Below are 998,869 nucleotides of genomic sequence, written 5' to 3'. Positions count from 1 at the left end.
GGTGTTTGATGTCCCCGTGCCTCAGAGCGCTGCGGGTTCTCGGCCAGAATTATATTTATTTAGAAATAGGAATTATATTTACTTTATATTTATTTTATATTTCATATTTATGTATTTATATATTTATCTAGTTATATCTTTACTATATATTTACTATATATTTCTATTGCTATTTCTGTTTCTACTCATATTTATACTTATAGTTACATTTATATTTTATATATTACATTTATGTTTCTTTATAATTATTTTTTTTTTTTTTAAATAAGCCGACGCTGCGGAGCCAAGGCAGGGAAGAGGTTGCATTCCCCTGCCTTGTCCATTCGCGTCGCCGGACAGAGGGACGGCGGGACAGAGGGACGGCGGGACGGCGGGACAGAAGGATGGCGGGACAGAGGGACGGCGGGACAGAAGGATGGCGGGACAGAGGGACAGAGGGACAGAGGGACAGACAGACGGGGAAATCACAACCCCGCGTTTTGATGAGCTTTGTCCGCAGCGCGCACCCGTCGCGGGCCGCAGAGGCTGCTGGGAGCTGTAGTGCTCATTTAGCACAACCGTCGCGCACGCGCAGCACTGCCCCTCGCCGGCGCGCGGAGGAGGAGGCGTCCGCTGATTGGGTGAGAGGCGGGCGGAGGGGCGGGGCCAGAGGCCGTGGCGGGAATTGCGGCGGCCGGAGAGTTCGGCGCGAGCGGCACCGGTGAGAGGGGGGCGGGGCAACGACTGAGGGGAACCGGCCCGGCCCGAGCGGCTGCGAGTGCCGGGGCTGAGGGGAACCGGCCCGGCCCGAGCGGCTGTGAGTGCTGGAGCTGAGGGGAACCGGCCCGGCCCGAGCGGCTGCGACTGCCGGAGCTGAGGGGAACCGGCCCGAGCGGCTGCGAGTGCCGGGGCTGAGGGGAACCGGCCCGAGCGGCTGTGAGTGCCGGAGCTGAGGGGAACCGGCCCGAGCGGCTGCGAGTGCCGGGGCTGAGGGGAACCGGCCCGAGCGGCTGTGAGTGCCGGGGCTGAGGGGAACCGGCCCGAGCGGAACCGGCCCGGCCCGAGCGGCTGCGAGCGCCGGGGCTGAGGGGAACCGGGCTGAGGGGAACGAGCCCGGCCCGAGCGGCTGCGAGTGCCGGGGCTGAGCTGAGTGGAACCGGCCCCAGCGGCTGCGAGTGCCGGGGCTGAGCTGAGTGGAACCGGCCCCAGCGGCTGCGAGTGCCGGGGCTGAGCTGAGGGGAACCGGCCCCAGCGGCTGCGAGTGCCGGGGCTGAGGGCATGGTGGGGCTGCGGAAGCGGCTGAGGCGGCCAAGCCGCTCCGCTCCGCTCCGCCTGAGGGTGTGGAGAAGGCTCTGAGGCGGGAGCCTCAGGCAAGAAGCGGGGAAAAGCTGGAATGGCGGAAAGGAGCCGGGGTAGGGGTGGGAAAAGGGGCTGAGGTGGGGAAGGGGACGGGGGCTGGGCTGGGGAGGCGAAGGAGATTTAGGCAAGGAGCAGGGAAAGGCTGGGAGTGAGGGTTGGTGAGGGTGGAAAAGGGGCTGGGGTGGGGAAGGAGCTGGGGCTGAGGTGAACAAGGGGCCTGAGGTGGCCGAGGGGTCTTGGGTGAGACATGGGGAAGAGCTGGGCTGAGGAAGGAGGGGGTGGGAGGGGAGGAAGGGGCCTGAAGCGGGGGAAAAGGGGCTGAGGCTGAGGTGGGCGAGGGGTCTGGAGGTGCTGGAGCAGCTGGGGCTGAGGGGCAGCAGTGGGATGGAGGAGGGGGGGAAGGATTGAGGCGGTGTTTTTTTATATTGGAGGTCAGGGATTGGAGCTGCTCTGGAAAGGAGTGAGGGGCTGAGAGCTGGGAATCAGCTGGGCTGAGTGGAAAGATGGGATTTGGGAAAGGAGCTTTGGGGAGGGAGAAGGATTTGGGAATGGGGGCTTTGAAGGCAGCAGCAGGTGGGGTAGGAAGTTCGAAGAGGGGAGGATTGAGGGATTGGGGAAGGAATTAATGAGGTAAATTAATTTGGGATGGTGTCCAGGAGCACCGGGAGAAGGGGAATGAGGGGCTGAGAAGGAAGCAGGGAAAGAGGGGTTGCAGTGGGAGCTTGTACCGGATGATGGAGAGAGGAATAACCTGGAGTGGGGGCTCTGGGAGCGGGACAGGAGCTTGAGGTGAAGTTCGGGGTCAGCTTGTGAAGGAAGGGCTGGGGAGAGGGATGAGGAGCAGGAAATTGGTGCTGGAAGTGCAGGGACATGACGCAGCCCTTGCTGGCCAAGACAATTCAGAGCAGGGGAAGCTCCAGCGCCCGGCCAGCACTTGTGGCCAACTTGGTTTATTGAAAAGTCAATCCCGGTGGCCCAGGAGGTCTGGCCTTCCCTCTGCCCCCCGCGCAGGGAACGTGCCCGCAGAGCCCTTCTCCTTCCTTACCCCGCTCCCCGCGCCGCGGACGGATCGATGGCGCTTCCCGGGAGGGCGGATCCCGCTGTGCCGCCGGGATTGTGCCGGAGAGTAGCCCCGAGTTACCATGGATATGGCTCCGGCTGCCTCTCCTCAGGAAGCCGTTTAGCAGGAGAGTTTGAGTTTAAAAGTTTGGTTTTTTTTTTTTGGTTTTTTTTTTTGGGTCCTCTCCCAGGTTTTCCTGCCATGAACCCGAAGCAGCCGTGACTCCCGGGCGGAATGGCTGAGGAGGAAGCCAAGTACAGCGTCCTGCGGGAGGTGGGGCGGGGCAGCTACGGCGTGGTCTACGAGGCCATCGCCAACCGCACCAAGCGGCGCGTGGCCGTGAAGAGGATGCCGTGCCACGTCCCCGAGAACGTGGAGCTGGCCCTGCAGGAGTTCTGGGCCCTGCAGAGCGTCCAGCGGCAGCACCGGAACGTGCTCCAGCTGGAGGAGTGCATCCTGCAGCGCGGCCGCCTCTTCCAGCCCTTGGAGAAGGCGAGGTCCGGCGGCCACCTGCTGCTGGTGGAGACGTGCCTGAAGGGCCGGAGCTGCGTGGAGCCGCGCTCCGCCTGCTCGCTGTGGTTCGTGACGGAGTTCTGCGAGGGCGGCACCATGAACGAGTTCCTGCTGGCGCGCGGCCCCGACGCGCGCCTCAACGGCAGCTTCATGCGGCAGCTCAGCGGCGCCGTGGCCTTCCTGCACCGCAACCGCATCGTGCACCGCGACCTCAAGGCCGACAACATCCTGGTGGCCCACGGCCACGCCGGCCCCGTGGTCAAGGTGGGCGGCGACGGGGGATGGGGGAGGGAGGGAGGGAGGCCGTGGAGGTTTGGTCTGAGGGGGCTGGGGGTGTCCAGCCTGGAGAAGGGAAGGATGCAGGGATTCCTCAGAGCCCTTTGCAGGAGCCAGGAGTGTTCACCTGGAGAAGAGAAGAATCCAGGAACTCCTCAGAGCCCTTCCAGGGGCTGGGAATGTTCACCTGGAGAAGAGAAGGATGCAGGAACTCCTCAGAGCCCTTTCCAGGAGCTAGGAATGTTCACCTGGAGAAGAGAAGGACCCTCAGAGCCCTTTCCAGGAGCTGGGAATGTTCACCTGGAGAAGGGAATGACCCTCAGAGCCCTTTCCAGGGGCTAGGAATATTCACCTGGAGAAGGGAAGGATCCAGGATCCTCAGAGCCCTTTCCAGGAGCTGGGGGTGTCCAGCTTGGAGAAGGGAAGGATGCAGGGATTCCTCAGAGTCCTTCCAGGAGCTGGGAATGTTCACCTGGAGAAGAGAAGGACCCTCAGAGCCCTTTCCAGGGGCTTTGTGAGTCCAGCCTGGAGAAGAGAAGGCTCCAGAAACTCCTCAGAGCCCTTCCAGGAGCTGGGAATGTTCACCTGGAGAAGAGAAGGATCCAGGAACTCCTCAGAGCCCTTCCAGGGGCTGGGAATGTTCACCTGGAGAAAGAAGGATCCAGGGACACCTCAGAGCCATTCCAGGAGCTGGGAATGTTCTCCTGGAGAAGAAAATGATCCAGGGACACCTCAGAGCCCTTCCAAGAACTGGGAATGTTCTCCTGGAGAAAAGAAGGATCCAGGAACTCCTCAGAGCCCTTCCATGGGCTGGGAATGTTCACCTGGATCAGGGAAGGATCCAGGGACACCTCAGAGCCCGTTCCCACGCCTCGAGGGTCTCTGGGAGAGCTGGAATTTGGGAAAGGCCTGGAGGGCCAGGAGCTAGGAATGGCTTCCCACTGGGAAAGGGGATCTTGGGGTGGGATTTGGGAAGGAATTCCTGGCTGGGCTGCAATTCCCAGAGAATCCCTGGGAGTGTCCAAGGAAAGGTTGGATCCACCTGGGAAAGGGCAGGGAATATTGGATGATTTTTAGGATCCTTCCCAGCTCAAGCCATTCCATGATTCCAAGCTCCCACATCACAACTTTGGAAATCCCAAGAGTTCCACCCAGCTCATTCCCAGCTCAAAATCCCAAGAATTCCACCCAGATTATTCCCAACTCATGATCCCAAGAATTCCACCCAGATAATTCCTTAGCCAGAATCCCAATAATTCCACACAGGTAATTTCTAACTCAGAATCCCAGGAGTTCCACCCAGCTCATTCCTTGGAATCTCAAGAGTTCCACCCAGCTTATTCCCAACTCATGATCCCAATAACTTCACCCAGATCGTTCCGTAGAATCCCAAGAATTCCACCCAGCTCATTCCCAACTCATGATCCCAAGAGTTCCACCCAGATTATTCCTCAAAATCCCAAGAATTCCACCCAGCTCATTCCCAACTCAAAATCCCAAGGGTTCCACCCAGCTCATTCCCAAGTCAGGATCCCAAGAATCCCACCCAGCTCATTCCCAACTCTGAATTCCAAGAATTCCACCCAGCTCATTCCCAACTCTGAATTCCAAGAATTCCACCCAACTCATTCCTTAGAATCCCAGTTGTTCCACCCAGATAATTCTTAAATCAGAATCCCAAGAATTCCACCTGGCTCATTCCATAGAATCCCAAGAATTCCACCCAGATAGTTCCTCGGAATTTCACCCAGCTCATTCCTTAGAATCCCAGGAATTCCACCCAGCTCATTCCTCAGCATCCCAAGAATTCAACCCAGCTCATTCCTAAATCATGATCCCAAGATTTCCACCCAGATAATTCCCAACTCAAAATCCCAAGAATTCCAAAACTCAAAATCCCAGCTCATTCCCAAGTCAGGATCCCAATAACTCCACCCAGCTCATTCTTTCTGTAGAATCCCAAGAATTCCACCCAGCTCATTCCTCAGCATCCCTAGAATTCCACCCAGCTTATTCCTAACTCATGATCCCACGATTTCCACGCAGATCATTCCTTAGAATCCCAAGAGTTCCACCCAGCTCAAGATCCCAAGAATTCCACCCAGATCATTCCTTGGAATTCCACCCAGCTCATTCCGTAGAATCCCAAGAATTCTACCCAGCTCATTCCGTAGAATCCCAAGAATTCCACCCAGCTCATTCTGTAGAATCCCAAGAATTCCACCCAGATCATTCCCAACTCAGGATCCCAAGAGTTCCATCCATATAATTCTTTGGAATTCCACCCAGCTCATTCCCAACTCACGATCCCAAGAATTCCCCCCAGCTCGCTCTTTGGAATTCCACCCAGCTCATTCCCAACTCACGATCCCAAGAATTCCCCCCAGCTCATTCTTTGGAATTCCACCCAGCTCATTCCCAACTCACGATCCCAAGAATTCCCCCCAGCTCATTCTTTGGAATTCCACCCAGCTCATTCCCAACTCACGATCCCAAGAATTCCCCCCAGCTCATTCTTTGGAATTCCACCCAGCTCATTCCCAAGTCAGGATCCCAAGAGTTCCCCCCGCCTCCTCCCCTAGGAGAATTCCGCGATCCCCAGGCGCGCGCCGCCCGTTCCGCGCCGCCTCCAAAGCCCGCCCCCCCACCCCGGTTTGTTCTCCCGCCGAATTCCAGGTGGCGGATTTCGGGCTGAGCAAGGTGTGCCGGGGCGGCGGGAACGTCAACCAGCTCCGCCTCTCCTCCGCCTGCGGATCCAACTTCTACATGGCTCCCGAGGTTTGGGAAGGGCACTACACGGCCAAGGCCGACGTCTTCGCCCTCGGCGTCATCTTCTGGGCCATGGTGGAGCGCATCACCTTCCGCGACGGCGACACCGAGAAGGAGCTGCTGGGTGAGGATTTTGGGATTTTTCCAGGCGTTTCCACCCCGGGTTTTTTTTTTTTCCCAGCAGTGTGTTGGACGGGGGGTTTTGGAGCAGCTTGGCATGGTGGAAGGTGCCCGCGGTTGAGGTTGGAAGGTCTTTAAGGTCGCTTCCGACCCACTCCGTAATTCCAGTTTAAAAAAGTTTTTTTTTTATAAAATCTGGGAATTCTGCTGGGTGGCGGGAGGGGGTTGAGAGTTAAACACAAGATTTTGCTCAGGTAAAGAATTCCCAAGAGAAATCTGCCTCAATTTCTCCTCCGAGGCCAGGAGAAGAATTTGTTTTCAAGTTTTGTCAATTCCCTCCCGGTGATGGCTGGAAATGATGAAGTGGCTCCAAAGCAGCCGGGAAAATCCTGGATCCAGCCGTGCCAGGCCCTCTGTCATTCCAGTATGCTGTGGGAAATATGCAATTTCCCAGGAATTCCCGACCACAACAATCCCAAACTGGGGTTTTGTGTGAGCTTGGATTTGGAAAAGAACTGGGGAAAAAAATTGCCAGTTATTCCCAGTTTGGTTTCTGGAATACCCAATTCCCAGTTTGGTTTCTGCCATATCCAATTCCCAGTTTGGTTTCTGCCACATCCAATTCCCAATTTCTGCCATATCCAATTCCCAGTTTGATTTCTGCCACATCCAATTCCCAGTTTGGTTTCTGCCACATCCAATTCCCAATTTCTGCCATACCCAATTCCCAGTTTGATTTCTGCCACATCCAATTCCCAGTTTGGTTTCTGCCACATCCAATTCCCAGTTTGGTTTCTGCCATATCCAATTCCCAGATTGGTTTCTGCCATATCCAATTCCCAATTTCTGCCACATCCAATTCCCAGTTTGGTTTCTGGCTCCTCGGAATTCTCCTGCAGAGCTCTGGATGATCCCCAGCCAGGCAGATCCATGAGCCCAATTCCAGGAAGGATTTGGGAACATTCAGAGCATTTCCAGTCACCTCTCCAAGAGCTCAAAAATCTTTTTTTTTCCCCAATTTCGGATCAAACCCATTTTTGGAGAGCATTCCTTAGGGGAAGGAAGGCCAGAGGAGCCAGGAATGATTTTTCCTTTAACCTTTATACCCTGCAGAATTCCTCTGATCAATCTGGCAGGAGGATTTTCCAAACACAACGTGGATTTGGGAATATAACCAGCATTCCCTGTGCTTTAGGGATGAATCTTGAATTCCTGGAAATCCTCTGGGAGGGGCAACAAATCCTGAGGAAATGGAGGTGGTTTTTTCCCCCCCCCCCAGTTCTTTTCCAAATCTGAGCTCCAGAAAACCCCAGTTTGGGATTGTTTTGGTCGGGAATTCCTGGGAAAAGCCACACCCCCAGCATACTGGAATAACAGGCTGGATCCAGGATTTTCCCGGCTGTTTTGGGAGCCACTTCATCATTTCCAGCCACCACCGGGAGGGAATTGACAAAATCTGAAAACGAATTCTCCTCCTGGCCTCGGAGGAGAAATTGGGCCGGATTTCACTTGGGAATTCTTTACCTGAGCAAAATCTTGTGTTTAACTCTCAACCCCCTCCCGCCACCCAGCAGAATTCCCAGATTTTTTTTTCCCCCCAAATTATTGGTTTTTGGGGTGGGTTCTCCCAGCCTGACCCCTCTCTGTGCGCAGGAACTTACATCTGCCAAGGCAAGGAGCTGATCCCGCTGGGAGAAGCTCTGCTGGAGAATCCCAAGCTGAAGCTCCAGATCCCTCTGAAGAACAAGGAATCCATGCCCGAGGACCTCTGCCAGCTCCTGCGCCACATGCTGGCCTCCAATCCCCGGGAAAGGCTGGATGCGTTCCAGCTGGAAGTGCGCATCCGGCGCATTTCCTACGGGAAGAAGCGCCAGCGCTCCGGCTCCTAAAGCGGGAGGGTGAGTCTGAGCTCCCAGGGATTTTGGGAATCTCCTCCAGGCCAGAACCCCGGAGCAGCTGGGAAAATCCAGCCCTGGGAAAAACCCAAACCAGGAGAAAAGCTTTTGGCAAAAAAATCCAGTGAGTTTTAAGGATCCAAGGATGTGTCCAAGGATTTTGGACAAAAGTTTGGTCGAGATTTGAGGATTTTTGACCAAGGTTTGGTTGAGATGTCAGGATTTTTGACCAAAGTTTGGTTGAGTTTTGAGAATTTTGGACAAAAGTTTGGTTGAGTTTTAAGAGTTTTGGGCAATATTTGGTCGAGATTTGAGGATTTTTGACCAAAGTTTGGTTGAGTTTTGAAAATTTTGGACAAAATTTTGGTTGATTTTTGATGATTTTTGACCAAAGTTTGGTCAAGATTTGAGGATTTTTTGACCAAAGTTTGGTTGAGTTTTGAAGATTTTTGACCAAAGTTTGGTCAAGATTTAGGGATTTTTGACCAAAGTTTTGTTGAGTTTTGAGAATTTTTGACAAAATTTTAGTTGAGTTTTGAAGATTTTTTGACCAAAGTTTGGTCGAGATTTAAGGGATTTTTTGACAAACGTTTGGTTGAGTTTTAAGGATTTTTGGCCAAAGTTTGGTTGAGTTTTAAGGAATTTTGATCAAAGTAGTTTTAATGATATTTGACTAAAATTTGGTTGAATTTTAAGGATTTTGGACCAAAGTTTGGTCAAAAATTAAGGAATTTTTGGCAAAAGTTTGGTTGAGTTTTCAGGATTTTTTGACAAACCTTTTGCAGAGTTTTAAGAATTTTTTTTGCCTCTTTAATGGGTGAAGAATTTTGGGAATCTCCTCCAGGCCAGAACCCCGGAGCAGCTGGGAAAATCCAGCCCTGGGAAAAACCCAAACCAGGAGAAACGCTTTTGGCAAAAAATTCAGATGAGTTTTAAGGATTTTGGACAAAAGTTTGGTGGAGATTTGAGGATTTTTGACCAAGGTTTGGTTGAGATTTCAGGATTTTTGACAAAAGTTTGGTGGAGTTTTGAGGATTTTGGACAAAAGTTTGGTTGATTTTTGATGATTTTTGACCAAAGTTTGGTCAAGATTTGAGGATTTTTTGACCAAAGTTTGGTTGAGTTTTGAGAATTTTGGACCAAAGTTTGGTTGAGTTTTGAGGATTTTTGGCCAAAGTTTGGTTGAGTTTTGAAGATTTTTGACCAAAGTTTGGTCAAGATTTAGGCATTTTTGACCAAAGTTTTGTTGAGTTTTGAGAATTTTGGACAAAATTTTAGTTGAATTTTGAAGATTTTTTGACCAAAGTTTGGTCGAGATTTAAGGATTTTTTGACAAACGTTTGGTTGAGTTTTAAGGAATTTTGGCCAAAGTTTGGTTGAGTTTTAAGGAATTTTGACCAAAGTAGTTTTAATGATTTTTGACTAAAATTTGGTTGAATTTTAAGGATTTTGGACCAAAGTTTGGTCAAAATTTAAGGATTTTTTGGCAAAAGTTTGGTTGAGTTTTCAGGATTTTTTGACAAACCTTTTGCAGAGTTTTAAGAATTTTTTTTGCCTCTTTAATGGGTGAAGAATTTTGGGAATCTCCTCCAGGCCAGAACCCCGGAGCAGCTGGGAAAATCCAGCCCTGGGAAAAACCGAAACCAGGAGAAAAGGTTTTGGCAAAAAATTCAGATGAGTTTTAAGGATTTTGGACAAAAGTTTGGTGGAGTTTTGAGGATTTTTGACCAAAGTTTGGTTGAGTTTTGAGAATTTTGGACAAAAGTTTGGTTGAGTTTTAAGAGTTTTGGGCAAAATTTGGTCGAGATTTGAGGATTTTTGACCAAAGTTTGGTTGAGTTTTGAAAATTTTGGACTAGATTTTGGTTGAATTTTGAAGATTTTTGACCAAAGTTTGGTCAAGATTTGAGGATTTTGGACCAATTTTGGTTGAGTTTTAAGGATTTTGGCCAAAGTTTGGTTTAGTTTTAAGAATTTTTGGCAGAAGTTTTAAGGATCTTTGGCAAAAGTTTGGTTGAGTTTTAAGAGTTTTGGGCAAAGTTTGGTTGAGATTTGAGGATTTTGGACAAAACTTGGTTGAGTTTTAAGGATTTTTGACCAAAGTTTGGTTGAGTTTTGAAAATTTTGGACAAAATTTTGGTTGAATTTTCAGGATTTTTGACCAAAGTTTGGTTGAGTTTTCAGGATTTTTGACCAAAGTTTGGTTGAGTTTTGAGGATTTTGGACAAAACTTGGTTGAATTTTGAGGATTTTGGACAAAACTTGGTTGAGTTTTCAGGATTTTTGACCAAAGTTTGGTTGAGTTTTGAGGATTTTGGACAAAACTTGGTTGAATTTTGAGGATTTTGGACAAAACTTGGTTGAGTTTTAAGGATTTTTGACCAAAGTATTGTTGAGTTTTGAGGAGTTTTTTGCCTCCTTAATGGGTGAAGAGAAATTGGAAGGGGAGGAAAGAATTCCTGATTATTTATGGCTGTTCACCCAAATTCTGCTGTGAGAACACCTCAAATTGATTGGTTTATTTTAATTAGCTCAATTTGATTATTTTCATTCAAACACCCTCAGTGCTTTGGAGCTTCCCTCTGGAATTCTCTACCATGGATGTCTTGGAAAAGTCTGGATGGGATATCCAAGTCCTTCAGTGTGGGGAAAGAAAAAAAAAAAAAAAACCAAGTGATCCCAGTTTTTGGGAGTTTTTGATGGGTTTTAGACCCTGCCTGGACGGGAGTTTGAAATCCCAAAATTCAGTGAAAACACAGCAGGGACTTCCCAGGGTTTTCCAGGTTTTTTGTCCTAGAATTTATTGAATTATTTAGAAATGAAGGGTTTTGTCTGATCCTGACCTTTTCCACCCCAGCACATTTCTGGTTTGTCCTTCAGCTCCAGAATTTCTTTTTCTCGGCTGTTGCCAATTCTGAATTATTCCAAGGAGAAAAATCCTGATTTTCCCAGGATTTTTTTTTTTTTCCTCCTCTCCAGGGTTTTTTTTTTGGTCGCTTCCTCCACCTCCAAAAATCCCTGTGTTTATTCCAGAGGAGTCTCTTCATCTTGTAAAGCACCAAATTCCCTGGAAAACCCCTCCTGCTTCACTCTGGGATCATTTCTGACCCTCAATCCGTCATTTCCATCCCAAAGCTTTTTTTTGGATCCGATTCCTCCACGGGAATTCCGGGATGTAAAAATTCCTTCTGCTCCAGTGAGAAAAATGGGAATGATCCCGAATGTTCCCTCATCCTTTTCCACGGCCCTCCAGCTCTCATTAGCGCGCTGTTAATTGCGTTAATTAATTAAAGGAGGCGGTGCCAATCGGGATCAAACTCCTGCTTCCCAAATGATCCCGTTCGTTTTCCCCTTCCAGTGGGAATGGGATGGGATTGGGGATCCAGGGATCCCTTCCCAAACCATTCCGGGATTCTGGGATCAAGGATCCATCCCGAGGGATTTTTATGGGATTTGGGATGGGAAAGGGAAGGGAGAACATTCCTGGAGTCCCCAATTCCCAGGGAATTCCTGAAATTCCTTCCTGGATCCCAAACTCTCCTCCCAGAGATGAGTCAGGGGTGGGAATGAGATGGGATTGGGGATCCAGGGATCCCTTCCCAAACCATTCTGGGATTCTGGGATCCAGGACGCTCAGGATCCATCCCGAGGGATTTTTATGGGATTTGGGATGGGAAAGGGAAGGGAGACCCTTCCTGGAGTCCCCAATTCCCAGGGAGTTCCTGAAATTCCTTCCTGGATCCCAAAATTCTCCTCCTAGAGAGGAGTCAGGGTTGGAATGGGATGGGATTGAAGCTCCAGGGATCCCATCCCAAACCATTCTGGGATCAAGGATCCATCCCGAGGGATTTCTGTGGGATTTGGGATGGGAAAGGAAAGGGAGAACTTTCCTGGAGTCCCAAATTCCCAGGGAATTCCTGAAATTCCTTCCTGGATCCCAAACTCTCCTCCCAGAGATGAGTCAGGGGTGGGAATGGGATGGGATTGGGGATCCAGGGATCCCATCCCAAACCATTCTGGGATTCTGGGATCCAGGACGCTCAGGATCCATCCCGAGGGATTTTTTACGGGATTTGGGGTGGGAAAGGGAAGGGAGACCCTTCCTGGAGTCCCCAATTCCCAGGGAATTCCTGAAATTCCTTCCTGGATCCCAAAATTCTCCTCCCAGAGATGAGTCAGGGTTGGAATGGGATGGGATTGAAGCTCCAGGGATCCCATCCCAAACCATTCTGGGATCCAGGACCCATCCCGAGGGATTTTTTACGGGATTTGGGATGGGAAAGGGAAGGGAGAACTTTCCTGGAGTCCCCAATTCCCAGGGAATTCCTGAAATTCCTTCCTGGATCCCAAAATTCTCCTCCTAGAGAGGAGTCAGGGGTGGGAATGGGATGGGATTGAAGCTCCAGGGATCCCATCCCAAACCATTCTGGGATCCAGGACCCATCCCGAGGGATTTTTTATGGGATTTGGGATGAGAAAGGGAAGGGAGAACTTTCCTGGAGTCCCCAATTCCCAGGGAATTCCTGAAATTCCTTCCTGGATCCCAAAATTCTCCTCCTAGAGAGGAGTCAGGGTTGGAATGGGATGGGATTGAAGCTCCAGGGATCCCATCCCAAACCATTCTGGGATCCAGGACCCATCCCGAGGGATTTGGGATGGGAAAGGGAAGGGAGAACATTCCTGGAGTCCCCAATTCCCAGGGAATTCCTGAAATTCCTTCCTGGATCCCAAAATTCTCCTCCTAGAGATGAGTCAGGGTTGGAATGGGATGGGATTGGGGATCCAGGGATCCCATCCCAAACCATCCCGGGATCCAGGACCCATCCCGAGGGATTTTTTATGGGATTTGGGGTGGGAAAGGGAAGGGAGAACTTTCCTGGAGTCCCAAATTCCCAGGGAATTCCTGAAATTCCTTCCCAGAGAGGAGCTGGGATGGGGATGGACCCAATCCAGGCTGGGAGAGCCGGGAATGAAGAGAATTCCCTGGGAAAGGAATTCCTGGGGTATCCCGGTGATCCCAAAAAAAACCCCAAATCCCCCTCAAAAAACCCCCAAAATCCCAAAAACCCCTAAATCCCAAAAAAAAGACCTTCGAATCCCAAAATCCCAGGGAAATCTGGAGCAGCCTGGGATTGTGGGGTTGGGATGGGATGGAAGATCTTGGCTCACCCAAACCATTGTGGGCTTCAAAATCCCCGCAATGGGGTTTTTATTCCCATAAATTTAAACCCCATAAATTTAACCCCATACATTTTTCCCATAAATTTTTCCATAAATTTAACCCCATAAATTTTTCCCATAAATTTAACCCCATATTTTTTTCCCATAAATTTAACACCATAAATTTTCCCATAAATTTAACCCCATAAATTTTTCCCATAAATTTAAAACCCAGAAATTTAAAACCCAGAAATTTAAACCCCATAAATTTAACCCCATAATTTTTCCCATAAATTTAACCCCATAAATTTAACCCCATAGATATTTCCCATATATTTAAACCCCATAAAATTTTCCCATAAATTTAAACCCCATAAATTTAAACCCCATAAATTTAACCCCATAATTTTTTTCCATAAATTTTCCCCATAAACTTAACCCCATAGATATTTCCCATATATTTAAATCCCATAAAATTTTCCCATAAATTTAACCCCATAAATTTAACCCCATAAATGTAACCCCATAAATTTAACCCAATATATTTAAACCCCTGAAATTTAACCCCATAGATTTTCCCATAAATTTTTCCATAAATTGAACCCCATAAATTTTTCTCATAAATCTAAACCCCAGAAATTTAAACCCCATAAATATTTCCCATAAATTTTTCCCCATAAAATTTTCCCATAAATTTAAACCCCATAAATTTTTCCATAAATTTAACCCCATAGATTTAACCCCATAGATTTAACCCCATAGATTTTTCCCATAAATTTTCCCCCATAAATTTTTCCCATAAATTTAAGCCCCATAAATTTAAACCCCATAAATTTAACCCCATAGATTTAACCCCATAGATTTTTCCCATAAATTTAAACCCCATAAATATTTCCCATAAATTTTTCCCCATAAATTTTTCCCATAAATTTAAACCCCATAAATTTAACCCCATAATTTTTTTCCATAAATTTAAACCCCATAAATTTAACCCCATAAATTTCTCCATAAATTTAAACCCCATAAGTTTAAACCCCATAAATTTAACCCCATAAAATTTTCCCCCATATATTTTTCCCATAAATTTAAACCAGCACTTGGCTAAAAAAACTCAATATTTTTTTTTTTTAATTTTTATTTTTTAGGGCTCTTCCCAAAATTTCCAGCTGGAAAACCTTGGGATAACCAATATGAAAATTTGAATTTTTCCTGTTTTTTTTTTTTCCTCAGCAGGGACCGAAGCCCAGCGGGATCTGGAAGTTTTGGATTTTTCTCCAGCTGAAAATGGGATTTTCCCAGCGGGAAATCCCGGATTTATTTCCCGCCGCGGTTCCTCTTTCGCGGACACAACTTTATTTATTCGTACAGTGCCTTTAAGAGGAGAAATCCCAAAAAAAAAAATCTGATTTTATCCCAATTTTTGGTGGTTTTACGTTTCTCAATTTCTCAATTCCTTCTTTTAAAGGATTTTTTTTTTTGTCCCTGCTCTTCCCATCCACGGCAAAAAAAAAAACCCCAAAAACCTCCTGGAAATGGAATTTCCAACCCTGGATCCTCCCTTGGAATTGGATCTGGCTTGGGGGGAGATTCATCGGAATTTCTGGCGTTTCATCGGAATTTTTCGTGTTGAATCAGAATTTTTTTGGTGTTTAATGGGAGATTTTTTAGTGTTTAATGGGAATTTTTCAGTGGTTTATCAGTTTTTTTTTTTGGTGTTTAATCAGAATTTTTTTGGTGTTTATTTCGATTTTTTTTTAGTTTTTAATTGGAATTTTTTCAGGTTTAACTGGAAATTTTTTGATGTTTAATTGGAATTTTTCGTGTTGAATCAGAAGTTTTTTTGGTGTTTAATTGGAGTTTTTTTGGTGTTTAATGGGAATTTTGTGGTGTTTAATGGGAATTTTCTTGTGTTAAATTGGAGATTTTTGGCGTTTAATTGGAGATTTTTATTTGGAATTTTTCAGTGTTTAATGGGAATTTTTTGCTGTTTAACTGGAATTTTTCTGGAGTTTAATTAGAATTTTTGGGTGTTTAATTGGAGATTTTTTTTGGTGTTTAATGGAAATTTTTCAATGTTTAATTGGAGTTTTTTTGGTGTTTAACTGGGAATTTTTTGGTGTTTAATCGGAATTTTCTTGTGTTAAATTGGAGATTTTTGGTGTTTAATTGGAGATTTTTATTTGGAATTTTTTGCTGTTTAACTGAAGTTTTTTTGGTGTTTAATTGGAATTTTTGGGTGTTTAATTGGAGTTTTTTTTGTGTTTAATGGGAATTTTTCAATGTTTATTTGGAGTTTTTTTGGTGTTGAATCTGAATTTTTTTTTGGGTTTAACTGGAGTTTTTTTGATATTTAGTCAGAAATTTTTTGGTGTTTATTTGGAGTATTTTGATGTTTAATTGGAATTTTTCGTGTTGAATCAGAATTTTTTTGGTGTTTAATCAGAATTTTTTTTGGTGTTTATTTGGAATATTTTGGTGTTTACCTGGAATTTTTTTTAGTTTTTAATTGGAATTTTTTCAGGTTTAACTGCAAATTTTTTGATGTTTAATTGGAATTTTTCGTGTTGAATCAGAATTTTTTTTGGTGTTTAATTGGAGTTTTTTCATGTTTAATGGGAATTTTGTGGTGTTTAATGGGAATTTTCTTGTGTTAAATTGGAGATTTTTGGCGTTTAATTGGAGATTTTTATTTGGAATTTTTCAGTGTTTAACTGAAGTTTTTTTGGTGTTTAACTGGAAATTTTCTGGAGTTTAATTAGAATTTTTGGGTGTTTAATTGGAGATTTTTTGGTGTTTAATGGGAATTTTTTGGGGTTTAATTGGAGTTTTTTTTGATATTTAATCTGAATTTTTTGGCGTTTAATGGGAATTTTTTGGTGGTTTAATTGCAGTTTTTTTTTATATTTAATCAGAATTTTTTGGTGTTTAATCAGAATTTTTTTGGCGTTTAATTGGAGTTTTTTTTATATTTAATCAAAAAATTTTTTGGTGTTTAATTGGAATTTTTCGTGTTGAATCAGAATTTTTTTTGGTGTTTAACTGGGAATTTTTTAGTGTTTAATGGGAACTTTTTGGTGTTTAATGGGAATTTTCTTGTGTTAAATTGGAGATTTTTGGCGTTTAATTGGAGATTTTTATTTGGAATTTTTCAGTGTTTAACTGAAGTTTTTTTGGTGTTTAACTGGAATTTTCTTGGTGTTTAATTGGAGATTTTTGGTGTTTAATCAGAATTTTTTGGGTGTTTAACTGTTTTTTTTTTTAGTGTTTAATTGTAGGTTTTTTTTGCTGTTTGTTGCAGGTTTTTGGTGTTTAACTGGATTTTTTGTTGTTTTTTTCAGCGTTTAATTGGGAGTTTTCCTGGTATTTATTTTTGATGTTTGAATTGCACTTTTTTGGTGTTTAACAGCAATTTTCTGCTGATTATTTTTGGTGTTTAATTGGCGTTTTTTTGGTGTTTATTGGAGTATTTTCGCTGTTTAATTGGTGTTTTTTTGGTGTTTAATCCTAATTTTTTGGTGTTTAATTGCACTTTTTTGGTGTTTGATTGGAGCTTTTTTTGATGTTTAACTGCAGATTTTTGCCATTTCTTTTTGCTCTTTAGTTGCAGTTTTTTGCTGTTTGTTTTTGGTGTTTAATTGGAGTTTTTTTGGTGTTTATTGGAGGTTTTTGGGTGTTTAATTGGAGTTTTTTGGGTGTTTAATTGGAGTTTTTTTGAGTGTTTAATTGGTGTTTATTGGAGTATTTTTGATGTTTTACTGGTGTTTTATTGGTGTTTAATTGCACTTTTTTGGTGTTTAATTGGAGTTTTTTTGCTGTTTATTTGAGTATTTTCCAGGTTTGATTGGTGGTTTTTTGGTGTTTAATTGCACTTTTTTCAGTGTTTAATTGGAAGTTTTTTTGGTGTTTAACAGCAGTTTTTTGCTGTTTATTTTGGGTGTTTAATTGGCGTTTTTTTTTTTGTGTTTAACTGCAGTTTTTTGGTGTTTAATTGGAGTTTTTTGGTGTTTAACTGAAGATTTTTGGTGTTTAATTGGAGTTTTTTGGTGTTTAACTGCAGATTTTTGGTGTTTAATTGGAGTTTTTTGGTGTTTAACTGCAGATTTTTGGTGTTTAATTGGAGTTTTTTTGGTGTTTAACTGCAGATTTTTGGTGTTTTATTGGAGGTTTATTTTGGTGTTTAACTGAAGATTTTTGGTGTTAAATTGGAGTTTTTTGGTGTTTAACAGCAGCTTTTTTGCTGTTGATTTTCACTTTTTTTTTGCTGATTATTTTCACTTTTTTGCTGTTGATTTTCACTTTTTTTGCAGTTTCTTTTTGCCGTTTATTTTCACTTTTTTGCCGTTTACTTTTGCCCTTTTCCTGCCGTTTTTCTCCCCTCCAATCCCATTTTTCCCCTGTCCAGCTGCGCTTTTTTCCCCCTTTAAAGCCATTTTTTTTTTGCCCTTTCATCAGAATTTCTCCTCCCCGCGCCTCCAGCAGCACCAACCCCACATTTCCTCGGGAATTCTCTCAGCTCCACCCAAAACTTCGCCTGAAATCTGATTTTCCGAGGCCGGGGCTGGAACCCTGCCAGGAAAATGGAGCCCAGTTTGGGGGGGAAAATGGATTTTTGATGGATTTTTGATGGATTTTTGATGGAATTTTGATGGATTTGGCTTCCCTGGAGGGAAGGATCCCACAGGGCCGAGCTCTTCTGGAGGGGGAGGGAGGAGCTGCTCCCGAAAATTCCGTGTGGAGGGCGGGAATGGGGAGGGTTTGGTTGGAAATTTGGGTTTTTCTCTGCTGCAGGCTCTGGTTGAAGCAGCGGGGCACAAATCCATGGAGAGGATTTTCCCCTTTCCCATTTTCCTTTCCTGGTTTCCTTCTTCCCCTTCCCCTTTTCCTTCCCCCTTTTTCTCCTTTTCTTCCCCATTTTCCTTTTCTTTTCCCATTTCCCTTCTTCCTCTTTCCCTTCCTCTTTCCCATTCCCTTCCCCTTTTCTTTCCCCTTTTTTCTGTTTTTCTCCTTTCCCATTTTCCTTTCCCATTTATTTTCCTTTCCCATTTTCCTTTCATTTCCCATTTCCCATTTCCCTTCCCTTCCCCCTTTTCCCCTTTCCCTTTTCCCTTCCCCTTTCCCTTTTCCTTTTCCCTTTCCCTTTTCTCTTTTCCTTTCCCTTTTCTTTTCCCTTTTCCTTTTCCCTTTTCCCTTTTCCCTTTTCCCTTTTCCCTTTTCCCTTTCCCTTTTTCCTTTCCCTTTCCCATTTCCCTTCCCTCTTCCCTTTCCCCTTTCCCCTTTTCTGTTTCTCCTTTTCCCCTTTCCTTTTCCCTTTTCCTTTTTCCTTTCCCTTTTTCCCTTTTCCCTTTTCCTTTTTTTCCCTTTTCCCTTTCCCCTTTCACCTTTTCCCTTTCCCCTTTCTCTTTTTTCCCTCTCCCTTTTCCCTTTTCTCTTTTCCTTTCCCTTTTTCCCTTTTCCCTTTTCCCTTTTCCCTTTCCCTTTCCCTTTCCCCTTCTTCCTCCCTTTTCCCTTTTCCTTTTCCCTTTTCTCTTTTCCTTTCCCTTTTTCTCTTTTCCCTTTTCCCTTTCCCTTTTTCCTTTCCCTTTTCCATTTCCCTTTCCCTCTTCCCTTTCCCTTTTCCTCTTTTCTGTTTCTCCTTTTCCCCTTTCCTTTTCCCTTTTCCTTTTCCTTTCCCCTTTTTTTCCCCTTTTCCCTTTTCCCTTTTTCCTTTCCCCTTTTCCCTTTTCCCTTCCCTTTCCCTTTCCCCCTTTCCCTTTCCCCTTTTCCCTTTTCCCCTTTTCCCTTTCCTTTTCTCCTTTCCCTTTTCCCTTTCTTCCTTTTCCCATGTTCCTTTCCCCTTTCTCTTTTCCCTTTCTTTCTCCCCTGGCCCAGCTCCGTGTCCCTGGCACTCCCGGCAGGAATTGTCCCTGGGAAGCGCCACTGTGGGAACAAAACCAGCCCGGAATTCCGGGGCATCACAACAGCATCCATGGCCGGGTTCCCCTTTGCTCCCCCACCCTGAATTAGGATTTTCCATCCTTTTCCCCACCCTGAATTAGGATTTTCCATCCTTTCCCCACCCTGAATTAGGATTTTCCATCCTTTTCCCCACGCTGAATTAGGATTTTCCATCCTTTTCCCCACCATGAATTAGGATTTTCCATCCTTTTCCCCACCCTGAATTAGGATTTTCCATACTTCTCCTATCCTGAATTTTCTCCATTCTTCTTCCCATCTGGAATGATTTCCCCATCCTTTTTCCCATCCTGAATTCAGATTTTCTCCATTCTTTTTCCCATCCTTAATTAAGATTTTTCCATCTTTTTTTCCCACCCTGAATTAAGATTTTCCAGTCCTTTTCCCCATCCTTAATTAAGATTTCCCCATTCTTTTTCCCACCCATAATTAAGATTTTTCCATCATTTTTCCCATCTGGAATTAAGATTCCTCCATCCTTAATTAAGATCCCTCTGTCCTTTTCCCCATCCTTAATTAAGATTTCCCCATCCTTTTCCCATCCTTAATTAAGATTTTCCATCCTTAATTAAGATTTTTCCATATTTTTTTCCCACCCTGAATTAAGATTTTTCCAACCTTTTTCCCATGCTGAATTAAGATTTTCTCCATTCTTTTTCCCACTCCTAAATAAGATTTCTCGTCCTTTTTTCTACCCATAATTAAGATTTCCCATTCTTTTTCCCATCCTTAATTAAGATTTTTCCATCTTTTTTTTCCCACCCTGAATTAAGATTTTCCAGTCCTTTTCCCCATCCTTAATTAAGATTTCCCCATCCTTTTTCCCACCCATAATTAAGATTTTCCATCCTTAATTAAGATTTTTCCATCTTTTTTTCCCACCCTGAATTTTCTCCATCCTTTTTTTCCACCCTAAATTAAGATTTCCCATCCTTTTTCCAACCCATAATTGAGATTTCCCATCCTTTTCCCTTCCTGAATTTTTCCATCCTTTTTCCCACCCTGAATTAAGATTTTTCCAACCTTTTTCCCATGCTGAATTAAGATTTTCTCCATTCTTTTTCCCACTCCTAATTAAGATTTCCCGTCCTTTTTTCTACCCATAATTAAGATTTCCCATTCTTTCTCCCACCCTAAATTAAGATTTTCCAATCCTTTTCCCCATCCATAATTAAGATTTCCCTATCCTTGTTCCCACCCATAATTAAGATTTCCCATCCTTTTCCCATCCTGAATTTTTCCCCATCCTTTTCCCCACCCTAAATTAAGATTTTCCATCCTTTTTCCCACCCATAATTAAGATTTCCCACCCTAAATTAAGATTTTCCATATTTTCCTCACCCTAAATCAAGATTTTCCCCTCCTTTTCCCCATCCCGCTGCTCTCCTGGACCTGATTCCAGCCCCATTTTTCTGGGATATTTTTAGGATCCAGAATTCCAGGATTCAGGAACGGTTTTTTCCTCCTTTTCCTCCTTTTTTTTTTTCCCCTCACAGCTGCCGGATATTTTTAACCTCCCCCCATTTTTAATTCCTTGAAACTCCACAAATCCATAAAACATCGGAATTTTTCCTGGTTTTTTACTGGGAAGTGCAGGAACACCGAGCATCTCCTTGGAATCGTTTCTGACGCCTTTTTTTTTTGTGTGTGTGTTTTTCCGAGTTGTTTTTTTTTTTTTTTTTTTTTTTAATTTTTTCCCCCCTTTTTTTTTTCACTCCGACACCTCGTGAGTTGGGGAAATGAAGGGACGCGATGGCAGCCTGCAATTTCCAGGGAACAATCCCGAGGGAAAGAATCCCTGGAGCTCCCTGAAAACGACTCCAGGGTGGGAATTGATCCAAAGGCTGAGGAGAACGGGATGAAACGGGAGAGGAGACGGTTCCACGGAATTTCCCCTCCTTCCAAAAGCTGATTGTGGCTCGTCAAGAACGACTCACCTCAAGGAAAAATAGGGAAAAACCAGGGAAATCTGACATTTTGGGAATGGGGGATGGGAAGCCTGGAGAATGATGGGTTTTGGAGATGGTTTCGCTTCCGGCTGCTGGAAATCCCAAATCCCAGAAATCGCTGTCACAGCTGGGCCTTGGGGACTCGAGGGAGGCGTTTCCCAGCGGGAGCCGCTCCCGGAATTCCGCATTTTGGGATGAGAACGGTGCTGCAGGTGGGTGGAATTCTGTTTTCCCTGGATGGATCCCTGCTGGCTCAGGATGTAATTCCATCTTTTTATCCACAGCCTCACCTCCCCCAAAGGAAAGAGAGGGATGTGGCTCCGCGATTCCTTGAATTCCGAGGTGAAGGCAAAGCCTTTTCCTGCTTTCCTGTAAATTTTCCATTTTTCCACGGGTTTTTTTTCTTCCTCGGAACTTCTTGAAACGCCGGAGCTGCCGCGGTGGTGGAATGGATTCCTTGGGATTAGGGATGCCTCATGGATGTTCAGGGATCGAGGGGCTGAATTTCTCCAGCGGAAGATGAAATCCTGGCTGGAGCCGCTCCGCCGATTCAGTTTTCCTCGGGAATTCAGTGCTGCCCCCTGAGCAGATCCATGGATCAGAAATCCCAGCTCATCCCGGGCAGGAAAAGGGATTTTTCCATGTCAGCCACACCCAGGCAGCTCCTCCAGCTGCTGGAAGTGGGGTTTTTTTGGGAATTACATGAATTCTGGAAGGAGGTGGTTGCTGGCCCTGGTGTCACCTGTGCCAGCCGGGAATTCTTTCCCAAGATCCCACCCCAAGCTCCCCTTTCCCACTGGGAAGCCATTCCCTGGCTCCTGTTCTTCGGTCCCTTTTCCCAAATTCCAGCTCTCCTGGAGCCACTTTAGGCTCGGGAAGGGGCTCCAAAGATTCCCTGGATCCTTCTCCAGTTGGACATTCCCAGCCTGGCGTTGGATCCATCCCCATCCCAGCTCCTCTCCAGGAAGGAATTTTGGGATCCAGGGGCTTCACTGGGAATTGGGGACTCCAGGAAGGGTCTCCCTTCCCTTTTCCAACCCCAAATTCCATCAAAATCCCTCGGGATGGATCCTGAGTGTCCTGGATCCCAGAATCCCCAACACCTTTCACTATCCCAGATTGCTCCAACCTTTCCTTGGACACTCCCATGGATCCAGGGATTCTCTGGGAATTCCAGCCAGGAATTCCTTCCCAAAACCCACCCCAAGCTCCCCGTTCCCAGTGGGAAGCCATTCCCTGGTTCCTGTTTTCCCAAATTCCAGCTCTCCTGGAGCCCCTGTGGAAGATTCCCACCATTACATCTGGAGTAATGGGAATGGTGGAATACTGGGAATGGGGAATGTAGGAATTATAGGAATTATGGGAATGGGATGGAATTCCATCCGTGCCGGGATTTATGGCTCTTCCCCTCCCTGTTTTCCTTGGATATCCTGGATTTCTCCCTCCTATTCCCACTGTTCCATGAATCCCAGCACAAATCCCTGATTCCTTAACCCTTCCCTGTCTGGAATTGTCTCCGCGTGCCGAAATTCCCGCTCCTGTGCCGACATTCCCGGTCCTCTGGGACCTCCGGCTTCTCCCAAATCTGTGTGGAAACCTTGGGAATTCCTGGGATATCTCCTGATCCCTGTGGATCCCAAGCCCGGATCAGGGATCCAAATCCATCCTTGGGCGCTCCCAGGGATCCAGAGGCAGCCACAATTCCACAATTCCAAACAAACTGGGAAAAGGAAGGGAAAAAACCCAAAGCCAGGCGGCTGCTGCAGGAATTGGAAGGGACCAAATCCAAGGGAATCCCATTTGGAAAAGGGCTGGAGGTGATTCCCAAGGGTTTTGTTGTTGGAGCGGGAAGGAGACATCCAGAATTCCAGCTGGGAGAAAGGGATGGATCCCTGGGAGAAGATCAAATTCCCATCACCCTGCACTTCCTTGGATCCCTCACCTCACCTGAGACCCTGCTTGGAATTTCTGGGAAATTTTCCTTTTTTTCCCTTACTTCTCTCTATCCCAACCTTTAGCCTGGAAATTTTGGGTCTTCCCAGCCCCAGGTTTCACTTCCAGAGGTTTGGGATTGGGCACATCCCGTGGTCCGTTGGGTTTTAGGGACAAATTGGGGTTTTTTTTGTCTTTGTCGATGTTTTGAAGAGTTGTGGGAGGTTTTGTGCGAAAAATCAAATTTTTCCATCACAAAGGGAAGAGGAGGGGCTGGAACTTGGCTGTCAGCAGCTCCAGGCTGATCTTTTTATGGATAAGGAATTCCTAAGAGTGGGAATTATTGTTCTCACGGAGCAAAAACCTTAAATAATCAACCAAAATTCCAAAGTTCTGGGGAAAAAAAAAAACCAGCTGGAAAATCCCTTGGAGTTCCTCCTTGTGCAGGGTAGGAGGAAAAACCCTCAACCTGTCCCCAGGGGAGCTTGAAATCTGAAATCTTTATTTTCCCCGATTTTTTTTTCACGGGAAGGGTTTCCCAGCCCTGCTCTCCCTGCCCTTATCCCAGTCCCGGCACACAAAACACTGGGAACAAACATTCCTCGATATCCAGAGGAATCCACGGCACTTCCAAGCATCCCTGAGCCTGCCCAGCCGAGCCCGGAACGAGCTGGGAAATGGGGAGCTAAAAATAAACCCAGAGGGAAAATTGCTTCATTTCTTGGTGAAGCTGCGGACAGATTGGGTTCAGACCAAATAAAAGAGGGAATGGATCCAATATTCCCCGTTTTTTGCCGGAGGGCCGAGCTCCCAGATGCGGGGAAGGCGTGAGCCCGGAAAAAGCCGGGGCTGTCACGGCTCCGACGTCAGCGCCATCCGTAATTGTGTCAGCCGTGACAGGACGACGAATGTTCCGGAAGATTTCACCCATTCCGAGCAGGAATTGCGTCTCCTCCCAACGCAGCCTTCGGCCTTTGCTTTTGTGGTGTCAACAGCTGAGCGTGGCCCCTTTCCCAGGGGATGGAAAAATCCCGCTCGGACAAATCCGGGCTCGACAACATCCGGATTTAAATCCGACACGGGTTTAAACCCCCGCCGTGTGGGCTTCTCCCTCCCCACGGGGACACCAGTTTTCCTTGGATCATCACAACTTTATCCCTGGATGTTTTGTTGTCTCTTGGTCTGTCAGCGTGGGCGCGGCCACGACCCTTGCGCTCCGGATCACCGAGAGCCTTCCTCATGGGATTCCTCCTCCTCTTCCCGGTTTTTTTCCGCATGTCCGAGCCCTTGCCGCTGGCAAAGCTTCTGAAGGCTCCTGACAGAGTCATTTATTACAGAAATGTCACCGTTCCCGCTGGGTTTCCGCTCCGCTTTTGATTGAAATCCCATAAAAAAGAGGCGGAAAAGGTCGGAGCTGCGGGCGTTTGCTCCTGGATTGAAGTCAAGCATGGGAACGTGGCTTCCGGAACTCTGGAATTGTGGAGGTCAAAGGACGCCCAGGCGCCCCAGGGTTCCTGGGCTGGGCAGAAGTGAGGGAGAAGCTTTAATTGGATCATTCCTGACGGGAAAGGGAATCCCACCTCCAAGGAGATCCACGAGGAGAACCTGAGGATCTCCAGGATCTGCCACCCCCTCTGTGCTGGGAGAGATGGGGACCAAACCCTCCCCAAAACCAGGAATGGTTTGGGAGAACAACGGCCCTAAACCCCACCCCATCCCAATCCCACGACCCCAGGGTGCTCCAGCTTTTCCTTGGACACTTCCAGGGATTCTCTGGGAATTCTCTTCCAGGGCCTCCCCACCCTCTCAGCTGGGAATTGCTTCCCAAGATCCCACCCCAAGCTCCCTTTCCCAGGGAATTCCTCCCATTCCCAGCTCTCTCCCAGGAGAGCCTGGCACTGGATCCATCCCCATCCCGACTCCTCTCTGGGAAGGAATTTTGGGATCCAGGGGCTTCACTGGGAATCTGGGACTCCAGGAAAGGTCTCCCCAGAATTTCTATCCCCGAATTCCATCAAAATCCCTCGGGATGGATCCTGAGTGTCCTGGATCCCAGAATCCCGGAATGGTTTGGGTGGGATCCGTGGACCTTCAATCCCATCCCCCCCCTTTTTTTTTTCTCAAGAGGAAAAAGAACGGGATAATTTGGGAAGCAGGAGGCTGCAGCAGAGTTTGATCCCGACTGGCACCGCCCTCCTGATCCCAGGAGGGATCGGCCACGGGCAGGCGGTGGCGGAGCAGCCCCAATTCCCGCTGGGATGAGATGATGGCGGTGCCCTTAGAGATCCTCCGGGATCCCCATCCCGACCCAACCGGACCCGGCTGGAGTGGAGAGCTCGGAGATCCCTCCTGCCCTCAGCTCCTCCCTGGTCGTGTCACCTCAGAGGGACAATTCGGGTTCGGATCTCAAATCCTCCCGTCCTTCCAATCCTTGCAGCCTCCTCCTGGGAAAGGGCCAAATTTGGGAATTGCCTGGGATGGACAGAGGCAGCCGAGCCCGGTGTAAATAAATAAGCCTGGAATTTATTCCCGTCCCGAGTAACACGCAGAGTTTTAACGCAGAACCAATAAAAGCTGACAGCAGCAGGAAAAAGGCGTTTTTCCCAAATCCTGAAATTTCATCCCTCAAATGCAAGCACTGGAGCCCATCCCCAGGATGCAGCAGGATTAACCAAGGTAACGAGACACTGGGAATGTCCAGGGGGAACGGGATGATCCCAGCCCATCCCCAGGCTGCAGCAGGATTAACCCGGCTGATGAGACACCTGGAATGTCCCCAGCCTCTCGGGGGGAACGGGACGATCCCAGGGCTGCTCTTCCCAGAGGAGATGATGCCCTACTTCCTAAAATCGTGGAATTAGGAGGGATCATCAAGTCCAACTCCGGAGCTCTTTGCAGCCGTGGGCTCTGGCAGAAGCGAGTCCTGCGATGAGCGTTATTCCCGGGACGAGCGTTGCGTCCTTCCTGCTCCTCTTCCAGGATGAGGATCTCCGGGATCATCATTCCAGCCTTTTCACCATGTAGGGCCCTTCCAGCTCGTAGCCGATCTTCCTGTAGTAATTCCTGGTGCCGACACCTGTGAGGAGGAGAACAACAGTGAGCTTTGATTCCGTGGGGACAAAGCTGGGAAAGCTGGGCCTGGGCAGGACAGGCCCTTCCATGGAGGAATGGCGCTGGAAGGAGCTCGGCCTCTCCAGGCCCGGCTGCTGTGGCGGAGCGGGGGCGTTTACTCGTTAGCAGCTGGACTAATTACGGTGCTGTTCAGACAGGAGCTGCAGCTGCTCCCTCTGCCCTGGACCGTGCCCCACGTCCTTTGTGTCGGGAAAGGCCGAGAGGGAGAGGAACCGACACGGAAAAACGGGAAATGCGAACCCCGGGCACGACAAAGCCGAAGGGCCCAGCTGCGGGATCGTCACCGGGAGCTGAAGGGCCCTACAGCCCCCAGAGCCATTCCAGGGCTCTGGGAATGAGCTCAGCTCCACTCCAGCTGCTCGAGTGGGCACAATCCAATTTCCTCCTCGAGCAGGACGGCTCCCAGCGTTCTCCGAGAGCCTCTTCCCTGCCCGTTGTCTCCTTTTCCCGCAGGAAAGGCGGGACAGGCCCAGCTCTGCATCCTTCCCACCTCAGCTAATTACTCACAGGTGCACTAATTACTCGGGGAGGGAGGAGGGAAATGATTACTCGGGATCAGGATGGAGAAGACTCGGCTCTCCGGGAGGAACAGCAACCCCTCTTTCCTCTGATCCCTCTCCAGCCTTCCTGGAAACTCCAGGGCTTTCCAGGAATTGCTGGAACGGGCAGGGAATGACCCTGGTAACCCTTTCCATGGCTGCTTGGACAGGTTTGGTTAAAATGACCCTCAGCCATTTCCTGAATGCGCATTTTGGAGTTCCTGAATGGTTTAAGATCCAAAAAAATTCCCATCCAGCGTCCCCATGCCCCTGCCAATGGTGGGGCTTGGACCTGGAGGGTCTTTAAGGTCCCTTCCAACTCCAGCCACTGTCGGATTAATCCCACCATTCCAAACAGGATCAATTTAAGGTGTGGAAAAGGCACCTGAACCCCACACCTGAAATGTCCTCGTGCCCCCCATTCCAGCAGCTGGGAAGACCCTGGAAAAGCACAAGGAATCCCAAACTGGGGAACACCTGAGCAAATTCCCTTCCAAGCAGTGGCAAAGTCCCTGTGGCATCACAGCAGAGCCAGGACCAAGAACGCCCCGGAGGGACCCAAATTTGGAGCCTGAAATGAAGGAAAAGCCCAAAAAAAGCAAACACATCCATTCCCCTCTTCCTGGAAGGGTTGGGACCTCTGGCTTGGAGTAAACCATGGCCTTAACCAACATCTTGCCCAAAAAACATCCCCTGGATCATCAGCAGAGCAGTTGGGGTACAAAACACAAATTTTGGCTCTGGAAGATCACTCGCAACCCCAAACAACTTGGACAAAGGGTCAGCAACATCTGAAGGACAATTAATAATTCAACCGATGGTTAAAAACCACCTCCATCAGAGCTCTTTAACACTTCCCCTTTTTCCTTTATTCCCTGGAAAACGTGAGGGGTTTGAAGGCAACATCTCAGGGTGCTCCCATGAATCCCAGAGCTCTTCAGAGGAAGGAGCTGGGTGCCAGGTCTTCCTCCCTGGGTCCTGGCCATCGATGACGCCGACATGTCCCCGTGTCCCAAGGTTCCAAGTGTCCCCATCGTCATCCCAGCCCCGCTCATGGCAGGAACTTCTTCCACAAAATTTCCCTCAGAGTCTTCCCTGGAGATGCCTGAAGGAGGCCTGTGGGAAGCCCGGACTGGAGCAGGGTCCTGTGTCCCCATGGAGAGCAATTCCAGAGGCCAGAGCTGGAGAAGAACCTTGGAATGCCCAACACTCCTGGAAGGTCTCCATGGCACAGGATCTCTTCCCAAATCTCTGTCGTTCTGATTTACCCCAAACACGCCCCAGAGCCGGCGGGACCTATCCAGGCAGAACACTTCCCACTGCTCCCAGCCACATCCATGTTTTCCAAAAAAACCCAAATCCTTCCAGAAATATCCCCAAAGAACTATCCTGCAGGACTGGAAGACCAAAAACTTGTCTTTCCAAGGCAGAACTGGCCAAACTCTTCACCCTGCACCTTTAGGAGAGGGATTTAACGTTAAATATTCTGCATCCAACCGCGGCAGAGCTCAGGCTGAGCTCGGCAGGGCGGGATTCATCCGGATCCGGATCCAGCAGGACATAGGCTCCGATCCCACCAGCCTGGAGGGAAACCCATGGCCAAGGAGCACTCCTGGAAGGTCTCCGTAGCGCAGGATCTCTTCCCAAATCTTTGTCGTTCTGATTTACCTCAAACAGGCCCCAGAGCCGGTGGGACCTGTCCAGGCAGAACCCTTCCCGCTGCTCCCAGCCACATCCATGTTTTCCAAAAAAACCCAAATCCTTCCAGAAATATCCCCAAAGAACTATCCTGCAGGATTGGAAGAGTAAGACAAAAAATTTGGCTTTCCAAGGCAGAACTGGCTGAATTTCCCACCCTGCAGCTTTAGGAAAGGGATTTAACATTAAATATTCCACATCCAACAACAGCAGAGCTCAGGCTGAGCGGGATTCATCCCGATCCAGCAGAAGGACAGAGGCTCTGATCCCACCTGTCTGGTTGGAAACCCATGGCCAGAAGCCAGGAAAGCTTTTTGGAAGTGTCCCCTCCTCTCAGGCTTCAAGTGACACATCCCCTGACATCACCAGATTTAATCCCCTTTTGGGAACACCGGAATCGTGGCGAAAGCTGCTGATAAAACCCCCAAACCCTGGAATTTCCATCCTGAAAATTAATGAAATACATTTTGGAAGCCTGCCTGGAGCAGGGGACAGAGCGAAGTGGCTCAAGCACCAGGGATAAACACAGCCCGGAGGGACGGACATGGGCACGGGACCGCGGCAGAACCAGCCCGTAAATCCATAAATCCCCATCTCTGACTCAGCCCTGCCACGCTGGAATGCCGACACGGCATCCGAGCATCCTCCAAGATCCCTTGGCCACGGCTCGCCGGGCTTGGAACTGAGTGGAAATGAGGTTGTTTTCAGCATCATTAACGACCTCCTAATAGTTCATAAAATTTCCGCGGCAGAGACTCGCCGAGGCACACAAGGGACTTCATCTCTGCGTTCTTCCTGGCAACCATCGGAATCTTCTTGCGGGATGTGGAGTCCAGGCATGTCCTGACTCGCAGATTCCTTCCCCCTCAAAATATCCCAGGGATAACCTGAGCTGGCTGAGCTTGCCCAATGCCTCAGCCCATGGAGGTGCCAGCTGCGGTTTTCCGGGTTTTTCTGGGAGTAACCACCTGGATCAGGGCTTTGCCTGTGGAAAAGGGAGCCTGGACATCCCAGTGATCTCTGGGATCTCCGGTGAGTAAGGTTGTCCTTCAAGGGTGCTGGGAAAAGAATCGGCCAACAGGACAGGAAAAGGTTTTTCCAGAGACTCTCATCCCTGGAAATGTTCCAGGCCAGGTTGGAGCAAGCTGGGATGGTGTGAGGTGTCCCTGCCCAGGGAACTGGATGGGATTTCAGGACCTTTCCCACCCAAAGCATCCTGGAATTCTATGGAAGAACGATGTGACGTTCACCAAAATGGATTTCACCCAGAATGAGCAGAGAGTCTCAAGCCAGACACAGAAATTTTGGGACGGCCAAAGCTGCTTCTCTTGGCACCAGCGAGGCCGTTCCAGTGGAATTTCACTTTTTATGGAAAAGTCACGGAGATGGAAGTGACCAAAGCTTCGGCTACCACCTACGGCATTCCAAGGACACACATGACATCGAGCCAGGCAGGAAGCACGGGAGCTGCTGCTGCCACAGGACAGAGCAGAAACTTCCCCTTTTTAACCCAAAAACCCAAGAAGGAAACCACGAGCTCCAGGAGAATCTCCATGACCCAGGAGGGCTCAAAGGCCGTCGTTGAGAGGACACAAAGTGACATTTTCACAGAATTCACAGAATTCAGAGTCACATTTTAGTGTCACTCGAGCCCTGGCTGCATGACTTGGAGTTTGACGTCACCGTGAGCGAGGGAACACAACCTGAGGCTGTGAAAACAGAAGTTTTAGGTTTTTTTTTTGTTTTTGCTCCTTGCTTTGATCTCCACCGAGTTCACGGTGACACTTCCCCTGCTGTCAATCCATGGAAATGTAGAAAAATAGGAAAAGGGAGGAATTTTTTCCTTGTCTGTTGTGTTCTGGATGCTGATGGAAAATCCATGAGTTTGGGAATTGGAGCTGGGAATGCACAGCAGCTCCATCCACAATTTTCTGTGAGTTTCCTTTGGCATTTCTGCTTCCCACAAGGCTGGGATTTATCTCCAGGGAAAACACGAGGCTGTTTCATGTGAATCCCAACAAATCCCCCGCTGGGAACCGGAACAACGGGGAGCAAGCAAAGGATCAGAGATAACCAAAAACTGCCTTATTAGAACCGAGGAAACGGGGGAAAATACCACTTTTTAACAGTGCTGAGAAAACCAGGGCATGTCGGAGCAATCCCGGGAAAGTTCTGAATTTAAGGAACCAAGGAACAATCCCTACAGCAAAGATTTTTATTTTAAGTCAGAAAATTGGCAATGCATTTTCTGGAAGTTCCTGAAGATACTGAGGAGATAAAAATCCTTGGAAAATCAGGAGATTTTGGAAATGTTCCCCGGTATCCTGAGATGGTTTGGGTTGGGAGGGACCTCAAAGCTCATCAGACACCTTCCACTATCCCAGGTTTCTCCAAGCATTGTCCAACCTGGCCTTGGACACTTCCAGGGATCCAGGAGCATCCCCGAATTCTGGGGAACCTGTGCCAGGGCCTCATTCCCTCTGAGAAAACGGGAATCCAGTATTATTTATTTAAAAGACAATTAAAACCCCATTTAATGTCACTGAACCTGTTTTAAATCACAGCTCTGGAAGCGATTTTTGATATTTTTTCCTAACACACGAGCGTCAGGGTCTGAAGCTCTTCCCCGCAGAGCGACTCTCAGTGGGATCGATATTCCCAGTGGGATTGAACCCAGGGATGGGAGAGCCACAGCAGCCACCAGGAGCTAATTAGGGCTGTGATTGAGCCACGTCCTGGTGCACTCACACTCTGCTCCCATCGGCGCCGCGGGATCGCGGAATGATGAGCGCAAAATGAGAATCCTTCCTAAAACCAGCAGCGGAGTCAAACCCCAGCTGTGCCCGACCCCCGCGCGCCGCCGTCTGTTGGACCTGCGGGAGGAATCCGCCCCCAAATCCTCTGGTTTTTAATGGCAAATACAAGCTGGGATTTGTTGTTCGGTTTCCCCCCCGCTTTTTCCTGCTGGGAACGCTTCCCGGAGATTCTAAATTACTGTTTTCACAGCCCCTGTGTCTGGCAGCGAGGTTCTGTCACGGCACGGCCCCGAGCAGCCACGATCCCACAGCTGGGTAATTTGAAACCGCAGATCTGTGATGAAAAAGGAGTTTTTGGAAGGCTGCGTGTCGTTCGTCAGCTCAGCAAATGCAAAACACCGGTGGCCTTGGAGATCCGAGATGGGAATCGTTTGTGACCCCTGATCCGTGGGCAGGAAACCTGGGATATATCCCTGGAATCGCCTCCCAGAGATCCCTGCTCCACTTAAATCCAGAGTGGATTTGATGGGAATGCAGAGAGATGCAGAACATTCCTGATGGGGCTGGATTTGATGGGAATGTGGAGAGATGCAGAACATTCCTGATGGGGCTGGATTTGATGGGAATGTGGAGAGATGCAGAACATTCCTGATGGGGCTGGATTTGATGGGAATGTGGAGACACAGAACATTCCTGATGGGGCTGGATTTGATGGGAATGTGGAGATGCAGAACATTCCTGATGGGGCTGGATTTGGGAATGTGGAGATGCAGAACATTCCTGATGGGGCTGGATTTGGGAATGTGGAGATGCAGAACATTCCTGATGGGGCTGGATTTGATGGGAATGTGGAGAGATGCAGAACATTCCTGATGGGGTTGGATTTGATGGGAATGTGGAGAGATGCAGAACATTCCTGATGGGGCTGGATTTGATGGGAATGTGGAGATGCAGAACATTCCTGATGGGGCTGGATTTGATGGGAATGTGGAGAGACAGAACATTCCTGATGGGGCTGGATTTGATGGGAATGTGGAGAGATGCAGAACATTCCTGATGGGGCTGGATTTGATGGGAATGTGGAGAGATGCAGAACATTCCTGATGGGGCTGGATTTGATGGGAATGTGGAGAGATGCAGAACATTCCTGATGGGGCTGGATTTGATGGGAATGTGGAGAGATGCAGAACATTCCTGATGGGGCTGGATTTGATGGGAATGTGGAGACACAGAACATTCCTGATGGGGCTGGATTTGATGGGAATGTGGAGATGCAGAACATTCCTGATGGGGCTGGATTTGGGAATGTGGAGATGCAGAACATTCCTGATGGGGCTGGATTTGGGAATGTGGAGATGCAGAACATTCCTGATGGGGCTGGATTTGATGGGAATGTGGAGAGATGCAGAACATTCCTGATGGGGCTGGATTTGATGGGAATGTGGAGAGATGCAGAACATTCCTGATGGGGCTGGATTTGATGGGAATGTGGAGATGCAGAACATTCCTGATGGGGCTGGATTTGATGGGAATGTGGAGAGATGCAGAACATTCCTGATGGTGTTGGATTTGGGAATGTGGAGATGCAGAACATTCCTGATGGGGCTGGATTTGATGGGAATGTGGAGAGACAGAACATTCCTGATGGGGCTGGATTTGATGGGAATGTGGAGAGATGCAGAACATTCCTGATGGGGCTGGATTTGATGAGAATGTGGAGAGATGCAGAACATTCCTGATGGGGCTGGATTTGATGGGAATGTGGAGAGATGCAGAACATTCCTGATGGTGTTGGATTTGGGAATGTGGAGATGCAGAACATTCCTGATGGGGCTGATCCAACTTCTCAGCCGGAGAAATAAAAACCAGGGAAGAAACCGCAGCACCTGAACGGCATTTTTGGGAAAAACTCAAGGAAATAAAGGCGGAATTACAGAACCGACTTTTGGAGGCCGAGTCTGCACGTGAGACCCATCCCAGAGATTCCAGATGGGGAGATTCCGTCTCATTGATCCCTTTATGATGGAATCATCATTTCCTTAGCAAACCCCAACTCCAGCGCCAGGAAAAGGCAGAGCTGGCAGATCTCCCACCTCCAATCCAAGCAAAAGGAAATATTTAGGAGATAATTCCTTAACTTCTGCGAGGATTTAAGGAATTGCTGCTGTGGTGTGGCTGTGGAGCATCGGGAGAGACGGGGGCACGGCAATGTGTCTGCTCCTCACCCCCAGATCTGTCCCAGTTCCAGCATTTGGGAAGTTTTGAGGCTTCTCCAGAAGTGGTGGTTGGAATTTCCAAGCTGGGAGATGGATCTGGGATGAGTCACCGAGCATGTGAGGCATCCATGATCCGTCTTTTTTCCCCGTGGGCTCTGGGATGATAAACTCAGCGATGCTGAGAGCCAGCCCATCTCCTCCAGCAGGGAATCACAGGATGGCTCGGGCTGGGAAGGACCTTGGAATGTCCTTATCCATGGGCTGGGACACCTTCACAGCCCCAGGCCGCTCCAACCTGGACTTGGACACTTCCAGGGATCGAGCAGCCCCAAATTCTCTGGGAATTCTGTGCCAGGGATGCACTTCAGGTGGCTCACAAAAATAACACTGGTGGTTAAAAAGGAGCGGGAATGACCAGGAGGGGAAAAACCCTCCACGATTTCTCTGGTTTGACTTTGTCATCCCTCTTGGCAGGGCTCCTCCCTGGACTTCCCATCCCTGGAAGTGTCCAAGGAAAAGCTGGAGCAGCCGAGGACAGTGGAACCTCATCCCGAGGGTGGGACAAGGGACTTTCAAGCCCCTCCCAACCCAAACCATTTGGGATCTGGTGAGCTCCGAGCCCGTGCGTTCGCCCGGGGCAGCACCGAGGAGAGGGGCAGGGAGCAGCAGCTCCACCTGGACCCCTGCAGATCCCTGGGAAGCTCCGATGTGATGGAGCAGGAATTCAGAGAGTTAAAATAAACTAATCCCAGCTCTGGATGGGCTTTTCCCAGCTTTTCCCAACTCCTGGGGTGATTCCACCAGGAATTCAGGGAGATAAAATACATCAATCCCAGCTCTTCCAAATTTCTGTTCTGGAAGGGACCACCCCAGTCCTGGGATGTTTTTTTCCGTTTTTTTCCCAGCTCCTGAGGTGATCCCAAGCTGGAGCTCCTGACATTACCAGGAATTCAGGGAGTTAAAATGAACCAATCCCAGCTCTTCCAAACTTCGCCTGCTCTGCTGTTCCAAGCAAAGCACCCCAAACTCCGGATGGCTTTTTCCCAGCTCCTGGGAGCTCCTGACACCATCAGGAATTCACAGAATTAAGAAATCAATCCCAGCTCTTCCAAATTTCTGTTCTGGCGGGGAGCACCCCAGCCCTGGGTGGTTTTTTTCCCAGCTCCTGGGGTGATCCCAGTGATGGAGCTGGAGCTCCTGCCATCACCAGGAATTCAGAGAGTTAAAATAAACCAATCCCAGCTCTTCCAAACTTCGCCTGCTCTGCTGTTCCAAGCAGAGCACCCCAGCCCTGGGTGGTTTTTTCCCAGGTCCTGGAGTAATCCCAGCCTGGAGCTCCTGACATCACCAGGAATTCAGAGAGTTAAAATAAACCAATCCCAGCTCTTCCAAATTTCTGTTCCGGCAGGGAGCACCCCAGCCCTGGGTGGTTTTTTCCCAGCTCCTGGATGTTTTTTTTTCCCGGCTCCTGGGGTGATCCCAAGCCGGAGTTCCTGACATCCCTGCTCCTCCTGCCTCCCACCGAGGAATCCATCCCCCGCGCCTTCCCCTCCGCGCACTCGGCCGTGAAGCGCCCCTGGCCCGTGGCCACCTTAATTTTCTCCTTGACAGACCCCGAATGGCGCCGGGGCCAGGAACGGGCCGCGATCGCCCCGAGCATGGAAATGAGCTCCAGCCTCCTCGGGAGGCAGGCCTGGCTCCCAGGGATACACCGCGCCATTCCGAGGGGACGGCGAGGAAAGGGTGCCGCTGCCGCTGCCGGCTCTGTGGCTGAGGAGCCGCGGGAGGGGAATTCAATCTGGGCCCTTGTGCGGGAGATAAGGACACGGAGCTGTCGGAACACGCCACGGCCGGCTGCTCCCGCTGGCAGCGCAAACAGATAACGCTGACGGACGGACGTCAGCGCAGCGCCGCGGCCCCGCAGCTCTTCCCGGGATTTACAGAGCCGGGTTTTAGTGATGGAGAAGGAATTGTCAGTCTTGAGGCTGTCCCTGGCCCCTGGAGGAGCCCCAGCAGCCTCTGCTGAATCCCAGTTTGGATTCCCTGAATCCCAGTTTGGATTCACTGAATCCCATTTGGATTCTCTGAGTCCCAGTTTGGATTAGCTGAATTCCAGTCTGGGTTGGCTGAATCCCAGTCTGGATTTGTTGAATTCCAGTTTGGATTGGCTGAGTCCCAGTTTGGATTAGCTGAATCCCAGTTTGGATTGGCTGAGTCCCAGTCAGGATTGGCTGAATCCCAGTTTGGATTAGCTGAATCCCAGTCAGGATTTGCTGAATCCCAGTTTGGATTAGCTGAATCCCTGTTTGGGTTCACTGGCTCAAGGATGCAGAAGGGAGCCGTGGACAATGAGTGGGATAAAACCACGGAGATGGTTTGGGCTGGAAGGGACCTTTATGGATCGTCCCATTCCAACCCCGACACATCCCACCGTCCCAGGCTGCTCCGAGCCCCGTCCAATCCGGCCTTGGACACTCCCAGGGATCCAGGGGCAGCCACAGCTTCTCTGGGAATTCCAGCTCAGCCCCTCCCCACCTTCCCAGGGAATAATTCCTTCCCAATATCCCACCCAAATCCCCCCTTTTCCACTTCCACAGCCATTCCCTGTGTCCTGTCCCTCCATCCCTTGTCCCCAGTCCCTCCGAGCTCTCCTGGAGCCCCTCTGGGCCCTGAGCTCTCCCTGGATCCTTCCCTTCTCCATGTGAACGTTCCCAGCTCTCCCAGCCTGGCTCCAGAGGGGCTCCAGCCCCAGGACCAGCAGGGTTTGGAGACGGGAAATCCCCGAGCGGAGCCGGCGGCGATTCCCGGGCCGGGAGGAGATCCGGAGCCCGGCACGCGGCGTCGCCCGCGGACACAGCAGAGCCCAGAGCCGGAGGTCGGCCTGGCACCATCCCGACGCTCCTGGGAGATTCCAGAGCTGGCAGAACTTGGGGCCGGGCTGGCACGTGGATGTCCGACGTTCCGTGTGTCCCGGCCACTCGGGATCGTTCCCGGTGACATCCCAGTGAGATTCCCGGCGGAGGCACAGGGGCCGCCAAGCCCCGGCAGGAAGGACGGAGCGGCGTCCCTCAAAAAAAAAAAAAACACCCCAAAGGCACCAGATTTGTCATTTCACGGAATTCTCAAGGAATCCTGGATCTCTCCGGATCCCCGGAATCTGAGGATGACACCGGAACCGCCGGGTGCTGCTTGGGGGGGGAACACAAAGGACCTGGAATTTTCGGATTTGTGGGAGCGCATCCGGTCACTCGGGAGAGGCGGGAGCCAGCATTCCCTGAATTCCACGTACGTCGCTCCCGCATTTCCCACACCCAGCACTGGTGCTGCTTTAAGGGAGCAGCTGGAAGCGTTTGCTCCGGGATTAGGGTCAGATGGGGCTAATTATGGGATGTCAAGCCTCAAAGTCAAAGCAAGGGCCAGAGGAGCCATCACGGAGGTGACAGGAAAGGTTTTTGGGACAGGGAATTTGTCCTTCGTCCACCTTCACCGGGATCCGGAGGTTATTCCACCATTCCTCCTCCCCAGCTTGCGGTACGGTGGGAAATCCGTGGGAATTTCATGGGAAGGGGCGAGGAGAACAAGATTTAAACCCTTAATTCAGGATTCCCATGAAAGGGAAGAGCATTTCCTTCTAAATCACTGGAAGATGTTCACAGCTCTGATCCAACTCCACTTCCAACTGCTGGGAATTCCAGATCCCTGGGAGGGAAATCGCCCTCATTTCCTCCTTAATCGGATTCCTGAATAATTCCCACCCAGTCTAGGGTCAGAAACTGTGGATTTGGGGGTTTTTGGGGGGAAGGGAAGGAGGAAGGCAGGCAGGAAGGAAGGAAGGAAGGAAGGAAGGAAGGAATTCTCCACATTCCTTAAGGATTCCCCACATTCCTTATATTTTCAACACCTTGTGGACACCAGAGGATCAAATTCTGAAATTGTTTCTTTTAGGTTTGCTGGGGGTTTGAAATGGGCAAAAAGAAGCGAATTTGGAGCAGGTAGAACTGAAAGTGAAAAACAACCCCAAAAAACACTCCCCCCCCCCCCCAAAAAAAAACACCCAACAAAAGGCAGAGCAAACACCCGGCAATTCCAGCTGCTGGCAAATGGAAAAACAGGGATTTCAGAGCTCGGGATAATGGAGCGGTGCCTCCAGGGTCTCCCGTTGTTCCCAGCTGGAATGCCGATCCCGAGCTCCCGCCCCGCGGCACAAAGGCACCGCTCGAGCAGAAAATTCCCTGAAATGAGCAAAGGGATAAACAAAAAAATCGCTGCTTCTGAGAGGGGTTTCAGCAGGGGAGGCGGCACCTCCTGCTTCCTGCTGGAACAGCTCGGAATCCTGGGAAAAGGGCCCCAGTCCCGGCTCCTTACTGGGAATGTTCATCCTCAGTGGGCCGGGGAAAGATCTGGGTGTGTTTTGGGGCAAGGATGGACCTTGAGATCTAAAGGGGTTCAAAATATCCAGGGAAAAACACATCCAGGGAAAACAGCATCCAGGGAAAATGGGATCCAGGGATAACGGGATCCAGGGATAACGGGATCCAGGGAAAACAGGATCCAGGGATAATGGGATCCAGGGAAAACAGGATCCAGGAATAACGGGATCCAGGGAAAATGGGATGCAGGGATATCAGCATCGAGGGAAAACCGCATCCAGGGATAACAGGATCCAGGGAAAATGGGATCCAGGGATATCAGTGTGGAGGGAAAACTGCATCCAGGGATAACAGGATCCAGGAATAATGGGATCCTGGGATATCAGCATCCAGGGAAAATGGGATTCAGGGATATCAGCATCCAGGGAAAACAACAATCAGGGATAATGGAATCCAGGGAGATCAGCATCCAGGGAAATGGACAAATCCCACTGGACATTAATCCAGGAATTCTTGGATTGCAAACACAAAGGAAATTTGGGATATGGACACAAAGACGTCACACTCAGAGCTTGGAGAACAAGATTTAAACCCTTAATATTCCCATGGAAGGGAAGAACATTTCCTTCTAAATTCCTGGGAAGTGTTCACAGCTCTGATCCCACCCCACTTCCAGCTGCTGGGAATTCCAAATCCCTGGGAAGGAAATTGCCTTCATTTCCTCCTTTATCTGATTCCTGAATAATTCCCACCCAATCTAAGGTCAGAAATTGTGGATTTGCGGGGGGACAGATGGAGGGAAGGAGGGAGGGAGGGAAGGAGGGAAGGAGGGAGGGAGGGAGGGAGGGAGGGAGGGAGGGAGGGAGGAGGGAGGGAGGGAGGGAGGGAGGGAGGGAGGGAAGGAAGGAAGGAGGAAGGAAGGAAGGAAGGAAGGAAGGAAGGAAGGAAGGAAGGAAGGAAGGAAGGAAGGAAGGAAGGAAGGAAGGAAGGAGGAAGGAAGGAAGGAAGGAAGGAAGGAAGGAAGGAAGGAAGGAAGGAAGGAAGGAAGGAAGGAAGGAAGGAAGGAAGGAAGGAAGGAAGGAAGGAAGGAAGGAAGGAAGGAAGGAAGGAAGGAAGGAAGGAAGGAAGGAAGGAAGGAAGGAAGGAAGGAAGGAAGGAAGGAAGGAAGGAAGGAAGGAAGGAAGGAAGGAAGGAAGGAAGGAAGGAAGGAAGGAAGGAAGGAAGGAAGGAAGGAAGGAAGGAAGGAAGGAAGGAAGGAAGGAAGGAAGGAAGGAAGGAAGGAAGGAAGGAAGGAAGGAAGGAAGGAAGGAAGGAAGGAAGGAAGGAAGGAAGGAAGGAAGGAAGGAAGGAAGGAAGGAAGGAAGGAAGGAAGGAAGGAAGGAAGGAAGGAAGGAAGGAAGGAAGGAAGGAAGGAAGGAAGGAAGGAAGGAAGGAAGGAAGGAAGGAAGGAAGGAAGGAAGGAAGGAAGGAAGGAAGGAAGGAAGGAAGGAAGGAAGGAAGGAAGGAAGGAAGGAAGGAAGGAAGGAAGGAAGGAAGGAAGGAAGGAAGGAAGGAAGGAAGGAAGGAAGGAAGGAAGGAAGGAAGGAAGGAAGGAAGGAAGGAAGGAAGGAAGGAAGGAAGGAAGGAAGGAAGGAAGGAAGGAAGGAAGGAAGGAAGGAAGGAAGGAAGGAAGGAAGGAAGGAAGGAAGGAAGGAAGGAAGGAAGGAAGGAAGGAAGGAAGGAAGGAAGGAAGGAAGGAAGGAAGGAAGGAAGGAAGGAAGGAAGGAAGGAAGGAAGGAAGGAAGGAAGGAAGGAAGGAAGGAAGGAAGGAAGGAAGGAAGGAAGGAAGGAAGGAAGGAAGGAAGGAAGGAAGGAAGGAAGGAAGGAAGGAAGGAAGGAAGGAAGGAAGGAAGGAAGGAAGGAAGGAAGGAAGGAAGGAAGGAAGGAAGGAAGGAAGGAAGGAAGGAAGGAAGGAAGGAAGGAACTCCCACATTTTCAACTCCCATTCCTATGTTTTGTGTAGGATTTGCCTTCATATAAATATAGATAATATTAATATTGATATAAAAACATCCTGCCAGGACACTTTGGAGAATCCTGACTTGTCCTTGTTTAAGGACAGCCGATATTCCCTCTCATTCCTGCCCTAAAATCCCAACTAATCCAACATCAAGCCCGTTTTCAGAGCCGTCACATCACCAAAACTCCAAAATTTAAGCCCATCCTGAACCAGAGGCTCACACACAGCAGGAATTCCCTGCTCCAGGTTTATCCCTGTCCTTTCCCAAATCCCACTGATGAATTCCTTTCCCAAAGGCCATCAATCCAAAGCAGACAATCCAATTCATTATTTCCACTTATCCGGGGCCACTTCTCCCATTAACGGCCCTGAGACCGGCATTCCTAAAAACAACAATTCCATTATGGAGGGAAAACTCCAGGGAGCCTTCCCAGAGCCCATCCATCAATCCTTGGAGTCTCCTCATCCAGGAATCCGTGTCCCGGTTTCTCCGGTGATTTATTCCTTCCAGAGCTGTTTATGGAGGAAATGAGGCTGCTCTGGGCTGCCCTGGAGCTCTTCCTGTGATTTATGAGGAGCTTCTTCCAGCTTCTCTCCATGGAAATTCCTGGTTCTGGGTGGATTTAACACCCTGGGATGCAGCTGGAATTCCGAGCTTCTCTTCCCTGTTTCCTCCAGCACAGGAACCGGGGTGTCCCTGGAGTCAGCCACCGGAATGAGCCATTCCAGATCCCACAAAAACCACGGAATTAGTTAAATTTCTCCTCAGGATGGCAGATTCCTGCGGGAACGCCGAAGATTTGGGAGCCTGGAAAAGCCCTCCATTCCCAGTTTTTTTGGGATTGTGACATTGTCCTGTGGTTTGACATTCCCAGGAATAGCCAAGGACTTCAGAGCCTGGAAAAACCCTCCATGTCCTGGAATTTTTGGGATGTGGTGGCACCTCCTGTGGCTTTGCATTCCCACCAATAGCCAAGGATTCAAACAGGGATTTGTGGGATTGGAAGGACACTCCATGTCCTGGAATTTTTGGGATTGTGGCACCTCCCGTTGCCGCGGGACCACTCTGCTCCTGATCTTCACCAGGAGACAACCAGGGATTTCTCCATTCCCATCTCCAGGTTTGGATCCAGGGATTTCTCCATTCCCATCTCCAGGTTTGGATCTGGGGGTTTCACAGCAGGAAGATAAAAATTCCAGAATCTCACCGCTGAGGGGATGGAGAAGATTATTCACAAAGATTATTCCCGGAATCTTCCGGAGCCAAAAGGAAAACCAGTGCTGGCGGCCAAGGGAGGGAGGAGATTCCGATGGGAACAGCTGGAGATGCCAGGAAATGTCGGGATTTCCTTTTCCTTCCTGTTCTCCGCCCAAATTTCCCTCCCTCTGGATCGGGGAAAACGCGCTTCCGAACCGGCGTCAATCCCGGCCCCTGCTGAATGATCAGCCCGAAAATCCCGGATTTTTCTGGGCTTTTCCAGCTTCCCAAATTCCTTCTCTAGAGCTGAGCAGGATCCAACCAGCTGCAGGACTTGGAGCTGGAAAAGGCCTTCCACGATCCTCTTTTCCAACCCCTTGGAATGACGATTTCACCCCCCTAAAATGATGATTTCTGCTCATTGTTAACGGAGGGATGAGCCTGAAACTTCGCTCAAACCCCTCCACACCGTCCTGTCCCAAAATTCCGTATTTTTCCTTTTGGAAAAATCATTTTCTGTTGGAAATGCAGCTTTGAACAGGCTCCCGTATTAAAAATTCCATTTCAGACCCCAAAATTCCGCCCCGTGACGGAGGAAAAGCTCCTGGCTGCGTTTTTATTCCGGATAAAACCTCCGGCAGGCCTGGAATTCAGCATCTCCAAGGAAACAGCTGGAAAACCTGCGGATCTTGGAGAAACTGCAGGATTTTGAGCTTGGCACTCCGGGGATATAAACGGAATCCAGGTGGAATTCCCAGTTCAGACTGGCACCATGCAGGAACAGGGAAACAACTGGGAGATGGAATTATGGAATTCTGGAATCCGGGTGGAATTCCCAGTTCAGACTGACACCAAGCAGCCCCAGAAAATGGGAAAGGACTGGGAGATGGAATCATGGAATTCCAGAATCCAGGTGGAATTCCCAGTTCAGACTGGCACCAAGCAGGAATAGGAAAACCCCTGGGAGACAGAATCATGGAATTCCAGAATCCAGGAGGAATTCCCAGTTCAGACCGACACCAAGCAGCAGCAGCAGCAGAAACAGGGAAACCATTTGGAGAGGGAACCATGGAATTCCAGAATCCAGGTGGAATTCCCAGTTCAGACTGACACCAAACAGGAATAGGGAAACGACTGAGAGACAGAATCACGGAATTCTGGAATCCAGGTGGAATTCCCAGTTCAGACTGACACCAAGCAGCAGCAGCAGAAACAGGGAAATGACTGGGAGATGGAATCATGGAATTCTGGAAGGGTTTGGGTGGGAAGGGACCTTAAATCCCATCCCACTCCAACCCCGACACCTCCCACACCATCCCAGATTGTTCCAAATTTTCCCTGGACACTTCCAGGGATGGAGCATCCACAGCTGCTCTGGGAACAACAAGCAAACCTATCCAGAAAATCCAGAAAATTCCCCTGGGAGCATCCGGCTCCTCCTGCATGTTGTCCCCACTCTCACTCTTACCCTCATCATTTCATGATCCATGAAAATCCCGGGATTTTAGATCCTGGATTTTGACAGGGAGCTGGTCAGCTGTGGATTTCTGCTTTTTGGGGTTTTTTTTGGTTTTTTTGGTGGGGCAGCAGAAAACGAGGATTTTTTTCCAAAAAAAAACCCCTCTGGATCAGAGCTCCGCTGTGAAATCCCCTAAAATTCTTACGGCAACAGGAATTCCTCTGCCCGTCATTCCCCAATACGATAATTAATATTAAGTTATTATATTCCAGAGGGTGGAACAGCTCCCCAGGGAATGGCCACATTCCCAAAGCTCCAGCAGGGATTGCAGGATCCCGGATATTCCATGGTTCCATCCACCTGGAAAAGCTTCCCTGAGCTCCCAAAATCCCATCCATTCCAGCCCAGAATTGTCCCTCTGCTGTCCCCAGTGTTGGGAAAAATGGGAATTTTCCCAGCTTTTTCTCCCAGCTCCTTTCTCCAGGATAATTCCGGATGCATCCTCCCTTGACCCGAGGAGTGCTCCCAGCAGTGGGGTTATTTTCAGATTAAGATAAAAATATCCTGAAAAAATCCCCAAGGGATAAACAAAAATACCTGAAATTACGGCAATTTTCCGTGCTCCGTGCTCCTCCTTGGCGATCCTCTCCGCCTCCTCCATCAGCAACATTCCAAATCCCTGGAATGGCAGAAATAACGGGATTTAAAAAAAAAAAAATTAAAAAAAGGAAAGTTCTGTCAAAACAGAAGCCACGGGCAAGAACGCGAAGATGGGTTCCAAAAAAATCCGGATTTCTGGCACGGGAATGATCGGGAATATTGCAGGATTGAGGTCAACAATGAATTCCTCAGGGAATTTTTCTCCTCGCCGTGGAATTATTCACCCGAACTTCCAGGGTCTGACGGGTTCTCCATGGCAGAAGCGGGACGGGGTCAAATCCCCTGATGGGAAATCGTCCTGGAATGTTAAACTGGAAATTCCCAGTGCCGGAGGGCAGGGATAGCTGGGATATGGGGAAGAAATTCCTGGCTGGGATGGAATTCCCAGAGAATCCTTGGGAGTGTCCAAGGAAAGGTTGGAAAATCCCAGGATTTTGGGGTGGGAATGGGATGGGATTGAAGATCCACTGATCTCATCCCAAACTATTCTGGGATTCTGGGATCCAGGACACTCAGGATCCATCCTGAGGGATTTTTATGAAACTTGGGGATGGAAAGGGGAAGGGAGACCCTTCCTGGAGTCCCGAATTCCCAGGAATTCCTGGAATTCCTTCCCGGAGAGGAGTCGGGATGGGGATGGATCCAAGGCCAGGCTGGGAGAGCTGAGAATGGAGGGAATTCCCTGGGAAAGGGGAGCTTGGGGTGGGATCTTGGGAAGAAATTCCTGGCTGGGAGGGTGGGGAGGGACTGGAATTCCCAGAGAATCCCTGGATCCCTGGGAGTGTCCAAGGAAAGAAATTTGGGTGTCATAATTCCAGACTGGTTTGGGAAGGGACCTTAAACCCCATCCCATTCCAACCCCGACACTTCCCACGATCCCAGGGTGCTCCAACCTTTCCTGGGACACTCACAGGGATCCAGGGGCAGCCACGGATTCCTGGGAATTCTGATCCAGCAGGAAGAGCCCATCCCACTAAAGTCCCTTTGGAAGAAACCTGGGCAGCACCGAACCCGACCTCCCCTTCCCAAAGGGAATTGCTGTGGATTCCAGGAAATTCCAGTGGAATTCCCCCACTGAGCAGGAATTAATTAACAAAGGAAATCCAAAGGCTCCTGAGGGCTGGGAATGAAGCAGCTCCGGGAGCATCCAGAAAGGAATTTTAAAAAATTTTATGGAAACTTTTTAAATCTCAGAACTCCTGAAATGGCTGGAACGTGATCCCATTGGGAAAAAAAAAAAAAAAAAAAAAAAAAAAGGGAAGCAGCAGAATTCCAGCAAAAAGGAGCTCAAAATCCCATCCTGGCTCTATCCCAACTCAGAGCAAATGAGCGGAATTCAATAAAACTCCAATTTTTTTTTTTTTTTGGGGGGGGGGGTGGGGAAAGAGATGGAACGAGGATGGGAACGAGGAGGCGGGAGCAGAGGGAAATCTGGGAATGCTGGGGGAGTACCTGGTGCTGGAATTTGGAGGGATCCCGGCTGCTGACGGGCACCACGCTGCCGTAGACGTGCAATTCCCGGACGATGGAGACGCCGCCCTTGAGCTCGGGGCGGAAGGACTCCGGGGAGCATTTCCGCAGGCGCAGGAGCCCCACCAGGATGTCCTGCTCGGGATCCTCGTAGGACAGGAAGGTCTCCCAGCCCCCGTTGGCCACGTAATCCCGACGGATCAGCTCCACCTGGTCCGGGAGCGGGATGGACAAGGAGGGAAAAGAGGGATAAAAGGAAAATGTGAGAGCGGAGCCGATTCTGTGGATCCAAAAATATGAGCAGACAGGAAGGGATTCCCTAAAGCCAGTTTGATTCCAGGAGGGAGTTCGGAATTGGCCACGTAATCCCAAGAGATCAGCTCCACCTGATCTGGGAGCGGGATGGATGAGGACGAAAAGAGGGATAAAAGAAAATGTGAGAGCGAAGCCGATTCCGTGGATCCACAAATATGGCTCAGAGCAGACAGGAAGGGATTGCCCAAAGCCAGTTTGATTCCAGGTGGGAATTTGGAATTGAACACATAATCCCAATGGATCAGCTCCACAGGTCCGGGAGCGGGATGGACGAGGAGGAAAAGGAGGGAAAAAAGGAAAATGTGACAGCGAAGCTGATTCCGTGGATCCGCAAATATGAGCAGACAGGAAGGGATTCCCTAAAGCCAGTTTGATTCCAGGTGGGAATTTAGAATTGGCCACATAATCCCGACGGATCAGCTCCACGGATCCAGGAGCGGGATGAACGAGGAGGAAAAGGAGGGAAAAAAGGAAAATGTGTGGGGAGACCGAAGCCGATTCCATGGATTCATTAATATTCTTCCCAGCAAACAGGAAGAGCTTCCCTAAAGCCAATTTAATTCCAGATGGGAATGCCACTGCTGGGATTCCCCATGGTGACCTCTGGCACAGAGTCATGGAATGGTCTGGGTGGGAAGGGACCTTCAATCCCATCCCATTCCCAGGACACCTTCTGTCATTCCAGGGTGATCCAGGGATTCTCTGGGAATTCCAGCCCAGCCGGGAATTCCAGCCCAAATCCCACCCTAAGCTCCCCTTTCCCAGGGAATTCCCTCCATTCCCAGCTCTTCCAGCCTGGCCTTGGATCCATCCCCATCTCAACTCCTCTGTGGGAAGGAATTTTGGGATCTAGGGGCTTCCCTGGGAACTGGGGACTCCCGGAAGGGTCTTCCCTTCCCTCTGCCATCCCCAAATTCCATAAAAATCCCTCGGGATGAATTCTGAATGTCCTCAATCCTGGAATCTCCCAATGGTTTGGGATGGGATCCCTGGAGCTTCAATCCCATCCCATTCCCACCCCGACACTTTCCCTGATCCCAGGTTGCTCCAAGCCCGTCCGGGCTGTCCCTGAACATTCCAGGGACAATTCCCTGTCCCCGATCCCTCCCTGGCCAGAGCTGTTCCCCTTTTCCCTGTGAAATCCCATTAAATGTGAGGCAGCTCCTTGAAACCTTTAACCCAGACCAGCTCCAAAATGTGCTCTGTTCCCCGTTATCCCCACGGAATCCCTCTGTTTTCCAGGAATCGGGATCAGGCCCCTCAGGGATCACCCCCGGGTCCCATTCCAGTCCCCAGTGCCACTCCCGGAATCACCGCTCAATCCCAGACTGGGTTGGGCGGGAGGAGATCCCAAATCCCACCCCGTTCCACCAGGGACGCCTGCCACTATCCCAGACTGCTCCAAACCCATCCACGCTGAACCTGGACACTTCAGGGACAATTCCCCGTCCCTAAACCACCCCTTTTCCCTGTGAAATCCCGTTAAATGTCTGGAACTTTTCTGGACCCAAACCAGCCCCCAAAAACGTGCTTGATTTATTCCTCGTTATCCCCACGGAATCCCTCTGTTTTCCAGGAATTGGGATCCGACCCTGGTCGGATCCGTCCCTCCGACGTCTCCTCGCAGCAGGAATTTCATTTTGGAGCCTTCCCAACCCCTCCCTCCGCTCCCGACGGAAAAGGCAGCTCCATAAGAACCCAGACACGGAAAATCCGCCCCAAATCGGCTCCCGAAATCCAGGATTTTGTCACGGAACCCCGCCCCGGAGAGGAAGGCGCGGCGCCGTTAATTAGAGGCGGCGATTAATTAAGCTGAGCCGTGCCAGGATCCCGTCACGGGGATGATGCTGTTCGTTTACAAAGCCCCCACAAATATCCACGGAAAAACGCTCCCGGTTTGTTTTCCCGGGATTCCCGCTCCTGCCTGGCACTCACTCGCCCGCGGGAGCCGAACAAAGGGAATTTTCCGCTTGGAAAAGCCCGGGATGAGCGGGATGAGGTCTGCTGTGGGCTCCCCCTCCCCAGATTTACAATCTCAATCGGATCAGGAAGAGATTCCCGGTGGATTCCCCATTCCCGGGAGTCTGGGCAGCCTCGGTTCCCGCGGGAATCTGGGAAGAACGGGGTGATTTTTTTGGGATTTTTGTGCATTCCTATACAAATTCACTCCTCATGGAGGAGGAAAGGAGAATAAAATTCCCTGGAATCTCTGACTGGAGAAATCCTCCAGCTGCTGAACTCGGCGGAGATTCTCCAAACTCTGGCACCGAACTCCCTGAAGCCCGAGGAATCGGCGGAATTCCGAAGCGGGAATGAAGAGCAACTTCAGGAATTTGTGTCTCGGTTTGGGAATTGGGATCGGGAGAGGGGTTTGGAAGCGGCTCCCTGATCCAGCTTTTTCCCAGCACCCCAACAATTCCTGCTGGAATGAAACTCATTGGAAGTAGAAGGGCAAAATCCAGAATCGCTTCGGTGCTTCCTGAACGTCAGCAAAGGAACAGGAAGAGGGAATTCCCGGCACATGGAAATTCCCGGGATATGGAAATTTCCAGGATGAGGAAATTCCCGGGACATGGAAATCTCCAGAGTATGGAAATTCCCAGGATATGGAAATTCCCAGGACATGTAAATTTCTAGGATATGGGAATTCCAAGGATATGGAAATTCCCGGGATATGGAAATTTCTGGGATATGGAAATTTCTAGGATGTGGAAATTCCCAGGACATGGATATTCCCAGAACATGGAAATTCCCAGGATATGGATATTCCCAGGACACGGAAAATCCCAGGATATGGAAATTCCCAGGATATGGATATTCCCAGGACACGGAAATTCCCAGGATATGGAAATTTCTGGGATATGGAAATTTCCAGGATGTGGAAATTCCCGGGACATGGATATTCCTGGGATATGGAAATTCCCAGGTTCGTCCCTTCCAGCCCAAAGCATTCCAGGACTCTGGAATTTCCTGAAGGCGATGCCTCAATCCAGCAGTGCACAATTTCCTTTCCCTCCCGTGAGCCAAACCATTTTTTTATGGATTATTTTGGGATTCTGGGGATGGAAACCACCCCGTGTGTGCTAAATGAAAATGAAATGCACATTCAGATATCGTTATTTATTTAAATATAATATATTATGTATATTATATATATATATACATAATATAATTATATATATAAGATCTATTTCTTTATATATTATTATATAAAATATATTAATTATTAGCTATCAATATTTATATATTTTAATGTATTTTATATATTTTTTTATATATTATATAAAAATATATAATATATACACATACTATATTTTATATAATATGTAACATATAATATGTAACATATAATATATAATATATAATATATATTATAATATATATTATAATATATATTATAATATATAATATATAATATATAATATATAACATATATTGTATATAATATATAATATATAATATATAATATATAATATATAATATAATATATAATATATAATATATAATATATAATATAATATAATATAATATATTATATAGAATATAATATATATTATATATTATATAGAATATATGTTATATATTATATTATATATATAAATAGGTACAATAAATACATTAAAATGTATATAATATATAAAAATATAGCATATATTTTATAGATATTTTTCTATATTAATAGATATATATGCATATATTCATTTCTATTTATATATGCATTTTAATACACATTTTCCCCCACACAAATGCGTATTTAAATAGACCCCGTTTGCCTAAAAACCGTGGAAACTCACCCAAAAAAGCTCGGAATTCACCGTTCTTATTCCCAACGGACACAGGGCGCTGCTGGATTTCCCAAATCCCGATTTTAACGGAGGGGGAGGGGGAAAAGGGGAGGTTGGGAATTTTATGGAAGTGCAAACACCCCGCCCCCACGGCCGTGGTTGGTTTATTGAACTCTGATCCGTGGATTTCCTCGGGAATTGGGGAGGAAAAAAAAAAAGAAAGGGAATTTTTACCTGGTAGGGCCTCACTTTGTGGTGGATTTCCTGAATTCCGACCTCCCTCGTCCTCACGTCGCGGCACTGCGGGAAAAATGGGGACGGGAGGGGAGGGAAGGGAAGCTCTGAGCACGGAAAATTCCAGAAAATTCCGCGTTCCAAACCGCGAGGAGGAGCTGCAGGGGTGAATTCCCAAGGGGGGAATCGCTCGTGGGACCGCCCCCGATCCGCCTCGGGGAATGGTGAAGGGAAAACTGGGAAAAGTCAAGGCCTGAGGGAAAATTCCCAACCTGCAGGGCCTGGAGGGAAAGGAAACATCCCGGGAAAAATAACTCCGGGAACCGGGAAACATCGGGAACACCTGGATCCTTGAACAAAGAGTTTGGGATTTCACCGGCCTGCGACTTCGTTTTCAAGGAAAACCGGGAATCCCAAATATCCCCTTCCAGAAATCCCAAATATCCCCTTCCAGAAATCCCAAATATCCCCTTCCAGGAACACCTCCCACCATCCCAGGCTGCTCCAACCTTTCCTTGGACACTCCCAGGGATTCTCTGGGAATTCCAGCCCAGCCGGGAATTCCTTCCCAAATTTGAAGGTTTTTTCGGGATTTTTGAGGAACTTTTTTGGGGATTTGATGTTTTCTGTGGGATTTGGGGATTTTTATTTTTTGGGGATTTGGGGTTCTTTTTCTGGGATTTGGGTTTTTTTTGGGATAACTGGGATACCTCAGGAATCCCTTCCCAAATTCCTCCCCATTTTCCCAAGGAATTCCCTCCATTCCCGGCCCTCCCAGCCTGCCCTTGGATCCATCCCCTTCCCAACTCCTCTCCGGGAAGGAATTTCAGGAATTCCTTGGGAATCTGGGACTCCAGGAAAGGTCTCCCTTCCTTTTTCCATCCCCAAATCTCATAAAAAATCCCTCGGGATGGATCCTGAGTGTCCGGGAATTCTTTGGGATGGGATTCAGATGTGAGCGTTTCTCTCCAGCTCTTCCCTCAGGTAAATGTGTGGGAAAGAGAAAGGCAGGAAAATTTTAAAAGGAATTTTCTCCCCCTTTTCCCTCTGATTTCAGGGCTCCAATTCCGCTCCAAAGAATGGGGAAAAAATGGGGGAAAAAATGGGGAAAGTGGGGGAAAATGGGGAAAAATGGGAAAAATAGGAAAAAATGGGGGGAAAATGGGGAAAAAATGGGAAAAAATGAGGAAAAAATGGGGAAAAAAAGGGAAAAAAATTGGAAAAAGGGGAAAAAAAAGGGATTTCACCTCCCCTTTTCCAGGTGTACTCAGGAGAAGGGTGGAAGAGGGAAACTGAAACTCACCCAGACAAAAGCAGCTTCTCAGTGAGGTGGTTTTCACTCGGTAATTTGGGGTTTTGGGTTTTTTTTAAAGCCTTTTAAGCCAAATCTGCTTCTTTTGGGGTTTTTTAAAAGGCAAATCTGCTTCTTTTGGGTTTTTTTAAAGCCAAATCTGGTTATTTTGGTGGTTTTTTAAGGCAAATTTGGTTCTTTTTTGGTTTTTTTAAAGCCAAATCTGGTTCTGTTGGGTTTTTTTAAAAGGCAAATCTGGTTCATTTGGGTTTTTTTTAAAGCCAAATCTGGTTCTTTTGGGATTTTTTTAAGCCAAATCTGTTTCTTTTGGTGTTTTTTAAAAGCCAAATCTGGTTCTTTTGGGATTTTTTTAGCCAAATCTGCTTCTTTGGGGTTTTTAAAGCCAAATCTGGTTCTTTTGGGGTTTTTAAAGCCAAATCTGGTTCTTTTGGGGTTTTTTTAAGCCAAATCTGGTTCTTTTGGGTTTTTTTTTAAGCCAAATCTGCTTCCTTTGGGGTTTTTTTAAGCCAAACTTGGTTCTTTTTTGGTTTTTTAAAAGCCAAATCTGGTTCTTTTGGGTTTTTTAAAGCCAAATCTGGTTCTTTTGGTTTGGTTTTTTTTTAAGCCAAATTTGCTTTTTTTGGGGGTTTTTAAAAAGCCAAATCTGCTTCATTTGGGGTTTTTTAAAAGCCAAATCTGGTTCTTTTGGGGTTTTTTAAAGCCAAATCTGGTTCTTTTGGGATTTTTTAAAGCCAAATCTGGTTCTTTTGGGGTTTTTTTTAAAGCCAAATCTGGTTCTTTTGGGATTTTTTAAAGCCAAATCTGCTTCATTTGGGTTTTTTAAGCCAAATCTGCTTCATTTGGGTTTTTTTTTAAGTCAAATCTGGTTCTTTTGGGGTTTTTTTAAGCCAAATCTGCTTCATTTGGGTTTTTCTTTAAGCCAAATCTGGTTCTTTTGGGGTTTTTTTAAGCCAAATCTGGTTCTTTTGGGACTTTTTAAAGCCAAATCTGCTTCATTTGGGTTTTTTTTAAAGCCAAATCTGGTTATTTTGGTATTTTTTATGCCAAATCTGGTTATTTTGGGGTTTCATCTCCCGATTTGGGTGGAGCCATCAGCTCTCCCTCACCACAACCAGCGAGGATTTTTCTTCATTATTTGTTATTTTTAAAAATAACCATTAAGTATTTTACTATATTTCATTGAAATAAATAGAAATTGTTTATAAGCTATTTTGTAACATATTTTAAATTATTATTAGTTTTTTTTTTTTTTTTTTTTAATTTACCTGTGTCCCAAGGTCCTTCATCCTGGCCAGGGCGAGCTCCCTCAGGTTCCCGTGCTCCACCCCGGAGCTGACCAGAGGCATCGGGATATCCCTGCAAAAAAAAAAAAAAACCAGGAAAATCCAAATTTTTAAACAGCTGAATTAGCAGGGAATTCACCAAAAAACATCATTAGGCCAAAATCCCGAATTGCTGAATCCCGAATTCGCCGAATTCCTTTGGTTTGAAGGCTTTGGTTGAATTAGAAATAAAATAAACAAATAAAAGCAGGAGGAAAACGAAGGGGAAAGTGAAAATGAGAAATTAAGAACAATGAAAAGAAGAAGTCATAGAGTAAAAAAAAATTGAATATAAATCTTTAGAAATCCTAAAAAAAATGGGGTTTTTCTCTCAGTTCTTCACTTGGGAATCCGGGAGGAAAAAAAAAGGGATCATCCAGCTGTTCATCATCTGCTGCTGGAGATCAGAAATTGGGAAATTTGGGGAAAATCCATCAGAATTACAACTTTTTCATAGTGGGATTTTGGGATTTCCCTTAAAAAGGGGGAGAGTTGTGAGCAGCAAAGTCCTGCTGGGAGTTCCAGGGGATTCCCACGGGAATGGGAATCCCAGCCTGAGGAGAGCTGGAACCTGAAGATCTCCAAGGGAATTTGGGAGCAAATTTGGCCTCTCAAGTGGCTTCCAAGGGATGAGGAAATTGGGATCCTTCTTTTCAGGGAAAGGAGGATTTCCAAGGTTGATCCCGATGCAGAAATCCTCCTTTCCCTAAAAAAGAAGGATCCCGATGTTGGCTCATCCCAGCCCACTGACAAAATTCCACCTGTTCATCCAAAATCCCTCAGATTTCCCAGGAAATCAGGGACAGGGAATTCAGCTCTGCACCAGGCTGCTCCCAAACATTCCTGGGGGAGTTTTCCTTCCTTTTCCTCAGCTGAATATCCCAAAAATCCCACCCGGAGCGGGGGATGCTCAGGGAATTTGGGGCTGTAATTGATTAATTAATTGATTAGCTGATCAATCCCTGCTGGTTTGCCATCCCCCTCCACCCTGCAGAGCTCTGTGGAATGAATTCCTGCTGGATTTTCCTTCCCACTCATGGACAATTCCTGGGTTTGGCAGGAACTGGGTGAAAAAATAAAGGAATTAAAGGGTCCTAAACCTGGGAAAGGGAAAAAAAAATTTCTTTTACTTTATAGAACAAAATTAAAGGGCTGGAAAGGACCTTAAATCCCATCCCGACCCCATTCCACATTCCCAGGCTGCTCCAAGCCCCATCCGACCTCTGCTGGGACAGTTCCAGGGACGGGGATTCCCAAAATCCCACCCATCCCATTCCCTGTGTCCTGCCCCTCCAAGCTTTCCCTGGGAAAAGGAAAAAAGGATTTGTTGTTTTTTTTTTTTTTTTTTTTTTCCCTATAAATCCACAGGATCTGGGGATGATTCCTCGTGTCCTGCCCAGAACTCCAAGGAAAATTCCTTAACCAGAGAGATCCTTTATCCAGGGATTTCTCTGAGTAAATAAAGACCCTGCAGAGGCTACGAAATTCCCTCCAAAAAGCTGCAATTTGGGGAAAAAACGAGCGCTTCGCGTGGTGACTGGAGGACACTCGGCTCCACAGGGATAATCCAGGGAATAACCACTATGGAACAGCTCCAGAAACGCCAGGCTGGCGGGATTTTCCCTCCAGGAACACAGATAAAATAATCCTGACGCGCTCCTGACCCGGGTTTTTAGCTAAAATCCAGGGAATTGTAACCAAAATCCCACAAATAAAAGGTGGATTACAACCCAGAGCCGCTCATCCGCCCGCTGGGGGGCCAAGGAAATGAAAATTGGATGGGGGAAAAGCAGGGAAAAAAAGCAAGGAATGGGTTTTCCATGCCCACTTGGGATCGCCAGGAGCACCCAGACCAACTCCGACCACCGGGACTCGTTAAAATCCAAATAAATTCGGGATACGGGGGGATAAATGCTGACCTCACTACAGTTAAGGAGCAATTTGCCAGGAGATTATTTAATTCTCCTGTTTCCCCAACTTTTGCATTCCTTGGGTTTTCTTGTGGAGCAGCTGATTGGAACTTCCGGGGGAATTCTGCATCTGGCTCAGCTCCATTCCCAGGAAAAGATTTTATCTCCTCGTTTTTCCACCTCCCCATCATCAGAGCGAGAGGGAAATCCATAAAAAACCACCGAAATCCAAGGAAAAATAAAACCCCTGGAGGTGGGTGATGCCCCTCCCGTCGTTTTCCACCTCCGCAGCGCCGTGGGGATGATGAGGATCCCAAATATTCAGGATAAATGTGGGATTCAGGATCAGCCTGAGAGATGCCTTCTCCTCCAAGCACTCGTTAGCAGCAGCTCATTTTTTTTAAAAAAACCCCAATTTCACGGAATCGTGGAATTATTAAGGTTGGAAAAGACCTCAAAGATCATCAAAACGGGCATCCACAGGATTTTAAACAACTTCCACCTTTCCCACACCATTCCACCGGATTTCCCGGAGCAGGGAGATTTTTTTGGTGGTGTTTTATGAGTGGGGCCTCCCCTGCTCAATACAAAACTGATTTTTCTGGGCTTGGGATGGGCACAAACACGGGGAGCTCCTGGATTTTCCTCAAAATCCGGTGCCAGGGAAACAAGGATCACCAAGAGAGGCTCTCAGAGCTCGGCATCGTGGAGCCCTGGAATGATTTGGGTGGGAAGGGACCTTAAATCCCATCCCAGGGTGCTCCAAACCCCATCCAAGCTTTCCCTGGACACTTCCAGGGATGGAGCAGCCTCAGTTTCCCTGGGAATTCCAGCCCAGCCCCTCCCCACCCCCCTCAGGGAGGAATTCTTTCCCAATATTTAATCCCAGTTTTTGATCTAAACCTCCTCTCAGTTCAAAGCCGCTCCCCAAATCCGTGCTGGGAGCAGCCCATGGATGATTTAGGATGGGATACTGGGGATATCTGTGATTCCATGATTTGGGAATCTTGGTTTTGTCCTTTCTTCTGCTCCTAACTCCCACAGCGTCACCAAAAGCGATTTAGAGCTGAGTAAGAATTCCAGGACTTTGCACTGGAGGGGTAAAAATCCGAGATTTCCACGAAAAAGTGCCAGGCAGCAGGAAAACGGGAATATCACAACTGGATGGAGGCAAAGCAGCACCAGCAAAGCCTTTTCCAGGCCTGAATTCCTTTGGGAAAGACCTGCTGGGCTGGGAATTCCTGCCACCCTGAAGAATAAAATCTAAAATCCTGCTGGATTTGGATCCTGATGGTGCCGTGAAAAAAAAATGGGACGTTGTAAAGACAGTGGGGAAGCTGCTCTGGAACCCCAGCCCTGACCAAAAATTCCCAAATTTCCTGCCCCATCCCATGCAAGGCTGCTCCTCGTTTTCTTTCATCCCATTATCCATCACTGGATCTATCCAATTAACTAACTATCCATCACGGGATCCACCCAATTAATTATCCATCAGAGCAGCCATCCAATTAATTATCCATCATGGGATCCACCCATTATCCATCATGGATCCATCCAATTAATTATCCATCACGGGATCCATCCAATTATCCATCACGGATCCATCCAATTAATTATCCATCAGAGCAGCCATCCAATTAATTATCTATCATGGGATCCACCCATTATCCATAACTGATCTATCCAATTAATTATCCATCCTGGGATCCACCCATTATCCATCATGGATCCATCCAATTAATTATCCATCACGGGATCCATCCAATTATCCATCACGGATCCATCCAATTAATTATCCATCAGAGCAGCCATCCAATTAATTATCCATCCTGGGATCCACCCATTATCCATCATGGATCCATCCAATTAATTATCCATCCTAGGATCCATCCAATTATCCATCATGGATCCATCCAATTAATTATGCATCACGGGATCCATCCAATTATCCATCACGGATCCATCCAATTAATTATCCATCAGAGCAGCCACCAATTAATTATCTATCATGGGATCCACCCATTATCCATCACTGATCTATCCAATTAATTACCCATCCTGGGATCCACCCCTAATCCATCCTGGGATCCATCCAATTATCCATCATGGGATCCATCCAATTAATTATCTATCATGGGATCCACCCATTATCCATCATGGGATCTACCCAATTATCCGTCGTGGGATCTATCCAATTAATTATCCATCACAGGATGTATCCAATTAATTATCCATCCTGGAGTCCATCCAATTATCCATCACGGGATCTATCCAATTAATTACCCATCACAGGATCCACCCATTATCCATCATGGGATCCACCCAATTATCCATCACAGGATCCATCATGGGATCCATCCAATTAATTATCCATCCTGGGATCCATCCAATTATCCACCACAGGATCCATCCCATTAATTATCTATCACAGGATCCACCCATTATCCATCACGGGATCCATCCCATTATCCACCATGAAATCTATCCAATTAATTACCCATCATGGGATCCATCCCATTATCCATCAAGGAATCCATCCCATTATCCACCACAGGATCCATCCCATTAATTACCCATCACAGGATCCACCCAATTAACTATCCATCACGGGATCCATCCCATTAATTACCCACCCATTATCCCTAAGGATCCTCCCAGCCCTGCGAGCTGTCCCCGGCCGGCGGCGGAAGCGGCGCCTCCGGAATTTTCTGTGCGTTTCCCAATTTCCCACCTCCCCATCCCACTTGGCCTTTCCCGCCCACACAGAGAGGGGGCAGCTCTAAGACCTTTCCTCAATTAGCGATTGAGGCTGGGAGATAACGAAGGCCGAGTCAGACCGGGCTGTAATTAAAGAATGGTCCCAGGAGCAGCGAGGAGATGATTCCAGGCGGGAATTACCTCTGGACACGGTACACGCGCGTCCAGGGCGGCACCAGGGCCAGGATCCTGGCCACCAGATCCACCAGGGTGCTGGGGGGGTAACTCCGGTATCTCCCGGTTTTCCAGAGCTCGTAGAGCCCGGTGCCGCGGATCACCAGCGTGGGGTAGAGCTTCATCCCGTCGGGGCGGAACGCGGGGTTCTCAAAAAACTCCTGGAAAAAGAAACAAAAACAACAACAAAAAAAATTCAAATCAAAAAGAGCCAAAAGAAGTAAAAAAAAAAAGGGGCAAAGCAAACGTTTGCTGGGATTGGGAGCTTTGGCTGAACTCGTTTCCAGAGGGGTTTTGCCGTTGTAAATATGGGAATTACTGAGAATTCCTGGCTTAGGGCGAGCTGTGAGTATTTTTGGGTTTGTGGCGTTTTTGGAAATGAAAAGTCTGTCCTAGATTTGAAGAGGAGGCCACACAACACCAGAACGAGTCAAGTCTGCGCTTTCCTTGTATTTTCCAGCGTGAATTCCATGGACATTGCACCATTTATTGTCCAGACTCCGGAATTAGAACAATAGGGATGAGCGTGCCGATCTTCCGTCTCGGCACGCCGCGTCCCAAGATTAATCAACGTGTCTGGGACACAGCATTGGAATAGCAATGGAGAAAAAACAGATTTGTTCTGTTTTTCTGTGTCATTCTCCACTCTGAGCGAGCCCAGAGAACGGCAGGATGAAGCGCAGCTCGGATTTCCCTGCCTGAATCCCACACGGAGCACGCAGGCTGGGTTTTTCCCAGATTAAATTTGGGGATTGACGATTAAAATTAAATCATTCGGACAAAGGAGAAGTGAAATCAGGAGCCAGGCAGGGCACCCTGAACCAAGCAAGGATTGAATGGATTTAAAGGAAAAGTGAAATCAGGAGCCAGGCAGGGCACCCAGGGCCAAGCAAGGATTGAATGGATTTAAAGGAAAAGTGAAATCAGGAGCCAGGCAGGGCACCCAGGGCCAAGCAAGGATTGAATGGATTTAAAGGAAAAGTGAAATCAGGAGCCAGGCAGGGCACCCAGGGCCAAGCAAGGATTGAATGGATTTAAAGGAAAAGTGAAACCAGGAGCCAGGCAGGGCACCCAGGGCCAAGCAAGGATTGAATGGATTTAAAGGAAAAGTGAAATCAGGAGCCAGGCAGGGCACCCAGGGCCAAGCAAGGATTGAATGGATTTAAGCGAGGTCACGGCCTCGTTACACCAGATCTGATCCTGGGTTAGAGCCCGGATTTATTCCTGGTTGCTCACTTGACCCCTCTCCAGCGGGGCATTCCCGCAGGAACGGGAATTCCCAGTTGGATCAGGTGAGTCAGTGGCTGCCGTGGCCCCAGCAGCTGCTGCCCCAAGGCTGTGCTGGGACAAACTGTCACACATTGTCATGGAATCATGGAATCCTGGAATGGTTTGGGTGGGAAGGGACCTCAAATCCCATCCCATTCCAACCCCAACACCTCCCGCTATCCCAGGCGGCTCCAACCTTTCCCTGGACACTCCCAGGGATTCTCTGGGAATTTCAGCCCAGCCGGGAATTCCTTCCCAAATTCCTCCCCTTTCCAGGGAATTCCCTCCATTCCCAGCTCTCCCAGCCTGGCATTGGATCCATCCCCATCCCAGCTCCTCTCTAGAAAGGAATTTTGGGTTCAAGAGGCTTCACTGGGAATTTGGGACTCCAGGAAGGGTCTCCCTTCCCTTTTCCATCCCTAAATTCCATCCAATGCCTCGGGATGGATCCTGAGTGTTCTGGATCCCGGAATCCCGGGATGGTTTGGGATGGAATCCATAGACTTTCAATCCCATCCCATTCCAACCCTGACACCTTCCCTGATCCCAGGCTCCTCTAGTCTTTCCTGGGACACTCCCAGGGATCCAGGGATTCTCTGGGAATTCCAGCCCAGCCCCTCCGAGCCAGGAATTCCTTCCCAAGATCCCACCCCGATCTCCCCTTTCCCAGTGGGCAGCCATTCCCTGTGTCCTGTCCCTCCATCCCTTGTCCCAGGTCCCTCTCCAGCTCTCCTGGAGCCCCTTTAGCCTCGGGAAGGGGCTTCAAGATCTCCCTGGATCCTTCCTTTCTCCAGCTGAACATTCCCAGCTCTCCCAGCAGCTCTGTGGCTCCCCGCGCTTCCCAAACCCAAACCCCCCAGAATGGATCAGCTCAGCTCCAAGGCACACCAGATCCAGCACCAGGATGGGAAGAAGGTCGGGGATTGCAATAATCCAGGTTTTTCCTGGCTGATTCCCTGCCCAAACCAGGGCTGGATCCAGCCTGGAGCATCCAGGGAAACAGAGGTGGAAAATGGAACCGGTTTTCCAGGCAGCTCCGCCTCCGGAGTCACTCAGACACAGCCTGGGACACCTGGAGCAAGGACAGTCAGTGGGATCAGAGTGGTTGGGGTGGGAAGGGATCTCAAAGCTCATCCCATTCCAACCCCAACACCTCCCACCATCCCAGGCTGCTCCGAGCCCCGTCCAGCCTGGCCTTGGACACTCCCAGGGATCCAGGGGCAGCTCCAAGGCTTCTGCTGGATTTACGGATCAATTCAATTCCTTCCGAGCGAGCCCTGGATGCAAAGAGAGGGAAAACCCAACTCCCAGAGGGCCAGGAAAACGATCCTGGCTGTCCTCAGCCAACCCCAAATGGGCAGAATTCCACCTTCTGTGGGCGGTCGATGGAAAACGCGGAGAAGGAGCGAGGGGACGTGAGCGGGCCGAGTGTCCTGGCACCGAGGCGGGGGAGGATGGAGGAGTTCAGGTGAGGATGGGGTCAATGAGCCACTCCAGGCAGGGCCTGGGTTGATATTCCCTGTCATCCCGAAGCAGGAATGATTCACCAGCATTCCCGTTTTCTCGAATTCTGTCCCTTCACCCCTCCGCACCGCTGACGTCCGAGCGCGAACCCAGCTGATAATTCTGCTCCCCAGCGGCCTTTAAAAACCCACAGATTTCCCTGTTAATTCCTCGAAACTCTCCTGAGCTGATTCCCCCAAGTAATTAATTTCAAACGAGATAAGGGAGCGGCGTCGCCGTTCTTCCCCAGCCCCTTTTCCCGACAGTCCCTGTAAATCCCAGTATTTAAAGGCTTAACCCTTCCCCATTCACAAACAGCTTTTGATTAAGTTTCTCCTGAAACAAAGGAAGCAGAAAATACCAACACGTGCCAAGCTTTAGGAGGAATTGTAGCCTTTTCTTGTGTTTGTTTGTTTTGTTTTGTTTTTTTTTAATTAGACACCTTAAAAGGTGTCTCGGGCTGATAAAAACCCTCCCGAGCCGTTTCCTGCCAAGCCAAATTGAATTCCGAAAATATTTGTTCCAGAGGCCACCATCCATGGCAGCTCTGGAGGTTTTCCATCAGCTCCAGGCTGAGTCAGGGCTAATCCACGTCTGCTCCGGAGGGAGAGGTTAAAGATGACCCAGGGAGGACAGATCCCAAATTTCCGAATCCCAGAGGAGGGAGAATATTCCAAATGGAAGCGCCACCGACTTCAAAGCTGCTAAATCAACCCTCCTTGAAGTTTTCTCGAGGCATTGAACAGGTTTTGGATAATTAAGATGGATGCTGAAGGAAAATGTAAATTTGGGGGTGTGGCCAATGGGCAGGCCGTGAGAGATGATTGCAGCAATTTAATTAAAGTAAAAATTTAAATTTAGAATTTAATTAAAGTAAAAAAAGGTCAGCTCAGATCAGCTGAAACTCAAACCTGGGGGTTCATACGGACTCCTCCACACCTTAAAATATAATTTCCCTGTGACATTCCTCAATTTAAGGGATATTAGAGAAAACCTGAGGATTTTTTCACAGTAAATAAGAACCGTGGAATTTCTTTTTCTCAACTCTCACCAAAAGCTTTCAGCGACATTGCAATTGTTGTCCAGGAAAACTGGGATTACAGGAAACCAAAAGTCAACCTCTGTCAGATCAGAATACAACCCCCACAACCGTGGAACAGTTTGAATTGGGAAAGATCCTCTCATTCCGAGGAGGGAACAGCAGATGGAATCAGGAGGTGACGCCCTGAATTTCAATATTTTCCCATTCCTGTGCTCTTGCAGAAACCTTTTCAATCAGAAAACCCCTGAGTGAAGCATGGGAAAGGTCTGAGGATTTGGGACCCCCACGGCCCCGTCCCCAAATTCAGCATCAGCCAATATTCAAAGATTCCACCTGGAGGTTTTAATCGGATTTTCCTGACCACGCTCGGGCACGCAATGAACGAGAAAAAACCTGCCTCAAAAAAAAAAAAAAAAAAAAAACCCAAAAGCTGCAGCTCTCCAAAAGGAGAAAACCAAGGTGGTTTCACGGGATTCCACTTGAACATTTCACAGCCCCAAGATTCACTCACCACCTTTAATCTCCTCGCTCTCCAGGTGCCCAACTGCTGGAGGAGATACCGGTTAGGGGATAAAAGCAGCAATTTTTGAAAGCAATTTATGAAAACGCCGGGATTTGTTCACAGTAAAGGTCACCAAAAACCTATTTTTGAATGACCCAGCACGGCCATCGCCATCGGAGATGGACTGTGCCCCTCAACCTGATCCTTGAATCGGCTCCTCCGCCGCAGCCCCCGCCTGAAAAGAGATGATTAAATTCAAATTGTGAATAAGACGAGCATTATCTGAGCTCTCCATACTCCATCCCTTATCTCCATCAGCTGGATTATTTATAGCACTTGAAAGCTCCTGCCTTGAGTGACACTTCCAGCTCCGCGGGGAAGGAACAATCACTTAGCGCTTTAATTACGTGCATTAACAGCAGCTCGTGCCTCCGAAGCGCGGCTCCATTTTCCCTGCCCGATTTGCATTTCCCCGTCAATGCCGGGCTAATTAAAACCCTCGCGATAGGATCTGCATTCAGCGGCGCAGACAATGGCCCAGTGACCGAGAAGCAGCGGATTCCAGGGTGCCTTTGCCGTGCCTTTGGAGCAGCCTGGGGACACCCAAGGCCCGGGGCAGCGCTCGGCACCTGCCAGGCTGGAAATGGCCATTTTAAAGTCACTCGGCTCCGGGATCTCTCAAGGATGCGACCTCGGACTCGGTGTTTTCAGAACGGGACGCAGAGGATTTATCTGGCGGGTTTATGTGGAGGTGGGAAGTTGGTTTTGTACCGTTTTATCTTGATTTGCATCCTCAAAGAGCAACGCTTCCTTGTCCGTTCCAATGTTTCTGCTAAAATTCCCTCCAGGAGTGCGACACAAGAGGGGAAAAAGCCTCGAGCTACACATGGGGAGCTTCAGGTTGGGATATTGGGAATAATTCCTGCTTGGAAAGGGCTTTCCAGCCCTGGGCAGCGGTGGAGTTCCCATCCTCGGAGGGATTTCAAATCCACGTGGATTTAGGGGCCCATGGATCCAGGATTTAAATCCATGTGGATTTGGGGGGGTGTGGACCACGGTGGAGTTCCCATCCTCGGAGGGATTTCAAATCCATGTGGATTTAGGGGCCCAATCCAATGTGGATTTGGGGGGATGTGGACCATGGTGGAGTTCCCATCCTCGGAGGGATTTCAAATCCATGTGGATTTAGGGGCCCATGGATCCAGGATTTAAATCCATGTGGATCTGGGGGGATGTGGATCCGTGGTGGAGTTCCCATCCTTGGAGGGATTTCAATCCATGTGGATTTAGGGGCCCATGGATCCAGGATTTAAATCCATGTGGATTTGGGGGGATGTGGATCCGTGGTGGAGTCCCCAGCCCTGGAGGATTGAAAACCCACATGGATTTGAAAGAATGTGTGTGGAGTCCCCATCTTGAGAGGAATTTCAAATCCATGTGGATTTGGAAGGATGTGGACCTTGGTGGAGTCCCCATCCCTGGAGGGATTTCAATCCATGTGGATTTGTAGGGATGTGGACCTTGGTGGAGTCCCCATCCCTGGAGGGATTTCACATCCAGGTGGATTTGGGGGCACATGGATCTGGGATTTAAATCCATGTGGATTTGGGGGGATGTGGATCCGTGGTGGAATCCCCATCCCTGGAGGGATTTCAATCCATGGATCCGTGGTGGCCTTGGCAGTGCTGGGAATGGTTGGATTCGAGGATCTCCAGGGTTTTCCCAACCTGAACAATCCCAAATCACTTCCTCTCAATGTCTGCACTCACGGCAAAACCTCCCATGGATGGGACCGAGGGGAGAAACTCCTAAAGATCCAAAAATTTCCATCTCCTGTGAACTATTCCGTGACCAAGGGTGGGGGGAGGACAATATTCCAGGGAATTCCTGCAGCTTTCCTGGCCATCCACAGCCACACAACAAAACCCTTTCAGTCCCTGGCACGGTCAAGCTGCCAAATTTCCCGTTACGGAAACCACCAAGCCAAGGCAGAAGTGACAGAAGAGGCTCAGTTCTCTGAGGGTCACCAGCACCTAAAACACCTCAGATTGTTCTGGAATTTCCCATATTTTGAAATATTTCGGGTAAGAAAAGCGGATTCCCTGCTGCGTGAAGGATCTGGGAGCTGCAAGAAGCTTCTCCCATCTCCTCCCTTCCCCAGCAGCCCCAAAACCCTCAAACCCACAGGCCAAAGGGAGCTTTTCCAAGCTCCAAGGTGAATCCTCACCAGCTCCAGCGGGAACATTTTCCACATTAAACCCAGGAATCTCCCCACAGAGCAGGAAACTGCCAGGAGAGACGCTCCTGCCTCCCACCCCAGCCCTTCCATGGTTGGTTCCCCTCTGGAATATCGGGATCTAACACCGCTGGGGAGTTATTCTCTGTTGTAGTGTGTTTTGTTTAAAGTTCATGTCTGCCCCGTTTTCCTCCTTAATCGCCTCCTCTCCCGAGCTGCCAATCTTCCCAAGGTCCTCCCTAACCCCCTCCATTCCAAGTTGTCAGTCCTCCCTTTCCCCACCCCTTTCTCCAGAATGTTCCTTGTCAATCCTCCCTATCCCTACCCTTCCTTCCAGAGTGTTCCCTGTCTATTTTGTTATACTCGACACCCTTTTTGTGTTATTCCACTCCCCTATTGAAACAGAGATTTTTGGAGTTAAGTTAACAAAATGAATGAAGCATTTATAATTTAGCTCGTAGAGCTATGTATTGAATTTTAACCTTTTACTTAAGAAACCTCTGCCTGGTACAAAGGGCATAGAAAAATGCAAATTTCTGAAGCTTCTTGCATAAAGAACAACACCAGAGGAGGCAAAGAACCCAGGTAAAGAAGCTCCTCTGTCTCCAAGCCTATCAACACTGACGGACGTACTCAGATAACACCAAAGGACTGACAGCGCACGCGCAGAGAGGAAAAGTTCAGAAGTTCAGCCATGAGGAAGACCACAATCTTCAGCCTCAGGACCACCGAGAGACCCCCGCGCGACCACCACAGCGAACCACGCGTGCCCAGAAGGGCGTGGACTCATTTAGCGTGAGAGGCGAGGGCAGGCGGGGCCAGGGGTTGAATATGCATGGAGAAGTTGTGCAGTGTATTGCGTATGGAACATCTCTTGGAATAAAGGTGTGGAAATAAAGGCTCGGGGCACAAGTTCTGGAGAGCTCTCTCACTTGTGCCGGGCGCTGACATACAGACCCCAGGCTGTGGAGTCTATTTATTTATCCCGCGTATCGCTTCACTGTCTCTCCTGATTGGTTTGTAACAGTTTAGTCCCACCTTAGACCACTCCCCATCTTTACCCTCATTGGTTAATGTTCCTGCACCCCTCCTCTTGAGTTACTGTGTAAAACTTCTGTTCATCCCCCCCCTCCACCCCGAGTCTTGTCTTGGGGCCCCATCTTGTCCATCCCATAAATACACTCTGGTGTACCCCAAGAGCCGTGTCCTCCTTATCTGTCCCTGCGCCGGACCTGCCGATGGCTGGGATTGTGGAACTCGCAGGGCGACGGTCGCGCCCCTGCAATCGCCGCCCGCTGCGACAATTCTCTCCAAAGCCAGGAGATCCTGGCCTTGCCGGGACACAACCCGGGAGAGTTGGCGAGAAAATAATCAGGAGAGACACGGAGAACTTGGGAAAAGTCCTGGAGCAGGAGCAGGCTGACCTTGGAGGCCCAGACAGACCTGTCCAGATTGTGCTCGGCGCCGCGAGCAGCCCCATCTGCCCGGCGGTGCAGGTGCCTCCATCCATCCCGGAAAAACCCGGGAGAATTCCTCCATCAATCTGCTCTGAAGTTCCACCTTCGCTTTTCCCGAGCGCACGACTCCCGGTTTTTTTCCCCTTTCCGTGAGGCTCAGCACGGGAAAGAAAGCATTTTTCACTGTCTCAAACATGCGATTTCTGCAGCCTGGATCCCTCAAAAGTCTCCTCTCACCAAAAAAAAAAAAAACCACCACAGCAACTGCATCCTGGTTTTGATAAAAACAATCCCCATCTCATTCAGTCCCCTCAAATGCTCGCAGCAAAACCAGTCTGCTTTTTGAATTAAAAAATAAAAATACAAACCCACACAAAACCAACCACTAAGCCCTCAAAAACCTAATCTGGCCCTCGTGGTTTCGCCACTCGGTAGCTGATGGTGATCTGCACTAAAATAGGTATTTTACTGAGTGATGCTGTCTTTGCCGAAATGCCTGGGAAATTTGCACTCTCTATCCCTTTATTCCTTTATTTTTGGCTGCCTGTTCCCAGCCATATGTTCATTATTGACTTCAGCAGCAAGGGGCCTCAGTGAAAAAAAAAAAAAAAAACAACAACAAAAAAAATCTCAGAAAACAATTTGTGAATGGTAAAAAAAAAAAAAAGTCAAAAAAAAAAAAAAGTCTGGCTTTTTCTGGTGTAAAAAGCTCCAGAACAGAGAGTGGCTGAATGAGCCTGAGCAACCCACGGGGCCTGGGGGCTGCAAAGTGCAGAAATCATCCCTGGTTCAGGTGGAAAAAGGGTCTGAATGCTCCTTTTCTCTGAGCAGGAGCTTTTTGTGAATGGGAGGCTGCTGGCAGGCAGTGATTGGCATTTTCCTAACTCTGATGGTTCGTGAGGGGGAAAAAAATTCCTGATTTTTAGGGACAAAGGCAGCAATCCCAGAGCAGAATCAAGGCAGCTTTTCCCACACAGCCACGGAGTTTTTCATGTCGTGGAATGGTGGAATGGTTTGGCTGGGAAGGGATTTTAAAGATGATCCCATTCCAACCTCGCCCAGGTTGCTCCATCCTGGCCTTGGACACTCCCAGGGATCCAGGGGCAGCCACAGCTTCTCTGGGAATTCCTAGCCCATCCCTCCCAGGGAAGAATTCCTCCTCAATATCCCACCCAAATTTCCCCTTGGAAGCCACTCCCCGGGTCCTCCAGCCCTTTCCCAAATTCCAGCTCTCCTGGAGCCCCTTGAGGCTCTGGAAGCAGCTCCAAGGATTCCCTGGATTTTTCCCTTCTCCAGGTGAACATTCCCAGCTCTCCCAGCCTGTTCTCCCCACAACATCCCAAATTTTTCTGCTTCTGTGCAACACAAAAAGATCTCTCTGCTACCAAAACCCCATCCTTGGTTTAAACTTGATTTAAACTCGACCCTAGACGTTTCTGAGCCCACAATTCTGCAGAAGTGGGCACAGACTGGGGCGTTCTGCGGGTGATTTACCCACAGAAATATGAGAGCAATTAGATGTGAAAAGAGTTTCCAGAAATAGCCTGGTCCTCACTACCACCATCCTCATTAACATAAAAATTACCCCAGCTTTGGTCATAGCTCGCAGAACCATAATTGTCTCTGAACTGAGGCAGCTTTTGAGCAGGAATATTTCCTGAGATTCCAGGAGAAACCTGAGGAACTGCAGGACGGAGCATTAAACAACCTCTCACGGATGTGCCCACGAATAAAAAAAAAAAAAAAAGAAAGAAAAAGAAAAAAAAAAGGGAAAAAGCCACATTTTCAGACATAAAACCACCTGCAAATCACAGCTTTTCAGTGAGATGTTTAGAAGGAGCTGAAAGGAAAATCGTTTACCCCACTAAACACATCGGAGCTATATTTAAAAACACAGGGAACTGTCTTCCCAGAGGAGCAAAAATCAATGCAGATCAGCACTTTAACTGCCTTTTATTACAGTTATTAAAAGCTCCTGATAGAGGTGCAATATTTTAGTTTCATTATGGATTTCATCTCCTTGAGAAAAAACAGAGCCCTCAGGAAAAGCGAGGCCTTATTTACAGCTGGGAATCTTTGAAGATTTGAGGTAACGTCACCCACTCCGTAAAAAGAAAGGACACTCAGATTATTTCACCTTCATTTTCCTCCTCATATTATTTCATCCTCATTTTCCCCTAAGATCATTCCACTCTCATCTTCCCTATGATTATTTCCCCCTCAGATAATTTCACCCTCAGATCATTTCACCATAATTATTCCCTCAGATTCTTTCACTTTCAGATTATTTCACCCTCAGTTTCCCATCAAATCATTTCCCTCTCATTTTCTCCTCAGATCATTTCCCTCTCATTTTCCCTTCAGATCATTTCACCGTAATTATTCCCTCAGATTATTTGACCCTCATTTTCCTCCCAGATTATTTCACCCTCAGATCATTTCACTCTCATTTTCCTCTCAGATTTTCCCCCTCAGATTTTCCCCCTCAGATTATTTAATCCTCATTTTCCCCTCCGATTATTTCACCCTCCAATTATTTCACCCTCATCTTCCCCTCAATTTATTTCACCTTCATTTTCCCCCTCAGATCATTTCCCCCTCATTTTCCTCTCACATCATTTCACCATAATTATTCCCTCAGATTATTTCATGCTCATTTTCCCCTCAAATCATTTCACTCTCATTTCCCCCCTCAGATTATTTAATCCTCATTTTCCCCTTCAGATCCTTTCACCATAATTATTCCCTCAGATTATTTATTCCTCATTTGTCCCCTCAATTTTTTAATTAAAAAAATTAATTATTTCACCTTCATTTATCTCCTCAGATTCATTTTTCTCCTCAGATTATTCCACCCTCATTTTCCCCTCAGATTATTTAATCCTCATTTTCCCTCTGATCATTTCCTCCTCATTTTCCTTACAGATTTTTCCCCCTCAGATTATTCCACCCTCGTTTCCCATCAGATCATTTCCCCCTCGTTTTCCTCTCAGATATTTTCCCTCAGATTATTTAATCCTCATTTTCCCCTCAGATCATTTCCCCCTCGTTTTCCTCTCAGATTATTTCATCCTATTTTCTCCCCTCAGATCATTTCCCCCTCATTTTCCTCTCAATTTTTTTCCCCTCAGATTATTTAATCCTCATTTCCCCTCAGATCATTTCCCCCTCATTTTCCCCCTCAGATTATTTAATCCTCATTTTCCCCTCACATAATTTCCCCCTCATTTTCCTCTCAAATTCTTCCGCCTCAGATTATTTAATCCTCATTTTCTCCTCAGATCATTTCCCCCTCATTTTCCTCTCAGATTATTTCACTCTATTTTTTCTCCTCAGATCATTTCCCCCTCATTTTCCTCTCAGATTATTTCATCCTATTTTCTCCCCTCAGATTATTTCCCCCTCATTTTCCTCCCAAATTTTTCCCCCTCAGATTATTTCACTTTATTTTTTCTCCTCAGATCACTTCCCCCTCGTTTTCCTCTCAGATTATTTCACTCTATTTTTTCTCCCCAGATCATTTCCCCCTCGTTTTCCTCTCAGATATTTTCCCTCAGATTATTTAATCCTCATTTTCCCCTCACATAATTTCCCCCTAATTTTCCTCTCAGATTCTTCCTCCTCAGATTATTTAATCCTCATTTTCCCCTCAGATCATTTCCCCCTCGTTTTCCTCTCAGATTATTTCACTCTATTTTTTCCCCTCAGATCATTTCTTCCTCATTTTCCCCTCAGATCATTTCCCCCTCGTTTTCCTCTCAGATTATTTCACTCGATTTTTTCCCCTCAGATCATTTCCCCCTCGTTTTCCTCTCAGATATTTTCCCTCAGATTATTTAATCCTCATTTTCCCCTCAGATCATTTCCCCCTCATTTTCCTCTCAGATTATTTCACTCTATTTTTCTCCTCAGATCATTTCCCCCTCGTTTTCCTCTCAGATTATTTCACTCTATTTTTTCTCCTCAGATCATTTCTTCCTCATTTTCCTCTCAGATTTTTTAATCCTCATTTTCCCCTCAGATCATTTCCCCCTCGTTTTCCTCTCAGATTATTTCACTCTATTTTTTCCCCTCAGATCATTTCCCCCTCGTTTTCCTCTCAGATTATTTCACTCTATTTTTTCCCCTCAGATCATTTCTTCCTCATTTTCCCCTCAGATCATTTCCCCCTTGTTTTCCTCTCAGATTATTTCACTTTATTTTTTCTCCCCAGATCATTTCCCCCTTGTTTTCCTCTCAGATTATTTCACTCTATTTTTTCTCCTCAGATCATTTCCCCCTCGTTTTCCTCTCAGATTATTTCACTCGATTTTTTCTCCCCAGATCATTTCCCCCTCATTTTCCTCTCAGATATTTTCCCTCAGATTATTTAATCCTCATTTTCCCCTCAGATCATTTCCCCCTCGTTTTCCTCTCAGATTATTTCACTTTATTTTTTCTCCTCAGATAATTTCTTCCTCATTTTCCTCTCAGATATTTTCCCTCAGATTTTTTAATCCTCATTTTCCCCTCAGATCATTTGCCCCTCGTTTTCCTCTCAGATTATTTAACTTTATTTTTTCTCCCCAGATCATTTCCCCCTCGTTTTCCTCTCAGATTATTTCACTCGATTTTTTCTCCCCAGATCATTTCCCCCTCGTTTTCCTCTCAGATTATTTCACTCGATTTTTTCTCCCCAGATCATTTCCCCCTCCTTTTCCCCCTCCCGTTCAACACAAGGAGGTCTCTGCATCACTCGGATCCCAGATGCATCAGGCCTGGCACTAAAATTAGCTCATTTCTGGGAAATTGCTTATTTTGCAATTCCTCCAGAAAAAAAAAAAAAAAAAAAAAAAATCCCATCTTGACACATGACTAAGAGAAGGAATTTTCAGGCTGAACTCATTCAGTGATTGTGTTTTATTTAAAGAACACAGGAGCGGCTCTGCAGATGGGAATCAAAAAATCTCCTTAGCTAAATACTTGTCCCCATGAAACGGCCCTGCCTGCGTTTTTGCCCTCATAATTTTATTTATTTTTTAATTTTATATTTGACCATTTATTTAAATATTTCAATATTTATTTATATTATAAATATGATTTATTTATGTGTGACTTTAGATGGACACACGGGATTTCCTCAAGGGGAAAAAAAGAACTTTTTCCATCTGATGGTTCTGGGCAGCACCCACCAGATTCCAGAGCCACAGCAGCTCCTGTGGCACTTCCCAATTTTCTGCCTCTCCTCCCTGTTTTTCCATTTTCCCAGATTTATTTCAGCTCTGTGGGGTCTGTTTGAGGTGGGCTCAGAGCCAGGAGGAAGAGCACCAATAAACCACGCTCAAGCAAATCCCATAAAAATAAAATAAAGGCAGACACAGCAATATTCTCCCAATTAATAAATCTGTTATTTACAATGTATAAATATATATCATAAATAACTTTTTTTTTTTTTAAAGCATTATTAGGAATATTCACCCCAGAGCAGCCAAATCCTGTGGTTCTATGTTCTATTTCCACTGAGCAAGGAATTAACACTTCGGGAATTCTCCAGACTCCCAAAATTTTGGGTTTTTTTCTTTTTTTGTGTTTTTTGTTTTGGTTTTTTTTTTTTTGTTTTTTTTTTTTTTTTTTTTTTTTTTTTTGTTTTTTTTTTTTGTTTTGTTTTGTTTTTGTTTTTTTTGGGTTTTTTTGGGGTTTTTTTGGGTGTTTGGTTTTTTTTTGGGGGGTTTTGGGGTTTTTTTTGGGTTTTTTGGGGGTTTTTTGGTTTTTTTTTTTTTCTCCAATCCAAAGTTCTGCTTGCCAAATGTGATTTATGGATCCTCCCAAGCATTTCCCCCCCAGAGCAGCCTCTTCCCTCTCCGGGGCAGCGTCGGAGCCGAGCGCTCATCGCGTTCCTGGGGATGAGGTGTCCGCTCCGCTAACAATTCCATTATTCCCGCTGAGTCCTTGATTTATCCCGCTCCTAATTCTAATTATTTTCTCCGACCACCTGCCTGGTGAGGCTCTGCCTGGTTTTGGGAGGGTTTTTTTATTTTTGAGCGTTTGTGGTCATTGAGGTTTTCTGGAGCGCGTTCCCTGCTGCCCCGTGGTGTGGAATGGGGTGGGAAAGACCTGGAGGAGGAAGGAAATCCTCCGAGGATATAAAAAGAATCAGAGGTGGGGGAAGAGGGAAGAAAAAAGCAAAGTGGAAGTGGGACACGGCATCAGAGTGAGAAAGGAACTGAAATTTCGCAGTGGAGGCAGAGAAAAAGGCACTTCCTGTGAAAAAATCGTGGATTTGGAGAATTCCAGAATTACTTGGGTTGGAAGGGACCTTAAAGCTCATCCCATTCCCGCGGGCAGGGACATCTTCCACTATCCCAGCTTGCTCCAAGCCCTGTCCAACCTGGGACATTCCATTCCAGGGATGGAACCCACAGGGGATGGAACCCACAGGGGATGGAACCCACAACCTCTCCGTGCAAAAAAATAACTAAATAAACAAATTTTTTTTTTTTTTTTTTTTTTTTTAAAAAAAACCACCCACATCCAACACGTTCACCCTTACCCATGACAACATTCTGAACGATGATGAATAAAACCAGCTGCTGCTCGCACGCAGAGCTCGGAGTGGCTGCTGGGAGGCGGGAGCGGCGGGAAAAGCCGGGGAATCGATCGGTCGGGGGGACGGAGCTGTAATTACCTGCCCGGCTCCGAGAAGCACCCGGCGTTCTTCGGGCCAAGGTCAGCACCATCAGCAGTTATTCCCCTCCCTGGAGAAACCCCTGGATTTATTGTTATTATTCCAACTGGTGCTGAAGGTGCTCGGAACTTCTAAAGTCAAGCGGGTTCCTTTGTGCCCGACCTTCTCCTCAGCTGGGAAGTGGCTGGAGAGGGGGAGGGCTCACAGAAAATGAAGTTAATTTGCCCGAAGTTAATTAGAACTGCCTCAAAATCAGAGATTTGTAAAGATCCCTGGAAAGCCGTGGGTTTGTTGTCCCGAAAAGACAAAGAATTGGAGAGCTGGGGGTGCTCACCTGGAGAAGGGAAGGATCCAGGGAGGATCCAGGGCCTGAAGGGGCTCCAGGAGAGCTGGAGAGGGACTGGGGACAAGGCATGGAGGGACAGGACCCAGGGAATGGCTGTGGAAGTGGAAAAGGAGGGATTTGAGTGGGATATTGGGAAGGAATTCCTGGCTGGGAGGGTGGGGAGGGGCTGGGCTGGAATTCCCAGAGAAGCCCTGGATCCCTGGCAGTGTCCCAGGAAAGACTAGAGGAGCCTGGGACGGTGGGGTTGGAATGGGATGGGATTGAAGCTCCAGGGATCCCATCCCAAACCATCCCGGGATTCTGGGATCCAGGACACTCAGGATCCATCCTGAGGGATTTTTGTGGAATTTGGGGATGGAAAAGGGAAGGGAGACCCTTCCTGGAATCCCAAATTCCCAGTGAAGCCTCTTGATCCCAAAATTCCTTCCCGGAGAGGAGTTGGGAAGGGGATGGATCCAGTGCCAGACTGGGACCTGGGAATGGAGAGAATTCCCCGGGAAAATGGGGAGGAATTTGGGAAAGAATTCCTGTTTGAGCAAGAATTCCCAGAGAATCCCTGGGAGTGCCCAAAGAAAGGCTGGAGCCCCCCGGGATGGGACTGAAGGTCCATGAATCCCACCCCAAACCACTCCAGGATTCTGGGATCGTAAGGAGACGCCTCCACTTGGCTCCCCGTTAATTTGACGCAGCAGAAATGCCGAAACATTCACCAGCCTGGACGAACATTGGCACGGGCCCAACAAGTAAAGAAATTTTGTTCCATCAGCTCAAAGCGAGGATGTAAAACTTTGGGGCAGGAAACAAGAGAATGAACCCTTGGGAATTTCAGGAATTTCAGGAATTGATCGGGATATTTCTGTTACGTTCACCAGGGCTCTGGGAAACGAATCAACAAATATGGTTTGGCGTTTTATTCTCTGTTACTTAAAGGGACATTTTTAAAAATGAATTCTTAAATGAGGATGAGAAAGGGGTAATGACCTCTTTTCCTTCTGTTCCTTTTCTACCCTCAGCTCTTCTCCCCACCTTTATTTTAATTCCTCCTCTCCCAGTCCCAAAAACTTCGCCTCCTGCCCCTCCAATTTCTGGTAAAGTTGTCCTTAGTGCACGGCTGGAACCCAGGATGGCACCACCCTTCCCCTCACAGCCCAGAAATTCCACCTTCCCAGCAGATTCCCAAATTTCCTGCAGTGAATCAGGAGCAATCCCAGACCCAGCAGCAGAAATTCTTCAACCACTCATCACCAATAAGCAGCAAAGGATAATTATAATTAAATTAATTATGAAAAATTGCAGTAATTCCTCCCTCCTCAGTTTTCCACCTCGGATTTTGGTCTCCTCTGTGTTTGAACCTGCCCAGGGTTGGCCTTTTCCATTTTTTTTTGTCATTATTCCCATTTTTCCACCACAAATTCCAGCCCAATCCCACAGAACTCCAGCTGCAATTCCATGAGATGCTGAGGGATGAAGGATCCAAGGTTTTGCTGGGTTCTGCATCACAAAGAATTCCATGAAAATTCTCTGTCATGTCCACACTCCACCTCCCAGAGCATGCTAAAAAAATAACCCAGGAGCAGGATAATTATTATAAATAATATAAATAATAAATAATTCCTGGGGCAGGAATCTGGAGTTTTGCACTCATCACTTCCAGTCTCTCACCCTGGTCAAGAACATTTTACTTAGGAAAAATTCAAGGAATTCTGCACAAAATCCCTCAAAAAAAGGTTCCCACCCCAGGTTTCAGGATTCCCCTCCTGCCCTGTACAGCTGCATTTTCCAGGCTTTTGTTCCAGAAGTGCCTTTTTGCCTTCTGCCTGTATTTTTCATCAATATATTTCATTACACTGATATTTTTTAGCACCCAGCCCAACCTTCCCCTGGGATTCCTCCATCACGACTCCAATTTCTGCACTATTTAAAAAAAAAAAAAAAAACACCAAAAAAAAAACACCACCCAATTTTGACTCAGGGAAAAAAAAAAATTAAAAAAACCAACAAAACCTGAAAATCTACCAAAGTGGTTAAATCCTTGCACTGCTCACCATTTGCTCTTTATTCCTCTCGTTGCAATTTTCCCCAGGAATAATTTTATATTTCCTCCGACATCATTGACAAAAGAAATTGAACAGCGCTGAGCCAAAATGCTTTATAACACACACTCTAATTTTGCAATTAATTTGCAATTAATTACCTTCCTTTTCAACTTGGGACTGTGTCCTACGCTAAATCCAAGAGGGAAAACCACCTTGGAAAAAAAAGCAGTAAATAGGGGAAGAGCTGTTTTCCACAGGGACCCCAGTGACTCAGGCTTGCATGAGACAGAGATATAATTTTCTGGATGAAGTAGTTCAACAAATCTCTTTTTTTTTTTTTTTTTAGTTTTTTTTTACCTTCCTTTCTTAAAAAAAAAAGAGTTTTAAATTGTTTGTCCTTTCGAAACGAATCTGGTAACCGAGCGGGAAGTTTTCCATGGAGGCGGGGGGGAAAAAAAAGTGGGAATTGATTTTTTTTTTTTTTTTTTCAAAGGAATACTCACAAAAAACTGGTCCATGTCCCTGTCCAGCCCCATGTTGGGCAAGTCTGGCATCATGTGGGCCACCACCTTGAAGCCAGCGTCCTTGGCCAGGTGGAAGGACTCGCACACGGCCTTCACCGTGTGACCCCTGGGAAGAGAGGGGGAAAAAGGGTCAGGAAAAGGCAGGAAAAGCAGGAAAAGCCATTCCTGGGTTCAGCTGGGATGATCCCCTCCTCGGGAGGCTGAGTTTGGGGTGTGGCTGGAGGTAAAACTGAGCCTAAATTGGGTTTGGAGAGTATTGAAATTGTTAATTCTGTGAAAAAGGAGCTGCTCTGGGTTTTCCTGGCTCAGAGAGAAATTTGGGAGAGCTGCTGGAATCCACCAGTCTGGAAATCCTCAGGAAAAAATGGGAATGAAACAGCAGGAAAGGAGAAGGGATGGGAATGAAATATGGGAGAGCTGCTGGAATCCAGTCTGGAAATCCTCAGGAAAAAATGGGAATGAAACAGCAGGAAAGGAAAGAAGGGATGGGAATGAGGAAAAGCCTGAAAATCACCCCAAAATCCCTTCTGGAGAAACGTGAACTTCCCAAATTTCTGGGATGGGCTGGGATTCCAGGAGGATTCCACGTTCTGCCACAGTGACACCAACCCCAACCCCGGATCTGCAGGAGCCTGGGGGGATTTGGAGCCCAAAAGGGTTTGGAGAGTATTGAAATTGTTAATTCTGTGAAAAAGGAGCCGCTCTGGGTTTTCCTGGCTCAGAGAGAAATTTGGGAGAGCTGCTGGAATCCACCAGTCTGGAAATCCTCAGAAAAAAAGGGGAATGAAACAGCAGGAAAGGAAAGAAGGGATGGGAATGAGGAAAAGCCTGAAAATCACCCCAAAATCCCTTCTGGAGAAACGTGAACTTCCCAAATTTCTGGGATGGGCTGGGATTCCAGGAGGATTCCACGTTCTGCCACAGTGACACCAACCCCAACCCCGGATCTGCAGGAGCCTGAGGGGATTTGGAGCCCAAAAGGGTTTGGAGAGTATTGAAATTGTTAATTCTGTGAAAAAGGAGCTGCTCTGGGTTTTCCAGGCTCAGAGAGAAATTTGGGAGAGCTGCTTGGAATCCAGTCTGGGAATCCTCAGGAAAAAATGGGAATGAAACAGCAGGAAAGGAGAAGGGATGGGAATGAAATTTGGGAGAGCTGCTGGAATCCAGTCTGGAAATCCTCAGGAAAAAACGGGAATGAAACAGCAGGAAAGGCGAAGGGATGGGAATGAGGAAAAGCCTGAAAATCACCCAAAAATCCCTTCTGGAAAAACTGAACTTCCCAAATTTTGGGCAGCGTTGGGATTCCAGGAGGATTCCACGTTCTGCCACAGTGACACCAACCCCAACCCCGGATCTGCAGGAGCCTGGGGGGATTTGGAGCCCAAAAAAGGCCAAATTTCCCACATTTTCTGGAAAAAATCCCTTTTTTCCTTCCACTTCCAGGGCTCCAATCAGGAGAAAATTCTTCCCACAAAATCCTGCCTCTCTGGCCCATTCCTGGACATTCCGGGGCGTTTCCATCCCCTCCCATCCCTGTTTTCCTCCCAACTCCTGGAATTCCTGGCACCCAGATGAGCTCTGCAGGTGATGCTCCGTTTTTTTTTTTTTTTTTTTTCCCTCCTCCAAATCCCTCTGGATTAAAAAAAAAAAAAAAACAACAAAAAAAAACCAACTCCCTTTGGGTATCCTCGTGCTCGTCCCCCCCCCGAATTCATTAATTTATTTTTTAATTTTTTAAGGAATTTTTCCTCCCTCTCTGCCAGAGGATCCAACCCCTCCGTGCAGCTTTAAAACCACTTTTATTTCTGATTTTTTTTTTTTTCTTTCTTTTTTTTTTATTTTTTCAGGAGCGGTTTTGGGTGGTTTTTCTTTGTTTTTTTTTTTCCTGAGACTGTTCAAGGACAGCATCACTCAAAGACCTTGAGTAGCCTGAGGGAAGCAAACGGGAGCTTTGCTTCATAAATAAAAATTATTTTCTTATTAGGAGTGGGATTCGAGCTGCATCAATAACTTGATTATTTGATGCCGAGCTCTGCTCTTGAATATTTTTTCTGCCTCAGAGCCACTGCAAGCACTCAGGAACCTCACTAATGACTTGTGGAACATCATAGAAAAGTAATTTCCAAACTGTTTCCCCTAATTGGTTGTAATCTGACATTTTTGCTAGCAGGGGAAAAAAAAAAATATTAAAAAAAAAAAAAAAAAAAAAAAACAAAATGAGGTCGTTTAAAAAGGAAAAAAAAAAAAAAAAAAAAATAATCATGAATCACCTCTGTTCTTAAAGGGGATTTTAGTCACTGCTCCAAAAATTGGGAGAAGTTGAGGGATTCCTGTCAGGAATTCTGCAAGGAGCTCTGGGAAGAGACTTGAAAAATCGAATTTAAATTGGGGGAAAAAATGGATTTAAGATTTTGAGATTTAAAGATGGATTTTTGGAGGGGGGGGGGGAAAGGATTTTAAGATTTTAAAATGCATTTTTTTTGGAAAAATGGATTTTAAGATTTAAAAATGGATATTTGGAGGGAAAAATTGATTTTAAGATTGAAAAAATTGATTTTTTTGGGGGAAAATGGATGTTAAGATTTAAAAATTGATTTTTTTTGGAAAAATGGATTTTAAGATTTAAAAATGGGTATTTGGAGGGGAATGGATGTTAAGATTGAAAAATGGATTTTTTGGGGGGGAAAATGGATGTTAAGATTTTAAAATGGATTTTTTTGGGGGGGGAATAGATTTTAAGATTGAAAAATGGATTTTTTTGGGGGGGGGGAAATGGATTTTAAGATTGAAAAAATGGATTTCTTTGGGGGGAAAATGGATTTTGAGATGTAAAAATGGATTTTTTTGGGGGGAAAATGGATGTTAAGATTTTAAAATGGATATTTGGAGGGAAAAATTGATTTTAAGATTGAAAGAATGGATTTTTTTGGGGGGAAAATGGATGTTAAGATTTAAAAAATGATTTTTTTGAGGGGGAAAAATGGATGTTAAGATTTAAAAATGGATTTTTTGGGGGGAAAAATGGATTTTAAGATTTAAAAATGGGTATTTGGAGGGGAATGGATGTTAAGATTTAAAAATGGATTTTTTTGGGGGGAAAATGGATGTTAAGATTTTAAAATGGATATTTGGGGGGGAAGTGGATTTTAAGATTTTAAAATGGATTTTTGGGGGGGGGAATGGATTTTAAGGTTGAAAAATGGATTTCTTTGGGGGGAAAATGGATTTTGAGATGTAAAAATGGATTTTTTTGGGGGAAAAATGGATGTTAAGATTTAAAAATGGATATTTGGAGGGAAAAATGGATTTTAAGATTGAAAATGGATTTAAAAATAGGTATTTGGGGGGGAAAATGGATTTTAAGATTGAAAAAACGATTTTTTGGGGGGAAAAAAGGATGTTAAGATTTAAAAATGGATATTTGGAGGGAAAAAATCTATTTTAAGATTGAAAAATGGATTTTTGGGGGGGGAAATGGATGTTAAGATTTAAAAATGGAATTTTTTGGGGGAAAAAGGGATTTTAAGATTTAAAAATGGATATTTGGAGGGAAAAAAAGGATGTTAAGATTTAAAAATCGATATTTGGAGGGAAAAAAACGGATGTTAAGATTGAAAATTTGATTTTTTGGGGGGAAAAAAAGAGGATTTTAAAAGCTGATGAGGAATTAATTGCTTGCTAAATTGACAACTGTAATAATTCAGATTTTGCCACATCCAGAGGGGGAAACCACCCGGAAACAGGAGTTTTAAATCCTCAATAAATGGATTTTTTCTTGGCTTCTGGGACCTCAGCAGTGACATCCAGATCCCAATTCCTTCGGGATTCCTGCCTGGAGTCCCTTGAGCAGGAAATGCCCAAAAGTTTTCAGCTTTGGTTCGGTGCCTTTGATGTGGGAATGAACAGAAATGAGCCAGGATTTTAAAACATCCCTGGGAGGCAGCTGGAACGTGGAATTGGATGGAAGGGAGAAAAAAAGCTTTTTTTTTTTAAAAAAAAAAAAAAAAATTAGAATTATCAGGGTTGAAATAAATAAATAGAGATTGGTTTGTTTTGGGGGGTGAGGTGAAGAAAATATCTCGCATTTTCCTACAGAGCACAACAGTTCTTTGGGCCAAAATGACAAGGAATGAATTCTATTTCCTCCTGGAAATGTGTTTTTTTTTTTTTTTTTGTTTTTTTTTTTTTTTGCAATCCCTAAGGATTCTGCGTGCCTGGAATGACTTTGGGGAATTTCTCAACGGGCATTCCTGGCCAGTGTCACCTCTCCTGTCCCAAAAAAGGTGGAAAACACCCCAAAAATCACAGAGCACTGCGAACTGTGATTTGTGTGGGACGGGAGCTGCTCTCCCTGGCCGTGTTCTACCTCCCAAAATTGAATTTATTTAGGGTGTCATTAGGAAAAGAGGTGTTCAGCACAGGGGGGAGAATGAATGTGTGTTAAAAAACAGAGGTGGGCAATGCAGGGAAAGAATGGAGACAATAAAATAAAGAGAGTAAAACACAGGGAAAGAAAGAATAAATTAAAAACAGGTGGGCAATGCAGGGAAAGAACGGAGACAACAAAATAAAGAGTGTAAAACACAGGGAAAGAATGAATAAATTAAAAAAAGGAAGTGGGCAATACAGGGAAAAATGGAGGCAAAAGAGTAAAACACAGGGAAAGAAAGAAAAAAACAAAAAGAGGTGGGCAATACAGGGAAAGATTGGAGGCAATAAAAGAGAGTAAAACACAGGGAAAGAAAGAATAAATTTAAAAAAGGAAGTGGAGAATACAGGGAAAAATGGAGGCAAAAGAGTAAAACACAGGGAAAGAAAGAATAAATTAAAAACAGGTGGGCAATGCAGGGAAAGAATGGAGGCAAAAGAGTAAAACACAGGGAAAGAAAGAAAAAAACAAAAAGAGGTGGGCAATACAGGGAAAGAATGGAGGCAATAAAAAAGAGTAAAACACAGGGAAAGAAAGAATAAATTTAAAAAAGGAAGTGGACAATACAGGGAAAAAATTGAGGCAATAGAGTGTAAAACACAGGGAAAGAATGAATAAATTAAAAAAAGGAAGTGGGCAATACAGGAAAAGAATGGAGGCAAAAGAGTAAAACACAGGGAAAGAAAGAAAAAAACAAAAAGAGGTGGGCAATGCAGGGAAAGAATGGAGGCAATAAAAGAGAGTAAAACACAGGGAAAAAAAGAAAAAATAAAAACAAAAAGAGGTGGACAATACAGAGAAAGAATGGAGACAATAAAATAAAGACTGTAAAACACAGGGAAAGAATGAATAAATAAAAACAAAAGGAAGTGGAGAATACAGGGAAAGAATGGAGACAATAAAGAGTAAACACAGGGAAAGAAAGAATAAATAAAAAAAAAAGGAAGTGGACAATACAGAGAAAGAATGGAGACAATAAAAAAAGAGTAAAACACAGGGAAAGAGAAAAAAATAAAAACAGAAGGAAGTGGAGAATACAGGGAAAGAATGGAGGCAAAATAAAGAGTAAAACACAGGGAAAGAAAGAATAAATAAAAAAAAGAGGTGGGCAATGCAGGGAAAGAATGGAGGCAATAAAAGAGAGTAAAACACAGTGAAAGAAAGAATAAAAAAAAACCAAAAAGAGGTGGGCAATGCAGGGAAAGAATGGAGACAAAAGATTGTAAAACACAGGGAAAGAAAGAATAAATAAAAAAGGAAGTGGAGAATACAGGGAAAGAATGGAGGCAAAAGAGAGTAAACACAGGGAAAGAAAGAATAAATAAAAAGAGATGGAGAATAAAGGGAAAGAATGGAGACAAAAGAGAGTAAAACAGTGAAAGAAAGAATAAATAAAAAAAAGGAAGTGGACAATACAGAGAAAGAATGGAGGCAATAAAAGAGAGTAAAACACAGGGAAAGAAAGAAAGAAAGAAAGAAAGAAAGAAAGAAAGAAAGAAAGAAAGAAAGAAAGAAAGAAAGAAAGAAAGAAAGAAAGAAAGAAAGAAAGAAAAAGAAAGAAAGAAAGAAAGAAGAAAGAAAGAAAGAAAGAAAGAAAGAAAGAAAAAGAAAGAAAGAAAGAAAGAAAGAAAGAAAGAAAGAAAGAAAGAAAGAAAGAAAGAAAGAAAGAAAAAGAAAGAAAGAAAGAAAGAAAGAAAGAAAGAAAGAAAGAAAATAAAAACAGAAGGAAGTGGAGAATACAGGGAAAGAATGGAGGCAATAAAATAAAGAGAGTAAAACACAGGGGAAGAATGAATAAATTTTTAAAAAAGAGTACAAAAGGGAAAGAAGAGATAGATTAAAAAAAAAAAAAAGAATGGACAATACAGGAAAAAAACGAACACGCTAAAAAACCCCAAATGTAGAACAGCAGAAAAGGATCTGAGTCCCAGCTAAAACATCACAATTCCATTTTCTCCTGCTGAGGAACGGAATCCCACAGAATTCCATTTGGCCGACAAAAGGGCACGGAGGAGGCTGCGGAGCTGCTGGGTTGGGAATTTATTCTGACAGGGGAGTAAGTGAAATGTCCCAACGTTCTCTGTGCAGTGGGAATTAGCCAAGGAAACAGGAGCTGGAGGATTCCAGAAGGATCCAGGGAATCCCTGGAGCCCCTTCCTGAGCCTCAAGGGGATCCAGGAGAGCTGGAATTTGGGAATTCCTGTCCTGGAGGGCCAGGAGCCAGGGAATGGCTTCCCACTGGGAAAGGGGAGCTTGGGGTGGGATTTGGGAAGGAATTCCTGGCTGGGCTGCAATTCCCAGAGAATCCCTGGGGGTGTCCAAGGAAAGGCTGGAGCAGCCTGGGATAGCAGGAGGCGTGGAGGTGGGAATGGGATGGGAAGCCAGCAGAGAAGATGGAACCCCGGGCTGCAGGAATTGCTTTTCCAGCAAGTTGGATCCTACAGTTTGGGAGAGCCGAAAAATTCCATGTCCATGGAAGGGGCTGGGATGGGAGGAGCCTGAAGGTCCCTGAAGGGGGGGAGGGAAGAATTCCCACCCCAAATCCTTCCCTTCCTCACCTTTTCCCGGCACAGGGATGAAGCAAGGAGGGAAAAGTGGGATTGGCACAGGGAAAAGCTCCTCTCCAAATTTCGGGATAAATCCCAGCGTAGCTGGGAAAGGGGAGCTTGGGGTGGGAATTCCTGGCTGGGATTCCCAGGGAAGTCTGGACAGGACTTGGATCAACCTCTGAGATGGAAAGGTCTGGAACTGAGGTCCAGCCATGCCAGGCCAGCCGGGATTCCCTGGAATGGTGTCCCTGACCTGGAATGGTGTCAATGACCTGTTGGGATTCCCTGGAATGTTGTCCCTGACCTGGAATGGTGTCACTGACCTGTTGGTGTCCCTGGCCTGTTGGGATTCCCTGGAATGGTGTCCCTGACCAGTTGGGACTCCCTGGAATCGTGTCCCAGGCCAGCTGGAATTCCCTGGAATTGTGTCCCTGACCTGGAATGGTGTCACTGACCTGTTGGGATTCCCTGGAACGGTGTCCCTGACCTGCTGGTGTCCCTGGCCAGCTGAGATTCCCTGGAATGGTGTCCCTGGCCTGTTGGTGTCCCAGCCCAACTGGAACGGTGTCCCTGACCTGGAACAGTGTCTCTGCCCAGCTGGGATTCCCTGGAACGGTGTCCCAGCCCAGCTGGAATGGTGTCCCTGACCTGTTGGTGTCCCTGCCCTGCTGGTGTCCCTGACCTGTTGTTGGTGTCCCTGCCCTGGAATGGTGTTCCTGCCCTGGAATGGTGTTCCTGCCCTGGAATGGTGTCCCTGCCCTGGAATGGTGTCCCTGACCTGTTGTTGGTGTCCCTGCCCTGCTGGTGTCCCTGTCCTGTTGTTGGTGTCCCTGCCCTGCTGGTGTCCCTGTCCTGTTGTTGGTGTCCCTGACCTGTTGGTGTCCCTGGCCTGGAACGATGTCCCTGACCTGTTGTTGGGTGTCCCTGCCCTGCTGGTGTCCCTGGCCTGTTGTTGGTGTCCCTGCCCTGGAATGGTGTCCCTGCCCTGGAATGGTGTCCCTGCCCTGGAATGGTGTCCCTGCCCTGTTGTTGGTGTCCCTGCCCTGTTGGTGTCCCTGACCTGCTGCTGGTGTCCCTGCCCTGGAATGGTGTCCCTGCCCTGTTGGTGTCCCTGTCCTGTTGTTGGTGTCCCTGTCCTGTTGGTGTCCCTGGCCTGGAACGATGTCCCTGACCTGTTGTTGGGTGTCCCTGCCCTGCTGGTGTCCCTGCCCTGCTGGTGTCCCTGGCCTGTTGTTGGTGTCCCTGCCCTGGAATGGTGTCCCTGCCCTGGAATGGTGTCCCTGCCCTGTTGTTGGTGTCCCTGCCCTGCTGGTGTCCCTGCCCTGGAATGGTGTCCCTGCCCTGGAATGGTGTCCCTGCCCTGTTGGTGTCCCTGCCCTGTTGGTGTCCCTGCCCTGCTGGTGTCCCTGACCTGTTGGTGTCCCTGACCTGGAATGGTGTCCCTGACCTGTTGTTGGGTGTCCCTGACCTGTTGGTGTCCCTGCCCTGCTGGTGTCCCTGGCCTGTTGTTGGTGTCCCTGTCCTGTTGGTGTCCCTGGCCTGGAACGATGTCCCTGCCCTGGAATGGTGTCCCTGGCCTGGAACGATGTCCCTGCCCTGGAATGGTGTCCCTGGCCTGGAACGATGTCCCTGCCCTGGAATGGTGTCCCTGGCCTGGAATGGTGTCCCTGCCCTGGAATGGTGTCCCTGACCTGTTGGTGTCCCGGGCCACGTCCTCGTAGACGCTCTGCACGCCGATCTCCAGGCGGGTGCAGCCGTAGGCCAGCATGGCGCTCAGGTGGGGCCGCAGGCAATAGTCCGGCCGCGTCTCGATGGTGATCCCCACGCACTTGGTCAGGCTCCTCTCCGAGTACCTGCAGGGACAAATCCCATTTCTGGTTAAAATCCACCCCTTCTGGGCTTCCAGGGAACGTGGGACGAGTTTCTGGTGTCTTCCAGGTGAGGGTTTTTATGGATTAAAGGTTAAAATTTAGCCTTTATTCCTCTCCTACAGGGAAAAATCCCATCCTTGGCCAAAATCCATCACTTTCGGGTTTAAAGGGAACTTGGGAGGAGTTTCTGGTGTCTTCCAGGTGAGGGTTTTTATGGATTAAAGGTTAAAATTTAACCTTTACTCCCCCCCTACACAGAAAAAAACCATTTCTAGTTAAAATCCACCAGTTTTAGATTTTAAGGGAACTTGGGAGGAGTTTCTGGTGTCTTCCAGGTGAGGACTAAAGGTTAAAATTTAACCTTTCCTCCTCTCCGACTACCTACAGGGAAAAATCCCATCCTTGGCCAAAATCCATCACTTTCGGGTTTTAAGGGAACTTGGGAGGAGTTTCTGGCGTCTTCCAGCTGAGGGTTTTTAAGGATTAAATGGTAAAATTTGACCTTTATTCCTCTCCTGCAGGGAAAAATCCCATTTCTGGTTAAAATCCACCAGTTTTGGGTTTTAAGGGAACTGGAGAAGAGTTTCTGGCATCTTCCAGGTGAGGGTTTTTATGGATTAAAGGCTAAAATTTAACTTTTATTCCTCTCCTGCAGGGAAAAATCCCATTTCTGGTTGAAATCCACGAGTTCTGGGTTTTAAGTGAACTGGGGAAGAGTTCCTGGCATCTTCCAGGTGAGGCTTTTTAGGGATTAAAGGTTAAATTTCCTGCGGTGTTTTGGCGCTCCGCGGGTGAAACGATGCACAGAAATACACATTAATACAATCTGGGTTGTGTTAATTAATTGGGGTTGTAATTAACACAGTCTGGGGGCTGTTTTGGGTCACGAAGAACCCGTGGCAGCCTGGAGGGGATTCACAAGGATATCCATGAAAAATCCCACAAATCCCTTTGGGACTGAAGGAATCTGACAAAACCACAATTTTTTTTTTTTTTCTGGGATTTTTTTCTCCTTTTGTGCCCTTTATCTAACGAAGACTAATTACTCCAGCTGGTAAAAAAACCCCACTCCTGATGACAAATGGGAATTCACTGACCTGTGAGAGAGGGAAAAAAAGGAAAAAAAAAAAAAAAACAAAAAACCAAACTGAAATTCACAAAAGGAAATCATCGATCCTCACCATCACCAGAGAGAAGAAAATTCCTTTCCACGGGGGAAATCAACTCCCTGCTGCGTTTTTCCTCAACTTTGAGGTGGTTTTGTAACAAAACCGCAGCCCAGGAGCACAAATTTACTGCAGGAAGAGGAGAAACTTCTTTTGGAACTGCAGAGGAAAGCTGGCTAAGTCCCAAAGCAGGATATTTATGGGGATATCAGTCTCTTTAATGGCTCCAAATGGTGATTTTTGGGTGCTAATAGGAAATGCTGCTGGAAAAGGGGACACCTTGAGGAAGAGAGGGATGTTATTCCCATACCTGCACGCCCAAATTGAAAGGATGACTAAGTTCAGCCCGTCATTAAAAAAGATTAAAAGTCTGTAAAGATTCATCATCCCACTGCTGGAAATTTCTGAATGGAAATAAAAGCTCTCAGAGCAGCACAAAACACAATTCCACCTCCCCCCCCCCCCCCAAAAAAAAAAAAAACCTCCCGTTTAAAATCCTTCAAACCTCAAAAAAAAAAATAAAATAAACAGCAAAAAAAATTCCCCCAAGTGGGCTCAGACTCATTAAAAAAAATATTAACGCCCTTCAAACTGTTCAAATCTATATAAATACCGAGATATTTGGGGGATAGGCTGTCAAAAGAAGCATTTAAAAAAAAAAAAAACAAAAAAAAAACCAACAATAAAAACTCCGTGAAACATTTCCAAGTTTGTGGCTCACTAATCTGACAGCCCAACAGCACCAATTGTTTATCACGTCAGGGAAAACACTGCCAAAGTGTGATTCATTAACAGCAGACTCCCAAACACCCACTTTGCAAAGACGTGAGCTGCAAAAATTAAGAGAGAGAAACCGGAGCGAGAGTGGGGGGAAAAAAAAAAAAAAAAAAACAACCCAAAAAAAACCCCCAAAAAAAAGTCTTCAGCTCACTTGGGACAAAGGGTACCCGCTCCTATTAACACCAAAAAATCAGGGTGGAAATACAGAGGGGAGATAAGAGTAATTAAATCACCATCCTTTCCAGAAGGAAGAAAGAGAAATTTGATTTTTTTTTTTTTTTGGTGTTTTTTCTCCGCTCTTGAACTGGAAAGGTTCACTTGGATATCCGACATTTTTCTCCCGTTTGCAAAAGGGAAGTGTGTTTCATTCAAAGCCTGATAGCAAAGGCGGGGGTTTTATTGGCTGAGAAGCCAAACACAAGGAATATCAGAAGTGGACACGAATTAAAAGCTTTTAGTGGATTTACATAACCTGCCATTTTCTGGAGGGAATTATCACAGAGTGCCCACAGAAGCTGAACTGGGTATTATTACCCAGCACAAAGCTGCATTATACAACTAAATTATATTTGATATTTTATTCTTAAAAAGAAAGGGAAAAAAAACCAAAATCAATCTGACGCTGCTTCCACATTCAATTTCCACGTTTTCCAGGGCTGGGGGTGAGCTGTGAAACGGAGCTGGGGGGAGCAGCATCTCCTGGACCAGGGGCACCTCCTAAATCTGGATTTACATCAGGGATTTAAGGTTTTTTTTTTTTTTTTAACCAAGTTGTGAGGATCTCTCAGTTGAGAGCAGGGTCAGATCCGAGACAGGGATTTTCCTGTCAACAGAGGGGGGAAAAAAAAAAAACAAACACAGGAAAAGTGGAATAACACCTTCATCAGCGGGAAAATCCCAAAATCCCAGAATGGTTTGGGTTGGAAGGGACCTTCAAGGTCGTTTCAGGCACCTTCCACCCGCCCAGGTGGCTCCAGCCTGGCCTTGGACACTGCCAGGGATGGGGCAGCCACAAATTCCCTGAGATTCCATTCCAGGGCCTCCCCACCCTGGGAATTTCTCCCTCCACAGGGAGGAATTTCTTCCTATTTTTTGGAGGATTTTTGGGTGAGGATTTGGAGTTTTTTTGTGGGATTTGGAGCTTTTTGGAGGGGATTTGGGGTTTTTTGGGATACCCGAGGAATTCCTTCCCAAACTCCTCCCCTTTCCCAGGGAATTTCCTCCATTCCCAGCTCTCCCAGCCTGGCCTTGGATCCATTCCCATCCTGACTCCTCTCTGGGAATGAATTTCGGGATCCAGGAGATTCACTGGGAATTTGGGACTCCAGGAAGGGTCTCCCTTCCCTTTCCTGGGAATTCCCTCCATTCCCAGCTCTCCCAGCCTGGCCTTGGATCCATCCCCATCCCAACTCCTCTCCGGGAAGGAATTTTAGGATCCAAGGGCTTCATTGGGGATTTGGGACTCCAGGAAAGGCCTCCCTTCCCTTTTCCATCCCCAAATTCCACAAAAATCCCTCGGGATGGATCCTGAGTGTCCTGGATCCCAGAATCGTGGGATGGTTTGGGATGGGATCCCTGGACCTTCAATCCCATCCCATTCCCATCCCACCATCCCAGGCTGCTCCAGCCTTTCCTTGGACACTCCCAGGGATTCTCTGGGAATTCCACCCCAGCCAGGAATTCCTTCCCAAGATCCCACCCAAATCTCCCCTTTCCCAGTGAGAAGCCATTCCCCACTTTGTCCCTCTCCACCTTTCTGCCAAGAATCCAGCAAAATTCCCTCCAGGAATCTCCTAAATTTTAGTTTGCACTGCCACTGAGGAATCAGGGAGTCAGACCAAGGAGTTTTGCCTCCTGTCCATTCATTGCTCCCAAAATCTCAGGATGCTTTGGGTTGGAGGGGCCCTCCACGCTCATCCTCTTCCAACCTCATCTCCCTGCTCCCAAATTGGAATTCTTGCATCATTCCCCACCCCTATTCTCAGCTTTTTGTGGCCTTTTGCTACCAAAAAAAGCCGCCCAGCTCCGCAGCCGCGCCGCAGCCGCATCCAGCTGGGACATGATTTGCCTATTCCCATCCAATTTCCCGCTATTTATGCAGTCAGGGGTAATTTGGCTGCTGAATCACACGGAAAGCTCATGATTCTCTGACTTCAACCCAAATTTTTTTTTTTTTTTTTTTTCCAGAGATTTCGGTGCTGCTCAGAATAGAATCCTGCCCCGTTCCTAGAAAAACTGCTGGATGGTTTTTCCATCCTGTTGCGGCTTAACCACGGGACGTGGATTTATAGGGATAAATCCCAGCTCTGGGATGGATGGCTGCTGCCAGCCCTGAGAAAATGAGGATTTGAACACAATTTTAAACACAGGCCCGGGGGCAGGAACAGCAAAATCCCATTAGAAACCATCGGGGTCAGCGACAATCATTTCCCGCTTTGGAAATCCGTGGGATGGGTGAAACGTTGTTGTCCTGGGCTCTTTTTTGGTGTGTGACATCTGCTCCGGGTCAGATCTCCTGCAGGATTTATGGGATGTTCCGTATCCCTGTGAGCCCAGGAACAGCGCCCGGGGGATTTAGGGTGGCAGCGGACACGACGGATTTGCCAGCACGGGATCTTTACAAACAGCAGAGCTCCAGCCACAGATCCTGCGGGAAGGGGGAACTGCCTCTTCCCAAGCAGGAAAATCTGGGAAGCGAACACGGAGAGCTCTAAAGGGAGGGATTTCAGGATACCCACACACGAGAGGTCAAGACCTGATGAAGAATTTCTGATTGAACTTTACTGACTGGACAGAGAAAACCCTGAGAGAGTCGACGGATCCGAGCTCAGAGCCCCACCCATGAGCATGGGATTCCAGAATCCTGGAATGCTCTGGGTGGGATCCATGGACCTCAAATCCCATCCCATTCCAACCCCAGCACCTCCCACGATGCCAGGGTGCTCCAACCTTTCCTTGGACACTGCCAGGGATCCAGGGATTCTCTGGGAATCCCAGCCCAGCCAGGAATTCCCACCCCAAGCTCCCCTTTCCCAGCTACGCTGCGATTTATCCCGAAATTTGGAGAGCAGCTTTTTCCTGTGCCAATCCCACTTTTCCCTCCTTGCTTCGTCCCTGTGCTGGGAAAAGGTGAGGAAGGGAAGGATTTGGGGTGGGAATTCTTCCCTCCCCCCCTTCAGGGACCTTCAAGCTCCTCCCGTCCCAGCCCCTTCCATGGACATGGAATTTTTCGGTTCTCCCAAACTGTAGGATCCAACTTGCTGGAAAAGCAATTCCTGCAGCCCGGGGTTCCATCTTCTCTGCTGGCTTCCCATCCCATGGAATCCTGGAATTCCAGCCTGGGTTGGGTGGGAAGGGACCTCCAATCCCATCCCATTCCCACCTCCACGCCTCCTGCTATCCCAGGCTGCTCCAGCCTTTCCTTGGACACCCCCAGGGATTCTCTGGGAATTGCAGCCCAGCCAGGAATTCCTTCCCAAATCCCACCCCAAGCTCCCCTTTCCCAGTGGGAAGCCATTCCCTGGCTCCTGGCCCTCCAGGACAGGAATTCCCAAATTCCAGCTCTCCTGGATCCCCTTTGGGATCGGGAAGGGGCTCCAAGGATTCCCTGGATCTTTTTCCATGTGAACGTTCCCATCTCTCCCAGCCTGGCTCCACAGGAGATGAATTTTACCTTCCCAAGCACCAACAAACCCCTTGGAATATTCCCCCTCCTTCCCTGGAATACAGAATTATTTGGTGTTTGTACCACGGCACCGCTGAGGATCCCCCGCATCATCCCAGGAATAATCAGGAATCGGGACAAGAGAACAGCACGAGATGAGAGAGGGGCAATTTTAATAATAGGCTGACCACAGAGGTTCATTATGCAAACGAGGCAGCTGCCAAGTCATGCAAATTAAGATCCACAGAAGCCTTAAAAAGATTTGTGCAGACAGATTTTGTGAAGTCAGTGATTACAGCACTGTCTGAAATGGGGAGAAATAAAGGTGAGATAATTAATTTTAATCACTGGCAAATCTTCTGAGTGCATTTGCAGAGAACGCTGCTGCATTGACCAGACCTTTAAATCAGAACCTGCCTCTTAAATAAACTCTTTTTTTTTTTTTTTTTTGGATCTACGAGGCAGCTACTCCTCCACCAGACACGGGGTGTCGAACACTTCCTCCCTCAGAGGAAAAACAGCGCGGCTCTGGCAGGGAACAGCTCCCTCAACAAAGCCTCTCCATTAAACTCTGCTCTCCAGACAAAAACCTCATCAGCTGAGAGTCCTGAAGATCAAAGGCTCAATTATTCACAGCCAGGCGGGGCAGCTTCCCAAATCCCAAATCCCAAATCCCCTGGGATGGGGACGGCCGGGAGCCAGCACAGAGAGCTCCGACTCCGCAGCAGCGCAGGTGGGCTCACACGGCAACATCACACCTTTAACCCTCCTCTGAGGTTTACTGATTTCTGGAGAAGCAGAGAACAGAAAAAAGTAAAAAAAAAGGAGCAGGAAGAGGTGCAGGAAGCAGCAGAAGCTGCAAGAAGAGGCTCAAAGGTAGAAGCGAAGCAATCACCAAAATACGTTTAGGAAAGAAAGATCTCAACCAACTCAGCCACCCCAAAAAATTGGAAAGAAGGATCTCAACCAACTCAGCCACCCCATAAAATTGGAAAGAAGGATTTAAACCAAACCATTCACCCCATAAAATTGGAAAGAAGGATTTAAACCAACCTATCCACCCCATAAAATTGGAAAGAAGGATCTAAACCAACTCAGCCACCCCATAAAGTTGGAAAGAAGTATCTCAACCAACTCAGCCACCCAAAAATTAGAAAGAAGGATCTAAACCAACTCAGCCACCCCATAAAATTGGAGAGAAGACTCTAAACCAATTCAGCCATCCCAAAAAATTGGAAAGAAGGATCTAAACCAAACCATCCGCCCCAAAAAAATTGGAAAGAAGGATCTAAACCAACACATCTACCCCAAAAAAATTGGAAGGAAGGATCTCAACCAAACCATCCACCGCATAAAATTGGAAAGAAGGATCTAAACCAACTCAGCCACCCCAAAAATTGGAAAGAAGGATCTCAACCAACTCAGCCACCCCAAAAAATTGCCTGCAGGACATTCCAGCACTAGTCCATCCCTGGAAGTGTCCAAGGCCAGGTTGGGCTTGCCCCTGGTCCAGTGGAAGATGTCCCTGGCCACGGCAGGGGGTGGAGCAGGGTGGGCTTTAAGGCCCCTTCCTGCCCAAACCACTCCAGGATTCTGTGATTCCTGAAGGCAAAGATGGAATAAATTATGGGGATGTTCATATTACTGCTGTGGGTAATGGACTGGATTCCAGTTCCCATAAAAATTGGTGCTCCAAACCCAAATCCAGCACGCTGAGTGGCCACAGCTGGGCAGGGGAAGCTGCTCATCCTCCCTTGGCCTATCCCAAAAAAAAAAAAAAAAAAACCCAGACAAAAACAAACCAGCAAACATTTGCAAACTTAATTATTTCAGTTTGAAAAGAGCTCCAGGATCATGGAGTCCAACCATCCCCCAGCACTGCCACGGCCACCACTGATCCGTGTCCCCAAGTGCCACATCCACAGGGATTTTTAATCCCTCCGGGGAAGGGGACTCCACCTTTGGGCAGCTGTGCCAGGGCTCTGGAATTGTTCCCAATATCCAGCCTGAACCTCTCCTGGTGCAGCTTGAGGCCATTTCTGCTCATCCTGTCCCTGTTCCCTGGGAGAAATCCCGATCCCACCTGGCTGTCCCCTCCTGTCAGGGAATTCCAAAGAGCAAAATTCCCTCTGGAGCCTCCTTTTCTCCAGGCTGAGCTCCTTTCCCAGCTCCAAACCCTTCCCTGGAGCCTTCAGCCCCTCCATGTCCTTCTTGGAGGACAGAAATGTCCTTAGAAAAGACCCTCAGAGTCCTGTGGGAAGACTGGAGAATGTTTGGAGGGTTGGGTGAGAAAAATCAAGAATTTCAATCAGGGACCGAAGGAGTCCTGGGCCGGGAAAGTTCCTGGTCTTAACGTGGGGAAGAGCAAAGATTGGGAACATCCAGCACCTCAAACAGATTTAATGTATCATAAATAAAGCCCTTCTGGTGCCCTTGAGCAGCAGCAGCACAGGCCTGGGTGTCACACAGTGACACTGCTCGGTGACATCCACAAGTGTAGAATTAAGCCCAAAAAATGACCCCACAGGTTTCTGAAGGGAAAACTGTCACTATAACCCATGAGGATCTCATGTAACACATCCTCACCCATTACTTAAATTACCTCCTTGATCTTGATCTTTAAGCACTCTGCTTTATCACAGGGCAGCCTGTGAAACGCAGCCAAGAATTCATTCAGGAGCCACAATTCCCTGTGAATAAACCCAGAATCAGGGAATATTCTGACAAAGCAGGTGGCATCTTACTCAGCTGACATGATTCAAAAGCTGCAGGTTTGATGATTGCCCAGAGCAGGCATTTCTGAAAGCTCTAATGCCAATTATTTGACTTTAAGCTGCTCCCTTTTTATTACAACATTTTTATTACAACATTTCAGTGCTTTCTTTATCGCCAGCACCGGGACTACGAGAGAGCAGTTTGGTTTCTTAGCAGCCAAGGTTCAAGCTTTCAAATGCTGAAAAAAGTTACTAAAAATACAGCCATTTATTGACTAAAACACCATTTTCCACTTTTGATAAGGTAACAGTATCTATGCCGGCTAAAAGATAAGGGAGAACAACTTTTTCCCTCCATGAGATACCACCAGCAGGTAATTCTGCTCCCTCCTGCTGTTCAAAAATCCACAATGGGATCCTTTCTGAAGTAAAAACCCTAAAACACACTCATTTCCTTCTCTTTCTCAATGTTTTAACCACATTTTAACCACAAGGAATGGCTCTGCCACCTAAAAACCCTCGGGAAAAAAGGCAAAACATGAGTGGAAGCGGCTCAGTTCAGACACACTTCAGGCCTAATGTACTCTGAGGTAAAAAACCTGAACCACAGCAGTTATTTTCTCTTTCTCAGTATTTTTACCACATTTTAACCCCAAGGAAAGGCTCTGCCACCCAAAATCCTTCCCCAAGAAGAAAAGGCACAGGATGAGCAGGAGTGGCTCAGTTAAAAGATATTTCAGGCCCAATCCATTCTGAGGTAAAAACCCTAAAACACACCTGTTTTCTACTTTTTCTCAGTATTTTTACCACATTTTAACCCCAAGGAAAGGCTCTGCCACCCAAAATCCCTCACAAGAAGAAAAGGCCCAGCACAAGCTCAAGTGGCTCAGTTCAGACACACTTCAGGCCCAATCCATTCTGAGGAAAAAACCCTAAAACACACAGGGTTTGCTTCTCTTTCACAATGTTTTTACCACATTTTAACCCATAAAATGCACCTGTCTCCTTCTCTTTCTCAGTATTTTTACCACCTTTTAACCCCAAGGAGTTGCTCTACCACCCAAAAACCCTCTGAAAAAAAGGCACAGCTTGAGCACAAGCAGCTCAGTTCAGAGACACTTCAGACCTAATCATTCAGAGGTAAAAATCTAAACCACACCTGTTTTCTACTCTTTCTCAGTGTTTTTACCACATTTTAACTTCCAGGAATGGTTCTACCACTGAAAACCCTTGGAAAAAAGGCTCAGCATGAGCACAAAGTGGCTCAGTTAAAAGACACTTCAGGCCTTACCCATTCTGAGGTAAAAAACCTAAACCACAGCAGTTATTTTCTCTTTCGCAGTATTTTTACCACATTTTAACCCCAAGGAATGTCTCTGCCACCCAAAATCCTTCCCCAAGAAGAAAAGGCACAGGATGAGCAGGAGTGGCTCAGTTAAAAGATATTTCAGGCCCAATCCATTCTGAGGTAAAAACCCTAAAACACACCTGTTTTCTACTTTTTCTCAGTATTTTTACCACATTTTAACCCATAAAACACCCCCATTTCCTTCTCTTTCTCAGTATTTTTACCACCTTTTAACCCCAAGGAATGGCTCAACCACCCAAAACCCTCTGAAAAAAAGGCCCAGCACAAGCACAAGTGGCTCAGTTCAGACACACTTCAGGCCCAAGCCATTCTGAGGTAAAAAGCCTAAAACACATTTGTTTTCTTTCACAATATTTTTACCACATTTTAACCACAAGGAATGGCTCTGCCAACCAAAAACCCTCAGAAAAAAATGGCACAGCATGACCAGAAGTGGCTCAGTTCAAAGACACCTCAGGCCTGATCATTCTGAGACACAGCACGGTAAATCATTCTGAGGTAAAAAACCCCACAACACACCTGTTTTCTTCTCTCTCTTAATGTTTTTACCACATTTTAACTTCAAGGAATGGCTCTGCCACCCAAATTCCCTCACAAAAAGAAAAGACATGGGATGAGCAGAAGTGGCTCAGTTCAGACACACTTCAGGCCTAATCCATTCTGAGGTAAAAAACCTAGAACACACCATTTTTCCACTCTTTCACAATGTTTTTACCACATTTTAACCCACAAAACACCCCCGTTTCCTTCTCTTTCTCAGCGTTTTTACCACATTTTAACCCCAAGGAATGGCTCTGCCACCCAAAAACCCTTGGAAAAAAGGCCCAGCATGAGCACAAGTGGCTCCGTTCAGACACACTTCAGGCCTAACCTACTCTGAGGTAAAAACCCTAAAACAGATCCATTTCCTTCTCTTTTTCCTTCTCTTTCTCAGTATTTTTACCACGTTTTAACCCCAAGGAATGGCTCTGCCACCCAAAAACCCTTGGAAAAAAGGCCCAGCACAAGCACAAGTGGCTCCGTTCAGACACACTTCAGGCCTAACCTACTCTGAGGTAAAAACCCTAAAACAGATCCATTTCCTTCTCTTTTTCCTTCTCTTTCTCAGTATTTTTAAAACGTTTTAACCCCAAGGAATGGCTCTGCCACCGAAACCCTTGGAAAAAAGGCCCAGCATGAGCACAAGTGGCTCCGTTCAGACACAATTCAGGCCTAATCCATGCTGAGGTAAAAAACCTAGAACACACCTTTTTTCTACTCTTTCACAATGTTTTTACCACATTTTAACCCATAAAACACCCCCATTTCCTTCTCTTTCTCAGCGTTTTTATCACATTTTAACCCCAAGGAATGGCTCTGCCACCCAAAAACCCTTGGAAAAAAGGCCCAGCACGAGCACAAGTGGCTCAGTTCTGAGACACTTCAGGCCTAATCCATGCTGAGGTAAAAAACCTAGAACACACCTTTTTTCTACTCTTTCACAATGTTTTTACCACACTTTAACCCATAAAACACCCCTGTTTCTTTCTGTTTCTCAGTATTTTTACCACGTTTTAACCCCAAGGAATGGCTCTGCCACCCAAAAACCCTTGGAAAAAAGGCCCAGCCCGAGCACAAGTGGCTCCGTTCAGACACACTTCAGGCCTAACCTACTCTGAGGTAAAAACCCTAAAACAGATCCATTTCCTTCTCTTTTTCCTTCTCTTTCTCAGTATTTTTAAAACGTTTTAACCCCAAGGAATGGCTCTGCCACCGAAAACCCTTGGAAAAAAGGCCCAGCACGAGCACAAGTGTTCAGAGACACTTCAGGCCCTGATCCAAGCAGGATGTTTGCACGGACTAATTAACCGCCTGGCTGTAACGAGGAGCAGGAATAGAGGCTGCTGGAGAGGGAAGAGTGGTTTGGTTTATTTTTATTTTCCTCACAGCTTCCATCAAGGACCTCTGGGCAAGGTCTGGAGGGATCCTGCCACTCCTGACAAGCAGGCCGGAGCCCCGCTCCGCTCCTGCCATGCTGGGCTGATAAATGCGTAATTATCCCAAAAGCCATAATCACTGCCTGCTCTCAGACACATCCAAGCAGGTCCTGTCTTAGCTCAGGAAGCAAAACAAAACAAAACAAAACAAAAAAAAAAGGGCACTGAACAGAAAAAACCCTGACAAGACCTTCTCACACTGCTGGGTTTATCGAGCCTGCGGTGTTTTCTGAGCTCCCATCCATCAAGTTCACAGCAACAGCAATTTAGAGAAGTTTTTTGGTTTTTTTTTTCTGCAGCAACAAATTATTAGCCAGCTGTAACTGCAAACACCAGAATTAATTAACATATGCTGGAGTGAAATATTTGCAACAAGGAAAATGCGTGGCCGGAACAGGAGCTGAGTTGTTTTTTTTTTTCCCACCCCCATAAAAAAATAAATGTTTAGAGGGGGAAAAAAAAAACCCAAAACAAGGTTAATTTAGGCAAGGCAGTGCTTATCTCCTCCTCCCTTATGTGAGCTCTCTGCTTTTCCCAGTGAGCAGAGCCAAATTACAGTTTGGAAATTACGGCTTCACGTTTTTCCCAGCAGCAACACGAGGTCCCAGATTCCTCACGCTGAAATTTAGGGAGACCCAAGTCTGGAATTGGACTCCCCGATGTTTTTAGTGGTTGTGGTGTCTTTCAGGATCAGGCAGTTCCCAGTGGATATTTTTCCCAAGAATTGTGTTTGGTCACTCTCAGCCTGAACATGGAAATAATTTCTTTGGATTGAATTCCCACTTCACCAGACACCCCCAGTTCTTGTTGTGTCAGAGAAAAATCAACATTTATCCTTCTTTTCTCTTCTCTGTGCCACTCAGGACCTCATAAATCTCTGTTATATCTCTCTGAAATATCTTTTCCCTACTTCCACAGCATCATTTTCCTCCTCCCTGGTTTTTAAAGGGAAGAAATGAGCAAGGTTCAAGCTGTGAACGAGGCAGCTCCACGACACCATTTCCCAGTTTCCTCTCTATTCCCATCACTGTAATTCCTCACACTGAGCTGGCTTTTTAACTAATACCAAGCACCAGGGCTGTGTTTCCCACAGTTATCAACTAAAACTTTAAAATCTTATTCCTGAGTGCCATCAGCCAACTTGGAGGTCGTTGTTCTGTAGGAAAAAAAAACAGGAAAAATCTCTTTCATAAACAATGCTTCGTATCTGAACTGATTTTTCTCCTGCCCTTTCACAACAGGTCAAAACAACCTGTTCCAGCACAGGGACGCCACTAATGACTTCCCTCTGCTGTGTTAATTGATCATTTAATCCATCTCTAAATACCTTCCAGCAATTTCTGCATGCAAAACCTCCACTCTTCTCCCTGCAATCCGGTGAAGGGTTTTTAGAAACCCAGGCAAAGTCACTGAGATTTGTCAAACGCTTCGGAGAAAGCTACAACCCGAATGTGTTGTTCTGGTAGCCAGAGGGCAGGAATTCATCTGCCACAGGACGGGAACAAGAACCTCTCTGTACTCCATCTACGTAAAGAGGGAGGTGCTCTGGGGTTTTAGCAGCTGAAGAAAACAAAATCTTGTCCTGATAAATACAACTGAGCCCTGACACATCAGCCAAACGCGTTTTGCAATACGTCTGGAAGAGGAAAATACACAGAGGGCTTGTAAAATGTCCCATATTCAATTTATCAGGTGAGGAGGGCTCACGCTTCGCTTCACCACGAGCCAGGGAGTTGAAATCTCAGATCAATGTGTGAATGTCAGTAAAACAAACCACAACAATTTGTCTTAGATATGGGAAATCCAGCACACCGCTGATCATCCCAGCCGGGACAAAGAGAACGTGGATGAAACCATGGGATGGCTTCAAGCAGACATCCCAAAGCTCCTGCCCTTGCTCCCAGGGTGCTCCCACAGATTTCCCATCTCCTTTAGCTCCCACTAACAGCACTTGGCAATGACACCCAAAGAAAAGAAGCCAAAAAGTCATCCTGAAAGATGCGACAAAGCCATGAAAAAAGGAAGGAATGGTTCAGAGGACCAGAAGTTTGAGAGCCCAGTGAGGATCTGGGCCTGCTACAGAGGCGAGGGTGAGGATTCCTGTGCCAACCTGCAGCTCCTCCCCGATCCAGAGTCACGGAATTGTGAATTTATTAAGCTTGGAAAAGCCCTTTAAGCCCAACCAGCACTGCCAGGCCCAGCACCCACCCCTGTCCCAAGCACTTGTAAACTGATTTCTTTTTAAAAGTAATGACCAACCCTGCCAGGCTACCAAACCCAGGCTGAACTGGGAAAAAATCCCATTTTTGAGGGATAACAACCCCAAATTTGGATGATTTTCCAAACCAGTTTCTGGCTCGTGACGCAAAAAGCTCTGAACAAAGCGATGCTCAGCACAAAGAGAGAAAATTGGAGATGCTTGGAGCCCTGATGCTTCAGAAAGAACCAAATGCCTTTCTCAGGAACGATTTGGGGATTTCACAGGATCACACAATCACAGAGCAGTCTGGGTTGGAAGGGACCTTAAAGATCATCCTGTCCCCATCCCCTGCCATGGGCAGGGTCCCCTTCCACTGTCCCAGGGTGCTCCAAGTCCTGTCCAGCCTGGCCTGGAACGCTTTTAGGGATGAGGCAGCCGCAGCTTCTCTGGGAAAACCGTGCCAGGCCCTCCCCTCTGTCAGGGAGGAGCAATCCAAGGAGTAATTTCTGCACAGTAACCCAGGACGAACACTCACAAGAGTCTCTTGGCTTTAAGCATCTCCTTTCAGGGAGTGAAAAGCAGGAGGTCTGGGCAGCTTTAAGTCAATATTTCATTTTGGTCTCCTTCCCCTCAGCTTTGCCAGCTCTTCACCACAGTGACACTCTCAGCCTGCACAGCCTGGTGGAAAGCTTCCATGAGGAGATGCCCCCAAGATTTGTTCTTGATTTTTCTCATCTTTGCCGTGCAATTACTTCAGGAAAAACTTGGGGAAAAAAAAAAATAAACCCACCCCCATTCCGCCGCCTGTTGCCAAATCAATACAATCAACCATTAGGTCATAACTGTAAAGACAAGTTTCCCAGGGAATAGTCAATACCGAGTTGCAGGCGTGGGCTAACAAAGGATGCAGGAAGGAAAAAAGAAAAAAGAAAAGATAAAAAATCCTTGCATCTAAAATTACGGAAGAAACGACACGACAACCTCTTTTATTAAATCCACCCTGAAATTTGAGTTTTTTCTTGCTGCGCTTGATGACAGAGACGGCGCTGGGTGAGACTGACACGGGCTCTCAAAACACCCAGCTCCAATTTCAGCTCAGATATCGACTCACTGCGGCCTAAGGAAAGTTGCATATTCCCAGGAACAGCCACCTCTCAGCTGTTCCTGAGGAAAAGCACCACAAACTCAATGCCCCAAAAGCGCTGCTGCATAAATTAAAGTGCCCAGCCCAGCCCCTTTGCTTCTGAGTTTCTTTATCCACCTCTAAAATGAGACCGAGCTCGTCCCCATCTGACTCCGCCAGAGAAAAAACATTTAGCTCGAGGAAGGAAAACAGCTTGATTGCTGCTTTGAGGAAACGAAGGAATTGTATCCATAAAATGATAAAGAGAGCTAATAAAAAGCAGCCATCAGCCAGAACTGCCAGTGGAGAGCCGTGGTTTAGCTCATCTCCATCTCTTGCCAAACTCCCTCACCTATAAAGCTGCGACAGGATCGCACTCCGAAAAGTGAAAAAATGTGCAAATCCTCGTTTTCCCCACAAAAACGCTCCGGGCTTTTCTGCAGCAGCTCCAGGAACTCCTGGTGCCTCTGCCCCAGCTCCTCCTGCTCCCTCCTGCAGAGCTCCAAGGTGCCCACAGCTCCTCCTCCACGGCACGGGGCTGGAACGAGACGAGCTTTAAGGGCCTGGCCAAGCCGATTTTATGGTTTTACTCAACTTTTAATGGTGGTTGAGTCATTGTTTGGAAAATTATTTCAGCTTTTAGCTGCTGCAGTCGCTCAGAACTGCATCATCCTCGGGCACGGCCATCCCTCACAGCTCCAGGGACAATGTGCTGTCCCCAGGAGCAACTTCCTGGGACGGGCAGAGGTGAAATATTCCCTGTCGTGGCTAAAACCCCCTCAACTGGCACAACCTGGATTTTAGTCAGAAAAACACAGAGGAGACAGCCAAAGATCACCTGTGTCTTCCCAGAGGTGGGGAAAAGCAGAGATTGTGGGTGTTGGCCTCTCCTCCCGAGGAACAAGTGACAGGACGACAGGGAACGGCCCCAAGTTGTGCCAGGGGTGGTTCAGATTGGATGTTAGGAATAATTCCATCCCTAGAAAAAGTGGGAACAAGCTGCCCAGGGCAGTGGTGGAGTCACCATGCCCTGGAAGTGCTCAAAAACATGGATGTGGCACTTGGGGACGTGGTTTAGTGCTGCTGGACTTGGTGACCTTAAAGGTCCTTTCTAAACTTATCATTATTTCACGATTCCGTGATCTGGAAAAGAGAACAGAACCAAGCTCTGGAAGACACAGGAGCATCTTCCATACAGCAAGGACTGGCTCAAGGAGCCAGAAATGGGAGGTGGAAACTGCTCCTGTCCCAGTCCTCAGGGGAGCCAAGGCTCGGGGTGGGATCCTCTCACCTCGCGAGGCAGCCGGAGCAGGATGACTGCACCTCCTGTAAGGGCCCACCAGGAACACCTGAGCAGAGCTCTGAACCCGCCAGCTGAACCCACACCTGCCCCCAGAGCTGCCAGAGGAAAAAGGGGAGGTTTTTTCCTACCCAAGGAACAAATTCCCGCGGATTTCCGAATTTTCAGAGCGGCGCACAAACTGTCTCCGGAGACGAAGCAGGAAAAGGTCGTGCAGAGAGAGTCAAAAAATGAGGTCGCGGCACAACCCAAGGCCCAGAGAGAGGGTGAGCAAACCAAGGCTGCACAAACACCCCCCCCGGCTCTGCACTTCCAGCTTTTCAACATCCAACTTCCCAAACTTTCTGAGCCATGAGAAGCGCAGACTCCCGGGGCTGCCACGCATATTTCAAACCAAACAGCCCCTGCTCTGCCTGGCACAGCGCTCCCCAAAGCTGCAGCAAAACCCCTGCTCGACACCCCCCTGGAAAAGTATGGAAATTAAACCTCCTTTTTTTTTCTTTTTTTTTTTTTTTTTGTTCCGCGCCGACTGCACCCACCATGTCACCAGAAAATGAGTTTTCTTTCAAATTAATTTAGCGCCGTTGAAAGGCGGCGGCTCCGGGTTTACGGCGTCAATGAGGCGAGCAGAGCACAGCTGAGGGAACCATAAACAGCATCTCCCTATTTCACCAGCTCATTTCCATCCGGGCTGCAAAGCAATCTCTGCTGGAAGAGGGGAGAGCGGGTCCCCCGTCAGCGCTGCAGGGCATGGCAGGATCGGTTCGGATCGCTCGCGTCCTTCTGCGGCTCGGGGAAATTGGTAATGTTTTGAGTTTGTGCCTGCTTGGAAAAATCAGAACGCAGCAGCCACCCGCTCCCGCAAGCTGCAGGGTGGTGTAAATGAGGAGGGGATTAACCCTAGGACGGCGTAAATAACGAGGGAATTAACCCAAAAACGTTATTCATGCACGGCACCCCGTTCTCTCTGTGACATTACCTCTGGATCACCGGCACCACTGGAATTAAAACCGTATAATCACCAGGCCAGGTTCAAACTCACACAGGTGGCCAAGCCCTGAAAGAAGCTCCATCTCCAGCCACCGAGCCCAGCTGGCCGCTCGGATCCCACGCCACCATTAACGTTTTAGTGCGGGTCACCGGAGAACTTGTTGTGCTTTGCCAAATTACACAGCAGCGGGGCAGCAAGAACGAGCAAAGTATTCCCTCTGGCAGGTGTTCAGCAGTAATTTGCTGAAAACGTACAGGAAAAAGCAGGGAAATTCATTATTTAGCTCTGACAATGTCATGACCGCTAAGGCTGATGCTGTTTCCAGCAGCACGGGATGGAAGGCGGATTTACAAACACCGCTAATTTTGGGGTGGCTCCAATTCCTGAGGGAACACCTCGGAATCCTTGGAGGAAGATGGGTTTGGTTCCAGCATCCCCCCTTGGGAAACCCAAAACCACACGCGGCCAAAAACGTGCGGGTTTGGCTTCCTCATGTGTTCCATTCCAAACTGGAATATCTCCCATGCAGGAGGAGCAGCAATAGGGCAGATAACGGGATAAGCAATCCCATTCCTTGGCTGAGGAAGGAAAGAAGATGGAAAGCTCCCCGCCACGAGATTAGGATCTGATGAAATGACTTTTTTTGCTTAGAGAGCTTCCAAATAACATCGACTCCAAGATGCAGCAGGAAATGAGCAGCACCCAGGATGGCAACAAAGGCCAGACAGCTTTGGGGTAAAATTCCTTAAATTCTGCAAGACTTACGAAGGCATTTAGGGATAAACACGCAGTGACAAACAGTTTTTAATGGTAAATATAGAATGGTTTGGGTGGGAAGGGACCTTAAAGCTCATCCCATTCCAACCTCAACTCCTTCCACTACCCCAGGTTGCTCCGACCTGGCCTCGGACACTTCCAGGGATGAGGAATCACCACCTCCCCGGGAAATCTGTGCCAGTGCCTCACCACATCCAAGGCTGGAAACAAAGAAAAATCTGCCTGTTTCTCCAGAATTATTAGGAGCTGGGCTGCAAATCTCTGGGAACAAAAGGGAATTTAGGCAGATTTTCTGCTGTAAACGATCTGGCACTAAAACAACAGCCACTTATCTCCTGCCTGGCCCGCTCGGATGTCCAGAGGGATTTGACAGACAAGCTCCGATGGATCCAGCCATCGGCAATTTCCAACGCTGCTGCCTCCTGCTATTCCCCTCCTCCTGCCAGGAGCCAGGCACGGGAGGGGACACGGGGCCGGTGGTGAGTCCCCACATCCCAAAATTGCTGCTGGAATTGGAGCTGAACCCGGCAATTTGGAGCTTCAAGAGCCTCCCTGTCACTGCACCCACTCATTATGGCAGGGTGAGGGGTGGGAGCTGACTGTCAAACACCGGCAATTTTTAATTTCCCGCTCCCCCGGGCAGAGAAGGAGCTCCTTAAATCGCTCTCCTCCCCAGAATTCCCTGGATTTGCCCCGGGGTGAGCTGTGGCAGATGAAGGGTGAGGAGCTGCCTGCTCTGGAAGCATCACCTGGAGCAGAGGGTCAAGGTAGATAAGAGGAGAACAGCAAGCACTCGATGGCCCCAGCATGAATCACTGCGGAGTGACTCAAAGCCTGGCTTGTTTTTTGCTGGAGTCACAATTAGCACTCGGGAAGCTCAATTAAGAGACATTAGTGGAACGAGCTCCGGAATTGCAGGGCAGCTTCTTCGCTGCCTGCAGGAGCCACGAGGTGAAATGGGTTTGCTCTGACCTCTGGCCGGGAGGATTTCTCACTCTGGGGTCAGTGGAATACAGGCACAGGCTCAACGTGCTCGTTCGTTACCCCACAGATTTCACAGCGTCCTAAAAGCCGAGCAAAAAGGCTGAATTTTGGTTAAAATGCAGCACCAGCAAGCCCAGACTGCCCTGAAGGAACCTGTCTCCCAGAAAAGGTCCAGAAGTCTTACTTGGGTAGTTTAGAACAGACATCAACTTTATAAAGCGCCATTTTTTAAAAGCAGGTTTGTTCCTCGATATTGAAAAGCAAATTCAGGCGTTGCTGAACCTTCACAATCACAGAATTCCAGACTGGTTTGGGTGGGAAGGGTCCCTAAAGCTCATCCACCTCCAACCCCAACACCTTCCCCTATCCCAGGTTGCTCCAGCCTGGCCTCGGACACTTCCAGGGATCCGGGAGCAGCCACAAATTCTCTGGGAATTCTGTGCCAGGGCCACCCCACCCTCACAGCCAAGAATTCCTTCCCAATATCCCACCTAGCCCTGCCCTCTGCCTGCAGCCACCAGGATTCCTTGGAGCAACTGCAGCTTCCATCAGAAGAATGGCTGAAATTAACGTGGGAATGTGAGAATGGCTGGGGTTGGAGAGGCCTCCGGAGACCTCGAGCCTGCAGCAAGCGGCACAGGATCACATCCAGGTGGGATTTGAGGATCTCCAGCCTCCACAACCCCTCTGTTCTGTTGCCCTCCAAGTTTTTTCCTTTCCTACACAGCGATCTTTCCACAAACCCCGTCCTCTGCTAATCACACCAAGCGCGTCTGGCACGGCTTGCCGTGATCCGGCCTCTTCAGAGACAGATTTAAAAAGGAATCTGGAGCTCCACGTCCCAAACCAAGCACCGCAGGAACCGCCAGGGTTTGGTTTTTTCCCCCCTCAATGGATGAAGAGGTCCTAAACTCTGATTATTTACAACCTCTGTGTCTTCCCTTTCAGCAGAGCTCGGATTTGTCCTCTTCCCAAAAAAATCAATCCGGCTTTTGGGATACCTGGAGGAAACTTCCCTCCCCACCAGGATAATTGTGGATAACTGCTGCCTGCTCCCCAGCTCCGGGGAGAACACAGACAGGGAGAACACAGATAATGCTGGAACACAAAAGGACTCCTGGAACCGGCAATCGATGGAAATCCAAGGAAAAGGTGGAGTCGGGAGCTGCTCCACCAGGAATCAAAGGCAGCAATCGACCCCTCAGAGTCCTGGGATTCCATATGGAAAAATGAGCTTTTTAAGGGGCCGACGCCCCAGTTTTGGATCTGTTGTGGGAATAATTGTGTCTGCCCTGCACCTGGATGTTGTCTCAGGAATATCAGGTACAGGAGCGACTTGAACTGCAGAGCGTGGCTTATCTCCTCACTCTGTCACAGGCAGCCTTACCAAACATCAGGCTCGTGAAGCAAAAAATTAAGAATTATAAATTATTTCCGTGTCTCTTAAGACACTGAAATCACAGAAATTGCGAAAATCGTGGACGACTTGGGTTTTGAATGGTTTGGGTGGGAGGGGACCTTCGGGATGATCCAGTTCCAACCAGCTGCAGGCACCTTCCATTCCACCAGGCTGCTCCAGCCTGGCCTTGGACACTCCCAGGGATCCAGGGGCAGACACAGCTTCTCTGGGAATGCTATTCAAGGGCCACAGCCAGGGACTGCTTCCCAAATCCCATCCATCCCTGCCCTCTGGCAGTGGGAAGCCATTCCCTGTGTCCTGTCCCTCCATGCCTTGTCCCAAGTCCCTCTCCAGCTCTCCTGGAGCCCCTTCAGGCTCCGGAAGGGGCTCTGAGCTCTCCCTGGATCCTTCTCTCCCCCAGCTCTCCCAGCCCGGCTCAGGAGGAGAAGGCAGAGCTGCTGGTGCAGCCGCAGGGATGCAGATCCCTGATTTCCCTGCTCTTCCCAAAGCTCTCCTCGGGCGCGTTCCCTCATTAGGAGTCAGCTCCCGGCTGCTGCGGTGACTCACGGTGGCAGCTCAATAAGCCCAGCACCCCTCATGACTCACGGGTCAGGTGAGAGGAGCAGCAATTCTCATTTGCATGTGCATTCTACACCTTCCCCGGCTCTGATTGTCCTCAGCCAAGAGCAAAAGCAGCCGCAATCAACTCAACACTCGGGCCTTGATGGGAGCAGCTCCCGGGCAAAGAGATGAGTTTCTCCAGAGGGAGAAAAATCCGTCCTGGAGCGATCGTGAAATCCCTTAATAATTGCAAACCTGCTCCTAAGGAAGGGGAGCTTATCAGCGAGCCCACAGCCCGGCTTGACAGGCACCCAGAAGGGCCCAGAAATTCTTAAGTGGTGCTCTCAGTGAGAAAAAAATTAAAACTTCTCAGTCCTCTCGCACACAAAAACAAAGATCCCCCCCTGGCTCTGCAATTCTTTACCCACTCCTCGGCCAACCTATTTCTCAAGCAAACCCAAGCACCTCGAGCAAAGATTTCTGTCTGAACGGTGTAAAAAAGCGTTTATTACCCCAAAAGGGAGGTGCTGCAGAAATATTGAAACCCAGGGAATTCATTTCCTTCCTCCGCTCTCAACGGAGCCGCTGTGAAAAAAGCCTGGAAGTTTCCCTGTTTATCTTTGCAAAAAGCACACTTTTGGTCGATGAGTTCACGCATTTATCTGCAAGAAAACCAGAATTTCAGGGGATTTCGGGTGAAATCCAAGCTGGTTCGAGGGATGATTTCTTTATCCGGGCTCGCAGTGCCCGTCCCCAGTGAGGGACGGGATCCACCTCCACGGCAGGCTCTGGCACACAGAATCACATCGTTTTTATCAGATTAACTGGCACCAGGAGCCTCAGAGGGCTGATGGAGATGAAGCATCACAAGAAGAAAATTGAAAATTACGTCGGCAGGAGGGTGCCAGATTGATGATCCCTCAGGTCGGGTCGGCGCGTCGCTGTCAGCACAGCAGAGCCCGGGTGTGGGACAAAAAAACCCAGAAATTACTGGGTAAAAAGGGGGAAAATTGGGGTTTGAAGCAAGCTGGGAGAGTGGAAGGTGTCCCTGTCTGTGGCAGGGATGAATTAAGGTCCCTTCCAACCCAAACCACGCCAGGATTCTGTGATTCTCTCCTGGCTGAAGGTCCTTTCCCATATGAATGATTCTCTTTACAAAATCTGAACTTAAATAATGATTTGCCCAAGAAATAAAGCCTCCAGAATCCCATTCAGATCCCAGGGCACTGCTGAGTGCAGTGCCCACAGCACACAGCAGGGAGAACTCCTCACCACTCCTCAGTCCTGAGAGAGGTGCCAAAAATCCTCACAGCAGCCCCTGCATCTGGACATTTTCCAAGAAAGTTTTTGACCATCCCACAAATCCCCAGAGCAGCTCGTGTGGCCATTGCCAGCATCTCCCTTCAGTTCCATCTGTAATTTAGTGGGGTTTTTTCCTTGCTGCCTGTTCTCTGCTCCTCCACACTCCTGGTTTTTCATCCAGGCAGGTTCGTGACCCACCAGAATCCAGGGATTGGCCAGGATGCCACCAGGGAGGAGATCTGGGAGCTGGTGGCACCAGCAAGGCCCTGGCAAACAGCACCAACCTGGCTGAAGGTCCTTTCCCACGTGAAGCAATCTCTGTACGAAATCTAAACTTAAATAATCATTTGCCCAAGAAATAAACCCTCCAGGATCCCTTTCAGATGCCAGGGGAGTGCTGAGTGCAGCGCCCACAGCACACCACAGCAGGGAAAAAGCTCTCAGAACTCCTCTCAGCCTCTGCTGGAAGTGCTGAAGGAGCTGAATCCTCGCCACAGAAAGAAATAAATTCAACCTTGACTGTTCAGCTCAAGTGTCCCCGACCATCCCAACCAACGCTGCAGTGACACAGCGCAACAACCGAGCTCCAGGAGCACAAAAAGCAAAAGCTCTGATTCATCTCCAGCCCCATTTTCTCCACCATGTAGGAAATGCAACCTGAGTAACTCCCACAGAACTCCTTTTACCAAGCGCTTAGCGTGAGTTTTATGTTAAAAATATAAACCTTTATTTATCTGCTGAGGAGCCCACACGCTGCCAGGGCAGGATTTTTGTCACCCCTGCTCGATCTGCGCTGCTCTGACTCCACGGAGTCACTTTGCCTTTAAAATTGCTGTGGCAGAAATAGTTCCCTTATTATCTGCAGAGCAAAGGCCAGGCAGCTTGAAAAATTATTTTAGGCCCAATAAAATCAGCTAACACACCTGCAGCAGAGAAAAAAAAAATACAGACTTCCCACACTGTGAATCACAGCAGTAATTTGAACGGACAACCTGCAACCACCACCCTCCTTCCCCGAGGAGCCGTGCCCTTCAGAAACTCTTTGCCCAACTTGTTTGCTGTTTTATCTCGATAAAACCCACTTGGAAAGAGCAGCAGGGTGCTTTTTTGTTTGGTCTTAGAGCGACACGAGAGGTGGGAGGAAAAAAGAAAAAAAAGAAGCAAAGAAAAGCAGCAGAAGTGTTTGGTGCCCTCCAGAGGAAAAACCGAATTAAGTCGCAGCTTTGAGATACAAAGGACTGGTTCTAAAATCACTTCTGTTGGAGGTGACCGTTCTAAAATCACTTCTGTTGGAGGTGACAGCTCTAAAATCACTTCTCTTGGGGCTGGATAATGTCACAAATAAAAAACCCACAACGACGCGGCACCAAACCCAACCCACCCGAGGGACGCTCGCTCACTTAACAGCTCCAAAACATCAAGCCTTTTTTGGTTTTTTTTGTCCACCAAGCACTGAAAATTGAGCGTTTCCTGCCCCTGGATGGATCAGGCTGTGGTTTCTGAGCCGTTCAAATGAGAATGTGACACCCAAGGAGCTGGTTTGGGGCTGGAAGGGGCCGGGAGCGCTGACGCTCTCGGGGCTGAGTCATTCCTGACGTTCCCCCTCCCCAGCTGCAGGCAGAAAATAAAGAATAAATCCCGCGGCCAGTGGCATTCGTCACAACTCCAAATCAGGGTGATGAGGCGTGACAGAGCTGCCTGGAATGCCAAAAAAAAAAAAAAAAAAAAAAAAATCAGGGGAAAAAGTTTGGCTTTTCCTGCGCTTCCGGAGGTCTGCCCGGTGCTGCTCTGCAGAGAGCGGCTGGAAATATTCGGCGCCCAAAAAATTGAACAGAGCTGTAAATATTCAGTGCCCAAAAACACATCCCCTCAAAAAAAAAAAAAAAAAAATTTTCTTCATTTTTTTCAAAGGATAAACAGTTTAAACTGGAAATAATTCCTCACCTGACGGCCTCTGCCACGTTGTTGGAAGTGTGACCCGACAAGGCGTCGTGCAGGTTCCTGATGAAATAATCTCTGTAATCCTCAGGTAAAGCCATGAAAGTGCCACCCATCACGATAAATTCCACTTTGTCCACGCTGTGGCCCAGCTGCTTCAGCTGAAAAAGTGAAAATATCACAGGAAAAAATGTAAGTGGGGGATTTATCCAAAAGATTTCTCTGTAATCCTTGATTTTCTTAGGCTGCGTTTCCCTTTTTAGTTGTTTTATGAGTGAGAAATTAAGGGGTTTGTGTAGGTTTTTTTTAATAATCACTTTCCTTTGCAAAAAAAACCCTCAAAAGTCTTTTTTTTTTTTTACTGTAAGAACTCAGAGCAGGTATTGTAGAGGGTTTTCCTGAAAAATCAGAATTATTTGAATTACAGGTTCCGGTTTGAAACGACCTAAACTGGACCAAAAAGGCGAAAAAAAAATTCCTTGAATCTCCTTTAATCCACGTAGAACGAACTCTCCTTAAAATCTTGAGGGAGAAAATACCAAATTAATGGAGAATTTTCCAATGGATTGGGAGATAAAGAGGGAACTGATCAAAGCAGAACAGGACTGAGAAACTTTTCACACCCAACTCTCCAAGAATCACCCAAACAAAATAATTTTGGAATGATTAAAAATCAGGCATTGCACAGCAGAGACTTTAGGAGAGGTTCAAAACTCTCTAAATGAGAGCTGGACACTTGAAAATGTATTAATTTAATTTTTGCAGCCCACCAGTCCAAGAAATTGAAATAATTCTCTTTTTTTTTTTTTTTTTTTTTTGCATCAAGGAAAAAGGTACCTGCTCCACTCTGTGCCTCGTCTGGAGGTAGGGATCGTACCGAGCCCGGATGGCCCTCATGGATGTTGGCTGAAAAAAAAAAACCACCAAAAAATTCATTTTAGAAACGTTTTTCCCCCCCCACAAAAGAACAAAATCCAACTTTCAGCATGCTGAGAACTTCAAATCCTGACTGACCCGAAGCCTCCAAACCCACAAACCGAGACTCTGTAAAATTGTGAGTACGAGTTTGGCTCCTCAAATTCTTTTAAAAAATAACATTTTTACCCTGAGATGGCAACAGGACCTAAAACCACCAAAATTATTCCATTTTTAGTGTTCTCCAACAGCTAAGAAACCTCTGCAGCGAGTCACAAAAGCCTTACAAAAACCACAAAATGTTTTTACCAATTCCTCAGGCACCATCCTCTAGACTCAGCCTGGGCTTCAAATATTCTCAAAATTAAACTTATTCCTTCAATTAAAACCCCTAAAAACTCTTTTTTTTTTCTATCACCAGCTGATGGAAGCCTATTAATTATGTTTTAAGGGGATTTTCAAGCACCTTTTGTACCCTGGATTCACTTGGTATTTCCCATTTTTTTCCTATTTCCTTCATGGCACAAGATTTAAATGACTGAGGTAGAACAGAAAAAACTCCTACTCTAAAAGGAATTTTCACCAAATTAATCCAGTTGGTTTTCACCTCATTTTCCTGCTTCACATCCCAACCACAGCTTTGAGCTTTTTGGTTAAAATCAGTCACAATAATTCAGTCACAAACTGCTGTTAAAACTTTCTCCAGACAACAGGGAGGAAATAGTTTGGAAATATAAGAATTTAAATTTATCACTGCAGATAAAAGGGAATTAATTTAATTTCAGAGGCATTAACAGCTAAAAAATGAGGATTTTTAACCAAAATTTTTACTTTTTTAAATCCTGTAGGAACCTCTCCACATCTCTACTCCAGTGTTTCAATACCCTTCTTAGACAATTTTTTAAAAATTTTAACTCATCAGTAATTACTGTAATTAAGAATTTCACTCCAAGACTTCGAGCTGCTTTAGATCCTGAAGTTTATGAAAATTGATTTTGGTTTTATTTTTGTATTTACTTTTGGCTTTATTCTTGCAACACGAGTGAGCTGCAGAAATAAAGCCCAGCCTAACCCAAAGCCAGGCTTAAGGAAGGTTGGAATAACAAAAAAAAAAAAAAAAAAAAAAAAAAAAAAAAAAAAAGGGAAAACCAGGGAAATCAGTACCTCATATCCTGTGTAGGACTGGGTGGAATATTCAAAATCAGAGTCAGGCCCCCCTGGGCAGTACCTGCAGGGTAAAAAATAGAGAAAACAGGAATTAAACAAAAAATTCCAATAATTTCTGTGGTGTCCAGGAACGCTGGGGGGAGCTGAGCCCACCTGGGTTTACAAACAGCAAATGGACAATGCAAAAAAATTCAAATTTTAATTCCTTCAAATTAATTTTAATGAGAATGGGACGTCCAAAAGCAGCTCAGACCTGAAACAACCCAGTGAGACTTTCTGGAAGGAAAATCCGTGAAAATATTTCTGGGGTGCTCCGTTATTTTAGGGAGCAGCCATAAAGTTTTGGGGCAACAGTTACACGCAGATTAATTGATTTTTTTTTTTTAATAATTTCACAATTTGAACGTTTTCCGTGATTCTCTCAAGAGCATCACTTCATTCCGTGCAGAACGTGATTTTTTTTTTTTTTTCTTGTCATGGAGAGATGTAAAATTGGGATATCACCCATCAAGTTTTCCAGAAATTTAGGGAATTTTAGCATTTTGATGGTGAAAAAGCTCAGCTGTATTTTTTTTTTTTTTCCTGATCTTAGGGATGTGCTGTTTGATAAATAAAATATTCCAAAGATGAATTCAGCTCCAGCGGGAAAGGTGAGGGAGCATCCAGGGGATTTTCCTGATGGAGCAGATCCCACCCCCACCAGAGCATCCCTGTTTGGGATAATTGATATTTTATTCCTTGGATTAATTGATTTATTTCCTCACTGCCAGCTCACGCCGAGTCATCCACCACCATTATAAAATTAATTAATCATTAAATCACCTACGTTAATTTGCTGGCAAAGGGTTTGTGCAGTCCAAGCTGTTTTAGACACGGAAAATTCACGGATTCATGGCAGGGAATGTTTGGAAATAAATGAAGAGATGGGAAAAGCATGACCAAAATCAGATTTCAAGGGAACGGAGTCGAAGTGAGGAAGAGAATTCAAGGTAAGCCAAGCTCGTGCTCTTTAATTTGAATAAAACTGAGCTGATTACAGGAGATTTTGGCAGCTGGAGGCCAAAAAAAAATTAATAATAAATTAATTAAGACATTAATAATACATTAATTAAGAAAATAATAATAAATTAATGACCACAGAGGTGGGAACCTAATAGGGAAGGGTGGGTTTGGGTCATGAAAGGAGGAGGTTTTCTCCCTCGAGGAAAAGGTGAAAAAAAAAGCAGATTTTGGTGTGGTGAGGCTGCTCCTGCAGCGCCGGGGTTGTCCAGGAATGCTGGAAAAAGGAACTTTTGGGCCATGGAATCCCAGAAAGGATGGAAAAGGCCTCTGAGAGCATCCAGTCCAACCCTCCCCAGCACTGACCCGTGTCCCCAGGTGCCACATCCCCAGGGATCTGGAATCCCTGCAGGGATGGCGACTCCAGCACTGCCCAGGGATGGAAAACCCTTCCCAGGCAGGAACTGCTCCCCAAATCCCACCTGAACCTCCCCATGGTGCAACTTGAGGCCACTGCCTCTCGTCACTTTTGGTTAAAACCAACCACAATAACTCAGTCACAAACTGCTGTTGAACTTTCCCCAGACAACAGGGAGGAAACAGTTCGGAAATATTTAAAAATCAACAAAAATTAGGGAGGTATCACTGCAGATAAAAGGGAATTAATGACACTCCAGAGGCATTAACAGGTAAAAAACGGGGAGAGGCTGTCCCCTCTCATGTCCCCTGGGAGAAACCCCAATCCCACCTGGGCCTTCCAGACAGGGAAAAAAATTCCCTCTGGAGCCTCCTCTTCTCCAGGCTGAGCCCCTGGTGCCCCAAACCCTTCCCAGCCCCTCAGGGGCGTCCCCGGGCCTGCAGCTGTGCCAGCCCGGGGGCACATCTGGCACATCTGGGCCCTCCATACTCACACACAGATGTTGCCCGTGAAGTTGATGTGGGGGCAGCGGTGGGGTTTGCACATCACGGCCACCACGGCGATCTGCCAGGGAAATTGCAGGAATTAGCCCAGGAATTACCAAAATTCAAGGGTTTCTTGAAAGGTTGGGGGGGGTGCTGGGGGATGCTGGGGGATTTGTTTTAGGGTGTTCCCTGCTGAAACAGAGGTGGGTTAAAGCCTTGGAGGGGAAAACAAAGCCAGAGAGAGATGGGAATCCTTAACGAGCCCTTTTAAACGTCATTGAATGCTCTCACGTTTCAGAATACAAATAAACAGTAAATTAATAAATAAATTAATTATTAAATTAATAAAATAATAAATAAATGGGGTCTGTTACGAAGAATTAGCTAGTTTACAGTAAATTGGGGTCTGATAAGGAGATTCAGGTGGTTTCAGTATAAATTGGGGTCTGATAGGAAGAATTGGGTGGTTTCAGTATAAATTGGGCTCTGATATAAAAAATTAGGTGGTTTCAGTATAAATTGGGGTCTGATATAAAGAATTGGGTCTGATATAAAAAACTGGGTGGTTTCAGTATAAATTGGGATCTGATATGAAGGATTGGACGGTTTAAGAATAATCTGGGTCTGATATAAAGAATTGAGTGGTTTCAGTATAAATTGGGGTCTGATATGAAGAATTAGGTGGTTTCAGTATAAATTTGGGTCTGATATAAATAATTAGGGGTCTGATATAAAAAACTAGGAGGTTTCAGTACCAATTTGGGTCTGATATAAAAAATTGGGTGGTTTCAGTATAAATTGGGGTCTGATGTGAAGATTTAGGTGGTCTCAATATAAAATGGGGTCTGATACAAAGAATTAGGTCTGATATAAAGAATTGGGTGGTTTCAGTACAAATTGGGATCTGATATAAAGAATTGGGTGGTTTCAGTATAAATTGGGGTGTGATATAAAAAATTAGGTGGTTTCAGAACAAATTGGGGTCTGATATGGAGATTTAGAAGGTTTCAGTATAAATTGGGGTCTGATAAGATTTAGGTGATTTCAGTATAAATTGGGGTCTGATATGAAGGATTTGATGGTTTAAGAATAAATCTGAGTCTGATATAAAAAATTGAGTGGTTTCAGTATAAATTGGGCTCTGATATGGAGATTTAGGTGGTTTCAGTACAAACTGGGGTCTGATACCAAGAATTAGGTGGTTTTAGTATAAATTGGGGTCTGATATGGACAATAATTGATTTCAGTATAAATTGTGGTCTGATGTGGAGATTTAGGTGATTTACAGTAAATTGCATTAATCACTCTGCTGAGAAGATCCACAGCGACCTGGACACAATCCCCCTTTCTCCTCAGGGAAATCTCAGGATATTTTGGGTTGGAAGGACCTTAAATCCCAATCCCAACATTAAATCCTCTATCCCACCTTTCCTTGGACACTTCCAGGGATGCAGCAAGCACAGGAAAACCTCCAAGGAAGGGACCTTCCCCCCAAAACATTTCCCTGTGGAAAAGGCAAGCAAGGCCTCCGGGCATTCCCCACCCTGGTTTTGGGTGGGGATTGAACCCAAATTTTGGGCTGGGAGCAGGCAGGGTGTGGGGGAAGGAGGGAAAATCCCTTTTCTCTCACCCCGCTGGCCGTCCTGACGGGCTTGGCCTTGAGCTTTGGCAGCAGAACCTTCCGGAACTGCGGCGGCACGGCCGCGATGATGTCGACGAGCCGCGGCTGCGCCGCCAGCCCGTACCTGGCCGAGGTTTTGGTCTTCAGCCTGCAACCAGAAACGCCCAAAAATCACCAAAAATCCACCCCAAATCACCCAAAACCCACGCCCAGATCACCACCAGCAGCCCTGGTTTGCACACAGAGGCAGGCAGGCTCCCCCAGCTCTGCTCCCCAGGCAGGAATATTAAACACAAACCCCAAAAATCACCTCACAGCTGCCAGCGGGTTTGATTTTCTGTGTTTGCCCCCTAAGTTTGGTTTTATCCTGGCTTTGCTCCCTAAATTTGGTTTTATCCTGGCTTTGCCCCCTAAGTTTGGTTTTATCCTGGCTTTGTGCAGGCAGGCAAGGCTCCTGCTGCTCCACCTTCAGGGGTAATTCCTGACTGATGTTTAATTCCTGATTAATTGATTAATTCAAGTGTTTAACCCCACACACCCAGCCTGGGGCTGAGTTCACCTCCAAGGCAACTCCCGGCAGGAATGTCCAGGAAAGAAGTTTATAATTATGTGAAAAAAGAGAAAAAAGAGGGGGAAATTCAGGTTTTCTTCCTCTATATAAATAAATAAAGGAGGAAGAAATTCCTGTGAACAACAAATTCAGGTTTTATTAATACAAATAAATAAAGGAGGAAGAAATTTCTATAAAGAATAAATTCAGGATTTCTTACTTCATATGAATAAAGGAGGAAGAAATTTCTGTAAACAACAAATTCAGGTTTTCTTATTCCACATAAATAAAAGAGGAAGGAATTGCTGTAAATAACAAATTCAGGTTTTATTTATTCCACATAAATAAAAGAGGAAGGAATTGCTGTAAATAACAAATTCAGGTTTTCTTATTCCACATAAATAAAAGAGGAAGGAATTGCTGTAAATAACAGATTCAGGTTTTTTTTACTCCTCATAAATAAAGGCAGAAGGAATTTCCATTAAGAATAAATTCAGGATTTCTTACTCCACATAAATAAGGAAGGAAGGAATTTCTGCGAGCAACAAATTCAGGTTTTATTAATACAAATAAATAAAGGAGGAAGGAATTTCTAGAAAGAATAAATTCAGGATTTCTTACTCCACATAAATAAAAAAGGAAAAAGTTTCTGTGAACAAGAAATTCAGGATTTCTTACTCCACATAAATAAATAAAGGAGGAAGAAATTTCTGTAAACAACAAATTCAGGTTTTATTAATCCAAATAAATAAAGGAGTAAGAAATTCCTGTAAACATCAAATTCAGGATTTCTTCCTCCACATAAATAAGGGAGGAAGGAATTTCTGTGAGCATCAAATTCAGGGTTTCTTACTTCACAAATATGAAGAACGAAGAAGTTTCTGTAAACAAGCTTGGGTGTGACACATTGCTTTAAAAAAATCTGATTTAATATTATTTCTCTATTAATACCTCCTTTCCCTGGTGGATTTGGGACTAGTGAGGGATGGACAGAGGTGGGGGAAAAAAAAGGCAGTGCGAGTTTCTTGGGAGTTTTTCACAAAATGCCTCCCATCTGAGACTCGGTAGGAATCTGACCGGTTTTGGGGGGTTTATGATCAGCAAACGGTGTGAAGATGAGAGCTGTGCCCAGCTCTGAGGCACTCACTTGTTGAGATCCACGTCCTTTCCCTGCTCGTGAGCCTCCAGGAGCTGCTTTATGATGTCAGCGATGGTCATCACCATCAGCTCGGCCTGCCTCAGCTCCCCTGCGCCAAAACCGGGGAAAAACAGAGCAAAAATGGGCAAAACCAGGGGGAAAAAAAACCCACAGATTTTCCTGCTCGTCACGGCCCAGCCGGGAATTCCTGCCCACTGTGGAGTGGTTGGGTGGGAAAGCGCTCCAAGAGCGGATCCGACCGCTCCCGGCAGCGCCAGGGCCACCAAGTGTCACATCCAGAGGGATTTTAAACCCCTCCGGGAATGGCGACTCCGCCGCTGTGCCAGGGCTGGACAGTTCTTTAAGGGAAGGAATCCCTCCCGTTATCCAACCCGAGCCTCTCAGTGTCACATCCAGAGGGATTTTCAATCCCTCCGGGAATGGCGACCGGGCAGCTGCGCCAGGGCTGGACAGTTCTTTAAGGGAAGGAATCCCTCCCGTTATCCAACCCGAGCCTCTCCCGGCACAATTTGAAGCCGTTTCCCCTCATCCCGTCCCTGTTTCGCCCCGGCTCTCCCCTCCTCTCAGGGACCTCCACAAGGCCTCCCCTGCGCCTCCTTTTCTCCAGGCGGAGCCCCCGCAGCTCCCTCAGCCGCCCGTGCCCCGGCTCCATCCCCTCTCCCGGACACGCTCCAGCCCCTCAGGTCTCTTTAATTTTTTTTTTTTTTTTTTTTTTTTACCTTTCCCATTTTTCTTTTTCTGCTTCATCCCGGCGGATCCCGCGGCCTAGCCCGCCGCGCTGCCGTAAAGCAACACCGTCCGGCGCCGTCGCGAAAGCGGCGTAAAGCGTTGTGCAGCACAAGGGGGTGTAGTTCCGCCAGCAGCCACCAGGGGACGCCGGGACCGCACCGAGAGGGGGACCGGGGAGCGCCTCCGGTTTTTTGGGGGGAAATCCCGGGTTTTGGGGGGTTCCGGGGGTCCCCCTGGGTTTTGGGGGGTTCTGGGGGGGGTCCCCTGGTCCCCCTGCCCGTGTGGCCCCCGTTGAGATGCTCGGCTGGATGGTGTTTGTGGAAAGCTGAGGGGTCAGGTGAATGCGGAGTCACGCGGATCAAGGAATCAATCAAGGAATCAATCAAGGAATCAATCAAGGAATCATGGAATTAGGGAGTGAAGGAATCGGGGAATCGCAGAATCACTAAATGACAGTGTCAGAGAGCCACAGAGTCTCAGAAGTGCAGAATGATGGAACTGTGGAATCACGGGGTCACGGAATCTGAGAGTCACAGTCAGAATCGCAAAATCATGGAAGCGCAGACTCAGAGAATCCCAGAAGTGTAGAGCGATGGAATCATGGAATCGTGGAATCCCAGAGTCAGAATCACAAAATCATGGAATCACAGACTTCCAGAATCCCAGAACTGTAGAGTGATGGAAGGATGGAATCACGGAATCTCAGAGTCACAGAATCAGAATCACAAAATCATGGAATCGCAGACTCAGAGAATCCCAGAAGTGTAGAGCAATGGAATCATGGAATCCCAGAGTCAGAATCACAAAATCATGGAATCACAGACTCTCAGAATCCCAGAACTGTAGAGTGATGGAATCATGGAATCTCAGAGTCACGGAATCTTGGAATCAGAGTCAGAATCACAAAATCATGGAAGCACAGACTCAGAGAATCCCAGAAGTGTAGAGTGATGGAATCATGGAATCGTGGAATCCCAGAGTCAGAATCACAAAATCATGGAAGCACAGACTCAGAGAATCCCAGAAGTGTAGAGCGATGGAATCATGGAATCACAGAATCTCAGAGTCACAGAATCTCAGAATCACAAAATCATGGAATCACAGACTCCCGGAATCCCAGAAGTGTAGAGTGATGGAATAATGGAATCACAGTGTCAGAGACTCAGAGAATCTCAGAATCACAGAGTGGTGGAATCATGGAATTACAGAGCCTCAGCCTCAATCACGGAATCACAGAATCATGGAATCACAGACTCCCAGAACCTCAGAATCACAGAATATGAGACACACAGAACCACAGAAGTACAGAATCAGTCACAGATTCACGGAATCGCAAACTCACGAAATGACAGAACCATGGAATTACAGATTCATAGAATCATGGACTCAGAGTCTCACAGAATGACAGAATCCATGGAAATACAGATTCACAGAATCACAGAACCATGGAATTACAGATTCACAGAATTATGGAATCACAGTCTCACAGAATTACAAAATCAGAGAATTACAGATTCACAGAATTATGGAATCACAGTCTCACAGAATTACAAAATCAGAGAATTACAGATTCACAGAATTATGGAATCACAGTCTCACAGAATTACAAAATCAGAGAATTACAGATTCACAGAATCATGGAATCAGATACTCATGGAATCAGAGACTCATAGAATCAGAGAATCATGGAATTACAGTCTCACAGACTTAGGGAATCATGGAATTACAGATTCACAGTATCACAGATTCATGGAATCGCAGTCTCACAAAATTACAGAATCATGGGATTACAGATTCACAGAATTACAGAATCATGGAATTACAGATTCACAGAATCACAGAACCACAGACTCACACTTCACAGAAGCACAGAATCATGGACTCACAGTCTCACAGAATTACAGAATCATGGGATTACAGAGTCACAGAATTACAGAATCATGGAATTACAGATTCACAGAATTACAGAATCATGGGATTACAGATTCACAGAATTACAGAATCATGGAATTACAGATTCACAGAATTACAGAATCATGGGATTACAGATTCACAGAATTACAGAATCATGGAATTACAGATTCACAGAATCACAGAACCACAGACTCACACTTCACAGAAGCACAGAATCATGGACTCACAGTCTCACAGAATTACAGAATCATGGGATTACAGATTCACAGAATTACAGAATCATGGAATTACAGATTCACAGAATTACAGAATCATGGGATTACAGATTCACAGAATTACAGAATCATGGAATTACAGATTCACAGAATTACAGAATCATGGAATTACAGATTCACAGAATCACAGAACCACAGACTCACACTTCATAGAAGCACAGAATCATGGACTCACAGTCTCACAGAATTACAGAATCATGGGATTACAGAGTCACAGAATTACAGAATCATGGAATCATGGTCTCACAGAATCATGGAATCGTGGTCTCACAGAATCACGAAATCATGGAATCACAGTCTCACAAAATCACAAAACTACAGAATCAGAGAATCATGGCATTACATAATCAAGGAATCACAGACTCATAAAATCACGAAGTCACGGACTCAGGCGATCAGAGGATCTCCGACTCACACCCCCACAGAATCCCAGATTTGCAGATTCTCAGAGCCCCAGGACAGGACCACAGAGAGTCACTGGTTCCACCTCCCTGTTCCAGCAGGGCCACCCCGGAGCACAGGGCACGGGATTGTGTCCAGAGGGCTCTGGAATATCCCGGAGAGGAGACTGAACAGCCTCAGAGCTGGGCACTGCCCAGGGAAGAAGTTCTTCCTCGTGTTCTGGTGGAATTGCTGGGATCATTCCCTGCCCCTGGCTCTGGTGCCATTGCTGGGCCCAGAGCAGAGCCTGGCCCTGCTCTGCCCCTCCCTGCACCCAGGGACACCCAGGGATGAGGTTCCCTGTCATTTAGCTCCTCTGGAGGCTGAACAGCCCCAGCTCCCTCAGCCTTTCATGGCCGGGGAGATGCTCCAGCCCTTCCTCAGCTTTATTGGAGCTCCACGTCCCTCCTGTCCCAGGACCTGGACACAGCGTTCCAAGGGCATAAAAACATCCTTGTGGCTGCTCTTACAGCTGATGATTAAAAAGGGGCAATCTCTGAAGTTCCCAGTAGTGGGATCATCCTATTTCCCTGTTAAATCCAGTTTTTCCCCGCGGTCTCGTTCCCAAATTCCCGCCGGTGCTGGGATCCGCCCTGAGGGGAACCACGCGGGGCTGAGGAGGCCGCGCCCACTCAGTAAAAACATCGACTCCAGGAGGGGAAAACCGACTAAAAAGGGACAATTCCTGAACGTCTCAATAATGGGATCGTGCTATTTCCCCGTTAAATCCACTTTTTTCCCCGCGGTCTCGTTGCCAAATTCCCGCCGGTGCTGGGATCCGCCCTGAGGGGAACCAGGCGGGCCTGAGGAGGCCGCGTCCCCTCAGCGCTAGGTGGTAGCAAAACATCGACTCCAGGAGGGAAAAACCGACTAAAAAGGGACACTTCCTGAACTTCTCAATAATGGGATCGTGCTATTTCCCCGTTAAATCCACTTTTTTCCCCGCGGTCTCGTTGCCAAATTCCCGCCGGTGCTGGGATCCGCCCTGAGGGGAACCAGGCGGGCCTGAGGAGGCCGCGCCGCCTCAGCGCTAGGTGGTAGCAAAACATCGACTCTAGGAGGGAAAAAACGACTGGGTTTTCCTGACAAAAGGATAAAAATCCCTCCTGGAGACCCGCGGGTTCCCGAGGAGTGCACGGAGGAGGGAGCAGGGAAGGGGAACGGGGTGTTTGAAGGGAGAAGAGGCTGAGGGGGTCCCTGGAAGCAAACCCAGCCCAGCCCAGGGGAGGATGGATATTGGGAAAAGCTTTATTGGAAAAGGTTTATTGGGAAAAGGTTCTTCCCTAAAGGGTCGAGCATTGAACAGGATCCCCAGGGAATGGTGACATTCCCAAGGCTCCAGGACAACGCTCCCCGGGAGGGATTTTTGGGATGTCTGTGCAGGGCCAGGAGTTGGATTTGATGATCCTTCCAGCTCAGGATTTTCCATGATTCCCAAAGTGTCACAGTGTCCCACACAGTTGTTGTGCCCTCTCCTCTTTGTGAGGATTTGGAAGCCTTAAAGCCCTGAGCAGCCTGGGATGATCCCAGATCTGACCCTGCTTAAAGCAGGAGGCTGGACCAGAGGTCTCCCGGCGTCTCTTGCATCCCAAATTCTGCATCAATCCTATAAAATTAGCTCGGGATTCTTCTGTGAACATCCAGCGACTTCTAAAACTCACCCGAGCTTCTGGAGACAGGCATTTCCTCAGCTCTTGTTTGGGGAATTGGCAACTGTTTGGTTGTTGCTGTTTGCCAGGGCCTTGCTGGTGCCACCAGCTCCCAGATCTCCTTCCTGGTGGCATCCAGGCCAATCCCTGGATTCTGGTGGGTCACGAACCTACCAGTGAGCAGAGGGGAAATGCTGCCTGTGGAAAAAAAACCATAAATCTCACGCTAAGCGCTTGGTAAAAGGAGTTCTGTGGGAGTTACTCAGGTTGCATTTCCTACATGGTGGAGAAAATGGGGCTGGAGATGAATCAGAGCTTTTGCTTTTTGTGCTCCTGGAGCTCGGTTGTTGCGCTGTGTCACTGCAGCGTTGGTTGGGATGGTCGGGGACACTTGAGCTGAACAGTCAAGGTTGAATTTATTTCTTTCTGTGGCGAGGATTCAGCTCCTTCAGCACTTCCAGCAGAGGCTGAGAGGAGTTCTGAGAGCGTTTTCCCTGCTGTGGTGTGCTGTGGGCGCTGCACTCAGCACTCCCCTGGCATCTGAAAGGGATCCTGGAGGGTTTATTTCTTGGGCAAATGATTATTTAAGTTTAGATTTCGTACAGAGATTGCTTCACGTGGGAAAGGACCTTCAGCCAGGTTGGTGCTGTTTGCCAGGGCCTTGCTGGTGCCACCAGCTCCCAGATCTCCTCCCTGGTGGCATCCTGGCCAATCCCTGGATTCTGGTGGGTCACGAACCTGCCTGGATGAAAAACCAGGAGTGTGGAGGAGCAGAGAACAGGCAGCAAGGGAAAAACCCCACTAAATTACAGATGGAACTGAAGGGAGATGCTGGCAATGGCCACACGAGCTGCTCTGGGGATTTGTGGGATGGTCAAAAACTTTCTTGGAAAATGTCCAGATGCGGGGGCTGCTGTGAGGATTTTTGGCACCTCTCTCAGGACTGGGGGCTGCAGGGTCAGCAGGGCTTGCAGGGAGGGAAAAGGGCACGAGGAAGGAGCTCTTCCCATGGGGTGGGATGTTTTAAAAGGCCCGCTCTGTGCCTGAGGTTGGCACGAGGGCGTTTGGAAATCAGATCCCGGGGTGGAACAGGTTGAAATAGGGTTTAAATCATCCTCCAGCAGGCACAAGGTGATGGATTTCAGATATTCCCATATCCTTGTGCCTCCCTAAAAACAACTCCTCGCTCAGCCCTGGAGCTGAGCTGTGCTCCCTGCTCGTTATCAGCTTCATCCACTGATTACAGCAACTTTTTATCTTGCATTTATTTCCTCTCCTGGCTGGCTGCTCTCCCTTTGCCACAAGGTCTCCACGCTCTCTCAGAACCATCCATTAACCCTTCATCCCCCAGTGCCCACTGCTGAGGCTTCGCTCTCCTGCTCCCACCTCCCTGGCAGCAGCTCACGTTCCCTCATCTCCCACCTCTCCACACGAGCCGGGCATTCCCAAAAATCCTCCCACCTGCTGCCCCATCCACGTAAGCCACACTTTTTTTTTTTTTTTTTTTCTTCCCCCAAATTTCTGCTTCTTTAGCTCAGAATCATCAGGAAGGTTTCATTTTGGCTCCCAAATTCCAGACTCTGCCGTTCCTCCGGGGCAAGGAACACCGGGGAAGTGCAGGTGGAGTTTTGGGATGGAGGCAGAGGCAGCCCGGCGTGTTTGGCTTTGTTGCCCACATCTGAGCGGGGCTGTAGCCCAGGGCTGGCATTCTGATCTCTGGAATTCGCTGCCGCTGATTCAGTTGCCCCTGGGCTTTTGAGAGGTGCCTTTAATCACAGGCGGGGGCCGATTCCAGTCGGGCAGGACCTGGAAACGCCGAGCAGGGCAGGGAAACGCGCATCTCCAAAGGCACAGCGTCCGTCCCTGCTCTGCAGTTCGGCAATTTCTTATCTGGGAACTCGCTCTGCAGTGGGGCAGGGACCATCTGCAGCCCCAGGCACTGAGAGCGATGTGTTTTGCCCCAGGCAGCTGATGGAGATATTTTTTTCCCCTCTCCATTTCAAATTCCAGCCCATTTCCTGACCTCAGGAATGATGTAAATTCTGTTTACAGACAGCATAAGTACATCTGATTTTATTCTGATTAACTTCTGTAGGTCTGCTGGTATTCCAAGGATAATTGATTTGGCTCAACACGCTCCTGGACAGTTCTGTTTGTTATTTTACAGCATCATTTTAAAGCTTAAACCTTCTCTTAATAACTTTTTTTTTTTAATAAAATACAAAAATAAATACCGAAAAACATATAAATCAGAGAAAGTTTAAGTTTTAAAATGTGCAGTGAGCACTTAAGATTCAGTAAAGGCACAGAGCCTGCCCGAGACCACTCAGATCCTGGGAACTGTACAATTCCAGGGAACATCAATGGGAAAAGATAAACCACTGACATAATTTCCATTTTTGGAATGTGGATCTGACCCTCAATTGCTGCCTAATAGAAACAAAAAAAACCAAAAAAAGAGCTTGGATTTAGGAAGCCAATGAAGCACCCATGGAGCAATTGCTTTAATTTGGTTTCCTATGTTAAAAAAAAAGGCTGGTGAGGAGAGATTTGCAATTCCAGGGAATGCTGCTGGTGAATGCTTTGGTTTGTTCCACCTCACTTTAAATTCTCAAAATTTCACTTTCTTCATCAAAATCCATCAGTCTGCCTTCCTGCATAATTAACAGATCTGAAGATACAGGAGATAATTCCCAGCTGCAAGTTCCTGGCTGATTCTTTGGGAGGTGGCAGCTGGGATTTGTTGGGTTTTAGGCCTTTGTGTTGGTTGGGATGAACTCATCCTTCCAAGCACCCAGGAAAACCAGAAGAAAAACCCCAAAGTCTGGGAGGGGGAACTGAGTTGTAAAATCAATGATTTGGATGCTCTCAAATCAATGATTTGGATGCTCTCAGTCCGTGGAACGCCGTGGTGTTCCCAAAATCTGTGAAACCCTGAAGTGACACAGATTAATCTGCTCACAGAGCAGAAGTTTCCTCCTAATCCACATTGAAACGTCCTTGAGTTGCACCGGGGGAGGATTAGGTTGGATATTAGGAGCAATTTCTTCACGGAAAGAATGGAATCTTCATCCCACTGAATGGAATCCCCATTCCTGGGAGTGTCCTGAAAACCTGCGGATGTGGCACCTGTGGACATGGTTTAAGGAAGATGGGCATGGATTTGGGGATCTAAAAGATCTTTTCCATCCTTAATAGCTCTGTGACTCTGTGATTGGTAGGTGGAATTTCCTCCTAAATGTGATTTTTGTCCATAAATGCTGAGGATTCGTGTGCTTGCCGTGATTTTTCCCGATGTGTGGAAGGGTTTAGTTTCGTCCCAGATCTCTGGGGTGAATTCAAGTCACCGTGCTTTCAATCCCCTTAGCCTCAAAAACTCCTCTTTGTTGCATTTTCTGGGAATTCCCCAAATTGCAGAAAAGACCAGTGAGAGAGAGAGAGCGAGCACGGGATTCCCAATCTCTTAAATTCCAGCTCCTCTTGGATCCACGTGCAAATCCAGAGTGTTGGATTTGATTTCCTTCTTGCTATCACGACGGAAAAGGTGGAATTGCTTTAATGTGAGAAAGGAATTCTGTCTCCAGGTTTTCCATGGGATGTGCCCCAGGATGTCCAAATGATCCACATGAGATCCAGCAGCTCTGGCAAGGATCTAAGGAAGCTCTCCATGGTCAAAGTTCCAGAAATTCCCAGTGTACCCAGAAGGGAAAGGGAAAGTAGCACCAGCTACAGGAAAAGAGGTTCAGATCCCAAAGCCAGCAGGAACTTTCCTGTCCTTTCCTCAGTGCCAGGGGGGTAAATTTCTGTTCTTTTTGCATGAAGGATGCTGTGGATCTTCCCTTATTCCGTGTCGGATCCTTGGTTGGATGAAGGAACGTGCCAGGGCTGAGCCTCAAACAGAGGAGGTGCTGCATGAGAGAGAAATGATAAAAATCAGACTTAGAGGATTCAGATTAACTCAGAGGATTCAGGTTCTAGATGTATTTAAGTGCTCAGCCAGTCCTTGGGATTTCAGTGGCATTTAATACCTTTCCAAATCTGGATTGAGTGGGAAGACTGTTCCCGCTCGGGATCTCATTATAGGGAAAATAATCATCAATCAAAACATTTTCCCTTTTTCTGTCCCCTCCTGACAACTTGCAAACACGGCCTGGCAAAGCCCAGCTGGAGCAGGATCCAAAATTGGGATGTTTACTTTGGGAAGAGCCTGGCGGAGTTCACAGAGGTCTGGGAGAGGTCACTGAAGGAATTATGATAGGATTTGTCTCTCTCTGACACAAAAAAACCCCAAAACACAGTTTTTCCTTGCAAAACTGCCCCGAATCCAGGTGCAACCCCTCAGGAATCATTTACCTCAGCAGTGGTGTGGATAAATTCTTCCAGAGTTTTTAATTTTCCTGGATGCAGCCTGGATGGGATTTGGCACATCCCGGCCTGTCCCAGAATCCTCCATGTCCCATCCCCTGGGAGATCACATCCCTGCAGGAATTCCCTGTTCCCCCACATCCTCTCTGACAGCACTGGAATTCTCCTCGTGGAAAAGTTCAGAGAGACTCAAACACCTTCTCCCCATTCCCAACTTTATCTGGGATTCCAGGATCAGGGGCCTGTTTTATGGAAACCTTGTATGGCTTCAGCCCCATGAGGGAACGGGATTTTCCAGCCTGATCCTGGTGATTTTATGGCCAGGATGTGTTTATGTTCTGCTTCCTACTTGTGTTTTCCTTAGGCATCATTCATGGACTCATGGAATTGTTAAGGTTGGAAAAGTTCTCCAAGACCATTGTGTCCAACCAACCCCCATCACTGCCACGGCCACCACGGATCCATGTCCCCAAGTGCCACATCCACGTGGATTTTCAATCCCTCCAGGGATGGGGACTCCACCCCGGGGCAGCTGTGCCAGGGCTGGACAACCCTTCCAGTGAAGGAAATTTTCCTGAAATCTATTTAAATCCAATCCCTAATCCAGTCCAATCCAAGCATTCCAGAGCTTTCCTGATCTATTTCTTGGGTCCTTTCTCTTGTCGCAAGGATTTGGGATCGCTGGTTTGCACTGTGGATCCTCCTCGTGGAGATTAACCCACGGATCTGCTAAAAAGGCAAGGTTTGGGAGATCCAAAGGGATCCTGGAGGTCTCCATGTGCTCCATCATCTCCCGTCTAGATGGGATCACCAATAATTACTGGATAATCACTTACCTGTAGGATCTCCCATCACTCTACCCCGGTGTCTTTCCTAAAATCCCAACAGTATTCCATCAAAATCCTATTTTTCTTCGCCCCCTCTGCATTCTTCGCCATTTTTGCAGAAAAAACCACCAGAGGTCACAGATGGAAACCCTCAGGGTGACAACCCCCGGGTGAACCACCAGGACTTCCCAGGGACCCCAAAAAGGCTTTCCCAGCACTTGGAGGCTCCTGACCCTGGGCAGCTTCGGGATGCACCAGGAAGAGCTTCCAAAGCCAACCCCAGACTGAAATGGCATCAGATTGTTCGGGATCGTCTCACTCTGCCTCCTTGCTTTTGGAAACCCTCTGCTCTGGATTCCCTGGGTTCTCACCATCCAGAGCACTTCCTTGTCCTCCATCCCCAGGAGCAGCTCCAGGAGAGCTGGAGAGGGACTTGGGACAAGGGATGGAGGGACAGAACGCAGGGAATGGCTTCCCACTGGGAAAGGGGAGATTTGGATGAGAATTGGGAAGAAATTCCTGGCTGGGCCAGTGGGGAGGGGCTGGGCTGGAATTCCCAGAGAAGCTGTGGCTGCCCCTGGATCCCTGGAAGTGTCCAGGGAAAGACTGGACAGGGCTTGGAGCACCCCAGGACAGTGGAAGATGGCAGGGGTGGAACTGGATGGGATTTAAGGTCCCTTCCCACCCAAACCATTCCATGATTCCATGATTCCATGATTTGGGTGCTGTCTCCAGAACAGCCTCCCCGAGGACAGGACACCACACTCACACGGGGACCTGCTGTCCACCCTGGTGGCACCTCCAGCTCCTCTGTGCCGTGGTTTTGGCGCTCGGACGGGTCCCGGGCGGATCCCGGCGTTCCAGCGGGAGCTCTGGGCCAGCGCCTTGGGGGGCAGGGCCCCGCTTTGGTGAGGTCTGGCCCAGCTGGGACGGACTGGTGGCTTTGGGACGGGCTCTGGATCTGCAGAGAGGGATAACTGGGAAAGGGAAAGGGAAAGGGAAAGGGGAAAGGGAAAGGGGAAAGGGAAAGGGGAAAGGGGAAAGGGGAAAGGGAAGGGGAAGGGGAAAGGGGAAAGGGGAAAGGGGAAAGGGGAAGGGGAAGGGGAAGGGGAAGGGGAGGGGAGGGGAGGGGAGGGGAGGGGAGGGGAGGGAGGGGAGGGGAGGGGAGGGGAGGGGAGGGGAGGGAAGGGAGGGAAGGGAAGGGAAGGGAGGGAAGGGAAGGGAAGGGAAGGAAGGGAAGGGAAGGGAAGGGAAGGAAGGGAAGGGAAGGGAAGGGAAGGGAAGGGAAGGAAGGGAAGGGAAGGGAAGGAAGGGAAGGGAAGGGAAGGGAAGGGAAGGGAAGGGAAGGGAAGGGAAGGGAAGGGAAGGGAAGGGAGGAGGGAAAAGGGAGAGAGAGAGAGAAAAAGGAGAGGGAGAGGGAGAGGGAGAGGGAGAGGGAGAGGGAGAGGGAGAGGGAGGGAGGGAGGGGAGGGAGGGGAGGGGAGGGGAGGGGAGGAGAGGAGAGAGGAGAGGAGAGGAGAGGAGAGGAGAGGAGAGGAGAGGAGAGGAGAGGAGAGGAGAGGAGAGGAGAGGAGAGGAGAGGAGAGGAGAGGAGAGGAGAGGAGAGGAGAGGAGAGGAGAGGAGAGGAGAGGAGAGGAGAGGAGAGGAGAGGAGAGGAGAGGAGAGGAGAGGAGAGGAGAGGAGAGTTGAAATCATCATCTGCAACAACTTGAGAGGGACTGAAAACATTGGAATCCACTGGGAAATTCTATACATTCTATACATTTCATTCCCAAATTTTATTCTATTGGTTCTGTAGAATAAAATCAATAAATATTGATTCCATAGATTTTATTCCTAAATGATATCCCTTAATGATATTCCTAAAAAATAAAGTCCAAATCTGCTTTATTTGAGCTGTGCTGTGGTGCCTTAAGGACAGAAGGACCCAATTAGAAATTGGTGCCAGTAAAGCTAAACCCATATTAATTAATTCTCCACACCAATTAATATGTTAATGCCCAAATTCTCCCCTGTGCATGTCCCCAGTCTTGCTCAGTGTTCAAAGACTCAGAAGTTTAAAGGATGAAGTTTAACTTTTATTTAGTATTAAAATTAAGGAAAAAAAAATCTTAACCCAGTTTATTCCTTGAGAAAAATCCAAAAATTAAAAAAAAAAAAAAAAAAAGCAGATTCTGGAAGATAAAAGCTTGGAGTTTTGGGGGGTTTTTTTGACTGATACAAATTATTGGTAAGGATAGAGAACAAACATTATTGTGTTGAATAAAGAAAATTCAAAGTAAGGTTTCTAAAACATAAATGTACACATTGCACAGGACCGTGTGCTGGGAATCCTGGATTTTCCTGTCATTTTCCCATTTATTCCCATTTCCACCATTTATTCCCACCTCCTGGAAATGGAATTTTGACTCAGAACATCAATCCCCCATCAAAATACCGTGGAAAAAATGCACTCCTGCCTTCAAATCCTACAATCTCATTACCTTAGGACACAGGCAGGGAGGCAGGGACGACTGATCCTGTCCAAAAGAAGTTATTTAAGGACTAAAAATAATTTTTAGAAGGCTAAAAATAATTGGGGAGCAGCTGCGAGGCTGGGGCAGTGTCTGGAGCAGGCGAAGCCCCGCGTTGCTGACATTGATCCACCCAGTTTTTCCTTCCCCATAAAATATCTGGGAATTTGCTGGGAAGGGCTCTGGGCTCATGAATCACAGCTCCAGGTCAGAGTGGCACCCTTGGAGTGTCCTTAAAGCCTTTCCCTGCATAAAGAGGGGGCAGGAATTCCCTGCACACACATGGGGGTTCCACGTGCAGAAAGTGGCCCTTCATTCGAAACCTAATTAACTCCACTCACTGTAATTTACTCTTTATTCTAATTGGGCCCATTGACTTTAATTTATTCCAAATGAAGAGCGAGCCTGGTCACATTTTCTGCTTTCCATGATTAGTAACAAACTCCAAACCCTCCCAGGTTTTGTCATTCACCACACGGAAACGTGGAGCCAGTGGATGTCCCCTTAATTAGGTGTTTATTCTTATTTTGGTTGAGCCTCCTGAGCTGGGAGCTCCATCTAATAACCCCTTTTTACATCTTCATTGTTGGCTGGAATATTCTTTATTCTCACCTGCACTCTGCACTTGGATCATTGATCTATTTGAGGGCTTCATTTTAATTTGACTCGGTGTTTGCTCGCCTTGGGCATTTATTCTTTCATCCCAGGCTATTCTTCTTCTAAGGATTTGCTGAAAGATTTGCACATTAAGCTTCTTTATTTAGGCTTGATTAAATGGGAGCCTTTTCAAAGGCCTTTCATTTCAACCAGGTTTCCCAATACTACCTTTAATAAGAAATGGAAATTAATTTTGGATTATTCCTAGAGAATTATATTTATATATATTTTTTTTTTTACTTTTTCTTACGCATCAGCCTGGTTTAACCTCGGTTTTATTTGTTTTAGTGCTCATTTATGGCTGCCCAGCCCTGGCACAGCTGTCCAGGGCTCCAGTGGAGTCCCCATCCCTGGAGGGATTAAAAATCCCTATGGAAGTGACACTTGGGGACATGGATCAGTGGTGGCAGGGAATGATTGGACTGGATGATCTTAAACATCTTTTTGAACTTCAACAATTCCGTGGTTCTCTGATTTTTTGTCACTTAAATGCTTCCTGATTGGAGTTGCAGGTTAATTAACTTGAAGATCACATAACTTTCCTAAAATCTAGGGAGAGAAAACCAAATTCACTTATTTTTTTACTCTGAGCTGAGATCCTTCCACTTCTGGCCTGGCAATAAAACAACTCGAAATTGGGAAAGTTGTGGTGGGCTGTTGGAACCCTGGATGCTGAGAATTTTACATTTTCTGTGCTGACAGGCACTGACCCCCAAGAGAACTCTGCATTTGACCTGAGGCCGTGCAGAAAGCTTCCAAAATTAAATTATAGCACAGGGATTACGTGTGTGGAGTTTGAATAGAAGCGTGTAATAGGGTGGAAAACTTAAGAGTTTGGGGTTTTAGAGTATAGTAATAAATATAAACAGGGTGGAGGTTTTAGGGCAGAGGCTGGTCCTCCTTCTTCACCTTCTTCTCCATGGGTTTGGGTGGTTTGGTGTAATTGGATAAAAAAGTCCACATTGCAGGCCACGGGTGGTTGGTTATTGGATTAAAAGTAAAAATAATTCAGGTGCCAATTCTTAATTCTTTTATCCGTGAAAGGCCTTGTAGAGGGAGAGATAGGGCTCCATTTTGAGTTTGTTAGAGTGGAGTGCTGCAGAACTCACTGCCTGTGAGACTGTGACACAGATAAGAACTAATGAAGTTCCGAGTCCAAACATGAAATATCGTCTCGAGCATTTAATCCCAACCCTGGCAAAAAGAAGTTAAGAGCCGACAGTGTGAGGACACTGATCTGCAGAGAGTGCAAACCCTAAGACAGAGGCTGAATAATGATATTTTCTGTGCTCTAACCGTGCCAGAATCCATTTCCTTGCACGCAAGGCTGTATTTGGGTCAGGAGGATGCCTCCCCATCTGGGAGACAATGCCTCTCTTTTTTTTGTAACCCTTTTTTAGCACAACTCCCAGGCGTTCCCTGCCCTCCGTGCTCGGGGAGCGCCAGGTCCGCTCCCAGAGCCCCGACACGCTGGTGAGCACGGCCTTCTCCAGGCACCTCTTTGTTCCCAGAGCCACAAAACCCGTGGAGCTTTCTGGAATGACTTCCCTGGGCTCCTTTCATGGGAGGATGTCCTATTTCAGCAGCCCTGAGCACAAAGAGCTCTCAGTGTTAAGGTTTGGGGATGCTTTGCTCGGGCTCAGGGCGTGCAGAACGAACGAACGTCGAACCGCGGCGATCCAAAGTTGTGAGGTTTTGGGAAGAGGTGCAAGAGTCATGAAAGAACTGTGGCAGCACTTTGTAAAGAGCTTGAAAAGGGATTTTTGGGGGTAGAGGAGCGGATAAATAACAGGGTCACTCTCTGCACTGACAGTGCTGTCCCTTTCCACCCACAGCGATGTCTGGGATGCAGGGAGATTCCCTCAGAGCAGCAGCCAGCAATGGGACTCCTCCTCCCTCCTGCCAGGTTTTTCCCTGAGGGAAAAACTCCGAGCTCCACCATCCCTGGGGGTGCCTGACACTGGCCCAGGTGCTGGAATCACACCCTGGTGACACTTGCCAGGGATTTCACCTTCCGGAGCTGAGTGGATCCACGACCTCCTCTCTTCTTCCTCTCGGCCGCCTGCCTGCTCAGGTCCGGGGTGTGCCCTCCTCCCTTCCTCCTCCTGCAGAGCAGAACACAATAATTCCAATAAATGCTGTGCACTTGCTGCCCTGGGGGTGATAAAAGTCAAATCCTTTGGGATGTTGCCACCTGAAAAGACGTGGCTTGAGATAACACATTTTTTATCTTGCCCAAAGACCACAATCAGCCACCAGGGCTCAGGGGAAGGTGGGAACTTGATTTTTTTTTTTTTTTTTTAAAGTTGTGTCTAAATTCTGGCACTCAAACACAAGCTGAGGACTCAGTGATTTAAGCTAAGTCTGCCTAAGATGTTACAGCTCCTTGGGGAAATTCACAGAAAAGAAGTTGAGCTGAATCGATTTGGGAGTTTTCAGTGAAGTCTGTGTGACCTGAAGTGTAAAAAAGGCTGGGGGCTGCCCCTCCAACAAGGTTTATTCGGTGTTTTTTGTAGCCAAATAATTCTATACATGTATTTGCATTTTTGGTATTATATGCAGCTGCTATTACATTCAACACAATTAACTGGCAGAACAGGAATATTCCAGAGTGTGAAAATTAAGTGAATTGCACTGGAATATGGCCAGTAGCCACATTTTTTTCCAATATCAGGAGTAAAATCCAGACTCTGAGGCATTATTATTTCTAAGCACTCAGGCAGGTTCATTATCTGAAGGCATTAATTCCACATTCAAATTCCGTGATATGGAATCTGGGAATTTAAAGCAGAAGCTCTGAGTGGTTCTCCCAGTGTCTCTGGGCAGCTAAAAAAGCACAGTAGGAATACAAAACCATGGATATAAAGGGCGGAAATGGACTCTAAAAGCAGCTTTTATCCTCTAAAAAAACCAGGATCACACCACCAGCACGTGTCCAGTATTCCCTCATCCCAGTCCAGGACCATGAAGTCAAATCCAGCATTATTTCAACTAGGAAACTGAAGAAAACCACAACCAAGGGAGATAATTCCATCCAAAATATTCCAGCTGGGAATGAACTGGCCATTTTGGTGGACCTGGCAGTGTCCAGTTTATGGTTGGACTCGGTGATCTTAAAGGAGTTTTCCATCCTAAATGACGATGTGACCTTTGGGCAGAAGGCAGCCCTGGCCTTGTGACTGTAGCTATTATTGTAAAGATCACTGTAAAATATTATTGTAAATTATTAGTGTAAATTATTGATGTATTAGTGTGAATTATTATGGTAAATTTGGGTATCTGCTGCTGTGTTCTGGTGTCCAAATCGTGGTTTCAGATCACCCCCACAACCCAGCTCCAGGTCAGGAAAACGCAAGGAGTGAGGACGAGGGAAAAGGACAGCGGGTCTCACTCCCAGTGCTGAACTTGCTGTTTCTCACCCAATTTTCCTCCCTTAAGGAATATTCTCGATTCCCACACGCCACAGGGAGCTGGGCTGGCTTTGGAGCAGCACAGAAAGGGAGAGGAGAGAGAGGAGCGAGGGGATGCGGGGAGGACGGGGCCGCTCCGAGTCCTTCTCACGCGAGCGAGCCCCTCTTTGTCAGAAACGGGGCCTGCGCCGCCGGCAGTACAATTACCCAAAGTAATTATTTTCTCGCCGGGTAAACACTCCAGGACAATATGCAACTGTTTTTTAGAGCCAGCCCGTGGCCCATAAATTACCCCAGGCTGGGGAGGGGGGAAGGACCTGGCGTTTTGGCCGTGAGAAGGAGCAGGGCCCTGTCTTGAGGCACAAGGCCGCGGCCTTGGCGCGGCTCCAGCACGCGATGGAATCGGATTCATTATTCATGATCGAGTGGGAGGCAAATCTTTTGATTTATTGGCAGCCAGCAGCACAAACAGCAGATGCCTTCCAGCAGAACTGTGCACGCAGGCCCTGACAGAAACGCCCTCCCGGGCCTCTGAAGGCAGAGCAGAGCCCCAGAGAAAAATTTCCTAACTCGCTTCAGATAAAAATCTTTCACTTCCCCCATGCAATATTTCTTTGTGCCCAGAGAGGCAAATCCTTCCTTGCTGATCTCTAGAGGATTTTTTTTTTTTTTTTTTTGGTCTATAAACAAAAAGCTGCTTGGACAATCAGCAGGCAGAAAACAAACCAGACCTACCAGAAATCATGGCTGTGATAAATTACAACACTGATAGTCACAGCTATAATTCTATTGAGGGATTTTGATAACCCCTTCCAGGCAATTTGTAATCCAAGCCTGTCTGTATCTCTTCTCTATCACCTCACCACTCCCTTGGCTGCACGTCTGATGCTTGCTGTTCTTAATTTCCCTGCTCAGTGGCTGGGAAGCTTTTCCCACACTGTCCCAACTAAACCCAAAACCTCCCAGGGAACTTTCTGGGGGATCTCTGTCCCATCCCCTTCACTCCTTCAGAGGGGTTTTCACTGAGCTCCTGGGCACAGTTTTAGGGTACAAACTCCTGCCTTTCTGTGCGACCAGCAAAGAAATCCAGCACAAACAAAAAAACAGGTGTCAGCGATCATCCAGATTGCAAATGAACCCCGTTTTTTTGGGCACTCCCCAGGGTTGTTGTTCTCCCCAGTGAGCACTGCCCAGCTGCTGTCTGGAAATGTATTGATCTGTTTTTCAAAGCTAAAGAGCCAATTATGGTCTGATAGCCTGCAGAATGTGTTTTGTATTTCCACTTAGAGGACTCCATTTCCACCGCACTGCCTAATTGGGAATTGACTCGTTCTGCTTCCCATATTTCTCTTTTTTTTTTGGCTAAACAAGGATGAGTTCTCTGCTAGGAATTCTCAGCAGTGTTGTTTGGTGCTGCCGTGGGAGGGAGAAAGCAGCTGATGACTCAAGAAGGCCAACCAAGAAACAGACGAAAACTCTTCAGCATCACAGATGACAAGAAGTCACTTTTCCATGAGCAGTTTTAAACTTAAAGAAATTTAGATTAAATATTAGGAAAAAAACTTTCCCTGTGAGGGTGGGGAGGCCCTGGGCTGGAATTCCAGAGAAGCTGTGGCTGCCCTTGGATCCCTGGAACTGTCCAAGGCTGGGTTGGACAGGGCTTGGAGCAGCCTGGGATAGTGGAAGGTGTCAGGGTTGGAACCAGATAGATTTTAATGTCTCTTTCCACCCAAACCATTCTAGAATTCCATGAACTTTGCCATTTAAGTGTCAATATTTCACCTTGACGTGATGAGCAGCAGAGTCCTCCCCTCCTTTGGACCAGAAAACAACTGCAGAGCGAGGTCGGGCTCCGAGGAGATTTTAACCAGGCCCAAGAGTTAGGAAAAACTTATTTTTGTTTGATTACCTCTTAAATTCTGCAAAATCCAACCTGGAATTAGGGAGATTAATTTGGAGTCAAGGCAGCAGCCAGTGACTCGTCTCACAGGTTGCTTTGATGGCGGCGTCAGGTATTCCTTTGATGTGATCCTCTTTATTCACAAGGAATTCTCCACAACTTCCTCGGCACTCAAGTGGGGAAAAAAGCTTTGTTGGCTCCCAGTCAAGGTGCTGGGCTAGAAGAGCTCCCTCCAGTCCTTTTCTCCCCACCACACTTTGGGTTTCTGCGAGTTCTGCCACGTCCTCAAGGAAACCCCCACCCCTGTTCCTTTCCAGACTGCAGCAAAAGCCATTTCCCCTCCCAGATTCCCTTTGGCAAACGCCGGGAAATCGCTTCTGTTGTTGCAGGGTCTCGTTTTACACCGATTGCCTTCCTCCCGACATCCATTTTACATGAGGAGAGGTTGTTTTGCCCTTGAGCTCCAGCTCATCTGAAGGAGAACCTGGAATTGCCGGCGGGGTGGGAGATTTTTATCTCGGGATTCTGTTCTGCCTCCCAAGCTGAGCCCTGGTCAGGCAGGGTCTGCCTGCACTGAGGTGGATTCCTGGGAGGCTCCAAACCAAGGCTTGGCATCCCACAGGGACACCGGGACCACACGGTGACCTGCCACCCCCGCCAAAACCTCGGGGACGCTCAAGGTGGTGTCCCCCTGCTCCGGGGATCCAGCTGAAGAGCTGAATTCCCATTCCCAAAACACATTCTCCACAACACAGAGCCTCGGTGGGAGGATTTTTGGGAAGGCACAGCAACGTGTCTGTGGAAAAGAAGCATCGGAACGGGAACGTCGTTGTGGGAGGGGGAGGCTGGGTCAGCACCTGAAACGTGGCACCTGTGCTGCTGAATAATCAGCACAGATGAGCCTGAGCAGCAGCAATTACCTTCAGCTTAAGTGATATTAAAGGCAGATCCTCAATAAACAGGCAAATCTCACGGAATTCCTCTCTCTCCTCGCAATAATCCTCTGTAATTGAGGATAAATGGCAGATTTGCAGGAACACTTGTCATTAAAACATTCCCCACAAATGGAGACGGGCTGGGATCTCACTGGGGAGAGGCAAACAGGGAGTGTATTTATTATTTACTGTCCCATTATTTCAGGCGAATTGTTTTCACCTGGTTCCACAGCGCAACGCTGGGACAGGCGACTTTTAAACTCTTCAAACAAGGCTTGTCCCACTTTTTTCATGGCACAGGAAAATCCTAAACCTCACAGAAATGGCACAAGAGAATCCTAGACCTCACAGAAACCTCTGGGGGCTGCTACACAAAACCACTGAGCACAGCTGGAAAATAATATTAGTTTTGTTTGCAGCAGGATGCGTTCACTGAAAATACTCACTTAAAACCCTCAAAGAACACGACACAAAAGTGGTGTTGGAGTTGGGAAACATCCCACAGAAAGAGGGTGAGGTGGAAACTGGGAAGTTCTTTGAAGTAGTGCAACATCCAAGGACCAGGGGACGCGGATTAAAATGTGATTCATAAAAGGTTTTTGCTCGGGGAGCTCCGCGGAACACCCCGGAGGAGCGGTGGGTCCGGCAGAGTTAATCACGTTGGGAAAGAGCTGCGAGAGTGCTTGGCCAAACAATCCCTGGCTGGGGTAATTCCCGGGCTGATTGTTCCTGGGCACTGGGATAATCTTGGCTCGGCTGGATATTTGTTTAAACACAGCCCGGGTGCTTTTCGCCGTGGCTCTGTCGGTTCCCAAGGTTTTTGTTGGCACGGCGGGGAGGAATCTCCTGCTCGGCGTGGCGAGCCCGTGGATTCCCACAGGAGCCAGGGAACGGTGGAGAGGATCCATCGCCTCTTTGCCAGGCTTGGATTAATGGCAGCGTCGCCCTTTCCACAGCAGCTGGGCTGAGCCGACCCCCGGGAAGCATCAGAGGTGGCGTTTCCAGGGATTTACACAAGGAAAGGGTGAACTCTTCCCACAGGTCACTCCCACACCCTCCCTGGGCTTGTTAATGCACAGAAAACTGACCCTGGATCTAAGATTTGGAAAACCTCTGATGCCAGAGGTGACAAAGGAAAACGTGGGGCAGTTCTAACACAGATCCATGTGCAAAACTCTGCTTTGGGAGGGAAATGCCTTTCTTTTTTTTCCATGTGGATAATCCTGGGAGCCCAGGAAGTGATGGATCCAGGCAGAGCAGACACAAATACCATTCATCACTTCCATGCTCTGACATCCTCTTACACCTGCCCTGCAATTCAATCATCCCAACCTCCTCCCAGCCAGGAGATCCTCCGAGAGATAGAATTACATTTCATCACAATTAATTCATTCTTCCTCTGCCCCTGCGAAACCCACACATTCCTCTCAGCCTGGCAGCTTGATGTGAAAAATCTCTCCAACAAACCCCTGGCCTGATTCCTCCCGTTCCAGCTCTGTAACATCCCCCAGGAGTTCCACCCCGACGAGTTGTGCAGAAAGGACACAAAGCAGTGGCCAAAACCGATCCAAACAAAAGCCAAAAGAGCAGGAAAATGGGTTTGCAACCAGAACAGGCAGAGGGACGTGGAAAATCTTGTGCCACGGGGAAAAAGGAAAAGAGGTGAAAAGCTCTTACGCCTGCCTGGCCTGCTCGATGGGGTCGTAGTTGTCCAGGTAGTTGTAGCGGATGGTGTCCGTGGGGTTCCTGTCGGATGAACGCCAAGGAGGGAGCTCTTTTTTCCCCCTGGTTGTCCCCAGTCCTGCCACAGAAGGTTTCCTCTCTGGGACGTTGCTTTTCACTGGCTGCACGTCGATAACGATGAACTCGTCCTTGGAAGGAGTCTAAGCGGAGGGGCGGAAAGAAGAAAATGAGCTTTGGCCTATGATGAAAATCAGACTGGCCTAAATGTAGAGTTGTAATAATTGGGGATGAACTCAAAATTGGTCTCTGCGGGCTCCATTATGGTCAGTGCACAGAAAGAGGCACCTTGGCAGTGCTTGCCACCACCCAAGCCCTATAATCCCTACTAAGATGAGCTGCACTGCTGTTGAGCTGCATCAGCCTCTCTCTGTCAACTACAGAGAGCCTGATTTAAAGCCAGACTTTGCTTTAAATTAAAGGGCTGAGCTTTGAATTCAGGGCAGGAGGATCCCAAAAAGATCATGAGACAGAGGGGCTGGGAGCCAGATCCCCCGTTTTCCCAGTGGGGGCAAACACCCGTGGAGGAGGTGTGATGCCTGGAGAGGCTGCCTAGAACAGAGGCTAGACAGAGTTAGAGAAATAAAGCAGGTATTGATTAAAAAGAACTTCCAAGGATACACCTCGAGCAGTACAAGGGCCTGGCCAAGGCTACACCCCAGGTGGACGATGGGTCACTGTTGGATTAATCCCTTTTCTGACCCAGAGATGGGGCAACTGAGAGGCATTTAAAAAACTTTTATTCCATTTTCAGCCTCATGTGAAGGGGGGGGACAATACAGATGTTATAATTCACACCATCACAATCAGAACCCAACTATTCCTTAATAAAACCACATTATAAGCGTTTCTTAACCTATCAACTTGTACCACACCATACTACAAATACCTCAAAACCAATCATCTAAAATTACCCTTCGTGGGTCCTACTACAACGCATCTTTTGTAGTTTTATTTCTCTAAAGCACCCAGTCTCATTTGCAAGGCCATCCTTTGAAACTTGTTTCTAGTTCCATTTCTCTCTCAGCAATGCCCGTCCTATTCCATGGCATTTCTAAGCCAGCATTTCTTATCTCAAGGTTTGCATACAGATGTGTTGAGCCTTCTGTCAGGCTTTGAGAATTCTCTACAAATCCATTTCCCACAGGTCACGAGTTTTCACACTTGTATCAGTTTTGGGCCGTTTGCATATTGGGGGTTAATTATTCAATCACAGCTTCAGCTAATGACGTCCCATCCTCCCAGTTTGCGCCCATCAATTCGATGTTGTTTAAACTTTTTGGGGCCTGAAGCTGAGACGTGTCCTTGGTTCTCGGTCTGGAAAAGGATTGTTTTGTCTGACTAAACTGTGAGGAGAACTTGCTAACACTCTGTATTGAGTTAAAAACTGTTGGAGCCCCGGATTCCGAGAATTTTAAACTTTCTGTGCTGAAGAGAACACTTTATTTGACCTGAGGCCGTGGAGAAGGCTTCCAAAATTGAATGGTAGAACTGGGATTGCAGGTGTGGAGTTTGAATAGAAGTGTGTAATATCACAGGGTGGGAAACTTAGAGTTTAAGGGTTTAGAATATAGTAATATCTATGCAGCTAAGATGGAGGTTTTAGGGCGGTGGCTTCACCTTCTTCTTCATGGGTTTGGTTGGTGTTTTGTAATTGGGCAGAAAAGTCCACGTAGTGGAATTTGAGTGATTAGTTATTGGCTTAAAAGTGAAAATAATTTAGGTGTCATTTCTTAATTGGATAGTTTAGCCTTAAAAGACCTTGTAGGGAAAGATAGTTAGCCATTTTTGAGCTCGTTATAGCAGAATACTGCAGAACTCACTGCTTGTGAGACCGCAACATCGGTAAGAAAAAATAAAACATTTGAGCCTGAACGCGAAAAACCGTCTCGAGCGCTTCTACCCCCAGCCTTGACAGAGGCAGAGAACAGAAGTCAAAGGAATCGACAGCACCCGAATGCAGTGCAGAGTGTGGAAAATCTGCAAGCTGAGGCTGAAGGCACCAGCTGGGGGCCTACCTTGGGCCTGGAGAGGCGCAGCTCCCTCACCATCTCGATGTAGTGTTTTTTCCAGACGCCCTGCTCGAAGGGCGTGGGGCAGAAGTTGAGGAACCACCCGAAACGCAGGCACTTGAGCATCCACAGCTGGTCCAGCTCCGACAGGTACTTCCAGTGCCAGCTCACCTGTGAATTCCCAGCCACTTGAAAACCTCCCTGGGGTTTAAAGCGTCCGAGGGTTTGGATTTCTGTGCTGGGGATGTAATTCCCACAAATCCTTAAATGACTTCAATTCTTCTGCGTTGTTAATGCTCCATTTAAACCTTTGGTTAAAGCATTTAGACCTTTGAAGGCCTTCGTGATGTGGGGCCCTTCCAACTCAAGATATTCTGTGATTCTAAGGAATTTTCTACCCTATTGTCATGGAGAGTTTGAGTTGCATCCACATGAAATGCTAGAGAAAGTTACTAAAGCAAGGCTTAGCCAAGCTGAGATTATTGTATATTCTTAAATAACATGGAATATTACATTAGCACAGTAATAATGTCACTGAAAACAAACTTATTAATTCAAAACCACTTTGGGCAGCATCTCACAGCGTTTTACAGGATGCAAACAGATTTTTGGAGACTTAATCATTTTGCTCCAAAGCCCATCTGTAATTTTCTGCTTCTCCACATCCAACGCTTGACCTTTGGGCATTTTAAAGGATCTGTTTTCCTTACAGGATCAAATGCTGTTCTTTACAAAAGCACAAGCCAATATCTCAAAGAATTAAGAGCTCTGCTCACAGTGCAAGGTGTTTTGGAGGAATGTGATTTTTAGGAAGTACCAGCCTTCCTTTCTGGGAATAACCAGCCTTGAAAATGCCACTTTTAAAATGCTTTAGTACTGAGCATTTAAAATTACTCATCAATTCCATGAATCTTGGCCAATCTGGCTCATTTTAGGATCCCAGGAATGAGCATCACTAAGCATTCACCTAAATTTCACCAAAAATCAGTGTTTTCCTTTTTTTTTTTCTAACTGCTTTGTCCTGGCTTTCTGAACCCCAGGCAGGTGCTGGCTTTTTTTTTTTTTTTACCTGTGCACATCGACAGAGGCTCCGTGGGTCCAGGAAGGAAAATATGTACAAGGACAGGACTCGAGGGAGCCTCGTGGTAAAATCGACGGCCTCGGTGGGGACTCGGGCCTGGAGCTGCTTGGCACAGAATTTCTGCTGGGACAGGGAGCAGCGTTCCAGCAGGTCCACCAGGATCCTCCTCCTCTGGCCATCTGTCCACTTGTCAAACTGGAAAAAAAAATTTAAAAAAAAAAAAAAATAGGAGTTTCAGGTGCAGAGAAACCGGAGATTCAGCTTCTTAAAATAAAATGGGGTGAGGGAAAGCACAGGAGCAGCAGCTTCTGGTGAGTCACTCCAAGGGAACAGAGCGCTGGGAACAAATGGAGAGGCTACATGAAAAGAAACTCTGAAGCCACAGAATGATTTCTAATCCTCAAAGGATCCAGCACAGCCTAGGCCAGGACTAACTCTTCTGGGATCAGCTCTGAGACTTGGCTTCTCTCATGGAACGGAGACTCAGATGGGTGAAAACTCATCTGAGCAGACCCCAGTGATGAATTCATTGCTGATTCCTTCTCCCCTGATACTTTATAGTTCTCAAAGGACCCAGGACAGCCTAGGCCAGGACTAACTCAGGCTCCTGGGACTGGCTTCCCTCACAGAAACGAGGAGACTCGGATGAGTAAAAACCCATTTGCAGGCTGCAATGATGAATTCATTGCTGATTCCTTCTGCCCTGACACTTTCTAATCCTCAAAGGATCCAGGACAGCCTAGGCCAGGACTAACTCAGGCTCCTGGGATCAGCTCTGAGACTTGGCTTCTCTTATGGAAAGGAGGAGACTCAGGTGGGTAAAAACCCATCTGAGCAGACCCCAGTGATGAATTCATTGCTGATTCCTTCTCCCCTGACACTTTGTAATCCTCAAAGGACCCAGGACAGCCTAGGCCAGGACTAACTCAGGCTCCTGGGACTGGCTTCCCTCACAGAAACGAGGAGACTCGGATGAGTAAAAACCCATTTGCAGGCTGCAATGATGAATTCATTGCTGATTCCTTCTGCCCTGACATTTTTAATCCTCAAAGGATCCAGCACAGCCTAGGCCAGGACTAACTCAGGCTCCTGGGATCAGCTCTGAGACTTGGCTTCCCTCACGGAAAGGAGACTCAGATGGGTGAAAACTCATCTGAGCAGACCCCAGTGATGAATTCATTGCTGATTCCTTCTGCCCTGACACTTCCACGGCCCCCCAACTCTGAGTGCCTCACAATTTGTGAAGTATTTTTTCCTCACAATCCCCCCACACGGGCTGCGAGGGGCGGGGCAGAGGGAAACCTAACGAGGGAAAATCCGCAATGGCAGCAGAGTCGGGAAGACTTTTCCAGAGCTGATGGCAGGTAGCTGAAGAGGAGGATTGAATCCTCAGGGATTGAATCCGTGTGGGAGGAATTCAGGGAAGCTTTGCAGAGCTGGGCAAACAGGGTGGGAGTGACGGCAAGGGCCTGTCAGCGGCCATCTCCTGGGAGGAGGCCACCTCGGGCCCACAAATCCCTCAAATCGGCCCCACAAATCCCTCAAATCGGCCCCACAAATCCCTCAAATGGCTCAAATCTGGCTCCAAACCTGCAGGATGGTGGTGGCAGCAGGGAGGAAAAGCCCCGGGATGGTGCTGGCGGCGGGCAGGAGCAGCAGGAATTCCCCGTGGGAAGGGCGGGATGGTTGGAGAGGGTTTTCCTGAGGGGAAATGTGGATTTTGCTCCGTCCTGGCTTAGCAGAGTCCAGAGTGTGTGGAGATGGGACAAGGGGAATTGTGGTGTAGGGTTTTGGGTTTTTTGGGGTTTTTTTGGTGTTTTGGTTTTTTGTTTTTTTTTTTTTTTTTGTTTGTTTGTTTTTTGGTTTTTTTTGTTTTTTTTTTTTTTGTTGCTTTTTGTTGTGTGGGTTTTTTTTTTTTTTGTTTGTTTTTTTGTTTTTTTGGTGTTTTGTTTTTTTTTGTTAAGGTCAGGATTAAATGTGTAAGATGGTATTTCCTGTTAGGACTCAGATGTTTATGAGTTCTTATTTTTATTACAGTCTCACAAACCCTGAGTTCTAGAGCACTACACTTCCAACATACTAAAAATGGAGTTGTATAGCTCTCTCTACAAGGCTTTTTAAGTAGAAACTGTTTAATTAAGAAATGACGCTTAAATTATTTTCACTTTTAACTTAATAACTAACTACCTGTGGCCTGCAATGAGGACTTTTTTATCCAATTACACAAAACCACCCAAACCCATGAAGAAAAAGGTGAAGAAGAAGGATTAGTTTCTGCCCTAAAACCTCTGTCTTGCTGTAGATCTGTTACTGTATTCTAAAACCTTAAACTCTACGTTTTCTGCCATGTGATATTACACCCTTCGACAAACGTGACCTCCAAAAATTAAATATAAATATACAAATATAGATACAATTTAAAATATAAAAACAATTATAAATACAAATCTAAATAAATATATAACTATAATTATAAAATTGCTACTTTGAAAAATGAGAAAAAAAGTTCTCCCAGTGTTTTTTTTATTATTATGGATAAATAAATAGTTTAATGTCCACTGTCCCTTCTTTTCCCTGACAGAATGAAATTAGAAACAGAATCCGAAATGTAGATTAGAAATGCAGATTTTTTTTTTTTTTCCTCTGCTTCCTCCCCACCCCAAATCTATGTTCGAATGGAGGACTGGCAGAATAATAGTTTAAAATGCACTGTGCAGAGGAAGGTGATTGAGAAGCATTTTCTTTCCTGATCATTTTTTAAGAACTCCTTCTGTATTTATTTATTTATTTTCCCCTGGATGAATTCCAGTGCTGGAGAACAAACTCCAGGAAGCAAACAGCTCTTCTCCTTTTCACAAACACCTCTGCAACACCTTCAAGAAGGTCAGGATGAAGAACGTGTGGGATTGGCATTCCTGAGATTCTGGAGAGATGAAAAGCCAAGTAGAAAAAGCTCCCTGTCTTTTCAGACACAGCGAATTAAGGAATATTCCCTTTTTTAAATGCCTGTTTTTCATACAACTTTCAATTCTAATGATGCTTAGCAGGGTATTAAGGGGAAAACTGAAAGTAGAACCTGGGGATTTAGGGCTTAGAAATGTTCCCTGAGAATAAAATCGGACAAAGGGGGACAGAGGAGGTTCTGCCTGTCCCCTTCTCACCCTTGGCTTGAAATAAAAGGGTTTTCTCTGTCACACGAAGGGGGAAAACCTCTGCTCCCCACCCCTGATCCCAGCCCCATGCTCTGCTCGTTGAAGCAATCCCCGATCACCAGTTTGCCCTGGTAAATTTCTGTGCGAGCTCCCGAGACAAGGGAGTAGCTGGCTCAGTCTCTTCCACACCAAGAGATTAAGTGAACCAGTCAAAACAAATCCAGCTTCACTTCCCAGCAGACGGGAAGAGCTGCTCCTTTTTAACCCTTCCCACCCTGCCGTGGGTTTCCCAGTGGGGGAATCCCTTCCGTCCTCCTCAACCTGCGTTTAAACTCCATTTAAACCAGTGTCGCAGCACTGGGAGCACTGGGAACGCCCGGCGGCAGCAGCCAAGGGGTTAAATTGGCACGATTTGTCTCTTTTCCAGCATTAGCGAGTCCCCATCCCACTTTTGTCTGCTTCCTCCGCGCGGATCCTGCCCTTGGACGCGATTACAGCCGCCCAACCAGTCGGACCGGATTCCCCTCGCTTCTCCTTCCCTCTCCCCGCAGCTTTTCCCCAAAACAATGTCACCGCGGGGATTGTGTGGCATCAGGCCGCGCTGGATCGGTTTGCGATTAATCCATGAGTGCACACACACAAATAACGAAGCCTGACGTGGAGGGAGAGCCCGGAGAGGCCCCTCTGCTGCCGGTTTTTCTGGCTCCAGCTGGAGAGAGAGAGGGACACAGCCCCCGTCTCCAGCCCAGGTTGGGATCCCTGTGCTCGGCAAAAGGAGGAACGGATTCTCCAGAAGACAAACAACGTTCCCCTCCTGTTGGAGCCCAGGGCACGGAGGATGTTTCTCTGCCTGTCCGGAGAAGTCCTGATCCTCCAGGAGAACACCGCTTTTAGCCTTGGTCCATAGAGAAAGCTTCCAAAACTTTAAGATAAATTAGAATCTGCGAGGGTGTAAAATAGGGCAAAATAGTTTTTCACAGGGTGAAAAACTGAAGTGTTTTAGGTTTTTAGTATAGAAGTAGATAGAAGACAAGATAGAAGATTTTGAGTGTTGTCTAATCTCCTCTTGTGCTTCATCTGCTCCATTTACTACAGGATTAGTAGCACAAAGTGTTTAGTTAGAAAGAGCCGCAATGCAGATATTACATGAACAGACAAATAATTAGTTATTTATATATCTATAAATTAGTTATTTGTATTTATTATTTATATTTATTTTATATATATAATTAATTTTTATATATTTATATATTAGCTATTTATATATAGTAGAAAAGTAGAAATAAAATACGTTCTAAAAGTTAACCAGACAAAATAGTTTTAAAAGACCTTGAACCTGTGTGTCTTGTGACTTTTTTTGAACCTTTCTCCTTATACACTAAATCTAATGTATAAACAATCTACTAAACTGTTAATTAAAAAAAAAGCAACCTAAAATAAAACAAAACAACAACAAAACAACAACAAAACAACAACAACAACAAAAACACAAAAAAACCACCAAGAGTCCCATTCATCTCTCAATTCTAACACAAAACTTTTAAAAAGTCTCCCCACCAAGAGAACCTGAAGAGAGATTTTCATGCCCTCCCTCCCCAGTCGTCCTCTCCCAGTCCTGCTGGAAGGATTTAGTGGAGACCCAGGAGCCGGCTGAGAGGGTGAGAAGCAGACAAGGCACCTGATATCCATAAAATACCTTAATCCACCCAACCAAATCCCAAATAGCGCTGCTGCCAAGCAGCTCCTTGTCAGCAGTTTGGAGCTCTCCCTCCCCGGGATCTGCTGGGTTTCACTTTCCCCTCTGTAGTTACACAAAGGAAACCTGACATTTTACAGGAGAATCGTGGAAAGATTCGGGTTGGAAGGACCTTAAAAAGCTCCAAGCCCTGTCCAGCCTGGCCTTCATCCAGGAGCTGACCCCATGGCAGGTGACAGTGCAATGGCTCCTTCTTGTCACCAGGCCACTTCCCTTCCTCAGAGTCTTCCCAGGAATCTCCTCTTGGAAATGAGGCTTGGAGCAGCCCGGGATAGTGGAAGGTGTCCCTGCCCGTGGCAGGGGGTGGAATGAGGTGAGCTTTAAGGTCCCTTCCAACCCAAAATCTTTCTGTGATTCCCCTGTAAAATGTCAGGTTTATTTGTTTGATGGGGTGGTAAAAGTGAAAACTAGGCTGGGGACAGCCCTGACAAGGGAAGACCAATTATTATCAGCAAATTTAGGGGCAGTGCTGCAGCGTGAACAGAGATGGCCCCTGTGGGAGATGGATTTGTAGAGAATTTTTATCTAGAGAAATAAAACTGAATTTTTATCTAGAGAAATAAAACTATGAAAAATGAAGAGTATTACTACTAACTGTTACTCACGAAGAGTAATTTTAGATGATTAGCTTTAAAGCATTTACAACATAGTGTAGCAACAGCTAATAGGCCAAGAAATGCTTATAATATATTGCAATTAAGAAATAGTTAACTTCTGATTGTGATAGCGTGAATTGTAACGTCTGTATTGCCTCACCCTTCACATGAGACTGAAAATGGAATAAAAGTTTTTAAATGACTCTCAGTTGCCCCATCTCTAAATCAGAAGAGAGCATAATCCAACAGCCCCAAGAACGTGGTCCGTGGCCACCACCCTGGAAGAGTGTCCCTCACCTGGAAGGGCTCAGTTCCACACAGAGAGGTGACACGAAGGAAAACAAGAGGTTCAGTCACAGAATCATTTGGGTGGGAAAAGACCTCCGAGACCATCACGTCCCACCTGTGACTGATCCCCACCTTGTCACCAGCCCAGAGCACTGAGTGCCACGTCCAGTCCTCCCCTGGGGACTCCAAACCTCCCTGATCAGCCCCCGACCACCCTTTCCCTGGAGAAATTCCTCCTGATGTCCAGCCTGACCCTCCCCTGGCACAGCTTGAGGCCGTTCCCTCTTGTCCTGTCCTTTAGTCCCTGGAAGCAAAGCCCAAATCTTGCCTGGCTGCAACCTCCTGTCAGGTGCACGGAAACAGAAATTAAATCCCTTCAGGTCACCTCATTCTTTGTTTCTCAACCTGTGCTTTATGGACCACAACACCCTGGGAGACATCAAAGATGTCCTGTGGCCCCAGCGGGAATAAATAACAAAATGAAAATGTAAATCCCTGGAGGCGTGCAAGTAAAATCAGCAGGAATTAAATAAACAATGAGCATCCCAAGTTTAATCCAATCTTTATTTGGAAAGCCAAATGAAGGAAAACCACCGTGGCAAGGCCGCACGAGGCGTTTCCTGTTCTGCTTTTCCAGGAGGTTGGATGCTCCTTCCGTGGAAGAAGCTGAGGGACACTGATCTGGTTCACCGCCCGCCACAAGGCAGGATCTGCTCTCCCTGAACCATTCCTGGCAGTGTCTGTGGAACCTCAGAAGTCTCCAGATTCCACCCCTCATCCCCAGGCAAGCTGTTCCAGCAGGGAATTATCTGCAGCGCTGGATTTTGCTGGTGTCTAAATTGTGTCTCCGTAACTGCAACGGGAGCCCAGGATCTCCTGCCCTCTCCAAAGTGAGCACAGGGATCAGATCACTCCCTTCCTCTTTTCTGACATCTTCTGTGTTTATTAGAAGATGTTTTTACACCTCTTCTCCATCTTCCCTGCAGCACAGGGATGTTTTCCATGTTTTCTGGACCTGCTGTCTCCTCTGACTTGTTCCCAGCTTTCCCAAAACGCTGTGAGCAGAACTGGGAATGACTCTGCCTTTGGGATATTTCCCTTTATTTAGGACACTGTCAGCCTATATCCAGTTTGTGATCCACCCTCATTCCCAGTGGCGTTTTCTGCAGAGCTTCTGCATCCTTGGATTCTCCCAGACGTGAAGTTTTTGGGTGTCTCTCTTTCATGCAGCACTTTTCCCTCGCCCTTATCCGGCTGCAGACCGTTCCAGCCTGATTTCTAAACCCCCAAAATTCAGGAAACCACTCCAAGCCTGGCATCATCTGCAGATAGAATCCGGGAATCATCGAGGTTGGAAAAGCTCTCGGATCATCGAGTCCAGCCATTAAATGAGGATTTGTTTTCCGTTCCATCACCTGGATATTGCTGAAAGTGCTTAACAGGAGTTAGGACAGGCCTCAGCCTTCCAGTTTGAGAATAAATCCTTTACAGCTGCCCTGAGCACGATCCCAGCCATGAAATCCAAGCTCCAGCAGCTCCATTTAGCCCAAATTTCCCGAGACCACTTGGAGAAGATCATGGGAACCAACGTGGAAAATCCTGCCCGGAGCACTGAGATTTCTCCTCGTGGTTCCTCTCACACAACCCCAGGCTTGGTGGGGACTTCAGAGCAGCTTTTGTGCTTCCTTTCCTTGGAATGCAGGGTGGCAGGAGCACGAGGAGAGTCAGCTCTGAAGGAGCCTTCTGAGAGCTGCTGATCCAGTGTCATGGGAAGGGTGGGAAATGTGACCTTTCCCAGATGATTTAACCACTTGTGAGAGTGGCTGGAGGAAGGCTCTTCCCAGATTTTGGCATTTCTAGACGTCCAGCAATTTCCAAGAGACGGGTTTTATGTTTTCCACTTGCTGCCTATCCCATTAAAAGCTGGTTTTTGAACAATAATCACTCAATTATTTCATTTCCTTGGTGTCCCTGAAATTCCTTATTATCAAAACACAACAAATCATGGCAAGATTATTCCATATAAAGACAAATACTCCTTAAAAGCGAAGTATTTGCCTGTAAAAGACCATCTGAGATGCAAAAAAAAAAGATTCATGAGTGGCTTATTTAGCACAAAGAATAACCAGTTCCAAGCTAAACCAATCTATGTGTGCACTTGGTAGATAAAATGTTGTTTATTACGGATTTCAAAGACCCTCCAGCAGGCCACGGAAACATCTGAACATCCAGCATCTCCTTTGAAGATTTCACAGACATTTCCCAGGTTTTTTTCCATCTCATTTCAGCTCATTCCAAGGATGGAATATGATTTCCCAACTTCAAAACTTACGAAATGTGGGAACTGAGGGAACTGACACCTTTACTCTCCTCAAAAGCAGAGCAATCACATCAGGGAAGTGAATCCCTTTTTCCAAAGAGGAGAAATTTTACATTCCAGTGAGATAAACCCCTGATCATTTCCAAAATCTGCCTGTAGCAAATATTTATTTAAAGAGAAAATTTACCCATTTTCCAAGCAGGGATCTTCTTTCTTCAAATACCTATAAAACACACAAAAACCAGAAAATTGAGTATTTCGAGGGGACTCGGTACGTGCTGAGAAAAATCCAGCTTGAAAAACAATCCACGAAATATCAACGGAATCGCTGAATGGTTGATTTTGGGACAAAATTATGGAGATCCTTTAATCCAAACTCCCCAGTAGGATCAGCTAAGGGGGTAGCTCAGACATGCCCTTGAGTTTTGGGTATTTTATTGGATGCAGATTCCAGAACCTCCCTAAACATCAGGTTCTCCGCTTCTTTAATCATTCCCAAATCCTTGTGCTGGATTTATTCCATAAATCCATAAATTTCTTGTACCGGGGAGCCCAGAAATGGACCCAGAATTCCCGACCTTTCCTGCAGAGAGGGAAAGAATCCACATCCCTTCTCCTACCACCTACACTCTTCCCTTGATTGTTCCTTAGTCATCCTGTTGGGAATTTATCATTCCCGCACTCCTGGAACCTCCTGGATTTGATGCCACATCCCTGGAAGTGTCCAAGGCCAGGCTGGACGGGGCTTGGAGCAACCTGGGACAGTGGGAGGTGTCAGGGCTGGAACTGGATGAGCTTTAAGGTCCCTTCCAACACAAAATATCCAGGGATTAGGAGGCCACAACCTCTCTGGGAAATCTCTGGGTCTCCCCACCCTCACAGCCAGGAATTCCTTCCCAAGATCCCGTCTAAGTCTCACTTTTCCCAGTGGGAAGCCATTCCCTGTGTCCTGAACCTCCATGCCTTGTCCCAAGTCCCTCTCCAGCTCTCCTGGAGCCCCTTTAGGCTCTGGAAGGGGCTCTGAGCTCTCCCTGGATCCTTCCCTTCGCCAGATGAACACCCCAAGCTCTCCCAGCCTGGATCCGTGGGAATTCTTCTCTCCTGGACACGCAGTGATGGGAGGTGCCCCAGAAGCTGAACTTCCCACCTCTTTATTTCAGAAATTCCATTAATCCTGACTGAAATCCCGCATGGATTCAATCCCAACTCAGCAAAACCTTCGGGAATGGGATGACAAGAGCAGCCTTTGCTCCCCGGCCGCTTTGCAGTGACAATTCCCACCGAGGACGATCCGTATCAAAATCCAGAGGAGGATCTCTGACGTTGACCTTTATCCATAGGGAGCCGGACCCCAAAGCGCCAACACGTGGCTCCCCACCACCACAAAACCGCCTTCAAAACCCTCGGGATGGTGACCTGGGAAGTGAGGGAATGCTGGAAGTGATTTTTCCAGCAGACAGATCAAAGAGGGAGGAGGGGGAAAAAAGCCCGGCTTATAAGCGCACATAAAACAGCGATTAAACGGCGAGCGGGAAAACGCGCTCGATCATTGTGAACTCCAGACGTGCTCTTGCTCTGACAGCCTGCAGAGATGGTTCCTGCAGAGAAGGACATTATCAGTGCTGATGTCTGCCGCAGCAGCTGACAGCTTCGGCTCTGTCTCTCCCAGCAGGAGCGTCTCTGGCGAGGGCTGGAAAATGACATTTCTTTTATTTGCGCCTTGACAGTTATTATTTGCTTTATTTGCGGTGGGGGGACGTTGGAAAAACGGAGGGGTAAAAAACAAAACAAAACAAAAAAAAAAACAATGAACCTAACAAGCTGGAAAAAGAGGATTTGCCCCAAGGAAGTGATGAATAGTCAAAGATCTGAGTTTTGGGTTGGAGGATTCCGGGGAGGAGGGAGCTGTTTATGGTCTTTGATCAAAGAGAGACGAGGATTTGCTTTCAGCATTCTTGGAGACACATCTGAGCTGAGGCTCTCCCAAAGTTCTGCCTCTCCAGGCACTTGGGAGGGTTAATTAGCAACAGAATGGCCCAAATTTGGTGTAATAATCAAGCCCATGTCCTCTGCTCCAAGGCCTTTGAGCTACACCTGTGGAGTGCTCCGGGATGATTTTGGGATCTGCTGTCTCACATCCACAGCTTCAGGGGGTTTGAAGATGCTCAAGCGGCTGGAAAATCCCTCCATCCTTCGCTGGAAATGCCACTGGAGGCTCTTCTGCCTCAGACCTGAATTCCTGCCCAAATCCTCTCCCGAATTCCAGTCCTTCCCATGATGGAGTCTGAGGGGTGCTCCATCTCCTGCTGCTGCTTCATCCTCACCTGCAGCACCACCCTGGAGTATCTGGGATTTCATCCCTGGTTTCGCGACCGTGAACGATTCGGGATTTGCTGATTCTGCCTCCTCGACTTTGGCCTGACCCTGGTGGTGATCCCGCCTTTAAACCATGGAATCATGGAATGGTTTGGGTGGGAAGGGACCTTAAAGCTCATCCAGTTCCAACCCCACCATCCCAGGGTGCTCCATCCAGCCTGGCCTTGGACACTTCCAGGGATCCAGGGACGTTGAATCCAGGAGGTTTCAGGAGTGCATGGAATCACAGAATGGTTTGGGATGGGATAGACCTTCGGGATCATCTCTTTCCAACCCCCTGAGAAGATGTCAAATGTTAGGCAGAAATCCTTCCCTGTGAGGGTGGTGAGGCCCTGGAATGGAATTCCCAGAGAAGCTGTGGCTGCTCCTGGATCCCTGGAAGTGCCCAAGGCTGGAGCACCCTGGGACAGTGGGAGGTGTCCCTGCCCAGGGCAGGGGTGGAACGAGGTAGGATTTATGTTTGTCCCAACCCAAACCATTCTGGAATTCTGTGATAAGTGTACTCCTACCACGTCTGAAAATCCAGGGAAATCTACAGGAACTACCAAAGGAGGACCAGCAGAATTACCCAAAAATTTGTCAAGCAGCAAATTTATGACACCATAAATTCCCAGGTCTGCTCCTAACCATGGGATTTTGACGTTTCTACCTTGGACCAGCTCTGAATTCCACCGCTCCTGCCCCTCACTCCCTGTTCCAACGAGTTCATTTCTCACACGTCCCATCTCTCCCTGCTTTTTCCGCCCCCTCCATCCATAATTTCCCGTCCCTTCCATCTATAAATTCCTCGTCACGCTGCCTCCCGGGAGTGCAGAGAGGAGCAGACGTGTGACTGTACAAAAATGGCACCTTCTGCTTCCCCAGCTCCCTATAAATACCTCACGGAACATCTCCTGATTCCGAACGTCACAGCTAATTTTGTTGCAGCTATTTTTAATTTTTTTTTTTTTTTTTTTTTTATTACGCAGAGCAGCATTAAGGGTATAAAAAAAGGAATTTTTTTGGCCAGGTCAGTGGTTTAAAACCTGGATCAGAAACAAGGAAATATCTTTAATTATGAGTTTCTGCGAATCTTCAAGGTTGGAAAAGACCTCCAAGGTCATCGAGTCCCACCATTAATCGAACACCACCACATTCCCCATGTGCCAAAGGCCTTTCCGGTTCATCCCTGGCTTTTTTGGTTTTTTTTTCATTTTTTATATTAATTTCTTCTATTTTCTGGGATATTCTTGTGTATTCCTCCCCACCTGGAACATCACCGAACACTGGATTATTCAACAATCCAATATTGACCCCTAAAAGTTTTGCTGCAGCTCAATCCGACTGCTTAAGGAGCAGAGGGGTTAAAAAAAAAAAAAAAAAAAAAAAAAAAAAAAAAAAAAAAAAAAAAAAAAGAAAAGGTGGGAAATGTGTTTTTTAATTTCTGGTTAGGTCATGCTTTATTGCGCAGCGATGTGTATCTGCAGAAATAATGTTGGAAGGGTGCAGGAAACATCAAAATGATTCAAAGGCTGGAGGATTTGCCAGATTGAAAGGACTTCAAAGAGCTCAATCTCTTCGGTTTATCAGAAATAAAATAAATTCAAGTGTTGGCTTGAAGTGGGGTAAAAGTCCTTCCACGGGGAAAAAGTGCTGGATACAGAGTTTAATTAGGGAGTGAGGGAAAAATCAAATTCATTTTAATGTCAGAGATATCCAGGCAGGAGGAAAAGCTTCATGTTTTTATGGTATAAGGGATTAATCATGAGAAAATTATTAGGAAAGTGGTGAAATTTTAATTTTTTGAGGAATGACAGTCCTCCACCCGCCCCAAAAAAGCAGGATTTTGTGATTCTGAGCAAAAAAAAAAAATCCACCTTCTTTTTTTTTTTTTAAGCTATTGATTTGGCAAAATAGCAGTATTTAAATCAAATACTTGCTTAATTTAAATAGGTAAATCAGAATTTTCTATCTTTTTATTAGAATTTTAAAAATTATTTTGTAAATTTTTTTTATAAAATGTATATATTTTTTATATATTTATGCATCATGAGGAGTTTGTGTGTCTGATATTTCCATATTTCTAACAGGGAACAAAATCTCCAAGTTCTTATTCCATTTCCCATGACCACCTTTGACTCACACTCTGGGCTGAAACTGGAGGCTTTTGGTTCAAAAAAAAAAAAGCATAATTTTGTGACTTTCAGCAAAAAAAAATCCTCTTTTAAAAAAAATAAACCAATTATTTGACAAAATAGCGGTATTTAAATCAAATACTTGTTTGCTTTAAATAGGAAAATCAGAATTTTCCATCTTTTGATGTTAGGATTTATATACATTTATATATCATAAAGATTTTATATAGATTTTATTTTAGATTTTTTTTTTTTTTTTTTAGAGTTTTTATATCTTTATATATCTCCACGTTCTTATTCCATTTCCCATGACCTCCACAGGGAGAAATCCAACAAATGAAATTTTTCCTGGGCTTGGGAATTGGTGAAATTTAGGATTTTGAGACTATTCCAAACCGACCGGACACGATCCTGAGGGAATAAATCCTCGACTCGGCTTTGCCTTGAGGGGTTGGGCTGGATGATCTCCGGGAGCTCCGGAATTCCGTGATTCCCGGAATTCCAGGTTTTTTTTTTTTTTTGGGAACTTGCCTTGTCGTTCATGAGCTGGTGGTTCAGGGGAGTCCACGAGCTCAGCCGGAGCCGGAGCTTGGAGCCATCCGGGTTTTTGGGAGGTGCAAACGCCATGGGGAGGGTGGATCCGCCTTCACCGCCGGTGGCTAAAAACGGAAAAAAGATGGAAAAGAAATAGAATTTTCATGAGGAATCCAGTGGACCAAAGATGGGCATTATCCCAGTGCCATTCCTTCATTTTCATGGGAAAAAATAGAATTTTAGTGAGGAATCCAATGGGACAAAGATGGGCGTTATCCCTGTGGCATTCCTTCATTTTTATGGGAAAAATAGAATTTTAATGAGGAATCCAATGGGACAAAGATGGGCATTATCCCTGTGCCATTCCTACATTTTTATGGGAAAAAATGGAATTTTAATGAAGAATCCAATGGGACAAAGGTGGGCGTTATCCCTGTGCCATTCCTACATTTTTATGGAAAAAAATAAAATTTTAGTGAAGAATCCAATGGGACAAAGGTGGGCGTTATCCCTGTGCCATTCCTACATTTTTATGGGAAAAAATAAAATTTTAGTGAAGAATCCAATGGGACAAAGATGGGCGTTATCCCTGTGCCATTCCTACATTTTTATGGGAAAAAATGGAATTTTAATGAAGAATCCAATGGGACAAACGTGGGCGTTATCCCTGTGCCATTCCTTCGATTTTACGGGGAAAAATGGAATTTTAATGAGGAATCCAGTGGACCAAAGATGGGCGTTATCCCTGTGCCATTCCTTCATTTTCATGGGAAAAAATAGAATTTTAGTGAGGAATCCAATGGGACAAAGATGGGCATTATCCCAGTGCCATTCCTTCATTTTCATGGGAAAAAATAGAATTTTAGTGAGGAATCCAATGGGACAAAGATGGGCGTTATCCCTGTGGCATTCCTTCATTTTTATGGGAAAAAATAGAATTTTAATGAGGAATCCAGTGGGACAAGGGTGGGCGTTATCCCAGTGCCATTCCTTCATTTTTATGGGAAAAATAGAATTTTAATGAGGAATTCAATGGGACAAAGATGGGCATTATCCCTGTGCCATTCCTACATTTTTATGGGAAAAAATAGAATTTTAGTGAAGAATCCAATGGGACAAAGATGGGCGTTATCCCTGTGCCATTCCTTCATTTTTATGGGAAAAAATGGAATTTTAATGAAGAATCCAATGGGACAAAGATGGGCGTTATCCCTGTGCCATTCCTTCATTTTTATGGGAAAAAATAGAATTTTAGTGAGGAATCCAATGGGACAAAGGTGGGCGTTATCACTGTGCCAATCCTTCATTTTTATGGGAAAATATGGAATTTTAATGAAGAATCCAGTGGGACAAGGGTGGGCGTTATCCCTGTGCCATTCCTTCATTTTTATGGGAAAAAATGGAATTTTAACGAGGAATCCAATGGGACAAGGGTGGGTGTTATCCCTGTGCCATTCCTTCATTTTTATGGGAAAAAATGGAATTTTAATGAGGAATCCAGTGGAACAAAGATGGGCGTTATCCCTGTGCCAATCCTTCGTTTTTATGGGAAAAAATAGAATTTTAGTGAGGAATCCAATGGGACAAAGATGGGCGTTATCCCTGTGCCATTCCTTCATTTTTATGGGAAAAACTATAATATTAACAAGGAATCCAATGGAACAAAGGTGGGCATTATCACTGTGCCATTCCTTCATTTTTTTTTGGGAAAAAGTAGAATTTTAACAAGGAATTCAGTGATTTCATGGAAGAAACATGAACGTTATACCTGTGCCATTCCTTCTTTTTCGTGGAAAAAAATAGACTTTTAAGAATGAATCCAGTGATTCCATAGACCAAAGATGGGCGTTATCCCTGTGCCATTCTTTCGTTTTCATGGGAAAAATGGAATTTTAATAAGGAATCCAATGGAACAAAGATGGACATTATCCCTGTGCCATTCCTTCATTTTCATGGAAAAGTTTATAATTTTAACAAGGAATCCAGTGGAACAAAGGTGGCCGTTATCCCAGTGCCATTCCTTCATTTTCATGGGAAAAATGGAATTTTTACAAGGAATCCAATGATTTCATAGCATTTTTTAAAAAATAATTTAAATATGATTTTAGGGAATCCAGTGATTCCATAGCATTGCACGTGCACTGGTTTCATAGCACTTTTTTTTTTTCTGGAAAAAAGAATGATTTTAACATTCCATAGAACAAACATGGACGCTATCCCTGTGCCATTCCTTCGTTTTCATGGGAAAAATGGAATTTTAACAAGGAATCCAATGGAACAAATATGGACATTATCCCTGTGCTGTTCCTTTCTCCTCATGGGAAAAATTATAATTTTAAAAAGGAATCCAATGGAATAAAGATGGGCGCTATCCCTCTGCCATTCCTTCATTTTCATAGGAAAAATATAATTTTAACAAGGAATGCAATGATTCCATAGAACAAAGATGGGCGTTATCCCTGTGCCATTCCTTCATTTTCACGGGAAAAAAAATTAATTTTAACAAGGAATCCAATGATTCCATAGAACAACGTCCATTCCGTGAACGTTATCCCTGTGCCATTCCTTCATTTTCATGGAAAAAAAAATTTAAGAGGGAATCCAATGATTTCATAGAACAAACATGAGCATCATCTCTGTGCCATTCCTTCGTTTTTGTGCGGGGAAAAAAAAATCCAACAAGGAATTCAATGATTTTATAGCACATAAATGACACAAAATGGAGAAATAATTTGAAATTAAGGTGGAGTGAGGCTTTCTGATTTTGCGTAGCTGCAATATCCGTGAGATTAAAGTCTTGGAAGTGGCCAAGAACCAGTGGGAAAGGGCTTGGAGCAACCTGGGACAGTGGAAATTGTCCCTGCCCATGGGTGGGGGAGGAATGGGATGAGCCCTAAATTATTTGCCAGCCCCAAACCATCCTGAGATTCCGGGATTTCCCACTGGAACCTCCGTGCACTAATAAAGAATCAATAATTAATTAATAATTAAGCAGGTCTTCCCCATCACAAGTGTTAATGGTTATTCCTTTGAACAGGTGGAGTCGAGATCCCAAAAAAAATGTGGATTTGGCACCCGGGGACGTGTTTTGGTGGTGACCACGGCTGATGGTTGGACTTGGTGATCCCAAAGGATTTTTCCACCCTTAACAACTCCGTGATTTTTGCAGGAATTTCCGCATCAAGTAAATCTTGATTTACCAAAATCTTCGGAAATATGGAGGAATCAGACATCTCCCAAAATCAGACGTTTACCAAAATCTCAAAATCTCCCCCTTTTGGGACACCAAACGTCTGAATTTTGCTCAGACAAAGAAATTTTTCCATAAATCCCTGCCCAAACATAGGAAAAGGGATTTTTTTCCCCCTTCATCTTCTCTCCTGCAGTTGGATTCTGCAGGGTAATTCCTCACCTCAGCTCTCCAATTTCCAGGCTGGAGCCTTAAGCAGCCTGAAAACCAAATAATTTCTTTACCACATTAAAAAAAAAAAAAATCTCTGTTCCCTGCATAAATTTATTCAGCAATTTTTTTTCTCTAAATACCTCAGATCACTTTAAAGCTCCACGGTGGCAGGATGGATAATGGGATTTTTGGGACAAAAGAAAGGCAAATCCGGGAATTAAATCCCATATTGTGTTACCAGCCTGTGCTGAAGCCAAGCACATCAAAACCCACCCAGAAAATGGGTTTTTGTAGCTACTCTCAGACCCCTATTCCTTACCCAGACAAAATTCCTCTCTATTTCAATGGATTCATCTTCAAAAATCACTGCGGGATCTGTCTGGGCACATCAATTTTATGCTTAATTTTTCCTTCCTTTCTTAAGTTATTATAGAGTCAATAAAATATATTAAAAAAAAAAAAAAAAAAAAAAAAAAAAAACAGCAACCAAACAAAAGAAACCTGAAAAATAAGGGGAAAAATGGAACAAAAAACCACACACACACACAAAAACCCAAAAAGGCAAACAAAAAACCCAAACAAAAAACCAACCAAACAAACAAACAAAAACAAAGCAAACAAAAAAACAGAAAAATGCCCCCCCCCAAAAAAAAAAAAACAAAGAAAAAATCTGTTGCATTTTTCTCTCCGTGCTCAGGAAATAAAATCTGTTACAAAAATCTGAGTTTTTTCTCCTTTTTTAAAAAAATTTTGGGGGGCTAAAGCTCCTTAAATAAATAACAAATTACCTCTCTGATTTTAAAAAGCTGAAGGACTCACCAAGGTTTCACATCCACCTTCTTGTGCAAGCGAGTAGGTGGATTTTGGGGTGGATTTGGGATCATTCCCTGCCTCGTTTCTGTTTTGTTTCCCTGCAATTTCAAAGCCCAGGGAAGAGAAACAGCTCAGCTGCCAAAAAAACAGGTCCAGGCACCCGTGTCCTGTTTTTCAGGGACAGCTTTGGCCATTAGTCACAAACCCCACGCTCCTGTGCCAGCTTTCCTCAGGGATTTGGGAACTTGGGGCTGGAGCATTCCCAAAGCAGCTCCGAGGACTGGGAGCCTTTGGAAGCCCTAAAGAGGCAAAAATGTGGCTCAGGATCTGGGAAAAGTCGGAAAGTTCAGGATTTGGGAAAAGTCTGTCTGAAACCTTCAGGATTTGGGAAAAGTCTGTCTGAAAGTTTGGGATTTGGGAAAAAATGTGTCTGAAACTTCAGGATCTGGGAAAAGTCTCTCAGAAACCTTCAGGGTTTGGGAAAAGTCCGTCTGAAACCTTCAGGATCTGGGAAAAGTTTGTCAGAAACCTTCAGGATTTGGGAAAACTCTGTGTGAAAGTTCGGGATTTGGGAAAAAATGTGTCTGAAATTTCAGGATTTGGGAAAAGTCTGTCTGAAACCTTCAGGATCTGGGAAAAGTCTCTTGGAAACCTTCAGGATTTGGGAAAAGTCTGTCTGAAACCTTCAGGATTTGGGAAAAGTCTGTCTGAAAGTTCAGGATCTGGGAAAATTCTGAGACTAGGATCTAGGAAAAATCTGTCTGAAACTTCAGAATCTGGGAAAAATGTGAAACTTTTGGATCTGGAAAAGTCTGAAACTGCAGGATCTGGGAAAAGTCCATCTGAAACTTCAAGATGTGGGAAAAATGTGTCTGAAAGTTCAGGATTTGGGAAAAATCTGTCTGAAAATTCAGGATCTGGGAAAATTCTGAGACTAGGATCTGGGAAAAGTCTGTCAGAAACCTCAGGATTTTGGAAAAGTCTGAAAGTTCAGGATTTGGGAAAAGTCTGTCTGAAACCTTCAGGATCTGGGAAAAGTCTCTCAGAAACCTTCAGGATTTGGGAAAAGTCTGTCTGAAAGTTCAGGGTCTGGGAATTCTGTCTGGAACTTCAGACCTGGGAAAATCTCTGTGAAACTTCTGAATCTGGGAAAAATCTGAAACTAGGATCTGGCAAATGTCTGTTTGAAACTGCAGGATCTGGGAAAAGTCTGTGAAACTTCAAGATGTGGGAAAAATGTGTCTGAAACTTCAGGATTTGGGAAAAATCTGTCTGAAAGTTCAGGATTTGGGAAAAGTCTGTCTGAGACTTCAGGGTCTGGGAAAAGTCTGAAACTGCAGGATCCAGGAAAAGTCTGAAACCTCAGGATCTGGGGCAAATCTGTCTGAAAATTCATGATCTGGGAAAATCTGAAACTTCAGGATCTGGGAAAAGTCTGAAACTTCAGGATCTGGGAAAAGTCTGTCTGAAACTTCAGGATTTGGGACAAATGTGAAACTTCAGGATCTGGGAAAAGTCCATCTGAAACTTCCTCATGGGGAGAAGTGGAGGGGCAGGCCTGGATCTCTTCTCTCTCCATCTGTAGGACGCCAGGGAAAGGCTGGATCAGGGTGGATTTTAGGAAAAAGTTCTTCCCCCGGAGGGTGCTGGGGCTGGAAGAGCTCCCCAGGGAACGGTGACATTCCCAAGGCTGACAGAAATCCAGGACAACGCTCCCAGGGATGCACAGGGTGGGAATTTTGGGGTGTCTGGGCAGGGCCAGGGGTTGGATTTGATGATCTGGGTGAGTCACCTGGAGAAGCCACATTCCATAATTCCATAATAATTCCATAATAATTCCATAATAATTCCATAATAATTCCATAAAGCTGCACAAGCCACAGAACTGCCTGGATTGCACTGGATATTTGAGTATTTAGTGGAATTCCTCAAAGCTGCACATGCTGGGGCTCAGTGCTCACTTAGGAGCTCATTCATGGAATGGTTTGGGTGGGAAGGGACCTTAAAAATCATCCAGTTCCACCTTTTTCCGTGGAAAAGCAGCTGGAATTCTGAGCAGGGCTGGGATCAAGAGGCTGCTCAGCCAAGGTTTCGCTTTTCTTCTGCAAGATTCCTTATCTTTGGACTGGCTGCCCAAAATAACAAATAACATTCCAGAGATTGCTCCAGCTCGTTCTTCCCACATCCCGGGATGAAATGAGGCTCAGGTGATCCCAAAACATTCCAGCAGCAGGAGACAGGAGGGGAGGTTAACAAGGATCGAGCCTTAAATAGACATCAGGAAAATGTTGGTTCATTGCCCAAAGAGGAAAAGATATTGAAACACAATGAGAAAAAAAAACCCAAAAAAAACCAAAAAAAACAAAAAAACCAAACAAAAACAAAAACAAACAAACAAAAAAAAAAAAACAAAAAACCAACAACAACAACAAAAACCACAAAAAAAAACCCAACCAAACAAACAAAAAAACCCAATCAATTTTCACTGTAAAAAAAATGAAAAGGAAATGTAGGAGCATGTGGCAGGTGTGGTAAATATCAGTGCAAAGAGATTAAAAAAAAAAAAAAAACACCCACAATTTTTTTGAGTTTATACAGGGTTAAAAAGAGCAAAATTGCCTGTCCCTAGGAATGGTTCACAGTTGGGATGGGAGAATCCAAGAAATTTGGATATGAAGGAGACACAAAGTTTCACAGGGCAGGAGGCAGGAATGGTGCCTTCTCACAGCAGGAAAATTCCACTTGGAAACCACTGGAAATACCTCCACTGACTCCAGTACAAGTTGGAATTTTAAAATGGTTTCAAAAATAAGTGATTCCGTTGAAGAAAGCTCAAGGATCCATAATGATCATATCCCATCAACCAGGGGCGTTGGAATAATTCCCTTTACCTGGGCTAATCTCTGCTTGACCGTACTCAAAACAACTCCTGCAGAAGCAGAACCACTTCATTCGTGATTTTTTGACCACATCTCTGCAGAAATGAAACCTCTGTGGTGCACAGAGCCTGCTGCATGCAGAGATTTAAGGATGTGTTCCCCTAATCCCATCAATCCACGCGGCAGCAACGGAGCAGTAGGAGGAGTTCGGCTGGGAATAAATTCAAAAAGTTTAGAATTTAACGGAATCAACCTCAAGTTAAAGCAGGAGAGTGATTTTGATTGTAGATTATTATATCAAAGTAAAGAGTGCAGTGATGGGAGAAAGGCTTTAAGCAGCAGCACCAAGCACAGGTACAGGCAGGGCAGAGGGTGGACTGGGAAGGACCTGGGGCTGAAATCAGTAATCAATAATCAGTAATCAATAATCAATAATCCAGCGAGGCTGGGATTTCTCCAAGGATTCCAGCGTGTTTTCCAAGCATTCCCTGAGCTTGTTTTGTTTGCATGATTCCTTTAAACCCCCTTCACTGGAGAGTGCCTTCATGGAATCACGGAATTGTTCAGGCTGGGGAAAGACCTCTGGGACCAGCAAATCAAAACACAAACCCAGCCCTAATCCATGTCCCCAAGTGCCACATCCTCGTGGGTTTTGGACATTTCCAAGGATGGGGATTCCACCACTGCCCTGAGCAGCTGCTCCAATGCTTGACCACCCAAATATCCAACCTGAGCCTCCCCTGGCACAGCTTGAGGCCGTTCCCTCTCCTCCTGTCCCTGTTCCCTGGGAGCAGAGCCTGACCCCCCTGGCTGTCCCCTCCTGTCAGGAGTTGTGCAGAGCCACAAGGTCCCCTCTGAGCCTCCTTTTCTCCAGGCTGAGCCTCTTTCCCAGCTCCCTCAGCCCCTCCTGGTGCTCCAGCCTCTTCCCCAGCTCCATTCCCTTGCCTGGACACTCTCCAGCCTCTCAGTGTCCTTCTTGTCCCAGAGCTGTCCCCAGCCCTGGAGGTGCCCCAGCAGCGCCAGCACAGGGGACAGCACTGCCCTGGCCCTGCTGCCACCCCAGAGCTGGCACAGCCCAGGTGCCACCGGCCTCTTGCCCAGCTGGGCGCGCCCATCCACAGGGATCTGTGAGGATGCAAACACTGGGAGCACCGCTGCCCTGCCGGTGTGCAGAGCTCCCGCTGGCATTTCCCACCGGCGTTTCCCACCTTGCTCCCCGCACCCCGGTATCCCCCCCGCCCTCCCGACGGCGCTTGTGCCACCTCCCAGCGCGTTTTGTATCCCCGCCCCGCCGTGCCAACGCTGCGGTTGTCCCCCTGTGACACCCCCGGTGTCCCCTGGCACGTGTCCGCTCGTGCCCCACCGCAGCGACACCCCCTCCCCACGCCCTCCCGGGGGTCCCGTGTCCCCCCGTGTCCCCCCGTGTCCTCTCACCTTCCTCCTCCCGCCTGCGGACGCCGCCTCCTCCTCTTCCTCCTCCCCCCCGTCCGCATCCCGTCGCTATGGCAACCCCGGGGGGGGGGCGGCGCCAGCCAATCAGCTCCCGCCTCCTCCTCCCGCCCGTCCGCATCCCGTCTCCGCGGCAACCCCGGGGGGCGCCAGCCAATCAGAGCCCCCCAGCGGGGTTAGAGAGGCCGGGGGTTCCGATCTACCTAGCAACCAGCCCGGCGCGCTCTGATTGGCTGGGCGGCGGGGAGTGGGCGGAGCGCGATGGCGCGGGGGGCGTGGCCCCCGCGAGGGGCGTGGCCGGGCGCTGCCGTTGCTGCCGCCGCCGCCACCCGAGGGGCGCGCGCGGGACCGTGAGGGCGGCGGGAGCCGCGCAGGTAACGGGGACGCGGCGGGGCCGCGCCGCCCTCAGGGGCTCGTCCTGCCCGCCCCGGGGACAGGCGGCCGCGGGGCTCGCCGGCCGTGCAGCGGGGCGGCCGCGCAGCGCACCCGGGGGGATGCCGGTGCTGCGCTCGGCGGGCGGGCGGAGGACGGGGGGATGCTGGCCATGAGCGCCGGGAACGGGCCGGATCCGCTCCTCGTGAGGCCGGGGATGCTGGCCCGGGCTCCCCATGCCGTAGTGCGGTGCGGCGGCCCCGGGGAGGGGATGCGGGTGCCTCACCGCCCTTTGCTGAGGGCTCAGCGGTGCCGGAGCCTCACCGCCCCTTGCTGAGGGCTCAGCGGTGCCGGAGCCTCACCGCCCTTTGCTGAGGGCTCGGGGGATGCCGGAGCCTCACCGCCCTTTGCTGAGGGCTCAGGAGGTGCCGGAGCCTCACCGCCCTTTGCTGAAGGCTCAGCGGTGCCGGAGCCTCACCGCCCTTTGCTGAGGGCTCGGGGGATGCCGGAGCCTCACCGCCCTTTGCTGAGGGCTCAGGAGGTGCCGGAGCCTCACCGCCCCTCGCTGAGGGCTCAGCGGTGCCGGAGCCTCACCGCCCTTTGCTGAGGGCTCAGCGGTGCCGGAGCCTCGCCGCCCTTTGCTGAGGGCTCAGGAGGTGCCGGAGCCTCACCGCCCTTTGCTGAGGGCTCAGGAGGTGCCGGAGCCTCACCGCCCTTTGCTGAGGGCTCAGCGGTGCCGGAGCCTCACCGCCCTTTGCTGAGGGCTCAGCGGTGCCGGAGCCTCACCGCCCCTCGCTGAGGGCTCGGGGGATGCCGGAGCCTCGCCGCCCTTTGCTGAGGGCTCAGGAGGTGCCGGAGCCTCACCGCCCTTTGCTGAGGGCTCGGGGGATGCCGGAGGCTCACCGCCCCTTGCTGAGGGCTCAGGAGGTGCCGGAGCCTCACCGCCCTTTGCTGAGGGCTCAGCGGTGCCGGAGCCTCACCGCCCTTTGCTGAGGGCTCGGGGGATGCCGGAGCCTCACCGCCCTTTGCTGAGGGCTCGGGGGATGCCGGAGCCTCACCGCCCTTTGCTGAGGGCTCGGGGGATGCCGGAGCCTCACCGCCCTTTGCTGAGGGCTCGGGGGATGCCGGAGCCTCGCCGCCCCTCGCTGAGGGCTCGGGGGATGCCGGCGCTGTCCGTGCGCTCCCCGGATCCCTCCGGGCACGCCGTGCGGGTGTTCGGGCACGGCTCCGCCGCTCCCCGCGCCTCGGCCGTGCGGCAGCGATGCGAGGGGATGCTGCTGCCGCCGGTGCATTTGTTCCTTGTGCCTTTCCAAAGGGAACCCCCGGCTCGGCCGGCAGCCTGCCTGCTCCCCATGCCGGGGAGCTGCAGGATTTCCCCTCTCCAGGCCCTTCCCGTGGAATAGGAGCTCGCGGAGAGAGGTGACAGACCTGTCCCTCCATCCCTGCCCGTGGTGCGGGGCTTGGGATGAGCTTCAGAGTCCCCTCCGACCCAAACCATTCCACGATTCCATGACAAACGTGGAAAATGATTGCGTTGTTTCTGCCTTTCCGTCCTCCCTCTTTGCTCCTGATTGAAATAGGGGATGTGGGGGATTACGGTGTGGTGCAGGAGCGGAAGAGGCTGGAGTTTCTTTCCCACTAATTCATTAGAATGGAGTTGGGAGAATAATTTGTTCTCCTTTTGTGGGTGGGAAAGGGCTGGGGAAGTGCAATGAATGAGTTCCTCTCCTTTCTCCAGGGTCACAACTGGGTGGGGAATGGCTGAGAGGACATTTTCCTCTCCTCCAGGAGGAGTCTGATTTGTTGTTTCATCTATCTCCCCATTTCTCTGGGATAGATAACTGGGAATTAATCCCATCCTTTCATTCTAAAGCCTGATGAGCTTTTCTTTTTCCTCATTGCTCCCTGAGGGACTTTGAAATTTAGTTTTTGAAAAAACAAAAAACCCTCCTTGTGGGAATCAACCCTTTCTCCTCGTGATTTTCACTGTTTATAATAATTGCCTGTGCATGTCTTAATTAATCCTTTCCAGCAAGAATGGGATGGGCTTCTCCTTCTGATAAAGAATGTAAAAATCCACAACCACAGGAACAAACTGCTCCTTTTGCCTGCGTTTTCTTTCCAGTGCTTGTGGTGGGAGGGGAGGCCTCCCCTCCTCTTTTCATCCCTGGTGTCATCGAAAGTGTTTTGTTTTTCTGTACATACAAAAACAACCACAAAAATCTCCTGTGCAGAGGCTTAACAAAGAGTGCACAAACTGGATCTGTGGTGAGGAACTCTCCTGACACTGAGGGTTGCTTATTACAGCACCCATCTGTCTGCACCAATTAATGGATCACCCATGGGCTGCTGTGCAAAACCTGGGGCTCCTTTCGCAATGGAATCCTTCTCTTTTTGCTTCATTTCACCCGGAATTATTTCAGTTTTCCCAGGGCCAGGTTGTCCATTTTGGTGTGCTTTCCCTCCTCCTAAATGCATTCTTAATTTTATTTATGATACTCTAATGATTATCTTAAATATGACAATTTTTTATGCTTTTTGCATAGGTAAAACTTATTTTTTTTTCTTTGTGGCTCATTGAATCTTTGTTTTTCCATGTTTTCTTCAGCTTGAGGCTGTGGGGAAGGCAGAGGAGAGGTGGATGTGTTTGGATCCTGCTGTTTTGTGTGTCATTAATATGATTTCCCTGGAGCATTCTTGGACTTTTTCCCAAAACTCCAGATCCTGACCTGGATTTGCCCAATTTTTGTGGTGCAGACTTTAAGTGGTGTGAGCACAGTTCACAGGTTGCTTCTGAACCCTTTTTTTGGAAGTTTTTTTTACAGATCACTGTGATTACACCTCAATTACAGTGAGCAAAAAAAAAAAAAGTCCCTTGCTCATCCTCACTCAAACTGGGGAATAAAATCCTTTGGAGTTAATTTAGGAGAAACCAAAGAAAAATTGTGAATCCACAGTTCTGGAAATGCCAACAAACTCAAAAAGTTTTTTTTTTTTGGGGGGGGATGGATTCCAAGGGGGATTAAGCACCTTGTCCAACATGGCATCACAGACTGGTTTGGGTTGGAAGGGACCATTTATTTCCAATCTTTCTGCCAGGGAACTTCACAAAACAGAGCAGGAATTGGTTTTATCTGTCTGCAGCTCCTGACCTCCTGCTCAGGAGTTGGGGATGTGCAGGAAGGCCCCAGGCTGGTGATGCTCCCTGGCAGGTGGGGCACTTCAGCTCCTCCTTTCTTCCCAGAACTGCCAAATTATTGTAAAGTCCACCTGAGAAATTACATTTTTTTTTCAATCAGAAGGACACAACTTTTCAGGCTCATACCATCTTGAAACTGGCCTAAAACCAGGTGTGGTTACACAGAACGTGTGCTAAATGTTGTGGTTGATCTGGATCTCTTTAAACTCAGTGTGTTGACTCTTCACAGCAACATTTCCTTCAGAATACGAGCTGAGATTTGAGCTCTGTTGCTTCTGCCACTCCAGGTGTGTAGGTAGTTCTCTTTTTCCCTTTTTTTTTTTTTTTTTTTTTTTTTTGGCTCATGGTTTGTTTTTCCTGGCTTTGGAGCTTCTCCTATTTCTATTTTTTCCCTTATTTCAGTGCTGCCTCAGCCATGACTTCCCCTGTGAGAGGGAGAAGCAGCCTGTGAAAGCAAAGTTGTCAATAAACTGAATTTAACGTGGTTATTTTTAGCAGCTTGGTCTTTTTTTTTTTTTTTTCCCTCTTTGCATGTTTGTTTTTAACCAGCCTGTCTCCAAAAAGCTCCAGCCAAACTCTTTCCCCTCTCACAGAAAAGCCCAGAATTGTTTAGGTTGGAAGGAACCCCTCGAGATTATCCAGTCCAACCCACAAACTGCACTGAGGGTTTAAAACCTTAATTTTTCTGACCATAAGATGGGCCTGTGTAAATAAAAATGTTCATAGCAGCACATGTCTGGTAATTAAATTTTTCCTGTCTCTCACTACAGGCAGAAAAGAAAAACGTTTTCCAAGGAAAAACCCTGTTCTCTCAAGATTGGGAATCTGTTCAGATCTGTGGTTTTGGGAATATTGATGGAATATTTGGGGTTTTCTAAATTCCCGTTGCTTCTTTAACAATAATTCACTTTAAAGCAGCTGCTTAGAGACTGGATTTTGCAAATTTTACCGTTTCAAGACAAAATTGTTGTTAAAAATGAGCTTTTTTTTTTTTTTTTTTGCACTCTTGGGGCTCTGTGAATGGATGTGTGCAATTAAAGAAAAGCAGATTAAAATGCCACATTTGAGCCCAGGTAGCCAAACCTCCCTGGGCAGGCCAGTGGCGAGCTGGGACTTGTGGGGTTGGTGGTGCTGGTGACTGGATTTGTGTTTTTGTTTTATAATTATTCCTCAGGAGTTCCGAGCACCGAGATGCTATCGGTGGGGGTGAGTCACAAACAGCCTGGTTTCAGCGTGGCCAAGCTGAAAGTGTGGGGTTTTCTAAAAATATTCTGTCCTAATCAGTATGATCCCCATGTTTTCACCATTTTTGGGTGCTTGTCTTCCACTGAATTTTCCTGTCTTCCATTCAATTCGTCCATCTTCCGTTCATTTCCTCCAGATATTGTAAAAAAAAAAATCAGGATTAAAACTCACAGAAGGACCTTGTAGGAGAACTTGAAGCAGTTTGTTTGCCAGCTTAGGAATTGAGAGGTAAAATATTTTAATATTTTCATGGATTCCCAGGTTTCTCAGTGTGTTCCGTCTCTGTTGTGTTTTGTGCTCCAGGTTTTCCAGGACAAAAAGCAGGAAGCCCCTGGAGCGCTGCCCTGTCACCATGGGCTCCACCGTGTGGGAATGTGGTTGAAACCTCAACATTTAATCCACAGAGGACTGAGAGGGGGAAAAAAAAAGGGGAAGATTTCTTCTGGAACCTGTCTGGATTGAGCTGAGGATGCTGAACACAAAAACTCTTCCAGCTGGGAGGAACCTCAAGCAAGGCCTGGAAATATTTTGGTGAAATAAATTTCGGATCCGCGAGGAGCCGGAAGATCTGCTGGCCCCGTTGCTGGGCTGGAAGGATGGCTGTGGGCTGGGTGCTGTGCTCCCTGTGGGTTTTGGGGTCTGGGTGGCCCCCACAGGAGGGCACAGCCTGTTCTCCTGCGAGCCCATCATCCTCAGGATGTGCCAGGACCTGCCCTACAACACCACCTTCATGCCCAACCTCCTCAACCACTACGACCAGCAAACAGCAGCTCTGGCCATGGAGGTAAACCTGTTTTTTTTTCTTTTTTCCCCATAAATACATATTTATTTTTATTAATATTTCTTTATTATAACATTTTTCGTTAATATATATTTATTATTTTCATAAATGCATCTTTATATGCTTAATTTCGGCCTTTAGTTCACCGATAATTGATAAGAGAATCCAAAGGGAGGAAAAAAAATCAAATATAACCCCAAATATCATATTCTGAATAGTCAAAGTATTCCATGACTACAGGTCCTGCCTAATTGAGTATCACTGAGTGGGAAATGCTTATTTTAAATACCTAAAGTCTGATTTATACAAGACTTCCTCAGTCTATTTTCCATCCTACCCAAGGAGTTTCCTCATTTGATATTATGTGATGACACTAAAAAGAATGGAAATTCAGAATATTAAGGTATTCTGTGATAAGACTAAAAGGAATGGAAATTCAGAATATGAATCAAATTCTTGCTCTCAACCTGTTCAAAATTCCGTGAGGGGTTTGTGCAGGTTTGGTTTATTTCTATTTTTTAAAGAACCCTTGTGGGTAAATCTGTGAGAAATGAAAGAATAATGCTGTTTTTTCATCTTGGAATGCTCTTCCTGACAGCACAAAACCTGAATTTCATTGTTCTTGTTCAATAATACAAAGCTTTAGCTTTGCGTGGTTTGTGTGTGGAAGAGTTTGGGAATTAAATGTGGTGGATTTTTAAAAACTGAGGTTCTTTCCCTTAAATTTCTTTGGAGGAACTGTGGGCTTGGATTGCAGTGGCTCCTTTGGGTCTGCAGGTTCTGATTATCCTGGATGTGGAGCAACAGGAGTCAATTTTGTTGTAAAACAGAGCAAAAGGAGTGAATTTTGTTGTGAAATAGAGAAAAAAAGGAGTGAATTTTCTTGTAAAACAGAGCAAAATGAGTGAATTTTGTTGTGAAATCGAGCAAAAGGAGTGAATTTTGTTGTAGAATTGGTTCTGGCAAATTCTGAGGCACTGGAGCAGAATTCCCAGAGGATCCCTGGGAGTGTCCAAGGAGAGGCTGGAGCCCCCTGGGCCAGTGGGAGGTGTCAGGGCTGGAATGGGATGGGATTTAAGGGCCCTTCCCACCCAAACCACGCTGGAATTTCATCATTTCATTTATTTATTTATTCTCTAACCTATTTAAAACCGGTTTTTGCTGCTTTCCTCCAATCCCCCTTCGGACTGTGCTGCAGTCAGAACCTCCTGAGGTTTTGGAAGGCTCCGTTTTTATTCCCCAGGCTTTTCCTTTCCTGATGGAATCATTCCAGCTCTCTCCCTGCAGTGTCCTTCTCCAAGTGCTGGCCTTCCTTCCTGCAATTTTGCTGCTTCATTCCTGGGATAATTTGAATTCCCTTCCCCTCTCCCTTTTTTTCCCTAGCCTTGTCCTTGTCCAGGGCACATCACACCACTGATGATTTAAAATCCCATTTTTTCCCTGATAATGGCCATCATCCTGCTCATTTTTCAGCCTTTTTGTTGCTTTCAGACAACTGTCAGAAACATAATTTTTATTTAAAACCCATTTGCTGAAAGGAGTAAATTCCGTGGAGCCCCAGCCTGAGCCAGAACGATCCTGGTGCAATTATCCCGATTTTTGTGGGAGCTTTCTGCCACGGAAAAGGGAACTGAGGAGGGCTCAGAGGTTGCTTCTCTGCCCTCTGTGGTGCAAAAACTCGAGTTAAAAGCAGAAATTACCTGGCACAAAAGGCTGCAATTCGCACCAAAGCCATTCTTAGGCTTAGCACGGGGTGCGTGGGTGGCGTGGCTGTGTTTAACACTCCCTTTTTGCCAATAAAATCAGCATTTAAGGCGGTAATTCCGGGCTGGGGAGGGATTATGGGCCACTTCTGAGTAAAGTGAATGCTGTGAGGAAAGCAGAGCTTCATCAAGATTCAATTCTTCCAATTCAGAGCTTTGGGAACCAAAAAAAAAAAAAAAAAAAAAAAGACTGAAAATCCACAGCGTTTCATAATTATGTTCCCATTCCTTGTATTAACTGAGATTGCACTTTAATGTAAGACTTCAGAAGAGGGAATATTTTTATTATTTGGCTTTTTAGGTGTTATTTAATGACTCAGTTGTTGTGGAGCACTCGAATGCTGGGCTGTTAAATGTTAATGTTGCATTGTGGCATTTTCTGGGAACATCTCTGGTCTCCAAGTTGCCTCCCTGGTTGCTGTGAACATAAAATAATGTAGAAACAGAATCAGGGTGATTCATTTTGTGTACTGTAGGGGAGGCCTTGTAAATCTCTCGTTTCCAGAACCTCTTTTTCACAGCAGCTCATGATACGTTTTTTTTTTTAAACCAAGAAAAATTCAGCTGGTTTGTACTGAAAAGGATGCAATAAAACAGAGTGGAGGTGAAGCAAAAATGAGAATTATTGTTAAGCTGTCGTCTTGCCATCAATAAATTCAGTGGACTTCTCTTCCAATACTGCTGATTGCTTAAAAACCTATTTATTAGTCCTTGAAAAAATCAGCTAAGTTGCTTTTCTGAAACTTTAAGCTGATGTAATTCCTTCATAATTATATTAAAGTCACATCTTCAGGTTAGAGAATCAGCAAAATCAGGGAATGCCAGAAAGGTTTGGGATAAAGGAAACATTAAAGCTCATCCAGTTCCAACCTGGACACCTCCCACTACCCCAGGTTACTCCAGCCTGCCCTTGGGCACTTCCAGGGATGGGACAGCCACAAATCCTCTGGGAATTCTCTTCCACAGCCTCCCCACCCTCCCAGGGAAGGATTTTTTTCCAACATCCCCTCTAAATCTCCCTTTCTTCAGCCTCTTGAATATGGAATATTCCATCAGGGTCCCTCTGCTGCTGGAATCAGCTCCTGCTCCTTGATTCACTCCTGGGAAAGATAATTCCTTCAGCTCTGTGCTTTAATGCAGGAGGATTGGGGGGGGGGGGGGGCTGCTGCTTCCAGGGGCTTGGAGCATTATTTTATTCCCAAATATCCCTGAAGGATCTTGGTGCTTTTGGCAGAGGACAAACACCAATCCAGCCTGGCTATGGCAGAGAATGAAACGAGATTTATTTTGCCTCTGCTGCAAAAAAAAAAATGTTGCCTCTGCTCTTCTAAAAGCAGCAATAAAGGAGTGGTCAGTCCCCAGTGATGAGGAGCTGCTGTCCAGGGCAGGAATTTCCCAGCTCCTCTGGAATTCCTGGGATGAGCTGTCCAGAGCTGGGAGCTGTCCAGGGATTCCGGAGGGTCACTCCTCCTTCCCTGTGGTGCTCTCACACGCAGCGTGCTCTGAGGCGTCCGTGACATTTTCTGTACCCTGCTGACAGGCTGCTTTTGGGCAATATCCATCAGGAATAGCTGCTTTTTAGCAGTGCTGGTAAAACTTCCCTCCCAAAACTTCCCTCCCAAAAATTCCCGAGGATGCTGCGGCATCGTGGGGACGGCGCCGCTCCCACGGCTCCGTGCTTCCATAAATCCTGGGCTGGTGGAAAAGTCAAATTACCCCTCTCCCCCCTCAGGGAGCTGACCTTGTTTTCCCATCTCTTTGGATTATTATTGCTCCAAAGAATTATCTCCTGTCCCTTTTCCACTTAATAATTCCTTGGGCCTTGAAGGATTTGCTGACGCGTGGGAGCAGCGAGCAGTGGGGTTTATCTGCCTTAATGCAGCTTTTGTGGGCGAACATTTTGGTCAGAAAAACGTGGAATTTGGTGGCCTGTCGGAGCCTGTGGCCATTCAACGACAGCTTCTGTCACAAATAAAGAAAAGCAGTTTAATTTGATGATTGCCAAGCTTTTTGAATTAAATAAGCTGTCACCACTTCTATTTTCCTCACCCTGGTTTTTATGGGACCCCACAAACGATGGTGGGAATCAAAGAGGCTTTAAAGGACAGGAGCCAGACGTGGCTGAGGGCTGGATCTGAGTTTTCTTTTGGGATTAAACTGGAGGTCAAAGGCTCTAAAAAGGAGCTGATGCAGTCACCATATGGCCAGGGAGATAATGGCTCTTCCTCTGCCTTCCATTCCCATTTTCCCTATAGAAAAAGAGCAGCAGTTGGGACTCAGGGATGCAGCTGGGTTGGCCAGGAGGTGGAAAAGGGGGAAATGGAGGAATTGGGTTATCCTGAAATTTGGGGTTGGCAGCATGAGGGAAGAAGGTGGAAGAGCACAATGTCCACTCGTGTGCTGATCCCTCCAGGGAACCAGGCCATTGATACAAATAAACCCCCCAGTCACAGAATTTTTGGAATATTTAGAAATGAATTTGCCACAGAATATCCAACTACAGATGTGAGGACATTTGATTTTTTTGGAATTAGTGGTTTCTTGTCTGTTTTGGTGCTCTCAGAGGACAATTCCACTGACCTACCACAGAGCTGCAAGGTCTGTGTGCCCCTGCCAGCCCTATTTTTGTCACCTCTGGAGTCTTAGTCCGTTTTTTCACCTTTTTTTTTAATTTGAAAAGAACCAGAGTGTGTTTAAAATAGCATCAACAGAAGGCATAGCTGTATTTATTCCCAGCCCAGTCTCAACATCTGGGATAAGAGGAATTTTTCCAGCAGAGGTAGGTCAGGTATTAAGTGGCTCATTTAGTGGTGTTTCTTTCCTAATAATCACCAAGGGTGGGGAGAATGTAGAGTGGGAAATCCTTAATTTCTTACCCCCTTAATTCCACCTTTATTCCTTTTCTTCTTCTGCCTTCCCTGTTCACCACATCCCAAATTTCACACTTCTCCTTGGCTTTCTGTGTTCCTCAGCTCTGCCTCCCAAACTCCTGGAAGCACAGGCACATAAAGCTGATGGAAAAGGAGTTTTTAATCAGCTGCTGTTTTGTAAGCAGCCTGATCTTAGGCACTAATTTGCAGCAAGGATTAATTTTCTCGTTAGCGCGTGCGATTGTGATCCCCTCAGAACAATGGAGCTGTGCAGGATCACAGGGATACCAGCTGATTAAAGCCTTCAATTTCATTCATTTTATATTCTCTCATCTCCAGCTGGAATTTTCTACCTTGGAAACAGCCACGCGAAGCCTTTGGATTTGTTTTATTGTGAAAGCAAAGCTTTGGAATCGCAGAGGTTCGGGCAGAGCCCAGGAATTCCTGATAATGCCCTTGGGAATTCCTGCTCTAGGAATACCTGGGGCTGGTCTGTTTGAAATGCAGCAGCCTCTGCTTCAGGCTTGATCTGCAAAGGGCACGAGAGTCAGGCAGAGGTGAAATCCTTAGTGGGAAAGAACAGTCTGGGAAGAGCCAGAGCTGTTACATCCCCGAGCGGGTTTGGTACAGAAACGAGCGTGATCTGACAACTTTGTAAAACGAGCTTTCTGAGGGAGCAGTGCCTCGCGTTAGAGCCGTCAGCTGCATCCTTTTCACAGGAAAATCCAGTGGACTCCGAGATCATCTGAGTGGACGTTGCAAATTCCATGAGCAGTGAATAATTTTTGGTTGTTTGGACAGGAGCAGCAGCCACGGGAGGTGATAATTTGCACCCAGATAAAACGCGCGGCTCTGTGTTCCGTGGACCTGCTCTGAGCTTGGTGGGGGCTGGAGAAAGAAAGGGAAGAAGCTTTGGAAGCAGTTCATCCAGACAAAGTCATGCCCAGGAATAAATTCTGGAATTTTGGGCTGCTGCTGCTGCCGTGTGATTTGTGTTTGGGGGATGTGGTGTTGAGGGGACACAGGGAATGGCTTCCCACTGCCAGAGGGCAGAGTTGGGTGGGATATTGGGAAGAAATTCCTCCCTGTGAGGGTGGCAAAGCCCTGGAATGGAATTCCCAGAGAATTTTTGGCTGTCCCATCCCTGGAAGTGTCCCAGGGCAGGTTGGAGCAGCCTGGGATAGTGGGAGGTGTTCCTGTTTGGCATTTGCAGGTGGGATGGATCCTTCCTGGCCGGAACAGTCACGTGGAGCAGTCTCTGAACATAAAATAATGTTCCTTCAATCCCTGCACTCCAGGAAACCAGGGAAAGGCACCCCAGGGCTGAGCTGCACAGGGCAGCACCAAAAAGAGATTTCCTTCTAAAACAAACACAAAGCACACCAGGGGTCAAACTCCTGCCTGGAGATCACCAGTGCCCAAATATTAAAGCAAAATCACAGGTGTGAGATACCCTGAATTTTTTCCCTCTTACTAACACATGTTCCTCAAAGAACAATTTAGGAAATACTGATTTTTAGTCTTTTATGTTTGTTAACGAGAACGAGATGCCACGTGAGTATTTTTAAAATGCTGACTGTGGCAGTGAGAGGAAAAGAGAAGAGAATAAAGGTTTTGGGGTGTTGTTAAAATGACAAACCAGTGCTTGCACATTGGAGATGAACTCCGTCACCACGTCCATATTTGCTTGAATCCCAGATTAATTCTGATCCGAGCTGAAATGGGAGAACCAAGTTAAACCTTAATGGCTTAGTGCAAACATAGGGGAAGGGAAAAAAAAAAAAAAAGACTTTTATGTAAAGATTCAGTTGAAAGTCAATGCTGCACATCTTAATCAAGATGTATTCACAGGGGGATGTTTTCGGGGTCAGGGAGGCAGATGGCTCTGCCTTGTGGCTCATTCTGCAGCAGCTGGTGGAGCCTTGAGGAGGAATTATTAGGAAAGGTGGAACATGCACGGATTTATTTGGAATAGTTAAATGACAAAGCACTGCACAGTCAGTTGTAGCTTGGCAAATGTAAATTTAGATGCCAGAGAATGTCGTGCTGCTGGGGCATTTTGGGAATGTTTGTTTTGGCTTTTACCATTCTCACCCATTACAGGGTCACAGATATTCCTTCCCATCTTTGTATGATTTTTTTGTGCAGAAAATAGGCAATAAATAATGTTTGGCTGCTTAAAAGCAGGGTGGCTTGGCTGGGATGTGCTTTTTGTGTTGGAAATTGGCTTTTCCCTGCTTTTTCTGGTGCCTGATGGTGGTTCCAGTTATAGGATGGGTCCAGAGGGAAAACCACACCAGAGGGAGAAGACAAGGAACAAATGTGGAATAACTTCAGCACCAAGGAGCAGCTGTCACAAATATTTGTCTTGCTGGCATGGCTGCAGTTTCCTTCTTTGTTCTGGGGAGACATTGGTGAGTTTAGAGGAAGTTCAGATGATTTTTTTGGATTTGGGACACCTTCCACCATCCCAGTTCCTCCAGCCTTTCCTTGGACACTTCCAGGGATCCAGGGGCAGCCACAGCTTCTCTGGGAATTCCAGCCCTTGCTGTGACCTCCTCTGGAGCTGCTCCAGCAATTCCATGTCCTCCTTGCTCTGGGAGCACCAGAACCATGCTCAGTTCAGGGATATATTTGTGATATTCCCCAGATTTATCCATTTTCTCCCCGAAATGACGTTCAAAAGAACATCCACACAAATCACCGGCGGTTACATGAGCTAAGGGCGGCGTGAAGAACTTGCTGTTGTTGCCTTGGTTTATTTTGTTTATTTTTTTATCTTCAATAAACCACCTGCTGCTTTTACATCCGCGCTGAAGACACAACAAGTTTTCCTTTCTGTGTCATTAGTGGTTTTATAGGGCTCGTCCTCCCGCTGTCTCTTTTACGAGGTGCAGTAATCAGAACGTGCCATATTTATATTTTTATGGAGCAGCTATTTCTAGTTTTATGGAGTGGATGGGTGAGGTGCAGTGCTCCTAGACTGACTGACAAAACACCTCCAGAGCCCTTCAGTCGAGGGGATTATTCAGCATCTTCACAGGAGAGTATTCAATTCTCCTGTCGGATTTGGGGAATCGCTTCTTCCCGGTTCCTCTGTGATCTCCTATCACCCAATTTGATGCAATTAACTGGACACAGAACCAGCACAGAGTTGGATGCTCAACCCTTCGAGTTTTCTTTCATTTTGGTTTATTTTTAAGACTTCAGAAAGTCCTGGCGTCACGTTTTTAACACCACCTTTCCCATTTTCTTCCCATTTTCCTCCCATTTCGCGATTTTGGCCGGGATCCTCCCTGGCTCCTCCCGTGTCCCGCGGAGTTGTTCCTATGGTTACCCCCTTCTTTGTGGGGGGACAAAGGTTGGCATCTCGGTCCTCCCGAGCCAAATTCTGCCCTTTGACTCCCTCCCCTTTTCACACCCCTCGCTGAGCTTGGCCTCCTGCTCCATCCCAGGCTTGTCAGCCGGGGGGTTCCCATGGAAACGGGAAGGAAATTTGAAAAGAGAAGCACAAAGGGCTGCTTAATTTGAATTTGAACAAGGGGAGGAAGGCTCCTTGTAGTTCATCTTTGTGCGGGGTGGAAACCCCGAAATTTCTCTTCTGAAAGTTGCTTTCAATTTGTAAACTTGTTTATATTCCCTGTTTCTTGATTTGTAGGACAAAAGTTGTCATGTCCGTGGCGCTGAGCGAGGAGAAACATCTTTCTTTATAAATTTATAGATTCAGGGAAACAGCTCTGGTCAGCCACTCGTTTTCCTCTCCCCCCTCACAGCTCCGAAAACATCACTCGTGTTTTTTAATGTTTCTCGCTGAAAACTCACATGTATTACATATTTTCCACTCCATAAGGACTCGATCAGATTGTCAATTATCTGCATTCTGTCTTTGTCGGGGAGTGGGTGAATTGTGTGTCCTTGAGAATCAGCAGAGCCAGTGCTGAATCCCTGCTCCTGAGAATTCATTTTCCCTCCTTATATTCCACATTTCAACCCTCACGGTGCAGGTGCAGCACGGAGCTGTAACTGCAGAGGATAATGAGGTTATAAAGTTTGACCTTGGATTTCAGGTTTGCTGCTTGTTGTCAATAATGAAGGAAAAAGAAAAGAAGTCAAGGAAACAAAAATATTGTGGGATGGCGACATCTTATCTGAGTGTTTTGCAAATGTGTTAAATTATAAGGTTTGATATAAATGTGTTAAAGGACAGGGAAGTCACTTTGCCTCCAGGTTTTTCTCCGTGGCATTTTAATGACAGATTATCCAATTCTTCTTTACCTCACCTCCAAGAAAAAGCAGTTATTTGGGAATCTGCCCTCCAAATCTCGTGGCTAAAACACCGATGCTGCAGAGCGCTCAGACATTTTCTTTCCTCTTCCTTTGCAAATCATTCCTCACAACAACCTTCATTAAGTGGCATCACAAAAAAGGACAATTCTCCAGATCCACCGGCCGCTTTTTTCCCTGGCACCACGGGAGGCAGGCCGCTTTTGTCTGGGAATTACAAACTTCCAGGCTTTTAAAATTTCGCCTCTGCCTCCCCTCCCGCTTTGCAGTGGCTGCCTTGAAGGTTCCAGGGTCACGGAGGGGACTCGGGAGAGCCGCGGCCAGGACGGGCGGGGATCCATGGCTTTGGGACGTCCTGCGGAGGGAGCTGATCCATCAGAAAGGAGCAGCGGGGTGGATTAAAGGACCAATTTTTGATCTCTGGCTGTCGGTGCTCATCCTTGAGCTGGGAAGCAGTGGGAGCCGGGAGAGAGGGAAGAGCTGAGCTCATTAAGGGACGCGCGGACACTCCTCCCCACTCTGCTGCCCCATCGCGCTGCTTCAGCTCTTCCCTGCCCTTCAGCCCCGCTCCCGCTCTTCCCTCAGCTGCATTTTCCAGCCTTTTGGACACTTTCATCAACACATCAAAGGGATTTTGCAGTTATTCAGCGGGAAAACGCACTGCACTTGCCTTTCCCGTCTCCCTTAAGGAATTCAGTGCAGCCTTTCCTACTTTTGCAGTCTGATCCCACTGACTCCATTCTGTGTCGATTCCCCTTTCCAGACTCACCTGCAGGATATCCCATCCACATCCTGGCATTTTTAGATCATTCACTTTTCAGAAAGGTTTCAAAGGGGTTCTTCCACAGCATCCACAGATATTTGCTTTTCTTTATTCCTTTTAACTGGGAAAGGATTTGGAATTATCCTCTGCAGAGCAGTTGCATAACCTTTTTGTCTTCCCTTGTTTCCCTCACCCCTGTCCCCTCTCTCTTTTTAATCCCATTATTGTTTGGCTTCATCCTACTTGTGAGTGTTCCAGAGAGTTTCCCCAAAATCTGTGGTACAGAAGAGAGCTGGGAACAAACTCCCAGCCTCAACAGGGAGAAAATCCCAGACTTTTGAGGGCAAAATATTCATGAATCTATTTTGAGAGCGCTAAAAAAACCCTTTTAGGGTACCGCAGGAGCAAATAAGTGGGGGCACTGTGGGAATTCCCATCACTTGTTTATCTGGTGAATTATTAACTGGAAAATCAAGCCAGGGGCTTGGGTTTTGGTGAGGATTTCGGGATTGGTTGCTCAGAGCTGGATAACAGCTGTCTGGCCAGTGCAGAAGTGGGATACAATTGCAATTATTTTTAATTCTTTGCCCCTGTCGTCCCCTGTAGCGTTCAGCTGTGACCTCATTAACTCGGCACTGAATGGAAGGGAGAGTGTTGCCTGATGAATGTTAAATTTTAATTTACAGCTGCTGTGTTCACACATGTTTTCTAGAAATAGTAGTTTGAAAATGGTTAAAAATTGAAGTCGCCCACTAATTATCCTAATTCCTCTATTTAGAAGTGTAAATTAATTTTCATTTAATCCGTTGGAGTAAATTGAGGCATTCTCAGTCTTAAATTTTCTGTTCTGTATTGTTGTCTGATGAATAGAGAGGCCTGTTTGTAATTCCTTGATCGGGTAAAAGAAATTAATATTGGGATGGACAACTTCTTTGAATAATTAAAGAAAAATAAATCCCGATAAATTCAGCCAGTGTTTGTTCAGAGCCTACAGGCTTGCTGTAGAATTATAATCGTGAAAGAAAAGGAAAATCTCTTTGCAAAGACTGAAGTTTTCCCCCAAAGCCACCTCAGTTCCTCGTTGTTTGTGCCCAGCTGTGCCGGTGGCACGTTGGAAGAATTCCATGGCTGATACCAAAATATGGGAAGTTGTTCCTGAGGTTCAGCTAAAGCTCACCTTGTACTTCTGTCGTGGCTTTATTGGCTTGCTCACAGTACAGGATGATTTTGTGTGGAGCCCCAGGGGACACTGAGAGAAACACTCCTGGTTTTTCACCCAGACTTTCAGGTAAATTTACAGGTTTTCCTGAGTAAAATCTGGGTTATGTCATAATCTGGCCACATCTTCCCAATTAATGCATGGGAAGGGTGCCGAGTGCTGCAGCTTTACTTTTCTGCTGATAGAAATTGGCTGAAATAATCTCCAGACCCTGAGAATCCTCACAAACAAAACAGTCTGGAGTTAAAAACTGTGAAATATCTTTTCTTGGGGAAGGAGGGAGAAGAGAAGCTATGGTGGAGTAAACACAGAATTAAATGGGAGGCGCTGCCCAGCTGAGATTTGGAGGTGGAGCTGCTTGGTTTGGATGGATCCTACTCCAGTAAATGCAGAGAAATGAGGAAGAAATTCCTCCCTCAGAGGGTGGGGAGGGGCTGGGATGGAATTCCCAGAGAATTCATGGCTGCTCCATCCCTGGAAGGGTCCAAGGCCAGGTCAGAGGAACCGGGGGTAGTGGGAGGTGTCGGGGTTGGAACTGGAGGAGCTTTAAGGTCCCTTCCAACCCCAACCATTCCATGATTCTGTGATTCCATAATTCAGGGGACAGCGGGGATGCAGAGTTTGTGGAGAACAGACGAGGAAAACCATCCTGAACTATTTATGCACATGGAGCAACCTGCTGATTTTTGAATCACTTCCACCAAAAGACAGCTCAGTGTCCTGGACTGGCAGTGCAGCCTGCCTGGAAAGCCAACATGAGGGAAAAAGAATATAATATTTTATTAGAATTATTCTAAACAATACATTTTAATTCTTTCTCTGTGGAATATCCTTGATTTCGAGGCCCAGAGATGTAAATTTTCTTTCCCATCCAACATGTGTGTGTGGTTTTGCTGGGATGTAGATTTAACAGATGGTCTGCAGAGTTGGATTGAGACACAGCTGTTAAAATATCAGCATTCACATTGCAGACACGTTTTGTTCGTTATCCAGAATAATTTGTATAACTTTAATCCAACAGATTATGTTCTCACTTCAATTTACATCATATTATTTATGGATATTGCTGTGGTGGATCAGGGCTGTGCTCTGCTCCTTCCCAACACCAAAAAAACCCTTTTTTGGAGACTTTTCCATGGAGATGCATCATTTTATCCCCTGAGTACTTTTGGGGTTTAATTTGGGCAGTAATTTGGGTCAGAATCTTTGTGGATATTGCAGGATCGTTCCTTGAAGGATTTAGGTGAGATTTCTTTTCATAGGAGCAAAATTCAGCAGAATTCACTCATTGAACCAATTCCCGAGGAGTTGCTGGTCCTGATTGTAGCCAGGGAAGACAGGATGGTGATTCCTTCTTGGAGAACAGTCTCCAACATTCCCAGCTCAGGCATGAGTGGGTTTATTCCAGAATTCCAAGGGAGTGAAAAGCAAAGCTTCCTGAATTCCTTCAGCCTGGATGGATTGTCACTCACAGCCTTTCTGCCTGCCAAAAGTTCTCCTCCTGAATTTCGCAGCCTCCTGCCCCCTCCTGGCTGCCAAAATTCTGCTCTAACAGCCTCGTGCCTCTTCTCTGCCACGGCAAGAAGGGTTTGTCTGCCGTGCTGTGGGGCTGAGGCTCTGAAATTCCCTTTAATTTACCTTAAACCCAAGTCAGGGCAGCAGAGAAAGAGGATAAATAAACTTCTGCCCCTTGTGAAAGTGACCTAGGTGACAGCTGGGATTTGCCCTCATTTTGTGACCATTTGATGACGACAAAGTTGACATTCAAGGCAGTCAGAACCCTGCAGGTCCCCCTGGTTGGTCTGCCAGGAAACAGTTGGGCTTGAATGTCAAAATTCAGGAAACTTCTGCCGTCCTCATCCCGGTGGCAAACACAGAGATGGAATAGTCTGCACTGGCTGGTAATGTTGGACACCCTTGGCCATCCTGCTGGGTGGAAAACCACAGCCAAGTCACACGAGGAGTAGTAGAAGTCATCGAGCCTTTGAGAATAAAGAGGAAATTCTCTTCAGTGGGAGTGTCCAGTGATTCTCACCTTTGGAAGTTCAGCTTGTGTGGTTGTATTCTGCAGGGTTCTGATGTTGTGTGGCTGCCACCCTGCATTTTTAAAGCTGTAAAATTGAAAAGGGGAGGCGAATACAAACGGTGACTTTGAATTTTGGCTGTGTCCTTATCTGTATTTTCCATCCCATTTGTGATTTATAGAAATCCCCCCTTTTTTTGAGCACTGAAGAACCTGATCTGGCTGTGAATTCCATCCAGTCAGTGTCAAATCCTCAAACAAATCCCACCAAACTCTTTTCCTGCTTTGCTCAGCAAGAGGAATGTTTGAGCTGTGAGGTGCCAGGCTCCTCTCTCCTCTTCTTTTCCAAGGAGACCTCCCTGGGGCTGGTAGGAATTGTGTGACCCTGCCATGTGGGTCACACAGTTCCCCTGTGGGAAGGGGAAGGAGGAGGAGGAGAAGGAGGAGAAGGAGAAGGAGAAGGAGAAGGAGAAGGAGAAGGAGAAGGAGAAGGAGAAGGAGAAGGAGAAGGAGAAGGAGAAGGAAGGGGAAGGGCAAGGGGAAAGGGAAGGGCAAGGGGAAGGGGAAGGGGAAGGGGAAGGAGGAAGAGGAGGAAAAGAAGGAGAAGGGAAGAAGGAGAAGGAAGGAGAGGGAGAAGGAGAAGGAGGAAACACTGGAGGAGGAGAGGGAGGAGGAGAAAGAAGAAGGGGAAGGAAGGAGAAGGAAAGGGAGGAAGAGGAGGAGAAGGAGAAGGAGGAGAAGAAAGGAGAGGGAGAAGGAGAAGGAGGAGACAGGAGGAGGAAAAGGAGAAGGAGCAGAAGGAGAGGGAGGAGGAGGGGGAGAAGGAGAAGGAAGGAGAGGAAGGGAGAAGGAGGAGACAGAGAAGGAGAAGAAGAAAAGGGGAGGGAGGGAGAGGAGGAGAAGAAGGAGAAGGAAGGAGAGGGAGAAGGAGGAGACAGAGGAGGAGGAAAAGGAGAAGGAGGAAGAGAAGGAGAGGGAGGAGGAGAAGGGAAGAGGAAGAGAAGGAGGAGAAAGAGAAGGAGGAGGAGAAGGAGAGGGAAGAGCAGAAGAAAAAGGAGAAGGTTGTTGTTGCTCCACTTCTCACCACGGGTCTCCTTCCCCTCCCCACGGTGAGAGCAGCACTGGAGCTTTTCCCAGCAGCCTGGGAGCTGTGATCACACTCCCACTGGGAATGTCATCCTTGCAGGAGATGGGAATGTGTCATTTCTGTGAAAAACTGGATTTTGACAACATTTACAGCTCCTGCCCCAGAGGCTCTTCCTCACCCAGGCAAAGTGTCTTTATTTAACAGTATCTAAAATACAATCCAGAGGGTGGTGCATTTATTTGTGGATTTATTTCCCTGATAATATCCCTCTGGAATTCTCCCAAGCCCATCACAGCAGGCACATGGAGAAGAAGGAGGAAGCCCAAACCCTCTCAGCTGCCACCAACCCTGCAAATGGAAATGGTTACCAGGACCACCCATCTGCATCCCCCCATTCCCAGATCACAGATCCCACATCCAGGAGAAGTGCAGATTGACAGATGGATGCTGTCTTCCAGAGGAACTTTGGAATTTAGCATGCAGCAGGAGACATCTTTAAAGAACAAGAGCAGATGGCTTTGCTTTTTGGACCTATAGGCAGAGATGAATGCCATTCGCTGTCTTTTAACTACTTCCATCTTTATCCTCTTTTTTTTTTTTTTTTTTTCCTGCAGAAATTAACCTTGGCTGTCTGTCTGCAGACAGAAAGCTTGGGATGGTTTTTTATGATTGCTGCCCTCTCAGAGCATGGCAGGTAAAATAATTGGCCTTGGGTTTTAAATTAAATAACAGGGTGAGTGCCTAGTTGGACCTATAGCATGGAAAAAATATCATTTAAACCCACAGTAATTACTTGTCTTTTTTTTTATTGTTGGAGTTTCGTAAATAACTATTTAAATGCAGGCATTTATTTTTTAGTGCTGAGGTAAAAAAAAAAAAGGATTTTTTTTCCCTTCCCAGCCCCTAAAGCAGTGCAGTGTCAGTCTAATCCTCATTGCCATCAGGATTTTTCCAGCTGCCATCAAATGATGAGATGTTTGATATTGAAAGGCTTCATACAGATAATTGGGAATAGCTTTATTCCATGCTGAAGGGGAAAAGCTCAACGGGCAACATGAGCTGTGCCCCCGTTTGGCTTTTCATACGTGTAGCACTGCGAGAAACCAGAAATAATTCCAAAAATAAAAGTACACCTCAGTTTCTCACCAGGGAAGTAGGGGGTGAGGTAAGCTGGGATGTGCTCTGTGCCAGGAATTCTCACTGAACGTGTCTTGGCACCGAGCACTCGGAGCAGGCTTGGGCAAAGTCACCTTTTGCCTTCAGAAAACAGAATAAAGGGTCTGCAGTGCCAGAGCCACATTAAATTGGGTGAACTGGGTCGGGTCCAGGAGAAACAAACTCACTCCTGCACACCTGGCTGTGTTCGTGGCTGCCACCTTTGATTTCGTGGCATGATCCAGCCAAACTGGGTGGGAAAAAGTAGAAATGGTCCTGATTTTCTGCCAAGTAGGTGCCCCAAATCCCTGCTCTTTGCTCTGCTGTGCCTGTGTGAACATTCCCCGATTTTCTTTAGGAAGCAGCAGCTGGGTTTGGGTTGAGGCAGGATTTTATTGTTCTACTCCAGCAGCTCTTCGGCTCCAGGTGTGAACCTGGAACAAACATTTCCAGGTGGAGGGTGAGCACCAGGAGGGCTGCAAGATCCAGGGAATCCACAGAGGTTCACAGGAGTCTGGGGCGATGGAAAAGAAATTTTCGGAGTCTGGAGGAAACCGATTGTGCTTGTAAGAGCAGGAGGCTGAAGGTGCTCAGTGGAAGCAGGAGCTGTCTGCAGAGTTAAATCCAAACCAGATCCCATTCTCCAGGGCAGGCAGCCTGGAAGGCGTTTTGCCCTTTGAGACACAATTCCCGATTTTTTTTTTTTTTTCCCTAATGAACAGTGAGCTCCATCAAAGGCCGGGAGATTGAGGACAAAGAGCGGCTCGTGTGGCTGCTGGGAGCCAGGATGTGCCCCGAGGCAGCTGCTTCCACCCGGGAATTGCAACAGCAATTGAGAGTCATAGCATCACTCTCTTCCCAGGAGCCTGAGGGGAGAAAAGTTCCCTCCTTCCCTCTCTGAGTTTATGAGGATGTTTCCTGTTTAGTTCTCTGATCAAAGAATAGAATGTATAAATAAACAGAATGGGGAAAGATCACCCAAGTAAGTTGGTTTAAATCCTGCAAAGCCGCTTCCCAAATAACAGCCAAGTGTCTGTGTACAATAAAAGAATTTGGTTTATTGTCTCCCAGCGCTGTGAGGTCTGAAATTGGAACTCTGTTCCATGGTGTGCTTATAATTTGAGTAACTGCTCTTGCTTTGTAACCAAAAGTGAGGATTTGCTAAGAAAATTATTTGGAGTGGGGGAAAACCTACACGTTCCATCTCTCCTTTGGCTTCCATCCCTTGGAGGACGAACGTTGGGGGTTGGAACGAGACAATCTTTAAGGTCCCTTCACACAACACCTGAGTGGCAAAGTGAAGGAGGAGAAGAGTTTATCTCTTCCTAAGTAAGCATTTATCTCTTCCTTCTCTTGGATTTCCCAGGATTGAATCACTGAAATCAGTTTGGCTGCCAGGCCTCCTCTTGCCCTCTTCCTTTTTCCTCCTGGAGTTGTTCACCAGGCGTTTTTGTGAGGCACATCCCGTTTAACAGAGAGCCTTTTGTTCCGCTCGATGCCACGACTTGCACTGCGTCCTTGGGCAAGAGCATGAAAAGAGTCTTTTAATCTCCCTGTGTTTATTTTTAATAGGGAACAACATAATCAGTAGGTGGAGGTGACCTTTCATCTCAGGAGCTGCGAGGGGGGAAGACAATTTGGAGATAATTTTTGGGGTGCTTACGGAGGGAGCTGCCCACAGGCACAAATGCTGGCTCAGGGCGAGCGAGTCTCTTTTTCTGTGTTATCAGGAGTTGTTGTAGGGATTTTTCTTCTGTTCTCCAGCTCAGCCTCTTCATGATTTTGAAGCTCACAGGATCCCAGGATCATTTAGGCTGGAAAAGATCTCAGGGATCTTCGAGTCCAGCCTGTGACCGATCCTCACCTGGTCACCACCCCAGAGCTCTGAGTGTTGTTCCTCGGACACCTCCAGGGATGGGGGCTCCAAAGCTCCCTGGGCAGCCCATTCTGGTGTTTCCATCAGGAAATTCCCTCTGAATTCCAACCTGAAGCTCCTCTGCCTTTCCTCCTGTCCTGCCCCTTCACCTGGAGCTGTGTTTGCACACCTTGAGGTGCTCTGAGGTCTCTTCCTAAACAGTTCAGCCTCTGCAACTCCACCAAAACCAAACAGATCTTTTAAGAAAGGCTAAATTGCAGGATAAAAGGAACTTTAGGAACATCTTTTCTAAGTGGGAGGTGTATCAGATTAAAGTAGGGGAGGAATTGTCCGGAGAACTTGAAATTTAGGAGTAGGTTTGTGAAAACTTGCAGTGGCAGGAGGCAAAACTTTGAGATTGGGGCAGGCATGAAAGCAGGAACTCTTTTTTATAAAGTTGTAACTTAATTTTCTCATTTTCAAGGCTTTTTGAAAAGAAGGGAAGTTAAACTCTTACCAGAATAGAAGTGGAGTTCTTGTTTTATTTTCCCTTTCCATCAAGTAGAGACTTTCACCTCCATCTTTTCCAGGCAGGTGTTGTAACTCCCTGGAATCAATTTCTCGGATCCATGTGGTCAAACAGTGGCTTTAACTCTGCTGTAGGCAATAAATACTCACAAATAAATACATAAATAAAAATAAATCCGAAGTACATGTCCAGCCAAACAGAAAGAGTTCCTTGAGTAACGTGAGCCTGTAAATGTAAATATTTCCCAACTGCTGCTGCCTTTTTCCTGGTTGATAACTCTGGAGGCTCATCCTGCTCTTCCTGCAAGTTATTGCTGAATTTCAGTTTGAGAAATTAAGGGAATTTAATCAATTTGATAAATAATAATGATGTTAAAAAAAAAAAAACACATTAAAATCATAGCATGGTTGTGTCTTGTGTTCCCAAAATTAACCTTTTGCAGAAGGAAGGAGAATTCTGGGAAGGATTAGAAGAGTAAAGAGGTGGTAAGGGAGAAGTGAAACTTTTCCTTATAACTCCTACTATTTGCCATTTTCTGGTCACAGAAAATGACCTACTTTTTCCTGTTAGATCAGTTCTACTCTATGGTTTGGAAAAAGAAAATGCTGAATTTGTTTAAAGCACTTCTCAGGAAATTGCTGCTTGAGAATGTAATTTTTCTGCAGCTCCTCTTCAGCTGCACTTGTAACAAGATTTAGGATTTATCTGTATTTATATATAGCAGGTTCATTTGTCCTTCAGCTAGCACGCTGCAAATTCCAAGGATTAGAATTCCTGCTCCTTAATCCTGCTGGGCTGTGGAGAAAACCCAGCTATCCAAATAATGGGCTTTTTCTAAAAAATCTCTGTAGAACAAAGCTGTTGATGAAGCCACTTCTCCCTTTGAGCTGTGATTTGAAATATAAATCAAGAGAAGTTTTTCCAGTCCGGGGTTTGTTTTATTCCAGCACTGGAAGTCCTAATGTATTCCAATATTCTCTAATTGCACTCTCACGGGAATATCATTGATCTTACATTGATATCCAAAGAGTTGGTCAGGCTTTGGATGGTGGTAGGTGCCACAGAGATTTGGAATAAAACATTGATTAATTCCTGGAGAGTTTGAAGGACAAACCACAAAAACCCAGAGCAGAATGAACCCACAGTGGACAATGACGTGGATTATCACCATGCACCAGCTTCTTCTGAGACATGAATCCCTGTCCTCTTTATCTTTCCTTCTTTATCCTTCAGGAATGCTCCAGACCAGCTGTGTTTGCCTAACTCTGACAGATTTTTCTCTCAGAGCTTCCAAGGAGGGTCGCTCTCATTGATACCCAAACCCGTTATAAAGCACCACAGGAGCACGAGACACCGGTTATTTGTTTTGATACTTTTATTTTTTCAGGTTTTGATTTCACGGTGCTTTCTGATGCTTAGGCAAGAAATGACATCTTGGTTGTGCCTTCACTGTGATCACAGCCCTGGAAGCTCCGTGGCCCTGTGGGAATTTAAATAACTGGGATAACGTGCGGGCTGGGAATGAGAGACACGTACACCTTCATGAAAGAACTGAAATCCACCCTCAGGGGGATTTATCCCTCAAATTCCCACTGATTTTAATGCAGATGGAGGACATCTTGGGAATATTTTCATTGTCCCCATTGTCACCTGTTTTCCTAAAACCCCCGAGTTCCATCCTGATGATCATTTCTCCCAACAGCCAGAAGGTCGCGGTTGCGGTCGCGATGAGACAAAAAGCGAAACGTTCCACCAAAGAGCTGCTTGCAGCTACTAAATCCTCTTTTTTTTTTTTTTTTTTCCTTTTTCTTGCCAGCCCTTCCACCCCATGGTGAACCTGGAATGCTCCCGGGATTTCCGGCCCTTCCTGTGCGCCCTGTACGCCCCGGTGTGCATGGAGTACGGGCGGGTGACGCTGCCCTGCCGCCGCCTCTGCCAGCGCGCCCACAGCGAGTGCTCCAAGCTCATGGAGATGTTCGGGGTCTCCTGGCCCGAGGATATGGAGTGCACCAGGTGGGAAAACCCCCTTTTTTGTTTTTTTTTTAATTTCAGGATAAAATTTTACTCCCATCCAGGATGTTTTATGTTTTATGGCCCCGTAAAAAGCAGGTGTTTTAAACATATTCCGTCACACGCGGCCGTGTTTTCCTTCCCATTTGCCAGCAGCCTTTCCTGAGGTGGGAAGTGAGTTCCTCTTTCTGCCCAAGAGATCAGCTGAAAATTGGCTGGGTTTGATGAGGGTGAAATCTCAAAGCTGTTTGCAGAGCATGTACCCCTTGCTGAGCTGCAAACAGCTGTGGTCAGCTTTACACTGCACAAATAAATTTATGGAAAAACGATTCAGTGGTGTTCCAAGCTGTTTGAGACAGAACATGCATGAAATTAAAAGCAGTCTCTTCATGCTTTATTGTTTTTTGTGACTCCAACGGTTAATGAAACTGAGGAGCAGTAACAGGAAGAAATAGTTTACAGTTGGATTGGAGAGAATGAAAAACAATTAAAATTATTTTAGTTAAAGAAGTCAGAAGATGTTTCTAGGTTACTGGGATTGCTCCAATCTCCCCTTTGAAACTCCAGAAGTCCTCAGCCTCCAGTCAGAGCTTTATTTACACAAATATCTCCATGATAATTCCATTTATTAATGCTGGTGTCAACTACACAAATATCTTCATTCATAACTCCATTTATGAAAACTGGTAGCAGTGCTAGTTGGAATTTTGGTGTCACCACCTCACTACCCTGTCTGATGGCAGCGAGTGCAGTTGCTTAGGAAAGGCTTTAAAATGTTTTTAAAATCCTGCTGCCATGGGCTTGAATTCACAGATTTCCTGGGATGGATTTTGCATCCTTACCTTCATCCTTAAAGCTCAAATTGGCCGCTCACCTGTTTGATTTTTAAACTTATTTTATAGTTTCAGCATTGCGCTGTGGGATGAGTTTGTGACTAAATAGTGCAGAATGTGATGGATTCCCCATTTTTTTTTTTGGATTGTCTGGTTTTGCTCCAGTTGGTTTGCCTGAAGTCACACCTAGAAATCCTGATTCTTGCATCAGGAACAGTGTGGCCGGCAGGAGCAGGGAGGTCATCCTTCCCCTGTACTGGGCACAGGTGAGGCCACACCTCGCGCGCCGTGCCCAGCTCTGGCCCCTCAGGTTGGGAAGGACGTTGGGACGCTCGAGAGCGTCCAGAGGAGGCAGCGAGGCTGGAGAGGGGCTGGGAACACAAATCCTGTGAGGAACAACTGAGGGAGCTGGGGGTGGTCAGCCTGGAGAAGAGGAGACTCAGGGGTGACCTCATCACTCTCTACAACTCCCTGAAGGGGGGCTGTGGTCAGGTGGGGTTGGTCTCTTTCACCTGACAGAACCAGAGGACGCAGCCTCAATCTGCACCAAGGGAAATACAGGCTGGATACTGGGAAGAAGTTTTTCACGGAAAGAGTGATAAAGTTCTGGAATGGCCTGCCCAGGGAGGTGGTGGAGTCACCATCCCTGGATGTGTTTAAACAAAGCCTGGATGTGGCACTCGGTGCCATGGTTTAGTTGAGGCACTAGGGCATGGGTTGGACTCGGTGATCTTTAAGGTTTCTTCCAACTCAGCGATTCTGTGAATTCTGTGTGAAATGAGGATCCCAGTCCTTGTAAATTGTGAGTACTTTTCTAGTAAATGCCTCTTTTTAGGTTCCCAGACTGCGACGAGCCCTATCCTCGCCTGGTTGACCTCAACTTGGCCGGCGAGCCCACGGAGGAGGCCCCGATGGCCGTCCAGAGGGATTACGGCTTTTGGTGTCCTCGGGAGCTGAAAATCGACCCGGAGCTGGGCTACTCCTTCCTGAGGGTCCGGGACTGCTCCCCTCCTTGCCCCAACATGTACTTCCGCCGGGAGGAGCTGTCCTTCGCCCGCTACTTCATCGGCGTCATCTCCATCGTCTGCCTCTCGGCCACCTTGTTCACCTTCCTGACCTTCCTCATCGACGTCACGCGCTTCCGCTACCCGGAGAGGCCCATCATCTTCTACGCCGTCTGCTACATGATGGTGTCCCTCATCTTCTTCATCGGCTTCCTGCTGGAGGACCGGGTGGCCTGCAACGCCTCCAGCCCCTCCCAGTACAAGGCCTCCACGGTGACCCAGGGCTCCCACAACAAGGCCTGCACCATGCTCTTCATGGTGCTCTACTTCTTCACCATGGCCGGCAGCGTCTGGTGGGTCATCCTCACCATCACCTGGTTCCTGGCCGCCGTGCCCAAGTGGGGCAGCGAGGCCATCGAGAAGAAGGCCCTGCTCTTCCACGCCAGCGCCTGGGGCATCCCGGGCACCCTCACCATCATCCTCCTGGCCATGAACAAGATCGAGGGCGACAACATCAGCGGCGTGTGCTTCGTCGGCCTCTACGACGTGGACGCGCTGCGCTACTTCGTGCTGGCGCCTCTCTGCCTGTACGTGGTGGTGGGAGTGTCCCTCCTGCTGGCCGGAATCATCTCCCTCAACCGCGTCCGCATCGAGATCCCGCTGGAGAAGGAGAACCAGGACAAGCTGGTGAAGTTCATGATCCGCATCGGCGTGTTCAGCGTGCTCTACCTCGTGCCCCTGCTGGTGGTGATCGGCTGCTACTTCTACGAGCAGGCGTACCGGGGCGTGTGGGAGACCACGTGGATCCAGGAGCGCTGCCGGGAGTACCACATCCCCTGTCCCTTCCAGGTGAGCAGCGCCGCCCAAGTCAACACCCACCCTTCCCTTCCCTTCCCTCGTCCTTTTTCGCCTGTGAGACCTGAAATGTGTCCTGAGAACAAAGAGATTGTAGAAGATTTGGGTTTGCCTGGTGGGGAATTGGATTCTTTGTGTGCTCCTCCTCTGGAAGGGGTGAAGGTGGTGGATTGGTGGATTTGAAGCACTTGGATTGTGAGCCATGGGCTGATTCCAGAGACCTTTTGAGGCTCTTTGCACTCAAAGGAGATGTTGAGAGTGGAGTTTTCCCTCCTTTGGCTGGGGTTGTGTTTGTCACAGGTACAAGTGCTGGTCATACAAAGGTGTTGTGTCCTTGGGGATGCTGCCCTTCCCTCTGGGAACCTCCCCCACCAGGCCCCCGGAACCTCAGGAAGGGCCCTGTGAGTCCCATCCCAACCATAAAAGTCTCCTGCTCCAGCAGCTGAAGGTCTGGAGGGAGCAGACCTTGGGGCCACTGGGTGATAAAACCAGAAGATGTTGAGTTACTGAGTACAGGGGTGATTTTGAGAAGCCCAAGGCAGGAGGGGGCTGTGGCTGCCTTTTGGTCCTGGGCTGAGCAGCCTGGGGGGGTTCTCAGAGAGGGTTTATGGGGTGGGTGGGTGGGGAAAAGCTTCCTCAGCATGGGGAGAAATTCCTGCAGGTGGTGTGGCAGCTGAGCCGGGTGACAGGGGAGAGTTACTCATTGAGTTCCTCACTCAAAGCTCTGCTGTTCCTGTTAAAAAAAGTTGTTGCCATACTCAAATTATTGGGATAACGCCTTAGGCCGGGTGCTGTTGGGAAATCAGAAGTTCCCATCAGCTGCTCGGTGATTTTCCCTGGAGTTTCTGGGCTCTGTGGCACCTACACAAGATGTAAAGATGTTATTTTAAACCAACCTCAAGACCAGGGCTCGCTGAGTTTATTTTTGGTCATTGGAAGTTTTGCTGGTGAGGAATTTTGGCGTTTCAGCTGAGTTCTCATCAGGCTGCTCTTCGTAGTCCTTGTTCATCTGCAGCAGTTTTGGGGCTTTGATGGCCTGGAGGGTTTGTGCTCATTTTGTGCCGGAGGAATCTGTATAAAATCCGAGTTGAATTTCTTCTGAAGACAACCAGAGCTTGCAGCTCGTCAGCTTTGGGGTTTTTTCCAAGAAACTGAGAGTTATCTGCTTGGTTTAATTGAGTTATCACAGGAACAGAAGCCTCTAAGAGCCCTAAGATCAAACTCTCCACTGGTTTATTCAGATGCAGTTGAAAAGAAAGTATTTTAGGGATTAATTGCCTGCTTTTGGGCCAAAATGGCAGATTGGTTTTGGAATGACATTCCTTAGATATTTTCTGCAAATTATTTTAAGGGAACTTTATTTCCAGAGAGTTTTACAGCAAACCTCTATTTTACAGCTGCCCGCAGAGGGATATTTAAAAATTAACATTTTGGCTCTGAAGCAGTTAAAACACCAGCTGAGTCACCAAAGCTCACATTTTAATGCAATAAAATATCACTTAAAGGTTTGGCTTAGGCTTGATAATAATCCTTTTATTACCTTTTAACCCTTTCTGTTTTTTTTTTTTTTTTAATTTCTTTTTTTTTTTCTCCCTTAGGTTTTATTAGGGTGGGACTCTTCCCTCCCATCCAATGTGGGATCATTTTTATGGCAGGAAATCTGTGGCAGTGGGTGTGTGCAGTTCCATTGGTTTGAACTGAACATTGGTCAGAACCATTAAAACCTTCACTGCTGCAGCTTTTAATCTGTTCAAACTGGCTGATGCTTAAAAACAGGGAGAAAAAAAAAAAGCGGGGGGGGACACGTGGCTTTCTCTTTATTAATTTCCAACACCCACCGTGTGCCAATCGAAATTTTTATTTAAATACTGGAAGTGAAACATTTAAACAATTGAAATTTAAGGATCTATAAAAATCATGAGGGTTTCGGGGAGGCAAAATTTTGAGCAAGGACTTGCTTTTAAACCTCGAAGCTGAGGGCTGGGATAATGAAAACGTGTAGGAAAAGGCTCCTGAAATCCCTGGCAAGCCGTTGCTGTAATGGCCCAGCGGGAGTCAAAAGAACAATAATGGTTTCATTCACATCAAATTGGGTTGAAGGACCTGCAGACCCCAGGGAGTATTAGAGGAGTTGTTTTTTTCCCTTTTAACCCCTCCATTTATATTTTTTCCCCTCCTCAAACTAAACACGCTTCCCATATTAAACAATCCAGATTTATAACTAAAACAGATCCCCAAAGCTGGGGGCGGGGGGATTATTTTATCCTTAGCTCATGCTAGAGGAATATATCCTTAAATTAGGGGGAAATGCGGAGTTTTGTGGTGAAATAACAACGCATTTTTACAAAGCTGTAATGTTATTTAATTAAATTCCAGCGTTTCTGAGAGCAGACCATCCTAAATGGGGAGTGGAGTCGATCCCGCCGTGGATAAAAGGGTTTTGTGTGAAGGGGTTGTGGTGGTCGGGGGATTTTTCCCAACGCCAGCAAATGCGAGGTTAAAAATCCACTGGGGCGTGACCTCATCTGTGCCATGGGAGATGATGCCACAGGAACTCCTTCTGGAAAATTCCCAGAGAGGGGGGTGGGAATTGCAGCTGCTCCTGTGGGGTCAGCGCTGTGGATTCTCCTGCCTGCTCCAGAACCAGGCTGGGCTCAGATAAAAACCAGAAACTGTGTTTATTTGGCTGCCCGAAATCAGAAATATTCCCTAAATTAGAGATATTCCCAAGCAGAGAGTTTGGTCAAATGAAAATCAGAAACTGTGTTTACTTGGCTGCCTGAAATCAGAAATATTCCCAGAATTAGAAATATTCCCAAGTAGATACTTTCATCAGATGTAAACCAGAAACTGTGTTTATTTGGCTGCCTGAAATCAGAAATATTCCCTAAATTAGAGATATTCACAAGCAGAGAGTTTGGTCAGATAAAGACCAGAAAACTGTGTTTATTTGGCTGCCCGAAATCAGAAATATTCCCTAAATTAGAGATATTCCCAAGCAGAGAGTTTGGTCAGATGAAAACCAGAAACTGTGTTTATTTGGCTGCCTGAAATCAGAAATATTCCCTAAATTACAAATATTCCCAAGCAGAGAGTTTGGTCAAATGAAAACCAGAAGCTGTGTTTATTTGGCTGCCTGAGATCAGAAATATTCCCTAAATTTGAAATATTCACAAGCAAGGAGTTTGGTCAGATAAAGACCAGAAACTGTGTTTATTTGGCTGCCTGAAATCAGAAATATTCCCTAAATTAGAAATATTCCCAAGTAGATACTTTCATCAGATATAAACCAGAAACTGTGTTTATTTGGCTGCCTGAAATCAGAAATATTCCCTAAATTAGAGATATTCCCAAGCAGAGAGTTTGGTCGGATGAAGACCAGGAACTCTGTTTATTTGGCTGCCTGAAATCAGAAATATTCCCTAAATTACAAATATTCCCAAGCAGAGAGTTTGGTCAAATGAAAATCAGAAACTGTGTTTATTTGGCTGCCCGAAATCAGAAATATTCCCTAAATTAGAGATATTCCCAAGCAGAGAGTTTGGTCAAATGAAAATCAGAAACTGTGTTTATTTGGCTGCCTGAAATCAGAAATATTCCCTAAATTACAAATATTCTTAAGCGGAGAGTTTGGTCAGATGAAAACAAGAAACTGTGTTTATTTGGCTGCCCGAAATCAGAAATATTCCCTAAATTGGAGATATTCCCAAGCAGAGAGTTTGGTCGGATGAAGACCCAGAACTCTGTTTATTTGGCTGCCTGAAATCAGAAATATTCCCAAAATGAGAAATATTCCCAAGTGGAGAAAGCCACAAGGTGCCTTTTTGTGGGAAATCACCCACTGGGATTCCTGGCTACCTACCTGGATGTCTCCTGCCTTGACCTGGGTGTGGATTCTCCTGGCTTTTTGGCAGATTTGGGAGGCATCCATTGCTTTCCTTGGGAAATAAAAAACTTCTTTGCCCCAAGGGCAGGGAATCAGTGTCCCAGTGTTCCTCTCCTCATGGGCAGGGACTGAAGGAGTTTGTGGGGCCCTTTGTGCTCAAAATTTTGGGGAGAATAGGAGAGGAAATCTCTTCTCACGCTGCCCTGACCCACCCACCTCTCTTTTTACCCAGGCTGGGATATTTTTCTTTTTTCTGGAGGGGGAAACACTGCCTTTGGAATCTACTTTCAGCATAGGAATATTCAAACAAGGAGCTGGATTTTATATCAGAATCCTCTTTTTCACTCACCGCCTTAAAAAAAGGAATTAACCCAAGGTCACCTCATGGTTCACAGGGCAGAGCCTCAGAATTTCACCATTCTTGGTCAATTCTTGGTGTTGGCTTGGTTTGTTAATCCTGCCCCAATTTTTTTCAGCTCTCAAAAGTTTGTCCCTTTCCTCTCTTATTTGCAGTTTCTTCCCAGATGTTGATGGAATTGGTGGGATTTGCATTTAAACCCTGTGGGGTTAATTAAATTTAAATCCTGTGGGAATTAAATCAGATCCAGTGCAGGTGCACTGGGATGAAATTTTGGGCTCTGCAGAAGCTCAGAATGGCTCAGGTTGATGGGGAGGGTGAGGCTGGGTTTTAGGAAAAGGTTCCAGTCAGGCTTTAAATCATAAAAGCTGTGATTTCCTTTCCATCTGACCCCAGAAGTAAAGGGAAAAGCAGGGGAAAAGGGAAAAAACACCAAACTTTGAAGTTCATTTATCTGCTGTTCCACATCCTTGTGGTTTGTCCCTTACAAGGAGAGTGATGGGGTTTTATTCCTCTTGGAATTACAAAGAAAATCAAAACTGGGCCACAGGGACCTGCCCCAGTCTGTGGAAAAAGGTCTCAAAACTGGGATGAATTTGGCTCAAAAGTGAAATAGAGACTCGGTGAAGTCTGTCCCCAAAGCTGCTTGTAATGTGCATTTCTCTTATGAAAAGCAGGAGTACAAAAGCCAAGAAAAAAATCTGATTTCCTGCAAAGTAAAGAAAGTTTTAGGATTAATTTATCTCAAAATCCAAACCTAAACAGACTCCACAGTTTCCACAAAAGCTTCAGGGCCAGACTCAGCACTGAGCTGCTGGGAAAGGCTTCAAATTTAGATACTAAAGAGTAAAAAAAAAAAGGAAAATAAAACCATTTCAAAGGCATTTGCAGCTGTAGTGGGAGTCCTGGGGAAGAGGAACTGAGCAGGAATTCAGAGGAACTGAGGAATTCCTGATCCCTTTCAATCTCTTCGACTCTTACTGAGTGTTTCTATTTTGGGATTTTTGCTGCAAAATTCTGGGGAAAAGAGGTAGGAAAAGTGGGGGCGGTTTGCCATCAGTCCCCTTCAAAAATCAGAATAAACTCTTTAAAATTCACCTTCCTGATCCTGACCAGCCTTGGTTGGATCTCTGTAATCATTCCAGAAAAAAAAAATGAGGGAAGAGGGGTTTTTGCCCATTTTTTGAGGATTGAATGTAAATAAGCACCTAAGATGGGAATTGCTGGAATTTGGGAATCCCATGGGGAGATTATTTCACTTTGCTGCTGACAGAGAGGAGTTTTTCTGCAGGAACCATGAGCACAACTCTTTCAAAAGTAATTTTCACTGAGTTCTTTGAAGCAGTTCCTGTGCTTATCTCTAAATCTTCTCTGTTTTCCTTCTGATCTCCTCTTTAAAAAAATTAAAACTGACTTGGTGTTTTGAGGAACTTAATTATTCTGAGCTGTAAGATGATGTAATAGCAAATATCATTTTTATCAGCAACAAAAATAGACAATCCCATTTATTTCCCCATTTTTTTTCCTCTCCACTCTGTTTCATTCCAAGTCGAGGCCTTGCTGTGGGATAAAGTTAAATGGGATTTTTTTTTTTTTCACCCACACACTCCCATCCCTGGCTGGTGCTTATTTATTAAAATAAAATTTATTCCTGTTAATACTGACATTTTAACACAAATTTTTATGTCTGACAACATTGGACCAATGGGTTTTAATAATAGGATTAAAATCCTATCACCTGCTGGTAATTTTAACTCAAGAATTCAGCACTTTGCTCATCTCCCATTTTCACAAAAGCACTTTTGGAGCTGATTAATGGTTATTTTTTTATTTTCCTGCACATTTTAAATGTGGCATCCCTGCCCATGGCTGGGAATGAGCTGGGACAGTGAGAGGTGCCTGTGGCAGGGGTGGAATGGGATGAGCTTTGAGCAATTTCCAAACCAAATAATTCTGGGATTCTGTGTCCCAAAATGAACATGGTGTGACAAAAACCTCTGCATTTCAGGCTCTGTTGGCTCTCCAACATCCCCAAATTTGCTGCTTTTTTTAAAGGCTGCCCACACAACAGGGGCAGGGGCAATATTTCCAAGTTTAATTCCTCCTTGGCACGGCTTTGTCCTTCCCTCGGCTGATTATCCTGGCTCCTCGTGCTGGTTTTAAATAAAATGGGGCTGAAAGAAAAGAAACACCAAGAAAATCTGGCAAGAATTCATCCTTGACACGCAGACCCCGTGGCTTTGCAGTGCTGCTCAGGTCACAACAGAATTTCTCCATTTTTGTGGACAAAAATTCAATTTTTTCCCCATTTTTCCCCATTTTTTCCATCCCCCCACCATTTTCTGCACTCCTTTGGGGTGAAATTGGGCTGAAACAAAACAAAACCAAGAAAATCTGGCAAGAATTCATCCTTGACACACAGACCCTGTGGCTTTGCAGTGCTGCTCGAGTTGGGATGGAATTTCTCCATTTTTGTGGACAAAAATTCAAATTTTTCCCCATTTTTTCCATTTTGCCCCCCATTCTTTCCATTTTTCCCCCATTTTTTCCATTTCCCCCCCATTTTCTCCACTCCTTGGGGTGAAATTTGGCTTAAATAAAAGAAACACCAAGAAAATCTGGCAAGAATTCATCCTTGACACACAGACCCCGTGGCTTTGCAGTGCTGCTCAGGTCACAACAGAATTTCTCCATTTTTGTGGACAAAAATTCAATTTTTTCCCCATTTTTTCCATCCCCCCACCATTTTCTGCACTCCTTGGGGTGAAATTGGGCTGAAACAAAAGAATCACCAAGAAAATCTGGCAAGAATTCATCCTTGACACACAGACCCCGTGACTTTGCAGTGCTGGTCACAATGGAATTTCTCAATTTTTTTGGAGAAAAATTCAATTTTTTCCCCATTTTTTCCATTTCCCTCCCTATTTTCTCCACTCCTGGGTGGTGTTGCCACTGTGTTTTTTCTCTCAGCTTTTTTTGCCATCTGTGGAGGGATCTCTGTAAATCTGGAATTCTCCTCTTCTTTCTTCGTTAGTTATTGTTTGGAATTCCTCTCAGGAGAGGTAATGGATTTGCTTAAATCTGCTCCGAGGAATTGCTTCTTCTTGGATGTAATTATTCCATCTTAAAGGGAAAAAAAAAAACATTAAAAAAAAAAATTAAAATTAAAAAAAAAAAAACAAAAGAAAGGTGGAGATAAAACCAGATTTTCCATATTAATCACAAGAGATGGAGCAAACCTGAATTGGGAGCTGGGTTTTATTCATTAAAACTTTATTGTAATGTGATTTTCCCTAATAAAAACCAGAGCATTATTGATCACAGAATTGCAGTGTTCCCTAGCAATGATACAGGGAATTTCTCCCGGGTTAATAAATGTATTCAAGGAGCAGCCTTGAATTCTGGTTATTAAGGAAGATCTTTTCCCACTGACTCTTTAATTGTGATTAAAGCAGCAACAGAAGCTGAATGAATATTTAATAATGGTTAATTTATTATATGAATAACAACATACCTCTTTATATTTATTTATTCTTTATTATTATATATTAATAATAATATATGCTCTTTACCCTCAGAACTGAATGTTCCTGTGACAGGAAATCCATCACCCAAAACCAGATTTGTCTTTTTGTTTTAATAAATTAAAGGAAATTGCTTAGGATTTGCATTCAGAAATGTATTTTTTACTTGTGCTTTATTTATTTGTGTCTTTTTAATAGCACTTCTGAAGTCACTAGATATAATCTGAATTGTTTCAGAATAGCTGTTATGCTCAAAAATGGGCAAGACCTGGGTCTATTTCTCATTTTCACCAGTACAAAACCAAACTGATAAGTATCAAAAACTGATAAGAAATGCCAAAACTGATAAGAAATATCAGAATTGATGAGCTGTGTCCAAATCAGGGTGATGCTTTGGCCAACTTATGTTACTCCTTTTGTTTAAATGTTGGGAATTGTCACATTTTGCTTTATTTTATAGGTTTGCATTATTTTAGAGGTTTAACAACCTGACTTTAATGTATGAAAATACTTTGATTTCTCCTCCTGGAGCAGTTTTTCAGAGGGAGCTGAGAGGAGTTTTAATTAGAAATAAGTCGTTAATAACTCTTGTTATTATATTTGAATATATATCAGTGCAGTATTACACTATAAAATTTTCTCAGTTGACGGAATAACCCTGACACCAAATAATTTTTCAAAGACTCAGGGATGTGTTTTTTAGGCACTTACACAGTTAAAATTCTTGGGGAAAATGGATTTTTGATGGGTTTGGCATGGTAAAGTGAATTTGGGCTATTATTAACTTCCAGGGTGGGTAAGTTTCCCCCAGAATAGCTGTTCCCCATGAAGATGGTAATTTTATAAACTTTAATTACAGTGTCTTATTTATTAATTTTTAATTATTTAAATTATAGTCTATTAACTCATATTTAATATTTATTTATTTATTTAAGCTTGGGTTAGCTTTGAAGCTGTTACCAGCCCAAGCCAAGCCTTGCAGAGGTGCCATGGTTTGCTAAAAGCAAAACAAGCAAGATTTTCATAATAATAATTTACTTTACAGTGACAAACCCCCACTCCCTATGACTGGAAAACAAATTGTGAGTGTAATCCTGGATCTCAGAGCAATGACAGTGATGGAAACACTTTTGCAAGCGCGGCCACTGGATCCGATTCCCTTTGGTCTTTCCCCTTGCTCTTCCCGTTTTCACCAAAAGCATGGGTTAATTTGAATTTCATTGCTTTTTACCCTGAGGGAAATATCAAATAATTGGTGTTGTTGCCCCAGAGGAGGGGGACAGGTGTCGTGTTTGGGTTTTTCCGCACGCACTCCCCGTGCTCATTAATTTGTGGTTTCACACGTTTCAGTGGGCGGCCTCTTCCCGTCCCTGTCAGGAAAAAAGCAGCTGTGATTGATCATTCGGGGGCAGGAGGGGAAAATATCCAGGAATTAGTTAGGTAAGCATTTCCATGAGCAGTGTGCCCACAGAGCAGCCTTGGTTTTCCCTGGAGGAACGTGGAAATTGATGTTTTTAACCTCCTTTCTGAGCACCTGCCCACCGCGGGGTCCGTGAGGGAAGCGACGCCTCCGAACCGGAGCGTTCGCTGAGGATTCTTACCCTCACTGAGGGAAAAACTTCTCTGTTGGAAGCTCTGCAGCAGCCCAGCAGATGGGAGGGAAGAAGTGGGCTACAGAAATACCTTTATTTCATCTCTGATCTTTGTATCTGACAGAACTTGCTGGGTGAGGCCTCCTGGGATGTGTCTGAGCAGCTCCGAGCGCGGCGCAGGGCCCACAGCACAAATCCTGCATCTCCTTGCCTGCTTTCCTCAGAGCTGGATGGCTCTGAGAGCCCAGATCCGCAGGGAAATCCTTACCTGCGATGGAATTCGTGGCTTCCCCATCCCTGGAAGTGTCCAAGGCCAGGTTGGAGCAGCCAGGGATGGTGGGAGATGTCGGGTTTGGAACTGGATGAGCTTTCAGGTCCTTTTCAACCCAAATTATTCTGAAAATCCATGGAATTTCCAAGTTCTCGTGTTCCTGGAGTGCACAAACCCCTTTTACATCCCCGGGAATGTGATCAGGTCTGGAGGAAAGCAGAAAATCAGCAGCAGAATTCTCTTCCCTGTGGGAAAAGTTCTCACCTCTAAGGACACGGCCCCAGGGCCTTGCACTCCCTCATCCCTGACACTCATGGAAGAGCAGCTCCTGGTGTGCAGAACAAGCAGGTTTTTATCTGAAAAAAAAAGAAATTATCCCATTTTTTTAAGGCCCAGAGGAGATCTCTCTCTGTGGATTTGAGCTTTCCAGTGTGAAGGGGGAATTGTGAAAGCCTTTGGTGCAGGATCGTGAGGGGAACATTGAGCTTCAGAGACATTAGGAAGGGTCTGGCCACGGTGCCGAGTGGGAAACAAGAAATGACAGAACTAAATTCCTTAGTAGATGTTCCCAGTTATTGTTTCAGCTGGTAACAGGAATGTAGATGCTAAAATTGGGTTTAGGAGGGTTTATTTTTTTTTTCCTCCCCTCGCTGGCTGCATGAGCAGTGGAATTCACTCTCTGATGGCATTCCCACATCCCCACCTCTGACAAAAGAAGTGATAATTGTTATTTCACAGCTGAAACGCTGCTCAGGCTCTGGTTTCAGGTGGAATGGAGAATGTTGCCGGTGTTTAACACCTCGGAGTTGTTGGGGAGCAGAGCTGGAGGGTGCAGTCCCTGCTCCTGCAGGGCTGGTTTTAGGGGAATTGCTGCCCTGTGGGATCTGCGCTTCCTGCTGAAATCCCAATCCTGAGGTTCCTGGAGGCTGCTTTAGGATCAAATCCCCTCTCAGACCCCTCCTCTGAAAGCAGAGTATCTAAAACCCCTTTGGTGAGTGGCGGGGGGTGAGGAAATCCCACATTTCTACCGGAGAACAGAGGGGTGTGGCAATTCCCCTAAGAAAAATCAGTTGTGGTACATCAATTAAATGCTGCAACCCAAAAATGTAGCAATGCCTTGCTAAAATACCCTTCAATCTTTAATTGTACCTTCAACACTGTGGAGTTTTTGGGTTTTTTTGTTGGTTTGTTTTTTTTTTTTTTTCTTTTTTTTTTTTCTTTTTTTTTTTTTTGTTAGGCTTGGGATTAAATGTGTGAGACAGGATTTTTTTTGTTTGGATGTAGATGTTTATTAGTTTTTATTTATATTATAGTCTCACAAACTGTGAGTTTTATAGTATTTTATTTTAATAAATGAAAAATGGAGTTGTATTTCTCTCTTTATAAGGTTTCTTAAGGATAAATTGCTTAATTACAAAATGATACTTAAATTATTTTTATTTTTAATTTAATAACTAACTATTTGTGGCTTGCAATGCGGGCTTTTTTATTTAATTACAAATATTATTTAAACTGAAGAAGAAGAAGGTGAAGAAGAAGGATTAGCTTTTGTTTTGAAACTTTTATCTTGTGTTTTACATATATTACTATTTTTTTAAAACTTCTAAGTTTTCTCCTATGTGATATTATATATACACTTTTATTTAAATGACACACTCATAATTTTAGTTTAATTATTCAATTTTGGAAGCCTTTTCTACCGCTTTAGGTGAAATGCAGCGTTCTCCTGGGGATCAGTGTTTGTTAGTACAGAAACAAAATTCTCAGTATTGGGGTTCCAACAAAATATCATTTATTTATCAGCACAAGCAAGAACAGACCGAATTCCTTAATAAAATGGTTTGGGTTGGAAAGGTCACCTCGTTCCAGGGCTGCCTCAGCTGGTGCTGCTGAGAAGGTGCTTTTTCTATTGGAAGGAATATATTGATTTTATACAGAAGGAATTCCAGCCTGGAACTGCCAGCAGAGCTTTGCTTGCATGGTGTTTCTATAAAAGAGGAGGAAATTCTGCTCAGGGAGCTCACATCAGCAATTTTCCCTGGAATGGGATGAGCTGTGAGGGCCCTTCCGACCCAAACCACTCTGTGAGTGCTGTAAATTCTGTAAATTCTGTAATTTACAATATTGAAATGCCAATATCTGTTAGTACAGTAGCATTGTGTGGGGCTCAGCACAAGGCTTTGTAGGAAAGTGAGAGATGAAAATAAGTTTTTAAATTCTCCTGAACTTCAGTTCCTTTTCCTCCTTGCACTAGTTCAGCTTTTGGGGAGGTTTCTTAAATAAAGCAGTAGTTTCTTCAGGTGTAAATATAAATAGAGTCAGGTAGTGCTCAAAAGAAGCACTTTTAAACCCAAAGGTGTTTCCTTATAAACCTGAATTTTCAAAAGCACAGATGGAAAGCGCATCAGGTGACTTCGTTCCATAAACTCAGACGTCTCCAGAGTGCCTCAGTTGTTGATTATTCCCTGCATCATCTCCTCTCTCCAAGAAGATAAATTGAAACCAGGGATCCTGTCCAATTTTCACTTTCCAAAAGTGGTTCTGACGCTTGTTGAAGGTTACATTCCCTGCCAGGGAGAATTTGCCATAAATAAGGACCCAGAGCACACCATGATCACAGGTGCTTCTGGAAAATAATTTGCATTTTGGCTGAGGTGGCGTGTGGAGCTTGAATATTCCAGGTGAATTCGCAATTTCACGTGTGGTGAATAAATCTAACCCCACCCAAGTCTGCAATCTTTAAAGTTGTATTTTTGACACTTCCTAAATAGCTGGGCAGTCAAAAAGTCTAAGTTTTGGTGATGAACACGAGTTTTTGCCTAATTTTGCTGGTTTTAAAACTGGGCTCTGTCCCAGTGTTTTGGGGTTGGAGGTGCCCCGGTGCCTTTGGGCTCAGACACCTGGGTTTTAGCCCAATAAACCTTGAAGAGTCATTTCAAGTTTCATTTTTCTGGTGTTAATTATTATAAATGTTGTTAATTATTATAAATACCTCATATCTGCAGATTAATATTGTTTCAAACAGGTGCAGTCACTTAGTATTAATGTGAGTTTAATGGGTGTTGCTCCCTGAATTGGCTGCTTTGAGGCTTAATTTGGAGAAAAGTGTGTAATGATGTTTAATAACTCGCTTTGCCAAAGAGCAGGACATGCTTTCTTTCACCTGAAAGATTTGTTGAATGTATTTATTTTCATTTTTTCACATGGAATTCTTTGTAGCACTCAGCACGAACACGTTCAGCCAGGAGTTTTCGCTGTTGAGTGATTTATTGTAATATCTTGGTGGAATTAATACAGTGAGCAGCTGAGGGCTTTAGCACTAGAACTGGTGGTTTATTCTTGATGAAAAATTCTAAATTAAATTCCCTTCAGGCCAGAAGTTCTGCTTGGGGAGAGCTGGCCCCGTGGACAGACATTAAATGTAAATATAAATAATTAAATATAAAAATGAATGAATGTCACCCTCATTAAGAAATGATGAATTTCCTTGTTTATTCCACTTAGTGCCAAACGAGCTCATGATGAAATAATAATGATGAGAGCTTTGTTTTGCTGGGTAATTTTTTTGGGGGGTAATGGTTAATATTTTTGATTCCTGGGTGGAATCTCACAGGTTGGCTGCAAAACCACCTCAGAGCTGTCCTGTGAAAGGCTGCAGGAAGGGCCAGTGGTGCCCAAGACCCCTCAGCGTCCGTGGTGGTTTTTCCTGGGGCAGAGGGGGATGGAAAACTCCTCAGGAGCATCTCCTGATTATGCTCATGCCATTTCTGCACTCCTGTGTTCCATCTCCAGTGGTGACAGGACTAAAAATGTGCAATAATACAAAATATTAAACCTGGTTTTGCTGGATGTGCTGGGTTAAACCAGTGGAAGCTGTGTCGCCCCTCAGCATTCATTGGAATATCACGGGGTGGGAGCCCATTTCTGGCAAATCCCCCTGACACAGGGCATGATTTGAGTTTGAACTTTTAATTTGGGTGAAAAACTTCCAATTCTGGGTGTTGTTCTGGGAGGTTGTACCTGTGTTTCACAGGGCATGATTTGAGTTTGAACTTTCAATTTGGGTGAAAAACAGGTTCTGGGTGTTGTTCTGGGAGGTTGTACCTGAGTTTCACAGGGCATGGGTTGAGTTTGAACTTTCAATTTGGGGGAAAAACTTTCAGTTCTGGGTGTTGTTCTGGGAGGTTGTACCTGTGTTTCACAGGGCATGATTTGAGTTTGAACTTTCAATTTGGGGGAAAAACTTTCAGTTCTGGGTGTTGTTCTGGGAGGTTGTACCAGAGTTTTACAGGGCATGATTTGAGTTTGAACTTTCAATTTGGGTGAAAAACGAGTTCTGGGTGTTGTTCTGGGAGGTTGTACCTGAGTTTCCACGTCAATGCCGGCCCATAGGATCAGAGGGGAGCTCTGATTGTCAACCTCTGTCATAGTCTGGTGGCACTCCCAAAATCCTGCCCTGCTATGGATGGAATTCCCTCATGGCTGCTGCAGTATTTCTTTCCAATTACTTAGATTAAACCCCTTTAAGTGTTTTTTTCCCCCCAAATTTCAGTGTTCAGCCATTCTTTTCCTCACACCTTTGAGTCCCTCTAGGCCAGAGCAGCTTCCTGCCAGAGGGGCTGGTTGTTCCCTGTGAATTCCCAGAGTTTTCCAGCCTCTCCCTCACCTCACAGAGCACCAGTCCCTGTCTCAAACAGCTTCTGGGATGTTTCCTTGGGCTGCCCAGTCACTTCCTTAGGTGTGGTGGTGTTTTCCAGCGTTGTCACCATCTGTCCCAAAGCCACTGCTGCAGTGGAAGGATTTCTTGGCCATCTCCCTCCAGTTAACAGCCACAATTAAACCTTCCTGCCACGCCAATCCTTGAGCCATCTGTGGGTCTTTCTTATCCCACTGTGCACCGAGTTCATTCCTGTTGGGATCAGGATAAATCTGCTGTTTGTCCTCCTTGTTCTCTCTTGTCCTCAGCCCTCGTCTCCTGAGAAAATAAAAATTCTCAAGGTGGTAGAAAAATTCAAGGGGTTTGGAAATCTCCCTCAGCTGTGACAAAAAGCAGGGAACCTCTTGTTAAAGGCCAAGTCACTTAGTGGCCAGTGGGTGTTTGGGATCATGGAATCACAGAGTGGTTTGGGAAGGGACCAAAACTCATCCAGTTCCAACCCCGACACCTCCCACTATCCCAGGTGCTCCAAGCCTCGTCCAGCCTGGCCTTGGACACTCCCAGGGATCCAGGGGCAGCCACAGCTTCTCTGGGAATTCCAGCCCAGCCCCTCCCCACCCTCACAGCCAGGAATTCCTTCCCAAGATCCCATCTAAGTCTCACTTTTCCCAGTGGGAAGCCATTCCCTGTATCCTGTCCCTCCATCCCTTGTCCCAAGTCCCTCTCCAGCTCTCCTGGAGCCCCTTTAGGCTCTGGAAGGGGCTCTGAGCTCTCCCTGGATCCTTCTCTTCTCCAGGTGAGCTCCCCCAGCTCTCCCAGCCTTTATCCCAGTTCTCCCAGCTGCTGGAATTGTTGGAATTCCACGGTCATCACACAGATGCTCACAGAGGACTTCTCACCCCCAGGAGTTTGTTCCTTCCCTCCACAGCTTGGTGGCCTCTTCCTGGCTTGCTCTGGAAGTTCTCTCTCCCTGAAGGTTCAGGTTTTGAGCCAGGTTACCAATTCCAAAAAGGCCCTGGGTGTTTGTTTTGCAGATACCCTACAGACCTTCCTGGAATGAAAATCTTTGTCTTCTTTACCAAACAAACCCTTTGTGTATGAAAACATTTGGAAAAAAATTGATCTTGTGAGCATTTTCAGGCTCAGCTGATCTCCCTGAAGAAAGTTTTGCTGGGCTGATAAGAACCAGGCACTTGTACCTGGCCAGAGCCTTGAATTCCCAAGGGAGGGAGACAGGAAACCCTCCAAGGAATAAAGGATCAGTGCTGACCATCCACGAAGCTTCCACTGGCATTTTTCCCAAGAGCAGCCACAGCACCTGGTCCTATGTAGGTTAATCCCATCAAAGGAACGACTCTTTCTGATTTGCAGACTAGAAAATATTTCAGGATTATTCAGAGCAGAAATACAAATAAAGGCCAGGACCTCAGAGCAGCTGAGCCTTTTGTCCGAGGCCGCGCCGAGCTCTCGGTCATGCTCCGTGGAGCCAGGGAACAAAGGAACCCTGACCACGTTTGCTTTGGCTCCAGGCAGGGAGGGATGATTTAAACGTGTTCATAAACCACTGGTGAGCCAGGATGGGTGGTAGAATCTTCCTTTTCTCTCTTTTTCTCTCTCCAGGTCACTCAGATGAGCCGTCCAGATCTGATTTTGTTCCTCATGAAGTATCTGATGGCCTTGGTGGTTGGGATCCCCTCGGTGTTCTGGGTTGGAAGCAAGAAGACCTGTTTTGAGTGGGCCAGCTTCTTCCACGGGCGCAGGAAAAAGGAGTGAGCACGGATGTTTTACAGATAAACCCTTCCCTTGCCGCCCTGGGAGAGAGCTTGGGTTGGGTTTTCATGGAGACAAAGGCAGGAATGGATGGAAAAGTCACTGTCCTGAATGGAGCCAGGAAGGACAAAACAGTCAACAGCTCAAAAATTTCCTTATTTCTTCCTAAATATTCTTTGTTCCCAGAATCAAATCTAAATCTGTCCATCTTCAAAATGTTTGTAACAAGAATTAAGTGTCAAATAAACACTGCAACTACTTAGTGAGAGGTGGAATGGAAACTTTTTATTTATAAATGTGCATCTAGCCAACTGAAGCAGAGCTTTAAATTGAAATGAAATGCAGGTTCCTCTCACCGTGGTTGCACTTGAAAGCAGTTGTCTCTGCTTTTAATCTTCCTTATGCATTGGTGCTGAAGAGCAGCTTGATAAAGTGACAACGAGAATTTCTTGGAGCTTCAGTAAGATTGAAATTAATTTAGATTAAGGTTGGCATCGATTTAGAGACAATCTGTGTGATTTTGTGGTAGCCGTGGGTAGGTACTTTCCTAATAAATATTGTCCTTTAAGATGTTTTAAAACAGATCCACAAAGGCAGAAGGCTTTCGGTGACTCCTCCCTGACTTTTGGTCCATCCTTCAAGGATTCGACTGGGCTAAAATAACCAAATAGGGGGCCAACATAACCCCATAGGGAGGCGCTTCCAAATCAGGCAAACAGGGACATTATAATGTAAATAATGCTCTTGTTCGCCAAGCCCTGCTGCTTGTTGTGTTTGCAGAACAGCCACAGTGCTGTGATCGCTTTCACACCGCGCTAATTAACGTTAATTGCTCCGACTTGTCCCGCTCAGAGTTGTCAACGAGAGCCGCCAAGTGCTGCAAGAGCCGGACTTCGCCCAGTCGCTGCTGCGGGACCCCAACACCCCCATCATCCGAAAGTCCAGGGGCACTTCCACGCAGGGCACCTCCACCCACGCCTCGTCCACGCAGCTGGCCGTGATGGATGACCAGAGGAGCAAGGCCGGCAGCGTCCACAGCAAAGTCAGCAGCTACCACGGCAGCCTGCACCGCTCGCGGGACGGACGGTACGGGCGCCCTCCGAAAATCCGGGGCTTTTCGGATGGTTTGGGTGGGAAGGGAGCTTAGAGATCCTCTCGTTCCACCTCCCTGGGACACCTTGCACTCTCCCAGGTTGCTCCAAGCCCTGTCCAGCGTGTCCTCAAACAATTCCAGATGTGGGGAGTCCGCAGCCGCTCTGGGCAAATCTTGTGCAGATTGGACAGGCCCCTTCCAGCCAGACACGTGGCCATAATTCTGCTAAAACTGGATGTTCTGGTGCATCTCCTCTCCCTGTTAGTGTCTGGACTGGAAAGAGAAAAAGTGCCATGATATTTTCAGAGTGGGTGCTGGTCTTGGTGAATTAATTACACAGCAAGGCTGTGTCCAGCGCTGGTTTTCCTGCACGGGAGCGATCTGTGTTCCAGCGTGTGCGAAAACAGACCTGCCCCAAGGTCAGCTCAGCACTTTCCTGGCTGCTTTTGTCCGTGTGTCAGCCAATTTTGTGTCTGTCAATACTCCTGGCCCTGCCGAAGTAAACAAGGGCACAGGTTCCCCGCTCTGAGTTGAGGTGCAGCTAAGGTTTCCAGGGTAATTAATCATCGAGCCTTTCACTCCTCTAATTACCAATACCAGACAGCGCTGGAGTAAAGACCCATTGTGCGAGGAGCTGAAACGCTTTGCCCGGGGCTGTGGGGGCCGAGTGCCTGAGCTGAGCAGGGAATGCCTTTCCTCACAAGAGCTCTATTTACATTCTTCCAGCGGCGCGCTGATCATCGCCCTGTGTTTCCCTAAATTAGGTACACTCCCTGCAGCTACAGGGGCGTGGAGGAACGACTACCTCACGGCAGCATGTCGCGACTGACCGACCACTCCAGGCACAGCAGCTGCCACCGGCTGAACGAGCAGTCACGGCACAGCAGCGTCAGGGACCTCAGCAGCAACCCAATGACACACATCACGCACGGCACCAGCATGAACCGCGTCATCGAGGAGGATGGCACCAGTGCCTGACGGGCAGCGGGGGCTCGGAGTGCTGGCAGGGCTCGCGGTGCCTTCCTCAGCGAGGCGACGCACTCAGAACCATCCTCAGCCTCTCGGCAGGTGCTGAATTTGGGCGTCGGGAAGCCGGGGTCGGCTTCTCTGCGTGGAAGCCGACGTTGTGGGACTTGCCTCGGAGCTGTCTTGAATCACTGAGTAAAACGCTGGTTGTCTGCTCTGAACCTCTCTGTAGGTAATTATTTATTTGATAACTGTTCCTCATCAGGCACGACTGCTGAATTTCTTATTCTCTGTGGAAAACAATCTCCCCTTTCCTTCCCTCCCTCTCCCTGTGTCCCTCCTTCCGTGGGCTCCGCGTGTCAGGAGGCGCCGGCCCCGAAATCCCGGTGTCGGGGTCGTGCTGGAGTTGTTCTGATGAGACTTGAGGGAACTCTTGATGGTTGAAGGAATCCCTCCGTGCACCTCCCTCCAGGGGACACGTCCGTGCGAGCTGGCAGCGTTTGGTGACACTGGAAACGCCACAGGAATGAGCACTGTGGAGAAGGAAACTCCTCCAAAGGATCACCAGCTCTTCCCAGAGCTGCCCAGGCTCAGTTGTCCACAGGGTGGGGGGAAGAGAGAGGCAGGGAAGAGCGATTTTTTTATAACTTGTATTGTCCTTGGTTTTTTACAAAAGACTATTTAAATTTTCTACTCGTTTACAATTTCTGTAGGAAGAGATGGGTTTTAAAAGCGGTTATCTAGATAATATTCAGCCATTTATTTTTTAGAGTCATGTACAAAAGCTGAGATTGCCTGTTCCTGATCTATTTAAAGAAAAAAAAAATATTATCATAGGAAAGCTGAATTTGTCACCCAAGCAGGAATGTAGAGCCCGTTCTCACAGCCAGAACTGAGCCTGTTTACAAACCCCAGCAGCTGGGTGAAGGAGGCTGAGGCCAGCAGGACCAGAGGAGTTTATTCAAGGAAGCCCCACCTTCCTCGTGATGTCAGGGCTGGTCTGGGGAGGATTCTCTGTGCTGAGCAAGAATTCAGAGATGGGTGGGAGAAACTGAGGCAGGAGCTGTCCCCAGATGGGGAAAAGGAGGATGTGGCAGTTGGAAGCCCAGGGCATTCCTTGAGGAGGAGACGGGATCCCCACTTCAGGGATCTTGGTTACAGATCTGCCTCTGCTGTGGTTGTTTGAATCCCCTTCTGCAGGTTCATGGCAGGGAATTCTCAGTTTGGGCTTTTTTTGTGTGGAAAGGATCCCTTGGGATACACTGGAGGCAGAAGTCAAGGATGATGCTGGAGATCTTCTGGAGCACCTTGTGTGGAGTCATCCAGCACGAGGAAACACTGCTGGCGTGCAAACCTACCTCAGTAATCACTGCAGATCACTGCTGGGAAACAAATCCTTATTTTTGCATTGTCCTTCCGTAATTCCCTCCCTGACCTGGTGGAGGCATGTGGAGAAGCCTTTGTGCACCAACCTCGAGGGCAGGGCCGGGGCAGGAGCTGCTCCACAATTAATTCATTTTAATTGCCGCTCATAACCTGCGTGCTGTGGAATCAAAGGCTGCCCCGGGAGTCACCACGGCTCCCAGATTTATCCCAAAGTGTCCCCCTTGCTTCCACCGGGTCGGAGGAGAAGGCAAATGGAGCCCAGCGTGGAATAATAGCAAAGCTCTTTGTTGTCAGCCCGGGAGGGAGGTGCTGCACCCACGGCCCTGGGGCAGAGCAGGCTCTGCTTTGCCTGTTTGCTCAGCAAACAGCCCTGGGGCCGTCCCGGGGACAGCCCCGGCCCAGGGATAACTGTCCAGATCCAAAGCTGTGGAAAATCCTTTGGAGTGACTTAAACTGGAGAAGCTGCAACTCCCTGGAAGCCTCAAGGGTGGAACCTTTGCTGTTTTCAAATTCTGCTCCTCCCGACTCAAGTGCTGCCTCAAAGGGGTGATCTGGTAGAAATCTGGATAAACTGAGTTTTCCTAAACACTGGAACTGAACTAAATAAGCTCAAGGGTTTACGTTGATCCTCTTGGCTCAATTTCCAATATTTTTTTTTAATAAATTGTAGCAATGCTTTGACTTGTTTAGAGACAGGGAGAGGAACGCTGTTGGAGCTTGGAGAAGGATCCTGCTGGAAATGTTGTTAATTTGTCAGGCTCAGTCCCAGTACTGCTTCCAGATGGGAATATCTAAGTTGTTCCTTGCTGATCCTAAAGGGACAGGCTCCTGTCACCCCAGAGAGGTGATTAAACTCAAACTGGGGTTCTGGCTGGGATTTTTGCCTCCCTGCCCCCTCCCTTCTACCTTCAACACCTGAGCCAGTATGCAGTGCTCCCCTGGCAGAGCATTCCTCCCGGGAAGAGAGGAATTCCTCCCTCACCCATGGAAGAATGCCCCAGCTCTGCTGCAGTTCCCCAGCTGGGGCTCACAGGGCTGCAGCTCCCAAATCATGGTGTGCAGGGGCTCTGAAATGCATCCCAGTTTGAATGTGGCCCCACCAGCGTCTCAGGCAGGGGCACCCAGGAGTGTTTTTGGAGTGCTTTGCTACCTGGTGAGAGTTCCAGCCCGGGTGCCTGGTTTGTGGGATTGGTGCCAAGCTTTAAATTCCCCCCGAGCTGAAAGCCCTGACCAGGAGGGCGTTCCTGCAGTCACCGAGGTGCTCTGGGCTCCCTGCATGTCCCTGCAGCTGAGCAGCTCCTCGTGGAGCCCTGCAGGGCTTTGTCCTCCCCAGCAGCCACCAAAAGCTGGATCCTCTCTCCAGGAAGCAGGCAGGGAAGCTGGACAGTGCCTGGCTTCTCCAGCTCATCCCAAACTTCATCCCTGTCGCTCCCACGCACACGATGGCTGCAGCCCCAAAACTGCTCCGTGAAATTGCTCCGTCAAAGCTTCCTGTAAAGCGCACGGCTCCTCATTCCCAGTGTTCCCAGGGATCTCCAGCTCCTGCTTTGCCAACCCAACTGCACTGACAACAGATCCCCCCGAGTTTGTGGTGTTCCTTCTTTCTTAACCCCTTCAGCTCCCGTGAAATATCCCGGATCGGAGCTGCGGTCGCGTTGCATGGAAGAGGCTGCTGCTCTTTTTTAAAGCATAAACGACCCAGCAGCAGCAAGCAGCCGCAGTTGGGTGTCACTGTGTTTGTGTTCTCCCTTTTCTTCCAGCTCAGACCCAGATTTTGTGCTGGACGCTTTAAGCTCTAGGAGGGTCTGGTGAGCACGGGGTAGCACTGGGAGCCTCTGGCTGAAACCTGGTCACGGCCAAAGCCAGCACTGCTCCCTCCCGAGTTGTTCCAGCAAGGAGGGAAGGAAAAATCCCTCAGGAAGGCACAAGGAGAGGAGCCAGGCCAGCCTAGAGCAGTGCCCACAATCCAGGGGAGCCGATTCTCCAGCCCAGCTCCAGGGCACTGAGGATCCCAAAAAGCAGCAGGGAGCCGGCAGCTCCGCCTGTGTGGTGAAACCAGGGCACAGAGCAGAGCACGGGAGACATCCCCAGGTCCGCCTTGAGCAGCAGAATGTCCAGTTGAATGTGAAGCTTTATCCCTGCCCCCTTGTGCTTCTTTTCTACCGGGATCAGGATTGATTTTCCCCCCGAGGTGCGGCGTTTTCCCGATTTTGCCTGTCGGCTCCGTGCATGGGCAACCCGGTGCATGTAACGCCTCTCGCAGCCCTTCCCGCCGCACTCCGGTGTCCGTGTTGTGACAACGCCCGGCTCCTCAGGAGAGGGGAAGGAGCTCCCGGGAGATCTCTACGTCGTGGAATGTGTGGGGCAGTCCCCGCCCGTGGCTGACCCCACTTGCACTCGGCTCTTGGTAGACTTGTTTACAGTAGTCCAGTGTCGGTTTTGTAACGTTTAATTTTTAGCACTTTAACTGTGAGTGTACGAACTGGTTCCCTTGTAGTTGGTGTACATTTTCATTTTAGACCTTTGGAAGTTTTTAATAAAACGATGGAAAAACTCTGGCAACAGGTTTTCAATTCTTCTCCTGCGGGCGTAATCCTACCCCCCTTTGAACCCCAGTTCAGCATCAGTTGAGATATAAAGGTTAAAGAACTAAAATATCAGATTTTACTCTGGCCAGCAGCTCTGTGAATTTGAAGAAAGACTTTCTAGACTTAATCTCCCCCCAACATCTGCACTCGTGGACGCTGGGCACGCTTCCAGCAAACACAAAGCTCTCGGCAGATTTCGGGCTCTGGGTTGCTCCGCCCTTTTACAAGAACAGACCACTCAAACCACCAGGATTTCACGGGCAGAGAGGAGGGGAGAACAAACAGGTTTGGGAGCAGCAATGCCAGGGATGTTTGCGGGTTTTCATTGCCAGATCCAAGCTGAGGACAGGATGACTGATTTATCTGAAGGAGCTGTCTGGCACTTGGGCGGATACGTGGTTGTTTTGGGTTGGAAGCCTTATGCTGAGTCTTGCATGACTGGTGATAAAATAACTCCTCTCACTAATTACTGCTGCTGGTTTAGGTCTCGTTAGAGAAATAGTTCAGGGATGAAACTTCAGGAGCTGCTGTTCTGCACCATCTGCCCTGAGTTTAAACTGCTGTGGGTTGTGAGTGACCAGCCCTGCAGTCAAGCAGCCAAAGAAGGGATCTCTTGCAGCCGAGGAGGAGTCCCAGTGCAGCTAACCCCAACAGGGATGAGGAACGGGAGCTCTCAGCGTTGTTTCCCCTGTGAGCTGCATTGCCGGGTCCCAAAGGGGTTAATGCAGGGCTCGGGGAGGACATGGAGTCACCTGGAGCTTGTTTGTCCCTCCCAAGGTGGTTTAAGGACCTGCAGGTGAGGGAGGTGGGAGGAGCATGGAAAAAGGAGCTGGAGGAGGGGGTGTGCTCGGAGCAGAGGCCGAGGTCAGTTCAGACCCCCAGGCTGGGATTAGGGGTGAGGGCGTTTTAGTCACGATCACATTCCTGACGCTCTTTAACACCCCGTTGCAGATTTGGGGTCAGCTTTGTCTCTCAACTCTGCCAGCTCCTGCCCTTGTTGTGATTTCATCTCCAGTTTGAAGAGAGAAGAGCATTTGGCCATGCACTAATCCTAAATACAACAAAATCATTGAATCATGGAATGGGAAGGGACCTTTGGGTGGGAAGGGACCTTAAATTGATCTTGTAATTCTGTTCCCCTGCCATGGGCAGAACAGACCTTCCCAAGGTCCCAGGGTGCTCCAAGCCTTGTCCAGCCCAGCCTTGGTCACTTCCAGGGATCCAGGGGCAGCCACAGCTTCTCTGGGCACCCTGTGCCAGGGCCTCACCACCCTCACAGGGAAGAATTTCTCCCCAATATCCCATCTGAACCTACTCCAAGAAATCATTGGTATCAAAAGGCTGAAACAAAATAGGTGGAAATAGAAGGATTGTTTATAAAAAGTCTTTTTTTTAGGAGTTATCTCCAGCTCAGAGCTCCAGCCCAGTGGGATAAAACCGCCGGCCCTGGAGCGTGACCGGCCGGGATCCACATTTCCAACGCCCTTGGCTACCGGTCCGACTGGTTTTTATGATAACACCCCAGACACCTTCGATTGATATTCAGTCTCCAGTTTCAGTGCCTGCACCTGTGTGCCACCTCTCCCCTGCACCCACATCCTGCTGCTGTTACCCCACTGGCACCTCCTGCTCTCCCCCTTCATCCCACGGGGACATCCCAGGTCGGGAAAGCTGCTTTCTCCTCACCCATCTCCTTGAGTTTTATGAGATCCCACCTTCCCCTTTGCTTCCTGCCCCCATTTACTGCCTTCACACACCCCCCTGCAGCATTTCAAAGCCTTTGCATCCCAGGAACTGGCTTAAAATATTTCCAGGGTCTCCCATGAGAGTGCTGCATGGATGCTCAGCAATTTGGAGCTATCCTGACACCTGAAATGGTGGGAAAGCTGAAGAAGGATGAATCTGCAGTGCCAAAGGGTTGCCAGCCTCTTCCCAAGCTGCTGTAGTGCAATATTTTAAATATAAATATATTTATATTCCAACATCCTCCACTGTTTCCTGTTCAGTGCTGGTGCAGAGGGTTCCTGCCTTTGGGAGAACATGCTGAAAAAAATCCCTTAAGGCTCTGAATTGCAACATAATCCAGCTCCAAATCCCACCTGGAATCTGCCAGAAGGGACGAGCCCCGACATTCCCCCCGCCGATGCCTTCAAAGCCCTCTGATCTGATAAAGCTTGGCCCCTGCCAAAAGACACAGAACATCTGTTTGGCTGCAGAAAGGGGGGTTAGGGAAAAGTTAACCTTGTTCCTCAGTTTTAATTTTTGGGAGGCAACCACCTCCCAAGTTCTCTTTTGCAGGGTGGGTTTGGGGCTTTCGTGGTGGTCCCCAGACTCTGAGGATGAAGTGCCCTTGGGGACGATGGCACCGATGTGCACAGGGAGCAGGGCCATCGATGTGCCAGGTCATGGAAGAGCAATAAAATCTGGGGCTAACAAAGAGTTGGGACTTCTAGTGCCAAGATGGGGGGAAGCGCCCTCAAGGTGTACCAGGGGAGATTCAGGCTGGACATCAGGAGGAATTTCCTGACAGAAAACACTGGGAGGGGCTGCCCAGGGCTGCCCACTCGTGGCACTCAGTGCAAGGTGGTGATCAATCAAAACTTGGACTCGATGATCTCAGAGGTCTTTTCCTGCCTAAACGATTATGTGAAAACCAGAAACCATCTTTCGTTTTCAACTCCTTTTCTCTGCTTGAAATGGTTCTCCCTAAAAACAATCCCAAAGAACCTGCTCGTTCCACAAAAGCTCCTGGTGCTCCCCTGGGTGACCCGACCATGGCAGCAGCGCTGCTTAGGCAGGGGAAGGGTTAACCCCGGTCTTTGGGAGCCTTTAACTGCGAGCAAAACTCCCGAATCCTGCCAGAGCTCGTTAGTCCGGGAGCGGGGAGAAGGGACAGGGCGCTAATTGGAGTGACGGCCTCCAGAGCTGTGAGAAATTAGCGGCGGCACAATGAGGAGGTGCCGGCCGTTAACAGGTGCCGGGTCACCCCCGGGCGCCCCAAAACCCCTGACCCCTGTCACTCACTGCCGGTGACCCTCCCGACCTGTCCGCGGGGCATTGCTCCCTCCAGCTGCGGGGGAGGGATTTTCATTCCCGTGCGGAGCAGCTGCTGCTGGAAAAGCTGTGACTGGCAGGAATGAAACTTTTGTTTTTCGCTGGAAGCCCAGGAGGGAGGAGCCCTGCGGGCCCCGGCAGTGACAGTGGATGTCACAGGGACATCTCCGTTCCTGCCGCGAGCAGCCGTAAATCTTAAATCGAATTCCCAGTGCTGCTCCTGCCCCAGACCCTCCGGGGCTTTGCATCAGTCAGAGAAGTCGGATCAGGGGCGGTGCAGGAACAGAAAAAGCTGCACCTCCCACGAGTTCATGTGCCCAGTCCTGGGCTCAAGCGGCTCCTGGCATCAGGAGAGCCCCTTCTCCTCCTCCTCCTCCTCCTCTGCTCCCACTGTAATCAGAGCTCGCTGGACAACTGTTTCCCCTGCATCCCGTTTTCTCAGGGATAAGCCATCCTTAAATGCTTTTCCTCCATCCCGGGACAGTGAGGAATTGGGGTCCTTTCAAAAAAGCTCTTGGAGCAGCGCTGGGTGCAGGGAGGATGTTCTGCTGTGCAGGGATGGAGGGATGCTCGTGGGGAGGAATTGGTGCTTGGGATGCTCGCAGAATCCTCGAATGGTTCGAGCTGGGAGGTCCGGGAGGATGTTGTGGGAGAAGCCACGACGTTGATCCAGTGCAGGGTCCTGAGTGCCGGCAGGGCCGCACATCTGCCCTTGGGGCAGTTTGGCGGGATCCGCCGCAGCTTTTCCACCCAAACCGCGGGGCAGAAACCCCTGCGCTGCCCTGGAAGAGGAAAATCCCCAGGGAAACGTGCGGGCTCATCCCGCCTGTCTGAGCAGGAGGCCGGGACACTGCCCGGCCTCGCCGCTGCGTTTGTGGGGCCCACGGGGGCTCTCTCCTTGGGGACAGGACGGCTGCGGAGAACCAGCCCAGAGAAGCGGCGTCCCCAGAGGCCAGCCGGGATTTTTAAGGCAATAGTGCCACCCTGTGCACCGAGCGAGCCCTGGGCTCCCGGTGACACCGGCGGCACGGGTGACACGAGGGATGGCAGGCAGGAAGGTGGGGGTGGTGGCACTGGGGACCAACATCCAGGAGTGGGGATACATCCATGGATACGGCAGGAAAAGGGTGGCATTCCCATGCGAGTCACTCGATCCCACTGCAGCTGGGATCCTGCAGAGGCCAGAAATGTCTGTGGTTTGTAGGGACATCGTGAGAGCTGGAGAATCATGGAATGTGCAGAAAACACATCAAACTCGGTGCTTCCTGGAGCTGCAAACGGGAGTTTCGTGCTGGTTTACGCTTTTCCCAACTTTTCTGGTGCCCTGCCGTGCCTGGGCCGCAGAGTCCCCTCCTCTGCTCCATGTCCTGCCCTGGAGGGAGATGTGGGGGACGGCCACGGCCGTGTCCCATCAGTGACCCTGCAGGAGGAGTCCCGTGTCCTTTTCTCTGACCCCGAGACGGACCAGCACCACCCGGGAGAAACCCCCCGTGGGTATCTGGGATAATTTAATTGTCACAACTTGTGGCCTCTAGGAGGGCAGGGGGAAGCAATTATTTTGTGCATGGGTGGTTGGTGTCTCCTCACCACCCCAGAGACCAGAAAGAGCCCAGTGGGTGTCACCTGACACCCCGGGGACCCGAGAGAGCCTCCGGGTGCAGCTCGGCTCCTGTGAAACGAGCGCCCAGGAGGAGGGAGCAGAGCCCTGTCCCTGGTTTCAGCTCCCCAGGATTTCCCAGCACAGCAGATTTCAATCCCCCATCACATCCCAGCTCCCCCCGTGGCCACATATCCCAGACTGTTTCAGGTGTCAAATGGGTAGAAGAAGCTTTTGAGGCATTTTAGGGTCAGGTTTTGCTATTTTAGTTCCTTCCTAAGTGTGCACACACCTAAGGGTACAAGTACAAATCCACACACCCTGTATGGCCCCACTAAGACTGTTGGGAAGGCATCCCCCCACCCTATAGGGTCCATATGGGATCCTCAGGCTGGAGGAGGGATTTATTTGACATAGGGAGGCAGGAAGTCCCTGGGTTGTGCAAATAAATAATAGAGGAGCAGTAGGGCATTTTGGGGAAACAGTTTTGCAGGGAATCTCCAGTGAGCAGCCACTTCCCTCTCTTGGATTCCAAAGGCTAATCTTTAGGGAATAACAGACATAAACCTCTTAGCTGGTGTGCTGTCAGTGCCCATTGCTGATGAGCTGATTAAAATCGAGTGGAAAAGATGAAATTTTCCCCCTCCAGGTACCCCAGGAGCTGCAGGTGATGGACAGGAGACACTCCTTGCTGGCTTTGATCTTCCCTGTCTGTCTGACCAGACCTGGATGTTCCATAGAAATGTTTCCAGACTTTGTAATCTCCACGAATTCTGTCACTGTGCTCCACCGGATTATCTGTGCCCAAGCTGCCACCTGGAGCTGGAGGAAATGGTGCCAGGAAAACCAGTTAGAGGCAAAATTTCTCAAAAAGGAGCCCCTATCCCCATCCTTGGTCACTCCCCAGGGATATTCACAATGTTTTGCTTTATTTAAGCTGTTCAGAACAGTCATTGCTGCTCTGGACATGAGACTTGACAAACACACCAGGAAAACTCAGGATTTCCTGGGATTTGAGGAATACTTGCAGCCCTCCCCAGAATTTGGCCAAATGTTGATTAGGACAGGGACCCTGATGTCCCCAGAGTCACATCCCTGCCCCTGGGAAGAAACAGGAGCCTGTAGAAAGACATCACAGGAATAGAGGCTGCAGAATGGGGAACTGGGTTGAAAAAGAAGCTTTTTGAATCACAACAAGCTACTGGCAGGGTCTGAAATGTCACTTCACATCTGCAGCAGACACAAGGTGGCATCAGAAAGCCAAGTCCTTCCTGTGAGGCTTCTCTTGCCATGGAAAAGGAGAGAGACAAGTTCCAGGTGTGCACACACCTGATTGCTGTGCCTCAGAAATTGCCTTGGCAATTTCTGCTGTGCCTCTGTGCCTCAGAGTCCTTCAGCGATTTCCCTCTCTTGTCACAGGTGGCTCTTTTCCAGGTCTTGTCCATGACCTGCAGTTGCTTCTCCTGTCAGAAAAAAAAAATCCCGGGAATTACATTAGTGGACCTTGATGCAAACTGGGATTGTGGACCAAGGCTTGTGAGGTCTCACTTTCAGAGTGGTATTTGGGCTGCTATCCCATTTTTGGGGTGATCCCACTGTGGCTGGGTGTAGGAACATTATCCCACTGGGATCACTTTTCCTGAGGGTTTGGCTGGGTTATTGGTTGGCCTCTGAGCAGGATCCCAGTGCTGGGCTCAGCAGAGCAAAGCTCCTGCAGTGCTGACCCAGGGAGGTCAAGCCACAAAATCTCGTTAATATTTAGGTGATTCTGCCACAGAGCTGCATTAATTATCCACCTGAGATGAATTAGTTACCCACCTGAGATGCATTAATTACCTTTCCAAGCACCTGGGCACAGAAGCGAGGAGATGCCTGTGGGGAAAAGCAGGGCAGAAAGTCAGGAGTGGGGCTGTGACCCAGAGTCCCCAAACCCACTCTGGCACCACATCCTCCTGCAACACCCAAAGGTACATCCAGTCCATCAATCCACACATTTCCAGTCCATCAATCCGTACATTTCTATAACTACAGACCACTCTCTATGTGTGTCTAACAAGTTCTCACAAGGGGAATGCTCTGAACCTCACACCTCCAGCCACGAGTTTCACCCCAAGAGCTGATGTGCCCCAACATCTACCCCTTCCTCTCCAAACCAGTACTTCCCATTTATTTTCCAGAGGTGCTTTGGGTTCTGCCTGGGAATGGACACAGAGAAGAGAAGGCTTTGGAGAGATCCTAGAGCCTCTTCCAGGGCCTAAAGGGGCTCCAGGAGAGCTGGAGAGGGATTTGGGACAAGAGATGGAGGGGCAGGACACAGGGAATGGCTGCCCACTGCCAGAGGGCAGGGATAGATGGAATATTGGGAAGGAATTCCTTCCTGTGAGGGTGGGAGGCCCTGGAATAGAATTCCCAGAGAAGCTGTGGCTGCCCCTGGATCCCTGGCAGTGTCCAAGGCCAGGCTGCACAGGGCTTGGATCACCCTGGGATGGTGGAAGGTGTCCCTGCCCATGACAGGGGGGTAGAATAATGTGATATTTAAGGCCCCTTCAAAACAAAAGCATTCCGGGATTCTAAGTTTTTACACAGGCACAAACATAAATAAATAAATAAATATACACACACACATAAAATATATGCATACCAGATAGCCATAAAATTACAGACATATACCTACATATATGAATATACATGAATATATATGGTATATAAATTTTTATATATATGAATATATATTTTTATATATATATATATATATATGTATATGTATGTATGCATGTATATAACACCACGTATACATATATAGCCATATAGCGATATACATTTATACACTCATCCTATTAGAACCCCAAACCACCTTGCGGGTCCCCCACCGCCCCTTCCCACCCGAGGGGACCCCACGCGCGGGAGGTGCCACCAGAGGGCACCGCGCCCCTATTTTTGGGCGCCGCTTCCCAGAATGCAGCGAGTGGGGCCGGGGGCTCCGCGGGCTCCGCACGCCGGGCTGCGGCCGCAGGGACAGCGCGGAGCTCCGCGGGGCAGCGCGGCCCCTCCGCCAGGTAAGCGCTGCTCCCCGGGACGCTTCGGACGGCAGGGTGTTATTTAATTTCATTTCGTTTCATGGTATGTTATTTTATTGGATTTATTTGCTGTTGGCTTTTTAATTTTTTTTTGTTTATTGGGTTAGCTTTTATTTTAATTTTTTCCATTTATTTTAATATTTTATTTCTTTATTTTATTCTACTTTATAATCACTCCCCGCCCCACAGGAGGGGCGCCCCGGACTTAGCCGGGTAGCAGCACCAGCCCCTCCCGGGATGGGTCCCTCTTGGAGGGGACCCATCCTCCTCCTTTCGCCTCCCTATCCCGGGATGGAAATGTCCCGGGGGCTGAGCATGTCCCTGGGGCTGGGGGTGTTTGAGGACTGGGGGTTTTTCCAGTGGGATGAACCCTGGCTGAGCCGGCAGCTGCCTTCTTGAAGGGGGCAGTGGGCTTTTATCCAGGTCTCCAAAGTTGGGCGAAACTCGTGCCAGTGGCCCTGGGGTGGCAGCGGCTCCTCTCCCGCTGCGCCGGGATGGTGCAACATAAATTAGGTTTAATGTGACGGCTGCGATGAAACAGCGGGCGGGGGCTGCTCTGCCCCCGCTGAAAGTTGCGTTCGAGTTTGGCAATTTGGGCCAGGGGGAAAATTGGAGGCTTTGGAAGGGCTTCTGTGGAGCAAGGAGAAATCCCTGCAGGGAGGGGAGCGATCCCCGGGAGCAGAGGAATGGTTTTGGCTGCCCTTAAAGAGGCATCTCGGCAGCGCCGGTGTCGTGATGCCTCTGCGTTAACTCCGTGTCTGGGATGTGAACCAGGAGAGTGGGGGCAGAGCAAAAGGACTTGGAGAAGTCAGGATGCTCTGGTCCCGGTTCCTTGGATCTCGGGGTGCTCAGGACTAGCCATCTCTCTGGAGTTGTGTTTTGAGTTGGTTAAAAACCTGGTTTGCACGAAAGCCCCCAGACAAAGCGGCATTAAAGAAATTTTTCCCTGAGCCAGCGAGGGAAGTTGGACCCGAGCTAAAGCAAATAAACTTGTATTTCATCATGTCGGGGCTGGGTTTCTTTGTGTTCCGCTCTCTCTGGGCAGTCTGGGCTCCCCACAGTCCCGTCCAACCTTCACCTTCAAATGTGTCTCAGTGGCCGAGCAAAGAAACTTCTGCTCCTTCGTGCAAACCTCGCTCCCCGCGGAGGCTGCTCTGTCCTCTGCCTCCCTCGGGCTTTTCTCTGTGTGTTTCTCGCCTGGGTTGCTGCAGGAAGGGGCTTTGCAGGGTTTGTGCTCCGGGCTGAGATGCTGCAGACGTGGAAAGTGTGAGCATGGCTGACCTGGCAGGGCTGTGCGTCAGCCGGAGCCCTGCGCTCTGCTTCGCCCGGGGATGTGCCGGCTCCGCGGCCAGCGCCGCTCAGCTCGGGAGGGAAAGGATGCTGCAAAGGAGGGAAAATGGGTAATTTTATCCCTGATAAAAGCAGAAGGTGCTAAGGTGTTTCTCTGCCGCTCCCCCTGCTGCACACCAGGTCTGGGTGCTGGAACTCATCGGTGTCCCAGTGATCCTGGGAATGTGCCTGTCCAAAGCAGGAGCTGAGGGGATTTCAGGGGCGGACGTGCTGGTACACATCATTGTTATGAGACTATAAATGGTCCCAGAGAAACCTTGGGCAAGAGCTTTCTCCCTGCTGGAAGAGCCTGTGCAGTCCCAGCAATGCAGGATGAGCACTGTGTGTTTGCAGGAGATGCAGTCCAGTGCCATCAAAGATCAGAGATGGGAAAAATGGGGTATTAGCAGGAAAAAAAAAAAAAATCAAATGATGTGTTGTGCCCTGATGTGCTCTTCCAGAATAAATAAGGAAGGATGTGAGCCTGTTGATCCCATAGCAATGGCCTGGGGGAACCTGTGGCTTCTCTGCTGCCATGCCAGTGCAGAATCTACTGGTGAGACATAAAATCACTGAAATTCATTAAATGCCTTCCATCCTCTCACAAGAAAACAGATTAAACGTAGGTGCCAATGTCTCATGTGTGTCTGAAATGCTGTTACATGGGGAGAGAGGGAAGATTTTGACACATTGCACCGGTTCCATCCATTAGTCATAATATTTCCACAGCGTGCCACACGTGCACTCACATTTTCATGTAAATGGTTGCATGGGAAGCAAATTCAGGGGTGACACAAGGGAATGTGGAGAAACTCAGGTGAGCTTTTCCCCTGCAGGACCCTTTGTTGCCCAAGGGGGATCTCCATCTTCAGTCCATTTGTGGCTGGCATAGGTGATGCCTTCTTTTTTCTGATACATTTTTGGCTTCTTTGTACCAGTCTTCCTGCTTTGGAGTGAGGGAGGATGGAAATGTTGCAATTCCTGTTGAAGAGTTTGACATTTTGTAGCAGATAAAGCCAAATGCAGACAGTTGCTTTAGTTTGCCTCCTTTTGGCTGACTTTAAGGGAAAGGCAGGATGGCATTCAGGCTGGAGGTGGAGAAAGGAGGCGGCACATACATCCCTCATGTCCCAGTGGCATCCAGCTCTGGTGTTTTTAGCAGGGATCCATCTCTGGGAACAGGCTCCTTCCAACTGGTTTTGTGCCCAGAAACTTGAATCAGTCGTAACCAGCAAAAATATGAAGGTGAGGGAACATCTGCTCCCATATCACCGACGTCAGTTTTTGTGGCAGCTGTGATTTGGTCGCTGGGGATCCCAAAAAGGATTTTGTGACTGTTGGGTGAGTTAGAATTGAAGGTTCACAAATGCTTCCTTCATTTCTTCTATTTCTCTATCTCCCTTGGGAATGAAGAAAGGGTTTCCAGTCCCACGTTGGCATTTGTTTTTATTGTATCTATAGTTGGTCTCTAGTGGGTCCTGGAAGCAGCTGCCTGGATGGTCAAAATGAAGTTTTATGGTTCTTGTAGGAGGACCAGGAGAGGTCCTGGTGGTCCTTCAAATGCTTGAGGAGTAGTGGGCACTGGTGGCTGTCAGATGGATGTTCATATCTGCTGACTGTTCCCAGCCAGGGATGGCTCTTTCCAGATGTGCCATTTTTTGGGTTTCCTCCCCAACCATCCCCTGGATTTTCCAGGGAGGAGGAACTGGATGTCCAGTTGCAGAAGGAGATGGAGCTGCTCTCTGGGCTGTGTGTCACGTCCCTGCCCTTCCTGTATTCCCTTGGAAAAAAGCAGAGAACTTTCTATGGAATGTGGCCCAGGGATGCTTTTTCCTTCAGAATGAGTCTGAACTTGCCCAGTTCAGCTGCAAAACCCTCAGCTGCTTGCATGGGCCACTCTTTAAAAACAAAGGCACTTAAAAAACTATTCTTCTCCCAAAAAATAGCTTTGGTGGCTGAGACTGTCACTGAGTCACATTCCTGGTGGTTAAATAATGGCTTTGTTCCTATTAGTTAATAAGGCAATTATTATGATAGGAAATTAACAGGAAATTGTTAAATTAATTAATTCAATTAATAGGAAATGTTAATGATCTGCCCTTTTCTGGGGCTGCCAGTGGATGATCTCTGTATGAGCCTGTGTCCACTCCAGATATCAGAGCAGAGGCTTCACTGGGGAGCTGGGGGACCCGGTTTGGCCACGTGGCTCCACAAGGGGACCATTTGCTGGCCAGCCAGGTGGCCAGCGTGGCAAAGGGAGCATCCAGATCTCAATGGGAGCTGGCAGCAGAGCCAGGCTCGCTTTTGACTCATCTGGCTGGGAGGTGGGAGCATGTCCTAGTGCCAAAGGAGGAGAAACTCCTTATTTCTGAAATACAGCAGAAGGAGGAATCACTGCCAGTGATGCAGAGGGGCTGGGAAGGAGGTGAAAAGGGTGATGAAATCACTCATCAGCCCTGATGCATCACCAGGGTGACCTTAGGAACAGATCCACCTTCAGATGGTATCAAAATGGTAAAAAGTCTGATGTTCCTGACTACCTTGATTGCCACTGCCCTCATCTGCTGTGGTCCTGTCCCAGACTTTCATTGAGTCCTGGCTCTTGGTTTGCCAATCTTGAGATTTCTTCCAACCAAAAATCAAAAAACTCTGAAAATTTCAAACAAAAGCACAAGCAATTCTTTCTCTCACAGCTTTCATTTCACAGTTCACCTCTCTTTCTGGCTGTAATTCCTGCTGGGGCTTCTGGCTTCCTAGAGAAAGGGTAAAAAAAAAAAAAAAGAAAAAAGAAAGCAGGCATTTAATAATAGATCAAAAATGAGATTATGCAGTAAGTCAGCCCTCCCCTTCCCAAAATGCAACCAAAGAAATTGCAAATCACCTTGAAAAAGGAAAGGAAAACAGTGTAGATCAAACCTGATGTTAAGTATGGATGAGGTGTTTATATTTTATTTAATGACTGTGTGTTGTCCTAGTGCAGCCGCCCTCCCCTGAATTTCTGTTTGTGATTAATTAAACAGTGGAGATGAACTGGGATGGGGCAAATTCAGTGGACCTCAAAACGGGAATGCACAGGTTGGCTGCTTGGCACAGTTCGTGGTGGTTGTAGTTGGAGGCAGCTCCCAAAAACCTGGAGGTTTGATGAGAGGCTCCTTGTCCATCCCTGATGACTCTGGACCAGTTCTGACCACATTTGGTGGAGCGGTGGGGTCGCCGAGGGAAGGGAACCCAAAGGGATTTGTGCCAAATGAGTGGGTGCCAGCAGAAGTGCCATGATGGAGGGAAGAGGTGATTATTAGTCATGGGTAATTAGTCACCAGCCAGGCTGCCCTGGGAAGCTGGGCAAGCCCCAGCCTGGGCCAGTGCTCAGCCAAAGCTTGATGAGACACGACTTCCCTGGAGAGGAGGCTTAGCCCTGGCACTGGGCATCGAGGCTGTCAACCCCAGGCCTGTGCTTGTTTGCTGTGAATCCTCTGGCTCTTTCAGGTTTTGGGTTTGGTGGGGCCATTGCCACAGGCCACGTGGGAGGGTGGGAGTTGAGATAGGCCTGGTCTTGGCTGCCCCAGCAGCCTGTGGGGAATGTCTCCTGCTGGATCGTTCCAAAGGTCTCCAGAGCCAGCGTGGATGTTGTGTATGCCAAGAGCGCGGGCTTCAGTGAGCCAGGCTGGGAGGAGCTGGAAGGGAAAGGCTCTGGCTCTTGCATAGTGTCTCCACCAGGACAGCAGAGGACCTCAGCCTGACCCCCCTGAGGTCCTGTTTGCACCCTTGATGAGTAAAATGTCAAGACGGACATGAGGCAGAGAGGGTCCTCTCCCATATTATCCTTGTCCAACACTGATAACCCATCCTGGGTCATGCCATGAGGATGAACCTCCACATAAGACCACATTGGAGGGGCTTAGAGCAACCTGGTCTAGTGAAAGGTGTCTCTGTCCATGGCAGGGGGTTGGAACAAGATGAACTTTTAAGTTCCCTTCCAACACAAGCCACTACACATTTGTATGATTCTATAAAATGTAGATTTTCTTTCTTGCTAAATCACCCACTTTTAAGCACAGAGGTGCCACAGCCCCTCTCTGCGAGAAGAAGAGGCTGAGGAGACACATCCATCACAGCTCTGGTGGTGAAGGCAGGGCAAGAAGAGAACAGGAGCAGCAATCCAGTGCTGGGTCTGGCAGGTGGGGCTGTGAATGTTCACCAAGGTTCTGGTGCCAGAGCACCAGACGAGGCAGAAATTGCTGGAAATCACCACTCCCATGTGTGATTAGCATCCTCTAAGGTGTTCATTTATCTTCCTTGTCACCTCCTTTGTCTCAGCTTTCTACTTGCAGAGTTGGAGAAGAATCTGTTTCATCACCTGCTGGGCTGCTGCTCTTCTTGTTTATTCCCCAGAAGGAAGAAAAGTAGATGTGCCAGAGCTGAAACTTTAAAAAATAAATAAATCCAGACTTTGGAAACAACCACTTGGAGGTAGAATGAGCCTCAACAAGAAAATATTTGTCTTCCACCTTTTTCTGAGACTGGCTGGGACTGAAGTGCAGGGAGAAGACAGGGCAAGGTTTGCTTTCTTTTAATTTCAAATATATTCCAAAAGCAGAGCAGTTAGAAATCCCTTTTTTCCTTGAAGTTGCTTTGCCAAGTTTGGGTGGAGAAAAACAGCTGAAAGGCTTGCCTTGGTGGATGTGGGATGGAGGCAGGAACACATTTATTTTCTTTATTTACCTATTTTTACCAGTGAGGCCCTAAGGCAAACAGCAAAGCCGTGGCATGCAGGCAACAGGAGCACTTTTCCCTCCCAATCCCTTTTCCCAGCACCAACAAGATCAGCACTGAAGATACGCAATTGAGTCAGCAATGCAGATGCCATCAAATGTCTGCTTTATTCCAGAGCATGAATCAGAGCAGTGTCAGAGCCTCATATCCCGCATCTCCTGATAAGAGTGCAGTTACCTCTGAGGGAACCAAGCACGGTGAAATCCCATTATCCTGCCTCTTGCAAGCACCTATAACTCACTGGGACCAGCAATGCTTATTTTAATGCAACTTCTGCTGTAGCACATGCAGACTGCTATTTTTTAAATTTAATTTTTTTTTTTTCTAAATCCCACATTCTGGAGCCAAAGGATGTTGTGGGTTTATTATCTGTTTGTATTACATGGGACCAGCATGTCTGTATGTACATAGATATGTATATGAATATATAAATATGAGTATTTTCTGGAGCACAAGTTTGTGTTAAGCCCTGTTAGACCAGTAAGAGCAGAGTGTGCCACCAGTCCAGGTGCTCGTTGCTCACTCTACGTGCTTTCCCAATGTATGGTATCCTTGCAGAAAAAATGGATTAACTTCATTTGACTCTCCAACCATGCTTTTTACCTCCAAAACCACCTTAATTTCAAGGCTCAAAATCTTTCAGTTTGCTGCGGGAATCACAAGAAGAAGTGAAACCCTTTATGCCCAGAAGTTCTCTGCTTCTCTCTAGCAGGAATTTTCCATGCCCAGATCTGTGACAGGCCAGCTCAGTGACAGTGTTTCCTGCTATTGTTCCACGGGGACAGCTTCTGGCTCCCTCCACAAGAGTTACATGTGGCCACTGGCTTTTGCATCAGTTGCCTCTTTTCTCCGGATCCCAGGGCAGCAGCTGTGTCCTGTTCCTGCTGCAGTCCCCGTTCTGCACCTGATCTGAAAAGACTCAGTGGGATGGAAGGAGGCCTGCAGTAGTGCAGTTTATGTCTTCTAAAAACAGACACAACCGTGAAATTTTGCTAAAATCTGTCTGTATTGTCCCCAAGGGACATGGGGAGCTGTTTAAAAGACATTTATGCCACTGTGGTGGTGGTGGAGGCAGAGAAGGACAATTTTCACCTCAGATTCCTCTTATGAGGGGCTTGTTTGTTCCTTGGGGTTTTTCTGCACCAGAGACTACAGAAGTTGAGGGGATAAAAAGCACTTCTGTGGTTTCCCATCTGTGGATTTGAGGGAAAATGAGTTCAAATCCACCACGTTGAGCTACATCATAAATCTCACTGCAGAAATACGGAGCCTAGACATTAATAATTAGGAGCTTGCACAATAAAGGACTGGAATATTTCACAAATGACACACCATCTTTCGATCCAGCTGATGCTGTGCAGAGGTCTGTGTGAAAGTTCTGTGCAGCCAAGGTGCAGCAGTTTTTGGTCCCATTTTTGCCTCTTGAAGAAGAAGAAGATGGGAAGGAAAAATCAGGTTGCATCCCCAAACTGTTCACTAAAGCTCAAGTATAGGAGTTTTAATGTTTCCCTCTATTAGAAAGTGTTTGCATGTGCTGAAAGAAAATGATGCCAATTAATAGTTATCCTTTCCCAGCTTCCCACGTCTTGAAATCACTCCAGTTCAGCCAAGCTGCTTCCTATCAAACTTCACACAAAAAAGAAAGAATCTGCTGGGCTGTGACTGAACATGAGCAACGTTACTCCCCAGGGGTCTGTGTCCCTGAGGTTTGAGGGCTGCAGGAAAAGGGCTGTTGGCCATGAGATGACAAATAGAACTCCACAGTTGCTCGTTCATGCTCCAGCAAAGCTTTGTTTTGGGTTGTAGATATTTCCCAGCCATGAGGCTAAAATCTCAGCAGCTCTTATGTGAATATTCTTCACCTCTTTTTGTTAATGCAGTTTGAAGTAATTGGAGGGCTGGTGATATTTTGAGCAATTTATCCACCTGGGAAATGATGACCTTGGATTTATTCAATCAAATATTATCAAGATTAAGAGTGCAAATAGCTGAGTTTGTCAGTCACAAGGAATTGTGTTGCAGCCTGGGCTCAAATCCATCACCTGAAACCAGGAGACTGGCAGGATATTCTTCATTCATCAGCAAGAGGCATCACAGCAAGATCATTTCACTGTAATTCATCAATTTATCAGGCTACTCAATTAAGTGGGGGCTGGAGAGAGGATAAAGGGAATGATTCTGTCTGTTGTAATGAATCTTTGACCACCTGAGGACTTTTTTTGCTCCTTGCTCTTTGGTGTTTCATGTTGCCTTGAAGGCCTTGTTACAAGGAAAACAATCACAATGGTGGTGCAGAGAGGCTTAAAGAATTAAAAGGATTGATGAGTTTGAGCTTTTGCTCTGCCTGGGTTGTCACTGAGCTGGGCCTGACAACCATAATCTGAAGAAACCCTGGAGAATCTTGGGTGGACTTATGGAAGAAAATGACTGAAGTGAAACTTTGTGCAGCCTGGAGTAAAGGGATGGACCTTTAGCTCCATCGCAGCTCTGTTCTTCCTGTGTCTGTGGTGCCACCCCAAGCTCGCTGGTGAAGCATTTGGGAGTGTGGTGCAACCTCTGACTGCTGTGAGGGTCCTGGTTGGCATCAGCTGCCCTGGGACCTTGGCAGAGTCATTCTGCTGCTGGCTGATGCCAAAAAGCTGGGCTGGAGGTTTCTTTATCAGTGTGGTATTTTAGACATTTGGCTGTTCCCAAGTTTATCCAAATACTGATTTTTCTGCGTGGTTACACCTAAATCTCCAGGTTCTTTCACTGCTTGGGATCTCTGCTCAGATCCGTGACACAACAACCAACATCCATGTTGTTTTCTCACAAAATGAGCCCCAGTCTCTGGACCCAATGACCCCATATGTTTGTGCCACCCCAGCAACTTCTGAACCTGCCAGCCTGTTTCAGGCAAGCCTGACAATGAGACACTGGGCTGAAGGGTAATGAAGGTTGTGTAAGTTCATGAAAAACAGGCATGAGGGATAGCCCAAGTACTCACAGAGCCTCGGGGTGGGGTGGAGCTCCAGCTGCGTGAGTGGATACCAGACAGTCCCCAGGAGGGAAGGAAGGAGATCTTCCAGCCAACGGGAGCCAGAGCGGGGGCCTTTTGCTGCCCTGGCACACCTCGGGCCTGTGGATGCCCATCTCTGTTTGCAATAAAACTGGTTTTCAGTTTAAATGCAGTGGCAGTTTGGGCAAAAGTAGCCCGGAGTGAGGTGTAGCTGCTCGTCTGCTTTCTGCAGAAACACAGCAAAAGGCTTGAGCAAGTCCAAGCGCTTCAGATCAGGAAAGCATTTCCTCCTACCTGGGTTTCTCACATGTCCTGTTGTTTTCTTTCAACAAAAGCAAGAGAAAGGGAGAATTAATTTGAATTTAATGCTAAAATATCTCCAAAAAGATGAAGCAAAAGGAATTGTTAGAAAGGAGGATAGGTGAAGATTAAAACCACTTTCTCTCGTTGTTCCTTGCACACTCATTATACATATATGTAGTCTTATCTTGTGCTATACAGGAAAATAAATTGTAAAGGCGACAATACAAATCAAGATGAAAGGGAAAAAAAAAAAAAGGAGAGGATGAGTCAGGTCTGCTCTGCTTATCTGAACCGAGGGGGAGCCTGCCTGGTGCTCCTGACAGATTTTTTCAGGCAAGATAATGCATTGGGTTGATGACAGTTTATGAGATAGACTTCGAGGGGTATGAAAATTGCTGGTAGGTACTTGAATGGCTCTGACTGCATGGAGTGAATTGGAGTCGAGTCGCAACAATTTCCCTAAAGCTGTGCAGATTAACATAAAAATACCAAGGAAGTCCAATCTTTGAATTTTTATCTGCTTCAGCTCAGAGAGTCAAATAGGGGCATTCCAGAAGTGCCATCCATTTGAATCGATTGTCACTGCAGCTTTTGTAGAAAGGCTGTATCTGGGCTTATTGATAACGTTGTTGAGGTGCTTAGAAACACAAGTGTGTTGGGTTTGTTTTCCCTTTAGTAACTTATTCTTGTTGCTGGCATTTTGTTAAGATATTTTTTTAGCTCTGGTCTCCTCTGGAGACCTCTGCTGAGCTGAGCATTGGTAACAGAGATGCTCTGTGCATCTTTTCTCCAAGAGTTTGCCATAAACCTGAATCTGTTTCAAAGCCTTCTTGTAAATTTTAAGGTAATTTTATTTGCTAGAGGAAAAACTGAGATGAAGAAGAAAATCTAAGAATTGTGATTTACCAGCCTTTTAGTGAGGAGGCTTAGCTAGGTGATTTTCTTTCTTGATTAAACCATATCAGCTGAAATGCAAGTTTGGTGGCCAAAACCTCCTGTTGATCTCCATCGTAGCATCACTTCACCCATTTTACTTCTGCTGTTCTCCTGCTCCCCGCCTGCACAGAGAAGATATAAAATCAGTCTCCCACACATTAGAGAAGTAACTTTATATGTGAAGTTTCAGGTTTGGGGACAAGTGTTTTAGGTTGTAGATGTGTCCTGCTGTCAAAGAAACACGAGGCAAATTCCATCTACTGAGGGGGCTGTGTCACTGGGAGCCTTGTGCTCCTCTGGTTTAAAAAATCGCTTTTTAGGAGCTGTGGCAAATGACTCCACCGTTTTGCCTTTGTTCTCATCTTTATAAACAGTTCCTGCACCTAAGGAGGTGGTTGTGAGAATTAGTCATTGGGTTTAGAGCTCTTTGAAGATGGCAAGTGGTGGATTACAGCTCAATGTTTATTAATGCCATGGTTTAATATGATGAGAATGTTTCACAGCCCAGCAGGCTGCAGTGGGCTTTATTTCACTGATGTCCCCCAGCTGTGCCAGCTGTGTCCCCCCATTACCTGGCCCATCACGCCTGGTCCATGGGCTGAAGCAGGGAGCCTTCCCTCTCCACACTCCCCCAGCAGGTTCTGCTTCCCCTGGCATTCTGCCACAGCACACGCCAAGTTTAAATCTGGTTCTGTGTTTTTGGCTTTGTTCCTTCAAAATGTTTTCAATTTTCTTGGCTTCAACCGATCCCAGTGGCATCTTTTTATGATGCACTTTATTCTACTGCTTCAAGTGCAATAACACTCCTAAAGTTCAGTCTATTTTTAATTACTCAAAAAAAAAAAAAAAAAAGGCAGAGCATAACATTGTTCTGTCACTGCTAGTGGGAGAAAGGGAGGATTTTTCTTCATCTTTAAATTTGATTGAATTTAAATCTTGACATACGTAGTGGTTTTTGCTGTAATTGGAAGGGCAAATGGTTGTTTGCTCTTGCACTCTTGGGAGCCAAAAGTGGTATTGATTAAACAAAAGCATTGCCACGTGTTGGAGAGTGCTGCAGGACTGGTGAATGAAGATTTGGACAATGTCATCACTTTCTCTGCTTTCCTCTCTGATGAGGAAGCTGAAGAAACTTTGTAAGGCTGATACTGAGGTAATGCTTGCTGGGACAGCTCCTGATCTGTAGCAGTGCATGTGCAGAGCGGGGTCAAGCCCTCCCCACAGCAGCTGGAGGAGTGATTCCCATGTTTATTCTCCTCTTTGCCCCTCTCCCTGAGCTCTGTTTGGCTGCACTTGCACCAGGAAAAGCTCCTTTGCCTGCGGCTGGTGGGATTTCAGACTGCTGTGGTGGTGTCAGCCAATGTTTCTGCAGTTCCTGTGTGGGCATGGATTTATGGGGAGGGAAAAAAGGGAAGGGAGGAGGACAGTGGCTGTGTTTGGGTTGTGTGTCCTCTCCTTGACAGGTAGGTTAAAGAAAATGTTTAGCCAAGTGCTTTTTGCCACTTTTCATTTTACTTGCGCATCAGCTCTTCTTTTGCATGAGAATAGAAATTAATTTTGTTTCAAGTTCTGGAAACCTGAAGACATGCTGAATAGGTAGAAGTTTGTTCTATTTATAGGTTGCAGAATTTCTTTGTACAATAAACAAGTTTGTTTTAATTTAAACTATGTATTCAGCACATTTAGCTTAATTTTATTTAACTACCAGTTCAACATGTCTTTTTCATTGTTTTTTAAATTTGTGACATAAACCCAAAGTACAATGAAAAAGTCAGACTAGTCATTAAGAAACTTCATTTACCATTTTTAATATCAAATGTGTTGACTTGCATAGTTTATTAATTTTTACAGATGCCTAACTGTAAAAATAGGACAGCTTTGCAGTTCAGGCAAAGGCCTGATTTATGTTTGTTATTCTCCACCAGCAAAAATCAGCCTTTCATTAAAGAAAAAAAAACCAAAAAATGCAAAGCAAGAGAGTTTAAATCAATCAGAATTGAAGTATTTTGCTCCTGTTTTGCATCAACAAATCCTGTATTAAAGGCAGAAAAGGCAGGAAGGTTGAAGAAGGATTGACAGGCAAGTTAGCAATAGTGTTCCACATGGACTGGTCTCAAGCCTGGTGCTAATCAAAGTATTGACTAATGATAGAGCAGAAATTAATGGGATTTGGAGGTGTCATCAAAAGAGGAAAAACAGGACATCCCAGGAGAAGAATTACTGACTTTGGGACCATTTGTCTGTAAGCAAATGTGAGTTCTTGTAATGCAAACTCTGACAGAAAGCTGGGGGTTCTGTGTGGGAATAGGGATGTATTTATCAACCATAGGATAATTCTGATGTCCCGATGATAAAGATATGTCTGGGATCACATTTGTCAGCTGAATTATTCCCACTGGTGACAAAGAAATGTGAATGCCACTGCAACAGGTTTTAGTGAGGCATAGCTTAAAATGCATTCTGCATTCCTTGTCCATAGGAGAAAGATTGATTCCAGCTGGAAAAGGTGTGGTGGAGGGCATCTGCTGGAGAACAGAGAATCCGGCTCCCAAAATGATTAAAGGAACCTGGATGGTGAGGTGATGACAAAAAAAAAGGCAGAGAAAAATTAGATTCCTTCTCTATAAATACACTGGTGTAAATACCAGAGAGGGAGAAGAGTTCTTTAAGTTAAATGACAATTCTGGCACAAGAACAAAAGGCTCTGAAAAAGTTTAGGCTGGAAAAGAGCAGAATAGCTTCAAACCAAGGGAGATGCTTGAAGAGCTTTCCAATGGGAATTGTGTAAAGGGCTAAAATCCTGATTGCTGTGAAGATGGAGCCTGATAAATGTATTAATGGGATTATGCAATGTGGTTGGCTTCAGTATTAAGGGATCAGACTCTGGATTTACGGTCCTGTGCTTTTGCAAATACACTTAAGAATCCTGCAGGTATAAAAAAAAAAAAACATGGAAGGTTTACATTTAAAAAAATATTTTCATTCTGATTCAGCTTGGAGTGGATTTTGCTGTTTCAAAAGCACTAATAACTGAATTGGGTGAACTGTGGAAAGGAGGAAGTACCTTCTGAGCTGGGAAAAAGCAGCAGCTGCCACCTGCTTCCTTATTTTAGCGGTCGGCTTTGGCGGCAGCCCTGTGCTACTTAGATATCTATTTTTTAAAATTTAAAGCCTTTTGTATACTAAAGTTAGGCTTTGAAATAGATTGTGCTCAAAACACTGACAATTATTTATTGTTATTTATCATTGTAGGGTGCTTTTTAAAATCCTGCAGCACTTAAGGCACACGAGTGTTTATTATCGATCCCAGCGTTCTCGTTATCGATCCCCGTTTTCCCCATTTACAAATAGTCCCCAGATTTCTGGTTGCTTTACTAAAATCCCAATAAATAAGACCAAATGCCTCTTTGTCAAAAGGCTAAGGTTATTTTATCAAAGACAGGTGCCAGGCTATTTTAGCATGGTGTAACTCAGAGTTCATGGGCACTTTGTGCTCAGGATTTCCACGCTTTTTATGTTCTGATTCAGCCTCAGTTCTCCAGCGTTGTCTGCCTTTGAGAGCTGACTTTTCCCCATCCTCTGTCCTGAGGGATATTCTTCCTGGAGGTCCCCATGATTCCAGAGGGACACTGGAAATATGGGATGTCTGTGGTTACAGGAGAACTTCAGATGCACTTTCAGACGTAGCTGTGGGATGTCAGAGCTCATCCTCCCTTCACCCTTATGCTCTCTTCACTCAGTAGCAGCATCCCTATTCAGCCTGGGGGCTTGACCCTGACTATCTCCAATCTCCAGCGTGTTCTCCTCCCTTCCCACGTGTGCTTCTTATTCACTTTCTCTATTCAGGATGTAAATGGCAGATGGTTTTTCTTTTTTGGTTTCAAGGTCTTCTCATTGGAGCCTTTCAGCCATTCAGCCTCTCAAACTAGTTCGCTTAATTACCTCAACTTTTTGAAACTGGAAACCTTGCAGACCCGTTTTTATTTTGCTTAAACTGAGTCAATTTGTGGAAAACAGGCTTGAATTGAGTGATCACAAGTGGCTTTTATTACAGCATCCTCACTATTTGCCAAAAGTCTCCTGCAGAATCACCTCTCATTTGCTCAGTGCCTGTTTTGTTCTGAGGTCTGTTGGCTCTTACATCCCGGACTTACAGGGCCCCACTGTTGGTATTTGTTCTTCCTTCTATATCTGGAATTTAAGACTCCCTTATCAGCCAGTTCCTCGGAGTATTTCTTTTTCTCTCTAGCCATTTTTAAAAGCTCTCTGCACACATCCAAACCCGACGGTGGGGTCTCCAGTGGACCTCTAGCACAATCCCAGCAGACAGCCTTTTACAGCCTTTTCCCAAAGTGACTGTAATCTAGAACGATCGTTTTATGCCTGCTATCGCTTTGGATTTTTAGCAAACACAGATGATTCACTCAGCTCACAGAAAGAGCCGTGGAACAATGTCCCAAAAGATTATTTAAATGGAGTTTTGGGAGTGGATTTGGGGTGACCATGGGTAGTGTGCAGGTTTGAAGGTCTGACTTTGGTGGGGGGCTTTGAGGGTGGGTGTTTTCCCCAGCCACCAGCAGACATGTTTCCCAGCTGCCTTTACTACAAGATAATGATAATTTCTAACAGATTGTTTTTCTGACAAGGAAGAATTATCCCTGGTTTACATTTTGGGAGCTGGACCTGGGGAGAAATGGAACAGCTGGCTTAAACACACAGGTCTGTGTGAGCAGAGTCTGTGCTCTCCCAGTTGTTTCAAGGACTCTCAGCAATCTGGCAGCTTGTCAAGGCCCCTCAAATTGTGTGGACTCGAGGGTGAGCTGAAGTGCTGGAGCACCCCAGCCTTGAGTCTGGTGCAACAAAGCACATGCTGAAAATGATGCTTTTGTACTTTACCCAACTGCTTGGTTTGTAGTCACTTTTAATTTAAATTTAGACAGTGCTGAGTGCTTAATTAAAAAAAGAAAGTTCTTTTGGTAGGCAAGAGTGTAATGCCCGAGCTATGCCACAGTTACAATATGTAGGTGTTGGGGATTATGTTATAGACAAGCAAAACGTTTGTTTCTTTTTAACTTCTGTTTAAATATAGTTCAAATGATGGAATATTTAGTAGAGCAGAATGAGCTGATGCCTGCCAGCTTTTTCATACCAGTGGTTACCAGATGTGTCTGCATTTAGAACCCCGCCATCTGTTCCAGGGTGGAGTCTGGGGCTAGTCTAGGTATTTGGATGTGTCTTCTTCCTTGGGTATCTCTGGAAAACTTCAAAGCATCTGTGCTGAGATGACGGGGAAGCATGGTTAGCTGTAATACTCCAGGAATTCAAGGGAATTTTCCAGAAATGCAGCTGATTCCCTAGTGCAGCAGGGTTTGGAAGGGGAAGGAGCCTTGAGGACAGAGGCAGTGCTGGTATTTTGTGCCGTTGCTCAGCCATTGCCAACATCCAGTCGGAGTTTTGCTTGGCTGTCACCAGGCTGGGCTGCTGCTTCCTGCTTTGGATTCTGTCTTTTTTAAGAGTCCATGGAATTTCCAGGAGTATTGCAGTATGGAAGCTACTTAATGGGATTTAAAAAATTATTTCTGCAGATAAGTTCTATTTAGATATGTTTTAGATAATTTCTTTTGACGCTGGATTGGTGTAGAATTACTGTGAGCTGTTACAGAGCAAGGGGAGGGAAACCTGCTCTACCTTTACCCTCTCCCACCACATCCAGCTCCCCCAAAGCCAGGAGTGACCCATCACACTGAAATTAATGTTTGGTCATTTTGGGGACAGGGAAAAACATATTTTGATCAACAAACTACTTGTGAAAAATACTCACCTAGTACTGGTAACAGCCTTTGGGTGACAGTGATCTGGGAAGGAGGGAAAGCCACATGTGTTTGTATCCATCCAGAATCTCATGGTTTATTTGTCACCACTGTCTTCATCTCTCAGAACTTAAAGAATTGTTGCTGAAATAGGAAAATGACCCTTTTAGAAAGCTTCTTGTGAAGAAAAGATCTGAGAGTGGTTATGAAAGATTTTATAAACTAAGCATTGTGGTAATGGGGTCAGAACAAGATTTTTAAGGTCCCTTCCAACCCATACCACTAAATGACTGTGATAATACAGTAATTAAATTAATTTATCTAGAACATTTTTCCTTCATCAAGCATGTGGTAGTACAATTCGACATACTCAGAGTGTGATCCGTAATATTCCACCCCAAACAAAAGCTTCTACTCCATTTCTTGCCCAATGATTCTTCTTTTACAAAGCCAGATGAAATAAAACCAGTAACTGTGCCCTCATTAAGGGAACAGGCATTTATTTTCCTCATCCCATTTAAGCACCAGGCAGTGTCCTCCAGCATCTTGCCAAAAGCTTCCACTACTTTTATAAGCTTATTTTTTTTTGCTATCAGGAACTGGTTCCTCTGTGCAGGATGCTGACAGTTCATTGTGTTTGCTCTTTGGATCCCAGCTGGGGCTGCATCAGGTCCAAAGTAGAATTAGGATTTGGGAGGGAAGGGTCTGTGTGTCCATTCCTGTGCTGACTTTTCCTTTCCTGCTCCTGCCAGGAGATACTGCTCCTGGGTGTTTCATTTCATGTTCCAGCCCTTGCCATGCTTTATGGCCAGCAGTGGGGTGCATTGTTACAATACTCCTCGTGCCCATGGGGTCCTTCAAAGGGCTTTATTTAACTGTACTGAGATGCTTTTACCTACCACTGAAATGCAGCTACTTAAGCTGCAAAGCCTGGCAGCTGCTCCAACAGCAGGAGCACGACCAGGCCACTGCTTTTATGTCATAAAGTAAGGGAAAAAAAAAATATCCATATCCATTAAAAAAACTGCAGGGAAAATGTAAATTGTCAGAATATAATTACCTAAACTGGAGTTTGGCCAGCATTCCAGATTAACATTTCCTCTCCTGAAGCCGTGGGATACCTGATGGCCAAAAGCAGTCGGAGTCTCAGCAGGATTAAAAACTGAGCTTTGCTGTGTAGTTGTTCCATAGTGGCTGAGAGATGTAGATAATCTATTTAGCACCTACAGCACCCTGGGGCTAGATAGTGGCTGAATCCTATGAAATCCGATAGGAGTGTCTGAGGTTAAGAGTGCGGTCTGAAAACATTCCATGGAACTTGTAAAATCTGCAGATGGTCCGACCTTGGTAGCGTCTGCTGTGGAAAGGAGGAGAACAAGATTAAAAAAGATGTACCAAAAAGATTGCAGCAGGGAAAAGATGGAAGCTCAGGGTCCTCCCTGCCATCGTTGTTCCATGTTTTTCTGAGGTTTATTTCAGGCCATGGAAGTGTGCCATGGAAATGTGCATTAGCTGGCTCTGAAACTCCTTAATACCTGCTTGCAATGACTCAATGTAATTTAGAGCAGTTTGGAGACACCGGGATGCAATCCATGCTTAGGGGGAAGTGGGATGAGGAAAAGGGAATGTGGTGGGGGTAAGGAAAAGAGGGGAAGAGAGGACCATTTACATGGAGAGGACACAAAGGTGTGATGGCATTCACTGTGTTCAGCTGCAGCTGCCAAGTGTAGAGTAACTTGAAAGGTAATAAATATAAGGGAGGTTCCCAGCCTGAAATGATACAGGGGTGTCGTTGTGTCGTTCTGGGAGCAGAATCCCACACTGGTTTGGGTTGGAAGGGACCTTAAAGCTCCTCCAGTGCCACCCCCTGCCATGGGCAGGGACACCTTCCACCATCCCAGGTTGCTCCAAGCCCCATCTCCATGCTGGCCTTGGACACTTCCAGGGATGGGGCAGCCACAGCTTCTCTGGGAATTCTATTCCAGGGCCTCACCACCCTCACAGGGAAGGATTTCTTCCTAAAGGTTTGAACAGAAGGCCAAGATCTAAACTGTGGCTGCTTTTTAGGTGGCCTTGCTTTACATTTGCACATTTCCCTACAGTAGGATTAGTGTTTTTAGTCCTCCACCCTGTCAGCTTCAACTCAAGGTCACCATGAAGTTTCCAAGTCTCTAACAGCATTGGCAGTGTGAATTGAGTCTGTTCCTTTGGGAAAACAGGTTTCGAAGCTGATAGGAGTGAAAAGCTTTTCCTTGCCAGGAAAGTGTCGAGCAACTTTATCGGCAACTTATTTTCTTGTTTGAATAATTATTAGTCATAGGTTATAGACCCTGCCCTTTAGGATCCATTTCTGATGTGGAAATTTTACATGTATATGAGAAATAAAAGCCCAGATGGCAGAAAAGGTGGGAAATGAGGGTATTTGAATACAGTAATTTTTTCTTTTGGGATAAGCAGAAGGCAGCGGAGCAGTGGATTTTTCACTTGGTAGAGGGGAAGCTAAAAACTCCTCTTTAAAACCAATTCCTGTAAGAAGAAGGGGAAACGCAGAGAGAAGGGGATTAAATCTGAAGGTGTCTCTGTCAGTATAATCTATAATAGCCTTGATAGTGCTTCCTGAAAGGGAGACATGCCAGACCGGCTACTGATCCTGACAGCTTCTTTTCTTTTGGGAGCTGGGAGAAGCATTGTTCTCCTGAGTTGTCCCTGAAGTGATTCTCCACTGGCGTTTCCTCCTCGGTGAGGACCTGAAGGGAATGATTGTCCCCCTGTTTCTTCCTGCAGAGCTCCAAGTAGATCAGGGTGGAATATAAAACCCCGAGCCATGGCACAGTGGGAACAGATGTGTGTGGTAGGACAACGTGGGTGTGTTCAGTGATTTGAATGTTAATTTAGCCTTTATACTGTGCCACAGTCATAGTCTTTTTTAAATTTTTGTCCTGATAAAGTATAAAAAGTATTGTTTCTCTGAGCCTTTGAACCTGCAGTACCTATTCCTGCCCTTCTGTACAGCACGTCCCCTGCGGCGAGATTGGATTTTGTATTGTTTATCAAAGGGCAGACGTATGCCCCCGCCTCACCCCTCACTGGTTTTTCATCTCAGAATAAAAGTTAGTTTTTCCTTGCATTCTTTACACATGTGTAAATGACTGTTAAAAAGTGCAGAGTGATGGAAAAGCGGTTTTTCGCTGCTTTGAAGTGCTCATGTTTTATTAAAGCTGAGATCCTGGAACTTTTTGGCCAGAAACACGCCACTCTCTTTACTCCTGGAGATAAACCCCCATTTCTTCCTGTGAAAAACTCTCTAATTCCCCCAAAGTTGTCATATTGTGTGTTTTGATGTGGGATTTGATTGCCATAGATACAAATGCCTTTCATGGAGCTCCTAATATATAAAATTAGAATGGATAAACAGAGGACTGGACCTGTGCAACGTGGTTTGGTTGTGAGAAGATGCTGGCACTGCTACTTGCCCTTCCCCCCTCCTTTATTTCTTCATCGCTTTTTTCCCCCCCTTTTTGCTTCAGTTACCATCTGTTGCATGCTATGTTTGGTACTCGCTTATTTCTACATGGCTCCTCTGACTTCACAACATTTAACTGCTGATGCTGTTCACGCCAACCCTCCATCGTGGATCTGGATGCTATTTTGTAACAAACTCCAAACCATAGTGATGTTTTAGTATCTGCTGATCAGTTTCCCACAATACAGTTACTTTCCTAACCTCTTTTGCCAGGAGGCACCTGGACGTCTCTCAGCGGGTCAGTGGCAACCATTGCGTCCACATCACTATAGGGCTGAGGCATGACAGAGCTCCATGGGGGCATACTCACGAGGTTCTTGGGGGATACACAGCACTGCGTGGACCATCTGAGCTCCAGGGGAACACTCTGACAGGGTTTTAGGGGGACACATAGGGCTGCTTGCCCACAGGGCCGGACTGCGGCTGCCCTTTCGAGGCAGCATCGGACACTGCCAACATGGCGGCTCCTCCGTGAGGGGAGCGGAGGGTGTGAGGGACCGGGGGCGCGCGCCTACCTTTTAGGCGGGAAAACGCGTCCGGGCGCGGCGCGCATGCGTAGTGCGGAGAGCCGAGCTGGGGGAAGCTTCGGCTGTTCCCGGCAGGTTCCGGAGGCGAGAGTCTCGCTGCTCCCCGCCCTCAATCCTTCGGGTATCTCCGCCCCCGCTTCGGCTATCGCCGCCTCTCTTCGTTAAGTTCCGCCGCCACTTCGGCAACTTCCGCCGGTTCGGTCGGAAATGGCCGAAGACGTGCGAGACCCAGCGGTTTAAGGGGAGAAGACCGGCCGGCTTCTCGGAATAAACCAACTGTGTCCGGCCCGTGGGGGGGGGAGCAGGGGAGGGCGGACGGAGCGGGAAGACGAGGCAGCGGCTATGGCTCCCCCCCCAGCCACTCGCGGCTCCGCCGGGAGGGCGAAGTGAGGGCGCCGAGAGGTAGGAGCGGACCGTACCACGCATAGGGAGAGGGGGAGGAAGGTGGGAGAGCGATAACCCCCCCCCCCCCCGAGCCCCCCCCGCGGCAGCCCGTGGGGCCGGGTAAGGCGGGAATGGTACAGTCCGGGGGAAGCCCCCTGTAGCGGCGGCGTGGGGGGGGGCTCGGCTGGGGCGTCCCTGAGGGGCTGGAGGGGGGCGCGGGGTCCCTGAGGGCCGGGGGAGCTCTGAGCGGGGGTCCCTCAGGGCTGGGGGTGCTGCGAGAGGGGTCCCTCGAGGCTGGGAGAGCCGTGAGCGGGAGTCCCTCAGGGCTGGGGAGAGCTGTGAGCAGGGGTCCCTCAGGGTTGGGGGGGCTGTGAGCGAGGATCCTTCAGGGCTGGGGGCACGGTGGGGAGAGGGTCCTGAGAGCTGGCGGGTCTGTGAGGGGGGGGTCCGTCAGGGATGGAGGTTTGTGAGGGGATCGCTCAGGGCTGGGGGCACTGTGCGGGAGCTCCCTCAGGGCTGGGGGTTCCTTCAGGGCTGGTGAAGCTGTGAGGAGGGTCCCTCACTTCACAGCGTGAGAAGCATTGTGGGGATCTCACAGTGCAATGGGGGACCCCCCCAAGTCTGGGAGAGCTCCTCAGGGCTGGTGGGATGTGAGAGTCCCTCACAGCATGAGGGGCATTGTGGGGGTCTCACAGGGTGAGGGACACTGTGGAGGAGCCCCCACAAGCCTGGGAACCCTCGTGGCAGGAGGGCTGTGGTGGCCCAGGTGCTGCTGAGAGGCTCCAGCCTTCGTGCCTGTCCTCCCTCCTGCATCCAGCAAGGATCCCGAGACCTTCTTGTCCCACCTGTGGATCCCCGGCGTTTCAGGGACTGTCACATCCACCGTGGCCATTGCAGCCCCGTTTCTCCCACACTGAGGCAGTGCCTGAGTTGTGCTCCCTGTGGTTCTTGCTGGGGTTCTGCCTTGTGAGCTGGTGAGGACAGCAAGGACGAGGCTGCCCTCGCTCTGGGCTTCTTAGCGTGGCTGGTATTGCGCTCCTGTGAGTTATATTTGCTAAAGTTGAGGTTCGTGTTATTCTTTTTTCCCAGCTGTTTTCCCCACATGAGGTCCCTTCCTGCTCAAAAAACATCAGGGTCTTTACCAAAAATTTTACCTGTGTGGTGATAATAACTTAATGCTGACAGGCTAATTCCCTGTTACGCTGGTCCAAACCCAAACAATTTGGAGCCTGGAGGGGCTAGAAATTGTTCAAATGTTATTAAGGATTCACAGAGATGCTGAGAAGCACTTTAGATAAGCTGTTCTGTTGCTGTGTGTGTGTTAAAATCCAAACATTGACCAGTTTCTGACCTCTTGTTGCTTTTGAGTCTGATAGGCTGCGTGTGTTGATACCGTGATATGATAACTTTAAAGTGCCTGGGTTTCTTGTGCTGCAAGCCTCACATGTGTGTGTGAAGAAGATTAAGTAACTTTGTTTCCTGAGAGGAGTGTCACATGGAGGTGATTATCTTCGATATTTCTGTTCTCATGGAGAAATCTATGATATCCGAGATAGTAACATCTTGGAACGTGGGTTGGCGGGTTTTATCAAGTACTGAGTAATCTTAAACTGGTTTCTATGCAGAAATAGCATCAGAAATGAACCACGCTCTGATTATGTGATGATGGGGAGAGAGATTCATCTCCCCCTGACAAATCCCTTAACTTCACGTACCATCTGAGAGCCCAGTTGTTATCATGCAGTGTTGTCTGTTCCCACTCAGGCCTTTGGGATGCCTCTGCTTTTCCATTTCTCATTCCAGAAATGGAAGTTTGCATGGGTTCAGCTCGGTGTTCAGGGATTCTGGAGCTGGGGTAATTGCCTGCCTTCATTGAGCAAAATTTTCCAGCAGCTCAGCTGTGGTACAGGCAGTTCTTGAACTTCTTGATGTCGTGTTGCAGAAGGGAAATGCAGAGCACTATTCTGGAATTCTCTGATTTTTCAAGTGGGGACCGTTAGCTCTCGTGTTTGTTTACACGTGAGGATGGATTTTGGCAGTTGTGAAGTCAGAGCAAAAGCAGCAAATGCTGGGAACAACTAAAACATGATTGTTGAATTGCCTTCAGTTAGGCTGGGTCTCAATGATTTGGAGGGTTGTTTGTGTGCTGTTCAGATGGGCTGGGAAAGATCAACATCATCATCATCATCATCATCAATCATCATCATCTTCCCATGAATATTTGTGGATCTCTGGGACTGTTTAGCTGATGAGTTGGATGTTGTTGATGCATTCCCAAGTTTTGTTTGCTTATGAGGAGCCAGAGCCCTTCCTGAGCTTGCTTCCCATGACTATTAATTCTTGAAATGCCATGACACCTTCTGCTTAAGTTTTTGGTTTATCTCTCTCCTTCTGGCCGTGAATATTTTGTGTGTATTTGTTGTTTTTTCCTTCCAGTCTCTGTTGCCTGATTTTTTTTTTTCCTCCTTACTCTTTGACTCCTATATTGCCTCTCCCAGTTGCCTTGCCTGTTTTCCCAGGGCATTCCTCCTGCTGCCCACAGTAATGTTTTCACCAGGCTGGGAATTGCAGCTAACCACAGATGTTACCTGTTTGATGCCAAGGTCTCAGCAGCCCTTTGTGAATTGGTTCCTGGTCCAGAGACAATTTTTCTGCTTTGGAGACCCCACAGGAACAGTGAACTGGAAGGGACCTCATGCTAATTGGCTCCTGTCTCATCACCAGAGATTTTTCCTGCAATCTGTGCTAAATACCTTTATTTTTTGAGAAGGAGCAGACTGAACATTTTGAAGCAGCTCCTAACTCTGGGATTTTAACTCAGGGTGGAGTATTTGGTGTTACTCCTAATGAGCAAAACCCCCAACAAGCAAAATATTGGGGTTTTTTGTTTGTTTTCATGTGAAAAAGACAAGTGTAACCCATAGACTTCTTTAGATAGATCACTCTATACTGAAAAGACAGAAAAGTATCTCTGCTGCTGTGTGGCCTGGCAGTGGGGAAAGCATTCCCATGGCATTTGGGGGATGCAGCTGGGGCCTCCAGTTGTCTCCTACAACCCAGCTGTGCTTGCTGGGCTGAAGCTAGCACGGCTATGAGCTGCAGTTGTGGGGCTGCAATCCTCAAAAGCAGAGTTTTCTTCTCGGAGAACACCTGAAAGTGCTGCTCACTGGGGCTTGTCCTGGTTGAGGTTGGCTCTCGCAGCTCAGCCGGCTGCTCGGCACATGCAAATCGCGGTGGTGGATGCTGCCTGAGAAGAGGTGCAAAGCCAGTTTGAGGTTTTGGGGTTTGTTTAGGAAGGATAAAGACAGAAGCGTGTGCAGCTCCGTGGCTTGCAGCTCATCGATCCCCGGGCTGCCTGGGCGTAGGAAGCCTGGCCCACCAGGTAAATTGATGTTATTACAGCACTTGCAGGGCCAGTTTTGAAGTGCAAATTGAAATCATTGCTGTTTGTTAATTGATGCCTGTTACCGGCAAGAGCAGTTTAGAGGTCTGACTAATCCATCTCAGATGAAAGAGGGCAGGTTTAGGTTAGATTTTAGGAAAGAATTCTTTGCTGGGAGGGTGGTGAGGCCCTTGCACAGGGTGTCCAGAGAAGCTGGGGCTGCCCCTGGATCCGTGGAAGTGTCCAAGGCCAGGTTGGACAGGGCTTGGATCAACCTGGGATGGTGGAAGGTGTCCCTGCCCATGGCAGGGGGTGGAATGGGATGAGCTTTAAGGTCCCTCCCAACCCAAACCATTCTGGGATTTGATGATCTGTCCCTGCTAATTGGTGGTAAATGGATAATGGTTTCTCAGGGCTATGTTGACATAACCAATAACACGACAAAGTGATCTGTTCCTCAGGGGTAAAATTGAGTGAAATACAGAAAATTGAGACTAATAAATCAGTCAAATCAATCCTGTATGGGTTTTTTTTTGGGTGGGACAGAACCCTGAACCTCTAAACCAGCAGTTAATCTGTAGGCAGTAATGGATATAAGGACTGTTTTAAAGCATATATTCTTAATGAGTCTCATAATTTCTGCTCTTACACTCAGCTTCTTAAATGACTGGAATCTTGTTGCCTGGAGTCGGGGTTTGTGTTTTCTCTGCTATCCTTTGCCCTCCCCTTTCCCTGTGAATTTTGGTGCATTAAGGAAAATGTACCACTTTTCCAATGCAAATGCCTGCCTGTGAGTGGTATCAGAACATGATACTAACCCATGGATTCTAAGAAACAAGTTTCTTCTAATAGGAAATGTTAAGAACATTTCCCGATGCAGAAATAACATTTTTATTCCCCCGCTGTGCACAGCGCCCAGCTGCTTGGTCTTTTACCTGTCTTGTCTCATAAAATGCTTTCTTTTACGGTTCAAAATACTTCCAGGTTTCTTCTCATCTGACTTTAATCTTGGGGACAGTGACAGTGCAGGTAGCCTGAGGTTTGTTTTCCTTCCTGTTGTGTTTTGGTGCCTGAAGTGTGGGTTCCAACATCTGCCTCTGGATGAGCTGTTTTCCTGTTCAGTGTAACAAAGTCATCTCTAATCTGTGCTGGAATATTTGGCATTGATGGATTCATCTGGAAGTGAGTTCTATTTGTTTAAAGGCCACAGAGCAGGAAGTACGTTGCTCTGCTCATGCATTGCCTTCCTCAGGGAACACTTTTTGACAGGTTGGGTATTTTGTAAATCCAGACAAAGAGATGATGAATTCAAGTTTGGACGCTTAATGTGAAAATTGGCTTCTCTGCTTATAAAAACAATAGAATTAAAACCATCCAACATCCTCCATTACACTGTCCCATCAACACATCTCCATTTCCAACGTGAAGAGAAGCTTTCCTTTTCCCCATCCCATATGCACCCCACCTTCTGGGCCCGGGTTTGATGGAATTGAGCACGTCACTGAACGTGGGAAGGGCTTCTTTATCTTTCCCACCCGTGATCCAGTGCCTCCGCATCATACGCAACGGGGGAGCACTTGGGGCTGGGATTCGTACACGTCTCCTAGTGCTTCTATTACGGGCACGAGGAAGTCATTATGCTGCAGGTCTGCTCTGTGTAGGCACTTAGTGGGAAGTGATGTGTTCTGGATTGTGTTGGTGTGGAGCGGAGGATATGCTGGGGAGTGCTGCTGACACGCAGATGATGCCTGGAAAAGGTTGGCGTGGAAGCGTTGGAGCTTGTGATGAGAAGAAGCTGCCAAACAAGTGGGGAGCCTTGGAGCTGAGAGCAGAGCCTAAATATATAGAGCAATGCTGTGAGCCCCTTTCTAAGGGGTCTGGAAAATCCAAGCAGAGCAGTCCTGAATTCCCTACCAGAGCCTTTCTGTTTGCAGGGAAACTTGTGAGGGTCTGCAAGGAAAATAGGTTGGAAACCTTTGATAGAAGTGCAGTAGTGACATCAAAGCTGTGATGTGTGACCAGAAGGTGGGCCGAAGTCAGGACAGTATGATCTTATCTTCCTCATTTAGAGGTAATTTGCTGATCAGGTGATACAGGAGCCCATTGACTCCCAGAAATGCGTTGTACATCTAATAATACATGTCAGGGAATAGGTTAGCATCGTTCTCAGATAATTAATAAAGATAGCACTTCCATAGCAAATAGGAAGGAAAAAAACCAACCCGTGTATTGTTTAGCTAAGATATTTCTTTCCTTAGGCATCTCTCCTGGGAAGACCTTGGTGCTTGTAAATGAATCTGCCGCCTACCTTGTGTACCATCACTGTAATGTGGGGATTGAGGAGGAGCCAGCTATCGGAAAAAGCAGCCAGAGATGGATGCCTTGGAAAGGTGCCACTAATTACTGTGGCATCTGACAATTAGCTGTTAAGCCTTTCCTTGCAAAGTTCTCAACTGTGCATCCCGAAACAAAAACAAGGACCTGGAGAAAGGGGAGAGCTGTTCTTGTACTGATCTTGTGGGGTGGTTGTTAAAAAGAGAAGGTGGAGCTGATTCTGACGTGGTTCCCTTCCAGCAGAGCAGGTCAGATTTGATGGACCCAGAACATTTTGGGGTTTTTTGCTGCTGGGCTCTGTCGTAATCTGCAAACTTCTTACACTCCTTACCTTTAGAACAGGTTTGAAGCTGCCATTCTTCACGGGCAAAGCTGTAAATTAGTAACGTCTTCAAAGTCTCACTGTTGATGTTAATCTGAGAATTTTTAACAAAAATCAAGATGTAATAAAAAAAGATTCAAAGAAATCTTGCAGTTGGTTTCTTGCATTTGCCTCCAGGGTCTTCTGACTCTGTTTTTACTTTGTGGCAATGATGAATAGCAGCAAGCCTTTTGCCAGTGTCTCAAGGGTGTAGTTAGTTAGGAGTAACGATTAAGCTGGAGCTGGCAGGTATCTCAAGGTTTTTGTACACAAGCTGATCTCCCTCCATCCCTCAGGGATCAGACCTGCTCTTTCTCTGGAAATGACTTTTACGTTGTTGGGACAATGATGATTTTGATTAGAAAGGCCAAGCTACAGAATTATTTCTCCCTTGTCAAATGAGATGTTGGGGAAGATGTTTTGGCGTGCACTGAGTGTTTCTCTGAGCTTGTTTTTCCGGTGACATTGCTCAGGTGGCAGTGCCAGGAGCATCTTCATGGGTAGTTTATACCAGCATGACCCAGGCTTTGCTCTGACTTGTGTTTCTGTATAATTCCATTGCCTTGGAAGGAGTGACCCGGAATCTGCAGACAGATCAGGCGCCTGTTTCCATGTGCATCTCTGATCTCTGCTGCGTGCGCCGACAAGCGAGCCTTGGCTTCCAGCAGCTCTCCCTGGGACAGAAAGTGGCAGCTGTTTGACAAATGCAATGGAGCAAGTGTTATAAAAAGAACCAAAGCGAATTTCCTCTCCTCAAAACTGATTAAAGCAGGAGCAGTATTGGGAATGCTTCTTGTTTCTGTGCAGGGGAGTCTCGCTTGGACACTTGGCTGTCCCTGTACCTATTCTCAGCCTGTTTACCAAAAGCTGTTGTATGTGCATCAAGAGATCTCCCTGTTCAGGCTGTTTATGTGTTTATGTGGAGTCTTTTGAGGAGAGAGGGGATTATATCCAAGCTTTTCAGTCACCTCCTCCTCCTTCTGCTCAGGATATACAGGTTAACGTTTCCATAGTATCTGAGTGTATGGCAGAGTGTCTGTGAGGAAGGGAAGTACTGCCTGCTGCTTGTTGACACTGACCTTCGAATCTGCGATTTGTGACATGGGTGAACTGATTTCACAGCCTGCTGCTAGAAGGGGTGGCCTTGGTCCCTCTCCCTCTCTCAGCTCTGCAGTCCCTGTCTTTCAGATGATGCCTCAGTGAAATGATTCAGTTTGAAAATCCAACAGCAAACTGCTTGAGGGATTTTTGGTAGGAGATGGGGAGTCCCCTTAGTGGTAGGGGGCACAAGGCAAGGGCTAGTTTCATGCTGGAGTGTCCTTGGAGGGGGATAAGAGAATAATTTAGATTGGAAAAGCACTTGGAGATCATGGAGTCCAACCATCCTCCAGCACTGCCAAAGCCACCACTGCCCCATACCCCCAAGTGCCACATCCACTGGGCATTTAAATCCCTCTGGGGATGGAGACTCCACCCCTGCCCTGGGCAGCTGTGCCAGGGCTGGACAGCCCTTTAAGTGAAGAAATTCCTCCTGTTACTCAACCTGAGCCTCCCCTGGCACAGCTTCAGGCTGTTCCTCTCATCCTATCCGTGTTCGTGGGAGCAGAGCCCGATCCCACCTGGCTGCCTCATCCTATCAGGGAATTCCAGAGTGGGAAAAGTTCCCCCCAGAGTCTCCTCTTCTCCAGGCTGAGCCCCTTTCCCAGCTCCCTCAGCCCATCCTGGTGCTCCAGCCCCTTCCCCAGCTCCATTCCCTTGCCTGGACACTCTCCAGCCCCTCAGTGTCCTTCTTGTCCCAGAAGTGTCCCCAGCACTGGAGGTGCCCCAGCAGTGCCAGCACAGGGGACAGCACTGCCCTGGCCCTGCTGCCACCCCAGAGCTGGGACAAGCCAGATGCCACCAGCCTCTCTGCCTCCCTGGGCACACCTGGGCTCGTGGCCACCTGCCTGTGGGCCTCCTCCTGCAGGTCCTTTTCCACCCAGCAGTTCTCCATCCCCTTGCCCTGGCAGTGGTAGGAGTGGCTGAGTTTGAGCAGGTGAGAAATGGGCAGTGGGACGGTGCCACAGCCACTGTGCTGTGTCAGGGACCTGCCCCAGCACCCTTTTATCTTCCCTGCAGCCCCAGGGTGTGCTCAGGACCAAGGAGGGCGATTTAATGAAGCGCAGGGACTCCTGAACACGCTGAATGGACAAGAACAGTTGGCTGTTGTAAATGCCTATGAAGGTCACCAGAATCAGATGCTCATTTTTCAGCTCCTCGTTGCTGCTGGGTGCAGCAGAGCTTTGTGCTGACACAGGCAGTTCCTGTCAATGGGGCTGAAGTGGCACTGAGAGAAGAAAATGCCATGTTTTGAAGGTTCCTGGTAGTGAGACAACTAGAAGAATGTGTATTGGGTACAAATTTGTCAGACTTTGGGGCTTCTTTTACTGCCTGGCTTTTTATTCTGATGTCTCCTTGCTATGAATTCTGCTGTTCTGTTTTGAGAAGTGAAATTACTGCTCTCCCTTACTTCCTGTCCAGTGGGAAGGAATGTCTTCATCCTGGCCCAAGCTGAGCTGCAGATGAGACCTGTTTTGGGAACAGTTATGCAAAAGCAGAGGAAGAAGAAACAAACAGTTCTCGATTCTCTTTTAAATGCAGTTTTTATGGTTCCTTGGTAATTCATGCAATTATTTAACTGGCTGCACGATCCCTGGGATTATTATTCTTTCCAGGTAATAACTGGAGCAGTAAATAGATCTTGTAAACTGGGGAAAAAAAAAAAAAAAAAGAATTGACATATGTTGTTTGCAGTACTGCGTTTTAGTAATTGTTTGAAATGACCTTTTGGAATCTGGGAGAGAAAATTTGTTTGTTTGACTTTCTCCCAGATCAGCTTCTGGCAATCTCGATATAGAGCAAAATTGAGTTGTTTTGGGTCTTTTTAATTACATTCTGACAGCAAAGCCTGTTTGTCTGTGTGCATTACTGTTTTTTGCTTTTCTAAAGGTTAAACTCTATTTGACAGGACTTCCACAGATGAAGTTTTTGAAACTTTTTGGTGTGGTTGTTTGCTTGGATTTTTTTAAGCCAGAATTGCTTATCCTGGATATTATTACAAAATAAATATTTATTTATTTCTTAATTTAAGGAGAAAATTCTTGTTGTATTTTTGAATGTCTAGAGACGTGATGATGAAAGGTCTATGGGTTTTTTGTCGGTTTTATTTGTGGGTTTACTTAGGTTTTGTGTTATTTTGTTTTTGGGTTTTTCGTTCGCTTTTTTTGTCTTTTTCATCTTTAGAGGTTGTAATGTGATGAGATCACAGAACCTTGCCAGGTTTAGGGAAAGAAAAAAAAGATGATTTTTTTTTTTTACAAAATTTTAGCAGAGCCCTTGTGAAATCTGGTTCCTCAATGCCACTGGGTTGTGGTCAGAGCCCACTGTGGGTTTGGTTTGTAGGAAAATATCCAATATCTGAGGGCCTTGCTCCACACCAGCTCTGTGTGAAACCTGCTCTTTGCATGGCTGAGACCATTTTTTTCCCTTTCAAAAATTCTGGCTTTTTTCCACTTTAAAATCCGACAACTTGCCTCAGAGAGTGAAGGGTCAGAAAAACACATTGTGTGAAATCTCTCAGCATTCAAGTTTTCACATGAGAGCCCATTGCTCTTTGTGTTTTCTGGAGCTGCACTTGTTGAGGCTGTGAGAGCCTGGTCCTCCAAAAACACCAAAGAAAACTCTGTGAGAGCCGTGCCAAGGAGCAGGTGCTGCAAAATTCAGCTTCTGCCAGCTTTGGAGAAAATTGCACCGATGGAGATCAGAGTCTCTCAAGGGAAAATTAAATCTCCAAAATGAGTGTCCAAGCTGGAACAAGACAACAGATGCCAGAAATATGTCCAGTAGCTTAGTTTGGAGTTTCCCTTCCTGTCAGGCTGATCCCTCAAGGCAGCGTGGTGTCCTGAGGGACTGAAACCTGGAGTTGTTTCCACACGGGACAGCAATGACAGGAAGAATCAAATGGGACCCAGCCACAATGATCTGGAGCTGAGTGAGCAGCAGCTGAGTGATTTCAGCCTCCTCATCAGGCTGATTTTGCACATCCCGACTTGAAAAAGTAGGTTTTTCATCCTTGGATCTGAATAGACAAACCTGAGGGGCTCCATATTTCCTGCTAAATTCTAGATAAGATCTTTCACTGTTTGAACTTGCAAAGCTGTTTAGGTCTGTGCTTCCCTGCTCGCAGGGTTCCTGCAAAAAGCTTGATCCACCCCTTCATTTAGTTGAGTCTGTTTGGAATGAACAACTTTCCTCAAGCTGTGAATACAATAATGGTTTAGCTTAAAAAAAAAAAAAAAGAAAAGAAAAAAAAAACCTCCCCTGCAAACAGATGATGTAATGCCCAAGCTCCAAGTTTAAACAGTAGCTAATTTGCCAGGGGATAAACCAGGGTGAAATCTGTCAGGCTTCCCAATTTCCCACATTCACCAGAGCTTTGTTCTCTTTGCTTTCAAATGCAGGGTACGTTTGTGTGTCCACACTGTGCGGTTTCCTTCAGCTTCTGCAGCCAAAGAGTTTGTCCAGGGGCAAGAGAAAATGTTGCTGTAAACCTTTTGTTGCTATAAACCTTGATATGCATCTTTTTGGTTTTAAGTTTGACTTTGTGACTGAATTAAAATCCTGAGCCATCCCTTTGATGAGCTGCAGCACAGGGTTATTTATTATTGTCTCTTTGCAGGCATGTTCCTTTGGCCAAACAAGATTGACTTCCCTGCAAGGTCCCCGGGGCGCTGCTGGGTGGGAGACTCCTTCTTCTGCAGCTGGTTTGGGCTGCCTGTGGATTATTTACTTGGTGTTTGGACTTTCCTCTCCCAGCCAGTTTTGTGCAAAACAAGGAACGCTTAGTTTTCACACATTAAAAAAGAAAAAAAAAATTACACGAGCAGCTTTCTCTGCTGGTGGCAGCTCTGGTCTGTGTAGTACTTCATGTCTGCTGACAGGAGGGGACTTTGGCTGGTTGGGGAAGAGGGAGGTTTGGATTGATACTCCCCCTCCTCCTCTCTGGGATGCTCTGTTTATTGGAATTCTTCACTGACCTATTCCTTTAATCCTCAATTTTGGCACCATTTCCCAGGGCTCGTGGTGTAAGCACAGGGCTTTGCCAGCCAGCAGGATGAACCAGGGCACACAACAGGGTTAGAGACATCCAGGATTTGCAGCGTCTGCCTGTGCTGGTGGAGGAGGGAAGATGTGACATGAGAAATTGAAGTGACAGTTAAAGGAATTGCTTCCATCTTCTCTGGCTTTTTCTACTGAAAAGCAAAAAGTGCCCATCTTCGAACTTGGAGCAGCTTCATCTTAAAAGCTGCCCCAGTCTGGGGTGGTGAGCCTGTTTTTGGGGATGTCATTACCCAGCCTGGCATGTGGGGTGGCTTCAGCAGTTTTTCTTCCTCTGAGCAGCGCTGGCAGAAGGCTCTGAGGGCTCCTTGTGCTGACGCTGCTGGAGCTGTTGCTCAGGAAAACAGCACTTGGGGAGAGATCACATCTGCGAGAGCCGGCGCTGACTCACAGCACCGAGATCTGCTGGGATGTGCTGCTTTCAAACAGCTGGATTTCAGAATCTCACAAAAATTGTGTGAGGGGTGGGAAGCTGAGGGGCTCTCCTGCAGCTGATGGTTTATTTTTTCCATGGTTGAAAACTCAGAGTAGTGGGCCACTTGCAGTTTATGGTGGAGTTGTGCTTGATCTGTTCTGTTTATTATGATTTTATTCCCCACACTCTGCTTGCTGGTTTGACTCCTTCCTCTTTGGCATTGTTTTCACATAAGTCCTTTTGCTCAGAATTTCCCTGCTCCCTGCCAGCTGTGGAGCAGCTGGGAAGATACCGGAAAACGAGAACTGCTCTGAAGGGCTGCTCTGAGGGGCACGGCTTGGCCACGGAGCCTGGCTTTAGCTGGAGCTCCTTGGATGGGCTGCACCAGCCCATCTCCAGCAGTGGTGGGGATGTGTTGAGGAGCTGTGGGCTGCAGACAAGGAGCCTTTTGTTTGCTTGCCTTAGCAACCCTGCCTCTCTGAAAGCTGAGATGTTCTCACTCCCGCAGCGCCGTTCCCGGGAATGCTGGTTGTTTCTCGGGAAGCAGGCCTGCTTTGGGGGTCTGATCTCAGGAAACTGGTCTTTCTATCCCTAACCCCTTTTTTTTTATGAGAGGAGGTCTCCATCCAAAAGAAGTCTGGTTATCTGGTGTTTTTCCCCCAGGCAGCAAGTCCTGCTGACTCTCATCTCTGCTGTATCTGTTCTGGTGGGCACAATGTGCTGAATTTAAATAAATTGTAGTCTTTGCTAAATATCTGTCAAATATTGACTTAGTCTGTAGGGTGAGCTGACTAAGCTGAAATTAATGGTGTAATTCCAGCTTGTTTGGCACAGGTGTGGAGGCAGTTTCATTGCAGATGGTAGAGGAAATTAAGATCTTACCTTGACTGCAGCTCTAGGGGAGGAAAGAGAAGCCTTGGGCTTATATGGCAGTAAGGAAGGACTTGGTGGAGACAGAGAGGGGGAGTGTTTGTAAAGATATTGAGGGTGATAAGAACTCTTCCCAATGAGTGAGGTCATAAGACAAAAATTGAGGTGGTGTTAATAACTTGTTAATGTGTGCTATTACAGATGTCATGAAATGATCATCTACATTCTGGTCCCTTGCCATACCCCTGGGATAATTTTTCTAAATCTACTGAAAATGAGATCCAAAAAAAATATGAGACAATCTGGCTGGTTGAGGTTTTGGCACGGATCAACAGCCTCAGTGCTGGTATCTGCTGGTTTTGTGTGTTCACCTCTGCAGGTGAGCACTCCACGTGTTACTGAGGTGCTGCTGCAAAATGACAAAGCCCTGACACCTCCAAGCAGGCAAAGAAATGGAGATGCAAGGAGGTGTCTGAAGGGATCCAAGTGATCCAAAAGAGATGATGGCAGAACTGGAGCTAAACCACACAGCTTCCCTCGCGTTTCAGAGCCTGTCCTTCAAACTCCTGGGAAGCTTGTGGGTTTTTCAGGTTATTTTTGAAAGGTTTGCTGCTGGTATAAATGAATCTTGGAACTCAAAACAATAAAGATGCAGCTTTGGGGCCAGTCCTGCTCAAGTGACTCCAGGGATCTCAGGGCTGGTACAGTGAATCTGATGGAAGTTTATGTAAAAGGAGAGCTCATTAGTTGGTTTGGTTTTTTTTTCCAACACCTTTTTTCTCCTCAGCCCTTAACTCTTTGCTGCAGGTAGTAAGACCTCCATCATAGCTTTCAGTTTTATGGGAGCTTTGTGCCTCCAATCGATTGGTTCCTGGCTGATCTTCAATAGCCCAAAGAGCAAATGTAATGCAGCAAATTCATTATATGCTAAAATATTTATTGTGTTACTGTAAAGGTCACTGATGGCAGCAGAGGCTCGGTAAGATACAGTCCTGAATGTTTCCAAAGATGGTATCTGTCACCACTCTCTTTTGAGAGCAGTGTCTTAAAAAGTACCTGGAATAACTTAGCCCATGCTTTTGGAAGTATGTGTTTGGACCTTGTGTAGGTTAATAAATTACTCTTGTGCTGCATTTAATTTTGTCATGTTTACTCCACAGGCAGCTGGGGAGGGTAGAGCAAGAAAAGAATCTTAGTTTAACCTTGTCCCTTTTTGCTTGATTTAAGTAATTTGCAGAGTTGTATAATAAAATCTCCACATCTGATTTGTATTCTGGTTGTAGTAATCTGGAATTGTCAGTAATGCCCAAGGGCTTTTTTGCTCCTACCTGTGTAGGAGTGAATTACTTGTTGCCTAACATCACCTGGAAAGGTAAACAATGAAAAGGCTTCCTGGCAGTGAGGTGGGCTGTGACTTCCCTTCCCCTGAACCACGGAATGAAATATTTAGCAAATGGATTTGGGGCTGGGAGGAACCTCTCAAACCCTTTCCACAGGTGCAGGAGTGGTGGTGTGTGACTGTTCCCCACACAGGGCCCTACATGGTGTGGGATGCATTACTGACCTATTTGCTGGTAGTTTTAGCATCTGCCTGGGATTAGTTCAGCCAGCTGATCCCCAGTTCCATGCTATAATGGTGTCTCTTGAAGCACGGGTTAGATGATTGGATACTGAGGAGCATTTTGGAGTCTGGCCTTGCAAACACAGCTTGTTAATTGAAGCTGTGCTCGCTGGCAAAGCTGCCTTTTAAAGTTCTGCTGTCTGTCCTCCCCACAATATTCCAGCCTCTCTGCCTTCTCATTGACTGCAGCCTGCCTGATCCTCCCTCTGCCTGCAGCTCCTCTGCCAAGCAGTGGCTGCTGGCCTGCATATTTGTCACCTGTGGCCACTCCTCTGGCTGTGAGGGGCTCTTTCCTCATCACACCGAGAGTTCTCCTAATTGGGAGTGAGCGCTGAAGGGGCTGCGTTCATTGCTCAAGCTCTTTGCCTGAGTGTGCGTTTCAGGCAGCTGCAGTGAGCTTCAGCAGCTTCGTCTGTCATGATCAGACAGAGCTGTAGATAATCTAGCAAATCTCTTGATTATGAGGGTGGAAAATAATATGCTTTGATTTACAGATGTTGCTGCACAAAAAGGGCTTCTGTGAATTCTCTGAATGGCGATATCTGGGTACTTTGGGCATCTTCAGTTTTTGAGTGCATCCATTTTCTGAACATATCCTGAATTCTGCACACTTCTTTGGACATAGACATGGACTGCTCTTTTACACATAAGCAGACAATTATTTTTCAGTAGCCAAGTTCAGGGATTACCTTGGGTCAAGGGGCCTTGAAGTTTACAGTAAAAAAGACAAAGGATGGTGGAGGCTGTTGCTTTATGGCCGATTATAGCCAGGTTGAAAACAGCAAGGAGAACAAAGCATATTTTTCACTAATCGTCAAAGCATCTTTTCCTTTTCTCCAGGAAGCTGTAGACAAACTTGAAAGCATTTTCTAGTGTCCCTACCACTCTGAGCAGCATCTCTGATGCAGCAGGCACAGAAGTCTCACCTCTGGTGCCAGAGGTTGTGCAGCTGTGGTGGAGCTGCACCAGCAGCAGGAGCATTGCAGGTGTTTTTGAAGGGGTTTGAAGTATTTTCTCCTTTTGGGCACACCAGCTCTCTTGGTTATGGACTGACTGACAGATCTGCAGAAGATTAGGAAGTGTTTTCACAACCCCTGGAGGCCTGTGGTCTCTCCTGGCTGTGTGGCAGAGCAGTTTGGGAAGTGCTCAGATTGAATCTGAGCTTGGTTCTTGTTTGTGGGGTTTAGTTGTAATCTTGGTTTGCTGTGCAGCCTCACTGTGCTTTCAGTGGGACAGGGAAGAGGAGAGATGTTGGGAGGATGGAAATACTCTTGTTTTAGTTGGAAGAGCTCCTGAATTTATGGTGTTAGCTGCTTTTCTTCTGAAGGCGAGGACAGCATCTGTGTGGGAGACATTTAGGTTAGGACTTTTTTCTACAGATCTGGTTGGTGATCAAGTTATTTCATTTTTTCCCCTCCTTTCTCGAGGTCTGCTTTATAACCAGCAGAGAAAAACACTCCTTTCTGTAGCACAGTTCATCTTGTCCTAAGCAGATCTTGAACCAATCTGATTTTCTGTGCTCCAGCAGTGCCTGCTGCTCATGTTGGCTGCAGAGAGAGCCAGTCCAGCTGGTTCAGGTGTGCTGGCAATCGCTTGTGGCCAGCATTACTGAGTGAAACTGGCCCTTTGCAAGGCCAAACCTTGGCTGCTGGGTGGGTTTGTACAAGCTCCTCATTGTTGCAACTTCCTCCTTCTTGGAAACAAGAAGAGATGATGTGGCCACTGGATCTGATTGTACCCCGTGGTAGCAGGTGTGAGGTTTGAAGAGTATCCCTGGCCGTTTTAGTGAGAGGCATTTTGGAGTGGTTCAGATATCAATGAAAAAAGCTGAAGGGCTTTGTTTCACTCTCCTGACCCTGGGAATATTGGCCAGTTTATCAGCTGGGATCCATCTGCAAGGGAAAGGTCCAGCTGCATGGGATGATGTCCTGGTAGCAAAGGTGGGAATGAGACAGTGCATGGCTCCTTTTCCCAGTGATTTTTGTATCTCTGATCAGATGTGCATTGGTGGAGGAAATCTCACTGAAAACGACCACAGAGCTTTCTGTTTTAACTCCCTAACTTGAGCCTGGATCATACAAAGCAAACCCTCCGAGCCTGTGAAGGGGTTTTTGTGGAGGAATAAAGCTCATTGTCAGCTGCCGGTGTTCAGACCCTTGGGAAATTGTGACCATTGTCTGGGCTATTATTGCTTAATAAAAGCTTTGCATTTCCTCATTCACGGCCTTGAAAATCTGGTTCTGTGCTTTTAAAAATAACTCAGCGTGAGCCACAATTGGGAACATTCACAGAGGAAATTCTTCAGCCATTTAAAACAAAGTGAAGGGAGGGAAAAAGAGCTCCCCTTAAAGTAATTTTACTTATCCGTGAAGAGTTGAGTGTGTCCCAGCCTGCTTCTGCTATCTGGATGGAGCACAGAGGCTCTGCTCCTGCTCCTGTTTGCTTCCAGCCTTCCAGGATTTTGGGTCCAGTGCTATCCCAGCTGGGGAACCTGGGCTGGGCATGCTGGATGAATCCTCTTGGGATGTTGGACTTCTTGTGGATGAGCACCTCTGGACAGGTGGGACCCACAGTCACTGGTGGGGTTAATCCTCTTTGTGCTTGATGCAAAAAAGGCAAGAAAATGTTCTTCTTTCTGTTTGTACCAGAGGTCATTTCAGGTAAAATGAAATGTGGCTGAAGGATGTGCAGGATTTTGGACACCCACTCTGCAGGCTCTGTGGGGAAGGGGGCAGGGAGGGGGTGTTGTGTGCTCTGAGGTGTTCATCACCCCAAAATTGGCTTCCCTGTAGTTTTTACTCTCCTGATTTGTGCTGGGAAATTATTACCCAGCACAGAAGCCCTGAACTATTTTGCAGATCTGCTTTGGAGGCTTGTTTCTTTCCCTCTGTGTGTTCTTGGGTTTATTTTCCTTCTAGTGTGGAAGTAATTATGTTACTTGTTTCTTAACTTCTGGCTCCAACTAAGAAGAGGAATGTACTCAGGTTTTTTTTTTATGTTGTGGTGGTGTTTTTTTTTTTTCCCCAGCGCAGTTTCTGCTGTTAAAATATTCCGGACAGCAGTTGCTGCCCACGTAGAGCACAGAAATGTGTGTTTAGTGGTTGCAAGACATGCTTGCTCTGGGTGTGCCTCGTTGTTTTGTTCAGTGCCAGTCTCTGCCCGCATGATTGGCCATCGTTTATCATTGCCATCAAGCTGGGGAGATACAATTTACATTAGTAATTAGTGCTTTGTGCAGAATTGGCTTCACTGGCTCCTGATTTCCTTATAGGTTTTCTCTTTGAGCTGTGTGTCAGGATAGAGACCAGGGTGTGAGGAGGGGATGACACAGGTCTACAGCAGGGTTGCCAAAGACACTTGGTAGTGAAGAACCTGATGGCTGGGATATTGTCTGGGTTTTATTTGTGATTGGAAATGAATGAACAGCAGAAAATGCCTCTTCCATGCCTCAGTTTCTCCACCAAAAAATGAACGCTGCATGATTTGCCTGAGTGTGTTCATTAGCAGGAATTACTCTCCTCCCTCTTTCTGTCTCCTGGAGCAGCTGTGATATGCACAGGGATGTGTGGGGACAAGACACAGCCCTGCAGTAGCTGAACTCTGTCACGCCATTGTGTAGTTCGGTGTTGCTTGAAATTTTATAGGTCATGCGCACCATTAAAATGATTTCCATGCCTATGTTTGGAGATCTGCTGTGCCCACTTTCATTTATATCCACATGAATGATCCAGGGCCATATGTTAAGAATATAACTGCTTTTAATTAATTAATTTTTTTTTAATCCATTGGTGTCTAAATACATCTAATAAAAATGCAGACTGAGCTCTTTAATGAGGCGTAAGTCAATCCTGGCTCTCTTTTTTAATAAGACAAAACCACCTCACACACTGGCTTCTTTTTGTATGGACTTCTGCTTTGCATTTCTACACATTCCTCATAGCATGAAGCCTCTGACAAAAGGAAATAAGAAAAGACTGTTTAAGAGACCGTTTTGCTGTGCATAAACCCGAACCTTTGCAGAGGGAAAGAACCCTGGGCTTCAGCAAGTGAAGTCATGGGCTGTGCATGAGGCTGTGTGATGACAGAAAGGAGAAATAAAAATTATAGTGCTGAGTAAGTTTAGTGTAGTTGTGAATTGTACAGCAAAGAACAGGAGCTCTTAGGAAGGGAAATATTTCTAGTTTTGCTCCTTGCCTTTGCAAAATTGCGAAATTCAAGTGATGGTTGGAAGTTTTTTGCCACCAGAAATCTTTATTTTGCTGGCACCCAACTTGCTGGCTAAGCCAGTGGTCAAGGCCATGAGCAGCAGCATTTGGGTGGAGGCTGGGGATGTGTGGCTGACTCTGATTTTGGGGGCTTTGGGAGGAAATGGCTTTGCTGCAGGAACAGCTCAGCTCTGCAGGCACGGTGCTGCTCATGGAGGTCCTGTGGCTGTGGTTTGACAGCTGAAGTCGGAGCACGGCTGTGAAATCAGACTCTGCTCACACATGGTTGTGGCTGGGTGTGAAATCCTCAGTGGTTCTGGCAGTGACAGCGCCTGGCCTCGCACAGCGGGTCCAGAGTGGGGGAAAAAAAGGAGATGAGCTTGGTTTGGAAGGGCCCCATCCTTTTCTCATTGCTCATGGGTTGGTCCTGCATGGTTGGTGTGGTGACACCCCCAAGTTGGGGTCCCAGTCTCCTTTTGCTAGAGAGGACACAAAACTCACCAGGTTTATGGAGGAAGGGAAGGAGAAGGGAGCCTTAACAACTCCCAAGTTGTGATCCAGGACTGGAAGCCAGGGGTTTTGTGTATGGAACAATAGATCTGTGAGACAGAACAGATGAAGAAGAACTTGATGAGTTTTCTGAAATGCTGGCCCATGAGAAAAGTTTCTGAGAGAAGGTAGTCAGGGCTGTGGTTTTTCATTTGATGACCTCTTTCCACAGGCAGTCGAACTTTCAGATTTATCAAGGCTTTGCATAACAGGAGGTGCTTTGTTGACAGGCTGCACATTCACTCATAGACACAGGGGCACAATGATAAATTATTTAATTATAGATACCCAAAGAAGGAAACCAGGCACCCGCTGGGCTGTGTTGTCCCTCTGCTTTCCCACTTTGCATGGTTTCTTGCTGGCTGATTCCCAAAATCCAGCTGTTTGCAGCAGTGGTCTCACAGTTATTAATGTTAATTAGCGAGGTTCTGCTCTGTGAGTATTCCTGCAGCACACACAAAGTGCTCAGCTCCTCACCCATGTAACGAGCGTGTACTCAGCCCCATTGTTAATTAGCAGCATCCCTCCAAGGACTTGTGCTCCTCTTGGGAATAGGAGTTTGGTGTGGAGCTGCCTGTGGTAGGTGGAGCAAGTCCCTGCCGAGACTCACGTACAGACTCTGCCATAGCTGGGTTGTCAGCTTTCTGCCCTTTGTTTTAATCTCAGCTTCTTCTCTGTGCATTCTCCTTGCTAAGCAGCACGGTTGCTAAGGTTAGTTCTTTTCAGGTTTGCCATTAGAACCTTGTTTTAATCAGTGCTGACAAAATCCTGGCTGGATCTGTGCTTCAGGTAGGGGTCAGATTTAAGCGTTCTTCAAAAAGCTTTGATGCTACAGGAACATGGTGCTCCTTGTGCTGACAACAGTTTTGTGTCTCTGCCTCTTAATAGCCATCCTGTAGTAACACCTTCTTCCTTGATTTGCAAAACAGCTCCATTCCAAGAAGAAATTTCCTCCTGAAAATGTGGAAGTGCAATTTGTTCTTGGCAAATCCAACTGGGGCTTTATTACGGCTCTGATTTAATATCCTTGGTGATGGAATGCTCCCTTTGGGGTGGAAACATCTCTGAGAGGTGATTCTCTCTACAGAAGAACATTCCCCTCCTATTTTTTTAACACTGAAGGCAATAGAAGGGAAGAAGCTGGTAAATAATATGACTATAAATGAGAACCAAATTATACTTTAATTTTTATGTATGTACATGGTAGAAAAGCAATGTGAGATCAGGAGGTCTTTCCAGAAGAGGAGAGTTGTTCTTAAATATCTCTGCTTTGTCCCTAGGTTTATGTGTTCAGTATCATCCAGAAAACTCTTGGTTTTGCATTTGATTGTAATTTGCATTTAGATTGGCTGCCTGAAGGGAGTCTCTTGCGAGGGGAGATGGGGCTATGTGGCTCCAGTCTCTTGCAGATCTGGCTGGAAGTAATGGCATTTACATAAAAACCATTAGCTTTGTTATTGATAAACATGAAAGGCATCCATTTCATTTAATTTTTTGATGAAGAGCTTTTAATATAAGCACACAATAGCACTGAGGTAGTAACATTCCTGCCCCCCATCCCTCAGTACTGACCTCTTGTTTTAAGGGCAAGCTTTGATTGGGGTTTTGTTGGTGGAGAGATGGGAAGTTATTTCTATTCCAATTTACTGGAGTAGCCAGTTGTTGTGCTACATTGTGGGGAATTATTTAATGCTCATTTTAAGAGGTGTCTCTATTAATTGAATGGGGATTTAATGTCTCCCCGAAGCACAGTTGGTCTGTGTGTGATGTATACTAACATGTACGGCTGGCAATTCTGTGGCTAATCTTTTCCTTAATCAAAATGGGTTTAAGCAGAACTTCAGTGGCGCCTCATTAAGGGGATAAAGTGTGTTGAAACAACAAATGTATTAAGGGGAACTTCTTTGGTGCACTCCAGATCAGAGCCCGTGTAACCCTTCAGCACCGTGTCTGCACAAACATTTGTTCCCTTGCATGTGTAATGGTGCGTACGTGTCACAAAGATTCACTGCCTCTGGAGTAACTGGCTTTAGGAAGCTGTTGCTGCTGCTCTCATGTATAAATACCTTGCTTTTCTCCTGGGCTGGCTCAGGTCTGACCTCAACAGCCTCCAAAGGCAGCCGGTGCTGCAGTTGTTTTCAAGCACCACAGCATTTGCTTGAGAGACCTTGCTGAGAGCTTTGCAGGTGCTTTGAGTTCTTGACCTCAGAGCTGGGGAGGTGAGCTTGTCTGTTTTGTCATTGATTACCTGGCCTACTTCTTGATTTAAAATTTGTTAAAATTTTTTTTGGTCACTTTATCTATATTTAGGGCTCTTTTTCCTCTCTAACAGGTTCCAGACAGATGAGTAGAGAGCTGGCTGCAGAAGAGGGACAGATTCCAGTTTGCCAGCTGCTCACCGTGTACAGTGAGTACCTTCATATTTTAGGAATAAAACTTTCTGTAGTGCCTGATTTCAGCCTCAAATTGCCTCCATTGGGGCACAGCATTAAGTCTGCATGCTTGGACAGTGTTTTCCTAAAAGTACGAGCTTCCTTGGCTTAACTCTTGTTTTGGGAGAAGTGTGCTCCAGCTCCTTTTATCTGAAGTGGTAAATTGTGTCCTCATCCCACTTCCAGTAGTGGCAGAGCAGAGAATTGCTGCGGTTCCATCTGGTACCTGCTCAGGGCTGTGGGTAATCAACACTGAAGGTCTAAAGGTGTCACCTGAGGCTTCCTGTGCTGCAGGGTCAGGAGTGGAAATGCTCCCCAGAGCTATTCCAGCCTTGTTGGAGGTGTTGGAGCTGAGTGAGAAGGGTAGATGAGGGACCTGCCACGGCACATGCCAGGGTTGCTCATAAATGAGTGCTATGAAATCAGCTAAATGAGGCTTGGCTTGACTGGTGGGCGGAAAATAGCAGGAAAAAAACAGTGGAAAGCGTTGCCCACTTCATGGTAAGGATGGCAGGTTTGCCCTGAAAGTGGAGGAGAAAATCTTTATTTCATGGGGAATTTTTACACATTAAAATGTCTTGCATGCGTGTTAATGGGCTGTAATAATGAGCCTGTGCTTTATGAGGTGTCTGCAAACATCTTAGAACTCTCAACTGTGAGGGAGTAAATACTCGAGCTAGTAAATACTGAGTAATTGGAATGTCTTGGCCCGTGTGGTGCAGTGGTGTGGCCAGACTGAAATAGGGAATTGCCTGATTCAGGTGTCTGAAAGCCAGGAGGATTCTCTAGTACAGGCTGTAAAATTCAGGTGAGTGTGGGAGCTGCAGCGATTGAATTTATTGTGACACTCCTAGCAGGTGATTCCCTAAGGATAATGTGGGATGATGAATCTTGAAACTGAAAGTGTTTGTTAACAAAAGCCAAGGATGAAATAATGCATTTAGAGACTGGGTTGTGTCATCAGGTTGGTGTGGCTGTATCCAGGGAGCAGGGCAGGGGATTCCTGTGCTTCTGGGAAAAAAGGGAAAGAGAGGCAAACTTATTTGTGGCTTCCTCATGTTTTCCATATCCAGCCAGTACATGCAGGATGTCCTGGGCTCAGGTGTCTATTCCTGTGTATTACAGCATTTCTGTTTGTACTTCTGGATCCAGGAAATCCTTGTGCCCTGCCAAACACAGCAGGGACCCCCCTCAGCTGGAACACAGCTCCTGTGAAAAATTCCACAGTGAATAACAAAATGGGAGTAGCAGTGGGGGCACGTGAAGGACGAACGATGCCGGTGCCACCGTGCCACAGTCCTCATCGACAGCTCTAATCCCAGTGTGTGCTCTGAGCCAGATCTGCTGACTTGAGGAGCTGGAATCAGTCAATACCATTGAATTCTCCTTCTCTTTGCATATCTTAAGGAGAAGGAAGTCTCAGACTGGCAGCTGTGCAGTCTGCACAAGGCCACGGGCTGCACAGGCTTCCCCCAGGACATCATTTGGCCTGTGCAACATTTATTACACTGCTGTGGTGTGCAGCAGGTTCAGCACTGACCTTCAGAAGCCCTTCTGGGCCTGGTGGCTAGAGGAATGAATGTAGGAGACAAGGATTTCAGGTTTGGAGTCCTTTTTAGAGTGGAAGACTGTGATTAAAGCAAGGAGTATGGATTTAGGTCAGTAGGAGATAGCTGAGGGAAGGGCTGTTTTTGGCAGGGAGCTGGAATAGAGGAGATGCTGGAAACAGTCTGTGATTTCCATGGGGCAGAATGGGAAAATAACCTGTTTCAAGGGACTCCTTAACAAGCCATTCTTATGCAAAACTCTCTCCCATGACACTAAATATCTAAATAACTGGGTTGGGCCTGGAATCTAAAAATACTTTCAAGAGACTCCTCTTCAAGCACCTCCTGAGACTTCCTGGCTTGGCAGCAAAGCCAAGTTCTGCAGGAGTTTTGTAGCAGGTCCCTTCCTGTGAGGATGTGGCACCATCCACGTGAACACCAGCGTGGGTCTGATGCTTCCTGTGCTTCACACAGGCTCGTGTGGTCTTTGCTCACAGCTGCAGTGAAGAAGGGCTGGGGGAGAGCACTTGGGTATGGCAGGGAGGGTTTGTGCTGCCTGTACCTCCTGCAGGAGCACTGGGAAGTGAGGGAGGGGTGGAATTCCTGCTTCTTGCTGCTGTTCCCCTCAGAAGATGCTGGAGACTTTTGTCTGCTTCTGAAGAACTCAGGACGTGGCAAACAAACTCCTGGGTTGTGGGAGGCTGGGTCTGTCCTGTCTCCAGCCATGGCCAGCAGGAGTGTCCTTCATCTCCCATCAGTTTATTCAGCTCTTGTGCTCTGTCCAGGCATTTCAAAGTTTAACTTTGTGTGGTGAACCACTTCCTTTTGGTAACTGCACCTACTGCCAGCTCGTGTACTGTAATAAGCTCGTGTTTGGGGAATTGTCATTTGCATTTGCATAAAATTCTGTAAATCCCTACTGTGTCCCCTGCCAGAGGCCTCTTTTCCAGACTAAAATGTCCTAATTGATTAATTGGTCATTACAAAGATGCTTCATGGTTTTTACCGTCTTTAATATATTCACTATTTCCAATTTCTGGTATTTTTTTTCTCCTCTTGAGTGCTCTTCCTAGAAAATGGAAAGAACCTTTGGGTTTCTGAGGTCCTGTTCTTTTGCTGCAGTTCCCTGGATCTTTAGCCATAGAAAAGAAACCAGGAATTTTGATACTCCATGTAATAATAAGCCATAGCATTTTTTTTTTTTTTCTAAAAAGCAGAGATTTGTGTGTCTAATCTAAAAACTCTATCAGAAAAAACTGATAAAATAAACCTGATAAAATAAAATGCTATCAGAATAAACCTGATAGCACCACATAGTTAACAAGGAGCCCTGGCAGGGTTGTGGGGCTTTGTGCTAAAGCTGTCAGATGGGATGCATCTTTGTATCCTGCAGCAGTTTTGTGAAACTAAATGGCGGCTGGTGTCTACTGCATCTTCTAAATGAGGACAAGAAACACTCTGGGTGTTAAACCCTCTCCCCCTCTGCATTGGTTAAGAAATTACATCCAAATAGAGAATTGGTCTTATTTAGATAAATATAAATCAGTCATCAAACAGGTTCTGGTTCTCTAGGGGCAGGGCCTGGCTCTCCATCTCCTCTGCTTTGCATAAACGATATTTATTTTATTAGTGGCTTCCAAAAAGTAGAGCTGGAATATGATGTGATTAAAGTGTTAACACCAGGGTTGCAGTCCCAGGGCTGCAGGCTGATGTGCCTGGGGCTGACAAGTCTGTGGTTTTGTCTATCTGCCCTGACTCAGATCTGTGGTTTTTGTGCTGCCCTAAGGTGAGTCAGGGCTCCCACAGGGGTGATTAAAGCCCTGCCCTGTGGGCAGCCTGGGAAACTTGGGCCTCTGTTCAGCTGATAACTCTTGGATGTTTTCCTCAGCGCTGAATCACAGCTCCCTGGACCATCCAGAGCAGTTTTTCCCAGCGTTCAGGTTTATCTTCCACACCTCCACCGTTCTTTCCACCACTGTGCTTTTCTTCTTTCCTCTCTGCTGCCTTCCCCAGTGCTTCCTTCCTGCCTTTAACCCCAAAGAGCTCCCAGCTCTGTCTGTGCTCCACTGTGGCTTCTGTTCTGCACAGGGAAGCCAAACCAAGTTCTTGTGGCAGTTCTCTCCCAAAGCAGCCCATTGGTGCAGCACAATCAGTTCATTGCACACATTTGTCAATAAAACACTAAAAGCTCCCCAAAGCCTCACCTGGCCTGCCAAGATGTGTCACCTGTGCCTCAACCAGGCCTGAACCCAGCTGGGGATTCGTCCTGGACAGGGGACACCACGAGGAGAGAGGGAGAGAAATACATCCAGAATCTATAGGTTGATTTTCTATCAGGGTGTCCCATCCTTTACCTTAATGGTGAAGGATGGAGGTTTTTTTAGTATTCCTTCCCTTCATATATATATATATATATATATAAACCATCAATTTATATTAATGGTCCTTTCTCATTCTTCTTTTATTCTCTTGTATGTGAAGTTGCACACAGCCAGCCTGCCAGCCCACAGCCAGCCTACTATAATAATTTCAGCTGTAGTTTAGTAAGGTAGTAAATTGAGAGTAATTTTTAATCTGCCTGGGAGAAAAACAGCTTAATTGGCTGTTTCTCCTGGTGGTTCCAGCATTATTTTTGGCTTTAGAGGATGTAAATGCAGCAGACATTGATCTCCCTGAATGAGGGGTCAGCTCTTCTTGAACAGCACTGGAACACTGCATCTATTTATTTATATTTTACCTTTTTTTTAGTACATTGCCTGAATAATACAGCCAGTGAGGAAAGGGCCTGTAAAATGCTGAGTTGTGTGGTGGAATTTTGCTCTGCCCAAGTAAATCTCTTGTGATGAGAGACTCCATGTAGGGGAAGCCTCCTGGATTAGCTTGGAGCAAGGGAAGGTTTGGAGACCTCCCCGGGATCCCTGCAGTGATCCAGCCACGCTGGGGAAACGGAGCTGGGAGAATCCAGCTCGTGCCATCACCCAGGGGACTTTTCCATTTAATGCAGCCATTGAAACTGGGACCAGAGGCTGTGTGGGACAATGTGTAACGGGAGAGCTGGAACAGGCTGCCTTTGTGGCACATCACAAAGCCAGCAGTATGTGCTGGAGTGCTCCTGCTTGCTGAGCCTGGAATGTCAGCCTGGCTTCTGCTCTCCTCCCTTCCTGCCAGGAGCTGCTTCAGATTTGGGGAGAGTAAATCACTGTTTGTGTCTTTATTTCATTTCTGCTCACAGTTCTTGGCTCACACAGAGGGTTAGAGGGAAGGAGCTCAAGTGAGGTGAAAGCCATCAGGTTGCTGTGAGATCCTCCGTGGTGTGTTAGTGCAGGACTGCAATTCTCCAGGCCTCTTCTTGCTCCCTTTGGAGGAGGTTGGAGGGAGGTGGAGGTCAGGCCTTCTCCCAGGTAAGTGACAGGTTAAGAGGAAACAGCCTCAAGTTGTGCCAGGGGAGGTTAAGTTTGGATATTAGGAAAAATTTCTTAATGGAAAGAGTCGTCAAGCATTGGAATGGGCTGCCCAGGGCAGTGGTGGAATCACCATCCCTGGAAGCATTCAGAAAATGTGTGGATGTGGCACTTGAGGACCTGGTGTAGTGGTGAACGTGGTGGTGCTGGGTTGATGGTTGGATTTTTATGATTTTCCAACCTTAGCGATTCCCTGATTCTCCTCTTGGTCTTGCTGTTTCTTTTCATTGTTAAACAACAAAGCTCAGCCGCCCTGTGGAACGGGATGAGCTTTGAGGTCCTTTCCAACCCAACCCATTCTATGAACCTGTGGCTTCATTTATCCAACAGCAGATCCTGAGAGCCCTCTCTGGAGCTAATTTCAGTTTATCTGACCTCAGACACCTGGGAAGGGAACAGTGCTGGGATGAGAACTCTGCAAGGAATGAAGCCTGAGAACAACTGAGAACTTCTTTGTGATATGAAAATGTTGCAGTAATTATTTAGTATAATAAAACTATTTCAAAGTGGTTAAAAATTATTCAAAGGACTCTCCAGGAGGTTTGCATTACTGTAGCAGTGACTGGGAAGTGAGAAACAATGGCAATAGCACAAGTTTAATTCTGTGAGTGAGCTCTAGAGACAGCTGGGTGTAATTCTAGATCTCCTCAGACTTGATAAAAACTTGGGAACTTCTGCTGTGGATAAAAGTGCATTAGCTTACATTGTCAGGTGAAGCTTTTTCTACACTGAAGGTTCACCTGGCAGTTCAGAGGGAGGCCCTTGGGAATAATTGTGGGAAGCACAAATGAAATCCTCCTTGCTTTTGTGTAAGGAAATTCCCAGCACAACTCCATCACAGAGGCCCCCAATACGAAAAGGATTTACTTTGTGAATTGTTCTGTCATCACTCAGCAGGATAATTGACTTCTGATTAGGGAGAAAATCTAGCTGCAGGTTGGTGTTTGAGGTTCTGAAGTCCTCTTGAAAAGGCAGAACTCCTCCTCAAACAGTGACGGCTCTCCCGAGAACAGGATGCTGGAGATTCCATTATACTGGCATTGATGTAACAGCTGTTCCTGTTTGAACAACTTTATTTCTTCCTCCTCCTGTTGCAAATCAAAGGAAGAGTGGGAATCAGTGTTGTTGTTTGTTCAGAATTAATAACAAGGTTATTAAATTTTTCACTGCCAGAGATGTTTTTGTCACGTGCTTCTTGCACTCGGTGGCTCTCAGGCCTGCTGCTCTCTGGGTGTTTTTTTAGCTGGTGATGCTGATGACTGAAGGATTCTTATTCCTTCTGTTCCCAGCTCCCAAGTGACTCAGGAGCTAAAAGCAAGCCAAGATCTGTGCCTCCCACAGGCAGCAGAAAGGCTGATGTGGAAGTCACGGGCATCCTGCTGTGAAGATGATGCTTAAAATTTTAGAAGAGGAATTCTTCTTGGTCCAGAGTAGTGAGCAAGGGGGGCAGCTTCACCTCACCAGAGAGGCTCCTGGGCAGAACAGGTTTCACTTCTGCCTCTGAGGTTGGCTTCAGCTTGGACCTGTATTAGGTAGTGCTGCAAAAAAATCTACCTGGAATTTAAGAATATCCTGAGCTGGAAGGGACTCACAAGGATCATTGAGTCCAACTCCTGGCCCTGCACAGACACCCCAGCAAATCCCACCCTGTGTCTGGGAGCGCTGTCCAAATGCTCCCGGAGCTTTGGCAGCCCTTGTTTTGCATAGCAGTATTTGAAAAGAGAAGGGGAAGATTTTGGAAGCTGGTGCTGAGTGGGGCTGGATCTGTAATGGGATCAGAGTTGTTGCACAGTGCCTCAGCCCTCTGTACCAGTGGGCAGTGAAAGCATTTTTAGAGGAGAGATTTAACCTGGGAGGGGTGGAAGGGGATTACAATGCACTGAAACTGCCCCTAAGGAAAGGAGGATTTACTTCTTCCCTTTTCCCTCCTGTCTCCTGTGTGGGTCTGCCTGAACTCTGCTCCATCCTGCTGATCCAGCTGCTGCCTTTCCCTGTGGACAGATTTAGAGTCCTTTTAATTCTGTCTGGAGTGCTCACCGTGAGGCATCACAGAGCTGATGCCTTTGAGCAGGGAAGGGAGCCTTTGTCAGGTCTCCAGGGAGCTAATTTATACAGATCTCTTGGGTTCACTGGCCAAGTGTGTCTTTGTTTCCATGTGCTTTTGCCTCTGAGATGGAATCCTAAGAGCAAGGCCAAGTGTCAGGCTGCTGCTGGTGGTGGGGCTGCAGCTGCACAGCTCATCCTTTAAATAGGGAAAATTGCCAGAATTTTTGGGCTGAATTGGCTGTCTCAGCCTTTCTGGTCAAAGTTGGCTTTTGTTGTTCCAAAGTTGGGGATTTTGTCAACCTTTAACCTTTAGACTAAAGCACTTTTTAATAATGAGTTTATTTTATCAGAGATATAAGCAGGAGATTAGAAGATGTGTGGGAAAAGAGTGATCTTGCCCTTGCCAGCTCTGATAGGTATCACTGGTAAATTGCTGTCTCCTGATTTTTATTTCTATACAGTAAAAAAACCCATGAATGTTTAAAGAAGTGTTAGAGCTGTGTTTTTTACCAAGCCATGATTACAAAAGGATTAAAAAATTGAGACAGAAATTGACTACTTGCTGTTGAACAGTGAGCTTTGCCTAATAACCAAAATTAAAAGTTTTTAGATGTCTGCCTTGAACAATCTCTACAGAAACTTCTTAAAGTGGAGCTCAGCCTGAATGGGAAAGCTTTTAAAAAGTCTGTTGGAAATCCCAAATCAGCAGGGGGTAGATGGAAATATCAACAGGAGAAAACAACTTCTGCACAGCCTGAATTTGTTTTTGGAGAGGTTTTCCCTTCTCCAGAGAAGGAGGAAATGCAAAGTGATAGAGAAGTGACTGGTGAAACCCAATGCCACTGCTGGGTCTCCTGATGGTTTTTCCTGCCCAAATGAAGGCCCCTGTTTTTTGCTTTGCCTCTGTTCATTTTATTCAGGGTAAGTGTTCCCATTATCCGGTGCGTGTGAAAGGCTCCTGGTCGCTGCCTGAGCTGGATAATAAGGGAGTAAGCCAAGAGCAGCCTAATTTATAACTTGTGAAGTGATTCTCTTCAGAGCACTAATGAGCAGTGACCCAAGCACAGGTAAATTATCTGTAGGGGTTTTTTTTCCCCCCCTTTCCTCTTAAATCTCTGATCATTTCTCTCCCCAGGCAACCTGTCTTTCACCACCATTAGTGTTGTCTCAGTTTTTGTCTACATTCCAAAGTTGAACCACTTTATCCACAATTGATGTGTGCTCCTGTAGGGTGGAGAGCTCAACGCTGGTATAAAAGCATTTATAATAGCATGGCTCATTCTCGTGTTGGAGAGGAATAATGGACGTGGGATACAGCTTTAGAGTTAGAAAGCTCTCTAAATTTAGAGTGTGGCTGTGCATTGTAGTTGAACTGATCTCATGGCAAGCTGGTGATGCAAGGAAAGGTTTTGCTCCCAGCCTTGTGCTTCCACTGATCTTTTTGCACTGATACAGATCCAGTTCCTTCCCTCTCGGTCCAGACAGTTTCCTTCCAGCCTAACTCCCTGATTCAGGCTTGGAAGCTGGGGAGGAGATCCCTCTTTTCAGCAGCACCAGGCCATGAGATCAGCTGAGCAACAGTGCAAAGCCACATCCTAAACAAAGCCTCTTGTGTCAGGAGTGTGTCACTGTCTGAAAGGTGTTCCCAATAACTCTGCTCTCTCCCTGCTGGCATTGTGGGGCAAAAGGCAGGGTTTTCCTACTGCTTGGTTATCCTGAGTAAAGTTACTCCTCCTGGAAGTAGCTGTCTTTGCTGACAGTCCCCAAAAGAATACAGAGAATTGTGGGCAGGCCATTCATATGGCACATGCTCTGTGATGTTCTGTGTGCTACAGCCAGCTTGAAAAAATAATTAAAACCCCAATGTTTTGCTGTTTTTTCGATGGATGTTGTTGGATACTTAATGGAGCTCGTTGGCAGTAAACACTCTTTCCCTGGGGATCTTTCCAGAGTCATTAAATCTGGTGAGGGATAATCTGGAATAGTCTCCTGTTTGTCTGGAACATTTGCTGGACATGGGAGCTGCAAAAAGGGGCCCTGTCAGGCATCCCTGAGCAGCTGCAGGGTGATAACAGAGGTGAAGGGCCAGCAGAGGGGTTACTGAAAATATTAATCACAGATGATGTCTGATTCTGTAAATAGGAAATACAAATAATGCCGTGGTGGTGGTGAAAAAACCCCAACCTTTAAGGACAGTGTTAATCCCCCAAAGGAAATTACAAAAAGCAGTGACTGAGAGTTACAAAGTGGCTTTTAGTTAGAGATGTGCAGGTTCCAGACGTTAGTTTGGGTGGGGGAAAAAGGGGAATTCATTCCACAGCTGCTGGGCTCTTTCTGAGCCATTTCAGAGGGGGTTTTGAGTTGGTGACTGCAGCGGGTTGTACTTGATGTAGGAGGTTTTGAGCTCGTTTATACCGTGTCAAATTCCAGGCTACCAAGTGCTGCTTGTTTTGTGTGTGGTGTTTGCTCCTCCAGGAGAGGGTGAGCACAGGTGGGGACATTGATCTCTAGAAGGTCACAACAACAGCTGCAAGGTGGCCTTTGCAAAATGCTTCACGTGCAAAGGGTTGTGCTGCAAAAATTCTCTGCTTTCTGCTCAGTTGGGGCTTTCTTTTGCAAAACATTTGCTTTCAAGAAGGATTTAAATGTGATTTCCAGATGTTCATTTGATAGTGGGTTTAATGCTGTATTTTGAGGGAGCAGCCTTTGCTGAATGTAACCTTGGGCAAAGTTTAAAATAAGCAACCAAAAAAGCAAAAAGAGAAGTGATAAAGAGCTGGCAGCCATACAAATATGGATTTGTGTGGGAAGGCCAGAAATGTGCTGGGTCTCTTATCGGAAAGCATGGAATAACAAGGCCTGGCCCCTGCCCCTTGCCTGGAGACCCCTGCTCTTCCTGCAGCCTCGAGTGCTGAGCCTCACACCTCTCCTGAGAGTTTGGAACAGGGCTGCTCACGTGACAGAGTGGCAGCAGATCAGAACCAGTCCAAACCCTTCAAATGTTTGTAGAAAAACCCCAGACCAGCAGCCAGGAAAGGTCAGTGCAGTTGCCTTGCATTGCAGCATTTGTTAAAACACAGGAATAGTTCCCAGCTGGAATTGCCCTAATTCCAGCCTTGTCATCAAGATGAAGTGGACTGCAAATCCATTTCTGTGGGAATTGCTCTGGATGCAGAGCACCTCTAATAATGTCTCAATATCTACCTCACTGTGTGCAGTTGTAATATAACCAGAAGCCAAGGGCACAGATGGAATTATGAGCCAAAATACTTTGACTTGGTTGCTAAAAACTACACTAAAACATTATTTTAATGCCTGTAGTACCATGGTCCTGAGTGAGCACACTGGAGAAACAACTGAGCTGGAGGGCAAAGAATCACAGAGACAGAATATCCTGAATTGGAAGGGATTCACAGGACCATGGAGTCCAGCTCCTGGCCCTGCACAGACACCCCAACAATCCCACCCTGTGCATCCCTGAGAGCGTTGTCCAAACACTCCTGGAGCTTTGGCAGCTTTGGGAACATCAGCATTCCCTGGGGAGCTGTTCCGCCCTCTAGGGAAGAACCTTTTCCTGCTCTCTCTGCATGGGAAGAGCAGGAGCTGGATGTGGCTGGTGGAGTGAGCCTGGAAAGGGTCACAGAGGGGGGACCTGAATGCAGCAGCAAACATCTGCTGCCTCTACCCCGAGTTTGTCTCCTGGCTGTGCCACGTTGCAGCAGCACAGGTAATGCTGGAATTGCACAACCTGCTTCCCTGGGGGAGGTTTCAGGTTTTCCCTGGGTCTTTGGAGCTTCCTGTACCTTGGATTAGCAATGAGGAAATGGTGGCACCTGTGTGGGGCAGTGACAAAGCTGAGTAAGAGGTGATGGCCCCTTTGCTGTGGCACGTACCAGCCTGGTTTTGCAAGCCGGGCCTTTGAGCTCCTAAAGTTCCTGTGATCATGCAAGCTCCCAAGAAAGCCGGCTGAGGCACTGGATTAGCCTAGGAAAAGCTTTTCAGCTCCTGTGCTTGCTCTGAATAACAGCCCTGGACAGTCTCCTGAGCTGATGGGTGGTGGTGAATTGTGTGCTGTGCCCTGTGGGTTACACTGTAAACATAAATGGAATATAAATACAGATCTATAAAAGCATTACACACTGTGTGTAATCAGTGTCTGCCTTTGGGTGTGAGCTCTGCAGGAGGGACTCTGTCCCACAGCGTGTCTGCTGGATAGGGATCTGCAACACTCTTTGAAAGTGCTCCACTTACTCTTAGGTTTCCTTTCCAACTGCATCCTTAAATGTATTTCCAACTGAAATATATCCTAAATCAGCAGCTTCAGGGGTTTGGGTTGTTTTTTTTTTTTAACAGGAAGGAATTCCAAATATGCTTATTTTCATGGTAAGATCACAGGCATCGGCCACCTCTGTGTATTTTGATGTTTTAGTTCACATGTGTGTTTATGCATTTTCTTCCTGACCTTGCAGATGTTCTCAGCTACTCTTTTATAGATCTGACAAACTGACCCTTCCCCTCTTAAATACCAAATGTTCCATGTCAATTTAGCAAATAATGGAGTGGTCTTCTTCTGAGGAAAAGCTCTTTTTTCCAGGACACAGCGGTACTCCTGCTCTGCCAGTGTAGGTGCCTCATTTTGTGCCTCTTTTGTCCTTTTTAGTAATGATTTCACTGCTCCTTTTTATTTCCATTGGTTCTGCCTGCTTTAACTCACTGTTTTGGCTTAAATTGACACTATTACTGTTTTATCCTGTTGGAGAATGGTGTGTTGTGGAATAAGAAGCTTATTTGGAATGGTAGGAGCAGCTACAAGGAGGGGCTGAGGTCACTGGGCTTGTCCAGCCTGGGGAAGCGGAGGCTGAGAGAGACTCATCAGGGCTGCAGCTTCTTCCTGAGGGACAGCTCCGATCTCTGCTCCCTGTGATAGGGACAGGACTCAGGGAACAGCTGGAGCTGTGTCAGGTTTGGGTTGGATATCAGGGAAAGGTTCTTCCCCAGAGGGTGCTGAGGGTCCCCAGGGAATGGTGACATTCCTAAGGCTGCCAGAACTCCAGGAGCGTTTGGACAACGCTCCCGGGGATGCACAGGGGGGATTATTGGGGTGTCTGTGCAGGGCCAGGAGTTGGATCAGTGATCCTTATGAATCCCTTCCAACTCAAGGTATTCCATGATTTTAAACCTGGGAAAAGTTGTCACCTTTGAAGGGGAAAACCAAAGAAAGAGCAGTGGAATCGGTTTGGGTTTTTTCTTTTCCAACTCACCAAGGGTCGCTGTTGTTTTAAAGCTCATTTGTTGTGCCCATGTTCATCTCAGAATTTGGTTTTTCTGCAGAGTCAAGGCTTCTGTTGTGGCAGTAGTCAGAGAGAAGTGAGAAGGATCAGCTCCATCCTGGCTGTGCAGGACGGGGAAGGTTAATTTGTGTTTTTAATGGTGTATCTGTGGGGCACTTCCTAAGTACAAAAAGCAGCTTTAACCTTAAGTTAAAAGTGCCTGAGATATTCATTCCCCTCTCTGCAAAATATGGATAAATACTTCTTGATCTGCCAAAAAGGGGCTGTGTGGGTTTAATTAACATTTGCAAAGTGCTTGTGGATAACATCTTTCATCTGAGTCTCTGAAGCGAAATATTCTCGGCATCCTCGCTCAGCATCGCAATTATTCCTCCAGCTGTCGTGAGCTGTGCCAACAAAAACTACTCTGCTGTCATCAAGGGATTGTTGATGCCTTGTGACTTGTTTGGATTTTGATACTCTCTTCCCCCTACTCCTTCTCCCCATACAATTGCTGTGTAAAATATAGTGTATTCCTCAGGTCTGGGGAAGAGAATAAACCTGTTCCTTTACTCCACAAACTTATTGCTGTCTTGTGTTTAGTTCTTGCTTGTAGCTCTTTTTTTGGTCTATGCCCTTGGAGTAGAACTGCCCATTTTTGGTTTTTTTTTAGTTCTCTCTATTCTTAAAATACTTTTGGTCTTGTTTTTTTTTTTTTTTTTTTGTATCTCTTTTTAAAGCACTGCCATAATTTATTAAATACCAGTCACTCCACAGAGCCCTGCTGGCCCATGCACTGTCATTTCTTATTTCAAGGTGGATGTGAAAAACCGGATGAATTCCTTCATTCCCTGGACTCAAGTTCTCCCAAGTTCCCACTCACAGCATTTGGGGAATTAAAACTTCCAGCTTTGTTCTCTCAAATTCTGCTTTTATTGCTAACAGTGCCTTGTGAAATCCTCTTAAAAATCAATATTTCTCAAATCTACTTTTAAAGGAACCTTGTGCATATGTAGTCTCCAAGACAGTAATATTACCCCTAAGAATTTATAAATTAAATAGTTCCAGGTCCTAGCCAGGTTGAGGTTCAGCCTTTCTGTAAAACCAGAAGCACATCTGAGCCCCCCCAGTCTACCACTCGGGTAACTACGGCCATTACTGTTATTTCTGTGAGGATTCATTCATCTTGACTTAAAAAGCATATGAAATTTAAAATTTTTTTTTTATATATATCCTTGAAGGAGGCACAAACAATCATTTGAAGTCTTGGAACCTCTAAGCTCATAATTACCTGTGGGAATGAAGACTACAAAGAAATGACTTCAAGAGCAGCTGTGTTCAGCCTCTTTCATCAACCTGTGTGTTAAAGCTGGCTCTGTTTGCTTTAGCACTTAAACCCGTGCTCCTGTTTGCCCTTCACGTGGAATAAAGCTGTGGGAGGAGGAGCTGGGGTCTGTCCCACCGTGTGCTGCTCCTTTGGGAAGGGAGCTGGCTCTTAGTGACATTCTGTTATTATTGGCAAGGGTTTTAGAGGCAGAAAAATGAAATGCAGCACAAGAACTCCTCTTCCCCTCTTGAAATTCCAGGTCATAAATCGCAGAGCGCGCAGCGAAATGTGGTTATTCTCTGCCTGCTGCTTTTGCTTGAGGGGTTTGATGCTCCAAATTGAAATTAACAGCCCTGATTCCCACTGAGGATGGGGGGAGTTGTGACTTCCCAAAGATTTGTGTCTGTGTTTGTCAGTGTGAACTCCATTACGGGAGAAGGGAAGTCTGACTCCCGTGTCAAACGTAGCAAGTTTCATCTTCCCAGATGAGAGTTCTGAATTCTGCCAAGTGTGTCAATGGTGGTTTTAAAAATAATAAATCTGACCACGGTGCATTGCGCTTCCCTCCTTACCAGGGACTGGGATGTGGTGGGTGAGTACAGCAGGAGCTGGGATGAGATCCACCACTGCCTCCTGTGCTTTGGGCTTGAGGGGGAATGGAAAATCTTTGAGTGAGTGATGACTTAACCAACAGCTTTGATTAAAAACTGAGATGAGCCCATCTGAGCACCTTGATAATCGTTCACTCTTTATGCAGCTGCTGAGACCTGAGCTTATGGCAGCACCTTTCCTGCTGTGTCCTTCGGGAATGGTCTCCAAGAGTGGCATTCCCAGTGCTCCTCTCAGCTGGGGGAGGTTTTCTAGTTACCTTTTTGGCTAAAAAGCTTTTGATGTTTTCTCGAGAAATGTCAGGAAATGTTGTCTGATGTTTGGAAGTCACTTTTGCTTCCCTGTCTGTTTTGGAAGGGTTGGATTTTCCCTTCCTCTTTCCTCTCTGAGGCCTGTGGCAGTGCAGGTGTCTCCCGAGGCAACTTGGATTTTCATGCCCAGCAGCCCTGGGTGGGGGAATCAGAGAAACCTGGAATGGTTTGGGTTGGAAGGGACCTTAAAGCCCATCCAGTGCCACCCCCTGCCATGGGCAGGGACACCTTCCACTACCCCAGGTTGCTCCAAGCCCCATCCAGCCTGGCCTTGGGCACTTCCAGGGATCCAGGGGCAGCCACAGCTTCTCTGAACACAAGTGGCTGTGAGGAGAGACCTGGAAGAGGACAAGAAAGCAAATAGAGCAACTATTTGAGCAGAACTTGTTTCTGTAACCCTGAGCTCTGGTTATGAGCAGCTCTGTGCCCTAAGGACCCTCACAGCTACAGATGAGTGGAGCAGGATGAGCATCCATGAAGTTACTGAGTCCTGCCCCTGGTCTGGGAACCAAACTGCTTCTCCAGCATGTGTCATCCTGTGGTTTTATTGCTGGAAAATGGGGCTCCTACTCCCTCTCCTAAGAAACTTTTTGATGTTCCAGTAGGGCTTCATCACCTGAAGAAAGCTCAGAATTGCATCTGTGAAATTGTAATGCTGTCACAGAAGCACAGCCTGGTGTATCATTGGCAGATATTTCCTTTCTCTCCAAGTACCTCGAGCCATCAGCGCGTGTTCCTTTTTTAGCTGCTCTTCACTCTGGGGCTCTTCTGTTCCTGGAGCAGAGGTGATCAACAAGCGAGTTTGTCATTATTTGTTTCCGTACATATTCCTTAATTACAGCACTTGAGAGGAGGGATTTTTCCTTTCTCTCCCTCTTGTTCAGTTTGTCTCATCGTAAGCCTTTTTTTAGGGCTGGATTTAACTGGTGAGCTGTGTCTCAGGAACTTCAGCTGGTCTTCAGCCATCCCTCACTTTAAAAGTGGAAATCCACTCTTAGTGTCAAACCTCTTCATTATCTGCCTGCCCCAGGGGCCTTTTCTCTTTTTTTTTTTTTTTTTTTTTTTGAGCAAACTGGCATTTCTGAAGCTGGCTGAGTTATTCCCCCCCACCTCTGGGCCATTATTTCCCTGAACTGCTGTGATTGATTCCATCCACTCCCTTTAAGCAGCCCTTTTCACTTAGCAGAGTCAACACAGTAAAACGGACTTGGAAAACAGATTTGTTATTCCTTAATACTTCCAACTCCCCAGCCTCTCATTTTTACTTTATTTTAACAGAAGCCTCCTCTGGAAATCTTTTGTTGGAGGTTTTTATCTCGTTTGATGGCTGGCTCAGGGCTCCAGCACTCAACACACGTTTAATGGCCTTGAACATCATGTAATGCTTCCCATTCCCAGGATCTGTGAGCCTTAGACAGCTCAACACCCTCAGCTCTGGAAATGCAGCCATCTGGGAGGTTAATTGGTAAAAAATGGTTATTGACAAGAAGAGCAGCGTCACGCTTGGGTCTGGGAGCAGAAAGTTTGGGCTGAGGGTGCTGGGAGGTTCATGGCTCACTTGCATTTGGATACACAGGCAAATTAATCAGAATTCAGCTTCTCAGGTCCAATTGTTTGAAGTTTATGAAATTTAGTTCTTGCTCTGAATGAAATTTGCCTGAAGGTTTGTCTTAATTTACTTCCAGAGGTAAAATTAAGGTAATTGGAAAGAAGGTCACTCAGCAAATAGAGGTTTTGTATTGTTGGACTAATTGACTTGGATTAATATCCTTTTACTTAAAAATAGAGTCATTTTCACTAAGTGAAGTCAGAGCTAGGGTAGGACCCAAGGATTCTTGCTGTTTTCAAAGGGATTCTGATTTACTTTTATTTATTCCCCATTTCTGTGGTGACTGGGCCCTGAGTGTTTGTCACTGACCCTGGGCTCGTGTGTGTTGTGCACAGCAAATCCACCCCCACACCAAGGAAAATCTGCCTTCCCTGTGAAATAAAATGCCTTGAGTCTTGCAGAGCAGTTTTAATTGAAAATTTATTTTAAAGCAAGCAGTGTTTTTTTTTTCCTGGCACAGTAAAGTAGTAAAGAAGAAAAGCTCCCTGGATGCTTGTAGGAAATTTCAGGTTTTGTTTTCAATTTTATTCTTTTTGAAATCTATAATGAAAACAACATTTCTGTGCAATGTAATGGTTTTAAAGACAGTCAAAATGAAAGCTTGGGCAGCTCATGGATCTGTTTTCCTGTGGAAAATGCTTCTTCCTTGTGGATGCAGTAAAGGCTGAAAAATCTTGCTTACAATTTGATTCTCAGATTTCAGTGCAAGTCTGCTTTAAACCTCTTGAATCTACACATATAATTCATCCTTCCTGGCAAAAGCTCTGGTGCTGATTTTCCTTGTAAAATCAATAAACAGAGATAAAGAGGGAAAAGAAATGCTGAGATCTTTGAGCGAAGGGGTGTGTTGCTGCTTTTGCAGGTACTTGGGAGAAATGAAATTTAAGGCAATTTCCTCATCTCAAGCTGCTGTTCTTTTTTGTAGGTATTGACTTTTAAATCTTGTTCCTTCTCCAGTTTCCTGCAAGGAGAGGAACACTTGCACTGAGCTGAACTCGAGCAGATGGTGTTGGAAAAGTGTGAGCAGGAGAGAGGGACCTGCCACTGCTTTCAGGCACGCATTAAACACAATTTCTCTCTGTGAAAGCCCCTCTTAACATTAGACCTTGGCTATTTTACCTTGAGTGCCATCCTTTCCACTTGAATTACAGTACTGCAGTTTAATTGTAATAAATTACCAAGTTTAAATGTGATGACTGTTTCAAAACCTTGGAATTTGCCTGCCTGATATTTGGATATGGACGGCTCTGATTGGCATCAGGAATTACTGTCTTGGCATTGAATTTAGCACAGTGGATAATCATAAAATCCCAGACTGGTTTGGGGTGGAAGAAACCTTAAAGTTTATCCTGTTCCACCTTCCACTGTCCCAGGTTGCTCCAAGCCCCGTCCAGCCTGGCCTTGGACACTTCAGGGATCCAGGGGCAGCCACAGCTTCTCTGGGCAACCTGTGCCAGGGGCTCCCCACTCTCACAGGGAAGAATTCCTTCCCAATATCCCATTGAAATCTACCCTCTCTCAGCCCAAAGCCTTTCCCCCTTGTCCTGTCACTCCATGCCTTTGCAAAATGTCCTTTTCCAGCTCTCCTGTAAGGCCCCCTTTGATAAGGGGTGGCCATTGTACTGGTTCTTAGCACTTCTTCTGTCTTGTGTTGGTTTCAGAGAGTTCTGGGGAAGTAGAAAAGCATTGGCTTCATTTCTTTATTTCTTTCTTTAAGCCAGAAGGTTTTTTTGGGCTCACTCGAAGCCCAAAGCTGCTTCCCTTGGAGCTGAGGTGTCTCAGGGTGATGCTGGAATATGCAGTGCAGAGAGAGCAGAGAGAGCTTGAAGTGCCTCCAGAAGTGCCCAAAGAGGGAGATTTCTCAGATCTTTTATAGTATAAAGTGTTTTAGTCATGGATGGTGGCTCTTGGCAGGACCTTTGCAGTGAGGGCTCTTTCATCTTGTGGTGGGATCAGAGTGTGTCAGGCAGTCCATGGAGTCCGTGTGATGCCATGGAGAGCAGTTGCTGCCCTTGGGGGAGGATGTGAAGCCACTTCACATCCTCTCTTCTGAGGGTTTGGTGTATTCCTGCTTGGAGTTCCATGAGCAGGGGCACTGGAGGGTTTTCCCCAAAGAAACATTTACCTGCTCACTGCCTCCTTCACATCCACCCCCAGGCCCTGGACTCTGTCTGGGAGCAGCTCTGGCTCTGCGATGTCACTGGTGACCACTGTCAGTCAAGCTGTGACATTCCTGCCCTGTCCTCTGGCCCACCTGGCACAGCCTGGACACGATCCCATGGTTAAACTTCCAGCTCCAAAACCAGGACAGCTTGGTCCCAGCTCCCTTTTAGGACATTCCCCAGCCAGTGCCATTTCCTGATCCTTATCTTGGACTGTTTGGGTCCACTCTGGCTTGGTTTAACTCACTATTATAGGTACAGCCCCTGGGTTTAGTCCTTGTCCCTGTCATTTATCCTCTGATTATTCCTCATGTCACCTCTCTGTGTGGGAACTGAGCCCTTCCAGGTGAGGGACACTTTTCTAGGATGGTGCCCATGGACCATGTTCTTGGGGCCATCTCTAGTCACACTAATATTGGCATTAAATTTGCCAATAATAATTTGTCTTCCCATGGCAGGGTTGTCTCTTTTCTAATATTTCTTGTCTGACTTGACTATATAAGTGTTAAAGTCTCTGTCAGAGGCTTTCTCTGCAGTCCTGTCTGGAGCCTCAAAACTTTAATTTTGTCACAACACAGGACCTTTCTCTGTCTGATCTTTATCCTAACATTGGTGTCATCATGCCAAATTCCCTTCTCTGCCAATGTGCCCAGGCCTTAATATGAAATTAAACCATGGGAAATCCAAACTACTTAAGCAAAAAACTCCAATTTCTGGTCATGAGGTGGCTCAGGGTGGCTGGGGAAGCAGTGCTGATGGAAATCTTCACCATCCAAGGGCTCCCTCAGCACTAGATGCTAAAATCAGCCCCAAAAGAGGGATAATTGGCTGTATATTTCTCAGTTTATGTGGTTTTAATCCATTAAATCATTCACAAAATGCAATCCCACATGGTTTAAGGGTTATGGGGGGAAAGAACAAGGCTGCTTTCTCTTGGTGAGCAAAGAAGTTCAAAAGCAGTAGGTTGCCTTAGGTGGTACCTCACTAACTCTCTTCATCCCATGGCTACAACTTCAGACTTTATAAAAACTGGTTTGTTTGTTTTGTTTTGTTTTGTTTTGTTTTTAGGAGAAATCCAAGACAAATATTGAAATATCTTAGGTATTCATATTTGAGGCATGTCAAACATCTCGTCTTGGCAGAACCAAGCACAGCTGAGGCTAATACATAAAACTGTAATAAAATAGATATTTTTCTCCTGTCTGCTGTTACTATGAAATTCCCATTTCAATTTCGTTTTCTGAACAAAACATTACCTTTTTAATGAGTCCAGATCTGTAAGGGATGCTGAGCTTTCAAGTTCATGTGCACCTTTCCTGGGTGGGATGTCTCATTCTAAGGATGTGGGACTCTGTGGACTGTGACAGTGGAAGCAAGGAACTGGTTTTATTCTCTTTAGTGCTTCTTCACAGTCTCTGCAGGTTGGAAATGCCTCCTTCTAGAAGCAACGTAAAATCAAAAGGAGATCTGAGATTTTCAGTGTTGTGGTTCTTCTCTTTGCACAGCTGGTGCTTCTCAGAGATGTTTCAGATGGGGAAGTGAAACCCCCAGCTTTTATCTGTTGAGCACTGTGTGTTGATTGCTTGAAGTATTGCAAATTCCCGAGTAGTTAAGTGAAATTTCCAGGAAATTACCATTATTTAGGTCAGCTAAGTGCCTTTGAGTTGCCTTTTGTGTGTATCTGTTTTTTGTTCCAGCCATACTTCAGAAAAAAATGCAGCGGAAAGAGAAAACTGCTTTCTTTGTGACGGAATCATGGAATGGTTTGGGTGGGAAGAGACCTGAAAGTTCTCATCCCACCCCCTGCCATTGGCACGGACACCTTCCACTATCCAGGGTTGATCCAAGCCCTGTCCAGCCTGGCCTTGGGCATATCCAGGGATCCAGGGGCAGCCACAGCTTCTCTGGAAACCTCTGCCAGGGCCTCACCACCCTCACAGCCAGGAATTCCTTCCCAATATCCCATCTATCTCTGCCTGCTGGCAGTAGGAAGCCACTCCCTGTGTCCTGTCCCTCCATCCCTTGTCCCAAGTCCCTCTCCAGCTCTCCTGGAGCCCCTTTAGGCTCTGGAAGGGGCTCTGAGGTCTCCCTGGATGCTTCTCTTCTCCAGGTGAGCACCCCCAGCTGATGCAGTCCCCACCATCCTCAAAACAATTGCTTCTTATGTGAAGTTTCCCAGGTTATGTTTTATTGCAAGGAAAATGGCCTCAAGTTGCGCCAGGGGATGTTTAGGTTAGATATATTGGGGGGGGGGGAAATCATGGAAAGGGTTGTAAAGCATCAGAAGAGCTTCTCAGAGCAGGGCTGGAGTCACTAAAAAACATTTGGATGTGGCACTTGAGGACATGGTTTAGTGATGACCGTGGTGATGCTGGTTGATGGTTGGACTTGATGATCTTGGAAAACTTTCCCGGCCTTAACGACTGTGGGATTGTGTGAAATCCAGCTGAGTCCTTGGAGAAGTCTGTGCTGCGTGAAGCGTGTGGCACAAAATGAAAGCAGACAGGGATCTCTCCCCGTGCCTGCCATCGGCAATGGAGCGTTTTAATTGAAGGCAGCAGGGCGCGGCGTTAATGGCAGGCAGCCGCCTGTCCCTGCCCGGCTTGGTGGCACCTTGGAGCAGTTCCTGCCAGACATCATCAGAGTGTCAGATCTCCAGGAGATCGGGGGGGTGGCAGCTCGGAGTGTTTATTCCCTGAGCACTGTCTGTAGTGCTTGTTTTCTGTCGTGACTCTGCCTTTGCTGATGGGATGAGGCACAAGGGTTTAGAAGAAGCCAGGACTGAGTGAAGCTCTCAGGGTTCAAGTTCTGCCTCCCTGGCTTGGAGCGACCCCCCACGAGCCACCAAGGCCTGGCTCAGAGTAATCCCCATGAGCCACCAAGGCCATGTCTCCCTAACTTGGAGCGACCCCCCACGAGCCACCAAGGCCTGGCTCAGAGTAATCCCCATGAGCCACCAAGGCCATGTCTCCCTAAGTTGGAATGATCCCTATGAACTACCAAGGCCGTGTCTCCCTGTGTTGGAGTGACCCCCACGAGCCACCAAGACTGTCTCTCCTTAACTTGGAGTGACCCCCATGAGCCACCAAGGCCGTGTCTCCTTAAGTTGGAATGATCCCCACGAGCCACCAAGGCCTGGCTCAGTGACCCCCACGAGCCACCATGGCCATGCCTCGCTGCCCAGTGGCAGATCCATGGGGGCTCAAGGAACCAGGACCGGGCTGCTGTGTGTGAAGCCTGAACAAATGGCTCATTTACATGGTGGGTTCACATGTTTGCAGAGTCTCTTTTGGGCTGTAAAGTGCTCGGCTTCACTTGCTGGGTGAGCAGGTGTTTGGCAAGGAAAGAGCCATCACACCATCAGCTGGGAGAGAGGAGGAATCTGCTACCGGAGTGTTGATTCAGAAGTCATGGCTGCTGTTCAGGAAACTTTTATTGGAAGTGTTTTCTGAAGTTCTTTCCTTGAAAATGAAACGAGAGACCTGCTGGGCTCCCACTCTTGTGCTTGTAACTCCCTTCTACCCTGAGAGAAATCCTGACCCCACCCCAGCTGTCCCCTCCTGTCAGGGAGTTGTGCAGAGCCAAAAGGACCCCCGGGCCTCCTTTTTTCCAGGCTGAGCCCCTTTCCCAGCTCCCTCAGCCCCTCCTGGTGCTCCAGCCCCTTCCCCAGCTCTGTTCCCTTCCCTGGACACGCTCCAGCCTCTCAATGTCCTTCTTGTGAGGGGCCCAGAAGTGTCCCCAGGGGGCCGTCACTGCCCTGGTCCTGCTGGCTCTGCTATTAAGTTGATTAATTAAATTAGTCAGTGTTGCCTTGTCTCTTAGTTACTGTGGAGTTCTCATTTATCTTTTTGCTGTTTGCAAGGTTTCCTTTAGGGTTGAACTTCTGAACATGACTCAAAATAAAGCCACAACTCCAGATTTGATTCAGACCTCACCAGGTGCCCCAAAGGGATTCTTGGGCTCTGTGGTGATTTTTGCTCATCCTGGTATCCTGTTTGTATCTGGTGCGTTCCTGAGTTGCCAAATGGATGAGCTTAGGCTCTTTGGCTCTTTTTTTCCTGACTCCATGGATCCCTGAGGTGGCTCTGGCTGGAGCTGTGGGACACCGCTCACTGTGCGGGCTCTTCCTCCTCAGCATTCCTACATCCCTCTCTGTGGGTTTGGGTTCAGATTGGCGAGTGGGAATGATCATTTTTTGAAACACTCCTGCAGCTTTGCGAGCTTTCATCCTGAAAAAATGAAGCCTGTCTGCCCTTTCCTCCTGGAATTGGTTACAGAAGGGTTTTAGCTTTAGGGAGAATATTGGACAGAAGTTGCTGTTGGAAGGCAGAGGTGCAAACGGGATTTCCTAAACGCAGCCTTGCTCAGCTCTGCCCTTGTGTAACACAGTGGCAAAAATAGCAGTTCTTTCTGGGAAAACTGGAGCAGTCTTGGAAGGTCCCACCTGTTCTGTGTTCCTTATAGTTCCTTTATGTTCCTTAAAGTGCATTTTCCAGAGAGATTTCAGCACCATGGGAGCTGGGCACAGCAGCAGCCACGGAGCTGGGGCTCTTGCCTCTTTCTGTGGCCCTTTTGTGGGGATAAGTAGGTCAGTGGCACCAGTGCTGCTCGTGACACTTCCCCCCTGAAAGCAGAGCAGAGCTCTGGGGCTGCTTCCTGGCCTCTTGCTTTATTCAGGGTTACGTGTTTGGCCTTCAAACTGGCACAGGGTGATGACTTCAGTCTGCTGCTGTGGCACTGCCTTTCTGCTAAGGCTCTGAGCCACTCATCCCATAGCACAGACGTGCTGAGGGACTCACAGGATCCCTGTGCTGCTGCTGGCTCTGGATATGGAAAGGTGATGGGAGAAGATGCTGGCAAGGGGTTCCCATTTCTACTGCAGCTTTTTATTCCAGATTACCCCATGCTGCCTCCCTGGTGTTGAAGCCCCTGTGAGGGGTTAATATGTTGTCTCAGCAATTCAGAGTTGATGTGGAGTGAGAGTTTTGGACTGGAAGTTCTGTTATTCATTTGTTTTGGCCTTTGTTTTGAGGACCTCAGAGCATTTTACAAAGAATGACCCCTGGAATGACCTCTGGAAAACCAGCAGAAGGTCCTGGGTACTGCAATATGTTCTCTTCCAAAAAAACCCCAAACTTCAGAGCTACATGACTGAAGGGTCAGCAATAAGCACCCTTTCTTCCTTCCTTTCATTCTTTTATTGTGTTTAACTTGTCAGGGTTCAATGCCTTTTTTTTTATTTTTTTTTAAGCTTCAAGTTTGAGTTTTTGTATGTTCCTGGCATTTCTTGTTCCCATGCTCAGATTTTATTTCAGTCAGAGCTATGAAGTAGTTGAAGTCAGACCAGCAGAAGATGATTAATTTTTCCTGTCTCCCAAGATCATCTTTTGATACTATCAAGACATATGCTCTCAAACAGATTCCCTGGTAGCGTGGGGGTTATGGGAATGGCTGAGCAAGGCTGTGCCCTTTCCTTCCTGTAAAACTGGGATGACTGGAAGATGCCAATCAATCCATTTTGTGTAGTACTTACATCTTTTCCTCGCCTTACAAACAAAATTTGTAAGACGCTTTACATCCCGCTGAACGGGAAGTAGCTTTTGATTATATTTCTCCTCTCAGCTGCTATTTGTGACCCCTGAGCTCCCTGGTGAATTCCCAAGGAATGCTGCGAGCCAGGGAACCGGAGCAGAATTCCCTGAGGTTGTGCAGAAGGGTCTGAGGCACAGCTGGGAACCAAACCCCAGTCACCCGATACCCGGCCCTTGCCTTAACTACTGTACAAGAATTTCCTCCTACTGTGCCTCTAATAGAAACTGCAGGGCCAAATTAAGTGGGCAGATTGTAATCACTGCTGCTGAGTTATCCCAGCGGTGGAATTACTGCAGCCCTCTGCTTTTCCCTACTAATTTGGAAAGTTTGCTTCCCCCCCGCCCCCCGCTCCCAGAGCTCCACCTTGCCACATTCCAGGCTCTGCCTTGTGGGAAAAAGAGCCCGAATGACCATAAAGAGCCCAGATGTTGTGGCTGGGGGCAGGAAGCACAAGTCAGCTCTCCCTGATTTGTGAAGCTAAAAATAGTGAGAGCATTAATACGAATCTCTGCCTTCAGCTGGCTGGGCAGCCCGGCCTCTCCGGAGGCATCTTCCTCCTGGGAGCCGTAGGGCACAGGGAGCAGGCAGGCAGCTCCTTAGATTAATTCCTCACTGCTTTGGTTCCTTGTTTTATTTTAATTTACAGGAGTGCCTGCTGGCCTGAGTGCAGCTTAGACCCCCAGCTAGGCATGGCAAGAGGCTGTGTGAGCCTAAAGGTGCTCTGGATGAGTTTCAGAGTGAGGAAATGTTGTGAGTGACAGGGAGGGGACAGAACCTGCAGCCACGTGGCGCCGACAGCAGTAAGCCTGGGGTGAGTTGTTTATTTTCTGTTACCAGCACGATGAATGTCTTCAGCTCTTCCCCAGCCCAGTCAGCTGTCACGAGCTCCTCACTGGGAGCTGTGGGGTGGCTGATGTTTGGTGGATAATTGGGAAAACCAGGCACTGTCCCTTCCTGAAGCAGCACAGGAGCGTGGTCTGTCGAGAGTGGTTGCTTGGGATGGTCTGTCTGGATGGTGAACGTCCTGCACAACCTTCCAGAGTCACTCTAAATCCCCTTTTCAGTGATTTCATGTCAGGGGCAGCCAGTGGGAGAGCGCATTTGGGCATCTGGGGACTGGGGAGTGTCTGGACAGCATTTTCCAGCCTTTTGGGTGGGGTGGGGAGGGTTGGAACAACGTGATCAAAGTGGCTTTTGTTCCCTGCAGCATAGATTACAGTAATGTTGCTATGGCCACAAATCTCCCTCAAATTGCTGCAGACAATTCATGAATTTCCTTTTTTATTACATCCGAACGCTGAAAACCAGCGAGGCTGCCCGGAACCTCTCCCAGGGAAATCTGTAACCGCTGGAGATGTCAGGAGCTGCAGGAGGGGCTGGAATACAGGTAGTGTGAGTATTGCTGTACTGGGGGATGCTATAAAGGGAATCTCTTGTTGCTGGAACTTTGGGATGCTTTTGAGGTGAAGTAATTAAATTAACCCAAAATATCTAGCTGCTCACTTTGATCCCATGGCTCCTGATTAATTAGTTATTCCCATCTCCAGGGTAATTGGAGTATCAGCATGCCTGAGTCCTAGGCAGTGGAGCCCTGTAAGCCTCTTTTGCTTCCTTTCCCAGGGAAGCTGTGTGGTCAGGAGAGCCTCACCTGGCACAGCAGTGGGGTTCCCGAGGTTGAGCTGGGAGATCCCTGACTGCGAGGTCCCTGGCAGTGCTTCCTGCTGCTGCAGCACAGAGGAAGTTGTATTTTTTCCTCCTGTTTGTAGCTTTGCTCACTCACAAACTGGACCTTCAGCAGCATTTGGGTGCCCTGAGCACTGGGGGTGAGGGATTTGTGATTGGTTTCTTTCTGGCTTAAGTCAGGCTGTACATTTTGTGTGAAATCACTCATCAAAAACTCTTGTCTTTGTGGGCAGAGAGGGAGGGAGAGGGGAGGAAGTCAGTTTTGGCTGCAGCACTGCTTCCTCACCCCACAGTTCCCGGTGAATTGGTCTGTGGGGGTTCTCTCGGGGCTTGGGGAACAGGGCTGTGAACAAGACTCCTAAACACCACTTGATCACTGCCTTCTGTGGCCCTGGGCAAGTAATTTAGCGCTTTCTTGCCTTAATTGGCCTAATTAGTGCCTTCAAGGTATCTCAAATTCTGGTAATTGTTGCTTCTGGTTGTACACCAAGGCAGTGACCAAGAGCCTTGGGCATGTTCAGCCTGGTTCCTTGTTAGTCTGTAGCCAAATAAACATCAAAACTCCTTTTGCTGTTTGATGTGACAGCTGGGAGGTGATGACTGAGCTTAGAATCCCAGATGGTTTGGGTTGGAAGGACCTTAAAGCTCATTCCACCCCCAGCCATGAGCAGGGACATCTTCCTCTGTCCCAGGTTGCTCCAACCTGGCCTGGGACACTTCCAGGGGTGGGGCAGCCACAGCTTATCCCAAAGCACAGCTGTGGCCATTCCAGCACTCAGATTGTACTGCTGTGACCTTGTTGTCTGAAAATCAGACCTCAAAACCTCATGTTATTTTCATCAGTTTGTTAATTTGAACCTCACTGAAACCCATCCTTGGTCCTTGTCCTCTTCTGGATCACGGGGTAGATTTTTTGGTTCCATGTGACAGAGCAGGAGCTTTAGTACATTCAACTCAGTTCATTTCACAAGCTTAGACTCACATTTTGTGTGTCTACAGTTTGTATTATTTGAGGAACTGCCAGATTCATGGTTATTAAATGTGATGGAACCTTTCTGCCCAAGAGTAGAAATCATGGCAACACAGGATTTGGGTTTTCAGTGACCCTAAAGATGTGGTTCCAACCCCCTCCCATGGGCAGGTTGTGCCCTTCAAGTGTCTGGGTAAAGCCCAGATGGTGTTTTGGATCTTTCATGTTTATGGTTTGTTCATCTTGGGCTGCCTGGTTTTTGTGGGTATTGTGGGTCTCTCGTGTAGTGCTTGTGTGTAGCAAGGATCAGCATTTTGAGGTCACTCTACACAAGGTTTAGGAAGAAATCCTAATGCATTTCTTGGAGCCTCCTGGAGCACTTTTGCGATGAGACACAGAGGGACAAATGTGTAGGAACTGAGAAATGGAATGAGGATTTTGGTGGAGTTGGAAGCAAAGGAGGGAAGTGTCCTGGATGAGGGATGGGGGATGAGGAGACACGTTCAGTTTGTGGGCAGAGGCCATACACCCTGATTTCATTCTCTTTTTTTTTCTCCTATTTTTTTACTTCCTTCTCGTGCTGTTTGCACTCACCGTACCCACACTTTTAGTTAATTTCTAAGAAGAGAAAGAAAATACTGAAGCCGTTTTGGCAGCTTCAAAAGCAGGAAATCCACATTACTGTGGTGTGGCCTTATCAGCCCATTCTCACACTGGTGGCCTGAGCTTTGCCACCCTCAAGTGCCCTTCCCATGGCACAGTGAGCTCGGACTGGGCTGCTGGGGCTCTCTGAGCTCCATGTCTGGCTGGAGAAATCCAGGCTATCCTGAATGGACAGACTTGGACAGCTCCAGCACCCAGTGGCCTGCTCAGTGCAGTTCTGTTATCCCACATCCATGGTGAATTCTCATGTTCACCCCACAAATGGTGTTGTAAGATTTGAGCAGAAAGATTTATGTTCAGGGGAAGTAATAAATAAACTCTTTGCCCAGCACTTAGTGTGCTAAGTGTTAGTGTGATGTTTTTCTTCCCCCAGAACTGGAATGCTTGGCACAAGAAGGATGTGGATCTGTTAGAGTGGGTCCAGAGGAGGCCACGGAGCTGCTCCAAGGGCTGGAGCCCCTCTGCTCTGGAACCAGGCTGGGAGAGCTGGGGGTGCTCAAATGGAGAAGAGAAAGATCTAGGGAGACCTCAGAGCCCCTTCCAGGGCCTCAAGGGGCTCCAGGAGAGCTGGAGAGGGACTTGGACAAGGGATAGAGTGACAGGACCCAAGGAATGGCTTCCCACTGCCAGAGGGCAGGGCTGGATGGGATATTGGGAAGGAATTCTTGGCTGTGAGGGTGGGGAGGCCCTGGCAGAGGTTTCCCAGAGAAGCTGTGGCTGCCCCAGGATCCCTGGAAATGTCCAAGGCCAGGCTGGACGAGGCTTGGAGCAACCTGGGATGGTGGAAGGTGTCCCTGCCTGTGGCAGGGAATTGATTTTTTTAAGAGTCTTTGACAAGATGATCTTTCATGTCCCTTCAACTCAGACCATTCTGCGATGATTTGAAGTGTCACAAATGTGTGTCAAGTGTGGGTCCTTTGTAGTCTCTGGCCACATTTTGCAGAGGACACAGCATGCATCAGACAGCACAGGTGGCTCCAGGTATGTTGCCTGTGAGAGGGAAGGATCTGTTCTCTGGTGCAGGGAGTTCTCTGTCATGCAGCAGGTGGAACGTGCTGCTCCTCACCCAGAATTTGCTGATTTTTCCTTTCCTTCTTTTCCTGTGAATTCTTGGCTGCCAGGCTCAGGTGGGCTCAGGAGCCATGTCATAAAAAATTTCTGGCTCTTATCCCTCAGTGTGCCATCAAAATACAGATAAAAAAACACTACAGGTGCTCCTTGTTGTGCGTGTGGAGGCAGAGAGGGGCCGGGAGGTGGATTTTTGGAGGAAGGACTGTGTGGAAATCTTTCCCAATTCCATTCCTGTAATCCATGCTTAAGAGTCCTGTTCTGTGCTTCAGCCCCTCACCTTTAACTGGAGTGCTCTGAGATTGCTTATCTGAAAGAGATGGAGGTTCATTATGTTAATTGGCTCTGAAATGACTGCATCAAGTATCAGTAATTGGTATTATTATTCTGCTCTTGTTGTGTCCTAGGGTTTCCAGGGAGCAGAAATTAGTATGGAAACCTGCTCTTTGTGCTGTGGTTGCTGGCAGAGCCTCACGTGAGGTTGGGGTTTCAAGAGGCTGTTCAGTGATTCTGGTAGCAAAGAGTGGGGCTGGTGACACGGAGAGGGAAAAGATCCCTGCTCAGAGATGTCTGTGTTTAATCCCAGCTCCAGGAGAGCTCCCTGCTACGACTGAGGGTGTCAGAACTGTGAATACACCAAAGACACGGCCACTTGCCAGATGAACTGTGGATGTGTGGCTGGAAAATTGATTTTAGGAGGGAGCAAGCGTGGAATAAGCTGGTGCTGCCACTCCTGGCTGTGCTGCCTAAAATTGTTTGGAGAAGGGATAACTCCTTCTGCCATGGTGTGTCTGCCTGCTGCTGACAGCACTATTTCTACCCAGTTATGAGATCATTTTTCCTCAAAACTCTTCCCTCCCAGCTCTCGGGTTTGTCCAGAATGGTTTTGTCCCTCATGAGGCAGAGTGGAGCTTTCCTGGTGGTGCTGACAGGAGTGAGCTGGGGCATAACTCAATCCTCTCTAAGCTGCAAAACAGAGCAACATTTTGGTAATTTGCTGTAATGGGATCTCTGTGCTCAGCAGGTTTTGTAATGTTGGTTGGGATTTGGTGTGGATGGGAGGACATTGGAAAGAAGGGAGGGTGGCTGGATAATTCCTCCTGAGGGGCAGCAGTGGGGCAGCTGTGATCTCTCTGTGAGCAGGGACAGGACACAGGGAATGGCTGGAGCTGTGTCAGGGGGGTTTAGGTTGAATATTAGGAAAAGGTTCTTCCCCCACAGGGTGTCAGGCACTGGAACAGCTCCCCAGGGAATGGGCACAGCCCCGAGGCTGCCAGAGCCCCAGGAGCCTTTGGACAATGCTCTCAGGGATGCACAGGGTGGGATTGTTGGGGTGTCTGTGCAGGGCCAGGGGCTGGATTGAGATCCTCGTGGGTCCAACTCTGGATATTCCATGATTCTGTAATGGATGAGGAATTTAGGAAGCTTGGGGTAGGAGCCAGAAGCTGGAGTAAGGATGGCATTAGCAGGTAAGAGATCAGGTCCGCAGACAGGAAATGAGAGTGAAGGAAACGTGAATCTGCTTTTAGTTCCTCCCAAGGATTTCTTTCTAAGCTCATCTGTTTGTTTGCACTCTGTTCCCTGGTTATCCCTAGGGGTCTGGCTCTGGCAGAGGGCTGGAGGGTGACATGCTGAGGAGTGCTGGGCTGCTGTTGAGCCATGGATAGCCATGGCAGGGGGTATGGCCAGGACACCCGGGAGGTGTTTGGGAGAGGCGTGTGGCCATCCTGACTGGAGGGAGAGTAAGCCCAAACCATGCTCAGTGTGTAGGGCACAGGAGTTATTCCTTCTGCACTGTGGAAGAGCAGGTGTTTGTAATGATTCCCCTCCTGCTCCCTCCTGTCCTGTAGCAGCCAGGCTGGAAGCTGCCAAGGGAGTTGCTTTTTCCAGCCCTGAGGTCCTGTAATCAAACCCCTCCTATGTTTGTCCCGACCAAATCACAAATACCTGGGGGATGTAAATCAGGCCAGGTGCTGATTGCACTTTTACCCTCATCTACAACTCCAAGCATCCTGGTTTAATCTCCTGCTCTCTGTTTTTCCAAGCATTACTTTGCTTGGCAAAACCAGAGGGATCTGCATCACCTCTCTAGCACTGGAATCAGAGATGAGCTGGACCATCATTGCTGATGCTCATTAAAAGCTGAGTTCCAGTTTTGGAGGTGCTGTGAGTTGGGAAGAGTGTTAAAGCCATGTTACAGCTGTATGGGATACTTAAAAATAATGGAAAATATTGATTTGCAGAAGGAGGGCTGCTTGGAGGCAGTGGATGAGAACATGGTGGGCAAGGGAATCCTTTTTTCTCTCCAGCTGCCTCGTGGATGCCTGGAGCTTTGTAAAGAAATTTGCCACAGTCTGATGCACTCATTGTAGAATTAAGGACAAACTTTGATGCTACTGTTTTAGGACTGTTTCCTTATTATTTGAATCTTTGCTCAGAAAAAAGTCTCAAGGATTTTTTTACCACGTCTCTGAGTTCTCTCTGAGCACATGACACTGTTGGCCTTTCAGTTGAGTCAAATTTTCTGAAGTTTCACCTCTTTTTATTTAATTTTTAATTTTTTAAAATAAAATATCCCTTAGATTGAAGTTGGAATGATACAACTTCCATCTGGGAACTATTTTAGATGTAATTTGAAAAAACAGACTGTAAAACACACACTCATAAAAACAGTTTGTCCTTTCCAGTGTACTAGAAAATGATTCTCAGCAGCCTCTTAATGCCCTCTGCTCGCCTGTATTTAAGCTCCATGACATGCTCAGAGACACAGTTACAGTGGATTTTAATACTGAGTCATACATAAATTCCCAGTATGGATCATTTGGGGAAGATTAATATGGAGAATATGTTAATAGTAAAGAATTTGAAGTCATTGCAGATTTTGCAGCCCTGAGTGTGCATTAGGAGCTTGGTGACTGTAAAGTTGCTGTCCGGTTTGGCTTGAAGATGAGATTAACTCAAAAAATGTGCCTTTAACTTTGGGAATTGTGTGGATGTGCACAAATACTCCTGCCTTAGAACCATGGAATTCCAGAATGGTTTGCATTGGAAGGGACTTTAGAGGTCATCTCATCCCACCCCCTGCCAAGGGCAGGGTCACATAACACTGGCCCAGGCTGCTCCAAGCCCTGTCCAGCCTGGCCTTGGACACTTCCAGGGATGAAGCAGCCACAGCTTCTCTGGGCACCCTGTGCCAGGGCCTCCCCACCCTCCCAGCCAGCAATTCCATCCCAATATCCCATCTAACCCTGCCTTGTGTCCTGTCCTTGTCCCATTCCCTGTGTCCTGTCCCTCATGGCACTGTCCAAAGGTGTGGATCAGTTTTCTGCAGACTTCTGGAACCCAGCTCCCCACCTTTTAGCATTTTTAGCATTCCTTGTGCCTCCAGCTCTAGTCAGGGCAATTTTTTGGTATGAGGCAGGAGCGAGGCACCACTTAACGGCTTAAGGATTTACCAGCTGATCCCATCAGTTTTCCATAGGGTGCCACTGATTTCCCAGGCTTTGATTTGATGCTGTTATTCATGAGCATCTCCCTCAGCCCCAGGGAGGTCCCTTGATTAAGTCATTAGTGCTCCGTGGGACCTCATGGGGAGCCCAGGCTGCCTCAAATAATGAGCTGAGACAAGAGTGGCAGCATCAGATGTATCAGCATCCTGCCCCATCCCTTCCCCTTCTGATTCCTTATTTTTCATGGTGGGTTTGGTTATGGTGCCATATGGTTTTTGTGAGTTTTTTTGTTTGTTTTTTTTTTTTTTTTTTTTTTTTTTTTTTTTTTTTTTTTTTTTTTTTTTTTGTTGCTTGGCTGTGGAGAAATAGAATTGGGCAAGGATCATGTAAAAACAGTGTCTGGCCATGTTTGACCTGCCCTTCCTCTCCTTCATCCCCAGCTTCAGGGTTTGCTGGAGACTTAAAAAAAAAAAAAAAAGCCAAACCAAACATCAAATTGCTTTTGAGTAACGTGAAATCCTGATTATGGAAATCTGAATAATGTATCACAACACACATTCATGTTCTGCCTGCTCAGAAATCCTGCTGGTGGCCTGTGCATGGGCATCTAAAGGGAATTTTTAAAAACTTGTTGGGGTGGCTGTATGAAACCAATACCTTCATGGCTAAAATGGGTGGTTTTCAGTGCAAAGCAGCACTGATGTGTATTTTATGGACAAATAAACTGTTGAGGTCTTTTCCAAAGGACCAGGCAGCCTAAATTGGGCATTGCAGCAAAGCAAACCAGCAGAGAAGGGTGGGCGAGGAACCCTGAGAGGGGATTGATGGATGTTCTTCATCTGGGAGAGGGGAATTGTGGCATTCCTAAGCTTCTTCTGTGTTTGAAAATCCTGTTTTCAATTGTTCATGTTATGCCAAACTTCAGGTAGAACATTCCAACTAGTTTGGTTGCTGGTGCTTTTGGGGAAGACTGTAATGCAAACTGTTCAGCTCTTTTGGAGGATGAGACTGAGAAAATACATTTCCTTACAATTAAAAATAAATTAAAGGCAGATATAAATAAAGGCAGAGTGACCAATTCAAGTAGTGGTGCCTCTGCACTTGGGAGCAATGATTAGATGGTTGGCAAATACCTTGTTTGCAGTTCCCATAAAAGTCCACCAAAGCTGGGCCAGTTTGGAAACACTGAGGGAATAACAGCAGGGAATTAAGAGGGAGAGGAGGGAGAAAAGCTGTATTTCTTAATCATCACCAAATACCACCCTCGGGTTGGATCCTGTCCTCGCTGTTCCCATGGACTGTGTCATTTTGGGGAAGCTGCTGGAAACAATCTCTTCAGAAATATTCTTCCCAGGGCACTGGTTTTGAACAGCCCAGATTTAGTTTTGCAGGGATGATGGAATTCGGTGGGACCTGCCCTCTCTGTGTGTCCCTATATGAAAATACATCTGTATATACAGGTGAATGGTGGTGAAGAGGATAAAATATCCCTGCATATAAATGTGAAAGTGTTGAAGGATGGGGTTTGAGGCAACCTGGGATAGTGGAAAGTGTCTTTGCCTGTGGCAGGGGGTGGAACTGGGTGAGCTTTTGGGTCCCTTTCAACCCAAACCATTCTGTGATATATTAAAATGTGAGGCATCCCCTCATAAGCAGAAGCTGCCGGTCCTTGCCCATCTTCTGAGGCTCCTGTCCTTGTGGAAGGACAATGTTGGTGCTTTAAGAGCTTCATCCTGGGCCAAATTTGGGTTGAAACAGCTTCAGAAGATTTTAGAACACACAGTTGTACAAATTGTATTTCTGTAGGAATCCAGGCTGGAGGTGGGATGGTGCATTGGACAATTGGCTTGGAACCTCATAGGGGACAGTGGGGAAAAAAATCCCTTCTTTTTTTTTTTTGGTGGAGGTGGTGGTGACCTGCAAGAAAAAGAACTACGGTGAGGCAATACAGATTATTTTGGACCTGTCTTCCTGATACAGGAAATTTTTCCTGGCACAACGGCTGAGATGACCACACGTGTCCCCCATGCTCAGTTAACCCAGCAGGAATTAATGCAGGAGATGTTCCTGTGTAACAAACCAAACCAGCAAACAACCTGCTTTGGCTTCAAGATGGAGCCTGTGACAAAATGCAGCAGAGCTCTGGACTTCGCAGCCTTCTGATAAAGGTTTTGAACATTTTGAAGTCACAGAATTAAACATCACTGCTGGTGGCACCACCCCATCGTTCCTGTGGTGACAAAGGGCTGCAGGAGTTCCAGGTAGCAGGAGGAAAATGTGAGAGTCACTGAAGGATGATTTGTCTTATGTGCTGGGCAAACACTTAGATTTGCCAGTTTTTCAGGTTAGTTTTGTTTGATAGAGAGCAGATAAGCAGATTCATTTTTTAAGGACTGCTTCTTGTGCTTAATCAATTTTCTCTTGTCTGTAGTGAAAAGAAATTGAGTGTTAAATTTGTGCTTATAGGGAGGAGTGGTTTCTCCGTGAGCTGCTCTGAACAAATCCATCTTTGTGTGACCAGGCAGCATCGGAGCTGTCATGATGATGGTGTGAGCCACTGTCTCTGCTCTTTTTTCATCAGGATAGGAAATAAAAATCATGGAAAGGCTGTGATAAAGCTGTAAATGTGATCATGGGAGTTCTTAGGAGTAGCTGCGTCCTGGCCCTTGTGATTTTCATCAAGTACAGAGAACAAGAAAATCTGTGGAGTGCACAACACCAGTGGAGTAATAAATTGCTCCAAGAATATGAAAAATGACTTGGAGCAATCCAGATGATTTTTAAACTGGAGGATGGAGTGAGCAGAGTGGGCTGTGCCTGGGGCAGAGGGCCCAGCCCTCCAGGAACAGCTGCTGTGCAAAGGTACTTGTGGTTGGACTGAGCAGCCAAATCTGCTTCAGTTCCCCAAATAAGAAGTGTTTAATGCCATCTATGGACATGTGAGCTGGGAAATAGGAACAAAGGATGTTTTTATTCCAAAAACTGAATTTCTGAAAATACTGTTCAAGTAGCTTATTTAGCTCCGATATCCGTGTGTTAAAATAGATGTGGGAAAAGCTGGAGATCCTGCAGAAGGAGCAGCAGGGCAGCTTTTGGATCAGGGTGAAAATATCTAGAGTTGAACTTTTAAACTCTCCCACAGTGCTTATGGGTCAGGAGAGAGATCAAAACTTGAATCCCTTCTCTGGGGATAGGGTGGGGAGAAGCTGCTTGGAAGGTGACATTGAAAGGTAGACATGGGCTGGGGTTAATCACTGGAGCAAACTCCCAGGAAGAGATGGATTTGCTGCCTCTGAATTTATCTTTGGAGGTTGAACTTGCTTCACCTGTGGGAATGCTGAGATCCAGAGAGGGTCAGAGAGGGACACCAGTTTGGTGGCAGTGAGCAAAAGAAGTTTCCATTGCCTTTCTTGAAGACAAAGTCTCAAGGCACCTTTTCTGCTGTGAAAGCAAAATGCTATCATGGAACAGAGGGTGGCTTTGCACCATAAAATCCTGGAAGTTCTTCCTTGGATCAGTTCCTTTTGAGTTAATTTTGGCAGTGGGCTGGGAGCTCAGGGCAATTTTCTGGAAGGGGATTGTTGCCACTTCTATGTGTTCTTCCTGCTGGAGAAGGAAGAACTGTGCCAAGAGAGATTCTGATGTGCCCTCGAGTTACTCTTTGCAGCAGTTCATTTACCCCTGCTGAGCATCCCTGACTTAATGGTAATTCTCTGTGCCACTCAGCTGGTTTAAGGTGAAAAGGATTTGTAAAATCCCCAGCTGTTGGTTCAGGTGAGGAGGAACACGAAGAATTTGAAGGTCCAGTTTTTATTCCTGAAAGTCTTGAAGTGTGTGCAAAGTGATTTCTTTAATAAAGTTTTTCTGAGTTAGGTAAGGGAGGAAAAATCTCCTTCTTTCCTCTCAAAAGTAAATCCTAATCATGGACTCATTTAAGTTGGAAAAGTTCTCTAAGATTATTGAGTCCAGCTGCTCCCCCAGCACTGCCAAAGCCACCACTGATCCATGTCCCCAAGTGTCACATCCACACAGCATCTAAATCCCTCCAGGGATGGGGGCTCCACCACTGCCCTGGGCAGCCATGCCAGAGCTGGACAACTCTTTTGGGGAAGAAATTATTCCTAATACCCAACTGAAATATTGTCTTTTGTGTTGTTACTCCTTGTTGATAAATGTTAGGAGTAACACTTCACGGTAAATGTCCTGTTTTCCTTATCCACCCTCATTTCCACATTGGAAATCTCTGTGCATTCCTTCTTTTCCTATGCAAAGCCCTGTCTAGGTTTGCAGACTTGAGCTTGCTGAGGGAATTTAGGGATTTTTAAAGGGAATCTTTTTCCCTTTGGGCTTTCAGTGGTCACTTGGCTACCCAAAGGTCAAGGTCGAGAGTTGTGTCTGTCCTGCAAGAGGGCAAGAAAGGGGAATTCTGGCATCTGGGATGGGTGAATGGGAACACAGAGCTCTCAGTGGAGCATTTCCAGCATGAGTTACACCCTGCCTTGTGTGCTGGCAGGCTCTTGCTCAGCTGAAGGTAAATTATTAGCTTAAATCCCTTTCCCTTCTGGTGACTCAGCAGCTTTTAGGGCATCTCCAATCTGCCTAAATTTGGATCGTGAGTCTGAACCCAGCCCAGCAAAGTCTGTGAAGGTACAGGATAAAGAGAAGGCAGAAGAAACTTGGCAGGTTTGGACTTGACTCTTGGGGCCAGGGAGGATAATTTCCCAATTTGTTTCTGGGAAATCACTTGGTTTTGTTCAGGTTTATGGAAGAAACGAACAGTTTATCCTTCACCAGCCTGTTAAAATTCCTTTCTCACAGCAGGATCATAAAATCTTTGACTTTCTCTCTGCTTGCAACAACAGGTTTTAATTTCCCTGTTTGTGGGAAATAGGGGCTCTCTGGAGTTTTCTTGTGGGGATTTCTCCCCCTGTAGACCCCTCCTGTGTTATCCCACTCATAAAAACAGGATTCCCAAGCACTCCTTAATTTCCAGCTCTGCTTTACATGTTCTTTTCTGGAGGATTAATACGCTGGGTAACCTCTGTGCATAAACAATTCAGGAGCAAATTCTGGAGAGCAAATGCAGTTAATGGACCCTGATGGTTTTTTGGCCATTTTTATGGGACACGTTGCCTGAATTAGCCTGGGAACTTTTCTGCTCTTAAATATCAGAGTTTGATGTAATGTTTTGTGTTGTCCAAACATCTGCTGCTCTTTGGCATCTCCTTAATGGCACTTGGAGTGGGAGTGCCAGGAATGCTTTCCAGAGCTGTGGATCTGGGCTTGTGTTGCTCTGTCTCCATCATGTTGGCCTTCAACTCAGGTCGGAGCATCCCAGGAATGATTTCCTGGGCATATTTCTGTATTAGGTCGGCCTTAGTGCAGGAGAATGAGCTTAAATAATTTACTGAAGCCAAGTTTTAGATTGGCAGTGGCACCTCTGACAGTGGGAGAAATAATAGTGGTGCAGGCAGGTGAGGGAAAGAAAAAGCCAGCCTGGATAAGAGCCTTGAAAGAAGAGAAAATAGGGGAGCAAGTGGAGATAATTGTCAGGGAAGAGTGAGATGGAAGCAGATTGGGATGTTTTTGTGTCCAGGAGTAAAGGAAAAAGCTTTTTGGTGAACTCTGAGAGGATGAGCAGAGGAAGATGGACACATTTCTTTGGCTGGTGAAGAAATGAGGTCAGAAAAGAAAACTGAGAGCATTAAATATCCCAAGATGCCATTTAGTGCCGTGTGTTTCCTCCTGGCCTTCCCAGCCCCCATGAACAGGGATTGCTCCAGGCCACCTGGGGCTGCAAATTCTCCATCCCTGTTTCCTGCAGGGCAGGAGGAGATCTGTGTACATATCTGAGAGGCTGGGTTTAATTTCCAGGAGGATGTAGGTCTTGTTTACATTGGAGCAGCGAGCAGGAGAGGCCAGGAAGAGACCATGTGTGTAAGAGCAGGGCTGGATTCCCTGTGGAGCAGAGGAGCCTTCCTGGGCATCTCTTCACAGCTGCTCTCTGCATCAGGCATCGGGGAAAAAAAAAAAAGGCAATTTAAATGTTCTTTATAAAAGATAACAACAGCAAAGTTCTGTTTCAAAGGATGGAAGGCTCTTTATCAACTAAATTCATCCCATCACGTAGATTCCTGTGATCTCCAGAGACCTTTAGGAGCTGCAGCTCACCACATCAAAGGAGTGTCCGTGGGGCTTGGAGTACAAACATGGAATATTCAGGTGCCATAGGGGCTCTGAGTCCGTGCCCAGGGAGCAGATATGCCCTTGCTAAGACACCATCTGACAGCCTCCCCCTTCCAGACAACTCTGCATCAAAGGTGACCTGAAAAACTTTTTTTTAATACATTAAAACATGTCCCAGACTCAAAAATGCCAAAGTCTGGGTTTAAGAAGTTTCCCTCTGCTTAAAAGATGATTGTTTGCAAAGTAAGTTTTACTTGTCCTCACAGATTTTAAGCTCTGGGAACCAGGGACCTCTCCTGGCACAATGTCTGCATGTGCTGAAGGGGGACATGGAGGGACCCACAGCAGGGGACAGTTGAGAATGATCCAGTACTTGTGGGGCATCATCTGATATTCTGCTGGCTTCCCACTGCCAGAGGGCAGGGCTGGATGGGATTTTGGGAAGAAATTCTTGGCTGTGAGGGTGGGGAGGCCCTGGCACAGGTTTCCCAGAGAAGCTGTGGCTGCCCCTGGATCTTTGGAATCTCTGCCCCTGGATCCCTGGAAGTGTCCAAGGCCAGGTTGGATGGGATGGGGATGAGGATTTCTCTCCTCTGCCCGTGGCACAGAGTGACCGGGGTCCTGCAGTGTCCCCTCCGTGCTGAGTCAGGACCAATGCAGGTGACCCCATGGCCCTGTGAGCCCTTCCAGGATTGTCAGCCTTGGCTCTCCCTCTCTGCAAACACCCCAAGAGCTCCATCCCAAGAGCTCCACCCCAAGAGCTGCAGCCCCAAGAGGGATAGGGTGACCCACGTGTGTTTCATGGCCTGCTGTGTGTGGGTAGGAGATGGGGACCTCAGGAAAGCTCAGCGCCCTGGGGAGCAATGGGGACACCAGGCTCAGTCACACCATTGTCTGCTGCCCAAAGCCCTGCAGTGCTTTCACCAGGAATGGCCCTTGCTCCTTCCACCCTCCCACAAAGCAACATTTCCCTCTTTTCCCTGATGGGATCTGGAATGGAGTCCTGTGCCAGGCGAGCAGCCAGCAGATGTCTCAGCAGCAGAATGTTCCTCCTCCCCTCCAGCCCTGCAGTGTCCAGGGCAGCTGGATGGGGATGAAAACCAACATCTCCCACCAGCCTGGGGTGGTGAGGCTGGTCCTCAAGTTCAAGGAATTAACTTTCGTTTTGATCATCCGTAGGGAAGAGTCCAGCAGAACCCTGGGGTGCTGCTGGGACAGGTGCCTGCTGGCTCAGGAATCTTCCAAAACACTTCTCCTCTGGCCAGCACTCTTGGAGGTTTTCCTGGATTGGGTCTGTGCCAGCCTTGTTGTGCTCCTGGCCCCAGCTTGTCACCTGCCTTGCTGGGTCCCAGCAGATGTGACAGAGCACTGCTGGCTCCCGATGGTGGGGAGAGTCACGACATGTTTCTGTGTGTTCCTGTGGTTTGGCAGAGCTGCAGAAATCAGCATTTCCCCCTGTTTTATTGTTTTATGGATCCCCCTCCCCTTGTGCCAAGTGGAAATAACATTTCAGAATGTTCCTGTCGCTTTGAGGGGACAATTTTGTGGCATTCAGGAGTTGCTGAGTCTTGAACAGCTTCTGCTGGTCCAGCCAGTTCTTTGAAAGTTGGAGGTTTTGGATACTTTTTTTTGTGCTCAAATAGCAGCTTGCGAGGGGCCAGAAGCTGTTGTGACAGTGCCTCTAAAATCCTTAAGCTGCTTGAATCACTCCAAGGAGCCAGGCAATAAAAGAGCTGGAATAAAATGTATCCCACAATGTCCTTCACTTCTGCTGACAGCTGCAGTTTAAATTACTGGTGCAACCTTTTAGCATAGCTGGCTTGTAAAAACTAATAAAATATAAAATGAAGTTGGAACAGCGACTTGCCACCTCTTCTCTGGTGGAGGGTAGGGAGAAATCACCCTTTTTTTTGGGGGGGTGAGCCTCTGATGGGGTGCTGTTATTGCTTTAATGACAGTGATCAGAATAAAACATTAATATATGCTGGAATTTTTACATCATATTAATTATATAGTATTTATTAGACAAGGGCCTTCACGTTAATCACAACATTTCTTCTAGGCATTTCTTCTATGAAGAGTCTGATGTTTTCCAGAGTTTACATTAAAATTAGGCTTTTTAAAAAAACTCTTACGCTCTCTACTAGTGGAAGGTGTCCCTGCCTGTGGCAGGGGTTTGAAATGAGATGGTATTTGAGGTTCCTTCTGACCCAAACAATTCTGTGACTCTCAGGAGAGTGGTTTGTTTGGCTGATGGATTTGGGCATCCCATTGCCAGATGCTCTGATTCCTTGCCCCAAGTGGCCAGAGTTTCAGGGACTCAAAATAATCGGTGGCTTTGAAGAAAAAAAAAAGGCAGATTTTTATTTGGTAAACCGTCAGCATTCCAAGCTTGCCATAAAACGTCTCCAAACCTGGGAGAGGCAGTGAGGGCTGTGCAGATGCTGGGCTCGTGCAGCGTGGGTGAGGTTTGAAGTGGGTATTTCACAGGTCACGATGAGATGAAACCCTCAGCTGTGGCTGTTGAGTAACATCTTCACTCGTGATTTCTGGAGAGCTCTGGGAGGAACTTTGCAATCAGGGAAGGAAGGAGGGGTAGAAGGGTCCTGGCTGTTCTTGTTTCTGCAAACATTTTGTAGCGTCTGCTGATGGAACGGTGCCAGGACCTGCAGCTTGCCAGGAGAGACCAGCTCCCATCACGATGTGTTTCCTTCTTTGTATCCCGAAGATGTGGGCACTCAGGAAGTGTTTTGCCAGCTGAAGTGAAAGGGATGGAAGGGAATGGAAGCAGCCTTTATAAGCAGCACCAGCCTCCAAGGACCAGCCCTGACTCCCTGCCGGGAGCTGGGACTGGGGAGAGGCTGTGAGTATGGAACACATTAGTGAGAGTCAGGGTGGGGAGAGGGAGGTTGAGATGCTCTGCTGTCCCAGAGGCTGTGTGGGAGGATGAAGGCAGGATGTAGATGATCCTTTTTGTTTTAAAACAAAGGGAAGTGCCACTGACGGGGCCCTCGATGGATAATCCTGGAGCCTTGGGCTTTTCTTAACAAAAGGTATTTTATTTTTCTTTTAATTTTTTAATCTATTTGTCTGCAGAGATCAGATGGGTTGTTTGCAGCAGAGGCGTGGCTGAGAGAGGATTTGAGCTAGGGAAAAAAATGGATGAAGAATTGGTGGGAATTGCTGGGCTTGAGGTTGGACTTGGTGGGTGGAACTCGTGGTGTGTAATGGAACAGGTCAGGCTGGATGGCTTGCAATGATCCTCTTGGACCTTGGCACTTATGGAACAATGGAGATAATTACTTTATTTAATATTTTTGTGGGAAATGATCAAAGGGATGTAACCTGAGAGCTGTCAATTACCAGGTGTTGTACAAGAAGAATTTTGTGTGAAGTGAGCTGAGAGAGTTGAGAATGCCTGGAAGCAGGCTCAGAACTGATGGAGCAGGGAGCTGATGATCCACATCTGATCTCTTACAGATTTGCAATATCCCTTCTCCAGGTGGTCTCATTTGTGCCTGATTCCCCATTCAGCCTCCCTTACTCCCCAGCAGCCCAAATTGTCAAACTTGTGGGAGCTTCCAGGCTTAAGACCACATCATAAATCACAGAATCTCAGAATGGTTTGGGAGGGAAGGGACCTTAAAGCTCATCTTGTTCCACTCCCTGCCATGGGCAGGGCCACCTTCCACTCCCCCAGGTTGTCAATCCCTGTTTGGAGAGGTCCAGAAGGAATGTTTGTGTCAGAGTGCCTCTCTTGCATGATGCCATGCATAACTTATTTCTTGAGTCCATGTGGTTTTGTCTGTGTTTTTCTGTTAAACAGGAGGGAAACCCTTGAGATCAGCACTGGGAGAAAGAAGAGAGGTGGCGAAGGAGTCGATGTGGGACAGGTCTGAGCCAAGGAGCTGAGGGACAACAGGTAAAGCACAAAGGAGCTCTGCAGTGTCAGGCTGCCCTATGCCTGGGGTTAAGTTACTTCTTCCCTTGCTGGATTTTAACATAATTTACCAAAACATCTCACACCCTTCTAACAACACTCTCCTCCTCCCCATAGTCCAGTTGAAATAATGTTGAGATGAGAAAAGCTTGTAAAAATAGGGCAGGACCAGCACAGTGTCATCCCCAGAGCTTTAATCAAGCTCCTTACATATTTTTTGGCCATCAGCTCTTTCATTTAATCATCCATTAATTGCTGAAAGTTTTAGCCAAATTCATTTGGCAGAAGTGCAGGCAAAGAAGCAAAAGAATATTTCACAATATTCTGGTTTCAGCAGTTTTCAATTCTGATTTTAAAAGCAGTGTTGAATGTCACTAATGGTCTGAGCTCAGTGTCTGGGTGCCTCGGGATCCAAATCCCTGCACATAGCTCAGGGGGAAGTTGGGCTCTGAACCTTTTTCTTCTTTAACATCATTCTCTGGGCAGATTCTTGTCCCCAGACTCTTTGTAATTGAGGTGTGAGGATTAGTCCATGGGTGCTGATCACAGCTCTTGTGGGGGTGTGTGGCTGTCTGGGAGCCTTCCAATCTCACTGCAGAGGCTGGAATTGCTGCCAGCAGCACATTTCTTCTTCTCCAGTTTTCTTCTGACTCCTGTAAGGAAGCCAGAGGATGAGATTTTGTGCCCTGTGCTGAGCTCCTTCAGGCAAACTCAGGCTCTGGAGTATTGTCAAAACTGCTGATGAGTTTGGGCTCCAGCAAAGGTGTCAGGAGTGAAGCAAAGGAGTCACTCCTGCATGCTCCAGGGAATGGCATTTCCTGGCACAGGGACACAAGGACACCACGGGGCAGTAGCATCCTGCACAAAGCTGCTCTGTCAGCCCAAGTTTTGGAGAGGAAGCAGCACGTGGATCGTGACTGGGAGCCACCAGAGTTACTCAAGTCGGAATCTGGCTGCTAAATCTGATTCCTTCTCTCAGGAAAACGTGGATGAGCTGTGATGGGCTGTGGTTCAGCACAAGGCACATGAGGTGCTCTCAAGGTCCCTTCTGGCCATGAACTCTGCTCCTCTGTGAAGAGATCACAGCTGCAGCTCCAATGACACATGGCCAGTTCAAGCCCCTGTTTTGCCTCCCTGTCAGAGGATTTCTCCGGGAGCGCCGTGTCCTTGTGAGCCGTGCTTGGAGCATCTGCTCTGAATATTCTTGGGCTGAACTGCTTCCAGCAGGCTTAGCAACTGTGCCTGTGATTTCCTGCAGGAAATCCAACCATGCAGGGTGGTGTTTAGCTTATGGGACTGTGACTACCAAACCATCATGGCATTCTTAAGTTGATTTTTTAAATTATTTTTTTGAAACCTGTTAGCTGTCTCCCCACCCCCAACCCATATTTGTGCATCTATGGAGTTTTTCTTCCTGCCTTGTTCAAGTGAAAGAGTAAATCCTTTTTGATTTATTCCTGAGCAGCCCTCGAGCTCAGCTCCTGTGAGAGCATGCTGACTTGGAGTTCAAAAGATCTCACGTCTTTGAGGCCAGGCTGTGGTCTTCCATCTTGCCTCAGAGTTAAACTGAAAGAGAAAATTCCTTTTCTTCTTAAAAAGAAAATCACAGTGCTGTGTAAGGGAATCAGACTTACCTGGAGCAGCAGAGAATGCCAGCATGCAGAATTCCAGGTTAAAATCTGGTTGTTTAGCGAGGCTTTATTTTCAAGCACTGAGCACGTTGTTTAGGAAGTGTTTTATGGAGATAAATACTCCTTTAAAAGCAGTGCTGTTGCCTGGCTGGGATCCAGCCTGTGATCCTACATTAAAGCATTTTTTGGGTGTTTAAACCACTACATTACCACGGTGGCTAGAAATGGTAGTTCTTATCCCTGACTTCCTGCAGATCTGCAGGGTTAGATGACATTTCAGGAAGAAATTCTTTACTGTAAGAGTGGTGGTGAGGCCCTGGAATAGAATTCCCAGGAAGCTCTGGCTGCCTCTGGATCCCTGGAAGTGTCCAAGGCCAGGTTGGACAGGGTTTGGAGCACCCTTGGATGGTGGAAGGCGTCCCTGCCCATGGCAGGGGTGGAATGGGACAATCTTTAAAGTCCTTTCCAGCCCAAATCATTCCCTGATTCAATGAGGTGCAGACATATCTGGCATATATATGTGTGTGTATGATTTATATACATATATAGAGCAAAACAAACCTGTAAAAACTATTTATATCCTATTTCACTTCCACAGGGCCTTGCTTAGTCCAGATTTATGCAGCTGTGGCTGCAGCTGTGAGCTTGGAAGGGCAGAGGCAATGGATGGAAGACTTCTAATAACTGTAGGGACCCTGCTTTTAAAATCCTTGCTCTGAGCAAGGTGACCTTGGCTCTGACTTGGGAAACCAGCCCTGCAGGGGGAAGGAGATGCTGATCATGGAGCAGAGGCTTGGCCAGACAGCAACAGAAGAGAAAGCACAGGTTGGGCTGGTGGAGTTTTCAGCACACGTGAGATTGTCAGGCTTGCAGTTAAAACTATGGGTACTCTCCCAAATTTGAATTTACACCTGGCAGTGGTGTATCTCTCTGTTTTTTAAAAAGTTCCAATCCTGGTATGGCATGCTGGGGAGAGAACCAGCTTTTTAACCTGCCTCCAAGCAGCACGAAGGACTGGCAGCATAAGTGACAGCTCAGGTAGCCCTCCCAGGTGTGAGGGAAATCTCACATGGTGTTTTGCCAGCCCTTCTCAGCAGAACTCTTCCAGAAATCCTTTCTTTCAAAATTTTTGGGCCTGTGGAGAATGCAGGGGAACACCTTGGTGCTTTACCCTCCTTCCAGGAAAAAAGGTGTAGAAAGTTGAAATTGCAGTAATTCTCCAGCACGTGTGGCTACAGTAAGGCCACACAGCTCAGGTGGCAGTAACAGGTAACAGACTGGCTCTTCTGCTGGTCTGTCCCCACTCTTCCTGCTCTTTCTTCAGCAGAGAAAACCCACATCCCAACCTTCTCCTCTGTTCTGAGCCAGCAATAAAGTAGGAATATGTTTTTTTTCCCCCAAATCTAATTTGAAACATGATGACTGGACCGTTCTTAAACAACTTCCAACTTAACAATAAAGAAGCTTCACAGAGTGCTTGGCAGGAGCCTCTGTACATAATTTAGATCATAATCAGATGCATTAACACATTTTATATGGATCTCATGGGGGCCAGGAAGACGGGGTGTGCTGGGTAATTTCTTTCCAGATTTCTTTACCTGATTGTTTATTACTCTCGGGGACTTCATTTGTGGTCCAAATGTCACCAGCAGAATCCTGCTGCTTCATGTGCCTGCATTCAGAGTAGCTGCTAGCGAGGCTTCAAATTCCTTAATTGCTGTGTTCTCCTCAGTCTTTGCATCCGTGGTTGTGGTTGTCGAAGTGAGGATGGGGAGGGAGAGAGGGAAGGGGAACAAAAGCAAGGACCCAAATCCTGCAAATTGCTGAGCTTCCCCTGTGCCTGGAGCTCCATGGGAGGGAAGGTGCTGAGAGTGCTCCGTGTTTCCCACTGAGTACAATCAGAAGCTGCTGCTGGAGAGCTGCATGGGGGAAACACTTCCTCTCCCTCCCTTTCCCTTTGAGATGTTCAACAGCAGCAGCTCTTATTTTATAAATCTCCTGAAAGCTTTTCCACACTCAGAGAAGAGAAATGATCGTGTGTCTCTTGCTTTGCTTGATTGTTTTGCCATGAATCCACCCATGCCCATCCTTGTGAAATCTGTCCTTTGACAGAAAAATCTGTTGCTGCTTTGAAAAGTGATATTTTGGATGTCTTTCTGCTCTGCTGGCTCGTATTGTCCCCACAAAAGGCGGGCAGGGAAGTTCCCTGTCACTTCAACATCTCCTTTTTACATGCTGGAGTAATAACCCTCCCCAGGTTCGTGGGATTTATTTGTTACTGAATGCCATGGAGTAGTGTAAAACTGGGATTTTTTAAACCCAGGCTCTGCTTCCAGATGGGAGCACAGCTCAGGTTTGGGACACGAGGGGCTGCTCAGCTCAGGTTTGGGACATGAGGGGCTGCTCTGGTCACTCACTTGTCCAGTCTGGAGCCAGCCAGTGGTGGCCTCAGCCAGCTGCCATTGATCCAAGTGTTGGCACAACCAGGAATTAAACCTCCAAGGTGGCCTGGGTGTTTGGGCAGGTGAGAAAGCTCAAGAACATGAAAATAGCTGGCTTACACCCCTGAATTTGGGCCAGAGAACAGGCCCAAAACGGGACCACAGCAGCCCATACCAAAACCACAAAAGCTCCTTCCTCCCCTTTTAATCAGTGCCTGATAATGGTACTGAAAACCACCCCAGGCCGGAGGAGAAACACGGATTTGTTTGCCTCTTTTTTTCCCCTCTTTAATAATTGTTTATCAACATCAGGTGATGATGCAACAGCATCCCAGATTAGCTGAGCTTGTAAAGTGGCTTTTACTACAGAGCATAATGATGATGGAGAAGTGAGTATCCTTAAAAATCGGAGTTGATGGGGTTGCTGAAGTTCCATTTCGTGTACTGAGTGAATCCCTGTGTCTCACCCTGTAACTCCAGTGCCTTGTGCTGTTGAAATGTCCACAGGGAGAGGGGAGAGGGTGAAGAGCTGAGCCACCTGGGGCCTCTCCCACAAACTCCTGCCTTTCCCTGGGTTTTCCAGCTAAGTGCTGAGGAATGGCGCTACTTGCAGGGTATTCTCCCTCAAGACATAAAAGTTAAGGTGGTTTTGCTCTCCTGAACAAACCCTTTTACCTCCATCTCATGATTCAAAATTGGCAGGAGAGCGTCAGAGGAGCCCGATCCAGGCTCTGAAGGGTTCATGTGAGCAGGGCAGGCAGGAGTACACAAGAGGGAGAAAATATCCCCAGTCCCTTTGCTATTTATAGCCATGTCACAAGCAGTTTCCTTGCTCCCAGTGCCCAAGTTCCCAGCTGGGATTGATGAATTCTCCCTAGGTCAGTGGCACACACAGTTTGGACAAGCTTGGCTGGCTTCTAGGTCCAGCCAGCAGAACTGCTGCTGAGCAGGAGGAATGAGGAATTCAGGTTCTCTTTAGGGAATATACTCTTGCTACTTTAAACTGACAGGGCAGAGTTAGACTGGATTTTAGGAAGAAATTCTTTACTCAGAAGGTGGGGAGGCCCTGGCACAGGGTGCCCAGAGAAGCTGTGGCTGCCCCTGGATCCCTGGAAGTGTCCAAGGCCAGGTCGGACAGGGCTTGGAGCAACCTGGGATAGTGGAAGGTGTCCCTGCCCATGGCAGGAAGTGGGACTGGATGATTTTTAAGGTCCCTTCTAACCCAAACCTTTCTGTAATTCTGTGATTCTGTATGGGGAATGCTCTTTAAATAGCACAAGGAAGGGAACAGACATAAATAAGGCACAATGGGAAAGATGAAACAACTCTTCTGGTGCTTGGGAATGGGAATAAAGTGCATTTTTCTGTGTCAGGCAGAAGGATTGCTGCCGGTTGTGAACATGTGTGGTTGCCCTCCTCTGGTTGGAAATAGAACAGCCTCCCAAGACTGGAGACGTTTTTGGGGGCAGGATTGTTATGTTTCTTTAGAGTGACTTTGAAAAGAGTCAGGATCATTTTAGATGCTGGGAGTTAATCAGTGCAAGGTCTCACCCTTCATCTGCAAAGCCACCCTGGGCAAGGAGCGCCTTCTGAGCTGCTGGAGGAGGACAAGTTGTGCAGAGCCAAGGGATGAACCAAAGCAAGAACGTGTCACTAAACATGGACAAACTCTGCAGAGGTGGGTGCAGGGCTTGGAGAGGCTGCAGAACACAGCTTGCTGCAAGATGTGGCTCTGAGGAATCTGTCACCGAGGCCTGGTGACCCCACAGCCCTGTCACACCTCAGAGCAGGCAGCTGACCCCTGCCTGCTGCTCTGCTCAGTGGAGCTAGCTTGAGTTATGCATCGGGCTGAGAATTATGTGACAGATTTAATTAGCAAATAATTTGCTGACCCTCAGTTTTATGAAAATAGTCTGAAAGTGAGTTTATCAGCAGTTAGCTGTTCCAGCAGAGAAGCAGAGGCTTAGAGGATTTAAGGGAGCTGCATCCAGCACTGGTGATTTCCACTCGAGTGTGCTAGACCGTGTCCTTGAAGGCTGCTGATACTAAGCCAGGTAATCCTGGTCAGCAAAAAAACTGACTTGTGCTTTGGGATTTTTTTTTTTTTTCCCCATCTGGATCAGGACCAGCAAAGTCAGGGAGATTGCTGTGTGCCTTGCAAGAGTGTCTTAAAGGTGAAACCTTTGCTCTGCATTTGGAGCCATTTCAAAATGTGAATCCTAGGAAGTATAGATTTTGTCTTCCATGGATTTTGGCAAGACAGTTGTTGGAGCAGCCAAAAGGGAAATGAACCTGAGAGGAGCTTTTGACTTTGGTGAAACTCAATAGTTACTTTCCAGTAACAGGGAGGTGTTCAAAAAAAGCCAAACCTAGTGACTTCTGCAATTCAGACAGCATCTAATCCATGCTTTTTTCCTCCCACTACAGCACCCAGACAGGATCCAGGGGGGGATGTGCACACCTTGTGTATCTCCCTGCATGCTGCATACATGGAAGGATTTGGGGAAATGATTGTGTAGTGGTTGAGCAGAGAGCTGGTCCTTAAAAGGCTGTCCCTTAAATGTCTTTTAATGCCAGCCCAACCCATTTAATCTCACAGTGTTGTTCTCATGAATGTTTTATCACCTCCTACAAGTATTAAGCCCTACAAATCCACTAAAACGTGTTGAATTTTAGTGTGAAAGTGGTGAAAGTGTCTTAACTGAAGAGATGTATTCCTGTGTCCAGAGGTAAATGTTGGAGAGAGGGAAGCACAGTGTGCTGGGAGGCTCCTCGCTGCCACCAGCTCATACATCCAATGAAAAGCTTACTAAGAGTTATTTTTATTATCCATTACAGCCTTATCTAGTTCAGATGTCTCCAGGAAAGGCTTCCACCTTCTCTCTGGCATTTCTGTGAGTTGTAGAACAAACAAGTTTGGAAGGGATCTTTGGAAGTCTCTAATTCAGTGTCCTGCTTATGGAAAGGTAGATGAGATTGCTCGAAGCTTTGTCCAGTTCAGGTTTGACTGTGCTGGGCTGGAGGGTCCACCAGCTCTCCAGGCTCCTGTTCCAGTCATTGGTTTTCCTACTGAATATCCACACAGGAGGCTACATCAGAAACCTTGGTGCTGTCAAGGTGATTAACATCTGCCAAGGATGGTTTCAGAAGGCAAATCAATGAGGCTCAGTTTGCCCACAGCACATCTTCTTACCCTTCGTGGCCACGGGAATGGATTCCGGGAGGATTTGCTCCATCCGTCCCTGCCCACAGACTTCAGCTGGCAGCAAGGTGTTGCTGTCCTCTTTATTCCAGGTACAAACCCTCTGCAGGGTGAGTTTGTGCTGTCAAAGTTAATACTCAGAACGTGAGTGCAGGTAACCTTGGCTTCCTCTTGACTTGGCTGCTCACGAGCTTTCATTGCCTTCTCTAACAAAGCCTTCACAATTGCTTAGAGACACTTAAAAGTTGTTAATGTTTAAATAAAGGGATTAATTTCTGGCCTCCTGCTGCTAAACTTATACCTTGGAATTTTGAGGAAGTGCCTTTTCCCCCGCGAGGTGCGAATGGGCTCGGCAGAGCGGCTCCCTTTGATCAGCTAAATGGACTGGAACTCGTGGTGAGGAGCCACTGAACTCCCCAGCATCGATCTGCACTTGCCAGGCAATGGAAACTATTAAAATGGCTCCATAAAGAGTAAATACACAGGGATCTTAGGGCCTGGATATAGGCAGGTGCCTCAGGAACGCCTGTCCTTTAAACCTCTTCCTGCTGTTGATTTTATTGATGATTGAATTGGTATTTTAACATTTCTGTGCCTTCGTTTCCCCACCTGTAAATGACTTGTGCCTTCCCTTTGGGTTACTGAGCTTGGCTGACACATATAAAAATTGTCAAGGTAGGGTGCCAAGCTCACACAAACTATTTTATTTTTAGTGTCTTTTGAAATCTTGGACTTTCTGTTCTCCCTTTTATCCGTCTCTTTCTTTTTAATCACACCAAATGGAAATAAATTCAATCACAGCTGGTGCTGGAGAAGAATCATTAAACCCATCCAGCTGGCTGTCTCGGGGCCAGAGCGGGATTGTTCCCTACGCTGCATTTCCAAAGTGTTTTATCTCCTTTAGTCCTGTGTTTGTGGAGTGATGAGCTCCTTTCACTTCTGTCGGCTCCCGTCATCGATCCGAATGGGAAGGGCTATTTTTAGGTGGCTGTAAGTAAATGGACATCAGGCACCATGGAAAGGGGACTGAGTTATTTTTGGAAACCATCAGCAGCCGTTCTGGCAGGTCCTGCTGTGTGATTTGTCTTCAGCTGGGCTGTCTCAGGTTGTGGTATGGGTTCCCAAGGTTGTGAGCCCGGTTTCTTGGGTGTGATCTGCACTCTGAATGTGGAATTAGCAGCTGCTGGAGATGGTGTTGATGGCATCAGTTCCTGGGATTTAATTCCCCCTAGGCCAGCTTCGATGGGGCCGTGAGCAACCTGATCCTAGGGAGTGGCATCCCCACTGGAAGGAGACGAGCCTTAAGGTTTTTTTCAAACCCAAACCAGTGTGGGATTCTGGGATTCTAAACCAGCCTGGAGGGGAGGGATGCAGGTGGTGGTTGAGCTGGAGATTTTGGGGCACAAGATGAGGTTGGCTTAGGGGCAATGTGGGAAATGCACCTGGAGTGGAGCCAAGCATGGAGATGATCTCACAGTCAGAGCCCTCAATGAATGTGCAGACTTGGCATCTGCTGGTGGCCACATGGCAGATTTTGGGGTGCTCTTGGGAGTTTGGGATTGTTCTGCTTCAGTGGATTGCAGAAGGGTGATGTTTTCTTGGTTTTGCTTAGTCCTTTTCATAAAGAATTTTGTCATGGTTTAGGGTGGGCTTCTCAGCACTGGATTGTGAGTTGGACTCAGTGATCTCAGAGGGCTTTTCCAGCCTTAATGATTCTGTGATTCCATGATTCCATCAGCAATTTGGGACAGCTGTGCCACAGTTTATGTGTGGAGCTGGTGCTGCTTGGAGCCACTGGGCTCTCCAGTGACTTGTCTGTGAATGTGCAAGTTGGAATCTGGGAGCAATGGCCAAATCAACGCCATCGCTGTGGAGAACTCGGAAAGCCCGAGCAGAAAACCTCCTGTGGGGGATTTAGCTGCACATTATCTTCTCTCTCTGCCTCAGCAAAGACCCAAATCTAATTTCAAAGGTCAGAACATGCTCTCACCTGGGTGTTCCCAGCCTTTTATAGAGTGGTTGAAGGGCATTTCCTAAAATTAGCTGCTGCAGGGGAAAGCTGATACTGGCTCCACATCAGACCCTTTCCAAAGCTCTGGATGATCATTTACTTGATTACTTCTATTGAAGCTCATGGGTAAAAGGTAGAAAATGGAAGAAGACCAGAACCTGATGCTGCTTCTTAACAAATCATGTGGGTTTTGGGGCAGAATTCCTCTTCTTGGTTGTTTTTGGAGGTGTTTTTTTGTTTTCCTGACACTTTTCCAGGCAGGCCAGTGGCCTGCCTTTAGAATCAGAATTATTTTTGTTTTCCTCAAACTTCCTGGTGATCCAAACATGCTGGGGAGCTCTGGGAAGGGGAACATGTGACTCTGAAGGAGGCTGAAATGGTAAAGCACAGTCAGATCTGCTAAGCAACAGCATTGACACGTTTAAATAAATCTGCTGTTGACTAATATAGAGTGACATATTGAGAGCAATTAAAAAAAAAAAAAAAAGGAAACTAGGCACAAATTTGGGAAATGAGTGGAATGGGAACAGAACAAAGATGTTAGAGAGGACGCTGGATAAAAGAGAGGGAGGGCTGCTCCACAAAAGGAGTGTTCTGGAGAACCAGGGTGTCCGTCAGGAAGGGGGAGACAATAGCAGAAGTGCAGATTTGTGCTGGAATTATCCCTTGGCAGTAGGATTTCTGCTTCCCTGCCAACTCTGCTGGCTGCCAGGATTGAAAAGATTTGTACTGCCTGGTGCAGAGAGGAGCATGTGATGGGATGTCAGGCAGCTTGGAGGAGGTAAGGTGGCACTTCTTGTGCCCATGGTGGCTTTGGGACTGTTGTTCCTTTGGATCTGCTGTGATTTGGGTGTGAGCCCTGTCATTCCCATCCCTGTGGATGTGTGTAATGCTGGAGAAGGGAGCAGGGACTGAATTAGGAGGGGTTGGGTTTGAAGCTGGTGAAAGGAAATCCCTTAAAATCACAGAATGGTTTGGATAGGAAGGAACCTTAAAGCTCATCCCACTCCACCCCTCTGCCATAGGCAGGGACACTTCCCACTATCCCAGGCTGCTCCAAGCCCCGTCTAGCCTGGCCCTGGACACTTCCAGGGATCCAGGGGCAGCCACAGCTTCTCTGGGCAACTTGCAGAGCTCATCTGTGGAAGCTGCTGCTGCAGGAAGCTGTGAAACTGAGTGCTTGGTGTGTTTTTCCTCCCCCCCCCCTTTTGTTTTTTTAACAATTCAGACTCTGTACTATTGAGAATGTCTGTGATTGATTGCTTTAAAAAAAAAAAAAAGGTATTTTGGTGGACAGCTGTTGTTCTTCAAGGACTCCTACAACTCCTATTTGTTAATGGTTCGGGGGAAATTGTCCTAAATAAGCTGTTCCATGACTGTGATTTATGGTTATTTTACACCAAAGCAGCTGGAAATGAGGAGTGAGGGGCTGAAGTGAATGGATCATTGGCTTGATCTAATACAGCCATCCTAGTGCTTCCTTAATATATTTTTTTTTTGATTCTCTACAGAGGCCAAATTGAGTTGTGAATTTTGTGCCCATCTTAATGACTTTGTTCCAGGCCGATGGCTTCGTGTCCATCCCTGTGGCACGTTCACAATGGAGCTGTGTTTGCCAGCAGCTTTCCCAGCCTCTGGGAATGGCTCCCCTTTTCCTGGCTGGCCAGCAAGGTGTTTACTCTGGCCACCATCAGCCTTTGTGCAGTGGGTGGCAATAGAAAACTCACACACTGTCCAGCCTGGGATGGTGTGAGGCTGAAAGGGACAGAGCTCTGCTGTCCCTCAGGGAAATTTTGTACAATCAGAACCATTCGTGCCTCCAGCCACTGCGATGAGAATGAGATGGCAGCGCTTGAGAGGCTGGGGCTGGCTCTTCTGTCCAAAATAACTGCTGTGAATGGCCAGAAGAGGCGTTTGTGGATTGCTCATCCATTAGCACCTCTCACCATCTATTTTCCAAACAGTCCCTGAAGTGAGCTGGAACCAGTTCCGTGAGTTGGAACCAGTCTGATCTTTGGGATGATGGCTGGGAGACAGCAGCTTGTGTTGGAAGCAGTTCCTTCATCTGCATGAGCCTTGTGCTGGCACTGTGGCCCGATTTTCGAGCTGCTCCGAGGACATTTGGCCCCTCTTCCCTCCAAAAATAGCTGCTGTGTGTCGGAGATTCCTGCCTGGAGGATTTGGGAGCCAAAGGAGCTCCAGCCTTCCCAAATGTGCCCTCTCTGCTGACGTTTGGGTTCCCTCCACCCTGTGCTGTGGGCAGGCAGGAGGGGTTGCATGGTGAGGGTTATTTGGGTGCTCTCTGGAGTGCAGGGTGGATCCACAATATCCATGGTTCCTCTGGGAATTGCCCCTGCTGGCCATGGAATCACATTTGTGATGTGAACTATTCAAAGCCCTACAAACAAGCTCTGTCCTGAAAATCCTACTGCCAGTCCAGGGGAGCTGTTAAACCATTAACTCTGCAAAAACTTGGCTGTTTTGAGGTGCTCAGTGACAGCACCAGTCTCACCACTCATGGCTCAAAGCCACAAGGTATTAATTGGCTTTCATGTTCGATACCAGTTAATAAAAAAATTCCTTAAAAAGACACATTGCTTAGCATTAGATGCTCTTTAATGTTGTCAGAGGGTTCTAATAAAACAGGGTTTTGGCACCTGCTCTTACCTGGTAGTCTTCCACTAACTGTTGAATCCATCAGCTGTTTGTACTCAGATTTGAGTGACGAAGCTCACCAAAGCAGTAACTCTGTATAAATGCTCTGGAAACAGGGAACTGAGGCTCTTTATGGGGTACTGGAGAGCCCCATGGAAAACTGAAGGCAGCAAACAGTAAGAATTCAGCTTCATTTGTGCTGCTGTTCCCAGAACTCATGGGGGCACGTTGGCGTCACAGATATTTTTCTCCAAGTACCATGCTGAGCATTGCAGGGCCATAGCATAGCACTTGACTAAATAATCATTCCAGCTCTTTCTCCAGCTAATAGGACACCATTAAGTTTGGGAGAGCATCTGGGAAGTGCATTTGGACCAGGCTTTAAGCTTGACGAGTTTTGGGTTTCAAAGGCATTTTAAAAGTGCTCACCCAAGGAGCCATGCTTTAGTGCCTTGGCCTGGAAGGCAGCGTGGGAGCTAAAAAATCTATTAGTGAGTTTCAATTTACTCAGGATAAATCCTTCCCTGAGGATTGCTCTTGTTCTCTGGAATTACAGCGTTTGGCATGATAACGTTTTTCTCCTTAATTTGTCCCTTTTGCACTTCCTTGGTGCGAGCAGGGAAAGCAGCAACAAAACTCCAGCAGGAGAAAGGTCGAGGGTTCTTTTGGACCAGGAGATGTGTGGAGGGTGCAGAAGGAGCAGTGAGGCAGCAGAGCTGTGAGAGAGGGAGGACAGGAGAGACCCAAATGGGTGGAAGTGGGATTTGGACAGCAGGGAGAAGCTGGTGAGAGAGGGGGGCAAAGGAAACGATCTCAGCAGCTGCATTTTGTGCGGCCACTCCTGTACCCTGCAGCTGTTCATTAGAAATTCTGTTTATGCCACAGGGAGTTTTGGAGTCTCTGAAGCTGACACAGTTTTAATAGACAAAGACATTTTGAGTGCAGCACATCTGCTCTGGGATGCTGAGGAAGGGGCTCCATGCAGTAGTGCCATTGGTTGAAGCATTTCATCGTGCTTTTTTTTTTTTTTTTTTTTTTTTAAGACCTCCTTTTTATCCTAAAAAGTAATTTTTGAGGTCAAAAAAAAGTGCTGTGTTTGCTCATTAAGTTTGCAGCCCTTAAACTGATAGTCCTGCTGTATTCTTGCTAATACCCCTGAGTTCCCAGCCCTGGGAGCAGGCAGAATCACCTCTTACTTGGAAGGATCCTAAAGCGTTTCCCAGAAGTGGCCATCACTGAGGTGTGAAGCACAAGCACAGGCCTGGAGCAGGAGGGTGCTGCTCTAGAGCAGAGACCTCCTTTGGTTGATGCTGCATTATTTAATATTTGGTGAGTAGGTCTTAAATTGATCAATTTCTTTCTCGGCAGGCTCCATCTAACCCTCAGCTTAACTTTTATAACCCATGGCTTTCCAAAACCCATCTCATCTCGCTGGGTGATTGAATCCACCTTGTGCAGCTGAAAAGTTAATTCCTTCCTTCACCTCCAGCTCTGGTCAGGTTCCTTGGATCCCTCCTTGCCTGACCTCTCTCTTAGCCTTCCAATAAACAGAAAAGTGTCACTTTGCCCTTCCTAACTGCTGTTATTGCTACATCTGCCCCACAGCATCTTCTGGATATTTTCTACCTTCCTGTCTTGGTAGGAGAGTCTCCACGCCGGATGCACGTGCTGAGTGGGCTTTGCCATCTCCCCTCCTGCCTTTTCCAAGGACTGGCTGTGTCAGTCTTCTCCAGACAGGAACAGCTTGAGAAGAGATTTTTTTTGTTGTTGTTGTGTTTCTTTCTGATCTCTTGGAAGGGAAGCACTGGGCACCAGTGAAGAGCCAGAGCACAGCGTGCGTCGAATGATCCATGATCCAGCATCCCGAATCCAAGCGGGGCGGCGCTTTGTAGGAATTTAATTACCATGGATTCTGCTGCTGCTTCTCTCCTATCATCCACTCTGCTGCTGGTTAATGACTTCGTTAGGCTCACACACAAACCTCACGTGCTGTGTTCCGTCTTCTCGGGGTGTTTTGAAGTCTTTGGCCACGTCCACATCTGCAAGTCCCGTGGAGTGGAGTGTCCTGCAGGGACCTTTGTTAGGTCTTACAGAATCCCAGAATGGTTTGGGTGGGAAGGACCTTAAAGCCCATCTTGTTCCACTCCCTGCCATGGACAGGGACACCTTCCACTGTCCCAGGTTGCTCCAAGCCCTGATTCAGCTTTGCTTAGGAGGAAGAAATGGAGATCTACAGAAGCACTCCAAGAGCTGGAGCCCCTCTGCTCTGGAGCCAGGCTGGGAGAGCTGGGGGTGTTCACCTGGAGAAGAGAAGCATCCAGGGAGAGCTCAGAGCCCCTTCCAGGACCTAAAGGGGCTCCAGGAGAGCTGAGAGGGACTTGAAATAAGGGATGGAAGGACAGGACACAGGGAATGGCTTCCAACTGCCAGAGGGCAGGGATAGATGGGATATTGGGAAGGAATTCCTGGCTGTGAGGGTGGGGAGGCCCTGGCACAGGGTGCACAGAGAAGCTGTGGCTCTCCCTGGATCCCTGGAAGTGTCCAAGGCCAGTTTGGATGGGCTTGGATCAACCTGAGGGAATGGAAGGTGTCCCTGCCCATGGCAGGGGTGGAATGGGATGATCTTTCAGGTCCCTTCCCTCCCAAACCATTCTGGGATTTGAATTTCCAGCTTGCTTTGCAATAAACTGTGTGGGATAAAACTCCACGTGCTATATAAATATGGGTGATCCGACACCTCAGGTAATTTAATTTTTCTGGTGTGATTGATCAGGCTGTCTGGAACAGAACAGCTCCCATTTAGGTGGTGATGAAGCATCTCCAAAGAGTGCAGAAGGCCCTCAGCTTGAGGCTGTGGGTGGGTGCCCACCCTGTGCAGCTGAGAGAGGAGGGAGGAGCTGGAGCTGGACACAGCAGCAGGGATAACATGGCAGCAGGTGAAGGAGCTGTTTCAGGGAGGGAAGGTACATTTGGAGCTGGTTAATTTGGCCACGTGGCACTGATGAATGTCACTGAACCTTGTAGTGTAGCAGCCAGGGCTCCCAGGTTTCTCTTGGCTTTCCCTGGATGTGAACTTCCCGGTGTCCCTGGGTTGTGAGGACTCAGTGCTGAGCTGCCTCCTTGACCCCTGAGGTGCACGAGAGACCATCTGTGTGATTTCATGTTTGTTAGAGTGCTCAGACTCCAGAACTGGTTTATTCCCTGTGTGCAGGAAAGGGACAAACTTTCCATAAACCCCACACAGATGGATTATTTTCCGTAGGGACCCTCCCTGCTGAGTGAGATGCTGTTAAACACTCTGTGTGTTTCTGTGCTTTTCAAGCAGTATTTCCTTTTCCTTATAACTTCCCCAGGACAATGAAACTTTTACATTTGTGCTTAATTATGACCTGAAGCTTCTGTCAGAGAGCAGGAGCCTGAACCTGCCACGTGATTATTTCCTGTTGTGGAAGCAGCAACGAGGGTGTTTTAGGGAAGTGAGAGAGGCTTGTGGTTTTGCCTTGGGGAAAATAACGTGCCTGAGCTATCCAGGGTTGGAAACCACAAAGAATACCAAGGATTTGAGCTGTCTCATGGAGTCAATATTTGGGAAACCAGCCCTCTCTTCCTGCCTGGAGTTGACCTCCTCCTGCTTCTCTCGTGTGACGGGGAGTGCCCGGCTCTTGACTGTGGTTTGACCTCAAGAGAGTTCTTGTTCATTAATTACTTCAAGGTAAAAGCAAAGAGAGGCTTTGCTTCCTCCCACACCTAATTTATCCCTTTTAGAAGCGAGTAAAAGCTTGTGCCGCTGCATCCTGGAGCATCCTTGGTTTGCTTCCCACGTCCCAGAATATCTTCAGCACTTTGTAAGCGGGAATGTGGTGAGCACTGCAACATCAGCCACGGTGGTTGTAGGGATTTTCCAGCTTTCTTGGAAAACTCTGCCCTGTGGTCCCTTGCTTTGGGGAGGAGAGGGGGGAACTTTGCATCCAGGATTTTCTGCCACTCCATCCCACAGGACGCAGAAGGATTTGTTCCTAAGCTGGATGTTCCTTTGAGCAGAGAAGTGCTTGTGTACAGCCTGGAAGAATAAATAAAACACTGTGACTGGTTTATTACCAGGAAACAACACTAAATAATAAATTTAAGAGCTAAAAGCTCTATATGTAAAGTAGATCTCACAATGCATTATGCAAAGAGCAGAAAGGCAGTGGAGAAGGAATGCACTGGAAGAAGGCAGGCTGGGAAGATGGATGATCTTGCGGACAGGACGAGGAGATGTGGAGTGAATCCCAAGCTGGCACGGCTTCTCAAGTGACCTTGGGCAAGTTGTTTCTCCACACCTCCATTACCTGCTCTATAAAACAGGATGTGGTTTTTCTTTCTCCAGGATTTCATCAGAATAAATGAGTGTTTGTGAAGCGCTCGGCCGAGGAGCGGGGACAGCCTTTGGCAGAGGGCAGAGCCCAGGTACCTGTGAGCACCTGGGGGAGAGGTTTCTGTACTTGCTCAACACTGAGCATCTCCTGGAGCACGCCCTTGTCCCAGTGCCCAGCTGAGAGCCAGACTCAGTTCTTCACTTGTCTGCCTTGAAGCCATTGAGGTCACCTCTGCTTTGTGGAGACAGAGGTGGAGGCCTGGGGGTGCCTGATTTCCCCTGTGGGCTGCAGAGAGGCAGTGTTGGAGCTGGGGACAGGCCCAGGACATCTTAACTCCAGGTTTCTCCTTGCATTTCTGAATTGCTGCCACCTGGGAGCCTGGACACAGAGCCATACAATCATTTAGGTGGGAATGGACCTCGGGATGTCTCTGAACCTGGGCATTGTCCAGCGAGTTTTGGATATCTGTTGGTCTCATATCCTCCTTCAAATCCTATTTAAAGCTCTTTCTCTGAGCCCTCCTAACTCCTGCGGGATGATCCTTTTCTCCCTTTGAAATAGCTAAACCCTGTCTTTTGCCACCAGACCTGGTGTTGTGGAAACCAATCCATGATCCAAAGCCCCAAAATTCCACCTGCTAAGAGCCAGGTGTTGATCTGTTGGCTCTTTCTGATTTTCCTCTCATCATTCCCTGCAGCTGAGAGGACGGAGGAGAACACCATTTGTGTGCTGTGGTGACAGGAGGGAGCACCCTTCTTCCCCAAGAACTTGGGGTGGAAAACTCGAAGTTCCTCAAATGCCACTTCTAAAGCCACTGCCTTCTTCAGCACATCTGGTTTCCTACTTTTCCAGAATGAGCACATGGAGGGGCTCTTGGAGCATTTTTCCACGATCCCTTTACCCCACGCATGCCCACATGGATGAGGAGCTGGGCTGGGAGCAGCTTTGGCTTTGCATGGAGCTGCAAACGTGCAGAATGTTCCTTGGTTTGGATAAAACTCCCTAAAGCCAGGGATGCAGTTTATCCCTGGAATTTCCAGATTGCAGGGCCTTTTACCTGTGTATATAACAGCATTGATCTCAGCCTGGGAGAATTGCTCTGTACTGTGAGCTCTGGAGATGGTACAAATCCCTCAGGATGATCCCTAAAGCTGCTGCATGCAATTTCAGAGTGAATTTTCCATCTGCTTCTTTGAGGATCTGCTCCCAACCAACTGTACCTTAAAGCACACACCTGATAGATTTATTCTCCTTGTTCAACTTCTCCTGTTCCCAAAGTGATTGGGAGATTTGGGATGTAATCCTTCCCTCTGAGAGCATTAGGAAGTAGAAAGTTATCATTGCTGAAGGGTTGTTGGGAGTTCGTTTTCTTCAGCTACAGCCTGTTCTGAAGGGGAGAATACGCTGTATTTTTATTTTCTCTCTTTGATTTCATTCCTAATGCTGATGAAAGAGAGACTTGGCAAGCCCAGATAAAGCATGGGAGCCACTTCCACGCTCCCTGAGGTCCTTGTCTGTTTGCCAGGAGGGAGCTGGCATGGCAGAGGTGGGTTTGTTCTCCATGGAGAGCAGCAGAACTTTGTGGATAATAACCCCGTAGACCTCTCATTTCTTAAGGAGAGGGAGTCAGGATGAGTATGGATGCACACAGAGAGAGTTTGGGAACTCTGATTTAGCAGGTGCAGGAGGATCCCTGTGGATTTTCCTCCCCACAGTGCAGTCTGTGCCACCATGTTCTGCTTCATAGTTTTGCATTGCTCTGCTGAACTCTGAAGGACCATAAGTTTAAATTTTCCAGGCTCTGTTCACAAATATGCTGAGAAAGGAGCAGCATTTTCCTAATTTTATAGCAAGATGGATAACAGAGGTGTAAGCAGGGAGGAGTAGGTGTGCTCAAGTCTTTGAACATTTGCAGAGTAATGGCTCCACAAACACTCAGAGATCAGACCAGCCGGGTTATTTCTAGAAATGCAAAAAGAGGGGGAGCCTCAGGTATTCCCATAACCCCACTGGCACAGGGAGTGCCTGCTGTGGAAAGCTGGGAATGCAGCCCAGGCTTTGACAATGTGCTCTGAGCAGCTGAGTTTCACGGGAGAAGGAGCTGCAGTGTGCAAACCTGTCGTGCCTGAGAATTCAGTCAGGTTGGCATTTGGGGAGCGGCTCTGGTAATTATTGGTCTTCTGATCCCCTAAGAGCTCTTCCTGCCTCTTTCTCTGTGTGTGTAATCAGCTCCATCAGGCAGCAACATTGTGCTGTAACATCAACAAGAGTTTTCAGCGTGGAGCTTTAGTTTAAAGAACGAAATAGTTCTTTAAAGTACTTAAATAGTACTTGGGAGTGAGAAGGATGAGTTGGCTGGAAAGCCCAACAGCTATCCTGCTTCTCCTCCTCCCAAATTTATTTTTGGGAAGGATGGGAAATCAGCAGCCTTTTTCCCCAAGGCTGATAAACATAGCCCTGAAGTCTCTCTTGATAAAACCACAGATTGGGTTTTTACTTTGTCTTTTTTTTTTTGCAAGTACTAATAGCAACATGTGACAACCTCAGGCTCGATTGAGTTGATGAGGAATAAAGTCTTAATAGTGAAGAAGAGTTCAGGAGTGTGTCTAAAGTGCTCATTTTATCACCAGCACATATTTCATACTGACAGTCCATACTTTTAGCTAATCCCAAGCCACGTGTGGTGCATTTTAAATCCCTCCTCAGCCTGCTGTGGCCTTTCCCTTGTGGTGTTTTCCAGGAGAGCAATGGAGTCATATTGGCAACCTCAGACTTCCGGGCATACAGATATTTTAAATTCACAACCCATATTTTGAGGTGAGGAGGATAAATTTTGTTCCATGTCAAGGAAGGGAAGGAGCAGAGGAGCCACTGGAAGCATGAGGTGGCAGAACAGCTGCTGAGGATCAGGTGTGGGGTGATGGATTTGCCTTTTCAAGGACTCTAGGTGCCATTTTAGGGAGTCTAGTTTGCCATTTCATTACCATTTATGGCTTATAAATAGGCAAAGTAACCACCAAGGAATAAGATATTGATGCAGTCTTACCTTTGGGGCTGCAGTTTTTTGTGACCAGCCCATAGCAACGTGTTTATGTGTCCACATTTATGATCCCTCATTTCTGTGTTGCCTCAACACCCTGCAGTGTTTGATCCCATGGCACCCCCAAACAAAAAAACCCCGGCAAAGCTTGTTTTCCCCACACGTGCATTAAAGTTAAGCTGATTTTTAGATTCTGGTGGTGTTCAAGTGAGTGTGTGCTTTGGCATTTCTCTCAGGAAAAGCATTATTAGGGCAGCTCATCTCCTGGCCAGCTGTTTGGAGAAAACTGGTGGCAACTGGAGGATCTTTGCAGCCCCCATGAGACCAGGCTGAAATGGCAGGGACTGGCACATGCACACACACACACAGCATGAACTCCACTTCCTGCAGAGGACCTGAAAAGGGGGGGAAAGTAATAAAAATATAATAAAAGCTTTTTTAAAATTAATATTATTAATTTTTTTACCTTCAGTTGCATGTTGGTGCCTGCTAAAATCCTGCTGCTGTCCAGAGCAGTCCCAGGGGCTGGAGCCTCCCATCTGCCTGTGGCCGTGTGCTGCCAAGATCCAAGAAAGCTGATTTAGCCTTTTGCCGACTTTTTAGCCCCTTTATCCTCCTGGCTTTCCGAGATTTACGCCGCTGCTGTTTGCCAATGTCATGAATTTAAAATCTGCCTTAGTTTTAAGTGTTCATTCTGCTGTGCAGCTGGGTTGTGGGTCACATTGGTGGGAGGGGATGGAAATCCCATTTAATCATGGGGTGTTAAGTAAGTGACAACAAATGGCTGTGTAACAATAGGCCTGGGGATTGTGCTTTATTACCCCACATATTTCCCCTCTTCATTATGATATTTCATGGTTAAATCAAATTTCCCCTTTATTTTCTCTGACATGCACTTGAGTACAACACTGAAAATTCCTCCTGACTTCTCTCTGCTGCTTTAAGGTGAACTTTTTTGCTTTGGCTCATTTCCAGATCTCTCTTTCAGCTGAGATTTGCTTCCTCACCTTCTTTCTGGGAATTCTTGATGAGTAGATGAGAGGGGCATTAAATAGATTTAGTGAAAAATGACCGTCACCAGCGTGGATGACTTTCTTCTAATTAAAAATTGAAACGGAAATGAATGAGCTTCTCTTGAGGCCATGCAGGAGATGGTGCTAAGCCCAGCTCTATATTCATCAGTGATGTGGGAAGTCCAGGGTATGAAAGAATATACCAGAAACTTCAGTACCTTGGAGGATGCCAATAAAAGGGGAGATTTTTCTAGTGACAGCGTATTGATGTGGCCTGGATTTAAATCCGTTGGCCTAGAGCTGAGTCAGAGCTGAATTTCGTAGAATCACAGGATGTATTGGGTGAGAAGGGATCTTAAAACCCATCCAGTGCCACCCCCTGCCATGGGCAGGGACAGCTTCCACCATCCCAGGTTGCTCCAAGCCTCGTCCAGCCTGGTCTTGGACATTTCCAGGGATCCAGGGACAGCCACAGCTTCTCTGGGAAACTTCTGCCAGGGCCTCCCCACCCTCACAGCCAACAATTTCTCCCAAGAGGTTCCCAACAGATCCTAACTTCAAGCATCTTTGCTTTGATGTACGGTGTAGACTTTTCCAGTGTTGACCAGAAATTCCCTCATACTGGCAGCCAGCCAGTTAATCGTAACCAGCACAAGTGCGTTCCCTTTAAACTTTCTCATGCAATGAATCAAAATTTTCCATCAGGAAAAGAAAGCAAAACACTTCATCTAAAAATTCCTCATCAGCTCTAGTCACCAGAGCAGAACAATGGCGATTACACTCAGTTATGCAGTGCAAATTCCCAGCACTGCTGCGTCCCGGGATCACAGCAGGGCGGGCAGGAAGAGCAGGTGTACGTCAGCACCTCTGGTTTGGATGTGAGGAGAGAGGGCCTTGCAGGTGGGAAAAACAAGGATCCAGGTCCAGGGCTGAGGAGGTTGTGTGGTCTGGAGTAACCCTACACAACCCTAATGAGGAGCAGAGTGCCTGGAGAAAGCTGTGTGTCCACATCTCGTGGATCCCATGGCCTTCTCAGGTGACACCCCAGAGGCTGTTCTTTTGAGAGAGGACAATTGCTTTTAAATCTAACCATGTCTTAGGTCACTAATGGGTCACTTTGGTTGTGTTACCTGACTCTGTGATTGTTCTCTTGTAGGAATGGCAGAGCTTCACCCTCCCAGCAGCGATGAGAGAGACTGACAGTGCTACGAGTCCCTTCTGGCTCCGTCTGCACAGCGGCTGCTGCCTCTGCATATTCATTGGATGGTAATGCAGGATGTCGGCAGCAGCGGTAGAGTTTGGCTCGGTCCCACTGCGTTTTTCTCCTGCCGGTTGCGACTCTGAATCACCATGACAACGCTGTGACACTTCCAGCAAAGGTTGCCCGCGGACCGAGGGTGGGCTGGGGGTGCGCGAGAAGGTCAATGATCGAGTCTAACGGGATCAGAAGTTGCACCTGCAGCAAAACAACCGTGGAAGAACCGCCGGCACGGCAAGAAGATGAAATTCCCCTTCCATTGGCTTCTTGTTGAGCAGGCACAATAACATTTCCCTTCGAGAGACTCGCTGTAAAAACTCTTTTGGTTATGGCTACTGATCCAACGTGATTGTGCGCGCGGCGACTTTGGAACTCATGACTGGCTATACGATGTTGCGCAATGGGGGAGTGGGGAACGGAGGCCAGCCGTGGGTGTTGAGGTGGTCCAGTCGGATCCGTCTCACCTGGCTTAGCTTCACCCTCTTTGTCATCCTCGTTTTCTTCCCCCTCATTGCCCACTACTACCTGACCACCATCGACGACGCGGACGATGCCGGCAAGCGCATCTTCGGCCCCCGCACCGGCAACGAGCTGTGCGAGGTGAAGCACGTGCAGGACCTGTGCCGTATCCGCGAGTCGGTCAGCGAGGAGCTGCTCCAGCTCGAGGCCAAGCGGCAGGAGCTCAACAGCGAGATCGCCAAGCTCAACTTGAAGATCGAGGCCTGCAAGAAGAGCATTGAAAATGCCAAGCAGGACCTGCTGCAGCTGAAGAACGTCATCAGTCAGACTGAGCATTCCTACAAAGAGCTGATGGCTCAGAACCAGCCCAAGCTCTCCTTGCCCATCCGGCTGCTGCCAGACAAGGACGATGCGACCTTCCCGCTGCCGAAATCCAACAGGAACTGCAGGCTGCACAATTGCTTTGACTACTCACGCTGCCCACTGACGTCTGGCTTTCCAGTCTATGTCTACAACAGTGACGATTACCCTTTTGGTAGTTCCTTAGACCCTTTAATTAAACAGGCCTTTGAGGCGACTGTCAGAACTAATGTTTATGTTACTGAAAATGCAAATATTGCTTGTGTGTATATAATTTTAGTGGGGGAAATGCAAGAGCCCGTAATGCCAAAACCTACTGAACTAGAGCAACAGTTGCACTCTTTGCCATATTGGAGGACTGATGGACACAACCATCTCATCATCAATCTATCGAGGAAGTCGGAAACTCAGAACTTCATCTACAACGTCAGCACGGGGCGCGCCATGATCGCCCAGTCCACCTTTTACGACGCCCAGTATCGACCGGGGTTTGACATCGTGGTATCGCCTCTGGTCCACGCCATGTCTGAGCCCAACTTCCTAGAGATCCCGCCCCAGGTGCCGGTCAAGCGTAAGTACCTGTTCAGTTTCCAGGGGGAGAAGATCGAGTCTCTCCGCTCCAGCTTGCAGGAGGTTCGCTCTTTCGAAGAGGAGATCGAAGGCAACGCCCCGGCCGACTACGACGACCGGATCATCACCACCTTGAAGGCTGTTCAGGACAGCAAGCTGGACTTTGTTCTGGTGGAGTTCACGTGTAAGAACCAGCCCAAGGCGAGTCTGCCCACTGAGTGGGCTCTGTGTGGAGAAAGGGACGACAGACTAGAGCTACTGAAGCTTTCTACTTTTGCACTGATCATCACCCCCGGGGACACCCATTTAGTGATCTCCGCCGGGTGTACCATGAGACTGTTTGAGGCTCTGGAAGTCGGGGCCATCCCGGTGGTTCTCGGAGAGCAAGTTCAGCTACCCTACAACGATGTGATCCGGTGGAACGAGGCAGCCTTAATTATACCAAAGCCACGTATCACAGAAGTGCACTTTCTTCTGAGAAGCATTTCTGACAACGATCTCCTTGCCATGAGGAGGCAGGGCCGCTTCTTGTGGGAGACCTACTTCTCCACCTCCGACAACGTCTTCAGCACAGTCTTAGCTATCATAAGGACTCGAATCCAAATCCCGGCTGCTCCCATCCGAGAAGAACCTGCTGTGGAGATCCCCCACCGGTCTGGCAAAGCTGCTGGTACAGACCCCAATATGGCAGACAATGGTGACCTGGACTTGGGGCCTGTGGAAACAGAACCACCCTACGCCTCTCCCAAATATCTCCGCAATTTCACCCTCACCGCAATGGATATCTACAGGAATTGGAATTCTGCCCCGGGGCCTTTCCACCTCTTCCCCTACACTCCCTTTGACCCCGTTTTACCATCAGAAGCAAAATTTTTGGGGTCTGGGACTGGATTTCGACCAATTGGTGGAGGAGCAGGTGGCTCTGGGAAGGAGTTCCAGGCTGCTTTGGGCGGCAACGTCCCGCGGGAGCAGTTCACGGTGGTGATGTTGACATACGAGCGGGAGGAAGTGTTGATGAACTCCCTAGAAAGGCTCAATGGTCTCCCCTACTTAAATAAAGTTGTGGTGGTGTGGAACTCTCCCAAGCTTCCCTCCGAGGATCTCTTGTGGCCGGACATTGGCGTCCCAATCATGGTAAGACAGATGTAGCTACAACGGGCTTGTTCGTGGTGGGGTTTGCACGTTGGAGTCCTCTTGTGTCAGCTGAGCTTCAGTCCTCTGGGATGGTTAAAGGTGTCTGTGCCTCATTTGGGTACTTTTATCAGTGGAGAAAAACAAGTGGTGCCAGGTATTTAGCACTCAGAGAATGCAAATTGCTTTTGCGGAGCCTAATGTGAATTTTGATGCTTAAAGCTAAAGATTGTTGCTTGTTGGAAATCTTTGCTTAGGCTCTTTAAGTACCTCCCTGTTGACACCTTATAAATTCCTAAGTAGTAACTGTTTCTGCACTTTGCCAGATGAATTTTTTATTAAAACAAAAGAGGGGCCGACTGAATTAGTGTCGACTGCAAAGACCTCAAAACTCAATTCTCACTTTATATTACAAGGGATGGCAGAGAAGGAATTACAAGCCAAGGCTGATGTGACTGTGAGAGCTTCCATGCTCCCGAGGTTGTAGCTTGACTTTTGCATATATTTGGTTTGATTATTTTTTTTCCTCAGCCAAACTGAAAAAGTGACACCTTCAAAAGCCAACATTCATTTTCAGGTCCATGAAAATGTACTCACTTGGACATTGTCTTGTAAGGAGTGAATTCTCCCTAAATTTTTTATTTATTTTAGGTCTTCCTTGTCATCCCAGCATAACCTTCTTCACTGGTTGCTGTTAAAAATCAAAATTAAATATAAATCTCCCCTCATAAAGAGAGCAAGGGCAGAGAGCTACTAACAAGAACTGAGTGCTCTGAATCTGGTTGTGTTTAGAGGACAAATGGAAGGATAATGCCTTACAAATTAAGGAAGGGAAAAATAAAAGAGGGAGATGGTACTTAAATACACAAACTGCGTGTGGTTTATGTGACAGAATGCTACTGAGCTTAATAGCAATGTGAGCTTTATGCTGCATGCAAAGAGATTCATTGATTTAATATTTCGTTTTATTATTATTGTGATGAATAAATCCTTCTGCTCACATTTAAAAACCCTTATGGTCCGGGAACAATGAGGAGAGAAAATTGCTTGGTTAATTGCGAAATAATCTTTCACATTAGTGCTTTTGAACCTGCGAATTCTACAAAATCTTTGCATTGTGTCTGTTGAAAAACCACATCCTCCTTCAGAGCGGGGATTGTTCTCCTTGGAGCTGCTAATGGGTGTTATTTGTGAGAGAAAAATGTATTTGTGTTGATGGAAGATAATGGCTTTTTGTACCTGGCTCTCTGTCTGCACATCTGTTGTGTTGGAGCCCTGCTGGTTTTTTTGGGGACTTGACACACACGAGTTGCTTTGTGTCACCTTTGAGCCACGTGCTGGGGCGGGGGGATGTGCTGTGGGGAATGTTGGGAACTGTGTGGTTCCAGAGGAGGGAATTGTTGTGTGCCTGCTTTGGGGAGGTGGATGGTGACACTGTGGAGTGGCTGGGTCACAGAGAGCTTCTGCCAGGTCCTTTCTGGTGGAAAGGTGTTGGTGTTGGTCTGATAATAGCTCTGCTTTCTTCCTGTTTTTTCAAATCCCTGTTTTTAAAAGAGCCCAAATCTGGGATTTCTCACAGGAGGGTCAATCCTGAGCAGCCTCCAGGCATCCATCCCCTATTGCTAAGCCCATCTCCAGACTGGATGTTTAATCCTGTTGGGAGCTTGTGCCATTCATCTGCAAGGATGGTTTGGTGTGGCAATGATGGAAAACTTCCCTGGGCTTCATCAGACAGTGAGAAATTCTAAGTTCTGCTCTGGAAAAGGGTGGAAAGAACATTGGGAGCAGAGGCGAGGCTCTGTCTGAGCCTTGCTGGCTGAGGTGTGGGATGTGCTGGCCAGGGGAAGAGACAGGTGGGGACGTGGCATTGGCAGGAGACACAATCCAGTGTGTGCCAGTGTCAAAAGAAAGTGAGGAGCTGTGATTCTGTTTTCCTTATGAGGGAAAAAAGCTCTTTTGATGGGGAATATCCAATTCTCTCAGATCTGCCAGTGGTGCTGTATCTCTGTGTAACAAACATGTTCCCAGTAACTTTGGGATGCAAGGAATTGCTCCGTGTTCAGGTCCCAAAGCACAGAGCTTGGTGGGGGAACTTGAGGGGAGAAGAGAAGGGGGTGAAGGTGGATTTGGGCTGTGATTGAAGTGGGTCCAGGCACCACCTGACGCTGAGGAGCAGCACAGCAGCAGCACACGTGTGCCAGCATGATCCAGGATCAAAGCACCTGAAGCCAGAAGGGTATTGAAGAAAACCCAGCCTCAGAAAGATGTGGACCTGTTCCAGTGAGTCCAGAGGAGGCCACAGAGATGCTCCAAGGGCTGGAGCCCCTCTGCAGCCAGGCTGGGAGAGCTGGGGGTGCTCACCTGGAGAAGAGAAGGCTCCACGGAGACCTCAGAGCCCCTTCCAGGGCCTAAAGGGGCTCCAGGAGAGATGGAGAGGGACTTGGGACAAGGCATGGAGGGACAGGACCCAGGGAATGGCTTCCCAGTGCCAGAGGGCAGGGATAGATGGGATATTGGGAAGGAATTCCTGGCTGTGAGGGTGGTGAGGCCCTGGCAGAGGTTTCCCAGAGAAGCTGTGGCTGCCCCTGGATCCCTGGAAATGTCCAAGGGCAGGCTGGACGGGGCTTGGGGCAACCTGGGATAGTGGAAGGTGTCCCTGCCCATGGCAGGGGTTAACATGGGATGATCTTTCAGGTCCCTTCCAACCCAAACCATTTTGTCATTTTATATAAATTACAAGCTAATGAGACAAAGCAATGTGTGTAGCACATTAAAGTGCCTTTGGAAGCAAAATAGAGTCCTAAACCCCACCAGGGCCTGCTGGTGGCAAGAGATGTGTGCCTCTGGGCTAGCAGAATTCCTCAAAGGAGAGTTGGACTTCTCCTTACTCCATGTGCTGACCTTATTTATTGACGTGTTCCTTGAAATGTCGTTTGCAAACTGTGCTGCTTGGCTGTGATTTGGGGCTTGTCCTCCCAGGCAGATTTCTTTTCCCTGGTGGGCTGGGAATTAATCAAGAGCCAAGCTCAAAGCTGCATTGGAACTTTGAATCTTTCATGGATAATGAGATAAACAGGGCTACAGAATATATTTTATTTTTTTAAAAAAACATTGACTTAAATATAGATGGCATAATTTACTAAAACATCAGTCAGATTCCTAAGCTGCACAGGAGTCTGATCAAATATTCTGTCCCTGTCCCCATCCTGAAGTGAGTAGGTGGAAATCCAATGTAACGTGAAGTAGTTTGTAGTCACTCAGGGCTGCCCCTGGAACAGATGTAGGCACTTAACCCTCACATTTAAAGCTGTAAAAACTCTTCCCATCTCACGTTAATTGGTATTGCAGCAAAACCCAGAGGCTGTGAATGAGAAATCTTGTTTGTGCAAGCTCAAAAAATGACTTTTCCCCAAGTGTTTGTATCTCTAGCACTGCCTTAGGAGAACTCCCCAGGACAGGAGTGTGACAGTTCCAGCTCCAGCAGCCACATCACAGCCACTGCTGAACTTCTTTATTGCCCAGAGAAGCTGTGGCTGCCCCATCCCTGGGAACGTTCCAGGCCAGGTTGGAGGGGGTTTGGAGCAGCCTGGGCTAGTGGAAGGTGTTCCCTGCCCATGGCAGGGGGTGGGACTGGCTGAGCTTTAAGGTCCTTTCCCACCCAAACCGTTCTGGGACTCTGTGATTTGGGGCTAAACCTTATCTAGCCCAAAGCAATATTTTCACAACCTCTGCTCACATTCTAACAAGTGACAGCCAGAACTTCCAGCTGCTCTCCCTCTGCTGGGTTTGTGAGGGCCCTCAGTGGCTGGAAAAGCCCTGCAGCAGTTTGATTTCTCCTCCTGCTCAGGGCTGAGGTAGGCTGGGAGTGCTGGAGGCATCTCTGAGCACTTAGGCTGGGTTCAGTGCCAGCTCCCGTGGCTGCCAGCAGTGACTAATCCCTTCCTCCAGCTTTGTTCCAGAATAAGTCGCTGCCTTTGATCCCTGCAGCCACTTCCAGTGGTGTAACATCCTTTGCTGCTGGCCTGGTGGCTGGCTGAGAGGGCTCATTCCATTTAGCTGCTTGTTTAGAAAGGAATCATCTGTGGAGAACGGCTGATCCGGAAGCGCTGCGGGGTCTGCAGACCTGTTTGGCTGCACACGGGTCCCTTGACATGGCATTTATTAATCAGGAGCAGGCTGGCCAGGGAATGCTGTCCTGACTTTCCCTTCTCTTTGGGCTGTGTGAATGTGCTGTGCTGAGCTGGCTCTGAAGCTCAGATGCCTGAGGTTTGCACGTCCTTTCCAGCAGAAGGACTCAAAGGGTTTTTCATATCTCCATTTTAAGGAGCACAGCAGGATCTGTAGGTGATGCTTCTGGCTAAGAGGAGGAGGAGGGGGACAGAACCTGGACAGGCTGGTGGCCATGGTAGCAGAATGAGCTTCTCTGCTTGTCCTTCAGCAAGCAGCTGGATCCTCAAGCTCGGTTTTCTGATAAGAGCAGCACCAACCTTCCAAACTAACCAGCAGCTCAAGATAAGCTGCAGTGGTGTGTGTGAGATCATCACGCTAACCAGGAGTTAAAAAAGAGAATAAAACCTCCATGCTGATCAACACCACCATTTCAGTCGATCCTTTTCCTTCCTGGGAGCTTTGTCTAAATGCCAGCTCAGGGTCTGGTTCAGCTTGGTAATTCAGCATTTATCAAACTCTTCCTTGGTGATGTGACTTGTGCTTTTCCGGGCCAACTCACCTGCAGAAACTCTTTGCTGAGTCCCAGCTTTATCCTGCTTTTCCCTGCTTTACTTTGACTCACTTGTGTTCCAAGTCAGGAAAAACCCAACTTTGCTTTGAGGTCCTGGATTGCATATGGGAATGGGGACCTCCAGGTTTACTTCCAGAAGGAACAATTCACACAAAAGCAGCTGAGAAAATCCCTGTTTCTTAGCACTGCGTCACTTCCCACAGGAGGCTTGCCCCATCCCTGGCTTGAACAGTCCATATTCAGTGCACCAGCGTTACCAGCAGTGTATCCCAGGTTTGTGGGCTCCGTTTCTCCATGAGAACAGTTTCAGAAAGCAGGGAGATGTTCCACAGGAGTGCCTGGGTTCTGCTTTCAGGTTTGCAGCACCACCTGCTGCCTGCAGAGCCGGTGCTGCCGGGGAGGCAGCTGAGTTCTGAAATCCCTGTGAGTTTTGCCATCTCCATATGTGTTTTTTCTGTTGTGTAGCAGCAGAGGAAGGAACAAATTTGCTGCTTAGTTTACCTGGGGATCCTAAAATCCAGATGCTTGTCACTGTGGGGCCCGAGCAAAGGTGCAGCGATGCGTGACTGCGGGATGATAATGGAACAAGCAGTGCCAACTCCTGGGAATGTGCACTTGGCATATTAACTCCAGCACCCTCACACTCCTCTCTGCCACTGCCTAGACCCAGCCCTTCATTCTCCCATGTGCTGCTTTGTGATGGCTTTTCCACAGATAAAACCTTCCTGTAGCCCCAGCTCTCCGAATCCCCTTGGCTCAGGATGCTGCTAAAGGGGTCGGTGACCAGAAGGAAGCGTGGCTGGGGCATTGGAAAGGAGAGTCAAGGGAGGGAAGCGTCCTTGCATGCTGCTGGGGACATAATAGGCTGGGTTTTGTCACATGTGAAGGTGTCACAGGGGCCAGTCCCTGTGCTGAAGCCATTAAACATCACCACAAAAGCTGCCTGTGCATCTCAAACGCTCCCTGTTTGGAGCAGCTCTGTCACAATCGCTGGGGGACAAAAGCAGCACGACAGGACGTGGCACCAGGGGCAGTGCAGCTGCAAAACCCACTTTGATTTTCCAGGGCTGCATTCCTGCTGCTTTTAGGGTTTGTATTGTGACCTGTTTAAATACCAACAGCATACCAAATGTCCCCAAATTTTTCCATGCACTGCGACAAGCATGGGGCAAATGTTTGTTTTCACCTACTTTTCATCCTCTGTGACTTTGTTATGATGGAACTGCGTGTTGACATCCACTTCCCATAAAGTCCCAGAGCCTGGATATCTGCATTTCCTTTCTTCCCAGGCTTTTATCTGTCCTGGTGGAGCAGTTCTGCTGTGCAAAGCCATTTGATTGTGCATTCTGCACAGGCTGCCTTATTTGTGAAGACAGCCTTGCCTCCCAGAGTGGCCATAAGTTGATGTTGTGCCACAGGACACGGATGGATCCCCTGGCACAGGAGCAGGACTGGCCGAGGTCAGGAATTTGGGTTTTAAATAGAGAGGAAAAAAAGAAAATCTGTGTTTGCTGGAACAGGAGGGACCTCGTGGGGCATTGGGACATCAAAGAGGCAGCTGTGAGGGACATGAGGAGGTTACAAAGAGAAAGGTGCCTCTTGGATATGAGGTTAGGGAAAGAGATGAGAAGCAGGAGAGAGGTTTTAATCACTGCTTGTTGCTGCCTGTCTGATGTAGCTCCCAGCTGCCTCCCCAAGCTCTGTGGATCGATCAGCAGAGGCATTGCAGCTCTCAAGGAGAAGGGGATGATTTACTCCCAAGGTTTGGGGCGGGCTGGCAGCAGCAGCCACCCCCTAGACACTCTCCTACCCCTTTTCCCCACAGGCTCTTCCCCTTCTCTCACCTGTGTCTGGTGAGGAAGCAGATGCTGCTCTCCTATCAAGCCCATGAATGCTTTTTTTCCCCATTTCCATGAAATCAAAATGTGATTGGTGATAAAGCCTGACAGGTCTCCCTGCCCTGCTGGGCATACGGAACGCTCTCCTCTCCAAAAAGCAGCACCTGGCTTTTCCTGGACTTCTGGAGAAGGTTCATCTCCTGTGAAAAGCCACTGGGAGCAGGTGATGGAGTAGCTGGATTCAGAACCAAGGGCTGCAGTTTGTTTTCCCCTCGTCCTGTCTCCAGAATCCCTGGAATCAGTTGTTTCACTGCAAGCACCCAGAAAGGATGGAGCTTTTTCTCCTGATGACAGTGAAGGGATATCATCTTAGAGCCTATGAGTAAATCAGACACAAGCCTTTAGTTAATTAATGAAAATCTGTGTTAGTCTTGTAAAAAAAAAAAGAGGATTTTTTTCCTTCTTCTGAAATTGGCCAAAGGACCATCAGCAAGGAGCTAAGGGCACTAGAGGGAAACTGAGGCACAGAGAAGGCCACACCTGGTCAATGAAACATCCACTTACATGTCTCCTAATAAGTTCACAGAAATGCTGTTTTCACCTATTCCCAGATTTTCTAACAGCAGAAAGATGGGAAATCTGAAGCTTCTGTCTTCCCAGATAACACCTTCAGATCCAAATAGTTCAGCAAAGTCTTCAGCTTCCTGAATGCTCATTTGAACTGAACTCTGAGGGGTTTGAGCTTCGTGGAGGGAAGAGAAATGGGTTTTGTTCTCGACATTGAAAGCATTTGGGGCAGGGAAGTTCCATTTCCAGCCTTTTATGGCTTTGATCTCTGAGCTGCCCAGAGCCTGGCTTGTGGGAGCCTGGCTTATCTCTGTGACAGGGGACAGCCCCATCTTGGACTGTGACAGGAGAGAGCTGAGAAGGAATAATAAAAGCTTCAGGACAGCCATAAACTGGATAATTCTTTCCAACAGGGCTCATTTTCCTCTTGCTCTGAATGCAGGTGACAACACAAATTGGTTTCAAACCACTGGTAGTAATTAGGTTGATTTTATTGGAAATTTATAAAAGGAATTGCTTTGAATTGTGACTCATTTATGTGATCTCCATAATTTCTAACACATGCTGGTCCTTAATTCCCAACCCATACTGGCTTGTGGGAGGTGGTTCTGGGGGTCTGGATTCATCCCAACCATGTGTTTGGCAGTAATTATTAACTGCCTCTTGATGGAAGCATTCTTTCCTCCTGGATTTTGTTGAAGCAAGTATTAAAAGCCTTGGGACAAATCAAGCTTTGAAGGATATGACATTGGCCATGGCTTGAGTTCTCTGCTCCTCTGGGTAGAAGAATGATGGTGTGAGACATGGAGCAGGTAAAGCAGGATTTAGCCAAGGATTCCAGCAATTAGGATCCGGAAATTGAAGGCTACAAGCAAAGGGAAATTCCGTATAAACCTGTCTAGACCTTGTGCTCTGCCACCTGGAGGGAAAATTGTGTGTTTGGGGAAGATGCCTCTCCCTTTATTTGGCCACATTCAGCAGGATATCCCAACCATGTCCTCTGCTGTTGGAGCTGATGGAAATTGCAGTTCTCAATGAGTTGTGCTCCTGGAACAACAGGAACAACGAGGGATAAAATGCCAATGTGGGGATCGTGGTGTGGGTACTGGGACAGTGCTGCTGACATTCCATAAAGGAGCTCTCATCCCTCCGTGATGGATTTGAGGGCAGGTGTGCTGGCAGCAAGTTGTCTTCATTTCACCCAGAGTTTCCTCAGTGAGATCTCAGCCTTCTCATCTCAGAAGTCCCCAGAAGGCTTCCGGTCTGGAATCAACCTGGAAGCCAAAAGTGACTTTATGTGCCTGAGTGCTTTATGGTTGCTGCTCCCAGCCACACAAACATTAATAAATCCACTGTCCTCTTCCCATCAAAACAATAACCTGCCTGCAGACTTGATGGCTTCTTGGCTCTGCTTGTATCAGAGTTTATATTCAGGTTTTTTAGTAGCTCTTCAGTGAGTTATAGTCTGACTCCAATTCCTTCCTCCCTTTGTTGGGCTGTGATGTTCATTTGGATGCCCTCAGATGCAGATGTTTGCACTGAAGCTCTTGTGGGATGGGTCAGAGCAGCTTTTAAATGCTGGAAACATCTCAGAGCATCCCTGGGTGTGATGTATTCCAAAGAATGAGATGCACCAATGTGAACAAATTTACAAATAATGCCACCTGCTCTGTCAGGTGTTTTGTTTTCCTGCTGTGGTGGAAATCCTGTCTGACAGATCCTGAGGAGGAACCTGCTGAAGAAGTAATTGCACAACAATACAGAGGATTTGCACTGATGAAAGCCTCTGGTAATTAAAGCAGCCGGGCTGTCAGCCAAAGAGCAAAGTGTGGAAAGATAAGCTCTGCCTCCCTTAGTGAGCAGAAAGGAGGTATTTCCAATAATCCCCTGGGATCACAGCCCTTGGATTTCCAGCACTCTGCTCTTCTCTGCCTCTCTGCTTTGCATTTCTGTGTCTCCAGGATGGAAGTTGCTGGGTTTCCTTCCATGCCATGACCTGGTGCTGCACGGCTCTGATGGCTTGGCAAGGGGAGGAGACCTCAGGGGTGCTCCTGATCCCCCTCCTGACTTTTCCATCTTCTGTCTCACAGATGAGATGTGACAGCCCCTCTCAGATCCACCCCTGAGCTCCCAGTCTGTTTACTGCCAGAATTCTCAGCATGGACCAGGGGACTGGCAATGTGCCTTTTCCAGGGAAATCAGAAGTGCAGGAATCAGCTGGTGATGAGCTGAGGGAGATCTGGGCTTTCATACTTTAGAATTTTGGGGGTTTTGCTTGTTTATTGAAATGTGGCTGGGGAGTTGCAGCCTGTGAGTGGTTCTTGGGCTCTTGTGTGGCTGTTCCAGGCTCTCCTTTGACTCTTCCCAGGATAACAAGGAGCTCATACCTGGCCTGTCACAGCGCTGAGTGCTCCTCTGGGACAGTGAGGCAGGCAAGGAAAAAGAATATTTTTGCCAAAATAAGGCCAGGCTTTCCCAGTCAGTTCCTTGTGTAGCTCTGCCCTGCCTGCTGCAGTGGCAACTTCCCTGTGATTCCCAAAACAGAGCCAGGAGATGGGAGCCAGTTCAGAGCCGTGGTCACTCCAAGCTGATGTGCTCCTCAGGCTCTCTCTGCTCCAGGGATCTGCAGCTGGCTCAGCCAAACTCCTGCTGAATCCCAGGGGTCTGGGTTGGGTCAAATCTGAAGCAGGAGGGTGGGATCTGTTCCCAGGCTCACTGGCTGCACTCATCCATTCCTGAGCTGTTGGTTTTTACCAAAGCTGGGAAGTTTTTGCTACCCACAAGTGGTTTGAATCCCTCATCCCTGAGCTCCAGGCAGTAACACCCCACCTTTTGGAAGGAGTTAGAAGCTGCTGCCTGCCCTCTTTCTGTCTTTTTTCTGTGTTCTCTTTCTCAACAGTGGTCCCAAATGGCATCTCTGTGTTTTACCTAGTATTAGCAAAGTGGGTTTGGTACAGGCAGTGTGGGGAAGGTGTCCCCATTTCATCAGAACAACATTTTTGCTGTTAAAATTGCCACTAAAGCAGCCAAGGGGTATTTGGAGAGGAAGAAGAGGCACAGGGGATGAAGTTCAGAGTTGACAAATAACAGTGTACAGATGTCCTGCCTGTGCTGAATCTGTGCTGGGGACACTCCTGCTGCTGTCCATTGTCACCCTGGGGTGTTTCATCTCTGGCATCTGGGACTGTTTCTAGGCTGGGCAGAATTCCAGTGGAATTTTCAGGCCTTGAATACCAAGGCAGGATTTGCCAGGTGAAACCAGCCAGGTTCATCCAGCTGCATCTTGAGAGAGCATCAGCAAAGAGCAGTGGCATCTGTCAGGACATCACACGTGGCACGTGCCACCTCCAGCGCCAGGTTCCATTTGGGGTTCCTTGAGGCAAGAGAGACCTTGAGGGGCTGGAGCTTGTCCAGGGAAGGGAATGGAGCTGGGGAAGGGGCTGGAGCACCAGGAGGGGCTGAGGGAGCTGGGAAAGGGGTTCAGCCTGGAGAAAAGGAGGCTCAGGGGGGACCTTCTGGCTCTCCACAACTCCCTGACAGGAGGGGACAGCCAGGGGGGTCAGGCTCTGCTCAGGGAACAGGGACAGGAGGAGAGGGAATGGCCTCAAGCTGTGCCAGGGGAGGATTAGGTTGGACATCAGGAAGGATTGTCCTTGGAAAGGGTGGTCAGGCACTGGAACTGCCCAGGGCAGGGCTGGAGTCCCCATCCCTGGAGGTGGTTTTATAACGTGGATGTGCTGGGTGTGGATCATGGCTTAATGGTTGGATTTGATCACCTCTGATCTCTCCAGCCTTAACGATTCTGTGATTCCATGATCACACCTTTGGGAATTGCCCATTCCACTGCAAAAAAAAAACCCACCAAACTAAAAATTTGGGTTATCAGTATCAAAACTCTCAAAAGAGTGAGCTCTTTCATCTTGAAATGACTTTTTTTTTTGCTTCAGAGCAAACAGAAGCTGTAAATCTGGCTCGTGGTCCCAGACCTGCCAATGGAAGTTGGATCATGAGCTTTGCACTCTGCAGTTTTTCCCTGTGAGCTTTCATGAAAAGCACACAGAGGAATTTTGGGAAGTTGAGAAGGGAATGAGCTGCAGCAGTGGAAGTATTGGAACATGACAGCGTGTTATCCCAGGGACCTTCTTTGAGCCAGATAATTACAATTAATTGTAAAATAAATCTAATTGGACAACCAGCTCCATGTGCATCTCTAATTGCACAGCCACTAACAGCAACACAGAGAGAATAAAAATCAGTATCTGCATCCCTTTAATGTTAAAACGAGCATCCTTCTCCTTTCGTTTCTCTGGGAAGATGCGACAGCTGCTCCTGTATGAAAATGAATAAATAATCAGTTTTATTTGTATCTCAAGCTGTTTTCTCCTCTCAGACCCACTGATCTCAGCTGAGGAGTTTAAAGGGAGACCAAGTTTGCACATTTTCTGTGCAATGAAAATGTTTGCACATTTTCTGTGCATGGACACAGCATCATAAAAAAAGCCTTTCCATGGTAGCTTCCTGTGTGGTTTTGTTCTCAGCAGGGGATAATTTATGCTGGGTTTTATGTTGCATTATTTAATTACACGTATTTTTAAAATGCATCTGTTTTGCCAATTTACATTCAGCGTGCGCTGCCTTTGGATGGCTTTGGAGCTAAATACCCTTCTCATACCTCTGGAGATGAGTCTTAAAATAGTCTATAAATCCTTCTAATTCAGAGTTTGAAAATGCTTTAAGTTGGAGGTGGCAAAGCTGGAGGTTCAGGGCATAAAGGAGGGGCTGTGGCTGTTTCAAGGTGAAGAGGAAGGAGCAGGGAATAATTAATACACGAGAAAGGGGATAGCAGCAACTTCCCGATCCATCTTTACAAGGCAGGATTAAAGGGAAAACAAGAAGGTGAAGAATTGCCAGAGGAAACCAGTGTAAAAACCAGGGACAGCTCCTCAGGCAATGCAGGACTGGGGAAACATCCTGCTCAGAGTGTCAGGTTTGGGGTGGATGCTCAGATAAATGGATTTTTTTGGTGCCATCATGTCAAAAAGGGAGCAGATTCCAGAGGATTTCTATGGGATGGGTGAGGACTGATGTCCCCCTTGGCGACCACAGCTCCATCCAAGCACGTCCTGGGACTCATCCAGTCCTGGAACAAATCTGGGAGCCAGCTGGGAATGGTGAGGGTGGTTGGTGGGGAGGGACCAGTCACACACATCCCCTGTGGCTTTGCCTGGATGCAGGAAGATCCAGGCATCTCCCTCAGGATGTGATAACGGGGTTCCTTTAGGAGCTGAGGTCCCAGCCATTCCATGTATTGATTTATCAGGATCTGGGTGTGTTAACCCCAGGGTAACACCCAAATATCACTGTCCTAACAAACACCTCAGAGCTGCCTTTTGTGCATGTGCGATTTCGCCTCTGCATCCCAAGTTTTTAAAAAATTCATCATCACAAACACAAAAGAACATCTATTTATTTCTACAAAATGCCAGCCTGCCCAGACCTGGCAGAGTATCTGGAAGGGGCTTTGACACCCTGCTCACACAGTGTCAAAGTGCAGGGCAGCAATTCCTGCTGGATTTGCAGCTCATCCAGAGCTGCCACAAACGCCCTGGAGCCCCTTCTTGTGCCAGACTCATTTCCTCGAGTTTTTGGGTCTGTGTTGGGAAAAGAGCCTGGATTTGGGGAGGAAAGGAATTATCCCAGGGGCTTGGCTCTGGTGGAAATGCCATGCTGGCATCCCATCCCCTCCCTGGCCATGCAGCTCTGGCAGTGTGCCGGGAGGAGCCCTGCGTTGTATCGAGTGAGGCCAGATTATTTTATTTCTCATGAAATGAAGAACTCCTGGCTGAGCCAAAGGCCTGGATCTGTGCTCTTGGCTTTGGAAAGCAGGATGCTGGCCAGTAGGAGCTGGATGAATTTCTGTCCTCTGAGGGTTTTCTCATGGTGGGAGTTGAGGTTGGCAGGAGGGAAAAGGTTCTGCGTGGGCAGGGCAGGACACCAGCGCTGCTGGGTGTGAGGTTGCACTTGGAAATCTTCAATAAGCACCACCATGGTTGTCCTTGGTAGGGGCAGCCAAGCAGATTTGAGGTCTGGGCTGAGAGCCACGGTGATCCTGCCAGCTTTTGTGGAGCAGCTCAGCTTGCCCAGAACAGGTAGTGATAAAACACTGAGAAAATCGAGTTTAAAATGTGCTCAGGCTGGCGGGATTTACTCCAGTGTCATCTCACTGGGAATGGGCTGCAGAGATTTTGGGTGGCATCTCTGGTGATGACAGCAGCTCCTTTGGCTTCTCCTTGGCACCTGTCCTAGCAGAGAGCTTGGCTGCTTGTCGTGGAGCCAGCGTGCCCGGGATCGGCCTCTTCTCTCCTTCCATGAAATGAGACAGAGCTCAGAGACCTCAGGATCAAAGTCCTCTTTAGCAAAGGGAACCTCAGCTGTGTAGTTTCCATATGCAGCCTTACCCAGTGCCAGAATTCCTGCTGTAGCCAGGATGTTGAGAGAACCACAGAATCATTCAGGCTGGAAAAGTCCTTCAGGGCTGTCGAGTCCAAGCTGTGCCTGACCCCCACCTTGTCACCAGCCCAGAGCTCTGAGTGCCACATCCAGCCCTTCCTGGGACACCTCCAGGGATGGGGACTCCAAACCTCCCTGAGCAGCCCCTTCCAACGCCTGACAGCCCTTTCCATGAGGAAATTCCACCTCTTTACCCAGCCTGAGGCCGTGTCCTTGTCTGACACCCCACACTCGTTGCTTGGCTCAGTGCAAACTCATTCTGACAGCTTCTCTTCCAAAAAAAGACCCAGCTTCCAGGAGGATGCTGTTTGGTGGGACCAGGCAGAGTTGTTGTGCCCATCTCTGGTTGCATTTGCAGAGCAGCAAGTGCCAGTCTGATCTCACACCTCGGCTGCAGAGGGAGCGGGAGTGGAGCCGGCCGTGGTAATAAAGGATGTGATTTATTCTGTTGATGGATCTGCACACCCTTCCCTCCTTCCAGGGAGTCTCGTAAATAATCCCAGCACTTGTGCCTGTTGTGTAGAGGGAAGAGACTCTGGTGGATCTCAGCCTGTGGGTCTCAAGTGTCAATCTGGGCAACTTTCTTAAAACATGTCTGGATATGGCCAAATTAGGAGTTGAAAATAAATGTATGTGACAGGGTGGCTTCAGGGATACTTGGAACTCATTGTTCCCTTTTCCTAGAGTTTGCCACCTCCCAAAGTCCTCCACCAGAGCCTTCGCTGACCTCTATTAAGCCTAGATTGGTTGATTTTTAATTGATTTCTTCCCCACATGTGCATGTGGGAGAGCTGGAGAAGCCTTGGCTTCCTGTGTGCTTCTGCAGAGAGAAAGGAGCGACCTGCCCAGCTGGGAATGAGGATGTGGGTGGATGAAGATCATCACCTCCCAGATGTGGCAGTCCCTGATGGTGCTGGCAACCTCTGGAGCCAAGTTCCAAGCCTGGGCTGCTCAGACTGGTCACCCACTGTGAGCAATGGATTGGTAAAGGATTCTCAAAACCTGGCAGGATGCTCACACAGTCTTGTACATCTGTATGCAAACTCTGAGATAAGGTGTGCTGACTTAGGAAGGCCATGGAATAGAGATGAAATTATTGAGAGAGAGACTGAACTAGGAACAAGTCTCAAAATATGGCCTTGCAAAAAGACCAGACATTTTAGAGAATTAGAACTGTGAAAGATGCATTGTAGCAGGACCACGTGGGGTAAAAATACAGGTGATTGGTGTTTGAAGTAACAGCAGCATCGTGTGGCAAAAGCTAATAGGCTGGGAAATATCTCTAAGGTATTGTAACCAGGAAAACAGGGTGGCTTCTGATGGAATGACGTTGAGTTTTACATCTCTTATGTGTCACCCTTCATGGAGACTGAAAATGGAATAAAATTCTTTTAAAACACCTCTCAGTTGCCCTGAAAAAGCTGGGGAAACCAACAACCCCTGATCCAGGAGATGAATTATCCCTTTCTGCATGGAGAGGATCCAAGTCCTGCCTGTTCTTCAGCGGAGCAAAGGGAGCTCGTGGTGTCCCCACCCCACCCTGCTCTCTTCCCCCAGCTCATTTGGGTAGAATCCCTCAGCTTTGGCAAAGATGGAAGCGGATCCTTTTCCTGAGAGCTCATTCACTGTCTCCCCAAATTATCCAGCTCTCCTAAGAGCATCCTTCAGGCTTTTTCCCCTCACAGAGACCTGACGTGAGCAATGAGGCGCCCGGTTTCTTGCAGAGTTTGCTCTTTGCCCAGGAATCAATCCAGCTCGCTACGGTGAGCTGTCAAAACTTCTCCAAGGGCACGGGCATTCCTCATGTTTTCACCATCAAATTATATGTGACACTTAATTTAAAGCTTAAGCATGAAGCCTCACTAGCAAGGAGATTGGTGGAAGGTATTGATTTTGCTGTGTTTTTTTGTGTTTATGTATAAAAACATATTTTAAAGTATTGGTAAAAGGACATTATTGCTGGGCAGACTCTGGATTTATGCTCTGGTTTATTTTTCTCTCAGGTTTTTTTTAAGATCCATTTGTCCAGCGTGTCTGTGAACAACAAAATTCTGGGAGGAAATGGATGCCATGGATTGGGTGGGTTTTGTGCTCCTTGAGTCAAACAAATCCCACGTTGTGGAACTGAATCACCTGGAACTGATTTTCTAGATGGAGAAGAAGCTTCTGATGTGGTCTGTTGGGTGCTTGGAGGCATTTTAGGTGTCTCCAAACTTTGCAAACTGCTCAGGAGGTTCATGGTTTTGAGCTCTGGGCCATTTAGCTGATGGCAAAGTGTTTAAAAGAGAATTAGTCCCGAACAAAAGTCAAAAATAACCAAAATAGGGCGAGCAGGGCAGAGCCTGGGGTGGGTTTGAGTCTGGAGGAGTTGGAATTTGGTGCAGGACCCACCACTGGTGCTCTGCTCAGTGTTTGGAGCCCTTGCTTTGAGGGGAGGTGAGGTTTGGTGATGGGCTGGGGTCTCTCTTGTTGTTCCCTGGCTGGTTTCGTGTCCTCCTCACTGTTGGAATCTCCTTGGGAAGGAGAAGTGCTGACTCCCCGTGCTGCCTGAGCCGTTCAGCTTTGCTGAGGGAACATCTTTCCTTGGGTTTTGACAGAGCTCTTGGCTCGAGACCGTGCAGGAACAAAGTTGTGGCAAAATTGGTCATTAAGATGATGGAAGGGCAGGAAAAGCAGCACTGGGGGAGAGATTGAGACCTCAGAGTCTGAAAAAGGACAGAGAGAGGGTTGCTGATGGCACCTCTGGGCTCTTCTGGGGGGTGAGACCCACCAGGGCAGGGGGTGGGAGCTGAAGGGAGACGATTCCCAAGGAGCAGCGTTGATGTTTGAGAGGAAAGGTGGATTCTCCCACTCTGGCTGGCTGCAGGTGGGGACAGGAGACCCTCCTGGCAGAGCTCTCCCAGTGACAGCTCCACTGCCCTGGAGCACACAGGAGGTTCACGTGGATTCCAGAATGGTTTGGGTGGGAAAGAACCTTAAAGCCCATCCAGTCCCACCCCTGCCATGGGCAGGGACACCTCCCACGATCCCAGGCTGCTCCAACCTGGCCTTGGACACTTCCAGGGATCCAGGGGCAGCCACAGCTTCTCTGGGAATTCTATTCCAGGGCCTCCCCCCACCCTCACAGCCAAGAATTCCTTCCCAATATCCCATCTATCCCTGCCCTCTGGCAGTGGGAAGCCATTCCCTGTGTGCTGTCCCTCCATCCCTTGTCCCAAGTCCCTCTCCAGCTCTCCTTGCCCTTTAGGCACTGGAAAGACTCTGAGGTCTCCCTGGATTCTCTTCTCCAGGTTGGACTCACTCCAGCAGATCCACGTCCTTCCTGTGCCGAAGACCCCAGAGCTGAACACGGAGGGTGGAGTTGCCTCCTCCTGCTTCCCTCCTCACCCCATTCCCACCCTGGTTCCTGCATCCTCTTTTCCAGCAGTTCCCAGGCAGAGAAGAAACCCCTGGGAGCATCTGCTGGCTCTGGATAACCCTTCAGCCAAGCCAAACACTGAGCTGAGTTTCGTGATGCTTCTCCACCTTGGGAAGGAGCAGAATGAGGAATTCCTGTGCCAACACTGTCCCTGCTTTTTCCATGTCCTGATGAAACCACAGAGCTCCCAGGGTGGGAATGCTGCTGGCTCAGCTCTGGCCCTGCTTTTCCATAGCCCAGAGCTGCCCAGTTTGCTCACTTGCAGTAATTTGTTGGTGCTTTTGATGGCTCTTCAGTGCAGTATGCAACATGTTCCTGCAGAATATTCCATCCCCCCGGAGCTATCGGCAGATGAAAGCTCCAAGAGTGGCTTTCCATGGGAATTTAATCATCCCAGCTGTCACGCAGATCCCGATACAAATATTTCCACTCTTAATGGTTTCAGCGTGGGCTTTTTTGTGGGATCAAATGTAATCTTATTTAATGGAGTTCTCTTGCCGTGATGCTTTGGTCTTTTCACCAGGCTGGGCTTAATTTTTAAATGGAGATTGTTCAGAGCAGAGGCAGGGAAAGGACTGGAGGGATTGAATGGGCTGGGAAATGTGGGATGGACGGAGTGACTTTGGATGAGCCAGGGGAGGCTGAAAGTGTAAGAGCAGGGGAAAGGATCCAGGGTGGATGGGGCTGTCAGGAACGGTGTGAACTGTGCCAGGGGAGGGTTAGGCTGGATATCAGGAAAAGGTTCTTCCCTAGAGGGTATCAGGCACTGGAACAGCTCCCCAGGGAACGGTGACATTCCCAAGGCTGCCCGGAGCATTTGGACAATGCTCTGAGGGATGCACAGCGTGGGATTGTTGGGGTGTCTGTGCAGAGCCAGGGATTGGACTGGATAATCCTGGTGTGTTCCTTCCATCCCCATGATTCCATTCCATGGTTCTTGGAAGAGTAGGATTTTACAGCTGTGTGGCTGGGGTGGGGGGAATTGCTGGAGCTGCTGCTGGAGCGAACCAACACTTTGTGGCTTCAGAGGACGGGGCACCGCAGCTGGCGCAGCCCCAGCCCCAAAAGCCCCACCCCGGGCCCTGCAGCGCCATGACTGTCACTGCCCCCCGCAGGTGGTGCGCACGGAGAAGAACAGCCTGAACAACCGGTTCCTGCCCTGGGACGAGATCGAGACCGAGGCCATCCTGTCCATCGACGACGACGCCCACCTGCGCCACGACGAGATCATGTTCGGCTTCCGGTGAGCCCTCCCCACAAAGTGCTCCTCCCCACGGCCAGGAGCTGCTCAGGCAGCAGCAGGGCCACAGTCAGGGCTGGCACATCCCTTCCCGTGGCTTCCCAGCTCTGTTTTTTGGAGAAACACGCATGAATGGGGTGAGGAACCCGATCCCAGCTTGCCCTGGAAAACCCGTTTCCCACACTTCTTAACCCAGCTCTTCAGCTTTTGCTGGGCTGATAATGGCCCCGGAATGGTTTTAAGGCCTGTGGCTTCCTAGGGTGGACAGAGCCTGGAAAACAAATCCAAGAGGCTGTTTCACTCCATCCATGAGCCAGAGGCAAGGCCAGGATGATGCTGCTGGTGGCTGCCACCCTCTGCTCCGTGTGACACTGGGGTGTGACGGTTCTTTGGGCAGAGCAGGCCAAGGCAGGTGTCCCCCAGCAAAGGCAGATGTCCCCCAGCAAAGGCAGGTGTCCCCCAGCAAAGGCAGATGTCCCCCAGCAAAGGCAGGTGTCCCCCAGCAAAGGCAGATGTCCCCCAGCAAAGGCAGATGTCCCCCAGCAAAGGCAGATGCTGCTGCTCTCACTCCCACCCCTGTTCTGCTCCAGGATCCAGCTTTCCCTCGACTTTTCCCTGGCAAAAGCTTCCTGATCACAGCAATGAGGGGGCTCCTGCTAGGGGAGGTTTGTGCCAGCTGCTCCTGCAGCTCCTGCAGCCAAACCTCCCTCCCTGCCAGGAGCTGCTGGGGAGTGAGGGTGGCACAAGGAGCAGGGGCTGCCATTCCCAGTCAGAGAACACCCAGCAGCTGCCTGGGGGTGGGAGTTGGGGACCAAAACCTGCTTGGGAGGGGGATTAAAAGGCACAAAATGCCTGAAAGCTCACCAGGCTCCTTCAGAGAGATGAGAAATGAGGTGTGAGGGGAACTAAAGTGCAGGAGGAGGCGTCAGGATTCCTGGCTTCCCTTCCCTGCCCCATTGCAGGCTCTTTATCTGAACTGGGCTGTTTTCTCCTCCTTTTTGGTCTCTGTTTTGCTGATTAGCCCTGGAGAGCATCAAATGAAGGTCGTAAGTGACTTGTGTTAAACTCACTCATATCCCTGCTTACAGACACCATGTTCCCACAAAGCCTCCCTGTGTTAACACATTCCCAGGAGCTGCTGGAGTCTTGGCACTGGAGCGAACCTCTGCCCACAGCAACTGTGCTTTGTCAAAACTTTGCTCCAGGCTTTGATTCTTGGGGCCAAAAGCATCATTTTTGCCTGTTTGCCACTCAGGAGGGAGCTGGAGACAGCTCTCTGAGCACTCCCAGAACGATTCTCCAGAGAAATCCTGATTTTTGTGGCTGAGCTGGGAAGGAAAAAGTGTCACGTTCGTAGGAAAGCGAAAATGTGGGAGAAGTGAAAGGGAATAAATGGTTTCGACTTCCAGCTTTTCTAAACAATCACCCTGGATTGACAGGAAAAAGTGCTGGGGGGAGGACAGAGCCAGGGAAGCTGCTGGTGGTGTTGATTCCTCGGGATTATCTTGGATCTTCATTAATTGGAGTGGAGGACTGAACAGCAAACACGACTGTGCTCTGGGAGTGTAAGGAAAGCTCAGGGAACCTCGGTCTGCTCTCCTCCTGTAGCTCTCCCAGAACAGGGCTTGTGGGAGAAACTCACATCCAAATGAGGGGAAAAAACCCCAAAATGGCACTTACTGCCCAGTTTCATGCCTGGGAAGAAGGGAACACCCTGCTGTGTCCACTGGGAGTTCTCTCATGCAGTCTGGAGTCACAGCTGGGGCACTGAGCAGCAGGGAGGGGGGACTGAACGATCCGAAGGAAGCCAGCATCCCCTGCCTGTGGAAACTGGATTTGTTGCCCAGCTTGGGCATCAGGCACTGACTTTTTCCTTAATTATTGCTGCCAGTGTTGCAGCTCTCCTGGGGGATTTCTCTGGAGGAGGCGTGAGCTGCAGATGAGAGCAGAACATTAAGCAATCGCACGCTCCACATGCAAAATTCAGGATTTCATTCCCAAGGCTGGACTGTGAGCACGTGTCAGGGTGAGGGAGGCACTCAGGGCTCTGGAGGCTTTTCCTGTGGGGCCAGAGCCAAGGAAGCTGCAGTTTGGGAGGAGCCAGCACCTTGGCAAGCCAGGTCTTCCCTCGGGAGACACCTTCAGCATCTCAGCAGCTTTTCACAGAATTATGGAATTTCCAGAGTCCTGGAATGGTTTGGCTGGGAAGGGACCTCAAAGCTTATCCAGTCCCACCCCTGCCATGGGCAGGGACACCTTCCACTATCCCAGGGTGCTCCAAGCCCTGTCCAGCCTGGCCTTGAAGCTTTCCTTAAGGGAGGTTGATGTTATCTTGGCTTTACTGAGCTGCTGGGAGATGGAAAGTCCCAGCGATTTGGGGAAGAGGCCAGGAGATGTTGGGCTCTTCCCAGCCTGAGCCTGGGCTGCTCTGGCTTTAGTTTTCTTTAAGCCCTCCAGAACAGCCCTTATGAGCTACAAAATCCCTAATTTATGGATTAGGAGCACTTTCCCTGTGCATAAATGCTCTAGGACAGGAGCACATTTAACACCGTTTTCCTTTTTTTGCCCTTTGGGCGTTCCTTGGATAAGCAGTTGCCAAACTCCTTTATGTACAGACCCCTGCATCCCTTGCAGCCCCTCAGGAGCCTCTGGGTGGGCTCCCAGGTCTGTGTCTCATGGGCAGTTCTGTGTTTGCAGGGTGTGGAGAGAGGCCAGGGATCGCATCGTGGGCTTCCCGGGGCGCTACCACGCCTGGGACATCCCCCACCAGTCCTGGCTCTACAACTCCAACTACTCCTGCGAGCTCTCCATGGTGCTCACTGGTGCTGCCTTCTTCCACAAGGTGAGACCTCCCCGGGGCTGCCCCTTCCTGCTCACAGCCGCCTGAGGCTGCAGCTTTGGGGGGAGGTTGTGGTTTTTTAAGGACAAAAGTGGGAGCTTTCTGCTCCTTCCCCCTCACTTTCTCCAAACTGAAACACAGCCAGAACCTGGTCCTGAGTGCACTGGGAAGGATCTCCAGTGGCTGTTCCTGCCGTGCTGAATCCACAGCAGCAGAGAGCAGGACCTGAGGGGGCTGGGACCCCCATTCCTCGATTTCTGAGCTTCCAGGAGAGGGTGGTGGCTGTGGGGGGTTTGCTGCCGCTGTGGCTGCAGCGGATCTCGGTGCGGGATTAACTCCGTTATGGGGAACGTCTCCACTGGGATCCTTGAGTTTTGGGTCAGGCACACCCCGCCTGTCCCACGTGTTGCTGTCACCTGTGGAGCACCTGGAGGACGCTGTGCCTTTCCCCGCTGCAGTACTACGCCTACCTGTACTCCTACGTGATGCCCCAGGCCATCCGGGACATGGTGGACGAGTACATCAACTGCGAGGACATCGCCATGAACTTCCTGGTGTCCCACCTGACCAGGAAACCTCCCATCAAGGTAAAGCACCGGCAGCCAGGGGCTTGGCACTGCTGGAGAAGCTGTGGTTGGGAAGTGGGTGGTGTCTGCTCCAGGGAAATCTGGCTCCAGTGGGGAAGGTCAGCCTTTGGAATCAGCCGAATCCCTGTCACAGAGCAGGTGAGTGGAGGTTTGACATTACAGGGTTCATCAGACTGAATTCCCTGCCTGGTGAAAGGTTCCCTGCCCATGGCAGAGATGATCTCTGCTCTGGAGCCAGGCTGTGAGCTGGGGGTGTTCACCTGGAGAAGAACAGGATCCATGGAGACCTCAGTGTCCCTTCCAGGGCCTAAAGGGGCTCCAGGAGAGCTGGAGAGGGACTTGGGACAAGACATGGAGGGACTGGACACAGGGAGTGGCTTCCCACTGCCAGAGGGCAGGGATAGATGGGATATTGGGAAGGAATTCCTGGCTGTGAGGGTGGGGAGGCCCTGGAATAGAATTCCCAGAGAAGCTGGCTGCCCCTGGATCCCTGGAAGTGTCCAAGGCCAGGTTGGAGCAGCCTGGGACAGTGGAAGCTGTCCCTGCCCATGGCAGGGGGTGGGACTGGATGAGCTTTGAGCTCCCTTCCAACTCAGCCCATCCTGAGATTCCCTGGCAATGCCCAGGCCGGGCACTGTGGGCAGCGTGGCGCTGACCCCTCTGTCCATCCTGGCAGGTGACCTCCCGCTGGACGTTCCGCTGCCCCGGCTGCCCCCAGGCGCTTTCCCACGACGATTCCCACTTCCACGAGCGGCACAAGTGCATCAACTTCTTCGTGAAGGTGTACGGGTACATGCCCCTGCTCTACACCCAGTTCCGCGTCGACTCGGTCCTCTTCAAGACCCGCCTGCCCCACGACAAGACCAAATGCTTCAAGTTCATCTAGAAATGGGAGCAGCTGGACGCTGCCAGCTCCCAGCTGCGGCCGGAGGCGGGAGAGGCCGGCACGGGGCTGCTTTGGCGGGGCTGTGAGTGCAGAAGGCCCTTGGCTGTGGCAAACGGGACGGCCTGGACTGGGACGGGCTCTTCCCTCCTTCCCTGCGCTCCCACGGCGGCTCACCGGACAGGGAATGGGATCCCATGGCTCCTGTGAGGACACACCCACGGATCGTACACTGAGGAACGGCTCGCTGGCCACTGGCTCTGCCCCTTCGCCAGCCAAGGGCAGCCGTTCTTTTTAATTATAATTATTGTTATTTAAAATGAAAGTGTTTTAGATTTGCCGAGTGAGGCGCTTTTTTGTTTTCTTTTCTTTTCCCTCCCCTCTCCCCATCCCATTTCCCCCTCTGGACCCTTCAGCCCATCCGAGGGGCCAGGTTGGAGGTGTTTGGGTGCAGCATCAGGGTAGCTCCTGTTACCACTGCTGTCCCCATCCATCCTCCTGTGGCACAGCCCTTCCCACCCACCACATCCTGGCTTCTCTTGCCCTGTGGCTACTACTGAGGCCTCTCAGGTGTCACCTGGTGAGGAGCCCTTTGCTCTGCTTTGCTCTGCTCCCCACCCTGAGCCCCTGGAGTGGGATGAGGTTGGCCTGGGTGGTCCTTCCTGGCTCCAGCTCTGGCCCCACGCCGTTCCCGTGCTGCAGCCTGGGGGTTTCAGTTGCTGCTGTCTCAGTGTCTTTTCCCACCTCGTCCTGCTGATCCTCTAAGGACAGGGAGTGTGTTTGGAGCTTAGGGAAGATCCACCTGCAGCACAGCCAGGGCTGGGGGTGCTCCAGGCTCCTGGAGGCTCTGACCCTTCTCTGTGCTCAGCCTGGGTGTGCCAGAGCTGCAATTCCCACTCTGCCTCATCCTCATCCCCATCCTGGAGCGCACCGTGCCCGTGCCGGGTTTGCCGTGGGCCTCAGCACAGCTGCCTTAACCCCAGCCCATCCTCAGCCCTGGCTTTGGGCTGTGTCCGAGGCTTAATCCCAACAGGAGCTTCCCAGTGCGTGATGCCTCTGGGATCACGTTCACAGCATGGGTTTGGAGCTGCTTCCTCTCCCCCAGAGCAAAATGCTGTCACACCTGCGAGCAGCCGAGCTCAGCTGCTGCTCCATCCTGCTTCAGGCCCAGCTGGACAAGAGGGAAGGGCAGAGCTTGGCCCTCGTGTGATGTTCTTCCTCAGCACATCCCAGATGTTTGTGAGCTGCCTGGAGCAGCTCTTGCTGGGTAGGTGGGAAGGTGACACTTGTGTGGTCACCTCGATGTCCCTGGTTTTCCTGGATGTCACCCCTGGTGTGTGGGAGCAGGGATGGTCCAGCAGCAGCTCCTGGGCTCATTCCCAAGGTCAGCCCTGACCATACTCTTCCTGCACCACGTTTTGGGGCCTCTCCAAACTCCTCTCCCCAGGTTTTCCTATCAGTGCTGACACTTCCTCCATGGGAAGGGGAGGGAAGGAGCAGCCTGTTCCCAGCAGAGCCCATGGCTCGTGCCTTCACCAGCACCACTGACCACAGCAAAACACGCATCAAGGAATTTTTTCCTGTTTTTTTTCCCCCCTTTCCATTTCCTTTTTGTTTTAACATCAGATGCCCAAAAGGAAGCACGTGAAGTCTCACAATCTCCTTAAAAATGCCACGGGAGACTCCTGTGAGGCCCTGGAACACCTGGAAGGATTCTCTGCCCCTGCCCAGGGTGGAAATGTGGCACTTGTCAGGAGCTGTGTCAGCTCCAGCATTCCCGAGGGGCCTGAGCTCCTCTTCCCCGGCTTTAATTCCGCCCTCATTAGTGGGGGTTCGTTAGCAGCGATTCCGTGGCTCAGGTACAGCCCAGGCCTTCCCAGAGCACAGAGTGGTGTGGGCATGGACTGCACTTCATCCAAACACAGGCATTGCTCAGCAGCCTTCAGGCCTTCCAAAATCCAAAGGGAAACGTTACTCCAGTGAGAGCCTGGGGGAGCACGGATGGGATGGGAAGTGTTGGCATTGCCCAGTGCATGGTGGGGCTCGGGATGCTCAGGGTGTCGGAGCCCCAGGTTGGGAATTCTGCTTTCCCTTGCTGAGTTTCGATTGGAGGCCAGCTGAAATCCGGGATCAGCAGAACAAATCCAGCTGTTCTTCCTCCCAGGCTCTTTGGCCTTTTCCCAAGCTTTTTTTTTTTTTTTTTTTCTGGGAGGGTCCCCCTGTCCACTGTGCTGGAGCAGGGACAGGATGTGCAGTGGGATCTCTCTGCATGTCGTGGGATGAATTCCTCCTCACTGAGGGGGAAGATTTGGGGGTGAAAGGGTAAAGAGGCTTTTCCTGGGAGATACCTGGGCAGCAGCAGCGTTGGGAGGGATGGAATTCTGTGGGGCAATGAAATGCCAGCAGGAACATCTTCCCCACCCACAGGGCTGGTGCTGCCCCTCCCGGTCCTCCTGCTGCGGCTCTTTCCCAAATCATCCCAAACAACACTGACACCCCTGGAGTACAGGACTGGGATTCACAGCCCATGGGATTTCTGGGATTTCTGCCCCTGAGACATGCCAGCACCTGAGCTGTCCTGAGGCCTCTCCACCAGGGAGGAGAGGGGGCTTTTCCAGAGAGCGCTCCCGCCCGTGCCACCATCCCAAACATCCTTCCTTGCCACCACCCATCGTTCTCCCGGGATTTTCAGGGCATCCCAGGGTCACTCCGAAGCTCAGGTTTGGTTGTATGAGCCATCCCAGCTCCTGGGGCACGCGGCCTCCACCACCCCAGCCCTGAGATGGGAAGGGCTCTTGGCAGCTGCACCTTTTCCCTGTTCCAGAGTTTCTGCTGCTTCCCCCGGGCACGGAGCGAGGCCTTTCCCACTGTAAATAGCAACGACGGAGGTGACACGGCCCCAGCCCCGCCCGTGTCACACGGCCCCCGCCCTCCCCTTGTGCCCACGGTGCTGTGAGCACCAGGATTTCGAATCCAACAGGAACTGAGAGACAAGGAACACTCCTTCGACACGAGCACAATGTTGAGTTTTTTGTAAAAGGTTCCAATAAATGGAGAGTTTCACTTGGGAGCGTCTCGGTGCCTCTTTGCTGGGGCTGGGAGAGGGGCCCAGGATGGGGCTGTTGCTGCTCCTGGCCCGGGGACGCCCCAAAACCAGGCATCTCCTGGGCTTCTATTCCCACGGGGCAGGTGAGCTGGTCTGGAATGCTGGAAACTCCTCAGGGATGGCAGTGCCTGGAGCTGAACCCCATCGTGTACCTGGTGAGCTCATGGCTGGGCCAGGAGGGGAGGGGTTGGACCCTGAGTGGCTTCCAGGGAAATCCCACCCCAGTTCTGGGGCTGCTGCCTGTGTGGGTGTTTGTAGGCAATGAAAGCAGCAGCTGAGCCAAACTGGGATTGCAAACCCGCCCATGCCTGCCCGGGGATCCAGAGCCCGGAACCTTTAGGGGACAGTTCCTGTGGCACTGCTGGCTCAGGATGCTCCTGGTCCCTCTCCTGTGCGGGAGGCTGAGGTGGAAAAACCAAACGGATCCACGAGGTTTGTAAGCAGAGTCCCAGCTTCAAACCTGCAGGGAGGAGCAGAGGGGAGGAATGGAGCCAGCTGGGCCATGAGCCATGGGATTCCCTCCACGCTGGGCTGGGAATCCCCCAGGATTTCCTGCACGTGGCTGGATTTCCTCTCTTCCTTCCTGCTGCCTTTTGTTTTTTGCCCTCCCTCCTGAGCAGCTGCTTCCTCCATGGTCACTTTTTACCTCTGCTGTCACTTTTCACCTCTGTGCCTCCTGCCCTTGCTGCTGCTCCCACTGGGAATTGTGTCCTTTCTTTTCCCTTCTGCCTTGGAGTAAGGCTTGGTTTGTGCTTGGGTTTGTTTCCAGGAGAGGTTTCAGGGAATCCCCAAAGGATTTTAGTCCTGGAGGGAGGAGGTGGATGCTCAGCCCCCGCAAATGCCTGTGATTTCTCCCCAGAACATTGGAGGGAGGCAGGGAAGGGCACAGAATTCCCCACTCCAGGACTCCTGCCTGGCAGCAGCAGTGGGATGCTGGTTTGGGATCTGGCTCTGAAACGAGCCCAGCAGCATCTTGGGCACAGACTCAGCTGGAGCCCATTTTCTCCTGAGGCTTTTCCTGAGGTAAAAATCTCCTGATCAATATTTTTTTCCTGCTGTAACTGCTGTGTCTGGTGAGAGGAGCCACAGCTCCGGTTCCATTTCCGTTTCTCTGTGAGGGTTTGTACCCTGGGATGAGGAAACAGAGGCGATAAATCCTGTTAATAATTCATTCCCTGCTCTCAGGAGGAGGGCAGGGTGAAGTGCTTTACACTCCACTCCTCTGCACTACAAAGTGCCCTCGATTTTCCCTTTTGGATGATGCACTTCTTGATAAAAAGCAATTTCACTGGAATTGCTCCCATTCTGCCAGGAGTGCCATGAAAGCCATCAGCTCCTGCTGGAGGCCAGGAAAGGACCTGCTGCCACCCCTTCCTGGGTGATTGGCCCCAGGTGATGGGTCCTTGAGGGAGGACCTGGCCCCTTCATGGTCTTCAAGGGATGGGGTCACAGTCCATGGGATCCTCAAGGGATGGGGTCACAGTCCATGGGATCCTCAAGGGATGGGGTCACAGTCCATGGATCCTCAAGGGATGGGGTCACAGTCCATACATCCTTGAGGGTCTGGGTCACAATTCATGGATCCTTGAGGGATGGGGTCACAGTCCATGGATCCTTGAGGGACTGGGTCACAATTCATGGATCCTCAAGCACTGAATTCATGGATCCTTGAGGGATGAACTCACAGTCCATGGATCCTTGAGGGATGGGGTCACAGTCCATGGCTCCCAGGTGACAGCTCACCTGTGACAGCTGAATGGGACCTGTCAGATCCCACCTTTCCCACCACAAGCCTGCCCAGGCCATGATGTGCAGCCAATCCCAAATCCCTCTGCTCTCATTCCCACTTCTCCCAAAGGCTGAGCTGCTGGTGGGGCACAGATCCAGCACCTGGCTCCAGTTTCCCTCTGCTCCTCATGTCCAGGTGCCCACAGAGGTGACAGATCCCAGTGACAGCGACTGAGCCTGGCCAGGAACCTGGCATTAACTGACCTGGTCCGGTTGTTTTCATTGGGTCTCACATTAATGGAGAGAAAACACAATTAACTCCTCTCCACCCAGGAACAGCTGTTCCATAAAAGCCATCCAAGAGCAGAAATCTGATTTTAACCTTTCCTCCCCATTATTTCTGTGGGAGCATGGGATTGGGAAGTCACTGGGAATGAATTATTTGCCACACACTCCACTAAATTGTGTTTAATGAGGGGAGCAGCGGAGAGAGGCCAGAGCAGCTCAGGGAGGGATGTGGGATCCAGGGAATGGGCATGGCCACGGCACAAAGAACCACGTGGGGGCCAAGGGGATTTATTTTCCCTTCTGGAAGAAGGAGAGTGAAGCCAGGAGCCTTTGCTGTTCTTTGGCTATTAAACTGGGAACTTCTGGATAAAGCCTGGACTGCATCCATAGTACTCTTCCCCTGGCAGCTCCCTGGGCTGCCACAGTTCCCTCTGCAGGACCAACCCAGCCCTGAAGAAATGCTGTTTGTTTTTCTCTCTCTATACAGAAGGAACAAGCACTTCTTTTTCCAGTTTAATTAGGGTTTCTCATTATAGAATTCCCCTCCCAGCATGTTTGTTTTTCCAGCACGCACAACCTGAATATAACAAAACAATCCACTCTCAGCTGCTGGACTGATTGAACAATGAGAAGCTTTCCTGCTCAAAATGACAGGAAGAAAAATGTGAAAGCTTTTAAATTTTACTTTATCCCCCTGAGGAGGGTGGGAAAGCCTTGGAAATGTGAAAAGGAAGGCACCGGAGCAGTGGGAGCTGAGGTAACCAGCAGAAAAAGAAGTTTATCCCACGGCCTCTCTGGGTTAGGAAAAATCCCTTTGGAGTTTATTAAAGTGAAATTATCCCAGTTTTTGTACTCTACTTTTACAAGTGATTTTGCAGCAAACCTGCAAACCCTGATGAGGATTTAATTCCACTGCCCCAAGTTTTTCCCGTTGATGACACCACTCCTCACACACCCACGGCACGCACAGAATAAAGGTGTGGGTGCTGGGATCTGCACACCCAACCCAGCAGAAATCCTTCATGGGAATGAAATGGGATGTGGACACTGCAGTGGCAAAGAGATTTTATTACAGAGCTGCTTCCACTGCCTGCATCTCCCCAAAGGGATGAACTGGAGGAGCAGCTTTATTTCCCAAAGGTGTCAGGACAAGGATGTGGAATGGGCATGGAGAGGCTTTTATAAACCACAGGATGTGCTCCCTCCTGGGCAGTCTCACTCTGCTTTTTATTTTTTAACACCAAATAAATACAAAACAATCCAATAAAAAATGAACAGCGGTAAATCTGAGAAATGGGTCGCCTTTAAAAGCAATACTACTGACTGAGGTGAGGCCCCAGATATGTGATTGGGGAGGGAAAAGCCTCCCCAGGTCTGCAGTACTGATGGCTTTGGATAAACGACTCAGAATTCCATCCAGGATTTGAATGGGGGGCTGCAAGGACAAGTTTTTGGAAGGTAGAAACAAGAGGCACTTAAATCTCGAAAGGTTTTTTACGAGCATTAGGAATTTTCCTACTTTATGGACTTCCCTAAGTGTCTTCCTGAGGTGTTTCCTCCACTGCTGATGGAGGAACCCCGGAGGAACCAGCTTTAGTGAAGGGCCTGGAGCTCCATGGACAGATCTGGATGTAACAGGTGAGGCTGCAGCATCAATCAACACTTGAATTCCTAGAGGATAAAGCTTTTCCAAAGTGCCTCTGCTTGTGCAGGGAATGGCCAGACTCTTCCCACTGTTCTCCATGTCCACCAGATCCCCTTTTTCCATTTTTATTTGTACAATCTTTGCCTCACCAGCTCTCCCCTCCTCGTGCCAGTGAAGGACACGTGAGCAACACACAGGGAGGAGAGGCAGGGAATGGGATCTGGGGACTGGGAAGAAGCAGTGGGAGGAAAAAGGCCATTGTTTCAATATTCCTAGAGTTCTGTCAGGTGAAGGACTGGGCTCTGCTGAGGGACACAGGGGAGCAGCAGTTCACCCTGATGTTGTAAAAAACCACTCCAGTTATTTACTCTGCAGCTCCTATCTCCTGTAAGATTCCCAGCTCCCAACTTTACACAACAGGAATCTCCTCCAAAGTATTCCAAAACAGGTTAAAAATAAGATTTAAAAAATAGATATTAAAAATACTCCCTTGCTCCTCCATGAAGGGGAAGGTGGTTTCTGGTCTCTCTGAATCACAGAATTCTCTCCCTCTCTCTCCTTGGACAGCTCCAAGTTCTGCTTGGAGGCTCTGCTCCAGGCTCTCTCCTTGCAGAGCCTCCTGATGTCCATGAGCTAAAATTTCTGCAGGAATTTGAGCACCAGGTCCCGCAGTTTGACCCTCAGGGGCTCGTCATTGTCACAGATGATGTGGGTGGAGTCCTCCTCCAGCTGGATCAGGGTCTCTGCCTCCTGCAGCAGCACAATGTGGCCCTTGGCCGTGTCCTCCACCTTCACGTCGCTGAAGCCATGCTGGATTTGGGGTGGGAGAGGGAGAGAGAGGGAAATCAGCACAGCTCAGGAAAACTGGGAGAAAGAGACCAGGGGCGAGGGGGAATTTCATGGAATCACAGATTGGTTTGGCTGGGAAGGGACCTTAAATCTCACCCAGTGCCACCCCCTGACATGGCAGGGACACCTTCCACTATCCCGGGTTGCCCCAAGCCCTGTCCAGCCTGGCCTGGGACACTGCCAGGGAAGAATTCCTTCCCAATATTCCATCTAACTCTGCCCTCTGTCTGTGGGAAGCTATTCTCTCTGTCCTGTCCCTCCATCCCTTGTCCCAGGTGACTTTCCAGCTCTTCTGGAGCCCCCTTAGGCATTGGAGGTCTGCAATCCTTTATTTCCTGCAGGTGAGAACAAGACTCCACAGAGCAGCAACCAAATTTGTGCAGCTTCCTCAGGAGGCTCCTCTACCAGTGGAGACATTTCCAGGATCTGTTCTTCACTTGGTCACCTTCTTACAAGTCTTGTGGAAATTTGAATGCTTTTGAGACTCCTTCAGCTGCTGAATCCAAAAGTTCTGTGAGGCAAATCACTCACCCAAAAGCTCTGCTTCCACGGGAAACAGGAGGAGATCACTGGCATGAACTCTGCATAGCAGGACAAGTTGTTCCTCCACAGGGAACAACCCCCTCTATTCTGAAGTGCAGGGACACCCTGGAGCACTTTGCAACTCACTGGCCTTTCTCCACTTCAAGCTACACTATAATGATTTCCCCTCTCTCTGCTACCAAAGCAGCACATCTGAGATGTGCAGAAATCTGCTGGAATCCCACCTGCCACCGAAGACTCCTCACCTTCTCCAGAGTCTGCACAAACTGGTCCATGGGGATGGAGCCACTCAGCAGCGGCTTCAAAGATTTGCACTCGGGCACGTCATCACTCACTCGCTTCCTCTTCTTGCTAGCAGGAGGTTGGGGAGGTTTTGGAGGGAGCTGATGGATGAGAAGGAAAAAAAAAATCCCACTCTAAAGGATGCAACAGGTTGGGAAACAGGCAAATTCAGAGCGAGCAACTACTCAGGGAATGAGAACATGGCTCAGCTCCAGCCATTTATGAGGACTCTGGCATTTTAAGCCCAGGTCTAAGTTTATTTGGCAGCAGGAATGAGTGGAGAAGGGAGTAAATGAACAACAGCAGGCTCAGACCAATTCCACTGCAGCACTTCAATGTTTCCAGCACTGCTCAGCGTTTCCAGGGAAGCAGCTTGGGAAGAGGAGGGCAGCCTGTCTGCTGTGCTCTGACAGAAATCCTCACCAACCTTCACGTCCCTGACATTTCCACACTGGGCTCTCTTCCCAAGTGTCCTGGGCCCAGCCAGCTCTGCTGCCCAGTGTGGGAAGGGTTGTTCAGTGAGGCCCCTGGGCATCACCTCCTCCTGCAGAGCACTCATGCCAGGAATTCCAGTGCCAGCCTGAAAGGGGTGGCAGGAAGGGAGAGTAGAGATGTATAGCATCCAGGGAAACCGAAGACAGATGGTCCCTTCCCAAGTCTGATGTCCCAGGTCGTCTCTCCCCTCTAACCCTTGGTCCTGAGAGGTTGACTGATGCTGTTCCTGACTGTGGAAGACAGCAGGGTGATCTGCAGCCTCTCTTCAGGAATTATCTCACTTCCCCATTCATCTCAGCCAGGCACATGGCCAAGGAAAAGAGGACAGAGAGATTTATTTGCATCCCGCTCCCTGCTCCAGGTGTAATTCCTCCCCTGCACATGCCAGGGCAAAGCCTCTGCCAGGGGCTCTGCCCCGGTGGGAAGGAGCTGCAGGAGGGGTTGCTGGGCTCCTGGATGGCAGGGATAGCCAGAGTAAGGATATTTTTCTCCCTTTCCCATTAGACTGTACCTGCAGCACGTGCTTGTTGTCCTTAGTATGCAGCACAGCAGAAACTGTTGCCAAGGAAATACCAGGCTTGATCTCCAAGGGCACGAGGGAATCTGCAAGCTGAAGCAAAAGGAGATTTTGTTCAGCAAGTGATCAGCTCAAAACATGCATGAACCCAGCTGTGAGATAAATTGGCAGTGTGGTATTTTTAAACATGGGCTAATGAACTGTAAACACAAAGCCACTGATAGACTGAGAGGTCCTCGGACCTGCCCAGCCCCTTCCAGCTCCCAAAATTAAGGATTTCACACCATGGGCAGAGCAGCACGAGGTTTGCAGGAACCAGGGCTGATCTCAAAAACCATAATAAACACAGAGAACCCTTGTGTGAAAAGACAATTGCTTCATTAATCATTTTAGTTAGTAAAACTCATGGTCTAATCCAGCATTATTATGTTTGTTATGCTGATGGACAATGCAAAATCAAAGTGAGTTTCCTTTCAGTTCCTGACTGCAGAATATCTGAAATAAGAAGTGTTTGTCCTTAGAATCCCAATGTTTTCAATCAACCCACTGTTGATTAGTTTGATATTATTCCAACAATGCTGCACAAAACCCTTTCCACTGCCTTTTATATAATTCTTCCCTGAAAGACATAAAATTTAGTCTTGGCTTGGAGTTTGGATCTAACACTGCTGGCAGTGCCTGGGGTGGGCAGTGCTGCACCTGCTGAGACCAGTGGAAGTTGGCCAGCTGGGAAGTACCACTTCCAGCCACTTTTCCAAAGGAATTCTGCAAAAAACAGTGCTCATGAATGGAGGAAATGATTCCTTTTTTCCCCTCCAAGAGAATTCAAGGTGCCAGGATGCCCAATCCTTTTGCCATGAAAGCACTGAGAGGGTTTTTCTGTTGGCTTTGATGGTGGCAAAGTTCTTTTAACCAGTTCTGAAAATCTCACTTGCCACTGTTAAAGATGCAGGAACATTTTTAGAGTAGCTCTTTAGAATAAAGCAGTTGGTGTGCTGGAAAAACACAGGCTCCATTAAAAATCCCTAAATTCTGTCTGTATTCAGTGATAAATCCTAGAAATCCAAACTTGATGGAGCAATTCAGCTCACTGTTACTCTGGGACTCTGTTCAAGATCTTTAAAGCAAGCAATTTGAATGCAGCCTTTATGGTTTGCTGTTGAAGGCAAAGAGAATGAAAATATAGTGACAATCATTGCTTCAGATTTCTCCTGGGATCTAAACACAGCAGCACTTGCAGCAGTGAGCTCTGCTGCCTTCCCAGTGGTCGAAGGCACTTTCCATTCCAACCACCTTCCAGAGGAGGATCGATACAAAACGGGCTCTGATGGAGAGCAAAATGACAAATCCTGTGAAGAGAAAGGTTCTTTAAGAACTGGGAGTGGCTTGGAACCAAAGTCTTCTCCTGCCACTGAAGTATTTCGCTATTAACATTTCTGCAGGTTTTAAACAGGCTAAATAGCAAGACTTGGATTATTTACAGTCAGAAGGACAGGAGGACAGGCATTCATTTTGATTTCCTCCCCAGCTCACAGCCCTCTCCATGTGGCAGCCAATTCTTTTATTATAGAAACTCAGTGACCCAAACCAAAAAGGTCATTTAATCACATCCAGTAATTCACCCACCAAGGCCAGGCAGCACTGCTCCTCTCCTTTCAACTGACCTCCTGCACACACAAATCACAGAACTCCTCCAAAACCTTGGATTAAAGAAACCTTTTTTCACAGAGGCAGCAAGTCTTGTCTGAACTCCAAGCTATGGCAACTCCACTGTTTCCCCTCACAAGTGGTTTCAAACTTTAATTCTCCTGGCAGCCAGGAAGCCGTGTCTCATTTCAAGGTTGAATTTGTCCAACTTGCAGTGGCTGGCTCTTGTTGTGCCTTTGTGTGTGAGATTGAAAAGCCCCCCACCACGCAGGAATAAATGAGTCTTCCTTCCAGTCATTATCCCGAGCCCAGTGTCACATGCTGGCACCAGGAAAGCCACCAAAGCAGGGACACTGAGATCTAACACCACATTATTTAGTCCCCTGCCCATGGATGAGCACTTGGACTGCCTGAGGATAAATTTGGGGGGGATGTGTGCAGTATTTCAGTTTTTAGCTTGGGATGTTCTCCTCCTGTGATCAGAGCTGTCTGCCCACGCTAAACCAAAGGAAAGATATTTTTACCATTAAGTCTTTCCTGTAGGGTTGCATTTTCCACCCCAAAGAAGATTTGACACATACTCTGTGAGCACAAACACTTCTGTTGGCCAAATTACAGATGTTGATAAAGAAAAATGTGGGTTAAGTCACTCTTAAAACTCTCCTGAAGACTTCAATGGGGACACCACTCCCCAGGTTTAAGCTGTCTTCAGTCACCAGCCAAAAATCCTCTTGTTGGCAATGAGGGGCTGAACAACCCCTGAGGATGGGACCCGAAACTTCACAGTAAAAATCAAATGAGGCTGAAAAATCAGTAAATAAAATCAGGGCAGGACCATACTTTCAGCACACCTTGGTCCTCTGGAGGATTCTCCCAGGGACAGACATGCTGGATGTACAACAATATTTTAACATCCCAGTTCCAGTACTTTCATCTGAGATTTTTGGGACACCTCCCCAAACTCCTCCCTTTTCCCTTTTCACCTCTGGTTTACACTGGAGAGGGTGCAGGAAGGCTGACCCAGCAGGGAGAGGCGAAGTTTGGGCTGAGTGAGGTGAGCTGGATATGGAGAACAAGCAGGAGCACAGCAAAGTGACCAGCAGTCAAAATCCCCTGAAACTGTAGGATCTGAAATCACTGATGTGTACATTAGATTACAGCATGTGTGTTTAGAAAGGGGCCCTGCTGGGTTTTGACATCATTAAATGTGTTTTCCAGATTTTCAAACTGCATAAATGTGGGATCTCAGCATTAGAGGTGGGATCAAACCAGAGAAGCAGATGGGAAATCCCAGACTGTGGATTTCTCTGGCAGTCCTGAGGTGGGGAAAGCACTGGTTAAAGGAAAAGATTCCCAAGCAACTCCTGGGCTACTGCTACAATTCCCGAAGGGTCATTCTTGAGCCTACTCCCAGTTTTCATTGATGACCTGAGGACAGAATGAGGAGGAGTGTTCAGAAAGGTCCCTCTGAAGCTTGTAGAGCACCTTAAACAGAAAACAGGACCAGGCTATGAGAGAGGAAAAACTCAAAGACTGAGAATTGGAGTGAGAAAATCAAGATGAAATTCAATAGCACAAAATGAAGGCCAAGGATGGGGCTAATATTGAGAATTTCTGCAGCTGGCAGCTTCTGCAAAGGACAGAGGTGAAGGGTTCAGGTTTATTAGTCCATCCCAGGAGAGTCACAAATGTGACATGGCCATGAAGAAGCTAAATGTGAGCCCAGAAAGTATCAGGTAATTCTCTCTGAGATGAGCTATCACTCTTTACATTGGGCCTGGCAAGATTTCATCTGAACTACTTGTAAATTATGGGTAATTTCAGTTCAAGTAAGAGATTCTGAAGGGTAGAATAGGGCAGGAGGAGCTGTCTTGTAAGGGGAAACTTAATATCTTGGCTAGTTTAGCCTGGCAAAAAAGAAAGCCAAAGGGAGAATTTGATTATTCTACATAAACACCACACGGAAAATACCAACAAAAGGGAAAATGTATTTATGCTCAAACATGGTGTTAGGAATAAATGTGTGCAGGCCAGCAGTGAATATGTGTAGGCTGGAAATTAGGATGTTTCTGGCCATCAGAGACAGTGGGGGCTTGAACAACATCTATTGGGAACAGCAGGGGCAAAAGTCTCTGCAATTTGAAATCTTACATTTTTTTGGAGGCACATTATAAACGCTGTTGGTAACTGCAGCTGGGTTCTCGCCACGTAAGCCCTGAGGGCACTTCCATTTCTAGGTGGGAATGATGGAATACAGCCTTGGAGCTTGCTGGGTATGAAGCAATTCCCACCCAGATCCCAGCCCCTAAATAGGATGGAATTTGTATGGGACAAAAAAATACCCCCTGCCAATTATTAGAGAAGCCCAAGGATTTTAAGATCTGCCTGAGTTCAGAGAAAGCCCTGGAGATCACACCTGCAGAGGTTTTTATAGTAACTACTCCTCAGCAAAACCTGAATGGAGAACCTGCCTCATCCTCCATCCCCCCAGTCCCCTGCTCCTCACACACACCAAATCCAGTTTCTGGGTGCAGGAAAGCATCTTTACTAAGACAAAAATTGTTTCTAGGCTGCGCAGCAGCCTTTTCACAAGCAGGGAGCATCTGTAGAGTCAGTAGTGAATGCAGAATTAAAACCATGGTCTTTGCCATGTCACTTAGATTTGGATGGTGGTGTCAGGAGAGAAGGATAATTTCCCTCACCTCTTACTTCCTTGCCTCTCTTATGCCTTAATTTTTAAAGTAATTTAGTTACTAATTAATTAATTCTTGAAGTACCAGGAGCTCTGATGGCCAGGCCCTTGTAACCAGACACAGGAGGAGTCTCCAACAGATCCAGCCTTGGTTTTACAGCCCCTGCTAAACCAGGGGCCAAGAGCAGGAATTCTGCAACTGTCAGATCCTTCAGAGGGACAAAAAAATGTGGGGTCAAACACATGGGGTGAAAGGGGAATTGAAATGTGCCTGTGGATTTGTGACCAGCAGGCACAGGGAACAAGGCACAGGCACTCTGCAGGCAGGATGGAAATTGGGGAATTTTGCTACTGAGACCTAAAGGAACAAAGGCTTTTCCACCAGAGAACAGCCCAGAAATGAAGGGCATCTGTGGAATCATTAGTGGGTGATCTGAGTCAGGTCTTTTTGGGCTTTCAGCCTCACATTTGACACAGTCCAAGGGTTTTAATTCAGCTGCTGAGTTAACCCCAACTTCATAGAGCTGTCACTCGCTGGGGGTCTCCCACAGCTCTCTGTGGAGCAGACTTTAAAGTCTCATTAACTTCAGTGGACAAAGAATCATACCATGAATACCTACAGATTTTGCTATTATCACTTGCAAAAGCCCAGATCTTGGCTTTGGGCTTCCACAGAGCCAGCATCCAGTGAAGAAATAAAAAAGCACGAGGCACAGTCTGCAGTTTTGAGCAATTAATTAAAGCTCTTCTTTTCAATGGGCATGTTCCACGTGCAGCTACTGGACCAGGGCTCCAGATCAGCAGGAGGAACCTTGTCCCCAAACCCTTGTCCCCAAAATCTTGTCCCCAAACCAGAAAGACACCAGCCAACCACCAGGGAATAATCCTGGGTGGGATACCAAGCACCAGAACTCACACAAACCACTCAGCACTAACTCTAACCACTGTTTTTTGCCAATCATGTGCCAAAAAAGCAGTTTAAGGAGTATTTAAGGAGTGTAATGAAGGAGATTTATGGCTGTTTAATGAAGCTCTTCCCCGGGAGCTTGGGAACAGGCAGTTGTTTGAGGAACTTAAAAAAGGATGGTGGAAAACAGAACCAGCAGAAACAGAAATTAGGCTTGGATTTGAATGAAAAATGACAGGTAGGGGAAGCAAGGACATGAAATATCTTCAAAGTAAAGGCAGTAAAGCTTGCAGATGCAAGAGATGAGTAATTTGAAAGACATAAAAACTGCATAAATCAAAATATTCAAAATATAGTAACCATTTTATGGGTCAGAATGTCAAGTCGGGATGGGATGTTGTTGTTGAAGCTGACTGGGAAGAGAGAGCTGAGTGCCTGGCTAGAAAAGTGTTATCTTACAGCCAGCCATCAAAAATGAAAGTAAAAACAAACCTAGACATTAATACAGGCAGGCAAGGGCAGGCTGGAAGCAGAAACTCAGATCTGACTTCCACCTGACTAAACAGGACAACCTGTGGGTAAGACCAACCACAGAAAAGGCATAGCAACAACAAAAAAAAAAAAAAAAAAAAAAAAAAAAAAAAAAAGCAAAGGAAATGAAGGATAAGACATTCCAAGCACAAAAAAGAGAGGAGGAGGGAGGAGAACTCTCTCAGGCTGAATGGCCAGGAGAGAAGGGACCAGGAGAGTGAGGTGGGAGATATTTCTAAGGAGAAAATAAAGGCTGCACTGAGCTCTGCTGATGTAAATCAGGGGGGTTTATCAGCACTGGTTCTGCCTTTGTGTGAGGAAAGTTGGCAAAAGCTGGGAGAGAACAGTTTTGATGGAATGTCGAAAGGTCAAGTCCATCTTGGAGAGAGACTCCAGGCAATTCTGCAGTGAGCTGGGAGCTGGGGCAGGGCTGAGCAGCAGAAGCAAACAGGTTGTATTTCACTTAAACAGGTTGTATTTCACTTAAACAGGTTGTATTTCATTTAAAGAGGTTGTATTTCATTTACTTCTTGTGGGGCTACAGCACACTGAACTCAGGGGGAATAGTCAGGGAAAAAGGAACACAGAGGTCAGAGACTGGATAATGTGGGGTCACCAAAATGGGCTGAGGGTGGGAAGAAGGACAGAATTCAAAACTCCTTAGTCCCTGAAACACAGAAGGAAGTTGGAAAGGTCAGGTAAAAGCAAGGAAAAGGAGCCAAGATGAAACCTCCATCATTATAATGGCTGTTTTCCTAATGCTTCTCCGCAGTATTTTCTGATAATTTCACTTGGTGTCAGGCTGTGCCTTGTACACTGACACTCTCCTGACTGGGCTGTGTCCTGAAGAACACAAAATTGAGTATTTGAAAAGCACAGAGGCCTCAGTGAAGTGTCAGCTGCCGGCACTGAGTGATCCGCACCATTGTTCAGCTGTAATTAAACTGGAGGCACTTTATTTGCTCAGACACTACTGTTTAATTTTATCTGTTTGCTCCAGAAGGTGTTTTCCATTTTCCCATCTTTCTCCTGTGAGCAGACAATGCTTAACCAATTTCCAGGAAGCAGTCTTTTTTATAACTTTTTTTTTTTTTTTTAAGTGAAAGGCAGGTGCTGAGAAGAAATCATTTAAAGTGTAAAGGTTTGCACAATCTCTGGAAGAGCCATTCCAGCCTGATGCCTTGGGACTGTTAAAAACTCTCTCCAAACAAAGGCTGCTGTGAGTGTAAATCTCATTATCATACAACAGGCCTGCCTGACCTGCCTTTGCTCCTCGGTGAAGTGATTGAAATATAGACAGGGTCCAGCAGTAAAAGTAAATTTCCATTAGTCTGACAGGCCAGGATCTGAATCACTGCAAGTTTTGGGAAGGAAATTTCACTCTGCCACAGCATCAGCCTGCACTGAGTGGAGCCACGCTGAGCCAACCCTTTGGTTTTCAAAAGCTGTAAGAATCCAGGCAGAACTTTGAACTGGGAAAGGGACTGGGGATGTCAGGAGGGGGCCCTGATCAGGACTTCATTGCAGCAGCCATTCTTTCATGAGACTTTCAGGTTTACTTCACACACAAATCCCAGCCCTGCAGCAGATCTAGCAATTACTGGCTTTTCCAGGGTGGATTTCATCATTCCATTTCAGGCTAACATGGTTTTGACAAATAACAAGCCATTGTAAGGTTTCTAGGAGCTATAAAATGTCCTTTTCAACTGCCACTTGAGCCTGCACAAAACCCCAGGGCTGGTGGGAGCCTATATTAAACAAATGCCCTTTCCTTGCAGTACAGAAATTCCTATATTCAGGAACCCTAAACTACTGAAAAGGGAACATTAAGCAGCAAATACTCCCACACCAGGGAGCCCCATCCATCATGTCTGAAATCTGTCTTGCACAACCCACTCAGCAGAAGGGGAAGCTGCATCCATTTTTTACCAGGCCCATGCAGTTCCCTTAAAAAGAAGGAGCAAGATTCTCTTTTGGAGGATGATTTGCATATCTTGGAGCTGGGGAATGGCATCCTGTTAAGAGGCCTGAAGCACAGCCTTGCTTTCAGGAGTCTTTTCAGGAGCCTCACAACAGACCAAGCAGCTTTTGCAACGAGTTGTGAAGAGCAAAGCTCTGGAACCAGGGAAATCCCAGAATGGTTTGGGTTGGGAGGAACCTTAAATCTCATCCAGTGCCACCCCTGCCACAGGCAGGGACACCTTCCACTATACAGGTTACTCCAAGCCCCATCCACCCTGGCCTTGGACACTTCCAGGAATCCAGGGGCAGCCACAGCTTCTCTGGGAATTCTATCCCAGGGCTTCCCTACCCTCACAGGGAAGAATTTGTCCCCAGTATCCCATCTAACCTGCCCTGTGGCAATGGAAAACCATTCCCCCTTGTCCTGGCACTCCACCCCTTGTCCAAAGTCCCTCTCCAGCTTTCCTGGAGTCCCCTTTCAGGTGCTGAAAGGTCACTCCAGAGCCTTCTCAGGCTGAACAATCAGCCTGAAGAATCCCTGGATATGGACAATCACAAGCTATTCCTCCTCCCTGCGCATGGATAGCTCTGAAATTAGGACTCCTGTGTGAATGTAATTGGATGTTATTTGTTAGGGGAGGAGAAAAAAAGGCCATTTCTGTCCTTTTTTCCAGATTTCTGCTGGACCTCTCCAAGTTAAAGGGAATGCAATAGAAACCAGCTCGCTTTTCCCAGGTTGGTGATGCCACATTTCCTACAGTGCAGCTTTGGGAAGTGCAGGGAGAGCTGGAATCCAGTCCCTTCAGAGGCTGACACAAGGGACAGGCTCTCTCAAAAAGGCTCAGCTCCACCTCAGATTTTAGGTGGAAACCCAAAGCTTCAGTGTGATTTGAATAACTGGTGAGCCCCAGGCTGGCTCCCTGCACTCTGAACTCAGGATTGGTTTCATGCTGGTGAATTGAAGCCAAGTTTCACCAGTCTTAGCTTTAATAGGATCCAATAAATATGTAAATTTCCCAAACAATTAAATATACATGCCAAGATGGAGCTGCAGCCAAGCATATTTTGTAACTAAAGCCCTCCAAGCAGTGGGCTGGGCAGGCTCCTCACAGAAATGGTGTGAAATGGTGGCAGTGGGTGCTGTAGGCTGGCTGAGGGATTTGTTATGTGGGTCTCAGTTCTGCACTTCGTATTTGGCTCAACTAAAGGATGCTTCCTCTTTCTACACTCCAATGAAAAGTCACTCAATATTCCAGTTTCCAAAGGGCAGTAATGCCTGCCTGCAAAAAGCCACTGTCACCTTTGATCCAAGGACACATTTGTGCTGATTGGATTGTCAAAAAAATATTTTAAGCTCATGTCTGTCAGAATATGGGTCACCCTTCGTAATATGGGTACATTTGGATTTGACTTATGGGGTTAATAAATCATTAATAGATGTTGTGGGGATAAGTAATCCACATTTTAGATGGCTACAAGCAATCCATTAACCTGCTGGGCTCCTGCAGCCTGTAGGAATTAACCATTTATGGAAATTGTTGGAATACAAATAAACCTTTTCACTGCTTCTTTACTATGCTGGAAACTGATCCTTAATGGGAAGGGTATTTCTAACAGCAGATGAATTTGGGGAAGGAGAAAAACAACTCCTGGCTACTAACTCCTAGATTCTCTGGATCCTTTCCATGGTCCTGGAGCACTAATTCAAACTGCTCTGCCTGAAACTTCCTCATATCACTGGTGATTGCTTCACTCATGGCAGAGATCACTGTTTGTCTTGTGAGATGGGATTTTTTTGCAAAGGACAACTCACCTGAACACAGTTTTTGTTTGCTCACAATCACAGAATCATGGAATGGTTTGGGTTGGAAGGAACCTTAAAGCTCATCCCACTCCAACCTGACACATTCCACTATCCCAGGTTGCTGCAGCCTGGCCTTGGACACTTCCAGGGATCCAGGGGCTGCCACAGCTTCTCTGGGAATTCCAGCCCAGCCCCTCCCCACCCTTCCAACCAGGAGTTCCTTCCCAAGATCCCATCCTAATCTCCCCTTTCCCAGTGGGAAGCCATTCCCTGTGTCCTGTCCCTCCATGCCTTATCCCAAGTCCCTCTCCAGCTCTCCTGGAGTCCCTTTAGGCCCTGGAAGGGACTCTGAGGTCTCTTCTCCAGACTGAACAGCTCTCTCAGCCAGCCAATGGGGTCTTTTCAGTTCACATTGGTTTATAGAGTGAATTTATCTCTCAAAAATGTGTATTTCCTAGCTCTCCAGTTGACAGAATGTGCTTTAAATGATGAGAGTCAGCTGTAAATTCCAGCCACAAGGCATCTTAAGGACAAATACCTTTAGTTCTGAGGCTGCACCTTCAGTCCTGAGGACAGTTCTGGGCCCTTCACAACAGGAAGGACACTGAGGGGCTGGAGTGTGTCCAGGGAAGGGAACAGAGCTGGGGAAGGGGCTGGAGCACCAGGAACAACTGAGGGAGCTGGGAAAGGGGCTCAGCCTGGAGAAGAGGAGGCTCAGGAGGGACCTTGTGGCTCTGCACAACTCCTGACAGGAGGGGGCAGCCGGGGCAGCTCGAGTAGCACCAGAGGAGGTTTAGGCAGGATATTGGGAACAACTCCTTCATGGAAAGGGAGGTGGAGGAATCCCCACCCCTGGAAGTGGCACTCGAGGCCAACCACAGCGGTGGCGCTGGCTGACAGCTCAACTCGGTGACCTTAAAGACCTTTTCCAAACACAACAACTGTGCCATTCCGCGCCTTTCCAGAGGCCGCTGAGCTGGAATTTGGCTGTGTGAGCAGGAACCCCCCCCCAGTGGCCGTTCCCTGCAGGGACTCACGTCGGGCATGATCTCGATCTTCTCGTAGCGGCGCTTGTAGGGCAGCGTGAGCACCTCGGCGCGGCGGTAGGACATGGCCGGGGGCTGGCAGTCGATCATCAGGTCCGTGCGGTGGGACTGCGTGGGAGGGGGCTGCGTGTACTGCTCGGGGCACACCACGTGCAGGGGCTGCAACAGAGCAGAGTGGAACTCCCATCAGCACTGCTAGAAACTGCTCCAGGAGCTGGAGGTGCCTGCAGCGGCGACCCACCCGGAATTTGTGCCTTGTCGCCACTTCTGATACCATCCTTGCCACAAGGAGAGAAAAAAATAAAAATATGAAATGGGTTTTTCTCCCACATCCTTGCCAGATAAACTGGAAGGAAATGGTAACAGTGGTGGAGACTGTCCCAAGTGTCAACATGTGGGGGCTGCAGAAACCTCGGCCGTCAATAATCAAGGCTGCAAAAACAACTCCTGGAGTTTTCCAGCAATGTCTTAACACAGCATAAACAGGCTGGTTGCCACTGCAGGGTTTAAGGAAGCCAAAGGAGAAGCCAGTGGTTCTGCAAACTACCCTGGAGACAGCACAAGACATCAGCAGTAACATGAAAGAGACATTTATGCAAAGCCAGGCAGTGGCAGCTCTATCAGTCTGTAGTGACAAGCCAGGTTGCAGAACAATGAGATAAAGTGATGCAGGCACTGTTAGGAGGTTTGGAAGAATTTGTATTTCAGAGTTCAGCAAGACAGAACACAGGAAAATACTCATCCAGAAAAAAATCTGGATATTATTTTAATAATGTAATGAGTCAGAAAGCAAATTTAAGTAGAAACAAATGGGATGGGCCATTAAAGCACAAAGAGTCGAGGGGGAACAGCAGATACTATAGGAACCCTCTTTTTCTTAGACCTCTCCTAATGCAGAGCTCAATGCTGTGTCCTCTTCATGGAGAAAAGGATCTGGGTGTTGTCTCCATTTTTGTTTAATGCAACATTCGCTCACAAATCATTTATTTCATTTCAGCTGTGTGAAGAAATGTAAGAAAAGGCAACAGAAAATTCATTACCTGGACTTCTTTGAGTAACTTAGACACCTGAATAAAGTTGAGTCTTGTGTCAATAGGACAGTAAACACATTTCATTGCCAAGGGCTGGTAGGGAGCCAGGGCATCCAGGTAAGAGAAATCAGGTTCTGGAAAGAGAAATGTTGAAAACACACAAAGCCCATTAACAACAAAAATGGCCCAATTCCTCTCTAATTCCAGTTTAGTCAGAGCTGTTGCTCAATGTTAATTCTGTTTCAGATTTCTCTTCCCTTCCTCCTTCCCCCACCCATTATTTTCAATTAATTTGATGAAAATTACGCCCACAATTAGTCTTACCTTAATCAAGCAACACAGCAATACTATTTCATTTGAACACATTATTGCATGATTTTTAGAACAAATTTAATCAAGACAAAAACATCACCTCTTATTTTTAATCAGATCCTGTAAAGGAAGGCAAAGTGTAGACATTTTGAGTCTTGTAAGGTGATTCAAATGGCAAGCTGGTTTTCACTATGACAAAAATGCAGCATAAAGATGATATCTTGATATATAAATATATACATATTTATTATTTTGAATCTAAGAGCCAGGTTTAGATTGGTGGGAAACCAAGGGTTCTTTTATTACTGGATTAGAGGTTTGCCAGGAAAAAGTCAGGCAGTGAATGAGCTTTTACTCCCACAGAGAGTAATAAAACATTGAGAATAGTACAGAAAAAGATTTTTTTTTTTTTTTTTGGTGAATGACAAATGTAGATCTCAGGTGACACAGTGTAGGATACAGGTAACCTCTTGATTTGGGGGTCACCAACTAATGGTTTGGAAAAGAATATGCCATCTCTATCTCCCAGGTAATTGTGGGATAGATGGGACAAAGGGAATGCTGGAAAAAAAGGAACTGGTATGAGTTTGGTAAGTACAGAATGGGGAAAGAGAAGGGGATGCATGAAAGTCTCATCTGCTGGAATATCCTCAACCACAGGGCCTCAAAGGACACCAGGCAGTTCAAGCCTGGCTGGAAAACAGCAGGAGGAATTGTCTGGGACCTGCTTTACTTGAAATGATGAACTTAAAGGAAACTGAAATTCAAAGCCTCCAGTCCAGATTTAAAGAGCCATCTAGGATGTTCTGACATGGCAGCAGAGCAGAGCACTGGGTGGATTTCTCATGCAGACAGCAAGAAAAAATCTCCTTCAAACCTTAGCAGAGGAACTTCAGCACCAGTGTGACATCCAACAAAAAGACAAGTTAATTGCTCACCTAAAATCTAAAAATCTCCAAATCTGCTGCTGGCTAAGCAGCACTGAGCACCACGTGGGGATATTTACCCTGAGAGAACAGAACATGGCAGCAGGCAATGATACAAATGTTTGGAACTGTCAAAGGGATAATTTCCCCAAGTTTAAAGCAGTTGTCAGTGTAGCTGCCTGGGAACATTAAAGTGAGAAATATTAACAAAAAATGAGTGTTGTACAAGGACGTGTACATGAAGCCATGAATCCACAAACATGAAGTAAAATTACACTGGGCAAAAAGCCATGTTATTAAAAGCAGATGTGGTGGTGGCAATGAAACAAAGCCTAAAAATATAAATATAAAAATGGCATTTTATGTCAGTCAAGTTTAATAGCAATGAATAGAAATTTAAAAATAGGAATACTGAGAAAGTTGGTAGCTGAAGAATAATCATTTAGGGTTAAATGACAAGGCATTTTAAAAGTCATTAGGGGAAAACAGAAAGCTTAAGTCAGGCAGAGGTTCTCTGCTAGAGATACACCGTGAAATTGTAAAAATTAGGGTTAAAAAGTTCCCAAAAGGGAGGTTTTCCATCCCATCTGGGGCTATGGAGGACACAGAGATCTAAGGCAGCATTTCTGAATCAGCAGGTTCAGAGAATGTACAGACATGGAGTTCTGGTCTAGGAATCCCATATAAAATCCAGTCCAAAGCCTCTCTGAACTCCTAATAAGGACAGGAGAGCCTTGGAAAAGGGAGAAACTCTAGAGAAGGAATCCTAACATGGGACTGGGGAGATTCAGAATGTTAAAAACACAACTTGAGCTGGGCTCACTGGGAACTCACGTGACACACAGGAGCTGCTGTTTTGATACCACCCAAAATCCCAAAGTCACCTGTCTGGAGGCAGCAAGTGCTTGTCAAGGACACATATTGACTTTTCCTGACAGAATTACAGGTCTTTAGCTTTTCCCCCAAGACTCCTGATTTACTGCTGTGTGACACTGAGTTATAAAACCTTCCACTGTACAGCACTGACGTGCATGAGCTGGTTTTAACATCTCCCAGGGAGCTGGTTTTTAAAGGAGACTTCTTTATACCGTGTCTTCTCCTAGAATTTCTTTGTGGCTCAGTGGTATTCGATATTTTTAATCAATAATCTCTTCAATACTGCTCCAGCAGTGATGTCTGCAGGTGACACCAGCCAGCAGAGCAGCACCACAGTTCCCTCACAGCCAGGTCTTGGCTGCTGGCTGCTTTAATTTATATTCTTGTCATTGTTTTTTTACATTACAGATTGGAAAGGTGGAGACTGACTGGTTCCTGTGGACTGAACAAGCAGTGCTCATTAACAATGCAGGATGGTCTGGAGTTTAAAGGTTCTAATTACCAGAAACCAGGAGTTTTTCACAGGAAAAGTTACAACATCACCTTCTCTCACACAGTGCTCCAATGGACTGGGGTTCTATCAGATCCACAGGACATTTTAGCTTAAAACAGAAAAGTAATTAAATAGTGGAAATCAGTGGCATCAGTGGAGGTGCTTCAGATTTTCACTGGTACTAGGAACAATTTCTTCTTTAATTAAGAGAGAATTAAGAGAATTTAATCTGCTAGGAATTTCTATAGACATAGAATCATTTAGGCTGGGGAAAAAATCTCTAAGATCATCAAGTCCAACTGCCAAACCCAGCATTCAATGCTGTGTTTTGTTCCAGCTGAGACAACCATAAGGAAATAGGCCTAGGACTAGACAGTCATAAGGCAGTAGGACTTATGGATAGTCCATAAAAGCCATGGATAGACAGAATTTAGGAAAAAACCACCACAAGCATCTGGAATCACTGTGCACTCCCAGGTCACCCACCTGAAGCAGCTCTCAATTGGAGTTTCACTAAGTACAAACTGGGAATGAATCTCCAAGACCATGACCTGCTGCACCCCCAGGTTGTCAGGAGTGACATTTCCATGCCTTAACAACCTGCCAGGGCCAGGCTCTGACAGAAGTGCTCGACTGCCTCAGCTCACTGAAGGACTGGGAACTCACACAGAAAGGTCAATTGCCTCTCCTTACAGAAGACACAGAGGAAGAGTTCCTGCCATTAAAGGCCAGTTCCTGACACCCTGGGCAGCACATTCACAAGTGATTAATGCCTCTGCTTCCCCGGGGATTCATGGAATACACACCCCAGCAAAGCTCTGCAAACCCTGGCTTGATTGAAGTTCTGACTGGAGTAGAATTCACTATTTTCAGACAATGCATATCCACCTTGCAATTTTACCCAATTACTGTAATTAGGGCATGTCTCCTGAACTGCCTCAAAGGTCAGGAGGGATGGGCCCTGCAGCAGCCGTACCTTTAGTGCTGTGGTACCTTGCACCATTTCCCAGCACAGAAAGAGTCTGGATTTAAGTTCCCTGCAGGAATTCCCTTGTATCTCCCCTCCCATTGAATAGGGTTAATTGTACACTAAAAACATCCCCAAACTGGCTTAACAGTATCATGATACTGTCATACTTTTTGGTGCCAATATTGTGAAAGAGTCAAAGGGACTTGCTTGTTACTAGTCTCAAGTCTACAGTTAAAAAAAGAAAGAAGAAGGAAATAACCTTTTCCCAGCCCTCTTTTCTTCAGGTTTTGTGCTTTCCAGCAGCTTTCCTATTCACTAAAAACTGGAGGAAAATAAACTTAACAGTGGGACTCCATCCCACTCTTGTTGTGGGAGTAGGTTTGATTTGTTCCTCAGGGCTCTCCTCCTCAGTTCTAATTACTTTGTCCAAAGATCCAGACCTTTTTTATCTGGCTAAGTTATATAAAGCACATCTCCCATTATCCCAGAGCTCCTTAGACACAAAATCAGGAGTAAGGAACTAAAGGATTATTCTTTGCCTTCTCAGATCAGGACAATGCCCACTGCAGGGCTCTGTTTGGGTGACACTTCAGGTACAAATACACCTGCACAGAACCTCAGCCCCAGGGAAGGCCTTGAAGGATTTTTAATCAGGGTCAGCACTAGAAGCAGATGGAGAGAAGTGGAGGAACTTAAAAGACCTGTTGAGCACTGAGAAAGGAAACAGCTCCCTGGGGAATGAGCCAGAGCTGTACCTTCAGCTACAAATGTGTCTGCCAGCCAAAACCCATCTGAACAAAGCTCAGCCCAAAGGCAGGAACAGCTCAGATCCCTGTGCCAGGTCTGTGTGGGGTGCACACTTCTGGGACAGCAGAGAGGACAGAAACCTCTTCAGAAACACTGAAAGATGAAAAGGCGGGAGAAGGGATGAGGAGAGGTTTGTGGTTCCACTGGAATATGGAGAAGAAGTGTTTCTCCTTTGACCAGCATCCATTAGGTCTTGCCTGGGTTTAACTTGCAGCCAGCTGCTTTTAATTAAAAAATTAATCTACTGCAGGCATTTTACTGCTGTGCATAACAAAGATTTTGCTCAGACGTGGCAGGAACGGACTCTGCATGGCAAAGGTTGACTCTGCAGGGCTACACTGAATTAAATGGCACAATAACTACATTTGTCCCTGCAGCCAGTCCTGGGGCCTTAATTTAGATAAGCTCCTACTGAAGAAAAAAAATTTCTGTCCCAGAACAAATGAGTAAAGCCCCAAGGATGTGGCCACACTTAACCAGAGTGCACAAACTGTTAATCTGACAATGATGTCAGCATTTTACTTACCTGTGAATATAACAGTGTTCAAGCTGGATTTTCCCCACAGCTCCATGAAATGCACCACATCCCCAAATCTGAGAGAGGGATGCCCAGTGAACACAACACAGGGCTGCTTGAAGTCATTGCTGAAGTCTCCGTGGATGCTGGGATAATGTTTCAATTTGTTTGTCTGAATGAGCTGAAAGAAAAACAAAAATCCAGACAGTGCAACTTTTCATGCCTCTGTGCTTGAGTGTGTTTATTTACATGAGATTATAAATGTTCTACAATTTATTCCTAACTCATCAGATAGTCCCTTCCTGTATACCACTTAGATTTTTCCAACAAATTCCGTCATGACTGTCATAAATGTTATGAAAAGGAAGTCAGAGCATGGGGCCAGGGGCCTCCAAGTCCCTGCTCTCACTTCTTTGGTACCAGCAGGATGGTGACTGGGAGGAAACTCTGCAAACACTCCCTGCTTCGACTTCCCTGGAGTGAGCAGAGTGCTCAGCTGCCAAATTCACAATAAGCTCCTTTTTCCTATTTGCCATGTCTGCAAAGAGCTCTGGGCTCATGTTTAACCTGCTTTTCTTGCATCACAGCAGTACCAGGCACTTTTGCCTTCAGCAGAATATTGCTGAGCTTCCCTGGTCTAAAGGCTTCACACAAAGTCAAACTTGCTGAAAAAGAACAGACTGACTTTCCCTTCCTTAACTGTCCCTGAAACCAGCAATAAACATGAACTAAGAGCAATAAGATGTTTTGCAGACACAGTGCAATCAGCTCTGCAGGTGGAACAGATTTCTTTACTAAGATGGAGAAGTTTATTTATCAAGGCACTTTTCAAAGAGTTTTGCTTTATTTCTCCTGCCACTGTTTTCTAATCTGCAAAACAAGGTGCAACTTAAAAAGCAATTTAACAAACAGGCTGTGAAGCACTTTCATGCAATATTTTGCAAGTTTTTCCTTGGCAGGTATATGCTTCCATCTCCAGCACGAAAATAACTGTAAATACAGTTTAAAAAGCAAGGGATTTAACACATGAAATCACAGACTGAACAGCTGAGAGAAAAACCACTGAGATAAAGGGTGTGAGGGAGGGAAGGGAGCTTCCTTTTTCAGCCAGTTTTAAAAGGAGGTTGGGCTGCTCAACAAATCATAGAATCCTGGAATGGTTTGGGTTGGAAAGCAACCCCAAAGCTCATCCTGTTCCTCCTCCATTCCATGGGCAGGGACACCTTCCACTATCTCAGGCTGCTCCAAGCCCCATCCAACCTGGCCTTGGACACTTCCAGGGATCCAGGGGCAGCCACAGCTTCTCTGGAAATCTGTGCCATGGCCTCCCCACCCTCACAGGGAAGATTTTCTCCCTAGTATCTCATCTAAACCTTCCTCAATGCAGCTTAAAGCCATTTCCCCATGTCCTGTGTTACTTTTTACCATGGCCGATTTAAGGTGCCTGCATGGAAATGAAGAGGAACTGAGAATTCTCAGCAACTTGTGCACCACAAAGCACTGCAGAATTCAAGGTTATTACACAATTCTGTAGATGCATGTGGATCATTTCCACATGGATCCTTGAATCATGGAAGAAGTAGAAACTGGACTGTATTTTCTGCAGTTTACAAGTAATAGCTAATTCCCATTTAATCTTCAAGACGGAAATTGGAAAAAAAAACCAAATAACTGCTCTGGCAGTTGATAGGCACTGAATCTCAAAAACATTCCTGCAATTATACTGGTAAAGATTTCTGATTAACACATCTGGAGTGCAGGGTTTAGAATCTAAACTTAGCTTCAGTAATAAAAACTGCAGTTTAGCACAGAATGGGTAAAACAAATTTGAATCCATAAAATACTGACATTTAAATGAACTTGTAGGAAATGGCCTCAAAAAGCTTTTTTCTGGTTGTTTTTTTTTTTTTGTTGTTTTTTTTTTTTTTTTTTTTTTTTTTTTTTTTTTTTTTGAGGGACGCCAAAAGCCTCAAAACTGAAATTGCAGAAGCAGTTTCAACCGGGTAAACTGGAAGAGGAGGATGATTTCTATTTCAAACATTAAATGGAATATGTGACATTCCAGGGGAAAACTTTTCCAGGGACAGGCAGATAGGTCAGGGGAAGACATTTCTACAGCCAGCATTGATCCAAGACACTCCTGAAAATCACAAACTGTTGTTGCAGCATCTTCTTTCACAGGTTCCTTCAAATGATATTTATTTGTATGCAGCACTCAAGAGTTTTGGGAAGATGTGAGAGCAGCACTGGATGTGGAAAGCAGTGAGCAGCTCATTTCCCTGCCATACCTCCACAAATGTTCACTGCTCAGCAACATAAAAGCTGTGTTTTCTTCAAAGCCTTATGGAAGCTTCAAATCCCCTCCTATTGCTTTGTAAAGAGACACAGGAGCTCTAATCCAGTTTGCAGGAGCTCGTTGGTGATGATTCTTTTTTCATCTTTCCTTTTTATCTTGCCAGGTCTTTTCTGCTAAGTCTGGTGAGGCTTCAGCGCTCAGCCCACAATCCCTGACTGTCACAGGTGGACAGAGCAGGGGTGAAAGGCTACAAAAACAAGTTTAGAGACATTCTACTCACTCCAGGGAGAAAGCAGCTGATGGATTTTAGTGTCGGCAGTAAAGTCTCTTCTAATCACCCCATCAAAAATATACCGAGCTGAACTTGCAAAACAGGTCCAAGAAAATTTCCCAACTCATTAAGGGGACTGAGTTTGCAATGATTTGTGCAGGTTTTTTGCATCTCCAGATGAGATGGGGTGTGTAAACTTTGCTGTGCCATGGTCAGACCTCCAGCTGGGCCAAACCCAGTGCCTGGCATTGAGCCAGCCAACATTTCCACAGTGGGCCTGGTTTTTGGAAAGCACAAGCAACATTCAGAGCATCTTTTTACAGAAAGAACCACTATTGACTGAAAGCTTAAGAGATAGGGGCTGGTAAAGTACTGAATCAAGAGTGAGAGCTGCATTTTTCTAAAATCCCAAATGGTTCTGTGCTTCCCTTTAAAGCTGTAGTCTTGATTTACAGGGTCAGCAACTGCTGCTATAAACAGGATAAATCTCCAGAGCCTTTGTGTACCCTTTGTTGAAGTGAGCCAAAATACACTGATATTTACTGTGTGTGTGTGTGTGTGTGTGTGCTCTGTATCCAGAATTTGGAACAGATGTGGCTCCTATCAGGGAAGGAGAGATGCATTTATTACTTCACCTCCCTCACTCCATCACATCAACACTAACAGGGGCCTAATTTTATCACAGAATTTCCAGAGCTGGAAGGGACTCCCGTGGATCATTGAGCCCAACTCCTGTATGATGATATTTATTATAAAACAAACTGTAATACTCCACAATCACCTGATTCCAGGTATTTATTTAAATGTGTTATGTAGGAACTGGTAAATGGAGGAGAGAATCAAAGATGAAGAAGACAAATGCTGGTTTTTAAGACCACAAAATCAATATTACTCCCACCCTGGCTCTTTTTTGAGTCAGAAAAAAGGGTTTTTGCAGCCACTTCCCTTAGATCTTGCTAACAGAATCCTTAATAAGAGCACAGTAAATCCAAATCCTCCCTCCGCTGGCAAATACTGATCAATACAAATTACCTCTCAAATTTTATTGTTGCAGACATTTAGAAGAGTCTGGATTCACTTATCTTAGAGCCTGAAATTGTCCATGCAAAGATTGAACGGAGAGGAACAATTCAGCTACAACAATCGAGCCATTCCTTTATAAACACAAAGCCTTCACCTCCACAAAAGGGATGGGGCAGAGTGTACAGAGTGTACAATTCATGGATCCTGTTAAAATGATCAAGGAGACCCTAACTGCTCATCTGGGGCTGTGCTGGGATGGGATATTCCCGTAGGAATTTGGTAAGATACCACATGTTGGTTCTGGGATACCAGAATAACAAATCTAAGCTAAACAAATTACTGGTTTGTGCTCCACAGTATTTCAGCAAGGCACTGTGGAGCTTCAATCTGAGCCTATTTAGACAGTTGATCCTTGGATATAATGGATACAGGGGCTTGGAAGTGAAAGCCACCAGTCTGTATTGACAAATACTTGGGCTCTCCAGTTTTTGACTTTGCAGTCAGAGCAGCTCTTCCCTCAGAAACACCTTTAAAAAGAAGCTCTTTTAGTTAGTGCACCACTAAAAGGCTGCAGGAGAGACTTCAAGAAGAACCTGGACACTCCATTTTTATTAACTTTAGCAGGAACTGATGTTCAAATCCATCCCTACAAACCTGAAGCACTTCAGCCCACATTCCTTGCTCCTAACAGAGGGAAAGTATTCCCTATTCACTCAGAGTGGATGTTAGGAAGCAAACTGCCACCACTGTACCAGGACTGTGTAGGAGGAGATAAGATGAACATCTACTGCTCCATTAAAGTGGAATTAAACAAGGAGGGAGAAATGTTTTAGGTTCTCTGCAGAACTGAACATGTGTCTGGTTTTATTCAGCAGAGCAGAACAAGGAATGAGTTCAAAACATGCAACATAAATCATAAAACAAAAATTTCCATGCAGAGAGAATGCAAAAGCTTCAAACAAATGAGTGTAGAGAGTGAGGAGAAATAAAAATAGTAATTGTAGAGACAATGAAGATGCTTTTATTTACCCTCTTGTAACAATAATAAAGGCATAGTTAAGTGAAATGCCAAATACAATCACAGCTGATTAAAGGAAGGAATTATTCTGTTCTACTACACATCAGGCAATGCTGGAACTCATTGCTGCAAGGGACAACATCGAGGATTTGGGGAATTTTTGCCTTCTTTGTTTTTAAATCTTGCTGTTTATACAGCTAACAGGAACATCAAATTTCAGGACCAGCAGCATGCTGGGCTGGGCTTGTTCTGTGGATAATTAGAAGCTTATTTCCTGGCCTGTCCCTCTCTGATGTATCATGCCAGGCATGTTATTAATGCTTCCTAAGAAGTAAGAGGCATGTCTGAGTAATTCCCTATTTTCCTCCAACAACTGAGCAGTTAAGCACATCTTTTCATGATGGGCAATTTCAGCACAGGTTACATTGCACAAGCCTAGCATTACTTTGAAAAAAGCCAAGCAATTCTCCACTAACAATCTCTCCGATAGAAACCATCATTCACTGTCTGCTTCTGATACTCATTAAAAATCCCCTGAAGTGCCAGTAAGCAAAGCTCCTGACTGGGGAGGGGGGTTGTGGAAGCCCAGGATTGTGCTGGGAAGAGGTTTTCTGGATGTTTCACACTGTGTGAGTGAAATAGAGTGTGAGGTGTGAGATTTTTGAGATTTAACAAGGGACCCAAGGCACGTGCTGAGCACTGGGGCCCTGGCATGGACATCCCGTGGGATGTTCCATCCTGCACCTGGAACAGACACATTCCTCCCTCTGTGCAGGGAAGCTGAGCTGGGATTCACTGCTGGGAGGCCTTTCCTACATAATTACCCTGATCTACACATGAAGCACAGAGCAGTTCTTGCAAAGCTGTTCCAACAATTTAGCAAAATCTCACAATCAACAGGCCCCCAGAGAATACAAAATCTCCCAGGAATTAGAGGATAGAGTTATCACTCTATAAACACAAAGACCCATTGTATAAGATGGGTTAATTAATCCAGTCTTTGACAGCTGCATGTTTGGCTTCTCATTTTTGGATGGGTTTTTACTTAAATCTGCCAGTTCCAGTGAATATTGTAAATCAGAATATGGGCTGCCAGTGAATCCAATGACACTGTGGATCAACAAGGACATCCCAGAAAGCAGGGATGGAGGGCTAGACAGAAAGTACAGCCACAGCAAGGCTGCAGAGCCTCGTACTCAGAGAATTTGGAATTGATTTATCAGTGGGAATGAATTTTTTGGTAATAAAATAAGTGGTGAACAGGTGGCTTGCCCTGCAGTCCACATTATTCTTGGTAACAGATTATACATAATTCACTGCACATCCTGCTTGCAACACATTCAAGCATCTGGAAAGAGTGAGGGCTTCTGGTCAGATCCTACTTCCAACAATGCCTTTGAAGCACCTACAGATGATAGATATGATAGGTAATGGCAATTTCCAGAACAAGTCCTTGGATGAGATATCTCAGAGGAAAAACCACCCAGTGCCTTTAAAAGCACTGAATTTCTGGGCTCTTGAACCTGCCATGGCCACTCTGCACATCTCATCAAACAGTCTGGACCACAGCAACTGAAAGAGCCAGATTTTTGCATATCTCAAGTGGTTCAGTGGCTCATAGGAGTAGGATTTAGCTAAAATTCTCAGTCCTGTTTCTTCCTTTCCCAGCCTGCCTCTTGTTTACTTCAGTGGGAAAACCACCTGTTCCCAGGGGAGAATATCCAGTCCTTCTATATGAGGCAACTCTGAAGGCATCAGTTATATTTAATGTCTGCTTGGCTAAAGCTTCCCTAAAATTATTATTTTGTTGCAGGGAAATCCTCCAAATTTAGGACCCTCATTCCTCTTTGTTTCATTACAATGCTCAAGTGATTTCATTTAAAATTGCCACAGACAGCACTCAGTGCTGCAAACTTTAAATTTTGATATAAAAATCTCTTTCAAGATACCATTCCTCCTGCAGCAGACATAGTGCCTGCTTCAGTGAGGGAGGAAGGAGCTGGCATGACTAAGCTGTCTCTGATAACAAGCTCTTAGTTTCACAGACTTGGAAATAAACTGCTTGGACAAAGGGAATGCTCGTGGTTGCAGCTGATAAGAGCAAACATCCCACACCAGATCTCCTTCTGTGGGGGAAGGAGTGAACCAGGCCACCCTGTGCAAGTGATAGGCTGGAATAAACAGGGTAATTTTGGAGTTTAGGGAACACCATCACTCATTCCTCCCCCACGCTCCCAAATTCATCACAGAAAGCAAGGGAAAAAAAAACATTTTCATGAAAAATTAAACAAAACTTAAATAGCTGTAGAAGGGTTCATCAGAAAAACGACAGCTATACTATGTGGACTGTGATCCAGAAAGTGAACAAGACCGTGGTAACTCACCTCAGCGTGGGGAAAAGGAGGTTCTGGAAGATACACCTTTGTTTGTTTGTTATGACACAACCTTTAAAAGAAAAGGAAAGCAGCCAGAATTAGAGGTGCAGCATATCCTGCAGCATCTGCTGCCATCTACTGTTACAGTGTTGGAGAAAACTGGTTTAGATCTGAGGCACCAGGTGCAAAATCATCAGTTTGTCCTGTTGCTGCCAGAGCTTCTGGTTGGAGGACCCACACGTACAGGACACAACACCTCAGTCACAGCAGGATCACACAAAGAAGGTGCAGGGCAGCTGAAGATAATTCTGTACACACTGGAACAGAGCTCCTCTGCTGCTTAAGACAAATCTGTAACTCATCCACAATGGTTCCTCATCCAGATCTCAGCAGCTTTTGCAAAGCCAAATCATCTGTCAAGAGAAAAATCCCACTTGCCTCATCCCACTTCTCAGCAGTGACCTGGTCCTTTTGCTCATTCTAATCTAATTCCCCTGTGCATTTTATTATTGGTAAACTGCCTCTCCCCACGGCCCAAGGCTTACTGTGACCTGGCATTTTCCATCAATCACTTATCTTTAAAACAGATATTGAGAGCTGTTGATGAGCTCTACCCAGACTCCTGATTCATCCTATTACAGCAGCTAAAAAAAGCTTTTTGTCAGAGGTCTGGGTGACATGACAATTATCTGCAGTGACACTGTCCTGGTGGCTTTTCTGGGAAACACTGCCTGGCTCACACTTGCACTTTATTAAAAAGAAATGAGCCTGGGTCAAACTAATTTTGATAAAGTCTAAGGGATACTAAGAGTAAGAATTTCCTTTAGCTGAGTAAGGGGTAGAATTAAAGGCTAGAATCCCTGAATATCAACCCCAGTTCTGACTCAAACCTCTATTTTACAGATAGATTTACAACCTTTGCCTCCATTTCAATGTAAATCCACCAGATTTCAATCATCTGTACAATTCTCCTGAGGGATCAATTCCCACAAGATTTCCAGGACCTGTCTTTTATTTCCTGAACTCCAAAATCAGGAGAGGAAGAAGAGAAGAGCTACCTTATTGTATTTAACACTCTAGAGCATGTCTCCATTGGTAAGAATTTGGAAGAGTTCCAAGTGGTTTCTTTCCAGGGCTCAGAACCACAGAACAGCTGAGGTTGGGAGGGACCTCCTGAGATCACCAAGTCCAAGCTCTGCTCAAGCACTCTCAGCAGAGCAGATCATCCAGGACTTTGCCCAGCTGGATTTTGATGTCTCCATAGCAAAGTCTCCATAACCTCTCTGCACAGAGGCTGCAGTGTTTCACAGAATCATGAAATGGTTTGGGTTGGAAGGGATCTGAAAGATCATCCAGTTCCAACCCCCTGCCATGGACACAGACACCTTCCACCATCCCAGGTTGCTCAAAGCTCCATCCAGCCTGGCCTTGGACACTTCCAGGAGAGGAGAAGTCACAGCTTCTCTGGGCAACCTGTGCCAGGGCTCACCATCCTCACAGGGAAGATTTTCTTCCCAATAGCCCATCTAACCCTGCCCTCTGGCAGTTTAAATCTCCTACCCTGATGGAATTTCACGTGTTTTAATTTGTTCTGCCAGTGGGCCCTGCTGAAGGCACTGAGCCCTCATCCTCATTACTTCCCATCAGTTATTTCTACACAATAAGATCCCCCTGAGCCTTCTGCTCTCCAGGCTGGAGAGCCCCAGCTCCCTCAGCCTCCTCTCATCTCCATGGCCCTGTGCTGGCCTCACTCCAGAAATCCCACATCCTTCTGGTACTGGGGAGACCAGAACTGCATGGAACACTGTCCATGTGGCTTCAGCAGTGCTGAGTAGAGCAGGATCTCCTCTCCTGACCTGCTGCCTCTGCCCTGCCTCATGCAACCCAGGACACTCTTGGCCTTTTCTTGCCATGGCTCAGCAAAATTAAGCCTGAAAACTCTATTTTGCTTAGCCAGGGACATCATAGTAGCATTTGGGGGGCTAAGACTTGCAAACAAGCACAGCTAAAACTCACTCAAGGGAGGAACATAATTTACTCATTAGAGTAAGCACCAAAAAGCAGATACTGAGTTTGCACATTCTATAGGAAATGATCCTTCCCTAATTATAGAATATATTCTTACACACACACACACACACACACCCTGGTGACTCCAGGAATGTGTTCACAATCCTAACCAGGTGTATTTTAGAACCTGTCAGGTAGAGATAACCTGCACCTGTCCTCTTCCCACAGCTGAGGCTGCTGCCCTGGCACACCTACCATTCAGCAAAGATCTGGGAGAACTCCAGGGAGCTGTTGGCAACAGGTGAGATGAAATAAAAGGGGACGTTGGAGAGTCCTGCAGAGTCAATGTACTGATAGAGGCACTCCAGCAGGTCGTAGATCACTCCAGAGGGGTAACAGGGAACCAGGACATTGCCTCCATTCCGGACAGTCATCGCTAGGGGAGAGACAATGAGAGAAATCAATTCACTGCCTTCGTATTTAAACTTCTAATAAATTCCTTTCGTCCTAATATTATATAAAAAGCAGCTTTTGTGTGAATTAGCACAACACATTACACACATGAGTTGGGAAGAAAACCTCTAATCATTACATACATTTATTTCCTGTCTTCTCCAGGCTCAGTGGAGTGATTCTTCTCCTTTGGCTGGGGCACATGACAGCCTGAGCACATGGAAACCTCCTAACAGGAGAGGGCAGCCGTGCACTGGCACAGGAGGATAAAGGAGTGACACAAACCACCTCACCATCAAAATAAACCCTGCTCCACCTCTCAGCTGCCTCCAGAGGGGAAGGACAACAGCTCCCAGGTGTCAGCCAAAAGCACTGCACATGGTGAGCTGTTCGGTGCTTGGATTTCAGATGAAAAGCCAAAGGTGTGGTTATTTCAAACAGCCCTCAGAGCCAGAAATGGGTGATGGAATGTTTGTCCTTTTTAAAAACTCTAAATATTTCTGTCCCTTCTGTATAACAAGAACAATTTGAAACTTACAGACAGCATGAGACTAGATAAAAATGAGGAGAAGAAAAAGGAAATATAGGTTTACCCTGTAATTGAGACACATCTGAGCACAACAGCAAAAGCAAGCAGAGCAAACATCGTGTTCTTTTTGGCAGAATGAATTACAAAAATACTGCACCTTCTGGGAAAGCAGAAATACTTTGTTCAGCTCAGTGAGCAATTTCACCTGTGGTTGTGGGGTGAAACCATCCACTGCTGTTAACTGCAGTGCAGCAGCAATAACATCATGCACCAAGCATTCCACAGAAAGCTGTGGAAGAGCCTGAAAATACAAATATTGCATCCCCCTAAATCACTTCCTTGTCTTCAATTTCTTGCTGAGCTTTGTTGGGGTATGGATTTAGCATTTTAAGGGTCTTTTCACCCCTGATGGGGCAGAATCTTCCTCAAGGAAGATTTTTCTGGCTGAATGTTTAAGTTTTATGGAGTTCAGGGAGATGCACAGCCTAGCAGGATTTTTCACATGCATTTGTGGTTGTTTTACTCCTTGTAGCTGTCAGTGCCTCTGACATGGTGCTATCGACAACTGCTGATCAAAGGCCCCTTGTTTATCACTTATAATACAACTGCAGGGGAGTGGATTTATTTCTCCAGGCCATATACAAACTATACCACCCAAATATTTGTGGAGATGAACAGCAATAGTTCACATTTGCCCAGAACTCGAGATGTTCCCAAACATCCCAGCAATATGTGACATTATCCCCCTCACTCAGGCAAATCTAAACTATCCCAGCTGTAAACAGGATGTGAAGAGAGCAATGAGGAGGTTAAGAACAACATTTTCAAAGCCATCTGGAGGTGGAAGTTGAGGCTCTGGCTCCAGGACCTGAATTTACATGGAGATATCAGACACCCAAAAATTCTGCAGAGGAAAGTACCTACACCCACTGCAGCAGGAATGGTGCACAGGCCAGGGATGGGATGCAGAATAGAGGTTAAAGAACATGTCAGGCCACAAAAAAAGTGAGTTCCATTCCTTTGTGGTGCTTTGACCCTGGCTGGAGGCTGCGTGCCCACCAAAGCTGCTCTATCACTCCGCTGGGGAGGGGAGAAAATGTAACAAAAAGCTTGTGGGGAGAATTAAAACCAGGGAGAGATCAATGACTAATTACCTTCATGGACAAAATGGACTTGACTTGTGGAAATCACTTTGTTTCACCTCTCTCCACAGGGTACAGGCCTGGCCAGGACCCTGTTCCAGTGTGGGGTCACAGCCTCCTTCAGGCATCCCCCTGCTCCAGTGTGGGGTCTCCAGGTGGATTTCTGCACCCCTGTGGGCCCCCATGGGCTGCAGGGGCACAGCTGGCTCTCCCTGGGCTGGGAATCTCAGCTTTGGAGCCTGGAGCAGCTCCTGCCTCTTCTTCCTCACTGCCCTGGGGGTCTGCAGGGCTGTTCCACACTTACCCCCACTCTCCTCTTCCCTGGCTGCAATTGCTCCTGCACAGCTCCTTCCCCCTCTTCACTCTGATATCCCACAAGTGCTGCCACTTCTGATGGGTTTGGCCTTGGCCAGCAGTGGGTCCATCCTGGAGCCAGCTGGAATGGGGGAAACTTCTGGAAACCCCTCACAGAAACCAGCCCTATAGCCCCACACTACCAAACCTGGCCATGCCAAGCCCAATACAGCCTGAATTCCCAGCTCTCCCTTCTCCACAGCTGCCGGTTCCCTGGAAACCTCAAACCTTTTCTGCTGAAAACAAGCACAAGTTCAAGATTCCTGGGGCCACAGAAGAAATAATCGGTGGTAAAGTCTTGAGGGAGATGTCAGCTTGATTTTCTATCCCCAGCAGAACTGCAGAGCTGGTGAGCAATAATGGATATAAAATCACAAGCCTGGGAGTGGAGAATTATTCCAGCCAGGTGCTCACCAGGCCAGGGATAAGTGTGTGGTGCCCACCACAAAGGGATAAGAATCACCTCCCAGCTTCTGCAAAAGAGGGGTGAAAACCTTTCCAAGAATATTGCTTTCCACACAAACAGCAGGTCCAGTCTGGCTCTCTGCAGCACTAAAACAACTTTTCAGAGTTGTCAGTAAGAGGACACATCTATCTGAGACTTGTTTAAAGCCCAATTTATCTTGGTGACTGATGGATGCTCTCTCCTGATAAAAGTTGTATAATAATCTTGGCATTTTACATTTAGTCTCCTTCAGCAGCTCCATAACAAGTTGTTCAATTTACAACTCACAAAGAGATCCTTGCTTTCCCAATAGCTGCTGCCACAAGGTCGAGTTGGCACCTAAAAAGCAAACTGTGCTCTTTTCTGCTCTCTATAAACACACACAGCCTCACACTCACACAAAATATCACCAACTGTCCCCACAGACAGACTGGCAGCTTTGCTGCTGGTGCCCAAGGCAATGTGGAAATAAAACTGCTCTCCTTGAGTTGCAGAGTGCTGGTGCTGCAGAGCTGAGCAGGGAAAAAAGGGGGCTTGGGGTAAACTGAGAGGAAGCTGGAGGTAGGACAGAGTGAGGGGAGGAAATCCTGTGTGCCTTGGGAATCCTGGGGATCAGGGCTGCAGCTCCACACGCTGGGATGAAAACAGAGCTCAAGGTGGAATTTTCACACCTCCATTTCTGTGCTTCACATCCCTTCTTCACAAGCATGCTGGTACCTCCTCATACCCACTTTTGGTGAATTTTGGTCTGCTTTAGCGTTTTTACCTTGAGTATTCTGAGCTGCTTGTGCACTCACTTGAACATTTTGGAAGTGAGAAAACGCAGATGAAAACTACTGAGCTCAGCCTGCCTACTCAGCTGCTTTTCCTAGTAACCCATTGCTTTTGGACTTTTTTACATATTTGAATGAAAACTGATACTCTGTTTTCCTGATGTTGGGTAGATAAATATGTAAAAGACAGCCCTAAACTGCATTAATGTAGAAATATTTAATTTCTTCAGCTTGCTGTTTTTTGGCAAGTACCACTCAAATTCCAAATTCTTACAATGGCATTATTTTAAGCATGTATCTTCTTTTGATCTTTAATGATTTTCTCATTTCTCTGAGTTTGTCTCATTCAAAACAGAAACTGGCTTGAGGACCTGCAAACCCCTGAAAACAGTTCAGAATCTTTCTGTAAACCAGGAAAAGTTATGCAGACAAACAGCCACCTGTACTGACACATGTAACACATTTATTTATATACTGTCAACTTCTGGATTCTGCTTTGGCCCAACTACAGCTCTAAGACTTTAATTTTAATTTAATTTTAAATGCATTTTAATTTAAATGCATTTTAATTAACAGTCTCACTCTTAGTTTACTCAGCATGATAGGAGGGGATTGTGCCACTGTCTGTCAGAGGGACAGTGACCCCCATGAAGGTCCAGGAGGGACAGAGAAGGGCAGCACATCTGGATTTACCAAAACAAGGTCACCAGAGCTGATCTGTGGCAGCTCACAGGGTAACAAAATTCAGAGTGTTTAAAAACAATGAAAAGGCAGGTGAAATACACACACACGTGTAAAAACACACATTTAGGAAAGGAAGTCACAAGTGTTAACACAGCTTCAAGGGGAGGTTGAACAACACCACTGGGCATCATTAACTACACAAACACATTTAATTCAGGAAATCCCTGAAATAAAAATTCTTAAAGATCATGAGAGCAAAGTATCCCAGAATCCCACCCTGCTCTCCTGCTGTTCTTCAGGCATCTGCACACAGTCCCTGTTGGAGGCAGGATGCTGGCAGAGAGGATCTTCAGTAAAACCCATAATTATCATTCTTATAAAATGCCAAAATGTGCTCTATTAACAGATATTTAGGATCATTGAGTGGGTTGGGTTGGAAGGGACCTTAGAGATCATCCAGTTCCAACCCCCTGCCATGGGAAGGGTCTCATTCCACCAGATCAGGAATTTAGTCTGATTTAGTTTTCTCATGTCTTTTGGTAACCTTTGTCAGGATCCTTCTATCACAAATTCTTTAGTTTTATTTGTAAAAAGTAGTGAATTTAAAATAAAGGGAAGATCTGTAATAAAGGAACGGGGAACAGAGTAGGACAGACATGGAAAAGTGGTTTGATGAAAGAAGGACGACAGCACAGAGGAACTGAGTGGGGGAAGGGGAGAAAAGGAGAGAACAGCACTGGATGTGACATTCCAAACAGGCTGGAAAATGCTGCCATTCACACTGATATCACAGCTTTGCAATTATCAGCTTTTCCAGCTGTGAAAGCGTCTGATTAGGTTTTATATATCTGGGGGTCTATAAATATATCTTGACTTTTTTTTTTTTAAACAGAGATTGTGCTGTTTGCTTTTGATATATTTAAAAGTCAGGTGTAAGAAGGGAAGCAGATGTGCTTGTTTTCAAAACTGAAAGTCATAAAAAAAAACATATAAAGATTTTACTCTGGCTGATACACAGGAAGGAAATAGTAATATTTCAGCTGGGAACAATATCCACATAGCCTGTTGGCAGCCAAGTGACATACTTAGCAAACCAGGAGCAGCAGATGACTAAACCTCATTATACCTGTTCCATTCCAAAACATTTTAGGTACAACTTGTGTCTCTCCAAGCACTTACTGTATTAATGACATCAGGAGCACATCGTAAAATCTAAACAGGTAGTTTTATGCCAGGAGCTATAGCTGGACAACTTGTTCAATTCCAGGAATCTCAGAATTATTTCCCACCCAAAGTCATGAATAAGATGATAAAACAGGCAGGAGATTTCTCTCAGTGACCTACCCAGGTTGCTGCAGAACTCTCCCACCATTCCATCGGGGTTGGCAGTGGGGATCTGGGTCAGCCCTGTCAGGATGAGAACGTCGCTGTTTTTAAGAGAAGCCTGGTCCATGGGCTGGAATAGAGCACAGGGAAATAAAATCAGGAATGGGAGAGTTTCTCCAGGCAGGACACGATGGATACAGTCACCAAACATTTTACACTTCACACTCCTCCATCTGTGGAAAACGAACTTGTTCAATACTGGTGTTTTATTAAAGCAGAATGAAAATGCAAACCCATTTCTCTCAATTAGTAAACAGAGAGTAGATATTCAGAAATTAGACATTAGTGTGACACTAAATACATATTCTTGATAGTGAAAATGTAGCATGATCCAATCTTGATAAGGTAAAATCCAATTCTCTCTCTGCAGATGGTGAAAAGGTAACTTTGAGCCTCACTCTGGGTTGGGATGCCCTTCCCACAGCTACTGATTAAACAAAAGTGAGCAACTGCTGGCAGCTGTGTGGTATTTTATGGTTATTTACTCTCAATAAACAACTCTCTGCAGTCTCACCAACCAGAAAAGATTTCTGCCAGAAGAGACAGATGAAGAGATTTCCTCTGCTGAACCTCCAAGACCACTGTAAGGTCAATTCCCCTGCTCACAGCTCTCCAGAGCCATTCTGAAGCAGTTGAGAAGGACCCTGCTCTGTTAAAAATGCAGGGGAATTTCATATCAATTCTGCCAGGAGTTTAAACTGTGCACCCCCTTGTAGGATCAGGCCTGACATGTGAGATTTATCACAATCTTTGACTCTCTCCAGTGTGTCCATGAAAATGAGATGCCAATAATGCAATAAAAAATAATATGGAATCTGCCTGTGATAATGTACATAATGATTATGGTATATTAGATCCACATAATTTCAGATGCCATTGCACTGAGAGGGCCTGCATTGATTTTTGTGGGTTAATGTAAAGAATATGTCTTAAAAGGCTTTTAGTGACATGTCTGAACCTGTGCTGTCAACTCCTGTTCTCCACTTCAGTGGCAACGGTGTCAATTCCAGCCTCAGGAGAGGGTGAGACAAAATTTCAATGGAAACCATCTGCCAGAAGAACAGGGAACAGTCAGTGGTGCCAGGCCTAAATCCCAACTCACTGGAAAAGCAGCTCTGGATATGTTCAAAGTATATCCTTTTTAAAACAAAATGCAGTGACTTTTTTCACAGCCTGCTTAAAAAAAAATGGGAATTTCATTATGAACACCTCATCATGATCATATAGAGAACCAGGACAGACAAACAACTTTTAACTCCCTGAGGAAGAAATGATTTGTTGTTCAGAATTCTGACTCTGTGCCACTCGAGATATTGCTATCATTACATATTTTCTGTCAAACATCAAAGAGATGTTTGGGAGCTGGTTGGAAGCTCCCAAAACCCACATACAGAAACACCAGACTGTAGCAGCCTGTGCTGGTGCTCACAGGGATTAACCCCAGGACAAAAACTATCCATCGTCCTCAAAAAGAATCTGGAAGCAAATGCAGGACAATGATGATATGGGATAACATCTGTGATGTGATAAAGAACAAGGAAAGTACAAACTGAATGTGACTTTAACTATCTGTTAAACTATTTCTTCTAAAAATGTGCCTGTGAGCAGCTCACTCACACCATTCTCTGCCACTGGGACTTAATTTCCTTAAAAAAAGAGATTTTACCAGAAGCTTCCAGGGAAACGTTCACCTTTGGAAAATGATGAAGTCTGACCTGATAAACTGAATCATATTTCATGTCAGTGAGGAGAAAACATTCTCAGTTACCAAATTACTTTGTACAGGGTGAAGTTTCTCCTCACAGAAATACTGCATTCACACATTGTCAAATACTGCTGCTCCTTCTCTAGGAGGGGATGAGAGCACAGCCCAGGATGGAATGAGGCTGATGAGAAACAGGGATTTAGAGGCTCTGATACATTTTGTGCACCTAAGGATGGCCATACTATTAAGGATCATTTATCTACTGTAGTTTCTCAGCTGAGAACAAGCTTTTAAGTGAGGGATGCTCAGAAGCAAAGCTCTCCAGCAGACACCCACCTTGGGGGAAATCACTTAGTGATCAAAAACCTGACACATCTTCTAAATTATTTTTAAATACCTCCTGCAATAATGCTTTTAACTATTTTGACAACTTCTGAAGCGCATGGCACTGCAAACTTCAAGCCTTTCTTTGCAGTAAGAATTTATGGATCTAGAGAGAATTAATTTACTGGAAATTACATCTACAGCACTATAAAGACTCTGCCCTTAGCAGAGCAGGGTGGAAAAGTTGGCAGCCACTGAGCTATCATTCCTCCTAAGGAAGGATGTTTCAAAAGTGATATAAAGCAGTCTGTGAACTGTCTGTGAAGATTCTTCAGTCAAATATGGATTTCTAAAAGAAGTCACTAATGCTCTTTTGTTCAACTCTTTTGAAAATTTCCTCTTTAGAGTGAAAGACAATTCCACAGTTTTAAGTGAACATCAAATCACCAATAACAAAAGAATTTTAGCTATCTTTTCCTCATAACTATTGATGCCTGTCATTTGTCAGGGTATGTCTTATCAATGCCCATTAAGTCCATGCACTGATAACACTGTTGCCTTAGAGTGGCCTCTACCCTAAACCTGATCCCAGCTGGAATAATCCCTTTTTTTTGGAGCAAAGTTCCTCCTAAAGACTAAGAAAAGTCAGGGGCTGTACCTGAGGGTGTGTTGTAAGCAGAGAAGATCCTGAAACATAAGAAACCTTTTCATAGTGTGACTGGATAATCCAATTGGAACTCCCAAGAGCGTAGCCCGAGCTCAGAGGGGTGACCTGCACAGCACCAAACAGCTCCTGAAACACACAGAGAGAGGCATTGACTTCAGAGAGCCCCAGAAGAAATCAGGACAGGTCATTTTGTCATCAGTGATAGGAATTTCAAAAGCAGTTCTGCTGCTCAAAGCCTTTGTGAAGCTGTTCTCTTGAGAATTACATCTGCTGGTTTTACCCACCTGTGTCTAGCAGGAGACACGCTCTGAGAAAAGCTTTTCCTGAGGCAGGGCCTCCATAAAGTCTCTCTTCCATGTGAATTTTATGGCATCTGAGTTCACACTGAATAATACCTCAAAATGAAGGAATCAAGCAGGGTCTTGATCCTCTGCTTGCCTCTACTGTATTGAAAAAGCTTGTGGGAGCTTTGCATCTTTGAAGACTCTGTTCTGCTTTAGTCAAATATAATTGGTATTGGCCAGCAGGAGAGAAGGAAGGACAAGTACTTCTATATTGATATAAAAACTCTGCTTGGATTGCAAATTTTACTGTGGAAAACAAACTTAACCTCAAACTCACTCGCTTTCTAACTTTATTTCTTTTTAAATGCTACCTGCTGGTGATTTAGCAACAACACCCTGCAAACTCAATCCACATTTTAGTTTCAGTGCAAGCAACGTGACAGTTGTCTCCTTTCCAGGTGTCATTAGGAACTGTATTCCTTCATCTGTACCCAGAAATGTGGAATACTTGTTTGGAGAAAGGAAAACAAACCTTCATATACATACCTCCCTAATGTGATCTGCCTTCTGGTTACTGAATGATAGAACAAGCATCTGATTAATGCAATATAATGATTTTTCTAGTATTTCAATACATATTTGGATGCCTTGAAAAACAAGGCAGGGGGGTCTTCATTCCTTAGTGTGTAAGCCAAGGCTCTAAAGTTTGATTATTTGAAAAGTTAGCTTTGGGAAGAGAAAAAATACAGGTTTTTTTTTCCCCCAGTAACTACAAAATAATGATTGGCTCAGATACACAGATCTAAAATTAGGGGAGATGCATCTACACTGTGAGGACAGTCAAAAATGAACTGTAACAATCCACGGATAATGAGGAGTCACAGCTCACTTTAATATTTTTATTTTTTATGGCATCTGAGCAGCAAAACCAGGTATCACGGCCCAAAAAAGAGCAGGGATCATGGCACACATGCTGCCAACAAGCCATATGGGATCTGCAGGCTATGGAACTGTGGGTTCAGTCCATTCTGGAAACTACACTGGATTATAGTCAACAGCATTACAGACAATAACTGTTAGCTGGGAGCTCTAGGAAAGGAGTTTCTGAAGTTCACATTGAACCATTAGGTTTTGTTTACAGTCCCTAATTTACAGTATGAAACAAAGCGGAGGCTAAAGCACTCTAAAGATTCCCAGAAGTGAGATTGGGGAGCTGGGAAGGGGATGTGGCTTAGAGACAGAGAGGATACATTCACTCCCTGCATCCTCCCAGCTCTCAGTGGGCCAGCCATCAGCTCCAAATTTGAGGGCACGCCGCCTTAAAATTGGCCTCCCCAAGGAAGAGCAGAAACAAATGGATATTCCCTGATTTCACCAAACAAGAGCCCTTCCTGGGAGGCAGACTGAAGGGCAGTCTGTGTAATCCTGTCTTGTTTGCCTATACCAGGGTAACTAGATCCAACACAGGATCTAGAGGGGGAGAAGCTGGGGAACAGTCGTTGGTGTTGCCCCGAGGACAGCTGTCCAGGTACTCACGATTTTCTGGGAATAGCCCACCAGCTGGATCTTGCTGAGGGCTGCGTTCACCTCAGGCATGGTGTAGCACTTCCTCCACATGGACACCTCCACCGCGTCCTTCAGCGGGGCCGGCAGCAACCTGCAAACACCAGCGGGAGGTTCTGTGGGGATCCAGAACAATAGCTGGTGCTGGACCAGCTTCTACAACAATTTACATTCTCCAGTTCTTTAATTTTACCCTTTTAAACTTTTATTTTCAGTGTGCCTGGTGCTTCAAAGTGAGGAGCAAGACCTTCTGCCTGCTGAGGAGCAAAGCCACACTTCCCAATCTGCCTCACCCTAAGGATTGCTCTCCTCCAGCGCTCTTTGTCTTTGTTGCTTTTCTGTCCAGCCCTTGCATCAAAGAAGTAGCTGTGATCAAGGTGTTACCACAACTCTTGGGGTATTTTCACCACTGATGAAAGGTGCTGGCTGATCTGAGATGTCAACATGAAATGCACCTTCAGCACTGGGATCTTGGATCAGCGTCCGTTTTTCATATCATAATCCTCTGAATAATACCCTAATAATCTGAAACAATCTGGTGATTAAAGTACAGTTACCACACCATGAGCAGGGATGGCTCTGCCCTGATTTCTGCCACTGGTCTCTTCCAAGAGCACATATCCCTGCAGCTCGGCTTCCCTGCCTTCAATCCCACTTCCCTTCCGAGTGCCCTGGCAGGGACACATGAGCTGACACTGCAGAGCTCTTTGAAATCCCCTCCACGGAAGTGTTTAAGATGTTTTTCACCAAAGTAAGATCCATCCATTCTGCTCCTCACAGACATTGCAAGTCAGCTGGCCGGCATTGTCAAGGGAAGAAGTGAACTATAATGTCACAGGCTGGAAGAGGGATGGCTAACTTCTGGGAAATAAATCTTCCTTAGCAACATGAACTGAGGCAGGAAGCAGCACAGCTGCCAAATGCGTAAGAAGAATAGAAATTTTTTTTTTGTATATTAAACCGATGCTAAATCAAAGGCTAATTCAAACCAATTTCCAAAGATTTATGAAAATTGGTCAGGTTTCTTTGATCAATTTGTTTAAAGGAATTTAATTTATTGTTATATCTACTAGGTCAGTGAACTCCTCCATAATTTAAGATACTGAAGAAAGGATTAAGGGCAGGTCTTGCCAAGACCACAGCACAGGTCCAGAACGATAACTGTAATTCCAGCACATGCTGGCTGAAAGCACCCCGTGCTTCAGGAAACAAACAAAGCCTTCAAGGTCTTTTTTGGGAAGTTGTAAGCAGCAAAAGGCCACACAATGTGGAGAGTTGTCCACCACTGCACTGAAGCAAATTGCCTGTAAAAGCCTTTAACCTACCATAAGAAGCATTTAGTGTTGGATGCTTTCAGGAGCTTCTCTTCTGGGAAGAGGAAAATGTTTCTGCAGGTAATGGAGAAAGTGGGGAATTGTCCTTGGTGAAGGAAGTTTCTCTTAGCCTTGACTGTGGCTACACTGAGAATTCTCTGATCTCTGGCAGAGACCAGTGGCACCAGTCCCAGTGGTTTCATGAAGCTGAGTGGCAATGAGGTGCTGGTCCCTCAGATGCATTCAACCTGTCATCTCACTTCTAAAATCCCTACAGAGTTACCAGAGGATATTTTGTGGTCTGGAGTAAATCTACTGCCACCATGGCAACATCCTGTTAAAGATCACCTCACAACAACCAGATGTGTGAGGGCAGCTGCTGGGACAGCCATAAACGGGGACCACGAATCCACACGGTTGAGGACATAGAATTCACCCTTAAAAAACTCAGGGATTTGTATTCTTCCCTGGGATCTGCACAGAGACAGTCCCTCCTGGTCAATGCAGAGGGTGACATTTAATATATGATGTAAAATCCCAGAACTGTTTGAAGGGAGAGGAGGATGGCAGCACCAAACTGCATCAGGCCACGGCCTCTCTTGTGCCCTGCTCAGCCTCAGGAAACAGCCTGTTTCAAACACTTTAAAAGATATAGGAAACCATCAAACAAGAAGTCAACAAAGTGCCTTTCACAAGGCAAACTTCCTCTTTAGCCCCTGAATCCCAATCAGTGTGAAAGATATCCTGGCTGCAATCTACAGAGCTTCCATGAGACTGCTCATTTGAAATAAAAGCCAGTGGCAATAAAACTGGCTAAGCAATTAGTTCAGACTGGATCTGATAATGGAAAAATGTAAACCACTATAATGAACTTATTATATTTTATACAGTATTTGCATTTAAAATGCTCCAGTGCTTTATCTAATGAAGATGATAATACTTTGTGTTTTATACTAACTGTTTGGAGCAGAATTAGCTGAACTGTAAAGCAGTAATGGGGATTGATCAGCCTGAAAAATTAAAGTTAGACTCAGAAGTAATAAGTATTCTGTTCTAGCAACAGCCAAGTAGGAAAAAAAAATCCCAATTCATCAAGATCACATTTTCTTAAGTAACGGATGTCAGTCCAAGCCTGCATGTGCCATTAGCCAGGTGCTAATTTGGGGATCAGTAGATGTTTTGCTCTAATAATCAGTTCCATTCACGCCTGCGTGACACTTGTCACCAGGCATCTCAAAACACTTTGCAAACATTAATTAAAGTCCCCGTGTGCCCTCTGTGCTGGATGGGAGCTCTGTTTTACAGATGCATAGAGAGGTGAAGGGGGAAACTCAGGGCACAGGTGGGGCAGAGGTGAAGAGACAGTTCACATTTGTTCCCTTGTTCCAGCTCAAAGACAACATTGGTTCATACCAGCAGAGTTTATTATACACAAATTTATGTTATTAAACCGCTGTTTAGTGGCTCCCACCTCCCTGCTACCCCTTTACAACAGCTACAGGATGGAACTATGAATTTTGGGGGACATCCCCAGCAATAGGAGAGAGGAACACGTATTTTAAATACCACTTCAAGGGAAAAAAGGCTCCAGTCTTCTAGAGCAGCTGAATCAGAACAAAAATTCCCTCTCTGTGTTCTCCTCTGGAATAATCAGCAGCATGCAAAGTGCCAGGCAGCACTTTTCCTAAAATACGACCACCAGGAAAGTGACATTATATGAGCTGCAAGATATATGACTCTCCTTTAAACCATGCATACAAAACATGCCTGGTGTGACAGGAATAATGGCTCCAGTCCTCTCTCTCCACACACTGGGAACCTCAGCAGTGGCTCTGGGTAGGCCAGTGGATCCCAAAATTAAAAAAAAAAAAAAAAAAAAACACTATTCTAAAAATCCTGCAGAACTTCAGTGTATTTAGTTGTGCTTTACATCCAACATGACATCTGCTTGTCTTCTTCAAAAGAGTGAGAGTTACAGTGTAAAGGCTTCTCCTGAATTCAGCAGGGGAACACAATATACAGCTAAAAATGTGGTAATTTGGATTTTTAATTTTTGCTTTGTGATATTGGGAAATATCAAGGCTACTCTTCTAATGTAAGAAATAATTCACTTTTAGGAAACTTCTAAATCAAGCCATCTTGAGATTTAGGAGTATAAAAAGGGAGATCAATTAAAAATGCACAAAGCAGCTTTTAAAAATAACTTTTTAATCAACCAACCCTATCTTTAAAATGTGCTAAAAACGAAACTGTCTCCTCCAAGGAACATGTTGTGCACCTGAAATTGTTTTTATTCCCAAGGAAAGCATCATCTACAATTAGTAAACTGTATGGAGAATTTTTAGATTCCATAGGCTTTCAAACCTCTGAGCATCTTGTTTTGATGTATAGCTGGAATAATGGACATGGTGCTTCCAAATAAGTTTTTTTATTCAGATTTTAATTTGTTCTTAAATTTTGGAAAGCCAAAAAGCCCACCTCTGCTATTCGGGTGTAAACATGGGAAGAAAGGTAACACCAGTGACCTCCAACAGCTGTGTCTTGACTTTCTTACTATGTCAGCAAACATAAATGTAAATACAACTTAAATTTAAATTATTTCAATGCAGTATCATTAAATTTAAATAGCCTTCTCATTTCACCAACTTTCTATGATGTTACTACCAAAGTCCGCTGGTTTTATCTACCATCATGGAGCTGAACTGTGTGAGGTGAGATCAGGGGAAGCTTTGCTGTTACCAAGTCTTTCTCCAAGAAACAAATTTGTGAGGTTGGAAAACAACGATGTGCAGAAATGATTAAAGAAATAATCGACCCAAGGAGTCACAGCAGCAAATCTCAAATGGTGGGAGCTGAGCCATCCTCACAGTGACTCCCAAACTTTGGTGCTTTGGGACAATCACCTTTCCTGGCACTTGGTCCTTACCTTTGCACCTCCTTGTTCTTCCACATGGAGGCAGACTGAGCCTTTGGCACGCGTTCAATGGAATTCACCAGCTCTTCCATCAGGAGCCTGAAAACAGAAATCAAACCTAAATTAGCACTGCCTCCTTTCACACAGGAGAGAACTTTGGCCCAAATCTTTACAAAATACCATAGAAATTGTAACACTCAGAGGGGTTCTTCCCACAGAGGCCATCACCAGCACTGCCCCTGTTTATCCAAGGAGTGTTTCCAATTCCATCTGCTTGCAACAGAGGAGGATCTGGCCCACTGGGTTATGGGCTATTTGGAAAGTGCAAGATAATTTCTTCATTACTGACTGCTTGTGATAAGTAATGAGACAAAACACACAACAAAAACTCCTCAGCTGATGCCTGTTTATCACTTAGGGAAACCAAGCATGTTGTCAGAGTGAACTCTCTTCATCTGCCAATGCATATTTGAGACAGGAAAAGGTGTCAAACATTAGAAATTGTCACTGCAGATTCCCCTGCCCAAAACTAAACAACATTTGTGATTGTGTGCAGGCTTTCCCTTGAAGTTTGGAGCAGAAGGAGAGCATGTGGAATGACCTGGGATGGGGAGAACCACACCAGTGCAATTTCCCATAAGACTGTGCTTGTTGTCTCCAGCTCTGGACCAGCAAAGCCCAGAGGTCTACTACTCGTTCATATTTACACAATTCCTTTCACCTACAAGGGCCTTCAGTTTCTGTTTGTTTTCACACAATGGGGGAATTACTCTGGCATGGGAAGTTTGCACAGGACCTTCACTGGACAAAGATTCCTGCCCTAAAGTGTTTACAGAGTAGTCCAGATAGGAGGGCCTTATCTAGCTCCTAATTACTGAATGTAGCAGCTCAGCAGGAGAGAGGAACAGAGCTCAGTTCCAGTTAGGCCTCACCAAACCTGCAGCATTTGGTGTTGACCCATCCAATCCACAAGACAATTTTGTAAAAATAAACTGGCAAGTTTGATGACTGTTCTGGTTTTGACTGCACTGTCATATCTTTTTCTATTTCAGTCTCCTATTTCTGCCATTTTTCTCAGTGCTTCTCTCTGGAGTTCAGAGCTCATGTAGCTCAGCTATCATTTGAGATGATGTCAGCTTGAATTCTTTTCTGTGGAGTGGAGGAAGTGTGATTATATGGAATCATAAAATCCTAGAATGGTTTGGGTTGGAAGGGACCTTGAGGATCATTTAGTTCCAACACCTGCCATGGGCAGGGACACCTTCCACTAGACCTGGTTGCTCTAAGTCCTGTCCAACCTGGTCTTGAACACTTCCAGGGATGGGGCAGTTACAGCTTCTGTGGGGAACAAGTCCAGTTTTCTGATTGGGAAGACTCCTTTTGGTTAAGGGGAACAGAGAAGAGGAGGAGACGTCTTTGATCCATAGTTTTTGAAGGTCTGAAGTTGCCTATATGGAAATTACTGAGGTGTCTCAGCCCACTCAAATTCCACTGTCCCACATCTATGGCCTGGACTCAACACAAAGAACCTGCTGGAAAGGTTGATGGTTCCAGAGGTTGGGAAACATGGAGTTAACACATTTGCAGCACTAAGGACTTGGCTGGCATTCAGCTCCTGCCTGAAAGCCTCTTCGGAACATTAGACACCACTCCTCTCCCCACATTGTCCTTTACACCTTCTCCTCAGCAGTGATGAAAGAGGAGCAGAGAATCTGAAGGGGCTTTTTACCTGCCAATTTGAACAGTGGGCTCGGTGGCATAAACTGTTCCAGTGAATCCTGTGTACTCTGTGATGTAGGGCAGTGCCATCATGCAGTGATAGTTGGAGATCAAGATTACATCCACTGTGGAGAGGTCAAGCAGTTCAGTCTGAAAACAGAGCAGAGATAAGCAACTTGTAACCCTTTCATGCAGTTTAATAAATGGCAGAAAAAATTCTTCTTCTACTTTTTTTGAACTTTATTGCAGGAATGTAACTGGTTTATAAAAGCATGTCTCAGCTGTGGCAAAGATTAATGTTACCTTTAAATTAATAAGATTTATTTTAAAAGCCCCCTTAAAATTATTCCATTCTCCAACCTGGAAAAGAAACCATGTCCTGGGTTTTTCTGTCTTTCAGGTGATGAAATGGCTGCTGTTATGAGATCCATGATTATTTTACTTTTATCAAAGAATTGATGTGTGTACCTCCTTAGGGAGGAATAGACACCAAAACTTCTGCAGCAGTGATTTAGGGTGTCTCATTTTTTTTTTTAATGCAGCACATCATACTGTACCCCAAGGAAGACATGAACGAAGGGTTTATTTATTAATATGCTTAAAAATAATCGTCATATTTTCCCAAAGTAAATGCTTGGCATCTTTCTCATTCACATTTCCTACAGCAGGAGATGAAGCCCATTCACAGGATACAACAAAATGGATGGGTGGGCCCAATTAGTTTTGATGTGACAGTTTAGACAAGAGTTCTGAGAGTGAAAGAAGATTTCACACATTGTTAAAAGAATTTTAATTAGAAATATTTACTGGTAATGCTGTAACACGAATGGTGTCAAGTCAGAAATTTACAAGATTACTGACCTCTAACTCAGTTATTATAGAGCAGCTAATGGAATTCAACACTCATCAAGCACATATTATCTGATTACAAGGCTTGGTCCAGCGATTTGAATAAAAAAGGCAAGAAAGTAGGTCACTCTGCTTTGCAGAGGGCTGACACAGTGCTCTGGTGACAAGCTGCTTAACTCCTCCTAAGCACTCATGGTTTCAATCCATGATCAGCAATGAGCTGAGCTGAGAACAGGAGGTGAAACACCACCCTCAGCTCCATGACAAGGCACCTTTTATCTTCCTAGGCTTCCAGGCAGGAACACACTCCCTGCAAGGTATCAAAGGATCTGCTGATGCCTGCTCCTGCCAAAGCTTGGATTGCCCACACCTTGGTTTTCAGCTGTGTCCAGACTGTACAGGATCAAATTCTGGACTGGTTTGGGTGGGAAGGCCCTTAAAGACCAACCTGTTCCACCCAGGGACACCCTCCACTATCCCAGGTTGCTCCAAGCCCTGTCCAGCCTGACCTTGGACACTGCCAGGGGCAGCCACAGCTTCTCTGGACTCCCTGTGCCAGGGCCTCTCCACCCTCAGAGTCAGGAATTCCATCCCAATATCCCATCTATCCCTGCCCTCTGGCAGTGGGAAGCCATTCCCTGTGTCCTGTCCTTGCACATCCCTTATCCCAAATCCCTCTGTAACTCCCCTGGAGCCCCTTTAGGCTCTGGAAGGGTCTCTGAGGTCTCCATGGAGCCTTCTCTTCTCCAGGTGAACACACCCAGCTCTCAGCTTGGCTCCAGAGCAGAGGGGCTCCAGCCCTGAGCTGAATGCCAGCCCAGGAGAGCCATCAGGAGGATACACACCAGCGCTTTCCAACCTTAATCATGCCACATCTCAGCACCTTAGAAGCATTTACTGATAGGATGAAAAGGGTGTCAAAACCAAAACAAAGTGAAATCTTCCCTGGGGCTTGCAGCAATCTCACTAAAGTGCCTTTGAGCTGAAGAGGCTTAAAAATGTTTCTTGCATGTGAAGTGAGAGAGCAGAAGGTTGCCAAGCAGAGAGAGGGCACTCTGACATGTGTGAGAGTACTCTGCTGCTGAGACAGCCTCGTATCACCTTGTGGCTGCTGGATTACACCCAAATCTTGGCTTGCTTTGGCAATGGTGTTCTGGAAGCGATACAGAGATTCTCTGGCTAACTGCTTCTGCAGACAAGTTTCTTCAAAAGAAGTGGCATGGAAGGAGATAAAGTGAAAGTCTCTTTCACACAAGCTCCCTCTTATCCTGTGTTGCCAAACAGCAGCAACATTTCCACTCTGTTTGCAGCTGGCCATGACTCCAGAACATCCTGCAGGCAGGTGGGCTCAAGGTGTGAGCTGGATATCACAGCAGATCTCTTCCCAGTGCTCATGGAGGAGATGTGGCATCTGCTGGGAATTTTGGGAAACATCTGAGAGGCCATTTTTAAAGTCCCTGTGCAGTTGGTTGCCATCTTCTGGTTGTAGGATGGGCTGCTGGGAAGCAGCTTCGTGCAGTGGTTAACAGGAGTAAGATGAAGCATCCCCATCTGTCATATTTAGAGCTACGCATGTAGGAGGTATTTTCCAGCCCAAAGTAACCAGAAAGTCTGGCTGAAGTACCCTAAACTCCAGCAGATAATCACTCCAAAGAGAATCTAGCACATAAACCCTGTCCTTCCCAAGATCTGGGCCATAATGGCACTTTCTACACACACAGATGCTTCCCACATCCCTGAGTTTCACAGGACGGTAACCAAAAGGCTCACAAGAACACAGAATTATTAGGGTTTTGGGCTGGTCTTTTTTTGGTGTGATTGGATTATGACAATTCCAGCTGGGTTGGAATGGTTGTAATCTGTTGGAACCACTTGCCAAAACCAGTACCAGAGCTGCCAACTTGTTTGGAAGAATCAAGATGACTGGAGTGATGCCAGAGGTGAGTTCCATGGGATTCACACATGGGAACAATATTGCCAGAACCTCAGCAGGCTGACAGCAACCTTCCAGGAGTGTTTTGTGCTTCCTGTCTGCAAGGTCAGGCAGAAATGAAAAAAAAAAAAAAAATCTGCCCAAAAGCAATTGTGTCTGTCTTTGAAAGACAGAGAAAACATCCCACCATGAAATGAAAGAACAGGTGTTCTCACACTCTGAACACACTGAGGAAAGGGATACTATTCCCATGCTACTCTCCATCATTCATCCCCACCTCTCTCTGCTCAGCTTTTTATATCTTTATTTCTCCTAAAGCACTCTCCATATCCACTGGGTGATTCTAGGTAATCCAAACATCTTCAATGGTCTTGCTTGCTTTTTCTACATCCAGAAATTCCAGTAAAAAACAGCTTGAGCAGCCACTTGTAGCCATGCCTGTGGATATGAAGGCCCAGCTCTTCCCTCAAAGAGGCTGTAAAAGTTTTTAACCTGAAAGTGCTGCTGGCAGAAGTGCAGCCAGCAGAATCCAACCTGGCTTAACCACAGCTGGCTCCCCAGGGAGCTCCACTGTGCAGGCATGTCCTGCATCTGTGGTTAGGGACAAGCAGCTTTCCTCACCTTCATTCCCTGCCCTCATCCAGATCAGCACATGGATCCTGTCAGCCCAGCTCAGTCTGGTTGTCTTTGAAAAGCCACAAAAAGGGACAGTTCAGTCTTATTCTTGTGTCAGATATTTGCTCAGGGAGACCTTCCACGTCTCCCAAAACCACAGCTGAAAAGGGTTGTTTCCATCCTTTTTCCAGTGTCATAGAGCCTGAAAGCACCTTAACAACACAGAGTTTTAGCAGTATTATTTACTGGGTATTAATAAATTAGCAGGAACCTGGTAATAATAACAACAACAACAACAACAACAACAATAACAACAGGTTTCTCCCATGTGATTGAATGGAGTCAGATTTTTCAGTAAGGCTTTGAACAAACTCACCTCTGGCAAGCAGAACTCAGGCACAGAGTCTACAAACACGTGGCCAGAGCACTCCTTCAGCTCCTGTAAAAAAACACACCAACAGAGGAGACACAAAAATACAACACAGAGTTATCCAAGGCAGCACATTTTGGATTTTCCAGACACTTTCTTTATCACAGGTAATTTCCAGCCCGTTATACAGGACATTTATCCCCCTTCTAGACACAATTTGGTGCAGGCAGATCTGCTGAAATTGCTTTCATGCCAGATGAGGTTGCTTGGTACCTGAAGAGATCAAATCCTCCTTGGGAAGGACAGAGAGAGTACTCTGGTAGGTAAAGAAAGAGCCCTGGTAATAACCAGGAAAGCAAGTTTGGAATTGGTTCCAAATAACATCCAACCTCTTCTATCTTACTAGAACCTAAACACAATTTATAGCCCCTGTCTCAGAGTATTTGATGAAACAACTTTTGGGGATCTAATTTCCACATGGCACGTTTTGTTAAACTCTATCCCCTATTTTCTTCCTCTTTCTCAAGGCTGGCATCAAAAACTTTTGTCACATGCAAAGTCACATCCTTCAGGGAGGAACAAAAACATTTCCAACTCTACTCAGAGCACACTCACAGGCTCCCTACTACCCACCCTGCCTTTTCTCCTGTCCCAAAGCAAGTGGTCTCAGCCAGCTTCAGACTGACAGAATTAAAGATTGAATCCAATTTTTAATAATTACAGTGCACCTGCCAACTAATAACAAATGAGCAATTACATCTAGTGGCAGAAGTCTCCTAACCTCATCTCAAGGGAGTTCAAAATTATTAAAAGTAGATCACAGCACATTTCAATGCCTCTCCAGGACTGAAGTTTTAAAACTCAGTTCTGTGACAGGAATGTCCACCTCACATGATAAAACACCCTCCTTTGACTCCTTCCCTTGGCTTTTTCCAGCATGGGTCAAAGAATTTACCATTCCAAGCACTTAGAGTGGTCAAGGTGAAGTTAAGAGATGCTGCCTTTGAATTTTTAACATGATTTCCACTGCCACTCTGTGAGTTTGGAGGTTTCTCCTGAGCATACACTGCAGCAGCAGCATCCCAGACATTTAAATATATTCCAAATAAAACTACAGTGACAGTCTGCCCATTCTTTGGAGCCCAAAGCTCTAACACCAAAGCTGGGGTTCAGGAGACACAAATTCCAGGGAATTCAAACGAGCAACTCCATTTCTGTCCCTGAGCTTCTGCAGCCCTGCAACTGCCAGTTAGCAAGTGCTCTGAATAGAGCTGTTACTATTTTATCAACAGAAATGCTGCCTGCACAGTTTCTTTTGTCTCCAATGAGAAGAAAAATCGGGTCTTTAATCTATGATCTTCAGCTCCTCTGTCTGTAAAAATCAGATCAATCCATTTTGTCCACCTCAAAGTCCCCTACAAAAGCAACTATTATCACTGTTTGCTTTAATGTTCCCATAGTCAGAGAACAGTCTATTAAGCATTTTCTCCACTGGTACCTATTGCTGCCCACATTTGAAATGTATCTGCCTATTTTACTAACATCTGACATATTTTTGTGCTCATTGTTCCCCTGTGGCAGATCAAGCTGGCCGCTGCAGTGCCAGGTTTTGGTTGAAGCCTCAGACAAATTCTGCCTCCAAAACTGATGCAATGAAAAGAGGGGGAAAAAAGAGCAGTTCTGTGTCTCTCATGTTGCTGAGGAAGTTCTGTGTCTTAGAATCAGGAGGCTGGAGATAATATCCTCCCTGCTATGTCCAGCAGCAGAACACATGTTGATTTCAGAGGCCAAAGCCATGCTTTTCCTCTCTGAGAGACCTCCCATAGGCAAACCATTGCCTTCCTCATAGTTCTGCCTGAAAAAGGGTATGAAACCAGCCTCATTTATAGGCATGCTCTGAAGCCTCAGTGTCAGAAAAGTGAGACTGTGGAATAAAAGGCACTCTAAGAAGGCAAAGCACTATTATTTATGGAGCTCCATGAAATACAAAAATATTCACACTGACAACTTGTGCATTTTAAGCAGATTTTTTTATAATCTAGGCTACCTCTGAAGCCTGAGAGTTGCTATTAGCATTTTCTTTCAAAACGTTCTGCTCTGCAAGGACATCCTGGCTGGTAGAGGTACACAGAGAAACCTTTGGAATGAGTCAGCGTGGAACGCTGCTCCTGCAGCACCAGCTCTCAACCTGTCAGGTGGCTTTTTGTATGGCAAGAAAATTCCAAGCATCACTCCAGTACCTTGTCCAGAAACATGCTTCCATCTTTCAAAACCCAACCGGGAAGTTTGGACAGCCTGGGGCTGCATAAAGAAAAGAAGAAAAATTATTTCAATATGAACTGAATTATTATCAGTGGCTAAGCACAGACCTTCTACTTGGTGTCATACAGGCAGAGAACACCATTCCTGTCTCAGGGAAGTAACAGTCCCAATAAAACAGACAGACAGTTTCACTGTGGTTAAGTGTTCACCAAAATGACTTTTACAAATCATGATTATGACACTTATAAGTAAAAATAAATCAAAGGACAAGGCACGCAGGGAGTTTTTAGTCATTTATGGTGAGGATTTTAAAAAGGCTTAGTGCTGCTGAGTTCCCTGTGGCAAAAGTGGATGAATAAACAGAAGTTAGGGCAGCAACAAACTCTGTGCTCGAAACAACACAAAAGCACCATAAAACTGCTCTGGGACAGAGGACAACAGACAAATATTCCCATCAGCAGTGGCAGGGAAAGACTGATGCTCTGGACTAAGTAATTTATAGACACAGGTTGGGATTTTATATCCACATAAACCATGGTTTCGTGCCTGAGCGTCACCCTGAAGACCCACACCAAGAGCTGTACAGGATATAGGGGCAAGGAGGCTTTGCTGTGAACTGCAGGTTCTAAGCAACAGCAGAGCCCCTTTTTTCACTGCTTCAAACAATGAAAAAGAAATGTAATAGGTAGACATTGCAATTCTGAATTTACAGCAGTAATGGCTGCAGCATGTCTTGCTACTGTAACTGAGAGACTTATTATATCTCACAGTGACATCTGATTTTTGTATGAGTCTACAACTTAGCTCTAAACACACTCTCTGCCCAGACTGAAGTTTATTTACACAAATAAAAAAAGCATTGAGTAAACAAGAGAATTGAACCTACCTGGAACCAAAGCCTGTAGCAACTTCAGATTTGGACACAGAACTTGGTTGCAATGCACTTTGCAAGTGCTGTGCACTAAGCTCTACAGACAGGCATGTTTATATCTTAAAAGCACTTTCAAATTCAACATCTTGAAAATAGGAAGTGATCCAAGGGCTCAGAGGAATGCTGTGTTCAGACTAACAGCAGTATAAAAGAACAAATTCTGACACCCCATTAAGTCACAAGGAAGGAAAAAGGGGAAATCCAATAGTCAAGGCGTGAAGACAGAAAGTAAGAGATGGGAGCAGAAGGATCTGTCATGGAGCAGCAGTGCCAGAAGGGCAATTCCCTTCTGAGGATAAAGAGCAAGGTTGAAGAAGTCTGATGATAGAAAAGATGAAGTGACTAAATGTGCTGCCCAGTGGATTGCTCAAAAGCACAACTTAGGAGCAGCAATCTGGAGACTGAGGGGGCTGAGTAGAATTGGTGCAGTCAGTCTAAAAGAGTTATGGAAAAAGCAAGAACAAAGCACTCTGATATGCAATAGCTCTGTCAGATAGAGGAGGATAGGACAGGAACCTTGGCTGGAAGGGCCACCTGGAGGGCTACAGTCCAATGTCTCAACACCAGCACAAGGTCAGGTCAGTGGCTTGTGCCTTGCAAATCCCTGGATCCATCTGTGGTTTCAGCAGCATGAGGCAGAGCAGAATAAACTTTACTTGTCCTGCTCCCCATAATTTAACCTAGCAAGGGTTTTGCTTTATTCGTGATGAAAGAGTACTAAACTTGTACTTAACTGGCATCCACTGAGGAGTGAAGAGTTAGGGGAGGCAAAATGAGCAGGTGTGTCTTGTGTGTGGCTGAAAGCAGAACAAGCAACACAGGACAGAAAGGACTCTTTACCTTGAAGCCAAGAAGCAACACAGCTCCTCCTGACATCGCTTTGACATTGTAATACAGTGATTGATTAATCCAAAATAGCTGGAACTGTCCCATAAATAATGTGAGCAAGTGTGTCATGGCTAGACAGGAAAGGTTAAGAGCTTCCCACATGTTCATTTTACCATTTTGCATTTGACTTTGGTACAGGGGAGAAAACTCCAGTTGACAAACCTCCTTTAAAGTACAGGAGCATAAAGAGCTGGGCAGCTGCAGGTGCTCTGCACATGCTCCATGGGTTGGTGAGAACAAGGAATGCCATTTCCAGGGCAAGGGGGAATCTAAATACCTTTGCACTGGCATTTCTTTGAAGAGCAAAGAACTCTAAAAAATACCCAGTCCCTTTAATGCCACAAACACTGCAGCACTTTCCTCTCTTATAGATTAGAGTACAGGCTCTCAAAATATTTGCTCAAGGAGGGTCCCATGCCAGGTACGACACAGGATTGAGCTGTGTAGCAAAGACCCTCTGTAATATCACACATTTGGGCAGCTTTGCACACCACATACTGAGATTTTCAGAATCCAAAGGGCTCATGAATCCTGCTGGAATCTCTGGCTAAGGACAGCAGAGAGAAGCATGGCTGCTCTCAGGTTAAGGTCTCACTCACGTCCATCTCCAATAAACACGTCTGGTTCTGAGAGGATAGAGATGCAGAGAACACCAGATCTGACAGGCCTGTGTTCAAATCCCTCAGGCAGTCGGTCCTTCCTCTCACCTTACCTGGCACCTGATGACAATGTCAGCTCTCTGTCATTCCATGTTATGTTGCTAACACACGTTTGAATTTCAGAGGTGTTTGGACATCATGGTAATGGACTCCTAATCTCTAATGGTACAACTATGAGTACCATTAGATAAGTTGTACCAGAGATAAGGACTTTGCAGTGGCAGCCACATTCCTCCTCACATTTCTGACTTATTTCCACAACTCTCTGCAGGACACCTGGTTTGCAGAGGAGATCAATTACTTGCCCAAGTCCATGTATTCGGGCCAATCCTTGCTCTAAGGGGTGTTCAGTCACCTCACTGACAAGATTGATTGAATTTAAATCCAAATGTTTGCTCCGATTCCACTGGGCCATCAGGGGTCAAATCTGACATCCTCTCTTATTGAGTTTGAGTCATTTTAGTGCCGACATTCTGGAGGTGCTTGGGGAATTCCAGGTTGTGACCTGCAATTTGGCTGTTCATTCCCAGGGTCTGCTATCAGCAGACAAAGCTGCCACATCTCAGGGGAAAGCTGATTCCTGCTGCTCTAAAGAACCTCTTAAGCCTTTGTTCAATCACCTCATTTTGCTACTTCTTCCTCTCTCAATTTCCTTTTTTTTTGGGGGGGTGGAAGAAGGCAAATGCAAGGCAATTCTGTCTGTACCTGGATTTCCAAAATTTGCTGGATCTGTTCAAAATCTATTACTGCACCATTTGGTGAAGTGAGCAGTTGCACTATGGAATGGGACAAAAATTGACTTTCCCACTGATCCCTCTGAGGGCATCTGCTGCCTCTCTACAGCAGATCCTGAACTCCACGATCTTGCAGAACAATGCACACATTGTCTATTCCTTTCCTCTACTTTCCAAAAAATAACAAATCATAGGAAGCAGTGGTTACTTTAACCTCACTAAGTCACTTAGGAAACTCCCTTTTCCCATCGTATTTTCCCCCCTCTCAATCAAGACTTTTCCTGAACCCAGAATGTTCCTCACTTATTTCCTTGTGGATCAAAGTTACTAAATGGCTTTTGAGGAAACTCCTACTCCTTCCCATCACTGAGTGACTCATTCCCACCTTTCCAACTGCTAATTTTTGTCATTTATTCCATTTACACAAAGCATGTCATCCTAACTTACTACCCAAATTAGCCTAAAAACCTGGGGAAATACAACTTTGTAGCAGGGCATAGAAAGGAGATCTCAGGATTCTGTTCTAGATTCTATTTCTGTTTCCCTGCTGTTCTGATCCCATGCCCAGCTGCACTGCCCTTTTATTTATTTAACTTTTAAAAGGGAACAATTATGCCACATAGGCAACTAACAAGGGCTGCTAAGTGCTATTTTTCTTTGCATTAGTCCGTGCTCTGAAGAACAGCCTGAGAAGATGGTGGTTAAACAGGACTTGCTGGGCTCCACGCACTCCATCTCAGTTACCCATTTATCTCATCTTGCATGAAGAAGCCAGAAAGATGACAGATATGTGACCTCACTTGTGCTGAGCAGTTGCAGCAATACTTTATTGAAGCTTAGAATAAATTATCTAGAAAAACCAATCAATAAATCCATAAAATGTCTTCCGTCTACTGAGCCAAAGGACGTTATTTTGATAAAGAGAATTTTTAAGTGAACAAAGTCTATTTATGATATCAGATGATGCTGTTCATTTATATCCATCCCCTCCCTCCTTCCAATACACCATTTCAGGCACAGCACTCCAACTGCTACCCAAGAAGATGCAGATTAAGTGCTGACAGGCCACAGAACTCACCTCTGGACCAGAGGCAGCGGGAGGAAATTGAGGGTAGACGTCATATCCAGCCCACAGTCCAGCATGATGGTGGTGGATTTGAACTTGAGCACGTTGCATGGCAAGGTTGGATGCCCTGACAGGCAGTACTGGAAGAAGAATGAGGAGGAGTTACTCAGGACCTTTCAGAACATGACCCTTCCTTGTGTGCTGGACACTGGTGAAGCCACACCTTGAATCCTGCACCCAGCTCTGGGCTTCTCACTGCAAGGACACTGAGAGAATGGAGCATGTCCAGAGCAGGGAATGGAGCTGGGGAAGGGGCTGGAGCACCAGGAACAAGTGAGGGAGCTGGGAAAGGGGTTCAGCCTGGGGAAAAGGAGGCTCAGGGGGGACCTTGTGGCTCTGCACAACTCCCTGACAGAAGGGGGCAGCTGGGAGGGTCAGGCTTTGCTCCCAGGGAACAGAGACAGGATGAGAGGAAACGGCCTCAAATTGTTCCAGGGGAGGTTCAGGTTGGACATCAGGAAGAATTTCTTCATGGAAAGGGTGGACAGGCAGTGGGAGGGGCTGCCCAGGGAATTTCGGAGTCCCCATCCCTGGAGGTGTCCAAGGAATGACTGGATGTGGCACTCAGTGACAAGGTGGGGTCAGTGACAGGTTGGATTCAATCGTGGAGGTCTTTTTCAACCTCAGTGATTCTGTGAACAGAGTTCACAAACTGCTTTTCCCCCCTTGTTTTTAAACACAGTTCCTTACACACCAAAATAAAACAGAATTTCCCATGAATCTGTGTCCCACAGCTGTGTGTGTTCACTGAGATTTCCCCATGTCAGGGAAGATTTTCTTCAGACAGTTTTTCTGATCCCAAGGGTTGAATGGATGGCAAAGCTCTTCTCTCTGATTTAGGACACATGCAGAGTATCTTTTTTTCTTGCAATCACCCCAAAACCCAGGAAATCAGCTTCTTCTAAACTCAGTCCTCCTGGCAAAACTTGGCTAGAAAATTTGAAAATGACTCGAGTGAGGTGGACAGGGAGGCAGAGAAGCCCTGCAGGAACAGAATTTTTTATTTTGGCAAGAAACCTGCCCCAACAACCCCTGCACAGGTGCAGCAGCTCTGGGGCAAGTTCTCACCTGCTTTTTGTCCTGCTAAACACAAACAGGAAGCAGGAGGGACTGGGCAACTCTACCTGAATGGAAGTGTTTGTGTATCCAAATCCCAAAGGCTTTGCAAGCTTAATGAGCCGGTGAGCAGGTGATGTAGGGGGCACTTGAGCATCATTGAGATGCAGCCACCTCCTGTCTGGAGTGAGAAACATTTAACGCGGGAGCTTTGAGGGAGAACAGAACAGAAAGGTCGGCTCTAAAATGTGGGATTAGAGACAAATGTCTGAGCAGAGCGTGGCCACCTCTGCGGGAGGGCTCCTCTGCTCTGAGGACGGATTTTGCATCTCCAGTCTCCCAAGTCCGGCAATCTGGCAGCACAGCCATGCTCAGGTGGTCAAACTGGAGCTTTTAAATTCAAGTTTTTGTCAATGAAGATGAAAAATACCACTTGTTTGGCCGTACACTGCACTAAAAACAGACTCAGTCTTTTTCTAAGTAATTTATCCCTTAAGCTTGTGTTCTATACCTCCCTCTACCAAGTGAAAAAAAGGGAGATTAATAATTTCATTTTCTACCTCTGCTCACAATAATGTTAACACAGGACTGCAACCGTCTGGATTAACAGCCCTCAAGAAGTCTATGTACATACATTCCTCAAAAACCTGCTTTAAACTCTATTTAAATAGTAAAACCGACTAAGCCTCAAATATTAAATTTAAAATATCACAGAGAGTTTTGTTTTAAATTCACAAAGCCTTAATTATTAAGGAGTTACATTACATTTTGTCTTTCTTTTAGTAAAGTTTAAAAAAATACATAAAGCCAAGCTGGTGAAGGAGTGAGGAATTCACTTGGTTTGTTCACAAATGTAACACTCTCATGTGAAATTAAGTTCTCACCAGACCAGAACTTTGACAAATGAAGCTATAAATTGAAGTAAATAGAAAGAAATGAAGGGAAAAATAAGTTCTATTTTTGTAGCTTTTAAACTATTGCTAATTAAAAAAGGCAATGAAATATCACCCCTATTATCAGCAAAGTATTTTCTTGCCTTTTTTGTAATCATGAGTAGTATCACAACCCTGACATCTATGACCTAACTGGAAAATCTTCCTTTTTTTCCTTCTTTAAAAGCAGCTAAAATCATCTCTCTCCGTGGCTGTCATGCTGAGGTAAATGGATTCCTGGGAGTCAACGGATTCTTTCTACCAGATTCAAACAAAGTGACAGAAAAATAAAAAAGGCAATTTGTATTTTCTATACAGCTGTTTGCACAGGTGACATTGCTGGGCCTGCACCTCTGTTAGAATTTTGGATCGGGAATCCAGGAATGGAAGTGTTTGCACAATGTGTGTCTCTATACACATTATAAATGTGATTATTTCCACACAGTTTATACTTGTTACTGTTTAAAACAGATCCAGAGCTTTGACTCATGCTCCTGACTGGATTAAAATGCAAGTTTTTTTATTCCAAGATTTGCTTGCTTCCAGCTTGATTCCCTTATGGCTAAAGGCTGGTGCAGCCAACACACAAAGGTTCCTCATCTCCTAACTCCAAAAGTCACATAAAAAAAGACACAAAACACACAAAAGGCATAAATATGCCCAGCTCACAGCTTTCCTGGCAGGATTTGCAAATTGGATGGAAGTTTGGCAGTGGGGCACAAAGGGCCCAAGTTGAGGGGCTGATTCCAGATGCTCAGGGCCTGGGAGGGGCAGGTTCCCCACAAACATCCCATTCCATGAGCATCTCATGGAGGGCACAGAGATGGTGGCTCAAACTTGCAACTCCAAAACATTCAGAGTTGTGCAGGTTAAAGGTAGAGCTTGGAATTCCAAGTGAAGCCAACAAATCCTGCAGTGCATTCCTCCAGTATTAGTATCACATGCCAGCTTAAAATCTGGGGGGAAATGAGCACTGAGGCTTGCCTGAGTCAAAGCACATTTGAGTTTGTTGGAATCTGAGGTTTTCACTGGATTCTGAATCAGATCTGGAGTCAGAATCCCAGAATAGTTTGGATTGGAAGGGACCTTGAAGCTCATCTTATCCCAACCCCTCTGCCATGGACAGGGAACATTCCACTAGTCCCTCACCTCTACCCTGTTCTTCCAAATTCAACCCAAGTCTATGAGAAAAGAGGATAAAAAAGAGGATAAAAAAGAGGACTCATCTTCTCAAAACCCCAAATTCAGACACATCTCCAGAAAAATGTAAGGTGAAGAATCTCATCTTATAATTCTCAGTACCTGAATTTAAAAACAATGCTAAAAATGCTCCAGTACAGACTCCAGAGTTTGTATTTCCCCTCTCTCTGTCCCTATGCAAGACTCTAAACATTGAAAGAGCTTTGTATTTCCAGTGGGGTCTTTAAAGATTTTCCAGTTTGCTTTTCCCCACTGAATTCTACCAGCCTCTACAATCACACCCAGGGGTGCTTGACTTCACAGTGTTTGTCCCACTGGTAATATTCATCCCTGCACAGATCCTTATCACACAGGTAACATTAAGCAGGATCAAGCTCCTTGACCACCTGCCTCTGGAATTAATTGTACACACTTCCATGGAGGGTGGTTTCCTAAAAGTCTTAAAACAGAACATTTACATCTATGAAGGTTTGTTATAACACACTGCTCAGTCGCAAAACCAACAGACAATCTTAAATTGAGTAATGGTGTCACTTCAGATTAAGTAAGTCAAATATTATGCACAGGTAAGTTGAAAACTGCTTGGGTTTTCACCTCCAGACCAAGAAGTGCAGCACATTTATGTGAAACTGAAATTCTTCCTGGAAAATAAAGCGGCTCCTGAATCCAAGGTCTCTAGGAAAGTGAAACAGCTCAAGAGAGAAGACCAATATCATGGGTCATGTACTTTCTGACAGAAGACTGTAATACCAGAACCAAAACCCCCGCCAGAAGCAAGGTGCACCCTTGGCAAAGCTGTTCCAGGCTGATTTTTTTTATTTATTTGTGTTTTTTTTTTTTTTTTTTTTTTGTTAGCATCTCCCTGTATTATCACACTGCAGATGGAAAACGTCTTTATCACAAACCACGGGCATTTATTCATGTTCCTCGCAGAGTCCAGCAGAAGCCACACGCGCAAGGGGAGAGCTCCAAGCCAGACTCGTGTTTAAGGCTAGGAAGGCTGAGAAACATTTTCTCCTCCTCCAGAACCCGACTAAGATTTGACCCCATCCAACACCTCAAACCCGGGCAACGCCCCCCCATCCTTACCCTCCCCACTCAGGGCCGACCGCCGCCTTCCCCCACACCTTAAGGCCGACCCCTGCCCTTCCCTCAGCCCCTCCCCGCCCCACTATCACCCCCTTATCCCTCAGTCCCCCCCCCCAAACTCCCTCAGCATCTCCTCCCCCCTTTTCCCTCAGGCCCCCCTGCAGCGCCTCAGTTTCGCCTCACGCCCGGCGAGGCTGAGACTGCGCAGCCCGGAGGCGACCGCGGGAGCCCCCCCCGCGCCGCCGCCGGGGGAAGGCCGAGCCCCCTCCCCGCCCTCATGGCCGCTCGCCCCGGGCACTCACCAGCTTCATCGCGTCCCCCGGTTCTATTTACCGGGACAATCCTGCCCCCCTTCCTGCCTGCCCGCCCCGCCGCGCCCCGGGGCATCATGGGCGTTGTAGTCCTGCCTCCCCTCCGTTCTAGATAACGTCATGGCCTCTCGACGCCTGCCGGGAGTTGTAGTCCGCCCCGAGCGCAGCCCCGCCGCCCCATTGGAGCGCCGCGCGCCCGTGGCACGCTGGGAGTTGTAGTCCCGGTGCCGCGGGTCTCCCCGTCACCCTGGGGAGGGGGGAACTACAAGTCCCAGGGTCTCACAGCTGCAGCAGGTGGGGGCTCGGATGTTGATATCAACATGGCGCTTGTCAGACAGACAAAGACAGTCGGTCTGGTGTGATTGAGCCAAAAAAAAAAAAAAAAAACAAAAAAAAAAAAAGAGAGGGAACGGGCGAGGAGGAGGGAGCGGCAGGAGGAGCGCCGGGCGGGGAGGGGGCTGTGTCCTCGGGGGGCGTGGGGGGGCTGAGGGATTTCCTCCCCCCTATTGTTCTCGTCCCTCCGCGCCCCCCGTTAATCTCCCCTCAATCTGGGGCGGAGGCGGGCGGGGGGACCCCCCCAGTCCCGCCGGTCCATGGTGAGGCGGAGGCGCCGGCAGCACCCAGAGGTGAGTGTCGAGGGGGGATACGGGGGGGGAGCGGCGGCGGCAAGGGGAGGGGGCGGGCGGGTGGGTGGGCTGGAGGGAGGGAGGGCAGCGGGAAGGGGTCCCCCCTCCGCCGGCACCGCCGGGAGTCGCGCCGAGCCGGAGAGCGGGATGTGCGTGAGGGGGGCAGCCGGGGGCGGGCAAGGGTGGGCAGGGGCAGCCCTTCAGCACGGGCGGCAGAGTTGGAGCCGCGGATTTGGGGGGCTCCGCGGGTGCCCCGGATCGGGGGAGGAGGAGGAGGAGGAAGGTGTCCTCGGGAGGCTGCAGCGGGAGGGCAGGGCACCTTTGGGGTTCGCTGTTCCTGCCATTTGTATATTTATTCTGATTCCTCCCATCTCCTGGGTGTGGGGCACGGAGTGGCGGCCGCGGAGCCCCCTCAGCCTGGGTGGGTGCTGCGGTTTGGGGGTGTTCGGGTGTTGTTCGCCGCGGAGTTTTGGGGTGGGCTGGTGCGACCCCCGGCGTTCCCTGTCCCGGGGACCCCCGGGGACGGCAGGGGAAGTAGGGAGGCTCCGACCTGCGGGGTACGGAGCCCCCTCGCTCTGCCGGGGACCTCTGCCCTGGCTGGGGCTGTGCGAGGGCTCCGGGGGCTCTTTTTCGGGAGCTTTGTGCCGCTGGAAGTCGGGGAACGGGGCTCAGGGGTGCCCCAAACCCCGCCGGCTCCCAGGGCTGCCGGATCTCTGGCAGCTCTCGGGGCTTCGGGAGGTTTTCCGGGAGGGCAAAGGCGTGAAACCCCCGAAGGGTGTCTGTGTGCTGGAGAGTTTAACGTGGGAACGGGTGGGGGAGGAGGAGGACCCGGAGGGAAGTCATTCCCAAAATGTGCGAGGAGAACTTGGGTGGGGTGTCAGACGCGTGTTTGTTTTGTACTTCTTGGGAAGAGGTGGGGAACGGGGGTGGCGGGTGAATGCTTTTGTGTCCCGTGTCCGGGATGGTTTTGGGTCAGCACGGTTTGACCGCAGGAGCGGTCGGGGGAAGGGGCAGGAAATTCTGCTGGAGTGTTTGCCTCAGCTTCGGGGTTAAAGCAAAACAAGATGCGAGTGTGTTTAGGTGCCGAATACACACCCGAGCCAGACCCCGCCGAGTTCCTCGACCTCAGTTTTGTCTGATGGGTTCTTTCCTTTCTTTCTTCTTTTTTTTTTCCCTAGTTGGTGGAGTGTCTCTTGGTATGTTTGCAGAGCACTTCTTTGGAAGCATTTTGTTCTTTGCGATAGGTCTGGAAAAGCTTCGGTTGGTTGGACGTGCTGTTTTTTCCCCAGTTCCTTCGTGTTAGGGACAAAAAAAAAAAATGCTGTTTGGGGGGTGGGGAAGGAAGAAGGAAGAGGAAATGAAGGTTTAAGCATGTTTGTGGAGTCGGGTCTGTCTCAGTTTGTTCAGGTAGCAACTGGGAGTGTGATTCGGTGGCTTTTAAGTACAAAACGTTTATGAACAAAAAACTGGGGAGATTCAAACTTTGTAGGGAGGAAAGCGTTAAAGTGATGGCCAGGGAATGTGGATCTGGGAGACGCTACCTACGTCCCCCTGCTTCAAACTAGTGGAGATGGAGGGAAGGAAAAAAGAAAACACTGGGGAAAAATACCCCTGCAATTTGCATGAATGATGCCATGTAAAACACCGGAGCGAGGAATTGTGCTCTGCAGACGATTTGTGGGCTGGAGAAAGCCTGAAGTGCCTGCTCGGGTCCCGTGATATGACTCGCTCATTTCTGCAGGGCTCATCAGGTACAGGCTCTGCTTCCTTCCTGGGATGGTGCAGCTGGCATTTGATTTCCTCCATGGATGGGAGAGGAGGAGTCCTGTGCAGTTTTTTTTTCCCCGAGATGATTGCATTTTCTTTGGCCTTGCTGTACCCTGCCTCATTAGTAGGAACTGCATCTATACTTATTTACCATTATACTGTGTCCCTTGGGAAGCGGGGTGTAGTTTGGAGTAGGTATATATGGATTTATCACTCCTAATATTTTTTTTCCTCCCATCGTGCTAAGACCAAATCCGACAACAGCAGAGAACAAACTTAATTTATTTGTGTGTTTTGCATCTCCCTTTTTACCGTTTCTCTTCCAAATTGCTAAGAAAACATCTCTGAGATGGAGAGAGGAGAGAAGGAAGAAAGAGATGGAAAACGTTGTCTGTGCAGGGATGCATTTGTTATCTGCATGTCCGGGGAGCACCGGTCTGGGGAAGGGCAGGGTTTGTTTCTGCATGTGAAAACTGGGGTTTGGGAATGTTCTTTTTCCCTTATGTGAAGATTATTCTTTAGCCCGGCGACGGCCACAACTTTTTCTGTCTGGTTGACAGAATTACCCGAGGAGCCTGGGCAGGAGGCTGGGAGCAAGGAACTTGTGTTTCACTCCGTGCTGCCTGTTCTTCCTCCCCTCGTTCCCTTAGCACCAGTGCAAGCACCAGAACAGGCATCAGCATTTTTACTCCTGTGTCATCCCACTGTTCCGAGCAGGTCTAGACGACATTGTGGTATGCAGGCTGCCAGCTGGGTTACAGGAATGCTACCCTAGGTGAAACAGCAGGATTTTTAAGGAGGGGTAAGGAAATCTGGGAGAAAATCCTGTGTGAATGAGGCCTGGTTTTCTCTACAACTGCTTCACTGAGCGGTGTCAAGCAACTCCTTGGGTTTATTGACCTTTCTGGACAACGTGCATCTCTCTAGCATTGTGATTCTGATAATTCCATGGAGTCTGTAGCTGCTGTCAGCTGCAGGGAGCTTATTTTTAAGGCAGTTTTCTGTGTGGGTCTTACTGGTCTCTTACAAAGGGATATTAAAAGTTGATAGCTGTGCAGTGTTTTGAAAATGAAATTATTATAAAGTGTTTACTTTTATAGTGATAATCCATAGGTTCATGGGAGTGGTATGCTTTTTCATTGCTGTCTGGATTTGGGAAAAGAGTGGGGCTCTGAAATTCATTTTTAATGCTAAACTATTTTTAAATAAAATGTATTTTTATTAAGCGTGACTGTCAAGAATTGTTCTGTCATTAACTTTTGGGATTGCTCTTTTTGTGTTGTGTGTCAGTGGGGCAGGGGTGAAATTTGGGTCTTTGGGTGGAGAACTGGGAAAATTAATGAAACTGAACCATGAGAAAGGAGGAAGCTGTACTGTTTCTTATACCAATGGATCTGGGGAGGTATTTGGTTGTATATGTTAGAAACCAAATGAATTTTCAGGAAACAGCAGCACATTTTAATCTCAAGAAAGCAACTTGTACTTCACAGTGATTTCTGTGTAGAGCTTTTAAGGACATTACAGAATGACAGGCTACAGTATTGGCATCTGTAGCAAATCTTTTTCATCTGCAAAGTTTTAGAATTTGAAATCAAAATACTGTCAGCTTAAGAATCTTACTGCAAAAAGACAGATGCCTTTGTTCCTCCTGTCGATAACTTCATGCAGCTTTGATTCTAAAGTCCCTCAAGTTTATTTCACATTATGCTGATTTTAACAGAGCGGGGATTGGATTCTGCATACATGTCCTCGTGGGATTGGGCTTTAATTATACCTATGCTGATAATATGATCTTGTGGGTTATCAATGCAGTGAGACCAATACTGTGATTACAGCAGGATTTTTAGGACATAATGAGGAGAAATTTTTTTTTTTTTTTTTTTTTTTGAGGAGGGAGTCAGTGTAAGTTGTAACCCTAAAGCTGGTTTTATTTGTAGTATTAGTAATAAACTGTATTTTAGCATTCTAATATTCCTGTATTGACTAAAGCTCCCTTCTGACTCGTATTAAATTAGGATAGCTGGGTAGCAAAGTGTACTAAGAGTTTGTATCTGAGCACTCAGTCATGCAAACGGGTTGTGTGGTAGCTGTGAATGCAATTCCCAGGGTTAATGCTAAAGATAAGTGTTTTGACAAATGCTTTTAATTTGGGGAACAATACAAGCAAGAATGACAGGATATGAAAAGAAAGTGCTATTTTTCGTCTCGCAGGTGGCAAACAAAGGTGTAGAGGGATCAACTTGCCCAGGTTCCTACAGGGAGTCTGCAGCAGAGCTCGCAATCAGTCTGTGATCTCAAGGGTTTGTCAGGGCTTTAATCAGTTTTTCTTCCTCCCCTCATTAATTGGCTAGCTTTGACATTTTGAAAATAACATCTAGAGATTATTTCTCTTTTCTCCAGTTTCAAACTTTATCGCCTGAAGTTTTTTTTGGGTTTTTTTTTTTTCATTTTCAGTCAAGCCTTGAAAACACAAGGTTGGAAAACTTGATCTGAGCAGCACCTCCCTGACATACGATACTATCTCCAAACAGCCCCTGACAAGTGAACCCTCTCATTGAAATCATGTGAGGAATTTTATTACTCAACTCTGAAGATCTTCTGGGGGAAAGGAGGTTGCAAACTATTAACTATGTGGTCTTCATTGCAAGTTGGCAGATAAAATGCTCTTATGTATTCGAGGCTGTCATGTGGTCCACAGCCAGAAGTAGACAATCAGCTTTGTAGTCGCTGACCAACCGAAAATTTCATCTTGTCACTGTGAGAAACACATTTATTTTTGTGTTGTGCCTGCAGATTTCAAGTGAATATATTCCTTTCTTTAAACGTGCTCTTGATTATATCATTTCCCTCTTAACTGGGCGTTTACACAGCGTTATCCTGTGGTCATATGAGCATGTGGAGAAGCTTTTATCCTTGATAACCTTAAAAAGTCTGTTGGGTTTGGGCAGCTCCTGTTCTTTGCTGTTACAGTTGGGTTAAGCAGAGGTTTGTTGTTGGTGCAGGCTCCCTGTGTGACACCACCGAGCTCAGGGCTCGTGTCACAGTCTTAGAGCCACTGCTGTGACAATTACAGCGTTGTAAAGCCCGACCTAATCAGGGCTGATCGATTTATGGCCGAAGCTCCTGTGCTGGCCAGAGCAGCACGCCTCCAGTGGCTCCCACTCGATCGTTCTGGCCGAGCCACTGCCCTCCTTTGCTGTTCCATGTCAAAATACTTTGTAGCTCTGTTTGTGAATCTCTAGAAGTGCTTGACAGAGGTATTGGTGTTTTACAAATGGAGAAACTGAGGCACGAGGGCTGAGTGACTCATGTAAAGTCACGGACTGAGGCAGCAGCACTTCAACACAGGTGTCTCCTCCCCATCTGTTGCACTTTCCATCTGTGATATATTGATATACAGTAACCTTATAAGGAATTTATTTGCTGGTCATCTGATGTGGTCATTAAGAATATCTAAGTCCAGAGATTATTTCTTATGGTGATGGGAGGATTTCCCACTGACTTCTGTGGCTCGACACGTCTCATCCTTACTTAGTTATTTTTCTTGCTTTTAAATCCATTATATTCCATCTCCAATCAGGTGAAAAGCAAACTTTCTCACAAGACTGTGAGGGATTCCCTTCTTTCTTGTACGGCTTTTCTTCTGCTTAATTTCATAGGATTTTTTTGGTGTTGGACTTCTGATCTATGTCAGGAATGCACAGGCGTGTCTGTTACTTGTTTTACTTCAGCCCCATGTTAATGCAGACACCAGCAGGTTGAACAATTGCTGTTTTAATGTGCTTTATTAAGAATTAAAAGAAATAATCTATAACTGGTTATTCTCCCTGTCTGTGTGGAGGTTTCCCTTTCCCAGTTCTAAATCAAAGCTGCTGGCAGAGTCTGAACTTAAAGTCTGCTCTTAAAACAGGGAACTGCTGTAGTGCTCCTGACAGAGTGAGCTCTGCTTTATCTTCCTGTGCAGCCAACCAGGAGCCTGTGGAAGGTCAGTTCACTTTTTCCTACAGAATTGCACTCTGAATGTTCACTTCATCATCTCATCTTGGTTTCAATGCAATTACCAGTCTGAAACTCATTACCAAGCAGAGCCCTTCCAGCAGGTTGTACATGAATACACCTAAATCACTTCTGTGATAAGACTTGACAAAGATCCCACTTTGTGTGTGTGTCCATAGAATGCTGGCAGGTAGTGCCTCCAGTCTCCATTTGCCCAATGGGTGGAGTGTTGCTTCCAGGGAAGAGTTTCTTCCAGCCTGAGGAAACAAATTTTGACACCTGCCTCATGCATAGAGGCGGCATTTTTTTGTTCTCCATATGTACAAGTTACATTTTTAAGCTTTGTTAAATTTACATGAATCCCATTCACTGCTGTGGTGGTAGATGGGATTTTAATGTTGGGTTAAGGAAGGAATTTACAAGCCAGGCATAAAAATTCTATTAATGATGTTTGGCTCTGCCCCCAGTTGCATCTTGCTTGTCCTGAGTTCCTGGTATGGGTCTTCTCCCTGCTTCTGAACTTAATATTTAAAAAGCCTTTTTTATTTTTCTGTTTGCTTCCTCAGAATTTTTAAGTTCAGCAGCAAGATAACTACCACTGAAACAATAGTGTAGGCTACTCTTTCAGTGGCCTTGTGAACAGCCAGTTTTGTTCTTCTGATAAGCCCTTGCCCTATCAATTGGGAAGTGCAGCATATAGTCATTTCCTGCACTTCGAGCTGCCCGTTCCTTCTGAGCTCTGAGGCAAGCACTGAATCTGCTTTTTGTTCTTGCCGTGGCACTGTACTACTGATGGCAGCAGAAAGCAGTTAGTTAGTTCATCAAATACAAGTGCTGTTCCTGCTTGGATATTTATTCTGACCTTTACTTTGGACAGTTTCTCTGCCATGATCAGATTCTCTGATTACAATGTCAGCTTTCACCAGAAATCTCTTTGTGATGTAACTGGCAGCGTTCGGGGGTTTGAGCAACTGGGTGTGCAGCAGCTCTGACATGGAAGTGGTGCTCGAGTGTTGGAAAGTTCTTCCTGGCAATGGAATTTCCTTTCTAGGCTCTACCATAGGTTTTATTTTATGACTCAGGGCAAACTTTTTGACTTGCCCCTGTTCCAGTGTGGAATATGGAAATAATTCTTTCAGGGCTGTTGAGATGCTTTTATATTTAAGAAGTATGTGGAGATTCTTGGCTGGCTGTTGATGGGTGCTGCTGCTCTTGGGAGTATAACCCTGATTGTGAGAGGTGTAGTTACCCAGAATGAGAGCTGGTTATGTAAGCTAATACTGATTTTTCATGGCCCAGGTGGGAGGAGTAAGTAGCTGATCAGAGTTTGCCCAAGTAAATTGCATTACATGTTTCCAGACATCATAGCTGGTCGTTCCCTGTTTGTATTTCATGGGAGCTCCATCTGCTTGGTGGAGTGGTGCTGTTTAGTGATAAGTCTGAAAAAGAGGGAACTTGCTGAACTTGAAACTTATTCCTCCCTCTTTAATTTCCTGGTCCACAGAAGTTGAGTGATGTTAACATATTGGAGAATCATAAAATTTAAGGCGAGAACAGATAATTAAATTGCCTTCCCTGATATATTTTATATGCTTTGTATCACAGGCCTTTAAATTTTAATCATTTATTCTGAAACTGAGACCAGTAAATGATGTTTGGCTAAAAACAATTTGAAAGCTTTCCAGCCCTGAGTGTCCATCACTGGTAATTTCAGGCTCATCACTTCTCTTGGTAGTTATAAGAGGCTGATTTCTAATTTGAATTAGTCTAAGTTGTGCCGCTGGTTCTTGTTAGGATTTTCCTGACAAGATTAGAGCCCTTTAGTATCCAGGACTTTCTTGCCATGAAGGTACTTACACTCTGTAATCAAGTTACTTGATAGATAAGGAAACAGAGTTGAGCTTTTAAGTCTCACTCTGAGGCATTTTCTCCAGCACTCAGATCATCCAGTGATTCTTCATGGTCTCTGTTTATTTTTAACATTGTGGAGACCAAAAAAGGTGCCTGCTCCAGCCTGTGCCTGATCCATACCAAATTCCGAGGGGCCTTTAGCCCTTTTTGCTGCATGGCCATTGAAAAGGTTCCCAGGAGCCCTTTTGCATAGGGAAATCCTGTTCATGAGCCTTGCTGCCCCAGCACTGACATTCTTTACTTGAGTAAAGTCTGCCAATGTAGTAGTTACAGTCTGCATTTTTAGATTATAAATTAGTCTTTGTATTCTGATGGGTTTGGCTTTCCTGAGCTAACTTAAGGCAGGTTTTCAGCCTCCTTTCTCCTGCTGTCCTTTCCTCCTAATAATGTCCTGTTGTGCTACAGTCCTGGTGTCACTCACAGATTTTTATCTGCAGTGATAAAAATGTTGAACTGCATCAGACCTTAAATTTAGTGACAAAAAAAAAAAAAAAAAAAAAAATTAGCATGATGCAATCCCAGGAAGTAGATGAAGAAGTGTCTGACTGACAGCTCTCGGATACGAAGCAGCCAATGTGGGTTTCCACCAGGACCAGAGTACGCTCTGTGCGTGTACTTGACTGTGCTCAACTACATTTGTAATCTCAAAAGAACAAAGTTAGTCCTTTATCAAGACATTTGCCATTAAAACGTGCTGACTGGCACTACTGGTGTCCTTGTCCTGGTAATTCTTTACTGGGAAAACACAGGTTTTTCTTTTCCTGTTCTTTGCCTGGGTGGATACCCAGCTTACAGCTTTGCAGATTTGCTCCGTCCCCTCGCTGAGCATTGGTGAAATGGAAACATCCACCTGGCCTGGGGTGAAAGGCCTCTTTGGTGCATGGGTTTTAGGCTGATTTAAATGTTCCCCTGCTAATGGATTTGCTGGGAATCATCTTTTATTGCTGGTGAATTAGAAGGTGCTTCATGTGACAAAGGCATGTTGCCCCAGTCAACAGAAAACTGTTCCCAGTGGTTTTTCCTTCCACTAGAAAGCTACTGGGGTTTAAATTTTATTACTGGTACTGTGTTTGTTTTTTAAGATACCTTGAGTCTTGCACTTCAGTTGTTAAAGAGAAACATCCCAAGGCCTTTTGTTTCTGGATGTCCCCAAGTGTAAAATGGGCAGTGCTTTTGGGGTGGTTGTGGTGCATCTGCTGCCAGGTCCCATGGAATTGTGGAAGTGATGAACTTCCCACCTTTACAAGGCTACTTCTGAAGACACTCGTGATTTACCCTTCAGTTCATGGGCATTATTCTCATAAATACTGGTGTCACTCCTCTGTCACACTCAAGGAAATTCTGATTTATTCATAGCACTGTGCCTTCTTGCTTTTTGTTAAAAATGCAGCTGCCTTCGCTTGCTGGCTGTTCCCTTGAATTTCCCTTTTCCTGTCCCAAACTGATTTAGCTTTTACTCCCTCGGTATTGCAGCTGTAATCAGCAGTGCACAGGAATGTTGTCTTCTGCAGGAGAGGCAGTATTTTTGCCATTGGTTTTTAGGATCCTGGATAATGTGGAATCTTGAAGCCAATCCTCATTTAAATACCACTAACAGGAAGAAGTAAAATGTGTGGTGTTTTAGGTTGGTTTTTTTTTTTTTTTTTCCCAAGTTGGATGTTTTTAAGGATTTACTCCTTGAGAGAGTCCCTATTTTGAAACCCGCAAATTCCATGCAGATAAATTGCAGGGAGGTCAGGCGAGTATCTGAAGTTTGGGATGTCTGCTTCCCTTCTGGCTATCGGGTGGGAAGCTGGCCACAGCGATAGGCTTTGAGGAAAGATTGGGAAGAGAGAAGAAAGGGGAGAGCACTGAGGCACAGGATCTTGGAGGCTGGGGAGGAAACTGTGGAAGAAGCTGTGCCATTTGTTCTCCTGCACTCTGAGGTGTGGAAGTGGAAGGCAAGTGATGAGGACCGAAAGCTGTGGAGTTCTGGTGGACATGGATATTTCATGTCGTGGCAGCCTCTGAGCTGAGCCAGCAGCTCTCCTGCCTCCTGGTTAAATCAGGATCTGATTTTCCTGTTCCTCTGCTGTCTTCTTGCAGGAGTTGTTTATTGACTGAAATTGTTTCCATATGGCTGCAATGTAGAGCTTGATTACATTAAACGTGGTGCTTTCCTGTGGCATTGCAGTGCTATGGAAAGATCATCTCTCCCCTTCCAACCTCCCCTTCCTTCATAAAACCTTGGGCTTGGAATATGGAACTTGTTCAGGTATTATCTTCTTTCCCCTCTGAGCCTTGTAAAATGGGAAAACGGGGATCCAGATCTTTTTTGGGTCATTGTATTTGATTGCTTAGGTGGGTTACCTTGGCGTATAAATGACTCATAAAATAGTTAAAATGAAGATTAAAGTGGCAGCAATGCTGGAACTGGTCCTCCAGGGTGTTAAACACTGATCAAGCAGAAAACCTCTCTGCTTCTAGAGAGGTTTGGGACAGTCCATTTGGATTGTATTTGTTGACACTAATGATCAATTTAAATGCTGCTCCAGAAGGTGTTAAAATTCCTGTACTCTGGATGCTGAAGGCAGATTCCCTGCTTATCTGGAGCCTGGAGGCTGTGTCCAGTTAGTGGGAAACAGATCTGTTTAATGGCAAATGGATGCATCTGTATCTTTGATAAGAATAAAAGCTGATTGCTGGCTAAGTTGGCTGATAAAACCAGCAATGAAGCATCTCTACCTTCTCTTTGTAATTACACCTAAACCTAAGTTTATAACCGGAATTCAAAATCAGTTTTTTTGTTTAAAAAAATTTTCTTTCTAAATAGGTTGAAATATAAAAACGCCTTTTTTCTAAAGCCTAAGCTTTTTGTTGTAATGCCTCTGTTCTTGTAATGGACTCCAACAGAGCCTCAACATTGTATTTCTACTGCCAATATCTCAAATCAAGTCAAACCAGTGGAGTGGTGGTTGTCACTCTTGGCTGAGCACATGGAACCAGAGGATGAAGAAACAGTAAACCTGTTTTTTGACAGAAGTAGCCTCTTCTCCATGTGCATAGAGAATATTTACTTTATTTCTGTTATACCACAGCCTATTTAATTCAAAACTGAGAAACCATTTGGGAGCTTTAAATGCTGAAATACTTGTTTTCCTCTCCTAACATAAGGTGGAAAAAAGAGCAGTGAGGGAGGAGATTCACTAATACTGAAATCTTTCCGTGGAGGACACAGCAAGGTTCAATTCATTTAATAAAGAGAATTCATTTGTTTTCACTAAAGCATTTTAAAATGCAAACCATGTTTCTGTAACCCTTTTATGCATCCTGCACCTATGATGTATCATTCAACATTAATAAAACTGTAATACATAAAAGCTGGCATTTTAAAATTGTTTTATAAACAGTCTGACTAATAATACAGGGTGGAAACTGGAATGCAGGTATGCTGCTCTTCAGGCCTTTGCCTAGCTAGAGGATGAAGTTTTTGGTTTTTTGTGATTTAGTGGAAAATGAAAGCCTTAGGAGACGATTTAAGCCCCGAGCACAGGATATCCAGTGATGTTCAGGGTGGTGTCAGTCACTCTGAGGTGTCCGTGGCTCAGAGAAAGGCTCAATGAATGTCCCTCAATAAATGTCCCTCCCAATTTAGAGGTATCTGACTCGTGAGCTGGCAGGTAAAAGGCCAGTGACCATGGAATTGTCATGGCCATCTCCTCTGCTTGTCCTTAAAGGAATTACTGCTGTCCAGTGCTTGGAGCAAAGGATGTGGGCACCTTCTCCAAACTGAGCTATTGCAACTCTTAAAACTGTGAGAGCTGCCTGCCTTTAGCCCACGCTGAGACATGACACTCAGGGAGGGTGGATTTAAACCCTTCCATTCGGCTTTGTGTTTCAACACTGCTACTTGTCCAGCATTTCCAGTATCAGGAGGAATTTCCTCATGGAAAGTCAGTCAGGCATTGGAAGGGGCTGCCCAGGGAGGTTTGGAGTCCCCATCCCTGGAGCTGTCCCAGGAAGGGCTGGATGTGGCACTCAGTGCTCTGGGCTGGTGACAAGCTGGGGATCAGTCACAGCTTGGACTTGGTGATCTCAGAGGTCTTTTCTAACCCAAATGATTCTGGGATTTTTTTGTTTTTGTGGGTCCTTTGATGGATGGCTTGTAGACATTGTGAGGAGAGAACTTTTTGCAAAAGGCTGGGGATCCTGCAGCTGGATGCCTGCAGATCCCAATTTATCTGGAAAACCTCTCTACTTGCCTCCCTGTTTTCCAAAACACTGTGGGAAATGTAGGCTGGAGAAACCTGAGTTTTCTTCTGTCCCTCACACAACCCACTGGCTACCTGGGAGCAGAAATTAAGACAAGGACATTCAATTTTAAGTGTCGTCATCTTCACAGAAAGTCACAATTTATCTTTCCTTCTCCCTGTCACAGAGCTTGTCTGTGCTGCTACTCACACATCAGAGCTGCTTTCTGCTTCTTACCCACTGCATGACCAGCTAAAACAAAAATAAAATTTCACTGCTTTGGGACCCTCCAGAACTGCCTTCAAGTAGCAGCTTTACACTAATGAAGTTTAGTTGGTTTGCCAGTTACTTTTCAGTGATTTCCAGAACTGCTGAAACACGATGAATTGGTGAAGACTCTCTTGTGTATTTTGTGTGAGCTCAGATATTTGAATATGGAGTAGATGAGTACTAAATATCTGCAATTTCCATTAAAATTCAGTATCTTTAAGGAATGAGTCCTTAAAACAAGCTCTAACTGACATTAGAGGCAGTGGGATTACTCTCTGTTGGCTCTCACAAGAACTGAACTGGAACTATATTGTGGATATTTTGTTTTTAATTAGCAGATCACTGAGTTCTAGGTCCTTTCATATTTAAGAATAATTAATTCTCCATTGTTTTTGCATCTGACAGACTTTTACTGTCAGCCTTCCAGAGGAGACATTGGCCCTCCCTCCAGTTATCTGACAAAACAATTTACTGTGAGCAGCCTTCCCCCCACCCCTCATGGCAGAAATTTGCCTCTGGTGTCCTCCTTGGTGCTGCTTCCCAGCTCTGTTTTATACTCTCCATCTCTTCCAAATAAAACCTGCACAGGGATGGGATTGAAACACTTAAAACTCCCCTTGCCCACTCCTGAAAAACTCCACCTTCTTGCTGGCCTTCCAGTGAGCAGCGTGTGTTAAATGTCCTGCAAATCACTGGATGAAGAGGATGATCCTTCAGTTTTCTTCTAATGAGAATGACTTCTGAGAAGGCTGCAGGCTCAGGGCCATGCTGCCATTGCAGTATTATCAGTACATTTTGGCTGCAAATATGCTTTCTTTTTTCTTTAATATTAAAGGGAGGGGTTATGACTTCTGAGCTATAATTGTGTGGAGACATTATTTGGGCAGACCTCCTAAACTCTCCTGCATTAATCTGGATGTGCTGGATACCAGCTCTGCGCTCTTACAGCTGCTGAGGAGAGTCTTGGACCGTGACTGGCGTTTGCAGAAAGCAGAGAAATTGCAAATTATGTGTTTTGATGCTGCACCTTGCCTGTGTTCCCTGCTATTGTTGATGGTCTTTCTCTTGTATCCATTCCTGTACCATTTGCAGTCACAGTTCCCAGTTCTAAATTTAACTTAAACCCAGTTTTGACTTGACTTTTTGGTTTTGGCCTTAGTCAGCCACCAAGCAGAAGTGATTTAGCAACATTCCCTCAGGTTTCAGAAACCACCCTGCTGGGCCATTGCTTCCCCAGGGCTCTGAAGCTGCTGGGCTTTGTAGGAAGATGTATTTTTGTAGCCCGGTCATTACCCCAGCACCAGCCTAAATCCAGGTGGATCATCATGTTCCTGCACAGTTATTTTTGGAGCAAGTTGCACTGGAAAATTTCACTTAAGGTGAGAGTTCGACTGGACAAGCTCAAGAGGTGCTGTCCAACCTCTGCAGTTCTGTGGTCTGTACAAAGAGGAAAATTAAACAGATCATTTTCATGGAGATGGATCCTTGTGCTTTTCATCCTGTCCCCTGTTCTCTCTTTCACCTTATTTTTGAAAAGGAGAGCTTTTAAAGTGTTTTACTGTAGTTCTTAAAGACATGCAACTCTTGCTAGATTGAACACTGTGGCTGGCACAGGGGAGACTTAGAATGCAGTTGTTTAATTGGCATTTTACATGGTAGACTTTGAAACTGAGGATTGACTGAGGCTCCTGCTTTGCTGCTCTGTTTCTGCAGGGCAGCAGTGGTACAAAAATAAGGGGATATGTCCTGAGAGTGTTGCCTGGAGGTGGTTCTGAGCTGCACCACTACAGGGTTATGCAGGTTTGTAACTCTGCATTTGGGCAGCTATAAAGTAATGTTTATGCAAGAATTGCAAAACTCAGCATAGGAACTGAGTTCAGTTAAAGTCAGGTGTAAGAAATGTCCTGTTGGACTCAGATCAGAAGTTTGCCTTAGCTCTGGCACAAGGCTGGATAATGCAGTGGAGGATGCTGAGGAGAGCCTGGAAGAACAAGGCAAACATTTGACCCCTCCCCAGCACATCCTTGCAGCCATCCTCACTGTGTGCTGCAGATGTTCTGGATATTCTCTTTATCCCCACTTTTCCACCCAAAGGGAGGTCCAGATGTGTTTAATCCTGAGCCATGTCCATTGCAGTGTTTTCCCCTGCTGAATGTTCCATACCTGGAGGCCAGGTAGCCCTTGTGAAGGGAGGTGCTGTTCAGTCCCTAGTGAGAAAGTGTCCTTAATTTCTAATTTAAGTCACCTTTTTTTTTTTTTTTTTAATTTGGCTTGTTCCATTCTTTTTGTTTTCTTTTTCTTTCAATCCTTGTTCAGTCCTGTGCCACTTTAAGCATGAAAAAATACAGTATTTAGACTCTGTGAGCTGGATAGTGAGTCCTTCCCATTCCCATCCTCACCAGTGTGTTCACAGGGCTGTTTGATAACTCAGGTACTTGGTTCACATGGAATCAGTTGGGAGAACATGGACATGTAACTTCATGGTCTGACTGGAATAGGGGACAGTTTTGCTGGAAGTGATTACAGGAGTGTCCAAAGTTCTGGGCCAGCAAGACCCTGCAAGTGCTCACCCCTAGCAGGGTGGAAGGGCAGGACACAGCTTGGATTTCTGATGGATCTGCATCCAGAAAAACACACCTGGCTGTGTCCAGAATGGCACAAACCCTGTGGAATAAGGGCAGGGAATGATTTCTCTCCATTTTGGGCACTCTCCAAACATCTCTTGGACTCTCAGTTACTGTTTAACTCTGGCTCTGTGTACTCTTCATACTCAGGGACTAAGTCTGCTGTCCTTAGAAAATGAAGGTTTTTTCTGACCTGTCAGTGTCTTTTTGGTGTGGATGTGATTGCTGTTTGCCTGTCATTTCTCTAACTTGTAAACCTGTCTCCAGTGTATGCAGTTTTATATCCCATTAGCTTGCTCTTTCTCATCTTATTGCACAGCACTGTAATCATCTGTTCTCTTTCTATCCCCAAATACTGGCTTTAAATACTGTTTCCTAAAAACCTTCCTCCTAGAAACTGCCTCTGTGTGACATTTCCCTTGCATACAGTGATACATGTAAGACTTGAACAAAGAATTTCATATTTATTTCATTGTAATTTTTTTTTCTAGTTAATGTATTTGATAGTTGCGCTTTTTGGACCCTCCTAATTTACCTAAAAGGTTATTTTTTATAGGGCATATGTTAACACAGTGTTTCAAGTGATGTTCAACAGTGGTGATTCTTCAGTGGGGGGGGAAGGAGCTGAAAGCAAAGGAAGTTCTGTGAGTTGCATCACTGAAAGCACAAGGGTTAATGTTTTTTTCTTGCCAGTTGTTAAGTCTGTTTCCTGCTTTTACTTTAATGTCTGCATATAAAAAGATTTTGGCTTCTTTGTCCCCTTGCACTTGAACTAGAAACTGTAATCTATTTGTGGTGCATCGTAGAGAAGTTATTTTTTTAGTACTTTCGGTTTAACAGTTTCTCTGTAGAGAAAAAAAAAAGATTGAGGCATCCTTCCAGTGAAATATAAAATGAGAGGATTGTGATATCTGAATTTAGCAATGCCTCTGCTAATAGGACCAAAGATGACAAACCAGATTGAATAGTCCCTTATCCCTCTGTTTTGGAGAGAGCCAGGCTGAAGAGAATAATCTGCAAATAAATAGCTGGGAATGACATTTGCATTTCTCCTTGTAAGAAGTTGGTAACAGTTCTACAAGGAATGGATTGGAAATGAGTTTTCTTAACCTGTAATGAGTAGGGAGCTTAAATTTCATTGCTGCTGAGGATTTCTAGCCAAAGATTTCTGTTTTACAGCTGTTATTAAAAATTTATGGGGCAGCTCAAGATCAAAGCAAATATATATTCTCTTTATTATGTAAACTTGGTTTTGTGCAACATATGCATTGCATCTATATAGTTTAGGCAGGATTTTTTGTTCTAGCAAAGGCAAACAGCCTTTACATGGTGCATTTATAGCCCAGTGACTAATGGTGGTCTGATTCTCTCTCTTCATTCCTTACTTCCCCAAGTAACTCAGGAAAAGTAAGGTGCTGCACTTGCCTTGTTTCTTGCTTGAAATCTTCTGTACTGTGCTTCATAGTGAGGTTTTGTTACAGCTTTTTTTTTCTGGTGTTCCACATAACCCAGGTTTCCCACTGGTGTGCTGAAGGACTTCCTTAGACTACCTTTCACTTCTTTAAGTCCAGACCTGAAAATATTTATAGAGAATTTTAACCTTATGGGGTGGATCACCCCACAGTCAGGGCTTTAGGCTACAAGAGGTTTTCAGGAAGGGGGTGGCCTGGCTTCTGTGCCACACTCCAGGTACCGGGCTCCTTATAAATGCCTTCTGTTCATTCATACTTCTTCTCTGAATATTTTCCTCTTGCCCTCGATTCCCACCTTGCTGCATATGAAAGCAAGTTGTCAATATTAGCATCTTTTATCAAATTTTTAGAGTGAGGGGTTTTCTTATATGTTAGCTTTGAGAATATATTGGTTGTCAATCTCAAACTTTACCAGAACCTGCGATCTCATTTTCAAAGTGAAAGCTTAGACATGAACCCTGATGGTTCCAGTTGGAGAAGACAACTGGAAAACCTAAAAACACAGGATCATTAAGGCTGGAAAAGACCAAAGAGATCGAGTCCAAACTGTGCCTGATCCCCACCTTGTCACCCAGCCCACAACTCTGAGTGCCATGTCCAGGATGTCCAGGCCTTGCTTGGGCACCTCCAGAGATGGGAACTCCAAACCTCCCTGGGCAGCCCCTTCCAGTGCCTGAGCACCCTTTCCATGAGGAAATTCCTCCTGGTTTCCCAACCTGACCCTCCTCCCCTGGCATAGCTTGAGGCTCTGTCCTGTTGCCATGTCATGGTTTCTGAAGGGCTGTGGTTGCTGTACTCAAGCATCTCATAGAGATTCACACATTCCAGTTGTTCTTTGCTTTATGTTCCTTGTATCCCACTCTGTCCCGTGTTCCCAGCTGCCTGGTGGTCTCTGAGCTCTCACATGAACTTCTTTTGCACCTGCTAGGGTTTGTGTGCACAGCCCTGGGTGTAGCTGAGCCCTTGGTGTGCTGTTACTTTGAAGCACTGATAAAAAGGCTGTAGAATATGGGAGGGAAGGAAGGCAAAAATCTGAAAAGCTGCTGGATCTTAAAGATTAATCAGCCTGGTTTAAATAACAAGCAAAGCTACAAACAGCCTTTTCTACCCAGCGTGCTTTCTTCCATTGCTTTTGCAAAGTTGTTTCTCCAGGGGAAGATTTCAAGCTCCATAAGGCTTGTGTTCTTACATTAGTGTCAGGACACGGGCTAAGATTATTGGTGTGAATATGTACAAACAATTCCATTACCTGGGGTTCCTTTCACGCTTTCTCCCTGGCGGAATTATGGCCTCATATTGCATGATGGGGTATCTATTCCTGTTTGTACAGATCTGAATTTACAAACTCAGGCCAGGGGGCTCCTGTGCATGAGCTGAGAGAAGGAGAAGTCAGCGTAAATGACAGCCTGTGACACAAAACCAGCCCTATTTATAAATATAATGAAGGACATATAACAGTGCTCTCACAAGAGGGGTGCAGGCAGACCTAGGGTTGGTGTAACGTGGGTGGTTTGTGGGGTTTTTTTGTCTTTTTTCATTTGAAGGGCATATAACTCCACATCTGTGAACAGCTTCCTGCACCCTTTTAACTCAAAAATATTTGATTCAGTTCTGCTGCAGGGAAGGGAGTGATAGGAGCAACCTGAAGATGGGGACAATTCCCAGAGCACATTGTCCCCCAACACTGCATTGGCAGAACTGGCAGCCCCTTCTCCTCCCTTTGCTGGGGCTTTTCAGCTCCTCTCCCTCCTGGGTTTGTCTGCTTCCCTAAGCAGGCTCAAAGAAGGGTTGTAAAGCCATAATGGGGGCAGGGGGAGCAAGGGAAGCAGGTAGAAATGATAATTTATTCCTTTACATTTTCTCTTCTTTTCTAAATTGATTACTAGTTGTGCTTACAAAGCACAATTTACAACAGAAATCAAACCCAGGGTGGTCTTGTTCAGATCTGGATCAAACAGCAACTTCCCATATTGGTGGTACTGACTTGCTGTCTCTTGGTGGACTGTAAGGTATTAGAAAAAGGTCCCTGAAATAATCGCAGCAAATGTGAATGTTCTGTCTCCTGGGCACGTTCTCAAGCACTGTCAGTGTTGCTGGGATTGTCTGAGAAGCAGAAGCGATGCAGGTTTTTATCAATATTTGTAATTAAGAAAATGTTCTGGCTAAAATGGTGAGTGGTTTTATGAATCTGCTGTGTCTTGTAGTATTAGTGGGCTACAGGGTGGCCCATGGAACTGTTTGCAAAAAGTTGAACTATTTTTTTTTTAAGGTTAAGAAATGTGATCTTAACCCAAGGCAAAGGGAAGAAGTGTTGTACACAGCAGCCAAAGTGGACAGGACATGTGAGGTTGTTGTCAGACCTCTTTGTGCCTGTAAAGCTGATGTGCTTTACCACCATCAGAGTTTGAGATAGGAATCAGTAGTTTGGAGTGGGCTCTGGTGATGGAAATATGTATATAAATGTGTATATATGACAAACTGAAAGTGTGTGTTCATTTATTGAACAGCATTTGATACAAGATCAGAGTTTATATTTAGAGAGATAAAACAGCTTTTTTTTTCTCACCCCATGAAGAGCAGAGCAAGAAGGGCAAGAGGGCAGGTTTGGGTCACAGGGAGCAGGTGGAAACTGGACTGGGAGGACTGGCTGTGGTCCTTCGTGGGACAGTGGGGACCAGGAAAGTGGTGCTCCAGCATCCTGCCTCTGTGGCAAAGCAAAATGTCAGCAGCGATAAGTGATGGAGGGAGAGATTTTGTGGTGGTTGGACATTTATTAGGAAGGATTTTTGCCTTAGAGAGGCTTAAATCGTGATATCCATCAAAAAGTGGTTATTAGATCACCTGGCAAGCAAGAGAAAATAAGGAAAAACAAGAAATTGTGTTTTCTAGCACTCGCTGTCCTGTTGCTTCTCTAGTCATGATTTTTTTGGGAAAATTGTTTTTGCTGAATAGTGGATTCTCAGACAGGCAGTTAAGGGAGAAGAAGACTGTTGCTTTTATTTGAAACATCTTGGAAAGGAAACAGTCTTAAAGGCAACAATAAATGTTCTGGCATAATGCAGACTAAACCATCCTTAAAACAAGTCTATATCCATCACTCTGATATACTCGAGTCCCAGTCTGCTGATTTGATGTCAGGATGATGAATTATGACCTTTTATTATTTATTTATTTTAAGGTTTAGTTGCAGACTTTATAAAAACATATAAAGTCTGCAACTAAAATAGGTCTGGATTTTGTTGTGAGGTTTATGGGATGGTTGGGAGAAGCCTATGGTTTTGGAGCACAAATGGGTGGCTTATTTTCTTGTATTTGGGTATATTTTATATACACCCAAATGCATTTGTATGTACATAAAATTTATTTATATATACACACCTTACACAGGGTGAAGTTACAAACAGGTGTAAATCACTTTTACTTCTGTACATGGCAGTGGTTAGAGGTCAATTTGTGGGTGTTGCCTCCTGTGCTCAGCAGGGCTCCTCTGTGTGGAGACACAAATTTAAGCTGATAGGGAACCAGTTTCAGATGAAGCTTTGTGAGGCGCTCACAGTGACACTTGGGTTGTGCAGATTTATTTAAATTGCTCTGAGGTCTGGCTTAATCCTTCCAATTTGTGTAGACAAGGCCATTGGAGAACATCCCTGAAAATACCCTGCAAATGCTTTGCACGTCAGACACGGTGCTGCAGTTCTCCCAGGCCATTTCAGTGCTGGGGTTCTGTAAGATGTTCCAGCCCTGTGTCCCTGCAGATGTGGCTCTTGGCTTGCAGTGCTGCAGTGTTCACTTGTGCAAGGCTGTGCAATCATGGAATGGTTTGGGTGGGGAGGGGCCTTAAAGCTCATTCCTTTCTACTCCATGGGCAAGGACACCTTCCACTATCCCAGGTTGCTCCAAGCCCCATCCAACCCATCTTGAACACTTCCAGGGATCCAGGGGCAGCCACAGCATCTCTGGGCACCCTGTGCCAGGGCCTCACAGGGAAGAATTCCTTCCCAATATCCCATCTATCCCTGCCCTCTGGCAGTGGAAAGCCATTCCCTGTGTCCTGTCCCTCCATGCCTTGTCCCAAGTCCCTCTCCTGCTCTCCTGGAGCCCCTTTGGGCCCTGGAAGGAGCTCTGAGCTCTCTCTGGATCCTTCTCCTCTCCAGGGGAGCACCCCCAGCTCTCCCAGCCTGGCCCCAGAGCAGAGGGGCTCCAGCCCTTGGAGCATCTCTGTGGATTCCTCTGGACTCTCTCCAGCAGCTCCACGCCCTTCTGCTCTTGGTCCCAGGACTGAGGGCAGCTCTGCAGGTGGGCTCTCACCTGAGTGTGACAGAGGGACAGAATCCCCCCTCCCCTGCTGCCCACGCTGGGGGATCAGCCCAGTTCATGGGGGGTTCTGGGATGTGAGTGCACGTGGCTAGGGCATGTCCAGCCTCTCTCACCTCAGCACTGCCAGGTCCTTCTCCTCAAAGCTGCTTCCTATTTAGTGAGATATGCCTGGAGAGGTTGCACATTACCGGGCTTTTGTTTTAGAATAAAACTCAAACAGCTCTCCTGACCAAAAACCTCAAGTTTTCCATCCTCTTTTAGTTTGCCAGTATGGCTGTTGGAAAGCTATGGCCTTGTCTTGTGATAGTGTTGATGTCTCATCTTGGTGTCTCGAATAAATCTGATACGAAATTTCATTAATTGCCTTATTCCTCATTTAGATTAAAACCTTCTCTACTTCTTGACAGTGAGTAAATTGCCCCCTAAATTTCTTGACATTGCTTTTGCAACTTCCTAGTGTGGGAGTGACCACTCTGCTTGCTCACAGCAGCTTAATAATTTCTAAACAACTTACTACACCTGTTGGAACATTTCCTTTATAGTCCATGTGATACAAAATTCATGCCCAACCCCTTCTAGTTCATATTTTTAGAAGGTGTCAGAAAAAAATAGTTTGATTTTAACTTGCATATTTCTTCTTAAAGGAATGATGCATTTGTTTACTCAAATATATTTGAGACCCAAATTCGTCTGGTTGTCCTGTTGTCTTCTCCCAGCATCTCCTTTGCTCCCCTTCCCTTAGCTGCTCCGGGCAGAAGTAGGACTGTCTCCCAAGTAGATAAGATCCATGAAATCCACCCCAGAAGTTCTGTTCCTCCAATAAATGCATCCCATGGATGTTGCTTGGACCTGAGTGTGGCTTCAGAGGGTGGGGGACTGTATGAAGTTGACGCTGCAGCACGTGGATCGATGCGAATCAAAGTGGTTTAAAGAGCAGGCAGGAAACTTTGGTTTGAATAATTGATCCTTACTTTTGTTTTGCACTTGTATTTCTTGGGCTCTGCTGAGAACTTCAGGGGTTTGTAGCAGGTGTCAGGATGTAACCTGAGCAATTACATTGCTTCCTATACATTTATTACATGCTGAATTAGAACATGGTTAATCCTGCATATTTCCCAGCTGATTCCTATTTAAAATCATGTCAAGCTCCATTTGGATGGAAAGTAATTCAGTTGAAAGTGCAGTTACACTTCTGTCAAAATGCAGCTTTTCTTCTAAAGTACATTTATTAAATACAGTGAGTCTTGCTAAGCTAAATTTCACCTAATTTCTGGTTACCTTGTCCTTCAAAACCATAGAGCTGGCAGAGCTCATCAACTTACCTTATTTTTATTCCTCATTTAAAAGCGAGAAACTGTTTTTCCTGCTTTCTGAATTCCCAGCTGATTTCTCAACTTTGAAAGCAGCAGTCATTGAACTGAGCTAAATAAGCAAAGTAAAAAGAAAATGTTTGTTCTTTTGTACTTGCAGACAAGGATTCTGCTTGAAAGATGGGTTGGCACTTCATCAGACACTGGTTCCCAGTGCTTACCGAGTGACTTCCACTGCTTCACTGCCTTGAGATTCTTCTCCCTTGGAAAATTTTTGCAAAATACGCATCTTAAAATCGTTTTTCTAATTTAAATTATTTCAATTTAGAAAGTAATTTTCAAGCTTTTATTTTTAAACTGCATGACTCTGCAGTGATGCAGATGCACCTTTGCTTGTGAGTATTGCAGCTGTGTTTGTGAAGTCAAGGGCACGTGTGGCGGCAGCCCCAGCCCTGCTCCAGGGATAGTGTTGAGCTGGATGTGGGATTGGCATCCTGCTGCTGGCTGGGGATTGGTGAACACACAGCCCAGCACTGCTGTGCCTGCTCTAGGACCTCATGTCCCAAATTTGGGTGCTCCTCTGAGATCAGCCTTTCACTGGGATGAGGAAGCAAGGACTTGGAAGTTATTGAATTATGGAATCACAGAGTGGTTTGGGGTGGAGGGGACCTTAAAGCTCATCCTCTCCCATCCTCTGCCATGGGCAGGGACACCTTCCAGAATGCCAGGTTGCTCCAAGCCCTGTCCAGCCTGGCCTTGGACACTGCCAGGGATCCAGAGACAGACACAGCTTCTCTGGGCACCCTGTGCCAGGGCCTCACCACCCTCTTGGGGAACAATTCCTTCCCAATATCCCATCTATCCCTGCCCTCTGGCACTGGGCAGCCATTCCCTGAGTCCTGTCCTTCCATTCCTTGTCCCAAGTCCCTCTCCAGCTCTCCTGGAGCCCCTTTAGGCCCTGGAAGGGGCTCTGAGGTCTCCGTGGATCCTTCTGTTCTCCAGGTGAACACCCCCAGCTCTCCCACCCTGGCTGTAGAGCAGAGGGGCTCCAGCCCTATCCAACCTGGCCTGGAACATTCCAGGGATGGGTAGTCCATAACCGCCCTGGGCAACCTGAGCCAGGACCTCATAGGGAGGTGATGCTGTCCTGCAGCTGCAGAGAGGAAATGTCCCCTGCTGGACACTCAAACTCTGGGTATTTCCCAGCTTTGAGTATTCCAGGGATTTTTCCTTGATGGGAAAAACTCTACAACTGAGAATGTATTCATGGCATGTCTGGACTTCAAAAGTACCTGAAGTATTTTACATTAAGAGCTAAGAGTGAGCTCTTAATGTAATGTCTGTGTGAAGGCCTTCAGCTGTTTCAATGACAGGATTTGGTTTGACTCCTTTGTTGTTCCTGCTCCGGAGTTTTTAAGATGAGTCTCTGGAAGATTGGTGGGAAGGAACTTCCTGAATTGTTCCTGCTGCAGGATCCACGTCCACGGCTGGTGCTCCTGGCTGACAGCGCTCTTCTGGCTATTTTGAGCTCGTTTATCTTTGTAGATAATGCTTGTCCTGGCATCATTCGTTGCACTCCTATAACTTTTAAGGGCTCTAAATGTGAGTTAAACATAGACCATCTACTTCTAAATCCTTCTTTTGTGCTCACGTGAGGCATTAGAGACAGCAGCAGTATGGAATCATGGAATCACGGGATGGTTTGGCTGGGAAGGGACCACTCCCTGCCATGGGCAGGGACACCTTCCAGAATCCCAGGTTGCTCCAAGCCCTGTCCAACCTGGCCTTGGACACTTCCAGGGATGGGGCAGCTTCTCTGGGCATGTCTTTTTCCTAAAAAAGCAGTGGAACTTTGGCAGAGCTGTAAAGGTTAAAATTGGTATTACTGTGAAGAAGAATAATTTCTTATTCAGAAATGGTTTAACTCTGCTGAAGGCAAGGCAGGCAAGTCTCCCTGCAGTCTCTTGAGCAGGAGCTCTGCTTGCAAAAAGAGCATCCTCGACAGATGCAGCTTCTGTGCAGTAGTTAAAAATAAATTGTGAGCAGTTTAACAAGAAAAAAAAAAGGTTGGGAAACAAATCTGGGCATCAGTTTATGACAACTCTGGTTTTCTGAGTGCATTGGGGAGTGAATTTTTAAGATCTTGAGGCAGGAAGTGTCTGTACACAGCCATAAGAGCAGCTTCTGCTTTTTGGGATATTAACTTTTCCTGTTCCTTAGGTCTGGGCTGTTTGCTCTCCTGAAGGGAGCTAAGCTCCATCTGCTTTTTAAAAATGGGGAAAATGCTATTTGCTACACACAGGGATTTGAGGTAGGGTTTTTTTGGTGGTTTGTCCAGCAAGGATACTTTAGGTCAGCATAATAATCTAATATTTATGAAGTTTGGGGTTTTTTTTCGGTGTTGAACAAACAAGTGCCTTTAGTATGAACTGAGTTTTGTCATCTAAAAATGTTGTCATTTCCTATTGCATATTTTTGTTTTATTTACCAATTAGTGATAACTGAATAGATAATAAAAACATAGATTTGATAAAACTCCTTCACTAAAACACAGAGTATTTGTTTTCATTCCTCCCCTTTTAGTTTGAAGTCAAAAACATAAAGCTGCTTAGGATCGATAGCTTCCTGGTTTTCTTAGGGACAGAACTCTTTTTCCTCCTGTGTTTTTTTGTCCCACATGTGTGTTGGAGATACCATTTAAGCTCTGATCCTGAAAATGCTGAAGTATGCTGGTAATCCTGCTAAATCCACTTTGAATCTCCCAAGTGGAAAAGCTCACGGAGTCAGGGCTGGGCATTCTCTAACCAAGAACTTTGCAGCATGGTAACTTTAGATGGAGAAGCTGCAGCACTATTTAATCTTTAAAGTACTGTAATACTTTAAAATGTATTGTAATTGGATCAAAGTGACCAGGATACAGTTATTGGCTTTGTGCTGTTGCATTAAAATGTTTGCTTTTAAAAAAACCTGCTTGGTACTCGAGACAGTTGTGTTTTTGTGTATGCCAATAAAATAGGTAAAAGCACTAAGTGGTTATTCTCTGTTTTTGAGAGCTGTTATTTGCATAAAATATTGTGTGAGCAGAGCATTGTTTGAATTCTTAGTAGATTCCTGTGCTTGAAAATTCATAGAATGCCAGAAGGTTTGGGTTGGAAGGGACCTTAAAACTCATCCCGTTCCAACATCCCTGCTGTGGGCAGGGACACCTTTCATTACCCCAGGTTTCTCCAAGCCCTGTCCAGCCTGGCCTTGGACACTTCCAGGGATCCAGGGGCAGCCACAGCTTCTCTGGGAAATCCATTCCAGCCCTCACAGGAAGTCACAGGAACTGTTTGGCTTCAGTCTGTGTCATCCTGCCATCCCTTGTGCTCTTATCTCCTTCCGGGTTCTCCAGCATTTCCTTCCTTGTTGTACCTTGAAGCAGAAGCTTCAGGAGAGAAGGTAGAACCAAGGGGAAGGGTTGATATTTTAAAGGGTTTGGACAGTGTGAGAATGACTAGAAAATTCAGGTGAAGGGTATGAGGGTGAAGGAAATGAGACAAAAATGATGGTAGCTATGAAGGATTGTACAAACCAAAAATAGTTTTTGTAGTAAAGACCAAAGCCAGCCAGGGAGGAGTGGGAGGAAACTCCAGCTTCCATGAGATTAATAGAATCATACAGAATGGTTTGGGTTGGAGGAACCTTAAAGCTTGTCCAGTTCCACTCCCTGCCATGGGCAAAGCCACCTTCCAGAATCCCAGGTTGCTCCAAGCTCTGTCCAGCTTGGCCTTGGACACTTCCAGGGATGGAGCAGTTCTGAGTAACTTTTGCACTGCCTTCAGCAAAGGCAGTTTTCCTGGAGTGAAGGAGCTCCTGCACTTTGTTAATCCCTGCCTTGCTCCCGTGATCAATGCGGGAAAACAGCCTGCTGTGAAAATTTACCACCAGAGATCAATAAGCCCTGGCTACCCAACTGTATTAAAGGGAATTGATGGGCTGAGGGATCTTGTAAACACTTGTTTGTCCCATCAGCATGTTTGTGTGTGTGGTGATGGGCAGGACGTCTCCAGAGCCCTGGCAGGGGAATGTGGCTCCGGCTGTACTCGGGATTGCTGCGGAATCGCCTCCATTTGTCTTTTAAACCACTTCGGCTGCCCCAAGATGATTACACATCAGGAATGGAAATGTTAGGGCTGATAGGGAATTTTATACATTTTTAAATAAGAACACACAAGCTTTATTTATGCTGGCTGAATTGAGATCTAGAGAAATACCCAGCTAACTTTGGCCCCTCAATGACATTTTAAGGGATAAACGATCAATGTTATGCAAATGAGTGAATTGATCAAAACTGGTGATTTAAATCACTTTGATTTACATCAGCAAGAGGGAAGCTTTGATTTAAATCATTGATTTTAATCTTGTTTTGGGATTGTACTTTCATTATTTTCCTAAAGATAGGTTGATTTTCATTGGCTGGTAACTATTGGAAGCGTGTTTATTTGCAAACAGGTACAGTTCTTAAGTTAATTCCTTCATTTCTTTCTTTGGGAGGAGCAGGAATGCTTAGCTAGTAGGGAAAGTGGGGTAGGAATATGTCCTGAAGCAGGTACATAATTCAACAAATCCTCATTTAAATTCTGTAACATTTACATTTGTAAATGACCAAATTATTCCTTATATCTGCCAAAGAGGGCAAAAGTGCTTTAGCACTTGACTCTCCTTCCCAGTGCTTCTGCTGTAGTTTTCACCAGCCAAGACTGGGATTTATTTCCCTTCCTTTCTTGCCTTCCAAAACACAGCAATAGCTAATGCTGCTAAATATTTTCCATGTAATTTTAAATAACATTGTACTAAGTTTATGTTTTGCAGTAGTTGGTCAAAACTGTAATGTAACTGTTAAAAAAGTTAAAATACAATTCAAACCCTTCTTTTTACATCTTGCCTTTTAAATTTTAATATTAATTCAGGTAGTTTCCTAGTATTTTTTTGATGGTGAATGTAATCCTGGTTTGGCAGTCAAAGTGAAAAATGCACTAAGCTATGGAATACATATTGAATTTCTTATTTCCTCTCTGAAGGACTACAGCAGCAGATTTTTTTAATTTGAGCATGGAGTGTGTCTTGCAGACGAGTTCAAGTGGTTTGGTCACTGTTTAAATTCCCCAAGTGAACGAGGCAGGCAGATGCTGCCCCTTGTTCTTGTGATTAAAACCAAAACTCTTTCACACTTGTGTTTTTTTTTTGTTCCTGGGCCACAAGATTTCTGCAGCCTAAGAGCAGCTTCAGTGGGGATGCACAGACAAGAGATCCTGGTCTGTTTAGATTTTCTGTTAGACTTTGCTAACATTGATGGGATGATGATAGCTTTGTCTCAACTCTGAAGAGCACCTTAGATCCTTTGGTAATTAACTCTTTGCTTATTACTCTGCATCCTCAGCACTGTGTAAATATTTATGTTCAGGAAAAAAAGGCAGCAGCTGGAGGTGTTGAGCTGATAATTCCTATCTTCAACAATATCAAACCTGTGATGCTGCTTAGAGTGCAGAGCCTCTGCTGAAAGTTGCCAGCATTTGGGTAGAAGATGCTGCAGGGCCTCCCTTTCCCCCTCCCAGAAAATGAGAATTAATTCTTTTAATTGTACTTTTTGACTTAAGTAGCACTTTAAAACAAACTCCCTCCCCATGCTGATGAACCAGCACTCCAGTTGCTGGATCTGCTGCACTGTAAATAGGGCAAAAGTGAGGTCCCAATATTTTGTCACTCTCAGTTTCACTTGAGTTCTGTATTGTCAGGTCATTCATTTACTGCTGTTTGTGTTCCTTGGTGATGGGGTGATAAATAGCTGTCCCTGCCATCACTCAAGTGGCTTCTGCTGGAAGTGACAAAGTGATGCAGGAACCAGGCTCTTGCAGATTTTAATGTCTGCTTAATAAGTTAGAAAACACTTAATTTTTTTTTTTCTGATGAGGACAAAAAGCCTTTATATTAATGCAAAACACTGTTGCTGCTCAGATCTGTAAAACTGGAAGGGGGAAGTTAATGGTCCATTATGACTTTACACCTCTGTGTGCTTCTGTCCTACATCCTAGATTAGGTTTTTAATTCTGAATCAAAAAATTCCACCCATACCTGACTACAAATCATATGTTGGTGGCTGATGCACTGGTTTATATATTGGAATATCCCTTTGCAATAAAAACAAGTTGAGATGGAATAGAAATGTCAAATGGTAAAGGGAGATTAAGTGGGAAGAGCTGTTTCCCCATACTTGTAACACAGGGAGTGGTAGATGTAAAACGGAGTGGAAGGATATCCTTCAGGACATGTGCCAACCCGGATAAAAAATGAGGATTTCTTGGGCATTGCTGTGAAACACTTGATTCTTGGTGGTGGCTTGTGTCTGGTCCCTTGAAGATGTGGATGTGGGAGCTGCAGTCTTTGATCCCTGCTCGTCAGCCCCTGTAGATCCAGCTCCTGGCCAGCTGCAGCACACACTTCCTATTGCTGAGCTGGACAAGCAAAGCAAAATGGGATGGGAATGTGGGGCAGGAGCAAGAATGGAAACAAGATGTTGTGAAGTTCATGTAGAAGCTGAGAATGTGGCAGTAAAAGGATGGAGAGATGAATTCTGGGAGGATTCCTACAGTGGAAGGAAAGAGCAGGAACCTTTAAAGTGAACCTTTCAATAACCCATCCCGCTTGCCAAGAGTTGTGCAAACCCAACGTGGAAGTTTCTTGTAGGGAAATGAGGGATATGATGTTTTCTCATCTTCTGTGGGCAGTACAAGAAAGAGTCAACCTGATTTTCAGCAAAAAAATGATATTAGGAAAATAATTTCTGTGCTGGACTTCTGAAATAGCTCATCTGGGGAGTCTTAATATTCTGGTTGCTGTTCCCTGAGTTGCCGTAAGCTTTTCCTGCCAGTAACTTCATCTCAATGCAGCAACAGTTATCTGTAAAGTCTAAGTGATCCTGCAATAAAAGGGCCTTCTTAATCAGAGATGGTAACGTCTGAGACAGTCAGTGCTTTCAGCATTGGCATCCTGTTCTGCTCAGGCAATCCCACGTAGGAGGAAGACAGACACAAAAAGTGATTTGGCTGTAATGCAGCAAAACAAATTCTGGCCAAATTGTGGACTTGGAGTTAATGGGTACACAGTGTTACTCTGCAAGTCTGCAGTGCTGCCTGGAAATCAGGGGCAGTTTTGTAGCCTGTTAACTACTTAGGACTGTTTTGTTATTTCAAGTTTGGCTTCAGCCAGTGAAAAATGGGGCACTTTCACGTCTTATATTTCAAAAATAAAAACGTTTTAAGAATATTAAGGGCAAGTCTTACTCGATTGCTTTAGAGCGGGTGCTGAGGCTGTGATCTCATCCATTTATATGCCATGTGTGTGTCATCCCCCTTTCTCCCCCAGCCAACTGGATGTTGACTTATGGTGTCAGTTTTCTCCTTGTGGATGTGGAGCGAGCCTTTCCTGCCGTTCCATGTTTTACAGTGCATCCACGCTCCGGAACGGCTGCACATAAATTGTGCCCAGGCCATTTAAGAACATCGGATCCTGCAGGGTCAGACTGGCTGACGAGCTCAGGAACCAGTCTGTGATGGCAGTAAAAGCACTCCTTGCAAAAAGCCAGCCTTCATCTGGCAGCTGGAGAAGTGGCAGAAACCACACCCAGATCTTCAGCTTTTGGGGTTGTTCATCCTGGAGAAAAGGAGGCTCAGGGGGGACCTTCTGGCTCTGCACCTTCTTCCCTCTGACAGGAGGGGACAGCCAGGTGTGAGTTGGGCTCTGCTCCCAGGGAGCAGGGACAGGAGAGGAAATGGCCTCAAGCTGCCCCAGGGCAGGGTCAAGTTGGACATCAAGAGGAATTTCTCCATGGAAAGGATTGTCAGGCTTTGGAACTCCGCAGTTCCAAGATGGCTTGTAGTCCCCGTCCCTGGAGGTGTCCAAGGGAGGCTTGGATGTGGCACTCAGTGCTCTGAGCTGGTGACAAGGTCATGATGGGTCACAGGTTGCATGGGATGATCTTGGAGGTCTGTTCCAATCTAAATGATTTTTTGATTTATAGACTGACTGGCAAAATTTGGGCCATCAGGTGTCGTTTCTCTGCCCCTGCCCAAATCTCTCTATTACTGTTTTTCCTGGTAATCCTTGACCCTCATTCTAGAGCTCTTCTGCTATGAGCTCTTTTCAACAAAGGCACTTGCTGGTTCTTGCCTGATCAATCTCAGTCACAGGTAAGAGTGGCTCCAAACTAGTTTTTACAGGTTAAGAGAGTTTTTTATATCAATCCTGTTTGGTTTTTTGCCAAGATCTTTATATTCCAAAGTATTAAGGCTGAGCAGTCTTTTGATATTAACTGCTGCTTGTTATTTACAGCATCAGATATACCAAATAAATTCTTATTAAGTCAGGGTTTGGCAAAGTGAAGGACACAGGAAGGTATATGATGTATTTATTTACTTTACATCTCTCGGCTTCTATTTTTTCACTTCAGATCATTTGACTCCATGAGCTGGAGCTGAAATAAGAGCAAATGTGAACTGTGTGAGGACAGTGGGAGAAGGGCTAAGATATTTCACTTTCTGCTTTGGATTGTAAAGGAAGTCCTAAAAAAAGAGACTTGTCAGAGTTACCCCACTTCTCTTTTTCTTTCTCAAATCCTGAAATGGTTCTGTAGGTGCAAATCCTTGTTGAGAACTGCAGGGCACCAACCAGCACTGTGGAATTTTTAACCCTTTCCAGTGATCTAGTTATTTCACTATTTATATCATCCCTTTCCTGCAGAGCTCATTATGTGTAATCCACTGCCAGCAAGAGGGGAAAAGCTAAAACAGGTTGCTCCATCCCTGGAAGTGCCCAAGGCCACGTTGGAGGGGCTTGGAGCAACCTGGGATAGTGGAAGGTGTCCCTGCCCATGGCAGGGGGGTGGAATGGGATGAGCTTTAAGGTCTCTTCTAACCCAAACCATTCCAGGATTCTGTGATAATCAGTTTTTTTTTTTTTTTTTTTTTTTTAATACAAAATCAATCTAGGAAGATCCATCTATTTTGACTGTGGGATGAGAACTCATAGCCAGTGACTTTTGTGCTGTTCTGTTGTCTAGAGGAACTTGCAGCAGTCTTGCTGCTGTAACTTTGGAATGTCTTCCAGGAGTTGTTTAAATTCTAGGACTGACCTCAGGCATGGGAATTTGGCTGTGCTTTCAGTGGTAAGTCATGTTTCAGCAGGGGTTAAACTAGCCTAACAATTTGTCTCCTTGGTGGATGATGACAGAGATTTATATAAGTGTGCCAGTGCATTATCCTTACTGGGTGTAAAGAATCATAAAGAAATCAGTAATAAATGAAGTTGAAAGTACCCTTTTATATAAGTCAGTGTTTTGGATAATATTCTTAGAACTAACTAAAAAGATAAAAATTCATCCTCCTGTCTCCTGTGCTTGGCAGTAGAATTGTTGGTCAGCAGGAATGTGCAGAACTTTGTGAAAAATTGTTTTTTAGATAATTGCCTGTTGCAGACTGTCTAGAGGAACTCACATTTTATTTTTGGCATATTGCATTAAACAGTAGCTCTTATATTTTAGGCCTTATGTGTTGATTTATATATCCTCCAGTCCTCTGGTGGACATCCAATTTCCAAACTTGGATACTTCTCTTGAGAAACTAAATTTTTTAGTTCTCAGACAGGAAGAGTAACTTTCCAAGTCAGTACCTGTCCAGCTCAGAGAAAAACCATAAGGTGATGATGGGGATGGATCTAAAACTTGCACAGGAAAGGCTTTACACTCATTCCTACCTGGATTTTGGGGTGAAGACCTTTGGACGTCTTGGCTGTCCTTTTGATCAATATTCATGCACTTGGAGAAGGCCTGGAAACTTACCTGAAATTTCAGAATCAAAGTGGAAGTCATGTTTGAATTTAAAATACTGGGCTTTTCCTTTCATTGCCCTTAAAACTGGAAGCTTGTTAACAGCAACTCATTGTTTTGTCACTGATACACAGGAGATAGTGCACAGATATTTTTGGATTTTACTTGGTAAAATCAGCCAGTTTTACAGGGGCAAATTGCAGTTCCTTGATGCTGCAACCACAACTCTTGAAATATATTTTTGAGGGATGCTGCTGGCTCATCTTGGTACCCCAGCAGCTGGAAATCGAGGGATGGAAGCATTCACACCACAGAAAGATCTTGCACCTATTTTTAATTGACAGTTATTGTAACTTAATTAATTAATACTTGAACGACACATGTAAATTTGGGTTTGTCTCCAACTGCTGCTTCTCTTGTTTTAGAGTGTGACTGAATGGGATGAGATTAATGGATTCTTCCATTTATTTGGGTTGAAAATAAAATGTCTACATAAAAATACATAATTACATAAAATTACGTTAAAATTACATAAAAATAAAATTACACTAAAAATACATAAATACAAACCTCCCTCCAGGAGTCTGAATGGCCAAATATAAAGAATCTTCCCAGATCTTTGAAAGACGGGGTGAGGTGTGGGGATGGAAATGAGGTGTGGTGTTTGGAAATGATGGAAGACAGGGCTGGAATAATTCCTGGGATGGTTTCTGGTTATCTCCTTAGAGCATTGGGATGCAGCTTTGAGGATTCAGCCTTTCTCTGAGAGGATCCCTTTGAATTTCTGAGCCGGTACCTGGCCCCTTTAGACAGGAGCAAGTGGATGCCTTGCAGTTCCTTGGCTGTAGGTAAGGGTGGAGAGCTCCTCTCAGGAGGACAGCTTCCAGAAAATGCTGCTGCAGAGGGGGTTTAGGGAATAAGCTGTATTGTGGCTAGGAAGCTTCTGGATTAAGGAGAAGTTCAGGGGGGTTACAGAGTTTTTTTCTGTGGATTGTCATTGCAGCAGGTAGCACAGGTTGACTTAAGGAGGGTTTGGACAAACCCTGATGTCAACAGCCCACTGGTGGTATGGCTCAATGCTTTGGAATATACAAAATATCTGAATGTGGGAGATAAATTGATGGGTTTTAGATAATATTTTGGCCACTTTGCTGCTGAATCACCCAGCACCAGCCTGGACCTTGTGCTTAATCTAAGCTCAAATCTTTGGTTTATAAACCAGCTGTAGTAGATAATGCATTTTCTTCTTGTTTCTGGAAGTGCAAAAACTCCATAATCAATCAGCTTTGAGAATAAATTGATGTCAAGTCTGCCTGTGTTGAGTACAGATAATTTGTTCCTGATTCTTCCCATCCCTTTACCTTCTGACTGGCTCACAGTTAGCAGGTTTTCTGCAGACATTGCCTGCGTCCACTTGTATTATATATGGAAAAAAAGAAAGTTTTCAGAGAAGTTAGCAAGTGAAAATGGAGAATGTAATGGCAGACAGAACTGTAGCCTTTGCTGCCAGTGACAGCTATAATTATATATGGGGCACATACATTCTAGCAGATCCTTCCATTTAACCACCCTGGTTTAAGTACAGACCAAATTTAGGATCTGAGCTTGGTGACCATGGCACTCACTACATCTCTAATTCCATCTTCTGCCATTTACTGTCTTTCTCAAATGCTCAGTGAGACTTTTTTTTCCTAGTTGTTCTATGGAACAGCTTTGATTTTTCTCACTTTGTGGTTATTTTAAGCTTCAGAAAACAATAAGAATGTACTTTCTTTTTTTTTTTTTTTTTTTTCCCTCTTTCCTCTGTGCTTTTATGAAAGCAGAATCTGTGTAGATAAAGCACAGTTGATCTGTTACGGATTACTGTTTCTCAGTTATTCTTTTGCTCTTGCATATCATGCCTTTATGTAGAAGAATATTTAAAGGTGCCGTGTAGAACAGTGAGATGAAAGATTCTTTGAGCATTGAAGAATTCTGGTGTCACAGGAGTCCACCTGTTCTCCCCTAACTTTTTTTTTTTTTTTTCAAACAAGTTTATTTAAAGTGATTTTTAGTGCTTAGAAAAGCTGCTGGCTTTTGACAGCCTTCAAGATTGAAAGGCTGTCCCCACAGGTGGTGGCAGCAGCGCTGTGGCCTGGAATTCAGGGCACAGGAGTGGGAATCAGAAGATCCATGTTCTGTTCTCATCTTTATCTCAGCTGACCTTGAGCCAAGTAGCAGCAGCTGAGGCTCAGTTTTCTGTGGGGAATTTTACCCTGGCTCACGAGGACATTGTTGTAAAGATTTGCTGCTCGCTTAGGGAAGAAAAGACAAAGGATAAAAACTCCTTGCATCATCATCAAGCAACAGAGCTCGTGTCCAGTCTACCAGCCATGAGAATAATTGGCAGTTTTCAGGAGAAAATATTACCAGCAGCCCGTGGAGAACCTTGGCATGAGTGGGAGTTCCTTTTGTCTGTGGAAAATTGTCTCAGAGGGGCTGACAAAGCCATGCTGATTTCTTTTGGTGTGTCCTACATGAATGAAATAGTGGTGATTTCTGTGGGGAGCTGGATCAGCCCAGAGAGCCATTGGATGTAGCTTTGTGTGTCACGTCATGGTCAGTATGGGACAATTAATGCACCCATCCAGCTTGCAAAGCTCTTCCTCTGATTAAGCACCAGAGGAATTTTCTTTTTGACCCTTTCAGGCCATCAGCTTAATTCCCAGAAGCTTCAGATTTAATTACCCAAATCATTACCACAGCATGCGTAGCTGCAGATTTTATTAATGACCATAAAATTACTGAATCCTCTTTAAAATGAGTGTGGATTCCCAGCCAGAAGTTCCCTTCACACCTCAGCTCTAGTACAGGTGAATCCCACAGGTTGGTACAGCACCTTGGCAAGTGCCACCTTTCTGTACCTGATTTCCTCCAAGTTTACTACCACTAGTAATACCCTTCTGCAGTTCTGCCACCACATTCAGGTGTTCTTGCCTCTCAAATGGTAGCTGAGCTGAAGTTTTACAATTCTCAGAGCCCGTTCTTATACCTTTAGCAGCAGCCTGACCTTTACACCTCTGTGTTTCAGATTCCTTCTACTCACTCTGCTGCCTTTGTGCCTATCCCTAAAATGTTCTTTAATCCATTTCAATTCCTTCTCCCTGCACAATACTTTATGACTTTGTAAATCAGCCTGAGTGGTACAAAATCAAATGCTTTCCTGAGATCCTGATAACTTATGTCCACTGTTTCACTCTTGTCTAACCTAACGATTTGGTCGTATAATAAAAAGGATTTCAGCAGATTTGTCAGGCATGACCTTCCTTTTATGAATCTGTACTGAATGTCCTCTACTAAATTATGCATTTCCAAATGTTCTGCAATTTTGGCTTTTATCAACATTTCCAATACATACCCACAGCTGAAGCTGGATTTCCTGTTCGAAGATTCAGCAGAACTCTGTCACAGCCCAATGAAATTCATCAGTTTTTCAGAAGCCTCTATCCTACAACTTAAGCTTCTTGTCCTCATCTTACTGAATGGTTCTTTCTGAGAAAGAGTAGGTTTAGATTGGATATTAGGGAGAAGGAATTCTTAGCTGGGAGGGTGGGGAGGCCCTGGCACAGAGAAGCTGTGGCTGCCCCATCCCTGGAAGTGTCCAAGGCCAGGCTGGACAGGGCTTGGAGCAAGCTGGGATAGTGGAAGGTGTCATGTTCGGAACGAGGTGAGCTTTAAACCACCTTTCTGTCCCAAACTATTTTGTGATTCTATAATCCTTGACATTGGAATCAGTATTTTGGTTTATAGAGCTCTGACAGTCCTGAGTGCTCAGGAAATACACAGGATTGGTGTCACACGTGGAGTGAGTTGCTGAGTCTCAGCCCACTCACAGGTGAGGGGGTTTAGGCTGACAGCTCAGTCTAAATTTGGTCTCGAGCTTCCTAAATAATTTCATTTGAGACTGGAGGTCAGTTCACCTCTCTGTGCATCCATTTATTTTCCTTGCCTGTTTCCTAAAGAGTATTTTCCATTGCAGACTTCTGATGTGCTTTTGGCTGAATATATATGTGCGAGGGGGAAGGGAAACTCCAAATCCTCTGAGTGTTTTGCTTAAAGCCTTTATGTTTGTGCTTATACCTGCTTTGAACGTATACCTTGTCACTTGGGCTATGCTTCCAAATCTGGATTTCTCTTGGAGGGATGTTCTGACCCACCTACTTTGTACTGCTGATATATTTAGCAAAGTTTTGCCGTAATAGTCCTCTGGTGCTGTCCCAAAGCTGTGACCTGCTCTGCTGCCTCCCTCCTTCCCTGGCCCCTTCCATGTGTCAAAAGCCACCTGCCAGAGTTCTGCACAGGACCAGGGGAATGGCTTTAAACTGAGAGTAGGTTTGGATTCTGTGCTGGGGAGAAATTCTTCCCTGTGAGGGTGGTGAGGCCCTGGCACCAGCCCAGAGAAGCTGTGGCTGCCCCTGGATTCCTGGAAGCGTCCAAGGCCAGGCTGGACGGGGCTTGGATCAACCTTGGAATAGTGGAAGGTGTCCCTGCCTGTGACAGGGGGATGGAATGGGATGAGTTTTAAGGTCCCTCCCAACCCAAACCATCCTGGGAGTCCATGATTCCTTGTCCCCAAGCCCAGCTCATGCAAAACAAAGGTGCTGCTCAGCCTGGTTAGATTGAGAGTGGCACAGGAGAGTCCCAGGTGGATCTACAACTCTCTGACAGGAGGGGGCAGCTGGGTGGGGGTCAGCCTCTTCTCCCAGGTAAAAACAGACAGGACAAAAAAAAATTGCCTCAAGCTGTGTCAGGGGAGGTTTAGATTGGCTGTTAGGAACAATTTCTTAAACAAAAGGGCTGTCAGGCATTGGAAGGGGCTGCCAGGGAGGTTTGGAGTCCACATCCCTGTAGGTGTCCAGGGAAGGACTGGACGTGGCAATCAGTGCTCTAGACTGGTGACAAGGTGGGGATCAGTCACAGCTTGGACTCAATGATCTTGGAGGTCTTTTTCATCCTCAGTAATTTGGGATTCTGAGATCCCAGTGCTGGAGCAGAACATCTGGGGTTGGAGTATTTGTTAAGACTACAGGGAATGGTCTGTTCTTTAGCCTGGACTCAGCTTTTAGAGCACAAGCACCACTAGAACCCTGCTTGGGTCTGTGTCTGCCCTGTATCTGCTGCTTATTGAAGGAGAAAATTGGAGTTATGGAGATACTTAACTTAAAATTACACAAAATGCTCAGTGTAATAGATTCGCTTTTCTTTAAAAAGCCAGGTTCTGCCTCCCTCCTCCAACCTTCCTGTTAGATGTCATCCAAGATGGATTCCAAGTGCAAAAAGAAAAAAAAAAAAAAAGGAAAAGAAATAAAGCAAGTGAACCTGCAGCAAGTGAATCATTCCTACTAAATTTAAACCACTTATTATGGGGAGGGAAAAAAAAAAAAGAGAGAACTTGGATTACAGGTTTAGCAAGCGTGAGCACATACTTCAGCGTGTATTGCTGGATTTGCAATTGCCAAACTACTGATTTCTTGGAACTCTGCTATTAGCATTGTTAAGCAGTGTTCCAGACAGTCACTCCTATAAATCCTGTTAATATGTTAAGCAGGAGAAGGCCTTTGAAAGAATAATATTTAGCTGGCGAGTGATCTCCATTTGGGTGTGTGGTCTGGTCTAAGGTAGGGGAAGTGACTGTACTTGCTCTTGGAATGTGTGGCTGGAGCATCCACTTGATGTTTGCTTGAGTGTTACTGCTATTTCTAGTAGGTGCTTGGGAATATTTGATTTATTTTTTGGGAGAAAAGTGTTAAACGGGGTATGAAGGGAAAGAAAACCGGAGAGGGACTTCGGTCAAGAACCTGAGGGACAGGACACAAGGAATTGCTTCCCACTGCCAGAGGGCAGGGCTAGATGGAATACTGAGAAGGAATTCTTGGCTGTGAGAGTGGGAGGCCCTGGGATGGAATTCCCAGAGAAGCTGTGGCTGCCCCTGAATCCCTGAAAGTGTCCAAGGCCAGGTTGGATAGGGCTTGGAGTAACCTGGGATAATGGAAGGTGTCCCTGCCCATGACACAGAGTGACCCTGGATGAGCTTTAAGGTCCTTTCCAGAACAAACCATCCATGATTCTCCAGCTCTTGACTTTGGAATTGGTATTTTGTTTCACATAGCTTTGAGAGGACTCTGTGCTCAGATCAGGGTACCAGCAGCTCCCACCTGCAGTTCAGCAGGGTGGGTGTCACACATGGAATGAGTGTCTGAGTCTCAGCCCAGTCACAAATCAGTGAGTTCCAACCCCCTGCCCTGGGCAGGGACAAGTCATCTCTGTTCTGCATGAGTCACTGGGTAGAAACAAGATGAAGTCTCTGGTATAAAGTCACCAGAGCACAGCTTTACTTTGGACTAAAAGCTCATCCTCTCCCTTGCCTCTGCTGCTCCGTGTTCCTCTGCAGGGGTGGCAGAGCCCCTCAGGCTTTCTGGCAAAGCTGTGAAAAAGGAAACTTTGATCGGCCTCTTGCTTGCCATGGATAATTCCTGTAGAGGGGAAGCTGATCAAAGTCCAGGTCAGCCGGGAGGAAGAAGAGGGGAAGCAGAAAAGGACGGTGGAGCCACAGATCGATATTTTCAGCACAACAGGTTGACAAGGGCACGGGGTGGAGCAGGGCAAGGGGACGTGTTTGATCTGTGCTGCTGCAGTGGGGACATGTCTGCCATGGCCCAGCCCTGTTCCAGCATCCCTGGCAGAGTCAGGATTCTCAGATAACTCCTTGTGTTCTGAAATGAACAACAGATGGGTGCCCTGGGTGCCCTGTGACCTCCAGCAGTTGTGAGCAGAGGGCAGACCCTGGTGACACTGCCCTGCTCTCAGCCTCCTTTTATGGCACAATTTTTATGTAGACTTTTTTTGGAGGTGAAAAGGAACTGTATTCTTATTTTATTACAAGTAACTGGGAGCTCACAGCATTTTTCAGAACGCTATTTTATATTTTGCAAAGTTCCTACCAAGTTTATTGTTTGTACAGCATTTTATCACATTCCTTTTTGGGAAAAAGTAATGATGATCTTAAATCCAAAGCCTGTTTTAAAACAGATAATACTTAAATTTTATGCAGTGAATTTGCTATTGTCAAGCGATACCACTTTCCTCCTAATACTTTTTCTTGTGCCATACAGCAGTGCAAAAATAAAGGCTTGTGAGGCATGACTTGTTTCTCTTTCCTCTTCCTGGTACAAGTGATGGCAGATAGAATTCTGGTTTCTTTTTTTGGGTCAGCAACTGTGTGTAGGTTCTTGAACTCAATTCACCTGAATGTGCATCTTGTATTGAGCATCTTCATTGGATTGTGTAGTTGCAATTCTGTGTCCCTGCCAAGAGTTTTACATCCATGCAAATGCAGATTCCAAGCATGGTTGGCCATTCTATGAAAAGATGCAGCTTTTGGAAATGTTCCCTCATTTGGCACAGGAAAAGTTAAAATCAAGTCAAATAAAAAGGAAATCAAGTTTGATTCAATCAACACATTTCAAAGCCCTTGTCTTGCAATTAATCTCCCTCTGTCAAGGACCCAATGCCAAGTGCAGTTTCTGGAATTCCACTAAAGAGGGTTTGGGCCATCTACGGAAGTGCTTCCTGGAGAGTCATGGATGAAGAAAGGTCCCTTCCTATCCAGTTGGATTTCTTGGAGCTGTTGTATCTTCTGCACTGTCCCTTGTTGACCCTCCCCTTTCCCACACAGAATCTGTGAGTTTCCCACAGAATCTGTGAGTTCCTCTTCCTAGTGGACTCCCGAATCCCCTTTGGTTCAAGCAGTCTGCAGTGGAGGTGGATTCATGGCATGCAGACGTTGTGCTTGGCAATAGAGCTCCTCATTTCACTAGGCATGTCCAGGGCTCCTGTGCCCCTGTATCCCTCACAGAAAACTGTCAAGGTAATTAGTGTTAACTGGATGGTGTTTGAAGGAGTCTCTCATTTATTGTATGTTTGGCCCAGGCTTGGACTCAAGGACTTGGCAGTCTCCCATCCATCAGTTTTGTTAAGGATGAAGGGGTGTTCCTTAGGGTGTACCTGGAGTTCAAAGTGCAAACCCTTCTGGTGTGATGAGGGGCTTTAAATCTCAGTTCCACTCCAGAGCCTGTCTTGTCCCTTGTAGCTCTGTAGGAGTCAGGTGGCTCCTAATTCACTCTTCCTCCCCCATTTCAGTGGTCAAAGTGACCTGAGGTGGCTGAGAACCTGTTTGATCCCTAAGGAAATGGACTTGTAGCAGTCATTGGCTATCCCTGCCAGTCAGGAGTTTGTGCCTCACTGCCATTCTTCTGTTGGTGACATTTACATGTCATTTCAGGTGAAAAAGCCAATTAAAGTCTGGTCTTTGATTCCAGGCAAACTTTTAGCCATGATTGGAGGGGTCAACATGCAGCAATGCAGGAGATACACCAGTGTAGGTGGTTGGGATGTTAAGGCTGGAAGCTCATTTGTAAGCAATAACCAAAGTACAACCCAGGTGCTCTGCTCAGGTGGGTCTGCAGGGCTGGCTTGGTGGCAGAATTTAATTTCCAGCTGCCATTAAGGACAAAGCAACACTAAATAACATCCTTTTACTAGGCTTGCATTGCCTTTGATGGATCTCTGGGACTTCTGGAGCAGCTCAGGGTCCTTTCACGGATGGTCATTTCTGCCTTTCTGGAAGCCTTGGAGTTTTGGGAACTTCATGATTTTGTGACCTCAATTTTTCTGTAGTGGGATCTGTTGCCAGTCTGCCTCAAAATGCAGCCCGGCCTCTGCCTTGTGCTCTAGGAAATTCCAGTAAATCTGAGCAAGGAGGTTTCTTTTGCATGGGATTTGGGAGGGAGAAGAAGGGAGAAAAAGTTTTGACTGTGATCTTTGGCTAATTGTCCTGTGCAAATGTGCTGTGGGGCATATTGTAGGAGAAATCATTTATTTGCTTTTCTATGATTACCTGTAATAAATGATAAGCTGTGGCTCTATCATAAGTTTGAGGTGATTGTTTTTTCAGGGGGAGAGGTTTATGTTGATGTTTTCCCCTCAGAGTTCAGAGAAAAAAGAAGATTCCATAAAAAAATTGTAAACTCGTTAACTTGACAAGGAGCTGCTGCATTTCCTCGCCATAATCCCAAAATATGGCCTGCTCCAGGGTTGTACTTGTGAAGGGTTTGGTAAACAACACAGTCACAGTAAGAATGAAAATAGCAGTGGCTGGAGGTGACTTTTGAGTGTTTTTTCTAAGGATTTTTATGTTCATAAAAAGTGTTTCCACTCACTGGCGCAGGTTGCTCAGAGAAAATGAAGTCTTAAATTTTGAAGATACTCTGGACATGGTCCTGAACAGCTGGCTTTGGTGGCCCTGCTTGAGCAGGGAGCTTGGATAAAAGGATTTCCACGTGGAGCTGGATGCTGCACGTCACCAAGCCATGGGGGGTGCTCAAGAGGTGGCAGTGCCTGGAGGAGGTTCCTAGCCTTGCTTCCCAGGGCACAAATAAAACACATCCTCGAGTCATATGGCAGAGCTTTTTTTAAATTTTTTTTTTTTTCCTAATATGCCTATTTTGGGAAAATGGGCTAGAGAGTCCTAGATTAGCTCCAGTATTTTGGACATTAGTCCTACTTTTGTGCGTGTACCCAGAAGAATTTAAGTTTTGATACAAATGCAGTACCTGGACTTTTAAAAGCACTGGGTAAATAAGAGCCTGTCTGAACATCTCTGAGGAATAAAGGACTTGGAGCTGGCAGAGGAGGGCTGCTGTCTGGAATGTGAAGCCAGACACATTCAAAGTAGAAATCAAGTACAAATTTGTAGTGGAGAGGATGATTAATCACCAGGATAACTGGAGTGGATGGATCCTTGGTCTCTTGCTGGTTTTGGGGTGAGATGTCCTGGGACAGAAGTTAAACCAGGTAACAGCTTTACTTCACACTGGCCTCAGTGTAAAGAAACCTTTTGAATCCAAAATAATTTAGGTTGGAATGAGTCCCACCTTTGACAGATGCTTGTCACCCAGACTAGAGCATTGAGTGACACATCCAGTTGTGCCTTGGGCACCTCCAGGGATGGGGACTCCACCAGCTCCCTGGGCCCATTCCAAAGTTTAACAATCCTTTCCATGAAGAAATTCCTCCTGATGTCCAGCCTGAATCTCCCCAACACATGTTCATGGACATGTGTGCACACATGTGCACAGGGCCTACCCGGAAGACCTCCTTGCAATTCTTACAGACCTTAAGCTGTATATTGAGTAAAAGACCTACATTTTTAAAATCTTGCTGTTTCTAGGAGAGTATGGGTTTGTAATTATGCATGGAGTTGGGGATCTGCCTTCACTGCGAGTTCAGCAGTGGTAGAACTTTGTTCTTAGGGCTGAATTTCTTCACCAGCCCGGACCTTGGTGATTCTACATTTCAGGATTGGTGTGATAATTGTAGTGCTGGGGCCTCTGCTTTGTTCAGCCACTGATACTGCCCTGGGTGGCTTTAAGCCAAGAATTCAGCCCCTCTGTTCATGTTTTACTTATGTCAAAATGGTGATGTTTGTCTTCCCCAAGGACAAAAGCTTTTAGTTTGTTATTTGTAAAGCCCATTTTAAGAACTCGCCAAGGAAGGTATTAGTGAAATACAGAGTGATGGCTTTTTAAAAAAAAAAAAACTTATACTATGCGAGTCACTCAGAAATTAAAAATTAGTTGCTCTTCCAAATCAGTGATATCAGGCTCATCTTTACCAAGTAACTTTCTCCTTGCTTCTGCTGGGTGTTGTGGATCAGGGTGAACTCTACTTCAAAACATTTAATTGCACACAGTGAGAAATGAAGAAAACTGAAGGGGATCCCAAGAATGTATTAAAAATCAGAACTAAAATGAGGATGATTTCATGTCAAGTGAGACAAATGCAGAGTTGATACTCCAGTGCTTCACACTTCCACTTGTCCTTGGCACCGAGAAAATGAGATTTTTAATATCTGAAAAACAGATTGCCATGAAGACTCATCCATTGTAAATTTAAGCTGCCTTTATAGCAACTTAAGCTGGGGACAAGATTGTTCATTACATCTGATTCTACAACTGCAACCATGATTTCCATATTAATAGTGACTTTTTTTTTTTTTTTTTTAAATTGTCTCTACCAGAAATAGGAAGGGGAGCTGCTTGTGTTTTCTCTGGGTTAGCAGATAATTTATTTAATGAATAATGTGAAAAGGGCAAAGGTTTGTGAATTCTTACTCCCATATCACCACAAAGAGTGGTGACACCTGCCTTGGCTGCTGTGCTCAGACTGCTTTGGTGCTAAAAGGAGAGGGAAAGAGGGATACTGAGTCATGATTCAGAGTCAGGATTTGTTGCTGATGGAATTTATGTTGGTCGGGATTGAATTGTTTCGACTCCGATTTTAGGTGAAGGGTTTGCTTGTTCCCTGCCTGATGTGCCCTTAAGCGACAAAAGCATTGAAGCAACTTCTCACATGTGTCTGGGGGTGGGGAAGGTATTTCTGTGCCACTGAACTTTAGACCAACGTGGAGTCAAAGACTGTTTGTGTCCCTTTTCAATAGCGGCCGCTCGGGGCTGGCAGCGGCTGGAGGAAGCACCAGCTTCCTCTCCGTTCTCTGGAGCTGGGTTTCCTTTCACCAGTCCTGCTTCCAAGGCAGACCTGAGCCTTCCCTGTCCTTCCTTACTTCGTCTGGGACAGTTTGTGGTTGCATTCTGAGTGTGGTAAACCTGCCTGACACTTTAACGTAGCAAAACCAGAGAATTATTTATCCTTATTTTCTCCTGGTTTTGCTGCTGTTTATTTCTGCTGAAATCCTGTTGCCCTCTGTCTGCACTCACAGATCTGCAGTCTCTTGGAAAAGCTCATCTTCCTCCTCTAATCACGTCCCAAATTTGGTCTAGATCCTAATGGCTCTTCTCTTGAAACATCTGAGGTCCATACCAGCTTTTTCCTCTTTCATTGCTATCACTAATATCATCCTCCTGCCTTTGTCATCTCAAAACCTGAGTTACAGCAGCCTTTTCTTTGCTTCTCTTATCTCATCTCCTCATGTTCTACTTTTAATCCTTCATTTCATGATGATGGAAGGTGATTTTTTTTTCCTTTCTGAGTTTTCTCCTTTGCTACATCCATACTACTCACCCTGGAAGCAGATCCTTCTCTGAGGAATCCAGTTCTTTATCATTAGCCCCTCTGACCTTCAGAAAGTTTGTATATATTCAAGTCTAATTTGTTCCTCTTTGGAAAACAAAACAGCTCTCTGTATTAAAATTTGGCAAGAAGTCAGCAGCATGATCTCATATTTTTTGTGACTGCCTCGGGGAATATGTTTAAAATGCAGTTAAGAAATTTGACAGAGGAGGGGTTTGGTGGGGGAGTCTCTCTAAAAGGTTTGGGGTGGCTGACAGGGAGGGACCTGGGTGTTTGGCTCCTCCATCCATCAGTGCTTTGGTGTCAGTGATTCTCTCCCAGCTCACAGAATGTGGCCTGTGAGGGTCTGCTGGGACCATTCATCTTGGTGATCTCTTTTCCTGGAGAGAAAGAGGCAGCTCAGGACGTTAGTGTGGGCCTGATAAGTTGTTCTGGAAGAGCAGCAGCTGACTCTCAGCACCTCCCCTCCCTGGAAACAGCCAGAGTTTTCCCTGGCCACAGCTGGGTGGGAGAAGGCTCTTATGGACAGGCTTAAACCTCCCAGGAAAGCTGGTGGTCAAAAGCTGAGTGCTTCCACTTCTGGGAAAGCTCATTCAGCCCAGCCTTTGGTCATGAAAGTTCATGAGGTTCTTCGTGGAGGAAAAAATGGAAAAAAAACACGTAGTGATGATATCATCATGCCTGGAGGGATTTAGGAGCTGTGTGGATGTGGCACTTGGGGACAGCCTTGGCAGTGCTGGGGTAACAATTTGACTTGACGGTCTTGATGGAGGTGATTTTCCTCCTGTGCTCTGCTCTGTGAGGCCTCATGTGGAATTCTGTGTCCAGCTCTGGGGTCCTCAGCACAGGGAAGATCTGGAGCTGTTGGAGTGAAACCAGAGGAAGCCACGGAGCTGCTCCGAGGGCTGGAGCCCCTCTGGAGCCAGACTGGGAGAGCTGGGAATGTTCAGCTTGGAAAAGGCTCCAGGGAGACCTCAGAGCCCCTTCCAGTGTCTGAAGGGCATGGAAGGACAGGACAAGGGGGGATGGCTTCCCACTACCAGAAGGCTGGGATAGGTGGGATATTGGGAAGGGATTCTTGGCTGTGAGGATGGTGAAGCCCTGACAGAGGCTTCCCAGAGAAGCTGTGGCTGCCCCTGGATCCCTGGAAGTGTGTCCCAGGCCAGGTTGCATGGGGTTTGGAGCAACCTGAGATAGTGGAAGGTGTCCCTGCCCATGACAGGGGGTGGGACAGGTTTAGCTTTAAGGTCCCTTTCAACCCAAACCATTCTGGGGTTCTGTGATCGTAGAGGGCTTTTCCAGCCCAACCAGCTCTGTGCCTCTGCATCCCCATGTGTCCAGTGGGCTCCATCTGGGTGAGGTGCAGTTCTTCCCCAACATCTTCAGCAGGTGTTGAGGGAGCAAGAATCATTCTCTAATGTCTGGACCACTTCTAACCACTGAGAAGAGCCAAGATGTGTCCATCCATGGCTGCACTCCATGGATTAGCAATCCACAATTGCTGATGTTAGAGATGGAGCAGAGGAAATTATCCCGTGCAACTCCCTGTGCTGCTCTATCCACTCATTTTCTATCCCAGCTCTTCCTGGATACAACATCCTACTTTTCTCTTTCCTCTTGGTTAATAGTTTGACATTTGGAGCACTTTCAGTCCGTGTTAGTTTGTGGAGAAAGACATCAGCAGTGATAGCTGAGGAAAATTCTATTAGGTCATTCCTCCTCAGATCACAGTACCTGTCTCCTGAGCTCTTTGCGGATGTTGGCCAAATAATCCTTTTAATAGCTTTTGTGAGTTAAAAGGGTAGGTAACTGTCATAAAGCTAAATGATTGCATAGATTAATTTACTTGTGGCTGAAAGAAATCAATTGTAATTTAAATTTTTGTCTCTGGACTGATTACAACACCAGACATCAACTTTCTCCATAAGAATTTACCCCTCTGCATTGAAGTCTGTGAGTCTGGATTAGTGTCAGATTATCCAGAATGATGTGATTGGATCCCTTTGCCTCTCCCAGACATCTCTAATGTTCTTGGATCTTTTCCTTGTGTCTTACAGAATGGTGAATAACACTGAAGACCCTCAAGAGGCTTTGTAACGTCCCATCCTCATGTAAAGTATGCTCAGAACTTTTCCAGTAGTGTAAGTACAAGCTGAAGAAACTCACAACAATTAAGAGTAATTTTGTGGTGTTCTTCTGTTAAATTGTCTAAAAAGAGCAGAGAAATGGTTACAATGATTATGAGCAGTTGGCTGAGTTGGGGAGTTTCACTGGTTTAGTGGAAGATTTATACCAGGGAAGACATTTAAACCAGGTATAGTAAAATAACTTTTACATTAAATTAGGGAGCAGTAACATCAAATTGCTCACTTGGTCTGGCTCATGTATTGTTCGTGCTTCTAGATTTCTGTCACTGAAACAGAAGGAAAATGATGCAGTCTTGATCAGAGAAAAATCAGTGTTAAAGGAGAGATCTCCATACAGCAACTGAACAAATGAGAGGGATAAAGAATTTAACACCACTCTAGCTTTGCTGAAAGGGATGAGCAACCTTCAGTTTAGTAGCCTCCTGCAGAGGCAGAAAACCTGGGCACCTCACCTAACCCTGGTGCTGGATGTGTTGGTCCAAGCCACCCGAGTATCTTGAACCCCAGTGCCAGTCGAGGTTGTTCAAATCTCACTGTGGAATTTGAAATCAGTTTGTTCCTTTTAATTGCTTCTGTCATATATCTTCAATTTCATTGGTTTTCATGCTGTTTCTTCAATAAATAAGCAAATTAATTCAAATTTTGAAGCTTGTCAGGCTGAAAGGAAGGGCTTGACCTGCACTGTGCTGTCACTCATCTCCCACTGGCCAATCCTGTACGGCTGCTCACAATATCCCTGTTAGAGGAACAACCAAATGCTCGTCCCCTGCAGTCAGATCCTGAGATACTTTGACCTCTTGACTTCAGATTGTTCCTTCTGTCAGACTGAGCTGGAAAGAAGAACCTTTTCTGCAGGATAGGTAGCAAGGAACTGGGCTGCTGTGAATGCATCGCATTTTCCCTGATGGATTATTTCAGGGATGAAGATGTATCCTTGGACAGTGATAGTGCAAGTGGCAGTGCAGTCACAGCCTTCTGTAGAAGGAGTCGCAGCAAAAAATAATGACTGACAGGGATTTAGTGTTGGAAACCAGCACTAAATGTATTTCAAAAAGCCATTAATTAGTGATTTTCTATTGCCGGTGGCTTAGTGTTCTGTTCAAAACTGGTGATTTCCTACTTTGCTGCCAGTCCCTTGAGCCACCTCCTCTTCTTCCTTTTAGCTGGAAGTATGTTGGATTTCAGTATTAAAATCACCACTTGAAATTGTAAAGATCTGGTTCGCAGCAGGAAAGAAGTCTGAAGGTAAGGCCACATCACCCTGGGCATCTTTGTTATCCTGGTAATTCAGAGTTTGCTGGGTGACCTCAGAGCTCCTCTGTGCTTGGAGTGAGCACAAGGACATCTCACAGCTTTGTGTCAGGCTTTGGCCAGAAATTTCCAGACTGGGAATTGCATAGCTTGAATTTCCTGTGTTTCAGCTTGATTTCAGTCATGTTCTGCCCCTGTGCAGTTTTCTGCTGCCACCTCCCAGCAGAGCAGTAGCAGCTTCCTTGATTTATTCCAGTGTATGTGCAGTTAATGTGGCCATGGAAGATGCTGTAGAAGTAGAGGTGAATAATTTCTGACTGAGGGAAAACTGGGGGAAACCTATTTGGAGGGGATTGGAGAGTATTAAATTAGAGGAAATGGGCCAAGATGACCCATTCAGATAGAAAGTTTCCAGGTTAAACCACAGATATCTTTTAAAAAGGGTAAGTGGGATTGTGAAGGGGAAAGAACAAAATGGAGCTTTAAAAAATTAAAAAGTTTGATTTTAAATAGTGATTAAGATTGAAGAGTTGCAGAACTGCTATGGTAAGAGAGTAGTTGGTTACTCCTAAGAGCAGGAGTCACCTGGGTGCAAGTTACCATTTCACTGCCTCATTTTTACCCTTAGTAGGATGAGAGTCAGTGCTGGAGAGAAGTTTGAGGCATGGTGTGAACACAGAACTCTTGATCTTGGCCTCACAAGAATTAAGAATTTATCTAAAACTAAGTCCTGAGCCAACACAGCTTTATCTCTATTGGGCTCCCCATAAATATGGGAGTAATTACATGAGCTTAGTAGTCCATATTGATTAATTAATATGTGTTAATAGTGAGCTATGACTATCAGTATGTTTTACATCCTTCAAAGTATGATTTCTGCTAGAACCAGACAGTTTCACTGTCATCACTTCAAATTTACCTGAATGATCAGGCCAGAGCTTATGAATTTAACTGCCAGCAATGGCAGGGGAGCCTGGGCAGTGAGTAAAAGAAAATCAGGGTAAACAGTGCAGATGGGGAAGGACTGGATTGAAGCTGTGTCATCATTTGGGAAAAGCAACAGGAAGAAAAGAACAAGAGTGTGAACTCTACCAAGTCAGCACAGATTGAAGAGCGGGCACTGGATCTAGAGTGGCTTAGGAAATCACCACAGGCTGAGCTGTACCTGTGCAGTGTCCTTGAAATGTGACACAAACCAGGTTAATTAAACTCAGGTAACAGAAAACTCAGCTGATTTTCTCCTTTTGTCTTTGGTGACAAGATACTGTGCAAATTGTGGGTGACTCTGGGAGCATTCATTTGGCTTTTTTAGCTTCTTTAACTGAAACAATGTCCTGCCTGAGTCCTTGGTTTTACTTTAAGATGAACCAGATGAGTTCATGATTTCATAGCAAAAGTGACCTAAAGAAAAAAATCTTGTTGAATGGTAAAGTTTTTTTTCCCTCAAAAGGGTTTGGCACAGCTGCCCAGGGAAGTGGTGAATTCCCTTCCCTGGAGGGATTTAAAAGCTGTGTGGATGTGATACTTGGGGACGTGGGTTGGTGGTGGCCTTGGCACTGTGGAATGTGCACTGGGTCTTGTCTGTCATGCAGGAAATTTCCCTGGCTTGGGTCTGGGTTACACAAAGACGTGTTTGTTGCTTTAAGAGCATAAATTAGGATATTAATTTCTTTCTGAAAGCTTTTAACTAAAATAAAACTCCAGTATGGAAGCAGCAGTGGCTAGAAGCCTATGGTTTTTGCTATTATGATTTCTTTTCTTCAAGGAGAGACTGCTATCTGTTCCTGAGTTCTCCAGGTGTAATCTCTGTCTTCACATTACTGGCTGTGCCAATAATGCTGCACTTGCAAACTGTTTTTCTAGTGGAAAATAATTTGCTTTGTAGTTAAGCACAAAAACAGGGGTAGGTGAGATTCAGCTGTTTGCTGGGTTTGGATTTTAGTTTTCTGAAGTAATTAATTTCTCTTTTAAGGAAGTGTTTTAGTTGTTAGTGGTGGTGATAGATCCTGAAGGAGAATGAAGGTGCCTGAAATGCTTCAGAATGTTTCTTTTTCTTCATGTGTGGAAGAGGTAGTGGAAATCCTAGTAATGGCTTTACTTGAGAGTTGTCCTACACCTTGTCATATGTGATACTATAGATGGACTCTGTGTCCATCATATGTGTGGTGAGAAAAGGCTCAGAGTTTGGCCAGGCTCTTGTTCTGCCTTCTTGCAAAATTCCTGAGTGACTTTGAAGAAGTCATTTGGACTCGTCCAGAGTCCAGCCCCTCTCTGGGAGCTCTTGGTCACAAAAATTAGTGTAGTGTTACTTGCCTGCCTCACAGGAATCTTGTGACTGGAGTATTTAGATACCCCAAGTGGCAGAATTAATGGAGAAGAGTTCTGAGACTCTGCCTGCATTTTAATAAAGGATTGGCCAAATTTTGAAATTAAGTGGAGGAGGCAGAAGACAGCACTGTACCTTGTAATCATGATGGCTGAAAATTATGAATTATCATAGAATCCCAGAGTGTTTTGGGTTTGAGTTGGAAGGGACCTTAAAGCTCGTCCTGTCCCACCCCTGCCATGGGCAGGGACACCTCCCACTATCCCAGGTTGCTCCGTGTCCCATCCAACCTGGCCTTGGACACTTCCAGGGATTGGTCAGTCTGGTGTCTAGGGCAGGCCCATGTCTCAGTTTTATTGATGACTTTTTAAATGACTGTTTCTTCATATGGATTAACACTGTTTCAGTGTGTTCGTGAGATTTACTGTAACTAAAGCACACAAGTCCTGCTTTGAGAGCTGTTACAGTGCTTATATATCCAAAGTTTAATCTTTGACTCCCAAATCCAAGAGCTCCTCCTTGCTCTTGGCACAGGTTTGGGCTTTGGGCCCTGGTTCAGCACTCAGCTGCCACTACAGTTTTTCTCTCTGTTTGTTAGTCCTGCTGATCCCTCATTCTGCCCTTGAATCCAGACTCAGAGTTTGAATTCCTGCCTTGTTGCTGTAGAATTGCAACAATAGCAGGAAACCCAGATTTTGGAAGTCGGGAAGGTTAGGGTTAGACAGATAAGGTGTCAGTGTGAATCAGTGTGTGCCTTGAGTAGAATTCAGAAATATCTGGCTGCCAGCCCTGTGCTTAGTCAGAGGTCAGTCCCTTTTGTAAGACTTGGATTATGACAATAATTGCCATTTATATTATATTTTTGCCTTGTAAGATCAATCTCAAGTTCTCTCTCTCTTTCCCAGAGACGTAAAGCAGCGTAAGTTACTCACTCAAGTGGCAAAACGACTGGGTTTGCTCACTGCCAGCATCCATTAAAATTATTTTATCAGCAGAGAATTTCAGGGAATAAGTGGAAGAACAGCTTGTGTAAAGCAGTGAGTCAGGGTTTGGGGCTCTTTAACCAGCTGAGAAACTTGAAGCCTCCTGAAGAAACGATGTGTTGATATTCTGCTCTCAGCTTGCCTCCTCTAATTTGTGTAGCGGTGAGTATTTGATTACGCCGGATTTATTTTCAGAAGTTTTCAGGCTGCTCTTATTAATTGTCCCCATTTTGATCGAAGGCGTGTGGCAGAGCTCTGCATTCCGGAGCCGCTGTTTTGCATCCCTAAACAGAGCTGGTGACGCTGGGGCTCCGTGGCTCAGCTCGGAGCCTGATTTCCCTCCTTGCTGCAGCGCGAGGCTCTCGTTTCCCCGGGATGAGAGCAGTCATTACAAGAATTACATTTTGTTTGTGAATCAGGATGAATGGGAGTAGAGGCCTTTTTTTTTTTGAAAATCAGAACCCAGAGATGCAACTGCAGGAGATAATTATGCAAACGTATGGATGAGGATGACTCTGTGTTCGTTGACATGATGAGCACTTCAGGCCTGAGGTTTTTTCTTTTTTTCTCTCTCTCTCTCTTGAAAACTGGTACAACTCCTCTGAAAATACTGGAGTTGCAACTGATGAGCATAAGTGATGAGTCAGATCCTTAATCCTCTGTTACGCCTCAGAATTCACAGCATCAGCTGCTGGTTTTGAAGGCAGCTTTGCTTAATATGGTGCAAAGTTTTAGGTGGTTCTGAAATATTTATATTGCTGTGAATCATTGAGTCACACAATGGTTTGTGTTGCAAGGAACTGTAAAGATCATCACATTCCATTGGCAGGGATGCCATTCACTGTCCCAGGTTGCTCCAAGCTCTGTCCAGCCTGGCCTTGGACACTTCCAGGGATCCAGGGGAAGCTGCAGCTTCTCTGAGAAACCTGTGCCAGGGCCTCACCACCCTCCAGATTGAAGGAGATTCATTTGTTCAGTAAGAACAGAAAAAGCCAAAGCTTGAATTTCAGAAGACTGGATACTGTTATGCCCCAAATGCCTGAATTCTCTTCCAGCAGTGCCTTAGAGCTGCCCTGGAAGGGTCACAGTCTTTGCCTCTGGGCTCGATCCTTGTGTGTCCCTTCCAACTCAGAACATTCTGGGATTTTTTTGGTGATACATGTCAGTGCTGTCTGTGGAACAGCTATAGCTCAATGAAAGCCCTTCCTTTAAGCATCTTGTAAGAACCAGCTGCATCCTTTGGGATAGGGCAAAGGGTTGGTGGGGCCCTGATCAACCTCATCTCTCAGTGCCATCCCTGCCCATGGCAGATGAGCTTTAAGGTCCCCTCTAACCAACACCAGCCTGGAATTCTGTGTAGAAAAGGAACGACTGAACGAAGCAATGCTTGGTCCTTGGATCTCATAAATATGTGTGGAGAGAGAAACAAGCTTGCATAACCTAAAGCAGGGTTAAAAAATTCAGAGTGGGCAGCTGGAAGTGGAGTTTCTTTGTAGTCACTGGTTCTCGTAGGAAGCATTTGGGAGCAGTACTTCATGTGTATTTGGTGGTTGAATGGCAGACTGGGTGATACGCAAATTACATTGCTTTGGAAATAGCCATGCCATCCTTAAGGCCCATTTTTAATATCAGGAGGACATCCGCCTCCAGAGCTGTTCAGGCTGCAGTTCTCACCAACAGTGGATGCACAGACACACAGGAAAAATCTGGCAGGTTAAGGAGTTCAACTTTCAACTGTGATGGTAGTTAAAACTCTGGTTTAATTAATGAGTTGTACAAGTGATTTTTTTAGCTGTGTACTTCAGAAGAACCTATTTCAGCTGGAAAGCCACAATTTATGTTGTGACTTTGCTCTTCCATTTAAATGCTGAGATGGCATTGAGTGACACCAAGGAGGTGCCTGTGATATTGTGAAAAGTGCTGGTGCTGTAATAAATGAGGTGACAAATCCTGGTTGTCCCTGTGAGCAGGACAGTGCAGTGCAGGGGTGTCCTACCCTGTGCTGTGTGTCAGAGAAGGGTAAATGTTGGCATCTCTCCCCATCCTGCTCTCCTCAGTTGATGGGACTTGATCAGAATCATTCTTAAACCAATTACCAGACTTAGGATCCTGTTCTGAACACTTTGGCTCTTGCCCACATCCATATTATGCAGATTATATCAAATATAGGTCTTACAGCAGAAAGCACAACTGGTTTTGTAAGTCTTGAGCTTTGCTTATTAGATAAAGCTGTGAATTTTAATGGAAATTGGAGAAGGATCTCTGCAGAAGAGCATCTCCTCAGTGATGCTAGAGTGCTTCCTACTCATCTACAGTGAGTAGAGGAGTGGAAAAAATGATTTCTTGTGATCATTAAAGAGTCCAGAGCCATTTTCTCAAGTGTTAGAGGTGTTAAGGCTGCTGTCTGGCCTTATTCCCAAACGGGTAATTGAATTGCTTTGAACTTCTGCGAGTTCAATTGGACATGGACTTAGCTCGTAGCTGTTTTATGGGATTATTCTGCTGTGCTCCATCACCTAGAAAGTTAAGTGTTGGGTAAATGATTCTTGTATCAGCGTGGGCTTGGGCTGTGAGAGTAGGTGAGAAACCCTTGATGTGTTTTTCCTTACTTTTCTCTATGCAGTGCAGGAAAATAAGGGAAGAGAGCACTCTGGCCACGTATCCCCACTGGAGATCAGAAGAGTCAAACTGGGGACTCTGCACCCACATCCAAAGGGTGAAATTCATTAAAAAAAAAAGAGTTTAAATAAATCTTGATGGAATGAGAAGGACAGGCAATGCTGGTGAGAGCAGCCCCTGAACAGCCTCCACGCCACAAAGTCCCCTTAGAAAGGGAGGAGTGCTGCTGCATTGGGCTGGTTGGGACCTGCTGGATATTTTATAGCTGCGGGTTTGGGCTGGAAAATAAATTAGAAGTTTTTTATTTACCTCCTTAGAGTTCTCCCTTCAGTCTGATATTCAGGTACCTCAGGTTGCTTTCAGATGAGCCGTGAAAGATGAGCATGAAGTTTTAATGCTTTAGAATGGTACAATTGGACCACCTTTCTGGGGATGATTGCCAACTTAGTGTAAGGAATGTAAATAAGTTTGATATTTTAGGCTACTTACATTTTTTTCTGCCAGAACCTAAAGAAACTTTGTCTTAAAGGGCAAGATTCAGTTGTTAAAAAATCAGTCACTTTTACTTTTGAGCTTAATTAGAAATCTGCAAAATTTCAAAGAGAAAAATACACAACTGTTCTTCCTTGGTTATCTCTCTTTTTTGGGTGCCTCCACAAGGAAATTCGACAGCCCATTGTCAGTGGTGAAAGTATTGATAGCAGACAAAGCATGGGATGTAGAGGATATTTTGCTACACAGGCAGCAAAGTTTGCCTACAGGAAAGTCAGTCCACAGTCCTGTTCTCAGGAAAAGTATTTTCCATCTTGATTTTCTCCTATACCCCCAATCATTCTGCTTGTCTCTGTCTTATTTTATTCCTTGCTACTTTTGCAGTTGATTGTATTTCACAAGGAAAAAGAGGGGGAAATAAATTGAATTACAGGTAGCCAGAGGAGTGCAGGAGGATAAGAGGCTCTTACTGCAGTGTGGGGGGGATGAAGTGGTGGAGAATATTCACTCGTTAATGAGGTGAATGAAATTAGGTGATTCTGAAATGGTTGATTTAATTAACTGCTTTGTAAATTGATATTTAAACAGAATAAGTTTATTAAAATATTTTAAAAAGGGAAAATAACCAAAGCCCTGCTCAAGTAACAGTTCGAAATAACGCTTGCTGTAGTTATTCATTAAAAAGTTGTGGATAGTTGGCAATGTTGGAACATGTTCAATAAGACCACATTTTGCAATATTTGTTTTGGGGTTTTAATGGAAAATTCCAAGTTCCTGCAGCTGTTTTCAATCATAGAAGTCCCTCAGGAGCATTATTTCTAGATCTCATGGCTGTGTAGAAAAGCACGTGAAGATGGGAACAGGAGTTCCAGATCAAGAAGACCAATGAGATGTGTCAGTGCAATATCTGCTGAGTGTACAAATATAAACAAGGCACTTTGGGCATCTCTGTATGACATCAGTGAGACCAGCGGGGAGATACTCTAATTTCGGTGTTCTTACCTCTTAAAAATTACCCAGAAGTTGCCTTAAAAGTTTTGGAGGGCTGGAAAAATTCTTTGCATGGACAGACAAGCAGATAATTGATTTTAGTTTGGTTTGATTTTTTTTTTTTTTGTTTTAAGTTGTCCACACTTTTCCAGTGGTTGTGTTAAACACAGTATCATGGAGTTAATTTGACATTAGGTTTGCTACTCTTTCATTAGTTTCTGCCAGGCTTTGAAGTCCACTGATGAACAGGACTCCAGAATATAAGCTGGAAATCATTGAATATTTTATTCCTGGGGCAGAGGGTGGCCTTGCCCAGCAGCCTTTTCATCCCTGTGAACTGAAATTCCTGCACAAGCTCAGCTGTGTCAAAGAGGGACAAATTGAAGCCAGAGCTCTTTCGTATGGCCACAAGCGACGGGAGGTCAACCCCTGCCCATCTGAGAGCTCTGCACTTCGTTAACTGGAATTCACTAAAGGACACTTAGGATTCACCAAATCATTGTGTGTAATTCACTAAATGAGATTAATTTGGCCTGGGCACCCAGATCCAGGAGCTGAGCCCTGGCACTTTAGACAAATTAGGAATGATACCCAAATTTTAGAGAGAATCGCTGGCCATGGCCACCAGCTGCTGTAGGAACAGGCCCTGGAACAGGTTGCCCAGAGAAGCTGTGGCTGCTCCATCCCTGGAAGTGTCCCAAGGCCAGGCTGGACAGGCTGGGATAGTGGAAGGTGTCTGTGCCCATGGCAGGGGGTGGAATGAAATGATTTTACAGCCCCTTTCAATTGCCATTCTGTAATTCCATGATTCTGTGTTGCTTGACATTCTTGAAGCCATCTGGAAAGTCTTGCTTTTGTCAGATGGGAGCTTCTTAGTTCACAGGGCTACAAGGACAAAAGTTCTAGGTTTTTGTGTCTGTGATAAATGGACGATTAAATAATTTAAAGTATGCTTTAGTATTAAATGTTGAAGAGTCTGTAAAGTAGGAATTTCGAGTGGAGGTAATTCTGGTTGGAGGCTCTGGCTCATTAAATTCTCCAGTTCAAACAAAGAACTTGAGCACATGAAACTTGGTATTGACAGATAAATGATCTGGGAAATGGTGACATTAGAAACACTGGTAAGAAATGCCCAAACCAGGTGTTGCCCTGAGGAAGGGTGAGCTGGCATCTCCAGTGAAAACCACCTCAAGGCCCAATGTTTAAAGAGATTTTCTGTTTGAAAACGCTGCTGCTCGGAGCTGGCTGTGATGAGTCAGTAAGTCCGTGTGACACTTCTCCCAAAGCTGGGAGAGGAGGATGGAGCAGCCCTTCCTCCCCCAGAGGCCAAATCTAGAACACAGCGTCTGCTTCCAAATGCTCCCCGTCAAGCTCTGAAGGTCTCAGGCTGGGATGCCACTTCCCAAATTGTGGTTGTTACAATTCCAGTCAGTTGCAGGTCGACTGCTGCATTGCCTGCCGTGCCCTCCTCTGGTTCAACAGTCTGGGTGCTTGTCTTGGAAAATTTTAAATGGCCTGGACGTTTCCAGTAATCAGTTTTCTGGAGGACAGCACATTCCCGTTGGGCTGAAGCACTGATGTGGATGCAGAACGTCTGTCTTCTCACACAGGCATTTTCTTGGATGGGAGTCATCCCCTTGCACTGTCCTCCTGCTTCCTTCTCCCACAAAACAATGTAAGGAGCTCAGTAGTTGCTGGATGAGGGCAAAGGTGAAATTTTCTTCTCATTTCTGTATTTCCCAGGCTGCAAGTGCCATTTTTGTGGATTTGTGCATCCTGGTTTTGTCTTTACAGCTCTACTTCAGCTCTACTCCAACAAGCTAGTTCTCAGTGTTGTTCTTCAGCCCGAACTATGGATCTCGAGTCATTCCATGACTCCTGTTGGGAGCTTCTCTGTGCCAGGGCAGAAATGGACATGAGGAGTCATCCTCAAAATTTGTGGGGAGGAATAGGCAACCCTGTCCCTGGAAAGTCTCTCAGCCTGACAGCTATCGTCCCTCTCCTGGCTCTCACAGGGTCCTTGGAATTCTTCCTTGACTTTCCCTCAGCTGTGATTTGCTTTGGCTCGCAGGGATTGTACATCAGCTCTGTCACGTCTCCTGGAGTTTGAGTGATCTCTTCACCCTGCTCTCCTGCAGGATGGTAATAAACCCTTGACTCACGAGAAGATTCCTGAGAAGGATGGAAAATGCCGTATTCTGCTTGCCAAGTTCTGCCTGGCCTCCATCTGCCATCCCTTCTTCTCAAGATCTAGAGTTCTGAAGGAGGAGATCTTGTTGTTTGTGTGACATTTGGATCTGTAGCCAGGAGAATTAGGAAAGAAGCGCAATTAAGGGAGCATACTATGATTTTTTTCAGTTCTGGGCTTTGCAGCAAATAATATTCATTGTTGTGGCACCTTGGGAAGTTTAAGAGTTAAAAATTATTTTGTTGAGCCACCAGGATGGTCGAGTTACCTGAGAAGCCAGTCTTTGGAGAGGAAAAAGCTGAAGACTTATTTCTTTAAATGAAAGCTCAGGAGTAATTGGATGTGCTGCACTTTCCTTGTCAGGGCAGGCAATCTGTGACAACATTCCAGGTTCAAAAGTTCCTAACTTCAGAAATCCAACTTCAGTCAAATCAACCTGGGTCCTACAGGCCACTAGAATTTCCACTGGATGTGTTTTTATCTTTTTTTTTTTTCAAGGTAGCAACAAAAGTTAGGGCAACTCAAACTCTTTGTAGTTAAGATTTGAAAGAGTTGACATTCATAAATGGTATGTCATAACTGGTGAAAACTTGTCCAGAAAAACTCAGATCTGTGGCCACCACAGAAATCTGAGATTCCTGTCTGGTGGGTACTTAACACTGGGCAAAATTTTGTCTGGGATCAAGTTGCAACCTTAATTACTGAGCAACCACAGTCTCTGTAGCAGTGGTTTATCAAAAACAAAAGGGCACAAACTGCAGGGTTGGTGCAGGTGTGGGGAACGTCAGGAGAGGTCTGAAATGCTGTTGGAGCGCTGCAAGGAAAGTGAACCCTGTAGTGAGATTGGCATTCATGGCAGGTATCTGGCTGAGGTTGTTTGGAGGTGGATTTTGGAGCTGCCGTGTGTATGTGTGTGCCTTAAAGTTTTGCACCAGAATTTATAAAGTACTTTCCATGTGCCACGTAGAACTATTGAACTGAAGTATTTTGTATTTTACCTCATTTCCAGCCTGCTGGAAACCATGTCTCACTACACAGACGAGCCAAGATTCACCATAGAGCAGATCGACCTCCTGCAGCGCCTGAGACGCACGGGAATGACCAGGCATGAGATCCTGCACGCCCTGGAAACCTTGGACCGCCTGGACCAAGAGCATAGCGACAAATTCGGGAGAAGGTCTGGCTACGGAGGCGGCTCCTACGGCAACAGCACCAACAACGTCCCAGCGTCTTCCTCGACGGCCACGGCTTCCACGCAGACCCAGCACTCCGGGATGTCCCCGTCCCCGAGCAACAGTTACGACACCTCCCCACAGCCTTGCACTACGAATCAGAATGGGAGGGAGAGTAACGAGAGGTTGTCTGCCTTCAACGGGAAGATGTCGCCCACCCGCTACCCCCTGGCCAACAGCCTGGCCCAGAGGTCCTACAGCTTCGAGGCTTCCGAGGAGGACTTGGACATCGATGACAAAGTGGAGGAGCTGATGAGGTGAGTGAAGGTCTCTGTAAAAAGTATGGAGGTGAGAAGTGCCTCAGCAGGAATGGATGCGTTGGAAAGTTGCTCAAATAGGGATTGTAGGGTGGTAAAACGCTGGCACAGGTTGTCCAGGGAGGTGGTGGGTGTCCCATCCCAGGAAACATTCAAGGTCAGGTGGGACAGAGCTCTGAGCAGCCTGATCTAGTTGAAGATACCCTTGCATATTACAGTAGATTTGGGCTAAATGACCTGAAATGTCTCTTCCAACCCACACGTTCCATGAGGATTTGATGATGATCAGGAGAGCAGGAGCTGCTTCAGGCAGTTGTTCCTGCCAGTGCTCCAAGGGTCACCATCCCAGAACCTCTCACCTGCCTTGTGGAGGCAGCCCCTGGCCCTGTGTGAGTGTCCCACAGTCTGACTGTTGAAATAATTTTTCCAGTGCTGTACCAAAAAATTGGGATTGATGTTGGAGCACTCGTTTTCCACCTTACTTTTATTCAGGATTCTGATTAAATATCAATTCACATGACTTCTACTCCACTATTTCACACCAATTGTAGTTCCTTCCATATAGAGGGAGAGTAGGGAATCCAACTTGGATTGCTTTCCAATGGGATCTGGAGGGGATACATGTTGTTTGTTTATAGTTTGTGGCAGGGATTTGCAGAGTGATGGAGGAAAATACAAATAATAAAGAAGAAGCAGAAGTTTTCTCTGAGAGTTGTTGGGGTGTTTTTTTTTTTTTTCCAGGGCTGACCTTCCTTTACTTTTAGCAGCTTTCTTTTCAGCATTATGGCAAAGATGAAAGGAGGGGATTATATTCCTGAGGATGAAAGTCAGTCAGTGGGCTTTGAGAGCACAAAGAAATAAGAGGAAAGGCCAAATGTCTCAAAACAATTTTGGTCATAATGTTGGAATTTATTCTTTTTTCCCCCCAAAACTGAAGTACCATTCCTGAAGTACCTGTGGGAGGACTGGAGTCCACAAGCTCCAGAATGGAAATGTGTTGGAAGCAGTTTGGAGATTTCAGGGAAAGATGTGGCTTTTGGGGGAGAGGATTAGAGATGAGCAGTAAGAAAAGCCGATCAACCTCATTTGCTGTCGGCTGCAGGATGATGGAATTGTGCAGGAAGGGGGTGGGTACAGCAGAGTGCCAAGTTCCCATGGCTGAGGTTTGGGTTCCTGTGCAGTGAGTCTCAGGTAATGCTTTTAGTGCTTACTTAAACTGAAATTGCTTGTGTTTGCAGGCATGTGGATGATGAGTGTTGGGTACAGAAATAAAAATGAACCCACAGCACAACATTCATTTTGCATTTACGTTTGCAAGCTTGAGTCTGCCTTCAATGCAGCTGGGGCAGGAGGGGAGAAGGGGAAGGGAAGGGAAATGTCTCATAAGGCCTAATAAAGGTTGGGTTTAATTGCCTGCCCTTCTCAGGAAGGGAGAGAGGAAGAGGAGGGGCAAGGCATGTGCTTATTGCAATTGAAATCTGCTGCATATCACAGTACATGTGCAGCCTTCAATTTATTTGCTTTTTAGCAGTTTTAGCCCCTTCTGAACTACCTGTGCAGACCTTGGAAAAATGATACAAAAAGCTCAGTGCATTCAGTGCAAGCTCGGGACTAAGTAGGGGACTAAGGTGTGAGGACAGAGGCTGCAAAATTTTGGATCTTTTCCTTGGGATGCTGGAGGAGGTTGGTATATGCATATTCATTTGGGCAACTAACCATGCAGCCCCTGCTATCCTTTATTTTTTATTTTTCTGCCTCATTTTTATGAGTGAGGTTTTTATGCTGGTATGAGAGATTTATTCATCCCTATGTAATGAAACTTTGTACATTCCATATGGCAGTGCTGCACCTAATATGAATTATATGGAACATGAGTCATCCATTCTCCTGCTATGGTACTTTGATCAAACGTGACACTTGTTAAAAGAAGCGTCCAGCACTGAGGCACTTGGGCTGTTTTAATGCCAGCCTTCCCCACTCCTTGTCCCCTAAATAAAGGAAATGAAGGCATTTTGCATCTTGCAGGTGCACTTTGGTTCGTCCCTCTTTTTGTGTGTCCTGTTGTTGTTTTGTTTTGGTAGGAGGGACAGCAGTGTGATAAAGGAGGAAATCAAAGCCTTCCTCGCCAACCGGAGAATTTCCCAAGCAGTTGTTGCACAGGTAACAGGTAAGAGCTCGGGGAGTCCTTTCCTCATTTTGGGAATCTCTGTGTCTGAACTGCCTGTCTGAGCATGATGCAGATGTTGGAATATCACTTGGCTTTCTGCATTGCAGTGCAGATCTGTCAGCTTAGTCATGATAATGTATGCCTTTGATTTAAGACCCATTGTCCTGCACATCATGGAACTTCCCCAGTGAATCACTTTTTTTTTTTTTTTTTTTTTACTTTTTTTTTTCCTGTGGCTTGTGCTGGCAGATTTTATTTTACAGCATTATAATAAAGCCTGAAGTTCTTATCTTAAAATGAAAACGGTTTTCCTTAATTCTTAAATTGTTGTTGAGGAGTGCGGCAAATAGATGCAGATCTGCATCTCTGGGTATGGAGAGAGAGAGAGATAATGTGTATTTATATATTAAAAAGTATATGAATAGTCAGGAGACACAGATATAGCTGGTACCACTGCAGCCAGGAGCTGGAGGATGAGAGTTGGAAGTTTTATCCATCCTTTGAGTCAAAATGAATGAAAATCTGAAGAGAGGTTGAGGGATGACCAGACCAGCTCAGGTTTTTCCTGGAAGGAGCAGCAGTTCTGGGTGCCCTCAGCCTTCTCTGTCACATCCAGACAGGTGAACTCACTGCAGTGGTGCCACTTCTTCCCTGGGTGTGTTCCCAGAGCTTTACAGAGAGGGTAACAAAGTCCTTTTGCTCCTCTATGGGGTGAGGTGTTGTTATTTCTCCCTTCCAGGCACACAGGCCGTGCCTGGAACAGCCTCAGAATCATTTTGGTTGGAAAAGCCCTCTAAGACCATTGAGTCTGATCACTCTCCCAGCACTGCCAAGGCCACCACTGATCTGTGTCCCCAGGTGCCACGTCCACGTGGCTTTTAAATCCCTTCAGGATTAGGGACTCCATCCCTGCTCTGGGCAGCTGTGCCAGGGCTGGACAGCCCTTTCCAGGCAGGAGTTGTTCCCAATATCCAACCTGAACCTGCCCTGGCACAGCTTGAGGCTGTTCCTTCTCATCCTGTCCCTTGTTTTCTGTCAGGGAGTTGTGCAGAACCAGAAGGTCCCCCCTGAACCTCCTTTTCTCCAGGCTGAGCCCCTTTCCCAGCTCCCTCAGCCCCTCCTGGTGCTCCAGCCTCTTCCCCAGCTCCAGTCCCTGTCCTGGATTCTCTCCAGCCCTTCCTTTAGGATGAAGACTTGGTGATAAAATTCAGAAGGCTCAATCCCATGTTACACCTCTAAGATTTGTTAACTTTTTAACCCAAGCTTGGATAAAGATCTTGAAATAGATAGTTTTTAAGGTTCCTAGATGTCTGGGAATGCCAAAGCAGTAGGAGGAAAGTTGTTCTTTTATGATATTTCTAGGATTTGAAATGTCATAGGAATCCACCTGTCTGGGAGCTGTGGGTTTGCAGACATGGCAGCTGTTGAGGTGGGCAAGCACAAACTGGTGCTTGAGCCACAGAGCCAGGAATTCTTTCCATGTCTCCAACTCTTCTGTGTTCCTGGGTGAAATGACTTGTCCTTCCCTGGTCTCGGTTTCATCTGGAAAACCATGAGATTAACAATTTGTGTAAATGTAAGGGATATTATTGGCCTTTTCAGATGTTAGCACTAATACTTCAAAAATTAATGTATAAATTGAGCTGCTTCAATTGTACCTGAACTCTTAAATTTTGGTAGTTAGTGGGTCACTCTCCTGCTTTTGTTCATTCCTTGTCTGATTATAGTCCTGGAAGAGCCCATCTCTGAATTAACCTCTGTACAGCACCCAGCAAGTCAGGCTGGCTTCCCCTGCAAGAGAAGGAGTGCAAAGACAGGAAAACTGCACCAAAGGAGTCTTTCCAAAAGAAGCCAATGTTTGAGGTTTTTTTTGGTCAGTGGGACTGCCAGTTGTGGGGTCGTTGAATCAGAATCACCACACAGATCCAAGTCTGTGTCACTGAAAGGAATGGATCTAATTATAATTACCTGATTAATTATAATTATAATTAACCCTTGGTGCATATGTTTGATACCCTTCAAGAAGCTGTAGGTAAAGCAAGACCAATCTCTTCCTACCTGAACCTTTCCCTCCTTCCATCCTGAACCTGTTCTCTTGGATTTCAGTGGGCACTAAGTTGGCATTTAGCTTTTGGGAGCTCTCATTGTTTCCTCCTGTGAGTAAATGACACCAACCATCCACTTGAGACGTGGCTAACTGGATTTCACACCCTTCCCACTCAACCCTCCTGTGCAGCACAAGGGGGATCCACAGTGTGCTCACAGAGGGACCAGAGAAATCCTGCAGGGCATCAGTGGGACAGAATGAGGGCTGAGCTGAAGGCACTGTGTTATTATCTTGTTTTTTCAGCCAAATCCATGGGAAACCAGTACATTTTTGCATCTCAGTCATCCTCCCTGTGCTTGGTGGGAGCTGATTCATTTTAAATCAATCCCCAGCCTTGTGTAAGCAGATGTGTAGCACTTACATGCCACTCCTAAGTGCATAGTAATGGCTTATCTGAGGGAAATGGTAAATCTCAAAGAGATGTTTGGAAGGGCCAGATTAAAGAGTGTGCTCAGCTCTAGCAGGGAGAAACATCAGCTTCCTCTCAAAAGCAGGGAGTGGTGAGGGGTGATTGAAATAGCTCAGGACAGAGATCCGGAGCACAGCATCCCAGGGCTCTCCCTTCCAGAGCTGTCTCAGCCTGACGAATGCTGGATGACTTGGAGTATTCTTCAGATGCCTCCAACATCCCTTTCAGCTGGGGAAGAGACTCCCAAGGAATGTCTGGAAACCACTTCTGGTTCAGTAAAAAACCAGTTTGCATAGGCAGAGGCTTTGCAGAGTGTATGATCCCAAATGGCATCACTCAGGATTTACAGCCTTTGTCTTACAGATAAAGATTTTTTGTAAAAAGTTACTTGTACAAGAGGAAAGCAGAAAAATTGGCTTTTAGTCTTCATCCCTTATGCCCTGGGAAGAGGCAAGAAAGAAATGAAAAATTTATGACTGTTTCTGTCCAGGAGAGTGGCTTGGCTTGGCTACCTCTGCTGGCAACTTTTCCTTACAACCTCTACCAATTCTCTGTTTCCCCTGTCCTTATGACCTTATTTATCCCATTCTGTAACTTGCCATGTTCTGTCCTTGGTGCAGAAACCTCTATTGCAACTGTGACCCCTCGAAACCTCCTTTTGCCTAATTTTGATAATTCTTCAAACCACACCTTCACTAAGAAACACATTTCTCCTTTTTCCCATCTTAATTTTAACCTTGCAAAGCACTTAGAGGATCCATAGTCCTACAGAGCAGTTCTGCATCAGTAAACAGCTTTTCCTCTTGTTTTTCCTGCTGTAACACAAGGCAAGTGATGGAGAGGGAGGATGCAGGAGAGAGGAACACAGAGGTGAGGGTTAGTCAGCTTTGCAGCTGACTTTGCAAAGAAAAATGTTGAGGCTCTCTTAATCCTTATAAAATTACCAGAAACTCTGAAAGTCATTTAGATAATGAATCTGACAGGAAAAATTAAACCTGGAAGACATTCTACAGGGCTGCCTGGTGTATGGAGAGGACAGGGCAGGTTGGAAAATAGTAACAGGGTATTAAAAAGTGACTTGAAAATAAAGGATGATTGATAAGAAGCAAAAACTTAGCATAACACTTACTAGTGCTGGTCCTAAAAACAGGAGCTGCTTTTTATAGAAACTTTTTTAATGGTGTCTGTAATAAGATAAACAAGAAGCACTTGGGTTGGGCTCTGTATAAATAATCTCCTACTGATAAGAAAAATTACAGTATAAACAGGAGCTAATAATAGTTCCTGCAGAATTTCCTATCCTGGTGTTTGGAGCTCCTTTTAACATCACTGCAGCCTGCTCGGGGCTGGGGGTTCAGCCCCACGTGGGGCAGGTGAGCTGCCAAATTTCTATCAAATACAATTTGAAGTCGTGTGTTGGAATTTGCTTCAATTGCCACAAGAATTGTACTTGGGCACCAGGTTATGGTCAGAGGGCAGAGGATGAAGAGAGAAATGTAAACGTCTCTCAGAGATGCTGTCTGAGCTTCCAAAGTTAGATGGAGGGTGAGGAAATATTTTCAGGAACTGATGTGTTTCTGTTCTACAGTAAAGGAGAGAGGGAGGAGAGCACAGGGATGAGCCCTCTGCAGATGGGCTAAAGTGGTTTGATGGATGATGCCTCTGCAAGGTTTGGAAATACTGCCTTTCCTGTTTTTTACACATAGGGAGTGAAGGAATAAAAAAACCACCTTTATTCTCCTGAAGTTACAGAGCAGAAATTTCAATTCATTTTTCTCAGTTCTTAAAAGCATAAAAAGCAAACCACCATTAAAAAAAAACCCAAACCCATCAACAGTAAAATGCAGAAGTCATTTTTTGGGTTGTTTTTAAATACACAGAGAGCTTTCCAGGGTGCAGTTCTGCTACCCTTCCCAATTATTTCACTTGTACAACCCAGCCCTGTCCTGCTGTCTCTGCCTTAATTGATAGGAGATCTCCAAAACTTGGCTTTAGATTATGCTAAACACAGTGCAGTGGAGGGCAGCCTTGGAGCACTGCTGGAACAAATAAAATCCCCACGGGTTTGGAACCCACACACAGGGATGCTGAGCAAATGCCAACACACAGGGAAACTTAACTAGTTCCACTGTGAAGAGAATTCAGAAAATTCCTGAGTTATTGATCATCTCAAATGGCATGAAACTGCATTTTGAGAAGCATTTTCCTTCCTGCTTTTTTTTTTTTTTAATACTCATGACAACACAGGGGTTTGTTTTTTTTATGATTTTGATCTTTGCAGGTTTTCTGTAAACAAGCTTTGCTAATCTCTTAAATTGATAGATGTCCTTTGCAAGCACTTGTTCTCTGAATCTGGGACTTTGCTTACAAAGTGAAGAATTAAAACACAGTCAGTTAACGTTCTTCTCCAGCTCTGACGTATTTCAGGTGCTTCTGAAAACCTCTCCTGAAAGAAACATTAAAGAAATGCAAAGCAGAGCCGCTGAACAAATCTATCAGTGAAGGTGAAAACCAGTTCCCAAAGACTTGATGAGTAGCAGAGTTGAGGGCTATGAGCAGGTTTGAGCTGCACATAGCAGTGGCTTTCTCTTGGTGATGTATTTTGCCATTTATTTTATGTATTTGGAGGGGAAACTCTCCCCTAATCAGTTGTGTAGGAGACAGCAGGGCTGGCCAGGGGAGTGAGCACAGACTGGTGTGTTTATCACTGGGAAGTGTGACCTGCTGTGGGAAGGAAGGAGTGAGTGTGACACAAGCAGTCAGCATCTGAATTGCAACAATCCTTTGTGGATACCACTTTCCTTCAGTATTTTCTGTGAGAAAACTGCTGGTGTCCATAACCAGATGTGTTCCTGGCCCTGCTGAAGCTGAGCCTGGAGTACCACAGTCCTCCTTGAGATCCCTACCTCACTTGGAGAGTGAATTTCTTCAGCATAGCTGGATTTTCACTACTCCAGAGAAGTTATTTCATCAATTGCTTCTGGCAGCAGGATGATTTCTTTTTTCCTGCCAGAGCAATTCCTTAAAGCTGAGTATGAATAGAGACAACGTGACAGGAGGGTCCTGGGGGTCATTGTCCTGTAAGTCAACTGTGTGAAACCCACTTGAGATGCAAGAAACTGTGACATTGCAACTTGGGGGATTTGTTTCTTTACAAGGAAAGGAGTTAAGAATGGGTTTGGATCACACAGCACTGCCATCTGGGAAATCCTGTGTGAGTTCTTCTGAAAGACTTTGCCTGTGACCTTGGGTTGGTCAAGCTGTTAGGATATGGTTTTGGGGCTTGTAAACCTCGTTGAGGTACAGATAAATTTTATGCCTTAAAAACATTTTACAGAAGCAGCTTTATGAGCTGTGAGGTCAGAGGCTCAGCTGCTGTGGCTAAACGACAGCCACAAAAGGACCCCAGCTCAGATCCAGCTCTGTTTGGGAGAACTTTGATGCAGTTCAGGACATTGGGACAGTGCATAATTTGTGGAAAGCAGCTTTTTACAATGAAGATGGCACAGGTTGGTCAGGAAGTTGGTGTCTGCCCCATCCCTGGAAACATTCAAGGTCAGGTTGGACAGGGCTCTGAACAACGTGATCCAGGTGAAGATGTCCCAGCTCATTGCAGGGGGTGTTGGACTAGATGACCTTTAAAGGTCTTTCCAACTCAAATTTTAATGTGATTCCATGAAAGTGGACATGGCAAGACCCAGCTTGAGTTTTTTGGCTCCTGCTGCTGTGCTTTAACCTCGAGCACATTGTCTGGAGTGGTGACATCTGTGCCACATGTGACAGTGTCAGGCAGCCTCTTGAGCAGGGTTCAGGTTTTCCACTTATGGCAGACATTTAATCTCTATTTATAATTTTTATCTACCAGTGCTTAGTGTTTGTATCTTAGGTTGTTATCCAAACACTCAACACACACATATTCACTGCAATAAGTGTAAGTGGACCGTAGTAAACAAGTAAATGACTGGAGCTGTTACCCAGTGTTTAATTAATGGGAGCAGGGCAGCCAAAAGCAGTGAGACACAAACCTTTGTGTCCCACAGCCCAGGACAAGAAATGGCTTTTATAAATCATAATAGGTCAAGAGCTGCAAATTTTCAGAACTTGGACTTTCCACTGGTGATCAGGCATGCAGATGGCAGGATTTCAACTAGGCTGGAGCCTTGTTTTGGGCCAGAGAGTGTTATCAACTTACACTGCCTTCTTCTGGTATTAACTTGTGTGCTTCCACAGTTACTTGATGTAAACTTGGCAGGGTCTGAGGATTGTGTTTGGTCGAATAATTCCACTTCCCCAGTAGTATAAACTCAGTTTTAGATCCCACTGTGGGCCCTGGGGGTAGGCAGCTCTTGGCTACCCCAGCTGTTCCTGAACTCTGTCAGTTGAGGGCAAGGCAATCTCTGGGAGTGGGTTCTGGGAAAATCAGGGTCTTTGTTGTGGGCACAGCTCTGCTGAACAGCAGTGAGCTGCTGTATCTGAAACAAAACACACCCATCCCTTTCCCCCAGGACAATTAAAACTTCACAGCCTCCAGAATTCTGTTTGAGGAAGAACAATTAAGAGTACAAACACAGTGATTTTAAAAATCTGGTTGCTGTAAACCCACCTGAATATGGTACCTGAGAGTAAGGTTGAGACATTCTGGAGTTAACTACGTTCAATGCACCAAAAACCCGCATAATAAACTCCCACTTTAGAAGTGGTAAAACTGCAAGGGGCTGTTTTTCATGAGTTAAATATGATTATGAGAGCTTATAAAACCTTGATGCATCTCTAGAGGGGGAGGTAGTTTGGGTTCTGTGTGCAAACCAGCCTCTGCCTGCCCGGGTGATATCACCAAGCAGGTGGTGGCACAGGTGGTGTTGGCAGTATATTGGTACTTGGAGCACCTCCTAAAACTTCACTTCTCAGGAGAGTTTGGATGTTGTTAACTTGTTCTGATGGCTGAAGGACCTTGTGGAAAGCACAAGGAGTTCTGAAGTAGGGCTTCAGTTACTCAGCAAACTGCATTGTTTACCTTTTCAGGTGAACCTATTGCTGACCTCTTCATGCACTTCTAAACCTCCTGTTTTATTTAGTTTCTCTGCTGATCATTTTTTTGCCCTTCCTGCCCTTCATTCCCTATCACGCTTTGGAAATAACTGTATTAACTTCTACGAATTTTTTTCCCCCTTCTTACTGTTTTCATAGAATTCCTGCTTAAAAACTGCAGTGTTTTGTCCCTGATCATGCCTGGGTACCTCGAGCTTGGCTCCTGCTTTGCTGACAGACAGCTGCTCTTTCTGGGTTGTTTTCTGGCCGTTGTTACAGCTGCTGACAGTTGGTTTGCTCCATATCTGGGCTGATGTGATCTATATCACATAAACTGTTTTCTGTGTTTATCTCCATTCTTATTCAAGCATTGAATGATAAGGATTTCCTAACAATCATTATTTATATATAATAGTGGGGAAGGGACTTGTTCCCATTTCACAGATGAAGTTTAGGAATCGGGGAAGGTGTGGACAATTCATGTCTATGATAGCTTTGGCTTCCCAGTTTTTAGCCTCTTTGCTTTGGGGCTGATTATGCAGATTTCAGGGTGTTCCTTGAGTAAGGTTGAACATAACCCCAGGGAGAAATTTGGGCAGTTTTGGACAGAGCAGGGAAGCTTCAATTCTGCTTTCTCTGGGATTGAAGCTTCACAAGTTCCTGGGCTTTGTAAGACACCACCTATTATCAGTAGATAAACCACTTAAAAATGTTTGGTAAAGAAGAAATTTTCTCTATCTCTCTTTTTTTGTTGAACTTTTCTCTTCCTCTCTTTTTTTGTTCTGTTCTGGTTTTTCACAGGTATCAGTCAGAGCCGGATCTCCCATTGGCTGTTGCAGCAGGGGTCGGACCTGAGTGAACAGAAGAAAAGGGCATTTTACAGATGGTACCAGCTTGAGAAGACAAATCCTGGTAAACAAATGCAGTCTAAACATCTCCTGCTGTTTATTTACAGAATGGAAGCCTTTTGTTTATTAGCACTGACAATTCACTTCTTGGTCTGGGGAACTCCAGAGGTTCTCCCTTTGACCAGGTTAATTTTTAGGAGGGTGGGAAGAAATTTTTGCTTTGCAACAAATAATGCAGAGCTGCCTCATCCAGAGCTGTCTGTCCAGAACTCTCTGTCCAGCTCCTCAGGCACAGACACCTGCCCTGCCCTCCCACCACTCACTAAATTTGGGAATCAGAAGCAGCCAGTGAAGTTGTAGTGAGTTAATGTGAAATATAAGCTAAGGCTCTTCAGAATGAACAAATAGAAACCATTCATAATGGCTGCATAATATAAAGTTTCGGTAAAAATCCCCACACATTTTGTCAGAGAGGATCTTCAGAGGGTTTTGGGTTGGATCTCAAGCTCGTGGATGGGATGTTGATAGTTACAGTGATAAGCTGGAGATGTGTCTTTCAAATCCCACCTGCTTCTCCAAATCTCAAAATAGATCTTGAATACAAAAAGAGAAGTAAAGCTCCTCATTATCTTTAACTAACCAGCAATCTTCAAAATCACAGTTGAATTAATTTCCTTGTATTGTTCTTCTCCATAGATTTTGTTTGACCACAGTTCTTATTTTTCCCTTTTAACAGTTTTATTGTAAAGATCAAAATATTTATGTTTAATTTCCTTTAAACATTGGCTTGATTAAATTAACTGTGTAATTGTTTTAAGGAATTTAAAACTCAAGCTCTCTAGTGTGAGCTTGGCTTCAATATCCAGAATTCTATTAAGAAAAATTCCAGGGGAATCAGAGTCTCAAAACTTAAGCTTTGTGTGTAAACTGAAAATCAAGAGGCTCCAGCTGACAGTTGGCCTGAGAATAATTCAGATTTAAGTTGGGTGGGTTCAGAGGGACAGCTAAGCCTGTTTTTTCTGTTAAGCATGTTGATGCTTCTTTTTCTTAAAATTTGTTTTAAAGAGTGAAAGTGCCAAGAAGCCTTGATTTTTGCACTGGCTGGAATTGTGATACTGAGGATCAGCAGAATTCTTGGGTACAACCATCCAGTACCAACTGCTTGGAAAGGCTCAGCTTTTACCCTACAAAGTAATACCCTGGCATTTCCCTTTGATGAAAGGTGTTGCCTCCAAAGTAGTGGAGAAAACTTGAGAGTTTTTTTTAAAGTGTAAAAACCACCAAAACCCTCTCCAGATGAAACCTGTTGTGTGGATTTTTCCCAGCCTTGCATCCTTTATTTGCAGTATCACATGAAGCTGTTTAAGAAATAATATTTTGTACTAATAACAGAACCCTTGTTCAAGTTAGCTCTAAAATCTTTACTTCTTCCTCTTTACCTTCTTTTTTCCCCATATCCATGAGTCTTGTTTGTCCTTTTGCTCTTGAGAGGTGTCTAAGGAAGAAGACTTTCCACACTGAAGGTTATGGCTGAAATTGAAATGAATCAACATTAACTCTGCTTTGCTTTAGACATGGAAAAACTCCTTGAAGAGTGGTTGTTTGAGTGTAACCTTTTTCCCAATAAGATATCTTAAACAGCATTTTCAAGGAGTGTAAAAGGGAAGTTGTTTCCTCTGCCTAAGCCAAGGGACTATTTGGATGCACTTAAATTCCTTTTAGAACCAGACAGCACTTGGTTTCTTTTTAGAGGCTGAGGTAGAGGGAGGAACCTTCAGTTTTCCTGTCGCTGTTGGGAAAAATCAACCTGAGGAGAATGGTGTTGTATTTATTTATTCATTGCAGGATAATCCACTGCTTTGAGTTATTGCCATCTATTATATTGCAGGTCAGCCCAGGTAGCCAAGAATAATTAGCATGGGTATGTACAAGTGTGTAAAGGGAGGTACCAACCTTGTCCAGAGAATCCTGGATGTAAATAACTGTTACAAAACCAATCTGGAGCTGAAGTTTTGGCTACTACTTAGAGTATCCTGTGATTAGTAGACAGAGTAACAGGTCTTGTGTCCTCCTTAGAGCCAGAAAATGAGGAAATCAGTGGAGCTTCCTGCCCATTCCCAAAAAAACTGATGCCATCACCACTCTCTGTAGGGTCTGAAAGATTGTCCTCTTTGAAAGAAACTTGAGAGATGAAATGACTGCCACATGTTTTTTTCTAGTTGCTAGCTTACTGAGAGGTGGCATGTGGCTTTCTGTTCTCATACATCCCATCTTTTCCAGTTCCAGCTGCTGGGAGGGAAATCTCAGTCCTTTGAGAGAAAGTCAGGTCTGTGTGCAGAGGGGACCCGCAGGTTTGAGTTATCAGAGGGCAAGGTGAGGTTTTTGGTAACTATTGGTTCCCCAATTTCTAGGATTCCTTATCTTGAAAAACTGGATCTTCAGAATAAATCAATTTTTTGGACTGAATTTGTGTAGTAATGGAAAGAAAACCTAAAATTGAAACAGTTTTGAAGGACTAGGACAGCAGATGTAATCAATTCCTAAACTGTGAAGGGGGAATAGCTTGTGTGGAAAGGACTGGAGATCTCTTGGCAGACTTTCTCTTGGCTCTGCCAGTTTTTCTGTGCAACTCGTAGAGTTCACCTTTTATCTCCCTCTCCCATCTCCTGGATACAGGTGAGACCTTTCCCTGTGGGTGACACCCCTGCCTTGCCTTCAGCTCCTCACAGCAGGACCTGCTTTTTACCTTTACCTGTGCTTATATAAGCAAATTATGACTTACAAATATATCAAAAGAGATTTATTTCTCTTTTTTTTTTTTTTTTTTTAATGTGCTGTGTGATGCTTTAAATCATCCATAGGCAGTGCTGCCTCTGCCAACCAAAGGACTTGGTGCTGGAGAGCCTTAGGGCAGATTTAGGGCATTGCTGCTGTTCAGATGCTGATCCTGTATGGACACGACTCAGCAATTCCATCCCTTCCATTCTTTTCCAGCTGGCTTTGAGCTCTTGAATGTGCTGTTTGTTATTTGCCTTGGTTTCACTGCTGGTTTGCATGGGCAGTTTTTGCATTTCTCCTGTCCTTGGTGGTGGGTGTTCAGACAGCACCAGACTGGAATGTTGCAAGGGAGACTTGGAGTCTCATGGAAGAGGAGAAAAACACCCACTTGTCCCACTGTATGCAATAATCTTGCTCAGAAAAATGTCTTAATCAATGTTTTCTTGGTAGGAGTGATGTCAGAGTTAATGGCAATGCTGTGAGTTCCAATGTGCTTCTGATTGTAAATTTTTCTGGAAGGAGTTGCCCGTTAGGGTGAAAGGCAGTTTTTTTTTTTTTTTTGTTGGAGGGAAGAAGTAAATGCTAAATGCTGGTGTTTAAAAGGTCTTTATTCCAATTAATAGGGATACTTTTCATTTAGATGGAGCTTTTTTTTTCACACAGGCACCACTTGTCTGTCCTGTGTTTTGTGGAGGACTGAGAACATGTTGGCAACAGATAAATTTTATATATTTCAGAAGCTGATAGTGTCCTGCAATGTTCTCACTATTTTTTTCAGAGCCCATAGGTTTTAAATAAATATTTTTTTTTTTAGATTGGTAGTTGTTAGCCTGATTAATTTCCCTGGCACTGGGTGTTGGGCAATGTGGGAAGTTTGTTATGGAGTAACTTCAGCTTGTCTCTTGCCTCTGTGTAGTGCAAACTGAAGCTGGCACCTCGAAATGATGTGTTAAAGTTACAGATGGATACAGACTGCTTCCATTTAGGCTGGGTATTTATTTCTGCCACTCTTCTCTAATAGGAAGGCAGCTGTGGTCACCTTGGAGAGAACCTTCTTCCTTGAACAAAAGGAAAACAAAAGGGAGTTATTATCAGGATGTAGCATCTCTTTTGTTTTTTCAGAGTGGTTTCTTGTTCAGCTGTGAAAGAAAAGCCAACCCAAAATCAGGGGCTGGCTGTCCCACGAGGTTTGCACTGGGAAGGGATGGTTGGTGGGTGATTTGCTGTTCCACAGGGCTGCAGAGCAAACAGTCCCTGCTCTGCTCCTTCTCCTCCCTGCCCTGGGCTCTGTAGGGAACCTTGTGCTGCTGATTTCAATCCAGCGTGGCTCACTCTGACCAAGAGGTGTTTATTGTGTGATCTGGGGTCAGCCTGGCTAAAAATACAGTGAGGAATCTGTTCTTATCAGGGTAATGTACAGCAGGTACTTGCTGCAAATGAAAACTAGCCAGGAAATGGTTTCTTGGAGCTGGGAGACACCTGAGGCTTCCTGTGACCGTTCTGTGGCAGGGCCTGCCTGAGCCCAGGGATGGGGAGCAGCGAGTGCATGGGATGCTCTTAGAGCACCTCCCTTCAGGATGGTGTCTGGGATGTTCAGGCCTTGGCCAGGAGGAATTCTGAGCATCGAGAGAGCTGCATTCCAGTTGGAGAGCACCTCCCCTGCCTCCTCTCCCCTAAAGCTGCCAGCAGCATCCTCACAAAAAATTCACACAAAAAATTCACAGAGAAAAGCCAGTGCTGTAGGAAAAGGTGCTGAGCACTGGCAGGGAGTGAGAGCTGTCTCCTTTCATTTCTGTGTGTGAAAGGAGCTCTTCCCAGGCAGTTCACCTCTGCACCCCTCAGAGGTGTCTTGCTGTTTGATGCATACACTGAAAACCTTGTACTGCGTCTTCTCCACTCTGTCTGCTCAGGAGAGAAGTTTCACTTCTCCTTAAAAGCTGTTTGAGGGGTTTAAAAAAGGAATCTGAACTGGTGACTAGGATGTAACTTGCTAAGTTATAAAGAAGTGGAGCTGGGTGGTGAGAATGTGATGGAATGTTGGAACAGCAGAATAAATGGGAGCTCATTGAAGACAGGGGGATGAGGAAGAGCTCCATAGGTTCTTTATCAAATGTGCATGTCATAAATGATAAATTTGGGTTTGAAGTCATCTCATTATGCCCCCTGCCATGGGCAGGGACACCTTCCACTATCCCAGGTTGCTCCAAGCCCTGTCCAGCCTGGCCTTGGACACTTCCAGGGATCCAGGGGCAGCCACAGCTTCTCTGGGCAGCCTGTGCCAGAGCCTCCCCACCCTCACAGGGAACAGTTCCTTCCCAAATTCCCATCTAACCCTGTCCTCTGGCAGTGGGCAGCCATTCCCTGTGTCCTGTCCCTCCATCCCTTGTGCCAAGTCCCTCTCCAGCTCTCCTGGAGCCCCTTTAGGCGGGGCTCAGACCATCCCATGTTCCCTTTTTTCCACACGTTCATCCAAGCCCATTTTGGGCCTCTTTATGCATTCAGATCCTCCTCTCTTGCTGTGTGGGGGTACTTGCTTATAATTCTCAGCATATTCCTCTCTTATCTGCTGCTGATATTGATGTTACCCCATAGAAAAGAGAAATGGCTAAATTGATCTAGGAAGGCTACTAAAACAAAAAAAGTGTATTATATTCAGTATGTGAACATACCTGTAGCAGCAGCAGCAAATTTATGCTTTCAATGCAGATTTTTTTTCAACCATTGTCTGAAAAATCTCAGGCAAATTTAATGGAAGGATTCTGCATCTCTTGGCTTGATGTGAGGCATCGCTGATACTCCTGTACTCTCCCTGTGAAATCAAATCTTCAGGTGGGGAAAGTACATTGCTAACACAATGCAGGGAAAGCTAATTTCTTTTCCTGTTTTCCCCTGTCTCTTTTTAAATTTTTAATTTTAATTTTTTTTTAAGTTTTTGAAGTGTATTTAAAGCCCGGCAACTTGATAGCCACCCAGCCCCCTAAACTGTGCAAGTAGCAGAAAGACTAGATAAGGAGCTCTCCTTGAAATGGCCTCCCAGTAAATTGGCACTATAGGAAATATTTCATGTTTCAATGGAACCAAGTAATCTGTGTAGGCTCGTTAGCTGGGAATTAGGGAGAGGCACCGTGCCTTGTGTGTGCAAGGCAGAGATTGTGGGCTTCACTTCCTACTGACTCCTCCTGGGGAACATTTGTAAATTATTTTGGGCTCCAGTACCTAACACAGATGCAAGCCCCTGGCAGGAAGGGAAAGACTGTGTGTGCATTTCTGGAAAGGAACACGGCCAAGTGCCTAAACAGCTTATTTCTTGCTTTTTAGCTGTAGGAATTTGTTTATTGGTTAAACTCTTGGGTTCCCTTGACCCTTTCACTCCTCTGTGCATTAGAGGAGCAGCGTTGTTGCACTAAGACTGTGTGATTTGATGATTAAATCCCAGCCATTCTGAGTGAGCCTGAGCACCCACAGGGGTTTGCTGTCACAGCCCTGCTCTTGAGTGTGCCCAGCCCTGTGAGCAGGGCTGCTGCTTCTCCTGGATCTGCCCAGGCTGGCTCAGTGCAGGAATTCCACTGGAGCTCAGGATGCTTATGGGATATAGGTGGTGATTTATCTTTTCATACAACCTTTTTTTTATTTTTTTATTTTTTTTGCATAGAACAGCTCTGTCTTCCCTGCAGGGGAAGTCACTGAGCACAAAGCTGCCCTTCAGAACATATCCTGGTTTCTGTCCTCATGTCCTATCCCAGGTTCCCATCCTCGCCAAGGGATGTAGGACAGATCGATCTCCCAGAGTGTCTTGATTTATTTTGATTTATTAACTGAGAGGCTGTTGTGGAAAGGATCAGGGGTAAGTTTCAAAGGGGCCTTTCCTGAAGGCATCTTGCCAAATCCTGTCTCGTGCCTGATGCTTTCCAGCACAGACTCATGGAAGGGAGAAATACATCCATAGAAGGGGAGCAGGAGAGGAAGGTTGTGATGTTAGTTTGCTTGCAGTGACTTTTTCAGGCAGGCACCCTGGCACTCCTGAGCTCATGTTTGCCCAGGCCACACGGTGTGTTTCTATTGGTGGAGCTGCTTCAGGTATTTCCTCAGCTCTTCGGACACACTGAAATACCTTTGGTATAAATTTCCATTTTGCTTCCTGAGACTGCTGTATAATTAAATAGAAACTGCTGTTTCCTACTTTGTGACAGCTCAGGTGGCAGCACAACCTAAATGAATCCCAGCTGGGGCACAGCTCACCCTTTCTGTGTGATCCTTTTCCTTTTGATGAAGACAAGACAGATTTTCCTAAGTGCCCATCAGCTCCTTGGATTTCCTTCTGCCCTGGAGGATGAGAAATAGGAGTTCTAGCTGGCTTTGTGTATCTTTAGGGTGTCTTTGATAATACTTTACATTTTTTTTTCAGTTTGAATGGTTTCATCACCTGTCTTGTCTTTTTTTTTTCCCCACGAGCAGGAGTGAGAGGATGGGCCTGACTTTTAACCCTCTGGGAAACACAGTGTTTATTGTCCTTAGGGGCTACACTAAGCATGAGACCCGCTCCCATCCCAATAGAAGAGCCAGAATGGAGACAGACGCCTCCCCCAGTCACAGCTACCTCTGGGACCTTCAGACTACGGCGAGGCAGTCGGTTCACGTGGAGAAAGGAGTGCCTGGCTGTTATGGAGAGGTATGTGGTGGCTCTCTGAGGGGGTTTGGAGATGGGAGTTCTAAAGCCAAGCCAAGGGTCCTTTTCCCTGCTCTGGTGAACTCCAGCGTTGTTTTTGTGGATGTGTTGTAGCCTCGTGCTGTAAGAATTGGATGTGTGATGATGGAGTAGGAGGAGCTGTTTTGCCTCTTGTGTTGTTTAAAAAATTGTAAAACTGCTCTGGACAGGATCTCTTTATTTTTGTACATCATGTCCTTAGCCCAGTCTGAGTGTGTTGGTGTTCAGCTCTTTGCTTTTGTAGAAACTTTTCCACTTATCCTGATCCAGGCTCTCTTGGGAGGGTCTTGCAAGCTCTTTCCATTCTGCATTTCTCCTTTCCACTTTCCTGACTTGTCCCCCCGATGCCTCGTGGTGTTCTAAAGTGGATACCGGCATTTCGGCAGCACTGTAATTGTTCGGGATGCAGAACTTTGCCTCACAAGCAGTAGATTCCTGGTCCAAAAAGGCTCTTAGAACCCTCTTACAGGAGCTGGGAGCAGCACAGAGTGAAGTGGATCTTTCAAATCCATATGCAGAGTGGCAGGTGAACATTAGAGCTCCCAGCTCTCCTCTCTGAGCCTGGGCGTGCTTTGCCTTTCCCTCTGCTTACAGGAATGTCTCTTTTGTGGATAATGCTGTACAGTAGAGAAGGGCTGGGGAACTTGGGATGTAGTTTAGGGATGAATGCTTATTTCTGTCCAGGGCTAAATGGCTGGGAGGAGTTTTTTAGCCTCTGAGAGCGTGAGGAGCCTCCTTCCCATGGAAGGACTTGGATGACTGTGTGTGTTACACTCCTTCTGGGTCTGCAACCCCAGTGAGATCTCAGCCAGCAGATTTATAGGATGTGTTTTTACCATTTCTTTAATGCTTCCCTTTCCTCTTACTTGCATGGGGGTCTTGGGAATTGATTAGGAGCAGGAGAGCATCATTTGCCTGAGCTAAGGCTGAAATCCTGAGCTCCCTCAGGAACACAGGCTAGACACACTTCTGTGTCTTTGCAGCACTGGAACCAGTAACTTAAATGTTTATTTCCCTATTCTGACCTGGCACTGATATTTTATCTGGCATTGATATTTTTGGCTTTGCCTGGATGTTTCCCCAAAGGAAATAATGTAAATGTTTGAAATCTGTTCTGCTTTGTTAGACCCAACTAATGCAATGCCCTGTGATCTGATAGTGTGTTTTTCTAATGTCCCCCTCCACAGAGGCAGAACAAGGGGCAGGACAGAATCTTTAGCACTTTGAAACGCTTGTCTGACTGTCCCGACTGTGTGTGCAGGAGGACAGAACCACCACAGCTCTGTGTGCCTTCAGGGCAGCACCATCTCCTGATCAACCCTCTGTGTGTGAAATGCTTAATTGGAAGTAGATTTAGAGCTCTTTGGGCATGGCTGGTTTTGGGCATGGCTGGTTTTCTTCCTGGTTTCTGTCTGGCCCAAAGTGCAGTAACTGCTGTTATTTGCTGTTTGAACCCTGATTGTGCCTCAGACTCCTTTGCTGGGGAAACTGCTGATAGAAAGCTGAGCAAGCCACCCGTTCCTCATCCACCTTTCTCCTCAAGCCAGTCTCTGCTGGGACACTAGAAATTAAAACTGTGGTGTTTTAATACATCTGTTAGAAAGATGTGAGATGTGGGTTGAATCAAGTTGCTCTTGATACTGGAAATCATCCAGTTATGAATGCAGATACATAATCAGTCTAATTTTTCATTAAATTCTTCTTTGTTTTTCTTGGTTTTGTTTTCTGTAAGGTCTTGTTCTCTGTAAGGTCTTTGCTGCCAGGGTTTTCTCCTTATTCTGCTGCTGCCACATTGCCTTAATCCTGGCTTTTAATATTAATTTGCCAAGCTCTTGGCTAGGTCATTATGGGTGCTGGGTTTCACAGCCTTGTGTGGGGTACTGGGAAGCAAAGCTGTGGAGTTTTACTTGAGGCAAGAACACAGTAAAAGTGTTGTGTGGCCATAAAGCTACACCATAAAGCAATGGGAATATGGTTGTTTAACTGTTGTGTTTTAACAGGCCTCGTTGAGCTGTAAGGATGAGCTGTTTTATGTGACAGATTTTGAAAGAGTGGGAGAAAAACGCTCTTCTGGGAGCCCTTGGAAAAAAAAATCACTAATTTCACTTACAGGGCACTGGAGTTTTCCAGGCTTGGCCATGATATGACTCATAACAGCAGCAGGATGAAGGTAACCAGACCCCTCTGGCCCAAGCAGATCAGGTTTCCCTGGTACCCCAGGGTCAGGAATAAGCATTTGGCCACTAAAATGGTGTTTGGCATTGCCTGTGGGCAGGTGCCATTTGTCTGGTAATTTGCATTTTCCTCTGCAGGATTAAGTTCTGACTCTTAAGTGGAGACATCTCAGTTTAAGGGACTGTTTTCCCTAATGAAATGCAACTTTCGGTGCACTGAGTTTGTGTGTCCTGCAGCTTCTGGCTCTGATGTTGGTGCACACAAGGATTTGGGCACCTGGTTTGGAGCTGCTGCTCTGGGAACCTCAGGAAAGTGCTCATTCATTTGGGATGATACCTGTCCAGGAAGGAGAAACAGAGATCCAGGAGACAATTCCATCCTACTAATGCACTCAGAGGAGGGCTCTGTGCACCCTCCTCTCTGGCTGCCTCCTGCAATTAGAAATAACTTTGATGGTTTAGTTTAATGCCTGAAGATAAGAGGGTGGAATCCAGACCTGAGTGGAATCTCTGCAAAACTCCTTCCCTCTGAAATGCTGCTGTGATGCTGTATAAACATTTTTTGGTTGAGGATGAGGGTGTTGACCTGCTCTATCACTTAATTGTGCTCCCTGCTTTTGCTTTGGTCTTGGATTCAGTTGGTAAAAATCGTAGTTGCTAAGAGTCCACATGTCAAACCAGCTGAGAGCACTTCAAGGGAAGAATCTGAATGTGATTGCAGAATTTTGAGGGATTTGTTTCTTAGGAGCAGGCTCTCCAATTGAAAATGCACAGCACCAGTTAGGATTTGATCTATGAACTGAATGAGAAAAGGGTGAGGGTTGAAGGGGTAGTTTCTCTTTTCTGAAAAAGATTTAACTCAGCAGAAAAATTCCAGTTCAATTAATTATTATATTGGTGCCAACCTGACAGAATGAAGATTAGAGTTAGGGCCATATCCTGAAATGTCTGATGTACCTGAGGGTCTGAGTACAGGGTATGTGTATTAAATGAACTAATTGGTTTATACTGGACTTCCAGGATGCTGCTTGTGGTTTCTGTAATTCAATTCTCCAGCCTTTACTGCTTTTTTGGAATCCTCCCAGGGTAGTTTATTAATCCCTGGTCTGAGATTTTTTGGACAATAGATTCGGGTCTCTTTATCCCTTTACTTTTTATTTTTCTTTAGATATCTCCCTGAATATTTATGTTCTGAAGGTTAAGAGGAGCAGTGGTTCCAGAAAGTAAAGTTCTATATTTAACTGCAGACTAGGTGTGGTTCCGACAACTGCAGTGCTACTGATGCCAACCTTGACCTGTTCTCTTCTGGAGCCTCCTGCTCATGGAATCTGCTGAGTTTTGAGTGTGTCGATGTTGTTGTGTGGCTTTGCCCTCCTTTGGGAGCAGAGCTAAGACTGCAAGAGTCCTTTCTGTGCAAACCTGAGGTTAAACTTGAAAGCTTCTTTCTGGTTCACTTTCGTGTTCTTTTTTTGTTACGTCTTGTCCCACAGATAATGTTGTGTTGTGGTTTTTTTTTTTTCTTTTCTCTGCTTTGCTTCTTCTTTTCAGCTCCTCTCATTAGAAGTATGAAATTGAAAATTTCCCTTAGGGCTTTCTTTTTTTTTTTTAATGAAGCTGTGTTGTCTTGTCAGTCTATTTTTTTTATTATTATTTTTTACTCCCAGTGATTTATGCTTCTCTTCTAATCATATATTGGAGTAGAGGTTTATCTTCTTTTTCAGGCAAAAAAAAACCCCTAAGATTGGCAGCAAAATCAGTGATCTTATACTCATTTTAAGGCACTTTTCATGAGTGCTGTTAAAGACTGGGGTGGGGGGAATTGAGTGTTGTTTTTTAAGTATATGCTTTATCCAAAGATTAAATTAAAATAACTGTAAATTCTGCCCTAAACAAAAATGAATAATTCATCAGATGAATGTATTTCAGTTTGTCTAGGGAGCAGGGACTTTGCTTTTCTGGTTGAGGTTATTTGGTTTGATTTTATGGCTCTGGGTTTTTATTTTAACACTTGTCTGTGCTTCTGAAGCTTCATTTTAAAGGTGTATTTAGATTAAATAAGACTGAGATGCTATAGATCACCATCATCCCCATTTCATAGGTGGCAAAACAGAGTCAGGTGTTTCTTTTGGCTTTATTCAGAAGAGAAATGGGTTTAGATTTCCCAAGATAGGGGGGCACAGTTTCATTCTGTAGCTGAGCTGAATTAACATTTTGTCACCAGCTCATCCTTAGGTGTTACCCTGCCTCGCCACCCTTCTCAGTTCCTCCTCCTCAGTTTCCCTGCTCCTGCCACCCTGGACTGTGCCAGAGATGTTTATTGTCTGATGGAAATAGCAGCCAACTCATCCTGCTTCAGGAAAAAGAAATCCTTTTTATTTCCCCCTGCATTTTCCTGAATTGTTTTGGCTTGCTGTGCTGGGGCAAAGGACAGGAATGCACAGCTGGGAGCACCGGGAAGGGGAAGTTTAACAAAAACATGGTGATTCCATGGAGTTGTTTGGTCTGCTTGGTTTTTTTCTGATTTTGTTTGGTTTGACTTGGATGAGTTCCTGGTTTCTTTACAGGCATGGCTGTACTGGCATCGTGGAAGAGGGGTCCTTTGATTTTTCCAAGGTGCAGGAAAGCTTTAGGGCCATGAGGATTAGAGGGATGGAGCACCTTTCCTCTGGGAGAGTTAGGAGTTTCCAGCCTGGGAAAGAGAAGAATCTAGGCAAAGCTTGGAGCCCCTTCCAGAGCTTAAAGGGGTTCTAGCAGAGCTGGAGAGGGACTTGGCACAAGCAATGAAAGGACAGGACACAGGGAATGGCTTCCCACTGCCAGAGGGCAGGGATAGATGGGATATTGGGAAGGAATTCCCGGCTCTGACTGTGGCAAGGCCCTGGCACAGGTTGCCCAGAGAAGCTGTGGCTGCCCCTGGATCCCTGGAAGTGTCCAGGGCCAGGCTGGACAGGGCTTGGAGCAACCTGGGATAGTGGGAGGTATCAGAATTGTAAGAAGATGATATTTAAGGTCCTTTCCAAGTCAAACCATTCTGTAATTCCATGATTACTGTGACATTACTGCCCGACTCTGTCTGATTTAACCATTTGTGGCTTTGTTTCCCTTCCAAAGCTGAGGAAGGTCATCTCCATGCTGAGACCAGTCACTGCTTCATTCCCATCATGGTGCTGGGAGATTCAGCCTCGTTTCCCCTCCTGGAAGAGGCACATCCCACCCTGATGCCAAGGTGGTGCCCTGGGCATGGTCCTGGCCCCGAGTGAGATGAGGCCTGACGTGCCTTATTAGAAATCCTTCCGACTGTGAAAGCGCTTTTACTGCAGCTCTCCTGAGCGCCGGGGCTTCCACGGCTTCCCTGGGGAACACGAGAGCTCTATTAGCTCCTGAAATTCAGTTAGGAAATTTTCTTAGTTAATTTCATCCCATTACTCTTAGTTATGTCTTCCAGCAGAACCTTAATACCGGCCCCATAGGGGATCTAAGTTTCCTGTGCAAGGCTTTGGAGGAGATTTAAGTTTGGGATTCATTGCGTTTCTCCCTTTCCAAGCTGACAGCAGAGCAGGAAGTAATGTCCTTTGGCCCCTTCCATTAGGCTGTACATTGTTAGAAACAGAACAGCAGCTTCTCATCAATAGAACGATGGCCACGGGTTGGCTCGGGAATGCTGCTCGTCTTTCCTGGGTTTGCTGGGAGGTCACGAGGGCTGGGAATTATCTCTGCTGTCCCTGTGACCCTCAGGTGTCCTTGAACCTTTCGGTGACTCGTTGGTCTCAGCTGTAAAATATCCACTACCAGCTTGGGAGATGAGTCAAGCCAAGGGAAAAGTGCCAAAAGCCTCTAATTCTTGGGTTACCAAGGAATATTGGCATCAGGAAAAACTTCCTGACTTCAGGAATGGCACAGCACTAAGCAGGTTATCTACAGGAGCTAGAGAACATTTCTCAGGAGCAAATCAGCTGAAATCTGTCAGGCTGGTTCTGAGATACTTGATCTTAATGCAGAGAGGAACATCAGGTGATTTCTTTATATTTTTTCCAGCTCTTTCAATCCTGTCATAAGGTGTTTGTTAGTCAGCAACTTCCAGGGGGAGATTCAACTTCATTAAGTCCTTTGAGACGCAGGGAATGGGTTTTTTTTAGTATCTTTGCTGTTTGTGCTCCTGAAGTGCTTCTGGATCTGAGCGAAAGAACTTTGCAAAGGCACCCAGCAAAGTTCACTTTACCATTCAGACACAGGCAAGATCATCTGGTTGTGTGAAGGTTCAAGTGGTTTGGCTCAGGGTCGTTGCTCTGTGTCTTCATAAAATGCAAGAGCAGCCATTTTCTGCTTGGCACACAGGATCTGCCTTATTTTGCATTAGATCAAGCTCTGTTCCCTCTCAGACATGCATAATATACAAGCTTCCTATTCTAATCAGCTGTAAGCAAATCCCAGTTGTTTGGCAGATTGCAGGCAGTAAAATAGAATGCATGGATGTCTGTCCAAAGCCTCAGCAGACTCTGGTTTCTTCAAGGATCCAGCACCTAATGAGTTATTTTGCTTTCTAGAGAGCTCAGGTGCTTTTTGTATCCTTGTATTCCCTCTTTCTCTCTCTCTCTCTCTCTCTCTCTTTTTAAAAATAATAAAAGATGATCTGTGGGAGGGGCAGCTCCTTGCAGCAGAGCTCAGATAAAATTCTTGTGTCTGCCAAGGTCAGAATAACTGAAATCAACATTTAGAAAAAGCAACTTTGTCAGCCTGGTCTGTAACAGTTCTGGCTGGTGCAGCAAACCCACATTTTAGAAATAAGAATTCTCCTTTAGTCCAGATACTCTGCTGCATTTCTCCAGCACCAGTTGAGATCCTCAGTGTTCTGTCCCCCTGCTCATGAAGGTGACAAGCAGGATCTCATCCCAGGTGATGATGGTTGTGGTGTTTATCATTCTTTCTACCTCACCTCTCCATCCTGTGCCTGGTTCACACCTGGCCAGCAGCCATGTGGCTGTGGACAAAAGCTCTTATCTCCTATCCTGTATTTTTAATCCTGCTATTGCAGCTCTGGGCGTTCTTATTATTCACATAAATATGTAATTCCTTCTAAATCCTGCTAAGGTCTTCAGGGTACTTCCGGAGAACTAATTATACCTAGTTTCATTTCATATGCTAAAATGTGTTTAAAAAGTCAAAGGTCCCTTTGGCATGAGTATCATGAGAAAGAATAAGGCAGAACATTGCATTTATCCAGGATCATTCTCTATATGTGCTGCTATCAATGTGCTGCTCGTTTATCTCCTCTCTGAACTTAACAGTCACTCTCTTATCTCTTCTCAGACACCAAGGCTTCCCTTGCCTCTAATAATATTAATTGTCACTCTTCTCTGGACCTTTTCTATTCTTACATTCAATTTCTAGTGACCTGGGGCAGGTGAGTGGGGACCCAAGCAGAGCTGATTTCCATATTTCCAGGGAGAATATTCTGACTTACACAAGCAGCTGAATCCAAGTCCTGTTGTTCCCCTGACCTCCAGCCTAACATCTGGTTTTTTTGCTGATCGCTTTTGTGTATTGATGGAGAGCGTCTCGTCTTGGAATAGTCTTTCCTGAAGAACTACTACTGATTTAGACCTGGTCATGTACGTGAGGAGTTGGAATTTGCTCTTGTCCACGTGCAGGGCTTTGCTTAATCCTCAGATAAGAAATGAAGTTCAGTCGTGGGAGTGTTAATTGCTGTGAATTTCAAAAATACCATCTTTATTTGTATCCAGCACAAACAATTCTCCTTGCATAACTTTATTTAATGTAACTGTTAATGCCAGTCGTTTTAGGGCACAACTTACATGAGTCAAGGGCTTGTGCTGAGTTCATAAACAGAACCTTTTGCTCTTTACAATCATGTTGAGACCTCTAGATGCTGCCTGCTGTAAGGACAGTAAAAATATAAGTCTGGTGCTGTGATTTCTGTCTCTTCGAGCTTTCTTGATTTGCCTCAGTCCTTCATGGTGTTGTTTTTCCTGTGGCTGTCCTGTTTAAAGGATCCAGAAGGAATTAGGAACAAAAAGCTTGTATTAATCAGCTAAATTGCTGTTTTCTCAGGTATTCTAACCTGGATTCAGGAGGCAGGGAAAGCCATGACAAACTTGTCACACAAACTGTGTGAAGTGGCCCCTGGCAAGTTCAGGCTGCATTTTATGTGGTTTTCATAATGTTTGGGTTGTGCAGAGCAGCTCCAAGCTGAGGGAAGAGTTACCCCTCCCAGCAGGATTCACCCAATCCGTGTGTAATGTCACCCCTGGAACAAACCCACTGAAGTGAATGACAGCATTAACTTCCTGAGTAGTCTGGGAAGCGTTCAGAAGGAATTCAGGACCAGGCTGGCACCTTGTCACTCTGCTTTGCTGCAGCCAGGGCTTTGCTGCTCCTGTCAACAAGGAGGATCCAGGAGCACCATCCAGCCCAGAGTGTACTTGGATTTTCCCATTCCTGCTTTCCAGAACTGTGCAGAGCATTCCTGCTGACTCTCACTGCAGCTCAGCTCTGAACAGAGTCCAGCCCTACTTCAGCCAGAGGAAACTCTCTGCCATGGAGGAACAGATGTGAGGTCTTTACACAAGTAATAAAGAGAGTCATTACAAGGATAAGTGAGGGAGGAAAATTCCAAAGTCAGACTCTTAAGTTGTTGCATCATGTATTTATGGGCTCTTGGTCAGACAGACACTTTAAAAATGTTTAAATGGAGCACCTGAAAAAATGTGCTATCAGAGGACTATATGAGCTTTAGGCACAAAAGTCACTACCACATCCTTGATTATTTTTTCATTCTTTTTGGGTTTTTTTTTGTTGTTTTTTTTTTTTTTTTTGTGATCCAGGATAGCCCAACTTTCTTATTTGTTTGATTTTCCTTTGGAACACATGTAAGTTTTAATTTGTTTTGAATACTTTGCTCTGTGTGAAGAACTCTATCAACAGCATAGAAGAAATGCTTTTTATAATACTCTTCTCTCTGGATAGGGAATAGCAGCATCCTCATCTATGTCAGGCTTGGCCTTTTTGGTGCTTTTGTTGCATTGTATCTTTTGGTCACAGTGACTTCACAGAAACTGATCTTCCCAGCTGATGATCTTTTTGTGCCTATGAAGTTGTTGTTCCCAAAGTGGGTGACCTTGGCTGCTGCAATGTTAAATTTCTGTTTAGTTCTTTCCCTTAGGATTCTCTATTACTTTTTATGGTGCTTCAATTCAGTGTATTGATGTGGCTTCTGACTTTGGTCTCAGCAGATTCATCACCATGTGCAGACTTTCTGTCAGGATCATTAATTGTTTTTGTTTTTAAGGTGCTCCAAAGATGACACTTGAGGAGTATCCCTGATTGTAGTCTTCTATGCCATTTGTTTCATTTTTCAGCCTCTTCTTAGTTAGACGTTTCCTTTCTACCCTGTCTCGTAATTATACTAATCTTTGTCTTTTCCAAAATCATGAATAATTTCCCATTTGTCACTTTATCAAATACTTTACTAAAGTCCAAAAATGCTAAGAATAATTAGTTTTTCTGGTCAACAATTCCTCAGTTGTTTTTGGAGCTTTATGGGCAGCACTGCTTAAGTCATGCCTCCCTAAAGGATTGTCCCCAGGAAACTCAGCTGATCTGAGCGAGGGTGACAATGACATTTAAGAGGAAGCACATGGCAAAACCCATGGCTCAGGGCAAGGAGCACAAATCTTGGAGTAAAGAGCTGTGCATTGATTTAATCTGGTTTCTTGGCTCTGTATCTTTTAACTTTCCTGTTCTTCTACCTCTAAATTCTTGTAATGATATTAAAGAGTAAGATGAAAAAAGACAATTTCAGAATAGTTTTAAAGGAGTTGATGATCTGGGTATAAAAAGCGCTCTTAAAATACAAAACATGATGGGTGTTGGTAAATGAAATAATCTTTTGAGTCTTTAGAGCTTATTATTTCCAAGATATCTGTTCACAATCCTGTAGGCAAAAAAAAAAAAAAAAAAAATTATAAAAAAGTTGGATAATAAATGCAGCTATTTCCTGTCCCTATGGATGGTTAATGGTCACTGAACAATCTTTGGCAAATAAAGAAAAAGATGTTGCTGCTGCCAGGTTTGAGAAATATTCTTTAAAGATCCCAAAGTTTCCTGATAGCTTAAAACTTCCCTTAAATGTCCTTCTTTGCTGTGTTGTCTACGAAGAACCCCCTGAAGTTGGTCGTGGCACTGTAGTATTTTAATCCACTGGCATTACTGGGTTAATTCATTATTTCTCATTTTCCTTTGCTTCTCTCCATCTCTTATGTTGTATTTAGGTTGCAAGGTAGAGAATAGATTGATATTTAAAAATTAAAATACATTTTCTGCTACCTGGGTGTACAACACTTAATGGGATAACAATTTTGGCCCAGATCTTGGAGATAGTGGATGTTAGGAAAAATACATGTATTGAGCCCAAAGTCAGATTTCATCCTGACTTTAGGTGCTGGATATCCAGGTGCAGGATAACTTCAGGTGCTGCAGGAATTGGCCTTGTCTGTGCAATCCTGTAGGATCCTTTCATTTAGCTGCATTAATTTTTATTTTCTGAAAATGCAGCAGCAACTGGGGGCTCTGCTGAGCTGAACCAAGTCTGGTCCAAGACTGGAAACTGAAAACAAAGACTTGTGGATTTTTGAGGGAAAATACTGGTGGTGACGTTGGGAGCTGCCAGTTTATACTAAGATTAACCCCAAATTTCATGATTGGTATTTTTCCTCTCCTGGAGGCTTGGGACAAAGGGAGGCTCCAAGATTCCCATCCAGAAGAACTAAAACCTTCCTGAGGCTAAAGTGAAGACAACCTGAAGGACCTTGGTGCTCACACTGACATTATTTACACACATCCAGGGCTGAGCATTCCACCAAAGCACAGTTTTGAGGCAGGGATAGGCTGTTCTCAGAATACCCAACCAGATGAGCTGAAAAGCGAGCTCTGGCTCTGCTGAGTGGAATATTTTGTTCCAGAGAGCAAATAAAGATGTTCTGGGTAATGTAAAAACCAAGTTTTGCTGTTTATTTCTGTTGCCATATAAAGCCTTGGAATCCTCTGTTGTCTGGTGAGTGGTGTGTGTAAAACCCTCAGTGTTGATTAGAGTTTGTCTGGTTGGAATTGTGGGTCACCAGCAGCAGAACAGCCCTTCCCAGTGGGTGGGCCAGGGCTGATTCCTGCAGGGCCTCATCCCTCCTTGGGGATGTTTCACCCATGGGCTGACCCTGCCTTGGCTTTGCTTGTGAGGACCAGATAATCCAAAATACAACTGAAATAACTCTTGCCCTGTACCACGTTAAAAAATGAAGATGAGATGTTTGTTTCACAGTTGTTTGCAGAAAGTTCTGTTTATCACTCACATAGTCCAGCGGATTTAATGCACATAAATATCCCTGCAGCATGGAGGTCTCAATTTAAATATTTCAAGTAAGTAAAAGGGAGCAAGAGGTCCTATTATTCATGCTTAGATGCCTTGTTAGGAAGAGCTTTGATGATGCTGTTTGCTCACACCAAGCAGCAGGACAATTCTCACTTTGTCTTGTCTCAATGTGTTGGTTACTTGCTGGCTTCAAAAAATGTCCACTTTTATTTTATGAACAATTTAGTGAACTCTGTTGACTTTGAGAGTCTGGTGATGCCAGTAAGTTTAAGGATATTCAAAATCTCAGCTGTCAGTGTCTTCAAGGTGCCTTAAGCAAAAAGTACCTGTGTGTTTCAAATTGCTGCAAACTCCAAATCTTGCCATTCAGAAGAGGCCTGTTGTGTAATTTCAAAAATGCTCTTATCACCAAATCCAATTACGAGGAAGAGTAAATGGCCACCTCAGATGTCTTAACTATTCTTTTTTTAATTGTTAATTATCTCGACAGTAGGGTGCTAGAGATTAGGAGGGACAGATTATCTTTTGCAAGTACGAGGCTTTCAGAGCTATTATCAATTAATTCTGTTTCTAAACAAATTTTAGGATAATATTAATAGCTTGATAGGTCCTCGAGACCACTGTCAAAATTCTGAGAAAGTGATGTTGAAAGAATGAAAACCTCGTTGTTCTGTTAGCTTTGAAGGTCATCCAGCTTTACCCACTCCCATGCAAGGTGTATTTTTGGCATTTTAATCTGTGTGGCAGAGGAGATTCCTGCTAAGAAACATCAGTGAAATGCCTCTCTCGGAGTTTAGACAGCAACTTGTAAAGCCAGAATTGAGAGTCAGCTCTGTTGTGTGAGGGTTTTTAATGTGTACTGACATGGCTCTGGAATTTATGTATGCAGACACGTCCTGAGGTGTGAAATAATTTCAGTTTCTCTCTGTCTGGTGCTCTAAGTGATCTAGTGCTGGTGAGATCTCTCCTCTAGATTTGCACTTGCAGTGAAAGGAAATCAAAGAATGAAACATTTCTTAGAGTGAGAGGCTTAAAAACTGTGCTGTCCCTGGACAGAGTGTGGCAATATCCTGGACCTGAAAGCTCAAGTGGGGAATGAGAAAGATTTCTAAAAAGTGATGATTTTTACAGTTTGTTTCCAAAGGTGATGTAAAGTTACAGTAGATTCTTCATTTGATAAACCCCCAATTTTTAATATTGTGACTGGATATGTGTGCAGGTTGGACAGAAGATCTGGGCTTAATTCTGGGCTTCCAGAACTGCTGAGAGACCTCTTGTCAGTGCTGCAGAAGAGGTCAAGCTATAGTCCTGCAGTGGTTTCTCCATTCCTGTAAATCTATGGACCTGTGGAATCCATTGGCTAAATGATGGTGCTGTGGAAGAAACAGCAGAGAGCTGCAGCCATCGTGTTTGTCAGTGGTTTTTCTGAGTTAGGGATTTTTTTCTTAGATTTTTGCTGCTTAGGTCTGGTTGAGCTGATGCCTCAGCTGAAGTTCATCCAGAGAGCTGCACTTCCCATCCTTGCCTGGTTATGTTTTGCAGTCCTGGGGGAAGTTCTCAGCTCCATCAGTTTATCTGTGGAGGGGATATCTTTGAGCTTTAATTTTGCTGTCAAAAATAAAAATGATTTTATATTGTGGGTTTAGTTGACACCCATGTCGTTACTAAGGAATCAGTGGAAATATCAGTAGATAAAACTGGTGGTGTCATCTGCTGACCTCGCTGAGAATGGCATTAGTGATATTCTTGGCCAGTATTTACTGGGAAATAAACCAGTCATTACACTTTCTGATGAGATTGTGCTCTGAATGTCACTTCTCTGACAGCCTGTCTCATGCCACGCTGAGATAAGATCTCAGGCACAGATGACAGACTAACTTCAGAAATATTTCCATTGATTTGACAGCCTGAATAATAGTTCTGCTACAAGCCAGAAAGACTGGAACAGTGACCTCTGGCTGCTGGGTGATACTGGGGTGATAAATGTACTAATGAGAGATAAATAGGTAACTACATTTGAGTGTTTTCTGTACCTTGTCAGTGGAAAGCAGAGGAACTCTTGGGAGGGAAACCAGATAGGGAGCTGAAATTGCAGGCATCTTATCAGAGCCAAAGGAGCAGCTTTCACCTCATGTATTTTGAGACACCAGAGAATTTGGCAGGGAGCTCCATCCCTGGGGACAGCACAAGCTTCTGTTCATCCACAGGGGTGGGAGCTGGACAGTTCTGCTTTTCCATCCCTGCCTGGGCTGGTGGCCGAGCCCGTGGCTCTGGCTTTGCTTTCAGCATCCCTCGGGAGAGGATCTTTGGGAGCTGCTGTGGAAGGAGCTGGGCCCAGCTGCCTTTTCAGCCGTGTCCTCCCGCCTCCCTTGGCTGCACAACTGCTGCTCTTGGCATGTGTGGGGAGCTGGACCAGGCAGGCAGCTGGGCACAAAATATTCCTGCAAAAAGAGAATGAAGGAGAGGATGGGATCATTCCCTTTACTCTGTGATTAAATTGTGTTAAGCTGGACTGCAGCCTGAGTTCAGGGAAGATGAATCTCCCATTCCTGGAAGTGTCCAAGTCCAGGTTGGACAGGGCTTGGAGCAACCTGGGATGGTGGAAGGTGTCCCTGCCCATGGCAGGGGGTGGGAACTATGGAGGGTCTTCAAGAACCTTCCAGCCCAAACCATTCTGTGGCTCTCTGGTCTCCAGCAGAGGAGTTGGAGCCCCCACCAGAGTGCCAGGATATTTCACTCGCAGGTGAAGCTCCCACAGGGGTGGGAGTGGGAACCCAGGGATGCAAACACAGAGTGAGGGAGTGAGCTTGCAGCATGTCTGCTGTTCTTCAGTAAATGTCCATCTGTGTATTCTTGCCTCCCATTAATTGCAAGGTCAGTTATCCTTCCTCCAGTGAGGGTGATCTGTGTCCCCATACCTGAGTGACCTCACCTGAGAGTGACTCAGCTGCAGCAGCACTGTGAATTGTTACCTGCAACACATTTGAGCCTCTCCACTCTGAACCCCTGCCACACTTGGAAGTTTTAACCATTAGGTCCCGCTGTAAGCTAAACATTTCCTCAACTTGGGGTCTTTTGATCAGTTTTGGGGGGCTTTATCTCTTTCCTTATCTGGAAAAGCACCGACCCCACCAGTCCTTGTACCTCTCCGTGGTTGTCGTTTCAGACACTTCCCTGGCAGCTGCAAAGCTGATAGGAAGCAACAAAACTTCCACTGTGGATTATCAGGAACACTACTGAGGCATTGCTTAATGCATCTGATATCTCAGCCTCGAGAACAGAAGGGGAAAAAAAAAAAAGATTGGCAGCTATTGCAGGAATTCAGAGAGGGGCACCTTGGTACAGAGTCAGGGGGAGGCTTCTCCTTCCATTACAGAGCCCTGGGCTGAGATGGATTCCCTCTCCATCATTGTCCTAAGCACATTATCCCTGAAAGAAAGAGGGTTTCTCTGAATCTGCAATTTTTCTAGGCTTCAGTGTTATTGAAATGAAACGGCTTCAAGGATATCTACATTCTTTACCATCATGTGGATTCTCATCTCATGTAAATTATTTGGCCACTTTTCATTTTAATCCTCCACTGTCATTTTCTACAAAAGAGATCATTTGGTTTCTTCATGGAAGGTATTCAGCTGACAGCTGCCCTTTGTCTAGAAAGCAGTGTGCCTTTGCAGGAGTTACTTGTGCCTGCTCCTTCTCTTTTTTTTTCCTTCCTTTTAAGTTCATATGGCTTTATATTTTTCATCTGTAGCTTTCAGAAACTTTTCAGACTGTGAACAGGTTTGTGGCTGTGAAGGGAATTTCAGACATCCTGCATTCTTTCCTTGTGTACCTGGCTGATAAGAAACAGAACTAGAGGCAGAATAATTAATTTACTGCAAGAAGAACTATAGTCCAAAAAAATCACAGTGTTTTCACAACTTCTACATGAGCAAACAAAATAGTCAGTGATGAAGTCTTGAATTTTTTATCATGGCTTCCAGATCTTGAAAACTTAATTATTCTCATCTACTTTTCAGGAATCATAGAATCATATAACCATAGAGTCATTAGGGGTGAAAAAGACCTTCAAGATCATCAAGTCCAGCCATCAACCAGCATCGTATTTACCACTGAGCCAAGTGCCACATGGTGGGAGGTTTAAAATGTCGTGCTTTCTGTCATGGCACATCAGCCACAAGACCTTGATGGGATGGGGATGAAATGTGGTGTGTTGGTAGAGTTTATGCACAGGGGGTTTGGAGGCTGAGGAGGAAAATCAGCAATTTATTGTAGAAAATGTTTAGACATTTTACATGAAAAGATCAGAAATTGCTGCTTGAATTTAAAGAAAATGTTTCAGAATGATGAGAAATGTCAGGCAAATTAATTGTTTATAACTTAGTTGTAAAATGTTTAGAGATAAGAATTACTGCTTCAGCAGCTTCTGAATCACAAAAGTCATCGGAATACACCAAACTCCCTCATTTGCTAGAAGAGATGTCTCATTCCTTGTCCAGTTCTGGAAGTTTGCTCCATCACAGGGAGATTTCCTGTTATCCCAGAGAAATGTAAGCATGGGCTGAAGTTTTGTTGTTGGTGGAAAATATTTTTTGTTATTTGTTGGAGGCAGCAAAAGCCTGGCTGTGGCTTGGGAAAGGGACAGTATTGAGTTAGGTGACAAGAAAAGGGTCACTGGTGGCTCTGGTGTTATCTTTGCTGCTTTAATTAGTTTCAGTTTCTTGAATTAATAAGAATGGGCAGTTCAAGGTCACCCCGATTGATAATTTTATGTATTTTGTAATTTCTTCCATAAATGTTGTTTTTTGTACACGTGGTGCTGGTTAGGACTCCAGGGCAGGCAATATGTTTGTGTAAATAACAGAGCAGCAGTTTTCAGCTGTGATCTCTTGATGTTCCTTTATCTCAGGGTGCTTAGAGGAGGAAATGATTCTTGGCTCTGGGCAGAGGGCAGTGCTCTGTAGGTGGGAGAGCTGCAATATTGTCACAGGGCTGCTGAACTGGGATCCTGAGCTTCTGCTTCCATCACTAACCACTGGAAAAAGCATTTTCTGCTCTGTTTTCCAAGCTCTCCATTCCCCAAAAATGCACCTTTGTACAGAGCCCAGCGACCCCTTTGATCAGAAATTTGCAGGTTGAGATGGATACACACATCACTTCAAAGGCTGGAATCGCACAAAGCGGACAGACGTGGAAGAGGGGAAAATGCACTTTAAAAATTACCATGTCCAGAGGGCGTGATGTTCATTCTAAATTCACATAAAGCTGCACAAAGACACCAATCCTGTGTCAGGGAACTCCTCCTCTTGATTCCTCAGTCATCTTAATTCCAGCAATGAGTTTAATAGTGCCAAACTCCCAACTTTTCCAACACTTGAACTGAAGTTTAAGGCAGAGCTGCCCTTCATTTAGAGAAGATTGAGCTATTCCTGTGGTTCCATTTGCTCTCTCCCAGGAGATCACCTGGATGTACATGAAAGGTGCAACTCTCTGAGCTCATGTGTGATTTCTCTTACCCACTGAGCAGCAACTTTGAAATAGGACCCCATTTTGGGCATAGCTGTGACTGTAAATGACTCTGTGAACAGGGGGATGAAGTAGTGGCACCTAAAATTCAACCCGAGTGTTCAAAATTTGGACAGAAACAGTTCTTGTATGGAACAGAATCTGGATTTCCATAGAAGGTAACTGGGGCCAATCCACTGGATGAATAATGGAAAATAATAATTGCCTCAATAAGCCTGAATCTCCTATTGCCAAATGATCTACAGTTAAGGAAATAAATATCTTATTTTCAAATCCAGAGCAGCTGTCCAACAGCCGGGCCTGCTGCTGATCAAAGTTGATAAAAGAAATCCTAGGATTATATATTATGGATAATCTACAGAAAAAACAGTGGTTGTGGTGTGATTAGCGGAGTCCATTGAAGAAAACAGGACGTTTTGTTGGTTTTAATGCAGATCTGATAAGCTCTGTGGAATGTAAATCAGTTCATTAAAATTTGCAGAGCAGTTCAGTGAGGTAAAAGAGGAAACAGTTTTAACTTTTATAGGATGTTTACTGCATATAAAGTACAATAAAATCACAATTATTCCAGAAAAATACTGTTAGAAATGTGCTGTATTCAATGTGTCGTTCTGAGGAAGATTGAAAAATTTTGAATTGTGGTTTTAAAAAAAACAGTCTGACTGTAGAAATCGTCCTGTGTAATTTCATAGCATCTCCACACCATATCTGTCTCTGCAGTATTTGTGGGATTTTGCATAATACAGATATTAAAAGTGTGTATGGATGTGTATATATTCACAAATATATATGAACAGGGATCAAAATGTTAAACAGCACCTTCTAAATAAGCTAGGGCTGTGTCAGGGGATAAATAATAAATAAATTATAATAAAATCAAAGGCCTGTGGTGTCTCGGAGATGATGCTTCACTTGACAATCTTAACTCTGATATCCATGGAATTGCCTACATTTTTGGGTGTCCTGGTACAATATTCCAAATGCTGAGATAATACTCATTTATCTGAGGGATTTGGGAAGTTTCCTTCATTCCATGTGCACATAAGTGCAGGCTGATGTTACTTTACTATAAAATTCACTGTGGTACCTTTGGAGGAGTGATCCATAAATCAGCAGCTGACACCTTTTAGTGGAGCTGCTTTGGAACCTTCACGCTCTGATTTCTTAAGAAAAAAAATTGTTTTTTTCCTCTTTTGCAGTTACTTCAATGAGAATCAATATCCCGATGAGGCAAAGAGAGAAGAAATTGCCAATGCCTGTAATGCAGTTATACAAAAACCAGGTGAGGAGCTGCTGGGGGGTCCTTCCCAAAAACAAAGAGGTTTCAGCCCCTTGAGTTCTGAGACTGCTGTTTTCAGAATCACAGAATAATTTGCGTTGGAAAAGACCTCCAAAGTCATCAACCTTTGACTGATAAATCAGGTTCTTGGAGGAGGAAAGAGCTCAGCTCCCCTGTTTTTCAATATTTTACAGCTTCCAGACAGGGATCTCAGATTAGAACCTGAGTGTTAATGGAGGACCTTATGTTTAGGTCAACAAGTTGCATTTTCCCTGTTTCTGGAGAAGTTATACTTGGGAGAGGAGCATGAATATTCAATGTAGTGTTAGTGGATGCACCTGCCTTTGCTTAGTTTTGCTAACCAAACATTTACATAGATTTCAGAACTTGTGTTTTGGATATATTTAGATTTCTTACAACCAGAATAAAAATTAATGAGAAGGCAACTAAAGTGTGAGTCATGCACATGGAATCACAAAATTATTTAGGATGGAAAAGCCTCTGGGATCATTGAGTCCAACTATCCCCAGCACTGCCAAGGCCACTGCTGATCCATGTCCTCAAGTGCCTCATCCATAGCGTTTTTAAATCCCTCCAGGGATGGGCACTCCACCATCTCCCTGGGCAGCTGTGCCAGGGCTGGACAGCCCTTTCCAGGCAGGAATTGTTCCCAGTATCCAGCCTGAACCTCCTCCGCTGCAGCTTGAGGCCATTTCCTCTCGTCCTGTCCCTGTTCCCTGGGAGAAAAGATGGATCCCAGCTTTTTATCCTTTCAAGGAGTTGTGGAGAGCTGGGACTGTCACAGGATAGCTCAGGGTCAGACCAGTTTAGAATGGAAGTGACCTCTGGAGTTCATCTGGTGAGGCAGGACCAGCTTAGATGAGATTGTTCAGTTTTCAGTATCTCCAAAACCGGAGGTTTTCCCGCCTCCAGGCCCCTGTTCTTCCACAATGTTGGGCACTCTCATGGCAAAGTACTTTTTCCCTAATATCTGCTGAAATTTTCCTTGAAAAATCCATCAGGTAGAGGACCAGAGAGCTGAGGATTTGGTTCCTGGCTGTGCTGCTGGTTTGTGGAGTAACTTGGAACAAAGTGCTGCAAGGCTGTGTCAGGGAGCAGTAAAATGCTGCCAGTGGTGCTGATGCACAGCATTAGGCATCAGCCAAGCTATCAATTCCCAGAGTTTTCTTTTTTTCACTTGTCTCATCTCTCCTAACTTATTTAAGTGTGCAGATTGCTGCAATTACATGGGTGTTTTGTATGCTGAATAAATAAACTTTGAGAAGGACTCAGAAGCAAGGGGGGGCTCAACACTGTATAGCCTGCAGAGGTCTGAGGATGCAGATATGGGGATATTTAAACAGGGTCAAGAGCAACTGAAGAGGTTTCCAGGATGTCCTTGGAATACTGAATCCCTCCAGTCTTCCCTTATTTATAGTGATGATCAGATAAAAGCATAGTTTTTTATAGCTGCCTTCTCGTTTTTGGAAATTTTTTTTGTTGGTTTAAATGTAAAAATCCAGTTTCCAGCATGCACCCCCGTTCTCCCAAAAGATCCTGAATTTCCTGGCACAGTTTGGAGAGTGTGATGGGTGCTGGGGACTGAGAGAAAGGAAAGCAGATTGCAAGGGTGACACAAAACCACTTCATTCATTTTGCTGCTGTATAAATCAGTGAGCTGTACCCTCGTGGCACACAGTAAGAGAAGGAGCCCCAGGGATGGGGTTTGTGTCAGGAATTTCAGTTTTTGGAATCTCAGTTTTGTGCTCGAACTGGAAAAGCAGCCCTTCATTCTTCCATGGCTCTGGATTGAGTTGGTTAAAACTGCAAAGAAATTCCTGTAATTCAGATTTTTTAAAAACAGAAGAAAAGCAGATACTTGTCATTTAGTGCCACAGCACCTAGACACTGGAATGTGATCCACATAAAGTTCACTTTTTTGTGAGTTACAGTAACTTGCCAGTGCTGTTTGTGTTTCAGGGGTTTATCCCATAGAATCCCAGAATCATTTGGGTGAGCAGGAACCTCAAAGCTCATCTAAAATTCTAATCCCAGAACAGGGACAGGGACACCTTCCACTATCCCAGGTTGCTCCAAGTCTAGTCCAACCTGTTCTTGGACACTTCAAAGGGTTGTGGCAGCCACAGCTTCTCTGGAACCCAGTGAGTAACACCGCTGAACTATTATTTTTCCCTCCGTTGCTTTCCTAGGAAAAAAGTTGTCGGATTTGGAGCGAGTCACCTCCCTCAAAGTGTACAACTGGTTTGCCAACAGGAGGAAGGAGATCAAGAGAAGAGCCAATATCGGTAATGTATCACAGAGCCCGCCTGCAAGGCTTGGGGTTTGCTCAGGAGAGGTGGCAATTACGTAAGAATAAATTAGTGAAAACACCAGAGGTGCTGACAGCCTCGGGAGAAATGTGGAGGAATTATGAAAATGAGTCTCTTGCTGTTCCAGATTTTTTGTGAAATACGTGTAATTTGTAGAATTCTGTCATCAGTGCAGGAAAAGTGATGCAGTTACAAAGTTTTACTGGAAGATCAGCTTTAAAAAGCAAAGTGAGAATTTTATAGGTGGAAGGAGAGTTGCATTTCCCTCCTTTGAGTATCCAAACTCAAATCTGAACTGAAACCTCAAAACTGTAAATAAAGGATATAGAAATGTTGGGCCATTCACAAACTTAGTGTGGTTTTTATCCTGGTTGTACTCTGCCCCTGACAGCTTTCCAAGGTTTTGCCCAGGGACAAGTGGCTGGAAAAAAGCCATTTTTTTTGCTGATGATCAGGAAAAAACAAAAATCACTTCAGAGTTAACCCTGTGGGTTCTTAGCTGATTGTAAGGAAGGAAAGTGACTCTGAACTTGTAGGAAGGAGACCCTCTGATGTGGATGAGATATTCTAAGGAGAATAAATCACCTCAGTGGCCTGGATTCAACAAACTCCTGCCATTCATAAAAAGTTTGATGTCCTTACTTAGATATTATGCAGAATTACTTTAGCAGCACATGGGTGAACAGACATCCATATCTGCTTATTTCCAGTATTTTTAATTATTTCAAATGTTCCACTATTTTGCCTTATTTCTGAATAAGAAAAAAGCTCTTATTACATCATGTAACATGTTCCCAAAATTTAACTAAATTTATTTTTCTACAAGTAAAAATCCCTTCTCAAAGGGATGGGGGAATAAAACAAACTCAGTCCAAGGTGGGTGGAGTTTAGTGTTTGGGGAGGAGGTTTGGAAAGAGATCAAAAAGAATCAAGGGGAGCTTTAGATCTATGGATCCTACTGGAAGATGGATTTTTGTGTTTTCAAATCCCTGAAGTGCTTTCAGAAATTTCTCCCATCTATTTTCAGACACTCCCCACCCCCTGAGTCCTGCCAGTCCGAACTATGGGGGAAGATTTACAAGGAATGCCTTTGCCACCCCAGTACCTTAGAAATGACACTGATTTCTGCTAGGACAGCTGGAAGACAGGGATTTTTATTCCCAGACAGGTCTGGTAGTTGGCAGGGAAGGATTTCAGGCAAACCAGTGTTTGTACCTGTGCTGCCTTCCCAGAGGTTGGAGAGTGAAGAGGAAGGTGCTAAGAACTAACGCTGTTCCTCCAATTATTCTAACTTCCTGAAAAAGCAAAAAAAAACTGAGTTACTTTGACTTCTCCAATGCATCAGATAAATGAGGGATCCATTTGCTTTTTTCGAAGAAGCAGCAATCCTGGAGAGCCATGGAATAGATGTACAGAGTCCGGGAGGTCACTCCAACAGCGACGACGTGGACGGCAACGACTACTCAGAGCAGGTGAGCACTGGAGCCTTGTGGCCCAAACAGGGAGAACTCAAACACCTAAACACCTTTTGCCTCTTGAAAATTGTGTTTTGTTTGGCTTTTGTGTCATTGTGATGGGGAAAGGGTGAGAATCCAGTATTCACCCACGTGGATTTGTTGCCTCACAACAGGACACTTGGCAAGTACGCAACGGGGAGGAGGAGGGACGATGTTCCGAGGGAGGCAGAGAAGCAGAGAAGGTAGAAGAAGACAGGAGGATCTGCTCCAAACAAGCAAGTTACACCCCTCACACCACACACAATGTCTGAGACACGGGGGGAGAGCCTCACCTCAGCCACAGCCCTGCCATCCCCATGCTCTCCTTCCCCAGCACTCTGAGTTCCCCAGTCTTTCGCAGTCCTGTGTGTCAGGCACCAGCAATTATCCCTGAAAAACTGGGCGCCTCTTGCACCTCTGATTTCCTTCTGCAAGAAAGGCCCTGTTCTAGCCAGGGCCACCCCTGCTGTGAGCTACTGACCCAGCCCCAGACATGAGCAGGAGAGAGCCCTGCCCAGGACCCTTCAGAATTCCTTGTGCCAGCCTTTCCCAGCAGGATTCTGAGCACTGAGCACCCTCCTGGAAGTTCCTGAGCTCCCTCTGTTCTGTAGGAGAACCTTTCAGGAACTTCTCAGGATCATCCCTCAGACACTGACAGACAAAGGGTGAAGGGTGGGGGGAAAGGATTTGATTTAATAAACTCTGACCTTTAATTGGCCCATTCCATATTGTTCTGCAAGATTGTGCCACTATTTGGATTGTTAGCGTATTATCTGTCTTTTTTTTTGTTGTTGTTTGTTTGGTTTTGCATTTTAATTCTTGCCTGTTCTCTCTTTTTCTTGGTTGTTTTTAACCCTTGACAGCAACTTCTTTTTTAAATTCTCTAGCAAAAGAATAGCCCTTCCCACACTCTGAGCCCTCACCTACCCTAAAGTTGGTGACCCTTCCTTCACACACCTTCCTGACAGGTATTGCATCCCCTTCCCAATTTTCCCAGTGCTGGCCAAACCCCCAGGGCTGTGTGTGCTTGGCACCAGTGACTCGACCAGTTCACCCTCCTGCTTTTGAGAGGAGATATTTTTGTGCTACCCCACAGCTGGGTTGGATCACTTTTCCCTGCCTCTTTTGGGAGGAGCTGGGAGTTCTCCCTCTCCAAAGGCTGCTGGTGGAGTGGAACAGCAGCTGAGTGTCCTGGAATGAGTCCCTGGCACATTTGGCTCTGGCCCAGTGCAGCAGATCCCTGGCAGAGGCATCCCCAGCTGCTCTGCTCCTGATGGGGATTGAGACCCTTTTTAGAGGTCAGCACCAGCAGATTTGGTGGGACCAACTTTTCTGGCTCTCAGTGATGAGAAGCTGCTCTGTGACTGCCATGAAATATTTAGAAACCACTGCCAAGGCCAGAAAATTCCCTGTCAGACAGACAGGACTGGAATACTGAGGTGGAGCATGATGTAGACTCCTGAACTATGATTTTCTTCTGTGCATTAACCAGCATATGTTGAAAAGAGAAATAAATTGGTTATTAAAATTTAAAGATCTTTGTTTAGAGGCCTTAGAAATGACATTTCTCAGTAATCTATGAGGTGTCATTAGCAGCAAAGCAGATTAAATGGCAAGTTCTCCTGATGACCATTTAACATCCCTTAGCTGCTAAACCCAGAAATTCTGTTTTCCACAGAAACACTTAAACTCTAAAAAAGTTTAAAACACAAAGGTTATCTAAAAAGTGCTAACTTTTTTATGCTAACAAAGTGCCTAAACCCTCAGATTTTAGGGCTCTGTATGTGTACCATGACAAAGGTTTCTGAGAGACCCTAAAATTTACCAGACCCTTGTTATAAATGAATGAATCCTTCTAAATAACCTCAGATTTTACCAAATCCTGGCTCTTTTTTTTTTATCCTCCTCAACATTTTTCGCCCATCATCTTAATTTAAAAATGCTCTATGCACGTTTTGAATTTTAAATCACACTAGTTCATCACTTGAAGGCTGTTGGGAGACTGATAAATGTTTATCATTTCCTTTCTGTAAATGGTAATAATTTGAAAATCCAAGATCACAGGGGGAGATAACTATTAGTGCTCTGTTTTAAAGAGGGGAAAGCACCATCATTTTTCCCAAAATTCCCTATTTAATTTATAGTGGTTCCAGTCCCCTTCAGTCACTGGTTTTCTTATCATTCGAAGAGTTTTCCAGCATCTTTTCCCCTATATCTGTGTGAATTCAATGTTTTCACAGGATGCTGACTTGGACCAAGGGTTGGGCTCAGTTTGTGTCATGGCTCTGGTCAACAGTAGCAGTTAAAGAAAAAGTACTTCTCTAACGTATATAGAATTATTTCATTCTAGTAGCTTCCAGCTTCTGGAAGTCAGTAGTTTTAAGAGGCTTCCTGGGTTTCCATAATTTCTAGCAGACTAATTTTCCCTGGATTTGTCAAACACCTTTTAAAGCCATTTTTACTTTTGTCTGATGTAAGAATCAGTGAATCCTGAACTGAACTGTGCTAAGTGAGCAGTGCTTCCCACTGCTGCCTTGGATCACATTGTCATTCCAGCGAGTGTCTTTGATTATTAGATCATAAAAAACCATGGACAATTGTCCTCTTATTTTCCAATTACTTGTAATAAACATTTATCATATCAACTACCAGCCATTTCTTCCCCAAACTGGAAGACTTGACTCTGTTTAGCTTCTTCTCATGAGGAAGCCTCTTCCTTTGGGATGTTTCTTTTCTCTGCCTTTTCAATTTCTGTTGTGGCATCAAATAGAATCAGAGAACCCACAGAATGGTTTGGGTTGGAAGGGACCCTAAAGTTCATCTCATTCCACCCCCTGCCATGGCCAGGGATGACCAGAACTGCATATTCCAACTATAAGCATGGACCTGTGCCATGGCCAGTGATTCCTGTCTTAATTTGCTTTCCTGACTTTGCCTCGTATATCACTTCTGTCTTTACAATTCAATATTTTCCTCCAGAGCTGGATCCTCCACTCCCTGCCTCGTTTTGTCTGCACAGTGAGGGAATCCAGTCCTAAACCAGGCCTAAACCAGTCCTAAACCCACGTTGTGACTCTGCTCTGTCCCCCCACAATCGCTCGGCTCATTTGTTTTCTCCGCTGTGGTTTTGGGCTTGTGGAATAACCCTCCTTCTCTCTGCTCCTTCCCACATGGTTCCCAGGATGACAGCACTAGCCATAGTGACCACCAAGACCCCATTTCCTTAGCCGTGGAGATGGCAGCAGTCAACCACACCATCCTGGCGCTGGCCCGGCAAGGAGCCAACGAGATCAAGACAGAGGCTCTGGACGACGACTGATGCCAAGAAAGGGGAGGGTCAAAGCAAGAAGTAACTTAGTTTTAGACGTAGCACCTTAGCAGACTTTCCTCGGTCCTTAATATGTGTTCTTACAGTATAACTTTGCAGTTTCTTGTACGTCAGTTAGCTGTTAGGGTCTTGTTCTGTGAAGATGGCATGGTGCCCTCAGCCTTTGCATATACTCTCTCAGTATTAATTCCCAATAAATAATCAATCAACCAACCAACCTCCCTCTCCCGGCCCCCAGTGGCTAGAAAGGTAAAATCAAAAAAAAAAAAAAAAAAAAAAAAAGAAAAAAAAAAAAGGAAAAAAAAAATCTTGCTGCTCTGTCTTAGCATTCAAAGTGCTTCCAGGTATTTTAGACAGCCCTCAATTACAAGTCTTAGGCTACACTTAAAATCTTGGATAACCTTAGAGATGGTGTTGAAACCGATAGTCCGTACACTTTCCCTGCCCTGAGACTGAAAGGATGCAAGCTGAGGTAGTGGCACAGGGTCGATGGACACCAGACTGGGAGTATCAACAGAGAGTAAAAAGAACACTTAGAAACCCCACTCCAGCATGGGAATAAACAATTTCCAGCTGCAATAAGCCGTGCCTCACTGGTCATACAGTGACTCCGTTTACTTTCGGGTGCTGTGCCGAGAATGTCCATTGGAAACACATTCCCACATTTCAGTTGATGCTCACATATTCAACACAGACATCCTCTACTCTCACAAGCTGCGTGGCTCAGTGGAGAAGTGCTGCCTTCTGCCTCTGCGACCATGGTTGAAGCCCAGCCTGGGATCAAATGAAAAATGAGCTGAATGTCTAATGGACAACAGTCCACTTCTCAGAACCACTGCTCGTTCTTGGCATGGCTGGCAGTGCCTGCTCAGAAGAGGTCTAGACTCTTACCCATCCGTCATTAACAATTTCACCTTTAATTCCTCCTCTCTCACCTTTTCTGTCCCCACTCTACTCCCCTCTCCACTTTGCCACTTTCGAAAGCAATGTTTTCCAGGAAGGTTGTTAAGGTCCTAAAATGGGTGAGTGGATTTTTACACGCCTGTGTAAGTAATGCCTACGTCCTGACTAGCCTGAAAGGTTACTGGAGAATTTGACATCTGACCGTTGCTAGATAACCATCAGAGCATAAATATTCTCCTAAATATGAACTTTTTTTGTTTGTTTGAAGGCAGGAGGATCTCTTACCTGAGAAATGGGGTGTGAATGTTTTGTGTTCTCTTTACTCTGTTAAGGTGTGAGAAAGCTATACTGCTACGAGCAATTTAATTAATAATTGGAAGCCATACTGATAATGGATGTGGTAATATTTGTAAAGCAAACCTACTCTAAGTAGCAGGAACTAATGGAATTGTTTTCCTTGATCATATGTAGCACTTTTGTTACTTTTTTCTTAAAGATATTTATATTTGATAAGTCTTTTTTTTATCATTTGAGAATTCCAAATACCAAACAACAAACTTGCATTACAGAGTCACCCTGCGATCACCTTGTCATCTAGTATCTAAATGATGAACTGTGTGTGCATCTAAGAAAATTACATCTGCTAGCATTGTGTGGAAATGATCTCCTGGCATCCTGATAAAATGATATGTTGCTGCCGGTAAGAGGAAACGTTTTGATGGAAACAGCACGAAAAGCGTTAGAGACGGGCAGGGCTGTGTTACATTAGCAGAGAACAAATTAAAAACCTACAGAAATTTTTGTATAGAGACACATATATAAAAGTTTGCATAGCGTTTCCTCCACATTCTGCTTTATCTTCCCAGGTCGTGTGGGAGTAGCTTAAAGAGGGGAAAACAGCTCAAGGATGGGTTTCCCTTTGCTCCCCTCCACTTTCGAGGTGGAGCGAAGGGAAGTTCCTGTTACTCGCCTTGTTCTCATCCCTTCCTCCCTCTTAACCCTCAGAGAGCTTCATGACCTCTCCAGTGTGGCTCCTCAGCAGGTTTTGAGCCAGGCTGAGCCCTCCAGATCAGCTGCCCCTCTGTCCATGTGGAGCAAACTGCTTCCCCACGTGCCGAGGAGATCCTGTGCTCTCAGAGGGCTCTGCCGTGCCACCTCTTTGTCCCTTGGAAGATCTATAGGTAGGGCTTGGCCTCGCCTTCCACTTACGGATTTCATTGGAGAATTTATGTGCTTTCCTTAGATACAGATCACTGGAGCAGAATGAAGCCATCTTTTTTTTTTTTTCCTGTTTTATTGCATTTCTTGAGTAGGCAAATTCATGAGTAGTGTCAGGGTGGACTCAGGAAAGGCAGGACTTGGATCAGTGACCATTGCACCACTGCAGTTATTTTCTTACTGCCTGTATGAATGTTTTGGTACTTAGGAGTGAAAGGATGGGGAGAGCTTTTATTTCTATTTTTGCACAGCAGAATGATCGAGCAAACTCAAGCCTTAGTGGAATTTTACCTACTTATTCATTCCACAGTCACACACTGAGCTGACAGGCAACATCCACGATTTATAGTAAGGAGATTTTAATAATCGATGACCTCTTTACATTGGGCTTGCCACCACCATTTGTTCTGGCTGTTTCATTTTAAAAAGAACAGACTCAAACTGTTGGACAGCTGCAATTTTAAAAGAAATATTGCTTATTGCTTACTATAGTATCTGTAAAAAAAAAAAAAGGCATTGTTTGAGGCTTTGCCTTTTTAAAGCAACAGGGGAGAATAAAAATAGTATTAGAACTTCGTATCCTGATTACAGGTTCATGTGATGCAGGATCAGAGAAACACCACTGAAATTGTGTGTCTGCACCATCTAATGTAGAATAATCTGGTCTTAATTCTGTTTGTCACTGTCAGGAAGCTGCTGACATCCCACATCAGTATCTTCTCTGAAGGTTAAACAGGTAAAAAAAACTTTGTGAGCAGCTGGAGATTGGCAGATGTTCCTGGGCTGTAAATACCCATTTTTTTACCTTCCCACATCATCGTCTTAGCAGAGAAAATATCACATATCTGGGGAATCAACCCCTTGGTTCCGTGGGGTCAGTGTTTGGGGTGTGTCTGTTCTGGCTTCTCTTTGGGCATCGGGAGGTACGAGGAACGAGTGGCACCTCAGAGGAATGAGTGTCACCTCAGCTGTCCCCAGGGTGCTCCTGGCAGGTTGTTTGTTCCCTTCATTCTGGAAGTTCATAAGGAGCCATTTGCAGCTGGTCAATCCCTTTTTGGTTTGAGGTGAATTATCTGTAACGGGACAGGTGCTGATGTGATGGTACCGAGACGAGCGAATGTGATCTGGAGTAAGTGAAAGAATCGGTGGAGGGTGAGTCCCGGAATTCAGGAATCCTGGAATTCTTTCTTTTGGGGGTTTTTCCACGATATGGGAGTCGTCTTTGTCTTTCTGTGTGTGGGCTGCCTTGGAATTGAAGCCTCATTTTGGTAGCACTGCAATGGAGTGGCAGTTTGTTGTAGCCAGGCTGGAGTCACTCTAGTTTGTTCTCTGGGGGTTCCCTTGAAGTGGCTCTGGTGGCACATCCGAGCTACCTTTTTGTTCTGTGAACAGAGAAGAAGTTAACTTAAGAAACTCCTCATCTGTGATGGTCACAGATTGCTTTTACCTTTGTGGAGTGAGTTCTGGTTGGTATTTTGTCCCTCATAAAGTCCTTTTACTTGAGTTGTTGTCTCTGACCGTCTTCTTAAAACAACAATTTCTACCTCCACTTCTTTTCTGCATTGTTTTGGTGTTGGGTTTTTCTTTAGTTCCCCCACCCTTTTTCCTGAAGTATGAGATCCCAAACATTTGCAAAAGCCTTATGAGTTGATAAAAATCAGCAGATTTGTTTTCTGTTGATCTTCTGAATACTCTGTAGACGCATGTGTGGTTACAGTGAAGTCCTGTGCTGGATGTGAGTCTGCAGTGCACCCTTGCAGCAATTAAGGAATCTTATTTAGAGCCTTCAGGAGGTCATGGAAAAGGTTTAGACCGCTCTGTCCATCATTTGTGGGGCCATTGCATGGGCAGGAGGGGACAGATGGGAGGGTTGGAGCACATTCACATAGTGGGAGATTGTAGGAGCTGGGATTGTCCAGGCTGGCTCTGGGGACATCCTACATTTTGGGTTTTAACTGTCTTAATAAATTCATTTTAACTTGGGGGTCCAGTGCAGGATCAGGAGTTGGACTTTGATGATCCTTGTGGGTCCCTTCCAACTCAGGATATTCTGTGATTCCAGAGAAGAGAGAGCCAGGCTCTTCTCAGAGGTGCCCAGCAAAACCCTGAGGGGCAGAGGGCTAAGGTTGCATGAAGGAAAATCCCAGATGAATATAAATAGAAGTATTTTCATGCCCAGTGGTAGAAATGGCCCAGAAAGTCAGTGAAATTCCCATCCTTGGGGATACTCAAAATTCAGCTGCATGGACAGGGTTGGATTAGCGACCTCCAGAGGTCTCTTCTGCCCTAAATTATTCTCTGATTCTGTGCAGACCTGCTCAGGCTGAGGTGTTCCCTAGTTCTGATTTGTACATGTTGACTTGTTTAAAGAAATTCTTTTAATTTGGTAAGGATTTTTTTTCTGTTTTGCTGATCATAAAAATTATCTTTTCTAGTTTTACTAATAGAGAGGAGCTTTATTTGCAGGGTCTGGCTCCAGGCTCCAATCAAGCCATAAGTTAGAGATTTCATTAATTATTTGCTCTGTTTACACAGTTCTTCAGGGAAATTTGACTTACTCTGTTTGTTTCATTGCCTAACATCAGACTGGTAAGTTTTTCATGTTTTTGTAACATTTGTGATTTGTAGATCAGTTTTTGCCTTCAATTGTGAAGATTTATCTTTGTCTTGCTGCTGTGAGTGCAAGTGAGAAATTCCACATAGCTGAACCTATTTCAGGAAAAATTGGGATTAACTCAAGACCACTGGTGACTACTGTGGTAAGCCAGAAATTTTTGGTAAAAATAAATCACAAATTGGTGATTATTAGGAGCTGAAAGGGTTTGAATGGGAAAAAGTCAGATTATGCTCACTTGGATCCCCCCTTTCCTTATGCTGTTGGCCACTTCTAGGAAAAGCAGTGTGATAGTTGAAATAGGTTTTGTTTTTCATACAGATAAACCCACTAAAATTGGTGTAAGAATTTTCCAAACTCAGAATTGCTGCCTTGATGCAGGATGTTGGTTCCCTGTGCGTGATCCTAACTGGAATCTAAAGCTGGAGTCAGTCACATTTTCCTTGGAAATTACTAAATTCACTGTGAGACCCTGCCTGTAATCCTGAGCTGTGAGTTGAGCTGGGGAGGGTTTCCAGCCCCTCCCCATCTCTTTTTAATTTATCCCTGCTCATTTTAATTAATATTTATGATAATGTTCCTCCTCCCACTCTAGCTCCATCAGGGTGCAGCCCCCACTTCCAGTGCTCATCAGCTTCTTTCAAACTCATTGTGTAATTACCAGCAAATTTTAGGAGGTTTTGTCAAAATTTTGCTCTTATTTTATCTGAGTTTTCTCACTCAAGTAGCTCTTGCACTCTTTGAAGTTATTTAACTTGATAATATTTTGATCGAAGTCTTAAGCTTATAGGCAATAATCTTTGGTTTGGTGCAGCTTTTGGCATTTGGCAGGAGTCTTTGTTGGCAGGATTGGTCTTAAAATTGTGTTGTATGTCAGTGATCTTAATATATGTTCTGTACATGGATTTTGTGTGTTTGTAGCAGCAGTCAGGGATTGGATCTTGATCCCTGCTACTTTAATGGAGTTTTGTGGAATTTTCACTGTGATTCCTTGGAAGGGAAGGTTGATGGCCTGACCAAAAAAATACCTTGCAGTTCCCAAGAAGAGTTGCAGAGATATTTCAACCTAAAACATTCCCCCTTGGGCTTTTGAGCAGCTGGGATATTTACTCAGGATATTGGATCAGTTATTGGCCAAAAGGGATTTGGTACAGCCCTAAAACCTTCATTTCAGCCTCTCTTTCTGCTGTCAAATGTGTGGGGTTTAAACTGTCTGACTAAAGACATTGCACATTCATGAAAACCAGAGGCATTCTAGAGATGGCAGCTACAAATCCAAATTTAAAATACACTGAAATTATCTTTTCTTCCTTTGTGAGAAATGTATTACAACTAGAGGAGCGTGGTTGAGTGTTTTGAGGACTGTCAGTAAGGTGACAGTGATTTGATGTTGGTTTTTGTCCAACAAACGTAAATCAAATCAAACCAATGGAAGTTTATCTCAGTGGCTGCAGTGAGGCAAAAGGAGAAAAATTTAAACTCTTTTGCTGAAGAGTTTGTTGCCATTCTTGGCCTTAGGTTTTGTCACTTAAAAATAGCCTGGAATTGTTTGCTTTGTAGTTTATATCAGAGAATTGTGGAATGGGTTGAGTGGGAAGGGATTTTAAAGAGTATCCAGTCCCACCCATGCCATTGACAGGGACACCTTCCACTATCCCAGGTTGCTCCAAGCCCCATTGTCCATCCTGGCCGTGGACACTTCCAGGGATGGAGCAGCCACAACTGCCACGGAGCTAGAAAATAATTTGCCATTTGAAACACGTGGGAAAATTCACAAAACATTTTAAATGTCCCTTTTAATCAGGCTGATGCAGCAAAAGAACCAATGGGCTTGATGGCTGCAGTGTGGAGCTCTTTCCCGTTCTTTCAGGGAGGTCTGGAGTGCTCCAGCCAAGAGCTCAAGCAGGAATGAACTGAAGCCATTGAGCTGGAGCGGGCTGGTGATGGGCCTTTGATGTTTCTGTATGTGCAGAGCATCTCTCCCTCAGCTGCCTTGGCAGAAGCCTCCCTCTGCCATTTATTCCCTCTCTGCTCAATGGCAGCGGGTGTGTTCTGCTGATCAAAACACCCAGCACACTTGTGCTGAATCCTTTCAGGCTGCAGCCAGGGTAATTGGGATGGGCAGGATAAATGCATGGGAGTATGGCAGTCACAGTGATGGCAGCTCTTTTCAATGGCTGGGTGTCCCTAACGGGTAATTAGCAGCTTTAGAACTGCGGGGATTGGCATGGCCGTGATTAAAAGGATTTCTGTCTTTTTCTGTGATTGAAAACAGAAGATCTCCCGCCCCCTAATTCTCTTTTAATACCGGTGTTATTAGTGACACTTGGAACACAGCTCCTCTGTAAACTTAAATAATGACCTCGGTGAATGGTGACTTACAACAGCAGGGACCGAACCCAGCTCAGTTTTCTATGCAAAGCTGCTCCTCCTGGTTCTCTGTTCCCTGCTCCACGTGCGTGTCACTCCCAGTGAGTCTGGGAGACGAAGAGGACATTTGGTTATGTGACAGCCTGGGGACAGATTGCCCAGGGCCTGGTTTAGCTCTTCTGGCTCATTTTGGATGTAAGGAGATGAAGAGGATGAGCCATGAACTCCACAGGACTCATCCCGAGTTCTCACCTCTCTGCAGGTGGAGGGTTCCTCGGAGCAGGGAATGTCCCTGGCTCTTGGGTGCCACTCCAAATTCCCATTCCCTGTTTGGAAGCCTTATGAGCACTTGTTGCTGTGTTCTCCTCCAGCTCTGCTCTCTCAGCTAATGCAGTGTAGTGACAGGAGCTAATCCCCCTTTTTTCTTAAAAAAAATCTCAAAATACCCCCCACAGGAGAGCTGGCAGGATACCATCCTTGCCATTCACCCAGGATATCTGGTGGTGACCCAAAATATCATCATTTTCCCCTGATCTGTTGCTAGATTCTCCAAAAGCATCTGCCATAGGGTGTTCTGTGCCTTTTAAATCTGTTTTTGTGAGTATCTGTTGCCCACTGAGCACTGCAGAGCCTGTGCTCCATTTTTGTCCTTAAATGTCTTGACCAGATTTTTCCATAGTGCTGTTCTCCACTTACCAGACAGATTTCCACCTTTTATTGGTATGTAAAGATGCTTAGAGGGGACTCTTGAGTCAAATTTAGTAAAACTAGCAGCTTCCAATCACCAAAAAATCCTCAAGAGAATATAGGGACTTCCTTAGGCTCTTATTTAAATCTTCCAGTTACTTTTCAGCTTCTTTGCACTGAAATCCGTGTGAATCCCAGTTCAGAGCAGACCTGTGGCCGTGGTTACTTCAGTTCTTTGAGCACAGTTCCCACCACTGCACTCACAGTAGCAATGGGAACGACTTCTGTTTTAGAAAATATATTTTTAGATATTCACTTGCTGCTGTCACTGGCCTCAATTCAGCTTCCCGTCCTCCTCTCCCTTCTCCTTAACTAATTAAAGTCTTCCATATTATGGCAAGATGGCATATGTAGCTTAAATAACCCACCTCTTTAATTAAGAGGTTGGATTCAGCCTTCTGAGATATATTTGACATCATTTGAGATTTAAAAATACATTTTACTTACACAGTTTATCTGTCAGATCGCTCAAGGAGGGCAAAGAGATAATGAAAGTAAATTATTAATTAATATTTCTCACCCAGTATATTCCATTAAGAATATTAAGCATTTATTCCATTCCTCAAAGCATGTTTGACTTTGGATAGAATTTGTTTTTAAAGTCTGCCTCCTGATGAAGTTGCTGCTGTCTCTCTTTGACAGGGCAGTAGGGACTGGGTGGGAAATACCCTTCAGGAGCTAACCAGAGCCAGGAATTCCAAGTATCAACTCACTGACCAGGTTTCCCATTTCCTTTATGCATTGTGAGCAGATCTTTTCAAGCCCAACATGCCACAGACTGTCCCTGACACATCCAAGCCGTTCTTACCTTGAAAACAATGGGTAAAATTTCGGAGTGAAAACAGCAGCAGGAGCATCTCCACGTCCATTGTATGGGATGGAGTGGGATGAGTTTGGGTTTGGAATGGTGAAGGAGTTCAAGATGTTACTGGGAAAGAGCCGGGGGTATTGCACAGCATCTGGAACTGCTCCCTGAAAAGGGGAAACCCCTTGGGATCTGTGTTAATGAGAGAATTGGAGTGGTTTAGGAGCTGTCACTGGAATTTGAGCTGTGCTTTTGTTCATTTTCTCACAGAGGTAGTTCAGAGAATCCTGGAATGGTTTGGATGGGAAGGGCCATTAAATCCATCCTTCCACTATCCCAGGCTGCTCCGAGCCCTGTCCAGATTGACCGTGGACACTTCCAGGGATCCAGGGACTGGCGCAGCTTCTCTGGGAATTTCATCCCAGCCACACCCTCACAACCAAGAATTCTTTCCAGCATCCCATCCATCCCTGCCCTTTGGCTGGGGGAAGCCATTCCCTGTGTCCTGTGCCTCCATCCCTTGTCCCAAGTCCCTCTCCAGCTCTCCTGGAGTCCTTTTAGGCCCTGGAAGGTGCTGGAAGGTTTCCCAGCAGAGTTCCCATTCAGTTTAACCAAACGTTCCCACCTTGGCACACAAGAACAATTCAAACAGTTCAATTCAACACTTCCTTCCTTCAGAGCTCTTTACTTACACAAATCTTCCTTCTGAAGAGCATTTTAAGTCTCAGTCCTCTTTCTCCAGGGTCATAGAGAAAATAAATGCTGTTGAGATGTGGGAATGTTTATAAATCCATTGGATATATGTGATAAATTTGTAAAGAATGATGCAGAATAGAGAGACACTTTCAATTAGGGTTGGGTTTGGTTTTTTAATTTTTTTTTTTTTTTGATGAAGTAGATGGAATAGGGAGTTTGCATCAGGATTGTGGGAGGCCACCTAACTTTCAGGGTCTCCTTGTAAGTGACACACTGGTCCCTTCTGGCCTTAATTGTAAATCTATGACTCCAAAGAGATAAAATGTGTCTTTTACCTTTAGAACTTGTTCAGAATATTTAATAGTTTTTAGAGATTTAAGTTCTGGAGGGCTTCTCTGCAGCAAGAACTTTCCATCAGAGAACACATTGTGCCTTATGTCTCTAACCCCAGTTCCAGTTCCATACAATAAAAATCTTGTACCATTACCCCAAAAATTCAGCATAAATAGAATTTTATCAACAACAACCATTTCTTTGGGCTGCAGTGCCTCAGCAGCTGATTTTCACAAATACCATTTTCAGAGGGCTTCAAAAAATCCCACAGCCAGCACAAGTCCTCTTGTTAAACTGGTGTGTCCTTATTTCCTCCATGGAGCCTGCATTCCTTGAGGGAATTCCTGTGGGGTCTGAGCTCAGCCCTCCTCAACTGCTCTGAGCCATTTGCTTCCCTCTGAAGCTGATTCTTAGTACTGAATATGGCACATTATTTTCCCAGATTTCAGTGCTTCTCATAGAAATAATTCCTTTTAATCTTTCATGCAAGCTCCTTCACACCCCGATAATGCCATTTTACCTGGTTTGCCTGTTCTGAAGCGCTCTGACCAGAAGCTGTTGTCCTTGCAGCCTCCAAGTAAGGGATTTATGTTGTTTCCACCCTATAAAAAGCAATCCAGTGCAGGGCAGAAGCTTCCAAACATTCTACTCTGGGGTTTCTTAGCTCTCAGACCCTTCTCCCTTCCCTCCTTGCAGTTTGGATGATTAGAACATCACAGAAATAGCAATTTCTAAGTGTAATCTTTTTATTATTATTACTTGGTCTGTCTTTTTTTTAATGGGAAGATCTGTTTACTGGGAGACATTCCCCTTTCCTTTGGCCTTTTAGATGGTGCTGTATCCATTACTTACTTGAAGTATATATGAAATAAATAAGAACAATTTTATCTACTTTGGCCGGTTAAAAAAAAATCAGCTCATAAATTCAGCCAGTTTACAGCGGGTTCTTCACTTGCACAGTCCTCTGTGAAATCAGGTGGTTGGACCATGGGAGAGGGACAAGGTGGAAATGTTTTTTTCATAGAATCATGGAATGGTTTGGGTTGGAAGGGACCTTAAAGCTCATCCAGTTCCTCCCCCTGCCATGTGCAGGGACACCTTCCTCTATCCCAGGTTGCTCCAAGCCCTGTCCAGCCTGGCCTTTTTTTGTTCCAATTTATTTTGCCTTCCTTGCCCTTTGTGTTGGAGCCTTAATTGGAGCAGTGGATTTTCCTGGTTTGGGTACCTGCTTTTAATGTGGGTGTTTGGGTCAGGATGCCTGGATTTGCACAGCTTTCCCAGGAGTCTGCTGCTTCCCTTGGACACTTCATTTATCTGGGGTTAGGGATCCCTCATTGCAGCCAGAGTAGCTTATTATTATTATTATTCATAAGTTGGTTTAGGCTTGAAAATAGTTGGAAAATCTTGAAGTCACGTTTCCAAATGAAAAATTACAGTGAAAACAGAGTTTGGATTTTGAGCTTCCCATCTTCCAGTGTTATCCACTGAATTTTCTGTTCCTTTTTTTTTTGGCTTTGTGAATTTGAGTGTCATCCTGAGCCTTGTGCTGACGTGAAGCTGGTGACTGGTTTTTGGTTGCTGTGGGGTCAGAGCCCTGTGTGGTCTTTCGGGAGGGACGGATTCCCCATTCTATCACCCAGTAAAAGGGCAAAAGCCCTTTTCCCTTGCTGTTGGCTCCAGACATGTCTTTCTGAATCTCATCAAAGCCTTCCTGATTTTGCTGCTGGAGTTCTGGATGGTTCTGGGCAGCACTTCTCCCACCAGCGCTGCTGGTTGAGGCTGGGAGAGCCCGGTGTCCCTTTGGAAGTCAGATCCTGTGGGATGACACGATGCCACCGTGCCACCATGGGACAGGCTGTGCCCTTGAGGATAAACCCAGGAATACCAGATTTAAACTCAGTTTAGTTTCACAGCAGTTCAGTTGAAGGGTGACGAGTCAAAGTCAGTTGTGGCCATGGGAGCACCATTTTCCTGGCACATTGCCTTGGCTGTCCTCCTCTTGGTCTTTATGATCTTCCCAAAGCCTGGGAAGCGGGAGATACGTGCAGTACTTCTTTCATTTTAGTTTTTTTTTTTCTTGGTGTCGATTTAAAAAGTGCCTAAGTGAGGAACAGGACTCCAGAGTGAGCTGGAGAAATAGGATTAGACCTCATTTCCCTCTTAAGAAAAGAGCCCTCCCTGCATCCCTCTGCACATCCCTCCAGTGAGTCGAGAGCCCAGCAGAATCTGGCTGGAAAAAACTCCCCATTCTTTCCTCGTGCTGCCCCCTTTGGTTCTCAGTCTTTTGGGAGGGATCTCATTCCACAGTCAAACGTTTGCAATCTCTGATCTGGGGTGGATGGCAAAGAGGATGGAATTCAGTAGGAAACTGCCTCTTGGATTGCAGATGAAAAGAGCTCTGTGTGATAAAACACCCACCTTTGGAAAAGCAGATCTGGGTGGAAAAAGCCGATGTGCTTCTTTAATCACCTCTTTTGGAATCACAGAATGGTTTGGGTTGGAAAGAACCTTAAAAATCATCCAGCCATGGGCTGGGACACCTCCCACTATCCCAGGTTGCTCCAAGCCCCATCCAACCTGGCCTGGAACATGTCCAGGGATGGGGCAGCCAGAACCCCTCTGGAATCCCAAAGGCAGTTTCTTCCTGTATTCTTAATTATTTCTATGTTTATCATAGTGGCACCTGCTAAACATTTTGTCCAAATAACCCTAACTATTGGCAGGTGGTTATAATTTTGTAAAGGTGAGAATTCTATGTGGATTTAAAGAATAAAGGTATCAGTGATAGATTAAAATATTTCATTAAAGGAGGATTTCTTCTGACCACAGTGAGAGGAGGTAACAAACACTATGAAGGAGTTTTAGTACCACTTAAGGGTTCAGAAAATGAAAGCAGTCCGTGTGTAGATGTTTTATTTTTCATTGGCAACAAAATGTTTTCACTCTGACAACATCTGGGGTGGGAAGGCCTGGGAAAGGACTGTTGGCAAGGAAAGCTGTGAGGACATCTCTGCAGAGGGCAGAATCTCAGCCCCTGAGGAGTGGATGGGTGTTGATAGAAGCAGTGATCCTGTGGGAATCCATTGCTGAGGTCCTGGTGGAAATCAGGACATTTCCTGATGGAAATCCACTGTTCGTGGAGCCTGTCGCACACACGGACCTTGGCCCTGCTCTGAGATGCCTTTTGGAAGTGTGACAAAGTGACAAGTGATTGTCACTGGCAGTGGATGTTGGTGACAGCAGATGGCTGCTGTAGTAGAGCGTTGCAAACCCACGAGTGAGGGCACGGTGGAACAGCCTCAGAGCCACACGGAAACAGCAAAACCCCAGCGAAGGCCGGGGAGGTTCCTCACATCCAACTTCTGTGTGTCTCGACTTTGTCCCACCGTGGCCTCGACCCGGGGGCGGGTGCCAGCCGTGCATCTCCTGTCTGGGCTGTGCTGGGATGGCTCCAGCTGCCTCCTGTCACTTCACTGTCACCAGATACATCAGTGACACCCAAGACGAGCCGTGTCCCATCCCTGCCCTGTCCGTTGCTCCGTCGGCCTCTCCCACCCCGCTGCTGGTTTGCCCCAGCTGGGCCCTGTGTCTCATCTGCTGTAGGTGTCCTGCCTACCTCAAGAGGTAACCATGGGATCCTGGAGTGGTGTGGTCACCCTCTGGTCAGTTTTCCATGAGCACTAGCGCACACTCACACTCACACTCACACACACACTGGAATGTATATTCTCCTCCCCCCCCCCCCCAGCCCCCAAATAACCTCTTGACCTGATCCTTGCTGTAGCCACCACCAACTCCTCTTGCAAATTGGATGCTGCTTTAAATGTGAAAACAAATGTTCAAGAAGCTATAAAACCTGAATGAAAGCTAAAGCTGAATTTATAAAGCCTTGTTGCATATGAGCCAAAAGTGCAAAAAGCTCTATATAATGAACTAACCTGCCACTCATATAAATATAAATATATATAAATATATTAAAATCAGACTGTTCTACAAAATTGTGTATTTGTATTTTTGTGTACGTACAATTTTCTGCTAAGCAGAAGGAGGATGTAGTATAGGATGATGTGAGAAGAGATTTTGTTTAATCATATTTCTTTGTTACTTATTTTTGTTAACATCCAGATGCCTGTCTTTGTCTTATGTGTATGACACTGTTCCAAAGGTGCAGTATCCCTCTCCTGCTGCGCGTCCAACCTCCTTCCTCCACAGGGAACGAGTCAGGTGATGCCCCTCATCATCATCCTCATCATCATCATCATCATCCCCTTCAGATCCTGATCTTGATCTTTAGGGCTGCTCGTTCAGCTGAAAGACGAGATGTTTAATTTCCCGGCGCGCTGCGTCGCTGCTCCTCGTGGTGAAGTTGAATATTTGTGTTCTGCTTGCACGTAGTTGTTCCCTAAACATGTTTCCGTGGTCTGCTGCTGCTCCTCAGCCTGACATTTTGGGGGAAAAAATTGGATTGGATAGGTTGGGAGGGAGGATGAGCAGATCCTCGTGGTGGGAAGTTGCTTGTGGAGAAGAAAGTGCCGGGATGGTCCCAGGGGTGAACCTCAGTCACACCCCACAGGGGATGGAGGAACCACCTCCTGTTGCCCATGCTGGCTGCTCTTGGGGGGCTTGGCTGTCAGGAAGGAAGGCTGGGGAGGTGATGGGTTGTAACTCTCCCTGTGCCCCTCAGGAACATCCAGCCCTGCACTCCTGGTGGCTTTGGGGCACTTTGGCTCTTCGCTTTGGGAAGTTGGAGCAGCCTTGAGAGGGCTCCATCTGTTCATGCCAGATGCCCTTGCAGTGAAGGCACTGAGTGTTGAGAACATTCCAAACTCTTCTCCCAGTCACTGCCTTTATCTGCAAGGTGCTGATGGCTCTCTGCCAGGAGAAAAGGAACAGTGTAGGGAACCTGGGAACCCTTGGTGCGCTTGGGAATCATTATTTATCCATCACAGAGAACTGTCCAGGGAAACAGGGGGCCAAAGGAGACTGGATAGAACAGGATGTAGTGGAGTAACTGATGGGAAGCTTGGGGCAGGAGATGATGGAAGTTCACCTTCAGTCCCACCACAGCCCCTTGAGGAAACTGGTCCAGCCTCCATCCCAAATGCAGGTGAGGGTCAATGTCCATCACACCTTCCCCTGTAGGCAGCTGCTGTGAAAATGAACCATCAACCTCTCCCCTTGTGCCCTTTTTTATTTTTAAATTTAATCCCTGTCTTTGTCAGAGCCGACCCGCGGCCGGGGGAGAGCGATACTGCACCTTTCTACGTAGGGCTCATATTTATAACAATGTGTAATGACTGTAGCAAAAGTCCTTGTTTCTGTATGTGAATGGACAGAGAAACAAGTGCTCTATTGTATTGATTAAAATAGTTCAAATGAGTCCTGTATCATTGTATCTCCTATTCTGGATTAGTGCCTTTTGGACAGTAGACTGTTCTGTAATTAAAATGTAGTATAACTGCTTTTTTGTACAGTTTTGTTTTAATAAAACTTTTTTTTAATTTGTGTTTATTTTAGTATTGTACCTATTAGAAAATAAAAACGTATAACTCAACACTGACCCTTTTCTTTTGTCGTCCTTTTTGTGCAGGGCTTGTCTGAGACCAAAAATGTGTCCTGAGAAGAAAGCGGATGTAGAAAATTTGGATTTGTTTGGGGAAAAATTAATTCTATGTGCACTCCCCCTCTGGAAGGGATGAAGGTGGTGGGCACAATGATGGTGTATTTGAAGCAGTGGAATTTCTTGGAATGTGAGCCATGGGCTGATTCCACAGACCTTTTGGGGCTCTTTCCGCTCAAAGGAGATGTTGAGAGTGGAGTTTTCCCTCCTTTGGCTGGGGTTGTGTTTGTCACAGGTACAAGTGCTGGTCATACAAGAGTGTTGTGTCCTTGGGGATGCTGCCCTTCCCTCTGGGAACCTCCCCCACCAGGCCCCCGGAACCTCAGGAAGGGCCCTGTGAGTCCCATCCCAACCATAAAAGTCTCCTGCTCCAGCAGCTGAAGGTCTGGAGGGAGCAGACCTTGGGGCCACTGGGTGATAAAACCAGATGATGTTATTGAGTACAGGGGTGATTTTGAGAATTTTGCCCCCCAAGGCAGGAGGAGGCTGTGGCTGCCCTTTGGTCCTGGCCTGGCTGGGCTGAGCAGCCTGGGGGGGTTCTCAGAGAGGGTTTATGGGGTGGGTGGGTGGGGAAAAGCTTCCTCAGCATGGGGAGAAATTCCTGCAGGTGGTGTGGCAGCTGAGCCGGGTGGCAGAGAAGACACAAAGTCACAGGAATTGATTTATTCAGTGAAATGATGCTTGGGTCCTGCCATCCTGGTTAAAATCAGGATGTGCAGCTGTGGTTGGGGGGTTTGCTCAGGATGGACACCCCAAAACAGGGAGGAAGGCAACTCTGGAGGGGTGCAGATGATGAATAATGAACTTCAGGGGTGGAAACACCTTTCAGACTGCTTCTTGTGCCTCTCAGACATCAAAGAGGGGGACAAAAATTTATCTTAACGCTCCCCATCATCAGCTGCCAGAGCTGCTATGTTTGCAGAGGGAATTTTCTGGAGGGAGGAGGCTGGGGATCATGGAATCCCAGAATGGTTTGGGATGGAAGGGACCTCAAAGTCCCGCCCCTTGCCATGGGCAGGGACAACTTCCACTATCCCAGACTGCTCCAAGTTCCATCCAGTCTGGCCTTGGACACTTCCAGGGATGGGAAAAACACTTCTAGGGGTGTCTGTTGCAACACCTGGGATGCTGGATGAAGCCCACTCCCTCCTTCACAGCTGAAAACCAGGAATACAGAAAAGCTCCACTTGGAGATGTTTTACAAAACACAAGAGGAATAAATCCACATTGGAGGTCTGTGCTTTGCTAAGAAGCTGCACTTCCAGCCCCTTGTGCCTGCTTTGGTGGGAAACCAGATTGATCAGGGGAAAACCAATAATTTCTCACAGGTTGGTGTCCAAAGGTGAGCAAAACCCCCTTGGAAATGTGCCCAGCTCGTGGCAGGGCAGCTCCTCTCTCCACGCAGGGTGAAGCCCAGGGGCTGCTGCCTCCCATGGCAAAGTGTTTGAAGCCAAGTGAGGCTGATGGAAGTGGCGTTAATTTGAAGTAAAACGGGGAAAGAGGTGTTCTTTGTCAGTTTTGGAGGTTTTTAAAAATTATTTTCCTGCTCTTTTTGATCAGAGCCTTTTCAAGGCAGCTTTGGCTGCAGAACAGAACGCGGCAGCGCGGGGAAGGTGCCACAGCCACCTTCTGGGAAGAGCGAGGTTTGAACAAAGTGATGCCGCTTCAAACAGCTCCTGTGTTTCAGCCAAAGAGGGTTTTTTTTTTTCTTTCAGAAGGTAAAACATAAAAGGGAAGTGGCTTTAAAGAAAAAAAAGCTGTTTTCGTGTGCTGATTGCAAGACACTGCTGATAAAAATATCCTTTGCTTGCTGAGTTTCAGTGGGGATGGGGGGGAATCAACACAGTGTTTGTTGCTTTAGAAAAAAGCCAAGATAAACTGAAAACCTACACAAAATAATCCCAGTCAAACCCTGCCTGTTGTTTCCAACATGAAGCTGCATTTGGGAGAGAAATGGTGCCAAAGAGAAAGGAAATTATGTGGCCCAGGCAGGGGGTTTCAAGGACATCATGAAATGTTGAGTGGGGTTCTCATCACACTGAGGCCTTGGCAGGGTTGGTTGTGGCAGTTCCCTGAAGCACCGACCTCCCTAGAGACCAACCTGGAGCAAGGCAGAAAAGTCCTTGGGATCCTCATCCCACTGTGGATATTAGGGATAAAAATCTTCCTCAAAGGGTGGTCAGGCACTGCCATAGCTGCCCTGGGAATTCTGAAATCACCATCCCCGGAGGGATTTAAAAGCCATGTGGATGTGGCACTTGGGGACATGGGTCAGTGGTGGCCTTGGCAGCACCAGGGAACCACTGGAATAAGTTTTGGAAGCTTTTCCAACCTAAATTATTCCCATGCTAAACATTTTGGTGCCACTAACTGGAACAACAAAGCACAGCAATCACAGCTCTAAAGAAGACGTTTATTCAGGTCCTGCAGGCGGCATCGCACGTATGATACAATATTACATCATTTAGTATGGTACAGAAATAATTAAAAACTTTACAGCTCATTACAAAGTCTCTTTGGATTTCAGCTCATTTTAAAGTACGCGGAGCCCCTGCAGAGTCTGACCCTGGCAGGGCCACACGAGCTGGGACCGGCTCCCAGGGAACCCAACGGGATCGCGGTTTGGGAACGGTGGAGAGGGCAGAAACCAAAGATGGAGACGGGAGATGGAGGAACAAGACACTTGATCGTGACCCCACTCGAGGTGTTGTGAAGTGTGACCAGCCCACACCGTTCCTCACCGCCTCATTCCCTAAAATCCAGGCACCCCAAGGCCGCCCAGCCCTCAGCTGCTGGCCCCGGGATAAGGCACTGGGAAAACGAAATGTTGTGCAAAGAACCGAGGAACTGGCGGTGGGACAACGGGAACACCACCATGGACAGGACTGGACAACCCCCAGGCCTTGCTCAGTGGGGTTCCACCACTGTGGGGAGGAATGAGGGGGTTCTGCCTTTGTAGGAGAGCACGGGGGTGTCAAACATTCCACCCCAAACCATGGACAAACCCCTCTGTTCAAGGACCTGGGCGGTGTCACCACACAGAATTTGCTTCTGTTCGTTTTCCTCAACTCAACAACATCATGGAACAGCAAAGGGCCAAAACCTCGGGGTGAACAGGCTTGATTTCGGACATGGAGATCAAAACAACTCAAGAGCTGAACCTAACACAGGAAAAAGGCGTGGCTTGGCTTGAGAAAACCCCAAAAAGTCCCTCTGAGCAGCCTCCTCTTGGCTGGCTTGGTGCCACAGACACCCCATTCGCGAGGAGGGACCCTCAGCCTTGCAAATGCAGTGGGGGATGGAGCCTTTCCAAGCCACCAGCACCATTTTCCAAGAATCTGAGACCCACCCCCAAATGAGGGATACAGCCAGCAGCACTGAACCCCCGAGAGACACCAGAGGAGATGAGACACTCGATACAAATGACACTCTCCTGCATTACGTATTCTTCCTCCCTGTATAAAGTGCATGAAAATCTTGGAAAAATCTGCATAGCGATTCACAGACCAGCCTCAGTGCTGGGCGGTTCCAGTTAAGAGCACCTCCTCCTTTAGGCTGAGAGTAGAGCTTTTCTAATATTATCAGTAAAAAATAGATATTATTACCTCCATGATGACTTTTACCTCTTTTCTGGTTAGCTCTTTTCTGGTTTGCTTAGATGGGGCAAAGTAACAGATGGCTTTGAGTAGAGGAACGTGCACTCACTGTGCCAAAAATTTGAAAAACGCCCTTAGAAAACACCTCACGTGCCCAGGAAAGCTGTGAGGGAGCAGGAGAGAGTCAGGGAATCCTCCAGGGACACCCTCACGGCCAAATTGGATGTTTTTGGCTTTCAGGACCTTGTGCTGCATCAGGGTGATTTTGGGGTACAATTTGAGGAGAGGTTTTCTTTCCAAAGTCAGAGGAAATGGTGAAACCAAGAGAGCTCTGAGCAAGGTCCTCCGTCCACGAAGGCACCGCGGGCTCCTCGTGCTCTTCCTGGAATCACCCCAGCCCTACTGAACAGATTTCCTTCCAGGACCTGTTATCCCAGAGGAGGGACATCCCATACTTATCCCAGCAGGTGTGGGCTGCTCAAAGCACCCTTCACACCCCTCTCCGTGGTTCTGCAGCACAACTGAGAGTGGTTGGAGAGGGAATTCTGCCTGGAGCAGTCGGATCAGCCTCTGGCCACGTGTCCCAGGTGGGCAAACACCAAACCACGGCCAGGGCTGGAGCCCAAACAGGCCAGAGGAGTTTATAACCAGCAGCAGAAACAGGGAACCACCCACCCAGCTCCTTCTGCTCCTCCCCTTCTCTCCTGCAGCCTGGACACCTTTTCATGGGCCCTGGGGAAATCCTGGGCTCCCAGGCAGCAGCACAAGAAAAGAGGCTTCAGAAGGACTTGGAGGTTCCTCCCTTCACATCTCCCCCAAAGGGGCCACCGAGCAAACATGGAGGAGTTTTAAAAACATCCCTAAAACCAAGTATCTGAAATGCTGAGACTAAAAACACACAACTCTGGGGAGGGGCTGCTTCACATCAGCTTCTTCCGGCAGCACATCAGAACAAAGTGCAATTAAAAACACGGTCAGGGTGGAGTTCAGAGAGCCAACAAGGCTAACTGTAAGTGTAAGAGGCATCAAATTAATTAGTGGGTGGTCTTTCATTGGCAAGACTCCTCAGACCCTAAAACAAAGAGTTTCACTGTATGGGTTGTGTTCATAAAACCAGTTTTAATTTTAAAACCCAAGATTTCAGCATCAGAATTCTTTACTACCAAATTCCTCCCCCATCGTGGCTTGGATGGACAGGAGCTTCGTGCAAAGGGAAAAAGAGGGGAAACTGTACACTAAAAATATCTTTAAAAAGCTGCTCTGTACATTTTATATTAAGATTTCTTGAGGAAAATTTAGGAAACACTGAAACTACTTACACCAAGCTGGAAGGATACACAACCCCTGGCAGTTCTACGCAGGCTGCATCAGAACCCAGCCCGCTTATTTCTGCTACAGATTAGTTTCTATTTTAATTTTATTCCTTCTGCATAAATGATATTAATTACAGTAAATCAGCATAATTATCTCCTTCACTAAGCATCCCTATCTCCTTTGATACCAATGGAGCTTTCCCTTGGACCTCGGAACCAGATGTTTAAGGCACTTGGATACCCACGGGCAGCAACTGGAGAGATATTAAAGTTTAATCATTAATTTAGCATCCTAAATAGTCCCCATGTAGCTAAAACATCTATTGCTCAGGCTGTCCAATCCCCCTGTGATGACTAAACATGATATAAACAGCTCAGGATAGAAAAATCTGTGGCTTTTCAGGATTTGACAGGAAAACAAGCGTCAGCCGATCTGTGCATGGACACGTGGACAGGGATACGTCCCCTGTGCCACAGGCAGCTAAAAACCAGCCACAAATAAAATCAAGTTTTATAAAAGCCAGCCCAAATCTCCCCCTTTCCAAGAGAGAGGCTGGTTCTGGGGGAGACAGAGGCACCTCCTCTTTGGATCGGCACTCAGGATGGTGCTGGGAGAGCTCCTCTGTGCAGCGCCCGGCAGGGGATGATTGTAAAGCGCAAACATTTCATGTTTTAAAAGAATAAATAAAAATAAATAGACTGGATTGATCCTGTTACGAGGACAGAGACACCCTGCTTGGCAAAATTCCGAGTGTCTCCAAAGGCTGGGTGGGAACAGGGAAGCACTTCAGTGCTGACACCTCTGCAAAAATTCTCTTGGCTCACAGGGAGGAATCAAGGAGAAGGTTCTGCCACTCTGGGGCAAGTGAGAGAGTGGATCCTGTCATGGTGAGAGCAAACATTAAATGGGTCAAAAATCAAAAATAGGACAGAGCTGGCCACGGGCTTTCTCCCATTCCCAACAAACCAGCGGGGAAGACCACACTGCTTTCCACAGGAGAGTGGGATAACGGGGCAGTGATCCAAACAGGCACTAGTCCCAGCCACATAACCCAAGGGCTGCTGCTTCTTTAAATAAAGGGACTTTAGGGGTTCTTTATCTCCAAACAAAGTTCTACTTTCACTTTTCTGCCCATCTGGAATCATTCCCACCTTGCCCTTTCAGGGAGGATTACACGATACTGACACAGCTCTTACGGAATTACAACAGAGCTGTTACTGTGGGGAGGTTCTTCAGGAACTGCCCTGCACTTCCAGGGAAGCACTGGTGCCTGGGGAGGATTTCGTGGCTGTTGGGAATCTGTGGTTTGACCAATTTCCCTCTGAAAGGAGGAAGAGAAGGAGCTCATTACACCCACCCAGCGCCGTGCGCTGGCCCCGGCTGCCGTCGGTTGCCCCCGGAGGCGTCAGGACTTGGGACAGGAAACGAAGGATCCAGCACCACGTCGAGGCAAAGAATTATCATGTCAATCACCCAGAGCAGAGAGAACAAACCCTTCATTAGTGTTTGCCACCAACTGGAAGTTGGGACGGTTGGTTTCGCTTCCCGAAGCCACCGGCTCCCCCAGCCACGTCCCAAGGCGTTTGCTGGGCTGGGATCTATCTCTCAGTTTGCCCAGGATTTCCTGTTCTCCGCGTTTTTCTGGCTCTTCTCCAGTCTCAGCGTGGATCCTCCTTCCGACTTGGCCAGGGCTGTGAGGGAGGCCAGGTTGGAGGCTGACCCGGAGAAGTTCCCGCTCCTCCTGTTCTCGGTGCCGGCCGCTCCCTGCAGCCTCAGGCCGGTGCTGCGGCGCCGCGCCGGGCCCGTGGCCCTCCTGACCCTGCCCGGCTTCACCAGCAATCCATAGCCTGGGTTACACCTGAAATACTGCTTCCCCCCGATGGAGCCGTCGTTCTTGCCTGCGACAAGAGAACCAGGGAGTCACAGACTGGTTTGGGATGGGAGGGACGTTAAATCCCGCCCCGTTCCAACCCCGGCACCTTCCACTGTCTCAGGTTGCTCCAAAACCCATCCAGCCTGGCCTTGGACACTTCCAGGGATGTGGCAGCCACAGCTTCTCTGGGTAACCTGTGCCACCCTCACAGGGAAGGATTTTTCCTTACAAAATGGGTTTTATTCCGTGCAAATTGGTGCTACTGCACCCAGAGAAGGAGGCAAGGAGAAAGCGCTGAGAGGGAGAAAAACTTCCCTGCTGAACCCCAGCAAGGCCACTGCATGGAGAGTGACTCTGAATGGGACACTCCACCTTGTCCTTCCTTCCCACTTGCTCTGTAATTTCTCCAAAAGTAGTAAATAATTGCTTCCATTACCAAAGTACCAGGAAGGAAGCAAAAATGGACATTTAAAAGAGCTTTTGGCTTTCTGAGCTGATGTTTGAAGTTGAGGATTGTCACTCCTGCCGTGTTGTAAACCCTCCACAGAACAGGAAGGATAATTTCTCTATGCTGGTGCTATTGAGATCTTTCTGTTTCTCATTTTAGATCATTTAGAATTCTCAGGAAAACTGTTCAGGGATTGAACTGCTCCCATCCATAAAGGGAAGGTGGGAAGATCCAACAGCTCTTTAAATGACATAAAGTCACGCCTTTGGCTTTTGGGGTGTTTCCTTCTCCCTTCCACCATCAGCACGTTGGGTCCAGTGTACCCTCGTGTGGCCAGGATTTGGATTTCCATGTCCCTGCAGTTCTGTCCCTGTTTGCAGTGTGACAAAGACACCACTCTGTGACCACCTTCTCCAAGTGAAGCTCCAGATATGCCAGAAGCCAGATAAGCTCCAACAAATCAGGGTCTTATTCCTTGTGGAAACAGAAGAGGGTGAAAAAAAAACAAATCCAGCAACATCAGCAGCTGAGTCCTCATCAGGCCAAAAATCTCCTGACTTTTCCATGGAAGCTGCTGCTTACTGGGATGTTACAGAATCAACACTGGAGCAGCCTGACAGGGAAAGGTGACCTTCTAAAATTGAAATGAATCTGTAAATATATATATATATTTATTTTTTTTTTTTTTAATGAGGCACAAATCCAGGACTGAGGAACTACTACAGCTTGCAAAAGGATTCCAGAACTCCAGTTTGCTTTCCAGGATGGAAAAGTCCAGAGAGTTTTCTGAAAGCAGCTGGGAAGTCACTGCCCAGTTCAGCTCTGATGAGGACATGGGGGGGGACACAGGGAGATTTGGGCACACATCCGGATCCTGGACAGTGTTCTGCTGGATAAACTGCTCCAACCCCAAATGTGCAGCAGGGAGGAGTGTGGGCTCCTGGGATGTGCTGATTCACCACCCAGCCTGGGAATCCTGGCTGAAAGGATTGGAATAAGGAGTTTTTCATGCCCTGGGTAACGCAAATTTTCTCACTGTCACTGCACCTCTCCCAGATTTTCCACTGGCACTCCCTGACTTCCCCCCGTCCTGCCTGGAGAGGAAAAGGGTTTGGAAGCCTGGACTCGAGCAGGGATCAATCCCAGCCATCATCTTCCTCTCCTCTTGTGCTGGAGACACCCCATCCATTCCCCACCAACAGCACAGCAACAGCAGCAGCCTCCCCACAAACTGCACCCTGGGTTCCAAAAAAATCCTGGAAACCCTAAATTCTGGGAGTTCCACAGCTGTACAGGTCAGAGTCAGGCAGGGATGACAAATGAGATGGTGAAGGAAACCTGAAATTATTTATATTTCCGGGTGGTCAGTGGATGATTATTTCCTACTGCTTCTCACATATATAGGGGTGTGCATGTGTGTATATATATACATATTAAAAAAATTATACTATATATATACACACACACACACACAGAGAAATAGTCTTTTGCAATTTTAAAGCTTACTTTAAAATAAAATCCTATTACCTCTTAATACCTATTAAGAGACTTTGCAACTCATTTAGCCTAAATGTCCCTTTGAGCTAAATCCCACAACTCCTGTTGTGCTTTGAACACCCTTATCCTCACAGCACAAGCCCAGAAGAGAATCCTGTGGACACAAGGCCTGTCTCCTGCAGCTACTGCTTACCAAACTGCATGGAAAAGGAATCCTAAATCCTACTTCCAGTGTAAGAAGCCAAAGAAATGACTGAAAAGGGACAGTCAGGGATCACAGAATGGTTTGGGTTGGGGTTAGGAGGGAGCAAGTTTGGAAAAAGATGACAGCAGGGAAGACCTTTTACATTTCCCTTTTCAAAATGCCTCCTGCAATGGGCAATAACCCCCCAGTGGGTAATAACCCCCGAAAAAGCAGCTTTAGGATGAGCTCTGCCAGCTGGGACACGCCAGCTGCTTCCCACCTGATCCAGGGGATGTTTTACCTGAAGGCAAATCCAGCTCCACACCAACCCACGTTCCTTCCTGGAAGTCTGTGGGCCCAATGTACCTAACAGTGCCCGTCTTATTGGTGCCAACTGTGACATATTCTCCCTCTTTCAGCCACTCGGGAATTTCGTTGGCATCTTCAGAGTCAGAAATCACCTCCAGTTTTTCCTCTGCTGTCTCCGACCCGTTGTGGTTTAGTCCACGGGCACTGGACGTGGTCTTTTCTCCTTCCTGCTGCTCTTCTGTGCCCAGGGAACTCGTGGGATCTGATCCCAGCATGCTGGTAAAGGATCTCAGCTCCGATGTTTTCACCTTCTGGATTTTGAAGGGGGAGGCTGCAGCGCTGGGCTGGTCGGGATGAGCTTTGGGACACCCCAGTTCTGAAGCCCCAGTGGAAGTTTCCTTTTTCCTGGCTTGTCCTGCTGACTCCACTGATTGTTTGGATATTGACTCCTTTGGAGTGGAGGTAGAGAGAAAAGGTTTTGCATCAGTGGCTGCAGAGGCGTCGTTTCCCTGCTCGCTGGGACAAGGAGAAGTGCAAGACTTTCCATTCACTTCGGGGCTGTCCCTCGGCCTGGGGGGAGCACTTGGAAGGCTGAAGGTGGGGGGATTCTCCCTCTTTGTGGCCAGAGAGCTCTCAGAAGCCCTGTCCTGCACGTCAGAAGGGACCTGAGCCACTGCAGGAGCAGGGGAGTCACTCCCCGCAGGTGTTGGACCTCCCGGCTGAGCCACAGCATCGCTTCCCCCAGCCAGGGCCTCGGAGAGGGTGGCTGTGGAGACACTGTGGGAAAAATATCCACTGGAGGCTTCACTCAGGGGGCTTGGAGGTCCCTCCTGGCAGTCCTGGGCCTGGGTGTCCCCTGTGGGCTGCTGCAAAGGCACTTTGGGTGTCTTCTCCAGACTCTTGTCCGCCTCGGGCGTCTGCGCCACATTTTCCAGCGGCTGCTTTGCTGCTTCCTCTTGGTTCATCTGAAACACAGAGGGAGACCAAACGTGGGGCTGTGTTACCCAAAATATCTGGGCTAAAAGCATAGATTCCAGACCTCTGGCAAGCACCAAGGCTTTGAGCTTATCTAAATCCCTGTGTAGCTGCCATCTCCAGAAGATGGAAGCTGATCCCGAGTCAGCCCTGCCAGCGTGGGAGGATTGTCAGCTCACTCCTTCCATCAATAAGGGAAGTGTCAAACCCGAGAAATACGCTCCCCAATATTTACTGAAGAATTATTTATATTACAGGAGTGGTCATTTGCTGTTTGAACAGCAGGATTTATATGGAATGGGAACCAGCCGTGACCCATAAGTCTCTCACAGTTATTTGGCTCAACTCTCTGGGTGGATAAATCATCCCCCCGCACCTAAACTGTCATTTCTGTCCCCGTTTCCAAATGCCATTCCCACCTCAGAGCCACCAGCACCTCGCACTTCCAGAGGATGAAATTAACTGCACCTCGTGAGATTAACAGCCCATTTCAGTGATGTATTTCTTGGCTGTAAAGTTTACTAAATCTGATAGATCAATATCTTTTGCCAGCACATGTACTCTAAAAGATTAGGATGTCTCTAAATCTCTTTGGGAAGGAGGGAGGGGGGAGAGTGCTAATAGGAAGGGGAGCAGGGGAAAGAGGTTGGAGAAGGGCAGATTTGAACAAATCCTGTCTCAGGTGAACATTGTTGTTTATTATTCACAATTTTGTGATTTCTCCCATCTAGTGGCTGAGTGTCCCAAACGACAGGATTTTCAGCTTATTCCCAAAATGTCTTTTCCACTGGAAACTTAAGCAGCATTTGAAGAAAGAGGGATTTGACTGGATTACTAGAATTTCAGAACCAAAGGTTTGCTATTGCTAAGTAAAATGCAATACAAAAAAAAAAAAAAAAAAAAAAAAAAAGAAAGCTTTTTAAAAAAAATATCCCCGCAGATTAAAAACATATTGTTCACTTTCCTATGGCAAGGGTGGTGTCCATGTGGATTCAGGAGCTTTCCTCTTTCTCTGGATTTTCCCTTTGGATAACACACAGTTTTCTAAGACAATAAAAGCACAGTGGGAGGAAGCTGATGTGCTGCTCAGGAGACTGAAATTCTGCTGAAAAGTGGGAGATCACAGGCTCTATTTTCTCTCCAGCTTAGCAAGAGTTTTTCCATGATACCATGGCAAAACGGGGAATTAAGCTCCACACTTAGAATTGCCACATCCAGCTTACAGACACTGTCAGAGGCTAGAAATTTTCCTTTTAAAGCAGCAAACCAGCTAAATTTCAGCTAATTATCTGCTAATGCCTTCAAATATCAAAGTGTAACCAGGAATAGGAGAGGAGATTTTACCAGGACCTAAAAACACCCAGCAGAATTTCACTGTCTCACAGCGAGGCAGCAGCACAAATGCAACAGGTTTTAAGCAGCTGAAGCTTTGGCCACCTCTGGCAGGTGAATATAAAAATTGTATCCTCACATCCTGGGATGTGCTCACCTGTTTTATCCTTGCAGCACTGGCCTCCAGACTGGCTGACTGAACCATAATTCGTGGGACAGCCTGGGGAGGGGAGGGAAATGAAGAGAATCATTCAGTGAAAGGATTAAGTATTGGCAAACTGGTAAATGTTAAAGCTTGCATTTGAAATTTTGGGATCCTAAGCAAACCTCTGTCACAAAAGGATAGAAAACTAAACTTTCAGTACTTGAAATGGAGTTTGTCAAAAAAGAGGGAGAGAGGCTTTTTACACGGGCAGAGGGGAAGGGTTTTAAGCTAAAAAAGATTTAGGTTAGATATTAGGATAAAATTCTTCCCTGTGAGGGTGGGGAGACCCTGGCACAGGTTGCCCAGAGAAGCTGTGACTGCCCCTGGGGCCCTGAAGTGTTCAAAAACCACCTGGATGTGGCACTTGAGGACATGGATTGGTCCTGACCATGGGGGTGGTGCTGGACTTGATGATCTTCGAGGCCTTTTCCAGCCTTAAGGATCTGTGGTTTGATCTCCAGAACTCTTTCTCCTGTCCCAGTCTCTAAATTCAGTTCGGATCTGAGCATTATTGGCTTTAACACAAAAAGGAAGGCAGAATCCAGGTCTGTGCATCCCCTTTTCCAGGAGGACATTCCCACTGCCTGCTGCATGGGGCTGGACACGCAGGCACTGACAATAAATGGCCCTCACTTGCTCCATATTCAGGTTTTTATGTTGCAGATTTGAAATAATCCCTCTCCTGAGACCAGAGCAGCACACTGTGACACCTGATATAAATCTGAGGTTATGCAGTTGGCTTGGGCTGTCACACAGCAGGGGAAGGAGCCACCAGATCAGTGGAGAACCTCGGGAAAGGGAAGCATGAAGAGAAGGAGAAAGGAGGAAAAGGCAGAAAATCCTCTTTAGCACTGTTAAATAATGCACTGCGAGGGCAAGTTCAGACTTTGAGGGGCAGAGCTCCTTAAGAGAGACACATTACACAATTTGGAAGCTGCCTGCTTTTATTTTTTTTTTTTCCAAGGATTCCTTCTGTACAAACACACAGGCAGTGCTCAGCTCCCAGACAAGTGATTCCCAGAGCTCAGCACTGTTAAAAGCACTGAAACCTTCCAGCTGAAGAGTGAGGAACCTTCTCTTGATTCCCTTCTAAGCCCAGTAAAGCAGGAATATGACTGATCTTACCCTCAAAAGGAATAAACATGGGAGAGAAGAGCAGCTTTTATTTATACAGAGTTTGTGCCAGGCATAAAAACCAAGGTACTTCAAGGCAGAAAACAAAAAGACAAAAAACGGACAAAACCCCAACAGGGTCACCATGGACCCAAATAATTTTTTTGAAGACATTAAAGCTCCAGCTCAATAAAAGGAAGCAGGAGAGGAGGGGTTTTGGCTTGTTCCTAAAGCTGCTAAATGAAAATTCACCACTGGAACGGGGTTCAGAGCAAACTGGCTGTTTTGGGTGCACAGGTTCATGCATTTTGAGATCCTCACTGGGTCAGGACCTGGGGCTCCAGGAAGCAGATGGATCAGAATAAACCACTGAAGAAACCCTGCAAAGTTCAGGTTTTATGAAATTTGTCCAGCCTTATTATCCAGAAATAAGCACTCAGAATTGGAATAAGGAGAAGTATTTAAAGCTATTTCTCAGTTCCTTTGATTCCCTTGTCTCCCTTTAAAACAAATAAATAGAGTAAACTGTTTGTTTGGGTTTTTTATCTCTCCAAAACCTCGTCTTACAGCCTGCAAATCCACAAAAATCTAAAAATCCAGTTGGTATCACACAGAAAAAGAAAGAAAACCATTAGGCTTTAATCACTCCTCATCAATTCTCCTCCTGAAAGGATGACAGATCTCCAAACTACAGAAACTTTGCCAAGCAAAGTTCAGAAAAACAGGGATAAAAAAGCAATTCTGAGGGGCGGCACTTGCCCAGCTTTGGGGCTGACAAGAAGCAGCTGGGCAGGAACCCCCTCAGAGGGCACCACACCAGACCTGTGGGATGAAATGCAGAAAAATTCCTTGGGGAGGGGGCACCCTGAAAACAAAGTGTTGGGACTGTCTGGGAAGACATTGCTGGATGAAAAATATTTCTGGATCCAGAGCCAAATTCTATCATTAAATGTTTGTAGGCAGCGGCTGCTAAACTCGACATATCTATTTATCCACAACCCTTTTACAGTGATGATTTCTGGCAGAATTTCTTCGACCAAGCTGACAAAACACGGACTGAGAGAGAACATGAAAGCTTTTCACTTTAAAGCATCTTTGATTGTCTTCTCCTAAGAGCTGCTGCTCTGTGCAGGGAGATGATGAGGATATAAAAAGCTGGACATGCCCCAGGTGGGTGCACTCACATCCCAGAAATCCCCCAAGTGCTGGGATGATCCCACACTTTGGGCAGCCCAGGAGGGGGGAATTCTGCCCCTCTCAGGTGAGACCCCACCTGCAGAGCTGCCCCAGCCCTGGGGCCAACATCAGGAGGCCGTGAGAGCTGCTGGAGAGAGTCCAGAGGAGGCCACAGAGATGCTCCAAGGGCTGGAGCCCCTCTGCTCTGGGGCCAGGCTGGGAGAGCTGGGGGTGCTCACCTGGAGAAGAGAAGGCTCCAGGGAGAGCTCAGAGCCCCTTCCAGGGCCTAGAGGGGCTCCAGGAGAGCTGGAGAGGGACTTGGGACAAGGCATGGAGGGACAGGACAAGGGGGAATGGTTCAAACTTAAGAAGTGGAGATTTAGGTGGGATATTGGGAAGGAACTGTTCCCTGTGAGGGTGGGGAGGCCCTGGCACAGGGTGCCCAGAGAAGCTGTGGCTGCCCCTGGATCCCTGGCAGTGTGCAAGGCCAGGTTGGACAGGGTTTGGAGCAACCTGGGATAGTGGAAGGTGTCCCTGCCCATGGCAGGGGGTGGAACTGGGTGACCTTTAGAGTCCCTTCCCACCCAAACCGTTCCAGGATTCTGTAGTGATTCTATGAATCTTTGATAATTTTTTTTGGCATTTTCTGCTCACTGAGAGGTCACTTTGCACATTCTCTGAGGTGACCAAAAGAGAGCCAAACCTGCCACGCTGGTGAGCTTGAAGAGCAAAAGCATTTGTGTGTCACTCCCCAGTTACAGGGGCACCAACATTAATCCTGAATGAACATTTTTTCACCCCGTATATTCCACATCTAAGTAATGGCCACCTCTTCAAAGAGCTCAGCAAAAGACATTTGGTATTTCTGTGTCATTAACCACTTTGTGAAATGCCTCTGGCAGCAGTGACTGATGCCCTCAGTGCAAAGCCTTTGATTTCGTGTCACTTGGATGAAAATCCCTCAGCATTAACACCCAATATGCAGAAAGTTCAGTGGCATTTAGGAGAACAAATCAGGCCAGTGCAGCCAAGAACTGCCCTGTGAATGCCAGGAATGGCTTAGCCAAGGTTGATACAATCCTAAAGGGATTTCATCCCTAACTTCCACCACTCTTCTCGTTGCTTTCCCATCCCCAGACAAGAGTGGCTGAGCCCAAGGACCCTCCCACTGACAGTGTTATGGTCCCATCACTATTTAACAGCAGCCACTGGGAACTTGTGCAGCAGAACAGAGATTTAAATTCATTAAACAGAGATTTAAATCAGTTTGGAGCACTCAGGATAAAATATTTCCACAAGGCATGCATGGGAATGCAGGGAGAATTCCAAATTCCCTAGTATATAGCCCAAAAGAAAATATTCAATTTTTAAAAGGTATCCCCCTGCCCTAACAATATTCCTCTTGAAAACGATTTTAAAATTGAGGGCAAAGTCATTAATCACTCAAATAAAAAAATCTCCCACCTTCCACAAGGAGATCTGAAGTCCAGTGCAAGTTAATTTGTTGGGTTTTTTTTTGTGTTTGCTCATTTTCTTCTCTAAATACACTCTGTATTTAAATATTAACCCAAACAACCCCCTCTTATTCCAGAGTCTCTATGTTAAATGTTTCAGCCTGTAATAAGACTTCAGAATTCCCCATTTCTAGTACAATTTATACAAAATTAACCACATCATTTCCTATGCAGCCCAATTACTTCGTTTCTAGGTCCTGGCAGATTAAAAGAGTAATTCATACCCATTCTTAAGTTAGTTTATAAAGAAATTCGAGTGGTTTGAAACTTCCAAAGCCAGTTTTCCACACTCATTCTCATCAAAAACTATTTGTACTTGGGGATGACAGGGAAAACTGAGCTCAGAAAGAAATCAAAACACCAACAACTGAGTCACAAGGAGACACACGAGCTCTGCTGTGGAGCTCTGCTGACTGTAGCATCCAAATGATTGTTCACTTGAAACTCTGAAGGAAAAAAAAAGCCTTCAAGATGTTAAAGAAGGTTCTCTGAGGCCACATTATTTACATTTGATTAAGGAATGGCAGTTCTAGCAATTATACTGTGCACCAGGCCCATGCATGAAACTCTTTATTTTTTAATGGACTGCCAGAAAAGGGGTTTTGTCTATTTAGAAAGCCTTTCATTAACTGCATTTCATTAGTTTTTAAGATTAATTTCCATGTCTGCATCAGAAGGTGGAAGGGAAAGAAGTGACAGCTGCCCTCTCCATGTGGCTACACCATAAAGCAAAAATGAATTACATGGAAATTAAAAGAGTTTCTATATTTTATTTTTTAAAATAAATCTGTGAATCAAGATCTCTCTCTCAAGTCATATGCTTAACACAAAGACATCTGGGCATCCAAAAAGATTCTTGGATAGGAAGGCGACCAAAATCCACTCACCAAATTGGCCACAGGAATTTCCTTCTGCCACAGCAATGCCAAAAAAACAGGAACTGGAATTTCATATGTCCATTTTTAATGTCAGCACCCAGTGATGCCCTGAAATGTGATTACACAGGCAGTTCCTGGAGGGCCATGGGGTCACAAGGGAAAAGAACAGGAATTCTGCTTGATGCACACTGGGAAAGCCTCAGCATGTGGATAAAAAAAGAGGAGTTTCAATTCCTACATAATATAATTAAGCACAGACAGATGAAACTCTGTTTCTCCCTCCACCTGTGTATTTTACACAAGGATTTTAAGCTTCTCCCCATCAGCAGGGAGGGTCAGAAGGCTCCAAATCTTGCACTCTGTGGTTCTCAGCTTTTTCAATAGGCTGGGAAAATAAAAAGCAATTCCAGCCATCGAGAAAGGTTTAAATTGTTGGTGGTTTTTTTTTTTTTTTTTATTTACAGACTACTAGCAATTAATTTAAAGGCACCAGATAAAGGAGAAAATAAGCATTTTCTAACTTTAAAGTATATAAACAGCTTCATCAGAACCCAATCTTTTAGGTACATAAACAGCTTCATCGGAAGCCGTTCTGCGAGTTACATAAAGAATCCTATTATGCCAAATTAATTCAATCTAACTAATTAGAGAGCAGGAAGTTCTTTCAATTATTTTATGTGCTGTCTGAGAAACACACTTGAATACGAGAGCAGATTTCATTAATTGCGGTTCATTATTCTCCAGATTAGTTACTAAACTTGCAGCAGAAGGTCAAAGACAGCAATTTTGTTCACTGCCACCACCTTGACTGGGATGGCTCTGCTTTTTTTTTTTTTTGTTTGTTTTTGAAGCACAAGCAACCACTCTAAAGAAGGGAAGATCACTTTGTAAAGGTAATTTTGTGTGGGCTCGCCCACTTTAATGTTGATGCAGCTCTAAGCAATGGGCAGGACTGAAATAAAAAGCCGCTAAAATAATTTTAAATGTGTGTTTTTATAATTACTGACAGGAACTGATCTCCTTTTTTACCAGCACGGGATCAGAGATTTGGTACCACACCCACTTGGAATAGTCATGGTGAACTTAACTTCAGCTCCAAACCTGGAAGAAGGTTCAGTCCTGCTCCTTTGAAATTTGCTTTTCATGGAATCATGGAATATCCTGAGCTGGCAGGGACCCACAAGGATCACTCAGTGCAACCCCTGGCCCTGCACAGACACCCCAACAATCCCACCCTGTGCATCCCTGAGAGCCTTGTCCAAACTCTCCTGGAGCTCTGGCAGCCTTGGGAACGTCACCATTCCCTGGGGAGCTGTTCCAGTGCTCAAACACCCTCTGGGGGAAGAACCATTTCCCAAAATCCACCTGAATCTCTCCATATCTCAGCTCCCAGCCAGGAAAGGATGATTCAGATCCTTCCATCCCCTTTGAAATTTCTATTCCTGAACCTTGCTCTCCCAAATTGCTGCTTACAGCAACAGAACTCCAGCAGCTCCCAGTTAAGGGTCAGATTCCTTTGCAATTAAAGCCAAAAAAGTCATTTAGGCTTTGCCTCTCCCTGACAGATTTTTAGTTTACCACCCACTTCTCCCACCTTGCACATTCACTTATGTCCCCTGCCACTGTGCACTGACATTTCCTTCTCCCACAGCCCTAGAGGTGCTCTTCTGTATTCCCTGAGGCTCAGAAAGATCTCAGAAAAGTTATCAAAGATAAATTCTGGTGTCCCCTCCATGGCACAGCTCCTCCAGCCCCACAGGAGTTCCTGGCTGCCTGCCTGGCAGTGACCCCCCGAGCCCCCCGTGTCCCTCAGCCATCCATCACCACCCCCAGCTCAACTCCTCTGCCCACATCTGAAGCCCCAGGCCATTAGGAAGAAGCAGCACTGGAGATTATGGGATGGGATATTTATGATCTTCAAAAGCCAGACTTGCTGCAAAGGCTCCTCTTTATTTTTGTGCTGCACAGAAGAAGCTGGAGCTGATTCTGGGGCAATTCCTTCTGGCTTCTTTTTATTTCTTCTGTGCATCTTTCCTTAGGGGGGGATTAGGAAAAGGTTTTTCCCCCAGAGGGTGCTGGGGCACTGAAAGAGCTCCCCAGGGAATGGTGACATTCCCAAAGCTGCCAAAGCTCCAGCAATGTTTGGACAACCCTCTCAGGGACAGGATGGGATTGCTGGGGTGTCTGTGCAGGGTTGGATCGATGATCCCTGTGGATCTCTCCACCTCAGGATATTCCACAATTCCCTGGGATTGCTGACAGCAGTCAAGAAGCCCCATTTCCCTACAGATGGAGCTGCAAGGAATTTGTAAAACCTCTCAGACCAGGGAGGCACATTACAATACAGCTGATTTGTTGAACTGCAAAACCTGAAAGCAGAGATTAAGTCTAACATTTCATTACATTACACAGATCCCACTGGCCATGGGAACCCTGGGCTGCTCTCCACTGCAAGCACTGAAGCATCACCTACTCCCCTTATTTTTTAAAAACCATTTCCCCTCCTATTAAAAATCGTTGAGATCATGACCTGGTTGACTTTCCATAGCAATCCATACCATAAACTAAAATCTCATTTAGGAGATGCCTCTGTAGTTTAAAACTTGATTTCTAGACAAATCATCCACGACTGATCTTGAACAGGAAAGGAGTGGGAACAGGTGGTTAGACTAGAGGCAGGAAATTAGGCCTCATTTCTCCTCTCAGCTCTCACTGATTCACTGAGGATTCAAGAAGGTGTGAAAGGCTCTCACTGCAATTGTAAGAGCACCTATTTGCATCTTTCCATACCCAAATACCTTTAAAGAAAGTCACCACCTTCATTTTAATTCTCTACAGTTCATAGATGAGGAGGTTCATACAATTCCAGCCTCAGCACCAAGCAAAAGGCAAGATTAAAATGTAAAATGAATCCCCAAGCAAGCTAAGAATATTTTAAAACTGCCTCATTCTTTTTTGTGCTACATGTCACAGAAATTTCTTTTAAAAACATTTAAGTGTTAGTAGATTTATTTTTGCTCTGTCTATTTAATATTTTACTGTATTTCTATTATGCCAAAACAACTTCCTGTACTCCTGGGATGTTCTTGTAACAGCAAGTTTAGTTGTAGCAAACAAAAGACCTGGATTCATCCACACAAAAAAAAAAAAAAAAAAAGAGTTGTTCAGGGATTTTAGGGCTTGTTTGGAGAAAGATATGCTTTAAAATGTTTGCCTGCATGGCAAGAGGTGAAGAAAAGTCTGAGTTAATAAGTGATGAGCTTCCAGAACTCCAGGCAAAGGAAGAGGTGAGAGCAGAGCCAGCATGGACAGAATAGAATCCCAAAAACTTTTACATGAGATCTGGCTCCAGATTCATCTTCAAAACAATCTGTTAAACTTTCAAAATTAACTCTAGAGGGAAATATTCCTTTATAAATAAATATTCCTCACAAATAAAGGAGATTACGTGACTTATAATGGGATTCTCTATTTCATCTGGTGTTTTTTTAAAAGACACAAGTGTTTTCTCAGTCAGCTCGACCATGCATCAACTTCTGCTCAGAGCACAGGAGCCACATCTGGAGCAGGTGGGAGCTTTGCAGTACAACATCCAAAAGGAAAAAAAGGAAATCAAATGCTTCCCTGACACGTGGAGTAGATAAGAATGAACAAGAGCAACTGCCCCAAGTACACAGGAAAAGATGGTAAAAGGTGACACGAGCTGGGGTGAGGGGTGGGGATATGAAGTAAGGAATTAAAAATAGAATTACATTTTCCTCCTGGCAATACACAAACAACACTAAGTGCCCTTCATAAATGTTACCATTGTTGCTGTGAGTGGGAGGCCCATAAATCACCCTGGGAGTGGAAAAGCCAAGTGGGCTGAGTGTGTGTCAATAAGTTCCAGCAGCTCCACTATACCTGGATGGAGGGATGGAGGGGAAATGGATCACGAGGCTTTGCTGTGCCTAAAAGCTTGGTTTGCTGTGCAACAACTTTTATAAAGCAGCACTCTGCCAGCAAGCCCAGCAGCACTCACCAGTATTGGATTTCGTGGGTGATTTAATGCCCTACCTGCTGTGCAAGGGGAGAGCTCTGCCTGCCCTTTTTCTCATCTCTAACAGGGAACAGGGACTTCAGCAGCTTTGGCATCTGAGGCACGAAGGACTTGACAGGATTCAGGTAGGAAGCAGCCAGGCTACCAATACCTGTTGGAAAAAAAAATATTCATACATGGAAAGAATTATTCTTTGGAGAAAGGGAGAAAAAAAACCCCAAAGCTGACCTAAAACCCTCTATAAAAAAATTTAAAAATTTCTTTTTAGTCTAAGATGACTTCTGTGGTCAAAGAATTAACCAAGGGAAAGCACTCTCTGACTTTTAGTGACACTCAGGAGCTGCAGTGACTTCGTCTCATATTTAGGAAGTTCCGTGAGCTGAAGGAGAGCCTTACCTGAGTCAGGGGAGTTTCCTGAGCTGAAGGAGAGCCTTACCTGGGTCAGGGGAGTTTTCTGAGCTGAAGGAGAGCCTTACCTGGGTCAGGGGAGTTTTCTGAGCTGAAGGAGAGCCTTACCTGGGTCAGGGGAGTTTTCTGAGCTGAAGGAGAGCCTTACCTGGGTCAGGGGAGTTTTCTGAGCTGAAGGAGAGCCTTACCTGGGTCAGGGGAGTGGTTCTGTTGCCCAGAGCCTGGCAGGGAGGTACGAGATGGACTAATGCCTCTACTGGAGTTTGTGGCACCTTGGGACACATCTTGCTGACTCTCCCATCGACCCTAGAGGGGAAAAGCAAATGTGTTTTTCCAAGTGAGCACAACAGCAGGAGCACAGGAATCCTGACACACCCTGCACAGCCCCTCTGCCAAGCTCAGAGTGCCAGAGCTGAGGAAAGACCCTTCCCCAGAGGTGCTTTTAGTTGGCAGACCCAGCCCTGCAAAGGTGAGCACCCTCAGCACAAAGGCACAGAAAAAAGTTCATTTCTAGACCTCACAGCTGTAATATTTCACTCACTTGTGCTGCTGTGTTGTGGCAGCTGAGTATGTTACAACCAGGTGAAAATAATATGGCACTGTCTGCCCAAAATTCCTGAATATTTTGTGTATCTACTCAGGAGAAGTAGAAGCAGTGTCAGGAAAAAAGGGTGAGGACAGAGCTTTAAACAAGACAAGAAATACAAGACCTAAAGGCTAGATGTTTGTGCCTGGAGCCAGAGGAAGGAGGAGTTAAACAGATCAAGAGGAAGCAACTGTGGCACTGCAAAGTTTTCTGGGAAAGAGAAAGTTGGAATATCCAAGCTGTGGATAGCAGGAGCCAGAAAAAAGATCAGGACAGGTTAGAGTTTTGACATGGGTTTTGAGGATGAAACAAGATTATTTTCAGCCCTACAAGAGCCTGATGCAGATGAGGAAGGAGCAGAGACAGAGAAAAGAGCAGCTCCTTTGCTTTCCCAGGATGCCAGGATTCTCTGTTTGGGTTTTCCCACAGATCCCACGCACCATTCTGCACACCAGGGGTGATTTCTCTTGCTTTTACAAAGGTCCACTGTGGTTTTGGAACCTTCCTCTCAAACTCATAGCCAGAAACTGGCTCAGTGACAAAGCCTCTTGGCTAACAGAGAGAAACCCCAGGCCACTGTTTCACATCAGCATGTGACTGTCAAGAATCTGCGTGTCCAAATCCATTTTTTTATTAATTGTCTCATCTTGCTAGGCAAAATCATTTACAAATTTGTCTGCAGTGATTACTCCAAGTGACTGGCCAGGGTGTGGCTCTGCTGGAAGTTTCATGTGGATGCAGGACAGGGCTTGGTTTTGCTTCACCAAACTGAGTGTGCAGAGCTGGAAGGGAAACCAAAATTCCATGGGGTTGTCCTGAAAACACCTGAGGGAGGCACACGTGCAAAATCAAACTGCCAAAGAAGCTCCTTCTCATTTACCTAATTTATAGCAGACCTGAAGGCAACTCAATACCCATTTATGAGCCTGTGGGTCAAAAAAGTTCAGGCTCAGACTCTTCAAGAAGTCTCAGGGCCTTGTGGGGAAAGTGTTGTCCAGTTCAGGTGGCAAAATGTTCTCAGGACAAGCTGGCAAAGCCTCACCTTTCCACAATCTGAGGTTGCAAGGACAGGGTGGTGCAGCCAAACTGACAAAAATTGGTAAAGAGTTGTGCTATGGCTGGTGCAAAACCTGGATTTTGTTGTACACATGAATTTTGCTTGTGTTTTGACAGACGTAACAGGAAGAGAAATACTTTCACAGTAAAAAGGTGCAGGAGTTACAAGGGATGGAAGGACCTGCTGCATCCTAGACCGTAAGTTAAGTGTATTTTTTCCAGGAGGAAGAGGGGGAAAAGGTGCTTTTTCAAGAAGCTCCCCACTGTTGGATGCAAGGAATTAATCTGACCTTGAACATAAAAATAATGTCAGGCAGCCAAACTAATCTTAACTGGAACTTGAAGTCATGAATGTTTCACAAATAATAAATAAGCCAGGATAGGAGGAATAGATTTCTGCACTGGGTTGAAGGTCACTGTGAGCAGCCCAGGGCAAGAATCATTTCCATTTGGATCTATAAGTCAGTCCCAGGGAAGCTCTCCTGCTTTGAATAACAAGTAACCTCACTTGGGCAGAGCAGGACCTGTCCTCAGCCCTCCTGCTCCACGTACAGCCAGTGCTGCACCTGGGAAGACAAATTTGGGAAATCTGATGGGTGTCTGAGGTCACTGAGGCATCCTGAAAGTGAAGCTGATGGAGGCCAGGCTGGGAGCAGCAGGGGGTTGGTTAGTCTGCTGGTTTTGAGGACTTTGGTGTTTAAGCCCTTCTTGAAAGCTTCCTGCTCTGCCCATGCCTTAAGCCTCCAATTCCAGCATCACCTTTGAACTGCAACTCATTTATGTCTTACACACATCCAAGAGTCACGTCTGAGGCTGGAAAATTCCACAAAATGATTTTTTTTTTTTTTGCTTTCGTGTTTCTATTAGTGCAGATTGTCCAGAGATTAATAAAAAATAGAAGACTCAAACCAAATAGCACAAGACTCAAAATAATCCTGAAATACTGGTTTTGTTGCCTCCTGGCCTAGTCTGCCATCAGCCTGGTCAATGTTGGCACTGGATTAGGAAAAAAGAGCTATGGAAGAGTGAAAAGCATCTGAAAGCTTCATTTTTGGAGAATATAAAGCTTGCTTAGTGATCCTTTTGGATCTTGGGATAATGATCCTCTTAAAGACAAATGGATCAAGGTGATACATCTTGAGCCAAGCCCACGTGCTTCTGGAGGCCACAAAAAAAGAAGAAACAGAAAGAATATTACAAATACTCAAGAGTATTGTAGCTTGCTAGAACAGGGACTTAGTGCAGGTAAAGAGCAACTAAATAATTTTCTGAGTCATGATCTGTTGAGTCAGAAGTGCCCTTCACTGACTGTTCCAAGAGAAAAATTATTTCAAGCAATATCCTTTCTAGCCTTGTTTGGGGAATGCTGAGAAAATGGAGTTGGTAAGAACCAGCAGAACACTTTCAGAATATTCATCCTGCACAGAAAGAATGGCAGCATTTGGTGACTTCTTCTGTAGGAAAAGGCTTTTTTCTTAGGATCTTTCAGAAATTTTGCTTCAGCCTTGATATTATGGACGACTGCATTTTCTAAGTAATTTTAAGTATTTTGCCAGGCTAAATAAAGTGAAGGTCCTGAGAACAGGAATGAGAAAAGGATTTGTGTGGTTGTTTACTTAAGGCATGTTGAGTTTTTGAATTGCACTTGCATTGGAGAGAGTGCAGAGATCAGAGTTTTAGCCTGAAGGTCAGATTTGGGACCCTCAACTCTGAGATGACAACAAACCATCAAAATTAGGTTAGTCACGGCAACGGGTGGAGAAACATTTGGAAAAGAAAATACTGGAGACAACTGGAAGTGTCAACTACTGTGCAGAGGGAAAAGGTAATTCATGAATGATTTTACTAAGCTGGATTGAAAGATAACCCATGTCAAGCTCACTAAAATAAAAATAATTATTAACTATATTAACTTGATGAATTTCCCAAGTTTCCCATCTGGATGTCATCCAGCACTCTCCCATGCTGCTTTGTGCATGCACCACTACAAGTTCTAAGTCTATTCTTCTTATTATTATTATTTAAGTGCTGTGAATCTTTTCTCTCTCAAGAAGGGTGGTCAGAGAAAGAGAGGAAGCTTATAAATCATTTGCCCAGAGGAGTCATCATTTCATGAATATATTTGCTCTCTGCCAAGTGACCAAACAGAGGTCAAGTGATTTAATTTAACACATCCAAGTAGCCACCAGAAAAATGCACGTCCCTTAATGTGTTTTAATGCAGAGCTGTTTATAAAGTGGTTTATTTTTATAAAACCTTCTCCTTCTTCTCCTCTGCCTTCCCTTCTTTCACACATCCTCCATGAAAAACCCCAGGGAATTTATTTCATGCACAAAACCTTTAGGGCAGGTAGGGATGATCACTACCTAAGTCATCTGGAGGCTTTACCTGACAAATCTTTCCTTGAAGTTGACAGACCATTAAAATGCAGCCACTGGGTAAGAGAAATGAATAGTTCTTGTGTTTTATTATTTCAGCAGTTCAGAAAAGGCTTAGGAAAAGGTGACCATGGAGCACTGGAACACAAGCAAACAGCTGGGACACACAGCTGGGACAAAAGGCACTTGTTCTCACGAACAGCAGGATTATTCAAGTTCAATCTACAAGGTATCAATTTGCTGAAAAAAACTCTGGTTCCCAGAAAAACCTGAAGGTTGAATGGCACCATCTTCTCTTACTTGGATTTTGAGCTACAAATACTGGGCCTTTGGGAAAGGAAGGACAACTGTCCAAGACAAAATGGTTCTTGTCAGAGGTGTTTTAAGAGCAACTTGTTGATATTTTTCATCAATATGCGATTTGGTCTGATCTGTAAAACATCTCAGAGGTGCCTCCCATTCATTGTGCCTCTGATCCATCCAGTTTAGTCAACTCAATTTTTAAATTCATCGTCCAACTGAATTAAATTAAATTAAATTTCCAACAAAATCCCCCTTGAACATGAAAATTCACCCCTTTTATTTGATATCAAGACTAAGACACTCAATACCCCTGCATCACTTGATGTGCAAGGAGAAATCAAATCTCAGTCTCCCCTAACCTCATCTGCAGTGATAACAGGAGTAAAAATTGCCTTTTACTCATTTAAGCAAGCAGACAGAACCTGGAGGTGAGGCCCTGTGCAGTCCTGCTGACAATATGAAAGTCCATAAAACTCTTCTGAAGTAAATTCAGAAATTAAAATTTCCCAGTGGTGACTTAAACATTTCCCAGGAATGCACAGCTCAGTGTGAGTCATCCTGCTCCCTGGAATCTCTCTATGCTGTCAGCACACTGGGATTTTCTTTAAGGTGGTTTCTTCCCAAAATGTGCCAATCCCACACCTCTGCTCCAGTTCTGGAGAAGGACTTTTCCAGCTCTCCAGGAGGATGTGATCACCCATCCATGTTTTTACTGCCAAAGTCTGCAAGATGAATCCATGCCTTAATTCTTGAAATTCCTGAGCTGCCTGTTGTAGTTGCATTGACACCATCTTTAATTCTTATTTCAACTCATATATTCTTGTTGAATACTTTTTATTTTTTAACAGGGGAATGAGCTCTGGCTCTTCTGAGTGTTGGAGAAAGGAGCAGCATCCACGTTCCATATTTTACCAGCAAGGATGGTGCTTGACATAGAGGAGTGAGACTCAGGAGCCCTTTCCAGAAAGCTAAAAATCCATGGTAAAGGCACCAGGAAAGCAAGGAACAACAATTAGAGAAATAAAGAAATGGAATAAAAGTTAAGGAAAGGAATATTCTGGGATGTGCCAAGGGCTTCCATCAATATTCTGCACCCAGTTCAGGTGTTGTTACTGTCCTGTGACTGCTTTTTGCTGAGGTACATTAAATCACTCATTTGGGATTGGCTCATTGTAATAAACAACACCCAATTCCTGGTAAAATGACAATAAAATAGCAATCCATGACTGCTGGAGAAGACTTCTTTGGCACCGAATTTCTCACCAAGGGACAAAAACATCCAGCTTAACCAAAACTCTGCCTATCAAGCTGTTCTCAGTTCCTTTATGCTAAACTGGACAGGACTGATCTCACCACTGAGCTCTGTGGTGTCCATGTGCTATAGGGACATTTAAGGATTTGTCAAATATTTCATTGGGATTGCAAAAGCTTTTGCTCATCTTCCTATTGAAACTGGATCATTGCATGGCAGACTAGTCTGGGTTGGGAGGGTTTAAAGACCACCCAATTCCAGCTCCCTGCCCTGGGCAGGGACACTTCCACTAAGCCAAGCTGTGCCAAGCCCTGTCCAACGTGGCCTGGAACCAGAGATCCCTTCAAAAGCAGGAATTCCCAGCTGGGGAGGTCCCATCTCCATGTCCTGAGGAACAAGTGCCTTGGATTGAAGCTCACTGCAAGCAAGGGGAGCAGCTCCACCACCTCAGCTCCACATTCCTGCAGCACAGAGTCTCTGCCAGCAACTACAGCCATGGCCAAGAGCTGCAAAACCTCATGCAAGCCACTGCCAACAATTCCAGTTAACCAAAGCCTGGGAAAAGGGGTCATTCCTCTGAGAGCACTAACACAAAACTAAGGAAAAGCATGTTTTCCATTGGCCCTGTTATTATTTTAAAGTAATTTGTTCATAGAAATCAAGAGTTGCTCACACTGAACTATAAAAGCCATAAAGCCTGAGCAAGACTTGAGAGGAAGTCTCAACGTTTATCTCATCTCCAGGCTAATACTCACTGGCAGATATTTAGATATTTGCTTGCTTTCATGTCTATTTTTTTCAGCTGAGAGGGAGTTATTTCTGAAACAACTTCAGCCTGTCCAAAAATCTGTGAGAAATGGCACTGAACGGCTCCAGCTCTGTAAGAACCCATCAGATGCACCCAAGGAGAAAAAGTTCTCTGCTTTGTACCAGTTCACACTGCATTAATGACAGCATTTCAATGGAAAAACTCGTTTGCTCTGTGCTATGCAAATGAGGCACCACCAGCAGCATCTTCAAAGCAGGAAATAAAAGCGTGTGAGTGAGCAAAATCAACTTTATAGTGAGATAAAATTATTATCCCACTCATTAGGTGGACCTAATGCATTACCTCTGCTGGGACCTTTGGACTCTGAAACATGCAATGAGGGAAATCATTGAGGGGAAGGGAGGAGAAAAACAGAAATCATTAAGAATCCTAATCTTTAATTTTTGCTTTAAAAACCTTACAATATTGAAACACCCCACAGTTCTCTCCAAACAGAAGTTGCTACAAACACTTTATCACCTGCACATATTTTAGCATTCTCTCCATGGATCAGATGTAGCAGATTTAGCAACCAATGCTGGAGCACTACATCAAAATTCTATTATTCTGTGCAACTGCATTATGCATTAAAATGCCTTGTCACCACCAGATTCTCCCCCTCAAAATGACTCCATGCTTGCTGGGCAGAATATCTATCAGGAGGAGATCCTTCAGTTGATCTAGGATTTGGAAAATAAGCTTAAATTTAATTTTTCACCATTTAAAGGAATGTTTTGGGTCTATAGTGGTGTTTTTAAAGAGTGAAATGGGCTGGATTATCACCCACCACAAGTTTAGGACCACTGGGAGGTCAGGGACTTTCTTCACAGCCTTTATTCTGTCTAGAGGTGGACTTGAACTGATACAGACCCAAACTTTTTCCTTTCTCCCAAAATTTTTTCCCTCCACCCAGGTGAAAGCTCTGGAAGAGCTCTAAAGCTGGACAATGCTCCTGAGCATCCCACAGGGGCTGGGACGAGACCTGGGAACTTCCTCAGAGAGGTCCAGAGCAGCACATCCAAACCTACTTCTGTCCCAGGGATCCAGGAGCACATGGGGGTGGCCCATTTTTCAGAGATATATCCCATTTATGCTCCTAATCACTGGTAGATTAATCTCCTTTTTGTTCCCACTTTTCCCAGGAGATCTGCAGATACTCACCCTGTTACTGCTCAGGTTGTAAGGGGGGGCTAAATCCTGGCGGCTTGCAGAAAGCTGGAAGAGTTAAAAGAAATAGAATTATTTCTTAACAAGAACTTTAAAAAATTCATAACTATGCCTCTTGACTAGTAAGGCTGAAAAGAAACAGTTTAGTGGTTAAAGCAGAATCAAAATCCAAGAAATTAAAGGTGAAAATTTAATTATTGACCTGGGAGGAGCCAGAATTTGACATTAGTTTGATTACCAGTTCTATTAAATGATTTCTTTCCAAATTTTGGGTAGCAGAAGTCTCATTTTTCTCATGCACAACACTGGTACAAAGCTTAAGTTCAGCATATACTTGTAACTTGTTTTCAAATCTTCTAAAGAAAAATAGGAAAAAAAAACCCTTCAACTTGGAAAGGAAATGAAAAATCTCCATTGTTCAGGGGAGAAAGAAAAACAGCACAGAGGGGTCAAAAAGAATGAAATTCATTGCTCTGTTCCATGATTCCAGGACCTGAGAATGAAGAGTGGAGCTGCTGGAGATGCCAGCAGGGGAAACTCACCCGATTCACGTTGGGGGAGCTCAGGCTCCTGCGGCAGAGTTTTCCTTTTCCCATCAGCTGCTCCTTTACAGCAACTTCCTGGCAGTCACAGAGAGCAAAAGGAAGAAAATAAGTGTACTTGGCAAGAATTAAAGCTCTGATCGTCCCAGGATAGCTTTGCCTATACAAGTAAAATGGTTCTAAGCTGCCTTGTGGCAGAGGCTGCTGTCTGTAAAATTTACACAGCTAAAATTATGAATGGATAAAATTTTAACATCTGGCATTTTGCTGATTGGCACATGTAGGATTTTGCAGTCTTGATTCTAGGAGATGACAGAGATGCAAAGACTAAGACTCTCTTTCCTAGCTGAGCTCGTATTTTAATCCTTTAAACTAATTATAAATGACAGGGAACTTGCTTTCAATATTTAAAGTGCATCACACTTCCCTGTGAATTTATAGTGGGCAGGCACAAGCTCCAGCTTGTTTTGCATAACTTTTCTCTTTGTGCTTGCATAATTTATATCCAGGAGAACAATCTTCAACAAATGTTTTCCTCTCCTGTATTTTTCCTGGTAAACAGATCAAGTTATAGTACTTAAAATTAACCCAATCAGTGTCTTTTTTTATTGGCAGGATGGCTTTGGTGAATTCAAAGTAGAATGTGGACAAAATGACAAAAACTCTACTGGCAATTGCAGAAAGCTTCAGAAAGCAAAAGCTAAGGCCACATAACTCCTTTTCCTGAACCAGAATGAGCAATCAACAGCCTTAAAACCAAACCAAGCACCCCAGAACTGTGCCCTGAGCAGGGAATTCCCAGCCCCATCCGTGCTGGAGCTGAGCGAGGACATCTCTGCTTCCCTGGATCTTTGCCACAGGCCCACTTTGGGAGGCTGAGGTGTGCCCTGGGGTGGTTTTTGGGGTTGTTTGGTAGCTTGTGTGCACTCATGAGGACGTTTGGATTGTGCACACTGTTCTCAGGGCACTCCCTGCTGCAGCCAGACCTGGCGCAGCCGGTCCAGGGTGAGGATGTTCTCCACGGCCAGGACGCTCCGCAGGTACTTCTCAATGTAGGCTTCAGAGTCAGCTGAAGCTGCATCTTCCACATTTGCTGCCATCCTGGCCAGTGCCTCCCGCTCCTCAGCCCCCTGAGCGTCCTGGGGAGGCAAAAAGAGAAGGCAGCATTTTAAAATAAACCCAAAATCTCCCACGTCACTCCCAGAGAAAGCGCATTTTTAAACCGCAGGGCACCAGTTCAGCACTGTTTGTCCTTGAGCCCAGGGGCAGATGAGAATAATGGAATAGTCTGGGCTGGAAGAGACCTTAAAACTCATCCCATTCCACCTCCTGCCATGGGCAGGAACACTTTCCACCATCCCAGGTTGCTCTAAGCCCTGTCCAACCTGGCCTTCGACACTTCCATGGATGGGGAGTCCAGAACCTCTCTGGGCAATCACTGCCTCACCACCCTTGGAGAAAAGGATTTCTTCCTAATATTTATTCTAGATTTCTTCCTAAAATCTATTCTAAATTTCTTCCTAATACCCAATCTAAGATTCCGATCCAAATGAACACCTTGTGCCACGTAACCTGCACAGGTGCTTGTGCCACTCTCACAGACATCTCAAGCTGTACGTGGTTATTGTTTTGAGGCTTTTTGGGTTCTTTCTGAGAGTCTCACAGCGAGACACTGCCATTAATTAGCAAAAGGGCTGCATTCAGATATTTCATAATTAAAAAGTGCTCGAGCACATTGGGGGCATTATCTAACCTGAGAGGAAAACAAAATTTCAAGTGAGCTGCAAGAAGAAAAAAAATAGAACATTGCTGGAGAAGCATTTCAACACAGAGTGCAAAATGCAGCAGAACATGAAAGAGCCAGGCAGCAATCAGAGTTTTGGCTCTTCATGTGTTAATGTTTTCACAAGTGCCCTGACAGAGCATCTCTTTGGAAAGAAAGGATTAGCATCTAACTGGGAATATGCTCAGGAATCAAGAATTGCATGAAGACATTATTGAGAAAAAGCCACTTTGTTATTTTTTTCCACAGATTCTCGTGCTCCCCGCAGCAAGCACTTCACCTGCCCGTTTTCCCTCCCTCTTTTCCCCCCCCCTCTCTCTTCAAACTGCCTCTTCAAGGACCTGAGCAAATAGATGCTCACTCAACAAAATACACAGTGACACTGATAAGACAGAGGTTGCTGCTAAGTCACAGCATGTAAAGGAACAGGCTCCATCTTTTACAAACCACAGTTTATGCTGGCAGCAGCAAGAGCCAGCACGCTCAAAATGAGGGGGGGAAAGCACAAAATTAGAGGCTCTTGGCCAATTTGAGACACTCTGATTTCTTATTCACCTCTGGAATGTTTGAGACTATCTCAAAAGTGACGCCACAGCCAGGGATGGAACTTCGGGGGGACATCCTTCGCAGGAAACTCTGTGCAAAACCCTGTGGGGAGGAAACACAAGGAAAATGTGGATTAACAGATTCCAGCTGTGAATTAACAGATTCCAGCTGAAATAAATTCAGTTCACAATGAAAGAAGCCCAAACTCCAAAGTCTAACCAATAAACATGTAAGAGCCAAAGATATCAACTTGGAAAAAATAATTTGCTTCATTATTGTGGATACAGAGAAGGAGTCACTTCCTTCCTTGCAAGGTGACTGTTCCAAGCATCAGCTGCTTTTAGAGGTGTTTTTTTTTTTTCCTGACAGAGCCCTAGGTGACTTGTCTTGAATATTGACAAGTGCAGACATTAAATTCTTGACCAAAGAGATCGTTATGAAGAATGATTTAAGGGGCATGGTCATTGTTTATGCTGACTTGGCGCCTTGCAGGGTTAAGAACTGGACTGTTGAATTAATGCAGAGATGAGTCATTCAAAGATGCTGCTGAGACAAACTCCCAGGAAAGGTTATTGACGGGGGTTTTTAGAAAAACAGGAAGAAAGCCAAAGATTCTGTGTTGGATGAAAGTAAAAAACGGCCCTGACTACATCTGTAGAAAACAGAATTGATGAAGACTTCACCCGATTGTGATTATTGGCACGTCCAATTGATCTGTTCAATACAGTCTCCCATTTCATATCACAAAAAATTCACTGTTCTTCCCTTGCGGAGAAAAAGCTTCTGCCTGATGGAAGCACCAAGAGCTGGGGTTCTACTTCCAGCACTGGGAGTTGCCTACAGGGTTTCTGGGTGTGACCACACCTCTTCTCTTTGCTCTTGCTTCAGATTTTAACTACAGGTGTGCAACCAGAATAACAATCCAGGCTTTCTGCTTTGTCATTATCACTGCCAGGGGAGGCTGGATTCTCAGACAGTGCAGAAGAAACTCCTTCCTCCCCCATAATTCTCAGGATTTATACTATTTTCAGGGCATGATGCTGCAAATGGAATGACAACTTCACTGCCTGCCATTTATCAAACACCCTGCTCTCACCTACACATTATTGTAAGAGCACCAGCTGGAAAACATAAAGGACCAAGAGTGATTAACTCTGGTGAATTAACGCAAGGGATCTCTCCTCCAACTACTCCTAGTTGATTTCTAAATACCTGGAGGTGTAAATACAAATGGTTAGCAGCAATGTGTGGACTTAACATGGGGCTAGGGAAACACAGAAGTTCCCTTATGCAAAATACAAACTCTGAGCTCACAAGAAATTAACTCTTCTTTTTCCAGTGAGAAAGCACTCCGTGGTTAAGAGAAAAATTAATTTCTCATATTTAGATGCCTTAAAAAACAAGCTGTGCCATCATCCATAACACAAGGGATACCAGGAAAACGACTTGGCAGCTCAAAGCCTCACTGGGCGCCGCTGATCCGGCGCTTCCACCCAGGCTGAGGTGGGGGGAGAGAGGAGGGAATGCGAGTCCTGGGAAGTGGGAAGGGCTGCAGGATCTGCACCTGTCTGCCATAGACGTTGACACAGATGCGCTTGCGCAGCACCAGCTGCATCTCTGCAGGGTGGCTGAGCTGGACAGTGGCTCTGACAATCAGGTAAACCCTCTCCTCTGCCGCCGTCCCCTTGCTGAGCTGGATGCAGTCGTGGACTGTGGAGTCCCATGAGGCTTCTGCTTTCACCTGCAAAAGGAGGGGGGGGGGAAATGTATCCTCTAATAAGCATAATTAGGTGTATAATTAACTGTAATTAATTAAGCATAATTAGCAAAAATACATAATACATAAATTTTGAGAGTCGGCTTCTCCGTTTCGCTCCCTGTGAAGAAAAAATCCCCGCACTTTAGAAGAGGCCATTTAAAAATCAAGATCAGTTTGCCAAATGAAGATGTTGGGATTAAAAATGCCAACTTGCTCAAACTCTGGAACATTTCCTCTTGAAAAAACATCTTTGAATACCCAGGATCATTGCAAATAAATTATAAAATATGCAGAAGTGCAGGACCATTTGGCCTAATTTATTAAGATAAACCAGAGAGCAGCAGAGATTACAGTGGATATCTTCCATCACACCACAAAAATTCTCCTGTCTGTATTTGAGAAATAACTTTGCTGAAGCCTTTCTAGCAATACAGCAAAAACTGGAATTTTTCTTCTTGCATGTTAAAATACAAGTATTAGTGAAGATTTTATGGTTTCTCTTCAAGCCATAAGAAAAATGGCCTTGTAGCCAAATTTCCAGGTTCTAAATACAAATCACAACAACAAAAAAAAAAAGTCCTAACAGAACTACCAGGAATAAAGCTCCTCTAAAAATAAAAAAAGTTTCAGAGAAAGGAGCAAAATTGTAAGGAATAAAATAAGTCAGAGATTCTAAACGTAATAGTAGAAATTACAAACCAACAATTGCAAAGTTGTGAAACTATGAGTTATGTGGCAAAATAGGGGATAATGAGTGTAACAATGCAGAGGTAAAAATGTTAACAATTAAGATTGTCTGGTTTTTCAGCTGGGGCTTTTGTACTCTAATTTGCTCAGAGATTTTGCTTTGTTAAATACAAACTGAATCTCAGGCTTTTGGAATGTTTGGATTTGGATGAAGGAAGACCCTTGAGTTTTACTATTTTCCAAATCATGGTTATACTCCCAGTGAATATTCCTTGAAAACACAGTTGCTCAAAGGAGCAACACGTAATTTATTACTTTTATGATCTATTTGATGTATTATTTTCACATGTGGACATATAAGAACAACAATTAAAAGACTGAAATTCCCTGGTCTGCAGCTTCCCTTACCTCACTATCGTGATGCTTCACAATCTGCAGCTCAAAGAATTCCTCCTCCTCCTCTGCCACCAGAGTAGCATCCCAGCCTCCTGCCTCTGGGTCATCCAGGTTATCCTGGGAGCTGAAGTCATCAGCTGCAGACAGGAAGCGATGTGGAAGGTGAGGAAACACAAAGCAATCACCCTTTTTAAAAAACATCAGCAAGTCATGAATTCACATTTTCATCCCCAGCTCCCCAGCTTGGCTACTTAAGACTCCACCTACAAAATTAAAGCTGAATTGTTCCACTTCAAAAAAAAAAAACCCATTTCTATACAGAAGGTGTGCACAAAGATTTGGGGACACAGACTCAAATGTGCCTAACAAAGGCTAGGAATCTCCCCCCGTGGCAAACACCCCTTCCTTGCCCACAGGTGGAATTTCAGCACTGAGCTCATTTGGCATTAAATATGTGGTGCTGTTAAGATAAACTGCTGGATGAGCAGGAGAAAACACAGTACTTTTAGATCATGATTAAACAAACCCTTAATGTGGGTTTTGAGAAGCTCAGCCTGTCCTGGCTGGAGGCCCTCCCCATGAATTATTAACCAGCTCCTCTCTGAAGCCATTGGATCCATGGATGTGGTGTCCCAGGTGGACAAACCACCAATGCCAGAAGATTGCAGCCCAGGTCTCCTCACAACAGGCTGAGTGTCACCTTCCCTTCTCACCTGACACCTCTCATCCAAACATTAACCCTCTTTTAAACCTCCTATCAAGGATTTACTTAACTGACTGCTCCCTGGATTGCTTTGGAGCTGCCAGCTTCTTGGTTCCAACTTCCCATCCTTGGTAGGAGCATGTGACAAATACATTGTTCTAACCTGATCTTGCATTAGGATGCATTGAAACATGGGATTATTAAAACCTGTGGTTCCTTCCATCCATAATATTGTTTATTTTGAAACGTTAAGCAATATGTTTTGGGAAAAATGGGCCCTTCTCCAATTAATCCACCTGCCATTCCAGGCTTCTGTTAATTTTAAGAGCTTGCTTCAATTCTGAAACCTCACTGGCTGGACAAAGTTTGTTTTCAAATTACTCTGCCATCTTAAGGACCACTTACCATTCAAGTCAAGGAATATAACGGGAATGTGAGTTTCCATACCAGCCACAGGAGTCCTAAAATACAAGACAGGGACAATGGTGGCATTTAAAGTAACAGAGATTTACCCAGCACACGTCCCTGATGATCCAAACCCCCAGGACATTGCATTCAGTCTGCAATTTTTAGCTAGACCATTGATAACCTTGGCAAACCTCTTTATTTTAATATACTGCTGCAGATTCCAAGAGACTCAAATAAATTAGTATTTCTTTTATATCAGCTCTCTTAGAATTACCATCTTCTTTGACCTCTGCTTTCTGAAGTGTTTTCTCTCTCCCAAATGCTAATAGCAAAATTCAGTTTATTTACTCTGACACAAGCATTCATTAAATGCAAACCCCTCTACTTTAGTAATGGCAGGGAAAATGGGGAATCAGAAAAGCCAGACTCAAAGTTTTGAAACTAACACTGATGCTGCCATTCCACACAGTTATTACTCTTTCTTACAAAACACGTATCGAAGAGCCAAAACTGATAAATTTATAGTGAACAACAGCAGGCTGGAGTCTTATGTAATATATAAAGTGCTTGAATCATACTGAACATTTCCTCTGGTGCAAACCAGATTCTTCCTGGAGCAAGTTTCCTGCAGCTCCGCTGTTTTCAAACCTAATGAAACCCTTTGATGTGAAAGTTAAGTGTTTCCAACAAGAACTTGCTATTTTTTTAATGTTTTAGAAGCTCTGACAAACTTCAGCTTCAAACTCCATGACACTCAATTCCATCAATAAATACTGTCAGAGGCTTGCTCAGAGAAGAAATTCAGGAAGTTGCAAGCAAGTGAAGTTGAGTTTGAGGTGAAACAACCCTGAATCCTTATCTGCAGTTGTTGCTCACAGCTGATCCAGCACAGCAGTCTCAGTCTAGTGCTCTCTACTATTTTTAATGTTCAGAAAATTACATGGAACACTTGCTGACTAAACAGAGTTTGTTCTCAAACCAGGAGTGCAACAAAATGCTCCTGGAGATGTAGTTTTATGATGAGAGGGCAGCCTTTTAAGTGAATGAACTAGGTAGTTAACATATTAGCTAATTTTTTTAAATGGCAACTGCAGTGGTAATAAATATTGATTCCCTTTTTCAGAAGGTTATAATTACACTCTGATCAATAACAGTATCGTTTACCAAACAGCATTTCTGGATTTCAGAGACACAACCTGATAAAACAATTTAAGCAAGAGGCCTAATTTTAACAACTTTGCTCATGCAGGGTACAGAGGCCAGATTGAAGAGAGAAAAAAAAAAAAAAATGGCCACAATCCAAAGCCAGGAATGGGCTGTGCATCATTTTTACATCCCTCCTCTGGGAATGGATGTTCCTACCACTCTGCTGGAGCTCCAGGGATCCCACTGCCAGCAGAAGGAACCATCACAGCATTCCTTTCTTCCGTGAGGGTCAGCCTCATCTCCAACAGCTGAGCCTCCCGATCAGCGTCGTCCTCTGTCTTATCTGCAAGATGTCAGGATGGCAGTCAGGAGAGCAGAGCAGCTCTGGGTGCCTCTGGCACATGGCAGGGACTTTGTACCCCCCATGACAGAATAAACCCTGCTCTGCTCACGACCCAGCACACGAAGAAACACCCCAAAACAACAAACAATTCCATTAACGCTTCTCCAACTTTAACTTCACCCCCAAAAAAGCAAATTACTGCTGAGATCAGAGATCCAACTCTCCATGAAAATCTTTTCTAAGAAATTTGATGACATATTAAGATAGAGAGTGTGTGCACATCTCTCAGCCTTTCACCTTGAACAGCATTTTCCTTACCAGGCTTCCCCACGAGTTTCTGCAGCTGCTGATCAAGGTACTCCTGGCGCTTTGTTAAGGCACAGAGCCACTTCCGACGGAGCCTCTCCAAGTCCCTGTCCTAAAAAGGGGGGAAAAAAAAAACCACATTAAATATTGCACCAGGAAAGCCAAGGTTTCCTGACTGTGGTTTGCACATTTTCTACAAACCCTTCTGCTCATCCTACACCCAGCAGAAGATGAAGACACGTCCAAACCCTTCAACTTTCCATATTGTATTTGAAGTAGTTTTGCTTGCCAGCTCTTAGGCTTTTTTTCTGTACTACCCAGCTGAAAAAAAACTTTATTTCATACAATTCTTTGCCCCCAGACTACTCCAAAACTCACTGACCACTGGAGCTGGAAACCCCAGTCCTCACCACTCCCCTCAGTGTTTAGCAGCCTCATGTCATGAATCCATCCCTACCCCACACCATCCCACTGTTATGGCATCTGCAAATGTGCCCTTAAAATGAATTTTTTCAAGTGCTTATGTCCTTTAAAAAACCCTCAAAACACCAGAGTATCCTTAAGAACAATCAGTTCCTCCTCTAATATGCTTTGATCTGAAAACTTCTGCATTTGTAAGAGAGAATTTAAAATTTTTACCTGATAACTGTCCATTTCATCCTCTTCTTCCTAGGCCAAAACACAAAAAAACCCATGCCATTAATTTTTTTTTTTTTTTGATAGCAGGAAACATAGTGAATGCAAAAGGTGTAACTATTTTAAGCAATATTAACAGTCTTATATAAAAATAAAAGTCTGAGTTCAGCAATGGTCACAGAACTAAAACACACTGATATCCCAAAGATTTGCTGCTATCATCTCATCTAAACACCAACCAGAACAATCCAATAATTATAATGGAAAAATTCCATTAATGTTAACTACCAGAAGTCTTAATAATTGAAGGAAAGTGGAATAGAAGAAACAGGAGAAATACCTTAAAACCTGCTGATCCTGGACAGCAAAGGAAAATGCTGTTTTACCTCTAAGACTTAAGTGTTTCAGCAAGTGCTGAAAAATCAAAGTCTGGTAAAGAATCCCAGAACTGTTAAGGCCGAAAAAGACTTTTAAGACCATTGAGTTCAACCATCAACCAGCACCACCACGGTCAGCACTGAGCCTCAAGTGCCACATCCACGTGTTTTTTGAACACTTCCAGGGATGGGGAGTCTACAACTGCCCTGGGCAGCTGTGCCAGGGCTGGACAACCCTTTCCATGAAGGAATTGCTCCAAATATCCAACCTGAACCTCCCCTGGCATAATTTAAGGCTGCTCCCTCTCATCCTGTCCCTGTTCCCTGGGAGAAATCCCGATCCCACCTGGCTTCCCCCTCCTATCAGGGAATTCTAGAGAGCCTCATTTTCTCCAGGCTGAGCCCCTTTCCCACCTCCCTCAGCTGCTCCTGGGGCTCCAGCCCCTTCCCCAGCTCTGTTCCCTTCCCTGGACACTCTCCAGCCCCTCAGGGTCTCTCCTGCCACGAGGGGCCCAGAACTGCCCCCAGAACTGAGATGTGTACAAATGACTGGAGGCAACTTTGCTGTAAAGAACTGCAAAAACCTACTGCAATTATTAGGGAATTAGAACAGCAGCCACACCAGGAGTGACAATGCAGACTTTCAACCTTTTATTCCCATTATCTTCCCACGGCAGAGACCACCTTTAATTCTCGACCTTCATCCCAAGCAGAGCCACTTGCAATGAGCAAACTCCCCCTCCTCATAGGGAATGGAAAAGGAATGAGGGCTCCAATCCTCAAGGAGTTATTACTTATCTAGTTAAAAAATAACGAGCCACCAGAGCCCACTTTTCTACCTTAATCATGAAAGCAAAAACTTAGCTAAGCTAAAATTAAAAAGCCATAGAGAAGAGGCATTTCCTTAGTTCAAGGTCTTTAGAAAATCTTTTACATTCCAGAGATACCTGATCTACCTGAGATAAGAGAAATGATAATAAGGGGACTAAAAATCCAGGTGCTGATGTCCAAAGCCTATTGTAAGCGACAGGTCTCATAAAATCTGATTTTTAATGGCCCTTTCCCATGGGGGTTATCAGTTTCAGGCATAACTCATTGGTTTCCCTCTCTCAAGTTGAGTTGAAGTCTTTCTCCTTGATAGAATGTACTGGTTTGGGGACTGCCAGCTCTGTGGGGTAAGCCTGGAACTGGTCAGTGGATCCGAAATTCACTGGGGAATAAATAAAGTGAGGCAGACAGGATGCTCCCCTGGGACTTGTCTCTACAAACCAGGCTGAAAGGGGCACTTGTAGGTTGTGGGTCAAGGAAAAACTACAAGAATCAATCATGCTGTCCTAGGAGAGAAACTTCCTCCATTCAGGAGTTTCCTGGCTTTATAGGAAGGAAATGTGGGTATCAGGGGCTGCTGTGATGGAAAAGCTGAAGAGAAAGCCAGCAGGAGCATAACAGGGAATAACAGGAACAATCTGCCCAGGATGCTGCTGGAAAGGTGGAAAAAAATCCCCTTTTTGTACCCCAGACACATGGGAAAGGACTGCCCGGGTTAGGAGGCAACAAAAACCCCAAGTACTTCAGAGCTCAAAGGAAAACCCATCCTGATTAAGCAAAAAAAGGGGAGCAGACAGGGATTGAATCAGACGCTGTCAATAGGGTAAATGTTTTGGGACATCTCCTACTTTTCCATTTAGCTGGCCTTGTCTCAAGCAGGGCAGCAAATCAAACAAGTTCAGAGACTTGTTCTGCTGCACCAGATTTTGGCTTTTCCAGCTCCAGGGAGTCACTGAATTCTCATTTATCTGTTGTGGGGAAAAAAGTAAAAGTCCACCAGAAACTGACAGGAGCACTGCAAGAAGACAATTCCTAAAAAGAAAGGGATGCACATGAGGTGCAGTGTGTGTGAGACTGTCCAACAACTGCCCAACATCTACTGTGGGCCACAAGTGCTTCCTGGAATTCTAACATTTGGAACTGGACACTATTTAAATATATGTTGCACTGGTTTATTTTAGTTTGAATTTTTAATTTGAATACATTAAATTAATTTTTGTTTTGAATAATTACGTAATATTGCCTTCCATGTCTAATATTTGAAGTAAAATCTACACAAAAAACTCCTAACGGATTTTAGGAATATTTGTATTTTCTTCTTCGAGCGTGTTAAGGCTGTGCTGCTTTCAAAGATAGGAAAAAAAAACCCAACCAACACCAGAAGAGACACAAAACATCTTACAAGTGTTATTTTTGCCATGGAAAATGATTCCCTTGATGCTTTTCAGCTCTTGGAAATAGCTGACAGTAAATATTCAGAGTTTTACCTGATAATTTTGTGACTTGATATGCTTTATTTGAACACAGCCAACGCCAACAGATAATATGGATTCCTCCATCAGTGGCAAGGTCCCAGATTCCTGCACAGATTTCACTTCAACCTGGATTCGTCGAGATTGCCCCTGTCCAAAAGAACAACTTGAAATGCTTGTTATAAAAAAAAATAATATAAAGTGTTGAAAGTTTAATTCCAGAGGGACCTCTACTGGCAGCCAATGGCAAGGAGAATTTTATGTTTCTTTTGGGAAGAACAAAATGCTGCAATCCCAATGACTCAGTGTTCAAGAGATCCCCCTCCTGTTGCAAGGATTTCCATTTACAGGATTTATGAATTTACAGAATGAAAAATAAAAGTTCAGCATTCAGCAGCTCCCCAGTTTACTTTTCTGGAGGGTTTTCAAACGTACCCTTATAGGATTTCATTTTTAATACTTTTGAAGGCAGAAAATGGGATCTTCTTCCCACCTACAAAAGAGGAGGGCAAATAGTCTAATTCGGTGAGCTACTGGAATTTCAGTGAACTTTTTCTGACTCTGCTCTCCTTGGCTGAAAATTCTGACCCACTGATGGTATCAGTGCAGCAAAGCAACTGCACTTTAGTAAAACTGTAAGGGGAAAAAAAAAGTAAATAAAAGGAAGAAAATTAAAATAAAAATCAAAGGAGTCAGTGAGGTCAGAGGAGCAGCCTGTATCTAACTTTTACTCATTCCTCGTGTTCTTTGGGCAGCAGCTTATCAATGGCTCATCATTTAAAAATGTGAGCTGCTCAGTTAAGCATTAACAATTTAAAGCAGGTAGAATTCAAAGAACAAAGGCGTGCTTGGCTGGAAGGATCAAATAAAAGAGAACTCTTGGACCTCTTTAAAAAATAATGAAGTTCAGTGGAGACTGATGTCCCTTCTGCCAGGTGCTGGCACAGGACAGGGCACAGGACAGAGCAAAAAGGTAACAGGGAGGGCTTTGATCACCTTTAAGCTGAGTTTTGCTCTGTCTCCCACTTCACACCTGTTTTCCACAACATCACATTTTGCACCTAAGCTTGACGCTGCCTTGGCCACCCAAAGCAAAGCTTCCCAGGTGACAGCTGGAACCCTGCCCGTGCCACCTCACCTGTCTGAGCTGGAAGATGCCTCCTGTGCTGACGTCCTTGGCAGGGGTCACCTCAACTGGGCAGTACTCCCCGTTCTCATTCAGCTCCAGGACCTGAACCCACAGCTCCACTTTGCGGGTCACCTCACTCCACCTGCACAACAAGTCACGTACTGGGTTGTTTCTTCTCTTTGGATGGGTTTTTTTTTTTTTTTTTTTTTATCCCCAAAGAAAAAGGAATTAAAACATCAAAACACTGAGCTCACAGTGCAGACTGAAGCAGCAAGAACTGAGGCTGCAATAAACACACCATTTGTGTGTACAGCTGTGCAGAGCTTCTAAATTTTCCTGACAGCTATTTTAGTCAAACATCAGAAATAAGCCTTTTCCTGATTCCAATACAAACCCCAATTCCACATTTAAGCTCTGGTCTCAACTCCTGCCAGAGAAGCCCAGTGCTGTCAGGGCAATCAGACTGAGAAGGAAGACAAAAGAATGAAATATGACATTGTCTCCCAAGCTCTCAAAATTCAGAGCACTTTCCTGCCATTGCCTTCTCTCCAACTCTTCCCAGAGCTTAATAAGAAACAGCCATTTTTGTAATTAAAAAGGATAGAGGTGCTCACTACTTAGCTATCAAACATAACCCACTATTTTAGAGCATCCTTTTCCTCTTTGCCATATTTTCCTGACTTGTATTTTAAATCTCCTTATATGCAGCTTAATAGTCAACATAAGCTTAAGCTGCAAGTAAAAAGAGAAGTAACTGCCAATAAATTAAGATGCAGAGCTGCCTTCTAATTGAAGAGGCAAAACAACTCACATTTAAGAAAATGCTACTATAAGATTACTTTGGGGACAACAAATGGTGCCAGCAAACAAACACCACCTCCCTGCAGTCTGAATTACTGTAATATTGCATATTTATCCAAAATGAGGTAAAAAGGAAAAAAACTTTTCCAGTGGAAGCATTACAGGGATGGCATTTCATGGCCAGGAATGAATTGGAATCATATAGCGGCGTTCAGTTCAAAATCTGACTCCTTACCCCAAACCTGCTTCGAAACTGGGCACCTCAGATGGTGATTTTCCCCAAATTCTAAACCAAAGATGTATTTTCCACATGTACCTGTCCCGAAGGCTGCGTGTTTTGGCTTGAATGATTCCCAAATCCCACAGGGCTGGGTTTTTTCGGTCACCACTCTGCTTGTGTCCATAAACTTCAATGGCCAAAGCACCATCATAAAGATGTTCCATGAAGTCTTCAGAAATGTTCACAGAAACCTCCTGGAAGGGACAAATCAGCTGGTAACTGCTTCTACACGACTCAGGCTGGGAGATTTTACTGCCTTGACTTTAATAAAAGCATTTAGTAAAATTCCCCCTGGTTCCCAAGACACGATCCAGGGGAAAGGAAGTGTTGCCTCAGTTTCTAAAATCAGGAGGCAGGTCAAAGGTATGCGATTTTCCAAAGATTAAAGTCTATAAGGAGGTGAAAAATGAACACAGGCTGTTGCAAGCCCCGAGCCAATGGCTCAGAAAAAAAATCAAAGCATATGTTGCAATGTTCAGAATCAAAAAATCAAAACTCATCAGAAGGTGTTACATCCATTTCACAAATGGGAAGAGGAATAAATTGCCCAGTGTGATGAGAAGTGATAGAACACAATGACAGCTGGGGTGATTTGGCTGAGATTCATCCAAGCTGACTTTAGATGTCTCAATAAAAGATGCCTCTGCTCAGCTGCTCCAGAGCCAGTGGGAAGGAAGAGCCTGTCCTAAATATTCTGTTCTGACCTCTAACAACCCAACTTCAGCATCTACAGCAGCCCCATGTCCCAGAATTGGGACATTTCTCTTCATTTCATCAGAGTTTAGAGTGATCAGCTCAGTTACTGACATCAAATATCCTCAGAGAAATATCCCTCATCCACAGTGAATTTTACTGTGGATAAATTCCAATGTAAGTTTTTCTGATGAACTGATGTTTTCCTTTATTAACCCACTTCACCTTCAGTAATTTTTGTACAAATGAACAGTGCAGAAGAATCAAACTTAAATGGACTCTGAAGACATTTGAGTTCTTATTTAAAAAAAACATTAGTGTATCAACATCATGAAATTAAAAATGGTATTAGGGCATGACGAAATAAAATGGGAGAAAAGAGGCAGATAGAACTGCTACACCAACTTAACCTGCCTTTTTTTTTTTTTTTTTTTTTTTTTTTTTTTTTGCCTGCCTTACAGTTTAATTAATAAAACAGAAAAAGAAATTACATTGCAGTGGTCGAAGACAACCATGCACCGTGGCTCCTTGCTGATGGAAGACTGGGAAGGATCCACCTCAGGTGCAACAATAACTGGCTCCACTTGATCCCAGAATGTGTATTTGCAGAACACAAAGTTGGACAGGTGCTGTGGCAAACCTGTAGCTTGAAGTATTTTGATCTGAAAAGGAGGTGAGAAAGAAATGAAAAGCACTTATTCATCAGGCATGGAATTAAAAACATCACCTGGCACAACAATGTTCCACTGCAAAGGATTGAAAAAGTAAGAACAGAAACCCAAAAACAATTTAGCAAATAAAATTTCTGCACTGATTCTCATTGGAGGCAATATCTGGAGTGCAGCAGCTGAGGACAGTCACTAGATGTCACCAGGCTCATATTTCCTGGAAGGGACATTCTGCTCATTTTTAATGGTGAAATGCACCAAGCCCATTGCAATTGAAGAGGGAAAAAATAAAAATCTCATAATTCCAGTGGCTCCTTTATGCTCTAAAAATCCTTGGTTTAAGATACTACTTGTTCTTACTCTGTGATGCTGGAAATAACATAAAATCAACCCCAAAGAATGCAAAATTAGCCTGTCCCCTCATCAAATCAAGGCCAAATAGAAACAAAATGTGAATTCTCACTCAGATCTAAACAAAGCCATCATATTCACCATATATTGAATAAACTTTTATTCTCCATTTGTCAAATTAAGACCAAATGAGTTGGACTTCTGCAGCATGATCCTCATGATTAGGCAGGAGTATTTTTTGCCAAAATGCCCAATCCTGCTTGAAAGCACTGGAGCTCTATGGGACAGGATAAGAAGTGGGGGGAAAAAAGCACAATTTCTCCCAGACTGTTCATATTGTCCATAAGTCAGCAAGGCTGGGGGACCACTCCCTCTCATGTTTTTCTTGCCTTTCTTTTCTTACCTGTAGCTTGTAGTTTTGCTATCACAGAACTGCTAGTCAATATTTCCTACTAATATTCTTTTTATTACTAACAGTAATAAACACACTGTACATATTTTACAAAATATTTAGTATTTAGAGAAAGAAATATTGAGAGAAAAATAAATATTTAGAGATAATGATATGATGGAAATTTATCAGATTCTGTGACTCTTCTTGAACTGGATATTGCAGTGCCAATCCTAATACAAAGACCTTCCCTGGATTCCCACAAAATTCCTGGGGTAAGCCTTTGGCACATTAATGCAATTAATGAAAGGAACAAACCCCAACCAATTATCTCGTGTTACTTCAGCCATTCCAGAAACAAAATGAGGTTACAAAGAAACATCCAATGTCCAGAAGCCAAGGATTTCTTTCTGACTCGGGATGGGAAAAGGTTGCTCAGAGGTTGGGATACACCTGGAACTCACCCTGCAGACAAGTTTTCTCTCCTGGATGTCATTTTCATTTGAGTAGTCAGGACTGTCCTCACCTCCCACCAGCCTGTCATCGATTTCCCCGCTCACTCGAACAACTTCCACGTGGAGACGACCCGAAACCTGGACAGGAGTCACAATTATTTGTGTGCCAGAAAATAGTGACAGGTTCACCCCCTCCCAGTCTGTAAGCAGCCAAGACTTTATTCCTTTTGCACTGCTCTTGCACTCTGCATTTGTTGCACCACGTGAAGAACGCTTTGGAGCAAGAACCAAAAAGCCTTTGTTGCAAAAACCATGAAGAAATCAGACAGTGGGGTGACTTGGGGAACGATCTCACCTTCAAACCAGTCTCTGGAGGGTCTGCAAAGTGCACACTTGATGCAGAGCATGGAGGATGTTGCCTGGTGTGCTCTGCTGCCTTTGAAGTTGTTCTTACAGAACATATTTAAGAACCTATTTTCTCGATGGCAGGCAGTGAAACCAGTGGAGGTATAGCTCATCCTAAGGACTTACTTTGGGCTGTTTCCCTCAGGAAGATGCTCAGGAAGCTTTCTCCTTTCACACTCACCTTGCTGGGATTCAGAGCTTTCTGAAAACTCCAGTAAAGTATTATGGGATTTACACAATTCCACACTGCTAGCGAAGAACTTGAGCACACGAAACTGGAAATTATCTATTCCATCCTGGCAGTAAGATCCACAGGCTGCAATTAAACAGCTGAGTAAGGATAGATCATAAAAAAAATGACAAACCTCTCCCTTCTGATTGATGATTGGAACAGCATATTGAAGTTTCACATCATAGAACAGGCACTCAAGGAAAACATTGGCTACTCCAATAAGGCTGTGGTTTTCCTGCTCGTCGTAGAAGGGATCAGCTCTCCTGAAATAAGCTCTCATCACCTGCAAGCAAATCCAAAGTCTGTCAGGAAACCAAACCTCCCAGGAAACACTTTTCAAAGTGTTGCACAACCAGCCCAGTGAAAGAAAAAGGGACTCAAGCAAGAGGCCTGCTTAGATCACAAGAAGAATGGAAATGAATTTTACTTGTCCTGAGCAAGTCCTCCTTAACTTTGCCAGATTCCTGAACATTAACTGCTGTTCTGTTACCTGCTGCTTCCCATTGTGTGCTCCATTCCCTCACCAAACCATGCATGCAAGCAGGGATCAGAGTGACAAGATAAGGGTTAATTAAATGCTGAGGATCAATTCAGTACTAGGAAAAGCAAAACCTCAGGGAAACACAGCCCTTTGCATATTCCCTCCCCACCTCCACCCAACAATGAAAATGTAACAGGAATACAGTTACAGGAGTACTTTTTACTTACTGGATTGTCTTCCTCACAGTCTTTCCACTCCTGGTAAAGGTCCCTCATATCCACCAGTCGATTCTCCAGCTTTTCCAGTGACCAGATCTGTTTGCCTTTCCCTTTCCTCCTCACCTGGATTGCAGGCTCGCTGAGAATTGCACCTCTCTGCCAATTAAAGGGATGCCAAGAAGGAATTCGTGTCACAACAGTGAAAAAAGAGTTTAAAATTAACACAAACTTGAGAATATCTTTGGGAAAAGTCTGTTCTTTATTTTTGTTCTGGCTTGAGCAGCCAAATCCAAGCATAACAGGCTCTGAGTTCAGCTGTCACAGTGTATTGGTGTTCATTTTAACTGGGAAGTCTAATCACAGCTACAGGCACTGGTTTCCATAGATTTTCACCTTGCATAAGTGTTAGAAATGGGAACACTTAAGCATTTCATAAATACCCTCAAGTTACAGCAAGCCTGGAGTTCCAGCTAAAATTACGCCTGCCTGCAACTTTCAACTAGTGCAGACACTTAACCGCCTTTATCATCCTGTCTCTTCCCCAGAAGACTGTGAGAAAAACTTCTAAAACAACTGACAAAAATTATAATCCTGGAATAAAATCCATCTACTACACTAAAGACAGTGTGAGTATCACCAAAATACTGATTTGGCTTCAAGAAACAACAACAGCTTCGGTAGCCAGCCTGAGACACAGAAGTCTGGGTTCAGCTCCCTCCTTCCAAAATTTCTAAGGTGACTGGGAAAAAATAATCCAAATCCTCTCTGCTCCAGATCCTCCCTCCACAATGGGGATGGCAGAATTTTCACAGCTCACTGGGATGATGCAAAGTCAAATGTCCACAAAGGGATGGTAAACACTTGCAACAGATGTTACCCAACCTGCAGAGACTTCGTCACTCTGCAAGAGCAGCAAGTGGGAACTTCAACACCAGGGGAAAGGTCTTGCACCAAAACATTTCCCTTTTAAGGCACATTTTAGGATTTTCATGGTATAAAATAAGATAAGGATGTAGCAGAGATGTATTTAATGTACATTAGTGGAAAACTAACTCAACCATTAGAATCAGAGTTAAAGAAATATAAACACTGAGGGACAAACTCACTAAACAACCATTTAATTCAGTCAGTGTGACTGTACCTTGCTGTTGGCATTAAGGCTTGAAGCTGGGATCTGAAGGGTCACTTTGTACTCTGTCCTCTTGTCCAGTTCCTCTCCGATAAAATTGGCTTCTCTCACATACAAATTGGCTTTAACAATCTGCTCTCGCAGCTTCCTCAGGCTGTGGGTCAGCATTTCTTCTCTGGAAGAATGGGATTGGGAAGGGGAAACAGGAAATATCATGAGGTTCATGAAAAGCAAAATAAATGGATGAGGAGGCAACTGAGAGCTTGTGGGTGAGGAATAAAGAGGGAAGGGACAGGTGACATTATAGCGGGACTGCTACAAATACTGGACAGATGAGCCCCTCCAGAAAACCCAGAGGCAACCTCATGTTCACAGGACCTGGATTTCACCTGAACTTGTGCAAAGGTTTGGACACTGCCCTACACAACATCCTTGGGTCCAGCTATGGGGCTCCCAACATAAGGAGGACACGGAGAGAGTCCAGAGGAGGCCAAGGAGCTGCTCCAGGGCTGGAGCCCCTCTGCTCTGGAGCCAGGCTGGGAGAGCTGGGGGTGCTCACCTGCAGAGGAGAAGGATCCAGGGAGAGCTCAGTGTCCCTTCCAGAGTCTAAAGGAGCTCCAGAAGAGCTGGAGAGGGACTTGGGACAAGACATGGAGGGACAGGACACAGGGAATGGCTTCCCACTGTCAGAGGGCAGGGATAGATGGGATATTGGGAAGGAATTCCTGGCTGTGAGGGTGGTGAGGCCCTGGCACAGGGTGCCCAGAGAAGCTGTGGCAGCTCCTGGATCCCTGGAAGTGTCCAAGGGCAGGCTGGATGGGGCTTGGAGCAACTTGGGACAGTGGAAAGTGTCCTTGCCCATGGCAGGGGGTGGGACTGGAAGGGCTTTCAGGTCCCTTCACACCAAAATAATTTTGTAATTTTTAACACAAAAATCAGGTGTATGAAATTGCATTTCAACTGGGAAAACACCCTCCTATCTGTATGAATTTAGCAATATGAAAATTAGGATGCTGCTGTAGGTTTTTAACTAGCTTTGGAGACTTCTCCATGCATCTGCTGAACAGGCAGCTCTTGTATAGTTCATTCCAGAGTTTTCCCACCACAGATGTGGATGTTCCACATTACAGAGAAAGGTTTATTCACATATGACCCACGTGCTCACTGGCCTTCCTGGCAAGTGTGAGAGAAAGTGGCAACTGTGCAGCCCAGGAATCTGGCCCAGGCACACAGCTAGCACCTTGTCAGGCTCTCTGCAATATTTTTTAATTCCGAAGTTGCTTTTCTATACATATATATTATATCTGTATTTTTCATGACAATGTCTTTACCACACTCGTTTATTTAGGGTTTCATCTTCCTCCTGCAGCTGCTCTTTTTGACAGCAATAGTGGAAAAGATTATTTAGGGGCTGAAGTAAATAACCTCAGTGCCATCACCCAGGAAGAGGCAGAGTGGACAGTAACCTCTCTGTGGTTATTAAATGGTTTTTACAATGATCTGGATTAAAATTCTTTGTATCATACTCTTACTCCCTTTTTTTCTTTATTTGCACTCTTCTGCTTGCCAGAACCTGCCCAGGTCACTCAGCTGGATCTGAGTCAAGAGGAAAAAGAAACCTTCCAGCAGCTGAGTCATTCATGACCCATGAAAGAACAAACTCACAGAGAAGCCTCAAAATTTCACCCAACCACCTCATCTTTAGTTAAATTTGCTGCTGATCAGGACAGAGCTTCTCCTTAATAACAAAGCAGGAACTCATTATTTCTCATATTTTCTACCACTGTAGGTCTGGCTATTCTGGAGGTGTTCAAGGCCAGGTTGGATGGGGCTTGGAGCAAACTGGGATAGTGGAAAGTGTCCTCCTCATGGCAGGGGTGGAAGTGGATGGTCTTTGATGTCCCTTCTAACCCAATCTGTTCTATCATTCTGTGATTTTTAGACAAATATTTTGGCCGCGTCCTCCCCAAGCCGCGCCACGAGCCCTCGCAGAAATCCACCACAAGTGCAGCACAACTAAAATCTTGCCAAATTCGCTGCAGAAATTTGACTGAATGCCCCTGATGGTCACAGGGGGGGTACCCACCTCTCCTCTGCCCACTGCCTGAGGCGCTGCTGGGCACTGGGGGAGTGGAAGGAGAACCTGTCCATGCTGCGGAAATGCTGCTTCTCGGGCGAGAGCCGCCGCCGCAGCTGCTCCAGCTCGTGCTCGTACATCAGCCTCTGCCTCTCCAGAGCTGACCTCTTCTCCTCCTCGTGCTGCTGCTCCAGGCTTTGCAGGATTGACTGCATTGGGTCTAGGCAGAGTTTGAAAATAAAGGAAGTACTGCAGTGAAATCCATGCTGAGGAGCGTCCTGGATGCGTGGTGTGAGCGCAGGTATCAGGTAAAAAGAGAGGCTCTGGTTTTGTTGCAGTGCGTATTTAGAAAGTGCTGCTGAATTCTGAAGCAAAACAAATTTTTACAGGGCAGATGATTTAAGAGAATTAAGAAAAGGGAAAGCCCAAGCTGGGGAAAAAAAAAAAAAAAGTAGTCATCCTGTTTCCCAAAATAATGTCATTCTGGGACAGCTACATAAGACCACAAAAACTCAAAAACACAGTTTCAGAGACAGAAATCACTGCAGATAATGCCTGAGTGAGACACAACACAAGAAAAATAAACAGCCAAGTGAAAACACTTTGATTTGAGACTGCAGTTCCACCAGCATTCCACTTTTGGCTTTCCCCTCAGCAAGAACTGCCAAACCAAACAGTCTGCCATGGTTATTTTTCCCTCCTCAAGCACAAAAATGACTGTGATGAGTCATTCACAAGAAAAATTCTCCAAAAGGAAGTTATAAGGGGAAAAGTCTGTGGTTATCCTCATATTTTGTACACATTCCCAATAATTTTTTGTGGCTCCTTACCATTACTACCAAGAGCCTTCATGGTGACTTCCATCTGGGCATATTCGTAGCTGAAGTTAATCTCACTGGACACCTCACTGGAATTGTCTCCATCTATATCCAGCTGCTCCACACTGTTACTGCACTTCATGGAGTTGTCCCGCTCCTCATCCTCATGATCTGCCTTCTTTTTCTTCTTTGGCAAATTCAGCCTTTAAATAAGAAGAACATTTTTAGAGAACTATTGATTGCTCAGCTCTGAAACACAGGGCTGCTTTCAAATATTGTTAAAATTCAGTAGAGCCTCCAAATCAGAAGATTTATCTTCCCTTTCAAATTTTATTGATCTCCTGTGGGTGTAATTTTCCTCAGGGCAAAAACAGGAGCAGAAGGTAAACTAATTAATCCATTCTACATTCTCATAATTAAGTACCTCATACTACCAATAATACAGTTTAGACAATCATGACATTTTTCAGTCATTCCACATCCAAACAATTTAGAGGCAATAATGAAGTGATATCTCACTTTTTTAATGTGGGCTCTCCTTTTAAGGACGAAATAAAGCAATGACATTATAGATTATCATTCAAATCCACTGATTTCTGAGGTATTTCAGAGGGTTTTGAAGCACAGTCTTGAACTGAAAACATCTACCAGTGATCCTGCCTGATACAGGAAAGTCACAGACATGGCTGGGACTACAGGGGACAGAGAGCACAGTGACCTTGTAATAACATTTAGCATTAAAAACCAGTCCAACATCAGTATTGTTTTTATAACCCCGTCTTTCCTCGTACCTTAAACCAAAACAAAGTGGGTGGCAGTTTAGAATTCCTGTAATAACTTTTGTTACCTGAAGAAGTGGTTGTTTCCCCACAGGATTCTGTCTCCATGGTGCAGCTGGATGGGACACACGACAGCAGAGCCATTTACAAATGTCCTGGGAAAAGGCAAAAATCTAAAGTAAATATATTTATATGAAGCTTAATTTTTTCCCCCTGCCAGGATTACTTTCATTACTGCAACAAGTAAAGGTAGGAGAAGAGATTTATGGATTGCAAACAGGCAAAACATTCCCAGAAAATTCACTGATCTACCCAGTGCTGTTTCATACATGCCTCAAATTCAGCTCCTTTTGACCTCCTAAGCTCATGAAGTTCAGTACATTTAGGTAGATATTACTACAGCTGTGTCTGGGGAGTAAAATTAAGAGCTTAAAAATGAGCAGCCTGAAAAAACAAAGTCACTAGAAAAAAAACACTTGCACACTGCTCTGAAATACAGACACAAATTAGAAATATTTGAATAAGGCAATTGACACCTTTGTTACATGAACAGCTTAAAGACACTATTACAATAATCAGAAACTACTTTTATTTCAGAGTCAGAATAAGTTTGAAAATAGGATTGTGGGATAACTCAAATTTGAAGGGAATCTCAGGCTGTCACCCAGTCCAATCTGCTCCAAGCAGGATCAGCCACAAATCAGGGTAAATGTGCCAAGTTTGAATTTTGTGTATTAACAATAAGTTATTGGAGATGCTGACTCTGCATGTCATTTTGTGATCAATCTGAATATGCCAGCTGCTTCTCAAGTAGAGCTACTTAATTGAATAAAGCAACAAATGCTTCAGCAGCTCTTTGCATATCAACAGATCTCCTAAAAAATGAATTCAAATTTGGATATGAGTTACATCTACACAGCTGCAAATCTGTGAGTATCTACTTGCTGAAAGCACATGCAATTTACTCATCTCCTCTTTGAAAATTTGGGCTACAAACACCCTCCCTGATAGAAATCCCACTGGAATGGAACATGAGTTGAACAGGTGACAATTAAAATGTAAAAGCAGAATTTTTCTTACTACGAAGGAGATAGAGAAGTTTGTTTTCCAAGTATCTTTGTGCACCATTAATCATAAAATACTGGATAAAATGACAACTATCAAACAGCTGTGGCTGCATTTTATTCCTTCACCTGGTATTTTTTTGAGGGGTCAGCATAACCTGGCCTTCTGGGGTGATGTCTATGATGCAGTGCTCAGGAAGAATTCCCATTCCACACAGCTGGATATCTTGAGAGTTGTCTGAGCCGATTAACGTGTGCTCCTGGGGAAAAATTAATTCAGATGTTAACGATGGATTGCAGAGGTTCACTGGGTCTAATTCACTCGTTCTCCTTCTGGATGTGTTGTGTCATCTGGTCCCAAAATTTCACAGCTGTTCAATACTTCCCTTCGAGGGAAAAAGAGAAGGAAGTCAACACTTTGTCTTACAATAACAAGCAGGGAGTACTCAGGAAGGTTTACAGGAAACAGTTAAACATGAAAATGAAGAGAATTTTATGATTTAATGGAGGAATCCAGTGGCTCGGAATGTTGTAGAAGCCAAAGGATTTCAAGTAGGAATTTAGAGAGGCTCTCAGTGGCAGATCCATGGTGATTATGGAGGTTCCACCTAGATCAGCAACAGCTCAGGAAATTCCTGGATACTCAAGGTATGGGGGATCTGGAAGATGAAGGATCACCCCACACATAAAATTGCTGAGGTTGGAAAAAACACTCTAAGACCATCCAAACATCCCCCAGCACTGCCAAGGCCACCACTGCCCCATGTCCCCAAGTGTCACATGCACATGGCTTTGAAATCCCTCCATGGATGGGGACTACACCACTGCCAGGGCTGAATCTCCCTTCTGGGACAGAAATCTCCTTTTTAGGCATCTCCAAGCAATTTTTGAGGAACAGATTTAACAGTTTAGACAGGTCAGTTCAGGTTGTTCTTCAGTACTTGAAGGACCTGGTGCACACACAAATCAGAAAGTGGGCAAATATTCTGAGAAACAAGAGAGTTAAATCTCAGGATTTTAGGAAAAACAGCTGCAAGTAATTTTATCATAATAATTTCAAAGCAGAATTTTACATCAAAATTCCCCACAAGAAAGACAAATCCGAGTTATTAAAAAAAATAACAAAAACTAATTGAAGGAGACAAAATCTACCCCAAGGAGTTTTCCCTAGAAAAGGAAAAGAGCACAGAATCACCTGAGATTTTTTCCTGCTGGCACTGATGGGCCAAAGGCTTTGCCTTGCTCTTGTCCTTGTTCCCAGTGACCACTGTGGCACAAAGTGGGATCTGTCCCAGTATGTGCCAGTGATTTAACAGCTGAGTCACACTCTGGGCTTTCACATGCAAGTTGTCTGGGAAAGAGTCAACCTCTCCCAAAGCCTCAGCTCTTTTCTCCTTTTTAATGTGTTTTTTTTTTTAGCAGATACAACATGGAAAAAGTGTTTTCCCTTGTTTCTATTGAGATATCGCAGAGCCACGATGGCTGATATAAAAGAGGATCACATATTTCCTAAGACTGACTAAACCAAAACCATCTTTCAGCTTAATTGCTGATTTTGTGGCTGTTTTGAGAGTTACTACCCCACTTCAAAGGGCAGAAAATGATTTAATGTGAAGCTCAAACCGCTGACGTTTGCTGCTAAATTTTTAGGATTTGCACTCCAAGATGTGACTTTAAAATGGTTGTACCTTGCTTCTCCTCCTGAGTCCTCCATCTACAATTTGTAAAAGCCACAATAAACTGCCCAAATATTTCAACACAGGGTCCAAAAGTCACATCATGTGTTTGATGGTTAATATCAGAAACAAGGACAGCACATCAGAAGTGCTGAGGCAGAACAGAACTTGTTTTTCACTGCTGGCAAGTTGCACGAAGAGGATTAAAAATGCATTTCATAAACTGAAGAAAGCAGCCAGAATTTAGACTACACATGGAGAAGCTGACTACTGATATGCTCAACCTTCATATAAAACAATTTCATGGGTAAAAGCTTGTGAAAGTTTGCATTAAAAAACCCCAACCAACAAAAAAAAACCTCATCTCAGAACAGGAGACAGTTTCTCAAAAAGAACACGTCTAAATTTCTTTAAAAAAAACGCCCAAGAAAACCCAAACAAACAAAAACATCAAATCCCAAAAATTTCCTGTGCTACAAAGAATTAAATTTGAAATAAAAAGGTTACACTAATAAAAATCTTGATATTTTTAGATATGCAGTTTTATAGAAGTCTCCAAGTACACCTCTGCCAAATGAATTAGAGGCCTGACATTACAAAATTTTTATACATAAAAAAGTATTTTTACCTTTAAATAGTACACCAGGAGTTCATTGAGAGCTGGATCTGCATTCAAATTAACCAGGAAGCACTTATTATCCCCAACTTTTATTCCAGAGGACTGCAGGGATATGCCAAGGCTTTCCAGCTGTTTCTGACGCTCCTGTAAGAGAGCAGCCATCAAAATTGAGCTGATTGATGCCCAACCCTTCGGAAATCCATTCCCATCTGCCAGATCCACCAGGCAAAAATGATGGATTGATACTTCTAGAACAGGAAATTCTTTCTTCTGCAACAGGTGAGGCTCAGAAACTTCAGTTCTACCAAGCTCTGCTCAGGGGTATCTGTGATTCCTCCTGTCCTCGCCCCTCCGGCTCCGTGCTTTGGTCCCACACATTCCCATATTCCCAGTGGGAAATGAAAGCAGCTGGGAGCAGCCTCCTGCAGCACTGCAGAGCTTCTCCATGACCTCACTGGAACAGCAAAATGCTACCACAAAGCCATCTCTAGAGCCCTTTATTCTCCCTTTCCAGCTAAAAAGCAAGAAGTTAAGTTAAATCCCTGCCAAGCCAAGCTCCATGTCTATCCTTTGTTCCAGAGCAATCAAAATGACAAAAAACTGGCAACCTGCTATTTAAGTAATGCAAAGAACACTTCCTGTAGAACAAGAATAGCAGCATTTTGGATGGTGTTTTGTTCTTGTCAAAAGACTTCATAGAAATGCACAACAAAGCATTACTGTGCAAAAATGTACATCTCTCAAAGGGAAGGGTTTGGGTGAGACCAGAGCAGTGAAAGAGGAACATTAAACATTTCTGACTTAGAAACAGAAAGGGATTCTTCTACATAAAAAATCCACTGGGACAGAAAAGTTGAGAATTGTTCCCAGGATCAGAGAGAAACTGAAGTGAGACTCACTGTCTGCAACAATAATAACAAATATAACAATATAACAACAATAACAAAAATAACAAAATAACAACAATAATAACAAAAAAAAAATTAGAAATAAATATGGGAGTGTCCTTGAAGGATTACTGGGAGAAGCAGAAACAGAAGAGGGTAAAATTAATAAGCAAAACACATACAAGAGACCTACAGTGCTTTCCCAGTGCTGCTGAGACTTTTAAAAATATCAAATTATATAATGTAGGAATAATCCTGGAATGTTTATCTTTACCTATCAGTGTGCTTATACTTAAAAACTGAGTATGTCACAATATTCAGGATCATTCTCTGCTCAGTTGTACCAGGTCTAATCAAGATTAAAATTGCAAAGAAATGGCACAACTCGCCCTTGATTTTCTGTTCCCTGTCTCCCCACACGCTTACAAACCCAACATGATGTCCTTGTAAGGAAAAGTCATGTGTGTGTGAGAGAGAGAGAGAAAACAAAGAACAGAGGAGAAACTGCAGTGTGATGTCAAAGATCTCTCTTCCGATCACCAGTGCCAGGCTCTGAAATTCACAAAAATCCTTATTATCTACAGAGAAAAAGCACATGTTGCCCTAAGGAGAACTTGGCCCACAATGTGAATCTCATAGGATTAACTGAGAGAAAAAGAGCCAGTTCCTGTTAATTTTTTCTCAAGACCTAATGTTAATTAACTTAAACATTGAAAAAAACCCATTAGAAGTATGTCAAATGCTCACTGAAAATGTGAAAAATTGCCTGTTCACGTGGCTGGTGTTTAAGGCTTTGAACTCTTATTGATGCCTCTTTGATGGTCCTTGCTCTCTATTAGGAATCATCCTTTCCTCAAAGATTTACAAATATCCCTCCTTCCTACCTGTCTACCCCGACACAATTTGACAGACAGATGAAAAAGCAGCAAAGACAAAACGTGGAGAACAGAGCACAGCCCCCTTTCCCTATATCCCTGTCCCACTTGGGAGTAGGAAGTAGAAAACCAGGAGTGAAGCTGAGCCTGGGGAAAAAGGAGAAGAGGGGAGAAGGTGTTTTAAGATTTAGTTTTTATTTCTTGTTACTCTGCTCTGATCTGATTGGTAACAAACTAAACTCATTTTCCCTAGTCCAATCAGTTTTGCTGGTGAGACTAATGGATGACTGATCTCTCCCTTTCCTTATTTGGATCCAGGAACCTTCTGTTACACCTCTCTCCCCTGTCCAGGCGAGGAGGGGAGTGACAAGAGTGGTTTCCACTGACTTCCAGACAGTCCTGAAACAGCCTGTGCTGCACAAACACTTGTCCTTATCCCACCTCTGGAAAAAAACACCCCTTTTTCAAGGCTCATGAAACTCCCAGCTCTGAAACATCCTACCAGGCTGGAAATTTAGAGACAGAAAGGCAGAGAGCTAAAGCAGCACCATGCAAACATCAAGGCACATTAACTCTGGAGAGCTGAGCCCATTACTTCAGTTTTTCAACCTCCCCACACATTCAATGCCTAGAACCTATCGTGTAGGAAAAGAGCAGGATTTTTTTACTATTATTATTTTTTATTTTATTTTTTTTCCACCCTTATACACAGGGAGGAATTGCACTGAAAGGCAGGAAGCCCTCATAGTCACAGGCAGCACTTCTTACAATGGATCTTTAAAACCAAAGTCAACACAGTCTATTCTGATTGTGGCATCTACAAGAGGGCTTTGTACCAGAGGCTCCATTCTCCCCTTATTTATTACACACTATTCATCACCTCCCAACACTCCTCCCCCTCCAAAGCTCCCCTCTGCAAATATATACATCAGCATTTGTGTGGGAAGAACCCACACAAATTATTGCGTCATGCAATAACCGTGGTGACCTGCACAATTTTTCCAATGTAATCATCTCCAGTTATGGTCTGAGGCCCGAAATATCAGTTTAGGAGCTATTAAAACACACAGAGATCCTCAACAGCTCCATTTTTTATCATTCTGAATGTCCTTTGCTTGGTGCATTGAGGCACTCAGTCCATAACCTTGCACTGAATGCTTTCAATGCTCCCTCCTCACAAACAATTTGACTGCCTGAAGAATATAAAAACCCCTGTAATCCTCTCATCCATGGATTATTATTTTTTTTTTTTAATAACCTCTCCATTTGCATACAGTGACAATTTATTATTGTCACTGGAGTGGTAATCTGGGAGGCACCCATCTATCACAGGAATTAAGTGAAGCTTTTCAAAAGGGCAGCAAGCTTGACCTACTTACCCATAAATGTGGGGAGAGACTCAGACAACCTCTATGAACTGACAGACAAAGAAAACAAACCTATTTTTCATAAAACATGGGGGCAGGGAAGGAGGAAAGAAAGAAGCAAACCTGAGCTATCTCCTCAGTTTTTCGTAGTTTTTCTTCCCAGGTCACAGTCATCTCCTGAATCAACTTTTCTGATTCCTCCAATCGTTCTTTCAATTCTGGTGATTTCATAGCCTGCAGGAATAAAAGCAAATGAAACAAGAAAAGCTTGTTGTGCTTTGTGTTTTTTTCCCTCTGCGACCACACAGATGGGGGAATAAAGGCAACATGACTCATTTTTCAAGGCACACTTAGCAGTAAGTAAGGGGGTCTTAAAAACACACATTGCATGTAAAGGCAGAATCCACCAAAAAGTTCTTTTAATTAGTTTCAAGTACAGATGTGAACGTGGAGTTTATATACTTCAACACAAACTAATTATGTTATACTGGCAGATTTGCACAAAGATACTCACACACAAACTATACTTATTTCTACATTCCAAGTGACTCATACCAAAACCAGTTTTGTTTTTAAAGATCTTGCTGCTCTGGCTATGTCCCCTCAGCTGTCAAACCCTCAAAATGACACCTCACATCTCAGTAAATTGCTATGCCACCAAAATATTTTTATTGCTCATTTTTAAATGGCCTGATGTGTGCAATATTTTTTTCTGTAGGAAAAATGCAGCTCTTCTGGTTGTGCACCTCTGCATCTTTATATGCAGTTTAGAGACTGAATATCAAAGGAAGCTTTACATTGTGCTTCTGGACACTGAAATTCCATTTTCTTGCTGTTTTGCCACACCTCTAACTTTGTCTGGTGAAATATTCAAAGGCACATGTTCCAAACACGGACTACCTTAAGAATAAGAAGACACTCCCTCAGCCATCCATCAGACACCCCAAAAACTGAAAGGGTATCAGCATTCCCCCATGCCTGGAAGTGTCCAAAGCCAGGCTGGATGGGACTTGGAGCATCCTGTGATAGTGGAAGGTGTCCCATGGCAGGGGGCTGGTCTAGAAAAGCTTTGAAAGGTCCTTTCCAACTCAAACTGTTCTATGATTTTTAAACTTCCATCTCCATACTGGCATTTCCGCCTCTACAAACCTTGCTCAAAAAGCCTGTGGACTTCCTTTTGTCGTTATTTCATTACTGCTAATGAGGAACATGGGTTTGGCTGGTTGGCATTTATGCAATGCCAATTAAACAATGGGAGCATCGTTCTCCAGCATCAGACATTCCCTTACCACAAACCCCAAAATCCCCACAGGAATCCAGATCAAAGAGTGGCCTCATTAGACTGCAGTTCCTTCAAGAAAAGGAGCAAGTGCCAGGATTGGAAAATCCTGTTTTAAGACAGGAGTTTCTTCTGCCTCAAGACACAACAGCCTAGGAACTGTCAGCTGATGTGTCCTGTGTGGGCTGTTTCTGCTTTAAATACCTAAATATGGTGTAAAATGGAGAAGGACTTTGGACAACAGTCTGGAGGGACAAGGGGGAATGGCTTCCCATGGACAGAGGGCAGATTTGGGATACTGGGAAGGAATTGTTCCCTGTGAGGGTGGTGAGGCCCTGGCACAAGCTGCCCAGAGAAGCTGTGGCTGCCCCTGGATCTCTAGAAATGTCCAAGGCCAGGTTGGACGGGGCTTGGAGCAGCCTGGGATAGTGGAAGGTGTCCCTGCCCGTGGCAGGGGCTGGAACTGGATCAGATTTAAGGTCCCTTCCAACCCAAAACCACTCCATGATTCTGTGAATTCCACACAGGAAGGGAAGTGAAACCAAGGGAATTTCCCAAACAAAAATTTCTAATACCAGAAAAAAACATGATCAGGGCAAAGGGGTGGACACTACCAGGGCAGAATGATGAAGCCCAGATACTCTCAAGGTTTAATTTGTCCATTTCTTTGGACAAGTAGTGAACATTTTCACACATTTCTGCTGCACAATGACTGGGGTAACTCTCCTCATTCCCTACAATGCCCAAATAAACAGCAAAGAAATGGGCCCAGCCTGATCCCCAGACCCACAGGCTGCTTCTCTGCTGGAAGCAGGTGAATTCCCAGCTCTGGAAGGACAAGCTGGTGGCCTTGGCACAGACAAATTAAAACACCATGTTAATTCCACCAAAAAAAAAAAAAAAAAAAAAAAAAAAAAAAAAAAAAAAAAAAAAGCAGCAAGCATGGATTATAAAAGTATAAAAGAAAATGGGAAAAGAGGATAATTCCATACTCTGTGAGGGGAAAGTCAACTGTCATGTTCTGTTCTAGCTGTTTGGGAGAGAAAAGGACACTGACACCAAAAGGTAAAAGAAGCCCCAATCCCCACAACTTGGCAACTTCTATATCTCGAAATGAGCTTTGAAAATGCAACCTGTCACAATGAGTCATTGCTTTTGTTCACTTCAGGAAGTTATTTATGCACATTTCTGGAAGAGCAATTAGATGGGCAACAAATGTAATGAACTGAAAGGAGCACAAGGCTGTGAATGTGGGGTTTGACCTTTACTGTGCAGCCTCTTAACAGCAAATTGCTCTGGCTTCTCCCTGCTCTTTGTCAACGCCACTGGGATGACAACTAGGGTGGGATTTTAATACTTGGGAAATGAAATATTTATTATTTCATCCTTAGGAAACACAACTTCATTACTTTGGACAGCTGCCATTATTTTGGGAGTAATACTAAAAAATGAAACAAATGGGGATTACTTGCAACTCTCAGAGTACTGTAAAGTCTGTAGCTGATACTTTAGAGGAAGTTTTAGATATTTAATATTATGATATTTAACTTGAGACACCTTAAAGAAACAGATACACACACAGTGGATGCTTAGCATGTTAGGCACCTCAAATGAGAAGAGTCCAAAATCCACAAGTCATTTGCAGTATCACAGCCTGCATTCCCTCCATACCTCATGATGCAAATGCTGTAATCATAATTTTTCTGAACTGCAAACCACAGGGATTACATCACCATTGCTTTGTCCCTTTGGGAACAGAACTCAGAATTACACTAATTCTTGGCCTTCATCTGACATTTAGACCGTGTTTCTGTTGAAATTTCACTGCAGAAGCAATCACAGAATAGGTTGGAAAAGACCTTGGAGATCATCAAGTCCAGCCTATGACCTAACACCACCTTATCAACTAATCCATGGCATTGAGTGCCACATGCAGCCTTTTTTTAAACACTCCAGGGATAGTGACTCCACCACTTCCCTAGGAAGCTCATTCCAATGCTCAGTCACTCTTTCTGTGAAGAATTTTTTCCTAATGTCCAGCCTAAATTTCCCCTGGTGCAGCTTAAGGCTGTGTCCTCTCATCCTGCCACTGCTTGTCTGGGAGAAGAGACCAACCCCCACCCTGGCTACAACTTCCCTTGAGGGAGTTGTAGAGAGATATTGCTTAGTGCCTGTAAGAGATTCCACAGCTGCAAACAGGCAAGAAAACTTCATTTAACTGAAGCCGCACCTCACAGGATGTGGCCATGCTGAATTCTTAAAATATATCGGCAGAGCTCTGCCTAAAAATCACCCAGTCTTAACTGGAACTATCCATGCCTCCATGTCCTCTGCATCACAGAGTAAAACCAAGAATGCTCAACAAGGTGCTCAGTATCTTAATGAACGCCCATGTTTCAAGACAGGGACACAGAAAAATGTAAAATAATTATACAAAGGGAGACGGAAGCATCGCCTGGACGCCCTGCAACATTACCTCATGGAATTCTGTCTCAGGTTACAAGATGTGACTGGGGGTATGTATTCTATTGCCATCTGTTAGAGGCAGGGCAATTATCTTCTCTTAATTGGGCAATTTATCTCTTCCATTACCAATCCTCCCTTCAGGAGATATCTTCTGTTAATGGGCCATTAAGTGTCACTGCATGACTGATAAAAAATTACTTCATGCCATTGTGAGATGCTCCACCCAGGGGGAGGAGCCAAGCATTCCTACCTGGATATAATCTGAGACTTGGAACACCAGAGTCAGCCTTTTCCCGCTGGATTCCCAGAGGAGCAGCTTTCATCACCAGATTTCCAGAGGAAGACCATGCCCATCTACACCATTGCTGGACCTTCAGAGGGAAACTGCACCCTTCTACAGGAGAACCACATCCGTCACTCCAGGAGGGCTGCAGCCACCATTTAATCGGACTACTACCAACACCCTGACCAACAGGGTGTCAGGCTGTATTCTGACTCTGTCAGCAGCTTTTTCTTTTTGCACTATTGCATTTGTATTTCTTTTTAATTTTCCTAGTGAAGAACTGTTATTCCTACTCCCACATCTTTGTCTGAGAGCCCCTTAATTTCAAAATCATAATAACTCGGAGGGAGATGGTTTACATTTTCCATTTCAAGGGAAGCTCCTGCCTTCCTTAGCACACACCAAGACAAATTCCTTCTGGAGAGCTGGCTGAGCCTGGGAGGGTGGGGGGAGGTTTGCTGGATTTGCAAGGCTTCCAGTTTGTACCTCGGCCTTGGTGAGCTGCTCCCGCAGTTTCTCCACCTCCTCGCGGAGCTCGCGGATGATGCGGGCGTTGGGGTCCTCGTTGACCACGGCATGGTTGACGATGTTCTTGGCCCTGTCCGCGTAGCGCAGCGTCGACAGCGTCTCGTCGTAGTTGTCGGCCGCTGGGCTCACCGTGGCCACCATGGCCGTCTTGCTGTTGCCCCCGAGGCTGTCCTGGAAGGTTGGCGGGGGGGGGGGTGGTTTAGAATCAACATTTTTATTTTGGTTTGCTGGGTTAAGAGTTTAGGCTGTGCAAGTTAAGAAAAGCTCATTTAGGAAATGTCATTCTTGGATTTTGACACTCTTGGCTTTTTTCAATAGGAATGAAAAAAAGGACCTGTTTTAGGCTTTACAGGGCCTGGTAAAGGAGTCTAAGTTTTCTTTCTATGTTTTCTACTTAGGTTTACAAACCAGAAATGTAAACACTTCAGCACTGAACTTCTCAGACGCTACTGAAGGAGCTCAGGAAAAACCATGATGAATTATCTCATTTTAAAGACGAGAAGACAGATGTCTTCAAGAAATAAATTACTGAAATATCTCTTCATAAACAATATAGCTGATTTTATTCCTATAAACACTCAGAATGGTGCCCTTCCCTTCCTCCCACTGGCACAGCTCAAAAATCTAAACTGAGTTATATAAGAAATTACCCTCCTGGAATTTGGTTGAGAGAGAAGAAGAGCATGAAACAAGGAAGGAAGGAAGGGAATGAGGAAGGAAGGATTCTATCTTTTTAATGACCATGAGATTATGGTTGACAATTTTGGCCAAATATAGATACATGAAGATAAAATATTTTTGTTTAAACTGTGCAGCAGATTTTTTTTTTCTGTGTGGCAGTTTGGTTTCTTTGGTTTGTTCGGAATTTTGGGGTGGGTTCTTTTTTTGTTTGTTTGTTTGTTTTTTACCCAATATCCCTTTCTGAGACAAACCACGCTCTTAATTTTCATCTTCAATAACCCATGAAATGTAGGTCAGGCATTGCCATTAGAACAATCTGACTGCATTAGCTGCTTGTCAAACCATTTCAGTTCCAAAGCACACGTGGAGCTTTCCCCAGCAATCATTAAAATGCCCCTTTAAGTATTTCCCCAAGACACTCCTTTTGGCTGCGTGATGCCTAAACCAGTTTGACAGCAGCCAGGCTGTTGGCAGCACTTGGCTGTCTCTGGTCATGCAAAAGGGCATGGAACTCATATGAAATGTAAATCTTTATATATTTATAGTGTTCAACACAGTCAGCACAGGCAGGTAAGTGTATTTATACACAAATCAGCAGCAAAGAGCAGCTTTCTGACTGATCTCACCGTGGTTTTTCTCATCCTAGGATTAGCCAATGTTTACTCCAAATTAATCCACAGCGTAAGAGGGTCCCCCTCTGTACCACAGAAATGTTTTTTAACTGAAAACTTTAGGACTAACAGGAGTAGTAACGAATCAGTCCATGGGATTTCCTGGCCAAAAATTAAGAATGACACCCTGCAACTGCAATCCCTGTTCTGCATAAAAAGCTGGAGTTTGGCAGGGAGCTGGCCAGGTACTCCCCTTCCAAATCCAACCTTAACTGTTTGCACTTTGGGAATGTCCTTCACTGCACTAATTAGCTCCAAAATAGGATGAATTCATTATCTGAATTGCAGCTCTGCTGTAGAGGCAGCTGAGAACACTGTAACAGTGATATACCAGAACCCACAATACACCCATTATAAACTGGGCAAGGTCCCTCTTGTAGCAATTCAAGCCCAATGCCAGACTGTCTGATAAAGCTTTATGTATAAAACCCACGTGCTGATTTCACTGGTTTCTTTAATGATAAGCAAGAAAGGTGAAAAAAAAAGCAAATCAGACACTCATTAGTGAAAAGAGTCTGTAAACCAGCCTGGTAAGGTTGGGCTTGCATGTATTAGAGAGACAGAATGGAAATAATTGTTATTTTTAAGAATTAACTAGCTTTTTCTCCTCTAGCAGCAAGATTACTGTAAAAACAACTCAAAATGTAGAGTTCAGAAATTGTATTTTTAATAGCAGCCATCAGGCTTCTGATTAACACAGGAAAACAAGATATTTGTGCCAATACAATTTGATTAAAACCAGAAGTTACAGAACTGACAAAACTATTTTGCTCCCTGCACATAACCTGATGCCACTGCTCAAGCAATGATATTTTTCACCTGGCACTTTTGTTGAAAATCCTCAACAAAATTAAGCAAAAAATGTCATATCTTGAGGTCTCCTGAACTGATTTCTCAGATTTGTGGAGAGACACATATCTGTATGACAGATATTCCTGCAGTTAGAACACATTTAGTCTGCTTTGGTATCATAATGATATTTTTCACCTGGCACTTTTGTCGAAAATCCTCAACAAAATTAAGCAAAAAATGTCATATCTTGAGGTCTCCTGAACTGATTTCTCAGATTTGTGGAGAGACACATATCTGTATGACAGATATTCCTGCAGTTAGAACACATTTAGTCTGCTTTGGTATCATAATTACAAGTTGAAAGACAGGGAGAAAGCTCAGCCCACCATCTCATGGCTTCTCCAAACAGGCCTCTTTAAATGAATAAATCCCTCCTTTGATCTCTAATTAAAAAAAAAAAAAAAAAAAGAAAAAAAAGAGTTTAAATTTTCCTCCTTTCAAAACAAAGCTTCAATGAGAGCTTTTTGGTTAAAAAACCCCAAAAGCCCCCAACCCTTTTGTTGGCACGAACGTGGCTGATGTTGGACACAAAGAGGTTTTGCCTGAAAGGAGGCAGAACAAAAGTGGGCTCCCGTTCTTGCGCCGCGTCCGGCGGCACCGTGGCCACAATGCCTCAGACAGGTGCTGAACAGGAATTGCAGTCTGCTCCCTGGATTTGTTTAGAAACGGAGCAGCAGAACTAATTCCAACAAGGCTGGAAATTCATCAGGGAGGTTTCCACCCTGCTGCAGCCACATCGGGAACCCAGAGCGCACCGGGGTGAAGTGAAGCTGCGCAGGGGCTTTGATGTCAAATTGCAGAGAGCCAAAAAAATCATGTTTCTTCTAAATGAGAGTAAAAACTCAGTGTAAATACAGAGACAAAAATGTATTTAAACACTAAAAAAGCCTCAGTGCAAGAACACTGTGCTATGAGAACTTGTTTTACTCAGACACTGTTTGTGTTGTACCATTTAGATTTTCACATGGCTATTTGATGTCCAGATCTGTTAGGGATAAATAATTTCACAAGTTATGCTAAAAGGTTCATTAAAAGCACTGAGAAAAATGAAGGCTTGTATGTCAAGAGGTTACAGGAGCAGGGATTTTGTTTTACTTAAGCATTGAATTCAACCTTGTCTTCAAATCGCTGCAAGGAAAAATGTGTTGGTTTTTTTTTTTATCTCCACACTTCTGTACAACCTGCAAGTCACTTTGTCTTTTTCTTTCCACATGTGCAGTTAAACCCCAGGGATGTGTAATTTAAACAACACCTGAAAACACTGGTAAGAAAGGGTGGGGAACCCAAGACAAGAAGGACTAGCCAGAGCACCTACAAAAAGTAAGAGGACAAAGAAAGGCTGGTGATGCCACAAATCAGTTTCTTTTCAGATTATTTCTTTCTACCAATAAGTATCTCAATTGCTTCTGGATAACAACTAAAGAGCACAAGGTGGAAAAGAAAAAAAGAAATTTGACTTATACAGATCTCATATTTAACAATTTGGGTTTCTTCATTTAGACTGTACATATGTTCATCCAAGTGCCAACATCAAACACTCCTTTTCCCCCCCCAAAAAAGACCAAATAAAAGTCCTGCACAGTTCAGAAAATGATTTAACTGCCCATTTCACATGAACAGCTTCTCTGAAGTCTCCTGACCTGTTCCTCAGACTGCAACAGGGCTAATGCTCTGCAATTATACTCTGCTGACAAAAGTAAAATATCTTAACAATTAAATTAGACAATTAGGAAAAGGTAATTGCCTTAATCAACATCTTCAGAGCTAAGCATACCAGTATGTAAAATCAGCTGTATGCAGAAATAACCCAAATTAAATTAGCCCCAAGGTTGTGTGTGAAGCTGTACTTACACTGACCCATAAAATATTCACTGCTTTTAATTTTATTTTTAAAGTTCCTTAATCCTCAGGCCATTGCAGGTCAGCAGAAGACACACATTTAGTCTGCAGAGACTAACTATGCAATAGCTGACATCCAGCTCATTTTGCAAAGACAATTATGGTTAACATCAAACCCAGAAAATAAGGCAAAAAGCAAAGAATTTTGATTTCATTCAATGAGACTCTTCTCCTCCTTTCCTCTCTTTTATTTCCCTTAAAAAAAAAAACAAACAAAAAAAAAACCAAAAACACAAAACAAAAACCCAAAAAAACAACAACTTACTTACTTTAAGTAACCAAGTGAGCACAGAATCACGATATGGAACAAATTTGTTCTTGTTCTTGCCAGCAGCCTGATCTGCCAGGGCAGAAATAACCAGCCCCAGAGTCGTGAGGGATCTGCCCAGAGAACACAAGCAGTTATTAACAAGGGTAAATATTCATAAGTCAAATGCATATTTAGACAGTGACTTTCCCTCTGAAAACATGCTCTGAGGAAAAAATTCCTAGTTTAATTTTGATCATTCTTTCTTCACAAAAGCTCCACTCCTATTTTTTTTTCAGTATGTTTTCAGTCTTAATAATCAGGTCTTCGCAATGAAATTCATGGCAGCTGCAGGAACACAAATATTTTCTAAAATATGGAGTTCCTATTCCCATATCTAAAAATACTGCATGTCTAAAGGAGAAATAGAGAGAAGTAAAGGAGAAAGACTGACTACAGGAGCTTTGTAGAGAGAAGAAAAAGAGAAAACTAACTACAGGAGCTTCTTACTGTTTTACAAGTAGGCTGTATTTAGCAGGAAATGGTGATGAAAAAAGGAAAATAAATAATCTCAAAGTCTTACTTGTTAATGTTGCTTCCTTCTTTCAGCCTGTCTCCTGCAGCACCAGTTTTAGTTGCCCTTTCACTACCTGCCAAGTCCACCAGGCTGAGCTTGCCCACCTTCTCACCTGATGTCTGGGGAAGGAACCAGAGAATAGCCCCTGTTAGGTCACTTCACTCAAGTCACACTGTTTGATGTATTTTACAACAGGAATCAAACTTCATTTTTGGTGTAAACTCTTGTTCCAACCCCTTTGAGAGCGGCTGGATTTGAACAGGTGTCCTGTGCTAAGTCACTACCTGCTGCTTCAGAAACAACAGGGAAGGCATGGATGACGTGAAGTCAGCTACTCTGGTATCTTCAAATGTCTCAGAAATCTCCAGAGGAGATGCACACTAATGAACTGCTGAAAAATTCAGAGTTATGTCAAAGGAGTCACAAGCAGAGATATGAGGTTCACAATCCCATCTTGAAAACAGTCTCCTAAAATCCTTGGATTTTATACCAGAGTTTTTTCTGGTTTTCAGTGACCAGGAATGCACCTGACGAAAAGCATGTTATAATTTACATAAATTATCACAATTGCAAAGTCTCCTTTATCTTTATCAGCCTCCTGAACACAATCTCACCTATGTGAGTGTTTAAACCTGTAACACAGATTTTGTTACAAATCCTTTCATCTCATTTGACCCAAAGTGACATTCTGAAACACTCCATGAACTCCCTAAATCAATTTGAAATTGAAGAGCCAACTGTCTTTGAGAACAGCTTCCTCACATCATGTTCTTCTGCAGCATCTGCACCTTCAGCACCTCAGGATCCCAATGCAAAGTGCTGCGTCCCCAAAAATGAGCAGAGTAATTAAAATCAAAATGCTCTCAAAAATTACACCCTAAACCTATCAAAACACGATGGGATCATGGAATGTGCCATTTCCAGGACTGAAAGGACCAGCAGATGGGAGAACAGGGAAATCTGTTGCAGAAGTTCACACAGGGGTCACTGGAAGGTGCAGAGAACATGGACAGTCACAACCACACTGCATCCAGGCTGAGCAAGACCACACAAAAACCAGGTATGAAAAGCATGCACAAGAGCCACAGCAAAACTGGAATGACAAATTATGGAAAGAAAAAAAATTCAGCACAGTATGATGGTGATTTGAACTGCAAAGGGGGAAAAAATTCCAAATAAAGAATGAGGAAAATTGTGTGGATAAGAAGATTGGTGGAAACTGAGAAATTAGGAGGGAAAAAAGCCCAAATTCTCATTATGCTTTCCAATATATTCAATATTTAGGCTCAGATTTGATCTGTGGACACTCAAAATTTCTCCAAGGCTTTGAAAATCTTAAAGAATTGTCCAAGCACAGAATCTATCAATGAAGTTTAAAGATACTTATTTCAATTCCAATTTATCACCATTTTCTGTGAGAAACTAAATAATATTGACATAATGTATTTCACACACCCCTCCAAGGAAACATAAAATACTTGCAGCTTTAAAGGCTTTTTCAATATTTAATATATACACATAAAATCATTAATGGCATACAATGCAAAATATTTTAAAGTAGCATTTTTTTTTAATTTAGAAAGTTGATAATTTATATAAATTTGTATTAATTTAGAAAGCTGGTAATTTATACAAATTTGCATTAAATAACCACGGGAAGGGTTATTACCAGAGGTACACTCAGGTGTATTTCTATTTTTCACCTATTTTATCTTTAGCCTGTACTACAAACTGCTGCTTCCAAGTGTTTCTTTTCCTGTGAAATACATTAATGTAAAAGACACATCCCAGCCTGACATTTGGACCTTGCAGCTGGATTTTCTTACCCCTGATTGCACATCATAGAGGGTGTGGGTGAGGATGATCTTGAAGACCGCGTGGGACCGACTGCTCTCCTCATTCATGTTGGTGGCAGCCACTGTCCGAGACTTGTTGCCCTCAGACATCAAGGACTCGATGTCCTAAATACAATTTTCACAGCCATGAGCATATCTGCATTGACATCCTTTTCAGTTACCTCCAAAAATCATCTCATCTTGGTCAAACACAGCATTTTCTCGCTAAGCCTCCCATTTGTTTATTCAGAAAAATGTGAGGAAAAAAAAATCAAAGCGATCCCTCCCTTTAAAGCCTGGAAACTCCATAGTGTTATGACTTCACCCAGTCCTCAACCTAGATATTAAATTATCAACAAAAATAATGCACCTGGCTGCACACAGCAACACTCAAAAGCAGAGAAAGAAGTGAGGAAACAGCAATTTGTGTTTGAACCCTGTCACATTTTAGCCTCAAGCTGTCATGGTCTGAGAATCTGGAATACTGACAGAAGGCTCAGAGGTTTATAAAACAGAACCACGCTGAATGAAGAGGTCATTACATTCCTCCAAATTTTAAGAGCTTATTAAGTGCTTTGATCTGTTGTGATGCTTGAGAAAGATGCAGCTCCCCTGCTTTGGGGTTTCACAGCAATTGTGTAAAATAGTTAAACCTCGGGGTCTTGGGCTAAACTTCTATTTCTGCATCTCTGGCTGGGTGATGCTAAAACAACTCAAATAAACAGTCAAACAAAGGACCACCACAGACCACTGACTCCAAATTCTGGATTACAAAAAGCTGCTGGGCAACATGGAAAGGCAAAGCATGAAATGTGTCCTGTCCTAGCAGAAACCACCAAGGAGAGCTGGATGAACACCTGGAGAAACTGCAACTGCACTGTTTTCATGTTTTGGTTAAACTGACTGATTCCATCCCATATTTATCCATTTCCCCCACAGCAAGTTAATGCTCCTTAAAAAACAGGGCATTTTGTGAATGCACATAAAAACATTTACTGTCCTGCAAGCCAGTTTCATGTGACGCTCTCAAGTATTTGCTCGGTAAACAACCATTAGTTCATAAATCCAGCATTTGCTACTGGGAAGGGAAATTACTGAGCAGAACATGACAGGCAAAAAGTAACACAGTGGGGCACTGAGAGCTTGTCTCTGGGCCTGTAATTAATCACAGAACACTTTCTCATGACGGTTTGCACTCATCTTAATGCTGAGAGGAAATCTGTTCCATTCAACAGCTGAATTACTTCCAGAATTATTGAGCAGCACGAGATGAAGGGAGTTCCTGCTCTCAGCCCTGTTCTCTCCAGGGATCACAGCAGAACAATCTGCAGCTCTCTTGCTCTAAGATTACTGATAAGGAGCATTTTAGTAATTCTGTCCAGCTTAAGGGACAGCACCTAGTGTTTAGGATGTCAAGATAAGCCTTTCATGAAGTTGATCCTTACCTTGTAGCTAGCAACAGCTAGTTTGGATAGGCCATCTACGTAAGGGCCATAAACACTGTGTTCTCTAACCTTTAATGACTGACGGCTTCTGGTTGGGGGAAAAAAAAGGGATTTATAAGCACATGACTGACTTAAGACAACATTTACACAAAATCCATTTCTCACTGACACATCTCAAACAGGATGGCCTCACAAATACCCACTGAAGCACAGAGCAAGGGCCAGAATGCAAACACAAAAAAGCTTTATAACACATAAAAAGCTGACACAGACAGTGTTGTCACCTCACAAAAGGTACATTTACTCCAAGCTTTTAGTCCTGCTACTTTGTTTTGATTTATAATGAGGAGATGCTGAGGTCAGGAAGCAGCAAAAGCCATCCTAGGCAAATGTTTTAGATGGGATCCATGAAGGCAAACTGGTTATGTAAAGGAAGAGTGTAGGACAAATACTACAGTGCCATTCACACACAGATTCCGTACCCTTTGGGGTCAAGGAGATCTCTGACTTTCTCATTGTAAATCTCCATGTAGGATACTTCCACTTTGAAACTCTGCTCTTCATTTTCTTCTTTCTGCGCTCTTTCAAAGAGTCCACTGCAAAGTCTAGGGATTAATCCAGGCTGATCAGCAGTACCCATCATGGTGTAGGACTTTCCAGACCCTGTGTGAGGGAAGCTGTGATTAGAGAACATGAAACAAAGGTTCCTGCTGTGCAGAATATTGATAGGAAATAAAAAAAATTTTTTTTTTTTTGCATTTCAGTGAAAGGTATATGTTCCATTTTCTGCTTTAAAGTAACCCAAACACCACTGAGCTAAAGACTATTTTAATCAAAAGGAAAAGGAAAACAAGAAATTTGTTTCAGAGTGCTGGAGAACTTTTAGGTAGATACAGCCTTATTGTAGATGACTAAGCCACTAATGTGAAAACTCTTCATATTACTCTTTAAATATTACATTAAAATGACAATTCAAGATTATTTTAACCACAGAGGCAGAAAATCTGAGCAATGCTCTGAGCTCAAGGACGATCATGGTCATGCCAAAGATTATGAAGTGTGAGAAATAAGGGTAGCCAGCAGCAACAAAACCTTACTTCTCATCCTGCCCACCTCATATCTGATGTTACAAAAGAGGAAAACATTTCTTATCCACGTTAGAAAGTATTTCTCCTCAAACAATGTCACAAGAGCCATGGAAAGAACCTCCAGCCAGAACACAACACCTTTGGAGGGAACACTTCTCCCTCACTCTGGGACTCACCCGTTTGCCCATAGGCAAAGATACAAGCGTTGTAGCCTTCAAAGGCATTCTGAAGAATATTCTCTCCAAGGCACTTGAAAACAACATCTTGACCTAAAAAGCAGAACACACAAGCCAACACTGTAACACAGCAAGAGCTTTTTGTCCCTTGATTTGGATTCTTCAACAATTAGGTAAAAGCTGTGAGGGTTTTCCTGCTGTTGTTGCCTAAATCACATCCAGTGTCTGCTCGCTGGAAAGGAGCAGAAGATGTGCTCCACATTTATGCTGCCGCAAATATCAGGGGCTGGGAATATCATGGATGTAACTGGATGTGCTTAAAGCAACATCCTATCAAGGTTCATACTCAGAAGTTTAATCAGCAGAGAATCTATGACCAACTGCAGAATTTAATGACACCGCCTCAAAATATACTCTAGCTGTACATTTTAATGACAGTCAATTGATTCTAATCCAAGGGAATCAGCAGAGCACGTGAAAATTTTACTGTGTAAGATATTGGATAATATCACGAGGAGATTTTTGCAGAGAAGGAATTACAAGTATGTGGAAGATATGGATATTCACGCAGTATTTTGCACTGGTAAAAAGTAAGATGTATAATTTCTTTTGTAATTGAACTTTGAGGTTTTTGGATAATTTTCCAAGCAGAGGAAGGAAGGCTTAAAATATCTGGGTAGTATCTATTTTCAGAATTAATTTTACAACCAAAAAAACTCAAGTCTGAACAAGGTATGACAGAACTTTATGGACTGAAAAGTCCTCTCAAATAATGTTCCTTTAAGCTCTTCCTTCCTCTCATTGAAATTCCTATCTTTACAGCCAAATCCATGCTAAACTCCCCATCAAAAGCACCAAGAGCTGTGCCAAGCTCAGCTGGGGTAACACTTCCACTGTATAACAGACCAAAATATCAGTTATATAGGCACCACCTTTAGTTTGAGAAACAAAATATGCAATATTTCTTTGTAATTTGTATGGCTGAAAGTGTCACATTTTTCTCAGTGCCTTGACAGGTTATTATTCATTAGTTATTTGTTAAAAAAATTAAAATTAAGAAGTGAATGTGTCTCTGATTTTTCTTCTAATTTTTTTTATAAAATAAATATTAAGTTCAATTGATCCCAAATTTTAAAGGATAACAACTATGAAAGGAATAAATTATAGGAGTGATAAGTCCAAATATAGTTCATATTTTACCACAAATATAAGCCAAAATGCATAATAATAATACATAGAAAATGTTTAATTGAATACATTACACATTCTCACTAAAGCATCTGAATTCACATACACTTAAATGAAATTAGGCTTTTATTAATATTTCATCAATATTCCTTTATTAGGTTTTACTATGATGCCAAACTCCCATCAGCACTGAGAAACATGAAATTACATATAACAGTGCTCCTCGAAATAAATAAATGGGTTTGATGCATTTAAAATGATGGAGCTGGAGCAGGATTTTAAATAAAGCTGTAAATAGGAGTAAAGCATCAATGTGCTGGGTTTCTCCACTCTCTGCACTGCAAAGGGGTGGCAGTGCCCACTGCTATTGTCATCTTTAGAGAAAAGAAACTGGAATGATTGAGGATTTCCCTTTTCCTTTTGACAGCAGCCAGTCATAGAAGGGACAACACTTTGTGCCATATGGCCTGTGCCCTGCAGCAAGGACTGTATTTTAATCAGATCATTCCCACTTGGAGACAACCAGGCCACAGTAAATGTTATTACCTGCATATTTTTCTTTGACAGATTCATCCATAGACCAAAAGCAGTGATCATATGCAAACACCTGCAGGGAAACAACCAGGACACCTTAGAACAGCTGCTGCCAAATCTAACATGTTATTCACATTCTGACATTCTGAACTCAACGCACATTCCCACTGAATTCCTTATTTTCCAGGAGTTTGAAGCCTAAACAAACACTTCATTTTCCTGTATGCTTTTATTTGTTCCTTGTTTCTATTTCTTCCTTTCTGTGTCAACCCTACTCTCCATGTGCCAACCCAATGGATGTCAAGGACCTCTCCATTTCTCCCTCCAAACCCATCCTTGCAATTCATTTTTCACCAGAGTTTCTCTTTTGCAAACTGACAGATGTCCTCTAGCTCTTTCTGCCTCCCATCTCCCCCTGCCTCTTGTCTGCATAAATTAAAAACAAGCCTTAGGGTAGGAAGCTCTTTCCATACAAGAGGAGTATGTATTTATTTACATTCCATGACAAACTAAAGCAGCCATCAAAGTCTAATATTTGCAAAGAATAATAGAAAGCAAATCAGTTTTATCATAAAAAGAGCAGCACTCTAATATTTTTAATAGAAAACTCTCCATTTTGCCATAAATCCACTGAAAGGTCGACAGGCACCTTTCGTTCTGAAAGATGACCTGAAATAATACAATGTGTATTTTGGGACAGATGTTTGCAAAAACAGCTCCCCTGGGTATGTATCTGCAAGGAAAAATATTAATTAGGGTAATGTCTGACCTACATTCACACGGGGAAAACTTATTCTGTAGGATGTAGGAAAAGGGAAGTGCAATGTGGGGCTCTCAGGCTGTGGATTTCCCCTCTAAGCTTAATGGAAGCTGCACTTTCCCCTCTGGATGTCCTGCATTTTTACACGGCTGACTACCAACATTTATGAAAATGCTTAACATAGCAAAAGCCTTGAAATTTAAATAACTTATCTTCAAAAATAGTTTTCCCTCCCATACTACACTAATGTACCAGCATCAAGAGATAAAGCAGTTATTTTATATCCTCTGAGGTAACAACAACTTGTGTATTAAGAATTAAGGTGCTCTTTTTTTTTACATTCAATTCATTTTACAGCTAAACATATTATTAAAGCATCCCAAGCCTTCAGAACATTTAGTAAAACACCACTGGCTGAGCACATCCATGGAGCTGAACCCTGATCTGCCAGGGCAGAGTCTTCAGAACAAGCGCGAAGTCACGGGACCATAAAAACAAAGTGAGTTTGCTCTAACACAAATACCAGAAAATGCTTTTAAAAAGCCCACAAAGAACAAATATCCTCCATTCAGAGTCTGCAGTGCTGAGGGTGGATGTTCTCATTTGTTCCTCTGACTCATTTCTTGGCACGGGCTGTACAGAGCATTTCTGCAGCAAGGAGATGCTTCGAGTTTCTTACTCAGCAGCTGATCAGCGACAGAGCTCTGCAAAATGCTTTTAATATTTGGATAACCCAAGAGTGAGCAAGTGATAGGACAACTCTCACACACTGATAAAAGCCCTTACCTTTGGGTGAGTTCTGCTGTTCCCCAATGCATCAGGAGTGGAAAGGATTTGTACAAGGTCAGGGGAAGAAAAAAAAAAAGACAAAAGAAAAACAAAGACTGTTAGTTGTTGTGATTTCAGCTTAATTGTGCTATCCTTAATCACTGGAATGCTGTATTAAAAGTTCATTTGTCTCCTCAAATCTCTCCTTGCTTACAGATCCCAAGTCATTTTATAAACCCTTTTAGGGGCAAGATTTGAGATGCTGCTCAGAGTTGATTTAAAATTCAAAGCCACTAATTTTCCTCATGCTTCATGTCTTTCTCATTCTCTCACGGGTTTATTTTTCTTGTGACACCTCTCCCTCTCTTTGGGTGTCACTGCCTCTTAAAAACAAAGTACCCAAGCAACATAAAAATTTCCAAAACCACTTGAACAGGAACTTCAGGAGTGTTATTCAAGAGGAAATTTCAGAGTCCAGCCCCTGGGCTTGCCCAACTCAGCTCTCCCTGGTTGCTGGGACAGCAGAGCAAACATTTGCTTCCCCAAAAGAATGAGCAGAGAACAGCAATTCTTCTGCTCTGTTATGTGCAGAATTTAAAAGTTTGGGGGTTTTTGTTTGTTTGTTTTTAAGCACAAAATTATTGGAGTGACCTTTAAAATACCAGCATGGCCTCAGTTGATGACTGCAGGTTATGCAGCCTCCTCACATCAGAGGCTGGAGAAAAGCAGTAAACACACAACAAGCCACTGATATTCCCCTTGTCCTGGACCTTCCAAATGACATTAGGAAACTCTTGACATCAGCAACGAGTGAAGTCTTGTGACAAGCAACACTGATTTCTTTTGAACAGAGCAAGAGAAAGACATGGGAGCCATACAGGATTACCCTCAGAGCTCCCGCTGCTCACGGGGCTTGAGAAGCGAGTTTAAAAATAGTAATTTCTGAGCACTGTCTCTCAAAAACAATTATTTATTACACAAATCCACAACCCCTTTTTACTCGTGCCTGGATCTGCTGTGTGGATCTGTTTGACAGAACAGGAACGATGGGCGCTTGGGAGAGCAGGATGATTATTTAAGTCAAGCTCACCCCGTGTCACGGGGTCATCCAAGTCAGCAATGACAACATGACCCCTTTTCCTCTGCCATCTGGCTTAGCTGAAATAAAGGCTCTCCCAAAGTCCTTGGCAGCTTGGTGTAGACTCTAGGCTGTTACTCCTGGGTGGATTTTATTGAGGGAATCTCCTTCACTGGGGCTTTGATCCAGATACCGGAGACTCCAGAGAGCCCCTCTGGCTCTCCCTCAGAGAGGCACAGGAGCATTTTCATGGCTTTCTGTGCTCTGAAATGCTCATGGAGCACTTTGCTGCAGGACTTCACTGGAAACTGCCTTTAGGGAAGCTCTGCTTGCAGGGCAGGTTAATTACTACTCCTACAAAAACATTCTCCTTCTAAAACAAAGGGAACAGCAAGCCTGGCTTCAGAGTCTGAGTTTAGCACTCAGAGATGTGACACAGCCCTGCTCACATTCCCCAGCCCAATTCCAAGGCAGGATTATATTGCAATAACCCAGCTGATCTGCCCAGCCCTCAATATAGGGCATATTATTGAGTATTTGGGTTAAAGCAGCCATAAGGATATAATCTGAGAAGTTCTATCACAGATACAATTTTAAGATTATGGATTACACAGGGCTATGTATCATCAAGCTTAATTTAAGACCTTTAGTCTGAACTAAGTATCTCATTTTCTGAAGGGCTGCACAAACACACAAACCCAGGTCCTGGGTCTTGCTTAATCCAAACCTGAGGGAACAGAAGCCCCACAAAACCCAGTGTGCAGCATTTGGGATACAGCACAGCTACACAGAGCTGCAGCTTGTGTGATGTACTTTTGACCACAAAGAGAATAAATGGGACAAATGTTTCCCCAAGGAAAGCATTAAGGGTGCAGCCTGCATCCCATACATTGTGCTGGGAACATATGAGCCCATTAATGCTGCAGCTGTGTGCTGGGCCCAGAAACCCATGAAAGGATTTTTAGCCTGATTCAAAATCCCTTGGGAATTGAATACATGGGGAAACAGGGCACCCACAGCAGCCTGCTTGCCTGCAAGGACACACTGGGAGTGCTGGGTGCTCATACCCAAGAGCTCCTGTCCATCCCAGAGGTGAGGAAAAGGTAAATACTAAGAACGTGGGTAAATACCACCCACACAGCAGGGAGGGATCTCCTACAACAAAACATGACAGGAACACGTGCCAAGAACAGGGAGGTGACTTTCCCCCTCTGCTCTTAGCAAACCCCACCTGGAATGCTGCACACAGTTCTGGTGTCCCCAGCATGGGAAGGACATGGAACTGGTGGAGCAAGTCCAGAGGAAGCCACGGGGTTCATAAGAGGACTGAAGCACCTCCTCTAAGGAGACAGGCTGGGGAATTTTGGGTTGTTCAGCCTGGAAAAGGTTGTGTGGAGACGTCACAGCACCTTCCAGTGTCTGAAGGGCAACAGGGAAGCTGGAGAAGAACAGTTCATCGGGAACTGGAGTGACAGGACAAGGCAGAATGGGTTCAAACTGGAAGAGGTGAAATTTAGGTTAGATATCTGGAAGGAATTGTTCCCCATGAGGATGGGGAGGCCCTGGCACAGAGAAGCTTCCAAGGATGAAGCAGCCACAGCTTCTCTGGGCAAGGGCCTCCCCACCCTCACGGGGAACAATTCCTTCCCAAATTTCCATCTATCCCTGCCCTCTGGCAGTGGGAAGCCATTCCCTGTGTCCTGTCCCTCCATCCCTTGTCCCAAGTCCCTCTGCATCCCCAAGGATGCTGCCATTCCGAGGTGCAGGCAGCTCCTTGGGCAACAGCCAAAAATTCCTATCTATCTCAGACACAGCAGAAGCATCCGAGGCAGGGAGGGAAAACTTATCTTTTAGCCACTGAAGGATGTCACTGAGATGCTTCCAGCTACTTGTTTTCACTTGTATCCAGTCTGACAGGAATTCGCCAACTCCCTTCTATCTCTTCTCAGTTCAATGTCAAACAGAAGTAGAGGGAATCTAATGCATCTAATTTAATTCTAAAATTAAAAAAGGAGGAAGACTATTCCAAAACAACATCCTACATTTAACAGTATTTTATTTGCTGCAAGAAATGGCAACAAGATGATCTTTAAGGTCTTTTCCAACTCAAATAATTTGGTGATTCTGTGAATATATATGGTGTTTTGAGAGTGAATGAAGATATGGAGCTTGGGTAATAATTTCTGTTTAAACTACCTCTTATAGAGTGTAAATGTGTCCTGATCAAGCTTCTTGATCAGGACACACTTGCTTTTCTATGAATGTTCTGGTGTTCATAGAACCTTTTCCAGATCTCAAGCACAGTGTAAAATTATGAATAGAATCAGAGCAGGTCCCAGCTGAGACCACCAGTGCATGTGCAATACCACTACTGCTTCAGTTTTTTAACAGAATAATTAAATTACATATTCAAACACAGTAAACTCTTCAATCATTGTTAATAGTTTCATTTTAGTAACACCCAGTTTTTCCATGTTCAAAAGGGGGAAGGAAGGTTTAGTAAGCCTAAGGGTATTTCAGATTGTGCAAATGATGAGGGGAAAAACACCCCAGCAAAGGAGCAGAGGTGAACCCTGGCTGGAGAGAGGAGAGCTCAGCCCTTATCTCTTCTGTCTGGCTGACCCCACAGCTCCGAGATAGCAGCCAGCTGGCAAATCAGCACATGCTCTAAATCAATCACAGCACATCTCCCTTCTTGTCTAAATCAGAAACTGGCAGATGGGGCAAAGGGAGGAGAAAGGTGGGAGGTGGCAAGGCAGGAAGCACGGGAAAGAGCTCCAGAAGCTCTAGGACAGGAGCTGACATGCCAGGCATGGGTTTTCTTGTCTGTATTTTTTTGAAAAAGAACATTTCCTGTGGCAACAGCAACTGCAACAACATCCAAACTGTACATTTGAGTGATGCTGCCAAGTAGCACAAGGATTTATGAATTATGGAATTGAAACATAACATTTTGTCATTTTCAGAAGCTTCTGGACTAGTAAAATTTGAGGATTAGAAAAAAGAAAGGCAATAATTCCAATTATGAATCAGGAAAGTGTCAGCAAATCTCCCCAGAAATTCTTATTGCTTTCCACTTTCAATTTTCCATAACCATTGCAAAAACTACATCAAATTCCAGTGTAATTAGTGTTATTTTATGCCCTTCATCAGAAACTGTCCAGCATAAACTCTAGAAAGCATCTAAAAATGTAGCTAGAAAAAGAAACTGATGGGGAAAAACTCCTTGAGGTTTACAAATGAAAAGGTGTCAGTGTCTTCCAGAGATCACTCTGTAAAGCCACATCTTTATGTTCCCAGTAGGCTTAAAAAATATTATTAAAAATAAAGTTGAAACTATGTGTAACATAGTTGGATAACAACATTTGGATGCAGTCATTCTGGAATTCTGGGATTTTAGCAATAAATTGTTGCAGATAGAAGCTGTACAATAACTATTCTAGGTTCTGACAGGCACGACAGCATCATCTACCAATATTCCCTGAAATCAAAGAACTAAAGTTACATTGGGCAGAGTTTGTCATCGCCTCGAATCTTTCCTTCCTTGGTTATGTATGGCAAAAAATAGCACTGGTGTGAAAAACCCTGAAGCACAATTTCTTTTGTGGCTACTTGTTTCAATTTGAAAAGACAGGTGTTCCTTAAGGAAAGCAGGAGCTTCCCTTGAAATGGAGAATGCAAACCTCCTCCCTCTGAATTATTAAAATTTTGAAATTAAGAGGTTCTTAGGTAAAGATATGGGAGTAGGAATAACAGTTCTTTATTAGGGGGGGAAAAATAAAAAAGAAATGTAGTAATACAAAACAACACTGACAGATTCAGAATATGACCTGACACCCTGTGGGTCAGGGGGTTGGTAGGAGTTTGATTAAATGGTGGCTGCAGTCTTCTTGGAGTGACAGGTGTGGTTCTGTGTAAGCAGTGATCCTCTAGGAGGGTGTAGCTTTCTTCTGAAGGTCTTGTGGTGGTGTAGGTGAGCCTGGTCTTTTTCTGGGAATTTAGTGGAAAAGAAACTTGTTCTTTCGGGAATCTCGTGAAAAAGGTTGACTGTGGTGTTCCAAATATCAGATTATGTCCAGGCAGGAATGCTTGGCTCCTCCCCCCAGGTGGAGCATCTCCCAGTGGGATGACGGAATTTTATCAGCCATGCAGTGACACTCAATGGCCCATGAATAGAAGAGATCTCCTGGAGGGAGGACTGGTTGTAGAAGAGATAAAAGAAAAACTGCCCAATTAACAGAAGATAACCGCCCCACCTCTAACAGATGGTGATAGAATACACACCCCCAGCCACATCTTGCAACCTAAGACACTCCTGTATAGTGTTTTATGGAATCACAGAATGGTTTGGGCTGGAAGGGACCTTAAAGATCATCCCGCTGCAATCCTGTGTCCCTGGCAGTGATACCTTCCACTGGAAGGAAAGGTGTTTTCCCTTGTTCCTTCTCACTCACCTGCCATGAGCTTCCCTACTCGAACGCAGCAGAGCCAGGATCACCTCAGGAACATCAAATATACCTTTCTCAGCACCTCAGCACAGAGTTTTGTTAAGCAAATGAGGCTCTGTTTGAAGAGCAGTCGGTTAGAACATAATGGATTTCATGGACTGAAGGGTTTCTCCAGAAAACTCATCCTTCAAACAAGGATTTGGTTCTTGAGGGTGTTTGGGCACTGAGCAGGCTCCCCAGGGAATGGTCACAGCCCGAGGCTTGACCAGAGCTCCAGGAGTGTTTGGACAACGCTCTCAGGGATGCGCAGGGCCAGGGGTTGGACTATAGTAAAATGCTGTGCCTGATGGGGAAAATGATGCGCTGAGTTCCATGATATCAGAAGGCTAACTAATTACTTTATTATCCTGTATTATACTCTAACTGTATTACACTAATAAGAACTATCTCACTACTACTAAGAAAAACCCGTGACTCTGCTGAGAGTCCCGACACAGCCGTGACCTAATTGGTCAGTCAATCCAAAACACCACCACCAGTGTCCAGTCAAGCAATCACCTTGGGTAACCAATCTCCATAACACATTCCACATGTGCACAACAAAACGAGCAGCAGCAAGTGAGATAAGAACTGTTTTGATCATTCTTTTCTCAGCTTCTCTCAGGAAAAATCCTGAGAAAGCTAAGTCTCTCTCTGTTCAGAGGATATGTGAATACCACAGTTGGACTGGATGATCCTGGTGGGTCCCTTCCAGCTCAGGATTTTCTATAATTTTATGACCTCTGGCCATATCTCAGAGGGCAAATATTGGGTGTAGGTAAGGTGGAATTCCAAAGGAAGTGCTCTCATTGCCTCGGCCTTAGACACCTGCCTGAACAGGAGATGGGATTTAACAAACCAGAGTCTTTTATTCTGAAGAAACTGGGCTTATGATGTCCGAGCTTCCCTATCCTTCACTGTACTACAGGCCCTTCCTAGAGAGGAGAAGCTGATAAGTGGTGCAGGAATTACTGAAGAGTTCCAGCACTAGCAAGTCTCAAGGCCTTGCAGCAGATGCAGAGGAGGCACAAAAAAAAAAAAAAATATCAGGAAGATCTTGGATTTGTTTGAAGTTTGGAAGCCCAGTTATCTTTCTGAAGCAGATCCTTTAATTGGTAGCTTCTGTGGGTTTTGGGGTTTTTTTTCCTGTATGAATAGAGGACTCAGAACGAAGTATTTTGAAGAGCCAGCACTGCAATGGTCAGAGTTTTATTGTTTAAATTTCAGCTGCAGAATTTCTTTCATGGCATAAAAAAACACCAGCCAGTGGTGAAATAAAGTATAGAAAATAGATTTAATGATTTTGCTGACACAGACATTACTGAAAGGCAGCAGTATGATAGCTGATAACAAAAATTAGAATTCTTTGAGAAGCTGTTTCCCCTCCTTCTGCATATCAGATGAATACAACTTGCAATCCATTTTGCTGCTGCCAGGTATATACAATGAGAGGAAAAGTCAACTAAATAAAATCTGATCACTTCAAGCTAATCCTATGATACTTAGAAATCCATTTTCACAGAATATTTCAGATTGTAAAGCTAAAAGTTGTTTGGTTTCACAACTGTTTAACAGTTTATAAATATTTTTACACTATTTTTGCATGCAGGTCAAGTGCACCAAACTCCAATTATTGATGATATCCTGCAATTAATATTTTTCTTACAGAGTCTAATTTCTACTTCCATGGCAAAACTGAGTTCTTTGGGAGAAAACCACACTGCCCTATTTGAGCAAAAGATTTTTTTGCAATCAGAAACAGCCTCCTAAAACAAAATCCCTGAATACATTTAAAAAAACCTGTGAAAGAGCATACACAGTTCAAAGCCTAAACTTGTGTAGCCAAAAGGAACAAAGGTAATCACTGTTCCTTGGAAAATTCCTCCAGTGCTCCAAGGCATTCCAGGCGTAGTTGGCGGTTACTTAGTTTCTACTGACAAAACTAATTTTTGCCAGCTCACTCAAAACAATTAAAAAAACCAAAACAAAGCAAAACAAAAAAAAACACCAAACCCGAAGAACTCGTGTTGAGCAGCAGCTTTGTGGGTTTGGGGTATTTTGTACTTGGAGCTAAATTTTCTGTATTGTTGGTACAATAATCTGCTTAGTCCTGACCACATTCAAGTGGTGCATGGATCCCATAAAGCTGGTGTTATGACAAGGGGATTACAACTTTATCCTTTTGTTTGTAAATACTCAGATGTCAGGATACTATTGTGCTCTAGAGAATGTTTGGTGAACAGCCAGTCCCCAAACTTTCAATTACTATTGTGAATTACAGTATTTTTTAATGAAGTGGGCTGTAGCTACCTTTTTATAGCCATGTGAGGGAGGGAAAGAGCCTCCTTAGGATATGGCAGCTTTTTAATTCCTCCAGGAGATCCCAAATGGAAAATGATGGCAGGTGGAGCAGCATGTACAGGAAAATACACAATATATGGTAATCTTGTTGTACAGCATCAACAAACTCAGCATTCACATGCAGGGTAACCTTCAGCCAAGCCACTGGCACACAGGAGTAATGCCAGAATGATCTCCTGGGCACTACGCAAAGCAAAAGACTGGAAATAAAAGGAATTTAATCCTTGAAGGGGTATTACAAGAACTCTCTCAGGTCCACCAAGACTGGGTTTTTCCACCTTTGCTATATCACCCAGCTGCCTCACCCAACCCATAAACTCATTAGAGCCTCCACCTTAAACCAGTCTGTCTTCCTTGAAAACACAAATACATGAACCAGAATCACTTGGAAAGAGAGCAGATTTTTCTATGGACTCTGTGATATTTACACAAGTACCTAAATACAAATGTGTGCACCCAGTATTATTTGAAGACAGAAGAATCCCAGAACAATTTGGTTTGGATGGGACTTTAAAGCTCATCCAGTGCCACCCCCTGCCATGGGCAGGGACACCTTCCACTATCCCAGGTTGATCCAAGCCCCATCCAGCCTGGCCTTGGACACTTCCAGGGATTCCAGCTTCTCTGGGCAACCTGTGCCAGGGCCTCACCACCCTCACAGGGAAGAATTTCTATCTAAAATCTCCTTCAGCCCCTCTCTGCTTCAAACAAGGAAGAGAAAAAGAGAAAAAACGAGACATTTGCAGGAGTACAAAGGGGTCTACAGCCACAGAGGCCCCAGAGCAACCCACAAGCTCTTCACCCTCACATTAATCAATCATTCCACACTCAGGAAATTACTGTAAGGACTCTTCAACTCAGGGAAACAAATGCCTCACCAGGAGCATTCTGAAAACGTTGGTAGTGTTTTCTGTGTCTTTTAAACGGGTACTAACTCCTTCCAAGTACAACTGTGAAGAGGTGTCTCTGAGTACTTGCTCATTCCCTATCTACTCTCCTACTGAATTACCAACACCATGAGGCAGCTCTGTACTCCTAACACCTGACAGTCGACATTTTCTGACATCCCCAAAGAACTTTTGGTCATTTATCTCACCAGTGACCAGGCAATTTGTGTTAGATAATCACCAATCAACTTGGGAAACACCTTTCAGCCCTGAGGCCTAAATAAGAAGTCAAATTGCTTCCTTCACTTTCTTTTTTGGTTCCACGGGTCTGCCTTGTCTTCCAGTGGAGAGGAGGACTTTCCACCTTCCTCTCTTTGGACTTGGTTCTCCAACTTCTTTACCACGTCCACCAGGCATTAAGCAAGTAGGAAATGTTTGAAGTGGCAGCAGTTCAAAAGGGAACACTGCTGTGGCCACATTTTGTAAAGAAATCGATCTTAATGGTGTTGTTTGTGCATGAACAGGGCATTTACAAGGTCGGGAATTTCACTGGGTACAGCAGCCTGTCACTTTCTGGATCTGGATGGAATTTCAGCACCACTGGATCTCCAGCTGATGAAGAGGGTGCATGCATAGTGCCAAAATTTGTACCTCAGAGTCATTTTTGGTGCCTCCAGAACCAGATGCCTGCTAAGCACAGTGTTATTTTCATGTGGTAACATCTATTCATGGCCTGTTTTGGATCCAGCTCCAAATGAGGCATTCAAGCAGTATTTAAAATACAAACACACTGGAAATCACAAGTGATGTTGGTCTAATGGTGGATGGGGAGGAGGGAGAAGATCAGAGCTGTAGGCAAGAAGGGTTGGTCATCAGCATAAAAAAAGTGATTTGTCTTGGCTCCACTGTTCAGTAACCCTGAATTTCCTCACTTCAGCGCATCCACATTCTATGATCACAGAGAAAACCCAGAGGCTGCTGCACAAGACCTCAACCCAAACCCTTCATCACCATCCGAGGAGCCTGGGAGGTGAAAGAACAGCACAACTCATCTGAACCATGCTGTGAACGAGAGTAGCAGCTTGTCACGGCACTGGCATCTCAAAAAGAGCACTTCAACAAAAACCTGACATGTACTAGAAGCCTCAAACATTCAGCTAGAGTAAAATTCGTGTTTATATCTCTCAAAAAAGAACGATGTCATGCTGTCTTTTGCTCTTCCCAAGAGCACAGACTCTGTACCCTCCCTGATCAAAGCTTTCAGTGCTGTCTATATTCCTTCAACCCATTTAAGACAACGTGACTGATGGTGTGGAGATAAGGAAGCAGGCAGCAATCAATATCCTTATCACCAGCCCAGGAGAGATCTAACAGATGCTGAGATGTGGTGCTTAGGGACATGTTTTAATGGTGGGCTTGGCAGTGCCGGGCTAATAGTCAGAATCCATGATTTTAAAGGTCTTTTCCAACCTAAAAAATTCTAAAATTCTGTTATTCCAATTTCTTCCCAATATCCCATCTAACTCCAGAAATTTTACTACAGGAGTACCTGGCATGAGAAAAAAAATACAAACTTTGTCCCAAAAAAACCAAGAAAGAACTGCTTTCCAGGGTAACATTTTTTGAACCAAGCTCTCTTCTGGCTGACCTAGAAAAGCAATCCTTATCCTCAGTGTACCACTGCAATCAGCTGGTTTTCCTTCCCAGCATGAGGATGAGAAATAAGCTATAATTGGCCTGTTTTCTGAAAAGCAAGGGGAAAATACAGCATATTATGAAAATTACAGGCAAGCCTTCACCATGACAGCTCGGCTCCCATGTCCTGTATCTGGCCTGCTAATGGCTCCAGACTGCTGAAAAAAATGTCAGAGTGCTCTAAGGCAGAATTAAATATTTGCTTAAACCTAGAATTGCATTAAAGTGAACAGATCTGCATTGAGAACTTGTTCCAAAGACATAAAATAACATCTTTGGAGTGAGAAGGAAAGAGAGACCCCTTCATTATTTGGTGGGAAAAGCCCAATTATTTCTTCCTAAACAGGTGTTGCTAATTCACTGCAGCATTCCTCTGCACCCTAAATTTCCCAAATGCATCTTTTGGCTGCATGATGAACCTACCCATCTGCTTTGTCTATTCTTCTCCCTCCCACCTCAGCAAATGGCTGTGATAATTTTTAAGTGTAAGAAATATTTTGTGAACTAGTCTTGAGTCAACACACTACAGAACTATTTCAAAGCACTGCAGTTCTTTCATGCCCATTGTGTTCCAACTTTAAACTCTCATTTGGACAATCAGAAAATCCTGAAGAATCTAATGAGGAAGATAATTTTGAATATGCTTTTATTCCTTACTTCTTGTTCCAACGATAGTTACTCTTGTGTACAAAAAATTCTTTCACTGAACACTTGTACCAACACCCAGCACCCCAAAAACCAATGTGGCAGCTGCTGAAGGGTTTGTTTATTACTGCTGCTGATTTATTAATGCTGGGGGAAATAGGAATCAGGAACAAGCATTAGCAGAGGAGTGTGACTGGTGGGACCAAGCACAGGAGCTACAACATCAAGAGTGCAAAACCATCTGGTCCCAAATTAATTCAGAAGTGAGTTAGCTGGAAAAGGCACTGAAACTGGGCTTGGTGAAACTACACATCATTTTTGGCTGACAAACACTCTTCTAGAGACTATGGCCTGCAGGGCTGTAAGGAGCAATCAGGGATTAAGTTATCATTTCATGCTCTGGCAGCAGATATTTAACAAGGTGAAACACGAACCGCACACCATCACTTATCCCTTTCAGCCAAGTAAATTGTGTCAGACTAAATCCCACCGTGTACTCTCCTGCCAACCAATCTCCTGGGCCTGGATCCTGGCCAGAGACTCGCTGGCTTTTGCCAACCCTCATGTTGTCCCAGGGCAGGGCAGAGAAGTGCTGGAAGGAGGATGCAATTCCCACCCTCGGGCAGACCGCTGGGAGACTGCTCCTGGTGCTCCAGGATTAGATTAGGCTTCTAAAAAGTGCAAACATGAGTCCTCTGGTCTATCACTGACTTTTATCACATATTTTTGCAGTGTCTGAAGTGAAGGAGGAATGCAGGGCCTTTAGCCATGGGATGAGAACTTACACTCTGCAGGCTGACAGCAGATTTTCCAAGGGAATTCAGGTAAAACTCAGGAGCTCTGGCAGCAAATCTTTCCCCAGCAGCCTCAAAGCACCTACAAGCCAAGGTCAGAGTTGCTGCTGGAAGTGCCACAGCTGCCAACCAGATCTCCTCCTGCCTCACTCTTATCCCTAATTACTTCTAAGAGCTTCCCACAAGCAACACCATGGATTCACTTCCTGTGCTGCTCTTATTCCCAGAGCTGTTTATCTCCCCAGCATGCCTTCTCTTTTGAAATCCCTTTCAACACCTCTCCCTCAAACAGAAAAAACACCCCAAAAGGAGACTTAAACCCTTCTATAACGCTGTTTCTGGAGCAAAAGCTGTTTATGGTTGTAGATATTTTTTTTAAAGCCCTTTTTAAAAGGACGTTAAACATGTGCTGGGTTACATTCAGTTCAGGCCAATTAAAAGTTCATTGTATGGTCAAGTGTTCTGTGCTGCACAAATGCAGCTCTGTGGCTCTTTAGTACCTTCCCCTCACTCAGACAATATAAAGGGGCTGAAAATAGGGGAAACAGCAGACAGAACAGGGAATCACAAGAGCTGGATAACAAGAAATGATGCCCCAGGGCTGTGAGTCTCATGCAGTCACTGAGAACAGAATTTTAGGATGGTTTGGAAGGGACTTTTTAAAGATCATCTCATTTGACCCTGCAGGGACACCTCCCACCATCCCAGGCTGCTCCAAGCTCCATCCAACCTGGCCTTGGACATTTCCACAGCTTCTCTGGGCACCCTGTGCCAGGGCCTCAGTACCTCCTTTAAAAAATCCTCTCAGGTCTAATCTAAAATGACTTTATTCTAATGGCAGGACAGATCTAATGCTGTAAATTCAATGCTCCAAAGCTTTTTCTGGACTAAAGCACCTACAATATCCACCCTGGATGAGGACAACAATTGTTTGGCTTTTCTGTGAACATCACCATAAAGTGATTTTATAGGAAGTCCTAGTGAACAGAGCAATCCATCACCAGAAAATTGGGACCTTTGTGCTGATTCCCATGGCCATGAATGATTTATACAAAATTGATACTTGGGCATTGAGGAAAATATCAAAATATATCAATTCCCATCACTGACCACATGCTATAGCCCTGCAAAAACAGTCACCAGTCAATCCTGTCAAAAAGCACTGTAATTAAAGAGAGAAAAACCCCTAATAACCAAGAAAAGCAATCACATTCCTTGTAGAAATCTGAGGGAATTTCTTGTTCATACTTCTAAATTCTTACCTAAATGTGGAATTATAGAATCATAAAGGTCAGAGAAGACCTCTAAGAGCACCAAGTCCACTGTCAGCCAGCAGTACCACCATGGTCACCACTAAACCATGTCCCCAAAGGCCACATCCAGACTTTTTTGAACACTTCCAGGGCTGGTGATTCCACCACTGTCCTGAGCAGCCTGTTCCAATGCTTGACAACCCCTTCCACAAAGAAATTTTTCCTAATGTCTAATCTAAACCTCTCCTGGCACAATCTGAGGCCATTTCCACTCATCCTGTCACTTGTTACCTGGGAGGAGAGACCCCCATCTCACTACAACCTCCTGTCAGGGAGTTGTGCACTTTTGAAACCTTTAACCTACCATCACTACAATAACCACAATTATAGCAAATTTTGTATCATTTCTTTATGAGGGAAATACAGCCTATGTTCCATGTGAGTTCTGCTCATTTGGGGCACAACACTCTGCAGAAAGTTGAAATTCTAGAAGTGTAAAACCTAAAACAAGACAAAAAATCAACTCCACCCAAAATCTGAACTGATGTTTACCTCCTCACACTGTTCTTTCGTTCCACAGTAGCCACCAGCACCAGACACTTGCTGGCAGCTGGTTTCACTTAAAATTTCTCTTTTCCTTTTCCAAGGATCTATTTGGAAGACAAATTCTCGTACGTGCCATGTGGAAAAGAGTTTCGTAGTTTGTGGTCTCAGTGATTAAATAGTGTGATAGTTCACATACACAGTAAAGGAGCCATTAATTTCCCTGAAAAAAAAAACCACCTAAAGGTGATACCAAATAAACTTGTCAGCTCCTGGTGCCAAGTTTGCATTGCTAAGAAGTTATTTTTAGCCTGCAAGTGTGGGCTACACAGCAAGTTGCTGGTATTCATAAACAGGGATGGGATGTGAGGCTTTCATGTGCACTGAACAGAACCAAAGGATGTTTCCTGTTGAATTCTAACTTTGAACTCCCAGGCTGCCTGCTGCTCTTCTCTTCTGGCTGAAAAATATCTTGCTTTTAGATGCAACTTGTTGCCTGCTTGACTGTGCTTCATATGGGACAGCACACGCAAAAGCACTTTATGTGACACTATCATGATTTAGCACTGAGCACAGCAGTTCCCTAAAACAAGAATAAAAGCAGATGTCTTCTTGTATCTTGAGAAGCTCTTTTAATTATTTTCAACACACAAATCACCAAGAAATGCATTATTTTTGCTAATGCTAAATTAAATCTGGAAATTAGAAAGGTGCTCAACAATACCTTCTGCTCATCCTGAATTACACAGAGCAGCTATGAGTGTCTATGTTGATGAACAGGCAGATACTGGAATTTTATCAGATGAACAGGACTGGCTTACTCTCAATCTGAAGCAACTACTCTTATAATCACCCATATTTTATTCTTCTAAATTCAAAAGACATCAGACCATTTTAAGAAGCTGGAAGCCAAATACTAAATTGTCCATTAAAGATTATACACCTAATGCTCAACACACACCTCTTCATATAGAAGGACAAAACAAGAATAATTAAATTATTCTTCTAAAACTGTCCTGCTGGATTCCCTGGTGACTGCATCGCTCAGAGTCACAAAGCAGCTTCTCAGTCACTGCAAAAACCCAACAATCCCACTTGGAACATAACATGGAATTTGAAGGTCAGCTCCTCTCTCCTCTCCTTTCCGTTTGTACCATTACCATAAAAAATGTTTTTCTAACAACAGATCCTTGTTACAATTTTTTGCCCACTTACATCAAATAAACTCAACCACCTTCATTCCCATGGGGATGTTTCCCTGGCTGTAACTCCCCCAAACAGTTCCTTACAAAACAAAACCTACCCACACGTACAAGTTGCTAAAGAAAACATTATCTTTAATGGCCAGCCTCTGTTTTGGTGGGGGTAGGGGTGGGAATGGGAAGGAGGACTCTCTGTCAGAGAGGGAGGAAAATTACTGTGTGAAAATTGACCAGAAGTCTCATTAAAAATAAACTACATAATATTTGTGGATTAGTTGTTCCACAGAGCTCACACCCTGTTCACTACTACAAACCAACATTTAGTCATAAAAGCAGAAAGTGAGGGGGAAAATAATAATCCCCAAACTGGTAACTTCACAAAGAAGTTTGCTGTACACCAGCAGCTAGCAGAGATTTAAAGAGACAAGCTGCAAGTATGCTGCACCAGGGAAAACACAGACATGTAGCCAATATTTCCTCTCTGAACAGGGAGAGGGTGAAAATCAACAGCCAAAAATTATCTCTGAGAGTCAGCAGCCTGGTCTGCTCATCTGGAGCACAGGGCTGAGATCAGGGAGATGAGCAGGCACCAGGGTAAAATAAAATCACTCTGGACAGCCACACACACTTTCCTTTTCCACATTCCTTGCTCTTGCTGGTCGTCTCACACAGCTCATGGCTGGAGCCACAGTGAGACAGAAGTTTTCTGGCTGTTACACCATCTACAAATGTTTTTCAGCTTTCCCCCCTCCACTTTATAAAACCATCACAATTTTCTAAAGAGCCTGTGAGGCCAAAACGAACAAACATGCATTTAAACACAGCAGACCTCCTTCTGCAGAGCCTTTAGTGACAGTGCAGGACATCCTCTCCCACAGCCAGCCCTAAAAACATGGGTTGGAACCCACTCCTGCAGACAGACCAGGCTATCCCTCCTCCTCCTCCTCCTCCTCCTCCTCCTCCTGCTGCCAACAGAAACAAGAAAGGAAAAGTCCTCATTTTACAGGCAGGTTGGGAGACTATCCAAGGTCAGCTGCTCTAGGATGATGCCTGTGTTGAAAAAAAATAGTTTGTTAACAGTTGTTTTCCCCAAAACACAGCCCTGAAAGTGGTGGGTAAAAGAAGTCCCTTTCCCTCAGCGTTTTGGTTTTTTTTTTTTTTTTCCCGTGTGTGTGTTGTTTTTTGGTGGTTTTTTTTTCTTTTTGTTTTTTTTTTTTTTCCAAAGGGAAAGGACTTTGACAAAAAGAAAGCAAACTTAACGTGTCTGAAATGAGTATCAGACTTTCAGATAAAAACCTGTGACACCATAAGAACTAAATACAAGAACTGACATGTACAGGAGAGGAAAAAAAGCAAAGGGACACTGATCTAAAGTTCAGATCACATGTTCCAGCTGAGTGAATTTCTCAAAAGTCAGCCTTCAGGACTAGCCTTGCTATCCTTGGCTACTACTGTTGGTTCTCCTTGAACACAGGCTTGATTTCAATGTATGATATCAGCTAATTTATCCACTTTTGATGGTATTAAACTCGTTGGCTTTTAGCTGGTTGCGTTTTTTTGTTTGTCTAATCACCTCTGATAATGAGCATCAAATTCTCAGCCATGTAAACACAATTATTTACCAAAAGCCCATATAAGACACTGGCATTCCTAAGCAGCAATACCCTAAGGAGTTACCAATTTCTCTATTGCATTCAGTTTTCTGTAATATTAAATGCATGTTTGCTATCTTCAGTAGTGAGATATGAATTTCTACAACCGTTACAGGTGACCTATTGTATAAAATTAACTTCAGAGACTATCAAGTCATATGACAGCATTTAAAAGAGACACGCTCCAAGAAATTAGAAGCTGATATGGACTTCACACTACACATTTGTATTGTTTCTGCCTCTAATGTCATGAAATTAAATACAGGCCAAAAAGAACACTCTAAAATTAAAGTATTCAGATATATACATCAGAAAAATTACAGGTTTTAGGTAAGACAGTCTGGTACCTTTGTCACCTTGACAGTATCCCTTTAACCTCATTATTGTTCTGCAGCCAGGATAACAAAATAGACAAGATGTCTAATTACCATAATTTGTCCATTCTGGCTTATAAAATCCTTAAATGCTCATTCATGCAGCTGATTGAATGAGTCTGTCCAAGCATAACAACAAACACAGAAGAGATGCTGGATACTCAATTTGGTCACTTGACGCCACAGGAAAACAGGACACAGCAAGAAAATTTCTCTCTACAGGTACTGGAGGAACAGGCACTGCCCTTGTCAGAACTGCCCACGCTCTCGGAACGTGCAATCCAGGATTTCCTAACCAGCCCCCATAAAAATAAAGCCATACAGAAATTTAAGGTGCTATTTTAAGCACAGGGTGAAGACTGGATGTTGAACAATGGACTGTCACTGCAGCCTCATCACACCCAATTTCTTTGCTTAATTAATCAGCAGTAGCTTGTGAGCTACCACTACTCCAACATGTTTAGGATGAGCAAAGGGGGTTTATCCTTGGGGACAACCTGTCCTAGCCCTGGTTAAGGGCTGGACTGAGGGGTGACAGCAAAGCACTGCTGGTCACAGTGTCCAGGAAATCAATCTCCAGGGAATAAAGCACTTTGCACAAGCGGCACAATCATAAATCAAAGGGGTGGAGGGGCGGCTTCTGTGCCATTTTCTCCCTCCTCCCCCAGTACAACCCATAAATCAGCATTTATGCAAGACTGGAGCAGCACTGGATGTAGCCTCACCTGACTGCCCAAGCACCCAGGGCCACCTGGTTTTGGGTAGAACTGATACCAAAAGGACACAGGGTTTTGTAAACGCTCAAGAATCAGAGCTGGAATAAATTCCAACACTTGTCCCACACAGAATTGCTTCAAAACATTTTTGTGTTAAAAGCAAATACCTGACAAAACCCCTTCCTTGCACACATCTCCCTCCTTACACCTCTATTTTTACTCTTGAACTTCAATTTTCCCATCAGGAATTTAATGACGGAGTGCTCCCGGGGGAAGAGTTGGGTTGTGCAATTCCAAACACGCAAATTTCCATTTATTGTTTCACAGAATAAGAGGAAAATCCAGCCTCTCCAAGTAGAACACAGCATTTCAAACATTACATTTGCCTTCCAGAGTTGAAAGGGAAATAAATGTGCTTAAAACATGACTTGCAAAAAGAAAGGAAGAGAAAATATGTTCCAGGCATAAAGCTGTATTGTAAGAGGCTGCTTGAAAGGCTGCCAGTGCTGCAGTTCCCCACAGCTCCTTTGTAACCCATGCACATTACAAACATCAGGAATACCTAGTATGATTTTTATTTTTAAGCTGAAGTGGGTCCTGATTCCAAGAGAGTGATTTTTAAACTCTCAAGCTCTTTTGTTAGACTTTCAAAGGGTCCTGGCTTGTGTCAAGTCCAAGGCTACTTCCAGAAATCAGGCAGAGGACTTGGCCTGCCTAAAAATCACTGAGCAAACCAAAAAGAAATTACCAGGAGGAAAAAAAAAAATCAGATCTCTCAATATCCTCCCCGATTTATTCTCCTCCAATGGAAGTGCTTTTTTAAGCTCAACTGCTAAATGTAATTTTTTTCCAATGACTTTGAAGCACTTAAAGGAAAAATTGAATATGAAAACCTTTCAAATGACACAACCCTTAATGGGAAACAACCCTTCATTAGAAAAGAAAACCATGGACAAGTACACACATAAACATCCCTGCACTTGACGCAAATAAAATTAAATAAAAATAACCCTGCTTAGTTTAACTAATGAGCCCAGAGATCTATCAATTATCAATACACAATGAAGCAGGCAATATTTCAAGCCCAGTGAGTTTATTTGCTTTATGCTCTTAAACATGCCTTATCAAACTACCACAGCATGATATTTAGAAAAAATATCTACATTTAAATGTTATAAACCTTAGATCAGGCTGGCTTTGGGTTCTTGAATGCCTCTGCCAGTGATTCACTGACATTAACTCAGCTACCTGTGCCATCAACACACATTAGATGATTCAGAAACAGATGGAATAAATGTGAAGCTTTCCTTTTTTCTTTTACTTTTTGAACACAATAAAAGAATCACAAGTCTGTTGATGCCTCCTGCATTGTTCCCACTGCATGGATATGTCAAAGGGGAACAGTAACTTATCCAAGGCTGTGTTGGCAGCAGAGCCTGAGCTCAGTATTTCTCATCCCCTCCCCCTGCTCCATGTTTAATTGCCAGTCATGCCAACCTAAGGAAGAGAATCTCACAGCACAAATCATTTTGTCCAGCACTGAAGGCCTTCAGAAAGAAGGGAAGAGGAAGGAGATGGTGTTTCTTAAGGCCCAAAACCAAAGTACTGTCCTGCCTTATCCCAGATGACACCTCCCTTCTGCCACATTAACTGAGGTTTGTTCAGGGGGCTGCTCCTGCCAAGGCAACCAGAACCCTGCAGAGCCTAAAGGGGCTCCAGGAGAGATGGAGAGGGACTTGGGACAAGGCATGGAGGGACAGGACACAGGGAATGGCTTCCCACTGTCAGAGGGCAGGGATAGATGGGATATTGGGAAGGAATTGTTCCCCAAGAGGGTGGTGAGGCCCTGGCACAGGGTGCCCAGAGATGCTGTGGCTGCCCCTGGATCCCTGGAAGTGTCCAAGGCCAGGCTGGACAGGGCTTGGAGCAGCCTGGCATACTGGAAGGGGTCCCTGCCCATGGCAAGGGGTGAGACCACATGAGATTTAAGGTCCTTTCCAACCCAAAACACAACTAAGCACCACACAAAGTTTGGCCATCATATCCTCTCAATATTCAGTGATATTAAAGCTGGAAAGAAGAATTACACAGCCAACATGACCTTGCAAACACCAGCTACACAATTACAACATCTGGCCATCACTGCTCCCTTCTGAAACTTATCCTCATTCCTGCCAACAAGAACTCACTGTTACCTGTCACAGTCACTTCCAACAGTTCATAATTTTGTCCTTAAGAGTGGTACAGATAAATTCCCAATTTGGATTTTTCTAGTTTTAGGCTTTCATGCCACCTTTCCCTTGTCACAACACAGGTTCCCAAGGGGATAACAGCACTCTGTATCAAGCACTGAGGTCCTCTGGTAGCTCTAGCACATGAAATACTTACTATTTATAATCCCTCAGCTTTTCAAACCTGTGGTGTGAAGGTATATTGCAGCAAAACAAAGTAATTTCAGTAATGTGACAAATATATGCTGACAGAATGTATCTTACACACAAAGTATCACATTTTATCTTCAGTCCCATCCTAAGGTGTCTTACAAACCTTTCCATGAGACCTCTTTATCAAGAATTAAGAAACAAGGGATAAGCAGCTAAAGCCATTCCCCACTCCCAGCTTACAGACTACCTGGTTTATATAATGGGAATGGATATTTTACTGAATTATTCCAATAAAATCCCAGAATGAAAAATGCCACGGCAAATAGCAAACATGCAAGGCTACAGCACAGAAAATGGCCTTGCTTTCACAGAACAACTACTGCAAAAAAATTAAAAAGCACCTAATTTTCAAGTACCAAAGGGCAGAAATAAAAGTTCTTTCTGGGTTTTTTTTTTTTGCTTTAGCTAAATGGAAAGCATAAATCTATCAACAGGCACTTCACATTTCTGTCAAGGAGAATGCTACACTAATGCTCCACCTAAAGAGGCATTCCCACATGAGAGCAGCACAGATCCGCAGCCAAAATCTCCATGGTATCAGAAGTCTCGAGTGCCAGGAGATGAGCAGACAGTATCAGTAAACAAGTGGGACAGAAGGTAGAAAAAGGGAATAATTAATCACTCAGATTATTAGAAAACAGCTGTCATTTCAAACAATTCAATTTGCCCCTATTTATCCTGTAGGGTTTGGAGATGAAGTGAGCGGTGCTGAACCAGCATCACTTTTGTTGCTGACACCACAAGATTTATCAGCAGTAAATCTTTCACTGCAATAAGCAGTGTCAGATGATCAACAATATTTCCATCTGCATCAGATCCTAAACCACTGCTAATTAAAAACCTGATGAAAGGGAATGGGCTATTTTGAAGCAGTGATTCATCAGATAAACATGATATGCATTGGTGGTTCTGTGTGCAAGGTCTACCTTTAACTACCAGGAATAAAAAGTTATAGCATGTAGAAACATTAGAAAAAAAAAATTTAAAACCCCCTCATTTCAACCCACCCTGTCCAACTCTCTAAGAATATGGAAATATGGAACGATTCATTTAGCTTCCCACAGCACAGGAGGATCATACACACTGAAAAACTCCTGGACAGCATCAGTAGGTGATTCCTAATAAAGATACTTTTAAAAACAAAGACTTTGAGCCATGAAAAGTGAGTGTTTACAGGAAGGAACCTGCTCTGCCTGGATCACTGCTGTGAAGCAAAGAGACTTTGAAGTTCTCCGTGGCTGCATTGTTTCAACTGATAAGTGAGAAGGTAAACCTTGCAGGGGGTTAAAACAAAACTCCAGCACTGGCCGCTCTTTTAAGGCTTCGGGGAGAATTGTGAGCCAGCAGACAAAGCTGTCACATGCTCACTTCACTGATTCCATCAAATACTCCAAATTACTGGTGAAGTAACTCAGCTCTGCATTAATTAAAAATTAATAAAACATTTAGAGCAGCTGTGGTCACCTAGGCAAGAACACCAGGCCAGGAAAAGCATGCCCTTTAAAAAGGGAGATTCACCCAAGAGGGCAGAAAATGCTGGGTTTTGATGCCTCCTCAGAATTGCTCAGGTCTGGGTTTGCCTTCCTGTACATAAATACCCTGCATTAGCATCATCAGAGGTGGAAAAGTGCTACTCAGACTCAGCACAGGACCAAACCACCCCAGTTTGGTGTTACAACTACTCTGGAACATTTAGCAGCTGATTGGAACCCAAAAAAAAATCAGTAATCCACCTAATTCTGCTTCCTGGGAGGCAAACTGATGGAACAGACAGGAATGAGAACTTTGCTCCCCAAAATACTTCAGAACTGGTAAAGCACTGGCAGAGGTTGACCAGGGAAGCTGTGGCTGCCCCTGGATCCATGAAGTGTTCAAAATCAGGCTGGATGGGGCTTGGAGGAACCTGGGATAGTGAAAGGTGTTGAAGTTGGAATGGGATGAGTTTTAAGGTCCCTTCCCACCCAAACCATTCTAAAATTTGATATATTCCACTGAGATCAAGCCAACAGTTTGCTTGATTCTTCTCTTTCCCAGTCATCTCCTTTCCCTTTCATCCATCATGTTTGTGATGTACAAACATGATGGATGAAAGGGAAAGGAGATGACTGGGAAAGAGAAGAAGAGGAACCTCCTGAACAAGCATCATCTTGAAAGCGCTGAAATCACTTCCAGTGGGCTGTTCTTTATCCTTTGTGATCACTATAGGTCTCTGCACAGATCCTGTAGCAACAGATAATTCTCTCTTTGGACAAGTTTGCTTTGTCTCGGGCACTGTGCCCTTCCTGGGAAGAGGCACCGCCATGGCAACAGGGTGAGGTCACCCTGCAGGGAGTTCTCAAGGACATTTTGGGGTCCCTTCCCTTCTGTCACTCAAAAACCTTAAACAAGGTTTGAGAGGCAGAAGAAACCCTCCCCCAAATTCAGATGCACCACCGGTCTGATTTTTAAATTTTATTTCTTTTAGCATGTAATAATAGAAAAAGGCTACAAATGAGCCTTATAGGAGAAGCCATAATTTGAGTATATTCACTTGGTTTAGCAATGAAAAAGATTCCCTATAAAGCATCAGCGGCAAGAGACTCACATAAGAACAGGCTCCAGTGACTTGGAATTCAAACAATAAACTGAATATCTCCTTTTAAGGGAGAACAAGTACTCCTGCCATTATTACTCATTTTCCATACTGCCTTTGGTACTGTAGTCTAAAAGAATCTGATTTATAAATAGGTTTTAAAATGTCTTCAAATCATTATTAAAAATTTGGTAACTGTTTCAGCATAAGATTTTTCCTCCTTCTTGAGTTCCCATAAATAGATTTGCAAGTTTGACTATAAACTCATTATTTTTCACTATGTTCCCCTGCAAATGAAGATTAAAAACTTGCTCCAAAACTCCAGCCATAATTCCAAACACAATCATTTGCAAAACAGCAAAGGTTTTTAACTTATGGCCATTTCTTCCATTTTTATAATATTTTATAAACCACTGTACACAGATGGGACAACAGCAGGACAAACCACAATTTTACTGTAATTAGTTTCTTGTTGGCCTAAGGATGCCAGGAGAGACTAAACTGTCAAGTTACTTTCCTTTGTGATAAAAATTAACTTCATTTTTCTGCAAGGATGGATTTCAATATTTTTCCTAAAGGAATCAAGCTCTTTCTAAGCATTAATCCTGACAATAAACGAGGTTTAATGACTTTTATAAACTTGGCAACATTTTAGAACTTGTTAGTGCCAGCAAAGTCTTTGGAATTGTATCTGCCAAATTTGCAGCAAGGCACGTGCATGAGCAGAGCACATGAACTCCTAAACGCTCCTCTTTCTATCTCACCTTCAGTGTCTGAATTAATCTGTTCAAATCTTCTCCTATCCAACGTTTCTCCTTACAGAAAACTTAAAACACTTTACCAGCATCTGCCATTATCAAGGTTCAAGGATCTATGTAGTTAATGTTCAAAATGTAAGGAAAAAAAGTTGTTTCAACATGGTAACCTGGAGGGTGTCTAGCAAATTTTACTAAAGGTTATCATCACTGATGTGCTGAAGAACCTCCCAGATTTAACCCCAAAACTCAGGCAAGACCATCCCCAAATGAAAAACGACTGAAGGAAAGAAAAAATAATTTTTAACTCCTTGATTTTTTAGAACAAAGCACATCCTGCAGAGGTTGTGTCCACAACAAGCCAAAGCAGCCAATAATACAAGAAGCACTCAGCACTGCTTGAATTGGAATTTCTTTGGGTGCCACTTCAACACGAGGTTAAACTAAGTTTTCATTTAGAAGATAATTATTCAAGATGAACATTAGATAACTGTGATTAATTTTTATAGTTTCTGGATGGATGCCCCGCTAAATATAATTTACCAAAAGGTGCAGACTTGTGGCTTGCCAACAGCCCCTCACAAATGAAGCTACAATTAGCTGCTGATGTAACTACTACCTTGAAAACAAACTTGTCTCTCACTTTCAAACATATTAATTATGGACAAAATTATCCAGTGACAGCTGGTATTTATACTGAGTTCTGCTTAGCTCCCACATCTCAGCAAGGCAGGTGCAATCCAAATTCCACTCAGAATCAGGTCATTCCTCAGCAGTATACAAACAACTTATGGTTTTATTAATGCACAGAGAGCTACATAAATTATCTCTGGAGACAGTAAAGAAACATCTGGACATAATCCTGGACAAACAGCTCCAGGAGACCCTGCCTGAGGAGGGAGGGATGGAGCAGATACCTCCAGAGGCCCCTTCCAGCCTGTGACATCACAGGCACATCCCAGAGTCCAAGACTGCCATGAGTAAGCTGCCATCACTCCAACAGCAATTCCAAAGCATTCCAGGACTCCTCTGCCTCTCACATCTCACCTGGAGGCAGCCAGGTGATCTCCCTGCTCAGCCCGAGCTGTCACAGAGCACATGGAATCTCAGCCACGGCCTCTGGAAAGGGGCTAGTGGCAAGATCTGACCTGGGAAAGTGTCACCTGAGAAACCCGAACAGGAACTAGAGGACCAAGAAAATAAAGGTATGAGGAAATGTTTGACTACAGAGTGCACAACAATCTCAGCCCAGAAAGCCAACACTATCCTGGGCTCACCCACAGCGTGGGCAGCAGAGGAAGGGGGGGATTCTCCCTCACTGCCCTGCTCAGGTGAGACCCCACCTGGGACTCTGCATCACCTCTGGGGACCCAGCACAGGAAAGACATGGAGCTGCTGGAGAGAGTCCAGAGGAGGCCACGGAGCTGCTCTGAGGGCTGGAGCCCCTCTGCTCTGGAGCCAGGCTGCAAGAGCTGGGGGTATTCACCTGGAGAAAGCTCCAGGGAGACCTCAGAGCCCCTTCCAGAGACTAAAGGGGCTCCAGGAGAGCTGGAGAGGAACTTGGGACATGGACCTGGAGGAACAGGACAAGGGGAAGTGGCTTCAAACTAGAAAAGGGGAGATTTGAGTGGGATATTGGGAACGAATTGTTCCCTGTGAGGGTGGTGAGGCCCTGGCACAGGGTGCCCAGAGAAGCTGTGGCTGCCCCTGGATCCCTGGAAGTGTCCAAAGCCAGGCTGGACAGGGCTTAGATCAGGCTGGGATAGTGGAAGGTGTCTCTGCCCGTGGCAGGGGTTGGAATGAGTCAGTGTTTAAGGTCACTTGCAGCTCAAACCATTCTGTGATTCCAAAGACTGACATCATTTCACAAAAGCTGTACCAGCACATACCAAGATATACATCACACACTCTCAGAGAACTCTACCAGTTTCACGTTGTGCCACCTTCACAAGTTAAACAGCTCACTACTTAACCATAAGATTCTTAATTATCACCTGAAAGGGGGTCATGGAGGACTATGCCCAATTCCAAACCTATGTCCACATGCTGCAGTAACTGCTTAGCACACAGAATTGAGATTACTCTGGACCACTTGCACTCCTGTGCAGTGTGAACCTGCCATGGTTCTACTAATCCCACATAATTCCTGCACTGGGAACACCATGAAAGGCTTGCCAGTGCTCCTCCTGCAATTCAATTAGACTCTTAGAAGCACAGGAAGATACCTCAGTAGTGACAGGGAGAGATAAAACCACATGTGCCAACTCTGCAGAGAGAATTTGCACAGGCAGGAGCAGAGCAAGGGTGGGAGGTTTCAGCAGAAGTTGCTTCACAGCCTCTTTGCTGCTTAGGGCAGGTGTTTAAGTAAGAAAACTTTTAGGCACTGGAGATGCTGGTAAGCCTCAGCTGGTGCAAATGTGGTGTCAGCAACCAGAAAATTGCTTCCTCTCACAACCATCCTTATTTCTCTCTTCTCTGCCACGAAATCTGCATATGGCTTTCTCAGCTTTTTTTTTTTTTTTTTTTTTTTTTTACTTCACACCTCTGAAGTTTCGGTAGAGCACATTGTAATTCTCCCTTTTCACGGTGCCACGGCTGCAAACTTGGCAAAGATGTTATCTTTAGGTGCATTTTCTGAGGAGGAATCAGAAATATAGGGACTGTGACATACACACATTCCAACATGGAAGTTAGCTGATGGCAAATACCATTCCAAGAGCTCAGAGGAGTAGGAAGAAGAGCCTTCAAACCAAGAAAAAGTTTAACAGAAGAATAAAACAATGGATAATGTCACTGCCACAGAATTCCAGAATGGTTTGGGTGGGAAAGGACCTTAAAGATCCCCCACTTTCAAACCCCTGCCATGGGCAGGGACACCTTTCACCATCCCAGGTTGCTCCAAGCCCTGCCCAGCCTGGCCTTGGACACTTCCAGGGATGATCCAGGGGCAACCACAGCTTCTCTGGGCACCCTGTGCCTCCTCACAGGGAATAATTCCTTCCCAATATCCCATCTAATCCTGCCCTCTGGCAGCTTGATCAGAGCTAAATTGTGATTGGAGTTATTCATATTAGGTACTATTTTTTGAGTGATTAGATTCGCTCCCAAGTATAGATAAAATTCAGATCATAAATGTATGCAAGTAATGCTTTAAAAAATCCAGAGAGCTGCTTGGAAGTGCTTGTCACTGCAGGACTACTCAGATAAAGTTGAGTGGATATCCTGTTCCTTCATTTCATTTATCTGATCAGCACAGTAAGGCTACAACTGCTGAGGGACAGAACAAAATGCTGGCAGGAGGCTACAAACCCTGAGGAGAAAGGAAGAAAATGGTATTGTGCTTTCCAAAAGGCTGAAAATTCAAGTAAAGTGGATGAGCCTAAGGACCTCAGACAATGCACATTAAGATATAGGGTTTCCTTACGTCACTACCACAATATAAAGGCCCAGAGTTCTGGCCCCACTGAGTGATGTGACCTAATTAATTATACACCAGCACAGGAAGCTTCTTGCTGGGGAAAAAAAAAAAAGACCAAAAAATCCCCTAACACAAAAAAACCCCAAGACAACAACAATAACAAGAAGAACAAACCAAAAACCAACCTCCTCAAACAATAAAAAGCCACCCTCCCACACAGTAAAATGCTTCTTGGACTAGATATCAACCAAAAAAAATGGGAAAAATGCTAGATTTGTTTTAGAGGCTTGAAATGGAAGAGAGGAATCTGCAGTTCACAGTCAGATAAGGAGCATATGGTAGAGCTAAAGGCAAAACTTAAATCCCCTCGTGCAGCCACCACTCTTTGAAAAGTCCATCCTTCCTCTCCTTCATCCTTCATGTCCAGTCCTCTTCCTTTAGCCATAAAAATCACCATTACCCTGACTGCTCCTCTCCTCAAAGGAGCTCCAGTTGGATAATTAGTTTTGTAAGGCAGTGTATGCTTATCAAACCTTATGCCTATCAAGGCTGCCATGAACTTTCGAGCACTAATTAAAATGTCATTTTATTTCCCATACTCCCAGAGCAGTGAGTGCAACGCTCATCCCACAGCCAGATTTATAACCCCAGAATCTGCCCTGCTCCACACAAAACAAATGGATAAAGACACAGCTTATTTTAATGCAAATTACAACCAAGGGAAGATAGTTAGGTACTTCTAAAACTGCAACAACACAAAATTTAGTGCTGCTTTTAGGAGGAGGCCATAAACAGCCAGACTTCCAGAGCTTCTTTCCAGGAAGGAAAAGCATTCCCAGCAGAGGGAATGCCCATGCAAGAGCAATTCTTGCAGACCAAGCTCATGGAAAACAGAAAGCAGGAATACCTAGAGGATGCTGACTGTTGATTTCTCCTCACAGGAGGAGGAGAACAAACAGGCCTGTTGTGTTTTTCCTCATCTGCTGAAATTCAAATAGGTGGAAGAACATCAAATATTGAAGCAAATCTTGAGGTGCTACAGCAGTTCAAATTTTCTCATTTTACTGTAACACACACAGAAACAAGTTCCTCTGCATTCAGTAGCTTTATTTCAGACTTTACAGAGCCGGTGACAAAATCAGAATAAACCCCATAAGTGTAAGGCAGCATCAAGTGCAACAGTGCCAACCTAAAATTAACACCACCACAACAAAAAAGGACAAATTACCTCAAACTGATGCACTCAAGTAACTAAAAACTTGTGCAAATTTCCTCAGGACAATCACTGTAAGACACTAAGAGGTTTCTCCTTTTCTTTACTTTTCATACTAAGCCTGTATATAATTTAGGAAACAAACCCTGACAGTTTTCCCATTCCATTTTCCAAAACACAAGGAAATTAGAAGACTATATGTGATATTATCTGCCTGTGCCTTCCAGTTGATCATACAATCACTGATAATATGATGAGGCATCATTCACCCTCTTAGGAGAGCATCAAACCCTGTCCTGCCAAAGCAGCTCAACCCTGAACATTCTGATTATCTTAGCTCAAATTAGCCTGGGGGACACACCTACACAACCAAAATGACTGCAACAGAGAGTGTGAGAGCTGTACAGCACAAAGTTATCCTGGTTATTTCTGATCAACTGTGCTGGAGGGTGGGAAATATCCTTTCTTGCATCTCTTTCTGATCTCATTACATTAATCTGAGATCAAGAATTTGGAATTTAAACTCAAACATCTGCAGAACAAAATTGGTTGAGCATAAAAACAATTATATATAGAGAGAGAGGGAGAAAGACTCCTCTAAAAACAAAAAAAAAAATTGTCTGTTTTGTAGATTTGACAAGTCAAGAAAACAATTAAAACTTCACAGTCTCCTTGAAGCTTCAACAACCTGTTACTGGAAGCTTCAGATATAAGTAGGCTTGAAAACCAAAACTGTTGAGACAGTTCCCTCAAAATTGCCATAAATGGCCCAATAAAAGCTACATTCCACTCAAATATTAAACACATTCATTCTAATAGCTTCAACATGGCACCAAGAGGGGTTTTGGTTTTGTTTTCTGGTTGCATTGAGGTTTTTTTCAAGAAAACAACCCAGCTCTGGGAAGTGGCCCCTACTGCTGGAAAGGGACCACAGGCAACCTTCTGTTTGCAGCAGAAGATTACTCCTTGGAGTAAATCCAAGATTACTCCTTGGAGAAATCCCAGCCAAAAGCCTTTGCCAGCTCCAGAGTTTTCCTGAAGGACTGGATGCTGAGCAACGATCACCACCAGCCTCCAAATGCTGTCTGCAAGCAGATCAATAATCCCATGAGTGCTTCAGAACCTGCAGACAGATTGCACAGCAAAAACCTTCAATTTCGTGAAGAATTAAGGCTGCAGGTACTTTACAAATGTTTTGTAAGGAGAAAAAGCACCAGAGATTAAGAATCAATAAAGCACAAGTTGAGGGTCGAACTTCAGATCACATGATGTGAAAGAAATTTAAGTTTTCATCTTTTTGCTCTTTCCCCCAAATGCAGCAGGTTATTACCAACTTGGTCAAATGAGCAGCAAGATCAAAAAAGGCGTCTTTGATGTTCATGCAAGGAATACAAGGGACCCAAGGATGATTCCAGTAGTGACACAGCCACCCAATTCTCACTTCAGGAAGATATGGCTCATGTTAAAGCAGTTTTCACTTGCCACATGGGCACAAAGCTTTTAAATAATAGGTAATCCTAATTAGCTATGACTGTGTTTGCCATAAAAAAAAGGCAGACATAAATAGGTGTGACCCAGCTGGTGGGAAGGGAATCACCTATAAAAGAAATCATTAACACAAGTCTCACCATTTATTTACTCAAGCAATATAAAATAGGTTACAGGTCTGTTTTAATCACACTGACACCTATCACCACAGTTCAAAAATTCTGTTTACTTTTTATCCATCACAAAAATTAATGCAGGGTTTGTGTCTCAGATTTTCACTTTTACTTCTGTCGAAGCACGTGAGCTGGAGCAAACACTTCCTCAAAAGCACAGCTTGGAAGCGCAGCAACCCCCTTCCCTCCTGGCAGAACTCCCACTTCTCAATTTTACACGAGATAAGGAGTTTTTATGGTGAGCCTTCACCTCCTTGTGCAAATTAATTTCTCGCTTGCGCAGCCAAAGCCTAGGGAGGTGCAGTGGCAGAGCCCTGTGTGCCATTCCTGCTGTCTCCAGGACACTTTTAACAAAATTATTTCTGCAGGAACTCATCAGAAGTAATTAGTCATATAATTTTCACATCAGAAGATAATTTTGAGAGAAACAGAAGACTGGCAGCTGGATGCAGTCTAGCCTTAATGCACATGGAATTATGAGAAGTCCTCTAAAACCATCAAGTCCCCAAGTGCACACAAATTTTAAATCCCTCCAGGGATATGGACTCCAGCACCTCCCTGGGCAGCCCCTTCCAATGTTTTAAATCCTCCCAGTGAAGAAATTGTTCATAATATCCAAGCTAAACCTCCCTCAGCACAAGTTCAGCTCCAAATTATAGGTTTAATACCACTTCCTACAAAATAAGCTTTGATAGTAGACTGAAAAAGCAATGTTTTCACCACAATTTCATTCACTCATTTAAATTAGTCTGTCAATTTCAAATTAGACTTATTTTTCTCTTCTCTTCCAACTTCTTTAGGCTGTACAGTAACCAATAAAATCCAGCAGAAATAACTATAATTTTATAGAACAAGCTCATGCTTGAAGTAAGAGTTGAGCAGGGATACAACAGAGGCCAAGCTGGCAGTGCAGGAAAACCTCATGGTGCTGTTTTTGCAAACATGAACTTCCTGTGAGCTGTTCTGTGCCCAAAACCCACCAGTTTGGAGGTCAAGAGGGGCAGACTTCCCTTTCTTCTGGATGTCAGCTTTCAGCCTCGGGAATACACACACACTCCCTGCCCCCCCAGCTTCATGGAACATTGCTGCACATGAAAACATTGCACAAATCTGTTCCCTGGATGACAATGCTGAGAGAGCATCTAACCCAGACATTTCATTCTCAGAATTTTATGCACCACTGTGACACCTCAGCCAGGGGAGCCACTCCTCCTCAACACAACTGTGTGTCCCTTTCCACACATCCTAATCTGAATTTTCCCCACCCCTGAGCAGTTTAGACAGAATTAATACAATACCAGGAAAGATATGGAGAAGCAAAGGCACAGCAATTAGCTTTCACTAGCTAAGACAACAATATTTCTCCCTTTAAATTGCTTTGCTGTCAAATAGCAACCATACCACAGCATGCAAATGGTCTCAGCGAGCCCAATATTCCATTTCTGGTGGTGTCCAACAGCTGAGACTCCTCAATCAAATGCAGGAACAGCTGGGGACACAGATGCCTGAGATGAGACAGCTCTCCAAGTGGTTCTTGCCTAACATCAGGCAGGATCCTGGGTGATTTTCAAGAAAATGTGGGCATTTTTCCATTACTATCTACCAGTAATTGCCTGTTTTCTTGGGAGAGTGGAGTTCTGCAAATTAGTTCCATAAATAGCAATGCCTTCATACATTTGCCTCCTTTTCTGATCAAGCATGTCCTTTCCTAGGGTGGAAGTGAAGTCTGCACCCCAACGTGCTCCTGCTGCCATGAGTTATTTTTTAAAAGTCAATTTTTCCTGGTTACTCCTACCAGTCAACTTTTCCAGTTCATATATATCTACATATTTAAGTACATCTATATAATCCTGTCAGCATTTCCTCTCTAGGCATCTCAACTCTGTGAGTGAGGCAAATGGATGTTTGTGTGCAAAATTGTAAGATACAGAACAAAGGTAAATAGGACCATGACGTGTTTAATTTTTGCCAAATTTTTTCACTGGGATTTTTGCTTATCATTCCACATATATTCCATGTATAGCTCACTGAAATATGTGATATATACACTTTGTCACATCACAGAGGTATTTTTTAATTTGTAACTGTTTTTCCACTCAATGTACATTTACCCCAACCAACACACTCCCCTTATCTAAAATTTTCGCACAAGAAATCAATTTACGCACACTTTTGCCACCTCACCACTTCCACAACAGAATTAGCATTTCCCAGTATCTTGAGGTCTCTAACGTTCCCCACAGCAAGAGCTCCTAAGTCACTACTTATTTTCAGCTTTTAGCAGCTTTAAGGGGAGTTGTGGAGTCACGCTAAGGAGTCACCCACACACCCCAGGCAGGTGAAAGGCGGCTTCACCTTGCTCCGGGCAGACCCAGCATTGTGTAACTGCCCAGGCTGGGCCAAGCAGGAGCTTATCCTGCCTCCCCAGCACGGGATTCCTGGCTAACACAGAGCACAGGGAGCTTGTGTGGGCTTGCAAGAACACCCCATTCCAGTTTTTAGCAACCAATCCGTTTGTTTTTAAATTCCGAGTCACGTGTGTTTGTTACCGTTCCTCCGCTTTGTGGTTAACCCTCCAAAAAGAGTGAATTCATGTTGTTTAGTCCTTGAGACCCTAATTCTTGTTTTCTGGTAGCGTTTTCTCAATATCTAAATCTTTGCCAGGATTCTGTCTGAATTGGCCCTAATCTTCATTTCTTCAGAAAGATTAAAAGCTTCTTCGGCTTTGTAAGAAGAAAGAAACTTCAGTCCAAAGACAAACTCAGGAAAGTTTTAACACACTGGGCTGTTCATTTTAACCCAACTGCTGCCTGAAGTCCATAATCCACCTGAAATCAGCAATTTATTACCCATTTGAATCATAGTTTGGGTTGGAAGGACGTTAAAGCTCACCCCATTCCAACCCCCTGCCATAGGCAGGGACATTTTCCACCATCCCAGGTTGCTTCAAGCCCCATCTCCTCACAACTTTCTTCAGTACTGTCATATGTCTCAGAAAGAAAACAGGAATTGGAATGGTAGAAGAATCTTCTAAAAATATTCCGTCCTGTGTAAAATATACTTGGGCTTCACCCAGTTCCTCATTCATCAAAGCAGGAATCACTGATCTCAGCTGCTGCAAAGCTACAAAAATCCTCAAGATTTTTTTCTCAATTTCTAGAACTCCTTAAAAACAAACAAATTGAGTTTAAGCACCATGACTTGATGGGCAAAAAAACTGTCAGTGTGGGTATAGAAAAGTAAACTGGTTTGAAGGAGATACCTTAAAAGCAAATCTTTAGAAAGATCCTCAATTACTGCATTATCTGCTACAAAGCACTAATTATAAAGACATTACAATAGCCGAAGAGGAAAAATCCAGCCTGTTTTAACACACTTGTCAGCTCCAGTTAGCTGCACTCATTCCTTGGAAGAGTTTTTACCCTGTGCCAGTCTTTGGAATTTCTCTGCTCTGCAAAACAAGAGGGAAAGCAGCTAGAAACCACAAACTGCAACAAAAGTACAGTGAAGTCAGCACTTGTTTCATTTTTAAGCATTTTCTCTTAATAAAAAGGCTCAGAGGGTTTGCTGGGCAGATTTAATGAATGCTTTGCCTTACAAATACCATGGCTGATTCACAGGGCTGTGCCAGACTGATACACCACTGATATCTGAGCTCATATCAGTTACACATCAATTACAGTTATGTCTGCAAGATAGAATAAACCTCCTTTGTCTGACCTGTCAAAAAAAAAAAATCAATCGATCTTTTTAACAGGTCTTGTATGGGAGATGTAAAATTATACCACAAGCAAATTGATAGTTATAAAGAAAAAAGGCTACAAAGAAACATGGAGTAATTAGAGTCAATTTGGAGATTTTCCAAAAAATTAAATCCCATAAACATTCCAGTTGTTGCCCAGGACTTATCTACTCACTTCAATCACAATGAGTTCACACCCTCTTCCAAGCCCCAGCCACCAAGTAAGAATGCTGTGAGTAATCTTTGCAGCACGGAGTAAATCCCGAGTAGATAAAGAAACTTCAGCCTTGACCTTTGCAACAGGGAGAGCAGAGGGAGCAGACAACTCGGGAAGGCAAACAAAAGAAGGGACAAGTCATGCTAATGATATTATCCAACCACAGCGAATCCCTGGAGCTTCACACATCCTTGGGGGGAGGTTTTGATTTACAGAGGTCATTTGGGGAAATTTGTGACAGAACTCGAAGAGCTGTCACAATTAATTTTGTGAAGGCAGCTAAAGAAAAGGGTGAGCATTTCCACACACTATAATTTTAATTTTAACACAAGAAACCACCACCCAACCAAAGCCACCCCCCTCAACAGCCCAAGGTTAATAGCAAAGCCTGCCCAGCCTCGAGGTCATCCCATGGATTTTAAAATTGATCTTTTGTACGTGATCAAGTTACTGAAACCTGCACAACAGCATTAAGGATTGCTCAATAAAATAACTGCGGCCTCTCTCCAACTCAGGAAAGGTTATTTCTTGGTTAAGGAATAACAGGAGAATACCACATTTTTTCCAGACATATGAAAAGAGACTTTTTAAAAGAGCATTTTACATGTACTTATTAATCCTCAAGTCTCTAGATAAATGTATAAATAATATATTCAGTTTGTAGACACAAGGAGAACTGAGGTCCATCAGTTATCACCTGGATTTTCAAAACATTCCTTAATTTTTAATGCCGAATTTGAAACAGCTACAGACACTTTTCTGAAGACCTGAGAACATGTCAGTGGCAATTACATGGATGTAATTTGCCCTATGCAACAGTCAGGTCCCATACACCTTAAGTTGGGGGATTTATTTGCTTCTTCCCATCTCCCAGACTTGGTTTGTCCCAGAGAGGATGGAAGTGGGGAAAAAAATGCTTAAATCCAAAAGTCATGGGTTGTTTTTCCAAATGTCACTCCCTGCCAGAGCAAGGCTGAGTCATGACAAGTGGGAAGGTGACAGCACTGAATTCTGTCTCTAAAATTCTTTTCCCAGTTCCTAAATTGACCCTGGCATCCCAATGAGAAATGCAGCAAAGCTCTGGAGGTTTTCAAACTTGTCCTGCTTTGCAAGCAGTTAAACTGTGCATTTACAATATTAATCACTTCTCTTTCCCCCTGTTTAGTTAGAAGGTTTGCCAGAATTCCTTCAGCTCACTTGAGACACCAGAAAACTCTGAAATCCAAAGGAATTGATTTTGTAACAGAAGGCAAAGTAGTTGATGGTGGATTTGGAAACGGAAGCAGAACCTGAGCATAAATTAAACCCCAGACTTAGAAAAACTGCAACTACAACTAACCTTCTCCTGGAGCTGATATTTAAAATTCCTCTGATGGAGCTGCAGAAGCCAAGACAATTCAGCAGCAGCCTCTCAAGGGTATTACCTGTTCCAAACCCTCACCTCTCCAACTTGTGTTTTTGGGTTCTGCTGCCTCACCATGTGCAGGCAAACCCACAGGGCAGTTAATGGGCCTCCACTTTCCCCTCTTCTATTAAATCAACCCAGATAAATTTCCTATGCTTCCTGCCTGGATTAGCAATGGCCATTTGTGAGGATGCAAATGAAGCATTCTTCTCACACTGAGCTCACCACCTTGCCTGGGACCACAAGCCACTGCCAACCCAGCCCTCCCCTGCCAAGGCACACGATTTGCATGATGTGTGGCTGCCCCATGAACGTTTTTAAACACATCTCAGGGACTATAAACCAGGCATTTCATAGCCATGTTTCAGAGAAACTACCAGTAATGTTTTTAATCCAGCTGTGGCTGGCTTGGCTTCTGAAAATCTCAATTTCCTGCCGTTTTTAGAGGCTCAAATCAATGTAGGGTTTTGGCAGCTGAACAATGCACATGTTCCTGGAGCAGGAGAATATTGATACAAACAAAAACACACCCCCACACACAGCCTGTTGGGTTTTAAGTAACTTATTAAAACTCCAGTCCCACTGCCTGTAATAAATCTTTCAGCTAATGACAATGGAAGGTAAATACTGCACCTGATGATCTCTTCACTTGTCCACTTGGGTTTCTGGAGTTGAAATTATCAGAGATGAGTTAATGAATACTGACCTCTGATACACAGCTCAGCATCACATGAAAATTTAAAAAAAGCTTTTCTATGTGTTTAATTTAACACATAGAATTTTTCTCCTATTACCCTTAAGACCTCTTCCCTTTTTCCCCCCCAGAAAACAGACGACTGACTGCAGACATCCAGCAACAGGTTTTGCCTTTTCCTGCACCATTATTTTGTTTCATGCATGTATTTTTCCATTTCCTCCCCTTGCATCGAGCAATAACTTAAATAGTCACATGCTTAACTCTGTCACTTACTACATGACTTTTCAGTTCCACAGTAATTTAACAGATTAATGCCAGTTCCGACACAAACTTCTCCATGGATTTTTAATACATGGAATGCCCCACTGTCAACTCCTAGAGCTACATCTCCCCAGAATGTTCCCATTCACCTTCTTACACCATGACCATTACAAGAAAACAACTGTGAAAATTAATTTCATTCCAAACTGCTCAAATTGTTTTGCAGATTTAAATTTCTCCTGTCCCACAGCAGCACATGAGAAAAAAATGAATGTTCATGGACTCATTAACCACTAACACATTGTTGGGAACAGGAAGAAAATACACATGCTTTTCAAAGCAACTTCCCAGCACAGTAAAAATCAGCCTTATTTTATGGATGATGGCAATTACACTACAGAAAGAATACATATAATTTTTTAACTAAAAGCCTTCTATCAAGGCCTACATTTCCCAGTTTTTAGACTCATATTTAATTTATGCAACCTGACCTTCCCAATTCAAAAATCTTACCTGGCATCTCCTTTTGAAAGGTTGGTGTTTACGGGGTGAAGAATAACCTTGTTTGCATCCACATCCACCACACATTTTGTATGCAGATCAAGCTCTATAAAGAAATGAGAGAGTGTCAAGTGCTGCTCCTAAAGCACTGGGATTATATACACCATTACTTCCTCCAGACACCAAATTTATTCATGCAGTCTGACAGCCACCCATCAGGCAGAGAATAGAAACAGGACTTTTGCCAAATTCCACTTCTAGGGATATTCTGATGGGATGGATCCTGTCCAGCTTTAAAGCAAGCACTCTTTTCAAAGCAAGAAAAAGCATTTGGGTTTCACTGAAGGACAATCAGCATATACAAGGGCAGTATGAAATTTCTTCTGGGGGAAAAGAACCATTTAGGCTTGGTACCACTTTGACAGCTCTTCTTATTGCTCCCTCAATGCCTCACAGGGAAAGCTGCCCCTGCCATCTGCAGCACATTTTCCCCGGCCACCGCTGTGATATGGTGCCAGCTGTCAGTCCTGGGGCACCTGCTTGCAGAAATTCAAGTCCCATCAAAAATAATTTAGGTGCAAGCACGTAGAAAAGGGCTTGTCCTTCCCCCACAGGCTCCAGGCAAGTCCAGCTCTCCCGAGTGACGCCGAGCAGGGGGATGTGGACTATGAGTAATGAGGATATTTGGAGTGTGTGAGAATTCTCGGCCGGCCGTAGAGGCGGGGAAAGCAAAATAAAAGCTTCAGATAACACTGACAGCAGTCCAAGGTATCCACCCAGTGACAAATGGAGTTAGGTATGGGATAAAGCACACAGCCTGCACCCAAAGTCACTGCTATAGGAGTGACTATAGCACTGGACACAAACAAGTCCCTGCACAGTGACACTGGCTGCTCCCAAGTGCTGATTCTGATGGGTGTTATGGCCAAAGTCACAGCTACAGACACCCAGGACATGGAGCCTGGACACAAACAAGTCCCTACACAGTGACACTGGCCCTGGAAAAGGCTCCCAAATGCTGATTCCGATGGGTGCGAACAGCGTGTCATGGCCAAAGTCACTGCTACAGACACCCAGAACACAGAGCCTGGACACAAACAAATCCCTGCACAGTGACACTAACCCTGGAAAGGGCTCCCAGGTGCTGATTCCAATGGCCAAGACACTGTTCACACCCAAAGTCACTGCTACAGACACCCAGGCCGTGGGGCCTGCCCACAAACATGTCCCTGAAAGGTGACAATAACCCTGGAAAGGGCTCCCAAGTGCTGATTCCAATGGCCATGGCACACTGCTCACACCCTCCCACGCCGGGATGACGAGGGGCTACGCTGAATAACCTCCACACAGGGTTCAGCACCTCAGCTGAATCACCCAAATACGCTCGTTGTCTAATCATGTTAATTATAATCCTCATCCTCCTTCATCTCTGCTCTTTCCTCCTCAGTCACCTGTACTTGCTCTTTCACCTCACAGCACCTTATAAACTCAGTCTGGAAATCTCTGAGGCTGTGCTTACTGCATAGCATCTTGCAGACTTCTTTCTCCTGCTAAGTGACACAATAAGAGGGAGTTTCTTCCATGAACATTTTTGGAAAGAAATGTTACAGAATTTGCTACCTGACATGCAGCAAAGAAAGCCAAAGCTCGAGATCACTGGCCAAAGCAGGCAGTCACATGAAACTGGAATCCTGAGCAAAACTGCTCCTCTGTTATTACACTGTGCTTCTGCAGGAGGAAGAGCCAGATGAGTTCCAGAAGCCAGTGTTTATTTTAATTTCTCCCCACACCCTGAAAGCCAATTTACCTATCATTAATATGCAACACATGCTTGCTCAGATGAAACCATGCTCTTCATACGTCCCATATCCGACAAGGCACTTTATCTTGGTCTGGCTGGTTAGTGATTAACACTCTGTATTGCAGTGACCTGCTTTTCCCAGCTCCTGAGGAAGGGTTTTACCTGCCTCATGCAAAGCATAAAGGTCTGCAAGCAGCATGCTTTCTGCCACGTTTTTTAATGCAGCTCTTGAGAGAGAACGCCCATGGCGGGCTTTGCATCCCTGACTGCCCAGTGAACTCCATCTTACCAGTGCTCATTAAACCTCTCTTTGTGAAATGCCATTAAGAAAGCACACAGGCAGGATAGAAGACTTCCTTAAAGTCAAATGTCGTCACAAGAAAAAAAGGTTCAAAGCCAATTTGTCCCGTGCAATACACCTTGTTTGATTATCACCCTCACACAGGTAATGTTAAAACGCCTCACCTTGGTGTGCTGCACGGTTTTGGAAGATGTGGTGAGCCAAGCTAGCAGCTATTTCCAAACAGAGAGGTTCCAGTCCTTCCCTCCTGTGCCTGTTGCTCACCTTCTGCCACTACTGTGCTCAGCGGATCCTCTGTAAGTCATCTCAAGTTACTTCAGCAGCAGAGAACTCCCCAACATGGAAAGTACATGTATCCAGACCCTATGGAAAACTCCATCAGCCCACTGAAAGCTTGGCCATGCAAACAGGTGGGGAGACCTGTGCAGAGGGAAGAGAGGAGCTGGGAGAGATCTTGTCCCAGCTGAGATGAACTGCTCCACCAGTTCATGGTGTCACACGAAACAAACCCCTAAGAAACAGTTATATTGAGCCTCTAAGCTGGGTCTGGATCCAGACAGCCTTAAGGCTGCTTATCCCAGTTACCTTGGCCAAAGGCTCACATGGAAACTCTCCTTTCAGCTGAAGAAACAGTTTAAATCCTGTTTGAACAGCACATCATTCACTTTCTTCAAGCTCTGGCTCCTTTACATTCTTTGGCAGATTTCTAAATTCTTTAATGCTTCCGGTACACTGAGAGATGAATCTTGCATTAGCCACTACTGAAACTTATATCATCATCATTTCCACCTCATTACATTTGTAATATCATTAAAGCAGGTTGGCCTTATAGTCAAATTATCTGCCTGCTCTTTTGGATATGATCACACAAGGACTCCACCCTTACTTTTACTAGTTTCAGCGTCTCCCAGGTGAGCTGGGTACTTGCTGCTCCTGAACAACAAACAAAATTGGGATGCACCAAGATAAGATCATAAGGATGCACATCCAAACACCCCAATTAATTTGTCCTGTACTAAGGACTCACTTCTCAAAGTTTGGTATAATTTTCTTCAACTATTCAGGTGTGGTGTTTTCAGGCAGCATGAAATTCAAAAATTAAAGGTGAAATTAAAAGATGACAGAAGCAGCTCGCTGTCAAACTATGGAGATTTATCTCAAATTTTGCACCTCAAACAAAAAGAAATCTCACCTATTATTATTGCTAACTTGCTTCTACCTTCAGTCATTACCGAGCAAACACAATCAACTACTCATTTGGTTCATCAAATCAAGAAACTAATCAGCTAATGCCTCTTTGAAGAATTAAAACTCAAACTCTCAACATCAAGACCCATTTATTGCAGAGAATGAAAATCTCTTTCACAGCTTCAGAGTAAGAGAGTTGTGACATCCATAATAAAAGGGTAACACGTATCTGAGTCACTTCTCCACATTTACATTTCACAGCAGTAGAAGTGTTAAGCAAAGCTGGGCTGAGTGTAAGAATAATTGTTAAGTGTTGTGTCCAAGCTGCTCACAGTGAGTTCCTTGGATGAGTTTTTATCTTACTTGTGGAACTGGAAGGTGGGGGTTGAAGGAAGCCACTCTCCTTCCCCTTTCCCTTGATTTTTCAACACCTCACACCAGTTTTCTAGAACTGGGATTCAGTGTAGATCATCGCTGAAACCACTCTTGTGTAAATCCCAAATCACTGCAATGCCTTGGATAAAAGCATTGTGGGTGTTGTAAAAATAACTCACTCCCCATATTCGCTTTGGGCTTTTTCACTAAGAAATTCAGTGAGTTTCAAAGAGGGTGGGAAAATCAGCAAGCAAGAGAGAGCTGGAAAAGCAAACCCAGGAGCAGCCTAGCACTGCAAGAACAGTGGATTCAGCAGGCATGGCCCATTCCCACTACAGGTAAGAATTTCCAATCCCTCTGTAACAGCAGTCACGTGTCTGGTAATCATAAACTCACCACAGCAGATTTTCCACAACAGAGTTAAGAAACACTGGCAATGCTGCCACTTGAAATGGTACTAATCAGGTTTAGGGCAGAGACAAGGAGTGTGTGCGAATCCTGGAGGAAGGGGAGAGAAGTATTTTGAAAAATGTTGGATGTTTTCACCTCTGGGAAATTTCTGTCTTTGCTTACAGATCTGTCAGGGAACTGTTTCCATGGACTGGCTGCAACTACTGACAACAGAGGTCAGATAATGTTATACCCAACTCTAGAGGCTGCCTCAGGTGGCACAGCAGAAACACCTGAACTGCCACGTGGTGACACTGCATCTTCCTCAGCCACGTCCCTAAAAACCATCCCACTGCAGGTCACTGCATTTCAGACCCAAACAAAATGATCCTAAGAGAAGGCTTTTGCAGGACAGCTTGAAATAATCTTAAAGGTGAACAATGATACAGTAAATAAGGGGGTATGCAAGGTTTTAAACTCATGGTTTGGGGGGGCATGGTGTAACGAGAGCTTTTAGTGCCACAGCCAGGGTAGATGAAAGGTCTGTTTCTCCATATTTTCCACTTTACATTCCCCATTTTTTCCCACTGTATAAGATGGCAGCAACGTTCCTGTGCCTAGAAGTGCCACAAGAGAGCTGGAGAGGGACTTTGGACAAGGCATGGAGGGACTGGACACAGGGAATGGCTTCCCACTGTCAGAGGGCAGGGATAGATGGGATATTGGGAAGGAATTGTTCCCCAAGAGGGTGGGGAGGCCCTGGCACAGGGTGCCCAGAGAAGCTGTGGCTGCCCCTGGATCCCTGGAAGTGTCCAAGGCCAGGTTGGACAGGACTTGGATCAGCCTGGGACAGTGGCAGTTGTCCCTGCCCATGGCAGGGGGTGGAATAGGCTGAGTTTAAGGACCCTTGCAACTCAAACCATTCCATGATTCTATGAATTAAGGGAAAGCACTTCCCAATTAATCAAGAGCTTTGACTTCCATGTAAGTTTTCCCATTAGAACTCAATTTAAAAAATTAGTTTATGAAAGTTGACAATTTTCCAGCCCTTTCAAATACCATTTGATCCTGAACCCCACTGAAACAGAGCTGTGAATCTGGTGCTGTAAGACAGGTCAAATAAAAGTTGTCTCAGATTCCTCCTGGTTCCACTGCCAAATTTAGGGCAGCTGTACCTTCGGTGACACCTCAGGACCCTTTGGAGATGGGCCTCAGGCTCTGTAGAGTCACTGGGAACCAGAACAACTGGTCCTGTAGAGCTTCACAAAAGCTGGAAAAGCCAACTGAAGTATAACAAATAAAACATGAAAGGTTTAAAGTGCCTTTTCTAAGCTCATAAGCCAAAATTGGCCCCAAATACAAAAGCTCAAATAATCTCCTGTGAAGACAGACGATAGAAATTTTATATTTTAAATTGCCAGTAGATTTTCAGGAGATTAACATTCCCTTGGAGGTTAGTCCTGGAATGTTGTACCCTGAGCCATCAAGTTGCATTGGATAAGAAATCACAATTGGTTTCTCATACCTTTCTTGGGCTGGAAAAGCAAATGGCAAAAACTGAGAAATGTTTAACCAGTAACTTAAAATATTTATCACAGAAATCAACAAAAAAAAACCAAAAAAAAACAAAAAAAAAAAAAAAAAAAAAAAACAAAACAAAAAAAAAACACCAAAAAAAAAAAAAGGCTGTTGTTTGGGGTTTTTTTGGTTTGAAAAAAAAATGTGAAAGCCAGTTCAAAGACAACAAGTCCTCAAGTTTCCCTGCCAGTATTTGTTTCCCGACAGTGACTTTTCTCTTTGCCACATAGGAGCCAACACAAATAAAGGCAAAACTAATTGAGGAGATGAGTGAATGTGAAAATAACTTCCATCTACATGATAATGCTGAGGGATTATATGGAAAAAAAGAGTGTAAAACCAAGACATAGTGATAAATTCTGACAAAATTACAGCCATTTCACTTGTACTTTATGTTATGAACAGTTTCATTTCACTTTACGTCTACCATCACGAAGGCACCTTTCAAGCGTCTCTTGTTATATGAACTGCTCAAATGTAAGTCATGAAATTTTCAGGTTGCAGCAATTAAAGGTCATTAAATATGTACGAGTGCATCTGGAAGGGCACATGATGCTATCAAAGCTTGTCCATGAGGGGAAAGTCAACTCAAACTCACGAGCACATGGAACAGGCAAGGTGCCCTCTTCATGTTAATTCCATGTTGTCCAAATGCTTAAAAATGTGTTCTATCCTCTGCTGCTTCATTTCCTGCAAGGAAAGAGCTTCCCAGACAGCTCTAGTGAAGGCACTTCATGGATCTGGACATGGACCTTGCTCACAGCCAGCTCTGCTGCTGCAAACACCCCTGGGCTCGTGGGGACAGAGTAAATAAATCAGTGTGGGGACTCTGGTGAGCTCCCAGGGAAGTTCAACACTGGAGTTATTAACAGGCATGAAATGCCCGAGTTTGCTCAGCCACCAAGCACCCTAAAGCCAAGGCAGAGCTATTCCAGGTGTATCTGATCTTCAGGAGGAGCACCCAACCTGAAACCAGAGCAGCAAGGGAACCTCCCCCTGCACTTGGAGCTCAGAGGGTGCAATTAGCACTAAAATTCCTTGGAAGGTGCAATTAGCACTAAAATTCCTTTGTGGCATCCACACTGGATGTCTGGGAGTCTCTGGCTGTGCAGGGGAGTAAGGCTGCAGGAGCTCTTAAAACACAATTGCCTCACAAGATGAAACATTAACTCTGCATCCTTTACCCATTTGGCACCTTATCTCAAGGTTAATCCTGCTTGTAGCCCAAACACTGTTTTATAGCTTATCAACCATCACCAGGAAATATTCCAAACTCCAGGCACTCTTGCATGACAAGGGTAATGGTGAAGAAAAGCCTTGTGATTTGCACATTGCCATCAGGATACAACAGGTGCCATTTCACGCCCTCTAACACTGTAATTAATCTTATAAACCTGCTTGCACAAACTCCAATTTATAGATAAGTTGTCTCTGTAGTAATTTCCATGGCAAAACAAACAAGAGCACAGGAACAACCCCCACCTCCTCCCCTAAACCCCAAAAACATTTCAAGTAGCTGGAAATGAAACCTCCTCCAAGAAGAATAGAAGGACAGAAAGTTACCACCTGACACAGTGATCAGAAGCTTGTACAGATACAGAAGCAAATCCCCTCCTCACAAGCACTGCAAACAGAACCTTTAGCATCAAAGCACGAGAAGATTCCTGTTTCAACACTGATAGTCTGGATAAATATACATATCAACATAACAGATACCTGAATGTGTATTTTCAGGCAATCCAGGTATTTAAACTGGAGCTGCAGGTCTTACACTACAGTCCAAGAACAGTTTAATATGGCAGCATTGCCAGAATACAGGCAGTTGCTTTGCTGCCTTTCTTGTTCAAAAAGTATTGGCTCAAGTGAGATGTAGCAGTCTGGACTGGCTTAAGTGTCATCAGCAATATCCTTGAGCACAAGTCACGTTCTTTTAAAATAGAACAACTTTTATCAGCATTAATTAACACGACACTGAACTGATTCAAAAGCACAAGGAAACACAGTGACTTAATATACTTATGTAGTGCCTGTACCCAAACATCACCTGAAAACAAAGCATTGAGTCAAAAAATTCTTAATTAAAAAGCCTTCAGCTGTCATCTGCTTTGCTTCATGGTATGGCTTGAGATTTGCATTTACCTGAAATATGATGAATATCTGCTAAGAGAAGTCAAACACGACACTTATAAAAGGAAATCCACTGCAAATCTTAAATAAAACACCAAAAGAACTTCCTGATTGTTATCAAACCCCCATTTGAATAACGCAGCGCACTAGGAAATACTTTAGTGAATTATAGAGCCAAGAAAATAAAAGACCAGGAGCCTTATCTAACAAAGCAGTACTGAATTATTTAATTCATAAAAGCCTGTTAATCGAGATCCCAGTTTGCAAAGTAGAAGGGATGTAAAAAAAGACGCCTCAGTTGCCACCCAGGAGAGCCTCCAACTTCAGACGTGGCACTGCGAACCTGTGGATGCAGCAGCATTTTTATAAAAGCAAAGCTTCCACACAGGCTTGGGAGGATTGAGGTCTAATTTGAAGCGAGATCCAAAATAAAGTAGCCTGGATAGATAAAAACCCCAAACACAAGTACAATTAGAAATGCTTCCTCTCACTAAAAATTAGTGCTATAAACTGAGTTTGTGGATTACCACTCTGCATGAGAATGAAGCAAGACCCTCAATCCAAACACCTTGAAATGTGAGTGCTATAAATAACCAATTATTTGATACACAAATCCCTTCCACATGCAGGCAAGGAACCCATTATACTTTTATGAGCTGTAAAAACTCCTAACAGTTAAGCACACCACTTTTATTAATCTAATAAACCCTTGCCTCAAGAAATTCATAACTCGAACACCAGAGACAACCACCACCACCACAAGTAAACACCGAGAATATTTCAAAGCTTAACTTCCCACAGTCTCAGCCATCTGACAGGTTTGCAACGTTAAGCCCTTCGGTGCCGAGGGAAGGAAAGAACATTACTCGTGATCCTGAAGAAAACAAATACTTGCTTCACGTCCAAAGTCCCAGAATTCCATACAAATAGTGCTCAGAACAAAATGTGTATGGAAGAGCTTCCAGGAAAGCTGTCTCTTGCCTCAAAACTTAATTTAAAAAAAGCAAGGCCACAGAAGTCTTACAAATGGATGACTCTTCAGAAAATAAGTTGCAAAAATGCTTAGATTGAACACTAAATAGGTAAGAAAAACTGTAGCCTTGGTACCACTGTCTATAAATTCACAGTGCATCAAAAGTACCATAGGGAGGTATCAGTTGTTTAGACCCAATCAAAACATCTGGACTGTAACAAGTAATCTGCTGGGAAAAAAACACTTCCAGGACATTTTGTTTGAAGGAGAAAGCTCCATGGATGTTCTAGGCTAGACTTAAATGGATTTAGGCATTGCTCACAAATAACAGGATGCTTAACAGCAGCAGACTGCCAAGAGTTTGGGGTTCAGGTCCCCTTTCTCTCTGATGAGCATCAAGGACTGATACTCAAATGTCCCTCATCCTGGGACGAGCTTCCTGACAGGAGTCATCCTCCTCATAAGATTTTTAAGTTTATACAGAATAAACGACAAACAGAAGTTGGACTTGTGGATCCCTTCCAACTCAGGATATTCCGTGAAAGAGAGTACCAAGATACAATCTAGATTTCCTCTAGATTCCTTTACTTCCTCCACTGCTTCCCCGCAGTTCCTGGCTGGAAAGGGACATGTGGATAAACTAAGGGGTGAACAGACTAAGGATGCATGTGGGAGGGAGAGGTGCATTAGTCACCCCTGGAGATTCCAAACTTCACTGACCGAGGCCCTGTGCGAGCTCATCTCATCTGACATGCTCCAGAGGTCCCTTCCAACCTGAATTATTGTCTAATCCCGGGGGTGAGGAACACCAGGCAGTCAGGAGACATCTGGGGCACGGCCAAGGAAATGACCTATGTCAGGAAAGGGACATGAGCAAGAGCCCAAATCTGTCACCGACACCGGGCACCACCTTCCAGCTCCTCTCCCAGCTCCCACCAACTCCTCCACACGGCCACTCCATCTCCTCTAACCAATTCTCTGTAAGGATGGATTCTGCTCTGTTTTGAGAGCTGGCACCTGAAGTTTAACAAAATGCAGCTTTTGATCAAAATAGCCTCAGTTTCCTTAAACCACCAGACTGTAAAGACATCAACTCCATCCCTTGTGCTGGAAGTGGGACTCAGGAGCTCCTGTGAACTCAGTGAACATTCCCCTGCTGCCGTTTCACAGGCACAGAATCACTGTATTTAATACTTTAACCCCTTTTCACAGAATTAAAGAGATATTATATGTCAGATGATGTAGGCAATAAAGGGCTTCCCCCTCTCCCTCCTTTCCTTGCTTCAGCTACTAAACTGACTTCACTGGATTCCCTTTCCCCAAAAGGAATTATTGGCATACTCCTGTGAGAATGTGGGATAAAAAAAAAAGCCATCCTACACTTTCTTGGATTTCTGCCTTCTTCACCTTCCCATTCCTTGGCTGAAGCTGCCTTTTCATACTTGCTTCCTCATCATCCAGAGCAAGTTTTTCTAATTAAGACAAGTAATAAACATTTAAACAGCTGCCCAGACCACGGTCTGATTAACATAACCCTTAGGCAAGTTTCGTTGAGGGGAAAAAAAAAAGCCAACAACAACCCAAAAACAACAACAAAAAAAATTCTCTTGTCAATTCTCGCTTCCTCTTCTGTATTTTCTTGCTTGTTTTTTGTCCTTGTGTCGCTGTCCTCTGGTTAACAGCGTCCCACTCAAGCACCGAGGGCTGGAGAGCAGCGGGGTGAGTTAGCACAGGGCAAAACGCAGAAAAAGAGGCATTTTCCCCCAAATCCGCAAAGCAGGAAGAAGGAAGCGCTGTCCCAGCAGGACCCGGCTGTAAAGCAGGTGCAAGAAGTGCGGAGAGGGCTGTTCCCCCGGGGGAGCGGGCGAGGCAAAATAAAGCCATAAACCCAGGCAGGTTTGGGAAAAGGGATATCGGGAGAGGGGGGTGAGCACAGCGCGGCTGCGGCCGCACACCCGCCGGTGCCTACCCGGGCTGTGTTTATTCCTGATAAATAATTAAGCACACACCGACACGCACCGATTCACCCGCACTGGGGCACACCTGTCCCGACCGACACCTGTCCCCAAGGACCGGCACCCCCGGCCCGCGCCGCTCCCGGGAAGGGCAGGGGAGGGGGATGCTGAGGAAGAAGGGGGAAGTCTCACCTCGCCGGTTCATGGGGCGGACACGCACCGCCACCTTCACTTTGGAGTCCCCCATCCTGCCGCTCCAGCCTTCGCGGCTCCCCCGTCCCTGCCCGGCTTCCGTCTGCCGAGGGAGAGCCGGAGCGGGGAGGAGCGCCGGGGAGGGAGGCGCCGCGCCGGGCCAATGCCGGCCGGACTACAACTCCCAGCGAGCATAGCGCAGCGCCACGCCTCCTCAGCTCCCGGCGGGCCGCCGCGGTGCGCGCTGGGAGATGTAGTTTTTTCTCACCGCCTCCAGCTTGGTAATGAAGCAGGCTGGAATCACGGAATTAATTGATGTGGGGAAGACCTCCGCGCTCATCCAGTTCAACTTGTGATCCATCACTGCCTTGTCACCAGACAAGAGCACTGAGTGCTATGTCCAGGTGTTCCTTGGACACCTCCGGGCATGAGGACTCCCAAAATCTCCCCTGGGCAGCCCCTTCCAATGTCTAAGCACAGAATCACAGAACTGGTCAATCTGAAAATGACCATAGTGGGTCATCTGGTCCGACCCCTCTGCTCAAGCAGGGTCAGCCCGGAGCACAGGGCACAGGATTGCATCCAGACAGTCCTGGAACATCTCCAGTGAGGGAAACTCCACACCCTTTCTGGTCAACCTGTTCCAGCGTTCGGTCACTGCACAGGAAAGAAGCTCTTCCTCATGTTCAGGTGGAACTTCCTGGGCACCAGATTTTCTGAGAAGAAATTCTTCCTAATGACCAACCTAATGAGCAACCTGGCACAGCCTGAGGCTGTTCCGTCTCCTCCTGTCCCTGTTCCCGGGGAGCAGAGCCCAAACCCCCTGGCTGTCCCCTCCTGTCAGGAGTTGTGCAGAGCCAGAAGGTCCCTCCTGAGCCTCCTTTTCTCCAGGCTGAGCCCCTTCTCAGCTCCCTCAGCCCCTCCTGCTGCTCCTGACCCTTCCCTGGACACACTTCAGCCCCTCAATGTCCATACTGAAGTGAGGGACCCAGGCACTGAATGCTTGGATGTGGAGTCCTTCAGAACAGAGGGATTTGTCAGGGGGTGCAGCCAAAATGGCATTTATAGAGTGCAGGGAGCTCAGGGTCACCCCAGACCCTGCCACTCTACCCTGGGTGGCTGCAAGTGAAGCCCATCACATCTCAGTTCCCTCCTTTTGGGGAAATACTGAGGTATTTCATGTTGAGCAGACAACAGCATTGCCTCTGGAACTTACACACCTCACCTTGGAATTTCCTCTGTGTTCCATGGGGTTTCTGTCCATCAGAAATCACTTTATAAGTCACATCGGTTTAAGATCACAGAATCAGAGAATGGTTTGGGTTGGAGGGGACATTAAAAGCTCATGTCAGTCCAAAGCAACCCCTTCCACTATCCCAGGTTGCCCCAAGACCCAGCCTGGCCTTGAACACTTCCAAGGATCCAGAGGCTGCCACAGCTTCTCTGGGAAACCTGTGCCAGGGCCTCCCCACCCTCACAGCCAGGAATTCCTTCCCAATATCCCATCTATCCCTGCCCTCTGGCAGTGGAAGCCATTCCCTGTGTCCTGTCCCTCCATGCCTTGTCCCAAGTCCCTCTCCAGCTCTCCTGGAGCCCCTTTAGGCCCTGGAAGGGGCTCTGAGCTCTCCCTGGAGCCTTCTCTTCTACAGGGGAACACCCCCAGCCTGGCTCCAGAGCAGAGGAATTCCAGTCTTTGGAGCATCTTTGTGGCTCCTCTGTTTTTACTCCAACAGCTCCACATCTTTCCTGTGCCAAGGACCCCAGAGAACCATCATGAGCCACAACTCAAGGCACAGACCATGGGTCAGGCCCTGTCTGGATCTGGTTTCACAGAGCAACCCCTGGTGGGTCCAGTGTCAGCGAAGGCAGCTCAGTAAAAACCTCAGCAGGAATAATCACACACAGCCTGAGCAATATCACAATTTATCCTCACTAGACCCCTCAACTGCTTAACCACAGCCACCTATTGCAAAGACCGAGAACGAAACTAAAATGCAAAGATGCAAAAAAAAAAAAAACCCAAACCTCATTTAAATGGTCATGGTTGAAAACCCTTGCAGCTGCTATTTTAGTTCAAAACAAGGATTCTCAATGTTGCTTTGAAAGGGCAGATTTCAGCAAGGACAGAACCCCCCCCCCCCCCAAAATTCACAGTTGTAATCCTTTGGCTTTCCAACATTGAACAAGGTTTTGTGACAGAAATAAATAAATAACACATGTCCAAGTGGGTTCGAGATAAGATTTTGGCAGGTGGCACTTTTTGCCCAGAAGAACTGCACTCAATATTTATCATTTCATGCCTGTCTGACCTGAAGAATATCTTGTCAAAGCAGAGAGAAATTGAATATTAAGTTGGCATTTAAGTCACACTGGGATTAATGCCCATGTTCCTAAGAGCATCCCAAGCAAGCATGGGGGCTGGGAAGATGCCTTGAAGCTACAAAAAAATATTAAATAACGGGTCAGAGCGAGCAGAATTGTGAAAGCTTGAACAAATACTGAGTTTTTATCTGCAGCAGGGGAAAGCATCGTCTCTGCAACCCCGCGGCTCCCTGGGAGAGGGGACATCCCACTCTGAGCCTGCACAGTTGGTCCTTGCACTTGTGAACTTGAGGATCCAATTACAGGATGAAACCCGGCTTTGAACTTCTCGTGGTATTTTCCAGCTGGGGCCTCGACAAAACCGCACCAAGGTTTTCTGAAACCGAGTGCTTTGGCCGTGGAGGTAAATTTCGTCCTCACTTATCAGCTGAGCACCACGAGTGGAGGGTGGGTGGTTTTTACCCCGGGCTGAGTCACCTGGAATTCGATTTAGAGGAACGGGATGAAGCCCATGGCCAGATGTGCGCACTGCTGGGGATGGCAGGTGCCACCCAAAGCCAGCCCTTCCTCCTGCATCTCCTCTCTTGTGTCAGTCACCACTGGTTTTGGTGAAATTAAATAGCAAATCTTGTAGGGGAAGGATCACACACCACTTTTTAATTTGTTCCAAAGAGGTGCCTGGTGCGTTTTAAGTGCAATCACACAGTTCTTGCAAGCTTTGCTCCAGTTTTCTAGGCGGAATGAAGAATTCCTTTTAAAATCTGAAAAATAACTTTTTTAGCCTTTCTTCACTTCTAATAGCCAAGGAGAAACGATCTTTACATATAACATATAACCATTGCTACTTCCTGCGAAGTTCTTCCGAGGCAGAGACGTCCCTGGGGTCCAGAGACCCTTCTCAATTTTGATGCTGTTGATCGGCGCTCTGGGAAGATGCTCGGGAGCAATAAATTCTCGTGTCTCTCTTCAAGTCCTCTGGACTTTCCCTTTATGCTCCCGCCTGCTTCCTGCGCTGAATTACAGCGATGCAGCTCCTCTTGCACTGGCAACAAGCTGTACCTAAGTGTAATTACCCCACTGTGAATTCCTCGACAAGCCCTTTCCCTGGCTCAGGGTTCCACAATCTGTGGGAAGCATCTCCCTGGAGGGGCACAGCTTGGAGGGAGGATATTGTTTCCATTCACAGCTCTGGAAGATGCTAATTATGCTGGGAGGAAAGAGGGGGGGTGGCAGCTTTCACTTGGGAGGGACAGGCCGGGCAAATAGTTTGTGAAACGCCAACTTAACCCCATCTTGTAGGGAATTGTCTGCCGCTCTTTTCCCCCTTCCTAGTTACTGTAATGAGGGGCTGACTTCCCAGATTAGCTCTGGCTATTTAAATGCTAATTTAATTAACAAAACATCCTTGGGGGGGAGAGGCACTGCTTGTCCCTCCCATTCATTTATCGAGTTTCTGAATGCGACACTGTTTTCATCAGGTTGAGGAGCCACAGTTATTGCTGTGCCCACCTGGTTGCGGCAGGGCTTGAACAGGGATGTGGACGAGAAAAAACAGGTTCTTAATCTATTTTTTTTTTTTTTAACATCTAAATTTGATTACTTTTGTTTGGAAATACGTGGTTACATGTGTCCTGCCCGGGGCGTGCGTTATCACCAGCCGGCCAGGGAAGAAGTTTTTGCTTTTATCTTGATGAACGTACGAATGTTTCAGCTCTCAGATCATCTAGAAAGAATTTTATCTCCGGGCAAGCCACAAAGCATGACAGTCCATCCAAACCACAACAAGCAACAAATCAAGGGCGTTTTAAATCCACTTTTCCATTTGGTCGGCTGCGCGCCGAAAGAGAGGCATCAATTATGGATTTGCTGTAGACCTTCTTTGTGCCCATAAATCATTCAGGAGTTTGAAAACCAAACCAGGGGATCTTTCTAGGGCTTAGTCAAACTTTGAAGCGCTCACCACTTTTGCAAAAAGCTCAGCACCTCTGGGACAGTCCTGGGATGCATCCAGGGCATCCAGCAGCTCTTCAGCACCTGCAGTGATCAGATCCTCAGCTCAAAATAGGTGGTGAAGCATTTAAAAAATAAAACCTGTTGCTATTGTATATTTTTCATAGATTTTTGTTTTGTCCAGTCCCTGGGGTAAAAGGTTTTCATCTGATTTTGTCTTCTGGTTTATCTTGCTTTTCAGCCTGAAGATATGGATGTATAAAGGAAGTAAAAATTTGGAAGCACGAGAAGAAACAGAAGACATGTTATGGATTTATTTCTACTTTAATAGAGAAAGAAAGTGCCAAGGAAGACCAATATTAAGAACAGGTGAAAAAAAAAAATCTGGATAAAACAGCAAATCGATTTTTCCAAATCAGTTATGTCAAAATTCTGCTTGTTATAAAAATTTATTTATTTGTTTCCAGAGGAATTGCTGAAGTTTCTCATGCAACATGTGCAAATGTTCAGGTTCAGGAGATTCACCCCAATTTTTGCAAAGCACTTTCTGTGCTTTATTATTTTCATTGGAACTTTGAAGGATTTGGAGGATTGATCGTTTCCAAGGCCATTTCATAACTCTGAATTACACTGATCCTGAGATGGATTTTTAAAAAGGTATTTGTGTGCGACCTCCTGCCCTCACTGTGGAAATAATCCCCAGATAAATAAACAAATCCTTGACGTCTTCTTGCAGCAAAATATAGCAGAGCAAAGCCCCAGACAAACTTTTTATAGTCATCTACCACTTCTTAAAAGTCATTCCAAAGTTCAAAGTCTTGGCCATAAATTTTATGGCATTATAGGACGTGATTCTTATTTTTATGTGACCCAGAGGGAATCCCAGGCTCTGATATCTCCATAAATCCTATCCATGCCCTGTTTATGGAAGGGAAATTCCTTATAGCTGTGCTTTAATTGTGGAATTTAAACACAATTTTTACCTCTGGCAGCAACACAGGGTGAGGTAATATCAGCAATTTATGTGCTGGCAGAATGAGGCCCCTAATGAGAATTTTCTCCTCTTGTTGATTAAAAATTTTTATTTTCCTTATCAGCTGCTCAGTTTGCTGATCCAGCCTGTGCCAAAGCAACTGGTTTTACCTGTCACGTTGCATTTTATTGGAGTGGTTCCTTCCTCAGACAAAGATTCCACATTGGATTTCATCTGTGTGAGAATAAAACAGATTTTCTGTCCTAGGAGGAAACAGAGAATCTCCAGAGAGCTCGAAAAATACAAAATTTAGCAGGAGAGCAGGTTTAGCTGTTGCAAGACAAGTTTGTTATCACAGAAAGGCAAACTCCCCCCAACACAAAGCAGTCACCAATACTCTGAAGAATGCATATTGAGGGAGTTGTGTAATGTTTGCAGCCTTTATCTCCTCCTGATTCTGAGGCACAGGATCGGTGAGACCTGAACTGCCTTGACTTCAAAGGCTGGAATGTGTTACAGCTTCATCTACTCAATCATCTTCTTGCTGCAGAGGAGACACCTGCAAAAGCCACATTTTTGGGCTTTTCCACCCATCCCCACTTTCTCTCCTCATCACTTTCCCTCGGACACCTGATCTAAACCCAGATCTAAATTTTCCAGCTGCATTTACACAAATAATGATAAAGATGACTTAATGCGTTTTGCAAATAGCATTGCAGGCCAAAGTGCCAGCTCCAGACCTCCCCAGATCTAATGAGTTGGTAATTCGATTTTGCAAGCGTGAAATTGTGATAAGTGGGGGTGATGCTGTCACCAGTGGGAGCCGCAGGATTTTATTGATGAAAAAGGATTTTATCAGCCACCAAAAATTCCTTTCTGACTCCACAGGCAAGAGTGACACCCGGTGGCTGTGGAGCAAAATAAAATCAGCTCTGATTGCAATGTTCCTTTTTCCTCTCTTCGTTTAGTGCTTTTTTTCCCTGCTGATTTTAAAGGAAGAACTGGCACAGGGATGTACTTCTACCTCCTGTGCCATCCATCACCTGCTGGCACAGATTCCCTGGGATCTGGATTCCCTGGGACCAGCTCCTTTGGGAGGAAACCGGGAGAGTGAAGGGATGCTGGCACCCCTCCTGTGGCTCCCAAAACTCTGCAGCCAAGCAGGGAGGCACAGATGGGGCCCTGGCATCCTGAATTTGGGCAGAGGATTTCCACTGTTCCTGCCACAGCCCTTCCCAAGTTTTGTCCATGCTTGTGGTCATTAGGACGTGAGGTGGGATTTATTTTAACCATGTTTCATCTAAAATAACAAGATTAGCTCAGTTATTAGAGAGAAGTGGATACCTGGGAGTTCTTTTTTGCTTTGTGCCTGCTAGATGTTGTTTGTTACACCCTAAAAATTATGGGACAAAAGGAATGAAACAGCATTTTTCTATTGCTGTGGATGTAACCTAAATACCTTCACTAAGTGGCTATTGAATTGCATTGTGAATGGTTTAAATACCACAAGGAGGTCGCTAAAAAAAAGAGATAAATTAGTAATCTTTCATGAAAAATGGGCTTTATTTGGACTTTCATTTGGAATTACTAAACATGAAAATGGAAATGTCCAGGTAATTACATCACTCACTGAACAGTGGCTTTAATAAATGTCAAGAATTGGCAGAGCCTTGCTCAGAGGTTGGTGTCACAGGCTCCCCTGGAAATGTGCCCATGGAACAAAACAGTGTTTGGCTCCTAAATCCGAGTTCCTGTGATGTTTCTGTGTGGGAGAGCTGTGATATTCCATGTTCCCTAGGGCACCCATCCCTATCTCAACGTGCAAAGAGAGGCAGCTCAGGTTGAGGTCTGAGCATTCCAGTTTGGCTTACTGGGAAGATAAAGCCCAGCTCTGATATTTGGGTCTTGATGCTGGCTCTGCTTCCATTTCTCTGCTTCCCTGGTGCTGCTGGATTTAGGAGCTGGGTGATGCTGTTTCTAACTGAGAACATGGAGCAGGGGAGGGTTGTTGGAGAGAGAGAGAGGTCTTGGTGCTCTGATCTCTCACTGGCTGCAAAATCAAGAAAATGAAGAAATATTGTCTCTCCAAATGTGGGAACATCTGAGTGAAAATAATGAAATTCTCTCTTGAATGCCATAGAAAGGAGCATAATTTTTTTGCCACTAAGTTTTTTTTTTTTTTTTTTTTTTTTTTTTTTTTTTTTTTTTTTTTGTGTGTTTTCAAATTGGCAAAGAACCACATGATTATGAGCATCACATGTCCCCAAGTGCCACATCCACATAGCCTTAAACTCCCACAAGGATGTGAACTCCACCACTGCCCTGGGCAGCTGTGCCAGGAAGAAATTGTTCCCAATATCCAACCTAAACCTCCCCTGGCACAGCTTGAGGCCATTTCCTCTCCTCCTGTCCCTGTTCCCTGGGAGCAGAGCCCAACTTCCCCTGGCTGTCCCCTCCTGTCAGGGAGTTGTGCAGAGCCAGAAGGTCCCCCCTGAGCCTCCTTTTCTCCAGGCTGAGCCCCTTTCCCAGCTCCCTCAGCCCCTCCTGGGGCTCCATTCCCTTCTTTGGGAAACATCCAAAACCTTTGGGAAACATCAAATATCCAAACCTCCTTCTTCCATTGTCAAACAGCTTCACAGCTCCAACATAGCTCTCAACATTCAGCAAATATTGGATCAACAAACTGCATCTGGAGAAAGTGGCTCTGGAAAGAAAATGCCCTCCAGGTCCTTCTGTACCAGGCTGCCCTTTGACTTTTCCTTCTTTTCCATTCTCTTCTCCACTTCCATCTCCCTTTTCCCTTCACGAACCACTGGCACCGGTGAAGATGCAGCAAAATGGGAGTTTCAGAATCTTTAGCTCAGAAATCCACAGCCCTGAGGCCACACAGAAATCCTTGCTCAGCCTCAACACAGAACCTCAGCACTCTGAGCTTCTCTGTTTCTTTCTCTCCCTTGTGAGGTGAAAATAACGAAAAGCCAAATAAAAGCATCAAAATGTGAAGCATCAGGAAGACTCAGCCGAGCTAACAAGTCCAAGGGCTGATGCAGATGTTGTGTTTGGGGACTCCCGTGGAAATGAGCTGCTCAGGGCTTTGCCAGATGCAGCCAACCTTCACAGCCTCCAATTATCCCAGGGATCTTGTGTGGCATTAAAGATTTCACTGAATGTGCTCTGTGCTAAGTCACTGCTCATCTGTGGTCAATTCATTAGTTACCAGCATGAAAAAAAAAAAAAAAAAAAAAAAAAAAAAGGGAAAGTTGTGTTGCTCACCAAGAGTTAGTGAGAATTTTTCCCCCTTCCACAGGAGATCTTTTATTTCCAGTTTTGCACATCCCTTTCTTGGCCAGTTCTTGACAACTCTGGTGTGTAGGAAGGGGCCATCCCTTACTCTTCCAGCCCAAAACTTATCTGAGTTCATGGGTGATGCTGTGCACATCCCTTGGGGCAGTGCCTGGGTTAAAATAGGCACCTACAAGTGGAATATTCACATGAATTATCTAAACAAATCACCCTGCAGAAGGAGAGCACTGATTCACAGCAGAACCAGAAATACTGGAGTGGTGGAATTGAGACTGGCCAGGGCATGCCCAGATTTATCCCAAATCAGAATTTGTATTTAATGATGTATCCCAGAGAAAGGAGGGACCACTGAAGTCTCTGAGCTCTATAGAAATGATGAATTTACACACTGATTCTTTCCCTAAATCTTCATTTCTTTCCATAGCCAGAGCTGCCAGTGCTTTATCTTCACTTTGAGTCAGTTTTGGTTTTAATACCAGCCTTCAGATAATTCTGTTTTCATGTTCTAAACTCCATTTTAGATAGATGAGATTGTTTGCTTTCCACTCTGTATTTTCTACAGAGATGCTCTGAAACTTGCTGAAGGCTTAGACAGGAACAGGAAGGCACCTTTCTGTCCTACCTCAGCTCCTAAAAATACAGGATCCAATCACAGAAAGGGTTGCAAAGCACTGGAAAAGGCTGCCCAGGGCAGTGGTGGAGTCACCTTCCCTGGGAGTGTTCCAAAAACGTGTGGATGTGGCCCTTGAGGATGTGGTTTAGGGGTGCCCATGGTGCTGGGCCTCACTGATATTTTTCAGCCTTAAAGGTTCTATGGTTCCATGAGATCAGCCACCTCCCCTGTCTTTGCAGTGGGAAAGAGAAGGAAAAAAGAACCTGAAAGACAATTTTTGCTTTTCTAGAATAAGTGTCAAAGATACATGGGATAAATCACCTTTTTGCTGTGCTGATCTCTCTCTGGGGAACAGGGAGGTTTAGAGGGCCTCATTTATAGTTTAGTAAAGGGAAATGACTCCCACTCCAAACAACCTTTTCCATGTTTTAGGTTGCAGATCTGCAATGATCCTCGTGTCTGTCTCTCCAACCATCCCAGGAATCAGTGGAGCTGCTTTTCTCCTGCCCTGCCAGCCCCAGGCTGGTTATCAGGGAGATGTGTGGCTCTGGGAACAGGTTGTTCCAGCTGCTCAGAGATGCTCAGTGCCCTGCCTGGTGTATTTTATAGGAACCTGATGCTTCAGGAACTCATCCCGGCCCTCCTTTATGGTTTCCCGCTGCCAGAGGGCAGGGCTTGATGGGATTTTGGGAAGGAATTGTTCCCCAAGAGGGTGGGGAGGCCCTGGCACAGGTTGCCCAGAGAAGCTGTGGCTGCCCCTGGATCCCTGAAGTGTCCAAGGCCAGGCTGGATAGGGCTTGGAGCAACCTGGGATAGTGGAAGGTGTCAGGGTTGGACAGAGATGAGATTTAATATCCCTTCCCACCCAAACCTTTCCATCATCCCTTTTCCAGGCACTGATGTTCTCAGTCAGAAGGGGGAGCCCACACATTATTTTTTTGTGTGTTATCCTCTCAAAGCAGCGACAAACCCATGAGAGCAGGAGGGATTTTGGAGCACTGAGAGCTCCTGCTTGGCTGGAGTTACAGCCACACACAGCCAGGGGAAGGCAGGGCCTGACTGCTCTTATCTCTTCCTTTGCCACAATGAGAAATCGAGGAAGATTTGAATTCTAAACAACTTTATCTTGTGTCATCACATCAGCTCGAATGCCAGAAAACAGAATTTAATTAAGGACTTGTTAAACAAACAAAAATACAGAGGTAAAACAGAGCCTTTAGAAACAGAGTAAGTCATTGCAGCGTGACATTTATTTTTTGCTAATTTACTTACACACCCACTGGGAAACCAAATAAGTCATCTGTAGAGTGCTGCTGTGGTTATTTGTACAGAAGCAGTGTGTCAGATGCTTCCCAAGGATTCATGGGAATGTTAAACCATTAAACAAGCTCTGGGCTTTTGTTGGGAACTTCTCTCTGGATGAGCAGCTGAATAAAAGCACGGGGGAGGTTTTTTCATCCCTGTCCAAACCCCCTTCAAATCTTTTCTCAGCACAGAAGCTTCCAGGCATGTCTTTAGTCACAGATCCTTCTCCAGCCCATAACCAACATTTTGATCCACGCCTGTGCATCCAGGGAAACCCCTGAGTTCATTTGAGCTCTGAGAACCCCCACAGTTCATCCGCCTGGGATGGGTTTCTTGTTACTTTTCTCCAATAAAAGGTTTGATTGCTCTTTCTGAGGAGTTTGAAAGCAAGGAGGTTCTTTTGACTCGTGGTTTTAGCACCATCTCTGCTATTCTTTACGGAATTCCAGAGTCATTTAGGTTGGAAAAGACCTTCAAGACCATCAAGCTGTGATTGATCCCCATCTTGTCATCATCCCAGAGCTCTGAGTGCCATATCCAGTCCTTCCTTGGACTCCAAACCTCCCTGGGCAGTTCCAATGCCTGAGCACCCTTTCCATGGAGAAATTGTTCTTGCAAAGAAATTTTTCCTGATGAGAAATTCTTCCTGAGAGAAGGAATTAATGGCACTACCTACATGCTGGCTCTGTGTCAGAAATTTGGTTCCCAAAAGGAAATTAGAGACTGGGAAAATAACGTGCAGGTTTGGAGGGCTAAAGGAAACTGAGGCTGTAGCAGGACTTGGAGCTGAAAACCTCAGCTAAAGTCTGGTAGGAGATCCCTTAAAAACTAGAACTGAGAATTTGGAGAATACCGAATATAATCAGCCCAAGAATAGAAATTTAATTCTTATGCTGAGGCAATATATTAACTTTTACTTGAAACTGCAGTGGAAGCTTGGCCAAGAAAACATCCCATTAAACAGGGGAAGGTTTCAGCCTACATGGGGGAGAAATCCTTCCCAGTGTTGGTGGTTTTGAGCCTGATGTAAAGATAAACTCAAAAAGGCAAATGGGAAATCGTCTCAGGAAATGGTGTTTCTGTTCAAAGGATGAAAATCGGTCCACTGCACTGATGGAGATGATGTTCAGGAAGCAGGAATTCAGAGAGATGGAAAATACAAAAATACAAATGAAGAGCAGCCCTACATGGAATTATAGAAATAGCAGAGGAAGGACAAAATTTTGAAAATAAAAAATGCCCCAAATACAAATTTAGGACATAAAACTTTAGTAGAGAGGAGATCCACTAAACAGTCCTGGGAGAAAAAAAAAAAGTATTCCTGTGGTAGACAGAAAGGAAAACAAATTTTCCCATAAGAATCAATGTTTAACAAACAATTGAAATGCACAGGGACATTATCCTGCAGCTTAAAATCAATCCCACCCAAACCCCATCCCTGAACAGAGGCACAAGGCAGTAGAGGTGGTGTGATACTTAAATCACATAATATTGAATTACTTAAAATTGTACTATTCTTGCAGTTGTACTCCAAACAACTGTGTCTCCATGGGTATTTTAATATAAATAAATGATTCTCTTAGGAATAAATTGCCACCAATTGCCAAAATAATTTGGTGGCAGGAGGGTGAGGGACAGAAAAAGTCTGATGGCATCAGTCCAGAGAGCAGGGTATCAAATGATTGTCAGGGAATCTGCAAAACACTGGGAAGGGAAGAGATGGAGAGAAGGGTATTCCTGTGCTCTTCAAGAGAAAAACTGTAACTGAAAAAAAACAGAAGAGGAAAGGTTTGTGTGCATAGCTAAATATATTTTAAGAAATCTGTAGACTGAAGGGGCATAAATCCATTTGCTTATGATGTTAATTCTGGATTAGAAATACAAATGCTAGGGATTCACATAAAATTAAAATGTTTACTCTGAGGGCACTGCATGGTTTAAAGCCTTTGCAGCCTCAGAATGATGCTGATGTGGTGTTAAAATAGACATAAAAAGGGCAGTACCCTTTGGGAAGTTGCTCCTCATCCAGTGAGAAATTTTTTATATCCCAAGAATGGATATCCTGGAGGAGGCTGGAGTCCATCCAGCCCAGAATTCAGTCTCCAAGATTGGGGACAGGGAACAGCAGAGAACAAGGTGCATGGATCTGATCCTGCTTCCCAGCCTGGAGATGTGATTCCCATTTACAAACTCCAGTGGGCTGGGAAAGAGAGAGACACCTTCTACATGGGGGGAAAAAGGAGGAGGATTTTCAGTGCTCAAGCAAAACTGGAAAAACCCAGCTGGGGAGGCCTTGGAGGAGCAGGCAACATCCATGGCGGAGCACTTCCCTGGGCATGGAGACATTCCTGTTTTAAATTGTTCAGGCTGTATGGAAAGCTTTCCCTGCCTGTGTCCCTGCAGGTTACAGCAGCAGAGCTCTATAGGGATAACTTTAGGAAATTCAGATTTCTATTGGCAAAACTGTAGTCTAGCCCAGTGAAGCTGTACAGACCGGGAGTGACTTTTGAAGATTCCCTCTCCAAATAATCTCATTTATCCAGGTGCTGCTCTGCACTGGAGCTGCCAGCTTGTCCTTCCCAACCACGACTCTCCAGCAGGGCTGCATTTCCCTGGGATGTCCCAGGACCTAATGTTGTGGCTGACCTCATGACATATGGGTGCCAGAGCCGGTGTGCTTGGGACCAGTTGGGTTTGGACTGCTGTGGTGGGAACAACGTCCCTGGAAGCATTCCAAGGGTGTGGATGTGGCACCTGGGTATGTGGTTTAGTGGTGAACAGGGCAGTGCTGGGGTGAATAATTTGACCCGATGATCCTGAAGGGCTTTTCCAGCCTTGATGACTCAGTGAGTCCATCATCAGTGTCAGGAACATTTTTGGGGGGAGGTCTCAGATGCTCTGGGGGAATTCCATGTGTGGCCCCACAGACATCAGCAGCAGTGGCCCTTCCATTCTCCTGGTCCTGTGCTCCCTCTCCAGTGCTGAGGAGTTGCTAAGCAGCCTCCATCCATCCATGCAGCAACCAGCAGCACCACCAGCAGCAGGGCACCGTGGCGTGGGTACCATTTTGTCCTGCAGCAATGATTCCACCTGGGAAAAGCCCTCCCAGCCAACAGCAACCTCAGCTTTGCAGCAACAAACAGCTGGGCTTTCCAGGAAGAACCTCTCCTTTGGCTCACAGGGAGGCATTTAGGATGGAGAGGATTTCCATCAGCAGGAGCAAAATGGGACATTTGTAGGTCCAGCCCTGGCCCCCAAGTATGTGATCACAGAGCTGTGGAATAGTTTAGGTTGGAAGGAGCCTTTAAAGCTCATCTAGTCCAGTCCCCTGCAGTGGACAGGGACATCTTCAAGTAGATCAGGTTGCTGAAAGTCCCATCTGACCTGGCCTTGAAATGTTTACGGGGATGGGGATCTACTGCCTCTCTGGGAAACCTCTACCAGTGCCTCACCACCCTCATAATAAAAAAATTCTTCCTTATATCTGGTCTAAATCTGGTTTTTACTTTAAAACCATCACCCTTTGTCCTGTAGCAACAAACCCGAATAAAAAGTTTGTCCCCATTTTCCTTAAAAGCCATGGGAAGTGATGGGAAAGGTCAGGCAGGGACAGGGTGAGAACTGGATGGGGGAGGACTTTGCTTGGCTCCCGAAAAACCCTCCAGGGGCAGAGAAACCTCAGGAGCGACCGAGGGGTTGGGTATGTCCATCCAACATCTGTGCAGCTTTAGCATCCTAGACATGTAGCTCACCTGGCAACTCTTCATTCCCAAGGCTTGTTTTCCCATAAAAAGTAAAAAGCTTTGGCTACAGGGATGAAGTCACAGATATTTATGGCAGCTTTTCTTTAAAACTAGCAAATTGTAACTGTGTTTCTCCGATTGGAAAATATTTTGGAGGTTGTTTTCCCTGTACTGCCTCCTTCCAGCCCTGCAGCCCCTCGGTGATGTTGGAAGGGCATTGCTTTCCACAAAGATTTTCAGGAATATTTAACAAGCGGATGGATTGCTCGGAGCCAGCACTTTGGGGAGCCGTACAAATGTTTTTGGTGTGGTTTCCTTCGTGCATCGCTTGCATCCATCCTTCCCCAAGCCTCCCGCCTTCCTCCGCGCAGAGTTTCGAGTTGCTCCTCCTCCCCAAAGGCTGCGGGGATTTTCCGAGTCCCTCTCCCGGTGCTGAGCCCCCCTCTAGCGGCTGCTGCTCCGGAATGTTGGAATGTCGAGGGATGCGCCGCACGCTCAGGAATGGCCAGCGGTGCCAAAATCAGATCCTGTGCCGGAGGCCGGTGGTTCCTGCGGGATGGGGAGCAGCACCCGCAGCACATCTTCCCCCCAGCTTGTGCCGTGTCCCGGCTGTGCCGTGTGGGGTTTGGCCGCTCTGATGCGATTCCTGCTGCTCCTCCATTGGGATGAGCTGTTTGCGATGCCGCATTTGCTGTCCCGATCCGCAGGGAGGGGTGGGAATGGGAAGAGCCGGGTCGGGTCAAGGGCGCTTCTCCTTCCCGGCGGTTTTGCCTTGCCAACAGTTTGGATTTATCCAGGCCAGACATGCCAGGGGAAAAGCTGGCTTTATTTGAAATCTCATTACGGCCACTCTGCATTTCATCATCCTGCAGACGCTCTCTCTGCTGCAGCATCACTCCAGCAGGAATTGCAGGGGAAGCCTCCGCGCCTGGTGGGAAGGGAAAAGTGCTGCAGGACTCCCAACATCTCCAATTCTCCATCCCCGTGGAGCTCAGCCTGCAGGAATGACCCTGCAGCCCTTCCTGGGGTTAAATCACCAAACCTGGCACCAGCAGCGGGGGTTTCTGGCCAGCTGGGGGATGTTGTGCAGGTGTTGGGAAGATGGGGGTGCAGGGGAGCATTTTCTCCTTCTTGGGGACCACCAGAGCAGCACATCTGAGCCTCCCCAGGGGGAATGTCCAGAGGTGTGCGAGGCACTGCTCATCCGAGAGCCACAGATCCAGGCCTATGAAAGCAGGAATGGCTTTGGAAACCCAGGGTGATTATTTCAGTGTAAACATCACTAAATCTGCTGTTGATGGTGTTAACAAAACCCATCCAGACTGAATGGAGCAATCAGTCTTGATATCCATCCCCAAAACTCTTCTCCCAACAAGCAGCACATGCCAAGAATGATTTCTGACTGGTGAAAACTCAGGTTGTATCTGTCTTTTATGATCATGGATCTTCCCTGGGTTGTCTTGGTTCCAATCTCAGTCTCAGGACTGTTCCTTTGGCTAATTAAAGGGCAACCATTTGTTAATTACTGACCAAAATTTTCAGCACTCATTGAGATATTTTGCATTTTGCTCAGCTTGACTATTAAAGTAAACTGGAGCCACGAGGATTTGGAGCCCAAAAACTCCCTCTGGCTGTTTGGGGTGTGATATGACCACAAAACATTCACATTGAATATGGAAACCTCTATTTTAACACTGAAATGTGGCATCGGCAGCACATTTGCCACCTTCCAGCTCAGTTATTTCCCTACATCACAGACAGGGATTTATAGGAAGCAGATCTGAGCAGTAATTAGGATAATTTAAACTGGGATCTCAACTGGATTTCAACTTTAGGCTGGGATTTCCAAGCAGTGCTATAGGGGAGGAGGAGATCCGTGTCCCAAGGGATGTGTCACTGCTCAGATGGAGCAGAAGATGCCAGTTCAAAGTGACAATCCCAACCCCCTTGTCCCTCTTGAAGGTCACTGGGGACATAATGGGTAGAGAACAGCTCCTTTTATGCCATGTGAGATATTTATATATCCAAAGGCTGCTGGTCACTGGGAAGCTGCCCAAGACTTTAATGGTTTAATTGCTGTTTCCTGTATGTTCCCCTCTCTGTTGTTCATCACAGATGACAATTGTGGTTTCATGTCCACGATGCTGGGCTGGGTGTCCCTGGGAATCTCATCTCCTTGTGCAATTACTGCTCCTGGATATCTCTGGGTATGTCCTTGAAGTCTCCCCCCAAATAAAATCAGCCATAAAAACCTTATTTCCTAGTGGGAACTCCTACAAGATGATGTTGGTCCTTATTTACCCTGAGGTATAAAGGAGGGATGGAGCAGAGATCTGGACATCCTCGAAATAACCCATAAAACTTCTGGGGTGAGACCAGGATGGACAGGATGCACGACAAAAACCAGGGGTGGCCCAGAAAACAAGCACATTTTGGGTACTCTGGGACTGTCTGGTGGTGCCACAGAGCTGCATTAGTGCAAAACAGGGCACAATTAGATCTTCTCAGCCTGGCAGATAAATACACCATTTGCTCCACCCTGATATTGATCCTGAAATAAAACTATGCTGCGCTCCACTCCCACTGCCATTATCTTCAACTCCAAACTCCCAGAAAACCCAGCAAGAAACCTCCGGATCACAAAATTGATTCCAACTTCTTGACTGTATTTTTAGTGCTCTTTCTAATGTACTTTGGATTTGCCTTCTGGTGGTTTTTTTTTTTTTTTTTTGGACACTGAAGTTTTTAAGAACTGAGTTTTGCCTTTGGGGCCAGGGGCTTTAGGGGAAACAACATATATATGCGTGGATATGCATTCCTACAGATATTTATACCTTCGTAAAATGGTAAAATTACACAAGCTGGTGACACAAGAATCTCTTTGAGAGGGTGACAAATCACCTACACCCAATGCAGCAGGGACTGAGGTGAGAGGCAAAGGTTGGCTGGATCATTTGAGCTGATCCCTTGTGGGTTTCACACATGAACCCCCTTTCCAAGCCTGGAAACACTGGGATACTCCCTGAATTTGGGCTGGGCTGCAGCCAAGGACTGGATGTTTGCTTTAAATCACAGAGGTTTTCTCTGCCACGCTTTAAAAGCTGAACCTGGGCTCAAGTTGTGCCAGAATGGATTTTATAACCCTTTTTGTCAGGTTCTCCCTCCTACCACTCTTCTCCCCTGGGCATTTTAACAAAGGGGGTTGCCCTGGGATTGAGTCTGTGCCCCTCACATACCTCTGGTTATTTCACTTCCTGGCACTTTCTCCTCCAAAGCTGCCATTGGCACTCAGGAAATCTTCTGGAAAAAGCTGCTGGGAATTGTGTTTGTGTGTGGGGCTGGTGCCACCTCTGCCATGGGCACTGCTGACCCTGCTCCACAGGCTGCTCCTTGGGGAAAGGTCAGGGCATCAGGACCAGGTAATCCCAGCCCAGGGAGCTGCTCCCCTGCCATGGCATCACAGGAAGGATCTGAGCCTTCATATTTAATGCATGAGGAGCGCTGGGCTGATCTTTTTATAGCTGGTGCTCTCAGACTTCGTTTTATTTTAATTGTTGGGTAATAAAGGGTTTGAAATTTGGGGTTGGGCCCCCAGGTTAGCAGGAAAGGTCTGTAGGATCAAAATTTGGAGTTAAAGCTTTGATGGTGCCAATTCCTTATCCTGAGGACCAGGGACCACTGGGGACCCCATGGACCACAGAATCACAGATTGGTTTAGGTTGGAAAGAACCTTTAAAGGTCACCTAGTCCAGCCCCCTGCAAGGAGTTGGGACATTTTCAGCCAGAGGGTGGCTCCTTGTCTGGAATATGCTGGAGCCAGGCAGGAAATGATGATGGAGTGATGATGGAATGATGATGGAATGATGATGGTGGATTCAAGCTCCTTTTTCACTTGAGTGCACCTCCAGCTTCCCCTTCCCTGAAACTAAAGAAAGTATTTTGGATTAAACTCTGATTTTGAGCTGTTAGGTTTTGTTGCAGAAGAATGGGAATCTGGGGGTCTGGAGCATACGCTCTGGTTTGCCAGTGATGTGCTGGCTGGAAAGTTTTCCCTCTGTTAAATCCATGCGTAATTCTCCTTGTACCTTGCTGGATTTGGCCACCAGCTTGGAGATCTATTTGTACCATCCTTCAGTGGGTTAAAAACTGTCAGCTTTCCCTCCCCAGACACTGTATTGCTCTTTCTTCTCTGCTGATTTTGGCCTTGCTAATTTTAAAGTGAAATCCTTGAATCCCATGCAGTGCTCCTGAATTTTAACCCTTGGCCCATGGACGGTCACAAGGCAGCTCTTATGATATAGAGATTTTTCACACCACACAAATGAGGCAAGAAAGAAATAGATGGGAATTGGGAGTTATTTTTAAGGGCATTTCAGGTGTCACCTCTCTTTTCCATTGGCTGCCAGTGAAGGAAGTGGCACACAAAGAGTCTTTGGGATTTTAATTGTCATTTCCAGGTTATGGAAGGAATGATGGACTGATGTTAGGGTGGAACAAGACCTTTGGATCTCACTTGGCCCAGCCCCAGCTGGTCCTTAGCTATTATTTTCAAGCAATTTTTTGCTTGAAAAAAGTTTTTTTCCAAGAATGATGGGAAATACTGGGCTCTAACCCAGCCCCTTGTCCCAAGGCAGGATCAAGTGTTTTCTCCTGTCATTCCTGTCACACATTTCTCTAACTTGGTATTCAAACCTCCAAGGAGTAGGGACTCCATCCTGGTTGCAGGTAATCCATCCCACACTAAACTAATCTCACAAGGATGATCTCCTCTGGTAGCAGGAAAAACTCCCAGTAAAACAGAATCAAACAATATTTATTTTATTGGCTGTATCAGTCACTGACCCTGATTTTGTCTGGGCTGTTGGGATCGTTAACTCTGGGCTAATGAGGGCAGCATTAAGAGGATGCTGCACTGGGGAGCAATAAGGAGAGAGGATGGAGAGGTAAATCCAGGTCCCTCCTAGGTCTAGAGTTAATCACTGCTGTAGGGCCCTTTCCCACTGTGAATCACATCCCATCACATCACTCCATGTGAACCAACCCCGGGCATTTCCCCTCTCCCCAGGAAATCTGACCAGAGAAATTCCTTGATGTACTGCAGAGTGGTGAGGGAAAGGAGAAGAAAATGCAATATAATGGGCCACAATATGGTGCTACCTATAAATATTTTACCAGGAAAGGTATGCAACTGGTATTTTGAACAAATCCTCAGCCACAGTTTTAATAAAGTGCCTTTAGCTGCCACTCTGCCGTGTTTAAATCTAATTCCAGTTGTCAGTCAAATCGCTGCGTGTTATTAACCTATGGGCATAATTGCCTATTCCAAGTCTGCAGCTCTAAGAGGCTTTATGTATGATTGTAATAAATGAAATAACTTCTATGATTCCAACTCCTTGCTGAACACGTTGACACTGGAAATTACACATGCACACGCATCACTTTTGTCTCTCCTTGGATGAGAGCTCCTCGGAGCGGCTGTGGCTGCGGAGGAAGGCCCGGGTGAGCAGGGAAATGACTGAGCCTTGCATTAGCTCATCCCTACAGCTGGTGCCACATGAAAACACTTGGTCTAAAAGGCAAAATCTCCATAAAAATAAGCGAACGTTCACAGAATTGCCGCCGTGTGCATGAACAGCAGAGAAATCCTCGTGCGCTGCTGTGGCCTAAGGGATTTCTATCAGATTTTAGTCCCTAACCTCTTCCCTCCTCCCCACCACGTTGTATTTTGTGCCTGTAGGAGGAATTGATGCTGCAGGAGCCCTTGGCTTGTTGGTTTATTTTTCAGTGCTCACCACTGGGGCAAGGGGAGCATGAAATTCAAAAGGCAGAGGCAGCATTTTCCAGCCTTTTTCTGCTGCCAAAAAAACGCAGCAGAAGTGAAGGGTTGCTGGCCACTAAAGGATGTAGGTGCTGTGAGTAACCTAAAGTATCATCTCAGCTTCTCTGGTTATGGCCCCTCAAACAGCAATTTATTGTTAAGTCTGGATAAATGAAGGGACTGGAAAGGCCTTAGAATCCCTTCCAGTGGCTACAGGGCTCCAAGTGGGGGACTTGGGACAAGGGACGGAGGGACAGGACACAGGGAATGGTTTCCCACTGCCAGCAGGCAGGGATAGATGGGATATTGGGAAGGAATTCCTGGCTGTGAGGATGGGGAGGCCCTGGCACTGGGTGCCCAGAGAAGCTGTGGCTGCCCCTGGATCCCTGGAAGTGTTCAAGGCCAGGCTGGACAGGGCTTGAAGCAACCTGGGATAGTGGAAGATGTCCCTGCCCATGGCAGGAGGTTGGAATGAGATGCTCTTCCAGGTCTTTTCCAGCCCACACCATCCTGTGATTGTGTGAGTTTATGAATCCATCCAGTCTTGTTGAGGAGCTCTGGATCTGCCCCTCCAACTGCAGTGCAGCCATGGGAATCTCTGTTCTTTCTTCATCCTCTGGAATATGGAACCTTGTGCATCAGATCAGCCCCATTCCCACCTCGGGGGCTCCCTTTTCCCCATATGCAGTGATTTCTTTGGCTCTGCAGAGCAAAGCAGGCAGGAATCACTCCAGGCACTGGGATACCACAGCAGCACCCCCGCCCCTAACCACAGCACCACCAGGGACCGTGAGCACACACAACTGTGCAAGTGCCATGGGAAAATTGGCCTGGCATTCCAGCCACGCAGGGAGTGCTGGACCCACCTTCCAGCTCCAGGGTGAGATGTGGGTCCCCTTTCTCCCAGCCTCTGCACCGGGCAAAGCTCACTGGCTTTGCTCCTTTCGGGTTCTCGCGGTCGCACTGCGCGTCTCCGCAGTGCTGATCCATCGAGGCCTTTCAGCACAGCTCCTGATGGGAATGAACCTAATGGCTGGTCCACTCTGGGCATTTGGGAGAAATGTATTTTGAGGGGATGCTTTGAGATGTCTCAAGACAGGGTGGCCTCGTTGTGTGGAAGGATCAGTGAAGTGTCGTCCCCGCTCCTCAGGGTGCCACGTTCAGCCTCCCTGTTTGACCCCTTAATTTGCAGTAGTGATGTCACTGAAATCCCTGCTCGTGGTCGTGCTGCCGGGCTAAATTTAGAGTGTTTGAGATGATTTGTGACTCTGTTGCTGGGGGGAGGCGGGGCGGGGGGGATGTCGGGGAATGACATGTGAGTCCTGTGTCATTGAGGCTCGTTTGGGCTTTAGAGACAGTTGAGTGGAGTGCGGAGATGACAGCGCTGTCCAGGAAGAGCAGGGAGGAAAAAGGAGATGGGACTCTCGGCCCTTTTTATAGTCTAACCAATTTAATCGAGCTTGTTGCTTAGCTGAGACATTAAGAAAGGATTTTCCCCTCGAAACCTGATTAGATTTCCCAATAAAACGCCCACTTTGACTGCTGCTGCTAGGAGATGTGTTGGCTTTTGGTTCATGGAGGTACATGGCATAAAAATAAACGGAAAAAAAAGGAGCTGGATGCTGCAGAGATACGAAGCAAAAGATCTTTCTACATGGAGACCATCATCCTGCTTGGGGCTGGGTGAAGAGTGGGGTTGGCACTCGACAGAGATCTGGGAAATGAGGGAAATAGAGGAATTTCCCACATCCTCCATTCCACCTCCCCGCTGGAGCCAGAGCATCTCCAGCCCAACCAGCGCTGCAGTGGCGAGCGAATCAGTCAGGGGTGGGCGTGGGCAGGGAGAAATAAAACCGGCATAAAATCGCAGATGGAAGGATCTTTGCTCCCCACGAATCCTCTCCATCCACCCTTCCCCCTGCCCACGGGATGGGTGCCCTGGGGTCCCTGTCCCCGGCCCCTTCTAGCGCACGACCTTGAGGGCCAGACGCCTGAAGGTTATTTGGGGGCATTGCTGTGTTAATCAAAGCTGCTTAATTCCCCCCATAATCCAAGTGGGGATGGAGCCTGGCAGGTCCCTGCCGTTATGTTTACATCGGACTGCGGGTGGAGGGAGGAAGGAGGGGACAGGGAGGGAGGGGGGAGCTGACGTGCTTGGAATAAAACCGTGCCACCTCCTCCTCCATCCCTCAGCGAAAAAATCAAACGCATCTGTCCACCCCCCCCCCCCCCCCCCCGCGCCAATTCCCTTCCCAAAGTGTCCACCCCGAAGAGGAGGGGCCACACTGCAGCTCATCTCAAGGGGGCAAAGGTCCTGGAGGAACCCCCGGCCTGATTTATTCAGGGCACAGCAATATTTCTTGGGATTAGTATTAATAAGAGCCTCCTGCCCCCTCCTCTCCATCCCTCTGGGCTGAGCCCGAGGGAGGCAGCCGGGCCCCTCCGGGGGGTCCCAGGCCTTCAGATGCACAGTGATGGCGTCTCTTCATCCCGGCCATTTCTCAAGACAGAAAACAGGTTGTGTATTTATTTAGGGTTATTTAGGTCTTGTTTTCCTCTCCCATGCCGCAGCTTTAAAAGAAAATCCATCCTGTTTGTGAGGGCTGGGTGCTGTGGGGCCGGCAGTGCCGCAGAGGGACGCTCGGCACGTAGTGCGGCATAGCAGGGATCTGCCCTGCTGGGATGGGGGCAATCCCAAAGAGAAGGCACCCCAAATCTCTTTCTTTTCCCCCCTTTTATTCACTACACAGGAGCCCTCTGGCAGTTCAGACTCTCCTGGAGGTCCAGGATGCAGTGGTGCCCGCCCAGGATTGAGCAGGCGACCGTGGGCTGCCGAATTGCAAGGCTGAGGTTTTTATTTTGGGGCGGATTTTAGCATTCATCCCCCACCTGGTGCTGAGTGCGGGTCCTTCAGGGGGGGTCCTGCCTCCGCCGCCGTAAAGAGACGGGCGAGAAACCTCCAGGAACAAAGGAGAGGATGCAGGAACCCGCAAGGAAAGAGCTTTATTGGCACGACCCGACGGGCTCCTTGCGGCATCCGCACCGGCCGGGATGCGAGCCCAGGGAGGGATGTCCCGAAATACCTGCAGAACCCCTCGGCGGGTGCAAAGATGCGTCCCAGGGACCCCGAGCCGCTGTCAGTGTTCCCAAGGGCACCATTCCAGAGGTGAGGCTCTGTGCACGGAGCTGCAAAGAGAGATGGGACCCCCCGCGCTGTCACCAAGGGCCCCCCAAATTTGGGACAGCTCTGCAGATGCCCTGAGGGGTGGGGGACTGTCCCCTGCAGTAAGGCCTGTCCTTCCCCAGTGACAGGCACCTGCTGGGAGCACTGGGATGGGCCGGGATGAAGGGATGCGGGGTGGCCTCCAGCTGCAAAGAGAAGGGAGGGGAGGAGAGGGATGGGAGAAGGGTAAGGAGGTGAAGGGCCCCAGCAGGGAGCAGGGCAGAGCGGTGGTGATGGCTACAAGGGTGGAGGGGAAAAAAAAAAAAAAACAACACCGAAATAAAAATAAAAGCGTGAAAAAGGAGGGGAAAAATAAACCAATGGCGTGTCGGGGGTGGGGGAGCAGCCCCTGTGCTGCAGGAGGCTCTGGGGGGCACCTGCTCCGTATTAGGCCGCGGGGTCGCTGCATCCCTGCGGGGTCGCAGCATCCCTCCCTCCTGCCGCCTCCAGATTTTTGAATTTTATTTTATTTTCTGAATAATTCAGGTGCTGTTTCTCCCCCACTTCATTCTTCCCCCCCCCTCCCTTCGGCTCCTCGCACACACACGCCTCTCGCCGGGGCTGTGTAAGGAGTATAATGAGGCAGCCGATGGGTAATTGGGATCTTTTGTAGGGAGGATGTATGGCTGGGGCAGCTGCTGGGGGGTGGGGGGGCAGCTGGGGGGGGGGGACAGCATTACCATACAAAGGGAACAAATGACATGTTTATCCCTCCGAGAGATTTACGCCCGGCCTCGCCCTGCAGACACAGCGCTCCCCCCCTTCTTCTACCCGGCACTTTTGATTTAAATTATAAGGATTAAAAGGAGAGGGAGGGCGGAGGGAAAAAAACACACAAACAGCCACCGGAAAAAAAAATCATAATAAAGCTTTAAAAAATAAAGGAAAAAAGCGGCTTTGCCCCAGCATCCCCCCCCACCCTCCTCCGCCGGGGGAGCAGCGTGAGCCCCGGTGACCCCAAGACCTGCCCTTGCTTTTTAGCAGGGAAAAACCCCATCGCTCTGTGGAGAAAAGGCGAGAGAAAAGGCAAAACACAAAGCGGCGGCAGCGGAGCAGCCCCGGGGGCAGCAGCCGCGACTCCCCGGGGGACAGCAGCCGCGTCCCCCCGGGGCCCACCCGCGGGGCACCCCCGAGTGACAGCTCCGGATTTCACACCCCGGGCGCCTGTGCTCTCAAGGACCCCCTCTCCTTCATCCCGGAGAGCCCCCCCAAAGGCTGCCGTGCGCCCCCATCCCATCCCAGCGCATCCCGTCGCATCCCATCGCATGCATCCCTCTCCGCCCCCTCCCCGCGCTGCGGTGCCACCTGCGCCGGTGCGCAGCGCTGCCTGCGCGCCCCGCGGCCGAGCTCGGGGGATGTGGGGGGGAATGTCAGGGCGTGCGGGGGGTTCCGCGGGTGCGGAGAGCCGCGGAGCCGCCTCCGGCCTCGATGCTGGTCAGCCTCGTTCTTGGCATTCACCGCGTGCCTTAATTGTATGGACATTTAAATCAAGGTCCGCTGTGAACACGGAGAGAGGGGCCTTTCCTCGGGAGGAAGAAAATATAGAGAAGGAGAAGGGGAAATGGGAAAAGAAAAGAAGAAAAAGGGAGGGGGGAAGGAAGGGAGGGGGGAGAGGGACCCCGCGGAGCCCAGCCTTTGTTCTCCGCGCCCCGCGGAGGCTCGGCGCGCCCTTCCCCATGGGCGGGGGGGGGGGGGGGGACAAAACCCAACCTAACACCCCCCCCCACCCAAAAACCCCTCTATCAAATCAAAGGAGCCCCGGGCTGTGGGGTGGGGGGCGGCGGGGGGGCCCCGTTACCTGCCCTCCGTCTCTGCCCGACGCTGCCCGCTCTCTGCCGCCTGCCCCGAGCCCCGCCGCGCTGCTATAAGCGGGGGGGGTCTGGAGGAGCGCAATAAACCTTCCCCCGTTCGCCTGCTGCAGTCAATCCTTTCGCTCAGATCCCAAGTGGTGCAAAAAAAAGAGGAGAGGGGCCCATCTGGCTTCTCATCAGCTTTGTCAAGTCTTGCATACGCTAAAATGCTAATGACCTAGATAGCTCATGCAAAATGCAGCAGAGAGAGAGAGAGGGAGGGAGCAGCGAGGGAGGGAGGAGGGAGGAGGGAGGGAGGGGGAAAGGCAGAGGGAGGGGGAGAGCCCGGGTGCATCACCCCCCCCCCCCCCCCCCCAGTCCCCAGCACCCCCCAGCCCTTGCTGCCCAATGCACCTTGGTAGGTACGAGCCGGGCTTTGATTTGAAAGGTCACCCGGGTACGATGAGGGGGGGGCGGGCAGAGCCCACGGATAAACCGCCCTGGCTTCATCCTTCATCCCCCCCACCGCCCCAGCCCTCCAGGGGGGAAGAAAGGGCGCGGGGGGGAACGGGTGGGAGCGCAGCCCCCACTGCATCCCCCCTCCCCCGTGGGGTGCTGAGGGGTGTCCTGTCTATCCAACCCCTCTTTCCCGGCCCGACCCCAACCCAAACCCGCCCCCCCAAGAAGAGGAGCGAAGGAAATACCCCCTGCGGCAGCCCCGCCGTGGTCCCTCCGTCCTGCAGCCGGTGCGGTGCGCGGCCAGGCGCGTAATCCCGCGGAGGATGCTCGGGGAGGCAGGGGGTGGGATGTGCGCCCCCCCCCCCCCCCGCGCTATGCGAAGGGGGGGTGAAAATTATATATATAAATAAAAAAATATATATAGAAAAGAAAAGGGAAGGGCGGGTTGGAGCCAGGCCGGCGGCGGGAGCGGAGCGGGCGGCCGGAGGGTGTGGAGGGAGCGCGGAGCAGCCGGGCGGGCGCTGCGCGGAGCGCGGAGCTGTCAGCGGCGCCTTCTCATTTATCATTAGCCAGCCCTAATCTTGCTCGCTGTCCTCCTTCGGTGATGTTGATTCACTTTCCCTCCCTCCTCCCCCAGCCCCCCCCCTTTTTTTTTTTTCCCGCACACCCCCTCCCCGTAAAGGATTATTCAGCCAAAAAAAAAAAAAAAAAAAAAAAAAAAAAAAAAAAAAAAAAAAAATCCCAGCTGCTGACTCCGTGCGCCGCAAACAAGGCGGCTGCAGCCCTCGCCCCCAGCCCCGCTCCCGCAGAGATGCTCCGGGTGTTGTCCGCAGAAATGCTGCCTTTTAAAACAAGGAGCGACCCGCGGGGAAAGAGCCTCCAGCCCTGCCCAGCTCCCCCCGCAGCCCCCCGCACCCTCCACCCGCTTTGGGGGGGCTGCGGGGGGGAACCCCCTGCCCTGGCCCCCCCAAACCCCGCTGCGGAGAAAGGATGCTGCAGAGCTGGGTGCAGCTTTGCAGGGGGAGAGGGAAAAAAAAAAAAAAGGTATTAAAAAAAAAAAAAAAAGTACCAATTTTGGCCGAGGCTTCGCTTTCTCTCCCCCCCCACCCCCCTCACCCCCAGCACTGCTGGTTTCATGGCTACGCTACTGTAATTATGAATTCTTCTTCTTGCGACTCGCGTGTGTGCAGGGGCTGGGGGTGGCAGTGGCTGTGGCTGCGGCTGACATCACTGCAGTGGCGTGGGGCTGACAGCTCCCAGCGCTGCGCAGCCTGCAGTGGCTCCTCAGCTTTTTTTGCAGCCTCTCTGCTGACAGTTGTCAGGGAAAAGGAAGGGGGGGGAATAATAATAATAATAATAATAATAATAATAATAATAATAATAATCCCCAAACCAACCAACGAACCCAGCCCATCTCACCGCGTTCAAGGTGAATTTCAAGGAGAAGAGCGCGCTTTTTGTTTGTGGCGAGGAGCGCACGCCGTGGTTCTCTACACGTCTATATCCAGGGATATCTACACATTCCCAGCATCATCAATCCCAGCAGAGCACCCTGTTAGACCCTGTAACCTTGTCAGGGCGCTGCACAGCCTAACCCGGGCTAAAGCCCCGGCTCAAGCAGGCTCTGAAGGCAGGAAATCCTTTATTACTTGCCGGGTGATTTGGTGTCAAGGGCATGTGCCCGCTCCTGGGATCTCTCTGCACAAGCTGCAGCTCCTGAGATCATTCCAGCGCCGCACCGAGTCGCAGCGCACATCTCTTCCCTCTATCCCTTCCCATTGCACGAACACAAACACATCCCTTCTTTTCTCTTTTCCTTTTCCCCTCCCCAGTCGAGGCCTAGAAGTTGCCGAGAAAAGCCCGTATGGAAGCACGGGTAGGTGGTTGGTACCCCGAGTGCGGGTCGGCGTGCTCAGAGAGGGGCAGGAGCATCCAGCTCTGAGCAAGCACAAGAACCTTGGGCACATTGGGGGTCCAAAACATGTGGCTGGAAGCCTCTGGGAGCCTCTGCCCTTTCCCCTTAGTGCTGCCTCACAGTCCTACTGTTTGTGTTCCCATTGCCTTAATGACATTTCACTTAACGCATCAGATCAGAAGAGTTTTCAAGGAAATGCTAGAAATTAGCTGTCAAAAATGGTTTGGGAGAGCCACCAGCTCAGCCACAGAAATCTTTCCGCCTGCCCTTTATACCTTCACCCCCCTCAAAGCATGACACAATATTATTAGCTTAAAGAAAAAAACAACCCCAAACCCTATTTACCCTGAGAGAGCAACTCCACAGTACACCTCCCTTGAGCCGTTTGCAATTCAAATAAGGCCTCGAACTGCACAGATTTTAAGGTCTGGCTGACAGAAGCCAACAGCCAGAGCATCCCTCTGAGACTGCCACGCTTCCAACCGCAGCTGGAGCCACGGGGCCACGCGAGCATCCGTCCCTGCCCCGCAGGCAGCTGCCCAGCAGGGACTGGGATAGGGTCACGGTGCTGCCTAATTCGTCCCCTCCTTGGTTCCCTGCCCTGGAGATTTATGGAGAGCTGAGGTGATTTATTTAAAAATAAATAGATGAGTTTCGTGGCAGGTTGGAGGTGAACGGTTGCAATTTCAATACTCCCCTGAAATTACTTCTGCGTTTTTTTTTTTTATGAACATTTATTTTTTATCTCTCTGTAAGACCTTTCCTTTTGAGGAGCTGAAAGCACCTTGAGAGTCTGCATAAGCCCTGATCCCAATGGCAATTTGAAGGAAGGAAATGCAATTCTCTCTCTACGAGGGGAAACTGAGCACCGGGGGCCTTGGGGAGATTTTGGCACCCATCCTTCATGGCTTCAAATGGAATGGACCCATGGATGGAAATTATGGGAACACCAGGGGGACACAGACCCAGAACAGGGCTTGCAGCCCGCAGGACTGGGCAAAATGGCTTTGTCAAATGGACACGGGGATTTTCTGCCTGAATTTCAGCTCACACGGAGCTGGATGTCACGTTATAAACCTGTGTGGGATTAAAGCTCAAAGGGCTCTCCCAGGACCTTTTCCAGCTCACCCTCCTGCCCGCTGCCCGTCACGTTGGCCGAGGATATTTAAAGCCCGCTCAGAAATACATTACCCTCCCTTAAAAACATAAATCCTGGGACTTAACGGGTGATCCATCCCCTCCCGGTGCACTATTAGCACATTAAGAAATTAAACGATAAAACTCCCAAAGATCCGATTGACTGGGATCGCGCCGCTCCATATGGCACAGCATATGTGTCCGGCCCTCGGCCGGGATCGCCGGGATGCTCTCGGCCAGGCTGGGCTGGGAAAGGGGTTTCAAGGCAAATTCAGATGGATTTAGAGCTACTTCTTTTTTTTTTTTTTTTTTCCCCTCTCACGACATTTCACTTCTCTGCTCCACCCCCAGCGCCAGAGGGAAAGCTGTGGAGGTGATGTATGTCCCTAAATAAGGATGCAGAGCCTGGCTTTGCTGGAGGAGGTCAGGTGAGGCTATTTAACGCTTTGCAGCCTCCTCGAAGGCTTTAGAAAAGGATGCCAAATCCCCAAAGCCACCTCCCCACAAGCAGCTTCATGTCTGCTGGGGATGATGGCAGAGGATGGGTCCCTGCAGGTGGAGGGAAAAAGTCCCTTTCCTTCCCTACCCACTCCAGGATAAATCCCTTTGCAGCGAACAAAGGGCTCTGGGCCTCGCCGGGAGCTTTCTCTGAGTGACAACGCAGCCTTTGGAGGCTTTTTCACCACTTTGTTGGAATTTAAACCTTTCCTTTAATTTCTTTCTGGGGCTCACTTGAATTGTTAAGCACTGGGAGGTGTGAGGGGAGCAAAGATGGCACCTGGATTCCTCCTTGTGCCTGGCACTGCGGGATGGACGGGTGGACAGAGCCTGCACCACAAAACTTAGCTCTAAACATGACCTAAACCAGCTTAGCAGGGATATACATGGAGAAAGGGATTAACCCCCCTCGCTCCCCAGCCAGGAGCAACAAATCCCATTAACACCCCATCCCTGGGAGGGGAAACTCCGCATCCACCAGTCCTCGAAATAGGGACCTGCCGCATTGACTGAATTATTTATTTCAAATAAAGATCCCAGCCCATGGCAATGTGTCCTGCAGAAGCTCCGTGGTGAGAATTAGGGATTTTTGTGGGAAGCTTTGGCATCGCTGTGAACCAGCCTGGCCGTGTTATCCTGGTGCAATGCCTGCGCCGGCTGCTCACCTCCTAAATAGTTAATTCCTGGAGACTGTGAGAAGGTAAAATATATATCAGGATCAGATGCAGTCACCTATAGCTCCCCTTTCTGCAGGATTTCTCAGGGTTACTCAGAGAACTGGGAGCAAAATTCGGCGAGAGGGGTATGAAAAATCTCCCTCTGCCTGAAAAACCCGTCTCTCCCCCAAGTAATTTGATTTAAAGCAGGGGAATTACTCACTGAGGTGATAGGTAGGAACCGTGCAAAATATAGTGGGGGGAAAAAGAAGCTGTTAGAGACAACAGCAGGAGAAAAACTCAGTTATCTATGGTAACAGTCTGGAGACTGATTTATCCAGCGTATAAATAGAGCAGGAGAGGCTTTCGCGCTGTGGATGCTCCGATGGGGAAGTGAGAGTTGATTTTACCCCCCCTTTCGGGTTCAGCTTGATAGGAAAACTTCCCATTGATGCAGCAGCTCCACGGAGTGAGACATGGCACCAAATTCCAGAGGAAACGGGCCCAAACTTTCTCCCCTTGCCACAGTGCTGGGCACAGCCGTGGGATGCGATTCCAGCATCCCCCATCCCTTTCCCCACGTAGCCATTCCATCTTAATCAACATCCCAGCTCTCCCCAGAGCTGCCCTCTCCAAGCCCCCAAATATTATTGCTTTGTTTACTACTGGGTTTTATGGAGGATGAAAGCTGATGGACCAGATCCCTCTTCCAAGTACTAAATTCCCTTCCATACTTTAAATGATGCTGTTTCACCTACTGGCTGTAGAGATAAAAAAAACCCTGACAAACAAAACACCCCAAATCTCTTGTACTCCAGGATTTATTTCTGAATTTTCCTTGAGGGGGAAAAAAAAAAATCATCGTAAGGTCTCCAAGCTTCAGGTTTAAAACATGCATCGTATTTAGGCAAATCTAGTGGAGCAAGCACAGGGAAAAGAGGGAAGATGCAGAGTCGGGCTGGAGCCTTGTTCAGCATTTTGAGTAGTGTAACACATTTTAGAGGGAAAAACATGGGGCTGGGAGGGAGATTTCGGGGCTTGTCTCGGTTATACCTGGAATGTTCATCTTTAGGAGCCACAAACCACATTGTGCCATTTGTCCCCCTCGTGTTTGGTGCCTCCATCATTTTAGGACAATTTGAAAAACCGATTAAACCCCCAAGACTCCCCTCGCCTTGCTGGGATTTGCTCTTTATTTTCCAGGCTGCTCTGCCACAGCAGCAGCGGCCTTGAAATCCCATTGCTCCCGTTTTTCCGGCGACATTTCCCAGGGTGTGCATTCCCCTATTGTTCCTCAGGTCAGCAGAGAGCCCCGAATCAGGTAAAAGTCCCTTTTGTGCCGTATCCCACAATATCCACGTCTGCCTAGTGTGTGTTTCCCCAACGCAGATTCCACTGGCATGGAAGAGCAGATGGCTCAGGTAGCGGATTTAAAGCTGTCCCAGCCCACCCCCAGGCCTGACCTATATCCAGGATGAACGGATGGATGCCAGGAATACCTTTGCTTTCCCCCATGTCCATCATACATCTCTGGATTTTTTTTCCCCAGCTGTCAAAGAAAAAAAAAAAAAAAGAAGAGAAAGGGTAAAAAAAAAAAAACAGAAAAAAAAAAAGCAATACCTTCCTGACTGATATTTACACAAGTAAATATTTTTTATGTATATACAGCCAGTATGAAATGATTTTTAATGAATTATCTGTGAGTGAAAACAGTTCTGTAAATCAGCAGGGCTGCAGGCAATTTTTACCATATGTCGGCTCGCATTTGTATCACGGAATTTGTTGTGGCGAGGACGAAATATCTGCTTTTCTTTCCTTGCTGATGTGCTAGAATTAGGATCTACATAACTCAGTGCGTTTAAGCAGGAATGTTGTCTTGTTTTATTGGACTATTATTAATGCAAAGGAGGCCGTTCCCTATTCGGCTCTGCACACCCGACCAGCGAGAGCTGCACGGGAGCAGGGAGAAGCCTGAATTACATCAAAAATCCCTATTTTTCCCCCATAAAGCGCCCTTCAAACCTTCCTCCAGCAGGTTTCCACGAGTAAATCAGCAACTCGCACAGCAAAAAGGAATATCTGTAAAATATAAGCTATGCTCTGCGCTGTACATCCATCCTCCCTTCCCCCTCCATAAAATAACATCTGAATTCCTAATGGCAATAAGGATGAATTACTTAATGTATGGAGGGGGGGGCTCAGGCTAAAAACATCCCAGGATAATGTTGGGCTTTAACTGCACTGTATTTACCCCTAAAGCAAGGGGGTGAAACAGAAACCAGACCCTCAAAATGAGGAATTGACACCTAACACTCCTCAAAATGCAGGTGAAAACTTCTGTCTAATTCAGGGTAGGAATAAACTGAATAAATTGCTCCTAAATTCAGGTACTAATCCAAGATAAAAAGTAAGGAATGGGGGTGAGGGGGGGGAGTTTAACACAAAACCAAACCAAAATTGCAATGGATATCACATATTCCTGCGTTCTGGGGATTTTATTTCGGAGCTGTTAACGCCGAGGAAATGTTTGAATTATATTTTATCAAACAGTGTTGCAGGGAAGATCTCCAGCCTGATTCTCCATCGTTTATCCGGGGCTGAACGGGAAGGTGGGGGGATGTCAGCCAGGATGCCGGGAGGGAGGGAAGGCCTCTGGGAAGAGTGGTCCTGGATCTGCACCCCGAACAAAGAGAGGTCACCCCTGTTTGTATCCGGGCCCTGCACATCCAGGGATATGCCGCTGGCTTCAACGGGAACAGGATGCTTTTCCTTTTGCCCACGGGAATATTCCTGGATGCTGCCTAAAGCAGGGGGGGGGGAAGGGAGAGAGGTTGAATTTTTTTTTTTTTTTTTTTCCCAGAGAGAATAAAAATCGTAAATAATAAAATACTTGAAAAATCCCAAAGACAATTCTTGCCTTTCCGCCCCTGTTTTCACCCCCTCCCCTCTCCCTCTCTGCCAGGCCAGGACGCAGCCTCGAGCCGGCAGCGATTCTGTAATGACGTAATGCTGAGATGGAAAATGTCATAACCATTTGTCACCAAACGCCCCGTGCACCCAGATGAAGCAAACAGTGTGAGACTGACAGGGCTGATGAAAAACAGCACTTAAGCTAATTTTTTTCTCCTGCTAAACTCCGTTGTGCGCTATGCAAATCTGATTGCGAAAGTGGGACATTATCAACACTTTAACGCTAGTTAACTTTGGGAGATGATACTCAGAGCAATCAACATAAACTTAGCATACAGTAACTTAAATAACAAAAATGTTTCTCTGCTGCTGCTCCGGCGCTGGCATTTGGATCCAGGCATGTGATGGATTGTGCCGTGCCTGGGAACAAATTAAAAATACAGCGCCTCAGATCACCGGTGGCAGCAGCGGAGAGGAATGGGGTTTAAACCAGAATAACAATAATGGGAATTAGACACCAACCTGGCCTGAATCATCTCTGCCCTGTGAGCAGTTATTGATTATTAATAGGCTCATATTTGCTTAGACCCCATCCCTTATCCCTCTGGTTCCCACACCAGCCAGAACCGACCCGCTCCTGACAAATCCACATTCCAGCAGCTCTTAAATTTATCAAGCTCCTCAAAATACTCTTTTCCCCACCGCCCCCCCTCCCCTTTAAGGTCCAATTCCTAATGCCTGTGAGAATCGCAGCTATCCTCTCCTTTTTCTCCTGGAAAATAAATTTCTCTTTATCCCTCGGCGAAGTGCGTTGCAAACCCTAAAGGTCACCCTCCCAAAGAAAGGAAGGATAACCCGCAATTTGTTGTTTTTAAAAGCTCACAGCGGTGGGAGAGGTGAACTGATGGAGAGGACAGGACGTGTCTCCCTCGTTAGCATTCCCCCCGTTCCCCTGCAGCAACGGGGAACGATAATAACACCTTAATATCTCCCAGCGGGGCTCAAAGGAGCTGGAAAAATAGGATTTAGGGTGTGAGCTGGGAAAGAATATAAAAAAAAAACCCCTACGGCCCGCGCTGCAGCTGGAAAGTTGAAGCTGGATTTTGTGTCGTGGTGGTATTGATTGGGATGTTAACAAACCCGGAGCACATGGAGCAGAGGGAGGCTGGATCCCAGCCAGCTCCTGCTGCTGGCCCAGGCCTGGAATGATGCCTGCTCTGATACGGCAACAACCACTTCCCCAGCCCAGGTCTGCCCGGGGTTTCTCCTAAAAATGTTAATTAAGGCTCACACGCTGAGTAAATTACAGGGAATTAGCTCTATTTTGCATATGCAGAATTAAGGTGTGAGGAGAAGCACCTGGATGAGGGTGGCCCAGGGAGTCCACCAAGAACTGAGCTCTGTCTTCATGGTCTGAGCCCTCCGCTCTGGTCTGAACCTCATCTGGTCTTCTCCTGAACTCATCATCATCCAGTTCATTAACGGAACACAGGAATTCATGGAAATTATTAGAGAATCACAGAATCATGGAATATCCTGAGTGGGAAGGGACCCATGAGAATCATTGATTCTCAGCTCCTGGCCCTGCACAGACACCCCAACAATCCCACCCTGTGCCAAATCAGAGGTTAATGGGTTTGGTTTCCAAAAATGGACTCACTCAGATTGCCCAATCTTACCCATTTCCAGAAGTTCTCCCATATCCATGTGCAGAAGATGCAGTCAGTTCTGTCCCCATTCCTGCTCTCAGCATTTTCTTCAGCCAAATTAGGTGTTTATAGGTGGTGTTTCAGGCACAATTAGAATCTGCCTTTATTTGTTAAGACTTTTCCCATTGCAGCCCAAATCCCAGAGGTGCATTCTTCCTGTCAACACCTAAACTGCAAATTGCAGCTCTGTGGAGAAAATGTCCTTTCCCAAAAGGGATAAACCACTGTCCATTTATGGGGTATCCTTGGCTGAGCCCTTCAGCTGTGATCTCCATTTGTTTGGATTAGCAGAAAAAACAATGGCACCTTTTCCAAAATTCAGGAGACACGCCAATACTTACAGAGAGATAAGTAGAGCACCAGTCTACCATGGCCAAGGAAATAATTATAGCCAAGGAAACATCTTCCATCTTGGGATGGCTGACTGCAGAGATGCACCAAAGTGCAGGGGTTTTCTCCTTTTGGAAGTTAGGGAAGGTATTTTGTGGATGAAGAAACCAAAAAGGATTCTACTGGACTGGGTTTGACACCAGCTCCATGGAGGATGGGCAAGACTTGCTGCTGACAGCATCCTGCCAGAGAGTACAAGACAACCCTTCTCAGACAATTCTTCAGGGCCTAATTTATTTAAAAATAGCAAAATGTGCTTCAGCTCTTCGATAGAGTGAAAGAACAAGGCTTACACAACACCCAGGTCTTCCTGCTCATGGTGAGGTGGGATTCACCCCTTCAAACTTTAGGAATGTTGATGCCCCGTGCCAAAATCTGCTCCAAGGTGTCTCTGAACCAGCAGCAATTTGGGGGCACCAAGGGAAGGCTGCACATGCACCCCGTGGTGACAGCTCCCCCACCCCAAAGACAAGGTCTCATGGCCAAGGAAAGAGAATCTGGAACTGGTTTATTTATTCTTGTAATTTATCAATCCCTTGAAGTGTCCAAGGCCAGGTTGGACAAGGCTTGGAGCAACCCGGACTAGTGGAAGGTGTCCCTGCCCAGGGCAGGGGGCTGGAACAGGATGAGGTTTAAGGCCCCTTCCCACCCAAACCATTCCATGATTCATGGCAGGTTGGGTCTGGGGCAGCAGTGCCCTGGCAGCCAGGAGGGACATCCCTGTCCTGGGGCATCAGGCCCAGCATCACCAGCAGGGAGAGGGAGGGGATGGTCCCACCCTGCTCTGCACTGGGGCGGCCTCACCTTGAATACTGTGAGCAGTTTTGGGCACTGCAAAATAAGAATGATCTAAAGCTGTCAGAGAGCATCCAAAATAGGATACAGAGATGGTGAAGGACCTTGAGGGGAAGCCTTATGAGGTGTAGCTGAGGTAATTTGGTTTGTTCAACCTGGAGAAGAGGGGACTGAGGTCAGACCTCACTGGGGGCTGCAGCTTCTCCTGAGGGACAGCTCCAGTTTCTGCTCCCTGTGACCAGGGACAGGGCCCAGGAACAGCTGGAGCTGTGTCAGGGAAGGTTTAGGATAGATATCAGGGAAAGATTCGTTTCCCAGAGGGTGGCTGAGCACTGGAGCAGCTCCCCAAGGAATGGGCACAGCCCCAAGGCTGCCAGAGCTCCAGGAGCACTTGGACAATGCTCTCAGGGATGCACAGGGTGGGGTTGTTGGGGGGTTCTGGATGATCTTGGTGGGTCCCTTCCAACTCAGGACGGTCTGTGATTCTGTGATCCTGGGAATTAACTGGAGATCACCTTCCCATAGCAGGAAACCTTCTCTTGTTCCCGTGGTGGCTCGGGAAGGGAGCTGAGGTCAGGCAGTGCAGAGCTCTCCTCGTTCTCACCCTGAGCAAAGGCACTCTGGCACTGAACTTCTGAAGCTGTAACAAGCCCAGTCCTGGTCCCCAGCTGCCCCTCATGGCCATCAGCAAGTCCTGGAGTGAGAGCATAAATGCACTTGTTCTGCTTCTCTAAGTGCAAGGAAACTGTCTCAACAAAAAGGATGAAATATTTCTTGTGGCTTTCTGTAAATAAAGGCAGAGAAAGCGAGGCAGACAGCAGCTACTCGAACCACTCCACCCGGAGAGTCGTAGCCTACAAGAGCTTTGTGGGAATGCTGGGACAAGGCTTTTCTGCCACAGATGAACCTCCTGCTGCTTTGTCATCTCTGCCCACATTCCCTTTTCTGCTCTTCCAGCTCTTGGTTTCATAATAAAATAGTGGTCAGGTCTGTGAGGGATGAGTGAGAACAGTCCCCTATGGCCTCTTATCCTGCTCTCCATCGCATCCCTGAAATCCATGTTGCTTCCACAGTGGATTTTTGCCTTGCCAGGGGCAGTGGGATTCAGGGCACCACCACCACTAACCTCAAAAATCAGGAACTGTGCTGTTGGGGCTGCCTTGGACCTCATTTTAAACAGGCGGAGATTTGGGCACGATGGGGTTGTCCTCCACCAAGTGATGTCCACCCCAAAGAACCAGTTCAAAGCCCCCTCCTGCACTTGGAATTGAGGCCAAGAAAATGTCCCCATCGCTGTCACATCACCTCAAATCACTGCTGGTTTTTTTGTCACTTCGAACAACCAGGATCTGCTCTCATCCTGTGTTTTATACACGGTCAGCAAGAGCCAATCTCTTTCATAACAGGAGCACATCCAATTAAACTGGCAAACAATATTACATTTTCCTATTACTTTGTGTAGAACATCCTTTCTGCTAAAAGAGAAGCCCAGAGGTTATAGAAATTTTAGGGATTTCTTTTTCAGACTCTTACATGGCTGAATCTGTGATCTCAATTTGAATTAGCTGGGACCTGCTGTTGGGGCTGTTTGTTGTTAGATGTCACCAGTGATGGTGTTACCAGAGAGGCTGGAACATAACAGACTCAAAAGGACCTGAGGTCAAGGGCAATGAAGTTTAAAATACAACCTCTTCTTGCTTGGAGATATTTTTGCACATGTATATCCTGAACAGAAAATTCAGGAGAATAATGCTTTCAAGTGCACTCTGAATGAAGTCACAGGGAAAAAGGCAATATATTTTGTAATGAATTCGTTTAAACAACTCAGTGATATTGTTGATTTGCTGCTCCCTGGATTGTAATTTATTAGAAATTGCTTCTGATGTTTACGGGATGCATAAAGAGCAGTTCGATGTAAATAAGAAGCTGCTGTATGGTTAAGTGTCCCTTCTGGTGAATTAAATAACTTGGTGAAAAGACTTCTTGTGTGTATTTATTCCACTTCCCACTTCAATGTCATCTTGGCTCAGTTAACCAGAGAAGAAAAATCAAGTTTCAGGGGAGCATTTCCCCATTTTTGACAAAACCATATTTTGATATGGCTTGCAGACCCCCAAACTGCCCTGTGTGCTCTGCTGCCCTCCTCACTCCGTTAGCCTGATCACCGCAGGGACAAATTTAGGGGTAAGATGCCACCATGTGAGGCAGAAATGGTCCTTCCCCTCCTTCCACCACTGTGCCAGGCCCTGAGTGCTGAACCCAGCACACAAAAACTGCTGCCAAACTAGGGGGGATGGAGCACGAAGCCTCCTCAGGACAAAGCTCAGGACACTACTCAAGATTCACCTTTTTGACAGAAGGATTTGCTTCATGTGGGGCTTGCTGCTCATGTAGGAATAAATCTGAAAATCTGTACACAACCATCTCCAATGCATCAGGCAAATCTTGCACAGCCAGGGCTAACCAGGAGTTGTAACACATGGATTCCTTAAAGCACCTGAAAAGGAATGTCAGGATATATCCCAGAGCCATGCCTCTTTCCAGAGTGCCTAAAGAGGGTTATGCAGACATAATTTAGCTGGATTGAACAGTCTAATCTGAGATTTACAGGATTGGCAGTGATCTCTTCCCTTCTAATCAATTCTTGTGGTGCAAGAAGGAGCTTGGGAATGCTCAGCCTTGGTGTGAGGTGCATCAATTCTTCCCGACAGGTTTATTCTTCCACCAGTTGTTTGTTGATCATGATTTCATGATCACAGACAGCCCAACAGAGCAGATCTGTTTGTTTAACCTATTTACAGCCAAACTTTGAATACCAGCACTTAATTCTGCCATTGAGCAGTCCTCCTCTTAATGCAGAAACATCTTGCAAGCTGCCAGCCAGGTTTTATTCCACAGCATTCCACGTTTTCTCCCAGCTGGGCTGGCTTGCTGTACAGGGGGATCATCCTCCTCTTGCCACCAAGGCTCAGTACTCTGTAAATCCCCCACAGTCTTCAAAACACAGATTTTTTTGACTCATTCTCCAGTGTCACCCCAATATTCCAAAAAGTCCTTTAGGAAACACAAAATGACTCCTCCTTCAGGGCACCATATGATTATGTGCTTTGCTTTCCCTGAAGGATTTGGGCACATATGGAAGATGAATTTGCTGGGGCTGCTCTTACGGACACAGAATGCTGGAATGGTCTGGGTTGGAAGGGATGCCAAGATTATCTCGTTCCACCTTGTGCCATGGGAAGGGACAACTTCCACTATCCCAGATTCCTCTGAGCCCTAACCTAGATTTGGACACTTCCAGGGATGGGGCAGCCATAGCTTCTTCTTCTCACAGCCATGTCCTGTGTCTTGTGGTACTTCTGCCAGTGGGAAGAAGATAGAGCTGGGAGAAAAAAAAAAAAAAAGTGTTGGCTAAAATGGGGGTAATGATGCAAACCTAAACTAAAAAAGGGGAGAGTCAGACTAGAGTGAAGGAAGACATTTTTTATGATGAGGGTGGGGAGGCTCTTGCACAGGTTTTCCAGAGAAGCTGTGGCTGCCCCTGGATCCCTGGAAGTGTCCAAGACCAGGCTGGACAGAGCTTGGAGCAACCTGGGATAGTGGAAGGTGTCCCTGCCCATAGCAGGGCGTGGAATGAGATGAGATTTAAGGTCCCTTCACACCCAAACAATTTTGTGATTCTATGATTCTACAAAATCAAAATATCTCTTTCTTCCTCTTCCATGCACTGTGACCATATGCCAAGTTTGGCTGTCAGAATTCAATCACCAGTGCCGGTTCCTGAAGCAGAAGTGCCTCTTAACTTGTTCTTCTTCCTGTATCTAGGCAAAGAGCTGCTGGTGACACAAGCTGATTTAGAATTAACTCAATCATATTTTGATTTTTTTTTCTGAGCAGAAGCACAATGCTCCTTAGGTTTGATCTTGCAGAACGCTGGATGCTCTGGCTCTGATCTGTGATCCACGATCAGGATCCATGCATGGTCACTTGTGGCACATCTGGAAGGCATTTGCAATGTGCATTTTAATTCTGTAAAATATGTGCTGTGCTGTTGACATGAAGGGGTTTGTTCAGTCAGTTCAGTCAGTGCTGGGTCACAGTCTAGAATCAGAATGGTTTGGGTTGGAAGGGACCTCGAATATCATCCCATTCCAACCTTCTGCCATAGGCAGAAACAACTTCCACTATCCCAGGTTGCTCTGGATGGGGAGATGCATTTGGACCTTTTCTCTCCAGGTCCTCATCTTCTGTCCTGCTAATGGAGCCATGTTTAATGGCAAAAGGCACTTCTTTACAGTTCAAATGCTCTTAGATTTGGCTTTCCTGGATTCTGGTGGGACAGGAGAATAAAGCAGCGAGGAAATTAGAGAGGGAGGAAGCTCATTAGTGGATGGAGTGCTCCTGCTCTCTCCTTTCTTCTGAAGCCTGATGAATACCACAAACAGAAGCAGAAATTCAGGAGTCAGCTCTGGGAGGGCTGTGATTACCTCGGAGTTCTGCTGGGATCCTGCCATCCCACAGCTGAGCTGTGGTCCTGTAGAACACAGATCTGCAAATGAAGCCCCCCCCTGCCACGCTGGGCTGGCTCAGCTGAGCTCAACGTGCCAGCAGGCAGCAGAGCCAGTTTAATATTTATAACCTGATTTGACCACTTAATATATTCAGCCTATTTTTAAGCTGCCTGGCTCTGCACGGAGGGACAGCTCACATCACATGGAAGGTTCCTGGCTCCTGGAGGCACCTAGAGGAGCTTTGCAGGTGATGGTCACGCTTGAAGGAGAGGGCTTCCACCCTTCCTTTGGTTCTTCAGCAGTGGGAGAGAGCTGGTGTTGGGTGGATTAGGATGCCTGGGAATAGCATTACCTTGGCCAGGGTGGGATTTGCTGTAATTGCATCAGGAATGTTCACCCAAATTTGCTCTGGTTTATGCTATCCTGGAAAATGCCCCTGCTGGTGCTTTAGGAAGAAATTCTGGAAGCAGTTCCCAACTACTGGTCAGTTTATTTACACAAAGAAGGATTCAGGTAATGAGAAAATAACACTGTGAGGCCAAATAAGCATCAAATCAAACTTTTAAAGCACATAAACTCGTTATAATTCAGGTCCTAGTGAGAGTCCAGAAGGTAAATCTATAGCAAGAGGAGCTGAAACCAGTCTTGTTTGGATCATGTGATTAGAAGTTTGACTATTTTCAGTATCACTAATCTGAAAAAGTAAGCAACATCAGCAGAAAATTAGGCAATGTGGGAGGAAAATTTGGTGAATATTTTGGGGTTTATTTCTGGAAATCAATTGTTGGCTGAAACAGAAAAAATTCAAGCAGTTGATGTTTCATTTCTCTTGCACACAGAGCTGGCAGGAATCAGTGGCTTTTGGGGAGGGAATTTGCAAGGGCCATGACACTTAAATGCTACTGTCTCCGAACAGAGATTTTTTTTTTTTTAAATGAAATTTTGGGGGTCTGAGAATTATTCATCATCAAGTGTATGAAAGAGAAGTGGCTGATGATGAGGAGCTAAACTTCATGTCTCCAAACCAGCCTCACCTAGATGAGATTTGTACCCACACAGGTGCCTGTGAGTTACTTGAAATGTAAATAAAATATCCCCAAGTGCTCACACAGTGATGTGAGGGTGAGCCTGGTGTGTGATGTGCCCAAATTTGGGGTTAAACCAGATGTGGGCCCAGGTATTCTGGCTTTCTGTCTCATCACTCATCCCATAGCAGGCAGCAAAAGGTGAGATTTGGCGGTTGCATTTCAAATGAGAACTCATCCCATTTTCCCCTCCATGATGTGACTGTGCTGAAGTCAGGCCCCCTCCAATTTTGGGGGAAAACTGGTGCAATGGGAACTGGGATAATCAAAAAAATTTGGTCTAACCCTAAAAGTACTAATAGGCCAGGATGGGTTTTGAGACCAGCGATCCTGATTGCTGCTTATCCTCAATTCTTTCCCATCTCAGTATCTCTAAAGCAGCCTCAAAATGACTGAATCCAAGCTTTCCCTGATCTCCCCAGAGATGCAGAGGTCTCACAGGACAAACCCTATGAGAGGCTGTGCTGAGCAAGGGCTAAAGAAGAGACAGGGAATTTAGGCTTTATTTCAGGAGTAGCATTCCAATGCATCATTCCTGAAAGAACCGGAGCTGCCAAAGGGCCAGCGACTTCCTCAGCAACCCAGGTGAAGCTCTGGGCAGGGCTTGGAGGGTGGTTCAGCCAAACTTTTAGAATAGAAATCTCTGTAATAGGATTAAGGGGTGCCAGCCAACGGGGGAAAGGCTTGGAGAGATTAGGGGAGGCATCGGGAGGAAGGATTAACAATAAAAAGGGAGGCCAGGAGGGTACACTCAGCGCTAAGGACGAGTAGTGCCACGTGCCACACACACTCAGGGTTAGCCACCCTCTCCTGGGCAGCCTGGACTCACTTCCCAGTGCCAGAGGGCAGGGATAGACGGGATATTGGGAAGGAACTCTTGGCTGTGAGGATGGTGAGGCCCTGGCACAGGTTGCCCAGAAAGGTGGTAGATGCTCCATCCCTTGAAGTGTCCAAGGCCAGGTTGGACAGGGCTTGGAGCAGCCTGGGATAGTGGAAGGTGTCCCTGTCCATGGCAGGGGGGTGGATGACCTTTAAAGGTCCCTTTCAATCCAAACTCTTCTATGATTTTCCAATGCACTTTCCATGGTACTGCAGGCTCTGTATGGTTATAAAAACTGAATCATGGAAAGGTTTGGGTTGGAAGGGACCTTAAAGCCCATCTCATCCCATCCCCTGCCACAGGCAGGGACGCCTTCCACCATCCCAGGTTGCTCCAAGCTCCATCCAGCCTGACCTTGGACACTGCCAGGGATCCAGAGACAGCCACAGCTTCTCTGTGCCAGGGCCTCCCCACCCTCACAGCCAACAATTCTTTCCCACTATCCCATCTCACTCTGCCCTCTGGCAGTCGGAAGCCATTCCCCCTTGTCCTGCCATAAACTTCAGACACATTCCAAATGTCAATACAGCAAACCAGAAGAGAACAGAAGTGGATGAGGTTCACATCTCTTAACGACCTTAAAAACCTTTTTAGAGGCCTGCAATGGATTTTTTTTTTTTTCTGGTGTAGACCCATTCTTTTGGGGCCTTCTCTTGGTATAAACTTGTGCTGATACAATCTAACATCTGAAATAAACCTGCAGTTGAGGTAATCCTTTCTATCCCAATCTTATAAAACTCGGAGTACCATCTCCACCTGGAACAATTGTGTTGTTTTATTCCACCTCTGGCTGCAGCAGTGGATCTTACGGACCTTTTTTATAGGGCTGAACACGACTTCCCATCTTCCCAATGCTCCTGTTGTGAGCACTGAAGGTGGTTCTGACACTTCACTCTTCTCTCATGAAAAAAACAGGCTACAAGATCTTCCTGAACAGCCTCTTCATGTTAAAAAATATATTTCTTCATTAAATTCCCTTGAAACATGGCAGGTAAAGTACTTTCACCTGTTTACTCAAGTGTGTATCATATTTTCTGCACCAGCATTACCGTATCGCTTACGCGAGCGGAACCTGGATCCATCCCACTCCTGGAATGTGCTGCCACACGTCCTCCTCCAAGGGATAGAGGAGGCAAAGAGGAGAGGGGCTATGCTGGACCAGTTCCCATCAAAAAGGAGGGGCTGGTGGGGACTGTGAAGCTCAGGGGCAGCCTGGGCTGCTGGGACCATGGAATGGTGGAGTTGTGGGGGTAGTGAGGAGGGTGGGGAGCAAGCACATTACCTGGGCTTCAGGAGAGCAAATTTCAGTCTCTTCAGGGATCTTTTCTGGGTTCAGTCCCATGGGATAATGCCCAGGAGGGAAGAGGGGCCCAAGAAAGCTGGTTGATATTCCAGGATTGCCTCATCCAATCTCTGTTTCCATTGTTTTCTACCTCAGGCCATTATTTACAAATCAGATACAAGACCCAAACGTCATGTCCTTGAGGGCCAATGTTCATCTTACAGTAGGGTCTGTCAGAAATAGGGAATTTGAAGTGTTTTGGAGCCCAGAAATCATCATCAGCAAGACTCTGGAATGGTTTTGCCCTGGGATAAGTTTTGCCAAGCTAAAGGGGCTCTGAAGATGTCCTTGCCTGTGTCAGGGGAGTTGGATTAGATCACCTTAAAGGCGCCTTCCACCCCAAACCCTTCTGTGATTTGATGTTTTTGTGGAATAGTCCTCCAACCCAGATTAGGGACAGATCATTTCACCAGGATAAATGTTCTGGAATCCCAGCCTGTTATTGGAGGAGCCATCTTCCAGTGCTATTGGGTATTTATTGCATCATGGGCGTCGTCTGCATTTCCTAAAGCTGTGCAGTGAGAAAGTTGCAATTGGAGTCTTGGAATTTAATTTAGTGTCTGCCTGGTTGCTTCTGTATCATATGCCAGACACAATCATATTCCATCAGAGGCAGAATTAGCCACTGTGTCCTTCATTGTTAAGTGCAGCACAGGCCCACTGGCCTTCCTTGGGTTCGTTGTTTTGCTGTTTTTTTTTTCTTTTCTTTATTTTTTCCATGACACGTGTAAATATTGGTTATTGGGACTCTTGTCTGTAGACCTTGGAGTGCTGAGTTATGCTGGTAAAAAGGGATGGCAAAAGAAATGGTGAAAATGCCAAGATGGAATGGCCAAGCAGTGGTTTAGGTGAGTTAAAATAACAGTGAGATAAAATATCAGACAAGCTCAGCCTTGTGGTTGTCATGTTGTTAATAATAAATATTGTGCCAGGACTGGGAGAGGAGCTGATGTTGGAATTGAGTTGGGAGCAGAAACAAAGAGATTTTGTGTCTGTCCATGGGCACAATGGTCACTTTTCCTGTACTCCTGAGATAAAATCATCTTTAGGTGATGTGGCAGCCTTGGTAGAAGGGGACAGTCACCTCCTCTGGCTGTGCTGGCTTTTCCATAGCTGGGCTCCCTGCCCAGTTCCCATCAGCTCTGGTCAGGGCTGAATCCACATCTCTCTACACCCATTTCTGCTAAAAAACCCAGAGAAATCCCAAGCAGCACAAGGTGAAGTTATCTGGACTAAGGTAGTTTTCCAAACCTGCATGGAGAGCTTGAAGCACACGGAAAACCCACATATTGAGGCTGTTTCTGCTCTTAAACATGGAACTGTAAGGACAAATAGATAAAACTGAAGGATTAAAGGAACCCCCCCAGAACCAAGTACATTCAACACAAATGCCTTTGAAAGAAGATGGCACTGGGCCAGCGTCAAATCATGACAGAAGGTCATCTAAAATAACAATTAATTCATGGACATTCCTATCAAAGCTTAAATTTATTAATAACCACTGAAATGACGAAGTGACAACCAACAGCAGCATTTGAGCCACAACTACTCATGAGCTGCTGCTACAGAGCCCATCCCAGGTGAGGGGCAAGAGCTGATTCAGATTTTGACCAAAAAATTATTATTATGAGGATGCAAACAGAGTTATTCTGTCAGGCCACTGATGTCAGCAACACCACGTGGAGATGATCCCAGCTGGAGGGCTGCTGGGAAGTTTGTGGAAGATGCCAGATCCCTTGGAGAAGCTCAGCTGTGGTCCCTGAGCAGCCGCCTGCGCCTGCCAGCGGTCCTCAGTTGACTTTCTCTCCTGGCTTCACCTCCCAATGCTTCCCTGTCCTCTTTTGCTCCCTGTTGGAAGCCCTTTCCCTCTGGCAGATTGATGGTGTTCCAGGGGGTGTCCCCAGTGGCCGTGCTGCCATCTGTCCCCCTCCCGCCAGCACAATCCAGAGGCAGGGGTGGGCTCCCTGAGCACTTCCAGGGGTCAGGTTTTCCCTCCTATCACTGCTGAAAGGAGCCAATATCTCTTGGTGGGATGCAGGCACCTCAAAGCTCTGCCCAAGAATGGGATAGACAGTGCCCTGCCCAGTGAAGACAAAACGAGGCTGCCCCTTTGCTGTAGTGCTTGCTCCAATCTGTCACAAAAATAACTTATTCCAAGGCGAGCCGGTCCCGCGAGGGAGCAGAAGTCCTGGTTGCTCTTCTGGCTTCATCTTTTATCCATCCCTGCGGCTTTTCCCTCCCCTGCTTGCTGCTAATCAGCATTCCTTGCAAAGAGCAGCTGCTAATCTGCAGCAGGAGTTGGTGCGTGCAGGGTGTGGGGAGGTGGTCGGGTGGTGAAGGGACACCCTTCCAGCAGCTCCTGCTGCAGTGGCACCCAAACACCCCTCTCCCAAAGCCACTGTGGCTAAAGAGGATCCAACCTCACGCAACCACAAAAGAAAAGCTGATTTGTAGCACTTGCATTTTATTGAGTGAAAACCAAAATGTTTGTCTTTGTGTGTGTGTTTGTGTGCGTGCTTGTGTGTGTATATAAATACATATATATATTTTCCCCTCTGAAACAACTCGCTTCCCTTTGGGAATAAAGGGGATCTTTAAAAATGCAAAAATTCCTTCCAGACAGTTTGTCATGTCTTACTAGAAACAGCCGACCCTATTAGCAATTTAAATGATGTCTCCCATTAGCATAATTTTTAATGAAGCAGAGCACGTGTTTCACATTTGTGTTTCTGACGTGGTGGGGAGGAAGCACTCGGACACTCAATGAGTGTCAGGAGAAACTGGCTCTGAGAAGATCAGAGGGATGAGGCACGTGGGATTCCTGGCCAGGACTTCATTTGGGATATTTTTCTGCACGTGGTTTTGCCTTAAAGTAATTTTCATAAAATCCCATAATGGTTTGGAAGGGATCTTAAATCAGTGCCACCCCCTACCATGGGCAGGGACACGTTCCATTATCCCAGGCTTCTCTAAGCCCTGTCCAACCTGGCCTTGGGCACTTCCAAGGATCCAGAGGCAGTCACAGCTTCTCTAGGAAACCTGTTTCACCACCCACATAGTGAAGAATTTCTTCCTAATTTCTAATATCTTCCCTAAATTCTATGTATCATTCAATGGAAAACCTTCACTGACAAAAAAAAAAAAATCTTAATAAACCACAAATCTAGTGGAATATTTTTAGGATTCAGAAAAGTTTGCAAAGTGCCACTGTTGGATGTGCACAGAGAAACTCTGGTTTTCATTTATCTTTTTTTTCCTCAAAAAAAAAATATTGGGAATAATAGGACTTTTCTTCCCCATCGTCATTCATAAAATCTTGGGAAGCTTTTAATCATGATCCAGAATCTTCTTCAGGCTGTTGACCTATAAGGCAGGTTATGGCTCCCACCTGGAAGTCCAAAAGGCTTTAGCAAACCTGGAGTGACTGATGGCAATAAATGCTAAATAAAATCACTTTGCCACCCCAGATGTGCTGTTATTATTATTATTCCCAGTTTTTATTTGCTTTACAGTACCCCCGTGGTAGAGCATGGGAAGCGTTTTCAACTTGATCAAACATCAGACAAAACAGGATGGGGGTTGATTTTCATTGCTGAAAATTTACATGGTTTCCCTAAAATGAAAACAACTGAATTTTTTTTTTCTTTTTCCCTGTTTTCCCCTTGTTTTTCCCACTTTTCCCCGACTTGCATTACGCCAGGTCCTTGTGCACGAGCCATTTGCAACATTAGAAGGGAAATTGCGCGTGGGTGTGAAATCTTGTGTGCACACATGTTCCACATTTTGTTTGCTTAAAAGCCCGTGCAAAGCTTCTAGTTTGTTTTTTTGTTTTTTTGTTTTGTTTGTTTTTGTGTGTGTGTGGTTTTTTTTTTTTTTTTTTTTTTTTTTGTTTTGTTTTTTCCCCCCTCCTTTTCCTTATGGGCAAAACCTCCTGGGAGCTGAAGTTACACAGGCAATAACACATGACACAACCCAGTAAGTGATCCTGATGGGGAGGACCGGGACGCCCTTGTGCTGAGCCACCCTTTGGGACAGCAGGAGGTCACTTGGACCAACCCTTCCCCGGCATCAGCCTCCCCGCCTCGGTCTGCCACGACACGGAAACATCCTCATTAGGATAATAGGCAGATTTCCAGGATCCACTTCTGATTCCCTCACCCTGGAACGGTCCCAAATATCACAGATGTTTTGACGGCTCTCCCAGAGGGCGGCAGCAGCTCGTCCTCCTCCACTTTCGGCACGTCGGGCCCTGGCATGCGGCAAGCAGCTGATGCCCCGCTCCGTGTCAGGGATGGCAGCTCCCCCAGTGAACCCAGCACCCTCAGAGCCAGGTAGCCAAGTGGGGTTGTGCCCAGCTGGGATTTTCAAAGCCGTGTGGCATTCTGGAGCTGCAGTCTTCACTCTGTGCATGCTGCTTTTGGGGAAAAACACGGCTTTTTAGGGCATCCTGCAAACAAGTGCTGCTTCTAGAGAAGGACTTTGTTTTCAGAAAGTTGCAGAGGACACAAGAAGGAGGGATGAATGGTGATTATTCCTTTCCACAGGCTTGAATAGGAAGCAAATTAGGACTATTAGGGAAAAAGCAGGGAATTAACTTTCAGCATCAAGATTCTTTTCCACATCAAGAGGACCTTCCTCAGTCTTCCCTATCCCCAAGCAAACACAACCCTGATTTCCATGCTGGGTCCCATCCTACAGGATGGGACAGTGACTCCAGAGAGATGAAGCCATGTCTCAATTTATTAGGTAAGCTCAGGAAATTATTTCCCTTCCACCTTCCCTCCTATTCTCCCCACCTGCCTCAGGATAGGCTGGGAAGTTTATTTCACGCAGGATTTCAAAGTGCTTGGGAAAGCTCAAGTGAAAGACAGCATGGAGCTGTTGCTGCTGCTGCTTTATTTTTCTCTGCCAGTCAATTAGGGGAGAAAACCTGATAACTAGAAGTTATTCATTAAACTTTGTAACAGCTTCTTGTAGGATCTATCTTCTTTGGGAAGGAAACAAGAACTCCCTGTTTATGGGAAGAGTGGAAATATCAGACAATAGAAGAGAAGCATCTCTGCACATGTCCGGCCTGGCCCATCTCCCACCTAGTATCCTCAAACCTGGCAAAAAATCAAAGTTCAAGATAAAATTAAGAGATAAATGGCAGAATAACCCTCCTTGGTGCCATCAAGGCCAGGTTGGATGGTGCTATGAGCAACCTGGGATAGTGGAAGGTCCCCCTGTCATGGGCAGGGTGGAATGGGATGAGCTTTAGGGTCCCTTCCCACCCAAACCATTCTGTGATTCCACGATTAGTGCCACAAACCTCGTACCCTTGCTGAGCCTTTCTTGAAAGCCCTTCACAAGTATTAATCAAAGAAAGTGCATTGAAGTCCCCTGTGAATAAGTTGGGGACATTAGGATCTGTAATTCTGTCTCCCAGGCCACAGGACAGTCCATCCCTAAAGGAGTCACTGGAGCAACTGGTGTTCCTGGGAGGTGTCATCCATGGTTTTCAGGTTGTTCTTGCACCTACACTCTCACAATTCCCAGACCTCGAGCTGGTCCTGCATTTATGGACTGAGCAAGTGCCTCAGAATGTGACTTGTGATCCATCGTGCAAGGCACATGGTGGGATTCCTGGGGCTGTCCTCTGCAGGACCAGGAGATGGACTTTGATGATCCTTGTTGGCTCCTTCCAGCACAGATGATTCTGATTCTGTGATTCTACAATTCCATTATCATGGACACAAGGATTCACTACCTCAAGGGTAAAATCCAGCTGTCTCCCTAGCTTCTCCACACAGCCTTTTCTTTTGGAAGAAAACCAGTGGCCCGTTATGGTGGGGAGATAGCCATGAACAGCCATGAAATGGGATCACATGCTCATGATGTAGAGCCCCTTCTTTAGAGCACCAAACGCAGTTTCTCAAAGAGAAATTGCAGGACAGACCATAATTATTCAAGTTAGAGCTTGCCAGAACACTGCAGTTAATTCTGTTCAGTAGGACACGTGTGCTGGCACCGTGAACGTCACCAGTGGTCACAAACCAAGCTTGAGGCCTCCTCTGGAGGCCAGAGCAGCACTGACCCACCCAGGGGTACTCAAGCACAGGAGTAAAAGCCTCCTGCAACATTCTGTGTCAGCCAGAGGCTGCAGATCCCAACTTTGTGCAGCCAGGACTTGTGGGATTGTCATAGGATACGGACGTCCATCCAATACAGACCAACAAAATGACAGAACACTCTCTTCCTTCTCAGAAGTTGTCCTGAAAGGATGTGGATCCAGCCATCACAACATTCTCCACCCATACTCACAGATATTACGGCATTTAGGAAGTGTTTTCTCTCCAAAAGGGATCTTGGAAATAGAAAATATCTTTGATATTCATAGTCCTACCTCTGTAACAGTTCCTATCAAAACCCATGAGATGAGTCTTCCTTCCCCCCCCGCAAGAGAGACCAGATCAAGTTGATCATAAAATTTCATTTATTTTATTGTCCTTATTTGACTTGCCAGGTGGAAGTCAAGTGGAACTATTCTATTTTCTTTTGGATTTTAATTTAAGAATATCTGAGTTATCTTAGCTGATTGAAGCTGACCCCTGCGACACTGCTGCTGAATGTTTCAGAGAAAGGAGGAAGGCATCTGTCAGTGGGTGAGGATGAAATTCCTTCCTTGTCAGAAATGCTTCTATAAACACTTTAATCAGGGTTGCTTTTGCAGCTGAATGATTACTTAGGTGGGAGCTGCAACTATCACGAGTGGTGCAAGGATGTCAGGATTCCCTGGAACACTCCACTTTGTCCAAGTCGTTCCTGCTGTCATCTGGAACACAGGCTGATGGTAATTGGCTTTTTAATAACACCAGCACATTGTCCAGCATGACCAAGTGCCAGGACTGATTTGGGTTTTACTGTCATGCAGTCTTCCAGAAAATTAATTGCTATCTCTGGTGGTGATAACCCAGAGTCTTTAACATCAAAGCTCCTCTTGGTTTAAATGGTAAACTTATGGGAGGAGTGGTTGCCTTTGGATTTTTTTTTGTTTAAACAAGATTTAATTTGCTCTGAGGAAGATTGATGTGAGTTTAACTCCAGAGGCTGAAACTTGGGGTTTGATATAAGTATTCTGTCCATCCATCCATCCTGTTCATCTACAACTAACACGTCACACAGTGATACAGAGCAAACAGAGCACTGACTCCAGCTCCTGCCATTTTTTGGCCAAAGCAAATCCCATACAATTTCAGAGGAGCTCCCACCCAGCAGGCACCTCCTGCCTGTAGGTTTTGTACTGGGCAGTTTGTTAAATGACTTTTCACATGTTCTGCAGAGTAAATTTTTTTTTTCCTGTGTATTTCTCACTGGGCTAATGTTGGGAAGCAGCAGAATGGGCTATTTGCAATTGTAGTGCTGAGCAGCCAAGAACAGGCGTGTTCCAGGCCTGCGGATTGGCAGCTGGCACTTGAGGTGTGGCCCTTAAATTATTAAAATAATCAGTCTTTGGAGTTTTACAACCTTTCTTACACTGTGGTATTTATGGGTGCTCTGCTGGGATTAACTGGCTCGTCTTTGTGGGATCCTAAATTCTGAGCCAAGCCAAAGTGCCATGTTCATAAAATTTGAAAGAATCTTTATAATCAAAGAATCAACAGAAGATTTGTGTTGGAAGGGACCTTAAACCTCATCTTGTTCCCCTTCCTGCCAGGCACAGGGATGTCACTCACTAGATCAGGTTGCTCAGGGCCCCATCCAATAAATCCAATAAATAAACCAATTTTGTTACAAATTCCTGCTGTTCACCTCTCTTGTCCAACCACAAAGAGGGAAAGACTGGGTCAGGACCTTTCCATTGTCATCCAGAACTTGAAACTTCGAATCTAAAGCTTCAAATTCTGACCCAAGTTGATGGGAATCAAACTTTTCACTGAGGAATTCCAATGGAACAAAATGCGAGGGGAAAAAAAATGTTGAAGAAGCAATTTCTTCACGATAAGTGCCCACAGCACCAGAACACTGTGCCAATAACCCACTTCCTGAAAGGCTCTCCTAACTTTAAATAAATCCCAGACTGGCATTTTCATGGGATACAGAGGGCTGATGTCTCTCCTTGGATGATGCAGGCTCACACTGACACAGAGCTGGCAGGGAGCCTCCATGGTGGTGATGCTCCAGAACATGTTCTGGCCTGTTCTTGTCATGAGAGAACCACAGGTCTTCAAGCTGGATCTACATTTACTTTTCTTGGTGATTCAGTATCATAACACACTAAATGCTCTTAAAAGGATCTCCCTGAATTCGCTACACTTCCAACCCTTGCATTTTGGAAGCTCCTCAAGCTTTTTAAGAACCACAGTTACACTTTGTCTCCTTCTTCAGCAAAGGGAAGTCATTTCACTTTATTTCTCCCATTTCACTCCTGTGGCCCAGGAAGAAAAAACTCACTGGGCTTTTTGAAGGTTTACAAGGGGTTGCCCTGGCAGTAGTCTGGAGAAGTGATGGGAGGATTCAGCAGCCCCATTTGAGGCTGCTCACAGAGGGGATAGTGCTTAGAATTATTGTCCTGTGCAAACTGCTTGGCAGGAGCACTGCTTCTCCCCCACAAGGATGGTGGGAGGTGCATCATCTTCCTCTCTGCAAAGTTGCCGTGAAATTAATGTGGCCATATGGAAGTAGGCTGCAGATCTTGACTGTCTAACACACTCCAGTTTCCAAAATCATGCTCCTGACACAACGCACCCATAGGCTGCTCCAAGCCCAAGCCTCGTGGCAAAAAGACAATTTTGCTCCTCTGCATCAGCCAAGGTACTCTTAGGTGTGAAAGCGAAAGGTCTCGAGTAATTTATAACTGCTAATGTTCTGGCCCTGAAATAATCGTGGAAGACATTTTATTTTCTGTTTATTCCTCCTGCCTTGAAGTGAATCAACTTCTGAGCTCACACCATGTGACGGTGGCTGTGGCGCATGAGTTTTCTGTGCCAGGAGAGAGTATCCAGGCAACTAGACCAGATATCAAAATCTTGTCAGATTTTTCCCACCCTGTATTTTGTCTGTCTTATGGCCCTTATTACCACTGAATTCAGGACCCATTGATCTCCAACAAATTCATCTTGCAGCTGCCTTTTGCAGACAGAGAAATGTCTCTGTTGTGCAGATGGAAATGGGAGACATGGAGAGCCCTGTAGGAAAGTCAGGTGAAGTAGGGATTGAAATGGGATATCCCAGGTCATTAACCAGTACCAGAGTCCCTTGTTTAAAGGTGGGGACAGTTTTGAGTGTGCGGGGTTCAAGCTAAAAAAAGGAAAATTAACAAGGTGTTGTCTTGCTTGATTGTAGAAGAATTTGGGCTGGAAGGGCATTTATGAGGTCTTGGGTCCAACCTTCTTTTCCAAGAACGGTCAGCCCGGGGTTTAGACCAGGTTGCTCATCCAGTTAGGTCTTAAAAACACCCAAGGATTGAGACTGCACAACTGCAACCATCCCTGGAAGCATTCAAAAGTCATTTGGATGTGGCATTTGAGGACATGGTTTAGGTGGGCTTGGCAGTGCTGGGTTAACAGTTGGGATGATCTTGGAGGGCTTTTCCAACACAAATAATTCTGTGATTCTACTCTGAAGACCTCCATAAGAAGATCCTTAGACTATCCATAACTTCTCTGAACTTGTCACCCATTCCTGGGCAGGAAAACCAGATCAATTCACCTGTCATTGTAATTCCTCCTCTGTAAGTGAGACACAAAAGCCGAATCCTACAGCATTAACTTTTAATGCTGATCCTTTTTGTTCCTGTTTTTTTGTTCGGCACTTCACTGTCAAGAGGAGAAATTGAGGGAGACAGGCATCATTTCTTGTATGACCAAACAGCCATACTGGCTGATATACTGGAGATAGAAATACCTGACTTTTTTTCCCTTAGTAGTTACAAATGTGGAAATGCAGAAGTCAGTCATGGACATTGTCATGGCAGAACGGTGTCTGGGTACTGAATTAGACTTTAATAAGTGTGGAATTTCAAAACCTGACAATTATTTGTTATGTTGCAGAGATTCACCACCATATTAGGGAAAGGAAAAAAGTTTCTTCAGTTAAAAAAAGTGATGGTGATGGCCCAACAATTTCAAAATTGAGGTGGGGTCAGGAAAATCATACACATTTTTAATTCCTTATCATTTTAGTTTAAGGTCTTCTGGTTTTATTTCTTCAGCAATTCCAAAGTGCATTTGTTTCAAAGCCTATACCCTAATTAAAAAGCCCTGTGCCCTGAAATAAGAGATGGCATGCATGAATATCCTAAATAAAGAAAAAGAAATAAATAAAAGGCCTGTTAAATTTTCTCCATAATGTCCATGAATGAGGAAGCATCCCCCTTTTCCTTTTTGACCTATGGGTATCATTAATATGGACTGCTCCAGCACAATGAACTGGAAAGAATGGTAAAATTTTTAATTTCCTCTCCTGGGGAGAAATAGATGCTTTTCCACAGTAATGTTCACATGGGTGATACACTGACTTCTGGCCTTTATCTTGGATTTTGTGAGGATCTCAGAATACAATCTCATTATTTGGGAAAACAATATCAATGCTATAAATTCTAATGAAGCTTCCAGAGGAGGCTCATGGAAGTTCTTCCGGAGTGACCTGGGGTTGAAAACAGCTCAAAATTCTTGCAGTCAGCTTGGCCAGACTTGGTTATAAAGTCAGTAAAATGATGATTTTGCAGTAGGTTATAGGTGTAATTCAGCTTTGTCAGTTTAGGCTGACACTTGATTCGTACTTTTTGCTGATGCAGGAATAAAGAGAAAGAGAAGGGGAGAAAAAAGGTTGGTTTTGTTTTTTTTTTTTTTTTTGCTACCAAACAGGAAATACAATGATTTGTGGCATGAGAAGAGCATGCACAGTGTGCATGCACTTCTGGAGCAAATGCAGCTGTTCCCCAGGAAAAGGACTGGAAGAAAAAGGCTTTATTTGGAGAATGAAGCTTTAGGGTTAGATATCAGGAAAGCTGTTACACTCTAAGAGTGGAAGAAGACTTTTTCCAAGAACCTGGTAAAAAAATAATACATCAGTATGACTGTGACACCTTCAAGAAGCAGTTGTGGCTTGAGTGGGGAACTTCCTGGATCTGACATGACCCACATCAAGTTTCAGACAGGTCCTTGCTGTAGGGGTTCACTCTCCCATGTTTCTGTGCTGATCACTCTCCCATGCTTCTGTGTGGATGCATGGCCTGGGAAGGTCCTGGAAAGCCCTCAGTGGGATGAAGGGCTGAGTCAAATATCCACTGAACCTGTTTCTTTCCACTCTGGGGCAAGAGGAGTCTGACCACCATCTGGGAAAGCCTCTGGATGTCCATCTGTCCATCCATCCATCCACCCATCCATCCATCCATCCATCCATCCATCCATCCATCCATCCATCCATCCCTCCCTCCCTCCCTCCCTCTGGCTCCCAGCCCTCAGAGCAGCACCGAGCAACTCCCGTCGCCGAGGCACAAAGCTCGGGAGCTCCAACACGCGCTCGCAGGAGGGGGCCCGGCTGCAGCATAAATGATCAAAGGGCAGAGCAGGCTGATGTGCAGAGAGATGCTGTGATAGAGCAGCAGAGATCCCCTCCAGCCCTCGCCGATGCTAATGCATATATTTACCTCCTGATTGACTTCATAATTAATTGACTACGCGGGGAGGATCCTTCTCTCACCTCCCTGGCTCTGAAGAAGCAGAGTGGCACGGGTGTAAAATGGGGCCATGCGAGGGATGAATGAGGCCTTTTGTCTTTATTTTCTCTGCAAGTGCATAGAAGCCATAAGGAGCCTGTAAGGATATAAATGAGTCCAAAAATGTGTTTCTTTCAATCCCCAAACTGCAGCAGGAGAGAGTCAGCATAGACAAGGGTTGAGGCAGTGGTTATAAAGTAGAAAGGTTTGTGTTTTGGCTTGAAGGTGGATATATTAAAAAAAAAAATTGTAGAAAAGTAGGGGAAATTAATACTTCCATCCCAACCCGAACGAGAAGAAGCATTTGTTATGCAAATCTTTTCATTATTGCAAATCCCGAGTGCTGATAAGAGATAAGCGTTGTTCTAGCTTTATTTCAAGTAGCTCCTGCCCAGACGCGGGGACGTGATTCTACTGCCGCGAGAGAAAGAAACAAACACACACATTTTCCCCCTGTACATTTATTTCTGTTACTGGAACACGGATTCTGGAGCCTGCCTGAAAAGGCATTTGGTCCATTGAGGCTTGTTCATTTTACTGCTTTGTTTTCTGCTAAGGTGACATCTGCTCCTGAATGACCTTCGCATCTTTTCTCAGCACAGCCTGGCCCGGGTGGCCGCTCCTTTATGCGCATACATTAACGTGCGGGTGAATCGCAGCTTCAGGAGGGCTGTTCTTTATCCTTTTCATTTCCCCTAATCCCGGAGTCTGCGGGGAACAAAGGGCTGGATCCTCACGGTGTAAACGGTCAGAGCCGGCTGCGGGGATTTACATCCGCTACGGCGTGACACCAGTTATCTCCCAAAGCCATTCCCTGCTTTACCACCTCCACCATCAAATTCCTTGTCCTTGGTAGAATTTGTTGCTTTTTTCCCCCCCGTTTTTGACTGTTGGGAGGCAGCTGTAAAATCTGTGCAGGGAGCAGCAGCAGCTCCCATCCCATACCAGACACAATCCCACTGCTGGGGCTTGGTGGTGTGGAAAGGTTGGTGCTACACACGTGGCATGGGATGCTGGTCCCCACCCCATCCCTGTGCCAAGATGCTCCCTATTTTTGTTGCCCCTGTGCAGGATCTGTCTACATCCACTGCTGCCTTCCATGGAAATCAATGAGGTTTGCTCAGCCCTGCATTTAGCCGAGGCTCAGTCCTCTGCCTGCCTGGCTATTAAATTACTTTTCCACGTGACAATGGAGCTTCCAAAGTTTGCAGCATAATTTCAGTCTCATATGCAGCTCTTCAAGCCATTTTCCCTCCTCTTCCATTGTTTCACTGCTCTCTCCCCATTCAGCAGCTCAGTGTTGCAACAGGAATATTCCACTTGCCCCATCTCCCTTTGTCTGGCATAGTTGTTTTTTTGCATCACCACCAAATGAAATCAATTTTAGAACTGATTTCTCTGCCCTGGCACTGGAATGACATGCCGACAGTTTCTGCTACAAATTCTCCTTGCTGTCCATAATAAGTTACTTAACCATTCCATTATTTCATGCCGGCTCCCGGTGGGTTTGAGCTGCATCTTTCTGATGAAATTGGCACCGGCTTTTAAAAAATCCAAATCAGTTTTATCTCCTGGGCCTTGCTCAAGACTTTAAAAGAGGTTACTTAGGCAAGATCTTCATTTTGCACATCTGGGTGGAAAATGCTAAGGCATTTTTCCCCCCTCTCACGTTGGTTTTCTTTTTGTATAAAATTGTTTATCATTGAAAGAGTCAGGAGCTCACTCCAGGAGGAAATTTGGCTGATACTTATGGCAAGGCTCCAGTGGCTTTAATGAATGAAATGCTGATCACTTGAACAACAGGATCAGCAATATGGCAGGGATGTGATAGCCCTTTTCTCCAGCTCTAGATATGAAGTACCAGATAACTCCGTTGTGTCAGAGGGCAGCTCCCAACAGAGGGGAACAATCATGATCTGGGTGTCAGACCTGATTTCTTTTCCCATCTCCAATGGCAGCTGCAATTTGATGATTTCCAACGTCCTTTCCAACCCTAACCACTCTCTGGCCCTCTCCCCAGGAAGACTGTCCCTGGAGCTAATCCAAGTCTTTTGCTATTCAGAGGGGTATTGAAATCCAATATTACCTATCCTGGCAAGCTTTTTGGTAACAATTAGAAGCAGTTAATCCTAATGAACTTTTTAATCACCAATTTCACTAGATTTCCCAATCTTCTCAAGCAAGTCTTACTTGATCTATTTTTTAAATGAATGCTGAAATGCTCCTTTATGGAAAGGAAAAAAATCAACACCGTAACTTCTTCGAGGTCATATCGTTATGCAAAAAACCCACATGTGCACAACTTCCCACCTTTTTAAAAAATCAAACCTAAATCTGACTTCTTCTAAGTACCTAATGGGAGCTGCAATTTCTTGCTAATTATATAATTACTCCAGATTGTTATGTAGCACTGGCAATCAAACACTTGAAATACTTTTAGCTTGAAGAAAGTAATTACGTAATTCCAGCGAAGCCGCATTCATTGCTGCTCCCTTCTCCCTGTGGCTTCATGTCTGCAGCCAGCAGAGCTCAGACAACCCTGGCACATCACTTTATAGCACCTGAAGGCCAGGCTGGGTATGAAGAAAGGGTTTAATGTGAAAAAAAGATTTTATTTATACAAACACAGTGAGATGGATGTGTATATAAATATATGTATTATATTTTAGATTTTGAAGCCTTTTTCTTTTTAGAGGCCAACAGGATCATGCTCATCCCAGCATGGCAGGCCCCCAGGAGACCTCCCTGTCACCGTGTCTGATACGGTTCCAGTCCTGGGGCTTCCCAGTGGATATTTTCATGGGAAGAGTTTGCCCAGACCCAGTGACAGCTCAAGTGTAGCCTGATTGTTATTCACCAGCTCCTGCACACCTGGACCAGGGCCCCACAGCTTTACATGTCTGACCAACACAGAGAGAAAAATTCCCTTGTCCCCCATCCCTCAGGGTAATGTCCCTTGAATACTTTCAATTCAGGTGACAGTTCTGCCTCTGGGGTCTCCACGTTCCCTGCTCTGCATGAGAAGACACTCAGGTGATGCTTTAGTCTTCAATCCTACAATGTAATTCCTTCCTTTTCACTGCAAACTTTGTGGAGAAGGAAGCCATGTGTGTTTCAGTGAGATCTGTATGACATTTCAACATTTCACTGACTTCTTGATTCAGACTTTAAGTAGGTTTTGAAAACAGTTATCAGGTTTTTCATAAGGAGCAGGGGGAAAAATAAATAATAACAACAAAAATAGTTAAATAACAGGCTGAATATTTGACAGAAACCAAAAGGACTGAGATTTGATGCTGTTCAGCTGAGAAGCTCCTCACTGATATCCACTGAATTAAACAAGAACTTCCTGCTGCATTGCTTATATCATGGTTATCATGATTCAAAGGCCAGAAGTTATAATGGATTTTATTTCTGTCTCTATTTATGTCCCATGGTCCCAATGACTCTTCCTTCTTGCTTGGCTTTGTTTTGGTCATTTTTCATTGTTGTTGTAGTTTTGTTTTTTCTTCCCCAGGACTAAGGCCTGAGAGCAGACCCTCTCTTTATGGCATCACAGGAGGGTTGGCATTGACAGAGGTTTCTAGAGACCACCCAGTGCCACCCCCCTGTGAGAGCAGGGTCACTGGAGAAGGTCACACAGGGCCTCATTTAGGTGGCTTTGGAATATCTTCAAAGCAAGAGACTCCACAACCTCCCTGGGAAGACTGTTCCTGTGCTCCCTCACCCTCAGAGTAAGAAAGTTTTTTTTCCCCATATCCAGATAGAACTTACGAATGTTTTGGTTTGTGTCCATTGCCCCTTGCACTGTTTTTGGGCACCACAAAAGGAGCCTGACCCCATCCTCTTGAAAGCCAACCTTAAGTTATTTGTGTGCATGGATAAGATCCTCTATCAATCCTCTCTCCTTGAGGCTGACCAGGTTCATCTCCCTTACACATTCCCTTTGAGAGACAGAATTCCAGGATCCCAGAATGGTTTGGGTGGGAAGGGACCTTAAAGCTCATCTCGTTTCAACCCCCTGGCACAGGCAGGGACACCTGTGGGATATTGGAAAGAAATTGATGGGATATTGGGAAGAAATTGTTCCCTGTGAGGGTGGGGAGGCCCTGGCACAGGTTTCCCAGAGAAGCTGTGGCTGCCCCTGGATCCTTGGAAGTGTCCAAGTCTAGGCTGGACAGGGCTTGGAGCAACCTTGGATAGTGGTCTAGTTTAGTTCTCACTTTCCTGGAAAGCATTTTCATCTAACCCAAATTGCAAATTGACCTGGAAAAAATATTTCTGTTGGAGATGATCAGAGATTATCTGTTTTGACTTGGCAGAAAAAGCACCCATATATTTATATAAATAGCCTCTTGCATTTTCTTGGCCCTCCTAAGCTGGGGGCAGTCCTCTGTTTAGTCATTCCTGGGGCTGAAACCAGCATGGAATGCTAAATGGATTAATTATTACTACATCACTCTAAATTTAGACAGCTTCCTTTCAGAATTAGATTTCTTCAGGTTTATGCCATTACATTTCTTAAATGTACATTCTCAATCACATTAGCAATTATGAATACATTACATTTATTTTCTTTTTGAAACATTTAACTGTTGTACCTTTAGGATATGAAAAACACACAGTGTCCTACCCAGGCAGAAAGGTGAGGTCACTACCGCCCATGATTTCATTGCACAGCTCACAATTTTAAGGATAATCTTGGGACCTTTTCCCAAGAACTATCTGTTATTTCCTTGTATGAGAAAACCAACTTTCATTTTTGAAGGAACTTTTTATCTCCTGCACTTGCAGAGATACTGCAGGAGTTGGTCCCCATGGAGGGCTAGATTGCAACTAGAAGATCTTAAAGGTCTGTTTCAACACAAACTGGTTTAGGATTCTATGAGTCTTGAAAAACATGGAGCATTTGGAAAAACCAGGAGGTGAAGAAAAGCATTTGACATTCAAACTAAAATTCCCGGTGGTCCTGGCTCCAATTCAAAAGGGGTACTTCCCCTGGGGAAGGGCCTTGGGGGAGTCCCCCTCCAGGACTGCCTGCACTGCTGGCAGTCACTCAGGCCTGGGGACTTCTTGGTGCCCTTTGGGGCTTGGTGGCTCTGCTGTGGGGCTCAGCGACACTTTTGCACTTTTGGCTGCCATTTCTTGGAGCCCTCTGCACTCCCTTCCCATTGCATGCAGACACAGACAGGCTATGGAGGAAATTGTTTTAATGGAAAAGCAAAACAGTGAACAACATTTTCTACAGCTACATCTACAGCTGCATCTACAGCTATAACATCAAAACCAGCCTTCCTCCATCCCCAAATGATGTGAACCCTCAAAAGGCCTAATCCTACATTTCTGCTCCAGCTTTGCCTGTGGGAGCCTTGAGCTTGCTGTCAGCTCTGAGTGGAGGGTCCTTCCGCCTCTTCTTCCCTCACCTTTCCAGCCTGATGCCATGTGTGGACACGCTGCCCTGGGGTGGTGGCACGTCTGTCCCTGCATCCTGCTGTGGCTCCTGATGTTTCCTGCCATGGTCCTGTCATGCTCTGTGCTCAGCATGACTTTGGAACGCTGTTGAGTGAGGGGCACCTTCCCAGGCAGCCAGAGCTGGCTGGTTTTGCACAGGGGGCTGGTGCCAGCGGTGCCTGCAGAGTCCATGGGGGCATGGGGACACTTCTGGGATCACCCAGGGCCCCCAGGGCCTGTCAGAGGAGGTCTCAAAGGTCTGCCCTGGGCCGATGTGGCTCAGGCAAGGCCAGGGGTGCTGGCCGTGCCCTGCTGAGCCCACGGGCCACAGCTGGCCGGGGCACAGGGCTGCGGGGGGCTTGGCTGATCCTGTGGGAGGTCGCTGCCCAAGCTGGTGGTCAGACACTGAGGGAACTGAGGAGGAGGAGGAGGGAGAGGGTGAGGGTGGGAAGGGCTGGGAATGTCCCCACAGTGCATCCCTGGGCTGCTGCAATCAGGATCAGGCCCTGCCTGTGCTGCAGGAGGCCTTGGGGGAGAGCAAGGGCTGCAGGAGCTGGGCCATGGAGGAGCTCCGGCTGCCACAGTGGTGCCACAGAGCTGACAGGACCATGGTCACTCAGGGTCTCTGGCTCGTCAGCTCTGCTGACTGGACACAGGTCTGGACTCTGCTCTTGGAACGTCTCCATGGCTGGAATTGCTCTGTCACACAGAACAGAATGTCTGCAGGGCTGATTGTTCTGTCACACAGCCAGGAATTCTGAGGGTCTCCTTGTCCTGCCCCACACACAACAGCTCTGCCAGTTCTTGGTGGGGAGAGAAAGCGTGAGCCACAGAGTTGGAATTATAGACTATCCTGAGATTTAAGGGACCCACCAACATTATTGATCCAATCCTGGCCCTGCATGGACACCCCAACAATCCCATCCTGTGCATCACTGAGGGCATTGCTCAAATGCTTCTGGAGCTCTGGCGGCCTTCGAGCCGTGACCATTCCCTGGGGAGACTCTTCAGCACCTGACACCCTCTGGGGGAGGAATGTTTTCCTGATATCCAACCTGATATCCCCAAGCACAGCTGAAAGGGTTGATGAAAGAGGTGCCTTGCTGCAGGGAGTCTCTGGATTTTGGAAACAGATCAGGCTTGGAGGAGGCAACTTCTACAAGGCCTCGGCCCCCAGCAATGCCATGTCTTCATTTGTGTGATTCTCTGATTGAGGTGGGGAGTGGGGAGATGTGAACGACACTCTCAAAGGGATTTGGGTAAATCTCATGGGTCTAATGGTTTAATTTGATGTGCCATTCTGAAATCCAGTTTATGAGATTGGGCACTGAACCTGTCATGGCTCATGTTTTAGGTTTCCCCCATCAATCCCACTTCAGAGGTTCAATCTGGCAGGAAGGTTTTAGCAAGTCAGGACCAGCACAATGCAGAGAATTGGAGGATGTTTTTATTTCATTAATTCTGGGAATGCTAGCAGGATGCTGGATACCAGGGATTTATGCCCTCCTTTCTCTGAAGAGTTTCAGCCCCCATCTCTCTGTAGAGCTTTGAGCCCAGAATGGGGTGTAGGTGCATTATCTTTCTTCGTTGGAAGCTTTTCAGCTTTACTTGGCATCTGAATATTAAATTAAAGAAAACACTGCCCTTTAGCCTGGGAGGGAGGCCCAGGTGAGGCCTGTGGTGCTGGGCTATAAGGCTGCGAGGGCAGAAAAATGGTCAGCACGTTCCCTGGCCTAGTTTTGGTCTGTGCCAACTAACATTGACCCAAAAATTGCTCAGGCATAGCCAAGGGACAGGGTTCATTCCTAGTGAATGGTGTAGACGTGGCCAGCCTTGTTTTGGACAGGAGCTCAGTTGTACCACTTGGCCTCAGGGCAAAGAGCCATTCCCTGGCCTTTGTTCATTCCCATTTAGTCTGACAGTGAGAAGGAAGGTGAGGGATTAATGATGGAGCAAGGGCTGGGTCACAGGGCTCTCCCAGCAGCTCCAGGAACATATGGCCCATTAGAGACCCATCTCAACAGCTTCAGCACAAGGAGTTAAAAGGGTTCCCTCCCTGAGAGGAAGGAATGTGAGGGCAAACCTGCTTGTCCATCCCACCAATTTACTGATTAGTGGATGTGTTGTAACAGCACTGATTTGTTGAGTTTGAAAAGGAAATTGCATTTTTTTTTTCATGACAGCAAAGTCTCAAGTACCTGAACTGTGAAATCTATGAGTGGGAAGGCTCCTATATAAGATATGGAAAAACAAGTGTCCTTTTGGTGCCACAGAAAGGCTGCAGAGGCTGGTGCTGCCCATCCCAGCCCTGCCCCAGTGCAGGGGGGCACTGCAGATCTCAGGAGACAGAGCACAGCAAGGTGCTGAGACAGCTCCTGCTCATGGCTTCATGGTTCTGTGACATGGCAAGCCTCCTTTGAAAATCCAGTCCTGGTCCTAGAAAATTTAATTCTGGTCCTAGAAAATTTACTTACAGGTCTGTGGTCAGAGAAAAATTATGGTCTGGCAAAGAAATGAGTTCCATGTGTGAGGCTCATCACATAAAGCTGTATATAAAAGTAGAGATGGGTGAAAATACAAATCACACATCTTTTTATTTAACTGTATGTAAACACATCTATATAAGCTGATTTTGACACACACACACACACACACACAAACATTGACACTTTAAAGTCATTTTACAATAGAGAGTAAATAGGGAAACATGTCTCTTTCAAAGGATTCATTTTACCATAAAACTTGAGGATGCAGCAGCTTTGCTGTGGCTTCATCCAATTCATACCCACATTGTGACTAGAGGTGGAAATGGAGCTCAACACCTTGCCAGAACTGCGTGTGTCACATGTTAAACACACCCACAACACTCCATTTTTTCCAGTCTTGCACTTGCTATTTTATATCTCATTTCTAGGGTCGTCTTGCTGGTCAGTCTTAGCCTGGGTGGAAACCTCGTTTGCCACCTGAGATTTAATTTTCTGCCTCTTTCTTCCATCAGTAAGTGAATCTTTGATGTTCTCTCTGCCTTCCCGCAGCTTTATCTTTGGCTGGATTGCACTACCTTGGGAACAGGAGTCTTGGAACAGAACAGCACTGATGCAGAGACTGTCAGTCAGGGAGAAGTCAATCTTCTTCTTCCTTTAATCATGTGGGCTTTCCCCTCTCCAATTCTTGGTGACTCTCCTCCTACAGGAAATGAGTAGGATCTTCTGGCTCTGACTATTATAACATTTTACCACATGTGTTCTCTTTTGTTCCTAATTTCTCTTCAAAAGCGACTGCCTGGGTTGCTTTTCCCATGTTAAACCTGGTGAAAAAAATAGATTTTTATTTCTCCTTCAGCAGTGACAGATCTTGAAACCCGACCTCATTGTACAGTTCCCCCATGTAGTGTGTATATTTACTATTTCAGGCAGTAATTAATTTTATTTATCCTTGCAACACCCCTTGCCTTTGCAAGGGGAGAAAACACTGTGTGCTTGTCCCCACTTCATGGGTATGGTGTTCTACAGAATCACAGAGTGGCTTGGGTTGGAAGGGAGCTTAAAAATCATCTTATCCCACCCATGCCATGGGCAGGAACACCTTCCACTATCTCAGGTTGCTCGAAGCTCCATCCAGTCTGGCCTGGGACACTTCCAGGGATCCAGGGACAGCCACAGCTTCTCTTGGGCCTGGAGAATTGGGACTCACCCAAAAGAACACTGGAGCACTGATGCCAACCCCAGGCATAACTTGGCACCCACTTGGGGTTCCATGCCAAGAATTTCTGCCCCCACAGGTGCCTCTGTAGCATTAAATAGAAACCCACCCCAGCATCTGGGCACATGTAGGTAGGAAAAGACTTTCTAAAAGACCTCAGTGGACCTTGGACCACTGAGTCCAACCTGTGACCCACCCCCACCTTGTCACCCAGACCAATGTGTCTGAGTGTCACGTCCAGTCATTCCTTGGACACCTCCAGGGATGGGTACTCTAAACCTCTCTGAGCAACCCTTTTCAATGCCTGACCACCCCTTCCATGAAGAAATTCCTCCTGATGTCCAACCTGACCCTCCCCTGGCACAGCTTGAGGCCATGTCCTTGTGTCGTGTCACTCATTCGTACCACGGCATGCAGCATTATCCGCAGTGCTTTGCATGGTTCCATGGTTTTAGAGCTTATCATCTTCCAGCTGCTGGGAAGGGCACGTATCAGAGCCATAATCAAGGCAGAATTCTGCTTTTAATTACAACCCTTGCGACACGTTGAAATCAGCAGCGTCGCAGAGCCCCATCGGAATGCTCAAATGAGGAAACTGGAGAAAGGGAAGTGAAAGGAATTTGGTAAAACTTTTCTGTTCTGCTGGACGCTCAGAAACTGAGTTTGGTTTTAAGAAACTTTTGCTGAGGGGAAAATTTGGCCTTTTTGCTCTCGTTTCTTGTCTTTTCTAATTAATTTTTAATCTTTTTGTTCCATAGGACATACTAGTTTAAAAAAAGAAAGACTGAATGTCAAAAATACTAAAAGCGAACTTTGAAAACCAAGGAATAATTCATTTAAAATCAGCATCAAACCCATGCCTCTCCCTCGTGTTCTTCCATACACTCCTCCAAAAATTAGGTGTTTCAACAAGAGTAGTTAATTATACTGACATAATGTGGAGCAAGACATTTATAAAATCCCCCAATGGCTGATGGAATGATCAGAGCATCACAAAATATTTGCAATTAAACAGAGAAATATTTGGGATTCCTGGTTGTGCCTTGCACTATTGGTGGTAGTCTTATAGTGGCATATAATAAAACAGTTCTAAAAGGAAAGAAATCCCCCTGGAAGCCCACGTGATGAGAAAACACACTGTGATCCCAGGATAATAAAAACCTGCACCGATTCTTAATCAGGATCAGGTGAATGAACCAGTTCTCTGCTTCCCTGTTTCTCAATGAGACAACTGCATCTTGTCAAACAACTGCTTAGCTCAAACAAAGATAAAAACATCCAGTAATTATTTTTATATCCAAGAAACTTGGATTAGAGTGCAGGCATAAAATCAGAGTGTTGCCCCACTTGAAAAGAATTGGTATTTTGCATGCAGAAATGTGTATTTTCCTATGAAAAACATGTGGCCTGGGGAATAGCTGAGAAAATATTTATGCCCCTTTCTTGTTTGGTGGAGGATCCCACATATTCTCCATGCTCGGTGTAGGAGTCCTATGCTAATGTCAACACAGATAAAAAATGTCTGAAATTTTGAGGAAAACTTCTGGGAGCCAACAACCTTCCTTATTCCTACAGGTTTGCAAAGAAATTGAAAAGATTTCTGGATATCCAGTAGGGACACACAATTTGTATTCAGAACCAGCTTCCGAAGTGACAGTAAGATTTTTCCACCGGAGATTCCCTCAATTAACCCCAAGACATGCAAATTGGCATTTTTACTAATATTCTCCAAAGTCTCAGACTTGTGAGGAGCAGAGTCTCTCATTAGCACACCTGTATGAGCTCTGCAGCAAGTACACACAGCTCCTGGCATCGGAATGTTTTCCAACTCCATTCCCAGATCAGCAGCTCCACTCCCACAGGATGCAGAGGACAATGCCTGGATCCCAGCAGCGCCTTGTGCTGCTCCAGAATTTGCAGATCAACAATGCCACTGGGGTTTGGTGGCAGTCCCCTCCAAAAAATAGGGCTGAGGAAAGATGTAGTCCCCTAAAACATGAGAAAATGCACATAAAACAGGATCAAATATAGATATAAAGGAATATAATGTTATGTAAGATGTATGATATAATATCAGGGAATCACTGAGTGGTTTGGGTTGGAAAGGACATTAAAGCTCATCTCCTTTCAACACCCTGCCATGGGCAGGGACACCTTCCACTAGACCATGCTGCTTAGAGCCCAATTTTCAGAGTCATTACATAAAGTGTATTAGAAGCAGCATCTCCCACTCTCCAGGCAATGTCCTTTCCTTGCTGAGAGTCCAGACTCCAGCTCCCAGCTGTGAAGATGCTCTCCTGACCTTCAGCTCATCCCTCCTGGCTGTACAAGTGCCCCGGTGTGAGTGTAAAGGATGGTGTTTGTCTGGAAATTGAATCCTGGCCAAGGATTGTTTGTTCTGGAGAGAAGGGTACGATGAAAGGTGAGAAAGACACTGTGGGAAGTGGTGAAGATCTCTTGGGGCAGGAGCCAAGAATAGGACAACAACAGAGCTACTCCTCAATGTCTTGGCCGGGGCAGTGCCACTGCCTGAGATGTCCCAGAGGAGCCCAAAGATGCTGTGGGTACACAAGATGCAATAAAAAGGAGAAACATTTTTGTTCATGTACAATGGATAAATATAATGGATACTGAGGGTAAATGTTTAGATACCTGTGAACAAACACTCCTTGGAGATTTAGTCATTGGAGAAAGAACTCCTTGTGCAGCCCAGGATCATTATGGTGTTATCAAAGAGAGACTCTGTAGGAGAAGAGCCATAATGTGCTGAGCTCCAGTACAGTCATAGGAACAAGGCAGCCAAAAATATCACCAAGCACAGCGCTGGATTTAAAAAGGAGCCCTACGAAAAATGAGGCGACTTGTTCAAAGGAAATTAGTACAAGCCACGACGGGGTGAAATGTTTGCAAGCAGCAGAGATATTGTTTAAAGACACCATATTAGAGGCTCAGAGAAAATACTCGGAGTGTATCAAAAAAGACTTTTAAAAAGACCAGAAGAAAGCTACTGTAATTAAAGATCAGAGCGAAGGAGGCTGTTACAAGTAAGAAGACTTCGTGTTCAAACATGGAAAAAATAGAGAGCAGGCATTCTATTAAAAGGTAGACTAAGAGATTTGAAGAACGACTTTCTAAGAGAAGGAATGAATTATCAATCCTTTTACAAACACGAGTGGATTAGGAAGCCTGCCAGGCAGTGTGGAGGGCCAAGAAAGGAGCAGGGTGTAAAATGAGTAACTTCTGATCCGCAGGCCATAGCGGATGGATCAAAGAACACCAAAGGAACTTGAATTTGAAGTGTCTGGGCAGAGAAAGTTGCTTGAAATTATAACAGAGAAGCTGTGGCTGCCCTGGATCCCTGGAAGTGTCAGGCTGGATGGGGCTTGGAGCAACCTGGGATAGTGGAAGGTGTCCCTGGCCATGGCAGGGGGTAGAACTGGATAAGGTTTAAGGTTCCTTCCCACCCAAACCATACCACAATCCCACGATTCTATGATTTGTGTGGAGACATCAAAATGTCCCCCCCAGCCAGGATTGCTTTGCATGTCTCTACATCTTGGTGCCTCTGCACCTTGAAAAATCTGTGCTGCTTGAGTTTCCTTTCTCCCCCCTCAAAAAGGATGCTGGGAAGCTGGAAAAGTATGAATGACAGGAATAAGGAGGATGGAAGCAGTGGAACAGCACTAACATGAGAAGAGGGGAATTTGACTAAACTGCACACTTGAGCTGAAGAAAGAGGGAGGGAGTTCTGCACACAGACACGCTATAAGGAGATGAGCAGGCAACATTTATCATTTCATAGCACAAGATCCAGAGATTGCCTGAGCAAATGCCTGACATGCAGGTTCACCAGCAGCCAGGAGCTGGGGAACAGTCGGCCTCAATCTCCCATTTCTCTACATGTTTGTGAGTGATTTCATCAGAAAGAGAAAACTCCTCCGTGTAGTCTGTGCTGTCTTCCCAAGTTCCAATGAGCCTGCAGTAAAGCAGCAGAAGACCAATGCACGAAAATACCTCTGCAAGGCTTGACCCTGCCTTTGTATCAACTGGAATAAAGGGAAAACAGTGAAATTAGTCCTTCCTCCAACCTCAAATGCTGCTGAAACGTTTCTGTAGGTCAGGTCAAGATCAGTAAAAGTTTCCAAGATGGAAGCTCACAGTGGATAAAGGGAAAAGCTGCTGCCAGGGCTCCTGTGCTTTGTAGCTCTGAAACCTTCTCCTTTGCCCACCTGCTTCTTTAACTGGCAGAGCACTCTGTGTTTTCATCCTGAGGGCTGGGAAGGGCAGAGGGAGGAGGAGGAGGAGGAGGAGGAGAAATGGTGGATTTGCAGCAGTGGTTATTTGCTCTACTGACAAGCTGTATTTGTCTTTGGGGAAAGGTGACTATTGCCTGCCTTTGTGACATCAAGATTGATCCCAGAATGTTTAAAATAATAGGAAAAATGCATTGCCCATTGACTTCTCTGGGAGCAGCTTGCACAGTTCTGCAAGCAGATGGCATGATGTATATTAAATTATCACTTATGTCGGGGGGCTTATTTTAAGGATGGAAGTGTCGTCTCTTGGTATTTGTGCCAGAACTGTTCATCCCCAAATCAGGATTTTTGTATCCTTCCAGCCATCCTGGAAAATATTTGAAGGAACATGCCCTTCCCAAAGAGAGGTAAAAACAGCATCATCTTGTTCTTCTTTTGCATCATCCAATGAAAAGCAAATCAACTTTAAAAATCTTTATGACAGAAAGGTCCAAATTGGTGTAAGCTGAACTGAAGACAAATGTCCCCCAGAATTCATTGTAAATCTCCTCCACTTGGGTGAAGGTTCACACTGACAAACAGTGACAACAGGAACAAGGCGTGCAAACACGGCTGGTAAAGCCCAAGAAGTCTAAAGTAAATGCTGAGTCATCAACAATATTTATAACTTGCAACACTCAGAATAGAAGGTACCAAGGGACTGCAATTACTGAGATATGACAAATGTTGAATTTGTATTCACAGCAGCTGCAGGACACTTGGTTGTCCAAGCACATTGTTGCTGAAAGTCACAACCTTTGCTTAATCTGTGGACATGGATTCTAAGTTATGCTCTGCCCACTTTGTCTGTGAAAATACTGCTGTTGACAGCCCTTAAAAGTTATGCCCAGTTTTGCAGTTCTCCATATCCCACTCTCCCATCTTCTATTCCTCTCTAATCTGTTTTGATAACAGTCCAATTCTCTGTGTCACTTGCCAACCCTCTCAGGCTCATTTTGGTGCCTTATATCCCATAATTGTCATGACACTATTCTGTGGATGGTCTGTACTTTCATAATCTTCATGTCCCTGTTTCCAAACCAGTCTCACAATTCTGCCCCATCACAATGAAAAAACAAATTCAATAAACAACATCTGCACCAGGCTTGTTGTGGCCTTCACAGAATCATAGAATAGTTTGGGTTGGTAGGAGCTTTTCAAAGGCCATCCAGTCCAATCCCCTGCCACGGGCAGGGACACCTTCCACTAGACCAGGTTGCTCAGAGCTCCATTTTGGGATGCTCTATCTCATTTGGAATGTAACCTGGGCTCAGAAGAGGTGACAAAGTCCCACGGATTTCCCTGGGACTAAAATATCTATATAGCGACAAAACTTCGATACCTGAGGATCTTTTACGCTTGGAAATGTCTAAGGCCAGGCTGGACAGGGCTTGGAGCAACCTGGGATAGTGGAAGGTGTTCCTGCACATGGCAGGGGTGGAATTGGATGATTTTTAAGGTCCCTTCTAAACAAAACCATTCTGTGACTCAATGATCTGGACCTGTGTCTTCCTGTAAGCACTACACAGCAAGATCCAGTGTAGCAATTCCAATAAAGAATGGAATCAAAAGTCACTACATCCCATGGATGATTAAAGATAATCTAATGGGCATCAGATATATTTTACATATGTTGTTAATTTATTTTCTTCCAAACAGAATATTACCTGGCATTTAATTTCCTTCAAGGACCAGATGCTGTCAGGAAATATCCTGATATTTTTGTTTAAAGCCAGGAGGCATTTCAGGTGTCTCTTAATCCACTTCATTATGATTTTTTCAATGAAACCACCTCAAATACACAACCTTTCCATTTCCACCAGCATCTGAGTGCATTTTGCCAAGCAGTGACAGGCTGCACTGCAGATCTATTCCCAGAAGAGCCTCCTGTGTTGCAATTCCATAATCACTGTTATTGCTCGATGCCACAACAAAAACAGGGTATTTGTGGTCGAAACCCTAAACATTTCTCATTCCTTTAATGAAATACTAATTTTGCTTTATTTTCACATGTTTCCTTATGCAAGGAGATGAGGAGACAGCTCACATTCCATAAAGATCACCTTCTTGGAGACCAGTAAATGCCTCATTTGCAAGATGTGCTGTTGCAGTGGAGGAAGGAGCCCACGAGAGGGCTCAGGGAAGCAGCCCTGGACCAGCATCCCTGGTAAGCTCCTGGGCAGGAAAAAGCAGGGCCTTGAGGGAAAGCTCATCTCTTCAATCATATTCACCTTAAAACATCTCATCTAGGGCAAGCCAATAAACAAGCAGTCCAAACAACATCAGCTTTTATTACCACGGGTAGTATCACGCATGTATTTTTAATCTTTTGCCTGTGTATTTCTTACAAACTTTATTAATCCCGCGAATGCTGCTGCAGGGAATATACGATGGCACTTAGAGCTGATGAAGCTCCCTCTCGGTTTTATGGTGTCGGCACAGCAGGCTCCGCTCAGCACCACATGAGCACATTTATAAAAAGCTTATTACAGCACATAGCACAAGAGTTGTTTGGTTTTTTTTTTTCTTTTTTTCTTTCTTTTTTTTTTTTCTTTTTTTCTTTTTAACTGAGAAACCAGCACCATTAAATCAGATTATTTTCTTTAGCAGGGCAGCGTAAACAACTCTGTCATTTGTTTTTATAAAGTCATCAGTGCCACTGAACACAAACCAGCACCCACTGATGAGGCCGAGGCAATGCACTTAGAACCACCACCAGAGCATGGGTACGATCCTTATTTTCCACCAAAAAATAAAACTGATTGCTTTTTTTTATATATATCATTCTTTACAATGGGAGATACAAAGGAAACCCAGCTATTCACCATCCCCTTGTATTTTCCAGCTCAATCCCACCAGTACCTCCAGCAGAACAGTTGCCTTGGTGAAATGTTACCCCAAAGTTAACAGTTTATCTGTTTTCACGCTTATCTCTTCACTAATGGTAATTTAATATCATGCTTATTTCTTCACTAATGGTAATTTAAGTAAATAAAAGTCATTAACATACTTCAGCCACTTGCTTGCGAATGGACTTTGGCCTTTCAGTGATTAAAAACAAATATGTGAGCAAAGAGGAATTTGGGGTTCAGAAAGAAGAAAGGTTTTAGTAAGGGAAGGATGAAATCTTGAGGACTATGATATCAATATGGAAAATCTGGAGTGGGGAATGTAAAATGCTACTTAGGATGGAGAATGTGAAGGATTTTGTGCTAAAGAGTCAATTTATTTTGGAATTGCTAGTCAATGTATAATATAAGCAATATTTTTATGAAGTTAAAATTTGCTTTAAAATCTTCAATTTTTCCTAGTTAAATAAAAGAAAGAATGTTCATAAAGTCAGTCCTGCAAAAACAGAGCTCAGAGTGATAAAACCATAGAAAGCCCAAAGCGAACGGAATCGAAAATATTTATTGAGAAATTTCTTACCAAAATTACAGTTTTACAAAAAAAGCACTGTGCCATGATGACACAAGCTAGTGAAATCTGTATTAAAATGTCAGGTTTTAGGCAAGGACACTGCCAGTGACCATATAACCTGATGTGCACAACAATGGCCACTTGATGTACCCAGGAATTTGTCCTCTCCTGAAAATGACCTACGGAGTATTCTGTAGCACAGTGGGAAATCTTGATTTAAAAGCTGCAGAGCCAAGCCTCAGCTGCTTGGAATTCAATCCTAGGAAATCCATGGAGCTGTGAGAAGCCATGCTGCTGAAGGGCCATGCCGCTGAAGGAGATCTCTGCTAAAGCTGGGGGTACCCAGTTGCAAAGTGTGAATTCTGACCTCAGGCAGATGGGTCACCAGAATGCAGGTGCCTGTCACAGAATCATGGAATGGCTTGGGTTGGAAAGGGCCTAAAGCTCACCCCATTCCACCCCTGTCCCTGGGCAGGGACGTCTTCCACCAGTCCAGTTTGCTCCAAAGCACATCCAACCTGGCCTTGGACACTTCCAGGGGTGGGGCAGCCTCAGCCTGGGATTGTGTGATAAAAGTGTACTCTGAACTCCAGTGAAGGGAAGAGAGAACCAAAGGTTCTCCATGCAGAGAGCTTGTGCTGTATTAGCATCTTCTCCCTCATTGCTACAGTGCCATGGAAAAATAAAGAACCTGTGTGAAGACACTGTATCCTGTGTTTTCATCTTCTGCCCAGCACATATGGTAGACTGTGTTCCATGAAATTGCCCATTGTTTTTGGCATCCCTCTCTAAATCCCAAATCACTGCATTATCCTGAGGTACAGTGCTGATGGTTCTTCTACGTCAGTTCCATTTTTAGGATAATTTATGTAGCTTAATCTCTATCTCAATACTCATCTAGATCCCAAATGGAAGGCGGATGAATGACTGATTAATCTTCCCTCCTCTCTCTAGAAACCATCTCACATCAATCCTTTACTGTGTTATCATCTTTGCTGTCCTTCTGGGGCAACAGATACAGCTGTTGATAAAGAATTCATGTTTCCAAAAAGAACTGTGGCACTAAAGGTCTCTGGGTCCCTTAATTGAAAACTCTTAAAACCAGTTTGTGGCTTTTTTTTGCTAAAACTGGGAAACCGACTTATATACACCTGGCGAAAATTTGGGTTTTTTCAAAGATCTTGTTATCTGACCAGTCACAAAATGTGATTGCAATGAGGCACCCATCATGGGGTTACTGTGTTTATAGTGATATAATATCAGCATCAATCCTGAGCTCTCTTACATACTGATGCATAGGCTGGAGATGTGCCAGAAGTGCTTTAGGCTGGATATCAGGAGCATTTGGCCAACAATCTCAGGGATGCACAGGATGGGATTGTTGGGGTGTCCATGCAGGGCCAGGATTGGATCAATAATGTTGGTGGGTCCCTTAAATCTCAGGATAGTCTATAATTCCAACTCTGTGGCTCACGCTTTCTCTCCCCACCAAGAACTGGCAGAGCTGTTGTGTCTGGGGCAGGACAAGGGGACCCCCAGAATTCCTGGCTGTGTGACAGAACAATCAGCCCTGGAGATGTTCTGTTCTGTGTGACAGAGCAATTCCAGCCATGGAGACGTTCCAAGAGCAGAGTCCAGGCCTGTGTCCAGTCAGCAGAGCTGACGAGCCAGAGACCCTGAGTGACCATGGTCCTGTCAGCTCTGTGGCACCGCTGTGGCAGCCGGAGCTCCTCCATGGCCCAGCTCCTGCAGCCCTTGCTCTCCCCCAAGGCCTCCTGCAGCACAGGCAGGGCCTGATCCTGATTGCAGCAGCCCAGGGATGCACTGTGGGGACATTCCCAGCCCTTCCTGCCCTCACCCTCTCCCTGCTCCTCCTCCTCAGTGCCTGCAGTGTCTGACCACCAGCTTGGGCAGCGACCTCCCACAGGATCAGCCAAGCCCCCCGCAGCCCTGTGCCCCGGCCAGCTGTGGCCCGTGGGCTCAGCAGGGCACGGCCAGCACCCCTGGCCTTGCCTGAGCCACGTCTGCCCAGGGCAGACCTTTGAGAGCTCCCTGGGGGTCCTGGGTGATCCCAGAAGTGTCCCCATGCCCCCATGGACTCTGCAGGCACCGGTGGCACCAGCCCCCTGTGCAAAACCAGCCAGCTCTGGCTGCCTGGGAAGGTGCCCCTCACTCAACAGCCTTCCAAAGTCATGCTGAGCACAGAGCATGGCAGGACCATGGCAGGAAACATCAGGAGCCACAGCAGGATGCAGGGACAGACGTGCCACCACCCCAGGGCAGCGTGTCCACACATGGCATCAGGCTGGAAAGGTGAGGGAAGAAGAGGCGGAAGGACCCTCCACTCAGAGCTGACAGCAAGCTCAAGGCTCCCACAGGCAAAGCTGGAGCAGAAATGTAGGATTAGGCCTTTTGAGGGTTCACATCATTTGGGGATGGAGGAAGGCTGGTTTTGATGTTATAGCTGTAGATGCAGCTGTAGATGTAGCTGTAGAAAATGTTGTTCACTGTTTTGCTTTTCCATTAAAACAATTTCCTCCATAGCCTGTCTGTGTCTGCATGCAATGGGAAGGGAGTGCAGAGGGCTCCAAGAAATGGCAGCCAAAAGGTCAAAAGTGTCGCTGAGCCCCACAGCAGAGCCACCAAGCCCCAAAGGGCACCAAGAAGTCCCCAGGCCTGAGTGACTGCCAGCAGTGCAGGCAGTCCTGGAGGGGGACTCCCCCAAGGCCCTTCCCCAGAGGAAGCAGCCAGGGAGCCAGGACAGGTGGGGCTGTGCCAGACTCACGGACACAGCCTCCTGCCCAAAGCAGCCCTGGGCACACCCTGGGTACGGTCCTCCCTCCTTGGGGTTGTAGGTTCTTCCCCCTGAGGATGGTCGGGCAGTGGAACAGCTCCTCAGGGAAGGGTCATGGCCCCAAGGCTGCTGGAGCTCCAGGAGAGTTTGGACAATGCTCTCAGGGATGCACAGGGTGGGATTGTTGGGGTGTCTGGACAGGGCCAGGAGCTGAACTCAATGATTGTTGTTGAATCCTTTCCAACTGAGGATATTCTGTGATTCTGTGATTCACTATCTGACAGTTTTATCAGCTGTGGAGCAAAACTGGGAAAATGATTTCTGTCAGCAGCTGAGAAGCTGCAGGAGCAATAGCAACAAAGACAAGGGATTGGAACAAACCTAGATTAGTGATTTAAATGGCGACAAGGTCTAGGCACAGACCTCAATTTTCTACATATCTGCCATAATCTCCTTTATATTTCTCTACTTTGGTAATCAATTCCTTTGGGAGCCCTCGAGAAGTCACAGCAATGTATCTGTGAGGCTGGAAGGTCTAATACTGCTCTTGGACAGATTAAGGCACATCCAACCAGGAATCAAGAAACCAGATTACACTGGCACTTGCTTGGTCTGATCAGCACCAGAATGGTGAATTCCTTACTCACATCTTCATCAAAGCAGGGAAAAAAAAATCAGGAAATACGTCACTTGAAAACCTGAACAGCATCCAGAGATGTGCAATGACTTAAGAGAATTAAAAAACATCCTTGACAGTGATGAACTCCCAGAGTCCTGTTTATCTTTTCTTGAGGGATAACTGCAGCCTGCAGCACTAAGTCTGGATAACAAAACCTGGATAAAAGCAATCTCTTCATTCCAGGCAAGATAAGCTAAGCTGTGATGGGTGGGAGCCAAAGCCAACCTAAAAATAAGCTGCATATTTTTAACAGTAATCAAGCACTGAATAATCCACTAAAGTCTGTGGAGGATCTTCTTTCACTGCATGTTTTCAGACAAAAAAGAGATTGCTTTTCCAGGAGATGCACACTGCAGCACAAACCTGCCTTCCCACTCCCTGTATTTCCACGGAGATGGCCACAAAGGGCTTTATCAATTTCAAGATACGACAGATTTTGTTACACGGGAAAAACGCATCTATTCCAAACCACAAAGACTAGGAAATTTAACTCTGATGGATCATATATAGGAAATGTCAGGTCCTGGAAAAAAATGGTGTGTATTTTGAGCAAGTTCCTAGGACTGGATGAGTAGGAATTTGCGCAAAGCCCTGGCTGAAAGGAGAGAGGTAAGCCCACGTCCCGTTTTTTCCTGCTCGCTCTCTCTCTCTCCTCTTATTTTCCACCTTCATGGAAAATTTTTAGCATCTGCCATAAAATTGCTGTGCTGGGAATACTGTGATAATTACATGGGAATGCAAGCACTGTGTAGGTGCCATAATCCAGGCTTCTTTTCCTGATCTATTTCTTAATTCAGTGTGTTAGTACATGGAAAGTCTATGTTTAAGTGTGAAGCATAATACACCATAAATAAAAAAATAATCATGTTCTACTGCTTGCTGGCAGAGGTAAAAAAATAAGAAAACTTTAAATAAAGTTAGAGTGTAATTTTCAGAGTCTCTCACCCAGACCTCACCCTCTGCAACAAGAGGAGGGGATAGCTCACACTTTCCTAAAATATAAGCAGGATTTATCTAATTTAAACAGTCTTCTGTTTCCATGGAGCCAACAAGCACTAAACCCTTGTGAAAATCAGTTTTTATTTGTTAAGTGGCACGGTGGCTTATTACCATTTAATACTTGGGATTCAGTGACAAGTCAGGGACAGGGCGCGTGAAGTGCCACGCAGACAGGGAATGCCAGGCTGATTCCTGCCCCCAAGAGCTGTAATTTTCCAGCATCAGCAGCCCCGCTGTCACTGCTCTGGATCCCAATCCTCTGCTGTTTTCAGCCTCATGAACAAAGCAGCTCGACTGGGTGATGGGTGACGAAGCGATTTTTCCTGGAGGAATTAATGCACTGGAAAGGGCACCCATGATTTAGGGAATACACAGAGTACCAACACCCGAGGACAGCACGTTCAGCCAGCATCACTGGAGTGGAGGCAAGGCTGGCTTTTCAGCAGCTGGAATTTCGGAGCACATCAGGGCTCTGGAACACCTCTGCCACTTCACCTTTGAGGCTGAGCAGCCAAACATGAGCCTGTTTTTCTGCCCCTCACCTCTGACTGCCCTCAGTTCACGCAGGAAAGATGGCAATGAGAACAAAACTGGTCACTAAGAGGCAAAAAAAAATTCAAGCTCGCAGGTGAAGACATTAATTCTGAGGGTAAAATTCCATTGCCATCCATTGTGACACTGAGCAGTGTCCTAGGAACATTTCTTAGGAACATGCTGGCAGAGATGTGTGGTGAAAATGAAGAGATGGGCAGTGCAAAACCAGCGGATGTCGTCATCTTTAGTGGTTTCTTACAAAGAAAGAACTGGGAATTGACACCGTGACCATAATGAGAGAGTAACTAATTAGGTAAACACATTTCAAATGAAATTCACACTTTGTTATTGAGCATTTCTGGTTCTTACTGACTTGTACTCTCAAAACAACACAGTTATTTATCACAAACATCTCTATACTCACTCATTATTCAATGGATTTTCTCCAGGTTATTACAAGATATTTTTGTAGGTCACCTGAGATCCTCTCCACTCCTGACCTCAGTAATTTTACTTGCCATTAATTAAATTTTGTTCATGTAAAAAACCTTGAAAAATTGACTGCAATCTTGGGACTACTGTGCTCAAAGAGGATTTTGTTCACCTTTCAAACACAAAACAAGGAACCTGAAAGCTGAGGTGGGACAGTTCTGTTTCTCCTGTTTCTGTCTGAATTTTTAATTTTGAAGAAAACCTCACTCCTAAAACATGATTTTCCCACTCCTCTAGATTGTTTCAAGAGCACCTGGGAATTCTCAATATTGCTGTAAATATCCAACACCTTTATATACATGAATCAAATTCTAGGCTTCCATGTAAAACCCAGCTTGATTATAAACTGAATGGAACTGCATCTGTCATAGACAATTTTTTGAGAGAATTACCTGACCTTCCTCTCAGACTAGGCATTAGTCTGTTTTTTTATCATCTTCTCTCTATTCAGCCAACAACTCAAATTTTTCAAAACCCTCCAGATGAATTTTGTAAACAGTTAATATCCTGTTTCTTGTATGGTCCAGTGGAAGTGTCCCTGCCCATGGCAGGGGGGTGGAATGACATAAACTTTAAGGTCCCTTTCAACCCAAATCATTCTATGATTGTTTGAATATGCACTGTATTACCCCCAAAACCACAGAAGATATTTTCCACAAGCACTCACACTCTGATCACTTTTCATGTTTTTATTGCAAACATAGGTGCAGAAAATTCTCCCTGGAGATTTATGTTATTTGGAACATATTCACTGAAAAAATACTCTGCAAAATTGGGATGATACAGTACGTTGGCTAAACACAACACGGGAGACTCCTGTCAAAATTAACAACCAGAAAAACCATGGGGAAAAAAAATTAGAAACATATATATATATTATTGGGGGTTGGAAATAAGCTCAAATGCCTCTTCCAACCCAAACCACTCTGGTAATTGTACAAATAAAACGCATTACTGCATGAAAGGAACGTGTAGTGTGTTTTCTTAAATGAGTCTGCAAAAGCCCCTCTAAAACTGGGAGTGTGGACAGGCCGGAGGGTGGATGTGACACGGAGGAGGACACGAGGTGGAAGCAACGTTGACTCCATGAGGGTCCCAAAACTTTGGGAACAACGCCGCGGGCAGACTTCAGAGCAAGCAGCGTTCCACAGAGGCGCTTCCCAGGAACGCGGCCCAGCGGGCAGAGCCCATGGACAGAGTTATTTCGGGATAAAGAGTCCCAGAGGACACCCGGGGCGTTCCCTTGAGGGAGCCGTGCCGCCCTGCCTTGCCTTGCCGCTCGGCAGGGGGCGCGCTCGCCGCCCCTCCCTCCCCGTGCTCCCTCATCCCCCCCCCCAGCGGGCGATGCCTCCGCGCCACCGCCTCCACCTCCTGCTCTTCCTCCGCACTCTCCACGGCTCCGCCTTCGGCATGGGCGACTGGGCCTCCCGCCTGCCGCAGGCGGGCGAAGCGCTGCCCGGCAGGACCCAGCGCATGGCGGTGCCAGGTAAGTGCGAACTCCGTTTCCCTCCTCTCCTTCCCCGTCCCCCGCTCCCGCCGCCTCGGCCGCGCGCCCCTTCCCCGCACTGCGCGTGCGCATGCGCGGTGCCCTGGAGGCGGCGGGGCGGGGCCGACGCGGCGCGTGCGCGCTGAGGGGCGGGGCGGGCGCGTGGGGAGGAACATGGCGGCGGCGGGGGGGTGCGCGCCGTGAGGGGGGGACGGGGACAGGCGGGGTAAATGTGCCTTGGGAAGGGGTTTGTGTCGAGGTTCGCTCGCGCAGTGATGTTTCTTGTGTGCCGTAAGAATAGGGATGGACGGGTTGTTGGAGCAGCTAGCGAGCGCGGCTGCTGTTGGCCCAGAGAAGCTGTGGCTGCCCCGTCACTGGAAGTGTCCAAGGCCAGGCTGGACGGAGCTTGGAACAACCTGGGATAGGGGAAGGTGTCCCTGCCCGTGGCAGAGGGGTGGAACTGGGTGAGGTTTAAGATACCTTTCCACCCAGAACCATCCTGTGATTATTTTCCATAATTGCTCTTGGCTATCTATGATTTTTTTCTTTTTTTACTGAAGCTAGCAACTTCAGTAGTTTTAAGCAGATTTCCATAGCCCTTACTGGTTTTGTTAAATAATAATACTTAAAAATAAAACCATGACATGCTGTGTATCTTCTGTGGGTGTTCTAGGAAGAAATCCTCCCCTGTGAGGGTGATGAGGCCCTAGCACTGGTTTTCCAGAGAAGCTGTGGCTGCCCCTGGGTCCCTAGAAGTGTCCAAGGCCAGGTTGGAGCAGAGCTTGGAGCAATCTGGGGTAGTGCAAAGTGTCCCTGCTCATAGCAGGGATGGAATGAGATGAGCTTTAAGGTCCTTTCCAACCCAAATAATTTTGTGGTTCTGTTTGCAAAGTGCTTTTAAGTTCTTAATAATTCTTCCTATTGTTTTTCTCCTTTGAGTAGATGTGTGCTGTGAGGTAAGCAAACTGGCAACACAGAATTAATGAGTTTACTTTCTGACAGTCCTCCTAGGAACTGATGGTGTTCCAAGATGACTGTCAGTGCTCTTCAGGAGGAATTTTAGTGGCACTGAGGTGCTCTAACACGTGTATTGGATAGTTCACATATGAGGTATTTATTGAACAAGGTGTTATTTATATGTATCTTTGCTGCAGGCTCCTATGGACCCTAAAAAAGTACGAGAACTTCAGGCTTAAAATAAATACTTAAACACCTTAAGTGCATAAGTGCTGGTGGAAGAATTATAAATGGATGATGGCATAAGCCCAGTGGTCAAGAGGATAATAAAACCTTGCATGTTACAGATACTTAGTAAAAAGCTGAAGGTAGTGATGAAATTAAAGGCAGCAGGAAGAATGTTATTTCTGCTGTAAAGAAAGTGGACTCAGAGGAGGGGTGCAGAGGGGGTTTGTGCAAGTACAGCAGTGAACTCCAGAGATGACACCAACAGTAGCACATTGCCTGGATTGAAGTGGCAGCTTCATGTTGGTTGTTGAGAAAACAGGAGACACACCCAGCTCATTTTATGCTGAGTAACTGCATGGGTAGAATAATTTTGGGCTGCTGTAGAAAAAGCATCCTCACAAGAGCAAATACAATTTTTAAGAATGTTTTTCTGTGGCTAAATGTGGTATTACGTATGTAATAACAGCATGGTCCTCCAGTGAACTGTCAATCTTATTTTAAGATGTAAATTGCTCAGAAAAGAACGGCAATTAAAATTTAAGCTGATGACCAACTCAAGGCTGATTGACCTGGCAGACCCTTGCCACGTTATAATGTCTTTTGTGAGTCAGGAACAGAACTGGATCTGGTACTCCAGGTGAATTCTTACCAGTACAGCACAGAAGAGTGGAATTTTTCTTTTCTCTGCAGTCCAGAGTCACAGTTTGCTTTCTCTGTGAAAATGTGCACTGTGAGCACATTTAACCTGGCATCCAGCAGAACCACAGCTCCTTCCCAGCAGCTCTGAGATCATCTTGCTCTTCTTGTTGACCTCCCTGAGGTTTCTGTTGGTGTAGACCTGGAATCGTTCCAGGTCTCCTCGGATAAACCTCTGCTGTTTGCTGTGTCTGCTCTCGCTGTGTGTTGAACGCTGCCCTCAGATCTGCTGAGCGTGTTTTCTGTCACATCACTCACTTTGCTGTTTCAGCTGTGGAATGATTCTGGCCCCAGCGTCAGCCCCTGGGGTCACCTGCTGCCCACCAGACATGAAGGTATCGATCCCTGCCTTTGGAGGCTGCTGCTCCTGCCCATTTTTGACATGCAGGCTGTTCCTCCAGCCAGGACTTTGTCAGCTTCCATAGAAAATGTTGGGAGAGAGGGTGTCAGAACCCTGCTGAAGTCAACTCAGCCTTGCTCTGCCTTGCTCTGCAGAGCCATCATTTCAGCCTACAAGGGCAGCTCAGCTGGACAAGCATGATTTGCCTTTGGTAAATGTGTTGGTTATTCTTGATTACTTTCTTGTTCCCCAGTTGGAAATAATTTCTAAGAGGGCATTCTCTGTGATATCTTCTGGGACTGAGCTGAAGCTGAGCATCCTATATCCCCTCAGTTCTGTTTTTCCCTTTCTTAAAAGCAATTTTTACTGTAGTCCAGTTCTCATCATCAGAGATCCCCAAGCACTCTGGCTTTTCATTATTTCTGATCCGTCACAGTGTTCTGATGGCTGCACCAGCAAACTTGGCCTCCCAGCTCTGGAAAAACTCCATAGGGCTCCTTGGTTTTAAACGCATTTAGCTTCTTTAAGTAGCCATAACCCATTTTTCCTCATGTTGTTTGGTGCTTTTCTTTATGACTGTACCAGCCTGGAGAGGTTTTGGGGCACTTGTTGTTTCTGGAGACTTGTGCAAAAGAGGTTTTGAGTACTTCAGTCTTTTCTGTACACGCTGCTAGGCTGTCTCCTGTATGCATCAATGCACTTTGATTTTTTTCTAAGCTTTTTTTTTACTCCTGTAATTTTTGTGGATTCATTTCTTATTGTCATTTGTGTCCCCAGCTAGGCTGAACTCCAGCTTTGTCCTCGCTGATTTTGTGCCTAAATGCTGAGGTGGTGCTTTTCATTGCCTCCTTTGTTTTTGGTCTCTGTATTTTAATCCATTAAGCAGCTCTGTGTTTCTGATGAAGTTCCCACTTTTTCTACATGATGTTTTGTTCCTTAACTCTCTTAGAAAGTTTTTTTTTTTCCCAAATTTAGACTACCTTGAAGAGCCTTTATCTCCCTCTGGCAGTCTCCCAGGGTCTTCTACCTCTCAGGGGCTGCAGCTCCTCCGAAGGGACAGTGGAGGGAAGCCCCAATCTCTGCTCTCTGTGACCAGGGCCCAGGGAACAGCTGGGGCTGTGTCAGGTTTAGGTTGGATATCAGGGAAAGGTTCTTCCCCTAGAGGGTGTCAGGCGCTGGAACAGCTCCCCAGGGAATGGTGACATTCCCAAGGCTGCCAGAGCTCCAGGAGCATTTGGACAACACTCTCAGGGATGCACAGGGTGGGATTGTTGGAGTGTCCTGGGCAGGGTCAGGAGTTGGACTCAGTGATCCTTGTGGGTCCTTACCAGCTCAGGAGATTCTGTGATTCCATGGTAATTCCCTATGTAAGACAGAGTTCTGCACGTAGAAAATGCTAACTGTGTACCTTTCCAGCCTTCCTTTGGATCCCTATTTCCAGTCTTCTGGTTACTGACAGGACTGTTTCCCTCTGGAGCCCTGTGCTCTCAAGGAGTTGTGTTTCAGTAGAGTGCAGCTCCCCATCCAGTTTTTCTGTGCTAGGAAGGCTTATTCCTACATCCTGCACAACCTGTTCTGATCCCTGCTCCAGCTGTGTGTGCTGTGCCAGGTCTCTGATTCTTGTCACATCAGAGGTCTGTGACCACACCTGGACATCCAGGTGAGCCAAGCTCTGCCTTAGGGTGCAGACACTTGAGGAAAAGTTCTGCCAGAGCTTTCTGGACCTTGCAGTGTCCACCCTCTTCACCTTCAGTGGTGTTAGCAGCCTTTTACTTTCCTAGGTGAAGAGCTGCAGAACATTTAGCTCCTTGTCTCTTGAAGATCCCATTGATTTCCTGCTCCTCATCCTGATGGGATAAATCCTGATGGGATAAAACATCCTTGGAGCTCCTTCCTTGTGCTGCAGCAACCGCGTCTGCCACAGCAGAGCTCCCAAAAGTGAAGCTGCTGTCACTGCTGAGATCCCTGTGGAGGAGCACCTGGCTCTTCCCAGAGTTCACCTGGAGGAAGATTGAAGTTCCAGAGATGTTAGTGCACACTGAGGATCCAAGAAAATCATGCAGTTAGACCTGGATAAACCGCTCTGCGTTAGCTGAAAGGAGTACAGACATTAGCAAACTTCACTTACTTTTTTTTGTAAGCAAGTTGAGTTTATCAGGTTTTGTACAAATTTCATAATCTGGGAATGAAAGTTTGTTGTGCACTTTTCTTTCCTTGCAATAGAGCATCTGCATTCATTTTTTAAATAGCTTCTTTCATATCCTTGTATAATGGTGCAATAAGATGTGGTGCCTTACAGTAAAAACACACATTATTTATTGCTTCTACCTTTCTAGTATAACTCTACTTTTCAGTGGAAATTTTAGTTTGATTGCTGCTGAAACATGGCTGTGTTTTCTGAGTATATGAGGATATATTGCTTACACTATTTAATGAACTATTTTATTTTATGACAGTGGTAGGAGCAGTAGTCAAGGAACTCTATGAATGTAGATGTTGAATAACATATATATGTATATATACACAAACAGAGTTTTTTCCCTGCTAGATATCCTGAGGTAGCAATGTGTAATAAACTAAAAGAATGTTTTTACTACTGTTCCCAATGAGCAGTGTCAGAATATCTTCTTACAAATCTGTAGTGACTTGACTTTTTTGAGGCAGAGAAAATCCAGCTCATGGGTAGAGAGCCTTAGGATTGTTTAAACCCATTAGGCCTCTCAGCTTTATAGCTAAAGATTAATAGAGCAGTAATTACAAACGTGAAGGAGGTCATGGTGAATTTTAGTCTGACCTTCTGTGTAAAAAAAAAAAAAAAAAGCACAGCATTGCCATGAGTTAATTCTTGCTTGAATCAGATCATGCTCTTTAAAAGAAACATTGATTAGAAATTTTATTTGACAGAGAATCCACATGCTCTCCCTGTTAGTCTTCTTTACCACTCTTAAGACACTGAACAGAAATTATTGTGGTCAAACCAGTGGCTTGTGGTCTAGTACTTCCATTTGTCTCACCACCATGCTCACCATTACACTCAAAATAAAGAATAAATTGAAAAATATTCATGTTTATTTCCTTTACTGGTTAAAAGAATTTGTAATAATGAGCAAATACAAATTTTTTTCAGACATGAATTCAGTATCACTGTATTTTAGGTCTAAAATAAAGATTCCTGAGATCATACCTCAGGACAAAACCTCAAAGTTCATCTTAAGGTTTAGGAAGACTTGTTTCTTCAAATTTTCCACCACTTTGTTTATGTGGTACAGTTCTTCATAATGAATTAATTAGTTGTCCATTTTTATTGAGATTGTATGAAATATGGGCCAAAAAAAACGAGACTTGGTTTCCATTGCAGTTCAGTGGAGTGTGCTGAGTAACAATGTCATATGTGGTTTAGCATTTTCCAAATTGCAATTTACCTTTCTAACTCTAGAAGAGTTAATTACTTATTTCTTCATTCTAGGAGACAGTCTTTGCCTCAAACATACTCAAGCCATCAATTTCCATAAATTATTAAATTTCATTACAGTTTTGTTGTGTATGCCAAGATTGAAAGCAGAATGCACAGCAGAGAAACACCTCACCCCAGTGATTGTTTATTATCTGAAAAGACTTCTCAAATTTGTGGTTACAACTTCTTTACAGATACATTCAGGATGAATTTTCTTGGAAATCCTGCCTATCGTGGCTTTTTTTAGTTCTCTAATTTTTTTTTGTGGGCTTTGTCAGGTAATTATATTCACACACTAAACACCTAATTTTCAAGCCAACTGTGCAGCTGTAAATATTGTGCTGTCATTAGAAAAACAGGAATTACTTTTAACCCTCCCCTCCCGTTGCATTTTACATTTTGGAAGGTGCTGCAAGGAGTAGCAAATATTTAAGTCAATATAAAGAGATTTTTTTTGCTGTTGTTTGCATGTGCTTTTTTGCTCTTGGCAGCTGGAAAACAACAACCCAGAGGAAGTGAACAGGCACAGAGGATGCTGGAGAGATGGAAAGCATACAGGAAATATATTTACAGAGCTGCACATCCAGCTGCCAAATGCTGCTCTTGAGGTGGAATAACCTTGATGGAATCACCCTGTGGTTACTTATCACCTCTCACTACATCCCAAGAGAAAGGGTGACATCATTCATCACTGAGCCCCTCAAAAAAATACAACAAAAAAGTGGGAAAAAAAAAAGTCTGTTGTTCGAGTCCCTGGAGTTCCTGGAGCTCTGCTTAGCATGCGGCTCACAGCCGGGGGGTGCGGAGGAAGCGCTCCCGGGGCTTCTCCTGGCAACAGCCCGGGTTGCTGGGAGACAGCAGCGCCTAAATGGGGAGAAACTTCACCCAACTGGCAGCCTCGTGCATCCAAATGAGGCTTGGTGGAGGCTTCTCGTGCTGATGCTGTAATTTCCCTCTCCGAAATGAAAAAGGAATCCAGAGGATCTTTACCTAGAAGGCTGTGTGTGGGTGCTGCTCTGAGGGGTCATTCAGGGTTGTGTAATAAAAGGGGATAATTATTCCTGGGTGAAGGTAGTTGTGGTACACAGGGTTCAGGAGCTTCTTGTTGCTGCTGTTTTGAAAAGGGATGTAAATATCTGAATTTGCCAGATTTGGGGTGTTAAACCTATCAGTTATGAGAGTTAAACACAAGGTTGTATTTACTCAGGTCATTTTTCCTGACTAGGGAATATTTTCTCAGATTTTGTCTGAGTCCTGGGATACATCTGGCTGCTTTGGCTGATTGTGTCCATTTACCTTTAGTGCAGGAATGATCCTGCACTACACATTTAGGTAACATTCTGCCCTGGATCCCACATGTTCCTCCATAATTAAGTGAATGCACATCCCAGGCACAGTAATGGAATTAGGTTTCCCACTGCCTCTCTTTCCACAGCAGGTCAGAGACTGTGGGGCAAACTTCACATTGCAGCAGGAACAGAGTGGACAGAGCACTGGAAGGGGCTGGGTGGTGCTGCAGCAATACCCAGAGTTTGGCTGTCACAGGTAGAACAGGCACTGGTGTGTTTGGTTCATCAAAAGATGTTTCAATCAGGGAAATAGTGCCCAAAATGCTGTTTCTTCCACTGGCTGCAGGAGGGTCTGGTGACCAGTGCAGGGTCCAGTGACCAGCTCCCATGGAAGTGTCTGTGTGATAACCAGCCACAGACAGAGCCCTGGCTTTGCTGTATTAATGACCTGTCCGTGTAGTTGATGTTCAGTATAAAGCCTTTAATTTTTTAGAAATTTATTTATTGCCCAGGGTCAAAAGCTGTATTTTTATTTAACTCTCTACACCAAATACCAGTTCACAGAATCAAAGTTTTTTCCTTTACTTCCTTTAATTTTCCTGGTTCATGCTTGTATACAATATTGCTAATAATGAAGGAAGGAATTTCCAAAGTCAGGTTATCCAAATGAGAATGAAGTTGTTTGCACATGGAACTGCAGAGATGCAGCATCTTTAGTTCCTTCAGAACACACAAGGAGTAAATAATAAAACTCACTTTAATTGATTTGAGAGAAGATAAGTGCAGAATAGCCCTTAAGGCAGATTTAAGGTAGCTTGAATATTTCAGATACTAATTCCTGTGTCTTAGTCCTTCTCTGTTTCTTTGATATACAGTATACTTCCTTTTGAATTTTTTTCAGCTTCGAAAGCTTCTCTGGTTTAATTAATGTCTTCCTGTCAAATTTATACCTTCAAATTACAGTGGTGTACATTGCTTAACTTCAGGTTTATGTACTTTTTATTGAATTTATTTTTACTTTGCAATCATTGAATTATTTGGCTTGTAATTTATTGTGTGATAGTCATTGCTTTATTCTTCCATGCTTATCTTTTAATTATTATGTATAGAATTTCTGTGATATGGATACATTTGATTATTGCACTTACTTTGTTGCAAATTTTTATGATCTGTATGAAACTTGCATTTAAATTTCCAGTACAATTAAAATAATGCACATAAATAAGCCCTTAGTACAAATCAGATGAAAACCTGTGCAATAAAACCCATCGCAATCCAGGGATGGTTATTGCAGTTTCTTATGTATTGCTCGTAGTTAATTCCTGTTGCATATAATGCAAAATTTGAATTAGTGGGGATTATTTGGGTCTTTATTTTTGAAGATAAGATCTTATTTTCTGTTGAGAAATGTGGCCAGGTAGATGATACCTGTATTTTTACTGTAGTTTGGGCTTGATTGCTCAGGAATTTGACTTTCTAGGAGCCTCCAGAGGTGCTTTAAGGAATGCCCACATTTCAGGAAACAGAACTGAGAGGAAACAGGAAACAAAACTAGCTGAGAAACAGAACTCCAGTGGAAACTAATTTTATTAGTGTCCTCAATGTGAAATAGAAATCCCTCATCTTGAGGATGTTTGTTTAGGCTTGAGGACTTTGGGGGTAGAGAATTGGTGCCTGAGGTTCTGGCTCAAAACTTTGAGGAACCCAATGAGGAATGAGAAGTGTTGTGCAAGGGACAGACAGTGGAAGTGTCCTTGTGTTTCTGACATTGCCAATCACTGTTTACAGGCTCGAATGTACTTTTTGGTTCATCAAACATTCAACTCCTGAAAATTTCATCCCAGAACTTCTGAAGTGGGAGCAGGAATTGAGGGTGTCTGGCACTGATGACTTAACAGGCTGAGGGAGGAGAAGGATGACTCCAGACAGCCCGTGGTGGGACTGGCAGGGACTGGTACTTGTGTACGGCAGAATGGGATCACAGGATGATCCAGGTTGGAAGGGACTTCAGGAGATCACTGAGATTTGGATCAGTAGATTGGCAGCTGATCTGCTCCTCTTGGAGAGAAAATGTCTGTAATCATCTGCTCCTCCCAAATGCTGGGTTTACATTTTAAAAAATGGCAAAATTCTGAGTCAGGAAATCAGTGGCTGATTTAGCAAACTGCAATAAGATTTCATCTAAGGTCACCAGAATCAAAATAACTGCACCAGAGATAACATTACAATATATAGAATCTATTTGGACTGTTTATATTGCTTCTTTCTTTTGTTTATGTTCTTCCTCAAGGATTCTCCTTCCTACCTAAACAGGGATATATAAGCCTCCTTTCTGCACTTACTGAGCTTGTCCTGGGGAGCAGAGATAAAATCTCATCTTGAAGATGTTGCACTCAGACAACTTCTAATAAAATAAGCTTCTCACAGAATAATAATGCTTCATTTCAGTAGGACCTTGAGTGACAATATTCCAAGTTACCACTCAGAAAGGGAACAGGAAAGGGAAGAAATGAGCAGGAAAACCAAATGTAGAGGGTGGATTCTTAAGCAGAATGTCCTAGTATGTTTTAATATGTCTTTAATATGAAGAAGAAAAATACTCATAAGATGACCTAGAGACAAGTTTACAGCTGGTTCTTAAGATATTAATTTCAGAAAGTCAGAACTTAGAAAAGATCCTTTTTTTAAAAAACAATTTTAGGATGTTCTGACACTCCACTTTGTTAGCATTTCTCATAAATCCAGCCATAAATGGGTATAACTGCCCTGGAGTCCAGCTGCATGCTCTGGAATGAAGCAGCAGGACCAACTGCCCATCTGTTTGCCACATTCAGTTCGGAAGTTCTGCTTCTGAAAGGTGTCTTCTCATGTTGTTGGCAGGAATTGAACACAATTCCTGTTTAAAACCCGAGTTTTGAGCACTGAAAGGATTTGAGGAAGGAGCTCACACCTCTTATCTTCCTGTTGAGTGGCTTTAATGCATTTGTTCTCTTACCAGTTGTCTATACTTCTTATTTCTTGTAACCTGGTCCCTTGTGCCATTCTTAGCCATCAAATTACTTTTCAAATGACCTGGAATGTTGTAGATGTACTTACCACACTGGAAGATGCTGTCTTCTACTCTGAAGGAGGATCTCATCCCACTCAGTAAAAGCTGGATGCAGCCTATCACTGCATTCCAGGGTGGGAATTGCAGATTGTTTCTGTGATTGTGAATGTGCCCCTGGCTGGGGACATGGGGATGATTCAGATCGTCCTTAAATCCTTGGAGAGATCCTGGGTATGCCCTTTCCCTGGTCAACCAGTACATTCCTCTGAAATTCCTGGATTTGGTACCGTTCCCAGTTGACAGTTGGGCACAACATGTTTTGGATGTTGTTGGCTGTGCCTGGGCTGGTGACACAAGTCCAGAGGATGGGATATGGAGGAGCCATCAGCAGGATTTGAGTGTCTCTCCATCCAGTCCTTGGTGGCGTGGAATTGCAGATGCCCACACTCACCCTTTTGCATCAACTCATTTCTTCTTAAGTCCTTGTTTAAAGAGTCATCTTTGTGTTAAACATTCACACACCAATTAAAACCTACTCAGTGTTTGGTTTAGTTTGCAATAAATAAAAGCAAACTTTTTGAATGAGAGGCAAAAATATCACCAAATGTGTATTTTATCCTTTTGGATACCTGTGCACAGACGTTCCCAGGTACTCCTGTTGTGAAAGTATTAAGTATAATGGAAGTGGAAAATAAGGAAAACCCAGCACTCTTTGGGCTGATGGCTGGGTGAAGATGAGGAATTCTGTGATACTGATCTCAGTAGAACCATTACAAATATTTAATTAGTTAAAATTCAGTTACTGAACACACAGCACTTTGTACCTGAATTTTACAAGAAATCCCTTTGTTACTGCAAAACGAAGAATATGTTCTTATTCCTCATACCTGGAATGATGAGAGCCTAACTGGACCAAATTTTAGATGAATTCTCTTAGTTATTTGATTTTTTAGAGCCTCCATTTTCATAATAATTGAAGATACTTGAGGATTTCTAGCCTCAAGTCTATTTTAACTCCACCCAAGTTAACTGTAAGTGGATTTTATTAAGAATAACTATTTCCACCTCAAGTTCCGTGCATTTATTTTTTGTGTTGCACACTGCTATCACTTTTTAAATGCCACTCAGCCCTATCTGCAACTGTTTTTCTCCTGAGAACTAAAAGGAGATAATAAACAATGGTACCACTGGTATTTAAAAATCCATGTTTCACTTTATATTGGAAGTGTTCTGGGTGGTACTGGATGGAGAGAATGGGAAAATATTTTAACCTAGGAATGCAAATTCTGTTGGCTATACTCTGGAAACCATCTGGTCCAAAAGAAGCTGAAGAAGAACACATTTAATAGAGATTGACCTATGGATTTGGAATTTCGAATTGGGGTGGAATGCCAGCACATGATGAGCAGTTGAAGGATAATCCCACAGTGATTTTAGGAAGTTGCGACAGCTTCCCATAGAGTTTGGTCTTGTCAGTTATTTGCCTTGCAAAGCTGGAGGACTCCACCCCACAGTGTGACAGTGCCAGCCCTAAACCCACCGGGCTTGCGGATTCGCTGCTTTGATTTTCACCTGGAACTCGCCATTCCTGGGCTAATGTTTTCCATGGCACGGGAAGGACCACAGTCAGGCATACATGATGTTGTCAAAATGAGAAATGTTAAGTGCAGGTAGTAGGGGGGCAGCTGCTAGGAGGACACAGCCCATCCTGGACCAGAATTAATTGGAGATGTGCAAAACTGTGCAAAACTGTGCAAAACAAACTGCCAAAGGTGGTCACTATATTGACTGATCTTGGGAATCTGCAGGACCCAAGGCCATTGCAGGTCTAGTCCTTCATGTTCCATTTTTTCATGCATTTATAGCCCTTTATTCTTGTGTTCTTGTATTTTTTTCATTTTATTTGGTTAATTCTTGAAATGTTGACTTCAGCTCTCACTGTCTTCCCTTGCCTCTGCTGGGTGGCTGCAATATTCCTTCTTTTTTTCCTTCTCTCAGTATTCCTTCTCATTTTATTGGTCTCTGTGTAACAGCTACAGTCACTCACTTATATGTTCTTAGAGCTTCCCCAGTGTTTGGCTGTTTATTAATAAAACCCAGAAAAGTGGAGAGTCAGTAAGAAATTCTTTGTCATCATCTCTGTATGAACAGCCCAGGTAAAAGGAGCCTTTTTCCTGTCACATGATTCACTTTCACCCTTCAATAATAAATCAGCAAAGCATCTGGCTCCAAAATTAGACTCCTAAAATCCTCTGGCTAGTCCTCAGAGGCATTGGCTTCACTTATCTCTAATGGAAATGCCCACAGATGATAACAGGAGTGTGACAGCAGAAAGACTGATAGAGCTAGCCCTGATATACCAGATATTCCAATGTGTTTATTTTTAAAATAAAATATTTTGGAGGCTGTCACACCCAGACTGACCTCATGTCATGTGGTCAGGACGAAGCGTTACACAACTTTCATTGGTCCATTGCACTGAGGTGTTCAGCAAGGAAGAGAAAAAGGGAAATAAAAGCTATACCTGACATTTTAAAGTAACTTTTGGGATTGTATTCCAAATAGAACAGCTTAAATGAACGAGTTACTTCTTCTATTCTGAAGTTTTCCACTTGGGAGGTGGGAAATCATTCCCACTCCACAGGTGCACGGGGACAGGTGTCCAGGTGTACCACACTGGGGAAACACAGAGGCATTTGTGAGAGATGGAAAAATACATGGATAAAAGGGAATGTGATGACATCAGGAGGCTTTCACTGGGAGAATTTTGAATTAACAAATTCCAGGAGCATGAAGGTAAAATGCATAAAAGATCACAGAATCATTAAGGTGGGAAAAGAGCTCTAGATCATCAAGTCCAAGATGAAAAAAAAAATTGAAATGAATGATGACCAAGGTACAGATCAATATTATTTTTTTTCCTCATTCTTCAAAGAAGGATGAGTGATAGCTAAGATACTGCAAAAGGATAAATTTGGGGATTTTTCTCTGAGCATGGGGTTACAGTTGGTGTTGAAGGACAGAGCTTCATGTGGTTCTGTAATGGTAAACATCAAAGGTGGTAAAATTTAAACTGGAGATGGATAGGAAAATACTTGGTGTGATGAGGAATTTGACTCTTTCCATGTTTTGTGCATTGGAAGAGAATAACATCAAAGAAACATCAGTAAGACAGCTGGAGAGAGGGGAATGCTCAGGAGAAACATGTGAGGGTGGAAAAGCACTTTATGGAGCCACTAATACACAACCTGGTGTCAGATCAAGTTATCTGGAAGCTGAGTACTGGATTATTGCAGCCTTCCAAGGAAAAATCCATAGATTTTGTGCAGGAAGGAGAGGAAAGGGCTGACTTGAGAACTGTGGGAGACAACAACAAGAAGAGCAAATTGGAGAAGCTGAGGGGGGAACATGGTGAACACCAGGCAGAAAACATGAAAAAAGGGCCCAAAACAAGGTGTGGAGAAAGTTTTATGTTTTCTTCCTGTCTGGAGGTTACTGAATGCTCAGTTCATTGGGCTGGAAACTTCTTTATGTGAAGGAGGAGAAGTGAAGGAGGAGAAATGAGTTCCATTGGGAGATATCAACACCTTGGACTGGAGGATGCGTCTTGGAAGGTGTCACAGAGGGAGCTGGGAGCAATTCCAGAGGAGTGGTGCAGTTGGAGTCCTTAAGAGGAGAGAGGGAATTAGGAGAGCTGCAGTAAATTACACCTTGGACAAAAGGCTTTAAGGCAGGACGAGTGGACTCGTTCCTGCACATGAGATCCACTCTTCTTGGGTCCACTGCCTTTGGAGAACTATTTTGAGGGATAAAATAAGGCTCTTTATCCTGTTAGCAAATTTTTTTCAGGAAAACATTTGGCTGCTCAAGAATATATTTGTTTTTACTGCCTTAACTTTCACTAAGAGTAATGAAGGAATAGTTAAAATAGTTAATCTCTATTGGAATTTTATATATATTTTTAGTATTGCTGAAGTCCCCTGTTGTCAATACATTTTTTGAAGGAAAACTAATTAAAAGCTGGGCATTTAATAGTGACTGCTGCAGTGGTGTAGCCTTTCAGAGTTAATTCCGCTGTCAATAATTTCCATGAGATCTTTTTGTTCCCTTGTTGATGCCTGATGGTCTTTCAGTAAAGGCAAAGCAACACATTAGAGTTTGCTGTCAAGTGCACAAAGAAAAGATATAGAAAGATTATACATAGTTTTTTTCCCAAGTTGGCCCTGTCATGAGGATGCAAGGTGCAAATGGAAATGAGAGAGTGTGTAATATTTTGATGCAAAAATGTGATTTTAAAGTTAATGGTATTTCTTCCAGAGTTAGGAGGCTACTGGGAAAAACTGATGGGTCTGTTACAGTCATTGCAAACAAGATAAGGGGAACTTTGGGTAGATGTCTGACGTCTGAAGGACAGAGAATGAACCTGTTTTTTTTTTTTTTTTTAAAAACATTAGATAAGGTTACCCAATCTCTGACAGAACAGAACCTTTAGAAACAGAGAGGATACAGAGAGGAAACAGAGAGAATATTGGGAAGGAATTGTTCCCTTTGAAGGTGGTGAGTCCCTGGCACCAGTTCCCCAGAGAAGCTGTGGCTGCCCCTGGATCCCTGGAAGTGTCCAAGGCCAGGTTGGACGGGGCTTGGAGCAACCTGGGATGGTGAAAGGTGTCCCTGCCCATGGCAGGGTATGGAACAGGATGGTCTTTAGTGTCCCTTTCTACCCAAACCATTCTATGATCCTGTGAACTTCTGAAACTCTCTGTTGAATAAACTTAGAAAATTAAATGCTTCAGGAAGGTTTATTCCCTCAGAATATTCTATTTAGTTCATTAATGTAATGCATGTGTTTTAAAAAGTTGGCATTTTGCCTTGGCAAATAGCTTGAAGATAAAGTTTATTCCTGTAATTTTCCTCACATGAATTCTTGTAATTTAGAGTTTCTTGAATGAAGTTCCAAATATAATTTTCTATCCTTTAAGTCTTGCAACGCATCAGAAAATTTCCCACCAGAGTTGACTGTTAATGCTGAGCCATTTCTGCTCTGAGTGCCGCAAGAACTTGAGCTGTTGAATTAACAGATGACATCACTGGATCTACGGATGTGGGGAGATTTTTTGTGTATGAGCTGGGATCTGATTTCTTATTAATTTTCAGCTGATTTTTAAATAATGGTGGAATTGAGAAGACTGGTTGTTTTCAAGCTGGAGTTCAGATAAAGTTAAAATGTGCGTGACTTCTGAGTGTGATCTCAATTCAAATCTATACGTCTCCTGCTCCTGGCACCTTCCCATGATTCTGGGGAGGAGAGAATGAAAACACATTATTTTAAGGAGTATTTGGTGCTTATTAAAATTACACATACGCCCGCCTTCCAAAGAGTCTTGATTTACTGCAGGTTGTTCATGTGTCGCATGCGGACATTTTTAGCGAGCAGATTTCTTATCCCTGCGAGAACAGGGAATGGCTTCCAGTGCTCCACGATCCGGGAGCACAAACGTTGCATCCATTGTAAAAGGTAGGGAACCATGAAATCTATAAAGCCGATTTGGCAGGAGCAGCGGCTGTTGGTGCCAAGATTTGGTTACTGACCCACAGTTTCCTGTTTGGAAATCTATTAATTGATTCGCAAAGAGCATCTTTTTGGAAAACAAGGATTCAGACAGGCTGGCACAGGCTGGAGCTCCGCCAAGACTGCTCGGGAAGGTTGCCATGCTGGGAGCGAGCGAGCGAGAGAGCGAGAGAGCGAGCGAGGCGAGGGAAGAAAAAAAGGCAAGACTTGGCACGGCTCAGTCAAATCAGCTTCTTTTGTCTGCTGTCTCGGCTTGAGCTTCGCGAAAGAAAACCGTCCTGGGGTACAGAAAAACTCACAACTTTTTTTTTTGGTTTTCAAACTTCCGTCGCTTTTTAAGTCTCTTGGGCTCTTGGGAAGTGGTGGTGACATTAAATGACGTCCAGTTAGCAGTGAGCAGAGAAATAAAAGCTTTTAATGAAGCCTCCACAATGTCAGTTTGTACATATGGGAAATACGATATTTGGTGATTTTTTTTTTTTTTCCCCTATGTCTGATTAAATTGTAAGGGAGCCGAGTAACTTGGAAGATTGCAGGGGGAATGTGTAAATAAAAGGGAGAATTTTCATTTTTTTTGCAGCAAAAACAAAAACTTTTCATCGACACAAACATGCTTTAAAACCGAACCTGACCTTCTTCGGAATACGTTTGGAACGGGAATTCCAGCGTTTCTCTCGACAGAAACGAACTTTTAATGGAACCTCCTTAAAGATTTCATCTGACCCAGCAGTGAAGTAAGAGTAGAGAGAAAGTTGTGACTTCAATAGAAAAGTGAGTATGTTCTTAAAGCCACAACGTTTGTTTTTGCTGCTTCGTGCTGTCCTGGCTCCACGTCCCAGCCTTTAGGGACAAACCTGAAGACCCAGCAGGACACGCCGAAGACACCCAGGCTATGCCTGAAGGGCAAAATCAGAGCATGGTTATTCTGCTCCTGCTCTCCAACATTCCCTTCAGTGCATCTTCCTAGAGAGCCTCTGAAATCGCTGAATTTTCTACTTTTAGAAGCAGCAAGAGATGGAAAAATATCAGCTGCTGCCAAGTGAGGGATGTTTGAAGATGACACAGTTGATGGCACTGGATGCGGAAACTTCAGTTTGTAGTTACAGGACCTGTTTGCTGCAAACAGTGAAAAAATCTGCTCTTTTCTCAGGAATTAAAAGAAAATGGACCAAAAAAATCAGTGACAGCTGAAGCGTGGACGCTTTAGGATTTCAATAAAATGAAGGACCTGAAAGTCCATTGTTTTCTCCAAAGGTGCCTGGTTTTTCAGGGAGAGAGGTACCTGCCTTCTGATTTCCTGGGAGCAAATATGATCACACTGCATATTAGGCCTGGATGTGCTGGGATTATCCTCCTGCTGCTGTGACAATCAGCATTATTATTTCAGGGAGTAACTGTAAACCATAGATTTTTATGGATCGGCTTCGCTTGGAGTAAGTATTACCCTGTCCTTAAAAAGTGGATTGTTCAGCCTGAGATGTGCAATTCCTGGCATGCTGCACAAGTACATTTCCCTCATTCTTCCCTGCTGAAGGGAAGAAACAACGTTAATGGAAAGGTTTTTAATAGGAATGTGTTTGTGTTTTAACTGTGGCATTTGGATTATGAGACTGCTAAAATTAACTGGTCTTTTTGATGATGTCAAAAACTTGGGTTACTTAATATTAGATTAAATTGGTTTCTTAGCAAGATCTGTCTGAATTTTTACTACATCAGTGAGCCTTTTGAAAGATGCTCTAGTTAAATAGTGGGAAAGATGCTGTTGTGATTAATAATTTGGTTCAATGAAACGTTTAATAGGGTTTCTTGGGGAGTTTTGAAGAAAAAAATTCTATTATTCTGTCTTTCTAAATCCTTGAAAAATACCCTCAGCAGCTCTGTGTGGGAATAGCTATGCCGTGGGGGATTTCAAATGTATCCTGGGTGGAAAGGGAGTGTTTGGAGGAGTTGAGTTCTGCTCTCTGTGTGGTTCTTGTCTGTTGTTCCTGCGCAGGCATTGCCATGGGATGTACTTGGGGACACGGGGATGTGCTGGGCTGAGTCTGCATCACAACAGTGCCCTAAGTTTGTCTGTCCGTGGGGAATTCTGGAAGGAATTCCCATTATTTTTCAGAAATCCTGTGCAGTCTCAAAGCATTTGCTGTTTTTTTAGTCGTGGCATTCCAAAACAAATCTTTATTGGGTCCCCCTATTAAAACTCAGAAAACAACAGAAAACATTTATGGTGCTGCCTCTAAGGGAAATATTAAAATGACCATTACATTTCTAAGTGATACATTAAAATAACCATATTTCTCTCCCAAGTACCTCCATAATTTCATAAATTCAGGTTTTAAACATGATCAACATGTGGGTGTTTGCAGTGCATTTATAAAGACAAATATTTGTGCAAATATTTCAACATCTGTGGACACTGAAGTTATTTTGAAGCGGTTCCTACAACGTTGGAAACACCGTTTGTCTCTGAAATATCTCCTCAATACATTTTGGGTTCCTAAATGAGATACACACCACTGCACGTTTCTTTTGGCCTACATAATAAAATATTTTTCTTCCTGCTAAACTCTCTGATTTTGAAAGTTCATCTAAGTGCTAATTTTTTTGGACAATATCCCAACTTGGCAATTTAAAAATGAAATTGGAATTGCAAGGTTTAAATGGTTGGAACCTGAACATTGGTTGGATTGCATGCAAATGGAATTTCTGGTGTAATTTGACATGGTTTATTGTATTTATGTATTTTCTTTATCAGCAGGACTTTTCTGGATACTTTAATCTGATTATTCATTGCCACCATTCATCTATGATCTTTAATTATTGGATAGGTTTAATAACTTCATAAATTAACAATTTGTATTTAATTCTTAATGAATCATTAATGTCCATTTTAGACTGGATTGTACAGTTCCTTAACGTGGCATATTTCAGTGTGGAGGTGAGGTTTGGTGTGGTTGGGTTTTAACTTCGTTTTTGTTTTTAAACCACAGACAGTATTTCACATTCGAGCATCACTTTTGATACTGTGATGGGTCAATGTCTGATTGCACTTGTGGTGATTAATAGGACATAAACCAAGGTTTGCTCTGCTGTCTTAATTATTGTCAAAGTAGTTTGAGATCAAAATGGGCCTGGAATGGGCTTAGTTTGTGCCTTTTATACTGATATATCAAAGCATTTTAAAAATGAATGCTTACTCTGAACCCCTGTGGTTACTGGACAAGGAAGAGATGAGCAGTTCTCAGTATGACTGTGGATTCTCCCTAAATATGCTTGTATGACAACAATACAAATGTTAAAATGCAGTTTCTAGAGGTCTTGGGTGTTATTTTGAATTCCTATCGCCATGGGAGATTATCTTGAGATACTGCATGGTAGAACTCCATGTGCTGAGGTCTCCTCAGTATCTATAACATTTTTAAAAAAAATTAAAAAGTTCTATTTGATATAAATATTTTAAGGCGCCTTCCATTTGCCATTTATTCTTTACCATTAATCCAGAGTAATTACTTATTTTGTAGCCCACCATTCCAAGGTGTTTTCTCTTGGCACAGTGGGATTGACTTGGGTGGAATTCCACTTCTTTATTCCATATAAGCCACAGTCTTTATCCATGCTACAAAAACTTTGAGCAAAGTCAATATTATTTCATCCACTGTAACTCTTAAAATATCATTTAAGTGAGTTACTTTTGTAGTCATTGTGGAAGAATAAACACCTTTAGGAGGTTGTCCCTTCAGTCTTGTGAATCATTCTCTTTATTGACCATAAATAATTGGAAAATAGAAGAAAAAATGGTAAGAATATAACAATATTATTTTGTAGTATTTTTAAGTTATATTGTCATTTATTAATAGATGAGGAATAGCTCACAGTTGTTTAGGATCTGATTGATTCTGATCTTTTCTTAATGAAATTGTTATAGAAATAAAAGAACCTTGTACTGTTAATAATTATGGACATCCATGTTTTTCCTATTTTTCTCTATATAAATAAGTTATGCCCAGTGTACATCTGTTCCTCTGAGTCACCAGAGCAGTTTTTCCGTATTTATTTGATGCTACAGAATTGAAAAAGTTTTTAGGGATAAATTATAGGTCATGCAAAAAATTCCCATTATTGTCTTTCCTTTACATTTGTTTAATCACCTAATTTTGCTAAGTTTGCCAGCATCAAGCAGAGTCTTGGTGTCATCTTTTCTCCTGTTTGCTGCTGACCTCTTCAGCCTGTGTCAAATTCTGGTTTGTCTAAAGTTACAACCTCTGTACTATCAAATTCTGGGGTTTTAAACCAGGAAATGCACAGTGTTTGCAGCACTGCTTGCTCTGTGTGCTCTCATCTTGTCAATCAATAGATTAATAGGAGAGAAATCAGGGAATATCCAATCCCTGATCTTCAGCAGGGACACCTTCCACTATCCCAATTCCAGGTTGCTCCAAGCCCCCTCCAGCCTGGCCTTGGACACTTCCATGGATGGGACATCCAGCACCTCCCTGGACAGCTGGTCCATGACTGATGGTTCAGACACTTTCAGATCCATGGTTTAGGAATTAATCAGATCCCAAGAAAAGTATCTCCCTCATACGTACACAACACTTTTACTGAATGCCAGAGGAAACTGGAATGGTTTGGTTGAGCTTGCTAAACTACAATGAAAAGATCTTCCATATAAATTAATATTAAAAGGATAAGAGAAGAAGCATGAAAAAAACATTGGTTTTTTTTCCTCTGCTAAATTGCATCAAAGTGGAAAATTTCTTTGACTGTCTTCTTGGATTTTGCATGTAAGAGTTCCTGCTTTTTTCCTGACACATAACAAGGGTTTATCGTTCTCCAAATGCAAACTTTGGATTTCAGCACTGAGAGGTTTCCACTGTATTGATTTTTCCATGCAAACATTCGTCCCTTTCACACCTCAGCACAGCACCAAGTGTGGAGTATGAGAGTAGATACAGAGTTTTGCTCCAGGAAAGATTTCTGTGTGGTTTTGTTTTGGAAGCCCCACAGCTGTGTTTTTTCCAGTCCTACAGATAGGAATAGGAATAAAGTCTGTTTCTTGTTCATCTAATGCACACCAAGTCAAACCTAAGAACTCTACAGACAGTACAGTGTTAATTAAGATGATTCAAATTTTCGTTTTCCACAGACAGTGATTTTGGTAATAAAAATTCCATCCCAGATTAAAGCACCTGCAGAGACTGTAGAGAGGACAGACTGTGAGAAAATGTGTAGGTTCAGGAGGAGCATACTCAGAAAAATCTCAATTTGTTTTGACCTGTATTGGTAGAAATGGTTGAACATGGTAGGTTGGGAAGTTTTGCACTGAATTGTAGGTGGTATCCACTGATAAAATCTTCTCCAGGGTGTTTGTAACCTCCTCTTGTTTTTGGCAGTTTTCCCATTTCCAAGACCAGCCTGGTGTTTGCCCATGAGTTTCCATTGTAATCTGTTCCCAGCTGGAGAGGGTTGCATTGCTCTGTCCTTGGCTGTGATTTGTTTGTTCACTGTCCATTTTCATTCTGATCTCTGTAGGTGGGAAGGCAGGAAGGACTTCAAGGAAAGAGAGGATCTCTTCTTTACTTAGTTAAGGCTTGTTGCTTTCACTGACATGATGGAATCATGGAGTGAGGAATCCTTTGGGTTAAAAGGGACCCTAAACTCATCCTGTGCCACCCCTGCCATGGGCAGGGACACCTTCCACTATCCCAGCTTGCTTCAAGCCCTGTCGGCCTTGGACACGTCCAGGGATGCAGGAACAGCCACAGCTTCTCTGGGCACCCTGTGCCAGGGCCTCCCCACCCTCACGGGGAACAATTCCTTCCCTCTATTTAATCTAAATCCAACCTTTTTTGGTTTAAAGCCATTCCTCCTTGTCCTAATGGCTTTATTACCTACCTTTTACATGGCTTTTGTTTATATCTGTGGCTTTATATTTATATTTTATAAGTCTTTCCATTAGTTGTTCACAATTTTGATGTATTTCAAGGGCTTGAGATATTTTGTTCTGCTGCCATTACACTTCTGGCTCTACTTTTCTGTTTTTGTGCACCCAGTGTGAAAACTTCATATAAATGAGTTTTTGTAATATCTACTGTGTTTATTTTTTTTTTTTAAGCCATGATTAAACTGGTAAACTCATTGTGTTGGTATAGTTTTGCATTTAAGATACATTCTGCTGTTGCAATAAACCCCATTGTCCCAGTATAATGCTTTTCCTTTCTTATGGATTCACGCCGTAGAACATAATTCTTTCTCTTTGGTAGAAATTCATGTGAAAAGGAACTGTTAAAAGCCAATACATTTGTAGTGAATGAAGCAGTTTTATCAGAGAGAACAATGTGGTTCTGCAACACTGTCTCACTGTCTCCTCCTGAAAATTGCTCTGGTGCAGGAGACTGTTGTGGCACTTATTTTTATAGTTGGGAAACATTATTCTTGTTATTTAATTCAGCTGCTGACATAATGAGTGCTCGACTGTAATGAATATTTGATGTGTTTATGCTAATGTAAAGGCCCAACTATTGCCAGTTCTCTCCAACCTTTCTAACTTTTTAGACAACAATTTTAAGAGTGATGCACTTTGCCCAATGTGTCTTGATGAAAAGGGAGAATATTTTTATGGATGCTCAATTAACATCTTGTAAATTCATTTTCTTGTGGCCTTAGCTGTTACTCTGAAACATTTTAACTTGAACTGGTCTCTTTAGACTCCCATGAGAGAATTGGGCCAGGATCAGGATGTGCAGCGTAGATGTGTGGGACTCATTACTCCTGTTTTCCCTCAGAGTCAGCAGCCAGAGCTGGGCACTTCTCGGGAGATTTGGTCATTATCTAATTCCAAGCTCTTGGAGCTGCAGGTGGAATAGTTCCCAGTAAAACACAGAAGGTTCTAAATAATTTTCTCCTAAAAGCAGCATAAAAAGACACAGACGTGTTTAAAAGGTTTGAGACAAGAGGACAAAGATGTTCCAGGAGCTGGAGCCCCTCTGCTCTGGAGCCAGGCTGGGAGAGCTGGGGGTGCTCACCTGGAGAAGAGAAGGATCCAGGGAGAGCTCAGAGCCCCTTCCAGGGCCTAAAGGGGCTCCAGGAGAGCTGGAGAGGGACTTGGGACATGGGATGGAGGGACAGGACACAGGGAGTGGCTTCCCACTGCCAGGGGGCAGGGATGGATGGGATATTGGGAAGGAATTCCTGGCTGTGAGGGTGGGGAGGCCCTGGCACAGGGTGCCCAGAGAAGCTGTGGCTGCCCCTGGATCCCTGGAAGTGTCCAAGGCCAGGCTGGGCAGGTCTTGAATCAACTTGGGATAGTGGAAGGTATCCCTGCTCATGGCAGGGGGTGGGACTTTAAGGTCTCTCCTGACCCAAACCATTCCAGGATTTTTTCAAATCCTGCACCCACCTGTGCCAACCAACGGCATCTCTGGATTTTATGACCTTTTAGTGCCGCAAAGTTCACAATACTCTGATCACTCTTTGTGAACTTTTAGGGTTTTCTCTTACTGTACTTTTTTACTTTTAAAAAGCAAAGTTGTTTCTGTGCTCTGTTGTCGTTCTCTACATGAAACTTGTGTGTCCCTTGCATGACAAATGTCCTCACAATTGTCATTATCACAGACAATCTCAGTGCTCCCGACTGCAGACGTCACCTTTGAGCTGTCTTTGAAATGTGGAGAATTTTGCCTGTGGTATTTCCTCTCATCTGTTCCATCCTCTGGGATCAGGCACAATCCCACTGGCAGGAATTATGCCTGATATTACTGGAAAACATTCCTGATGGTGTCTCATTGTGAAAGGGCACAGCCCTGTGCCCCGGAGTGGCCAGGCTTGTATTTACTTTGTGGCTTCTTTTGCAAGGAGCTCATTGAAACAAATCTTTTGGGTATTCAGCAGCCAAAGGTAGTTTGAAAATGAAAAAAAAAAATTAACATAATGAGATAGTGAAAAAAAATGCAAAAAAACGACAGAAGTAGGATGAAGGAAACCAAGTAAAGAAAGTGGGGATGAGAAAAATGCTTTTAGGTGAAGTCTTGCCAAGAAGTGACTCCAGACAAGTTTTCATGGTCACTTTTCTTTTGCTATTAGGAACAGAAATCGGTTGGTTATGCAGAGCTCTTTTACTCTGCAGCATCGATTTTCCTTGCCCTCCATGCTTTGTAGTAAATGATCAACCTCCTGTGCTGGCAGGGAAAGAGTTTTATCTTTGTCCTGTGTTCCTGAGGTATGAGGGAACAGAGCCAATTAAATTAATTTAATTTTGGACAGCATATTAAGAGTCAGTAATCCTATTGTATTACAGCTGCATGTCAGTTAAAGCTATTTACACCCTCTACTTGCTTGGATTTTTTTAGCATATTTGGATTTTTCTTTATGTTCAAGAATTTTTTTCTCCCTTTGCTTTTGAGTAACTGCAATGTCCTTATGTGCATTTTTAAAAATTATTCTTAGCTTACTGGTGTGTTTTATTAAACCTAATTCTTCACATAGAGGATTTTATTTAAAGATGAGAGGGGTGTATATGCATCTATACAATATGCATATATATATCTATATATATGGTGAAAGACTTTTTGCTCATGTGCTTCTTTGAGGTAATTAAACCATTTACATTTTTGCATTATAATCAGGTATCATAATGTTTGTTTAAAGATTTTTTTGTTTTTCTCATAAATTTTCCAAATATTCTGATATTCAACTCAGTTTGTACACCTGCTTCAGTTTGAGTTTCTGGGTGACATTTAGACCAAAAACTCTGTAATTATTTATTAGCAAATAATTCCAATTTCATTTGTAATAGTTAAAAATAAACCAAACAAATGTGTGAAATCCTTGTCTGCCCACCCTGTAGTGAAGCATTTCCTTAAAAGCCTGTGGTAGGAGCTGGAGTTTCTCATGTTGCCTCAAATTCACCGTTCTTCTTCTACGAGTCATTTTTATGTGTAAAAAGTTCATCGATTTAGGTAGTGAATACAGTTATTAGATTTAAAAAGTGCCTTTGAGCTTCAGGCTGGCTTTTGTTTAATGCTACAATGAGGGACAGGCTGACCCTTCACTGCCTTTCTGAGGGACATGTGAAAATGAAATCTGTCATTTGCATGTCTCAGGATGAGACTGGGAGGCTTGTGTGGCCCAAAAGTCAAAATACCTGATGGAAAACTTGGAGTGCACTTCCTGTGATCCTTAAACCATTAATAGACTGAAAAGCAGGACCTCCACTGGTCTTTCTGCTGCCTTGAAGGCACCTGCACGATTTCTGCTGGAGCCACCTGAGTTTTCTCCTGACACTTTCTGTCCAGATGGGGTCTTTTGTATTCCTGGATCAGACACTCACATCTCAAAATTCTTGTCCTTACGGATCCTCTAGAGATGGCAGCAGTATGGAAAATTCCTTCCTGTTACTGGGAAGCTGTGAGGCTTTGCTGTGAAGCCAACTTAGATATTATGGAGAAATTGTTCCTTTTGAGGGTGGGGAGGTTGCCCAGAGAAGCTGTGGCTGCCCCTGGATCCCTGGAAGTGTCCAAGGCCAGGTTGGGCAGGGCTTGGAGCAACCTGGGATAGTGGAAGGTGTCCCTGCCCATGGCAGAGGGTGGGATTGGATGATCTTTGAGGTCCCTTCCACCCCAAACCATTCCATGATTCCATGATGCTCCACCCCAAAGGGAGACCCCACAGATGCTGCAGTTACAGAAGGGGGAACTGAGACATTCAACACAGTCGATGAAAATGTTCCCACCTTTTCCTGCAAATGAACCCCACTTGCTGTATTAAAAAAAAAATCCCAGGTCCTGGCTCCTCAATGAGAAAATAAATGATACAAAAAAGTTTTTTTCCTCACTCCTGTGGGTGCTCAGAAAAGGACTTCAAACTTCTTGTCAGAATTGCAGAGCTAAAGATACACCTGAAAATAATTCTGTATGGATCACCTGCAGATCCCATGTCCCAGGCTGCAATTCCTAGTTTGGGAATCACAGTTTGGGAGCAGTAAGAGGAATATCCTTCTCCAGTAACTCAGTATAAAGTGCAATGGCTTTAATATTGATGGAAAGGCTCCCTTAGATTATCCTTTAAATTGTTTTATTCATAACCTATGAATACTGCTTAGCAGTTTCAGATAAAATTTGCTTTATATAAAATTGAAGAGCCTGGAGAAAATGTTCTGTGTTGTTAACTCTGTTTTGGCTGAGTTGAAACTTGCACCTCACAGGCTGTAGTGGGATTGGACTGGAATGGTGGGACTTGAGTGTTTGCTATCCCCACACAGCTTCTGTCTGAATTACATAAAACTTGAGCTTTAAAAAATTTGTTTGTTTGCCAGCAAGTGAAATTAAACCTTTCTTCTCCCCTTCCAACCTGGGAAGTATCACCTTTTTTATTTGATGATTTTTTTTGGTCACGCAGTTGCAAATTCCAAAGTCCCAGTGCCTTTAATGGAATGGCTTAAGTTTAAGTGGTCATAAAGATATTAAAGGTATTTTGTGTATTTCAGACATTGTTAAACCAAGCTGTCATTTTGTCATTGGTGTCAGCAGTTATTCCAAAAAGACATTCCTGAAGCAGTTGGAACCCTGTGAGTTCCATGTCTTAGGTAGCAGGAACAGACTTCCAGGGCTTCCCAGATTTAATTTCTGCACTGTGACAAAATATTTGAAGCACATATGTTGAAAGTGGCTTTCACAGCCTGTATTTGGGCTTTGATTTTATTGGAAGGTGTGTGAGACTGCTCCTTTGGAAAATCAGGCTCCTCTAATTATGTAGGTAACATATTTTAAAATGTTAGAGTCTGCCTATGAATCATTTCTCTCCCATTATTAGAGGTGACATTTCCATTTAATTTCCCAGTGGGATTCCATTTAATGTTTTCAAAACAACATCAGTCGAAATCATATTTGTTTTGGTTGTTTGCCTTTACAAAGAAATTTTTATGAAAGGAATTGCAAAGTTTTTCAAATGGAAGAAAGAAGAGTTTTTAGACAGGAAATATTTGTAAAACTTCCACTTGTTATTTTCTTTCAAATTCAGTACCTTGAATAGATGTCAGACTCTTGAGGCAGCTGGGACATGTCTAAATATTCTCAGAATCCAAGGATTTGGAAGTCTGCTGAATTTTCTTATTTTGATCTTGTTCTTATTCAGTGAATTGTGCATATTTAGTGCTGTGAATGGAGCTGGTGCTTTGCTTTTAATTCACACGTGAAGAGTTTAGTCCATCCTTGGGGTATTCAGAGCATCTGACCAGGAATCTTTTCTTCAGCTGGTATATTGAATTTTTGTTACATTACTGGTCTGATGGGATGTACACAGGCTGTTCTGGATATGCCTGTTCTAAAGAAAATTGATTTTTGATCCTGAGCACACGTGGCACAGCCTGGAGTTGTCACACAGGTCAAGGCAGGGTTCAGCCAAGGGGACAGGACTCTGTGTTCTCAAAAAAGATCTTCTTTTTTGTACAGGACAAAGGCTAATTGTGGCTTGAAGTTTTATGAGCCGTCACTAATAAGATTCTGGGAGGTATTGGAGTCTCTGCCTTGTTTTGGGGTTGGTGTATCAAATATAAAGTGAAACTGAAATGTTACAAAAATTGTAAATAAAGAAAAATGCTTCTGCTTTTGAGAGAGTGTGAAAAGGGAGGGAGCAAGCAGAGAGAGGAAACAACATGTGAAGAATAAGAGAGACATAAAATCTTAGTATGCTGCTTATTAATAGGATTTATTGCTGCTATTTGTAATAACCCCGATTGAAAGCATTTCTTTTACGTCGCGTGCTTGGTATTTCTCAGGAAATTAGAAGAAAACATTAAATGTGTTGCTTTCTACCCCACATCTCCTTTCCCTTCCCCTGATCTTTTTTACTTGGGAGGTTTTAAACATTTATGGGGGAAAACCATTTTTAAAAGGGCATGTAGCACCAAGGTAATAATCACAGAGCTGTGCTGCTTTATGGGGCAATAATCCAGTTGCCTTGTTTGAAAAAGCTACTTGGCCTTCATTCTCCAAGGCTTTTCCTTAGGGAATGGGGCTAGATTATTGCCTTGTAAAACAGTGCTGCATCCCTCTTGCTGATTAATTATAAATCTCTGCTCATGGAGTACTTTCTGGTATACAGCATTCCCATTCCTTTCCTTCATGGCTTTGTCCTGCTTTCTGAGAATTCACAAATAAAAGCTGAGGTTTTCTCGATTTGTGACACTCGAACCTTAATCTTCAGTCTGGGAGTTCTTCTATGAGCATGTTACACATTTATTTTCTCCAAATAAAGGGGAAGCACAGTTTTCTCAACTTTCTACCACATATCCACTTTTCTGCAGCCACTGATATGTATAAAGCTGCAGTAAATAAATGTTAGCAAGGAACTCGAGTGGTACCACTTATTTGAATTTCCTGAATCTCCTTAGGTTAGAGCTAATGTGGGCTGATACCTCATGGTGCCACCATCAAGCTATTTTCATTGTTAGCACTAAGATGGGTGTTGAACCCCTTAAATAGTGTTGACTGATCTTTTTGGGCTCTTCCATAAAATTTTTAAGTCTTTTTCCACTTCTTGAGACTTCCTGGGAGTGGGAAGGAGCTGTCCAGACATACCTGAAATAACAAGAAGCCAGACACAGCCATGCTCAGGTGGTTGCTGGCAGGACATTTCCCAAACTCCAGGTAAGCTGGCAGGGCAGTCAGGTTGGAAGTGTTGCCAAGCACAGTTCCAAATTGATAGACCCTGTCCAAATTGGAAGATTATGGGGTTTGTAACATTGCCTGTAATTTGTGCGCTGAAGAGGAGCGTGAATAATGTTCTGATGTCTTTTTCGAGGGGTGTTTGCTCAGTGTACAATGAGGGGATGGATATTTTTTGATGTCACATTTATGATTTGTGCTTGGCAAAGTGGCCATCACCATTCCTGATTTATTTATGTACCAGAATCCATACAATGGGCACTATGCTTGAAAATAATTTGGAAGCTGAAGCTGTTGTGTGTCACAAGCAGCTTCCTGAGCCGTGTTTGATACGGAGGATTTATCACACCTCCAGCTCCACATCAGTGATGATTATCAATTGTTTTCTTGATGAACAGCAAAACCCATGACAGGGAAAGGCGTGATTGCATTAAGGAAAATACTCTTCATAGTCAGAGTGTGAATCACCAGCCTTGGAGAATTCAAAATCTTGATTGGAGGTGACCCTGAGCAGTTGGATTGAATGTTGGATTTGTTCCACTGTGAGCAGGGGTTTGGGCTCCACGCTGTCGTGATAGGTAAAAGAATTATAAAAGAACAGCCTCATAAAACCAGGCCTTGCTCTGCTAGATTACCAGCTAGCCTGTCACTTCTTCTAAGTGCAGCTAAGCAGCTAGCTAAGTTCCCATGTGAAAATATCTTGGGAAGTAGAATCCGTTTGCACAACAGTCTGTTCTTGGGGAGAAAAATAAGTGGCACCTGCATAAACAATAGATCTATCCTGTGAGAATCAGTGAAGAAAATCTGTAAACGGTTTAAGAATAGAGAGATTTGGTGGACAAGTAAAATACCTTTTACTAACCAATAGAGTAATTGGCAAGAAAGCTGCTAACCAATTGGTGCTTCACACAGGGTCTGTGAAAACTGTAAAAGTGAGTTATGTGAATAAAGAATGGGCTTTTTCCTGCATGAAGAAAACGGAGTCTTGCATGATTCATTCCAATACCACACCTCAGTGATCCTTCCACACTGCATCCTTCAGTGACTGAAAGTAAGAGGTGCTGCCATGGGTCTCAGTGAATTTCTTCCATGTCAGACAGCTTTTCTGTGTTCCCACTGCTTGTGGGAGCCATCTTCTCATTCTCCTGCTTTAGAAGTTCATGAACTGTGCAGCCATGTGGAGAAACTTCTGGATAAGGTGGAGAATTAATCCTTGGGGTCTGGAAGTGTAGGACAAGCACAAGTGTTCTGCTCCCTTGGTTTTGGAGGCACCACCAGACGTTGGTGGAGTAGCTTTGTGGAGACAGCTGCTTTCAATCCACACATTACCAGTGAGGTGAGGACAGAGTGGGGAATATTTACAAACTTTTCAAATACTTGGCAGAAAGGAGCTCAGCCCATGCTTGGTTGACCCATCCCAGGATCACACCTGGAATAATACATTTCTGTCTGTGATAGGCTGTGTCGTCATAGTAAATGAGTTTTCTGGTTTTGAGTCGGTCTGACTGCTGTTAAACTCCTTCAGCTGACAGAGCACTACAGCAACACTCTAAACAGCTTTTGGGGAGGTTCCTGGTCCATACTGACGCTTTTTGAGTAGAAAAATACACAGTCAGTCTTCAGGACTCTTTTGGATCCCAGAGTCATGGAAGGGGCTGAGCTGGAAGAGATGTTAAAGATCAACTCCTTCCAAACCCCCTCCATGGGCAGGGACACCTTCCACTAGACCAGCTTGGATCTAATGTTTAAATTTCCTTAAATTAGAATTTTTTCTCCCTTTTTTTTCTTCCTCAGCATCATGATTTCTTGTTGGTGTGCCTCTGCCTCTGTTCCTGACAGCTCAGTGACCTCGCACACTGAGATCACTCTATTTTTTGACACTCCATATGCAAGAACCTCTTGTGCTTGACTAAATTATAAGGCGGTTATTAACTCCTGGTGGGGTCACTCCTCTTTCTCACCCAATAAGGCAGAGCACAGGTTTCACAGTGACATTCTGTGCCCTGCTTTTTGTGGTTTTTATAAATACAGGCAGTTACAAATGGGTGTTACAGACACATAAATGGGAGATTGCTTTGTCCTGCTATTGAATTTTGTTTGAGACCAGTCATTGATGATTCACCACCTGATGGTGACAGTGAATTTTGGGTGTCTGCTCCTCAGTGTTGTTTTTGAAGGAATTCACGATACCTCTAGACATTCTTGATGTTTGGATGCTTCACAGAGTCTGCCATTCTCTGTGTGAAATGGTAACAGGTGTGATCGCCCAAGAAATGAGAATTTTTTAGTTATTTGATTTAAGTGATTGGTGCTGATGACTCCTCACTTTTACAAAGGTCTTTTTGATTCTTGTATATTAGGACTCACAGAATGGTTCAGGTTGGAAAACACTTTTAAGATCATCACCTGTTAACTCAGCACTGCCAAGCCACCACTGAACCATGCTGAACCATAAAGGTAAATATTTCTCAGTTTACCCATGTAAATCAGTTTAACACTAACAATATCAAAAGGGTTTTTATGAACAGTGCATACTGATGAATGGTGGTGTATTATTTGCAATTATTTGCAGTTATTTCATAGTTTGTACTGTGCATTTTTGTTTTTACTGTGTCTAAATTTTGGGTAGAATGGATAAACATATTCAATTATCAAAGAGATTATTTACTGACAAGTAGAATTAGAAGGAATGCACATGTAGGAGGATGAGTTTTGAGAAGCAGCAGGAGAAGGTTACTGTGTACTTAAAGGGCTGAATTGCTGGTTTTGGTTGCAGAAAATCTCTGAAAAGGTTTCTAATGAAGAACCAATTTAAATTTAGAAAAGATGAATCCTCATGTGCCATCACCTGGTTTGAGACATGCAGGTTAATAAATATTTTCCCTTTATATATCCTCAAGAGAGGCATCCCTTAAAAATGAAATACATTCCTGCACCACCCCCCCCAATTTCTTATTGTTTTGTGAAAATGAAGTCAGAGCAGGAGGGGGTTTTAACTTCACTTAGAACAATAATTGGTAGGATATATGATGCAAATAAATTGGCTCAAATTTTCCCTTAATGTACCTCGGCTTCAATTCTCCTGCTGCCCTTCTGAACTGTGGTTATTGTGCTGGCACTGGAGGTACCTTTGAAGAGGCAGAGCTGCCTGTGGCAGTCGAAGCAAAATCAGAAGAAAATTTAAATGATTAATTAATGTAATCTAGTGTCTGTTTTACCAAAGGCTTTCGAGGACTTATTGAGCTCGATTAATGAGAGAAATTCCAGTGGCAGGTTTGGAGAATGGGTTTTTGAAGAGTGGAAATGACACAGCTGCTGCAGGGGAAGTGATCAGGCACCTCTTCATGTTAAACCACCTACTGAATTAGGACTGAGGAAAAATATTCTCTAAAAGCTTTTTTTTTTTTTTTTTTTTTTTTTTTTTAGTTAATTATTGTTTAGTGTTTGTAAAAAATCAACCTGGTACAGAATTGCTTTAAAGCTGTAAAGGACAACAGGACATAAATCTCATTTGTAGTTTGTGAGCTGTAAGTGTCCACATTCCTGAAAGGGACTGGGCAAAGTCATGGAAGAACCACTGGGGGATATGGAATAGAGGTGGAAAATATTCTAGGAAGTTGCTCTTCTCTTGGAGGGAGAGCCAGGTTCTGGACTGACTTCTAGTTCAACTTCGTCTATTGTGTGTTTTAGGGTTCAGAAATACCTGCAATCAAATGAGGAAGGTAAAAGAAGTAAGAATGTTGATACATTTAAAATCTAGAAATATTTTTGTCCATTTAAAATTGTTGTTATCCTGCTTAAGACAGACAATGATGAACTAAAATATCATTTTATACGGTTACAGACAAGTTAGGGATTCTGGAAGTTTTTATACTTCAGTTCCTTGCTCTGAGCAAGGCAGCCTTCAAAGTTGGGGCCTTGCTCATTGACTTCTGAAAATCTCCAAGCTTTTAATCCCATTTTTAGGCACCTTGTTCTTGTGCTTAACTACTTTCATTGTGAAGAATATTTTCCTTTTGTGGAGTTTTTCTTGCTGTGGATATTTTTGTTTCAAAAACATGCAACTAATACTTGAGAAGCATTTGCAGGGGTTATTTTTCATTGTGCTTTTCTTTTGTTTGTTTGGTGGTTTTTTTTTTTTTTTTTTTTTTTTTTTTTTTTTTTTTTTTGTTTTTTGTTTTTTGGTAATTATTTAAAATGAAAACTAAAAAGTGAAGGTTTGCACTGTATTGGGTCATAGTAGGGTAGTGTAGATTGGAAGAGTCGTCTGGAGGTCTGTGGAGGTGAAGTTGCCCATCCATCTAAATATAGATAGCTCTCTATCAAAAATGTTTTATTTGTGGAAAGTAAAAGTAGATTTTTTTTCTGAGCTGTTTCTATTAAGAGAGTTTTTAGTGGCCAGAATGTCAATGACAAAATGAAAAAACTATGAAAAAATATTTTGTAGGTAAAAATGGGTCTGTTTTAAGCTGGCTCTATGGTCTAAGGGTAAGAATGTTAATTTAAAAGGTGTGCTAATTATTATTTCTCTTACAAGAATAGAATAACAACATTACCAAAGCTCTGGCTGACACGCAGGAGGCCAATTTGACAGTGACAGAATAAAGAACTGGAGGCAGAATGATAGAATCAGGATCATTCAGGTTGGAAAAGAGCTCAAAGACCACCGAGTCCAACCTGTGACCCGATCCCCACCTTGTCACTGAGTGCCACATCCAGTCATTCCTGGGACACCTCCAGGGATGGGGACTCCAAACCTCCCTGGGCAGCCCCTCCCAATGTCCTGAGATAAAGAGATAAAGGAGTAAGAATGCTGGAAAAGGGGCTAAGAATGAAACCCTGGGCAATCTGAATGGAGGAGTGGGAGAAGGGAAGGAAGGAAGGAGGATAACTTGGAGAACTCAGGTGAGCAGTAAGATCCTGGGGCTTTCAGGGGAGCTGTGACACGACTGGGAAAAGCAGGATGGAGACGTGGAATTCTAAAGGGACATGTTTTAAGGTCGTGAGGCACGGAGGAAAGCCACCAAAAGAAGCTGAAATGTCCCCTCCTCATCACTGACCACACCATGAGCAGGCAGCTCCCCTTGCCGGGGTTCCCAGTAACCCCAGTGTCCCCAGCAGGACACTCAGATTCCTCCTGTGCTGGAAACAGATCCCCCAACAATCTGTGTACCCATAAGCAGTAAGGTTTTAATTTATCTCTTTCATAAGTACTGTCCCCAAATTAGGGCATGTGACGTGCCCACATTTTAATATCAAGAGGTTTCACTAAATGTGAAAAGTATCTTTTTTAAAGCTTGCATAAAATCCTGCATTTGAATACAAAGCAGTTCCTTCCAGGAACCATAAACCAGCCCCAAAGCACCAAGGAGGCTCATTATTCAGCCCAGGAACATTCATGCTCCTCATGCTTACAAATTCAAGCACAAATGGCCTCCCTCTGGCTTTTGGTTTAGTGAAGGCTCTGCTAACCACAGATCTATTTCTTCATTGACTCCATAAACAGCTGGATTTATCCTGGTTGCCAAGCCAGCCCACCTTGTTCCTTGCATTGTAAATGCACACAAAACCTCGATTTTTATTAAGATTATGATCAGAAGTGACAAGTTAAAACGTCTTTAAGTGACTTCACCTTATCCACAAGTACCAAAAAGTTCTTTCATCCCTTTTCTGTAGTTTCTGTTTAAAATGACCTTTGGTCTGTGTCGAGGGGTACCTGCCAGGGCAGCAAAGGATGAGCTGTGCTCCCTAAAAATTGTCTCTGTTTTATGTCTGTCAGTGATAATTCTGTAATTGCAGCCTGCAAGAAAGATGGAGAGACTTTGGACAAAGTCCTGGAGTGACAGAACAAGGGGTGATGGCTTCAGATTGACAGAGAAATGGGATATTGGGAAGGAATTCGTGGCTGTGAGGGTGGGGAGGCCCTGGCACAGGGTGCCCAGAGAAGCTGTGGCTGTCCCTGGATCCCTGGAAGTGTCCAAGGCCAGGCTGGACAGGGCTTGGAGCACCCTGGGATGGTGGAAGATATCCCTGCCCATGGCAGGGGGTGGAACTGGTTGAGCTCTGAGGTCCCTTCCACCCAAACCATTCTGTGATTGTGCATCACACATTCTTTAGTAGTTACCAAGCCTTTAAGACATCAAGTTACTGTGTTAGAATTTTTTTGAGTTAAAAGATATTTATTTCGCATAATTTTAAAGTTACAGGTTGTATTGATCATTCTTTAATAAAGATAAATTTAATATAATGTCCATAATTATTGATGATTTGGAATTGTAGTGTCCTAGCAGCTGAAATAAATTAAAAAAAAAAAGGTTGTGTATGGAGAAATTACTTTTCCCTACATGAATTCATTTCATGCTCTTGGGATTGCAGCCATATTTTTTTTTAAAAAAGGTCTTCACTCCTCTTTATTTGCTCAGTACTTTTCAGTATTTTAATACTTTTTAATTGGGATTGTTGGGTTGTCCTGTGCAAGGCCAGGGGTTGGACTTGATGATCCTGGTGGGTCTCTTCCTGCTCAGGGGATTCTGGGATTCTGTGATTCACTTTGTACCAGATTAAAAGCTTCTAAATGTCCTTTTATACCAATGATTATAAAGTCCCTGAATTCCTGATTTCTGCTCACTGCCCAGATGAGTCTTGAGATTAATTTGATTAATTTCATGGCTTTATTAGGATTTTAAGTTTGGCTTATTCTACTTCATGTTTTCACTCTGTCTTATAGCACAATCCCTGCATAATGAATGCTTGTGAGCATTAATATTAAATATTATCTAAACCTGCATTTAAAAGCAAACTGTATTTTAAACACAGTAGAAGCAGCACATATGAAGACATAAACTTTGCATTTGATACCTGTAGTAACTGCAAGCTTTTGGGGATGTTAAAAAGTTATTGTTGATAAACTTGAATGCTGGAAAAATCTTGATCTCTCAGCTTGGTACAATTTCATGCCATGCTTGGCTCAAGGGACTTTTTTCCCCCCATTTTGCATATTTTTTAAAAAACAAAGTCTCATAAATCTATTCATCGATCCAGAGGAGAATTTTTTTAATTTGTAGAAAGCATTTTGTACTTATTTACATTTTACACACTGATTTTCTCTGCCCCAGTAAAAATGCCAGTTTCTAATCATGGTTTAGATGAGGGGACCAAGAGCACTGTCAGAATGGGGATGAGCTCTCCCAGAATCTGTCCCTGCTGCAGATCTGGGGAGTTCAGAAATCGTTCTGCACTTTCCAAGACGCTGTCTTGAACCACGAGAGACGTTTCAAAGAACTCTTCCCTTCTCACAGGGGTATTTGCTTAATCATCTTTGCTGGAACAACTTCCTTTGGAATGCTAATGAATCCTCAGCTCCGGGAGGTTCTTTGTACAAAGTTGCTCTACATGAGATTTAACGCTGTGAAAAGCACACACAAGGAAATTTAACCCCCAAAACAGGGGTGAGCCCCGTTCTTGCTGCTCCCTGACACGCAGGACACGAAGAGGTGATTGACTGAAATAAATGTTGTGGGGTTGAGGAGGGACAGGCTCAGTTGTAACCTTGCTATGCTGGGTGTAGGCAAAGCCCTGGGATGATGCCCTTGTAGGTCCACATTAATTACTCAGTAATTATGCAAGGATAGGGGTAAATAATTTCTTGAGAGAAGATATTAGAAGGGATGTTGTGTAGCTGCACTTTCCATTGAAAAAAAATAGGCTTTCCTGTAAGCTCTCCTCTTTTGCCAACTTTCATGACTTTTAGGAATTCTCCTTTTTAATGCATCAGCTTGGGGCGTCAGAGAATCGTGGAATGGTTTGGGTTGGATGGGACCTAAAACCTCATCCAGTTCCACCCCTGCCATGGGCAGGAACACCTTCCACCATCCCAGGTAACTCCAAGCCCTGGCCAGCCTGGCCTTGCACACTTCCAAGGATCCAGGGGCAGCCACAGCTTCTCTGGGGAAGCTGTGCCAGGGCCTCCCCACCCTCACAGGAGGAATTTCCTCCTCACACCTCATTTCAATCTCTCCTCCTTCAGTTTATAGCAGTAAATAAATACTGGCCAACAATAAGATTACCTGCAAATTCAAAGAAGATTTCCAAAAATTGCAAGCATCAAGTTCTGGACTGGCTTTCCAAAGGCAGTAATGAGGCAAAAAATGTAAATGCTGTATAAATTAAAGGAGTAGGGCTATTACTGGGAGCATGGGATTGACTCAGTGACCTAGATGGTCCCTTCCTAATAGAATAACAATTAAACTGAGTAACTGAGAATATAAAATAATTTCCAATGTGAGTTGTGTTTATCAGAATATCTGACTTTTTTTAAAAAAATGATTTGACTCTTCAGCCTTTATGAATTGTACAACTAGGGGCTGAAGATAAAATTTTAACTAATTGAGGAAAATACGCTGCCATTCTTTGGGAGTCTTGAGATGTGCTATTGCTCCATTTGATAGTTGCAGAAAAATACCTCGGTGAATAAAAGTATTTTTATTAAATTCCTGCTATCATATCTCCCTTTTTACATTTGGCAAGGATTAATATTATTCCATCGTTTAGTCATAAAGGAACAGGTCCTTGTAATGAACTGTGGCAGGGGAGAGGTGAAGGAGAGCTTTGATAGACAGATCTGATATAATGACACAGAAGATAACACACAATCCATGGTCCTCATATCTTGATCTTTTATATATGTTCAGCTGCAGGAAAAATTGAGGGAAAAAAGCTTTTCATTAAAAGAAAAAAGCAGTAAGACAGTTTGATTGCAGAAAACTGGCTTGAATTACTGCTGTGGAGGAGGAGAGAATGTGGGCGACCACCTGACCCCCTTTTCCTCTTCGTGGGGGAATGGGAGCCTTCTCTCACTGGCCACTGGAGCCTAATGGAGGAATCATTTTGCTGAGATGTCTTCAAGACTGTTCATTTATCCTGCTGAAAACTGGGAAGACTTTGGAGAAGCCAAAGGAGAGAAGATTTCTCCTTGGAAGTGTCCAAGGCCATCTTGGGATGTTGGGCTTGGGGTAACCTGGTTTATGGGAGGTCTCCCTGCCCATGGCAAGGATTGGTACTGGATGATCTTTAAGGTCCCTCCCAACCCAGACTATTCCATGATTCTCTGACATTCAATATTTGGGCCATTTTGGTCATATTTCTTATTTCTTCCTCATCTCCTTCTGCCTAAGGCATAAAAAAAAAAAAAAATACTTCCAGCTTGTAGCTCTGTGTTAGAACCACACGAAGTTATCTGTGGTTGTTCCACATGTCTGTCCCTGTTGTTCCCAGGAACTTGTGATCCAGCTGAGCAGCCTCAGGGAGATCTGAGGGAAGGATGGCATGAACTGAGGGAAACAGAGCAGAGAGGGCTTACACTGGTGGAGGGGCAGGAAAGTTCAGTTCCTCTGCTCCAGGGGCTCTTGTCACGTGGATCATGGTGTCCTGGTGTCTAAGTTCAGTCTCAAACTTCTTTTGTTTCTCCGGCAGCAAAAAAAGTGTCAAATGACATTTGGAGAGGAGCTCAGTGATCAGTGAGAAAGTAGAGGGAACAAAAGTTTGCAAATAAATAGAAAACCCATCCCTGGAAATGTTCCAGGCCAGGTTGGACAGGGTTTGGAGCAACCTGGGATAGTGGAAGGTGTCCCTGCCCATGGCAGGGGGTGGAACAAGGTGATCTTTAAGATCCCTTGTAATCCAAACCATTCTGGAATTCTGTGACTCTCTAAGGTGTGAGGCCAAGCCAGGCTTTCCATGTAAATGTTTTCCTACACAGAGCAGTGACAATGAACTCATTCAGGGCATTGTCCTTTCTTTGCCCCCTCCTTCAGCATGAGTCTCCAAAATTCACATTTTTACCCTCATTCTCGCTGTAAAAAAATTGTCAAAAATCTGAAGGTGGAAGTTCAAATCCTCTCCACCTGCCCAATCCAATATAGTACTTCCAAGGAAATATTTTCTGCTCAAATACTGTCTCCTAGCTCAGCTTTTACATTTTAATTTGAAGTGTCACCCTGGAGCCAAAGAACTGCCTGGTTTTGAAGAGAGCTAGTTTCTATTTGCTTTTGACTTTAATCTCCATAAAACTACCAAAAGAATGATTTTAACTCAGTACCCTTTGTTTCTTTTGTTTAAAGATGTGTTTAATTCTTCTTCAAAAACTTTTTTTTCAATGAGATATTATCATTAAAATAACTGTATTAAACTCAGCATCATGAATAATTCATAATGCAATTTTGAAAAAATGCCCATGCAAAACTCCAATAATTAGTTTTATGTGATAGAAAAAGCATTATTTTCATATTTAGACAGGAAGTGAATGTTTATTTAGATACAACATTCCTGGTCTACTAAATTATGGCAGAAACTACTCTTTGTAATTTAAAAAAATGACAAGTTAATTTGAAAGCCAGGACTAAGATGCAGACTCATAGCTTGCAAGCTACCTGATAAAAATGATTACTTTGTGTATTTATGCATTTGCTGTTAAATGGGTGGTTTTCAAATGTGATCGCGCACTGAAAATGAGACTCGAGCCCATGATGGTGCCTTTTATGATTTTTTTTGGCATTTATTTGTGAGATTTGCAGTAGTAATGTCTGTAATTTTCTGAGGGCACAATGACAATTGTCATTAATTCCCTCCAGCCTTGTAGACAGCATTAAGGAAGTTGTGGGATGGTTGGCAGGAGTCATGGCACACCTCTCAATAGATGAATTTTCTGGATCTGGGATTGGGAGCTGCCTAGTTCCTGTTGCTCAGTACTGTCCTAGGTCTTCCCTAAGGAGTCTGTCTGGCAGTTTTGAGTCCAAATCTCTTTTTTTTTTTCCTCTACTTAACATTTAAAAAACTCTCCTTTTCTTAGAGTAAGTCTCTGTGTGCTGAGTGCCCTGAACCCCACATTTCACAGAATCTTGAAATTTTGTCAAATTGAGTGGCATTTTTTTTTTCAATGTAATTGATCACCACATACAAAGCAAATAAGAAATGACCAGTTTGATTTCATGAAGTTGTAACTGGCAAGGCTTTCAGGCTTGTGCAGGAAGAAGGGCATGGATATTTTCCCTGTTGTCCTCAGTCCTTGTGCTGCTGGGTGTTCTTCCAGGTCCTGGTAAGATAAGAAGTGATAATCACTTGAATTTCAGCTTCTGTGCATTTTCCACATGATCCAATTAAATTGTGGAGCCCATCTTTGCATCCTGTGCTCTGAAAAGCTTTGGCAACTTCCTTTGATCTTGGCAGTCCGTGGGAACATGTTCATAAAACAGCTTGAATAATAAATAGAATACAGTTATTTATTGATTTATCACAAATACAGAGGTTTTAATGAAGCAGCTGGAATAACTTTCTGCTTTTGTACATTAAATTTTGCAAGTTCAATTGTGCTGCATGGATAAAGGTGGCTCTTGTGAGCTGTAAAACCTGGAGGGTTGGGAGGTGGACTGGGACCTGCAGCATTGGCTGAGCAATTCCATGGCTGCCATCAGTTGTAGCTGCAAAGAGTTTGCACGGACTATGAGATACAGGCAGGTGCTGGGTGAAAATGAAGCACAGAATAAGTTCTTGGTCACAAAACAGGGCTGAGATCCTGCCAGAAAATTGGGATGACAATTGAGTCACTATCAGGATGGGGACACCCAGCAGGATTGCTGGGATGGATGTGGACAGGAATAATTCTGGTGTTTCCAAACTTCTGAGAACCTGATTTTGGGATTTTAACGTGGCTTGAATGAAATATTTGAATAGAGCAATGCTGTGCCAAAGAGCTTCTTGACGTGCTGCTGGTGACCCAGAGCAGCCAACAGAATTTTTATTCACACCAGAAAACCATGGAATCATTTAGTTTGGAAAAGCCCTTTCAGACCATTGAGTCCAAGTGTTCCCCCAGCACTGCCAAGGCCACCCATGTCCCCAGGTGCCACATCCTCAGGGCTTTTAAATCCCTCCTGGGATGGGGGCTCCAGCACTGCCCTGGGCTGCTGTGCCAGGGCTGGACAGACCTTTGTGTATTCTGACTTCTGCTCTGGGAGAGCTGGGGATGTTCCTCTGGAGAAGAGAAGGCTCCAGGGAGAGCTCAGAGCCTCAAGGGGCTCCAGGAGAGCTGGAGAGGGACTTGGGACAAGGGATGAAGGGACAGGGCACAGGGAATGGCTTCCCAATGCCAGAGGGCAGGGATAGATGGGACATTGGGAAGGAATTCTTGGCTGTGAGGGTGGTGAGACCTTGGTACAGGTTTCCCAGAGAAGCTGTGGCTGCCCCTGGATCCCTGGAAGTGTCCAAGGCCAGGCTGGATGTGGCATGGAGCAGCCTGGGATGGTGGAAGTTGTCCCTGCCCATGGCAGGGGGGAGTGGGATGAGATTTATCTCATCATATTTAATCATTCCATGATTTGAATAATTTGAGTATCAGGCACGTCTGACTCTTAGAGCACGTGGTGAACGTTGCACTCAATGTTTTTAATATGAGCAGTACTGAGACCTTAGTTCTTGTGCTTCTGTATTAAAATACAACTGCGTGGCTCTAATTTACCTCAAAACTTTTTAGAGCCTTTCAATTAAGTGACAAATTCAGCACAGCTCTGCACCCTTAGAATTCTTTCCCTGAATTTAAGATCCTTTTCTACTGGAAGTGCTTGTAATGATGTAGCTGTGTCTTAATTACTCTGTTACTATCTTGGGCTCTACCTGGCTGTTTGGCTTGGGAAATAAGGCAGAGGTGTTGTAGATTATTGCTGTGGGAGATCTCAGTCATCCCTTAGTATTTTTGTTTGCTTTTTTTATTTCCATGATGAATTTAGGACCATTTATTGGTGACTGTTACCTGCCTTAAACACCTGGAAGTATTTTGTTCTGTCACCTAGGAAGACCTACTCTCGTTCTTTGTACTGTGGCATTTCCTCCACCACGAGGAGGCTATAAAATGTTAGCAAATAATTTTTTTTTCTCAGTTCTGTGAAAGGCACCATCAGAAGAGTCTGCACAGCAGGTTTGACACCCTTTGTAACTCCATCTCCTGCTCAGAGCAGGGCCTGCTCACTTCATCAAAGCTGCTCTATGCAAACTTTTGTTGTGCTAATGCAAACTCCCTCAGGCACCAGCACTAATTTTAACATTTTGGCTTCTGCGCTGCTGGATTTTGTGTATGTCACCTAAAAAGCAGTGAGGATTTTGTTTCTTTTTTTCTTTTTTTTTTTTTTTTTAATCATAATTGCTGGTTTTTTATTCCTTCAAAGGCTTTTCAAGGCATTTTCCTCTATTTTTGTGGAGGCGTTGATTTCTTTCCGGGATTTAAAGTCAGGAGAAGATTTTCTCTGTTACTTTTTGAACCGACAGGTTCTGTCTGAGCTTTCAAAGGCACTGCAAGATCCAGGGCTGTGTTGTTATCAACACTGTCAGATTCTTTCTGCAATAACAAAAGAGCCATCCAAAGATCCTCTATAACAAGATGAGAATTTATTCTGGATAAGCAGAAGCCCTGCCTGAGGTTTCTTCTCTCAGCTCCTGGAGTCTCAGGTCTCATCACCATCATATCATTGTTATAAACAGAATATAAAAGCCATGTTGTCTGTGCAGAGCATACTGCTGTGTCCTGGTGTGGCTGTGCTGGCCCAGGGAATGACAGAGTGGTGGAAAAATATTTTTTTATTTTTTGTTGGTAAGACTTCTGCCACATGGTGGGAGAGTTTTGATCAGGTGTCCCCTTGTGTGATATTGGGACACGGACAGTGTGTTCCCTAAAGCTGAAGGCATGTGGCAGTAAAGGATGATTTAGGGTAGGATCACAGGATATTTTAGGTTGGAATGGACCTCTAAGATCATCAAATCCAACTGTTAATCCACCACTGCCCCATGTCCCCATATACAACATCCACCTATCTTTTAAATCCTTCCAGGGATGGGGACTCCGGCACTGCCCTGGCCAGTGCCTGACCACATTTTCAATGAAGAAATAGTTCCTAATATCCAACCTAAACCTCCCTTGGGATCATTTCCTCTTGTCCTGTCATTTGTCCTGTCAGGGAGTTGTGGAGAGTGAAAAAGTCTCCCCTGAGCCTCCTTTTCACCAGGCTGAGCCCCTTTCCCAGCTCCCTCAGCTGTTCCTGGTGCTCCAGCCCCTTCCCCAGCTCCGTTCCCTTCCCTGGACATGCTCCAGCCCCTCAGTGTCCCTCCTGTCAGAAGGGGTTCCTTTGTGGTTGGAATTCCTACAGGAGGGAGAAAGGAAGCATTGGATCAGTAAGGAGTTAATATCAAAAACAGAAAAGGAACAAAGGGTTTGCAACACAGTTAAAAAGAATCAATAAAAATGAAATCTTTCCCCCCTAATTAGAGGGGAAATGGGAAAGGCCACAATATTTTGAAATAACAAAGTACTCATTTTTTTCCTGTAATAAAAACTGTAAATGTGCCCCATCAGGAGTGACATTGAGATACTGAGGGGTGAAACATCTGAACTTCAGTAACTGCTGCCATAAAAAGTGAATTTCCAGATAATGAGAATGTTTAGAAGGTGGCAAGCCCAGCGTGACATCAAATAATGTGGCTTTAGCTCATGGAAAGGTCTGTGTCTCTTTGACATGACATCATAAATAATCCTGTCTTCAAGTTATGACTTACAAAGAAGTTCCGAGTGTAAATGCCAGGACCAAGGATCTGATTTGACTCTTGGTTTTATCAGTTGTGGATTTCTGGCAGCCTCAATGCTGAAGTTAAATGTCCCAGCAAGATGCTGTCTCAGATTCCAAGAGTTAAGAGAATGAAGATTAACTTCTGCTAAAAAAACCCCTGATGTTTGCAGTTCAGCTTCTTAAAAATACATATTTCTATGGAGGAAGCTTTTATGGTAAACCTCTGGGTTTTTGAGCACATCAGCCTCTAAATTTGAGCCAGTGGAGAAATGGTGTATTTCATGTGAAATATGATGTATATTAATTTTCTGTTTCACTGGCGTATTCTGTTTACTTTGCTTAAGTAACTACTGAGAGCAAAATGATTACATTTTAAACATGTGAAAAACCTTGTTGTTTCATATGGGTGGTAAATATTCACTCTGCTCCACTTACGAGATTATTTTTATGTTATTTATGTAAAACTTCTGGAAAAAGGGGTTGTCTCCTTTCATAGTATTTGAAGTTTTTTTTCCAAAGTGCTGTGTTGTGCATATAAATGTTTATTTTTCTGGAAAATGTTTTAACATTGAATCTGATTTCAACAAAGTAATTCCACAAATTTCATCTTAAGTCTAATTAGAATTGGACCAGTATATCTTTAGAGACCTTTCAATATGGTGATTGACATTTTAAACCAGTTGGGGGCTTAAAAATATACAATTTTGAGGACTGAAATTGAGTTAATTGCAATAGGTAAGTAGCTGAATGCATGATTTATTAATTTTATTAATTTTACACAACGAGCACCTGTAAAGTCATGCTGAGGGGGTCTTTCAGCAAACAGACTTGAAGTTCTCTCCCAGGCAGGAAGAGCAGATGGAAATGTGCTGATGTTATTCTTGCAAGACTGAATCAACAACTCGGAAATAGATTCAAGGAGGAATAGATGATGGAGGAATTATTTTGGCCACTTCCATGCTCATATTTATCTGAATTAGTTCCCAAGTTCATGCTGCTCACTCCAGTTATGGCGCTGGGAGGAATGAATAAAAGATATTTTGCTGCTGCATTCAGTCTATATAAACTCTGTTGGTCAAATTCTTGGTAAAATATTCTACTTTAAATAACCCCACTGAATAAAGTGACCTGATTGTGTACATATATATATATCTACTACTTTTTTTTTTTTGGTTCTGTATGAATAGTTCTCCTGCCCAGAGACATAAAGAGCATTTCCAGCTCAGTTCATGATGCTGCTTTTTAGAGCACGATACAACAAACATTTCCTTCCCAAGCTTTTGTCTTTCTTTTCTTCATACCTATTCAGCTCTAATAATAGCTGGACAAAGTAAATTTTGAAGACTTAAGAAGTGGAAAATTGTTTGATTGCCATTCAGGCTTATTTATTTGCTGCCAGCTCATCGTTAAAGCTCTTTAAAACTGCTATTTTTGCTCCTTGCTGGCATTCTTTCCTGCTGAATTCTTTGATTCTTGTCATACCTGCATGGTTCTGCGTGAGATCCTTTTATAGGTCTTAAGGCTTCTTGGATTCTCAGCATTCAGGGTATGTGGGAAGTTGATAATAAACTGATTTTCTACTTCCATTCTGCCTCCAAGTAGCTGCTGCTTTGAAGGGAGAAATGCAGGGTTATACAGGGTTGGGTAACTTCAGAACTACAACTTTATCACCTGTATTTTTAATTAGTTTGTAAATGTTAAAACATTACATTTTAGTGTGTTATAGAAAAAAACTTTCTGTTTTCCCTCCTAATTTTCAGGGAAATAATTTGCATCACGTGCTCCTGTCCGTGGCAGGGGGATTGGAACTAGACAGCCTTTAAGGTCCTTTCCAGCCCAAATATTTGGTGATTCTGTGATTTAAATTAAAGCAGGAATCCCTTCTGGAGGGCACTGCCCAGTATGGGGGAGCAGCTCTGTTCTTCACCTCCCCCTTGGAAGTGCTGAGACCTGGTGATTTCAGTCTTCTGTTATTTGAATTCTCTCGTGCAAACTCTCCACCATGGAGAGCTCCTGTCAGGCCGGGACTGGAGGGTGGTGCTGCAGGAACTTGGGATGGATTGAGGGGACAGAAAGTGTTTGTATGGCTTGAAAGGTACCGAAATCCAAATGGAAGCAGGGATTTCTGGCAACCCTTTCATGTCACTGCGGGCAGGTGAGGTGTCCAGGGCTCTCCTCCTAGAAATCAGGAATAAAAGGATTTTATAAGCCACTGGTAAAAGGACATTTAGAAGCTTCCTTTTGAACAAGTACAAAGTGAATCATGGAATATCCTGGGCTGGAAAGGACCCACCAGGATAATTCAGTCCAACTCCTGAACCTGCATGGACATCCCAACAATCCCACCCTGTGCATCCCTGAGAGAGTTGTCCAAATGCTCCTGGAGCTCTGGCAGCCTTGAGGCTGTGCCCATTCCCTGGGAGCTGTTCCAGTGCCTGACACCCTCTGGGGGAAAGAACCTTTCCCTGATGTCCAACCTAAACCTCCCTGGCACAGCCCAGTTCCCTGGGTCCCATCTCTGGTCATGAGAGTAAAGCAGCTCTTGGCTTGGTGGTTTGGTGTTTTGGTTTCTGGCTGTGTGAAGCTCACGAGGCTTCCTGGTGTTTTATGGGATGACTCATTTCTCCAGCTCCTTTCAAAGAATTACTGTGTTGGAGTGAGGAATCGCTAAAATTTGAATGCTGTTTCTGGCCCAGGGGAAACAGGACCACATTGGATGGAAGGGATTTCTGATCACTCACTGTTAGAGAACCAGGGGGGTCTCTGTCTTTCCAAACCTTTCCTTGACCAGGTTTGTGGTAAATTTATTATTCCTTCTTGTTCTCAGTTGGAGTCTCCACTGTTTCAGCTTCTCTTTGTTGCCTCTTGTCTATTTAATTTACACCTGCAAGAAGAGTTTGGTTTCATTTTCCTACATCCTCCATCTGGACAGAGAGCAACAAGGGACTTTGGAAAAGGGCCTGGAGAGACAGGACACAGGGAATGGCTTCCCACTGTCAGAGGGCAGGGATAGATGGGATATTGGGAAGGAGTTGTTCCCTGTGAGAGTGGTGAGGCTCTGGCACAGGGTTCCCAGAGAAGCTGTGGCTGGCCCTGGATCCCTGGAAGTGTCCAAGGGAGGTTGGATGTGGCTACATGAGCTACACAGCAGGAACTGCGCAATTTTTAACTCAAAGGGCCATTCTTATTGAAAGATGTTTTCTACTTGTTTTAAGTGATCAATATCTAATCTCTAATTCCATCTCTAAGTTCTATTCTCTTCCTCGGTTCCATGTTTGCTCCCTAAGCAAGGCCTGCAAAGCTGGTGGCTGCAGTCATTTGTTTTACAAATGCAAAACATCTAAAATTGCTATTTGCTTTTGGAAGCTGAAGTTATGGAAATACCCTAAAATAAACATAGAGTGGATAAAAAGAGGAAAATTTATAATATATATAGGATTGTTTATTTAAAAAAAAAACTGTCAGGCTCTGCCATGAGCTTTCAGATGTTAAATACCATATTGTCTTCTTATTACTTTTATTTTATTCTTTTACATTGGCTATTAGAAGAACAAATGATGATGGAATTTAGAGGATGAGCAGCGAGGATCAGGAGATTGAAAGTAGTATTTGCAAGTCCTTAAAGATGAAGGCAGCAGAAAGGCAAATGACTTCCAAAAAGGGCCATTTCATGGGGTAATTTATCCGACGTGGCTTTGCCATTTGTTGTATCATTCCACTCTTGTTGCTATGGGAACCAATTTTACTGTTGGAGTGATTGTTAATCAGGATTTGTAGTTATACCATTTTTACCACAAGGCCTTATATCCTTTCAGATTAAATCACAGCTCTCGTTGACAGTGGTGTTCATCAAACATTATCACCAGAAATAAAACCTGACCAACCTTCCTGGCATTTTCCTCTCCATTACCAGAATCAGAGAGCAGAAGCTTGAGTTAACTTTTACAGGAACTCCAGGATTCTGCTTCCGTTCCATCTGTCAAGCTTGTACAATTGCAGGAAAAAAAAAAAAACAAACCAAGCCTTGCAGTCTGCCTAGCACTATAATAATTTTATTTTTCATTTAAGTGGAACTAAACTGAGTATTCTGGCGATCCATTGTCTACATACCCCTTCTCTGAGCATCTCTTAAGGTAGAATTAAATCTTATGGTCATCCAAGAAATTTGAAAACAGAGAGATTTATTTTTACGAAGGATTTAACACTTCATGTTTGGGTATCTAAAATATTCCCTATCCTTTCAATCTTCCCTCTGTTTTTGCAGCTGCAATGAAGTGTTGGCAGGAATAGGGACAAACAGGGTGTAGGTTGTATGATCCTTCTCCAGGTAAAAGAGAATCAAAGGGTCGGAGTGTGACTTCCCTGGTCCTGGTCTGTTCTCTGTAGGGGGAATAGAAATGGGTAGAATTCTTTCCATCTAAATTTACTCACACGGTGACCTGGGTTGAAATATTTCTCTGGACGCTGAGAGCTTAAATATACACATTTCTGCTTGATTCCTTTAATATATCCTACTATTTTCTTTGCTGCCAAAATATAGAATATAATTTAACTTCAGAAAAAAGAAAAAACATAAGCTGTTGGTAAATTGTAAATTGATGAAACACTGCACTCAGAACTCACAGAAAAACATATGAGAAGAGTTAAAGTCCCTGTTCCTCTCAGCAGGGGTTTTATGCTGAAGTGATGACCAATATTGCTCAGCATTGGTCTGAGATGAATTTAATGGAATCATTAAACAAAACACTTCTCTCTGAGCCCAGATCTCTGATGGAAGAGCTCCTGTTCTTCACTCCCCCAGGGCAGCTCCTTTCACTCACATGACCCAAAGTTGTCATCACAAAATTCATGGTGGATTTTGAGCTGAAATTGGGAGGATCACGTAGTTTGAGCACAGCCTGGGCTGGGGGTTGTTTTCCTGCCTGCCCTGTTAGTTGAGTGGCGTTTTGGCAGAGTTTCTCAAGTTCTGCCCCAGAAGGATGTGAAATTGCAAGTGTTGTTCCCAGATTTATGTTCATCATGGAATCACAGAATGATTTGAGTTGGAAAGGACCTTAAGGAGCATCTTGTTCCACCCCCTGCCATGGGCAGGGGACACCTTCTGCTACCCCAGGTTGCTCCAAGTCCTGTCCAGCCTAACCTTTATCTGACAATACATTATCAGTATGATCCAGCCAGGTGGCATTTCATGTGATATTTGACAAAACCCCTCTCAGATTGATACTTTTTTTTCCCCCGCAATGAATCAAATTCTCAGCATCTCTCATTTCCAGCCAGCCCTGGAGAGCCAGGCCCATCTATGTCACAGTTTTGTTTCCATTTCACTGTATCCCAAGTACACTGAGGGATGCACAATCAAAACATTAGCAAGGTGTTAGTCACATTGTTTTGATCCCTCTCCTGATTTTCTTTCTCCTTTCCTTCTCCTTTTTCCCGTTCTCTGCTGCCAATGCCCAGCCCCCACTATAATTCTGATTGGCTAAATTAATTCTGCAGCATCCTGCTGTGAATAATTATGTTCATCCAGTGTGGAGCTGGATGCCTTTCTCTTCCCCCCTCCTCCTCCTCCTCGCCTAAATTATAATGTGACAATTGAAGCTCACAGCTGGCTCATCAGAGGTGGCCAGTTTGGGAATTGGCACATCTGAATGTGCCTCTCCGTTAACTCTGGGCCTTGATTGCTTAAGACAAGACATATGTAAACCCCCTGATTATTCCCATTTTGTGTGGTTCACAAAGATCCTGCTTCAAACTGCAAAGCTGTTGTGTTGTTTGGGGGGAGGGGAAATTACAGGAATTTTTCTCTTCCCCTCCCCACAGTTCACTCCAACAATAAATAGCTGTCAGACTTATGTCAAGAATGAAATTATAGGAGCACATGAGGCCTTGATTACATTGTTTTGGATAGATTGCTATTAGCATACTGAAATGAAGTCTAATTTTTCAGTGCTTTAGCTCAGTCAAGAATCAAGTGGCACCAGAGGGGGAAGGGATGTCACCCACGGGAGCTGAGTGATGTAATTCTGTGCAGTTCTGGAGTGCCATCGTTTCAGTTACGAGAAACGCAGACATAAATAAATAAATATATTCTGCTGAAACATTTGGTGAGTTGGGAGCTAAGGCAGAGCTGGTGTTGCTGAACATACTGTTCACAGATTGACTGAGGTTGGAAAAGAGCTCTGAGACCATCGAGGGCGGCCTGTGACTGATCCTGCCTTGTCACCAGCCCAAAGCACCGAGTGCCATGTTCAGATGTGAAAACCCCCAGGGACAGGGACTCCACCACCTCCCTGGGCAGCCCCTCCCAATTCCTGACCACTCTTTCCATGAAGAAATTCTTCAGGTGTCCAACCTGATCCTCCTCTTGCACAGCTTGAGGCTGTTCCCTCTCATCCTGTCCCTGTTCCCTGGGAGCAGAGCCTGACCCCCCTGGCTGTCCCCTCCTGTCAGGAGTTGTGCAGAGCCACAAGGTCCCCCCTGAGCCTCCTTTTCTCCAGGCTGAGCCCCTTTCCCAGCTCCCTCAGCCCCTCCTGGTGCTCCAGCCTCTTCCCCAGCTCCATTCCCTTCCCTGGACACTCTCCAGCCCCTCAATGTCCCTCTTGTCCCAGAGCTGTCCCCAGCCCTGGAGGTGCCCCAGCAGCGCCAGCCCAGGGGACAGCACTGCCCTGGTCCTGCTGCCACCCCAGAGCTGGCACAGCCCAGGTGCCACCAGCCTCTTGCCCACTGGGGCACACAGATAAAGTGTCACCTGGTTCAGGTTAGGTGTCATTCTTTGTGAACATTTTAAAGACATCTCAGAAGGAAATTGGTGTCTATTTAATCGTTCCTCACACAGCTTCTACTACACTCAACATGTTTGTATTTTGAAGTTGAAAATAGACCAATTTCTTATGAGTTCTTTGCATAATTCAAAGCACAGTACCTGTTTGGGCTCCTCTGATGATCCATCTGTATTATCATCTATTTGGTAGGGCAAGTCTTTTTGTGTTTTTGTTGTTTACAATTTTACACATTGTTCCTTTAGTTTGAAAATCTTTCATTTTGCATTCTCTGAGCAACCTAACCTTTAAATGTTTTCCTAAGATGGGAGTTCTATTAGTCACAGGCACATTGCTGTAACTGTCTCTGTTTTGTGGGTGGAAAGAAATAAAAATTGTTTTCACTGATTCTTTAAACAATTGACGTCGAGTTTGCAGAGGGTCAAGATCCATTTGGGTTCACTGGGACAACTGAGAGCAGCAAGAAGAGAGCACAAGCTGTGCATAATGAGACATAAAAATTCTATTTACAGGAATGTGAATTGGCCATGTTCTTTCTGAGTGGACGAGTGTTTAGTGAGAAGTACAAGACATCCAAATCAAGCATTTAGCAAGGATTTGTACCACAACAAATCATGAGTTTGCTGGATGACACATTCTGTGCAGAAAGTTCTTACTGGAGTGTTTTTATCTTGCTAATTTGAAAGGCTGAGCACTTGGACATGACTTTAATAGAACTGCATCAGCCGCAGAGGAACAGGGTAATTACAGCTAATTCCATCTGAAACACCCCTAAATTGAAACCAAATTCCTTGGTTATTCTTTAAAAGGCAGTTAGGACAGCTGCTGCTTTGTAGGTCTCTTCTTACTCCAAGAAAATGCTGTTTATGTTATTGGAATCTCTTGGTTCAGTGGCTCACGCAGCCTGTGGAGCTCATTGGCAATGGCTGCTGGGAATTCCAGGAGTTAGAGTAATTCAGAGAAGAAAAATCAATGAAAAGCTGTTAAACAGCAGCTACAACTTCCAGGAGATGCCTTTAGTGCAGCTGTGAATGAGAGATCTGTGGGGGATTTCCACAATGTCTTTATGCTGCTGCACTGGGAAACACCTAAAGCACCATCAAAGAAAGGAACCCAGATGTGGTTTTGGCCAGATCCAGCATGAATCTTCTCAGATGTGTATGGAATACTGAGATGAGAACCTGGATGGGAGTCTCCTGATGACCTGGAATGAACCAAGCCCTCTTCAGCCCTTGCCTTGCTGTGTGACTCCCAAAACCTCCTTGGTAGCCAGACGAAATGATAGAACCTCGTGGTCTCCCACTGGAAACATTTCCAACATTAGGGAGTATTTATTTTGCAATTTCTAAGCTGTCTTGGCCTATGCTATGACTGTGAGGCCAAAGCATTAAACTCGGTGCCTGAAAATTTACTGTGGTGGTTTAAGGAACATTTAAAATATTCTTTGGTTGTAAGTCAGAACTTGGGAATCACTTCTGGACTGTCTGATGTGGGAGTCAAGGAAAAAATGGAAATAACTCAGCAAGGTTTGTTTCTCTGCTGTGCCTCAGGCCTGCAAAGTGAATTTGATAGTTCTGGATCAGACATTTTACAGCCGTTGTAGGGATTTTTTTTTGCTGGGATTTCGGTACAACCTCAAAAGCTCATTGTATTGTCACTGTATTTGTTTACTAAGAAATGTGAGAGAGGAGGCTCAGGGATGACCATATTGTGGCCTTCCAGTGGCCAAAGGGGCTCCAGGAGAGCTGGAGAGGGACTTGGGACAAGGTGTGGAGGGACAGGACACAGGGAATGGCTTCCCCCAGCCAAAGGGCAGGGATAGATGGGATTTGGGAAGGAATTCCTGGCTCTGAGGGTGGTGAGGCTCTGGCAGAGGTTTCCCAGAGAAGCTGTGGCTGCCCCTGGTTCTCTGGAAGTGTCCAAGGCCAGGTTGGACAGGGTTTGGAGCAACCTGGGATAGTGGACGGTGTTAGGTTGGAACAAGATGAGCTTTGAGGTCCCATCCAACCCAAAACTATTCCATGATTCTATGATTTTATGATTTCTCTCACAATAACACTTTGAAATAGTTGCAAAAGAATGTCTTGAAATGGCATCTCAAATAGTTGAAGTTAATGTTAGGCAAGATTTCAAATCCATTGAAATCAGAGAGAAAAACACACGTAACACGTAAATGGAAGAGGGTAAATTCACACAGGAAAACAATTTTCGATTGGGAATTGCAAAAAGAACTCAGAGCAGAAGTAGAGAGATAGGTATTAAAGAGATGTATTTTAAAAATATGCCCAAGTGTCATTTTTAGAGTCATAATCCAATGAAGAATCCTGAAAACCCTACATAACCTTTCAAAACAAAACAGATTTTGTGATTAGAGGGCTGCCAGTTTTCCAGTCCGTGCTGAGTGAACTTGTCATTTCACTGCGGTGAAGGTGTGGTAAATATTTCCTCTGAGCACTGGAGTTACAAGTTTACAAGAAATTAATGACAGGAGTTGAGCTCTGAGACATTTCAAATGCTTCTCAAAAAAAGGGGACAGAATGCAAAGTCATCTTAGAATCCACAGCACTTAATAAAAGCAGCAAATGAAGTGCTAACACAGCCAGAGGGAAAATTGTTACATCACTTGTTTCCTGAGAAATGGGAGTTTCAGGCACAATTAAGGCAGCCCTCCCACACTTGTGACAATGCTATTGATGAGCCAATCAATGATAACTAACTACAACCTCTAAATTACAGAGTTTAAACCACATTACGTTTTATCAATGGAAACAAACCAATTAAAGTGCTCTAAATGAGTACAACTAATCAGGAATTTATTACATGCTAATTGTGACCAAATGTCCAATTAATGTGTGGATACATTACATCATATCCAAGAATGTAAAAAATGTGAAGTAATCATGTTCCTCATGATCTTATCAAATGAACTCTGGAACCTATCATCAAGAAATAATGGCAATTTTCTGTCATTTGTCAACTTGTTCTTGTTAGAGAGATGGACTTTATTTCTTTATGTGTGTGAATATGTATCTGTGTGGGTATATAGATTTATATATACCCAGAGAAGTGAGGCTGCCCTTGGATCCCTGGAAGTGTCCCAATCCTTGGGTGGCCTCAAGGTGATACCGCCAAATCTGCCTCTTTTTTTTTAATAATGCCGTTTCTATCATCTCATTTTTAAGATTTGATTGAATATTTTAATATTCTTTAGGAAAACAGAGGTGCTGGAGAGGATTAGGCGGCGACTGGCAATCAGCTGACAACAGGATAAATGTGTTTGTGTAGGACCTGTTCTCTGAGCAAAGTAAGATTTGTGTGCTGAGTTATTATTTGAGGAGTGCCAGCAAATCATAATTTCCTCTTTGGAAAATGATTGGATAATAATAAGAATTTGTATCAGTATCCCTCTTATTTTTACCTGTAAACTACTGGTGAATGTCTCTAAGAAGACAAAAGGGAGTTAAGTATGGAGCTCTCAAGAATAAATGGAAATTGGACACTTTACAAACATCTTTGTGAAGTGATTAGGGTAAAAATAAGCAGTAACAGCATAATATCAACCTGATCCCTACAGGAGTAGGTGGGAAATAGGTGGGGGAAGAATTGCCAAAAATCTGAACAGCTGCTGAGATAAAACTGCACCTTTAGGGGCTGGACTCAGCTCAGGGTTAAGGCACCTGAATTTGGGGGTGTTTAAGTGCAGTTCTTTCCAAGGTCCCGTTGTAGTCGCTATTGGTGGCTCTTGGCCCTGCAGTGACGTGTGGGGGTGTCCCTGGGCAGGGAATGCTTTCTCCTGGGCAGGGAATGCTTTCCCTGCTGGGATCGCTGGAGGTACAAACAGGGAGGTGGAAACAGATCTGTGCAACCACTCAGCTCTTCTGCCTCATTAACAAATCTGAAGAAATTATGGATGGGACTTGGAGCAGTCTGGTGCAGTGGAAGGTGTCCCTGCCCATGGCAGGGGGTGGAACTGGATCAGCTTCAAGGCCCCTTCCAGCCCAAAACTTCCTATGACCCTATGACATAATCCAGAACTTACCTGTTGAGTGGAGGAAACTGGGTAAAACAAGTCCTTTGGTTTAAACCCAACCTTATCTATTTGGGACACCTCTAGGAAAACATAAAGCAGGAAGAAGCTGAACTTTACCCAAGAGTTTTGGGACAGGGATGCTCTCAGCAGATGTGAGGAATCCAGTTTGATGCTGCCTAACAGGATTTTAAATGATCTTCCTCTGCTTTCTAAGGGAATCCCTTGATCACCAAGCAGTGAAGAAAACACATTTTTTTTTTGACCTTTAATTGTTCAACTTGATGATCTCAGAGGTTTTTTTCCGATTTAAATTATTCCATGACCCTTTTTCACTTAATAAATAAACATTCTCTGTAGCAGGGAAGTGAACCCAAACGTCCCATTTCCAGAGGACATGCCAGGTGTACTATAAACTGGGGCTTTGACTTGTTCTTAATCCACTGCAACTACAGTTGATGGTAGAAGAGATTATCACTGGATGATCTAAAATACAATTTTCAGTGACTGCGCTCGTGAGAATTTGCAGATAAATTTTAGGAACCTTGAAGCAAGCAGGAAAAAAAGGGATCGAGGTGTTAAAGCTATGCAGAGTGGTGAAATGATGGCTGAAGTGCAATTAAACTGTGTGAGGTGTATAGAAAATACATAAAGTGCTCAAAATTGTCCTAAAAAATTGGATTTTGCAGGTTTGGAATTCACGGTTGCAGGAGCTGAGGAATTTCAGAGAGTAAGCAATGTGATCCTATTAAAAATGTCAAACACCTCCAATAAGGTCGTTATTCTGCCCTACTTGCCTGGTTTGAGTGCTGTGTTCTATTTTGGACACTCCTTTAAAAATAACACAAACAAACTGGGTTGCCTCTGTTTGTAATCATCCAATACACTGAATTTTGCAGAATAAAATTTCAGTAGAGATTTCAAATGGATTCAATTTGTTTCCCCTCAATAAATAAGCTGAGGAAAGCTGAGGGTCCACAATTAGCAAAAAAGGGAATTTTTCCACTCATTTAACACAGCAGTAGATTCAGCATTTCACACTTCTACTGGAAATCCTGAACAGTGTTAAGGATCATTTGGGAATATAAAGTTCAATTTCATGTGTCAGATTTCTTTCACAAGAAGCTGGAGCTGAGCAAAGCACGCCAGAAATTGAACAAATTCTGGTGGACTGGAAATAGAGTTTTCCTCTTGCATTTTAAAGACTAAAAAGGTGAGAAAATGTTCTTTACAAAACTGAAGGTAATAAATCAAGATTAAAAAGAATGAGCTTCCAGAGTCTAAAGGGGCTCCAGGAGAGCTGGAGAGGGACTTGGGACAAGGGGTGGAGGGACAGGACACAGGGAATGGCTTCCCCTAGCCAAAGGGCAGGGATAGATGGGCTATTGGGAAGGAATTCTTATCTGTGAGGGTGATGAGGCCCTGGCAGAGGTTTCCCAGAGAAGCTGTGGCTGCCCCCGGATCCCTGGGCCAGTTTGGACAAGGCTTGGAGCAACCTGGAATAGTGGAAGGTGTCCCTGCCCATGGCAGGGAGTGGAACAGGATGGTCTTTAAACCATTCTATTTCCATGATTTTGCTTCCCCTCGATAAAGACATTTATGGAGAAAGTTTATTAACAGTAAAATTTTGAATCAGAGCAGTTTCTGTAGCAGGATCACCTTACAGGACTTCTGCACCCGTTGCAGTTTCTCAAGGGAAAAAGAGCAGCTTTTGACCCTTAGGGGAGGACAGTGGTGACTTTGGACAGCCAACCCAGCAATCAGTGTCCTGTAGCAGTAAATTCTGGAGCATGAAACTTGAGGTAATGACTTTTCTGGTTTGTAAACTTCCAGGAAAGTGTAATATTAAAAAAAAAAAAAAAAAAAAAGAATAGTGAAGGAAGAGAAGTAAAAAAAACAGTGGATATTGAGATGGCAGAAAAAGAGACTGAAGACAGCAGTGAGGGTATCTTCGCAAAACTAAAATTATGTTGTCCCTTCCAGCTAAGTGATGAGGTTAAATGCACATTTACAAGGTTATGCAGAATCCAAGAAGAAAAGGCAGGGGTTTCTTCCTTGTTTATGGAAATACAACTCCAAAGTCTCCTGTGTGAGGGAGAGTCTCTGGAGGGATTCACCTGTGTTTCTTTTAGCATCACCCACGGGTCACACAGCCCCTGTCAGGTAAAACCTTTGGTTTCCGCCCTGGAGCCTGAAGAACCTGTTGGAATAGTTGGAAACTTTGGTCAAATCCTGAGAACTGTGAAGAAACCAGTGAAGTATTGAAACACATGTTCTTCCTTTTCCACCCAAGAGTGAATTGGAGTAGCTTTTGTTATACAAGTGCCTTTTTATTCCTTATAAATAGAGTTACATTGTCTCAGGTTGTGGAAACAGATGATCCAGGGAGGTTATGCAGGGAATTCCCATTTCTTGGAGTGAGCAGCAAACAAATCATCCATGTTAGGAATGTCAGAATTCCTTCTGTGCTAGCTGGAAGGTGTCTGAGATCCGTGGCAAATAATCATAACTGTATTTTCAATTTCTGTCCAGGAGAGCAGCAGCGTTTCCAATGGTAACAGAACCCAATGGAAAATTAAACATCCACGTGAGCTGAACAATTTAAGATCTGAGTCAGAGACAGATTTCTGCTCTGCACGATTTAACACTCCCTTAAGCAGTGGTGTCTATTTTGTACCTCAGCAGAGATCTCTAAATAAATGCACAAAGTAGCCCAGATTGTTTGAGGACACGCTCTGGTGGATTTATTTGTCAGGATACTTTGGATCACCTGGTAGTTTTCATGTATTGATGATCATACTCATTGAACTCCATGGTATGAGAGGCCTTTTCCAAGCATTCTATGATTTTATGATTCCATATACAAATAATCCCATTTGGAGAAGACTGCAAAATTTTTATACAAAAAGCAGCATCCTTTCATTTGAGTATTTTACTTTTTTATTTGAGTTTTTTAAGATTTACTCAATTTTGAGCAAAGGTACCATTCTGTGTAGAATGATAAAAAAAGACAGGTGTGCATAACTAGGAATGAAATCTCAGTAACAGGTGATCCGTTACATTTTGTTATGGAATTAAAAACAAAATTAAAAAAAGAAAGTAAATATAGGACTGTAGGCAGAACTGGAAGTATCATTAGATAAACAGTTCATCTGGGGAAGGAAAAAAGAACTGAAATATTGAGAACAATAAAAAGGTTCAAGGGTTCAAGGGTTCAAGGCCAGGTTGGACAGGGTTTGGAGCAACCTGGGACAGTGGAAGGTGTCCCTTCCCATGGCAGGGGGTTGGAATTGGATGAGCTTTAAGGTCCCTTCCAATCCAAACCATTCCATGATTTGATGACTTTTCCAAAATTGTGAGTGTCTAATACCACCATCAGAATCAAATCCTAAATAATTCTTGAAGTAAATAGAAATCAGTCAGCTCATTTAAGTATCTGGCATTACGGGAAAATACTTTTGACTCGGTTTGCTTTTCCTCTTGAAAAAATAAAGTAAAATTCTGAACCGAGAGTTATTCTCTTGGTGCTGCAGGAGCATTTCCAGAAAGGCAGTGGTGCTCTGACAGAGGATGATGACTACAAAAATGGTTTATGTTGCGTGCAAGTCATGCAATAAATCCCGAAGTTTGACATCACAGATTTCCCAGTGGGATTTAGACAGACAGACAACTCTGGTTTTATTTGGTTTCAAGTCAAGGTTTCTGACTGCGAATTCTGCAAAGGCACAGAGGTTATCACATCAATGTGATCTTTCCCAGGATCAGAGAAACATCTTAAAAGAGCCAGAAACGTGAACTGGCCATGTACACAATCTCTGCCTGAGTAGATCCCAAACTTCCAAGGTCTTTTTTGCCTGGTATGAACAATGCATTCAGGTTTTTAATGGAGCATTGCAGCTTGTTTCTTAGAAAATAATGTTCAAGCAGGGGTCAAACCATCACATTAATTACCTGGAGGTCATTTGGAGAAAATTACTATCAAATGTGTTGAAAAAGGTTTTATATTCTCTCCGAAATTATGATCAGCTGTTTCTATGGAAACTGCAACAGGAGTTCATAAAAGCTCTTTAATGGAGGTTTTCAAAAGCTTGAATGTCCTGAAGTCTCCCAACATTCACAGGAAAAGCACATGGGGACAGTTTCAGCCCTGCTGCAACTCCGATTTCAGCCAGAGCTCCACCAGCCATGGCTCGAGTCCCCAGCAAGTACAGTTTTATAGGATACAGGGATAAATAGGATAAGATAATATTTGAATTGTAATCCTCCATCCTTCTCCTCCGTCAGACACCGTCAACCCGAGGAAACGGAGCAGATCTTGGAGGAATAGAGCTATTTAAAAACGAGCATTATTTCAATCTGTAGAACATCCTGGCCTAGGATTTTGATTCTCCCATTTCCATATTCCATTAACTGCACTGTTCTGGGGCGCTCAGGCTGGAGCGAGGCTGAACATTCTGTTTTACACAGGCTTAACTTCGAGCGTGTGAATGGTGATATCGTCTTCAGTGCAGCAGGATAAGAAAATGCTTAAGTGGTTTGCTGGCTTGGAGCCAGATTGCTCAGCTCCCAGCAAGAGAGAGGGCCCAAATCAGTGATTAATAATAATGAAAGTGAGAATTTGCATTTTTTTAGATAGTTTATTGATAACTTTCCCGAGATGAACATTCCTTTTATCTCCCATGTGCACACACAGCCTGTTTCTTCACTGTAAAACACGTTCAAGAGGCGTTCACTCTCCTTTAGTTGAGGACTAATCAACATGAATCTTGCAAAAAGAGGGATAATGGGATGTTTTAGTTCAAAGTACAGCTGTGGTTTATTAGAGTGATTTGGGGAAGATTCAAACCATCATTGCTTTGCTGACAAACCTGTCAGCTAAATCTTCAAAGCTCAGTAGCAGTCGAGGAAAAAAGAATTGTTGGTGGAATTACAGTGAAGAAGAGACCATTACATAATTTAATGGAAGTGATAGAAACACCCTGATAGATATTACACGTATATAGATATTAGTTCTGTATGATTTTTCTGCTCAGACTTTTTAACAACTCTCATTTGTTGAGGGCAATGAAATCCTGTATGGAATTGAACCACAGACTGTTTGCAGATTATGGAATCCTTTTTGTTTGTCTGGGTTTGTATTTGCTAATGAACATGTAAGGGATGAAAGTAATAATCAAAGTTTGCTCATCAGCATAAAAAGTGGATTTTCATCCTTTGCTAAATGGATATGCGATGAAAGGGGAGAGAAAATGGAGAGACAGAAAATTGGGAATTACACGATGTGTGTATTAAAAAATGTGAGTAAACCTGACATATTTTAGAGAATTCCCTGCAACTGCACTGAAAATTTAACTTATTTGGCTGCCAAAAGGGGCACAAGTGACTCTAGAACTGGTCAGCTTTTACTGGTGGTTGATGGTGTTTGGGGTCTGGAAGAGATTTGATATTCCAAATGGGACAGGTCAAAAATGAGTAGAGGTTGCATCATGTTCTTATTTTTAAACTAAAGAAGGATTAAGTTGAAGTCCTATCCTCTAGGAGAATCAACCATTTTAGTGATCCACTAAAACTTCATTCCCTCTCCATCTCACTAATTAAAATAAAACCATAGCAAACCCCTCCCAGTAAATTTAAACACACTCTATATGAACAAAGGATACCAAGTATTTTGTTTTGTTATGGAAATCCTGATCCTGTTGCAGCTTTTTCCTTTTGAGGGTCCAAGACCGAGCTAGATAATGGGACCAACAGAATTTCAAGTTCATGGAATCCTGGAATGGTTTGGGTTGGGAGAGACCTCAGAGGTGATCCAGTTCCAGCCCGTTCTATTGCACAGGCTCGGTTGAAGGAACCTTTGTTGGGGCTGTGTCTCAGCCTCACTCAGGTGAAATGAACCTTCTCCCTCACCTCCATCCCAGCCCAGGTTTGTCAGGGTTAAATTGCTGTGCTATTCCTAAAACACTTCAAAGGACACCTATTCCTCAAAGCCCTCCTTCAATTTGTCATCCAAATAAGGAATTCTTAAAATTCTCTAGCCTATTCTCAGTGAATCATTTGAGATTCCATTAGTAGTAGAATAATTAACCTGATGAATTATTTTCATGGAAGGAATGAAAGTACTTTCCATAAGTATCAATGTGGTGTTAACAAAAATAGTTTTTTTTCTTTTCAAGGAAGCAATTAAACATCACCAGAGAACCTGTGCTGTTATTGTGCTTTTATTTGGCTGATTTCTAGGAACTGTTCATTTGCTCTATAAGTAGAAAGAAACCCAATGTAGTTTAAATCTCAGTAACCTGCTTCAAAATTTGGCCGTTCAACACCCCCATAATGCCATTCCTTGGAGCAGTGCTGAGCATATTTATTTAATTAAATATCATCTGCTTCCTCATTAATACGTGGTTCTTCTTGGCTGTTTTGTTGTTTCCTTTGTGCAGAAATCAGCCAATAAATTTGCATCAGCCTGATGTGTTTTCTTCATTAGATGCTTGGGCTGATGAGTCCCCAGGCAGGCCTTAATTTGATTTACAGTGTACAAAGAATTGAACCTTTTTACAAATTAAAACCAAAATGAAACAAACCATAAGACAACAACCTTCACCAAAGCTCTGGGAAGTGCTACTGTTTGTTCTTTTCCTTTGGAAAAAATTATGGAGAGACATTCCAATGATGTCATAGCAAATTATTGCCATAAAATTAATTAGAATAATAGAATGGCTTAATTCTAAAGATATGTGCTTGTACTTAATTAATAGTCCTTACTAAGGCCAGAATTTTCATCAGCTTAAACATGAAGCTTGTTTTTTATTTTCTGTTATGATTTTTGTTTAAAATTTTCCAAGTCAGGTTGTTGAGATGGAAATTTCTGGGATTTAATGTGGGATACTGACACATGTGAGGGAATAAATGCAAATTATGTGTGTCAGTGGTAATTAATAACAAAATCCAGAGCATCTTCTCCAGGCTGGACACCCCCAGCTCTCCCAGCCTGTCTCCAGAGCAGATGATTTTGACAGTTTTTAGATTGATTGAAGAGAGCAGTGAGCTTTGAGGCTTCTGCTTTGAATTCCAGACTGAGAAATCCAAATGAATACTTATCAGTGAGTAAGCCAAGATTTACAGCCAAATTCCTGCTTTAAAATACGGGGGCCAGTTTGAACTCTCAAATTTTTGTGAAGATTTTTATTCTGAATATGGGTACATATTCCTTTATTTTCTTAAAATATGTCCTGAGAAGAAGCTGAATTAAAGTTATTTAGAATTTATAAAAATTGAGTAGATGGAAATGTTGAACTGGGATAATTTTCTATAAAAATTGTATAGATACAATGAAACACAATTTTTTTCTTTGAGCAATGGAAGTTTTATAGGGAATGTGAAATGAATCCACTGTGAGCAATGGTCAAGCTCAATTATCAGTGTGTGGACACTGCAGCTTCCACTGAGCTCCTGATGGAAAATTCCAGGGTTTTTTTTCCCATATTTTCCTCACAATGAATGATTGTGGTTTCTAGGAGTGATTTCTAATATTTTGCTACTTGAGATTGAAGTTTGGTCAGCAAATATCGAGCTTTTGCAAAATATTCCTCCTGTGTTGCCCCTTTTCCTGGGGGATGCCACACCTGACTAAGACCTGCCCGTGTGATTGATTTGCAGGACTGTTAAATCCCAGTTCCTGAGCACATTCCTGCACAGCAAGTGCTGATTAAGCAGAAATAGAGCAGATTCCAGGGTTTTCATCCTGCTGGAATCTCAGCCCAGCTTTCGCAAGAACGTTTTGGGATCAGCTCTAGTGCAGGATTTCCAAATCCAGAGCAGCACTAACAAGGGTGACTGTGACCCCCAGGAGCCCCTTTGTTCTTCTTGTCCTTCGCCCAAGGAGAGCTCAGGCATTAATGTGTCACACACGATAAAATAATGCAGAGTGGTACCTGTGGTGAGCATTTTTCTCCATCACTAATTACTGTCTGGAGATTTGTAATGCTATAAATGGGTTTGGCTGGAGTTTGTTTTGTGCATCAGTTATATGGAGCCAGCCTGGGAGAGCTGGGCGTGCTCAGCCTGGGGAAAAAAAAGGCTCCAGGGAGAGCTCAGAGCCCCTTCCAGGGCCTAAAGGGGCTCTAGGAGGGCTGGAGAGGGACTTGGGACAAGGCATGGAGGGACAGGATAAGGGGGAATGACTTCAAACTGGAGAAGGGAGATTTTGATGGGATATTGGGAAGGAATTGTTGGCTGTGAGGATGAGGAGGCCCTGGCACAGGGTGCCCAGAGAAGCTGTGGCTGCCCCTGGATCCCTGGAAGTGTCCAAGGCCAGGTTGGACAGGGCTTGGAGCAGCCTGGGATAGTGGGAGGTGTCCCTGCCCATGGCAGGGAGTGAAACTGGATGAGCTTTAAAGTCCCTTACAGCCCAAACCATTCCATGATACAATTTTATGTGTCCTGTAACAGAGTTCAGTTGGATGGGAGCAGTCATGTGGTTCAGTTTCACAGGGTCAGGCCTTGGGTTTGCCGCTCTTTGATTTCCATTTCTGACTTGGGCTTCTCTTGCAAGTCTTGCCCTCTGCTTCTCACCAGCTACAAATGTTTGACTGGAGTGATTTTTCCTGTCCCAGTTCAGAAATCTTGTGAGACACTTCAGGGCAGAATCCAAGTCTTAAAAGTCTGACTTCAGCATCTTTGGAGTTCCCACACTTTTTTGTCCTCTATTGTAACAACTGTGACTTCTTTACTTAAGTCACTTCATTTCCCTGTAATAAATTTGTTTCCTTGTCAAGATCTAGCACTAATTCAAATTATATCTCTTTCCGTTGCTGATTAAGTCGTTAACATTTAGTACTGATTTGAACATCAAAATCACTAATCAAGCACAAATATTAATGGCTCTGGTTTGGAGCTTTTCCCCTGACCTGGGCTGTGGTGGATCTGTTACGGATCACGAGGGCTCAGGGCACAAACAATTTCTGGTGCAGCATTTTTCTTGGAGAGTGTGAGGAGAGGTTGGAGGGAGTTTTTCCCCTACCTCCTTTTGTTCCCTTGGCTGGTGATAATGGGATTTATTTATGATGATTGGAGCCCTGTCTGTTCCCAGTACATTAATTTACTCCATGATCTGTCCATCCTGTTCCCTCCTTGTTCATCAGTCCTAACTCTCTACCTGTGGACTTCTCCTTGGCAAGGATGATGGATTCCATTTGACAGCTGTGATAAATATTCCACTGGGTTTAAAAGAGGAAAAAACTCTGTTAATAAATGAATGTAATGCTATGGTCTGCTAATTAATCAGTCTGGATGACCCCATGTTCCATTTAATCATTTTATCATCTTTACGAATCTTTCCTTTCTAAATAGGACTTTTTGTTCATGGTCATCTTCTTCAAACTAAAAGAGTGGAAATTTTGATTGGATTTTGGGAAGGAATTGTTCCCTGTGAGGGTGGGGAGGCCCTGGCACAGAGTGCCCAGAGAAGCTGTGGTTGCCCCGGGATCCCTGGAAGTGTCCAAGGCCAGGTTGGACGGGGCTTGGAGCAACCTGGGATAGTGGAAGGTGTCCCTGCCCATGGCAGGAGGTGGAGCTGGATGATTTAAGGTCCTTTCCAACCCAAACCATTCCATGATTCTGTGATTCTTGAGATTGAATATGACCAAATTGGTGTTTTTAATAGTGTCTCTTTGTGCCACTTTTCTGCAAAAATCCTTCCCTATTTCTAATTACTTTTTCTTCTTTTCCTGGGCATGTAGAATCCACATGTGTTCCGTGAACTGTAATAACCACAACAGCATTGTAAATCTCTCACTCTTGTTCATTTTTGTGCAGGTATCTCAGAGACCTCAGGCCTATAAAATAACATCAGCTGTATTTAACTGCCTGAATATTTCCAATGTGCAGGGTAACTCAATAACTTCCTTGCTTTTTTTCTTTATTTTTTCTTCTTTTACTGTATTAAATATACATTTATAAATACAGGTACCAGCAGTGTGAGTCTCTTGCCTCCTTTGACTTACTCCCTCAGCAGGGTGGGATTTTTGCTGATGCTTTTTTTTTTGGCCTAGAGCCACTGAGCAGCTCTCCCAAATTCTGAATTAACACTGTAGAACAATGCAGCAAATAATTGAGCTCCGTGCTTCTGGCCACTTTCTGTCTTCCATCTGGCAGCACGTCTTTCCAAAGGTTTTATGCCCGTTCCTGGTCTCTTGGAGAGGAGCAGGATGAGTAAGAGTTTTCCAGTTGTTCTCCCTTTTTCTCCTGCATGAGGCGAGCCCTCACTGAATGTGCTTGAGGTGATGAACAAACAATCAATCAAGTTTTTTTTTTTAAAGAAAACCCTAAACAGAAGCAAATTCAGAACACTCTGAGGGTTCTGAGAAACCCTTAAATTGCTGTTGAGCCACTCTTTTGGCTGAAAGCTGATGGCCTTAAAAAAACTCCTTACAACCCCTGCATGCCTGGGGTGGTGGTGGTGAGGCAGGATTAGTGAAAAGGAGGGAGAGAGATTAAAGGAGGAGGAATTTTGGAGAACAGTTCCCAAACTAAATATTGCTTGTCATGTTCTATAACTTATCAACAAGCTGACAGCCTCTTTCAGATTTGGAAATCTCCCAGAATTTGATAATAAATCAAGTCCCCTTCTTCCAGTTCAAGGAGTGCTTTGCTCCTTATCTTGCTCTGCTGTTTGTTGAAGGGTGTAAGGGGAAGGTGGCCTAATCAAGTTCTAAATTAAATGGCTTGGCATTTTTCCAGTCCCTACTTTTTCCTGCTACCATGAACTGTGTCAAATCTTTTTTCCTCTCGGTTTGCTGTAATCAAAGTGTCATTTTGTCATTATTGATCCTTATTAGTGCCTGGAAGTGCTGTGGTTGAAAGTGCTGCTTCCTTAGCCCAAATTTACAGTCAATAAATAAATTTTTCCTCATCCTCACTTCTTAATGAGACTCTTTTCTTACACTTTCCTTATCTTTTCATGTATTTCTTTTAGTGAAATTCATATAAAACATCTGGACTGGATGAAGAGGGAGGAGGGGAGAAGATGGGACTCCTGTAACCTCTCTCCAGGCACATCTTTTTTGTTTTGTTCCTTTTTCACTCCCCAGTAAGTTGTTGTTGAACTGTGACATCTCAGAATCTGTCAGTCCCACTGCCAAACCCCCTTTTTTAGGAAATTGGGATAACTTTTCACTTCTGCCTTTTAAATGCTCCCTTTTCTCTTTGCTGTCGCTCCCTGCAGTGGTGAAATCAATGATCTATTTGTGTCCTGGTGATTTATTTTTGTGCCTTCACATCTCCCCTTACAGAGTTCATTTACTGCTGGTGAGCTCCAGTCCAGAACCTTCAATCAGAGATGCTGGAATGGTTTTCCCAGGGAAGCTGTGGCTGCCCCTGGATCCCTGAAAGTGTCCAAGGCCAGGCTGGACAGGGCTTGGAGCAACCAGGAATAGTGGGAGGTGTCCCTGCCCATGACAGGGGGTGGAACAGGATGAGCTTTAAGGTCCCTTCCAACCCAAACCATTCTGTGATTCTGTGACTGGATAAATATCATAGTTTAAATTTACAGATCTTCTTTTCCTGTTGTTCAGTTGTTCTGGATTTATTTTTTGAGGAAACAAACAAAGCAGTCCCTTGTCCTTGTGTGAAAACTCTCGCTATGTAATTGAACCAAGTTTCCTTCCCAGTCTTTGACACCTAAGAGAATATTCTAGTGATTTGCTGGAGTTCCAAAAAGTCAGATATGAAAGACTTTATCCACCACTTTCTGCATGAAATACAACAAGGAAATCAATTTAATTGCATTTTGATTCTCAATTCACTGTCCAAGAACTTCATATAATTGTTTATTAGAGATTATTGTAATCTCTACTACAATAATTAAAAGATGAAAAGCAATAAAAGGAAATAATCCTGTTGCACAACAACAGGGCTGCCTGACTCTGTGTGTTTTCTTTTGCAGTTATTAACCAACAGAGATATTTTTCTAGTGAAAATTGTGTTTCAAGAATTGCATTACCAGCTAAACAATTTCAAAAGCTGCATTTAATAATATTGTAAAATAAAACTGTTTCCTATGGTTGACTGAATAATGCAGCTTCCTCGAATACTACAACGCTTTGCTAATTAACTGGGTGCTTTCATATCGGTAGCTGATTATTGCTTCTGGAAACAATCATTTAGCCACTGAGAGAGGAACAACACATCTTAATAAAGACATTTTTCCTTACAGATCAGCTCATTAAAAATTTTCTAGTGCGTGTCATCTGCAAGGCTGTAAAGTGGCTGTGACTGATCCTGTAAAATTCCATGGGTTTCTGTCTGTAAAGTGGGGACATAACAGAGGTGGCCAAATGGTCAAAGGATTGTTTTGATGAAAGGAATCTCTTAGAAATATTGATATTTAACATACCCTGTCTTTAACTGCAGTTGTGAACTTGAAATTGAATTGGAATGTTCCAGAAAAATACAATTACAGTGAAAGCATTTTTGCTCTAACTCTGATTTTGATTTGATGAGACAGAGTTCAATAAAATGAATGTTGAGCATTCGTTTTACTTAAACTAACGAGCCATCCTGAGTAGAGAAATCAAATGTAAAATTATCTGTATAATGACAAACAGCCTTCACGGAAACTGGGCCATATTTTTTCCTGCATTTGGGAACTCTACATATCTATTTCAATATTTGGATGTCCCTTTAATTGTGGGCACTTATCTAGAAGTGTTTTTTGTGCTGTTACCCTGGTCAGCAGAACCATCTCAATCCTCTGTAACGGTTTTGTTGACAGTTACATAATTTTAATTCATTTGTATAAACACCAGTGAGGAACAAATCCGTGAGTCACAAGCCCTGGACGGGCTGTGTCAGACGATTTTTAATTTAAGAGCTGGGATTGCAAACTCAGTGTGAAGTTCATTGCCAAGTGCTTTTATTTGGGCACTTGATATTGCCTATAAATCTGTTTGTCCTGACAGAGGTGGCCCCTCAATCATCTCCCAGAATTTCTCTTTTCAGAAGGACAAATCATCTGGTAGGAGCACGACTGACTCAGGCTGGGGGGACCTCAGAGGTCTCAGGTCAAAGCAGGGTCAGACAATCTCTCTGTACAAAGAGTTCCAGGGCTTCATCCTCAAATCCTCCCTACATCCACTTGGAAACTTCCCTCTCAATTTGTGGCAAGAGGAAACAGCCTCAAGTCTGTCAGGGGAGGTTTAGGTTGGATATTGGCTACAATTTCTTCATGGAAAGCATTCAGCTGCCCAAGGCAGTGGCGGAGTCCCCATCTCTCAGGGGATTTAAGAGTTGTGTGGATGTGGCCCTCGGAGACATGGATTTAAACCCAAGTGTATCAATTTGGGACATAAAGCAAGAAAAAGCTGAATTTTTCTTAAGAGGTTTGGGACATGGATGCTCTCAGTGGAGAAATCCAGCTTCTTGCTTCTTCCTTTGCCTAACAGGATTTTAAGTGATCATCCTCTGCTTTCATAGATTTCCCTTGATCAACAAGTAGTGAAGAAACAGCAATTTTTTTGGGTAATGCCTTTGACCTTTAACGTTTTGAACTTGATAATCTCAGAGGCCTTTTTCAACAAAATGATTCTGTACTTCTGTGATTCTGTGGGTTTAGTGATGGCTGTGGTAGTGCTGGGATAGTGGTTGGACTCAATGATCTTACAGGGCTTTTCTAACCTCAACAATTCTGTGATTCTGTGGTTGCTTCAAGCCCTATCCAGCCTGGCCTTGGACACCTCCAGGGATGGGTTAGCCACAGTGCCAGGGCCTTATCACCCTCACAGAGAGGAATTCCTTCCCAATATCCCATCTAACCACAGTCTCTTTCAATTTGAAGCCATTCCCCCTCGTCCTGTCACTCCAGGACACTTGGAAAAATTCCCTCTCCATCTTTTTTTGTTGGCTCCCTCCAGGTGCTGGACGGCCACAATGATTGATCTGGGTGAGAAAAGGATCAGAGTTAATTTAACTTCCAAATCTCTTTGACTCCATGGAGTAACTCCTGGTTTTCAGGGGGGGCAGCAGAGCCTGTGCTGTGTGGAGATGAATTGGTGCCATTTGCTTCCAGTAGTGTCTCTTAGGCAGCGATAAATTCCTTATGCTTAGATCAGGAATAAATTCCTGCTCTCACATTCCTCATCAGGGAGGACAGCTTTTATATTTATCTGTGCAACGCCTTACAAATTCCGTCTACCTTCGATCATATCAATTTTATGTTATTTTATTTGAGTGTTTCTCAGCAAATCCAGCCATGGGGAGGAGTTCCAGCTGCAGCATTTCCTCTCCTTATTTTCTGTGCCTTTGTCAGCCCCTGTGCTCCTCATTTTGTGCCTCCACTGAGTCATCAGCACTGGTCTAATGGACTGGAACAGCCCAAGGTGGATGGTAATTACTTATTGAGTTGCTGATAGCCCAGATGAGAATAGGACTTATTAGATCAGGAATAATGAAAAGCTGTGTTTAATGCAGAAAACTTAGAGTCTGAAAGACAAGTGCCTCAATTTATATATCTATTTTTTTGTATGAAAGAAATTAAAATAGTGGTATAGGAAGGTTTAAAATTAATTGCATGAATGATGTTGTTCCAAGTTGTTTCAGAATTCCCGGTGTTTTGGGCTGAGATATTTTTAAACCTTTTTACCTGCTATTGCTGGGGAGGTTTAAGGGAACAAAACCTGTATAAAGTGACCACTGGTATTCTAAATTTTCTTTTTTTTTCTTCAGATAAATATGATGTTCTGCTTTTTCTTCCAGTCTTTAAACTTTCAAGTATCATTGTAGGCATAGACCTGTCTTCCTTTATTATCCCCCAAAGTAATTTTCTCATTCATCATCATGAAAAGTCCTTTAATAAAAGTTATGCCACTGCATTGTTAAATAAAATAACAATAATAATAATTATTATTTTATTTAACTGACATATCAAGTTGGGAACGTGGTGCTCCACTCTGCAGGATAATGTAGAACATTAATGGAAACATGACCCTGAGCTCAGAGAGAATCTTGAGACTGCAAGGATTCAGAAAAATAGGGAAGATTAGAAGGATGCTTTGTGTTTTGCTGTAGAGCTTGGTTTGGAGACTCTATTTCTGTGGTCTTTTCCTGAAATATGAAATATGTTTTTGAACATCAGTGTCACAAAGAGCTCAACCTGATTATTTCAGAAACAAAGAGCCTGTCATTCTCCTCAAGTTCCCATTTTTATGGTGCGATTCTAACCTTTCACAATAAAGCTTCCAGAATCCCACGGATGCAGTAAATAAAATTTGAAGTGGTTTTCCTGAAAGAGAATTGAATACTTTTTCATTTGGAAGAGAATCTTTGCTTTCAAGTAAGCAAAGAATTGGAGTGGCTTGGATCAACCTGGGATAGGGGAAGGTGTTCCTGCCCATGGCAAGGGTGGAATGGGATGAGCTTTAGGATCCCTTGTAATTTCTGACTCAAACCTGGTTTTTAACTTATATTACCCTACCTGATAAATCATCATCCCTCTCTCTATGTATTTAGATTGAATGCACAGTTTTGGTTGCCAATTTTCAAATACCAGGGAAAGTTCAGCAGTAACTTAATAAAGACAGCAATTATATTTTCATTATTCCCTCACTGCTTGTTAAATTGGGTTTGGAGTGTTTTATGGATCTAGAGCAATAAACATTATCTTACTTTGAGAGGTATTATAAAGTGTTGAGAAAAACATAATTATTGTTATTGGAAATGTTTTAATGTGAGAAGGTCAGAGAAACTTAATTATAGGGATTTTTTCACCAATTAACTTGGTATTTTTGAGCTCTGGTAATGTCATTTAGAGCCTTTCTTCTGTGGGCATCACCCCATAATCTTTGATAGTCAGGAGCAGGCAAAACTTGCTCTCTGAATTTTGGCAGCAGCTCAACCCTATTCCATCTCCATTTATACAAAGATAAAGATTCCTCCTCTTTCCAAAGTAAGTTTAAATTCAAAAATAGCACAAATACAGAACCATATCTTCCAGGCTCAGATCTTTCTGTGAACTGCTTGCCATAAAATTTGGCACGTGGATAATTTGCGAGAAGTTGTAGCTTAGAAAGAAACTTGAACCTCATCACGAGGAAGGTTCTCTTGGTTATGTGATTAAATGTGCACCAACCCTGTTAAAATCCAATTATTTTCCTTGAATACCAGTTGAAATAATACCCAGGAGCCAGTTTTTGGAAAGATCCTACAATATTAAGTGCTGAGCTCTTGGGAAAAGCTGCCATCAGTTCAGTGGGAGCTGTTGAATCATTGTGGAAAAGCGTCCTTGATTCTGTAGCACCAGAAGCGGCAGCTGAGGCAAGAAAAATCAGTGCAAAGTTGGAGTCACATTTGTGACACTGTTTCAGCAACAGAAGGGTAAAAATATTGCAGAACTGTTGTGGTTTTCTGTTAAATAGGCTTTTAAAACTCAGGGCACTTTGTTAAGTTTATTTCTGGTAAATCAAGACACATTAAAGGACTAAAACCATCATTAGTTTTGTCATTTTGGGAAGGAAAAAATTGTTAAGAACCCCTACATCTCTTTTGTGTCCCAAAAATATGCTTTGGCTGGCATGAAACCACAAGCATTAGCTCAGTTTATCAGTAATTTCAGTGTATGACAGATCTGAAGATTTAAATTCTGTTATTACAATTGTTCAGAGCAAAAAAAGACTGGGAAGAACATGAAACTTCTAAACAAGGCACTTTATTAATTAGACCTTTATTGGTTAATAAAAGGAGGAAACTTTTAGGAAAAAAGGAATGGGCTGTGGATTTGGGTACAAGTACTTTATATTTCTTGATTGAGAGAAAGGGGATTTCTGTTATGTAAGGAAAGTGGATTCACTGTTACTTATGGATTTTTTTCTATAAAATAATAAATTTTGGGGTTCAACTAACACATAATAATACAGCCCTTACTGGGCTTGATGGGGTTGTTTTCTTCCTCGGAGGAGTGAAATTCATTGGAAATACAGGATTCCCTGGAAAACTGAAATGAAATTAGGTGCTGCATTGGAGATGACAAATCACTTCTTTACAAATAATAAAAAATGTTGGATTCATTTGGCCAATCTCACCCCAGGCCAGTCACCCCTGGCTGCATCCCATCACAACAGGATAAATGTCCTCAAGGAATGATTGGAATATTTTAGCTGATGGCTTTAGGATGAGATGAATCATGTTTAGAATTTCCAGCCTACAACACTCCATGCTTTATTTGTTTATCTCCCTTGCCATAACAGGTTGAAATGTTAATTTTGATGATTTTCAGAATAAATTCTAATTTTCAGCTGAAATCCACTGCGATTTGTGGGGCTATTCATAGAAATGAGCGTAAAGAAGCTGATTTTAGCGTGAGGGAGCTAAAATCTCCCATGTTTGTTGTTCCACAGCCAATGGAGACACAGAGAGTGGGAGAAAAACCCTGTTCAGAAGGAAGTTCAAAGCTGAAACCTGATTTTAGATTGTCTGAATTGCTCTCTGCTCACGGCTCCAAGGCTGGCAGAGCTCAAAGAGCATTTGGGCAACACTCCCACTCACAGGGTGGGATTGTTGAGGTGTCCTGGGCAGGACCAGGAGCTGGAATTCATGATCCTTTCCCACTCAGGATATTCTGTGGATCCAATTTCATCATTCTATGGTTCAGTGCCAAACCCTGGCTCCCTCTGAGAACTTGAGTCACTTACTGAGGTTTGCTGAGCAGCCAAACTCATCCTCCTTCATTTCAAACCCTCTTTTGCCTCCCATCCTAAATCACTCACACACTTGGGAAGGTGCAGAATGGGAACTGGGAGTTTGCTGTGAGCCTTCCCTTCAGGATGGATCCTGTGGATGCAGTTTTGTAGTGGTTGGTGGCTGGTTTGGTTTTTGATGGTCACAGCTTCAGTAAAGAAACAGAGTTTGAACCTTAAATTTTGGAGTGATTTATTTGGCTTAAGGTAGAAGTGAAAAATTTGTTGCATATGATATATTTTATTTTGCAGTTATCATCACTGAGAAATACAATATCAGCCTTAAACTGTGTCATTTTAATTTTTTTAATTAGAATCCCTTCCCCATCCAGGTTTTATTAGAATCCCTTCCCCATCCACTCCGTATCATAACATAGTCAGCTCTTACCAGGCTGGATGAGGTTGTTTTCTTCCTCAGAGGAGTGAAATTCATTGGCTGCTGGATTCCCTGGAAAATTAAAGTGAAATTAGGTGCTACATTGGCGATAATGAATTATTTCTTTAACAAATGTTGTGTTCATTTGGCCAATTCTCCCCTAGGCCAGGCGCCACTGGCCCTGTACATACATTGGCTCTGCTGGACCTGGGGAAAAGCTCTGGAATCTTCATGAAATCGTGGAATTATAGAATGGTTTGGGTTGGAAGGGACCTTAAAGATCATCTGTGTGAGCAAACCTGGCAGCAAAAACCCAAACCAGTGCTTGGTAACACTGCTCTCACCTTCATTTTGCCATCAGCTTCTGAGCTGCTCCAAGCGGTAAAACCACAATTCCCTTTTTCTCAACAAAGCCCAACTTGGCTCTCCCGGTTTCCCTTCGCTGTGCCGAGGGGGGAAATCACCAGGAAAAAGGCTGGAGCAGATTGGGAGGCTCAGCTGAGCACTGGGGCTGGTCATTTATCACTGTCAGCGGGGCCAGGGGGGACGAGGCACTGGAGCGTTCGCGCTCATCCATGGAGTGACAGCTGACGGGAGCCTGGTGCAACCTCTGGGCAGATAATCCGCTGTGGAGCGGGAATGTGTGCGAGGGAGATACTCTATCACCAGGCACACGCTGCTCCCGACGGCTCCACGAGGCAAAAGGGAGCAGCAGCAGGGCTTTGAGGCACGGTGGGAACTGGGACGTGTCACTGAAACGGGGCTGCCGTGGATTTGTGGATTCTTAAATCCAGGTGGGGACGTGTGGGGAGGGAATGATAATGGGATGGCAGCGTTCCGATGGAAAGCACTGGGTGTTTCACATCTCAGCTTAATTCTGCTACGAAGTCTATTTAAAAATGGCAAAACCCACCCTGGCAGATACAGGCCTCAGTGAATCTAAATATTTTAAAGAACAAGAAAAATGTCTTGTGATATAAACCTGAAATTGCAGCAGGAAAAAATCTAATAAGGGAAGGTTAATACATATTTTCTGCAATGTTCAGCATAAAAAAAAGGTTGAGGGAATTGGGATTGTTCAGCCTGGAAAAGAGAAGCTTTGGAGTGACCTAATGGTGGCACCTTCCAGTACCTGGAGGGAGCCTAAAAGAAAGGTGGGGATGGAATGCTTACAAGAGCATGAAAAAGGGCTTCCCACTGCCAGAGGGCAGGGATGGATGGGATACTGGGAAGGAATTGTTCCTTGTGAGGGTAGTGAGGCCCTGGCAGAGGGTGTCCAGAGAAGCTATGACTGCCCGTGGATCCCTGGAAATGTCCAAGGCCAGGCTGGATGGGGCTTGGAGCTACCTGGGATAGTGGAAGATGTCCCTGTCCATGGCAGGAGGTGGAAGAGGATGAACTTTAAGGTCCCTTCCAACCCAAACCATTTCATGATTCCATTAAGTATTTCCTGTAGGTGCTAATTTAGAGCAAGGCTCCCAAGCCAATGTGAGACTATCCCGATTCCAAAAATTCTCGTTCTGCCACCTAATAAAAAGTTTCACGTCTTGAATTCGGTCAATCTGCAACTCAAAACTTATTGTTTTGAATTTGCTGTTATTTTTACTTACTGTATCCCATTTTGCTTTTCATGACAAATCATATGCATTGACTTAACTGGGGAACATTTTAATTGAGCACTGCTGGAGATTTTCCAATAAATTAACATTACATGTTTTTAACAGATGTCTGAAGTTGACATTGTTATTAGACATTGTAATTAATAGAAGTATTACCCAAATTAAAATCTCAGGGCCTCAGAAAAATTAAATTGTAGGTGACTGAGTGATGTTAACTCATTAATAGAGAGTGACTCTTGAATTCCCTCCACTGGGTTTTATTAGCCCAGTAAACACATTTTTCCAAGTAGCTGGAGAGGGAGTTGGACAAACCCTTTGGAATAAGGGCCTTATGAATCAAGACATGTTTTACCAATGATGTTGTGAGGTTCTTTAACCTGCCATTGTCTTACTGGTATAATCTGCCCAAAAGTACCTTTCTGGGATGTTGTAAAGTTGTAATATCATAGAATTGTAGAATCCTAGAATGGTTTGGAAAGGACTTGGAAGATGATCCAGTTCCAATCTCCATATATGTAATTAAAGATTTGAAACAACACAGCTCTGCACTTTGTCTACAAATTCACGGCCAGCCACGAATTTCAAAGGGCTTTTCCCACTTTGAACATGGGTGTGAATGTCCAGCAGAAATTATCTTGAGTCTCATTTTGAGAAGCCATGGACATAAAAATCAATTCCAGCTCATTGGTGTTACGTGCCACGAGGCTTAACTGCTCTCAGAGTGAGCCCTCAAAAAGGGAGCAGTCTAAATCAAAGTCACACTTAGGAGTTTTTTTATGTAAATATAAACTTGCAAAAGGAAATTGTAAATAAACAATGTGATTAAAAGCAGTTGGGAGGGTTTTTTTTAGGTCTGCATTGTTTTGTATTGCAGAGGCTTCCCTACAATTTGTCATTTCTGGTGCTGATTCCCAAATGAGGAGATGTTGAACTGAGCAGTGCCAGGAATTCAATGACCAGCAGAGATCAGACCCCAGCCTGTGGCTTTCCAGAGCTTATAAATGTTTATTTCTACCATGAATCTTCAGCCCTTCCCTCAGGTGGTTCCTGCCCTTTGTAGATAGTTTTTTCCTCAAGAATTATGGCATGCAAACTCGTATTCCATAACAGGAGAACAGAGTGTTCCTGGAGCTGCTGTGCCTCTCTCCATGATCCATTCTGGAATTCCTGCCCAGGGCTTTGTGCTGCTTCCCATTTTTCATGGTGTACGCACCATGTTCCAGACGAGCATCCAGGGCATGTTTTATTCATGTGCTTTTCACCCCTTAGTTGGGAGCATTAATAAAGCTGCTAAATAAACCCAGGCTTAACAACCCTGCTCTCCATACCCCACTGGACATCTCCTCCCGCTCCCTTACGCTCTGTTTATCACCATCCTTTGTTTGGATCTCTTGGTTTTCCAGCCTGTCTGATGCCATTCTTGGTTAATATAAGGGTTTCCAGTGGGGTTTTGAGAGGTGCTGTCTGTAATTATGAAGTAAATCCAGTTGTATTTTATCATCTTCATTCAGCTCCTGTGCTAATAAGAGGCTCCATGAAAAGCAGGAATGGCAGAGATGGCCTGGATAGTCCGTGGTAGGTGGATAACTCAATGCCAGGCTCTGCTTCAGCTTTAAGGCTCTTCTATTTTCTTTTCAGTTTTATATTTTAGGAAATTGTAGAGTTCCCATCCCTGAAGATCTCCAAGCCCAGGCTGGACAGGGCTTGGAGCAACCTGGGATAGTGGAAGGTGTCTGTATTTTTATTATTTTCTTTTGTGTTACCCCATCCAACCTGGCCTTGGGCACTTCCAGGGATGGGGCAGCCACAGCTTCTATGGAAGGTTAGAAAGAATAAGTTTTAAAAATGAGAACTGCTTGTTATGTTATGACAGAACTCCATGAACTAGGTTTTTGGGAAGTGAAATGATGTCACAGTCTCAAAAATACCACAAGAGTTGATTACTTTGTGTGTCTCATATATCTATGTTATCTTTCTGATCTGTCAGCCCTTCTAGACAGGATTCTTACACAATCTTAGATTCCTTTTGGTTGGTGTCATTATTTTCTTCTGCCATTGTTTCCTTTGCTATTTTGATCTTGTATTTTACTGTTTACTGTTCTGGTTCATAACACATAATCTCCACTGGTGTCGAGGCAATGTTTTAATAAATATTTGTGTACACACAGGTACATCTAATCCTTCCCCTGAACAGATCCTGAATCTCTGTGATATTACTGCAGGGTTATAGGTGGAATTCATCCAAGTTTTCCTTATAATCAGTGCTCAGAAAGTGACATTTTTAAGTGTGATTGGTTTTATTCTGAAGAAAACAGTATGTCAAATGAATCACCACACAAGTGTCTCATTCTTTCCAGAGTACAGGAGGATTCAAGGCTGGATACTCAGATGTAGATATCCAGTGTGGAAGATGAAAGCCAAGTGCAAGGGTCCAAATTTAAGAATACTTAAACTTCTTTAAAAATATTAAACTTATTTAAAATTTAGCCTTAAATTTTTGCACCCCAAACCTCCAAAATTCAACACCTGCAGTGTCAGAGAAAAGATCAAGCAGAATGTGTGGTCACAATCAGGCTGTGATGGGTCACCTTTATCTGGGCCTCATAGACTTTGTGTGTGGGAAAGTCCCATAATCTCACAATCCCAGAATTGTTTGGGTTGGAAAAGCCCTTAGAGATTACTGAGTCAAACCATTCCCAGCTGCCAAGGCCACCACTGATCCATGTCCCCAAGTGCCACATCCACAGGGCTTTTAAATCTCTCCAGGGATGGGGAATGCACCCCTGTCCTGGGCAGCTGTGCCAGGACTGGACAGCCCTTTTCCAGGAAGGAATTATTCCCAATATCCAACCTAAACCTCCCCTGGTGCAGGTTGAGGCCATTTCCACTCATCCTGTCCCTTTTCTCTGGGAGCAGAGCCCAAGTCCCTGGGCTGTACCTCCTGTCAGGAGTTGTGCAGAGCCAGAAGATCCCCCCTGAGCCTCCTTTTCTCCAGGCTGAGCCCCTTTCCCAGCTCCCTCAGCCACTCCATGGTTTGTGACCTTGTCTCCTGAACAGCAGGAAGTGTTACTGTACTTTCCAGGACAATTTCCTTTATTCATACCCCAAATATATCCCTGATCCTCATATTTTACTCTCAGACCCTGCTCCTCTGTTCCAGCTGCCATGAATTCACTCCCCCAATCCCCAGTACCTCTACCCCAGGGGACTGGGAATTTCACAATCACTATTTCTCCTCCTCTGCACCTCCACCACCCTCTTTAAGAAATTTATTCATTTTCATTCCAAAACCTCATTTTCCTGTCGCTCCTGGTCCATTTCCCGGAAGGATCAGCAGAACAAACCCAGTGTGTGATCTCTGGCCTTTGTTCATTGAGCAGCACCTCTGTTTTTTGAGGAGCCTGTGTGTTTTGGAGGCTGAGCTGACACTCTGTGCTAGGACACATCACATTCCGTGCCATCAGTCAGTTCCTGTGTCCCAATCTGTTTGATGGCCTGGATGCAGAGAGCACAGTGTGTCACACTGTGGGACATCATCTCCAGAATACATTTCCAAACTGCTTTCAGCTGCCACTCTTCCTTTCCTGAGCTATTTTGATAAATAAACTTACATATTTTTCGACAACATTCGTGATCATTACATTCCATTGAGTGACATCAGGGTTTTTTAAATAATAGCTAGGATCCCTCCTAGGAGGACAGCACCACATGACTTGGTTGTGGGAGTTGTGGGTCCAATAATTCAAATAATTCAAAGTTCAAATTGTTGAATTTCTGTGACATAGCCACCTCTCCTTTTAATTGGTCATGAGCTGACAGCTGATCTCTCCTAATGGAGGATGGAACTGGAGAAGTGAGAGGTGAAAGAAACCCAGCAGATCCTGTTCACCATCTCTTTGCCAATGCTGAGGATCCAAAAGACTCGTCAGGGGTGGATATATAAATGACCAGGACTGGGGATCGATGTCTCTATGCTGAAAATATCCTCTGGGAGACAAAGGGATTTGAACTGTAACACTTGAGAGTTCATCTGAGATGACAGGAGGTTTTCTTATTGCACAGGAGCTTTTAGAACTGACAGTTCTGCTCGTTGAACTAGACCTGAAAAGGAAGAAGAGCTTCTGTTTCATCACCAGCTAGGAAGGATTTACGGATGAAATTCTGCCATAAATTAAAAACCTCATCCCACTCAAGGAGAGCAGCCCTCTCCCTTGTGTGCCTCTCTTTAGTCCTCCAAGAGCTCCAGTGAATCTCTGATTTCCTGCTTTTGTTTTCTCCATTTCTTGTAGTTTTTGAAATCCTAGAATTTGAAATCCAGATTCCACCTTCAGGAACAAGGAAAAATCGGAGGGTCTTAGTTTAGTTGGAAAAGGGGGTATTTAGCAGGTAATTCCTATTCCTTCAGAAGCACTTCCTGCAGTCTTCAATAGCCAAACCTTCCCTTTGTTCATTGTGAAACCACCCCAAAAGCATTTTCTGGTGTCCAGGAGAACCTGGGAGAGGGGATGGATATAAATAAAGTGAATGATTTCACTCTCTGTTGGAATTAGTGAGGATTTGGAACAATCCCATCCTTGCACAATTTACCAAATCCTCATTTTTGGCATAATTTGGTACATGAGATGTGTGTGACTCCTCTTGGCACACGCATCAGGTAACTTTTTAGAGAGCTAAACCCTTCCTTTAGGGAAATATCTCTTGGGTTAGGAAATGGTGAAAAAATAAATAAACAACCTTAGGTTTAAAAAATCAGGCTTGAAGGTACGTAGGCCTATAAATGAAGGACCTGTTTTACAGCTGTACTGGCCAGTTGTGGCTTTCACAAGTGAAAAGTGAAGAGAAATTCTGGAGCCCAGAATTCCGAGAATCAGTTCATTTACTCAGGCACAAGCACAAACCAAGGTCAGATCTCTGTTTTCTAAAGCAGGTGGATGAAATATAATTAAGTTACATTATGCCTTATATTCCACTTTTGGAGATAATTACCTGTGAGACCCTTTTATAACTGCTTAAGAAAATTCTTGTCTTCTCTGATCTTTTTTTTTCTCCCAGATTCCCAACCCCTCAGTAGCTGATTTGCTCCACCATGGTGGTGTGATTGGAAATGTAGGAAAAATGTAAGAAAAGGCAAAAAAAGAAAGGGGAAAGGAATCCTTCAAGTAGCAGCTGATTTGCTTTGGGATGTTCCCATCCCTGCTTTTCCCTTTTCCTCCTCCTCTCCCCCTTTCCCACCATGACTGTGCTTTAGGAGATGGAGGAGGCTCCTGGTAATTGGTTAATCAGCTATTTTCAATTCAATTCCTGGCTGTACTTACCATGGAAAATTAACAGTCCTTGTGTATAAATATGACCCCTACTCCTGGATTAATTTGATTATGCGAGAATCTCAGTTTTCATTTAAAAATAATAACTTTCTGGCTGCTCTGATAAAACAAGTTTGGATATGTAATCTAAATATTCCCTAATGGCTTAAAAAAAATCAAAAGACAAATATGAAGAACATATGAATATCTTGTTAATAGAATTTAAATGTTCTCAAATCTTTGCTGTGATGGCTAGAGATTGAATATTTTGAGACCAGAAAATTCCTGATTTTCATTCACTGCTGGATCAGCATTCTCTGAAAGCCAAACCTTTTTTAAGCATCTTCATTTGGGTCCACAAAAAGAGAAGTGATGTTCATTAAATGATTTGGGGTGTTTTAACCCCGAGTTCTTTAAATTTCCCTGGACTTGTAAATCTGGTTGGAACTGAAGTCAGGCTAGTTTGAAAGGAAATATTTTTTACAGAACTTTCCCATTTGAACATATTTCATTGTTAAATTTATCTATCACAGGTGTGATACCATCAACCCATGGAACAGGGAGGATAAATAAAATGTATCCTAACAAATTAAAATGTGCCAGAGAACAGGTCTGGCCATCGAAGCTCGATTGTCCACGCTGATAAATTGCTGGGATGGGATCAGACATGATTTCAGCTGGGCTAATTATCTCTTGGTTAGTTTGTAGATAAGACTCTGTCTCTTTGAGTGGTTCAGTGGTACAGACTTGTGGTGAGGGCAGCAGGGAGGGAGATGGTTCTACTTGGCCTCATGAGACCCCACCTGCAGAGCTGCCCCAGCCCTGGGCCAGCAGCAGGAGGACGTGGAGCTGTTGGAGAGAGACCAGAGGAGGCCACGGAGCTGCTCCAAAGGCTGGAGCCAGGATGGGAGAGCTGGGGGGGTCACCTGGAGAAGAGAAGGATCCAGGGAGACCTCAGAGCCCCTTCCAGGGCCCAAAGGGGCTCCAGGAGAGCTGGAGAGGGACTTGGGACAAGGCATGGAGGGACAGGACACAGGGAATGGCTGCCCACTGCCAGAGGGCAGGGATGGATGGGATATGGGGAAGGAATTCCTGGCTTTGAGGGTGGTGAGGCCCTGGCAGAGGTTTCCCAGAGAAGCTGTGGCTGCCCCTGGATGTGATATTCTCAGCTCAGTCAGAGAGAAAGAGAAAGGTTTTCTAACCAGGCGAGAACCTGAGAAACAGTTGGGAAAGAATGTAAATAATTCTCTAATCTATCTTGTTATTCACATTGTTTATAGATATGTCCTGCTACTGTTCATCATTCACTGCACACCAATGGTGTGGGATGTTTTTACTCTAAGACCAATGAAATTAGCCTTCTCAATGTTCTCTATATATAGAGTGGTACATTTGAAATAAAGAGGGAGCTCATTTTCTGAGCCTTCTGATCTAGAGTTCTCTGTTCCCGTCCTGCTCAACAGCGTCACCTGGATCCCTGGAAGTGTCCAAGGCCAGGCTGGATGGGGCTTGGAGCACCTGGGACAGTGGAAGGTGTCCCTGCCCATGGCAGGGGTGGGATATTTTAGATGGTTAGATGATCTTTAAGGCTCCTTCCCAAACCATTCCATGATTCTGTGACAATCCATGTGTGGACAGAACTTCACCTGCAGTAAGTGACTCTTTAGCCAAAGGCTGTTTGGGACCATGTTAGAAACTATCCAGTGACAAGTGCAAAAACTGAGTAATGCCTAAGAAATATTGAGCATCTGTTTAGCAAGTTTTGATTATCTTTCCATGTATTTTGGATCTGTGAAGTATTATTTCTGTTAAAATCAAGGAATTCCAAGGAGCACAGGGCAGACACTGCACCTGTCTGAAGCAGACTTTGCCTGAAGCTGAAATTGAATGTCAGGTCCTCCAGGATCTGTGTTGCTTTCAGCTCCTACTGGTTCTGTTCAGTAGGGAGCAATGTGTGTCACAGGAATCTCTCAGGCTTAGTTTGGAAAATTTAGAGTTTTGGCAGTTGATGATGGAGCAGCGTCTGGAAGTTTTGAGAAGTTGTTCATGAATTTATGTTCATGAAAATTCTGACTGCATGAATATCAATGAAATAAAAGTAAGAATCTTTTCCTTAGTTTTACTTGGGAGGATCAAGGAGATAAAAGAAAGATACAGAGACATCCCTGGAAGGATTCCAGGACAGCCTGGACAGGGCTTGGAGCAGCCTGGGATGGTGGAAGGTGCCCCTGCCCATGGCAGGAGGTGGGACTGGATGAACTTTAAGGTCCCTTCCAGCCAAACCATTCTGGGATTTGATGATCCATGTCCTTCTAATTCAGCTTTTCTGCACCCATTAATGCATTAACTCCATAAATTGACAGTACTTGGGTGTAATGTGCTGTTTTTAACCCCAGGAAGCTGCAGTGAACCCACAGCCAGTCCAGTGCTCATTGGAAATCTCTCTGTTGCTCTGTAACACCAGGTTTCATCCTACTTACTGCAATCCTTTGTCTCTGGAATGACAATGAGCTTGGAAAATTAATTTATTCTTTCGATTGGCAAGCTACAGGGATAGTCCTATTTTTTTTTTTCAATTCCTGATTTTCTGGAGTTAATCAATCCAATTTGTAGGTGAGAGTTAAAATATTTTCACATGGAAAACTGTTCAGTAAAAAGTCCCAAACTGGGACATTCTTTAGTTCTCCTTGGGGAGAGTTGTTGTTACTTATACATTGTTATTTAGGTGTTGTAACTTTCTTCCTAAGGTTGAATGTGTATTTTGTTGAGGTCCTTTTAAATCTGTTTTTTTTTTGGTTTATATTTTACTATTTAATGCATCTGTGACGGAAATACTGGACAAAATAGTGAGCCAAAGTATGAATGACAAGAAAATGAATCATTTTATCTGGCTGAGATCTTAGAAATTAAAGTATGAAGACATTGGGAGACAACTTGGGAACTCTGAAAATATTACTTTCATTCAAGCCCGTCTCACCTCTGAAAGTTTAATTTTAATTTTAATATATTGAAAGCCTGGCCATTTGAAATGATAACTGCTTCATACATCATGGATGTCACTCACTCTGTAAATGAAGGCAGCTACCAGGGCGAGGGCAGGGTTAGTTTATTTGATCTTACAAGATGTTCCATAATTTTTCTGACTGTTCACTCCTCTCCCGTGGCTGTAGATCATGTTGGGAATACCAGCTACAGCTAACGAGGTTGAAACCTTGGTCGTGTTACTCCCACTCTGGAGCTTCCCAACAATTTTCTTCCCAAAGCCTCTCTCCTGAGGCACAGGACAATCAATTTTCCTAAATGCCACCAATTGACTCGTGGCACCTCTTGCTCCACTTGCAGATAACCCTGATTTTCCCTTCTCACTGACTGTTGGTAAATGTTGGATGCCAGCTGGGATTAGGAATGTGCCTCCCTGCTAATGAGAAATATTGTTTCCAGAGAATTCACAAGCGAGCCCACGTTCCTTATCTGACCTGGTTCATTCCTCACCAGCATCAGGACTAAAGGAATTAAAATAATGCATGCATTGAGAAAGCATCTTGATTTTCTCCCTGGGAAATATTTTGTGGACAGAAAGTTGCATTTTGAATTCAGGCAGTTTCATTTCTTGCCGCCGTTGTTTAAAAAGTGCCTTAGCAGCAAAAAATGAATGTGGGGATGGCAGCAAAAAGGTTTTGAACTACAAGAGGGCAGGGGTGGATGGGATATTGGGAAGGAATTGTTCCCTGTGAGGGTGGGGAGGCCCTGGCACAGGGTGCCCAGAGAAGCTGTGGCTGTTCCTGGATCCCTGGAAATGTCCAAGGCCAGGCTGGATGGGGCTGGGAGCAACCTGGGAAAATGGAAGGTGTCCCTGCCCATGGGAATTGTTCAGATTTCAATGGATCTGTGAGAAATAGACAATTGATTTTATGCAAAGCAAATACTCTATCACATTTTAACTTGTTTTTTTTTTTTTTCCCTTCTAGATAAACATCATGTCAATGGGAACAGAATGGTTGAACCTTTCCCAGAGGGAACACAGATGGCTCTGTTTGGTAAGGCATCAGTTTGAAAATAAAAGCTCAAAACTCTGTGGTGTTTTTGCATTCCAAATTTCTTAATTTCATCCTGACTTCTTTGAGTTTCAGAATCTAGGCTGCTCCTGCCATTTTCCAAACACTGACACCAGCTAAAGCCACGGGGCATTTTGGAGATGTCCATTATATGTCATTTCCATATAAAGAAATACACTAAAAATGTTTTTTTTTTTTTCTTAAAAAAATGTAAATTCTGTATTTTGTTCCCGAGAAATTCCAAAATAATAGCTTTTTTTATGTATGATAATTTTTCTAAGATCATTCATTAATTTAAACAAAATTCTGAAGATGATCCATGATTCTCCACCCTTTAAACCGTGCAAGGAACTCCAGCTGTTTGGGATCTCCTGGACTTGGAGGGTTGTTACTATTTACATGCCCCAAACCAAACCTGCTGGTTTCTGCCTGACCTTGTGAATAGTCCTGTGGAATTCCTGTCGGGAGCCATCAGAGCTGGAGAAGGGGCCAGCTGGAAGAGAGAAATTGTTTAATTTCTCTGTATCTGTCTCTTTTCTATGAAAATGTCATTCTTTGAGCCCACTTTGAAGACTTGGAAAGGTGTTTCTCCAGAGAAATTAATTACTTCTGGAAGTAATAAACATTCTAAAATGGATCAAAAGCACCTTTTTCCAGCCAAGATCTGGACTTTAACCAAACCTGGGAATTGTCAGAGCTCTCATTTTGGGATGTGCTGATGTAAGGCAAGCCTTTGGGATTTACTGGAAAGAAAGAAATGGATTTCTATGGCAGTTATTATTAAAATTTATTGCTACAGAGAATGAAAAATTTCCTAATGCTGTTTTGATACAACTGAGTTGTTTACAGAGGATATATTTCTCTACTAACCTGTGCAGGATGGTCCAAAGTGCCTTAGGAAATGTATTATATTCTATTAAATGTTTCTCTGTCTGTGATGCTGAAGTAAATATTAAATCACTCCTTGATACACATTAATTTAATACTCCAAAAATGATCTTTTAAATTGATGATGGCAAAAAAATCTTGGTGAGTGTCATCTTTCCTGTGGAATTAATGTTGGTGTAGTTTCATGGATGAAGAGGTGAAATGGTTTGTGGGTGTTACCCTTCAGTTTCCAACACGATTTATTCCACTTCTCTTCAGAGCTCCCCCAATCCAGTGTTGCCTTTCTGTCAGTGTCTCCTTCTCTGTGGATTTTGGGAACATAGACAACTTCTTGGAGTGGTGGAATGATTGTTTCATAATTTTCTTTTGGAGCAAATGGAAAATTATTTTAACCTTTTAAGCTCCAAGGCTGAGATGGATTCAGAGATTCGTCTTTGAGTTTCTTACAGCAGGAAGGGTCAGAGGGTTCTGGTACAGTCTGATATTGATGGAGTCTGTGCTGTTTAGATTTTTTTTTTTTAAATAAGCTCCTTTTGGGTTTTTTAAAATTTTCTTTGTCATGATCAGATCACATTTCCAGTGTTTGTGATGGGTGTTGGTTCTATTGCTGTACACAATTTGTAAAAAATCACAGAAAGCAGCAGAATTTAGTTGGAAAAGTGCAAAGTCTTATTAAACGGCACACTTTGAAGCATTCGTGCAACATTCCTATCAAGCCTGGGAACTTCCATTCTTTTTCAATTGCCCTAGATTTTTCCACAAGGCTGGGATTTTAAGTTTTTGGCTTAAGTGGTGAAAGCTCAGGCTGGTGCCATCTGTGCTGTGAAGGAACAGAAAACCTCCACATCCTGATTTTTGCTGTTAGACCTGCACTGGAATAGTGCACAAACACGACTCTGATGATAACCCCTGGCATTTGTTGGCGTTGGCATCCCAGTCTGGGGGGTGGGATGGGAAAAGGGAGTTGCAGTTCATTTTCCTCCCTCCAACCCATGTGAATGGGAATAAAAGGCCAGGTTGGATGGGGCTTGGAGCAACCTGGAGTAGTGGATGGTGTCGCTGCCCATGGAACTGGATGAGCTTTAAGGTCCCATCCAAACTGAACCTTTCCATGATTCTCTGATTCTAAAACAAGCACTAGAAGAAGAAAACGATCAGTTAGGAATTCCTCTCCCGGGATTATTGCTCATCCTATCCATGTGTGATCCTGTTAACAGCAAGTTCTTTGTATTTTGGGACTCTGTAAGCTCAGGAGAGAGCTGGAGCTAGTTGAGTTTCTGACTCCACCTCACCAAGAAAGGATTTTCACACCCCTCTTCCAGAAGAATCCTTTAATCCTTGGGATTCACAGGGAAGAGCAGTAGTTACTTCAGAAGAGATCCTTCTTCTTGCCTAGAGAGAGGGTGTGGATTGTCCCTCACTGGGGTTATTCCAGACCCATCTAGACACAATCCTGTGCTCTGTGCTCCGGGATGACCCTGCTGGAGCAGGGAGTTGGACCAGATGACCCCACTGTGCTCCCTTCCAACCTGACCCATCCTGTGATTGCTTAAAAAGGTCTGCAAAACCCAAAAGCTGGTTGTGCAGAGACAGCCAATTTGCAGTGAATTTTCCTGCTGCTTGGATAGTTTTAGATGCACCAATAAACCAGCAGAATAAAATATAATGCGGGGTTGTAAACACCGAGCCTTCCACCTGCTACAAAATATAGTTGGATTTCATTCCACAGCTCCCTCTCCTGCAAAACTTCCTCAAGATGCTCTTCCTAATGGTGCATTATTTATTTGATGGTGTGACTGCTTGTTTGGATCAAGGGACAGGGTGAATGTACTCAGGGCATTGTTCCTGCAGCTTTCCCATCCACAGCAGAACCTCACAGATTTCAAAGGATTATTTAAATTATCTTGAGACTCTCCTGTTGTCTGTTCAGCATCACCCAGCTGCTGGAGGTGCACCTGTTGTTCATTAGGATAAAGAAATGTGTCCTTGTTTCTACAGTGGGGAAAAAAGAGCCACATTTAGAGGCTTAGAGGGTGAGGGTGATTCTTTAATGGAAATCTTTTAATGCCCCCCATCCTGTGACCTCGTAATCCAGCTCCCAGCTAAGATTAAAGCACTAAGGGAACACGATGTGCACAGGCACAGCCTCACTGGAGACACTGGAATGCTGTGTCAGAAATTCCCTGAAGCCTATTCCCAAATTCCTTGTCTGCTGCCCAGAGAAGCTGTGGACTCCCCATCTCTGGAGGTGTTCAAGACCAGGCTGGATGGGGCTTGGAGCTACCTGGGACAGTGGCAGGGGTTGGAACTGGGTGGTCTTCAAGGTCCCTTCCAACCCAAACCGTTCTGGGGTTCTGTGTTTCCATGGACCAAGTGAAACTTGATGTTACATGTTTGTGTTATGAATGATAAAGTAGAAGCCCTTCAATAGATGCCTGTCCAGAAAGTTTTCTTGGAAGTTTTGTGGCCATGGATATATTCAGTTAAAAGTATTTTTCTTAAGAGACTGATTTTGACCCCAAACTTAATCAAAACTCAAAATCTGAATATATATAAAGGGGGGTGGGGGGTGATGGTATTTTGAAAAGAAGCAGTTTAGGGTCTAAATTCAACTTATTTACTTGAATAAGTTTTGAATTACTTTATTTGAATTACTTATTCAACTTATTTACTTATTTTAATACTTACTTATTTGGGTAAAAAAACCCCAAATGCCTGAGAGCTGCAGAACAGTCACAAATTCAAGAAATTAGTATTTTCCTCAGCACCATTGTAACTCTTGCATATTTGAAACACATTTAAATGCACTTCTGCATTGTCATCATGGAATGGTTTGAGCTGGAAGGAACCTTAAAGATCTCATTGCCACCCCCTGCCATGGGCAAGCAAATTTTGCTCAGAGATGTTTCTGATCAGGTTTCTGTTGAATTTTAAGCACTCCTTTTCCTTATCAACTGCTGCTGGTGCAAGACTCGAGTTTGTCCCAGAGCACCTCTGTGTTCCATAAAATTTCTGTGTCACCTGATTTCTCCAACAGGAAGCATCTTGCATATGGTGTGTGCATAGAAAGGCTCTTATTTACCTCCAGTGAAATCTGGCAATGGCTCAGGTTTGTAATTACAACACTTCTAAAATGTAGGAGCACATTGAGCTGTATTTGCTTGATACAGACTGGCTTGTAAAGGGATAATTGGTTTCTTGATGTAAACAAAGCACAGACAGAAATAGGATGTTAAGGAACTGATAAGGTCTAATTATGGATATTTCGGAGCTGGCAGACGGATCCAGGCCTGGTCACCTTTTGCTCTGCACTTATTAGACAGCAGCACATCCCAGTAATTCCATGGAGCTGTGTCATTATTGTGTTTTGCCTGAGTTACTGGGTCCTGTCACCATTGCGTTCCCACTACTTCCAAAGGCGATTTAAAAATTAAACCAGGGTCCACCAGGATTGTCCAGCGAGGTCTCAGCCTGTTCCTTGGGGCCCTTGGAAAACTGAGCTCCTCCAACACACCCTGCTCTTGGGGGCTTTGACTCCTTCCCATAAAGGCTGGACGGGGCTTGGAGCAACCTGGGGTAGTGGAATTTATCCCTGCCCATGACAGGGAGTGGGACAGGATAAGCTTTAATGCCCCTCCAACCCAAACCATTCTGTTTCTGTGGATAAAGGCCTCATTAAGGCAACTTCTCAACTAAAAAAAAATTATTTCCCTTGGAAGTGGGATGTTGGGTTCAAGAACAGGTAAATCCATACAGAGTTTCTTTCTGTCCCCCCTGGAACAGCTGCTGGTGGCTGTGTCAGAAAAGAGCCAGTGTTTGGAAGTCTTTTGGTCCAGTTGAGTTTTTCAATTACTATTTTTTTCACCAGGAAAAGAAAATCACAGGGAACAAAGTTTGGCCCCCAAGAGAAACACCTTTTTTTTTCTTTGGTTTTTTTTTTTTTTTTTGGTTTTTTTTTGGTTTTTTTTGTTTTTTTTTGTAGACAGTAGAAATAGAACAAGCAATTTTTCTCAAAGAAAAAGAAAAAAAACTTAAAACAATTCTACACATCAGAAGATTTTTTTCTCTCTATCTGAAGAAAATGTAAGACTTGATAATGTTGAAATAGGCGTGTTTGTTCTGACCCAAATGGAGAAGAAACATGCACAGCAATATCATCACGTGGGCAAGGATCACGCTGTGGAAGAATTGAGAGCCAGAGGGAATGTATTGCAGAAGGGGTTCATGTCCCTCGTGTTAATTCTCTTTCTGCATGTGGAAAGGAGAAGGAAGTGTATTAATTGGCTGGCTTTGCAGAGTTCTGAGGCATTAATGCTGTCCTGTTTTCAGGAATTAATGCTGTCCTGTTTTTTTCCTGTTTTATAGTGATGGGAAAATGGACACAGCATTTCTGCAGTTCTGGAATGAGAGACAAACCTGGGAAGTCAGGGCATAACAAAAGGGAATGGCCTAAAGGGAGGCTGCTCTGTCCCTAAACCAAATTGTGGACCCATTCTTACCTTTCCAGAATGTTTATTAAAGAAATTTACCCTTAGTTCCCATTTTCCTTTTTCCTCTCTTCTAGACACTGATTTGTCTTTTGGTTGCCTCTTCCAGAGAGCTGAAACTCAGCCCAGTTCCCAACCCCTGCTGTGTGGTCCTGGTTCATCATTATTGCAGCCACTGTCTAAACACGGAATCATGGAATGGTTTGGGTGGGAAGGAACCTTAGAGCTCATCCAGTGCCACCCCTGCCATGGGCAGGGCAAGGACACCTCCCACTATCCCAAGCTGCTCCAAACCCATCCAGCCTGGCCTTGGACACTGCCAGGTATCCAGGGGCAGCCACAGCTTCTCTGGGCACCCTGTGCCAGGGCCTCCCCACCCTCAGAGCCAGGAATTTACCCCTAAATCTGTTGTAAAATAAGGTGATAAACACAATAAAATCCCATAACTCTGGGACCTTTTGAAATAAAAACCTCAATACTCAGTTTCTCTTGTCCTGTGGAATATCCTGGTCATTGTGCTTTAAATGGTGCTGCTCTGATTTGATGGAATTGTGCATCAGCTTTGTGGGAATGTAAATGGGCAAAGCACTGGGCAAGGATAAAAACAAAATGCTACAGTTCTGCTTAGTCCTCACCAAAGACATTTCCTGACATTTATAAACACTAATAAGGGGCAATAAAATATCCCTAACACAAAGTGAAAGATGTCCTTGATGAACACAACCCGGCAAAACATCCTTTGCTTTCAAAGGAGCCACATCTCTTTTTCTTTCAGAAAACTAAAGTAATGTGGCCTTCAAACACAATCTCTGTGCTTCTCCATCAGGGAGATTTTTATGTTAATTTAGGTTTCTTGAGGTAATGAAGAATTCAGCTTTGTGTGGATTTCTGCTTAGAGTGGCTATTCCACATTAGGGAAGATTTGGGGTTTTTTAAAAGTCAGACCGCAGCTTTTTAATCAGCATCATTCACATTAAAACATCCCTTTAATTATGTTTTGGGGGTATTGCCACAGAAAGGAGTAGAAGAGACACAGTTAATTTCCATGACTTCTGGGCTAGTGCTCAGTGATCTCCAGCAGCAGGAATTGTCTTGAAGAAGATCATTATTTTCTTGTTTATCTAAATATGAATTTTTAAATTTTAGTAATATTTTATTTTGGGGTTTTTATTATTTTACTTTATCAATTTATTTTATTTCCCATGCAAAAAAAAAAAAAAAAAAAAATAAAGGCAGCACGAGCACCTTGAGCAATTGCAAAAACCTTGCAGAGAAGCAATTCCTTGCCTGTGATAAATAGGAGTATATCAATGAGCAGGAGGAACATATGCTTGGCATCATTCTGAGGTGGTTTAAGTTGGAAATGGAAGTAAATTATCCTGTTAATGACTGGAGGCCGCCCTGATCAGATTGATGCTGCTTTGCAGGAGATATATTTGTGTGTGTGTGTTTGTTTATGTGCTGGGATGGGCACATTTACCATCGGATTTATCCTTGGTTTCCTGCTAATAAAGCACAGAGAGTGGTGACATGGAATAAAACACATGGAGGGCTGATGATTTATTCTGTTCAGACACGAAAAAAAAATACGTAAGAGGGTTTTTGGAGGGGGGGAAATGGTGCTGTTTTGATAATTTTAGATATATTGTGACATCCACAAAGTGTTGTCAGCAGATCCTAATGGATTTATCTTCACCAGGCTGCTGGCACAGCCTGGAAATTTTAGATCTGGGCATGTGAGACTGAGCAAAGAGGGTTGTATATTAAAAAATATGGATTACTTACTATTGGGTTTGGGAGAATTTAGAGTGATTTTCCTGATTTTTAGGAATTTTTCTCACCTGATGAAGTTACTGAAAAAATATATCATTAGATAGATCAAAGATACAAAAACCTTCACCAACTTTTAAAATACTGGCTCAGAAATACTGCTGAAATGTGGAGGTCTCAATTGAAATGGAATCCCAGAATCCAGAATAGTTTGGGTTGGAAGGGACCTTAAATGTCATCACATTCCATTGGAACTGGATCTCCGGTGACTGTCGTGGGAGCTCGGGCACCTTTTGTCACATGTGAACACAAATAGAGATTTAAGTGCAGTTTTTCAAGTTTACATGAGGTTGGATGAGAATCCTTTATGCCTCGATACATATTTATGTAACTATATTTCTATTAATAAACATTTTTATATAATGTGTATTTATACACATGTGTATTAATGGTACATTATTTATTCTTTTATTTTGGGTAGTGGTCATATTAGATTATTTTCAATGGCAGTTAATGCTGGTTGGTACAGGCTATGCTTTTCCTGGGTGACACAAGTCTTTTGTCTTTAGAAAAGAGTAAAAACTTCATCCTGTAGGAGGCTCAAACAGCACCTTATTCCAGATTTTTATTCTGGAATACCTGACTTTGTTCTCTCTGCAGGACATACTTGGGAAATGAAGGCAAAACCACACTTCAGCCTCTGGAAGAACGAAACAACATGATCAGTTTTTCAAGCAAGATAAGAGCTTACCACAAAAAAAAAAAATCTGATTTAAGTTGAATGCAAGTAATTCTGAGACAGGCGTAGTTATTTGTTTGTGAGCCAGGGAAAACAGCATGAGATGTGTCAGGCTTGGAGATAAAATTTATTGGTGTGTCATTGGCTTAAATCCAACATTATGCTCATAAATAATCTAATCCTGGTGTGACATATTCCTGCTTGAACCTTGACTGAAAATTATTGAGAGTCATGTAATGAATTATGCAGGAGCAGACACGTGCTTGAGTCGAGGGGATGGAGCTGGAGTGGAATGCTGGAATGTGTTTGGAATTAGGGATGGCACTTACAGAGAGGGATGGAGAGAGGGCAGGGTGTCCTCCTGGTGTCCAAAGGGTGACACGGACCCTCGTTTGTCTAATGGTCATCCAGTTTTTTTGACTCTTCTGGGATGGAAAGTGTGGTGAGGAATGTCGTTGTCACTGTGTCTGTCCCTCATGCGCCATCAGTCTCTGAATTTACACCAGCTCAGGACATCCCAAGGCTCCAGACAAGCCCTGGCTCCAATATCCAGCTGCCCAGCAGGATGGGATTCACTTGGGTGACTCTGTGGAATTTTCCTGACAAGCCAAGAGAGGACAAGTGCAGGGATTTAAATGTTAGAATGGTGACACTCAGACTCACCCAGTGGGATGGGGCTTATCCCTGGGGTAGATAAAGAGATTTTAATTTGCTTTTTTTGGGCTGTCTAAGGAAACCATGGATCTGGAGAGCTGCAGGTCATGGACTTTGCTGTGAGTGATGGCAATTCCTTTGCCGAGCCATTGGTGCCACTCTGCCTCAGCGTTTTTTATAGTTCCCTTATTTCCAACGCTGCCAGCCCACGTTTCTTGGGAACAATTGTGCTGCATGATGGGTAAATGACTAACCACATTAATATTTGGCCTCTGTCTGCCCCTCTGGATATAAATTAGTTTTTATTTAACAATCTACTCTGGTATTTCCTTGAGTAATTATCTTTTGGGGTTTTTTTTTGGAGATGGGTAGGAAGAGTTATTCTATTTTGCAAGTAAGAACTCACCATCATTGCATTGCCTTGCAACAGATGAGAAAATAATTCTTGGAACTTCCATATTTCCATTAAGGACAGCTATGGTTCAAAATAGATCCATTTGAATGATCTAGGTGCTCTTGGAAGGCATTTATTGGTTTGGAAAAGGGTTAAGGGGAAAGGAGGACGAAAGGGCTGCTTGTTGAATTGCTTGTTATATGAATGTAATTATTTTTTTGCTCCTGAGCAATTATAGATTGTAGGTTTAAATAATTGTCAGGGTGCCTACAGCTTTCTGTTGTTGTTTGAAATCTAAGGCTACGAATATAATAAGGAATGTGAGATTACTTTTGCTGAATGTGGCTATGGCAGTTCATTTAACTCGGCAATAGTCATCAGAAAAAAAAGGAAAGAAAAGTCAATTTTTCCATTCCTTGCAGTAAACAAACCTTGTAAACAAGTTATTATTTTCTGCAGCAAGGACCTAGAAGTGATTCCTATTTTGCTGGTAACAAAACGTGGCTCTTTGCTTTTATAAGAGTGGAATATATTTTGTTTTGCTTCTCTCTATCTCAAGCTCCCCAAGGTGGCTTGGGAGATTAGAGAGATTTTCACAAGACAAGGGTAAGGCTTCAGTGTTATTGCAGAGATGGATTTATATGAAATGGATTACACAGCCTGATGACATCTCTTATTTTCTGTGTTTATCAAGTTCTACTTGAGTAGTGGAGCACTAAAGTGTGGCAAATGACCGGGGATGATCTAAAATGAATCTCTGCCAAGCACTGGAATGCTCAGAGTGAAGGAAGATCACAAAATGATTTGAAAGCCTCAAATCAATGGCTGAACTAAAGATGTGATGCTTTGCAATGAAGCAAATAATCAGCTTGATGATAGGACCGTGTAGCTCTATCTCAATCTCTTCACTGCATTATTGTAGCAGCGGTTCTTTTTATCCCTAACAGACTTTGGAAACATAATATATTAAGAAACTGTTCTCGTCTTGAAATAACAGAGGAGGGTGGCTAGGTTGAGGCATGATTAGTACCTGAATCTCTGGGCTTTCTGCTGTGCTCATTCAGATTAAGGTGCTGCACCTGGGTTGGTTCAGTCCCTGGGGTCAATCCAGGCTGGGGATGAAGGGATGGAACAGGCCTGGGAGAAGGACTTGGGGGTCCTGGTGGGTGAGAGCTGGACATGGCCCAGCCCAGAAAACTCTGTGGGCAGCAGGGGAGGGGGGGATTCTGATCCTCTGCCCCCCTCAGGTGAGACCCCACCTGCAGAGCTGCCTCCAGCCCTGGACTCCAAGATCAGAGGGACGTGGAGCTGCTGGAGAGAGTCCAGAGGAGACACCAGGATGATCAGAGGGATGGAGCAGCTCTGCTGTGGGAAAGGCTGAGAGGATTGGGATTGTTCAGCCTGGAGAAGAGATGCTTTAGGGTGACCTACTTGCCCCTTCCAGTATCTGAAGGGAACCTAAAAGAGAGCTGGAGAGGGACTTTGGAATAAGACCTGGAGTAACAGGACAAGAGGGAATGTCTCCAAACTGACAGAGAACAGATTTAAATTGGATATTAGCAAGTAATCCTTCCCTGTGAGGGTGGGGAGGCCCTGAGGTTGCCCAGAGAAGCTGTGGCTGCCCCTGGATCCCTTGGAAGTGTCCAAGACCAGGCTGGATGGGGCTTGGAACAGCCTGGGATAGTGGAAGATGTCTCTGCCCTTGGCAGGGGTGGAACAGGATGAGCTTTAAGGTCCCTTCAAACCCAAACCATTCTATAAGTTTTGATTCCATTTTTGGACAATTCAGGGCTGTGCTAAGAACTTCTGATGCTTTTATTCATCACATTTTATTGCTCAAGTAATTTATTTGGTGAGAGAAATGAGAAGGAGTAAACAAATAGTTCGAGGACTCAGATTTTTGACCATAAACCTTGATATTTTTTTCTGTGTCCTTGGGACACTTCAGTCATCATATTTGTGGCCAAGAAAGATCAGGTGTCTACAGGACTCCTCAAGATGACTCTTTAATGGATTAGACATGAAACAGAAGCAATTTTCATCCTAGCACTTTGCATTTAAGGACTGATTGTTCCTGCTTTGTGAATAGCTCTTCTTTCCTGCAGGACAGATCCATTTGTGGTGCAATATTGCTTTGGATGTCAGTCAGTTGCTCATGGAAAATGCTGCCTGTTGATCCCAGCCACAAACATTCAATCAGCTGCATTTCCAAACCCCCAAACATGAAAGGAAACAGGTGTTTATTGGTTTCCCCTTCCTGAATTTTACAGTTTGTGACAGTTCTCTTTGGTGTTTATGGAACGTAGGAGTACGAATGACCCTGTAAATAGAAAAAGTCAACTTTTGGGGATGTTGCTCTTTTGTTCTGCATTTGTACCCAGAACCCAGCATAGTGGAATTCAAATCTGTGGCAACGGCTTTATGTGCTGTGGGTTTGAAAATAGCAACATCACTAATGATGGAAATCAGCTTCAGAGAGAAAACCTTTTAGAGTCTGAGTTGAGCCTTGAATTCCCAAAGCCTCCTGCTCATCTCGTTTTTCCCAGTGCTCCACCTGTCTAATATATATTATATATGTCTAAATATAATTGGATGGATGATTTATACAAAGCCAAGTAGACAGATTTTAGTTAATTTTCATGAATTTTCATGAATGAAACTTGATCTAATCTATGGACTAGATAGCACCTCGACCTGGACTAGTGGAAGGAAGGTGGAATGACAGCAGCTGTAAAGTCCTTTCCAACCCAAACCGTTCTGGGGTCTGTGATGTTTCCATGATCAAAGACCAAATACATTTTTTAGGACGGAAACCTTCGGGAGTAAGACATTGAACTGTTTTTTTGGATGAATTCTCTATTTATTGTTAAACATTTCTGATTCCTATTCTCTCATGCTTGATCTTCAGAGAATGATGAAATATCCTGAGTTGGAAGAGACCCACCAGGATCATTGACTGAATTCATGACCTGGCACAGGACATCCCAACAATCCCACCCTGTGCCTGAGAGCATTGTCCAAACACTCCTGGAGCTCTGGAAACCTTGGGGCCATGTCCATTCCCTTGACTCATCCCAAGTTTTTACTGAAGAATACAAACCAAGCAAAATGTGGGAAGGAAAAAGTTTGAAAATACAGAGTTTTATCAAGTGGTGTTTGTCTTAGTCAACAGACACAAAATCAAAGATCAATAAAGTTGGAAAAGACCTCTCAGATCATTGAGTCCAACCTTTTAAAGTCACAGGCAAGGCATGAAAAAGAGATTTTTAACAAAAATCTGTAATTGGGATCCTTTGGTATTTTTCCAAAAAGGATTCTTTGTTTTGCTTTGGTACCACTCATACCTCAGTTGTGGAGTATTTAAATAATATTTAATATATTATAATTTATATGAGGCTTGATTATTTGCAGTTATTAGAAACAAAGTCTGTATCCCAAGATTAAGGAAAAAGAGAGGGAAGAACTGACAAGGCTCTTGGCTTTCTTCATTCTCACAAGTTCTCCTTCTCTTCCTGAAAAGTGGATTATTGAGATTCTGATTATTCAGATCCACAGTGAATTTCTGGAGGGTCCAGGTGCTGCTCATGAGTGGAAGTTGAGGTGCACCATTGTTCTCCTGGCTCTGCCAGGTTTGGGGAAGTGTCATAGGCACAGGGACATTCTGGGCCAGCTCTCAAAGGTCACAAAGTTTGGCCTCTGCTGCTTTTGTGTGATGAGAACCTTTCAGGTCACCAGAAAGGATTTTTTTGGCTGGGTTGCATCTTCCAGTTTCTGGGAATTAGAGGTAAGTTTTCCAACAGAGAATTTTGATGATGGAATTTTATTGTGTGGAGTCACCAGAAAGCAGCGCTGTGGATTTTCAGGACAAAAATGGTTTAAATATTCCTGCTTTTTGGGCAGGAAAGGATATGGAGGCAGTGAATAAGGCCAACCTGGGAAGTGCTGGGATTCACTGACTGGGGTCTGTCCCTGCTCTCTGCTGGTTAAGCTCAAAATTGCATTGAAATAGGAATATGTGAAACCTCTTGTGTTCTGCCTGGGAAGTTCAGAGCAACTGTGCTTTGTGCCTTATTAACATTCTGGATATTGGCTTCAGCTTTTTTTGAATCCTGTTGAGTTTGTATTATTTATAACTTGTAACATGCTTTAGGATGGGTTTGATAAACACATTTTGAAGTCGTTTTCTGTATCTCCCCATTGCTTTTCCCAGTTTGAGTGCTGTTGTCTTCAAGGGTTTTTTTCCAAAGTCATCCTTCTGACACATTTCCCATGCTGAAAACATGGCAGTTTTTCTCTTGACAGTAAAATATTCCTTCCCTCTGATGATAATCTGCTTTTCCTTTGCAATAATCTGTTGTGCAGCTTTTATCCAAACATCCATCCGTACACAAACACGTGCCCACGCCTGCGTCCAACGTCAGCAGCCACAGGCAGGAACCAATTTCCTGGGCATTTGTTAATTTGAATGAACATGAGGCTTCTGCTTCTCCTATGGAAAAAAAAAAAGAAGCAAACCCAACAGTTTCCTTGGGAATTCATGCAGTGCGAACAGAACACATCTTGGCAAAACGGTGAGCCAAGAAATTCCTCTTTAGTTGCTCTGTTAGGCAAACTGCATTTTAAATTTCTTGCCCAGGGCTTTGTTTGACTTGCCCCAGGCAAGCTGTTCAACATATTTATCAACCCTGTTGGAGCATTAGAGCCAACGCTCATCGAGGAAGATCATCCTCTTAATGCCATCTGTCATCAGCAGTTTTATTTCTTTCAGCTCAACTTGTTCTGTTTCACCATTTTTTCCCCCTGTTCCTCCCAACCATTTCTTAGCTGATTATTTCCCAGTGATCTCAAATATTCTGTGATTGCTCAGATATTCAGGGGCTGTTGGATGTTAAACCCCTGAGGGTATCAATGGTACAATTTTCTTTTAAATCCTGATTGATAACATTAATCCTATATGGATCCAGATGGCTTCCAAAGCACCCTATGTATCTCAGTGCTGTGCAAAAGATGAGAGTGCATTGCAATCTGACTCTGGAATTCTTTCCAGATCCTCAACAAGACCTTAAAAAAATTCAGAACAAAGGCTCTGGGGTATTTTCATGCTGTATTTTTATCTTGAGGACATGGCTTTGATAATTTTAGATTTTCAAGCCATTAATAAGACTTGTGTAAGTGCACAGAAAGTATCGAAGTGTTCAACAAAGCTGTAGCCACTCACTTCCCAAGGGATTTGAGATCCAGTTTGCTCTTGGATTTGTGTCCACAATCAGAGTGGAGCAAAAGGGACTGATGGGAGTATTTCCCTCTAGAAAACAAAAGTTAATCTTTTGGGAATCTGGTGCTATGGCATTACTGGTGCTATGGATGCTTACATAAAGTCACAAAAAAATATTGTAGCCAGGTGATCATCCACTGTGCGTCAGCTGAATATGCTGGACGTTCTCTTGGGTTCCCAGGACATTTTTATCTGATTATCCAAGCAGGGACATAATGGACTCACAGAATGGTTTGGGTGGGAAGGGACCTTAGAGATCATCCAGTGCCACCCCCTGACATGGGCAGGGACACCTTCCACTGTCCCAGGGTGCTCCGAGCCCTGTCCAACCTTGGACACTGCCAGGGATCCAGGGGCAGCCACAGCTTCTGTGGGAAACCTGTGCCTGTGCCAGGAGTCCTTCCCAATATCCTGCCCTCTGGCAGCAGGAAGCCATTCCCCGTGTCCAGTCCCTCCATGCCTTGTCCCAAGTCCCTCTCCAGCTCTCCTGGAGCCCCTTTAGGCTCTGGAAGGGGCTCTGAGGTTTCCCTGGATGCTTCTCTTCTCCAGGGGAACACCCTCAGCCTGGCTCCAGAGCAGAAGGGCTTCAGCCTTTGGAGCATCTCTGTGGATTCCTGTGGTCTTTCCCCAACAGATCCTCCAAAGATCTGCAGGTTCCCATCACAGCTTCCTTGCCACCTACTTGCCCCTGTTTTTTGGGGAGGGAACACAATGGTGCTCACCAAGGTGTCATCCTGACCTTCCTCAGTAAAGCCAAGGTCCCCTCTTCAGCCTGAGAAGTTCTCAGAATTAACGGTTGCCACGATTTCAGAGCACAGAGCATCAATATCCCTTTGGCTCCGTGCTCAGAAATATCAGTACTTGGACTGTCTTCAATCAATCAGCTGTACCAACTGCTCTCCACAGTTTTCTAAGGAGGAAAATGCCAATCACACTCGGCATTTGGCTGAAATGTATGGAATGAGCATTATTCTATAGGGATGGAACTTGCCGAGGCTCAATTTATTCCTTCCAGCTGAGGAAGGGCGGGGAGGGGGGAAATTACAAAAAAAAAAAAAAAAATCATTTCAGGTTAAGGCAGCTGAGCATTTCCTTCTCCAGATTTTATAGAGGGAACAAAATGAATCGTATTCAAAATCTGGGCCAAGTCCTGTGCTGGCCAAGGGAAGCAGGATCCTGGCAGCTGTGCCTCCAGCTCCCGGAGATGCTGGCTCGGGCAGGAAGCTCTGAGGTAGCCGGTGGGATGTGCTCTTGGCTGTCCTTTTCTGCCTCAATGTATGGGAGCAGCCTGTGGCTGGATCCTGTGGCACTGGAGCAGCTGGCACAGCCACTGCTCCCAGGGACTCCGAGCAGAGCCTGGCACGAGAGGCTCCTCTTGTCTGGAAAGATCCTGTCCCGCTTCTTCCTCTCCTCTGGGCATTGGGAAGAGGTTTCCAGGACTCTGCTCTATGTTCTCCCAGCACGTTTTATTATATTTAAAGCTGACATTTCCCCCCCACCCCACACGCCCCTCCCAGCTGGTGGAATATATCCCGAAATCCTGCTAACAGAAGGAGGAGCAGGATCCGTGTCCTTTGCAGTTCATCTTCCTCAGCGAAGCATTGCTGGCATGGGAACAGCTCCTTAATCTGCTGCATGGAAAAGTGCCTTGGAGTGTGGGTGTAGGGATGGCAGGCGGCGGGCCAGGAGAGGCTTGGCATGCCAAGGAAATAATGCATTCATTCTTCAAAATATGACAAAAAAAAGGAGTCTTCTGGATGTCCTGTTGGACTGCTGGGAAGGCAGGGAGAGGGAAGGCTTGGAAATAAAGCTGGCAGGAGGGAAAGGTCAGTGGGGAGTCAGGTGTGTCTGCACTTGATGCTGTCAGAGAAGCATATTCCACAAAGATAAAGGACAAAAGGCATTAAAAAAAATTGCACAAATGAAAACATTGTATATGTGGTATATGTGTACATTATAAGAAATGAAAATTGGCCAGTACAGAACACAATGCACCTGCTGTGAGCTTCTTTAAATAAATGGAATAAATGGGAGGCTGAGAGTCCCCAAAGCTTGGAGTTAATGGATGTTAATTAGTACAGAATGGGTGCAGCTTGTGAGGCTGGAGTTTGGATCAGGAACACCCTTCTGATGCAAATTTACTGCCTGTGCTCATTTGCATAATGGAATCATAAATAGGAATTTACATCAGGGAATCTTCGTGGAGACCAAGGATCATTCAGATATGATAGGAACAGGCACTGGAGAAGAGATCAGAACAAAGGTGAGGAAAGGTTTCCTTTGGAGATCGTGGAGTTCCTTGTGGGATTGGGGAAAAATGTCTGGAATGTTGAATAATTTTCAAATAAGTTTTCCAGTTGGTTTTTTGGTGCTCTTTGATGGCTTCTGTACATAGTACACCAAAAAAAGGAATTAACAGTATTGCAAGCTGTGAACATTATTATGAGGATAGATAACTTTGGAATTAGTAATTTTGTCCGGGATTTATCTCTGCAGCACGGAGTCCTACTGAGCTTGTCGGGCTGGTCATTGTTTATGGATGTGGAAGAGAAATAGGCAACTCTCAGACACAAATCACTGTATTTTGGGAGATTTGATTCAACTTCAGATTCAGAGACTCTCTGGGTTTTGTAATGTCTGTGTCTGGGGTAGGGACTGGTTTCTCCTGCCTTAAAATATGCAAATGGGATGCTCTGGTGTACGCACTTGGAGCTATGGGATGCACAATATCAGGAGGACGTGGAACTGCTGGAACAAGTCCAGAGGAGGCCACAGAGATGTTCCAAAGGCTGGAGCCCTTCTGCTCTGGAGCCAGGCTGGGAGAGCTGGGGGTGTTCACCTGGGGAAGAGAAGGATCCAGGGAGAGCTCAGAGCTGCTTCCAGGGCCTAAAGGGGCTCCAGGAGAGCTGGAGAGGGACTTGGGACAAGGCATGGAGGGACTGGACACAGGGAATGGCTTCCCACTGCCAGAGGGCAGGGTTAGATGGGATATTAAGAAGGAATTCCTGGCTGTGAAGGTGGTGAGGCCCTGGCACAGGGTGCCCAGAGAAGCTGTGGCAGCCCCTGGATCCCTGGAAGTGTCCAAGGCCAGGCTGGATGGAGCTTGGAGCAGCCTGGGATAGTGGGAGGTGTCCCTGCCCATGGCAGGGGGTGGCACTGGATGATCTCTAAGGTCCCTTCCCACCCAAACCATTCCCTGATTCCATGAGTTCCATTTGCCATGTCCACAAGTGTTTTGCCTGCCCTTTCACGTGTCTCTCCCAAATTTTATGTCATTTATGTCAGCCATGTGCACACAGATGTCCAAGATATCCTCAGGCATCTCAAATGATCCCAAGTGTCTCCATTTAGGCAAATAAATGAATCCCTGGATGTTGAAGCTCCTGTGCAGCCAATGGAGGCCTGGTCAACATGGTTAATCCATACAGCTGCTCATCCCTGCTAACACCTGGGGTTCCATTCTGCTCTGTCTTGGAATATTTCAAAATTTTTTTATCTCTAAAAATGGGGTGCTTATCTCTCTTATCAGAGTAGCACTTTGCTTTCATTATTTTAGAAGAATATTTCATCTTATGCTGACTATTTATTAGGAACATGCAAATTACAGGGTTGCCTATGGAAACACAGGGTCCTTGGTGACAAAAAACCTTGTTCAGAGGATCTATAGGAGTATGGATCCATAAAGAGAATAGCTGGAGAAAATGGATGTGGATGCTGGAAAGGAGTATAGATTCTATAATTTAATCCCCAATAGTTTGATTAATATTTTTTCATAGGTATGCTTGAACGTTTAAAGATTCCTGTCTGAATCTGTTTGGGTTTGAAGCTCAAAACCAGAAGAAAAAAGTTTAAAACACCTTTTCAAATTTCAATTAAGAGTCAGTCAAAATCCATCACTATTCTTGTTTTTGTTTTGCAAATTAGCAATTAAAAAGTGACAAATGTCTTCAGTACTTAAACACTCCTCTGCAATACCCATTATGTTCAAGTAAGACTTTTTTTTTTTTTTTTTTTCTAGGAGCATGAGTGTTTCCCTGTAGTTCCTTTTTTTTCTTCCTCTTAGGAATGCCTCCGGAAGCTCCCTCTGTAACTCCAAAGCTGCACTCACTTCCCCACTACTGGGTATTATGCAAATAACTTCATGAATAGTTTAGAATCACATTCATGTTTTTGAGTTTTAAATTATAATATGGGTGGCTTATTTTGCTTTTATGGTTCTTTACCTCTTTTTTTTTTTTTTTTACTTATTTGTTTCCCCCTCTGAGTTTTTATTTCATTATTTAAATTTATTATTTAAATTATTTATTTATTCAGTTTCCTTACTAAACTAGTAATAATTAAGGGAAGTAAGCTTTATTTTTTTTGTTCTGCAAGACCATGTGAAATCTTGAACTGAAATTATTTCTCTGTTTTGGTAATAATTGTCCATATTAACCATGGCTAGAGGCAGCCAATGCTCTGGAAAACAAGCACTCCATGAGCTCACGTGTCTAATTCCGGAATATTATGTGGGATTTTATTGTTAATATTTCTCTCCTTATGACAATTTCTCTGTCGAACGTGGCACCACTTTAGCAGAATAACAAACATCAGCTGAATGGATTAATGCTGGGGAAAGCAATTTAGTGCTGGATTGTTGTAAATGATGTCTCTTTACCAGCAGGTTGTTTTATTATGACAAAGATTTCAATTTTATCTGTTCTCGGGGATGGGAGGATTTATTGTTTGTGTGAGGTGGCAGCGCACTTGAGAAAATGATGAGAGCAGTTATTCAGGAGAATAAAATTCCTCTCTCCCCGGGAAAGGGCAGCACGATGAACTTGGGCATCAGCTGGAAGAGGGAAAAATGGAGGAGTCCATGGTGGGGTCACAGGCCACTGGTCAAATCCACAGAGTCACAAAATATTTCAGGTTGGAAAAGCCCTCCAAGATCATGTCCAGCCATCCCCCAGCACTGTCAAGGCCACCACGGACCCATGTCCCCAGGTGCCACATCCACAGAGCTTTTAAATCCCACCAGGGATGAGGGCTCCACCACTGCCCTGGAAAGAGTGGTCAAAGACAATTATCAATGAGAGAATCCCAAATAATAGTTATTAATCAGGTCATTGGCCACAGGTCTGATGATCAGGGATTTCAACAGCAACGTTAGGGGTTTATTGATCATTAAAATCCCTGAAATAAAACACTAAGAATGCGCATTTCTGCTTTGTATTTGAAGTTGGGCCTGTATCTGAGCTCAAACCTGAGTTTGGGTTGAGTTCTTAATCTTGGGTTGCTCATTCACACTCAGGTGCTGGCCTAGGAATATGATGTGGAAGAAAATGTGGATCTGTCCCATTCCTTGGCATGGATGATGTTGCTCCTTGGCCACCCCGCAGTGTGTTTGTCCAGCCAGTGGTAGTTTGATAAATTGCCTCCAGAGCTGTTCCTGCGAGAGCCTCAGCCTCACCTGCTGCGGGCACAGCTGGGATTTTAGGCAGCTGGAGCTCAAACTTCCCTTGGAATATTAAGGATGCAAAGCACTGAAGTATTAGAGTTGGGCAGAAGTTTATTTTCCATGTGTCTCATGCAAATCCAGACTTGGGACCTAAGGAAAAGCCCCCAGAACAAGTTAAATCACCCTTGGAAGCAGTTTCATACAGCCTTGGTGTGCCTGATTCCATGGGAGCTCCAATGGCCCCTCTGTTTTGGAGCCAGGCTGGGAGAGCTGGGGGTGCTCAACTGGAGAAGAGAAGGATCCAGGGAGAGCTCAGAGCTCCTTCCAGGGCCTAAAGGGGCTCCAGGAGAGCTGGAGAGGGACTTGGGACAAGGCATGGAGGGACAGGACCCAGGGAATGGCTTCCCACTGCCAGAGGGCAGGGATAGATGGGATATGGGGAAGGAATTCCTGGCTGTGAAGGTGGTGAGGCCCTGGCAGAGGTTTCCCAGAGAAGCTGTGGCTGCCCCTGGATCTCTGGAAGTGTCCAAGGTCAGTTTGGACAGGGCTTGGAGACACCAGCCTGATTTAGGTGAGGAACCCAAGTCCAAGAGCTCTGGTTATCTCTGAAATCAAGGGACAATAACTGCAGTTTCACCATCAGTTTGTATCCTCTGCAGGAGTTGTCCTCAAGAGGTTCCTGCCTCTTTCCAGGATCTCCAGGAGCAGCCTTGGCTTTTAATTCCTGCGGTTTGCTTAAGCATCTGAATTAGAAATCCCAGTTCTGTACTTTTTGGCGCATTAAAACTTAAATTTGAAGTTAATCTCTGAAGGTTCAAAGTGTGAGCCATCAAGGTTGGAGGAGGGGCTGCTCCGCTCTTCTGGTTGTGCGTTGAAGGATCCTTTCTGTGACTTTTTAACCTGTCATGTCTGCAGCGTTACCTGGAGAAAACTCCCATGGATCACTGATTTCTGTGTATATAGAAATTGTGTATTTAATGTTTAGTTTATTTTTACTGCCTTTATTTCAACTGTTTTAGAAAGGGAATAATAACAGGATGTTGCCACTGAAAAGGAAAATTCATTGCTCCAGCTTGACGATACTGGAATCTCCATGACACTCTAAATAAAAACTTTAATAAATAGTCCCTTAAACATTTATTTAACTAAGCCATCAGACAATTGTCAGTGTTGGTGATGCTTGTTCCTTAATTCCTTTAACCAGAAGAGGTTTTAATTTACACCCTTAAACAGTCTGATGTCCTTTGGTAATTGGCCATGGGGGTGAATGACTACAAAAATCTTGTCTGAACATCAAATATCTCTGCATAAATTGTTAAGCTGAACATTTTTCCCTTTTTATAACATATAATATAATCCATTATTGCTTCCACCTCTGCCTGAAAGGAGAAAATTAAATAACTGTTTGCCATTAATACAAATTATTGTGTTTTGACAGCTTCCTAATCAGTTCAAGTAAAAATGGTGCTGCACAAACAGCGCAATTGCCTTGTAAGAAACTTTTTTTTTTGGTGTGTGCATGAGATTTCTCCTTGTTTGGGCCTTCAAACCCTTTCAAGGTTTGCCCTCTATGATAAATTGATATTCAGAAGCATAAATCAAGCTGTGTTTGAGTCGTGCTCTGATGCAGAATGGATTTCTCTTTATAGTTACCCTATAAATAAACTTGGACAACACTTGACCAGCAGGTGCTGCCTATAGATGTTCCTTCCACTACGCCCTGCATCAATTAATATGCAAATGAGTGATTGAGTGTTGGCAGGTTTTGACCTCACAATGTGTATTTTGTGCTCACTTCAGGTATGGGCTGTTTCTGGGGAGCTGAGAGGAAGTTCTGGAGGCAGAAAGGAGTCTATTCCACTCAAGTGGGTTATGCAGGAGGACATACCCCAAACCCTACCTACAAAGAGGTGTGCTCAGGTGAGTCTTTCCTCTTTGGTTTTTAAGGATCAGGAGTGGAATCCTGAATTATGGATGACAACAAAGAGTGAAATGAGTGACTGCAGTGACAAAGGAGATTTGGGGTTGGCTTTACGTCCTAAACTGTACTGAAATCTATGGATGCCCATCCCATTGCTGTCTTCTAATAATTAATGATCAATGTATGAACAAATATTCTGTTCTGATTAATAATCTGTTAATTCTTCACACAGTTCAGTGCACAGCATCCTGCCATTTCCAGACCAAAGCCTTGCATTTATTTTTCACTCTACACTACAAAACTCCAACGCAATTTCTTTCTGTGATTTGAACCACAGAACCCCTGGCAGCCAACTAATGCTGCTGGTGGGGAAAATCCTGCACTCACTTGGAAGTTTTCCTTTGGTTTATTTTCTTGTTAACATCTTTATGCCAAATGCTGACACTGGGGCATGTTCTTAGTGACAAACTCTCACATGGGCTTCATGGAAAGGGTGTGAAAAGTGACACGAACAAATAATGGGCACTTGAAGCCCTGTGCAGAGGTGCTGCAAGGCAGACAAAAAGGCAGAAACTTGCTGGAAATTGTGAAAAGTGGGAAAAGGGATGATTTGAGGTGGAACAGAGTGGAATGGAATGGAATGGAATGGAATGGAATGGAATGGAATGGAATGGAATGGAATGGAATGGAGTAGAAATGGAAAGGGAAAGGGAAAGGGAAAGGGAAAGGGAAAGGGAAAGGGAAAGGGAAAGGGAAAGGGAAAGGGAAAGGGAAAGGGAAAGGAAAGGAATGGAAAGGGAAAGGGAAAGGGAAAGGGAAAGGGAAAGGGAAAGGGAAAGGGAAAGGGAAAGGGAAAGGGAAAGGGAAAATGAAAGGAAAAGGAAATAAATTGGAATGGAATGGAATGGAATGGAATGGAATGAAACGAAATGGAAAATTATTCTTCCATTTTATGGGGGAAGGGAAATTAAATTTGTTTAGAATGGAAGGGAAAATTCTTTTTCCGTTTTCTGGTGACAGCCATACAGAAAACAATCTGAAAAAGCCTTCTGGAGGGTGTGCAGGATTTGGAGCTATTTTCAGTGCGTTCTCCTAATACATAAATACACCATTTTTGGCCAGCATTAGACAACCCAGGATGTTCATTCAGCACCAAACATCTTTTCATATTTTGCTTACAGATGTTCAGAACAATTCTGTTGCTCTGTATATTCATAAGCTTTTAGAAATCTGCATAGCTCAAGTGGCACTGAAATCAGAAGGGAAGAACTCTGCTGTTGTTATTCATAAACTGGGGATGTACAATTACCATATAAAATATGCAGCTAACGATGATTTCCTTAAAAACAGGGTCGTTTATAGGCTTGTGGTTCAGGCTGTTCACATGTGAGCAGGTCATTTGGGTTTACTCTCAGTTGTTTTCTTTGTTTATCTTCAGTGACTGGAATGTAAAGAAAAATAAAACATGTCTGGTTATTATATGATATTAGTTAGAAGGCTGAGATTCACTGAATTAAACCAATTTATAATCTTGTCAATTCTCATCTTTCTGAGGCATTTTCTCTCATGCACAAATCACAACTTCTAATAGTTAACAATTCAATATAAAAATGTGCCACACAGACTTTGTTTCTTCTCTGAGTTATGTAAAATATTTGGCTGTGAGGTTGTTTCACATCTCCTGAGCAAAAAATCCATGTTTTTCTGAGGAATACTACTGCCTCTTGCATAAGAATTATTCTTTTGACTGATTCTTCCATATTGGATTTCCAGTTCTCCTTAAAATGCCTTGGCTTCCAAAGGTCACCTGGACGGCTTCTAAATAGCTGATGGAAGAGAGTAGGGAAAGGGAAAATTAATTTCTTGCTCTGTTACATCCTGTTCCTGTGGTCAGCTGGTGATTTCCCAAGTTAATTCCATAAGCCCAGAGCAGGGTGGTGGTTGGGATGTTGTTATTTAAGGGTAGAAAGATGTGGGGAGGGTTTGGCTGGGTAATGTGGGGTTAATTTTACATATTTTGCGCATAAACTGTTGATATTAAAGGCAACAATGGGAAAACTGATGGGATTTTTTCAGGAGTTGTTGATGGCAACAAAGAAAAAAATGTAATATAGGAAAGTTCTTGGCTTTGCAGGTTTGCCCTTCTCTAAAAATACAGAAGAAAATCATGTGACAAACTATCAACTGTGTTCAGGGAATCCTGGAATTTTGGAATGATTTTGGGTGGGAAGGGACCTTAAAGCTCATCCATTTCTACCCCCTGCCATGGACGGAACACTTGCCACTATCCCAGGTTGATCCAAGCTTAACCAACCCGGCTTTGGACACTTCCAGGGATCCAGGGGTGGCCAGAGCATCTCTGGGCACCCTGTGCCAGGGCCTCCCCACCCTCACAGTCAGGAATTCCTCCCCAGTATCCCATCTATCCCTGCCCTCTGGCAGTGGGAAGCCATTCCCTGGGTCCTGTCCCTCCATGCCTTGTCCCAAGTCCCTCTCCAGCTCTCCTGGAGCCCCTTTAGGCCCTGGAAGGGGCTCTGAGGTCTCCCTGGATGCTTCTCTTCTCCAGGAGAACACCCCCAGCTCTCCCAGCCTGGCTCCAGAGCAGCAGGGCTGTGATGAATTTGAGCATCTCCTGATGTTCTGGCATGGCCTTGTATTCCTTGGAGAACCCTTCAGCTGGACACTGCAGCACTCTTCCAAAGTGGCTCTGGTTCTCCAGAGTGTTTAAATGTATAATTAAAGTACAAATATTCCCTTCCCTTTCTGTGGCTTGTAAAAGGGATCTGAAGGTTTCCACGGACAGGAACTAAGTCCTCAAGATTAAAGTTTCCAAGCAGTAATGAGAGTGGCTCAGAACATTTTCTTTTATTATTAAATTGCTGTCAAGAGAATAGATTCCTGTTGTGCCTTTGTCTGGTCTTTTTTTTTTTTTATCCTTATAAGAACAGGATGTAGGAATTTTAATGACTGTGAAGAATCTCAGTGTTCACCATGCCCTTGATCTGTGCCTTGATAGGATTGGCCAATTGCTCCACCTCTCCCCTTCCCCCCCCACCCAGTTCACCTGTGAGAAAGGAAAGGAAGGTCAGCCAAAGTACAAAATACTGCATCAATCAAAGTTAATGTCATGAAATGTGGGAATTACTGTTTTGTGTATTTTTTGTAGCAATTGAAGAACAGGATTTTGTAGAAAATCTGTAATTTTTGTTAACTAGAACAGTTGGAACAAGTTGTGTCTCTGCAATCATGAGATTAGCGTCCTAGGATCCTCCTGGATGTGCATCTAAACCTTGATATGACCCTAGAAACTATAATTTGTCCTCCATTGAATTGCTAAGTCATGAAATAAAATGAATGTAGCAATTTCACTTCAAAAATAATTTGGAAAGGTGATGGCAGATGCTGCTGTAATGATAAAACCTTGGCAACAGGAACCCAACAGATGCACTGAATTTCACTTACCTGCTCCTCTGCAGCTCTGCCTCCAAATTTTCAAAGCTGACACAACTGATGTGTTTTTTTTTCAGCAGAGAAGTTGACCAAGGAAATTTTATTACACCTTAAAATTCAGGATGCAGAAATGGAGTCTGTAGATTTGTCATTTAAAAATGAAAGGCAGAATAAATATGTATTTTTCATGGTAAATAAATGGTAAATAAATTTGCCATTGCCTAAAAAAACAAAAAGCTTCTTGTCCACAAGGGATGGCAACAGCTCTGCTGAGGGAGCTCTGATGGAGGTCTGTAATCAAGGTTGAGTTCACTTTTCCATCTCAGAATTTGACTTCTCAGGGTTAATGCCTTGTCTGGTTCAGGCTTGAAGAAACCTAAGTGATATTTATTATTTAGATACCTGATTGTGCCTCGTGGCAAATTTAAAATCCTAATAGCCTCACTGCTGTCCTCTGCTCCTTTCATCTATTTGTCCCAGCACTGCCCACAAGCACAGGCTTGGACTGTAGCAGCAATATAAATACCAAATATATTATTTATTATTAACAACTTTATTTGAATTTTATTCCACTGAGATGTGTTGTTTCCATCTTTCCCGTCTCCTGCTTTATTAAAGATATATATAAGATGAAAATGTGGGAGCCCCAGAGGTTGAAAGAGCCATTACAGAGCAAGTCAAAGACAAAATCTTCTGACCTGGAACCTACAGGAAGCTCCCAAAGGAGCTTCATTTTCACAGGAGACTCCATGCAGGATTGGCCTGAGATGTTCCCCGTGTCACTGGGCCTGAAAACAGAAGATGCAGCATGGAGCTGCTTCTTTTTAAGTAGCAGAACATGTTGTGTTTGTGAAAATGGTGCTATAAAAAAGCTCAGTGCTGTTGTTGTGACCAGTGGGGGATTTCCTACTTTTTGTTCTTTTTGTTTTTTCCTGTGGAGACCTTGTAAAGAAAAAATAAGCTACAAAGGCAGTTAGTCTGTGTTCAAACTGTGCTCCCAGAATTGGTGGTTATTACAGGTGGTAGATATTGGGAATAAATCCTTCCCTGAGGGGTTGGCAGGGCCCTGGCACAGGGTGCCCAGTGAAGCTGTGGCTGCCCCTGGATCCCTGGAAGTGTTCCAGGCGAGGTTGGACAGGGCTTGGAGCAGTCTGATATAGTTCCCATGGCAGAGGAGGTGGAAAGGGGTGGATTTTAAGGTCTCTTCCAGCCCAAACCACTTTCAATGAAACCAGGGAGAAGCTGCAGCTCTTGGGAGACCGTGACTCTGGAATTAAAGCAGGTGATGGACCATGTTGGTATTTCCCCTTCTTTTCTTGTTTATTGCGGTTGTGTTCCTGTTCTTTTGCTGCTCCTGCTGCTCATTCTCCCAGGTGAAATCTCCCTTCCTTTCAGGCACAGGACTGAAATGCTGTGGTGTCAGTGTGGATATGTCTGATAATGTATTTTTCCTGAAATTAGGAGAGCACTGCAATCATTCTGTGCAAACATCACCCCCTCTGACTTGCTTGTTTTATGGAACATCTTCCTGTGCTGGCATAGAAAAGTTTGGAAATTGACTCTTGTCCCACCGAGGTGATTAAGATTTTGTATAATTCTGCAAGTGACCTGCACAGTTTCTAGGTGTTGGATGAATAATGAAATTATCAAACCACAGGAGCTTAACTTCTATTTGCTCAGCTGTGCCCAAGCTGTTGTAGTTCAGCTTTTAATAAGTAAATTTTGATAGTGAAGTTGTGCTTTGTCTTGCCTTTGCAGACACTCACACTTTTACCTCAGCTTCTTCCAGGTGAGGAGAATTTAGTCCATGAGGAAGACAAGAACTCGATCCAGTGAAAGAAAAGGCAAAACCTTTGGATCCTCATGGCTGTGGTGCACTGCAGCAACAACAATCTAAAGGATATTTGGAGAAGGATTTTGGGGAAAGCCAGAGCTCAGGGGTGTTCCTGGATTTCCTCATGGATTTGTTGTGGGCTAAGATTTGAGCACATCCATTGTAGGTGAATTCTTTGCAGAGAGACAAAAGAGACAAAAGCCTTTCAGAAGCTTTGGTGCACTAAAAAAGGGCAGATTGTGGAGCTGGGGTTAGAGAAGGTGTGGGATGGCACCTGCAAACTTCTGGATGAAACATCAGAACCTATTGCAAAGTAGAATCCATCCATTTGTATCTTTCAGGTTGAAAGCCCTGGGTGTAAGCAACGGAAAAGACTCATCTAATTTTTATTTGAACACCCAGAGTGATAGAATTTCCACCATTTCCATCTGTGGGCACCTTCCCTACAATAATAGGGTGCAACCCCCCTCTTAAATTATTTGTATGACTCAGTTAATTCTTTTTAACACTGCAGCAGAGATCTTTGCCTGCAGAGCCCTAGGGATAACCCACAAGGCACCCAAAATGCTTCTGACAAAAGATAATTGAAGTACAGCTGAGGCTCCTGCTGGTTTTTGCTCATTGACTTCAAAACCCTTTCCAAAAATTGTGTCTTCCTGTCTGGGACCTGGCTGCTCCTACAACAGGGGCAGGAGGGAGGGTGGATCACTCTTCTCCTGACCCCAGGATGTTTAATGGAATACCTTGGCCATTGCTGGCATAACTGGGTCACCCAGGGGTTTATTTTGCCCTTCACTCGGGAACCAAATCCCCTTTTTATGTAAGCTACTTTTCTGGAAATTCTTTGGATATAGAATCTCAGAAAAGGAATGAAAGAAAGGGAGGATATTGGACTGTTTGAAATGTACCTGCTGTGCTGATTCACACCAAGGATGCTGCTGATCTAAGAATCTACTCCAGCAGAAATCAGCAAGACTTGGGCTGGATGGGGCTTGGAACAACCTGGGCTAGGGAGCAGCACCCAGCCTATGGCAGGGCTTGGACCTGGATCAACTTTAGGGTCCCTTCCCACCCAAACCAGACCAAGTTCTGTCTTCATTTACCTCCCAGCTTCCAGGTATTAATGATTTAAGTCTTTAATCATCACTGATGACCTTTTCTGTATTAATTTGTTTATCCACCTCTTTAATACAATTTTATTCCTGGCATTCACAAATAGGAGGGGAAATTGGGGGTTCATTAACTCCAGTGCTGAACCTGTGCAGGAAGTTTCAAAGAGAACTTGTTAAAGGATATTTTGCTAAAGGTTAATTCTTGGCAGCTACAAATCAACATGTCTGGAAATGAAGTATTTATTCTGAGGAGGAAGGAAAAATTTCCTTTACTGATAGTCTTCCCTTATTTATGAGTATTCCATAGTGACGTGCTGTACCTTTGTATCATCAGTAGGGCTCAGAGCAATAGGTGAGCTGGGAAGTGATGAAAATACAAGGTAATGGGGTAAAGAAAAGACAGATCTGCCATAGGAGGTCTGAAAATATCACTTATGCACAAAGCTGCTGTCAGGACACGGTTTTTCTTACCCAATAGTTCAAATAGTTGCTGTTATTCATCTACTCAGGATTAAAATTGTGATGTGAACTGTGGCCACCTGCACTAGAAGAGTTTGGTGAGTTGGTGAAAATGATGTTATCAACAAGCTCACTGTTGTTATGGCAGCCAGTGCGGTCCCTTACATTTTGTATTTCTTGTACTTCTTGTATTTCTTGTACTTGAAGTACTTCTTGTTTTTGCTCTGGAGACACTTGTAAAGTAAAAATAAGCTACAATGCCACTTACTGAGTCTACCAAACTGTGATCCTGGAATTAGGGAGCGACGTTAAGGCGATCTGGTTCCTGCAGCACTCAGAGCAAACCTGATTTCTACATGGATGAGGTCACTTCAGCCTGGAGATGTGGACAAAGTGACCAGCCTGTTAAACCTGTCCTTCCAAAGGAGGAGAAGCTGCCTGCCTTGGATAGAGCCCTCTTGGAGCTCTTAAAGATCAGCTAAAGGGTTGTCATGTTTGGCTTCTAAAGCAGCTTCTTTGTTAAAAGCAAAAGGAATACACAGAAGTGCCTGAAGGGAGGCGACAAGAAAGATGGAGAGGGAATTTTTACAAGAGCCTGGAGGGACAGGACAAGGGGGAATGGGTTTACAGTGACAGAGTAGGTTTAGATGGGATATTGGGAAGAAATTCTTCCCTGCGAGAGTGCTGAGCAGCTGGGATGGAATTCCCAGAGAAGCTGTGGCTGCCCCTGGATCCTTGACAGTGTCCAAGGCCAGGCTGGACAGGGCTTGGAGCAACCTGGGATGGGGAAAGGTTTCCCTAGTCATGGTAGGGGGTGAGACCTTTAAGATCTCTTGCAACCCAAACCATTCTAATTCCATGATTCTACATCGCCAGGACTCCTCCTAGACTTGTACTTAGAAAGGAATATTTTGCTCTGAGAAGCTCAGTGTACTCTTTACACTGCCCTGCTCTTGTTTTCAGTCCTTCTGAGGTGTGTTGTCTGTACTGACATTCCCAACCACCCCTTTTAAATCCATGTATCTTAGGAATGCTCAGTCTGGGAAGAATCAAGAAGGAATCATGAGGTTTCTCTGCCTGGAGACATTTCTGTGCCTGTTACTGAGCCCAGAAAAGCATTGTGGCAGTGGCAGTGTCTGTGTTCCCACACGTGCCCACAGTGTATCCACACACATCAAATGTTCCTGGGGAAACAAACCCAAATTCCAACATTTGTCCAACTGGAGTTTTTTGTCGGCTCCTTCCCCTCTTAGTTTAATCCAGTGTTTACTCAGTCAAGCGATTCAATTAGAAGCTGTTTTTATTTTCTTTCTGAGGAGTGAAGAATGTTAATTGTAGCTGAAATGCCTTCGAGTGATTCTCTCCTAATGTCACATTTCCATAAAATCTAGGAAAGCTTTGCTTTCTGCAAAGAGAGTGCAGCAGCAGAACAAAAATGCTAAAAAAGTGGGTTTAACGTTCTGAATGCTGGACTTGGTGTGGACTGGGACCTTGGTGGGGAAAGCAGAGGAAGAAAAGAAGGTCCTTTACTCCCAAAGTGTTGTGTTAGAAGTCTGAGAGAAAAGACAGCAGATTGTGCAGACAGTTGGAGAAATCAAGGCTTAGGAGAATTATAATTAATATGAAAATCCACAATCTCGGTGTGTACAGAAATGTCACTGCCTGGGTTGGAGTAGAGAGGAAGGGAATGGAAAGCAGCTTTAATTCTGCTGTCTTTGAGTTCCCAGGCTGTTACTGGGGTTTCACTGGAGCATGATTTGGATGGGGTTGGTCCTTCCTCTCAGGGATCTTGTGAGCCACGAAAAATAGAGCTGCATTCCTGTTCCTGGTACTTCATGGCCTCCATTCATGGAATCAATAAAGCTGGAAAAGCTGGAAAGTTTGAAAAAAAAAAATCTGAGATCATCGGGTCCAACCATCAACCAGCAGGGCCACCAAACCGTGTCCCCAAGTGCCACATCCACACGTTGTTTGGACACTCCAGGGATGGTCACTCCCCCTCTGCCCTGCACAGCCTGAGCCAGTGTGTGATAACCCTTCCCATAAAGAAGTTGTTCCTAATATCCAACCTAAACCTCCCTGAGGCAGCTTGAGGCTGTTTTGTCTCATCTGGAAGAGTCTGACACCACCTCCCTGCACCCTCCTGTCAGTGTGTTGTAGAGAGCAAAAAGGTGATCCATGACCTGGGATTAAGCAGATCCTGATTTATCCTGGACACAAATTTGCTTTATTCATCCTGAGAGGTGACAGGTACCATGGGTTAAACTGAAAGTTTGAATTATCATTGGCCGTCATAATTACACGTTGTTTACTCCTTTTTTTCCCTTTTTTCCTCACTTACTTTTTTTTTTTTTTTTTTTTTTTTTTTTGTGTTATAATGGCTTATTTTTTTATTTGGAAAGGACACAAGGCTTAATCATGTCACTCCCTCTGCTGAATGCTGTGAAAATTCTTTGTTCCAAGTCAAATGGAACACTATTATAGCACACTTATCATCTGCTAAAAAAGTAATAAATTGGGTCAAACTGATCCTAGACATAATTCTGCTGATGTTAATGGTGTTACATCAGGAAGAATTTTCTCTCGGCCTGTTAATAGGATGATGAGATAAAAATGTGGCTACCAAGGAGCAAACAGACCTTGGAAAAAGAAGTTCCACTCTCACTGATCCTGCCCTGTTTCTGCAATGTTTTGAAGCTATAAAGCATTGCAAGAGTGCTAAATATTGGCATCTTTGCTATTATTATTATCTGAATGGGCTGGTGGTGGTGGGGGAGGTGGTCAGGATTCTATTCCATCCTTCTCCTTTGAATTTTTGGCTCCAGCAGAGCTGACCCTGAACCAGTGGTAGGTGCAGATGGGACCATTATTTTTCACCGCTTCATTTATTTTGTTTTAACAAATGGTTTCATTTTCTCTCCTGCCTCGTTGCTCTGTGTTCAGGGCCAGTTCAACCCTTCTGCAGGTGTTCAGAGGTGTTCAAAGACAGGAGCAATGTGTAATGAGCTCTCCTCTCATGTCCCAGCTGCCTTTGTGAGCTGGTCAGAAGTCTTTAGGTGAAGCTAAAATTAAATGGCAAAGTGTAGGCTGGGATCTGGTGTCTTTAGTCTGAGCTGAATTTAGGCTGGAAAGCACAAGGAAAGTAGGATCCAGTTTGCATTAAGTAGGTCAGATTTTTGGGTGGAGAGAGGACCTTCTTCCTTCTTCTCCTGAACGTGCAGCAACGTGTAATCCAAAGGGGAAAATGGAATCCATATCCAAATAATCCAAATAATCCAAAATGTGGAAATAGAAGCAAACAAGATGAGATTCTTGCACAGGGAAAAGCAGAGATTTGGCTTCCCACAGTGTACCTGGCATGAAGCTGCTCTGCCAGGTGCATCAGCCCAGATGTTAACTCTGGGAATGAATTCCAGGACCTTTCCTTTCTGTCTCTTCTTCTCCTCCCTGCCAAGATTGCCCCAAGCAGTAGAAGAAAACAAGCTTCCCACGTGGCTCCTGGTGTCCACGGAAGGGAACGGAGCTGGGGAAGAGGCTGGAGCACCAGGAGGGGCTGAGGGAGCTGGGAAAGGGGCTCAGCCTGGAGAAAAGGAGGCTCAGGGGGGACCTTGTGGCTCTGCACAACTCCTGACAGGAGGGGACAGCCAGGGGGGTCGGGCTCTGCTCCCAGGGAGCAGGGACAGGAGGAGAGGAAGCGGCCTCAAGCTGCGCCAGGGGAGGTTCAGGATGAATATTAGGAAAAATTCTTCATGAAAAGGGTGGTCAAACATTGGAAGGGACTGTCAAGGGCAATGGTGGAGTCCCTGTCCCTGGAGGGATTTAAAGGCTGTTTGGATGTGGCACTTGGGATGAGTGGTGGCCTTGGCAGTGCTGGGGAACAGTTGGACTTGGTGATCTCAGAGGGGCTTTTCCAACCCTGATGAGTTTATAATTTTATAATCTCACACTTGTGTCTCAGCAGTGGCCTGACTTTACCAGGACATGTAAGGAATAAGCATTTCCCTTAAACCTGGAGTTAGGAGACTTTCCAGAGAATAGTCTCTTATTTTGAGAGTCCTTTGGGATCCAGACTCCAAACGTCCTGGGCAAGTGTTTGAACCAAGGGCTGTCACACCAAAATTCAACAATATTTTGCTACCAGCTCCCACAGTTCCAGATCTAATTAACTAGGAAGAGCAAAATACTTTTCCTGGTCTTTCCCAAAACATTTACAGACTCCGACCCAAAGTCTCCAAAGATTAGCAATATCTTTCATGTACAACAGTTGAGATTTATGGAACTTTGCGTAATAAAGAGAACAATTTCTATGGCCTGCTTGAGGGATGACTATTTCAGGCAGCTCTGGAAAATAAAATAATGAATTAAAAATGGCACAGCTTTGCAGCAGAACTGCATCTGTTGCTCCTGCTTTTCTGCCAGGCAGTTTTGATCCACCAAAGTGCAGGAATAATCAGTGTCACAGCAGATATGGAAGGCAAATCCTGCAGACCAACTGAGTGGAAAGCCAAGTGTCTCCCTGCATATTCATCTATTTATCGCCTCTGATTCTCCTCTAATTCCTTTATTTTCCATATGATAATAGACTTTTCTCCATGCACACCCATTGTTCCCACGAAACAGGATTTGTCTGCACATGAGATGTTCGTATAACGTGTGAGGGCAGAATTCATTAAAACAATTGAGCTGCGAGCAGGGATCTCACTGAGTTGCTTTTTGCCTCCTTTATTCCCATCTTTTCTGCATTTGAATTGTTAAACAGGAGCTCTGCTGCAGTGTCAAAGAGTGCCTTACAAAAGCTGTTGCCATAGAATTACACCTAGAAATGAGTTCTTTATAAATCAGTGGCACGACAAGTGGTTATTTATTTGTACTCAGGCCTATTTAACAGCTCTTCATTACAAGAATGGCCCAGAGTCTGAGGAACAACTTATCCATTACAGCTCCCGCTCCCAGTGTATTCCATAAAGAGCAGATACAACTTTTCACACATTTTCAAAGAGTTCTCAGAAAATAACTCCCTCTTTTCTCACCTCTTCCAGGAATCCCTGAACTGCCCCTGTGCTTGTCACACCAGCAGCACAACCTCTTTGGGATCCCAGAATGGTTTGGGTGGGAAGTGACCTCAAAGATCATCCCATCCCACCCCCCCTCGCCATGGACAGGGACACCTTCCACTATCCCAGGCTGCTCCAAGCCCTGTCCAACCTGGCCTTGGACACTTCCAGGGATCCAGGGGCAGCCACAGCTTCTGTGGGAAACCTGTGCCAGGGCCTCACCACCCTCACAGGGAAGAATTTTTTCACAATATCCCATCTATCCCTGCCCTCTAGTAGTGGGAAGCCATTCCCTGTGTCCTGTCCCTCCATCCCTTGTTCCAAGCTCTCCTGGAGCCCCTTTACACCCTGGAAGGGGCTCTGAGGTCTCCCTGGATCCTTCTCTTCTCCAGGCTGGACATTCCCAGCTCTCCCAGCTTGGCTCCAGAGCAGGGGTTCTCCAGTCCCTGGAGCATCTCTGTGGATTCCTCTGGACTTTCTCCAGCAGATCCATGTCCTCCTGATATTGGAGCCCAGATCTGGAAACAGCTCTGCAGGTGGGGTCTCACCTGAGCAGGGCAGAGGGGCAGAACCCCCGTTTCCCCTGCTGGTCATAAAAGCCCTTTTGAAACCCTTCCTGGGAATGGAACTTTTCCCTGGCTGCAGCCAAAGCCATTCCCATTCCATTCCGAGGGGCAGCACCGGTGTCTCGGGGCATGTGCTGGGATCTGTTTTCATCCCCTTTGCTGCTCCTGCCTCTCTCATGTTCCTCAGCAGTGGTTCCCTGCTGGAAGTTGCCTGGCAGCCCTTTGGAGCGGGGTGGGAGGAGGAGCAGGGGCAGCTGGGCTGTCACCTGCAGATTCAGCTCCTTCCCTTTCATTCCTGGCTCCAAGGCTGACTTGGGTGACCTTCAGCTCTTCCTGCCCATTGTCCTCACTCGTGAAAAAGGGAGATAGTTTCTTATCTTCTAAGGGGCTTTGAAATCCATGGATATATGGATTTTTCTGGGGCTGAGTGTTGGAGGAAAGCACAGGCAGCAAGGGCAACTCAGAAGTTATGTTTTATCTGCTGGAGTCATAGGGAATTTTAGCTGACATATTTTGGTATTTATACATATAAATTGTTTTATTCATCTGAAGAGGTACTATAGATTGGAATATTTTGCTTAATTTTAATCTCTGTTTTAAAGTTCTGATTCCTCTCAGGTCCTGTAAGATGACGTAGATGCTCTAGTGTGTAATATAAAATGTTCTTTGGGCACCTTATAATTGTCCACATTTTGCAATATTTAATATTACAAACTACATACAATGTCTGCCCCCAAACTGCTCTATATATATTTAACTTAAACATTATTTTAATTGAAATTAAAGGTTTCAGACAGATCTTTACAGCTCTGCAGGATGTGACTTCCTGGCTTCATTCATTCCTTACATATGGAGTGAAAATTCACTAAGTTCATTGGATTTACTTTTAATTTCTAATCAAGTTACTGACAAAATATCTGCCCCTGAAGCTTTTGTAATTTTAATATTAAATATAATAAAAATGTGATAGCGAAGGTAATGTTAGTTTTAATATTAAAATGTAGATGGACTGTACCATGCTGTCTCCTTCACTGACAACTTTCTATGAAGATTGGGTTTTAAAACTTACTCTCCTACAGAAATATTCTGAAAACATTTTAAACCAGTTCTCCAGTGAAGGTTTTTATTCCCCCTAGAAGTATTTAAAATACTTTTTTTAAAAAATCTGAGCTGAATGCAGCAGCATTTCAGTGCTACAAGCCAGGGCAAATCTAATTTCATTGCAAAATTCCTCTGTTTACAGAACTAAAATTATAATAAATAAAAAAAATATGCTTGGCGGGGGGGGGGAAAAAATCCCAAAGCCAGAAATTTCTGCTTTTGCAAGGATAGTGTTGGTGGTGCCATTCCCTTTGAAATAATTCCTCCCTAATTGGTATCCCAATGTAATGGGTAAGTGAACATATTTCACAGCAGCAGCTGTTGGATGTTCAATGACTGGAAAATACGGCGCTGGTGAAGTGTGTGGAGTGCTCATCCCATCAGGAGGAGTAAGTTAATCATACACAATTCACTGAGCACTGGAGCTGCATTTGCAGAGCAGGGGCTGCCTTTTAATTGTCGCGGGCCCTTTTTTCAATATCTTGCAGGATCTTTTGTCTCAGCTGTAGCAGTTTTGGTTGCATCCCTAAAACTGTCAGTCTTCCTTAATTTTGCAAGGGCCTAACAATTCCTCCTTCACAATGCAGCTTAAATTGGACCAGATGCTGCATCAATAGAGCAGTCTGCCCATCTCAGAGGCATTAAGCCCAAAATTATTTAGAAAATTGAAGCCTTTAACATACTCTGGATTAATGTGATTAAGTAGAGCTTGCTTTGATTCATAGCCATCTATTCCTTTATTAATAGCCATTTCATCAACAGGAGCAGCACATATGGGGACAAGATGACTGAAAGTTAAATTGATTGCTGGAAGCCTGGAAGAAAAGCATTTAATGTTTCAATAATAACTGATGTAAGACTTCACTGCGGGGCATTTTGGATAGATTTAGACCAGCTTATAAGCACAGTATTTATTAGTATCTTTTAATTTTTATTATAAGCTTGCTAAATTCAAGTTGGTGGGGCTTCTTTTGTATTATTTTTATTTTTAGTCCCATCTTTAAGTCTGAAGATTTGTAAAGGAGAGTCTCTCATGTGACTGATAACAGCTGGGCCAGGCCATAGCGGAGTTGGGACTTCTGGAAAGCTTAGGAAGAGATAAAATATAAGAGAGGATAATTTGTTATGACTATTTGCACACATCCATTTCTGATCCCAGAACCATTCCAGGTGCAGTAGGAGCGTGTGAGAGCTCTTGTATGACCCATAATACAGAGGGGCTATCCCTCACACACTTAGACCCCATTTGTGGGGAGGGTTCCTGTTTGTCCTGGCTTATTTCCCAACTCAGGAATTACATCCATGAAAATTTATACGTGGAATCATGGAATCAAAAAAACCCATTGAATAGAATGACAGAATCCCAGAATCCCACAATGGTTTGGGAGGGAATGGACCTTAAAGCTCATCTCATTCCACCCCCTGCCATGGGCAGGGACTCCTCCCATTATACCAGACTGCTCCAAACCCTGTCCAGCCTGTCCTTGGACACTGTGTGTGTAGGGAGAGAGGCATTTACAGGATGATCCAAGACCATGGAGTGACCATTCCAACAATTGACAAATGAAGAGGTCTAATCCCAGTGCCTGGGAGCATTCAAGAGATCTAATCCCAGTACCTGGGACAGCTCCCAGTACTGTGTATTTGCAAGTGAAGTCACTCCTAAATTCTGCTAAAGGAAATTGAGATGCCAGAGTTTCTTGGTATGTTCAGAGTGGTCTGATTCACCTAAAATAAATCTCTGATTTAAAATGGAGAACGACAAGAATGAGCTGTGATTTGTGGCCGTAATTAGAGTAGGATCCTGGAGACTGGGTTTGGAGGTCTTTACTCCAAGTTCTCATGGGAAGCAGGACCATCTCCAACACTCATCAGGCCATCAGGCCAATTCAGGAACAGCTCCAGGGTTATAGAAGGGATGCACTGCAGGATGGTCCTCCTGGTGATAGAGAAGGATGTCCTGTTTGAGCCTTCCACCTTGTGGGATATGGCCAAACCTCAGCTTTTGGCCACAGGATCTTCCAGGCAGCAAAACCAGAGCTCATTTCAACATGAGAAAAAAAAAAATCTCCAAGGCTTGGTATCTGTGAGAAAGGAAATTTGTGCCCCTCCTTTTGCCAGAGTTGTTGTTCCTAAATTCCAATAGTTCTCCAAGTATTATGGATGTACAAATCCATAAATCAGAGCACAGTGATCCACATTATTTCCATATATTAATTCCCTGAGTTTTGGGTTTTTTAATAAATTAACAATAGGGTTTTTTTTTTCTCATTGTCTTCTAAATACTCTTGGGCATCCAGATTGGTCATTCCTTTTTGGATGGGTAAATGTCAAAGAATACTGGTTTCACTTGAATTAAAAATCCCTTCTTTGCTTTGCTGAAATGATCCCCTCTAAATGGGAGTATAAAAAGGATACAAGTGATCTGTAGTTGAAAACTCTTGATTTGGGGCTGGTTGAACATAAATAATGGATAATCAAATACAATGAATGTTCATTAGACTTAAACTGGAGGGAAATGGTTTTACTGGTCTAATGTGAATGATGATATTTACATTTTAGCAAAAGATAAAAAACAAAAAATACTTTCTGTTTTGTGTGAGCACTGCACTGTTTACTGGAACTAATTTTAATTAATTGTATTAGTGGCTGAAATAAAGGTTGCTCTTATTGGCTTATCCCAGCATAATTAATCATGGCAATAATTCATTTTACATGACTTCTTGAGGTTAAGTTTTGCAGACCCATTCATTCAAATTGAGAATTAATAATGTCTAAAAAGTTGGCCACAAAAGAAAAGGAGAAACATCTGTAAAGATCTATTAAAGGCCAGTGATTGATCTACTCCTCTTTGTTTTTTAAGCCTGGTCTCAGACCTGGGTCGTGCAGCTGTAGAAGTCTCTCCGCTGGTGTTTGATCCGGTTCTGTGGTTAATGGGCTTTGTGGAGTGTATTTCTCACAAGACCCTAAGAAAATTCTTCTCATCACTAAGTGGGGGTTTGTGCTCAGATTCCAGGAATGAGGAATTCCTGTCTCCACAATCAGAAATGAGATATTGTGGAACAGAGCCTCTGATGATTCCGGGAATGGAGCAAAATTCTTCTCCCTGCAGGGACGTTGGTGAAGGTGGTTGGGAAAAATAAACTTACAGTCAAGGAGCTGAAGCAAAAATGAATTCCCAGGATGATTTCTGCCTCCAAACTCTTTTGATTAACAGAGTTTTCAGGGGTTTAAATACCTTTTTATCAACCAGGCAATCAATTTTGTCACTTTTTGTGATTTGAACTCTCCTTTTTTGCTCTTTGCAGACATTTGTACCACACACCCAAAACTGCAAATTCCTGATTTCCCAGTTTCTGACCTTACTTCTATTTTTAATATCTCCACTACAATTTTTAATATCTCCACTGGGCAAATTTTTAGCCCCTCCATTCGATAACCTTGCAGGAATATCACTTGGAGAGGGGAAATGGCTGTAATTTATAATGAAAAGAAATAGCAGGATTTCTAAAGCTCTTTGAGGGAAAGTACTGTAAATGAAATGATTAAATATAATTTTAATTAATTATATATCTTATAGCTGTTCTATGTATATAAATTGTCAAAATTTAATCTTTTGAATCTCTTTAATAGTTTCTACTAAAGACTTTTTTGGCAAATAGTTCCTTGGGCATTTTTAGAATTTTCTAGAATTCTTTTATTAATTTTGTTGGACTTAGAAGAATTTGCCTAGTGCAAATTAATTCTGAATTTTCATCTCAGCTCCCTTTTTGCCCTCTGAGTGTCTGTTTGTCATCACAAACTTTGCTCTGTTGCCTTCTCTCTGCACTTTGATGCTCTCTGGTGAAACCAGGTTGCCTCTAGTGCTTTTTGCAGATTTGTTTTGGGGAAATTAGGAGGGAAACAAGATCCCAGTCTTATTTATGTTTATAATAGAACTGTCAGAGTAGTTTAATAAAAATCAGCTATGAAGAAGAAGTTTTCAGAGTACAAATAGAGAAATTTATCCTTTTTTTTTTTTTTTTTGCTTTCTTTCTACAGATCTCAGGCATTAAGATCTGCACAATTTTTTCTAAGTTTTTTGGTGGTTTCCAGCTTCAGAAAGAGTCAGAATTGTCACATTTCAGAAACCAAAACTTTTAATCAGAGATCTCCTCCAAGTAGTAATCTCTTACTGGATTCACTTTAGAGAGACAAGGAGAAAACCACATTTTTTGTAATTCTAATAGAAATACTAAATATTAGAATATCTTACTCTCATCTCTTGTTTTTTAAATTCCGGATTAGTTAATATTTTCCAACTCTCCAGCTTGCTATTAATAGATGTTCCCAGATATTGTATTTACCTCCAGTTTTCACTTTTCAAAGCTGTTCTCAGTGCATGACATATTCCTCACATTCCTGTTATTCTTTGCTTTCCGTTACACCCATTTATTTAAGGAAATTCTTTGTGTTGCATAACAGTGGCACATAGCCTTGGCAGCTAAAAGCTATAAAGTTTTGAGGAAAAAAATCAATCATGTTTTCTGTTATATTGACATGAAAACAATTCCTTTTATAGATTGAAGCTGGGTTACTAAATCCAGGTATGTTGTTCATGTATTTATTATAAACTTTTAAATCTAAGCTTTTTCTTTACCAGAGCAGACCCGCAGTATTACTTTGGTTGGGGATGTTACACTCATTTTTGGCAATAAATCATGTCTTAAAATTATTTTCTGAAGATTTGGGTCTTCTGCTCCTGCTGTGTCCTGGGATATCACTCCCTTTTGAGCCAAAAGGGAATTTTTGTTTTCCATTTGCTTTCTTCAGAACGAGTCTCAGTTGAAGCAAACAGGTAAAACTCAATATCTGGGCTATTGAGGAAGGGTTAAATGGGATATTGGGAAGGAATTATTCCCTGTGAGGGTGGTGAGGCCCTGGCACAGGGTGCCCAGAGAAGCTGTGGCTGCCCCTGGATCCCTGGAAGTGTACCAAGGCCAGGTTGGACGGGGCTTGGGGCAGCCTGGGATAGTGGAAGGTGTCTCTCCCCATGGCAGGGGGTGGAATGAGATTTAAGTTCCCTTCCCACCCAAACCATTCCGTGATTCCACTATTTCCTCAGAGGAAACAGTTCAATCAGCCCAAAAGAGCCAACAGGAGCCTAAATTGAGCAGTTCAAGACTGAATTCTGCCCAAACACAGAATCTGAAATTGTCGGTCACTAAATCTTTCCTGTAATGTGATTATTTTAAGCATAAAATCACAGAATGCTTTGGGTTGGAAAGGACCTTAAAGCCCACCCAATGCCACCCACTGCCATGGGCAGGGACACCTTCCACTATCCCAGGTTGCTCCAAGCCGTGCCCAACCTGATTTTGGACACTTCCACGGATCCAGAGGCAGCCACAGCGTCTCTGGGCTCCAAGCCCATCCAGCTTCCAGGAAGTACCTTTGCATAACCCACTTGCCAGGAATTGCAGTTTATTGGAATGTAAAGGCTCCATCCATTGGATGTGTCAGTTAAGGGTTAAATTTGGGCTTTAAATGAGAATTTTTTTGATGTGAGAATATGGATTTTTTTTCTATTCCCAGCTCCATAGCTTAAAGATTTCAACTCCACTATATAAAAATGATATAGAACTTGTAGGGGGGTCAGAGTCTTCCTCATCAGACATGATGAAAAGAAGATAACTCAAAAGTCCCAACCCTTTGCACAGATGAGTTTGGCATAGAAAAGCTTTGTTAAAGCCAAATGAACAAAGGAAAAGGGGAAAATTCACTCATATATTCCCAGCCTTTAAGGCTGGTAAGGGTTCCCTGCATTATTTAGTTTGACATTTTATATTATAGATCATTATCTTTCATTGTGTTACTGTTTCATCAAGACCTAACACTTTTTCCTTTAAGTTTAGCTGATATTTGACTGAAGTGTCTCTCCCAGAAGGAAATCTGATTTGATTTGAAAATGTCAGGAAATGGAGAGGTGCTTTATAGGACATGGGTTTAGAGGAGCAACCCAAGATCCAGTGGTGCAACTGAGCAGGCACCATTTCCCATATCCATATCTAAAAGCTGTTTTCCATTTGGAATTCTCTGGTTTCCATCCCTACCACTGACTCTTGATCTGCCTTTCCACTGCTTTCTCAAAGGCCCCTTTTGCAGCCCCTTCCCGAGGCCATGCTCATCTCCTCGAGTTAAAAACTTCCAGGGGTTTCTTTTGGAAAGGGTGAATTCATCCGGCACTTGGTGGCTGTCACTGAAACGAGTTTCCAGGATTTCTTAGTGCCAGGATTGATCTCACCAGAGCTGTTCCTACAACCCCTGTTCTCTTTGACATCCCAATTCCGGCCCTATTGCCTTTTATTGCAGTATGGCAAAGAGATTCATTCCATGTTTATTTCCACCCTTGCCCTTACCTCAAAGGTTGTTCCTCATTTGCAGGTACCACGTGTGTCCCTTTTTCCCTTCAGCAGAGATTTTACCTCTGGCTTCTTTAATACATTTTTGATTGAGTGGCACCAGCGCAGTAAGAAATGGCTTTGTAAGACCATCCCATCAGCTCCTCATCTGAGTTATCCACAGAATTTATAAATTGAGACTTTATATTTCTTTGGAATTCCTGATGAAAGGCTTTAAGAGCAACAGGCTCTGTAGCAGTCCCTGCAGAGGACAGATAAAAATGCTGCCATTCAAGCCTTGTTCCCTTTGGACAATTTTTTTTTCTGAGAGATGTCGTTTAGACAATTCTTAATCCACTTAACATATGCACTATCGATATGGGGGAGTGTTAATTTTTTAATCAGTCATGAAGCAATAAGTCAAATGCATTAATAAAGCCTAAGTTCCATCCATGCTATTGCATCCCACGTTTATTACAGCCAGACTTGTAATTTCATGGGAGGATGAAATGGAGTTTGGCTGACTAGACCTTGTATTCCATAGGACCATGGTGTTAATTATAAGCCCATCTTCGACACTTTTCCTTCACTTGGCTGAAATTAAACCAGAATATCTTTTCTAGGAGCAGTTTCCAACTGGGAACAGCATCTGGTCCACAGGACCAGGCCAGAGGGAGTCTAAAATAATCCCCTTTTAAGGGCTTGTAGTGTGGGCATTCAGCCTATGAAAACATAACCTATAATAAGTACAGTGAACAAGGAAAGTTTTGCCATCTCCTTTTTTTCCTACAGGTTTATATAATTTATTTTCTCCCTTTTATTGGCTGTTCAATGTACAGCCATTTTATAAAATAAAAAGGGTTTATAGCAGTGGTCTCACTTCCACATATTCTGTTCATCAAAACCAATCAATCCTCTGTTTATCAAACCCATTTTGCTGCTGAAGAACAGACAGGATTTTAGCAAACAACAGTGAAATTTTTTGCAGCTCTGCCACAGAAATTTTAAATACTTGCAAATAAGAAACAGGTTCATTTAGTACTTTTGTTTGGCAGATTTTTTTTTAAAACCCAGTATTTTTTGTGAAAGCTGCCAATCTTTTTTAATTTCATTCAAGTAGTTTACTGAAAAATATGAGCATTTCTGTGAAAAATGTAAAAATAATAGCTTGTTCAACCCCATTTTTTACTGGCAATTTTATTCTCTTGGTCTTGTTTTTAAGGGGTAAAAAATGAAGTTATTCTAGAAGGCATGAGAAATAGCAGTTCATTGTTTTATCAGCAAATTTTCTTATTTTTATGAATTTTCATTTACTGGGTGATTCACCTGTCCTCTAATAAACCAAATAAACAAAATTTAATAACATTTTCTCTGCAGAGGCACCACACTGTAGCTGCTGTATGAGCTACTTTCTGTAGGTATTAGAAAATACTTGATTTTCTGTGGTCCAGGCAGAAGTCTGGGGAAGTTTCTAGAATTTATGTACAATTTATTTTGATTTAGAACTGCAGGACTGGCCAGCCCATAGTGATAAATTGGCTTCTTGCTGGAGAGGATTGACATGTTTTGATAAAACTGAAAAAAAAAAGAGTGTGGATCACACTGAGAAGTTAAAAAATGATATTTTCTAAAGCAGAAATTCACAGTGGTTAATAAACCAAGCATTATCTCCTAGTTCAGTGCTGGTAGAGTCATTAAAGTGGTTTAAAATAGAAAGAAAGAGGTAAAATAAATTAGCCACATGTTAGTGCCAATGTAGAAGTACAAAATAAGGGTCTGTTCCATGAAATTCTTTCAGTGTTGGGCAGGAATTCAAATAAAAATATTTTAATGGACCCTTATTAAAAATCTACGAATCTGGGATTATTTCCATTCTTTTTATCCTCATTGGTTTGAAGGTAAAAATGTAAAGGGAAGGGGATGCAGAATCTGGGCTCTCAGTATTTTAGTGCTGAACCTTTGGTTTGTTTATTTAACGAATAGGAAGGTGCTGGAAATTTTGGAAGCATAACTTTGAATTAATAAAAAATCCTAGGAAGGTTTGGAGAAAGAGATGCTCGAAAGACCTTCCCCTACCTGTTTTTTTTGTAGTATTTTGCATTTTCACTTGGGCCGTGACTTGGATAACAGAGTTTGGTTTAACTCCCCAATCAGTGAGTGCTGAAGTTTGGTTGTGTTTCTTTACATTCCACATTGGCATCGTGGCCCTGGCACAGGTTGCCCAGAGAAGCTGTGGCTGCCCCTGGATCCCTGGAAGTGTCCAAGGCCAGGTTGGACAGGGCTTGGAGCAGCCTGGGATAGTGGAAGGTGTCCCTGTCCATGGCGAGGGGGGGTGGGATGGGATGATCCTTGAGGTCACTTCCCACCCAAACCATTCTGGGATCCCAAAGAGGTTGTGCTGCTGGTGTGACAAGCACAGGGGCAGTTCAGGGATTCCTGGAAGAGGTGAGAAAAGAGGGAGTTGTTTTCTGAGAACTCTTTGAAAATGTGTGAAAAGTTGTATCTGATCTTTATGGAATACACTGGGAGTGGGAGCTGTAATGGATAAGTTGTTCCTCAGACTCTGGGCCATTCTTGTAATGAAGAGCTGTTAAATAGGCCTGAGTACAAATAAGTGGAACAAAACGATCCTTGTGCTCCCTTCCAACCCAAACTATTGTGGGATTCTGTGATTTATTAGAGTCGGGACCTTATTTCTCAAAAGAGCTGTGTCCTTTTTTATTGCAGAATTGAGGCAGGAGGGAGTAGTTTCGGAATTTTTGCACTGTAGAATTTAATTCAGCTGAGGCAGGGCCAGGTGGAGGTGAAACCCACGTGGCTGCTGGGAGACTCCCAGGTGAGGAGCTCTCCAGCCAGCCCTAGGAAGCTGCTCCACTTTGCCGGAGATAATTAAACGCTCCCTGGATCCAGCTAGTTAAAAAGAATGAGTTCTCTTCCCTAATCCCTCGGTTTGGGCACTCACCTGGGACATGATTAAGAAGGTGAGAGTCGAAATGCTCTTAGGAAGAAAAGGAATTGAAAAGGTGTCACTCAGACATCTTTTTCTCCTGCTCTTTGTGGGGACGTTTTTGCCAGGGTTGGAATCCCCACTGAACGAGCTCGCTGGAGTTAATCCTCCAGGAGCGGACGTGTTTTCTAAGTGGGAAATGGATCCAGGATAAACAGGCAATCTGCTCTTGGCACTCAGCCCTCTCTGTCTCGGTGTAATAAAGTCTTCCTATCTGCAGGGAGGTTCTTCAATGGTTAAAGCCCTTCCAGAGCTGAAAGAACCGAGCACCAGCAGTGGAAATCTGATAATGGCTCTGATAAAGAAAGGGTTTCTGTTTGCACAGTGAGCAGCACATGGAATTATATTTATAATTCCATAAATTATTTAAAAAAATGTGATCCAGACATTGAGGGTTCTAGAAATGTTCATACTCGTCCAAACTTTTGCTGTGGGATGTTAAAGATCTGCTGATTAAAAGCAGTGGGTGAGCTGAGGACACTGTGACTCTCTGACAATATAAGTGGACATTTCAGGAGGAATTCTGAAGGAGGCACTAAGGTGAAGAGCTGGATGTCACTGAGAGAATCACATCTCCCACTCACATAATTTCAAATCCTTTCAGCTCCTCAGTGTCAGGCTGTTGAATGTTAAAGACACGCGGGTTTTTGGAGAACAAGTGGGCTTACTGTTTCTCTTTGATTGCTGCCTCTCCATTTTAAAACCTCTTACAAAAAAAGATTTGATTAGAAATATTTCAATTGCTTTTTCACCATAAAGAGGAGTAGTGAGCTGGGTTGATGCTGTATTCTTTTGGCATTGGATATACCAAGTGTGTGAGACACAAACGAAATGGGATTATTCTGTTTTCATAGTCAGACTCGAGCCTAATGCAAAAATTCACCAAGGCCAAGATTGTTATTAGGAATAGCTACAGCAGAAAGAAAATCCACTGTATTGTGGAAAGGCTTTGAGGAAAATGAGAGGTGAATGTGCTAGGACCAGCAGCATTACTTCCTTTCTTTTCCCCTGAGGGTGAATATTGATTTGAAATCTATTCTAACAGTCTCTTAGCCATACATCTGAGGATATTTTTCATGAGGTCAGGCTATAGTTCTCAGAGGAGTACCATTATTTCCTTATTCTGGGAAAAAAAAAGGAGGCTGATCCTTTGAACTTCTGGATTAGCAGGAGCAGGCAGTGTTGACAAAGTGTAATTGCTGTTTCAGTTGGGAGGAAAGGTAAAGCCTCTGTTGTTTTTAAGTTCTTTAGGAAACTTTCCTGTAGTCTAAACCTGCTCATTTTAGACCAGTAATTTGCTCCTTAGTGATAAAAACCTTTCATAAGCTTCCTGTTGGCTTACAAAAAATAAAAATACTGAAATCAGAAGCTACTCTTTAATCTCATTTGAGTTGTACAATCACACACAGTATCACACAGAATCACTAGGTTGGAAGAGACCTTCCAGATCATTGAATCCAATCCCTACCCTGCCTCCTCAACTAAACCGTGGCACCGGGTGCCACATCCAGTCTTTTTTTAAACACATCTAGGGATAGTGACTCCACCACTGCTGGGTTACTGATTTCACCCCTAACTCAGGCTTACCACCCTTGGGCTTCCAGAGAGACCAGCTGTATCCCCTTCCCCCTTCAAACCTAGTTTAAAGCCCTCTCAATGAGTTCTGCTGGTTCTTGAGCTAAAATCTCTCTGCCCTTAACAGAGAGATGGAGCCCATCCAGTTCCAGCAGGCCAGGTGCTGGAAAAGTTGCCCCATGATCAAAGAACCCAAAATTCTCCTGATGACACCAAGCCTTGAACCACTTGTTGATAATGTGGGCTCTGCTATTCCTTTCATCATCTTTCTGTGCCACCAAAGGGACTGAGCAGAACACTACCTGTGCTCCTGCCCTGTCAACCACTTGACCCAGTGCCTTAAAGTTCCTTTTAATTGCCCTGACACTCCTCTTTTCAGTCTCACCACTGCCAGCCTGGAGTACCAGCAGTGGGTAACAATCAGAGGGCTGAATCAGCCCAGGGAGTCTCTCAGTGATATCCCGTACCCGGGCCCCAGGGGGGCAGCAGACCTGGTTGACATATGGGGCCCTCCGTTCCCCTCAGAAGGGAGTCACCCACCACGACTACCCTTCTTTTCTTTTTGATGTCAGAGGTGGTGATCTGTGCGACAGATGAAGTGTAATTGGGACGCTCACTGGGCAGATGATTTTCTTCTACGTCATCTGGCTGACCCTCCTCATCCAGGGCCTCACACCTATTCTGAAGTGGTACCTGGGTAGGTGATGGGGGTCGGGGGAATTTTTGTTACCTCCTCGAGTAGGGACCCATTTCCACTCCCTTTCCACCACCAGGTGCGTCCTCCTATTGCTTGACAGTGGGAAGCATGGGAGTCCTCCAACTCCTGGTGGGCCTCCCTCAAGGATGGAAGGGCAGAACCCCACCAATCCATTTCCCTTTCACTTTCCCTAGTACTCCTCAGCCTTTCCACTTCCTCCCTAAGCTTGGCCACCAAGCAAAAGGAGATCATTCTCCTGTTCACACTGCAGGCAGGCTTCTTCTGGAACACCCCCTGGTACCACTGATAAACTCACTCTTCACAGGAAGGGGTCTGGACAGACACATCCTTTTTGGAGGTTCCATTTGGTTACATACACTTTCACTAACTGAAGTTTTTGATCGTGTGAAAACCATTACTACCAAAAAAAACCCCCAAAAAACAAACAAAAAAAAAAACCCAAAACCAACCAACCAACCAACAAAACCACAGCAAACAACAAACTAAAAACCCCACTAGCAGGAGGAAACCTGCAACCCTGCCTGCGCAAACTGCCGCGCTAGCTGCTGTGCCACACCCACAGAGATGTGCCACACCCGTTTGCTGCTCAAATTGCTGTGCCACGCCCATAGGGAAGTGCCACGCCTCTGTTTGCCATGCAAACTGCCGTGCCACGCCCACAGAGACATGCCAGGCCTGCCCTGTGCCTTCATGACTGACGAGACCTATGCTGCCTTGGGCGAGCTGGACACAGCACTGGTCATGCTCCCTCCTTTTTTTCCTCAAGCTACATCAAAAGTCCCAGTTTGGGCACTGCCAAAATTAATTATTTTTGCTGATGGACCACATTAAACCACAAAATCTGGAATAAATTCCATCCCTGACCTAAGCTGGCCGTCAGTTCTTGTTGAAGACCATTTCACTTCATTATTAAGCCAATTATCTCTAACTTGTATTTTTATTCTGCTGAATGGGTGATCCTTCCTGCTTCCCACCATCCGAATTTGGCTTCAGGTAATGAGGTGCTTCCCTGGACTGTAAAAGGCAGAGAGGAATTGGGTCACAGTTGGGGACATCCTGCAGGACAGGGGGGCCTGGCTTCACTCCAGCTCCCAGGAAACCTGGATATTCTCTTTTCATCTCACTGAGCAGATCTTTGCTATGTTGAGTTAGGGAGCAATTTGATTTTATCAGATCTCAATTTGATTTTACAGGTATCTCAGATGTGTCCTCCTTTACTCCTCTGCATTCCAGACTAAATTTAATCCCAGTCTTTCAAATCCCTTTTATCAGCTGGGCCAGCCCTCTGTGCCTCGTTTAGGTTTTGTTTCAGCTGCTCCGTTAACTGATAAATGCTGTCACATTTTGCCCCATCGTGGCTCTTTAATAATTCCCAGCATCCTTTTTATTTCTATTTTTTAAAATTCAAATTTCTCCTCATGCCTCTACTGAACCCTCCTCAGTTACTCACAGAATCTGAATTTTCTTGTTGGGGTCAGCTCATTCAGGAGCCATCACTGGGCCAGATTCACCCTGTATGGAATTCCTTGGTTCTGTTGAAATCAGTGGAATAAATCTGGAGTTTGTGCTGGTGTAAATTAAATAAAAACCTCCCTAATGTGATAAAGGAGCTTAATATGTCCCCACCAAAGGGCAGATCCAGTTTATTCTTTTGATATTTACTTCTTATGATTTAATTGAAGGACGGGATTTTTTCCCCCCATTCATGAATAGGTAAGGACAACAAAAATATCTAATTTTTAAATTATAAAATATAAAACATATATAAAACATAAAATGCACTTTGTGCAGTGGACTCTCACCTGAGAAGTCTGAGCACTCATCAATATCACTATTAATTAAAATTTAAATTAATGATGTGGCCAGATCCTTCAGATCTTGGATCTTTCAATAATATTGTGAGTCATAAACACATCAGAAATGAAAAAAAAAAAATATCCAAAGTGTAACTGAAAAATAGAAATAATGTTTTTGTAAGTGCTGTAACATCTGCTAATCTTCCTTGTATTTCTGCTGTCATAAAATTTGAAGTTCAGCCAGACTTTCTTTGACACTTTTGAGACTGTTGGATATTGTGAAACAGTTTGGAATTATTTGTATGATCTTGTGTAAACACACCCTTGACATTTGTTTTTATCATCATCAATATTATTGATAATTTATAGTAATGATAATTATTTCATAATCAATTATATTATCCATATCTCCACAGAAACAAAACCCAGTCAAGACAGCTTAGACATAAAAGCTTTCACATTTTAATGCTCTATTTAGAATATTTAAAATATTTTGCTGGTTTTCAGTCATATATTTGTTAGAATTATTAATTTTTTTCTCCTTTAAGCTAACAAGCTGCTGTAATGACATCATTATTTTCTCTTCTCGTCTCTCTGAATGGTTTATTTCACGATGGCCCTGTCTGAACAAACAGATTTAGTAGAGTTGACATAAATATAGAATACTGTGTGAAAAAGATCAGGTATAAATGGTGCTAAATCAGAGTATTTTTAGGAAAACATGAAACAAAACCAAAGGACTGTGCTTGGAATCGCAGAGACAAAACCCTGAGTGTGCTCTGGCTAATTGTCACTGCTAAAATCTGATTTTATTTTGAATTTGCAGGCAGAACTGGGCACACCGAGGCCGTCCGGGTGGTGTTCGAGCCACAAAACATCAGCTTTGAGCAACTGCTCAAGGTCTTCTGGGAGAATCATGACCCGACACAAGGTAGAGTGATGAGCGAGCCAGTATTTAATTATCTTACTAATTACAGCTGGGATAATTAGTGTTTGAGCTGCATGGAAGAGATGAACCTTGAAATCACACTGGAGCTCAGGAATATGATTGCAGACATTTATTGACAGAGAAAGAGAGGGAGAGGGAGAATGGGAGCACAGAAGCTCTGAGTGCCCCTCCTCCCTTACAGCTGCCTGGGCTGGGAAAATTCCCACAGAGTGGCACGGGAGACAATGGAAAATTCTCTTCAACTTTGATTATGACAATTTATTCTGTAATTTCTTTTGTCTCTTCAATTAGAGTGTATTTCTTTGCATCTTCAGAATTTCTATTATTCTATTATATTTTACTTTACCTTGTATTTTAAATGTTATTTTATTTTGCTTTATTTTATTTTACTTTATTTTATTTCATTTCTACCCAGGCCCTTTATCCTTCACCACAACTTGGGATTTTACATTTTTCAACAGTACTGAGTATATTTTGTGATTAGAAAAAGGGAGCAAAAAGGGGTTAGAGAAGCTATGCAGAGGCACCAGTGGATCATTCTACTTATCTGCCTTATCCAAACCTTTGGATTTAATTTATCCTTCTTGGCAGAGGTTTTGTGCTGACACGACCCACATCTGTGCAAACAGAAATGGGAAACTGTGTGCAGAAAACATTTTGCATGTTTATAGAGTTCCAATAAACCTCATCCCTTCTCCCATTTCCCAGAAACGCTGCACACGAGTAACTCATTTCAATATTTGAACAGCCATCGTGATTATGCCACTTGTTATCGCATCTGGGAACAAAAAAACTGCAGATGATACCTCCAAAATGTGATACCATCCCGGGAAAAAGAAACTCAAAAAGAGATCCAGGGACTATTGTGGATAAGTGTCTTCCACTGAGCCCAAAGTGGTTATTGCAACTTCTGCCTGTATAGAAAGGGCTTGAGTCAGGAATTTTCTGCCTGCAGGGCCAGGAAATCAGAGCATTTTGTGCAGTTCCTCTGTTGCCATCCCAGGGATCTACGGAAATATTGCTGGGGATTTGAAGAGGGACAAAAAAGGGATATAGAGCCCAGAAAACTGCCCCAGTGCTGGGAATAAACACATCAAAGAGGGAGAACACCGTGTCATGCGGGGCGTGGGTTGGATATCAGGAAAATGTTCTTCTTTTAGAGGGTGGTTGGGCACTGGAACAGCTCCCCAGGGAGTGGTCATGGCCCTGGGGCTGCCAGGGTTCCAGGAGCGTTTGGACAATGCTCTCAGGGACAGGGTGGGATTATTGGGTGTCCTAGGAGACCCCAAGGAATTGGATCAATGATCCTGGTAGGTCTCTTCCAACTCAGGAAATTCCATGATTGCATGATCAAGTGATCCTTGCGGGTACCTTGTGACAGGTTGGGCATCTGACCCTGATAAACCAGAACAAGCTGCAGTAGCTGGGAGCTGGAGTTTGGAAAGCTCCACTGTGGAATGAAGCAGCTTCACATCCCTCAGTGTAATTAAACATTGGAGTATTTTTCCATCACTGTCCTTTTAAGTCTTTCAGATGGGATAATCCATCATTTTAAAGGAGGGGCTTGATTCCAGTCAGGAGAAGGAATCCTGTGAATCTGTCGAATGCAGTGGCCCATGCTGTTGATTTATGAGCCTCCCTTTCCAACCCCCTTCCTTAGAGCTCTGCTCAGGATAATTCATCTGCACAATTCCTGAAAAACTTGGCTCTGTGCATTGAGAAAGACCCCTTCCCATGGCAGGGGGCTGGAAAGAGGAGATCTTTAAGGTGTCTTCGAAACCATTCCAGGATTGTGTGATTCTAAGACAATCTCCACCCTCAAATCACACTGCTGGGCCTTCCTGGCTTCCTTGTAGAGTTTATGAAAGAGTTTTTCTTCCTGTCCTACCAGTTTTTGGTTTTAGATAATTTTGTCGCTCTTTTTTTCTTTGGATTATCAGAAATTGGCCATCACCAGAGGGTGGCTTCTTTCTTTCAGCCTGGAGAAGAGAATCCTCAGGGCAAAATCATCGAGGCCTTTCAGTACCTACAGGGAGCCTACAGGAAAGATGGAGAGGAATATTTACAAGGGCCCGGAGTGACAGGAAAAGAAGAATGGCTTCAAACTGAAAGGGAGTAGGTTTAGATGGGACATTGGCAAGGAATTATTGGCTCCAAGGGTGCTGAGGCCTTGGCACAGGGTGTTCAGAGAAGCTGTAGCTGCCTCTGGATCCTTGGAAGTGTCCAAGGCCAGGTTGGATGTGGCTTGGAGCAGTCTGGGATAGTGGAAGATGTCCCTGCCCATGGCAGGGCGTGGAGTGAGACGGTTTTTAAGATCCCACCCAACCCAAACCATTCTGGGTTTCCATGACTCTTATGGGCTGGTTGTTTTGATACATCAGGACAATTGGTCCACGTGTCTTACTCATGTGTTTGGATTCATCCTGATTGCCAGAGCTGGGAACTGATGGTCAGGAATTTATGATTCTTCATCTTCCAGGTATGAGAAATGGATGTCTGCTGAAATAATTTGGACAACACCCACCTAGTCAATCTTTTGCCATGTCTGTAGTCTTGACTTTGGCAGTGGTTGGACTCAGCCTTTGGCCTACTGAGAACAGGGAAGTGCCTGAAGGACTTCAGGGCTTTAGGATGACTGAAGTTCATTATCTGGGCACAGTGGTATGTGGATGAAGTGTAGTAGTTGTGATAACAGGTCAGATAAACTCATCAGCTGAATTTATGATTCTTTCTGGCTCTAAACCAAAGTAAAATCATGACATTATGTCTTTATATCCTCATACAACTGAAGTTCAGCACCGTTCCAGTCTGTGCTTTCAGAAGAAGGCTGGATGTGGCAGATGTGTGATTCACTCTTGGATTTCTGGCAGCTGGGAAGCATCACCTAATTAGGCCAGGCAGGAGGCCATGCTAATGTGACTGAATTCCTTCTGGGAATGAGCTCCTCTCTCCATGTGACACCGAGCCGTGGACACACCCGAGTTCTTCACAACTGTGTCAGGCATCTGTGTGGCACGGCAGTGCTTGGTGGAAACACTCCCAAACCTTCATCTAAGCTTGGATCAATAGAATTTCCACGTGGTTCTTCCATAATAATTTGCCAAAAGTGAGAGCATCACTTTACCCCTGGAAAAGATGGAATTGTTCTCAGAAGATTTTGCATGCCCCAGCCTTGCATGGGTTGTTTTACCTGGGTATTTTTAGGGTTCCTTAATGCTGCACGAGGGGAGGTTGGACACCAGAAGGAATTTCTTCATGGAAGGGGCTGTCAAACTTTGGAAGGGGCTGTCCCCTTCCTGTTGGAGTCCCCATCCCTGGAAGTGCCCATGGAACACTGGAACTGGTCATGGCACTTAGTGCTCTGGGCTGGTGACAAGGTGGAGATTGGACTCAGTCTTGGAAGTCTTGGAGGTCTCTTTCAATGTAAATTATTCTGTAATTCTGTGATATTGCTGTTCTAATCTCAGTCCAAGAATTTTGCAAAGCTCTTCACACCTCATTCATATTTCTTGATTTGAGAAAAACCTGAACCACAGGTCCCAGTGTCAAATTTCTGTTTTCTAAGGTAGGGATGGTAGAGAGTCTCTAAGTTGGGATTGTTTCTTTGCCTTGATTTGTACCTACTCCCTGTTTTTAGCTGGCTGTGGGAAATGTGGCTCTATGTAAAGACCCTGAAAGTGAGAATTACCTCTCTGACTTGCAATGTTTTTCTCCTTTGTGGTTGAGCTGTGTGCACACAGTGAGTTTTATTCAGGCAGCCTTGTGGGAATCAGTCTGCCAATGGGAAGATTTTGACTAAAAAGGTAAATGAGAAGATTTCTTGTTCATGAAATTCAGCACATTCTTTGGGTGAATCCAGTGTCTCATAGAGCAAGTACTGAACTTCTTGAGTATAGTTCTCATTGAAAAATACAAAAGCTCAGTGTGTTTTGTCTTTTCCCAGAATTTGGGGTAACACTATTTCACCTCTTCTTCCCCCAGCACAGATAATGGACTTGTCTCATTGTTCTAATGTCATTAAACATCAAAAGTGTACATTCTGTGGCAGTTAAAGACCTTTCAGTATTGGTTTAGTTGGTACCAAGTTGCTGAAGAGTTCAGACTGCCTGTACTATCATTCCTCATTGTATGAGTGTATTAATATTCAAAAACTCCTGCTTTCCAAGCAGTTGTCCTTTGGAAGAGACTGACACCTCACTGGGATTCAAATTGTCCCTGGGAAGGAGCCTGGCTCTTGTTTAGGGAAGCTCTGGAGTGCACAGAAGTCAATTGAAAAGCAGGAACCTTTGATCAAATCAAACAGTTGAAAGAGATCCTCCCTGATGAGCATCTCCAAAGTGTGGGGCCCTGACAAAATCCTCCTGACTGTTAATTTAGGCTCTATTTTATAATTCATTAGAATTGGGAGACTGAAAAAGCAACAAACAACGCCCTGACTTCTGCCAAGTGGCATATGGCTGTCATCTCTGCTCAGCCTCCAGTGCCCTGCTCAGCATTCCTGCTCTCCCAGGGATGATCTGATCTATAAGAAGATTGCTCTGGATGGCTCTGTAAGGGCTCGAGATGTTGTTTCTCTGTCATTGATACAGAAAAGAGGGATGAATGGGATATGACAAAAATACTGCAAAAAAAAAAAAATCTTTGTGGATAATTTTATTTTTTAACGTTTTCAGAGGTGTAGGGCAAAGCTTGTATTGCCTGTTTTTTTTTTTTTTTTTTTAATGGGGCCATCCTCAGAGCTTTCCAGATTTTATTAGATTGTAAGCCTCACTGCCTCCTTAAAGTTGCACCCTGACCATGGTCCTGCTGGCACCTCCTTGCTGCCTATACAGAGGGACTTGGACTTTCAGCCCATCAGTTTTGTGCCTCTTCTGTAGTGTCACAATTTCTGTAAAGTAATATTTGACTTCCCTGTTAGGAAAAGGGGTGATTTTCTTCTCTCTCCCTGACCTTTCAGCCAGATACAAGCTCTTTGTTTGTGTTGACTCTGGCAATCACAAAGTTCTCTGCTCAGGCTGAAAATTAACCCTGCATGAATGGAAGTGAAACGTGGTTTCCAGCCAGGATTTAAATTGCCAGGAGCAGGAATGCTGGGGGGATCACCCTTCTGGCATCAGCACTGACCTGCAGTGCCTGAGCCAATTCCAAACCCTGCTGTGATCCTGGTTAGGGAGGAATGTGTCATATTGGATCAGATCAGGATGTTTGGCTGCTCTTTGTGGGGTGTCAGAAACGATTTCTCCAGACCTTTGGAAAAATCAATCTGATACCAGAGAAGAGTGTTTGGCAAAATGTGAGTCCTGTAAAGGACTTTAATCTTGAAATTCTCCTGACCTGTGTGTGGGTGAAGCCCTTAATCTATCAGGGATTTCAGCCAGTTCAAGGTGACTTTAAAGAAAGGCTCCTTTTTGCTTTCATGGTCTGTACAAAAGTCAAGCAGACAACAAAACTAATTTCTTTTTAGAGTGGCCTGGTCTAGTGGAAGGTGTCCCTATCCATGGCAGGAGATGGAACAAGATAATCTTTAAGGTCCTGTTGAACCCAAACCATTCTGTGATTCTGTGGAAGCCTGTTAGGGAGAAATGAAAAATCCACTTGCCTCCTTCAGCTCTGTTCTTTCCTGAGCACAGTCCAAACCAGATGCTTGTTTGGGTAGTTCTGCTCCCCACATTCCTCAAAAGTACCCAATCATTCCCAGCCCACAGGAAACAACTCGGGTACAGCTACAATTCCTTGTGGTGAATGCCTGTTGTCCACAAATCCCATCATTTTTCATTCCTTAAGTCTTTATGTTTGTATTTTTGAGTTAGTGGCAGAGAAGAAGACAGCACTCCACAGCTTTGGTCACTCTGACCACAGGGTGAAGGACAAACCTGTGGCCACTGCTGCTCAGGGGCTGCTGGGATTTCCTCTCCAGCTTTGTTGATCCTTTGTGAATACCCAGAGAACCAAAGTCATTGTAAGGTATCTCATTCCCCCTTTCCTGTCAGGGACAAGTCCTTATCTTGCCTGTGTTTGTGCAGGAAATGTAAGCAGGGCTGATGTTTTTCCAGCAGTTGAGGACCATCTGTCCTACAACAAACTCATCACCTGCCAGACTTGTTCAGAACATCTCTCAGTCCATATGTCTTGTGTATCCATGATAAAGAAGAAATGTAGGAGCCATTTCTCCTCCCTGTGACCTTCCAAACACGTTGGCATTTAGCCTTGGTGCTGATACAGGAATTCTCCAGATTAATATCTGCTTTTCATTGTGCTGACCCAGTTTGCTTGCAGAGGGGATATTTATTTCTCCCCAGCTTTGAAGGCCTGTACTTTTTTTAGACATTGCATAAGGAATCTATCATCTGCAAATAATTAAAATTAGACACTAGAAATGACATTGTGTTGCTAATGAGCAGATGTGTCTACTTATACCAGTGGAAGAACAGCTGTACACATAAAAAACGCTGCAGCCACCGTAAACCAACATTTGGTATTCTGCTACAGGCCTGGAACTCCATTTGGAGATTAAAGGGAAAAAAATAATCTCTCCCTGTAAAATGTGACCATTTTTATGCTTTGCCTTTACATTTTTGTAACTCGTTTCCCTTTATAATTTTGAGTGAGATTTGTGAGTCTCAGATTAAAGCACTTTTGTAGTGTATTTCAAACGTTATTAAGAGCCTTGATGGTCTCAGCATTATTACAAGGTGCAAGAAAAACCAGTAGAAATATAAAATCTATTGTCACCAGGCATATTAAATATATTCAAAATAGAATTACCAGCCCCTCAGGGAGCCATTCTTGGTCCAATACTCCTCAATATTTTCATTAATGACTCGGAGGATACAGTAAGGAGGATGCTAATTAAATCAGTGGTACAGACATTGCTGGGAGGCTCTTGAAGGAAGCGAATAAAGCACAGTTCTGTGTTGATAAATTAACAAAAGCCATGGAAATCGATGTGCCAGGACACAATAAAGATAAATGTGAGGTGGTTCCTGCAGGGCTGGACACTCAAGAGTAGAACTGGGCTGTTTGATAGGAGTCTTTCTGTTGTCTTCTAATTCCTGCTCTTTCAATGAAATCCCATTGGTGGGACAGTTGATTGATGCTGACTCATCCCACAAGCAACAAATTTAGTACCCTGCTCAAAACCACCTCCAAAATACCTGTGGTCTGTAATTTTTTTAAAGTAGTAAAGTCTTTGCCAGAGTTGTACTTTGAGAATGCAGCTTCATCTCCTTCCTGAACTGAAATCTTGTGTTTTGTTGTTCCCACTCTTTGTGTTTCTCCAGGAGTAAACAGGCATTAAAAATAAATAGGTGTTATTAGGCTGCTTTGCATCCCCAGGAATTTCTGCTGCCATGCCCTAATTTGCACGTTAGACTCTTCTTATCCATATAAATTAGAACAGACTTTTCCTGACCTATATTTGCAGTTTAGGAGACACTGTTTTCCCTGCATCTTCCTTAATGAAGGGGATTATTAACCAGCGCAGTGGTTGCTGAGGTGGGCTGAACACTTTGAATTTTGAAGTGAGTGGTGCTGAATCAATTCTGGCTCAAGGGCAAAAGTTCTTCTGGGCTCTGAATTCCTCGTTCAACTGCTTTTAGGTTCTTTATTTTACACCTGACAAGGATGTGTGGACCATTTCCCCAGAACTAATGAAAATTAAAACTCTGGCGCTGTGGGAAACATGAATCCACCAGAGGGAGGTGAGGTTCATACTGGATATAAGGAAGAATTAGATTATATATTTTATATATATATATATATATATATTTATATATATATATAAAGTACAATATCATGTGGGTCCCTTCCAACTCAGAATATTCTGTGATTCTGTGATACAAGAACAAGATGACCTTTAAAGATCCTTTCCAACCCAAACCATTCCATTATGCTGTGCTTCTATTCATGAAGCCGATGGGAATGTGGCGGGAATAACAGCATCTAAATTTTCATGTGTTTGTAGAATTAGGAGAGGGCAACCTTAGAAAGTCTGTTTTTTGATGGATTGTTCCTAATCCAAGGCAAGGAAAACAATAGATAAAGTCAAAACAAAGAGATACCAAACATTGCTTTCTTCTTCAAATAATAGTGAATTTACTGTACTTGGGTCTGGAAATCTGAGGCACTGAAGCGTGGCATCATTAATCATAGTTTATGGTGATTATTAGTAGGCTTTTAATCTTTGTTTTCGTGTATAATTAGGTACAAGAGGTCAAAGCTGACTCTCTTCTGAACAACAATATTTTCAATGAATGACTGTTTTTCTCTGCCTGCAATTTCCTTGTGCATATTTATAAGAGCACACTTGTCTGTGTTTTGAGAGAGCAGTGTCCCATGAGCTTATCTGCTGATAAAAGCAAATGACAACACTATTATTTTTATTATCACTAATTATTTTTATTACTATTGCAACAGCACCTGGTAGATCAGAGTGGGTTTGGATTCGTAGTGCTGGCAAATGCCTAAATTGAGGCAAACCACTAATGAACAGCAGATAAACAAAGAGAAAGGAGAAGGCACATGAACAAAACAACAGCAAATCTGTGTGATTACATAGCTGAGCCCATGTGGTAACTGGTCTGAATCCCTGCATTTCTTAATTACATTTTTCCCCATCATCAGTTGTTGTCCAGCTTTTGGTAACATCCCAGCAAAGTTAATCCCTGAAGAAAATCAGCAATGGGGGCCCGATCCTGATGCCCAAACAGAAGTGCCCTTGACATATCAGATGCTTTTTAGGTATTATTCCTGTTTTCCAGCTGTTAGAAAATGTGGAGCTCATTTCTGCCCTCTCTCATGTCCTACAGTCTCTTCCACACATCCCTGCTGCATGCATTTTATTTGGGATTTAAGGCTATCAAGATCTCCAGGCAGTCTTGTCTCACCAGCACAGCCAGGAGGGATAAAGACTGAGCTAAATCCACTTAAATTTGGATGTTTCCATGGGCATGGAGTGGCTCAGCTCCCACGGGTGTGGGAAGAGCTGGTCAACACAGCTGACTCAAATGAGGCATCAATGTTTGGTCAGTTTTGGTTGTCTGAACCAAACCTCGGTTCCAGCTTCACCAATAAATACTGATAAAAATTTAATTCCTTCCCATGTTCATAGAATCACGGAATTGTCTGAGTTGGAAGGGACCTTAAAAACTATCTCATCCCACGCCCTGCCATGGGACACATCCCACTATCCCAGGCTGCCCCAAGCCCCATCCAACCTGGCCTTGGACACTTCCAGGGATCCAGGGGCAGCCACAGCTTCTCTGGGCAACCTGTGCCAGGGCCTCACAACCCTCACAGCCAAGAATTCCTTCCCAATATCCCATCTATCCCTGCCCTCTGTCTGTGGGAAGCCATTCCCTGTGTTCTGTCCCTCCATCCCTTGTCCCAAGTCCCCCTCCAGCTCTCCTGGAGCCCCTTTGGGCACTGGAAGGGACTCTGAGGTCTTTCTCTTCTCCAGGCTGGATATTCCCAGCTCTCCCAGCCTGGCTCCAGAGGGGCTCCAGGCTTTGGAGCATCTTTGTGGTTTCCTCTAGAGTTTCTCCAGCAGGTCGAGGTTCAAATAGATTTTTAAGAGAAAGTACCTCTGAAAAAGCCTAATGCGTGTTTATGGCAGAAAATGTCTAAAATCCTGCCTAAACCAAATAATTTAACTTTTGATTAAAGTGAAGTCAAGTTTGATTAACACAAAAGTCCCCTACAATAAGTTTAGTGCCATTAAGGATGATTTATGTGCATAATTCACTGTTCTATTCATCTGTTCTGTGCACTACTGGTAAATATGAATTTTCAATTAATAGCTAGAAATGGATTAACACTTTTGCCTGCCAGTGATACTTGAGCTAATATTTGAGCTTTGTTACACTTATCCAAAACAAACCTGTGAGGGTTTTTTTTCTGGGTTCAGGTTGATGATTCACTTCCTTCAAAGGTCAAAGAGTGTGGTAAGCACATTTCTCTCTCTCTCAGGATTTTTCATAGAGGTGCACAGAGAGAAGAACAAGAAAACAGTTTCTATTTCTGCTCCTTGTTTTTCTCATGTGGAATGTGTTTGGAGAATTGTTTACCTGGGGTGATTGCTTGATTGGATTCTGGTGAGGATTGTTTGAGCCTGATGGCCAATCCAATCCACCTGTGGCTGGACTCTTGTGAGCAGGGTCAGGCGTTGTGGGTAGTTAGATATGGTAGTTAGAAAAGTAGGTATGTAGTTTTAATATCTCCTTTAAATAGTATATTAATGTATTATTGTATAGTTATAATAAAGAAGTCATTCATCCTTCTGATGATGTTGGACATCATCATTTCTTGTCACTGGGTTTGCCTGCATTTTACAATAAAAGAGCATTCAAAAATCCATGTATGCGTTGTTATTTCTGAGGGAATTAATAAATAATGAATATACAGGGAACTTTTCCTCTAAAACAAGTCTTCCTGGAGAATTTCTAGTTTTTAAAAATATGGATAAAATATTTGAAGTGTTAGAGGAGCAGTATTGCTACTGCTATGTGAATCATGGAATAGTTTGGGTTGGAAAAGACCTCAAAGATCTTTTAGTGCCAAAAGAGGACCAAAACCAGAGTTTCCTCCTTGACACTAAAAACTGTGTATATTGAAAACTTTCTGAACCTTGTTGACAGAGTAAAACTTTTCTTTATTATGTACAAGCTCATTAATTCTTTTAAACTTCCTGAAGAAACTATTTTGTGTGTAATTTATACTTCCTGCACCACAGCACCTTGAAAATCATCCAGAACTCTCAATGCACAGCACTGTAACGAAATTCTTTCCTATTAACATTTTTCTCCTTTAATCATGTGCCATAAAGAGTTTTGCTTTCCCCTGGCAACTTTTAAGCTGTATGGATGTAATCATTAGAGTGAGTGATGACATCAAGCCAGGCTGACATGGTGCCATTGATTTTTACTAAATAATGATATGATGAGCTGGAAGAAGGAGTTTTATTAGTCTTAACTCAGCAAGGATTGATTGGGGAGAAGAAAATGACCAATCCGTATCTCAGGTTGCTGCAGGTATAAGAAAATAAGTGACAGCTGCAGAAAAGTCTATAAATCATGGGAAAAATTATGATAAAAATAAGAGCTATGAACTGCCCTTTAAAATTTCACTGGATGGCAGAGAAGAGTCGAAGAGACCTCAGCCATTTATCTCCATTATGCCTGGAATCCTCCGAGAATAGCAAAGTTGACGGATGATGCCATTACCTTTTTTTTATTATTTTTAAATGGAGGGAAGATAAGGAGTGGTGTATAAGTGTTACTTTCAAGTCATTAGAGGGTTGAGTCTTCGAAAGAATTCCTTGATTTAGCTAATAAAATAAAGTGTCTTTTGCTTTAGCTTTCTGTAGGTAATGTATTAAACATCGGCTTTTTGGAAACAAATCTGCTTGTTTGCAGTTTCTGAAGAAAAAAAAATAGTACTGGGAAATACATTTTTTTATTAATCAGAGAATCACAGAATGGTTTGGGTTGGAAGGGAACTTAAAGGTCATCTCGTTCCACCCCCTGTCCTTGAGCAGAGACACCTTCCACTATCCCAGTTTGCTCCAAGTCTTGTCCAGCCTGGCCTTGGGCACTTCCAGGGATGGGAATTCCATATTCCAGTCCATATTCCAGTCATTCAAACCAAAGGAGAGCCAGAATGTATTGCTTTGATGCCAAAGAATGTGAAGAAGACCAAAACTAAGTCATTCCTACACAGGTGCCTCAGAAGACACCAAAGTGTGGGTAAGAAAGGGATTTTTAGAGCCATTTCTTTGCCTATTATCTACACTTTGGCAAATATCAGCTTTCCCAGTGGCAGTGTGTTTATATTCCATGGCAGTCTCAACCTGGGAATTGTTCCTTTGACAGGATCTGGGAGCTCATCACAGCCCCTCTTCTCTCCAGCCACCACCCTCTCACCACAAATTTCCATTTCATATACAATACAGCTCAGCTCTTGAGGGCTTTTTGTGGTTAATTGGTGCTCTGGGCTCTGCTGGCACAATGAGGACATTTTATGTTCTCCAGAGTGGTCAGGGCTGAGCTCTGCTGAGATGCTTTGGTCAGCCAGAGGGAAATTCCTGAATATGATCCATGCCCAGCATCTGAACACATTTGGAGCTGCAGATGCCCTCATCTACTCTGGTTCTCCAGAGACAAGAAGCTAACAACGACAGCCCAGTACTCACACAGGGTCTGGGCTGTTGGGTCTTGGACTTTTTTATACTTTGGCACCACACAACCGTATCCAAACTCCACATATTTTTGTCTTTTGCCAGAGAGGTGCAAATTCTCTGCTTTTCTCTCTTGTTCTAAAATCAACCTCTCCATCAAAGCATCTCTTTGACAAGAGGATTTCTGGCTGTTCCCAGCACATCAGCCGATTTTCTTTGTTTCAGGCCTCAGCAGTGAGTGCCAGGTTGTTACCTCTGTTTGTTCCTGTTCCTGCTGGATGTGTTCCTGGTCACCTTTTTCCAGTCTCTGTCTTGCCCCACTGATATTACTGAAGTAGATCTGGATGAGAACAATTCCTTCATGGAAAGGATTGTCCAGCCCTGGCACAACTGCCCAGGGCAGGGGTGGAGTCCTCATCCCTGGAGGAATTTAAAATCCATGTTGATATGGCACTTGGGGACATGGGTCAGTGGTGGCCTTGGCAGTGCTGGGGATGGTTGGACTTGGTGATCTCTGAGGCCTTTTCCACCCTCAGTGATTCTCTGATTCCTCAGGGTTAATAAATTTTCTTACCAACTTTAAGAAGGAGCCTGTTTTTCATCTCAGTCCTGAACGAAAGGGAGGTTCCGGTCCTACTGACAGATTTCCCTGTTATCCTTGAGGAAAAGATTGATCTCCTGGGGCTACCCTAAAAACTGTCCCTAAACTGGCAGGTTTTGCACATGGCAGGGGGTGGGACTGGGTGATCTTTAGGGTCCCTTCCAACCCAAACTGTTTTATGATTCTATGAAAATGTATTTCCTTAAAGGGAAGTCCTCAGGAATGGAATGTGGCTTTAGGTGCATTGTTCAAGAGATAAATGCTCTTTGTTGCATGGATGTTGTCTTATTTCCCACTTAGATTTTGGATACTTTGACTTTCAATTGCCCTTCCAAGTTAAACAACATTGTCAAGAGTGAAGAGCCTCATTTCTCTGTTTTTTTTTTTCCTCTAGAAATGTATTTTTAATTTAGAGTCAGTTCTCCTCTTAACGTTCTCTTCAATAAATTAATTAAGCTGACTGGCTCCCTGATACTATGTCATGGTGGCACATGCAGATATTAAATAATCTGATTTTTTCACTCAGAGCACTGTGCATGTGAGCTCATACCAAACTTACACTCCTAAATTATGCTGGAAACCAGCACCCTCTGTAGTGATCCTCCACTTAGAGAGATTTTCGTAATCTCTTCCCTAGTTGGTTGTTAAACAGTTTGTTAAGCAATAAATAGATTTGCAGAATGTTAATGCTTAAGCTCAAGCATCAATCAGCATTAACATATTCTGGCAAAACTAAAGCTTTCCTGGCCTGTCCTCATTTTATCCCAAACTGGCTTTACCAGAGCTCCCTGCCATCCTGGAAGAACTTCCAAAGGAATGAGCAAAATATCCTCTGGTGGCACTTGCCACTATTAAGTATTGATGAAGAACATTGTTATTGTTTCTATTGTAATAGTACATTTTAACAGCTAAAAAATAACCCAAATCATCAGAAAATTCCAGGAGGTGTTTTGGAATCAGATTCTTTAATGTAACTGTTGGTCATTGAATGGAATTTTCGTCCTTATACATATTTTAAAATATTTTTGTGTCTTGTTGCTTGTTGTTCATAAATATTTCAGGCAGTTTTTGTTTGTTTATTGGTTTTCCCTTTAAATCTTTTTTTTTTTTTTTTTTGCCCTGGGGAGTCCAAGAGGGATAAATCCATGATTTAATGAGGAGTAGTGAGCTGATGGCATCTTTTCCCTCCAGTACCACAGGCTCTTTCTCCACCTTCTGTCCTTTGCCAGGGGGGTATCAGGACATCCATTTCCTTTTCCATTTCATCTCCACAATCCTGACAGTTGATGGGAATCCTCAGAGGGGCTTCGGCAGCCTGGTGGCAATCCTAACAGCAATCCTGATGTTTTCTAATTTGTCTTGGATTGCTGCTTTTTGGGAGGACTCTGCTTAAGAAACTTCAACTTTTTCACTCCCCCAAGTTCATCCACACCACCAGACAAAGTCAAAATTAACACATTTTTATTCCAGCAAAGCGTAAAGTTGGATTCTTGAACACAAGATTGGGAAGAAGGGGGGAAAGGCAGTGATAACAAAGCTGCCAATGCAGCTGCAAAAGTGCATGTCCAGATAATTCTTGATGCTAAAGCTGCTCCGAGGCTGTTGTTTGAGTTTAGGGAATGATCCACAGCAAAGCTGGCTGGAGAGAATGGGAATGGGAATAGGAGTCAGCAGTGGCTTCCCAGGAATGCAGCGCCAAACCAAATCTGGGCTGGTCACCTGAGGGGACAGTTGTCACCTCTCTGCTTTGGCCCAGTGTTTTGTAGCTTTGCAGGGAGAATCCATCCCATATTTTGCAAATTTGTACATGAACAACTTCATGCATAAAGTCTTTTGAAGGGGTTACACATATCAGCAGAAATAGCACAAAATCATGGTGCCAAAATTTCCCATCCAGCCTGGTCTTGAACTCCTCCAGGGATGAAGAGTCCACAAGCTCTCTGGGCAGCCTGTCCCAAAAATAACTATTTTTCTCCAAAAGTGTTTTGTGCCTTTCTCTCATTAAGTTGTATTCCACAGCATAAGAAAGATTATAAGCACTTGATAAAATCAACATTTTTTGGTAACCATTTGCATGATTCAAAATCTGTTTTTTTAAAGAATGTCATGATTACAGTGACTGCAGATTAATTATTTAAGGTTTGACATCTGTATTTGACTATTGTGTGATGGAACAAAACCGTAAAATGCTCATATTTAATTTTCATGGCATTTAAAAGGAGATATCAGCATTGAATCCCTTCAGGACTCTTTAACCAAAGACTTGGACTTCCTAAAACTCCCTGCTGAGTGTGCATGGCAGAAACTGTGCTAATCCAGCTGTGTGTAACATCCTGAATTTACTGGGAGGTGTCCCATGGCAGGGGGTTGGAATGAGATGGGCCTTGAGGTCTCTCCCAACCCAGCCCATGCTGGGATTCTGTGGAGTGGGGGTGTTTTGGAGTTCTCCCAGCCCCCAGGGAGGGAGGGGAAGCTGATCCCCCTGCGTTGTGTCCCCCCAGGGATGCGGCAGGGGAACGACGTCGGCACTCAGTATCGCTCGGCCATCTACACCTTTTCCCAGGAACAGATGGAAGCTGCCCTGAGATCCAAGGAAGAATATCAGAAGGTAACACTGGGCAGGGGGTGGAATTGCTTCACCTGTGGGCCCAAGGTCACAGATGTCACCAATTAACACAAAATCACTCCCTGTGCGTTGCACTCTCCGTGCTGCTGTTGCGGCTCCCCAGTCCAATGCCCAACTTGTATTACAGTTGCTTTAAATTCCAACTTCTAGGAATTTTTTTTTGTGTGAGCAATTTTATAGCCATGCAGAAAGAAAAATAGTTCCTTGTGCAGAGATGTTTTGAGTCTCTTCTACAGATTTATTTAATGTGGGTTCCCCAGAATAGAAATCTGTGATCTTAAAGCTATTCAATCTTCTCTGGACCCCAGACCCTGAAGGGTGAACCCAAAATCTAGATCCAAGAGTTCCTGGACATTGCTGATCGGTAATTGAGCTGGATAACTCAGGATCACCCACCTGATGCTTCTGAGATGCTTCTATCAAGCCTTTCCATAAATGTCTTGGCTGAGATGTGACGGCCTGTGACTTACTGAGAGTATTTGTTGTGACACAAGGATTTGTGTGTGAGAACATAGACCAATTCCTTTTCTTACACAGATTTTTTCCCTGTTTTCTGTGGAAGATGGATTCTGTCTCTTCCCTGCCACGCTGTTATTTAAGTAAAGGCAGAGGGATTAGTATCCTGCAGTGTTGTTGCACTGTGGTGCTGCCCAGTGCTCTGCAAAATCCAGATTCTGCAGCAGAAAAATATTAAATTATTCTAATTTATATGAAAAAAAACCACTCACCTGGGATATCAGGGCACTAAACTTAAGTAGTACCAAAAGACAATCAGTGTTCACTATATTTAATTATGCAATCACCTCACTGGTGTTATGCTAAAGAACCAGGAGTTTTGGTGTATATTTAATGTTAAAATTAAAAAGCTCTTTTTGCATCAGCCAGAAGGTCCCAAAAGGCAGCAGTTTGTTTTTTACCAGTGTGAGTATGACTGGGTGAGCTCCTAGGACTGGTTCCTACTTGCACTTGGAATTATTTTGAGTGCAAAGAGGTGCTCAGGACTGCAGGTAAGTGATTTCCAGATCTGACAACTGGGTGTGTAAATGAAGTGCTCAATGACTTATATTTGTTTCTGATGGGGATAAGTCACTCTTGCAGGTGTTTATCTGGTGGTTTTGGAAGACATTTATTATTCAAAACTTCTTTTTACTCATTATTTACCTTAAATCCACTGGTTTTCAAAGTTCATTTTATTCCTTTCTTTTATCATCTGCTGACCAACATCACCCTGCAAATTTTACAGTTTTAATTTGCTTTCCCAACTCTATTATCCTCTGCTGTTATTTGTCATTAAATAAATACTGACATGAGAGCAAAATTGCCATGTGTGAGATTGCAATATGATATTACAGAAATTTCCATCATCAAATAGATTTCCTTAATGGCACCATTTAAAATTTACCTACTTTGAAAAGTGTGTGTAATTAGTACATTTATATAATTAGGCACAACTGTAAGTGAGCACATGTAGAGTTTGTTTTTGCACTGAAGTGGGGAAGGAAGGGACGGTGTTGCCAGCTAAGGAAACCCAGCAAATATGCACTGAAATTCCTTAGGGATGTGTGTTTCCCATGTATTATTAACAACAATATCTCCAGTATTATCTACTGGGGTATTGCAGGAGCAGTGGAATAGTTGTGTGGGAAACACACTGAGCAAACAATTTGTTCAGGAATCCCTTTTCATATTAAATGCTGTGCATGCCATTATTTTAATGTAAATGCAATACAGCCACTTTCCTTATTATTGCAGCAATTTAAAATAAATATCAAGCTTTTCTGGCAGCGACACATGCCAGATAATCATGGATAAAAATGTGGGAATGGCACAATTTTTCCGTGATAAGCAGTGGTGCCTGCAGCACGGGAGGAAGGACTGACAAATATTACAATCACTGCAGTGTGCATGGGTGACTCCAGCATCTTTTAGCACTGCAAAGGAAGAAAAATAAAATCAAAATGTCATTTATTTTTTTGTTCACTGAATAATTGTGCATGTGCTCTTAGATGTGGTTTGAGCTGAGGGCCTGAAAGAGCCCTAAAAGTGGCTTTCAACCAGAAAATGATGTGTTTGCTAGATGAGGTTTGGGTGTTTTTCCTAACTTGCTCCAGATGTCCAGGGAAGTGAATGGAGCTGGGGATGGGGCTGGAGCACCAGGAGGGGCTGAGGGAGCTGGGAAAGGGGCTCAGCCTGGAGAAAAGGAGGCTCAGGGGGGACCTTGTGGCTCTGCACAACTCCTGACAGGAGGGGATGGCCAGGGGAGTCAGGCTCTGCTCCCAGGGAACAGGGACAGGATGAGAGGGAGCGGCCTCAAGCTGTGCCAAGTTGTGGTCTAGATTGGATATTAGGGAAAAATCCTTCAGAGAAAGGGTGAGCAAGCATTGGAAAGGCTTTCCCAGGTCAGTGGTGGAGTCCCCATCCCTGGAGGGATTTAAAAGCTGTGTGGATGTGGCAGCTGGGGGCATGGATTAGTGGTGGTCTTGGCAGTGCTGGGGGATGCTTGGATTCGATGATCTCAGAGTGCTTTTCCAATCTCAGTGATGCTGGGATTCGATTTTAAGTGGCAATAATCAGATTTATTACCAGGCTGTGAGTGAGACCCTCGGGGTGTCCCAAGCCCAGGTATCCTGCAAGGTCACATCTACTTTAAGTTGTGGAACTTGTTGCTGATTCCTGCAGCTGCTTTGAGAGCTGAGAAGTGACAGTAGAGCACTGAATTCACATCAAGCCATGGGGCTGGAGCTGCTGAGGGAGCTGAGTGTGGGAGTCAGAGTCAGCTCCTGGTGACAGAGACTGTAATACAATAGTGCTGCTGCTAAACGGTGACACAATGGAACTGTAATCAGAAAAACATCAAACGAGGGCCAGGCCTTGGTGAAATCACTGTGAATGAGCAGTTTGGACTGAAGCTGAGGTTTTTTAATGCAGGTGAACCTGAGGTTACTCAATTTTCAAGACAGTTGCTCAGCTGGGTTTCATTTTCAAATGAATTATCAAGGCAATTGTAATCCAGAGAGTGAAATCAGGGTGGGAAGAAGTTTGTATTAATTTTTTTTTTTCAGAATCAGACCTTGCAGTTGTTTTGTCAAGCACTAGCACAGGGTTTTAAGGTAAGAATACACTGAGTGCCTCCCCTTCATGGAATCACAGAATGCTTTGGGTTAGAAGGGACTTTAAAGATCATCCATGAGCAGGGACATCTTCCACTGTCCCAGGTTGCTCCAAGCCCTGTCCAGCCTGGCTTTGGACACTTTCAGGCATCCAGGGGCAGCCACAGCTTCTCCGAGAAATCTCTGCCAGGGCCTCCCCCCCCTCACAGCGAAGAATTCCTTCCCAATATCCCATCTAACGCTGCCCTCTGGCTCTGGGAAGCCATTCCCTGTGTCCTGTCCCTCCATCCCTTGTCCCAAGTCCCTCTCCAGCTCTCCTGGCCCTTTAGGGAAGGGGCTCTGAGCTCTCCCTGGATCCTTCTCTTCTCCAGGTGAACACCCCTCAGCTCTCCCATCCTGGCTCCAGAGCAGAGGCTTTGGGTGGATGCATTCCATGGAATAAGGAACACAATGAATTAGCAGAAGATGCAGCAATCCCTGCAGCACAGCTCTTTAGCAGACACTGGGAAGCTTCCATCAGCTTTCTGTGATAGGATGTGGGAACAAATCAGCAAAATGTTTAGATGCAAAAATAAGACCTTTACATTTGGCATTAGGGAAAGAGATTGAAAAGCTGGAGTTTCCAAAAGCATTCCAAAATCAGTGAGCTTTGGAGCAGCAACCTGCAAAGGAGGTGAAGTGGTCAGGATTGTATTTGTCAAAGCTGGAGGAAGGGCTGTTTACAGACCTCTGGGATCTGCAGTTCTGAGTGGTTAATTCCATGAAGGAATGCCTGGCGGTGGGAATTCACAACCTTCATCTGTGTTTTATCTGACGTGCTGTGTGAATTCAGAACAGGCTTTGCCTGGGAGATGGTTTTTCATGTGATTTTTGGCTGGGAGAACTTAAATAGCTCTTTTAAAATGAGATTGTTTTTATTAAAGCAATACAATAGTCAATAAAAAAATAACACCTGCTTACTCCTCTTCAAATTATGTCTAATTCAGAGCTTTATGTGTCAAATTATCTCTGCTTCACTCTGCTGTGAATGGCAACAACTTGATTCCTGATTGATGGTGGTGGCTCTTGTGGAGACAAGCAAAGCTGATCTGATAAGCTGAGCCATTCTTTGGATTGTAATCACTTTTCTGTGCTGCAGAGATACTCTTTGTATGTTCACCCCTCTCAGAGAAAGATGCATTTGGCTATGGATGAGGAGGTTTTGTGTGAGCAGTTGTGAACTCTTTTCATGTTACTGTAACTGCAGAAAATTTGACTTTGCCACTCTGATAAAATTCGGGCACCTCACATAGGCAAAATCTCTCAAAACTAATCCTAATCCATTTCTTGATGACAGTGGCAGCAAAATAAAAGCATTAATAGCATGAACTTAGGATGAACTTGTGGATGTGTCTACCTGGACTTCAGCAAAACCTTTGACAGCATCTCCTATGGCTTATTCCTGGAAAATCCAGTAGCCCATGGCCTGGGCAGGTTCCCTCTGGGCTGGGTTAAGAACTGGTGATGGCTGGGCACAGGGAGTGCTGGGGAATGATGCTGCACTTGGTGACAGCATCATTCCTGCAGCTCCAGGCTGGGGAAGAGGGGCTGGAAAAGGCCCTGGGGGTGCTGCTGACATGAGCCAGGTGTGCCCAGGTGGGCAAGAGGCCGGTGGCACCTGGGCTGTGCCAGCTCTGGGGTGGCAGCAGGACCAGGGCAGTGCTGTCCCCTGTGCTGGCACTGCTGGGGCACCTCCAGTGCTGGGGACAGCTCTGGGACAAAAAGGACACTGAGGGGCTGGAGAGTGTCCAGGGAAGGGAATGGAGCTGGGGAAGGGGCTGGAGCACCAGGAGGGGCTGAGGGAGCTGGGAAAGGGGCTCAGCCTGGAGAAAAGGAGGCTCAGGGGGGACCTTGTGGCTCTGCACAACTCCTGACAGGAGGGGACAGCCAGGGGGGTCAGGCTCTGCTCCCAGGGAACAGGGACAGGAGGAGAGGGAATGGCCTCAAGCTGTGCCAGGGGAGGCTCAGGTTGGACATCAGAAAGAATTTCTTCATGAAAAAGGTGAGTAGATGTTGGAAGGAGCTTCCCAGGGAGGTGATGGATTCCTTAAAGCCCATTTCATTCCACCCCTTACCATGGGCAGGGACACCTCCCACAGTCCCAGGTTGCTCCAAGCCCTGTCCAGCCTGGCCTTGGACACTTCCAGGGATGGGCATTCCCTGAGGCAGAGAAGTGCCACCATCCCATGCTGAGTGCATCCTGTTACTATTCCTGCTCCCCAGGAATGCAACACATGGTGCTTGTTTTTATTAATGCTGAGAAAAGCAAGATTTTTATAGCTTTCAATTCTGCATTTATTGTCTTCACTTGATAAAGGGTGGGCATTTCATTTGGCCCTTTGACTGTTGCAAATACAGCTGATCCTGTATTTGGATTTAGAACCAGAAGAGCGGGATGAAACCAGAGTTTGTATTTTGCAATAATTTTTTTCATCTGGGAGTTCATGGGGGTCACTGAAGGAGCCATTTGCTTTATTGCACTGGGAATGTGAAGTTTATATTGGACATTTAAACTAATGCTAGAAATTGTCCTGTAATAAACTAATGTAAATATCAAATGGATTTGACTCAAAGAGTGGGCTGTAAATAAAACATTTCCTGCTTTGTGTGGCTTGCCCTGTTCAGCCTGCCATTAATGTAAAAACATGCTGGATTTGTGTAGACATCCCATTTTCATATCCTTAGGCAGATGAATTCTCAATCTCCAGGGCAGAGCCTCGTGTTGCTTCAGAAAATGAAGATTTAGAGGGCTGAGCTGTTGTTTGAGGGGTCCTACCCTGTGTGACCTGGCCTCCAGCTGAGCACAGCTCTCCTGTGGGTCCTGGGTCATCCCAGTGCCAAGGAAAAGCAATGGAATGTGCACTGATGCCAACACAGAGGTTAAATCCCTTCCCATCAGCCTGGAAATGTTTTCTGACATAGTTCAGTGTTCTCTGGGATCCTTCTGAAGAGCTTCTAGTCCAGGCTTTTGAATTTCTTGATTATGCATCTGTTCCAGCATTCTGAAAGTGTCACGAGCACATTAAATGTCAGGTGCATAAGTGTGATAATGACCTTAATAATGGTGGTTTAAGTGAACACAGGATTTACAGGGAAGAGGATGGAATTCCTTCTCTTCAGGAAGCTCTCAGGGAGTTTAGTTTAACTGAGATATTAGTTATGGGGAGGACAGGATAAAATAGAAAAAAGCCAAGGTAAAAGGAACATGATGGTCATTAGCCGGTGCTGTTCTTGTCCTCTTTGGGTTAAACACAGCCCTTAAAACTGACCTAAGGAAAAATTTCCAGGAAATAAACCCAAGGAATCATCTCCAGATGTGTTCGGTCTCATCGTGTGTGAAAATGTCATGTCTTAATTCTGCTCTGCCCTTTGGATCCATCCATGCCCAGGTGAAGGATAAGATTTGAAGTGGGAATCTCTGCATGGACTGAGAGGGGGAGAGAGATTGGCCTGGTTTGAGGTTTCCATACAAATTTTAAAAATCATGAAAAAGCCTTTTTTTAAAGTGACATTTCTAATGAGCATGGGAGAATTTCTTCTGCTCTCCAAACAGTTTGTTTATCCCTAGTGCTGAGCTGTGGGATCCAAGAACACTCCTCAAACCTCATTTTCTCAGGGACAGAAGTGTGCCTGAGCCAGGATTCAAATGAATGCTCATGGAACGCTTTCCCATTGTTTACCCAACTCTGAAATACAAAGCAAAAAATGTATCAGAGCATGATGACACTTCAGGAAGTTCTGAGTTCCACAAAGCTCTCATGTGGAAATGACAAATACTCAACATTTATAAAATATCCTGCTCAGGCCTCTGAATATGGACATAGGAGGGTCCACTTAAACACTCAGGTCCCCATGATTTGATAACCAGATGGTTGATTGCCAATTGTGTTGACAATTCATCCCTGCTGAAGTTGTTTTCCAGCTGATGTTACTGTTTTCTTAAATAACTCTCAAGATTCCCTCAGAGGACCCAGTGCAGATCGTCCAAAAGCTGCAAATCCAGAGCAACACCATTCAAATCCATGGAATTACTTTGGATTTCCAGTAATGCAATTGAGATAAAAATCTGGCCCCGGAGTTTTGTTCCTTTCAGTGTTTGTGTTGCCCAAAGAACTGTCATGGGATCGTGTGTTTTATTTTCTGTATGAAGTGTGCATCAAAGAGAACTCTCAGCTTTGGGGAAAACAAGTCAATACTTCCTGGAAGGAAAAATCAGAGGATGCTTTAGTCAGCAACATTGTCATGTCTGGTTTGACCTCGTGATCTTTTTTCATCAAATGTTTTTTCTCTATTGACTTACACAGATCTCTTGTAGACTGGTCTTTCCTTCTGTTTATCATGGAATCACAGAATCCCAGAACAGTTTGGGTTGGAAGGGACCTTAAAGCCTGTCCCATTCCACCCCTGACATGGGCAGGGACACTTTCCAACATCCCAGGTTGATCCAAGCTCCGTCCAGCCTGGCCTTGGACACTTCCAGGGATCCAGGGGCAGCCACAGCTTCTCTGGGCACCCTGTGCCAGGGCCTCCCCACCCTCACAGGGACAAATCTTCTGTCATTTGATGTTGTCCCGCATCCTTTTCTTCCACATTTTCCCCAGTCCTCAGATTTTCCACTTTTTTTTCCCTCAGGCCTGTGTTTCTGAAAAAACTTCCCTCTTTTTTATCCTTGCAGACAAAGACAACCTTGTATTTTTTTCTAGCTGACACTTATTAGGTGTCATTTACTCACTGGGTCTGAAAGTGAATCCAACTGCCCAAGATAATGCGGACAAAATATATTTCCTCTTCCTGCTGCCTAGAGCATCCCAAGATACCTTCTAGGGCAGGGCCATGGAGTTTTGTGCAGGAAGAGTCATCAAAGGCTGAGAAATCACTTTCAGTGAATCCCTGCTTCAAGCCCCAGTATTAAACCCAGTATTAAATCCTGACCTTTCCCCGAGCAAGCAGCCTCCTATGGATTTTTGGGGTTAATATATTTCCATTGTGCCTTCTCCTTTCTCCTGTGCTTTGGTTATTTTTAGTCAGCTCGGTTAAACCAGGTCTCTTTCAAGTCTTAAAGGAGTAGTATTTAAAGTGTTCACAGAAGCAAAAACCCTTTTACACATCAAGACCCTTTGTGAGGTGGTAGAGAAGGGCAGGAGGAAGAGCTGTATCCAGACAATGGGGGATGGTGGAATTTTGGATTTTTTCAGGGAAGCTATGGAGGCAGTTTGAGATTTAACTCCATTCCAAAGATCTCAGTGGTACAGGGCAGTAACTCTGACCTTCACGTGATCTCCCACTTTTACCAGCACAAATTTTAAAATTATTTTTAAACCTTGATCACTGCAATTCACAACAATCCCGGTGAAAGTCCATCTTAATCTAGTTATTATTTCCTGTATCAATACCATTTTTGCACTACTTTTTTTTAGTTAAAATAATTTTGTGATACTTAATCAAACACAAAATGTTCACTGCATTGGATCTGCAAATTTTCCTGCGTCAGCTGAACTTGTAATAGCATCAAAGACAGATGTTGGGTTTATATTTGACCTGTTTTCAAAAAAAACGTTGATTGGCACTAATTATATTCCCTATCATTTAAATGTTTTTTCTTTTTTTGGGACGTGGGGTTTTTGTTTGTTTGTTTGTTTGTTTTGTTTTTACCCATGTACAAATTGGCCCAGTATTGTTTGTTTTGTCTTATTTTCCCTTTTGAAGTGCTCAGGGAACTGGTGCTCATTCCCTCTTCTAAAATTTTCAATATTAATCATCTACTGACTATGTGAAACCCATATTTTCCTTAAAAAGCTAAAAAATTAAACAAATTTGGCTTTATTGGCCAGTGCTTCATGCTGAAGAACACCCAAACTTAAAGGTTTTTTGTACTCCTTAAAGATATTTTCTAGATATTTCTAGATAATCTAGATTTTTTCCTTTAATATGGAAAGCAAATAATTAAATTTATATATTTGTTTATTAAGTATTTAATAGATACAGTTGTGTTTATCACAAATGACTGTGTGGCTGTTCTAGAAATTTAGAAAAATCCGTTTTCTTCAGCAATGACAACTTTCAGCCCAAACCATGAAGTTTTGTGGAGATTAAAACACTCAAAGAAAAATTCTGGGAAAAAGAAAGAGGAGTTGAAAAATTGCAGTGAGGGATTGTAGCATCACTCCCCCTTCTCCACACACACATACACAAATGTGCACTTTTAACATCATCATAATTTTATTTTCTGTAATGTTTTTTATTTTTATCTCAATCAGCTAATTATATCCTGGGTGGTGATTTTTCATCCAGCTCTTCTTGCCCTTCTGTGTATGTGGCTGCTATTTTATGTGCCAACAATCCTAGGAAATATATTTCCCCATTATCCCGTGATATATTATCACAGGAAAAACCTTGAGGGCGAAATTAGGGGCTTTTCCAGGGCTGTAGAAATCCTGATTTCTTTCATTGCCCTCTAGTGGGCTCGAGCTCCTCTGCAAGGGCAGGGAATGAGGAGCTTTCCCCTTCTCTTTGTGCCACACAAACCATCAGGTTTTCTGTAATTTCAGTTATTTGTCCATATTTGTGTGGTTGCTGGAGCATCATTTCATGGATCAGATGCGTCAGAATTATCCCACTGGGGTTTATAAATTATGGCAAAAAGAGGATTCTGTGCTTTGCGTATTTTGCTGTGGGAAGCAGGAGATGGGCATTTCCCGAGTGAACATTCCCCAAGTGAGTTTTGGGAAGGACACTTGTAGATGTTGGACATTCATCAAACTATTTACAATCTGGACAGGTAGAAATCAGGTTTTTATAGTTTTCTGCTGTTGTAGCTGTGTTGAATTGTGAATTCATCCCACACTCCAGCTAAAGGAGGGCTTGGAAATTGTTCCATCATGTTTATTTATGATTTATCATAGAATCCTAGAATGGTTTGGGTTGGAAGGGACCTTAAAGATCATGAGCAGGGACATCTCCCAGGTGTTCCAAGTTGCTCCAAGCCCTGTCCAGCCTGGTCTTGGACCCTTCCAGGGATCCAGGGGCAGCCACAGCTTCTCTGAGAAATCTGTGCCAGGACCTCCCCACCCTCAGAGCCAGGAATTCCTTCCCAATATCCCATCTATCCCTGCCCTCTGGCAGTGGGAAGCCACTCCCTGTGTCCTGTCCCTCCAGGCCCCTGAGGCAAAGAGATTAATTATGAACAGTAAGATCAAAGGAAATCAAACACAACTCCAGACTGGTTGTTATTATTTTTTTATTTTGAATTAGCCAGCAATTTACAAATGTATAGTATATCATCATGTATTATGGCTTGCTGCTCTTAAAAAGTGAGTGACTTTTTGATGTAAAATCCCTGTTTAATATATGTTGGCTTCACACAAAGTTGTATTTCTGCACTGTCCTGGAAAGAGAGGAAGGGAAAAAGCTCTAAAGGGCATTTTGGAAATGACAGCATAATTCTGTCTGAGATCCTTGGGATAGGTCAGGCATTAATTTACATCATGAGGAAATTGTAGTGTTCATTAGAGAGCAGAGCACCAGGGAGTCAAGCACCTGTGCAAGAGGCAAAAGCAGAGTTGTTTAGAATCACGGGATCATGGGATTGTTTAGGTTGGAAAAGCCCTCTGAGATCATCCAGTCCAACCATCCCAGCACCGCCAAGGCCACCACTGACCCATGTCCCCAGGTGCCACATCCACATGGCTTTTAAATCCCTCCAGGAATGGGGACTTCCAACACTGCCCTGGGCAGCTGTGCCAGGGCTGGACAACCTTTTTGGGAAAGAAATTATTCCTAATATCCAATCCAACCCCCCCCCACGGTGCAGCTTGAGGCCATTTCCTGTTGTCCTCAGTGATGGATTCACCATCCACAAACGATGGCTCTGTGTCCACTGATGTGATGGGAGACACATTTGCTGCCTTCCAGTGGATTGGAATCTCCCTGCTTTGCCAGGATGTCGGGAAATGATGGAATGTGGCTCAGGGAGTGCTTCTGGCAGCTCCCTCAGCATCTTTGGGTGGATCCCATCCCACCCCATGGGCTTGTCTTAGTGGTGTAGCGGGTTGATGACAGCCTTGGATTACGGGATTGATTCTGCTCCTTGTTTCTCTCTGGAGTACAACTGGTCTGACTGTTAAAAACTGAGGCAAAGAAGGCATTAAGTACCCCCACCTGCTCCTCATCCTTTGCTGCTCCATTCCCCCTGCATCCAGCAAAGGGTGGAGAATTGTACATCCGTGTTTGCAGATGTGCATTGAGAGCGGCAGGGAAAAAAAATCCTGCAGCTTTGCACTTTTCTTCAGGAATGACTCACTCCCTCTGGTGGGAACATTTCATTCTGAATGTGTGATGCTGCTTTCTCTCCTCCTCCTCCTCCTCCTCCTTTACCTCCTCCTCCTGCATCCACCCCCCTCCCCACATTCCCATTGCTGCTGCTCCTTGTGCTGCAGAGCAGCACTTTGGTTTCTATGGTAGCTGCTGTACCTGCTGGACCCATGGACTGGGAGGGAGAGGAGGAAAAAAATGCTCAAAGTGGCCAAATTCAGGTGCAGGATGTCCATTGTCCCTTGGTCAGCGGGCTGGGATGTTTTGGGAGAGGGAGTCCCAAGGGTGGCAGCTGCCAGGACGTTCCAGGGTCATTTCCTTCCTTCTCCTGGGAAAAATGCCTGCAGGCCAGCAGTGAAGTGGAGGGTGTGAAGAGCAGCAGATTTTGGGTTTGGTTGAACTTCACATTTCCTTTTGTCTTGCTCAAGTCTCCAGTTTGCAGGGAACCCTCCTTGGGTTCTGCCTTTAAGATGGTGAAAATGCAGATGCCAGACCTAAGATATTGTAATTAAGTGTCTATTTATAACAGAGTTTGTCATTAGAATTACCATGTCATTTTTTAAACAAGGGAGGATAATGCCAGTTCACAATCTACACCTGTAGCTGTGGTTTTTTTTTTTTTTTTAAATTATTTTAAATGCAGTTCTTCTTTGATTTGTTCTGGCTCTGAATTCATTAGGAAGCCTGAATTAGCATCCTGCCACATTGTCTGGGGCTTCTTCACTCCTCCGTCCCCTCAGGTACAAACGCCAGGATTCTGAGCCAGGATTCTCAACTTCAGCTAAAAGGGAGTTTACTAAAATACAGAGCACAGTTCTTCATTTTTAAACATTCTTTGTAGAATGGAATCAAAATAAGGATTTTAGCAACAATTCCTTCATGGAAAGTGCTGTCCAGCCCTGGCACAGCTGCCCAGGGCAGTGTTGGAAGTCCCCATTCCTGGAGGGATTTAAAAGCCATGTGGATGTGGCACTTGGGGACATGGGTCAGTGGTGGCCCTGGCAGTGCTGGGAATGGCTGGACTCTGTGATCTCCAAGGGCTTTTCCAACCTTAATGACTCTGTGATTCCATGATGTCATTATGCCACACCATTGCAAAGATAAATCTATTCCAGAGCAGTTTTTTCATGGGACACAAAGCCAGCGGGAGCTGGGATCCGCAAATTGGTATGAGCTTGGTAAATCATGAAATCATGGAGTGGTTTGGGTTGGAAGGGACCCTAAAGATCATCATGTTCCAACACCTGGGAGAGGACAGGATGTCAGGGATGACAGTTGTGCCTCCTGTGCCCATGTGTGGTGTGTGTACTGAGCTCTGACATATCTCCAGGCAGACAGGTCCTGCCTGGGTGAGGGGAATTTAGTGCTGGATGTACTTTAAAGAACTCTGAAGAGCTCTTTCAGTGGCAGATGAACAGGTCCTTTTCAGGTCCACGCTTCTTTTATTTGTTTTCATTAAAAAGTGGGTTTTATTCCATTTCCTGTAATCCCTGGATTTCCAGGATTCTAAGGCCAAATATTTCATCTTCTGTGAAGAATATTTTACATCTTCAGCATTCCTGATATACTTTGGATGGTTTTGTTATCCAGCTGTGTTTGCACCTTGCATCTTTTTTTTCATTCCATTTTGTCACTTATTCCCATTTAATCTCATATAATCTTTCCTGGAGTCTTCATCAGCAAGCCAGACCTCAGATCCCCTCAGCCTAAGTAGTTGTCAGTGACATGATAAATCCTCTAAAATCAGTTGCAGTCTGGTGTCTGTGGAGCTCTGGTGCAGTTCTAAAACAGCCCAAATGGGACTTTTTTAATCGAAAACTATGGCAAACTGGATTTTTTATTGAACACTATGGCACAAGAAGAGCCTTTACCATGATCCCTAGTATTTATGGTTGTCTCCCAGCTTTAAGGTGCTGTGTGTCTCCGTGTTTTACCCTCAGTCTTGCCTGTGTTCCCGTTTTTTTATGGACCCTCTTCCAGTTGCATGGAAATTCCAGCCATCCCTAAGGACATTCCATTTCTATTTGTCATTAGCAGTCCTTATAAACACCTTTTTTCCCCCCTTCTTTTTCCCCTTTTTGCCTGTGAGCAGAAAGGCTTCACAGCCTCTAGACTGGCTCAGCTCTGACTTCAATCCCTCGAGATGTCACATCAGGTAAATCACATGCAGAATCACGGAATCATTTAGGTCAGAAAAAACCTCCAATGTCACCAATTCCAATCTTTAAATCCTACCCTTGCCTTCTAAACATAGCCAAAAAAATAAAGTTAGCTCTCCTTAAAAGATGATAAAATTATCTGGGTCCTCCCGCTCACAGAATCATTGAGGGTGGGAAAGACCTTCAAGGCCATCGAGTCCAAGCTGTGACTGATCCCCAGTTTGTCACCCAGCCCAGAGCACTGAGTGCCCCATGTGGGCCTTCCTTGGACACCTCCAGGATGGCCCCCTGGGCAGCCCCTTCCAGTGTTTAACAACCCTTTCCATGACGAAATTCCTCCTGATATCCAACCTGAACCCCTCATGGAGGGCACTGTAGATTCCACCTGGTTTCCATTATCCCATAATGGTGAATAATTGCCATAACTTCAACTGAAATTTTTTTTTTTTTTTGAACTAAGATCATCCCACACTTTCCATTATTTGGCCCTTTTGCACCCATTGTTTGTTTTTCTTTCTTGAGCTTAGTTTATGACTTGTGTGTCTATGCGTGGATCAATGTTAGAAGATAATATTAAAAAAGGGATTAGCACGTTGCAATGATGTATTAAATAGTGTAATTCATCATTGTGCAGAGGCCATCATTAATTTAATTTGTTTAATTAAAATAGCCCATTAAAATGGATTTAGTTACTGGCACCAAACCACTGCTGGCTTCCTCTTTGTTACTGGGACATTTTATTGCACAAAGTCTCACCAAATTCAACATTTTGCTAATTGAGTCAGTGGTTCAATTTGAAATTAGTGTTTCTGGGAAGGAGAAACAAATTAAATAGAGAACCTCGTTAGCATTTAGGACTTAAAACAAGGGGTTTCCTTATTTCCCTTTTAGTGGCTGTGAGCAGGAGGTCAGGTTGTTCTGTGAACATTAAAAAATGTCATCCCCCGACCTGCTGTTTGCCTGACAGTGCCTCGTGTTTATCCTGACAGGAAGAAGCAAACAAAACAAAATGAAAAGGTAATGAGGTAGAGCACAGAGGGGATGGGAAATCTTCCCCTCAGAAAACTCTGCAATGTTTATTAATGCTGCTGGGTCAATGGAAAAATGCAGCCTGCAAAAAAAAAAAAAAAAATGCCATGGAGTGTTTTTCCATTTCAACTTGTCCTTTTGGAATTTGCCCATGCTAGAAAAGACAAAAATGAAATAATTCCATCTCTGAGCATAAAAGTGCAAAGTATATCGTGGTCAGCAGGTTTTGTTTCTAGCGTGGTTTTGTAATCCTGCTCGGAGTGGAAAAAGTCCAATGTCACCCTTTTAGTGAAGTTTTAATTGTTGCTAATTATCTTAGAATCATGGAATGGTTTAGATTGGAAGGAACATTCAAGCCCATCCCATTCCAACCTTCCACTATCCCAGGTTGCTCCAAGACCCGTCCAGACTGGCCTTGGACACTGCCAGGGATCCAGGGGCAGCCACAGCTTCTCTGGGCACCCTGTGCCAGGACCTCCCCACCCTCACAGCCAAAAATTCCTTCCATCTAACCCTGCCCTCTGGCAGTGGGAGGCAATTCCCCCTTGTCCTGTCTCTCCATCCCTTCTCTCAAGTCCCTCTCCAGCTCTCCTGGAGCCCCTTAAAGGCTCTGGAAGGGGCTCTGAGGTATTCCTAGAGCCTTCTCTTCTCCAGGGGAACACCTCCAGCTCTCCCAGCCTGGCTGCAGAGCAGAGGGGCTCCAGCCCTTGGGGCAGCTCCGTGGCCTCCTCTGGAGTTTTTCCAGCAGCTCCATCATGGCCCTCACCTTCCTGCTGGCTTTTTTTTCTTTCTCCATGGCTGCTCACATTTTTCTTTCTCCTGCCATCTTCCTTCTTTGGGTTGGGTCAGTGGGCCCTTGAAGTAGAACTCCCAAACCTTTTTCCTCTACAAAGCCCAGTATGTGCCTGCACTCTGACCTGGCTGATCCACCCTGGATGAGCTACTCCAGTTTCTAAAACTTGAACACAAATGTCTGATGGCTTGGGAATTCTGTAGGGGATGGTAGAGGAAAAATTTGGTTGCCTGATGTAGCACCTGGTGCAATGTGTGACTCTTCAGGGAATCTGTGCCATTTGAGTGGGGCTGTGTAGGGTGAAAGGATCTGGAGAAATCCTGTGAGCTTCTGGGCCAGTGGATGGACATCATGCCCAAAGTGAATTTGGGCAACTGAGTCCAGCCTCCAGTTTGCCAGCAGGTCTCTCTGCTGAGGAGTCATACAGAACTGGGTCATGGAGTGAGCTACAGTTATTGGGCCCCAGTTTGGGCTGTTTTATTCTCTGTTATGGGTCCAGGTGTGCTAAGCCTGGCCTGGCCTGGGCCCAGGTGCTGCCCTGCCCTGGGCACACTCCTCAGCTGTTGGAGTGGTCACTGACATGGTTTTAACCTTAGGAGATCCAAAGCCCAGGAGAGGTCTGAGGGTGACAAGGGGATGGTTCCCAAGGGGCAGTTCCAGCAGGGCTGGACCCTTGGGAGCAGCAGGGTCTGGCTGCTTGGACGTGAGCCCAGCTGCTCTTCTGGACCACAGGGACTGATGGATAACTCAGCACACTCGATTTTCCAGGGTGAATGAAGTCATTCCACGGAATTACTTCCGGGAATGAGAAGGACTTACACTGGTTCCTTGAATTGCCATGAAATCAAGGAATACTCCTACAATACCCATGTCATGCAGATGGATGTCATCATGCCTGCTGAGAAAATTGATGGAGTATTTGGCAAAAAACCCATAAATTTCTCTGGTGGTTGGATATTCTCAATTATCCACGCAGACAAGGACCATTGGATGGTCCAGTGGAAGGTGCTCCTGCCCATGGCAGGGGAGTTGGACAAGATGAGCTTTTAAGGTCCATTCCAACTCAAACCATTCTGTGACCTGGGGACACTTGTGGGTGATGCTGTGAGGCACTGGGTCACAGTGGGTAAATCTGGGATCTGTGAGGCACTGGGTCACACTGGGTAAATCTGGGATATGTTGGCCAAATTATTTTCTGTAGAACTGAGGAATGGGGTGATGAGGGAACATGGAAGTATTGAGCACAAAAAGACTGTGATTTGTTACCTAGCAAACAAGCTGAGCAAAGGAAGAGGTTTTTTGGTGATTTTTTTTCTACAAATAGTAAAAATAAATTTCAGGAAGAGGAAAAAAGCTGTTCAGGGTGAAGAATGATGGTAGCACAAATCCAGGTGGGTATAAATTACCCATCTTTATTTTTAGGATTGGAAATCAGTTGTTTTATAATCATTAGAGCAGCTGGGCTCAGGAGCAGCTGCCCAAACAGAATAGAAGAGATGAGAAATCTGACAGTTTATGAACAGGGCATGCAAAATTCATGGAAGGATGGATGTGAGCTTCCAGTGGCAGGAAACTCAACTGGATAACATGGGAGGAGGTTTTCCAGACCTGTGGCTCCATCAGTACAGAGTGCTACTATTTTATGAACTCATTTCTTTTCAAATTTTCCCCATATAAAAAAAAAGCTATGACTACATTAAACCATTGTACTGCATCCTGTGCCCAGCCATTATGAATTTATAGATTAATTGGGAGAGCCAACTGATCAATATTCTATTTCCTGAGTCCTGTGTTTTGTGTGTCCCACTATTCCCAGCTGTTTGTGCAACGTCACAAGTTGCAAAGTCAGATGGACTGAAAAATTTTGATCTACAGAAAATCAGCAAATTCTGTGGCCAGGGACAACTCCAAGGTCTTCCAGCTGGATATTCCCAGCTGGAATTCCAGGCTGGGTAGTCCCAGCTCTCCCAGCTCTCCCAGTCTCCAGCTCAGAGGGGCTCCAGCCCTTGGAGCGTCTCTGAGGCCTCCTCTGGATTCATTCCAGCAGGTCATATTTGATACAAACTCACATATATCCTATTTATTTTTTAAATTAATTTTACCATTTCCAGCTTAAAAATGTTATTGCAAATTATAAACATTAACATAAACAGAAAGTCCAACCAGTTTACCCACAAATGATAGCTGTAGAATTTATTTCCACCACTGAATTCAGAGGGAATACAGATCACAAGCAGCGAAAAGACTGAAATTAGCCTTTTCAGGTATTGAATAAATAGAATAAAAAGAGCTGTGATTCATGGAGTAAAATGATAGCTAGTCTGTGTATGGATGCAAAAGTGGTTTTAGGTCTTTTGAACAGATCCTGTTTTCAGATTTCAGGCTCCCTTTTGCCAAAAGATATCAAGTAAATCCTAGAAGTTGGTGGTCCATGGTCTGCTGCAGGAGTAGAGCTTTCCTGTCAGGAACCATATTTAATTCAGGTGATCAGAGTATCTGAAAACACTATTGAATATTCCAGCATATCCCTGATCTGGAGAACTGGATTGCAAATGCACTTTGGTTTTTTTTAACCTATGAGGTTAATTATTGCCTTGATTATAGAGCTGGAATTGCCATCTGTCACAAGCTCTGTGGGATGACCAAGCTTCTTTTGGCCTCGTGTTTTCCCACATATAATATTTATTATTCCCAAAATAATACAATGTGGGACAGATACTATCATCCTGGCACTGCCTGCCATGTGATGGCTTTCTCATCCTCACACTGCACTGATAATGCAGTTCCATTTCTATGTGCCACCATTAGGCTGTGAGGGACATGATATAATTTTATGTACAGCTTAGAGAGGAAAAAATGCCACATCCCACTGATCGATCTGTTTAATTAATATTATTTCCATGGAGTAGTTTGCCAGGAGCTTTCTGGAAAGTTGAGAAAAGAGGGTGTCACTGTCAGATGAAAATATCCTCATTTTCTCGAGATCCTCCTCAAATCTGTCACAAAACAACCCTCTCCTCCTGGGCATTGGGGAGCTGAAAGATCAAATCTCCTGGTGCAGACAAAAGTGGGGAAGCACTGGAATGTTTTCCCAGAAAAGCCCCATCCCTGGAAGTGTCCAAGGCCAGGTTGGACAGGGCATGGACTACCCTGGGATAGTGGAAGGTGTCCCTGCCCATGACAGGGGGTGGAAAGGGATGATCCTCAGGGTGCTTTCCATCCCAAACCATTCCATGATTCTATTGCCAGGGAAACGCAGAAACACATCCAGTTTTGTCTGAGGCTTTGCAGATAAAAGGAACATTTAACTACCATCCCGAACTGGAAACACTTCCACGTGAGAAAGCAAAATGTGTGGAATTGTCACTAAATGAACAGGCAGCTGTGTCATCCCTTAGCTCAGGTCTGAATTGAGCTTGGTCTCCAGTTCTGGGAGAACACATTCCCATTGTGAGCCTTGCTGTGACAAGGACTTCAGCTAGTGGGAGAAGCTTGGGAAAAAACTCACATTCCAGGCCAGAACTAAATTAAAAGCTCATTTCACACACTGGCAAGTTCATACAGTGACACCACCAAAGCCTTGTGCAGGTATTTTTCTCTAAGAAACAAGTAGAGGAAATCTGTGGGATGTGTCACTCTTTCCTGTTTGCTGTTAAAAAGATCCCTCCATGTGGCATGCCCACCCTGTCACTCTTTCCTTCTCCAGGCTTTTCCTTGGCATTTTTTGATCCAGAAACAATAAAGGATATTTAAACACATGATGGGTTTGTGGAACAACCTCAGAAGTGTCGGATTTTGTTTTCCCCGATGCTTCACATTAAGCAAATCAACCCTAAAGGAGAGGGCTGGGGTGTTACCTTCTTTTTCAGTTTATTGAAGTGTTGCTGATGTAAATCCTTCTGACCATTTCCAATTACATAAAAAGGAGGAAAATAAAAGATGAAAAATTAATTGTCAGCAACTTTCATGATGAGCTGTACTGACAAAATGTGATGTCTCTCTACAGGCAGTGAGTAAAGTGTTTGGGATTTCAACCTCCTGGAGATGGGAGATAAGAAAAAAAATCCTTGGGTGCTTGGGGATTTTTTAACCCCTTTTTTCACATTTGTCCTGTGGAACACACTGCAGACAAATTTCAAACCCCTGTTAACAGCGCTTTGCAATTAAATTCCCATCAAAACCACAAATGGAAAAATCAATATTCTTCATCCAGCAGGTCTTAAGTTCCTCAAATTCAACCTGAAAAAGGACAGGTTGAGAGTGGCTTTTCCCCCTCCCTTGTTTAAAAAAAACCCAGATATTTTAGAGTTTCATCTCTGAAACTTGAAATAAGCTTAGAACTCTTTTCCTCCCCCTTCACACATTCTCTAGTGGGAAGTGTCCCTGCCTATGGCAGAGGGTTAGAACCAGATGATCTTTATGGTCCCTTTCAACCCAAAACCATCCTGTGATTGCGTGATTAGATGTGACTTCTTAGAACCTGCCTGCCTGTGACTCTGGGTGTGTGTTTTTCCCAGCTGTTCTGCCAGCACGACACCAATAAAAGCCAATTCCTCCCTGGGCAGCGCAGCCGAGGCTCTGTCGGTCCCTGCGTGCTCCGGGCCCCCTCCAGCCATGCCCGAGGCAGCGCTTGCAAGTCCCGAGCTCTTTCCGAGGGGGAACCTCAGAGGATGCTCAAGGAGCTTTGCAGTTTCAGATGAGGTGGCAGGATCGGGTCCCCGGAGCTTCGGGGACGTTTTTGCTGACCCGTCTTTGCCGGCAGCAGAGGCGGAGCGTGAGCCCGGCTGCCGCGTCAGCATCATTTTAATTAAATATATATTGCTTTACTTAGCTGTGCGGATGGCACCGCTCCTATTACTGCTTCCAACAGAGGACTGGAATGCAAATGGAGACAATTTAAGTGCAGGGAGAAAAGGGTGGTGTTAGAGTAGGAGAAAACATCCAAATGAGACGCGGGGAGAAGAGTCGAGGCTGGGGGATGCTACTGTGATGGCAAACTTGGCTGAAATGTGCATTCACCCATCATCTCAACTCCCCCTGTGCACGCAGGTCGCACTCCCAGCTCCTCCCGAGCCTGCAGACTGCGAGCACGGGCTCGGGGTGTTCGGGCAGCGTTATTAAAGCAGCATTAGTATGCAGGGAGATGCTGCTCGCCCTGCCAGAGCGGGGCTGCGAGCGCTCCCTCCTTTTGTTATGACAGCGCTGCTCCTCACGCTTTGAGGCAGGGCTAATGAGACTTAAAAGCAGAGCTAAATTAGGGAGATGGGGAAGTGAAGGCAGGGGTAGAGACTGGCTGGGCTGATGGAAAAGCGTGGGCTGGTGGGAAAGGCAGAGAGAGGGGGGAATGGAGACGGGGAGAAGCCCATGGGAGTCGGGCTGTGTGAACGGGGCACGAGAGCCCGAAGCTTATTCTGGGTCTGGCATAATAAAGGTGGCTGAAGGGTCAGCATTAAAGACTGAAAAGCTAAATAAAATCCAGCCCAAAATTAGCAAAACAAGGAAACCCAGTGAAATGATGCTGTTTGGGCACATGGTGGGATCCTTGGGAGTGTTCTGTGCAGAGCCAGGATTTGGACTCGATGGTCCTTGTGGATCATCCCCTTCCAACTCAGGAGATTCTCACATAAGAAAGAGAGTGAGGAATAAGGAGGATATAACACACAAAGAGAGGTAAATGGAATATAGAGAAAGAGAGTGAGGAATAAGGAGGATATAATGCACAAAGAGAGACAAATGGAAAACTGGAATATATCTGCTAGAAGGAAAGAACATTCAAGCCATCTCTTTTTTTTTTCTTACAGACTTCAGACCATGAGTGCTCATAACCAAACAGACACCGCAGTCCTGGTCCTATATGGTATTTTTTAACACTTGCCAAATGGTGTCTGCTAGCTTGTAACAGATGTAAAGGATTATTTCCCAAATCTGCAAGAATTGTCACTTTGCACTTGCAAAGTGAAGACGTCTTGACTGGAAATACAGGAAGAATGAATTATGCATGGGAAGTGATGCATGCCTATTTTTAATGGTGCATGGGCATAGGCTAAAATATCATTTTTTTGCCTCAGCTTGTATTTAAAAGTGGGGTGAGTAAGGAAAGAATGAGAAGGTGAAGGGGGAAATCTGCCTTAGAAACATGTGCTGAGTTTTCCTGATGGCAGAGACCCCAGCCCAGCACTGTAGAACAATCGTGCTCTGCAAGGAGCTGGAATCAGTGTGTAGGAAATGTTGGTAACTTTATACAATCATGGAATTATTTGGGTTGAAAAAGGACCTTAAAGATCATCTCATTCCACCCCTTGCCATGGGCAGGAACACCTTCCACTATCCCAGGTTGCTCCAAGACCTGTCCAACCTGGCTTTGGACACTTCCAGGGATCCAGGGACAGCTTCTCTGGGCAACCTGTGCCAGGGCATCACCACCCTCACAGGGAAGGATTCCTTCGCAGTATCCCATCTAAATCTCTCCTCTTTTAGCTTCAAGCCGTTCCCCCTTGTCCTATTACTCTGTCCTGTCATAAATGATAGATGGTCCCTGCTCCCTTAAAGACCTCTCAGGTTCCAAATCCATTCCATTCCACCCAGTTGTAAAGGATGGGGAGAGCGAACAACTTGTACATCAGAAAGTTTGTATTGGAGGAGAGATAAATGAGATAAAGAAGTACTTACTAGAGCCATTTGGGCCTTTAAAGGAGTCTGAATGAAAGAATTCCAAACAGAGAACGTGTCCAGGTTGTAGCTTCACTGCATCACAGTGTGTATCAACAGGAATTATTGGAGTGGTGAAGTCACAATATTCCATTCTAAATTGAATTTTGACTCCCTTGGTTGATTAAAGCAGATTTATTTCCAATATTTCTATAATACTTTGTAGACTTTGAGTGGAGCAAGTCAGAAAACAAAATCTATTTCTTAGAAAATATCAAGCTTATCAAGGTTTCCATGCTTGCTTTTGCTTCATATTAAAACAAGCTGTAGAATTATTTGATTTGTGTGTGTGTGGGTGAGAGAGAGAGAACAGAGATCCTGAGAGGAGCAGGGTTTGTGCATCCTGCCCAGTTTGTGATGGCTGTGAGGTTGCTCCCCAGCACTGATTCCTGGATGATCCTGGATGATCCTGGAGATGGGATCTCCTGCCCTGGCGTGGTGCAATCCCCTGATGGGAGCTGATCCCTTCATGGCAAGCAGCAAATATTCCTTGGATTTTAGTGGAGAACTGTAGAAGAGAAGAAGGCTGACCAAGGCATCACCAAAAAGCAGGAAGTAAAGCTTGGTTTGGGATTTCCTCCAGGACCTAGTGATGAATGGGACCTTGATGGGTGTTTCCCTTGGACAGTTCTTCCATGCCTTAGGAGACAAAACGGCCTCTCAGCATCCTCTGGTTTTCCTCTCTCTTTTTTATCAGCTCAGCCACTGGTAATATCCTGCTTGACATTGGTGTTAGATTGGTACTTTGCCCTTTAATAACTCATAATTTATCTCCAGTGTGCAATGGAGATGGATTATTGGGAAAATCTGTAGTTAGAGAGGTAAAATGCCATCAAGACAATCCACATGCTCTGTGGGAATACTGCTGTGGAGCTGGAACTGCACACCTGAAGGGTTTGTGTACTGCTTCTGAAATATTTACATCAACATGCAGTGCCTCTGACAAGTTTCCAGAGTTTTCCAGATTTTTTTTTTTTTTTTTTTTGGGGAATTGCATCTTATGATGGTGTGGGAACACAAGTCTGGTGACGAGCAGCTGAGGGAGCTGGGGGGGCTCAGCCTGGAGAAAAGGAGGCTCAGTGGGAGTTCCTCACTTTTTTCTCCCAGGGATCAAGGGACAGGATGAGAGGAAATAGCCTCAGGTTGTGCTGGGGGAGGTTTAGGTTGGATATAGGGAATAATTTATTCACCAGAAGTTGTGCAGCCCTGGCACAGCTGACCAGGTCAATGTTGGAGTCCCCATCCCTGGCGGGATTTAAAAGCCCTGTGGATGTGGCACTTGGGGACATGGGGCAGTGGTGGTCTTGGCAGTGCTGGGGAATGGTTGGACTTGGTCACCTCTGAGGGCTTTTCTAAACCAAACAATTCTATTTAAAATCAAATGCTTGAGAGTTGTCAGGAAGTCACATTCCAGCTACAATTCCATTAAATTGTTGGCATTCCAAACAGCTTTTTGAGTAAAAGTGAAACCAATATTCCTTTAAATTCTGGGAATGTCACTCACGTGTTTACCATCCTGACTTTGTGCCCGCTGAGTCCAAGGGAACAATTAATCAATTTTTGGATTGTAGACTGAGGAATCTGGCTTCTGTCCTTTAACAAACATCTCTTGGCTCCTTGGAGAAAAATCTTTCAGATATCATGGCAGGATAATGCTGAAGTTTGCATTATGTTCTCATGGGGTTGTGTCTTATGCACTCCTGTGGAAATCTGGGATAGTGGGAGCCCTGCCTGTGGTAGGGAGCTGGAATGGGATGAGCTTTAAGATCCTTTCCAACCCACACCATTCCAGGATTTCATGATCACACTGACCTTGAGCAGACAGTTCATTAACCAGCACAAAAAAAAAAAATCACAGTTCTGGGATTTTCCAGGCATTCCTTTTATGCTGAGATTGTGACCCATATCCTTTCCAACCTGCTGTGGTAACAAACTCAAATCCCAATCCTGCTTTCAGCAAACTCAGAAGACATTCTGCAAATGGTGCCTGAAAGAGGCCCAGGTTTTACAGCTTTCCTTCTGTGCTGCTCCCAGTTTGAAGGTTTGGGAATATGTTAGCTGGGATGAGAAGGGCGAAAGGCAGCAGTGCTGCTCTTCATCTGTGCAAGTCCATTTGTTGGGTAGGCTGTGTTCTTTTACTGCTTTCCTCAAATGCCATTTTGTAACAGTAAAATGCTCACTAAAAATACTCAAATATTTTTAGTTGTCGAGTACAAGTCAGATTGAGCTGCACATTTCCCTCGTGAGTAAAAGTGATGAGTTTGTGTTCATTAACTCGGGGCCATCTGGTGCAGACATGCTGCAGTCTGTGAATCAAACATGCATCAAGCTCCAGGGATCAGAACAACCGCCAGACCCAGGGCTTGGGGGGCTTGGGGTGGAGGGAGCAGGAAGAGGGTGGTGGACATAGATTTCACTCTTTTTAAAAGTTAACTCTGCTCTTAATATTGCACTGTTGTAAAACTCTGTTCCAAGCTCATCAGTGACCATTCCAGCAGCCTTCAGGGTGCTCGTGTGTCATTAAAGTAACAATACCCATCATCCCAACTGTTTTGTGTGCAAAATAATTGAACAGAACTGCTTCCCTGCATTTTTAAATAATGCATCTGGAGGGTGCAGCTACACAGATGCAACTGAGAAATAAATCTGAGCTCGGTTTTTCTGGGCCTTGCAGTGGTGGAAGTCAGTGATGTTTCCACTCAGTAACAGGATCAGATTTTTGAGAGTTTCATAGAAAACTTCGGAAAAGTAAGTTGTAGTTAAAAGCTCTGATTCCATCCTAAAGATGTTTTCCAGACAGAGTGATTCTTCTTCTTCTTCCCTGTGGGGGTGGTGAGGCCCTGGCACAGATTGGCCAGAGAAGCTGTGGCTGCCCCTGGAATGTCCCTGGAAATGTCCAAGGCCAGGCTGGATGGGGTTTGAAGCAGCCTGGGATAGTGGGGGAGTGGAATGAGATGGTCTTCAAGATCCTTTCCCACCCAAACCACTTCTCTATTCCTGCCTTTCTTTTATTTTGTTGTGTGGGTTTTTTTGGTTGGTTGGTTGGTTTTTGTTTGTTTGTGGTTTTGTTTGGGTTTTGTTTGTTGTTTTTGTTTGTTTGGGTTTTTGTGGGGTTTTTTGTTGTGGTTTTTTTTTTCAACCATTCTCCAAGCACCTCCAAGGCCACCACTGAGCCATGTCTCCAAGGGGCACATCTGCGTGTCTTCCTGTAAATGCTCAAGTGCAAAGTTTCTGGAGGAGAATCCCATTTCATTTATTTTATTAGGTGTCCTGAGGTGACAGTTGTATTCGTCACATCTGTCATGTGTTCACTGGCTCTTAGACTAAAAAAGTTGTGTCCATCCGTGAAAAGGATGGGATGCTGTGTTTCCTTCCTGAACCAGACCAGTTTTTCCTGTGGGTTGTGGCTGTGCCCATGGCCCACTGCTGCAGTCAGGCTGTAAATGAGAAACAAACCAGCTGAAATCCAGGATGAAATCCATACAGGAGACAGGAGAAGATTTCTGCCCCTAGTCTGTCATTGATTTAATACAAAAAAAAAAAAAAAGTTAAAAAAAATCTATTATTAAAATATGAAGGGCAAGCAGGAGTTATGATCACTTCTGAACAAAGCTCATGTTTCCATGACAATACCCCTGTCACTGGATAATCCATACAGCATAAGCTTGTCTGTCCTGCTGGGGTGTATTTGGGTGTATTTGGAAAGAGAAATTCGGAAACTCAGAGTTATGCCTTTGAAAGAGTTGTGTTTTATTTAAAGATTCCCATTCTTTTCATCGCTCTCTTAAATGGCTCGTATTAATGGGACCCAGTCAAAGGAGATAACAACACTGCACAGCCCCTTGTTTCGTTTTTCTGTTCTCTTTGAGTCTCCTCATCAAAATGACTGTCCCTGCTCAGTTTCTTAATTTCCTGCCTGGCTTCAGTGACTCTGCTCTCCCATTAAGGGCAGTTTTGTGAATGACACCTTTGAAAGCTTTCATTTGCCTGCGAGGGAAATGACTGCTTACTCATCCCCTTTGGGAGAGCGAGTTTACCTTCCAAAGAAACCTCTTTTTTCAGTACTTTGTGCCAGAATCTTTGGAATTTTCTCCATGCGCTTGTTGGCTGCTCCTTTAGGCCACCTCCAGGAAGAGAAACACACCTTCATGCTCATTTAGGCAAAATAATGGGTGACTTTCAGGCTCTAAGGGCTCATTCTTCACGTAATGTTTTCCATAGGAGGAGGTGATTCTCTGCCAGCTTCTACTGAAAGCTGTTTCAAAGTTGCACCAATTTCTTTCTCTGTAGGGTTGCTTCTCCCCCTTCGGTCTCGTGATGTTTCAGTTCAAGTCTTTGGATTTTGAATGCTAATAAAATTCTGGATTCTGATTCTTTTCATATTGCCTGCCTTTACTTAAGCTCTTTGGGACCAAGGGAATGGCATGAAGGTGAGTCAGGGAAGAGTTAGGCTGGATTTAAGTAGAGTTTCTTCCCCCAGAGGACGCTGGGGCACTGAACAGGCTCCCTAGGGAATGGACACAGCCCCAGGGCTGCCAGAGCTCCAGGAGCATTTGCACAATGCTCTCAGGCACAGGGTGGGATTGTCGGGCTCTCAGGCACGGGATGGGATTGTTGGGGTGTCTGTGCAGTGCCAGGAGTTGGACTGGATGATCCTGGTGCATCCCTTCAGGATATTCTGTGATTCCATGAGCTGTTAGTCCTCACTTCATGGCTTCTTTTCAGAGCAACTGCAGCAAGTTCACAGCAAGGCTTAGCAAAGATGAAGATGAGGTTCACAGATTTTATCAAAAGAGAATTGAGTGTTCATCACAGCTCTTGACCTTGCCTTTCCTTGGGCAGATATAATCAGAATCTTTAAAGCTGGAAAAGACCTCCAAGATGACCAAGTCCAAGCATTAACCCAGCACCACTGTGTTCACCACTAAAGCATGTCCCCAAGTGTCACAAAGACATATAAAACTTCCCAAGCCCACCAAAATCTGACCCAGCAGAACTCCCAGCTCCCAGGCACATTGTGCCTCATCCACTGGGGCCGCTGGTTGCTGCAATTTGCTCTCCACACTTTTCCTCACTGCGACTCACCAGGCAGTTATTTTCCATTTCATGGAAATTACATGGTTTGGTGCAATGCTCAATCAGACAGAAATACCTCAGCAAAGTGATTTTCAATTTGTTTTTCACTGAGATGCTCACTTGTGCTTTCCTAGGGCGACTTTGGAAATGCTGATCCCTGGGAGCAGAGATCCCAGGGGCTGTAAGGGATACAAGGTTATTTTCATAGATCTGCACTTGCCTTGCCTCTGGTCTCTTTTTGGTAACTGCATCTTGTGTCAGAGATCAAAAAGAAGGAATTTTGTTCCATCTCTTGTCCTTGTTATTGGTCTGATTCCATCGTTTCCTCTTTTCTCACCTTTTGGAGTAGGAAGTGGCCTTTCCTACAGACCTTCAGAGACTGAATAGGCTCAGCCACAATAAACTCAGCAAAGTTCAGGCTCCTCAGTCACTTGGAGGAATTTCAGACAAGTTCCTCTGGAATCTAACGGGGACAATGACTGTCACATGCTGTGCCAGCACCATGGAGTGATGCCAGTGCCATGTCATGGAGCTGTGGCACGATATTAAGTGACAGGGTAGAGCCAGCCTGTCCTCCTTTATAGCCATGGCTGGGGTACAGCTGTGCTCCTGCACGGGGCTATGTGGGAACAGCATTCATTTGAATGCTTTAATTCCATCTGGATCCTCTTGGCTGTACTCAGTGGCCCCACAAGAGCTCTTGTTTGAGGCAGCGTAACTGAACAACCCCATTTAATGCACTAAATAATCCATTGCTATGTGTTGGTCAGAAAAGAAAGATGAAGAAGTCCTAATTAATCAGATCTCTTCCTAATTGGCTGTGGCAAAGAGATTTCTGAGTGTGCCAAGTGCACAGTGGCCTGAGTGGTTGCCTTTGCCTAAATAAGAGAGAGGCTGTTCCTGCAACGGCTGTCCTGAATTTGTTTGGATTTGCTTTGAGGAGTCGGCAGCAGAGTGTCAGGTGGATTAATCCTGGCTTCTGTACATCCTGTCTCAGAGTGTCATCCCTGTGCCTCCCACCCGTTTTGCCCAGGAGTTCAACTGCAGCCTTTTTAGCCTTGAATTTGGAATTGTTCTGATGAGGGTCCTGTGAAATAAATAGAATTTGACTGGCAGCTCTAGAGCCAGCGATGTTCCAGTGGGTGAGTGAGGGGAATTAAATTGTTGGCTGTGTGTCATTAAAGAAAGGAGAGAGGGATCTATAGTCTTGGCCAGTAATTTTTTAAAATTTTTGTTCAGAAGAACTTTTAAACACCGTGATTGTACAATACAAAAAGTGCAGCTTTGCAGCATTTCTGAGCATTAAAATGTGATGTTGACCATTTCTGTTGGTAACTTGTCTGATCTTGGTAATTTTGGATCACCTCACTGGCCTAGATCTGCTCCCTTGGTGGGGAAATGTCAAACCAGACCTGCTGGGCAGGAATCCCTTGTCAGCTGTGTCCAGGCTGGATGGAGAACTCTGGGTGCTGTGAATGTGTCACTGAGAGAAAGCTCTGACCCACTGGTCCTCAGAGCTTCTGCATTTTCAGTACCTACAGGGCCTCCAGGAGAGCTGGAGAGGGACTTGGGACAAGGGATGGAGGGACAGGACACAGGGAATGGCTTCCCACTGCCAGAGGGCAGGGTTAGATGGGATATTGGGAAGGAATTGTTCACTGTGAGGATGGTGGGGCCCTGGCACAAGGTGCCCAGAGATGCTGTGGCTGCCCCCGGATCCCTGGAAGTAAAGCTGGAAAAAACCTTCAAGATGACCAAGTCCAAGCATTAACCCAGCACCGCTGTGTTCACCACTAAAGCATGTCCCCAAGTGTCACAAAGACATATAAAACTTCCCAAGCCCACCAAAATCTGACCCAGCAGAACTCCCAGCTCCCAGGCACATTGTGCCTCATCCACCGGGGCTGCTGGTTGCTGCAATTTGCTCTCCACACTTTTCCTCACTGCGACTCACCAGGCAGTTATTTTCCATTTCATGGAAAAGGCCAGGCTGGATGGGGCTTGGAGCAACCTGGGATAGTGGAAGGTGTCCCTGCCCATGGCAGGGTTTGGAACTGGATGATCTTTAATGTCCCTTCCCACCCAAACCATTCCATGACTCTGTGATTTGAGCAATCCCCCAGGAAACCTTTTGAGTAATGCCCAGACATTTGAAAGGAGCCTGTGCTGGCCTTCAGTCCCACCAGGAGCCCATTTGTGCCAAACAGGCCCCTGGAGATACCAGAGAGGAGGAGCTGGTCTGTTCCAGACCATCCCAGCAGAAACCTCCCCACAGAGCTTTAGGTTTGCAGTGATTCCTCATTTTCTCCATCTCACAGATAAAAACCAGCAGCTTTTCCCACACCAGCAGCAGGACAAAAGATGAGATGGGTACAAGTGGGAAGATGAGATAACACCGGGCTAAGAATGGCTGCAATCAGCTTACAATGAGATCATATCAAATGTGTTGTGAAAGTTCTAATAATTAATTGTTTCTTAAACTGTGCAGCCTGTTTGTTTGATCTTCCCTTTGCATTTCTAAAGCAGTGTATCATTTATTTTCCTTCATCTCCTTTTTTGCCTTGTGCACCATATTTCTATACTTCACACTTGATTCAGTAACCATAGCAATGAAATAAATGCATTGTCTTCATTTACAATGGTGTCTAAATAGGTGCTCAGCTCCCTCTAAGTCCTTTAACAAGGGATGGTTCCCTGCCACCACAATGAGAAGGCTTTGGGTGATGTTATTGAAATAATTTTCACTTTGATTTCATGACACTGAGTCCAAAAGTCTCTGAAAATGCATTTGTGTCTACTTCATTTGTCAAGAGTATATACATAGAAATATAAAAACCCAGAACTTTCCAGGGGGGTTCTTTGTGGAGAGAGGGAGCATTGTTGGCTTTATGTCTTTCCAGATACAAAGAGATGCATTAATATCTTTTATTTGCCTACACTGTCCTCACATTATCAATAACCCAGAAGTTTCTACAGACAAAGAACACAAAGAATGCAGACTGACTTCTTGTCTGAGAAGGAGTACTCCTGTGCCTGGGCAGTCCTTACAGGAGGAGATGTAAACAGTTTTCATTCCTAGGGTTAAAAATAAAAGCTGCAAATGGAAAAAAAAAAAAACCAAAACCAAAACCTAAAAAAACCAAACCTCTCCTTTTGTGTTCTTAACAGACTGTTTTTGCAACTCAGGGGCAGACACGTGACTTCATTCACCTTTTGTATATTAATTCTGTTTGTCAGAGTCTTATGCAAGCATAATTCAGGTATTTTCTAGAACAGTGACAGAGATTCCTTTCCATTTATGCTGCAGCCAGGCTGGCGCCCCACAGCTCTTGGAGGAGTTGGACTTCACATCTGGGCAGCTCTTTGCAGCTGTTTTATTTTGTTGGGATTATGTGGCACAATCAGAGAATCATGGAATGGCTTAGGTGGGAAAAGACCTTAAAATCATCCCATTTCACCCTTGCCATGGGCAGGGACACATTCCACTATCCCAGGGTGCTCAGAGCCCTGTCCAGCCTGGCCTTGGACACTTCCAGGGATCCAGGAGCAGCCACAGCTTCTCTGAGAAATCTGTGCCAGGGACTCCCCACCTCACAGCCAGGAATTCCTTCCCAATATCCCATCTATCCCTGCCCTCTGGCAGTGGGAAGCCATTCCCTGTGTCCTGTCCCTCCATCCCTTGTCCCAAGTCCCTCTCCAGCTCTCCTGGAGCCCGTTTAGGTCTGGAAGGGGCTCTGAGGTCTCCCTGGATCCTTCCCTACTCCCTTCCTCTCAGTCAGAGAGTGCTGGGGTGGATTCATGCTGGAATTGCAGCATTTCCTCTCTGCATCCCCTTCTGTCCCTACCTCTGCCACAGCAGAAATGCTGGGTTGGTGTCTGCTCTCAGTCCCGCTCGGATAAATGCCAGGTGGGTGCTTCTACATTCACAACGTGCCCCTCTTGGATGGAGCAGTGTTACAGCTCCTGAGATTTAAATTTAAAACTCTCAGCTCCAGGCATATTCCTTAAAAGAAAAGCCTTATTATCCGTTTTACATCTGAAGCTTGGATTTCAAGGGGGAAAAAAAAGACTAGAAATGATTTCAACCATCATCAAATTAGAGCCCTAAATTAGACTTCCCTGAAAATTTTGCACAGAAATATTTTTTGACTAAAAATGTGGGTTTTTAACTAAGGGAAATTGTCTCATTAGGATGATTTTTTTAATCTTTGGATGCTGAAACCTCTCAAAATTCCATTTTATACTGTTGATTGTGTATATGTGTGTTGACATATGGGTGTGTGTATGTGCTGTATAAACAGCCATTATATGAATTTTTGTTTTTTTCATGACAGTTAGAAAAATCAGTGGGCTAAGAATAGATTAAAATGTGATTTTTCTATTTTATTTTATTTGAGTTCTTCAGGGGAACGGAAAGAATTTTTACTACTTTTATCAGTATTTCGTAGCTTCTGGCCATTGCCTGTGTGTTATAAATGCCCAATTGCAAGAACCAGGTGCTGACTCTGGACTTTTCAGCTCTGTATATCTCTAATAGACTAAATCAAGGAAAAATATCTCTTGCAAGTGCATGGCATGGGTAGCAGCAGGAGAGGCAATTTATCCATTCCCTGGGGTTTGCAGGGAGTCTGGAAATTGAAATTGAAACTTCGCCCCGTGTCCTGGGGACATCACTTCTGTGTCACTTGCCCATGTGGTACTGAACCAGTTCTCACCTGTGGCACCAGTGGGGTTTGAACCTTCACTGGGGGCTGCAGCAGAACTCTGCATTTTGGGCACTCACAGGGGATGTGGGCACACAGGGGGTTGTGCTGCTCTCTCCAAGGGAGAGCTTTGTGTTGTCCTTGACTCAGGAGAAAAATCCTTTTATCTTCTGAAAACCTTCTCAAGGGCAATTTCTTTTTACTTCCCTTAGTGATGGTTTAGATGTCAGTGCAAAAGGATAACGAGTTTGGGGTTGATATTTTTTAGGGGAAGGTGTTAAAGGCAGAGGCTGGTTGCAATAAAATAGGAATGAAGCCTCTTACCCTGCTCTTAAAATAGAAGTGAAGCTGGACAGACCCCTGAACCCTGAGTAATGACAACAGAAATAATGAGATTTTGGTGGTGATCAGCCCTTTCTTTTGTGTCTATTTCAAAGCAATAGGGAATAGAAATGTTATAGGAAAACAAGGTGTTCATCCTCTCCCAGCAGAAAATTCACAGGATTTGGAGCAACCTGGGATAGTGGAAGGTGTTCCTGCCCATGGGGGATGAGCTTTAAGGTCCCTTCCAACTCAGACTATTCTGGGATTCTATTATTCCTTTCCCAGTAAAAAAAAATTATCTTAATCCTGTTTAGGTAAGACCCACTCCAGCCTTATTTTTTCTCCTCTCCCTCACTTCTTTGCCCCTTGGGAAACAACTCCCAATGTCACAGGTTGTCATCCTGTCATTGCAGCTGCACTCTTCAAAGGCTGTGCTTTGTTGGTTCTCATAATTGGGTGGGGGAAATCCAATCCTCTGTGTTTTCTTCTCTTCACTTTTGAATGCAAACATCTTTAAAAAAAGTAAGAAGGGAACCTAATGGATGTGTTTTCTATGCTAAAGGTGACAGCATGAAAAGGGGGAACCTGAATTCTGACAAACGATTTTAATTTAGATTTTTTTAAAGACAGATTTGTGCAGGTCCCAGAAAGATAAGCAAATGCTCTTTTTCTTGGAAACCATTTTCTTTCTCACCTAATGCAACCCAAAATAGGCAGATGTTCATGAGAAACCCCAATGTTTTCTTAGCATAACATTCAGGTTCCCCACATTTCTGAGTTTATTTTGAATTATTGTAGCAATGGGCTAATTAAAAATACAGTTAGTACAAAATATATTTTGCAAGTTCACTTTCAGGGGTGGGGCAGCCACAGCTTCTCTGGGCAACCTCTGCCAGGGCCTCCCCACCCTGCTCACAGGGAAGAATTCCTTCCCAATATCCCATCTAACCCTGCCCTCTGGCAGTGGGAAGCTATCCAGAATCCCCCCTTCCCCTGCTCTCCTGGGGGTTTCTGGGCTGGGTCATGTCCCGTTCTCACCCACCAGCATCCCCAAGTCCTTCTTCCAGGGCTGCTCCATCTGCTTATGCCCAGCCTGGATTGGCCCTGGGGGTTGCCCCGACTCAGGTGCAGCAGCAGCAGCACTTGGTCTCATTAAATCCATGAGATTCCCACTGCTCCAGCTTGTCCAGGTCCCTCTGGATGGCATCTGGCTGACACTGGATGTGTGGTAGCTGATCCCAGTCCGTGTGGATACCTGAGCTCAGGGGTGTCACTCAAGTTATTTAGGAATGTATTCTGTGATCTGTCATTCAAGGGCATCAGGGGATTCAGCCCATGAGTCCCAAGCATATGTCACTGTAGTGGATGGCAGCATTCCCTGGTTTCCTCGGGACATTTAAAGAATTCATTTCTGAGGCAGTTTCTTTCGATGACTGCAATTGGGTCCTAATCATCTTTGTACACGTAACATTAAGTTTTTCTTTTGCCTCATTAACTGCTGCTCTCAAATTTTGTTGATGAAGTAGCAAGCTCTGGGACTGATCATTCACCACATCGAACAAGGTTTGGGATTTTTTAATCTTAGAAATTTTCAGCAATTCCCCTGTATGCACAGTTCAGTCACTTGTCCTTTTGCCAGAGGAAAATTTATCACATCTGAAGCATCCAAGACCAGGCTAGATGCAGCTTGGAGTGACCTGGGATAGTGGAAAGTGTCCCTGTCCATGGCAGAGAGAGAATGAGATGAACTTTAAGGTCCCCTCCAACCTAAACCATTCTGTGATTTGATAATAATTTGTATTTCCTGGACATGCAGAATTCAAAGTCACCTGAAAGCCAAGGACAGGCTCTCCAGTCCGGTCATTCCTACTGCATGCCTTTCTCAGAGCATCCCCAGTTTTTCAAGATCCTTTGAAAACTTGGTTGGCAGGAGTGGATTTAATACTCCAGCATTAGTCTCGATGCTGCCGTAAATGAAAATCAAGTCACTCTTTCCTCCCACTCCTCCTCTGCTGTGCACATGTCTGTGAATTGCATTAGTGCTTTTCATCACAGCATCCTAATGGATCCTAGTGCTAAGCTTTTTGGCTACTGTGACCCCTAAATTACTTTCAGATGCTATTTTCCATTATGTAATCCTTTGTTCTCTCCATTCCTGCTTTCCTGCTGTCCTAGCTGAACACACACTCATATATTAAAATATGGGTTTACTGATTGAGCCTAATGTACTAAGGAATCTGAGCTGATTTTATGGCCACCTCACACTCCTTAATACTTATTATGATGTCAAACTTTGTGTCATTCACAAATGTTATCAGCAATGGTTTTGTGTTTATTTCCAGCTCCCATAAAGAAAATTTAATAGCATTAGACCTAAGACAAGGCCTTTAAAGGTGATGCAACACTTGGGAAATGGCTGGGGTGGTTTATGTTATAGCCAGTGGGAAGCAGGGGGTGTGTAGGAATAATTCTCGGGTTCTCAGTGGTGCAGATGAATGGGGAGTAGTGATGCTTGTGATATTTATTACTGGTCAGTATTGTCCAATAAATCCCTGAAAAGGGTAGAAGTGAGGCAAACATGGGCAGGTAACTCAGCCAGGTGGGCTGTCCCTGTTCCTGCTGGAGTTAATGGAGAGAGATCTGGGACTGGGGCACCTGGAATTGCCTCCTCTCTCTGCAGCCTGTTGAAGGATGTCATCATTCTCTCCTGCCTGAACCTGGGCCCTGTTAATTATTCCTTCCCCCAGCATTTAAACAATGATCTTCCCTTCTCCTGGCTCTCTAATTTGGGGTGCCAAGGCCCTGTGAAATTCCCTCAATAAATAACGTCAAGAACTTGCATCAACCTCTCAACATTCAGGAGTCTTTTCAGGCTCATGTTTCCCAAGCAGTCTTATGATTCTCCTACCTGCTTTTGGTTTACAGGGATCTTTAATATCCTGATTGCAGACAGGTTTCCAAGTAATCTAGTGCTCTCTACACACATTTTCTACAATTTTCATAAAAAATCCAGCATGATATGAGCAAAGTAATGCAGGACTCCTATATAATCTTCTGCATGTGGATGTTGTAGAATACCAATGTACAGCTGAGGAAATATCCAGCTCTGCTGAGTTTTTTCATATAAATTAACTCTGTATCTAATTACCTCATCTGCCAGTCTGCAATTTGTGTGTGTTCACAGGTATATTGCTTTTGTGCTTAACTGCTTAATTTCCATGAATTGTTGGCAGAAAGGGGTTGTAGAGCTTTGTGTTGCACAATTGCTGCTTGCTGAAATATTGAAATCCACACTTTAGAGGGAGGAAAGATCATTTAAAGTTGATTAAGGTGATGTTGAACTGAATAAGTATCCATGAAGGAATGCTGCCTACCCTTATAAACACACCAACACTGGAGGGAGGTCCATGAAATTATGGACAGCAGAAAACAGCAGAATCGCCTTTAAAAACAAACATTCCTCCTACAGATAACTTCATTTATTTCAGGGGAGTTGGATCAGAACAAATCTGGGCAAGACTGTAGAATTCCAGAATGGTTTGGGTTGAAAGGGGCTTTAAAGACCATCAAGTTCCAGTTCCCTGCCATGGGCAGGGACACATTCCACTAGATCAGGTTGCTCCAAGCCCTTTCCAAGGTGAAAGGAGCCATGTGTGCTGTCTGAGGGCCAGAGGGAAGTGTGCAGGTGGCATTTTCTGATTTTGTTGATTGCTTAATTGCAAAAAAACACCCCTCATACACTTGGCTCAGAGCGGAATTTCTTTAACTGAACACCACTCAGAGCTCGTTAGCACCCAGCGATACACAGCAGGCAACATGGGCATAGTTCAAAAATACCTGGAGGAAGCATCCAGGCTGGAAATGATCACATAGGAAAGCTTGAACGTGGATCCAGAGTTTTGGAGCATGTGATCAGTTAATTAATGTGCTCCCTTGTAATGAGCTGTTTGTTCTTCCCTAATGCTGCTTCTTTACTGCAAGGTGTTAAGAGTTGAGGAGTCTGTCCAAAACCACTTTGTGTTACTGGGTTGTGGGGAGGTTGAGGTGACGTCAAGACCGAAGGTTGACAGCAGGCTGATCCTGCAGTTGTTCTCAGAGGAGAGCTTCAGCCTGTGTTACAGCTGGATTATCTGCCCTCTGGGTAGAAATGGGATGAAACAGCCTCCAGTTGCATCATGGGAAGTTTAAATTGGATATTAAGAACAATTTCTTCACTGAAAGCATGGTCAGGCACTGGAACAGGCTGCCCAGGGCAGTGGTGGAATCACTCAATCATCTTGGAGGTCTTTTCCGACCTTAATTGTTGAATCATAGAATGGCCTGGGTTAGAAGGGACCTTAAAGGTTATCCCATTCCACCCCCTGCTGTGTCCAGGGACACCTTCCACTCTCCCAGGTTGCTCCAAGCCCTGGCCAACCCAGCCTTAAACACTTCCAGGGAAGTTTTTTTCTGCCTGATCCTGGCACAGTTTTCGCCCCAGTGAACTTTCCAGACCCTTCCCAAGCACTCTTTTGGAGATGGCATCTGCCAGAGACCATTCCCAAAAGGCAGTTTGGATGCTGCCACCGAGTTCTGGAGCACAGAAGATCATGGGCACGGCCAGCCCGTGCCAGCTGGCCCTTGGCACTGGGTCAGCTGAGCTGTGGAGGTGTAAAATTTCACTCGGCAGTTGGAGCGAAGCTCTGGTTTAGAGCTCCCACCCCTTGCGTCGGGATCCAGCGCAGCTACTTTTAGCTACCACGAAGTGAGATGGCTCCTCTGAGCTCCCAAAGCTGCGGGAGTGCAGAAAGCTGGGCTCTCCAAAGGGCGGCTCATCCCACTTAGTTACCAATTTGGGAAAGACCGGCAGCGGGTGCAGAGACTTCCCATCTCGTGGCAGAGCAGGTGCTGATGGTGAGGGGATGCCAGACTCCCTCTGTGGGAAGCGATGGGAGCAGAGATCACGGAGTCCTAGGGAGGGGGTTCTGCCCCTCTTCCCCACTCAGGTGAAACCCCACTCGCCGAGTTGTCTCCAGCTCTGGGGGCCCAGCACAGGAAAGACGTGGAGATGCTGGAGAGAGTCCTGAGCAGGCACCAGGATGATCAGAGGGATGGAGCAGCTCTGCTGTGAGGAAAGGCTGAGGGAATTGGGATTTTTCATCCTGGAGAAAAGAAAGCTTTGGGGTGACCTCCCTATACCTGAATGGAGCCCACAAGAAAAATGGAGCAAGTTTATTTACATGGGTCTGGCATGACAGGACAAGGGGTAATGGTTTTAAACTGAAAGTAGGTTTAGACTGGATATTAGGAAGGAATTGTTCCCTGGGGGGGGGGGTGGGGAGGCTCTGGCGCAGGTTGCCAAGAGAAGTTGTGGCTGCCCCTGGATCCCTGGAAGAGTCCAAGGCCAGGCTGGATAGGACTTGGAACAAGCTGGGATAGAGGAAGGTGTCCCTGCCCATGGCAGGGGCTGGAATTGGGTGAGCTTTAGGGTCCCTTCTAGCCCAAACTATTCTGTGATTGTACAATTCAATCATTAAAGTTGGAAAAGATCTCCAGGATCATCGAGTCCAACTTCATTCTTGGTCCATCCAGATGGAAGCACCAGAGGCCTGCACTGAGGAGCAAGCACCCGGCCAGCTTGGAGAGCAGGGATGACATTCATCCCCTTGGAAAGAGCAGCTTTGTACAAGGCTTGCATAACCCACAGCCCTCATGTGGGATGCGAGTGGTGCAGAGCTTTAAAGCCATCAGGGCACAGCACAGAAAGGAGCCCTCAGTGAGGGAGCGCTGTATTTGCGTGAATTGCGACAACGCTCGCTCTCATCTCTGCTAACTCCCATCCAAAAAGTGCTGATTGGGAGAAGAAAACTTTCAGCTAATTACTGTCATTTTTTTTTTCTTTAATTTTTTTTTTTTTCCCCTGTGAGCTCTGACTACTGTTCTTAATTTCCTGACCAGCTTGTGCCCTTCCCCCGCGCCTCTCTGAGCATCTGTGGTCGTTTCAAATTGAGCTGTACTACCTGCTGCTCCGACTTTCCAACATACCCCACCAGTTGGTTTGCCAAACAGTGAACTGCCAGCCATCTGCCATCCGAGGCAGAATTTACATTGTTTCATCTTAAAATAACGCCTTCGGAATATCAAGTAACTCTCGGCATCAGGTTTTGCGCACTGAAAATCGGCCAGGATTCAAAACAAATACCAAATGTGCCTTGAAAAGGAGCGAGGAGGGGAGTCAGGGGGGAAAGTTGGAGAGGTAAAGTTTTGAAATTTGCTGGTTACCTGACTGGGAGTGAGATGACAAGGCTGAGCATTTTAATCTTGAAAAGGGAAAGTCTTTTATAATCATGGAATCCGGGAATGGTTTGGGTTGGAAGTCACCCCCTGCTGTGGGCAGGGACACCTTCCACTATCCCAGGTTGCCCCAAGCTCTGTCCAACCTGGCTTGGAACACTTCCAGGGATGGGGCAGCCACAGCTTCTCTGGGCAACCTGTTCCTTTTTCAGACAGGGGGAATTTCATAAGAGCTGATGGATTGGAGCATCAGGATCCAGGACTGGTTTATGTGCATGGCCTGGTACCCTCTGACAGTTTTTGAGTCAAACACTCCTTGTGCCTCAGTTTCTCTGTCTTCAAATACTTAGAATTAAATATTCACAAGTTCCTGACCTTCAGTGTGCAATGTGTGTACAGTTTTCATGACTACACAAGTAGCTGTGAATTAATGAGGCAGTTCATGGAATCACAGAATATCCTGAGTTGGAAGGGACCCACAAGGATCATTGAGTCCAACTCCTGGCTCTGCCCAGGACACTCCAACAATCCCACCCTGTGCATCCCTGAGAGCATTGTCCAAATGCTCCTGGAGCTCTGGCAGCCTTGGGAATGTCACCATTCCCTGGGGAGCTGTTCCAGTGCCTGACACCCTCTAGGGGAAGAACCTTTCCCTGATATGCAACCTAAACCTCCTTGGCACACTTCCAGCCATTCCCTGGTCACCAGAAGAGATGAGTGCCTGCCATTGTACCAGAGTATTAACTTTGTGGAGATCTAAATTACCCAAATCCTTAATCCCAGTCATTATGAGGAAAAATAATAAAACTAAAAATGAGAAGCACATTCTCCTGGTTTTTTAATAAATCATGAGGCTTTAGCACATATCCCTGCCCACAGGGGGCAGGTTGAGACCAGGTGATCTTAAAGGTTCATTCCAAGCCAATGGTACTATTTTATATCTTAGTGACAGTGCCCTGAGAAGTCTTTTGAACTCAAATAATACCCATGACTCTGTTCCTGCAGTGAAGGTTTCCACAGGTGATGTTTGCTTGTAAAACTTCTTAAATAAAACATCTGATGACTGGCCATAGTTCCTTCGATCAGTCATAGTTCCTGGGATCTAAATGATAATTTCAGCCAATGTTTCTGCTTGAACAAGTCCTTCAGCACATCCAACCCGTGGTCTGTTATGAAAGGCAGTGAAAAAAGGGTTAAGGTATCACCAACAATCTTTCACTTGTCTCTCTTTCATTTTCCAAACCTTCCATAGGGTTCTAAAATTTCTTGAGCCCTAAAAAATTGCTTTAATGTGGTGATTTATTCAGGCAATGTGCTGGAAATATCCTCGTTGGAGAAGGAATCATGGATAGTGACAAGTCCAATTAAATCACTTACTTTCAGTAATGGAAGATGCAGGAACATAGACATAGGAATGTGTGGAAATGTCAGCCCACAAGATGCATTCCCAATGTATTTAGTTCTTGTAAAAGGGAAAATAAGTGCGTATTCCAGCACAGGGGATAATAGCAGGCTATTGTCATCTCCCAGAACTGTGGGGAAGGTGCATTTGGAGCAATATCCATTTGTTAATAGTAAATTAATCCTTTCAAATGGAATCATCACAGAACGGACATGTCTCTATCTCGGCCTGGGGCACCCTGTGAGAGTCAGAAGGCTTTTCTGTGGTGCATAAAACATGCTAAACATTCAGGAACTCTCCTTTCCAGCAACATCTCCTCCAGAATCTATAAGCCTGGATGGAACTTATGTTTTGGACCAAAAACCAAGAGCACATCAATTTGATTACTTAAGCACTCAGAGGGGGGCTGATCTTACCCAGCTTTAGCTGTTTAAGAATAATGGCCTTAACCTAAACATTCCATTATCCAGGGGAAGATAGCAGCTCCTCCTGGGAACAATCCAACATGTCCCAGGGTTGGTCTGGAGTCAGTCTAACTCAATGGCAATTTTCCCTCACCTTTCTGCTGAACCTAAAACATTAGCTAGAATTACCTGCCCACAATTCCCATGTCCCTGGAAATGTCCAAGGCCAGGTTGGACAAGGCTTGGAGCAACCTGAAGTAGTGGAAGGTGTCCCTGACCATGACAAGAGTTGGAACTAGATGAGTTTTAAGGTCCCTTCCAACCAATCCATTTTGGAATTCCATGATCCTGTGACTATATTTTAAGTGAATCCTACTGAAATAGATGCTGCCTCCCATTTTTTGTTCCAGAAATGACACACTGGGTCTTTCTCCTGCCAGGATCCAACAGATGCATTTGAATTTTTTTTTCCCACTGATTTTCAAAAGGCTGAGCTCTTTTCAGTCAAACATTTGGCCTCAGGAGACCACTTTATATTCCAAGTCAGGGCTAGATGTCTGTGGTGGCAATGCTTCACTCAGATGTTTAAGCTTCAAATCAAGTGGATTGACCCATCTTCATGTCTAGAATTCTGAATCACTCTTCAGAAGTGCCTGGGGCCGAGTTAGTATTGTTCTGTTGAAGAGCCAAGTTTTGGGCACTTGGAAAGTAATTTTCCACACTATTAAAATGATATCAGGGTTTCTGGTACAATCAGACAGATTTGGACCTGGACAGTGACCAGGCATGGTTAGGAAACAGACAAGGAGCTATTACCAGTTGGCTCTTTGGATGCAACCAGCAGGTTTGGAAGGAAAAAAGTTTAGCCATGCCGTGTTTTTTGGGCCACAGGGGCAGCAAATGGGAGCTGGCCCATTTTTTGCCAGTCTAGGTGGAAGCTGGAGTCTCTTGATTGAAGTGTGCTTAATTGAAGTGCTCTGAATTCGTGCCAGGCACCTGCATTTTAGGTGTTATAAAATCTAAACAGGGACCTGGAGCAGCCCAAGGTTTGTGTGGTTTGCTCAGAACCGGGCAAGAACCCAGACTCTGCTTTTGGAACTTGCTGCATTTTTATATTCTCATATTTCAGTAGCCACTACAAGCCCCAAACCCGCTTAGGCCAAGTGTTTGCTGTCACACAGCACAAGATTGTCCTGTCTCTAAACCCACTTCTGTTTCCTGTATAAGATGAGAGGTAGGAAGTATTTTCAAGTAACAGATGGTGGCAATGCAGGGTAACAAAGAGATCCATTAGTGAAGGTATTCAATGAATCTCCTCCAGCGCCTCCTCTCCCAAAGGTCTCACAAAAGGTGGTTTAGGCTAAAACTACTCCTAAAACTCAAGAAAATAACTTCAGTTAGGGCTTGAGGGTGGCGAGGATCAAGCTGGGAGATGTGACTTTACTGCAGCTCCAGAAAAACTAGCGGAGGATATTGATACCCCAATTGCTTCCACAATGGTTCTGAACAGGGAAAATTACGCATGTTGAGCTTGAGGCTGGCGCATTCAGCCTACTCACAGGCAAAGTAGGTGTTTTAAAGCCATCAACACAAACCCTGAGTTTTTCTGGTTGCTGATGTGTCACGTCTCTCCTCATTCATACTGAGAAGCTCAGTCCCTGCTAATCCTTTCACCTGCCAGCTGTGTTTGAGGATTAGCAAAAAATCTGTTTCCCCTTGCCCAAGGTCTCAGAGATGCTTCATCAGAATTTAATTCCAGCTATCCAATGCTTTTAAACCTCACAGAAACACTTGAAAACAGTTCTTCTTTTAGAAAAGTGAGGATGAAGGATTAGATCATGTTCTGTGATTTGCATCTATCAGTAAATGCATTTACAGGCAAATCTTGTGGTTTCTTCTTTGTGCCTAAGCTGAAGGTCAGCCACCAAAAATGCTCAGCAGCTGTCAGGGAGAAAAGGAAAAAGGGACTACAAGAAATAGCACCTGGCAAAAAATGCTCATATTTTGGGAGAAGTTCTGGACTTTTTAGGTGGGCTCAGACCATGCAAATCCAACTTGTTCAGGTTTCTGGAAGATAAATCTGTGTTTAACTGTTAATCTCTTTGATGTCTTTGTTAAAGCACTTTTTATAGGAAAAAAAAAAGTGGAAGTCAGTGTACTTTCACAGTATTGTTGCCATTAGTGATGGAATTATCCACAAAAGAGAAAACATCATCTTTTTCTTCCAGTTCTGTAAATAACTTCAAGCTTTTAAAGCCCAAAGAAATGTATCAACAAAAATATTGGAGATATAAATATTAGTGTCCAGAAGCCCTGTACTGTTATTTATAAGAAACCAGGGAAGCACAGGAATGGTAGGTGGATTAATTGAAAAACAAACTTTTTAAAGAAAAAGGCACAATGACCAACCCTGTGCTTGGTGTGGTGCCAAAGTTAATGCATGGAGGACTCTCGGACTGTTGTCATCTGAATGATGTCATTTTGAAAGGAAGTGCTGAAAGGATGTAATTGGTAGGAAGTTCATTTCCATCCTGATATAAATGGACTCGTCCATTTTGTGAAACAGAAAAAAAGAAAAGCCCATCAGAATTAATTCTAGGTCTGTATATAGGCCATTTATAAGACCAAAATAGATAAAACTTGGGCAAAGGAAGCTGCTGAGGTCAGATTTAGCCATAGGAGTGATGTCACTGAGAAGCTGGTAGAAATGTTCATAAAAATGATGGAGAGAGGATCACTGAAGGACAAAAGCTGAAAAGAACTTTTCCATGTGCATTTTCGTGTCTCAGTGCAAACTCTCTCAGCCTGGGCAGCATCTCTGCTGTGTGGAGAAAGGAATGTTTTTAGTCTGAAAAAAGCCATTCATTTGCTTCCCTCTGAGAGACTCATCCTGCATAAGATGCTGTCTGTGGGAGGGTGGAATTCAAGGAATGTTCAACTCCTGTGCTGAGGACGAGGGCTGTGGACTGAATTCCACCTCAGAAATTCCATGCTCTTTGTACATGACAGGGCTTGACCTTCTCCACAAAAATAGCCTGTGCAGGTGTTCAGCCATGGAGAAGACAAGTTGTGGAGTCAACATCCTGGAAAAATAGCCAGAATCCAATAAAAAAAAGATTTAGTCAATGAGCTGCTGCCTTATGTCTGATCCAAAGGTAACAGACACAGCGTAAGTGGAGGTATTGAGGAGAAACAGGTAAAGGATCTTGTCATTTCTTGTGATTTTGAGACAGTCATTGATACTCTTTGTTCAATTCTAGATCCATTTGGAAAAGAAAGTCATGGAAATGAGATAGAATAGAATATTAGAGGGTGGATTTAGATTAACTCTGAGGAAGGAATTTTTCCCTGTGAGGGTGGCGAGGCCCTGGCACAGGGTGCCCAGAGAAGCTGTGGCTGCCCCTGCATCCCTGGAAGTGCCCAAGGCCAGGTTGGATGGGGCTTGGATCAACCTGGGATAGTAACATAGAAGGTATTCGAATATTAGGATTGTAGAAACTCAAATTTAGACTGGAAGAATGTCTGGAGATCTCTGGTCCAAGCTTGTGCTTAAAGCAGGTCCAACATATCTCAGGTTCTCATGGCTGTGTCCAGGTGAATTTTTAATGAGTGAAATGCTTTTCCCTGTTACAACTTGTGCTTCTCACCCCTCCACTCTGCACCTCTAAGGGAGCCTGGGTTTGTCTTCTGTACCCCCTCTTTAATAGTCTAAGAAAGCTGTGGCATCTCCATCAGCGTTCCCTTCGTTGGAGGAGCCCAGTTCTCAGCCCCTCCTTTGTTTGATGTGTCCCAAACCCCCAGCAATCTCAGTGACCTTCGAGGCAGGGACAAAATTATGCATTTGTTTGAATTTTTTACCAGGACACCGGATACCTTTCTCAAGAACCTGTATCTGAATTCCTGAATTCTGTTTCTGTGATAATTTAGCAGTACTGCTTACTGTCCAGGAAATTTGTGCACCATGGCTGAGTCTTACAGCACAGAGAAGTTGTTGATGAGGACATGCAAGAAACCAGATTAAAAGACTCCTCATGCTGAAAAAAAAAAAAAAAAAAAAAAAAGTTTTTCTTGGGTTTTTTTGCTGATTTTCATTTTAGTTTGAATCAGTTCCTTGGTGTGGTTCATCAAAGAGTTGTTGAACCATTCTTCCTGGAGATATTTTCAGGTTTTCCTTGAAAAACTGAAACAAGTGTTGCCCATCACACATTCCTAGAGGCAATAACATTCTTGAAGTGAAATAAATTCATCAATTTAGAGAGAAAAAGAGGAAATTCACAGCCAGGAACCTGGGGAGATGTTCAGTGTGCGTGTGTATTCTGTATATCCAGTGTATTCTTTAATACAGCTCCTTCCAATCTTTGAGTTCTTAGTTGAGCTATTTTGGGGAGGGAGGTGGAAAGGAGGGGGCAAGTTATTGAGATGTTGGCATCTTGAAGTTACACTTTTCCAGGAAAGAAATTTCTTTCTATTGTGAGATCATTTTGAAGAAATCACATTTTGCTGTGTCTTTAAATTGTTGTTATCCCCATTTTGACCTGTAATATAATAAAAGATGTAGTTCTTCACTACATTTTCATTATTACATGGCCATCTTTTATTTCCTTGTTATTATTTTTGATAGTAAGAGAGGGAAAAAGACAGGGATAAAAAGCACGACAAAGGTGAAGATAATTGTGATGCACAGAGAAGACCAGAAGAACCCTAATTTAGAGTTCAAAAATGGTGATTTCTTGAGAAAATGAGAATATTTCATAAAAATGCAGCTTTGCCACTGAAGTTTTCATTTCCAGGCAAAATTCATTTTTTTGGAAGAAAATTTAATGGCTTCCACATTTCTGTTCAGTGATGCTGTTGCTCTGAAAGCCTTTTGTTGATGGTTGCTATAGAAAACCTTTAGAAGAACAGGTGGGTATATATAGGAAGCTTTTAGCCAAGAGCTTTCTCCAAATTATTTTCCTTTTACATTAACGCCTCATCTTGACAAAATAGATTTACTGATGACCACGTCCTAAATCTCCCTTTAATTAGGGCAACTCAGAAGCACTTCCTGAGCATCCCTGGGAGTTTGCTGGTCTGGAAGTGGGCAAATCTCTCTGCTGTGTGTTTATTTTATGGTTTTATTTCCCATGGGCTTTGCAATTATTTATTTATATTTGGCTTAAACATCTCCCCCCCTGAAGGTGACACAAAGCCCAGTTTTAAATGTTCTTCTTTAGCAGTCCAGCTTGTGCCCCAAGCGTGGTTTGGCTCACTGAGCACAAGATCCTTTCACATGCCTCCAGCAAAATCTTCCATCAGGAAGTCGTGAGCCCTGAGAGAACTTTGAGAGAACTTATTACATTATTAATAAACTGGCTGATTAAAGGACACAGTTCCCTCTGGCTTTTCCTAAACTGGTTTTGTTCATGGTATTTTAATCCGGGCACATTTTGTAATTAAGACATTTTGATTCCATATCTATTACCAGTGATAAGGATCCAAAATCATAATACAAAATTGAAATAAAAGTGGAGAAAGGCCTGAGGACAGAAGCCTCAGAGAGACCCCAGTGTCCTGCAGTCGAGTGCTATTTTCTATATAGAATAGAATTCAGGTTGGGAACACCTCCAAGATCATCAAGTCCAACCTGTGACCATGTAGCAAGGCCACCACTGACCCATGTCCCCAAGTGCCACATCCACACTGCTTTTAAATCCCTTCAGGGGTGGGGACTCCAGCACAGCTCTGGGCAGCTGTGCCAGGGCCTGACCACAATGTAAAGGTCCAAAGGAAATAAATGAAATTTGTAAGACCCACATGTGCACAGGAATTCTCTGAGCCATTTCTTTACACATTTCTCTGTGATATGCAGAAATTTGACCGGGTCCTGCCTTATTAGACAAAGACAAAAGGTTTAATTGAACAAAAATGCTTTAATTATGTTCAGCATATGCAGTGGGTGCTGGCAATGCCCCTTGGATAAAAAAAAAGCCCACAGGAGCTGAGCTGACACTAGGAAGGATTTCTGACTTCCAGCTGCACTGAGCTGAGCCCAGTTGTGAGCCAAGCCCAGCAGAGCTGGATCCCACAAACCCCACCACTTTAATATGCTCCAAATGGAGCCTAATAAATACATCTCTGTTAGGAACCTAAATGCAGCCAGGACATGGGCTCAGATGTTGGCCTAGGGTTTTTATAAAGCCTCTGACACAATTTTGGCCAGATTAACATGGCCTTTCCCAGATGGGGTCTGAGGCAGCACATGCCAGGTACCAAACTGACATTTGGATGTGGCCTCTTGTTTTGAAGTATTTGTTTTGCATGTCTTTAAACAGAACCAGGATAGTTGTCTCATACCTGGAAGTGTCCAAGGCCAGGTTGGACAGGGCTTGGAGCAATCAGGGACAGCAGAAGGTGTCCCTGCCCATGGCAGGGGGGTTGGAACAAGGTGAGCTTTGGGTGTCTCTTCCCACCCGAACCATTCTGTGATTCTGTGACTCTGTGACTCTGTGGCTCTGTGCTGTTTCTCCTTTAATTGACATCTCATCATGTCGTATGCAGAATTTATTCTGCAGACTTTAAGGAAGAGCTTTTACGTTTATTATTCTTACTGTTTGTCATCTGCACTGTGGCAAATCAGGGCAGGCCAACCTGCACCTACAGGAGATGCTGCTGGTCACAGATTAGACAATTCTGTGCCTGTTTCTCCTTTTTGAGGAGCTGTATTGACTCCAGTGCCGGTGTGAAATTGGTATTATGAAATGAATGATGAAGAAATCTCAAGTGGTTCATAGCAGTGGCTCAGAACTTCTTGTAACCCCACTGAGGGCTGAAGTTGAATTCAGGTGTCACCTCGGCCCTGACACGGGGATAACTTCACCTTCAAGCTACGTGGCTTTCAGGTGGATGGTGAGGCATCTTTCAGGTGGAATGTGAGGGTTTTGTTTCATTCTGACTCACCACTGGCTCGAGAAAAGATTTATTTTTCTCTCCCTGATGTTTAGTGCAATAAGCACCAAAAGAAGCCTCTGCTTTGTAGGTCACTCGCCTGTTATTCTGCTTTACAGGTTTTCAAGTGCTTTTTCACTCATAGCTCTGTGATTTTCCAGCCTTTCATAAAAGATGGGCTCCTGGTCTCCATGAGAGTCATTAGAAATGAGCAACGTGAGCTGGTCTGATTGAACAGCTGAAGCTGGAGCTGGCTTTCATACCCCAAAAAATAAACCAACCCACAGAGATGTGAGCTCAAACCCATCCCGCCCTCTAGACTACTGGAATTTGAAGGACGTTTCCAGAATCCTTGTGTTGCTCCTGGATGTTTTGAAGCCCTTCCCAGAGAGATGTGTAAAAAAAAGGAAACCATTTTAATTTCACGTTTCAGATCTATTTATTCAGTATTGTTGTCTCTAATATTGCTGTAAAATGATGCCATGAGCATGTGCCATCCCAAAGCAAGCTCAGAGGAGAAGAATATTCCAAAGCAGAGACACTTCTGAGGAGAAAGGAAATATTTTCTTTCCTAGGCCCCCTCCCCAAGCCCCCAGAATTTGTAGAGTCAGCTCTTTCTGTATCACCAAGGGGTTCCTATTCCTCTGCAATATGGCAAGCTATTTCTTCCCTCTTAAATTCTGTTTCATCAGCAGTTGTGGCTCAGTGTGGGGCTTTTCAGAATTCCACTAATGTTTTTGCAGGTGATTACTTAGCACAGGACTTTGGTGTTGCTGTGGACTCTGTCACAAACATCTGTTGGGACTGACACGGGTAGAACCCAACCTGCCTCCAGGGAAAGCTGGGTTAGAGGTCCTTCCCATCCTATTTTTACACTTTTTTTGTTTATTCAGTTGCCTGGTTTTCTCTCTTTTTTTGTCTGTCTTCAGCACTGGTTGTCATTATCTGCCCCAATCTTCTTCTATTTTGTTTTGTGATGCCCTAATAATGAGCTTTTGTCATGTACAATGACTGCATCTTGTTTCCCCCCCCCCTCCTTCATATCATAATATCATCTGCTTGGGATGTTTTGAGAAAAATGCAACAAGCTATGATAAATCACCCTGTCAAGTTCCCCAGCATTTCAAGCTGTTGCTGAAGTTACAGATAAAACCCAGCGAGAGGCTTTGTGGGGAAGAAAGGTGGGGGAAGGAATTCAGTTCCTCAGCGCCTGCATCTCTCTGGTGCCTGTAATGAATCCACGGGTGGGATGAAACGTGGGGGATGTGTCAACCTTGCTGTTGTTCCTAATGAATCAAGGAGCTATTTTGAACAGTTCCTCTGTCTCTCAGGAGCTGTTTCCATGTTTGCAAGGTGGAGTTTTTCATGTGTTTTGAGCAGCTCTGCCTTTCCAACCTGCACCTGCAGTGCAGTAAAATGTATTTAGCTTTGTACGGGGCAGGTTAGCAGCTCCAAGGGTTGGGTGGAACTGGCTGAGAACTTTCTGGAGCCCTTTGCAAAGTTTGAGGTTTTGCAGCAGGAAGTCGACGCAAACCCTGATGGTTTCACAGGTGTTGTCTCTGTTTATTGTCAGGGATATTTGAGACAAAAAAAGCTTTTTCCTTTTCTCCTAAAGAAGCTTGGTGGCACAAGTGCTCACAAGACATTCAGACCAGCTAGTCTGTGAATAACAGAAGTTTTGGAATTTCCCTTTGTGGTCCCTTCAGCCAAAAAGTGAGTTCTGGCAGAGCAGGAACAGCCTCCTTTTGTAGCTGCTGCACCTGCTCATGAATAAAGAGCAACAGCATCCCTGGAGAGTGAAGGACTTTGGTTTCAGATGAAAGCAAAAGGACACAGGAAGTCCAAATCCAAGGGTAGGACACAGGATGTGTTTCTTTTCTCTGAGAGCAGCCATCTTAAACTGAAATAATTCCCTGAATTGCAGCTCCTCGTGGCAGATGGAGAGGGAAACTGCCTGGATACTGAGCTGTACATAGCAATGAAAAGCAGAAGAGATCCATGATTACAGAGAGAAGGAAGAGCAAAGTTTTAAAATAGTTCTACTCCCTGTTGCCTCTCTCCCCCAGTGTAGCAGTGCTTCAATAGTTTAACACATTAGTGGAAAAAATAGCACCCAGGAAAGGCATCATCCGGAGGAACTGAGATACCATCACTTATCTAGAAAAGCTCTGTGCATCAGGAGTGGGAAATAAGCCCGGTGTAAATCATGGAGTGACAAAATGATTTGGGCTGGAAGGGACTTTAAAGCTCATCCAGTTCCAACCCCCTGCCATGGACAGGAAAAACTTCCACTATCCCAGGTTACTCCAAGCCGGCCTTGGACACTTCCAGGGATGGCACAGCCACAGCTTCTCTGTGCCAGGGCCTCACCAATTCCACAGGGAAGGATTCCTTCCCAATATCCCACCTAACCTTGCCCTCTGGCCGTGGAAATTAATCCATAAAGCACAGCCTGACTTGTCCTTGTGCATTAAATTGTGCCGTGGAGATGCCCCTTGGCCCATCCACACCGGTCCCTTTTGGGCACGTCCTTGGCACAGTGGGGCCAAGCCTGGGGGGTTGCCTGGCACTATCCCAAACAATTCCTGGCTGTGGTGGACAAGCCAACACAGGCAAAGCATTCCCAGTGTGGAATCTGCACATGGAAACCCACTTTGAGGGCCTGAGAGAGGTTAATGGATGGCTGCGAGCTGGGCCATAACATTTAAAGCCTCCGGGCCACGGCGAGGCCTCAGGTGCATTTTGTGAGACAGGAATCAATGAGTGATTTTCCCGACAAAAAGAAGGTTTCTTGTAAACATCCGCTGCAAGAAAAGATATTATTAGATTACCTTTACACACATATTAGCAAGAACAGTGTTTGGTTGGCATTAGGCTGGGAATAGACATCTTTGAGCAGAAATGCTCCTACTGAAACACAATTACCAGCCCCAGCTTTGCACAGCTGCTCGTTTGGGGCTTCTGTTGTGTGATGCCAGATGCGAAAATGTCCCTTTGTTCAACAGTTCCACACAGTTTGTTCAACAGACGGTGACAATTTTGTGTCGGGTTCATTCAGCTGAGCTTATCTATAAATTATGGAAATGGCCTGGGATTTCCCTGCCTGGGAGATAACCTGGTTATCTGTGCCACATGCCTGGAGCACAGGCCAGGGATGCAATGCACTCCCAGCGCTTTTGGAATCTCCAACCAAACCTTGCTCTCAGAGGATTAAACAATCCTGCAACTCAGCTGTTTATGTGGGAGAAAAATGTCATGGAGAAGCATTATTTAGAAGAAGAATTTTTTTTTTTTTCTCTCACTCTTTTTCCTGGTAAAACATAAGAAATCACATGTGTGTAGTGTGGATTCATCTGGCTGAGCTTTGAAATCATTGCAGAAAATACTTGTGGTCTGTCTTCCACCCTCCCAACTGCACGGAGTGGACATGCTCCATGCCTTGGGGTGCCAAATTCAGTTTGAAAGTTCCTTGGGACAGAGACCCATCATTCCTCATTATCCCAACAAAGGCCATACACATCTTGCTGATACATATAATACACACACACACACACACACACACACACATACATATATATATATATATATATACACCAATATATCTATAAAATCATCTTGCCTATAAACCTAGGGTTGTCATGGTGATTTGAAAGCTGCTGTAATGCAGTTAAGCTTATGCACAGACCCACTCTTATTTCAAATCAACCATATGACCACTTACCTTATCTGTAACAGCATCCAACCCGCCCCTGAGGGAGCAAAAACTCTCCATAAGGTTGTGCAGCTGCTTTTTTGGGAGGAGTGGGAGCATCCCCCTGCTTTGGACCTCACCTGGCTGCCAGAGGCTGTCAGCTCTTCCTGCAGCCCTGAGAATATTCCTGCTTATTTATAATTTACCCAATACAAACCTGGGCTTTTTGTTGGGGTTTGGGGCTCTCCTGCAGGAAAAGCCAGTCTGTAATTCTTAGCGACACCTCAAAAGTCTGTCAGGGAGGTGGGAAGCTGCTGTTTTGTCCGTGTGCTTTATTTCTTAAATATTCAATGAGGAGACAACCAGAGGACAGGGAAAAAAAGAAAAGAGGGGTTAATTTTGCCAGCCCTGTAGAGATGCTCTGCAGGGAGCAGTTCAGCTCCAGTGGAAGTCAGTGGGATGGGATCAGGTCTTGGGAAGACATCATGAAACAAAAAGGAGGCGGAATATTAATATTTAATTTTCAAGGATGGGAAGTTTTGTGCCTTTCCTGAAGAGAGGCCTCTCTGTACCCATCATTATTCTGTGTGGCCCTTCCAACTCAGGGTACTCCGATTCCATCATTAAGTGCAAAATTTGCAATTTTTTTCCCCTTCTGTATGGAAAATTAGTCTGTAGATAAAGACAAGATGCTCTTATATGTAAGATATATATGTCTATATTATATATCTATACATTATATATGATATTGCAAGTACAAAGGAAATTTCACTGTATAAAATGGAATTATTACTTCCTCAAATGCTTTTCAGCACCGGGAAGGGCCAGATTCAACATGTTACTGTTCAGTACAGAGGGGGGAACAACAGGTGAATTTGGGGGATTTTTACTCTGACCAGGGACAGGACCCAGGGAAAGGCTGGAGCTTGTGCCAGGGGAAGTTTAGGTTTGATATCAGGAAGAGGTTCTTCCCCCAGAGGGTGTCAGGCACTGGAACAGCTCCCCAGGGAATGGGCAGAGCCCCAAAGCTGCCAGAGACCCAGGAATGTTTGGACAACGCTCTCAGGGATGCACAGGGTGGGATTGTTGGGGTGTCTGTGCAGGGCCAGGAGCTGGACTGGATGATCCTTGTGGGTCCCTCCCAGCTCAGGACATCCGATGATGCTGACTCCATGGTAACACTTTGCAGCCCTGGGATGAACAGCAGGGAAAACCGAGCGGTATTTTAACCTTTTAAGTTGCACGTTTTAACTCTGGGAAGCCAAGGAAGTCGAAGGCAGAATGGAAACGTGAATCCTTCAGTGTGACCTCTGCTCATTTTGAATCCCTGTGGTTTCCAGCAGAGCCATCCAGGGCTGCTCTGGAATGTATGGATGTGGGAAAGGTTGCGGAAAAAGATTATTTAAGAAACAGTATGCAGTGATCTGATAAAAGATGACAACATAATTAATATCCTCGAGGAGGCAGAGTTAAAGCTCTATGAGCCTTGCATTTCTCATTTCCTGACTTTTGAGTGCTTAACTGTGCATATTTAATGTTATATTAAAATAAAGGAGAGGCGCATGTTACAGGCAAAGAGCCCCTTTCCTGCTACTTGAGGATGCTGAATTATTTCACGGAAGATGCATTGTTTTGATGGGATCTGCATGATGTGAATTGAAGTGACATCAGCTGCGAGCCACATTTATAATTCTAATTTATAATATATTCGTAAATGGGGCTGTGCATGATTCTCTCCAGTATCAGAGGACGTGCTGCTTTCTGACAGACATCAGCTGAATGTGAAATCACAGAATCCCAGAATGGTTTGGGTGGGAAGGGGCCTTAAAGCTCATCTCATTCCATGGGCAGGGATACCTTCCACTATCCCAGATTGCTCCAACCTGGCCTTGGACACTTCCAGGGATGGGACAGCCACAGCTTCTCTGGCCAACTTTTAGACAGAGGCAATTCCTCTGGAACTGGTAGGTTGGAGCTGAAATTCCTGAAAGAGTTTTGTCCTGATGGAAACAAGAAGAGGCTGAGCCTGTTTTGCTTCTCTGCATGTGCTGTTCCTTAGAGCAAGTGTTTTGAACTGGGGAGGAAAGCCAGGCCTGGGGAAGTGACCTAGAATGTATTCACAGTTTTGCTGCAGGGGATGGTGGAAGCTCCCTTATTGTAAGACTGAGCTTAAATGAGGTAAAGCTGCTTAGAAACAGATTTCCAAACATAAGGGTAGGTAGTGACTTCTTAAGAAGCAGAGGGGAAGGGGCTCAGTGAGGATTATTCCCAGAGATGTCACTGAGACACACTACAAATGTTTCCTCTTGTAACTTCTTAGGAGAAAAACCTGAATTCTCAGCAGGCAGTGTCACTGCTCTGCTCTTTAATGTGCCTGCCTGGCTGTGCTGCCACCTCCCAGCTCTGGTGTCACAAATCTGCTCAGCCCTGCAGATGGAAGATCACGTTAAATAATAAATTCCCAAATTAATGCACAGCACTTGGAGGTGGAGAGGAAGGTGGAGTATTGAGGTGATGCTGGGGGAATGGCAGCTCTTGGTGTTCATACCCTGGGCTTGCCATCAGACTTGGATGGCTGGAGTGGTGTCAGGAGAAGTTTAGGTTGGAAATCAGGAAAAGAATCTTCCCCCAGAGGGTGTTTGGGCACTGAACAGGCTCCCAAAGGAATGGGCACAGCCCCATGGCTGCCAGAGACCCAGGAGAGTTTGGACAATGCTGTCAGGGACAATGTGGGATTGTTGGGGTGTCTTTGCAGGGCCAGGAACTGGGCTGGATGGTCCTTGTGGGTCCATTCCAGCTCAGGACATTCTGTGATTCCATGAAATCCTGCTCTCATCCTTGTGCTCTCAGAGAACTGGGGCTTTTTTTCTTCACATCTGAACCCTCTCTGTGTTCCAAACACCCAGGAAGGCTCTATCCAAGTACCAACCCTGTGCTAGCCAGCAGGACTGGCCTAGAGGCAGAAGTGCCTTGGCCTAGACAAAATGTAAATTAGGTCATTTTTTTGGCAACTTCAGGAGTTATAAGGCTACTGTATTTATTGGTTGGAAAGTTGCACAAACCCTTGTAAAACATATTTACATCTGCCTCCCAAGGGCACTCACCACAATAAATATTCTTATCAGATCCATAAAATGTCTGGATAGGTATGGAGGGGAGACTGGAATGTGCACAAATGGAGTTTAATGGACATTTCAGGCATTTTCACAGTCCCTGGCACTACTGATGCAAACCTGGAATAATTTTGTTTATGGATGTGGACCCAAACCTAGCAGGAATCAGATTAAGACTCAGGTCTGTTCTGTGGGCAGGGAATTACAAGCAGCTTTCTGTCATCACGAGGCCAATTTCCCTTCACCCAGTCTGTTATTCTGGAAGGCTGAAAATGGTGCAAACTGCATAAAAACAAAGGTCCAGGTGTGCTGGGGCTGACCAAAGGTCCACCCAACCCCTTGCTCCCATGGCAGCCACCTGGGCTGGGCCTTAATCTCAGCCTAAACATGATGAGGTGTGGGAAAAGCGTATCTCAAGCCTTCCTTTTTCAGACAAAACCAGTCAGGTTTGGAGATAAGGTGACTGGAGTAGGAGGGGAGACCTCCAGATTAGAACAATTCCTTCTTTTTCAGAAGGTATTAGGAGGAAAAGGACAAGCTCTGGGTACTGGAAGATTGTGATGTCATTCCTTATTATCTTCAAAGAATAAAGATGCAGAGAGGAGATGTTGTCTTGGAGATTTAGAACAGACTTGGGAAGGAATTTGAGATCCTTCTTTGTGGATCCCTTTGATCCAGCACTTTTCAGACAGTGGAACAGGTTTGATGACCCACCTGGTTGACCAGGCTGGGACTGAGAGCTCTTGCTCTGGCCAGATTCCCAAAGCCATCTGCTCCAGTGCCCACTGGCCAATCCCAGCCTCTGGGACTCTTACTGTATGTTTTGGGACATGCACAGCTCAGAGCTTGTGCTGAAGAGCAGAAGATTCCATAATATGAGGATCTGGAGCCACTCCTCAGCAGGATTTGCAAGACCTTATGGCATGGGACAAGGAGAGATTTGGATGCCACAGGGAAGCTTAACCAGACCAGGGGAAGAATATCCTGGACCCTGCTTGGATGTGGTTGTGGAAAAAGGACAGTTTTTCAGATTATTTTGCTGCTACAAACCTTTAAAAGTTGGTTAAAGGCTAAACTCTGATAATGTGAAAAAACCCCAACAATGAGAAGAAAGTAAAATTCCCCCTGTCAGCAACATCCTTTCATCGGGATAAATAGGAACAAAATAATCCTGCCTTTTATAAAACCACAATTAATTTCTGATCACTGGTAGCATCCTGGATGTTGTCTTCTGCTGTATTTGGACTCCTGGCAGAGAAGGGAGCTGCAAACACTGACTGCCAGGTACCCAAATAATAAAAATAATAAAAAGCTGCCAGGTGATGTAAACTTTGGAGAAGGAATTTCCGTGAAGGGGACGTGAGTCAGGAGTCTCTGTGCCATCACTGCCAGCAGGCTGCTATGTAGGACACCACGGCTTGTGTTCCCTTCACACCCAGTTTGCACCAAAATAGCTCCTCTGGCAACAAAGTCTGAGCTGCAGGAGAAGGAGGAGGAGGAGGAAGAGGAGGAGGAGGAGGTGGAGGATCAGATCCAGGTGCAGTCGCACGGCTGGGAAAAGAGAGGATTCTGGCTTCTCCTCTCTCCTGCTGCCCGCTTCCACAGTTCCTTTCCACATGGATTCGTGTGCTGAGCCACTTCAGAGATCTCAACTGGCACAAAATATTGTGGGTTAGTTTTCCACTGATACAATTCTCATGGCAAGTTGTCCAGAAGGCAGCAAGAGCTCCAGCACTCACCTGGGGAGACTGGGAGAGCTCTGAGCAAGTCCCTTGCAGGAGCACTTGTGCCTTTGGCCAGGGGACACCAGCACCTCAGCTTGTCATACTGGTATATTGATTTTTTTACGTAACTCAGTGAACTGTTGGACTCAGCAGCCTTAGAGGTCACAGAGTCATGAAATGTTTTGGGTTGTAAGGGACCTTAAAGCTCATCTCACTCCACTCCCTGCCAGGGGAAACCTCCCACAATCCCAGGTTGCTCCAAGCCCTGTTCAACCTGGCCTTGGACATTTCCAGGGATCCAGGGGCAGCCACAGCTTCTCTGGGCACCCTGTGCCAGGGCCTCACCACCCTCACAGCCAGGAATTCCTTCCCCATATCCCATCTATCTCTGCCCTCTGGCAGTGGGCAGCCATTCCCTGGGTCCTGCCCCTCCATCCCTTGTCCTAAATTCCTCTCCAGCTCTCCTGGAGCCCCTCTAGGCCCTGGAAGGGGCTCTGAGGTCTTCCAGGATCCTTCTCTTCTCCAGATGAACCCCCCCAGCTTGTTGAACTTGGTTGCTGGGCCAATCCTCATGGGTCTTCCTTCCTACCTGAATCAGATGGAAATCTGCCTCAGACCCATTAAGTTCATTCTTTGTGACATTGCTTTCAGTGACAGCTTTGAATGGGGGAGATTTATGTCTGAATTCAAGGAATAGAGCAGGGCATCCTGGAAGTGATTCCAGGTGAGTGACCCAATGTCCTGGTACAAATATTGCTCAATTAAGACGTTTTCCATCACATTCTCTCTTACAAATGTGGATGTTTTATTGATGCAGAGCTAAATCAAGTATCTGCCATCACTACACTCTCTTCCTCCACTCCCAGCTGGCATTTCATGCAGCACATATTGCAGTTTTCTTTTTGAACAGAAGCCTTTTCATCTACTGGAAAGCAGAAAAATGCCATAGGTGACATAGTTTAGCAGCATTAATCACATTAAATCTGTCTGAACTGCTGCAGATGGGAAAAAAAAAAGTCCTTTTTGCATGTCAGGGCTCCAGGAAAACTGATTTTCCTTTCAGAGATGAGAACTGCATTTTCCTTTCATTTAGTTTAAAGAGAACAGAAACTTTGGCCTTGAAAGGATTCCCTGGGTCAGCTAATGTGATTCCTTGTTATTCTGGGCAACAATCTCATGGAATCCTTCCCATAAAAATGGATCAAGTACCATTTAATACCTAGTGAGGTTTTTCTCCCAGATATTCCCATTGTGAGGGGAATAACCTTATTTATCCGAGAGTAAAAGATTTTGGTTGTAATATGTTTTATTTAATTTCCACGTGTCTTCATGGCCAATTGAGCCACAGCTGTGGTTCAGATTCTCTCTCAAACCCTGTCCACATCTGCTGGTTGCTCATGGGCCTTGGACAGGGGACAGAAATGCTTTGGAGGACCGGGATAACGTGGAATGGCAATTCTGCTTTGCCAGATGGTGCCATTTTTTAGGAGAAAACTGTCAGTCTTTGCCTGTTGGACTAATTCCTTGTGCCAACCACTACAATAAAGCTGATAATGGATGATTTGAGAGGTTGAAACCATGGAGGATTTAGGGATTTTCTTGCACTGGAGCTTGAGTGAGCTTTTCATCAGTGCAGGAGTTGAGGCTGTGGATTCCCTATACAGCACAAATATGGGATGGAGCAATGAACAGGCACCAGAATGGGGTGAGTTGTCCTGAAGTTTAATTGTGGAATCATTGGAAAAGACCTCTAAGATCATCCAGTCATAATGCTCTGCTGCCAAGGAGTGGGGGGAGAGGATCCATGGCAGAATCCTGGGAGATCCTTGGATAGGTTCCACTGGCTTGCCAAAAAAGCCTTATTTTGACAGCCAGTTTGATCCCAAAATCTTGGAAAGGCAGCACCCTGCCTCTCTGAGGTTGGCTGATGCAGGTTCTGGTTCAGCAGCACAGTGGAAATCAGCTCCTAAGGCTTAGAGATATCATGGAGGTAGAAATCACCTAATTCTGAAAGATTTATCTGCAAATATCATCCAGTGGGAGATGGATATAAATGCCAGAGCAAAAGTGCCATCCAAATGACAAATGACTGAAGGCTGCTCACCCCAGCTTGTGTCATCAGTAGGTAAATTAGTGGAATAATGTTTTCAGCTGCTTGATAACGTACAGGTGGAAGAAAAAAAAAAAGCACAATGCTAATTAATATGAAACAGATTAGGAGATGCCCCAAACAGCCTCAGAAATTGTAAAGCAGTGTAAAAGTTCTGTAATGTGAATAAACTGTGGCAGAAAGACAGTCCCACCAAGCAGCCTGGTGTAGTCATGGGAGGAAATTTTTAATGTCCGTATCCAAGAGATTTCTTGGATAATTCTGTCCCTGGATTCCACTTGTCTCATTAAGAGGTGCTTCATGGGTAAAGTTTGAAGGGCAGAGTCTGGTTTCATCCATGGTATTAATTACTACACATAATCTACTTTTGGAAACAGGTTGGCCACATGCAAACTGCCCTTGGGAATGATCCCTGGCACCCCATCTTTGAAACTGTGCTGGGAAAGGATGGGAAATGAAGTTAGTGGAATAAAAACACACCGTGGACTGCTCTAAACCCTTTCAGTTTTGATGATGAAGTTCTTCTGCCTGTGCCTATCATGAGGTTGGAAAAACTCTCCACGACCTTTGAGTCCAACCATTCCCCAGTGCTGCCAAGGCCACCACTGATCCATGTCCCCAAGTGCCACATGGCTTTTAAATCCCTCCAAGGATGGGGACTCTCCCACTGTCCTGGGCAGTGCAACCCTTTCAGGGCCATTTTTAGCCTTTTTTTTTTTTTTTTTTTTTTTTTTTAATCATTGAAGATTTTGCTTTTCATGCCTGGATTTAAATCGTTCTTTTTCATCCATTTCTGAGTGCTCAGCTCTTGATGATCAGTTGGTTGATTCCCCATGGTTTTCCACTCCTCTTCATATTGATATTGGAGCTGTTGGCACTTCCAAGTGGCTGGAACTTGCAGGAGATGGGTGAGGTAGTAGGGGCCTGGAATAAGGAATATTTGATGCCTGTCTTAATGGGAAAGGAGAACCTGGCAGTGTAGACATCAACCACAATAATTCCTTGAAATATGCTGGCACAAATAATCGGAGCCTTCGCAAGCACACAGAAAATCCTTGTAAGCAAGAAAAGGCAACCAGGTCTACACGGAGCTGCTAGAAAGTCAGCAGGAAATTTGCTGGAAGTCTGAAGTCAGAGCATTTAACAAGAGTTTTGATATTTGTTCTGTGTCAAAAGAGAAAGTTGCATTGAATGGAGCTCACAGGGCTCTGGTTTTGGCAAGAGAATGTAACTCTTGTGTTTGGAGTGGAAAACAGCAAGGCTGGGAGACAGGGGGAAAGATCAGGAAAACAGCCATTGGGAAAGCTGGAAATGGAGCTGCTTCTGCTGTGGGACTGTAGGATGGCTGAGAGAGGTGTCCAGCCTGGAAAAGAAAAGGCTCCAGGGAGACCTTAGAGCTCTTCCAGTGCCTAAATGGACTCCAAGAGGGTGACTGGACAATACTAAGTGTAGAACACAGTTTACACATGTAATAGAATGAATTCTTTTGGAAAAATCTGGTGTAATGAGTGTTAATTGCCATAATGAGGGAGTTGGAACTAAATGATCCTCAAGTCCCTTCCCACCAGAACCACTCCGTGATTCTATTTCCAGCACCTCTCCTCTGCAAACACTTCAGTTTCAACCTACAGAATCCTTTTATTCTCTGTTTGGTTCAACTTGTTCAGGAGAATCACAGGCCTTCATGGGAACTTGATTATCTCACTGCTAGAAGTCAACCCCAGAACGAAATGAGAGCAACTTCTGATTCTTGTCTTATTTTACATTGGCTCTGGATGTGCAGAAGGGGTTAAATCTCTCTCTCCATCCCGCACACACGCACACAGAGCCCAACACAACACTTCGTTCCATGTGTCTGCTTGGCAACTTGGGAGAGTTTTGCTGGCATGTGGGAGAGACCTGCAGGAGTCAAGTGCAGCATTAATGTGAGTTCCCAGTGGCTTCGGGGGAAGCTCATTACTGACCTGGCTTCGGCGTCTTCATTTACAGTAATGCTTTAAATATTTAATCCATCTCTCCTTCTTTCCTGTCATGGGCCATTTTCCCTCAATTGATTCCTTGTTTGGGGTGGGGGGCAGGGATGGTTAGAATGCATTTATGTTAGTGGAATTCTATAAATTATCCTCATTAAGAGGCCTGGTAACAACAGGCCAGCATGGGATTCGTCAAAGTTTTGTGTTGCACTTTTTTTGCCTCAGGTTCCCAAAGCACTTCAGAGGCACTCGCTGGGTAAAGGTGAGGAGCAAAGCTTTGCTGAAAGTTTAAAAATCAGAGGGAAGAGAAGTGGAAAGCTGGCATGAGAATCATGGAGTGGTTTGGGTTGGAAAGGACCTGAAAAACCATCTAGTTCCTACCCTCCCACCATGGGCAGGGACAGCTTCTGCTATCCCGGGTGACTCCAGCCTGGCCTTGGACACTTCCAGGGATCCAGGGGCAGCCACAGCTTCTTTGGACAACCTGTGCTAGTTCCTTATCAGTTTTCCCAGCAAAAAGGTGCATGGTCTTCATGGCTGCATCTCCTGGGACTCCTCACCAGGTCAGGCAACGCCACAGCTCCCATGTGGTCAAGCAGTGCCCTTGTATCACACAGTTCAGCTCTGCTGCAAGTAGCAAGCAGGCACATAAAGGGACAGGCAGGGAAGAGACCTGCCCCAGCCTCTCATTCTGCAGCCTCATAAATCTTGAGTTGACTTTACAGGATCACAAATCAATTCTTCCCCAAAGTCAAATATTTTTGGGTGATATTTTTAGTGAGATCTCTAAGACTCTGTAATCCCATGAAGTCAGCATCAGGCAGGATGTGAAGATGGTCAGGAAAATCACGAAAACAATATCACACCTCTGGGGTTGTAAAGGGGTCTTGGAGTGCAGTTTGGCCCTGTTCTTGATGACCACAAGATCTCTTTATGATCATATAAAGAAAGAGATGGGGGGGGTTTGCCTTTCATCAAGTCGGGCTCAGAGAAGAGAATAAAACCCTTCAGTATCTGGGGGGAAATGCTTTTAATGGGCAGGAAAACCAGGGTTTCAGCAAATGTACTTTGAAAGTGAATCACAGAATGTTTTGGGTTGGGGGGGACATTAAGGATCATCAGTTCCAACCCCTGCCATGGCTCCACTAGACCAGGTTGCTCAAAGCCCCATCCAACCTGGAAAGAACAACAAAAATATTAAAAATAAATCAAATCCCTTGCACATTTCCTCAGTGTTACTGATTTTTATTTATCAATCAGCCAAGAAATGCTCAGGTGTGTCAGATATGCAGTATCTGTGTTTGCACTGCCAATCTTAAATCTGGTGTGTCCTCAGTTAGCTGGAACAACAAATTAAAAGAAAACACCCCCAAGCCTGACCTGCTCCTTGATAGCTCAGCATGGAGTGCTATCCTACAAGTGCCACAAGAGTTTTTCTGCAAATACCACTGATCCAGCAGAGAAGAAAGAGAAAGCCAAGTTCATGCTCCGTGGAAAGAGGGTATTTTCATTTCAAGGAACATTTATTTTCATCACAATATCTAGTAATACCACCCATTATTACACAGCTAAAACGCTCAGCCTTTGAACCCAGAAAATGGTGTAGGACTCGAGGACCAGGCTCTGTCCAACTCCATTTGTGCTGCCACAATTTAAGCAAGGATTTGAGGAGTGGGCTCTGAATACCCACAAATTGCAGAACAAACACTGCTGCTGTCATTATTGATGGTTTGTGTCCTTGATACAAGTGCTGCATCTCAAGGAGAGGAGTATTCATGGATGGTCCAGTGCTGACTTTCTTGGAACCCTTCATTTCAGTTTTGTTTGGTGAGTGCTGCAGGCTTTGAATGAAGATGCAACATTTCATTTACTCCCTCTTTTCTTCCCTGGAAGCTGTCAAAGGATGAGAGCTGTGATTGTAATTGAAAACATCCCAACAAAGCCTCAAAATTATTATAACTGAAATTAAAAAATCTTATTCTTTAACTACTCTTAGGCTTCACCTTGAAAAACCATGGCTGACCTTCAAAGAGGAATTTCGTGGCTAATAATAAGAAGAATTTGATAATTTAGCAGATACTGACCATTCCTTTTCCTATATGGTCACAAAGAAACCTCAGCCTTCTAATTGAAAATGTGATTTGCTTTGACCTGGAATCACAGTGAGGAATTCTGGCACCTCAGTCTTGCCAGTGGAGCTGGATGCTCCCCATTTTAGGGATGTCTGACAGTTCCTCTCAGAAGTCTTTTCCCTCAGTTGATTGATACTTCAGCAGACATTAATTTGGGATGGGAGGGGTGGGTGTGACATTTTCCTTGCCAGTTTTCTCTCTCCTCAGACTGATATTTTTAAAGTTCCAGCCAAAATTGTTGGGAGCAGGAAGCTGGAGAAAAACATGTTGTTTTCAATTCTAAAATATTTCTCCCAGCCTGTCTACGAGGAGCTTAGGTTGGTACCTCCCCGCTGCAGAACAGGGATCTGAAGGAGGTGTTTTTAACGCATATCCTGATTGCTTTTTTTTTTTTTTTTTTTTTTTAATCTCCCAGTGGAAATTTCCCTGGCTTTTCTTAATTTACAGACAGTAAAAAACTCAAACACAAAAAACAAAAAAACAAAAGAAAACAAAAAAAACGCCCAAAACAAAACAAAACAAAACAAAAACCCCCAAAAAACCAACCAAAAAAACCTCACCAAGACACATTTGGGAGAGATGTCACAGCATTTAAAAGCTGAAGCCCTCAAGAGATGCTGCAGGGGGATGTGTTGTGCTGCTCTGGCTGTACCTGCTCCAACACCACGGTGTGTTTTCCAAGAAGACAGGGATGACCCTTCCCATTCTGGCTGATGTTTGCTCTTTAAAAATTTGGAAGCCAGGTTCTCCTGGGGGTTTAAAGTGATATTAAAGTGATGAGGGACAAGCTGCCCTGTTAGAAGGCAAAAAAAAGAAAAAAAAAATCAAATTTTAAGGGCCAAAAAAGGGAATGTTGGGACAAAGAGAGGGGAACAAGAGAGGTAATGGGGGAGAAATGTTTTGGGGCTACTCAGAGACATTGAAGGGGGAGATGGGGCCAGGGGAGCCAGACCCTGGTGATGAAAGGGAAAAACAATTCCTATTTCTTGGCCCAAGGACTGCTTATCACACCACAAGCCAGCAGGGTGACTATTTAAATCATAGAATCGTTGCATCCCAGCATGGTTTGGGTTGGAAGGGACCTCAAAGGCCACCAATCCCAACCCCTGCCACGGGCAGGGACGCCTTCCATTATACACAGCTGCATCCCTTCTCCTTTTCCCTGTTTTTAGCATCCCATACGCAGCACATGATCCTGCAGCTCCTCATTTCCCAGGGAACACAGCTTGGAGCATAAGAGCCGTGTCAAACTCCCCAGAACAAAGTGCTTGGTGGTGGATTCCATCATCCCAGCAATCCCAGGGAACATCCCCTTCTGCAGTGTCAGGTATTAGAGAAGGAGCAAGACACACTCAGAGGGGGGAAAAAGAAAGGAAATCAAGCTGCTTTCATGCATTCTTTGTAATTATTTTTCCCCTGTTGTTCAGAATTCTAGTTAAAAAAAAAAAAAAAGGAAAAAAAAAAAAAAAAAGGAAGGAAAAGAGGGCTCTAACATTTACTGGCAGTAATCATTGCACCATCTGCTCCGGGAGCTGCTTCCAGAACACACGTTCTCAGCTGCTGAGCAGTCAGCTCCCTATCCCTTCCTCTCAGAGACAGGGATGCCAGCAGTTCCTAAACTGTAACAGCATGAACAAGCCTTTTTCTTTTCTTTTTTTTTTTTTTTTCCTCTTTTTCCCTTTCAGTTGCTGGATTTTTTTTTTTTTTTTTTTAAGGCAGGAGAGTTTGGAATCTGTTTTTAAGACTGAGCTCTTCCCAATTTGAGGTTCTTTATCTGAGCATGTGCGGTGTCAAAAATATGGAGAATTTTAATATTTCAATATTTCAGAGTGCCCCAAGGGGGGTTGCTTTGTAGCAGAACTTCACTGGCAGCTGGGCTGCTCTCAAGGACGGATTTATCCCATGTTACTTCTGGGGAGAAGCTTTCCTGGTGTGATCCCCTCCTGCCTGGTCATGGACACCTCTGATTTCTGCTCTCATGATCCATAAATGAGCTCAGCTCCAGCTTCTTTCCCTTCCATTCTGCATGCAAAGTCAGCACTGAGCAGTTCAATATCCCTGCCTTCCTTAGGCATCCCAAATCCATCAGGGAACCACAGGATATGAACCAGGAGGAGATTCCTCACCCCCAAACAGGCTGAAAAGAGCTGGGACACCCAGGGTTGCCCTCTCTGTGCTCCTGCATTGCTGCCCTTTGGCTGGTGGGGAGCAGAAGCTCTTAAGGAAATATGTGACCAATTTGGAGGGCAGGGCTGACAGTAATTAGCTAGTCCATCCTGTCCTTGGATGCTTCTGTGTCACTGACTCCCCAGTCTGTGGCTCTTGAGCCCTCTATTGTTGCTTATCTCGGCAATAACAACCCACGGTCTCTGTTTGTCCATTTAAATTCAGGATGAAAAAACATCCCCCAGTGCAAGCCCCTCTTCAGCCCTCCCACTGCAGAGCCAACGCTTCCCAAAGAAATGAGGCAGAGTGGATGCAGAGCCCATTAGGCCTGTCCCAGGAGGCAGGGATCTATAGCTTACAGATGTGCTCACAGAGAGAAATCTGCATTAGGAAAAAGAATTCCTGCTTGACCGGCGGATCTGTGCTAAACCACACGACTGGAAATGCAGCTTTGCAGGGAGAAGGGACTCTGTGGGATGGCTTTGTGTGATTTTATCTGGGTTTCACTGCAGCAAGAGCAGATTTACTCCTTTACAAGCAGGACAAATAGGATTTCTCCCTCAGCCTCGTGCACTCGCTCTCAAGCTGGATGGGTGTTTTCCCATCCAGAATTCAATGTTGGGATTTCTTTTGGATCAGCATTTGATCCAGCTGAACAGTTGTTTTCACACCTGGAAATCAGGGTTGGGTTTTTTGGGGATCAGCATTTGAGCCAGGTGAACTGTAAAGCACATCACAGAGCTTGGAGCCTCAAAAGCACTTTGGGAATCTCCCTTATTCTTCAAGGCACTGCCTGTGTGCACAAACCTCTGGATTTTCACAGGCTGTGACAGTCCCACCAATTCTCTGCTGCCATTTAAGAAAATACAAATTTCTGGGGTCAAATGGCTTGGACAGACAATTTATAAAAAAAATATTTATCCTCCTCATAACAGGGGATTGCGACACAGGGTAGATCAGAAGATGGACAGAAGTAGTTGGGAAGACAAGAAATGGAAGATAAAATGAGAAAGCAGGAAAACAAGAAAAATGGGAAGGTATTTGGACCTGAAAGGGCTCCCAAATATTGATGCTGATTTCAAATATTCCCTCTGCAAGGCAAGCCCACCCACTGACCTCCTGTTGCTGGTAATGGGGACAGGAGCTCCTCATAGTCCTGTTGTTCCTCCCCAGTTGATTCTTAGATGTAGGGCTGTGTGGTAGAGGGGAAGAGGAAGATTCCTTGCTGGATGGATGATTTTTAAGACCAAAAGCCCTTTTCACACCCAGGCAAGTGCTGGTGCTGTCACTGGGTGGGTGGCTGTGTCACACAGGCTGTGCAAGATGAGGCAGCCATGGGACACAAAGCATTGCTTGCTGAAGAGAATGAGGAACAGTCCATGCTTGGGAGGCTGGGAAAGAACAAACTGAATGACCTCATTCCTTCTATGGATGCACAGATGCCATAAGTGGGGATTAAGGGCAGCAGATTTGAGACCATCCGTGGTGTCAGGCACTGTGGGAGAGGCCATGCTGACTTGTGAACTTGGATCTGTTGCTTGGACGAGGGTGGGAAATCCTTTCATGTGTTTTTTCTGCCCACTCCAAGTTCTCTGGGTGGTGGCAACCCCGTTGCTCTCCCTGGAGAAAGGACAGCATGGCAGGGCTGGCAGCTGCTGGTGCCTTGATCACAGCGAGCGCCTGGACCGAGCGCCCTCGTTCCTTCCAAAATCCCTCCCGGGACCCCACGGAGATGGACACAAAGAGGCAGCCAAAGGGAAGCAATTGTTCTCCAAAGGGAGGAGTCGAGGGGTGCTGCTAATGCTGGGATTCCTCAGAGCAACACGTCCTGGGGCAGCTGCCGTGCCAGGAGAGGCACCGAGCCATGCACGGCTCCTCCAAATGCTCCGTTGGCTTCAAGGAAAGAAGAAGGCAGGGGACAGGGCAGAGACCCCGGTGGAGGTAGGGAGGTGTTTGGGGGGCCCCCATCACTTCTTTTACTTGCTGTAACAGCCTAGAAATGAACAATTTGGAGGTTTCATAACGCTCTTAATTAGGACAAACTTAAAAAGGACCACTTGGCATCCTTGGTGGTGGAAGCCATGTGCTACCTGCAGCAGGCCAAGTCCAAAATGAAACTGATTTTTCTCTCTTACCTACATTCTGCATTCAGGCAGCTGCTCCTAACAGGTGCTCGCTCTTTTCCTAGCAGATGGTGACAAAAAATGGGTTTGTTGGCAGGTTCTGCCACGGAGCAGCCTTCTTATCACACATATTGATGTGTATACAAACACACACGTGTTATCAGGTGTTGGGTTTCAAAAGGAATTCTCCTTCTGAGAGAAGGTCACTCACATGGGGGGTTTAGCCCGGATGGTCTGTGCCTGTCTCTTTTGTTCCCTGGGTCTAAAGGCATTTGGAGACTTTGCTGCCATGTCAAAGCCCCCCAAATATTGGCCATTAGTTCTGATCTCCTGGTGTATCTGAAGGTGTTTTAGGAGGAACATGTGGTGTTATGCCGTGTCCCTTCATATCTATCATAAATCCTTAATTGCCTAAATAGCAATTAACTCCTAAAGAGGCAGGTTTTAGGTGGGGAATACCCTGATATTTTCTCCTTGCTCCTGGTTGTGGTAATATAATAGAAATGCAGAAATCAGAGTAGGATGTGTTGGAAGGGATCTTAAAGATTCTCTCATTTCAAGGATCTCTCTCTTTAAATAAAACAACCAGTTAAGAAGATGCAGTGGAATAGAGACAGAGCAATGCCTTTAAACAAAGTGCAGGGTTTTATCCTGGGAAATGCACCAGGGCTCTGAGTGCTGAAGTGTTTGAAGCTGCAGGGAAAGCATCCGGAGAGGATTTGTGCTGTATCCATCACCCAGCGAGAGGCAGCTGTCAAACAAATCCCTTTGGTTCTTGACTCTGCTTCCACCCCCCAGATTCTGCCTGGTGAGGGCTGTGAATTTGTCAAAATGGTGCAAAGCAATGCCAGCTTTGGGGAACTGGGGAACTTTTCCTCCTTCTATTCCTTGTGCAGGGAGCACCCGGCAGAGCCATCCTCGCCCTGCTTTGCTGCTCATTTCAAAGGAGCAGCCTGAGCCAAGAGAACCAGATGAGGGTGACATCTGGCCATGGAGCCTCTGCCAAGTCACTGCTGTTCTGTAGCTGGCAGGAAGATGATGTGCTGCAAATGCCAGGTTCTCTCTGAAATGTAAAGTGCATTCCCTGCATTTTCTTTGCTTCCTCTCCAGCCTCAATCAGCTTGGTATTTTGTTTTACTAATGGCCAAATTCAAATCTCCTTTCCAGACACAAAAATCCATCCCAGTGGTGGTGGGTGATTTATACAACGAGTGGAATTTGACCCTGTAGTCCAAAAGGGTCTTGTATTTTCTAAGCTTCCTGACAAATTAACTTGTTCACTGTAAGTCTCATTCAAATCTCAGCCCCTGTGGGGTGTGTTTGTGCTGAGGGTCACTAACCAAATAGATCAGAATTGTTTGTACCTAAATTCTTCCAGGAAGGAGCAGGCAGAGTTTGGGGCAGGTGGAAATGCTAAAGAAGCTCTGGAGGTTTCCTTCACTGATACTTTTCTGGAAGCCTAAGATGCACCCCTTTAATAAAAACATCACTAGAGCTCATCAAGAAACTTGAGAAAGAAATCTGCTGCTCCTAAAAGGTAGGGACAGTTAAAAGAAACTTTTGGGGTTGGAACTAGGTGTGCTTTAAGATGCTTTCTAACCCAAACCATTCTGTGATTCTGTGACTGTAGGTGCCCTGTACACATAGTTACTCCCCGCTGTGCCCAGAAGGAGTAGGGATGGTGTGGGAAGCAGCTGAAGCTGTAGGATTTACCCTGTTTCCTTATGAAGCATTTTTATTTTCACCCTTGTTGCTGAACTCTCAGCACTTTTGGCAGCTGTGAAACAGTGCTGGGTTTGCAGCTGCTGTTCCATCCAAGTGCATCTTTTCCTCCTCCTCTGCTAAAATGATCTTGCTGCAACAGTTTTCATAACTGTATAAGAAAGGGAATTGTATTAAACCATTGACAGGCTGGGAGAGCTGGGAATGTCCAGCCTAGTGTAGAGAAGGATCCAGGGAAATATTAGAGCCCCTTCCAGAGCCTAAAGGAGCTCAAGGAGAGTTGGAAAGGGACTTGGGATAAGGGCCTGGAGGGACAGGACAAGGGGGAAATCATTACAATTTTATTTTTAGCTTCATCAAAAGTTACCCTCTATCATCATAGGAATAGTTGAAAATGTGTTGAATCAAAATCAAGTTTTATCAGATTTGTCAAATAAGGGGGGACTTTTGCATTGAAGGATACATACAGATACCATAACTAAATTGAACCCACCCAGTTGATCAAAGGGATGGAGCATCTCTCCTGTGAGGAAAGGCTGGGAGAAATGGGATTATTCAGCCTGGAAAAGAGAAGCTTTGGGGTGACCTAATTGTGGCTTCCCAGTACCTGAAGGGAGGCTGGAATAAAGATGGAGAGGGACTTAGGACAAGGGATGGAGGGACAGGACACAGGGAATGGCTTCCCACTGCCAGAGGGCAGGGATAGATGGGATATTGGGAAGGAATTGTTCCCTGTGAGGGTGGTGAGGCCCTGGCACAGGTTGCCCAGAGAAGCTGTGGCTGCCCCTGGATCCCTGGAAGTGTCCAAGGCCAGGCTGGACGGGGCTTGGAGCAACTGGGGGTAGTGGGAGGTGTCGGAACTGGATGGATTTAAAGGTCCCTGTCAACTCCAAACCATTCCATGATTCCGTGATCCTATGGATCAAGTTCGATGCTATGTAACTACTCAGCAGGAAATATCATCGTAATTATCGAACAGAATCTGGGTATCTTTAGATTCTGTCCTTACCAATTATCCTATGCACCCTCCTGGAAAACAGTCAGATAGCACATGAAACTATCAAGGCAGTATTCTTTATTGTCTGCCAGAAAAGAAATTGCTTGATATTATCCCAGTTCTTGAGAACAAAACCTATTTTCCCTGAAAAGATAAGGAACAGCTAATTCAGGTTTTGCAGAGCACGTGCACCGTTATCGTTAGGAAGGAGCTTAACCAACCTGAAAGCAAATGCTAAATGATCCAGATCTTGGTCTTATTAAGCTTGTGTGTGTTTTTCCTACCACTTAAAAGCCTGAGGATCAGGGTAAATGAGATTTTCTGGAAGGCAAGGCTTTCAAGTTTACCTCCCTCTCTTCCTAAAGCACGGAGGCGATGCCTCTGTTTACGCGGAGCTCCAACGGAGCGAGTGCATCCCTGCTGCAGCGTTTCATGGAACATCCTTTGTTTATTCACACTGTGCCACTTTTAAACTTCAGATGTAAACAACAAAGACTTCTTTGTATTTCACACTATCTCATACTCACTACCTTCTGAAGTCCAAAGCCAAAACACTGTGGAATTTTACCCTCCTCACACTTTCTCCTGCTTGTTGGATGGGTTCTTTCAGCCTTTACTATTTATAGTGGCTGGAAAACTACTTATCTTCTGATTAAAACATGCTCTGTTCATTTTCTCTTGACTTTTCAATCCTTGGAATGGGCAAAAAATTGTATTGCCTGGTAGCCATTTCAAATATAATTTTGGTCGTAATTATGCATATATTTGATAACAGAAGAAATTTGTCATCCTGAAGGATCCAAATTGCTTTAAAGTATTCAGCCTCTCTCTGATCTGCTACGTGGATTAAAAATATAGCAAATATTCCACTGAAATCATCTGGACAGAAATGTCAGAAAAGCCTAGGCTGGAAATGCAGCAGCTGCCTGACAACACACATTGAGGGAGACAGAAGAATTTTGGTTCTGTTTTAAACCAGAGTGGGATTTTTGGTTGGAAATTTCACAGAGCTGCAGCTGCACTGATCCTTGAGATCCAGCACTGGGGTGTGCCCCCTGTTTTATATCCACGGGGGAAGGACCTCGATTTTCTGTTTCATTTGATGTGCAGTGTTGTGGTGCTTAGATCGGTCTCATGCTGGATCCATGTCCTCTCTCTTTGATGATGTTTGGAGAGGGCAGCCATGGGGGAATTGAAGATCTTTGGAGATGATGTCTCCATTGGGGAAAAAAAAGGACAATATCCAAAAAACCAGAAAAATGTGGTGTTGGTTTTTCCCTTTCCAAGGACCATCCTTTATCATCCCTTCCCCTTAGGCTGCATTAGAGCATGAGCAATATCTGATGAGCCATATATAAGTGGTGGCCTTGGTAGTGCTGAGGATAGTTGGACTTCATGGTCTTAGAGGGCTTTTCCAGCCAAAAATTTTATGTGATTTTATGATTCTGTTTTGCTGGAACATTCAATGTGTAACATAAATAGTTTTGCTGTAAATTGTTGGGAATATTTGACCCGTGGAGGATCCTTCTGAGATATTTCCTTATATAAGAAACCACCAATACAGACTGAAAATAAAGGTGACAGCATCGAGTTTAGCAGGTGAGGCTCATGGTGGGTGTTCAGGGTGAGTTTTTCACCTCTCCAGAGAGTGGTCAGCAAAATACAAACTACCTCCCAGCTTTTTGTGGGGGTGAAATGGTTTAGGGTTATAGACCAATGGTCATGGGAGGCTGAAGGGAAATTCCCAGTGTTTTATTAGAGGCAAAATAGGTATCAGGGATGACAGGTTTCCCAACAATTTCCAGTGTAAAGATATTTAAGGTATTCCAATATAGCAAATTTTATTATTTTAGCAGTAAATATTTGTGCATGGTCTCTTGTCTGGAAGTCTTTCCCTCCAATCACAACAGAAACAATTTCTGTTTTTTTTCAGGATGAGTTTACGTTAAGATAAATTGTTTCTCTGGAAAACTCATATGTGTTCCTGAGAAACTGTCGTGCTTATATATCATGGAAGAAATACTTGATGGAAATCCAGTGAGAAAAATAAAATTATGGCAGTGTAACAGCAGAGCTGACCTGAGCCCTCTGGGTTTGATATGGCAAATGAATGCTTTTACTTCTTCATTGCTGCTCCCCTGAATAAAAAATAATTGCAGAGCCTTACATTCATTGCCAAGGGCTCACACCCAAGGGAGCACCACAAGCTGCTCTGCACTTGGAACAAAACGTGATCCAGAGATAAGTGAGCTAATGGAGGTGGGAAAGTCTTGTCAACACAGTATTTACATGTGGAGGGTTTTATTCTGTCCACAGGCAGCTGGGGCTTAGAGTACTTTTGGACCTGAGTCAGCTTCTCAGAGTCATCCAGGGCCAAACCACTTGTGGTCTCCAGAGTGGAAGGTTCTTCTCTGAGCTTTGTTGCTGTGTGTGTGGGTCATTTCCCCCATCCCAGCTTGGCTCTGGCCATTGTTATTTCAGGAGTATGAGAGTAAAGGATGAGTGATTAGGGGAGGAGACTCTGCTGTCTCCAGCCACGGAGGAGATTTGAGCTTTAGATCACTGGAAGTCAGGACGGGGCAGGAGTTTTCTTAGGCATCATCAATTATCCGTGCAGGATGTGCAGTAAGAGGCTGTTTGGCTGCGTTAAAATTGGCCAGACAAACAGAATTTCCATCTCTCTCAATGGCTCCTTCAACACCTAATTAGCTCCCAGATGCTACTGGAGCAAGATGTCTTTTATCTTTGCTAATGTTATCTCCCTCTACCTCCTAAATGCCTGCCCGTGCCATTCCCCACTTTCATCTCTCTTCCCTCAGGAGAAAACAGGATGGGTGTTCAGGAAGCTCCACACTGAAGGTCAAGCTTGTAAAGACTCGGGGTCAAGCTGATCCTGTTAAACCAGGCAGTATCTGGAGCAAAAAAGCTTTGAATCCAGAATTAGATGGATATGATGGAGAGCAGGATACAACTTCCTTCCTATGCACGTTCACAGGATCAGCATGCAACAGGAAAAAATAGAATTGCAGATTCTATTTCACTGTAAATTGCATTTAAGACAATTTAGGACAAATTCAAAGCTCCTCTTTTCCCATTGTGGGAGAAGGTACCATGAAATCTGGCTGGATAAATGTGATATTTCAGCTGGCAGAGCTCATTGTTGTGGGCAACATTCAGGTTTTACACTCGGAGGTAAAATAGGAGGAAATATCAGCCTAACTGCACTCCTGGTCCTCCCTAGACCCTCTGAGCACAACCACTTGGGGCTGAGTTAATACCAGGCTATCATCCAACTGTGATTTACCTTGGCAGGACTGATGGATATCCAAGCCCAGCAATTCCTTCCCCTCTGGCAGGGAGGAGTGGCCAAACAACCTGCTCCAAGCTAAGTGGTTAAGAGGGAAACATTTCAGAGAGAGCAGATCTTCAAAGAGAGGGAACACACTTTATACACACACCCAGCTTTCCCTAAGGCTCCTGGAGATGTGTCTTCAGCCAGGATCAGTTTTCTCCATTCCAGTGACGTGTTCCATTGTGTGAAAGATTTGTCAACGGGGAAAAGCTTGGATAAAGTCAGTGTTGCAGTTTTATGGATGAAAATCAGGATTCTTCAGCTTAGACTTTGTACCATCTTCTTTTTCTATCCTATTTCCTTCTTACCTGCTTTTCCTCTGTGCTGCACTGAAGGAATACATTCCTGGGAAAAATTCCAGCAGGTTCCTGCAGCAGCACTTCTCCTCTTTGGCCAGGGAATGGGAAATCCCTACAGGATGTGTCCCGGGCTGCATCTAAAGCTGTGTGATCAGCAGGCCAGGGGAGCTGATTCCACTCTGGTGTACCCCACCTGGAGCTCTGTGTCCAACTCTGGGAATCCCAACATGAGAGGGATGTGAAGCTCCTGGAGAGAGTCCAAAGGAGGCCATGGAGATGCTCCAAAGGCTGGAGCCCCTCTGCTCTGGAGACAGGCAGAGCTGGGGGTGTTCGCCTGGAGGAGAGAAGGATCCAGGGTGACCTCAGAGCTCCTTCCAGGACCTAAAGGGGCTCCAGGAGAGCTGGAGAGGGACTTGGGACAAGGCATGGAGGGACAGGACACAGGGAATGGCTTCCACTGCCAGAGGGCAGGGATAGATGGTATATTGGGAAAGAATTTCTGGCTGTGAGGGTGGGCAAGTTCTGGCACAGGTTGCCCAGAGAAGCTGTGGCTGCCCCTGGATCCCTGGAAATGTCCAAGACCAGGCTGGACAGGGCTTGGATGAGCCTGGGATAGTGGAAGGTGTCCCTGCCCATGGCAGGGGATGGTCGTTAAGGTCTCTCCCAACCCAAACCATTCCATCATTCTATGACAATTTTCTTCAGATTTAGTCCCACAGCAGCTGCTTTTCTCTCCCAGTATGGAGTCTGTGGATTTCATCATTTCTTCCCCTAGATCCATGTGCCCATTCTGTGAAAGATGAGGAATTAATATCCCCATGATTCCATTATTCCCAATCTTGATCTTGCCCGATTTGCCAGAGGCACTCTGCAAAGAGAGTTCTGAGACCAGACAGCTTCCCTGCAAAGATATTAATAATACTCAGGAATTACACAGCTCTCCAAGGCCTGTGTGAGCATTAGCTAATTATGCAGCACTCCACAGCCCTGTGAAAAGCATTTGCTAATCAATTCCAGCACCACCTATCAAGTGCATCTATACCATGGAATCCACTGGGCAGAGGCAGCTGGAAACGGGAATGTGGATGTCTGGTCCCAGTCCATGTGGTAGCTGGGGCTGGACTTCAGCACTCACCAGCCACTGCTCCCACATTTCCCTTGGCAGGGTCCTTCTTCTTGTCATAAACACATGATTTCCAAAAGCAGGTCACCTGCAGGCTGGGAATGCAGATTTTACCAGATAATCAGGATTTCAGCCCATTCCAGCGCTTGTAGAGCTTGCTGGCATCAATTAGTTTGGAAAAGCCAACATCAGTAAGTGACATAGAGGAGACTGGACCCAGCGTGACAAACTGAGCTGTTCCAGCCAACTGAAGGCAGCACAAAGGAAACCATTTCAGATCATATATCATGGATGACACAGCAGAGTGGGTTGAACTGCCCGGAAGGAGAGGAAAGGGAAGGAGAAAATAAATTAAGGAGAAAATAAAACATTGGTAATTGCTCATTCCTCTGGACCAAAGTTTGTTCCTCTGGATCAAGCGAGCCTATAGGGCTGGATTTCTGCTCCCAAACCTGCCAGCGACTAATCCACAAACCTGGCAAAGTCAGTTAAGTTGTTTTCCAGTTAAAAATATCACACGGATCAAGTGTCTAGGCTGCCCACAGCCTCCCATCCTAGAGAGCTCACAGAACTAATTCCTGCAGTTCTTCTCCATAGTGCAGCTCCTTTAATTCTTAGGACTTTTGGAAAAAGAGCTGAAATTCAAGATTGCTGCTGCTGGTGTGAAATTTTGTGTAGATCCTGCAATGAAGGGAGAGCCCAGCAGATTTTATTTGGTGGGGTTGTTGTTAGAGTTTGACATCAGGAGTGATGGTACAGAAGCTGTCACACATGTCAGGATGCTCTGTGGTGTTTCCAATAACAGTGATTTTTCAAGGAGGTTTTAGAAATGCAGCAGCTTCGTGCAACTCACTGGGACATGAGACAAAGTGGATGGATGTTGGTATAAGCTGGTTTATAAAGTGTCTATTGAATCAAACGCAGGATGATGCCGTTTTTATTAAAAGCCACAAAATGCTTGAAGCCAATTAATACTCCCCTGCTTAACTAATGCCTCTGCTTGTAAAATTAAATGGTTTCATTTAGCAAACCCAATTTTAAAGCCTTTTTGTCAAATCTATAATGACTTTAGCATGAGGAGACTCATGTTTTGCACACATAATACAGGTTGTTTTTTGAAGAGAGAGGGTGCTTAACGAGGTGCCACATGTGGAATAAGAGGAAAGTTGCCCTTCTGAGTGAAGAACTGGTTACAAATAGGAAATAAAAGGTACAGATAACTGTGCAGTTTCTGCAGTGAAGAGAGATTAACCTGTCTTGGGAAGCTGTGCAGTTCAATACCCTCACAAAGGGGCTGAAAAAATGCGATGGTGACGCACCAAAACCTGCTGAGGGTTTGGAGTTATTCCAGGTGAACCAAAGTAGACACGGCTACAAAAAAGTTGCAGAAGAATCTGACAATACCACAGAAAATAGCTGCTGAAATTCCATGTCAATAAAAGTCAAGTGTGGGCACAATGAGAGGGTTTAAATTAGCCCGGGAAAGAGGTTCTGGCGTCATTGCAGATGGTGCTTTGGAAACATCTGCTCTGTGCTCAGCAGAGGTCAGGAAGGCAAGTGGAATGCAAAGAATTGCTGGGAAAGGGACTGGGAATGAAAGAGGAAATGTAAGTCCAGGGCTGAATAAATCTGTGGGGCTCTTGAGCACAATGGAATTCCAGTCACCCCGGTGACTGCAGTGGGGAAGGAGAGCTGGAGAGTGCAGGGAAGGGTGAGAAGGCTGTCCTGGGTTATGGACAGGGAGTGAAAGGCTCTGGATCTGGTTGAAGACATGAATGAGCAGGATTAAGGTGTAAAATCCAGATTTCTGTGGAGAGAGGGAAGAAGGAATTGTATTAGGAGGCGCCAGGATGATCAGAGGGATGGAGCATCTCTGCTGTGAGGAAAGGCTGAGAGAATTGGGGTTGTTCAGCCTGGGGAAGTAAAGGATTTGGGGTGACTTTTGGGTCTTCCAGTGCCTGAAGGAGCCTACAGGAAATATGGAGAGGGACTATTTACAACGGCCTGGAGTGACAGAAGATGGGGGAATGGCTTCAAACTGAAAGAAAGTATGTTTGGATTGGGTGTTAGGAAGAAATTCTTCCCTGTGAGAGTGGTGAAGCCCTGGCACAGGGTGCCCAGAGAAGCTGTGGCTGCCCCTGGATCCCTGGAAGTGCCCAAGGCCAGGTTGGATGGGGCTTGGAGGAACCTGGGATCGTGGAAGGTGTCCCTGCAAATGGCAGGGGGTGGAACTGGATGAGCTTTAAGGTCCCTTCCAACCCCAAACTGTTTGGGATTCTGAGATCCAGTGTTTTGTGACAGAGGATGTGATGACAAATCTGGTCATGAGTGGTCTGGCAGAAATTTAAAGCAAACAACAGGAAATAAACTTTCACAGTCTGCAAAGAATTAGGAAGATCATCAAACACATCTTTTACAAGCTGAAAGTACAGGTTGGCTGAAAAACTTGTAGTGCTGAGCTTCCCAGTGCTGACTTTGACACCTCCATGATCCTGGAGATCTTTTCCAACCTTAATGATTCTGTGATTCCCCGTTCCTGCTCCAGTGTCCCAAGATGGCTGTGTCCCCTCTGCAGCTGGCTGAGATTTGGGTTCTGGTTTGGTTTTGCCCCTCCCTGGTGGAATCTGACAGGATTTTTGGGCTGGATTATAAGCAGTTAAAGGGTCTCTTGTGATGTTGCAGTGACTTGGCAGTGCTGGGTTAACAATTGGAGTCAATGGTCTTTCAGGGCTTTCATCTCTCCTATGACAAAAGCCACAGAAATCCTCTGAAGGAATAAATTCTCTTTGAATTGCAATATTGGAGGGGAAAATCATCCAATGGTTCCTTAAAAATTTCCTGCACTGAGTTAAAAATCCCAATGGTTAATTGCAGCATGGTAATGGGAGCTCTCATTGGATGGCTCAGGAATTTTGAGACGGAGAGGATTAAAAATTCTTCTAGAACAGGATTACCATCAAATTATATCAGCCTCAGTGGCAGGAAATCAATCCAGAGTGGGCTGATTTACACCTGCCAGAGCCAGCACATCCTGAACCTCCCCATCTCTCCCAGTGATGTTTTTATCTTCATATCAACACTGTCAGTGCGAGGAAAATAATTTTCCCCTTAAAATCCAAACAACCAAGGTGGGATTTGGCAGAGTGTCAGAGCCTGGGGTTCCCACTGACAGCAGGACCGAAGTGCAATATAAGGACTCATCTTGAGTTCTGCTTTATTCAGGTTTTAATGGGCTGGGAAGGGATAAATGATGTTTATGCCCTCTTGTGGTGCCACATCGAACAGAATGGATTCCCTAACTGACAAAATGAAGCCAGTGATGGAATAGTCCCAGGTTAAAAATCTCTAACAAACACTGTGGAAAACACAGTGGAAAAATCTCTCCCCCTCCAGCAGCATCTTCATGACTCAGGGAAGGGGGAGAGGCCAATTTTGACTGCATTTGCAACAGCAGGTAAATGAGTAATGCCCACGATGGCAGAGTTTGTGCCATCTTTCAGCAGTGATGATCATTCCAAAGTATTTTCTCTGTGCTGGGAAGGTTAGAAACTGAAACAGTGCTTTGTAAAAGGAGCTGTGTTGACACCTCTTTGTGTTTGGTGCTGTTGACATGTTGTTGTACAAACCTTCACATGTTTTATCTTCCTTACTCACATGTCTGACAGGTGAACAACCTGATTCCCTTGGGACAGAGCCTGTCCCAGAGATGGGGAAAAGCTGGTTGTTGATTTTACATGGGGAAATAAGGCCAGGTTCCTGTGAAATGGAGCTTGTGATCCCAATTCCTTGAGTGGGAACACAAGGAATTAATGAGTCAACACTTTCCTAAGCTGTGCTGATAAATCTGGTGCAGGGTTGGGAACTCGGGGCTCTCCAGACTGGTTAACCATGGGTTTTGTATCCATCTTATCACTTCATTCCTGACTGAAGACTGAACACAGCAGAATGTGTCCTTTAGACAGTGAAATTGTGGGAATAAGTCAGAGTAGTGCTCTCCAAAGCCCAGCAGCTGCTGCCAGGCTGTGGGCAGGGCTTGGCTGTGCTGGGGCAGGATCTGGGAAACCCCGGTGTGGGAAATTTCAAGAGTTTTTGTCCCAGATAATCACCTGTTGTTTAAGCGAAGCATTTCCATTGCATGTCATCCTTGCCTCTCCCCAGCCATGTAGGAGATGAAAGAGGAAGGGAATAATTTCCTTTCCACTTCAGGATGAGTAAACCCACAATACTGGGTTTAAATGAAAGTACTGGTTTTAACTGGGCTAGGCTTAGGAGGGACTCTCTAACAGGATGGAAAATACTGAAATGAGGATCTCCATCTCCAAAGATCTTCCATAACCAATGTTTTTTGGGATCAAGGCTGCTATCATTCAGTCTATCATGATGAAAGAGGATGGGCTTGATGCTGATGACAGAGTCACAGTTTTGTGATTCCATGCCATTATTTCCCTTTATTTATGTTTTATATATTTAATAGTATGATGAGGTAACAAATATTTTTCTGGGAATCCTAAATGCTGACCCTTCAATCAATTCTGTCTGCGTCCAGTGTTTATAACCACACTTTGCAACAGGACTCTGTCATTTGTTAAAGAGCTTACCGGGTTTTAGCACAGACTTCAGAGCACAAGTTATGTCCACACTGAGAAGAGAATTGGCTTCAAGATGTTGCTGTTTACCAGTTTCCATAGGAAAGAACAATGTAGTAGGGAAAATGTCACTGCAATTCATCTTAAAAAGAAATTCCCTCTGTCAGAAACCTCTCGGGAGTTTCAAATTCAGTTAGGGGATATCAGAAAGCAATTAAAGTCTAATTTAAAATCCCCACCCACATTCCGTCTTCTCTTCCTGCCAAGTGATTATTGCTCCTGGTCCACGTATTGGCAAATCTTTCCAAACTGAGCCATAATTTGCCTTAAAACTTTCTGGTCATGATGGAACTTTTCTCTTTGAAGAATGAGTTTGCAGTGACTCTGCGGAAAACAAAACAAAAACAACAAAAAAAAAAAAGCCCAAATGCTCTGATTTCCCAAGGACATCCTTGGAGTTGAAATTTCACACAGAAATTCTTCATGGACAAGGACACTGGGGGTGGATTTTGAAGCCGAGGCACTTTCCAGGGGAGGTTCCTGGACACTGCAGCTTCCCCGGGGTGGATCCCAGTGTGCTCTCCCTTTGTTTTCCACTTTCATTGATGGCTCCACATCACTGCCTGGGTTAATAAAGAGAATAAAAGTGTGGCCGTGGCAGATTAAACAAATGAGCCAATAAAGGGGGATGGTTCCCTCCCTCTCTGTGCCCACAATGCCTCTGAGCAAAACACCACGAGAGCAGGGATGAAAAGCTTTCAGGGATGAACTGGGAATGCGAGCACTGAGAGATGCCTGTGGCTCCTTCGGGGAGGAATCCTAATGTCATTCACAGCAAACCACTAATGGCTTTCCATGGTCTTTCCTGACAGGTGCTGACGGAGGGAGGCTTTGGCCCCATCACCACGGAGATCCGGGAGGCTCCTGAATTTTATTACGCTGAGGAATATCACCAGCAGTACCTCAGCAAGAACCCCGGCGGGTACTGCGGCCTGGGAGGGACGGGGGTTTCCTGCCCCATGGGCGTCAGGAAATAGCCTGAGCTTGCTCCACCACCTCCTCTTCATTGTAGGGAAAAAAAGACCAGGAACCCCGGTGGATGTTCCCGCAACATCCGTGGATAAAGATTTGGGAACCTGCTGGGGAGGCTTTCCATAATCACAAGTTTTCTGTTTGTTGACGTCAAATGCCAAAGTAGAGGCAGGAATTGCTCCCATCACAGCTTCTTGCTCTGTGCAGCTCCCGGGGTTTCCTTGTCATCTGGAGAGGTGGAAAGAGATCCAAACTTCTGAAGTTTGGCTCAAAATGCTGTTAAAAGGGTGAATTAGGAGGTGGTTACACCCACAGCTGCTTTGCATTTCCAATGCCTTTGGGCTTTTTGATTTTCTTGGGTTAATTGATTTCCTGGTGTTCCCAGAGCTTTGACTTCTGGAGATGTGGTTGGGTTCCTTGCCTGTCACAACGCTGGAATTTGATGTCTTTGAGAATGATGAATTGATCAGATCAATGATTCTCCTACCACAACTCCACTTTCACAGCATTTAGTACCACCTGTAGTGCCTATTTTCTGAAATTATTTTAGCCAGAAAAAACAAAATTGTAATGTGATGCTTCTTTCTGACAGTTCCAAGAAGTGAATAAACACAAAAAGAAATCAGTTTTGTTCCTGCTCTGCAATAAATGACAGAACAAGAAAAGAACAATGTTCTCTGTGATGTGTTCCAAGTAGGTATCTGGGTAGATCTAAAAAAAAATTATCAAATATTATAAAATGCTGCAGTTTTCTAATTAAACACCAGGGCGTTTAAATCTGTATCATCAAGCATGACAGTACAGAGGAGTAGAATTATCCCTGTGATTAATTATTTGTACTTTAATAACTTTAATAACTTCCCCCACCAAGAGCAGACTCATGGCAAACGTAACTTGGGGCTGTCTCCAGTGAGTGTGCAGTCAAAATAGCAGACCAGCCAGAAAGGGGAAAAAAATCAATTTTGGATTTACTCAAGGGGTTCTCAGAGCGCAGACTCAAAGCTGCAGACAAAGGATGCAGGGATGCACGGTTTATCCCGTATGGAAATGGGATCCTATGGGTCCAGAGCTCAAGAAGTGAGCCAGTTTTGGGGGACAGATGGTGGCACTCAGAGACACACGCCCACAGCACCTCCTTCTCCATGGCACTGCTCTCCATAGCTTGGTTTTAAGTTTCCTGCTCACCAGCTCAGCTTTAAAGCTCAAAAAGGCCCAAACCGGCTCCCTGAACATCTCCTGTACCTACACAGCAGAGCAGATCGTGCTCCAAGCTTGGAGAGACTGAAAATGTGCCCCACAAAGTCAGGGTTTGGGATTGTAAATCCAGTGCTGCAGCCCCGCCCGCTGTTTCCAAACATGGGAAGTAAGTGTGTGCCAGAAAAATCAGCTTCCCATCTTTCCTCGTGCTCCTCAGACGATGCTGAGCTCATCCCAGTCTCAAAATCCAGAGGAAATCTGTCCTCCTGGGAAATTACACCTGGGTCAAGCTTACAGGAGCTGCCTCAGGCAGGATTGCCCCATTAGGCTCTTTCTGGAGATGCCCCAAAATGTGCCCACAGCGCACTTGGAATTTTCGTTTCTGTGGTAACTGATCCTGCCCCTAACCTGTCCTGCCATGGAGTTTTTTCAGTGCTCACAGCCAAGTAAACCAGCACTTGTGTCTCATTTCCTTGGCATGAAGTGACAGAGAAGCAAAGAAGAGAGGGAAGTAAAGTCTTACCCTCATCCTATGCATTGTCAGCCTCTGTGAAATCCAGACTCCAGTGGGATAATTCCTGATGTGCTCCAAGGCAAAGCATTTCAGGTGCTGAATCATCTGGGGCTCATAAAATGTCTCCTGATTCCCTTCCTTTCCTCTCCCTCCCCTCCCACGCCGTGCTGTAGTTATTGTTTTGAAACAAGCTGGAAAGTCTTTGGGAAAAACTCTTATTATAGATATCCTCAAGTCTGAGCCTGGCTGAGGTTTTTTTTTAAGTCCTGTCCTGATGGAAATGATGTCTTGGTCTAAAAATCAGCATAATGGCTCCATTGATATTACAATTGGCCCACACCAAAATATTTTGGTACCACAGAATTATTTACTGACATCTTTGATTTGATTTTGATTTGAGAGTTTTGATTGGGCACTCTTTGAAAATTGTCCTTTGACAGAGCTGCCGCTTTCTCCTACAAACACAGAATCCCCGAGTGATTTGGGGTGGAAGAGACCTTAAAGATGATCTAGTCCCACTCCCTGCCATGGGCAGGGACACCTTTCACTATCCCAGTTTGCTCCAAGCCCTGTCCAAACTGGCCTGGAACATTTCCAAGGATGGAGCAACTCTCCTGTTTAAGTACATTCAAGTCAATATCCCAGGCATGGTCTAACTGGAGAGAAAATTACCAGGGAATGAGAAAATTAAAATGATGGTAGGCCTTGGAGATGACGCTGAAAGCTGATACAGGACCGGCTCCTGAGGTCTTCAAAGATGGTTCAAGATCCAGCAAGGGCTACAGCACCCAGCTCATGAAATCCTCCATTGCCATGTCCTGTGAGGTTAGCCCGGGATACAGACAGGAATTTCACTTTGCCCTGTCCCTGTTAGAGCTAGAGGAAACCACAAACCTTTTGGAAATCCCTGAGCTTTCCCTCAGCAGCCCTTTTGCCTTGGGAAGGAACATCCAAGTGCTGCACCAACAGGAAGGAGCGGGTGCTGTGATGTCACCTGGGTTGTGTTGACATGGAATGCAGGCGATGTCCTGAGGCATCTGCAGAGGCATCGCTGCTCTGAGAGCTGTGGGAGAGTGTTGGACCAGGATGGACTGAGATGCTGCTCCTTACCCTCTCCTGTTTAGCTTCCCTGACCAGCAGTGTCCAGGCAGATTTTGTTTCTCAGCATTCTCAGCACAGAAGAGCTGCAGAATATTCACATGTAGGTAAGTGAAACAGGTCTGGGCTTATTCCTTCTGCTGAGGGAATAAAGGTGTGGCCTGTGCTGCAGCCTGATGCACCTTCCACTCCCTAAACAAGGATTTTATCCCATCTGTCTATGGGACATGGTCACTCTCACCCCAAATTCCGGGGCAGTGCTTGTCAGAGTTTATGTTTGGGGAGGTGACAGGGATGTCACTTAGGGAGGGATCAGATAACAGATCCAGGGAGGTCATCCTCACCCTTTACTCTGCTGAGGGTAAGCTCCCCCCTGGAGCTCTGTGTCCAACTCTGGGGATCCCATGAGGGGATGTGGAGCTCCTGGAGAGAGTCCAGAGGAGGCCACAAAGATGCTCCAAGGGCTGGAGCCCCTCTGCTCTGGGGCCAGGCTGGGAGAGCTGGGGGTGCTCACCTGGAGAAGAGAAGGCTCCAGGGAGACCTCAGAGCTCCTTCCAGGACCTAAAGGGGCTCCAGGAGAGCTGGAGAGGGACTTGAGACAGGGGATGGAGGGACAGGACCCAGGAAATGGCTGCCCACTGCCAGAGGGCAGGGATAGATGGGATATTGTGAAGGAATTTCTGGCTGTGAGGGTGGGGAGGCCCTGGCACAGGTTGTCTATGGAAGGTGTGGCTGCCCCTGGATCCCTGGAATTGTTCAAGGCCAGGCTGGATGGGGCTTGGAGCAGAAGTAGAAGATGGAGTTGGAAGAATGATTTTAAAATCCCTTCCAACCCAAACCATTCTGTGATTCTGTGTTTCTCTGATTCTGTGGATATTTCTATTTCCATGCTCAGGGATGTCCTGCCCCTGTCCAGCACAGGCTGTGACACTGCTGAATGTGTCCAAAATGTCCCTTTTTGTACTCAGGGTGTGGCCTCCGACCATCCTACGAGTCCTTCCAGAAGACTGGCAAGAGGATTGGTACAGGGACAGACGTCAAGCCTGGGGAATTCCCATGGCTCGTGAGCATCCAGAGCCAGGGGAAGCACATCTGTGGAGGCACCATCATCAGTGCACTGTGGATTTTAACTGCAGCCCACTGCTTTGCAGATGAGCTGTGAGTGCTCCAGGGGTGGGAGGGCAGCCCAGGCACAGGGGGGGATGGCATTCCTCCTGGTGGGTGCAGGATGTGCATCTCCTCAGGGTCATGTGCCACGTTTGTGTGATTGAGCCCTGAAAACAGGGATTGTCTCCTCGGGGGGAAACAGGCCCATTTTTGAACACAGAAATGTGCAGAAATCTGCATAACCAGGAGAGGCAGAAGGGGAATACTTTGAGGGATGGCCTGAGCAGCCTTGGATAAATGCCTCTAATGCTATTCTGATGGCTCCAAGCATTTCTTGTGCATCCACATCTGTTCCAGTACCTTGTAAAAGGTGATGTATTCCACTCTAGCTCATTATATCCCCCAAATTACCTTTGCTTTCACACAGCAAACACCTTCACCTCATGGAGACTCTGAATTTAAAACACCAAGTTCTGGATAAAGCAACTCAATTCAGTGTGCAGGGGCAGAGTCCAGCCCTCTGTGTGGCAGGTCCAACCTCTGAGACTGCTCGGTGACAAATGACCTGTGGCAGCACAGCCTGGAGCAGCTGGTGGGGACAGCAGGGTCCGAGCAGCTAGCCCAGGGCACAGAGATCCAAAAGATCCAGACCATTCCCTCTGCTTGGTAGTGACTGGGTTATTTATAACCTGGCTGCACTCACCTTCTACCTCTGCACCCCTCTGCCCTGGAAATCATCCTTTCCTAGGAGTGAGGGTAAATTCCATGGATATTTATAGCTGAACTGCCTAAGCCACCATCATGCCCTGCTCTGGGGAGGAGGCACCAACCTTTATAACCCAAATCCTTCATGTTTACCATGCCCTATTTTGTTTTTAAGGCCACCAGATCTGACAGTGGCAGTGGGGGGACTTGACCTCAGCCTCCCGCTGGAAGAGCACAACCCGGACAGCCTGATCCTGCACGAGGAGTTCAACAGAACCAGCCTGCAAAATGACATTGCCCTGATCCTGCTCAGCAATCCCGTCGAGTTCAGCACGGAGAAAATTCCCATCTGCCTGCCCTTTGTGTGTGACATGGGCACGTGGCAGCACTGCTGGGCTGCTGGCTGGGACAACACGAGTGCAGGTGAGGTGCTGGGGGAGATGCATTTGCTGATGGAAGGTGGATCACTTTTATCCATTTAAAGTGGCTGTCCTCTCCCTTGAGGGGTTTCTCAAAGTTCCACTCCCCACCTCCCTGGTTAATACATCCACCAGTTCCCTGTTCAGGGTAAGAACCAGTCACCAACAGACCCCCAGAGCAAAATCTGGGACTTATTTCGGCACCACATCTGAACTTTGGACCTCTTTTTGGCACCCAGATGAAGACAAGCTCCACCCTGGAGGGTAAATTAAGCACAGAATCATGGAATTATTAGGGCTGGAAGGGACCTTAAAGCTCATCTTATTCCAACCCCTTGCCAGGGGCAAGGACACCTTCCACTATCCCAGCTTGCTCAGAGGCACATCCAGCCAGGTCTTGAACACTTGTCACCTTGTGGGATCCTTGTGGGTAACTTCAGCTTGGGATATTCTATGAATCACCCAGTTAGGCTGGGTCTAAAATGGTCTGGACTAAAGGAAATTAAGGTCTGGGGCTATCTTCGGCTTAATGCCTTCGTGAGCTGGATTGACTCATTGGTTCTGGCCACTCCTTCCTTCACTCATTTAGGACTGCAGATTGCTGTTGCTAATTGATCTCATTTAAGCCCTAATGAAAGCAGTTCCAGCACTGATTGTGACCCAAAATGTCTGTCCTGAACAAATGCCACTAATTAGTCAATGAGCTGTTTCATTATTGGAAAGAATTAATCAGGACTGGGAGGGCAGGGGGGTGCCTTGGAGCTTGAGTGGTCCTTCCCAGGATGCAGTAAGTGAATATCCCATTGAATCCTTGCTATCCTGCTCCAGCTGCTGTTTTTTTTTCCATGAAACTCTGCATTTGCCTTCTTTTAGGCTTCATTTTCCTCCCTCAACAGTAACACACAACACTCTCATAGCTGTGAAGCTCTCCCACTTCACCAAGGTAACGTGTTCCTAGAACAGCGGGGCTGCTGCAGAGTCCCTCTGCAGGATTTCCCTTGAGCTCCTCTGCAAAATCCACGGAGCAGCTCTGGGGATCAGCCTCGTGCCACTTTGTGGGCTCAGCTGACACAGATTCTACTTCCAAAAATTGGCGTCAGTGTGCTCAGCCCGGGCACGCCCCACCCTCTGCCTGGCAGAGGTTTCAGAAGAAATCCAGCAGCCACTGAGTGTGGTGAGAGGGGAGTGTGAGCCTGTGATATGGGCAAAGCCAAAAGGTACAGGAACTCATGGAATGGTTTGGGTTCATCCCATCCCACCCCTTGCCATGGGCAGGGACACCTTCCACTATGCCAGCGTGATCCAAGCCCTGTCCAGCCTGGCCTTGGTCACTTCCAGGGGTCCAGGGGCAGCCACAGCTTCTCTGGGCAACCTGTGCCAGGGCCTCACCACCCTCACAGCCAAGAATTCCTTCCCAATATCCCATCTAACCTTGCCCTCTGTCAGTGGGCAGCCATTCCCTATGTCCTCTCCCTCCATCCCTGGTCCCAACACCCTCTGTAGCTCTCCTGGAGTACCTTTAGGCTCTGGAAGAGGCTCTAAACTCTTCCCAGAGCTTTCTCTTCTCCAGATGAACACCCCCAGCTTCTCTCCATAACAGGAGAGCTTCACCTTCCTGGAGATTCCTACACCCAAAGCATTTTCATCTTTGGGCACTTCCATCTCAGCTGGAAAAGGGATGTGACAACTTTCCATCTTTTAGATCTTGTCATTGAGTCACAGTTTCCTGAAGGTTCGGGGAGGATTTAGCACAGTGAAATATGAAACAAGGAGTGAGTTTCAAACGATCTGAAGGTCTCAGTTTTATCCTTTAGACTCAGGTTCACTTTAGAGATAAATATGGGTGAAACAATTGGGGTTTCCAGGTAGCCCAGCACATTTTCAGTCTTTTTGTCACTTGCAGGTGCCAGATGTGATTTCTGTATTCCCATCCCAAGGGAAGAATAAAGCAGATATTTCCTTTGTGTGCTGCCATCCCGGGAGCCACCCTGTGAAGACACAGCTGATCCCCTGGGTGAGGCGTGGCCTTGCAGCCCTCCCTGGGGAGAACAATGTTTAGATTGGATATTAGGAAGAAAACTCTTCCCTGGAAGAGTTGTTGGGCATTGGAATAACTGCCCAGGGCAGTGTTGGAGTCCCCACCCCTGGGGGAATTTAAAAGCCGTGTGGATGTGGCCCTTGGGGACGTGGGTCAGAGGTGGCCTTGGCAGTGCTGGGGGAAGGGTTGGACCAAATGATCTCAAAGGTTGTTTCCAATGTAAATTATTTCATTATTCTATAGTTCTAAGATTAGAATTCTGGGGAAAGCTCAGTGGACTTTGATCTGCAGGGGCTTGCACAGGATCCCATGAAAAGCCCCTCAGACTGAATTCCCAAAAAACCATGAGTGAGAAACCCCAGGTGTGCAGGGCAGCTCAACTCAGGTCATCACCAAGACCACCAGCAGGAAAATCTGTCCCTTTGAGGGTTTCCCAGTAGTCTGGCATCCCTGGCAATGTCCAAGGCCATGTTGGACAGGGCTTGGATCACGCTGGGATAGTGGAAGGTGTCCCTGCCCATGGCAGGGGGTGGCACTGGATGATCTTTAAGGTCCCTTTCCACCCAAACCATTCTGGGATTCTGTGATAAACTCAGGAGCACAAACTCATCATTGCCAACACTTGGGGATCCCCTGTATGCCCCCCATGACCCCAAAACCCTACTGTTCTGCCCAGAGACCCCATTGCTCTGAGATGCTTCAGAAATCCAGCTGAGATTCTTCCCAAGGGAAGTCTCCAGCTGCTCTGCAGCTTTGTTGATCCTTCTCTTTTCATTTGCTGCAGCATCGCCTGTGCTGCAGAAAACAAGGATGAAGCTGATCAGCAGGGAGGAATGCCTGAAGCAGATCCCACACCTCGTGGTGGGCATGATGTGTGCGGAGACAGAGCAAGGAGAAGGAGAAGGAGGAGAAGGAGGAGGAGGAGGAGGAGGAGAAGGAGGAGGAGGAGGAGGCTGCCAGGTAAAGGAACCAGCAATCCTTGTCTGCTTCACGGCCAGATTACACCCTGAAAGGAGACAGGAATGGTTGTCCAGGAGCTTCAAGGCAAAAGAATTGGGAGGGAAGTTTAATCTGGGGGTGTTTAATTTAAATATTAGAAACATTTCTCAGGTGAGGTCTTGGCTCTGACCCAAATGTGCTTGGCTGGTCTGTGGGTGCCAGAATGAGTCACATCTTGTGGCAGTGTCTTGGTGGCAGAGAATGAGGGACTTCTCAAGCTAAATTACAGTCTGAGCAGTATTTGATATCAGGGAGCTGACACAAACACCCAAATGAGGCAAAACTCACTCACAACTTGTGCCCTCACAACACATTCCACCCCCAGGATCGCTGTCCTGGTGTCAAATGAGGTCTGGAAGCCAAAATTCACCTTGTGTTTCATAGCATCCAGCTTCCAACCCCTCTCCTGAGAGACTGACAAGGACTGGGCTCTCCTGCAACTTCTGGTTCCAGACTGAGATTTCCCTCCTCCACTGGGAAATGTTTTTTTCTAGGAATCACAGAGGGGTTTGGGTAGGACAGGGCTTTAAATCTCACCCAGTTCCTGCCATGGGCAGGGACATTTTCCACTATCCCAGGTTTCTCCAAGACCCATCCAGCTGTATTTTATACATGTCCATAGGTTTGGAGGGGTCTGGATGGGGAGACACATGGATGGACAGCTCCATCCTGTAGGAATTACTCATTGGAGGAACTAAAGCAGCACCCAGGACAGAGAGAGATCCTCTGACCTTTAGGCAAAGGCAGGGGGCACCAGGACCAGGGGATGCTGAGGGGAAGTTTGCTGTGCAGAATGATTTTGTGATTAGCCAGAGAGCATCTGCCTCTGAAACCATCCAAGGAGTGACTTTCACCTCCATTAAGTTAAATCAAAAAATCTTAAAAAGAAATCTGCCACAGGATAACATTAACATGATTAAAGGATGCACTGCCCAGCCCAGCCTGGCCTGAAGTTCTGCGGGTGAATGATGCTGGTGAAATAGCAGGAGCACTTGTTCCCAGCAAAATCAATCTCCTGGACTCAGAAAGCTGCTGAAGAAGATATTTAGATCCACAATAATGTCAGAGTTGTCTGAGGAATGAAGTAGGAATGTGAGATTTCCAAGCAGTGGAAGCACACGTCCATTGCATGTGATAAAACTCAGAATTCAGCATCTCTCTGATTTTAGTGGGATCTTGACCAGGCAGGAATGCCTTGTAAATTGGAATAAAGGGAACAGGACAAAACCAGAGCTGAGGATAGAAGTTGTACTTTTCAGGGATGAAATAAGTGACAGGACTTGCCACCAGATTTTGTTGATTTGCTGGAGGGGATGCGTTTTGCTGCTGGATGGTGTCCTGGATTTCTGAGAGGTGCTGATTAGAGACATGGGGGACACATTTTAGCCTCACCAGGCTGGGTCAGCAACCTGGTGGCTTGTCCTGGTCATGGCCTGGGACAAGACAGGGCTGAACTTAATGCTTCTTCTGCAGCAGGGACCACTGGGCAGAACCCCAGAATTATTTAGGTTGGAAAAGCCCTCCAAGGTCACTGAGTTCATCCTGTGACCAATCCCCACCTTGCCCCCAGTCCAGAGCACTGAATGCCACATCCAGACATTACTTGGGCACCTCCAGGGATGGGGACTCCAAACCTCCCTGGGCAGCCCCTTCCAATGCCTGAGCACCCTTGCAGGGAAGAATTTTTTTCCCAATATCTAATCCAAACCTCCCCTGACACAGCTTGAGGCTGTTCCCTCTCCTCCTGTCCCTGTTCCCTGGGAGCAGAGCCTGACACCCCTGGCTGTCCCCTCCTGTCAGGAGTTGTGCAGAGCCACAAGGTCCCCCCTGAGCCTCCTCTTCTCCAGGCTGAGCCCCTTTCCCAGCTCCCTCAGCCCCTCCTGGTGCTCCAGCTCCTTCCCCAGCTCCATTCCCTCCCCTGGACACTCTCCAGCCCCTCAATGTCCCTCTTAGAGTGAGGGACAGAACTGGACAGTTCTGTGGACAGTGCAGCCTCTCAAGCTACGATTGCCTGTAAGGATTTCAGGGTTTGTGTCAGATGAGAGTGAGGCCAGATTTCAAAATGCCCAAACCCTTCACATCCTCACCTCTGTCGTGGGGACAGAGCAGTCCTGGGCATGGCATTGGTCTGGTCCATCCAGCTGTCTCCTGGGGGACTTCCAGGCTCCAGCTCTTGCTTGGATCAGGGACCACCCACGAGTCCCTGTGGAGAGGCCAGGAAGGATTAGAAGCTCGGGCAAGGCAGAGATTCCTGATCAGGGAATAAACCCTGGAGATGCTGAGTTTGCTCCAGTAGCTGTAGGCCAAGGCAGTCTGGACGCAGAGGAGATAAAAGCCTGATATTAACCTTTCCTGGGATTTGCTGAGGTTCAGGATTCATGCTTTCATGTCCAGAGCCAGGCTAAGGCAGGAATGTTGCGGGACTCAAGGTTGTAAGTCCACATGATCCACATCTAGATCCAAATCTGTGACCTGTGATGGAGGGAACAACTTTTCATACAGAGACAGAGTGACAGGACAAAGGAGAATGATTTTAAACCAGAAGATGAGATATTTAGATGGGATATTGGGAAGGAATTCCTGTGAGGGTGGTGAGGCCCTGGCATGGGTGAAGCTGTGGCTGCCCCTGGACCCCTGGAAGTGTCCAAGGCCAAGGTGCAGAGGGCTTGGAGCAACCTGGGATAGTGGAAGAAATTCTTCCTGATTCAGGTCCAACCTGAACCTCCCCTGGTGCAGCTTGAGGCCACCCCATGAATAGAAAAGCCAAGAACAAAAAGTCTCAGACATTTCACCAGCTGCCCTCATACCAGACCAGCCTAATTTGTGGATAACTGACCATGTTCCTCTAATAACTCAAGGAGATTGAATAGCAAGAGCTCCCAAGTATTTGTACTTTAAAAAAAATAACCTATTCCCTTAAAAAGAAAAATCTATTCTATCCCAATTCCCTGTTCTGCAGACAAATATATGGATTGGCTGGGAATTAACACTACCAGGAGCCGTAATTGACTTATAGTTCTATTTAGTCATAAACATTAACATTAATGGATGTTCAGGGGGTACAAGTGCTAAAGAACAGACACTGGAGATGGCCTATGTATTATTTTTCTGTGTGCTACATTTCTTCCATGACCCCATGAACCACAATTGATGTCTCATTCCTTGCTTTCTTAAGCATGTTTTGTTAGGCTCTGATGCAATGGTAACTTGAACAATAATTAGAGTATAAGGGGCTCACAAAGCAAATGCCTCCTTCCATGCCTTCCCTGCCCAGGCAAAATTCAGTAAATGGCCCAATTATAGTTCAGAGGGGCTGTGGGGGGAGCTCTGATGTGGTGATTAGGACAAAGTGTGTTCAGCTGGAGTCACAGGTCACCTACAGTTCAGCAGCACATGAAGGGGGGCCAGGCCCTACTCTGATTCCAGGGGGAGGAATTGTTGTGTGACCCCCAGGAGCAGTGGGGTGGTTCCAGCTCAGGTGAGTCCTGGGCTGCTGGTATCCACCCACTCCTACAGTCTGCAGCAGGGGGGATTTTGGCCATAAATCACACAGTGGTTGGGGTTTAAAGGGGCCTTAAAGTTCATCTGGTTCCAGCCTTCCACCATCTCATGTTGCTCCAAGCCCAGTCCAGCCTGGCCTTGGACACTTCCAGGGATCCAGGGCAGCCACTCTGGGCAACCTGTGCCAGGGCCTCCCCACCCTCACAAGGAGCAATTCCTTCCCAATACCCCATCTAACCTTGCTTTCTTTTAGGTTAAAGCCATTCCTCCTTGTCCCATCTGTGAAAATGCCATTTACAGCCTCTGGGATGCTAAAGGCTCTCACCCACAGAGCTGGAGCAAAAGCAGCAGTTCTTGTGCCAGCCTGGATGGGGTTTTCCAGCCATTTCACAAATGTCTATTTTATAACCTTCAGCATCTACAGAACCATCTTTCCATCAACAGAGAGAAAAAAGCCCTGATGATGGGAGTCACTGAGATTGATTTCAGCATTTGTTAAAATGACATCAAGCCCTGTGTGTGTGTTTACTGCTCCCCATGAACTGAAACCCAGCTGAAGGGGTTTAGTTCATGGTGGGGCACTTGGCTCCAAGGCAGGACTGTTGTTTACATTTAATTCTCTATTAGATATCCCAGGATATCCCCTGGTATCCCACTGCTCCCACCTCAATCTATGCCCAGTGACTGCAATGGGAGCCTGACACTTGCACTGGAATAGCTCTTTCACAAGGTCTTGCATCCTTTTGCTGGTCCAAACATGACCCCAAAACTGCCAAGAAAGACTTGTGAAATAGAATTTTGTTGAAGGAAAGAAGTCTGCAAATGAAAACTGTGTTTTTATAGGTAATTGTCATGGATTCAAGGAGAAGAGCATAAACCAGGATAGTCTGGTCAGGCTCTGAAGCTGCTTAAAATACCAGAGGTGGTTAAATTATGGTCTGGCTGCAGTGTGTAGGGATTTGGAGCATCCACAGGAGCTCTGAGGTCCTTCTGCCTATCAGCCAAATGTTCCCTGCGGCCAGGAGTCAAAACTATCCACATTTCAGTCCAAAGTTATTGCAAGCTCAAAGTTATTACAAAGTTATTGCAAGCAAAAGCACAAAAGTACTCAATTATTGTATCTTACCTTAATAATAGAATCACAGAATCACCGAGGTTGGAAAAGCCCTCTGAGATCATTGAGTCCAACCATTCCCCCAGCACTGCCAAGGCCACCATGAAACCATGTCCCCAGGTGCCACATCCACCTGTTTTCTGAACATTTCCAGGGCTGGTGACTCCATCACTGCCCTGGGCAGATGTGACAGGGCTGGACAACCCTTTCACTGAAGGCATTTTTCCTAATATTCAATGTAAACCTCCTGTGGTGCAATTTGAGGCTGTTTCCTCTTTTCCTATCAAAGGGAGTGATCCAATCCCCACCCTTGTCATGGATTTCCCATCACTGATCTCTTGCTACCACCAAGAGGTGTTTCTTTTCCCCAAGGGACAGATTGCAGGAAGGTGTCCTGGGAAGCCCCAGAACAAAGCAGTGGAGAGGTGTTTCTGCATTTGCAGTCCCTTCAGTTTTCTTCTGAAGGGTCCTTTGATGTGCAGCTCACAAGAATCAAAACACTTTTCCATGAGTTTTTAGGGCTTTCATCACTTTATCATTTTATGGTGTGGGCAGACAAATGAGCACATGCAGGGTCTGATGGCTTCATTCTTTAATCTGTGAAAAATTAATTCCCAATGCAAGATCCTGGGATGATGATGAGGATGATGGTGGGTGTCTCTTCTGCTTTCTTCCTCTGGGTCATAGATTTTACTCCCTCAGACTGAAGCTGTTTGGGAGTCCAGCATGGCTTTGTGTCCCTAGTGAGGAGCAGAACACCTCTGGATCCAGCTGAACACCAAATCCCAGCTTGCCCTGGGAGTGGGGAATGGCTGTGATGACTCAGAGGAGCCAATTCTCATTCAATGACAGCTTCAAGGGGAAGCTGTGACTCACAGGCACGTCCAAATTCTTTAAAGGAATTGCCATCCTGTGGAAGAGGGCGGTTCAACCATATAACATGTTCTGAGATTCCCAAAACCCTTGCAAGGAGATTCCTCACCAAGGGTTCATGGAGAAACTGGGCTGTTATGAAGTGGAAGGGATTTGAACAGAGAAAGAACTTACAGGGATAATTTCACTGGCATCCCTGCAAGGAATTTTGATGTTCCAGGAGGTCCAGTGCCAAGATGACTGAGTTGGTCAATGCCACAGCGTTATTTAAAGTGGTCAAAGTGAAAGGTAGCTGTGCAGAGGTGCAGCAGGTCCCATCATTCTGCGTGACCAGGGGTTAAAACAGCAGCTGCAGCTCATTATTGATGAAGAAAAAGTAATGGATATATGGAGAAGCAATTCAAGCTGTACACTGGCGGTAATAGACTTTAATTTAGCTATTACCATGTCAGAAGAACTATGGGTAGTCCTTCAAAAACATCAGCTTGAGGCTCTGGGGAGGTCAAAAGGGCAATGAGAGCATTAGGAATTATTAGGACAGGAATAAGTGGCAAAGCAAATGCGTTGTGCCAGGGCACTACTCCTGGGAGCCTCCCTGTGTGTGATTGCCATCCATTCCATGTGAGAAAGGAGTGGTAATTTCAGTAAAGGAGGGAAGTGGAACAGGAAGGATGAACAGGGACATGGAAGAGCTCTTGGCAGCACGGGGAATAGCAGAGCAAGACTCTGAGGCTTGCGGGAGAGATGCCTGATGGGGATGTGACACATTTCCAACCTCATGGGCAGCATGGAGAGGAGTCAAGAGCTGTCCTCATGTCACTGCTTCTCCAAGCACATGAAGGAGAGGTGTCAGATGGCCTCATCAGGCAGCAGACCTAAAACAAAGAGGAGGAAGTTTTTTCTTCCATCAGGTAATTAAACTATGGGAGTCGCTGACCAGGATGTTGTGGGTATTTATCCTAAGGGATAAATGGATTCAAAAAGCAATTAGGCAATTTCCTGGATGAAGATCTCTCTGAGGCCATTAACCACTGGGATGTAAATACAACTCTGAAAATACTTGTCCTGTTCCTCCTTCTCCTCCCCTGAGCACTTGCTGCAGATGACAGCCAGAGACAGGAGTCTGGGCCACAGGGCTTTGGCCAGAGGCATCTGCACTGTCTGTGCCAACTGCAGTCACTAATGGCCCTGCTGACATCACAGTGGGTGAATTTGGGTCATCTTCTCCCATTTTCCAGCCAGGTGATGGAGGGACAGAGGAGCTGAAGGTTCTCAAAGGGTTTGTGTGAGAGGAGTCCGGCTGCCCTGTATTACCTGGTGCTTTTCTGATACCTGCACATTAATGTGGCCACAACCTCCTTCCACTTTAAAGCAGCTGGAAACAACTGGGCAAATGATGTTTGCCAAAGCCTCTGCCTCCAGCAGCCAGGGCAGCCCTGATGGGCACTGTTATTATTCCCAGTGTTGTTATTCCCGTGCTGATTGTCTCCAATTTGCACAGAGCTCACCAACATGAAAATGAGACCAGCAATGACTTGCAGGGATTGTGCATCCACCTAATGAGGATCAGATGAGTTGTTCTCCCACCCCCAGAGCTTCTCTCACCTCGGAAGATTTATGTGGCTGAACATGTTTGTTCTGATCAATGACTGTGCTGCAGACACGAATACAAATGTAAAAGAGAGATTACACTTTTGATCCAAAGCCCACTAAAGGCAGCAGAAAGGCTCTTGATGCTCAAAAAAAAAAAAAAAAAAAAAAAAAAAAAAAAAGTTTTGGCCGCAGTGAAAAAGATGAAATTTTTGGTCAGCTTCACTGAACAAAGCACCTTGTTAGGCAGTGACAGATTTTATACAACCCACAGCTATTTATCAGTGAATGTATCATTGCTTTCACCTCTCCTAATGGGAGGATTAACATGTTTAAGGTAGGAATTCAGCGCCAGATCTGATTTGTTGCGTTTGCTTTTCACTCATCTTCGAGATGACAAGAAACATGAAACAGAAGCAGAGCTGCTATATTTAGTTTGGTTTTTCCCATCCAGAAACTTGGCACTGAGAGGGAAAAGCAAGAGCAGGTATCTGGTGTGTGTTGCTGACCAGGATTGTTTCAGCACCAGGATACAGGAGCCTGAAAAAGCAGTGTTTAATAATTCTTTGATCCTCAGAGTCATTAACCTGAGCGTTCATTAAATTAACGTTACTGGAAGCATCACAGAGCTGAGATAATTGTCCCAGCACTCAAAAACTCGCTCCTCCCACACCCTCTCCTACACAAGGATGGAAAACCTTGGGCCGGCATTCCTGAAGACTTAAGGTGGATACAGGGATACTCAGAAGTGTCCAAGGACTGAGTTTATTTTCTCCATCTTCAGTCCTATAAAAACCAGGCTCCTGATTCATCCAGGCTGCTGCTGTAATTATGTGAGACCATCACACGGAGAGGATGATTTGGCCCATTTTGTGATAAAATCCTCATGTAAAATAGCTGAAGTTAAGAGAAATGGCATGTGAGAAGTAGTACCCATGAAGCAGAGCAGATCAACCTGCTTGGAAAGAGATCAGGATTTGGGTCCCAGGGCTTGTGGATTAGGGAAAGGGATTTGCAGCTGCTGCCTGGGCTGCTCAGAGCATTCCTGAACTCCCTCTCTGCCCAAGTTTTAAATCACTGATTCCCCAAACATCCCCATTTCCCCACCAACCGGGCAGGGAACCAAATGGACATGGTTAAAGAGGAAAAGAGGGGAAGAGCAGATCTGATTTGAGAGGGAAGTTGCTTGAAGCAGGGTTTAAAGGGGGATCTCTGGCTCTGCCTCTGTCTCGTGCGAGTCTCATCCCTGCCCTGCCACGGCTTTCCCAGCCCTGACCGCGATGCGACAATTCCCCTGGGGACAGTCACAGGGCATCAGGAATTCACTGCTGCTCCGACCGCCCGGGAAGGAAGATCCTTTACAAGTGTGAACAGCCTCCAAATTGGAGGCTGAAACTGATCTGTGCAGGGGCTCAGCAGGAAAATCTCTTTTTTTTTTTTTCTGTTGGGAGAAGCTGGAGCGGAGCATCCCGGCCTCCCGCTCTCCAGACTCCGCTCCCTATCCCCCCGTGGGAGGCTCCCAGCGCCTTCCTCTCGCCGCCAGGATAATGCCTTCGCCCGTTCCTGCCCTGAGGGGGATCCGCAGTGAAATCCCCGGGAATCGAATCGTGTGTGGATGCTCATTCATGCCAGGATGCCACCGCCAAGGACGCCCGCAACGCGCGGCTCCAGGATCACCTCTGTGGTTTTCACGGGAATTCTTGGCTGAAATGGGGTCGGGAACCCTCTTTTAGATGCTGAGTCTGAAGAGGGTCCAGCAGTGCTGCTTGAGATGCAAGGACATGGCTATAATAACAACAGTGTTGATTTTATGTTTGGACTCAACAATCTGAAAGGTCTTTTCCAGCCTAAATGTCTGGTCTTTGTTAGTCCCTTCCAGCTCAGGATATTCTGTGATTCTACAAATATTTCTTCTGCATTTATCTTAATTTTTACCTCCTGAATGAATACCGAACTGGAAAAAAAAAAAAAAAAAAAAAAGGAAAAAAAAAAAAGATAAGAATATTAATGACCAGAACCCTCCAGCTACTGGAGTGGGAATTCAGCCATAAACTTCAGCGAGTGCTGATGAGCTGCACAGGGAACTTCAGCCCCTTCCTTGCTCGTTAATTAATGTGTGTTAGCTCAGGGTAGCTGCTGGCAGAAGGGGTTTCATCCATTAATGACAAAGATGTTTCCCAAAGTAGTGTGCAAACAGGGAAGGACAACATTTCCCAGAAAAGTTCGCTGTCTTGGGAAATGGATTTGTATTGAATTTGTTTACCATGAGTGCTGGTTAGAAAAGGTGAAAAAAAGATTCAAACCCACTGTGGAAGGAAATTTATTTATAGCAGGGGCTGCACAGCACTGAGGATGTCCTGGACTGGTTTGGGTTGGAAGGATCTTAAAAATCCTCCAGTACCTTCCTGTCCAGCCTGGCCTTGGACACTGCCAGGGATCCAGGGGCAGCCACAGCTTCCCTGGGCAACCTGTGCCAGGGCCTCCCCACCCTCACAGCCAAGAATTTCTTCCCAATATTCCATCTAATTCTGCCCTCTAGCAGTGGAAAGCCATTCCCTGTGTCCTGTCCCTACATCCCTTGTCCCAGGTCCCTCTCCAGCCCTCCTGCAGCCTCTTTAGGCCCTGGAAGGTGCTCTGAGGTCTCTCTGGATCCTTCTCCTCTCCAGGTGAACACCCCCAGCTCTCACACAGCCTTTCCTCAGAAAAGTGTTGCACCTGCCTTGGGTAGATTTTGTGCTGCTTTCTCTTCTCCCTGGGTTTGTGTCCAGAGATTCCAGAGCTCGATGTGCTCTTGGTGCTCCAGCTACAGCAGCCAACAGGAGAATATTCCTCTTTTTGAGGTGGCTGCAACCTGCATTTGAAGCCTAACCCACACTGGGTGAGTGGTGGTTGTCCTTGCAGCAGCAGGAAAGTTTTCAGGGAAGTGACTGTGGCTTCAAGAAGGATTTGTCAGGATTATTGTTCATCTGCTGCCCAGTTTCTGGCTGCCAGCCCCCAAAATTCACAGTGGCAGGTACCCAGCACCTCCACACAGCAGCTTTACAGAGGAGACAAGGACTGAGTGAGCAGTCACAGCAAATGTTCCTTTTCTCTCTGGGATGGTGTCTCTTGCTGACAGGTCTCAGGTATCCTCCTGAGGCCACAGGAGCATGGGAATGACAGGGGCTTAATGCACTTAGCCAGAGCTTGGGACTGATCTCCTCCTCTTGCCTCCTGTATCTATTTATTCTGCAGGATCTCAGGGCTGAGCTGCGAAATTTTGAACCCAAATTCCCTTTTTTTTTTTCCTCCCCAAATCCTCACGAAGCTGAGACAGAGATTGATTTTCCCACTCAGGCTGTGTGAAGCAGCTGCTCTGAGGGACCTGAGGCTGGATCCAGCTGTAACATTCCTGCTTCTGCCACAGGTGGACAGCGGGGGACCTCTGGTCTGCAGCTACTGGAACACCATGAAGTGGTTCCAGGTCGGCATCATCAGTGGAGGAAAGCCAAACCACAGGATTTTAACACCTGTTTACAGCTACCAGGACTGGATTGAGAAGGAAACAGCCATAAGGGGAAAACCTTTCTTCACTGAGGGTGTGGACAGTGGAGCACGTCTCAGGGTTGCTCGTTCCAGGGCTGGAACACAGGTGGTGTCTCTGGGGTATTGTCTCCTTTTATTCATCTTTTTAATAGCATATAAATTACCCTGAGAGAAGATTTTTGAAAATAAAAGTCAGAACTGCCACTTCACTCTTTTTTCTGAGGCCAACCTGCTCAGTGTCACTGACATGGACACAGGGACCAATGAGAGATGTCACAATGAGAACAGGGAGCAAGGCAGAGGCTGGAGAAATGAAATTAAGGAGGCAGGATTTGGGCAAAAAGGGCCATAATCCTCTGGAAAACAGAGATATTCCACACTTCTAGGTCATATTGGACTCAGTTGTTTGCTAAGCTCAGGTGCCAAGTGAAGATGTGGCATCCGAAGGTGCTGATCCCCTTGGAAAGTTGAAACCCAGAGGAAGAGATTCGCTCACTCATTATCATTAGTTGCTGTAGGATAGCTCTGGGATTTTGAATCTTACAGATTAGCTGGACTAATTTATTTTAGTCTAATTGTAGCTTTTTTTTTTTTTGGTTTTTTTTTTTTTTTTTTTTTTTTCTTTTTGGTTTTGTTTTTGTTTTTTGTTTTTTTGTTTTTACTAAGAGCACCCACAGAGAGCTCAGCCCCTGCTCAGGTGCTGTCAAACTTCTGGGACAGAATCACTGAGGCACTGGAAGAGGTTGCCCAGAGAAGCTGGGGCTGCCCCTGGATCCCTGGAAGTGTCCAAGGCCAGGTTGGATGGGGCTTGGAGGAACTTGGGATAGTGGAAGGTGTCCTACCCATGGCAGTGCTTGGGATGGGATTTAAGGTTCATTCCAGCCCCAAACTATTTTAGGATTTTGTGAAGAGAGAAGTATTTGGGGGCTCTCCAGAAAACGCTGCCTACAAAACCCCCTCAGTCTTATAAATAATCAAAATTAATCCCTTGCAAGTCAATGGTAAAGCAAAAGGAAAAAGATTTTTCCCCACACTATTAGAGGTTCTTTTAACTGAATTTCTGAGAGCTCCACATCCCAGCTCCACATCCCAGCCTGAGCTGGTCCTTCACATCCTTCCATCCTACACATGGTCCTTTATTGATCTCCAGCATTCCAGATTTGTTCTGCTGTTCACAAGGAGGTTTCAGCTTTTCTTGGAAGTGATGGGGAAGGAGAGAGGCAGCAAAGTCCCCTTCATGTCCCACCTTTGCATAAAAGCACCTGCAATTTGCAGCAATGATAAAAACCAGTGAATGTGCAATGGGACAGAACCTCACAAATTGGTTTTAATTACCTTGATATTTTCTGGCTAGCTGACAGAGAAGCCTTGTAAATGAGAATTAATTCATTTACCTTAAGCTAATGCAAACCCATCTTGTCATAAAAGTCAGGCTTTATTTTCTGTGTTATCTGAGCAGAAAATAATGCTTAATTATTATTAGTTCTGAGTAATGCTTATGAAAATTGCTCCACATTAATTTCACATGGCTGACTGGCTAATGGATGCATAAGGGTCTTGTAACCCTTTGCAAAAAGACTAATAAGAGCTAAAAACAAGGGGAATATATTACTTTAACAGCTATTAGTAGCAGACAGTATCTGCTGGCATTAATACCTATATTTATTTTCCTTTCTATTAATAATATATCAACAGATTCTGGAAGCCATGGGCATCAGGAAATATTTCCTAATGTTGCAATCTCTTCAGCTGTGGAATTGTTTCCCCCAGAGGAAATGAGAGAAGTCCTCCTGCTTAAATTATTTTAATGTAGGGGTTGTATAAAGCACTTTTGTCTCCAGCACACGGCAGGGAAAAAGCCTGGGCTTACAGGGGCCTGCAAAATGACCCAGTAGGTCTTTTCCATCAGAAGCATTTGCAAATTGATCATGGTCTGTGCTAAATGAAGGCAGGGCACTGCTGCTCTGGGCTTTGATTCATCCTGCTCTTTATTTATTCAATGGATTTGGGGATAAGTTTGTGCTTGGTGCCTCAATTTCCCTGCTTGTAAATTGAGAGCATGAAAGAGGCTCGCTTTCCTGTGTGGAGCATCACTTCTGCAAGTTCAGACCAGCAAAGAAACAAACAGGAAAAGCCTTTCCCTCTTTATTTAAAGCATCATAAAACTCAGTAAAGTGAATTCATCTCTGGTATTTCTTCCACTATTCAATAATTAGGGTGAGAAAGGACACGTCTGTATGTCTGTTTAACATTTCCAGGCTGCAATTAGATCTGATGAAAACATCTTGATGCCGTGTTCTTTTCTGAGGGTATTTGGGTTTTCAGGGAACATTCTGATTGTGGATTTGAATATTTTGGAGTCACTCAAAATCAAAATGCAGCTGTTCAATGAGACATGTTAATTTTTTTAGCTTTCCAGCATTGGTGTAAATTTCATTATGTTATAATATTCTGTATTTGTAGAATCCCAAAATGGTTTGGGTTGGAAGGGACCTTAAAGATCACCTAATTCCACCCTGTGCCATGGGCAGGGACATCTTCCACTATCCCAGCTTGCTCCAAGCCCTGTCCATCCTGGCCTGGGACACTTCCAGGGATCCAGGGGCAGTCACAGCTTCTCTTTTGGGTTTAGAACATTAAAATGAAGTATTTCCAGGCTGAAGGATCTCAACGTTTATGCTTTAGTCTGTAGCTGGCAAAGTTCGATTTTTGTCCTAATTTACAGCTCATTTCTTATGGCCCCTCCCTTCTTTCCAGAGACAGATTTTGTTTGCAGCACTACACCTTTAGCAGCAAATAAACAGGATATGGAAATGCTTAGAGACCTGGGAAAACATCTGTAAGAGGATTCGGGGAGGGGGGGGAATAGGAGGATATGAGTACTCAAGCAGAGAAAAGAGGTGGTCAGGAGCTGCTTGCACGTTTTGCTGAGGAGATAAGAAGAAAAGCTCCCGTGAGCATTGAAGGCAGCAATTTAAAAGCCAATACATCAAAGTAATTTTGGCTTAGTTCTGCAGAGATTAAGGGCTTTGTGTCTCCACGTGTTTCCCCGTCTGCCCAATCCCAGCTGGCATTCGCACGCCAGCTGGAGCAGGGAGCTGGGAGAGGTGAAGATGATGATGTTTGTGCAAATTTGGCAGCAAGAGCTGGTGGAGGTGAGGGGTGGGGAGGGCTCCAAGCACATTTGTGTGGCTCCACCTCAGAGAAGGAAGGTGGGAAAAGCAGCAATCCCTGGTCACAGGTAACTGCTGCTGGAGAAATCCAGCCTTTACTCGTCCTCCTGGTGGAAGGTGTCCCTGCCCATGGGATGAGCCTTAGGGTCCCTTCCAACCCCAAATATTCCATGATTCTGTGATTCAAAGGGAGTGATCCCATACCTCTCACCCAGCTCCTTCTCAGTACATGTCACCTGGGGGATCTGAAGACAAAGCAACTGTCCTTGTAGGGGACTGAGGTTTCCCATTTTCTTCTTTCCCAGCCTGGATTTCTTCACAGGGGTAAAACACAATGAAAAGCCCAGGTTGGTTTTCTCCTGCTCCCCTCAGCACCCCGAGCACCTCTTTGTCCCTCTGAGGAGAAGGCAGAGGGCAGACATGGCTCTGACTGTGACAACTGCCATCCATTTGTCACTCCTTATGCACTACATGGAGTGAAATGTGATTTTTATTGATGATAATGTAAGATTTGAGGTGGAGACTGGAGGCTGCACAGGATCAGAACCTATTCCCACAATTCCCAGCACTTTCCCTTATGGCTTTCATGCCATTTTTCAGAGTGAGGGCTCTGTTTATCCTTGGGATAAACATGGGAATAATTAAAGAGCAGGGGTGTCCCTTGGGATGCACCAATGGTGAGAGTGATTAATCAATGATGCTGACTGAAGGTGGCTCTGGGACAGAAAATACCACTGACAATATTAAACTCCTTGATTTGTTGAAAAAAAAAACAAACCTGGTGAACATTTCTGGTGTCAGGCTGAAGAGACTCAGGGACACTTTCCACCATCCCAGGTGGCTCCATGCCCTGTCCAAACTGGCTGGAACACTTCCAGGGATGGGGCAGCCACAGCATTTCTGGGCAACAAGAGGAGCAGCTTGGCCACCTCTGGGCAGAGCCCCGTCCTTCACTGTTCTGTCACTGGTCACTGCTCCTGGTGGTTAATAGGGTTTGTAAAATGGCAGCAACTGAGCCCACAACACCCTGCAGCACCAGGAAACATCCTCTTTTTGGGTATTTCCAACTATCTGCTTCCCATATCCTTTTCTGGGGGGTGTCTTGTGCTCTCTAACAATTCTTGTATTCGCAGCTCTCCCATGGTGACTCACTGCTCTGAGGGCTTTTCCATATGGAATTCCCTTTGTTCCCGCAGACCAAACCACTGAAATGATTTGCCAAAGTGCATTTGGCTCCTCTGCTGCGAAGTTTGGGCTTCAACACAATGCTAGAATGTAAAATTTCCTCTTCCTTAAGGCTTTTGAACTTACGTGTCTTCATACCACCTCTGCAGGCATTGGCAGCAATGTAAGCAACTCCAGAGCTGCCCCGTGTGCCTTGGAAAGTAAAATGGGGGGAAGGATGATTTAGGCACTGAGTGCAGACACAGCAGTACAGCTCTGCAGCGACCCTTTGAGATCCTAGAAAAAAATCTGGGAGTCGCCTTGGTCTGAGCAGAATCATGGGAAAGGCCAAGGGAAAATTAGGAAGTGATCTGTTAACTGTGAGCACGAGTTTACAAACAGCCCCTGAAACCCAGAAATGCTGGGCCAGTGCTCCACGCATTCCTCCATTCCAAGCTACACTAATAATTTGTCCAGTTTTGCAACTTTTGGCCAGAGACTCAAGGTGAAAGTGATGCTCTACAGAGCAGATGGCTTTGTTAGGATGGGAGGGGACCCAAGAATGGGAACAGCTCCTCTGGGAATGGTGACATTCCCAAGGCTGCCAGAGCTCCAGCAATGTTTGGACAATGCTCTCAGGCGCAGGGTGGGATTCTGGGGATTGTCTTTTGCAGGGTCAGATTTGGACTTGATGGTCCTCGTGGGTCTCTTCCAATTTAGGATATCCTGATTCTAGGAGCGGTGCAGGAGCTTAAGGGACATTTTGGGAGACTCCAGTTGTCTGAGTGCCGCTGTCCCTGCTCAGCTCTGCTCATGGAGGAGGAGCAGGAGTGGGAAGCTGGAGCTGGATGTGTAGAGGAGTCTGAAGATTCCCAAAGTGTTTATTCAGGGTGGGTCCAGTTGATGGTGCCTTGTGACAAGGGAGCTGCTTTGTGGATGGCTGAGCTGCTGTGGCTGCGTTTGCACAGCTGGAATATCAGGATGAAGACTCTGGTGCAGAAGGACCTCCCAGCACATCCCAGTTATCACATCCAAGGGGCCAGGGCTCAGGGTTTGCTGCCACTTGCAGATCCCTCCAGTGCTCCACATTTGAACCCATTTCCCAGAGGATCCTGGCACTCCCCATCCCTCAGGGGAATTTAATTCTCTCCAAAATGTTCCATGTGATGGGAGATCTCTGAGTGTGACCTTGTCCTGTTCTTTTTTGCCTGTTCCTCCTCTGTCAGGAGGAGTCAGATCTTGGCCAGGACCTTCTTGCCCTGTGCACCGGCTCTGCTGGGATGGAATTCACATTCTTTATGCCAACACACATGGCGCTCTGTCTTAGACTTGTCCCTAAATCTGTGTCAGTGATTTTGCTGTTGCTGGGCAAGGCTCATACAGTATCAAAACTTTCCCTGTTTCTCACCCCACCCCACCAGTGAGGAGGTTGGGAGGGCAAAAGGAACTGGGAGGGGACACAGGTGACCCCAAATGACCACAGGGATATTCTATACCACATAGTGTCATGCTCAGCAGTAAAATCTTGGAGAAAGGAGGAGAAAGGGGGTGTGTTTCAGCCTTTCCATAAGGTTTTAAAATAAAAGAGGAGATATTTAGATGGAATACTGGGAAGGAATTGGTTGTGAGGGTGGGGAGGCCCTGGCACAAGTTGCCCAGAGAAGCTGTGGCTGTCCCTGGATCCCTGGAAGTGTCCAAGGCCAGGGTGGATGGGTCTTGGAGGAACCTGGGATAGAGGAAGGTGTCCGTGCCCATGGCAAGGGTTGAGATGGGCTAAATTTTAAGGTCCCTTCCCACACAATCCTTTATGTAATTCCATGATTCTTGTGCCTCTTTGCTTGCAAACAGCTTTGCTTCACTTATTGAATTGCCTTTAGCTTGCCCTGTAGCACTTTTGCCTTTACACTGGACCCCAAACTTCCATTTTCCTGGTATTTTAAATCCCAAACTCACACACCTTCAAAGACTCATTTAACAACCACCTCTGCAGGTTGGTCCTCACATAAGCTTGAGGTGACTCTATTTTATTTTCCTTGCTACCAGCACACAGATGTTGGCATTTCACATCTCCCATAACCTAAATGGTACCAAAACCTCTTTTCCACCCCAAGAACCAGCTGGCCCTGTCCTGCCAGACCCATATGGTCGCAGTCTCTGTATTAGGGTGGCTGATCCAAACTGCCTCCTGGCAAAGGGCCCTGGCCTGTGTTTGAGTTGGTGTTTGGGTTGGTTTCAGCCACCTCTGCTCTGTGTCGGTGGAAAAATCCTGTACCCACTCATCCTTATTTGATTTCCCAGCACAGAGCTCCCTCCTCCAAACCCTGCTTCTTTCCCAGCTCTTCTGTCAGTGATTCCTGCTCTGCAGCCATCCCAAACATCCTCCTACAGCCTGGCAGGCTCGCTGGAGTCATGAAGCCATTATTGAAATCCTCCAGTGGCTTTAAAAGATGCATTTTGGCGTTCTGTTTCCCCCACTGTGTTTGGGGGCACCCTGAGTCACTGCTGAAAAGGGTTTGGGCCAACCTGCTGCCAGTCGATTCGGGAAGGGGCTGCATCCCAAACTTCTCAATGCCACCCACGCCCCTGCTCGGCTGCTGGGTTTCAAAGCAATCCGCTGCACAATTACAGGCTAACAATACAAAAAGGAGAAGGGAATGGTGCCATCCCACTGTGATCTCATGGAGAAATGCAGAACTGTTCTGTAATAAAGGTAAATCGGTTTCTGCTTCACTGCATAATGAGCCTCAGATGATTTCAGCAGGAGAAATCCCAATTAGACACAGGTGGAAAAGGAGCATCCCATCTCAGGAGCATGTAGGAGAGGATAAGGATTTTTCCTGTTGTGCTTTGTGGTTAAACTGAAGCTTTTGCATTTTGTGAAAAGCATCCTGAAATATCCAGGCATGATGCTGTGAAGCAGAATCCCAACCTTCTTACCCCTTCCTGTCACCTGCTGCAGTTTTGGCCAGAGACTCAAGGTGAAAGTGATGCTCTACAGAGCAGAGGGCTTTGTTAGGATGGGAAGGGACCCAAGAATGGGAACAGCTCCCCTGGGAATGGTGACATTCCCAAGGCTGCCAGAGCTTGGTGGAGGAACATCCCCTTCCACCCCAGGTATGATCCAAGGCACAAGTCCATGGGCTGTTGGTGGGAGTCACTGTGGGAGCTGCTCTGCATCTTTTAAATAAATATTTGCAAGGATAAAAGGGTAAGAGACAAAGAATCACAGAATTTTATGGATCGGAAAAGACCTCCATGGATCGAGTCCATCCTGTATCCAATCCCCACCTTGTCACCAGTCCAGAGCACTGAGTGCCACATCCAGTCATTCCTTGGACACCTCCAGGGAAGGGGACTCCACCACTTCCCTGGGAAGCCCCTCCAATGCCTGACAGCCCTTTCCATGGAGAAATTCCTCCTGATGTCCTACTTAAACCTCCCCTGGCACAGCTTGAGGCCATTTCCTCCCATCCTGTCCCTGTTCCCTGGGAGCAGAACCTGACACCCCTGGCTGTCCCCTCCTGTCAGGGAGTTGTGCAGAGCCAGAAGGTCCCCCCTGAGTCTCCTCTTCTCCAGGCTGAGCCCCTTTCCCAGCTCCCTCAGCCCCTCCTGGTGCTCCAGCTCCTTCCCCAGCTCCGTTCCCTTCCCTGGACACTTTCCAGCCCCTCAGTGTCCTTCTGGCAGTGAGGGGCTGTAAAACTGTAAAACAATTTTTGAAGAATTCTGCGAAGTCCCAAAGTAAATGCAGGAGTGAAGGGGAAGCAAAGGCACCTCCTGGTCCAGCCTGACGCAGAGCCCAGACAGGGCTGTAGGAATCCCAGATGTGCCACTTGTAGGTGCATTATGTCAGTAAACAACGGTGCCAACAATGGTGGCAACCTGACAAAGCCAAGTGACCCAGTTTGGCCATCTCCAGGCTTTTAAAAGCTCTCCCTTCCCCATATGGGTGCACTCAATCCAACTGCCTCCTGCAAAATTCTGGATTGGTGGATAGTGTGGTGTCCTACAATGGATCCTACCCAAGGATTTCATCAGCTGAGTCTGAGTCCCGGCTAGGGATGCTCCAATGGCTCAGCTACCAGGAAAATATTATTTTATCCTTATAATCTCTTAAAATTTTCCCCTGGGCATCATCCACTTACAAAGTCTGGAGACATAAAACTGGGCCAAACAGCCGCAGTTTGGATCTGACTCTGGGCACTCCTTCCTCTAGTTGCCACTTAGGCGGAGAAATGAAATGTTATGAAAACAAGACAAATTTTTTAAACGTGCCTTCTAAATTTTGGATCTTTATCAGCCAGGTAAAGTGGCAAAGTTTGAGCAACATGAGATGGAAATGGGGAAACTGTGACCAGTCATAAACTGGGCATGTTGGATTTTCATGGAATTGTGAAATACCAGAATGGCCCGGGTTGGAAGGGACATTAAAGCCCACCCCATTCCAACCCCCTGCCTTGGGCAGGGACACCTTCCACTGTCTCAGGTTACTCCAAGCCCCATCCAACCTGGCCTTGGACACTTCCACGGATCCAGGGGCAGCCATGGCTTCTCTGGGCATTCTTTGCCAGGACCTCACCACCCTCACAGGGAATAATTCCTTCCCACCATCCCATCTATTCCTCTGGCAGTAGGAAGCCATTCCCCCTTATCCTGGCACTCCAGGCCATCATCAAAAAAAAAAGGAAACTCATCACATAGTTTTGCCATCTGTGTAGCACAAAAATGAAATATTAAATATTAAAATATTATTCTGCTATTAGCTTATTAAGATTTTAAATCCTTCAGCAAGATGCCCAAGCAGTGAAGAGTGGGGCACACTTTAAATATCAAATCACTTTTTTACTTTTCTAAGCATAAGTTGAATTCTTTTATAGGCTGAGCTTAGCTGTGGGTGTTAAGCATAAAAATATGTGGTGCTAATGATGCTACTGGATATCTCACAAAAATTGAAGTTTTAAAGCAGAAAAAGATAAAAGAGCTCTTGCTTTTCTCCCTTCTCTTTCGTGGATTTTTCTAAAAACTTTCCTCCCTGTTGGGAAATGGAAAATAAACTGTGTTTTCTCATGTGCTTTACCCAGCACATTTCTAACACAAACAATGCTGAGATGTTGCAGTAGAACAGAAATTAAATGGGGTTTCTTTCTGCAAATTCACAGAAAAAAAAAGGGAGTTTCTCAACTTCTTCCCTTTTAAAACTTGTTTTTAGAAAGAATGTATATTAATTTTTTATATACTGACATATTTATGTGCATAGATTCAAGAGAGGTGAAATTACAGTTTTCCTTTTTCAGTCCTGATTGTAATTGAAAAACACAACCCCTAGATGGCAGAAAGTCCCTCTTTTGGGGTGTTTTGGTTTGTTTTAATCTCAAGTGTCAGTATTTATGACACTCAGCCTTATCCAAGATCTCATTCCATGATGTGACATCAGTGGATTTTAAACCTCACCAAAACTGCTTTCACTGATCAAACTGCAAATCTTATGCCAAAATGCATCTCCTTGTCTTCTTATCAGAGAGATCCCGGGGCTTTTTGGTGTCCAGTCCTTCAGCGTAAATCCGAATGAGCTCAGGGTCTAAATACTGAATTATTTGGATGCATTGGTGAAGAGATGGAGACGAGATGGGGGCATTACAGAATTGTTTGCACAGTTCAGTTGATGCAATTATCGGATTAGGGGGTAAAAATTGGTTCCCTAAAGTTTAGAATCCAGGCTAAGGAGGTCTCATGGGTTTTTTTGCTATCCATGGAGTGAGAAAAGTGATCAATTCCCCCTTCTTTGGACATCCACTTTGTTCAAGGACCACTGCTGCTGCTGCACTCCTGTAGCCTCATGCCTTCCTTTGCTGCAGTTTATGGATTTCCATCCCCATCTGGGGCTGCACAGGCTGGGGATGGAAATCCATAAATTGGATGAAATGGCATGGATGGCAAGCAGGGTGTTCACATGTTACTGGAAAAAGGGTCGGGCCACTGAGAGGGAAAAAAGGCTTTTATTTATCTGCCTGCCCGAGGTGTCACAGCCAAAATATACCTTGTCCATCCTTTTTCTGGCTCTGGGTAACAGACAGGGCTTTTCTTTGCTCATTTCTACCTCTTTGTGTTTTTAATTCTCTTCTCCCACCTCTGGTCTCAGCCAAGGCTTTCTTGACCTTGGTCCAAAATGTGCTCTTCTAATGCTGATGTAAATTGTGACCATCCCGTACCCTCTGGCAGCATGTCCTACACCCACAGGTTGCATTAAATTCATTAAAACCACGGGGAATTCATTAAAGCCATGGGGAAATCTGAAGGATATGAGGCGAAAAAAAAGGAGTCTACCAGTAAAATGGAGCACATGAATGCAGGTAGCCAAGGACCAAAACCTTGATTATAGCTTATCACTGACCAAAGAACCTAGGATAATCCTTGATATTAATTAGTGAGAAGTCTGTGGTCAATCAAGGATTGGAGAGGTAAATAAATAAAGGGAAAAGCTCATAGGGCAGAATATAAAGCAAGACTAAATGACTAAATTACTTCACTGATGAGTCCATCCAGTCTCTTCCAAGTGGTGAGTGTGGTCAGGGTGCCTTTGTAAAGGCTGGATTATTTGTTATTCCTTGAAATAACCATAAATCCATAGCTTTGATGGCCAAAAGGACCTAAAATCATGTATCTGAGTTCCTCTGTAGGTCCACGTCTGGGGTTTCATGCCCATCTCTCTCCTTCTCTGTAAGCCAGCCTGGGAAACAGGATCAGGCTCACTTCAGCAAAACCACAGCTCCAGGAGAGGAATTCCCTGGGCTCTGTCCTAAGAAGGTGCATTTTCCAAGGTGGATGACTTGGATGCCACAACTCATCTCACTTGCCTCTAAGTGTTTATGTCTTTGTTATCAGCTCAGGTCTTTAGCCTCTTACAGTGCCTATGGATCTCTGGCAAATATTCCCAGGCAGTGATTCACCTCCCCATAAATCAGAGACCTCCCTGTGGTCTGATGAGTCACTTCATTGACTGTCTGCTTGGGTTTCTGTGGGATAAACACCCACCTGGGACGTGGATGTCTATGCCACAGGTGTGTGATTCAGCTGCCCACACAGGATGTGGGCACTTGGTGACTTTTGAGCTGCCTTGAAGTACCTGAGACAACTGTATCGCCTGAAAAATCAGGTTTCCAGTGCTGAATTCCCAGAAGATTGGTTGTACAAGTTACTTAGGATGCTTTCCTTGTTGCACTGATGTTTCTTAGCCAGGAAAGCTCCATCACTATTTGCAAGTTGCTGGGAGAGAGGGGGAGAAGCTGCAATGAGGTTTTTGGGATGAGGTTTCAGCTAGTCCCCAGTGGGAATCTCTGACATTGTGCTAATAAAATCCAGAAGTCATTCAGAAATCAAAATATGATCCTGAAGGAATCAAACTGCCTTAAGCTGAAAGAGGTGAAGGGATAGAGGGAAACACCCATGAATATGGCAAATCCCAGTGCAGGAGCTGACTTCCATGTGGAGTCAAGATGCCCCTGGAGGGGCTAGAATGTGGGAAACATTTCACTCTTTCCCTTCATCCTAGAGATGTAAAAATCTTTATAAATTCTGACAAGGAGGGGAAAATGTCATTTTCAACCCAACATAATTCTCTGCCCTTCTCCCTGAGGGTTTTGGGGATGCTCAAACCAAAAAGGACCATTTCGTGCCCTCAGCAAGCCTGTTAGTCCTCAAACCTGGATCTTCATACCTCTGCAAAGTCAAATACCCCAAAAACTGCTGAGTCCTTGGCTGGGGAGTTATCAAGCAGCAGTGGGGATCACCAGGGGCCAATTAAAAGGTAAAACAAACCATAATCAGGACTTGCACCAAAATATCTCCGTGCAGCTGGCACCAAGAGCAGGTGGTTTGCTGCAAAGTTGGGTCCTTTTCAGCTCCCAAAACCTGCAGGCAGGTAAGCAACCATTCCTAGATGTTGCTGTTCCCTGGGAATAATGTCCCTGTAGGTGGGAGCAGTGGCCACGCTGCTGCATCTATCCAGGGGCAAAATGGGAACCATCCAACGGTGGTGGCAAAAGGTTTGTTGTGTCCTGTTGTGCCCCCTGGGAAGGGACACTGAGCCACTTGAGGACAGGTCTCATCCCATGGGAAAGGATTTTGGGAAGGAGTGAGGTCAGGAGCAGCAGGATCAGGCCCTGCATCTCATCCATAGCTCCGTGGTTTGGCACTTTCATCCCAACAGGCTCCTGCCTGGGGATTTGGAGAATACTGCGGAGATGGGGAAAGGAAGGAATAGAGTTTCACCTTTTATTCTTTTATCACGGCAACAATGCGTGGTGGGGGAAAAAAAAATTAAAAAAAAAGAAGAAGAAGAAGTTGTAAATGGCAGAATTAACAATAATACAACCCCCCCGTCCCCATCCCTCCCCCCTCTCCCTGTGCCGTCCATTCAGGAGACCGACAATAAACAAGGTCATTTGATTCATTCAGCTCGGGGTGTAAACAAAGCCTTACAATAAACCCCCCCCAACCAGGGCCCCCCTTTTTCTCCAAGAATAGATGTCCCCCCCTCCATGCCGGGGCCCCCCCGCTTGGCTTCTCCTCTCCCATCATCCCTGGACCAGCCCTGCTGCCACTTCCGCAGTCCCCATCCCGGCTCCGTGAGGCCCCGCTTCCTACTTGGTGTGGGAACCTCGGCTTCCCCGGGCAACATCTGCACGGACGGCCCCCACTCTCTCATGCTGGCCTCATCCCGGGATCCTGATCCAGGGACAGAGAGAGAAAAGAAGGGAAAAAAAAATATTCACAGCAAACCAAACCCGACCCAACACTAATGGGATTCGCATCCCCTTCCCAGGCCCATAAGGGAGCAGATCCCAAAAGCTGATGGTCAGCTTCCTTTTTTCATAGGCTTTGCTGGGATCCCTATGGCCGATGGAAAAATAGGTCTGTGTGTGTGTGCACAAGCAATGGGAAGAGGATGGGTTGTGCAAGATGTCCTGCGGTGGGATAAAGCCTGGCATGGGGTCCCAGGGAGTGACACGAGGCTCTGCCACCATCAGGGAAGGTGATCGGAGAATCATGGAATGATCTGGGTGGGAAGGGACATTTAAAGGTCATCCAGTCCCACCCCCTTCCATGGGCAGGGATGTCACCCACCAGATCTGGTTGCTTCAAGCTGGCCTTGAATATTTCCAGAGATCCACTCCAGGTTTGGGAAGTTCTGAGACTTTCTCCACCTCATACCTTGCTTAAAATAATTCTTATGGGGCATTCAGTGGGTGCCAATGACCCACACACCTGGGGATTTATCCCACTGGAATGTCCACCCTGCCACCTGAACAAGCTGGGATGACACTTGTGGGTCCTGCCTGAGGGTTCCTGCCCAAATATGGGGATATTTTGGGTCAGAGGGTTCACCAGAACCTTCCCTAACCTTTGGGGTTCCTGCCAGGGCCTTGCAATGGCTCTGGGATCTGGTGGGATACAGGAAGGAAGATCTCAGCATGCTCACATCACACAGGGGACCCTATCCAGGCTGGACAGGGCTTGGAGCCACCTGGAATGGTGGAAGGCGTCCCTGCCCATGGCAAGGGTTGGGATGAGCTTTAAGGTCTCTTCCAACCGAAACCATTCCCTGATTCCTTGTTTTCATGCTTTGATCAAGACAGATGGACATGAGCAATAACTCTTCTGACAGTTTTGCTCCCTGTGTTCCAGCAAACATGGAGTCACTGCTGGATTTAAGCACTGGGAAATCTGGCTCAGCTTTCGCCTCTTGAGTTCACCATAAAATTTCTCTGTGTGACCTCAAACAGCCCAAATCCTCAGAATCTCTTCAGTTTCCTGCTCAAAAGTGCTGCAATAACACTGGGGGCAAAACACCTTCCTGTGCCTCAGTTTCCTCCTTGTTTTTCCCCAGTGCTCAGTTATTTAAATTGCAAATTTGCAGCATCAGGGATTGTCTCACGATGTTTCCACATCACTTAATACAAGAGAAAACTGCTCATCTTTGATAACTGATCTGATACCACAGCGCTTCCACAACGGTGTCTTGAGCACCATAATAATAATAAAAATAATAAAAAGGGATGAGTTATTCCTTCTCAGGGGAGAAGATTTGTTTTCAGAGATGCTCAAGAGATGAATAATAACAAACAATTCTAATACCAAGGCTGTTTCTTTGCAATTTAATATTTGCAAAACCACAAATCTGGCTGTATTTGTACTTTTTGCTTTGTCTACTGCATCCCTTCCACAATTACTTGCAGGAGTAAGAAGTTTATTTTCTTGTGCTTCTGGGGAGACAATTCTTTAAAATAAAAACCAGTGAGAGACTGAGCTGCAAGAGGGAGAAAAATCGTGGCCAAACCATCATTTGGTACAACAAGAAAACTCAACCAATGGTAATGATCTTTTCTACTTCAATTTTCATCTGCAGAACATAAATGTGTCTTCCAGGCAAGGACAATGCCTCTGTTCCTCCCTCTCCCACATCTCTGCTCAAAGACAATTAAAAAATTTCTCATTTCATCTGCATCCTGCATTGCTTTGTCCCCTCTTTCCAGGAGCAGATCCATGACTGGGTGTTCATTTCTGGTAAAAGGGGGGTGGCTTTTCTGGCAGGGAAGTAGTAGATTCCCATCCCTGGAGATGTTAAATTATGGCTGTGGCACTTGGGGACATGGGCCAGAGGTGGGCTTGGCACTGCTGGAGGAATGGTTGGACACAATGATCTTGGAGGGGTTTTCCAACCTTAGTGATTCCAAGATTCTGAGTTTGTGCTACATGACATTCGAGCATATTTAATCTTCAGAAATCACCAGTTTTTGAAGTCCAACATGGCAAAGTTTTGTCCTGTCAGAGATCAGGAGACTCATGGATTAGCAGGCTCTTGGATTAGTATCCCTGTCCAGACACCTGGGGTTCACTTGCAGAAAAGCCATGGGACAGACCTGGGGTGTGTCACTGGGATTTTCCTGGTCCAAAAAAAAAAAAAAAAAAAAATTAATCCTCTAGATTGTAAAAGTCATTTAAGAACATTGAGTCCAACCATTCTCCAGCAGAGCCAAGGGCACCACTAACCCATGACACCAAGTGCCACATCCACAAGATTCAAATCCCGCCGTGTATGGTGATTCCAACACTTCCCTGGATTATTCCTAATAGCCAGTCTAAACCTCCCCTGGTGCAACTTGAGGCTGTTTTTTTCTTGTCCTATCACTTGTTCCTTGGGACAAGACACTGACCCTCAGCTGGCTCCACCCTCCTGTCAGGCAGTTGTGGAAAGCCTGCCATGTTTTTTCTCCAGTAGGTTTCTCTGAACTGGATTAGGATCACTGTTGCTCTGATTTTTGGAATTTCAGCCCAGTTTTTCCCTGGGCTTGCCATGTGCCTTTGGGGAATGATGTGGCTCCTCAGGAGGGCAGTAAAAAGGGAGGGGAATTCTCATTTTGAAGCTGTTTGAGAGGATGCATTGGAAGGGCAAAGGAAAACTTCAGCTCAGTCCCTGGGAATTCTTCTCCTGCCAAGAAATCTGCATTGTTGGAAAGAGTCTCCCAGAGGAAGTGATTGAAATATCATTGTGTGAATCATATCTGTAACAAGGCTGGGCTGCAAGAAGCTTTGCTGAACCCTGGGAATAGGTTAAATGACCTAAAAAGACTTTGTTTTTCATGCAGGAACGGCCTCTAGCAGCCCATGTTAAAGGAAGGCTCCTGTTTTTGGAGGTCCACCAAGGCTGGGATGTCCCCCAGCATCACCTGTCCCCAGCTGTGCTGCACAAGGTGCTGGAGTACAGCCCTGGGATGGATTTTCTGCTGTTTAAGGAGGGCTGAGACACCTCGAATGATAACTCTTGTGTGATAAATTCTGCCTGGGGTGTGTTCTGGTGGTGTTTGCTGAGACTCAGGGCAGTTGTGGTCAGACTGGCACTACTGGGGCAATGATGAGGACATGGGGACAAGGGAACATGGGAGGGTGAGGCTGGCTGGTGAGTTTGGGGTCCTGCTCTGGGGATAGTGGCTGGAGCAGAGATGGGAAATGATTTTTGGAAGGAGACATAAGATCTGGAGAGGTGAATTTTATGCTGGGATGAAGAGGATGGATTGAGCCATAGAAAGAATCATCATCCTGTTCACCCCCTGCCATGGGCAGGGACACCTCCCACTATCCCAGCATGATCCAAGCCCTGTCCAGACTGGCCTTGGACACTGCCAGGGATCCAGGGGCAGCCACAGCTGCTCTGGACAACCTGTGCCAGGGCCTCTCCACCCTCACAGGGAAAAATTCCTTCCCAATATCCCATCCATCCCTGCCCTCTGGCAGTGGGAAGCCATTCCCTGTGTCCTGTACCTCCATCCCTTGTCCAAAGTCCCTCTCCAGCTCTCCTGGAGCCCCTTTAGGCCCTGGAAGGGGCTCTGAGCTCTCCCTGGATCCTTCTCTTCTCCAGGTGAACACCCCCAGCTCTCTCAGCCTGGCTCCAGAGCAGAGGGGCTCCAGCCCTTGGAGCATCTCCGTGGCCTCCTCTGAACTGTTTCCACCAGCTCCACATGCTCCCCATCCCCATCCCTACACACTGTTCCAGGACAGAGCTGCAGATTGTTACAGTCCCTCTGGTCAGCAGCTCCCAGCCCCTGTAATCCCTTGTTATTCCAACCTTGGCCATGCACTCCACACATCCCTCATCCTTCTGCTCAGATCTTTCTCAGAAGATCTGTCTGTCATCCCCTGCTTGAAGTTCAAATTCATCATCCTTTGCCTTCGGAGCCCTGCACGACACTGCCCCTTTCCTGCTCATTCTTCCTCTTCCTTCCTTCCATACAAGTGGAAAATGCCCTCTCTGAGCTCAGAGCTGCTGACAACATCTTTTTTGAGGGAAAGAGGCCTCAAGTCTAGGAAACAACCGCCAGCCTCTGCAGGCCCCTCATGTGCAATTTGGACAGTGGTGTTGGCTTGAGTGAGAGCTGAGCAAAAAAAAAATTAAAAAAAAGTTTATTTGTCCCATTGTTCACAGGAATTATTAAATACACACAGCATGGAACAGTGTGAATCCCTGGGCAAATGCAGTCACTGACAGGTGTTGCATGCCATTGTTACCAGGGCTGGCACAAATCTGTGCCAGGTTTGGAATGTTAAATATAGGGAATGGGATGAGCTGTTCGTGTTTTCCTCAGTAGGAGTGAGTTGGAGCAGGCAGTGAGGATGTTTGGCAAGACAAAGCAACTACAGAAAATAATATATATTCGTTAAATGCACCTAAAAAGCAGCAGTTCTGACAGTTTGTGCAGAATGGTTTGGGTTGGAAGGGGCCCTGAAGATCCTCTTGTTCCAATCCCTCCTTCCTTTAGGCAGACAAGAAACTTTGTAATGTATTGTGATATATTGTAATACATTCAGTATTTTCCTCATGGAAATGTCAACTGTTTCAGCAGCTTCAGGAAAGGTGAATTCAGATTTTCAGCTCCTTGGAGCAAACTGCCTTTTTCTGTCTGTGTACATAACAGGATGAGCTGTAAGGTCCCTTCCCAAGCCAAACCACTCTAGGATTCCATGAATGGAGGAGTTTGTGGTGCTGTCTGTGGTTGGGAGAAGGGCTTGGGAGGGACGCCAGGCTACGTTTGACATGGAGAGGTTGGGCTTTCCTGGTGCTGTCCAGGGAGATGTTGAAAACTAAAGGGTCTGGGCAATGTAGGCCTTCACATGCTGTGCAATTTAATCCTCTGGTTAAAGGTTTTACAGATATCAATCTGTGCTCAATATCCTCAATTTCTGTTTTTTTTTTCCCCCAGAAATGAGCCTCGGGAGGCTGAGGAGCTGCATTGCCCTGCTGGTGTCTTGCTGTGGATGGGCAAGCATGGATGTCTCACCAGGAATGATGGGCTGGTCTATTTAAAATGGAAATTTGGGGCCTTCCAGCCTTGGATTCTTGAGGAAACCTCCTGACCTGAGCTAGCACCTTTCTACCTGTCAGGTCTGGGAGGGGACCCACCCCAAAAGCTTGGAGAAGCTTTGCCACTGACCTTGTGAGCCCATGAGCTTGACAGTGGCCAAGAAGACAAATTCACCTTCATTCAGATCAACTGAGTGCTGTGTTTACAAAAAGTAAAAAAAAAAAAAAATTGGCAGGCTGTGTCTGCCCAAAGTCTGAATGAATAGAAACTCCAAAGGAAGCACCTGCTGCTAAAGGAAATCCAGGACAAGTTTTATTATCCTTTTTCACAGGTCTATTCAGGACTACATTAGGGGTTTCCTCTTTCCTTTTCTGGTACTTCACACTCATTCACAACAAAAAAACATATTGTGCTTATGAATTATATTCCAGAGAATATGGCTGGAGCTTATAAAGGCCCTGGCCAAAGAACTTTATTTTTAACCTTGCTCCCTTGCGGATTAATTTCTCAAATGAAAGCTTTGCAATTGTTTGGGGTTATTTTTCTCTCTTCTTCTTGGATGGGGCACAAGGGCAAATCCTGCCTGCTCTGTGTTAAGAAAAAATGCCTCTCAAGGAACAAGGAGCAAAGGAGGTGAGAGAGGCTTTCCATGGAGCTCAACTATGAAGAAAAAAGATATAAAATATTGCTGCAATCCCTCCTAACCCTGTGTTACCCACCTATAAATGATGCAGTGGCCACTTTGGTGCATAGAGAAGCTGAGGGAAGCTTCTTCCATTCCTAATGGAAAGGGAGAGTGAAAGTCCCTTTGGTTGCTGGAAGAGCAACTTTTGGGGTTGATCCTGAGACCGTTTGAGGCAGTGATGGGGGACCAGGAGGCACTGAGGAGTTTGCTGGTCAAACACAGCTGCTCA

At 45.2% G+C, this 998,869-nt stretch overlaps 11 protein-coding genes and 5 long non-coding RNA genes across 58 annotated transcripts in view; 9 read left to right on the top strand and 7 right to left on the bottom strand.

Moving 5' to 3' along the window:
* LOC128785247 (zinc finger protein 395-like) overlaps positions 1 to 2,468 on the top strand; it is a 24,598-nt gene extending 22,130 nt beyond the window's left edge. The window contains exon 10 of the mRNA XM_053937547.1: positions 2,350 to 2,468. Within this exon, the coding sequence (XP_053793522.1) occupies positions 2,350 to 2,468 (119 nt within the window). The remainder of the gene's footprint in view (positions 1 to 2,349) is intronic.
* LOC128785369 (serine/threonine-protein kinase PDIK1L-like) lies at positions 634 to 14,547 on the top strand. Of its 8 annotated transcripts, none has more exons than XM_053937855.1 (5): positions 634 to 700; positions 2,589 to 3,175; positions 5,864 to 6,080; positions 7,730 to 7,974; positions 14,361 to 14,547. In XM_053937855.1, the coding sequence occupies exons 2-4, from the start codon at positions 2,633 to 2,635 to the stop codon at positions 7,963 to 7,965; spliced, it is 996 nt and encodes a 331-aa protein (XP_053793830.1). In that variant the 5' UTR covers positions 634 to 700; positions 2,589 to 2,632; the 3' UTR covers positions 7,966 to 7,974; positions 14,361 to 14,547. The 8 variants fall into 8 exon arrangements, with proteins under 8 accessions (XP_053793830.1, XP_053793827.1, XP_053793828.1 ...); XM_053937852.1 differs by lacking the exon at positions 634 to 700 and adding an exon at positions 718 to 796; XM_053937853.1 differs by lacking the exon at positions 634 to 700 and adding an exon at positions 724 to 839.
* A 10,919-nt stretch (positions 14,548 to 25,466) lies between these two features.
* Positions 25,467 to 115,081, bottom strand: ELP3 (elongator acetyltransferase complex subunit 3). The gene is made up of 15 exons (XM_053937844.1): positions 114,975 to 115,081; positions 114,244 to 114,343; positions 112,556 to 112,694; positions 110,934 to 111,004; positions 109,021 to 109,084; positions 107,779 to 107,847; positions 106,948 to 107,102; positions 82,518 to 82,679; positions 73,828 to 73,954; positions 56,237 to 56,430; positions 51,372 to 51,462; positions 48,795 to 48,860; positions 44,443 to 44,670; positions 42,928 to 43,009; positions 25,467 to 26,039 (listed from the first exon to the last, which is right to left on the bottom strand). The coding sequence occupies exons 1-15, from the start codon at positions 115,000 to 115,002 to the stop codon at positions 25,963 to 25,965; spliced, it is 1,653 nt and encodes a 550-aa protein (XP_053793819.1). The 5' UTR covers positions 115,003 to 115,081; the 3' UTR covers positions 25,467 to 25,962.
* On the top strand, positions 107,857 to 110,064 carry LOC128785371 (uncharacterized). The gene is made up of 2 exons (XR_008429854.1): positions 107,857 to 107,995; positions 109,616 to 110,064. It is a non-coding gene; the product is annotated as an uncharacterized LOC128785371 (long non-coding RNA).
* A 6,188-nt stretch (positions 115,082 to 121,269) lies between the features above and the next one.
* FBXO16 (F-box protein 16) lies at positions 121,270 to 160,458 on the bottom strand. 9 transcript variants are annotated; one of them, XM_053939417.1, is made up of 11 exons: positions 160,370 to 160,426; positions 158,948 to 159,146; positions 151,838 to 151,965; positions 147,004 to 147,039; positions 138,693 to 138,899; positions 137,630 to 137,794; positions 135,549 to 135,754; positions 129,638 to 129,731; positions 127,582 to 127,699; positions 125,225 to 125,432; positions 121,270 to 123,171 (listed from the first exon to the last, which is right to left on the bottom strand). In XM_053939417.1, the coding sequence occupies exons 2-11, from the start codon at positions 159,006 to 159,008 to the stop codon at positions 123,156 to 123,158; spliced, it is 1,239 nt and encodes a 412-aa protein (XP_053795392.1). In that variant the 5' UTR covers positions 159,009 to 159,146; positions 160,370 to 160,426; the 3' UTR covers positions 121,270 to 123,155. The 9 variants fall into 9 exon arrangements, with proteins under 9 accessions (XP_053795392.1, XP_053795401.1, XP_053795395.1 ...); XM_053939426.1 differs by lacking the exon at positions 158,948 to 159,146 and having other exon boundaries at positions 160,370 to 160,458; XM_053939420.1 differs by lacking the exon at positions 127,582 to 127,699.
* A 5,285-nt stretch (positions 160,459 to 165,743) lies between these two features.
* On the top strand, positions 165,744 to 206,569 carry FZD3 (frizzled class receptor 3). Of its 2 annotated transcripts, XM_053938596.1 has the most exons (6): positions 165,744 to 165,984; positions 185,346 to 185,542; positions 187,208 to 188,225; positions 204,140 to 204,288; positions 205,142 to 205,375; positions 206,147 to 206,569. In XM_053938596.1, the coding sequence occupies exons 1-6, from the start codon at positions 165,898 to 165,900 to the stop codon at positions 206,358 to 206,360; spliced, it is 1,899 nt and encodes a 632-aa protein (XP_053794571.1). In that variant the 5' UTR covers positions 165,744 to 165,897; the 3' UTR covers positions 206,361 to 206,569. The 2 variants fall into 2 exon arrangements, with proteins under 2 accessions (XP_053794571.1, XP_053794572.1); XM_053938597.1 differs by lacking the exons at positions 165,744 to 165,984; positions 185,346 to 185,542; positions 187,208 to 188,225 and adding an exon at positions 198,691 to 198,853.
* An 8,687-nt stretch (positions 206,570 to 215,256) lies between these two features.
* Positions 215,257 to 238,202, bottom strand: LOC128784987 (uncharacterized). Of its 6 annotated transcripts, none has more exons than XR_008429717.1 (8): positions 238,033 to 238,202; positions 235,260 to 235,556; positions 234,211 to 234,343; positions 228,360 to 228,511; positions 221,920 to 222,132; positions 216,792 to 216,845; positions 216,303 to 216,436; positions 215,257 to 215,795 (listed from the first exon to the last, which is right to left on the bottom strand). It is a non-coding gene; the product is annotated as an uncharacterized LOC128784987 (long non-coding RNA). The 6 variants fall into 6 exon arrangements; XR_008429715.1 differs by having other exon boundaries at positions 216,810 to 216,845; XR_008429719.1 differs by having other exon boundaries at positions 216,810 to 216,845; positions 222,092 to 222,132.
* EXTL3 (exostosin like glycosyltransferase 3) lies at positions 217,935 to 348,944 on the top strand. 4 transcript variants are annotated; one of them, XM_053936993.1, is made up of 9 exons: positions 259,254 to 259,511; positions 259,620 to 259,746; positions 259,860 to 259,934; positions 301,739 to 301,834; positions 323,360 to 325,984; positions 344,171 to 344,298; positions 346,993 to 347,137; positions 347,593 to 347,721; positions 348,398 to 348,944. In XM_053936993.1, exons 5-9 carry the CDS (start codon positions 323,837 to 323,839, stop codon positions 348,605 to 348,607), a joined length of 2,760 nt encoding a protein of 919 aa, XP_053792968.1. In that variant the 5' UTR covers positions 259,254 to 259,511; positions 259,620 to 259,746; positions 259,860 to 259,934; positions 301,739 to 301,834; positions 323,360 to 323,836; the 3' UTR covers positions 348,608 to 348,944. The 4 variants fall into 4 exon arrangements, with proteins under 4 accessions (XP_053792969.1, XP_053792967.1, XP_053792970.1 ...); XM_053936994.1 differs by lacking the exons at positions 259,254 to 259,511; positions 259,620 to 259,746 and adding an exon at positions 217,935 to 218,029; XM_053936992.1 differs by lacking the exons at positions 259,254 to 259,511; positions 259,620 to 259,746 and adding an exon at positions 238,424 to 238,651.
* Positions 348,945 to 354,922: 5,978 nt separating this feature from the next.
* INTS9 (integrator complex subunit 9) lies at positions 354,923 to 414,851 on the bottom strand. Of its 2 annotated transcripts, XM_053938694.1 has the most exons (17): positions 414,773 to 414,851; positions 410,146 to 410,273; positions 405,834 to 405,894; positions 403,600 to 403,662; positions 399,837 to 399,976; positions 398,120 to 398,206; positions 393,854 to 393,974; positions 392,025 to 392,159; positions 389,296 to 389,407; positions 383,827 to 384,007; positions 381,571 to 381,631; positions 374,588 to 374,759; positions 369,687 to 369,811; positions 368,638 to 368,805; positions 358,052 to 358,150; positions 357,009 to 357,146; positions 354,923 to 356,181 (listed from the first exon to the last, which is right to left on the bottom strand). In XM_053938694.1, the coding sequence occupies exons 1-17, from the start codon at positions 414,779 to 414,781 to the stop codon at positions 356,005 to 356,007; spliced, it is 1,977 nt and encodes a 658-aa protein (XP_053794669.1). In that variant the 5' UTR covers positions 414,782 to 414,851; the 3' UTR covers positions 354,923 to 356,004. The 2 variants fall into 2 exon arrangements, with proteins under 2 accessions (XP_053794669.1, XP_053794670.1); XM_053938695.1 differs by lacking the exon at positions 357,009 to 357,146.
* A 373-nt stretch (positions 414,852 to 415,224) lies between these two features.
* On the top strand, positions 415,225 to 520,074 carry HMBOX1 (homeobox containing 1). 9 transcript variants are annotated; one of them, XM_053939046.1, is made up of 12 exons: positions 415,225 to 415,407; positions 461,350 to 461,433; positions 462,603 to 462,684; positions 473,298 to 473,777; positions 475,859 to 475,944; positions 484,290 to 484,400; positions 491,630 to 491,783; positions 510,101 to 510,183; positions 512,391 to 512,486; positions 513,888 to 513,982; positions 514,141 to 514,242; positions 517,188 to 520,073. In XM_053939046.1, exons 4-12 carry the CDS (start codon positions 473,311 to 473,313, stop codon positions 517,323 to 517,325), a joined length of 1,332 nt encoding a protein of 443 aa, XP_053795021.1. In that variant the 5' UTR covers positions 415,225 to 415,407; positions 461,350 to 461,433; positions 462,603 to 462,684; positions 473,298 to 473,310; the 3' UTR covers positions 517,326 to 520,073. The 9 variants fall into 9 exon arrangements, with proteins under 9 accessions (XP_053795021.1, XP_053795024.1, XP_053795018.1 ...); XM_053939049.1 differs by lacking the exon at positions 462,603 to 462,684 and having other exon boundaries at positions 513,894 to 513,982; positions 514,141 to 514,209; positions 517,188 to 520,074; XM_053939043.1 differs by lacking the exon at positions 462,603 to 462,684 and having other exon boundaries at positions 513,894 to 513,982; positions 517,188 to 520,074.
* A 14,965-nt stretch (positions 520,075 to 535,039) lies between these two features.
* KIF13B (kinesin family member 13B) lies at positions 535,040 to 655,193 on the bottom strand. 4 transcript variants are annotated; one of them, XM_053937390.1, is made up of 40 exons: positions 655,109 to 655,193; positions 644,241 to 644,334; positions 607,674 to 607,689; positions 606,140 to 606,200; positions 604,406 to 604,498; positions 603,624 to 603,804; positions 603,142 to 603,229; positions 601,688 to 601,822; positions 599,868 to 599,980; positions 599,307 to 599,418; positions 594,893 to 595,105; positions 590,502 to 590,612; positions 587,259 to 587,393; positions 585,084 to 585,214; positions 583,959 to 584,045; positions 583,124 to 583,314; positions 582,303 to 582,513; positions 580,229 to 580,391; positions 579,097 to 579,243; positions 578,522 to 578,671; positions 577,761 to 577,889; positions 576,378 to 576,548; positions 575,230 to 575,387; positions 574,122 to 574,254; positions 572,999 to 573,133; positions 570,310 to 570,339; positions 569,683 to 569,782; positions 569,238 to 569,364; positions 567,873 to 567,928; positions 566,777 to 566,901; positions 565,487 to 565,663; positions 563,932 to 564,024; positions 562,580 to 562,732; positions 561,594 to 561,671; positions 561,046 to 561,099; positions 553,690 to 553,807; positions 553,111 to 553,244; positions 544,326 to 544,388; positions 541,854 to 542,826; positions 535,040 to 539,448 (listed from the first exon to the last, which is right to left on the bottom strand). In XM_053937390.1, exons 1-40 carry the CDS (start codon positions 655,161 to 655,163, stop codon positions 539,156 to 539,158), a joined length of 5,787 nt encoding a protein of 1,928 aa, XP_053793365.1. In that variant the 5' UTR covers positions 655,164 to 655,193; the 3' UTR covers positions 535,040 to 539,155. The 4 variants fall into 4 exon arrangements, with proteins under 4 accessions (XP_053793365.1, XP_053793366.1, XP_053793367.1 ...); XM_053937391.1 differs by having other exon boundaries at positions 607,674 to 607,686; XM_053937393.1 differs by lacking the exons at positions 535,040 to 539,448; positions 541,854 to 542,826; positions 544,326 to 544,388; positions 553,111 to 553,244; positions 553,690 to 553,807 and adding an exon at positions 560,323 to 560,564.
* Positions 655,194 to 678,113: 22,920 nt separating this feature from the next.
* LOC128785730 (uncharacterized) lies at positions 678,114 to 681,227 on the bottom strand. Of its 2 annotated transcripts, none has more exons than XR_008430003.1 (2): positions 680,853 to 681,227; positions 678,114 to 678,321 (listed from the first exon to the last, which is right to left on the bottom strand). It is a non-coding gene; the product is annotated as an uncharacterized LOC128785730 (long non-coding RNA). The 2 variants fall into 2 exon arrangements; XR_008430004.1 differs by lacking the exon at positions 680,853 to 681,227 and adding an exon at positions 680,157 to 680,834.
* Positions 681,228 to 713,757: 32,530 nt separating this feature from the next.
* LOC128786406 (uncharacterized) lies at positions 713,758 to 726,582 on the top strand. 3 transcript variants are annotated; one of them, XR_008430275.1, is made up of 6 exons: positions 713,758 to 713,870; positions 720,865 to 720,945; positions 723,908 to 723,952; positions 725,612 to 725,751; positions 726,192 to 726,310; positions 726,430 to 726,582. It is a non-coding gene; the product is annotated as an uncharacterized LOC128786406 (long non-coding RNA). The 3 variants fall into 3 exon arrangements; XR_008430276.1 differs by lacking the exon at positions 720,865 to 720,945; XR_008430274.1 differs by lacking the exons at positions 720,865 to 720,945; positions 723,908 to 723,952.
* A 7,239-nt stretch (positions 726,583 to 733,821) lies between these two features.
* On the top strand, positions 733,822 to 961,710 carry MSRA (methionine sulfoxide reductase A). 3 transcript variants are annotated; one of them, XM_053937706.1, is made up of 6 exons: positions 733,822 to 733,988; positions 816,631 to 816,699; positions 838,165 to 838,284; positions 866,164 to 866,268; positions 881,561 to 881,667; positions 960,926 to 961,710. In XM_053937706.1, exons 1-6 carry the CDS (start codon positions 733,847 to 733,849, stop codon positions 961,088 to 961,090), a joined length of 708 nt encoding a protein of 235 aa, XP_053793681.1. In that variant the 5' UTR covers positions 733,822 to 733,846; the 3' UTR covers positions 961,091 to 961,710. The 3 variants fall into 3 exon arrangements, with proteins under 3 accessions (XP_053793681.1, XP_053793683.1, XP_053793682.1); XM_053937708.1 differs by lacking the exon at positions 733,822 to 733,988 and adding an exon at positions 750,356 to 751,003; XM_053937707.1 differs by lacking the exon at positions 733,822 to 733,988 and adding an exon at positions 764,655 to 764,686.
* A 2,085-nt stretch (positions 961,711 to 963,795) lies between these two features.
* On the top strand, positions 963,796 to 979,974 carry LOC128785310 (serine protease 55-like). Of its 2 annotated transcripts, none has more exons than XM_053937704.1 (5): positions 963,796 to 964,001; positions 964,863 to 965,052; positions 965,882 to 966,129; positions 968,948 to 969,123; positions 977,695 to 978,087. In XM_053937704.1, exons 1-5 carry the CDS (start codon positions 963,893 to 963,895, stop codon positions 977,971 to 977,973), a joined length of 1,002 nt encoding a protein of 333 aa, XP_053793679.1. In that variant the 5' UTR covers positions 963,796 to 963,892; the 3' UTR covers positions 977,974 to 978,087. The 2 variants fall into 2 exon arrangements, with proteins under 2 accessions (XP_053793679.1, XP_053793678.1); XM_053937703.1 differs by lacking the exon at positions 977,695 to 978,087 and adding an exon at positions 979,647 to 979,974 and having other exon boundaries at positions 963,797 to 964,001.
* On the bottom strand, positions 974,368 to 975,769 carry LOC128785313 (uncharacterized). The gene is made up of 5 exons (XR_008429831.1): positions 975,711 to 975,769; positions 975,426 to 975,525; positions 974,825 to 975,143; positions 974,654 to 974,687; positions 974,368 to 974,517 (listed from the first exon to the last, which is right to left on the bottom strand). It is a non-coding gene; the product is annotated as an uncharacterized LOC128785313 (long non-coding RNA).
* Positions 979,975 to 998,869: the final 18,895 nt, after the last annotated feature.

This window comes from Vidua chalybeata, chromosome 3, assembly GCF_026979565.1.
Source record: "Vidua chalybeata isolate OUT-0048 chromosome 3, bVidCha1 merged haplotype, whole genome shotgun sequence".
In the NCBI taxonomy this organism is placed as follows: Eukaryota; Metazoa; Chordata; class Aves; order Passeriformes; family Viduidae; genus Vidua; species Vidua chalybeata.
The sequence above is the reverse complement of the archived record's forward strand: the minus strand, read 5'-3'. Positions and strand labels throughout refer to the sequence as shown.

Bases quoted from the DNA above. Each gene is read 5' to 3' on its own strand.
- LOC128785369 (XM_053937855.1), top strand. From the start codon at position 2,633: ATGGCTGAGGAGGAAGCCAAGTACAGCGTCCTGCGGGAGGTGGGGCGG. The intron at 3,176-5,863 runs GTGGGCGGCGAC...GCCGAATTCCAG, and splicing joins ACGCCGGCCCCGTGGTCAAG to GTGGCGGATTTCGGGCTGAG. The intron at 6,081-7,729 runs GTGAGGATTTTG...CTCTGTGCGCAG, and splicing joins CACCGAGAAGGAGCTGCTGG to GAACTTACATCTGCCAAGGC.
- ELP3 (XM_053937844.1), bottom strand. From the start codon at position 115,002: ATGAAGCAGAAAAAGAAAAATGGGAAAG. The intron at 56,431-73,827 runs GTGAGTATTCCT...TTCTTTTTCCAG, and splicing joins GGGACATGGACCAGTTTTTT to GAGTTTTTTGAGAACCCCGC. The intron at 51,463-56,236 runs GTAATTCCCGCC...TTTTTTTTGCAG, and splicing joins CGCGTGTACCGTGTCCAGAG to GGATATCCCGATGCCTCTGG.
- FBXO16 (XM_053939417.1), bottom strand. From the start codon at position 159,008: ATGAAGTGGTTCTGCTTCTGCAGGAGTTGTTTTGAGTACGGTCAAGCA. The intron at 138,900-147,003 runs GTAAATTTTCTC...TTTTTTTTCCAG, and splicing joins GATCCCTGCTTGGAAAATGG to TTTGACAAGTGGACAGATGG. The intron at 129,732-135,548 runs GTAAGAGCTTTT...TCTGCTCTGCAG, and splicing joins ATCGAGCAGGCCAGGCAGGC to GAGGAGGAAGGGAGGAGGGC.
- FZD3 (XM_053938596.1), top strand. From the start codon at position 165,898: ATGTGCCAGGACCTGCCCTACAACACCACCTTCATGCCCAACCTCCTC. The intron at 165,985-185,345 runs GTAAACCTGTTT...TTTTCTTGCCAG, and splicing joins CAGCAGCTCTGGCCATGGAG to CCCTTCCACCCCATGGTGAA. The intron at 204,289-205,141 runs GTGAGCACGGAT...TGTCCCGCTCAG, and splicing joins CACGGGCGCAGGAAAAAGGA to AGTTGTCAACGAGAGCCGCC.
- EXTL3 (XM_053936994.1), top strand. From the start codon at position 323,837: ATGACTGGCTATACGATGTTGCGCAATGGGGGAGTGGGGAACGGAGGC. The intron at 325,985-344,170 runs GTAAGACAGATG...TGCCCCCCGCAG, and splicing joins ACATTGGCGTCCCAATCATG to GTGGTGCGCACGGAGAAGAA. The intron at 347,722-348,397 runs GTAAAGCACCGG...CCATCCTGGCAG, and splicing joins CCAGGAAACCTCCCATCAAG to GTGACCTCCCGCTGGACGTT.
- INTS9 (XM_053938694.1), bottom strand. The intron at 398,207-399,836 runs GTAAAAAGCCCC...TTCTGTTTTCAG, and splicing joins CCCACTGTTCAAATTGGCAG to GCTCCTGATGGAAGAGCTGG. The intron at 393,975-398,119 runs GTAAGGACCAAG...TGGTGTTTGCAG, and splicing joins AAGAACAAGGAGGTGCAAAG to GTTGCTGCCGGCCCCGCTGA.
- HMBOX1 (XM_053939041.1), top strand. From the start codon at position 461,411: ATGCTCAGAACTTTTCCAGTAGT. The intron at 475,945-484,289 runs GTAAGAGCTCGG...GGTTTTTCACAG, and splicing joins AGTTGTTGCACAGGTAACAG to GTATCAGTCAGAGCCGGATC. The intron at 491,784-510,100 runs GTATGTGGTGGC...CCTCTTTTGCAG, and splicing joins TGCCTGGCTGTTATGGAGAG to TTACTTCAATGAGAATCAAT.
- KIF13B (XM_053937390.1), bottom strand. From the start codon at position 655,163: ATGGGGGACTCCAAAGTGAAGGTGGCGGTGCGTGTCCGCCCCATGAAC. The intron at 585,215-587,258 runs GTAAAAATACTT...ATTTTTCCCCAG, and splicing joins TCCTGGTGTACTATTTAAAG to GAGCACACGTTAATCGGCTC. The intron at 578,672-579,096 runs GTAAGTAAAAAG...ATTTGCTTGCAG, and splicing joins ACTGTGAGGAAGACAATCCA to GTGATGAGAGCTTATTTCAG.
- MSRA (XM_053937706.1), top strand. From the start codon at position 733,847: ATGCCTCCGCGCCACCGCCTCCACCTCCTGCTCTTCCTCCGCACTCTC. The intron at 733,989-816,630 runs GTAAGTGCGAAC...TTTCCCTTCTAG, and splicing joins CCAGCGCATGGCGGTGCCAG to ATAAACATCATGTCAATGGG. The intron at 838,285-866,163 runs GTGAGTCTTTCC...TTGAATTTGCAG, and splicing joins CTACAAAGAGGTGTGCTCAG to GCAGAACTGGGCACACCGAG.
- LOC128785310 (XM_053937703.1), top strand. From the start codon at position 963,893: ATGCTGCTCCTTACCCTCTCCTGTTTAGCTTCCCTGACCAGCAGTGTC. The intron at 964,002-964,862 runs GTAAGTGAAACA...TTTTGTACTCAG, and splicing joins TGCAGAATATTCACATGTAG to GGTGTGGCCTCCGACCATCC. The intron at 966,130-968,947 runs GTGAGGTGCTGG...CATTTGCTGCAG, and splicing joins CTGGGACAACACGAGTGCAG to CATCGCCTGTGCTGCAGAAA.